This window comes from Phyllobates terribilis, unplaced genomic scaffold (assembly GCF_046119375.1).
Source record: "Phyllobates terribilis strain yellow unplaced genomic scaffold, ASM4611937v1 Scaffold_9__5_contigs__length_417890890, whole genome shotgun sequence".
In the NCBI taxonomy this organism is placed as follows: domain Eukaryota; kingdom Metazoa; phylum Chordata; class Amphibia; order Anura; family Dendrobatidae; genus Phyllobates; species Phyllobates terribilis.
In genome coordinates this window covers 111,045,774-112,199,206 of record NW_027362769.1, presented here as the reverse complement: position 1 = coordinate 112,199,206, position 1,153,433 = coordinate 111,045,774, and the positions used below count along the sequence as shown (strand labels likewise).

The 1,153,433-nt window shown below is 44.6% G+C and overlaps 2 protein-coding genes and 1 long non-coding RNA gene across 8 annotated transcripts; 2 read left to right on the top strand and 1 right to left on the bottom strand.

Moving 5' to 3' along the window:
- Window positions 1–131,634: 131,634 nt before the first annotated feature.
- On the bottom strand, window positions 131,635–262,761 carry LOC141160866 (uncharacterized). Its single transcript, XR_012250549.1, has 4 exons — window positions 262,719–262,761; window positions 222,975–223,092; window positions 175,531–175,648; window positions 131,635–131,748 (listed from the first exon to the last, which is right to left on the bottom strand). It is a non-coding gene; the product is annotated as an uncharacterized lncRNA (long non-coding RNA).
- Window positions 262,762–555,539: 292,778 nt separating this feature from the next.
- On the top strand, window positions 555,540–926,335 carry RAPGEF4 (Rap guanine nucleotide exchange factor 4). 4 transcript variants are annotated; one of them, XM_073646933.1, is made up of 31 exons: window positions 555,540–555,897; window positions 586,598–586,740; window positions 591,821–591,909; window positions 601,984–602,130; window positions 778,414–778,483; window positions 780,190–780,251; window positions 789,719–789,772; window positions 791,802–791,908; window positions 805,086–805,207; window positions 812,452–812,635; window positions 813,551–813,635; window positions 813,763–813,823; window positions 815,841–815,917; window positions 819,047–819,193; window positions 821,486–821,598; window positions 826,622–826,710; window positions 827,542–827,620; window positions 839,802–839,952; window positions 857,812–857,900; window positions 862,863–862,890; window positions 863,721–863,799; window positions 870,273–870,419; window positions 884,822–884,919; window positions 885,298–885,423; window positions 887,538–887,716; window positions 890,136–890,226; window positions 897,675–897,725; window positions 899,149–899,236; window positions 902,271–902,335; window positions 910,049–910,103; window positions 916,480–926,335. In XM_073646933.1, exons 1-31 carry the CDS (start codon window positions 555,833–555,835, stop codon window positions 916,605–916,607), a joined length of 3,069 nt encoding a protein of 1,022 aa, XP_073503034.1. In that variant the 5' UTR covers window positions 555,540–555,832; the 3' UTR covers window positions 916,608–926,335. The 4 variants fall into 4 exon arrangements, with proteins under 4 accessions (XP_073503034.1, XP_073503033.1, XP_073503035.1 ...); XM_073646932.1 differs by having other exon boundaries at window positions 789,719–789,799; XM_073646934.1 differs by lacking the exon at window positions 789,719–789,772 and having other exon boundaries at window positions 555,541–555,897.
- A 2,919-nt stretch (window positions 926,336–929,254) lies between these two features.
- On the top strand, window positions 929,255–1,116,689 carry MAP3K20 (mitogen-activated protein kinase kinase kinase 20). 3 transcript variants are annotated; one of them, XM_073646928.1, is made up of 20 exons: window positions 929,255–929,408; window positions 953,263–953,455; window positions 975,392–975,479; window positions 996,226–996,327; window positions 1,004,585–1,004,650; window positions 1,006,954–1,006,982; window positions 1,007,074–1,007,211; window positions 1,009,699–1,009,785; window positions 1,012,855–1,012,929; window positions 1,017,782–1,017,888; window positions 1,028,319–1,028,454; window positions 1,072,078–1,072,122; window positions 1,074,768–1,074,798; window positions 1,074,885–1,075,024; window positions 1,075,893–1,075,955; window positions 1,080,349–1,080,438; window positions 1,102,102–1,102,218; window positions 1,105,375–1,105,449; window positions 1,107,641–1,107,785; window positions 1,115,820–1,116,689. In XM_073646928.1, the coding sequence occupies exons 1-20, from the start codon at window positions 929,293–929,295 to the stop codon at window positions 1,116,512–1,116,514; spliced, it is 2,538 nt and encodes an 845-aa protein (XP_073503029.1). In that variant the 5' UTR covers window positions 929,255–929,292; the 3' UTR covers window positions 1,116,515–1,116,689. The 3 variants fall into 3 exon arrangements, with proteins under 3 accessions (XP_073503029.1, XP_073503031.1, XP_073503030.1); XM_073646929.1 differs by lacking the exon at window positions 929,255–929,408 and adding an exon at window positions 946,267–946,525; XM_073646930.1 differs by lacking the exons at window positions 1,072,078–1,072,122; window positions 1,074,768–1,074,798; window positions 1,074,885–1,075,024; ... (4 more) ...; window positions 1,107,641–1,107,785; window positions 1,115,820–1,116,689 and adding an exon at window positions 1,052,303–1,053,501.
- Window positions 1,116,690–1,153,433: the final 36,744 nt, after the last annotated feature.

The following is a 1,153,433-nucleotide window of genomic DNA, read 5'->3' as shown; positions in this document are numbered from 1 at the left end:
ACCAAACATTAAACAAACCCAATAAATAACTACAATTAGAGCAGGAAAGTACAAGTCCTGATTAACCAATATGCCACTCAGGAGATGACTGATACGTACAGAAACAAAATACATACAAATACCGAACGTCTCTTAAACCTCATAGGATGTGGACATCAAAGCAATAACTCTCCCTAAAAGGTCTCTAGTCTCTACGCCAGTGTTCCCCAACTCCGGTCCTTAAGAGCCACCAACAGGTCATATTTTCTGGATTTCCTTAGTATTGCCCAGGTGATAATTGCATCACATGGACAGGAAATAACTCCATCACCTGGGCAATACTAAGGAAATCCTGAAAACATGACCTTTTGGTGGACCTGGACGACCGGAGTAGGGGAACACTTCTCTACGCGTTTCGTCATCTCACTAGCAGATGACTCATCAGGAGACATCTATTTACAAAGACCTATTATAACACATAAGACCATCATGTAACTCTTATGGTAATAGAGTTACTGTTGTGCTAGAATATATCATTTATATGCTCAACCTCTTTACTCCTACATACTATACCAGCACTAAAGGCAAGATCACGTTTAATTGCTTATAATTGCTTACAATTAATTGCTTACAATTAACTGCTTTCAATTTAATTGCTGACAATTTATTGTCCCTGTGATCCTCCCTCCATAGTATATCAGACAACTTTGGACTGATCGTGTAACTATCCATATGATATATCAGTCGCTCTATTTTCATGGATTATCCAAATGCATGCTAAGATCATCATCTCGTTTACGATGAGGTCCCCTTTACCCCTCAGTCGGAGTGTTCAATAATTGTCCCTCACAGTGAGAGTGATTGCACATAAGCCCCAGCTCTTATATCATTTGGGATCTGGTATTATCTGCCCTATCAGTCCGATCATTCACCAACGACAGCTCACAGTGAGGATCCAGCTATCATCTGTATTGTAAATGTCCCTCATTGTAAATTTCTATAATTTGCATTCAGAGTCTAGCATATATCGCACTAATCCGCGATCAGGCCTTCTCTATTACAAGCATATTGTTATTAGCTCATTTGCTTACTACCAGTTGTTTTAAGTTGCCACACAACATTCAAGAGTGCAGGATGCCAAAGATGCTCCCTGCATGTGTAAGGAGGTGGATATATTGCCCACGTTCACCCTTAAAGAAACAAGTATATTGTTATAATGTGTAATGTGAATGCGTTGATGAGGTTTATATGTGTAGTGATCATTGTTGTTGCCGACGAGGCTATATTCTCTCCAGCAACAGGTAGTTGATAGGGAAGCAAGAGTTAATGGTTGAGACTAGCCTAGAGTGGGAGGGGCTAAGCTGAAGGTACACTAAACAGATTCCTGTTGAGACATCATATAGGGCCTGGAGTGCATAGAGAAAGGACCTAAGGTTCAATGTGAGCAATGCCACATTCTTTGGTGTCCCTAAGTGAGAGAAGACCAAAAGAAAGAGATAACAAGATCTAGAGCAGAAGTGACTGAGAGACAGAGTGATTTTCCAGAGACGGGTCCTGAGAGAGGATGCCTTGCAGTAAGGCCCAAAGTTTAAATCTCCAAGAGGTAATGGGCCTAGACAGGACTGAGTACACGAGACGAACAGAGTAGCCGTGGAGAGGGTTCCAGAGCGTCAGCATTAGAGAAGATAAGTACCGGTCATACTGGCACCATAGATTCCCAGAAGGGGTAACAAAACGCAGAACTCGTTGAGTAAAGGACTCTTACTAAACAGAACTGTAGTGTCGAGCTGGGTTAATAATAATAATAATAATTTTTATTTTTATAGCGCCAACATATTCCGCAGCACTTTACAAATTTTAGGGGGGACTTATACAACAATACAGAATAAACATAACTCATATCGAAAGGAGTGAGGGCCCTGCTCGCAAGCTTACAGTCTATGAGGAAATGTGGGTATTGGGAATTAATTGAACTGTCCTGGGTAATGCATTCCAAAGAATTGGCGCAGCACGCGAGAAATCTTGGAGACGGGAGAGGGAAGTTCGGATTATGGAGGATTTAAGTTTTAAGTCATTGGCAGAACGGAGGGCACGTGTAGAGTGGTAGACTGAGACAAGGGAGGAGATGTAGGGGGGTACTGAAGCATGGAGCGCTTTGTGAGTAAGCATAATAAGTTTAAATTGAACTCTATATTGGATGGGTAACCAATGCAATGACTGGCACAGGGAAGAGGCATCGGTGTAGCGGTTGGCGAGGAATATGATCCTGGCTGCTGCGTTAAGGACGGATTGGAGAGGGGAGAGTTTAGTAAGAGGGAGCCCGATAAGTAGAGAGTTGCAGTAGTCCAGACGAGAATGAATAATAGCGACAGTAAGAGTTTTTGCCGAGTCAAAGGTGAGAAAAGGGTCAAAGGGTTGTGGTGAAGTAATGAGAAGCAGTGAATGCAGGGGACAAGTTAAGAGGGAGGAATTGAAACTGCATGGAAAAGGACCCAAGTTGTGAAAGGAAATGTTCATAAGATAGTGTACCAGCTGTCTCCTGTATATATCACTTCCCAAGTTAATAATTAGTAAAATTATTATTGAACTGTTCGTATCTCTCCTTGAACTGTAAAACATCTGGTCCTGGCCAACCAACAACATCGGTTAATGTGGCCTGAACAGGCATGGCGCCCTCACAGCACAAATCCTCACACCCAGCCAGGACCCCCACCTTCATGTAACATGCCGGGGCATAAGACACGAGTACCACGCCCACAGCTGCCGCCCCATGCCACGTTACACATGCTAACATCGGTTACACATGTATAATGTATGGCGCCACCAACATGCTGGTCACTTAAAAATAAGGTCAAGCCCATTTGCTAACGTCATACCCATGTCCATGTCTGAACGCGATTGGCTACGCCTGAGCCAAATGCACACTTAACCTTAATGTATTCATTGTCTCATCTAAACAAAGATGAGATTGATGTCGCGCTCGCGATTATTGAGCTATCAAGAAGATGTGAGGAGCACAGAACATCTGAGCAGTGAGTTACAATCAGTGATGGCACCAGCCTCACACTGCACGAATCTCAAGATCTTATTTCTTATCCATTACACATGTAGAAGTACAGGATTTTTTATTCCTTTTTCACGACAGAAAAACCAAAGAAGAACGACTCAAGGAAAAGAGCTGATAAGACCAGCAAGCCGCCCCCCAAGAAAAGAGCAAAAAAGAACTAATAGTGATGAGGTAACACATAGCGCCGATGCCTTCATTTCTGCGTGGGGGAAGGGAGAGGAGGACCACAATGTGCTACATATTGTAACAAAGGCCGACACATCACAGTGGTCAGGAATGGTACAAAGAACCATGATTATATGTCTGCAGTGAATGAAGATTTCACTAAACTTTGTTTTTCTTTTTATGTTTTCTTGTTCTAGGTCAGATCTGGGCAACGTGCGGCCCGCGGGCCACATCTGGCCCTCTGGCTGTTCCAGTCCGGCCCGCGGACCGAGACAGCCGAAGGGCTGATAACAGTGGCCCACGAGCCGCACTGCACCGCACGCCGTCACCGCTCGCCGTCACTGCCCGCCTGCACACCGTCACCGCTGTCTCAATCCGTGGTCTCAATCCGCGGTGAATGCATTGGTGGAGGAGGGGCCGCCACTTCCCTCTTCCACCAATCAGCGTTAGAAACAGCTGACACAATGGCATCAGCCTGCACACTGCGGAGAGTCAGTGCATCAGAGACAGGAGCGCAGGGAAACGGGGAGTGAAGTAAGTATATGCTGGACACAGGGGGGGCTTTAATGCTGGACACAGGGACGGCTTTGCTTTGATGCTGGACACAGGGGGGCTTTAATGCTGGACACAAGAGATGCTTTAATGCTGGACACAGGGGGGGCTCTCATGCTGGACACAGGGGGGCTCTCATGCTGTACATAGTGGGGCTCTCATGCTGGACATAGTGGGGGGCTCTCATGCTGGACACAGGGAGGGCTGTCATGCTGGACACAGGGGGGTCTCATGCTGGACACAGGGGGGGCTCTCATGCTGGACACAGGGGGCTCTCATGCTGGACACAGGGGGGGCTCTCATGCTGGACACAGGGGGGTCTCATGCTGGACACAGGGGGGTCTCATGCTGGACACAGGGGGGACTCTCATGCTGGACACAGGGAGGGCTGTCATGCTGGACACAGGGGGGTCTCATGCTGGACACAGGGGGGCTCTCATGCTGGACACAGGGGGGCTCTCATGCTGGACACAGGGGGGGCTCTCATGCTGGACACTAGGGAGGGCTGTCATGCTGGACACAGGGGGGCTCTCATGCTGGACATAGGGGGCTCTCATGCTGGACACTAGGGAGGGTTGTCATGCTGGACACAGAGGGGCTCTCATGCTGGACACGGGGGGGCTCTCATGCTGGACACTAGGGAGGGCTGTCAGGCTGGACACAGGGGGGCTCTCATGCTGGACATGGGGGGCTTTAATGCTAGACACTGGGGGGCTTTAATGCTGGACACTGGGGGGCTGTCATGCTGGACACTTGGAAGGGCTGTCATGCTGGACATGAGGAGGCTCTCGAGCTCTCATTCTCGACATGGGGGGGTGGGTGGTGCACATGCTGGACATGGGTGGGCTGTGTGGGGCTCATGCTGGACATGGGGGGCTGTGTATGGCTCATGCTGGACACGGGAGGGCTGTGTGGGGCTCATGCTGGACATAGGGGGCTGTGTGGGGCTCATGGTGGACACAGGAGAGCTGTGTGGTGCTCATGCTGGACACGGGAGGACTCTGTGGGGCACATACTGGACATGGGAGGGCTGTGTGGGGCTCATGCTGGACATGGGAGGCTGTGTGGGGCTGATGCTAGACATGGGGGGCTGTGTATGGCTCATGCTGGACACCGGAGGGCTGTGTGGGGCTCATGCTGGACATGGGGGGGGGCTGTGTGGGGCTCATGCTGGACATGGGGGGGCTGTGTGGGGCTCATGCTGGACTTGGGGGCTGTGTGGGGCTCATGCTGGACATGGGGGGCTGTGTGGGGCTCATGCTGGACATGGGGGGGCTGTGTGGGGCTCATGCTGGACATGGGGGGCTTTGTGGGGCTCATGCTGGACATGGGGAGGCTGTGTGGGGCTCATGCTCATGTTAATATTAATATTGAGCAGAATTCATTTCAGCCTATTGGTTCGGCCCTCCCCAACAGTCACGGTCTCTCATGTGGCCCCTCGGGAAAATTAATTGCCCACCCCTGTTCTAGGTGGTGACTGCCCCATAACATCAGCACCACCAGCTATGACCACCAGCCAAGATCGCCTGCCATTAACAACTCTGCCTAAATAAGAAAAGCTGCCACTAAATGTCAAGAACAACCACCAGCCACCACCATAATTTAGCATATATATTATCTGTTTTTTATAGGGTTTGCTATTTATTCTCATACATACATTGTTATTTTTAGATTTAGTTAATTTTTGAGCATTTATTACTGTAGTTACAATTATTTTTATATATTTTTTATCTATTTATCATTTTGTATATATTATAAATAAGAGATTTATATTTTTATACCAAAGTGACTAACATCAATCTGCCAGTAACATCTATGCCTAAACATCCATCTGCCAGTACCATCTATGGCTAACTTCCAACTGCTCGTACCATCCATGCCTATCTTTTACCTGCCAGTTCCATCTAAGGCTAATTTCCACCTGCCAGAACCATCTATGGATAACTTCCACCTGTTAGTAACAACTAAGACTAACTTACACCTGCCAATACCATCTAAGAAAAACTTCTATCTGACAGTCCTATCAACGGCTAACTTACACCTGCCAGTACCATCTACGGATAACTTCCACCGGCCAGTACTATCTAGGGATAACTTCCACCTGCCAGTACCATCTACGGATAACTTCCACCTGCCAGTACCATCTATGAATAGCTTCAACCTGCCATTACCATCTACAGATAACTTCTACCTGCCAGTACCATCTACAGATAACTTCCACTTGCCAGTACCATCAATTAATAACTTCCACCTGCCAGTACCATCTACGGATAACTTCCACCTGCCAGTACCATCTAAGAATAGCTTCAACCTGCCAGTACCTTCTACGGATAACTTCTACCTGCCATTACCATCTACAGATAACTTCCAGCTGCCAGTACCATCTACAGATAACTTCCACCTGCCAGTACCATCAACTAATAACTTCCACCTGCCAGTACCATCTCCAGATAACTTCCACCTGCCAGTTCCATCAGCTAATAACTTCCACCTGCCAGTACCTTCTACGGATAACTTCTACCTGCCAGTACCATCTACGGATAACTTCCACCTGCCAGTACCATCAACTAATAGCTTCCACCTGCCAGTACCATCTACAGATAACTTCTACCTGCCAGTACCATCTACGGATAACTTTTACCTGCCAGTACCATCTACGGATAACTTCCAACTTCCAGTACCATCTACGGATAACTTCCTCCTGCCAATACCATCAACTAATAACTTCCACCTGCCAGTACAATCTACGGATAACTTCCTCCTGCCAGTACCATCTACAGATAACTTCCTCCTGCCAGTACCATGTACGGATAACTTCCACCTGCCTGTACCATCTATACCTAACTTACACTGGTCAGTTCCATCTAGAGCTAATTTGCAGCTGCCAGTAACAACTATAACTAGCTTTTCTGCCAGTACCATTTTCGGCAAACTACCACCTGCCAGTATCATCTACGGCTAACTTCCACCGGCCAGTACTATCAACGAATAGCTTCAACCTGCCAGTACCATCTACAGATAACTTCTACCTGCCAGTACCATCTACAGATAACTTCCACCTGCCAGTACAATCTCTGAATAGCTTCAACCTGCCATTACCATCTACAGATAACTTCTACCTGCCAGTACCATCTACGAATAGCTTCAACCTGCCAGTACCATCTACAGATAACTTCCACCTGTCAGTACCATCAACTAATAGCTTCAAACTGCCAGTACCATCTACAGATAACTTCCACCTGCCAGTACCATCAATTAATAACTTCCACCTGCCAGTACCATCTACGGATAATTTCCACCTGCCAGTACCATCTACGAATAGCTTCAACCTGCCAGTACCATCTACGGATAACTTCTATCTGCCATTACCATCTACAGATAACTTCCAGCTGCCAGTACTATCTACAGATAACATCTACCTGCCAGTACCATCTACGGATAACTTCTACCTGCAAGTACCATCTACCGATAACTTCCAACTGCCAGTACCATCTACGGATAACTTCCTCCTGCTAATACCATCAACTAATAACTTCCACCTGCCAGTACAATCTACGGATAACTTCTACCTGCCAGTACCATCTACGGATAACTTCCTCCTGCCAGTACCATGTACGGATAACTTCCACCTGCCTGTACCATCTATACCTAACTTACACTGGTCAGTTCCATCTAGAGCTAATTTGCAGCTGCCAGTAACAACTATAACTAGCTTTTCTGCCAGTACCATCTACGGCAAACTACTACCTGCCAGTATCATCTACGGCTAACTTGCAACTGCCAGCACCATCTACGGGTAACTTTCACCTGCCAATACCATCTACGGCTAACTTCCACCTGCCAGTACCATCCACTTTTTTTTTTCCATATGCCAGCTCCATCACTGCCTAACTTCTACCTGCAATTACCATTTATGGCAATCTTCCATCTGCCAGTACCATCTACGGCCAACGTTCACTTGCCAGTTCCATCTACGGCTAACTTGCACCTCCATCTACGGCTAACTTTCACCTGCCAGTACCATCTACGGATAACCTACACCTGCCAGTACCTTCCACTTGCCAGTAATATCTATGAGTAACTTCCACCTGCCAGTACCATGTACACCTGATTTACACCTGTCAGTTCCATATATGGCTAACTTACACCTGCCAGTAACAACTATACCTAACTTTTCTGCCATCTACGCCTAAATACAACCTTCTAGTAACAACTATGCCTAGCTTCCACTTGCCAGCACATCTACGGCTAAATTCCATCTGCTGGTTGTGAATTGTGTTTTTTATTCCTCTACAAAAATTCTCTGTCCTAAGAGATGATGATTCTTTACCTGCTTAAAAGTTGTTCCAATTATCAATACGACGACTGACGTGTTAGGCTATTAATGTCGTGTGCCGCAATGCTCTGTGTGACTTGTGCAGCGTGGCCCCATACACTGGTAACAGAGTGGTTTACAGCAGCGGTTTAATTTATGAATAATCCTGCCGATCCCTACTGATGCTGATCTCTATTGTTGCTTACCTGTGCTGCTCTCAACACAACTTTACCAATGCTCTTGCTCTCTGCTCCTGCCAGAGTTAAAGGGAATGTGCCATCCAATAAAATATTTTCAACTATTTAAGAAATGTAAAGTATTATTGTTTTATTTGCTTTATTGCATTTTTTAATGGTATAAGATATGAAAAATATGAAAAAAATGTAAAAAGGTATGACATTTTCCACTTTCAAACACTATTGGGGCAGCTGCTGAAATTTGCCATGAAAACCCAGTGTACTGGTGGGTCACTTTACGACTGCAGTAAAAGTGGGCGGGATCTGGTCAAGTGTGTGATGTCTGCTCCACTCCTCTTCTGGGCGTTAGTAAAAGAATAATGGAGGATTATATTCGTTTACTGTATCACACAGGGTGGGATTAGATACATGGACTGTATCACGTGCTGGAATCATATATGCAGAGTAAATCTCAGGCTAGCATTGAATACTCAGAGTGTATCATGCACTGGGATTGGATACACAGATTGCATCACTCACTGGCATTGGATAAGCAAATGGTGCAGCTCTGCGGGCTGTATCACACATGATGGAATTGGATTCGCAGCTCTGAGGGTTGTATCACACATAATGGGATTAGACATGTGGCTCTAATGGTTGCATTACACATGATGGGATTAGATATGCGTCTCTGAGGGTTTTATCACACATGATGGGAATATTTAAGATGCTCTGCGGGCTGTATCATACATGATGAGATTAGATACGTGGCACTGTGGGCTGCCTTACTCATATTGGGATGAGACTAGTGATGGGCGAACACTAAAATGCTCGGGTGCTCGATGCTCGAGTCAAGCACATTGGAATACTCGGGTGCTCGACCCGAGCAACGAGCCCAATGTAAGTCTATGGGAAACTCGAGTATTTTTTAGACGGCTCCCCCCGGCCGTCTGCAGAGGGCCTAAAAATTGGCCAAATCGATGGGAACAGTGCTCAAATGACATGGGAACAGCATGGAGAAGGCCCCTGGAAGCATTTTTGACTCCCAGGTCACTTCTGTCAACAACGTTGTCAGAGTATTACACCACTTTTACGGACTCACAATAAAACATACAAAAACGAAACCAAAATGGATTTTCATGGGAAATATGTTAAGGAACATCCTTTCCAGGGTAATAACTTTTATATAAAGCAAAATAAATAACCAAAACCAAAAATGCTCCTTCCCACCTTGGGCTATGTTCACACGTAGCGTTTTTGATGCGTTTTTTCACTTTTGCGTTGCTTTCAACCGTGACAAATGCATTCACCAGGAAATGTCATTTTAACATTTTACAACCTTATCTGGCCATGTGGTGTGTGAGACATGATCAGACACATCCTGTTTCATTTATGAAGGAGGGACTCTGAAAGTCACAAAGCCTATTTTTATAGGGCCATCAGGCGGCCTTTACTATTCTTAAAGGGCCAGCAGTCGGCCCTCACTATTCTTAGAGAGCCATCAGCCGGCTATGTTTTATTGTTCCCAGTACTAAAGAGTAGGTCTCCTATACTGTTATTGCATATGCAGTGAGTGGCAGGGCTGCCCAAAATTTGGACGCACCCCAATACCACTTTGAATATTTGGACGCACCCTAATATCCCTTTGAAGAGACTTAGAGGAGGGCCTCCTGAAAACAATGTTCCCATTGTTTTCAGGAGGCTATTCACAAGGAATAGGGCACCCACCCCAGCGTAGGGTTAAGCTGAGTCTCAGTGCAGGGACAGCTTTTCCCTCCTATTCCTTAGTTCTAAGTTGCAGTACATAACAGTATGTCCAGCCTCCCATTCAGGATTTTTGGAGGTTTTTTTCAGAGGTGGAGTCGAAAGCTTTACCACCTCATAGAGATTACGATTGCGCTATTGACTTCGTCCCAGATGTTAAGCTCCTTAAGAGTCGGTTGTTTAATCTGACAATTCCCGAGAGGGAGGCTTTGAAGGAGTACCTTCAGACTAGTTTAGCTGCAGGTCACATAAGACCCTCTAAGTCTCCTGTGGCGGTTGGGTTCTTTTTTGTCAAAAAGAAGGATGGGGGTCTTAGGTCATGTCTGGATTTTCAGGAGATTAATAAGATCACTGTGCGCAATCCTTATCCGTTACCACTTATTCCGGATTTGTTTAACCAATTGACCATAGCTAAAAGGTTTTCTAAGATTGACCTTCGTGGGGCATATAATTTGCTGCGAGTGAACGATGGAGATGAATGGAAGACAGCTTTTAACACCCTGGAAGGTCATTTTGAGTGTTTGGCGATGCCTTTTGGGCTTACCAACGCCCCTGCATTTTTTCAAAATTTCATCAATGACATTCTGAGACCCTTGATCGGTAGGAGTGTTATTGTTTATCTGGATGACATTTTGATTTATTCATCGGATCTTGACTCTCATTGGCAGAGAGTCCGCGAAGTTCTTCAGATACTGAGAGATAAAACACTCTTTGCTAAATTGGAGAAGTGTCAGTTTGCTGTCCCGAAATTTAGTTTTCTTGGGTTACTTTGTCTCTTGTGATGGTTTTGAGATGGACCCGGTGAAAGTTCAGGCTGTGCTGGAGTGGCTGAGGCCTGATAATTTGAAGTCCGTACAGAAGTTTTTGGGGTTTGACAATTATTAAAGGAGATTCATAAAGAATTTCTCTGTCATCGCTAAACCCATTACTGATCTCACCAAGAAGAATGCTAATACAGTCCAATGGTCCACTGAGGCTATTGAAGCTTACAGTATCTTGTGTCCTAGAGAGGTTTCGGCCCCAAGGATAATTCCTGGGTGAAAGGCCGAGGACTTCTTGGCCTCAAGGCTAATCAAGGCTTTTCACAGGAGATTTCCTGGTAAGGCTTGGCCTAGAGGATCCGGAGGATCCTCGTAAAAGGGGAGGTACTGTTAGAATCTATGTTGTTTTACTATCGGCCATCTTGTTGTGGTTTGCTGGCTTCTAGTCTTTTCCTCTGGTGCTGTGTGGCTTGGTCACGTGATCTCTGCACTCTTTATTACTCAGCACCTGTCTCCCATTACCCGCTGGACATCAGTGTTGTTACGCTCGTGCTCTGGCTAAGTTGCCTTGTTAAGTTCTTTGCTTTGGACAATTGATATCGAGGGACCTCTTGTTCCACCAGTTTTGTTCCCTTTAATCTTCGCTTCTGCAACTAACTTTTCTGTTAGAAGGTCTCCTGTTTTTGCTCCCAGTCCTTAGATCTTTTAGGGACCCCTTTCCCCTTCCTACAGATCTTCGTTTGAGTTCAGTGCAGGAGTTTCGGTGGGGCTATTCACAAGGAATAGGGCACCCACCCCAGCGTAGGGTTAAGCTGAGTCTTAGTGCAGGGACAACTTTTCCCTCCTATTCCTTAGTTCTAAATTGCAATACATAACACTCCTCGGTTGTCCAACGAACTGTGACCTCTGCCGCCAGCGTTTTCAGATGGGATTTTTTTTAATAGTTCCGCAACAAGGGCCTTCTGGTACCGCCCCATTTTCGTAGACCTGTCCGCCTCAGGAATAAGAGATAGAAAGTTCTCCTTTTAGCGTGGGTCTAGAAGTGTCACCAACCAGTAATGACTGTCACCCAAAATTTTGAGAACGCGAGGGTCATGGGAAAGGCAGCGTAACATAAACTCAGCCATGCGTGCCAGACGGCTAACAGGCAAGACTTGCGTGTCCTCACCAAGAGGATGATTGACCATGCTCTCCTCCTCCTCTCTGTCCTCTGGCCATCCACGCTGAACAGATGGTATGACAGCTGTGCAGGTAGTACTGTCTATAGCGCTTGAAACTAGCTCCTGTTCTTCCTCCTCCTCCTCTTCCTCATTGTCACTCAATCCACGTTGGGATGAGATGAGGCTGGGCTGTGTGTAATCACCCTGTATAGTTCCTTGCTCCATCTCATCGTGCTCCGCCTGCAATGCATCCTCTTTGATTGTGAGCAGAGAGCATTTCAGAAGACAGAGAAGCGGGATTGTGACGCTAATTATGGCGTCATCGCCGCTCACCATCTTGGTGGAGTCCTCAAAGTTTTGGAGGATGGTACATATGTTTGACATCCATGTCCACTCCTGAGGTCTTATGTGTGGAGTCTGAACTGAATACCGATGGCCTTGTTGATGCTGGTACTCAACAACTGCCCTCTTCTGTTCACAAATCCTTCCCAACATCTGCAGTGTAGAGTTTCAACGCATGGGGACATCACACACCAGTCTTTGAGCCGGAAGCTGCAAACCCTGCTGAAACACGGCAAGGGCAGCGGAAGCTGTAGATGACTTTCTAAAATGGGCACACAGGCGGCGTACTTTAACAAGCATATCTGGCAGCTCTGGGTAGGATTTGAGAAACTGCTGAACCACGAGGTTAAGCACATGGGCCAGGCTTGGTACGTGTGTGAGCTCGCCTCGCCTCAGAGCCGCCACCAGGTTCCGGCCATTGTCACACACGACCATGTCTGGCTGTAGGTTCAGCGGTGTGAGCCACATATCTGCCTGCTCTTTCAAAGCTGTCCACAACTCTTCAGCACTGTGCGGTTTGTCACCTAAGCTTATTAGCTTCAGCACAGCCTGTCGCCGCTTGGCCGAGGCTTTGCTGCAGTGCTTCCAGCTTGTGACTGATGTGGTCATTTCGGAGATGGAGGCTGAAGAGGAGAGGGAGGCTGAGGAGGATGAGGTGCAGGAGCTGTAGACTGTGGGGGCAACCCTGATTGACCTAGGGCCCGCAATCCTTGGCATCGGGAGGATGTGTTCCATCTCAAGGTCCGACTGGGTCCCGACTTCCACTATGTTAACCCAGTGTGCCGTTAGCGAGATGTACCGTCCCTGCCCACAAGCACGTGTCCGTGGTTACTTTCCCGGTAACTGCGTTGTTGAGGGCACGGCTAATGTTTTGGGACACGTGCTTTTGTAATGTGAGGACGGCACACCGGGCGAAATAGTGGCGGCTGTGGACCAAGTACCGAGGGACGGCTGCCGCCATCAGGTTGCGGAATGCTTCCGTCTCCACGAGCCTAAAAGGCAACATTTCGAGCGCAAGCAGTCGTGAAATGTGGAGATTTAGTAGTGTGGCTGCGTATTTATGCTTGCGTTCCAAGGACTGGGGTATGAACCACTGAACGCTGCGCTGGGACAAGAACGTGGACGTGCTTCCTGATGCTGCTAGTTGAGAGTGTGCAACGACAGGTGCAGGGCAGGAGGCATCTTCGCATGCACCATGGACAGAGGATTGGCTTGCATGCACAACAGCAGAAGAAGCAATGGTGCCACCCGCAGACATTGTTCCTGGACCCTGGGGTTCGGCCCGCAAAGTCGGGTGCTTTGCTGCCATGTGCCTGATCATGCTAGTGGTGGTCAGGCTGCTAGTTTTGCCACCCCTGCTGATGCTGGCGTGGCAGGTGGTGCAAATGGCCTTTTTGAGATTATCGGCAGAGTCTTTAAAAAACAACCAGACTCGGGAAGGCCTAACAGTTGTACTGGCAACTTCCTTCATCTTGGTGTTACGGGGAACAGTTGCCTGCCTTCTGTCTGCGGCCACCACACTGCTTCTTCCTGCCTGTTGGGGTGCCCTGCCTCCCTCCCCCTGTGTGCTGCTGTCCTCACTCTGCATGTCCTCCTGCCAGGTTGGGTCAGTTACTATATCATCCACCACCTCATCTTCCACTTCCGCACCCTGGTCCTCCTCCTGACTTTCTGGCAATTGTGTCTCATCATCGTCCACCTCTTGTGACACTTTCCCACCATCACATTTGTGTGACCGTGGCTGCTCAAATATTTGGACATCGCTACATGCGATCTCCTCTTGCCCCGCTTCAAGTGGACCGGGCGAGAGTCCTGAATCTATAAATGGAAAAGTGAATAGCTCTTCAGAGTGTCCAAATGTGGGATCAGTTGTCTCCGGGCACTCGGCATAGTGGGAGGAAGAAGGATCAGGGTGAAGAATATGCGGTCCAGACTCACGGCTACTGAGACTTAACCGTGTGGAAGACAGGGTGGTGGTGGCCAAGTGACTGGAAGCATTATCCGCTATCCAACCAACAGCCTTTCGACACTGCTCTGGGTTCAATAGTGGTGTGCTGCGGTCACCTAGGAATTGGGACAGGAAGGTCGGGCGAGAAGATGTGGGTGTTTGTTGTGGCACAATTTCAGCTTGCCCACGGCCTCGGCTTCTGCATGCACCATCACCATCACGTCCAGTTCCCCGTCCCTTGCCATGCGCCTTGCCCATTTTAAATGAGGGACAATATCTTCCACGCTCACTACAAATGGCTGAATTTGGAGCGAAGTTATATGTAATCCGTGTGATGGAGAAACCACAGTTTTAAATACCTGGCCTGTAGGTAACTATTTTGAACAGCAAACCGGTGCCAAAAACTTTGCTGAAACACTGAAAAAAAATTAGAATGGAGGCCAGAAATGGCAGAATTTTCAGAAAACGTATATGTGATCCGTGTGACGGACAAACCACAGTTTTAAATACCTGGCTTGTAGGTAACTATTTTGAACAGCAAACCTGTGCCAAAAACGTTGCTGACACACTGAAAACATTTTTTAATGGAGGCCAAAAATGGCAGTATTTTCATTCAGCGCAATTATATGTGATCCGTGTGACGGACAAACCACATTTTAAATAGCTGGATTTTTAGCGCTGTAAAAAAAATTTGAATGGAGGCCAAAAGTGGCAGCATTTTCACCACAATTATATGTGAATGTGATCCGTGTGACGGAGAAACCACAGTTTTAAATACCTGGCCTGTAGGTAACTATTTTGAACAGCAAACCGGTGTCAAAAACTTTGCTGACACACTGAAAATTTTTTTTAATGGAGGCCAAAAATGGCAGTATTTTCAGCGCAATTATATGTGATCCGTGTGACGGACAAACCACAGTTTTAAATAGCTGGATTTTTAGCGCTGTAATGTGGAAAGGACCTGGCTGTATTCTGCAGTGCCAACAAGCAAACGGCGCAGAAAATCTGTGTTCTCTGGATTGCTTTTTAAGCAAATAATGAGGATTAAGATCCCAAAAAAATTATTCCTGGCCCCTGAGACCTGGGCCTATTTCTAGAAATATCTAACAGCAGTAGAAGGCAGAACTGGAATGGAGCCTCTTGTGCTATATGCACTGCAGTCTGCTATATACACTGCCTGCCTATATACACTGCCTGCCTGATATCTCTGCGGATGGATTAGTCCTCAGAAGGACAGTTTGTTGAGATGGATATGTGTAATGTACTAGTTTTCTCCCTACACTACCTAATACACAACCAAATCTCTCTCTAGCTCAGCAGCACCTCTCCCTACACTGCCTGATTGCGGGGTAGACTGATGAGCACAGCGGCGCCAGGTCTGATATAGACCTGATGACACTGTACGGCCAGCCAATCACTGTAATGCCACAACCAACATGGCTGCGGCATTACAGTGAGTGGCAGGCAATCCCTGCATGTTGATTGGCACTCTAAAGAGCGCCAAACATGCAGGGAAGGGACCCGAGCATCCGCCCGAGCATCTCGCAAGTACTCGGCAAGCCCCGAGCATCGAGTACTGAGATGCTCGGGCGAGTAACGAGTACTTGCGAGTATGCTCGCTCATCACTAGGTGAGACACGTTGTTCTGAGGTTTGTATCACACATGATGGGATTATATACGTGGCTCTGAGGGCTGTATCACACATGATGGGATTAGATACGCGGCTTTGCAGGCTGTATTGCACATGATGAGATTAGACACGCAGCTCTGAGGTTTGTATCACACATAATGGAATTAGATACACAGTTCTATGGGTTGTATCACACATGATAAGATTAGATACGCGCTTTGGGCGGCATCACACATGATGGGCATTATATGCGCTGCACAGCGGGCTGTATCACACATGATGGAAATTAGATATGTGGCTCTGCGGACTGTATCACACATGATGGGATTAGATACGTGGCTCTGTGGGTTGTATCATTTATGATGAGATTAGATTCTCATCTCTGTTATGTCAGTGTAAAGCCTTCTTCAGATATCTTTAACACAGGGACGTCTGAATGAAGCGTTACACTGACATTGCAGAGCTCAGTCAGTGTTCAGAGCACAACAGGGTGATGACTACACTGCTGTGCTCTGAACACTGTGGTGACAGCAGTGGTAAGTGGTGGTCGCAAGCCTGACATTGCAGTCCTAATCCCCGGCTACCGCGCCATTCTCACTGCTGTAAAAAGTCTGTACGCAGTGCTCTCACCGCTTTGAGCAGCGCTGCAGCGGTGACCTCTCCAGTGGTGAGAACAGCACGGTATCCTGACAGCAGCACAATGTCAGGCTGCTGATCACTGCCCTGATACTCACCGCATCCCGGCACCTTCTGTCACTCCTCGTGCTGAACACGGTGAGCAGTGACCGGAAGAGATTGTAGCTCATACACCGACCGCAGACATCTATGCCCGGGGATGCCATATTTGTGCTGTGTAAGTGTCACACTCAATAAATAAATAAGAATGGCAGCCCTAGTGGCTGCAGAAATAAATAAATAAATAAAAGGATGTTAAAACACCACATTTAATTTTGTATTAAAAATAATTGATATTACAAAAATAAAAAGATCCCAGTTTAAGTGGAGACGTGGACCATACATACACAACTTACACAGCTTGGTGCTAGAGAACCTGACCAGGTCTGCTAGCCTGCACCACCGGCCAGCAGCTAACTCCATGACTCCATCCCAGTGGCCCCTGTGTAGGGTTTGTCCTTCATCCATTAACCCCTGTAAAGGAATGTGGAATTACAGTGAGTACGGAAAGTATTCAGACCCCTTTAATTTTTCACTCTTTGTTTCATTGCAGCCATTCTTAGAGCCACCACGTGACCATTTTACAGACCACTTACAACAGAGGTGCAGAACCTATGGCCCATGATGCCTCAATGTGGAAACCTCAACCAAATGGATTCAAACATGATTTTCGGTGACTGGTGGCTTGCCCATGTATATTTTTCATGTTTGAGAGCAGAGTACTAACACACATTACAGAAGCAAAGATGCACAATCTACATTCCCTATCAGTCTTTGGAGTGTGGGAGGAAACCAGAGAACCCAGAGGAAACCCACGCAAACACGAGGAGAACATAAAAACTCTTTGCAGATGTTGTCCATTGTGTGATTTGAACCCTGGACCCCAGCGCTGTAAGGCTGCAGTGCTAACCACTGAGCCACTGTGCTGCCCACGTAATAAAAAGCCTCTTTTCTTGGTGTCATGTTTCATGTTTTTTTCATTTTTGTATTAAGGTGAATTAGAATAAAAGAGTCCCTCTATGATGAGTCTATAGGGTAGAGGTTACTTCATGGGAGGACTTTAAATAATCGCGTTCCATGTTGCTATGACAGTCAAAGCACCGGCCAATCAGCTGCCAGCATATAGTGGAAGATACCATATTTTATATTTTAGGGGGAGAGTAGTGTCTTATAGATGTTTAATTATGTATTATTTTGATGAAGGAACGCGTGAAAGTCAACAAACTCCTCCTCACATGATACAATATATCATTATTACATGTGATTGCATCTAAAAACAGTATGTATTTAGAAGACAGGGGCACTTTAAATAAGAGATGAATACGACCCTCTAGTAAATAGTTCTGACCAGTGAGCGATGGCATCACAAACTGCCGCATGATGTAACAATCCAAACATTCCATCTCTATGGCAACCGGACATTCCGCCAGTAACCGTTTTACTGACACAGTGAAAACGCAACATTTCGTATTCACTTTCAGTGAAGTGAGAACCAAAATTCGAGATTGTTATCCGCAATAATGACTGAAAGAAGGTCTACCAGAGCAAATAAAGGGGCCAGATACAAGGAATATGTAGCTGATGGCCTGCTCATTTTTTTCTGGGAAAAGGAAAAACCATGTAAGTGTAAAGTGTAGATGTAAAATAGTTGTACAAAAAATTCCATTAAAGGGAACCCGGTCATTATATTAATACTTACCGAGCTCTGGGCAGCATAAGTCAGAGCTTGGTGCACGACTGCAGCCAGCTGTGGTTTTTTCTGAAATGCTCCGTCGGCTCCCCCCCCCGCACCACTTTAGTTGATTGACAGGTTTCTCAAGTGTGAACATAGGGAGCGATCTGTCAATCACCTGGAGCGAGGCAGGGATAAGATGGTCATCGGACAGTGACAGGGAGACAGACGGCTATTTAAACACCAGAGAATTTTTAGAGAAAAACATAACTGGCTGCAATTACCACCAATATTCCTAGTAAAATAGATATAAATTACTGATAAGGGAAAAAACCCTCTGGAAGAAAGTCCAAGTTAGAATGCAAACCCCAAATCAGCTGTTATTGTTTTCTAAGCAGATAATTCTCCTAATATTCCCCATTATTTCCAATAGTAGCTGTTCGTCGTATTGTAACAACATATCCAAGAAAGAGAAGAACCCTAAAATTCTTTCTGGAGCAGGCCGCCGTACTCCCTGAAATCGGAGATCCCAATACAGAGGTAGACTGCAGACTGTACACGACGTAAGTCACCATTTGTATAGTACTCTACCTGCTGTGTCAGAGGGGTCATTTACTTTTATGTCCATGTATCAGGGATAGAAGGGGTCTTGTCTCCTTATATCTACAGTACAGAATCTCACAGTTCTTAATGCATTCATTGTCTACTCTAAATAGAGATGAGATTGACGCATCGCTCGGACTTGTGGAACTATCAAGACAATTTGAGGAGAAAAGAATCCCGAACCAGTGAGTTACTCTCAGTGATGGCACCGGCCTGACTATAACTTCATCTTAGCTTATTTCTTGAGAAAGGGATAAAACGTAACTTATAATCACCAAGCATTAAACAACCCCAATAAATAAGTACAATTACTGCACTGAAGTACAAGTCCTGATTCCACAATGTGTCACTCAGGAGATGACTGATACAAACGTAAACAAAATACATACAAATACCCGACGTCTCTTAAGTCTCATAGGTTGTGTACATCAAAGCAACAACTCTCCCTTAAAGATCTCTAGTCTCTAAGCGTTTCAATATCTCACTAGTAGACAACTCATTAGGAGACATCTATTTACAAAGAACTATTATAATACTTAAGTATTATGTAACTCTAAAAGTATTAAAAACTACCATAAATAAAAATAAAAAAAAATCCACAAGCAAATGTGTGTAGGATCTAGTATTAATGCACCTAAACTTCAATAATCCAGTAGGCGACTATGCTCACTACCGCACACTCAAATAAATCCACAGGGCAGTTACTGTTGTGCTAGAATATATAATTTATATGCTGAGCTTCCTTACTCCAGCATACTATATCAGCACTAAAGGAAAGATCACATTTAATCAATGCCCCTTATGCTGACAATTTATTGTCCCTGTGATCCTGCCGCCATAGTATATCAGACAACTTTCGACTGATCGTGTAACTATCCATATGATATATCAGTCGCTCTATTTTCATGGAGTATCCAAATGCATGCTAAGATCATCATCTCGTTTACGATGAGGTCCCCTTTACCTCCTCAGTCGGGGCATTCAATAATGTCCCTCACAGTGAGAGTCATTGCACATAAGCAATGGTATTATCTGCCCTATCAGTCCGATCATTCACCAACGACAGCACACAGTGAGGGTCCAGCTATCATCTATATTGTAAATGTCCCTTATTGTAAATGCCTATAATTCACATTCAGAGTCTAGCATATATCACACTAAACTGCGATCAGGCCCTCACTATTACAAGCATATTGTTATTAGCTCATTTGCCTTCTACCAGAAGTTGTCACACAACATTCAAGTGTGCATAACGCCAAAGATGCTCCCTGCATGGACTATCGTATATAATGAATAGCACCAACAACATGTCCGTTATTTAAAGATAAGGTCACGCCCATTCGCTGACGTCAGACCTGCACGCCTAACCCTAATGTATTTATTGTCTAACCTAAACAGAGATGAGATTGATGTCGCGCTCGCGATTATTGAGCTATCAAGAAGATGTGAGGAGCACAGAAGATCTGAGCAGTGAGTTACAATCAGTGATGGCACCAGCCTCACACTATAACCTCATCTCAAGATCTTATTTCTTGTCCGTTACACATGTAGAAAGTCTGGATTTTTTATTCCTTCTTCAGGGCTGAAAAACCAAAAATGAAGAACGACTCAAGGAAAAGAGCTGATAAGACCAGCAAGCCGCCCCCCAAGAAAAGAGCAAAAAAGAGCAACTACCAGTCACCACCATAATTTACCATATTTCTATTATCTATTTTATTTAAAGAGCTAGTTTTTTATTCTGATAGTTTTTAGTTTTAGTTAATGATTGAGCGCTTATTTCTATAGTTATAATTATTTCTATATTTTTAAATCTATTTATATTTTTGTATATTTCGCATTTATTATAAATAAGAGATCTATATTTTTATACGAAAGCGGATAACATCCACGAGCCAGTACCATCTATGGCTAACATCCATCGGCCAGTAACAATTATGCCTAAAATCCATCGGCCAGTAACAACTATGCCTAACATTCATCAGCCAGTAACAATTATGCCTACCGTCCATCTGCCAGTAACAACTATGCCTAACATCCATCTGCCAGTAACAACTATGCCTAATATCCATCTGCCAGTAACAACTATGCCTAACATCCATCGGCTAGTAACAGCTATGCCTAACATCCATCTGCCAGTAACAATTATGCCTAACATCCATCTGCCAGTAACAACTATGCCTAATATCCATCTGCCAGTACCATTGATGGCTAAACTCAACCTGCCAGTACCATCTACCGATAACTTCCACCTACCAGTAACAATGATGCCTAATTTTGACCTGCCTGTACCATCTATACCCAACTTCCACCTGCCAATTCCATCTACGGCTAATATCCACCTGCTGTTATCATCTATGCATAACTTCCTCCTGCCAGAACAACCACCGCCAGCCACCACCATAATTTAACATTTTTTTTATTCATTTTTTTATAAAGCTAGTTTTTTATTCTTATACATCTATTGGTATTTTTAGATTTAGTGAATGTCATATTTATTTTTCAATTTTTTACTCAATTTATATTTTTTTATATTTTGTATATAGTGTAAATATTGTAAATAAAAGATATATATTTTTATACAAAAGCGTTGGTTGTGGATTGTGTTCTTTATTTCTCTATAAATTTGCTTTGACCTAAGAGATGATGATTAGTGTTGAGTGAGCACTAAAATGCTCGGGTGCTCGAAGCTCGGGCCGAGCTCACCGTGATACTCGGGTGCTCGACCCGAGCAACGAGCCCAATGTTAGTCTATGGGAGACCCGAGCATTTTTGCGGCGGCACTCCCGGCAGTCTGTAGAAAGCCTAAAAAGTGCCCAAAACGATAGTGTCAGTGCTCAAATGACATGGGGACAGCATGGGGATCGCCCCAGGAAGCATTTCTGACCCCCAGGTCACTGCTGTAAACAATGTGGTCAGAGGTATTAAGCCACTTTTACGGGCTCACAATAAAATGTTCGAAAACAAAACTGAAACTGCTTTCCTGTGAAATATGTTAAGGAACATCCTTTCCAGGGTAAAGACTTGTGTATAAGGTAAAATAAATAACCAAAAACAAAAATACTCCTCCACACCTTGGGCTATGTTCACAAGTAGCTTTTTCTTATGCCTTTTTGCACTTTTGTATTGCTTTCAACCGTGACAAATGCATTCACCGGGAAATGTCATTTTAACATTTTACAACCTTATCTGCCATGTGCTGTGTGACACATGCATACAGTGCTGAAAAGACATGGGAACAGCATGGGGAAGACCCCTAGAAGCATCACTGACACCCAGGTCACTGCCTAAGGCTATGTGCCCACGATGCGTTTTCCAAGCGTTTACGCTGCGGAATTTCTGCAGCGTAAACGCTTGGGAAACGCTTGGTAAACCTTCCCCATGGTCTCCAATGCAATTCCGCACTTTCAATGCCCATGTTGCATATTTTTCCGCAGCGTTTATGCTGCGCTCAAACATACGCAGCATGTCCATTAATTTTGCGGACACGCAGCGTAATCGCCGCCATTGACTTGCATTAGAACGCGCCAATTCCGCAAGACTGCATCTGTACTTGCGTAATTGGCGCGTTCTAATGTGCGGATGGTACCCAAGTCTGGAGGAGAGGAGACTCTCATCCAGACCTGGGTACCATAGAATCTGTAAAAAAAAGAATTTAAAATAAAAAATAAAGTTTATACTCACCTTCCGATGTCCTCCCGGTGTTTTGTCCACGCCGTCCGGTCTCTTGCAATGTTCGCGCTGTTGTGAAGGACCTGCCATGACGTCACTGAGTCATGTGACCCATCACATGACTCAATGACGTCACCGCAGGTCCTTCACACCACCGCAAGCAATGCAAGAGACCGGACGCAGCAGAGATGACACCGGGAAGACACCGGAAGGTGAGTATAATCTTTTTTTTAATTTTTTACCATTCTTATTCTTTTTCTTAACTATTACTTGGTCACACTATATAAATCCATTCCATGCCGGTTGCATGGATTTATATAGTGTGACCAACTTGTCAAGCACTTTTCCAAGTGATGCTAAAATCGCTTGGAAAACTGCTTGAAAAAACGCATGCAAAAACGCATGTAAAAAGCTTCTCTCTTGCCGAAAAAAAGCATGTAAATCTGCATGCGTTTTTTTCTGCCAGAGAGAGGCAAAAACGCTCTGCATCAAATCTGCTACGTGGGCACATAGCCTAAAAGTGTGCCCATCAGAAGTGATTCTTACCGCATCAGAAGATGCAGACTTGCAACTATCCCCGTGCAAGTCCTTGTCCCAGGGCAGTGTTCAATTGTACCTCCCCCATTCCTTGCAGTGCAAGCGCAAGTATGCAGCCTGCCACCCACCCACCCCCAGGCTGCAATACCATACTGCTTGCTTTCTTGCCTAAAAGGCCCAATTTCAAGTGCATGTAGAGGCGGAATCAGGCCACCACGTCATGGCTGCGTCGGCGGCCTGGTATCCATACTCAGTCCCCAGCCGCCCAGCGGCCGGGTGTCCACGCTTGGTCCCCAGCCGCCAGGGGGCGGCCGGGTGTCCATACTCGGTCCCCAGCCGCCCCGCGGCCCCACACACAGTCCCCAGCCGCCTGGGGGCGGCCGGGTGTCCCTAAACAGTCCCCAGCCGCCCCTATTTGTCCCGGTGCGCCTTATACACAAGCGCGCATACCAAAACGTTACCTGTGCCCTCCCCAGTGCATTTAGGGGGAAGGACAGCCTAACCACAAACACGTGGACAAATGAATGTGGCCAGGGATGATCCATCTCACTGATGCCTTCACACTGGGTTAATATTGTGGAAGCCAGGACACAGTTGGACACTGGGATGCAACACGTCCTCCAGACATAGAGGATTGCGGGTCCTGGGTCAATCAGGTTTCAACACAAAGTTTAGAAGGTAGACAGCAGCAGTGGTCGGCCTCCTACACAACGAGTAAATTATTCATGATCATGAGGCCATCCATCTCCTTAGCTTTCTGTTCCTTGGAATGCAAGCGCATGTATGTAGTAGCGGCTAGGCCTGAGGTGGTCAGCGTTTTGGCGCATATCCTACCTCCTCCGAGGATTGCTGGATGTTTTCCTGCTACTATCCCAGTTCTATGACTCCCGTTAAACCAAAGCTTCAGGTGATGAATGAAGGATGAGGTGGTGGCAAAGGAGAAAGAGCAGGAGGAACAGGGACCATTCACATCAATATCAGGCCAGTCAACCACACATGTCTTGTAGGATATGTTTCTGTACCAAAAGGAGCAGTTTGGCTACAAAGTTATAGGGCATACAGTGAGTGCAATGCCTACCAAAAAATTTGAGGCACTCCAATGCCCCTTGGAAGTGACATAGAGGTCAGAGGGACTTAACTAAACCGTTTTTTCCATTTATAGCAACTGGGTCTCCTGTACACTGTTGGCCTAAGCAGTGAATGGAAGGCTTTCCAAAAATTATAAGGAACTGCAATTCCCCTTGAAACAGACGTGGATTACAGCGTATTAAAAACCTTCTACCCATTATTGGGGAGTGGGTCTCCCTTACTGTTCGCCTATGCATTGAAAAGCAAAAGCTGACTAAAATTAGGGGGAAATGCAATGCCCGTTGGAAGAGTCGTGGAGGTTAGAGGTAATTAAAAACAACACTTCAATGCCCCTTGAAAGAGCTGTGGAGTTCAGAGTGGTTTAACCAGACAGTTTTAATGCCCCTTGGAAGAGTGGTGGAGGTCGCAGCTGATTAAAAAGACAATATCAATGCCCCTTGGAAGAGCTGTGGAGTTCAGAGTGGTTTAACCAGACGGTTTTAATGCCCCTTGGAAGAGTGGTGGAGGTCGCAGCTGATTAAAAAGACAATATCAATGCCCCTTGGAAGAGTGGTGGAGGTCGCAGTGGAATAAAAAGACAATATCAAGGCCCCTTGGAAGAGTGGTGGAGGTCTCAGTGGAATATAAAGACAATATCAATGCCCCTTGGAAGAGCTGTGGAGTTCAGCGTGGTTTAACCAGACGGTTTTAATGCCCCTTGGAAGAGCTGTGGAGTTCAGAGTGGTTTAACAAGACGGTTTTAATGCCCCTTGGAAGGGTTGTAGAGGTCACAGTGAAATAAAAAGACATTATCAATGCCCCTTGGAAGAGTGGTAGAGGTCGCAGTGGAATAAAAAGACAATATCAATGCCCCTTGGAAGAGTGGTGGTTGTCGCAGCTGATTTAAAAGACAATATCAATGCCCCTTGGAAGAGTGGTGGAGGTCGCAGTGGAATAAAAAGACAATATCAATGCCCCTTGGAAGAGCTGTGGAGTTCAGAGTATTTAACCAGACGGTTTTAATGCCCCTTGGAAGAGCTGTGGAGTTCAGAGTGGTTTAACAAGACGGTTTTAATGACCCTTGGAAGAGTGGTAGAGGTCGCAGTGAAATAAAAAGACAATATCAATGCCCCTTGGAAGAGTGGTGGAGGTCGCAGTGGAATAAAAAGACAATATCAATGCCCCTTGGAAGAGTGGTGGAGGTCGCAGTGGAATAAAAAGACAATATCAATGCCCCTTGGAAGAGTGGTGGAGGTCGCAGTGGAATAAAAAGACAATATCAATGCCCCTTGGAAGAGTGGTGGAGGTCGCAGTGGAATAAAAAGACAATATCAATGCCCCTTGGAAGAGTGGTGGAGGTCGCAGTGAAATAAAAAGACAATATCAATGCCCCTTGGAAGAGTGGTGGAGGTCGCAGTGGAATAAAAAGACAATATCAATGCCCCTTGGAAGAGCTGTGGAGTTCAGAGTATTTAACCAGACTGTTTTAATGCCCCTTGGAAGAGCTGTGGAGTTCAGAGTGGTTTAAGAAGACGGTTTTAATGACCCTTGGAAGAGTGGTAGAGGTTGCAGTGAAATAAAAAGACAATATCAATGCCCCATGGAAGAGTGGTGGAGGTCGCAGTGGAATAAAAAGACAATATCAATGCCCCTTGGAAGAGTGGTGGAGGTCGCAGTGGAATAAAAAGACAATATCAATGCCCCTTGTAAGAGTGGTGGAGGTCGCAGTGGAATAAAAAGACAATATCAATGCCCCTTGGAAGAGTGGTGGAGGTCGCAGTAGAATAAAAAGACAATATCAATGCCCCTAGGAAGAGTGGTGGAGGTTACAGTGAAACAAAAAGACAATATCAATGCCCCTTGGAAGAGCTGTGGAGTTCAGAGTGGTTTAACCAGACGGTTTTAATGCCCCTTGGAAGAGTGGTGGAGGTCGCAGCTGATTAAAAAGACAATATCAGTGCCCCTTGGAAGAGTGGTGGAGGTCGCAGTGGAATAAAAAGACAATATCAATGCCCCTTGGAAGACTGGTGGAGGTCGCAGTGGAATAAAATGACAATATCAATGCCCCTTGGAAGAGCTGTGGAGTTCAGAGTGATTTAACAAGACGGTTTTAATGCCCCTTGGAAGAGCTGTGGAGTTCAGAGTGGTTTAACAAGATGGTTTTAATGCCCCTTGGAAGAGTGGTGGAGGTCGCAGTGGAATAAAAAGACTATATCAATGCCCCTTGGAAGAGTGGTGGAGGTCGCACTGGAATAAAAAGACAATATCAATGCCTCTTGGTAGAGTGGTGGAGGTTACAGTGGAATAAAAAGACAATATCAATGCCACTTGGAAGAGCTGTGAAGTTCAGAGTGGTTTAACCAGACGGTTCTAATGTCCCTTGGAAGAGTGGTGGAAGTCGCAGTGGAATAAAAAGACAATATCAATGAGCCATGGAAGAGACGTGGAGGTCACAGTAGCTTAACAATCCGGTTTTAATGCCCCTTACAAGAGCCATGCAGTACAGCATCTTAAAAACATTATTACCATTATTGGGGAGTGGGACTTCCATAGTCTTTGCCTATGCCTTCCAAGCAAAAGCTGCCAAAAATTAGGACGGAGGAACTTGCAATGCTAGCAAACAAGAGCCATGCAGTACAGCATATTAAAAACATTATTCCCATTATTGGGGAGTGGGTCTCCCATAGTCTTTGCCTATGCCTTCCAAACAAAAGCTGCCAAAAATTAGGATGGAGGAACTTGCAATGCCCCTTACAAGAGCCACACAGTACAGCATCTTAAAAAAATTATTCCCATTATTGGGGAGTGGGTCTCCCATAGTCTTTGCCTATGCCTTCCAAGCAAAAGCTGCCAAAAATTAGGACGGAGGAACTTGCAATGCTGGCAAACAAGAGCCATGCAGTACAGCAACTTAAAAACATTATTCCCATTATTGGGGAGTGGGTTTCCCATAGTCTTTGCCTATGCCTTCCAAGCAAAAGCTGCCAAAAATTAGGTTGGAGGAACTTGCAATGCTGGCAACATGGACTAAGGTCACCCTGGTGGTATAGTGGTGGTGGAGACTGAGGATAAGGAGAAGAGCAAAATACAGCTGAAATTAGGAAGCGTATACCCATGTGTGGGTGTGAAGCGGTGCATGGGAATACACCTCCCGAAATAACACAGTGGTTTTGACTTTATGTTACTCTGCTGTCATTTGGTGGTGTTGAGAAGTCTCGCCCAATCCAGCCCTTGTTCATTTTGATAAGGGTCAGCTTGTCAGCATTGTCACTTGACAGGCGAGTGCGCTTATCAGTTATAATTCCCCCAGCGGCACTTGAAACATGCTCCGATAACACGCTAACGGCAGGGCAGGCCAGGACCTCCAAGGCGTACAGAGCGAGTTTATTACAAGTGTCCAGCTTGGATACTCAAAAATTAAAAGGCACAGAGGAATCACGGAGGACGCTGGTACGGTCGGCGAGGTACTCCCTCACCATCTTTTGAAACTTTCCACTCCTTGTGAGAATACTCCACGCCTCAGGGCCTGTAAGCTGGGCGGGTCTCAGAAAACTGTCCCAGAACATTGACAGTGTTCCCCTGCCTCTGCTGGATTAGAGTTGCATCTCTCTCGCCTGTACGCCTTGGTTGGGTAACGAACTGTGACCTCTGCCGCTAGCGTGTTCAGATGGGAATTTTTTTAACAGTTCTGCAGCAAGGGCCTTCTGGTACTGCCCCATTTTTGTAGACCTCTCCACCTCAGGAATAAGAGAGTGAAAGTTCTCCTTGTAGCGGGGGTCTAAAAGTGTCACCAACCAGTAATGACTGTCACCCAACATTTTGACAATGCGAGGGTCACGGTTAAGGCAGCGTAACATAAAGTCAGCCATCCGTGCCAGACTGGTAACGGGCAAGACTTCCGTGTCCTCACCAAGGTGACGACTGACCATGCTTTCCTCCTCCTCCTCCTCCCTCCTGTCCTCAGGCCACCCACACTGAACCGACGGTATGACAGTTGTACAGGTACTACCGTCTACAGCGCATGATACCAGCTCCTGTTCTTCCTCCTCCTCCTTCTCTCCCTCATTGTCCCCCAATGCACGTTGTGATGAGATGAGGCTGGACTGTGTGTAATCGCCCGCTACGGCTTCTTGATCCATCTCATCATACTCTAGCTGCAATGCCTCCTCTTTAATTCTCTGCAGAGAGCGTTGCAAAAGACAGACAAGTGGGATGCTGATGCTAATGATGGCGTCATCGCCACTCACCATCTTGGTGGACTCCTCAAAGTTTGTCGAGATGGTACATATGTCAGACATCCGGGTCCACTCCTGAGGTCTTATGTGTGGAGTCTGACCTGAATATAGACGGCCTTGTTGCAGCTGTTACTCTACAACTGCTCTCTTCTGCTCACCTTTGCAACATGTGGAGGGTAGAGTTCCAACGTGTGGGGACATCACACACCAGTCAGTGTGCCGGAAGCTGCAAACGCTGCTGCAACACAGCAAGGGCGGCGGAAGCTGTAGCCGACTTGCGAAAATGAGCTGACAGGCGGCGTACTTTGACGAGCAGATCTGGCAACTCGGGGTACGATTTAAGAAACCGCTGAACCACGAGGTTAAGCACATGAGCCAGGCATGGTACGTGTGTGATCTCGCCTCACCTCAGAGCCGCTATTGTCACACACGACCATGCCTGGATGTAGGTTCAGAGGACTCAGCCACAGATCTGCCTGCTCTTTCACAGCTGTCCACAACTCACAAGCAGTGTGAGGTTTATCACCTAAGCTTATGAGTTTCAGCACAGCCTGTTGCCGCTTGGCTGAGGCAGTACTGCAGTGCTTCCAGCTTGTAACTGATGTGGTGATATCTGAGATGGAGGCTGAACATGAGGAGGAGGAGGATGATGATGCGCAGGAGCTGTACACTGTGGGGGAACTCTGACTGACATAGGGCCCGCAATCCTCGGTGTGGGGAGGATGTGTTCTGTCCCAAGGTCCGACTGGGTACCGGCTTCCACTATGTTTACCCAGTGTGCCGTCAAGGAGATGTACCGTCCCTGGCCACAAGCACTTGTCCACGTGTCCGTTGTCAGGTGGACTCTCCCAGTAACTGCGTCGTTGAGGGCACGGCAGATGTTTTGGGACACGTGCTTGTGTAGTGCGGGGATGGCACATCAGCCAAAATAGTGTCGGCTGGGGACCGAGTACCGAGGGACGGCCACCGCCATAAGGTTGTGGAAGGATTCCGTCTCCACCAGCCTAAAAGGCAGCATTTCCAACGCAAGCAGTCGTGAAATGTGCGAATTTAGGACTGTGGCCTGTGGGGCGTTGGCTGCGAATTTGCGCTTTCATTCAAAGGTCTGGGATATGGACAATTGAACGCTGCAGTGGGACGTGGACGTTGATGCTGTTTCTTGAGAAACTGCCAGAACAAGTGAAGACTGAGAGGAGGGGGCATCTTTGTATGCAGTATGGAAAGGGGATTGCGTTGCATGCACAACAGCGGAAGAAGCAGTGGTGACACCCGCTGACACTGCTCGTGGACCCTGGGGTTCGCCCCACAAAGTCGGGTGCTTTGCTGACATGTGCCTGATCATGCTAGTGGTGGTCAGGCTGGTAGTTTTGTCACCCCTGCTGATGCTGGCCTGGCAGGTGGTACAAATGGCATTTTGGGGTTATCAGCAGAGTCTTTAAAAAAATTCCAGACTCTGGAAGACCTACCGGTTATACTGGCAACGTCCCTCGTGTTGGTGTTACGGGGAACAGTTGCCCGCCTTCTGTCTGCGGCCACTACACTGCTTCTTCCTGCCTCTTGGGGTACTCTGCCTCCCTCCCCCTGTGTGCTGCTGGCCTCGCCCTGCGTGTCCTCCTGCCTCGTTGGGTCAGTTACTAGATCATCCACCACCTCCTCCTCTTCCACTTCCGCACCACGGTCCTCCTCCTCACTTTGTGGCAATTGTTTCTCGTCATCATCCACCTCTTGTGACAAATTGCCAGCGTCGCCTTCCTGTGGCCGTGGCTGTTCAAATATTTGGCCATTGCTACAAGGGATCTCCTCTTCTACCACTTCAAGCCTAGCAGGCGAGGGGCCCAAATATGGAAATGGACCAGTGAACAGCTCTTCAGAGTGTCCAACTGTGGGATCAGTTGCTGTCTGACGACACTTTGCATGGTGGGAGGAAGCAGCATCAGGGTGAGAAGGAGTATGCGGTCAAGACTCATGGCTACTAAGACTTGACCGTGTGGAAGACACACAGGAGGTGGTGGTGCCCAGGTGACTGGAAGTATTATCTGCTATCCAATTAATAACTTCACACTTATCACTTCGCAATAGTGGTGTTGTTGTGTGCTTCCCTAGTAATTCGGTCAAGAACTGGGAGAGAGAAGTTGTGGCTGTTGGTTGTGGCACATTTTCACCTTGGCCACGGCCCCGTCCTCTGCACGCACCATCACCAGAACGTCCAGTTCCACGTCCTTTGCCATGCGCCTTGCCCATTGTAAATTAAGTGAAATAGCTTACACTCGCATTATCAATGGCAAAAGGGTAATAAAAAGGAGATTAGAACCGTGGAAGTGGAAAACCACAGTTCTAGTTCTCTGGCCTACACCAGAATCTTTTAAGCAGATATATTTGTGTCTGAACAGTCAGCGAGACACTTAAAATGTTTATTTTTTTATGGAAAAAAGGCATAAAAGTGGATAATACAGAGATTTGAACTGTGGACGTGCAAAACCACAGTTCTAGTTATCTGGCCAAAACCAGACTCTTTTAAACAGATATATTTGTGTCTGAACACTTACAGACACACTCAATTTTTTTGGGGGGGGGCAAAAAATACCAAAAGGTTAATAAAATGGGTATTTGTACAGTCTGACTGAGGAAAATAAATAAATAAGAGGATTTAGATGAAAAAAAAGGATTTTTCCTGGCCCCTGAGACCTGGGGCTAAGTCTAGCAATTTAAGCAGCAGCAGCACACAGGACTGTAATGCAGTATTTGTTGGTATAACCACTGCGTTTCCGAAACAGCCTGCCTGCCTGCCTGATATCTGGGATGGATATTAGTCCTCAGAAGGACTGTTTGTTTGATTTTGCAGGCTTTAGAGACCATACACTACCTATTTTGCAGTTTAAATCTCTCCCTAGCTCAGCAGCACTCTCCCTACACTGTCTGATCCGGAGTGACTGTGTCCAAGATGGCGGCGCCCGATTTTAAATACTCGAGGTGACGCTGTGCGGCCAGCCAATCACTGTAATGCCCACAATCAACATGGCTGCAGCATTACAGTGACTGGCTGGCAATCCCTGCATGTTCATTGGCTCTGTAAAGAGCGCCAAACATGCAGGGCGGAGACCCGAGCTCCCGCCCGAGTAACCCGAAAATGCTCGGTGCTCGACAAACATCCTAAGTAGTGAGATGTTCGGGCGAGTACTGAGCAGTGTCGAGCATGCTCGCTCAACACTAATCATTATTATATGTGACTACATCCAAAAACAGGATTTTGAAGACAGTTGCACTTTAAATAAGAAGTGAATACGACCCTGCAGTAAGTAGTTTTGCCCAGCGGCAACTGACGCTTCTGCAAGTAACAGTTTTACTGACACAGTGAAAACGCGACATTTCATATTCACTTTCTGTGAAGTGAGAACCAATATTGAAATTGCTGTCTGCAATAATGACTGAAAGAAGGTCTACCAGAGCAAATAAAGGGGCCAGATACAAGGAATATGTAGCTGATGGCCTGCACAACTTTTTCTGGGAAAGGAAAAACCATGTAAGTGTAAAATGAAGACGTAAAATAATTCTATAATAAAATTCCTTTATGGGGACCCAGTCATTAGATTCATACAGTGACTGAAAAAGTTCACGGGAATGAATATGTTTTCAATATTTTTTCACGTGACACCCACAAACTTAAATGTTTTTTATTTGGATTTTATGTGATACCAACACAAATTAGCAAGTATTTGTGAAGTGTTAAGGAAATGATACATATTTTTTAAATATTTAAAAAACATAAATCTGAACATTGTGACGTGCATTTGTATTCTGTCCCCCTGATACAATACTTTGTAGAACCAACTATTGCTGTAATTACCGCTGCAAGTCTTTAGGGGTCTGTCTCCACTAGCTGTCACATCTAGAGACTGACATTTCTGCCCATTCTCCACACTCGCTCTAGATCAGTGAGATTGGATGGAGGCGTCTGTGAACAGCAATTTTCAAATCTTGCCACAAATTCTCAATGGGATTTATGTCTGGACTGTGACTGGGCCATTTCCAGACATGAATATGCTTTGAACGAAACCATCCATTGTAGCTCTAGCAGTATCTATAGGGTTGTTGTCCTGCTGGAAGGTAAACCTTCAACCCAATCTCTTACACGTTTTCCTCCAGGATTGCCCTGTATTTAGTGCCATCCATCTTTCCATCAACTCTGACTAGCTTCCCTATCTTAAGAAAAGCTTCCCTCCACCATGATGCCACCACCATATGTGATGGTGTGGATGGTGTTTTAAGTGCAATTTGCATTTAGCCCAAAATTTCTCCTTTGGCCTGATCTGACCAGAGCACCTTCTTCCACATGTTCGCTGTGACCCACTACATGGCTTTTTGCAAATTGCAAATGGGACTTCTTATGGCTTCTGGAATATAAAACTAATAGTTGTCCTGTGGACAGATTCCCCCACCTGAGCTCTGTGATATGTTCTTAGCCTGGGCTATTTTTTTTATAATCTAACCCTGCTTTACTTTTTGCCACAACTTTATCCCTGACCTGTCTGGTGTGTTCCTTGGTTTTCATGATGCTGTTTGATTCCTAATGTTCTCAAACACATCTCCGAGGCCTTCACAAAACAGCTGTAGTTATACTGTGAATAATTTACACACAAGTGGACTCAATTTATTAATCAAGTGACTTCTAGAGGCAAATGGTCACTCAGGATTTTATCTAGGGGTATCAGCTTACAGGGGGGCTGTATACAAATGCACGTTACAATTTTCAGATATATATTTACCAAATAATTAGAAAATCATGTATCTTTTCCTTTACACATCACAAAGACTTGATACTACAGCATCATATAAAATCCCAATAAAATACATTTAAGCTTGTGGGTGTAAAGTGAAAAAATGTGGAAAAGTTCACAGGGTATGAATAATTTTTCAAGGCACTGTAAATGTTGCCCGAACTACGGGAAACATGAAGGAGACTTTGGCTGCACGATTGCAGCCAGGTGTGTTTTTTTCTGAAATGCTCCGGCGGCTTTTCCTTACACCACTCTAATTGATTGACAGATCTCTCAAGTGTGAACATAGGAAGAAATCTGTCAATCACCTAGAGAGAGGAAGGGAGAAAACGGGATGGTCACCGGACGGTGGAAGGGAGACGAACGGCTATTTAAAATATATTTACTCTGAAACGCCAGAGAATTTTTAGAAAAAACACCTGGCTGCAATGAATTGAGTGACAGGCTCCCTTTAATTCTCCTAATGTTCCCCATTTTCTCCACTATTAGCTGGTCGTCAAGCTAAACCAACATATAGAAAGAGAAGAACACTAAAATTCTTCCTGGAACAGGCCGCCGTACTCCCTGAGATCAGAGATCCCGATAAAGAGGTAGACTGCAGACTGTACACAACGTAATTCACCATTTGTATAGTACTGTACCTGCTGTGTCAGAGGGGTCATTTACTTTTATGTCCATGTGTCAAGGATAGTAGGGATCTTAAGTGCAAAATCTCACAGTTTTTAATGCATTCATTGTCTATTCTAAATAGAGAAGAGATTGACGCATCGCTCGGACTTGTGGAACTCTCAAGACAATTTGAGGAGAAAAGAATCCCGAACCAGTGAGTTACTCTCAGTGATGGCACCGGCCTGACTCTATAACTTTATCTTATCTTATTTCTTGTCTGTTACACAGACTCTCTGAGAAAGGGATAAAATGTACCTTATTATCACCAAACATTAAACAAACCCAATAAATAACTACAATTAGAGCAGGAAAGTACAAGTCCTGATTAACCAATATGCCACTCAGGAGATGACTGATACGTACAGAAACAAAATACATACAAATACCGAACGTCTCTTAAACCTCATAGGATGTGGACATCAAAGCAATAACTCTCCCTAAAAGGTCTCTAGTCTCTACGCCAGTGTTCCCCAACTCCGGTCCTTAAGAGCCACCAACAGGTCATATTTTCTGGATTTCCTTAGTATTGCCCAGGTGATAATTGCATCACATGGACAGGCAATAACTCCATCACCTGGGCAATACTAAGGAAATCCTGAAAACATGACCTTTTGGTGGACCTGGACGACCGGAGTAGGGAAACACTTCTCTACGCGTTTCGTCATCTCACTAGCAGATGACTCATCAGGAGACATCTATTTACAAAGACCTATTATAACACATAAGACCATCATGTAACTCTTATGGTAATAGAGTTACTGTTGTGCTAGAATATATCATTTATATGCTCAACCTCTTTACTCCTACATACTATACCAGCACTAAAGGCAAGATCACGTTTAATTGCTTACAATTGCTTACAATTAATTGCTTACAATTAACTGCTTTCAATTTAATTGCTGACAATTTATTGTCCCTGTGATCCTCCCTCCATAGTATATCAGACAACTTTGGACTGATCGTGTAACTATCCATATGATATATCAATCGCTCTATTTTCATGGATTATCCAAATGCATGCTAAGATCATCATCTCGTTTACGATGAGGTCCCCTTTACCCCTCAGTCGGAGTGTTCAATAATTGTCCCTCACAGTGAGAGTGATTGCACATAAGTCCCAGCTCTTATATCATTTGGGATCTGGTATTATCTGCCCTATCAGTCCGATCATTCACCAACGACAGCTCACAGTGAGGATCCAGCTATCATCTGTATTGTAAATGTCCCTCATTGTAAATTTCTATAATTTGCATTCAGAGTCTAGCATATATCGCACTAATCCGCGATCAGGCCTTCTCTATTACAAGCATATTGTTATTAGCTCATTTGCTTACTACCAGTTGTTTTAAGTTGCCACACAACATTCAAGAGTGCAGGATGCCAAAGATGCTCCCTGCATGTGTAAGGAGGTGGATATATTGCCCACGTTCACCCTTAAAGAAACAAGTATATTGTTATAATGTGTAATGTGAATGCGTTGATGAGGTTTATATGTGTAGTGATCATTGTTGTTACCGACGAGGCTATATTCGATCCAGCAACAGGTAGTTGATAGGGAAGCAAGAGTTAATGGTTGAGACTAGCCTAGAGTGGGAGGGGCTAAGCTGAAGGTACACTAAACAGATTCCTGTTGAGACATCATATAGGGCCTGGAGTGCATAGAGAAAGGACCTAAGGTTCAATGTGAGCAATGCCACATTCTTTGGTGTCCCTAAGTGAGAGAAGACCAAAAGAAAGAGATAACAAGATCTAAAGCAGAAGTGACTGAGAGACAGAGTGATTTTCCAGAGACGGGTCCTGAGAGAGGATGCCTTGCAGTAAGGCCCAAAGTTTAAATCTCCAAGAGGTAATGGGCCTAGACAGGACTGAGTACACGAGACGAACAGAGTAGCCGTGGAGAGGGTTCCAGAGCGTCAGCATTAGAGAAGATAAGTACCGGTCATACTGGCACCATAGATTCCCAGAAGGGGTAAGAAAACGCAGAACTCGTTGAGTAAAGGACTCTTACTAAACAGAACTGTAGTGTCGAGCTGGGTTAATAATAATAATAATAATAATAATAATAATAATAATAATTTTTATTTTTATAGCGCCAACATATTCCGCAGCACTTTACAAATTTTAGGGGGGACTTATACAACAATACAGAATAAACATAACTCATATCGAAAGGAGTGAGGGCCCTGCTCGCAAGCTTACAGTCTATGAGGAAATGTGGGTATTGGGAATTAATTGAACTGTCCTGGGTAATGCATTCCAAAGATTTGGCGCAGCACGCGAGAAATCTTGGAGACGGGAGAGGGAAGTTCGGATTATGGAGGATTTAAGTTTTAAGTCATTGGCAGAACGGAGGGCACGTGTAGAGTGGTAGACTGAGACAAGGGAGGAGATGTAGGGGGGTACTGAAGCATGGAGCGCTTTGTGAGTAAGCATAATAAGTTTAAATTGAACTCTATATTGGATGGGTAACCAATGCAATGACTGGCACAGGGAAGAGGCATCGGTGTAGCGGTTGGCGAGGAATATGATCCTGGCTGCTGCGTTAAGGACGGATTGGAGAGGGGAGAGTTTAGTAAGAGGGAGTCCGATAAGTAGAGAGTTGCAGTAGTCCAGACGAGAATGAATAATAGCGACAGTAAGAGTTTTTGCCGAGTCAAAGGTGAGAAAAGGGTCAAAGGGTTTTGGTGAAGTAATGAGAAGCAGTGAATGCAGGGGACAAGTTAAGAGGGAGGAATTGAAACTGCATGGAAAAGGACCCAAGTTGTGAAAGGAAATGTTCATAAGATAGTGTACCAGCTGTCTCCTGTATATATCACTTCCCAAGTTAATAATTAGTAAAATTATTATTGAACTGTTCGTATCTCTCCTTGAACTGTAAAACATCTGGTCCTGGCCAATCAACAACATCGGTTAATGTGGCCTGAACAGGCATGGCGCCCTCACAGCACAAATCCTCACACCCAGCCAGGACCCCCACCTTCATGTAACATGCCGGGGCATAAGACACGAGTACCACGCCCACAGCTGCCGCCCCATGCCACGTTACACATGCTAACATCGGTTACACATGTATAATGTATGGCGCCACCAACATGCTGGTCACTTAAAAATAAGGTCAAGCCCATTTGCTAACGTCATACCCATGTCCATGTCTGAATGCGATTGGCTACGCCTGAGCCAAATGCACACTTAACCTTAATGTATTCATTGTCTCATCTAAACAAAGATGAGATTGATGTCGCGCTCGCGATTATTGAGCTATCAAGAAGATGTGAGGAGCACAGAACATCTGAGCAGTGAGTTACAATCAGTGATGGTACCAGCCTCACACTGCACGAATCTCAAGATCTTATTTCTTATCCATTACACATGTAGAAGTACAGGATTTTTTATTCCTTTTTCACGACAGAAAAACCAAAGAAGAACGACTCAAGGAAAAGAGCTGATAAGACCAGCAAGCCGCCCCCCAAGAAAAGAGCAAAAAAGAACTAATAGTGATGAGGTAACACATAGCGCCGATGCCTTCATTTCTGCGTGGGGGAAGGGAGAGGAGGACCACAATGTGCTACATATTGTAACAAAGGCCGACACATCACAGTGGTCAGGAATGGTACAAAGAACCATGATTATATGTCTGCAGTGAATGAAGATTTCACTAAACTTTGTTTTTCTTTTTATGTTTTCTTGTTCTAGGTCAGATCTGGGCAACGTGCGGCCCGCGGGCCACATCTGGCCCTCTGGCTGTTCCAGTCCGGCCCGCGGACCGAGACAGCCGAAGGGCTGATAACAGTGGCCCACGAGCCGCACTGCACCGCACGCCGTCACTGCCCGCCGTCACTGCCCGCCTGCACACCGTCACCGCTGTCTCAATCCGTGGTCTCAATCCGCGGTGAATGCATTGGTGGAGGAGGGGCCACCACTTCCCTCTTCCACCAATCAGCGTTAGAAACAGCTGACACAATGGCATCAGCCTGCACACTGCGGAGAGTCAGTGCATCAGAGACAGGAGCGTAGGGAAACGGGGAGTGAAGTAAGTATATGCTGGACACAGGGGGGGCTTTAATGCTGGACACAGGGACGGCTTTGCTTTGATGCTGGACACAGGGGGGCTTTAATGCTGGACACAAGAGATGCTTTAATGCTGGACACAGGGGGGGCTCTCATGCTGGACACAGGGGGGCTCTCATGCTGTACATAGTGGGGCTCTCATGCTGGACATAGTGGGGGGCTCTCATGCTGGACACAGGGAGGGCTGTCATGCTGGACACAGGGGGGTCTCATGCTGGACACAGGGGGGGCTCTCATGCTGGACACAGGGGGCTCTCATGCTGGACACAGGGGGGGCTCTCATGCTGGACACAGGGGGGTCTCATGCTGGACACAGGGGGGTCTCATGCTGGACACAGGGGGGACTCTCATGCTGGACACAGGGAGGGCTGTCATGCTGGACACAGGGGGGGTCTCATGCTGGACATAGTGGGGGGCTCTCATGCTGGACACAGGGAGGGCTGTCATGCTGGACACAGGGGGGTCTCATGCTGGACACAGGGGGGGCTCTCATGCTGGACACAGGGGGCTCTCATGCTGGACACAGGGGGGGCTCTCATGCTGGACACAGGGGGGTCTCATGCTGGACACAGGGGGGTCTCATGCTGGACACAGGGGGGACTCTCATGCTGGACACAGGGAGGGCTGTCATGCTGGACACAGGGGGGGTCTCATGCTGGACATAGGGGGGCTCTCATGCTGGACGCAGGGGGGCTCTCATGCTGGACACAGGGGGGGCTCTCATGCTGGACACTAGGGAGGGCTGTCATGCTGGACACAGGGGGGCTCTCATGCTGGACATAGGGGGCTCTCATGCTGGACACTAGGGAGGGTTGTCATGCTGGACACAGAGGGGCTCTCATGCTGGACACAGGGGGGGCTCTCATGCTGGACACTAGGGAGGGCTGTCAGGCTGGACACAGGGGGGGCTCTCATGCTGGACATGGGGGGCTTTAATGCTAGACACTGGGGGGCTTTAATGCTGGACACTGGGGGGCTGTCATGCTGGACACTTGGAAGGGCTGTCATGCTGGACATGAGGAGGCTCTCGAGCTCTCATACTGGACATGGGGGGGTGGGTGGTGCACATGCTGGACATGGGAGGGCTGTGTGGGGCTCATGCTGGACATGGGGGGCTGTGTATGGCTCATGCTGGACACGGGAGGGCTGTGTGGGGCTCATGCTGGACATAGGGGGCTGTGTGGGGCTCATGGTGGACACAGGAGAGCTGTGTGGTGCTCATGCTGGACACGGGAGGACTCTGTGGGGCACATACTGGACATGGGAGGGCTGTGTGGGGCTCATGCTGGACATGGGAGGCTGTGTGGGGCTGATGCTAGACATGGGGGGCTGTGTATGGCTCATGCTGGACACCGGAGGGCTGTGTGGGGCTCATGCTGGACATGGGGGGGGCTGTGTGGGGCTCATGCTGGACATGGGGGGGCTGTGTGGGGCTCATGCTGGACATGGGGGCTGTGTGGGGCTCATGCTGGACATGGGGGGCTGTGTGGGGCTCATGCTGGACATGGGGGGGCTGTGTGGGGCTCATGCTGGACATGGGGGGCTTTGTGGGGCTCATGCTGGACATGGGGAGGCTGTGTGGGGCTCATGCTCATGTTAATATTAATATTGAGCAGAATTCATTTCAGCCTATTGGTTCGGCCCTCCCCAACAGTCACGGTCTCTCATGTGGCCCCTCGGGAAAATTAATTGCCCACCCCTGTTCTAGGTGGTGACTGCCCCATAACATCAGCACCACCAGCTATGACCACCAGCCAAGATCGCCTGCCATTAACAACTCTGCCTAAATAAGAAAAGCTGCCACTAAATGTCAAGAACAACCACCAGCCACCACCATAATTTAGCATATATATTATCTGTTTTTTATAGGGTTTGCTATTTATTCTCATACATACATTGTTATTTTTAGATTTAGTTAATTTTTGAGCATTTATTACTGTAGTTACAATTATTTTTATATATTTTTTATCTATTTATCTTTTTGTATATTTTGTATATATTATAAATAAGAGATTTATATTTTTATACCAAAGTGACTAACATCAATCTGCCAGTAACATCTATGCCTAAACATCCATCTGCCAGTACCATCTATGGCTAACTTCCAACTGCTCGTACCATCCATGCCTATCTTTTACCTGCCAGTTCCATCTAAGGCTAATTTCCACCTGCCAGAACCATCTATGGATAACTTCCACCTGTTAGTAACAACTAAGACTAACTTACACCTGCCAATACCATCTAAGAAAAACTTCTATCTGACAGTCCTATCAACGGCTAACTTACACCTGCCAGTACCATCTACGGATAACTTCCACCGGCCAGTACTATCTACGGATAACTTCCACCTGCCAGTACCATCTACGGATAACTTCCACCTGCCAGTACCATCTATGAATAGCTTCAACCTGCCATTACCATCTACAGATAACTTCTACCTGCCAGTACCATCTACAGATAACTTCCACTTGCCAGTACCATCAATTAATAACTTCCACCTGCCAGTACCATCTACGAATAGCTTCAACCTGCCAGTACCTTCTACGGATAACTTCTACCTGCCATTACCATCTACAGATAACTTCCAGCTGCCAGTACCATCTACAGATGACTTCCACCTGCCAGTACCATCAACTAATAACTTCCACCTGCCAGTACCATCTCCAGATAACTTCCACCTGCCAGTTCCATCAGCTAATAACTTCCACCTGCCAGTACCTTCTACGGATAACTTCTACCTGCCAGTACCATCTACGGATAACTTCCACCTGCCAGTACCATCAACTAATAGCTTCCACCTGCCAGTACCATCTACAGATAACTTCTACCTGCCAGTACCATCTACGGATAACTTTTACCTGCCAGTACCATCTACGGATAACTTCCAACTGCCAGTACCATCTACGGATAACTTCCTCCTGCCAATACCATCAACTAATAACTTCCACCTGCCAGTACAATCTACGGATAACTTCCTCCTGCCAGTACCATCTACAGATAACTTCCTCCTGCCAGTACCATGTACGGATAACTTCCACCTGCCTGTACCATCTATACCTAACTTACACTGGTCAGTTCCATCTAGAGCTAATTTGCAGCTGCCAGTAACAACTATAACTAGCTTTTCTGCCAGTACCATTTTCGGCAAACTACCACCTGCCAGTATCATCTACGGCTAACTTCCACCGGCCAGTACTATCAACGAATAGCTTCAACCTGCCAGTACCATCTACAGATAACTTCTACCTGCCAGTACCATCAACTAATAACTTCCACCTGCCAGTACCATCAACTAATAACTTCCACCTGCCAGTACCATCTACAGATAACTTCCACCTGCCAGTACCATCTCTGAATAGCTTCAACCTGCCATTACCATCTACAGATAACTTCTACCTGCCAGTACCATCTACGAATAGCTTCAACCTGCCAGTACCATCTACAGATAACTTCCACCTGTCAGTACCATCAACTAATAGCTTCAAACTGCCAGTACCATCTACAGATAACTTCCACCTGCCAGTACCATCAATTAATAACTTCCACCTGCCAGTACCATCTACGGATAATTTCCACCTGCCAGTACCATCTACGAATAGCTTCAACCTGCCAGTACCATCTACGGATAACTTCTATCTGCCATTACCATCTACAGATAACTTCCAGCTGCCAGTACTATCTACAGATAACATCTACCTGCCAGTACCATCTACGGATAACTTCTACCTGCAAGTACCATCTACGGATAACTTCCAACTGCCAGTACCATCTACGGATAACTTCCTCCTGCTAATACCATCAACTAATAACTTCCACCTGCCAGTACAATCTACGGATAACTTCTACCTTTCAGTACCATCTACGGATAACTTCCTCCTGCCAGTACCATGTACGGATAACTTCCACCTGCCTGTACCATCTATACCTAACTTACACTGGTCAGTTCCATCTAGAGCTAATTTGCAGCTGCCAGTAACAACTATAACTAGCTTTTCTGCCAGTACCATCTACGGCAAACTACTACCTGCCAGTATCATCTACGGCTAACTTGCAACTGCCAGCACCATCTACGGGTAACTTTCACCTGCCAATACCATCTACGGCTAACTTCCACCTGCCAGTACCATCCACTTTTTTTTTTCCATATGCCAGCTCCATCACTGCCTAACTTCTACCTGCAATTACCATTTATGGCAATCTTCCATCTGCCAGTACCATCTACGGCCAACGTTCACTTGCCAGTTCCATCTACGGCTAACTTGCACCTCCATCTACGGCTAACTTTCACCTGCCAGTACCATCTACGGATAACCTACACCTGCCAGTACCTTCCACTTGCCAGTAATATCTATGAATAACTTCCACCTGCCAGTACCATGTACACCTGATTTACACCTGTCAGTTCCATATATGGCTAACTTACACCTGCCAGTAACAACTATACCTAACTTTTCTGCCATCTACGCCTAAATACAACCTTCTAGTAACAACTATGCCTAGCTTCCACTTGCCAGCACATCTACGGCTAAATTCCATCTGCTGGTTGTGAATTGTGTTTTTTATTCCTCTACAAAAATTCTCTGTCCTAAGAGATGATGATTCTTTACCTGCTTAAAAGTTGTTCCAATTATCAATACGACGACTGACGTGTTAGGCTATTAATGTCGTGTGCCGCAATGCTCTGTGTGACTTGTGCAGCGTGGCCCCATACACTGGTAACAGAGTGGTTTACAGCAGCGGTTTAATTTATGAATAATCCTGCCGATCCCTACTGATGCTGATCTCTATTGTTGCTTACCTGTGCTGCTCTCAACACAACTTTACCAATGCTCTTGCTCTCTGCTCCTGCCAGAGTTAAAGGGAATGTGCCATCCAATAAAATATTTTCAACTATTTAAGAAATGTAAAGTATTATTGTTTTATTTGCTTTATTGCATTTTTTAATGGTATAAGATATGAAAAATATGAAAAAAATGTAAAAAGGTATGACATTTTCCACTTTCAAACACTATTGGGGCAGCTGCTGAAATTTGCCATGAAAACCCAGTGTACTGGTGGGTCACTTTACGACTGCAGTAAAAGTGGGCGGGATCTGGTCAAGTGTGTGATGTCTGCTCCACTCCTCTTCTGGGCGTTAGTAAAAGAATAATGGAGGATTATATTCGTTTACTGTATCACACAGGGTGGGATTAGATACATGGACTGTATCACGTGCTGGAATCATATATGCAGAGTAAATCTCAGGCTAGCATTGAATACTCAGAGTGTATCATGCACTGGGATTGGATACACAGATTGCATCACTCACTGGCATTGGATAAGCAAATGGTGCAGCTCTGCGGGCTGTATCACACATGATGGAATTGGATTCGCAGCTCTGAGAGTTGTATCACACATAATGGGATTAGACATGTGGCTCTAATGGTTGCATTACACATGATGGGATTAGATATGCGTCTCTGAGGGTTTTATCACACATGATGGGAATATTTAAGATGCTCTGCGGGCTGTATCATACATGATGAGATTAGATACGTGGCACTGTGGGCTGCCTTACTCATATTGGGATGAGACTAGTGATGGGCGAACACTAAAATGCTCGGGTGCTCGATGCTCGAGTCAAGCACATTGGAATACTCGGGTGCTCGACCCGAGCAACGAGCCCAATGTAAGTCTATGGGAAACTCGAGTATTTTTTAGACGGCTCCCCCCGGCCGTCTGCAGAGGGCCTAAAAATTGGCCAAATCGATGGGAACAGTGCTCGAATGACATGGGAACAGCATGGAGAAGGCCCCTGGCAGCATTTTTGACTCCCAGGTCACTTCTGTCAACAACGTTGTCAGAGTATTACACCACTTTTACGGACTCACAATAAAACATACAAAAACGAAACCAAAATGGATTTTCATGGGAAATATGTTAAGGAACATCCTTTCCAGGGTAATAACTTTTATATAAAGCAAAATAAATAACCAAACCCAAAAATGCTCCTTCCCACCTTGGGCTATGTTCACACGTAGCGTTTTTGATGCGTTTTTTCACTTTTGCGTTGCTTTCAACCGTGACAAATGCATTCACCAGGAAATGTCATTTTAACATTTTACAACCTTATCTGGCCATGTGGTGTGTGAGACATGATCAGACACATCCTGTTTCATTTCTGAAGGAGGGACTCTGAAAGTCACAAAGCCTATTTTTATAGGGCCATCAGGCGGCCTTTACTATTCTTAAAGGGCCAGCAGTCGGCCCTCACTATTCTTAGAGAGCCATCAGCCGGCTATGTTTTATTGTTCCCATTACTAAAGAGTAGGTCTCCTATACTGTTATTGCATATGCAGTGAGTGGCAGGGCTGCCCAAAATTTGGACGCACCCCAATACCACTTTGAATATTTGGACGCACCCTAATATCCCTTTGAAGAGACTTAGAGGAGGGCCTCCTGAAAACAATGTTCCCATTGTTTTCAGGAGGCTATTCACAAGGAATAGGGCACCCACCCCAGCGTAGGGTTAAGCTGAGTCTCAGTGCAGGGACAGCTTTTCCCTCCTATTCCTTAGTTCTAAGTTGTAGTACATAACAGTATGTCCAGCCTCCCATTCAGGATTTTTGGAGGTTTTTTTCAGAGGTGGAGTCGAAAGCTTTACCACCTCATAGAGATTACGATTGCGCTATTGACTTCGTCCCAGATGTTAAGCTCCTTAAGAGTCGGTTGTTTAATCTGACAATTCCCGAGAGGGAGGCTTTGAAGGAGTACCTTCAGACTAGTTTAGCTGCAGGTCACATAAGACCCTCTAAGTCTCCTGTGGCGGTTGGGTTCTTTTTTGTCAAAAAGAAGGATGGGGGTCTTAGGTCATGTCTGGATTTTCAGGAGATTAATAAGATCACTGTGCGCAATCCTTATCCGTTACCACTTATTCCGGATTTGTTTAACCAATTGACCATAGCTAAAAGGTTTTCTAAGATTGACCTTCGTGGGGCATATAATTTGCTGCGAGTGAACGATGGAGATGAATGGAAGACAGCTTTTAACACCCTGGAAGGTCATTTTGAGTGTTTGGCGATGCCTTTTTGGCTTACCAACGCCCCTGCATTTTTTCAAAATTTCATCAATGACATTCTGAGACCCTTGATCGGTAGGAGTGTTATTGTTTATCTGGATGACATTTTGATTTATTCATCGGATCTTGATTCTCATTGGCAGAGAGTCCGCGAAGTTCTTCAGATACTGAGAGATAAAACACTCTTTGCTAAATTGGAGAAGTGTCAGTTTGCTGTCCCGAAATTTAGTTTTTTTGGGTTACTTTGTCTCTTGTGATGGTTTTGAGATGGACCCGGTGAAAGTTCAGGCTGTGCTGGAGTGGCTGAGGCCTGATGATTTGAAGTCCGTACAGAAGTTTTTGGGGTTTGCCAATTATTACAGGAGATTCATAAAGAATTTCTCTGTCATCGCTAAACCCATTACTGATCTCACCAAGAAGAATGCTAATACAGTCCAATGGTCCACTGAGGCTATTGAAGCTTACAGTATCTTGTGTCCTAGAGAGGTTTCGGCCCCAAGGATAATTCCTGGGTGAAAGGCCGAGGACTTCTTGGCCTCAAGGCTAATCAAGGCTTTTCACAGGAGATTTCCTGGTAAGGCTTGGCCTAGAGGATCCGGAGGATCCTCGTAAAAGGGGAGGTACTGTTAGAATCTATGTTGTTTTACTATCGGCCATCTTGTTGTGGTTTGCTGGCTTCTAGTCTTTTCCTCTGGTGCTGTGTGGCTTGGTCACGTGATCTCTGCACTCTTTATTACTCAGCACCTGTCTCCCATTACCCGCTGGACATCAGTGTTGTTACGCTCGTGCTCTGGCTAAGTTGCCTTGTTAAGTTCTTTGCTTTGGACAATTGATATCGAGGGACTTCTTGTTCCACCAGTTTTGTTCCCTTTAATCTTCGCTTCTGCAACTAACTTTTCTGTTAGAAGGTCTCCTGTTTTTGCTCCCAGTCCTTAGATCTTTTAGGGACCCCTTTCCCCTTCCTACAGATCTTCGTTTGAGTTCAGTGCAGGAGTTTCGGTGGGGCTATTCACAAGGAATAGGGCACCCACCCCAGCGTAGGGTTAAGCTGAGTCTTAGTGCAGGGACAACTTTTCCCTCCTATTCCTTAGTTCTAAATTGCAATACATAACACTCCTCGGTTGTCCAACGAACTGTGACCTCTGCCGCCAGCGTTTTCAGATGGGATTTTTTTTAATAGTTCCGCAACAAGGGCCTTCTGGTACCGCCCCATTTTCGTAGACCTGTCCGCCTCAGGAATAAGAGATAGAAAGTTCTCCTTTTAGCGTGGGTCTAGAAGTGTCACCAACCAGTAATGACTGTCACCCAAAATTTTGAGAACGCGAGGGTCATGGGAAAGGCAGCGTAACATAAACTCAGCCATGCGTGCCAGACGGCTAACAGGCAAGACTTGCGTGTCCTCACCAAGAGGATGATTGACCATGCTCTCCTCCTCCTCTCTGTCCTCTGGCCATCCACGCTGAACAGATGGTATGACAGCTGTGCAGGTAGTACTGTCTATAGCGCTTGAAACTAGCTCCTGTTCTTCCTCCTCCTCCTCTTCCTCATTGTCACTCAATCCACGTTGGGATGAGATGAGGCTGGGCTGTGTGTAATCATCCTGTATAGTTCCTTGCTCCATCTCATCGTGCTCCGCCTGCAATGCATCCTCTTTGATTGTGAGCAGAGAGCATTTCAGAAGACAGAGAAGCGGGATTGTGACGCTAATTATGGCGTCATCGCCGCTCACCATCTTGGTGGAGTCCTCAAAGTTTTGGAGGATGGTACATATGTTTGACATCCATGTCCACTCCTGAGGTCTTATGTGTGGAGTCTGAACTGAATACCGATGGCCTTGCTGATGCTGGTACTCAACAACTGCCCTCTTCTGTTCACAAATCCTTCCCAACATCTGCAGTGTAGAGTTTCAATGCATGGGGACATCACACACCAGTCTTTGAGCCGGAAGCTGCAAACCCTGCTGAAACACGGCAAGGGCAGCGGAAGCTGTAGATGACTTTCTAAAATGGGCACACAGGCGGCGTACTTTAACAAGCATATCTGGCAGCTCTGGGTAGGATTTGAGAAACTGCTGAACCACGAGGTTAAGCACATGGGCCAGGCTTGGTACGTGTGTGAGCTCGCCTCGCCTCAGAGCCGCCACCAGGTTCCGGCCATTGTCACACACGACCATGTCTGGCTGTAGGTTCAGCGGTGTGAGCCACATATCTGCCTGCTCTTTCAAAGCTGTCCACAACTCTTCAGCACTGTGCGGTTTGTCACCTAAGCTTATTAGCTTCAGCACAGCCTGTCGCCGCTTGGCCGAGGCTTTGCTGCAGTGCTTCCAGCTTGTGACTGATGTGGTCATTTCGGAGATGGAGGCTGAAGAGGAGAGGGAGGCTGAGGAGGATGAGGTGCAGGAGCTGTAGACTGTGGGGGCAACCCTGATTGACCTAGGGCCCGCAATCCTTGGCATCGGGAGGATGTGTTCCATCTCAAGGTCCGACTGGGTCCCGACTTCCACTATGTTAACCCAGTGTGCCGTTAGCGAGATGTACCGTCCCTGCCCACAAGCACGTGTCCGTGGTTACTTTCCCGGTAACTGCGTTGTTGAGGGCACGGCTAATGTTTTGGGACACGTGCTTTTGTAATGTGAGGACGGCACACCGGGAGAAATAGTGGCGGCTGTGGACCAAGTACCGAGGGACGGCTGCCGCCATCAGGTTGCGGAATGCTTCCGTCTCCACGAGCCTAAAAGGCAACATTTCGAGCGCAAGCAGTCGTGAAATGTGGAGATTTAGTAGTGTGGCTGCGTATTTATGCTTGCGTTCCAAGGACTGGGGTATGAACCACTGAACGCTGCGCTGGGACAAGAACGTGGACGTGCTTCCTGATGCTGCTAGTTGAGAGTGTGCAACGACAGGTGCAGGGCAGGAGGCATCTTCGCATGCACCATGGACAGAGGATTGGCTTGCATGCACAACAGCAGAAGAAGCAATGGTGCCACCCGCAGACATTGTTCCTGGACCCTGGGGTTCGGCCCGCAAAGTCGGGTGCTTTGCTGCCATGTGCCTGATCATGCTAGTGGTGGTCAGGCTGCTAGTTTTGCCACCCCTGCTGATGCTGGCGTGGCAGGTGGTGCAAATGGCCTTTTTGAGATTATCGGCAGAGTCTTTAAAAAAACAACCAGACTCGGGAAGGCCTAACAGTTGTACTGGCAACTTCCTTCATCTTGGTGTTACGGGGAACAGTTGCCTGCCTTCTGTCTGCGGCCACCACACTGCTTCTTCCTGCCTGTTGGGGTGCCCTGCCTCCCTCCCCCTGTGTGCTGCTGTCCTCACTCTGCATGTCCTCCTGCCAGGTTGGGTCAGTTACTATATCATCCACCACCTCATCTTCCACTTCCGCACCCTGGTCCTCCTCCTGACTTTCTGGCAATTGTGTCTCATCATCGTCCACCTCTTGTGACACTTTCCCACCATCACATTTGTGTGACCGTGGCTGCTCAAATATTTGGACATCGCTACATGCGATCTCCTCTTGCCCCGCTTCAAGTGGACCGGGCGAGAGTCCTGAATCTATAAATGGAAAAGTGAATAGCTCTTCAGAGTGTCCAAATGTGGGATCAGTTGTCTCCGGGCACTCGGCATAGTGGGAGGAAGAAGGATCAGGGTGAAGAATATGCGGTACAGACTCACGGCTACTGAGACTTAACCGTGTGGAAGACAGGGTGGTGGTGGCCAAGTGACTGGAAGCATTATCCGCTATCCAACCAACAGCCTTTCGACACTGCTCTGGGTTCAATAGTGGTGTGCTGCGGTCACCTAGGAATTGGGACAGGAAGGTCGGGCGAGAAGATGTGGGTGTTTGTTGTGGCACAATTTCAGCTTGCCCACGGCCTCGGCTTCTGCATGCACCATCACCAACACGTCCAGTTCCCCGGCCCTTGCCATGCGCCTTGCCCATTTTAAATGAGGGACAATATCTTCCACGCTCACTACAAATGGCTGAATTTGGAGCGAAGTTATATGTAATCCGTGTGATGGAGAAACCACAGTTTTAAATACCTGGCCTGTAGGTAACTATTTTGAACAGCAAACCGGTGCCAAAAACTTTGCTGAAACACTGAAAAAAAATTAGAATGGAGGCCAGAAATGGCAGAATTTTCAGAAAACGTATATGTGATCCGTGTGACGGACAAACCACAGTTTTAAATACCTGGCTTGTAGGTAACTATTTTGAACAGCAAACCTGTGCCAAAAACGTTGCTGACACACTGAAAACATTTTTTAATGGAGGCCAAAAATGGCAGTATTTTCATTCAGCGCAATTATATGTGATCCGTGTGACGGACAAACCACATTTTAAATAGCTGGATTTTTAGCGCTGTAAAAAAAATTTGAATGGAGGCCAAAAGTGGCAGTATTTTCACCACAATTATATGTGAATGTGATCCGTGTGACGGAGAAACCACAGTTTTAAATACCTGGCCTGTAGGTAACTATTTTGAACAGCAAACCGGTGTCAAAAACTTTGCTGACACACTGAAAATTTTTTTTAATGGAGGCCAAAAATGGCAGTATTTTCAGCGCAATTATATGTGATCCGTGTGACGGACAAACCACAGTTTTAAATAGCTGGATTTTTAGCACTGTAATGTGGAAAGGACCTGGCTGTATTCTGCAGTGCCAACAAGCAAACGGCGCAGAAAATCTGTGTTCTCTGGATTGCTTTTTAAGCAAATAATGAGGATTAAGATCCCAAAAAAATTATTCCTGGCCCCTGAGACCTGGGCCTATTTCTAGAAATATCTAACAGCAGTAGAAGGCAGAACTGGAATGGAGCCTCTTGTGCTATATGCACTGCAGTCTGCTATATACACTGCCTGCCTATATACACTGCCTGCCTGATATCTCTGCGGATGGATTAGTCCTCAGAAGGACAGTTTGTTGAGATGGATATGTGTAATGTACTAGTTTTCTCCCTACACTACCTAATACACAACCAAATCTCTCTCTAGCTCAGCAGCACCTCTCCCTACACTGCCTGATTGCGGGGTAGACTGATGAGCACAGCGGCGCCAGGTCTGATATAGACCTGATGACACTGTACGGCCAGCCAATCACTGTAATGCCACAACCAACATGGCTGCGGCATTACAGTGAGTGGCAGGCAATCCCTGCATGTTGATTGGCACTCTAAAGAGCGCCAAACATGCAGGGAAGGGACCCGAGCATCCGCCCGAGCATCTCGCAAGTACTCGGCAAGCCCCGAGCATCGAGTACTGAGATGCTCGGGCGAGTAATGAGTACTTGTGAGTATGCTCGCTCATCACTAGGTGAGACACGTTGTTCTGAGGTTTGTATCACACATGATGGGATTATATACGTGGCTCTGAGGGCTGTATCACACATGATGGGATTAGATACGCGGCTTTGCAGGCTGTATTGCACATGATGAGATTAGACACGCAGCTCTGAGGTTTGTATCACACATAATGGAATTAGATACACAGTTCTATGGGTTGTATCACACATGATAAGATTAGATACGCGCTTTGGGCGGCATCACACATGATGGGCATTATATGCGCTGCACAGCGGGCTGTATCACACATGATGGAAATTAGATATGTGGCTCTGCGGACTGTATCACACATGATGGGATTAGATACGTGGCTCTGTGGGTTGTATCATTTATGATGAGATTAGATTCTCATCTCTGTTATGTCAGTGTAAAGCCTTCTTCAGATATCTTTAACACAGGGACGTCTGAATGAAGCGTTACACTGACATTGCAGAGCTCAGTCAGTGTTCAGAGCACAACAGGGTGATGACTACACTGCTGTGCTCTGAACACTGTGGTGACAGCAGTGGTAAGTGGTGGTCGTCAGCCTGACATTGTAGTCCTAATCCCCGGCTACCGCGCCATTCTCACTGCTGTAAAAAGTCTGTACGCAGTGCTCTCACCGCTTTGAGCAGCGCTGCAGCGGTGACCTCTCCAGTGGTGAGAACAGCACGGTATCCTGACAGCAGCACAATGTCAGGCTGCTGATCACTGCCCTGATACTCACCGCATCCCGGCACCTTCTGTCACTCCTCGTGCTGAACACGGTGAGCAGTGACCGGAAGAGATTGTAGCTCATACACCGACCGCAGACATCTATGCCCGGGGATGCCATATTTGTGCTGTGTAAGTGTCACACTCAATAAATAAATAAGAATGGCAGCCCTAGTGGCTGCAGAAATAAATAAATAAATAAAAGGATGTTAAAACACCACATTTAATTTTGTATTAAAAATAATTGATATTACAAAAATAAAAAGATCCCAGTTTAAGTGGAGACGTGGACCATACATACACAACTTACACAGCTTGGTGCTAGAGAACCTGACCAGGTCTGCTAGCCTGCACCACCGGCCAGCAGCTAACTCCATGACTCCATCCCAGTGGCCCCTGTGTAGGGTTTGTCCTTCATCCATTAACCCCTGTAAAGGAATGTGGAATTACAGTGAGTACGGAAAGTATTCAGACCCCTTTAATTTTTCACTCTTTGTTTCATTGCAGCCATTCTTAGAGCCACCACGTGACCATTTTACAGACCACTTACAACAGAGGTGCAGAACCTATGGCCCATGATGCCTCAATGTGGAAACCTCAACCAAATGGATTCAAACATGATTTTCGGTGACTGGTGGCTTGCCCATGTATATTTTTCATGTTTGAGAGCAGAGTACTAACACACATTACAGAAGCAAAGATGCACAATCTACATTCCCTATCAGTCTTTGGAGTGTGGGAGGAAACCAGAGAACCCAGAGGAAACCCACGCAAACACGAGGAGAACATAAAAACTCTTTGCAGATGTTGTCCATTGTGTAATTTGAACCCTGGACCCCAGCGCTGTAAGGCTGCAGTGCTAACCACTGAGCCACTGTGCTGCCCACGTAATAAAAAGCCTCTTTTCTTGGTGTCATGTTTCATGTTTTTTTCATTTTTGTATTAAGGTGAATTAGAATAAAAGAGTCCCTCTATGATGAGTCTATAGGGTAGAGGTTACTTCATGGGAGGACTTTAAATAATCGCGTTCCATGTTGCTATGACAGTCAAAGCACCGGCCAATCAGCTGCCAGCATATAGTGGAAGATACCATATTTTATATTTTAGGGGGAGAGTAGTGTCTTATAGATGTTTAATTATGTATTATTTTGATGAAGGAACGCGTGAAAGTCAACAAACTCCTCCTCACATGATACAATATATCATTATTACATGTGATTGCATCTAAAAACAGTATGTATTTAGAAGACAGGGGCACTTTAAATAAGAGATGAATACGACCCTCTAGTAAATAGTTCTGACCAGTGAGCGATGGCATCACAAACTGCCGCATGATGTAACAATCCAAACATTCCATCTCTATGGCAACCGGACATTCCGCCAGTAACCGTTTTACTGACACAGTGAAAACGCAACATTTCGTATTCACTTTCAGTGAAGTGAGAACCAAAATTCGAGATTGTTATCCGCAATAATGACTGAAAGAAGGTCTACCAGAGCAAATAAAGGGGCCAGATACAAGGAATATGTAGCTGATGGCCTGCTCATTTTTTTCTGGGAAAAGGAAAAACCATGTAAGTGTAAAGTGTAGATGTAAAATAGTTGTACAAAAAATTCCATTAAAGGGAACCCGGTCATTATATTAATACTTACCGAGCTATGGGCAGCATAAGTCAGAGCTTGGTGCACGACTGCAGCCAGCTGTGGTTTTTCTGAAATGCTCCGTCGGCTCCCCCCCCCGCACCACTTTAGTTGATTGACAGGTTTCTCAAGTGTGAACATAGGGAGCGATCTGTCAATCACCTGGAGCGAGGCAGGGATAAGATGGTCATCGGACAGTGACAGGGAGACAGACGGCTATTTAAACACCAGAGAATTTTTAGAGAAAAACATAACTGGCTGCAATTACCACCAATATTCCTAGTAAAATAGATATAAATTACTGATAAGGGAAAAAACCCTCTGGAAGAAAGTCCAAGTTAGAATGCAAACCCCAAATCAGCTGTTATTGTTTCCTAAGCAGATAATTCTCCTAATATTCCCCATTATTTCCAATAGTAGCTGTTCGTCGTATTGAAACAACATATCCAAGAAAGAGAAGAACCCTAAAATTCTTTCTGGAGCAGGCCGCCGTACTCCCTGAAATCGGAGATCCCAATACAGAGGTAGACTGCAGACTGTACACGACGTAAGTCACCATTTGTATAGTACTCTACCTGCTGTGTCAGAGGGGTCATTTACTTTTATGTCCATGTATCAGGGATAGAAGGGGTCTTGTCTCCTTATATCTACAGTACAGAATCTCACAGTTCTTAATGCATTCATTGTCTACTCTAAATAGAGATGAGATTGACGCATCGCTCGGACTTGTGGAACTATCAAGACAATTTGAGGAGAAAAGAATCCCGAACCAGTGAGTTACTCTCAGTGATGGCACCGGCCTGACTATAACTTCATCTTAGCTTATTTCTTGAGAAAGGGATAAAACGTAACTTATAATCACCAAGCATTAAACAACCCCAATAAATAAGTACAATTACTGCACTGAAGTACAAGTCCTGATTCCACAATGTGTCACTCAGGAGATGACTGATACAAACGTAAACAAAATACATACAAATACCCGACGTCTCTTAAGCCTCATAGGTTGTGTACATCAAAGCAACAACTCTCCCTTAAAGATCTCTAGTCTCTAAGCGTTTCAATATCTCACTAGTAGACAACTCATTAGGAGACATCTATTTACAAAGAACTATTATAATACTTAAGTATTATGTAACTCTAAAAGTATTAAAAACTACCATAAATAAAAATAAAAAAAAATCCACAAGCAAATGTGTGTAGGATCTAGTATTAATGCACCTAAACTTCAATAATCCAGTAGGCGACTATGTTCACTACCGCACACTCAAATAAATCCACAGGGCAGTTACTGTTGTGCTAGAATATATAATTTATATGCTGAGCTTCCTTACTCCAGCATACTATATCAGCACTAAAGGAAAGATCACATTTAATCAATGCCCCTTATGCTGACAATTTATTGTCCCTGTGATCCTGCCGCCATAGTATATCAGACAACTTTCGACTGATCGTGTAACTATCCATATGATATATCAGTCGCTCTATTTTCATGGAGTATCCAAATGCATGCTAAGATCATCATCTCGTTTACGATGAGGTCCCCTTTACCTCCTCAGTCGGGGCATTCAATAATGTCCCTCACAGTGAGAGTCATTGCACATAAGCAATGGTATTATCTGCCCTATCAGTCCGATCATTCACCAACGACAGCACACAGTGAGGGTCCAGCTATCATCTATATTGTAAATGTCCCTTATTGTAAATGCCTATAATTCACATTCAGAGTCTAGCATATATCACACTAAACTGCGATCAGGCCCTCACTATTACAAGCATATTGTTATTAGCTCATTTGCCTTCTACCAGAAGTTGTCACACAACATTCAAGTGTGCATAACGCCAAAGATGCTCCCTGCATGGACTATCGTATATAATGAATAGCACCAACAACATGTCCGTTATTTAAAGATAAGGTCACGCCCATTCGCTGACGTCAGACCTGCACGCCTAACCCTAATGTATTTATTGTCTAACCTAAACAGAGATGAGATTGATGTCGCGCTCGCGATTATTGAGCTATCAAGAAGATGTGAGGAGCACAGAACATCTGAGCAGTGAGTTACAATCAGTGATGGCACCAGCCTCACACTATAACCTCATCTCAAGATCTTATTTCTTGTCCGTTACACATGTAGAAAGTCTGGATTTTTTATTCCTTCTTCAGGGCTGAAAAACCAAAAATGAAGAACGACTCAAGGAAAAGAGCTGATAAGACCAGCAAGCCGCCCCCCAAGAAAAGAGCAAAAAAGAGCAACTACCAGTCACCACCATAATTTACCATATTTCTATTATCTATTTTATTTATAGAGCTAGTTTTTTATTCTGATAGTTTTTAGTTTTAGTTAATGATTGAGCGCTTATTTCTATAGTTATAATTATTTCTATATTTTTAAATCTATTTATATTTTTGTATATTTCGCATTTATTATAAATAAGAGATCTATAGTTTTATACGAAAGCGGATAACATCCACGAGCCAGTACCATCTATGGCTAACATCCATCGGCCAGTAACAATTATGCCTAAAATCCATCGGCCAGTAACAACTATGCCTAACATTCATCAGCCAGTAACAATTATGCCTACCGTCCATCTGCCAGTAACAACTATGCCTAACATCCATCTGCCAGTAACAACTATGCCTAATATCCATCTGCCAGTAACAACTATGCCTAACATCCATCGGCTAGTAACAGCTATGCCTAACATCCATCTGCCAGTAACAATTATGCCTAACATCCATCTGCCAGTAACAACTATGCCTAATATCCATCTGCCAGTACCATTGATGGCTAAACTCAACCTGCCAGTACCATCTACCGATAACTTCCACCTACCAGTAACAATGATGCCTAATTTTGACCTGCCTGTACCATCTATACCCAACTTCCACCTGCCAATTCCATCTACGGCTAATATCCACCTGCTGTTATCATCTATGCATAACTTCCTCCTGCCAGAACAACCACCGCCAGCCACCACCATAATTTAACATTTTTTTTATTCATTTTTTTTATAAAGCTAGTTTTTTATTCTTATACATCTATTGGTATTTTTAGATTTAGTGAATGTCATATTTATTTTTCAATTTTTTACTCAATTTATATTTTTTTATATTTTGTATATAGTGTAAATATTGTAAATAAAAGATATATATTTTTATACAAAAGCGTTGGTTGTGGATTGTGTTCTTTATTTCTCTATAAATTTGCTTTGACCTAAGAGATGATGATTAGTGTTGAGTGAGCACTAAAATGCTCGGGTGCTCGAAGCTCGGGCCGAGCTCACCGTGATACTCGGGTGCTCGACCCGAGCAACGAGCCCAATGTTAGTCTATGGGAGACCCGAGCATTTTTGCGGCGGCACTCCCGGCAGTCTGTAGAAAGCCTAAAAAGTGCCCAAAACGATAGTGTCAGTGCTCAAATGACATGGGGACAGCATGGGGATCGCCCCAGGAAGCATTTCTGACCCCCAGGTCACTGCTGTAAACAATGTGGTCAGAGGTATTAAGCCACTTTTACGGGCTCACAATAAAATGTTCAAAAACAAAACTGAAACTGCTTTCCTGTGAAATATGTTAAGGAACATCCTTTCCAGGGTAAAGACTTGTGTATAAGGTAAAATAAATAACCAAAAACAAAAATACTCCTCCACACCTTGGGCTATGTTCACAAGTAGCTTTTTCTTATGCCTTTTTGCACTTTTGTATTGCTTTCAACCGTGACAAATGCATTCACCGGGAAATGTCATTTTAACATTTTACAACCTTATCTGCCATGTGCTGTGTGACACATGCATACAGTGCTGAAAAGACATGGGAACAGCATGGGGAAGACCCCTAGAAGCATCACTGACACCCAGGTCACTGCCTAAGGCTATGTGCCCACGATGCGTTTTCCAAGCGTTTACGCTGCGGAATTTCTGCAGCGTAAACGCTTGGGAAACGCTTGGTAAACCTTCCCCATGGTCTCCAATGCAATTCCGCACTTTCAATGCCCATGTTGCATATTTTTCCGCAGCGTTTATGCTGCGCTCAAACATACGCAGCATGTCCATTAATTTTGCGGACACGCAGCGTAATCGCCGCCATTGACTTGCATTAGAACGCGCCAATTCCGCAAGACTGCATCTGTACTTGCGTAATTGGCGCGTTCTAATGTGCGGATGGTACCCAAGTCTGGAGGAGAGGAGACTCTCATCCAGACCTGGGTACCATAGAATCTGTAAAAAAAAGAATTTAAAATAAAAAATAAAGTTTATACTCACCTTCCGATGTCCTCCCGGTGTTTTGTCCACGCCGTCCGGTCTCTTGCAATGTTCGCGCTGTTGTGAAGGACCTGCCATGACGTCACTGAGTCATGTGACCCATCACATGACTTAATGACGTCACCGCAGGTCCTTCACACCACCGCAAGCAATGCAAGAGACCGGACGCAGCAGAGATGACACCGGGAAGACACCGGAAGGTGAGTATAATCTTTTTTTTAATTTTTTACCATTCTTATTCTTTTTCTTAACTATTACTTGGTCACACTATATAAATCCATTCCATGCCGGTTGCATGGATTTATATAGTGTGACCAACTTGTCAAGCACTTTTCCAAGTGATGCTAAAATCGCTTGGAAAACTGCTTGAAAAAACGCATGCAAAAACGCATGTAAAAAGCTTCTCTCTTGCCGAAAAAAAGCATGTAAATCTGCATGCGTTTTTTTCTGCCAGAGAGAGGCAAAAACGCTCTGCATCAAATCTGCTACGTGGGCACATAGCCTAAAAGTGTGCCCATCAGAAGTGATTCTTGCCGCATCAGAAGATGCAGACTTGCAACTATCCCCGTGCAAGTCCTTGTCCCAGGGCAGTGTTCAATTGTACCTCCCCCATTCCTTGCAGTGCAAGCGCAAGTATGCAGCCTGCCACCCACCCACCCCCAGGCTGCAATACCATACTGCTTGCTTTCTTGCCTAAAAGGCCCAATTTCAAGTGCATGTAGAGGCGGAATCAGGCCACCACGTCATGGCTGCGTCGGCGGCCTGGTATCCATACTCAGTCCCCAGCCGCCCAGCGGCCGGGTGTCCACGCTTGGTCCCCAGCCGCCAGGGGGCGGCCGGGTGTCCATACTCGGTCCCCAGCCGCCCCGCGGCCCCACACACAGTCCCCAGCCGCCTGGGGGCGGCCGGGTGTCCCTAAACAGTCCCCAGCCGCCCCTATTTGTCCCGGTGCGCCTTATACACAAGCGCGCATACCAAAACGTTACCTGTGCCCTCCCCAGTGCATTTAGGGGGAAGGACAGCCTAACCACAAACACGTGGACAAATGAATGTGGCCAGGGATGATCCATCTCACTGACGCCTTCACACTGGGTTAATATTGTGGAAGCCAGGACACAGTTGGACACTGGGATGCAACACGTCCTCCAGACATAGAGGATTGCGGGTCCTGGGTCAATCAGGTTTCAACACAAAGTTTAGAAGGTAGACAGCAGCAGTGGTCGGCCTCCTACACAACGAGTAAATTATTCATGATCATGAGGCCATCCATCTCCTTAGCTTTCTGTTCCTTGGAATGCAAGCGCATGTATGTAGTAGCGGCTAGGCCTGAGGTGGTCAGCGTTTTGGCGCATATCCTACCTCCTCCGAGGATTGCTGGATGTTTTCCTGCTACTATCCCAGTTCTATGACTCCCGTTAAACCAAAGCTTCAGGTGATGAATGAAGGATGAGGTGGTGGCAAAGGAGAAAGAGCAGGAGGAACAGGGACCATTCACATCAATATCAGGCCAGTCAACCACACATGTCTTGTAGGATATGTTTCTGTACCAAAAGGAGCAGTTTGGCTACAAAGTTATAGGGCATACAGTGAGTGCAATGCCTACCAAAAAATTTGAGGCACTCCAATGCCCCTTGGAAGTGACATAGAGGTCAGAGGGACTTAACTAAACCGTTTTTTCCATTTATAGCAACTGGGTCTCCTGTACACTGTTGGCCTAAGCAGTGAATGGAAGGCTTTCCAAAAATTATAAGGAACTGCAATTCCCCTTGAAACAGACGTGGATTACAGCGTATTAAAAACCTTCTACCCATTATTGGGGAGTGGGTCTCCCTTACTGTTCGCCTATGCATTGAAAAGCAAAAGCTGACTAAAATTAGGAGGAAATGCAATGCCCGTTGGAAGAGTCGTGGAGGTTAGAGGTAATTAAAAACAACACTTCAATGCCCCTTGAAAGAGCTGTGGAGTTCAGAGTGGTTTAACCAGACGGTTTTAATGCCCCTTGGAAGAGTGGTGGAGGTCGCAGCTGATTAAAAAGACAATATCAATGCCCCTTGGAAGAGCTGTGGAGTTCAGAGTGGTTTAACTAGACGGTTTTAATGCCCCTTGGAAGAGTGGTGGAGGTCGCAGCTGATTAAAAAGACAATATCAATGCCCCTTGGAAGAGTGGTGGAGGTCGCAGTGGAATAAAAAGACAATATCAAGGCCCCTTGGAAGAGTGGTGGAGGTCTCAGTGGAATATAAAGACAATATCAATGCCCCTTGGAAGAGCTGTGGAGTTCAGCGTGGTTTAACCAGACGGTTTTAATGCCCCTTGGAAGAGCTGTGGAGTTCAGAGTGGTTTAACAAGACGGTTTTAATGCCCCTTGGAAGGGTTGTAGAGGTCGCAGTGAAATAAAAAGACATTATCAATGCCCCTTGGAAGAGTGGTAGAGGTCGCAGTGGAATAAAAAGACAATATCAATGCCCCTTGGAAGAGTGGTGGATGTCGCAGCTGATTTAAAAGACAATATCAATGCCCCTTGGAAGAGTGGTGGAGGTCGCAGTGGAATAAAAAGACAATATCAATGCCCCTTGGAAGAGCTGTGGAGTTCAGAGTATTTAACCAGACGGTTTTAATGCCCCTTGGAAGAGCTGTGGAGTTCAGAGTGGTTTAACAACACGGTTTTAATGACCCTTGGAAGAGTGGTAGAGGTCGCAGTGAAATAAAAAGACAATATCAATGCCCCATGGAAGAGTGGTGGAGGTCGCAGTGGAATAAAAAGACAATATCAATGCCCCTTGGAAGAGTGGTGGAGGTCGCAGTGGAATAAAAAGACAATATCAATGCCCCTTGGAAGAGTGGTGGAGGTCGCAGTGGAATAAAAAGACAATATCAATGCCCCTTGGAAGAGTGGTGGAGGTCGCAGTGGAATAAAAAGACAATACCAATGACCCTAGGAAGAGTGGTGGAGGTTACAGTGAAATAAAAAGACAATATCAATGCCCCTTGGAAGAGATGTGGAGTTCAGAGTGGTTTAACCAGACGGTTTTAATGCCCCTTGGAAGAGTGGTGGAGGTCGCAGCTGATTAAAAAGACAATATCAGTGCCCCTTGGAAGAGTGGTGGAGGTCGCAGTGAAATAAAAAGACAATATCAATGCCCCTTGGAAGAGTGGTGGAGGTCGCAGTGGAATAAAAAGACAATATCAATGCCCCTTGGAAGAGCTGTGGAGTTCAGAGTATTTAACCAGACGGTTTTAATGCCCCTTGGAAGAGCTGTGGAGTTCAGAGTGGTTTAACAAGACGGTTTTAATGACCCTTGGAAGAGTGGTAGAGGTTGCAGTGAAATAAAAAGACAATATCAATGCCCCATGGAAGAGTGGTGGAGGTCGCAGTGGAATAAAAAGACAATATCAATGCCCCTTGGAAGAGTGGTGGAGGTCGCAGTGGAATAAAAAGACAATATCAATGCCCCTTGGAAGAGTGGTGGAGGTCGCAGTGGAATAAAAAGACTATATCAATGCCCCTTGGAAGAGTGGTGGAGGTCGCAGTGGAATAAAAAGACAATATCAATGCCCCTAGGAAGAGTGGTGGAGGTTACAGTGAAATAAAAAGACAATATCAATGCCCCTTGGAAGAGCTGTGGAGTTCAGAGTGGTTTAACCAGACGGTTTTAATGCCCCTTGGAAGAGTGGTGGAGGTCGCAGCTGATTAAAAAGACAATATCAGTGCCCCTTGGAAGAGTGGTGGAGGTCGCAGTGGAATAAAAAGACAATATCAATGCCCCTTGGAAGACTGGTGGAGGTCGCAGTGGAATAAAAAGACAATATCAATGCCCCTTGGAAGAGCTGTGGAGTTCAGAGTGGTTTAACCAGACGGTTTTAATGCCCCTTTGAAGAGCTGTGGAGTTCAGAGTGATTTAACAAGACGGTTTTAATGCCCCTTGGAAGAGCTGTGGAGTTCAGAGTGGTTTAACAAGATGGTTTTAATGCCCCTTGGAAGAGTGGTGGAGGTCGCAGTGGAATAAAAAGACTATATCAATGCCCCTTGGAAGAGTGGTGGAGGTCGCACTGGAATAAAAAGACAATATCAATGCCTCTTGGTAGAGTGGTGGAGGTTACAGTGGAATAAAAAGACAATATCAATGCCACTTGGAAGAGCTGTGAAGTTCAGAGTGGTTTAACCAGACGGTTCTAATGTCCCTTGGAAGAGTGGTGGAAGTCGCAGTGGAATAAAAAGACAATATCAATGAGCCATGGAAGAGACGTGGAGGTCACAGTAGCTTAACAATCCGGTTTTAATGCCCCTTACAAGAGCCATGCAGTACAGCATCTTAAAAACATTATTCCCATTATTGGGGAGTGGGACTTCCATAGTCTTTGCCTATGCCTTCCAAGCAAAAGCTGCCAAAAATTAGGACGGAGGAACTTGCAATGCTAGCAAACAAGAGCCATGCAGTACAGCATCTTAAAAACATTATTCCCATTATTGGGGAGTGGGTCTCCCATAGTCTTTGCCTATGCCTTCCAAACAAAAGCTGCCAAAAATTAGGATGGAGGAACTTGCAATGCCCCTTACAAGAGCCACACAGTACAGCATCTTAAAAAAATTATTCCCATTATTGGGGAGTGGGTCTCCCATAGTCTTTGCCTATGCCTTCCAAGCAAAAGCTGCCAAAAATTAGGACGGAGGAACTTGCAATGCTGACAAACAAGAGCCATGCAGTACAGCAACTTAAAAACATTATTCCCATTATTGGGGAGTGGGTTTCCCATAGTCTTTGCCTATGCCTTCCAAGCAAAAGCTGCCAAAAATTAGGATGGAGGAACTTGCAATGCTGGCAACATGGACTAAGGTCACCCTGGTGGTATAGTGGTGGTGGAGACTGAGGATAAGGAGAAGAGCAAAATACAGCTGAAATTAGGAAGCGTATACCCATGTGTGGGTGTGAAGCGGTGCATGGGAATACACCTCCCGAAATAACACAGTGGTTTTGACTTTATGTTACTCTGCTGTCATTTGGTGGTGTTGAGAAGTCTCGCCCAATCCAGCCCTTGTTCATTTTGATAAGGGTCAGCTTGTCAGCATTGTCACTTGACAGGCGAGTGCGCTTATCAGTTATAATTCCCCCAGCGGCACTTGAAACATGCTCCGATAACACGCTAACGGCAGGGCAGGCCAGGACCTCCAAGGCGTACAGAGCAAGTTTATTACAAGTGTCCAGCTTGGATACTCAAAAATTAAAAGGCACAGAGGAATCACGGAGGACACTGGTACGGTCGGCGAGGTACTCCCTCACCATCTTTTGAAACTTTCCACTCCTTGTGAGAATACCCCACGCCTCAGGGCCTGTAAGCTGGGTGGGTCTCAGAAAACTGTCCCAGAACGTTGACAGTGTTCCCCTGCCTCTGCTGGATTAGAGTTGCATCTCTCTCGCCTGTACGCCTTGGTTGGGCAACGAACTGTGACCTCTGCCGCTAGCGTGTTCAGATGGGAATTTTTTTAACAGTTCTGCAGCAAGGGCCTTCTGGTACTGCCCCATTTTTGTAGACCTCTCCACCTCAGGAATAAGAGAGTGAAAGTTCTCCTTGTAGCGGGGGTCTAAAAGTGTCACCAACCAGTAATGACTGTCACCCAACATTTTGACAATGCGAGGGTCACGGTTAAGGCAGCGTAACATAAAGTCAGCCATCCGTGCCAGACTGGTAACGGGCAAGACTTCCGTGTCCTCACCAAGATGACGACTGACCATGCTTTCCTCCTCCTCCTCCTCCCTCCTGTCCTCAGGCCACCCACACTGAACCGACGGTATGACAGTTGTACAGGTACTACCGTCTACAGCGCATGATACCAGCTCCTGTTCTTCCTCCTCCTCCTTCTCTCCCTCATTGTCCCCCAATGCACGTTGTGATGAGATGAGGCTGGACTGTGTGTAATCGCCCGCTACGGCTTCTTGATCCATCTCATCATACTCTAGCTGCAATGCCTCCTCTTTAATTCTCTGCAGAGAGCGTTGCAAAAGACAGACAAGTGGGATGCTGATGCTAATGATGGCGTCATCGCCACTCACCATCTTGGTGGACTCCTCAAAGTTTGTCGAGATGGTACATATGTCAGACATCCGGGTCCACTCCTGAGGTCTTATGTGTGGAGTCTGACCTGAATATAGACGGCCTTGTTGCAGCTGTTACTCTACAACTGCTCTCTTCTGCTCACCTTTGCAACATGTGGAGGGTAGAGTTCCAACGTGTGGGGACATCACACACCAGTCAGTGTGCCGGAAGCTGCAAACGCTGCTGCAACACAGCAAGGGCGGCGGAAGCTGTAGCCGACTTGCGAAAATGAGCTGACAGGCGGCGTACTTTGACGAGCAGATCTGGCAACTCGGGGTACGATTTAAGAAACCGCTGAACCACGAGGTTAAGCACATGAGCCAGGCATGGTACGTGTGTGATCTCACCTCACCTCAGAGCCGCTATTGTCACACACGACCATGCCTGGATGTAGGTTCAGAGGACTCAGCCACAGATCTGCCTGCTCTTTCACAGCTGTCCACAACTCACAAGCAGTGTGAGGTTTATCACCTAAGCTTATGAGTTTCAGCACAGCCTGTTGCCGCTTGGCTGAGGCAGTACTGCAGTGCTTCCAGCTTGTAACTGATGTGGTGATATCTGAGATGGAGGCTGAACATGAGGAGGAGGAGGATGATGATGCGCAGGAGCTGTACACTGTGGGGGAACTCTGACTGACATAGGGCCCGCAATCCTCGGTGTGGGGAGGATGTGTTCTGTCCCAAGGTCCGACTGGGTACCGGCTTCCACTATGTTTACCCAGTGTGCCGTCAGGGAGATGTACCATCCCTGGCCACAAGCACTTGGCCACGTGTCCGTTGTCAGGTGGACTCTCCCAGTAACTGCGTCGTTGAGGGCACGGCAGATGTTTTGGGACACGTGCTTGTGTAGTGCGGGGATGGCACATCAGCCAAAATAGTGTCGGCTGGGGACCGAGTACCGAGGGACGGCCACCGCCATAAGGTTGCGGAAGGATTCCGTCTCCACCAGCCTAAAAGGCAGCATTTCCAACGCAAGCAGTCGTGAAATGTGCGAATTTAGGACTGTGGCCTGTGGGGCGTTGGCTGCGAATTTGCGCTTTCATTCAAAGGTCTGGGATATGGACAATTGAACGCTGCAGTGGGACGTGGACGTGGACGTTGATGCTGTTTCTTGAGAAACTGCCAGAACAAGTGAAGACTGAGAGGAGGGGGCATCTTTGTATGCAGTATGGAAAGGGGATTGCGTTGCATGCACAACAGCGGAAGAAGCAGTGGTGACACCCGCTGACACTGCTCGTGGACCCTGGGGTTCGCCCCACAAAGTCGGGTGCTTTGCTGACATGTGCCTGATCATGCTAGTGGTGGTCAGGCTGGTAGTTTTGTCACCCCTGCTGATGCTGGCCTGGCAGGTGGTACAAATGGCATTTTGGGGTTATCAGCAGAGTCTTTAAAAAAATTCCAGACTCTGGAAGACCTACCGGTTGTACTGGCAACGTCCCTCGTGTTGGTGTTACGGGGAACAGTTGCCCGCCTTCTGTCTGCGGCCACTACACTGCTTCTTCCTGCCTGTTGGGGTACTCTGCCTCCCTCCCCCTGTGTGCTGCTGGCCTCGCTCTGTGTGTCCTCCTGCCTCGTTGGGTCAGTTACTAGATCATCCACCACCTCCTCCTCTTCCACTTCCGCACCACGGTCCTCCTCCTCACTCTGTGGCAATTGTTTCTCATCATCATCCACCTCTTGTGACAAATTGCCAGCGTCGCCTTCCTGTGGCCGTGGCTGTTCAAATATTTGGCCATTGCTACAAGGGATCTCCTCTTCTACCACTTCAAGCCTAGCAGGCGAGGGGCCCAAATATGGAAATGGACCAGTGAACAGCTCTTCAGAGTGTCCAACTGTGGGATCAGTTGCTGTCTGACGACACTTTGCATGGTGGGAGGAAGGAGCATCAGGGTGAGAAGGAGTATGCGGTCAAGACTCATGGCTACTAAGACTTGACCGTGTGGAAGACACACAGGAGGTGGTGGTGCCCAGGTGACTGGAAGTATTATCTGCTATCCAATTAATAACTTCACACTTATCACTTCGCAATAGTGGTGTTGTTGTGTGCTTCCCTAGTAATTCGGTCAAGAACTGGGAGAGAGAAGTTGTGGCTGTTGGTTGTGGCACATTTTCACCTTGGCCACGGCCCCGTCCTCTGCACGCACCATCACCAGAACGTCCAGTTCCACGTCCTTTGCCATGCGCCTTGCCCATTGTAAATTAAGTGAAATAGCTTACACTCGCATTATCAATGGCAAAAGGGTAATAAAAAGGAGATTAGAACCGTGGAAGTGGAAAACCACAGTTCTAGTTCTCTGGCCTACACCAGAATCTTTTAAGCAGATATATTTGTGTCTGAACAGTCAGCGAGACACTTAAAATGTTTATTTTTTTATGGAAAAAAGGCATAAAAGTGGATAATACAGAGATTTGAACTGTGGACGTGCAAAACCACAGTTCTAGTTATCTGGCCAAAACCAGACTCTTTTAAACAGATATATTTGTGTCTGAACACTTACAGACACACTCAATTTTTTTTGGGGGCGGCAAAAAATACCAAAAGGTTAATAAAATGGGTATTTGTACAGTCTGACTGAGGAAAATAAATAAATAAGAGGATTTAGATGAAAAAAAAGGATTTTTCCTGGCCCCTGAGACCTGGGGCTAAGTCTAGCAATTTAAGCAGCAGCAGCACACAGGACTGTAATGCAGTATTTGTTGGTATAACCACTGCGTTTCCGAAACAGCCTGCCTGCCTGCCTGATATCTGGGATGGATATTAGTCCTCAGAAGGACTGTTTGTTTGATTTTGCAGGCTTTAGAGACCATACACTACCTATTTTGCAGTTTAAATCTCTCCCTAGCTCAGCAGCACTCTCCCTACACTGTCTGATCCGGAGTGACTGTGTCCAAGATGGCGGCGCCCGATTTTAAATACTCGAGGTGACGCTGTGCGGCCAGCCAATCACTGTAATGCCCACAATCAACATGGCTGCAGCATTACAGTGACTGGCTGGCAATCCCTGCATGTTCATTGGCTCTGTAAAGAGCGCCAAACATGCAGGGCGGAGACCCGAGCTCCCGCCCGAGTAACCCGAAAATGCTCGGTGCTCGACAAACATCCTAAGTAGTGAGATGTTCGGGCGAGTACTGAGCAGTGTCGAGCATGCTCGCTCAACACTAATCATTATTATATGTGACTACATCCAAAAACAGGATTTTGAAGACAGTTGCACTTTAAATAAGAAGTGAATACGACCCTGCAGTAAGTAGTTTTGCCCAGCGGCAACTGACGCTTCTGCAAGTAACAGTTTTACTGACACAGTGAAAACGCGACATTTCATATTCACTTTCTGTGATGTGAGAACCAATATTGAAATTGCTGTCTGCAATAATGACTGAAAGAAGGTCTACCAGAGCAAATAAAGGGGCCAGATACAAGGAATATGTAGCTGATGGCCTGCACAACTTTTTCTGGGAAAGGAAAAACCATGTAAGTGTAAAATGAAGACGTAAAATAATTCTATAATAAAATTCCTTTATGGGGACCCAGTCATTAGATTCATACAGTGACTGAAAAAGTTCACGGGAATGAATATGTTTTCAATATTTTTTCACGTGACACCCACAAACTTAAATGTTTTTTATTTGGATTTTATGTGATACCAACACAAATTAGCAAGTATTTGTGAAGTGTTAAGGAAATGATACATATTTTTTAAATATTTAAAAAACATAAATCTGAACATTGTGACGTGCATTTGTATTCTGTCCCCCTGATACAATACTTTGTAGAACCAACTATTGCTGTAATTACCGCTGCAAGTCTTTAGGGGTCTGTCTCCACTAGCTGTCACATCTAGAGACTGACATTTCTGCCCATTCTCCACACTCGCTCTAGATCAGTGAGATTGGATGGAGGCGTCTGTGAACAGCAATTTTCAAATCTTGCCACAAATTCTCAATGGGATTTATGTCTGGACTGTGACTGGGCCATTTCCAGACATGAATATGCTTTGAACGAAACCATCCATTGTAGCTCTAGCAGTATCTATAGGGTTGTTGTCCTGCTGGAAGGTAAACCTTCAACCCAATCTCTTACACGTTTTCCTCCAGGATTGCACTGTATTTAGTGCCATCCATCTTTCCATCAACTCTGACTAGCTTCCCTATCTTAAGAAAAGCTTCCCTCCACCATGATGCCACCACCATATGTGATGGTGTGGATGGTGTTTTAAGTGCAATTTGCATTTAGCCCAAAATTTCTCCTTTGGCCTGATCTGACCAGAGCACCTTCTTCCACATGTTCGCTGTGACCCACTACATGGCTTTTTGCAAATTGCAAATGGGACTTCTTATGGCTTCTGGAATATAAAACTAATAGTTATCCTGTGGACAGATTCCCCCACCTGAGCTCTGTGATATGTTCTTAGCCTGTGCTATTTTTTTTATAATCTAACCCTGCTTTACTTTTTGCCACAACTTTATCCCTGACCTGTCTGGTGTGTTCCTTGGTTTTCATGATGCTGTTTGATTCCTAATGTTCTCAAACACATCTCCGAGGCCTTCACAAAACAGCTGTAGTTATACTGTGAATAATTTACACACAAGTGGACTCAATTTATTAATCATGTGACTTCTAGAGGCAAATGGTCACTCAGGATTTTATCTAGGGGTATCAGCTTACAGGGGGGCTGTATACAAATGCACGTTACAATTTTCAGATATATATTTACCAAATAATTAGAAAATCATGTATCTTTTCCTTTACACATCACAAAGACTTGATACTACAGCATCATATAAAATCCCAATAAAATACATTTAAGCTTGTGGGTGTAAAGTGAAAAAATGTGGAAAAGTTCACAGGGTATGAATAATTTTTCAAGGCACTGTAAATGTTGCCCGAACTACGGGAAACATGAAGGAGACTTTGGCTGCACGATTGCAGCCAGGTGTGTTTTTTTCTGAAATGCTCCGGCGGCTTTTCCTTACACCATTCTAATTGATTGACAGATCTCTCAAGTGTGAACATAGGAAGAAATCTGTCAATCACCTAGAGAGAGGAAGGGAGAAAACGGGATGGTCACCGGACGGTGGAAGGGAGACGAACGGCTATTTAAAATATATTTACTCTGAAACGCCAGAGAATTTTTAGAAAAAACACCTGGCTGCAATGAATTGAGTGACAGGCTCCCTTTAATTCTCCTAATGTTCCCCATTTTCTCCACTATTAGCTGGTCGTCAAGCTAAACCAACATATAGAAAGAGAAGAACACTAAAATTCTTCCTGGAACAGGCCGCCGTACTCCCTGAGATCAGAGATCCCGATAAAGAGGTAGACTGCAGACTGTACACAACGTAATTCACCATTTGTATAGTACTGTACCTGCTGTGTCAGAGGGGTCATTTACTTTTATGTCCATGTGTCAAGGATAGTAGGGATCTTAAGTGCAAAATCTCACAGTTTTTAATGCATTCATTGTCTATTCTAAATAGAGAAGAGATTGACGCATCGCTCGGACTTGTGGAACTCTCAAGACAATTTGAGGAGAAAAGAATCCCGAACCAGTGATTTACTCTCAGTGATGGCACCGGCCTGACTCTATAACTTTATCTTATCTTATTTCTTGTCCGTTACACAGACTCTCTGAGAAAGGGATAAAATGTACCTTATTATCACCAAACATTAAACAAACCCAATAAATAACTACAATTAGAGCAGGAAAGTACAAGTCCTGATTAACCAATATGCCACTCAGGAGATGACTGATACGTACAGAAACAAAATACATACAAATACCGAACGTCTCTTAAACCTCATAGGATGTGGACATCAAAGCAATAACTCTCCCTAAAAGGTCTCTAGTCTCTACGCCAGTGTTCCCCAACTCCGGTCCTCAAGAGCCACCAACAGGTCATATTTTCTGGATTTCCTTAGTATTGCCCAGGTGATAATTGCATCACATGGACAGGAAATAACTCCATCACCTGGGCAATACTAAGGAAATCCTGAAAACATGACCTTTTGGTGGACCTGGACGACCGGAGTAGGGGAACACTTCTCTACGCGTTTCGTCATCTCACTAGCAGATGACTCATCAGGAGACATCTATTTACAAAGACCTATTATAACACATAAGACCATCATGTAACTCTTATGGTAATAGAGTTACTGTTGTGCTAGAATATATCATTTATATGTTCAACCTCTTTACTCCTACATACTATACCAGCACTAAAGGCAAGATCACGTTTAATTGCTTACAATTGCTTACAATTAATTGCTTACAATTAACTGCTTTCAATTTAATTGCTGACAATTTATTGTCCCTGTGATCCTCCCTCCATAGTATATCAGACAACTTTGAACTGATCGTGTAACTATCCATATGATATATCAGTCGCTCTATTTTCATGGATTATCCAAATGCATGCTAAGATCATCATCTCGTTTACGATGAGGTCCCCTTTACCCCTCAGTCGGAGTGTTCAATAATTGTCCCTCACAGTGAGAGTGATTGCACATAAGCCCCAGCTCTTATATCATTTGGGATCTGGTATTATCTGCCCTATCAGTCCGATCATTCACCAACGACAGCTCACAGTGAGGATCCAGCTATCATCTGTATTGTAAATGTCCCTCATTGTAAATTTCTATAATTTGCATTCAGAGTCTAGCATATATCACACTAATCCGCGATCAGGCCTTCTCTATTACAAGCATATTGTTATTAGCTCATTTGCTTACTACCAGTTGTTTTAAGTTGCCACACAACATTCAAGAGTGCAGGATGCCAAAGATGCTCCCTGCATGTGTAAGGAGGTGGATATATTGCCCACGTTCACCCTTAAAGAAACAAGTATATTGTTATAATGTGTAATGTGAATGCGTTGATGAGGTTTATATGTGTAGTGATCATTGTTGTTGCCAACGAGGCTATATTCTCTCCAGCAACAGGTAGTTGATAGGGAAGCAAGAGTTAATGGTTGAGACTAGCCTAGAGTGGGAGGGGCTAAGCTGAAGGTACACTAAACAGATTCCTGTTGAGACATCATATAGGGCCTGGAGTGCATAGAGAAAGGACCTAAGGTTCAATGTGAGCAATGCCACATTCTTTGGTGTCCCTAAGTGAGAGAAGACCAAAAGAAAGAGATAACAAGATCTAGAGCAGAAGTGACTGAGAGACAGAGTGATTTTCCAGAGACGGGTCCTGAGAGAGGATGCCTTGCAGTAAGGCCCAAAGTTTAAATCTCCAAGAGGTAATGGGCCTAGACAGGACTGAGTACAAGAGACGAACAGAGTAGCCGTGGAGAGGGTTCCAGAGCGTCAGCATTAGAGAAGATAAGTACCGGTCATACTGGCACCATAGATTCCCAGAAGGGGTAAGAAAAAGCAGAACTCGTTGAGTAAAGGACTCTTACTAAACAGAACTGTAGTGTCGAGCTGGGTTAATAATAATAATAATAATAATTTTTATTTTTATAGCGCCAACATATTCCGCAGCACTTTACAAATTTTAGGGGGGACTTATACAACAATACAGAATAAACATAACTCATATCGAAAGGAGTGAGGGCCCTGCTCGCAAGCTTACAGTCTATGAGGAAATGTGGGTATTGGGAATTAATTGAACTGTCCTGGGTAATGCATTCCAAAGAATTGGCGCAGCACGCGAGAAATCTTGGAGACGGGAGAGGGAAGTTCGGATTATGGAGGATTTAAGTTTTAAGTCATTGGCAGAACGGAGGGCACGTGTAGAGTGGTAGACTGAGACAAGGGAGGAGATGTAGGGGGGTACTGAAGCATGGAGCGCTTTGTGAGTAAGCATAATACGTTTAAATTGAACTCTATATTGGATGGGTAACCAATGCAATGACTGGCACAGGGAAGAGGCATCGGTGTAGCGGTTGGCGAGGAATATGATCCTGGCTGCTGCGTTAAGGACGGATTGGAGAGGGGAGAGTTTAGTAAGAGGGAGCCCGATAAGTAGAGAGTTGCAGTAGTCCAGACGAGAATGAATAATAGCGACAGTAAGAGTTTTTGCCGAGTCAAAGGTGAGAAAAGGGTCAAAGGGTTGTGGTGAAGTAATGAGAAGCAGTGAATGCAGGGGACAAGTTAAGAGGGAGGAATTGAAACTGCATGGAAAAGGACCCAAGTTGTGAAAGGAAATGTTCATAAGATAGTGTACCAGCTGTCTCCTGTATATATCACTTCCCAAGTTAATAATTAGTAAAATTATTATTGAACTGTTCGTATCTCTCCTTGAACTGTAAAACATCTGGTCCTGGCCAACCAACAACATTGGTTAATGTGGCCTGAACAGGCATGGCGCCCTCACAGCACAAATCCTCACACCCAGCCAGGACCCCCACCTTCATGTAACATGCCGGGGCATAAGACACGAGTACCACGCCCACAGCTGCCGCCCCATGCCACGTTACACATGCTAACATCGGTTACACATGTATAATGTATGGCGCCACCAACATGCTGGTCACTTAAAAATAAGGTCAAGCCCATTTGCTAACGTCATACCCATGTCCATGTCTGAATGCGATTGGCTACGCCTGAGCCAAATGCACACTTAACCTTAATGTATTCATTGTCTCATCTAAACAAAGATGAGATTGATGTCGCGCTCGCGATTATTGAGCTATCAAGAAGATGTGAGGAGCACAGAACATCTGAGCAGTGAGTTACAATCAGTGATGGTACCAGCCTCACACTGCACGAATCTCAAGATCTTATTTCTTATCCATTACACATGTAGAAGTACAGGATTTTTTATTCCTTTTTCACGACAGAAAAACCAAAGAAGAACGACTCAAGGAAAAGAGCTGATAAGACCAGCAAGCCGCCCCCCAAGAAAAGAGCAAAAAAGAACTAATAGTGATGAGGTAACACATAGCGCCGATGCCTTCATTTCTGCGTGGGGGAAGGGAGAGGAGGACCACAATGTGCTACATATTGTAACAAAGGCCGACACATCACAGTGGTCAGGAATGGTACAAAGAACCATGATTATATGTCTGCAGTGAATGAAGATTTCACTAAACTTTGTTTTTCTTTTTATGTTTTCTTGTTCTAGGTCAGATCTGGGCAACGTGCGGCCCGCGGGCCACATCTGGCCCTCTGGCTGTTCCAGTCCGGCCCGCGGACCGAGACAGCCGAAGGGCTGATAACAGTGGCCCACGAGCCGCACTGCACCGCACGCCGTCACCGCTCGCCGTCACTGCCCGCCTGCACACCGTCACCGCTGTCTCAATCCGTGGTCTCAATCCGCGGTGAATGCATTGGTGGAGGAGGGGCCGCCACTTCCCTCTTCCACCAATCAGCGTTAGAAACAGCTGACACAATGGCATCAGCCTGCACACTGCGGAGAGTCAGTGCATCAGAGACAGGAGCGTAGGGAAACGGGGAGTGAAGTAAGTATATGCTGGACACAGGGGGGGCTTTAATGCTGGACACAGGGACGGCTTTGCTTTGATGCTGGACACAGGGGGGCTTTAATGCTGGACACAAGAGATGCTTTAATGCTGGACACAGGGGGGGCTCTCATGCTGGACACAGGGGGGCTCTCATGCTGTACATAGTGGGGCTCTCATGCTGGACATAGTGGGGGGCTCTCATGCTGGACACAGGGAGGGCTGTCATGCTGGACACAGGGGGGTCTCATGCTGGACACAGGGGGGGCTCTCATGCTGGACACAGGGGGCTCTCATGCTGGACACAGGGGGGGCTCTCATGCTGGACACAGGGGGGTCTCATGCTGGACACAGGGGGGTCTCATGCTGGACACAGGGGGGACTCTCATGCTGGACACAGGGAGGGCTGTCATGCTGGACACAGGGGGGGTCTCATGCTGGACACAGGGGGGCTCTCATGCTGGACACAGGGGGGGCTCTCATGCTGGACACTAGGGAGGGCTGTCATGCTGGACACAGGGGGGCTCTCATGCTGGACATAGGGGGCTCTCATGCTGGACACTAGGGAGGGTTGTCATGCTGGACACAGAGGGGCTCTCATGCTGGACACAGGGGGGGCTCTCATGCTGGACACTAGGGAGGGCTGTCAGGCTGGACACAGGGGGGGCTCTCATGCTGGACATGGGGGGCTTTAATGCTAGACACTGGGGGGCTTTAATGCTGGACACTGGGGGGCTGTCATGCTGGACACTTGGAAGGGCTGTCATGCTGGACATGAGGAGGCTCTCGAGCTCTCATACTGGACATGGGAGGGTGGGTGGTGCACATGCTGGACATGGGAGGGCTGTGTGGGGCTCATGCTGGACATGGGGGGCTGTGTATGGCTCATGCTGGACACGGGAGGGCTGTGTGGGGCTCATGCTGGACATAGGGGGCTGTGTGGGGCTCATGGTGGACACAGGAGAGCTGTGTGGTGCTCATGCTGGACACGGGAGGACTCTGTGGGGCACATACTGTACATGGGAGGGCTGTGTGGGGCTCATGCTGGACATGGGAGGCTGTGTGGGGCTGATGCTAGACATGGGGGGCTGTGTATGGCTCATGCTGGACACCGGAGGGCTGTGTGGGGCTCATGCTGGACATGGGGGGCGGCTGTGTGGGGCTCATGCTGGACATGGGGGGGCTGTGTGGGGCTCATGCTGGACTTGGGGGCTGTGTGGGGCTCATGCTGGACATGGGGGGCTGTGTGGGGCTCATGCTGGACATGGGGGGGCTGTGTGGGGCTCATGCTGGACATGGGGGGCTTTGTGGGGCTCATGCTGGACATGGGGAGGCTGTGTGGAGCTCATGCTCATGTTAATATTAATATTGAGCAGAATTCATTTCAGCCTATTGGTTCGGCCCTCCCCAACAGTCACGGTCTCTCATGTGGCCCCTCGGGAAAATTAATTGCCCACCCCTGTTCTAGGTGGTGACTGCCCCATAACATCAGCACCACCAGCTATGACCACCAGCCAAGATCGCCTGCCATTAACAACTCTGCCTAAATAAGAAAAGCTGCCACTAAATGTCAAGAACAACCACCAGCCACCACCATAATTTAGCATATATATTATCTGTTTTTTATAGGGTTTGCCATTTATTCTCATACATACATTGTTATTTTTAGATTTAGTTAATTTTTGAGCATTTATTACTGTAGTTACAATTATTTTTATATATTTTTTATCTATTTATCTTTTTGTATATTTTGTATATATTATAAATAAGAGATTTATATTTTTATACCAAAGTGACTAACATCAATCTGCCAGTAACATCTATGCCTAAACATCCATCTGCCAGTACCATCTATGGCTAACTTCCAACTGCTCGTACCATCCATGCCTATCTTTTACCTGCCAGTTCCATCTAAGGCTAATTTCCACCTGCCAGAACCATCTATGGATAACTTCCACCTGTTAGTAACAACTAAGACTAACTTACACCTGCCAATACCATCTAAGAAAAACTTCTATCTGACAGTCCTATCAACGGCTAACTTACACCTGCCAGTACCATCTACGGATAACTTCCACCGGCCAGTACTATCTACGGATAACTTCCACCTGCCAGTACCATCTACGGATAACTTCCACCTGCCAGTACCATCTATGAATAGCTTCAACCTGCCATTACCATCTACAGATAACTTCTACCTGCCAGTACCATCTACAGATAACTTCCACTTGCCAGTACCATCAATTAATAACTTCCACCTGCCAGTACCATCTACGGATAACTTCCACCTGCCAGTACCATCTACGAATAGCTTCAACCTGCCAGTACCTTCTACGGATAACTTCTACCTGCCATTACCATCTACAGATAACTTCCAGCTGCCAGTACCATCTACAGATGACTTCCACCTGCCAGTACCATCAACTAATAACTTCCACCTGCCAGTACCATCTCCAGATAACTTCCACCTGCCAGTTCCATCAGCTAATAACTTCCACCTGCCAGTACCTTCTACGGATAACTTCTACCTGCCAGTACCATCTACGGATAACTTCCACCTGCCAGTACCATCAACTAATAGCTTCCACCTGCCAGTACCATCTACAGATAACTTCTACCTGCCAGTACCATCTACGGATAACTTTTACCTGCCAGTACCATCTACGGATAACTTCCAACTGCCAGTACCATCTACGGATAACTTCCTCCTGCCAATACCATCAACTAATAACTTCCACCTGCCAGTACAATCTACGGATAACTTCCTCCTGCCAGTACCATCTACAGATAACTTCCTCCTGCCAGTACCATGTACGGATAACTTCCACCTGCCTGTACCATCTATACCTAACTTACACTGGTCAGTTTCATCTAGAGCTAATTTGCAGCTGCCAGTAACAACTATAACTAGCTTTTCTGCCAGTACCATTTTCGGCAAACTACCACCTGCCAGTATCATCTACGGCTAACTTCCACCGGCCAGTACTATCAACGAATAGCTTCAACCTGCCAGTACCATCTACAGATAACTTCTACCTGCCAGTACCATCAACTAATAACTTCCACCTGCCAGTACCATCAACTAATAACTTCCACCTGCCAGTACCATCTACAGATAACTTCCACCTGCCAGTACCATCTCTGAATAGCTTCAACCTGCCATTACCATCTACAGATAACTTCTACCTGCCAGTACCATCTACGAATAGCTTCAACCTGCCAGTACCATCTACAGATAACTTCCACCTGTCAGTACCATCAACTAATAGCTTCAAACTGCCAGTACCATCTACAGATAACTTCCACCTGCCAGTACCATCAATTAATAACTTCCACCTGCCAGTACCATCTACGGATAATTTCCACCTGCCAGTACCATCTACGAATAGCTTCAACCTGCCAGTACCATCTACGGATAACTTCTATCTGCCATTACCATCTACAGATAACTTCCAGCTGCCAGTACTATCTACAGATAACATCTACCTGCCAGTACCATCTACGGATAACTTCTACCTGCAAGTACCATCTACGGATAACTTCCAACTGCCAGTACCATCTACGGATAACTTCCTCCTGCTAATACCATCAACTAATAACTTCCACCTGCCAGTACAATCTACGGATAACTTCTACCTGCCAGTACCATCTACGGATAACTTCCTCCTGCCAGTACCATGTACGGATAACTTCCACCTGCCTGTACCATCTATACCTAACTTACACTGGTCAGTTCCATCTAGAGCTAATTTGCAGCTGCCAGTAACAACTATAACTAGCTTTTCTGCCAGTACCATCTACGGCAAACTACTACCTGCCAGTATCATCTACGGCTAACTTGCAACTGCCAGCACCATCTACGGGTAACTTTCACCTGCCAATACCATCTACGGCTAACTTCCACCTGCCAGTACCATCCACTTTTTTTTTTCCATATACCAGCTCCATCACTGCCTAACTTCTACCTGCAATTACCATTTATGGCAATCTTCCATCTGCCAGTACCATCTACGGCCAACGTTCACTTGCCAGTTCCATCTACGGCTAACTTGCACCTCCATCTACGGCTAACTTTCACCTGCCAGTACCATCTACGGATAACCTACACCTGCCAGTACCTTCCACTTGCCAGTAATATCTATGAATAACTTCCACCTGCCAGTACCATGTACACCTGATTTACACCTGTCAGTTCCATATATGGCTAACTTACACCTGCCAGTAACAACTATACCTAACTTTTCTGCCATCTACGCCTAAATACAACCTTCTAGTAACAACTATGCCTAGCTTCCACTTGCCAGCACATCTACGGCTAAATTCCATCTGCTGGTTGTGAATTGTGTTTTTTATTCCTCTACAAAAATTCTCTGTCCTAAGAGATGATGATTCTTTACCTGCTTAAAAGTTGTTCCAATTATCAATACGACGACTGACGTGTTAGGCTATTAATGTCGTGTGCCGCAATGCTCTGTGTGACTTGTGCAGCGTGGCCCCATACACTGGTAACAGAGTGGTTTACAGCAGCGGTTTAATTTATGAATAATCCTGCCGATCCCTACTGATGCTGATCTCTATTGTTGCTTACCTGTGCTGCTCTCAACACAACTTTACCAATGCTCTTGCTCTCTGCTCCTGCCAGAGTTAAAGGGAATGTGCCATCCAATAAAATATTTTCAACTATTTAAGAAATGTAAAGTATTATTGTTTTATTTGCTTTATTGCATTTTTTAATGGTATAAGATATGAAAAATATGAAAAAAATGTAAAAAGGTATGACATTTTCCACTTTCAAACACTATTGGGGCAGCTGCTGAAATTTGCCATGAAAACCCAGTGTACTGGTGGGTCACTTTACGACTGCAGTAAAAGTGGGCGGGATCTGGTCAAGTGTGTGATGTCTGCTCCACTCCTCTTCTGGGCGTTAGTAAAAGAATAATGGAGGATTATATTCGTTTACTGTATCACACAGGGTGGGATTAGATACATGGACTGTATCACGTGCTGGAATCATATATGCAGAGTAAATCTCAGGCTAGCATTGAATACTCAGAGTGTATCATGCACTGGGATTGGATACACAGATTGCATCACTCACTGGCATTGGATAAGCAAATGGTGCAGCTCTGCGGGCTGTATCACACATGATGGAATTGGATTCGCAGCTCTGAGGGTTGTATCACACATAATGGGATTAGACATGTGGCTCTAATGGTTGCATTACACATGATGGGATTAGATATGCGTCTCTGAGGGTTTTATCACACATGATGGGAATATTTAAGATGCTCTGCGGGCTGTATCATACATGATGAGATTAGATACGTGGCACTGTGGGCTGCCTTACTCATATTGGGATGAGACTAGTGATGGGCGAACACTAAAATGCTCGGGTGCTCGATGCTCGAGTCAAGCACATTGGAATACTCGGGTGCTCGACCCGAGCAACGAGCCCAATGTAAGTCTATGGGAAACTCGAGTATTTTTTAGACGGCTCCCCCCGGCCGTCTGCAGAGGGCCTAAAAATTGGCCAAATCGATGGGAACAGTGCTCAAATGACATGGGAACAGCATGGAGAAGGCCCCTGGAAGCATTTCTGACTCCCAGGTCACTTCTGTCAACAACGTTGTCAGAGTATTACACCACTTTTACGGACTCACAATAAAACATACAAAAACGAAACCAAAATGGATTTTCATGGGAAATATGTTAAGGAACATCCTTTCCAGGGTAATAACTTTTATATAAAGCAAAATAAATAACCAAAACCAAAAATGCTCCTTCCCACCTTGGGCTATGTTCACACGTAGCGTTTTTGATGCGTTTTTTCACTTTTGCGTTGCTTTCAACTGTGACAAATGCATTCACCAGGAAATGTCATTTTAACATTTTACAACCTTATCTGGCCATGTGGTGTGTGAGACATGATCAGACACATCCTGTTTCATTTATGAAGGAGGGACTCTGAAACTCACAAAGCCTATTTTTATAGGGCCATCAGGCGGCCTTTACTATTCTTAAAGGGCCAGCAGTCGGCCCTCACTATTCTTAGAGAGCCATCAGCCGGCTATGTTTTATTGTTCCCATTACTAAAGAGTAGGTCTCCTATACTGTTATTGCATATGCAGTGAGTGGCAGGGCTGCCCAAAATTTGGACGCACCCCAATACCACTTTGAATATTTGGACGCACCCTAATATCCCTTTGAAGAGACTTAGAGGAGGGCCTCCTGAAAACAATGTTCCCATTGTTTTCAGGAGGCTATTCACAAGGAATAGGGCACCCACCCCAGCGTAGGGTTAAGCTGAGTCTCAGTGCAGGGACAGCTTTTCCCTCCTATTCCTTAGTTCTAAGTTGCAGTACATAACAGTATGTCCAGCCTCCCATTCAGGATTTTTGGAGGTTTTTTTCAGAGGTGGAGTCGAAAGCTTTACCACCTCATAGAGATTACGATTGCGCTATTGACTTCGTCCCAGATGTTAAGCTCCTTAAGAGTCGGTTGTTTAATCTGACAATTCCCGAGAGGGAGGCTTTGAAGGAGTACCTTCAGACTAGTTTAGCTGCAGGTCACATAAGACCCTCTAAGTCTCCTGTGGCGGTTGGGTTCTTTTTTGTCAAAAAGAAGGATGGGGGTCATAGGTCATGTCTGGATTTTCAGGAGATTAATAAGATCACTGTGCGCAATCCTTATCCGTTACCACTTATTCCGGATTTGTTTAACCAATTGACCATAGCTAAAAGGTTTTCTAAGATTGACCTTCGTGGGGCATATAATTTGCTGCGAGTGAACGATGGAGATGAATGGAAGACAGCTTTTAACACCCTGGAAGGTCATTTTGAGTGTTTGGCGATGCCTTTTTGGCTTACCAACGCCCCTGCATTTTTTCAAAATTTCATCAATGACATTCTGAGACCCTTGATCGGTAGGAGTGTTATTGTTTATCTGGATGACATTTTGATTTATTCATCGGATCTTGACTCTCATTGGCAGAGAGTCCGCGAAGTTCTTCAGATACTGAGAGATAAAACACTCTTTGCTAAATTGGAGAAGTGTCAGTTTGCTGTCCCGAAATTTAGTTTTTTTGGGTTACTTTGTCTCTTGTGATGGTTTTGAGATGGACCCGGTGAAAGTTCAGGCTGTGCTGGAGTGGCTGAGGCCTGATGATTTGAAGTCCGTACAGAAGTTTTTGGGGTTTGCCAATTATTACAGGAGATTCATAAAGAATTTCTCTGTCATCGCTAAACCCATTACTGATCTCACCAAGAAGAATGCTAATACAGTCCAATGGTCCACTGAGGCTATTGAAGCTTACAGTATCTTGTGTCCTAGAGAGGTTTCGGCCCCAAGGATAATTCCTGGGTGAAAGTCCGAGGACTTCTTGGCCTCAAGGCTAATCAAGGCTTTTCACAGGAGATTTCCTGGTAAGGCTTGGCCTAGAGGATCCGGAGGATCCTCGTAAAAGGGGAGGTACTGTTAGAATCTATGTTGTTTTACTATCGGCCATCTTGTTGTGGTTTGCTGGCTTCTAGTCTTTTCCTCTGGTGCTGTGTGGCTTGGTCACGTGATCTCTGCACTCTTTATTACTCAGCACCTGTCTCCCATTACCCGCTGGACATCAGTGTTGTTACGCTCGTGCTCTGGCTAAGTTGCCTTGTTAAGTTCTTTGCTTTGGACAATTAATATCGAGGGACTTCTTGTTCCACCAGTTTTGTTCCCTTTAATCTTCGCTTCTGCAACTAACTTTTCTGTTAGAAGGTCTCCTGTTTATGCTCCCAGTCCTTAGATCTTTTAGGGACCCCTTTCCCCTTCCTACAGATCTTCGTTTGAGTTCAGTGCAGGAGTTTCGGTGGGGCTATTCACAAGGAATAGGGCACCCACCCCAGCGTAGCGTTAAGCTGAGTCTTAGTGCAGGGACAACTTTTCCCTCCTATTCCTTAGTTCTAAATTGCAATACATAACACTCCTCGGTTGTCCAACGAACTGTGATCTCTGCCGCCAGCGTTTTCAGATGGGATTTTTTTTAATAGTTCCGCAACAAGGGCCTTCTGGTACCGCCCCATTTTCGTAGACCTGTCCGCCTCAGGAATAAGAGATAGAAAGTTCTCCTTTTAGCGTGGGTCTAGAAGTGTCACCAACCAGTAATGACTGTCACCCAAAATTTTGAGAACGCGAGGGTCATGGGAAAGGCAGCGTAACATAAACTCAGCCATGCGTGCCAGACGGCTAACAGGCAAGACTTGCGTGTCCTCACCAAGAGGATGATTGACCATGCTCTCCTCCTCCTCTCTGTCCTCTGGCCATCCACGCTGAACAGATGGTATGACAGCTGTGCAGGTAGTACTGTCTATAGCGCTTGAAACTAGCTCCTGTTCTTCCTCCTCCTCCTCTTCCTCATTGTCACTCAATCCACGTTGGGATGAGATGAGGCTGGGCTGTATGTAATCACCCTGTATAGTTCCTTGCTCCATCTCATCGTGCTCCGCCTGCAATGCATCCTCTTTGATTGTGAGCAGAGAGCATTTCAGAAGACAGAGAAGCGGGATTGTGACGCTAATTATGGCGTCATCGCCGCTCACCATCTTGGTGGAGTCCTCAAAGTTTTGGAGGATGGTACATATGTTTGACATCCATGTCCACTCCTGAGGTCTTATGTGTGGAGTCTGAACTGAATACCGATGGCCTTGTTGATGCTGGTACTCAACAACTGCCCTCTTCTGTTCACAAATCCTTCCCAACATCTGCAGTGTAGAGTTTCAACGCATGGGGACATCACACACCAGTCTTTGAGCCGGAAGCTGCAAACCCTGCTGAAACACGGCAAGGGCAGCGGAAGCTGTAGATGACTTTCTAAAATGGGCACACAGGCGGCGTACTTTAACAAGCATATCTGGCAGCTCTGGGTAGGATTTGAGAAACTGCTGAACCACGAGGTTAAGCACATGGGCCAGGCTTGGTACGTGTGTGAGCTCGCCTCGCCTCAGAGCCGCCACCAGGTTCCGGCCATTGTCACACACGACCATGTCTGGCTGTAGGTTCAGCGGTGTGAACCATATATCTGCCTGCTCTTTCAAAGCTGTCCACAACTCTTCAGCACTGTGCGGTTTGTCACCTAAGCTTATTAGCTTCAGCACAGCCTGTCGCCGCTTGGCCGAGGCTTTGCTGCAGTGCTTCCAGCTTGTGACTGATGTGGTCATTTCGGAGATGGAGGCTGAAGAGGAGAGGGAGGCTGAGGAGGATGAGGTGCAGGAGCTGTAGACTGTGGGGGCAACCCTGATTGACCTAGGGCCCGCAATCCTTGGCATCGGGAGGATGTGTTCCATCTCAAGGTCCGACTGGGTCCCGACTTCCACTATGTTAACCCAGTGTGCCGTTAGCGAGATGTACCGTCCCTGCCCACAAGCACGTGTCCGTGGTTACTTTCCCGGTAACTGCGTTGTTGAGGGCACGGCTAATGTTTTGGGACACGTGCTTTTGTAACGTGAGGACGGCACACCGGGAGAAATAGTGGCGGCTGTGGACCAAGTACCGAGGGACGGCTGCCGCCATCAGGTTGCGGAATGCTTCCGTCTCCACGAGCCTAAAAGGCAACATTTCGAGCGCAAGCAGTCGTGAAATGTGGAGATTTAGTAGTGTGGCTGCGTATTTATGCTTGCGTTCCAAGGACTGGGGTATGAACCACTGAACGCTGCGCTGGGACAAGAACGTGGACGTGCTTCCTGATGCTGCTAGTTGAGAGTGTGCAACGACAGGTGCAGGGCAGGAGGCATCTTCGCATGCACCATGGACAGAGGATTGGCTTGCATGCACAACAGCAGAAGAAGCAATGGTGCCACCCGCAGACATTGTTCCTGGACCCTGGGGTTCGGCCCGCAAAGTCGGGTGCTTTGCTGCCATGTGCCTGATCATGCTAGTGGTGGTCAGGCTGCTAGTTTTGCCACCCCTGCTGATGCTGGCGTGGCAGGTGGTGCAAATGGCCTTTTTGAGATTATCGGCAGAGTCTTTAAAAAACAACCAGACTCGGGAAGGCCTAACAGTTGTACTGGCAACTTCCTTCATCTTGGTGTTACGGGGAACAGTTGCCTGCCTTCTGTCTGCGGCCACCACACTGCTTCTTCCTGCCTGTTGGGGTGCCCTGCCTCCCTCCCCCTGTGTGCTGCTGTCCTCACTCTGCATGTCCTCCTGCCAGGTTGGGTCAGTTACTATATCATCCACCACCTCATCTTCCACTTCCGCACCCTGGTCCTCCTCCTGACTTTCTGGCAATTGTGTCTCATCATCGTCCACCTCTTGTGACACTTTCCCACCATCACATTTGTGTGACCGTGGCTGCTCAAATATTTGGACATCGCTACATGCGATCTCCTCTTGCCCCGCTTCAAGTGGACCGGGCGAGAGTCCTGAATCTATAAATGGAAAAGTGAATAGCTCTTCAGAGTGTCCAAATGTGGGATCAGTTGTCTCCGGGCACTCGGCATAGTGGGAGGAAGAAGGATCAGGGTGAAGAATATGTGGTCCAGACTCACGGCTACTGAGACTTAACCGTGTGGAAGACAGGGTGGTGGTGGCCAAGTGACTGGAAGCATTATCCGCTATCCAACCAACAGCCTTTCGACACTGCTCTGGGTTCAATAGTGGTGTGCTGCGGTCACCTAGGAATTGGGACAGGAAGGTCGGGCGAGAAGATGTGGGTGTTTGTTGTGGCACAATTTCAGCTTGCCCACGGCCTCGGCTTCTGCATGCACCATCACCATCACGTCCAGTTCCCCGGCCCTTGCCATGCGCCTTGCCCATTTTAAATGAGGGACAATATCTTCCACGCTCACTACAAATGGCTGAATTTGGAGCGAAGTTATATGTAATCCGTGTGATGGAGAAACCACAGTTTTAAATACCTGGCCTGTAGGTAACTATTTTGAACAGCAAACCGGTGCCAAAAACTTTGCTGAAACACTGAAAAAAAATTAGAATGGAGGCCAGAAATGGCAGAATTTTCAGAAAACGTATATGTGATCCGTGTGACGGACAAACCACAGTTTTAAATACCTGGCTTGTAGGTAACTATTTTGAACAGCAAACCTGTGCCAAAAACGTTGCTGACACACTGAAAACATTTTTTAATGGAGGCCAAAAATGGCAGTATTTTCATTCAGCGCAATTATATGTGATCCGTGTGACGGACAAACCACATTTTAAATAGCTGGATTTTTAGCGCTGTAAAAAAAATTTGAATGGAGGCCAAAAGTGGCAGTATTTTCACCACAATTATATGTGAATGTGATCCGTGTGACGGAGAAACCACAGTTTTAAATACCTGGCCTGTAGGTAACTATTTTGAACAGCAAACCGGTGTCAAAAACTTTGCTGACACACTGAAAATTTTTTTTAATGGAGGCCAAAAATGGCAGTATTTTCAGCGCAATTATATGTGATCCGTGTGACGGACAAACCACAGTTTTAAATAGCTGGATTTTTAGCGCTGTAATGTGGAAAGGACCTGGCTGTATTCTGCAGTGCCAACAAGCAAACGGCGCAGAAAATCTGTGTTCTCTGGATTGCTTTTTAAGCAAATAATGAGGATTAAGATCCCAAAAAAATTATTCCTGGCCCCTGAGACCTGGGCCTATTTCTAGAAATATCTAACAGCAGTAGAAGGCAGAACTGGAATGGAGCCTCTTGTGCTATATGCACTGCAGTCTGCTATATACACTGCCTGCCTATATACACTGCCTGCCTGATATCTCTGCGGATGGATTAGTCCTCAGAAGGACAGTTTGTTGAGATGGATATGTGTAATGTACTAGTTTTCTCCCTACACTACCTAATACACAACCAAATCTCTCTCTAGCTCAGCAGCACCTCTCCCTACACTGCCTGATTGCGGGGTAGACTGATGAGCACAGCGGCGCCAGGTCTGATATAGACCTGATGACACTGTACGGCCAGCCAATCACTGTAATGCCACAACCAACATGGCTGCGGCATTACAGTGAGTGGCAGGCAATCCCTGCATGTTGATTGGCACTCTAAAGAGCGCCAAACATGCAGGGAAGGGACCCGAGCATCCGCCCGAGCATCTCGCAAGTACTCGGCAAGCCCCGAGCATCGAGTACTGAGATGCTCGGGCGAGTAACGAGTACTTGCGAGTATGCTCGCTCATCACTAGGTGAGACACGTTGTTCTGAGGTTTGTATCACACATGATGGGATTATATACGTGGCTCTGAGGGCTGTATCACACATGATGGGATTAGATACGCGGCTTTGCAGGCTGTATTGCACATGATGAGATTAGACACGCAGCTCTGAGGTTTGTATCACACATAATGGAATTAGATACACAGTTCTATGGGTTGTATCACACATGATAAGATTAGATACGCGCTTTGGGTGGCATCACACATGATGGGCATTATATGCGCTGCACAGCGGGCTGTATCACACATGATGGAAATTAGATATGTGGCTCTGCGGACTGTATCACACATGATGGGATTAGATACGTGGCTCTGTGGGTTGTATCATTTATGATGAGATTAGATTCTCATCTCTGTTATGTCAGTGTAAAGCCTTCTTCAGATATCTTTAACACAGGGACGTCTGAATGAAGCGTTACACTGACATTGCAGAGCTCAGTCAGTGTTCAGAGCACAACAGGGTGATGACTACACTGCTGTGCTCTGAACACTGTGGTGACAGCAGTGGTAAGTGGTGGTCGTCAGCCTGACATTGCAGTCCTAATCCCCGGCTACCGCGCCATTCTCACTGCTGTAAAAAGTCTGTACGCAGTGCTCTCACCGCTTTGAGCAGCGCTGCAGCGGTGACCTCTTCAGTGGTGAGAACAGCACGGTATCCTGACAGCAGCACAATGTCAGGCTGCTGATCACTGCCCTGATACTCACCGCATCCCGGCACCTTCTGTCACTCCTCGTGCTGAACACGGTGAGCAGTGACCGGAAGAGATTGTAGCTCATACACCGACCGCAGACATCTATGCCCGGGGATGCCATATTTGTGCTGTGTAAGTGTCACACTCAATAAATAAATAAGAATGGCAGCCCTAGTGGCTGCAGAAATAAATAAATAAATAAAAGGATGTTAAAACACCACATTTAATTTTGTATTAAAAATAATTGATATTACAAAAATAAAAAGATCCCAGTTTAAGTGGAGACGTGGACCATACATACACAACTTACACAGCTTGGTGCTAGAGAACCTGACCAGGTCTGCTAGCCTGCACCACCGGCCAGCAGCTAACTCCATGACTCCATCCCAGTGGCCCCTGTGTAGGGTTTGTCCTTCATCCATTAACCCCTGTAAAGGAATGTGGAATTACAGTGAGTACGGAAAGTATTCAGACCCCTTTAATTTTTCACTCTTTGTTTCATTGCAGCCATTCTTAGAGCCACCACGTGACCATTTTACAGACCACTTACAACAGAGGTGCAGAACCTATGGCCCATGATGCCTCAATGTGGAAACCTCAACCAAATGGATTCAAACATGATTTTCGGTGACTGGTGACTTGCCCATGTATATTTTTCATGTTTGAGAGCAGAGTACTAACACACATTACAGAAGCAAAGATGCACAATCTACATTCCCTATCAGTCTTTGGAGTGTGGGAGGAAACCAGAGAACCCAGAGGAAACCCACGCAAACACGAGGAGAACATAAAAACTCTTTGCAGATGTTGTCCATTGTGTGATTTGAACCCTGGACCCCAGCGCTGTAAGGCTGCAGTGCTAACCACTGAGCCACTGAGCCACTGTGCTGCCCACGTAATAAAAAGCCTCTTTTCTTGGTGTCATGTTTCATGTTTTTTTCATTTTTGTATTAAGGTGAATTAGAATAAAAGAGTCCCTCTATGATGAGTCTATAGGGTAGAGGTTACTTCATGGGAGGACTTTAAATAATCGCGTTCCATGTTGCTATGACAGTCAAAGCACCGGCCAATCAGCTGCCAGCATATAGTGGAAGATACCATATTTTATATTTTAGGGGGAGAGTAGTGTCTTATAGATGTTTAATTATGTATTATTTTGATGAAGGAACGCGTGAAAGTCAACAAACTCCTCCTCACATGATACAATATATCATTATTACATGTGATTGCATCTAAAAACAGTATGTATTTAGAAGACAGGGGCACTTTAAATAAGAGATGAATACGACCCTCTAGTAAATAGTTCTGACCAGTGAGCGATGGCATCACAAACTGCCGCATGATGTAACAATCCAAACATTCCATCTCTATGGCAACCGGACATTCCGCCAGTAACCGTTTTACTGACACAGTGAAAACGCAACATTTCGTATTCACTTTCAGTGAAGTGAGAACCAAAATTCAAGATTGTTATCCGCAATAATGACTGAAAGAAGGTCTACCAGAGCAAATAAAGGGGCCAGATACAAGGAATATGTAGCTGATGGCCTGCTCATTTTTTTCTGGGAAAAGGAAAAACCATGTAAGTGTAAAGTGTAGATGTAAAATAGTTGTACAAAAAATTCCATTAAAGGGAACCCGGTCATTATATTAATACTTACCGAGCTATGGGCAGCATAAGTCAGAGCTTGGTGCACGACTGCAGCCAGCTGTGGATTTTTCTGAAATGCTCCGTCGGCTCCCCCCCCCCGCACCACTTTAGTTGATTGACAGGTTTCTCAAGTGTGAACATAGGGAGCGATCTGTCAATCACCTGGAGCGAGGCAGGGATAAGATGGTCATCGGACAGTGACAGGGAGACAGACGGCTATTTAAACACCAGAGAATTTTTAGAGAAAAACATAACTGGCTGCAATTACCACCAATATTCCTAGTAAAATAGATATAAATTACTGATAAGGGAAAAAACCCTCTGGAAGAAAGTCCAAGTTAGAATGCAAACCCCAAATCAGCTGTTATTGTTTCCTAAGCAGATAATTCTCCTAATATTCCCCATTATTTCCAATAGTAGCTGTTCGTCGTATTGAAACAACATATCCAAGAAAGAGAAGAACCCTAAAATTCTTTCTGGAGCAGGCCGCCGTACTCCCTGAAATCGGAGATCCCAATACAGAGGTAGACTGCAGACTGTACACGACGTAAGTCACCATTTGTATAGTACTCTACCTGCTGTGTCAGAGGGGTCATTTACTTTTATGTCCATGTATCAGGGATAGAAGGGGTCTTGTCTCCTTATATCTACAGTACAGAATCTCACAGTTCTTAATGCATTCATTGTCTACTCTAAATAGAGATGAGATTGACGCATCGCTCGGACTTGTGGAACTATCAAGACAATTTGAGGAGAAAAGAATCCCGAACCAGTGAGTTACTCTCAGTGATGGCACCGGCCTGACTATAACTTCATCTTAGCTTATTTCTTGAGAAAGGGATAAAACGTAACTTATAATCACCAAGCATTAAACAACCCCAATAAATAAGTACAATTACTGCACTGAAGTACAAGTCCTGATTCCACAATGTGTCACTCAGGAGATGACTGATACAAACGTAAACAAAATACATACAAATACCCGACGTCTCTTAAGCCTCATAGGTTGTGTACATCAAAGCAACAACTCTCCCTTAAAGATCTCTAGTCTCTAAGCGTTTCAATATCTCACTAGTAGACAACTCATTAGGAGACATCTATTTACAAAGAACTATTATAATACTTAAGTATTATGTAACTCTAAAAGTATTAAAAACTACCATAAATAAAAATAAAAAAAAATCCACAAGCAAATGTGTGTAGGATCTAGTATTAATGCACCTAAACTTCAATAATCCAGTAGGCGACTATGCTCACTACCGCACACTCAAATAAATCCACAGGGCAGTTACTGTTGTGCTAGAATATATAATTTATATGCTGAGCTTCCTTACTCCAGCATACTATATCAGCACTAAAGGAAAGATCACATTTAATCAATGCCCCTTATGCTGACAATTTATTGTCCCTGTGATCCTCCCTCCATAGTATATCAGACAACTTTCGACTGATCGTGTAACTATCCATATGATATATCAGTCGCTCTATTTTCATGGAGTATCCAAATGCATGCTAAGATCATCATCTCGTTTACGATGAGGTCCCCTTTACCTCCTCAGTCGGGGCATTCAATAATGTCCCTCACAGTGAGAGTCATTGCACATAAGCAATGGTATTATCTGCCCTATCAGTCCGATCATTCACCAACGACAGCACACAGTGAGGGTCCAGCTATCATCTATATTGTAAATGTCCCTTATTGTAAATGCCTATAATTCACATTCAGAGTCTAGCATATATCACACTAAACTGCGATCAGGCCCTCACTATTACAAGCATATTGTTATTAGCTCATTTGCCTTCTACCAGAAGTTGTCACACAACATTCAAGTGTGCATAACGCCAAAGATGCTCCCTGCATGGACTATCGTATATAATGAATAGCACCAACAACATGCCCGTTATTTAAAGATAAGGTCACGCCCATTCGCTGACATCAGACCTGCACGCCTAACCCTAATGTATTTATTGTCTAACCTAAACAGAGATGAGATTGATGTCGCGCTCGCGATTATTGAGCTATCAAGAAGATGTGAGGAGCACAGAAGATCTGAGCAGTGAGTTACAATCAGTGATGGCACCAGCCTCACACTGCACGAATCTCAAGATCTTATTTCTTATCCATTACACATGTAGAAGTACAGGATTTTTTATTCCTTCTTCAGGGCTGAAAAACCAAAAATGAAGAGCGACTCAAGGAAAAGAGCTGATAAGACCAGCAAGCCGCCCCCCAAGAAAAGAGCAAAAAAGAGCAACTACCAGTCACCACCATAATTTACCATATTTCTATTATCAATTTTATTTATAGAGCTAGTTTTTTATTCTGATAGTTTTTAGTTTTAGTTAATGATTGAGCGCTTATTTCTATAGTTATAATTATTTCTATATTTTTAAATCTATTTATATTTTTGTATATTTCGCATTTATTATAAATAAGAGATCTATATTTTTATACGAAAGCGGATAACATCCACGAGCCAGTACCATCTATGGCTAACATCCATCGGCCAGTAACAATTATGCCTAAAATCCATCGGCCAGTAACAACTATGCCTAACATTCATCAGCCAGTAACAATTATGCCTACCGTCCATCTGCCAGTAACAACTATGCCTAACATCCATCTGCTAGTAACAACTATGCCTAATATCCATCTGCCAGTAACAACTATGCCTAACATCCATCGGCTAGTAACAGCTATGCCTAACATCCATCTGCCAGTAACAATTATGCCTAACATCCATCTGCCAGTAACAACTATGCCTAATATCCATCTGCCAGTACCATTGATGGCTAAACTCAACCTGCCAGTACCATCTACCGATAACTTCCACCTACCAGTAACAATGATGCCTAATTTTGACCTGCCTGTACCATCTATACCCAACTTCCACCTGCCAGTTCCATCTACGGCTAATATCCACCTGCTGTTATCATCTATGCATAACTTCCTCCTGCCAGAACAACCACCGCCAGCCACCACCATAATTTAACATTTTTTTTATTCATTTTTTTATAAAGCTAGTTTTTTATTCTTATACATCTATTGGTATTTTTAGATTTAGTGAATGTCATATTTATTTTTCAATTTTTTACTCAATTTATATTTTTTTATATTTTGTATATAGTGTAAATATTGTAAATAAAAGATATATATTTTTATACAAAAGCGTTGGTTGTGGATTGTGTTCTTTATTTCTCTATAAATTTGCTTTGACCTAAGAGATGATGATTAGTGTTGAGTGAGCACTAAAATGCTCGGGTGCTCGAAGCTCGGGCCGAGCTCACCGTGATACTCGGGTGCTCGACCCGAGCAACGAGCCCAATGTTAGTCTATGGGAGACCCGAGCATTTTTGCGGCGGCACTCCCGGCAGTCTGTAGAAAGCCTAAAAAGTGCCCAAAACGATAGTGTCAGTGCTCAAATGACATGGGGACAGCATGGGGATCGCCCCAGGAAGCATTTCTGACCCCCAGGTCACTGCTGTAAACAATGTGGTCAGAGGTATTAAGCCACTTTTACGGGCTCACAATAAAATGTTCAAAAACAAAACTGAAACTGCTTTCCTGTGAAATATGTTAAGGAACATCCTTTCCAGGGTAAAGACTTGTGTATAAGGTAAAATAAATAACCAAAAACAAAAATACTCCTCCACACCTTGGGCTATGTTCACAAGTAGCTTTTTCTTATGCCTTTTTGCACTTTTGTATTGCTTTCAACCGTGACAAATGCATTCACCGGGAAATGTCATTTTAACATTTTACAACCTTATCTGCCATGTGCTGTGTGACACATGCATACAGTGCTGAAAAGACATGGGAACAGCATGGGGAAGACCCCTAGAAGCATCACTGACACCCAGGTCACTGCCTAAGGCTATGTGCCCACGATGCGTTTTCCAAGCGTTTACGCTGCGGAATTTCTGCAGCGTAAACGCTTGGTAAACGCTTGGTAAACCTTCCCCATGGTCTCCAATGCAATTCCGCACTTTCAATGCCCATGTTGCATATTTTTCCGCAGCGTTTATGCTGCGCTCAAACATACGCAGCATGTCCATTAATTTTGCGGACACGCAGCGTAATCGCCGCCATTGACTTGCATTAGAACGCGCCAATTCCGCAAGACTGCATCTGTACTTGCGTAATTGGCGCGTTCTAATGTGCGGATGGTACCCAAGTCTGGAGGAGAGGAGACTCTCATCCAGACCTGGGTACCATAGAATCTGTAAAAAAAAGAATTTAAAATAAAAAATAAAGTTTATACTCACCTTCCGATGTCCTCCCGGTGTTTTGTCCACGCCGTCCGGTCTCTTGCAATGTTCGCGCTGTTGTGAAGGACCTGCCATGACGTCACTGAGTCATGTGACCCATCACATGACTTAATGACGTCACCGCAGGTCCTTCACACCACCGCAAGCAATGCAAGAGACCGGACGCAGCAGAGATGACACCGGGAAGACACCGGAAGGTGAGTATAATCTTTTTTTTAATTTTTTACCATTCTTATTCTTTTTCTTAACTATTACTTGGTCACACTATATAAATCCATTCCATGCCGGTTGCATGGATTTATATAGTGTGACCAACTTGTCAAGCACTTTTCCAAGTGATGCTAAAATCGCTTGGAAAACTGCTTGAAAAAACGCATGCAAAAACGCATGTAAAAAGCTTCTCTCTTGCCGAAAAAAAGCATGTAAATCTGCATGCGTTTTTTTCTGCCAGAGAGAGGCAAAAACGCTCTGCATCAAATCTGCTACGTGGGCACATAGCCTAAAAGTGTGCCCATCAGAAGTGATTCTTGCCGCATCAGAAGATGCAGACTTGCAACTATCCCCGTGCAAGTCCTTGTCCCAGGGCAGTGTTCAATTGTACCTCCCCCATTCCTTGCAGTGCAAGCGCAAGTATGCAGCCTGCCACCCACCCACCCCCAGGCTGCAATACCATACTGCTTGCTTTCTTGCCTAAAAGGCCCAATTTCAAGTGCATGTAGAGGCGGAATCAGGCCACCACGTCATGGCTGCGTCGGCGGCCTGGTATCCATACTCAGTCCCCAGCCGCCCAGCGGCCGGGTGTCCACGCTTGGTCCCCAGCCGCCAGGGGGCGGCCGGGTGTCCATACTCGGTCCCCAGCCGCCCCGCGGCCCCACACACAGTCCCCAGCCGCCTGGGGACGGCCGGGTGTCCCTAAACAGTCCCCAGCCGCCCCTATTTGTCCCGGTGCGCCTTATACACAAGCGCGCATACCAAAACGTTACCTGTGCCCTCCCCAGTGCATTTAGGGGGAAGGACAGCCTAACCACAAACACGTGGACAAATGAATGTGGCCAGGGATGATCCATCTCACTGACGCCTTCACACTGGGTTAATATTGTGGAAGCCAGGACACAGTTGGACACTGGGATGCAACACGTCCTCCAGACATAGAGGATTGCGGGTCCTGGGTCAATCAGGTTTCAACACAAAGTTTAGAAGGTAGACAGCAGCAGTGGTCGGCCTCCTACACAACGAGTAAATTATTCATGATCATGAGGCCATCCATCTCCTTAGCTTTCTGTTCCTTGGAATGCAAGCGCATGTATGTAGTAGCGGCTAGGCCTGAGGTGGTCAGCGTTTTGGTGCATATCCTACCTCCTCCGAGGATTGCTGGATGTTTTCCTGCTACTATCCCAGTTCTATGACTCCCGTTAAACCAAAGCTTCAGGTGATGAATGAAGGATGAGGTGGTGGCAAAGGAGAAAGAGCAGGAGGAACAGGGACCATTCACATCAATATCAGGCCAGTCAACCACACATGTCTTGTAGGATATGTTTCTGTACCAAAAGGAGCAGTTTGGCTACAAAGTTATAGGGCATACAGTGAGTGCAATGCCTACCAAAAAATTTGAGGCACTCCAATGCCCCTTGGAAGTGACATAGAGGTCAGAGGGACTTAACTAAACCGTTTTTTCCATTTATAGCAACTGGGTCTCCTGTACACTGTTGGCCTAAGCAGTGAATGGAAGGCTTTCCAAAAATTATAAGGAACTGCAATTCCCCTTGAAACAGACGTGGATTACAGCGTATTAAAAACCTTCTACCCATTATTGGGGAGTGGGTCTCCCTTACTGTTCGCCTATGCATTGAAAAGCAAAAGCTGACTAAAATTAGGAGGAAATGCAATGCCCGTTGGAAGAGTCGTGGAGGTTAGAGGTAATTAAAAACAACACTTCAATGCCCCTTGAAAGAGCTGTGGAGTTCAGAGTGGTTTAACCAGACGGTTTTAATGCCCCTTGGAAGAGTGGTGGAGGTCGCAGCTGATTAAAAAGACAATATCAATGCCCCTTGGAAGAGCTGTGGAGTTCAGAGTGGTTTAACCAGACGGTTTTAATGCCCCTTGGAAGAGTGGTGGAGGTCGCAGTGGAATAAAAAGACAATATCAAGGCCCCTTGGAAGAGTGGTGGAGGTCTCAGTGGAATATAAAGACAATATCAATGCCCCTTGGAAGAGCTGTGGAGTTCAGCGTGGTTTAACCAGACGGTTTTAATGCCCCTTGGAAGAGCTGTGGAGTTCAGAGTGGTTTAACAAGACGGTTTTAATGCCCCTTGGAAGGGTTGTAGAGGTCGCAGTGAAATAAAAGACATTATCAATGCCCCTTGGAAGAGTGGTAGAGGTCGCAGTGGAATAAAAAGACAATATCAATGCCCCTTGGAAGAGAGGTGGATGTCGCAGCTGATTTAAAAGACAATATCAATGCCCCTTGGAAGAGTGGTGGAGGTCGCAGTGGAATAAAAAGACAATATCAATGCCCCTTGGAAGAGCTGTGGAGTTCAGAGTATTTAACCAGACGGTTTTAATGCCCCTTGTAAGAGCTGTGGAGTTCAGAGTGGTTTAACAACACGGTTTTAATGACCCTTGGAAGAGTGGTAGAGGTCGCAGTGAAATAAAAAGACAATATCAATGCCCCATGGAAGAGTGGTGGAGGTCGCAGTGGAATAAAAAGACAATATCAATGCCCCTTGGAAGAGTGGTGGAGGTCGCAGTGGAATAAAAAGACAATATCAATGCCCCTTGGAAGAGTGGTGGAGGTCGCAGTGGAATAAAAAGACAATATCAATGCCCCTTGGAAGAGTGGCGGAGGTCGCAGTGGAATAAAAAGACAATACCAATGCCCCTAGGAAGAGTGGTGGAGGTTACAGTGAAATAAAAAGACAATATCAATGCCCCTTGGAAGAGATGTGGAGTTCAGAGTGGTTTAACCAGACGGTTTTAATGCCCCTTGGAAGAGTGGTGGAGGTCGCAGCTGATTAAAAAGACAATATCAGTGCCCCTTGGAAGAGTGGTGGAGGTCGCAGTGAAATAAAAAGACAATATCAATGCCCCTTGGAAGAGTGGTGGAGGTCGCAGTGGAATAAAAAGACAATATCAATGCCCCTTGGAAGAGCTGTGGAGTTCAGAGTATTTAACCAGACGGTTTTAATGCCCCTTGGAAGAGCTGTGGAGTTCAGAGTGGTTTAACAAGACGGTTTTAATGACCCTTGGAAGAGTGGTAGAGGTTGCAGTGAAATAAAAAGACAATATCAATGCCCCATGGAAGAGTGGTGGAGGTCGCAGTGCAATAAAAAGACAATATCAATGCCCCTTGGAAGAGTGGTGGAGGTCGCAGTGGAATAAAAAGACAATATCAATGCCCCTTGGAAGAGTGGTGGAGGTCGCAGTGGAATAAAAAGACAATATCAATGCCCTTTGGAAGAGTGGTGGAGGTCGCAGTGGAATAAAAAGACAATATCAATGCCCCTAGGAAGAGTGGTGGAGGTTACAGTGAAATAAAAAGACAATATTAATGCCCCTTGGAAGAGCTGTGGAGTTCAGAGTGGTTTAACCAGACGGTTTTAATGCCCCTTGGAAGAGTGGTGGAGGTCACAGCTGATTAAAAAGACAATATCAGTGCCCCTTGGAAGAGTGGTGGAGGTCGCAGTGGAATAAAATGACAATATCAATGCCCCTTGGAAGACTGGTGGAGGTCGCAGTGGAATAAAAAGACAATATCAATGCCCCTTGGAAGAGCTGTGGAGTTCAGAGTGGTTTAACCAGACGGTTTTAATGCCCCTTTGAAGAGCTGTGGAGTTCAGAGTGATTTAACAAGACGGTTTTAATGCCCCTTGGAAGAGCTGTGGAGTTCAGAGTGGTTTAACAAGATGGTTTTAATGCCCCTTGGAAGAGTGGTGGAGGTCGCAGTGGAATAAAAAGACTATATCAATGCCCCTTGGAAGAGTGGTGGAGGTCGCACTGGAATAAAAAGACAATATCAATGCCTCTTGGTAGAGTGGTGGAGGTTACAGTGGAATAAAAAGACAATATCAATGCCACTTGGAAGAGCTGTGAAGTTCAGAGTGGTTTAACCAGACGGTTCTAATGTCCCTTGGAAGAGTGGTGGAAGTCGCAGTGGAATATAAAGACAATATCAATGAGCCATGGAAGAGACGTGGAGGTCACAGTAGCTTAACAATCCGGTTTTAATGCCCCTTACAAGAGCCATGCAGTACAGCATCTTAAAAACATTATTCCCATTATTGGGGAGTGGGACTTCCATAGTCTTTGCCTATGCCTTCCAAGCAAAAGCTGCCAAAAATTAGGACGGAGGAACTTGCAATGCTAGCAAACAAGAGCCATGCAGTACAGCATCTTAAAAACATTATTCCCATTATTGGGGAGTGGGTCTCCCATAGTCTTTGCCTATGCCTTCCAAACAAAAGCTGCCAAAAATTAGGATGGAGGAACTTGCAATGCCCCTTACAAGAGCCACACAGTACAGCATCTTAAAAAAATTATTCCCATTATTGGGGAGTGGGTCTCCCATAGTCTTTGCCTATGCCTTCCAAACAAAAGCTGCCAAAAATTAGGATGGAGGAACTTGCAATGCTGGCAACATGGACTAAGGTCACCCTGGTGGTATAGTGGTGGTGGAGACTGAGGATAAGGAGAAGAGCAAAATACAGCTGAAATTAGGAAGCGTATACCCATGTGTGGGTGTGAAGCGGTGCATGGGAATACACCTCCCGAAATAACACAGTGGTTTTGATTTTATGTTACTCTGCTGTCATTTGGTGGCGTTGAGAAGTCCCGCCCAATCCAGCCCTTGTTCATTTTGATAAGGGTCAGCTTGTCAGCATTGTCACTTGACAGGCGAGTGCGCTTATCAGTTATAATTCCCCCAGCGGCACTTGAAACATGCTCCGATAACACGCTAACGGCAGGGCAGGCCAGGACCTCCAAGGCGTACAGAGCGAGTTTATTACAAGTGTCCAGCTTGGATACTCAAAAATTAAAAGGCACACAGGAATCACGGAGGACGCTGGTACGGTCGGCGAGGTACTCCCTCACCATCTTTTGAAACTTTCCACTCCTTGTGAGAATACCCCACGCCTCAGGGCCTGTAAGCTGGGCGGGTCTCAGAAAACTGTCCCAGAACGTTGACAGTGTTCCCCTGCCTCTGCTGGATTAGAGTTGCATCTCTCTCGCCTGTACGCCTTGGTTGGGCAACGAACTGTGACCTCTGCCGCTAGCGTGTTCAGATGGGAATTTTTTTAACAGTTCTGCAGCAAGGGCCTTCTGGTACTGCCCCATTTTTGTAGACCTCTCCACCTCAGGAATAAGAGAGTGAAAGTTCTCCTTGTAGCGGGGGTCTAAAAGTGTCACCAACCAGTAATGACTGTCACCCAACATTTTGACAATGCGAGGGTCACGGTTAAGGCAGCGTAACATAAAGTCAGCCATCCGTGCCAGACTGGTAACGGGCAAGACTTCCGTGTCCTCACCAAGATGACGACTGACCATGCTTTCCTCCTCCTCCTCCTCCCTCCTGTCCTCAGGCCACCCACACTGAACCGACGGTATGACAGTTGTACAGGTACTACCGTCTACAGCGCATGATACCAGCTCCTGTTCTTCCTCCTCCTCCTTCTCTCCCTCATTGTCCCCCAATGCACGTTGTGATGAGATGAGGCTGGACTGTGTGTAATCGCCCGCTACGGCTTCTTGATCCATCTCATCATACTCTAGCTGCAATGCCTCCTCTTTAATTCTCTGCAGAGAGCGTTGCAAAAGACAGACAAGTGGGATGCTGATGCTAATGATGGCGTCATCGCCACTCACCATCTTGGTGGACTCCTCAAAGTTTGTCGAGATGGTACATATGTCAGACATCCGGGTCCACTCCTGAGGTCTTATGTGTGGAGTCTGACCTGAATATAGACGGCCTTGTTGCAGCTGTTACTCTACAACTGCTCTCTTCTGCTCACCTTTGCAACATGTGGAGGGTAGAGTTCCAACGTGTGGGGACATCACACACCAGTCAGTGTGCCGGAAGCTGCAAACGCTGCTGCAACACAGCAAGGGCGGCGGAAGCTGTAGCCGACTTGCGAAAATGAGCTGACAGGCGGCGTACTTTGACGAGCAGATCTGGCAACTCGGGGTACGATTTAAGAAACCGCTGAACCACGAGGTTAAGCACATGAGCCAGGCATGGTACGTGTGTGATCTCGCCTCACCTCAGAGCCGCTATTGTCACACACGACCATGCCTGGATGTAGGTTCAGAGGACTCAGCCACAGATCTGTCTGCTCTTTCACAGCTGTCCACAACTCACAAGCAGTGTGAGGTTTATCACCTAAGCTTATGAGTTTCAGCACAGCCTGTTGCCGCTTGGCTGAGGCAGTACTGCAGTGCTTCCAGCTTGTAACTGATGTGGTGATATCTGAGATGGAGGCTGAACATGAGGAGCAGGAGGATGATGATGCGCAGGAGCTGTACACTGTGGGGGAACTCTGACTGACATGGGGCCCGCAATCCTCGGTGTGGGGAGGATGTGTTCTGTCCCAAGGTCCGACTGGGTACCGGCTTCCACTATGTTTACCCAGTGTGCCGTCAGGGAGATGTACCGTCCCTGGCCACAAGCACTTGTCCACGTGTCCGTTGTCAGGTGGACTCTCCCAGTAACTGCGTCGTTGAGGGCACGGCAGATGTTTTGGGACACGTGCTTGTGTAGTGCGGGGATGGCACATCAGCCAAAATAGTGTCGGCTGGGGACCGAGTACCGAGGGACGGCCACCGCCATAAGGTTGCGGAAGGATTCCGTCTCCACCAGCCTAAAAGGCAGCATTTCCAACGCAAGCAGTCGTGAAATGTGCGAATTTAGGACTGTGGCCTGTGGGGCGTTGGCTGCGAATTTGCGCTTTCATTCAAAGGTCTGGGATATGGACAATTGAACGCTGCAGTGGGACGTGGACGTGGACGTTGATGCTGTTTCTTGAGAAACTGCCAGAACAAGTGAAGACTGAGAGGAGGGGGCATCTTTGTATGCAGTATGGAAAGGGGATTGCGTTGCATGCACAACAGCGGAAGAAGCAGTGGTGACACCCGCTGACACTGCTCGTAGACCCTGGGGTTCGCCCCACAAAGTCGGGTGCTTTGCTGACATGTGCCTGATCATGCTAGTGGTGGTCAGGCTGGTAGTTTTGTCACCCCTGCTGATGCTGGCCTGGCAGGTGGTACAAATGGCATTTTGAGGTTATCAGCAGAGTCTTTAAAAAAATTCCAGACTCTGGAAGACCTACCGGTTGTACTGGCAACGTCCCTCGTGTTGGTGTTACGGGGAACAGTTGCCCGCCTTCTGTCTGCGGCCACTACACTGCTTCTTCCTGCCTGTTGGGGTACTCTGCCTCCCTCCCCCTGTGTGCTGCTGGCCTCGCTCTGCGTGTCCTCCTGCCTCGTTGGGTCAGTTACTAGATCATCCACCACCTCCTCCTCTTCCACTTCCGCACCACGGTCCTCCTCCTCACTTTGTGGCAATTGTTTCTCGTCATCATCCACCTCTTGTGACAAATTGCCAGCGTCGCCTTCCTGTGGCCCTGGCTGTTCAAATATTTGGCCATTGCTACAAGGGATCTCCTCTTCTACCACTTCAAGCCTAGCAGGCGAGGGGCCCAAATATGGAAATGGACCAGTGAACAGCTCTTCAGAGTGTCCAACTGTGGGATCAGTTGCTGTCTGACGACACTTTGCATGGTGGGAGGAAGGAGCATCAGGGTGAGAAGGAGTATGCGGTCAAGACTCATGGCTACTAAGACTTGACCGTGTGGAAAATAAATGGATATGAATAGCGGTACCAGAGCGCCAATAACAGGGCAAAAATATTAAAAGGACTGATTTATTAATATACACACAACGCGTTTCGGTGGACACAGCCACCTTCATCAGGTGTGACAAGCAGCAAACAATTGATCCTTATATACATTTGACTAGGTATACAATTACTTAAAAGGGGCGGGGCCAGATACAGAGTAATACCTCTATATTAACCCCTTGAGTTCATATATGCTCAATAGAGTAAAAAGGATTGTTATAAAATAATGCCTAATGAAGCATATAGGGTTCTTATAAAAAGGATTCGCTGTAAAAAAACAACAACTTGTGAATCCTATAATCTTAATACTTCATAGGATATATTGTCATCTACCACCCTATATTTTAGATTATATAAAAAAATAATAATAATTTTTACATACAACATAAAACAATGCATAAATATAAAGTATAAAATTACAATCAGTTTCTATCATTATAATTAGGAAAAGTAGACGAAGAAAGGAAAGAGAAAAAAAAAAGAGAAAAAAAAAAAAAAAAAAAATTCCAAAAAAAATCCCCCCCCCAAAAAAAAAAAAAAAAAAAAAAATTTTCAAAAAAAAAAAAAAAATTTTTCTTTAAATTTTTTCTCCCTTCTCTCTCTCTCCTCCCTCCTCCCCTCCCTCTCTCCTTTCCCCTCTTCCCTCCTTCTCTCTCTCCTCCCCCCTCCTCCTCCATATAAAAGATATATATAATAAATTTGCTAAAATATGAAAACAATTATTTAAAAAGTTGTCTTCTCTATATTAAGGTTCAAACCTTCAGGAGACAAGGTTCCCATTTTGAAAATCCAATAATTTTCACGTGTAATGAGACGATTTAGTCTATCAGGGTGTGTATCAACTATATGATCAATGATAGTTAGTTTTAGGTTATTAGGATTTTTTTGATGTTCTTTTAAGAAATGATTAGAAACACTATGTAGGGGAAAGCCGTTTCTAATATTTTGGCGATGTTTATTTAATCTGGAGTGCATTTCCTGGATAGTGCGGCCAATGTATTGCAGGCCGCAGGTGCACTGGAGCAGATAGATCACATATGAGGACTGACATGTAAGTCTAAAGCGAATGGGATATATCTCTCCAGTGACCGCAGAGACGAATGTTTTGGCTCCGTTATCAATGGATTGACAGCATAAGCATTTAGGGACATTACATTTATAACATCCATTATTGCTAATAGGAACTGAATGGTTCGGTCTTCTACCAATTGTTGTATTGCTAGGGGCTATATAGTTTCCTAGATTTTTACTCCTCCGATATATGACATGAGGAAATTCCGGTAAATGACCAGTTAATATTGGATCATTACTTAAAATGAACCAGTATTTTTTTAATAAACTGGATAACACTTGCGTAGGTTTACCATAGGTAGTAATCAGATTTAAACTGAAATCGCTGTATGGCTCTTGGCTGGTATTCTTGGATTTGTTGATACACAGGTTCTGTGATAGGGATCTAGTTTTGGAGAAAGCATCCTCTAATAATTTCCGGGGGTATCCCTTAGCTCTAAAACGTTTTTGTAAAACCTTAGATTCCAGAAAAAAATCCGAATCATGTGTACAATTTTTTCTGACACGCCAATATTGACCGTATGGAATATTTCTAATCCAGCTGGGTAGATGGCCACTGTCAAATTCAAGATAGCTATTTACATCCACTTCCTTAAAGTGGGTAGATGTGGATATTTTACCCGAATTGTCTATATTTATCTGAAGGTCAAGATATTGAATATTACTCTCAGATATGGTAGAGGTAAAGGAAAGACCCCAGTCGTTAGAGTTTAATTCATCAATAAATTTGGCAGCCTCCACAGTATTTCCCCTCCATATAATAAACAGATCGTCTATAAAGCGGCGGTACATAACGATGGATTTATCGGCGCCGAGGGATTGCGCGATGTGGATAGACTCGAATGCCCCCATATATAGATTTGCATAACTGGGGGCAAACCTCGTCCCCATCGCGCAGCCCCTCAGCTGTCGATACATCACCCCCTCAAAAGAAAATACATTGTTCTCAAGAATGAAAGTTATACCCCTCAATAAAAAGTTTTTTTGAGGATCTTGTAAGTTAGGGTCCTCATCTAGGAATTTTTTAATTGCCTGTAAACCCAATACATGTGTGATATTGGAATAAAGAGAGCTTATATCGAGTGTAATAAGAAGACAGCCTGGAAGAGGGGGTAATTCTCTCAATAGTCTAATTAAATGTGTGGAATCCTTTAAATGAGAATCTAGGGATAAAACATACTTCTGTAAAAAAAGATCAATATAGTGGGATAAGTTGGATGTGATAGAATTAATACCAGAAATAATAGGACGTCCAGGGGGATTAAATTTATCTTTATGAATTTTGGGTAAAAAATAAAAATAAGGGACTTTGAATTTTTTAATGTCTAAAAAGGATTTTTCTTTTTTATTGAGGAAGCCAGCTGTAGAGGCCCCTGCTACAAGTCCTTTGTACTCCAAAAAAATGGTTACAGATGGGTCTGCTTCTAATTTCACGTAGTAGTTTGAGTCGTCTAAGATTCTGAGGCCCTCCTTGATGTACCAGCCTCTGTTCATTATCACAGTCCCCCCTCCCTTATCTGCTCTCTTTATAATTATTTCTTTATTATCCTGAAGGGTTTTTAATGCACATTTCTCCTGGTAGCTCAAGTTATTCACTTTTTTAGAAATTGGGGGGAATGTCCTAAGGTCCCTCAAAATTAATTGTTGGAAAGTTTCAAGGTGTGAACCTTTGTGATGTAATGGATAAAAATTATTTTTCCCCTTCACATTTACATGAGTGAAAGGGTCCAGTAATGGGGGGCCTGGTATATTAGATTCTTGAATGGAGGGGGATACTGTTGAGCATGAACTAATAGGATGTGATTTTCTCTTATCTTCCAATAGAAAATGTCTTTTTAGTGTCAATTTCCTTATAAATTCATTTAAATCACAGAACAAAGTGAAATTATTAAATGGGACAGCTGGACAGAAAGATAATCCTCGACCTAACAAGGATTGTTCAGCTTCAGATAGCACATAGCTAGAAATATTAAAAATGCCCCCACAACCGATAGGGGTTTCTATCTGCAGGGAATTTGTATTCTGGTTCATTGGCAAGATTTCATTTTCTTTATATTTGGATTGTGTCTCAATTTCGGCATTTGGACTATTTTTGTTATTGAGGCCTCGGGTTTTTCCACTCCCTCTACATCCCCTAAATTTCTTTTTCGTTTTGGACAACGTCCGGGGACCACGTGAAAAAAATGTGTAATTTTCGTTTTATTAGTTTGAGATGCAACTGCATTCTGTGTTTGAGGATTTATCAAGATACTATTTTCATTCAAAATCGGAGATAATTCCAAGGATGTCATTCTGTTTATAGGGGGTTTTATGTGGTTTATACCATTTGTTTTATCAGAAGGTCTCCCTTGATTTAAAATATTCAGTGTATCCGCTAACGGGATCTGTCCAGATGACTCCCCAGCAATAGGAGTCTGTATTGCACTAGAAAGCTCTGAGATATTAGATCCACTATGGGATATCTCCTGTGTATTAATATGTAATGTGAAGTTCATCAATATCTGCTACTTGTGTGGAAATAGTAGACGGATTAGCAATAAATTCTACATCTGCTGCTTGTGTGGATAAAATAGGTGGATCAGTAATCAATATGGAGGGAGGAGTAATTTCCATACACATTCCCTCTATTATAAGGTCATTATTTTTTTCCAAATTAGAATTAAATGCAGTATTTTTCTTGTAATTATTGTTAATGGATAACTTCTTTTTATGAGTCTCATATATTGCTTGTTGTTTTTTATTCATAAAAAACTGTTTTTGAAAACTATTCACTTGTTTTGTATGGTTATCAGTATCATTGCTTAGAATAGGGGATGATGGATTATCCCTAGTTGTTCTCTGCATAGAGATGATGGGAACAGGTGAAATTTGAAGTGGTGATTGGATTTTTTCTTTTTTAGAGTCTTTTATATCTCTTTCATATTTTTTGGCTTTTTTATTTATTAAATCATTTTCAAACTTAGCCAGTCTTAGTTTTACCTCATTATCTGTGGCAAAATATTCCGCAGATGAAGAAAAGAACTCCAAATCCCCTTTAATTTTAGCTATTGTTTCTAAAGCATGCATAGCCAGAGTATTCCTTTTATCAATCAACAATCTGATCAGTGTTGTTGAGCAATCAGAAATACACCTGTCCCATCTTTCAGTAAAAACAATATCCTGAGGAAAGGATGAGTTGAGATTCATTCTCAATCCCTTGGGTATTATGTTATACTTAATGTAATGTTCTAAAAACATCGTGTCTACGTGATTAGTTATTTCTATTTTGCTATTATTTTCTAAGTTCAAAAACAGTCCACGTAACCTTTTTTGATCTGTATCATTCAGCATAGTTGGATTAGTATGTATGCATCTGTCGCCATCTTTAGAGTCTTTACTAAGGGCTGTAATGATCAGAGATAATCTAAATTTCTCTCTATTGGTCACATAAAAGTCCATAATGATCCAGCAATTTAGATTTTAAAGTCTTAAACACAGTTCTTATCTGTTGACGATTCTGCAAGATTTTTCCGTCTCTCGATGTGTTGAATAATCTGAGTCGCCCAATTTGCAGCTCCTGGTCTTGAGGCTAAGCCCCCAGCAATAGCAGACTCAATATGTAAAGAGAGGAGAGAACAAGGCGCAATGGGTGACTCAGTATTGCAATTGTTAGAGGGGTGTGAGGATGGCTACTAACCTTATGAAGTTGTGCACCTCTGCACAACCCCAGTATAAAGCTCCACAAGCTCCGCTCTGTTGGTGGCTGTCATCTATTTCCAGCGGCGTTCACAGATCCTGATCTCTCGGTGGTGGATCACGTGGTCAGGTTAGTTGCATGTAACGCCGAGATGGACGCCCAGCTTCACCAACACCCCCGGCAGCGTTCCGGAGGGGTTAGGGCAGCGCAGCTTGGAAAACCAGGGTAGTGATTCTAATTAAATTCCTCCCACAGGTGAAAGAACAATAAGTTAAAGGCGGTATATACCTGATGAAGGTGGCTGTGTCCACCGAAACGCGTTGTGTGTATATTAATAAATCAGTCCTTTTAATATTTTTGCCCTGTTATTGGCGCTCTGGTACCGCTATTCATATCCATTTATTGTCCCTTTCCCCCTGTTGGGGTGCGGTAGAGCTGCCTTTAACTTATTGTTCTTTCACCTGTGGGAGGAATTTAATTAGAATCACTACCCTGGTTTTCCAAGCTGCGCTGCCCTAACCCCTCCGGAACGCTGCCGGGGGTGTTGGTGAAGCTGGGCGTCCATCTCGGCGTTACATGCAACTAACCTGACCACGTGATCCACCACCGAGAGATCAGGATCTGTGAACGCCGCTGGAAATAGATGACAGCCACCAACAGAGCGGAGCTTGTGGAGCTTTATACTGGGGTTGTGCAGAGGTGCACAACTTCATAAGGTTAGTAGCCATCCTCACACCCCTCTAACAATTGCAATACTGAGTCACCCATTGCGCCTTGTTCTCTCCTCTCTTTACATATTGACCGTGTGGAAGACACACAGGAGGTGGTGGTGCCCAGGTGACTGGAAGTATTATCTGCTATCCAATTAATAACTTCACACTTATCACTTTGCAATAGTGGTGTTGTTGTGTGCTTCCCTAGTAATTCGGTCAAGAACTGGGAGAGAGAAGTTGTGGCTGTTGGTTGTGGCACATTTTCACCTTGGCCACGGCCCCGTCCTCTGCACGCACCATCACCAGAACGTCCAGTTCCACGTCCTTTGCCATGCGCCTTGCCCATTGGAAATTAAGTGAAATAGCTTACACTCGCATTATCAATGGCAAAAGGGTAATAAAAAGGAGATTAGAACCGTGGAAGTGGAAAACCACAGTTCTAGTTCTCTGGCCTACACCAGAATCTTTTAAACAGATATATTTGTGTCTGAACAGTCAGCGAGACACTCAAACTGTTTTTTTTTATGTAAAAAAAGGCAAAAAGGTGGATTACACCCAGATTTGAACCGTGGAAGTGGAAAACCACAGTTCTAGTTCTCTGGCCTACACCAGAATCTTTTAAACAGATATATTTGTGTCTGAACAGTCAGCGAGACACTTAAAATGTTTTTTTTTTTATGGAAAAAAGGCATAAAAGTGGATAATACAGAGATTTGAACTGTGGACGTGCAAAACCACAGTTCTAGTTATCTGGCCAAAACCAGACTCTTTTAAACAGATATATTTGTGTCTGAACACTTACATACACACTCAATTTTTTTGGGGGGGGCAAAAAATACCAAAAGGTTAATAAAATGGGTATTTGTACAGTCTGACTGAGGAAAATAAATAAATAAGAGGATTTAGATGAAAAAAAAGGATTTTTCCTGGCCCCTGAGACCTGGGGCTAAGTCTAGCAATTTAAGCAGCAGCAGCACACAGGACTGTAATGCACTATTTGTTGGTATAACCACTGCGTTTCCGAAACAGCCTGCCTGCCTGCCTGATATCTGGGATGGATATTAGTCCTCAGAAGGACTGTTTGTTTGATTTTGCAGGCTTTAGAGACCATACACTACCTATTTTGCAGTTTAAATCTCTCCCTAGCTCAGCAGCACTCTCCCTACACTGTCTGATCCGGAGTGACTGTGTCCAAGATGGCGGCGCCCGATTTTAAATACTCGAGGTGACGCTGTGCGGCCAGCCAATCACTGTAATGCCCACAATCAACATGGCTGCAGCATTACAGTGACTGGCTGGCAATCCCTGCATGTTCATTGGCTCTGTAAAGAGCGCCAAACATGCAGGGCGGAGACCCGAGCTCCCGCCCGAGTAACCCGAAAATGCTCGGTGCTCGACAAACATCCTAAGTAGTGAGATGTTCGGGCGAGTACTGAGCAGTGTCGAGCATGCTCGCTCAACACTAATCATTATTATATGTGACTACATCCAAAAACAGGATTTTGAAGACAGTTGCACTTTAAATAAGAAGTGAATACGACCCTGCAGTAAGTAGTTTTGCCCAGCGGCAACTGACGCTTCTGCAAGTAACAGTTTTACTGACACAGTGAAAACGCGACATTTCATATTCACTTTCTGTGAAGTGAGAACCAATATTGAAATTGCTGTCTGCAATAATGACTGAAAGAAGGTCTACCAGAGCAAATAAAGGGGCCAGATACAAGGAATATGTAGCTGATGGCCTGCACAACTTTTTCTGGGAAAGGAAAAACCATGTAAGTGTAAAATGAAGACGTAAAATAATTCTATAATAAAATTCCTTTATGGGGACCCAGTCATTAGATTCATACAGTGACTGAAAAAGTTCACGGGAATGAATATGTTTTCAATATTTTTTCACGTGACACCCACAAACTTAAATGTTTTTTATTTGGATTTTATGTGATACCAACACAAATTAGCAAGTATTTGTGAAGTGTTAAGGAAATGATACATATTTTTTAAATATTTAAAAAACATAAATCTGAACATTGTGACGTGCATTTGTATTCTGTCCCCCTGATACAATACTTTGTAGAACCAACTATTGCTGTAATTACCGCTGCAAGTCTTTAGGGGTCTGTCTCCACTAGCTGTCACATCTAGAGACTGACATTTCTGCCCATTCTCCACACTCGCTCTAGATCAGTGAGATTGGATGGAGGCGTCTGTGAACAGCAATTTTCAAATCTTGCCACAAATTCTCAATGGGATTTATGTCTGGACTGTGACTGGGCCATTTCCAGACATGAATATGCTTTGAACGAAACCATCCATTGTAGCTCTAGCAGTATCTATAGGGCTGTTGTCCTGCTGGAAGGTAAACCTTCAACCCAATCTCTTACACGTTTTCCTCCAGGATTGCCCTGTATTTAGTGCCATCCATCTTTCCATCAACTCTGACTAGCTTTCCTATCTTAAGAAAAGCTTCCCTCCACCATGATGCCACCACCATATGTGATGGTGTGGATGGTGTTTTAAGTGCAATTTGCATTTAGCCCAAAATTTCTCCTTTGGCCTGATCTGACCAGAGCACCTTCTTCCACATGTTCGCTGTGACCCACTACATGGCTTTTTGCAAATTGCAAATGGGACTTCTTATGGCTTCTGGAATATAAAACTAATAGTTGTCCTGTGGACAGATTCCCCCACCTGAGCTCTGTGATATGTTCTTAGCCTGGGCTATTTTTTTTATAATCTAACCCTGCTTTACTTTTTGCCACAACTTTATCCCTGACCTGTCTGGTGTGTTCCTTGGTTTTCATGATGCTGTTTGATTCCTAATGTTCTCAAACACATCTCCGAGGCCTTCACAAAACAGCTGTAGTTATACTGTGAATAATTTACACACAAGTGGACTCAATTTATTAATCATGTGACTTCTAGAGGCAAATGGTCACTCAGGATTTTATCTAGGGGTATCAGCTTACAGGGGGGCTGTATACAAATGCACGTTACAATTTTCAGATATATATTTACCAAATAATTAGAAAATCATGTATCTTTTCCTTTACACATCACAAAGACTTGATACTACAGCATCATATAAAATCCCAATAAAATACATTTAAGCTTGTGGGTGTAAAGTGAAAAAATGTGGAAAAGTTCACAGGGTATGAATAATTTTTCAAGGCACTGTAAATGTTGCCCGAACTATGGGAAACATGAAGGAGACTGTAACGGGTCCGGGAGGCGGAACCTCTGAGCTACTATACAAGGGGGCGGCCCTAGTAAGGGAGCGGGTGGCAGTCTCTGGGTGAACGGACAGGGAGTTACGGCAAGTGATCAGGGCAGTCTCTGGGTAAGGGGTAGGTACGACCTGTGATGGCAGAGCCTCCGGGTAGGCTAGCAGGCAGATGGTAGATGTGTGCTCCCAGGTGAGCAAGCGAGAGTCTCTGGAATAGCAGGTGGTCACGGCACGTGACGGCGGAACCTCCGGGCTGGCAGGCAGGTAGGTAACGGAGAAGCGCTCCCAGGTGAGCGGGCAAGAGTCTCTGGAATAGCTGGTGGTCACCGCACGTGACAACGGGACCTCCGGGCTGGCAAGCAGGCAGGTAACGGAGATGCGCTCCCAGGTGCGCGGGCAAGAGTCTCTGAGATAGCTGGTGGTCACAGCACGTGACAACGGAGCCTCCGGGCTGGCAAGCAGGCAGATAACGGAGAAGCGCTCCCAGGTGAGCGGGCAAGCTGGTCCATAGACAGACTGACCGGAGTAGTAAGGCAGACCGTCGGACCTCAGGCAAGCAGGCAGGTAGCTGATATGCGCTCCCAGGTGAGCGGGCAGGCTGGTCCTTTAGACAGACTGACAGGAGTAGTAAGGCAGACCGTCGGACCTCAGACTGGCAGACAGGTAACAGGTATTCAGGCAGGAATCAGGCAGGTAACTGGCAGGTAACTGGCAGGAAACTGGCAGGTAACTGGCAACGGGACCTGAGGGCTGAAGCACAGGAGAGACACAGGTGCAAACAACATTGCTCGGGCACCTCCATTTTGGAGGAGGTGCCTTATATATGATGAAGTCCTCCGGCCATTGGCCGGGGACTCTTTAGGGCGGCGCGCGCGGCCCCTTTAAGAGGAGGGGAGCGCGCGCGCGCGCGCCCTAAGCACAGGGGCCGGGAAGGAGCGCGCGCTGAGAGCAGAGCAGGAGGAGGACGCCGGGACGGAGCGCGCGCTGACAGCAGAGCGGGGGGAGGATGCCGGGCACGGAGCAGAGCGGTGAGGGGAGCAGCGTCCCTGCCTAGCAGAGGGCAGGGACGCCGGCACTACAGTACCCCCCCCTTTAGGCCCCCCCTTTTTTAGGCCAGACAGAAATTTAGCTAGGATGAGAGGGGCATGGATGTTCTCCCGGGGCTCCCACGTTCTCTCCTCAGGACCAAACCCCTTCCAATCTACCAGGAAAAAGGTCTTTCCTCTTACCCTTTTGGTGGCAAGAATGTTCTCTACCTCAAACTCGTCCTCAGCAGAAACCGGAGCAGGAGGCGTACCTGTAGACTTGGAAAAAGAGTTAAGCACCACAGGTTTGAGGAGAGACACATGGAAGGAGTTAGGGATCCGTAAGTTGGCCGGGAGTTTCAATTTATAGGCCACCGGGTTGATCTGACTGATGACCTCCAGTGGGCCGATGAACCGAGGCCCTAACTTATAGGAAGGGATCTTGAGCCGGACATATTTGGACGAGAGCCAGACTTTATCCCCAGGGCGGAATTGAGGAGGGTCCAGACGTTTTTTGTCAGCGTGTCTTTTCATACGCTCGGATGACAGAAGGAGTGCGGACCGGGTACTCTCCCATATGGAGGAAAATTTGTTAACAAGAGATTCCGCAGCCGGATTGTCCGCCGAGGTGGAGACGGGAAACGGGATCCGAGGATGCTGACCGTAGACTACAAAAAACGGGGATTTGGAGGAAGACTCGCTCTCGTGATTGTTGTACGAGAATTCGGCCCATGGCAGGAGATCCACCCAGTCAGAATGGTGGGCATTAACGAAGTGCCGAAGGTAACTGGTCAGGTTCTGATTGATCCGCTCCACTTGACCATTAGACTGTGGGTGGTAAGCGGAGGAGAAGTCCAGGGTGACGTCCAGCAATTTACAAGTGGCTCTCCAGAAACGGGAAGTGAACTGTACCCCACGATCCGACACGATGTGACGGGGCAGGCCATGAAGACGGAAGATGTGGCGGATAAAGTCTTTAGCCAGCTCGGTTGCAGACGGAAGACCTGGCAGTGGAATGAAGTGAGCCATCTTGGAGAAGCGGTCAGCGACCACCCAAATGACCGTACAACCGGCAGAGACGGGCAGATCAGTAATGAAGTCCATCGCTATATGCTGCCAGGGGGCAGCAGGTACTGGCAGAGGTAGGAGGCGGCCGGCCGGCAGGTGTCTCGGAACTTTGTTGCGGGCGCAGGACACACAGGCAGAAACAAAGTCTATTACATCCTTGTGCAGGTTAGGCCACCAGTAGTGCCGGGTAATAAGCTGGAGGGTCTTTTTCTGACCGGCGTGGCCAGCTAGTTTAGACGAATGACCCCAGTGTAGGATCTTCTCCCGATCAGGTACTGGTACGAACGTCTTACCAGGAGGAAGACGATTTAGACTCACGGGAGCCACCTGCATTACTCTGGCGGGATCGATGATATGTTTCGGATCCTCCTCGAGATCAGACACCAGAAAGGATCGAGACAAGGCGTCCGCCTTGACGTTTTTGTCAGCCGGGTGAAAATGAAGGACAAAATCAAAACGAGCAAAAAACAAGGACCACCGGGCTTGGCGCGGGTTAAGTCTCTGGGCATGCTGGAGGTAAGCCAAGTTCTTGTGGTCAGTGTAAATTATTACCGGGTGAAGAGCCCCCTCGAGCAGGTAACGCCACTCCTCCAATGCCAGTTTGATGGCCAATAACTCTCGGTCTCCTATGGAATAGTTGCGCTCAGAGGAGGAGAAGAGTTTAGAGAAGAAGCCACAAGTTACCATCCTCCCGGAAGATGATTTTTGAGTAAGTACCGCTCCGGCTCCAGAGGAGGAGGCGTCAACTTCCAGGAAGAACTGCTTGTTGCCATCTGGGCGATGCAGCACCGGGGCGGAAGAGAAGGCCTGTTTAAGGGAAAGAAAGGCCTCCTCTGCTTCGGGTGGCCACTCTTTGGGATTAGTACCTTTACGGGTGAGCGCAGAAATTGGGGCCGTCCGGGAAGAGAAGTGTGGTATGAAGAGGCGGTAGTAGTTGGCGAAGCCCAGGAATCGCTGAATGGCCTTCAACCCCTCCGGTCGGGGCCATTTCTCGATGGCAGACAGTTTCTCAGGATCCATTTGTAGGCCGGTCTGAGAGATAATGTAGCCCAGAAACGGAAGCGAGGTCTGCTCAAAGAGGCACTTCTCAAATTTAGCGTAGAGATGGTTCTGCCTTAGCCTGAGCAGGACCTGACGAACGTCCCTCCGGTGAGTCTGGAGATCCGGAGAGAAGACCAAGATGTCGTCCAGGTACACCACTACGCAGGAGTAGAGAAGGTCCCGGAAGATGTCATTGACCAACTCTTGAAAGACGGCAGGAGCGTTACAGAGACCAAAGGGCATTACCAGGTATTCATAGTGGCCGTCCCGGGTGTTGAATGCCGTCTTCCATTCATCCCCCTGACGAATACGAACCAGGTTGTACGCCCCACGAAGGTCCAGTTTGGTGAAGATCCTAGCCCCCCTCAGACGATTAAATAATTCTGGAATGAGCGGAAGGGGGTACTTATTCTTCACCGTGATCAGGTTTAGGCCTCTATAGTCTATACAGGGACGGAGAGAGCCGTCCTTCTTTTTGACGAAAAAGAAGCCTGCTCCCGCCGGGGAGGTAGATTTCCGGATGAATCCTCTGGCCAGATTCTCCTCAATATATTCGGACATTGACCGGGTCTCAGCAGCGGATAAAGGATAGATACGCCCACGGGGAGGAGTAGTACCGGGTAGCAGATCGATGGGACAGTCGTATGGTCTATGTGGTGGTAATGTCTCTGCCTCCTTTTTATTAAAGACATCTGCATAAGACCAATAAGGAATCGGAAGTCCAGGTAGATTAGCTGGGGTAGGAGAGGGACGGACGGGATGGACGGGAACCAGGCAGGTTTTATGACAGTCTTGTCCCCAGCGAAGGACTTCTCCGGTTTGCCAGTCAAGCACGGGTGCATGTCTCTGGAGCCAAGGCAGACCTAGCAAGAGGGCGTGAGAGAGTCCAGGCAGAACATGAAAGGAGATACTCTCAGAATGCAGCATTCCCACCTGCAGAGTAATGGATTCGGTGATGAGTTGGATGGGGCGTGGTAAGAGCCCCCCATCCACGGCAGCCACAGACAAGGGTACAGCCAGAGGTTTGGTGGGGATGCGGTATTTCTCTACCAGGGACTGTGAAATAAGATTCCCGGCTGCTCCAGAGTCCAGTTGGGCTAGTTCGAAATAACGGTTCTCCCCGTAGACGATTGAAACTGACCACAGCAGGGATGGAGAGGATTTATTCTTGTCTAGGTGGACCTCTCTGAGCGAACCTAGACACAGGCGTTTCCCGACCTTTCCGGGCAGGCACGGATCTGGTGCTCCTTACTGCCACAGTAGAAGCAGGTCCCCTCGGCACGGCGTAAGTCCTGACGGGTCTTGACCATCTTGGTCTGGTCGACCTGCATAGGCTCAGGAGGGTGTACCTGGTTAGAGACAGAAGGAGTGACGGGTTTCTGAAAAGTAGGAGCTAGACGTGGTAACCTCCTCTCACGGGTGACCTCTCTGGCACGCTCCTGGAACCGTAGGTCAATCCGGGTGGCAAGAGTTATTAAGTCATCGAGAGTGGTAGGAGTGTCCCGACCGGCAAGTTCATCTTTAATACGGCCGGACAGACCCTCCCAGAAGACGGAAACCAGAGCGTCGTTATCCCAGGTCAGCTCCGAGGCAAGGGTACGGAACCGTATGGCATATTGGCCCACGGTGAGACTCCCCTGACGGAGGCGTAGCAACGATGATGCAGATGAGGTCTTCCGTCCGGGTTCGTCGAAGACTTTCCGGAAAGCCGTGAGAAAAGCAGGCAAGTTGGACACCAGGGGGTCTCCTCTCTCCCATAGAGGATTTAGCCAGGCCAGGGCCTCCCCGGTGAGATGGGACATGATGAAGGCAATTTTGGCCCGGTCGGAGTTAAACTGGTAGGACAAAAGTTCAAAATGCAGGGTGCACTGATTTAAGAAGCCCCGAGCCTGGACGGAGTCGCCTCCGAAGCGAGGAGGTGCAGAAAGCCGGGGTCCGGGGTAGGATACCATGGTATTAGTGGGCAGCGGAGCTGCCGGATTGCAAGATATGGCACTGGCGGAGGTTGTTGGTGGATCAGACAGAGTGTTCAGGCGAGTATTAACATTCCGCAGGTGACCCAGGATGGCCTCCTGTTGGGACCTCTGACGGGACAGTTCAAGACAGAGGTCCGAGAGCGAGGGAGCTTGGGTGCCACCGGGTTCCATGGCCCGAGCAAACTGTAACGGGTCCGGGAGGCGGAACCTCTGAGCTACTATACAAGGGGGCGGCCCTAGTAAGGGAGCGGGTGGCAGTCTCTGGGTGAACGGACAGGGAGTTACGGCAAGTGATCAGGGCAGTCTCTGGGTAAGGGGTAGGTACGACCTGTGATGGCAGAGCCTCCGGGTAGGCTAGCAGGCAGATGGTAGATGTGTGCTCCCAGGTGAGCAAGCGAGAGTCTCTGGAATAGCAGGTGGTCACGGCACGTGACGGCGGAACCTCCGGGCTGGCAGGCAGGTAGGTAACGGAGAAGCGCTCCCAGGTGAGCGGGCAAGAGTCTCTGGAATAGCTGGTGGTCACCGCACGTGACAACGGGACCTCCGGGCTGGCAAGCAGGCAGGTAACGGAGATGTGCTCCCAGGTGAGCGGGCAAGAGTCTCTGAGATAGCTGGTGGTCACAGCACGTGACAACGGAGCCTCCGGGCTGGCAAGCAGGCAGATAACGGAGAAGCGCTCCCAGGTGAGCGGGCAAGCTGGTCCATAGACAGACTGACCGGAGTAGTAAGGCAGACCGTCGGACCTCAGGCAAGCAGGCAGGTAGCTGATATGCGCTCCCAGGTGAGCGGGCAGGCTGGTCCTTTAGACAGACTGACAGGAGTAGTAAGGCAGACCGTCGGACCTCAGACTGGCAGACAGGTAACAGGTATTCAGGCAGGAATCAGGCAGGTAACTGGCAGGTAACTGGCAGGAAACTGGCAGGTAACTGGCAACGGGACCTGAGGGCTGAAGTACAGGAGAGACACAGGTGCAAACAACATTGCTCGGGCACCTCCATTTTGGAGGAGGTGCCTTATATATGATGAAGTCCTCCGGCCATTGGCCGGGGACTCTTTAGGGCGGCGCGCGCGGCACCTTTAAGAGGAGGGGAGCGCGCGCGCCCTAAGCACAGGGGCCGGGAAGGAGCGCGCGCTGAGAGCAGAGCAGGAGGAGGACGCCGGGACGGAGCGCGCGCTGACAGCAGAGCGGGGGGAGGATGCCGGGCACGGAGCAGAGCGGTGAGGGGAGCAGCGTCCCTGCCTAGCAGAGGGCAGGGACGCCGGCACTACAGAGACTTTGGCTGCACGATTGCAGCCAGGTGTGTTTTTTTCTGAAATGCTCCGGCGGCTTTTCCTTACACCACTCTAATTGATTGACAGATCTCTCAAGTGTGAACATAGGAAGAAATCTGTCAATCACCTAGAGAGAGGAAGGGAGAAAACGGGATGGTCACCGGACGGTGGAAGGGAGACGAACGGCTATTTAAAATATATTTACTCTGAAACGCCAGAGAATTTTTAGAAAAAACACCTGGCTGCAATGAATTGAGTGACAGGCTCCCTTTAATTCTCCTAATGTTCCCCATTTTCTCCACTATTAGCTGGTCGTCAAGCTAAACCAACATATAGAAAGAGAAGAACACTAAAATTCTTCCTGGAACAGGCCGCCGTACTCCCTGAGATCAGAGATCCCGATAAAGAGGTAGACTGCAGACTGTACACAACGTAATTCACCATTTGTATAGTACTGTACCTGCTGTGTCAGAGGGGTCATTTACTTTTATGTCCATGTGTCAAGGATAGTAGGGATCTTAAGTGCAAAATCTCACAGTTTTTAATGCATTCATTGTCTATTCTAAATAGAGAAGAGATTGACGCATCGCTTGGACTTGTGGAACTCTCAAGACAATTTGAGGAGAAAAGAATCCCGAACCAGTGAGTTACTCTCAGTGATGGCACCGGCCTGACTCTATAACTTTATCTGATCTTATTTCTTGTCCGTTACACAGACTCTCTGAGAAAGGGATAAAATGTACCTTATTATCACCAAACATTAAACAAACCCAATAAATAACTACAATTAGAGCAGGAAAGTACAAGTCCTGATTAACCAATATGCCACTCAGGAGATGACTGATACGTACAGAAAACAAAATACATACCAATACCGAACGTCTCTTAAACCTCATAGGATGTGGACATCAAAGCAATAACTCTCCCTAAAAGGTCTCTAGTCTCTACGCCAGTGTTCCCCAACTCCGGTCCTCAAGAGCCACCAACAGGTCATATTTTCTGGATTTCCTTAGTATTGCCCAGGTGATAATTGCATCACATGGACAGGCAATAACTCCATCACCTTTGCAATACTAAGGAAATCCTGAAAACATGACCTTTTGGTGGACCTGGACGACCGGAGTAGGGGAACACTTCTCTACGCGTTTCGTCATCTCACTAGCAGATGACTCATCAGGAGACATCTATTTACAAAGACCTATTATAACACATAAGACCATCATGTAACTCTTATGGTAATAGAGTTACTGTTGTGCTAGAATATATCATTTATATGCTCAACCTCTTTACTCCTACATACTATACCAGCACTAAAGGCAAGATCACGTTTAATTGCTTACAATTGCTTACAATTAATTGCTTACAATTAACTGCTTTCAATTTAATTGCTGACAATTTATTGTCCCTGTGATCCTCCCTCCATAGTATATCAGACAACTTTGGACTGATCGTGTAACTATCCATATGATATATCAATCGCTCTATTTTCATGGATTATCCAAATGCATGCTAAGATCATCATCTCGTTTACGATGAGGTCCCCTTTACCCCTCAGTCGGAGTGTTCAATAATTGTCCCTCACAGTGAGAGTGATTGCACATAAGCCCCAGCTCTTATATCATTTGGGATCTGGTATTATCTGCCCTATCAGTCCGATCATTCACCAACGACAGCTCACAGTGAGGATCCAGCTATCATCTGTATTGTAAATGTCCCTCATTGTAAATTTCTATAATTTGCATTCAGAGTCTAGCATATATCGCACTAATCCGCGATCAGGCCTTCTCTATTACAAGCATATTGTTATTAGCTCATTTGCTTACTACCAGTTGTTTTAAGTTGCCACACAACATTCAAGAGTGCAGGATGCCAAAGATGCTCCCTGCATGTGTAAGGAGGTGGATATATTGCCCACGTTCACCCTTAAAGAAACAAGTATATTGTTATAATGTGTAATGTGAATGCGTTGATGAGGTTTATATGTGTAGTGATCATTGTTGTTGCCGACGAGGCTATATTCTCTCCAGCAACAGGTAGTTGATAGGGAAGCAAGAGTTAATGGTTGAGACTAGCCTAGAGTGGGAGGGGCTAAGCTGAAGGTACACTAAACAGATTCCTGTTGAGACATCATATAGGGCTTGGAGTGCATAGAGAAAGGACCTAAGGTTCAATGTGAGCAATGCCACATTCTTTGGTGTCCCTAAGTGAGAGAAGACCAAAAGAAAGAGATAACAAGATCTAGAGCAGAAGTGACTGAGAGACAGAGTGATTTTCCAGAGACGGGTCCTGAGAGAGGATGCCTTGCAGTAAGGCCCAAAGTTTAAATCTCCAAGAGGTAATGGGCCTAGACAGGACTGAGTACACGAGACGAACAGAGTAGCCGTGGAGAGGGTTCCAGAGCGTCAGCATTAGAGAAGATAAGTACCGGTCATACTGGCACCATAGATTCCCAGAAGGGGTAAGAAAACGCAGAACTCGTTGAGTAAAGGACTCTTACTAAACAGAACTGTAGTGTCGAGCTGGGTTAATAATAATAATAATAATAATAATTTTTATTTTTATAGCGCCAACATATTCCGCAGCACTTTACAAATTTTAGGGGGGACTTATACAACAATACAGAATAAACATAACTCATATCGAAAGGAGTGAGGGCCCTGCTCGCAAGCTTACAGTCTATGAGGAAATGTGGGTATTGGGAATTAATTGAACTGTCCTGGGTAATGCATTCCAAAGAATTGGCGCAGCACGCGAGAAATCTTGGAGACGGGAGAGGGAAGTTCGGATTATGGAGGATTTAAGTTTTAAGTCATTGGCAGAACGGAGGGCACGTGTAGAGTGGTAGACTGAGACAAGGGAGGAGATGTAGGGGGGTACTGAAGCATGGAGCGCTTTGTGAGTAAGCATAATAAGTTTAAATTGAACTCTATATTGGATGGGTAACCAATGCAATGACTGGCACAGGGAAGAGGCATCGGTGTAGCGGTTGGCGAGGAATATGATCCTGGCTGCTGCGTTAAGGACGGATTGGAGAGGGGAGAGTTTAGTAAGAGGGAGCCCGATAAGTAGAGAGTTGCAGTAGTCCAGACGAGAATGAATAATAGCGACAGTAAGAGTTTTTGCCGAGTCAAAGGTGAGAAAAGGGTCAAAGGGTTGTGGTGAAGTAATGAGAAGCAGTGAATGCAGGGGACAAGTTAAGAGGGAGGAATTGAAACTGCATGGAAAAGGACCCAAGTTGTGAAAGGAAATGTTCATAAGATAGTGTACCAGCTGTCTCCTGTATATATCACTTCCCAAGTTAATAATTAGTAAAATTATTATTGAACTGTTCGTATCTCTCCTTGAACTGTAAAACATCTGGTCCTGGCCAACCAACAACATCGGTTAATGTGGCCTGAACAGGCATGGCGCACTCACAGCACAAATCCTCACACCCAGCCAGGACCCCCACCTTCATGTAACATGCCGGGGCATAAGACACGAGTACCACGCCCACAGCTGCCGCCCCATGCCACGTTACACATGCTAACATCGGTTACACATGTATAATGTATGGCGCCACCAACATGCTGGTCACTTAAAAATAAGGTCAAGCCCATTTGCTAACGTCATACCCATGTCCATGTCTGAATGCGATTGGCTACGCCTGAGCCAAATGCACACTTAACCTTAATGTATTCATTGTCTCATCTAAACAAAGATGAGATTGATGTCGCGCTCGCGATTATTGAGCTATCAAGAAGATGTGAGGAGCACAGAACATCTGAGCAGTGAGTTACAATCAGTGATGGTACCAGCCTCACACTGCACGAATCTCAAGATCTTATTTCTTATCCATTACACATGTAGAAGTACAGGATTTTTTATTCCTTTTTCACGACAGAAAAACCAAAGAAGAACGACTCAAGGAAAAGAGCTGATAAGACCAGCAAGCCGCCCCCCAAGAAAAGAGCAAAAAAGAACTAATAGTGATGAGGTAACACATAGCGCCGATGCCTTCATTTCTGCGTGGGGGAAGGGAGAGGAGGACCACAATGTGCTACATATTGTAACAAAGGCCGACACATCACAGTGGTCAGGAATGGTACAAAGAACCATGATTATATGTCTGCAGTGAATGAAGATTTCACTAAACTTTGTTTTTCTTTTTATGTTTTCTTGTTCTAGGTCAGATCTGGGCAACGTGCGGCCCGCGGGCCACATCTGGCCCTCTGGCTGTTCCAGTCCGGCCCGCGGACCGAGACAGCCGAAGGGCTGATAACAGTGGCCCACGAGCCGCACTGCACCGCACGCCGTCACCGCTCGCCGTCACTGCCCGCCTGCACACCGTCACCGCTGTCTCAATCCGTGGTCTCAATCCGCGGTGAATGCATTGGTGGAGGAGGGGCCGCCACTTCCCTCTTCCACCAATCAGCGTTAGAAACAGCTGACACAATGGCATCAGCCTGCACACTGCGGAGAGTCAGTGCATCAGAGACAGGAGCGTAGGGAAACGGGGAGTGAAGTAAGTATATGCTGGACACAGAGGGGGCTTTAATGCTGGACACAGGGACGGCTTTGCTTTGATGCTGGACACAGGGGGGCTTTAATGCTGGACACAAGAGATGCTTTAATGCTGGACACAGGGGGGGCTCTCATGCTGGACACAGGGGGGCTCTCATGCTGTACATAGTGGGGCTCTCATGCTGGACATAGTGGGGGGCTCTCATGCTGGACACAGGGAGGGCTGTCATGCTGGACACAGGGGGGTCTCATGCTGGACACAGGGGGGGCTCTCATGCTGGACACAGGGGGCTCTCATGCTGGACACAGGGGGGGCTCTCATGCTGGACACAGGGGGGTCTCATGCTGGACACAGGGTGGTCTCATGCTGGACACAGGGGGGACTCTCATGCTGGACACAGGGAGGGCTGTCATGCTGGACACAGGGGGGGTCTCATGCTGGACACAGGGGGGCTCTCATGCTGGACGCAGGGGGGCTCTCATGCTGGACACAGGGGGGGCTCTCATGCTGGACACTAAGGAGGGCTGTCATGCTGGACACAGGGGGGCTTTCATGCTGGACATAGGGGGCTCTCATGCTGGACACTAGGGAGGGTTGTCATGCTGGACACAGAGGGGCTCTCATGCTGGACACAGGGGGGGCTCTCATGCTGGACACTAGGGAGGGCTGTCAGGCTGGACACAGGGGGGGCTCTCATGCTGGACATGGGGGGCTTTAATGCTAGACACTGGGGGGCTTTAATGCTGGACACTGGGGGGCTGTCATGCTGGACACTTGGAAGGGCTGTCATGCTGGACATGAGGAGGCTCTCGAGCTCTCATACTGGACATGGGGGGGTGGGTGGTGCACATGCTGGACATGGGAGGGCTGTGTGGGGCTCATGCTGGACATGGGGGGCTGTGTATGGCTCATGCTGGACACGGGAGGGCTGTGTGGGGCTCATGCTGGACATAGGGGGCTGTGTGGGGCTCATGGTGGACACAGGAGAGCTGTGTGGTGCTCATGCTGGACACGGGAGGACTCTGTGGGGCACATACTGGACATGGGAGGGCTGTGTGGGGCTCATGCTGGACATGGGAGGCTGTGTGGGGCTGATGCTAGACATGGGGGGCTGTGTATGGCTCATGCTGGACACCGGAGGGCTGTGTGGGGCTCATGCTGGACATGGGGGGGGGGCTGTGTGGGGCTCATGCTGGACATGGGGGGGCTGTGTGGGGCTCATGCTGGACTTGGGGGCTGTGTGGGGCTCATGCTGGACATGGGGGGCTGTGTGGGGCTCATGCTGGACATGGGGGGGCTGTGTGGGGCTCATGCTGGACATGGGGGGCTTTGTGGGGCTCATGCTGGACATGGGGAGGCTGTGTGGGGCTCATGCTCATGTTAATATTAATATTGAGCAGAATTCATTTCAGCCTATTGGTTCGGCCCTCCCCAACAGTCACGGTCTCTCATGTGGCCCCTCGGGAAAATTAATTGCCCACCCCTGTTCTAGGTGGTGACTGCCCCATAACATCAGCACCACCAGCTATGACCACCAGCCAAGATCGCCTGCCATTAACAACTCTGCCTAAATAAGAAAAGCTGCCACTAAATGTCAAGAACAACCACCAGCCACCACCATAATTTAGCATATATATTATCTGTTTTTTATAGGGTTTGCTATTTATTCTCATACATACATTGTTATTTTTAGATTTAGTTAATTTTTGAGCATTTATTACTGTAGTTACAATTATTTTTATATATTTTTTATCTATTTATCATTTTGTATATATTATAAATAAGAGATTTATATTTTTATACCAAAGTGACTAACATCAATCTGCCAGTAACATCTATGCCTAAACATCCATCTGCCAGTACCATCTATGGCTAACTTCCAACTGCTCGTACCATCCATGCCTATCTTTTACCTGCCAGTTCCATCTAAGGCTAATTTCCACCTGCCAGAACCATCTATGGATAACTTCCACCTGTTAGTAACAACTAAGACTAACTTACACCTGCCAATACCATCTAAGAAAAACTTCTATCTGACAGTCCTATCAACGGCTAACTTACACCTGCCAGTACCATCTACGGATAACTTCCACCGGCCAGTACTATCTACGGATAACTTCCACCTGCCAGTACCATCTACGGATAACTTCCACCTGCCAGTACCATCTACGAATAGCTTCAACCTGCCAGTACCTTCTACGGATAACTTCTACCTGCCATTACCATCTACAGATAACTTCCAGCTGCCAGTACCATCTACAGATAACTTCCACCTGCCAGTACCATCAACTAATAACTTCCACCTGCCAGTACCATCTCCAGATAACTTCCACCTGCCAGTTCCATCAGCTAATAACTTCCACCTGCCAGTACCTTCTACGGATAACTTCTACCTGCCAGTACCATCTACGGATAATTTCCACCTGCCAGTACCATCAACTAATAGCTTCCACCTGCCAGTACCATCTACAGATAACTTCTACCTGCCAGTACCATCTACGGATAACTTTTACCTGCCAGTACCATCTACGGATAACTTCCAACTGCCAGTACCATCTACGGATAACTTCCTCCTGCCAATACCATCAACTAATAACTTCCACCTGCCAGTACAATCTACGGATAACTTCCTCCTGCCAGTACCATCTACAGATAACTTCCTCCTGCCAGTACCATGTACGGATAACTTCCACCTGCCTGTACCATCTATACCTAACTTACACTGGTCAGTTCCATCTAGAGCTAATTTGCAGCTGCCAGTAACAACTATAACTAGCTTTTCTGCCAGTACCATTTTCGGCAAACTACCACCTGCCAGTATCATCTACGGCTAACTTCCACCGGCCAGTACTATCAACGAATAGCTTCAACCTGCCAGTACCATCTACAGATAACTTCTACCTGCCAGTACCATCAACTAATAACTTCCACCTGCCAGTACCATCAACTAATAACTTCCACCTGCCAGTACCATCTCTGAATAGCTTCAACCTGCCATTACCATCTACAGATAACTTCTACCTGCCAGTACCATCTACGAATAGCTTCAACCTGCCAGTACCATCTACAGATAACTTCCACCTGTCAGTACCATCAACTAATAGCTTCAAACTGCCAGTACCATCTACAGATAACTTCCACCTGCCAGTACCATCAATTAATAACTTCCACCTGCCAGTACCATCTACGGATAATTTCCACCTGCCAGTACCATCTACGAATAGTTTCAACCTGCCAGTACCATCTACGGATAACTTCTATCTGCCATTACCATCTACAGATAACTTCCAGCTGCCAGTACTATCTACAGATAACATCTACCTGCCAGTACCATCTACGGATAACTTCTACCTGCAAGTACCATCTACGGATAACTTCCAACTGCCAGTACCATCTACGGATAACTTCCTCCTGCTAATACCATCAACTAATAACTTCCACCTGCCAGTACAATCTACGGATAACTTCTACCTGCCAGTACCATCTACGGATAACTTCCTCCTGCCAGTACCATGTACGGATAACTTCCACCTGCCTGTACCATCTATACCTAACTTACACTGGTCAGTTCCATCTAGAGCTAATTTGCAGCTGCCAGTAACAACTATAACTAGCTTTTCTGCCAGTACCATCTACGGCAAACTACTACCTGCCAGTATCATCTACGGCTAACTTGCAACTGCCAGCACCATCTACGGGTAACTTTCACCTGCCAATACCATCTACGGCTAACTTCCACCTGCCAGTACCATCCACTTTTTTTTTTCCATATGCCAGCTCCATCACTGCCTAACTTCTACCTGCAATTACCATTTATGGCAATCTTCCATCTGCCAGTACCATCTACGGCCAACGTTCACTTGCCAGTTCCATCTACGGCTAACTTGCACCTCCATCTACGGCTAACTTTCACCTGCCAGTACCATCTACGGATAACCTACACCTGCCAGTACCTTCCACTTGCCAGTAATATCTATGAATAACTTCCACCTGCCAGTACCATGTACACCTGATTTACACCTGTCAGTTCCATATATGGCTAACTTACACCTGCCAGTAACAACTATACCTAACTTTTCTGCCATCTACGCCTAAATACAACCTTCTAGTAACAACTATGCCTAGCTTCCACTTGCCAGCACATCTACGGCTAAATTCCATCTGCTGGTTGTGAATTGTGTTTTTTATTCCTCTACAAAAATTCTCTGTCCTAAGAGATGATGATTCTTTACCTGCTTAAAAGTTGTTCCAATTATCAATACGACGACTGACGTGTTAGGCTATTAATGTCGTGTGCCGCAATGCTCTGTGTGACTTGTGCAGCGTGGCCCCATACACTGGTAACAGAGTGGTTTACAGCAGCGGTTTAATTTATGAATAATCCTGCCGATCCCTACTGATGCTGATCTCTATTGTTGCTTACCTGTGCTGCTCTCAACACAACTTTACCAATGCTCTTGCTCTCTGCTCCTGCCAGAGTTAAAGGGAATGTGCCATCCAATAAAATATTTTCAACTATTTAAGAAATGTAAAGTATTATTGTTTTATTTGCTTTATTGCATTTTTTAATGGTATAAGATATGAAAAATATGAAAAAAATGTAAAAAGGTATGACATTTTCCACTTTCAAACACTATTGGGGCAGCTGCTGAAATTTGCCATGAAAACCCAGTGTACTGGTGGGTCACTTTACGACTGCAGTAAAAGTGGGCGGGATCTGGTCAAGTGTGTGATGTCTGCTCCACTCCTCTTCTGGGCGTTAGTAAAAGAATAATGGAGGATTATATTCGTTTACTGTATCACACAGGGTGGGATTAGATACATGGACTGTATCACGTGCTGGAATCATATATGCAGAGTAAATCTCAGGCTAGCATTGAATACTCAGAGTGTATCATGCACTGGGATTGGATACACAGATTGCATCACTCACTGGCATTGGATAAGCAAATGGTGCAGCTCTGCGGGCTGTATCACACATGATGGAATTGGATTCGCAGCTCTGAGGGTTGTATCACACATAATGGGATTAGACATGTGGCTCTAATGGTTGCATTACACATGATGGGATTAGATATGCGTCTCTGAGGGTTTTATCACACATGATGGGAATATTTAAGATGCTCTGCGGGCTGTATCATACATGATGAGATTAGATACGTGGCACTGTGGGCTGCCTTACTCATATTGGGATGAGACTAGTGATGGGCGAACACTAAAATGCTCGGGTGCTCGATGCTCGAGTCAAGCACATTGAAATACTCGGGTGCTCGACCCGAGCAACGAGCCCAATGTAAGTCTATGGGAAACTCGAGTATTTTTTAGACGGCTCCCCCCGGCCGTCTGCAGAGGGCCTAAAAATTGGCCAAATCGATGGGAACAGTGCTCAAATGACATGGGAACAGCATGGAAAAGGCCCCTGGAAGCATTTTTGACTCCCAGGTCACTTCTGTCAACAACGTTGTCAGAGTATTACACCACTTTTACGGACTCACAATAAAACATACAAAAACGAAACCAAAATGGATTTTCATGGGAAATATGTTAAGGAACATCCTTTCCAGGGTAATAACTTTTATATAAAGCAAAATAAATAACCAAAACCAAAAATGCTCCTTCCCACCTTGGGCTATGTTCACACGTAGCGTTTTTGATGCGTTTTTTCACTTTTGCGTTGCTTTCAACCGTGACAAATGCATTCACCAGGAAATGTCATTTTAACATTTTACAACCTTATCTGGCCATGTGGTGTGTGAGACATGATCAGACACATCCTGTTTCATTTATGAAGGAGGGACTCTGAAAGTCACAAAGCCTATTTTTATAGGGCCATCAGGCGGCCTTTACTATTCTTAAAGGGCCAGCAGTCGGCCCTCACTATTCTTAGAGAGCCATCAGCCGGCTATGTTTTATTGTTCCCATTACTAAAGAGTAGGTCTCCTATACTGTTATTGCATATGCAGTGAGTGGCAGGGCTGCCCAAAATTTGGACGCACCCCAATACCACTTTGAATATTTGGACGCACCCTAATATCCCTTTGAAGAGACTTAGAGGAGGGCCTCCTGAAAACAATGTTCCCATTGTTTTCAGGAGGCTATTCACAAGGAATAGGGCACCCACCCCAGCGTAGGGTTAAGCTGAGTCTCAGTGCAGGGACAGCTTTTCCCTCCTATTCCTTAGTTCTAAGTTGCAGTACATAACAGTATGTCCAGCCTCCCATTCAGGATTTTTGGAGGTTTTTTTCAGAGGTGGAGTCGAAAGCTTTACCACCTCATAGAGATTACGATTGCGCTATTGACTTCATCCCAGATGTTAAGCTCCTTAAGAGTCGGTTGTTTAATCTGACAATTCCCGAGAGGGAGGCTTTGAAGGAGTACCTTCAGACTAGTTTAGCTGCAGGTCACATAAGACCCTCTAAGTCTCCTGTGGCGGTTGGGTTCTTTTTTGTCAAAAAGAAGGATGGGGGTCTTAGGTCATGTCTGGATTTTCAGGAGATTAATAAGATCACTGTGCGCAATCCTTATCCGTTACCACTTATTCCGGATTTGTTTAACCAATTGACCATAGCTAAAAGGTTTTCTAAGATTGACCTTCGTGGGGCATATGATTTGCTGCGAGTGAACGATGGAGATGAATGGAAGACAGCTTTTAACACCCTGGAAGGTCATTTTGAGTGTTTGGCGATGCCTTTTGGGCTTACCAACGCCCCTGCATTTTTTCAAAATTTCATCAATGACATTCTGAGACCCTTGATCGGTAGGAGTGTTATTGTTTATCTGGATGACATTTTGATTTATTCATCGGATCTTGACTCTCATTGGCAGAGAGTCCGCGAAGTTCTTCAGATACTGAGAGATAAAACACTCTTTGCTAAATTGGAGAAGTGTCAGTTTGCTGTCCCGAAATTTAGTTTTTTTGGGTTACTTTGTCTCTTGTGATGGTTTTGAGATGGACCCGGTGAAAGTTCAGGCTGTGCTGGAGTGGCTGAGGCCTGATGGTTTGAAGTCCGTACAGAAGTTTTTGGGGTTTGCCAATTATTACAGGAGATTCATAAAGAATTTCTCTGTCATCGCTAAACCCATTACTGATCTCACCAAGAAGAATGCTAATACAGTCCAATGGTCCACTGAGGCTATTGAAGCTTACAGTATCTTGTGTCCTAGAGAGGTTTCGGCCCCAAGGATAATTCCTGGGTGAAAGGCCGAGGACTTCTTGGCCTCAAGGCTAATCAAGGCTTTTCACAGGAGATTTCCTGGTAAGGCTTGGCCTAGAGGATCCGGAGGATCCTCGTAAAAGGGGAGGTACTGTTAGAATCTATGTTGTTTTACTATCGGCCATCTTGTTGTGGTTTGCTGGCTTCTAGTCTTTTCCTCTGGTGCTGTGTGGCTTGGTCACGTGATCTCTGCACTCTTTATTACTCAGCACCTGTCTCCCATTACCCGCTGGACATCAGTGTTGTTACGCTCGTGCTCTGGCTAAGTTGCCTTGTTAAGTTCTTTGCTTTGGACAATTGATATCGAGGGACTTCTTGTTCCACCAGTTTTGTTCCCTTTAATCTTCGCTTCTGCAACTAACTTTTCTGTTAGAAGGTCTCCTGTTTTTGCTCCCAGTCCTTAGATCTTTTAGGGACCCCTTTCCCCTTCCTACAGATCTTCGTTTGAGTTCAGTGCAGGAGTTTCAGTGGGGCTATTCACAAGGAATAGGGCACCCACCCCAGCGTAGGGTTAAGCTGAGTCTTAGTGCAGGGACAGCTTTTCCCTCCTATTCCTTAGTTCTAAATTGCAATACATAACACTCCTCGGTTGTCCAACGAACTGTGACCTCTGCCGCCAGCGTTTTCAGATGGGATTTTTTTTAATAGTTCCGCAACAAGGGCCTTCTGGTACCGCCCCATTTTCGTAGACCTGTCCGCCTCAGGAATAAGAGATAGAAAGTTCTCCTTTTAGCGTGGGTCTAGAAGTGTCACCAACCAGTAATGACTGTCACCCAAAATTTTGAGAACGCGAGGGTCATGGGAAAGGCAGCGTAACATAAACTCAGCCATGCGTGCCAGACGGCTAACAGGCAAGACTTGCGTGTCCTCACCAAGAGGATGATTGACCATGCTCTCCTCCTCCTCTCTGTCCTCTGGCCATCCACGCTGAACAGATGGTATGACAGCTGTGCAGGTAGTACTGTCTATAGCGCTTGAAACTAGCTCCTGTTCTTCCTCCTCCTCCTCTTCCTCATTGTCACTCAATCCACTTTGGGATGAGATGAGGCTGGGCTGTGTGTAATCACCCTGTATAGTTCCTTGCTCCATCTCATCGTGCTCCGCCTGCAATGCATCCTCTTTGATTGTGAGCAGAGAGCATTTCAGAAGACAGAGAAGCGGGATTGTGACGCTAATTATGGCGTCATCGCCGCTCACCATCTTGGTGGAGTCCTCAAAGTTTTGGAGGATGGTACATATGTTTGACATCCATGTCCACTCCTGAGGTCTTATGTGTGGAGTCTGAACTGAATACCGATGGCCTTGTTGATGCTGGTACTCAACAACTGCCCTCTTCTGTTCACAAATCCTTCCCAACATCTGCAGTGTAGAGTTTCAACGCATGGGGACATCACACACCAGTCTTTGAGCCGGAAGCTGCAAACCCTGCTGAAACACGGCAAGGGCAGCGGAAGCTGTAGATGACTTTCTAAAATGGGCACACAGGCGGCGTACTTTAACAAGCATATCTGGCAGCTCTGGGTAGGATTTGAGAAACTGCTGAACCACGAGGTTAAGCACATGGGCCAGGCTTGGTACGTGTGTGAGCTCGCCTCGCCTCAGAGCCGCCACCAGGTTCCGGCCATTGTCACACACGACCATGTCTGGCTGTAGGTTCAGCGGTGTGAGCCACATATCTGCCTGCTCTTTCAAAGCTGTCCACAACTCTTCAGCACTATGCGGTTTGTCACCTAAGCTTATTAGCTTCAGCACAGCCTGTCGCCGCTTGGCCGAGGCTTTGCTGCAGTGCTTCCAGCTTGTGACTGATGTGGTCATTTCGGAGATGGAGGCTGAAGAGGAGAGGGAGGCTGAGGAGGATGAGGTGCAGGAGCTGTAGACTGTGGGGGCAACCCTGATTGACCTAGGGCCCGCAATCCTTGGCATCGGGAGGATGTGTTCCATCTCAAGGTCCGACTGGGTCCCGACTTCCACTATGTTAACCCAGTGTGCCGTTAGCGAGATGTACCGTCCCTGCCCACAAGCACGTGTCCGTGGTTACTTTCCCGGTAACTGCGTTGTTGAGGGCACGGCTAATGTTTTGGGACACGTGCTTTTGTAATGTGAGGACGGCACACCGGGAGAAATAGTGGCGGCTGTGGACCAAGTACCGAGGGACGGCTGCCGCCATCAGGTTGCGGAATGCTTCCGTCTCCACGAGCCTAAAAGGCAACATTTCAAGTGCAAGCAGTCGTGAAATGTGGAGATTTAGTAGTGTGGCTGCGTATTTATGCTTGCGTTCCAAGGACTGGGGTATGAACCACTGAACGCTGCGCTGGGACAAGAACGTGGACGTGCTTCCTGATGCTGCTAGTTGAGAGTGTGCAACGACAGGTGCAGGGCAGGAGGCATCTTCGCATGCACCATGGACAGAGGATTGGCTTGCATGCACAACAGCAGAAGAAGCAATGGTGCCACCCGCAGACATTGTTCCTGGACCCTGGGGTTCGGCCCGCAAAGTCGGGTGCTTTGCTGCCATGTGCCTGATCATGCTAGTGGTGGTCAGGCTGCTAGTTTTGCCACCCCTGCTGATGCTGGCGTGGCAGGTGGTGCAAATGGCCTTTTTGAGATTATCGGCAGAGTCTTTAAAAAACAACCAGACTCGGGAAGGCCTAACAGTTGTACTGGCAACTTCCTTCATCTTGGTGTTACGGGGAACAGTTGCCTGCCTTCTGTCTGCGGCCACCACACTGCTTCTTCCTGCCTGTTGGGGTGCCCTGCCTCCCTCCCCCTGTGTGCTGCTGTCCTCACTCTGCATGTCCTCCTGCCAGGTTGGGTCAGTTACTATATCATCCACCACCTCATCTTCCACTTCCGCACCCTGGTCCTCCTCCTGACTTTCTGGCAATTGTGTCTCATCATCGTCCACCTCTTGTGAAACTTTCCCATCATCACATTTGTGTGACCGTGGCTGCTCAAATATTTGGACATCGCTACATGCGATCTCCTCTTGCCCCGCTTCAAGTGGACCGGGCGAGAGTCCTGAATCTATAAATGGAAAAGTGAATAGCTCTTCAGAGTGTCCAAATGTGGGATCAGTTGTCTCCGGGCACTCGGCATAGTGGGAGGAAGAAGGATCAGGGTGAAGAATATGCGGTCCAGACTCACGGCTACTGAGACTTAACCGTGTGGAAGACAGGGTGGTGGTGGCCAAGTGACTGGAAGCATTATCCGCTATCCAACCAACAGCCTTTCGACACTGCTCTGGGTTCAATAGTGGTGTGCTGCGGTCACCTAGGAATTGGGACAGGAAGGTCGGGCGAGAAGATGTGGGTGTTTGTTGTGGCACAATTTCAGCTTGCCCACGGCCTCGGCTTCTGCATGCACCATCACCATCACGTCCAGTTCCCCGTCCCTTGCCATGCGCCTTGCCCATTTTAAATGAGGGACAATATCTTCCACGCTCACTACAAATGGCTGAATTTGGAGCGAAGTTATATGTAATCCGTGTGATGGAGAAACCACAGTTTTAAATACCTGGCCTTTAGGTAACTATTTTGAACAGCAAACCGGTGCCAAAAACTTTGCTGAAACACTGAAAAAAAATTAGAATGGAGGCCAGAAATGGCAGAATTTTCAGAAAACGTATATGTGATCCGTGTGACGGACAAACCACAGTTTTAAATACCTGGCTTGTAGGTAACTATTTTGAACAGCAAACCTGTGCCAAAAACGTTGCTGACACACTGAAAACATTTTTTAATGGAGGCCAAAAATGGCAGTATTTTCATTCAGCGCAATTATATGTGATCCGTGTGACGGACAAACCACATTTTAAATAGCTGGATTTTTAGCGCTGTAAAAAAAATTTGAATGGAGGCCAAAAGTGGCAGTATTTTCACCACAATTATATGTGAATGTGATCCGTGTGACGGAGAAACCACAGTTTTAAATACCTGGCCTGTAGGTAACTATTTTGAACAGCAAACCGGTGTCAAAAACTTTGCTGACACACTGAAAATTTTTTTTAATGGAGGCCAAAAATGGCAGTATTTTCAGCGCAATTATATGTGATCCGTGTGACGGACAAACCACAGTTTTAAATAGCTGGACTTTTAGCGCTGTAATGTGGAAAGGACCTGGCTGTATTCTGCAGTGCCAACAAGCAAACGGCGCAGAAAATCTGTGTTCTCTGGATTGCTTTTTAAGTAAATAATGAGGATTAAGATCCCAAAAAAATTATTCCTGGCCCCTGAGACCTGGGCCTATTTCTAGAAATATCTAACAGCAGTAGAAGGCAGAACTGGAATGGAGCCTCTTGTGCTATATGCACTGCAGTCTGCTATATACACTGCCTGCCTATATACACTGCCTGCCTGATATCTCTGCGGATGGATTAGTCCTCAGAAGGACAGTTTGTTGAGATGGATATGTGTAATGTACTAGTTTTCTCCCTACACTACCTAATACACAACCAAATCTCTCTCTAGCTCAGCAGCACCTCTCCCTACACTGCCTGATTGCGGGTTAGACTGATGAGCACAGCGGCGCCAGGTCTGATATAGACCTGATGACACTGTACGGCCAGCCAATCACTGTAATGCCACAACCAACATGGCTGCGGCATTACAGTGAGTGGCAGGCAATCCCTGCATGTTGATTGGCACTCTAAAGAGCGCCAAACATGCAGGGAAGGGACCCGAGCATCCGCCCGAGCATCTCGCAAGTACTCGGCAAGCCCCGAGCATCGAGTACTGAGATGCTCGGGCGAGTAACGAGTACTTGCGAGTATGCTCGCTCATCACTAGGTGAGACACGTTGTTCTGAGGTTTGTATCACACATGATGGGATTATATACGTGGCTCTGAGGGCTGTATCACACATGATGGGATTAGATACGCGGCTTTGCAGGCTGTATTGCACATGATGAGATTAGACACGCAGCTCTGAGGTTTGTATCACACATAATGGAATTAGATACACAGTTCTATGGGTTGTATCACACATGATAAGATTAGATACGCGGCTTTGGGCGGCATCACACATGATGGGCATTATATGCGCTGCACAGCGGGCTGTATCACACATGATGGAAATTAGATATGTGGCTCTGCGGACTGTATCACACATGATGGGATTAGATACGTGGCTCTGAGGGTTGTATCATTTATGATGAGATTAGATTCTCATCTCTGTTATGTCAGTGTAAAGCCTTCTTCAGATATCTTTAACACAGGGACGTCTGAATGAAGCGTTACACTGACATTGCAGAGCTCAGTCAGTGTTCAGAGCACAACAGGGTGATGACTACACTGCTGTGCTCTGAACACTGTGGTGACAGCAGTGGTAAGTGGTGGTCGTCAGCCTGACATTGCAGTCCTAATCCCCGGCTACCGCGCCATTCTCACTGCTGTAAAAAGTCTGTACGCAGTGCTCTCACCGCTTTGAGCAGCGCTGCAGCGGTGACCTCTCCAGTGGTGAGAACAGCACGGTATCCTGACAGCAGCACAATGTCAGGCTGCTGATCACTGCCCTGATACTCACCGCATCCCGGCACCTTCTGTCACTCCTCGTGCTGAACACGGTGAGCAGTGACCGGAAGAGATTGTAGCTCATACACCGACCGCAGACATCTATGCCCGGGGATGCCATATTTGTGCTGTGTAAGTGTCACACTCAATAAATAAATAAGAATGGCAGCCCTAGTGGCTGCAGAAATAAATAAATAAATAAAAGGATGTTAAAACACCACATTTAATTTTGTATTAAAAATAATTGATATTACAAAAATAAAAAGATCCCAGCTTAAGTGGAGACGTGGACCATACATACACAACTTACACAGCTTGGTGCTAGAGAACCTGACCAGGTCTGCTAGCCTGCACCACCGGCCAGCAGCTAACTCCATGACTCCATCCCAGTGGCCCCTGTGTAGGGTTTGTCCTTCATCCATTAACCCCTGTAAAGGAATGTGGAATTACAGTGAGTACGGAAAGTATTCAGACCCCTTTAATTTTTCACTCTTTGTTTCATTGCAGCCATTCTTAGAGCCACCACGTGACCATTTTACAGACCACTTACAACAGAGGTGCAGAACCTATGGCCCATGATGCCTCAATGTGGAAACCTCAACCAAATGGATTCAAACATGATTTTCGGTGTCTGGTGGCTTGCCCATGTATATTTTTCATGTTTGAGAGCAGAGTACTAACACACATTACAGAAGCAAAGATGCACAATCTACATTCCCTATCAGTCTTTGGAGTGTGGGAGGAAACCAGAGAACCCAGAGGAAACCCACGCAAACACGAGGAGAACATAAAAACTCTTTGCAGATGTTGTCCATTGTGTGATTTGAACCCTGGACCCCAGCGCTGTAAGGCTGCAGTGCTAACCACTGAGCCACTGTGCTGCCCACGTAATAAAAAGCCTCTTTTCTTGGTGTCATGTTTCATGTTTTTTTCATTTTTGTATTAAGGTGAATTAGAATAAAAGAGTCCCTCTATGATGAGTCTATAGGGTAGAGGTTACTTCATGGGAGGACTTTAAATAATCGCGTTCCATGTTGCTATGACAGTCAAAGCACCGGCCAATCAGCTGCCAGCATATAGTGGAAGATACCATATTTTATATTTTAGGGGGAGAGTAGTGTCTTATAGATGTTTAATTATGTATTATTTTGATGAAGGAACGCGTGAAAGTCAACAAACTCCTCCTCACATGATACAATATATCATTATTACATGTGATTGCATCTAAAAACAGTATGTATTTAGAAGACAGGGGCACTTTAAATAAGAGATGAATACGACCCTCTAGTAAATAGTTCTGACCAGTGAGCGATGGCATCACAAACTGCCGCATGATGTAACAATCCAAACATTCCATCTCTATGGCAACCGGACATTCCGCCAGTAACCGTTTCACTGACACAGTGAAAACGCAACATTTCGTATTCACTTTCAGTGAAGTGAGAACCAAAATTCGAGATTGTTATCCGCAATAATGACTGAAAGAAGGTCTACCAGAGCAAATAAAGGGGCCAGATACAAGGAATATGTAGCTGATGGCCTGCTCATTTTTTTCTGGGAAAAGGAAAAACCATGTAAGTGTAAAGTGTAGATGTAAAATAGTTGTACAAAAAATTCCATTAAAGGGAACCCGGTCATTATATTAATACTTACCGAGCTATGGGCAGCATAAGTCAGAGCTTGGTGCACGACTGCAGCCAGCTGTGGTTTTTTCTGAAATGCTCCGTCGGCTCCCCCCCCCCGCACCACTTTAGTTGATTGACAGGTTTCTCAAGTGTGAACATAGGGAGCGATCTGTCAATCACCTGGAGCGAGGCAGGGATAAGATGGTCATCGGACAGTGACAGGGAGACAGACGGCTATTTAAACACCAGAGAATTTTTAGAGAAAAACATAACTGGCTGCAATTACCACCAATATTCCTAGTAAAATAGATATAAATTACTGATAAGGGAAAAAACCCTCTGGAAGAAAGTCCAAGTTAGAATGCAAACCCCAAATCAGCTGTTATTGTTTCCTAAGCAGATAATTCTCCTAATATTCCCCATTATTTCCAATAGTAGCTGTTCGTCGTATTGAAACAACATATCCAAGAAAGAGAAGAACCCTAAAATTCTTTCTGGAGCAGGCCGCCGTACTCCCTGAAATCGGAGATCCCAATACAGAGGTAGACTGCAGACTGTACACGACGTAAGTCACCATTTGTATAGTACTGTACCTGCTGTGTCAGAGGGGTCATTTACTTTTATGTCCATGTATCAGGGATAGAAGGGGTCTTGTCTCCTTATATCTACAGTACAGAATCTCACAGTTCTTAATGCATTCATTGTCTACTCTAAATAGAGATGAGATTGACGCATCGCTCGGACTTGTGGAACTATCAAGACAATTTGAGGAGAAAAGAATCCCGAACCAGTGAGTTACTCTCAGTGATGGCACCGGCCTGACTATAACTTCATCTTAGCTTATTTCTTGAGAAAGGGATAAAACGTAACTTATAATCACCAAGCATTAAACAACCCCAATAAATAAGTACAATTACTGCACTGAAGTACAAGTCCTGATTCCACAATGTGTCACTCAGGAGATGACTGATACAAACGTAAACAAAATACATACAAATACCCGACGTCTCTTAAGCCTCATAGGTTGTGTACATCAAAGCAACAACTCTCCCTTAGGCTGAGTTCACACGATGCGTTTTTCATGCGTTTCCGCGGCGTTTTTGCAGTTGCGTAAACGCCGCGGAAACGCATGAAAAACGCATGGTAGAAGGGCAGCAATGTTCCCCAATGGAAATCCGCATGTGCTGTGCCCATGATGCGGATTTTTCCGCAGCGTAAACGCTGCGGTCAAAGATCCGCAGCATGTCAATTAATTTTGCGGAAACGCTGCTCTTTTGCCGCCATTGACTTGCATTAGACCGCATGGAATCCGCATCACTGTATATGTTGATGCGCTTTTCATGCGGTCTAATGTGCGGATGGTACCCGGGTGTGGAGGAGAGGACTCTCATCCAGACCCAGGTACCATTAAAAAAAAAAGAATAAAATAAAAAATATATATATTCTCACCTTCTGACGGCCCGCGCTGCGTCCTGCCGGCTTCCCGCGCACTTCGCGGTTGAATGAAGGACCTTCGCTGACGTCAGAGTCATGTGACGGGTCACGTGACGCTGACGTCGGAAGGTCCTACAGTCTCCACTGCCGGCAGCCGGGACCGATGAAGCAGGACACCGGGGGCCATCAGAGGGTAACGTATAGATTTATTTTTTATTTTTTGACATCACACACTATATAAATCCATGCCGGCTGCATGGATTTATATAGTGTGAAGTTGACAAGCACTTTCCAAGTGATGCTAAAATCGCTTGGGAAGCGCTTGTCAACCCGCATGCGGAAATGAAAGTGAAGACCGCTTCATTTCCGCATGTCCCTGGCAGGAAACCGCATGTACAATCCGCATGCGTTTTTTCCTGCCAGAGAGATGCAGAAACGCTCAGGAAAAAATCCTGAGCATTTCTGCATCGTGTGCACATAGCCTTAAAGATCTCTAGTCTCTAAGCGTTTCAATATCTCACTAGTAGACAACTCATTAGGAGACATCTATTTACAAAGAACTATTATAATACTTAAGACCATTATGTAACTCTAAAAGTATTAAAAACTACCATAAATAAAAATAAAAAAAAATCCACAAGCAAATGTGTGTAGGATCTAGTATTAATGCACCTAAACTTCAATAATCCAGTAGGCGACTATGTTCACTACCGCACACTCAAATAAATCCACAGGGCAGTTACTGTTGTGCTAGAATATATAATTTATATGCTGAGCTTCCTTACTCCAGCATACTATATCAGCACTAAAGGAAAGATCACATTTAATCAATGCCCCTTATGCTGACAATTTATTGTCCCTGTGATCCTCCCTCCATAGTATATCAGACAACTTTGGACTGATCGTGTAACTATCCATATGATATATCAGTCGCTCTATTTTCATGGAGTATCCAAATGCATGCTAAGATCATCATCTCGTTTACGATGAGGTCCCCTTTACCTCCTCAGTCGGGGCATTCAATAATGTCCCTCACAGTGAGAGTCATTGCACATAAGCAATGGTATTATCTGCCCTATCAGTCCGATCATTCAGCAACGACAGCACACAGTGAGGGTCCAGCTATCATCTATATTGTAAATGTCCCTTATTGTAAATGCCTATAATTCACATTCAGAGTCTAGCATATATCACACTAAACTGCGATCAGGCCCTCACTATTACAAGCATATTGTTATTAGCTCATTTGCCTTCTACCAGAAGTTGTCACACAACATTCAAGTGTGCATAACGCCAAAGATGCTCCCTGCATTGACTATCGTATATAATGAATAGCACCAACAACATGCCCGTTATTTAAAGATAAGGTCACACCCATTCGCTGACGTCAGACCTGCACGCCTAACCCTAATGTATTTATTGTCTAACCTAAACAGAGATGAGATTGATGTCGCGCTCGCGATTATTGAGCTATCAAGAAGATGTGAGGAGCACAGAACATCTGAGCAGTGAGTTACAATCAGTGATGGCACCAGCCTCACACTATAACCTCATCTCAAGATCTTATTTCTTGTCCGTTACACATGTAGAAAGTCTGGATTTTTTATTCCTTCTTCAGGGCTGAAAAACCAAAAATGAAGAACGACTCAAGGAAAAGAGCTGATAAGACCAGCAAGCCGCCCCCCAAGAAAAGAGCAAAAAAGAGCAACTACCAGTCACCACCATAATTTACCATATTTCTATTATCTATTTTATTTATAGAGCTAGTTTTTTATTCTGATAGTTTTTAGTTTTAGTTAATGATTGAGCGCTTATTTCTATAGTTATAATTATTTCTATATTTTTAAATCTATTTATATTTTTGTATATTTCGCATTTATTATAAATAAGAGATCTATATTTTTATACGAAAGCGGATAACATCCACGAGCCAGTACCATCTATGGCTAACATCCATCGGCCAGTAACAATTATGCCTAAAATCCATCGGCCAGTAACAACTATGCCTAACATTCATCAGCCAGTAACAATTATGCCTACCGTCCATCTGCCAGTAACAACTATGCCTAACATCCATCTGCCAGTAACAACTATGCCTAATATCCATCTGCCAGTAACAACTATGCCTAACATCCATCGGCTAGTAACAGCTATGCCTAACATCCATCTGCCAGTAACAATTATGCCTAACATCCATCTGCCAGTAACAACTATGCCTAATATCCATCTGCCAGTACCATTGATGGCTAAACTCAACCTGCCAGTACCATCTACCGATAACTTCCACCTACCAGTAACAATGATGCCTAATTTTGACCTGCCTGTACCATCTATACCCAACTTCCACCTGCCAGTTCCATCTACGGCTAATATCCACCTGCTGTTATCATCTATGCATAACTTCCTCCTGCCAGAACAACCACCGCCAGCCACCACCATAATTTAACATTTTTTTTATTCATTTTTTTATAAAGCTAGTTTTTTATTCTTATACATCTATTGGTATTTTTAGATTTAGTGAATGTCATATTTATTTTTCAATTTTTTACTCAATTTATATTTTTTTATATTTTGTATATAGTGTAAATATTGTAAATAAAAGATATATATTTTTATACAAAAGCGTTGGTTGTGGATTGTGTTCTTTATTTCTCTATAAATTTGCTTTGACCTAAGAGATGATGATTAGTGTTGAGTGAGCACTAAAATGCTCGGGTGCTCGAAGCTCGGGCCGAGCTCACCGTGATACTCGGGTGCTCGACCCGAGCAATGAGCCCAATGTTAGTCTATGGGAGACCCGAGCATTTTTGCGGCGGCACTCCCGGCAGTCTGTAGAAAGCCTAAAAAGTGCCCAAAACGATAGTGTCAGTGCTCAAATGACATGGGGACAGCATGGGGATCGCCCCAGGAAGCATTTCTGACCCCCAGGTCACTGCTGTAAACAATGTGGTCAGAGGTATTAAGCCACTTTTACGGGCTCACAATAAAATGTTCAAAAACAAAACTGAAACTGCTTTCCTGTGAAATATGTTAAGGAACATCCTTTCCAGGGTAAAGACTTGTGTATAAGGTAAAATAAATAACCAAAAACAAAAATACTCCTCCACACCTTGGGCTATGTTCACAAGTAGCTTTTTCTTATGCCTTTTTGCACTTTTGTATTGCTTTCAACCGTGACAAATGCATTCACCGGGAAATGTCATTTTAACATTTTACAACCTTATCTGCCATGTGCTGTGTGACACATGCATACAGTGCTGAAAAGACATGGGAACAGCATGGGGAAGACCCCTAGAAGCATCACTGACACCCAGGTCACTGCCTAAGGCTATGTGCCCACGATGCGTTTTCCAAGCGTTTACGCTGCGGAATTTCTGCAGCGTAAACGCTTGGGAAACGCTTGGTAAACCTTCCCCATGGTCTCCAATGCAATTCCGCACTTTCAATGCCCATGTTGCATATTTTTCCGCAGCGTTTATGCTGCGCTCAAACATACGCAGCATGTCCATTAATTTTGCGGACACGCAGCGTAATCGCCGCCATTGACTTGCATTAGAACGCGCCAATTCCGCAAGACTGCATCTGTACTTGCGTAATTGGCGCGTTCTAATGTGCGGATGGTACCCAAGTCTGGAGGAGAGGAGACTCTCATCCAGACCTGGGTACCATAGAATCTGTAAAAAAAAGAATTTAAAATAAAAAATAAAGTTTATACTCACCTTCCGATGTCCTCCCGGTGTTTTGTCCACGCCGTCCGGTCTCTTGCAATGTTCGCGCTGTTGTGAAGGACCTGCCATGACGTCACTGAGTCATGTGACCCATCACATGACTTAATGACGTCACCGCAGGTCCTTCACACCACCGCAAGCAATGCAAGAGACCGGACGCAGCAGAGATGACACCGGGAAGACACCGGAAGGTGAGTATAATCTAATTTTTAATTTTTTACCATTCTTATTCTTTTTCTTAACTATTACTTGGTCACACTATATAAATCCATTCCATGCCGGTTGCATGGATTTATATAGTGTGACCAACTTGTCAAGCACTTTTCCAAGTGATGCTAAAATCGCTTGGAAAACTGCTTGAAAAAACGCATGCAAAAACGCATGTAAAAAGCTTCTCTCTTGCCGAAAAAAAGCATGTAAATCTGCATGCGTTTTTTTCTGCCAGAGAGAGGCAAAAACGCTCTGCATCAAATCTGCTACGTGGGCACATAGCCTAAAAGTGTGCCCATCAGAAGTGATTCTTGCCGCATCAGAAGATGCAGACTTGCAACTATCCCCGTGCAAGTCCTTGTCCCAGGGTAGTGTTCAATTGTACCTCCCCCATTCCTTGCAGTGCAAGCGCAAGTATGCAGCCTGCCACCCACCCACCCCCAGGCTGCAATACCATACTGCTTGCTTTCTTGCCTAAAAGGCCCAATTTCAAGTGCATGTAGAGGCGGAATCAGGCCACCACGTCATGGCTGCGTCGGCGGCCTGGTATCCATACTCAGTCCCCAGCCGCCCAGCGGCCGGGTGTCCACGCTTGGTCCCCAGCCGCCAGGGGGCGGCCGGGTGTCCATACTCGGTCCCCAGCCGCCCCGCGGCCCCACACACAGTCCCCAGCCGCCTGGGGGCGGCCGGGTGTCCCTAAACAGTCCCCAGCCGCCCCTATTTGTCCCGGTGCGCCTTATACACAAGCGCGCATACCAAAACGTTACCTGTGCCCTCCCCAGTGCATTTAGGGGGAAGGACAGCCTAACCACAAACACGTGGACAAATGAATGTGGCCAGGGATGATCCATCTCACTGACGCCTTCACACTGGGTTAATATTGTGGAAGCCAGGACACAGTTGGACACTGGGATGCAACACGTCCTCCAGACATAGAGGATTGCGGGTCCTGGGTCAATCAGGTTTCAACACAAAGTTTAGAAGGTAGACAGCAGCAGTGGTCGGCCTCCTACACAACGAGTAAATTATTCATGATCATGAGGCCATCCATCTCCTTAGCTTTCTGTTCCTTGGAATGCAAGCGCATGTATGTAGTAGCGGCTAGGCCTGAGGTGGTCAGCGTTTTGGCGCATATCCTACCTCCTCCGAGGATTGCTGGATGTTTTCCTGCTACTATCCCAGTTCTATGACTCCCGTTAAACCAAAGCTTCAGGTGATGAATGAAGGATGAGGTGGTGGCAAAGGAGAAAGAGCAGGAGGAACAGGGACCATTCACATCAATATCAGGCCAGTCAACCACACATGTCTTGTAGGATATGTTTCTGTACCAAAAGGAGCAGTTTGGCTACAAAGTTATAGGGCATACAGTGAGTGCAATGCCTACCAAAAAATTCGAGGCACTCCAATGCCCCTTGGAAGTGACATAGAGGTCAGAGGGCCTTAACTAAACCGTTTTTTCCATTTATAGCAACTGGGTCTCCTGTACACTGTTGGCCTAAGCAGTGAATGGAAGGCTTTCCAAAAATTATAAGGAACTGCAATTCCCCTTGAAACAGACGTGGATTACAGCGTATTAAAAACCTTCTACCCATTATTGGGGAGTGGGTCTCCCTTACTGTTCGCCTATGCATTGAAAAGCAAAAGCTGACTAAAATTAGGAGGAAATGCAATGCCCGTTGGAAGAGTCGTGGAGGTTAGAGGTAATTAAAAACAACACTTCAATGCCCCTTGAAAGAGCTGTGGAGTTCAGAGTGGTTTAACCAGACGGTTTTAATGCCCCTTGGAAGAGTGGTGGAGGTCGCAGCTGATTAAAAAGACAATATCAATGCCCCTTGGAAGAGCTGTGGAGTTCAGAGTGGTTTAACCAGACGGTTTTAATGCCCCTTGGAAGAGTGGTGGAGGTCGCAGCTGATTAAAAAGACAATATCAATGCCCCTTGGAAGAGTGGTGGAGGTCGCAGTGGAATAAAAAGACAATATCAAGGCCCCTTGGAAGAGTGGTGGAGGTCTCAGTGGAATATAAAGACAATATCAATGCCCCTTGGAAGAGCTGTGGAGTTCAGCGTGGTTTAACCAGACGGTTTTAATGCCCCTTGGAAGAGCTGTGGAGTTCAGAGTGGTTTAACAAGACGGTTTTAATGCCCCTTGGAAGGGTTGTAGAGGTCGCAGTGAAATAAAAAGACATTATCAATGCCCCTTGGAAGAGTGGTAGAGGTCGCAGTGGAATAAAAAGACAATATCAATGCCCCTTGGAAGAGTGGTGGATGTCGCAGCTGATTTAAAAGACAATATCAATGCCCCTTGGAAGAGTGGTGGAGGTCGCAGTGGAGTAAAAAGACAATATCAATGCCCCTTGGAAGAGCTGTGGAGTTCAGAGTATTTAACCAGACGGTTTTAATGCCCCTTGGAAGAGCTGTGGAGTTCAGAGTGGTTTAACAAGACGGTTTTAATGACCCTTGGAAGAGTGGTAGAGGTCGCAGTGAAATAAAAAGACAATATCAATGCCCCATGGAAGAGTGGTGGAGGTCGCAGTGGAATAAAAAGACAATATCAATGCCCCTTGGAAGAGTGGTGGAGGTCGCAGTGGAATAAAAAGACAATATCAATGCCCCTTGGAAGAGTGGTGGAGGTCGCAGTGGAATAAAAAGACAATATCAATGCCCCTTGGAAGAGTGGTGGAGGTCGCAGTGGAATAAAAAGACAATATCAATGCCCCTAGGAAGAGTGGTGGAGGTTACAGTGAAATAAAAAGACAATATCAATGCCCCTTGGAAGAGCTGTGGAGTTCAGAGTGGTTTAACCAGACGGTTTTAATGCCCCTTGGAAGAGTGGTGGAGGTCGCAGCTGATTAAAAAGACAATATCAGTGCCCCTTGGAAGAGTGGTGGAGGTCGCAGTGAAATAAAAAGACAATATCAATGCCCCTTGGAAGAGTGGTGGAGGTCGCAGTGGAATAAAAAGACAATATCAATGCCCCTTGGAAGAGCTGTGGAGTTCAGAGTATTTAACCAGACGGTTTTAATGCCCCTTGGAAGAGCTGTGGAGTTCAGAGTGGTTTAACAAGACGGTTTTAATGACCCTTGGAAGAGTGGTAGAGGTTGCAGTGAAATAAAAAGACAATATCAATGCCCCATGGAAGAGTGGTGGAGGTCACAGTGGAATAAAAAGACAATATCAATGCCCCTTGGAAGAGTGGTGGAGGTCGCAGTGGAATAAAAAGACAATATCAATGCCCCTTGGAAGAGTGGTGGAGGTCGCAGTGGAATAAAAAGACAATATCAATGCCCCTTGGAAGAGTGGTGGAGGTCGCAGTGGAATAAAAAGACAATATCAATGCCCCTAGGAAGAGTGGTGGAGGTTACAGTGAAATAAAAAGACAATATCAATGCCCCTTGGAAGAGCTGTGGAGTTCAGAGTGGTTTAACCAGACGGTTTTAATGCCCCTTGGAAGAGTGGTGGAGGTCGCAGCTGATTAAAAAGACAATATCAGTGCCCCTTGGAAGAGTGGTGGAGGTCGCAGTGGAATAAAAAGACAATATCAATGCCCCTTGGAAGACTGGTGGAGGTCGCAGTGGAATAAAAAGACAATATCAATGCCCCTTGGAAGAGCTGTGGAGTTCAGAGTGGTTTAACCAGACGGTTTTAATGCCCCTTTGAAGAGCTGTGGAGTTCAGAGTGATTTAACAAGACGGTTTTAATGCCCCTTGGAAGAGCTGTGGAGTTCAGAGTGGTTTAACAAGATGGTTTTAATGCCCCTTGGAAGAGTGGTGGAGGTCGCAGTGGAATAAAAAGACTATATCAATGCCCCTTGGAAGAGTGGTGGAGGTTGCACTGGAATAAAAAGACAATATCAATGCCTCTTGGTAGAGTGGTGGAGGTTACAGTGGAATAAAAAGACAATATCAATGCCACTTGGAAGAGCTGTGAAGTTCAGAGTGGTTTAACCAGACGGTTCTAATGTCCCTTGGAAGAGTGGTGGAAGTCGCAGTGGAATAAAAAGACAATATCAATGAGCCATGGAAGAGACGTGGAGGTCACAGTAGCTTAACAATCCGGTTTTAATGCCCCTTACAAGAGCCATGCAGTACAGCATCTTAAAAACATTATTCCCATTATTGGGGAGTGGGACTTCCATAGTCTTTGCCTATGCCTTCCAAACAAAAGCTGCCAAAAATTAGGACGGAGGAACTTGCAATGCTAGCAAACAAGAGCCATGCAGTACAGCATCTTAAAAACATTATTCCCATTATTGGGGAGTGGGTCTCCCATAGTCTTTGCCTATGCCTTCCAAACAAAAGCTGCCAAAAATTAGGATGGAGGAACTTGCAATGCCCCTTACAAGAGCCACACAGTACAGCATCTTAAAAAAATTATTCCCATTATTGGGGAGTGGGTCTCCCATAGTCTTTGCCTATGCCTTCCAAGCAAAAGCTGCTAAAAATTAGGACGGAGGAACTTGCAATGCTGGCAAACAAGAGCCATGCAGTACAGCAACTTAAAAACATTATTCCCATTATTGGGGAGTGGGTTTCCCATAGTCTTTGCCTATGCCTTCCAAGCAAAAGCTGCCAAAAATTAGGATGGAGGAACTTGCAATGCTGGCAACATGGACTAAGGTCACCCTGGTGGTATAGTGGTGGTGGAGACTGAGGATAAGGAGAAGAGCAAAATACAGCTGAAATTAGGAAGCGTATACCCATGTGTGGGTGTGAAGCGGTGCATGGGAATACACCTCCCGAAATAACACAGTGGTTTTGACTTTATGTTACTCTGCTGTCATTTGGTGGTGTTGAGAAGTCTCGCCCAATCCAGCCCTTGTTCATTTTGATAAGGGTCAGCTTGTCAGCATTGTCACTTGACAGGCGAGTGCGCTTATCAGTTATAATTCCCCCAGCGGCACTTGAAACATGCTCCGATAACACGCTAGCGGCAGGGCAGGCCAGGACCTCCAAGGCGTACAGAGCGAGTTTATTACAAGTGTCCAGCTTGGATACTCAAAAATTAAAAGGCACAGAGGAATCACGGAGGACGCTGGTACGGTCGGCGAGGTACTCCCTCACCATCTTTTGAAACTTTCCACTCCTTGTGAGAATACCCCACGCCTCAGGGCCTGTAAGCTGGGCGGGTCTCAGAAAACTGTCCCAGAACGTTGACAGTGTTCCCCTGCCTCTGCTGGATTAGAGTTGCATCTCTCTCGCCTGTACGCCTTGGTTGGGCAACGAACTGTGACCTCTGCCGCTAGCGTGTTCAGATGGGAATTTTTTTAACAGTTCTGCAGCAAGGGCCTTCTGGTACTGCCCCATTTTTGTAGACCTCTCCACCTCAGGAATAAGAGAGTGAAAGTTCTCCTTGTAGCGGGGGTCTAAAAGTGTCACCAACCAGTAATGGCTGTCACCCAACATTTTGACAATGCGAGGGTCACGGTTAAGGCAGCGTAACATAAAGTCAGCCATCCGTGCCAGACTGGTAACGGGCAAGACTTCCATGTCCTCACCAAGATGACGACTGACCATGCTTTCCTCCTCCTCCTCCTCCCTCCTGTCCTCAGGCCACCCACACTGAACCGACGGTATGACAGTTGTACAGGTACTACCGTCTACAGCGCATGATACCAGCTCCTGTTCTTCCTCCTCCTCCTTCTCTCCCTCATTGTCCCCCAATGCACGTTGTGATGAGATGAGGCTGGACTGTGTGTAATCGCCCGCTACGGCTTCTTGATCCATCTCATCATACTCTAGCTGCAATGCCTCCTCTTTAATTCTCTGCAGAGAGCGTTGCAAAAGACAGACAAGTGGGATGCTGATGCTAATGATGGCGTCATCGCCACTCACCATCTTGGTGGACTCCTCAAAGTTTGTCGAGATGGTACATATGTCAGACATCCGGGTCCACTCCTGAGGTCTTATGTGTGGAGTCTGACCTGAATATAGACGGCCTTGTTGCAGCTGTTACTCTACAACTGCTCTCTTCTGCTCACCTTTGCAACATGTGGAGGGTAGAGTTCCAACGTGTGGGGACATCACACACCAGTCAGTGTGCCGGAAGCTGCAAACGCTGCTGCAACACAGCAAGGGTGGCGGAAGCTGTAGCCGACTTGTGAAAATGAGCTGAAAGGCGGCGTACTTTGACGAGCAGATCTGGCAACTCTGGGTACGATTTAAGAAACCGCTGAACCACGAGGTTAAGCACATGAGCCAGGCATGGTACGTGTGTGATCTCGCCTCACCTCAGAGCCGCTATTGTCACACACGACCATGCCTGGATGTAGGTTCAGAGGACTCAGCCACAGATCTGCCTGCTCTTTCACAGCTGTCCACAACTCACAAGCAGTGTGAGGTTTATCACCTAAGCTTATGAGTTTCAGCACAGCCTGTTGCCGCTTGGCTGAGGCAGTACTGCAGTGCTTCCAGCTTGTAACTGATGTGGTGATATCTGAGATGGAGGCTGAACATGAGGAGGAGGAGGATGATGATGCGCAGGAGCTGTACACTGTGGGGGAACTCTGACTGACATAGGGCCCGCAATCCTCGGTGTGAGGAGGATGTGTTCTGTCCCAAGGTCCGACTAGGTACCGGCTTCCACTATGTTTACCCAGTGTGCCGTCAGGGAGATGTACCGTCCCTGGCCACAAGCACTTGTCCACGTGTCCGTTGTCAGGTGGACTCTCCCAGTAACTGCGTCGTTGAGGGCACGGCAGATGTTTTGGGACACGTGCTTGTGTAGTGCGGGGATGGCACATCAGCCAAAATAGTGTCGGCTGGGGACCGAGTACCGAGGGACGGCCACCGCCATAAGGTTGCGGAAGGATTCCGTCTCCACCAGCCTAAAAGGCAGCATTTCCAACGCAAGCAGTCGTGAAATGTGCGAATTTAGGACTGTGGCCTGTGGGGCGTTGGCTGCGAATTTGCGCTTTCATTCAAAGGTCTGGGATATGGACAATTGAACGCTGCAGTGGGACGTGGACGTTGATGCTGTTTCTTGAGAAACTGCCAGAACAAGTGAAGACTGAGAGGAGGGGGCATCTTTGTATGCAGTATGGAAAGGGGATTGCGTTGCATGCACATCAGCGGAAGAAGCAGTGGTGACACCCGCTGACACTGCTCGTGGACCCTGGGGTTCGCCCCACAAAGTCGGGTGCTTTGCTGACATGTGCCTGATCATGCTAGTGGTGGTCAGGCTGGTAGTTTTGTCACCCCTGCTGATGCTGGCCTGGCAGGTGGTACAAATGGCATTTTGGGGTTATCAGCAGAGTCTTTAAAAAAATTCCAGACTCTGGAAGACCTACCGGTTGTACTGGCAACGTCCCTCGTGTTGGTGTTACGGGGAACAGTTGCCCGCCTTCTGTCTGCGGCCACTACACTGCTTCTTCCTGCCTGTTGGGGTACTCTGCCTCCCTCCCCCTGTGTGCTGCTGGCCTCGCTCTGCGTGTCCTCCTGCCTCGTTGGGTCAGTTACTAGATCATCCACCACCTCCTCCTCTTCCACTTCCGCACCACGGTCCTCCTCCTCACTTTGTGGCAATTGTTTCTCGTCATCATCCACCTCTTGTGACAAATTGCCAGCGTCGCCTTCCTGTGGCCGTGGCTGTTCAAATATTTGGCCATTGCTACAAGGGATCTCCTCTTCTACCATTTCAAGCCTAGCAGGCGAGGGGCCCAAATATGGAAATGGACCAGTGAACAGCTCTTCAGAGTGTCCAACTGTGGGATCAGTTGCTGTCTGACGACACTTTGCATGGTGGGAGGAAGGAGCATCAGGGTGAGAAGGAGTATGCGGTCAAGACTCATGGCTACTAAGACTTGACCGTGTGGAAGACACACAGGAGGTGGTGGTGCCCAGGTGACTGGAAGTATTATCTGCTATCCAATTAATAACTTCACACTTATCACTTCGCAATAGTGGTGTTGTTGTGTGCTTCCCTAGTAATTCGGTCAAGAACTGGGAGAGAGAAGTTGTGGCTGTTGGTTGTGGCACATTTTCACCTTGGCCACGGCCCCGTCCTCTGCACGCACCATCACCAGAACGTCCAGTTCCACGTCCTTTGCCATGCGCCTTGCCCATTGTAAATGAAGTGAAATAGCTTACACTCGCATTATCAATGGCAAAAGGGTAATAAAAAGGAGATTAGAACCGTGGAAGTGGAAAACCACAGTTCTAGTTCTCTGGCCTACACCAGAATCTTTTAAACAGATATATTTGTGTCTGAACAGTCAGCGAGACACTCAAACTGTTTTTTTTTATGTAAAAAAAGGCAAAAAGGTGGATTACACCCAGATTTGAACCGTGGAAGTGGAAAACCACAGTTCTAGTTCTCTGGCCTACACCAGAATCTTTTAAACAGATATATTTGTGTCTGAACAGTCAGCGAGACACTTAAAATGTTTTTTTTTTATGGAAAAAAGGCATAAAAGTGGATAATACAGAGATTTGAACTGTGGACCTGCAAAACCACAGTTCTAGTTATCTGGCCAAAACCAGACTCTTTTAAACAGATATATTTGTGTCTGAACACTTACAGACACACTCAATTTTTTTGGGGGGGGGGGCAAAAAATACCAAAAGGTTAATAAAATGGGTATTTGTACAGTCTGACTGAGGAAAATAAATAAATAAGAGGATTTAGATGAAAAAAAAGGATTTTTCCTGGCCCCTGAGACCTGGGGCTAAGTCTAGCAATTTAAGCAGCAGCAGCACACAGGACTGTAATGCAGTATTTGTTGGTATAACCACTGCGTTTCCGAAACAGCCTGCCTGCCTGCCTGATATCTGGGATGGATATTAGTCCTCAGAAGGACTGTTTGTTTGATTTTGCAGGCTTTAGAGACCATACACTACCTATTTTGCAGTTTAAATCTCTCCCTAGCTCAGCAGCACTCTCCCTACACTGTCTGATCCGGAGTGACTGTGTCAAAGATGGCGGCGCCCGATTTTAAATACTCGAGGTGACGCTGTGCGGCCAGCCAATCACTGTAATGCCCACAATCAACATGGCTGCAGCATTACAGTGACTGGTTGGCAATCCCTGCATGTTCATTGGCTCTGTAAAGAGCGCCAAACATGCAGGGCGGAGACCCGAGCTCCCGCCCGAGTAACCCGAAAATGCTCGGTGCTCGACAAACATCCTAAGTAGTGAGATGTTCGGGCGAGTACTGAGCAGTGTCGAGCATGCTCGCTCAACACTAATCATTATTATATGTGACTACATCCAAAAACAGGATTTTGAAGACAGTTGCACTTTAAATAAGAAGTGAATACGACCCTGCAGTAAGTAGTTTTGCCCAGCGGCAACTGACGCTTCTGCAAGTAACAGTTTTACTGACACAGTGAAAACGCGACATTTCATATTCACTTTCTGTGAAGTGAGAACCAATATTGAAATTGCTGTCTGCAATAATGACTGAAAGAAGGTCTACCAGAGCAAATAAAGGGGCCAGATACAAGGAATATGTAGCTGATGGCCTGCACAACTTTTTCTGGGAAAGGAAAAACCATGTAAGTGTAAAATGAAGACGTAAAATAATTCTATAATAAAATTCCTTTATGGGGACCCAGTCATTAGATTCATACAGTGACTGAAAAAGTTCACGGGAATGAATATGTTTTCAATATTTTTTCACGTGACACCCACAAACTTAAATGTTTTTTATTTGGATTTTATGTGATACCAACACAAATTAGCAAGTATTTGTGAAGTGTTAAGGAAATGATACATATTTTTTAAATATTTAAAAAACATAAATCTGAACATTGTGACGTGCATTTGTATTCTGTCCCCCTGATACAATACTTTGTAGAACCAACTATTGCTGTAATTACCGCTGCAAGTCTTTAGGGGTCTGTCTCCACTAGCTGTCACATCTAGAGACTGACATTTCTGCCCATTCTCCACACTCGCTCTAGATCAGTGAGATTGGATGGAGGCGTCTGTGAACAGCAATTTTCAAATCTTGCCACAAATTCTCAATGGGATTTATGTCTGGACTGTGACTGGGCCATTTCCAGACATGAATATGCTTTGAACAAAACCATCCATTGTAGCTCTAGCAGTATCTATAGGGTTGTTGTCCTGCTGGAAGGTAAACCTTCAACCCAATCTCTTACACGTTTTCCTCCAGGATTGCCCTGTATTTAGTGCCATCCATCTTTCCATCAACTCTGACTAGCTTCCCTATCTTAAGAAAAGCTTCCCTCCACCATGATGCCACCACCATATGTGATGGTGTGGATGGTGTTTTAAGTGCAATTTGCATTTAGCCCAAAATTTCTCCTTTGGCCTGATCTGACCAGAGCACCTTCTTCCACATGTTCGCTGTGACCCACTACATGGCTTTTTGCAAATTGCAAATGGGACTTCTTATGGCTTCTGGAATATAAAACTAATAGTTGTCCTGTGGACAGATTCCCCCACCTGAGCTCTGTGATATGTTCTTAGCCTGGGCTATTTTTTTTATAATCTAACCCTGTTTTACTTTTTGCCACAACTTTATCCCTGACCTGTCTGGTGTGTTCCTTGGTTTTCATGATGCTGTTTGATTCCTAATGTTCTCAAACACATCTCCGAGGCCTTCACAAAACAGCTGTAGTTATACTGTGAATAATTTACACACAAGTGGACTCAATTTATTAATCATGTGACTTATAGAGGCAAATGGTCACTCAGGATTTTATCTAGGGGTATCAGCTTACAGGGGGGCTGTATACAAATGCACGTTACAATTTTCAGATATATATTTACCAAATAATTAGAAAATCATGTATCTTTTCCTTTACACATCACAAAGACTTGATACTACAGCATCATATAAAATCCCAATAAAATACATTTAAGCTTGTGGGTGTAAAGTGAAAAAATGTGGAAAAGTTCACAGAGTATGAATAATTTTTCAAGGCACTGTAAATGTTGCCCGAACTACGGGAAACATGAAGGAGACTTTGGCTGTACGATTGCAGCCAGGTGTGTTTTTTTTCTGAAATGCTCCGGCGGCTTTTCCTTACACCACTCTAATTGATTGACAGATCTCTCAAGTGTGAACATAGGAAGAAATCTGTCAATCACCTAGAGAGAGGAAGGGAGAAAACGGGATGGTCACCGGACGGTGGAAGGGAGACGAACGGCTATTTAAAATATATTTACTCTGAAACGCCAGAGAATTTTTAGAAAAAACACCTGGCTGCAATGAATTGAGTGACAGGCTCCCTTTAATTCTCCTAATGTTCCCCATTTTCTCCACTATTAGCTGGTCGTCAAGCCAAACAAACATATAGAAAGAGAAGAACACTAAAATTCTTCCTGGAACAGGCCGCCGTACTCCCTGAGATCAGAGATCCCGATAAAGAGGTAGACTGCAGACTGTACACAACGTAATTCACCATTTGTAAAGTACTGTACCTGCTGTGTCAGAGGGGTCATTTACTTTTATGTCCATGTGTCAAGGATAGTATGGATCTTAAGTGCAAAATCTCACAGTTTTTAATGCATTCATTGTCTATTCTAAATAGAGAAGAGATTGACGCATCGCTCGGACTTGTGGAACTCTCAAGACAATTTGAGGAGAAAAGAATCCCGAACCAGTGAGTTACTCTCAGTGATGGCACCGGCCTGACTCTATAACTTTATCTTATCTTATTTCTTGTCCGTTACACAGACTCTCTGAGAAAGGGATAAAATGTACCTTATTATCACCAAACATTAAACAAACCCAATAAATAACTACAATTAGAGCAGGAAAGTACAAGTCCTGATTAACCAATATGCCACTCAGGAGATGACTGATACGTACAGAAACAAAATACATACAAATACCGAACGTCTCTTAAACCTCATAGGATGTGGACATCAAAGCAATAACTCTCCCTAAAAGGTCTCTAGTCTCTACGCCAGTGTTTCCCAACTCCGGTCCTCAAGAGCCACCAACAGGTCATATTTTCTGGATTTCCTTAGTATTGCCCAGGTGATAATTGCATCACATGGACAGGAAATAACTCCATCACCTGGGCAATACTAAGGAAATCCTGAAAACATGACCTTTTGGTGGACCTGGACGACCGGAGTAGGGGAACACTTCTCTACGCGTTTCGTCATCTCACTAGCAGATGACTCATCAGGAGACATCTATTTACAAAGACCTATTATAACACATAAGACCATCATGTAACTCTTATGGTAATAGAGTTACTGTTGTGCTAGAATATATCATTTATATGCTCAACCTCTTTACTCCTACATACTATACCAGCACTAAAGGCAAGATCACGTTTAATTGCTTACAATTGCTTACAATTAATTGCTTACAATTAACTGCTTTCAATTTAATTGCTGACAATTTATTGTCCCTGTGATCCTCCCTCCATAGTATATCAGACAACTTTGGACTGATCGTGTAACTATCCATATGATATATCAGTCGCTCTATTTTCATGGATTATCCAAATGCATGCTAAGATCATCATCTCGTTTACGATGAGGTCCCCTTTACCCCTCAGTCGGAGTGTTCAATAATTGTCCCTCACAGTGAGAGTGATTGCACATAAGCCCCAGCTCTTATATCATTTGGGATCTGGTATTATCTGCCCTATCAGTCCGATCATTCACCAACGACAGCTCACAGTGAGGATCCAGCTATCATCTGTATTGTAAATGTCCCTCATTGTAAATTTCTATAATTTGCATTCAGAGTCTAGCATATATCGCACTAATCCGCGATCAGGCCTTCTCTATTACAAGCATATTGTTATTAGCTCATTTGCTTACTACCAGTTGTTTTAAGTTGCCACACAACATTCAAGAGTGCAGGATGCCAAAGATGCTCCCTGCATGTGTAAGGAGGTGGATATATTGCCCACGTTCACCCTTAAAGAAACAAGTATATTGTTATAATGTGTAATGTGAATGCGTTGATGAGGTTTATATGTGTAGTGATCATTGTTGTTGCCGACGAGGCTATATTCTCTCCAGCAACAGGTAGTTGATAGGGAAGCAAGAGTTAATGGTTGAGACTAGCCTAGAGTGGGAGGGGCTAAGCTGAAGGTACACTAAACAGATTCCTGTTGAGACATCATATAGGGCCTGGAGTGCATAGAGAAAGGACCTAAGGTTCAATGTGAGCAATGCCACATTCTTTGGTGTCCCTAAGTGAGAGAAGACCAAAAGAAAGAGATAACAAGATCTAGAGCAGAAGTGACTGAGAGACAGAGTGATTTTCCAGAGACGGGTCCTGAGAGAGGATGCCTTGCAGTAAGGCCCAAAGTTTAAATCTCCAAGAGGTAATGGGCCTAGACAGGACTGAGTACACGAGACGAACAGAGTAGCCGTGGAGAGGGTTCCAGAGCGTCAGCATTAGAGAAGATAAGTACCGGTCATACTGGCACCATAGATTCCCAGAAGGGGTAAGAAAACGCAGAACTCGTTGAGTAAAGGACTCTTACTAAACAGAACTGTAGTGTCGAGCTGGGTTAATAATAATAATAATAATTTTTATTTTTATAGCGCCAACATATTCCGCAGCACTTTACAAATTTTAGGGGGGACTTATACAACAATACAGAATAAACATAACTCATATCGAAAGGAGTGAGGGCCCTGCTCGCAAGCTTACAGTCTATGAGGAAATGTGGGTATTGGGAATTAATTGAACTGTCCTGGGTAATGCATTCCAAAGAATTGGCGCAGCACGCGAGAAATCTTGGAGACGGGAGAGGGAAGTTCGGATTATGGAGGATTTAAGTTTTAAGTCATTGGCAGAACGGAGGGCACGTGTAGAGTGGTAGACTGAGACAAGGGAGGAGATGTAGGGGGGTACTGAAGCATGGAGCGCTTTGTGAGTAAGCATAATAAGTTTAAATTGAACTCTATATTGGATGGGTAACCAATGCAATGACTGGCACAGGGAAGAGGCATCGGTGTAGCGGTTGGCGAGGAATATGATCCTGGCTGCTGCGTTAAGGACGGATTGGAGAGGGGAGAGTTTAGTAAGAGGGAGCCCGATAAGTAGAGAGTTGCAGTAGTCCAGACGAGAATGAATAATAGCGACAGTAAGAGTTTTTGCCGAGTCAAAGGTGAGAAAAGGGTCAAAAGGTTGTGGTGAAGTAATGAGAAGCAGTGAATGCAGGGGACAAGTTAAGAGGGAGGAATTGAAACTGCATGGAAAAGGACCCAAGTTGTGAAAGGAAATGTTCATAAGATAGTGTACCAGCTGTCTCCTGTATATATCACTTCCCAAGTTAATAATTAGTAAAATTATTATTGAACTGTTCGTATCTCTCCTTGAACTGTAAAACATCTGGTCCTGGCCAACCAACAACATCGGTTAATGTGGCCTGAACAGGCATGGCGCCCTCACAGCACAAATCCTCACACCCAGCCAGGACCCCCACCTTCATGTAACATGCCGGGGCATAAGACACGAGTACCACGCCCACAGCTGCCGCCCCATGCCACGTTACACATGCTAACATCGGTTACACATGTATAATGTATGGCGCCACCAACATGCTGGTCACTTAAAAATAAGGTCAAGCCCATTTGCTAACGTCATACCCATGTCCATGTCTGAATGCGATTGGCTACGCCTGAGCCAAATGCACACTTAACCTTAATGTATTCATTGTCTCATCTAAACAAAGATGAGATTGATGTCGCGCTCGCGATTATTGAGCTATCAAGAAGATGTGAGGAGCACAGAACATCTGAGCAGTGAGTTACAATCAGTGATGGTACCAGCCTCACACTGCACGAATCTCAAGATCTTATTTCTTATCCATTACACATGTAGAAGTACAGGATTTTTTATTCCTTTGTCACGACAGAAAAACCAAAGAAGAACGACTCAAGGAAAAGAGCTGATAAGACCAGCAAGCCGCCCCCCAAGAAAAGAGCAAAAAAGAACTAATAGTGATGAGGTAACACATAGCGCCGATGCCTTCATTTCTGCGTGGGGGAAGGGAGAGGAGGACCACAATGTGCTACATATTGTAACAAAGGCCGACACATCACAGTGGTCAGGAATGGTACAAAGAACCATGATTATATGTCTGCAGTGAATGAAGATTTCACTAAACTTTGTTTTTCTTTTTATGTTTTCTTGTTCTAGGTCAGATCTGGGCAACGTGCGGCCCGCGGGCCACATCTGGCCCTCTGGCTGTTCCAGTCCGGCCCGCGGACCGAGACAGCCGAAGGGCTGATAACAGTGGCCCACGAGCCGCACTGCACCGCACGCCGTCACCGCTCGCCGTCACTGCCCGCCTGCACACCGTCACCGCTGTCTCAATCCGTGGTCTCAATCCGCGGTGAATGCATTGGTGGAGGAGGGGCCGCCACTTCCCTCTTCCACCAATCAGCGTTAGAAACAGCTGACACAATGGCATCAGCCTGCACACTGCGGAGAGTCAGTGCATCAGAGACAGGAGCGTAGGGAAACGGGGAGTGAAGTAAGTATATGCTGGACACAGGGGGGGCTTTAATGCTGGACACAGGGACGGCTTTGCTTTGATGCTGGACACAGGGGGGCTTTAATGCTGGACACAAGAGATGCTTTAATGCTGGACACAGGGGGGGCTCTCATGCTGGACACAGGGGGGCTCTCATGCTGTACATAGTGGGGCTCTCATGCTGGACATAGTGGGGGGCTCTCATGCTGGACACAGGGAGGGCTGTCATGCTGGACACAGGGGGGTCTCATGCTGGACACAGGGGGGGCTCTCATGCTGGACACAGGGGGCTCTCATGCTGGACACAGGGGGGGCTCTCATGCTGGACACAGGGGGGTCTCATGCTGGACACAGGGGGGTCTCATGCTGGACACAGGGGGGACTCTCATGCTGGACACAGGGAGGGCTGTCATGCTGGACACAGGGGGGGTCTCATGCTGGACACAGGGGGGCTCTCATGCTGGACGCAGGGGGGCTCTCATGCTGGACACAGGGGGGGCTCTCATGCTGGACACTAGGGAGGGCTGTCATTCTGGACACAGGGGGGCTCTCATGCTGGACATAGGGGGCTCTCATGCTGGACACTAGGGAGGGTTGTCATGCTGGACACAGAGGGGCTCTCATGCTGGACACAGGGGGGGCTCTCATGCTGGACACTAGGGAGGGCTGTCAGGCTGGACACAGGGGGGGCTCTCATGCTGGACATGGGGGGCTTTAATGCTAGACACTGGGGGGCTTTAATGCTGGACACTGGGGGGCTGTCATGCTGGACACTTGGAAGGGCTGTCATGCTGGACATGAGGAGGCTCTCGAGCTCTCATACTGGACATGGGGGGGTGGGTGGTGCACATGCTGGACATGGGAGGGCTGTGTGGGGCTCATGCTGGACATGGGGGGCTGTGTATGGCTCATGCTGGACACGGGAGGGCTGTGTGGGGCTCATGCTGGACATAGGGGGCTGTGTGGTGCTCATGGTGGACACAGGAGAGCTGTGTGGTGCTCATGCTGGACACGGGAGGACTCTGTGGGGCACATACTGGACATGGGAGGGCTGTGTGGGGCTGATGCTAGACATGGGGGGCTGTGTATGGCTCATGCTGGACACCGGAGGGCTGTGTGGGGCTCATGCTGGACATGGGGGGGGGCTGTGTGGGGCTCATGCTGGACATGGGGGGGCTGTGTGGGGCTCATGCTGGACTTGGGGGCTGTGTGGGGCTCATGCTGGACATGGGGGGCTGTGTGGGGCTCATGCTGGACATGGGGGGGCTGTGTGGGGCTCATGCTGGACATGGGGGGCTTTGTGGGGCTCATGCTGGACATGGGGAGGCTGTGTGGGGCTCATGCTCATGTTAATATTAATATTGAGCAGAATTCATTTCAGCCTATTGGTTCGGCCCTCCCCAACAGTCACGGTCTCTCATGTGGCCCCTCGGGAAAATTAATTGCCCACCCCTGTTCTAGGTGGTGACTGCCCCATAACATCAGCACCACCAGCTATGACCACCAGCCAAGGTCGCCTGCCATTAACAACTCTGCCTAAATAAGAAAAGCTGCCACTAAATGTCAAGAACAACCACCAGCCACCACCATAATTTAGCATATATATTATCTGTTTTTTATAGGGTTTGCTATTTATTCTCATACATACATTGTTATTTTTAGATTTAGTTAATTTTTGCGCATTTATTACTGTAGTTACAATTATTTTTATATATTTTTTATCTATTTATCTTTTTGTATATTTTGTATATATTATAAATAAGAGATTTATATTTTTATACCAAAGTGACTAACATCAATCTGCCAGTAACATCTATGCCTAAACATCCATCTGCCAGTACCATCTATGGCTAACTTCCAACTGCTCGTACCATCCATGCCTATCTTTTACCTGCCAGTTCCATCTAAGGCTAATTTCCACCTGCCAGAACCATCTATGGATAACTTCCACCTGTTAGTAACAACTAAGACTAACTTACACCTGCCAATACCATCTAAGAAAAACTTCTATCTGACAGTCCTATCAACGGCTAACTTACACCTGCCAGTACCATCTACGGATAACTTTCACCGGCCAGTACTATCTACGGATAACTTCCACCTGCCAGTACCATCTACGGATAACTTCCACCTGCCAGTACCATCTATGAATAGCTTCAACCTGCCATTACCATCTACAGATAACTTCTACCTGCCAGTACCATCTACAGATAACTTCCACTTGCCAGTACCATCAATTAATAACTTCCACCTGCCAGTGCCATCTACGGATAACTTCCACCTGCCAGTACCATCTACGAATAGCTTCAACCTGCCAGTACCTTCTACGGATAACTTCTACCTGCCATTACCATCTACAGATAACTTCCAGCTGCCAGTACCATCTACAGATAACTTCCACCTGCCAGTACCATCAACTAATAACTTCCACCTGCCAGTACCATCTCCAGATAACTTCCACCTGCCAGTTCCATCAGCTAATAACTTCCACCTGACAGTACCTTCTACGGATAACTTCTACCTGCCAGTACCATCTACGGGTAACTTCCACCTGCCAGTACCATCAACTAATAGCTTCCACCTGCCAGTACCATCTACAGATAACTTCTACCTGCCAGTACCATCTACGGATAACTTTTACCTGCCAGTACCATCTACGGATAACTTCCAACTGCCAGTACCATCTACGGATAACTTCCTCCTGCCAATACCATCAACTAATAACTTCCACCTGCCAGTACAATCTACGGATAACTTCCTCCTGCCAGTACCATCTACAGATAACTTCCTCCTGCCAGTACCATGTACGGATAACTTCCACCTGCCTGTACCATCTATACCTAACTTACACTGGTCAGTTCCATCTAGAGCTAATTTGCAGCTGCCAGTAACAACTATAACTAGCTTTTCTGCCAGTACCATTTTCGGCAAACTACCACCTGCCAGTATCATCTACGGCTAACTTCCACCGGCCAGTACTATCAACGAATAGCTTCAACCTGCCAGTACCATCTACAGATAACTTCTACCTGCCAGTACCATCAACTAATAACTTCCACCTGCCAGTACCATCAACTAATAACTTCCACCTGCCAGTACCATCTGCAGATAACTTCCACCTGCCAGTACCATCTCTGAATAGCTTCAACCTGCCATTACCATCTACAGATAACTTCTACCTGCCAGTACCATCTACGAATAGCTTCAACCTGCCAGTACCATCTACAGATAACTTCCACCTGTCAGTACCATCAACTAATAGCTTCAAACTGCCAGTACCATCTACAGATAACTTCCACCTGCCAGTACAATCTGCGGATAACTTCTACCTGCCAGTACCATCTACGGATAACTTCCTCCTGCCAGTACCATGTACGGATAACTTCCACCTGCCTGTACCATCTATACCTAACTTACACTGGTCAGTTCCATCTAGAGCTAATTTGCAGCTGCCAGTAACAACTATAACTAGCTTTTCTGCCAGTACCATCTACGGCAAACTACTACCTGCCAGTATCATCTACAGCTAACTTGCAACTGCCAGCACCATCTACGGGTAACTTTCACCTGCCAATACCATCTACGGCTAACTTCCACCTGCCAGTACCATCCACTTTTTTTTTCCATATGCCAGCTCCATCACTGCCTAACTTCTACCTGCAATTACCATTTATGGCAATCTTCCATCTGCCAGTACCATCTACGGCCAACGTTCACTTGCCAGTTCCATCTACGGCTAACTTGCACCTCCATCTACGGCTAACTTTCACCTGCCAGTACCATCTACGGATAACCTACACCTGCCAGTACCTTCCACTTGCCAGTAATATCTATGAATAACTTCCACCTGCCAGTACCATGTACACCTGATTTACACCTGTCAGTTCCATATATGGCTAACTTACACCTGCCAGTAACAACTATACCTAACTTTTCTGCCATCTACGCCTAAATACAACCTTCTAGTAACAACTATGCCTAGCTTCCACTTGCCAGCACATCTACGGCTAAATTCCATCTGCTGGTTGTGAATTGTGTTTTTTATTCCTCTACAAAAATTCTCTGTCCTAAGAGATGATGATTCTTTACCTGCTTAAAAGTTGTTCCAATTATCAATACGACGACTGACGTGTTAGGCTATTAATGTCGTGTGCCGCAATGCTCTGTGTGACTTGTGCAGCGTGGCCCCATACACTGGTAACAGAGTGGTTTACAGCAGCGGTTTAATTTATGAATAATCCTGCCGATCCCTACTGATGCTGATCTCTATTGTTGCTTACCTGTGCTGCTCTCAACACAACTTTACCAATGCTCTTGCTCTCTGCTCCTGCCAGAGTTAAAGGGAATGTGCCATCCAATAAAATATTTTCAACTATTTAAGAAATGTAAAGTATTATTGTTTTATTTGCTTTATTGCATTTTTTAATGGTATAAGATATGAAAAATATGAAAAAAATGTAAAAAGGTATGACATTTTCCACTTTCAAACACTATTGGGGCAGCTGCTGAAATTTGCCATGAAAACCCAGTGTACTGGTGGGTCACTTTACGACTGCAGTAAAAGTGGGCGGGATCTGGTCAAGTGTGTGATGTCTGCTCCACTCCTCTTCTGGGCGTTAGTAAAAGAATAATGGAGGATTATATTCGTTTACTGTATCACACAGGGTGGGATTAGATACATGGACTGTATCACGTGCTGGAATCATATATGCAGAGTAAATCTCAGGCTAGCATTGAATACTCAGAGTGTATCATGCACTGGGATTGGATACACAGATTGCATCACTCACTGGCATTGGATAAGCAAATGGTGCAGCTCTGCGGGCTGTATCACACATGATGGAATTGGATTCGCAGCTCTGAGGGTTGTATCACACATAATGGGATTAGACATGTGGCTCTAATGGTTGCATTACACATGATGGGATTAGATATGCGTCTCTGAGGGTTTTATCACACATGATGGGAATATTTAAGATGCTCTGCGGGCTGTATCATACATGATGAGATTAGATACGTGGCACTGTGGGCTGCCTTACTCATATTGGGATGAGACTAGTGATGGGCGAACACTAAAATGCTCGGGTGCTCGATGCTCGAGTCAAGCACATTGGAATACTCGGGTGCTCGACCCGAGCAACGAGCCCAATGTAAGTCTATGGGAAACTCGAGTATTTTTTAGACGGCTCCCCCCGGCCGTCTGCAGAGGGCCTAAAAATTGGCCAAATCGATGGGAACAGTGCTCAAATGACATGGGAACAGCATGGAGAAGGCCCCTGGAAGCATTTTTGACTCCCAGGTCACTTCTGTCAACAACGTTGTCAGAGTATTACACCACTTTTACGGACTCACAATAAAACATACAAAAACGAAACCAAAATGGATTTTCATGGGAAATATGTTAAGGAACATCCTTTCCAGGGTAATAACTTTTATATAAAGCAAAATAAATAACCAAAACCAAAAATGCTCCTTCCCACCTTGGGCTATGTTCACACGTAGCGTTTTTGATGCGTTTTTTCACTTTTGCGTTGCTTTCAACCGTGACAAATGCATTCACCAGGAAATGTCATTTTAACATTTTACAACCTTATCTGGCCATGTGGTGTGTGAGACATGATCAGACACATCCTGTTTCATTTATGAAGGAGGGACTCTGAAAGTCACAAAGCCTATTTTTATAGGGCCATCAGGCGGTCTTTACTATTCTTAAAGGGCCAGCAGTCGGCCCTCACTATTCTTAGAGAGCCATCAGCCGGCTATGTTTTATTGTTCCCATTACTAAAGAGTAGGTCTCCTATACTGTTATTGCATATGCAGTGAGTGGCAGGGCTGCCCAAAATTTGGACGCACCCCAATACCACTTTGAATATTTGGACGCACCCTAATATCCCTTTGAAGAGACTTAGAGGAGGGCCTCCTGAAAACAATGTTCCCATTGTTTTCAGGAGGCTATTCACAAGGAATAGGGCACCCACCCCAGCGTAGGGTTAAGCTGAGTCTCAGTGCAGGGACAGCTTTTCCCTCCTATTCCTTAGCTCTAATTTGCAGTACATAACAGTATGTCCAGCCTCCCATTCTGGATTTTTGGAGGTTGTTTTCAGAGGTGGAGTCGAAAGCTTTACCACCTCATAGAGATTACGATTGCGCTATTGACTTCGTCCCAGATGTTAAGCTCCTTAAGAGTCGGTTGTTTAATCTGACAATTCCCGAGAGGGAGGCTTTGAAGGAGTACCTTCAGACTAGTTTAGCTGCAGGTCACATAAGACCCTCTAAGTCTCCTGTGGCGGTTGGGTTCTTTTTTGTCAAAAAGAAGGATGGGGGTCTTAGGTCATGTCTGGATTTTCAGGAGATTAATAAGATCACTGTGCGCAATCCTTATCCGTTACCACTTATTCCGGATTTGTTTAACCAATTGACCATAGCTAAAAGGTTTTCTAAGATTGACCTTCGTGGGGCATATAATTTGCTGCGAGTGAACGATGGAGATGAATGGAAGACAGCTTTTAACACCCTGGAAGGTCATTTTGAGTGTTTGGCGATGCCTTTTGGGCTTACCCACGCCCCTGCATTTTTTCAAAATTTCATCAATGACATTCTGAGACCCTTGATCGGTAGGAGTGTTATTGTTTATCTGGATGACATTTTGATTTATTCATCGGATCTTGACTCTCATTGGCAGAGAGTCCGCGAAGTTCTTCAGATACTGAGAGATAAAACACTCTTTGCTAAATTGGAGAAGTGTTAGTTTGCTGTCCCGAAATTTAGTTTTTTTGGGTTACTTTGTCTCTTGTGATGGTTTTGAGATGGACCCGGTGAAAGTTCAGGCTGTGCTGGAGTGGCTGAGGCCTGATGGTTTGAAGTCCGTACAGAAGTTTTTGGGGTTTGCCAATTATTACAGGAGATTCATAAAGAATTTCTCTGTCATCGCTAAACCCATTACTGATCTCACCAAGAAGAATGCTAATACAGTCCAATGGTCCACTGAGGCTATTGAAGCTTACAGTATCTTGTGTCCTAGAGAGGTTTCGGCCCCAAGGATAATTCCTGGGTGAAAGGCCGAGGACTTCTTGGCCTCAAGGCTAATCAAGGCTTTTCACAGGAGATTTCCTGGTAAGGCTTGGCCTAGAGGATCCGGAGGATCCTCGTAAAAGGGGAGGTACTGTTAGAATCTATGTTGTTTTACTATCGGCCATCTTGTTGTGGTTTGCTGGCTTCTAGTCTTTTCCTCTGGTGCTGTGTGGCTTGGTCACGTGATCTCTGCACTCTTTATTACTCAGCACCTGTCTCCCATTACCCGCTGGACATCAGTGTTGTTACGCTCGTGCTCTGGCTAAGTTGCCTTGTTAAGTTCTTTGCTTTGGACAATTGATATCGAGGGACTTCTTGTTCCACCAGTTTTGTTCCCTTTAATCTTCGCTTCTGCAACTAACTTTTCTGTTAGAAGGTCTCCTGTTTTTGCTCCCAGTCCTTAGATCTTTTAGGGACCCCTTTCCCCTTCCTACAGATCTTCGTTTGAGTTCAGTGCAGGAGTTTCGGTGGGGCTATTCACAAGGAATAGGGCACCCACCCCAGCGTAGGGTTAAGCTGAGTCTTAGTGCAGGGACAACTTTTCCCTCCTATTCCTTAGTTCTAAATTGCAATACATAACACTCCTCGGTTGTCCAACGAACTGTGACCTCTGCCGCCAGCGTTTTCAGATGGGATTTTTTTTAATAGTTCCGCAACAAGGGCCTTCTGGTACCGCCCCATTTTCGTAGACCTGTCCGCCTCAGGAATAAGAGATAGAAAGTTCTCCTTTTAGCGTGGGTCTAGAAGTGTCACCAACCAGTAATGACTGTCACCCAAAATTTTGAGAACGCGAGGGTCATGGGAAAGGCAGCGTAACATAAACTCAGCCATGCGTGCCAGACGGCTAACAGGCAAGACTTGCGTGTCCTCACCAAGAGGATGATTGACCATGCTCTCCTCCTCCTCTCTGTCCTCTGGCCATCCACGCTGAACAGATGGTATGACAGCTGTGCAGGTAGTACTGTCTATAGCGCTTGAAACTAGCTCCTGTTCTTCCTCCTCCTCCTCTTCCTCATTGTCACTCAATCCACGTTGGGATGAGATGAGGCTGGGCTGTGTGTAATCACCCTGTATAGTTCCTTGCTCCATCTCATCGTGCTCCGCCTGCAATGCATCCTCTTTGATTGTGAGCAGAGAGCATTTCAGAAGACAGAGAAGCGGGATTGTGACGCTAATTATGGCGTCATCGCCGCTCACCATCTTGGTGGAGTCCTCAAAGTTTTGGAGGATGGTACATATGTTTGACATCCATGTCCACTCCTGAGGTCTTATGTGTGGAGTCTGAACTGAATACCGATGGCCTTGTTGATGCTGGTACTCAACAACTGCCCTCTTCTGTTCACAAATCCTTCCCAACATCTGCAGTGTAGAGTTTCAACGCATGGGGACATCACACACCAGTCTTTGAGCCGGAAGCTGCAAACCCTGCTGAAACACGGCAAGGGCAGCGGAAGCTGTAGATGACTTTCTAAAATGGGCACACAGGCGGCGTACTTTAACAAGCATATCTGGCAGCTCTGGGTAGGATTTGAGAAACTGCTGAACCACGAGGTTAAGCACATGGGCCAGGCTTGGTACGTGTGTGAGCTCGCCTCGCCTCAGAGCCGCCACCAGGTTCCAGCCATTGTCACACACGACCATGTCTGGCTGTAGGTTCAGCGGTGTGAGCCACATATCTGCCTGCTCTTTCAAAGCTGTCCACAACTCTTCAGCACTGTGCGGTTTGTCACCTAAGCTTATTAGCTTCAGCACAGCCTGTCGCCGCTTGGCCGAGGCTTTGCTGCAGTGCTTCCAGCTTGTGACTGATGTGGTCATTTCGGAGATGGAGGCTGAAGAGGAGAGGGAGGCTGAGGAGGATGAGGTGCAGGAGCTGTAGACTGTGGGGGCAACCCTGATTGACCTAGGGCCCGCAATCCTTGGCATCGGGAGGATGTGTTCCATCTCAAGGTCCGACTGGGTCCCGACTTCCACTATGTTAACCCAGTGTGCCGTTAGCGAGATGTACCGTTCCTGCCCACAAGCACGTGTCCGTGGTTACTTTCCCGGTAACTGCGTTGTTTAGGGCACGGCTAATGTTTTGGGACACGTGCTTTTGTAATGTGAGGACGGCACACCGGGAGAAATAGTGGCGGCTGTGGACCAAGTACCGAGGGACGGCTGCCGCCATCAGGTTGCGGAATGCTTCCGTCTCCACGAGCCTAAAAGGCAACATTTCGAGCGCAAGCAGTCGTGAAATGTGGAGATTTAGTAGTGTGGCTGCGTATTTATGCTTGCGTTCCAAGGACTGGGGTATGAACCACTGAACGCTGCGCTGGGACAAGAACGTGGACGTGCTTCCTGATGCTGCTAGTTGAGAGTGTGCAACGACAGGTGCAGGGCAGGAGGCATCTTCGCATGCACCATGGACAGAGGATTGGCTTGCATGCACAACAGCAGAAGAAGCAATGGTGCCACCCGCAGACATTGTTCCTGGACCCTGGGGTTCGGCCCGCAAAGTCGGGTGCTTTGCTGCCATGTGCCTGATCATGCTAGTGGTGGTCAGGCTGCTAGTTTTGCCACCCCTGCTGATGCTGGCATGGCAGGTGGTGCAAATGGCCTTTTTGAGATTATCGGCAGAGTCTTTAAAAAACAACCAGACTCGGGAAGGCCTAACAGTTGTACTGGCAACTTCCTTCATCTTGGTGTTACGGGGAACAGTTGCCTGCCTTCTGTCTGCGGCCACCACACTGCTTCTTCCTGCCTGTTGGGGTGCCCTGCCTCCCTCCCCCTGTGTGCTGCTGTCCTCACTCTGCATGTCCTCCTGCCAGGTTGGGTCAGTTACTATATCATCCACCACCTCATCTTCCACTTCCGCACCCTGGTCCTCCTCCTGACTTTCTGGCAATTGTGTCTCATCATCGTCCACCTCTTGTGACACTTTCCCACCATCACATTTGTGTGACCGTGGCTGCTCAAATATTTGGACATCGCTACATGCGATCTCCTCTTGCCCCGCTTCAAGTGGACCGGGCGAGAGTCCTGAATCTATAAATGGAAAAGTGAATAGCTCTTCAGAGTGTCCAAATGTGGGATCAGTTGTCTCCGGGCACTCGGCATAGTGGGAGGAAGAAGGATCAGGGTGAAGAATATGCGGTCCAGACTCACGGCTACTGAGACTTAACCGTGTGGAAGACAGGGTGGTGGTGGCCAAGTGACTGGAAGCATTATCCGCTATCCAACCAACAGCCTTTCGACACTGCTCTGGGTTCAATAGTGGTGTGCTGCGGTCACCTAGGAATTGGGACAGGAAGGTCGGGCGAGAAGATGTGGGTGTTTGTTGTGGCACAATTTCAGCTTGCCCACGGCCTCGGCTTCTGCATGCACCATCACCATCACGTCCAGTTCCCCGTCCCTTGCCATGCGCCTTGCCCATTTTAAATGAGGGACAATATCTTCCACGCTCACTACAAATGGCTGAATTTGGAGCGAAGTTATATGTAATCCGTGTGATGGAGAAACCACAGTTTTAAATACCTGGCCTGTAGGTAACTATTTTGAACAGCAAACCGGTGCCAAAAACTTTGCTGAAACACTGAAAAAAAATTAGAATGGAGGCCAGAAATGGCAGAATTTTCAGAAAACGTATATGTGATCCGTGTGACGGACAAACCACAGTTTTAAATACCTGGCTTGTAGGTAACTATTTTGAACAGCAAACCTGTGCCAAAAACGTTGCTGACACACTGAAAACTTTTTTTAATGGAGGCCAAAAATGGCAGTATTTTCATTCAGCGCAATTATATGTGATCCGTGTGACGGACAAACCACATTTTAAATAGCTGGATTTTTAGCGCTGTAAAAAAAATTTGAATGGAGGCCAAAAGTGGCAGTATTTTCACCACAATTATATGTGAATGTGATCCGTGTGACGGAGAAACCACAGTTTTAAATACCTGGCCTGTAGGTAACTATTTTGAACAGCAAACCGGTGTCAAAAACTTTGCTGACACACTGAAAATTTTTTTTAATGGAGGCCAAAAATGGCAGTATTTTCAGCGCAATTATATGTGATCCGTGTGACGGACAAACCACAGTTTTAAATAGCTGGATTTTTAGCGCTGTAATGTGGAAAGGACCTGGCTGTATTCTGCAGTGCCAACAAGCAAACGGCGCAGAAAATCTGTGTTCTCTGGATTGCTTTTTAAGCAAATAATGAGGATTAAGATCCCAAAAAAATTATTCCTGGCCCCTGAGACCTGGGCCTATTTCTAGAAATATCTAACAGCAGTAGAAGGCAGAACTGGAATGGAGCCTCTTGTGCTATATGCACTGCAGTCTGCTATATACACTGCCTGCCTATTAGAGATGAGCGTTGTTCTACTCGAACTGTTCGCCAATCTCAAATTCGAGCTGTTTTGGGCGGTGTTCGAGCCGGTCGGCGAACACGAACAATTTGAGAAAAATTCGGCTGTTCGAGGTTATGTTCGATAACTGTTCGTGCACCAAAATCATAACTGGATTTTTTCTCAGTAATGATGAAAATTAATGTTAATACGCAGTTTGAGTGTACAGCGGGGCGGGGGGAGGGGCAGGGGATGGATCTCTGCAGGAACAATGAAGATCTCCATTTTTTTTTCTCTTTCCCGCATTTGCAGTGGGGAGGTGCAATCTGTCAGCCTATCAGCAGCGCACACACGGAGCGAAGTGCTTTTTTTCACACAAGCAAGGGCATGTGTGATTGGCAGTGTATGTCACATGTCCTTGCCCTATAAGACCAAGCCATTTTCCCCGTCGCCACCATTTTCTCACTGCTGCAGCTGCGTGTTAGACGGCACCGCTGTTGCTGTGTGCGCTATACCTTGTTAATTTCAAGCCAATTTTCGCACAAATATACAGATAGCTTGGGAGTAGGGAATAGTTGTGATTGCAGTCCTTTTAAGGACTAGGTTACAGCATTTCCTACGACTTTTATCAGGCAGGTCTGTGCTCTTAAATAGATAGATTGTGGGAGTAAAGACTAATTGTAATTGGAGTCCTTTTCAGGACTAGGTTACATCAGTTCCTATCAGTTTTTGCCAGGCAGGTCTGTGCCAGTGCTGTGCAAGTTTTTTTCACAGCATTTGGCTGAATCTAGCAAAGCTAATCCTTTTTGGCCTATTGCAGAGTGTGTTAGTCAGTGGAGTAGCCAATCTGTGTTGCAAGATATACCACCTGTGTATAGAATACCAATTTTTTTACTGCACCTAGTGAAGTAAAATCTTTTGGGCATAGCATCATTCTATTAGTCCATCTATACTGACCTCCATCAGGTTGCAAACTGAATATAATTTTTTTCTGCATCTAGCTCTGAAAAAATATTTGGGCTTCTAGCAGTGTGTGGGACTTGGTCTATTAGTCCATCTATACTGACCTCCATCAGGTTGCAAATTAAAAATAATTTTTTTCTTCATTTAGCTCTGAAAAAATATTTGGGCTTCTAGCAGTGTGTGGGACTTGTTCTATTAGTCCTTCTATACTGACCTCCAGCAGGTTGCAAATTGAATATAATTTTTTTCTGCATCTAGCTCTGAAAAAATATTTGGGCTTCTAGCAGTGTGTGGGACTTGGTCTATTAGTCCATCTATACTGACCTCCATCAGGTTGCAAATTAAAAATAATTTTTTTCTTCATTTATCTCTGAAAAAATATTTGGGCTTCTAGCAGCGTGTGGGACTTGTTCTATTAGTCCATCTATACTGACCTCCATCAGGTTGCAAATTAAAAATATTTTTTTTCTGCATCTAGCTCTGAAAAAATATTTGGGCTTCTAGCAGTGTGTGGGACTTGGTCTATTAGTCCATCTATACTGACCTCCATCAGGTTGCAAATTAAAAATAATTTTTTTCTGCATCTAGCTCTGAAAAAATATTTGGGCTTCTAGCAGTGTGTGGGACTTGGTCTATTAGTCCATCTATACTGACCTCCATCAGGTTGCAAATTGAATAAAAATATTTTCTGCATCTAGCTCTGAAAAAATATTTGGGCTTCTAGCGGTGTGTGGGACTTGGTCTATTAGTCCATCTATACTGACCTCCATCAGGTTGCAAATTAAAAATAATTTTTTTCTTCATTTAGCTCTGAAAAAATATTTGGGCTTCTAGCAGTGTGTGGGACTTGTTCTATTAGTCCTTCTATACTGACGTCCAGCAGGTTGCAAATTGAATATAATTTTTTTCTGCATCTAGCTCTGAAAAAATATTTGGGCTTCTAGCGGTGTGTGGGACTTGGTCTATTAGTCCATCTATACTGACCTCCATCAGGTTGCAAATTAAAAATAATTTTTTTCTGCATCTAGCTCTGAAAAAATATTTGGGCTTCTAGCAGCGTGTGGGACTTGTTCTATTAGTCCATCTATACTGACCTCCATCAGGTTGCAAATTAAAAATAATTTTTTTCTGCATCTAGCTCTGAAAAAATATTTGGGCTTCTAGCAGTGTGTGGGACTTGGTCTATTAGTCCATCTATACTGACCTCCATCAGGTTGCAAATTAAAAATAATTTTTTTCTGCATCTAGCTCTGAAAAAATATTTGGGCTTCTAGCAGTGTGTGGGACTTGGTCTATTAGTCCATCTATACTGACCTCCATCAGGTTGCAAATTGAATAAAAAAAATTTCTGCATCTAGCTCTGAAAAAATATTTGGGCTTCTAGCGGTGTGTGGGACTTGGTCTATTAGTCCATCTATACTGACCTCCATCAGGTTGCAAATTAAAAATAATTTTTTTCTGCATCTAGCTCTGAAAAAATATTTGGGCTTCTAGCAGTGTGTGGGACTTGGTCTATTAGTCCATCTATACTGACCTCCATCAGGTTGCAAATTAAAAATAATTTTTTTCTTCATTTAGCTCTGAAAAAATATTTGGGCTTCTAGCAGTGTGTGGGACTTGTTCTATTAGTCCTTCTATACTGACGTCCAGCAGGTTGCAAATTGAATATAATTTTTTTCTGCATCTAGCTCTGAAAAAATATTTGGGCTTCTAGCGGTGTGTGGGACTTGGTCTATTAGTCCATCTATACTGACCTCCATCAGGTTGCAAATTAAAAATAATTTTTTTCTGCATCTAGCTCTGAAAAAATATTTGGGCTTCTAGCGGTGTGTGGGACTTGGTCTATTAGTCCATCTATACTGACCTCCATCAGGTTGCAAATTAAAAATAATTTTTTTCTGCATCTAACCCAGCCAATAGTTTTGGCCTAATACCACAGTTTGGCCACTCAGCTCTGCTCGGTTACCATCCATTGTTTTTTTGTGCAAACAACTCCAGAGTTGTGAATTAGTTAACCACCAAAATGAGTGGAAAAAGGCCTGCTGCTGGTGGAAAGGGGAATAGGCGTGTTGGGAAGGGGAAAAAAGGTTGTGTCCGTGGGGTAGGTGCAGAAGAAAGACCATCTTCCAGCCAAACTAAAATGTCTACTTCTTTTAGCGGACAATGTGATAAGATCCCTTTCTTACGGCCACGCCAATCGCTACAAATTCCAGATGAGGCACAAAAACAGCAGGTGCTTCAACGGATATCAAGTGCTCCTTTAAGTGGGCTCTCCTCCACATCAACTTCAACATCACAAATACTCCAGTCCTCAAAGGTGTCACCCAAATCGCACTTGCTTCCTCACAGCTCCCAAATCTCCAGCTGCCCGTCTGAGTATGAGGTAGAACAGATGGTTGAGTCTGCAGAGCTGTTTACTCATACTATAGCCTGGGAATCAGAGGTCGACTCCAGCGCTTCTGTGAATCCAGACGAGGAAATGATCTGCACTGATGCCCAGAATCTTTATGAGTCGGATCCAGGACCAGACGCAGAAGGTTCTGACCATAATGTAGACCCTCATTCCCAAACTGTAACTCCTGTTGGTGGAGACAATGAGGAAGACGATGATAAGACTCAAATACCTGATTGGAGCGACAACTTTAGTTTTTTGTCAGGGCAGGAACAGGTTGGCTCTGAGGACGACGGGTGTGATAACGCACAGGGTGATGATGATGAGGTCGGAGATCCCACTTACTGTCAACCCACAGTCAGCCAAGAGATGAGGTCAGCAGAGGAGGTGGAGGAAGATGCTAGTGACGACGAGGTCAGGTTGCGCCTTCCTGGACAGAGACGTAGTACTGGAAGCACGTCAACAACTGCATCCTCAAACACAACTCTGCCTCTCACCACAAGTCGTGGTGGCTCTTCAGGTCGCATGGGTGCTAAGCCTTGCATAGCCTGGGCATTTTTTCAGATCGATAAAGATGACCCAACTCGTGTTATCTGTAACATTTGTCAGCAAAAGCTAAGTAGAGGCCAAAAAATACATAGTTTGAGTACTTCATGCATGAACCGGCACATGGACATGAAGCATAAGTTGCAGTGGGAAGCTCAGTGTGCTACAATGCGGTCTAGCCGGCCGGGCCAACCACCGTCTGCCATATCTTGTGCATCCGCGGCCTCTTCATCCTCTGTGACTGGGGGGACAGCAGTCACACCTGTTTTGGGGCGCAGACCTGCCACCTCTTTACCCGCAACAGCCAGCGTGATTGGCAGGTCATCATTTTCTTTGGAGGTGGTAACACCAGCTGGTCTTGAGCGCTGTCCGACATCGATAGCACCACCTTTGGATCAAGGCAACCTAACATGTCCGCCTGCATCTTCCTCACAGACCGGCAGTTTGCCGGGGACACCCTTATCAACCCCGTCTAAGCACAATAGCCAGCCCTCGGTCCCTCAGATGTGGACAAGTAAAAGACCATTTCCTCCTAGCCATGAGAAAGCTAAGAGGTTGAATTTCACCATCTGCAAGCTCTTGGCTACAGAAATGCTGCCTTTCCGCCTGGTGGACACAGAGGATTTTCGAGACCTTATGTCCGTCGCAGTGCCCCAGTACCAGATGCCCAGTCAGCACTACTTCTCAAAGAAAGGTGTGCCTGCGCTCCACCAGCATGTCGCACACAACATCACCGCTTCTTTGAGAAACTCTGTGTGTGACAGGGTGCATTTCACCACAGACACTTGGACGAGTAGGCATGGACAGGGGCGTTACATGTCGCTGACTGGGCACTGGGTAACTATGGTGACAGCAGGACAAGGGGCTGCTGTCCAAGTCTTGCCGTCCCCACGAGTTGTGCGTCAATCCTCTTTATGTCATTTTTCCTCCACTGCTTCTGCCTCCTCAACTTCCTCTCGGTCTTCCACCTTCACCCAAAGCCTGTCTGGTCATGCCACAAGCTTTCTAACTGCGCAGAAGGGATCCTGCACACCTCCTTACTATGCTGGCAGTAGGGCTCAACGTCATCAGGCGGTTTTTACATTGAAATGTCTGGGAAATGTGAGTCACACAGCTGAGGAGTTGTGGTCAGCTCTGGAGAACCAATTTCATGAATGGTTGTCTCCACTGGACCTGAAACCAGGGAAGGCCGTGTGCGACAATGCTGCAAACCTGGGTGCGGCCCTTCGCCGGGGCAATGTCACACACGTGCCTTGTATGGCTCACGTGTTGAACCTCGTTGTCCAGCAATTTTTAGCCCACTATCCCAGACTAGATGGCCTTCTGCAGAGGGCACGGTCGCTGTGTGCTCACTTCCGCCGTTCGCATCCCGCAGCTCAGCGACTTACATCTCTACAGAAGTCGTTGGGCCTGCCACTTCACCGGCTAAAATGCGATGTGCCTACCCGGTGGAATTCAACTCTGCACATGTTGCAGCGACTGTGGCAGCACCGACAAGCCCTGGTGCAATACGTTCTGACGTATAGCCTGGGCCAACGAGATTCAGAGGTGGGGCAAATCACGCTGGAGGAGTGGTCTCAGATCAGGGACCTATGCACCCTTCTGCACAGTTTTGAAATGGCGACGAAGATGTTTAGTGCTGACGATGCCATTATCAGCATGACTATTCCGGTGATTTACATGCTGGAGCACATGTTAAACAGAATTCGGAGTCAGGTGGTGGCACAAGAGGAGGTGGAGGAAGTAGAGGAGGAGGAGTTGTATGCGGAAGGGCTAACATCTGCAAGGTCCAGACGGTCGGCAGCACCAGGGCGGCAGGCATGTGAGGGTGGGGGAGATGATTTTACCAGGGCGCATGGTAGCAGCCAAACTAGTGAGGAAGGTGCAGGAGCCCAGGAAGAAGTGGAGGACGAACTGATGGAAGACTCATCAGATGAGGGAGACCTTGATCACATTTCTGTTGTGCGAGGTTGGGGGGAGAGGACAGAGGAAGGAAGCATGATTGTTACCTCGCCACCAACACAACAGGGACTTGGTGCTCCTGGATGCGCAACACACATGAGTGCCTTCTTGCTGCACTACCTGCAACATGACCCTCGAATTGTGAGAATTAGAAATAATCCTGACTACTGGGTTGCCACACTGTTAGATCCCCGGTACAAAAGTAAATTTGCAGAAATTATTCCTGCCATAGAAAGGGATGCACGCATGCAGGAGTATCAGCAGAGACTGTTGCAGAATCTTACATGTGCTTTTCCACAAAATACCAGTGGTGCACGTAGTGAATCTCACAGTTCCAACTTGCCAACCGTGGTCTGTATGGAATTGTTCAATAAAGGGCCCAAAATTAAGATAACATAGATGGGAGAGGTCTCTATGAATAGGAATTCCTAAGTATTTGATACCCTGTGAGGGCCAGGCAAAGGGAAAGTTGGACTGGATGGAATCCTATATGGATTTAGGGAGGGAGACATCGAGGGCCTCAGACTTCGCTGCATTGATTTTAAAATTTTACCATGTAACAAAGTGATCTATTTCAGCCATAACAGCAGGGATGGATATATGTGATTGAGTGATATATACTAGGACATCATCAGCAAATAGAGAGCACTTGTACTCGGTGCCTCCCACCTCAATCCACCTAATATTGGGGTTATGGCGAATTGATGAGAGCAGGTGCTCCGTCACTAGGATGTATAAGAGAGGGGACAGAGGACATCCCTGCCTTGTCCCATTGGTGATTGTGAAAGGTGATGAAAATGTTCTGACGCACCCCCTGGGCCTTGGGACACCCGGAGCCGGACCCTTTTTGGTGGATGCTGGTGGTTGTAGTCTTCGTGGCGGCGATCCGGTTCCGTGGCTCAGGGCGGTCAAACCAGTGGCGGAACTATTTATGTGGTTTTGATGTTTAAATGTCCGACTACGCCACCCGTGGATTGCGGTCAGAGTGAACCGCCGCTACAGGGCAGACCGCTAAGGCTGGTGTTGTGGGTGCAGCAGAGCGTAGCATAACTCCCCACGGGAGGAGTATAGCCTCAGGGCAGTGTATGCGGAGGATGGGGGTGATGGTGCAGGGCAGCAGCAGTAACGACACGGAGTCAGTGATGCAGTTCAGGGCCTTTACTCACAGTTCTTATTATCCAGACCACGTCTGCAGGTAACGGCTGCCCACGTCGTACTGTGCTCACCAGGTGAGGGGCTCAGACAACTCCCAGATAACTTTGGAGCGCTTCACAGGACCCCCTTTGTGTGTCCTTTGTCTGGCCTTTCTTACCAACACTTCTGTCCGGCTGCCTCGGGCCTCCTCTTGGTAAACTTGGCGCCAGTTTCCCTGACCCTATGTGGTGCCTTCCTAGCGGGTGGAGCAAGGGGCTGCGCCACATAAAATGTCAGAGCCTCCGGTTTCTAGCTGAGGGTCGTTTCCTGCCTCCACTAGTTCGGGGACCGGTCTCCCCCTTTGGCCTGACCCCTCCACGCAGGTGGATTCGGGCGTGCGGTGGCGACTCGCCCGTCCGCACCCCTGGGATCCCTTCATTCCTCGTTCCTGGAGCCTTCTCCGCTCCTCTTCCTTCCTTCTCCCTCTTGCAGGCCTGGGCCTCTGTTACTAGGCCTGCCTCCGGAGCAGAGCTCATGCAGAGCCCCTGCTCCCTGCCACTTCTGCTCAGACTTCTCTGCACTGAACTAAGATGGTGCCCACCTTTTATACTCCCTTCTCAATGCACCCAGGAACTGCTTCCTCCCTGCTCCTGCACTGCAGGGTTCCCCTTCCTCAGTGTTCCCTCCCCCCACTCCAGCCAGGGACAGGGACTGTCGTGCCCATCTCAGGGGCATATTGGTCGCCCTGCCCCACGGCAATGTGGTGTAATGCATGCAGGTGTCGGGTCCTGATCCACACTCCATCCTTATCTGAGAGTGAGATATCACACCTCTGGGTGAGGTGCAATACGTCTGTAGCAACCGAGCCCTTGGTGCTACAGTTCCATTTATCTTCAGCCTAGGTGACGTATTGTGATACAGGGCCGTGATTTTGGCTATAAAAGGGTCCCCTAGACCCCTACCCCAAGCTTTTTAAGAGAATCATATATGGCGTGCCAGGAGACTCTATGGAATGCTTTCTCAGCATCCAACGAGAGTATCTACTTACAAATTTTTAACTGCATCTAGCCCAGGAAATACTTTGTGCCTAGTAGCAGTGTCTGCTAGTCAGCGGATTATCCCGGCTGTTAAGCAAGCTACACCACCTGTAGTTTGGACACTTAATTTTTTCAAAGGAAATGCTTCGGGACCACGGGATACTTAGTGAAGAGCATCAGGAGGCACCCCAAGGCATAGGGGCTGGGACTGGCACTAGGATGCCTTGCGGTGGACAGCCGAGCTCGATCCTTATAAAAGCTTTTTAACTGCAGCAGCTTTAGTGGACGCTACTGGAGCTGGAATTACGCGGCTGCTGGCATGAGACTTGCCCTCCAATAGATCCTTGTAAATGGATTTAAAGTGTATTCATTCAAATTAGAGGGACAATTTAAATTAAAAAGCTTAGAGCTGCCTCCACCACAGGGGGGCTCTCTCGACCCACCAGCGGACAGGCACCAGTATTGGGAGAGGGGGGCTGGCCGTCAGGGTTCACCGCGGCTCTGGCACAAACCCGGCGACACGGAGGTGGCACGGGCAGGAGCGGACTGGCCGTCTCGGCTTCTCACTTTTTGGATTTTAGAAGGGCATGACATGCCTATATCTGTGTCTCCCCCTCCTTTTACTCCTCCACCTCTTTTCTTTTCGCATGATTATATGTACTTGTCACTTTTCCATGTGTTAGTTGTGTCTTCTGAGCAGTTTGTCAGCTTTTGGACACCTTTGAAGGTGTTTTCTATGTGTTTCTATGTGTTTTTGTTTGCCTGCCATTGGTTTTAACGGTGTTCGAAGGTGTTCGACGAACAGTTCGACGAACAGTTCGGCGAACACACGGGTGTTCGACGAACCGAACCGAACTCGAACACTACGGGGGTGGCTCAACACTACTGCCTATATACACTGCCTGCCTGATATCTCTGCGGATGGATTAGTCCTCAGAAGGACAGTTTGTTGAGATGGATATGTGTAATGTACTAGTTTTCTCCCTACACTACCTAATACACAACCAAATCTCTCTCTAGCTCAGCAGCACCTCTCCCTACACTGCCTGATTGCGGGGTAGACTGATGAGCACAGCGGCGCCAGGTCTGATATAGACCTGATGACACTGTACGGCCAGCCAATCACTGTAATGCCACAACCAACATGGCTGCGGCATTACAGTGAGTGGCAGGCAATCCCTGCATGTTGATTGGCACTCTAAAGAGCGCCAAACATGCAGGGAAGGGACCCGAGCATCCGCCCGAGCATCTCGCAAGTACTCGGCAAGCCCCGAGCATCGAGTACTGAGATGCTCGGGTGAGTAACGAGTACTTGCGAGTATGCTCGCTCATCACTAGGTGAGACACGTTGTTCTGAGGTTTGTATCACACATGATGGGATTATATACGTGGCTCTGAGGGCTGTATCACACATGATGGGATTAGATACGCGGCTTTGCAGGCTGTATTGCACATGATGAGATTAGACACGCAGCTCTGAGGTTTGTATCACACATAATGGAATTAGATACACAGTTCTATGGGTTGTATCACACATGATAAGATTAGATACGCGGCTTTGGGCGGCATCACACATGATGGGCATTATATGCGCTGCACAGCGGGCTGTATCACACATGATGGAAATTAGATATGTGGCTCTGCGGACTGTATCACACATGATGGGATTAGATACGTGGCTCTGAGGGTTGTATCATTTATGATGAGATTAGATTCTCATCTCTGTTATGTCAGTGTAAAGCCTTCTTCAGATATCTTTAACACAGGGACGTCTGAATGAAGCGTTACACTGACATTGCAGAGCTCAGTCAGTGTTCAGAGCACAACAGGGTGATGACTACACTGCTGTGCTCTGAACACTGTGGTGACAGCAGTGGTAAGTGGTGGTCGTCAGCCTGACATTGCAGTCCTAATCCCCGGCTACCGCGCCATTCTCACTGCTGTAAAAAGTCTGTACGCAGTGCTCTCACCGCTTTGAGCAGCGCTGCAGCGGTGACCTCTCCAGTGGTGAGAACAGCACGGTATCCTGACAGCAGCACAATGTCAGGCTGCTGATCACTGCCCTGATACTCACCGCATCCCGGCACCTTCTGTCACTCCTCGTGCTGAACACGGTGAGCAGTGACCGGAAGAGATTGTAGCTCATACACCGACCGCAGACATCTATGCCCGGGGATGCCATATTTGTGCTGTGTAAGTGTCACACTCAATAAATAAATAAGAATGGCAGCCCTAGTGGCTGCAGAAATAAATAAAAGAATGTTAAAACACCACATTTAATTTTGTATTAAAAATAATTGATATTACAAAAATAAAAAGATCCCAGTTTAAGTGGAGACGTGGACCATACATACACAACTTACACAGCTTGGTGCTAGAGAACCTGACCAGGTCTGCTAGCCTGCACCACCGGCCAGCAGCTAACTCCATGACTCCATCCCAGTGGCCCCTGTGTAGGGTTTGTCCTTCATCCATTAACCCCTGTAAAGGAATGTGGAATTACAGTGAGTACGGAAAGTATTCAGACCCCTTTAATTTTTCACTCTTTGTTTCATTGCAGCCATTCTTAGAGCCACCACGTGACCATTTTACAGACCACTTACAACAGAGGTGCAGAACCTATGGCCCATGATGCCTCAATGTGGAAACCTCAACCAAATGGATTCAAACATGATTTTCGGTGACTGGTGGCTTGCCCATGTATATTTTTCATGTTTGAGAGCAGAGTACTAACACACATTACAGAAGCAAAGATGCACAATCTACATTCCCTATCAGTCTTTGGAGTGTGGGAGGAAACCAGAGAACCCAGAGGAAACCCACGCAAACACGAGGAGAACATAAAAACTCTTTGCAGATGTTGTCCATTGTGTGATTTGAACCCTGGACCCCAGCGCTGTAAGGCTGCAGTGCTAACCACTGAGCCACTGTGCTGCCCACGTAATAAAAAGCCTCTTTTCTTGGTGTCATGTTTCATGTTTTTTTCATTTTTGTATTAAGGTGAATTAGAATAAAAGAGTCCCTCTATGATGAGTCTATAGGGTAGAGGTTACTTCATGGGAGGACTTTAAATAATCGCGTTCCATGTTGCTATGACAGTCAAAGCACCGGCCAATCAGCTGCCAGCATATAGTGGAAGATACCATATTTTATATTTTAGGGGGAGAGTAGTGTCTTATAGATGTTTAATTATGTATTATTTTGATGAAGGAACGCGTGAAAGTCAACAAACTCCTCCTCACATGATACAATATATCATTATTACATGTGATTGCATCTAAAAACAGTATGTATTTAGAAGACAGGGGCACTTTAAATAAGAGATGAATACGACCCTCTAGTAAATAGTTCTGACCAGTGAGCGATGGCATCACAAACTGCCGCATGATGTAACAATCCAAACATTCCATCTCTATGGCAACCGGACATTCCGCCAGTAACCGTTTTACTGACACAGTGAAAACGCAACATTTCGTATTCACTTTCAGTGAAGTGAGAACCAAAATTCGAGATTGTTATCCGCAATAATGACTGAAAGAAGGTCTACCAGAGCAAATAAAGGGGCCAGATACAAGGAATATGTAGCTGATGGCCTGCTCATTTTTTTCTGGGAAAAGGAAAAACCATGTAAGTGTAAAGTGTAGATGTAAAATAGTTGTACAAAAAATTCCATTAAAGGGAACCCGGTCATTATATTAATACTTACCGAGCTATGGGCAGCATAAGTCAGAGCTTGGTGCACGACTGCAGCCAGCTGTGGTTTTTTCTGAAATGCTCCGTCGGCTCCCCCCCCCCGCACCACTTTAGTTGATTGACAGGTTTCTCAAGTGTGAACATAGGGAGCGATCTGTCAATCACCTGGAGCGAGGCAGGGATAAGATGGTCATCGGACAGTGACAGGGAGACAGACGGCTATTTAAACACCAGAGAATTTTTAGAGAAAAACATAACTGGCTGCAATTACCACCAATATTCCTAGTAAAATAGATATAAATTACTGATAAGGGAAAAAACCCTCTGGAAGAAAGTCCAAGTTAGAATGCAAACCCCAAATCAGCTGTTATTGTTTTCTAAGCAGATAATTCTCCTAATATTCCCCATTATTTCCAATAGTAGCTGTTCGTCGTATTGTAACAACATATCCAAGAAAGAGAAGAACCCTAAAATTCTTTCTGGAGCAGGCCGCCGTACTCCCTGAAATCGGAGATCCCAATACAGAGGTAGACTGCAGACTGTACACGACGTAAGTCACCATTTGTATAGTACTCTACCTGCTGTGTCAGAGGGGTCATTTACTTTTATGTCCATGTATCAGGGATAGAAGGGGTCTTGTCTCCTTATATCTACAGTACAGAATCTCACAGTTCTTAATGCATTCATTGTCTACTCTAAATAGAGATGAGATTGACGCATCGCTCGGACTTGTGGAACTATCAAGACAATTTGAGGAGAAAAGAATCCCGAACCAGTGAGTTACTCTCAGTGATGGCACCGGCCTGACTATAACTTCATCTTAGCTTATTTCTTGAGAAAGGGATAAAACGTAACTTATAATCACCAAGCATTAAACAACCCCAATAAATAAGTACAATTACTGCACTGAAGTACAAGTCCTGATTCCACAATGTGTCACTCAGGAGATGACTGATACAAACGTAAACAAAATGCATACAAATACCCGACGTCTCTTAAGCCTCATAGGTTGTGTACATCAAAGCAACAACTCTCCCTTAAAGATCTCTAGTCTCTAAGCGTTTCAATATCTCACTAGCAGACAACTCATTAGGAGACATCTATTTACAAAGAACTATTATAATACTTAAGTATTATGTAACTCTAAAAGTATTAAAAACTACCATAAATAAAAATAAAAAAAAATCCACAAGCAAATGTGTGTAGGATCTAGTATTAATGCACCTAAACTTCAATAATCCAGTAGGCGACTATGCTCACTACCGCACACTCAAATAAATCCACAGGGCAGTTACTGTTGTGCTAGAATATATAATTTATATGCTGAGCTTCCTTACTCCAGCATACTATATCAGCACTAAAGGAAAGATCACATTTAATCAATGCCCCTTATGCTGACAATTTATTGTCCCTGTGATCCTGCCGCCATAGTATATCAGACAACTTTCGACTGATCGTGTAACTATCCATATGATATATCAGTCGCTCTATTTTCATGGAGTATCCAAATGCATGCTAAGATCATCATCTCGTTTACGATGAGGTCCCCTTTACCTCCTCAGTCGGGGCATTCAATAATGTCCCTCACAGTGAGAGTCATTGCACATAAGCAATGGTATTATCTGCCCTATCAGTCCGATCATTCACCAACGACAGCACACAGTGAGGGTCCAGCTATCATCTATATTGTAAATGTCCCTTATTGTAAATGCCTATAATTCACATTCAGAGTCTAGCATATATCACACTAAACTGCGATCAGGCCCTCACTATTACAAGCATATTGTTATTAGCTCATTTGCCTTCTACCAGAAGTTGTCACACAACATTCAAGTGTGCATAACGCCAAAGATGCTCCCTGCATGGACTATCGTATATAATGAATAGCACCAACAACATGTCCGTTATTTAAAGATAAGGTCACGCCCATTCGCTGACGTCAGACCTGCACGCCTAACCCTAATGTATTTATTGTCTAACCTAAACAGAGATGAGATTGATGTCGCGCTCGCGATTATTGAGCTATCAAGAAGATGTGAGGAGCACAGAACATCTGAGCAGTGAGTTACAATCAGTGATGGCACCAGCCTCACACTATAACCTCATCTCAAGATCTTATTTCTTGTCCGTTACACATGTAGAAAGTCTGGATTTTTTATTCCTTCTTCAGGGCTGAAAAACCAAAAATGAAGAACGACTCAAGGAAAAGAGCTGATAAGACCAGCAAGCCGCCCCCCAAGAAAAGAGCAAAAAAGAGCAACTACCAGTCACCACCATAATTTACCATATTTCTATTATCTATTTTATTTAAAGAGCTAGTTTTTTATTCTGATAGTTTTTAGTTTTAGTTAATGATTGAGCGCTTATTTCTATAGTTATAATTATTTCTATATTTTTAAATCTATTTATATTTTTGTATATTTCGCATTTATTATAAATAAGAGATCTATATTTTTATACGAAAGCGGATAACATCCACGAGCCAGTACCATCTATGGCTAACATCCATCGGCCAGTAACAATTATGCCTAACATCCATCTGCCAGTAACAACTATGCCTAATATCCATCTGCCAGTACCATTGATGGCTAAACTCAACCTGCCAGTACCATCTACCGATAACTTCCACCTACCAGTAACAATGATGCCTAATTTTGACCTGCCTGTACCATCTATACCCAACTTCCACCTGCCAATTCCATCTACAGCTAATATCCACCTGCTGTTATCATCTAAGCATAACTTCCTCCTGCCAGAACAACCACCGCCAGCCACCACCATAATTTAACATTTTTTTTATTCATTTTTTTATAAAGCTAGTTTTTTATTCTTATACATTTATTGGTATTTTTAGATTTAGTGAATGTCATATTTATTTTTAAATTTTTTACTCAATTTATATTTTTTTATAATTTGTATATAGTGTAAATATTGTAAATAAAAGATATATATTTTTATACAAAAGCGTTGGTTGTGGATTGTGTTCTTTATTTCTCTATAAATTTGCTTTGACCTAAGAGATGATGATTAGTGTTGAGTGAGCACTAAAATGCTCGGGTGCTCGAAGCTCGGGCCGAGCTCACCGTGATACTCGGGTGCTCGACCCGAGCAACGAGCCCAATGTTAGTCTATGGGAGACCCGAGCATTTTTGCGGCGGCACTCCCGGCAGTCTGTAGAAAGCCTAAAAAGTGCCCAAAACGATAGTGTCAGTGCTCAAATGACATGGGGACAGCATGGGGATCGCCCCAGGAAGCATTTCTGACCCCCAGGTCACTGCTGTAAACAATGTGGTCAGAGGTATTAAGCCACTTTTACGGGCTCACAATAAAATGTTCAAAAACAAAACTGAAACTGCTTTCCTGTGAAATATGTTAAGGAACATCCTTTCCAGGGTAAAGACTTGTGTATAAGGTAAAATAAATAACCAAAAACAAAAATACTCCTCCACACCTTGGGCTATGTTCACAAGTAGCTTTTTCTTATGCCTTTTTGCACTTTTGTATTGCTTTCAACCGTGACAAATGCATTCACCGGGAAATGTCATTTTAACATTTTACAACCTTATCTGCCATGTGCTGTGTGACACATGCATACAGTGCTGAAAAGACATGGGAACAGCATGGGGAAGACCCCTAGAAGCATCACTGACACCCAGGTCACTGCCTAAGGCTATGTGCCCACGATGCGTTTTCCAAGCGTTTACGCTGCGGAATTTCTGCAGCGTAAACGCTTGGGAAACGCTTGGTAAACCTTCCCCATGGTCTCCAATGCAATTCCGCACTTTCAATGCCCATGTTGCATATTTTTCCGCAGCGTTTATGCTGCGCTCAAACATACGCAGCATGTCCATTAATTTTGCGGACACGCAGCGTAATCGCCGCCATTGACTTGCATTAGAACGCGCCAATTCCGCAAGACTGCATCTGTACTTGCGTAATTGGCGCGTTCTAATGTGCGGATGGTACCCAAGTCTGGAGGAGAGGAGACTCTCATCCAGACCTGGGTACCATAGAATCTGTAAAAAAAAGAATTTAAAATAAAAAATAAAGTTTATACTCACCTTCCGATGTCCTCCCGGTGTTTTGTCCACGCCGTCCGGTCTCTTGCAATGTTTGCGCTGTTGTGAAGGACCTGCCATGACGTCACTGAGTCATGTGACCCATCACATGACTTAATGACGTCACCGCAGGTCCTTCACACCACCGCAAGCAATGCAAGAGACCGGACGCAGCAGAGATGACACCGGGAAGACACCGGAAGGTGAGTATAATCTTTTTTTTTATTTTTTACCATTCTTATTCTTTTTCTTAACTATTACTTGGTCACACTATATAAATCCATTCCATGCCGGTTGCATGGATTTATATAGTGTGACCAACTTGTCAAGCACTTTTCCAAGTGATGCTAAAATCGCTTGGAAAACTGCTTGAAAAAACGCATGCAAAAACGCATGTAAAAAGCTTCTCTCTTGCCGAAAAAAAGCATGTAAATCTGCATGCGTTTTTTTCTGCCAGAGAGAGGCAAAAACGCTCTGCATCAAATCTGCTACGTGGGCACATAGCCTAAAAGTGTGCCCATCAGAAGTGATTCTTGCCGCATCAGAAGATGCAGACTTGCAACTATCCCCGTGCAAGTCCTTGTCCCAGGGCAGTGTTCAATTGTACCTCCCCCATTCCTTGCAGTGCAAGTGCAAGTATGCAGCCTGCCACCCACCCACCCCCAGGCTGCAATACCATACTGCTTGCTTTCTTGCCTAAAAGGCCCAATTTCAAGTGCATGTAGAGGCGGAATCAGGCCACCACGTCATGGCTGCGTCGGCGGCCTGGTATCCATACTCAGTCCCCAGCCGCCCAGCGGCCGGGTGTCCACGCTTGGTCCCCAGCCGCCAGGGGGTGGCCGGGTGTCCATACTCGGTCCCCAGCCGCCCCGCGGCCCCACACACAGTCCCCAGCCGCCTGGGGGCGGCCGGGTGTCCCTAAACAGTCCCCAGCCGCCCCTATTTGTCCCGGTGCGCCTTATACACAAGCGCGCATACCAAAACGTTATCTGTGCCCTCCCCAGTGCATTTAGGGGGAAGGACAGCCTAACCACAAACACGTGGACAAATGAATGTGGCCAGGGATGATCCATCTCACTGACGCCTTCACACTGGGTTAATATTGTGGAAGCCAGGACACAGTTGGACACTGGGATGCAACACGTCCTCCAGACATAGAGGATTGCGGGTCCTGGGTCAATCAGGTTTCAACACAAAGTTTAGAAGGTAGACAGCAGCAGTGGTCGGCCTCCTACACAACGAGTAAATTATTCATGATCATGAGGCCATCCATCTCCTTAGCTTTCTGTTCCTTGGAATGCAAGCGCATGTATGTAGTAGCGGCTAGGCCTGAGGTGGTCAGCGTTTTGGCGCATATCCTACCTCCTCCGAGGATTGCTGGATGTTTTCCTGCTACTATCCCAGTTCTATGACTCCCGTTAAACCAAAGCTTCAGGTGATGAATGAAGGATGAGGTGGTGGCAAAGGAGAAAGAGCAGGAGGAACAGGGACCATTCACATCAATATCAGGCCAGTCAACCACACATGTCTTGTAGGATATGTTTCTGTACCAAAAGGAGCAGTTTGGCTACAAAGTTATATGGCATACAGTGAGTGCAATGCCTACCAAAAAATTTGAGGCACTCCAATGCCCCTTGGAAGTGACATAGAGGTCAGAGGGACTTAACTAAACCGTTTTTTCCATTTATAGCAACTGGGACTCCTGTACACTGTTGGCCTAAGCAGTGAATGGAAGGCTTTCCAAAAATTATAAGGAACTGCAATTCCCCTTGAAACAGACGTGGATTACAGCGTATTAAAAACCTTCTACCCATTATTGGGGAGTGGGTCTCCCTTACTGTTCGCCTATGCATTGAAAAGCAAAAGCTGACTAAAATTAGGAGGAAATGCAATGCCCGTTGGAAGAGTCGTGGAGGTTAGAGGTAATTAAAAACAACACTTCAATGCCCCTTGAAAGAGCTGTGGAGTTCAGAGTGGTTTAACCAGACGGTTTTAATGCCCCTTGGAAGAGTGGTGGAGGTCGCAGCTGATTAAAAAGACAATATCAATGCCCCTTGGAAGAGCTGTGGAGTTCAGAGTGGTTTAACCAGACGGTTTTAATGCCACTTGGAAGAGTGGTGGAGATCGCAGCTGATTAAAAAGACAATATCAATGCCCCTTGGAAGAGTGGTGGAGGTCGCAGTGGAATAAAAAGACAATATCAAGGCCCCTTGGAAGAGTGGTGGAGGTCTCAGTGGAATATAAAGACAATATCAATGCCCCTTGGAAGAGCTGTGGAGTTCAGCGTGGTTTAACCAGACGGTTTTAATGCCCCTTGGAAGAGCTGTGGAGTTCAGAGTGGTTTAACAAGACGGTTTTAATGCCCCTTGGAAGGGTTGTAGAGGTCGCAGTGAAATAAAAAGACATTATCAATGCCCCTTGGAAGAGTGGTAGAGGTCGCAGTGGAATAAAAAGACAATATCAATGCCCCTTGGAAGAGTGGTGGATGTCGCAGCTGATTTAAAAGACAATATCAATGCCCCTTGGAAGAGTGGTGGAGGTCGCAGTGGAATAAAAAGACAATATCAATGCCCCTTGGAAGAGCTGTGGAGTTCAGAGTATTTAACCAGACGGTTTTAATGCCCCTTGGAAGAGCTCTGGAGTTCAGAGTGGTTTAACAAGACGGTTTTAATGACCCTTGGAAGAGTGGTAGAGGTCGCAGTGAAATAAAAAGACAATATCAATGCCCCATGGAAGAGTGGTGGAGGTCGCAGTGGAATAAAAAGACAATATCAATGCCCCTTGGAAGAGTGGTGGAGGTCGCAGTGGAATAAAAAGACAATATCAATGCCCCTTGGAAGAGTGGTGGAGGTCGCAGTGGAATAAAAAGACAATGTCAATGCCCCTTGGAAGAGTGGTGGAGGTCGCAGTGGAATAAAAAGACAATACCAATGCCCCTAGGAAGAGTGGTGGAGGTTACAGTGAAATAAAAAGACAATATCAATGCCCCTTGGAAGAGATGTGGAGTTCAGAGTGGTTTAACCAGACGGTTTTAATGCCCCTTGGAAGAGTGGTGGAGGTCGCAGCTGATTAAAAAGACAATATCAGTGCCCCTTGGAAGAGTGGTGGAGGTCGCAGTGAAATAAAAAGACAATATCAATGCCCCTTGGAAGAGTGGTGGAGGTCGCAGTGGAATAAAAAGACAATATCAATGCCCCTTGGAAGAGCTGTGGAGTTCAGAGTATTTAACCAGACGGTTTTAATGCCCCTTGGAAGAGCTGTGGAGTTCAGAGTGGTTTAACAAGACGGTTTTAATGACCCTTGGAAGAGTGGTAGAGGTTGCAGTGAAATAAAAAGACAATATCAATGCCCCATGGAAGAGTGGTGGAGGTCGCAGTGGAATAAAAAGACAATATCAATGCCCCTTGGAAGAGTGGTGGAGGTCGCAGTGGAATAAAAAGACAATATCAATGCCCCTTGGAAGAGTGGTGGAGGTCGCAGTGGAATAAAAAGACAATATCAATGCCCCTTGGAAGAGTGGTGGAGGTCGCAGTGGAATAAAAAGACAATATCAATGCCCCTAGGAAGAGTGGTGGAGGTTACAGTGAAATAAAAAGACAATATCAATGCCCCTTGGAAGAGCTGTGGAGTTCAGAGTGGTTTAACCAGACGGTTTTAATGCCCCTTGGAAGAGTGGTGGAGGTCGCAGTGGAATAAAAAGACAATATCAATGCCCCTTGGAAGACTGGTGGAGGTCGCAGTGGAATAAAAAGACAATATCAATGCCCCTTGGAAGAGCTGTGGAGTTCAGAGTGGTTTAACCAGACGGTTTTAATGCCCCTTTGAAGAGCTGTGGAGTTCAGAGTGATTTAACAAGACGGTTTTAATGCCCCTTGGAAGAGCTGTGGAGTTCAGAGTGGTTTAACAAGATGGTTTTAATGCCCCTTGGAAGAGTGGTGGAGGTCGCAGTGGAATAAAAAGACTATATCAATGCCCCTTGGAAGAGTGGTGAAGGTCGCACTGGAATAAAAAGACAATATCAATGCCTCTTGGTAGAGTGGTGGAGGTTACAGTGGAATAAAAAGACAATATCAATGCCACTTGGAAGAGCTGTGAAGTTCAGAGTGGTTTAACCAGACGGTTCTAATGTCCCTTGGAAGAGTGGTGGAAGTCGCAGTGGAATAAAAAGACAATATCAATGAGCCATGGAAGAGACGTGGAGGTCACAGTAGCTTAACAATCCGGTTTTAATGCCCCTTACAAGAGCCATGCAGTACAGCATCTTAAAAACATTATTCCCATTATTGGGGAGTGGGACTTCCATAGTCTTTGCCTATGCCTTCCAAGCAAAAGCTGACAAAAATTAGGACGGAGGAACTTGCAATGCTAGCAAACAAGAGCCATGCAGTACAGCATCTTAAAAACATTATTCCCATTATTGGGGAGTGGGTCTCCCATAGTCTTTGCCTATGCCTTCCAAACAAAAGCTGCCAAAAATTAGGATGGAGGAACTTGCAATGCCCCTTACAAGAGCCACACAGTACAGCATCTTAAAAAAATTATTCCCATTATTGGGGAGTGGGTCTCCCATAGTCTTTGCCTATGCCTTCCAAGCAAAAGCTGCCAAAAATTAGGACGGAGGAACTTGCAATGCTGGCAAACAAGAGCCATGCAGTACAGCAACTTAAAAACATTATTCCCATTATTGGGGAGTGGGTTTCCCATAGTCTTTGCCTATGCCTTCCAAGCAAAACCTGCCAAAAATTAGGATGGAGGAACTTGCAATGCTGGCAACATGGACTAAGGTCACCCTGGTGGTATAGTGGTGGTGGAGACTGAGGATAAGGAGAAGAGCAAAATACAGCTGAAATTAGGAAGCGTATACCCATGTGTGGGTGTGAAGCGGTGCATGGGAATACACCTCCCGAAATAACACAGTGGTTTTGACTTTATGTTACTCTGCTGTCATTTGGTGGTGTTGAGAAGTCTCGCCCAATCCAGCCCTTGTTCATTTTGATAAGGGTCAGCTTGTCAGCATTGTCACTTGACAGGCGAGTGCGCTTATCAGTTATAATTCCCCCAGCGGCACTTGAAACATGCTCCGATAACACGCTAACGGCAGGGCAGGCCAGGACCTCCAAGGCGTACAGAGCGAGTTTATTACGTGTCCAGCTTGGATACTCAAAAATTAAAAGGCACAGAGGAATCACGGAGGAAGCTGGTACGGTCGGCGAGGTACTCCCTCACCATCTTTTGAAACTTTCCACTCCTTGTGAGAATACCCCACGCCTCAGGGCCTGTAAGCTGGGCGGGTCTCAGAAAACTGTCCCAGAACGTTGACAGTGTTCCCCTGCCTCTGCTGGATTAGAGTTGCATCTCTCTCGCCTGTACGCCTTGGTTGGGCAACGAACTGTGACCTCTGCCGCTAGCGTGTTCAGATGGGAATTTTTTTAACAGTTCTGCACCAAGGGCCTTCTGGTACTGCCCCATTTTTGTAGACCTCTCCACCTCAGGAATAAGAGAGTGAAAGTTCTCCTTGTAGCGGGGGTCTAAAAGTGTCACCAACCAGTAATGACTGTCACCCAACATTTTGACAATGCGAGGGTCACGGTTAAGGCAGCGTAACATAAAGTCAGCCATCCGTGCCAGACTGGTAACGGGCAAGACTTCCGTGTCCTCACCAAGATGACGACTGACCATGCTTTCCTCCTCCTCCTCCTCCCTCCTGTCCTCAGGCCACCCACACTGAACCGACGGTATGACAGTTGTACAGGTACTACCGTCTACAGCGCATGATACCAGCTCCTGTTCTTCCTCCTCCTCCTTCTCTCCCTCATTGTCCCCCAATGCACGTTGTGATGAGATGAGGCTGGACTGTGTGTAATCGCCCGCTACGGCTTCTTGATCCATCTCATCATACTCTAGCTGCAATGCCTCCTCTTTAATTCTCTGCAGAGAGCGTTGCAAAAGACAGACAAGTGGGATGCTGATGCTAATGATGGCGTCATCGCCACTCACCATCTTGGTGGACTCCTCAAAGTTTGTCGAGATGGTACATATGTCAGACATCCGGGTCCACTCCTGAGGTCTTATGTGTGGAGTCTGACCTGAATATAGACGGCCTTGTTGCAGCTGTTACTCTACAACTGCTCTCTTCTGCTCACCTTTGCAACATGTGGAGGGTAGAGTTCCAACGTGTGGGGACATCACACACCAGTCAGTGTGCCGGAAGCTGCAAACGCTGCTGCAACACAGCAAGGGCGGCGGAAGCTGTAGCCGACTTGCGAAAATGAGCTGACAGGCGGCGTACTTTGACGAGCAGATCTGGCAACTCGGGGTACGATTTAAGAAACCGCTGAACCACGAGGTTAAGCACATGAGCCAGGCATGGTACGTGTGTGATCTCGCCTCACCTCAGAGCCGCTATTGTCACACACGACCATGCCTGGATGTAGGTTCAGAGGACTCAGCCACAGATCTGCCTGCTCTTTCACAGCTGTCCACAACTCACAAGCAGTGTGAGGTTTATCACCTAAGCTTATGAGTTTCAGCACAGCCTGTTGCCGCTTGGCTGAGGCAGTACTGCAGTGCTTCCAACTTGTAACTGATGTGGTGATATCTGAGATGGAGGCTGAACATGAGGAGGAGGAGGATGATGATGCGCAGGAGCTGTACACTGTGGGGGAACTCTGACTGACATAGGGCCCGCAATCCTCGGTGTGGGGAGGATGTGTTCTGTCCCAAGGTCCGACTGGGTACCGGCTTCCACTATGTTTACCCAGTGTGCCGTCAGGGAGATGTACCGTCCCTGGCCACAAGAACTTGTCCACGTGTCCGTTGTCAGGTGGACTCTCCCAGTAACTGCGTCGTTGAGGGCACGGCAGATGTTTTGGGACACGTGCTTGTGTAGTGAGGGGATGGCACATCAGCCAAAATAGTGTTGGCTGGGGACCGAGTACCGAGGGACGGCCACTGCCATAAGGTTGCGGAAGGATTCCGTCTCCACCAGCCTAAAAGGCAGCATTTCCAACGCAAGCAGTCGTGAAATGTGCGAATTTAGGACTGTGGCCTGTGGGGGGTTGGCTGCGAATTTGCACTTTCATTCAAAGGTCTGGGATATGGACAATTGAACGCTGCAGTGGGACGTGGACGTGGACGTTGATGCTGTTTATTGAGAAACTGCCAGAACAAGTGAAGACTGAGAGGAGGGGGCATCTTTGTATGCAGTATGGAAAGGGGATTGTGTTGCATGCACAACAGCGGAAGAAGCAGTGGTGACACCCGCTGACACTGCTCGTGGACCCTGGGGTTCGCCCCACAAAGTCGGGTGCTTTGCTGACATGTGCCTGATCATGCTAGTGGTGGTCAGGCTGGTAGTTTTGTCACCCCTGCTGATGCTGGCCTGGCAGGTGGTACAAATGGCATTTTGGGGTTATCAGCAGAGTCTTTAAAAAAATTCCAGACTCTGGAAGACCTACCGGTTGTACTGGCAACGTCCCTCGTGTTGGTGTTACGGGGAACAGTTGCCCGCCTTCTGTCTGCGGCCACTACACTGCTTCTTCCTGCCTGTTGGGGTACTCTGCCTCCCTCCCCCTGTGTGCTGCTGGCCTCGCTCTGCGTGTCCTCCTGCCTCGTTGGGTCAGTTACTAGATCATCCACCACCTCCTCCTCTTTCACTTCCGCACCACGGTCCTCCTCCTCACTTTGTGGCAATTGTTTCTCGTCATCATCCACCTCTTGTGACAAATTGCCAGCGTCGCCTTCCTGTGGCCGTGGCTGTTCAAATATTTGGCCATTGCTACAAGGGATCTCCTCTTCTACCACTTCAAGCCTAGCAGGCGAGGGGCCCAAATATGGAAATGGACCAGTGAACAGCTCTTCAGAGTGTCCAACTGTGGGATCAGTTGCTGTCTGACGACACTTTGCATGGTGGGAGGAAGGAGCATCAGGGTGAGAAGGAGTATGCGGTCAAGACTCATGGCTACTAAGACTTGACCGTGTGGAAGATACACAGGAGGTGGTGGTGCCCAGGTGACTGGAAGTATTATCTGCTATCCAATTAATAACTTCACACTTATCACTTCGCAATAGTGGTGTTGTTGTGTGCTTCCCTAGTAATTCGGTCAAGAACTGGGAGAGAGAAGTTGTGGCTGTTGGTTGTGGCACATTTTCACCTTGGCCACGGCCCCGTCCTCTGCACGCACCATCACCAGAACGTCCAGTTCCACGTCCTTTGCCATGCGCCTTGCCCATTGTAAATTAAGTGAAATAGCTTACACTCGCATTATCAATGGCAAAAGGGTAATAAAAAGGAGATTAGAACCGTGGAAGTGGAAAACCACAGTTCTAGTTCTCTGGCCTACACCAGAATCTTTTAAACAGATATATTTGTGTCTGAACAGTCAGCGAGACACTCAAACTGTTTTTTTTTATGTAAAAAAAGGCAAAAAGGTGGATTACACCCAGATTTGAACCGTGGAAGTGGAAAACCACAGTTCTAGTTCTCTGGCCTACACCAGAATCTTTTAAACAGATATATTTGTGTCTGAACAGTCAGCGAGACACTTAAAATGTTTTTTTTTTTATGGAAAAAAGGCATAAAAGTGGATAATACAGAGATTTGAACTGTGGACGTGCAAAACCACAGTTCTAGTTATCTGGCCAAAACCAGACTCTTTTAAACAGATATATTTGTGTCTGAACACTTACAGACACACTCAATTTTTTTTGGGGGGGGGCAAAAAATACCAAAAGGTTAATAAAATGGGTATTTGTACAGTCTGACTGAGGAAAATAAATAAATAAGAGGATTTAGATGAAAAAAAAGGATTTTTCCTGGCCCCTGAGACCTGGGGCTAAGTCTAGCAATTTAAGCAGCAGCAGCACACAGGACTGTAATGCAGTATTTGTTGGTATAACCACTGCGTTTCCGAAACAGCCTGCCTGCCTGCCTGATATCTGGGATGGATATTAGTCCTCAGAAGGACTGTTTGTTTGATTTTGCAGGCTTTAGAGACCATACACTACCTATTTTGCAGTTTAAATCTCTCCCTAGCTCAGCAGCACTCTCCCTACACTGTCTGATCCGGAGTGACTGTGTCCAAGATGGCGGCGCCCGATTTTAAATACTCGAGGTGACGCTGTGCGGCCAGCCAATCACTGTAATGCCCACAATCAACATGGCTGCAGCATTACAGTGACTGGCTGGCAATCCCTGCATGTTCATTGGCTCTGTAAAGAGCGCCAAACATGCAGGGCGGAGACCCGAGCTCCCGCCCGAGTAACCCGAAAATGCTCGGTGCTCGACAAACATCCTAAGTAGTGAGATGTTCGGGCGAGTACTGAGCAGTGTCGAGCATGCTCGCTCAACACTAATCATTATTATATGTGACTACATCCAAAAACAGGATTTTGAAGACAGTTGCACTTTAAATAAGAAGTGAATACGACCCTGCAGTAAGTAGTTTTGCCCAGCGGCAACTGACGCTTCTGCAAGTAACAGTTTTACTGACACAGTGAAAACGCGACATTTCATATTCACTTTCTGTGAAGTGAGAACCAATATTGAAATTGCTGTCTGCAATAATGACTGAAAGAAGGTCTACCAGAGCAAATAAAGGGGCCAGATACAAGGAATATGTAGCTGATGGCCTGCACAACTTTTTCTGGGAAAGGAAAAACCATGTAAGTGTAAAATGAAGACGTAAAATAATTCTATAATAAAATTCCTTTATGGGGACCCAGTCATTAGATTCATACAGTGACTGAAAAAGTTCACGGGAATGAATATGTTTTCAATATTTTTTCACGTGACACCCACAAACTTAAATGTTTTTTATTTGGATTTTATGTGATACCAACACAAATTAGCAAGTATTTGTGAAGTGTTAAGGAAATGATACATATTTTTTAAATATTTAAAAAACATAAATCTGAACATTGTGACGTGCATTTGTATTCTGTCCCCCTGATACAATACTTTGTAGAACCAACTATTGCTGTAATTACCGCTACAAGTCTTTAGGGGTCTGTCTCCACTAGCTGTCACATCTAGAGACTGACATTTCTGCCCATTCTCCACACTCGCTCTAGATCAGTGAGATTGGATGGAGGCGTCTGTGAACAGCAATTTTCAAATCTTGCCACAAATTCTCAATGGGATTTATGTCTGGACTGTGACTGGGCCATTTCCAGACATGAATATGCTTTGAACGAAACCATCCATTGTAGCTCTAGCAGTATCTATAGGGTTGTTGTCCTGCTGGAAGGTAAACCTTCAACCCAATCTCTTACACGTTTTCCTCCAGGATTGCCCTGTATTTAGTGCCATCCATCTTTCCATCAACTCTGACTAGCTTCCCTATCTTAAGAAAAGCTTCCCTCCACCATGATGCCACCACCATATGTGATGGTGTGGATGGTGTTTTAAGTGCAATTTGCATTTAGCCCAAAATTTCTCCTTTGGCCTGATCTGACCAGAGCACCTTCTTCCACATGTTCGCTGTGACCCACTACATGACTTTTTGCAAATTGCAAATGGGACTTCTTATGGCTTCTGGAATATAAAACTAATAGTTGTCCTGTGGACAGATTCCCCCACCTGAGCTCTGTGATATGTTCTTAGCCTGGGCTATTTTTTTTATAATCTAACCCTGCTTTACTTTTTGCCACAACTTTATCCCTGACCTGTCTGGTGTGTTCCTTGGTTTTCATGATGCTGTTTGATTCCTAATGTTCTCAAACACATCTCCGAGGCCTTCACAAAACAGCTGTAGTTATACTGTGAATAATTTACACACAAGTGGACTCAATTTATTAATCATATGACTTCTAGAGGCAAATGGTCACTCAGGATTTTATCTAGGGGTATCAGCTTACAGGGGGGCTGTATACAAATGCACGTTACAATTTTCAGATATATATTTACCAAATAATTAGAAAATCATGTATCTTTTCCTTTACACATCACAAAGACTTGATACTACAGCATCATATAAAATCCCAATAAAATACATTTAAGCTTGTGGGTGTAAAGTGAAAAAATGTGGAAAAGTTCACAGGGTATGAATAATTTTTCAAGGCACTGTAAATGTTGCCCGAACTACGGGAAACATGAAGGAGACTTTGGCTGCACGATTGCAGCCAGGTGTGTTTTTTTCTGAAATGCTCCGGCGGCTTTTCCTTACACCACTCTAATTGATTGACAGATCTCTCAAGTGTGAACATAGGAAGAAATCTGTCAATCACCTAGAGAGAGGAAGGGAGAAAACGGGATGGTCACCGGACGGTGGAAGGGAGACGAACGGCTATTTAAAATATATTTACTCTGAAATGCCAGAGAATTTTTAGAAAAAACACCTGGCTGCAATGAATTGAGTGACAGGCTCCCTTTAATTCTCCTAATGTTCCCCATTTTCTCCACTATTAGCTGGTCGTCAAGCTAAACCAACATATAGAAAGAGAAGAACACTAAAATTCTTCCTGGAACAGGCCGCCGTACTCCCTGAGATCAGAGATCCCGATAAAGAGGTAGACTGCAGACTGTACACAACGTAATTCACCATTTGTATAGTACTGTACCTGCTGTGTCAGAGGGGTCATTTACTTTTATGTCCATGTGTCAAGGATAGTAGGGATCTTAAGTGCAAAATCTCACAGTTCTTAATGCATTCATTGTCTATTCTAAATAGAGAAGAGATTGACGCATCGCTCGGACTTGTGGAACTCTCAAGACAATTTGAGGAGAAAAGAATCCCGAACCAGTGAGTTACTCTCAGTGATGGCACCGGCCTGACTCTATAACTTTATCTTATCTTATTTCTTGTCCGTTACACAGACTCTCTGAGAAAGGGATAAAATGTACCTTATTATCATCAAACATTAAACAAACCCAATAAATAACTACAATTAGAGCAGGAAAGTACAAGTCCTGATTAACCAATATGCCACTCAGGAGATGACTGATACGTACAGAAACAAAATACATACAAATACCGAACGTCTCTTAAACCTCATAGGATGTGGACATCAAAGCAATAACTCTCCCTAAAAGGTCTCTAGTCTCTACGCCAGTGTTCCCCAACTCCGGTCCTCAAGAGCCACCAACAGGTCATATTTTCTGGATTTCCTTAGTATTGCCCAGGTGATAATTGCATCACATGGACAGGAAATAACTCCATCACCTGGGCAATACTAAGGAAATCCTGAAAACATGACCTTTTGGTGGACCTGGACGACCGGAGTAGGGGAACACTTCTCTACGCGTTTCGTCATCTCACTAGCAGATGACTCATCAGGAGACATCTATTTACAAAGACCTATTATAACACATAAGACCATCATGTAACTCTTATGGTAATAGAGTTACTGTTGTGCTAGAATATATCATTTATATGCTCAACCTCTTTACTCCTACATACTATACCAGCACTAAAGGCAAGATCACGTTTAATTGCTTACAATTGCTTACAATTAATTGCTTACAATTAACTGCTTTCAATTTAATTGCTGACAATTTATTGTCCCTGTGATCCTCCCTCCATAGTATATCAGACAACTTTGGACTGATCGTGTAACTATCCATATGATATATCAATCGCTCTATTTTCATGGATTATCCAAATGCATGCTAAGATCATCATCTCGTTTACGATGAGGTCCCCTTTACCCCTCAGTCGGAGTGTTCAATAATTGTCCCTCACAGTGAGAGTGATTGCACATAAGCCCCAGCTCTTATATCATTTGGGATCTGGTATTATCTGCCCTATCAGTCCGATCATTCACCAGCGACAGCTCACAGTGAGGATCCAGCTATCATCTGTATTGTAAATGTCCCTCATTGTAAATTTCTATAATTTGCATTCAGAGTCTAGCATATATCGCACTAATCCGCGATCAGGCCTTCTCTATTACAAGCATATTGTTATTAGCTCATTTGCTTACTACCAGTTGTTTTAAGTTGCCACACAACATTCAAGAGTGCAGGATGCCAAAGATGCTCCCTGCATGTGTAAGGAGGTGGATATATTGCCCACGTTCACCCTTAAAGAAACAAGTATATTGTTATAATGTGTAATGTGAATGCGTTGATGAGGTTTATATGTGTAGTGATCATTGTTGTTGCCGACGAGGCTATATTCTCTCCAGCAACAGGTAGTTGATAGGGAAGCAAGAGTTAATGGTTGAGACTAGCCTAGAGTGGGAGGGGCTAAGCTGAAGGTACACTAAACAGATTCCTGTTGAGACATCATATAGGGCCTGGAGTGCATAGAGAAAGGACCTAAGGTTCAATGTGAGCAATGCCACATTCTTTGGTGTCCCTAAGTGAGAGAAGACCAAAAGAAAGAGATAACAAGATCTAGAGCAGAAGTGACTGAGAGACAGAGTGATTTTCCAGAGACGGGTCCTGAGAGAGGATGCCTTGCAGTAAGGCCCAAAGTTTAAATCTCCAAGAGGTAATGGGCCTAGACAGGACTGAGTACACGAGACGAACAGAGTAGCCGTGGAGAGGGTTCCAGAGCGTCAGCATTAGAGAAGATAAGTACCGGTCATACTGGCACCATAGATTCCCAGAAGGGGTAAGAAAACGCAGAACTCGTTGAGTAAAGGACTCTTACTAAACAGAACTGTAGTGTCGAGCTGGGTTAATAATAATAATAATAATAATAATAATAATTTTTATTTTTATAGCGCCAACATATTCCGCAGCACTTTACAAATTTTAGGGGGGACTTATACAACAATACAGAATAAACATAACTCATATCGAAAGGAGTGAGGGCCCTGCTCGCAAGCTTACAGTCTATGAGGAAATGTGGGTATTGGGAATTAATTGAACTGTCCTGGGTAATGCATTCCAAAGAATTGGCGCAGCACGCGAGAAATCTTGGAGACGGGAGAGGGAAGTTCGGATTATGGAGGATTTAAGTTTTAAGTCATTGGCAGAACGGAGGGCACGTGTAGAGTGGTAGACTGAGACAAGGGAGGAGATGTAGGGGGGTACTGAAGCATGGAGCGCTTTGTGAGTAAGCATAATAAGTTTAAATTGAACTCTATATTGGATGGGTAACCAATGCAATGACTGGCACAGGGAAGAGGCATCGGTGTAGCGGTTGGCGAGGAATATGATCCTGGCTGCTGCGTTAAGGACGGATTGGAGAGGGGAGAGTTTAGTAAGAGGGAGCCCGATAAGTAGAGAGTTGCAGTAGTCCAGACGAGAATGAATAATAGCGACAGTAAGAGTTTTTGCCGAGTCAAAGGTGAGAAAAGGGTCAAAGGGTTGTGGTGAAGTAATGAGAAGCAGTGAATGCAGGGGACAAGTTAAGAGGGAGGAATTGAAACTGCATGGAAAAGGACCCAAGTTGTGAAAGGAAATGTTCATAAGATAGTGTACCAGCTGTCTCCTGTATATATCACTTCCCAAGTTAATAATTAGTAAAATTATTATTGAACTGTTCGTATCTCTCCTTGAACTGTAAAACATCTGGTCCTGGCCAACCAACAACATCGGTTAATGTGGCCTGAACAGGCATGGCGCCCTCACAGCACAAATCCTCACACCCAGCCAGGACCCCCACCTTCATGTAACATGCCGGGGCATAAGACACGAGTACCACGCCCACAGCTGCCGCCCCATGCCACGTTACACATGCTAACATCGGTTACACATGTATAATGTATGGCGCCACCAACATGCTGGTCACTTAAAAATAAGGTCAAGCCCATTTGCTAACGTCATACCCATGTCCATGTCTGAATGCGATTGGCTACGCCTGAGCCAAATGCACACTTAACCTTAATGTATTCATTGTCTCATCTAAACAAAGATGAGATTGATGTCGCGCTCGCGATTATTGAGCTATCAAGAAGATGTGAGGAGCACAGAACATCTGAGCAGTGAGTTACAATCAGTGATGGTACCAGCCTCACACTGCACGAATCTCAAGATCTTATTTCTTATCCATTACACATGTAGAACTACAGGATTTTTTATTCCTTTTTCACGACAGAAAAACCAAAGAAGAACGACTCAAGGAAAAGAGCTGATAAGACCAGCAAGCCGCCCCCCAAGAAAAGAGCAAAAAAGAACTAATAGTGATGAGGTAACACATAGTGCCGATGCCTTCATTTCTGCGTGGGGGAAGGGAGAGGAGGACCACAATGTGCTACATATTGTAACAAAGGCCGACACATCACAGTGGTCAGGAATGGTACAAAGAACCATGATTATATGTCTGCAGTGAATGAAGATTTCACTAAACTTTGTTTTTCTTTTTATGTTTTCTTGTTCTAGGTCAGATCTGGGCAACGTGCGGCCCGCGGGCCACATCTGGCCCTCTGGCTGTTCCAGTCCGGCCCGCGGACCGAGACAGCCGAAGGGCTGATAACAGTGGCCCACAAGCCGCACTGCACCGCACGCCGTCACCGCTCGCCGTCACTGTCCACCTGCACACCGTCACCGCTGTCTCAATCCGTGGTCTCAATCCGCGGTGAATGCATTGGTGGAGGAGGGGCCGCCACTTCCCTCTTCCACCAATCAGCGTTAGAAACAGCTGACACAATGGCATCAGCCTGCACACTGCGGAGAGTCAGTGCATCAGAGACAGGAGCGTAGGGAAACGGGGAGTGAAGTAAGTATATGCTGGACACAGGGGGGGCTTTAATGCTGGACACAGGGACGGCTTTGCTTTGATGATGGACACAGGGGGGCTTTAATGCTGGACACAAGAGATGCTTTAATGCTGGTGTAGCACCCTGAGGACTCGGCTGCTACAGGGGTATTACACCTCAAACCAGAGGTGTGGTATTCCACTCCCGGGTAAGGATGGAGTGTGGGACTGAGCTCAGATAGCTGCATACACTACATACATCCCATTTCCGGGGGACAGACCGACGGTACTCCCACCAGTATATGTGCAGGTACGACAGTGTCTGTCCCTGGCTGGAGTGGGAGGGGGGTGGAACATCCCAGTAGTGTAGGGGCAGATAGGGGGAGCAGTCTGGGTAAGGCTAGGAGCTCATTGGGTGCTGGTCACCTGAGCTCACACATAGAGGGAGTATATAAGGTGGGCACCATCTTAGATCAGGGTCAGTCTTCTGTAGAGGGTCAGTCAGTCCTGAGAGAGGTCCAGGAGCGCCTGCAGAGAGAAGAGAGAGAGGAGAAGAGAAGGACCCAGAGGGGGAGAAGAAGGAACCCCAAGAACCCAGTATACAACCAGAAGGGTGAAGGGTTGGCACGCAAGGGAACCGGATCCCAAATTAGTGGAGGAGAGAAACTACCCTCAACTAAGAACCGGAGGCTGCGACATTACACGTGGAGCAGCCCCTCACCAAGTCCACTAAGAAGGCACACCGAGCATAGGGTCAGGGAAGCCAAAGAAGGTTCACCCAACAGGAGACCCGAGGGAGCCGGACATAAGTGGACCCCTGGTGGGAACGGCCAGTAGAGAGGACAGTCAGAAAGGGAGCTCAGGACCACGCTCCAGAATTGCTTGGGGGTTGGCCGAGTCCAGGACCTGGTGGACGCAGCACGGCTCGGGCGGTCACTCAAGGCCAGAGTGACCAACAGAACAGCAGTAAGTAAAAACCCTGAACTGCATAGCCCGACTCTGAGTCTTCTTACCATCCACACTGCACCACCACTACCACCATCCTCTACACCTGACCCCCTGAGGCTATACCCCTCCCGTTGGGGGTTATACTACCACAGCTGCACATATACCACCAGCCTCAGCGGACCCTGCTGCAGCGGCGGCCTTTTGACCGCAAATCAACGGGTGGCGTAGTCGACACTAAGAACAACTAATAACATCTGTAAAGACTGCCACACACTGAGTTTGACACCCTGGGCACGGACCGGGTCGCCGCCACTCGGAGACTACAACCCCCATCAGATCCGGCTCCGGGTAATCCCCAAACAGCACTGGCCCAGGGGGCGCGTCAACTTTGGCGTAGTCGGCAGGATCTCGTGCCCGCAACCACCGGGTACTGCGTGCCTGAAGAAAAGTTCAAATTTACCTCAAGAAGAAGTCTCCCGCCGGTTCCAGAGGGTCCCCGCCATGGGACGCCATCACGGATCGTTTCCCGCCGGTTGCCCGCCATCTGCAGCTTTTTCCCGCCATCCACGGAGTTTCCCGCCACTGGGAGACGATTCCCGCTATTTCCAGAAGATTTCCCGCCTTGGAAGAGCGGACGCCATTATGGGCATGCCAGAGGGTGGCAAGAGGTCACCTCCCATCGTGGGCCAGGTAAAGGAATGGCGCCAAAAGCGGAAACCGCCCCCACCAACGGAGACTGTGATGCTAGAGATGTCCATCAGCGTGAGAGAACTGCCCCTGGAACTGACAATCACAAAGTTGCCCCGGGACCACCTTCAATGTGGGCGGAGACAGAACAAGAGAGCGAAGATGGGTGCAGCCAGGAGGAGTCTGGAGAGAGCGCACCCGGAGACAAGAAGTCTGGAGAGGACTCCGGAGAAGTCGTACCCGGAGATGGAAGGAGAGTCAGGCAGCACCGACCCTGTGGTCAGGAGCCTGCTGCAAGCAACAACCCCACTAGGCTTAGTGGAGATCCTGGCACAGCTCCCCCGAGACCGGGAGTGTGCGCAGACCGCGCTGGAGCGCCTCGCATGGAGGATGGCCCAGGTGCAGCGAGAGACGCTGACGGAGTGGAGCCGAGAGATGTCCCTGCAGGCAAGAACCCGCCAGCGAAGCACGCCACCCGAGACGAGGAGACAGACCGCCTCTGAGGATGGTGCAGGAGGAGTGAAGGCCGGAGACGGCGCCGAAGAGGGAGCTGAACAGATGGAGGCAGGTAAAGGGGACGTCACTACCCCGAGCCGAGAAACCGCGTGCCTGCCCCAGCTCCCCGTCGCAGAGCCCGAAATTCCCCCTGCCGTGCCCGTCGCTGCATCGTCACCGCTCCAGACAAGGCCTCAAGCAGAAGCCGCGGCCGCGACCCCTGTGACGTCACGCGCCTCAACCCTGCGCGCGGCAAAGCAGGAAACACCACCGGCCTGGTCGCAAGGTCTAGTACCCCCGGGCGCCGCAGTACCAACAGCGCCCTCTACCTCCACTGAGCCACCGGCCTGGTCGCTGGGCCAAGTAACCCCGGGCGCCGCCGTCTTCACGGTGCCCTTTACGTTCAGGGTACCCCAGGCCTGGTCGGAAGGCCTGGCGAACCCGGGCGCCGCTAACACCACCGCGCCCTCAACATCCACAGCGCCACACCTGGGTGAAGACCTATTTGCCCAGCATACGTGCCCGGATGGGCAGCCCTTTAGATGGCCACCGGAGTACTACCAACTGGAACTCCAAAAAGCAAGGCCCCTGTGCGAGCCCCTGATTCCGGCTCCGAAGCCCGTTAAGAGGACCCCGCTCCCGCTGGAAGAAGCGCAGTCCGAGTGGGACCCCACCGGAGGAGACCTCATGGGGTTCACTCAGGAAACTCGGGCAGCCGCAGCGGAGCGTGTGGAGTGCTGCCGCCAGCAGTTGGCAGTCTTCGAGCAAGAACGGAGAGAGAGGCGGGTCCGTGAGCAGCGGCTGCAGGAACAGAGCGCAGGGCAGAAGAGCAGGACCAGGAGAGACCCCCGTGCAGCTCATGGTCCCCGTACCACCAGGACTGTGATTAAGTTTCAATTGCAGCACGGGTGGGGCTTCATCAGGGATCACCACACCCCCGGCGACGTCTTTGTGACCAGAAGAGACGTGGAGTCCCATCTGCCGGAGGGACACAGAGGTCGTGACCTATATGTAGGGGACGAGGTCACGTTCACCCGGCACAAGTGTGCCAAAGGACCCTACGCCCTCCATGTACACCGGCTGACGGAGGAGGAGCTACGGGTCTGAAGGAGGAGCAGGAGTACGCCATCATTAAAGTACGGTAAAGAGACTGTACATAGTTACCCGTCAGGGTATAAGAACTGTTACTGCTGCTAGTTAAAATATAGTCCCCGTTGGGACCAGCAAATTGAACTAAAACCCGTGTGTCCCTATTCCCACTGACCGAGGACTGAGAGCGGTCATTCCTTTCCTAATACCTGGCCGAGGACTGAGAGCGGCCATATTTCCCCTTGTATATAGTTGCGCTTTTTAAGGCGCCCCCTACTGGTTTTATAGGAAAGCTGTGTTATTCTACAAGAGACTGTCGCACTTTACCCGGTCACAAGTTGCACCGTGGCCGGAGGAACAAGAAAGTTTACAAGAATGTTTATTATGAAAAAGTTTTATGCTGCAGAAATATATATATAATGTTTTATATGTTTATGTTGTTATGAAAAAAATTGTATGTTTATGGATGTTTTATTCTCTTACAGCCCGAGGATGTGCTGTGATTTACCAGGGGGGAATGTAGCACCCTGAGGACTCGGCTGCTACAGGGGTATTACACCTCAAGCCAGAGGTGTGGTATTCCACTCCCGGGTAAGGATGGAGTGTGGGACTGAGCTCAGATAGCTGCATACACTACATACATCCCATTTCCGGGGGACAGACCGACGGTACTCCCACCAGTATATGTGCAGGTACGACAGTGTCTGTCCCTGGCTGGAGTGGGAGGGGGGTGGAACATCCCAGTAGTGTAGGGGCAGATAGGGGGAGCAGTCTGGGTAAGGCTAGGAGCTCATTGGGTGCTGGTCACCTGAGCTCATACATAGAGGGAGTATATAAGGTGGGCACCATCTTAGATCAGGGTCAGTCTTCTGTAGAGGGTCAGTCAGTCCTGAGAGAGGTCCAGGAGCGCCTGCAGAAAGAAGAGAGAGAGGAGAAGAGAAGGACCCAGAGGGGGAGAAGAAGGAACCCCAAGAACCCAGTATACAACCAGAAGGGTGAAGGGTTGGCACGCAAGGGAACCGGATCCCAAATTAGTGGAGGAGAGAAACTACCCTCAACTAAGAACCAGAGGCTGCGACATTACACGTGGAGCAGCCCCTCACCAAGTCCACTAAGAAGGCACACCAAGCATAGGGTCAGGGAAGCCAAAGAAGGTTCACCCAACAGGAGACCCGAGGGAGCCGGACATAAGTGGACCCCTGGTGGGAATGGCCAGTAGAGAGGACAGTCAGAAAGGGAGCTCAGGACCACGCTCCAGAATTGCTTGGGGGTTGGCCGAGTCCAGGACCTGGTGGACGCAGCACGGCTCGGGCGGTCACTCAAGGCCAGAGTGACCAACAGAACAGCAGTAAGTAAAAACCCTGAACTGCACAGCCCGACTCTGTGTCTTCTTACCATCCACACTGCACCACCACTACCACCATCCTCTACACCTGACCCCCTGAGGCTATACCCCTCCCGTTGGGGGTTATACTACCACAGCTGCACATATACCACCAGCCTCAGCGGACCCTGCTGCAGCGGCGGCCTTTTGACCGCAAATCAACGGGTGGCGTAGTCGACACTAAGAACAACTAATAACATCTGTAAAGACTGCCACACACTGAGTTTGACACCCTGGGCACGGACCGGGTCGCCGCCACTCGGAGACTACAACCCCCATCAGATCCGGCTCCGGGTAATCCCCAAACAGCACTGGCCCAGGGGGCGCGTCACTGGACACAGGGGTGGCTCTCATGCTGGACACAGGGGGGCTCTCATGCTGTACATAGTGGGGCTCTCATGCTGGACATAGTGGGGGGCTCTCATGCTGGACACAGGGAGGGCTGTCATGCTGGACACAGGGGGGTCTCATGCTGGACACAGGGGGGGCTCTCATGCTGGACACAGGGGGCTCTCATGCTGGACACAGGGGGGGCTCTCATGCTGGACACAGGGGGGTCTCATGCTGGACACAGGGGGGTCTCATGCTGGACACAGGGGGGACTCTCATGCTGGACACAGGGAGGGCTGTCATGCTGGACACAGGGGGGGTCTCATGCTGGACACAGGGGGGCTCTCATGCTGGACGCAGGGGGGCTCTCATGCTGGACACAGGGGGGGCTCTCATGCTGGACACTAGGGAGGGCTGTCATGCTGGACACAGGGGGGCTCTCATGCTGGACATAGGGGGCTCTCATGCTGGACACTAGGGAGGGTTGTCATGCTGGACACAGAGGGGCTCTCATGCTGGACACAGGGGGGGCTCTCATGCTGCACACTAGGGAGGGCTGTCAGGCTGGACACAGGGGGGGCTCTCATGCTGGACATGGGGGGCTTTAATGCTAGACACTGGGGGGCTTTAATGCTGGACACTGGGGGGCTGTCATGCTGGACACTTGGAAGGGCTGTCATGCTGGACATGAGGAGGCTCTCGAGCTCTCATACTGGACATGGGGGGGTGGGTGGTGCACATGCTGGACATGGGAGGGCTGTGTGGGGCTCATGCTGGACATCGGGGGCTGTGTATGGCTCATGCTGGACACGGGAGGGCTGTGTGGGGCTCATGCTGGACATAGGGGGCTGTGTGGGGCTCATGGTGGACACAGGAGAGCTGTGTGGTGCTCATACTGGACACGGGAGGACTCTGTGGGGCACATACTGGACATGGGAGGGCTGTGTGGGGCTCATGCTGGACATGGGAGGCTGTGTGGGGCTGATGCTAGACATGGGGGGCTGTGTATGGCTCATGCTGGACACCGGAGGGCTGTGTGGGGCTCATGCTGGACATGGGGGGGGGCTGTGTGGGGCTCATGCTGGACATGGGGGGGCTGTGTGGGGCTCATGCTGGACTTGGGGGCTGTGTGGGGCTCATGCTGGACATGGGGGGCTGTGTGGGGCTCATGCTGGACATGGGGGGGCTGTGTGGGGCTCATGCTGGACATGGGGGGCTTTGTGGGGCTCATGCTGGACATGGGGAGGCTGTGTGGGGCTCATGCTCATGTTAATATTAATATTGAGCAGAATTCATTTCAGCCTATTGGTTCGGCCCTCCCCAACAGTCACGGTCTCTCATGTGGCCCCTCGGGAAAATTAATTGCCCACCCCTGTTCTAGGTGGTGACTGCCCCATAACATCAGCACCACCAGCTATGACCACCAGCCAAGATCGCCTGCCATTAACAACTCTGCCTAAATAAGAAAAGCTGCCACTAAATGTCAAGAACAACCACCAGCCACCACCATAATTTAGCATATATATTATCTGTTTTTTATAGGGTTTGCTATTTATTCTCATACATACATTGTTATTTTTAGATTTAGTTAATTTTTGAGCATTTATTACTGTAGTTACAATTATTTTTATATATTTTTTATCTATTTATCTTTTTGTATATTTTGTATATATTATAAATAAGAGATTTATATTTTTATACCAAAGTGACTAACATCAATCTGCCAGTAACATCTATGCATAAACATCCATCTGCCAGTACCATCTATGGCTAACTTCCAACTGCTCGTACCATCCATGCCTATCTTTTACCTGCCAGTTCCATCTAAGGCTAATTTCCACCTGCCAGAACCATCTATGGATAACTTCCACCTGTTAGTAACAACTAAGACTAACTTACACCTGCCAATACCATCTAAGAAAAACTTCTATCTGACAGTCCTATCAACGGCTAACTTACACCTGCCAGTACCATCTACGGATAACTTCCACCGGCCAGTACTATCTACGGATAACTTCCACCTGCCAGTACCATCTACGGATAACTTCCACCTGCCAGTACCATCTATGAATAGCTTCAACCTGCCATTACCATCTACAGATAACTTCTACCTGCCAGTACCATCTACAGATAACTTCCACTTGCCAGTACCATCAATTAATAACTTCCACCTGCCAGTACCATCTACGGATAACTTCCACCTGCCAGTACCATCTACGAATAGCTTCAACCTGCCAGTACCTTCTACGGATAACTTCTACCTGCCATTACCATCTACAGATAACTTCCAGCTGCCAGTACCATCTACAGATAACTTCCACCTGCCAGTACCATCAACTAATAACTTCCACCTGCCAGTACCATCTCCAGATAACTTCCACCTGCCAGTTCCATCAGCTAATAACTTCCACCTGCCAGTACCTTCTACGGATAACTTCTACCTGCCAGTACCATCTACGGATAACTTCCACCTGCCAGTACCATCAACTAATAGCTTCCACCTGCCAGTACCATCTACAGATAACTTCTACCTGCCAGTACCATCTACAGATAACTTCTACCTGCCAGTACCATCTACGGATAACTTTTACCTGCCAGTACCATCTACGGATAACTTCCAACTGCCAGTACCATCTACGGATAACTTCCTCCTGCCAATACCATCAACTAATAACTTCCACCTGCCAGTACAATCTACGGATAACTTCCTCCTGCCAGTACCATGTACGGATAACTTCCACCTGCCTGTACCATCTATACCTAACTTACACTGGTCAGTTCCATCTAGAGCTAATTTGCAGCTGCCAGTAACAACTATAACTAGCTTTTCTGCCAGTACCATTTTCGGCAAACTACCACCTGCCAGTATCATCTACGGCTAACTTCCACCGGCCAGTACTATCAACGAATAGCTTCAACCTGCCAGTACCATCTACAGATAACTTCTACCTGCCAGTACCATCAACTAATAACTTCCACCTGCCAGTACCATCAACTAATAACTTCCACCTGCCAGTGCCATCTACAGATAACTTCCACCTGCCAGTACCATCTCTGAATAGCTTCAACCTGCCATTACCATCTACAGATAACTTCTACCTGCCAGTACCATCTACGAATAGCTTCAACCTGCCAGTACCATCTACAGATAACTTCCACCTGTCAGTACCATCAACTAATAGCTTCAAACTGCCAGTACCATCTACAGATAACTTCCACCTGCCAGTACCATCAATTAATAACTTCCACCTGCCAGTACCATCTACGGATAATTTCCACCTGCCAGTACCATCTACGAATAGCTTCAACCTGCCAGTACCATCTACGGATAACTTCTATCTGCCATTACCATCTACAGATAACTTCCAGCTGCCAGTACTATCTACAGATAACATCTACCTGCCAGTACCATCTACGGATAACTTCTACCTGCAAGTACCATCTACGGATAACTTCCAACTGCCAGTACCATCTACGGATAACTTCCTCCTGCTAATACCATCAACTAATAACTTCAACCTGCCAGTACAATCTACGGATAACTTCTACCTGCCAGTACCATCTACGGATAACTTCCTCCTGCCAGTACCATGTACGGATAACTTCCACCTGCCTGTACCATCTATACCTAACTTACACTGGTCAGTTCCATCTAGAGCTAATTTGCAGCTGCCAGTAACAACTATAACTAGCTTTTCTGCCAGTACCATCTACGGCAAACTACTACCTGCCAGTATCATCTACAGCTAACTTGCAACTGCCAGCACCATCTACGGGTAACTTTCACCTGCCAATACCATCTACGGCTAACTTCCACCTGCCAGTACCATCCATTTTTTTTTTCCATATGCCAGCTCCATCACTGCCTAACTTCTACCTGCAATTACCATTTATGGCAATCTTCCATCTGCCAGTACCATCTACGGCCAACGTTCACTTGCCAGTTCCATCTACGGCTAACTTGCACCTCCATCTACGGCTAACTTTCACCTGCCAGTACCATCTACGGATAACCTACACCTGCCAGTACCTTCCACTTGCCAGTAATATCTATGAATAACTTCCACCTGCCAGTACCATGTACACCTGATTTACACCTGTCAGTTCCATATATGGCTAACTTACACCTGCCAGTAACAACTATACCTAACTTTTCTGCCATCTACGCCTAAATACAACCTTCTAGTAACAACTATGCCTAGCTTCCACTTGCCAGCACATCTACGGCTAAATTCCATCTGCTGGTTGTGAATTGTGTTTTTTATTCCTCTACAAAAATTCTCTGTCCTAAGAGATGATGATTCTTTACCTGCTTAAAAGTTGTTCCAATTATCAATACGACGACTGACGTGTTAGGCTATTAATGTCGTGTGCCGCAATGCTCTGTGTGACTTGTGCAGCGTGGCCCCATACACTGGTAACAGAGTGGTTTACAGCAGCGGTTTAATTTATGAATAATCCTGCCGATCCCTACTGATGCTGATCTCTATTGTTGCTTACCTGTGCTGCTCTCAACACAACTTTACCAATGCTCTTGCTCTCTGCTCCTGCCAGAGTTAAAGGGAATGTGCCATCCAATAAAATAAGATATGAAAAATATGAAAAAAATGTAAAAAGGTATGACATTTTCCACTTTCAAACACTATTGGGGCAGCTGCTGAAATTTGCCATGAAAACCCAGTGTACTGGTGGGTCACTTTACGACTGCAGTAAAAGTGGGCGGGATCTGGTCAAGTGTGTGATGTCTGCTCCACTCCTCTTCTGGGCGTTAGTAAAAGAATAATGGAGGATTATATTCGTTTACTGTATCACACAGGGTGGGATTAGATACATGGACTGTATCACGTGCTGGAATCATATATGCAGAGTAAATCTCAGGCTAGCATTGAATACTCAGAGTGTATTGTAGCACCCTGAGGATTCGGCTGCTACAGGGGTATTGCACCTCAACCCAGAGGTGTGATATTCCACTCCCGGGTAAGGATGGAGTGTGGAACTGAGCTCAGAAAGCTGCATGCACTACACACATCCCATTTCCGAGGAGCAGACCAACGGTACTCCCACTTAGAAATGTGCAGGTACGACCGAGTCTGTTCCTGGCTGGAGTGGGAGGGGGGTGGTACATCCCAAGTAGTGTAGGGGCAGATAGGGGGAGCAGCCTGGGTAAAGATAGGAGCTCATTGGGTGCTGGTCACCTGAGCTCACACATAGAGGGTGTATATAAGGTGGGCACCATCAAAGAACAGGGTCAGTCTGTGAGGAGCCTGAGAGACGTCAGTCAGTCAGCCTTGGCAGAGCAGCCAGAGGAAGAGGAGCAGAGCAGCCCTAGAGAGAGAGAGAGAGGAGAAAGCAAGAAAGACCCAGAGGGGGGAACAGAAAAGGAACTCTGAGAACCCAAAGTCCATCAGCGGGTGAAGAGTTGGCAACTGGGTACCGGATCCCAAGCTGGCAGAGGCTACAGCACACCTTAGCCAGGAACCGGAGGTCGTGGGCAGGATTGATCTGCCACGATCACCCACCACATCTACCCCGAAGGCATACCAAGTGGAGGGTCAGGGAACCCAAGGCCAAGGGTCTCCCAACAGAAGGCCCGAGGGAGCTGGACCTAGGTAGATCCCTGGTGGGGACGGCCAGAGAAAGGACAGAAGGAGAGCTCAGGGTCACGCTCCGGACTCGCTTGGGGGTTGGCTGGATCCAGGACCTGGTGGACACAGCACGGCTCGGGTGGTCACTTGAAGCTGGAGTGACCGGAACATCAGCAGTGAGTAAATACCCTAAACTGCACAACCCGACTCTGTCTTCATTAACATCTATGCTGCACCACCACAACCCCCATCCTCTGCACCTGACCCCCTGAGGCTATACCCCACCCGTTGGGGGTTATACCATCAAAAGCTGCACCTACACCATCAGCCTCAGCGGACCCTGCTGCAGCGGCGGCCGTAGTGACCGCAACACAACGGGTGGCGTAGTCGACATTAAGAACTTAATAACATCTGTAGGACTGCCACATACTCTGAGCTTGACACCCTGGGCACGGACCGGGTCACAGCCACTCGGAAGACTACAACCCCCATCTGATCCGGCTCCGGGTATTCCCCTAAAGAATATGGCCCAGGGGGCGCGTCAACTTTGGCGTAGTCGGCAGGATTACGTGCCCGCAACACCCGGGTACTGCGTGCCTGAAGAAAAGAACAAGTTTACCTCAAAAAGAAGTCTCCTGCCGGTTCCGGAGGGTCCCCGCCATCGGACTCCGTCACAGATCGATTCCCGCCGGTTGTCCGCCATTAACAGCTTTTTCCCGCCATCTGCAGAGTTTCCCGCCACTGGGAGACGATTCCCGCCATTTCCAAAGGTTTCCCGCCTTGGAAGAGCGGACGCCATTATGGGCGTGCCAGAGGGTGGCAAGAGGCCACCTCCCATCGTGGGCCAGGACCGAAAATGGCGCCAAAAGTGGAAACCGCCCCCACCAACAGAGACTGTGATGCTAGAGGTGTCTGTCAGCGTGAAAGAACTGCCCCTGGAGCTGACAATCACCAAGTGGCCCCGGCACCGCCCTCGAAGTGGGAGGACTGAGGACAGGAGAGCAAAGATGGGTGTCGCCTGGAGCAGTCTGGAGCGAGCGCACCCGGAGGCAAGAAGCCTGGAGAAGAGTATCGGAGGAGCTTACCCGGAGATGGCGAGAAAGCAGAGCAGCACCGGCCCGCTGGCCAGGAGCCTGCTGGAGACAACAGAAGGAGAGCAGAGCAGCACCGACCCGTTGGTCAGGAGCCTGCTGGAAACAACGACCCCACTAGGCCTAGTGGAGGTCCTAGCACAGCTCCCCCGAGATCGGGAGTGTGCGCAGACCGCTCTGGAGGGCCTCGCAAGGAGGATGGCCCGGGTGCAGCGAGAGACGTTGGCGGAGTGGAGCCGTGAGATGGCCCAGCAGACCGAGACCCGTCAGCGGAGCACGCCACCCAAGACGAGGAGACCGACCGCCTCTGAGGATGGCGCGGGAGGACTCAAGGCCGGAGACGGCGCCGAGAAGGGAGCCGAACGAGTGGAGGCAGGTAAAGGGGACGTCTATACCCCGAGCCGGGAAACCGAGTGCCTGCCCCAGCTCCCCGTCGCAGAGCCCGAAGTCTATCCTGCCGTGCCCGTCGCTGCAACGTCACCGCCGCAGACTAGGCCTCAAACGGGAGCCGCGACCCCTGTGACGTCACACGCCTCGACCCCGAGCGTGACCAAGCAGGAAGTAACACCGGCCTGGTCGCAGGGCCAAGTAGCCCAGGGCGCCGCCGTCCTTACGGTGCCCTTCACCTTCCAGATACCCCCGGCCTGGCCGCAAGGCCCGGGCAACCCGGGCGCTAATACCACCGCGCCCATAAGACCAAAAGTGCCGCATCTGGGAGAAGATCTGTTCGCCCAACATACGTGCCCGGATGGGCAGCCCTTCATATGGCCACCGGAGTTTCACCATCCCCGACTCCGGAGAGAGAGACCCCTGGATGAACCCCTGATCCCGGCTCCAAAGCCCGTAAAGAGGATCTCGCCCCCGCTAGCGGAAGCGCAGTTTGAGTGGGACCCCACCGGAGAAGATCTCATGGGGTTCACTCAGGAGACTCGGGCAGCTGCAGCGGAGCGTGCTGAGTGCTGCCGCCAACAGCTCGAGGTCTTCGAGAGGGAGCGGAGAGAGAGGCGGGTCCGGGAACAGCAAGCTCAAGTAAGGAGCGCGGAGCAGAAGAGCCGGGCCAGGAGAGACCCCCGTGCAGCGCATAGTCCCCGCACCACCGGGACTGTGATAAAGTTTAACATGCAGCATGGGTGGGGCTTCATCCGAGACCACCGCACCCTAGGCGACGTCTTCGTGACGAGGAGAGACGTTGAGTCCCACCTACCGGAGGGACACAGAGGTCGTGACCTTTACATCGGGGACGAGGTCACCTTCACCCGGCACAAGTGTGCCAAAGGACCCTACGCCCTCCATGTGCATCGTCTGATGGAGGAAGAGCTGCGGTGTGAGGAGGAAGAGCAAGAGGACCCGGACGGGTCTGAAGCCAAAGGTAACCATAAAGCAAGAGCAGGAGGACGCCGTCGTTAAGTACAGCGAAGCGGAAGCTGTATATAGTTGCCCGTCGGGGCACCGTAAACTGAAACTGTTACTGTTGCTAAAATAGTCCCCGTTGGGACCAGAAAGTGTGAACTGTTTACCCGTTTATCCCTTAAATCCCACTGACCGAGGACTGAGAGCGGTCATCCCTATTCCCATTACCTGGCCGAGGACTGAGAGCGGCCATATCCCTGTATATAGTTGCGCGTCCTAAAGCGCCCCCTACCGGTTTTATAGGAAAACCATTTGTCTAGAGAGACTGTCGCACTTTACCCGGTCACACGTTGCACAGTGACCGGAGGAGGCGCCAGAGGCGACGAGAATGTTAATATGAAAAGTTTTATATGATGTTTTATATGTTTTATATGTTTATGCAAAAATTTGTATGTTTTGTGGTGTTTTGTTCTTACAGCCCGAGGACGTGCTGTGATTTACCAGGGGGGAATGTAGCACCCTGAGGATTCGGCTGCTACAGGGGTATTGCACCTCAACCCAGAGGTGTGATATTCCACTCCCGGGTAAGGATGGAGTGTGGAACTGAGCTCAGAAAGCTGCATGCACTACACACATCCCATTTCCGAGGAGCAGACCAACGGTACTCCCACTTAGAAATGTGCAGGTACGACCGAGTCTGTTCCTGGCTGGAGTGGGAGGGGGGTGGTACATCCCAAGTAGTGTAGGGGCAGATAGGGGGAGCAGCCTGGGTAAAGATAGGAGCTCATTGGGTGCTGGTCACCTGAGCTCACACATAGAGGGTGTATATAAGGTGGGCACCATCAAAGAACAGGGTCAGTCTGTGAGGAGCCTGAGAGACGTCAGTCAGTCAGCCTTGGCAGAGCAGCCAGAGGAAGAGGAGCAGAGCAGCCCTAGAGAGAGAGAGAGAGGAGAAAGCAAGAAAGACCCAGAGGGGGGAACAGAAAAGGAACTCTGAGAACCCAAAGTCCATCAGCGGGTGAAGAGTTGGCAACTGGGTACCGGATCCCAAGCTGGCAGAGGCTACAGCACACCTTAGCCAGGAACCGGAGGTCGTGGGCAGGATTGATCTGCCACGATCACCCACCACATCTACCCCGAAGGCATACCAAGTGGAGGGTCAGGGAACCCAAGGCCAAGGGTCTCCCAACAGAAGGCCCGAGGGAGCTGGACCTAGGTAGATCCCTGGTGGGGACGGCCAGAGAAAGGACAGAAGGAGAGCTCAGGGTCACGCTCCGGACTCGCTTGGGGGTTGGCTGGATCCAGGACCTGGTGGACGCAGCACGGCTCGGGTGGTCACTTGAAGCTGGAGTGACCGGAACATCAGCAGTGAGTAAATACCCTAAACTGCACAACCCGACTCTGTCTTCATTAACATCTATGCTGCACCACCACAACCCCCATCCTCTGCACCTGACCCCCTGAGGCTATACCCCACCCGTTGGGGGTTATACCATCAAAAGCTGCACCTACACCATCAGCCTCAGCGGACCCTGCTGCAGCGGCGGCCGTAGTGACCGCAACACAACGGGTGGCGTAGTCGACATTAAGAACTTAATAACATCTGTAGGACTGCCACATACTCTGAGCTTGACACCCTGGGCACGGACCGGGTCACAGCCACTCGGAAGACTACAACCCCCATCTGATCCGGCTCCGGGTATTCCCCTAAAGAATATGGCCCAGGGGGCGCGTCAACTTTGGCGTAGTCGGCAGGATTACGTGCCCGCAACACCCGGGTACTGCGTGCCTGAAGAAAAGAACAAGTTTACCTCAAAAAGAAGTCTCCTGCCGGTTCCGGAGGGTCCCCGCCATCGGACTCCGTCACAGATCGATTCCCGCCGGTTGTCCGCCATTAACAGCTTTTTCCCGCCATCTGCAGAGTTTCCCGCCACTGGGAGACGATTCCCGCCATTTCCAAAGGTTTCCCGCCTTGGAAGAGCGGACGCCATTATGGGCGTGCCAGAGGGTGGCAAGAGGCCACCTCCCATCGTGGGCCAGGACCGAAAATGGCGCCAAAAGTGGAAACCGCCCCCACCAACAGAGACTGTGATGCTAGAGGTGTCTGTCAGCGTGAAAGAACTGCCCCTGGAGCTGACAATCACCAAGTGGCCCCGGGACCGCCCTCGAAGTGGGAGGACTGAGGACAGGAGAGCAAAGATGGGTGTCGCCTGGAGCAGTCTGGAGCGAGCGCACCCGGAGGCAAGAAGCCTGGAGAAGAGTATCGGAGGAGCTTACCCGGAGATGGCGAGAAAGCAGAGCAGCACCGGCCCGCTGGCCAGGAGCCTGCTGGAGACAACAGAAGGAGAGCAGAGCAGCACCGACCCGTTGGTCAGGAGCCTGCTGGAAACAATGACCCCACTAGGCCTAGTGGAGGTCCTAGCACAGCTCCCCCGAGATCGGGAGTGTGCGCAGACCGCTCTGGAGGGCCTCGCAAGGAGGATGGCCCGGGTGCAGCGAGAGACGTTGGCGGAGTGGAGCCGTGAGATGGCCCAGCAGACCGAGACCCGTCAGCGGAGCACGCCACCCAAGACGAGGAGACCGACCGCCTCTGAGGATGGCGCGGGAGGACTCAAGGCCGGAGACGGCGCCGAGAAGGGAGCCGAACGAGTGGAGGCAGGTAAAGGGGACGTCTATACCCCGAGCCGGGAAACCGAGTGCCTGCCCCAGCTCCCCGTCGCAGAGCCCGAAGTCTATCCTGCCGTGCCCGTCGCTGCAACGTCACCGCCGCAGACTAGGCCTCAAACGGGAGCCGCGACCCCTGTGACGTCACACGCCTCGACCCCGAGCGTGACCAAGCAGGAAGTAACACCGGCCTGGTCGCAGGGCCAAGTAGCCCAGGGCGCCGCCGTCCTTACGGTGCCCTTCACCTTCCAGATACCCCCGGCCTGGCCGCAAGGCCCGGGCAACCCGGGCGCTAATACCACCGCGCCCATAAGACCAAAAGTGCCGCATCTGGGAGAAGATCTGTTCGCCCAACATACGTGCCCGGATGGGCAGCCCTTCATATGGCCACCGGAGTTTCACCATCCCCGACTCCGGAGAGAGAGACCCCTGGATGAACCCCTGATCCCGGCTCCAAAGCCCGTAAAGAGGATCTCGCCCCCGCTAGCGGAAGCGCAGTTTGAGTGGGACCCCACCGGAGAAGATCTCATGGGGTTCACTCAGGAGACTCGGGCAGCTGCAGCAGAGCGTGCTGAGTGCTGCCGCCAACAGCTCGAGGTCTTCGAGAGGGAGCGGAGAGAGAGGCGGGTCCGGGAACAGCAAGCTCAAGTAAGGAGCGCGGAGCAGAAGAGCCGGGCCAGGAGAGACCCCCGTGCAGCGCATAGTCCCCGCACCACCGGGACTGTGATAAAGTTTAACATGCAGCATGGGTGGGGCTTCATCCGAGACCACCGCACCCTAGGCGACGTCTTCGTGACGAGGAGAGACGTTGAGTCCCACCTACCGGAGGGACACAGAGGTCGTGACCTTTACATCGGGGACGAGGTCACCTTCACCCGGCACAAGTGTGCCAAAGGACCCTACGCCCTCCATGTGCATCGTCTGATGGAGGAAGAGCTGCGGTGTGAGGAGGAAGAGCAAGAGGACCCGGACGGGTCTGAAGCCAAAGGTAACCATAAAGCAAGAGCAGGAGGACGCCGTCGTTAAGTACAGCGAAGCGGAAGCTGTATATAGTTGCCCGTCGGGGCACCGTAAACTGAAACTGTTACTGTTGCTAAAATAGTCCCCGTTGGGACCAGAAAGTGTGAACTGTTTACCCGTTTATCCCTTAAATCCCACTGACCGAGGACTGAGAGCGGTCATCCCTATTCCCATTACCTGGCCGAGGACTGAGAGCGGCCATATCCCTGTATATAGTTGCGCGTCCTAAAGCGCCCCCTACCGGTTTTATAGGAAAACCATTTGTCTAGAGAGACTGTCGCACTTTACCCGGTCACACGTTGCACAGTGACCGGAGGAGGAGCCAGAGGCGACGAGAATGTTAATATGAAAAGTTTTATATGATGTTTTATATGTTTTATATGTTTATGCAAAAATTTGTATGTTTTGTGGTGTTTTGTTCTTACAGCCCGAGGACGTGCTGTGATTTACCAGGGGGGAATGTAGCACCCTGAGGATTCGGCTGCTACAGGGGTATTGCACCTCAACCCAGAGGTGTGATATTCCACTCCCGGGTAAGGATGGAGTGTGGAACTGAGCTCAGAAAGCTGCATGCACTACACACATCCCATTTCCGAGGAGCAGACCAACGGTACTCCCACTTAGAAATGTGCAGGTACGACCGAGTCTGTTCCTGGCTGGAGTGGGAGGGGGGTGGTACATCCCAAGTAGTGTAGGGGCAGATAGGGGGAGCAGCCTGGGTAAAGATAGGAGCTCATTGGGTGCTGGTCACCTGAGCTCACACATAGAGGGTGTATATAAGGTGGGCACCATCAAAGAACAGGGTCAGTCTGTGAGGAGCCTGAGAGACGTCAGTCAGTCAGCCTTGGCAGAGCAGCCAGAGGAAGAGGAGCAGAGCAGCCCTAGAGAGAGAGAGAGAGGAGAAAGCAAGAAAGACCCAGAGGGGGGAACAGAAAAGGAACTCTGAGAACCCAAAGTCCATCAGCGGGTGAAGAGTTGGCAACTGGGTACCGGATCCCAAGCTGGCAGAGGCTACAGCACACCTTAGCCAGGAACCGGAGGTCGTGGGCAGGATTGATCTGCCACGATCACCCACCACATCTACCCCGAAGGCATACCAAGTGGAGGGTCAGGGAACCCAAGGCCAAGGGTCTCCCAACAGAAGGCCCGAGGGAGCTGGACCTAGGTAGATCCCTGGTGGGGACGGCCAGAGAAAGGACAGAAGGAGAGCTCAGGGTCACGCTCCGGACTCGCTTGGGGGTTGGCTGGATCCAGGACCTGGTGGACGCAGCACGGCTCGGGTGGTCACTTGAAGCTGGAGTGACCGGAACATCAGCAGTGAGTAAATACCCTAAACTGCACAACCCGACTCTGTCTTCATTAACATCTATGCTGCACCACCACAACCCCCATCCTCTGCACCTGACCCCCTGAGGCTATACCCCACCCGTTGGGGGTTATACCATCAAAAGCTGCACCTACACCATCAGCCTCAGCGGACCCTGCTGCAGCGGCGGCCGTAGTGACCGCAACACAACGGGTGGCGTAGTCGACATTAAGAACTTAATAACATCTGTAGGACTGCCACATACTCTGAGCTTGACACCCTGGGCACGGACCGGGTCACAGCCACTCGGAAGACTACAACCCCCATCTGATCCGGCTCCGGGTATTCCCCTAAAGAATATGGCCCAGGGGGCGCGTCATGTATCATGCACTGGGATTGGATACACAGATTGCATCACTCACTGGCATTGGATAAGCAAATGGTGCAGCTCTGCGGGCTGTATCACACATGATGGAATTGGATTCGCAGCTCTGAGGGTTGTATCACACATAATGGGATTAGACATGTGGCTCTAATGGTTGCATTACACATGATGGGATTAGATATGCGTCTCTGAGGGTTTTATCACACATGATGGGAATATTTAAGATGCTCTGCGGGCTGTATCATACATGATGAGATTAGATACGTGGCACTGTGGGCTGCCTTACTCATATTGGGATGAGACTAGTGATGGGCGAACACTAAAATGCTCGGGTGCTCGATGCTCGAGTCAAGCACATTGGAATACTCGGGTGCTCGACCCGAGCAACGAGCCCAATGTAAGTCTATGGGAAACTCGAGTATTTTTTAGACGGCTCCCCCCGGCCATCTGCAGAGGGCCTAAAAATTGGCCAAATCGATGGGAACAGTGCTCAAATGACATGGGAACAGCATGGAGAAGGCCCCTGGAAGCATTTTTGACTCCCAGGTCACTTCTGTCAACAACGTTGTCAGAGTATTACACCACTTTTACGGACTCACAATAAAACATACAAAAACGAAACCAAAATGGATTTTCATGGGAAATATGTTAAGGAACATCCTTTCCAGGGTAATAACTTTTATATAAAGCAAAATAAATAGCCAAAACCAAAAATGCTCCTTCCCACCTTGGGCTATGTTCACACGTAGCGTTTTTGATGCGTTTTTTCACTTTTGCGTTGCTTTCAACCGTGACAAATGCATTCACCAGGAAATGTCATTTTAACATTTTACAACCTTAGCTGGCCATGTGGTGTGTGAGACATGATCAGACACATCCTGTTTCATTTATGAAGGAGGGACTCTGAAAGTCACAAAGCCTATTTTTATAGGGCCATCAGGCGGCCTTTACTATTCTTAAAGGGCCAGCAGTCGGCCCTCACTATTCTTAGAGAGCCATCAGCCGGCTATGTTTTATTGTTCCCATTACTAAAGAGTAGGTCTCCTATACTGTTATTGCATATGCAGTGAGTGGCAGGGCTGCCCAAAATTTGGACGCACCCCAATACCACTTTGAATATTTGGACGCACCCTAATATCCCTTTGAAGAGACTTAGAGGAGGGCCTCCTGAAAACAATGTTCCCATTGTTTTCAGGAGGCTATTCACAAGGAATAGGGCACCCACCCCAGCGTAGGGTTAAGCTGAGTCTCAGTGCAGGGACAGCTTTTCCCTCCTATTCCTTAGTTCTAAGTTGCAGTACATAACAGTATGTCCAGCCTCCCATTCAGGATTTTTGGAGGTTTTTTTCAGAGGTGGAGTCGAAAGCTTTACCACCTCATAGAGATTACGATTGCGCTATTGACTTCGTCCCAGATGTTAAGCTCCTTAAGAGTCGGTTGTTTAATCTGACAATTCCCGAGAGGGAGGCTTTGAAGGAGTACCTTCAGACTAGTTTAGCTGCAGGTCACATAAGACCCTCTAAGTCTCCTGTGGCGGTTGGGTTCTTTTTTGTCAAAAAGAAGGATGGGGGTCTTAGGTCATGTCTGGATTTTCAGGAGATTAATAAGATCACTGTGCGCAATCCTTATCCGTTACCACTTATTCCGGATTTGTTTAACCAATTGACCATAGCTAAAAGGTTTTCTAAGATTGACCTTCGTGGGGCATATAATTTGCTGCGAGTGAACGATGGAGATGAATTGAAGACAGCTTTTAACACCCTGGAAGGTCATTTTGAGTGTTTGGCGATGCCTTTTGGGCTTACCAACGCCCCTGCATTTTTTCAAAATTTCATCAATGACATTCTGAGACCCTTGATCGGTAGGAGTGTTATTGTTTATCTGGATGACATTTTGATTTATTCATCGGATCTTGACTCTCATTGGCAGAGAGTCCGCGAAGTTCTTCAGATACTGAGAGATAAAACACTCTTTGCTAAATTGGAGAAGTGTCAGTTTGCTGTCCCGAAATTTAGTTTTTTTGGGTTACTTTGTCTCTTGTGATGGTTTTGAGATGGACCCGGTGAAAGTTCAGGCTGTGCTGGAGTGGCTGAGGCCTGATGGTTTGAAGTCCGTACAGAAGTTTTTGGGGTTTGCCAATTATTACAGGAGATTCATAAAGAATTTCTCTGTCATCGCTAAACCCATTACTGATCTCACCAAGAAGAATGCTAATACAGTCCAATGGTCCACTGAGGCTATTGAAGCTTACAGTATCTTGTGTCCTAGAGAGGTTTCGGCCCCAAGGATAATTCCTGGGTGAAAGGCCGAGGACTTCTTGGCCTCAAGGCTAATCAAGGCTTTTCACAGGAGATTTCCTGGTAAGGCTTGGCCTAGAGGATCCGGAGGATCCTCGTAAAAGGGGAGGTACTGTTAGAATCTATGTTGTTTTACTATCGGCCATCTTGTTGTGGTTTGCTGGCTTCTAGTCTTTTCCTCTGGTGCTGTGTGGCTTGGTCACGTGATCTCTGCACTCTTTATTACTCAGCACCTGTCTCCCATTACCCGCTGGACATCAGTGTTGTTACGCTCGTGCTCTGGCTAAGTTGCCTTGTTAAGTTCTTTGCTTTGGACAATTGATATCGAGGGACTTCTTGTTCCACCAGTTTTGTTCCCTTTAATCTTCGCTTCTGCAACTAACTTTTCTGTTAGAAGGTCTCCTGTTTTTGCTCCCAGTCCTTAGATCTTTTAGGGACCCCTTTCCCCTTCCTACAGATCTTCGTTTGAGTTCAGTGCAGGAGTTTCGGTGGGGCTATTCACAAGGAATAGGGCACCCACCCCAGCGTAGGGTTAAGCTGAGTCTTAGTGCAGGGACAGCTTTTCCCTCCTATTCCTTAGTTCTAAATTGCAATACATAACACTCCTCGGTTGTCCAACGAACTGTGACCTCTGCCGCCAGCGTTTTCAGATGGGATTTTTTTTAATAGTTCCGCAACAAGGGCCTTCTGGTACCGCCCCATTTTCGTAGACCTGTCCGCCTCAGGAATAAGAGATAGAAAGTTCTCCTTTTAGCGTGGGTCTAGAAGTGTCACCAACCAGTAATGACTGTCACCCAAAATTTTGAGAACGCGAGGGTCATGGGAAAGGCAGCGTAACATAAACTCAGCCATGCGTGCCAGACGGCTAACAGGCAAGACTTGCGTGTCCTCACCAAGAGGATGATTGACCATGCTCTCCTCCTCCTCTCTGTCCTCTGGCCATCCACGCTGAACAGATGGTATGACAGCTGTGCAGGTAGTACTGTCTATAGCGCTTGAAACTAGCTCCTGTTCTTCCTCCTCCTCCTCTTCCTCATTGTCACTCAATCCACGTTGGGATGAGATGAGGCTGGGCTGTGTGTAATCACCCTGTATAGTTCCTTGCTCCATCTCATCGTGCTCCGCCTGCAATGCATCCTCTTTGATTGTGAGCAGAGAGCATTTCAGAAGACAGAGAAGCGGGATTGTGACGCTAATTATGGCGTCATCGCCGCTCACCATCTTGGTGGAGTCCTCAAAGTTTTGGAGGATGGTACATATGTTTGACATCCATGTCCACTCCTGAGGTCTTATGTGTGGAGTCTGAACTGAATACCGATGGCCTTGTTGATGCTGGTACTCAACAACTGCCCTCTTCTGTTCACAAATCCTTCCCAACATCTGCAGTGTAGAGTTTCAACGCATGGGGACATCACACACCAGTCTTTGAGCCGGAAGCTGCAAACCCTGCTGAAACACGGCAAGGGCAGCGGAAGCTGTAGATGACTTTCTAAAATGGGCACACAGGCGGCGTACTTTAACAAGCATATCTGGCAGCTCTGGGTAGGATTTGAGAAACTGCTGAACCACGAGGTTAAGCACATGGGCCAGGCTTGGTACGTGTGTGAGCTCGCCTCGCCTCAGAGCCGCCACCAGGTTCCGGCCATTGTCACACACGACCATGTCTGGCTGTAGGTTCAGCGGTGTGAGCCACATATCTGCCTGCTCTTTCAAAGCTGTCCACAATTCTTCAGCACTGTGCGGTTTGTCACCTAAGCTTATTAGCTTCAGCACAGCCTGTCGCCGCTTGGCCGAGGCTTTGCTGCAGTGCTTCCAGCTTGTGACTGATGTGGTCATTTCGGAGATGGAGGCTGAAGAGGAGAGGGAGGCTGAGGAGGATGAGGTGCAGGAGCTGTAGACTGTGGGGGCAACCCTGATTGACCTAGGGCCCGCAATCCTTGGCATCGGGAGGATGTGTTCCATCTCAAGGTCCGACTGGGTCCCGACTTCCACTATGTTAACCCAGTGTGCCGTTAGCGAGATGTACCGTCCCTGCCCACAAGCACGTGTCCGTGGTTACTTTCCCGGTAACTGCGTTGTTGAGGGCACGGCTAATGTTTTGGGACACGTGCTTTTGTAATGTGAGGACGGCACACCGGGAGAAATAGTGGCGGCTGTGGACCAAGTACCGAGGGACGGCTGCCGCCATCAGGTTGCGGAATGCTTCCGTCTCCACGAGCCTAAAAGGCAACATTTCGAGCGCAAGCAGTCGTGAAATGTGGAGATTTAGTAGTGTGGCTGCGTATTTATGCTTGCGTTCCAAGGACTGGGGTATGAACCACTGAACGCTGCGCTGGGACAAGAACGTGGACGTGCTTCCTGATGCTGCTAGTTGAGAGTGTGCAACGACAGGTGCAGGGCAGGAGGCATCTTCGCATGCACCATGGACAGAGGATTGGCTTGCATGCACAACAGCAGAAGAAGCAATGGTGCCACCCGCAGACATTGTTCCTGGACCCTGGGGTTCGGCCCGCAAAGTCGGGTGCTTTGCTGCCATGTGCCTGATCATGCTAGTGGTGGTCAGGCTGCTAGTTTTGCCACCCCTGCTGATGCTGGCGTGGCAGGTGGTGCAAATGGCCTTTTTGAGATTATCGGCAGAGTCTTTAAAAAACAACCAGACTCGGGAAGGCCTAACAGTTGTACTGGCAACTTCCTTCATCTTGGTGTTACGGGGAACAGTTGCCTGCCTTCTGTCTGCGGCCACCACACTGCTTCTTCCTGCCTGTTGGGGTGCCCTGCCTCCCTCCCCCTGTGTGCTGCTGTCCTCACTCTGCATGTCCTCCTGCCAGGTTGGGTCAGTTACTATATCATCCACCACCTCATCTTCCACTTCCGCACCCTGGTCCTCCTCCTGACTTTCTGGCAATTGTGTCTCATCATCGTCCACCTCTTGTGAAACTTTCCCACCATCACATTTGTGTGACCGTGGCTGCTCAAATATTTGGACATCGCTACATGAGATCTCCTCTTGCCCCGCTTCAAGTGGACCGGGCGAGAGTCCTGAATCTATAAATGGAAAAGTGAATATCTCTTCAGAGTGTCCAAATGTGGGATCAGTTGTCTCCGGGCACTCGGCATAGTGGGAGGAAGAAGGATCAGGGTGAAGAATATGCGGTCCAGACTCACGGCTACTGAGACTTAACCGTGTGGAAGACAGGGTGGTGGTGGCCAAGTGACTGGAAGCATTATCCGCTATCCAACCAACAGCCTTTCGACACTGCTCTGGGTTCAATAGTGGTGTGCTGCGGTCACCTAGGAATTGGGACAGGAAGGTCGGGCGAGAAGATGTGGGTGTTTGTTGTGGCACAATTTCAGCTTGCCCACGGCCTCGGCTTCTGCATGCACCATCACCATCACGTCCAGTTCCCCGTCCCTTGCCATGCGCCTTGCCCATTTTAAATGAGGGACAATATCTTCCACGCTCACTACAAATGGCTGAATTTGGAGCGAAGTTATATGTAATCCGTGTGATGGAGAAACCACAGTTTTAAATACCTGGCCTGTAGGTAACTATTTTGAACAGCAAACCGGTGCCAAAAACTTTGCTGAAACACTGAAAAAAAATTAGAATGGAGGCCAGAAATGGCAGAATTTTCAGAAAACGTATATGTGATCCGTGTGACGGACAAACCACAGTTTTAAATACCTGGCTTGTAGGTAACTATTTTGAACAGCAAACCTGTGCCAAAAACGTTGCTGACACACTGAAAACATTTTTTAATGGAGGCCAAAAATGGCAGTATTTTCATTCAGCGCAATTATATGTGATCCGTGTGACGGACAAACCACATTTTAAATAGCTGGATTTTTAGCGCTGTAAAAAAAATTTGAATGGAGGCCAAAAGTGGCAGTATTTTCACCACAATTATATGTGAATGTGATCCGTGTGACGGAGAAACCACAGTTTTAAATACCTGGCCTGTAGGTAACTATTTTGAACAGCAAACCGGTGTCAAAAACTTTGCTGACACACTGAAAATTTTTTTTAATGGAGGCCAAAAATGGCAGTATTTTCAGCGCAATTATATGTGATCCGTGTGACGGACAAACCACAGTTTTAAATAGCTGGATTTTTAGCGCTGTAATGTGGAAAGGACCTGGCTGTATTCTGCAGTGCCAACAAGCAAACGGCGCAGAAAATCTGTGTTCTCTGGATTGCTTTTTAAGCAAATAATGAGGATTAAGATCCCAAAAAAATTATTCCTGGCCCCTGAGACCTGGGCCTATTTCTAGAAATATCTAACAGCAATAGAAGGCAGAACTGGAATGGAGCCTCTTGTGCTATATGCACTGCAGTCTGCTATATACACTGCCTGCCTATATACACTGCCTGCCTGATATCTCTGCGGATGGATTAGTCCTCAGAAGGACAGTTTGTTGAGATGGATATGTGTAATGTACTAGTTTTCTCCCTACACTACCTAATACACAACCAAATCTCTCTCTAGCTCAGCAGCACCTCTCCCTACACTGCCTGATTGCGGGGTAGACTGATGAGCACAGCGGCGCCAGGTCTGATATAGACCTGATGACACTGTACGGCCAGCCAATCACTGTAATGCCACAACCAACATGGCTGCGGCATTACAGTGAGTGGCAGGCAATCCCTGCATGTTGATTGGCACTCTAAAGAGCGCCAAACATGCAGGGAAGGGACCCGAGCATCCGCCCGAGCATCTCGCAAGTACTCGGCAAGCCCCGAGCATCGAGTACTGAGATGCTCGGGCGAGTAACGAGTACTTGCGAGTATGCTCGCTCATCACTAGGTGAGACACGTTGTTCTGAGGTTTGTATCACACATGATGGGATTATATACGTGGCTCTGAGGGCTGTATCACACATGATGGGATTTGATACGCGGCTTTGCAGGCTGTATTGCACATGATGAGATTAGACACGCAGCTCTGAGGTTTGTATCACACATAATGGAATTAGATACACAGTTCTATGGGTTGTATCACACATGATAAGATTAGATACGCGGCTTTGGGCGGCATCACACATGATGGGCATTATATGCGCTGCACAGCGGGCTGTATCACACATGATGGAAATTAGATATGTGGCTCTGCGGACTGTATCACACATGATGGGATTAGATACGTGGCTCTGTGGGTTGTATCATTTATGATGAGATTAGATTCTCATCTCTGTTATGTCAGTGTAAAGCCTTCTTCAGATATCTTTAACACAGGGACGTCTGAATGAAGCGTTACACTGACATTGCAGAGCTCAGTCAGTGTTCAGAGCACAACAGGGTGATGACTACACTGCTGTGCTCTGAACACTGTGGTGACAGCAGTGGTAAGTGGTGGTCGTCAGCCTGACATTGCAGTCCTAATCCCCGGCTACCGCGCCATTCTCACTGCTGTAAAAAGTCTGTACGCAGTGCTCTCACCGCTTTGAGCAGCGCTGCAGCGGTGACCTCTCCAGTGGTGAGAACAGCACGGTATCCTGACAGCAGCACAATGTCAGGCTGCTGATCACTGCCCTGATACTCACCGCATCCCGGCACCTTCTGTCACTCCTCGTGCTGAACACGGTGAGCAGTGACCGGAAGAGATTGTAGCTCATACACCGACCGCAGACATCTATGCCCGGGGATGCCATATTTGTGCTGTGTAAGTGTCACACTCAATAAATAAATAAGAATGGCAGCCCTAGTGGCTGCAGAAATAAATAAATAAATAAAAGGATGTTAAAACACCACATTTAATTTTGTATTAAAAATAATTGATATTACAAAAATAAAAAGATCCCAGTTTAAGTGGAGACGTGGACCATACATACACAACTTACACAGCTTGGTGCTAGAGAACCTGACCAGGTCTGCTAGCCTGCACCACCGGCCAGCAGCTAACTCCATGACTCCATCCCAGTGGCCCCTGTGTAGGGTTTGTCCTTCATCCATTAACCCCTGTAAAGGAATGTGGAATTACAGTGAGTACGGAAAGTATTCAGACCCCTTTAATTTTTCACTCTTTGTTTCATTGCAGCCATTCTTAGAGCCACCACGTGACCATTTTACAGACCACTTACAACAGAGGTGCAGAACCTATGGCCCATGATGCCTCAATGTGGAAACCTCAACCAAATGGATTCAAACATGATTTTCGGTGACTGGTGGCTTGCCCATGTATATTTTTCATGTTTGAGAGCAGAGTACTAACACACATTACAGAAGCAAAGATGCACAATCTACATTCCCTATCAGTCTTTGGAGTGTGGGAGGAAACCAGAGAACCCAGAGGAAACCCACGCAAACACGAGGAGAACATAAAAACTCTTTGCAGATGTTGTCCATTGTGTGATTTGAACCCTGGACCCCAGCGCTGTAAGGCTGCAGTGCTAACCACTGAGCCACTGTGCTGCCCACGTAATAAAAAGCCTCTTTTCTTGGTGTCATGTTTCATGTTTTTTTCATTTTTGTATTAAGGTGAATTAGAATAAAAGAGTCCCTCTATGATGAGTCTATAGGGTAGAGGTTACTTCATGGGAGGACTTTAAATAATCGCGTTCCATGTTGCTATGACAGTCAAAGCACCGGCCAATCAGCTGCCAGCATATAGTGGAAGATACCATATTTTATATTTTAGGGGGAGAGTAGTGTCTTATAGATGTTTAATTATGTATTATTTTGATGAAGGAACGCGTGAAAGTCAACAAACTCCTCCTCACATGATACAATATATCATTATTACATGTGATTGCATCTAAAAACAGTATGTATTTAGAAGACAGGGGCACTTTAAATAAGAGATGAATACGACCCTCTAGTAAATAGTTCTGACCAGTGAGCGATGGCATCACAAACTGCCGCATGATGTAACAATCCAAACATTCCATCTCTATGGCAACCGGACATTCCGCCAGTAACCGTTTTACTGACACAGTGAAAACGCAACATTTCGTATTCACTTTCAGTGAAGTGAGAACCAAAATTCGAGATTGTTATCCGCAATAATGACTGAAAGAAGGTCTACCAGAGCAAATAAAGGGGCCAGATACAAGGAATATGTAGCTGATGGCCTGCTCATTTTTTTCTGGGAAAAGGAAAAACCATGTAAGTGTAAAGTGTAGATGTAAAATAGTTGTACAAAAAATTCCATTAAAGGGAACCCGGTCATTATATTAATACTTACCGAGCTATGGGCAGCATAAGTCAGAGCTTGGTGCACGACTGCAGCCAGCTGTGGTTTTTTCTGAAATGCTCCGTCGGCTCCCCCCCCCCCGCACCACTTTAGTTGATTGACAGGTTTCTCAAGTGTGAACATAGGGAGCGATCTGTCAATCACCTGGAGCGAGGCAGGGATAAGATGGTCATCGGACAGTGACAGGGAGACAGACGGCTATTTAAACACCAGAGAATTTTTAGAGAAAAACATAACTGGCTGCAATTACCACCAATATTCCTAGTAAAATAGATATAAATTACTGATAAGGGAAAAAACCCTCTGGAAGAAAGTCCAAGTTAGAATGCAAACCCCAAATCAGCTGTTATTGTTTCCTAAGCAGATAATTCTCCTAATATTCCCCATTATTTCCAATAGTAGCTGTTCGTCGTATTGAAACAACATATCCAAGAAAGAGAAGAACCCTAAAATTCTTTCTGGAGCAGGCCGCCGTACTCCCTGAAATCGGAGATCCCAATACAGAGGTAGACTGCATACTGTACACGACGTAAGTCACCATTTGTATAGTACTGTACCTGCTGTGTCAGAGGGGTCATTTACTTTTATGTCCATGTATCAGGGATAGAAGGGGTCTTGTCTCCTTATATCTACAGTACAGAATCTCACAGTTCTTAATGCATTCATTGTCTACTCTAAATAGAGATGAGATTGACGCATCGCTCGGACTTGTGGAACTATCAAGACAATTTGAGGAGAAAAGAATCCCGAACCAGTGAGTTACTCTCAGTGATGGCACCGGCCTGACTATAACTTCATCTTAGCTTATTTCTTGAGAAAGGGATAAAACGTAACTTATAATCACCAAGCATTAAACAACCCCAATAAATAAGTACAATTACTGCACTGAAGTACAAGTCCTGATTCCACAATGTGTCACTCAGGAGATGACTGATACAAACGTAAACAAAATACATACAAATACCCGACGTCTCTTAAGCCTCATAGGTTGTGTACATCAAAGCAACAACTCTCCCTTAAAGATCTCTAGTCTCTAAGCGTTTCAATATCTCACTAGTAGACAACTCATTAGGAGACATCTATTTACAAAGAACTATTATAATACTTAAGTATTATGTAACTCTAAAAGTATTAAAAACTACCATAAATAAAAATAAAAAAAAATCCACAAGCAAATGTGTGTAGGATCTAGTATTAATGCACCTAAACTTCAATAATCCAGTAGGCGACTATGTTCACTACCGCACACTCAAATAAATCCACAGGGCAGTTACTGTTGTGCTAGAATATATAATTTATATGCTGAGCTTCCTTACTCCAGCATACTATATCAGCACTAAAGGAAAGATCACATTTAATCAATGCCCCTTATGCTGACAATTTATTGTCCCTGTGATCCTGCCGCCATAGTATATTAGACAACTTTCGACTGATCGTGTAACTATCCATATGATATATCAGTCGCTCTATTTTCATGGAGTATCCAAATGCATGCTAAGATCATCATCTCGTTTACGATGAGGTCCCCTTTACCTCCTCAGTCGGGGCATTCAATAATGTCCCTCACAGTGAGAGTCATTGCACATAAGCAATGGTATTATCTGCCCTATCAGTCCGATCATTCACCAACGACAGCACACAGTGAGGGTCCAGCTATCATCTATATTGTAAATGTCCCTTATTGTAAATGCCTATAATTCACATTCAGAGTCTAGCATATATCACACTAAACTGCGATCAGGCCCTCACTATTACAAGCATATTGTTATTAGCTCATTTGCCTTCTACCAGAAGTTGTCACACAACATTCAAGTGTGCATAACGCCAAAGATGCTCCCTGCATGGACTATCGTATATAATGAATAGCACCAACAACATGCCCGTTATTTAAAGATAAGGTCACGCCCATTCGCTGACGTCAGACCTGCACGCCTAACCCTAATGTATTTATTGTCTAACCTAAACAGAGATGAGATTGATGTCGAGCTCGCGATTATTGAGCTATCAAGAAGATGTGAGGAGCACAGAAGATCTGAGCAGTGAGTTACAATCAGTGATGGCACCAGCCTCACACTATAACCTCATCTCAAGATCTTATTTCTTGTCCGTTACACATGTAGAAAGTCTGGATTTTTTATTCCTTCTTCAGGGCTGAAAAACCAAAAATGAAGAACGACTCAAGGAAAAGAGCTGATAAGACCAGCAAGCCGCCCCCCAAGAAAAGAGCAAAAAAGAGCAACTACCAGTCACCACCATAATTTACCATATTTCTATTATCTATTTTATTTATAGAGCTAGTTTTTTATTCTGATAGTTTTTAGTTTTAGTTAATGATTGAGCGCTTATTTCTATAGTTATAATTATTTCTATATTTTTAAATCTATTTATATTTTTGTATATTTCGCATTTATTATAAATAAGAGATCTATATTTTTATACGAAAGCGGATAACATCCACGAGCCAGTACCATCTATGGCTAACATCCATCGGCCAGTAACAATTATACCTAAAATCCATCGGACAGTAACAACTATGCCTAACATTCATCAGCCAGTAACAATTATGCCTACCGTCCATCTGCCAGTAACAACTATGCCTAACATCCATCTGCCAGTAACAACTATGCCTAATATCCATCTGCCAGTAACAACTATGCCTAACATCCATCGGCTAGTAACAGCTATGCCTAACATCCATCTGCCAGTAACAATTATGCCTAACATCCATCTGCCAGTAACAACTATGCCTAATATCCATCTGCCAGTACCATTGATGGCTAAACTCAACCTGCCAGTACCATCTACCGATAACTTCCACCTACCAGTAACAATGATGCCTAATTTTGACCTGCCTGTACCATCTATACCCAACTTCCACCTGCCAATTCCATCTACGGCTAATATCCACCTGCTGTTATCATCTATGCATAACTTCCTCCTGCCAGAACAACCACCGCCAGCCACCACCATAATTTAACATTTTTTTTATTCATTTTTTTATAAAGCTAGTTTTTTATTCTTATACATCTATTGGTATTTTTAGATTTAGTGAATGTCATATTTATTTTTCAATTTTTTGCTCAATTTATATTTTTTTATATTTTGTATATAGTGTAAATATTGTAAATAAAAGATATATATTTTTATACAAAAGCGTTGGTTGTGGATTGTGTTCTTTATTTCTCTATAAATTTGCTTTGACCTAAGAGATGATGATTAGTGTTGAGTGAGCACTAAAATCCTCGGGTGCTCGAAGCTCGGGCCGAGCTCACCGTGATACTCGGGTGCTCGACCCGAGCAACGAGCCCAATGTTAGTCTATGGGAGACCCGAGCATTTTTGCGGCGGCACTCCCGGCAGTCTGTAGAAAGCCTAAAAAGTGCCCAAAACGATAGTGTCAGTGCTCAAATGACATGGGGACAGCATGGGGATCGCCCCAGGAAGCATTTCTGACCCCCAGGTCACTGCTGTAAACAACGTGGTCAGAGGTATTAAGCCACTTTTACGGGCTCACAATAAAATGTTCAAAAACAAAACTGAAACTGCTTTCCTGTGAAATATGTTAAGGAACATCCTTTCCAGGGTAAAGACTTGTGTATAAGGTAAAATAAATAACCAAAAACAAAAATACTCCTCCACACCTTGGGCTATGTTCACAAGTAGCTTTTTCTTATGCCTTTTTGCACTTTTGTATTGCTTTCAACCGTGACAAATGCATTCACCGGGAAATGTCATTTTAACATTTTACAACCTTATCTGCCATGTGCTGTGTGACACATGCATACAGTGCTGAAAAGACATGGGAACAGCATGGGGAAGACCCCTAGAAGCATCACTGACACCCAGGTCACTGCCTAAGGCTATGTGCCCACGATGCGTTTTCCAAGCGTTTACGCTGCGGAATTTCTGCAGCGTAAACGCTTGGGAAACGCTTGGTAAACCTTCCCCATGGTCTCCAATGCAATTCCGCACTTTCAATGCCCATGTTGCATATTTTTCCGCAGCGTTTATGCTGCGCTCAAACATACGCAGCATGTCCATTAATTTTGCGGACACGCAGCGTAATCGCCGCCATTGACTTGCATTAGAACGCGCCAATTCCGCAAGACTGCATCTGTACTTGCGTAATTGGCGCGTTCTAATGTGCGGATGGTACCCAAGTCTGGAGGAGAGGAAACTCTCATCCAGACCTGGGTACCATAGAATCTGTAAAAAAAAGAATTTAAAATAAAAAATAAAGTTTATACTCACCTTCCGATGTCCTCCCGGTGTTTTGTCCACGCCGTCCGGTCTCTTGCAATGTTCGCGCTGTTGTGAAGGACCTGCCATGACGTCACTGAGTCATGTGACCCATCACATGACTTAATGACGTCACCGCAGGTCCTTCACACCACCGCAAGCAATGCAAGAGACCGGACGCAGCAGAGATGACACCGGGAAGACACCGGAAGGTGAGTATAATCTTTTTTTTAATTTTTTACCATTCTTATTCTTTTTCTTAACTATTACTTGGTCACACTATATAAATCCATTCCATGCCGGTTGCATGGATTTATATAGTGTGACCAACTTGTCAAGCACTTTTCCAAGTGATGCTAAAATCGCTTGGAAAACTGCTTGAAAAAACGCATGCAAAAACGCATGTAAAAAGCTTCTCTCTTGCCGAAAAAAAGCATGTAAATCTGCATGCGTTTTTTTCTGCCAGAGAGAGGCAAAAACGCTCTGCATCAAATCTGCTACGTGGGCACATAGCCTAAAAGTGTGCCCATCAGAAGTGATTCTTGCCGCATCAGAAGATGCAGACTTGCAACTATCCCCGTGCAAGTCCTTGTCCCAGGGCAGTGTTCAATTGTACCTCCCCCATTCCTTGCAGTGCAAGCGCAAGTATGCAGCCTGCCACCCACCCACCCCCAGGCTGCAATACCATACTGCTTGCTTTCTTGCCTAAAAGGCCCAATTTCAAGTGCATGTAGAGGCGGAATCAGGCCACCACGTCATGGCTGCGTCGGCGGCCTGGTATCCATACTCAGTCCCCAGCCGCCCAGCGGCCGGGTGTCCACGCTTGGTCCCCAGCCGCCAGGGGGCGGCCGGGTGTCCATACTCGGTCCCCAGCCGCCCCGCGGCCCCACACACAGTCCCCAGCCGCCTGGGGGCGGCCGGGTGTCCCTAAACAGTCCCCAGCCGCCCCTATTTGTCCCGGTGCGCCTTATACACAAGCGCGCATACCAAAACTTTACCTGTGCCCTCCCCAGTGCATTTAGGGGGAAGGACAGCCTAACCACAAACACGTGGACAAATGAATGTGGCCAGGGATGATCCATCTCACTGACGCCTTCACACTGGGTTAATATTGTGGAAGCCAGGACACAGTTGGACACTGGGATGCAACACGTCCTCCAGACATAGAGGATTGCGGGTCCTGGGTCAATCAGGTTTCAACACAAAGTTTAGAAGGTAGACAGCAGCAGTAGTCGGCCTCCTACACAACGAGTAAATTATTCATGATCATGAGGCCATCCATCTCCTTAGCTTTCTGTTCCTTGGAATGCAAGCGCATGTATGTAGTAGCGGCTAGGCCTGAGGTGGTCAGCGTTTTGGCGCATATCCTACCTCCTCCGAGGATTGCTGGATGTTTTCCTGCTACTATCCCAGTTCTATGACTCCCGTTAAACCAAAGCTTCAGGTGATGAATGAAGGATGAGGTGGTGGCAAAGGAGAAAGAGCAGGAGGAACAGGGACCATTCACATCAATATCAGGCCAGTCAACCACACATGTCTTGTAGGATATGTTTCTGTACCAAAAGGAGCAGTTTGGCTACAAAGTTATAGGGCATACAGTGAGTGCAATGCCTACCAAAAAATTCGAGGCACTCCAATGCCCCTTGGAAGTGACATAGAGGTCAGAGGGCCTTAACTAAACCGTTTTTTCCATTTATAGCAACTGGGTCTCCTGTACACTGTTGGCCTAAGCAGTGAATGGAAGGCTTTCCAAAAATTATAAGGAACTGCAATTCCCCTTGAAACAGACGTGGATTACAGCGTATTAAAAACCTTCTACCCATTATTGGGGAGTGGGTCTCCCTTACTGTTCGCCTATGCATTGAAAAGCGAAAGCTGACTAAAATTAGGAGGAAATGCAATGCCCGTTGGAAGAGTCGTGGAGGTTAGAGGTAATTAAAAACAACACTTCAATGCCCCTTGAAAGAGCTGTGGAGTTCAGAGTGGTTTAACCAGACGGTTTTAATGCCCCTTGGAAGAGTGGTGGAGGTCGCAGCTGATTAAAAAGACAATATCAATGCCCCTTGGAAGAGCTGTGGAGTTCACAGTGGTTTAACCAGACGGTTTTAATGCCCCTTGGAAGAGTGGTGGAGGTCGCAGCTGATTAAAAAGACAATATCAATGCCCCTTGGAAGAGTGGTGGAGGTCGCAGTGGAATAAAAAGACAATATCAAGGCCCCTTGGAAGAGTGGTGGAGGTCTCAGTGGAATATAAAGACAATATCAATGCCCCTTGGAAGAGCTGTGGAGTTCAGCGTGGTTTAACCAGACGGTTTTAATGCCCCTTGGAAGAGCTGTGGAGTTCAGAGTGGTTTAACAAGACGGTTTTAATGCCCCTTGGAAGGGTTGTAGAGGTCGCAATGAAATAAAAAGACATTATCAATGCCCCTTGGAAGAGTGGTAGAGGTCGCAGTGGAATAAAAAGACAATATCAATGCCCCTTGGAAGAGTGGTGGATGTCGCAGCTGATTTAAAAGACAATATCAATGCCCCTTGGAAGAGTGGTGGAGGTCGCAGTGGAATAAAAAGACAATATCAATGCCCCTTGGAAGAGCTGTGGAGTTCAGAGTATTTAACCAGACGGTTTTAGTGCCCCTTGGAAGAGCTGTGGAGTTCAGAGTGGTTTAACAAGACGGTTTTAATGACCCTTGGAAGAGTGGTAGAGGTCGCAGTGAAATAAAAAGACAATATCAATGCCCCATGGAAGAGTGGTGGAGGTCGCAGTGGAATAAAAAGACAATATCAATGCCCCTTGGAAGAGTGGTGGAGGTCGCAGTGGAATAAAAAGACAATATCAATGCCCCTTGGAAGAGTGGTGGAGGTCGCAGTGGAATAAAAAGACAATATCAATGCCCCTTGGAAGAGTGGTGGAGGTCGCAGTGGAATAAAAAGACAATATCAATGCCCCTAGGAAGAGTGGTGGAGGTTACAGTGAAATAAAAAGACAATATCAATGCCGCTTGGAAGAGCTGTGGAATTCAGAGTGGTTTAACCAGACGGTTTTAATGCCCCTTGGAAGAGTGGTGGAGGTCGCAGCTGATTAAAAAGACAATATCAGTGCCCCTTGGAAGAGTGGTGGAGGTCGCAGTGAAATAAAAAGACAATATCAATGCCCCTTGGAAGAGTGGTGGAGGTCGCAGTGGAATAAAAAGACAATATCAATGCCCCTTGGAAGAGCTGTGGAGTTCAGAGTATTTAACCAGACGGTTTTAATGCCCCTTGGAAGAGCTGTGGAGTTCAGAGTGGTTTAACAAGACGGTTTTAATGACCCTTGGAAGAGTGGTAGAGGTTGCAGTGAAATAAAAAGACAATATCAATGCCCCATGGAAGAGTGGTGGAGGTCGCAGTGGAATAAAAAGACAATATCAATGCCCCTTGGAAGAGTGGTGGAGGTCGCAGTGGAATAAAAAGACAATATCAATGCCCCTTGGAAGAGTGGTGGAGGTCGCAGTGGAATAAAAAGACAATATCAATGCCCCTTGGAAGAGTGGTGGAGGTCGCAGTGGAATAAAAAGACAATATCAATGCCCCTAGGAAGAGTGGTGGAGGTTACAGTAAAATAAAAAGACAATATCAATGCCCCTTGGAAGAGCTGTGGAGTTCAGAGTGGTTTAACCAGACGGTTTTAATGCCCCTTGGAAGAGTGGTGGAGGTCGCAGCTGATTAAAAAGACAATATCAGTGCCCCTTGGAAGAGTGGTGGAGGTCGCAGTGGAATAAAAAGACAATATCAATGCCCCTTTGAAGACTGGTGGAGGTCGCAGTGGAATAAAAAAACAATATCAATGCCCCTTGGAAGAGCTGTGGAGTTCAGAGTGGTTTAACCAGACAGTTTTAATGCCCCTTTGAAGAGCTGTGGAGTTCAGAGTGATTTAACAAGATGGTTTTAATGCCCCTTGGAAGAGCTGTGGAGTTCAGAGTGGTTTAACAAGATGGTTTTAATGCCCCTTGGAAGAGTGGTGGAGGTCGCAGTGGAATAAAAAGACTATATCAATGCCCCTTGGAAGAGTGGTGGAGGTCGCACTGGAATAAAAAGACAATATCAATGCCTCTTGGTAGAGTGGTGGAGGTTACAGTGGAATAAAAAGACAATATCAATGCCACTTGGAAGAGCTGTGAAGTTCAGAGTGGTTTAACCAGACGGTTCTAATGTCCCTTGGAAGAGTGGTGGAAGTCGCAGTGGAATAAAAAGACAATATCAATGAGCCATGGAAGAGACGTGGAGGTCACAGTAGCTTAACAATCCGGTTTTAATGCCCCTTACAAGAGCCATGCAGTACAGCATCTTAAAAACATTATTCCCATTATTGGGGAGTGGGACTTCCATAGTCTTTGCCTATGCCTTCCAAGCAAAAGCTGCCAAAAATTAGGACGGAGGAACTTGCAATGCTAGCAAACAAGAGCCATGCAGTACAGCATCTTAAAAACATTATTCCCATTATTGGGGAGTGGGTCTCCCATAGTCTTTGCCTATGCCTTCCAAACAAAAGCTGCCAAAAATTAGGATGGAGAAACTTGCAATGCCCCTTACAAGAGCCACACAGTACAGCAACTTAAAAACATTATTCCCATTATTGGGGAGTGGGTTTCCCATAGTCTTTGCCTATGCCTTCCAAGCAAAAGCTGCCAAAAATTAGGATGGAGGAACTTGCAATGCTGGCAACATGGACTAAGGTCACCCTGGTGGTATAGTGGTGGTGGAGACTGAGGATAAGGAGAAGAGCAAAATACAGCTGAAATTAGGAAGCGTATACCCATGTGTGGGTGTGAAGCGGTGCATGGGAATACACCTCCCGAAATAACACAGTGATTTTGACTTTATGTTACTCTGCTGTCATTTGGTGGTGTTGAGAAGTCTCGCCCAATCCAGCCCTTGTTCATTTTGATAAGGGTCAGCTTGTCAGCATTGTCACTTGACAGGCGAGTGCGCTTATCAGTTATAATTCCCCCAGCGGCACTTGAAACATGCTCCGATAACACGCTAGCGGCAGGGCAGGCCAGGACCTCCAAGGCGTACAGAGCGAGTTTATTACAAGTGTCCAGCTTGGATACTCAAAAATTAAAAGGCACAGAGGAATCACGGAGGACGCTGGTACGGTCGGCGAGGTACTCCCTCACCATCTTTTGAAACTTTCCACTCCTTGTGAGAATACCCCACGCCTCAGGGCCTGTAAGCTGGGCGGGTCTCAGAAAACTGTCCCAGAACGTTGACAGTGTTCCCCTGCCTCTGCTGGATTAGAGTTGCATCTCTCTCGCCTGTACGCCTTGGTTGGGCAACGAACTGTGACCTCTGCCGCTAGCGTGTTCAGATGGGAATTTTTTTAACAGTTCTGCAGCAAGGGCCTTCTGGTACTGCCCCATTTTTGTAGACCTCTCCACCTCAGGAATAAGAGAGTGAAAGTTCTCCTTGTAGCGGGGGTCTAAAAGTGTCACCAACCAGTAATGACTGTCACCCAACATTTTGACAATGCGAGGGTCACGGTTAAGGCAGCGTAACATAAAGTCAGCCATCCGTGCCAGACTGGTAACGGGCAAGACTTCCGTGTCCTCACCAAGATGACGACTGACCATGCTTTCCTCCTCCTCCTCCTCCCTCCTGTCCTCAGGCCACCCACACTGAACCGACGGTATGACAGTTGTACAGGTACTACCGTCTACAGCGCATGATACCAGCTCCTGTTCTTCCTCCTCCTCCTTCTCTTCCTCATTGTCCCCCAATGCACGTTGTGATGAGATGAGGCTGGACTGTGTGTAATCGCCCGCTACGGCTTCTTGATCCATCTCATCATACTCTAGCTGCAATGCCTCCTCTTTAATTCTCTGCAGAGAGCGTTGCAAAAGACAGACAAGTGGGATGCTGATGCTAATGATGGCGTCATCGCCACTCACCATCTTGGTGGACTCCTCAAAGTTTGTCGAGATGGTACATATGTCAGACATCCGGGTCCACTCCTGAGGTCTTATGTGTGGAGTCTGACCTGAATATAGACGGCCTTGTTGCAGCTGTTACTCTACAACTGCTCTCTTCTGCTCACCTTTGCAACATGTGGAGGGTAGAGTTCCAACGTGTGGGGACATCACACACCAGTCAGTGTGCCGGAAGCTGCAAACGCTGCTGCAACACAGCAAGGGCGGCGGAAGCTGTAGCCGACTTGCGAAAATGAGCTGACAGGCGGCGTACTTTGACGAGCAGATCTGGCAACTCTGGGTACGATTTAAGAAACCGCTGAACCACGAGGTTAAGCACATGAGCCAGGCATGGTACGTGTGTGATCTCGCCTCACCTCAGAGCCGCTATTGTCACACACGACCATGCCTGGATGTAGGTTCAGAGGACTCAGCCACAGATCTGCCTGCTCTTTCACAGCTGTCCACAACTCACAAGCAGTGTGAGGTTTATCACCTAAGCTTATGAGTTTCAGCACAGCCTGTTGCCGCTTGGCTGAGGCAGTACTGCAGTGCTTCCAGCTTGTAACTGATGTGGTGATATCTGAGATGGAGGCTGAACATGAGGAGGAGGAGGATGATGATGCGCAGGAGCTGTACACTGTGGGGGAACTCTGACTGACATAGGGCCCGCAATCCTCGGTGTGGGGAGGATGTGTTCTGTCCCAAGGTCCGACTGGGTACCGGCTTCCACTATGTTTACCCAGTGTGCCGTCAGGGAGATGTACCGTCCCTGGCCACAAGCACTTGTCCACGTGTCCGTTGTCAGGTGGACTCTCCCAGTAACTGCGTCGTTGAGGGCACGGCAGATGTTTTGGGACACGTGCTTGTGTAGTGCGGGGATGGCACATCAGGCAAAATAGTGTCGGCTGGGGACCGAGTACCGAGGGACGGCCACCGCCATAAGGTTGCGGAAGGATTCCGTCTCCACCAGCCTAAAAGGCAGCATTTCCAACGCAAGCAGTCGTGAAATGTGCGAATTTAGGACTGTGGCCTGTGGGGCGTTGGCTGCGAATTTGCGCTTTCATTCAAAGGTCTGGGATATGGACAATTGAACGCTGCAGTGGGACGTGGACGTTGATGCTGTTTCTTGAGAAACTGCCAGAACAAGTGAAGACTGAGAGGAGGGGGCATCTTTGTATGCAGTATGGAAAGGGGATTGCGTTGCATGCACAACAGCGGAAGAAGCAGTGGTGACACCCGCTGACACTGCTCGTGGACCCTGGGGTTCGCCCCACAAAGTCGGGTGCTTTGCTGACATGTGCCTGATCATGCTAGTGGTGGTCAGGCTGGTAGTTTTGTCACCCCTGCTGATGCTGGCCTGGCAGGTGGTACAAATGGCATTTTGGGGTTATCAGCAGAGTCTTTAAAAAAATTCCAGACTCTGGAAGACCTACCGGTTGTACTGGCAACGTCCCTCGTGTTGGTGTTACGGGGAACAGTTGCCCGCCTTCTGTCTGCGGCCACTACACTGCTTCTTCCTGCCTGTTGGGGTACTCTGCCTCCCTCCCCCTGTGTGCTGCTGGCCTCGCTCTGCGTGTCCTCCTGCCTCGTTGGGTCAGTTACTAGATCATCCACCACCTCCTCCTCTTCCACTTCCGCACCACGGTCCTCCTCCTCACTTTGTGGCAATTGTTTCTCGTCATCATCCACCTCTTGTGACAAATTGCCAGCGTCGCCTTCCTGTGGCCGTGGCTGTTCAAATATTTGGCCATTGCTACAAGGGATCTCCTCTTCTACCACTTCAAGCCTAGCAGGCGAGGGGCCCAAATATGGAAATGGACCAGTGAACAGCTCTTCAGAGTGTCCAACTGTGGGATCAGTTGCTGTCTGACGACACTTTGCATGGTGGGAGGAAGGAGCATCAGGGTGAGAAGGAGTATGCGGTCAAGACTCATGGCTACTAAGACTTGACCGTGTGGAAGACACACAGGAGGTGGTGGTGCCCAGGTGACTGGAAGTATTATCTGCTATCCAATTAATAACTTCACACTTATCACTTCGCAATAGTGGTGTTGTTGTGTGCTTCCCTAGTAATTCGGTCAAGAACTGGGAGAGAGAAGTTGTGGCTGTTGGTTGTGGCACATTTTCACCTTGGCCACGGCCCCGTCCTCTGCACACACCATCACCAGAACGTCCAGTTCCACGTCCTTTGCCATGCGCCTTGCCCATTGTAAATTAAGTGAAATAGCTTACACTCGCATTATCAATGGCAAAAGAGTAATAAAAAGGAGATTAGAACCGTGGAAGTGGAAAACCACAGTTCTAGTTCTCTGGCCTACACCAGAATCTTTTAAACAGATATATTTGTGTCTGAACAGTCAGCGAGACACTCAAACTGTTTTTTTTTATGTAAAAAAAGGCAAAAAGGTGGATTACACCCAGATTTGAACCGTGGAAGTGGAAAACCACAGTTCTAGTTCTCTGGCCTACACCAGAATCTTTTAAACAGATATATTTGTGTCTGAACAGTCAGCGAGACACTTAAAATGTTTTTTTTTTTATGGAAAAAAGGCAGAAAAGTGGATAATACAGAGATTTGAACTGTGGACCTGCAAAACCACAGTTCTAGTTATCTGGCCAAAACCAGACTCTTTTAAACAGATATATTTGTGTCTGAACACTTACAGACACACTCAATTTTTTTTGGGGGGGGCAAAAAATACCAAAAGGTTAATAAAATGGGTATTTGTACAGTCTGACTGAGGAAAATAAATAAATAAGAGGATTTAGATGAAAAAAAAGGATTTTTCCTGGCCCCTGAGACCTGGGGCTAAGTCTAGCAATTTAAGCAGCAGCAGCACACAGGACTGTAATGCAGTATTTGTTGGTATAACCACTGCGTTTCCGAAACAGCCTGCCTGCCTGATATCTGGGATGGATATTAGTCCTCAGAAGGACTGTTTGTTTGATTTTGCAGGCTTTAGAGACCATACACTACCTATTTTGCAGTTTAAATCTCTCCCTAGCTCAGCAGCACTCTCCCTACACTGTCTGATCCGGAGTGACTGTGTCCAAGATGGCGGCGCCCGATTTTAAATACTCGAGGTGACGCTGTGCGGCCAGCCAATCACTGTAATGCCCACAATCAACATGGCTGCAGCATTACAGTGACTGGCTGGCAATCCTTGCATGTTCATTGGCTCTGTAAAGAGCGCCAAACATGCAGGGCGGAGACCCGAGCTCCCGCCCGAGTAACCCGAAAATGCTCGGTGCTCGACAAACATCCTAAGTAGTGAGATGTTCGGGCGAGTACTGAGCAGTGTCGAGCATGCTCGCTCAACACTAATCATTATTATAATGTGACTACATCCAAAAACAGGATTTTGAAGACAGTTGCACTTTAAATAAGAAGTGAATACGACCCTGCAGTAAGTAGTTTTGCCCAGCGGCAACTGACGCTTCTGCAAGTAACAGTTTTACTGACACAGTGAAAACGCGACATTTCATATTCACTTTCTGTGAAGTGAGAACCAATATTGAAATTGCTGTCTGCAATAATGACTGAAAGAAGGTCTACCAGAGCAAATAAAGGGGCCAGATACAAGGAATATGTAGCTGATGGCCTGCACAACTTTTTCTGGGAAAGGAAAAACCATGTAAGTGTAAAATGAAGACGTAAAATAATTCTATAATAAAATTCCTTTATGGGGACCCAGTCATTAGATTCATACAGTGACTGAAAAAGTTCACGGGAATGAATATGTTTTCAATATTTTTTCACGTGACACCCACAAACTTAAATGTTTTTTATTTGGATTTTATGTGATACCAACACAAATTAGCAAGTATTTGTGAAGTGTAAAGGAAATGATACATATTTTTTAAATATTTAAAAAACATAAATCTGAACATTGTGTCGTGCATTTGTATTCTGTCCCCCTGATACAATACTTTGTAGAACCAACTATTGCTGTAATTACCGCTGCAAGTCTTTAGGGGTCTGTCTCCACTAGCTGTCACATCTAGAGATTGACATTTCTGCCCATTCTCCACACTCGCTCTAGATCAGTGAGATTGGATGGAGGCGTCTGTGAACAGCAATTTTCAAATCTTGCCACAAATTCTCAATGGGATTTATGTCTGGACTGTGACTGGGCCATTTCCAGACATGAATATGCTTTGAACGAAACCATCCATTGTAGCTCTAGCAGTATGTATAGGGTTGTTGTCCTGCTGGAAGGTAAACCTTCAACCCAATCTCTTACACGTTTTCCTCCAGGATTGCCCTGTATTTAGTGCCATCCATCCTTCCATCAACTCTGACTAGCTTCCCTATCTTAAGAAAAGCTTCCCTCCACCATGATGCCACCACCATATGTGATGGTGTGGATGGTGTTGTAAGTGCAATTTGCATTTAGCCCAAAATTTCTCCTTTGGCCTGATCTGACCAGAGCACCTTCTTCCACATGTTCGCTGTGACCCACTACATGGCTTTTTGCAAATTGCAAATGGGACTTCTTATGGCTTCTGGAATATAAAACTAATAGTTGTCCTGTGGACAGATTCCCCCACCTGAGCTCTGTGATATGTTCTTAGCCTGGGCTATTTTTTTTATAATCTAACCCTGCTTTACTTTTTGCCACAACTTTATCCCTGACCTGTCTGGTGTGTTCCTTGGTTTTCATGATGCTGTTTGATTCCTAATGTTCTCAAACACATCTCCGAGGCCTTCACAAAACAGCTGTAGTTATACTGTGAATAATTTACACACAAGTGGACTCAATTTATTAATCATGTGACTTCTAGAGGCAAATGGTCACTCAGGATTTTATCTAGGGGTATCAGCTTACAGGGGGGCTGTATACAAATGCACGTTACAATTTTCAGATATATATTTACCAAATAATTAGAAAATCATGTATCTTTTCCTTTACACATCACAAAGACTTGATACTACAGCATCATATAAAATCCCAATAAAATACATTTAAGCTTGTGGGTGTAAAGTGAAAAAATGTGGAAAAGTTCACAGGGTATGAATAATTTTTCAAGGCACTGTAAATGTTGCCCGAACTACGGGAAACATGAAGGAGACTTTGGCTGCACGATTGCAGCCAGGTGTGTTTTTTTCTGAAATGCTCCAGCGGCTTTTCCTTACACCACTCTAATTGATTGACAGATCTCTCAAGTGTGAACATAGGAAGAAATCTGTCAATCACCTAGAGAGAGGAAGGGAGAAAACGGGATGGTCACCGGACGGTGGAAGGGAGACGAACGGCTATTTAAAATATATTTACTCTGAAACGCCAGAGAATTTTTAGAAAAAACACCTGGCTGCAATGAATTGAGTGACAGGCTCCCTTTAATTCTCCTAATGTTCCCCATTTTCTCCACTATTAGCTGGTCGTCAAGCTAAACCAACATATAGAAAGAGAAGAACACTAAAATTCTTCCTGGAACAGGCCGCCGTACTCCCTGAGATCAGAGATCCCGATAAAGAGGTAGACTGCAGACTGTACACAACGTAATTCACCATTTGTATAGTACTGTACCTGCTGTGTCAGAGGGGTCATTTACTTTTATGTCCATGTGTCAAGGATAGTAGGGATCTTAAGTGCAAAATCTCACAGTTTTTAATGCATTCATTGTCTATTCTAAATAGAGAAGAGATTGACGCATCGCTCGGACTTGTGGAACTCTCGAGACAATTTGAGGAGAAAAGAATCCCGAACCAGTGAGTTACTCTCAGTGATGGCACCGGCCTGACTCTATAACTTTATCTTATCTTATTTCTTGAGAAAGGGATAAAACGTAACTTATAATCACCAAGCATTAAACAACCCCAATAAATAAGTACAATTAGAGCAGGAAAGTACAAGTCCTGATTAACCAATATGCCACTCAGGAGATGACTGATACGTACAGAAACAAAATACATACAAATACCCGACGTCTCTTAAACCTCATAGGATGTGGACATCAAAGCAACAACTCTCTCTAAAAGGTCTCTAGTCTCTACGCCAGTGTTCCCCAACTCCGGTCCTCAAGAGCCACCAACAGGTCATATTTTCTGGATTTCCTTAGTATTGCCCAGGTGATAATTGCATCACATGGACAGGAATTAATTCCATCACCTGGGCAATACTAAGGAAATCCTGAAAACATGACCTTTTGGTGGACCTGGACGCCCGGAGTAGGGGAACACTTCTCTATGCGTTTCGTCATCTCACTAGCAGATGACTCATCAGGAGACATCTATTTACAAAGACCTATTATAACACATAAGACCATCATGTAACTCTTATGGTAATAGAGTTACTGTCGTGCTAGAATATATTATTTATATGCTGAACCTCTTTACTCCAGCATACTATACCAGCACTAAAGGCAAGATCACATTTAATCAATGCCCCTTATGCTGACAATTTATAGTCCCTGTGATCCCCCCTCCATAGTATGTCAGACAACTTTGGATTGATCGTGTAACTATCCATATGATATATCAGTCGCTCTATTTTCATGGAGTATCCAAATGCATGCTAAGATCATCATCTCGGTTACGATGAGGTCCCCTTTACCCCTCAGTCGGAGTGTTCAATAATTGTCCCTCACAGTGAGAGTGATTGCACATAAGCCCCAGCTCTTATATCATTTGGGATCTGGTATTATCTGCCCTATCAGTCCGATCATTCACCAACGACAGCTCACAGTGAGGATCCAGCTATCATCTATATTGTAAATGTCCCTCATTGTAAATGGCTATAATTCACATTCAGAGTCTAGCATATATCACACTAAACTGCGATCAGGCCCTCACTATTACAAGCATATTGTTATTAGCTCATTTGCTTACTACCAGTTGTTTTAAGTTGCCACACAACATTCAAGAGTGCAGGATGCCAAAGATGCTCCCTGCATGTGTAAGGAGGTGGATATATTGCCCACATTCACCCTTAACCCTCCGTCAGGGGCAATATGTTTCATAACGAGTTTAGGGGCATTGCGCCTGTCAGGCACAGGCTAGAAAATTGGCTATATTTTCCTTTTTTTTAAATTTCAATGCTCTAAAAGTGATCAGTTACCTTAATAGGAATGTAATAAATGAGAATACACATAATCAGGTGGAAAAAAAATGTTTACTAACCAGATAAACCACTGAAAATAGAGAAATTAAACTAAGTGAGCTGCGCCTGTCAGATCAGTTGCCCCTGACGGAGGGTTAAAGAAACAAGTATATTGTTATAATGTGTAATGTGAATAGTGATATGCGTTGATGATGCTTATATGTGTAGTGATCTTTGTTGTTGTTGAAGAGGCTGTATTCTGCAGAGCAACAGGTAGTTTATAGGGAAGCAAGAGTTAATAGTTGAGACTAGCCCGCCCAGCGTGGGAGGGGCTAAGCAGAATGGACAAGAAACAGATTCCTGTTGAGATGTCAGATAGGGCCTGGAGATAGGACCTAAGGTTCAATGTGAGCAGTGCAGCATTATTGGGTGTCCCTAAGTGTGAGACAAAGAAAGAGATAACAAGATCCAGGGCAGAAGTGACTGAGACACAGAGTGATTTTCCAGAGACGGGTCCTGAGAGAGGATGCCTAGCAGTAAGGCCCAGAGTTTATAACTTCAAGAGGTAACGGGCCTAGACAGGACCGAGTTCACGAAATGAACAGAGTGCCCTTGGAGGGGGTTCCAGATCGTTATCAGTAGAGAAGATACGTACCGGCCATACTGGCACCATAGCTTCCCAGAAGGGGTAAAACGACCCGGAACCATGGGTTGAGTAAAGGACTCTCACTAAGCAGAACTGTAGTGTCGAGCTAAGTAGTGAGAAGCAGTGAATGCAGGGGACAAGTAAAGAGGAAGTAATTGAAACTGCATGGAAAAGGACCCGAGTTGTAAAAGAAAACATTCATAAGATAGTGTACCCACTGTCTCCTGTATAAACCCTCCTCAGGTTAATAATTAGTAAAGTTCATTTTGAACTGTTCGTATCTCTCCTTGAACTGTAAAACATCTGGTCCTGGCCAACCAACAATATTGGTTACATGTGACCTGCACGGGCATGGCGCCCTCACAGCACAAATCCTCACACCCAGCCAGGACCCCCACCTTCATGTAACATGCCGGGGCACAAGAGATGAGTACCACGCTCACAGCTACTGCCCCATGCCACGTTACACATGTACAACACATGTTGCACGTTACACATGTAAAACGTATGGCGCCACCAACATACCGAGCACTTAAAAATAAGGTCAAGCCATTTGCTAATGACGCGCCCCTGGGCCTGCTGTGTCGTGCGGCATCGCGCGCACGGGGGCTTACCCGGAGCCGGATCAGATGGGGGTAGTAGTCTCGTGGCGGTAACCCGGTCCGTGCCCAGGGTGTCAAACTAAGTGTGTGGCAGTCTTGGTAGATGTTGTTTCTGTGTCGACTACGCCACCCGTTGATTTGCGGTCACAAGGCCGCCGCTGCAGAACAGTCCGCTGAGGCCGGTAGTATGGGTGCAGCGATGGTGGTATAACCCCCAACGGGAGGGGTATGGCCTCAGGGCAGCTGGTGCGGATGATGGGGGTAGTGATAGTGCAGAAAGGAGAGTCAGAGACGTGAGATGCAGTTTCAGGGTTTTTACTCACAGGTGTTCCTTCAGTCACTCTGGCCTTGAGTGACCACCCGAGCCGTGCTGCATCCACCAGGTGCTGGACTCGGCCAACCCCCAGGCAGTTCCGGAGCGTGGTCCTGAGCTTCCCTCTCTCTCTCTTTCTCCTGGCCGTCCCCACCAGGGATCCACCTTTGTCCGGTTCCCTTGGGCCTTCTATGGTAAAACCTTCTCTGGCTTTCCTGACCCTACTCTTGGTGTACCTTCCTGGTGGATGTGGTGAGGGTCGTGGCAAAGCTTGCCCACGACCTCCGGTTCCTGGTTAAGGGTTACTTTTGCCTCCGCCAGCTTGGGATCCGGTGCCCTCTTCTGCCAACCCTTCACCCTTTTTGGTTTGCTTCTGGGATCTTAGGGTTCCCTCTTTTCTGCGTCTCTGGGCCTTTCTTCTTCCTCTCTGCTTCAGGCCTGGCCCTGGAGCTGGGCCCAGCCGGAGCCACAGCTCCCTGTCAGCCCTCCTGGCTGAGCTCCTCTGCTCTGCTCCTCCTCAGACTGACTGACTCTGTCCTAAGATGGTGCCCACCATATATACTCCCTCTATGTGTGAGCCCAGGTGCCCAGCACCCAATGGGCTCCTATCTCTATGCCCAGAGCCCCTCCCCTATCTGCCCCTACACTACTGGGATGTTCCACCCCCCCTCCCACTCCAGCCAGGGACAGACGCTGTCGTACCTGCACATCTACTTGGTGGGAGTACCGTAGTTCTGTCCCCCGGAAATGGGATGTATGTAGTGCATGCAGCCTACTGAGCTCAGTCCCACACTCCATCCTTACCCGGGAGTGGAATACCACACCTCTGGTTTGAGGTGCAATACCCCTGTAGCAGCCGAGTCCTCAGGGTGCTACATTCCCCCCTGGTAAATCACAGCACGTCCTCGGGCTGTAAAAGAATAAAACATACCAAAACATACAAACTTTTTTAAAACATACACCAACATATAAAACATTATAAACATTATCAGATTCTAGCAATATAAACTTTTTCATATAAAACTCTTTTATATAAAATGTTCTTGAGCTTCTGGCCACTGTGCACTTGTGACCAGGTAAAGTGCCACAGTCACTGGGAGGAAAACAGTAATCCTCCTATAAAACCGGTAGGGGGCGCCTTAGGAAGCGCAACTATTTACAAGGGTATGGCCGCTCTCAGTCCTCGGCCAGGTAGAGGGAAAGAACGACCGCTCTCAGTCCTCGGTCAGTGGGAATAAGGGATGGCTGCTCACAGTCCTCAGCCTGTTAAGGGATAGGGACACACGGGTAACAGTTTGCTGGTCCCTACGGGGACTATACTTTACTGGTAACAGTTCTTGTACCCTTACGGGTAGCTATTTACAGCTTCACTGTACCGTACTTTAATAACGGCATCCTCCTGCTCCTTCTTGAGGGTAATCTTCAGACCTGTCCGGGTCCTCTTGACCTTCCTCAACCCGCAGCTCTTCCTCAGTCAATCTGTGCACATGGAGAGCATATGGACCTTTGGCACATTGATGCCGGGTGAAGGTGACCTCATCACCCAGGTAAAGATCACGTCCTCTGTGTCCCTCCGGCAGATGGCTCTCGACGTCCCTGCGAGTGACAAAGACGTCGCCGGGGGTTCTGTGGTCCCGGATAAAACCCCAACCGTGCTGCAGTTGAAACTTGATTACAGTCCCGGTGGCGCGGGGACCATGGGCTGCACGGGGGTTTCGTCTGGTCCGGCTTTTCTGTTCCGCACTCTGTACTTGCAGCCGCTCCTCGCGGACCCGCCTTTCTCGCCGTTCCCGGTCGAAGACCTCCAGCTGTTGCCGGCAGCACTCTGCTCGCTGGGCTGCGGCCGCCCGGGTCTCATGGGTGAATCCAATGAGGTTTTCTCCGGTGGGGTCCCATTCGAACTGCGCCTCCTCCATCGGGAGTGGGGTGATCTTGTCGGGCGCCGGAGCCGGAATCAGGGGCTCACACAGAGGCCTTTCCTTCCGGAGTCGGGGATGGAGGTACTCCGGTGGCCACTCAAAGGGCTGCCCATCCGGGCAAGTGTGCTGGGCGAACAGGTCTTCACCCAAGGGTAGCACGGTGGAGGTTGAGGGCGCGATGGTAGTAGCGGCGCCCGGATTCACCAGGCCTTGCGACCAGGCCGGTGGCGCTCTAAAGGTAAAGGGCACTGTGGAGACGGCGGCGCCCGGGGGCACTCGACCTTGCGACCAGGCCAGTGACCCGGTGGAGATAGAGGGCTCTGTTGGAACTGCGGCGCCCGGGGGTACTCGGCCCTGCGACCAGGCCGGTGGCGTCTCCTGCTTGGCCGCGCTCGGGGTTGAGGCGCGTGACGTCACAGGGGGCGTGGCCGCGGCTCCTGCTTGAGGCCTAGTCTGGAGCGGGGGCGGTGCAGCGACGGGCACGGTAGGGGGAATTTCGGGCTCTGCGACGGGGAGCTGGGGCAGGCTCACGGTTTCTAGGCTTGGGGTAGTGTCGTCCCCTTTATCTGCCTCCGTCTCTTCAGCTCCTTCCACGGCGTCGTCTCCGGCCTTCATTCCTCCTGCACCATCCTCAGAGGCAGTCAGACTCCTCGTCTCGGGTGGCGTGCTCCGCTGGCGGGTTCCAGCCTGCTGGGCCATCTCCCTACTCCACTCAGTCAGCGTTTCTCGCTGCACCTGGGCCATCCTCCGTGCGAGGCCCTCCAGCGCGGTCTGTGCACGCTCCCGGTCTCGGGGGAGCTGTGCCAAGATCTCCACCAGGTCTTGTGGGGTGGTGGCTTGCAACAGGCTCCTGACCACAGGGTCGGTGCTGCCTGACTCTCCCTCCATCTCCGGGTGCGACCTTCCCAGACTCCTCCAGGCTGCACCCATCCTCACTCTTTTGTTCTTGATCCGCCCACACTGAGGGCGGTCCTGGAGCAACTTGGTGATTGTCAGTTCCAGGGGCAGTCCCCCCACGCTGATGGACATCTCTATCATTGCAGTCTCTGCTGGTGGGGGCGGTCCTTGCATTTGGCGCTCTTCTGGGACCAGGCCCACGATGGGAGGTCGTCTCTTACCACCCTCTGGCACGCCCATAATGGCGTCCGCTCTGCCAGGGCGGGAAATCTTCTCAGATGGCGGGAACCGTCTCCCAATGGCGGGAAACTCCGTGGACGGCGGGAAAAGACTGCAGATGGCGGGCAAACGGCGGGAAACGATCCGAGATGGCGTCCGATGGCGGGGACCCTCTGGAATTGGCGGGAGACTCCTTTTTACGGTAAATGTGAACTTCTCTTCAGGCACGCAGTACCCGTCGGTTGCGGGCACGTAATCCTGCCGACTACGCCAAAGTTGACGCGCCCCTGGGCCTGCTGTGTCGTGCGTCATCGCGCGCACGGGGGCTTACCCGGAGCCGGATCAGATGGGGGTAGTAGTCTCGTGGCGGTAACCCGGTCCGTGCCCAGGGTGTCAAACTAAGTGTGTGGCAGTCTTGGTAGATGTTGTTTCTGTGTCGACTACGCCACCCGTTGATTTGCGGTCACAAGGCCGCCGCTGCAGAACAGTCCGCTGAGGCCGGTAGTATGGGTGCAGCGATGGTGGTATAACCCCCAACGGGAGGGGTATGGCCTCAGGGCAGCTGGTGCGGATGATGGGGGTAGTGATAGTGCAGAAAGGAGAGTCAGAGACGTGAGATGCAGTTTCAGGGTTTTTACTCACAGGTGTTCCTTCAGTCACTCTGGCCTTGAGTGACCACCCGAGCCGTGCTGCATCCACCAGGTGCTGGACTCGGCCAACCCCCAGGCAGTTCCGGAGCGTGGTCCTGAGCTTCCCTCTCTCTCTCTTTCTCCTGGCCGTCCCCACCAGGGATCCACCTTTGTCCGGTTCCCTTGGGCCTTCTATGGTAAAACCTTCTCTGGCTTTCCTGACCCTACTCTTGGTGTACCTTCCTGGTGGATGTGGTGAGGGTCGTGGCAAAGCTTGCCCACGACCTCCGGTTCCTGGTTAAGGGTTACTTTTGCCTCCGCCAGCTTGGGATCCGGTGCCCTCTTCTGCCAACCCTTCACCCTTTTTGGTTTGCTTCTGGGATCTTAGGGTTCCCTCTTTTCTGCGTCTCTGGGCCTTTCTTCTTCCTCTCTGCTTCAGGCCTGGCCCTGGAGCTGGGCCCAGCCGGAGCCACAGCTCCCTGTCAGCCCTCCTGGCTGAGCTCCTCTGCTCTGCTCCTCCTCAGACTGACTGACTCTGTCCTAAGATGGTGCCCACCATATATACTCCCTCTATGTGTGAGCCCAGGTGCCCAGCACCCAATGGGCTCCTATCTCTAGGCCCAGAGCCCCTCCCCTATCTGCCCCTACACTACTGGGATGTTCCACCCCCCCTCCCACTCCAGCCAGGGACAGACGCTGTCGTACCTGCACATCTACTTGGTGGGAGTACCGTAGTTCTGTCCCCCGGAAATGGGATGTATGTAGTGCATGCAGCCTACTGAGCTCAGTCCCACACTCCATCCTTACCTGGGAGTGGAATACCACACCTCTGGTTTGAAGTGCAATACCCCTGTAGCAGCCGAGTCCTCAGGGTGCTACACTAACGTCATACCCATGTCCATGTCTGAATGCGATTGGCTACGCCTGAGCCAAATGCACACTTAACCTTAATGTATTCATTGTCTCATCTAAACAAAGATGAGATTGATGTCGCGCTCGCGATTATTGAGCTATCAAGAAGATGTGAGGAGCACAGAAGATCTGAGCAGTGAGTTACAATCAGTGATGGCACCAGCCTCACACTGCACGAATCTCAAGATCTTATTTCTTATCCATTACACATGTAGAAGTACAGGATTTCTTATTCCTTTTTCAGGGCAGAAAAACCAAAAAAGAACAACTCAAGGAAAAGAGCTGATAAGACCAGCAAGCCGCCCCCCAAGAAAAGAGCAAAAAAGAACTAATTGTGATGAGGTAACACATAGCGCCGATGCCTTCATTTCTGCGTGGGGGAAGGGAGAGGAGGACCACAATGTGCTACATATTGTAACAAAGGCCGACACATCACAGTGGTCAGGAATGGTACAAAGAACCATGATTATATTTCTGCAGCGAATGAAGATTTCACTAAACATTGTTTTTCTTTTCATGTTTTCTTGTTCTAGGTGGTGACTGCCCCATAACATCAGCACCACCAGCTATGACCACCAGCCAATATCGCCTGCCATTAACAACTCTGCCTAAATAAGAAAAGCTGCCACTAAATGTCAAGAACAACCACCAGCCACCACCATAATTTAGCATATATTATCTATTTTATTGATAGGGTTTACTATTTATTCTCATACATACATTGTTATTTTTAGATTTAGTCAATTTTTGAGCATTTATTACTATAGTTACAATAATTTTTATATTTTTTATCTATTTATATTTTTGTTTATTTTGTATATATTATAAATAAGAGATTTATATTTTTATACCAACGTGACTAACATCAATCTGCCAGTAACAACAATGCCCAACATCCATCTGCCAGTACCATCTATGGCTAACATCCTACTGCTCGTACCATCCATGCCTATCTTTTACCTGCCAGTTCCATCTAAGGCTACTTTCCACCTGCCAGAACCATCTATGGATAACTTCCACCTGCCAGTAACAACTAAGATTAACTTACACCTGCCAGTACCATTTATGGAAAACTTCTATCTGCCAGTACAAACTATGGCTGACTTCCATGTGCCACTACCATCCACTCCGATACTTCCATCTGCCATCTCCATCATCACCTAACTTCTACCTGCCAGTTCCATCTACGGCTAACTTCCACTTGCCAGTACCATCTATGGCTAACATCCACCTGCCAGTACCATCTACAGCTAATTTCTACCTGCCAGTTGCATCTACGGATAACTTCCACCTCCATCTACGGCTAACTTTCACCTGCCAGTACCATCTACGGATAACCTACACCTGCCAGTACCATCTATGGATAACTTCCACTTGCCAGTACTATCTATGAATAACTTCCACCTGCCTGTACCAACTATATCTAACTTACACTGATCAGATCCATCTACAGCTAATTTTCAGCTACCAGTAACAACTATAACTAACTTTTCTGCCAGTACCATCTACAGCAAACTACCACCTGCCAGTATCATCTGCGGCTAACTTCCACTTGCCAGTACCATCTACGGGTAACTTCCACCTGCCAGTACCATCTGCGGCTAACTTCCACCTGCTGGTACCATCTACAGCTAACTTCCAACTGCCAGTGCCATCTACGGCCAGGCTCGGTCTGACCTGGCGGGGCGCCGGGAAATTTCCCGGTGGGCCCCGGGCCCCATGCAGAGGGAACTGAAGAATTTAAAAAAAAAAAAAGTGGTCGTGGGCCCTTTAAGGGCGCGCGCACGCACTTTCGCCGACGCGATGCCCAGGACAGTAGCGGGAGGGGCCTGGGAGCAGGAGAGCAGGGGCTGCACTGCAGCGTCACACTCAGCAGACAGGGAAGCACGTCTGCTAAAAGTGACGTCACAGCGCGCCCTGCACTGCAGTCTCCCACATTAGGAGCGTGTCTGTACACTGTATGGGCTGGAGACAAGCCAAGGTACTGTAATATTTGTGTGTTTGTATGGATTTTTATGTATATGCTGCCTGCATGTGTGTGTGTACAGTGTGTGTATATGCCTGTGTGTACAGTGTGTGTGTATATGCCTGTGTGTGTATATGCCTGTGTGTGTGTGTGTACAGTGTGTGTGTATATGCCTGTGTGTGTACAGTGTGTGTGTATATGCCTGTGTGTGTATATGCCTGTGTGTGTGTGTGTACAGTGTGTGTGTATATGCCTGTGTGTGTACAGTGTGTGTGTATATGCCTGTGTGTGTGTACAGTGTGTGTGTGTATATGCCTGTGTGTGTACAGTGTGTGTATATGCCTGTGTGTGTGTATATGCCTGTGTGTGTACAGTGTGTATGTGTGTGTGTACTGTGTGTGTGTGTGTGTACAGTGTGTGTATATGCCTGTGTGTACAGTGTGTGTATATGTCTGTGTGTGTACAGTGTGTATATGCCTGTGTGTGTAGTGTGTCTATATGCCTGTGTGTGTACAGTGTGTGTATATGCCTGTGTGTACAGTGTGTGTATATGCCTGTGTGTGTACAGTGTGTGTATATGCCTGTGTGTACAGTGTGTGTATATGCCTGTGTGTGTACAGTGTGTATATGCCTGTGTGTGTACAGTGTGTATATGCCTGTGTTTGTGTATGTCTCTGTGTGTGTGTATATACCTGTGTGTGTACAGTGTGTGTGTGTGTGTACAGTGTGTTTATATGCCTGTGTGTGTGTTTATATGCCTGTGTGTGTGTTTATATTCCTGTGTGTGTGTGTGTTTATATGCCTGTGTGTGTATATGCCTGTGTGTGTGTGTGTGTGTGTGTGTGTATATATGCCTGTATGTGTGTGTGTATATGCCTGTGTGTGTATATGCCGGTGTGTGTGTATATGCCTGTGTGTGTCCATTGTGTATGCCTGTGTGTTTATGTGTCTTCACACATACGTGTGTGTGTGCTTCCCTGCGTGTCTGCATTTTTGTGTGTGATTGTCTGAGTGTGTCTGTGCATTTCTGTGTGTGCTTGCCTGTGTGTGTACTTGTCCCCATTTCTGTGAGTATGTGTATCTGCGTGTGTATATTAGGGCTCTTTCACATGTCCTGATATTTACGGGACTGGAAATATCCGTGTCCACCTGTGTGTCATCCGTGTGACACGTACCGGCGCTTGGGAATCAGTGTACAGTTAGCGCTGTTCCCAAGAGCCGGGTGCTGAGCGCTGCCCTCATCATAGATCCCTGCAGGCGATGTGATCAGCAGCAGCGGGGTCAATGATGAGAGTAGTAGTCTACTCCCACCGTGTCCGTGTCCAACTGTAAAAATAAGAATAAAATAAAAAAATCCTTATACTCACCTCTCCTAAGTGTCACCTGCTGTAATCCGTGCGAGCGCTCACGCCGAGGAGAATGACTTCTGCAGCGAGCTTGCTCCAGAGCTGCGCTTACTGAATGACAGGGCACCGCTTGTTGAGCGCAGCTCCGGAGCCCACTCGCTGCAGGAGACATTCTCCTCGGCGTGAGTGCTCGCACGGATTACAGTGGGTGACACTTAGTAGAGGTTAGTATAAGGTTTTTTTTAATTTATTCTTTTTACAGTTGGACACAGCGGGTATAGACTATTACTCTCATCATTGACCATGCTGGTGCTGATCGCAGCGCCTGCAGGGATCTATGGCGAGGGCAGCGCTCAGCGCTCTTCCCAAGCACCGGGTGCTAACTGTCATCAGTGTGCGGGACTTTTTGCGGTCTGGACAGCAGGTAAAAAACAGACATGCCAGCGTGTTTTGCCCACGGACACCACATGGTCTGTAGAAAGTGGAAACACACTGACATGTGCACATACGCATTCATGTGAATGGGTCTACGTGTGTCAGTGTCTCTGGTACGTGTGGAAACGGTCACCGCATGTACTGACGTGTGAAAGAGCCCTTAGTATGTGTGTGTGCGCTTTTGTGTGTGTAAGCGTGCTTCTGCATGTCTGTGTGCTCTTCCGAAGATTTATTATATTTGGAGAGAGATGGGAGAGAAATTTTAGGAGACAGAATGGGGAGATGTGTGAAGAAACAGTATGGTGAACTAGGGGAGGGGTGGGAATGGGTGCGAGAACAGAATGGGGATGTATGAGGAAACAGTATGGAGAGTAGGGGAATAGTGTGAGGAGACAGTATGGCGGGAGAAAAGTGTGAGGTGACACAGCACAGAGACTAGGTAGTGTGGGGGAAGGTATAGAGATGCGGCAGTATAGGGGGAACAGTGTGAGGGCACAGCAAGGAGGGAACAGTATGCTGAGGAGGGGGAGTGTGATGAAGGGGCACAGTATAGAGACTGGGCAGTATAGGGGGGACACAGTGTGAGAGGACAGTGTGAAGAGGGGGCCCAGTATGGTAAGGAGAGGACAGTGTGGAGTGCAGGTAGCATAAGAGGGGTAGAGTGTATGTCATGTTTTGTGCAGGGAGCATTGTAAGAGTTAGGTTTATTCAGGGGCTCAGTGTAGATATTTTTATTCAGGAGCATTATAATGACTCTGCTATCTTTAAGGGCATCGTGTGGGGATGAGCTGCAGAATACCGGAGAAGATGGAAGTCTGCAGAGACGAGCTGTGGATGAGAAAAGTCATCATGGAGACTGGACAAGAGGGAGACGAAAAGAGAGAGAACGACTCTAATCAGAGAAGACGTCTCAGGTAAGATACCTGGATGTAAATGTTCATTTGTGATCCTGCCTGTGTCTCATCAGTACTGTGGTTCCTGTATGGTCCGCAGTCTGGTGATGACTGATAACAACTCCCAGTATCTCTATTGTTAGTTACATACTGGGAGTTGTAGGTTTATGTGATACAAAGATATATGGGGCTGACCTGACATTACAAATGATGGTGGTTCAGATGATGTATTCATGTACTGATGAGTTTGTGCGCGTCTGCGTGTTTGTGCGCGTCTGCGTGTGTGTGCGCTTCTGCGTGTTTGTGCGCGTCTACGTATCTGGAATAATATGTATTTTGTAAGATGCGTGTATGTAAGAGTCCATTGTGGTGTGTAATAACATTCATATGCTTGAGGCACCTTTACTAAATCTATTAGGACTCACTCACATGTGTTAGGGAATTCTATTTGTCTTTCCACATTTAGTGAAATTTGCTAACCTTGTCATAACCATAGGGTTGTACTTGTATGGAGCGGGTTCAGGAGCTGAGCCTGCTCCATACCAGGCAGATGTCGGCTGTGTTACATAGCCGGCGTCTGCCTGTAACAGCAGTGATCAGAGCTCGCCTTGATTGCTGCTGTTTTGAGTATTTAAGTGCCCTTGTCAATCACTGACAGCAGCATTTAGCTAGCCGGTGCATGCAGTCACCTGCTCCCTTCTGCCCCCTGTGACGCAGTTGCAGGTTGCTGATGGGTTGCCAGTAGTGCTGAGTGAGCGTGGTCGGACAAGATGTTTTCCCAGCATGCTCGGGTGTTATCCAGGTATCTTGTAGTGCTCTGCTAATATGCTCGAGTCCCTGCGGTAACATGTTTTGCGGCGGTAGACAGAAGCAACATATGCAGGGATTACCTAACAAACAGGCAATTCCTGCATGTGTTGCGTCTGTCTACCGCCGCAAAACATGCTACCCTGGGGACTCGAGCATATTAGCAGAGCACTACAAGATACCTGGATAACACCTGAGCATGCTGGGATCACACCTTATCTGACCATTCTCGCTCAGCACTAGTTACCAGGTGCTGCTGCCATGTTAGTCGTTCAATGAAGCTCAGCCTGAGGTTGGGCTCCATGGAAGTGTCACAATCCAGGTGCCGGACGTTATTGCAGCACCCTCACTTTGTAGTTCGCAGTGACTGTAATGTCTCCCTCCTTGCACTGATCCTATGACAGGAAGCGAGTGGCGGCAGGGAGAATAAAACGTAATTTTCTCGTGGAGCCAACACTTTTCCATTAAGCCGTCTAACCAGGCTTTAAACCCTATTTACCTGCAGATTACCCCTATATCTGCAGATAAATAGCGTTTTTCAAGGTGACAAGTTACCATTAAAGGGACTCTGGCAGTACGGAATGACTGTTCGAACAAAGTCCTGCCGCTTGGTGCTCCACAGCATGGCCAATCATGTAACTATAGTGCATTATAGACAAGCATAACAAGTAATAAAACCGTTTATGGTGGGCTGTAGTGTGGGCCCCTAGAGTCAGTTCCCCTGGTGGGCCCTAGGCACCCCAGTCCGACCCTGTCTACGGCTAACTTCAACCCGCCAGTACCATCTATAGCTAACATCCACCTGCCAGTACTATCTACGGCTAACATCCACCTGCCAGTGCTATCTACGGATAACTTCCACCGTCCAGTACCATCTACGGCTAACTTCCACCTGACAGTACCATCTACGGCTAACATACACCTGCCAGTACCATCTACAGCTAACTTCCACCTGCCAGTTGCATCTACGGATAACTTCCACCTCTATCTACGGCTAACTTTCGCCTGCCAGTACCATCTATGGATAACCTACACCAGCCAGTACCATCTCTGGATAACTTCCACTTGCCAGTACTATCTATGAATAACTTCCACCTGCCAGCACCATCCACTACTTTATATCCATCTGCCAGCTCCATCACCGCCTAACTTCTGCCTGCAAGTACCATCTATGGCAATCTTCCACCTGCCAGTTCCATCTATGGACAACTTCCACCTGCCAGTACCATCTATGGCCAACGTTCACCTGCCAGTTCCATCTACGGCTAACTTTCACCTAAATCTACGGCTAACTTTCACCTGCCAGTACCATCTACGGATAACCTACACCTGCCAGTACAATCTATGGATAACTTCCCCCTGCCAGTACCATGTATGTCTAACATCCACCTGCCAGTACTACCTACAGCTAACATTCACCTGCCAGTGATATCTACAGATAACTTCCACCTGCCAGTACCATCTACGGCTAACTTCCACCATCCAGTACCATCTACTGCTAACATCCACCTGCCAGTACCATCTACAGCTAACTTCCACCAGCCAGTACCATCTATGGATAACTTCCACTTGCCAGTACTATCTATGAATAACTTCCACCTGCCAGTACCATGTACACTTGATTTATATTTGTCAGTTCCATCTATGGCTAACTTACCCCTGCCAGAAACAAATATATACCTAACTTTTCTGCCAGTACCACCTACAGCTAAATACCACCTTCTAATAACAACTATGCCTAACTTCCACTTGCCAGTGGATTGTGTTCTTTATTGCTCTACAAAAATTCTCTGTCCTAAGAGATGATGATTCTTTACCTGCTTAAAAGTTGTTCCAATTATCAATACGACGGCTGACGTGTTAGGCTATTAATGTCATGTGCCACAATGCTCTGTGTGACTTGTGCAGCGTGGCCCCATACACTGGTAACAGAGTGGTTTACAACAGCGGTTTAATTTATGAATAATCCTGCCGATCCCTACTGATGCTCTGATGCTGATCTCTATTGTTACTTCTGACGCGCCCCCTGGGCCGTGGGGTACTCGGTGCCGGGCCGGTAGATGCTCGGGGTGATGTCACAGTGGCGGTGACCCGGTCCGTGACCCAGCGCTGTCAATAAAAGGGGTAATTTATAGGGGATTTATAGTGTTTGTAATAAGTTTGTAAAACCACCTGTGGAATGCGGCTAAAGGGAGCTGCCGCTGCGGAGCATTCCTCTGAAGCTGATGTTACTGCAGCAGGGATGGTATGACTCTCCACAGGAAGAGCTAGCTCCAGGGCAGTGTGGAAGTTGCAGGTTATGCTGGACGTTGTAGTGCAGGGGTCGATGGCGCAGTAATAAACACAGAGGCAGTGTAGTGCAGTCCTCAGGGTCTTTACTGATGGTGATTAGATAAGCCGGGACTAGAGTACTGGCTAGAAGTGGAAGTCCGGGCAGCCTGGAAGCAAACAAAGAATCCTCCTTGCCAGGTGAAGCTGGAGGACTTCCCACTAAACTATTTGGCCCTGCTGCTTTTAGCTGTGCGGTGGCCCTCGTCCCTGAGTGTAACGTTTCTGTGCTCACCCGTATGGCAGGCAGCTCGGGCCTTGCTGGTGCGTCGCTCCCTCGTGGCGGTACTGGACCCTGCGGTGCTGCTGAGCCTCCGGTTGTCTGATGGGGCCAGGAGACCTGCAGTCTCGTACTCCGGTGTCCGGTTCTTCTGTGCTGGTGCTTCTTCTGGGGTGAGCTGCCGTGCAGCTCCAGTCCCCAGCTCCTCTCTCCTCGACGTCCTCTCTTCAACTTCTCACACTAAGACTAACTAACCCCGCCCCCAGATTCCAGTTGCCAAGGGGAGGGACTCCCCTTGCTGGTCTGGAGCCAGGAAAGTGTTGCATGTTTAGTATACCTGACTAGGGGACCCCTGCTTGCTTCCAGGCATGGCATTACCTCTTTTGAGGGAGGCAATGCCACTGTGGCAACCGGACCCCTGGGGTGCCACATTCCCCCCTAGTTAACTTCAGTACTCCCGGACTGAGGATACTTTTCAAAATTAACAAATAACAGTTCACATTACAAGATTATAAATATAACATTCTGCTACAGGTTACATCACGATCTGTAACCAGGTGTCCATTTTCTTTAGTTAGGTGCTATCCAGTGAACATGAGGGACCCGTCCGAAAACCCTCAACGTAGGCCCTGGGCGTGGCTGCAGGGCATAGATGATCCAGGTGTTGGATCACGTCTTCAAATGGCCTCTTGAGACTGCCGCTGAAGTTTCCCCTCCATCTTTGCTGATGAGGCACACTTTGGTGTTGTCGTAATTCGAGGGTAGGATGGTGTATGGCTCTACCTCCCACTGGTCATCTAATTTGTGGAGTCGTCTCTTTCTCTTAAGTACCTGTTCTCCAGGTGACAAGGGAACGGCAGGTGCGTGCTGATTATAAGTTTTCTCTTGCTTTTGTCTCGCCTGGGACAAACTTCTTTCAACATACTCTTGCACTTTGCGGTATTGTTGCTGCCGCTCGGTATCCCAATCCGCATCTGGTGATGTTGTCTCTGGTGTTAGAACTCCCATATCTAAGTCGATGGGCAGCTTACCAGGTCTTGCGGGTGTACAGTTGGTGGAGTTCACCGGGATGTGGTTATATAGGTCCACCAGATCTGGTAACTTCTCTGGCCACAGGCTTCGTTCTTCAAGGGGCAACGTCTTCAGCAGGTCTATCACCACCTGGTTCATCTTCTCACACAACCCGTTGGTTTGGGGATGATACGGCGTCGTCCTGATTTTCTTGCAGCCGTACAAGTTGCAGAATTCCTGGAACACCTCTGCTTCAAAAGCTGGACCTTGGTCAGTAAGCACTCGGTCAGGGTAACCGTGCGGGCGACAAAAGTGCTGTTGGAACGCTTTGGCTGCCGTCTGACCCGTCTAGTCTTTCATTGGCACTACTTCCAAGAACGGGAGTAGTGGTCTACTATGGTTAGAGCGTAGACATAGCCTGACCTGCTTGGGGCTAGCTTCACGTGGTCCAAGGCTACCAGTTCCAGTGGCTGTTTGGTGATGATGGGCTGCAGGGGAGCCCTCTGGCTGTCACGGTCTTTTCGTCTCATGTTGCATGGTCCACATTCTCGACACCATCTCTCGATTGCTTTCCTCATGCCAGCCTAGTAGAATCGCACACGTAGCAGGACTTTCAACTTCTTCCACCCGAAGTGTCCTGCTCCATCGTGGTACGCTTCTAAGACCATTGACGCATCCCGCCTCGGGACTACCACCTGCCAGACCAGTTTATGTGTCCAGGAGTTTATGCTTCTTCGACACAGCTTTCCCTCTTAGATGAACAATTTGCCCTTCTCCTTGCACAACTGTTGGGCTGCCTGTGGAGCATCTGGATCAGGGTGCGAGTCAGCTTGCGTCAGCAACTCCTTGACTAGGCGGACAGCCGGGTCGCTATCCTGCGTCTCTGCCCATCCATGGTGGGGCAATGGGTTGAACGTGGCCTCTTTGTTGGTGGAGCATTTGTCCCTCACACAGTGGGAGCACTGGGTCACCCTATGACGATGGAGAGCGGGGATCTCTATCTCTTCCAGCTCTTCCGGATCTTCTCCCCCATCTAGCAAGTTGGGCATCCTGGACAGCGCATCAGCATTTGCATTTTTGTGCCCCGCCCGATACTTGACGGTGAACTCGTAGTTAGAGAGTCGGGCCATCCATCGTTGTTCCAGGGCACCAAGCTTCGCAGTCTCCAGGTGCGTCAGCGGGTTATTGTCCGTGAAGACTGTAAATTTGGAGGAGGCGAGATAGTGCTTGAAGCGCTCTGTTATGGCCCAGACTATGGCGAGAAACTCCAACTTGAAGGAACTGTAGTTGTCGGGGTTCCTTTCCCTATGCCGGAGCTTCCTGCTGGCGTAGGCAATCACTTTCTCTCTGCCTTGCTGTGCCTGGGACAGCACCGCTCCCAATCCCACGTTGCTGGCATCTGTATGAAGTATAAAGGGTTGGCCTTAGTCGGGGTAGGCCAGGACTTCGTCTCTGGTCAGAGCCATCTTCAGTCGGGTGAAGGATTCGTCTTCTGGTTTACCCCATTTGAATGGAGGTTTCGGGTTCTTGGCCTTCTTGGACTGGCCTACCAGGAGGTCCTGCATGGGTGCTGCTATCTTGGTGAAACCCTTGATAAATCTTCTGTAGTAGCCTACCAGCCCGAGGAACTGCCGCACTTCCTTGATAGTGGAGGGTCTTGGCCAGTCCTTGATCACGGTGACTTTTTCAGGGTCTGGCGCTACACCTTCGGCGCTTACCACATGACCTAGGTACTGCACCTTGGGCTTCAACAGGTGGCATTTGGACGGCTTTACCTTCAGGCCAAAACCAGATAGGGCTTTAAACACCTCGGCCAGGTGCTCCAGGTGGTCTTCATATGTCTTCGAGTAGACAATTACATCGTCCAGGTACAGCAGGACAGTTTCGAAGTTCTTGTGTCCTAGGCAGCACTCCATTAACCGCTGGAAGGTTCCTGGAGCGTTGCAGAGTCCAAAAGGCATGCAGTTGAACTCGCTGAGGACAATTGGTGTTGTAAACGCGGTCTTTTCTTTGTCCGCCTCTGCCACAGGAACCTGCCAATACCCACTGGTGAGATCCAAAGTGGAGAAATAATTAGCAGATCTTAATGCAGCTAGTGACTCTTCAATCTTGGGTAATGGGTAGGCATCCTTATGTGTAATGCGGTTAATCTGCCTGTAGTCAACACACATCCTCATTGTACCATCCTTCTTTCTCACGAGAACTAATGGAGCTGCCCAGGGGCTACAACTATCTCTGATCACCCCAGCCTCCTTCATCTCCTGTAACATTCCTTTGGCACATTGATAGTGAGCTGGAGGTACAGGCTGGTACCTCTCTTTAATGGGTGGATGATCTCCCATGGGGATATGATGTTGGACCCCTTTTACCTGCCCAAAGTCTAATGGGTGTTTACTGAAGACCCGCTCATACTCTTGGACCACCCGGTATACTCCATGCTTTTGGTGCAAAGGGGTGGAGTCAGTGCCCACTTGTAGCTTCTGACAACAATCCTCCATCTGCCCCTTGGAACCATTATCCTCCGCCGGTTTGGATGGAGGCAGGTGTTCCACTGTCTTTATTGAGTTGTTACTGACAGTAAATAACTTAGCAAGGGTAGCATACCGGGGTAAATGCACCTCTTTCTCCCCACAATTCAGGATGCGGATTGGCACTCTCCCCTTGCGGACATCAACTACCCCCCTGGCTGTCAAGATGGTGGGCCTACTGTCAGAGTATACGGGTTCTACCAGGGCCTGATAATCTTGACCCCTGAGACCATTAGCTGCTCGACACCAAATCAACATTTCACTCCTAGGGAGCATTGCAATGGGGAACGGATCACTCATCCTTACACTGCCAATTTCTCCACCAGACAGTTCCACCTGTTGTCTTTTCATCAGGGCTCTGATTTCTTTCTGCAGAACCCGCTGCTGACTGGAACTGGCAGTCTCTGCGACCTGTTGTAACAAAACAATAATTTCTGCAAGACAATTTTCTATCACATTAGTGCCTAAGGTTATCATGGGATGACTTTCTCGGCGATCAATATCAACAATAATCATTCCTTGGGATGGCAATTCTACTTTGCCAACTTTTATGGTCACTTCTTTATACCCCACCTGAGGTAAGGGCTGACCATTGCTGGCATAGATACTAAGATGTTCATCTGGACGGCGGGTAATGTCTGAGTCAGTCCAGTATCGTTTATAAAGGATATATGGGATCGTGGTCACCTGGGACCCAGTGTCCAGCAACGTGTTCATTGGGATGCCATCAAGCACGACAGGTAGGACCGGTCGTCCTCCCACATACTTGTCTCGCCAACTTTGTGGGCCTTTTCGTCTTACTCCTGGGTGTTGGCCCTCTGCCCCAGGTGTTGCTTGTTTAAATTGCAGAATCTTGCGTAGTGTCCCGCCTTTTTACAGCGGTAGCAGATGGGTTGTCTGTCCTGGTCGTAGCGATCGCTGTTCCTCCCTCTGATCGGTGGAATTCTTCTCTGTCGTCCCCACGGGACGTCATCTGGACTGGAAGCCAGCTGGATCTTCTCTTTTGGAGACACTTGCATGGCCTGCACGGTTTTGGTTAACGCAGCCACACTTTTGGTCAGCTCCTGGACCTGAAGGCGCAGGTCTGCAGACGGGTCATTGTCCAGAGTCTGCACGTCAGCCTCCACAGGTTCTGGTATAAAGGATGCCACCTCCTGGTGGTAGGTAATAGCTGGGCGCCGGTGGGATACAGCGCCTCCTGGTGTTGATTCCCGCAGCACCCGGATGGCTCTGTCTTTAAATTGCGCAAAAAGTCCAGATCAGGGTTTTGCAGAGCCATAATGCGCCGCTGTGTCCTGTGAGCGCTGGACAGCAGCCCCTCAATAAACTGCTCAGTCAGCAATCTGTCCTCATCATGCACACTGTCGGGGTCTACCTGTTTGATGGCCCGCAGCACCTCCTGCAGGGTTAGAGCATAGTCCCGTACACTGTCCTACACCCTTTGTTTGCACCCGTAAAACTTAATTTTAATTTCTGCTGCGGTGCGGGTGTCAAAGATATCCTTCAACCGGGCCAGTATTTATTTTACAGTGCCTTTGTCCCTGCCCGGCCAGGACTTCACTTCTCTCTGGGCTGCACCGATTAGCTGGCCTATGAGGATGCTGACTTTTTGCTCCTCAGACAGGGGGTATACTTTAAAAAACTGCGCAATCTTTCCTCAAAGTCATTCAGGGTGTGCGACTCCCCTGAGTACAGGGGCAACCACGCCGCCCCGGTATATATGGCATTGATAACGGCATTACAGTGGCAGCGGCCGCGCCTGCGGTTGAACCCTCTTCCATGTTGGGCATCTTCCTCCCCCCTAGTGAACCTCAGCCAGGTCCTGGGCGTCTCCTCACGCACCAGTATGCTGCTCTGCAGGCGGAAGGATCTCTTACCCGGCGGTTACGGATCGGGGCTTCTTTCTTCCCCGCGGCGGGCGGCAAACCACGTGATCACACCATTCAATAAAGTCTATGGCACACAGGACCCGGTTATACTGGGCTTCGTGAATCCTGTTCGTGACGCCAAGTTGACGCGCCCCCTGGGCCGTGGGGTACCCGGTGCCGGGCCGGTAGATGCTGGGGGAATGTCACAGTGGCGGTGACCCGATCCGTGACCCAGGGCAGTCAATAAAAGGGGTTATGTATAGGGGATTTATAGTGTTTTTATAGAGTTCGTGACGCCACCTGTGGAATGCGGTTAAAGGGAGCCGCCGCTGCGGAGCAGTCCTCTGAAGCTGATGTTACTGCAGCAGGGATGGTGTGGCTCTCCACAGGAAGAGCTAGCTCCAGGGCAGTGTGGATATTGCAGGTTGTGCTGGGCGTTGTAGTTTGGGGTTGATGGCGCAGCAAGAAACACAGAGACAAAGTGCAGTCCCAGGGTCTTTACTGGTGCTGATTAAACAAGCCGGGACTAGAGTACTGGCTAGAAGTGGAAGTCCGGGCAGCCTGGAAGCAAGTAAAGAATCCTCCTTGCCAGGTGAAGTTGGAGGCCTTCCCTATCCACTAAACTCTGTGGCCCTGCTGCTTGTAGCGGTGCGGTGACCCTCGTCCCTGAGTGCGGCGTTTCTGTGCTCACCCGTATGGCAGGCAGCTCGGGCCTTGCTGGTGCGTCGCTCCCTTGTGGCGGTGCTGGATCCTGCGGTGCTGCTGAGCCTCCGGGCGTCTGATGGGGCCAGGAGACCTGCAATCTCCTGCCCTCCGGTTTCTACTGCTGGGCCTTCGGTGCCCCACAGCCTCGGACTCCAGTGTCCGGTTCTTCTGTGCGGTACTTCTGGGGTGAGCTGCCGCACAGCTACAGTCCCCAGCTCCTCTCCCCTCGACGTCCTCTCTTCAACTCCTCACACTAAGACTAACTAACCCCGCCCCCAGTTTTCAAGGGGAGTGGCTCCCCTTGCTGGTCTGGAGCCAGGAAAGTGTTGCATGTTTAGTATACCTGACTAGGGGATCCCTGCTTGCTTCCAGGCATGGCATTACCTCTTTTGAGGAAGGCAATGCCACTGTGGCAACCGGCCCCCAGGGGTTCCACAGTGACAGCAGCGGTAAGCAGTGGTCATCAGCCTGAAATTGCACTCCTAATTCCCAGCTACCGCGCCGTTCTCACCGTTGTAAGAAGTCTGTACGCAGTGCTCTCACCGTTCCGAGCAGCGCTGCAGCGGTGACCTCTCTAGTGGTGAGAACAGCGCGTATCCTGACAGCAGAACAATGTCAGGCTGCTGATCACTGCCCTGATATACGCCACATCCTGGCACTTTCGCTCCCCACATTCCAGAGCTCAGACACCGACCGCAGACAGCCATGCCGGGGGATGCCATATTTGTGGTGTGTAAGTGTCATACTCAATAAATAAATAAAAATGGCACCCTCAGTGGCTGCAGAAAAAATAAAGGGGTGTTAAAACACCACATTTAATTTTGTATTAAAAATAATTGATTATATAATCAATAATTAATAATACAAAAATAAAAAATGCCAGTGGAAGTGGAGCCCTGGACCAGACTTGCACGACTTACACAGCTTGGTGCTAGAGAACCTGATCAGTTCTGCCTGCCTGCAGCTATCTTCATGACTCCATTCCAGTGGCCCCTGTGTAATTCCACATTCCTTTACAGGGATTAATAGATGAAGGACAAACCCTGGGATCTCGTAAACAGAGTGGTTTACGCTAAGTCTGGTAGCCATTCTTAGAGCCACAAAACAACCGCTTACAGAGTCACTTTACATTATTAAGATAACAATAAGTATACTTACCTCCCATCTGTGTACTACACCGATCTTACATCACTTGAGTGCTGCAGCCAATCAATGGCAATGGACAGGTAGCTGCGCTCACACTTTGACAGACGGAGGTGCTCTATCTGCTAGAAATGTGAACTTTGAATGTTTACAGCACTCGAGTGACATAATAATAATGCCATGACCTCACTGGGGGACATAGAGCTCACAAAGGAATCCGGTAGACTTGTATGCTTTTTTCTTCTTTAAATTAATGAAGCCATCATCCAGCATCATCATCACCGCTGATGACTTCATGATGGAGATTGCAAGAGATAAAGGATATAGACTGGGGGGTCACCTGTGCTCCAGTGGAGGTTATTATATCGAAGGATAGGGCACTACATAGGGTTCATATCAGGGAGGGTTGTTAGGAGCTTGAGCCAGAGGGTTTACCTGTTGGGCACCAATGCATGTGATTGACTCGCCCCCTGGGCAGTGGGGTACCCGGAACCGGGCTTCAGTGCGATGATGGGGGTAGTAGTGGCAACCCGATCCCGTGGCTCAGGGTGGTCAGACCAAATGCTGTGGCGGTCTATTTGTAGAGTTATGAATGTCCGACTACGCCACCCGTGGATTGCGGTCAGGGATGACCGCGGCAGCAAGGCAGACCGCTGAGGCTGATGTTGGCGTGCAGCACAGGGATAGGATAACTCCCCACGGGAAGAGTGTAGCCTCAGGGCAGCGTATGTGAATGCTGGGGGTGATAGTGCAGGCCGCAGTAATAAGAGTTCAGAGTCCGCTTCAAACAGTTCAGGGTCTTTATTGCAGATGTTATTACTGACCCAACAGGAGTACTGGTTAGGAATGGGCCTGGGTATCTGAGAGCATTCGGGCGAGCCCCACTGGTCAGGGTGAGTGTGTAGGCCTACCGTTCTCTCTATGCTCTTTCTGACTATCCCCCTCTTCGTGGTGTAATAGCCCACGTCCCTGAGCTGGCCGTGTACTTCGCCTGTATGGCTTGTGACTCGGGCCTTAGGTACCTTTTGCTTTCTCCTGCTGTACTGGTCCCTCTGTGTGGCGGAGCCTCCAGGCTTCTTAGGCCAAGGGACCTGAAATCCCTCGCGGGTTGGTTCTCTGCTGCTGGGCTTGCAACCCTGACAGTCTCGGACCCCAATGTCCGGTTTTGTGCTTCTCTCAGCCAGGACCGGCTCTCGTCGCCTCTGTCCCTGGCTTGCAGTCTCTCCTCTGCCTCATGGACTCCTCAGCTGCTGCTGACCTATCCCTCTTCTCTGAGAACCCTTCTGGACACTTCAGAAGTGGGTTCTGGTCTCTCTAACCCTGCCCCAGTTCCAGCTTTTATAGGGGCAGCCAGTTCCCCCTACTGGCCTAGGACAGGAGGTGCTGCATGCTAATGGTCCCTGGCCTGGGAACCTCCCTCCTGCTCTCAGACACAGCCTTTAATATTTGTGGCATCCAGGCCTGGGGTGACACATTCCCCCCTAGTAAAATTTAGAACTCCGGGACTAAGCCTTTTTGGCCAACAACAAACAGGGTATAAACAATAACATAACATATATACAAGTACATTTTGTCCTTAAGGTCACGGCGCTTCCGTGACCGGGTGTCCATATCACCCAACAAGGTGAAGTTTTCCACAGTGTGGGGACCTGTCCCTATAAACCCCAAGTCCCTGGCCTTGGGCGTGGCGGCAAGGTAAAAGCTAACTACTTTGGACCACAAGGAGGCCACGCCGGACAGGTTTTTCTTCTGTGGCCATCTTCTCAAGAGGGCACCAGGTGCAACTATCTACATGGTAGTTCCGGTTATTCACCATCCATAACCTGTTAGTCCATCGTATCTAGGAAAACTGGAAAACAGTATTAATAATCGGGGTACAAACATAAAACATTAAATATTTACAGGTAAATGTAGACTTTGTACTCAGATCTTCCAGCGAGCTGGTATTTGACCCCTAGTGATCCGGGTTGACCTGCGTAACCCACTGTCTGGTGGTGGTCTAACCTGGCTTTCCCCACTAGCATTTAGGGTACAGCTACTAGCTGGTTTTACAGGCAGGGCAGGCAGCTGTCTTCAGGTCCTTTGGCTTACCGCAGGCATGGCAGGCTCACTGTCAGCAGAGGGTTGACTCTCCTGGGCTGCTGGCATGGGTTCTTCTGCCTCCGGGGCTGCTTGTTCCTCTTGTTCTTCCTGCTTTCCTGTAGGCTCCTGCTGGGTAGGTTGAAGGAAGTGTAGGACGGGTACCACTATTGCGTCATTTATCCGAGTCCAGGTCCGGGGGAACTCTCCAAGAACGGTGCTGACCATTTCTTCCGTGTCCACTGCGGGCTCAAGGTCATCCTGATCTTCGCTTGGACTCTGCAGTTGCTCAGGGCACCGTTTTAGGTGGTCTTTGGAGACGGTGCTAGTGGTTTCTCCTCCATCCTTGGTAATTACACATACCTTCGGGTTGTTGTGGTCGGACTGCTGTACTGTGTACGGGTCACTTTCCCACTGGTCATCTAGCTTGTGAAGCCTTCTCTTCCGCTTCAGGACCTGCTCTCCAGGTTCCAGAGGACCAGCAGGGGCGTGTTGGTTGAAGAGCCTCTCTTGTTTTTCTCTCGCTTGAGCCAGACTCCTCTCCACACTCTCCTGTACCTTCTTGTACTGTAGCCGCCGTTCCGTATCCCAGTTCGCATCTGTGGAGGTGTCCTCGGGTGTCAGGACTCCCATCTCCAGGTCCATAGGCAGCTTACCTGGTCTTGCTCGCATCAGGTAAGCCGGGGTGCAGTTGGTAGCATTCACCGGGATATGCTTATACAAGTCTATTAGGTCTGGCAGCTTCTCCGGCCATAGGCTGCATTCTTCCAGGGGCAACGTCTTGAGGAGATCAATGACGATATTATTCATTTTCTCACACAGCCCGTTGGTTTGCGGGTGATAAGGCATTGTCCGAATCTTCCTACAGCCGTAGAGGTTGCAGAACTCCTGGAAGACTTCCGCCTCAAACGCTGGACCTTGATCTGTCAAGACCTGTTCCGGATACCCGTGTGGACGGCAGAAGTGTTGTTGGAAGGCTCTGGCCGCCGTTTGGGCTTTCAAGTCTTGAACAGGAACCACAACCAGGAACCGGGAGTAATGGTCCACAATCGTGAGGGCATAGATGTAGACCGACCGGCTTGGAGCCAACTTCACATGGTCCAGAGCTACCAGCTCAAGAGGCTGCCTGGTGACGATGGGCCTCAAGGGTGTCTTCTGGCTGGTACGGTCCTTTCTTCTGAGGTGACATGGGCCGCAGTCCCTGCTCCACTTCTCTATGGCCCCTCTCATACCGACCCAGTAGAACCGCTCTCTCAGTAGGAACTCCAGTTTCTTCCACCCGAAGTGTCCTGCTCTGTCATGGTAGGCCTCCAGGACCATTGCTGCATCTCGTCTTGGGACCACTACCTGCCAGGTCAGCTCGTGCATCTGGTGGTTGACAAGCCTTCTGCACAGCTTACCCTCGTAGAGGAATAGCCTGCTTTTCTCCTTCCATAACTGCTTGGCTTCCTCTGGAGCATCCGGGCCAGGGCTAGCGTCTGCCTGGGTTAACATGTCTTTCACTAGGCGTATTGCAGGGTCACTATCTTGCGTTTCAGCCCAGCCGTGGAGGGGTAAGGGGTTGAACATGACGGTGGTTAGGTCTTTGTCTCTTACCCGGTGAGAATACTGAGTGGCCCCATACCGGTGGAACGCAGGGAGCTCTACTTCCCCCAGCTCTTCCGAGTCCTCTTCTCCTTCGGTTAAGTGAGGCATTCTTGATAGGGCGTCTGCGTTGGCGTTGGTTCTTCCTGCCCGGTATTTGATTGTGAAGTCATAATTTGATAGCCGGGCCATCCACCGCTGTTCTAGGGCACCAAGTCTTGCATTGTCCAGGTGTGTCAACGGGTTGTTGTCCATGTACACAGTGAACTTTGCGGAGGCCAGGTAATGTTTAAACCGTTCTGTGACGGCCCACACCACTGCCAAGAATTCTAGCTTGAAGGAGCTGTAATTCTCCGGGTTTCTTTCAGTGGGCCTCAGCTTCCGGCTGGCGTACGCGATCACCCTTTCTCTGCCCTGTTGGTTTTGGGACAGTACGGCTCCTAACCCCACATTACTGGCATCTGTGTGGAGGATAAAAGGCTGGCCATAATCTGGGTAGGCCAGGATCTCATCCCCCGTGAGGGCCATCTTCAGCTGGCGGAAGGACTCCTCTTCCGGCTTGTCCCACTTGAAGGGTGGCTTTTGGCTTCTGGTCTTAGATTGTCCTATAAGGAGGCCCTGCATAGGGGCTGCCATCTTAGTGAACCCGGGGATGAACCTTCGGTAGTAGCCTACCAACCCGAGGAATTGCCTCACTTCTTTGACAATTGAGGGGCTTGGCCAGCTCTTGATTACTGTGACCTTGTCGGGGTCGGGGTCTACTCCTTCTGCACTCACCATGTGCCCCAGGTACTGTACCTTCGGCTTTAACAGATGGCACTTGGAGGGTTTCACTTTCATGCCATAGCCTGCCAGGGCTTCGAACACCTCTGCCAGATGTTTTAGATGGTCCTCGTAGGTCTTCGAATAGATGATCACGTCGTCCAGGTAAAGTAGGACTGTCTCGAATTTTTGGTGCCCTAGACAGCATTCCATCAGCCTCTGGAAGGTCCCGGGTGCATTGCAGAGCCTGAATGGCATACAGTTGAATGCACGCAATCCCATCGGGGTGCTGAAGGCGGTCTTCTCCTTGTCAGCCTCTGCCACAGGAACCTGCCAGTACCCGCTAGTAAGGTCCAAAGTAGAGAAGAAATTAGCTGATTTTAGTGCGGCTAAAGACTCCTCTATCCTAGGTAACGGGTACGCGTCTTTATGGGTGATACTATTGATTTGTCTATAGTCCACGCACATTCTCATGGTACCGTCTTTCTTTTTTACCAGAACCAAGGGGGCTGCCCAGGGGCTACAGCTGTCTCTAATGACCCCGGCTTCTTTCATTTCTCTCAGCATGCCCTTTGCGTTCTGATAATGTGCGGGGGGTACAGGTCTGTATCTCTCTTTTATTGGTGGGTGGCTTCCTGTGGGGATGTGGTGTTCTACCCCTTTCACCCTGCCAAAGTCTAGTGGGTGCTTACTAAAGATTATCTCGTACTCCTGTACCACCCAGTAGACTCCTTGTTTTTGGTGCAAGGGAGTGGAGTCAGCACCCACGTGGAGTTTCTGGCACCAGTCCTCCTTAGGTTTCTGGGAGCCATTACCCTCCACTGGGGGAGATGGAGGCAAGGGTTCCACGACCCTGAGAGCATTGTGTTCGACGGCAAACAATTTGGCTAGTGTAGCGTACCGGGGCAAGTGTACTTCCCTTTCCCCGATGTTTAAGATCCGGACGGGCACCCTTCCATGGCGGACATCAACCACCCCCCCGGGCAGTCAAAATGGTGGGCCTGCTGTCTGAGTACACGGGTTCTACCATGGCTTGGTAGTCTCTTCCTCTTAACCCGATTGCAGTCCGACACCAGATCATCATTTCACTTTTGGGAGGCATGGCAATGGGGAACGGGTCGCTCATCCTCACGCTACCGATCTCACCACCAGACAGTTCTACCTGTTGCCGTCTCATCAGGGCTCTTATCTCCTTCTGGAGGACCCTCTGTTGGCTGGAGCTCGCATTCATCGCCACCTGCTGCAAAATTACAATCACTTCTGAAAGACAATTTTCAATCACGTTAGTACCCAACGTTATTTTAGGGTGACTTTCTCGAAGGTCAATGTCCACAATGATCACTCCCTGTGTCGGCAGTTCAACTTTACCAATCTTAATGGTCATCTCTCTGAACCCCACCTGCGGCACGGGCTGGCCATTGCTGGCGATGAGGCTCAAGTCACTGTCTGGATAGCGGGTTATGTCAGTGTCACTCCAGTACTGCTTGAAAAGTACATAGGGGATGGTAGTCACTTGGGACCCGGTGTCCAGCAGTGCACTCATGGGGATACCGTCCAGCACTACGGGTAAAACCGGGCGTCCCCCTACGTACTTATCACACCAGTTAGACGGGCCTGGTGACCTTATGCCTTGGGGTTGGCCCTCTGCCCCAGGTCGGACCCATTTAAAGTACAGTACCTGGCTACGTGTCCCGACTAGCTGCAACGGCAGCAAATCGGCTGTCCATCCTCAGTGTAACGATCGGCGGGCCTCCCTCTGAATGACGGAATCCTCCTCCGTCGACTCCACGGGACATCCTCCGGACTGGAAGCCAGCTTGATTGGTCCTGACGGGTCCATCTGTAACAACTGTACGATCCTGGTCAATGCAGCAACACTCTTGGTCAGTTCTTGGACCTGATGGTGCAGGTTTGCAGGCGGGGATGGGTTTAGGGCCTGCGCATTGGCCCCCACAGAGTCTGTAGCGGAGGGCGCCGCCTCCTGATGGTAAGTGAGAGCAGGGCGCCTGGAAGTTACAGCGCCACTGGGTGCGGGTTCACGGAGCACCCGGATGGCCCTATCCTTAAACTGGGCAAAGGTCAGGCCAGGGTTCTGAAAGGCCATGAGGCGCAGCTGGGTTCTGTGGGCGCTAGACAGCAGACCTTCTATGAACTGTTCAGTTAATAGCTTATTTGTATCCTGAGGTACGGGTATCAAAGGTACTCCGCAGCTGGGTCAGAATGTCCTTTACAGTCCTTTTCTCCTCATCTGACCATGATTTCACTTCCCGCTGGGCTGCACCGGTTAGCTGCCCTGTCAGAATGCTCACTTTCTGTTCTTCTGTCAGGGGATAAACTTTAAATAAACTGTGCAGTCTTTCCTAAAAGTCAGTTAATGTATGGGATTCCCCTGAGTATTGGGGCAGCCAGGCCGCTCCGGGGATGTAGGGCATGGAAAACGGCATCACCGCTGCTGCAGCCACGCTGGTGGTAGAGGGGGCTTCCGCTTCCGACATCTTCCTCCCCCCTAGTCAACCGTGGCCTACCTTCCATTGATCCTCTTCCGTAGGCCGCGGCTCCACTGGTGCTGCTCCGGGCGAGGACCTTGCGTCGCGTCCTGGTGACGTCAGCGTCGCTATCTCTCCTTCCAGAACCTTGCGCAGCGTCGGTGCGTAGGGCGGGGCTTCAGGTCTCACGCGGTTTGGATGTCTACGCCCCTCTTCTTCCCGCACGGCGTCCCGAAGATAGCGCCCGATGGCGGGAAAACGGCTGAGGATGGCGGGAAACGGCTGAAGAAGGCGGGAAATGGCTCCGGATGGTGGGAAACCTCTTTTTAAGGTACGTATACAGTCTTTTTCAGGCACGCAATACCCGTTTGTGGCGGCTTGGTCACAATCCTGCCGACTGCGCCAAAAGCTGACTCGCCCCCTGGGCCGTGGGGTACCCGGAACCGGGCTTCAGTGCGATGATGGGGGTAGTAGTGGCAACCCGATCCCGTGGCTCAGGGTGGTCAGACCAAATGCTGTGGCGGTCTATTTGTAGAGTTATGAATGTCCGACTACGCCACCCGTGGATTGCGGTCAGGGATGACCGCCGCTGCAAGGCAGACCGCTGAGGCTGATGTTGGTGTGCAGCACAGGGATAGGATAACTCCCCACGGGAAGAGTGTAGCCTCAGGGCAGCGTATGTGAATGCTGGGGGTGATAGTGCAGGCCGCAGTAATAAGAGTTCAGAGTCCGCTTCAAACAGTTCAGGGTCTTTATTGCAGATGTTATTACTGACCCAACAGGAGTACCAGTTAGGAATGGGCCTGGGTATCTGACAGCATTCGGGCGAGCCCCACTGGTCAGGGTGAGTGTGTAGGCCTACTGTTCTCTCTATGCTCTTTCTGACTATCCCCCTCTTCGTGGTGTAATAGCCCACGTCCCTGAGCTGGCCGTGTACTTCGCCTGTATGGCTTGTGACTCGGGCCTTAGGTACCTTTTGCTTTCTCCTGCTGTACTGGTGCCTCTGTGTGGCGGAGCCTCCAGGCTTCTTAGGCCAAGGGACCTGAAATCCCTCGCGGGTTGGTTCTCTGCTGCTGGGCTTGCAACCCTGACAGCCTCGGACCCCAATGTCCGGTTTTGTGCTTCTCTCAGCCAGGACCGGCTCTCGTCGCCTCTGTCCCTGGCTTGCAGTCTCTCCTCTGCCTCACGGACTCCTCAGCTGCTGCTGACCTGTCCCTCTTCTCTGAGAACCCTTCTGGATACTTCAGAAGTGGGTTCTAGTCTCTCTAACCCTGCCCCAGTTCCAGCTTTTATAGGGGCAGCCAGCTCCCCCTACTGGCCTGGGACAGGAGGTGCTGCATGCTAATGGTCCCTGACCTGGGAACCTCCCTCCTGCTCTCAGACACAGCCTTTAATATTTGTGGCATCCAGGCCTGGGGTGACACATGATGATCGCACAGTGGTAACACCAATGAGGTGATGTGGTCACAGATGTTTTGGTGTCTTATTTGGCATAGTATTAGTCAGTGACATTGCTTGATTTATTCTGATATCCCCAGATCTGTGTTGATTTTATAAAGGCAAATGTGTTGAGAAGTTACCACAAGGGTTGTGACGCGCCCTCTAGGCCTGTGTTGTGCAGGGGATACCTGGAGCCGGATCGCTGGGGGTTGTAGTCTCAGTGTGGCGGTGACCCGGTCCGTGCCCAGGGTGGTCAAACCAGTGGCAGTCTTAGGTAATAACAATGTCCGACTACGCCACCCGTGGATTGCAGTCAGTGGGGACCGCCGCTGCGCTGCAGACCGCTGAGGCTGATGTAGTTTGCGCAGCCGAGTATGGAATAACTCCCCACGGGAGAAGTATTGCCTCAGGGCAGCTAGTGTGGATGATGGGAGTGATGGTGTGAGCGTCCCAGTACTGATGGTGCTGGTGCGGCGATGAAACACAGAGACTTGTGGTGCAGTTTCCAATGCTTTACTCACAGTTTTCATCCAGGTCACTTGTGCACATGAAGGACCGCCTGAGCCGTGCTGCGTTCACCAGGCAAGGGGCTCGACCAACTCCCAGGCAATTCCAGAGCGTGGCACAGGGCTCCCTTCCTTTCCTTTCTCTGGCCGTCCCCACCAGTGACCCACCTTTGTCCAGCTTCCTCGGGCCTTCTGCTGGCGAAACCTCTCTCCGGTTTCCCTGACCCTATGTGGTATGCTTTCCTGGTGGATGTAGTGGGGGGTCGCACCAAGATGTGGTGACGACCTCCGGTCTTTGGCTGAGGAATCTGTTGCCTCCACCAATTTGGGTTCCGGTACCCTGCTCTGCCAACCCTTCACCCTGTATCTCCTGGGCATATGGGGTTCCTTCTTTTCTCGCGTCTCTGGGCCTTTCTCTGTGTTCCTTGCTTCCTTTCTCCTCTGTTCTAGTTCCTTTCTTACTTTCCTTTCCGTTCCTTCTCCTCTCTCTTTCTGCTGTTTCTGGCCTCCACTCCAGGCCTGCCTCTGGAGCAGCACCCAGCCTGAGCTGCAGCTCCCTGTCTGCTCTCCTCACAGACCGCACTGAACTGGACCCTGTCCTAAGATGGTGCCCACCTTATATACCTCCCTTATGTGTGAGCCCAGGTGACTAGCAACCAATGGGCTCCTACCTATGCCCAGAGACCCACCCCTATCTGCTCCTACACCACTGGGTATTCCACCCCCCGCCCCACTCCAGCCAGGGACAGATGCTGTCGTGCCTGCACTTCTGTCTAGTGGGAGCACCGTTGAGCTGTCCCTCGGAAATGGGGTGTGTGTGGTGCATGCAGCTAAACGAGTCCTGGTCCACACTCCATCCTTACCCGGGAGTGGAATATCACACCTCTGGTTTGAGGTGCAATACCCCTGTAGCAGCCGAGCCCTCGGGGTGCTACAGTTGTTGTCCCTATAAACTGGTAGCTACCAGAAAGTCATGGTAGCTGCAACTGGGAGAAGAAGAGGCTCAAGCCAGAGGAATTGTACACACTCTTTAAGGCTCCATAGGGGATGGCGACACAATGAGCACCATGCTATGGGGCTGTACGTCACTGCATTTTTACCTGGGGCAAGAAAAAGTCTTCAAGTTCCCCTCCTATAAAAATATCTTGATTGGATGGGATAAGGGAAATAATGACTTAAAAAGTTGGGAAACATTGTAACAAAATATAGAGCTCCATATTGAGCACAAATGTGCTGCTGCTGTGTGTGCCATTGACATGTCTGTGTTTGCTGTGCTGTGTGTGGAATGTTCTGCACATGGCATTAGTTTGGAGATAATCCAGTCTTTCATGTGTTATGGGAACTGCTTGTTTACTTTGCTCATTTTTTGTATTCGGGAAACTGCTTTAAATTCTTCTTTTTATTTCTGAAGTTGAAATGAAAGTAGCAGAGGCGTTATCTTTGTTCTTATAAATATCTGATCTTTAGACAAAGATTTTACTTCCACATAACACCCACGATTACACTGTAGATGTGATACTGACTGATAATGTCATGGGCTCATCTAACTGTAATCAAAATTTGTTCACTGCATTGGAAAAGTTAAATGTTAGATTTAGAAACGATATATTTATCAGGATTAAAAAATATGAAATAATGTTGAAAGATATTTTTTACATTTATGACCTGGGTTTCCAAAGGTTGCTGTCATTATTATTTGATTTCCTGTTGCATTTAGAAAGTCGCTATATTCAACAACAATTCAAAGAGATCATCATCCTCTATTCTTTCATCAGTCCCTGCTCCCAGTGGGGCTTACAATCGCATTTCCTTAAAGGAATTTTGTGACTTTCAGCAAAATTTCTGCAGTAGCTTAATATAACTGTATATTGGTGAATTCGATAGAGTGCTTCATTTACACAGTCAGGGCTTCTCTCTATTGCCAGATCTAGCAGCGGTCACATGATCGCCAGTAGGCCAACCATGATTTGCATACTGGAGATCATGTACCAAGTACCGTACAAATAATAGAACATTGAGAGAAGGAGAAGAGAATCTAGTCTGGACATTGACAAAAGTGGATGAGAATCTAGTCAGGACTTTGAGAGAGGCAGATGAGAATCTAGTCGTGACATTGAGAGAAGCAAATGAGAATCTAGTTTGGACATTGAGACAAGCAGATGAGGAGGATCTAGTTGTGAAATTGAGAGAAGTGGATAAAAATCTAGTCTGGACATTAAGAGAAGCAGAATTCACACAGGACATTGAGAAAAGCAGATAAGAATTTACTCCGGACATTGAGAGAAGTGGATGAGAATCTAGCTGTGACATTGAGAAGTGCAGATGAGAATCTAGTTGTGACATTGAGACTAGCAGATGAGAATCAAGTGGGGACATTGAGACAAGCAGATGAGGATCTAGTCGTGACATTGAGAGAGGTGGGTGAGAATCTAGTCTGGACATTCAGAGAATCAGATGAGAATCTAGTCTAGGCATTGTTCAAGCAGATGAGAATCTAGTTGGCACATTGAGTGCATCAGATGAGAATCAAGTCTGGACATTGAGTGAAGCGGATGAGAATCTAGTCAATACATTGACAAAAGTGGATGAGATCTAGTGTGGACATTGAGAGAAGTGGGTGAGATTCTAGACGTGATATTGAGAGAAGTGGATGAGAATCTAGATGGGACATTGAGAGAAGCAGATGTGGATATAGTCTGGACATTGAGAGAAGATAAACATAATGTAGTTGTGATATTGGGATAAGAGGATGAGAATCTAGTCGAGACACTGAGAGAAGCGGAGATACTAGTCTGCTCAATGTCCAAATTAAATTCTCATCTGCTTCTCTCAATGTCCAGACTAGATTCTCATCTTCTTTTCTTAATATTCAAAGTGGATGAGAATCTAGTCGGGACTGAGAGAAGAGGATGTAAAATTAGTCGATAAGTGACCTCTTTGCTCAGTAGCCACCTGCTCAGAAAGATTTTTTCTGTGAGTTAGGTTTACATTGCACATTATGTTCATCATCTTCTAGAGAGGATAAAGCAGTTTTGGAATTCTTTAAATCCATGAAAGTGTAAAATGTCAGCTAGTTGGCAGTAACGTATGTCATTTTCTCACAATTAACTATTTAGCCAGAGGTTATCTAAGGATACAAATATAATGGTTTCCTACAGAAGAATCTTATCTCTCAAAGATACATATTCTCTGCAGGGTAAAGATTCTCGTTGTTTTACTATACAAATGATATGCGAATAACAAGTGGTATTTACTGTACATATCTATAAGAGTATTGAGTAAAGACATTTTTGCTGAATTTCCTACAGTTCACCTCTATCAAATTTCAAGTCCACAATTACATTTTCATGTCTCAAGTATAATAGACAAAAGTGCAGATATGGTGGCAAGAATGCTTTTTTGTTTAACCATGAAACTCCTTAAGGACTGGGCAATTTTTCGTTCTTGCTCTTTTGTTTTGTTTTTTTCCTCCCCTTCTTCCAATCTCCATAATTTTTTTTCTACAGAACGAATTGTTTTTTAGAAAGACACTATTTATTTGACCATATAATGTACTGAAAAACAATTTCAAGTGCGGTGAAATAGTGAAAAAAAAAAAACGCAATTCAGCCATTGCTTTTGCCTTTTTATATTCACTGTTTGGTAAAAATTACTTTGCGATCAGATTTTCAGTATGATTACTTCAAAAGTCAAACTTATACTTTTTTTTTTTTTTATATTTTAGTTGTTCAATTTTTTTTTAACTTTGTAATAAAGTAATTCGGTTTGTGTCGCCATTTTCTAGATCAGTAGCTTTTTATTTTTCTATTGATGGATTTGTGTGACAGTTTGTTTTTCTTTGTGACAATTGTGTCCAATTTAACGTTTTTATTGTTACCATTTTGTAATAAATGAAAACTTTTATTTGCTTTTTTTTTTTTACATATTCTTGGGGAATTGTGGTAACCAAAAACAATAACTCTGGCATTTCAATAAATTTTTCCATATCAGCGTTCACAGCATGGGATCAATTTTTTTATATTGTATTAGTTTAGGCAATTATACATGCGGCAATACCAAATATGTAGTGTTGAGCGAGCACTAAAATGCTCAGGTGCTCGAAGCTCGGGCCCAGCTCACCGTGATACTCGGGTCCTCGACCCGAGCAACGAGCCCAATGTTAGTCTATGGGAGACCCGAGCATTTTTGCGGCGGCACCCCCGGCAGTCTGTAGAAAGCCTAAAAAGTGCCCAAAACGATAGTGATAGTGCTCAAATGACATGGGGACAGCATTGGGATCACCCCAGGAAGCATTTCTGACCCCCAGGTCACTGCTGTAAACAACGTGGTCAGAGGTATTAAGCCACTTTTACGGGCTCACAATAAAACGTTCAAAAACGAAACTGAAACTGCTTTCCTGTGAAATATGTTAAGGAACATCCTTTCCAGGGTAAAGACTTGTGTATAAGGTAAAATAAATAACCAAAAACAAAAATACTCCTCCACACCTTGGGCTATTGTGGCGCCCCTGAGGGTTCAGTCGCCACAGAGGTATTGCACCTCACTCAAAGGTGTGGTGCCTCCCTTCACTCAGGTAAGGAGGGAGTGCTGCACGGAACCCCAAACACCTGCATCCAACACTACACTGCTCTAGGCCGGTTGGAGGGGTGACATGCAGAGCGCAGCTGCTGAGCCCTGTCCCTGGCTGGAGTGGGGGGAACCCAAAGGTAGGGGGAACCAGTAGTGGGTGTGGATGGAGGAAGTAGTTTAGGGGAGCACTCATACAGTAAAGATATAAAAAGAAGCCATCTTAGAATAGTGCCGTCCAGTCAGAGGAGGAGAGAGTGAAGACAGTCAGGGAGCAGAGTCTCAGTCAGAGCTCTGCTCCCCAAGCAGGGCCTAGCCTTAGAGGCCCAGGAGGGGAGCAGGGAGGAAGCTCCATACTTAAAGAAGGGATCCTAGGGGATACGGCGAGTGCAGGCGGCACCCGTACAGCCCGAGCCTGCCAGGTGTCAGTAGGATCTAGGCCACAAGAAGGGGACCGGCCCCTGGCCCAGTCGTGCAGCTTCAAGCCTCCGCTGGAAAAAACGGAGGCTTCTGACTTCTATAGCAGGAGCCAAACTCTCACTTCAATCCAAAAGTAAGGTCGAGCAGCTCTGAGCAACTCCGACGGACAGGGGGGACCTCACAGCACCCGAATAGGATTCACAGTGGGAAGCGCAGGGCAGGAGGGAGTAAAGACCCAGCGTGAAGTCGGTCTAGGAAGGTATATAGGAAAGTGGGGTTCTGTCAGGTACACCCGAGCTGCCTGAGGAAGGACAAAACCCCTGCCCGGTGAACGCAGTGCGACGCGAGAGGAGTGCACCTGAGGAACTAGAACGGAACTGTGAGTAAACTCGGATGACTGCACTGAACTGCCTCCGCTCCTTCATTTCGCCAGTACCTTTTCCCTCCCTGCACTGGAATGCCCAGTGCACTTCCTCCATTCTTCTACACTGCCCTGAGGCCTGCTCCACCTGTGGGGAGCCGTCCCATCACAGCTGCCCTACCATCTGCCTCAGAGGACTGTTGTAGCGCTGGTGATCCTCACCAGACACCACAGGTGGCGTCACGATAAATCCCCTATAAATATCCCCCTTTTCACTGACCACCCTGGGTCACGGACCGGGCCAGCCACAGTGATATCCCCCGGCAACCAGAGGCCCGGCTGCCGAGTACCCCACGGCCCTGGGGGCGCGTCATGTTCTGGCGTCACGAACAGGATTCTGTGCCCGTTGCCACCGGGTACTGTGCGTCTTAAAAGACTGTGTTACTCACTGTGGTGAAGTTTTCCCGCCATTCCTGAAGTTTTCCCGCCATATCCGCCATTTTTCCTGTTGCCGTGCGGGAAGAAGAGGGGCGTAACCACTGGAAGCGCGCGAAGCCCAGGACACGCCCCGCCCCTGACGTCGAATCAGGAAGCGTCAGGTCCTGGAAGGAGCCAGAGTACGCTCTGACATCAGACGCGAGCGACGCAAGGTCCTGAAGGAAGACCGTCGCCCATGGAGCTGCGGCCTACCTAAAAGAAAAGTGAAGAAGGTAGGCTCCGGTTCACTAGGGGGGCGCAACCATGGCCGACGACCAGCAAGACGCCGGAGCACCGGATAACGCTCCTGACCGGAATCTCTACCCTGGTGACTCCGTCACCTACACCAGGCATAGAGGTGAAAGGGGCTGGTATGCCCTGAATGTCCACAGTTTGGTGGAGGAGAGCAAACCCTCGCCATCTAGAGCTGATGACCCGGCTGGGCCAGCCTATTGTGGACAGGTGCTTCCCCGGAGGGAGCACCATTATTGAACTGCTGAACATTTTGTGTGCATAATTACCCGTCAGGGTATATAGACTCCAGGCTGGGGACTGTGAACAGCCAGAGACTTATAATGTTTGAAAAATGTGACCTGCAACGTTTAAGTGAAGTGCCTCCCATAAAGGGAAGAAATGTTTTATTGTCTTGTATATAATGCGTTCTAAAAATTTGCATGTCATGTATGCACTGTTTTACTCTGTTCGAGTCCGCGGACGTGCTGTGTTTTACCGGGGGGGAATGTGGCGCCCCTGAGGGTTCAGTTGCCACAGAGGTACTGCACCTCACTCAAAGGTGTGGTGCCTCCCTTCACTCAGGTAAGGAGGGAGTGCTGCACGGAACCCCAAACAGCTGCATCCAACACTACACTGCTCCAGGCCGGCTGGAGGGGCGACATGCAGAGAGCAGCTGCTGAGCACTGTCCCAGGCTGGAGTGGGGGGAACTCAAAGGTAGGGGGAACCAGTAGTGGGTGTGGATGGAGGAAGTAGTTTAGGGGAGCACTCATACAGTAAAGATATAAAAAGGAGCCATCATAGAATAGTGCAGTCCAGTCAGAGGAGGAGAGAGTGAAGACAGTCAGGGAGCAGAGTCTCAGTCAGAGCTCTGCTCCCCAAGCAGGGCCTAGCCTCAGAGGCCCAGGAGGGGAGCAGGGAGGAAGCTCCATACTTAAAGAAGGGATCCTAGGGGGTACGGCGAGTGCAGGCGGCACCCGTACACCCCGAACCTGCCAGGTGTCAGGAGAATCTAGGCCGCAAGAAGGGGACCGGCCCCTGGCCCAGTCGTGCAGCTTCAAGCCTCGGGTGGAAAAATCGGAGGCTTCTGACTTCTATAGCAGGAGCCAAACTCTCACTTCAATCCAAAAGTAAGGTCGAGCAGGTCTGAGCAACTCCGACGGACAGGGGGGACCTTGCATCACCAGAATAGGATTCACAGTGGGAAGCGCAGGGCAGGAGGGAGTAAAGACCCAGCGTGAAGTCGGTCTAGGAAGGTGCATAGGAAAGTGGGGTTCTGTCAGGTACACCCGAGCTGCCTGAGGAAGGACTGAACCCCTGCCTGGTGAACGCAGTAAGACGCGGGAGGAGTGCACCAGTACTGTGCACCTGAGGAACTAGAACGGAACTGTGAGTAAACTCGGATGACTGCACTGAGCTGCCTCCGCTCCTTCATTTCGCCGGTACCTTTTCCCAACCCTGCACTACAATGCCCAGCGCACCTCCTCCATTCTTCTACACTGCCCTGAGGCCTGCTCCACCTGTGGGGAGCCGTCCCATCACAGCTGCCCTACCATCTGCCTCAGAGGACTGTTGCAGCGCTGGTGATCCTCACCAGACACCACAGGTGGCGTCACGATAAATCCCCTATAAATATCCCCCTTTTCACTGACCGCCCTGGGTCATGGACCAGGACAGCCACCGTGATATCCCCCGGCAACCAGAGGCCCGGCTGCCGAGTACCCCACGGCCCTGGGGGCGAGTCACTATGTTCACAAGTAGCATTTTTTACGCATTTTTGCACTTTTGTATTGCTTTCAACCGTGACAAATGCATTCACCGGGAAATGTAATTTTAACATTTTACAACTTTATCTGGCTGTGTGACACATGCATACAGTGCTGAAAAGACATGGGAACAGCATGGGGAAGACCCTTGGAAGCATCTCTGACACCCAGGTCACTGTCTAAAAGTGTGCCCATCAGAAGTGATCCTTGCCGCATCAGAAGATGCAGACTTGCAACTATCCCCGTGCAAGTCCTTGTCCCAGGGCAGTGTTCAATTGTACCTCCCCCATTTCTTGCAATGCAAGCGCAAGTATGCAGCCTGCCACCCACCCACCCCCAGGTTGCAATACCATACTGCTTGCTTGCACTTGAAATTGGGCCTTTTAGGCATGTGGAGGCGGAATCTGGCCACCACGTCATGGCTGCATCGGTGGCCTGGTATCCATACTTAATCCCCAGCCGGCCGACGGCCGGGTGTCCACGCTTGGTCACCAGCCGCCAGGGGGTGGCCGGGTGTCCATACTCGGTCCCCAGCCACCCCGCGGCCGGGTGCCCACACACGGTCCCCAGCCGCCTGGGGGCAGCCGGGTGTCCATAAATGGTCCCCAGCCGCCCCTATTTGTCCCGTTGCGCCTTATACACAAGCGCGCATACCAAAACATTACCTGTGCCCTCCCCAGTGCATTTAGTGGGAAGGACAGCCTAACCACAAACAAGTGGACAAGTGAATGTGGCCAGGGATGGTCCATCTCACTGATGCCTTCACACTGGGTTAATATTGTGGAAGCCGGGACACAGTTGGACACTGGTATGCAACACGTCCTCCAGACATAGAGGATTGCGGGTCCTGGGTCAATCAGACTTCAACACAAAGTTCAGAAGGTAGACAGCAGCAGTGGTCGGCCTCCTACACAATGAGTAAATTATTCATGATCATGAGGCCATCCATCTCCTTAGCTTTCTGTTCCTGGGAATGCAAGCGCATGTATGTAGTAGCGGCTAGGCCTGAGGCGCATATCCTACCTCCTCCGAGGATTGCTGGATGTTTTCCTGCTACTATCCCAGTTCTATGACTCCCGTTAAAACAAAGCTTCAGGTGATGAATGATAGATGAGGTGGTGGCAAAGGAGAAAGAGCAGGAGGAACAGGGACCATTCACATCAATATCAGGCCAGTCAACCACACATGTCTTGTAGGATATGTTTCTGTACCAAAAGGAGCGGTTCGGCTACACAGTTATAGGGCATACAGTGAGTGCAATGCCTACCAAAAATTTCGAGGCACTCCAATGCCCCTTGGAAGTGACATGGAGGTTTTTTCCATTTATAGCAATTGGGTCTCCTGTACACTGCTGGCCTAAGCAGTGAATGGAAGGCTTTCCAAAAATTATGAGGAACTGCAATGCCACTTGAAACAGACGTGGATTACAGAGTACTAAAAACCTTCTACCCATTATTGGGGAGTGGGTCTCCCTTAGTGTTCGCCTATGTATTGAAAAGCAAAAGCTGACTGAAATTTGGAGGAAATGCAATGCCCGTTCGAAGAGTCGTGGATAGTGTTGAGCGATACCTTCCGATATCAGGAAATATCGTATCGGATTGGATCGGACCGATACCCAAAAAGTATCGGATATCGCCGATTCCGATACCGGAAACCAATGCAAGTCAATGGGACACAAATATCGGAATGAAAATAAACCCTTTCTTTCCTTGTAGGTTAATTCTACATGAAGTAAAACAACTAAGAATAATGTAGAATGTATTACGCGAAAAGCCGGCAATTCATCAGCGGCATACACCGGTACCCGACAATTTACAACAGAAAGAATAGAGCATCACACATAGATTAGAAAGATAGAAACATGTCAGTCACATATATATGAAGTACAGTGACAGTGTTGATTACTGTACTTGTCATTTAGTGTAAAGGATTTATAAAAAAAAATAATAGTGTTTTCATGCACCGTCTCTTTAAAAAAGCCGGCCGGCAATTCAGCAGCAGTACCCCACAATTTAGAATAGAATACCGGATATACAATTTAGAATACCGGAAACCAATGCAAGTCAATGGGACACAAATATCGGAATGAAAATAAACCCTTTCTTTCCTTGTAGGTTAATTCTACATGAAGTAAAACAACTAAGAATAATGTAGAATGTATTACGCGAAAAGCCGGCAATTCATCAGCGGCATACACCGGTACCCGACAATTTACAACAGAAAGAATAGAGAATCACACAAAGATTAGATAGATAGAAACATGTCAGTCACATATATATGAAGTACAGTGACAGTGTTGATTACTGTACTTGTCATTTAGTGTTAAAATTAAGGATTTATTTTAAAAAAAATTGGCGTAGGGTTCCCCTTAATTTTAGGCTCTAGCGGAGGTTAAGCAGACAGCTGGGGCAGATGTTTGAAGCCTGGGAAGGGGGTAATACCCACGGAGCTTCCCAGGCTACTAATATCAGCCCCCAGCGGAATACCTAGCCTTTACTAGCTATTAAAATGGGGGACCCCCCCAAAAAAATGACGTGGGGTCCTCCCTAATTTAATAGCTAGCAAAGGCTAGGCAGACAGCTGGGGGCTGATATTAATAGCCCAGGAAGGGTGCCATGAATATTGGCCCCCTCCCAGGCTAGAAACACCAGCCGTCAGCCGCCCCAGAAATGGCGCATCCATAGGAAGCGCCAATTCTGGCACTTAGCCTCGCTCTTCCTACTGCCCTGTAGCGGTGGCAGTGGGGTAATAGTGGTGGGGTTGATGTCAGCGCCAGCTGCCATGAAGCCCAGGTTAGTAATGATGGGCGTCTATAAGACACCCCCATTACTAACCTACAAAGTGTTAAAAATAAAAAACACACACTACACCCAGAAAAAAATAATTTATTTGAAATAAAACACACCATTTTATTTAATTCTTAGTTTACTAAAAAAAAAATAGTTACCTGTCCACGTTCCTGCGCTGATCTCCCATGCACAGCTGTCACATCTGGAGATGGTGACAGCTGTGCACGGCTGCTGTAAGCTCACACTGCCAGGAACACGTCCGCTCCCGGCAGCGGGAGCCACTGACTGAGGTCACCGGAGTGCATTCAGTCAGCGCAGCTCCGGAGACCTCCTTTACGGCACTGCTGTACCGTGGGAATTTCTCTAACCGGAGCAGCGCTGCCTGAACTCCGGCGAACCCGCTTATGCAATGACGGGGCTGCTTTACGGCCCCATCATTCTAGCGGCGGCAGCGGTTCAGAGCGGTCACATTCTATGTGGCTGCTCTAAACTGGAGATCTTCGTGGGACACTCGTGGACTACTACGGAGGGGTAAGGATAAGGTTGTGGTTTATTATTTTATATTTTATTACAGGAGATCGGTGGCTTCGGGGAATTAGGTGTCTAGGTGAGTATAAGTGTAGTTTTTTATTTTTTACTTTATTTTAGGTGGCGATCGGCGGGGACAGGTAATGTATAAACTAATTTATTGTAGGTAACCACTGGCCACCAATGACATGTATTTAACATTTATTGGGGACCATGGGGCAGTTTAAATAGCTGGATCAGGCTGATGGGAACTACCGCTCCCATCGAGCTGATCCTGCTGGCACGAGTGGACGGGGGACAGACATAGGCCGATGGGAGTAGTAGTGTCACATCGGCCTATGTTTGCCTGCACGCAGACATCGGCAGACATCGCACAGACACCGCGCACACCCGCACACACCCGCAGACATCGCACAGACACCGCGCACACCCGCACACATCGCACAGACACCCACACACACACTAATCATGACGGGTCTGGGAGGTGAGGCTGACCTGTGCGGCCGTGGGAAAGTTCATGTGAGTTCATGCAATGCAGTCAAGCATGAACTCACATGAACCCTCTGAGGGCACCGCGGCTACTTCAAATGAACAGCTGATCGCCATCACCTGATACCTCAGCTGTTCATTTGAAATAACCGGTGGGAAAGCGCAGCACAGAACGGGAAAGCCGGCGGTGATGTCTTTTCACTGCCGGCTTCCCCGCCCGGGTCATTCGCTCCCCGCTCCTTGGTGCTGCGCTCCCCGCCCGGTCCTAACTTACGATCGGGATGGGAGGTGGTGAGAGGAGCGGAGGATCGGGGTGGGAGGCTGCGGGGAAGCAGTATGGGGCTGTGTGATTGTTTAAAAGCCAGCGGCTTTTACCGCCCGCCGGCTTTTAAACAATCAGGAGAATTCTCTCACGCTGGGATGGCATTCTGATGACAGGCTGGATCGCAGCTGAGCGCTGCCATCCAGCTTGTCATCCTTCAGAGACACTGCAGAGCGCAGGCATTATGGGAACTTCCGATTCCGGTATTCGATATTGTAAAAGTATCGGAATTAAGTATCGGAATTCCGATACCGCGAATATCGGCCGATACCCGATATTTCAGTATCGGAATGCTCAACACTAGTCGTGGAGGTTAGAGTTAATTAAAAACAACATTTCAGTGGTTTAACAAGACGGTTTTAATGCCCCTTGGAAGAGACGTGGAGGTTACAGTAGCTTAACAAGACGGTTTTAATGCCCCTTGGAAGAGACGTGGAGTTCAGAGTGATTTAACAAGATGGTTTTAATGCCCCTTAAAAGAGATGTGGAGGTCAGAGTGGTTTAACAAAACGGTTTTAATGCCCCTTGGAAGAGACGTGGAGTTCAGAGTGGTTTAACAAGATGGTTTTAATGCCCCTTGGAAGAGACGTGGAGTTCAGAGTGGTTTAACAAGATGGTTTTAATGCCCCTTGGAAGAGACGTGGAGGTCACAGTAGCTTAACAAGACGGTTTTAATGCCCCTTAGAAGAGACGTGGAGCTCAGAGTGGTTTAACAAGACGGTTTTAATGCCCCTTGGAAGAGACGTGGAGATCACAGTAGCTTAACAAGACGGTTTTAATGCCCCTTGGAAGAGACGTGGAGTTCAGAGTGGTTTAACAAGACGGTTTTAATGCCCCATGGAAGAGACGTGGAGGTCAGAGTGGTTTAACAAGACAGTTTTAATGCCCCTTGAAAGAGACGTGGAGGTCACAGTAGCTTAACAAGACGGTTTTAATGCCCCTTGGAAGAGACGTGGAGTTCAGAGTGGTTTGACAAGATGGTTTTAATGCCCCTTGGAAGAGACGTGGAGTTCAGAGTGGTTTATCAAGACGGTTTTAATGCCCCTTGGAAGAGACGTGGAGTTCGCAGTAGCTTAACAAGATGATTTTAATGCCCCTTGGAAGAGACGTGGAGTTCAGAGTGGTTTAACAAGACGGTTTTAATGCCCCTTGGAAGAGACGTGGAGGTCAGAGTGCTTTAACAAGACGGTTTTAATGCCCCTTGGAAGAGATGTGGAGGTCACAGTAGCTTAGCAAGACAGTTTTAATGCCCCTTGGAAGAGACGTGGAGTTCAGAGTGGTTTACCAACATGGTTTTAATGCCCCTTGGAAGAGACGTGGAGGTCACAGTAGCTTAACAAGAAGATTTTAATGCCCCTTACAAGAGCCATGCAGTACAGCATATTAAAAACATTATTCCCATTATTGGGGAGTGGGTCTCCCATAGTCTTTGCCTATGCCTTCCAATCAAAAGCTGCCAAAAATTAGGATGGAGGAACTTGCAATGCTGGCAACACGGACCACTGTCACTCTGGTGGTATAGTGGTGGTGGAGGCTGAGGATAAGGAGAAGAGCAAAAAAAAGCTGAAATGAGGAAGCATATACCCATGTGTGCGTGTGAAGCGGTGCATGGGAATATACCTCCCGAAATAACACAGTGGATTTGACATTATGTTACTCTGCTGTCATTTGGTGGTGATGAGAAGTCTGGCCCAATCCAGCCCTTGTTCAATTTGATAAGGGTCAGCTTGTCAGCATTGTCAGTTGACAGGCGAGTGCACTCATCAGTTATAATTCCCCCAGCGGCACGAAAAACACGCTCTGATAACATGATAGCGGCAGGCCAGGCCAGGACCTCCAAGGTATACAGAGCGACCTCATTACAAGTGTCCAGCTTGGATACCCAAAAATTAAAAGGCACAGAGGAATCACGGAGGACGCTGGTACGGTCGGCAAGGTACTCCCTCACCATCTTTTGAAACTTTCCACTCCTTGTGAGAATACCCCACGCCTCAGGGCCTGTAAGCTGGGCGGGTCTCAGAAAACTGTCCCAGAACGTTGACAGTGTTCCCCTGCCTCTGCTGGATTAGAGTTGCGTCTCTCTCGCCTGTATGCCTTGGCTGGGCAACGAACTGTGACCTCTGCCGCTAGCGTGTTCAGATGGGAATTTTTTTAACAGTTCTGCAGCAAGGGCCTTCTGGTACTGCCCCATTTTTGTAGACCTCTCCACCTCAGGAATAAGAGAGTGAAAGTTCTCCTTGTAGTGGGGGTCTAAAAGTGTCACCAACCAGTAATGACTGTCACCCAACATTTTGACAATGCGAGGGTCACGGTTAAGACAGCGTAACATAAAGTCAGCCATCCGTGCCAGACTGGTAACGGGCAAGACTTCCGTGTCCTCACCAAGATAACGACTGACCATGCTCTCCTCCTCCTCCCCCCTGTCCTCAGGCCACCCACACTGAACCGATGGTATGACAGTTGTACAGGTACTACCGTCTACAGTGCATGATACCAGCTCCTGTACTTCCTCCTCCTCCTCCTCTCCCTCATTGTCCCCCAATGCACGTTGGGATGAGATGAGGCTGCGCTGTGTGTAATCGACCGCTACGGCTTCTTGATCCATCTCATCATACTCTGGCTGCAATGCCTCCTCTTTAATTCTCTGCAGAGAACGCTGCAAACAACAGACAAGTGGGATGCTGATGCTAATGATGGCATCATCGCCACTCACCATCTTGGTGGACTCCTCAAAGTTTGTCAGGATGGTACATATGTCAGACATCCAAGTCCACTCCTGAGGTGTGGAGTCTGACCTGAATATCGACGGACTTGTTGCAGCTCGTACTCCACAACTGCTCTCTTCTGTTCACAAATCCTTTGCAACATGTGGAGGGTAGAGTTCCAATGTGTGGGGACATCACACACCAGTCGGTGTGCCGGAAGCTGCAAACGCTGCTGCAACACAGCAAGGGCAGCGGAAGCTGTAGCCGACTTCCGAAAATGAGCTGACAGGCGGCGTACTTTGATGAGCAGATCTGGACTGGAAACTCGGGGTACGATTTAAGAAAAAACTGAACCACGAGGTTAAGCACATGAGCCAGGCATGTTACGTGTGTGATCTCGCCTCGCCTCAGAGTCACCACCAGGTTACGGCCATTGTCACACACGACCATGCCTGGATGTAGGTTCAGCGGTCTCAGCCACAGGTCTGCCTGCTCTTTTACAGCTGTCCACAACTCACAAGCAGTGTGAGGTTTATCACCTAAGCTTATGAGTTTCAGCACAGCCTGTTGCCGCTTGGCTGAGGCAGTACTGCAGTGCTTCCAGCTTGTAACTGATGTGGTGATATCTGAGATGGAGGCTGAACATGAGGAGGAGGAGGATGATGCGCAGGAGCTGTACACTGTGAGGGTAACTCTGACTGATTTAGGGCCCACAATCCTCGGTGTGGGGAGGATGTGTTCCGTCCCAAGGTCCGACTGGGTCCCGGCTTCCACAATGTTTACCCGGTGTGCCATCAGGGAGATGTACCGTCCCTGGCCACAAGCACTTGTCCACGTGTTCGTCGTCAGGTGGACTCTACCAGTAACTGCGTTGTTGAGGGCACGGCAGATGTTTTGGGACACGTGCTTGTGTAGTGCGGGGAAGGCACGCCGGGCAAAATAGTGTCGGCTGGGGACCGAGTGCCGAGGGACGGCCACCGCCTTAAGGTTGTGGAAGGATTCCGTCTCCACCAGTCTAAAAGGCAGCATTTCCAATGCAAGTAGTCGTGAAATGTGAAAATTTAGGACTGTGGCCTGTGGGTCGTTGGCTGTGAATTTGCGCTTTCGTTCAAAGGTCTTGGATATGGACAATTGAACGCTGCAGTGGGACGTGGACCTTGATGCTGTTTCTTGAGAAACTGCCATAACAAGTGAAGACTGAGAGGAGGGGGCATCTTTGCATGCAGTAAGGACAATGGATTGCCTTGCACGCACAACAGGGGGTTCTCTTACACGCACAACAGCGGAAGAAGCAGTGGTGACACCCGCTGACACTGGTCGTGGACCCTGGGGTTCGCCCCACAAAGTCGGGTTCTATGCTGACATGTGCCTGATCATGCTGGTGGTGGTCAGCCTGGTAGTTTTGTCACCCCTGCAGATGCTGGCCTGGCAGGTGGTACAAATGGCCTTTTTGGGGTTATCAGCAGAGTTTTTAAAAAAATTCCAGACTCTGGAAGACCTACCGGTTGTACTGGCAACGTCCCTTGTGTTGGTGTTACGGGGAATGGTTGCCCGCCTTCTGTCTGCGGCCACTACACTGCTTCTTCCTGCCTGTTGGGGTACTCTGCCTCCCTCCCCCTGTGTGCTGCTGGCCTCGCTCTGCGTGTCCTCCTGCCACGTTGGGTCAGTTACTAGATCATCCACCACCTCCTCCTCTTCCACTTCCGCACCACGGTCCTCCTCCTCACTTTATGGCAATTGTGTCTCGTCATCATCCACCTCTTGTGACAAATTGCCAGCGTCGCCTTCCTGTGGCCGTGGCTGTTCAAATATTTGGCCATTTCTACAAGGGATCTCCTCTTCTACCACTTCAAGCGGAGCAGGCGAGGGGCCCAAATATGGAAATGGACCAGTGAACAGCTCTTCAGAGTGTCCAACTGTGGGATCAGTTGCTGTCTGACGACACTTGGCATGGTGGGAGGAAGGCGCATCAGGGTGAGAAGGAGTATGCGGTCAAGACTCATGGCTACTAAGACTTGACCGTGTGGAAGACACACAGGAGGTGGTGGTGCCCAGGTGACTGGAAGTATAATCTGCTATCCAATTAATAACTTCACACTTATCAGTTCACAATAGTGGTGTTGTTGTGTGCTTCCCTAGTAATTCGGTCAAGAACTGGGAGCGAGAAGATGTGGCTGTTGGTTGTGGCACATTTTCATCTTGGCCATGGCCCCGTCCTCTGCACGCACCATCACCAGAACGTCCAGTTCCACGTCCCTTGCCACGCACCTTGCCCATTGTAAATGAAGTAAAATAGCTTACACTCGCACTATCAATGGCAAAAGGGTGATAAAAAGGAGATTTGAACCGTGGAAGAGGAAAACCACAGTTCTAGTTATCTGGCCTACACCAGAATCTTTTTAACAGATATATTTGTGTCTGAACAGTCAGCGAGACACTCAAAATGTTCTTTTTATGCAAAAAGATGGATTACACCTAGATTTGAACCGTGGAAGAGGAAAACCACAGTTCTAGTTATCTGACCTACACCAGAATCTTTTAAACAGATATATTTGTGTCTGAACAGTCAGCGAGACACTCAAAATGTGTTTTTTTTATGGAAAAAAGGCAAAAAAGTGGATAATACAGAGATTTGAAATGTGGAACTGCAAAACCACAGTTCTAGTTATCTGGCTTACACCAGACTCTTTCAAACAGATATATTTGTGTCTGAACAGTCAGCGAGACACTCAAAATGTGTTTTTTTTTATGGAAAAAAGGCAAAAAAGTGGATAATACAGAGATTTGAATCGTGGAACTGCAAAACCACATTTCTAGTTATCTGGCCTACACCAGACTCTTTTAAACAGATATATTTGTGTCTGAACAGTCAGCGAGACACTCAAAATGTTCTTTTTATGCAAAAAGATGGATTACACCTAGATTTGAACCGTGGAAGAGGAAAACCACAGTTCTAGTTATCTGGCCTACACCAGAATCTTTTAAACAGATATATTTGTGTCTGAACAGTCAGCGAGACACTCAAAATGTGTTTTTTTTTATGGAAAAAAGGCAAAAAAGTGGATAATACAGAGATTTGAAATGTGGAACTGCAAAACCACAGTTCTAGTTATCTGGCTTACACCAGACTCTTTCAAACAGATATATTTGTGTCTGAACAGTCAGCGAGACACTCAAAATGTTTTTTTCTATGCAAAAAAGTGGATTACACCCAGATTTGAACCGTGGAAGAGGAAAACCACAGTTCTAGTTACCTGGCCTACACCAGAATCTTTTAAACAGATATATTTGTGTCTGAACCGTCAGCAAGACACTCAAAATGTTTTTTTTTAAGGAAAAAAGGCAAAAAAGTGGATAATACAGAGATTTGAACCATGGAACTGCGAAACCACAGTTCTAGTTATCTGGCTTACACCAGACTCTTTTAAACAGATATATTTGTGTCTGAACAGTCAGCGAGACACTCAAAATGCTTTTATTTATGCAAAAAGGTGGATTACACCCAGATTTAAACCGTGGAAGAGGAAAACCACAGTTCTAGTTATCTGGCCTACACCAGAATCTTTTAAACAGATATATTTGTGTTTGAACAGTCATCGAGACACTCAAAATGTTTGTTTTTTTTAAGGAAAAAAGGCAAAAAAGTGGATAATACAGAGATTTGAATCGTGGAACTGCAAACCCACAGTTCTAGTTATCTGGCCTACACCAATCTCTTTTAAACAGATATATTTGTGTCTGAACAGTCAGCGAGACACTCAAAATGTTTTTTTTCATGCAAAAAAGTGGATTACACCCAGATTTGAACCGTGGAAGAGGAAAACCACAGTTTTAGTTATCTGGCCTACACCAGAATCTTTTAAACAGATTTATTTGTGTCTGAACAGTCAGCGAGACACTCAAAATGTTTTTTTTTTATGGAAAAAAGGCAAAAAAGTGGATAATACAGAGATTTGAACCGTGGAACTGCGAAACCACAGTTCTAATTATCTGGCCTACACCAGACTCTTTTAAACAGATATATTTGTGTCTGAACAGTCAGCGAGACACTCAAAATGTTTTTTTTATGCAAAAAGGTGGATTACCCCCAGATTTGAACCGTGGAAGAGGAAAACCACAGTTCTAGCTATTTGGCCTACATCAGAATCTTTTAAACAGATATATTTGTGTCTGAAGAGTCAGCGAGACACTCAAAATGTTTTTTTTTATGGAAAAAAGGCAAAAAAGTGGATAATACAGAGATTTGAACTGTGGAACTGCAAAACCACAGTTCTAGTTATCTGGCCTACACCAGACTCTTTTAAACAGATATATTTGTGTCTGAACAGTCAGCAAGACACTCAAAATGTTTTTTTTCATGCAAAAAAGTGGATTACACCCAGATTTGAACCGTGGAAGAGGAAAACCACAGTTTTAGTTATCTGGCCTACACCAGAATCTTTTAAACAGATTTATTTGTGTCTGAACAGTCAGCGAGACACTCAAAATGTTTTTTTTCATGCAAAAAAGTGGATTACACCCAGATTTGAACCGTGGAAGAGGAAAACCACAGTTTTAGTTATCTGGCCTACACCAGAATCTTTTAAACAGATTTATTTGTGTCTGAACAGTCAGCGAGACACTCAAAATGTTTTTTTTTATGGAAAAAAGGCAAAAAAGTGGATAATACAGAGATTTGAACCGTGGAACTGCGAAACCACAGTTCTAATTATCTGGCCTACACCAGACTCTTTTAAACAGAGATATTTGTGTCTGAACAGTCAGCGAGACACTCAAAATGTTTTTTTATGCAAAAAGGTGGATTACCCCCAGATTTGAACCGTGGAAGAGGAAAACCACAGTTCTAGCTATCTGGCCTACACCAGAATCTTTTAAACAGATATATTTGTGTCTGAAGAGTCAGCGAGACACTCAAAATGTTTTTTTTTATGGAAAAAAGGTAAAAAAGTGGATAATACAGAGATTTGAACTGTGGAACTGCAAAACCACAGTTCTAGTTATCTGGCCTACACCAGATTCTTTTAAACCGATATGTTTGTGTCTGAACACTCACAGACACACTCAATTTTTTTTTTTGGAGGGGGGGAATACCAAAAGGTTAATAAGACGGGTATTTGTACAGTCTGACTGAGGGAAAAAAAAAAAAGAGGCTTTAGATGAAAAAAAAAAGGATTTTTCCTGGCCACTGAGACCTGGGGCTAAGTCTAGCAATTTGAAAAGCAGCACACAGTACTGTAATGCAGTGTTTGTTGGTGTAACCACTGCGTCTCCTATACAGCCTGCCTGCTTGCCTGCCTGATATCTGGGATGGATATTAGTCCTGAGAAGGACTGTTTGTTTTATTTTGCTGACTTTAGAGACCCTACACTACCTATTTCGCAGTATAAATCTCTCCCTAGCTCAGCAGCACTCTCCCTACACCGCCTGATCCAGAGCGACTGTGTCCAAGATGGCGGCGCCCGGTTTTAAATACTCGAGGTGACGCTGTGTGGCCAGCCAATCACTGTAATGCCACAAACAACACGGCTGCGGCATTACAGTGACTGACTGCTCGCTCAACACTACAAATATGTTGTTTATTTTTTACATTTTGCTACATTGTTCATTTTTTTCACATTTTAGCAGTGATTTAAACTTTTACTTAATTTTTTTTAATATTTTTACAAAATAGTTTTCAATGTTCTTTGCACTTTCTATTAGTCCCCTAATTGAGGGGGAACCTGTGATCATTCACTACACAATCCACTGCAATACACTACACAATACACTGACTGTATTATTTGCACTGTATTGTAAAATTTCTGATCTACTGTGCTTCATAGGAATACTACCATGACAGGCAAGGAGGCCTTTAAAAGGCACCCAGTTGTCATGTTAACCCATTGACACCATGCAATTATGTCCTTTGAGGAAACGATGGATCACACTTGACAGTTACATTTAAAAATATAAACACAGGGGTGGACTTAGCATTGGCTCACAGGGGCCTGAGAGGTAAGGGGGCCAATACCGCCTCCAAAGCAGTCGGAATTGTGCATTATGATGCTGACGCGCCCGTGGGCCTGTGTCGCGCTGCGTTGCGCACGCGGGAGCTTACCCGGAGCCGGATCTGTTGAGGGTTGTAGTCTCGTAGCGGTGACCCGGTCCGTGCCCAGGGAGTCAAACTGGACGGCAGTAGATGTAGTACGACTACGCCACCCGTTGAATGCAGCTTATGGAGCTGCCGCTGCAGGACAGTCCGCTGAGGCCGGTGGATGGATGGTGCAGCGGGGATGGTATAACCCCCAACGGGAGGGGTATGGCCTCAGGGCAGCCGACGTGGATGATGGGGGTAGCAGGAACCACTCAGAGACGGTGCGGTGTAATTCAGGGTCTTTACTGGTAACAACGATAGACCCTCCCGGAGTACTTGCTAGCGAACGGGGCCTGGTCAGTCCTTGAGCAGATGGGATCTCCCCTGGCCAGGCGGAGTTGTAGGCCTCCCAAACTGACTGTACTCTTCTGGCTACCTTGCTAGAAGCGGATATAAGTAGCCCACGTCCCTGAGTGTACCGTGTGGTGCTCACCCGTATGGCCGGTGACTCGGGGCCTTCTAATGGCTTCCGCTCCACGATGGCGGTGCTGGTCCCACGCGTGTGACCGTGCCTTCGGGCTTCTTGGCCAGAGGACCTGAAATCCCCTGCCTGACGGATTCTGCTGCTGGGTAGGAGTTAGTCCCCACAGCCTCGGACTCCGGGTCCGGAAAGAAATCTTCTCAGTCAGGGCGAGCTCTGCAGCTGCCAGCCCCTGACTCATAGTAGTATTGCTCCACTGAGCTTCTGCTGTTTCTTCCTATGCTGCTTCTTGTCTCTACTCTCCTAGACTGACTAACCCTGCTTCAGCCCCGGGTTTATATAGGGGAAGTTCTTCCCCTCCCAAGACTGGGCAGGAGGTGTGGCATGCACAGGATCCCTGACCAAAGGACCTCCCACCTGCTCTCAGACATAACATTACATTACTGTGGAAACCAGACCCCTGGGGTGCCACATTCCCCCCTAGTAAAATTTAGTACTCCGGGACTAAACATATTTTGGAAAAACAAAACAGGATATAAATAATAATAATACAATAAGAAACACATAAAGGTGGTCACGGCATGTCCGTAACCGGGTGCAGTCTTTGAAGAAAGCAAGGTGTCCATTTCACCAAAACAGGGAGACGTAACCAGGTAGGGGTCTGTCCTACCCCGAGTCCTTAACAGTCTCTAGTCCATCCTGGGTTACGCTCCAACTATGTACAAGGATTCCCGGTAATCCACCAAGGATTCCTAAAAGTAACTGGAAACACAAAATTATACACAAGCAACAATACACAGGTAAACATAAGGAAAACAATTTATACACTTCAAATCCTCCAGCGTGCGGGTAACTGGCCTCTAGTGGCCCTAGTGGACCTACGGAGCTGACTGTCTGGCCCTGAACTACAGGGTGTAGGAGCTGTCAAGGGTAAACTGGGCAGCTGTCTACCGGCTCTTTGTCTCACTAGGGGTACGGCAGGCTCACTATAAGCAGAGGGTTGATCCTCCTGTTCTGCTTGTGTGGAGTCTTCTGCCTCCTGGACCGGCTGTTCTTTCAGCTCTACCTGTTGCTCCGTAGGTGCTTGGGATGCTGGTTGGAGGAAGGTGAGTACGGGTACCACAACTGCACCATTGACTTGAGTCCAAGACCGAGGGAAGTCCCCGAGCACAGTACTAACCATATCTTCCCTTTCCTCTACGGGTCGATGGTCTTCTTGTTCCTCTTCAGGGTTCCTCAGTTGTTCGGGACACTTCTTCAGGTGGTCCCGGGATACAATGGCTGTGGTTTCCCCTCCGTCTTTACTGATGGTACAAACCTTCGGGTTCTCGTGGCTTGAGGGCAGTACGGTGTACGGGTCCTTCTCCCACTGGTCGTCCAACTTGTGGAGCCGTCTCTTCCTCTTCAAGACCTGCTCTCCGGGTACCAGGGGAACAGCGGGAGCATACTGGTTGTAAGTTTTCTCTTGTCTTTCCCTAGCCTGACAGAGACTTCGCTCCACGCTCTCCTGTACTCTCCGGTACTGCTGCTGCCTCTCTGTGTCCCAGTCTGTTTCTGGTGAAGTGTCCTCGGGTGTCAGGACTCCCATTTCCAGGTCAACAGGTAACTTACCAGGTCTTGCCCTCATTAGGTAAGCCGGGGTACAGTTGGTGGAACCTACCGGGATGTGGTTGTATAGGTCCACCAGATCGGGCAACTTCTCAGGCCACAGACTGCGTTCTTCCAGGGGCAACGTTTTTAGAAGATCCATTACCACCTGGTTCATTTTCTCACAAAGTCCATTAGTTTGCGGATGGTAGGGTGTCGTCCTTATCTTCCGGCAGCCATACAGATTGCAGAATTCCTGGAAGACCTCCGCTTCAAAGGCAGGTCCCTGGTCCGTCAGCACTTGGTCCGGGTACCCGTGTGGACGGCAAAAGTGCTGCTGGAAGGCTCTAGCTGCTGTTTGAGCCGTTAAGTCCTTGACGGGGACGACAACCAGAAACCGGGAGTAATGATCCACGATGGTTAACGCGTAGACGTAGCCACTTCTGCTTGGGGTCAGTTTTACATGATCCAAGGCTACCAGTTCCAACGGTTGCCGAGTGACGATGGACTGCAGGGGAGTCTTCTGGCTGGCACAGTCCTTCCTTCTCAGGTTGCACGGGCCACAGTCTCTGCACCACTTCTCGATGGTTCCCCTCATGCCTACCCAGTGGAACCGCTCGCGCAGCAGGAACTCCAGCTTCTTCCACCCGAAGTGTCCAGCTCCGTCGTGGTATGCCTCCATCACCATGGCTGCGTCTCTTCGTGGCACCACTACTTGCCAGAGTAATTCATGCGTCGGGGAGTTAACCATTCTGCGGCACAACTTCCCTTTGTAAAGGAACAGTCGACTCTTCTCTGCCCATAGTTGTTTGGCTTCCTCCGGAGCGTCTGGTTCAAGGCGAGCCTCCGGCCGAGTCAGCATCTCCTTCACCAGTCGGACGGCAGGGTCGCTGTCTTGCGTTTCCGCCCAGTTGTAGTGGGGTAAGGGGTTCAACGTAGCAGCCTGCTTACTCCTTACCCGGTGGGAATACTGGATAGTCCCATGACGGTGGAACGCAGGGAGTTCAACTTCTTCCAGTCCCTCCGGATCTTCTCCTCCGTCCGGCAGGTTGGGCATCCTGGACAGGGCGTCCGCGTTGGTATTGGAGCGTCCTGCCCGGTATTTGATTGTGAACTCGTAGTTGGACAGACGGGCCATCCACCTCTGCTCCAGGGCACCGAGTCTTACCGTGTCCAGGTGTGTCAACGGGTTGTTATCCGTGTACACGGTGAACCGGGAAGAAGCGAGGTAATGCTTAAAGCGCTCGGTGACTGCCCATACTACGGCCAGGAACTCTAGCTTAAATGAGCTGTAATTCTCGGGGTTCCTTTCGGTGGGTCGCAGTTTTCGGCTGGCGTAGGCGATTACTCGTTCCTTCCCCTGCTGGATCTGGGACAGTACGGCTCCTAGCCCGATGTTACTGGCGTCGGTGTAGAGGATAAAGGGCTGGCTATAATCCGGGTACGCCAGGATATCGTCCCCCGTGAGGGCCATCTTCAGCTGGCGGAAGGACTCTTCTTCCAGCTCCTCCCATTTGAAGGGCGGCTTCTGGTTCTTGGCCTTCCGGGACTGGCCTATCAGGAGGTCCTGCATAGGTGCTGCCTTTTTGGTGAAACCGGGAATAAACCTTCGGTAGTAGCCTACCAACCCGAGGAACTGCCGCACTTCTTTTACGCTGGAGGGGCTTGGCCATTCCTTAATTGCGGTGATCTTATCAGGGTCGGGAGCCACTCCGTCAGCGCTCACCACGTGTCCCAGGTACTGCACCTTTGGTTTCAGGAGGTGACACTTGGAGGGTTTCACCTTTAGGCCGTAACTTGCCAGAGCTTCGAACACTTCCGCCAGGTGTTTCAGGTGGTCCTCATACGTCTTGGAATATACGATGACATCGTCCAGGTACAACAGGACCGTCTTGAAGTTTCTGTGGCCCAGACAACACTCCATTAGTCGTTGGAAGGTTCCCGGTGCGTTGCAGAGTCCGAACGGCATGCAGGTGAACTCGCTAAGTCCCATCGGGGTGGTGAATGCGGTCTTCTCCCGGTCCGCCTCTGCTACAGGAACCTGCCAGTACCCACTAGTGAGATCCAAGGTAGAGAAGAAGTTAGCAGATCTTAAAGCAGCCAATGACTCCTCTATCCTTGGTAAGGGGTACGCATCCTTGTGTGTGATACGATTGATTTTCCGGTAATCTACACACATCCTCATGGTGTTGTCTTTCTTTCGGACTAAGACTAGTGGAGCTGCCCAGGGGCTACAGCTATCCCTGATCACCCCAGCCTCCTTCATGCCTCTAAGCATCCCCTTGGCGTGTTGGTAGTGGGCAGGGGGTACGGGTCGATACCTCTCTTTTATAGGAGGATGGTCTCCCGTGGGGATGTGGTGTTCTACCCCCTTGACTCGCCCGAAGTCTAACGGGTGTTTACTGAACACTCTCTCGTACTCCTGAACCACCCGATAGACTCCTTGTTTCTGGTGTGCGGGAGTGGAGTCAGTACCCAGATGTAGTTGCTGACACCAGTCCTCCATGTTTTTCTTAGAGCCGTTACCTTCCTCCGGGTGAGATGGAGGCAAGGGTTCCACAGATTGTATAGAATTTTGGTTAATGGTATATAATTTGGCTAGCGTGGCATACCGGGGCAGGTACACTTCCCTCTCCCCGATATTTATTATGCGAACGGGCACCCTCCCATGGCGTACATCAACCACCCCCCATGCTGTCAAAATGGTGGGCCTACTGTCCGAGTAAACTGGTTCTACCATTGCCTGGTAATCTCTACCTCTCAGACCAATAGCTGCCCGGCACCAAATCATCATTTCACTTTTTGGGGGCATGGCAATAGGAAAAGGGTCACACATTCTTACGCTACCAATCTCACCGCCGGAGAGTTCCACCTGTTGCCGTCGCATCAGTGCCCGGATCTCTTTCTGGAGCACCCGCTGCTCGCCGGAGCTGGCGTTCTTGGCAACCTGCTGTAAAAGGAAAATCACCTCTGCAAGACAATTTTCAATTACATTAGTTCCTAGAGTTATTTTTGGGTGACTCTCATGTTTGTCAATATCTACAATGATCAGTCCCTGTGCTGCCAGTTCGACTCTACCGATTTTGATGGTCACCTCTTTAAATCCGATCTGTGGCACGGGCTGGCCATTGCTGGCGATGATACTCAAGTCGTCGTCAGGGTAGCGGGTAATATCCGAGTCATTCCAGTACTGCTTAAAGAGCACGTACGGGATGGTGGTGACCTGTGACCCGGTGTCCAGTAGGGCACTCATGGGAATGCCATCCAGTACCACAGGCAAGACTGGACGTCCTCCCACATATCTGTCGCGCCAGTTCGATGGGCCTGGTGATCTTTTTCCTGGGGGTTGGCCCTCTACCCCAGGTTGTGCCCGTTTAAAGAACAGTACCTTGCCATATGTCCAGGTTGATTGCAGCGGCGGCAGATGGGTCGTCCGTCCTCGCTGTATCGGTCACTGGGTCTTCCTCTGGCCGGTGGGGTCCTCCTTGGTCGACGCCACGGGATGTCCTCCGGTCCGGATGCCAGCTGGATCTTCCCTGGGGTGGAAGCCTGTAAAGACTGCACAGTTCGGGTTAGCGCAGCAACGCTCTTAGCTAGCTCTTGGACCTGATGGTGTAGGTCTGGAGCCGGGTCATTGTCCAAAGCCTGCGCATCAGCTCCCACAGGCCCTGCCGACAAGGGCGCCGCCTCCTGGTGGTAAGTGATAGCAGGGCGCTTGTGGGTCACAACGCCACCCGGTGCCGGTTCTCGGAGCACCCGGATGGCTCTGTCCTTGAACTGTGCAAAGCCCAGATGGGGATCCTGTAAGGCCATTGCCCGCAACTGGGTTCGGTGGGTATTACAATATAGTCCCTCTATAAACTGTTCGGTCAACAGCCTGTCCTCGTTTCCCACTCCATCAGGGTCGGTCTGCTTAATGGCCCTCAGGGCCTCCTGTAGGTTTAGTGCATAGTCCCTTATACTCTCATGCGCTCGCTGCTTGCACCCGTAGAATCTAAGCTTAATCTCGGCTGAGGTGCGGGTATCAAAGGTGTCCTTCAGCCGGGTTAGTATCCCTGCGACAGTCCTCCTCCCAGGTGGCCAGGATTTTACTTCCCTTTTGGCTGCCGCGGTTAGTTGGGCCACCAGGATGCTCACTTTTTGCTCTTCTGTGAGGGAGTACACCTGGAAGAGGCTATCCAGCTTTTCTCTAAAGTCATGCAGGGTATGTGACTCCCCTGAGTACTGGGGTAGCCAAGCTGCTCCCGGGATATAGGGCATGGTGAAGGGCATAACTGCAGCAGCGGTAGCGCTGGCGGGGGTTGAGGCAGTGAAGCTCTCCTCCGTATCCGACATCTTCCTCCCCCCTAGTGGACCGTGGCCTACCTTGCGATGATCCTCTTCCGTAGGCCGCGGCTCCGCAGTGGATCGTCAGGGTTGAGGACCTTCCGTCGCGCTCCTGTGACGTCGGCGTCTGCTGGGCTCCTTCCAGGACCTTACGCAACGTCCGGACGTGAGGCGGGGCTTCAGTTCTCGCGCGCTTTCGGAGTCCACGCCCCTCTTCTTCCCGCGCGGCGTCCTCAAGATGGCGTCCAATGGCGGGAAAACTCCACGGATGGCGGGAAGAAGGCAGAAGATGGCGCCGGATGGCGGGAAACTTCACCGATGGCGGGAAGAAGGCTGAAGATGGCGCCGGATGGCGGGAATCTTCACCACAGGTAAGTTTGAAAAGTCTCTTTTTCAGGCACGCAGTACCCGGTGGTTGCGGGCACGAAATCCTGCCGACTACGCCAAAGTTGACGCGCCCGTGGGCCTGTGTCGCGCTGCGTTGCGCACGCGGGAGCTTACCCGGAGCCGGATCTGTTGAGGGTTGTAGTCTCGTAGCGGTGACCCGGTCCGTGCCCAGGGAGTCAAACTGGATGGCAGTAGATGTAGTACGACTATGCCACCCGTTGAATGCAGCTTATGGAGCTGCCGCTGCAGGACAGTCCGCTGAGGCCGGTGGATGGATGGTGCAGCGGGGATGGTATAACCCCCAACGGGAGGGGTATGGCCTCAGGGCAGCCGACGTGGATGATGGGGGTAGCAGGAACCACTCAGAGACGGTGCGGTGTAATTCAGGGTCTTTACTGGTAACAACGATAGACCCTCCCGGAGTACTTGCTAGCGAACGGGGCCTGGTCAGTCCTTGAGCAGATGGGATCTCCCCTGGCCAGGCGGAGTTGTAGGCCTCCCAAACTGACTGTACTCTTCTGGCTACCTTGCTAGAAGCGGATATAAGTAGCCCACGTCCCTGAGTGTACCGTGTGGTGCTCACCCGTATGGCCGGTGACTCGGGGCCTTCTAATGGCTTCCGCTCCACGATGGCGGTGCTGGTCCCACGCGTGTGACCGTGCCTTCGGGCTTCTTGGCCAGAGGACCTGAAATCCCCTGCTTGACGGATTCTGCTGCTGGGTAGGAGTTAGTCCCCACAGCCTCGGACTCCGGGTCCGGAAAGAAATCTTCTCAGTCAGGGCGAGCTCTGCAGCTGCCAGCCCCTGACTCGTAGTAGTATTGCTCCACTGAGCTTCTGCTGTTTCTTCCTATGCTGCTTCTTGTCTCTACTCTCCTAGACTGACTAACCCTGCTTCAGCCCCGGGTTTATATAGGGGAAGTTCTTCCCCTCCCAAGACTGGGCAGGAGGTGTGGCATGCACAGGATCCCTGACCAAAGGACCTCCCACCTGCTCTCAGACATAACATTACATTACTGTGGAAACCAGACCCCTGGGGTGCCACAATGCGATATTGGACTGCAAAGGGCCCATATATTGTTCTTGCACAGGGGCCTTCTGTTGTCTGTGTCCGCTCTTGGTTAAACTGATGTTATCGGAGATAGTTGTGAATGATTCAGTTCCTCCAATGGCATCAGTTACAGCTATGCAATGCAGCCGGCACCCGTGCTGTCCAGAGCTGTCACTGCTCTGGAGCTGTTGCAAATAGTGATAGCACACATATGCAGTGGCTGTCATTAAGAGATTACGGACCAAGACTTAAAGGGCCTAAATAACCAGTCAATATTTATTTTAGTATTTGCCTCTCCTCATTACAGCAGCCAAAACGTTCTTATTTTTTCACTGACACCTGGCCAGAAGATGGCGCTAGCGATGCTCCAAAACGTTCTTATTTTTTCACTGACACCCGGCCAGAAGATGGCGCTAGTGATGCCCTTGCTACTTTCTTCTTTTTTTTTCTTTTGAAATTTTGTGCCTCTAAGAATTTTGCGATCAGAGTAACTGCCCATGTGGCACTCCCATACCATGCCAGGACATGGTGATGATGAGATTGCGGGGTCTAATAGAAGCATTGGCATTGCTGAAGAAGGCAGTGCTCCCGAGTGTGAGACACTATCATGGCAGCTTTTCACTTTTATCCCTATTCAGTGATATGAGAGATATGTGAATAAATTGTATGTACTAAAAATAAGCCAGTGCCCAATGTGACATTAGAGTAGGAGGCAAAGAACATTATGTCTTGGCACACCTGTTAATCCACCTGCCTTTCCTACTTGAATCTATCTAGTCTATAATTGTTTTGACTTCTTTCAGTCTACTGGAAAGTTTAGTAAAATAATTTTATTGCGCATACATGGACTGTGTCTTTGGGTTTCCTTCATCTATCAGAGGAAATTCAAATGTTTAGTTACATTGTAACTTTTGCTATGCCAGTATGCACAAGGCATCATTTCATCAATTAAACTTTGTCACCACCCTGCTTTTTAGACATATCATAGGTATAAGGTAGGATTACACCTAATGAACTGTATCACCCGATGTGCCCATAGATCCCGTTAGTTAGGGGGCCAGGTGTCGAGAGGCATCGCCTCCCCAATTCCCCCCACCTTCGCCGCAATCTTAACTGTATCTGCATCCGCACAGCAGGTGTGATGATGTCATTACATCGCACCTCCTGTGCGGACAGAGCCTCAGTCGGTACAGTGCACTGACCAGAGCAGACATCGGGGGAACAGCGGAAGGTGTGTAGTTAGTATTTTTTTTATTGTCAGTACATGTGGGGGCAGGGTCGGACTGGGGTGCCTAGGGCCCACCAAGGGAACTGATTCTAGGGGCCCACACTACAGCCCACCAGCTGTAGAGCACTGAGCGGCAGGACTTTGTTCGAACAGTCATTCCGTACTGCCAGAGTCCCTTTAATGGTAACTTGTCACCTTGAAAAACGTTATTTATCTGCAGATATAGGGGTAATCTGCAGGTAAATAGGGTTTAAAGCCTGGTTAGACGGCTTAATGGAAAAGCGTAGGCTACACGGAGAAAATTACGTTTTATTCTCCCTGCCGACACTCGCTTCCTGTTATTGGGTCGGTGCAAGGAGGGAGACATTACAGTCAACGCGAACTACAAAGTGAGCGTGCTGCAATAACGTCCGGCACCTGGATTGTGACACTTCCATGGAGCCCAACTTCACGCTGAGCTTCATTGAACGACTAACATGGCAGCAGCACCTGGCAACTAGTGCTGAGCGAGCGTGGTCGGATAAGGTGTGATCCCAGCATGCTCGGGTGTTATCCAGGTATCTTGTAGTGCTCTGCTAATATGCTCGAGTCCCCAGGGTAGCATGTTTTGCGGCGGTAGGCAGACGCAACACATTTAGGAATTGCCTGTTTGTTAGGTAATCACTGCATGTGTTGCTTCTGTCTACCGCCGCAAAACATGTTACCGCAGGGACTTGAGCATATTAGCAGAGCACTACAAGATACCTGGATAACACCCGAGCATGCTGGGAGAACACCTTATCCGATCACGCTCACTCAGCACTACTGGCAACCCACCAGCAACCTGCAACTGCGTCACAGGGGGCTGAAGGGAACAGGTGACTGCATGCACCGGCCATTGTGCTATCTAAATGCCGCTGTCAGTGATTGACAAGGGCACTTAAATACTCAAAACAGCAGCAATCAAGGTGAGCTCTGATCACTGCTGTTACAGGCAGACGCCGGCTATCTAACACAGCCGACATCTGCCTGGTATGGAGCAGGCTCAGCTCCTGAACCCGCTCCATACAAGTACAACCCTATGGTTATGACAAGGTTAGCAAATTTCACTTGTCTGTTCCTAAATGTGGAAAGACAAATGGAATTCCCTAACACATGCGAGTGAGTCCTAATAGATTTAGTAAAGGTGCCTCAAGCATATGAATGTTATTACACACCACAATGGACTCTTACATACACGCATCTTACAAAATACATATTATTCCAGATACGTAGACACATACAAACACGCAGACACGCACAAACACATCAGTACATGAATACATCATCTGAACCACCATCATTTGTAATGTCAGGTCAGCCCCATATATCTTTGTATCACATAAACCTACAACTCCCAGTATGTAACTAACAATAGAGATACTGGGAGTTATCAGTCATCATCAGACTGCGGACCATACAGGAACCACAGTACTGATGAGACACAGGCAGGATCACAAATGAACATTTACATCCAGGTATCTTACCTGAGACGTCTTCTCTGATTAGAGTCGTTCTCTCTCTTTTCGTCTCCCTCTTGTCCAGTCTCCATGATGACTTTTCTCATCCACAGCTCGTCTCTGCAGACTTCCATCTTCTCCAGTCTTCTGCAGCACATCCCCACACGATGCCCTTAAAGATAGCAGTGTCATTATAATGCTCCTGAATAAAAATATCTACACTGAGCCCCTGAATAAACCTAACTCTTACAATGCTCCCTGCACAAAACATGACATACACTCTACCCCTCTTATGGTACCTGCTCTCCACACTGTCCTCTCCTTACCATACTGGGCCCCCTGTTCACATTGTCCTCTCACACGGTGTCCCCCCTATACTGCCCAGTCTCTATACTGTGCCCCTTCATCACACTCCCCCTCCTCAGCATACTGTTCCCTCCTTGCTGTGCCCTCACACTGTTCCCCCCATACTGCCGCATCTCCATACCTTCTCCCACACTACCTAGTCTCTGTGCTGTGTCACCTCACACTTTTCTCCCTCCATACTGTCTCCTCACACTATTCCCCCACTCTCCATACTGTCTTATACATCCCTTCCCCATTCTGTTCCCGCACCCATTCCCACCCCTCCCCTAGTTCACCATACTGTTTCTTCACACATCTCCCCATTATGTCTCCTAAAATTTCTCTCCCATCTCTCTCCAAATATAATAAATCTTCGGAAGAGCACACAGACATGCAGAAGCACGCTTACACACACAAAAGCGCACACGGACACATACTAAGGGCTCTTTCACACGTCAGTACATGCGGTGACCGTTTCCACACGTACCAGAGACACTGACACACGTAGACCCATTCACATGAATGCGTATGTGCACATGTCAGTGTGTTTCCACTTTCCACAGATCATGTGGTGTCCGTGGGCAAAACACGCTGGCATGTCTGTTTTTTACCTGCTGTCCAGACCGCAAAAAGTCCCGCACACTGATGACAGTTAGCACCCGGTGCTTGGGAAGAGCGCTGAGCGCTGCCCTCATCATAGATCCCTGCAGGCGCTGCGATCAGTACCAGCAGGGTCAATGATGAGAGTAATAGTCTATACCCGCTGTGTCCAACTGTAAAAAGAATAAAATAAAAAAATCCTTATACTAACCTCTACTAAGTGTCACCCGCTGTAATCCGTGCAAGCTCTCACGCCGAGGAGAATGTCTCCTGCAGCGAGTGGGCTCCGGAGCTGCGCTCAACAAGCGGTGCCCTGTCATTCACTAAGCGCAGCTCTGGAGCAAGCTCGCTGCAGGAGTCATTCTCCTCGGCGTGAGCGCTCGCACGGATTACAGCAGGTGACACTTAGGAGAGGTGAGTATAAGGATTTTTTTATTTTATTATTTTTACAGTTGGACACGGACACGGTGGGAGTAGACTACTACTCTCATCATTGACCCCGCTGCTGCTGATCACAGCGCCTGCAGGGATCTTTGATGAGGGCAGCGCTCAGCACCCGGCTCTTGGGAACAGCGTTAACTGTATACTGATTCCCAAGCGCCAGTATGAGTCACTTGGATGACACACAGGTGGACACGGATATCTCCAGTCCCGTAAATATCAGGACATGTGAAAGAGCCCTAATATACACACGCAGATACACATACAGAAATGGGGACAAGTACACACACAGGCAAGCACACACAGAAATGCACAGACACACTCAGACAATCACACACACAAAAATGCAGACACGCAGGGAAGCACACACATATGTGAAGACACCTAAACACACAGGCATATAGACACACAAACGCATACACACAGGCATATACACACACACACAGGCATATACACACACACACAGGCATATACACACACACACACACACAAACACTGTACACACACAGGCATACACACACACACACACTGTACACACACACAGGCTTACACACACTGTACACACAGGCATATACACACACTGTACACACAGGCATATACACACACTGTACACACAGGCATATACACACTGTACACACACAGGAATATACACACACTGTACACACACACAGTCATATACACACACTGTACACACACACAGGCATATACACACAATGTACACACAGGCATATACACACACTGTACACACAGGCATATACACACACACTGTACACACAGGCATATACACACACACTGTACACACAGGCATATACACACACGCATATACACACACTGTACACACAGGAATATACACACACTGTACACACAGGCATATACACACAGGCATATACACACACAGTACACACAGGCATATACACACACTGTACACGCACAGGCATATACACACACTGTACACGCACAGGCATATACACACAGGCATATACACACACTGTACACGCACAGGCATATACACACACTGTACACGCACACGCATATACACACACTGTACACGCACAGGCATATACACACACTGTACACGCACAGGCATATACTGTACACAGGCATATACACACTGTACACACAGGCATATACACACACTGTACACAAAGGCATATACACACACTGTACATGACGCGCCCCTGGGCCTGTGTCGCGCTGCGTTGCGCACGCGGGAGCTTACCCGGAGCCGGATCTTTTGAGGGTTGTAGTCTCGTGGCGGTGATCCGGTCCGTGCCCAGGGAGTCAGACTAAGTGGCGCTGTATTAGCGGTAGATGTTGTACGACTACGCCACCCGTTGAATGCAGCGAAGGAGCTGCCGATGCAGGGCAGACCGCTGAGGCCGGTGGTAGGATTGTGCAGCGTGATAGTATCACCCCCAACGGGAGGGGTATGGCCTCAGGGCAGCCGACGTGGATGATGGGGGTAGCAGGAACCACTCAGAGACGGTACGGTGTAGTTCAGGGTCTTTACTGGTGACAACGATAGACCCTCCCGGAGTACTGGCTAGCGATTGGGGCCTGGTCAGTCCTTGAGCAGATGGGATCTCCCCTGGCCAGGCGGAGTTGTAGGCCTCCCAAACTAACGTTACTCTTCTGGCTACCTTTCTAGAAGCGGGTATAAGTAGCCCACGTCCCTGAGTGTACCGTGTGGTGCTCACCCGTATGGCCGGTGACTCGGGGCCTTCTAGTAGCTTCCGCTCCACTACGGCGGTGCTGGTCCCATGCGTGTGACCGTGCCTTCGGGTTTCTTGGCCAGAGGACCTGAAATCCCCTGCCTGACGGATTCTGCTGCTGGGTAGGAGTTAGTCCCCACAGCCTCGGACTCCGGGTCCGGTAAGAAATCTTCTCAGTCAGGGCGAGCTCTGCAGCTGCCAGCCCCTGACTCCTTGTAACACTGCTCCCACAGAGCTCCTGATGTTCCTTCCCATAGCTGCTTCTCTTCTCTGTCTCTACTTCTGGCATGGCCCAGGAGCTGGGCCCAGCCGGAGCCACAGCTCCCTGTCAGCCCTCCTGGCTGAACTCTCCCTCTGAACTCTCTAACCCTGCCTCAGCCCCAGGTTTATATAGGGGAAGTTCTTCCCCTCCCAGGACTGGGCAGGAGGTGTGGCATGCATAGGATTCCTGACCAAGAGACCTCCCACCTGCTCTCAGACATAACATTGCCGTTACTGTGGAAACCAGACCCCTGGGGTGCCACATTCCCCCCTAGTGAAATTTAGTACTCCGGGACTAAACATATTTTTAGAAAAACATAACAAGGTATAAACAATAATAATACAATAAGAAAAACACATAAAGATGGTTACGGCGTGTCCGCAACCGGGTGCAGTCTTTGAAGAAAAGCAAGGTGTCCATTTCACCAAAACAGGGAGACGTAACCAGGTAGGGGTCTGTCCTGCCCCGAGTCCTTAACAGTCTTTAGTCCATTCCTGGGTTACGCTCCAACCATGTACAAAGGATTCCCGGTAAATCCACCAAAGACTCCCATAAATTACTAGAAACACATAATTATTTACAGGATATGGCGACTCTCAGTCCTCGGCCAGTGGGGATAAGGAATGGCTGCTCACAGTCCTCAGCCTGGTTTAAGATAGGGGCACATGGGGAACAATTCACTAATCCCAACGGGGACCATATTTTAATTAGCAGCAGTCCTTGTACCCTTACGGGTAACTATTTACAGCTCTTTATTCACGCTACTTCCCTTCAGTAGCTATGTCCTCTTTGTGCTCCCTCCTGAGGGTAGTCCTCAGACCCGTCCGGGTCCTCTTGGCTTTCCTCGTATTGGTAGTACTGCAGCTCCTCCTCGGTTAGCTGGGTTAGTATCTCTGCGACAGTCCTCCTCCCAGGTGGCCAGGACTTTACCTCCCTTTGGGCTGCCCCGGTTAATTGGGCCACCAGGATGCTCACTTTTTGCTCCTCTGTGAGGGGGTACACCTGGAAGAGGCTATCCAGCTTTTCTCTAAAGTCATGCAGGGTATGTGACTCCCCTGAGTACTGGGGTAGCCAGGCTGCCCCCGGGATATAGGGCATGGTGAAAGGCATGACCGCAACAGCGGTGGCGCTGGCGGGGGTTGAAGCGGTGAAGCTCTCCTCCGTATCCGGCATCCTTCTCCCCCCTAGTGGACCGTGGCCTACCTTGCGATGATCCTCTTCCGTAGGCCGCGGCTCCGCAGTGGATCGTCAGGGTTGAGGACCTTCCGTCGCGCTCCTGTGACGTCGGCGTCTGCTGGGCTCCTTCCAGGACCTTACGCAACGTCCGGACGTGAGGCGGGGCTTCAGTTCTCGCGGGCTTTCGGAGTCCACGCCCCTCTTCTTCCCGCGCGTCGCCCTCAAGATGGCGTCCAATGGCGGGAAAACTCCACGGATGGTGGGAAGAAGGCAGAAGATGGCGTCGGATGGCGGGAATCGGCTCCAGATGGCGGGAATCGGCTCCGGACGGCGGGAAACGACTCCGGACGGCAGGAAACTTCACCACAGGTAAGTTCAAAAGTCTTTTTCAGGCACGCAGTACCCGGTGGTTGCGGGCACGAAATCCTGCCGACTACGCCAAAAGTTGACGCGCCCCTGGGCCTGTGTCGCGCTGCATTGCGCACGCGGGAACTTACCCGGAGCCGGATCTTTTGAGGGTTGTAGTCTCGTGGCGGTGATCCGGTCCGTGCCCAGGGAGTCAGACTAAGTGGCGCTGTATTAGCGGTAGATGTTGTACGACTACGCCACCCGTTGAATGCAGCGAAGGAGCTGCCGCTGCAGGGCAGACCGCTGAGGCCGGTGGTAGGATTGTGCAGCGTGATAGTATCACCCCCAACGGGAGGGGTATGGCCTCAGGGCAGCCGACGTGGATGATGGGGGTAGCAGGAACCACTCAGAGACGGTACGGTGTAGTTCAGGGTCTTTACTGGTGACAACGATAGACCCTCCCGGAGTACTGGCTAGCGATTGGGGCCTGGTCAGTCCTTGAGCAGATGGGATCTCCCCTGGCCAGGCGGAGTTGTAGGCCTCCCAAACTAACGTTACTCTTCTGGCTACCTTGCTAGAAGCGGGTATAAGTAGCCCACGTCCCTGAGTGTACCGTGTGGTGCTCACCCGTATGGCCGGTGACTCGGGGCCTTCTAGTAGCTTCCGCTCCACGACGGCGGTGCTGGTCCCATGCGTGTGACCGTGCCTTCGGGTTTCTTGGCCAGAGGACCTGAAATCCCCTGCCTGACGGATTCTGCTGCTGGGTAGGAGTTAGTCCCCACAGCCTCGGACTCCGGGTCCGGTAACAAATCTTCTCAGTCAGGGCGAGCTCTGCAGCTGCCAGCCCCTGACTCCTTGTAACACTGCTCCCACAGAGCTCCTGATGTTCCTTCCCATAGCTGCTTCTCTTCTCTGTCTCTACTTCTGGCATGGCCCAGGAGCTGGGCCCAGCCGGAGCCACAGCTCCCTGTCAGCCCTCCTGGCTGAACTCTCCCTCTGAACTCTCTAACCCTGCCTCAGCCCCAGGTTTATATAGGGGAAGTTCTTCCCCTCCCAGGACTGGGCAGGAGGTGTGGCATGCATAGGATTCCTGACCAAGAGACCTCCCACCTGCTCTCAGACATAACATTGCCGTTACTGTGGAAACCAGACCCCTGGGGTGCCACATACACACACACAGGAATATACACACACTGTACAAGCACAGGCATATACACACACTGTACACACAGGAATATACACACACTGTACACACACACAGGAATATACACACACTGTACACACAGGCATATACACACTGTACACACAGGCATATCCACACACTGTACACACAGGAATATACACACACTGTACACACAGGAATATACACACACTGTACACGCAGGCATATACACACTGTACACACAGGCATATACACACACTGTACACACAGGAATATACACACAGGCATATACACACACACAGGCATATACACACTGTACACACAGGCATATACACACAGGCATATACACACACTGTACACGCACAGGCATATACACACACACTGTACACGCACAGGCATATACACACACTGTACACACAGGCATATACACACACTGTACACACAGGCATATACACACACTGTACACACAGGAATATACACACACTGTACACACACACAGGAATATACACACACTGTACACTCACAGGCATATACACACACTGTACGCACAGGCATATACACACACTGTACACACAGGCATATATACACACTGTACACACAGGCATATATACACACTGTACACACAGGCATATATACACACTGTACACACAGGCATATATACACACTGTACACACAGGAATATACACACTGTACACGCACAGGCATATACACACACTGTACACGCACAGGCATATACACACACTGTACACACAGGCATATACACACACTGTACACACAGGAATATACACACACTGTACACACACACAGGAATATACACACACTGTACACACAGGCATATACACACTGTACACACACAGGCATTTACACACACTGTACACACAGGCATATACACACACTGTACACACAGGCATATACACACACTGTACACACAGGAATATACACACACTGTACACACAGGCATATACACACTGTACACACAGGCATATACACACACTGTACACACAGGAATATACACACACACAGGAATATACACATACTGTACACACAGGCATATACATACTGTACACACAGGCATATACACACACACTGTACACACACACAGGCATATACACACACTGTACACAGGCATATACACACACTGTACACACAGGCATATACACACACTGTACACACAGGCATATACACACACTGTACACACAGGAATATACACACACTGTACACACAGGCATATACACACACTGTACACACAGGCATATACACACAGGCATATACACACACTGTACACGCACAGGCATATACACACTGTACACACAGGCATATACACACACTGTACACACACACAGGAATATACACACACTGTACACACAGGCATATACACACTGTACACACAGGCATATACACACACTGTACACACAGGAATATACACACAGGCATATACACACACTGTACACACACTGTACACACACACACAGGCATATACACACACTGTGCACACACACATGCAGGCAGCATATACATAAAAATCCATACAAACACACAAATATTACAGTACCTTGGCTTGTCTCCAGCCCATACAGTGTACAGACAGGCTCCTAATGTGGGAGACTGCAGTGCAGGGCGCGCTGTGACGTCACTTTTAGCAGACGTGCGGCCCTGTCTGCTGAGTGTGACGCTGCAGTGCAGCCCCTGCTCTCCTGCTCCCAGGCCCCTCCCACTACTGTCCTGGGCATCGCGTCGGTGAAAGTGCGTGCGCGCGCCCTTAAAGGGCCCACGACCACTTTTTTTTTTAAATTCTCCTGTTCTCTCTGCAAGGGGCCCGGGGCCCACCGGGAAATTTCCCGGCGCCCCGCCAGGCCAGACGGAGCCTGTGTGGGGGGCATGATGCCTTGTGGGGTCATCATAGTATGAGTGTGTGGGGTGGAGGACTGGAGGGCTATCAAACTGTGTATGCCGGTCCCCATACTGTGTTGAGGACTGTGAAAGCCCTTATGCTGAGTGGAGGGCGGCGTAGGCCATCATACTGTGTGTGGGGGCTGGCTCTCATACTGTGTGGGGGCTGTGAGAGCCCTTATATTGAGTCGAGGGCTGCAGAGGCCATCATATTGTGTGTGAGGGCCCACATACTGTGGGGGGCCCTCAAACTGCATGTTCAGCCTGTAGGGGACATCATATTGTGTGTGGGACTGTGGAAGCCCTCATACTTTGTGGGGGGCTGTGGGTGACATTATAGAGTGTGGGAGTGGCCCTCACACTGCCTGTGGGATCTGTGGGGACATCATATTTGTGTAGGGGCACTCTTACTATCTACAGGGTTGTGGAGGCCCACACACTGCATGTTGGGGCTGTAGAGAACATCATATTGTATGTGGTGCCCTCATACTTTGTGGGGAGCTGTGAATGACATTGTACTGTGTGTGTGGGCTGTGGAGCTTCCATGCTACAAATGTAGGGGACCTTTGGGGCCATCATACTGTGAGGAAGGCACTTTAGGAGCATCATACTGCGGGAGGTATTACACTGTGTTGGGGTTACTGTGGCGGCATCATACCTTGCTGGAGGCACTGTATTGTCATTATGTGCATAAAAGCGAACAGTAGGAGCAATTCACTGTTCAGATATCACATAGTTTGGGAGCATTTTACTCTATAAAGTCAATCAAAGGGGTATAGTAGTGGGTGAGAACACTAAGGATCTTCAGTATTGGCATAATTACTATGTACCTGCCATGATACATGTCTCTCTCTCTCTCATTTTAAAAGTTGGGAGGTATGACTCCGCCCACTTGGCTGAATATTTTTTTGGCAGGGCATGTTGAGGCGGGGTTCAATTAGAATTTTTGCTATGGGGCTTTGTGATTTCTATGTACACCACTGTTACTATGTATGAAAGTTGTACCTGGCAATTGACAGTATTATTATTATTTATTAATATAGCGCCATTTATTCCATGGTGCTTTACATGTGAAAGGGATATACTGGACATAGCACAAACAATTACAGTAAATTTTGAACAATACAAGTTGGCGACTGGTATAAGAGGAGCGAGGATTTCCGCAGTTTAAAATAATCCTCCTAATATATGGTATGTAGTGCTTCTCAAACTTAAGGTTAAAGGGACTGTCCAGTGAAGAATAGTTATCACTTATCCACATGATAGATGATTACATATAGAGATTATGGGGTATGATCACTGATTGACAGATTGGGGCACTTCTTGTTGGAATGGAGCAGTAGTGTGCATGCCTGACTGATGCTTTATTCACTCTGCATGGGACTGATGATCATAGTACACAGTACTCTGCTTTTTAACACCAGCCCCATAGAGAATGAATAGAGCAGTGGTTGAGCATGTGACTCACCCCCTGGGCCGTGGGGTATCTGGAACCGGGCTTCAGTGTGACGATGGGGGTAGTAGTGGCAACCCGATCCCGTGGCTCAGGGTGGTCAGACCAAATGCTGTGGCAGTCTAATTATAGATTTAGGAATGTCCGACTACGCCACCCGTGGATTGCGGTCAGAGATAACCGCTGCTGCAGGGCAGACCGCTGAGGCTGGTGTTGGTGTGCAGCACAGGAATGGGATAACTCCCCACGGGAAGAGTGTAGCCTCAGGGCAGTGTAATAGGATGCTGGGGGTGATGGTGCAGATGCAGCAGAAATCACACAGAGTCCAATAATGCAGTCCAGGGTCTTTTACTCACAGTTCTTATCCGAGTCAGTTCTGTCAGCAATGACTGCCCAAGCCGTGCTTTCTCTGGCCTCTCGTGCCCCACCAGTGACCACGCTTCTGTCCAGCTGCCTCGGGCCTTCTCTGGTGAAACTTGGCGCCAGTTTCCCTGACCCTATGTGGTGCCTTCCTAGCGGGTGTAGCAGGGGGTCGCACCAATAGATGATCACGACCTCCGGTCTTTGGCTGAGGGATAATTTACCTCCACCAACTTGGGAATCCGGTACCCTTCTGCGGCCTGATCCTTCACCCGATATCACGCGGGCTTGCAACGGTTACTGTCTGTTCTGCTCTCTTAGGGTCCCTTCTGCCTTCTTGTTTCTGGAGCCTTTCTACTCCTCTGTCTCTCCTCTTTCCTTCCTTCTCCTTCTCCTCTTCTCCTTTCTGGCCCCGGCCTTCTCTCTAGGCCTGCCTCATGGAGCTGAGCTCAGGCTGAGCTTCAGCTCCCTGTCAGCCCTCTCTGGCTGAACTTCTTCTCTGAACTGAACACTGACTTAAGATGGCTCCCACCTTTTATCTGCTTCTCTGTGCTGAGCTCAGGTGACCTTCACCCAATGAGCTCCTTCCTATGCTCCCAGAAACCGTCCCCTTCTGCTCCTACATCACTGGGTTCTTTCCCCCCTCCCCACTCCAGCCAGGGACATGGTCAGTTGTGCCTGCATAAATGGAAGCACCGTCGAGCCGTCCAGGGACATGGTCAGTTGTGCCTGCATAAATGGGAGCACCGTCGAGCTGTCCCCCGGAAATGGGGTGAGTGTGTGTATGCTGCTAACTGAGCCCTGGTCCACACTCCATCCTTACCCGGGAGTGGAATATCACACCTCTGGTTGAGGTGCAATACCCCTGTAGCAACCGAACCCTCGGGGCACTACACATGCGCACCGCTACTCCATTTTAACAGAGATGAAAGTGCTCCATTTTGTTGATCAGAAAAGGTACCAGCAGTCGGCCCCCCTCTATCTATAAATTATGACCTATCTTTTGGAAAGATGATAACTTCTTTTCACTGGACAACCTATTCTGACTCCATAACTAGGCTGTAAGTGTAGGGCACTTGAGACACCATTTCTAGGCTTCCTCAGTATGAACCAATACTTTACACGTAGCTATATCATCAGATAGCTTGAACTGGACTGCAGGAGGCACATATGAAGATTCCAGAAGAAGACTTATTTTTCAGCTGAATTTTTGTAGTTGTGCACACATAGGTAAAAAAGACTTTTCTGAACCAGAGATGCAAATACATGAGCTTCTAAGGTGGCTGACATACAGTTAATGAGCAAGAAGAATGAGGAAGAAGGGAGGGCTTACAGACATCATAGCTACATCAGAACTAGAGGGAGAGAAGCCGGACAAACTTCTAAAGAGGATCAAACCTTATTACATAGCAATGGAACAGCACACTATAACAACAATACAATACTGTTTGTATTAGGCTATGTGCCCACGCTGCGGAAATGAAGCAGAAATTTTCTGCTTCATTTCTGCATGTCTTCTCCCTGATAAATGCATGCGGAATTCCGCACGCGTTTATCGTGCGTTTATCGCGCGATTTCCACATGCGGAATTGCCTTGCTTTTTTTATTGCACTGCAAAAGCAATTCCACTTGCGGAAACGCAAAATTACTGAACATGCTGTGGATTTTTCCCCGCAGCAAAAACGCTGCGGAAAAATCCGCAGCATGGGCATTGAACTTGCGTAATCACATTGGGGACCATGGGGGGCGGATAACATAGCGTTTCACAAGCGTTTACGCTGCGGAAATTCCGCAGCATATCCGCTTGAAAAACGCTACGTGGGCACATACCCTTACTCCCAAGTCGTGGGGTATGACACAACCCCTTTAAATCTACTTCATTGCATTTTCTTAATTTCCCTGTTGATATTTCTTTAACATGATTTAGGTGCGTTTCAATATAAAATGCCCCTAGACCCATGTATACTTTGCAGGATGTAATCTATGCCGTCTTTAACATCATAACTGCTGTGCACGTTATTGCTATCTTCACAATTAATGCTGTGTTTGATAATGTGCTGTTAAATATTATTATGTGCCTCTGGGATTATCTTGGTGCAAGCTGAGCACACTCCGTGATTCGGAATGGCTAATTTCCCCCTTTCTCCATCATTAAAGCTGATACAGGTCACCAGTGAGATGTAATGTGTGGGAGTGCAATGTTACAGTAGACAGTGATATTGAAAAGTTCTGAGAGTTCTCTCACCATGGTAACTATCTATTGCTAAGGAGAATACCTTCACTGCACTGTATTCAAGGTAATTTACCCCATACTGAATATCTGAGCTAATTATAAGTTTTAACCACATGAAGGCAGGGGCGGACATTGACAGAAGAGGGCCCCTGTGCAAGAACAGTATACGGGCCTTTTGCAGTCCAATATCTCATCATAATACACAGTTCCAGCTGCTTTGGAGGTAGAAGTGGGCCCCCTTACCTCTTGGGCCCCTATATGGCTCCACTGGTTGCATCAATGGTATGACCACCCCTGCCTGAAGGTATATGAAATGTTATACAAAGATCAGCCATAACATTAAAATGTAAGTTTCCCTTTGTACTGTTGAAACTGTTTTGACTCCACAATGTGTTCTGCCGTGTCTGGCACCAAGACTTTAGCAACTGATACTTTAAAGGGTTACTCCCAATGTAGGAAGTTATCACCTATCCACTGGAGCTGCCGAAGTCTGTGCCTTCTCTCCTTCCCAGTTTATATCTTCATTTTTATGTCCGTTGCTGCATCCACACAGTAAACTCAGTACTATATTTAAAGAGAACCTGTCATGGCCGATATATTATTATTATTTATTTATAGAGCGCCATTGATTCCATGGCGCTGTACATAAGAAGGGGTTACATACCAAATACAGATATCACTTACAGTAAACAAACTAACAATGATAGAGTGGTAAAGAGGGAAGAGGACCCTGCCCTTGCGGGCTTACTTTCTACAGGTATAGGGTTAATGTGCAGGTTAATAGCATTATGAAGGTGCCCGGCCGCAGTACTGAAAGCCACCGGCTTTCAGTCATGCAGGTGTGCCAGGAGCAATTACAGTCACCGCTCACAGCACTGAGAGTGACAGCTGTAAGTACTCCTCTGCACTGATCGATATCCAGCTCTGCAGTCCATCAAATGAATGGATAATGTAAGGCCTTATTCACACGTCTGTGTTGCATGTACGTGTTTGACGCGCCCCCTGGGCCGTGGGGTACTTGGCAGTCGGGCCTCTGGATGCCGGGGGATATCACGGTGGCTGGCCCGGTCCGTGACCCAGGGCGGTCAGTAAAAGGGGGGAATAGATATGGGGAATTTGGACAGTTCGTGACACCACCTGCGGATTGCGGCTAAGGGGTGCCGCCGCTGTGGAGCAGTCCTCTGGAGCTGGTGTTACGGCAGCAGGGATGGTGTGGCTCTCCACAGGTAGAGCTAGCTCCAGGGCAGCGTGGGGTGTAATGGATGGTGGTGCAGGGGAGAGACGGCAGGACTGTCCCGGAGGAAAGACGGACACTCACACGGGGGTAATCTTCAGTACCTTTACTGGTGATGCTGCAGGCACGGTCCAGGGTACTCCAGGTGAAGGGCACACTTTTGAACTCTCTCCCCAGTGAGCAGGTATAGGGCCTCCTGCTCCGTTGCTTTGTTCTCTAAGCTTCTGACCTGCCTAGAGCTAGGCCTAGCTTGGTTACTGTCTCTCTTTGCACCTGCTGACCTGGTGATAGGGCCTTCTCTTTGGAGATCACTCTCCCTGGACAGTGGGACCTCCGTGACTCCTAGCCCTGGTACTGTAGTCAGCGTTTGGTGAACCTGGGACCTGTAGTCCTCCAGGGGTTCCGGTGGTTCCTACTGGGTATAAAGGGTCCCTGTAGGCACGGACCCGGTGTCCGGTATATTTATCGGGGTGAGCCTGGTATGCTCCTCTGCCCCCTCACTACTTCTTCCTTCTCCTCTCTGCCTTCGGCCCACTCAAGGCCCTCACTAGGCTTTCACACGTGCTGTAGGCCTTGGCTCGCCTAAGCACAGCAGCCAGCTCGCTGCCTCTTCACTGCTCTCTGAGCGTCAGCACACTCTCTGCTCAACCCTGAGCTGTGTTCCTCTCTGTCTCTGAACACTAATCTGAGCTGCCTGGCTCCACCCTCCCTATATATATCCCTAACGGGCTCCCTCTGCTGGTCTGATGTGGTAGGGTGGAGGTGTGTGAATGTGTGAGGGCCTCTTGTGGAGAAGTCCATCCATGCACCCTTCTGGGTTCTGTGGCACCAGTGCAAAGCAGGGCGCCACATTCCCCCCTAGTAAAACTCAGTACTCCTGGACTGAAGCATTTTTTCAAAAACAGGTTAACAATAACAACTTTTCTTCCCTTTATGGGAGGCACTTTGCTTGAACGTTACAGGTAACAAAACGTAATAAATACTAAATATATGTACAATAGTTAGAGTTTTTGAGCAATTGTCAGTGAGTCCCCTAACAGGGTGTCCATTTCACTGCAAAGTACAAGGGAGTTTGAGGGACCTGTCCGTAAACCCTCCACGTAGGCCCTGGGCGTGGCTGCAGGGCATAGCCGATCCGGAGTTGGACCACGTCTTCCGCCACGCCAAACAGGTTTTTGATCAGTGGTTACCTAAAAGGGGCACTCCAGGGAGTGCTACTATATACATGACAGTTTTTGGGCTGCTCACAGTCTTCAGCCACCGAGTCCTTGTACCCTTACGGGTAATTAAATGCAACAAGAAAAGTGTCCATGTCACCTAAATTGTCCATTGTAAGGCAAAAATACATCAATACATACATGAAAATTACACAAGAATAACATACCCCAAGGGGCAACTATTTATACACTCAGAGTTTCTCTTCCTACTCTCTGTATCTGACAGGGGTCTGACCTTGCGTGCTACGTGTTGACCTACGTAGGACTGGATGGTACTGGTGTTTGTACTACCTCCTATTCTGTCAGTTCTAAGTGTGGAAGGACTGCAAGACTGACTTGACCTCCCTACGGGATTGGCAAGTGTACCATTGGCTGGGTCTTCTTGCTCTGCTCCAACCGGGGATCCTTCTTCCGGGGATTCTTCCTGAGTAGGCTCTTCTGGGGCACCTACAGGTTCTACTTGCTGTGGAGGGTCTTCTGGCTGTTGGTAGAAGTGTAGCACAGGTATTATCACTGCTCCTCCTAGTTGGGGCCAATCTGCCGGGAAATCTCCTAATTCAGTATGTATTACTGCTTCTTTAGGCTCCTCCGGTACAGTGAGAGGCACTTCCTCCTGGAGCTTCAGCGGGCTTGGGCACAACTTCAGATGGTCTCTTGATACCGCTGCAGTTGTTCTTCCTCCATCTTTGCTGATTAGACAAGTTTTCCTATTGTCGAACCTGGAATTCAACACAGTGTAAGGTTCCCTTTCCCACTGGTCGTCAAGCTTGTGGCTTCTTCTCTTTCGTTTCAGCACATCTTCTCCAGGTGTCAAGGGTTCAGCTGGTTCACTCTTGTTGTACTGTGCTTCCTGCTTATCTCTCACCCTACTCAGACTGTCTTCGACACAGGCTTGTACTCTCCTGTACTGTTCCTGTTGCGTCGTGTCCCAGTCTTCAGTGGACATATCTGCTTCGGGTTCTACTACACCAAGCTCCAGGTCCATGGGCAACTTTCTGGGTCTTGCTTGCATGAGATATGCTGGAGTACAATTGGTGGAACTCACAGGTATGTGGTTGTACAGATCTACCAGGTCAGGTAGCTTGTCTGGCCACTGGTTTCTCTCTTGAACGGTAAGGTCTTCAACAGGTCGATGACGATGTTATTCATCTTTTCACATAACCCATTGGTTTGGAGGTGATACGGTGTAGTCCGGATCTTCTTACACCCGTACAGATGGCAAAACTCCTTGAACAATTCGGCTTCGAAGGCAGTGCCTTGATCTGTCAGCACCTGCTCCGGGTATCTATGGGGCCTGCAGAAGTACGCCTGAAATGTCTTCGCCGCAGTTTCTTCCGTCAGATCCTTGACGGGTGCGACCACCAGGAACCGGGAGTAGTGATCCACCATGGTCAGGGCATAGGAATATCCTGACCTGCTGGGTGACAGCTTGACATGATCCAGGGCCAAAATCTCCAACGGTCGAGTTGTCTTGATGGGTTGCAGGGGTGCCTTCTGGCTGCTGTAGTCTTTTCTTCTGAGGCTACAGGGTCCACAATCCCAGCACCTCCTCTCTATGGAACTGCGCATTCCAACCCAATAAAACCGACCTTTCAGCAGGGTTTCTAGCTTCTTCTAGCCAAAGTGCCCCGCTTGATCATGGTAGGCCTCCAACACCATCTGGATGCCCGTCCTGGGCACTACGATCTGCCATACCATCTCATGAGTCCTGGGGTTAACGTACCTTCGGCACAGCTTCTCCCTATAGATGAACAGCCAGCTTCTCTCATTCCACAGTTGCTTGGCTTGTGGAGAAGCGTCCTTCTCCAGGGAGGAACCTTCCTGGATTATCAGTTCTTTAATACGGCTGACAACCGGGTCGTTGTCCTGGGTCTCCTTCCAACTGTGGTGAGGCATAGGGTTTAGTGTCTTACCACGATACCTCCTTGAGGCTCGTTGCTCGTGGACCATTCCATTGCGGTGGAAGGCAGGTAGCTCAATCTCCTCCAAGTCATCCACTTCTTCAGTGTCCGACTGGTGAGGCATCCTGGACAGGGCATCGGCGTTGGCATTCTTGCGGCCTGCCCAGTACTTAGTGGTGAACTGGTAGTTTGACAGCCGAGCCATCCATCATTGTTCCATGGCTACTAACTTGGCTGTTTCCAGATGAGTTAAGGGGTTATTATCAGTGTAGGCAGTGAACTTACTGGAGGCTAGATAGTGCTTGAATCGCTCGGTGATGGCCCAGACCAGGGCCAGGAACTCAAACTTGAAGCTGCTATAGTTCTCTGGGTTCCTCTCGGTCGGGCGGAGCTTCCTGCTCGCATAGGCGATCACTTTCTCTCGGCCATTCTGCTTCTGACTTAAGTCAGCTCCTAATCCCTCGATGCTGGCATCAGTGTACAGCAGGAACGGTTGGCTGTAGTCAGGGTAGGCTAGGATCTCTTCGCAGGTCAGGGTCTCCTTCATCACCTCAAAGGATTCAGCTTGCTCCTTACCCCACTGGAACGGGGGGTTTCTGCCTCTCCCGGACTGTCCTACCAGGAGATCTTGCAAAGGCGCCGCTTTCTTGGTATAGTCCTTCACAAACCTCCAGTAATACCCGACTAGTCCCAGGAACTGACGTACCTCCTTGAGGCTCTTCGGCTCCGGCAACTTCTGGATGGCAGTGACCTTCTCCGGGTCCGGTGCTACTCCTTCTGGACTGACGATGTGCCCCAGGTACTGTACCTTTCACTTGAGCAGGTGGCATTTGGAGGGCTTCAGCTTCATCCCATACCGGGACAGCGACTGAAATACCTCTGCCAGGTGCTTCAAATGGTCCTCGTACGTTTTGGAGTACACTATCACGTCGTCCAGGTATAGCAGGACAGTCTCGAAGTTGTGGTGTCCCAGGCAGCACTCCATCAATCTCTGGAACATTCCGGGGGCGTTGCAGAGTCCGAACGGCATACTGTTGAACTTGCAGAGTCCCATCTGGGTGGTGAAGGCCGTCTTCTCCCGATCCTCCTCAGCATCAGCTACTTGCCAGTACCCACTAGTGAGGTCAAGGGAGGAGAAGTAATTTGCAGACTTTAATGCAGCCAGGGATTCCTCTATACGGGGCAAAGGGTATGCATCTTTGTGTGTTATGCGATTTACCTGTCTGTAATCTACACACATTCTCATGCTTCCATCCTTTTTCCTGACTAGGACTAGGGGAGCTGCCCAGGGGCTACAGCTATCTCTTATTACCCCTGCCTTCCTCATGTCGTGCAACATCTCCTTCGCCTTCTGGTAGTGTGCTGGTGGGATTGGCCTGTAACGTTCTTTGATGGGTGGATGGTCACCTGTGGGTATATAGTGTTGTACCCCTTTAATCCTCCCAAAATCAAGTGGGTGTTTACTGAATACCTGTTGCTGGTACATAAGGGCTCGGATCTCTTTCTGGAGCACCCTCCTCTGCCCTGGTTTGGCAGTGTCGGCCATCTGTTGGAGCAAAAACAACACTTCTCCCAAACAATTACCGACAATATTTGTGCCAAGTACCATATACAAATCTGTATCATCAGGATTAGTCTCTACTACAATTAGTCCCTGGTCCTTCAGTTCCACTCTTCCCACCTTTACTACCACATCCTTAACCCCGACTTGGTTAAGGAGAAGGCCATTGGAGGCATACACGGAAAGGTTTGGAGCTAGCGGGCAAAGTTCGTCTATGGACCAGAACCTTTTGTAGAGGACATCTGGCATGATGGTTACCTGAGATCCAGTGTCCAGCAGGGCAGGTGTCGCAATGCCGTCCAGCACAATGGACAGGAAAGGTCTTCCTCCCACGAACCGATGGTACCAGTTTGATTGGCCTGCTTTATTTACTCCTGGTTGTTGGCCCTCGGCCCCAGGGTTTGCTCGTTTAAAGGACAGTTCCGCACTGTGTGGCCTGCCTCCTGGCAGCGGTAGCAGATGAATTCTCCTGGAGGGCGATGTTGATCGTTGGTCCTCCCACGGGGTGGTGTTGTCCTCCGGGGTGGCGTTGTCCTCCTTCTTCTTCTCATCCAGGGGACATCCTCAGGGCTGTCGGCGAGTAGTATCCCTCCTTCCGGCTCGGGCTCCTCCTGTAGCTGCAGGGTGCTCAGGACAGTGGCCAGGGTTTTACTTAGCTGACGCACTTCAGAGCGTAGGCTGTCCAGCTCGCTAGGGGGCACTGTTTGCATCTTTATTTCAGCCGTTAGTAAAGGAGCAGTGGGTGCTGCGGGCACTGGGGTGGCCCCACCCTGGTAACGCTGGACAGCAGTATCTGATGCTTCCAGGGATTGCAGACCCTTAATAGCCATGTCCTTAAGGGTGTCAAAGGTGTCATCTGGATGGTCTAAGGCCCACCACCGTACAGTTCTGCTCTCCTCCTGGGACCTCAACCCCCAGATGAACTGTTCCGTCAGCATTTTATTTTCATTTTGTATGCTGGCTGGACTAACCTGTTTCAGGGCTCGCAGGGCTTCCTGTAAGCGCCAGGCGTAGTCCCGGACACTGTCCTCAGGCTTCTGGACGCAGTGATAGAACCTCATCCGGAGATCTGTCTCAGTGCGGTTTTCAAACACAGTTGTCAGTCTCTTAAAGATGATGGATACTGATTCCTGGTCTGCGGCTGGCCAGGTTTCAACTGCGGCCCGAGTCAATTGTCCCAGCACAACAGCGGCTCTCTGTTTACTGGTCATAGAATACATGTCTAGCACACCGCATATTCTTCTCTTGAATCCGGACAGGGTGTCCGGTTTGCCGTTATACTGGGGGAGCCACTTTGCTCCACGGATATACGGCAGGGCCATAGGTATTAACGGGGTCACGACCCCTGCTGGTGGAGCGGCCGCTCCGGCCTGTGCAGCGCCGGGCGCAGGTTGGGCATCTGGAGCATTAACTGGTGCTCCGGCGGCTTGCTGGTCGTCGACCATTGTTGCTCCCCCCCTAGTGAACCGGAGCCTACCTTCTTCACTTCCTTTATCAGGTAGGCCGCAGCTCCGCAGGCGACGGTCTTCTTCCAGGACCTTGCGTCGCTCGCGTCTGACTTCAGAGCATCCTCTGGGATCCTTCCAGGACCTGACGCTTCCTGGTTCGACGTCAGGGGCGGGGCATGTCCTTCGCTTCGCACACTTCCAGCGGTTACGCCTCTCCGATTCCCGCGGTTACGCCCCTCTTCTTCCTGCGCGGCGACAGGAAGATGGCGGACAATGGCGGAAAATCTCGGGAATGGCGGGAAAACTTCACCACAGTGAGTAATTACAGTCTCTTAAGGCGCACAGTACCCGGTGGCAAAGGGCACGGAATCCTGTTTGTGACGCCAAGAAATGACGCGCCCCCTGGGCTGTGGGGTACTCGGCAGCCGGGCCTCTGGATGCCGGGGGATATCACGGTGACTGGCCCGGTCCGTGACCCAGGGCGGTCAGTAAAAGGGGGGGATAGATATGGGGAATTTGGACAATTCGTGACGCCACCTGCGGATTGCGGCTAAGGGGTGCCGCTGCTGCGGAGCAGTCCTCTGGAGCTGGTGTTACGGCAGCAGGGATGGTGTGGCTCTCCACAGGTAGAGCTAGCTCCAGGGCAGCGTGGGGTGTAATGGATGGTGGTGCAGGGGAGAGACGGCAGGACGGTCCCGGAGGAAAGACGGGCACTCACACGGGGGTAAGCTTCAGTACCTTTACTGGTGATGCTGCAGGCACGGTCCAGGGTACTCCAGGTGAAGGGCACACTTTTGGACTCTCTCCCCAGTGAGCGGGTATAGGGCCTCCTGCTCCGTTGCTTTGTTCTCTAAGCTTCTGACCTGCCTGGAGCTAGGCCTAGCTTGGTTACTGTCTCTCTTTGCACCTGCTGACCTGGTGATAGAGCCTTCTCTTTGGAGATCACTCTCCCTGGATGCTGGGACCTCCGTGAGTCCTAGCCCTGGTACTGTAGTCAGCGTTTGGTGAACCTGGGACCTGTAGTCCTCCAGGGGTTCCGGTGGTTCCTACTGGGTATAAAGGGTCCCTGTAGGCACGGACCCGGTGTCCGGTATATATATCGGGGTGAGCCTGGTATGCTCCTCTGCCCCCTCACTACTTCTTCCTTCTCCTCTCAGCCTTCGGCCCACTCAAGGCCCTCACTAGGCTTTCACACGTGCTGTAGGCTTTGGCTCGCCTAAGCACAGCAGCCAGCTCGCTGCCTCTTCACTGCTCTCTGAGCGTCAGCATGCTCTCTACTCAACCCTGAGCTGTGTTCCTCTCTGTCTCTGAACACTAATCTGAGCTGCCTGGCTCCACCCTCCCTATATATATCCCTAACAGGCTCCCTCTGCTGGTCTGAGGTGGTAGGGTGGAGGTGTGTGAATGTGTGAGGGCCTCTTGTGGAGAAGTCCATCCATGCACCCTTCTGGGTTCTGTGGCACCAGTGCGTAGCAGGGCGCCACATGTTCTATCTGTTTTTTTCACAGATACAACACATACTCATATAGTCTATGGGGCTGTTTACATGTCCGCATTTTTGTTCGTGCAAAACTTATGGAGACAAGTCCGTTTTTCTTGTGTTTTACAGATGAAAAGTGCCAATAGAAGTCTATGGGTCCATGAAAAAATGTACAGCACATGGATGACATCTGTGTGCTGTCTGTATTTAACATTGCAAAGAATAGGAGAAACTTTGTAATTTATTTATTTATTTATCCATCCGTGAAAAACACTGATCGCGCACTGATGGTAAAAATGGACACACGGACCCTACACTGATGACACAGTGATCCAAAATACTGATGACACCAATACCTTTTTTTCCAAGTACATGTTTAAACATAAACATTTGAATGAGGGCTAAAGCTCACAATGACTTTTTGACGCTGAGTATTTTCGCTGAGTCAAAAACGCAGTGTTTTACAGTTCCAGCAAAGTGGATGGGATTTATAGAAATCTCCTGCCCGCTGTGCTTTTTAACTCAGTGTAAACTGACCTGCGATGCGTGTTTCAAAACATGGCAATATCTCTTGCAGTTATGTTTAATTTTCTGTGCAGATTTTTGCCATTCTTGCATGAGATGCAGAAAATCCACAGGTAAAAAGCACAAATGTTTTTTTTCTGCATGTAATCTACACATGACTGTTTCAATAAAGTTTTGTTAAAGCCAAATACCAGGAAGTATAAAAAATAAACCATTTTTATTTAAAACATGACATACCAAGAAGAGGCAAAAACCACAGCTTCAAAGATGTGCTAAAAATAGAAGTTAAAAAACTCACTTAAAAACGCAAGTAACCTAATTTATTTAATATGTGCAGAAAATCTGCAACATCAAAAACTCACCAAGAGCTCATTGTGGAACGTACCCTAAAAATAGGTTTTTCACTGACTGCTTGGGGAAACTTTGGAAACCACCTTCAGGTTTTCTTGCATATGAGAAAAGTGGCTGCCGTGTTATATTTACTGTTTTATTTACTGTTATAGTCCCAAAGTGAACTTTATCCTGTCATCGCTGGTACTATAAATTTCAATATTGCAGTACATATTGAAAATCATGGGCTCCTATGAAGTACCCCTGGGGGCTTTGCCACATGAAAGGCACTAAAGGGTGAAAGTTTATTATATGTAGGGGCTTGTAACATTATATATCTACAGGATATCTATATATTCTATCTATCTATCTATCTATCTATCTATCTATCTATCTATCTATCTACAGTATATCTTTATTTAAGATTGTTTTATTAGCTTGTAAACTAGCTTTAAATTACATAGAATTGCATATTGATGCTAGTTGAGAAAAATCGCATTGTACTTGTGTAGCACCCCGATGGCTCGGCTGCTACAGGGGTATTGCACCTCAAACCAGAGGTGTGATATTCCACTCCCGGGTAAGGATGGATTGTGGACCAGGACTCGGTAGGCTGCATGCATCACACACACCCCATTTCCGAGGGACAGCTCAACGGTGCTCCCACTAGACAGAAGTGCAGGCACGACAGCATCTGTCCCTGGCTGGAGTGGGGCGGGGGGTGGAATACCCAGGGGTGTAGGAGCAGATAGGGGTGGGTCTCTGGGCATAGGTAGGAGCCCATTGGCTGCTAGTCACCTGGGCTCACACATAGAGGGAGGTATATAAGGTGGGCACCATCTTAGAACAGGGTTCTGTTCAGTGAGTTCAGTCAGAGAAGAGGAGTGAGAGAAGGAGTTCAGCCAGAGAGGGCTGACAGGGAGTTGTGGCTCAGTCTGGGCACAGCTCCACGAGGCAGGCCTAGGGTGAAGGCCGGAGCCAGAGAGAACGGAAACAGAAAGGAACAGAAAGGAAAGAAGAAAAGGAACTTTAAGAGAGGCCCAGAGACCCGAGAGAAGAAGGAACCCCATAGGCCCAGGAGATTGCGGGTGACGGGTTGGCAGAACAGGGTACTGGATCCCAAATTGGTGGAGGCGACTAATCCTCAGCCAAAGACCGGCGGTCGTGACTATATCTCGGTGCGACCCCTCACTACACCTACCTGGAAGGCACACCACATAGGGTCAGGGACGCAGAGATCAGCGTACCAAGAGAAGGCCCGAGGCAGCTGGACAAACGTAGAGTCACTGGTGGGGCACAGCCAGAGAAGGGAAGAGAAGGGAGCCCTGTGCCACGCTCTGGAATTGCCTGGGAGTTGGTCGAGCCCCTTGCCTGGTGGACGCAGCACGGCTTGGGCAGTCGCCGCCGGTACCGAGGTGACTAGGACCAGTAAAGAACTGCGAGTAAAGCATTGGAAACTGCAACCACACGTCTCTGTGCTTCTTCGCCGCACCAGCACCACCAGTGCTGGGACGCCCGTGCACCATCACTCCCACCATCGCACTAACTGCCCTGAGGCTATACTTCTCCCGTGGGGAGTCATCCCATACTTGGCTGCGCATACAACATCAGCCTCAGTGGTCTGCATCGCAGCGGCGGTCCCCACTGACCGCAATCCACGGGTGGCGTAGTCGGACAATCATAATTCTATTAAGACTGTCACTGAATTGACCGCCCTGGGCACGGACCGGGTCAGCGCCACGGAGACTACAACCCCCAGAGACCCGGCTCCGGGTAACCCACACACGTCCACACTAGGCCCAGGGGGCACGTCAACTTTGGCGTAGTCGGCAGGATTTTTACCAACCCGCCACAAACGGGTATTGCGCGCCTGAAAAGAGACTGTTTTATTGTGTTAAAGATGGCGCCCGCCCCAGAAGAACAAGCGCCATAATGTGTGCGCCAAAAGACAACAGGAAGCCACCTCCCATCGTGGGCCAGGTCCCAGAATGGCGCCAAAGAAGGAGCCCGCCCCCACCAGCCATGAATGCAGCAGTGGAGATGTCCATCAACGTGGGGGGGCTGCCCCTAAAGGTGATTGTCAGCAGATGCCCCCAAGACCACCCCCCATGGGGGCGGATAGGAAAGAAAACTGTGGGGCCGGGTGCAGCCTGGATCAGTCTGGACCTACTGCACCCGGAGATGGAGGGAGCAGCGAACCCCACCAGCACCCTGGCCCGCAGCCTGTTGCAAGCTGAACCACATTGCAGCTTGACGGAGTTGCTGGCGCAGCTGCCCAGAGACCCGGACTGCGCGCGAGCTGCGCTGGAGGATCTGAATCAGAGGATGGTCCGGGCGCAGCGAGATGTGTTTGCCGGGTGGAAGGAGGAGCTGGCCTGGCAGCACGTAACCGGCCAGCAGGAGACACCGCGAGGACCAAGCAGCGCGCCTGCCGCTGAGGGCGGAGAAGATGGACCGGCGGCTGCGGACGACGCCGCGGAGGAAGCCACGGAGGCCGAGGCAGGTAACGGGGACGTCATCGCCCCAAGCCCTGAGATCACCAGCCTGCCCCCACCCTCCGTTGCGGGACCCGAAGCCCCGGAGATCGTACCTGACACCACGCCTCCACCGCCGCCAACTAGGCCTCAGGCTGCAGGCATCGCTGACACGCCCCGCCCCGCGCTGTGCCCTCTGAACCCGGGCGCCGTAAAGCAGGAGACGTCACAGGCCGGGACCCAGGGTCTAGTACACCCGGGCGCCGCTGCTCCACCAGCGCCCCCTGCCTTGGCGGTGCCACCCCCGGACACGTCGAGCAGATGACCACCGGTCTGGTCGCAAGGCCGAGTGCCCCCGGGCGCTGCTCCCCGACGGGGGTCCCGTGCCATACCACCCCTGGGCGCGGATCTCTTCGCCCAGCATACGGGCCCAGATGGAATGCCCCTGGTGTGGCCGGCCGAGCTGGCCAGCGGCCCCCCAAGGAGAGTTCCACCCCCGCGTGAGCCTCTGATACCAGCTCCGGAGCCCGCGGAAGTCGCCCAGCCCGCACTACAGGAAGCCCAGCGCGAATGAGACCCCACCGGCGAAGATCTAATGGGGTTCCCCCAAGGAACACGGGCGGACGCAGCCCGTCGCCTGCATCCCTGCTGTCAGCAGCTGGCCACCTTTGAAAGAGAGCGACGGCAGAGGCGCATCAGGGAGGAGCGTCTCCAAGCCCGGAGCGCGGAACAAAAGAGGAGGGCCCGTCAGGACTCCCAAGCCATCCGCGGTCCCCGAGCCACCGGGACCGTAGTAAAGTTCCAGCTGGAGCACGGCTGGGGCTTCATAAGAGACCCGGAGGCCGCAACCGACGTCTTCGTCACAAGAAGAGACATCGAGAGCCACCTGCCAGAGGGACATCACGGACGTGACCTGTACCCTGGTGACGTGGTCACTTACACCCGGCACAAAGGAGCCAAGGGACTGTACGCCCTCCATGTCCACCGTTTAACAGAGGAGGAATTGCGGTACCGCCCAGACACTGAGTACCCTGAGGGTCCGGACGGACCTGAAGATTACCCGGAAGAGCAAGGAGCATCAGGAGGACACCGTTACCAGTGAACGGTAAATTGAACTGTATATAGTTACCCGTCTGGGTATAAGAACTGTTTTGGGACTGTTGCAAGGATAAAATGTGGTCCCCGTTGGGACTGAAATAGAACTGTTAGTAGCCATCCCTTTCCCAATTTACCAGGCTGAGGACTGTGAGCAGCCATTCCCCCTTCCAAAACTGGCCGAGGACAGGGAACGGCCAATCCCTTGTAAATAGTTGCGCTTCTTAAAGCGCCCCCTACTGGTTTTATAAAAGAACTGCAACGTCTACCTCAGGACGAATTAAATGGACTGTTGCACCTTTAAGAGAAAGTGAACACCTGGTCGCAAGTTGCACAGCGGCCAGAACTCAAGAATGTGTTTGTGGAAGAATGTCTTACTTGACAATGTTTTCTACTGAAGAAGTTTAATATGCTGCTAAAATAGTAATGCAAAAGTTTTATATGGTGTTTGATAAAAGAGTTCCGGTGGCATTAGCAGGATGTTTTATAATGTTTTATACCAGTAACGCTAAAAAGAGAAGAGTACCTCCCATAAAGGGATGAGTTGATAGTTAATGTCTTATATGCGAGTGCACTTTAAAAAAAATTTGTATGTTTTTAAATTGTTTTTATTCTTTTCCAGCCCGAGGACGTGCTGTGGTTTACCAGGGGGGAATGTAGCACCCCGAGGGCTCGGCTGCTACAGGGGTATTGCACCTCAAACCAGAGGTGTGATAGTCCACTCCCGAGTAAGGATGGATTGTGGACCAGGACTCGGTAGGCTGCATGCACCACACACACCCCATTTCCGAGGGACAGCTCAACGGTGCTCCCACTCGACAGAAGTGCAGGCACGACAGCATCTGTCCCTGGCTGGAGTGGGGAGGGGAAGGAAAGCCCAGTGGTGTAGGAGCAGATAGGGGTGGGTCTCTGGGCATAGGTAGGAGCCCATTGGTTGCTAGTCACCTGGGCTCACACATAGAGGGAGGTATATAAGGTGGGCACCATCTTAGAACAGGGTTCTGTTCAGTGAGTTCAGTCAGAGGAGAGGAGTGGGAGAAGGAGTTCAGCCAGAGAGGGCTGACAGGGAGTTGTGGCTCAGTCTGGGCCCAGCTCCACGAGGCAGGCCTAGGGTGAAGGCCGGAGCCAGAGAGAACGGAAACAGAAAGGAACAGAAAGGAAAGAAGAAAAGGAACTTTAAGAGAGGCCCAGAGACACGAGAGAAGAAGGAACCCCATAGGCCCAGGAGATTGCGGGTGACGGGTTGGCAGAACAGGGTACCGGATCCCAAATTGGTGGAGGCGACTAATCCTCAGCCAAAGACCGGCGGTCGTGACTATATCTCGGTGCGACCCCTCACTACACCTATCAGGAAGGCACACCACATAGGGTCAGGGACGCAGAGATCAGCATACCAAGAGAAGGCCCGAGGCAGCTGGACAAACGTAGAGTCACTGGTTGGGCACGGCCAGAGAAGGGAAGAGAAGGGAGCCCTGTGCCACGCTCTGGAATTGCCTGGGAGTTGGTCGAGCCCCTTGCCTGGTGGACGCAGCACGGCTTGGGCAGTCACCGCCGGTACCGAGGTGACTAGGACCAGTAAAGAACTGTGAGTAAAGCATTGGAAACTGCAACCACACGTCTCTGTGCTTCTTCGCCGCACCAGCACCACCAGTGCTGGGACGCCCGTGCACCATCACTCCCACCATCGCACTAACTGCCCTGAGGCTATACTTCTCCCGTGGGGAGTCATCCCATACTTGGCTGCGCATACAACATCAGCCTCAGTGGTCTGCATCGCAGCGGCGGTCCCCACTGACCGCAATCCACGGGTGGCGTAGTCGGACAATCATAATTCTATTAAGACTGCCACTGAATTGACCGCCCTGGGCACGGACCGGGTCAGCGCCACGGAGACTACAACCCCCAGAGACCCGGCTCCGGGTAACCCACACACGTCCACACTAGGCCCAGGGGGCGCGTCACTTGCATGACACTCGCATGACACTCATCCTACTTTTCCTGATTAACATCAGACCGATTTTTTTATACGCTAGTGTGACTCCAACCTAATTGGAAGTATCTACAAAGTTACACAAAGTTTTAATTCGCTTTTAAGTGTGAGTTGCTGCTCAAAAGAGAATTTCCATTTTCAAGGTGTTGTCTAAGGAGTTAAAACTTTGTAAATAGTACAATAATTATAAAGTTTTATAAAATAACTTAGAAATCACACTGCTTTTCCTGTGCACTAGAGTTCTAGTCCTCTTCCTCTCTGAAGAGACAATTTGCCTACAACCTACACAAATTTTAATTTCTTAGTCTGGATATTCATAGCTCTTCAGCTCCACCTTCTGTTTTTTTCTCTTTACTTCAGGATTTTCCTTTCTCCCTGATCTGCAAGTATAAAAGGATGTGTGCACAGAGGTTTTTTAGGAGTTTTTTTTGGAGTGGGTCTGCTTAAAAAAAATTACTGAAGAATCACTTCACAAACGCTTAAAATATTTTTTCCCATTAATTTCTTTTGTAATAATACCACTTTGCAGTTCGCAGGTTCAATGGTTTGAGTGTGGTTTTCTTCCAGGTTTTGAAATCGCCTGGAAGGAAAAAAAAAAAAAAAGCACATGTCACTTTTGTCACATGACAAGTGAGTCCATGGCCTGCTAGGAATAGGTAGTGGAAGAAGAGTACCAGATGGACGGGTATGCGATACTTTAGAACGCGCGCAACTACAACAAGCAGACACATGTTCAACCACATCCCGATACAACTCTGGCCACCAAAAATGATGAGAAAGGAGGTCCGTAGTTGCCTTACCACCTGCATGACCAGCAAGCACAGGGTTTTGATGTTCCCTAATTACTTTGCAGCACAGATTAGTTGGTATAAATAACCTTCCTGAAGGGCAGGAGGCAGGGGCGTCCCCTTGAGCCTCCAACACCTCACCCTCCAGTTCAGGGTACAATGCCATAATGACTACCCCCTTCTGCAAAATCGGGGCAGGGTTCTCATGGTCACCACCACCAAGGAAGTTCCGGGATAAAGTGTCAGCCTTGACGTTTTTGACCCCTGGGCGGAAAGAGACAACAAAATTGAACCTAGTAAAAAACAGGGACCATCAGGCTTGCCTAGGATTGAGACATTTAGCCGATTGAAGATGTGTCAGGTTCTTATGGTCTGTAATAACAGTAATAGGATGGACAGCCCCCTTCAACCAATGTCGCCATTCTTCGAAAGCCAATTTAATCGCCACACGCTCCCTATTACCCACGTCATATTTTCTCTCAGCCGAAGATAATTTCTTGGAAAAGAAAGCGCATGGACGCCATTTACCAGGGGACGGACCCTGAGACAACACAGCCCCTACCCCCACCTCTGACCCATCAACTTCCACAATAAAAGATTGAAAAACATCGGGTTGACTGAGTATAGGTGCAGTGGCAAAACAACTCTTTAGGGAGGAAAAAGCCTGCAGAGCGGCATCAGAAAAATCAGATCCCTTCCTTGTCATGTCAGTGAGGGGTTTCACAATTACCGAATAATTTTGGATAAATTTCTGATAAAAATTTGTAAAGGCCAGAAAATGCTGTAAAGCCTTCAGGTTCTCGGGACGGTCCCAATCAAGGACATCACGGATCTTCTCCGGATCCCTCCGAAAACCCGAAGATGACAACAGGTACCCCAAAAACTGCACCTCCTGGACAGCGAAAACACATTTTTCTAGTTTAGCATATAGTTTGTTATCCCTTAATATCTGAAGCACCTGTTTAACATGCCCCCGATGTGTCTCAAAATCAGGTGAGTAAACCAAAATATCATTCAGATAGACCACCACAAACCTGCCCACCAAATGATGTAAAATATAATTTCTGAAATGCTGGAACACTGCAGGTGCATTGGTCAGACCAAAAGGCATAACCAGACTCTCGAAATGCCCCTCACGGGTATCGAATGCCGTTTTCCATTCATCCCCTTCTCTGATTCTAAAAAGATTGTAAGCTCCCCTTAAATCCAACTTGGAGAAGACCTTAGCTCCCACAACCTGGCTGAACAAATCTGGAATCAGAGGAAGAGGGTATGGATCTCAGATAGCAATTTGATTCAATTCCTGGAAATCTAGACAGGGACATAGACCGCCATCTTTCTTCTTCACGAAGAAGAACCGTGCCACCACGGGCGAAGATGAGGGTCTGGTATGTCCCTTCTCCAGACTTTCCGCAATGAAATCCTTCATGGCTTGTCTCTCAGGGCCAGAAAGATTATACAGGTTAATAGGACAGTCATATGCACGATGAGGAGGCAAATCCTGACACCCCATCTCAGAAAAAGCATCCTCAAAACCAGACAAAAATGCAGGTAAGGTCTCTGTAGGGACTGTAGAAAGGGAAATATTTAACACTAACCAGGGTAGACCCAGTACAATTGGAGTGGGAAGGCCATTCAGGACATAGCAAGGAATAATCTCAAAATGAACAGACCCCATCCTCAGTCTTACATTATGTACAATCTGAGTCAGAGCTTTCTGTGCAAGTGGCGCTGAGTCGATGGCAAAAATAGGAATGGACTTAGCTAAAATACAGCAAGCAAGCCCCTGAGTTCTCACAAACGCAGCATCAACCATGTTGACTACAGCTCCACTGTCTACAAACACAGAAATTTTCTTGCTCTCTAGCACCACCTCTGCTGTCAGGACAAACTGAGAACTGCAGGTTGACGACAAACACACCCCTTGATTATCCAATTCCAGACTACCAAGGGTTAATCAAGTTTTATTTTGCTTAGGAATCGAGGGACAGGCCCCGATAAAATGTCCCTTTTTTCCACAAAAAAAATACGCCATTTTTTTGAGGATTTCAGGGGAAACGTATGATGCAGAGGCACCCCCTAACTTCCACCTCCCCCAGTATTGGTTCACCCACTGACCGCTCCCCCGGCAAAGGGGCATTACCCCGAAAAGAGGGCTCTAGAGAAGGTGGTCTCACCCACCTATCCCAAAGGTGTCTATCAACACAAATAGCCAAAGACATGGCAGCCTCCAAGGACTCTGGGGTTTTATACACTGCCAAGGCATCTTTCAACCTTTCAGTAAGGCCCTGACAAAATTGGCTTCTAAGAGCGGGGTCATTCCATTTGGTATCAGTTGCCCATCTGCGGAATTCGGAGCTATACGTCTCCACTGACCAATTCCCCTGCTGATGGCGACGCAGACTGGACTCAGCCAAGGAGATTCGGTCATGATCATCATAGATGAGGGCTAGAGCCCCGAAAAAACCCTCCACTGACTGGAGACAAACAGAATCCTGTGGCAAAGAGAAAGCTCAGGAATGAGGAGCTCCTTGCAACAGTGAGATCATAATCCCCACTTGCTGCTTCTCATCTCCAGAGGAGTAAGGAAGAAGTTTAAAATACAATTTGCAAGCTTCCTTGAACACAAAAATGGCAGCCTCCAAGGACTATGGGGTTTTATACACTGCCAAGGCATCTTTCAACCTCTCAGTAAGGCCCTGACAAAATTGGCTTCTAAGAGCGGGGTCATTCCATTTGGTATCAGTTGCCCATCTGCGGAATTCGGAGCTATACGTCTCCACTGACCAATTCCCCTGCTGATGGCGACGCAGCCTGGACTCAGCCAAGGAGATTTGGTCATGATCATCATAGATGAGGGCTAGAGCCCCGAAAAAACCCTCCACTGACTGGAGACAAACAGAACCCTGTGGCAAAGAGAAAGCTCAGGAATGAGGAACTCCTTGCAACAGTGAGATCATAATCCCCACTTGCTGCTTCTCATCTCCAGAGGAGTAAGGAAGAAGTTTAAAATACAATTTGCAAGCTTCCTTGAACACAAAAAAACTTGTCCCTACCTCCTGAAAACATGTCCAAGAGGGACACCTTGGGTTCAAGCTGGACCAGCCTACCCACAGAGACACCAACATTAGGGACCTGAAGCCGCTGTTGCTGTTGCTGAACCTCAGAGCGGAGGTCAGTCACCTTCAGAGACAGCTTGTGCAGCTGCTCTGCCAGCATTGCAACGGGAACCATGAACCAAGGGAGAGAGAAAAAAAACACCCCCCCCAAAAAAAAAAAAAACCTCATACAAATAAAACCACATGTCAGTTTTTTCTTTTCTTCTTATTTATGCTAGGCCGGTGGTAATGTCACGCAAGGTGAGGGAAAAGCTAATTGCAACACGAAGGGAAAAGGGGGAGGAAGCTCAAACACTAGGGAAAGGGGGAGTGGAGACCCCTAGGCAGATCTAATATCACCCTGCCTACCCTATCGTTCCTATATAGGTTCCACACCTATTACCGAGTAGGAACCTAAGCTCTGAATGTCCATAGAGCTTTGCCCTAGATAGGGAGGGGACAGGGTGAGCACTAGTCAAGCCCACTACAAACTAAAGACAACAAGGTAGACAAACAAAGGGGATACACTGTCACGGGTGTGTCAGATGGGACAGACAGTCGCCCTGCAGTTGGTTGTAGATAGGTTCAGTAAAATGGTTCACTTCGTCACATTACCTGCACTTCCAAATGCCAAGACTCTTGCTCAGGTGTTCATAAAAGAGATTGTGAAGCTTCACGGGGTTCCGTCCGATGTGGTCTCAAATAGGGGGACCCAGTTTGTTTCCAAGTTCTGGAAGGCATTCTGTTCTAGACTGGGGGTGCAGCTGTCCTTTTCCTCTGCCTTCCACCCTCAGTCTAATGGACAGACCGAGCATGTCAATCAGAATTTGGAGACGTACCTCAGGTGCTTCGTCGCCGAAAATCAGGAGGATTGGACATAGTACTTACCGCTGGCAGAATTTGTCATTAATAATCATCATCAAGAATCCACTGGCAGGTCACAGTTCTTTGGTGCATACGGTTACCACCCACAATTTGGTACCTTTAGTGGGGGAGGAGCTTCGGGAGTTCCTGGGGAGGAAAGTTTTGCTTCGTCGCTCTCCTTGGTGTGGCGGGGGGTCCTGAGTAATTTAAAGATCATGGGAGACAGGTATAAACGTTTGGCTGCAAGAAAACGCTTGCCAGGTCCGGACCTGAATGTGAATGACTTTGTGTGCTTGTCTACCAGGAATGTATGATTGAAAGTTCCTTCTTGGAAGCTGGGATCTAGATTTATTGGTCCCTATAAAATAAGCGCCGTCATTAAACCTGCAGCATTTCGTCTTGAGCTTCCTCAGGCCCCTAAGGTCCAAAATGTTTTCCACAGGTCTTTACTCAAGAAATATGTGGAACCTCTTGAGCCCTCACCCCTACCGCCGCTTTCAGTAATGGTTGATGGTAATCTTGAGTTTCAGATTTCGAGGATTGTAGATTCTCGTCTCCAACGTCGTTCCCTACAATACTTGGTGCACTGGAAGGGTTATGGTCCAGAAGAGAGGATGTCAGTTTCAGCATCAGAGGTGAACGCTCCTAGGTTGGTTCGTTCATTTCACACCTCTTATCCTGAGAAACCTGGTCCTGAGTGTCCGGAGGCCACTCGTAGAGGAGGGGGTACTGTCACATGAGTGTCAGATTTGACAGACAGTCGCCCTGCAGTTGTTTGCAGGAGATCCCTTTGTTTGGCATTACAGACACCTTCTTAGCTGCTCTAATTGACAATCAGGCCTGGGTGTTTAAATACTCCCTGGTTGCTGCACAGAGGTGCCGGTGATATTCACATGACCTCTTGTGAAGGCTTGGAGCAAGTGGAGTTCTTACTTCCTCTCTGGTGCTAAGAGGACGTGCATGCCATCTCTCTGAAGTCGATTCAAGCTAAGCTACTTCCCCCATGTCGGTCTCCCCTTGCTGTCTTTAGTTGTCAGTGGGGATCGACTAGTGCTCACCCCCCCTTCCCTATCCAGGGCCAAGCACAAGGGAAATATAGGGATAGGTTCCTGTGCGGCAATTGGTGAGGAACCAATATACAACGGTAGGGGGAGACAGGATGATTGCAGATCAGCCTAGTAGGACTCCACTTCCCCCTTTCCCTAGTGTCTGGGCTCCCTTCCCCTCATCCTTTCGTGTCACACTTTGTCTTTCCTACACTGTGCGTGACATTCACTTAGCTTTAGCAGACACCAGAGAGATAACGACAACTGTCCACCAAGGGCACCAGAGAAAAAACTAGCCGACTGCTAATGCTCCAAGCCTACACAGAGGTACATAGAACTATTACCGGCGACTCTCTGGAGAAACTGAGACTATTTAACTACCCAGCAAGAGTGTGTCAATCAGCAGCAGAAGGTGAAGGTCGCTGCTGGGTCCTAAAGGAAGAAGGATATCTTCTCTACAGAGATGAGGGAATCAAGAAGGCGTCTGCAATACCAAGCGCAGTGACCTACAGCTGGCTCCAGAGTGACTGTCTGTCACACCTGACACACCCGTGACTGTGGGGGCATCATACTGTGTGTGAGGTGTATCATACTTTGTGTGGTAGGGACTCTGGGGGCATCATACTCTGTGTGTGGGGGGGCATCATATTGTTTGGAGACATCATACTGTGTGAGGTGACTGTAGGGCTATCATACTGTGTGTGGGGGAGCTTTTGATGCAACATACTGTATGTGGGATGCTTTGGGAGCAACACTGTGTCTGAGGAATGTACTGTGGGGCATCATACTATATGTGGAGGAATATACTGTAGGGGCATTATACTGTATGGTGGGTACTGTGGTGACATTATACTATGTGTGAGGTGCTTTGGGAGCATCATACTGTGTCTGGGGGAATGAACTGTGGGGCAACATACTGCATGTGAGTGACTATGCTGGAGGGGCATCATACTGTATGGTGGGCACAGTGGGGGCATAATACTGTGTGTAGTGGACACTGTAGGATCATGATTAGTGTTGAGAATTCCGATACTGAAATATCGGGTATCGGCTGATATTCGCGGTATCGGAATTCCGATACTTAATTCCAATACTTTTGCAATATCGTATACCGGAATCGGAAGTTCCCATAATGCAATGAGCCAGTTTCATTTTATTCAGCCAATGAGGATCCTAAGAAGTGTGGGCACATCCTGTTAGGCATGTAGGCATCTTAACTAATGGCATGGCTGTGATTGGCTGCTGAAATGATGTCATGATGCACTATAAAAGCCGCCGCCGCCATTTTGAGCTCACTCTGCTGTGAATTCAGTTAGGGATAGGATGCTGTTGTTCTGAGGGACAGTTTTAGCTACCTATTTGGTCTATTCTGCTTTACCCAAGCTACTTTATAAATCGCTGTGCCTTGCAGCGCTAGTGCACAGTTCTCTGTGCTGTTCACCGCTGTCTGTAAGGTCTGTGTGTGTGAGTGCAGCTCACGCTGTAGTGTGTACTTCAGCCACGTCTTGTTGTAGTGCACTCAGTGTGTGTCACTGCCTCATACATTGTCCTTTTTTGCCAATTCATAATTTTTCCTGATATGTCCTATTAGTGTGGTGGTTCCATCCGTATTCAGCTAAATTGGTTCCAAACACTCTATATAGGAGTAGATAGAGAAATTTTTTTGGTCTTGCAGCGCTAGTGCACAGTGCTCTGCATCTGTACTGTTCACTGCTTTCTGCAAGGTCTCTGTGTGTGAGTGCAGCTCACCCTGTAGTGTGTGCTTCAGCCACGTCTGGTTATAGTGCACTCAGTGTGTGTCACTGCCTCATACATTGTCCTTTTTTGCCAATTCATAATTTTTCCTGATATCTCCTATTAGTGTGGTGGTTCCATCCGTATTCAGCTAAATTGGTTCCAACCACACTATATAGGAGTAGATAGAGAAATTTTTTTGGTCTTGCAGCGCTAGTGTACAGTGCTCTGCATCTGTACTGTTCACTTCTGTCTGCAAGGTCTGTGTGTGTGAGTGCAGCTCACCCTGTAGTGTGTGCTTCAGCCATGTCTTGTTGTAGTGCACTCAGTGTGTGTCACTGCCTCATACATTGTCCTTTTTTGCCAATTCATAATTTTTCCTGATTTCTCCTATTAGTGTGGTGGTTCCATCCGTATTCAGCTAAATTGGTTCCAAACACACTATATAGGAGTAGTTAGAGGAGCCTTTCTGCAGCATTGGGCCCTGCAGCCCCAGCCAGATTAGTATTAGCCTATTTTTTGTAGCCTCATCTATTGCATTGTAGGTTACCTTCCTACATTGTAATAGCTACAAAAAGTTTGTGATACTATCGGTATTACATCTTTAGGCACATCCAGTGTCTTTTTGTGACAAAAAAACCTAAATAAAGTTCACCAAACACTCCACTTTACAGTTGTGTAGGCCACATTAGCTCATATTAAAGTCTAGTCCACCCTTTATAAAATTAGTGTTTCTTAGACCTGTTAGCAGCTGTTCAGGAATAAGCACACTAAGCCCTTAGTACTTTTCTGCCTATCTTTATCAGTCTACCAAGATGAAGAAGGCAGTGAGTAAGGCATGTGGTCGTGGTCGTGGGCGTGGAGTTTCTGCAGGGAGAGGACGTGAGGATTCTGTGCCTGCAGGGAGAGGACGTGGGGATTCTGTGCCTGCTGCGGGCACCAGTGACTCAGCATCCCCCAGTTTTACCAGGGAACAGTCCTTTATGCGCAGCTTTGTAGGAGCTAGCCGTACCCCACTGCTGCGGGAGGACCAAATTGAAGCCGTTGTTGGATGGATGGCAGCTAACGCATCGACTTCAATTAGTTCCAGATCCTCTCAGGTCCTGAGCACTGAAGAGCACCCATCTGTCTCTTCACCACCTGCCAAATTGCCCAGGCAGTCAGAGAACCCTGGACAGGAGCCATCTCTACTTCTGTTCTCTGAATCTCTTGGCTTGGAAAGAGGGGGCCAGCCAAGCAGAATTCAAGAATTTGAAGAAGAGGTAGTATGCAGTGATGCGCAACCGTTTTGTCTCTCTGAATCTGAAGAGGCGGGTGGGCCAGTGCCTATGGTCAGCAGCACACCTCAGTACGCATCTGATGATGAGACTCAGGTGCCACTTTCTGGTGCGTACTGTGCTGTCGAGACTACCCAGGAGAAGCAGTTGTTTGAAGAGGGTGGTGTAGATGATGAGGTCCTTGACCCATCATGGCGTGAGGGACAGGAAGGTGGTGGGAGCAGCTCTGAGGAAGAGATTCCCCAAACAGCCCAAAAAGGAGGGAGAGGGAGGGGGCAGACTTGGTTGCCTGTAGCCTCCACTTCGGCACCCATTAGGAGCATGGCTCTTCCAAAATCCAAAGCGGGCGCTCCCAAGACTTGCAGTGCCTGGTCCTTTTTTGACACAGTTGCAGATGACATTTGCTTTGTCAAATGCAAGCTGTGTAATCAGAAGGTGAAAACAGGGAAAAGTGTCAGCAACCTCAATACCACAAATATGTGGAAACATGTGCGGACCAAGCACGTGGTGGAGTTACAAAAACACACTGAAGACCTAGGCCAACCTACAGCGCCACCTACCACCTCTTCAGCTCGTGTTGTAGCCTCTTCCTCCAGCTCACACACAGCTGGTTCGGCTTCCTCGCAGGATCACCATGGAAGAAACTCTGGCACTGTTGTACAGAGACACAGTGTAATTCCACCCACAGCACCACTTTCCCAGTCATCCTCACACTCCCAGGCCAGTCTACAGCCATCGTTAGCACAGGCATGGGAGAAAAGGCGCCCATACTCGGCAAACCACCCCCGAGCACAGGCTCTGAATGCTGGCATTGCTAAACTACTGGCCCTTGAAATGCTATCATTCAGGCTGGTGGAGACTGACACCTTCCGTAACTTTGTGGCATTGGCAGTCCCACAATACATTGTGCCCAGCCGCTTTTATTTCAGCAGGCAAGCCGTCCCTGCCCTGCAACATCATGTGGAGGGAAAAATTAAACATGCGCTACAAAATGCCGTCAGTAGCAAGGTCCACCTGACCACCGATGCGTGGACCAGTAAGCATGGACAGGGACGATACCTTTCCCTCACTGCCCATTGGGTAAATGTTGTGGAGCCGGGTACAGATCTTGAGAGTGGCGCTGTACGTGTTCTGCCAACTCCAAGGATTGCAGGAATCCAGTCTGTACACATTGACTCCTCCTCATACTCCAGTTCCCCTGAATCAGCGCTGCAGGAGCCGTCACGGTCTACCTCCACATCGACCCGTGAACGGTTGGTTACCTGTTATGATGACCGATATGAGCACAGCCATGGCCAAACGTCAACAGGCCGTATTAAAATTAATTTATTTGGGGAATCGAAGCCACACAGCGCAGGAGCTCTGGAATGCCATCAAGCAGCAGAGCGACGTGTGGTTTGTGCCAGCGAATCTCCAGCCAGGCATGGTAGTGTGTGACAATGGCCGAAATCTGGTGGCAGCTCTGGGCCTAGGCAACCTCACTCACATCCCATGTCTGGCACATGTGCTCAACTTGGTCGTGCAGAGTTTTTTGAGGGACTATCCGGATCTTGATGCAGTGCTTCACAAGGTCTGCATAGAGTGCGCTCACTTGCGGCGTTCCAGCAACGCAAGATCACGCATTGCAGCTCTGCAGCGCCGATTACGTCTTCCGGAACATCGCATCATATGTGACCTACCCACCAGGTGGAATTCAGCGTTACATATGTTGGAGAGGTTGTGTGAGCAGCAGGCAGCAGTTATGGAGTACCAGCTGCAGCAGGCGCAAACAAGTCGCAGTGCGCGCCGTTCACACTTCACCACCACTGAGTGGGCCTCTATGAAGGACATTTGCCACGTTTTGCGTGCCTTCGATTATTCCACGCGGATGGCGAATGCAGATGATGCACTAGTCAGCATGACTATCCCCCTTATCTGCCTGCTTGAAAAAACACTGCAAGCACTAAGGGACGAGGTTTTGGAAGAGGTGGAGGATGAGGAGTCACAAATGCCATCTGCTTCTCTACAGTCTGCGCAACGTGGTTCCTCACAAAGGCCTAGGCAGGGGACACTTTGTGAGGAGGATGAGGAGGAGTCAATGGATGAGGAAGACATCTGTCCAGAGGAGGGAGGTACGCAATGCTCTAGTAGTCAGTACCTAGAGCGAGGGTGGGGTGATGCAGAGCAGGCAGAGATCACGCCTCAAGCAGGGGACAGCGCTTCTTGGCCAGTTGGCAGTCTGCAGCACATGGTTGATTTCATGCTGCAGTGCCTGAGAAACGACCGCCGCATCGCCCACATTCTCAACACGGCTGATTATTGGGTGTCCACCCTCCTAGATCCTCGCTACCGGGACAACTTACAAAGCCTCATAACACCGTTGAACTGGGAGCGTAAAATGTGGGAGTACCAAGACGCACTGGTGCATTCCATCATGTTCTCCATTCCAACCGAGAGCAGTGCTGCTAGTGCTTTACAAAGCAGCTCAGTGCGTCGAGGCAGTGGAGGAAGCTCTGCACAAAGAGGGAGCAGAAGCAGCGCCTCAGCACAAGGCAAGACCAGTATGGCCGAAATGTGGCAAAGTTTTGTGTCCCCGCCGCCACAAATGTCTACACCATCACAGACGGCTCCAGTCAGCAGGAGGCAACGTTTCCGTCAGATGGTGACAGACTACATGTCTTGCCCTCTTAGTGTACTCCCAGACGGCTCTTCTCCCTTCAAGTTTTGGGTCTGTAAGCTGGATACATGGCCAGAGCTTAGTCAGTATGCATTGGAGGTGCTAGCTTACCCTGCTGCTAGTGTATTATCGGAACGCGTCTTTAGTGCCGCAGGTGGTGTACTAACAGACCGTCGCATGCGACTATCCTCCGATAACGTTGACCGGCTTACTTTTCTCAAAATGAACAAGGCCTGGATCTCTCATGAATTTGCCAGTCCTCTTCCAGAATAAATAATTGGTTGGCAGCAGTATCCAGGTCTCCTGTTGTGTTCATGTTTCTACCACCTGAACTGTAATCCCTGAGCTCCAACACCGCCAGTTGGCGCTCGGAAGTGCCGTCTGCACAGTCAACACTTGCTGCCGTGTTATTGGGGTTCAGTAACGTCAGCTGTTCCCCTGCTGTGCGGACGGCAATTTCTCCTGCTCTGTCCACATTCTCACTACTACAGATTTTAAAGTTGCTCCAATTACACCTCTGGCTCCTCTGTTTTCAGTATTATCCCTGAGCTCCAACACCGCCAGTTGGCGCTCGGAAGTGCCGTCTGCACAGTCAACACTTGCTGCCGTGTTATTGGGGTTCAGTAACTTCAGCTGTTCCCCTGCTGTGCGGACGGCAATTTCTCCTGCTCTGTCCACATTCTCACTACTACAGATTTTAAAGTTGCTCCAATTACACCTCTGGCTCCTCTGTTTTCAGTATTATCCCTGAGCTCCAACACCGCCAGTTGGCGCTCGGAAGTGCCATCTGCACAGTCAACACTTGCTGCAGTGTTATTGGGGTTCAGTAACGTCAGCTGTTCCCCTGCTGTGCAGACGGCAATTTCTCCTGCTCTGTCCACATTCTCACTACTACAGATTTTAAAGTTGCTCCAATTACACCTCTGGCTCCTCTGTTTTCAGTATTATCCCTGAGCTCCAACACCGCCAGTTGACGCTCGAAAGTGCCGTCTGCACAGTCAACACTTGCTGCCGTGTTATTGGGGTTCAGTAACGTCAGCTGATCCCCAGCTGTGTGTCCGGCAAATTCTCCTGCTCTGTCCACATCCACTGTACTACTGATTTAAAACCTCCTCCAAATACACCTCTGGCTCCTCTGTTTTTAGTATTTACCCTGGGCTCCAATACTGCTAGTTGCTGCTCAGAAGTGCCGTCTGCACAGTCAACGCTTGCTCCAGTGTTATTGGGGTTCAGTAACGTCAGCTGATCCCCAGCTGTGTGTCCGGCAAATTCTCCTGCTCTGTCCACATTCACACTACTACAGATTTTAAAGTTGCTCCAATTACGCCTCTGGCTCTACTCTGTTTTTAGTATTTACCCTGGGTTCCAGCACCGCCAGCTGTTTCCCAGCAGTGTCTTTGGCACGGGTACTCCCTCCTGCCCAGCCTGGTTCCAGCACGCCAGCTGTTTCCGGATAGTGTCAACGTCACTTTGCCTCCAATGCATTGTCCTGTCGTGTTGCGGTCGGGTTAGCCGACTCTATGGTGCCTGCAGTTTAGGTGACTCCTATGTGGGTTGCGGGATCTGGCAATGAAGGCTGGTTCCATAGTGCCAATAGGACAAGCACCCCCTGTAGGACTGTGGGTTTTGGTAACTGCGGCCGGCTCGCGGCCTTGAAACTTTTTTTTACATGGGTACCTTCTGCTACCCATCTGGGTTCCAGTACCGTCAGCTGGTTCTCGGCAGTGCCTTTGGATTAGGTTCCTCCTTCTCGGTATCCAAGTTCCACCAACGTCTGCTGGTCCTTGGTAGTGCTTTCTGGCACAGGTACCTCCTGCTTAGTAACCGAGTTCCAGAACCATCATCTGGTCCTCGGTAGTTCCATTGGCTCTTGTACCTTCTGCTACCCATCCGGGTTCCAGTACCGTCAGCTGGTCCTCGGTAGTTCCATTTCCTCTTGTACCTTCTACTACCCATCCGGGTTCCAGTACCGTCAGCTGGTTCTCGGCAGTGTCTTTGGCACGGGTACTCCCTCCTGCCCAGCCTGGTTCCAGCACGCCAGCTGTTTCCGGGTAGTGTCAACGTCACTTTGCCTCCAATGCGTTGTCCTGTCGTGTTGCGGTCGGGTTAGCCGACTCTATGGTGCCTGCAGTTTAGGTGACTCCTATGTGGGCTGCGGGATCTGGCAATGAAGGCTGGTTCCATAGTGCCAATAGGACAAGCACCCCCTGTAGGACTGTGGGTTTTGGTAACTGCGGCCGGCTCGCGGCCTTGAAACTTTTTTTTACATGGGTACCTTCTGCTACCCATCCGGGTTCCAGTACCGTCAGCTGGTTCTCGGCAGTGCCTTTGGATTAGGTGCCTCCTTCTCGGTATCCAAGTTCCACCAACGTCTGCTGGTCCTTGGTAGTGCTTTCTGGCACAGGTACCTCCTGCTTAGTAACCGAGTTCCAGTACCGTCAGCTGGTCCTCGGTAGTTCCATTGGCTCTTGTACCTTCTGCTACCCATCCGGGTTCCAGTACCGTCAGCTGGTTCTCGGCAGTGCCTTTGGATTAGGTGCCTCCTTCTCGGTATCCAAGTTCCACCAACGTCTGCTGGTCCTTGGTAGTGCTTTCTGGCACAGGTACCTCCTGCTTAGTAACCGAGTTCCAGTACCGTCAGCTGGTCCTCGGTAGTTCCATTGGCTCTTGTACCTTCTGCTACCCATCCGGGTTCCAGTACCGTCAGCTGGTTCTCGGCAGTGCCTTTGGATTAGGTGCCTCCTTCTCGGTATCCAAGTTCCACCAACGTCTGCTGGTCCTTGGTAGTGCTTTCTGGCACAGGTACCTCCTGCTTAGTAACCGAGTTCCAGTACCGTCAGCTGGTCCTCGGTAGTTCCATTGGCTCTTGTACCTTCTGCTACCCATCCGGGTTCCAGTACCGTCAGCTGGTCCTCGGTAGTTCCTCAGCCTTCTTGTACCTTCTGCTACATTTCCAAGTTCAAGCTTTTTGAAATGGTTCTTGGTAATCACTCTGGATCTCCCTGACGAGGACCCTGAAGACGAGGACCCTGAAGACCAACCCGAAGAAGACGAGGACCCCGAAGACGACGACCCTGAAGACGAGGACCCTGAAGACCACCCCGAAGAAGACGAGGACCCTGAAGACCACCCCGAAGAAGACGAGGACCCTGAAGACCACCCCGAAGAAGACGAGGACCCCGAAGACGAGGACCCTGAAGACCAACCCGAAGAAGACAAGGACCCCGAAGAAGACGAGGACCCCGAAGACGAGGACCCCCGAAGACGACGACACATGGAGGATAGGTAGAGAGTGACAGACCCCGCACTAGACATGGAGGACAGGTAGAGAGTGACAGACCCTGCACTACACATGGAGGATAGGTAGAGAGTGACAGACCCCGCACTAGACATGGAGGACAGGTAGTGAGTGAGAGACCCCACACTACACATGGAGGACAGGTAAAGAGTGACAGACCCCACACTACACATGGAGGACAGGTAGAGAGTGACAGACCCCGCATTACACATAGAGGGCAGGTAGAGAGTGACAGACCCCGCACTACACATGGAGGACAGGTAGAGAGTGACAGACCCCAAACTACACATGGAGGATAGGTAGAGAGTGACAGACCCCGCACTAGACATGGAGGACAGGTAGAGAGTGACACACCCCGCACTACACATGGAGGACAGGTAGAGAGTGACAGACCCCGCACTACACATGGAGGACAGGTGTGGCGCCCCTGAGGGTTCGACCGCCACAGGGATGCTGCACTTCTTTAATGGGGTGTAGTGTTCCTCCTCTGAGGTAAGAACAGTGCGATGGTCAGGACCCTTCCTCCACATCCAACACCACACTTCTCCCACCAGAGGGGGGCTAACAGGCACCAGGTGCTGCCCCTACTGGAAATTGGGAGACTGGGGAACCAAGAGATAGGGGAACCAACAAGTGGGTGAGGGTGGAGGACTCACATTTTAGTGACACTTTAAATTTCATATTTAATACAAAGCCATTTTGGTTCTAGGTCTTTGGATTGTGATCTCCCACCCTGAACGTGGATCCTGTGTGGACCTGCAGTGGAGGGAGACACGGCCCTCGTACCCTGGCCTTGGGTCGAGGGGCAGGTTGCAGATGATGTATGTCTCAGCCCGGTCAAGGACCATGACCAAGAAGGCCCGGAGCTCCGGAGTGTAGCTCCACCGCAAATGGATCCCAGGGGGATGCAGATGGAGCGGTATACGCCACCTGTCCTCGCTATGCTGATCTATTCAGAGGGATTCCGGCTGCAAGAGGGGTACCGGCCCCCGACACCTGACCTTGCTACTCTACGTCCTGGTCAGGGAAGCCCGGTAGGCCCAGAGGATCCCACCGGGTAACGGAAGGAGCAGAGCTGCCACCCGTACCCTTTTTCTGAACGAATTCCAGAGGGAGACCCGGCCTATTTACACACACACAGACAGGAAAGTACCTGGTCTGAAGTCTATGAACACTCTGGTGCGGGGTCCTGATTGAACACTGGACTTACTCGGAGGTTGTCGGACCCCCCCGTCGCTGGTGACCGCAGAACTCCGCGAGGAGCAGGGAGAAACCTTTCAACTGCACTCTCCACCGTGAGTAAAAACCCTGGAAGTTAAACCCTATGGCCTCCGGACTCTTTATTCTGCATTACACCGCACTACGCAGCACCAGTCCTCCTATACTACAACCCCCTCCTTCCTGTGTCTCTGCCCTGAGGCCCTGCTCCGCCTGTGGGGAGTACTACCAACGACGGCTGCCATAACACCCTGCCTCAGCGGACTGCCGCAGCGCTGGTGGCCTTCACCAGGTGCCACAGGTGGCGTAGTCGAGATCAGCCACTCAACCCGGATAAGCCCGTACCATCCCTTTTTAATGTGACGGCCCTGGGCACGGAGCGGGTCCGGGCCACGGCTGCACCCCATCGACAACATAGGACCCAGCTCCGAGTCCCCCATCTCCCAGGGTAGGGCTTCCAGTGCGTCACACACAGGCAGAGAGTGACAGACACCGCACTACACATGGAGGACAGGTAGAGAGTGACAGATACCGCACTACACATGGAGGACAGGTAGAGAGCAACAGACCCCGCACTACACATGGAGGACAGGCAGAGAGTGACAGACCCCACACTACACATGGAGGACAGGTAGAGAGTGACAGACCCCACACTACACATGGAGGACAGGTAGAGACTGACAGACACCGCACTACACATGGAGGACAGGCAGAGAGTGACAGACACCGCACTACACATGGAGGACAGTTAGAGAGTGACAGACCCCGCACTACACATGGAGGACAGGCAGAGAATGACAGACACCGCACTACACATGGAGGACAGGTAGAGAGTGACAGACCCCACACTACACATGGAGGAGAGGTAGAGACTAACAGACACCGCACTACACATGGAGGACAGGAAGAGAGTGACAGACCCCACACTACACATGGAGGAGAGGTAGAGACTGACAGACACCGCACTACACATGGAGGACAGGGAGAGAGTGATAGACCCCACACTACACATGGAGGACAGGTAGAGAGTGACAGACCCCGCACTACACATAGAGGATAGGTAGAGACTGACAGACACCGCACTACACATGGAGGACAGGTAGAGAGTGACAGACCCCGCACCACACATGGAGGACAGGCAGAGAGTGACAGACACCGCACTACACATGGAGGACAGGTAGAGAGTGACAGACCCCACACTACACATGGAGGACAGGTAGAGAGTGACAGACCCCACACTACACATGGAGGACAGGTAGAGAGTGACAGACCCCGCACTACACATGGAGGACAGGTAGCGAGTGACAGACACCGCACTACACATGGAGGACAGGTAGAGAGTGACAGACCCCACACTACACATGGAGGACAGGTAGAGAGTGACAGACCCCACACTACACATGGAGGACAGGTAGAGAGTGACAGACCCCACACTACACATGGAGGATAGGTAGAGACTGACAGACACCGCACTACACATGGAGGACAGGTAGAGAGTGACAGACACCGCACTACACATGGAGGACAGGTAGAGAGTGACAGACACCGCACTACACATGGAGGAAAGGTAGAGAGTGACAGACCCCGCACTACACATAGAGGACAGGTAGAGAGTGACAGACTCTACACTACACATAGAGGATAAAAACACAAGAGAAAACTGAGTATACAGCATATAAAAAAGACTTTATTAGTAGAAGTATAAATACATAATATTACATATATAGTAAATAAATGCAAATAGGGAGACGATATAGAACCACGGAAGCACGTAGCAGCTATCCACAGCTAACCAGTGTAGCAGGATAGTGTGAAAAGGGGGAGAGGGAAGAGCGACCCAAAATAGCATATGCTAATGAATGACAAGATAGGAGAGGTATCTATAGAAGGATATCAGTACTTCAAGTAATGGTGGATACATATCCCATTTTTCCCCCTAATGGGGCCAGAGTAGATATAATCCATAGTGTAAGATACACTCACCGATGAAGTCACCAAGGGACGCTCAAGGAGGGGGCCAGGGGACAAGGCAGGAGCAAACCAGTGTGGGACCTGCGGGCCTCGACGCGCGTTTCGCAAGTTTGCTTTGTCACATAGAGGACAGGTAGAGAGTGACAGATACCGCACTACATATGGAGGACAGGTAGAGAGTGACAGGCTATGCAAACCTAATACTCCACCATTTCTTTATTCAAATGTGGACACAGGACCCCCATTCACTTAATTGGTGAGGTTCGAGCAGTGTGGCATCAAGCAATCAGACACTTATCACCTCTCTGGGAAAACCCGTTTGATCCATAACACTTTTTGACCGCTGCTACCACTAGGGGCAGTTTGTAATGCACAAATTTAAATATCTCCTATTAAGTTCCATAGGAGCAGCTGTATAAGTGGTTGAAAGACTGTAAAGTAGAAGGGAAATAACAGATAATAAAAGAAAAATAAACAAAATTATTGCTAAAAGGTAAAATCAACATTTTTTTTAAAAAGAAAAAATACCTTTGACTTTCAGCCAATTTTATTGTGATTGTTGAGGCGTTAAGTGCCAAAACAAACTTTCAAAATTGAAATCTGTTTAGTTTGTAAAAATGGGCATTAGTTTATCCCACACCATCACTACCCCCAAGGGGAAAACGCAAATAAACACTTTTCGGGAATTCCTTGGTCTACTTATTAATAGGGCCAAGTCATCCCTCATATTTTTTTTAGAAATGTAGGATGAACAGTAGTGAGTCACTATGAGGTCTCCAGATTATTCAGAGGTTTAAATATTTAGAAATCAATATCTATTATACAAATTCATTAGCTTTGAACATCTACCCTCTCATAGATCATTTTAAAAACAAATCCAAGATATGGATCTTGCTCCCTTTTTCAGTGGTGGGCAGAATAAACTTAATAAAATTGATAGTCCTACCTAAATCCTAAATGTTAGGACTTTAATAGTGTTTTAATTGATATACAAATGATGTGTTAAGTGCTCTTGGTGTGGCAGGGCACCTAATAAGTCTCTGCCTCTCGAGGTTGTTTCCCCGCCCAACATGATTGATAGTTCATTATCTGTGTGATATCAGGCGCCAGGCAAGGAAATCAGACAGTGAGCTATCAATCAAGCTAAAGAGGCTGTTGGTGGGCGAGGAAATAATTTGGGAAGGTATAGTCCTGGGAAGTGCTCTTTCAAGGCCAGAGCACTTAACGCCTTATTTGCATTTGCATTAAAATGCTAATTTATCGGGAGTGCAGCAATCGATAGAGGATACAAAGATGTCAATGAATTTACATTTCAAAGACCTGCATACCCATACAGTGCCTATGTAGCACCCCGAGGGCTCGGCTGCTACAGGGGTATTGCACCTCAGACCAGAGTTGTGATATTCCACTCACGGGTAAGGATGGAGTATGGACCAGGACTCAGTAAGCTGCATGCACCACACACACCCCATTTCCGAGGGACAGCTCAACGGTGCTCCCACTAGACAGAAGTGCAGGCACGACAGCATCTGTTCCTGGCTGGAGTGGGGAGGGGGAGGAAAACCCAGTGGTGTAGGAGCAGATAGGGGTGGGTCTCTGGGCATAGGTAGGAGCCCATTGGTTGCTAGTCACCTGGGCTCTGGTGTCAGAAGGAGGTATAAAAGGTGGGCACCATCTTAGAACAGTGTTCAGTGCAGTGCAGAGAAGAAGCTAAGAGTGAGAGGAGAAGACAGGAAGCAGAGCCCCTGCATGGGCTCTGCTCCGCAGGCAGGCCTTGTCAGGAGGCTGGAGCCTGAGAGAGAGAGAAAGGAGAATGAACAGAAAGGACAGTAAGAAAGGAAGCAAGGAACAGGAACACAGAGAAAGACCCAGAGACACGAGGACAGAAGGAACCCCATATGCCCAGAGGAGATACAGGGGAAGGGTTGGCAGAGCAGGGTACTGGAACCCAAATTGGTGGAGGCGACTAATCCTCAGCCAAAACCGGAGGTTGTGACCACATCTTGGTGCGACCCCTCACTACATCCACCAGGAAAGCATACCACATAGGGTCAGGGAAACCGGAGAGAGGTTTCGCCAACAGAAGGCCCGAGGAAGCTGGACAAAGGTGGGTCACTGGTGGGGACGGCCAGAGAAAGGAAAGGAAGGGAGTCCTGTGCCACGCTCTGGAATTGCCTGGGAGTTGGTCGAGCCCCTTGCCTGGTGGACGCAGCACGGCTTGGGCAGTCACCGCCGGTACCGAGGTGACTAGGACCAGTAAAGAACTGTGAGTAAAGCATTGGAAGCTGCAACCACTCGTCTCTGTGTTTCATCCCCGCACCAGCACCATTAGTACTGGGACGCTCACTCCATTACCACCATCATCCACATTAGCGGCCCTGAGGCAATACTTCTCCCGTGGGGAGTTATCCCATACTCGGCTGCGCAAACTACATCAGCCTCAGCGGTCTGCAGCGCAGCGGCGGTCCCCACTGACCGCAATCCACGGGTGGCGTAGTCGGACACTTATTATAACACCAATAGACTGCCACTGGTTTGACCACCCTGGGCACGGACCGGGTCACCGCCACATGGAGACTACAACCCCCAGCATCCTACAACAGGCCCAGTTCCGGGTTCCCCAGCACAGGCCCAGGGGGCGCGTCACCTACAAGTAGTATTCAACCCCCTGCAGATTTAGCTGGTTGACACCTGCGGAATTAACTTGGCATTGTGACATTTGTACTGTAGATCAGCCTGGAAGTGGGAAATGCACTGCAGCAAATTTTTTATTTTTTTTTTTTAAAACGTAAAAAGTTAATTCAGAGTGTCATTTATTATTCAACCCCTCAAACCACAAGAATTCTATTTGGTCCCCCTAAAGTATTAAGAAGTAGTTCAGGCACCAAGAATAATGAGCTTCACATGTGTGGATTAAAGATCTCTTTTGCCAGCCTTTACTGACTATTTAAGACCCTCCCCAAACTTGTGCACAGCACTCAGACATGGTCAACATGGGAAAGACAAAGGAGCATTCCAAGGCCATCAGAGACAAGATCGTGGAGGGTCACAAGGCTGGCAAGGGGTACAAAACCCTTTCCAAGGAGTTGGGCCTACCTGTCTCCACTGTTGGGAGCATCATCTGTAAGTGGAAGGCTTATGGAACTACTGTTAGCCTTCCACAGCCAGGACAGCCTTTGAAAGTGTCCTCCCGTGCCGAGGCCAGGCTTGTCCGAAGAGTCAAGGCTAACCCAAGGACAACAAGGAAGGAGCTCCGGGAAGATCTCATGGCAGTGGGGACATTGGTTTCAGTCAATACCATAAGTAACGTACTCCACCGCAATGGTCTCCGTTCCAGACGAGCCCGTAAGGTACCTTTACTTTCAAAGCGTCATGTCAAGGCTCGTCTACAGTTTGCTCATGATCACTTGGAGGACTCTGAGACAGACTGGTTCAAGGTTCTATGGTCTAATGAGACCAAGATCGAGATCTTTGGTGCCAACCACACACGTGACGTTTGGAGACTGGATGGCACTGCATACGACCCCAAGAATACCATCCCTACAGTCAAGCATGGTGGTGGCAGCATCATGCTGTGGGGCTGTTTCTCTGCCAAGGGGCCTGGCCATCTGGTCCGCATCCATGGGAAGATGGATAGCACGGCCTACCTGGAGATTTTGCCCAAGAACCTCCGCTCCTCCATCAAGGATCTTAAGATGGGTCGTAATTTCATCTTCCAACAAGACAACGACCCAAAGCACACAGCCAAGAAAACCAAGGCCTGGTTCAATAGGGAAAAAGTCAAGGTGTTGGAGTGGTCTAGTCAGTCTCCTGACCTTAACCCAATTGAAAACTTGTGGAAGGAGCTCAAGAATAAAGTCCACATGAGACACCCAAAGAACCTAGATAACTTGGAGAAGATCTGCATGGAGGAGTGGGCCAAGATAACTCCACAGACCTGTGCCGGCCTGATCAGGTCTTATAAAAGACGATTATTAGCTGTAATTGCAAACAAGGGTTATTCCACAAAATATTAAACATAGGGGTTGTATAATAATTGACCCACACTTTTATGTTTAAAATTTAATAAAATTCAACTGAGCAACATAACTTTTTGGTTTGTAAGATTTATGCTTCTGTTCATAAAACCTACTCTCGTTTGCAGTTTGAAGGCTCTAACTTATTTGCATCTTATCAAACCAGCTAAATCTGCAGGGGGTTGAATACTACTTGTAGGCACTGTATATGCCATTTGGGGTGGTTGATCTTACTGACAGATTCCCTTTAAAAGTTTTAAAAACGAAATAAAAACATTTTAAAAAAAATTGAGAAAGCATAGATAAAAATATCAGTTAAAACAAAAAACATCAAACATACCCAAAGACACTGAGTAATATTGATATATTTAATAATATACTGTAATAGAATTCGTGAGCTTCCAGACTCTGCAGCAGAACAAACCCCAAGAGCAGAAACAGATGAGATTACATGTAGCCGTATATGATGGACAATACCTAATTGCATCTGACAATTTCCACAATGCAAATGTGAATCATGATGGTCAATCAGAATAACTTATAACTGGGATCCAGTTTTCTTGCACCTTCATCTTGTTTCCCTCCTATCCCTGAAAACGTTTATCCTCAGTTCAGACTCAGAACATTAGGATAAAGGCCACGCTGCTTGAGTAGCTATAATCTGCTCCTCTGGACACAGTGATGTGTGAAATGCACCATCTGTACCTGCAAACAATAAGACCATTCACTATTTCCGTCTTGTTCTCACAGAGTTTAAGTCTAAAGTTACATTGAGGATAAAACATGGAGAACATAGACTGGACAAGACGTCACATAATCTCTACTGAGGAATTAAGGCAGAAACAGTGCTGATTATAATATGGGCAAACGGGGCCCCGGGGCCACCACCAGCTGTATTCAAGAGATGTGGCTAAAATTAAGTTCAATTAGAAGAGCAAGAACCATGCTGGATGGAGCGTAAAAGTAATACAGATCAAGCAAGTCCTCACATAAATGTTAGAAAGTGCTGCTAGAAAATATTACACTTTATGTGCAGGATGGAGGCGTCTTCAGGGTGATGTGTGGTATATGCAATCTACAGTAAAAATGACCTCTCTCCTTGGCACAGGTATAGAGGGGTATATGTAGTATGTAGCATTGTGCTGCAGAGAAGTGCTGCCGACAACCAATGACTAGTGTTGAGCCACCCCCGTAGTGTTCGAGTTCGGTTCGGTTCGTCGAACACCCGTGTGTTCGCCGAACTGTTCGTCGAACTGTTCGTCGAACACCTTCGAACACCGTTAAAAACAATGGCAGGCAAACAAAAACACATAGAAACACATAGAAAACACCTTCAAAGGTGTCCAAAAGCTGACAAACTGCTCAGAAGACACAACTAACACATGGAAAAGTGACAAGTACATATAGTCATGCGAAAAGAAAAGAGGTGGAGGAGTAAAAGGAGGGGGAGACACAGATATAGGCATGTCATGCCCTTCTAAAATCCAAAAAGTGAGAAGCCGACACGGCCAGTCTGTTCCTGCCCGTGCCACCTCTGTGTCGCCGGGTTTGTGCCAGAGCCGCGGTGGACCCTGACGGCCAGCCCCCCTATCCCAATACTGGTGCCTGTCCGCCGGTGGGTCGAGGCCCCCCACGGTGGGGGGGGAGTAACATCTGCAGAAGAAAGACCATCTTCCAGCCAAACTAAGATGTCGACTTCTTTTCGTGGACAATGTGATACGATCCCATTCTTACGGACACGCCCATCGCTACAAATTCTAAATGAGGCACAAAAACAGCAGGTGCTTCAACGGATATCAAGTGCTCCTTCAAGTGGGCTCTCCATCACCTCAATTTCAACATCACAAATACTCCAGTCCTCAGAGGTGTCACCCCAATCGCACTTGCTTCCTCACAGCTCCCAAGTCTCCAGCTGCCCGTCTGAGTATGGGGTAGCACAGATGGTTGAGTCTGCACAGCTGTTTACTCATACTATAGCCTGGGAAACGGAGGTCTGCTCCAGAGCTTCTGTTAATCCAGATGAGGAAATGATCTGATCTGATGCCCAGAATCTTTATAAGTCGGATCCAGAACCAGATGAAGAAGGTTCTGAGCATAATGTAGACCCTTGTTCCCAAACTGTAACTCCTGTTGGTGGAGACAATGATGAAGACGATGATGAGACTCAAATACCTGATTGGAGCGACAACTTGACTTTTCGGTCAGGGCAGGAAGAGGTTGACTCTGAGGACGACGGGTGTGATAACACACAGGGTGATGATGACGAGGTTGGAGATCCCACTTACTGTCAACCCACAGTCAGCCAGTCGATGAGGTCAGCAGAGGAGGTGGAGGAGGATGTGACTAGCCCTGGGGATGGGGATGACTCGGTACCCGGGCATTTGCCTGGCCTTGGGGATGTCGCAGTGGTCGGCTCCCTGGCCCGTACCCTGGGGTCTCTCTTTAAAAGGGTGGATAATTGTTAATTTTATAAGAGTTCATGACGCCACCTGTGGTATCTGGTGACAAGCACCAGTGCTGCAGCAGTCCACTGAGGCCGGTGAAAAGGCAGCTCGATGGTATAGCTCCCCACAGGTGGACCTAGGTCTCAGGGCAGCGTATGCAGGGGGAATGCAGGACAGGCGAGACCCAGCTGGGTCAGAGCAAGAACGGGAACGGACACGGTAGTCACTTCAGTACCTTTTACTGGTGGAAATTCAGGCACATCCTGGATCACTGTAGGGTGAAGGGTGCATATCAGGATCCTCCCCAATGAGCGGGTGTAGGGCCTCCTGTTTCTTGCCTCTGCGTAGTAAGTTTCTGACCTGCCTGGAGCTAGGCCTAACTTTGTCTCTGTCCTGCGCTGGCTGACCTTGTGGTAGGGCCTTCTCTTGGAGTTCACGCTCCCAGTATGCGGGGCCTAAGCGTCTCCTGGCTCTGTTACATATCAGCACCTTAGCAATCCTGGGACTTGTAGTTCTCCAGGGATTCTGGTTATGCCTTACTGGGTCATAGAGATACCGGTAAGCTCGGATCCTGTGTCCGGTAAATGCTTCGGGGTGAGCTGGTTAAGCTCCTCTGCCCCTTATGTACTAACTCGCCACTCGCCTTCGGCCTACTCGGGCCCTCACTAGGCTATACACACTAACGGCAGCTTGCCGCGCTTCACTGATCTTAGGGCACCGGCACACCTTAAGCTCTATCTGGGCTCCCTGAATCTAGCAAGCAGGAGCCTTGTGCTCCACTGCTGAACTATTAACTGCGTTCTCTAGACTAGACTGAGCTCCACTGCAGACTGACCTCTCTTAGGCTTCTCTACTGCAGGAACTCTTCAGAGGAACTGAACTGCCTAGCTCCACCTTCCCTAATTATATCCCTAACGGGCTCCATCTGCTGGTCTGAGGTGGAAGGTGGAGATGTGTGAATGTTTATGGGGGCTTCTTGTGAAGGATTCCATCAATGCACTCTTCTAGGATCTGTGATACCAAGCGCAGCGGGGCATCACAGATGCTATTGACGACGAGGTTAGGTTGCGCCTTCCTGAACAGAGACAGAGTACTGGAAGCACGTCAACAACTGCATCCTCAAACACAACTCTGCCTCTGACCACAAGTCGTAGTGGCTCTTCAGGTCACATGGGCTCTAAGCCTTGCATAGCCTGGGCATTTATTCAGATCGATAAGGATGACCCAACTCGTGTTATCTGTAATATTTGTCAGCAAAAGCTAAGTAGAGGCCAAAAAATCCATAGTTTGAGTACTTCATGCATGTACCGTCACATGGATATGAAGCATAAGTTGCAGTGGGAAGCTCACTGTGCTACAATGCGGCCTAGCCGGCTGGGCCAACCACCGTCTGCCCCATCTTGTGCATCCGCAGCCTCTTCATCCTCTGTGACTGGGGGGACAGCAGTCACACATGTTTTTGGACGCAGACCTGCCACCTCTTTACCCGCAACAGCCAGTGTGATTGGCAGGTCGTCAGTTCATTGGGAAGTGGAAACACCTGCTAGTGTTGAGCGCTCTCCGACATCGAGAGCACCACCTTTGGATCAAGGCAACCTAACATGTCCGCCTGCATCTTCCTCACAGACCGGCAGTTTGCCGGGGACACCCTACTCAACACCGTCTAAGCACAACAGCCAGCCCTCGGTCCCTCAGATGTGGAAAAGTAAAAGACCATTTCCTCCTAGCCATGAGAAAGCTAAGAGGTTGAATTTCACCATCTGCAAGCTGTTGGCTACAGAAATGCTGCCTTTCCACCTGGAGGACACAGAGGATTTTCAAGACCTTATGTCCGTCACAGTGCCCCAGTACCAGATGCCCAGTCGGCACTACTTCTCAAAGAAAGGTGTGCCTGCGCTCCACTAGCATGTCGCACACAACATCACCGCTTCTTTGAGAAACTCTGTGTGTGACAGGGTGCACTTCACCACAGACACTTGGACGAGAAGGCATGGACAGGGGCGTTAGATGTCGCTGACTGGGCACTGGGTAACTATGGTGACAGCAGGACAAGGGGCTGCTGTCCAAGTCTTACCGTCCCCACGAGTTGTGCGTCAATCCTCTTTATCTCGAAGTTCCTCCACTGCTTCTGCCTCCTCAACCTCCTCTCGGTCCTCCACCTGCACCCAAAGCCTGTCTGGTAATGCCACCTGCTTTCTAACTGCACAGAAGGAATCCTGCACACCTCCTTACTATGCTGGCAGCAGGGCTCAACGGCATCAGTGTTTACTTTGAAATGTCTGGGAAATGTGAGTCACACAGCTGAGGAGTTGTGGTCAGCTCTGGAGACCCAGTTTCATGAAAGGTTGTCTCCACTGGACCTGCAACCAGGGAAGGCCATGTGCGACAATGCTGCAAACCTGGGTGCGGCACTTCACCGGGGCAATGTCACACACGTGCCTTGTATGGCTCACGTGTTGAACCTGGTTGTCCAGCAATTTTTAGCCCACTATCCCGGACTAGATGGCCTTCTGCAGAGGGCACGGTCGCTGTGTGCTCACTTCCGCCGTTCGCATCCCGCAGTTCAACGACTTACATCTCTACAGAAGTCGTTGGGCCTGCCAGTTCACCGGCTGAAATGCGATGTGCCGACACGGAGGAATTCAACTCTGCACATGTTGCAGCGACTGTGGCAGCACCGACAAGCCCTGGTGCAATACGTTCTGACGTATAGCCTGGGCCAACGAGATCCAGAGGTGGGGCAAATCACGCTGCAGGAGTGGTCTCAGATCAGGGACCTATGAAGTTGACGCGCCCCCTGGGCCATGGGGTACCCTGAGCCGGGCCGGTAGACGCTGGGGGTTGTAGTCACTGTGGCGGTGACCCAGTCCGTGACCCAGGGCGGTCAATCCAAGGGTAATTTGTATATATGGATTTTATAATGTCTGACTACGCCACCTGTGGAGTGCGGCCAAAGGGGCCGTCGCTGCGGAACAGTCCTCTGAAGCTGGTGGTTTTGCAGTAACGGTATTATTACTCACCACAGGAAGAGTGTAGCTTCAGAGCAGTGTAGGTGGATGATGGTGGTTGTAGTGCAGGGAGTCAGTAATGAACACAGAGTCCGTGTGATGCCGTCTCAAGATATTACTCACAGTTGTTGTAGTCCAGATTACAGGTACCAGAGCAATCTCCCCCGTCGTGCTGTGCATACTCAGTGAGGGGCTCAGTCCACCCCCAGATAGCTCCGGAGTACTTAGCAGGACCCCCTTCTGTGTGTCCTTTCTCTGGCCTTCTCCCTGCACCTCACACCCAGTGACACTTCTATCCGGTATCCTCGGGCCTTGGCGGGTGACGTGTGTTCTGTCCCCTGGGTCCTATGTGGCTACCTTCTTAGTGAGACTGGTGTGGACTTTGGCCTGCAGTACATGAAATGCAGCAGCCTCCGGTTTCTAGTTGAGCCTTGCTGTTTCTCCGCTAGTTGAGGGACCGGTTCCCCTTATCTGGCCTGACCCCTCTACCTCCTGGTAGCAGCGGGAGTACGGGTGGCCTTCTGCACGGCCCGTAGCCGTAGGGTCCCTTCAGTTCCTGGAGCCTTCCAGCTCCCACTCCTCTCTTCTCTCCTTCAGTCCTGGGCCTCCCAGGCTAGGCCCGCCTCCGGAGCAGAGCTCATGCCTAGTCTCTGCTCCTGTCACTTTTCCTCCTCTGTCTGGCTTGCTCTTTCTAAGATGGCTTCCTATTTATACTCTCCTTGTCATGTGCTCCCCTAAGCTGCTCCCCTAAGCACCCACTACATAGGACCCTCCAACCAGCTAGGGACCTGGGACAGTGCTCTCCCTTAGGAGCAATCTCGCCCTACCCCCACTGCGGGTATGTGTTGGATGCAGGAGTCAGGGTCCCGAGCCATACGCCTTCCTTACCTGAGGGTGAGATACCACACCTCTGGGTGAGATGCAGTAACTCTGTGGCGACTGAACCCTCAGGGGCGCCACACACCCTTCTGCACAGTTTTGAAATGGCGACGAAGATGTTTAGTGCTGACGACGATGCCATTATCAGCATGACTATTCCGGTGATTTACATGCTGGAGCACACATTAAACAGAATTCAGAGTCAGGTGGTGGGACAAGAGGAGGTGGAGGAAGTAGAGGAGGAGTCGTATGCGGAAGGGATAACATCTCCAAGGTCCAGACGGTTGGCAGCACCAAGGCGGCAGGCATGGGAGGGTGGGGGAGAGGGATTAACCAGGGCACATGGTAGCAGCCAAACTGTTGAGGAAGGTGCAGGAGCCGAGGGAGAAGTGGAGGACGAACTGGCGATGGGCATGGAAGACTCATCAGATGAGGGAGACCTTGATCACATTTCTGTTGTGCGAGGTTGGAGGGAGAGGGCAGAGGAAGGAAGCATGATTCTTACCTCGCTACCAACACAACAAGGACTTGGTACTTCTGGATGCGCAAGACACATGAGTGCCTTCTTGCTGCACTACCTGCAACATGACCCCCGGATTGTCAGAATTCAAAGTATTCCCGACTACTGGGTTGCCACACTCTTAGATCCCCGGTACAAAAGTATATTTGCCGAAATAATTCCTGCCATAAAAAGGTATTGACGAATGCAGGAGTATCTGCAGACGCTGTTGCAGAATCTTACATGTGCTTTTCCACAAAACACCAGTGGTGCACGTAGTGAATCTCACAGTTCTAACTTGCCAACGGTGGGACTGTCGAGTCTTCATCACTCAAACAGTAACAGTAACACAGTATCTGCTGGTAACAGCAATTTTGTGGAATCGTTTCACCACTTTTTTAGACCATCCTTTGCAAGGCCACAGGAGACAAGAAGTCTGACACATAGTCAATGCCTAGAGAGGATGGTACAGGAGAATCTCCAAGTGAACATCGAAGCCATGACTGTGTCACTGGACCCTTGCTCATTTTGGTATTCCAATCTGGAATAATCGCCGGAGCTCGCCACTCACGCCTTGGAGATCTTGTCATGCCATGCAGCCAGTGTTCTCTCTGAACATGTGTTCAGCGCTGCTGGTGGTGTGCTGACAGATAAGCGCACGCGGCTGTCCACTGAGAATGTAGACAGACTCACGTTCATAAAGATGAACAAATCATGGATTCGCAAGGACATTTCTACCCCTGTGTCATCCTTGGGAGACTAAAAGCTTGGGGATTTGGTAAAATCACCTCACCAACCGTTTTAAGCAACAGTGGGGCAATTGATGCCACTTAACCCTAGAACGCATGACCATAAAAATCTACACTTTCACATACCTGGGGCCCTTTAGGCCCGTGTGCAAATAACATGGAATAACTCAAACTCAAATGACAAACAACTATATACATGAAGAATACCTAGAGTTTCAAAATTCTAACTAAAGTAATCTTGCAGAAAATAGAAAACAATTAACTGGGCGGGCCTGCAAGGCCACAGGTATGCGTTCTAGGGTTAAGTGGTGTCTGTGCCACAATTTTGGGAGTCCCCTTGCTGTGTCTTACGTGACGTTGGCATCATCAATTCCAGGTGGGTTGGGTCGCACCCCCCCCCTTTTAACTGTAAGAAACTACATACACTATGGCTTGGGGTAACACAGATGGTTGAGTCTGAAGAGCTGTTTACTCAGAGGTCTGCTCCAAATCTTCAGTGTCTGCTAGTCAGCGTAGAATTTTTAACTGCATCTAGCCTAGGCAATACTTTGGGCGTAGTAGCCCAGCTGCGAAGCAAGCTGCACCGCCTGTGTATCTAATAAGAATTTTTAAATGAATCTAGCCTAGGCAGACTGTGGGGACCCCCAACCAAACCCAGACGCTCAGCCCCCCTACCGCCCCCCTTTCATGGACAATACAATAATGTAACTCTTACAACTGGATGGGTGAGGATCGGTCACAGCTTTATTAACTCTTTATACTCATTCCATTAGAAAGGCATTTTATTTCTAAAATAATTCAGCTTGTTGCAGCATGCCCTGGGTCCCCACTCCGGCAAGTTGGCCAACAAGTGTAACTCTCCAACATGTCCTTTCTATTTCCAGGCCACAGAGGATGCAGCGTACTCGTATGCAGGACTCTGACCCCCACCCATCACTCTTAACGCTTGTTCCACTCCGTCCTGGAGTCCTGACAGGAATATGTCCAGTCCAATATCTATTAAGTGAACACCGTCGGGCCGTATGAGGCCTGCTTTATCTCCTTCCAGTTGTCGGTGTCGTATCACTACACCGCCTCTGTCTCTTCTAAATTTTGCCTTTCGAATATTTATTACCCGCCTTGTCCATTCGATGGCCGTGATGTCTCGCGCACCTTGCCATACCGCTATCGGCACAATCTCTGATCATACTATAGCTAATTTTGTGAAAAATTCTCTGAAGCGCTCAGTGTCTAGTTTCATTATTGCCATTAGTTATGCGCTCTTGTGATGACCTAGGTTGTTTCCCCCGGCCTGTATAACTAAGATGACCGGACCTCTTGCCTCTCTCCCTACCTTGATTACCTCCATTAGTACCTGTGGCCATAGCAGGCCTCTAATACCTCTCCAGTTGAAATATGTGTTATGAAACTCTAATTTCCTCCCGCCTGGGCGGACTTTCGCCCTTTTTTGTGCCCAATATATATACGAGTGGCCTATCACTCACACTGTTGGCTTAGTGTCACCTGTAAAAGAAACAAACCACGTTAGGATAACAAGTCCGGTCTTATGTATCTCGCCAAACACGTGGATCGCCATCTCCCTATCCTCTGAACTTCCGTTTCTGACAGTCCTGCTCTTGCTGCTTCCGTGGCCGCACCTATGCGGAATGAGTGTGTCCCGTAATCTTTGGGGTGGTTCCCTGCCGATGTTATGCATTTATTAAATCTAGCTTGGAACAGGTATCTTGATAATGGCGTTCCATCAATGTGTGATAGGAAGAAATTACTTTGTGATCTGATGGTTAGATATGTTTTTACTATTGTTACCCGACTCAGTGTACCGTTTGTGGGTTGTAGAAGTACCCAAGTACCCCTGCCCGCTGGAACCGTTTTCGATTGGTGTATGCGTAGACGTATTGCATTATTGGCTATGACTACGTCCTGGTGTAATAAGCCTCCACTGGTGGTAATTTTGGATTGAGGGACTAATTCGCTTATACATAGCGCCCCGAAGAAGGCGATCACAAATGCAGTAGACATTAGTGTTGCTTCAAATTGTGAGTGTCATGTTAATGGTGTTAGGGATATGATGTGAGAAATCAGTTTTAGTGACACGGGACGGGACGTCTACATTCCTGACTTGGCTGACCCCTTTTCCACCCTTTTATGGATTGTCTGATGATGAATCTTTGTCACATCTCCCCAATTCAGTAGTTGGAAGTGAAATGCTACTCCGGTCAGACACCGCTGCGCTGACGCTCCTGATATGCCCCTCATCATTAGCTAGTGGAGAAATTCTATGGTGACTTGTGATCTGGCTTGTTCACATTGGTCAACCCGTCTGCCTGCTACTAGTCGTGTCCACTCTTCCCATGCCTTACCGTATGCTTGCCACGTTGACGGGGCAACTGACGCTCTGATTAATGGCATCAACTATTCGCCACTAGATCCCATAGGGAGGGTGGGCAACTGTTGCCCGATGGGTGGGCGTTGTGGAAGAGCTCTGTGAAAATCTGCCAATTGAATTGTTATAAAGCGTTAGCAGCAGCTTTATACCCCTCAGCATAGTGGCTAGCGCGGACCCATACATTGTGTTTTAGGCACAGGAATGCTAGCCTGCGTAGTAGGCCTAGCACTGGGAGAGACGATGATGCCATCTTATTAATGCAGTGCGCTAGGCTGGTGTTTTGTGTTATGAAGCGTATATTTTTGTTAGCCAGGCGCGCGCCCCATATTTCTATTGCTACCACTATTGGGAAAAATTATTTTCAGGGCTAGATGCAGCTAAAAATTATTATTAATTTCAAAGCTGGTGGAGCTTGGTATAGATGGCCTAATACAATGAGACCCACACACTGCTAGAAGGCCAAATATTTTTTCAGAGCTAGATGCAGATAAAAATTATTTTTAATTTGCAACCTGATGGAGGTCAGTATAGATGAACTAATAGACCCAGTCCCACACACTGCTAGAAGCCCAAATATTTTTTCAGAGCTAGATGCAGAAAAAAATTATATTCAATTTGCAGCCTGATGGAGGTCAGTATAGATGGACTAATAGAACAAGTCCCACTCACTGCTAGAAGCCCAAATATTTTTTCAGAGCTAGATGCAGAAAAAAATGATATTCAATTTGCAACCTGATGGGGGTCAGTATAGATGGACTAATAGACCAAGTCCCACACACTGCTAGAAGCCCAAATACTTTTTCAGAGCTAGATGCAGATAAAAATTATTTTTAATTTGCAACCTGATGGAGATCAGTATAGATGGACTAATAGACCAAGTCCCACACACTGCTAGAAGCCCAAATATTTTTTCAGAGCTAGATGCAGATAAAAATTATTTTTAATTTGCAACCTGATGGAGGTCAGTGTAGATGGACTAATAGACCAAGTCCCACACACTGCTAGAAGCCCAAATATTTTTTCAGAAGTAGATGGAGAAAAAAATTATATTCAATTTGCAACCTGATGGAGGTCAGTATAGATGGACTAATAGAACAAGTCCCAAACACTGCTAGAAGCCCAAATTTTTTTTCTGAGGTAGATGCAGAAAAAAATGATATTCAGTTTGCAACCTGATGGAGGTCAGTATAGATGGACTAATAGAACAAGTCCCACACACAGCTAGAAGCCCAAATATTTTTTCAGAGCTAGATGCAGATAAAAATTATTTTTAATTTGCAACCTGATGGAGATCAGTATAGATGGACTAATAGACCAAGTCCCACACACTGCTAGAAGCCCAAACATTTTTTCAGAAGTAGATGCAGAAAAAAATGATATTCAATTTGCAACCTGATGGAGGTCAGTATAGATGGACTAATAGAACAAGTCCCACACACTGCTAGAAGGCCAAATATTTTTTCAGAGGTAGATGCAGATAAAAAATATTTTTAATTTGCAGCCTGATGGAGGTCAGTATAGATGGACTAATAGAGAAAGTCCCACACACTGCTAGAAGGCCAAATATTTTTTCAGAGCTAGATGCAGACAAAAAATTATTTTTAATTTGCAACCTGATGGAGATCAGTATAGATGGACTAATAGAGAAAGTCCCACACACTGCTAGAAGGCCAAATATTTTTTCAGAGCTAGATGCAGATATAAATTATTTTTAATTTGCAACCTGATGGAGGTCAGTATAGATGGACTAATAGAGAAAGTCCCACACACTGCTAGAAGGCCAAATCTTTTTTCAGAGCTAGATGCAGAAAAAAATTATATTCAGTTTGCAACCTGATGGAGGTCAGTATAGATGGACTAATAGAACAAGTCCCACACACAGCTAGAAGGCCAAATATTTTTTCAGAGGTAGATGCAGATAAAAATTATTTTTAATTTGCAGCCTGATGGAGGTCAGTATAGATGGACTAATAGAGAAAGTCCCACACACTGCTAGAAGGCCAAATATTTTTTCAGAGCTAGATGCAGACAAAAAATTATTTTGAATTTGCAACGTGATGGAGGTCAGTATATATGGACTAATAGAACAAGTCCCACACACTGCTAGAAGCCCAAATATTTTTTCAGAGCTAGATGCAGAAAAAAATTATATTCAATTTGCAACCTGATGGAGGTCAGTATAGATGGAGTAATAGAATGATGCTATGCCCAAAAGATTTTACTTCACTAGGTGCAGTAAAAAAATTGGTATTCTATACACAGGTGGTATGTCTTGCAACACAGATAGGCTACTCCACTGACTAACACACTCTGCAATAGGCCAAAAAGGATTAGCTTTGCTAGATTCAGCCAAATGCTGTGAAAAAAACTTGCACAGCACTGGCACAGACCTGCCTGGCAAAACCTGATAGGAACTGATGTAACCTAGTCCTGAAAAGGACTGCAATTACAATTAGTCTTTACTCCCACAATCTATCTATTTAAGAGCACAGACCTGCCTGATAAAAGTCGTAGGAAATGCTATAACCTAGTCCTTAAAAGGACTGCAATCACAACTATTCCCTACTCCCAAGCTATCTGTAGATTTGTGCGAAAATTGGCTTGAAATTAACAAGGTATAGCGCACACAGCAACAGCGGTGCCGTCTAACACGCAGCTGCAGCAGTGAGAAAATGGTGGCGACAGGGAAAATGGCTGGGTCTTATAGGGCAAGGACATGTGACATACACTGCCAATGACACATGCCCTTGCTTGTGTGAAAAAAAGCACTTCGCTCCGTGTGTGCGCTGCTGATAGGCTGACAGATTGCACCTCCCCACTGTAAATGCGGGAAAGAGAAAAAAAAATGGAGTTCTTCATTATTCCTGCAGAGAGCCATCCCCTGCCCCTCCCCCCACCCCGCTGTACACTCAAACTGCGTATTAACATTAATTTTCATCATTACTGAGAAAAAATCCAGTTATGATTTTGGTGCACGAACAGTTATCGAACATAACCTCGAACAGCCGAATTTTTCTCAAATCGTTCGTGTTCGCCGAACGGCTCGAACACCGCCCAAAACAGCTCAAATTTGAGATTGGCGAACAGTTCGAGTAGAACAACGCTCATCTCTACTAGTGTTGAGCCACCCCCGTAGTGTTCGAGTTCGGTTCGGTTCGTCGAACACCCATGTGTTCGCCGAACTGTTCGTCGAACTGTTCGTCGAACACCTTCGAACATCGTTAAAACCAATGGCAGGCAAACAAAAACACATAGAAACACATAGAAAACACCTTCAAAGGTGTCCAAAAGCTGACAAACTGCTCAGAAGACACAACTAACACATGGAAAAGTGACAAGTACATATAGTCATGCAAAAAGAAAAGAGGTGGAGGAGTAAAAGGAGGGGGAGACACAGATATAGGCATGTCATGCCCTTCTAAAATCCAAAAAGTGAGAAGCCGACACGTTCAGTCCGCTCCTGCCCGTGCCACCTCCGTGTCGCCGGGTTTGTGCCAGAGCCGCGATGAACCCTGACGGCCAGCCCCCCTCTCCCAATACTGGTGCCTGTCCGCTGGTGGGTCGAGCGAGCCCCCCTGTGGTGGAGGCAGCTCTAAGCTTTTTAATTTAAATTGTCTCTCTAATTTGAATGAATACACTTTAAATCCATTTACAAGGATCTATTGGAGGGCAAGTCTCATGCCAGCAGCCGCGTAATTCCAGCTCCAGTAGCGTCCACTAAAGCTGCTGCCGTTAAAAAGCTTTTATAAGGATCGATCTCGGCTGTCCACCGCAAGGCATCCTACTGCCAGTCCCAGCCCCTATGCCTTGGGGTGCCTCCTGATGCTCTTCACTGAGTATCCCGTGGTCCCGAAGCATTTCCTTTGAAAAAATTAAGTGTCCAAACTACAGGTGGTGTAGCTTGCTTAACAGCCGGGATAATCCGCTGACTAGCAGACACTGCTACTAGGCACAAAGTATTTCCTGGGCTAGATGCAGTTAAAAATTTGTAATTAGATACTCTCGTTGGATGCTGAGAAAGCATTCCATAGAGTCTCCTGGCACGCCATATATGATTCTCTTAAAAAGCTTGGGGTAGGGGTCTAGGGGACCCTTTTATAGCCAAAATCACGGCCCTGTATCGCAATACGTCACCTAGGCTGAAGATAAATGGAACTGTAGCACCCTGAGGGCTCGGTTGCTACAGAGGTATTGCACCTCACCCAGAGGTGTGATATCTCACTCTCAGGTAAGGATGGAGTGTGGATCAGGACCCGACACCTGCATGCATTACACCACATTGCCGTGGGGCAGGGCGACCAATATGCCTCTGAGATGGGCACGACAGTCCCTGTCCCTGGCTGGAGTGGGGGGAGGGAACACTGAGGAAGGGGAACCCTGTAGTGCAGGAGCAGGGAGGAAGCAGTTCCTGGGTGCATTGAGAAGGGAGTATAAAAGGTGGGCACCATCTTAGTTCAGTGCAGAGAAGTCTGAGCAGAAGTGGCAGGGAGCAGGGGCTCTGCATGAGCTCTGCTCCGGAGGCGGGCCTAGTAACAGAGGCCCAGGCCTGGAAGAGGGAGAAGGAAGGAAGAGGAGCGGAGAAGGCTCCAGGAACGAGGAATGAAGGGATCCCAGGGGTGCGGACGGGCGAGTCGCCACCGCACGCCCGAATCCACCTGCATGGAGGGGTCAGGCCAAAGGGGGAGACCGGTCCCCGAAACTAGTGGAGGCAGGAAACGACCCTCAGCTAGAAACCGGAGGCTGTGACATTTTATGTGGCGCAGCCCCTCGCTACACCCGCTAGGAAGGCACCACATAGGGTCAGGGAAACTGGCGCCAAGTTTACCAAGAGGAGGCCCGAGGCAGCCGGACAGAAGGGTTGGTAAGAAAGGCCAGACAAAGGACACACAAAGGGGGTCCTGTGAAGCGCTCCAAAGTTATCTGGGAGTTGTCTGAGCCCCTCACCTGGTGAGCACAGTACGACGTGGGCAGCTGTTACCTGCAGACGTGGTCTGGATAATAAGAACTGTGAGTAAAGGCCCTGGACTGCATCACTGACTCCGTGTCATTACTGCTGCTGCCCTGCACCATCACCCCCATCCTCCGCATACACTGCCTGAGGCTATACTCCTCCCGTGGGGAGTTATGCTACGCTCTGCTGCACCCACAACACCAGCCTCAGCGGTCTGCCCTGCAGCGGCGGTTCACTCTGACCGCAATCCACGGGTGGCGTAGTCGGACATTTAAACATCAAAACCACATAAATAGTTCCGCCACTGGTTTGACCACCCTGAGCTACGGAACCGGGTCGCCGCCACGAAGACTACAACCACCAGCATCCACCAAAAAGGGTCCGGCTCCGGGTGTCCCAAGGCCCAGGGGGTGCATCAGAACATTTTCATCACCTTTCACAATCACCAATGGGACAAGGCAGGGATGTCCTCTGTCCCCTCTCTTATACATCCTAGTGACGGAGCACCTGCTCTCATCAATTCGCCATAACCCCAATATTAGGTGGATTGAGGTGGGAGGCACCGAGTACAAGTGCTCTCTATTTGCTGATGATGTCCTAGTATATATCACTCAATCACATATATCCATCCATGCTGTTATGGCTGAAATAGATCACTTTGTTACATGGTCAAATTTTAAAATCAATGCAGCGAAGTCTGAGGCCCTCGATGTCTCCCTCCCCAAATCCATATAGGATTCCATCCAGTCCAACTTTCCCTTTGCCTGGCCCTCACAGGGTATCAAATACTTAGGAATTCCTATTCATAGAGACCTCTCCCATCTATGTTATCTTAATTTTGGGCCCTTTATTGAACAACTCCATACAGACCACGGTTGGCAAGTTAGAACTGTAAGATTCACTACGTGAACCACTGGTGTTTTGTGGAAAAGCACATGTACACTGTGTTCCAAATTATTATGCAAAAAGTGTTTAGGAGTGATAAGGGAAGAATTTGTTTGTTTGTCAGTTAAACTCATTGATGGTGATGTGTGTCAGGGCTCTTTATATCACTGTAAGCAATTGCAGACACCTGTGCTAATTAGTTTGGCAGGTGTGTCCAATGAAAGGCAAGACTACTTAAGAAGGCTGTCTCACATTATTAAGCAGCCTACATTTTCTGCCAAAATGGGAAAGAAAAAGGATGTGTCGGCTGCTGAGAAGCAACAAATTGTGGAGTGTTTAGGTCAAGGCATGACTACAATCAACATTGTGCGATGATCAGGATGAAGTGTCTTGGCAATCAAGAAGTATGTAGCTGATTCACAGTACACACGTGTGCGTGCTGATAAGGGCAAATTGAGGACTCTTTCCTACAGGCAATTACGTCAGGTTAAAAGAGCAGCGGCAAAAAAGCCTTGTCATAGCAGCAGACAAGTTTTTGAAGCTGCTGGTGCCTCCAACGTCCCCCGAACAACAAGATGCAGGGTCCTTCAGAGGTTTGCAGCTGTGCATACGCCATCCTGTCGACCTCCTCTATCCACTTCACACAAGCAGAAACGGCTCCAGTGGGCTAAACATTACATGAAGACTGATTTCAAAACTGTTTTGTTCACGGATGAGTGCCGTGCAGCGCTCGATGGTCCAGATGGATGGAGTGGAGGATGGCTGGTTGATGGACACCCCACGCAAACACGGCTACAGCGCCAACAAGGAGGAGGTGGAGTAATGTTTTGGGCTGGAATCATGGGGAGAGAGATTGTCGGCCCCTTTAGGATCCCTGAAGGCGCTAAAGATGAACTCCATAATGTATGTGGATTTTCTAAAACAGCACTTCCTGCCATGGTTCAAGAAGAAGAACCGTGTATTTCACAGCAAGATCATTTTTTTGCATGATAATGCACCATCTCATGCTGCACATAAAACATCTGCATCTCTGGCTGATATGGGCATAAAAGGGGACAAACTTATGGTGTGACCCCCATGCTCCCCTGACCTCTACCCCATTCAGAACCTCTGGAGCATCATCAAAAGGAGTGTCTATGATGGCGGGAGGCAGTTCACATCTAAGCAACAGCTCTGGGAGGGTATTCTGTCCTCATGCAAAACAATTGAAGCAGAAACCATCCAAAACCTGACAAATTCAATGGACGAGAGAGTTCAGAAGCTCCTTTCGAACAAGGGGTCCTATGTGAAAATGTAACATCACCTAGAATAAAGTTTTGAGTTGAAAACTGTTTGATTTCAGTTTCTAATAACCTGCTAATGCTTATAATTTCAAAAATGACAATTTTTTTGGTCTTTATTAAAATGAAAAGGTTGATCGAAAAGTTTGGGGGATCTAAGAGTGTGGCAACCCAGTAGTCATGATTACTTCGAATTCTGACAATATGAGGGTCATGTTGCAGGTAGTGCAGCAAGAAGGCACTTATGTGTCTTGCGCATCTCGGAGCCCCAAAATTATTTTCCGGGCTAGATGCAGCTAAAAATTATTATTAATTTTAAATCTGGTGGAGCTTAGTATAAATGGCCTAATAGGATCAGTGCTGCACACTGCTACAAAGCCCAAATTATTTTCCAGCCAAGATACAGATAAACATGATTAGTAATTTTAAATCTGGTGGAGCTTATTATAGATGGCCTAATAGAATCAGTGCTGCACACTGCTACAAAGCCCAAATTATTTTCCAGCCAAGATACAGATAAACATGATTAGTAATTTGAAAGCTTAAAACGGTTGGTAGGGTGATTTTAACCAATCATCAAGCTTTTACTCTCCCCAGGATGACACAGGGGTAGAAAAGTCGTTTCGGATCCATGATTTGTCTTTATGAACGTGAGTCTGTCTACATTATCAGTGGAGAGCCGCGTGCGCTTATCTGTCAGCACACCACCAGCAGCGCTGAACACACGTTCAGACAGAACGCTGGCTGCGGGGCATGACAAGATCTCCAAGGCGTAAGTGGCTAGCTCCGGCCATTTATCCAGATTGGAAACCCAAAAAGAGCAAGGGTCCAGTGACACAGTCATGGCTTCAATGTTTACTTGGAGATACTCCTGTACCATCGTCTCTAGGCGTTGACTATGTGTCAGACTTCTTGTCTCCTGTGGTCTTGCAAAGGATGGGCTAAAAAAGTGGTGAAATGATTCCGCAAAATTGATGTTACCAGCAGATACTGTGGTTCTGTTACGGTTTGAGTGCTGAACACTTGACGGTCCCACGGTTGGCAAGTTGGAACTGTGAGATTCACTACGTGCACCACTGGTGTTTTGTGGAAAAGCACATGTAAGATTCTGCAACAGTCTCTGCTGATACTCCTGCATGCGTGCATCCCTTTCTATGGCAGGAATAATTTCTGCAAATTTACTTTTGTACCGGGGATCTAACAGTGTGGCAACCCAGTAGTCAGGATTATTCCTAATTCTCACAATTCGAGGGTCATGTTGCAGGTAGTGCAGCAAGAAGGCACTCATGTGTGTTGCGCATCCAGGAGCACCAAGTCCCTGTTGTGTTGGTGGCGAGGTAACAATCATGCTTCCTTCCTCTGTCCTCTCCCCCCAACCTCGCACAACAGAAATGTGATCAAGGTCTCCCTCATCTGATGAGTCTTCCATCAGTTCGTCCTCCACTTCTTCCTGGGCTCCTGCACCTTCCTCACTAGTTTGGCTGCTACCATGCGCCCTGGTAAAACCATCTCCCCCACCCTCACATGCCTGCCGCCTTGGTGCTGCCGACCGTCTGGACCTTGCAGATGTTAGCCCTTCCGCATACAACTCCTCCTCCTCTACTTCCTCCACCTCCTCTTGTGCCACCACCTGACTCCGAATTCTGTTTAACATGTGCTCCAGCATGTAAATCACCGGAATAGTCATGCTGATAATGGCATCGTCAGCACTAAACATCTTCGTCGCCATTTCAAAACTGTGCAGAAGGGTGCATAGGTCCCTGATCTGAGACCACTCCTCCAGCGTGATTTGCCCCACCTCTGGATCTCGTTGGCCCAGGCTATACATCAGAACGTATTGCACCAGGGCTTGTCGGTGCTGCCACAGTCGCTGCAACATGTGCAGAGTTGAATTCCACCGGGTAGGCACATCGCATTTTAGCCGGTGAAGTGGCAGGCCCAACGACTTCTGTAGAGATGTAAGTCGCTGAGCTGCGGGATGCGAACGGCGGAAGTGAGCACACAGCGACCGTGCCCTCTGCAGAAGGCCATCTAGTCTGGGATAGTGGGCTAAAAATTGCTGGACAACCAGGTTCAACACGTGAGCCATACAAGGCACGTGTGTGACATTGCCCCGGCGAAGGGCCGCACCCAGGTTTGCAGCATTGTCGCACACGGCCTTCCCTGGTTTCAGGTCCAGTGGAGACAACCATTCATGAAATTGGTTCTCCAGAGCTGACCACAACTCCTCAGCTGTGTGACTCACATTTCCCAGACATTTCAAAGTAAAAACCGCCTGATGACGTTGAGCCCTACTGCCAGCATAGTAAGGAGGTGCGCAGGATCCCTTCTGCGCAGTTAGAAAGCTTGTGGCATGACCAGACAGGCTTTGGGTGCAGGTGGAAGACCGAGAGGAGGTTGAGGAGGCAGAAGCAGTGGAGGAACTTTGACATAAAGAGGATTGACGCACAACTCGTGGGGACGGCAAGACTTGGACAGCAGCCCCTTGTCCTGCTGTCACCATAGTTACCCAGTGCCCAGTCAGTGACATGTAACGCCCCTGTCCATGCCTACTCGTCCAAGTGTCTGTGGTGAAATGCACCCTGTCACACACAGAGTTTCTCAAAGAAGCGGTGATGTTGTGTGCGACATGCTGGTGGAGCGCAGGCACACCTTTCTTTGAGAAGTAGTGCCGACTGGGCATCTGGTACTGGGGCACTGCGACGGACATAAGGTCTCGAAAATCCTCTGTGTCCACCAGACGGAAAGGCAGCATTTCTGTAGCCAACAGCTTGCAGATGGTGAAATTCAACCTCTTAGCTTTCTCATGGCTAGGAGGAAATGGTCTTTTACTTGTCCACATCTGAGGGACCGAGGGCTGGCTATTGTGCTTAGACGGGGTTGATAAGGGTGTCCCCGGCAAACTGCCGGTCTGTGAGGAAGAGCAGGCGGACATGTTAGGTTGCCTTGATCCAAAGGTGGTGCTATCGATGTCGGACAGCGCTCAACACCAGCTGGTGTTACCACCTCCAAAGAAAATGATGACCTGCCAATCACGCTGGCTGTTGCGGGTAAAGAGGTGGCAGGTCTGCGCCCCAAAACAGGTGTGATTGCTGTCCCCCCAGTCACAGAGGATGAAGAGGCCGCAGATGCACAAGATATGGCAGACGGTGGTTGGCCCGGCCGGCTAGGCCGCATTGTAGCACACTGAGCTTCCCACTGCAACTTATGCTTCATGTCCATGTGCCGGTTCATGCATGAAGTACTCAAACTATGTATTTTTTTGCCTCTACTTAGCTTTTGCTGACAAATGTTACAGATAACACGAGTTGGGTCATCTTTATCGATCTGAAAAAATGCCCAGGCTATGCAAGGCTTAGCACCCATGCGACCTGAAGAGCCACCACGACTTGTGGTGAGAGGCAGAGTTGTGTTTGAGGATGCAGTTGTTGACGTGCTTCCAGTACTACGTCTCTGTCCAGGAAGGCGCAACCTGACCTCGTCGTCACTAGCATCTTCCTCCACCTCCTCTGCTGACCTCATCTCTTGGCTGACTGTGGGTTGACAGTAAGTGGGATCTCCAACCTCATCATCATCACCCTGTGCGTTATCACACCCGTCGTCCTCAGAGCCAACCTGTTCCTGCCCTGACAAAAAACTAAAGTTGTCGCTCCAATCAGGTATTTGAGTCTCATCATCGTATTCCTCATTGTCTCCACCAACAGGAGTTACAGTTTGGGAATGAGGGTCTACATTATGGTCAGAACCTTCTGCGTCTGGTCCTGGATCCGACTCATAAAGATTCTGGGCATCAGTGCAGATCATTTCCTCGTCTGGATTCACAGAAGCGCTGGAGTCGACCTCTGATTCCCAGGCTATAGTATGAGTAAACAGCTCTGCAGACTCAACCATCTGTTCTACCTCATACTCAGACGGGCAGCTGGAGATTTGGGAGCTGTGAGGAAGCAAGTGCGATTGAGGTGACACCTTTGAGGACTGGAGTATTTGTGATGTTGAAGTTGATGTGGAGGAGAGCCCACTTAAAGGAGCACTTGATATCCGTTGAAGCACCTGCTGTTTTTGTGCCTCATCTGGAATTTGTAGCGATTGGCGTGGCCGTAAGAAAGGGATCTTATCACATTGTCCACTAAAAGAAGTAGACATTTTAGTGTGGCTGGAAGATGGTCTTTCTTCTGCAGATGTTACTGTTGCTTTAACACCTACCCCACGGACACAACCTTTTTTCCCCTTCCCAACACGCCTATTCCCCTTTCCACCAGCAGCAGGCCTTTTTCCACTCATTTTGGTGGTCAACTAATTCACAACTCTGGAGTTGTTTGCACAAAAAAACAATGGATGGGAACCGAGCAGAGCTGAGTGGCCAAACTGTGGTATTAGGCCAAAACTATTGGCTGGGTTAGATGCAGAAAAAAATTATATTCGATTTGCAACCTGATGGAGGTCAGTATAGATGGACTAATAGAACAAGTCCCACACACAGCTAGAAGCCCAAATATTTTTTCAGAGGTAGATGCAGAAAAAAAATATATTCAGTTTGCAACCTGATGGAGGTCAGTATAGATGGACTAATAGAGAAAGTCCCACACACTGCTAGAAGGCCAAATATTTTTTCAGAGCTAGATGCAGACAAAAAATTATTTTGAATTTGCAACCTGATGGAGGTCAGTATAGGTGGACTAATAGAACAAGTCCCACACACTGCTAGAAGGCCAAATATTTTTTCAGAGCTAGATGCAGAAAAAAATTATATTCAGTTTGCAACCTGATGGAGGTCAGTATAGATGGACTAATAGAACAAGTCCCACACACAGCTAGAAGCCCAAATATTTTTTCAGAGGTAGATGCAGATAAAAATTATTTTTAATTTGCAACCTGATGGAGGTCAGTATAGATGGACTAATAGAGAAAGTCCCACACACTGCTAGAAGGCCAAATATTTTTTCAGAGCTAGATGCAGAAAAAAATTATATTCAGTTTGCAACCTGATGGAGGTCTGTTTAGATGGATTAATAGAACAAGTCCCACACACAGCTAGAAGCCCAATTTTTTTCAGAGGTAGATGCAGAAAAAAAATATATTCAGTTTGCAACCTGATGGAGGTCTGTATAGATGGATTAATAGAACAAGTCCCACACACAGCTAGAAGCCCAATATTTTTTCAGAGGTAGATGCAGAAAAAAAATATATTCAGTTTGCAACCTGATGGAGGTCAGTATAGATGGACTAATAGAGAAAGTCCCACACTCTGCTAGAAGGCCAAATATTTTTTCAGAGCTAGATGCAGAAAAAAATTATATTCAGTTTGCAACCTGATGGAGGTCAGTATAGATGGACTAATAGAACAAGTCCCACACATAGCTAGAAGCCCAAATATTTTTTCAGAGGTAGATGCAGATAAAAATTATTTTTAATTTGCAACCTGATGGAGGTCAGTATAGATGGACTAATAGAGAAAGTCCCACACACTGCTAGAAGGCCAAATATTTTTTCAGAGCTAGATGCAGATAAAAATTATTTTTAATTTGCAACCTGATGGAGGTCAGTATAGATGGACTAATAGAGAAAGTCCCACACACTGCTAGAAGGCCAAATATTTTTTCAGAGCTAGATGCAGAAAAAAATTATATTCAGTTTGCAACCTGATGGAGGTCTGTATAGATGGATTAATAGAACAAGTCCCACACACAGCTAGAAGCCCAAATATTTTTTCAGAGGTAGATGCAGAAAAAAATTATATTCAGTTTGCAACCTGATGGAGGTCTGTATAGATGGATTAATAGAACAAGTCCCACACACAGCTAGAAGCCCAATATTTTTTCAGAGGTAGATGCAGACAAAAAATTATTTTTAATTTGCAAGCTGATGGAGGTCAGTATAGATGGACTAATAGAGAAAGTCCCACACACTGCTAGAAGGCCAAATATTTTTTCAGAGCTAGATGCAGAAAAAAATTATATTCAGTTTGCAACCTGATGGAGGTCAGTATAGATGGACTAATAGAACAAGTCCCACACACAGCTAGAAGGCCAAATATTTTTTCAGAGCTAGATGCAGATAAAAATTATTTTTAATTTGCAACCTGATGGAGGTCAGTATAGATGGACTAATAGAGAAAGTCCCACACACTGCTAGAAGGCCAAATATTTTTTTCAGAGCTAGATGCAGAAAAAAATTATATTCAGTTTGCAACCTGATGGAGGTCAGTATAGATGGACTAATAGAACAAGTCCCACACACAGCTAGAAGCCCAAATATTTTTTCAGAGGTAGATGCAGATAAAAATTATTTTTAATTTGCAACCTGATGGAGGTCAGTATAGATGGACTAATAGAGAAAGTCCCACACACTGCTAGAAGGCCAAATATTTTTTCAGAGCTAGATGCAGATAAAAATTATTTTTAATTTGCAACCTGATGGAGGTCAGTATAGATGGACTAATAGAGAAAGTCCCACACACTGCTAGAAGGCCAAATATTTTTTCAGAGCTAGATGCAGAAAAAAATTATATTCAGTTTGCAACCTGATGGAGTTCAGTATAGATGGACTAATAGAACAAGTCCCACACACTGCTAGAATGCCAAATATTTTTTCAGAGCTAGATGCAGAAAAAAATTATATTCAATTTGCAACCTGATGGAGGTCTGTATAGATGGACTAATAGAATGATGCTATGCCCAAAAGATTTTACTTCACTAGGTGCAGTAAAAAAATTGGTATTCTATACACAGGTGGTATATCTTGCAACACAGATAGGCTACTCCACTGACTAACACACTCTGCAATAGGCCAAAAAGGATTAGCTTTGCTAGATTCAGCCAAATGCTGTGAAAAAAACTTGCACAGCACTGGCACAGACCTGCCTGGCAAAAACTGATAGGAACTGATGTAGCCTAGTCCTGAAAAGGACTCCAATTACAATTAGTCTTTACTCCCACAATCTATCTATTTAAGAGCACAGACCTGCCTGATAAAAGTCGTAGGAAATGCTGTAACCTAGTCCTTAAAAGGACTGCAATCACAACTATTCCCTACTCCCAAGCTATCTGTAGATTTGTGCGAAAATTGGCTTGAAATTAACAAGGTATAGCGCACACAGCAACAGCGGTGCCGTCTAACACGCAGCTGCAGCAGTGAGAAAATGGTGGCGACGGGGAAAATGGCTTGGTCTTATAGGGCAAGGACATGTGACATACACTGCCAATGACACATGCCCTTGCTTGTGTGAAAAACAGCAGTTCGCTCCGTGTGTGCGCAGCTGATAGGCTGACAGATTGCACCTCCCCACTGTAAATGCGGGAAAGAGAAAAAAAAATGGAGATCTTCATTATTCCTGCATAGATCCATCCCCTGCCCCTCCCCCCGCCCCGCTGTACACTCAAACTGCGTATTAACATTAATTTTCATCATTACTGAGAAAAAATCCAGTTATGATTTTGGTGCACGAACAGTTATCGAACATAACCTCGAACAGCCGAATTTTTCTCACATCGTTCGTGTTCGCCGAATATCTCGAACACCGCCCAAAACAGCTCGAATTTGAGATTGGCGAACAGTTCGAGTAGAACAACGCTCATCTCTAATCTCTACCAATGACTACATGCACTTCAGTAACGCAGCCCCTGCAAATCAGCTCTGCATCCCCTATTTGTCATTGGATTAGCAACACATTAAAGGCGTATTCTCATGACACAAATTCTGGATCATCCATAGAAAATTCCATAAATGTCTGAAGGATGTGGGTAGATTTCAGAACTCCCATTGAAGAGAATGGAGAACGCTGTGACCACCTCCCCATTAACAGCTGCAAAAGCATTCAAAACAGGGGGTCAGGGGAGCCCCATATCTATCAGACATTTATGGTTTATCTTGTGGTCTATGAAAATATACCCCTTTAAGTAAGATAACATTAAGGCCCCACTATCAGTATTTGGTCAGTATTCGGTCAGTATTTTTTCTCAGGAGTGGGAACCAAAACCTGGTGAGGAACAATCAGAGAAAAGGTATAATAGAACTAAGTCACCAATTCTGCATTTATCACCCACTCCTGGTTTTGGCTCCCACTCCTGAGAAAAAATACTGACCAAATACTGACCAAATACTGATAGTGGGCCGTGGCCTTAGATGTCTATTCAGACTAGCTTACTAAATGCATTTAGCTTTTCTAACCGCTAAGGCCACGTTCACACGTTCAGTATTTGGTCAGTATTTCACATCAGTATTTGTAAGCCAAAACCAGGAGTGGAACAATCAGAGGAAAAGTATAATAGAAACACGTCACCACTTCTGTATTTATCACCCACTCCTGGTTTTGGCTTACAAATACTGATGTGAAATACTGAACGTGTGAACGTGGCCTAATATTTTCAAAACATTTTTTAAGTTATTATGTATTCTTGAATGTATATGTTAGAGCAGCATGTGTGTGTTCAAGGTACTTGTGTGCTCTGGGCTGTAGAATTTTTTGTGCCTAGCACCTCTCGATACATCGTTGTAAAAGTTTAAGGGTTTGTTTTTAAAGGCTTCTTATGCTTAATAATACTTAATAATAATACGTTCAGTAGTAAAATGCTGTCTATCTAGACATCACTGCTGAACCCAATCATTGGCAGCAGCGGTTACATGTTGTAGACGTGATGTCACCACTTAAAGGCCACGATCACACGTTCAGTATTTGGTCAGTGTTTTACATCAGTATTTGTAAGCCAAAACCAGGAGTGGGTGATAAATACAGAAGTGGTGACGTGTTTCTATTATACTTTTCCTCTGATTGTTCCACTCCTGGTTTCGGCTTACAAATACTGATGTAAAATACTGACCAAATACTGAATGTGTGAATGTGGCCTAACTCTGCAAACACAGCCCAGTGGGAAGAGGTGGTGTTGAAACTGCAAAGGTTTTAGTAAGTAATGCTTTTGTTATTTTAAAACCTAAGCAGCTTTGACCCCGTTTGTTAATAATACTGGACAACGTCTTTAAAGCTACAGTGGCAGAGAAAATGAAGGTTAACCCTATAATACAGCCACCATTGTGAAATGCTGGTTATATGTTCACTGTAGGCAGGGGCTGATATATTATTGGTGCAACCTGTGCACAGGAGCCCAAGACGTAAAGTGCGTTATGATGAGCCATTGAACTGCAAAGTGTCCATATATTGTTCTTGCACAGGGACCCTTTTCTGTCTGTGTCCGCCATTGGCTGTAGGTATTCACGGACATTCCACAGGAAAATACACATGGCATTTGGCAAGGACCTTTTAACTAATTGCCCATACTACATAGTGCGATATAGTTTACGATTTTGATTGCCCAAGAAAATCCATCATAACTTTGTTGTAATGTTAAAATATTGACATCTTGGAACAATGTAATCTGAACGACCACTATATGTTGACCTTCTGTTTGTAACATAAAGAATTGATCTAAAGTATATACTAGTCACCAGCCATTGTGGTCTTTATGTCATATACAAGTGCATCTCACTAAATTAGAATATCATCAAAAAGTTAATTTATTTCAGTTCTTCAATACAAAAAGTGAAACTCCTATATTATATAGAGTCATTACACACAGAATGATCTATTTCAAGTGTTTATTTCTGTTAATGTTGATGATTATAGCTTACAGCCAATGAAAACACAAAAGTCATTATCTCAGTAAATTAGAATAATTAACAAAAAACACCTGCAAAGGCTTCCTAAGCGTTTAAAAAGGCCCCTTAGTCTGTTTCAGTAGGCTCCACAATCACGGGGAAGACTGCTGACTTGACAGATGTCCAGAAGGCAGTCATTGACACACTCCTCAAGGTCCCAGAGTTCCAATTTTCATTTGGAAATCTAGGTCCCAGAGTCTGGAGGAAGAGTGGAGAGGCCACAATCCAAGCTGCTTGAGGTCTACTGTGAAGTTTCTACAATCAGTGATGGTTTGGGGAGCCATGTCATCTGCTGGTGTAGGTCCACTGTGTTTTATCAAGACCAAAGTCAGCGCAGCCGTCATACAGGAAATTTTAGAACTCTTCATGCTTCCCTCTGCCGACAAGCTTTTTGGAGAAGGAAATGTCATTCTCCAGCAGGACTTGGCACCTGTCCACACTGCCAAAAGTACCAATACCTGGTTTACAAACAACAGTATCACTGTGCTTGATTGGCCAACAAACTCGCCTGACTTTAACCCCATAGAGAATCTATGGGGTATTGTCAAGAGGAAGATGAGAGACACCAGACCCAACAATGCAGACGAGCTGAAGGCTGCTATCAAAGCAACCTGGGCTTCCATAACACCTCAGCAGTGCCACAGGCTGATCGCCTCCATGCCACGTCGCATTGATGCAGTAATTGATGCAAAAGGAGCCCCGACCAAGTATTGAGTGCATTTACTGAACATACATTTCAGTAGGCCAAAATTTCGGATTTTAAAAACATTTTTCAAGCTGTAGTTATAAAGTATTCTAATTTACTGAGATAATGGCTTTTGTGTTTTCATTGGCTGTAAGCCATAATCATCAACATTAACAGAAATAAACACTTGAAATAGATCACTCTGTTTGTAATGACTCTATATAATATATGAGTTTCACGTTTTGTATTGAAGAACTGAAATAAATTAACTTTTTGATGATATTCTAATTTAGTGAGATGCACCTGTATTAGCTGAAGTTATCAGGTCAGTTCCCGAAATTAAATAATGTGCCATGATAACTGTAGATAAAAGTATCTAGAGGGCTAAAGACAGAAATATGAATTCAGTCTACAATTAATCTTTTTCATGAAATCGCATAGAATATAATGCACCATTCTCAACTCATTAAATGAATGAAACTGAATGTCCCAGGAAATAAAACACATTTTTTTAAAGGAACAGAAAGGCCATTGTTCTATTTGTCTTTATTCTATCCGCACTGGTGACATTTTCTCTTGAGAAAGTTTCAATAGGAAAATGAAAGATTAGTATCAAATATTGTAAAATTCAGGTTGTCTCTCAAACGGTCAGCAGCAAAGCGGAGCTCTTGCTCCATATAAATCTTTCACCATCTCATTACAGCCTGAGTAAGTTAGAATATTCCTTTAAAACTGTATAAAATATTACACAGATTTTGGTCAATGTTCCAGAAGATGAAAACATAATAACACAAGGAATAAAAGGTTAAAAGTCTGTTAAACAAACTTCTTTAAAAGACCCAACTCAAAGTAGAAAATGTCAAATATGATCCACCAAAGGATCTAAAAAGTTTTTCTCCTTCTGTTTTCTATATCTGGTCCTTCTTTAATACGTTGTTTCCTAACAGAAGAATAGATATATTTTTATGGGTGGCAGTTTGGGCCCCATTGACAAGAAACCTTTATCTCTTTGTTAATTCTATAGCACATTTCATCTTCAGCCTTGGATGAATAGGTTACAAAGAATTATAAGGATATCCCATCAGATAATATGCATGAACCTTTTATATACTATTATGAGGATGTAATCCATTGTGATAAGACGAAGTGTTAAGGCCAATTTTTCATTTCCTTGGCATGGTCCATTACATTGTGACCATTCTACTTTAGTTTTTCAATGCTTTGTACTCAATACAAAAGAAGATCTAATCATGTTTCTTGAGAAAGACCATCTTCCCCCTCTTTTGTGTCACCTAACCAAAGTCACAGTGGATAAGAAGTATGGTAATGTCTTGTATAAGTACCAGGCCCCCAAAAAAGGTGCCTTAGAACTCTCACTATTATCCTTCTTGCGTTTTCTTCTCATTTCTTTAGAGCTCTTATCTTTCATTTTTTTTTCATGATTTTCCCCCAACACTTTAATGACATCTCTTAAGAATCTACTTTTCAAATAGCGCTTTGGAAGGCCGTCTTTTTTTCATACGCTGCACAGATATGAGGAGCCGAGGATATATCTATCCAAAGCACAATTTCCTTTTCAAATCAATAAGGAACCCAGAAGAAATATGAGAAGCCCGAGTATGACCAGGTGCCCCTCAGTGAGAACTCTCCTTTAGAACATTGACATGTTGACGAATTCAGCACCTGGTGGATATCTCTTTATCCTCCACATATGTCGGAACAAGGCCAAAGGGGTGCCTTAAAAAAAAAAAACAGCAACGCTGTGGAGCAGCTTCTTGGATAATGGCTTTCATTTAAGAAATACACGTATCTTTGTTCTTTTTCTTGTTTCGATATATCTTTTGGGAAATAAAATGGAAAAAAAAGCATGAAAGTTTTGAGATCTTTGGCACTTTTTAAAGTTGACCAAATCCAAAAGTGTTGTCACAATTTCCTAATGATACATTATTATTTTTGATTGGAACTTTTGGTTTATTCATTGTTTTGTATTATATCTAGGAAACTAATGATGGGTTAACCTGATACTGTGAAGTTGTGTCCATATTTCACAATTCTTATTTTAAACTACACTCCTGAAATAAAGTAGGGGTTAGAGGTAGACTTTCTATTATTGCTGCGCAATCGAAAAGTAAAGTCATCCACTCCATTAGTTTTAGAGCACTAAACTTTTTTAACTGTTATCTGCATGTCTGTGAAGGTAATTGTACAACAATTCTGTTTATTTTTAAATCATAATAATTACTCTTAATTTCCCCAAGATGAGAAAATAAAGATTGGTTAGCATAAGAAGCATGAGAAGAACCCGAGTTCTCGTTGTGCAATTCAAATTGTCTTACCAAGCTTAAAAATAATTCTACGCACATTCAAATATTTCATATACTGTATATTTTCCATGAGCGTAAAGCAAAAGTCAATTCTATACTTTTATTAGTAATGTGATTCTGAATTATAAGTTTTATAAATGTAACTGTATCTCAAATGGCTTCAGTCATGAAAAATGTATCATATTTTTATATGTTAATCATAGGATATGACTGTGACTCAACACTTCCATAGACCACGCTCCAATATTCCTCTAAAATTTTTCAGAACCAAGATGGAAGAACAACTAATGTTGATTCAGGAGATTGGGGATTTAAAGGGGCTCTCAATGGTTCGAAAGGGGATGTTCACCAGCACTAAAAGAAGTTAGGTAAAACGTATCCTTTAATCCGATAGGGTAAAAAAATTGGCAGAATGTGCACATATAAAAAAAAAATTAACCCATAGAGGTTAAGGGATTTTCTATTCGAAACACGTAAGCATTGCTTTTTTTTTTAAATATGACCACATTCTGTCAATTTCTTTTAATCTTAGTTGATTAAAGGCTAAGATTTAACTACCTTCTTTTGGTGCGTAATCATCATGTTTGTTTTTAATATGGGCACATTCTGACAAATTTTTTATCTTATATGATCACATTTTTAACTACCTTCTTTTGGTGCTGGAGAACATCCCCTTTTGGATCATTGAGATCTATTTGACCTGGAAGACAAGTACATATTCCATGCACCACACCCAGACCACAGACTGTCTACCTTTGAAGTTTCCTGGGATACTTATCTCTAAGGGAAGAGTAAGACGGCCCAAGCGTGACAGCTGCATAGAAGTACATGCTGTCACGCCCAGGTCGGTAGAGCCGATGGACAGTCTGAGCATTGCGTTGCAATCCTTGCCCGAGTTATAGGACCTTCTGACTCTTCCCTAACACAGGTGTGGTGCGCTGAATTGACACTTTTACTAATTTAAAGAGGTTCTCTCGTTTAAGAATTTTTTTTTAAATACTCTATTAACTCAATTTCAAATAGAAAATACATGAGATTTAGTTCACAAAGTTCAATAGAATCTTTTCACTTAAAGAGTCTTTCTATCCTCACTAGTATCTGCAATGGAAAAACAATGAATTGGACACCAAAAACAACTTATTTTTCAGTTGCCTATCTCTATATAAGTAAACATTATCGTTACAATAATGAAGATCATGTTCTGTACACTTCACTTCAACACAGTTTAAAATTTACAGACATTCATAGTCCGTGCTTGAGATTCACGAGTGGACGCTGCTGGAGGGGCATAAGAGTAAACAAATGCTTTTGCACTGTATTGTGTGACCAGCGTGAGCTAACGGGAGGCCCCCTGAAAAGTTGCAGAAGTGTCTCTCCATGCTTATTCCTCTCCCGTAGCATCTCCATGTAGATATCCAGTGTGGACTAAGTTTATGAATTACTGCAAACTAATTCTGTACTTTTGCACCAAAGTAAATGTCGGTGTATATTTTTATTGACTTTTTGTAATTGTAAAGTTTATTTATAAACAGATGAACGATTGAAATTCTCTAAATGGAATATTGCTTTATCAGTCAGGGCAGAGACATCTAACTCCATAGATTAAATGGACAACCCACTGATTTTAACCCCTTAAAGACAAGTCTTAATTTGGTCTTAATGACCAAACATTTCTTCTTTTTGTTTGTTTTTTTCATCACTCCATTTCAGGAATATTACAAAATTCTTACAAAATAACTGTCTGAAGCTTTGCTTTTTGTAGGATGAGTTTTATTTGTTAGTGGTATTATTTTTGAGTGTAACTATTATTAACTTTTCATGGGGAGAAATATAGAAAAAGCAATTCTGTCGTATATTTTTGAATATTTAAAATGTGCACTGTTCATGTGCTGCACAAATAAAGTGTTAGTTTTTTTTCGTGGGTCAGCGCAATTAAGGTGATACCAAATTTATATATTTATTTATACTTTATTACTTTCGTTCAATAAATACAGTTTGAAAAAAGAAAAAAAAATGTTTTTGTGTTGCCACATTCTGAGAGCAACATGTTTGACATTCTCCCATCAATTAAGTTATATGAGGATTTATTATTTTTAATAACAATATATAATTTTCATTGATATTATTTTGGAGTAAATATGGCTTTTTGCTCAGTTTTTATTACTCCTTTTTACTATAATACACATATATATGATATGTTAACAGTATTCTGTGGGTTGATTTTAAATCGATGCATGAACACTTGATTTTTTTGCAGAACAAGATAGTAGTTTTCACAGGGGCAGCTTTTGGGTACATTGATCACTTTTCATTCCATTCTTGGTTGGAGGGATGAACTAGAAAAACAGCAATTCTGACATTTTTTTTTTTTTTACAACATTCGTCATGTAGGATAAATAATTCTATAATTTATAATACAGGATGGTACAAGTACAGTGATACGCAATTTGGAAAGTTTTTTTTTTACTACTTTTACACAAGAAAATCACTTTTTTTTTTAATTATATTTTTTTGGTCATCATGTACTGAGAGTCATAACTTTCTACCTTTGTGTTTGCAAAGCTGTATGAGGATATGTTTTTTTTTACTTGTCGTGCTGTAGATTTCATCGGTATAATTTTGGGATACAAATGGCTTTTTGATCACTTTTTATTTAATGTATTTTTTTTGCGTTGAATGAACAAAAGTTTCAATTCTAGCACTGGTTTATTTGTGGCGTTTACAGCGTGGGATAAATAATGATGTCGTTTTATAGCAAATTCATTACTTATTTGGCAATACCAAATAATGGCATATTTGTGTGCTTTTTTCAGAATAAAACTACTTTTTATCGGGAAAATAGGAGTTTTTCACATTTTTTTTAAACACTTAAAAATATATATATTTTTTTTGTAGTCACACGAGGGGACATGAACATGCTGTCGTTTGATTGCATAGATAATATTTTGCAATACTTAAATATACTATGGTGTGTCTGTCCTTGCAGCGGAGAGTGAGAGGAGTCAGAGATAGGGCTGGGTCATGATCGCAGGGGGAAAACAGCACTGTATCTAGGGTCCATTAGTATGTCCCATTAGGACACATAAACAGAGTGAAGTGATGTAAAGCAGTTAATGCACATTGAGTAATGCTACTTTTTCTCCTACAGTAGAAAAAGCTGGGGAAGAAAAATCGCAGTAGGGTCATATCTGATGGTAAGAGGTAATAAGGAGGTGCACACATGATGCAGTTGTGTAACACACAACAATGAACAAACTTATAAATGTCAGCTGCTGCGGTCCCACGGGTGAAAAAACTGTAGTGTGTCGGGAAGGAATAAATGGATCCTCTGCGCTGCTGATGGAGATCCAAAGAGAATCTCTCAGGAGACAGGATAGGATAATGCAGTTTACTATCAACGCATTTCGAAGTCATCCAACTCCTTCATCAGTGTGTGTTTTTTTCCTGATGAAGGAGTCTGATGACTTTGAAACGTGTTGTTAATAAATCGCATTAATCCATCCTGTCTCCTGGGGTTTTCTTTTTGGATCTCCATCACCCACTTATTCCTTCCTGACACATTTATCCTATAGTAACGTTGCAGAAGGATCAAACGCTTGCTTACAAGGTTCTCTTACATATAATAGTTGATCACTGAGATCCCAGCAGAAAAACACTGTGTGATCATCCTAATATTGTTGGACCCTACTAGCAAAAAAAGATTTTCCAAAGTACCTCTGCCTTTAATTCCCAATTACGCTGCAGCTACAACTTACTGACTCCTTAGGCAGCATTTTTAATGGTTCAATTATAAATTCAGTTTTACGTTCTGTTTTCCTTTTATGATTTAAAAGTTGTTTCCCAGGTATTAAACCTTATATGTGCTTAGGCACACGATTCTCCTCCTGAGTGCACGGTATTTTACTTGCTAGATCAACAGCTTGTGATCCAAAGCTGCTCAATTTATTGTAAAATGGGGCAGGAAAATCATTCAGAGTTATAAAGTTGAGTATTTTGGTCTCCACCCAAGTTGCGTGGACTCTTTTCTGCTTTTCACTGACTTAGTTCTGTTTGTTATTTATGACTTTGTGTTTTCTGTGTGTGTGAAAGAATAGACACCTCTCTGCAGAGAGGAAAAGGACTAGAACTCTAGTGCCACCGATTGGAAGTGACTAGAGTTCTAGTCCTCTTCCTCTCTGAAGAGGCAATTTGTGCATGGCATATACAAGTCTCCTCACTCTGACATGCCAGGCCTGGCATATCACTCTACACAAGGAGAAATGTTACCCCATAGATTACAGTTTGTTATGTACACAAGTTCCCCACAGGACCTCGGCTATGGCGCTAAATTACAGGAGCGGATTATTGGGAAAGCAGGAATAGATCCCATTAGAGGGATCTACTTATTGGCACCTTCTTTAAAGAGGTTGTCCACTTCTTTTACATTGATGACCTATCCTTTGCATAGGCCATCCATGTCTGATCGGCCGGGGTCCGATACCCGGCATCCCCACCGATCACCTGTTATCGGTCTCAGCTGCCGGCCAGAAGTACTCACTTGCCAAGCTGCTCCGTCTTCTCATAGTGGCCGCCACAGGGTACTACACATCAGCCTCCTATTGATTTGAATAGAAGGCAGATGTCTAGTACCAATCCTCAGCTACTACCAGAAGACGGAGCAGCTCGGCAAGTGAGGACTTCCAGCCAGCAGCCGCCGCTGCCGACACTGATAAAAGCTGATAGGCGAGGGTGTCGGACCCCGGCCGATCAGACATTGATGACCTATGCTAAGGATAGGTCATCAATGTAAAAGTAGTGGAGAACCTCTTTAAGTAAACATATGTGTATGATCCTCAGTATGCTTTCCCTGGGCCCTGCCTGATAATTACATTTGGAAATAGCCCATTAAATAACTCAATCAGATTTCTATCCAGTGGGAGGAAGCAGCCAGAGGTACACATTGGCAGCTTTCTTTTGGGTGTTTGGCAGACACTTTTTACACTAGTATACACAAATCAAGCCATCTGCCTACTGTCAGCTTCAGAGTTGTTTTATGAAAGCAACATATGGACAATTTACAGAGGGATAAAAATGGTTTTTCTAAACTACAGCGAAACAACAGACTAAGTGCAATCAGAAAGTTATTTTTTTAAGTAGCCATGCAACAAATGTTTCTATGTGCACAGAACATTAAGCCCTATATAAGAGTTTAAAGAATAAACTTAATATTGTATAACATTAAAGCATCAGTAAGAGTGTATCACTGAAAAATGCAAGGAAAACTTTTATTTATTTTTTCTTAAATAACTGCTGTTTCACCGGTTCTCATTCCATAGGACTTTGTTATAACCAAACTACTTGGAGCAGATGTAATCTACATCTCATATGGATAGAGAAAAAGAGCGGCACATCGTCTTTCATGGCTATCATGTGAACCTTTTCCATTGCAAATGTGTCACCCAGGGGCAGATATAGGGGACTCGGTACCCGGGCCTGTTACCTCGTTTAGGAGGTCACGGCAGTCGGCTCTCGGGCCCGTACTCTGGGGTCTCTCTTTAAAAAAAAGGGGTTTTAGTGTACAGTTTGTCTCGTGACGCCTCCTGTGGTTTCAGGTAATCGTTACCGGCGCTGCTGCAGACCTCCGGGGGGTGATGGGATGGCAGCTGGGATGTTTCTGCTCCCCACAGGCGGAGCGGGCCCCCGGGGCAGTGTAGGTGCAGATGGTGGTGATGCTGGGGCTTGTAGTGCAGGAGAGATGGCGCAGCAGGAGTAACTGACAGAGACAAGGGATTCACTGCAGTACCTTCACTGGTGCGGATGTCAGGTACGGTCCAGAGTACTCGGTAGGAAGGGTGCACTTCAGGACTTCTCCCCAGTGAGCGGGTATAAGGCCTCCTGGTCCGTGTCTCCCTCTCTCTAAGCTCCTGGCCAGCCTGCAACTGGGCCTAGCTTCTGTGTCGTGCTGTTCCTTCACCTGCCGCTTGGTAGTAGGACCTTTTTCTGGCAACCACTATCCCTGGACGCTGGGGCCTTCGTGGTTCCTAGTCCTGTCAAGGGTTTAGCTTCAGGTCGACCAGGGACTTGTAGTCCTCCTGGTATGCCGGTGATCCCTAATGGGTATAAAGGTCCCTGTAGGCGCGGACCTGGTGTCCGGTTCATGTCTTGGGGTGAGCCTATGATGCTCCTCTGCCCCCCTCAACTCCTTTCTCCTCTCCTTACTGTCTCCGGCCACACTCGGGGCCCTCAATTCAGCAGCAGACGTGCTGCGTCTTCACTGCTCTCAGTGGCAGCACACCCTCTGACCAACTACTGAACTGCCTGGCTCCACCCTCTATATATCCCTAACAGGGCTCCCTCTGGTGGTATGAGGTGGAAGGGTGGAGGTGTCTGCATGTAATGAGGGCCTCTTGTGGAGAAGTCCATCCATGCACCCTTTTGGGTCCTGTGGTACCTGTGAACAGCAGGGTGCCACATCCCCCCCTAGTACAATTCAGTACTCCTGGACTGAAGCATTTTGTAACAGGTTACAACAATAACAATAATTACAATAACAATAATAAAGTTACAGTAAGTCCCGTAACCCGGTGTCCATTTCACCGAAGATGGTATAACATGAGTAAAATGAGGGACCCGCCTGAAAACCCTCAACGTAGGCCCTGGGCGTGGCTACAGGGCATAAGTGATCCAGGTGTTGGACCATGTCTTCGGCCACGCCAAACGGGTTTTTGTTCAGTGGTCAAATAAGGGGGGCACTTTTGATGAGTGCAACTATTTACAAGGACAGTTTTTGGCTGCTCACAGTCCTCAGCCTACAAGTCTTTATACCCTTACGGGTAACTAAAGGAACACGTATTTTCAGTTTACACAATAAACAATAGGCAATACCCAACTGGGTAACTACTTATACTTTAGGCATTTTGTATTTTAATCCCTAAACCTGGCAGGGATTTGGGCTTGTGTGCTGCGTGTGGACCTTCGTAGCACTGGGGTGTTACTGGTGTCTGTGCATGCACTCTGTGTTAACCTATCAGGTGTACGTGCTGGTAGATTATAAAACTGCCTGAATCTATCTATGGGACTGGCAAGTGCACTGATTACTGGGCCTTCAGGTTCTGCTTCAATGGGTGATCCTCCTCTGACTGGGGACTCTTCCTGTTCCTGAGCAGTTTCCTCTAGGGCGCTCACAGGTTCTTCTTGTGGTTGATAGAAGTGTATTACTGGTATAATAACTGCTCCATCAAGTTGAGGCCAGTCTGCAGGGAAATCTCCTAGAACTGTGTGAAGCACGTCTTCCTTGGGTTCTTCCGGTGCTATAGGAGGTACTTCTTCCTCCGTTGTCTTCAGTAGACCTGGGCACACTTTTAAGTGGTCTCTTGAGACTGTTGCGGTCGTCTTACCTCCATCCTTACTGATCAGGCAGGTTTTACTGTTGTCAAATCTGGAGTTTAGCACGGTGTAGGGCTCTCTTTCCCACTGGTCATTGAGCTTGCGACCTCTTCTTTTCCGCTTTAGCACTATCTCTCCTGGTGCCAAGGGTTCTGCTGGTGCATGTTTGTTATACTGCTCTTCCTGTCTTTCCCTCACCTTGTTTAGACTGTCTTCGACACAGGCCTGTACCTTCCTGTACTGCTCTTGCCGACTCGTGTCCCAATCTTCAGTGGACATATCTGCAGTAGATTCTACCACTCCGAGCTCCAGGTCCATGGGCAATTTTCCAGGTCTTGCTCTCATAAGGTACGCTGGGGTACAATTTGTAGAACTCATGGGCATGTGGTTATACAGGTCCACTAGGTCAGGTAGCTTTTCTGGCCACTGGTTCCTCTCTTCCAAAGGCAGAGTTTTTAGCTGGTCTATAATGATGTTATTCATTTTCTCGCACATACCGTTGGTTTGCGGATGATATGGCGTAGTTCGGATCTTCTTGCATCCATACAGGTGGCAGAATTCCTTGAATAGCTCAGCTTCGAAAGCAGGGTCCTGATCTGTGAGCACCTTTTCCGGATATCCATGGGGTCTGCAGAAGTAGGCTTGGAACGTTCTTGCTGCAGTTTCTGCTCTCAGGTCCTTGACAGGGGCTACCACCAGGAACCGGGAAAAGTGATCCACCATGGTCAGGGCATAGGAGTAGCCTGATCTGCTGGGTGACAGTTTGACGTGATCCAGAGCGACAATCTCCAGGGGTTGGGTTGTCTTGATGGACTGCAAGGGTGCTTTCTGGCTGCCGTAGTCTTTTCTTCTAAGGCTACAGGGCCCACAATTCCGGCACCACCTCTCTATGGAACTCCGCATTCCAACCCAATAGAACCGGTCCTTCAGCAGGGTTTCCAGCTTCTTCCAGCCAAAGTGACCCGCTTGATCGTGGTAGGCCTCTAACACCATCTGGATATCTGTCCTGGGTCCTGTAGATGAACAGCTGGCTTCTCTCATTCCACAGGTGTTTAGCTTGTGGGGGAGCATTCTTCTCCAGGTGAGAACCTTCTTGAGTTATCAGTCTTTTGATGAGGCTGACAATCGGGTCACTGTCCTGGGTCTCCTTCCAGCTGTTATGAGGTAGAGGGTTTGGCGTCCTACCATGACATCTTCTGGAGGCGTACTGTTCATGGACCATTCCATTTCTGTGGAAAGCAGACAGTTCAATTTCTATGAGATCATCCACTTCATCCTCGGTGTCCGACTGGTGGGGCATTCTTGACAAGGCATCAGTATTGGTATTCTTGTGACCTGCCCGGTACTTGATTGTGAACTGATAATTCTACAGTCTGGCCACCCAACACTGTTCCATGGCTCCCAACCAGGCTGTCTCCAGGTGTGTCAAGGGTTTTTTGTCGGTAAAGGTTGTGAACTTAGTTGAGGCTAGGTAATGCTTGAATCTTTCAGTGATAGCCCAGACCAAGGCCAGGAACTCCAGCTTGAAGGAACTGTAATTCTCCGGGTTCCTCTCAGTAGGGCGAAGCTTCCTACTGGCATAGGCAATTACCTTTTCTCTGCCGTTTTGCTTCTGGGACAACACGGCTGTTATGATCTGCAACAAGAACTAAGGAAAGATAGGGGAAAGCTTTCCCTACAGTAAGACTAAGCTGAATCCCTACGATGTAGCGGGCAACCTGTTCCTTGTGAACAGACCCGCCTTTGTCCTCGGCTAGTCTGAACAAAGACCTATAGAAATAAGGACTAAGGACTGGGACAAAAATGGGACACCTCCTAAAGAGAAATTGTTGTAGAACACAAAAGACAAACTGACAAAAAGTACTAGAGGTCCCAGAGGGCCAAGCAAACTGACAGAGATAGGCACCGAAGCACCAGGTTAGCAAAACAGTCAAACAACACTGAAGTCCAGCAAAGCCAGAAGGGCGGAGCTGGAATATATAGGCAGATGGTCACGTGACCGCAAAACACAAGATAGAAAAAACTAACCGGAGGGTTCTAACAGTACCCCCTCTTTTATGAGGATCCTCCGGATTCTCCAGGCCCAGGCCTATCCGGAAACCTCCTGTGGAAAGCTTTAACAAGCCTAGGAGCAAAGACATCATCCGTCCTTACCCAGGAGTTGTCTTCGGGACCGAAACCCTTCCAGGAGACAAGATACTGTAATCTCCCTCTATGCCATCTAGAATTCAAGATACGCGAAATTTCATATTCGCCGTCTTCCACCACAGGAGGAACTGTGACAGTGGCGTCCTTATCAGATACAACAGCTTTTTTCAACAAGGAAATATGAAACACAGGATTAATATTCCAGGAAGTAGGGACATCCAACCTAACAGCAGATGGGTTAACAACCTGAAGCACTTTAAATGGACCCACAAAGTAAGGACCCAGTTTTTTAGAGGGAATCCTCAACCGCAGGTTCTTCGAGGACAACTAAACCAAGTCACCCACAGTAAACAAAACCTCTTTACATTTCCTGTCAAAATACTTCTTGGACTTTTTGTTAGCCTCTTGAAGGTTACAACGTACATTAGTCCAAACTCTCTCCAAATCACCGGAAAAATTCTCCTCCTCCAGCACCGCCGACCCCAATTTGGAAAACGAACCAAAAGACGGATGTCTCCCAGTACAACAAAATAAAGGAGAACACCCAGCAGAGGAGGATGTATGATTGTTAAGAGCAAATTCTGCGAGAGGCAGAAACTCCAACCACACCTCTTGATTGTCCGCCACAAAACAACGCAAAAACTGTTCAACATCCTGGTTCTTTCTTTCAGTCTGTCCATTAGACTCAGGATGATAACCAGACAAAAAGGACAAATGGACTCCCAACCTGTCACAAAAAGCACGCCAAAAGCGAGCCACAAACTGAGGTCCTCTATCAGAAACAATATCCGTGGGAACGCCATGGAGCTTGACAATCTCCTTAACAAACGCCTTAGCGAGTGTCTTGGCACAGGGCAACTTAATGAATGGAACCAAATGACACATCTTACTAAAACAGTCCACGACCACCCAGATGACAGTAAAACCCTTGGACACAGGAAGATCAGTAATAAAATCCATAGTGAGATGCGTCCAAGGCGCACTAGGAACCTCCAGAGGGCAAAGCAACCCCGCAGCAGGAGTATGTGAAGCCTTTGACCTAGCGCACACAGTACACTGACGCACTCACTTGATGACTTCCTTCTGCCATCCAGGCCACCAAAAACTGCGACTGATCAGTCTCTTAGTCTCCGAAATTCCTGGATGACCTGCCAACAGAGACTCATGACACTCCACAAACAAATCTCTCCTAAAGGCTCTAGGCACGAACAACCTCCCATAGGGAGTGTTAGATTGAGCATCATCTTGAGCTTTCAGAATCCCATTCTCCAAAACGGAGTCCAATGCCGCCACCACAACTCCTTTCTGTAAAATTCTCTCCTCCTCCTCGGCACCGACCGTAGGAGAGAAGCTGCGAGATAAAGCATCGGCTTTAACATTCTTAGTACCAGGGATATAGGTAACAGAAAAATGAAACCGAGAAAAAAAAAGTGCCCACCTAGCTTGACGGGCATTCAAGCGCTTGGTAGCATCCAGACAGATCAAATTCTTATGATCTGTGAAAACCTGAATAGGAAATCTAGCGCCTTCCAAAAAATGACGCCAATGTTCAAATGCGAGTTTAATAGCCAGCAACCCCCGATTTCCAACATCATAATTCAGTTCGGTTTCCGAAATTTTTTTCGAAAAGAAGGCACAAGGATGTACTCCACCCTTGTTCTCCTGAGACAAAACTGCTCTGACCCCCACCGATGAAGCATCGACCTCGACCAAAGAAGGCTTGGTCTCATCAGGCTGCATAAGGATAGGGGCAGAACTGAACCTCTCTTTGAGATACTCAAACGCTTCAATGGCCTCAGTAGTCCACTGGGCCGTATTCGCACCTTTCCTGGTGAGATCGGTTAGAGGTTTAACAATTACAGAAAAATTCTTAACGAATTTCCTGTAATAATTGGCAAAACCCAAAAATCTCCGTATAGATTTCAAACCAATAGGCCTAGGCCATTCCTGCACAGCCTGAACCTTCACAGGGTCCATCTCAAAGCCCTCGCTGGAGACAATGTAGCCCAAAAAACAAATTTTCTGCACAGCGAACTCACATTTCTCCAGCTTAGCAAAGAGTGAATTATCACTCAATAACCGCAAAACTTCACGTACACTCTGCCAATGGGACTCCAGATCTGGTGAATAAATCAAAATGTCATCCAAATACACAACCACATTCTTACCAATCAGAGGTCTCAGGATGTCATTAATAAGGTTCTAAAAAAATGCAGGTGCATTGGTAAGACCGAAAGGCATCACCAGATTCTCAAAATGACCTACCGGAGTGTTAAAAGCAGTTTTCCATTCATCACCCTCCTTCACACGTAACAAATTGTATGCCCCCCGGAGATCAATTTTGGAGAACCACTTGGCTCCCACTAACTGGTTAAACAAGTCAGGAATTAACAGTAATGGGTAGGAATTGCGTACAGTAATCTTATTAATTTCACGAAAATCCAGACATGGACGTAAACCCCCGTCCTTTTTTTTAACAAAGAAGAATCCAACTGCCACAGGCGACTTAGAAGGTATAATGTGACCAGCAGCCAGACTAGTCTGTATGTATTCCTCCAAAGCCTTTCTTTCAGGGATAGTCAGATTAAACAAGCGACTTTTGGGAAGAGTAGCACCCGGAACAAACTCAATGGCGCAATCATAATCCCTATGAGGAGGTAAAACTTGCGACTCCTCCTCCGAAAAAACCCTCCAAAAATCTTGAATAGGTACAGGTAATTCCCCTTTTTCCACAGCCGCAATGCGACCATTACAACATTTATCATAGCACTTGGGACTCCAAGACTTAATCACATTAGTAGACCAGTCCAATAAAGGATTGTGCAGTTTTAACCAAGGCAATCCTAGAACAACTGGAGAGGGCAAATTATCCAAAACAATCAAGTCCAAAATTTCTTGGTGAACTCCATTGATAGTGAGGAAAATGCAGCAGTCTTGTGAGTAATACATTTCAAAGGAGTGTTATCAATTGCAACCACAGAAATAGGTGATGACAAAGGTTTGGATTTCAATTTAAGGTTTTCCAAAAACCCTTTATCAATCACATTAAGTGTTGAACCACAATCCAAAAATACCTGAAATTCAATCAAATCTCCCTGCAGAGTAGTACTCCCAGAAAGAAACACTCCTGCAGAGCGTAAACAAGCTATACGGGCGTAACTGACATTTTTTTTTTCTTTACTTAAACGACGCTCACAATACTTAATCAAATGATCAGCTTTACCACAATAATGACATAAACCCTCGGCGAATCTCCGGTCTCTTTCCTGAGAGCGGAGTGACATTGCCCCCACCTCCATTGGTTCTCCGCTGTCAGAGCAGATTTTCTGGGAGCTAGGACCTGACGTTACAGGAGTTTTTACATCATTCACCCTGGACCTCAGTCTCCTGTCCACACGAACAGCTAACTGCATAGCTTCCTGCAGAGTCTTAGGTACAGGGAATGCAATTACCAAATCCTTAACCCTTTCACTCAGACCAGCAAGAAATAAACATCTCAGCGCAGAATCATTCCATTTAACTTCTGAGGCCCATCTCCTGAAGTGTGTGCAATAATTTTCAACATCATCAGACCCCTGATTCAAACGTCTAAGTTCTGATTCAGCAGATGAGATTCGATCAGGATCGTCATATAATAGCCCCATAGCAGAAAAAAATTCTTCAACAGAACTTAAACACGGATCATTAGGCTGGAGAGAAAAGGCCCAACCCTGTGGTTCTTTGCGCAAAAGTGACATAATAAAACCAATGCGCTGTGATTCATTTACAGAGGATCTTGGTCTCAAACTAAAATATAACAAACAAGCATTTTTAAAGGAAAAAAAATCTTGCTGTTTACCATAAAAAACATCAGGCAGTCCTACCTTGGGTTCGACAAAATGCGCTCCAGGACAGCTACTCACGTGTTGCTGAAGCTCGGCCACCTCCAGAGACAATCCCTGCAGGCGTTGAGCTAACTCCTGGACGGAAACCATACTGATCCCCGAATTTCTTTCCTTTCAGTTTTTTTGGGCTGGACTTACTGTTATGATCTGCAACAAGAACTAAGGAAAGATAGGCGAAAGCTGTCCCTACAGTAAGACTAAGCTGAATCCCTACGATGTAGCGGGCTGCCTGTTCCTTGTGAACAGACCCGCCTTTGTCCTCGGCTAGTCTGAGCGAAGACCTATAGAAATAAGGGAGGGGTCCCTAAAAGTACTAAGGACTGGGACAAAAATGGGACACCTCCTAAACAGAAATTGTTGTAGAACACAAAAGACAAACTGACAAAAAATACTAGACGTCCCAGAGTACCAAGCAAACTGACAGAGATAGGCACCGAAGCACCAGGCTAGCAAAACAGTCAAACAACACTGAAGTCCAGCAAAGTCAGAAGGGCGGAGCTGGAATATGTAGGCAGATGGTCACGTGACCGCAAAACACATGATAGAAAAAACTAACAGGAGGGTTCTAACAACGGCTCCCAGTCCCTCGTTGCTGGCGTCAGTATATACCAGGAAAGTCTGGCTGTAGTCAGGGTAAGCCAGGATTTCTTCACCAGTTAGGACTTCCTTCATTGCTGCAAAGGATTCAGTCTGCTCTTTGCCCCACTGGAATGGGGGACTTTTACCTCTTCTGGACTGTCGTACTAGGAGATCTTGTAAAGGTGCTGCCTTTTTGGTGTAATCCTTTATGAACCTCCTGTAGTACCCGACCAGTCCCAGAAACTGACGTACTTCCTTGATGTTACTCGGTTCAGGCCACTTCTGGATGGCAGTGACCTTCTCCGGGTCTGGTGCTACTCCCTCTGAGCTGACCACGTGTCCCAGGTACTGAACCTTCTGCTTGATGAGGTGGCACTTGGAAGGTTTTAGTTTCATCCCATACCAGGACAATGCCTCAAATACCTCCGCCAGGTGCTTTAGATGGTCTTCATACGTCTTCGAGTACACAATAACGTCATCCAGGTATAGCAGCACTGTCTCAAAGTTCCGGTGTCCCAAGCAACACTCCATCAACCTCTGGAACGTTCCGGGTGCGTTGCAGAGTCCAAACGGCATGCTGTTAAATTCGCACAATCCCATTGGGGTGGTGAATTCTGTCTTCTCCCTGTCTTCCTCATCAACAGAGACTTGCCAGTACCCGCTAGTGAGATCCAATGTAGAGAAGTAATTGGCAGATTTTAGTGCAGCCAGGGATTCCTCTATATGGGGCAAAGGGTATGCATCTTTATGTGTTATTCGATTAATTTGTCTATAATCTACACACATCCTCATGCTACCATCCTTCTTTCTGACCAGGAGATGGGGAGCTGCCCAGGGGCTACAGCTATCCCTTACTACCCCTGCCTTTTTCATATCATGCAACATTTCTTTGGCTTTTTGGTAATGTGCTGGTGGTACGGGTCTGTAACGCTCCTTAATGGGTGGATGGTTACCGGTGGGTATGTGGTGTTGTACCCCTTTAACCCTTCCAAAATCAAGTGGGTGTTTACTAAAGACCTGTTCATATTCCTGAACCACTCTGTAAACACCGTGTTTCTGATGGACAGGAGTGGCGTCAGTTCCAACATGGAGCTGTTGACACCAATCCTCCAGCTGAGCTTCGGAGTCATTGCCCTCCACCGTATCCGGTGGGGTCAAGGATTCCACTGTGTGTATGGCATCATTATTCACAGTATACAGTCTGGTAACAGTGGCGTATCGTGGCAATTTAACTTCCTCCTCCCCACAGTTTAGGAGACATACGGGTACCCTCCCATTGCGTACATCAACTACCCCTCTAGCAGTTAGGAGTGTAGGTCTGTGTTCTGAACTGATGGGCTCTACTACCGCCTGGTAGTTCTGTCCCTTGAGACCTATTGCTGCCCTACACCAAATCAGCATCTCACTCATTGGGGGAATCACAATGGGTATCGGGTCTGTCACCCGTACATTACCAATCTCACCACCTGTTAGCTTTACCTGTTGCTGGTACAGGAGGGCTCGAATTTCTTTCTAGAGCACCTTCCTCTTCCCTGGTTTGGCAGTGTCAGCAATCTGTTGGAGTAAAAACAACACTTCTCCCAAACAGTTACCAACAATATTTGTACCAAGTATCATATACGGATTGGTATCACCAGGGTTATATTCTATGACAATTAGTCCTTGGTCTTTTAGTTCCACTCTCCCCACCTTCACTGTCACGTCCTTAACCCCTACTAGGTTAAGAGGAAGGCTGTTAGAGGCATACACAGAGAGGTTCGGGGCTGGCGGGTGGAGTTCATCTATGGACCAGTACCTTTTGTAGAGGACATCAGGTATGACGGTTACCTGTGAGCCGGTGTCCAGTAATGCAGGTGTTGCTATGCTGTCCAGCACGATGGACAGGAAAGGCCTTCCTCCTACAAACCGGTCGTACCAGCTTGATGGGCCTGATTAATCTACTCCTGGGTGTCGGCCCTTGGCCCCAGGGTTTGCCTGTTTAAAGGACAGTTCCGCGCGGTGTGGCCTGCCTTGTGACAACGGTAGCAGATGAAGTCTCCTGGAGGGCGACGTTGGTCGTTGGTCCTCCCACGGGGTGGCGTTGTCCTCCTACGGGGTGGTGTTGTCCTCCTTCTTCTCCTCATCCAGGGGACATCTTCAGGACTGTCAGCGAGTAGGATCCTTCCTTCCGGCTCGGGCTCCATCTGTAGCTGCAGGGTGCTCAGGACAGTGGCCAGGGTTTTACTTAGCTGACTCACTTCAGAGCGCAGGCTGTCCAGCTCGCTAGGGGGCACTGTTTGCATTTTTGTTTCAGTCGTTAATGAAGGAGCAGTGGGTGCTGTGGGCACTGGGGTGGCCCCACCCTGGTAACGCTGGATAGCAGTATCTGATGGTTCCAGGGGCTGCAGACCCTTAATAGCCATGTCCTTCAGGGCGTCAAAGGTGGCATTTGGATGATCTAAGGCCCACCACCGTACGGTTCTGCTCTCCTCCTGCTACCTCAACCCCCGGATGAACTGTTCTGCCAGCATTTTGTCCTCACCATGTATGCTGGCTGGACTAACCTGTTTCAGGGCTCGCAGGGCTTCCTGTAAGCGCCAGGCATAGTCCCGGATACTGTCCTCAGGTTTCTGGGTACTGTGGTAGAACCTCATCCGGAGATCTGTCTCAGTGCGGTTTTCAAAGACAGTTTGCAGTCTCTTAAATATAATGGATACTGATTCCTGGTCTGCGGCTGGCCAGGCTTCAACTTCCCGCTCTGCGGCACCAGTCAATTGTCCCAGCACAACAGCGGCTCTCTGTTTACAGTCATTGAGCACACCGCATATTTTCCTTTTGAATCCAGACAGGGTGTCTGGTTTGCCGTCATACTGGGGATGCTCCGAGGATGTACGACAGGGCCATGGGCATGACTGGAATTGCAACCCCTGCTGGTGGGGCGGCCGCTCCGGCCTGATCAGCGCCGGGCGCGAGTTGAGCATCGAGAGCGTTAACCGGTGCTCCGGCGTCTTGCTGGTCGTCGGCCATGGTTGCGCCCCCCTAGTAAACCGTAGCCTACCTTCTTTTTCTTTTTCGGGTAGGCCGCAGCTCCGCAGACGACGGTCTCCTTCCAGGACCTGACGCTTCCTGGAGCTGCGTCAGAGAGCGAGGCGGGGCTTAAGTTTTGCGCGCTACCAACGGTCACGCCTCTCTAGTTCCCGCGGTTACGCACCTCTTCTTCCCTCGCGGCGATGCGGTAATGGAGGCAATGTTCACCACAATACAAACACAGTTCAAATACGGCACACAGTACCCGGTGGCAACGGGCACGAAATCCTGTTCGTGACGCCAGGAAGAGAGATTTGTCACCCAGGGGGAGATATAGGGGACTCGGTACCCGGGCCTATTACCTTGTTTAGGAGGTCACGGCAGTCGGCTCCCGGCCCGTACTCTTGGTCTCTCTTTAAAAAAAGGGGTTTTAGTGTACAGTTTGTCTCGTGACACCACCTGTGGTTTCCGGTAATGGTTACCGGCGCTGCTGCAGACCTCCGGGGGGTGATGGGATGGCAGCTGGAATGTTTCTGCTCCCCACAGGCGGAGCGGGCCCCCGGGGCAGTGTAGGTGCAGATGGTGGTGATGCTGGGGCTTGTAGTGCAGGAGAGATGGCACAGCAGGAGTAACTGACAGAGACAAGGGATTCACTGCAGTACCTTTACTGGTGCGGATGTCAGGTACGGTCCAGGGTACTCGGTAAGAAGGTTGCACTTCAGGACTTCTCCCCAGTGAGCGGGTATAAGGCCTCCTGGTCCGTGTCTCCCTCTCTCAAAGCTCCTGGCCAGCCTGCAACTGGGCCTAGCTTCTGTGTCGTGCTGTTCCTTCACCTGCTGCTTGGTAGTAGGACCTTTTTCTGGCAACCACTATCCCTGGACACCGGGGCCTTCGTGGTTCCTAGTCCTGTCAAGGGTTTAGCTTCAGGTCAACCAGGGACTTGTAGTCCTCCTGGTATGCCGGTGATCCCTACTGGGTATAAAGGTCCCTGTAGGCGCGGACCCGGTGTCCGGTTCATGTCTTGGGGTGAGCCTATGATGCTCCTCTGCCCCCCTCAACTCCTTTCTCCTCTCCTTACTGCCTCCGGCCACACTCGGGGCCCTCAATTCAGCAGCAGACGTGCTGCGTTTTCACTGCTCTCAGTGGCAGCACACTTTCTGACCAACTACTGAACTGCCTGGCTCCACCTTCCATATATATATCCTTAACAGGGCTCCCTCTGGTGGTATGAGGTGGAAGGGTGGAGGTGTCTGCATGTAATGAGGGCCTCTTGTGGAGAAGTCCATCCATGAACCCTTTTGAGTCCTGTGGTACCTGTGAACTGCAGGGTGCCACACAAAGGTTTTTTAATCCATTTTTTTTGTTATGCAATAAAGAAGATTCCATTATTTTATTTCTTAGATGTGTTGTGTCGCTCTTTGTCTCCATATTTATGAAGTGGACGGTCTCCTGGAGCATTGGCACCCATAGCCACTAAGCCAGGAAACACTATATGGACTATGGATGTGGTGAACCTTCATATCAAGTCCTCTGTACATCTCATATGTGTAAATACACAGTTGCAAAAAAAAGTAAGTAAATCCTTTGTAATGACTTATAGTTCTGCCTGGATGTTTATAATATATTCTGGTTGTTATCTTAGTCACAATGATAGACAAATAGTTGTACAGTTTATGTCCTTTATTGACCACGTTGAGTAAACGTCCACAGTGCAAGGAGAAAAAGTAAGTGAAGTACAGGTGCTTCTGACAAAATTAGAATATCATCAAAAAGTTAATTTATTTCAGTTCTTCAATACAAAAAGTGAAACTCCTATATTATATAGAGTCATTACCAACAGAGTGATCTATTTCAAGTGTTTATTTCTGTAAATGTTGATGATTATGGCTTACAGCCAATAAAAACACAAAAGTCATTATCTCAGTAAAGGCTTCCTACGCATTTAAATAGGTCCCTTAGTCTGTTTCAGTAGGCTCCACAATCATGGGGAAGACTGCTGACTTGACAGATGTCCAGAAGGCAGTCATTGACACACTCCACAAGGAGGGTAAGCCAGAAATGGTCATTGCTAAAGAAACTGGCTGTTCACAGAGTGCTGTATCCAAGCATATTAATGGAAAGTTTAGTGGAAGGAAAAAGTGTGGTAGAAAAAGGTGCACAAGCAACCGGGATAACCGCAGAATTGTTAAGAAAAGGCCATTCAAAAATTTGGGGATATTCACAAGGAGTGGACTGCTGCTGGAGTCATTGGTTCAAGAGCCACCACACACAGACGTATCCAGGACATGGCCTACAAGTGTAGCATTCCTTGTGTCAAGCCACTCATGACCTATAGACAACGCCAGAAGCGTCTTACCTGGGCCAAGGAGAAAAAGACCTGGACTGTTGCTAAGTGAGTCAAGGTGTTGTTTTCAGATGAAAGTAAATTTTTCATTTCATTTTGAAATCAAGGTCCCAGAGTCTGGAGGAAGAGTGGAGAGGCCACAATCCAAGCTGCTGGAGGTCTAGTGTGAAGTTTCCACAATCAGTGATGGTTTGGGGAGCCATGTCATCTGCTGGTGTAGGTCCACTGTGTTTTATCAAGACCTAAGTCAGTGCAGCCGTCTACCAGGAAATTTTAGAGCACTTCATGTGTGGCGCCCCGGAGGGTTCAGTCGCCACAGCGGTACTGCACCTCAGTAGAGGTGTGGTATCTCCTCTTCCGGGTAAGGATGGAGCACTTCTCAGGACCCTACTTCATCATTCAACACTACACCACTCCTGTCCTGTAGGGGGCCTAAATGCACCAGGGTGCTGTCCCATCCCGGGATAGAGGAGTTGGGGGGAACCAAAGATATGGGGAACCATGTAGTGGATGAGGGTGGAGAACACACTTTTAGGTTACACTTATTAATTCATATTTAATCTTCAGCCATCTTAAGTTCAAGGTCTTTGATCTTCACCACTGATTTTGGCCTTCTGATAGAACCTGCAGCCTATTGAAGATACACGGTCCTTGTTCTCGGGCCTTGAGGCGAGGAGTGGGTCAGTGTTAACTACTGCCTCTACCTGGTCAAGGTCCTGACCTAAGAAGGCCTGGAGGGGAGCGGAGGAGAAAAGCTCCACAGGCAAAAGGATACCTGGGGGATACGGACGGAGCGGCGTACGCCACCTGTATTTCTTACTCTGGCCTAGCCAGAGGGACTCCTGCTGCAAGAGGGGTGACCGGCCCCCGATATCTGACTTTGTTACTTCACGTCTCTGTCAGAAGTGGCTTAGTGGATCCGAGGAGGGGTACGGACGGAGTGGCATACGCCACCTGTACCTCTCTACCTGCGTTCATCCAGTGGGACCCGGCCTTACACCTAGTTCTAACCACACATACAGTCGAGAGGAGACTTAGTGGGAGAACTTACCTGGGAGAAGTCCTAACTACAATGTGTACCAGATTGCGGCACCGAAGCTCCGGAATAGCCGGCGGCGGCTTCCGCTCTTTATGCTAATGAGTGCCGCCATATTTTTTTGTACCCACGGACTTTCCTCATAGAGGTTAGGTCTATGGGGAAAGTCCACATGCGGACCCGTAAGAGAAATTGACATGCTGCGGATCTGAAAGACGCGCCGCATGTCAGTTTCAGCTGGTCAGCCGCAGGTGCCCACAGACGCAATGTGGACATTGGATTTATACAAATCCCATCCACTATGCTGTAACATCTGGCCGCTGCGGGTTTGACGCTGCATAAACACGCAGCGTCAAACCTGCAGCGGCTCCGGATTGTGTGCACATGCCCTAAAGGGGTTTTAGAAAATCTCTTTTCCCTGTCAACTGTTAGTTTTTTTAAACAAATTGTGTCTTATTAACCCTCCCCAGGTCTGAGTCTCTGCTGCTGCTCCCGGTGACTATTCCTGTCTGCAGCGCTGATTTCATGTTGACAACTTTCAGCCAATCATTGAGTTCAGCGGCTCGTGCCATCAACTTAAGGAGAGCCAGTGAGCTGAGCTTCTGGCTGCAGCGACAATAACATGCATCAGGAGCAGGGGCACAGAACCAGTGCTGGACCAGGGGAAGATCAGCAAAGCTAGCTTGTTTTTTTTTTTTTTTAAACTGCAGTTGGAGGAAAGGGTTTTCTGAAACTTGAAAATCTCTTTAACCCTTGTTAGATGACGTTGTGTGACCTGAAGAGGGCTGTGCATTTATGAACACATTTGCAAGGAGCAATGGATGAGATTTCCTACTAAACAGGTAAATCTTATTTGAAGCTACAGGAAGTGTATATTGCAGGGATTTCTCCTTTTGTCCTAAAGTGGAGAGTTAAGTTATAAAATAACTTTTTTTTCTCCCTGTGGTATGTATCTCTAGCGTACTGAATGCCAACCCCTACAGGTACTGTAATAACTTCCATTATTAGTTGTCACAGCATATGATAGCAAGACAACTCAGAAATCACTAAATAGAACACTGGATGGTTGTGAACAGTGATAATGTTCCTATTTTAGATTGAAATGTACTTTACTGGTGACACTTCCTTAAACTACATTACTCAAGGATTTAAGTGGGCATACTTCCCGAGGACAGTCCCAACTGGTGACTCAAATCCATCTGGATCATAACTGCATATTAGAACCAAACTTCAACAATTCATGATTTGATGCAATTTGGACCTTAAACTATCCATAGTCAGATCATTTTCCTGCTGGTTGAATAAAAAACGTATTGTGTAGGCACACATAAAAAATAAATTTCAGAAAATATACCATGAGGACACGTATATGACTCGCCCCCTGGGCCATGGGGCACCCGGAACCGGGCTTCTATGCGATGCTGGGGGTAGTAGTGGCTACCCGATCCCGTGGCTCAGTGGCTCAGGGTGGTCAGACCAAATTGTGGCAGTCTATTTATCAGTGTTTTGAATGTCCGACTACGCCACCCTTGGATTGCGGTCAGAGATGACCGCCGCTACGAGGCAGACCGCTGAGACTGGTGTTGGTGTGCAGCACAGGGATAGGATAACTCCCCATGAGAAGAGTGTAGCCTCAGGGCAGTGTAGGTGAATGCTGGGGGTGATAGTGCAGGCCGCAATAGTAAGAGTTCAGAGTCCGCTTCAAACAGTCCAGGGTCTTTATTGCAGATGTTATTACTGACCCAACAGGAGTACCGGTTAGGAGTGGGCCTGGGTGTCTGAGAGCATTCGGGCGAGCCCCACTGGTCAGGGTGAGTGTGTATGCCTACCGTTCTCTCTATGCCCTTTCTGACTATCCCCCTCTTCGTGGTGTAATAGCCCACGTCCCTGAGCTGGCCGTGTACTTTGCCTGTATGGCTTGCGACTCGGGCCTTGGGTACCTTTTGCTTTCTCCTGCTGTACTGGTCCCTCTGTGTGGCGGAGCCTCCATGCTTCTTAGGCCAAGGGACCTGAAATCCCTCGCAGGTTGGTTCTCTGCTGCTGGGCTTGCAACCCTGACAGCCTCGGACCCCAATGTCCGGTTGTGATTCTCTCAGCCAGGACCGGCTCTCGTCGCCTCTGTCCCTAGCTCGCAGTCTCTCCTCTGCCTCATGGACTCCTCAGCTGCTGCTGACCTGTCCCTTCCTCTGAGAACCCTTCTGGTCACTTCAGAAGTGGGTTCTGGTCTCTCTAACCCTGCCCCAGTTCCAGCTTTTATAGGGCAGCCAGCTCCCCCTACTGGCCTGGGACAGGAGGTGCTGCATGCTAATGGTCCCTAACCAGGCAACCTCTCTCCTGCTCTCAGACACAGCCTTTAATATTTGTGGCATCCAGGCCTGGGGTGACACATATACACATGAAGGATTTGCATTGCAAGATTCAAGACGTACTGTGCACTCAGATTTCTGTAGCTAATGTGTTGTCGTCTGTGTGCAGATGATCTGCTTAATGATTATCCCCATTGTCAATTGCTTTTCAATGAGAAAAAAATAACAAACCAATTATGTCTGCAGCTTTCTGCCAGCAGCAACAAAAATCCATATTGAAACTTTAGGTAGTTTGAGAAAGGCGTTGCAGAACCCAAATTTATATTCATGGAATGCAGCAAATTTAGGTAGGAAATCTGTGTCAACATCCAAGTCAGATTGGACACATCTGAACATACTTGTATTGTATGTTTACAAATGATTGATAAATGTTTCTGTCCCTGAATGTCTGTTCCATACATCTGGAGTTGTGTCTGCAGAGCGCACACAGGGTTTTACAAACATCATTCACAGTGGCATAACTAGAGTCCGATGGGCCCCAGTGCAAAATTTGGATAGGGCCCAGGATGGGGGACAATAGCCAGAATTGTGTTTTTTCTGTCTCCAACTAGTTTTGCGACTTCTTAGAGGAAAAAGTAACACATGTAGAGAAATGTTATGTAAAATGAGTCATAAAAACTACCGTACATAAAATCACTGCAGGGAGGGGACTGGAGAAGAGATGCACAAAGTTTGGAAAAAATTTTTTTTTTTTTTTTAAAAAAGTCGCATTTCATGAATCAGTTTAAAACATCTGGAAAAAAATGAATTGATGTAAAAGTCAGAAAACTAACTAAACCACAAAAGGCATCTTTAAAAAGGCGCAAATTGTTTTGATGAATTTGTCGCAAATAAAAAAGCAATGAATTGCGAGGTATTCGTGCCAAAAACTGGCGGAAATGCAAAGATGAATCGGGCTCTATATGCCTATGAGAATAATCTTATTTATTATACAGGAAAATAAATCAATACGATACAGATAAAAATATGCACTCTGGGAAATTAATTTCCAAGAAGATCATGCATGGCGTATAAGTCTCCTTACTCTGACATGCCAGTCCAGACTTGTCACTCTCCCCAAGGAGAAACATTACTCCTTAGATCCCAGTCTTAAGCCTATCACTTAGCCAAATCAGATCTCATACTTTGCACTGATGAGGGGCAATACCCCAAAACACTGTGTCTGCAAATAAAGATTCAGGTTTGGCTTTCATCCTAAGTCATGTGGCTAGGCTTGTTAAAGGGTTGATATTGACGTTTAGGATTGCTCCCTCCAATAGTTGGGGCTATAGAGTTCTACTCCTCTTCCTCTCTGAAGAGGCAATTTGAATATTTGATATCTAAACACACAGTCGCACAGGGGTCCAGGAGGTAAGGCGGCCACTACCACCTCCAAAGCAGGAGGAATTGTACAACATTATGAGCTACTGGACTGCAAATGGCCCATATACCGTTCTGGCCGGGGGTAGGCCTCTTCTATATTTGTCCACCACTCCACAGCATTAAGGAATAAGAGAGAATAAAAAGAATAATACTTATGCCATGGACACAAGTGATGTCTGTTCTGTGTGATTACTCTGTTACGGTTATTTCACAGCCTTCCACCATTACTTTCCATTTGCTAATTTAGCCTTGTGTCAGAAAGGAAAATTACTTAATTATGAAAAGTTTGCTTGCTGGGTTCTGGGCTGTAATTCAGAAGCTCACGTGGTGATGAGCAAAACTTGAGAACACCAGAAGAAGTTACACGCTCTGAACTTTGCCAGGCAATGATTAGTACCCTTCAATGCCTCCTAGGAAGCCACTATAATGGGAAGATTGAAGCTATTGTATAAGCTGCACACTGAAGGAACGTGTGAAACTAATTACCAGGACCTGTAGGACTTACTATTTTCTTGGAATACATTTTTATGGTTACGTGCAGCAGCTGACTCGTGGAAAATTAATAGAATTCCACGCAGAGAAATTTGTTAGATGGGGAAATAATATACAACAGAATCAAGACTCAATAAGGCTTGAGTTATAAGCTTTCAACAGAATGGAGATTTATCAAGCTAAGTGCACAAAAAAACTGTCTTTGATGACTTGCACGATATTTATTATTTTTTTTAGGTACTTCTGTATATACGCCCCCCTGACTGCTGCGCCCTAGGCCATGGCCTAGGCTGGCCTTATGTGAAATCCGACCCTGAACAAGCTCGAAATTTGGTGCAATTTACTGCAATGATTTAAAAAGTCCTCACAGCTGTTGGCTTACATTATACTGCCTAAAACATGGTTGCTGGAGATGTGGAAGAAGTGTTCCGAGTTTTCAACCCAACCCCAAAACAGACATATTTCTTTCTCTACTGCAGACATTCCCTGTTTGCCTGGCAAGTGATATAGGTGTGCCACTCCACCAGCTGTTCTGCACCTACAATATACAATTATTGTCTAAATAGAAACATAAATGACTAAATAAAAAGTTTTATGCATACATTTTCATACCTGTTCCGTATTTTTAAACAGATAAATTTCACACGCTTAAAAATTGTCACCATGCCTAGACCATTTTCTCTCGCCAAGTAGACATTTGCTACTTACAACAATATGAGACAGAAGCATAATTGTTTGTTTGCCTTCCTGATTCTAGCTGTAAACAGTTGCTTTTACTTTTTCAGTTAACATGTAATAACTAGCGATGAGCGAGCACTAAAATGCTCTGTACTCGAATCGAGTAGGTCAGACGCTCGAATGGGCTCGACTCAAGTAACGAGTATAATGCAAGTCAAGGGGAAACTCGAGCATTTTTCCGGAAGACCCTAAAAGGAGGGGATGAGGAGGCAGGAAAATAACTGAATTGGGTGAAAACAGCATTCAAATGGAATAGGAACAGCATGGGGAAGACGCCTGGACGCATCTCTGACTCCCAGGTCGTTGTTGGGAACAAAACTGAATATAAAATGGATTTTACAGGAAAAAATGTTAGGAAACATTCTTTCCTGTATAATGACTTGTATATAAGGCAAAATTAAAAAGAGAAAAAAAAAACGCCTCCTGCACCCCTTAATGGCCGGACCATGTCTCACCGTATTTCCTTGTCGTCTATGACTACAGTAGATGACATAGTAGAGAGGAAAATAAAACTACACCCAGTGGTAGCCACTGGTAAATGTAATTTTAACATTTTACTACCTTATCTGGCCATGTGGTGTGTGACTGTCACAAACCATTAAGGGATTCATTGCAGCTCTGGTTTGCTGCAATTTAAATGTTATTTTTTTCCTTTGGCCCAGCAAGAGTTAATGTCAGTTTCTTGCTGGCAAGTTTCCTTTTGTCTAGTTAGCTGATATTGGTTTGTAACCACTCCCTTTAAATAGTCACATGACCCATCAGCTGATAGTTGGTTACAGAGTTATTCTCTGTGCAGACCAGCTAGGTATGGAGTCCTCCTGTGACGGTGACGGAGCCACTGAAGGAGCTCTGTTTGCCTGGAGCCGTTTTTGAATGTTGCCGTAGATTCGTCTTCCTGTGCTGAGTGCTAAAGCTGAGTAGTCTTTCAGCCTATCCTCTGTTTGTCTTTTGCCCTGTGTTTATTACCTGCAGTGGCAAGGCTAGCATCCTTGCATCTTGCCGGCCAGTGCACTAGCCAGGGTAAGTTGAGAGGACAGCTAGTGACTAGGTACGTGATGGCGGTGGGGAGAAGGACCAGCATAGGGCGTAAGTGGAGTTTAGGGGCAGACTTAGGTTTGTGTCAGGAGGTGTCCCATTCCCCACTCCCTATGGTGAGGGCCTTCCTCTCTCTTTTACACCCCATTGTATTTTATGTTGTGCCATCCGCCGGACATCCCCGTGTCCGTACGTGACAGTGACATGGTCAAACACCTCCTGTAAATTTATGAATGAGGAACTCTGAAACTCACAAAGATTATGCAGACAATACAAGAACTGCCAAAAATTAGAAGGAAGAGGGACTCCGATACACCCTATATTAGACATAAAGGAGGGCCTGATACACATTGTGTTAAAATTGTTAGGTAGTGGGACTCCTAGACTAAGAAAGCCTATGCAATAAGTACAGGAACTGCCAAAAATTAGAAGGAAAGACTGCAATACACCCGGGAAGACACATAGAGGAGGGCTTCAGAAAACATTTTTTTCCATTTTTAAGGAGTGGGCCTCCAAGACTGGTAAAGCCTATGTACTAAGTTCAAGGGCTGAAAAACATTTACCCCTGAGGGGTATACATAAACTGTATATATGTAAGAGAATAGTATAGGTAGGCCTCATACACATCCTTAAAAATTATGAAGGAGGGCATCATACAGACCCTGGAAAAATGAAGAGAAAAGGTCACATGACGACTCTCTAAAAATTATGAGCAAAGGCTGTATGTCTACCCTCTAAAAATTTGGAATAAGTGCTGCCTGTTTACCCTCTAAAAATTATGAGTGAGGGCCTCCTGTTTACCCTCTCAAAATTTGGAGCGAGGGCAGAGATTCAAACATGGTACTCGAGCACACTGATGCTCAATCGAGTATCAAGCAGTGGCGAGCAAGCTTGCTCATCACTGGTAATTATGAATTAGAATATCATCAAAAAGTTCATTTATTTCAGTTCTTCAATCCAAAAAGTGAAACTCATGTATTATATAGAGTCATTACAAACAGAGTGATCTATTTCAAGTGTTTATTTCTGTTAATGTTGATGATTATGGCTTACAGCCAATGAAAACACAAAAGTCATTATCTCAGTAAATTAAAATAATTAACAGAAAACACCTGCAAAGGCTTCCTAAGCGTTTAAAAAGGTCCCTTAGTCTGTTTCAGTAGGCTCCACAATCATGGTGAAGACTGCTGACTTGACAGATGTCCAGAAGGCAGTCATTGACACACTCCACAAGGTCCCAGAGTTCCAATTTTCATTTGGAAATCAAGGTCCCAGAGTCTGGAGGAAGAGTGGAGCGGCACGCAATCCAAGCTGCTTGAGGTCTAATGTGAAGTTTCTACAATCAGTGATGGTTTGGAGAGCCATGTCATCTGCTGGTGTAGGTCCACTGTGTTTTATCAAGATCAAAGTCCCTCAGCCGTCTACCAGGAAATTTTAGAGCTCTTCATGCTTCCCTCTGCCAACAAGCTTTTTGGAGATGGAAATTTCATTCTACAGCAGGACTTGGCACCTGTCCACACTGCCAAAAGTACCAATACCTGGTTTACACACAACAGTATCACTGTGCTTGATTGGCCAGCAAACTCGCCTGATCTTAACCCCGTAGAGAATCTATGGGGTATTGTCAAGAGGAAGATGAGAGACACTAGACCCAACAATGCAGACGAGCTGAAGGCTGCTATCAAAGCCACCTGGGCTTCCATAACACCTCAGCAGTGCCACAGGCTGATCGCCTCCATGCTACGCCGCATTGATGCAGTAATTGATGCAAAAGGAGCCCGACCAAGTATTGAGGGCATTTACTGAACATACATTTCAGTAGGCCAACATTTCGGATTTTAAAAACATTTTTCAAGCTGTTGTTATAAAGTATTCTAATTTACTGAGATAATGACTTTTGTGTTTTCATTGGCTGTAAGCCATAATCATCAACATTAACAGAAATAAACACTTGAAATAGATCACTCTGTAATGACTCTATATAATATATGAGTTTCATTTTTTGTATTGAAGAACTGAAATAAATTAACTTTTTGATGATATTCTAATTTAGTGAGATGCACCTGTATGTATGGATTAAATGATCATTGTGGGTTGGTCCTGATGAAGAGGTTTAAAAACCTTGAAACACGTTGACACAAACAGCATTCATGCTTCGCCTCTGGTTGTGAGTGTACCTCGGGCAATGCGGATTTTGAACCACCGTATTCCTCATTTATTGCATCGTACCACAAGATCTAGACTCCACAATTATTATTCAGACCAATATCTGTAATTGTTTCATTAGGTTTGCTGACTGCAAGCTTCTGATATTCACTGTAAATGTCACTGCTCTTTTATTCTTTTTATAGATGAAAAATTCAAGCAAAACAGATGAAAATGTGAGATACTAGGGATAAAGTAGAAAAGGTTGGATCTATGACTAACCCAGTGTGAGGGTGGTTTCTCTGCCTCTGTAAAAACAGCAATGTGCAAATTCGCTGTGTATTTATCTGATTTGCACTGTGCAACCCTTGTTTTCCATTCTTGTTACCTAGTTACAAACTATCCCTCCTACATTGTGTTCAGGCTAAAAACACAGCAAAGAGATTCAGACATATGGTGACACGATCAAATAGTAATATTACAGAAAAGACAGATGTCGCAGAGCTGTATTAATCACTTAGAGGGATTGTCAGGATAAGATAGGTGGTGTTATGGATGTAGTGTTTAGCACCATCCTTCTATGAGTCAAAGCAATGGGCTTCTAGAAAGTGTAGCTCCCGCTCTACTGTATGTTCTGCTTTATTTAAATGGAGTCTGTCAGCCCAAATGGATAGTATAAAAGCCTACTGGATTTGCAAGCCTGTCACTGGTGATTGACAGCACTGGTTTACCCAGAGCGAGTACTGTCTGCGAAGAAATATACAGTAATAATGCTTATGTTCCATTTGAGCCAAAATACAATAGAATTGCCCCCACCATGGAATCTATAAGGTAGTATTGTCTACCTATTATGCCCCCAAACAGCTGTAAAGTCCCTCTTTGTGGCCCCGATATAGTAATAATATTCCCTTTTCTGGTCACCATACATTTACAGGTGCATCTCACTAAATTAGAATATCATCAAAAAGTTAATTTATTTCAGTTCTCTAATGCAAAAAGTGAAACTCATATATTATATAGAGCTATTACAAACAGAGTGATCTATTTCAAGTGCTTTTTTCTGTTAATGTTGATGATTATGGCTTACAGACAATGAAAACACAAAAGTCATTATCTCAGCAAATTAAAATAATTAACAAAAAATGTCTGCAAAGGCTTCCTAAGAGTTTAAAAAGGTCCCTTAGTCTATTTCAGTAAGCTCCACAATCATGGGGAAGACTACTGACTTGACAGATGTCCAGAAGGCAGTCATTGACACACTCCACATGGTCCCAGAGTTCCAATTTTCAATTGGAAATCAAGGTCCCAGAGTCTGGAGGAAGAGTGGAGAGGCCACAATCCAAGCTGCTTGAGGTCTAGTGTGAAGTTTCCACAATCAGTGATGGTTTGGGGAGCCATGTCATCTGCTGGTGTAGGTCCACTGTGTTTTATCAAGACCAAAGTCAGCGCAGCCGTCTACCAGGAAATTTTAGAGCACTTCATGCTTCCCTCTACCGACAAGCTTTTTGGAGATGGAAATTTCATTCTCCAGCAGGACTTGGCACTAGTGATGAGTGAGTATGTTTTGTTAACCCTTTCTCCGAGTATGCTCAGCCGAGCACCGAGTATTTATAGCATGCTCGGTGATATGTTTGAATCACTCCCGTGTGTATGATTTGCGACGGTTTGACAGTTTTAATACATGTAAGGAATGTGTAAGAAGCAGACATTCCAGCATTCCTCACATGTATTAAATCTGTCAAACAGTTGCAAATCATGTTCACGGAGCGACGAAAATTTAAAGCCCGAGCACGCTATAAATACTTGGTGCTCGCCCGAGTATACTCGGCGAAAGGGTTAACAAAACATACTCGCTCATCACTACTTGGCACTAGTGATGAGTGAGCATGCTCGCTACTGCTCGGTGCTCGCCTGAGCATCTCACTGCTCGAGATGCTCGGCGCTCGCCAAGTATTTCCAGGGTTGCTCGGCGGGAACTCGGGTCCCCTCCCTGCATGTTTGGCGTTCTTTAGAGCGCCAATCAACATGCAGAGATTGCCTGCCACTCACTGTAATGCCGTAGCCATGTTGGTTGTGGCATTACAGTGATTGGCTGGCCGCACAGCGTCATCAGGTCTATATCAGACCTGGCGCCGCTGTGCTCGTCACAGTCACTCCGGAATCAGACAGTGTAGGGAGAGGTGCTGGTGCTTCAGGGAGAGATTTGCTTGTGTATTAGGTAGTGTAGGGAGAAAAAACGTACATCACACATATCCATCTTAACAAACAGTCCTTTTGAGGACTAACTAATCCATCTGCAGAGATATCAGGTAGGCAGTGTATATAGGCAGGCAGGGTATATAGCACAAGAGGCTCTATTCCAGTTCTGCCTTCTGCTGCTATTAGATATTTCTGTACAAAGGCCAGATCTCAGGGGCCACGAATACTTTTTTTTGGATCTTAATCCTCATTATTTGCTTAAAAAGCAATCCAGAGAACACCGTTTTTCTGCGCCATTTGCTTGTTGGCACTGCAAAATACAGCCAGGTCCTTTCCATATTACAGCGCTAGAAATCCAGCTATTTAAAACTATGTTTTCTCCTTCAAACGGATCACATATACGTTGTCAGAAAATACTGTCATTTCTGGCCTTAATTAAAAATTTCCTTTAGTGTGTCAGTGAAGCAATTCACAGCAGTTTGCTGTTCAAACTACTTACCTACAGGCCAGGTATTTAAAACTCTGTTTTCTCCGTCACACAGATCACATATAAGTTCACTCCAAATTCAATCTTTGGAGTGAGCGTGGAACTGTCCTCCATTTAAAATGGGCAAGGTACGTGGCAAAGGACGGGGAACTGGACGTGATGGTGATGGTGCATTCAGAGGCAGAGGACAAGGCCGTGGGCAAGCTGAAATTGTGCCACAACAAACACCCACATCTTCTCGACTGACCTTCCTGTCCCAATTTCTAGGGGACCGCAGCACACCAGTATTGAACCCAGAGCAGTGTCAAAAAGTTGATGGTTGGATAGCGGATAATGCTTCCAGGCACTTAGCCACCACCACCACCACCACCACCCTGTCTTCCACACGGTCAAGTCTCAGTAGCCGTGAGTCTGGACCGCATATTCCTCACCCTGATCCTCCTTCCTCCCACCATGCCGAGTGCCCGGAGACAAATGATTCCACACTTGGACACTCTGAAGAGCTGTTCACTTTTCCATTTATAGATTCGGGCCTCTCGCCCGGTCCACTTGAAGCGGGGCAAGAGGAGATCGCGTGTAACGATGCCCAAATATTTGAGCAGCCACGGTCACACGAAGGCGATGGTGGGAAAGTGTCACAAGAGGTGGACGATGATGAGACACAATTGCCAGAAAGTCAGGAGGAGGACCAGGGTGCGGAAGTGGAAGACGAGGTGGTGGATGATATAGTAACTGACCCAACATGGCAGGAGGACATGCAGAGTGAGGACAGCAGCACACAGGGCGAGGGAGGCAGAGCACCCCAACAGGCAGGAAGAAGCAGTGTGGTGGCCGCAGACAGAAGGCAGGCAACCGTTCCCCGTAACGCCAACACGAAGGAAGTTGCCAGTACAACTGTTAGGTCTTCCCGAGTCTGTTTTTTTTTTAAAGACTTCGCCGATAACCCCAAAATGGCCATTTGCACCACCTGCCAGGCCAGCATCAGCAAGGGTGGCAAAACGACCAGCCTGACCACCACCAGCATGATCAGGCACATGGCAGCAAAGCACCCGACTTTGTGGGCCGAACCCCAGGGTCCTGATTTTGGCTATTTGCTCTTGTCCTCCTCCTTCTCCTCATCCTCCACCACCATATCACCAGGGTGACCGTGGTCTGTGATGCAACACCCACATAATTTTTTTAAAGGGTGTTTATGATGCCCGTAAAAAAATTTTTTAGACAGTATGTTCATGTATACCCCCCAGGAGTAAATGTTTCTCAGCCCATACACTTAGTGCATGGGCATTACAAGTATAGGAGGCCCGCTCCTTTCTAATGGGAACATTTTTTTATGAGGACCTCCTCCACGTCTCTTCCAAGGGGCATTGAAGTGCCTCCAAATTATTGGCAGCCCTTGAATTCACTGCATAGGCCAACACTATGGGAGACTCTCTCCTTTCTAATGGGAATTTGTTGTTACTGTGGCCCTGCTCTATGTCTCTTTAAATTGTTAGTGTGGTTTTTCCCAAATTTGGTCAGCCGTTGGACTCACTGCATACTCTATAACTGTATAGCAGACTCTCTCCTTTCTAAAGGGAATTTGTCGTTACTGTGGCCCTGCTCCATGTGTCTTTAATTTCTTACTGGGGTTTTTCCTAAAATTGGTCAGCCATTGGACTCACTGCATACTCTATAACTGTATAGCAGACCCTCTCCTTTCTAATGGGAATTTGTCGTTACTGTGGCCCTGCTCTATGTGTCATTAGTTTCTTAGTGGGGTTTTTCCTAAATTTGGTCAGCCATTAGACTCACTGCATGCCCTATAACTGTATAGCAGACTCTGGCCTTTCTAATGGGAATTTGTCGTTACTGTGGCCCTGCTCTATGTGTCTTTAATTTCTTACTGGGGTTTTTCCTAAAATTGGTCAGCCGTTAGACTCACTGCATACTCTATCACTGTATAGCAGACTCTCTCCTTTCTAATGGGAACATGTCGCACCTCGTTACTGTGGCCCTGCTCTATGTGTCTTTAGTTTCTTAGTGGGGTTTTTCCTAAATTTGGTCAGCCATTGGACTCACTGCATGCCCTATAACTGTATAGCAGACTCTCGCCTTTCTAATGGGAACATGTCGTACCTTGTTACTGTGACCCTGCTCTATGTGTCTTTAAATTCTTAGTGGGGTTTTTCCTAAAATTGACCAAGCGGCAACAGGCTGTGCTGAAGATAACATGCTTAATGCTTAATTAACAAACCGCCCAGTGATGCAGAATTGTTGAAAGCTGTAACACAGCAGCCTGATCTGTGGCTCTCACCGCTGAACATACAGCCAGGCATGGTCGTGTGTGACAATGGGCGGAACCTGGTGACGGAGAAATAACAGCCGGAGTAGATACGGTTTCCCTCTATGCCAGTCCTTTCACGGAGCTAAATACAACTCTCAGCAAAAAAAGCTGTGGACTGGCTCCGTACTGTCCCTGGCCACATTCACCTGTCCACGTGTTTGTGGTTAGGCGGTCTTTCCCAGTAAGTGCACTGGGGAGGGCACGAGTAATGTTGTGGGACCCGTGCTTGTGGAAGGCGGAGACGATGCCGGGAGAAACAGTGGCGGCTGGGGACCGAGTATGGACACCCTGCCGCCACCGGCATGAGGTTATGAAAAGCTTCCGCCTCCACGAGCCTAAAAGGCCACATTTCAAGTGAAAGCAGCTTTAGAGGACTTCCTAGGAGAAATGACAGCTGGGTAGATATGGTTTCCCAAGTCCTTTCACTAAGCTAAAGAATATGGCTGTGGTGAAATACAACTCAGCAAAAAAAGCTGTGGACAGGCTCCGTACCGTCCCTGGCCACATTCACCTGTCCACGTGTTTGTGGTTAGGCGGTCCTTCCCAGTAAGTGCACGGGGAGGGCACGGGTAATGTTGTGGGACCCGTGCTTGTGGAAGGCGGAGACCATACCAGGAAAAATAATGGCGGCTGGGGACTGAGTATGGATACCCGATCGCTGCCGCCATAAGATTGTGGACAGCTTCCGCCTCCACGAGCCTAAAATGCCACATTTCAAGTGCAAGCAGCTGCCCAGAAATCTGGCAGTTTAGTGTTGTGTAGCGTCCCGAGGGTTCGGTTGCTACAAAGGTATTGCATCTCATCCAGATGTGCGATATCTCACTTCCAGGTAAGGATGGAGTGTGGATCAGGACCCTGACACCTGAATGCATTACACCACATTTCCGGGGGGCAGGGCAACCAATATGCTCCAAGTAGAGCACAACAGTCCCTGTCCCTGGCTGGAGAGTGGGGAAGGAACACCAAGGAAGGGGGGACCCTGTAGTGCATAGGAGGGAGAGAGCAGTTCCTGGGTGCACTGAGTAGGAGCATATAAAAGGGAGGAGCCATATTAGAGCTCAGTGAGTTCAGTCTGAGGAGAAGTGACAGGGAGCAGGGGCTCTGCATGAGCTCTGCTCCAGAGGCAGGCCTAGTAAAGAGGCCTGAGCCTGGAGGAAGGAGAAGGAAGGAAGAGGAGCGAAGGAGGCTCCAGGAACAAGGAACGAAGGGACCCCAGGGGTGTGGACCGGCGAGTCGCCACCGCACGCCCGAATCTACCTGCGTAGGGGGGTCAGGCCAAAGGGGGAGACCGGTCCCCGAAACTAGTGGAGGCGGGAAACTACCCTCAGCTAGAAACCGGAGGCTGTGACATTTTATGTGGCGCAGCCCCTTGCCATGCCCATTAGGAAGGCACCCCATAGGGTCAGGGGAAACGGAGGCCAACGTTTACCCGCCAAGGCCCGAGGCAGCCGGACAGAAGCGTGGTCACTGGTGGGGTATGATAGGCTAGAGAAAGGACACACAAAGGGGGTCCTGTGAAACGCTCCAAAGTTATCTGGGAGCCCCTCACCTGGTGAACACAGTGCGACGTGGGACGTTATGACCAGCTGTAGTAACGTGGATAAAGAACTGTGAGTAAAGCCCCTGGACTTCATTACAGGACTCTGTGTCGTTACTGCTGCTTCCACGCACCATCACCCCCATCATCTGCACTCACTGCCATGAGGCTATACTCCTCCCGTGGGGAGTTATACTACCCTCTGCCCAGCACACAACATCAGCCTCAGCGGTCTGCCCCGCAGCGGCAGTTCTCAGTGACCGCAATCCACGGGTGGCGTAGTCGGACATTTAACTGCCACTGGTTTGACCGCCCTGAGCCACAGGACCGGGTCACCGCCACGGTGACTACAACCCCCAGTATCCACAAAAAGGCCCGATTCCGGGTTCCCCACACGGCCCAGGGGGCGCGTCAGTTGCAGTCTGTGGGTGGGTGTCTGGCTGCATACTTGCGCTTGCATTCCAAGTAACAGAAAACTAAGCAGATGGTGGCCTCTATCATCATGGCCTCACCTCGGCACTATGAACTCTCCTGAAGGAGAAGCCAGGGCCCACCGGAGGAGTCTCCGGTTCTCTGGTGGGCCCGTCCAACCCTGCCGAGAAATACCCCTGGCTAAGAAAAGTGTTGGGGAAGGTTCCCGGACACTATGGCTGCTTTCTTAATGTGGATCAGACATGCTTATGCATATTATTTCTTAAACCGCATTGCAGATCAGGCCATTGTCCAACTCTGTATTCATGAAATTAAATGCGCAAAGAAAGATGTTTGTGTGTCAATGCACCACCGACAAGTGCGAGTTGATGTTGGATGGGCTGCCATTGCTTCTGCAACAAGCTGCATTAGAGGACTTCCTGGGAGAAATGACACCTAGGGTAGATACTGTTTCCCACTATGCCAGTCCTTTCACCGAGCTAAATATAACTCTCAGCAAAAAAAAGCTGTGGACTGGCTCCGTATCGTCCCTGGCCACATTCACCTTTCCACGTGTTTGTGGTTAGGCTGTCCTTCCCAGTAAGTGCACTGGGGAGGGCACAGGTAATGTTGTGGGACCCGTGCTTGTGGAAGGCGGAGACGATACCGGGAGAAACAGTGGCGGCTGGGGACCAAGTATGGACACTCGGTTGCCGCCGGCATGAGGTTATGAAAAGCTTCCGCCTCCACGAGCCTAAAAGGCCACATTTCAAGTGAAAGCAGCTTTAGAGGACTTCCTGGGAGAAATGACAGCTGGGTCGATATTGTTTCCCAAGTCCCTTCACCAAGCTAAAGAATATGGCTGTGGTGTAATACAACTCAGCAAAAAAAGCTGTGGACTGGCTCTGTACCTTCCCTGGCCACATTTACCTGTCCACGTGTTTGTGGTTAGGTGGTCCTTCCCAGTAAGTGCACTGGGGAGGGCACAGGTAATGTTGTGGGACCCGTGCTTGTGGAAGGCGGAGACGACACCGGGAGAAACAGTGGCCGCTGGGGACCGAGTATGGACACCCGGCCGCCGCCAGCATGTGGTTATGTAAAGCTTCCACCTCCACGAGCCTAAAAGGCCACATTTCAAGTGCAAGCAGCTGTCAAAAATTTGGCTGTATAGTATTGCAGCCTGTGGGTGAGTGGGTGGCTCGCTGCATACTTGCGCTTGCATTCCAAGGAATGGGGTAGGGACAACTGAACGCTGCACTGGGACCAGGACGTGGACGGTGATTGTTGCAAGTCTGCAACGACAGGTGCATGGCGGGAGGCATCTTCGCATGCGCCAAGGATCACTTATGATGGGCACACTTTTAGGCAGTGACCTGGGAGTCAGAAATGCTTCCAGAGGTCTTTCCCATGCTATTCCCATGTCTTTTCAGCACTGTATGCATGTGTCTGATGATGTGTCACACACCACATGGCCAGATAAGGTTGTAAAATGTTAAAATGACATTTCCTGGTGAATGCATTTGTCTTGGTTGAAAGCAATGCAAAAGTGCAAAAATGCATCAAAAACACTACGTGTGAACACAGCCCAAGGTGTGGAGGAGCATTTTTGTTTTTGGTTATTTATTTTGCCTTATATACAAGTCATTACCCTGAAAAGCGTGTTCCTTAACATATTTCCCAGGAAAATTCATTTTGGTTTCTTTTTTGTATGTTTTATTGTGAGTCCATAAAAGTGACGTAATACTCTGACAACATCGTTGACAGCATTGACCTGGGAGTCAGAAATGCTTCCAGGGGTCTTCCCCATGCTGTTCCCATGTCATTTGAGCACTGTTCCCATTGATTTGGGCAATTTTTAGGCCCTCTGCAGACCGCTGGGGGGAGCCGCCTGAAAAATGCTCGAGTTTCCCATAGACTTACATTGGGCTCGTTGCTCGGGTCGAGCACCCGAGTATTCCAATTTGCTCGACCCGAGCAACGAGTACCCGAGCATTTTAGTGCTCGCTCATCACTACTTGGCACCTGTCCACACTGCCAAAAGTACCAATACCTGGTTTCAAAACAACAGTATCACTGTGCTTGATTGGCCAGCAAACCAGAGAATCTATGGGGTATTGTCAAGAGGAAGATGAGAGACACCAGACCCAACAATGCAGATGAGCTGAAGGCTGCTATCAAAGCAACCTGGTCTTTCATAACACCTCAGCAGTGCCACAGGCTGATCGCTTCCATGCCACACCACATTGATGCAGTAATTGATGCAAAAGGAGCCCCGACCAGGTATTGAGTGCATTTACTGAACATACATTTCAGTAGGCCAACATTTTGGATTTTAAAAACATTTGTTAAGCTATTGTTATAAAGTATTCTAATTTACTGAGATAATGACTTTTGTGTTTTCATTGGCTGTAAGCCATAATCATCAACATTAACAGAACTAAACACTTGAAATAGATCACTCTGTTTGGAATGTCTGTATATAATATATCAGTTTCACGTTCTGTATTGAAGAACTGAAATAAATTAACTTTTTGATGATATTCTAATTTAGTGAGATGCACCTGTATAATGTCTCTGTTATGCACGTAATTCACTCATACATGGTAAAGGTAATAATAAAGCCTGCAACACAGAGAAGCCGCACCCACATCCTACTGGTCCCTGTACAGACTAAACCATACCTAGCTGCACAACTAAAAAACACCACCCCAGACCTAGCTCCCTAAAAGGCCATTGAGGGGTTTCTTGTATCTCCTGAGGAACCAGAGGGGAGGCTACTGTGCACAGCTAACCAGGAGAGGGATACAAGGACCCAGAGGTAGGAAATATAAAGTATGTGCACGAAGTGGAAATAAGGAGAATAAGAAATTAAACAAGAATAATCTCCCATCAACTTGAGTAGAAAGGAAAGGTGCTGGATGTTATGATCTGCAACATGTACTAAGGAAAGATAGGGGAAAGCTGTCCCTTCAGTAAGACTAAGCTGAATCCCTACGATGTAGTGGGCTGCCTGTTCCTAGCGAACAGACCCGCCTTAGTCCTCGGCTAGTCTGAACGAAGACCTATAGCATAAGGGGAGGGGTCCCTAAAAGAACTAAGGACTGGGACAAAAATGGGACACCTCCTAAACAGAGAAGTTGTTGCAGAACACAAAAAGACAAACTGACAAAAAGGTACTAGAGGTCCCAGAAGAACCAAGCAAACTGACAGAGAAAGGCACCGAACCACCTGGCTAGAGAGACAGTCAAAGACTGAAGTCCAGCACAGCAAAAAGGGCGGACCTGGAATATAAAGGCAGATGGTCATGTGACCGCAAAATACAAGATGGAAAAAAACAAACAGGAGGGTTCTAACACTGGGAAGGCAGACAAACAAACAGCAGAAACACAAAAGGTATTTACCTAGCAAGGAAGATCTCTTCACTGAAGAGCAGGAACTTTTTAGCACTAATCCAGTTAGAAGTATAGCCAGTAAGGAAGTGTAGTGAAGGGAGAATATATGTAGCCCAACGTGATAGGGCAATCAAAATGGGACAATGAGAAACATCTGAAGAGAAGCAAACATAGAAAGGAAAAATAATGACAATAGAAACCATCACCATAAGTACAGGAAATAAAATGGCAATAGCTCAGCAAACAGGAGAACCGATCATGAAGCAAGAGGCCACCTGATCAAATCCCCAAACCAAGGCATGACAATCTCCCTATTCTGGCCCAAATATAGTAATAATGTCCCTCTATGTAGCCCCCATACAGTAATAATGTTCCCCCTTTATGGCCCTATACAGCAACAATGTCCCCTTATATGTCTCCCACATAGTAACAATGTCCCCCATCCTAGTCCCCATATAGTAATAATTTCCCCTATTTTTGCACCAATAAAGTAATAATGTTCCTTATTCTGGCCCCCTATAGTAAAAATGTCCCCCAATTTGCCCCCCATATAGTATTAATGCCCTCCTATGTGGCTCCCATATAGTAATAATGTCCACCTATTCTGGCCCCCTATATTAATGATGTCCCTCATTCTGGCTCCAATATACTAATAATGTCCCCATTTTGGCCCCCATATAGTAATAATGTCCTCCTATGTGGACAGAGAAAATAGGTTTGCAGGAAGTACATGGATTAGACTGCAGAGGGCTAGGATAAATTCATTATCTTTGATGAAGCCTCCCTGCAAATTGTCTGGGATATGCGGAAGAATGATGGTTCGGAGAAGAAAAGTTAAGCGCTACCATCTTGTGTCATGCCAACAGTAAAGCATCCTGGGACGAGTCATGTGTGGGTACTTTTTTATTTACAAGGGAGTGGGATCACTCACAATTTTTCCTAAGAACACTGTCATAAATAAAGAATGGGATCTAAACATCCTCCAAGAGCAACGTTTCTTAATTATCCAGGAGCAATTTGCTGATGAACAATGCTTTTTCCAGCATGATGGAGCATCGTATCACAAGTCATAAGTAATGACTAAGTGGCTCAGTAAACAAAACATTGAAATGTTGGATCCATAGCTAAAAACTCCCCAGAACTCAATCCCATTGAGAACCTGTGGTCAATCCTCAAAAAGTGGGAAGACAAAAAAAAACACAGAAATCGTGATAAACTCCAAGCACTGATGAGACAAAATTTGGCTGTCATTAGTGAGGATTTGTCTCAGAAGCTGATATCCAGCTGCCAGGATAAAAATTGCAAAAGTCTTGGAAAATAAGTCTTATTGAGTCTTTCGATAAACTTGATGTATTTGTCAATAAAAGTATAAAAACTTATGAAATGCTGATTGTTGCTGATTGTACTTCAGTAATCATAAAAAAAAAATTGACTAAAGGACCTAACAACACTGCTCTGTCATTCTCAAAATTTTTGGCCATGACTGTCTCAGTGTATACTATGTGATGTATACAGCAGTCTCAGTGTTTCCTAAGTAATGTAAACAGCAGTCTCAGTAAATCCTACATGATGAATATTCAGCAGTCGCAGTGTATCCTATGCGAGATATATAAAGCATAGTCTCAGTGTATCTTATGGTAGTTGATGTATACCGCAGTCAGTGCATAGTATGTGATGCATTCAGAAGTCTCAGTGTATCCTATGTGATGTATATACAACAGTCTCAGGATATCCAATGTGACATATACAGCAGTCTCAGTGTATCATATGTGATCTATATATAGCAGTCTCAGTGTATTCTATGTGACGTATACAGCAGGGACCTGTTCTGCACTTACTCAAGGCCACCAAGGCAACATCTAAAATTCCCCCCTGGCCACAACCCCACCCCAACATCCAATGATGCAGAAATGAAGGGGATTGTGTGAGGCGATAGACAAGTGAGAAGACGCACACAGTTAATGCCTAACAGGGTGGCTGCAAGTAAACACCACCATCTGCTGGTCAAAGACGATAGAGAAAGTGAAAGCAGAAAGAATTGCATTAGTAGGAACTCAATAAAGAAGTGCATTTTCCCTCGGGGAAGAGAATGGAGAAGACACCAGGTCAGGTGATAGCTGTGGTGCAGCTAGTACTTATAAAAGGCCCAGGAGGGTATGAAGACCCGTGGTCTTCCGTGGGCGTAACACTACTCAGACAACACAGGGTGATGGTAAAACAGCGTGGCACTACTTTATTGAACCACAAAGCGGACAATAAACACACAGAACAGTCCTAGCAAATACACAAGATGGTACAACATTACACAGTCTCACCCTTCCTTCTCCACCCGCCTGGGATAGAACAGCTGTGACTTTGGAGACTTCCAGGGCTGACTACCTGAACCAGTGGCCCCCCGCTTCTGGCGGGCCCCCACAGAGAGAAGGTAGCGGCAAGCTTAGGAAGCTAGCAGTCTATCGAGGTACAAGGCCAGGAAACCCGAGGGTCCCAACCTGGCCTCTCCGAGAGTTTCCATGGGGCCAGATGACCGGTGGGTCCCAATCTGGCTTCTCTGAATGTCTCCGTGGGTTGCAGATGACCAGTAAGTCCCTCCCAAGCAACCCCAAACAACATATCCATGGGGCCAGGTGACTCCTTCTTCCCAACCCTGGTCTCCTCAAATGTATCCATGGTCTCTCTGATGGTTAATGGAGCAGATCCGTATCTTTCCAGTCAGGGCCATACCCTTAGGCTAGAATCATATAGACTTCAAATCTGTGTCTCTTTGGGTAATGCCAAGCAATCCGTCTGCTATTCTGAAGGATTTCTCTCATTCTCCTTGTAAAGTCTTTCTCCAATCTCTGTTTCAAGTCTGACTGCTACAAAAAAACATATCCCTTCTGCTTCTCTGGGCTCAGCCCCCTGAATGGCAGAACTGCTCTCACCCTCCCCCCCAAATCTCAGTGTGCATTAGTGGAGGTATATTTCTTAGGTCGACCACATCACTTGGGTCTACATGTGAGACTCCCTGTGGTGAAGGCTCCGCTGGTTCTTCTTTCAACACTTACACAATGGGCCTAGACGATTTTTGAACAATGGTTAGAGACTCCTGAGATACTAATGAGATTAGTGGAATGCTGGACACTTTACAAGTTAAATTATGTTAAGGATCCGGGAAGTGGAACCTCTGTGCTGCGGTACAAGGAGGGACCCAGAGGGGCATAACTAAGTATCAACTCGGACCGACCCAGGTCGTACGGCGGCTAACGACTCCATGACCTGGGAGGGACCGAGCCGAGGGACCAGGTGCTACTCTGGGGACGACCTTGTAAGAGAGCAGGTGATTCCCACGGGTCAGATGGCTGGGACTGACCGGTATAGCGGATGGGCACAGCAGGCTGGCTGACGAGTGGTCCTGGTGGATGAACTGGCAGACACGGCAGGCGACAGGCGGGAGCCTCTAGGTAGGCTGTCAGGTGGTCACGGCAAGTGACGGGCAGGAGCCTCCGGGTAGGCTGACAGGTGGTCACGGCAAGTGACGGCAGGAGCCTCTAGGTAGGCTGTCAGGTGGTCACGGCAAGTGATGGCAGGAACCTCCAGGTAGGCAGGCAGGTGGTCACGGCAAGTGACGGCAGGAGCCTCCAGGTAGGAACGGCAGGTAACAGACAGGTAACAGGCAGGTGCTTCCAGGTAAACGGGCTGGCAGGCACGACAGGAAACGGGCAGGTAACAGGCAGGTAACATGCACGTAACAGGCCAGCAGGACTAGTAGTCAGGCTAGCAGCGGGACCTGAGGGCTGAAGCAGAGGTAAGTAACACTGTGCAACAACTATTGCTCGGGCACCTCCATTTTGGAGGAGGTGCCTTATATATGGGGGGACCCTCGGCTATTGGCCAGGGACTCCTTAGGACGGCGCGCGCGGCCCCTTTAAGAGGGAGGGAGCGCGCGTGTGCCCTAAGCACAGTGCCTGGGGAGCTGCGCGCGCCGCAGAAGGAAGAGGAGCGCTGGAGAGCGGGGAGCGCGGAGAGAGAGGAGGTGAGTGGGACAGCTACAAATTAGTGTGCATAATCTGAAAAACAAGCAGAACATTAATAAAGCACAGCCAGCAATCTCTAATAAAGCACAATAATGTAATTCTCTTGGATTAACAAATCTAATCGTCTGGCTAATTAGGATTTTGAAGTTGTATCGTCACAGAGGGCATTGAAGGGGAGGAGTTGGCGCTCGAACCTATAGCAGGATGGACCTGCACTACAGCGAGCTAGCTTATAGCCGCCATTACAAGAGACCAGATCAGGGTAAAGGAGTCGAGAGACAAGATTCGAGTAAAGGAATCGAGAAAGACCAGACCCGAGTGAAGACCCGAGAGAGACCAGACCCGAATGAAGACCTGAGAGCTGACTTCAGTGAGCAGAGTCAGAGCCAAGAGAGAGAGAGAGAGATGGCTAGGCTGCAGTGGAGTGACGTTCGTGTGAGCCGTTGCTTTAAATGTAGACGTATGGTACAAATTGGGGACCGGGGCAATGCTTCAGGGAATGAAGACAGCCAGTGTGATGAGTGGGCCAAGCAACTCACCAACCTGGGACTTAGGGCCTAGCAGTTAGTCGACTCCTATAGGGCCTGTGTGAGGTTGTGCGTTGCCTAGAGTGACGATTGTGACGGGCCCAGAAGTGACAGTGACGCCCTTTAGGTTGGGGTATTAGGACCGAGACATCACTGACAATAGTAGTTATTTAATGGTATTAATAGAACGATAGTGTGTAAATACCACTGTGTCAATATCCTGTTTATCTGAATTACTGGATTGTAACATAACCCGTTTCATCTCCACTGTTTGAACTATCCCCCGATATTGTGCTGAACGTACCCCTGATATTGTGTTAATCAAATAAATAGTTGTGGGTTTAAGTACCACTGTCACCTCATTGTCTGCGCTGTTGCATCCGCGTACCTGTTAACAATGGTACAAAATAAAAAAAATCTGCTTTACCACATAAACAGCAGCACAAGCATCCATAGGTTATATCTGGTATTGCCTTTCAGCTATATTGACATGAACATACACATGTGGATAGATGTTTTTGGAAGGAAACTGAAATGTTTTTTTTTTGTTTGTTTTTTTAAATCAAATGTTTTTTATTGATTTTTATAAAGATTTACACAAAGGAAAAAAAAAGGAAACAACAACCACCAGACAAACATTGGAGAAACACAGTTCTCTACCCCTCAACCTTTAGAGGCATTAAGCATGAGCTATTTATACATCTTGGCTCTGCAAAACCAGCATAATTAGATGAACAATTATTTGAACATAGTAACAATAGTCAATCCAATTACATATAACTTGTGGAAGTACTAATAACATTTTTATTAATATCCAAAGAAATTTAATTTGAGGCATCATATAAACGTAACTCAAAGCAAGTCGAGGCAAAATCTCCTCAGTTCCCTAGACGTCAAACCAGATCTGACGCGCCCCTGGGCCTGTGTCGCGCTGCGTTGCGCACGCGGGAGCTTACCCGGAGCCGGATCTCTTGAGGGTTGTAGTCTCGTGGCGGTGATCCGGTCCGTGCCCAGGGAGTCAGACTAAGTGGCGCTGTATTAGCGGTAGATGTTGGACGACTACGCCACCCGTTGAGTACAGCTAAGGAGCCGCTGCTGCAGGGCAGACCGCTGAGGCCGGTGGTAGGATTGTGCAGCGTGATAGTATAACCCCCAACGGGAGGGGTATGGCCTCAGGGCAGCCGACGTGGATGATGGGGGTAGCAGGAACCACTCAGAGACGGTACGGTGTAGTTCAGGGTCTTTACTGGTGACAACGATAGACCCTCCCGGAGTACTGGCTAGCGATTGGGGCCTGGTCAGTCCTTGAGCAGATGGGATCTCCTCTGGCCAGGCGGAGTTGTAGGCCTCCCAAACTAACGATACTCTTCTGGCTACCTTGCTAGAGGCGGGTATAAGTAGCCCACGTCCCTGAGTGTACCGTGTGGTGCTCACCCGTATGGCCGGTGACTCGGGGCCTTCTAGTAGCTTCCGCTCCACGACGGCGGTGCTGGTCCCATGCGTGTGACCGTGCCTTCGGGTTTCTTGGCCAGAGGACCTGAAATCCCCTGCCTGACGGATTCTGCTGCTGGGTAGGAGTTAGTCCCCACAGCCTCGGACTCCGGGTCCGGTAAGAAATCTTCTCAGTCAGGGCGAGCTCTGCAGCTGCCAGCCCCTGACTCCTTGTAACACTGCTCCCACAGAGCTCCTGTTGTTTCTTCCCATAGCTGCTTCTCCTCTCTGTCTCTACTTCTGGCATGGCCCAGGAGCTGGGCCCAGCCGGAGCCACAGCTCCCTGTGAGCCCTCCTGGCTGAACTCTCCCTCTCAACTCTCTAACCCTGCCTCAGCCCCAGGTTTATATAGGGGAAGTTCTTCCCCTCCCAGGACTGGGCAGGAGGTGTGGCATGCATAGGATTCCTGACCAAGAGACCTCCCACCTGCTCTCAGACATAACATTGCCGTTACTGTGGAAACCAGACCCCTGGGGTGCCACATTCCCCCCTAGTGAAATTTAGTACTCCGGGACTAAACATATTTTTAGAAAAACATAACAAGGTATAAACAATAATAATACAATAAGAAAAACACATAAAGATGGTTACGGCGTGTCCGCAACCGGGTGCAGTCTTTGAAGAAAAGCAAGGTGTCCATTTCACCAAAATAGGGAGACGTAACCAGGTAGGGGTCTGTCCTGCCCCGAGTCCTTAACAGTCTTTAGTCCATTCCTAGGTTACGCTCCAACCATATACAAGGATTCCCGGTAAATCCACCAAGGACTCCTATAAATTACTAGAAACACATAATTATCTACAGGATATGGCCGCTCTCAGTCCTCGGCCAGTGGGGATAAGGAATGGCTGCTCACAGTCCTCAGCCTGGTTTAAGATAGGGGCACATGGGGAACAATTCACTAATCCCAACGGGGACCATATTTTAATTAGCAGCAGTCCTTGTACCCTTACGGGTAACTATTTACAGCTCTTTATTCACGCTACTTCCCTTCAGTAGCTATGTCCTCTTTGTGCTCCCTCCTGAGGGTAGTCCTCAGACTCGTCCGGGTCCTCTTGGCTTTCCTCGTATTGGTAGTACTGCAGCTCCTCCTCGGTTAGCTGGGTTAGTATCTCTGCGACAGTCCTCCTCCCAGGTGGCCAGGACTTTACCTCCCTTTGGGCTGCCCCGGTTAATTGGGCCACCAGGATGCTCACTTTTTGCTCCTCTGTGAGGGGGTACACCTGGAAGAGGCTATCCAGCTTTTCTCTAAAGTCATGCAGGGTATGTGACTCCCCTGAGTACTGGGGTAGCCAGGCTGCCCCCGGGATATAGGGCATGGTGAAAGGCATGACCGCAACAGCGGTGGCGCTGGCGGGGGTTGAAGCGGTGAAGCTCTCCTCCGTATCCGGCATCCTTCTCCCCCCTAGTGGACCGTGGCCTACCTTGCGATGATCCTCTTCCGTAGGCCGCGGCTCCGCAGTGAATCGTCAGGGTTGAGGACCTTCCGTCGCGCTCCTGTGACGTCGGCGTCTGCTGGGCTCCTTCCAGGATCTTACGCAACGTCCGGACGTGAGGCGGGGCTTCAGTTCTCGCGCGCTTTCGGAGTCCACGCCCCTCTTCTTCCCGCGCGGCGTCCTCAAGATGGCGTCCAATGGCGGGAAAACTCCACGTATGGCGGGAAGAAGGCTGAAGATGGCGCCGGATGGCGGGAAAACTCCACCGATGGCGGGAAGGAAGCGGAAGATGGCGCCGGATGGCGGGAATCTTCACCACAGGTAAGTTTGAACAGTCTTTTTCAGGCACGCAGTACCCGGTGGTTGCGGGCACGAAATCCTGCCGACTACGCCAAAAGTTGACGCGCCCCTGGGCCTGTGTCGCGCTGCGTTGCGCACGCGGGAGCTTACCCGGAGCCGGATCTCTTGAGGGTTGTAGTCTCGTGGCGGTGATCCGGTCCGTGCCCAGGGAGTCAGACTAAGTGGCGCTGTATTAGCGGTAGATGTTGGACGACTACGCCACCCGTTGAGTACAGCTAAGGAGCCGCTGCTGCAGGGCAGACCGCTGAGGCCGGTGGTAGGATTGTGCAGCGTGATAGTATAACCCCCAACGGGAGGGGTATGGCCTCAGGGCAGCCGACGTGGATGATGGGGGTAGCAGGAACCACTCAGAGACGGTACGGTGTAGTTCAGGGTCTTTACTGGTGACAACGATAGACCCTCCCGGAGTACTGGCTAGCGATTGGGGCCTGGTCAGTCCTTGAGCAGATGGGATCTCCCCTGGCCAGGCGGAGTTGTAGGCCTCCCAAACTAACGATACTCTTCTGGCTACCTTGCTAGAGGCGGGTATAAGTAGCCCACGTCCCTGAGTGTACCGTGTGGTGCTCACCCGTATGGCCGGTGACTCGGGGCCTTCTAGTAGCTTCCGCTCCACGACGGCGGTGCTGGTCCCATGCGTGTGACCGTGCCTTCGGGTTTCTTGGCCAGAGGACCTGAAATCCCCTGCCTGACGGATTCTGCTGCTGGGTAGGAGTTAGTCCCCACAGCCTCGGACTCCGGGTCCGGTAAGAAATCTTCTCAGTCAGGGCGAGCTCTGCAGCTGCCAGCCCCTGACTCCTTGTAACACTGCTCCCACAGAGCTCCTGTTGTTTCTTCCCATAGCTGCTTCTCTTCTCTGTCTCTACTTCTGGCATGGCCCAGGAGCTGGGCCCAGCCGGAGCCACAGCTCCCTGTGAGCCCTCCTGGCTGAACTCTCCCTCTCAACTCTCTAACCCTGCCTCAGCCCCAGGTTTATATAGGGGAAGTTCTTCCCCTCCCAGGACTGGGCAGGAGGTGTGGCATGCATAGGATTCCTGACCAAGAGACCTCCCACCTGCTCTCAGACATAACATTGCCGTTACTGTGGAAACCAGACCCCTGGGGTGCCACATTCCCCCCTAGTGAAATTTAGTACTCCGGGACTAAACATATTTTTAGAAAAACATAACAAGGTATAAACAATAATAATACAATAAGAAAAACACATAAAGATGGTTACGGCGTGTCCGCAACCGGGTGCAGTCTTTGAAGAAAAGCAAGGTGTCCATTTCACCAAAATAGGGAGACGTAACCAGGTAGGGGTCTGTCCTGCCCCGAGTCCTTAACAGTCTTTAGTCCATTCCTAGGTTACGCTCCAACCATATACAAGGATTCCCGGTAAATCCAGCAAGGACTCCTATAAATTACTAGAAACACATAATTATCTACAGGATATGGCCGCTCTCAGTCCTCGGCCAGTGGGGATAAGGAATGGCTGCTCACAGTCCTCAGCCTGGTTTAAGATAGGGGCACATGGGGAACAATTCACTAATCCCAACGGGGACCATATTTTAATTAGCAGCAGTCCTTGTACCCTTACGGGTAACTATTTACAGCTCTTTATTCACGCTACTTCCCTTCAGTAGCTATGTCCTCTTTGTGCTCCCTCCTGAGGGTAGTCCTCAGACTCGTCCGGGTCCTCTTGGCTTTCCTCGTATTGGTAGTACTGCAGCTCCTCCTCGGTTAGCTGGGTTAGTATCTCTGCGACAGTCCTCCTCCCAGGTGGCCAGGACTTTACCTCCCTTTGGGCTGCCCCGGTTAATTGGGCCACCAGGATGCTCACTTTTTGCTCCTCTGTGAGGGGGTACACCTGGAAGAGGCTATCCAGCTTTTCTCTAAAGTCATGCAGGGTATGTGACTCCCCTGAGTACTGGGGTAGCCAGGCTGCCCCCGGGATATAGGGCATGGTGAAAGGCATGACCGCAACAGCGGTGGCGCTGGCGGGGGTTGAAGCGGTGAAGCTCTCCTCCGTATCCGGCATCCTTCTCCCCCCTAGTGGACCGTGGCCTACCTTGCGATGATCCTCTTCCGTAGGCCGCGGCTCCGCAGTGAATCGTCAGGGTTGAGGACCTTCCGTCGCGCTCCTGTGACGTCGGCGTCTGCTGGGCTCCTTCCAGGATCTTACGCAACGTCCGGACGTGAGGCGGGGCTTCAGTTCTCGCGCGCTTTCGGAGTCCACGCCCCTCTTCTTCCCGCGCGGCGTCCTCAAGATGGCGTCCAATGGCGGGAAAACTCCACGTATGGCGGGAAGAAGGCTGAAGATGGCGCCGGATGGCGGGAAAACTCCACCGATGGCGGGAAGGAAGCGGAAGATGGCGCCGGATGGCGGGAATCTTCACCACAGGTAAGTTTGAACAGTCTTTTTCAGGCACGCAGTACCCGGTGGTTGCGGGCACGAAATCCTGCCGACTACGCCAAAAGTTGACGCGCCCCTGGGCCTGTGTCGCGCTGCGTTGCGCACGCGGGAGCTTACCCGGAGCCGGATCTCTTGAGGGTTGTAGTCTCGTGGCGGTGATCCGGTCCGTGCCCAGGGAGTCAGACTAAGTGGCGCTGTATTAGCGGTAGATGTTGGACGACTACGCCACCCGTTGAGTACAGCTAAGGAGCCGCTGCTGCAGGGCAGACCGCTGAGGCCGGTGGTAGGATTGTGCAGCGTGATAGTATAACCCCCAACGGGAGGGGTATGGCCTCAGGGCAGCCGACGTGGATGATGGGGGTAGCAGGAACCACTCAGAGACGGTACGGTGTAGTTCAGGGTCTTTACTGGTGACAACGATAGACCCTCCCGGAGTACTGGCTAGCGATTGGGGCCTGGTCAGTCCTTGAGCAGATGGGATCTCCCCTGGCCAGGCGGAGTTGTAGGCCTCCCAAACTAACGATACTCTTCTGGCTACCTTGCTAGAGGCGGGTATAAGTAGCCCACGTCCCTGAGTGTACCGTGTGGTGCTCACCCGTATGGCCGGTGACTCGGGGCCTTCTAGTAGCTTCCGCTCCACGACGGCGGTGCTGGTCCCATGCGTGTGACCGTGCCTTCGGGTTTCTTGGCCAGAGGACCTGAAATCCCCTGCCTGACGGATTCTGCTGCTGGGTAGGAGTTAGTCCCCACAGCCTCGGACTCCGGGTCCGGTAAGAAATCTTCTCAGTCAGGGCGAGCTCTGCAGCTGCCAGCCCCTGACTCCTTGTAACACTGCTCCCACAGAGCTCCTGTTGTTTCTTCCCATAGCTGCTTCTCTTCTCTGTCTCTACTTCTGGCATGGCCCAGGAGCTGGGCCCAGCCGGAGCCACAGCTCCCTGTCAGCCCTCCTGGCTGAACTCTCCCTCTCAACTCTCTAACCCTGCCTCAGCCCCAGGTTTATATAGGGGAAGTTCTTCCCCTCCCAGGACTGGGCAGGAGGTGTGGCATGCATAGGATTCCTGACCAAGAGACCTCCCACCTGCTCTCAGACATAACATTGCCGTTACTGTGGAAACCAGACCCCTGGGGTGCCACAGATCCATCAATCCATAGACCCCATATCTTGTCAAATTTAGAGATAGCATCTCTTTTTAGGTATATGGCATTTTCCAAATGCCAAATTGTTCCAAATTTTCCGGCAGCTTTTATCCTCCGGATCGCTGCCGGGACTTCCAATACAGTCAAAATAACACAACCTCTTTGCCATGGGCGACTGCACCGCCGTGTTACTCAAGGTGCATCAGGTACGTTATCTTCACAGGCCTGTGTTCAGCTTCACACAGGCTGGTATTGCAGAGCCTCTTCTGAGGAGAAACCACCTCACGTGTTGCTCTGTCTTATGCTCCTTGCAAAACAGCTTGATCAAAGCATAGTTGGTAAGCCACTATCTATGTGTTACAATGCAGTGATGTTAGAAGTATGTTGATGTATTAGATAGGTAATACCTCATGTTATACTGTAGTGCAGATTACCTATATCTATATACTGTACAATTACATGTTCTAAAATACCCCTGTTATTTCAGCCTATAATTTCACCCTTTCCTGTCACAATCTACAAGCAATAAAAGAAGGTTAGAACTTCACAGCCTCTTTTTCTTAAAGAAGACAGGGGGTTTAGCTACATGTCTCACTACTATCGTGTGAGAACAGTATAAAGAGCTTCCTTGAGTCCTATCGCGCATCTTTTTGGGTTTGCTTTTAACCCCGCGACTCTGAGTGAATTTAACACCACTTGTACCTGGGACAGGTGGGTATGCTAGTCGGTACTAAAGATGATGATATAATCTAAATATGCTGATGCGCATTTCTAATGAGGCTCTAACCTCTGGAAGGTGGTCGGGGCCACATGTAATACAAAAGGCAAGATTACATAGTGATAGAGACCCTCTGGCGTTATAAAGGCGGTCTTTTCTTTTGCCAATTCTGTCAGTGGCACCTGCCAGTAACCCTTGGTGAGATCGAGCGTGGTGAAGTACTGGGCCTGGCCTCGTCTCTCGATCAGCTCGTCTACCCGAGGCATTGGATAAAGGTCAACTTTTGACACCTCATTCAATTTCCGGAAGTCATTACAGAATCGTAATGATCCGTCTGACTTTGGAATCAGCACAATGGGCCTAGCCCACTCACTCCTGGATTCCTCGATGACTCCTAACTGGAGCATTTGTTTTACTTCAGCCACGATGGCTTGCCTCCGGGCTTCTGGTACACGGTACAGTTTCATCTGTACCCTCACCCGAGGCTCGGTGACAATGTCATGTCGGATCACCGAGGTCAGGCCGGGCAGTTCTGAGAACACATCTGTATTCTGCTGCACCAAATTTCGAGTCTCCCATCGTTGCTGTTTCGTGAGAGCGTCACTTATCTTAACCTCACTCCCGGCCTTGTCCCTGGCCAGTGACAGAGGGTTCCCAATGGTACGACCAGAGTCGCATCCGTAATCAAAATTCCCAGTCTTTCCACGCTTTTAGCAGGTTCACATGATACAGTTGTTCCGGTTTTCTCTTTCCAGGTTGGTTCACTCTGTAATTCACCTCCCTCACTTTTTCCCGTACTTTATATGGCCCTTGCCACTTCGCCATGAGTTTACTCTCTGCTGTGGGCACCAACACTAACATCCGATTCCCTTCTTTAAAGGACCTGACAGTGGCTCTTTTATTATACATGCGACTCTGCGCTGCCTGGGCATCCATTAGATGCTCTTTTACTATAGGCATGACCACCGTGATCCGATCCTGCATGCTTGCCACATGCTCAATTACACTCTTATGCGGAGTTGGCTCCTGTTCCCACGTCTCTTAGGCTACGTCCAGCAACCCTCTAGGATGCCTGCCGTACAATAGCTCAAAGGGTGAGAACCCCATGGAAGTATGTGGTACCTCGCGGACAGCGAACATCAAATAGGGCAGTAACATATATCAATCCCTCCTGTCCTTGGAGACCACCTTTTTTAACATAGATTTAAGTGTCTTGTTAAATCTCTCCACTAACCCATCGGTCTTTGGATAGTACACCGATGTGCGCAACTGTTTTATCCAGAGCAACTTACATAGTTCTCTTGTCACCTTGGACATAAAAGGAGTTCCCTGATCTGTAAGGATCTCTTTAGGTAGCCCAAGGCGGCAGAACATGACAAACAGCTCGGGGGACGATAAGTATTGCCAAAGTGTTGTGAAATGGTATTGCCTCCTATAGGCCCCACCAGATCCATCGCAATCTGCTCAAATGGTACCTCTGTAATGGGTAGAGGTACCAATGGACTCCAGAAATTTGCAGTGGGTGTGGTAAGTTGACACTCGGGACATGACTCACAATACCTCTGCACCTTGGCATAAATCCCAGGCCAAAAGAACCGCTGCAAAATACGTTCTTGTGTTCTCTTCACCACTAGATGTCCACCCAGCATTTGTGTGTGGGCCATCTCTAGCACCACCCAATGGTACGACTGGGGCACTACCAGCTGTTCCACCACATCATACCGGATTTTATCAACCCTATATAATAAATCCTGGTTGACAGCCATGCGTGGTAAAACAGCCTCTGCACCCGGTTGCTGAGGCTCCCCATTTATTTCTACCACCCTTTCTCGTGCCTGGGCTAGAGTGGGATCATGGAGCTGAGCGGTCCCAAATGTACCAGGGGACACTTCCAGCTCTGGGATCGACAGGGTCTCCTCGGTCTCTCCTGCCAATACCTCTAGGGGAAACCTATCGGGGTCACACTCTGTCCCTAGGAGGGCGACCTCTACGGCAGGTATCCATGACTCGGGGTCTTCGGGTTCCGTGCACGGGAAAGACATTTGCCCTGGGGGGGGGGGTTAATTTTATTCTCCCACAGGGACCAGAACAGGGGCCAGTCTCTTCCCAAAACAGTCCTTCACCATTCCCACCACATGTTTCATATCCACACATGGAGTGGAAAAAGTAACCTCCGCGGTCGGGTATTCTCGGAGGTCCCCATATATACAAACAACCTTGACTTTCCGTCCACTGGGGTTGTCCCTGGCAACTAGTGACCCATGGACCAGAGTCACTAGGCTCCCCTGAGTCCCTGTCATCTCCACCAGCTACAGGTACCTTCCCTTGCAACCAGAAAAAATGTAAAACCTGTCCGTTTATAACGACCATAGACAAGATAAAGATTCCCAATTCACATCAGGACTATAAGATCCCAGGTACGTTCAGCTGTATCACATCTAACGTAGTGTACTTAATTATATGTACCAAATGTCCAGCTGGGGGTCTTTATGTCGGGGAGACAGGGCAAAAACTTAGAACAAGGATGAATCATCATCGCCACACAATAAAAGAAAAAAGAATAGATCTGCCTGTAGCCAAGCATTTTTGTTCCCCTGATCACAGCATAAAAGACATTAAATTACTGGTATTAAAAGGTAACTTCAAATCTCAAAGAGAAAGAAGAATCTCAGAATATAAACTGATGATGACCTTTAACACTTTCAGAGCAGGAATGAATGTGTTGCATGGATTTATGTCATTCTACATCAACTAAGGAATGTGTTCCTCAGGCTCTCAGACCTGTGAGGTCATCACAACACTGGACACAGGACAATAAAACCTTCACACTCCTTATCTATTAACTGCTAAAATATTTATAGTCAGAACTGTTTATCTCTTCCATAATAACTCTGCTTTTCATCACCTGTCTTACCTATTGCATTTTTTGTGTGTCTGAGGCTATGTGCCCACGTTGCGGAACTGACGCATATTTTTTACGCTTCTCCCTGGCGGGAAAATCGCATGCGGATTTTACATGCGGTTTTCCCGCCAGGTAGAAGCGTTTGTGAGGCGTCTTTGCAGCGTCTTTGCATGCATTTCCGCATGCGGGTTATCAAGCACTTCTCCAAGTGATTTAAGCATCACTTGGAAAAGTGCTTGACAACTTGTCCACACTATATAAATCCATGCAACCGGCATGGATTTATATAGTGTGACCAAGTAATAGTTTAAAAAAAAGAATCAGAATGGTAAAAAATAAAAAAATAAAGTTTATACTCACCTACCGATGCATTCTCTGCCCCGTCCGGAGTCTTGAGCTGCTCACGCTGTTGTGTGCAGGACCTGCTTTGACGTCATTGAGTCATGTGATGGGTCACATGACTCAATGACGTGGCAGGTCCTTCACACAACTGCTCGACGGAGGGAAAACATCAGAAGATAAGTGTAAACTTTATTTTATTCTTCTTTTTACAGGTTCTTTGGTACCCAGGTCTGGATGAGAGTCTCCTCTCCTCCAGACTTGGATACCATCCGCACATTGATTCCGCATGCGGAAACGCAAAATTAATGAACATGCTGCGGATTTTTGACCGCAGCATATACGCTGCGGAAAAATCTGCAGCATGGGCATTGACATTGCGGAATGCCATTGGGGACCATGGGGTGCGGATATACATGCGTTTTACAAGCGTTTACGCTGCGGAAATTCCGCAGCATATACGCTTGTAATACGCAACGTGGGCACATAGCCTTATTGTGTATAAATATGTGACTCTTCAGATTTTATGGTATACTAGCCTGATGAAGAGACCTGAGTAGTCTCGAAAGCTAGCAATTTGTTACCATCTTTTCAGTTAGCCATTAAAAGGTATCAACCACTGAGGACTCTCAAATCTAAATATTTTTCTATCTACTGGCTAACACGGTACAAGAATATATATTTTCCCTATATCAAAACTTATCATGTCTCTTTGGGCATGTACATAACTGTGGTCAACCACACTGTGCTCTAAAAAGATTCCTAAAAAGAGAGACACTGCCTGAACAGAGAAACAACACACTCCAAAGTGATTTCATCTGCCTCATTATAGTGAATTTTTCTTATGAGGGTTTAGTTTTTATGTGGATTTACATAGAAACCCCATCTTAAGTCCTCCGCGTAGAGCACAAGATAAATATCAACTGAGCCTTAGGCTGTGTGCCCATGATGCGTTTTTTAAGCGTTTCCGCAGCGGCAAAAACGTTGCAGAAACGCTTAAAAAATACATGGTAGAAGGCCTGCCTTGTCCCCCAATGATAATCCGCATGTGCTGTGCACATGCTGCGGAAATTTCCGCTGCGGATTATCATTGCGGAAAAAAACGCAGCACTGCCAATTATTTCGCGGAAGTGCTGCTTTTTCGCCGCCATTGACTTGCATTAGAATGCGCCAATTCCGCAAGACTGCATCTGTACTTGCGTAATTGGCGCGTTCTAATGTGCGGATGGTACCCGGGTGTGGAGGACAGGAGACTCTCCTCCACACCCAGGTACCCTAAAAGCTGTAAAAAAAAGAATCAAATAAAAAATAAAGATTATATTCACCTTCCGACGGCCCCCGGACTCCTTTCCTGTGCTGGCTGCCGGCAATCGCGCAGGACTGAAGGACCTGCGGTGACGTCACAGTCATGTGACGGCAGGTCCTTCAGTACAGCGTACCGCGATCTGCCGGCAGCCAGCACAGGAGCGTAGCAAGTCTCGGGGGCCATCAGAAGGTAAGTATAGGTTTATTTTTTATTTTTTACCATTCTTTACGGTCACACTATATAAATCCATGCTGTTTGCATGGATTTATATAGTGTGACCGAGTTATCAAGCACTTTCCAAGTGATGCTAAAATCGCTTGGAAAGCGCTTGACTACCCGCATGCGGAAATGCAAGTGAAGAACTCTTCATTTCCGCATGTCCCTGGCAGGAAAGCGCATGTACAATCCGCATGTACAATCTGCATGCGTTTTTTTCTGCCAGGGAGATGCAGAAACGCTCAGGAAAAATGCGGCCCGCAGAGGACTTTTATCCGGCCCGCCGGGCTATGGGCGGAGGAGAGGGGAGCGGTGCCAGCGCCCGCCCTTCTCCCCCGCTTGCTCAGGGCCACGGCAGGCGGATACTTACCTCTCCCCGTGCCTCTGCAGATCCGCTGTCTTCCTGCTCTGCGCTTCCTGTGACGTCTCAGGTCAGAGGGTGCGGTGACGTCTTTACACCGCGCCCTCCCGAGTGCCGTCACAGGCAGCGCAGAGCCGGACGACGCCGCCGCGACGCTGGAGTCCAGACCAGAGCAGCGGCAGCAAGTGAGAAGTGAGGTGAGTATTGGATTTTTTTTTTTTTTAATGTATGGAGGCATAGGTCATTATATGGGGGGGGGTGACATCCTGCAAGGGGTATAATACGGGGGGGTGACATCCTGCATGGGGCATGATATAGGGGGTGACATGTTGCATGTGGCATTATATGGGGGGTGACATGCTGCATGTGGCATTATATGGGGGGGTGACATGCTGCATGGGGCATTATATGGGGGGGTGACATGCTGCATGGGGCATTATATGGGGGGGTGACATGCTGCATGGGGCATTATATGGGGGGTGACATGCTGCATGGGGCATTATAAAGACAGGGGAGTGATATCCTGCATGGGGCATTATATGGGGGGGTGACATGCTGCATGGGGCATTATATGGGGGGGTGACATGCTGCATGGGGCATTATATGGGGGGGTGACAGGCTGCATGGGGCATTATAAAGACAGGGGAGTGATATCCTGCATGGGGCATTATATGGGGGGTGATATCCTGCATGGGGCATTATATGGGGGGTGACATCCTGCATGGGGCATTATATGGGGGGTGACATCCTGCATGGGGCATTATATGGGGGGGAAAGGGACATCCTGCATGGGGCATTATATGGGGGGAAAGGGACATACTGCATGGGGCATAATATGGGGGGGTGACATGCTGCATGGGGCATAATATGGGGGGGTGACATGCTGCATGGGGCATAATACGGGGGGGTGACATGCTGCATGGGGCATTATATGGGGGGGTGACATGCTGCATGGGGCATTATATGGGGGGTGACATCCAGCATGGGGCATTATAAGGGGGGAACAGCCTGCATGGGGCATTATAAGGGGTGGAACAGCCAGCATATGGCATTATAAGGGGGAAACAGCCTGCCTATTGGGAACATTTACGTGCCCATTGAGGACCTATGCTGCCTATTGGGGATATTTACCTGCCTATTGGGGATATTTACCTGCCTATTGGGGACATTTACCTGCCTATTGGGGACCTATGCTGCCTATTTTGTACATTTACCTGCCTATTGAGGACCTATGCTGCCTATTGGGGATATTTACCTGCCTATTGGGGATATTTACCTGCCTATTGGGGACATTTACCTGCCTATTGGGGATATTTACCTGCCTATTGAGGACCGATGCTGCCTATTGGGGACATTTACCTGCCTAATGAGGACCTATGCTGCCTTTGGGTACAGTTACCTACCTATTGAAATACCGGTTGATTTAACTTTACTTGTTCTTCATTTTAAATATTGTATTTGTTCCTGTATTGTTTTTTTTACTACAAAATAAGATATGTGCAGTGTGCATAGGAATTTGTTCATAGTTTTTTTTAAAAACTATATTCCGGCCCTCCAATGGTCTGAGGGACCGTGAACTGGCCCCCTGTTTAAAAAGTTTGAGGACCCCTGCCTCATTGAGATTTTTTGGAGGCGGAATGAACAAATACACAAACGTTTAAGAATTGCTTTTTATTTTTTATGCCATTCTCTGTGCAATATAAGTGATATATTATATAGCTTTATTTTGCAGGTCAGTACAATTTCAGTGATACCATTGTTATATTTAAAAATATTTTTTGACAAAAAATATTTTGTTTTTACAACTTTGTATTCTGAGGTCTATAATTTTTTTTTTTTTCTACCAACAGACCTGTATGAGGCTTTCTTTTTACAGGACACGTTGATATTTTTAGTGACACCATACTATTTTACATACAAATTATTGTTTGCTTTTTACTCCAATTCTTGTGTGTCAATAAGATGAAAATTTTATTTTTTTAATCTATGGTGCTGACCATACAAAATCAAAAATGTGTCAGATTCAAGATCTCGGATTTTTCCAGACGTGGCAATACCAATTATATGTACAATTTTTTTGGTTTATAGCTTTCTCTAAATAAACTTTTTTCCACATCTTTAACCGGTTCAGGACAGCCCACTGTACATAAACGTCGACGCTTGCTGGGCTCTGTGCAGTGCCGACGTTTACAAACGGTCGGTGGTCCCGCAGCGCTCGCAGGACCCCCATGGTCCTGCAATCACTGCGGGTGCGGTGCAGAGCGACAGCTCTGACAGGGGACATCATCGGGGCCTGAATAGATCAGGTCCCAATGATGTTAACCCTTTGCTATCTTCTAGATGCAGCGATCTATAGCGATCGCTGCATTTAGAAGATAGTGAGAGGAGAGGGGGTCGTCCACTTATCTCTCCGATGGCTCCCTGATGTCTGAGAGGACCTGGCGGGCGTTGTCATGGCAGCCGGAGGTCACATGACCGCCTCCGGGTCTGCCATGTACGATGTCCTGCTAGGCTTAGCCTGCAGCTTAAGTCTAGCAGGAGACACTGACAGTGTGAAACTGTCAGTTCTCATGCAATGCAATACATGTCTATTGCATTGCATGAGAACAGTGATTAGAAAAATAAAAATTAATGTCCCATACAGGGACTAAGTAAAAATGTAAAAAAAAAGTCTAAAAAATGTTTTCAAACTGTTAAAAAAAATCACAAAATAAATAAAAATAAATAAATAAAATATTAAACCAATAAATCCGTATATTTATGCAAAAACAAAAAAAGTACACATATTTGGTATCGCCGTGTCCGAAACAACCCGATCTATAAAACTGTCACACTAATTAACTCCTTCTGTGCACACCGTAAAAAAAATAAATATAAAATGGTGAAAAAAACTATGCTTTTTCATCATATCGCCAAACAAAAGGTGGAATAAAATGCGATCAAAAAGCCAAATGGAAATAAAAATGGTACTGCTGAAAACGTCATCTTGTTCCGCAAAAAAAAGCCACCATACAGCTCAATCAGCCGAAAAATAAAAAAGTTATAGCTCTCACAATAAAGCGATGTAAAAAAATATTTTTTCCATAAAATTGTTTTATTGTGTAAAAGTGCCAAAACATTGAAAAAAATATACGGTAAGTGTAGTATCGCTGTAAACGTACCGACCCGAAGAATAACGCTGCCTTATCACTTTTACCGCACGCAGAACGGCATAAAAAAACACCTCAAAAACAATTCCAGAATTGTTGGTTTTTCTTCATTTTACTTCCAAAGAAAACGGAATAGAAAGCGATCAAAAAATGTCACGTACCCAAAAATGGTACCAATAAAAATGTCAACTCGTCCCGCAAAAAACAAGCCCTCACATGACTCTGTCGGACGAAATATGGAAAAATTATAGCTCTCAAAATATGGCGATGCAAAAACTAGATTTTGCAAAAAAAAGCGTCTTTTTAGTGTGTGACAGCTGTCAGTCATAAAAACCCAATATAAATCTGATATCGCTGTAATCGCACCGACCCGAAGAATAAAGTAAGCTAATCACTTATACCGCACGAGGAACGGCGTAAAAAATAAATAAATCCAATTCTTCACCTGCTACTGATTTGTTTATTATGTCTCCCAAAGATTGCAGTAAGGCTCTGCTCACATTTATCCTGTGCTCTGCGCTGAGCACTTACACCAGAGTTTCAGTGTAAATCTCTGAAATACGTGATTCAGACGGAACCTATGACAGAAGATTCCCTGTAATGAGGCAGATATAGGCACTGTGGATGCCGTCTGGCCTGTGATCCCACGGTGTCAGTTTTTTTAGGTGTGCATAAAAGTGCAGTTGGCCACAATTTTGTGCACTTCTGAAAAAAAGGACACCGCTAAACAGAGGCCAGACGAAGTCCAGAGTAACTCTGCTGCCTCATTACAGTGAATGGATCCCGCAGGGGTTTCATCTGAATTACATCACTTGGAAATTTAGATGGAAACCCCGATGTAAGTGCTCAGCCTAGAGCGCCGGATAAATGTTATGTAAAATGTTCCCAATAAAAGCTTCAACTCAGTCCTCAAAAAAAGCTAGTCCCCACTCAGGTCCATCATCTGTTAAAAATATAAGGGACTTCCAAGTTACTGGTAGCAGAAAGGCTCTGGAAAAGCGAAATGCCCCTTGCCCCCCAAAAGAAATTCATAAAATTTTGAGCTCCCAAATCCAAATGCCTCCCTCCCTTCTGAGCCCCACAATTTTCCTAAACTTCATTTAGGGTCCACATGTTTGGCATTCCTGTAGTGATGAGAGCTTGCCAAATTTACAGGTGCATGTCTCCAGAAGCACAAGCTGGGCACAACGTACTGGTCACTTCAACGGCAGTTTGAAATTTTCACTCAGCAACATCCACTGCTGCTTGTTTCTGGAAAAGACCCATGGAGTCAAAATCGTCACTACACCTGTAGGTAAATTCCCAAAGGGGTATAATTTCCAAAATGGGGTCACTTGAGGGGGGGATTCTGCTCTTCTAGCACTTAGGGGCTGTGTATATGGAGCCCGCAAACTATTCTATAATAATTTGTTCTCCAAGAGTCAAATAGCGCTCCGTCCCTCCCAGATCTCGCCGTATGGCTGAGCGGTACGGTACAGCCACATATGGGGTACTGTCACGTTTAGAAGAAATTGTGTGACACATTTCGGCACCATTTTTACCCATTGCCCTGTGTGAAAATTTAAAATCTGAGGGTAAAACATTTTTTTGTGGTAAAAATATAATTATGTTTTCTTCACTGCCCAATGGTATAAATTTAACAATTTAAAAATACTCACTACTTCCCTAGATGAATTCCTTGAGAGGTGTAGTTTGCAAAATGGGGTCACTTGTGGGGGTTTCTGCTGTTTCGGCATGTCAGCGACATGGTGTCTGCAACCTATCCCAGCCAACATAGCGCTCCTTTCTTTTCCAAACCCTGCCGTACACCAAAGCAGTGGTTTTCCCCCACTTATGGGGTATCAGCGTACTCAGGAGAAATTGCACAACAAATTTCATGGTGCAGTTTCTCCTGTTACCCTTATGATAATGCAAAATTAAGGGATGAAAAACATTTTTGTGGGAAAAATGTGAAAATTTTATTTTTACGGCTCAATATTATAAACTTCTGTGAAGCACCTGAGGGTGCAAGGTGCTCACCACACATCTAGATACGTTCCCTAAGGGGTCTAGTTTCCAAAATGGTGTCACTTGTGGGGGGTTTCCACTGTTTAGGCAGATCAGGGGCTCCCCAAATGCGACATGGCGTCCGCTAATTATTCAAACAAATTTTACATTTAAAAAGTCAAATGGCGCTCCTTCCCTTCCGAACCCTGCAGTGCGCCCAAACAGTGGTTTTCACTCACATATGGGGTATCAGCGTGCTCAGGAGAAATTGCACTACAAATTGTGTAGTCCATTTTTTCCTGATACCCTTGTGAAAATAAAAAAATTGGGTCTAAAGTAACTTTTTTTGTGAAAAAAAGTTAAATGTTCATTGTTTTCTTCCACATTCCAAAAATTCCCGTGAAGCAACTGAAGGGTTAATAAACTTCTTGAATGTGGTTTTGAGCACCTTGAGGGGTCAAGTTTTTAGAATGGTGTCACTTTTGGGTATTTTCTGTCATAAAGGCCCCTCAAAGTCACTTCAAATAAGATGTGGTCCCTAAAAAAATGTTTTTGTAAATTTTGTTGGAAAAATGAGAAATCGCTGATCAACTTTTAACCCTTAGAACTTCCTAACAAAAAAAAATGTTGGTTCCAAAATTGTGCTGATGTAAAGTAGACATGTGGGAAATGTTATTTATTAACTATTTTGTGTGACATATCGCTCTGATTTAAGGGCATGAAAATTCAAAGTTTGAAAATTGCAAAATTTTCAAAATTTTTGCCAAATTTCCGATTTTTTCACAAATAAATGCAAGTGATATCGAAGAAATTTTACCACTACCATGAAGTACAAGATGTCACAAAAAACAGGGAAATCCGTTGAAGCGTTCCAGAGCTATTACCTCATAAAGTGACAGTGGTTAGAATTGAAAAAATTGGCAAAAACAGGCTCTGGCGCGAAAAGGTTAAAGTGCTGGGGAAGACAATGGCATAATTTAAAAAGAAAACATACATTTTCCACAATTTTTTTCTTGCTTTTTTGTGAAATCAATGGTGCTATATAAACAAGTAAAATAAATAATAATTTTAAAAAAACATACATTTTTCCACATTTTTTTTTTTTTTACATTTTTACAAATTTAATTTACTTCTTTTACTTTTTTTTTCTTTGTCCTACTATGGAACCTGAACTTTTCACACTTTGATCCCTGGTCTATTGTACTGCAATACTACTTCAGTACTTCTGTATTGCAGATCAGTGTTACGCTAGCACTTGGCCTGTTAGACCCTGCTTTTGGCAGGGTCTAACAGGACACCATCTGGTTGTCATGGCAACTATCGGCACCCCACAATCAAGTGCCCCTTGGGTTAAAGATTTAGCTTCCTTCCACTGTTAACCATGTGGAAGTTGCTGATGCTATTAACATATGGATGATACCTGCTGCATTTTCACCTTTCATCGCGTGCAAGACACTTTTTCCTCAACCTTTATTTTGATTTCAGGCCTGATGTGTCGCTTTCACAGTCGGTCCCACTTCACTTCCAAGTTTATTCGGACACAGAAAGAAAGCTTCGCCCCCTGTCGGCATGTGAACAGTGCTGTGTATAAGGGGGATAACGGTGAGGCTCATTTCAGTAGCTAATAGGCCAGCCCCATTCTCTGTTACAGCTAATGCAGATACAGAAGGGGGCTGGATTAGCGCTTTAATTGAGCCTAACAGCTAGTTCCCCTTTTATAAAGGTCCCTGGGTTTAAACTCAACAATATCCGCATGGAGTTTGCATGCTCTACCCGTGTTTGTGAGAATTTCTTTATCATATTCTGGTTTCCTCTTGCACCTCAAAAGCATATGGTCAGGCAAATTGGATTCCTACAAAATTACACTTAGTGCACCATTTCTAAAATGCTAAAATGGATTGAAATGATTAAGGACAATCTCTGTACATCAATCTGTAATATGTTGTTTAGGGAGACTTTAGCCACTTGCACCATTTTTTTTATGTCATACAAAGATTTAAACTGGTGATAAAAGTTGTGAATTTTAGATTTTGTATGCTGTGCACCATCATTTACAAGTATCCACAAAAGTAGGTTGGGTTTGGCTGAAGTGAAAATGGCTCAAATAAGGGTACAAGTCTTTGCCTGCGTATTACAGGAGTAGATCTCATTTCCTAACTTTAACACAGACCAAAATGCACCAAAATTATAAGGAGGTCCTGTGCCACTTGGAGTGTTATTAGGACGGGCATGCCATGAAGAGTGTTATTAGGAGGGACATGCTACGGGGAGGATTATTAGGCGGGACATATGACTAGGAGTGTTATTAGGAGGGACGTACCACTAGGAGTGTTATTAGGAGGGACGTACCACTAGGAGTGTTATTAGGAGGGGCGTGCCACTCGGAGTGTTATTAGGAGGGACGTGTCACTAGGAGTCTTAATAGGAAGTGTGACGATAAAACTTAAAATCTTAATTAGCCAGACGATTAGATTTGTTAATCCAAGAGAAATACCTTATTGTGTTTTATTAGAGATTGCTGGCTGTGTTTTAATGATGTTCTGCTTGCTCATCAGTTTATGTATACTAATTTAACTTGTAAAGTGTCCAGCATTCCACTAATCTCATTAGTATCTCAGGAGCCGCTAACCATTGTTCAAAAATCGTCTAGGCCAATTGTGTAAGTGTTGAAAGAAGATGCGGCGGAGCCTTCACCACAGGGAGTCTCACATGTAGACCCAGGTGATGTGGTTGACCTGAGACAGATACCTCCACTAATGCACACTTAGCTTTGGGAGGGGAGGGTGAGAGCAGTTCTGCCATTCAGGGGGCTGAGCCCAGCGAAACAGAAGGGACATGTGTTTTTGTAGCAGTTTGACTTGAGACAGAGAATCAAGGAGCATCAGAAAGACTTTACAAGGAGAATTAGAGACACCTTCAGGACAGCAGATGGATTGCATGGCATCCAAAGAGACACAGATTTGGATTCTATATGATTCCGGCCTAAGGGTACGGCCCTGACTGGAAAGATACGGATCTGCTCCATTGACCATCAGAGATAATATGGATGTTGTTTGGGGTTGCCAGGAGGGACCCACCGGTCGCCTACAACCCACAGAGACATTCAAAGAAGCCAGATTGGGACCCACCTGTAATCTGGCGCCATGGAAACTCTCAGAGAGGCCAGGTTGGGACCCTCGGGTCTCCTGGCCTTGTACCTCGATGGACTGCTAGCTTCCAAAGCTTGCCACTACCTTCTCTCTGTGGGGGCCCGCCAGAAGCAGAGGGCCATTGGTTGAGGTAGTCGGCCCTGGAAGTCTCCAAAGTTACAGCTGTTCTATCCCAGGTGGGCGGAGAAGGAAGGGTGAGACTATGTAATGTTGTACCATCTTGGGTAGTGGGACTTTTCTGTGTGTTTATTGTCTGCTTTGTGGTTCAATGAAGTGTTGCCACGCTGTGTTGTCTGAGTAGCGTTACGCCCACGGAAGACCCCAGTCTTCATAGGAGGGGCGTGCCACTAGCAGCCTTAATAGGAGAGGTATGCCACTAGGAGTGTTTTTAGGAGAGGTGTGCCACAAGGAGTCTTATTAAGATGTACGTGCCACTAGGAAACTTATTAGGACAGGCATTCCATGAAGAGTGTTATTAGGATGGATGTGCCATGAGGAGTGTTATTAGGATGGACATGCCATGAGGAGTGTTATTAGGAGGGATGTACCACAAGGAGTGTTATTAAGAGGGACATGCCACTAGGAGTGTTATTAGGAGGGACTTACCACTAGGAGTGTTATTAGGAGAGGCGTGTGTAAAGACCCGGGGTCTTCCGTGGGTGTAATACCACTCATAAAACACAGGGTGAGGGTAAAACAGTGTGGCAATACTTTACTGAGCCTCCAAATGGACAATAAACATATAGAACAGTCCCAGAAAATACCCAAGATGGTACAACATTACACAGTCCTCACCCTTCTGCTGGCCTGCCTGGGATAGAATATCGGCGACTTTGGCACTTCCAGGGCTAACTACCACAACCAGTGGCCCCCCGCTTCTGGCGGACCCCCACAGAGAGAAGGCAGCGGCAAGCTTAGGAAGCTAGCAGTCCATCAAGGTACAAGGCCAGGAGACCCAAGGGTCCCACCCTGACCTCTCTGAGAGTTTCCATGGGGCCAGATAACTGACTGGTCCCAATCTAGCTTCTCCGAATGTCTCCATGGCTTCCAGACGACCAGAGGGTCCCACCTGGCAACCCCAAACAACATATCCATGGGGTCAGGTGACTTCATCGTCCCAACCTGGTCTCCCCAAATGTATCCATGGGCTCTGTGATGGTCAACGAAGCAGATCCATATCTTTCCAGTCAGGCCTATATACCATTAGGCTAGAACCACGTAGAATCCAAATCTGTGTCTCTTTGGGTAAAGCCATGCTACCAAGCTGACGGTGTGAAGAGAGTCTGATCTTTGATTCTCCTTGTAAAGTCTATTTCAATTCTCCTTGAAGCTGAATAGACAACCCTTTTTATATTTATATATGTGGCTAAGGTCATTAGTCACAGGTTGGGGGTGGGGGGGGCAGCGCACAGGTCTCATTGTTTGAGCTAATTCCCCTGTTCTTGTAAATAAACTAGCTGGTTTAGTAGAATATGCAATTAGCATAGTAACAAAAACATTGTTCCCAAACACTGAGTCACTGTCTTTCTTGACCAGCCAAAGAAATACACATAAGTTCTAAAGTCAACACAAACACAATAGTGTATTTCTCTTGGTTTAGCAAATCTAATTGTCTGGCTAATCAAGATTATAAGCTGTGTCATCACAGCGTGCCACTAGAATTCTTAATAGGAGGGGGGTGCCACTAGGAGTGTTATTAGGAGGTGAGTGCCACTAGAAGTCTTATTAGGATGGACGTGTCACTAAGAGTCTTATTAGGACGGGCATGCCACAAAGAGTGTTATTAGGATGGACATGCCATGAGGAGTGTTGTTAGGAGGGGTGTGCCCCTAGAAATCTTAATAGGAGGTGTGTGCCACAAGAAGTGTTATTAGGAGATGCATGCCACTAGGAATGTTATTAGAAAGTGTGTGCCACTACGAGTGTTATTAGGAGGGGAGTGCCACTAGGAATGTTATTAGGAGGAGAATGCCACTAGGAATGTTATTAGAAGGCGTGTGCCACTAGGAGTGTTATTAGGAGGAGCATGCCACTAGGAATGTTATTAAAAGGCTTGTGCCACTAGGAGTGTTATTAGGAGGGACTTGCCATTAGAAGTGTTACTATGAGGGGCGTACCACTAGGAGTGTTATTAGGAGAGACTTGTCTTTAGGAGTGTTATTAGGAGGGACATGCCACTAGCAGTGTTATTAGGAGGGGCGTGCCACTAGGAGTCTTATTAGGACGGGCATGCCACGAAGAGTGTTATTAGGATGGACGTGCCATGAGGAGTGTTATTAGGATGGACGTGTCATGAGGAGTGTTATTAGGAGGGACATTCCATGAGCAGTGTTATTAGGAGGGGTGTGCGACTAGGAGTGTTTTTAGGGGAGGCGTGCCTCATGGAGTCTTATTAGGATGGACCTGCCACTAGGAGTGTTATTAGGAGGGGTGTGCGACTAGGAGTGTTTTTAGGGGAGGCGTGCCTCATGGAGTCTTATTAGGATGGACCTGCCACTAGGAGTGTTATTAGGAGGGACGTGCCACTAGGAATCTTATTAGGAGGGGCGCACCACTAAGAGTCTTATTAGAAGGGGCAAGCCACTAGGAGTGTTATTAGGAGGAGCATGCCACTAGGGGTCTTACTAGAAGGGGTGTGCCACTAGGATGTTATTAGGAGGGACTTGCCATTAGAAGTGTTATTATGAGGGGCGTACCACTAGGATAGTTATTAGGAGGGGCATGACACTGAGAGTATTACTAGGAGGGACGTGCCTTTTAAATAATTTTGTGTAATTTAGTCCAACTATCTTTAGATGGAAGTTTAACATAAATATGGCAAATTGACTCTGCAATGATTTTATATGAGGATATTAATTCCCACTGTGAAGGATGGTGGGATGTAATGGCAGCTCACAATCATCGTGTAAGCATGTGTAGTTGTAACAAGACACCTGGCCACCTTCAAACAAAGTAGTTACACCCCCACCAGCCAGCTGGTGAGCTACTACAGGAAGACCCCCTGTGGATCCAAGCCATGTGGTCTCCCTTTGTTTCAGACAGCTATAATTTCATATCAAGTTATGGAAATACTATATATATATATATATATATGTCCTAGCCATACATCAAATATATTTCCAAGATCCCCAGGACATGGTAAATGTCCACCTGGGTCTCGACCCAGTCTAGCACCTAGGGATAGGAAGATACATAAAACAGCGATTCAGAAACTGATAATACAGCTGTGTTTAATCTCCATGAGTAGCAGGGGCCCGGCTGGATCTGATAACACCAGAACCGCCTCCCTAGTACCGTCCATTAAGGAGTTATGACCCATCTGATGTTTTAGCATTATTATCTGCCAGGGTCACAGGTAGGGGGCTCAGGTTCAGCCCAGGAGGCAGGAGGGGAGTGACCAAGAGAGATTAAATGCTCCTGCAGATCTTGGCCTAGTGCTTTTTCTCTGCAAGGTCGCAATGACATATCGTGTGGGAGAAGTCATGCAAAAGAGGGAACCACAAGCCTCCCATGTGGAAGCCTATCCTCGCAAGCCAGGCCTTTCATCTGACTGGTAACTGACTCTTAATATCGGCATACTTTTGTACCACTACTGTTGTATTTGCATTTCTGACCATTATGCATGTATAACCCTTGTGCATACAGTGTATTGTCTACTGTGCCCTTAAGGCGATTAAATATATAACTTAACCTTGGGCTGCTCTTTTATCTTGATCCACGAATCCACATGTCTGTTAGTCGATTAACTCTCATGCTACTGGGGCTAGTTTCTGGCCCGATATATTTCTGGTTAACGGACCGAGCCTTATATCAAATAGGAACTAGTGGCAGCTCTACCGGGCTGATAAGCTTGTGTTTTCACTGCGGCCAGTGAGGGGGGCCTGTCAACCTGTAAGGGGGGGTGAGCAAGTGTGGTGCCACATCCGTGACTGAGCGGGCCACCACTTCTCACTCTCGGTACCCTCCTGAACTCGTGCAGACAGGGAGAGTCTGTATAAAACTGTAATAATCTGACCTTATGTGTCCCCAAGGGTTGCCGAATGTCACATTGGTGAAAAGTGCAGACCCGTGTCACGTGATCTGTCTGATGTAATAGCGATGTAAGGCAGGTGGTGAGGTGGAAACCCTTCACACCCACTGTTGCAGGTATCTTGTGTATGGCTCTATTTTATGCATCATAGATTCAGACATTGCATTAGTAGACACATAATTACCACTCTTGTATTTTTGTTTGCCTTCATATTGTGGCAGCCATGGATCATAAAAATAAGAACTAACATATACAACTAACTGAGTGCTGTATAAAATAAAGACATGAGACAAATCATTAATTTTAGACATATTTTATTAAATACAATGTTTATCCCTATCTAAAGCCAATGATCCAGAAGAAGGCAAAAAAACTGGACACGTTCAGCCCATGTGTTACGGGGAAAAAATTCCTTCTTGACCCCGAGAAAAGGCGATCAGTTTGAGAACCCTGGACCAAGGCCATACTACAATAACTAACTAATATATAGAGCAATGATAGTGTTATTAGGAGGGACGTGCCACTAGGAGTGTTATTAGGAGGGACGGGCCACTAGGAGTGTTATTAGGAGGGGCGTGCCACTAGGAGTGTTATTAGGAGGGACGTGCCACTAGGAGTGTTATTAGGAGGGATGTGCCACTAGTATTGTTATTAGTAGGGAAGTGCCACTAGGACTGTTTTTAGGAGTGGCGCGCCACTAGGAGTGTTATTAAGAGGGATGTGCTACTAGGAGTGCTATTCGGAGGGGCGTGCCAGTAGGAGTGTTATTAGGAGGGACGTGCCACTAGGAGTGTTATTAGGGGGATGTGCCACTAGGAGTGTTATTAGGAGGGACGTGCCACTAGGGGTGTTATTACGAGGGGCGTGCCACTAGGAGTGTTATTAGGAGGGACGTGCCACTAGGAGTGTTATTAGGAGGGATGTGCCACTAGTAATGTTATTAGTAGGGACGTGCCACTAGGAGTGTTTTTAGGAGTGGCGTGCACTAGGAGTGTTATTAGGAGGGATGTGCCACTAGGAGTGTTATTAGGAGGGACGTGCCACTAGGAGTGTTATTAGTAGGGATGTGCCACTAGTAATGTTATTAGTAGGGACGTGCCACTAGGAGTGTTTTTAGGAGTGGCTTGCCACTAGGAGTGTTATTAGGAGGGATGTGCCACTAGGAGTGCTATTTGGAGGGGCGTGCCAGTAGGAGTGTTATTAGGAGGGACGTGCCACTAGGAGTGTTATTAGGAGGGACGTGCCACTAGGAGTGCCATTAGGAGGGGCGTGCCACTAGGTGTATTATTAGGAGGGACATGCCACTAGGAGTCTTATTAGGAGGGACGTGCCACTAGGAGTGTTATTAGGAGGAAGGTGGCACTAGGAGTGCTATTAGGAGGGGCATGCCACTAGGAGTGTTATTAGGAGGGACATGCCACTAGGAGTCTTATTAGGAGGGATGTGCCACTAGCAGTGTTATTAGGAGGGAGGTGGCACTAGGAGTGCTATTAGGAGGGGCATGCCACTAGGAGTGTTATTAGGAGGGACGTGCACTAGGAGTTTTATTAGGAGGGGCATGTCACTAGGAGTGTTATTAGGAGGAGCATGTCACTAGGAGTGTTATTAGGAGGGTCGTGTCACTAGGAGTGTTATTAGGAGGGGCGTTATTTTGACGGGCATGCCTTCTAATAAACTCAGTGCAATTTAGTCAAACTAACTTTAGATCACATATGTGAAATTCTTGCTCGCAATAATAATAACAATAATTTAAAACAAAAAACAATTGGAGGGAGAAATACAAAAACCTAAAGCTTGCTGTGTCACTGTTATTGGCACCCTTTACATTAATTTACTATGGAAACACATTTTAACTCGCCTATGGTAAATCACAAAAGAGATTCACCTGTGATTAATTGTCAGTGCCCATGTGACATGAATTAGTCAATGAATGATGACTTCAGTGTTTTAAAAAGCCACATGGTAGGCCCTGTTCCTTTGTCACAATGCTGAAGACAAAGGAGCTGTCTGAGGACATCAGAATTGCTATTGTAAGCAAACAGAAGACTTCCAAAGGGTATAAGGCTATCTCCAAAGACCTTGGTATCCCAATTTCAACAGTGCTTAATGTTATTAAGAAGTTTGCCACGCACGGAACCGTCAAGAACATCCCTGGACGTGGGGGAAAGAGGAAAATTGACAAGAGATATCTTCGAAGGTTGGTGCAAATGGTGGAAAAAAAAACACGTCAAGCATCCAGGCCTTGACAGTATCACAGGAATCATGAAATCAGAGAATTATCAAGAGATTTTAGAGTGAAATGTCCTACCTACTGTAAGAAAACTTAGTTTGATTCGAAGATCAGCCAGACAATGACCCAAAGCACACATCCAAAAGTACACAGGCATGGTTGAAAAAGAAAAAATGGACTGTTTTAAAATGATCAGCAATGAGTCCTGACCTCAATCCCATTGAAAATCTTTGGGGCGAGCTGAAATCTGCCATTGGGAAAAAGAGCCCTGCAAGCATTCAAGAGCTTGAACAAACTGCAAAGGAAGAGTGGGAGAAAATTCCAGCTGAGAAGTGCAAGAAGCTTATAGATGGCTACAAGAAGCGTCTGGAGGCTGTGAGCAATGCAAAAGGGTGAGCAACAAAGTATTAATTAGGGGGGCCTTTACTGCTGCACATCCTGTTTATTCAGCTTTTTCTTTGAAATTGCAACATGGAAATTGAAAAACAATGTTGTATTGTTGTATTACTTTGGACCACTAATTGAACAATCTTGAGGATATAACTTTGGTACATTTCCATTTATTTCTGAAGGTATTGTACATTCTATGAAAAAAATGAAGGGGTGCCAATAATGGTGAGCAGCACTGCATGTGGGGCCAATTATACTGTATGGAGCATTATGTTGGGTCATTATACTGTATGGAGAACTATGTGGGACCATTATACTATATGGAGCACTATGTGAGGCCATTATACTGTATGGGACATTATGTGGGACCATTATACTGTATGGAGTACTATGTGGGACCATTGTACTGTATGGAGCACTAAGTGGAGCTGTTATACTATATGGAGCACCATGTTGGGCCATTATACTGTATGGAGCACTATGTGGGGCCATAATACTGTTTGGAGAACTATGTGGGGCCATAATACTGTATGGAGCACTACGTGGGGTCATTATACTGTATAGAATGCAATGCAGGGCCCTGTTATACTGTATCGAGAACTGTGGGTCCATCATACTGTATGGAGCACTTTTTGTGGCCATTATGGAGGCCTGTGTAGGGATTTCAATTAAAGAATCATACTGTAATGGGGTCACTATTTTTTGTTGGGGGGATTGAGGGGGGTACAGTAGGGTCATCATACTGTGCATGCAGAGGGTTCTGTGGAGCAATTTACTGTGGGAGTATCATCAGGGCTGTATTTGGTGTTCATGCTGCCCTGGGCACTTTACGTTTTAACGGCCTCTACTGGTAAGTCAGACTAAGCGTATGTGCACATGACATCTTTTTCAGGCAGATCTGCTCCATTACCCACCTGAAGAAGCACTAAATAAACTCTTAAAAGACTGAATATATGCAGTATAAAAAATATTTGCTGATCATAGGTTCAGTCTTTTGAGCTTCTTTTAACAGCTTCAGGTTTCCAAGGATGCAAAGTGGTTGAATGAAGTGACCTGACCATTCCACAGGCAGCTTAAACTTGGAATCTGCTCACTAATTTATTTCATGCAATTAAATTAAAAAATGGTCCCCAAAAGATGTCGGAAAAGATGACTGAAAAGAAGCAAAAAAAAGTAGCTAAAAGACACTGCCGCGTCCTGAAGAGTCTTCTGCCAGAAAAATTCATTAAATTTGCAGAAGTCTAAAAAACATTGTGTGCCCATACCCTTTAGATAGTAGTTAAGCCCTCCCATACACAGACTAAAATTGTCCGAACCCGCCAATATCGACAGGTTCTGCTGAAAGTCTAATGTGTATGGGTGCTCCTGACTGATGTCCGGGGAGATAAGGATCCAGCATGTCTGATTTAGGGCTGAAGTGTTAGAACCCTCCTGTTTGTTTTTTCCATCTTGTGTTTTGCGGTCACGTGACCATCTGCCTTTATATCCAGCTCCACCCTTTTGGCTGTGCTGGACTTCAGTGTTTGACTGTTTCTCTAGCCAGGTGCTTCGGTGCCTTTCTCTGTCAGTTCACTTGGTCCTTCTGGGACCTCTAGTACCTTTGTGTCAGTTTGTCTTTTTGTGTTCTGCAGCAACTTCTCTGTTTAGGAGGTGTCCCATTTTTGTCCCAGTTCTTAGATCTTTTAGGGACCCTTCCCCTTATGCTCTAGATCTTCATTCAGACTAGCCGAGTACTAAGGCGGGTCTGTTCGCTAGGAGCAGTCAGCCCGCTACATCGTAGGGATTCAGCTTAGTCTTACTGTAGGGACAGCTTTCCCCTATCTTTCCTTAGTACTTGTTGCAGATCATAACAGTAAGTCCAGCCAAAAAAAACTAAAAGTAAAAAAATTCGGGGATCAGTATGGTTTCCGTCCAGGATTTGGCTCAACGCTTGCAGGTATTGTCTCGAGGTGGCCGAGCTACAGCAACACGTGAGTAGCTGTTCTGGAGTGCATTTTTTGGAACACAAGGTAGGACTGCCTGATGTTTTTTATGGTAAACAGCAAGATTTTTTTCCTTTAAAAATGCTTGTTTGTTATATTTTCGTTTGAGAACAATGTCCCCTGGGAATGAATCACAGCGCATTGGTTTTATTATGTCACTTTTGCGCAATGAACCATGGGCCTTTTCTCTCCAACCTAATGATCCGTGTTTAAGGTCTGTAGAATTTTTTTTTTCTGCTATGGGGCTATTATATGACGATCCTGATAGAATCTCATCTGCTGAGGCAGAACTCAGGCTTTTGAATCAGGGGTCAGGTGATGTTGAAAATTATTGCACACACTTCAGAAGATGGGCTTCAGAAGTCAAATGGAATGATCCTGCGCTGAAATGTTTATTTCTTGCTGGTCTGAGTGAAAGGGTTAAGGATCTGCTAATTGCATTCCCCGCATCTGAGACTCTGCAGGATGCCATGCAGTTAGCTGTTCGTGTGGACAGGAGACTAATGTCCAGGGTGAATGAGGTAAAGACTCCTGTAATGTCAGGTCCTAGTCCCCAGAAAATCTACTCTGACGGCGGAGAACCATTTCAGGTTGGGGCGATGTCACTCCGCTCTCAGGAAAGAGACTGGAGGGTCGCCGAGGGATTGTGTCTTTATTGTGGTAAAGCTGACCATTTGATTAAGTATTGTGAGCTTCATTTAATAAAAGAAAAAAAAAAGTCAGTTACGCCCGTATAGCTTGTTTACGCTCTGCAGGAGTATTTCTTTCTGGGAGTACTACTTTGCATAAAAATTTGATTGAATTTCAGGTATTTGTGGATTATGGTTCAACACTTAATGTGATTGATAAAGGGTTTTTGGAAAACTTTAAATTGAGATCCAAACCTTTGTCATCACCTATTTCTGTGATTGCAATTGATAACACTCCCTTGAAATGTATTACTCACAAAGTTGCTGCATTTCCCCTCACTATCAATGGAGTTCACCAAGAAATTTTGGACTTGGTTGTATTAGATAATTTATACTCTCCGGTCGTTCTAGGCATACCTTGGTTAAAACTGCACAATCCTTTGCTGGACTGGTCTACTAATGTGATTAAGTCTTGGAGTCCGAAGTGCTATGATAAATGTTGTAATGGTCGCATTGCGGCTGTGGAAAAAAAGGGAATTACCTGTACCTATTCAAGATTTTTGGAGGGTTTTTTCAGAGGAAGAGTCACAAGTTTTACCCCCTCATAGGGATTATGATTGTGCCATTGAGTTTGTTCCTGGAGCTACTCTTCCCAAGAGTCGCTTGTTTAATCTGACTATTCCTGAAAGAAAGGCCTTGGAGGAGTACATACAGACTAGCCTGGCTGCTGGTCACATTAGACCTTCTAAGTCGCCTGTGGCAGTTGGATTTTTCTTTGTTAAAAAAAAGGACGGCGGTTTACGTCCATGTCTGGATTTTCGTGAAATTAATAAGATTACCATATGCAATTCCTACCCATTGCCATTAATTCCTGACTTGTTTAACCAGTTGGTGGGGGCCAAGTGGTTCTCTAAAATTTATCTCCAGGAGGCATACAATTTGTTAGGAGTGAAGGAGGGTGATGAATGGAAAACTGCTTTTAACACTCCGGTAGGTCATTTTGAGAATCTGGTGATGCCTTTTGGTCTTACCAATGCACCAGCATTTTTTTCAGAACCTTATTAATGACATCCTGAGACCTTTGATTGGTAAGAATGTGGTTGTGTATTTGGATGACATTTTGATTTATTCACCAGATTTAGAGTCCCATTGGCAGAGTGTACGTGAAGTTTTGCAGTTATTGAGTGATAATTCACTCTTTGCTAAGCTGGAGAAATGGGAGTTCGCTGTGCAGAAAATTAGTTTTTTGGGCTACACTGTCTCCAGCGAGGGCTTTGAGATGGACCCGGTGAAGGTTCAGGCTGTGCAGGTATGGCCTAGGCCTATTGGTTTGAAATCTATACAGAGATTTTTGGGTTTTGCCATTTATTACAGGAAATTCATTAAGAATTTTTCTATAATTGTTAAGCCTCTGACCAATCTCACCAGGAAAGGTGTGAATACGGTTCAGTGGACTACTGAGGCCATTGAAGCGTTTGAGTATCTCAAAGAGAGGTTCAGTTCTGCCCCTATCCTTATGCAGCCTGATGAGACCAAGCCTTTTTTGGTCGAGGTCGATGCTTCATCGGTGGGGGTCGGAGCAGTTTTGTCTCAGGAGAACAAGGATGGAGTACATCCCTGTGCCTTCTTTTCGAAAAAAATTTCGGAAACAAAACTGAATTATGATGTTGGAAATCGGGAGTTGCTGGCTATTAAACTCGCGTTTTGAACATTGGCGTCATTTTTTTGGAAGGCGCTAGATTTCCTATTCAGGTTTTCACAGATCATAAGAATTTGATCTATCTGGATGCTGCCAAGCACTTGAATGCCGGTCAAGCTAGGTGGGCACTTTTTTTTTCTCGGTTTCATATTTCTGTTACCTATATCCCTGGTACTAAGAATGTTAAAGCCGATGCTTTATCTTGCAGCTTCTCTCCTACGGTCGGTGCCGAGGAGGAGAGCATTTTACAGAAAGGAGTTGTGGTGGCGGCATTGGACTCCGTTTTGGAGAATGGGATTCTGAAAGCTCAAGATGATGCTCCATCCAACACTCCCCATGGGAGGTTGTTCGTGCCTAGAGCCTTTAGGAGAGATTTGTTTGTGGAGTGTCATGAGTCTCTGTTGGCAGGTCATCCAGGAATTTCGGAGACTAAGAGACTTATCAGTCGCAGTTTTGGTGGCCTGGATGGCATAAGGTCAAAGGTTTCACATAGTCCTGCTGCGGGGTGGCTTTGCCCTCTGGAGGTTCCTAGTGCGCCTTGGACGCATCTCACAATGGATTTTATTACTGATCTTCCTGTGTCTGAGGGTTTTACTGTCATCTGAGTGGTCGTGGACCTTTTTAGTAAGATGTGTCATTTGGTTCCATTCACTAAGTTGCCCTGCGCCAAGACACTCGCTAAGGTGTTTGTTATGGAGATTGTCAAGCTCCATGGCGTTCCAACGGATATTGTTTCTGATAGAGGACCTCAGTTTGTGGCCCGGTTTTGGCGTGCTTTTTGTGACAGATTGGGAGTCCATTTGTCATTTTCGTCTGGGTATCATCCTGAGTCTAATGGACAGACTAAAAGAAAGAACCAGGATGTCAAACAGTATTTGCTTTGTTTTGTGGCGGAGAATCAAGAGGTGTGGTCTGAGTTTCTGCCTATCGCAGAATTTGATCTTAACAATCATACAGCCTCCTCTGCTGGGTGTTCTCCTTTTTTGTTGTACTGGGAGACATCCGTCTTTTGGTTCGTTCTCCAAATTGGGGTCGGCGGTGCCGGAGGAGGAGAATTTTTCCAGTGATTTGGAGAGAGTTTGGACTAATGTACAGTACAGACCAAAAGTTTGGACACACCTTCTCATTTAAAGATTTTTCTGTATTTTCATAACTATGAAAATTGTACATTCACACTTAAGGCATCAAAACTATGAATTAACACATGTGGAATTATATACTTAACAAAAAAGTGTGAAGCAACTGAAAATATGTCTTATATTCTAGGTTCTTCAAAGTAGCCACCTTTTGCTTTGATGACTGCTTTGCGCCCTTTTGGCTGTTCTGGACTTCAGTGTTTGACTGTTTCTCTAGCCAGGTGCTTCGGTGCCTTTCTCTGTCAGTTCGCTTGGTTCTTCTGGGACCTCTAGTACCTTTTTGTCAGTTTGTCTTTTTGTGTTCTGCAGCAACTTCTCTGTTTAAGAGGTGTCCCATTTTTGTCCCAGTCCTTAGTTCTTTTAGGGACCTCTCCCTTTATGCTATAGGTCTTCGTTCAGACTAGCCGAGGACTAAGGCGGTTCTGTTCGCTAGGAACAGTCAGCCCGCTACATAGTGGGGAATCAGCTTAGTCTTACTGTAGGGACAGCTTTCCCTTATCTTTCCTTAGTACTTGTTGCAGATCATAACATGAAGATCCTTATGTTCTCTAAATGATAAGCCTCCAGAGATGTCTGGCTGTGGCTCTCTTGTAGAAAACATAGAAACTCTTGGCAAAGTGAGTACTCTTGTATATGAGAGAGTTGGGGCGAGATAGCTGCTGGCCAAGTGATCAGACAGCTGTCTGTAATGAATGGGGCATTAGTTAAACACTTGTTCAACTGACAAATACGGTCTAACTCAGATGGCTGTATTATCACTCTCGCACACTGAACCTATAATGATCAAGTATCATGTCTAATAAATTAAAGATTACAACATCTACACTGATAATTCACCAGCACCACCATCTGTACACAACTACATTATCAGAACCATTATCAGCACATAAATACAATCACCAGAACCACCGTCAGTGCATGACTACATCACCAGAACAATCATCAGTACAGAAATACAGCACCAGAACCACCGTCAGTAGATAAATACATCACCAAGATTAGTACAGCAATCACATGCAATGTCAGGTTAGCACCCAGTTATACATGAAACTGCAACTCCCAGAATGTCCTTAACAATGGCAAGAAGATTATTGGAGTTGTTGTTACCAACCATCATCAATCTACTAACCATACAGAAACCACAGTACTGATTAGATGCAGGACGAAGCACTAGTAAACATTAAGAGTAACTTAAAGGGGTGGTCTGAAGGCAAAGTAACTTTCATTCTAAATCCTTATATATTTACTATCATAAGCTAAACTATTTTCATGTTTACTAGTATTAAAAATCCCATATCCTTCCTTAAATGGGTTGTCCACTACTATTAATAATTGGCCAATCTATTTTTATGTTGAAAAGAAGTATCTTTGTAAATACCTTGAGCTGCTGTTACTGCCTGTGAGCGGAGCTATAGCGAACTCCCGCTGATATCAAGTCAAGTGAGGCATGACATCAGTAACGCGGTCCCCACGGTGGATGCTGGGTGTGACGCACGGGGTAACTCCGCCCACTGCATGCTTTCCCAATGAATGGGGAGAGGGAGAGCGCGTGGTAAATGCTGGGTGTGACGCTCTGGGTAATCCCACCCACAGCCCCGAATCCACCGTGGAACACAGCAGTGAGTCACCCTTGGCTGCATCCGGAACTTGACGTGTCATCAGGGGATGTCAGAGCCGATTGCAGCCAGGGGTCACGTGATGCCTGTGAGCAACCAGTGATAGCGCCACTCACAGGCAGTAACAGCAGCATAAGGTATTTACAAAGAAACTTCTTTTCAACATAAAAATAGATTGGCCAATTATTAATAGTAGTGGAGAACCCCTTTATCTACACTATCTTTTCTTTTCTTTTTTTTTACTTCCTTTTTAATGATGCTTTGTTTGAGAATCCTAGTGCAAGCTGGGATACTCAAACAAAGCATCATCAGGGGGAAGGGGCTGCAGTAATTGCCGCAGCTTCTCTCCCTTCCTGAAATGGAGTGTCATCAGTGATGCTCATTTCAGGGACTAGGCTAGTTCCTGTGCGCTGTGCGATGTGCACAATGACAACACGCCTCTGTTGCCGGCTCAGATCAGTGGCAATGAGCCAGCAACAGAGCAGTGTCAGAATACCCGGTGTGCAAAGATCAGCACCGCCCCCACAAGTGACATCACTTTTCTCTGCACGCCGGTTATTGTGACACCACTCTCTTGGCTGCTCATTACCACCGATCAACAACAAAGGCTCGCTGTCATTGTGCACATCGCACAGTGCGAGGGGGCTAGCCGAGCCGCTAAAATGAGCATCACTGATGATACTTCATTTCAGGGAGGGGGCAGAACCCCACCACAACCCTAACCCCAACCCTAATACAATCCTAACCCTAGCACAACCCTAACCCTAGCACACCCCTAACCCTAACACAACCCTAACCCTAGCACAACCCTAACCCTAGAGTTTATTTTTTACGTCTTTCCTTGTGTGGTATAAGTGATTAGACAATTTTATTCTTTAGGTCTGTGCGATTACAGCGATACCAGATTCATATTGGGTTTTTGTGATTGACAGCTGCCACACACTAAAAAACCCTTTTTTTGCAAAGGCTAGTTTTTTGCATCGCAATGTTTTGAGAGCTATAATTTTTCCATATTTCTGCCAACAGTGTCATGTGATGGCTTGTTTTTTGACGGACAAGTTGATGTTTTTATTGGTACCATTTTCGGGCATGTGACATTTTGTGATCGCTTTCTATTCTAATTTTTGGTAGGCAGAATAAACAAAAACCAACAATTCAGGAATTTTTTTTTTTTAATGCCGTTCCGTGGGTGGTAAAATTGATAAGGTAGCTAAATTCTTCAGGTCAGTACGTTTACAGCGGCACCACATTTATATCGTTTATGTTTTGGCGCTTTTACACAATAAAAACTATTTTATTGAAAAAATAATTTTTTGTATTGCTTTGTTCTGAGAGCTATAACTATTCTATTTTTCGGCTGATGGAGCTGTATGGCAGCTTGTTTTTTGTGGGACAAGATTACGTTTTCAGCAGTACCATTTTTATTTACATTTGTCTTTTTGATCTTGTTTTATTCCATTTTTTGTTTAGCTGTATGATGATAAAGCATCAGTTTTTTTTGGGTTTTTTTCACCGTATTCACTAAAGGGGTTAACTAGTGGGACAGTTTCATAAGTCAGGTCGTGCCGGACGCGGAAATTCCAAATATGTGCACTTTTATTGATTTTGTTTTTTTTCATAATAATATTTATTTATGGGCACAGTATATTTTTATTCCTTTGGATTATTTTTTAAAAAATGTTTCAAAATATTTTTTCAATTTTTTTTCCCCACTTTCTGATACTTTTTTATACTTTTACACTTTGTCCCACTATGGGACTTTCATTTTTGCGGGCTGATCACTTGCATAGCATAGAAATGCAGCAGCATCATGACGACATTGGGTCACCATGACAGCTACCAGGACCTGGCACAGACAGCGCAGGACGCTGGACAGGAGGTAAGTCATGCTTACTTCCCCTTGCTCCCGGAATGCTGCGATCGACTTAGATCGCAGCATTTCAGGGGTTAATGTGCCGGGAGCGGTGCTTGTTGTGAGAATCAGCTGACACCCGGCGGCGATTGCCGGCACCACTTGTGTGCGAGCGCGATCGTAGCGAGCGTAATAGTAAGTACCTGGTCCAATAGGCCCAGGTCGCAGGGATGTAATATTATTGAGCACATCAGAATTGGGTTAATGACCCAAAAACATACAAAATAATCTCTCAAACTTATATCCACCACGCCGTCACCATTTATATACCATTACCACTACACAATCCCCCTTTATATACTATGACCACCATGCCGTCCCCCTTTATATACTATGACCACCACACCGTCGCCCCTCATATACTATGACCACCATTCATGAATTCTACCAATCATACCCTCCTCTCTTATGAACTACAATTTCCACACTGTCCCCCCATGCTGCCCCCTCTTTGAACTGTCTCCCTCACGTTAGCCTTCTCTCTACTGAGCCCATGTCCCCATACTGAACCCCCAACGCTACTTGTACATACTGAGCCCACCCCATGCTGCCCGTTTTTCCATAGACATCCCACCCCACGCTGCCCCTTCTCCATAGTGATGCCACACTGCCCCTTCAACATAGTGATACCACCCACACTTTCCCTTCAACATAGTTATCCCACCCCACACTGCCCCTTTACCAAAGCGATCCGACCCCACGCTATCCCTTCTCCATAGTGATCCCACCCCATGCTGCCCCTTCTCCATAGTGATCCCACCCCATGCTGCTCCTTCTCCATAGTGATCCCACCCCATGCTGCTCCTTCTCTATAGTGATCCCACCCCACACTGGCCCTTCTCCATAGTGATCTCACCCCTGCTGCCCCCTTTTCCAGAGTGATGCTACACCATGCTGCCCCCTTTTCCATAGTGATCCCACCCTACGCTGCCCCTTCTCCATAGTAATCCCACCCCACGCTGCTCCTTCTCCATAGTGATTCCAAACCACGCTGCCCCTTTTCCATAGCGATCTCACCCCAAGATTGCCTCTTTTCCCATAGTGATTCCACTCCATGCTGCCTCTTTTTCCATAGCGATCCCACCCCAGGCTGCCTCTTTTTCCATAGTGATCCCACCCCACGCTGCCCTCTTTTCCATAGTGATCCCACCCCACGATGCCCCTTCTCCATAGTAATAACACGCTGCCGCTCTTTCAGCCATCCCACCTCACGCTGCCCACTTTTTCAGAGACACCCCCTCATGTGGCCCCCTTTTTCAGAGACAGCCAACCATTCCGGTCCCCTTTTTCAAAGCCGCCCCATGTGGCCCCCTTTTTCGTGGACATCCAACTCATGTGGCCCCCTTTTTCAGATTTTTCAGAGACATCCATGCCCTTTATGCGGCCCCCTTTTTCAGAGACACCACCCCCATTCTGGTCCCCTTTTTCAGAGACATTTCACCACCATGTGGCCCCCTTTTTACAGACACCCCCACATGAGGCCCCCTTTTTCAGAGACATCCCCCTACATGCTGCCCCCTTTTCAGAGACATTCCCCCATGTGGCCCCCTTTTTCACAGACATCCCCCATGAGGCCCCCTTTTTTAGAGGCATACCACCATCTGGTCCCCTTTTTCATAGACCTCTCCCACAAAGCGGTCTCCTTTTTCACAGACATCCCCCCTTGCGGCTTCTTTCTTAGAGATATTCCCAGACATCCTCCCCATGAGGCCCCCTTTTTAAGAGACATCCCCCATGTGGTTCCCTTTCTCATAGACATCCCCCACAATGCGGCCTCCTTTTTCACAACCCCCCCCCCCCATGTTGCCCCCTGCATCTCCGGCTTAATGAGTGCTTACCTGCTACCGGGCCTTACAGCGTCGCCTACTTTGCGGCACTCTACAGAAATGTCGGCAGCATGATGAAGTAAACTCATCGCACTTCCCTGACGTCAGGAGCATGCACACGCTCCACTGAAGCTCCGGAAAGTGCCGGCGCGCACGGACTTTCATTTGTATTAGCGTCATAAAGATGCTAATACAAATGATAACTGTTAGGACTCTCCTGTTAGGTTTTTTCTATCTTGCTGATCACATGACCTTGTTTGCCTATTTAATCCTGCTCCGCCCTCCTGGCCTTGCTGGACTTCTTTGTAATTTCTACTCTTAAGTTAGCCTGGTGCTTAGTTACCTTTCTCAGTTAGTTTAGCTAGGTCTTCGGACCTTTATGTTCTATGCTGTGTGTTTGTCTTTTTCTGCTACAATTTCTGCTAGGAGGTGCCCAACTTTATCCCAGTCCCTAGTTCTTGTAGGGATCTCTCCCTTGCATCTATAGGTCTTCGTACAGACTAGCCGAGGACTTTAGCGGGTCTGATCGCAGGATCAGGTTCCCCGTTACATCGTAGGGATCTAGCTTAGTTCTATTGTAGGGACAGATCTCCTTTCTTTCCTTAGTGCTTGTAGCAGATCATAACAGTAAGTCCAGCCCAAAAATATCTCTAAGGAAAGACTTCCAGTTTCCATCATGGTGTCGGTTCAGGATTTGGCTCAACGCCTGCAGGGACTCTCTCTGGAGGTGGCCAAGCTCCAACAACACATGAGTAGCTGTTCTGGAGCACATTTTGTGGAGCCTAAGGTACGTTTGCCTAATTTATTCTTTGGTGATCAACAGGAATTTTTTTCCTTTAAAAATGCTTGTTTATTGTATTTTTGTTTGAGACCCAGATCCTCTGGTGATGAATCACAACGCATAGGGTTCATAATGTCACTTTTGCGCAAAGAACCTCAGGGATGGGCCTTTTCTCTCCAACCTAGTGATCCATGCTTTAGATCAGTGGATAGTTTTTTTTCTGCTTTGGGTTTGTTGTATGATGATCCTGATCGTGTCTCATCAGCTGAGACTGAATTAAGACATTTGAGGCAGGGATCAGGTAATGTGGAAAAATATTGTTCTCACTTCCGTCGGTGGTCTGCCCAGGTGGGGTGGAACGATTCAGCTTTGAAAAGTTTGTTTCTTGCGGGGCTAGGTGAAAGGGTTAAGGATTTGCTGATTGCTTATCCCACACCTGGAAACTTGCAGGAGGCTATGCAATTAGCTATATGGGTGGACAGGAGACTGCGTGCAAGGGTTAATGAAAGTAAATCCTCTGCCATGTCAGCTCCGAGTCTTGAGAGGGTCTGTACTGACATTGGAGAGCCGATGGAGATTGGGGCGATGGCACCCCGCTCTCAGGAAAAAGACCGCAGATCTTCTGAAGGTTTGTGCTTTTATTGCGGGAAATCTGACCATTTTATAAAGAACTGTGTGCTTCGTATGAACAAAGAAAAAAAAAGGTCAGTTACGCCCATATTGCCTGTTTAAATACTAAGGGTGTATTTCTTTCTGCTACTACTGCTGCTCAGGAAGAATTAATTGAATTTCGGATATTTGTGGATTGTGGTTCTACTCTGAATGTGATTGATGGGGGATTCGTGGAAAAACTTAAATTAAAACCCAAACCTTTGTCATCCCCTATTGCTGTGGTTTCTGTCGATGGCTCCCCCTTGAAGAGTGTTACTCACAAGGTCTGTGAATTTCCCCTCACTATTAATGGTATTCACCAAGAAAATTTGGATTTGGTGGTATTAAATAATTTGCCTTCTCCAGTAATTTTGAGGTTACCCTGGTTAAAATTGCACAATCCTGTACTGGATTGGTCTACCAATGAAATTAAGTCCTGGAGTCCTAAGTGTTATGACAAGTGTTGTAACGGACGTATTGATGCGGTGAAAAAAGGGGAATTACCTGTACCTATTCAGGATTTTTGGAGAGTTTTTTCTGAGGAGGAGTCACAAATATTGCCTCCCCATAGAGACTATGATTGTACCATTGAATTTGTCCATGGAGTGACTCTTCCTAAAAGTCGTTTATTTAATCTTACTATTCCTGAGAGAAAGGCTTTGGAGGAATACATACAGACAAGCTTGGCCGCCGGTCACATTAGGCCTTCCAAGTCTCCTGTGGCTGTTGGATTTTTTTTTGTTAAAAAAAAGGACGGCGGTTTACGTCCTTGTCTGGATTTTCGTGAGATTAATAAAATTACTGTACGCAATCCTTACCCACTGCCATTGATTCCTGATTTGTTTAACCAGTTAGTGGGGGCCAAGTGGTTCTCTAAAATTGATCTCCGGGGGGCATACAATTTGTTGCGCATGAAGGAGGGTGATGAATGGAAGACTGCTTTTAACACTCCTGTGGGTCATTTTGAGAATCTGGTTATGCCTTTTGGTCTTACCAATGCTCCAGCATTTTTTCAGAATCTTATTAATGACATCCTTAGACCTTTGATCGGCAAAAATGTGGTTGTGTATTTGGATGACATTTTGATTTATTCGCCTGATCTGGAGTCTCATTGGCGGAGCGTACGTGAAGTATTACAGTTATTAATTGACAATTCGCTTTTTGCTAAGCTGGAGAAATGTGAGTTTGCTGTACAGAGAATTAGTTTTTTGGGCTACATTATCTCCAGCAAGGGCTTTGAGATGGACCCTGTGAAGGTTCAGGCTGTTCAGGAATGGCCTAGGCCTATTGGTTTGAAATCGATACAGAGGTTTTTGGGTTTCGCCAATTATTACAGAAAATTCATTAAAAATTTTTCTATTATTGTCAAACCACTGACCGATCTCACCAGGAAAGGTGCTAATGCGGTTCAGTGGACTACTGAGGCCATTGAAGCTTTTGTGTTTCTAAAGGAGAGGTTCAGCTCTGCTCCCATCCTTATGCAGCCTGATGTGACTAAGCCGTTTTTGGTTGAGGTTGATGCTTCTTCGGTGGGGGTCGGTGCGGTGTTGTCTCAGAAAAACAAGGATGGAGTACATCCCTGTGCTTTTTTTTCAAAAAAATTTTCTGAGACTGAACTTAATTACAATATTGGTAATCGGGAATTGCTGGCTATTAAACTCGCATTTGAACACTGGCGTCATTTCTTGGAAGGTGCTGAATTTCCCATTCAGGTTTTCACTGATCATAAAAATCTGATCTATCTTGATGCTGCCAAGCGCTTGAATGCCCGTCAGGCTAGGTGGGCACTTTTTTTCTCGTGGTTTAATTTTTCCGTTACTTACATCCCGGGTACCAAGAATGTTAAAGCTGATGCTTTGTCTCGCAGCTTTTCTCCCATGGTCGGTGCTGAGGAGGAGGGGAGCATTTTACAAGAAGGTGTTGTGATTGCTGCATTGGACTCCGTTTTGGAAGATGAGATTCTTAAAGCACAGGAGAATGCCCCATCTAACACTCCCCATGGGAGGTTGTTTGTGCCTAGGACCTTTAGGAGAGATTTGTTTGTTGAGTGTCATGAGCCTCGGTTGGCAGGTCATCCAGGAATTTCTGAGACCAAGAGACTTGTGGGTCGCAGTTTTTGGTGGCCTGGATGGCAGAAGGAAGTCATTAAGTGGGTGCGTCAATGTACGGTGTGTGCTAGATCTAAGTCTTCACATACTCCTGCAGCGGGGTTGCTTTGCCCTCTGGAGGTTCCTAGTGCACCTTGGACACATCTGGCTATGGACTTTATTACTGACCTTCCCCCCTCTGAGGGTTTCACAGTCATCTGGGTGGTCGTGGACCGTTTTAGTAAGATGTGTCACTTGGTTCCTTTCATCAAACTGCCCTGCGCTAAGACACTCGCTAAGGCCTTTGTCAAGGAAATTGTCAGACTACATGGCGTTCCTACTGACATTGTTTCGGATAGGGGACCTCAGTTCGTGGCTCTTTTTTGGCGTGCTTTTTGTAACAGGTTGGGAGTTCATTTGTCGTTTTCATCTGGATATCATCCTGAGTCTAATGGCCAGACAGAAAGGAAGAATCAGGATGTTGAGCAGTTCTTGCGTTGTTTTGTGGCAGACAATCAAGAGGGGTGGTCTGAGTTTCTGCCACTTGCTGAGTTTGCTCTTAACAACCATACATCCTCTTCTGCTGGTTGTTCGCCTTTTTTTTGTTGTTCTGGGAGACATCCGTCTTTTGGGTCATTCTCCAAATTGGTATCGGCTGTGCCTGAGGAGGACAGTTTTTCCGGTGACTTGGAGAGAGTTTGGACGGATGTGCGTGGTAATCTTCAGGAGGCTAACAAAAAATCTAAGAGGTACTTTGATAGGAAACGGCAAGAGGTTTTGTTTGCTATTGGTGACATGGTTTGGTTGTCCTCTAAGAATCTGCGGTTGAGGATTCCTTCTAAAAAATTGGGTCCCAAGTTTGTAGGGCCCTTTAAGGTGCTTCAGGTAGTTAACCAATCTGCTGTTAGGTTGGAGGTTCCTACCTCCTGGAAGATTAATCCGGTGTTTCATGTTTCTCTGTTGAAAAGAGCTTATGTGTCGGATGGAGACGTCTCTGCCACTGTTCCTCCGGTGGTGGAGGACGGGGAATACGAAATTTCCCACATCCTAAATTCTAGACGGTATAGAGGGAGTTTGCAGTATCTAGTCGTTTGGAAAGGTTTCGGACTCGAGGATAACTCATGGGTGAGGGCGGATGATGTTTCTGCTTCCAGACTTGTCAGAGCGTTTCACAAGAGGTTTCCTGATAATCCTGGGCCTAGGGGATCCGGAGGATCCTCATAGAAGAGGGGCACTGTTAGAACTCTCCTGTTAGGTTTTTTCTATCTTGCTGATCACATGACCTTGTTTGCCTATTTAATCCTGCTCCGCCCTCCTGGCCTTGCTGGACTTCTTTGTAATTTCTACTCTTAAGTTAGCCTGGTGCTTAGTTACCTTTCTCAGTTAGTTTAGCTAGGTCTTCGGACCTTTATGTTCTATGTTGTGTGTTTGTCTTTTTCTGCTACAATTTCTGCTAGGAGGTGCCCAACTTTATCCCAGTCCCTAGTTCTTGTAGGGATCCCTCCCTTGCATCTATAGGTCTTCGTACAGACTAGCCGAGGACTTTAGCGGGTCTGATCGCAGGATCAGGTTCCCCGTTACATCGTAGGGATCTAGCTTAGTTCTATTGTAGGGACAGATCTCCTTTCTTTCCTTAGTGCTTGTAGCAGATCATAACAATAACAGGGACATCTCCCCCCAACACCACGCCCACAGAGACTCCAGTTTTCTTAAGGAGTCTGGGATAGGAGGGTAGATTTAATATATATATCCTAAGCCTGGCGCAACCCTCTGCGACCCACTGCCCTGGGCACCGGACCTCCGGTGCCTAGCGGTAAATGCAGGCCCGGATATCATACTGTGTTTGGGGACACTTGTTTGCATCATTCTTTACCTGTACTATTCAAGGTTTTTTATTCTTTGTTATCACATATTTAAATTCGGCCATTGGGCCATATACTTGTTTCTGCTCTTACATAATATATTATATTATTCCAACATTTTATTCTAAGATCTATCGTTTAAAATGTACTTTGTTCATGGGACAACCGTTTTAAGTTTATGTCCATATAAAAAGTTCATCGTCATATTTGATAACTTCCTCATTTGCAAACATTTTTTAAAATAAATATCAAGGTTGGCCGCCCGACTTTGTCCAAGCTTTTAATTTTGGCCCTCTGTATTTCAGTTTAACATCCCTGCTTTAGATGGAAGATTAACATAAATATGGTGATATGACTCTGCAATTATTTTCTATGAGGATAATAATTCCCATTTTTACAGACATCTTGTGTATGGCTCTCTAATGACCATTTCATACATTTTATGCATCATATATATAGACATTGCATTAGCAGACACATAATTATTGCCCTTGTATTTCTGTTTGCCTTCATATTATGGCAGCCCCCATGGATCATAAAAATGATAACTAACTTATACAACTACCTGTGTGCTGTATAAAAGAAAGACACAAGGAGACAGATCATTAATTTTAAACACATTTTATTAAATGCAATGTTTACCCCTATCTAAAGCCAATGATCCAGAAGAAGGCAAAAAACCTGGACACGTTCAGCCAATGTGTGTTACAGGGAAAAAATTCCTTCTTGACCCCGAGAAAAGGCGATCAGTTTGAGAACCCTGGACCAAGGCCATACTACAACTAACTAACTAATATATAGAGCAATGATATTCTATATGGTGACTCGTTTCCGGATAGCAGATCTTCTTTGTCCTGGTAACACGCCTCACCTCTCCATATCAGATCGGATTATGGAGCTCATAGCTTGACTACGTTCATCTCCCTTGGAAAAAAACAGAACACTACCCCCCCCCCCACAAACACTACTCCCCACAAACACTAGCCCTTAGGGTACAGACATAGGGCAGTTATATCATATCAAGTCCCTTATACAGTTGGGTTAGACAGCAGACACCTATACAATATGATGTCATGATGCACTGATTCCAGAATTAGATCTAGCTAATCAGTATATAATGACATCATAAGGCAACCAATATAATCTACAGACATATTAAATGATTAACACTAAATAATCGCATGGCTCTTGTTAGATTCTTCAGTCTTCCATCCAGGATCCAGATTTTCTCCCTGGTAAGAAAGAAATAATATGAGAAAGATCAGGCAAAGACCTGTAGAAAAGCATCAGAAATATATTGTACTTTATGCCAGTTATCCGCGCTCCTTTTGACTGCATTTTTAAGTTTTGTTGTAGACACTTAAAAATGGTGTAATACATTTAATTTAATAAAAATTGTGGGAAATGCAGATATATATATAAGTAAAATAAAGAGTAAAATAAATAAATATAAAGTAAATAAATAAATATATGTCCCCTAATGTATGTACACCAACCTCTCTCCCATGTGGGGGAATAAGGGTAGATTTTTTTTTGCCCCAAAAATCTGAAATTAAAGTGACAGAACCACCACCAGCAATCTGTGCCAGCCACAGATACCACTGGAACTGTCACTGACTGAAGTAGCTACTATAGTGTCTCCATCCCAGGTGCCATCTCGTTGCTGACCTCTGTGATAGCCCCAAGAATGTCCCATGTTTGCTGCATAGAACTCTCAGTGTCCAACATTCCGCTGTGTGACCTCACAAAGAACCTTCATCACCCAAGTCTAGAGATTCTGCCAGCAAGGACTGAAGAAATCTAGTACCTTACACGCACAATCTCTAGACTTGGAGGATAGATGTCCATGTTAGTGCAATGTTAACTAATAAAAAGCCCTGTAAGTTTCTCATTTACCTGTATCCTCAATCCAGGAACTTCCACTCTCCTCGTGTTCATCTCCTGAAATGAGAATCTGTGTCCTTGGTCCTGGATCCTCTGCGCTCTTCGTCTTCATCTCTTGAAATGAGCATTTTCCCCCTGAACACCCGTTTATATAGACCCACAGTCATTGTGACATCATGCTGTGAGGTAACAATGGCCTCCTGGATTTGATGATGTCACATATGACCATGAGTGATATCTCCACAGGTATTAATTAATATTGATAACAAGCAGTAATAATATGGCAGATCACATTGATTAGCATCAAGACTGGAGGTGCAGGGCGATTAAGGAAAAGTTTCCAATAGAAAAATGCATTTACTGTGACTGAAAAAAATAAAAAACTTTATAATAATTTACTTCAAACCCAATTAAATTCTAGGCTCTATGACAACACTACACTGTTACCATAGGAACAAAGAAACCATTCCCATTGTCTCACATTTTCACACCTTTTGTAGGTGCAGGAACTATGGACATTCCAGTTTTTGTGAAACTACAACTCCTAGCATTCTCAGCATAGAGCACAGGATAAATATGAACAAAAATTCAAAAATTGCTTTTTATTTTTTTCATGACTTTCACCGTGCGGTATAAGTGATACGATGGCTGTAGGTCAGTACAATTACAGCGATACCAGATTAATATATGATTTTTAATGTTTTCCTACTTTTGCACACTAAAAACTTTTTTTTTGGGTGCATAATATTTTATTGAACCCTTTTTATTCAGATAAACAAAATCAGTATTACAGGATATGTTTTCGTTTATTTTTATTTCTTTTTTTCATGCCACCCACTCTGCCCCTGGGCAGTTTAGAAGGCGGGGGACACACCTCAGGTACCCGATGTATTACGTGACATGATTCCCTTTAATAGATCGTGTGATAGGTCATGTGAGTAACACACAGGTGCTCTGGTGCACATCAGTAGACAGAAAACGACAGGAATAGGCATTTTTTCCCTTATGTACAGCACTATGCATAACATAGCGCTATACAAAATAGAGCAAGAGTGGGAGATTAATTTTCACCAGGGACCACATGAGAGACTGTTGTGGAGGCCAAACCAATAGGCTGAAATCAATACTGCTCAATATTAACATATTCATTATAATTATTTTTTTATGTTAATTGTATGACTTAATATTGAGCAGAATTAAGTATGTTGACATCTCCCTATATACAGCATGAGCCCCCGCATAGCCCCATACAAACAATATGAGGGCACCATGAAGCGAGGTGGGCTCCCCGCAAGCAGAACATTCGTGCCTCTATTTACACAGTCCGTAAAAACGACAGTGTCCCTCATTGAACAACCAGGAGGCCCCGGGTCTACATACGACTACTCAATTTTGGCGTGCTGTTCAAATTTCAAATATTTCATGTTTACATGCTTTAGCACTACAGAGTGCAACTTTACTTGTTTGTTATGTATAGAAATGGCTACTTTTATTTCCCACCTGTACACACCAGTTTTCTGATTTGGAAGTGACAGTCAGTCTTTTTGCTATTTGTATATTAGCTCTCTGACTGAGCACTCCACCCTCCAGCCTGTGGCGCTTTTAATTGCAGCAGGATCCTACCTACCCATAAATGCTTGCTTTAGCCGAGGAGAGGATTTACATTAGATACAAGTGCTTCTCACTAAATTAGAATATCATCAAAAAGTTAATTTATTTCAGTTCTTCAATTCAAAAAGTGAAACTCATCTACTATATAATCGGCTTATCCCGTCTGTCTGTCCGTCCAGGAAATCCCGCTTCGCTGATTGGTCCGGCTCTCAGCAGAAGTACCCCGACCGCCGGCCTAGGTGGCGCCGCTCCCCGGTTCTCCCTTCACACTTGCCGTTGGGAGATCAGCGGCCATAGCCGCTGATCTCCCGACGGTAGCCGCATGGAGGTCAGCGGCGATGCAGCCGGGAGATGACCAGCGCTAGACGGTCATCTCCTGGCTGCTCGCTGCGGAAGTACCCGCACAGGCAGCGCCGCTCCCCGGTCCTCGCTAACACGATTCGCGGATTGGTCGCGGCCGCCTCCGAGCGCAGTCAGGCCGCAAATTGGCACCGGATTTGAAGCACGCTTCGCTGATTGGTCGCCCCCGCCCAGCCGCGACCAATCAGCGATATTGCCGCGAAATTTAAACACCCTCTCCGGCCAATTGGCGCCAGATTAAAAATAAGTACGCCACCGTCGGGAGATACCAGGGCTGACTCCGCCCATGTGGTCATGTGACTCCGCATACATATTCTAGAATACCCGATGCGTTAGAATCGGGCCACCATCTAATCTATTATATAGCGTCAATACAGACAGAGTGATCTATTTCAAGTGTTTATTTTTGTGAATGTTGATGATTATGGCTTACAGCCAATAAAAACACAAAAGTCATTATCTCAGTAAATTAGAATAATTAACAAAAAACACCTGAAAAGGCTTCTGAAGCGTTTAAAAAGGTCCTTTAGTCTGTTTCAGTAGGCTTCACAGTCAAGGAAGACTGCTGACTTGACAGATGTCCAGAAGGAATTCATTAACACACTTCACAAGGAGGGTAAGCCACAAAAGGTCATTGCTATAGAAGCTAGCTGTTCACAGAGTGCTGTATCCAAGCATATTAATGGAAAGTTAAGTGGAAGGAAAAAGTGTGGTAGAAAAAAGGTGCACAAGCAACCGGGATAACCGCAGCCTTGACAGAATTATTAAGAAAAGGCCATTCAAAAATTTGGGGAGATTCACAAGGAGTGGACTGCTGCTGGAGTCATTGCTTCAAAAGCCACCACACACAGACGTATCCAGGACATGGGCTACAAGTGTCGCATTCCTTGTGTCAAGCCACTCATGACCAAGAGACAACGCCAGAAGCGTCTTACCTGGGCCAAGGAGAAAAAGACCTGGACTGTTGCTAAGTGGGTTAAGGTGTTGTTTTCAGATGAAAGTAAATTTTGCATTTCATTTGGATATCAAGGTCCCAGAGTCTGGAGGAAGAGTGGAGAGGCCACAATCCAAGCTGCTTGAGGTCTAGTGTGAAGTTTCCACAATCAGTGATGGTTTGGGGAGCCATGTCATCTGCTGGTGTAGGTCCACTGTGTTTTATCAAGACCAAAGTCAGCGCAGCCGTCTACCAGGAAATTTTAGAGCACTTCATGCTTCCCTCTGGCGACAAGCTTTTTGGAGATGGAAATTTCATTCTCCAGCAGAACTTGGCCCCTGTCCACACTGCCAAAAGTACCAATACCTGGTTTACACACAATAGTATCACTGTGCTTGATTGGACAGCAAAATCGCCTGACCTTAACCCCATAGAGAATCTATGGGGTATTGTCAAGAGGAAGATGAGAGACACCAGACCCAACAATGCAGACGAGCTGAAGGCTGCTATCAAAGCAACCTGGGCTTCCATAACACCTCAGCAGTGCCACAGGCTGATCGCCTCCATGCCACGCCGCATTGATGCAGTAATTGATGAAAAAGGAGTCCCGACCAAGTATTGACTGCATTTACTGAACATACATTTCAGTAGGCCAAAATTTCGGATTTTAAAAACATTTTTCAAGCTGTTGTTATAAAGTATTCTAATTTACTGAGATAATGAAGTTTGTGTTGTCATTGGCTGTAAGCCATAATCATCAACATTAACAGAAATAAACACTTGAAATAGATCACTTTGTTTGTAATGACTCTATATAATATATGAGTTTCCTTTTTGAATTGTAGTGTTATTAGGAGGGACGTGCCACGAGGATTGTTATTAGTAGTAGCGTGACACTAGGAGTGTTGTTAGGAGGGTCGTAACACTAGGAGTATTATTAGGAGGGGCGTGCCACTAGGAGTGTTATTATGAGGGGGGTACCACAAGAAGCGTTATTTGGAGGGGCGAGTCACTAAGAGTGTTATTAGGATGGAAATGCTACGAGGAGTGTTTTTGGGATGGATGTCTCACTAGGAGTATTATTAGGAGGAACGTACCTGTCACGGGTGTGTCAGGTGTAATAGAAAGTTGCTCTGGACCTGGCTGTAGAAGGTCACTGCGTTTGGCATTGCAGACACCTTCTTAATCCTTATTCCTTTAAGACCCAGCGGTGACCTCCCTCCTGTTGCTTATTGACACACCCTAGCATGGGAGTTTAAAACTCTCAGCTTGCTCCAGACATAATTGCCGGTGATACTTCTATGTACCTTTGTGCATGCTTGGAGCACTAGCTGTTGGCTGACTTATTCTCTGGTGCCCTTGGAGGACAGTTGGCGTTACTCCTCTGGTGTCTGCCAAAACTAAGTTTATCCTCTTTATTTGTCTACTTGTTGTTTTTAGTTTGTAGTGGGGCCTGACCAGTGTTCACCCCTCCTCCTCCCTATCTTGGGCCAAGCCCCGGGGACATACAGGGTTTAGGGTCCTGCTCAGCGATAGGTGTGGAACCTATATAGGGACGGTAGGGTAGGCAGGGTGTTATTAGATCTGCCTAGGGGTCTCCACTTCACCTTTCCCTAGTGTTTGGGCTTCCTCCCCCTCTTCCCTTCGTGTTGCACTTGTCTTTCCCACACCTTGCTTTACAGTACCAATAACAGTGTTATTAGGAGCAGCGTGTCACTATGAGCCTTATTAAGAGGGGCGTACCACCAGTAGTGTTATTTTAAGGGCGTAACAGTAGGAGTGTTATTAAAAGGGGCGCGCTACTAGGAGACTTATTAGGAAGACCATGCCACTAGGAGTGTTATTAGCATGGACATGCCACGAGGAGTGTTTTTAGGAGGGACGTATCACTAGGAGTGATATTAGGATTGACGTGCCACTAGGAGTGTTAGGGCTCACTCACATGAGCATATAAATTGGATGAATGCAATGCAAGAAAACAACAAACTCTGACAGAGTTTGAGCCACGGCCCGGGGCCCCCCTTCTCTTTGCTTCTGCTTACCGGGCCCTTAGGGACAGCAGCTCGGCGCATGATGCACCCGGCGGACGGAAATGAGCGCTGTACCTTTAATCCGCGGCCGGGTGCATCATGGTCCTGGTCTTGTGACACGCTGCGCGCTCATTTTCAATTCATAGCAGCGTGCCACATGTGTTGCGAGGACGGCAGCGGGCAGTGTCAGTGTAAGTGTGTGTGTTGCGCTGAGCTGCTGGAGGAGGGGAGGCTGCTGGAGGAGGGGAGGCTGCTGATGGAGGGGAGGCTGCTGAAGGAGGGGAGGCTGCTGAAGGAGCAGAGGCTGCTGAAGGAGGGGAGGCTGCTGAAGGAGGGGAGGCTGCTGGAGGAGGGGAGGCTGCTGGAGGAGCAGAGGCTGCTGGAGGAGGGGAGGCTGCTGGATTAGGGGAGGCTGCTGGAGGAGGGGAGGCTGCTGGAGGAGCAGAGACTGCTGGAGGAGGGGAGGCTGCTGGATTAGGGGAGGCTGCTGATGGAGGGGAGGCTGCTGAAGGAGGGGAGGCTGCTGGAGGACAGAGGCTGCTGGAGGAGGGGAGGCTGCTGAAGTAGGGGAGGCTGCTGAAGGAGGGTAGGCTGCTGGAGGAGGGGAAGCGGCTGGAGGAGCAGAGTCTGCTGAAGAAGGGGAGGCTGCTGTAGTATGGGAGGCTACTGAGGGGATGCTGGTGAGGGAGGGGAGGCTGCTGAGGGGATGCTGGTGAGGGGAGGCTGCGGAGTGGAGGCTGTTGAGTGGCAGTGGAGCAGGGATACCAATTTTGTTTCAAGAGGGTGCCAACCTCCGCAGACAGGTAGGGACGAGTAGTTTCTAAATGGAGCGGCCCCCCTCCCCTCTTTACTCTTGACTACTTGATAATTTTTTTATATTATCGCTGAGTTATTTTTTGAGGTATATTTGTATTTCTATTCTAGAATTTATAGGTCTTTAATAAATACCAATAAAGATATTTTTAGTAGTGTATAATCGGTGAATATATATGCAATAATATACCCTGTTTACATTTATTAATTCGGTGATTGCAGGCTGCGGCGGCGGCGGTGGGCAGGAGGGGGCAGTGGGCAAGCTGAGGCGATCATTAGATTCTTCTTGACTGGGCGCTGGGCGGCGGGCGCGGCAGTGCCACTGGCTGTGTGAGTAGCTAACTTAAGTCCATGTATTAATTTGTCCACCATTTCAATATGTGATTGTATGATGCAATCATTCCCTCCCCTCCCCCCTTCCAACCCCCAACCAAAATGTATAAACTACTGGATTATCCTGAGCGATGCTGCAAAACCAAATGCCGAATTACAATATCAGGCGGCAGCGCTCAGGATTCTCCAGGAGCTTATACGTTTTGGTTGGGGAGGGAATGATTGATGGAATCTGCAATCAGAAATACAGAGTATAAAAAAAAAAATCACAATCTGGTTACGATTAGTTAAAAAAATGTATGCGACACATTCCCTTAAGGAAAATTAAATAAAAATATACCTAAAAGAGTATTGGATATTTTAAGAAATGTTTATTAGGTTACAGTAGAGTAGGACCCGGCAAGAAGAGTCTGCCTTGTTGTGGTAGCGGCTTAAAAAAATTTTTGGCCAAAATAAAAGCTGCTGGCTATGTGTGTGATCTGGTGTTCAATGGGAACTATTAATGTGTGATTGGTGAGGACGTGGTGCTGAAGTGGAGTTTTTCCAAGAGTGGACGGTGGGATTGTGAAATGTTCAAGGGATGGAGGTGTGGCACCCCAGGGGTCTGGTTTCCACAGTAACAGCAATGTTATGTCTGAGAGCAGGTGGGAGGTCTCTTGGTCAGGGATCCTGTGCATGCCACACCTCCTGCCCAGTCCTGGGAGGGGAAGAACTTCCCCTATATAAACCTGGGGCTGAGGCAGGGTTAGGGAGTTCAGAAGGAGAGTTCAGCCAGGAGGGCTGACAGGGAGCTGTGGCTCCGGCTGGGCCCAGCTCCTGGGCCATGCCAGAAGTAGAGACAGAGAAGAGAAGCAGCTATGGGAAGAAACAACAGGAGCTCTGTGGGAGCAGTGTTACAAGGAGTCAGGGGCTGGCAGCTGCAGAGCTCGCCCTGACTGAGAAGATTTCTTACCGGACCCGGAGTCCGAGGCTGTGGGGACTAACTCCTACCCAGCAGCAGAATCTGTCAGGAAGGGGATTTCAGGTCCTCTGGCCAAGAAACCCGAAGGCACGGTCACACGCATGGGACCAGCACCGCCGTCGTGGAGCGGAAGCTACTAGAAGGCCCCGAGTCACCGGCCATACGGGTGAGCACCACACGGTACACTCAGGGACGTGGGCTACTTATACCCGCCTCTAGCAAGGTAGCCAGAAGAGTATCGTTAGTTTGGGAGGCCTACAACTCCGCCTGGCCAGGGGAGATCCCATCTGCTCAAGGACTGACCAGGCCCCAATCGCTAGCCAGTACTCCGGGAGGGTCTATCTTTGTCACCAGTAAAGACCCTGAACTACACCGTACCGTCTCCGAGTGGTTCCTGCTACCCCCATCATCCACGTCGGCTGCCCTGAGGCCATACCCCTCCCGTTGGGGGTTATACTATCACGCTGCACAATCCTACCACCGGCCTCAGCGGTCTGCCCTGCAGCAGCAGCTCCTTAGCTGTACTCAACGGGTGGCGTAGTCGTCCAACATCTACCGCTAATACAGCGCCACTTAGTCTGACTCCCTGGGCACGGACCGGATCACCGCCACGAGACTACAACCCTCAAGAGATCCGGCTCCGGGTAAGCTCCCGCGTGCGCAACGCAGCGCGACACAGGTCCAGGGGCGCGTCAGAGGCGTAGCTGGGGTGGAGGAGGAGCTAGGGTGGAGCCTGCGCGGAGTCTCAAGGGGGCCCGGAAAGTTTGACAGTATGGGGTCCCGAAATTCCTAGTGGCAGCCTTGGACGTGCAACTAGTAATGTCATTACAAGAGGCGTGCCGCTGGGAGTTTTATTAGGATGTATATGCCAATGGGAGTGTTATTAGGGGGGATGTGCCACTAGTAATGTTATTAGTAGGGAAGTGCCACAAGGAGTGTTATTAGGAGGGACGAGCCACTAGGAGTGTTATTAGTAGGGACTTGCCACTAGGAGTGTTATTAGGAGGGATGTGCCACTAGGAGTGTTATTAGGAGGGACGTGCCACTAGGAGTGTTATTAGGAGGGATGTGCCACTAGGAGTGTTATTAGGAGGGAAGAGCCACTAGGAGTGTTATTAGGAGGGATGTGCCACTAGGAGTGTTATTGACTCGCCCCCTGGGTCGTGGGGCACTCGGATCCGGGCAGTAGGGAAACGATGGAGTAGTGGCAACCCGGTTCCGTGGCTCAGGGCGGTCAGACCAATGGTAGCCCGCTATGCGCTGATGATTATGTCCGTCTACGCCACTCATGGATTTGCGGTTATTAGGAACCGCCGCTGCATGCAGACCGCTGGGGCTTATGAGGTGTGTAGCTAGGGTAGTGTGACTCCCCACGGGAAGAGTGCGGCCCCAGGGCAGTATAACGGATGGTGGGAGTTATGGTAGTGAGAGTCCCAGTGCTGATAGTGCTGGAGGAGCAAGGAGCACACAGACAACAGGTTGCAGTCCAGGGTCTTTACTAGAACAGGTAAACTGACCCACAAACAGTCCCGGCTAGGAGGGGACCTTGATGTCTGAGAGCAATTGGGAGATTGGCCCTGGTCAGGCTGAGGGTGTAGACCTACCGTGCTTTCTGCGCTCCTTCTGGCTATCTCCTCCTTATAGGGTAACAGCCCACGGTTCCGAGCTCTCTGTGTATTCTCGCCTGTATGACCTGCGACGTGGGTTCCTCTCTGCTCCCAGCCTTGTACGGCTTTGCTGGTCCCTTCTGTTGTGGCAGGGTCTCCAGGCTTCTTAGGCCAAGGAATATACAGTCCCCTGCAGACTGGTTATCTGCTGGAGAATGTGGAATCCTCCCAGCCTCAGACACCAAAGTCTGGGAAATTAAGTCCTTTATCTGCCAAGACAGGCTCACTTTGCCTCTTGTCTCTGGCTTGTGGCTCTCCTCCTGCCACACTTCCTCTTAGGTGCAATACAACTTTCTGTCCCTGCTCTGCTCCGGGACACGTCTCAGTGCTGAGACAGGCCTGCCCCCAGCACCAGCTTTTATAGGGGCAGCCTGCTCCCCCTACTGGCCTGAGACAGGAGGTACTGCATGCTAATGTTCCCCTGACTAGAGAACCTCCCCCTTGCTCTCAGACACAGCTTTATTACATTTTGTGGCATCCAGGCCAGGGTGACACATTCCCCCCTAGTGAAATTTAGTACTCCGGGACTAAACAATAAACAAAGACTATATCAATACCATAAAACATTAGTATACAAGTGACGCACAGATTGAGTTCTTAAGGTCACAGTGTGGTCTGTGACCGGGTGTCCATATCACCAATACAACGGGGAGCCTTAACCAGGTGGGGGTCTGTCCTACCCCAAGTCCTTCACAGTCTTAGTTCATTCCTTGGTCAGGCTCCGAACGCAGTCCATACAAGGTCCCGGTTATAAAAAGTCCATAACCTGTGAGTCCTTACGGTAACTGCAAGAAACTGAAACACAGAATTACCAAACAAGCATGTAACTAGGCAAACATTTCAACAGTTGGTAACAGGGTTATTTACAATCTTAGCGCGCTCTATATTTTCCAGCGAGCGGGTATCTGTCCCTTTGTGCTCCTGGTTGACCTCCTTAACCCACTGTCTGGTGGTGGACCAACCTGGCTTTCCCCACTAGCGTTAGGGGTACAGCTACCAGCTGGGTGTACAGGTAGGGCAGGCAGCTGTCTGCGGGTCCTTTGGCTTACCGCAGGCATGGCAGGCTGTCAGCAGAGGGTTGACTCTCCAGGGCTGCTGGTACAGGCTCTTCTGCCTCTGGAACTGCTTGCTCCTCTTCACCTTCCGGCTCTGGTGTTGGTTGTTGCTGTGCCGGTTGCAGGAAATGCAGGACGGGTACCACTATGGCATCATTTATGCGAGTCCAGGACTGAGGGAACTCTCCGAGAATGATCATTTCTTCCTTGTCCTCTGCGGGTTCAAGGTCACTCTGATCCTCTTCTGCACTACGGAGTTGCTCGGGGCATCTTTTGAGGTGGTCTCTGGAGACCGTGCTAGTGGTTTCTCCTCCGTCCTTGGTGATCACGCACACCTTCGGGTTGTCGTGATCAGACTGCAGTACGGTGTAGGGTTCCCTTTCCCACTGGTCGTCCAACTTATGTAGCCTTCTCTTCCGCTTCAGGACCTGCTCACCAGGTTCTAGGGGACCAGCAGGGGCGTGTTGGTTGAAGAGTCTTTCTTGCCTCTCTCTCACCTGGGCCAGGCTCTTCTCCACACTCTCCTGTACCTTCTTGTACTGCAGTTGCCTTTCCGTATCCCAGTCTGCATCCGGGGTGGTGTCCTCAGGTGTCAGGACTCCCATCTCCAGGTCTACGGGCAGCTTACCTGGTCTGGCTCGCATTAGATAAGCCGGGGTGCAGTTGGTAGCATTCACCGGGATATGATTGTATAAGTCTATCAGGTCCAGCAGTTTTTCTGGCCACAGGCTGCGTTCCTCCAGGGGCAACGTCTTCAGGAGATCAATAACTATATTGTTCATCTTCTCACACATCCCGTTGGTTTGTGGGTGGTAAGGCGTTGTCCGAATCTTCTTACAGACATAGAGGTTGCAGAACTCCTGGAAGATTTCAGCCTCGAACGCTGGACCCTGGTCTGTCAGGACCTGTTCCGGATACCCGTGTGGACGGCAGAAGTATTGCTGGAAGGCTCTGGCCGCTGTTTGGGCTGTCAAGTCCTTTACCGGGACCACCACTAGAAAACGGGAATAGTGGTCCACGATTGTCAGGGCATAGATGTATCCAGACCGGCTTGGAGCCAATTTGACGTGGTCCAGAGCTATCAGCTCAAGAGGCTGCGTGGTGACGATGGGCCTCAAGGGTGTCTTCTGGCTCGTGCGGTCCTTCCTCCTCAGGTGACAAGGGCCACAGTCTCTGCACCACTTTTCTACAGCTCCTCTCATGCCGACCCAAAAGAACCTTCCTCTTAGCAGGAACTCCAGTTTCTTCCAACCGAAGTGTCCCGCTCTGTCATGGTAAGCCCCCAGGACCATGGCTGCATCCCGTCTTGGGACCACGACTTGTCAGGTCAGCTTGTGCGTCCGGTGGTTGACAATCCTTCTGCACAACTTGCCTTTGTAGAGGAACAGCTTGCTCTTCTCTTTCCATAGCTGCTTGGCTTCCTCTGGAGCATCCGGATCTATGCGGGCATCTTCCTGGGTCAGCAGATTTTTCACCAGGCGGATGGCAGGGTCACTATCTTGGGTCTCGGCCCAGCTGTGGTGAGGTAGGGGATTTATCATCACAGTTGTTAGATCCTCCTCCTTCACGCGGTGGGAGTATTGAGCGGCTCCATAGCGGTGAAACGCGGGGAGTTCTACCTCCTCCAGCTCTTCTGGGTCTTCGTCACCTTCAGGTAAGTGAGGCATTCTTGATAGGGCGTCCGCGTTGGCATTGGTTTTGCCTGCCCGGTACTTGATCACGAAGTCATAGTTGGAGAGACAGGCCATCCACCGCTGTTCCATAGCACCCAGTCTTGCATTGTCCAGGTGTGTCAACGGGTTGTTGTCCGTGTACACGGTGAACTTTGCGGAGGCCAGGTAATGCTTGAAGCGTTCCGTCACGGCCCACACCACTGCCAAGAATTCTAGCTTGAAGGAGCTGTAATTCTCCGGGTTCCTCTCGGTGGGCCTCAGCTTCCGGCTGGCGTACGCTATCACCCTTTCTCTGCCCTGTTGGTTCTGGGACAGTACGGCTCCCAGTCCCACATTACTGGCGTCTGTGTGGAGAATGAAAGGCTGTCCGTAATCAGGGTAGGCCAGGATCTCATCCCCTGTGAGGGCCATCTTTAGCTGGCGGAAGGACTCCTCTTCCTGTTTATCCCACTTGAAGGGCGGCTTTTGGCTCCTGGACTTAGACTGTCCGATCAGGAGGTCCTGCATAGGAGCTGCCATCTTAGTGAACCCGGGGATGAACCTTCGGTAGTAGCCCACCAACCCGAGAAACTGTCTCACCTCTTTGATGTTCGAGGGGCTTGGCCAGCTCTTGATTGCCGTGACCTTGTCAGGGTCGGGGGCCACTCCTTCCGCACTTACCACGTGCCCTAGGTACTGGACCTTTGGTTTCAACAGGTGACACTTCGATGGTTTCACCTTCAGGCCGTAGCCTGCCAGGGCTTCGAACACCTCGGCCAGGTGCTTTAGATGGTCCTCGTAGGTCTTTGAATAGACGATCACGTCGTCCAGGTAAAGGAGGACCGTCTCGAAGTTTCGGTGCCCTAGACAGCATTCCATCAGCCTCTGGAAGGTCCCTGGTGCGTTGCAGAGCCCGAAGGTCATACAGTTGAACCCACTCAGTCCCATCGGGGTGGTGAAGGTGGTCTTCTCCTTGTCAGCCTCTGCCACAGGAACCTGCCAGTACCCGCTAGTAAGGTCCAAAGTAGAAAAGAAGTTAGCTGATTTTAGTGCGGCTAAAGACTCCTCTATTCTAGGCAGTGGGTATGCGTCTTTATGGGTGATACGGTTGATTTGTCTATAGTCTACGCACATTCTCATGGTGCCGTCTTTCTTTTTCACCAGAACCAAGGGGGCTGCCCAGGGGCTACAGCTGTCTCTAATGACCCCAGCTTCTTTCATTTCTCTTAGCATGCCCTTGGCGTTCTGATAATGTGCAAGGGGTACAGGCCTGTGTCTCTCTTTTATTGGTGGGTGGCTCCCTGTGGGGATGTGGTGTTCTATCCCTTTTACTCTGCCGAAGTCTAGCGGGTGCTTACTAAAGACTCTCTCGTACTCCTGTACCACCCGGTAGACTCCTTGTTTTTGGTCCAGGGGAGTGGAGTCAGCACCCACATGGAGTTTCTGGCACCAGTCCTCCTTTTGTTTCTGGGAGCCATTACCCTCCGCCTGAGGAGATGGAGGCAAGGGTTCCACGGCCCTGATAGCTTTGTGTTCGACAACAAAGTTTGGCAAGTGTAGCGTACCTGGGTAAGTGTACCTCTCTCTCCCCAATGTTGAGAATGCGGACGGGCACTCTCCCATGACGGACATCAACCACCCCCTGGGCTGTCAAAATGGTGGGCCTGCTGTCTGAGTACACGGGTTCTACCATGGCTTGGTAGTCTCTACCTCTCAACCCGATTGCAGTCCGACACCAGATCATCATTTCACTTTTGGGAAGCATGGAAATGGGGAATGGGTCACTCAGTCTTACGCTACCGATCTCACCACCAGACAGTTCTACCTGCTGTCGTCTCATCAGGGCTTTTATCTCCTTGTTGAAGACTCTCTGTTGGCTGGAACTAGCATTCACCGCCACCTGTTGTAGAATTACAATTACCTCTGAAAGACAATTTTCAATCACGTTAGTACCCACAGTTATTTTAGGGTGACTTTCACGACGGTCAATGTCCACAATAATCACTCCCTGTGCCGGCAGTTCAACTTTACCAATTTTAATGGTCATCTCCTTGAACCCCATCTGCGGCACGGGCAAGCCATTACTGGCGATGATGCTCAAGTTACTGTCTGGATACCGTGTGATATCAGCATCAGTCCAATACTGCTTAAAAAGTACATAAGGGATAGTGGTTACTTGCGACCCAGTATCCAGCAAGGCGCTCATGGGGATACCGTCCAGCACCACGGGTAAAACCGGGCGCCCCCCAACGTACTTATCACGCCAATTATAAGGGCCTGGTGATCTTATGCCTGGGGGTCGGCCCTCTGCCCCAGGTTGGACCCGTTTAAATTACAGTACCTGGAAATGTGTCCGGGCTGGTTGCATCGACCGCAAATGGGCTGTCCATCCTCAGCGTAGCGGTCTGTGGGCCTCCCTCGGAACAACGGGATCCTCCTCTGTCGACGTCACGGGACATCCTCCGGACTTGAAGCCAGCTCGATGGGTCTTGACGGGTCCACTTGCAACGCCTGGACGGTCCTGGTCAACGCCGCGACGCTCCTGGTCAGCTCCTGGACTTGGTGGTGCAGGTCTTTCGACGGGGCTTGGTTCAGGGCCTGTGCATCAGCCCCCACGGGGTCCATAGAGGAGGGCGCCGCCTCCTGGTGGTAGGTGAGAGTAGGGCGCCGGGGGTTTATAGCGCCACTGGTTGCAGATTCACGGAGCACCCTTATGGCCCTGTCCTTAAATTGGGCAAAGGTCAGGTCGGGGTTCTGAAAGAACATGAGGCGCAGTTGGGCCCTGTGGGCGCTAGACAGCAGACCTTCTATGAATTGTTCTGTTAGCAGCTTATCCGTTTCCTGCACACTGCCAGGGTCAGTTTGTTGAATAGCCCTCAAGGCTTCCTGCAGATTTAGGGCATAGTCTCTGATGCTGTCCTGTGCCCGCTGCTTACATCCATAGAACCTCATTTTAATCTCAGCGGAGGTACGTGTGTCAAAGGTACCCCGCAGCCGGGCCAGAATACCCTTCACAGTCCTTTTCTCCTCAGTGGGCCATGATTTTACCTCCCTTTGGGCTGCGCCAGTTAACTGCCCTGTTAGTATGCTGACCTTCTGTTCCTCTGTCAGAGGGTAGACTTGGAACAAACTGTACAGCCTTTCCTTAAAGTCAGTTAGGGCATGGGGCTCCCCTGAGTACTTGGGCAGCCAGGCCGCTCCAGGGATGTAGGGCAGGGAAAAGGGCATCACCGCTGCTGCAGCTGCGTTGGTGGTAGTGGGCGCCTCTGTGTCCGACATCTTCCTCCCCCCTAGTTAAGCGTGGCCTACCTTCCGACGATCCTCTTCTGCAGGCCGCGGCTCCGCTGCTGCTGCTCCGGACAAGGACCTTGCGTCGCGTCCTGATGACGTCAGGTTCGCTCTCTCTCCCTTCCAGGACCTAGCGCAGCGTCGGTGCGTGGGGCGGAGCTTCGAATCTCGCGTGGTTTGGACGTCCACGCCCCTCTTCTTCCCGCGCGGCATCCTGAAGATGGCTTCCGATGGCGGGAAAGCGGCTGAAGATGGCGGGAACCGATGGAAGATGGCGGGAGACAGCTGGAAATGGCGGGAAACGGCTCCGGATGGCGGGAAACCTCTTTTCAGGTAAGTGCAAAGTCTTTTCTAGGCACGCAATACCCGTTTGTGGCGGGTTGGTTGCAATCCTGCCGACTACACCAAAGCTGACTCGCCCCCTGGGCCGTGGGGCACTCGGATCCGGGCAGTAGGGAAACGATGGGAGTAGTAGTGGCAACGCGGTTCCGTGGCTCAGAGCGGTCAGACCAATGGTAGTCCGCTATGCACTGATGATTATGTCCGACTACGCCACCCGTTGATTTGCGGTTATTAGGAACCGCCGCTGCATGCAGACCGCTGGGGCTGATGAGGTGTGCAGCTAGGGTAGTGTGACTCCCCACGGGAAGAGTGCGGCCCCAGGGCAGTATAATGGATGGTGGGAGTGATGGTAGTGAGAGTCACAGTGCTGATAGTGCTGGAGGAGCAAGGAGCACACAGACAACAGGTTGCAGTCCAGGGTCTTTACTAGAACAGGTAAACTGACCCACAAACAGTCCGGGCTAGGAGGGGACCTGGATGTCTGAGAGCAATTGGGAGATTGGCCCTGGTCAGGGTGAGGGTGTAGGCCTACCGTGCTTTCTGCGCTCCTTCTGGCTATCTCCTCCTTATAGGGTAACAGCCCACGGTTCTGAGCTCTCCGTGTATTCTCGCCTGTATGACCTGCGACGTGGGTTCCTTTCTGCTCCCAGCCTTGTATGGCTTTGCTGGTCCCTTTTGTTGTGGCAGGGCCTCCAGGCTTCTTAGGCCAAGGAATATACAGTCCCCTGCGGACTGGTTATCTGCTGGAGAATGTGGAATCCTCCCAGCCTCAGACACCAAAGTCTGGGAAATTAAGTCCTTTATCTGCCAAGACAGGCTCACTTTGCCTCTTGTCTCTGGCTTGTGGCTCTCCTCCTGCCACACTTCCTCTTAGGTGCAATACAACTTTCTGTCCCTGCTCTGCTCCGGGACACGTCTCAGTGCTGAGACAGGCCATCCAGTTCTCTCTAACCCTGCCCCCAGCACCAGCTTTTATAGGGGCAGCCTGCTCCCCCTACTGGCCTGAGACAGGAGGTACTGCATGCTAATGTTCCCCTGACTAGAGAACCTCCCCCTTGCTCTCAGACACAGCTTTATTACATTTTGTGGCATCCAGGCCAGGGTGACACATTATTAGATGGGATGTGCCACTAGGAGTGTTATTAGGAGGGATGTGCCACTAGTAATGTTATTAGTAGGGACTTGCCACTAGGAGTGTTATTAGGAGGGGCGTGTCACTAGGAGTTTTATTAGGAGGGATGTGCCACTAGAAGTGCTATTAGGAGGGGCGTGCCACTAGGAGTGTTATTAGGAGGGAAGTGACACTAGGAGTGTTATAAGGAGGGGCGTGCCACTAGGAGTGTTATTAGGAGGGACGTGCCACTAGGAGTGTTATTAGGAGGGATGTGCCACTAGTAATGTTATTAGTAGGGAAGTGCCACAAGGAGTGTTATTAGGAGGGACGAGCCACTAGGAGTATTATTAGGAGGGATGTGCCACTAGGAGTGTTATTAGGAGGGATGTGCCACTAGTAATGTTATTAGTAGGGAAGTGCCACAAGGAGTGTTATTAGGAGGGACGAGCCACTAGGAGTGTTATTAGTAGGGACTTGCCACTAGGAGTGTTATTAGGAGGGATGTGCCACTAGGAGTGTTATTAGGAGGGACGTGCCACTAGGAGTGTTATTAGGAGAAATGTGCCACTAGGAGTGTTATTAGGAGGGAAGAGCCACTAGGAGTGTTATTAGGAGGGATGTGCCACTAGGAGTGTTATTAGATGGGATGTGCCACTTGGAGTGTTATTAGGAGGGATGTGCCACTAGTAATGTTATTAGTAGGGACTTGCCACTAGGAGTGTTATTAGGAGGGGCCTGTCACTAGGAGTGTTATTAGGAGGGATGTGCCACTAGAAATGCTATTAGGAGGGACGTGCCACTAGGAGTGTTATTAGGAGGGAAGTGACACTAGGAGTGTTATTAGGAGGGGCGTGCCACTAGGAGTGTTATTAGGAGGGACGTGCCACTAGGAGTGTTATTAGGAGGGATGTGCCACTAGTAATGTTATTAGTAGGGACGTGCCACTAGGAGTGTTATTAGGAGTGGCGTGCCACTAGGAGTGTTAGTAGGAGGGATGTGCCACTAGGAGTGCTATTCGGAGAGGTGTGCCACTAGGAGTGTTATTAGGAGGGACGTGCCACTAGGAGTGTTATTAGGAGGGACGTGCCACTAGGAGTGCTATTAGGAGGAGCGTGCCACTAGGTGTGTTATTAGGAGGGACGTGCCACAAGGAGTCTTATTAGGAGGGACGTGCCACTAGGAGTCTTATTAGGAGGGACGTGCCACTAGGAGTCTTATTAGGAGGGACGTGCCACTAGGAGTGCTATTAGGAGCGGCTTGCCACTAATAGTGTTATTAGGAGGGGCGTGCCACTAGGAGTGTTATTAGGAGGGATGTGCCACTACAAGTGCTATTAGGAGGGGCGTGCCACTAGGAGTGTTATTAGGAGGGATGTGCCACTAGGAGTGTTATTAGGAGGGACGTACCACTAGGAGTGTTATTATGAGGGACGTGCCACTAGGAGTGCTATTAGGAGCGGCTTGCCACTAATAGTGTTATTAGGAGGGGCGTGCCACTAGGAGTGTTATTAGGAGGGATGTGCCACTACAAGTGCTATTAGGAGGGGCGTGCCACTAGGAGTGTTATTAGGAGGGATGTGCCATTAGGAGTGTTATTAGGAGGGACGTGCCACTAGGAGTGTTATTAGGAGGGATGTGCCACTAGGAGTGTTATTAGGAGGGATGTGCCACTAGGAGTGTTATTAGGAGGGGCGTGCCACTAGGAGTGTTATTAGGAGGGATGTGCCACTAGGAGTGTTATTAGGAGGGATGTGCCACTAGGAGTGCTATTAGGAGGGGCGTGCCTCTAGGAGTGTTATTAGGAGGGATGTGCCACTACAAGTGCTATTAGGAGGGGATTGTAACTAGGAGTGTTATAAGGAGGGATGTGCCACTACAAGTGCTATTAGGAGGGGCGTGCCACTAGGAGTGTTATTAGGAGGGATGTGCCACTAGGAGTGTTATTAGGAGGGATGTGCCACTAGGAGTGTTATTAGGAGGGGCGTGCCACTAGGAGTGTTATTAGGAGGGATGTGCCACTAGGAGTGTTATTAGGAGGGGCGTTATTTTGATCGGCATGTCTTCGAATAAATTCAGTGCAATTTAGTCAAACTAAATTTAGATCACATATGTGAAATTCTGGCTCGCAATAATAATAACAGTAATTTAAAACAAAAAACAATTGGAGGGAGAAATAGAAAAACCTAAAGCTTGCTGTGTCACTGTTATTGGCACCCTTTACATTAATTTAGTATGGAAACTCATTTTAACTCGTCTATGGTAACTCATAAAAGAGATTCACTTGTGATTAATTGTCTGTGCCCATGGGACATGAATTAATCAATGAATGATGACTTCAGTGTTTTAAAAATCCGCATGGTAGGCCCTGTTCCTTTGTTACAATGGTGAAGACAAAGGAGCTGTCTGAGGACATCAGAATTGCTATTATAAGCAAACACAAGACTTCCAAAGGGTATAAGGCTATCTCTAAAGACCTTGGTATCCCAATTTCAACAGTGCGTAATGTTATTAAGAAGTTTGCCGCGCACGGAACCGTCAAGAACCTCCCTGGATGTGGGGGAAAGAGGAAAATTGACAAGAGATATCTTCGAAGGTTGGTGCAAATGGTGGAAAAAAAAACACGTCAAACACCGAGGCCTTGACAGTATCACAGGAATCATGCAATCAGAGAATTATCAAGAGATTTTAGAGTGAAATGTCCTACCCAGTGTAAGAAAACTTGGTTTGATTCAAAGATCAGCAAGACAATGACCCAAAGCACACATCCAAAAGTACACAGGCATGGTTGAAAAAGAAAAAATGGACTGTTTTAAAATGATCAGCAATGAGTCCTGACCTCAATCCCATTGAAAATCTTTGGGGCAAGCTGAAATCTGCCATTGGGTAAAAGAACCCTGCAAGCATTCAAGAGCTTGAACAAACTGCAAAGGAAGAGTGGGAGAAAATTCCAGCTGAGAAGTGCAAGAAGCTTATAGATGGCTACAAGAAGCGTTTGGAGGCTGTCAGCAATGCCAAAGGGTGTGCAACAAAGAATTAATTATGGGTGCCTTTACTGCTGCACATGCTGTTTATTCAGCTTTTTCTTTGAAATTGCAACATGGAAATTGAAAAACAATGTTTTATTGTTGTATTACTTTGGACCACTAATTGAACAATCTTGAGGATATAACTTTGGTACATTTCCATTTATTTCTGAAGATATTGTACATTCTATGAAAAAAATGAAGGGGTGCCAATAATGGTGAGCAGCACTGCATGTGGGGCCAATTATACTGTATGGAGCATTATGTGGGGTCATTATACTGTATGGAGAACTATGTGGGACCATTATACTGTATGGAGCACTATGTGAGGCCATTATACTGTATGGGACATTATGTGGGGCCATTATACTGTATGGAGTACTATGTGGGACCATTGTACTGTATGGAGCACTAAGTGGAGCTGTTATACTATATGGAGCACCATGTTGGGCCATTATACTGTATGGAGCACTATGTAGGGCCATAATACTGTATGGAGCACTATGTGGGGCCATAATACTGTATGGAGGACTATGTGGGGACATTATACTGCATGGAGCACTATGTGGGGCCATAATACTCTTTTGGAGCACTATGTGGGGCCATAATGCTGTATGGATCACTATGTGGGGTCATTATACTGTATAGAATGCAATGCAGGGCCTTGTTATACTGTATCGAGCACTGTGGGTCCATCATACTGTATGGAGCACTTTTTGTGGCCATTATGGAGGCCTGTGTAGGGATTTCAATTAAAGAATCATACTGTAATGGGGTCACTATTTTTTGTTGGGGGGATTGAGGGGGATACAGTAGGGTCATCCTACTGTGCATGCAGAGGGTTCTGTGGAGCAATTTACTGTGGGAGTATCATCAGGGCTGTATTTGGTGTTCATGCTGCCCTGGGCACTTTACGTTTTAACGGCCTCTACTGGTAAGTCAGACTAAGCGTATGTGCACATGACATCTTTTTCAGGCAGATCTGCTCCATTACCCACCTGAAGAAGCACTAAATAAACTCTTAAAAGACTGAATATATGCAGTATAAAAAATATTTGCTGATCATAGGTTCAGTCTTTTGAGCTTCTTTTAACAGCTTCAGGTTTCCAAGGATGCAAAGTGGTTGAATGAAGTGACCTGACCATTCCACAGGCAGCTTAAACTTGGAATCTGCTCACTAATTTATTTCATGCAATTAAATTAAAAAACGGTCCCAAAAGATGTCGGAAAAGATGACTGAAAAGAAGCAAAAAAAAATATCTAAAAGACATTGGCGTGTCCTGAAGAGTCTTCTGCCAGAAAAATTCATTAAATTTGCATAAGTCTAAAAAACATTGTGTGCCCATACCCTTTAGATAGTAGTTAAGCCCTCCCATACACAGACTAAAATTGTCCGAACCCGCCAATATCGTCAGGTTCTGCTGAAAGTCTAATGTGTATGGGTGCTCCTGACTGATGTACAGGGACATAAGGATCCAGCATGTCTGATTTAGGGCTAAAGTGTTAGAACCCTCCTGTTTGTTTTTTCCATCTTGTGTTTTGCGGTCACGTGACCATCTGCCTTTATATCCAGCTCCGCCCTTTGGTTGTGCTGAACTTCAGTGTTTGACTGTTTCTCTAGCCAGGTGCTTCGGTGCCTTTCTCTGTCAGTTCGCTTGGTCCTTCTGGGACCTCTAGTACCTTTTTGTCAGTTTGTCTTTTTGTGTTCTACAGCAACTTCTCTGTTTGGGGGGTGTCCCATTTTTGTCCCAGTCCTTAGTTCTTTTAGGGACCCCTCCCCTTATGCTATAGGTCTTCGTTCAGACTAGCCGAGGACTAAGGCGGGTCTGTTCGCTAGGAACAGTCAGCCCGCTACATTGTAGGGATTCAGCTTAGTCTTACTGTAGGGACGGCTTTCCCCTATCTTTCCTTAGTACTTGTTGCAGATCATAACAGTAAGTCCAGCCAAAAAAAACTAAAAGAAAAGAAATTCGGGGATCAGTATGGTTTCCGTCCAGGATTTGGCTCAACGCTTGCAGGTATTGTCTCTGGAGGTGGCCGAGCTACAGCAACACGTGAGTAGCTGTTCTGGAGTGCATTTTGTGGAACCCAAGGTAGGACTGCCTGATGTTTTTTTATGGCAAACAGCAACATTTTTTTTCATTTAAAAATGTTTGTTTGTTATATTTTCATTTGAGACCAAGGTCCTCTGGGATTGAATCACAGCGCATTGGTTTTATTATGTCACTTTTGCGCAATGAACCACAGGGGTGGGCCTTTTCTCTCCAACCTAATGATCCGTGTTTAAGGTCTGTAGAAGAATTTTTTTCTGCTATGGGGCTATTATATGACGATCCTGATAGAATCTCATCTGCTGAGGCAGAACTCAGGCGTTTGAATCAGGGGTCAGGTGATGTTGAAAATTATTGCACACACTTCACGAGATGGGCTTCAGAAGTCAAATGGAATGATCCTGCGCTGAAATGTTTATTTCTTGCTGGTCTGAGTGAAAGGCTTAAGGATCTGCTAATTGCATTCCCCGCACCTGAGACTCTGCAGGATGCCATGCAGTTAGCTGTTCGTGTGGACAGGAGACTGAGGTCCAGGGTGAATGAGGTAAAGACTCCTGTAATGTCAGGTCCTAGTCCCGAGAAAATCTGCTCTGACGGCGGAGAAGTGATGGAGGTTGGGGCGATGTTACTCCGCTCTCAGAAAAGAGACCGGAGGTTCGCAGAGGGATTGTGTCTTTATTGTGGTAAAGCTGACCATTTGATTAAGTATTGTGAGCTTTGCATAATTAAAGAAAAAAAAAAGTCAGTTACGCCCGTATAGCTTGTTTACGCTCTGCAGGAGTATTTCTTTCTGTGAGTACTACTTTGTAGGAAAATTTGATTGACTTCAGGTATTTGTGGATTGTGGTTCAACACTTAATGTGATTGATAAAGGGTTTTTGGAAAACCTTAAATTGAAATCCAAACCTTTGTCATCACCTATTTCTGTGATTGCAATTGATAACACTCCCTTGAAATGTATTACTCACAAGGTTGCTGCATTTCCCCTCACTATCAATGGAGTTCACCAAGAAATTTTGGATTTGGTTGTATTAGATAATTTACCCTCTCCGGTCGTTTTAGGTTTGCCTTGGTTAAAACTGCACAATCCTTTGCTGGACTGGTCTACTAATGTGATTAAGTCTTGGAGTCCGAAGTACTATGATAAATGTTGTAATGGTCGCATTGCAGCTGTGGAAAAAAGGGAATTACCTGTACCTATTCAAGATTTTTGGAGTTTTTTTTCAGAGGAGGAGTCGCAAGTTTTACCCCCTCATAGGTATTATGATTGCGCCATTGAGTTTGTTCCTGGAGCTACTCTTCCCAAGAGTCGCTTGTTCAATCTGACTATTCCTGAAAGAAAGGCCTTGGAGGAGTACATACAGACTAGCCTGGCTGCTGGTCACATTAGACCTTTTAAGTCGCCTGTGGCAGTTGGATTTTTCTTTGTTAAAAAAAAGGACGGGGGTTTACGTCCATGTCTGGATTTTCATGAAATTAATAAGATTACCGTACGCAATTCCTACCCATTGCCGTTAATTCCTGACTTGTTTAACCAGTTGGTGGGGGCCAAGTGGTTCTCAAAAATTGATCTCGGGGGGCATACAATTTGTTACGAGTGAAGAAGGGTGATGAATGGATAACTGCTTTTAACACTCCAGTAGGTCATTTTGAGAATCTGATGATGCCTTTTGGTCTTACCAATGCACCTGCATTTTTTCAGAACCTTATTCATGACATCCTGAAACCTTTGATTGGTAAGAATGTGGTTGTGTATTTGGATGACATTTTGATTTATTCACCAGATTTAGAGTCCCATTGACAGAGTGTACGTGAAGTTTTGCAATTATTGAGTGATAATTCACTCTTTGCTAAGCTGGAGAAATGTGAGTTCGCTGTGCAGAAAATTAGTATTTTGGGCTACATTGTCTCCACCGAGGGCTTTGAGATGGACCCGGTGAAGGTTCAGGCTGTGCAGGAATGGCCTAGGCCTATTGGTTTGAAATCTATACAGAGATTTTTGGGTTTTGCCAATTATTTCAGGAAATTCATTAAGAACTTTTCTGTAATTGTTAAGCCTGTGACCGATCTCACCAGGAAAGGTGCGAATACAGTCCAGTGGACTACTGAGACCATTGAAGCGTTTAAGTATCTCAAAGAGAGGCTCAGTTCTGCCCCTATCCTTATGCAGCCTGATGAGACCAAGCCTTTTTTGGTCGAGGTCAATGCTTCATCGGTGGGGGCCAGAGCAGTTTTGTCTCAGAAGAACAAGGATGGAATACATCCTTGTGCCTTCTTTTTGAAAAAAATTTCGGAAACCGAACTGAATTATGATGTTGGAAATCGGGAGTTGCTGGCTATTAAACTCGCATTTGAACATTGGTGTCATTTTTTGGAAGGCGCTGGATTTCCTATTCAGGTTTTCACAGATCATAAGAATTTGATCTGTCTGGATGCTGCCAAGCGCTTGAATGCAAGTCAAGGTAGGTGGGCACTTTTTTTTTCTCGGTTTCATTTTTCTGTTACCTATATCCCTGGTACTAAGAATGTTAAAGCCGATGCTTTATCTCGCAGCTTCTCTCCTACGGTCGGTGCCGAGGAGGAGGAGAGCATTTTACAGAAAGGAGTTGTGGTGGCGGCATTGGACTCCGTTTTGGAGAATGGGATTCTGAAAGCTCAAGATGATGCTCCATCTAACACTCCCCATGGGAGGTTGTTCGTGCCTAGAGCCTTTAGGAGAGATTTGTTTGTGGAGTGTCATGAGTCTCGGTTGGCAGGTCATCCAGGAATTTCGGAGACTAAGAGACTTATCAGTCGCAGTTTTTGGTGGCCTGGATGGCAGAAGGAAGTCATCAAGTGGGTGCGTCAATGTACTGTGTGTGCTAGGTCAAAGGCTTCACATACTACTGCTGCGGGGTTGCTTTGCCCTCTGGAGGTTCCTAGTGCGCCTTGGACGCATCTCACAATGGATTTTATTACTGATCTTCCTGTGTCTGAGGGTTTTACTGTCATCTGGGTGGTCGTGGACCGTTTTAGTAAGATGTGTCATTTGGTTCCATTCATTAAGTTGCCCTGCGCCAAGACACTCGCTAAGGCGTTTGTTAAGGAGATTGTCAAGCTCCATGGCGTTCCCACGGATATTGTTTCTGATAGAGGACCTCAGTTTGTGGCTCGCTTTTGGAGTGCTTTTTGTGACAGGTTGGGAATCCATTTGTTATTTTTGTTTGGGTATCATCCTGAGTCTAATGGACAGACTGAAAGAAAGAACCAGGATGTTGAACAGTTTTTGCGTGTTTTTGTGGCGGACAATCAAGAGGTGTGGTCTGAGTTTCTGCCTCTCGCAGAATTTGCTCTTAACAATCATAAATCCTTCTCTGCTGGGTGTTCTCCTTTTTTTTTGTTGTAATGGGAGACATCTGTCTTTTGGTTCGTTCTCCAAATTGGGGTCGGCGGTGCTGGAGGAGGAAAATTTTTCCGGTGATTTGGAGAGAGTTTGGACTAATGTACATTGCAACCTTCAAGAGGCTAACAAGAAGTCCAAGAAGTATTTTGACAGCAAACGTAAAGAGGTTTTGCTTACTGTGGGTGACATGGTTTGGTTGTCCTCAAAGAACCTGCGGTTGAGGATTCCCTCTAAAAAACTGGGTCCTAAGTTTGTGGGTCCATTTAAAGTGCTTCAGGTTGTTAACCCGTCTGCTGTTAGGTTGGATGTCCCTACTTCCTGGAAGATTAATCCTGTGTTTCATGTTTCCTTGTTGAAAAAGGCTGATGTATTAAATAGGGATGCCACTGTCACAGTTCCTCCTGTGGTGGAAGACGGCGAATATGAAATTTCTCGTATCTTGAATTCTAGATGGCATAGAGGGAGATTACAGTATCTTGTCTCCTGGAAGGGTGTCGGTCCCGAAGACAACTCCTGAGTAAGGACGGATGATGTCTCTACTCCTAGGCTTGTTAAAGCTTTCCACAAGAGGTGTCCGGATAGGCCTGGGCCTGGAGGATCCGGAGGATCCTCATAAAAGAGGGGGTACTGTTAGAACCCTCCTGTTTGTTTTTTCCATCTTGTGTTTTGCGGTCACGTGACCATCTGCCTTTATATTCCAGCTCCGCCCTTTTGGCTGTGCTGGACTTCAGTGTTTGCCTGTTTCTCTAGCCAGGTGCTTCAGTGCCTTTCTCTGTCAGTTCGTTTGGTCCTTCTGGGACCTCTAGTACCTTTTTGTCTGTTTGTCTTTCTGTGTTCTGCAACAACTTCTCTGTTTAGGAGGTGTCCCATCTTTTGTTCCAGTCCTTTTTTTTTTTTTTTTTTAAACCAATTATTTTTATTTAGGTTTCAAAAATTTACAGCAAACAGTTATCAATATACATATAACAATTCACATAACGTGTAGTAATACAGTCAAAACCCTCTCCCCCCTCCCCCCTCCCGCCAATACTCCTTATGCCGGGCATACCTGGGAACATTGACAATCATATTACCGCCATCCATGCGGACCATATTTTCCCAAAAGTTCTCTCTCCATGCCTCCGCCTGTAAATGCTTTCCTCTAAATGCATTACCGTACGTGTCTGAGCAATAAATTCCCTCCTAGTGGGGGGTTCCGAATCTGTCCATTTTCGTGCTATTAGTTTGCGTGCCACATATAGCAATCGCGCTATCGCCACTTTGTAATGTTCTGAGACAGGTATTCCATCCACCTCCCCCAAAACACACAGCACCGGGTTTCTGTCAATTGTACATGTATAAGCCCTCTCAATTTTGTTAACAACGACCAACCAATAAGCCACTAGCCGCGGGCATGACCATAGCATGTGTAGCAGTCCGGCCTGGTCCATGCCACATCTAGGGCAATTGGAATCTCCCCTCAAGCCCGCCTTGTACAGGCGCAGCGGTGTTTTGTATGTCCTATGTATTATGTATAATTGGGAGATCCGTGCCTGCTCGCTTAGAGAGATCTTCGGGACATATTCTAGAATTGCCTCCCATTGTTCTGTTGTGAGGGTACCCACCTCCCTTTCCCATTTACTCTTTGCAATGAAGTGATTTCCCCCCAGATAGGAGTGCAGTAGGTCATGATATAGGCTCGATATGACTCCCCTCGTCCCTCCCTTCATGCACACAGAGTCTAGTACAATATCACCCTGAACCGTCATGGCTCCCAATCCACACTGTGCCCTCCAAGCATGTCGAAGCCTATAGTATTGAAATCCCCACACCAAAGGCAAATCAAATTCTTCTCTCAATTTCTCAAAGGTCTTCAGGTCCGTTCCACTCTGCAGCTGGCACACATATCTCACTCCTTGCGCCTTCCAATTGCCCATTTGATACAGCTTATTAAGTTCCGGCAGATGTTCATTGCCCAACACCGGTGAGTACTTAGTCAGCCCGTCCACCCCCCTGATCTTTTTAATAGTGTCCCATACCTTCTGAGTCAAGCCTAAGGTAGGATATATTGCTCCCAATTTCTTAAAGGTACCATCCTCTAACGCCTGGACCAGTGGGCGTCTCCCCGACACATGTACCAGCACCCGGCAAGCTGCCCCTCCACAATCGGGTTCTCTCCATCCCCTGACATGCTGGCCCTGTACTGCCAAGAAATAGACCCAGGGATTGGGTGCGGCCAATCCTCCCTCCTCCTTCCCATTTTGCAGCGTTCCCAATTTAATCCTTGCCTGCCTCTTGCCCCATATCAAGGATCTGAAGATAGAATCAATACCCTGAAACCATTTTTTTGGTAGCCATATCGGTGAGTTGTGCAAAACGTACATTAGTTGTGGCATAAGGACCATCTTAATCAGGTTAGTTCTACCCGTCACCGTCAAAGCCAATTGGCACCATGCGCCTATTTTCTTTTTAAATTTCTCTAGCAGAGGAACTAAATTCAGATCCGTGAATCGAGTCAATGGAAGCGCCACCCATATCCCAAGGTATTTAAATTGTGAAACCAGCTGGAGCTGCTTCCCCCTCTCATCTATCTCCTCCGCTTTTATTGGTCTATCTACAGCCATGACATAAGACTTGTGCCAGTTTATCTCCAGTCCCGAAATGCTCCCAAAGTGTTTAATTACATCCATCGTGCACCCCAATGTCTCTCCTGCATTTTCCAGAAATAACAGGATGTCATCGGCATACAGTGATATTTTTTCTTCCAGCCTCCCAAATTTAAATCCGACCACTCCTCTCTCAGCTCTTATTTTGGCCGCCAGGGGCTCCACTGCCACCGCAAACAATAGCGGGGACAGCGGGCACCCCTGCCTTGTGCCCCTATGTAAGTCAAACATCCCGGACCATTCACCATTCACCTTAACTACCGCCCTTGGGGATGAGTACAATAACTTCACCCAGGCCATGAATGCGGGGCCAAATCCCATTATTTCCATGATTTTCCATAAATATTTCCATTCCACGCTATCAAATGCTTTTCTAGCGTCCAATGACATCACTATTCTCCCGCCACCATTATCAGCAGGCAGCTGCATATTAAGAAATAATCTTCTCAAGTTAACAGCCGTGGAGCGGTTGGGCATAAAGCCCGACTGGTCCTCGTGAATAACAGTATGCGCAACCCCGGTGAGCCGGGTGGCCAGGATCTTAGCGAGTACTTTGACATCCGTTGTCAACAACGATATGGGCCTATACGACTCCGCATCCATGGGGTCTTTCCCCTCCTTTGGCAGAACCACTATCACCGCTTCCTCCATTGATCTCAGTAACGCCCCCTTCACCAAAGCCTCATCAAACACAGATTTCAATTTTGGAGCTAGCAGTTCCACCAGCTCCCTGTACACCTCTCCAGGTAGACCATCAGCACCCGGTGATTTGTTATTGGGCATAGACAGAATTGCACATTCCACCTCCTCCACACTCACAGGTTCATCCAACCTCATCCTATCTTCCTCAGACAATTTAGACAGTGAGATGCCTTCCAAAAATTCCTCTACGGCCCCCTCCGTGTCCCGTACTCTTGAATTGTACAGTGCCATGTAATATTCCTTGAAGACCTCCAATATGTCCTTTGTGTCTGTCAGAGTCGTCCCCGTTTGGTCTCTCAACCTGTACACCCTGGAAGACTCCCTCTGTGCCGCAGATATCACCGCCAACAAGTGACCCACTCTCTCTCCTTCCTCAAAGAATTGGGCTTGCTGAAATGCCCTTTTCCTCTCAGCTTGCATCATGTGCAGTTTATTAACTGCCTCCTGTGCCAATTTTAGTCTATTGTGAGCTACACTCGTTGGCGCCAAAATCATGTCTGCCTCTGCCCTTGTCAAGTCATCCTTTATTTGTTGATCTGCCAATTTAGTTTTGGTCTTACACCGTGAGATCTCACTTATAAAGAGTCCCCTCGTAAATGCCTTCATAGCCTCCCACACCACTGTGGCCTCAGCACTCCCTTCATTCACTTGGAAGAAGTGCTCTAGTTCTTTGGTTATGCCACCCATATCCACCACTTTAAGCCACGTCGGGTGAAGACGCCAACCTCCCCTCTGACCCTGAGCAGATCCCACTAGAAGCGTGACAACCATAGGACTATGATCCGATAGAGTCCTCTGTAGGTATTCCACCTCCCCAACCATCCCATCCATAGCAGTATCCCCAAAAGCCAGGTCTATCCTTGACAGTGTTCCGTGTGTAGCCGAGTGACACGAGAAGGTCCTCTTACCCTCATTTCGTACTCTCCACAGATCCACCAGCCCCAGCTCCCCCACGTAGGTGCCAAATGCAGTCATTCCGTCCCGTCCAGCTTCCATACCTGCCGGACGTACTTTATCCCAGTAATCATTCATGGTGTTGTTAACATCTCCCATAATCAACATCGGAGCCTCCCCCCATCTGGCCGTCAAGTCCATTACTGCTTGAAGTTCCTTTTTAGAATAAGGTGGAGGGATATATAAAGCCACTCCTGTAAGCACGCAATCATAGGATCACAAGATCTGATGTGATTCAGAACTGCTGCCCTCTTAATCCTGTCAGATATACCACGTACATTCCAACTTAAAATCCGAACCGTACGGTTACTCATTGTGCATTAGAAAAAACAATCCACCATCATCAAGTAACATCTTTCCATTTTGTTCCCCAGCATACCAGGTCAAACAGCATAAGCAACCCCATTTTCCCGCAAATCCAACCCATCCACCCTCCAGGGTAAGATCTGTCAATTTTCTGGCCTTACGTAAGATAGTGTCCCGGTCTCTGCAGTTCAGGATTCTGGCTAACATCGTACGAGGGCCCTCTCCAGGCACTGGGGGTCTCATGGGCACTCGATGGGCACGCTCCACAGCAAACACCCTCGACAGGATATTAGACCCAAACTTTCCCAGCAGCCAGGTTTCAGCAAAGGTCGTGGGGTCAGCACCCTCAGCTCTTTCAGGGATGCCCACAATATGCAAATTGTTCCTGCGTGACCGGTTTTCCAGGTCATCGTTTTTGTTAGCCACTACCGTGATCCTCTGAGTGTGCTGTTGCTGCGTCTTTTGCACTGAGGTTAAATGATCTTCTGTTACACCAACTCTGCCCTCCACCTCAGTCAATCTGGCTGTAACTTTCTGCATAGAAGCCTCAATGCCTCCCATGTCGGCTTTCAGACCGTTCACCTGCTTTGTCAGAGCAGTTAAAGCAGTCTTGCAGTATAAGACAGCCTGGAATACATCTCGCAGAGTCGGCTCTGCCTCATCTGAACTTTCAGCTGCCAGCACAGTGTCACCATCCCCCTCCTCCTGCTGTTCATTATGTAGCACAGGCACAGGCAGCTCCTCACCATCTTCCTCCTCATCTCCATGCTTCTCACTGCCTTCACTTCCTTCTTCATCTGCCTTCATGCCCCTCGCATACCTGTGCAGCCGTGCTGAAGCCTCCAGCCTCCGTGCATAGACTGTGTTCCTCCTTCCCGCCTCTTCCTCTGTCTCGGTGCCATCTTGGGCTGAGGCACTGCTGCAGGCCCCGGCATCCTTCTGCCTTTTGCGGCCCATGTTGGACTCTCTGAGTCTGGCAGAAGCTCGCCTCTGACTCCCGGGACCCTCAGACAGCAGTTCCTGATAAGGGATTTGGCTGGTTCGGGCTCTGTGCAGGATAATTGAAGCTAATGGTGGTGGAGAGGCACTGCCACCCGACCTCTCACATCAAGAGCTAGGCCACGCCCCCCTTTGTTCCAGTCCTTAGTTCTTTTAGGGACCCCTCCCCTAATACTATAGGTCTTCGTTCAGACTAGCCGAGGACTAAGGCGGGTCTGTTTGCTAGGAACAGGCAGCCCACTACATCGTAGGGATTCAGCTTAGTTTTACTGTAGGGACAGTTTTCCCTTATCTTTCCTTAGTTCATGTTGCAGATCATAACAGTATGCAGTGAGTTCAACGGCTGACCAATTTTAGGAAAAACCCCACTTAGAATTTAAAGACACATAGAGCAGGGCCACAGTAATGACAAATTCCCATTAGAAAGGAGAGAGTCTTCTAGACAGTTATAGGGTATGCAGTGAGTCTAACGGCTGACCAATTTTAGGAAAACCCCACTAAGAATTAAAAGACACATAGAGCAGGGCCATTGTAACAAGTACAACATGTTCCCATTAGAAAGGAGAGGGTCTGCTTTACAGTTATAGGGTATGCAGTGAGTCCAACGGCTGACCAAATTTAGGAAAAACCCCACTAAGAATTTAAAGACGCATAGAGCAGGGCCACAGTAACAAGTACGACATGTTCCCATTAGAAAGTAGAGGGTCTGCTGCACAGTTATAGGGCATGCAGTGAGTCCAACGGCTGTCCAAATTTAGGAAAAACCCCACTAAGAATTTAAAGACACATAGAGCAGGGACACAGTAATGACAAATTCCCATTAGAAAGGAGAGGGTCTGCTATACAGTTATAGGGTATGCAATGAGTCCAACGGCTGACCAATTTTAGGAAAAACCCCACTAAGAATTTAAAGACACATAGAGCAGGGCCAAAGTAACAACAAATTGCCATTAGAAAGGAGAGAGTCTGCTATACAGTTATAGGGTATTGTTAGAACCCTCCAATTTGTTTTTTCCATCTTGTGTTTTGTGGTCACGTGACCATCTGCCTTTATATTCCAGCTCCGCCTTTTTGGCTGTGCTGAACTTCAGTTTTGTTTGACTGTTTTGCTAGCCAGGTGCTTCTGTGCCTATCTCTGTCAGTTCGCTTGGTCCTTTTGGGACCTCTAGTACCTTTTTATCAGTTTATCTTTTTGTGTTCTGCAACAACTTTCTTTGTTCAGGAGGTGTCCCATTTTTGTTCCAGTCCTTAGCTCTTTTAGGGACCCCTTCCCTTTATTCTATAGGTCTTCTTTCAGACTAGCTAGGACTATGGCGGGTGCGTTCAATAGGAACAGACAGCCCGCTACATCGTAGGGATTCAGCTTAGTCTTACTGTAGGGATAGCTTTCCCCTTCTTTCCTTAGTACTTGTTGCAGATCATAACAGGTATGCAGTGAGTCCAATGGCTGACCAAATTTAGGAAAAACCCTACTAAGAATTTAACCCCTTTACGACATAGGGCGTATTAATACGTATCTGTGCCCTGGGCCTTATGGACCAGATACGTATTTATACGCCCTATCTTTAATGCGGCACCGCGACCGAAGTCGCGGTGATAGCATTAACATTTTGGTGCCATCTTACCTTAGAGTAGATGGCGCCGGCATCTCGGGGGGTGTCGCCACCCCTTCACACCCACGATCGCTGTGATTGGCTGAACAGCCAATCACAGCATTTCTCACTGTTTCCAGCAATCAGATTGAGGGAAACAGTGATGTGTAGCCTAGGATCAGTGCTCCTAAGAGCACCGATCCTCGGCTGTTGCCTAGTAATCCCAGCCCTCTCCCCAAACTGCTAGGATCGGTGCGATCACCGATCAAATCGATCGCACCAATCACAGCGGGACCACGCAGTAACAGGACGGTTGACTCGCCCCTGGGCTGTGGGGCACTCGGAACCGGGCAACAGGACAATGCTGGGAGTAGTAGTGGCGACCCGGTCCCGTGGCTCAGGGTGGTCAGACCATATGCTGTGGCAGTATATTTGTAGGTTTTGAAAGTCCGACTACGCCACCCGTGGATTGCAGTCAGGGAGGACTGCCGCTGCAAGGCAGACCGCTGAGGCTGGTGTTGGGGGTGCAGCAGTGAATAGTACAACTCCCCACGGGAGGAGTGTAGCCTCAGGGCAGTGTAACAGGATGTTGGGGGTGATGGTGCAGGCGCAGCAGTAACCACACAGAGTCCAATAATGCAGTCCAGGGTCTTTTACTGCAGAACTTATCACAGACCCACCGGGAGTACAGGGTAGGAATGGGCCTGGGTGTCTGAGGGCATTCGGGCGAGCTCCACTGGCCAGGGTGAGTGGGTAGGCCTACCGTTCTCTCTCTGCCTTGCTGACTAGCTCCCCCTTAAGTGGTATGATAGCCCACATCCCTGAGCTTGCCGTGTACTACGCCTGTATGGCTTGCGACTTGGGCCTTAGATACCTGTAGCTTCTCCGTTCTGTACCGGTCCCTCTGTGTGGCGGAGCCTCCAGGCTTCTTAAGCCAAGGGACCTAAAATCCCTCGCAGGTAGATGATCTGCGGCAGGACTTGCAATCCTGACAGCCTCGGACCCCAGTGTCCGGTGTGTAGTTCTCTTTCAACCAGGACCGGCTCTCGTTGCTTCTGTCCCTGGCTTGGTGTTCCTCCTATGCCTCCTGGACTCCTCAGCTGCGGCTGACCTGTCCCTCTCTTCTGGGAACCCTTCTGGATGCTTCAGAAGTGGGTCCTGGTCTCTCTAACCCTGCCCTCAGTACCAGCTTTTATAGGAGCAGCCTGCTCCCCCTACTGGCCTGGGACGGGAGGTGCTGCATGCAAATGGTCCATGACCAGAGAACCTCCCTCCTGCTCTCAGACACAGCCTTACAAGTTTGTGGCATCCAGGCCTGGGGTGACACACGGTCACGAGGCGGTGACCGGCTTGTGACCTGCCTATCACCTCCCCATGACCCCCTGTGATGTCATAGATTCCCCAGTCAGCTCTGATTGGAGCGATCGATGATGACATTGATCGCTCCAATCAGAGTACCTGAACACAGGTGACAGGGCGGTCTCAGGGCGGTGACCGGCTTGTGACCTGCCTGTCACCTCCCTGTGACCCCCTGTGGTACGTGCCCAGGCCCCAGCCATCTCTGATTGGTGCAATCGATGTCATCATCGATCGCACCAATCAGAGTACCTGACCGGGAGTGACCGGGTGGTGACCGACCTGTGACCTGCCTGTCACCACCCTGTCACCCCCCTGTGACCGCCCTGCAGATCCTCACACTTGGTGAGGATTTCTACAGAGCGGTCACGTCTGATCTGTGCTGTGCTGGGCCTTATAGTGCCACATAATCTTCTGTTACACTACAAGACCTTTCTCCTACCTGCTCCAGTCGCTGCTGCTGCTCCGGCATCCAGCTGCGGTCTCCAGGGTCCTGGATCTCCAGCTTCGGCGTCCTGCTACAGTCTCCAGGGTCCAGGGTCTCCAGCTCCTTATCCTGCTGCTGCGGATGCTGCTCCAGAGCCTCTTCCAGAACCTGCTTCTGATCCTGCTGAAAGAAGAACAGAGAAGACTTTGGTAAGTCCATCTCTGTTCTCCCCTCATCCACCCCCCCTCCTCCTTCCCCCCCCTCCTTTTACCCCCAATCCCCCCCCCCCCAGGTTTTTTTTTTTTGTGCGTCCTGCAGCGGCCAAGCGATGAGCAGTGTCTACGTCACTGATCAACGTCCGTGCTCGCTGCTTTTCAGGACTTTTTCTTGTCCCTGTCAATTCTCCGCCCCCCACCTTTGCACCACATCCACGCACACACCCAGCAGCTGCCGAGAGTTGATTGGTGACATAGTTCCCTGATCCGCACTCGTGCTCGCTGTTTGCACCACCTACGGTAGTTCCTTTTTTTCTCTTTTTTTTTTTCAGAAAAAAAAAGTTCACACCAAGCACACTGACACACACACACTCTAAATAAAGTACTGACACACACGCACCACATACACGAGAAAAAAAAAATGTCCGGCTCATCCCAAACTCGCTATTCAGCGCAGGAGACATACGCTATTGTTGCCTCCGACACTGAGACTGACAGCGAGGGCGAGGATCCCACATTTCTTTACTTTTCCGACGCCTCATCGTCCTCCTCTTCCTCCTCTTCTTCCTCCTCTTCCTCCTCAGGTGCTGCTGGACCGCCCCGCAGTCGTCGCAGGAGGGAAGATGTTCCAAAGCCCCCCACTACTGATCCCGTATGGACCTTGCCCCCCAAAAATTTTGAGCCACTGATTCCTGATTTCGTGGCGGAATCAGGAATCAAGTTTGACACCACCAGCCTCACAGAAATAGACTTTTTCAAAGTCTTTTTCTCTGAGGATTTTATAAACCTCATGGTGGGCCAAACTAATTTGTATGCTCATCAATTTTTGGAACAAAACCCCTCTTCATCATTTTCTAACTGGTCTCCTGTAGACACAGAAGAAATGATGAAGTTTTGGGGCCTGGTCCTTCATATGGGGATCCTGAAAAAAACAGAGGTTCAGCAATACTGGAGTGTTGACGTTTAGTATAACACTCCAGTGTTCCGAATGGTCATGACCAGGACACGTTTTGAGGCCATCCACAAGTTCTTGCATTACCAAGATAATGCAAGGTGTCCTGCACGCAATGACCCGAACTTTGATCGTCTTTTCAAAGTTCGGCCGGTCATCGAGCACTTCAACAACAAGTTTGGTGAAGTGTACGTGCCCCAAAGGGACATCTGCGTGGATGAGTCCTTAATTTCTTTTAAGGGGCAGCTTGGATTCCGGCAGTACCTGCCCAGTAAAATGTCCAGGTACGGGATCAAGCTGTATAAACTTTGTGAGAGTACCTCAGGGTGCACTCACAAGTTTAGAGTTTATGAAGGGAAGGACTTCCAGATTGAACCCCCTGAATGCCCCCCTGTTCTGGGAGTGAGTGGGAAAATTGTGTGGGACTTGGTGCACCCACTGCTGGATAAAGGTTATCACCTGTACTTGGATAACTTTTATAAAAGTATCCCGCTCTTCAAGTCCCTCTCTGCGCGACATACCGCAGCTTGCGGTACTGTCCGCAAAAATCAGAAAGACCTCCCAAAGACGCTAATTGGGCAGCTGCTCAGAAGGGGTGAGAGCAGAGCCCAATGTAGCGACCACCTATTGGTGGTCAAGTACAAGGACAAGAGGGATGTCCTTCTCTTGACCACCATACATGGTGATGGCAGCACCCTCAGCACTGTAAGAGGTTCCACTACACAGGTCGCCAAACCAGACTGTGTAGTGGGGTACAACAAGTGCATGTGTGGTACCCCAGGGTTCTGATTACCACAGTAATAGAAATATTACGTCTGAGAGCAAGTGGGAGGTTTCCTGGTCAGGAGCCCTTAAGCATGCAACACTTCCTGCCCAGACCTGGGAGGGGAGGAATCTGCCCTATATAAACTGGGTCTGGGGCGGGGTTAGAGAGTCAGAGCCTGGAGACAGTTCCACACACAGGGAGAGTTACAGCAGGAGCTCTGTAGGAGCAGGAGCTGAAGACCAGGGGCTGGAGCTGAGCAGAGCTCGCCCTGGCAGAAGAATCCCGGAGGCTCAGTCACAAGGAAGGGACCAGCACCACCAGCGGAGGCTATCAAAAGGCCCCAAGTCACCAGCCATACGGGTGAGCACCACACGGTATACTCAGGGACGTGGGCTACTTCCACTCGCTTACAGCAAGGTAGCCAGGAAGAGTGCAGATAGACGGGGAGGCCTACAACTCCACCTGGCCAGGGGAACTCCTGCTTGCTCGCAGACTGACCAGGCCCCTCATGCTAGCCAGTACTCCCGGGAGGGTCTGCCTTAATATCATCAGTAAAGACCCTGAACTGCACTGCAAAGACTCTGAGTCGTTCCTGCTTTCTCACCGCATACAGCACTACTAGTACTGGGACGCCCGCGCACCATCACTCCCATCATCCACTCCACATTCCCTGCCCTGAGGCCATACTCTTCCCGTGGGGAGTTATCCCATCTTTAGCTGCGCACACCACACTAGCCTCAGCGGACTGCCTCGCAGCGGCGGTACACCCTGACCGCAATCCACGGGTGGCGTAGTCGGACAATTAACCTAAAACCCCTAAAAGACTGCCACTGGTTTGACCACCCTGAGCCACGGGACCGGGTCGCCACCACGGAGACTACAACCCCCAGAGACCCGGCTCCGGGTATCCCATACACGTCCACACTAGGCCCAGGGGGCGCGTCAACTTTGGCGCAGTCGGCAGGATTTCGTGCCCGCAACCACCGGGTACTGCGCGCCTTCAAAAGACTGTCATACCTGCCGTGGTGAAGGTCCCCGCCATCCGGAGCCGTCTCCCCCCATCTTCAGTCGGTTCCCGCCATCCGGAGCCGTTTCCCGCCATCTTCAGTCGGTTCCCGCCATCCGCAGCTGTTTTCCCGCCATCCGCAGTCGTTTTCCCGCAATCGGACGCCATCTTCGGGACGCCGCGCGGGAAGAAGAGGGGCGTGGACGCCGAAAGCGCGCGAGACCCGAAGCTCTGCCCCAAGCACCGACGCTGCGCAAGGTCCTGGAAGGGAGAGAGAGCGACGCTGACGTCACCAGAGCACAACGCAAGGTCCTCCACCCTGACGATCGTCTGCGGAGCCGCGGCCTATGGAGAAGAAGCAACAGAAGGTAGGCCACACTTAACTAGGGGGGAGGAAGATGACGGACACGGAGGGACCCTCTACCACCAGCGCGGCCGCTGCCGCAGTAATGCAGTTCACCATGCCTTACATCCCCGGAGCGGCCTGGCTGCCCCAATACTCAGGGGAGTCGCATACCCTAAGCGACTTTAAAGAGAGACTGTACAGCCTGTTTAAAGTATACCCCCTGATGGAGGGCTAGAAAGTGAGCATATTGGTGGGCCAGCTAACCGGCGCAGCCCAACGTGAAGTAAAATCCTGGTCAGTCAGGGACAGGGAGACCGTGAAGGAGATCTTAGCCCGTCTGAGGGACACCTTTGATACCCGCACCTCAGCAGAGATCAAAATGAAATTCTATGGGTGCAAGCAGCGGGCCCAAGACACTATAAGAGACTATTCTTTGAATTTGCAAGAGGCCCTGGGAGCCATTAAACAGGCAGACCCTGACAGTGTGCGGAATGCAGATGAACTGTTAACTGAGCAATTCATTGAGGGTCTGCTGTCCAATGCCCACCGAACCCAGTTACGTGCAATGGCCTTGCAGAACCCTGGTTTAGACTTTGCAAAGTTCAAAGACAGGGCCATCCGGGTGCCCAGAGAACCGGCACCGGGTAGCGCTGTAACCCACCGGCGCCCTGCTATTACCTATCATCAAGAGGCGGCACCCTTGTCTGCAGAGCCTATAGGAGCTGGTGCGCAGGCTTTGGACAATAACCCGGCTACAGACCTACACCATCAGGTCCAAGAGCTAACTAAAAGCGTAGCCGCGCTAACCCGAACTGTACAGTCTTTACAGGTCTCTCCTCCAGGAAGGATCAAGCTGGCCACCAGTCCGGAGGGCGTCCCGTGGCACCGACAGAGGAGGATTCCATCGTCCAGAGGAAGACCCAGCGACAGATACAACGAGGACGGACAACCCATCTGCCGCCGCTGCAATCAACCCGGACATATGGCAAGGTACTGTCATTTAAACGGGCAAAACCTGGGGCAGAGGGCCAACCCCCAGGCATAAGATCATCAGGCCCATCGAATTGGTGTGATAAATACGTAGGGGGACGTCCGGTCTTGCCTGTGGTACTGGATGGCATTCCTATGAGTGCCCTACTAGACACTGGGTCACAGATGACTACCATCCCGTACGTGCTCTTCAAGCGGTACTGGAATGACTCGGACATAACCCGCTACCCAGATGACGACCTGAGTATCATCGCCAGCAATGGTTAGCACGTGCCGCAGGTGGGCTTCAAAGAGGTGACCATTAAGATCGGTGAAGTCGAACTGGCGGCACAACGACTGATTATTGTGGACATTGACCGTCATGAGAGTCACCCTAGAATAACCTTAGGAACTAACGTGATTGAAAATTGTCTTGCAGAGGTGATTCTCATTTTACAGCAGGTTGCCAAGAACGCCAGTTCCAGCCAGCAGCGTGTCCTCCAAAAAGAAATCCGGGCACTGATGAAACGGCAACAGGTGGAATTATCTGGTGGTGAGATTGGTAGCGTGAGAATATGTGACCCGTTCCCTATTGCCATGCCCCCAAAAAGCGAGATGATGATATGGTGCCGGGCAGCTATTGGTCTAAGAGGTAGAGAGTACCAAGCAATGGTAGAACCCGTCTACTCAGACAGTAGGCCCACCATTTTGACAGCACGGGGAGTGGTCGATGTACGCCATGGGAGGGTACCTGTCCGCATCGTAAATATCGGGGAGAGAGAAGTACACCTGCCCCGATATGCCACGCTAGCCAAATTGTTCACCATAAACCAAAATTCCGCAAGGGCCGTAGAACCCTTGCCTCCACCTCAACCAGAGGAAGGTAACGGCTCTAAGAAACAAATGGAGGACTGGTGTCAGCAACTGCATTTGGGTACTGACTCCACTCCCTCACACCAAAAACAGGGAGTCTACCGGGTGGTTCAGGAGTATGAAAGAGTCTTAGTAAACACCCGCTAGACTTTGGGCGAGTAAAGGGGGTAGAGCATCACATCCCCACAGGAGACCATCCACCCATAAAGGAAAGATACCGACCAGTACCCCCTGCACACTATCAGCATGCAAAGGGGATGTTGCGGGACATGAAAGAGGCTGGGGTAATCAGGGACTGCTGTAGCCCCTGGGCAGCTCCACTAGTTCTAGTGAAAAAGAAGGACAACACAATGAGAATGTGTGTAGACTACAGAAAGGTCAACCGTATCACACACAAAGATGAGTACCCTTTACCTAGAATAGAAGAATCTTTAGCTGCATTAAAATCTGCTAACTTCTTCTCCACTTTGGATCTTACTAGCGGGTACTGGCAGGTTCCTGTAGCAGAGGCAGACAAGGAAAAGACTGCATTCACCACCCCGATGGGTCTCAGCGAATTCAACTGTATGCCGTTTGGGCTCTGCAACGCACCAGGAACCTTCCAGCGGTTGATGGAATGCTGTCTGGGACACCGGAATTTCGAGACGGTCCTGTTATACCTGGACGATGTCATCGTTTATTCCAAAACCTACGAGGACCATTTGAAACACCTGGCAGAAGAGTTTGACGCCCTGGCAAGCTACGGCCTAAAGGTGAAACCCTCCAAGTGACACCTGCTGAAACCAAAGGTGCAGTACCTGGGACACGTGGTGAGTGCTGACGGAGTGGCTCCCGACCCTGATAAGATCACCGTGATTAAAGACTGGCCAAGACCCTCCAGCATAAAGGAAGTGCGGCAGTTTCTCAGGTTGGAAGGCTACTACCGAAGATTCATTCCCGGTTTCACCAAAATGGCAGCTCCTATGCAGGACCTCCTGATAGGTCAATCCAGGAAGGCCAAAAACCAGAAGCCGCCCTTCAAGTGGGAAAAGCTGGAAGAAGAGTCCTTCCGCCAGCTGAAGATGGCCCTAACGGGGGATGAAATCCTGGCGTACCCTGACTACAGCCAGCCCTTTATCCTCCACACGGATGCGAGCAACATCGGGCTAGGGGCCGTACTGTCCCAGATCCAGCAGGGGAAAGAACGGGTAATCGCTTACGCCAGCTGAAAACTACGGCCCACAGAGAGAAACCCTGAGAATTATAGCTCCTTCAAGCTAGAGTTTCTGGCAGTGGTGTGGGCAGTGACCGAACGTTTCAAGCATTACCTTGTCTCTTCCAAGTTCACCGTGTACACGGATAACAACCCGTTGACACACCTGGACACTGCAAGGCTTGGTGCCCTGGAGCAGAGATGGATGGCCCGCCTGTCCAACTATGAATTCACCATCAAATACCGGGCGGGACGCTCAAATGCCAATGCGGATGCCCTGTCCAGAATGCCAAACTTGCCGAACGTAGGGGAAGATCCAGAAGAACTGGAAGAAGTCGAACTCCCTGCGTTCCACCGTCATGGGATTACCCTGTATTCCCACCGTGTAAGGGACAGGCGCTCTGCCATGTTCAATCCCTTACCCCACTACAGCTGGGCGGAGACGCAAGACAGTGATCCCACAGTCCGTCTGGTGAAGAAAATGCTGACACAGGCTGATGCCCGTCTTGACCCAGACGCTCCGGAGGAGACCAAGCAACTGTGGAAGGAGAAAAGCAGACTGTTTCTTTACAAGGAGAAACTGTGCCGGAGAATGGTCAACTGTAGAACACATGAGCTGACCTGGCAGGTAGTGGTCCCAAGACGAGACGCGCCCATGGTTCTGGAGGCATACCATGACGGAGCAGGACACTTCGGATGGAAGAAGCTGGAGTTCCTGTTGCGTGGACGGTTCGACTGGGTAGGCATGAGAGGAGCCATCGAGAGGTGGTGCAGAGACTGTGGCCCGTGCAACCTAAGAAGGAAGGACCGTGCCAGCCAGAAGACTGCTCTGCAGCCCATCATCACTAGGCAGCCACTAGAACTGGTAGCTCTGGACCACGTGAAACTGGCTCCAAGCAAATCTGGGTACGTCTACGCCCTCACCATCGTAGATCACTACTCCCGGTTCCTGGTGGTGGTCCCTGTCAAGGACTTAACGGCTCAAACAGCAGCTAAAGCCTTCCAGCAGCACTTCTGCCGTCCACACGGGTATCCGGAGCAAGTGCTGACGGACCAAGGACCAGCCTTCGAAGCGGAGGTCTTCCAAGAGTTCTGCAATCTGTATGGCTGCAGGAAGATAAAAACAACGCCCTATCACCCTCAGACTAACGGACTATGTGAGAAAATGAACCAGGTGGTGATAGACTTGCTAAAAACGTTGCCCCTGGAAGAACGCAGTCTCTGGCCTGAAAAACTGCCTGATCTGGTGGACTTATATAATCACATCCCTGTAGGTTCCACCAACTGTATCCCGGCTTACCTAATGAGGGCAAGACCTGGTAAGCTGCCTATTGACCTGGATATGGGAGTCCTGACACCTGTGGACACCTCGCCAGAGGCAGACTGGGATACAGAACGGCAGCAGCAGTATCGGAAAGTACAGGAGAGCGTCGAGCGAAGTCTGTCTCAAGCAAGAGAAAGGCAAGAGAAGACTTATAACCAGTATGCTCCCGCTGTTCCCCTGGTACCTGGAGAGCAGGTCTTGAAGAGAAAGAGGCGGCTCCACAAGTTGGACGACCAGTGGGAGAAGGACCCGTACACCGTACTGCCCTCGAGCCATGACAATCCAAAAGTCTGTATAATCAGTAAGGATGGAGGAGAGACCACAGCCTTTGTTTCCAGAGACCACCTGAAAAAGTGTCCCGAGCAGCTGCAAAGCCCTGACGAAGATCAAGAGAACCCTCAACCCGCAGAGGAAAGGGAAGAAATGATCAGTACCGTATTCGGAGACTTTCCCTGGTCCTGGACTCAAATCAACAACGCAGTCGTGGTACCCATCCTCACCTTTCTATAGCCAGCCCCTCAAGGGCCTACAGAAGAACAGGTAGTGTCAGAAGAGCAGCCGGCCCAAGAGGCAGAAGAATCCATACCAGCAGCCAAGGAGAATCAACCCTCTGCTAGTAGTGAGCCTGCCGTGCCCCTAGTAAGCCAAAGAGTACGCAGAAAGCTGCCAGACCTGCCCGTAATACCTCCTACACCCTGTAGTGCAGAACCAGATAGTGGGTTACGTAGGTCCACCAGGAGCACTAGAGGACAGATGCCCGCTCGCTGGAGAATCTAAACTGTAATACCTGTAAACTGCAAATGTTGAAAATGGTTTATGTTTGTTGCCTGTTCATTGATTATGTTTCTCTAGTTACCCTGCAGGTTTATTTGGACTGACAGGTTATGGACGCTGAGTAACCGGCACTACATTGTAGATAGTTGCACCTTGGTGCCTCTTGCGAAGATGGCCGCGGAAGAGAAAACCTGTCTGGCATGGCCTCCTTGTGGCCCAAAGTAGCTAGCCGCAGCCTTGCAGCCACGCCCAGGGCCAACATTTGGGGTTTGCTTTGGACAGGTCCCCTACTCTGTTCCAAGACTTCACCTTGTTGGGTGACACCCGGTTACGGACACGCCGTGACCTCTAAAGACTAAAGCTTCTTGTACATATGTTATTGTATTATTGTTTATACCCTGTATTTGTGTTTTCTTAAAAATGTGTTTAGTCCCGAAGTACTAAAATTCACTAGGGGGGAATGTGGCACCCCAGGGGTCTGGTTACCACAGTAATAGAAATATTACGTCTGAGAGCAAGTGGGAGGTTTCCTGGTCAGGAGCCCTTAAGCATGCAACACTTCCTGCCCAGACCTGGGAGGGGAGGAATCTGCCCTTATAAACTGGATCTGGGGCGGGGTTAGAGAGTCAGAGCCTGGAGACAGTTCCAGACACAGGGAGAGTTACAGCAGGAGCTCTGTAGGAGCAGGAGCTGAAGACCAGGGGCTGGAGCTGAGCAGAGCTCGCCCTGGCAGAAGAATCCAAGTACCGGACACCGGAGTCCGAGGCTGTGGGGACGTATATTCACCCAGCAGCAGAAACCAGCCGGCAGGGGATTCCAGGTCCTCTGGCCATAGAAGCCCGGAGGCTCAGTCACAAGGAAGGGACCAGCACCGCCATCGAGGAGCGGAGGCTATCAGAAGGCCCCAAGTCACCAGCCATACGGGTGAGCACCACACGGTATACTCAGGGACGTGGGCTACTTCCACTCGCTTACAGCAAGGTAGCCAGGAAGAGTGCAGATAGACGGGGAGGCCTACAACTCTAAGTTCCAATGTTTAGGCACACAGGGGCTCTCCAAACGCGACATGGTTCCAATTTGTTAGCGGACACCATGTCGCGTTTGTAGAGCCCCTGCGTGCCTAAACATTGGAGCTCCCCCACAAGTGACCCCATTTTGGAAACTAGACCCCCAAGGTACCTCTCTAGATGCATAGTGAGCACTTGGAACTCCCAGGTGCTTCACAAATTAATCCGTAAAAATAAAAAAGTGTTTTTTTTCCACTTTTTCATTTTTACGAATCAATTTGTGAAGCACCTGGGGGTTCCAAGTGCTCACTATGCATCTAGATAGGTGCCTTGGGGGGTCTAGTTTCCAAAATGGGGTCACTTGTGGGGGAGCTCCAATGTTTAGGCACACAGGGACTCTCCAAACGCGACATGGTGTCCGCTAACAATTTGAGCCGATTTTCCATTCAATTTGTTAGCGGACACCATGTCGCGTTTGGAGAGCCCCTGTGTGCCTAAACATTGGAGCTCCCCCACAAGTTACCCCATTTTGGAAACTAGACCCCCCAAGGCACCTATCTAGATGCATAGTGAGCACTTGGAACCCCCATGTGCTTTACAAATTGATCTGTAAAAATGAAAAAGTGGGAAAAAAAAACCTTTTTTATTTTTACGGATTTATTTGTGAAGCACCTGGGGGTTCCAAGTGCTCACTATGCATCTAGATAGGTGCCTTGGGGGGTCTAGTTTCCATAATGGGGTCACTTGTGGGGGAGCTCCAATGTTTAGGCACACAGGGGCTCTCCAAACGCAACATGGTGTCCGCTAACAATTTGAGCCGATTTTCCATTCAATTTGTTAGCGGACACCATGTCGCGTTTGGAGAGCCCCTGTGTGCCTAAACATTGGAGCTCCCCCACAAATGACCCCATTTTGGAAACTAGACCCCCCAAGGCACCTATCTAGATTCATAGTGAGCACTTGGAACCCCCAGGTGCTTCACAAATTGATTCGTAAAAATAAGAAAGTGGAAAAAAAAACACTTTTTTATTTTTACGGATTAATTTGTGAAGCACCTGGGGGATTGACTTTATGTTACGCTGGATTTGACTTTATGTTACGCTGCTATCATTCGGTGGTGTGAGAAGTCTGGCCCAATCCAGCCCTTGTTCATTTTTATAAGAGTCAGCCTGTCAGCATTTTCAGTTGACAGGCGGATGCGCTTATCAGTTATAATTCCACCAGCGGCACTAAAAACCCGCTCTGATAAAACGCTAGCGGCAGGGCAGCCCAGGACCTCCAAGGCGTAGAGAGCCAGTTCATTCCACGTATCCAGCTTGGATACCCAATAATTAAAAGGCACAGAGGAATTACGGAGGACGTTGGTACGGTCGGCAAGGTACTCTCTCAGCATCTTCCCAAACTTTGCACTCCTTGTGAGAGTACCCCGCACCTCAGGGCTTGTGCGATGGGAGGGTCTGAGAAAACGGTCCCAGAACTTTGACAGTGTTCCCCTACCTCTGCTGGATTGCATTTGTGTCTCTCTCGCCTGTACTCCTAGGTTGTCCAACGAACTGTGACCTCTGCCGCCAGTGTTTCTAGATGGGAATTTTTTTAATAGTTCTGCAACAAGTGCCTTCTGGTACTGCCCCATTTTATTAGGCCTGTCCTGCAAAGGAATAAGAGACATAAAGTTCTCCTTGTAGCGTGGGTCTAGAAGCGTCACAAACCTGTAATGACTGTCACCCAAAATTTTGTAAACGCGAGGGTCATGGGCAGGGGTGAATTAAGGGTAGCCAGGGCCCCGGGCAGTTTAGAAGGTGTGGGCCCCCCCACAGGTACCCAATGTATCACGTGACATGTCACATGATCCCCTTTTGATAGATCATGTGATAGGTCATGTGACTAACACAGATGCTTTAGTGACATCTGTAGGCGAAAAATTATGGAAATTTTTTTCCATTATGTACACAGCCCTATACACAACATAGCGCTATATATAGTAGAGCAGCGGTGGGAGATTAATTTCCTTGAGGGGCCACATGAGAGACCATGACTGTTGTGGAAGGTGAATCAATAGGCTGAAATTAATTCTGCTCAATATTAATAATACTGTATTAACAAAATAATAAAAAAATATATTAATTGTATGACTCAGGCTATGTGCCCACGATGCAGAAATGCTCCGGATTTTTCCTGAGCGTTTCTGCATCTTCCTGGCATAAAAAATTCATGCGGATTGTACATGCGGATTGTACATGCATTTTTCCTGCCAGGGACATGCGGATGTGAAGCGTTCTTCACATGCATTTCTGCATGCGGGTTGACAAGCGATTTTAGCATCATTTGGAAAGTGCTTAACAACTTGGTCACACTATATAAATCCATGCAACCGGCATGGATTTATATAGTGTGACCGAAAGAATGGTAAAAAATAAAAAATAAATCTATACTTACCTTCTGATGGCCCCTGGAGTCTCGCTTCTCTCCATTCTCCCTTGTCGGGAGATCGCGGTACACTGAAGGACCTGCCGACGTCAGCGTTGCGTGACCCGTCACATGACTATGACGTCAGCGCAGGTCCTTCAGTCTATCGCGAACTGCCGGCATGAGAGAAAGAGCGCACCAGGGGCCGCCAGAAGGTAAATATAACATTTATTTTTTATTTTATTCTTTTTTCCACAGTTTCTATGGTACCCGGGTCCGGAGGAGAGTCTCCTCTCCTCCACACCCGGGTACCATCTGCACATTGAAACGCGTGGATTCTGCATCTACATATGCAGTGATGCGTAATCAATGCGTTCCAATGCAAGTAAATGGCGACGAAAACGCAGCACTTCCGCAAAATAATTGGTAGTGCTGCGTTTTTTTTCCGCAGCGGAAATTTCCGCAGCATGTGCGCAGCGTTTCTGCCGCTGTGGAAATGCTTAAAAAATGCATCGTGGGCACACAGCCTTAATATTGAGCAGAATTAAGTATGCTGACATCCCCCTATATACAGTATGAGCTCGTACATAGCTCCCTAGATACAGTATGAGCCCGTACATAGCTCCCTAGATACAGTATGAGCCCGCACATAGCTCCCTAGATACAGTATGAGACCCCACATAGCTCCCTAGATACAGTATGAGATCCCGCATAGCCCCTATACACAGTATGAGCCCGCACAAAGCCTCCTATATATAGTATGAGCCCCCACATAGCTCCCTATATACAGTATGAGCCCGTACATAGCTCCCTATATACAGTATGAGCACCAACATAGCTCCCTACGTACAATATGAGCCCGTACATAGCTCCATTCTCTGATCGATTGTCGGTTCCACAGCCAGCTCAGAGAATGGTCGAATGCAAAATGCAGCTACCTGGGAGACACCTCTGACCAAGGCATGAGGTGGCCCGAAGGCACCCCCCTGATGGCTGTACCCAGGTCACATGCCCCCCCTGATCCCCCTAGGTATGGCCCTGTATAGTTTATATGACAATACATGACTGGTATCTATAGTATAATCAGGGATGTGCCCTTCTGCCAGAAGCCTCTATAGATTGTGCAAGCACAATACCTGCGCAGTCTGGCCACAGACAGAAAGACACATCCACATCCCAGACAGGGATGAGGAGTGTGGCGCCGGAGATCGCGGTATGCATAAGCACTGAGCGCATACCGCGATCTCCGGCACCATAAACACATACGTGTTCGGTCCTGTCATCTCTGGAGAGGCCTGGGGAGGAGTGTGGCGCAGGCGCCGATTTCCGGCGCTATTTTAGTGAAGACAAATATGAACAGTGTCTTCGACAAAATGGACAGCGTGGTATGCGCATGTGCGTACTTTGGCGTCATTTTGTTGAATACACTCTGCACATTTGTATTCATTCAAATGAAACCGGATATTGCGCTATGCGGACATGTGGAGCATGGACCAGAGTGAAGGGGGAGCATATACCAGGATGGGGGGATGCATGGACCTAGATGGGGGAGCATATACCAAGATGGGGAGAAGCATGGACCAGGATGGGGGAGCATATACCATAATGGGGGGGAAGCATGGACCAGGATGAAGGAGCATACACCAGGATGGGGGAGCATACACCAGGATGGGGGAGCATATACCAGGATGGGGGAGCATATACCAGGATGGGGGACCAGGATGGGGAAGCATACACCAGGATGGGGGACCAGGATGGGGGAGCATATACCAGGATGGGGGAGCATATACCAGGATGGGAGACCAGGATGGGGAAGCATACACCAGGATGGCAGACCAGGATGGGGGAGCATATACCAGGATGGGGGAGAATATACCAAGATGGGGGACCAGGATGGGGGAGCATATACCAGGATGGGGGACCAGGATGGGGGAGCATATACTAGGATGGGGGAGCATATACCAGGATGGAGGAGAATATACCAAGATGAGGGACCAGGATGGTGAAGCATATACCAGGATGGGGGAGCATATACCAGGATGGGGGAGCATATACCAGGATGGGGAAGCATATACCAGGATGGGGGAGCATATGCCAAGATGGAGGAGCAGGATGGGGAAGCATATACCAGGATGGGGGAGCATATACCAGGATGGGGGAGCATATATCAGGATTGGGGAGCATATACCAGGATACGCGGCCAGGATGGGAGAGCATATACCAATAAAAAAGCTCGCCACCTGGGCGTAGAACAGGTTCAATAGCTAGTATGATATACTGTGATACAGACGTTAGATGTTATATGCTATACAAATTGTTATATCCCATCTGATGTCTGTACCACAGTATACCATACAGTAATCGATATACTGGATGACATTTTTTGTACATGGGTATACACTGTACTGATCACACTTGGACCTGCCTACAGGACCTCACATATCATATATAGTGTTGAGCGAGCACTAAAATGCTCGGGTGCTCGAAGCTCGGGCCGAGCTCGCCGTGATACTCGGGTGCTCGACCCGAGCAACGAGCCCAATGTTAGTCTATGGGAGACTCGAGCATTTTTGCGGTGGCACCCCCGGCAGTCTTTTAAAAGCCTAACAAGTGGCCAAAACGATAGTGACAGTGCTCAAATGACATGGGGACAGCATGGGGATCGCCCCAGGAAGCATTTCTGACCCCCAGGTCACTGCTGTCAACAACGTGGTCAGAGGTATTAAGCCACTTTTACAGGCTCACAATAAAACGTTCAAAAACGAAAGTGAAACTTTTTTCCTGTGAAATATGTTAAGGAACATCCTTTCCAGGGTAAAGACTTGTGTATAAGTTAAAATAAATGACCAAAAACAAAAATACTCCTCCACACCTTCGGCTTTGTTCACAAGTAGCATTTTTTATGCGTTTTTGCACTTTTGTATTGCTTTCAACTATGACAAATGCATTCACCGTGAAATGTCATTTTAACATTTTACAACCTTATCTGGCCATGTGCTGTGTGACACATGCATAAAGTGCTGAAAGGACAAGGGAACTGCATGGGGAAGACCCCTGGAAGCATCTCTGACTCCCAGGTCACTGTCTAAAAGTGTGCCCATCATAAGTGATCCTTACCGCATCAGAAGATGCAGACTTGCAACTATCCCCATGCAAGTTCTAGTCCCAGGGCAGTGTTCAATTGTACCTCCCCCATTCTTTGCAATACAAGCTCAAGTATGCAGCCTGCCACCTACCCACCCCCAGGCTGCAATACCATACTGCTTGCTTGCTTGAACTTGAAATTGGGTCTTTTAGGCATGTGGAGGCGGAATCTGGCCACCACGTCATGGCTGTGTTGGCGGCCTGGAATCCATACTCAGTCCCAAGCCGCCCGGCGGCCGGGTGTCCATAAACGGTCCCCAGCCGCCCTTATTTCTCCTTGGAACATCCCCCCACACACTTTTCTTAGCCCGGCCTGCTTTAGGCAGCATTGGACGAGCCCACCAGAGAACCTGACTCCTCCGGTGGGCCCTGACTTCTCCATCGGTGGAGTTGAGAGTGCCAAGGTGAGGAGCATGATGATGATGACAGAAGTTAGCATCTGCTATGTTTTCTTTTAATGCAAGTGTAAGTGTGCGGCCTGCCACCCACCCACCCCCAGACTGCAATTCCATACTGCTAGCTTGCACTTGAAATGGGGCCTTTTAGTTTGGAGGAGGCCGAAGCTGGCCACTACCTCATGGCTGCTTCGGCAGCGAGGTATCCATACTCAGTCCCCAGCCGCCCATATTTGTCCTGGTGTGCCTTATACATAAGATTAAGCGCGTATACCAAAACATTACCTGTGCCCTCCCCAGTGCATTTAGTGGGAAGGAGAGCCTATTCCGCTGTAGTGTGTGCATGCCAAACCCCTGTTCATGGTACATGCGAAGATGCCTCCCACCTTGCACCTGTCGTTGGAGACTTGCAACTATTCCCATTCAAGTCCTTGTCCCAGGGCAGTGTTCAATTGTACCTCTCCCATTCCTTGCATTGCAAGCGCAAGTATGCAGCCTGCCACCCACCATGTGGAGGCGGAATCTGGCCACCACGCCATTGCTGTGTCGGCGGCCTGGTATCCATACTCAGTCCCCAGCCGCCTGGTGGCCGGGTGTCCCCGCTTGGTCCCCAGCCTCCAGGGGGTGGCTGGGTGTCCATACTCGGTCCCCAGCCACCCCTATTTGTCCCGGTAACCTTTCCCACACTTTTCTTAGCCTGGCCTGCTTTAGGGCAGCATTGGCCGAGCCCACCGGACTATCAGACTCCTCCGGTGGGCCCTGGCTTCTCCATCAGGGGAGTTGAGAGTGCCAAGGTGAGGAGCATGATGAGGATGATAGAAGTTAGCATCTGCTTTGTTTGGTTGTAATGCAAGCGCATGTATGTAGTAGCGGCTAGGCCTGAGGTGGTCAGTGTTTTGGCGCATATCCTACCTCCTCCGAGGATTGCTGGATGTTTTCCTGCTATTATCCAAGTTCTATGACTCCCGTTAAAACAAAGCTTCAGGTGATAAATGATGGATGAGGTAGTGGCAAAGGAGAAAGAGCAGGAGGAACAGGGACCATTCACATCAATATCAGGCCAGTCAACCAGATATGTCTTGTAGGATATGTTTCTGTAACAAAAGGAGCGGTTCGGCTACACAGTTATAGGGCATACAGTGAGTGCAATGCCTACCAAAAATTTCGAGCCACTCCAATGCCCCTTGGAAATGACATAGAGGTCAGAGGGCATTAACTAAACCTTTTTTTCCATTTATAGCAACTGGGTCTCCCGTGCACTGTTGGCCTAAGCAGTGAATGGAAGGCTTTCCAAAAATTATGAGGAACTGCAATGCCCCTTACAAGAGCCATGTGTGGCACCCCAGGGGTCTGGTCACCACAGTAATAGAGATATTACGTCGGAGAGCAAGTAGGAGGTTTCCTGGTCAGGATCCCTTAAACATGCAACATCCTCCTGCCCCAATCCTGGGAGGGGAGAATTCTGCCCTTATAAACTGGATCTGGGGCGGGGCTGAGTGAGTCAGAGAACAGTCAGAGTTAGAGTGAGAGCAAGGGAAAGTAACAGCAAGGAGCTCTGTAGGAGCTAGGAGCTAAAGACCAGGGGCTGGAAGCTGAGCAGAGCTCGCCCTGGCAGAAGACGATAGGAACCGGACACAGGAGTCCGAAGCTGTGAGGACTTATATATCCAGCAGCAGAAACCAGCCGGCAGGGGATTTCAGGTCCTCTGGCCATAGAAGCCCGGAGGCTCAGTCACAAGCAAGGGACCAGCACCGCCGTCGTGGAGCGGAGGCTAACAGAAGGCCCCAAGTCACCAGCCATACGGGTGAGCACTACACGGTACACTCAGGGACGTGGGCTACTTCTACCCGCTTACAGCAAGGTAGCCAGGAAGACTGCAGACAGACGGGGAGGCCTACAACTCCACCTGGCCAGGGGAACTCCTGCTTGCTCACAGACTGACCAGGCCTCTTATGCTAGCCAGTACTCCCAGGAGGGTCTACCTTATAATCATCAGTAAAAACCCTGAACTGCACTGCAAAGACTGAGTCATTCCTGCTGCGCTCGTGCACCATCACCCCCATCATCCACACTCACTGCCCTGAGGCTATACTCCTCCCGAGGGAAGTTATCCCATTCTATGCTGCGCACACAACACCAGCCTCAGCGGTCTGCCTCGCAGCGGTGGTACTCCCTGACCGCTATCCACGGGAGCGCAGTCGGACAATTAACCTCAAAACCTAAGAAAGACTGCCACTGGTTTGACCAGCCTGAGCCACGGGACCGGGTCACTGCCACGGAGACTACAGACCCCAGAGACCCGGCACCGGGTATCCCACACACGTGTACACACGGCACAGGGGGCGCGTCACATGCAGTACAGCATATTACAAACATAAGTCCCATTATTGGGGAGTGGGTGTCCCATGGTATTTGCTTATGCTTTCCAAGCAAAAGCTGCCAAAAATTAGGACGGAGCAACTTGCAATGCCCCTTACAAGAGCCATGCAGTACAGCATATTACAAACATAAGTCCCATTATTGGGGAGTGGGTGTCCCATAGTATTTGCTTATGCTTTCCCAGCAAAAGCTGCCAAAAATTAGGACGGAGCAACTTGCAATGCCCCTTAAAAGAGCCATGCAGTACAGCATATTACAAACATAAGTCCCATTATTGGGGAGTGGGTGTCCCATAGTATTTGCTTATGCTTTCCCAGCAAAAGCTGCCAAAAATAAGGACGGAGCAACTTGCAATGCCCCTTACAAGAGCCATGCAGTACAGCATATTACAAACATAAGTCCCATTATTGGGAAGTGGGTGTCCCATAGTATTTGCTTATGCTTTCCCAGCAAAAGCTGCCAAAAATTAGGACGGAGCAAATTGCAATGCCCCTTACAAGAGCCATGCAGTACAGCATATTACAAACATAAGTCCCATTATTGGGGAGTGGGTGTCCCATAGTATTTGCTTATGCTTTCCCAGCAAAAGCTGCCAAAAATTAGGACGGAGCAATTTGCAATGCCCCTTACAAGAGCCATGCAGTACAGCATATTACAAACATAAGTCCCATTATTGGGGAGTGGGTGTCCCATAGTATTTGCTTATGCTTTCCCAGCAAAAGCTGCCAAAAATTTGGATGGAGCAACTTGCAATGCCGCTTACAAGAGCCATGCAGTACAGCATATTACAAACATAAGTCCCATTATTGGGGAGTGGGTGTCCCATAGTATTTGCTTATGCCTTGCAAGCAAAAGCTGCCAAAAATAAGGACGGAGGAACTTGCAATGCTGGCACCCTGGTGGTATAGTGGTGGTGGAGGCTGAGGATAAGGAGAAGAAGATTAAACAGCCGAAACGAGGAAGCGTATACCCATGTGTGGGTGTGAAGCGGTGCATGTGAATACACCTCCCGAAATAACACAGTGGATTTGACTTTATGTTACTCTGCTGTCATTTGGTGGTGATGAGAAGTCTGGCCCAATCCAGCCCTTGTTCATTTTGATAAGGGTCAGCTTGTCAGCATTGTCAGTTGACAGGCGGGTGCGCTTATCAGTTATAATTCCCCCAGCGGCACTAAAAACACGCTCCGATAACACGCTAGCGGCAGGGCAGGCCAGGACATCCAAGGCGTACAGAGCGAGTTCATTCCAAGTGTCCAGCTTGGATACCCAATAATTAAAAGGCACAGAGGAATCACGGAGGACGCTGGTACGATCGGCAAGGTACTCCCTCACCATCTTTTGAAACTTTACACTCCTTGTGAGAGTACCCCGCACCTCAGGGCCTGTAAGCTGGGCGGGTGTCAGAAAACTGTCCCAGAACGTTGACAGTGTTCCCCTGCCTCTGCTGGATTGGAGTTGCATCTCTCTCGCCTGTACGCCTTGGTTGGGCAACGAACTGTGACCTCTGCCGCTAGCATGTTCAGATGGGAATTTTTTTAAGAGTTCTGCAGCAAGGGCCTTCTGGTATTGCCCCATTTTTGTAGACCTCTCCACCTCAGGAATAAGAGAGTGAAAGTTCTCCTTGTCGCGTGGGTCTACAAGTGTCACCAACCAGTAATGACTGTCACCCAACATTTTGACAACGCGAGGGTCACGGTTAAGGCAGCGTAACATAAAGTCAGCCATGCGTGCCAGACTGGTAACGGGCAAGATTTCCGTGTCCTCACCAAGATGACGACTGACCATGCTCTCCTCCTCCTCCTCCTCTTCCTCCTCCCCCCTGTCCTCAGGCCACCCACGCTGAACCGACGGTATGACACGTGTACAGGTACTACTGTCTACAACGCATGATAGCAGCTCCTGTTCTTCCTCCTCCTCCTCTCCCTCATTGTCCCCCAATGCACGTTGGGATGAGATGAGGCTGGGCTGTGTGTAATCGCCCGCTACGGCTTCTTGAGCCATCTCATCATACTCTGGCTGCAATGCCTCCTCTTTAATTCTCTGCAGAGAGCGTTGCAAAAGACAGACAAGTGGGATGCTGACACTAATGATGGCGTCATCGCCACTCACCATCTTGGTGGCATCCTCAAAGTTTGTCAGGATGGTACATATGTCAGACATCCAGGTCCACTCCTGAGGTCTTATGTGTGGAGTCTGACCTGAATATCGACGGCCTTGTTGCAGCTGGTACTCCACAACTGCTCTCTTCTGCTCACAAATCCTTTGCAACATGTGGAGGGTAGAGTTCCAACGTGTGGGGACATCACACACCAGTCGGTGTGCCGGAAGCTGCAAACGCTGCTGCAACACAGCAAGGGCGGCGGAAGCTGTAGCCGACTTGCGAAAATGAGCTGACAGGCGGCGTACTTTCACGAGCAGATCTGGCAACTCGGGGTACGATTTAAGAAACCGCTGAACCACGAGGTTAAGCACATGAGCCAGGCATGGTACGTGTGTGATCTCACCTCGCCTCAGAGCCGCCACCAGGTTACGGCCATTGTCACACACGACCATGCCGGGATGTAGGTTCAGCGGTCTCAGCCCCAGATCTGCCTGCTCTTTCACAGCTGTCCACAACTCACAAGCAGTGTGAGGTTTATCACCTAAGCTTATGAGTTTCAGCACAGCCTGTTGCCGCTTGGCGGAGGCAGTACTGCAATGCTTCCAGCTTGTAACTGATGTGGTGATATCTGAGATGGAGGCTGAACATGAGGAGGATGAGGAGGATGCGCAAGAGCTGTACACTGTGGGGGCAACTCTGACTGACATAGGGCCCGCAATCCTCGGTGTGGGGAGGATGTGTTCCGTCCAAAGGTCCGACTGGGTCCCGGCTTCCACTAGGTTTACCCAGTGTGCCGTCAGAGAGATGTACCGTCCCTGGCCACAAGCACTTGTCCACGTGTCCGTTGTCAGGTGGACTCTCCCAGTAACTGCGTTGTTGAGGGCACGGCAGATGCTTTGGGACACGTGCTTGTGTAGTGCGGGGATGGCACACCGGGCAAAATAGTGTCGGCTGGGGACCGAGTACCGAGGGACGGCCACCGCCATAAGATTGCGGAAGGATTCCGTCTCCACCAGCCTAAAAGGCAGCATTTCCAATGCTAGCAGTCGTGAAATGTGCGAATTTAGGACTGTGGCCTGTGGGGCGTTAGCTGCGAATTTCCGCTTTCGTTCAAAGGTCTGGGATATGGACAATTGAACGCTGCGATGGGACGTGGATGTTGATGCTGTTTCTTGAGAAACTGCCATAACAAGTGAAGACTGAGAGGAGGGGGCATCTTTACATGCAGTATGGACAGGGGATTGCCTTGCACACACAACAGGCGGTTCTATTGCACGCACAACAGTGGAAGAAGCAGTGGTGACACCCGCTGACACTGGTCGTGGACCCTGGGTTTCGCCCCACAAAGTCAGGTGCTTTGCTGCCATGTGCCTGATCATGCTGGTGGTGGTCAGGCTGTTAGTTTTGTCACCCCTGCTGATGCTGGCATGGCAGGTGGAACATATGGCCTTTTTGGGGTTATCAGCAGAGTCTTTAAAAAAATTCCAGACTCTGGAAGACCTACCGCTTGTACTGGCAACGTCCCTCGTGTTGGTGTTACGGGGAATGGTTGCCTGCCTTCTGTCTGCGGCCACCACACTGCTTCTTCCTGCCTTTGGGGTACTCTGCCTCCCTCCCCCTGTGTGCTGCTGGCCTCACTCTGCATGTCTTCCTTCCACGTTGGGTCAGTTACTAGATCATCCACCACCTCCTCCTCTTCCACTTGCGCACCACGATCCTCCTCCTCACTTCCTGGCAATTGTGTCTCGTCATCGTCCACCTCTTGTGACAGATTGCGAACGTCGACTTCCTGTGGCCGTGGCTGTTCAAATATTTGGGCATCGCAACATGGGATCTCCTCTTCCACCACTTCAAGCGTATCAGGTGAGGGGCCCAAATATGGAAATGGACCAGTGGACAGCTCTTCAGAGTGTCCAAGTGTGGGATCACTTGCTGTCTGACGACACTCGGCATGGTGGGAGGAAGGAGCATCAGGGTGAGGAGGAGTATGCGGTCGAGACTCACGGCTACTAAGAGTTGACCGTGTGGAAGACAGACCGGAGGTGGTGGTGCCCAGGTAACTGGAAGTATTATCTGCTATCCAATTAATAACCTGTTCACACTGATCAGTTCTCAATACTGGTGTTGTTCTGTGCTTCCCTAGTAATTCGGTCAAGAAGTGGGAGCGAGAAGATGTGGCTGTTGGTTGTGGCACATTTTCACCTTGGCCACGGCCCCGTCCTCTGCACGAACCATCACCAGAACATCCACTTTCACGTCCCTTGCCACGCGCCTTGCCCATTGTAAATGAAGTAAAATAGCTTACACTTGCACTATCAGAGGAAAAAGGGTAATAAAGAGTAGATTAGAACTGTGGAAGAGGAAAACCACAGTTATTGTTTACTGGGGTATACCACACTTTTTTAAATAGAGATATTTGCGGCTGAACAGTGAGCGACACACTCAAACTGCTTTTTTTTTAGATACCAAAGGCCCAAAACTGGATAGTACAGCCATTTGACCCGTGGAACTGCGAAACCACACTGGGATGTTGGGCCTACACAAGACTATTTTCAACAGATATATTTTTGTGTCACAACAGTCAGGAGACACTACTGTTTTTCTTTACGGAAAAAACTACCAAAACCTGAATAATAGAGATTTTTTACCGTGGGATGGCAAAACCACAGTTATTGTTTACTGGGGTATACCACACTTTTTTAAATAGAGATATTTGCGGCTGAACAGTGAGCGACACACTCAAACTGCTTTTTTTTTAGATACCAAAGGCCCAAAACTGGATAGTACAGCGATTTTACCCGTGGAACTGCGAAACCACACTGGGATGTCGGGCCTACACAAGACTATTTTCAACAGATATATTTTTGTGTCACAACAGTCAGGAGACACTACTGTTTTTCTTTACGGAAAAAACAACCAAAAGCTGAATAATAGAGATTTTTTACCGTGGGATGGCAAAACCACAGTTATTGTTTGCTGGGGTATACCACACTTTTTTAAATAGAGATATTTGCGGCTGAACAGTGAGCGACACACTCAAACTGCTTTTTTTTTAGATACCAAAGGCCCAAAACTGGATAGTACAGCGATTTGACCCGTGGAACTGCAAAACCACACTGGGATGTCGGGCCTACACAAGACTATTTTCAACAGATATATTTTTGTGTCACAACAGTCAGGAGACACTACTGTTTTTCTTTACGGAAAAAACTACCAAAAGCTGAATAATAGAGATTTTTTACCGTGGGATGGCAAAACCACAGTTATTGTTTACTGGGGTATACCACACTTTTTTAAATAGAGATATTTGCGGCTGAACAGTGAGCGACACACTCAAACTGCTTTTTTTTTAGATACCAAAGGCCCAAAACTGGAGAGTACAGCGATTTGACCCGTGGAACTGCGAAACCACACTGGGATGTCGGGCCTACACAAGACTATTTTCAACAGATATATTTTTGTGTCACAACAGTCAGGAGACACTACTGTTTTTCTTTACGGAAAAAACTACCAAAAGCTGAATAATAGAGATTTTTTACCGTGGGATGGCAAAACCACAGTTGTTGTTTACTGGGGTATACCACACTTTTTTAAATAGAGATATTTGCGGCTGAACAGTGAGCGACACACTCAAACTGCTTTTTTTTAGATACCAAAGGCCCAAAACTGGATAGTACAGCGATTTTACCCGTGGAACTGCAAAACCACACTGGGATGTCGGGCCTACACAAGACTATTTTCAACAGATATATTTTTGTGTCACAACAGTCAGGAGACACTACTGTTTTTCTTTATGGAAAAAACAACCAAAAGCTGAATAATAGAGATTTTTTACCGTGGGATGGCAAAACCACAGTTATTGTTTGCTGGGGTATACCACACTTTTTTAAATAGAGATATTTGCGGCTGAACAGTGAGCGACACACTCAAACTGCTTTTTTTTTAGATACCAAAGGCCCAAAACTGGATAGTACAGCGATTTGACCCGTGAAACTGCGAAACCACACTGGGATGTCGGGCCTACACAAGACTATTTTCAACAGATATATTTTTGTGTCACAACAGTCAGGAGACACTACTGTTTTTCTTTACGGAAAAAACTACCAAAAGCTGAATAATAGAGATTTTTTACCGTGGGATGGCAAAACCACAGTTATTGTTTACTGGGGTATACCACACTTTTTTAAATAGAGATATTTGCGGCTGAACAGTGAGCGACACACTCAAACTGCTTTTTTTTTAGATACCAAAGGCCCAAAACTGGATAGTACAGCAATTTGACCCGTGGAACTGCGAAACCACACTGGGATGTCGGGCCTACACAAGACTAATTTCAACAGATATATTTTTGTGTCACAACAGTCAGGAGACACTACTGTTTTTCTTTACGGAAAAAACTACCAAAAGCTGAATAATAGAGATTTTTTACCGTGGGATGGCAAAACCACAGTTATTGTTTACTGGGGTATACCACACTTTTTTAAATAGAGATATTTGCGGCTGAACAGTGAGCGACACACTCAAACTGCTTTTTTTTTAGATACCAAAGGCCCAAAACTGGATAGTACAGCGATTTGACCCGTGGAACTGCGAAACCACACTGGGATGTCGGGCCTACACAAGACTATTTTCAACAGATATATTTTTGTGTCACAACAGTCAGGAGACACTACTGTTTTTCTTTACGGAAAAAACTACCAAAAGCTGAATAATAGAGATTTTTTACCGTGGGATGGCAAAACCACAGTTATTGTTTACTGGGGTATACCACACTTTTTTAAATAGAGATATTTGCGGCTGAACAGTGAGCGACACACTCAAACTGCTTTTTTTTTTAGATACCAAAGGCCCAAAACTGGATAGTACAGCGATTTGACCCGTGGAACTGCGAAACCACACTGGGATGTCGGGCCTACACAAGACTATTTTCAACAGATATATTTTTGCGTCACAACAGTCAGGAGACACTACTGTTTTTCTTTACGGAAAAAACAACCAAAAGCTGAATAATAGAGATTTTTTACCGTGGGATGGCAAAACCACAGTTATTGTTTGCTGGGGTATACCACACTTTTTTAAATAGAGATATTTGCGGCTGAACAGTGAGCGACACACTCAAACTGCTTTTTTTTTAGATACCAAAGGCCCAAAACTGGATAGTACAGCGATTTGACCCGTGAAACTGCAAAACCACACTGGGATGTCGGGCCTACACAAGACTATTTTCAACAGATATATTTTTGTGTCACAACAGTCAGGAGACACTACTGTTTTTCTTTACGGAAAAAACTACCAAAAGCTGAATAATAGAGATTTTTTACCGTGGGATGGCAAAACCACAGTTATTGTTTACTGGGGTATACCACACTTTTTTAAATAGAGATATTTGCGGCTGAACAGTGAGCGACACACTCAAACTGCTTTTTTTTTAGATACCAAAGGCCCAAAACTGGAGAGTACAGCGATTTGACCCGTGGAACTGCGAAACCACACTGGGATGTCGGGCCTACACAAGACTATTTTCAACAGATATATTTTTGTGTCACAACAGTCAGGAGACACTACTGTTTTTCTTTACGGAAAAAACTACCAAAAGCTGAATAATAGAGATTTTTTACCGTGGGATGGCAAAACCACAGTTGTTGTTTACTGGGGTATACCACACTTTTTTAAATAGAGATATTTGCGGCTGAACAGTGAGCGACACACTCAAACTGCTTTTTTTTAGATACCAAAGGCCCAAAACTGGATAGTACAGCAATTTTACCCGTGGAACTGCAAAACCACACTGGGATGTCGGGCCTACACAAGACTATTTTCAACAGATATATTTTTGTGTCACAACAGTCAGGAGACACTACTGTTTTTCTTTACGGAAAAAACTACCAAAACCTGAATAATAGAGATTTTTTACCGTGGGATGGCAAAACCACAGTTATTGTTTACTGGGGTATACCACACTTTTTTAAATAGAGATATTTGCGGCTGAACAGTGAGCGACACACTCAAACTGCTTTTTTTTTTAGATACCAAAGGCCCAAAACTGGATAGTACAGCGATTTGACCCGTGGAACTGCGAAACCACACTGGGATGTCGGGCCTACACAAGACTATTTTCAACAGATATATTTTTGCGTCACAACAGTCAGGAGACACTACTGTTTTTCTTTACGGAAAAAACTACCAAAACCTGAATAATAGAGATTTTTTACCGTGGGATGGCAAAACCACAGTTATTGTTTACTGGGGTATACCACACTTTTTTAAATAGAGATATTTGCGGTTGAACAGTGAGCGACACACTCAAACTGCTTTTTTTTTAGCTACCAAAGGCTCAAAACTGGATAGTACAGCGATTTGACCCGTGGAACTGCGAAACCACACTGGGATGTCGGGCCTACACAAGACTATTTTCAACAGATATATTTTTGTGTCACAACAGTCAGGAGACACTACTGTTTTTCTTTACGGAAAAAAATACCAAAAGCTGAATAATAGAGATTTTTTACCGTGGGATGGCAAAACCACAGTTATTGTTTACTGGGGTATACCACACTTTTTTAAATAGAGATATTTGCGGCTGAACAGTGAGCGACACACTCAAACTGCTTTTTTTTTAGATACCAAAGGCCCAAAACTGGATAGTACAGCGATTTGACCCGTGGAACTGCAAAACCACACTGGGATGTCGGGCCTACACAAGACTATTTTCAACAGATATATTTTTGTGTCACAACAGTCAGGAGACACTACTGTTTTTCTTTACGGAAAAAACTACCAAAAGCTGAATAATAGAGATTTTTTACCGTGGGATGGCAAAACCACAGTTATTGTTTACTGGGGTATACCACACTTTTTTAAATAGAGATATTTGCGGCTGAACAGTGAGCGACACACTCAAACTGCTTTTTTTTTAGATACCAAAGGCCCAAAACTGGATAGTACAGCGATTTGACCCGTGGAACTGCAAAACCACACTGGGATGTCGGACCTACACAAGACTATTTTCAACAGATATATTTTTGTGTCACAACAGTCAGGAGACACTACTGTTTTTCTTTACGGAAAAAACTACCAAAAGCTGAATAATAGAGATTTTTTACCGTGGGATGGCAAAACCACAGTTATTGTTTACTGGGGTATACCACACTTTTTTAAATAGAGATATTTGCGGCTGAACAGTGAGCGACACACTCAAACTGTTTGTTTTTTTTAGATACAAATGGCCCAAAATGGATAATACAGAGGTTTGAACCGTGGAAGTGCAAAACAACACTTCTGTTACTCTAGCCTACACCAGACTATTTTCAACAGTTATATTTGTGTCTGAAAAATCAGAGACACGCTTTTTTTGGGGGGGGGGGGGACGACACACCAAAAGGTTAATAAGACGGGTATTTGTACAGTGTGAAGGAGGAAAAAAAAGGAGGATTTAGATGAAAAAAAAAGGATTTTTCCTGGCCCCCGACACCTGGTGCTAAGTCCAGCAATTTCAGCAACAGGAGCACACAGGACTGTAATGCAGCATTTGCTGGTATAACCACTGTGTCTCCTATACAGCCTGCCTGCCTGGTATCTGGGATGGATATTAGTCCTGAAAAGGACTGTTTGTTTGTTCTGGCAGCCTTTACAGACCCTACACTAACTATTTCGCAGTTTATATCTCTCCCTAAATCAGCAGCGCTGTCCCTACACTGTCTAATCCGGAGCGACTGTGTCCAAGATGGCAGCGCCCCGTTTTAAATACTCGAGGTGACGCTGTGCGGCCAGCCAATCACTGTAATGCCCACAACCAAAATGGCTGCAGCATTACAGTGACTGGCTGGCAATCCCTGCATGTTCATTGGCTCTGTAAAGAGCGCCAAACATGCAGGGCGGAGACCCGAGCTCCAGCCCGAGTAACCCGGAAATGCTCGAGTAGCGTGATGCTCAGGCGAGTACCGAGCAGTGTCGAGCATGTTCGCTCAACACTAATCATATATGGAGCAGTATAGTATGTGATGTCCTGTAGGTTCAGGGTTGATCAGTCAGTGCAGGATCTGCTCTGCTGATGTCTATGGTCGCTCTGCAGGGGCTCAGTGTGATTTATTGCAAGACTCTGAATTTTACTGCAGATCTGATGACGCTGGAGCCGATGACCCAGAGTGACCTGATCTGCAGCAAAGGTCAGACTGCGGATATAAGTCATACAGGGCCCCAGCAGCGCGGCCACCGACCTGACACTAAGGGATCCGTGTGAACTCATCAGGAGGGGAGCAGCGTCCTGCAGCCCCCTCCTCACTCCAGACATCCTGCCCAGGGCCCGACCTCGACCTTGTATTTACCGCCATCCACTGATGCACGAGCTCCTCTCCGACAGAATGAAGTGAAGCAGCTCCAGGCGCTGCTATTTGACGTCAGTCCTGGAGACACAGCCACAACGTGCAGGGGACGTGTCTGTCTCCCTGATGTGGCCGGCCGGCGTCTAATGGTAATGTGCGGTGCCCCTGCCTCTCCAGAAAACATTATAATGAGGGCGATCTGGCCGTGGGCCCTGCCTGACCCTCGGGCCCCGGGCGGTAGCCCAGATCGTCCTCATTATAATCCGCCTATGGTCATGGGAAAGGCAGAGTAACATAAACTCAGCCATGAGTGCCAGACTGCTAACAGGCAAGACTTCCGTGTCCTCACCAAGAGGATGACTGACCATGCTCTCTTCCTCCTCTCTGCCCTCTGGCTATCCACGCTGATCAGACGGTATGACAGTTGTGCAGGTAGTACCGTCTATTGCGCATGAAACTAGCTCCTGTTCTTCCTCCTCCTCCTCTTCCTCATTGTCAGCCAATCCACGTTGGGATGAGATGAGGCTGGGCTGTGTGTAATGACTCTCTATGGTTCCTTTCTCCATCTCATCGAGCTCCGCCTGCAATGCATCCTCTTTGATTGTGAGCAGAGAGTGTTTCAGAAGACAGAGAAGCGGGATGGTGACGCTAATTATGGTGTCATCGCCGCTCACCATCTTGGTGGAGTCCTCAAAGTTTTGGAGGATGGTACATATGTCTGACTTCCATGTCCACTCCTGAGGTCTTATGTGTGGAGTCTGAACTGAATACCGACGGCCTTGTTGATGCTGGTAGTCAACAACTGCCCTCTTCTGCTCACAAATCCTTCCCAACATCTGCAGTGTAGAGTTCCAACGTGTGGGGACATCACATACCAGTCTGTGAGCCGGAAGCTGCAAACGCTTCTGAAACACGTCAAGGGCGGCGGAAGCTGTAGGTGACTTTCTAAAATGGGCACACAGGCGGCCTACTTTAACAAGCAGATCCGGCAGCTCCGGTTAGGATTTGAGAAACCGCTGAACCACGAGGTTAAGTACATGAGCTAGGCATGGTACTTGTGTGAGCTCACCTCGCCTCTGAGCCGCCACCAGGTATCGGCCATTGTCACACACGACCATGCCTGGCTGTACGTTCAGCGGTGTGAGCCACAGATCTGCCTCCTCCTTCAGAGCTGTCCACAACTCTTCAGCATTGTGCGGTTTGTCACCTAAGCATATTAGCTGATGTGGTCATTTCAGAGATGGAGGCTGAAGAGGAGGAGGAGAATGAGGTGCAGGAGCTGTAGACTGTAGTGGCAACCCTGATTGACCTGGGCCCGCAATCCTCGGCGTCGGGAGGATGTGTTCCGTCCCAAGGTCCGACTGGGTCCCGGCTTCCACTTTGTTAACCCAGTGTGCCATCAGCGAGATGTACCGTCCCTGCCCACAAGCACTTGTCCGCATGTCCGTGGTTAGGTGGACTTTCCCGGTAACTGCGTTGTTTAGAGCACGGCTGATGTTTTAGGACACGTGCCTGTGTAATGCGGGGACGGCACACCAGGAGAAATAGTGGCGGCTGGGGACCGAGTAACGAGGGACGGCCGCCGCCATCAGGTTGCGGAATGCTTTACTCTCCATGAGCCTAAAAGGAAACATTTCGAGTGCAAGCAGTCATGAAATGTGGGAATTTAGTACTGTGGCCTGTGGGGCGTTGGCTGCGTATTTGCGCTTGCGTTCCAAGGACTGGAGTATGGACAACTGAACGCTGCGCTGGGACAAGGACGTGGACGTGCTTCCTGATGCTGCTACTTGAGAGTGTGCAATGACAGATGCAGGGCAGGAGGCATCTTCGCATGCACCATGGACAGGGGATTGGCTTGCATGCACAACAGCGGAAGAAGCAATGGTGCCACCCGCAGATACTGTTCCTGGACCCTGGGGTTCAGCCCACAAAGTCGGGTGCTATGCTGCCATGTGCCTGATCAATCTGGTGGTGGTCAGGCTGGTCGTTTTGCCACCCCTGCTAATGCTGGCCTGGCAGGTGGTGCAAATGTCCTTTTTGGGGTTATCGGCAGAGTCTTTAAAAAACAACCAGACTCGGGAAGACCTAACAGTTGTACTGGCAACTTCCTTTGTGTTGTTGTTACGAGGAACCGTTGCCTGCCTTCTTTCTGCGCCCACCACACTGCTTTTTCCTGCCTGTTGGGGTGCTCTGCCTCCCTCCCCTTGTGTGCTGCTGTCCTCGCTCTGCATGTCCTCCTGCCAGGTTGGGTCAGTTACTATATCTTCCACCACCTCGTCTTACACTTCTGCACTCTGGTCCTCCTCCTGACTTTCTGGCAATTGTGCCTCATCATCGTCCACCTATTGTGACACTTTCCCACCGTCACCTTCATGTGACCGTGGCTGCTCAAATATTTGGGCATTGCTACATGCGATCTCCTCTTGCCCCGCTTCAAGTGGACCGGGCAAGAGGCCCGAATCTATAAATGGGAAAGTGAACAGCTCTTCGGAGTGTCCAAGAGTGGGATCAGTTGTCTCTGGGCACTCGGCTTGGTAGGAGGAAGGAGGTTCAGGGTGAGGAATATGCGGTCCAGACTCACAGCTACTGAGACTTGACCGTGTGGAAGACAAGGTGGTGGTGGTGGCTAAGTGACTGGAAGCATTATCTGCTATCCAACCGATAACCTTTTCACACTGCTCTGTGTTCAATAGTGGTGTTCTGCGGTCCCCTATTAATTGGGACAGGAAGGTCGAGCAAAAAGATGTGGGTGTTTGTTGTGGGTCAATTTCAGCTTACCCACGGCTTCGGCCTCTGCATGCACCATCATCACCATCATGTCCAGTTCCCCGTCCCTTGCCACGTGCCTTGCCCAATTTAAATGGAGGACAATATTTTCCAAGCTCACAACAAATTACTGAATTTGGAGCGAACTTTTATGTGATCCGTGCGATGGACAAACCACAGTTTTAAATACCTGGCCTGTAGGTAACTATTTTGAATAGCAATATGGTGTCAATTGCTTCACTGACACACTGAAACAAATTTTTAATGGAGGCCAGAAATGGCAGTATTTTCTGAAAACGTATATGTGATCCGTGTGACGGAGAAAGCACAGTTTTAAATAGCTGGATTTTTAGTGCTGTAATATGGAAAGGACCTGTTGCAGTGCCAACAAGCAAATGGCGCAGAAAAACTGTGTTCTCTGGATTGCTTTTTAAGCAAATAATGAGGATTAAGATCCAAAAAAAAATTATTCCTGGCCCCTGAGACCTGGGCCTATTTCTAGAAATATAACAGCAGCAGCAGACAGAACTGGAATGGAGCCTCTTGTGCTATATGCACTGCAGTCTGCTATATACCCTGCCTTCCTGCCTATATAAACTGCCTGCTTGATATCTCTGCAGATGGATTAGTCCTCAGAAGGACTGTTTGTTGAGATGGATATGTGTCTCTAATATAGTTTGGTACACGTACACTAACTAGAAACAAGCAAATCTCTCCCTAGCTCAGCAGCACCTCTCCCTACACTGTCTGATTCCGGAGTGACTGTGACGAGCATGGCGCCGCCAGGTCTGATATAGACCTGATGACGCCGTGCGGCCAGCCAATCACTGTAATGCCACAACCAACATGGCTATGGCATTACAGTGACTGGCAGGCAATGCCTGCATGTTCATTGGCGCTCTAAAGAGTGCCAAACATGCAGGGAGGAGACCTGAGCTCCCGCCAAGCAACCCCGGAAATACTCAGCGAGCGCCGAGCATGTCGAACAGTGAGATGCTCGGGTGAGCACCAAGCAGTAGCGAACACGCTCGCTCATCACTACAGAGGAGCCTCTTAAAGGAGTTGTCCACTACTTTTACATTGACTAGGGGGCGGATGTGCAGTACACCGTGGCGGCCACTACCACTTGACGGCAGAGCCCCGCAGGCGAGCACGTCCGGCCGGCGGCCGCCGCCGGCACCAATAACAGCTGATCGGCGGGGGTGCCACGTGCTGGACCCCGGCCGATCATATATTGATGCCCTAACCTATGGATAGAGCATCAATGTAAAGGTAGTGGACAACTTCTTTAAAGAAGAAGTTACAGGTCTGTGAGAGCCAGAAATCTTACTTGTTTGTAACTAACTAAATACTTATTTCCACCAAAATTTGAGAAAAATTTCTTTACAAATCAGACAATGTGATTTTCAGGATTTGTTTTCTCATTTTGTCTATCATAGTTGAGGTCTACCTATGATGTCAATTACAGGCCTCTCTCATCTTTTTAAATGAGAGAACTTGCACAATTGGTGGCTGACTAAATACTATTTTTTATATACAGTACAGACCAAAAGTTTGGACACACCTTCTCATTTAAAGATTTTTCTGTATTTTCATGACTTTGAAAATTGTACATTCACACTGAAGGCATCAAAACTATGAATTACCACATGTGGAATTATATACTTAACAAAAAAGTGTGAAACAACTGAAAATATGTCTTATATTCTAGGTTCTTCAAAGTAGCCACCTTTTGCTTTGATGACTGCTTTGCACACTCTTGGCATTCTCTTGATCAGCTTCAAGAGGTAGCCACCAGAAGTGGTCTTCCAACAATCTTGAAGGAGTTCCCAGAGATGCTTAGCACTTGTTGGCCCTTTTGCTTTCACTCTGCGGTCCAGCTCACCCCAAACAATCTCGATTGGGTTCAGGTCTGGTGACTGTGGAGGCCAGGTCATCTGGCGTAGCACCCCATCACTCTCCTCCTTGGTCAAATAGCCCTTACACAGCCTGGAGGTGTGTTTGGGGTCATTGTCCTGTTGAAAAATAAATGATGGTCCAACTAAACGCAAACCGGATGGAATAGCATGCCGCTGCAAGATGCTGTGGTAGCCATGCTGGTTCAGGATGCCTTCAATTTTGAATAAATCCCCAACAGTGTCACCAGGAAAGCATCCCCACACCATCACACCTCCTCCTCTATGCTTCACGGTGGGAACCAGGCATGTAGAGTCCATCCGTTCACCTTTTCTGCATCGCACAAAGACACTGTGGTTGGAACCAAAGATCTCAAATTTGGACTCATCAGACCAAAGCACAGATTTCCACTGGTCTAATGTCCATTCCTTGTGTTCTTTAGCCCAAACAAGTCTCTTCTGCTTGTTGCCTGTCCTTATCAGTGGTTTCCTAGCAGCTATTTTACCATGAAGGCCTGCTGCACAAAGTCTCCTCTTAACAGTTGTTGAAGAGATGTGTCTGCTGCTAGAACTCTGTGTGGCATTGACCTGGTCTCTAATCTGAGCTGCTGTTAATCTGCGATTTTTGAGGCTGGTGACTCGGATAAACTTATCCTCAGAAGCAGAGGTGACTCTTGGTCTTCCTTTCCTGGGGCGGTCCTCATATGAGCCAGTTTCTTTGTAGCGCTTGATGGTTTTTGCAAATGCACTTGGGGACACTTTCAAAGTTTTCCCAATTTTTCAGACTGACTGACCTTCATTTCTTAAAGTAATGATGGCCACTCGTTTTTCTTTACTTAGCTGCTTTTTTCTTGCCATAATACAAATTCTAACTGAATAGACTGTTAGAATTTGTATTATGGCAAGAAAAAAGCTCTCACACAGGGATCCAGGCTTCACCTCCACCGGAGTCCGCCAGGCCTCTTGTGTGGCACTCCGAGGCTTACTGGCACCCCCCACACTCTCACACAGGGATCCAGGCTTCACCTCCACCGGAGTCCACCAGGCCTCACACGAGCGGGGTTCCCCCACACACACACAGGGAACAGCCTCGCGCCTGACACACGGTGCCCACAAAGGAGCTCCCAACACACAGGAACTCCCACACACCGGAACACACCCACCCAGAAACACACAGGGTTTATATATACTGCAGCACACACACATACACATCCACAGATAGGACCTTAACTGTGTGCACAAGGACCTGTGTGATGTCACGATCATGTGACCAGTGAGAGTGTGGGGGATGCCAGTAAGCCTCGGAGTGCCACACAAGCGTCCTGGAGGGTGAAGCCTGGGTATGATATATGTAATACGCCAGTAAGCCTTAAAGGGAGTGACGGCTGGAGACCACGTGTGGGAAGCCGTAGAGCCACAGCGGTGTTACAGCTGAAGCAGGCGAAGGTAATACTCTTGTGTTATGGACATTTATATGGACATTGTGTTAGTATTACCTTGCGGAAGGCTGTAATTAGAGCCAAGTGGGCCGGTCTGCCACTTGGGCTCGTGGACTTTATGTGTGTGAACTACGGTTTATGGAGTTAATAAACTGCTGAGTTGAGAAATACCGAGAAATATGGCTGGTGTGCACTGATTGACGCAGCGAAGCGAGTATCCCCCAGGATAATAAGTAGCGCTGCCTTACATGTGGTTTGAGAGTGCGGACAGCTGCAGTCTGGTTGCTAGGGGCAGCTGCAGTCTGGTTGCTAGGGGCAGCTGCAGTCTGGTTGCTAGGGGCACTCTGCAGTCTGGTTGCTGGGAGCAATTGCAGTCTGGTTGCTAGGGGCACTCTGCAGTCTTGTTGCTGGGAGCAACCGTACAGGTCGACGAGTGTGGTGGAGCATCTGGCTGCAACTCGGCGGGGTTGTGAAGGTGGTCGTCGCACTCAAACCTGGTTTGCTGTGGCTCGGCGGGGCTCACGAAAGTCAAAGCATCTTGCTGCAACTCAGCGGGGTTGCGAAGGTTGTCGTCGAACTTAAACCTGGTTTGCTGTGGCTCGGCGGGGCTCACGAAGTTCAAAGCATCTTGCTGCAACTCGGCGGGGTTGCGAAGATTGACATCGCACTCAAATCCTGTTTTGCGGTGGCTCGGCGGGGCCACGAAAAATTTTTCGGGGAGAGCGGTGAAGTTCAAGTGTGAACAGTGTACCGTGATGGCTGTGAGCAAAGCAGCAGAGGTGTCTGGAGCTATTGAGCGTTTGAAGGGCCAGTTGGGACCGGAGCAGGTATTTGAGAAACTCTTACAGGACATGGTGCGGGATCCGCAGGAGCTGTGGGCACCATATAGAGTGGCGGCAGTGGACCATTCTATGAACTCTCCGGGGGCGCCCGTGTTGTCCCAGAGTGCCCGGGGAGGTGGTAAGAGATCTTGTGAACTGAGTCCTAAGACTGTCGCTGATGTTTTTTGTAAAAATTCCCTTACAGGTGTGGTTGTTAAAAAGGGGGCGGAGTCTAAAACGGGGGCGGATTTTCACAAGAGTGTGGAGTGTAAAAAACTGGAAATTGTTGATGATTGTGGGTGGGTACCTCCTAAAAATGACAAGGTGACCATTGATAACGGGGTAGCTCCAGTGGAAGGGGGTGAAGTCAAAGTGGGAGGTGACCTGGTAGTCCACAACATCATGGGGAGTGACACAGACCCCATAGCTGACGGTGACACTACGGAAGTAGAAGGAGAGGTCAGTCAGGAGGGGATAGATGAGGTGAGAAAGTCAACCTCGCGTCGACGGCGCAAGGGCCATAAAAAGGTTGCTCCGGTAGTCTTGGCTGAAAATGAAAATAAAGGAGATGTAATGCTGTGTGCTGTTGTTACAAGGGTGGATCCTCCATCAGAGGCAGAAGAGGAGGTGACGGACCTGGAGAACGTGTCCTCAGACCAGCGGAGCCTGGAGTCTGAACGGCAGAGGGTATACCAGGTTGTGAAGAACTTACAGCAAGATCTAAAGGGAAGCAACGAGGAAGTTGTCCAGTGGAAGGAGATGTTCCACACAATTAAGGAGGACCGCCGCAAAATCAAGGAAGAGGTTTTGCAGTTGAAGCTTGAGAAGGAGGCGCGGCAGGATGGAGGTTCTGGAAGAGATCCAGGCCTAGTACGACTGTGCGAACAGTTCAACCGGGAACTGTCTGACTCCAAGAAGGAGTGTAGTGAACTCATGAGGGAGCTGCAGCAGTTCCAGTACCAAGTAAAGCCTCTAATGCAGGAGAAGGAGCGGCTGGAGGACTCTCTGTACCAGCGAGACCAGAAGCTATCCACCCTGAAAGAGGCAATAAAAGTTGAAGTGTCTGCTCATGACGATGAGGCAGAAAAGAGGTATGAAAAGTTCAGTGAGGAACTGCAACAGAGTAAGAGAGATTATGAGGATCTCCTCAAGGTGAAAGAAAAACTAGAGGAGGATAAGGCGGTTGCAGAGCAAGTGCGCCAAGTGGTTGAGACCACTCTGCAAGATATCCGTGAGGAGAATGATGATCTCCGGGGAAAAACCCTAGATCTGGAAGCTCAGGTGAAGGAGCTACAGATGTCTTGTGATACTCTCCAGAAGGCGGAGACGTACCTTAAGGAAACAGTCAGCAAGATGGAAGCTGAGCGAGAGAAGATGGAGGAGTCCATCGGAAAAGCCACAGACCAGGGCCAGGAGTTGACCGCTGGTGATGGGAGGTATGAAGCAGATACCTCCTCGAGTGATGTGGGCTCGGAGGATTCGGTGGATGTCGGAGCCGAGATCAAGCAGCTCAAGGAGTTGCTACAAGCCCAGTGGATGCAAGAGAAGCGTGAGAGACTGGCTATTGAGAGCCGAGTGGGCGCATTGGAGACGGAGAGGTCTGAGAGAGCTCTGCTGCTGGAAGAGCAGTTGAAGCAGGAAGAGCTTCAGAGATGGACTGCTGAAAGGCGAGTAACTGAGCTGGAAGGAGAAGTTTCAGAGCTCAAAGATCGCCTAGCAAAGTGTCACGCAGTGAACGAGGTCTCCTTGGAGAAGGGAAAATGCAAACAAGTTGCACTTACTCCCTTAGACCATGAGAAGGTGGATCTGAGGAGAGCTAAGAGTATGGTGTTGGAAGATAAAGGTGAAGTGGAGGTGGTCAAGACGAAAAGTTGTGAAGTTGTAGCTGTGAGTCAGCTCAGGGGAAGCATCCAGGGTGAAGAAGCTGGAAGTCAGTTGTCCCTGAAACCTGAGCTGGTTGATCGTCTGGAAACCACTGGTGAGACTGAAACGTCTCGGTACAAGTGCCTCGTAGATATACCCGAGGACTTGAGGGAAGAATGCACCCGTGAGTTCATGCATGAGGAGTTTAAGAAGGCCGTGGGAGCCTGTAAGGTGTACTCGACCTCAGAAGCTAAACAGCTGGTGGTCCTGTCCACAACCGAAGTCACGTTGAAGAGGGTGGTGATCCTGAGTGACATACATTGGCGATGTATTCGCACGAAGCGGTTTCTCCGGTTGAAGACGGAGCAAGCCGCTAGACAACTGGAGCTGATGAGAAAGGCTCACAGTCTGCGAGAAGAGGTCATCCGGGTGCCTCGTGTACTGGTGAGAGAGCTCATTGGGAGAAATGGCCGAGCCATGCAGATGATGGTGAAAAAGTCTGGTGTGGTAAAAGTAAGCAGTCCACGTGATCGTCGGGACTGGATGCCGGATGAAGACGGCATGGTGTCGTTCTACGCTGTAGGAACGGAAGAAAGTCTTGCAGATATGAGCATGCTGGTGGAGTACCAAGTGACCTACCTGCGAGAGGTGGAAAAGTTGAATCTCGCTAGACTACGAGTGGATAGACAGCATCATCTGAGCAGCAGAAGATGGCAGCCGTCAAGAAAGTGTGAGACAAGACAGAGAAACGGCTCTCTAAATATCAGAACAGCTGAGGTTAGGGACCTTTCAAGATGTCCTGGGAGTGGGTTTGGAGGTAGTGAGACCTCCAGTGACTCAGGGTTGAGTGGCCCATACAATCGACCCAATAGAGGATGGAACTATGTAGAGTCACACTGTTGTATTGACCGCTGGGAGCGGGGGAGACCTGACAAGGTTACGACTGACCGCTGGGAGCGGGGGAAGTCTGACAAGTTTTCGACCCGGAAATGTGACTTGACGGAGTCGATGACATTGACAGATGGTAGGTCCCTAAGGAGTGGGCTAATATCAATGACTAATGTTCCAGGGGCTGGACAACGCAAGGGTCAAGTGCATGGTCTCAGCGTGAACTGTGGGATATAGACTGTTTGTGTATATTATGTGTTCAACCCCACAAGTTTGAACAGAGGGGGGGAATATGTGATGTAGCAGACATCCCTTTAATGGTTCAGTGTGTTTTGAATGACCATGTACCTTCCCCTTTAACTGACTGGTCACATGATCGTGACATCACACAGGTCCTTGTGCACACAGTTAAGGTCCTATCTGTGGATGTGTGTGTGCTGCAGTATATATAAACCCTGTGTGTTCCTGGGTGGGTGTGTTCCGGTGTGTGGGAGTTCCTGTGTGTTGGGAGCTCCTTTGTGGGCACCGTGTGTCAGGCACGAGGCTGTTCCCTGTGTGTGTGTGGGGGAACCACGCTCGTGTGAGGCCTGGTGAGGCCTGGTGGACTCCGGTGGAGGTGAAGCCTGGATCCCTGTGTGAGAGTGTGGGGGATGCCAGTAAGCCTCGAAGTGCCACACAAGAGGCCTGGCGGACTCCGGTGGAGGTGAAGCCTGGATCCCTGTGTGAGAGTATGGGGGATGCCAGTAAGCCTCGGAGTGCCACACAAGCGTCCTGGAGGGTGAAGCCTGGGTATGATATATGTAATACGCGAGTAAGCCTTAAAGGGACGGCTGGAGACCACGTGTGGGAAGCCGTAGAGCCACAGCGGTGGCGTAGGAAAGAGGACTGTTACAGCTGAAGCAGGCGAAGGTAATACTCTTGTGTTATGGACATTTATATGGACATTGTGTTAGTATTACCTTGCGGAAGGCTGTAATTAGAGCCAAGTGGGCCGGTCTGCCACTTGGGCTCGTGGACTTTATGTGTGTGAACTACGGTTTATGGAGTTAATAAACTGCTGAGTTGAGAAATACCGAGAAATATGGCTGGTGTGCACTGATTGATGCAGCGAAGCGAGTATCCCCCAGGATAATAAGTAGCGCTGCCTTACAATATATATATATATATATGTATATATATATATATATATATATATATATATATATATACACACAGTGGGGGAAATACGTATTTGATACCTTGCTGTTTTTAATTTTAACATTGAGAGATATCCAAAAAAAATCAAGAAAATCACATTGTAAAAATTAGATACATTTTTTTGCATTTTGCAGTGAAAAATAAGTATTTGATCCCCTACAAACCATTATGAGTTCTGGCTCCTACAGACCAGTTAGACGCTCCTAATCAACTCGTTACCTGCATTAATGACGGCTGTCTTACATAGTCACCTGTATAAAAGACTCCTGTCCACAGACTCAATTAATCAGTCAGACTCTAACCTCTACAACATGGGCAAGACCAAAGAGCTTTCTAAGGATGTCAGGGACAAGATCATAGACCTGCACAAAGCTGGAATGGGCTACAAAACCATAAGTAAGATGTTGGGTGAGAAGGAGACAACTGTTGGTGCAATAGTAAGAAAATGGAAGAAATACAAAATGACTGTCAATGAACATCGATCTGGGGCACCATGGAAAATCTCACCTCGTGGGGTATCTTTTATCATGAGGAAGGTTAATGATCTCAAGGCAGCTGGGACCAAAGTCACCAAGAAAACCATTGGTAACACATTACACCTTAAAGGTTTAAAATCCCGCAGTGCCTGCAAGGTCCCCCTGCTCAAAAAGGAACATGTGCAGGTCCGTCTGAAGTATGGCAATGAACACCTGGATGATTCTGTGAGTTATTGGGAGAAGGTGTTGTGGTCAGATGAGACAAAAATTGAGCTCTTTGGCATTAACTCAACTCGCCGTGTTTGGAGGAAGAAGAAGGATGAGTACAACCCTAAGAACATCATCCCAACCATGAAGCATGGTGGGGGAAACATTATACTTTTGGGGTGCTTTTCTGCAAAGGGGACATGACGACTGCACCGTACTGAAGGGAAGATGGATGTGGTCATGTATCGCGAGATTTTGGCCAACAACCTCCTTCCCTCAGGAAAAACATTGAAGATGGGTCATGGCTGAGTCTTCCAGCAAGACAATGACCCAAAATATACAGCCAAGGCAACAAAGGAGTGGCTCGAAAAGAAGTACAGTAAGGTCATGGAGTGGCCTAGCCAGTCTCCAGACCTTAATCCCATAGAATTATGGAGGGAGTTGAAGCTCCAAGTTGTCAAGCGACAGTCTCAAAATCTTTATGATTTAGAAATGACCTGCAAAGAGGAGTGGACCAAAATTCCTCCTGACATGTGCGCTAACCTCATCATCAACTACAAAAAATGTCTGACTGCTGTGTTTGCCAACAAGGGTTTTGCCACCAAGTATTAAATGTTGTTTGCCAGAGGGATCAAATACTTATTTCTCACTGCAAGATGCAAAAAAAATTATCTAATTTATACAATGTGATTTTCTTGATTTTTTTTTTTGGGGGGGGGGGATATTCTATCTCTCAAAGTTAAAATTAACCTACTCTTAAAATTATAGACTGTTCATGTCTTTGTCAGTGGGCAAACTTACAAAAACAGCAAGGGATCAAATATTCATTTCCCCCACTGTATATATATATATATATATATATATATATATATATATATATATATATATATATATATATAAAGATATGTTATGTCCTTGATTTAGGTTTTGATACTTTCAGAAAGTCATAAAATAGTGAAATAATAATAGCAACATGCAGGTTATTTTCATTATCTAGGAAAGGAAGAGGACTAGAACCCTAAAAGTCAATATATAACTTAGGATAAAAGCCAAACCAGAATCTAAATTTGTAGACACGCTGTTTTGGGGTGTTGCCCCTCGTCAGTGTAAAGTATGAGATCTAATCTGGCTAGGTGAGAGGCAAATTAGGATTCTGGTTTGGTTTTTATCCTAAGTGATATTGCAAGTCTCATTAAAGAGTTGATATTGACTTTTAGGATCACTGCTTCCAATAGGTGGCACTAGAGTTCTAGTCCTCGTCCTCTCTGAAGAGACAATTTGCATATTTAATTTCCCAGAGGAGCAAGCATTACCTATAAGTCTCCTCACTCTGACATGCCAGGCTTGGCTTGTCATTCTCCACAAGGAGAATCATTACCCCTTAAAAACCATTATCTAGGAAATTAAATTTACAATTGAATTTCAAACTTCATATCAACAAGTTGAGCTCAATTCATTAGAAATAATATAGTTTCCCTGATGGAAGTATTGAGTTTGGTCATTTGGTTGCCAAGATGTCATCTTTATCTGACTCATCCACTTTTTGATTATCCACAGCACATACTGATGTCATAATGGTCTATTTAAGGAAAAATGCTGCCCTATGGACTCATTTCTGTACGTGTAATGTGAAGTTCCACTAACAGTGATCTCCAAGGAAACTGATACTGGAGCCGCTACTTATCTCATCGCCGCGCTGCCTGAGAGCGTAAAACAAAGAGAGTTAATGAATCACAGTAAACTTTAGATTCAAACATATGTCACAACAGCCAACTCCCTAATTAAGTAATTACATCGCAATAGGTTGTGAGCACACATACGTACCATAATGGGTACAGTGGAAATAAAGCTTAATAGACCTGTGCTTGTCCAACTATTGTGGAAATACACTTCAACATACTTCTAGACTTCTCATATTCATGACGGATCCAATTAAACTTTTTTGACACTCATTACCAGAAAATATAATGTCAAATTGAGAAAAGCTATAAAAAGCCTCTACATTAATAACACATATTAAAAGAAAACAAAAAATCACAAATCCATTAGAAGCACATGGTAATTTTGGGTAGAAAATAACCCATATCCAGACAAAACATTTTGTATTTCAAGTGAACCTTTTTCTGGAAGATCTAACGAGGGTTGTCAACCCTTCAGAAATTCGTGGACAGTTATTTAATAATTTAAAGAGGTTGTCCACTACTATAGAGAATGCCACCGTCAATTTAAAAGGTGGAAATGAGACTTTTTGCTAATACTTCCCGTGGTCAGCACGGGAAGTACAGTTAGGTTCATATATATTTGGTCAGAGAAAACATTTTTCTAATTTTGGTTCTAGACATTACCACAATGAATTTTAAACAGAACAATTCAGATGCAGTTGAAGTTCAGACTTTCAGCTTTCATTTGAGGGTATCCACATTAAAATTGGATGAAGGGTTTAGGAGTTTCAGCTCCTTAACATGTGCCACCCTGTTTTTAAAGGGACCAAAAGTAATTGGACAATTGACTCCAAGGCTATTTCATGGACAGGTGTGGGCAATCCCTTCGTTATGTCATTCTCAATTAAGCAGATAAAAGGCCTGGAGTTGATTTGAGGTGTGGTGCTTGCATTTGGAAGGTTTTGCTGTGAAGTAAACATGCAGTCAAAGGAGCTCTCCATGCAGGTGAAACAAGCCATCCTTAAGCTGCAAAAACAGAAAAAACCTATCCGAGAAATTGCTACAATATTAGGAGTGGCAAAATCGACAGTTTGGTACATCCTGAGAAAGAAAGAAAGCAATGGTGAACTCATCAATGCAAAAAGACCTGGGCGCCCACGGAAGACAACAGTGGTGGGTGATCGCAGAATCATATCCATGGTGAAGAGAAACCCCTTCACAACAGCCAACCAAGTGAACAACACTCTCCAGGAGGTAGGCGTATCAATATCCAAATCTACCATAAAGAGAAGACTGCATGAAAGTAAATACAGAGGGTTCACTGCACGGTGCAAGCCATTCATAAGCATCAAGAATAAAAAGGCTAGACTGGACTTTGCTAAAAAACATCTAAAAAAGCCAGCACAGATCTGGAAGAACATTCTTTGGACAGATGAAACCAAGATAAACCTCTACCAGAATGATGGAAAGAGAAAAGTATGGCGAAGGCGTGGTACAGCTCATGATCCAAAGCATACTACATCATCTGTAAAACATGGCGGAGGCAGTGTGATGGCTTGGGCATGCATGGCTGCCAGTGGCACTGGGTCACTAGTGTTTATTGATGATGTGACACAGGACAGAAGCAGCCGAATGAATTCTGATGTATTCAGAGCCATACTGTGTGCTCAGATCCAGCCAAATGCAGCCAAACTGATTGGTCGTCGTTTCATACTACAGATGGACAATGACCCAAAACATAAAGCCAAAGCAACCCAGGAGTTTATTAAAGCGAAGAAGTGGAATATTCTTGAATGGCCAAGTCAGTCACCTGATCTCAACCCAATTAAGCATGCATTTCACTTGTTAAAGACTAAAATTCAGACAAAAAGGCCCACAAACAAACAGCAACTGAAAACCACCACAGTGAAGGCCTGGCAGAGCATCAAAAAGGAGGAAACACAGCGTCTGGTGATGTCAATGAGTTCAAGACTTCAGGCAGTCATTGCCAACAAAGGGTTTTCAACCAAGTACTAGAAATGAACATTTTATTTACAATTATTTAATCTGTCCAATTACTTTTGGTCCCTTTAAAAACAGGGTGGCACATGTTAAGGAGCTGAAACTCCTAAACCCTTCATCCAATTTTATCAATGATTTAGATGAAGGAATTGAGGGTAAACTGATTAAATTTGCTGATGACACAAAGCTAGGAGGGATAGCTAATACTAGAGAAGAGAGAGAGAGGATTCAAAAAGACCTAAATAAACTGGAGCAGTGGGCAGCAACCAACAGAATGGTTTTTAACAGGGAAAAATGCAAAGTACTACATCTGGGCAATAAAAATGAAAAAAGCATATACAGAATGGGAGGAATAGAGCTAAGCAACAGTACATGTGAAAAAGACTTAGGTATACTAATAGATCATAGACTGAACATGAGTCAACAGTGTGATGCAGCAGCAAAAAAGGCAAATACAATTCTGGGATGTATTAACAGAAGCATACAGTCTAGATCACGTGAAGTCATTATCGGTCTTTACTCCTCTTTGGTCAGACCTCATCTGGAATACTGTGTACAGTTTTGGGCACCACATTTTAAAAAAGACATAGACAAACTGGAGCAAGTTCAGAGAAGAGCGACCAGAATGGTGACTGGTCTGCAAACCATGTCCTATGAGAAACGGTTGCAGGATTTGGGAATGTTTAGCTTGCAAAAAAGAAGACTGAGAGGAGACTTAATAGCTGTCTACAAATATGTCAAGGGCTGTCACATTGTAGAAGGATCATCTTTATTCTCATTTGCACAAGGAAAGACTAGAAGCAATGGGATGAAACTAAATGGGAGGAGACACAGATTAGATATTAGAAAAAACTTTTTGACAGTTAGGGTGATTAATGAGTGGAACAGGCTGCCACGAGAGGTGGTGAGTTCCCCTTCAATGGACGTCTTCAAACAGAGGCTGGACAGACATCTGTCTGAGATGATCTAGTGAATCCTGCTTTGAGCAGGGGGTTGGACCAGATGACCCAGGAGGTCCCTTCCAACTCTACCATTCTATGATTCTATGATTCTATGATTCTAATTTTAATGTGTATACTCACAAATGAAAGCTGAAAGTCTGAACTTCAAATGCATCTGAATTGTTTTGTTTAAAATTCATTGTGGTAATGTCTAGAACCAAAATTAGAAAAATGTTGTCTCTGTCCAAATATATATGGACTTAACTGTATTTACACGCAAATGCACATCCAACTGAAGAGTATTGCAGTGCACGAGTTTGCTGGGTTTGTGCGCCACAATACACGCTGCCGGCCAATCAGAGGCTAGCAGCTGACGTCGGAGTGCTCCTGTCGCTTGGACGCTGAAGTCAGCTGCCAGCTTCAGGAGACAGTGCTGCGTGGCTTCGGAGCATAGGCAAGGTGAGTAGGAATAATTTTTTTTTCTTCTATGCATTGAACATTGGTGCCGGCAGGATGGAGGCCATACATACCAGGATGGGGGAACATATATGCCAGGATAGGGGAACATACATACCAGGATGGGGGAACATATATACCAGGATGGGGGAACATACATACCAGGATGGGGGAACATATATACCAGGATGGGGGAACATACAGTTGAAACCAGAAGTTTACATACACTGTATAAAAAGACACATATGCATGTTTTTCTCAATATCTGACATGAAATCAGAATAAACCTTTCCCGTTTTAGGTCAATTAGGATTACCATAATTTTTAATATTTGCCAAATGCCAGAATAATGAGAGAGAGAGAATGTTTTAAGGCATTTTTATTACTTACTGCAAAGTCAGAAGTTTACATACATTTCATTAGTATTTGGTACCACTGCCCTTAAACTGAATGACTTGGGTCAAACGTTTTGATTATCCTTCCACAAGCTTCTCACAATAGTTGGTTGGAATTTGGGCCCTTTCCTCCTGACAAAACTAGTGTAACTGATCCAGGTTTGTAGGTCGCCATGCTCGCACCTGCCTTTTCAGCTTTGTCCATAAATTTTCAATAGGATTGAGATCAGGGTTTTGTGATGGCCACTCCAAAACATTGACTTTGTTATCCTTAAGCCACTTTGTTACCATTGTGGCAGTATGCTTTGGGTCATTGTCCATTTGGAAGAACAATTTCCGCCCAAGCTTTAACTTCCAGGCTGATGTCTTGAGATGATGCTCAGTATTGCCACATAATCTTCTTTTCTCATGATACCATCTATTTAGTGAAGTGCAGTCCCTCCTGCAGCAAAAAAAACCCCACAACATGATGCTGCCACCCCCGTGTTTCACAGTTGGGATGGTGTTCTTAGGCTTCCAAGCTTCTCCCTTTTTCTCCAAATGTAACGATGGTCATTATGCCCAAAAAGGCAAAAAGTAAAATTTTAGTTTCATCAGACCACAGGACATGTCTCCAAAAATTAAGGCCTTTGTTCCTGTGTGCATTAATCTGGTTTTATATGTTTGTTTTGGAGTAATGGCTTCTTCCTGGCAGAGTGGCCTTTCAGTCCATGTTGATACAGTACTCATTTCACTGTGGATATTGACACAAAAGGTCTTTTGCTTTTGTCCTTGGGTTGATATGCACATGTCAGACCAGAGCACATTCATCTCTGGGACACAGAACCCGTCTCCTTCCTGAGCAGTATGATGGCTGGACATTCCCATCTTGTTTGTACTTGCGTATAATTGTTTGTACAGATGAACGAGGCACCTTCAGGTATCTTGAAATTGTACCCAAGGATGAGGCAGGCTTGTGAAAGTCCACAATTCTCTTCCTGATATCTTGACTGATTTGTTTAGACTTTCCCATGATGCTACACAAAGAAGCAGTGTGTTTCAGGTATGCATTAAAATACATCCACAGGTGTTTCCCTAATTAACTCAGATGTTGCCAAATGTTGTCATTATTCTGGCAAATATTAAAAATTATGATAATCCTAATTGACCTAAAATGGGAAAGATTTATTCTGATTTCATGTCAGATATTGAGAAAAACATACATATGTGTCTTTTTATATAGTGTATGTAAACTTCTGGTTTCAACTGTATGTTCCCCCATCCTGGATGGGGGGACATATATACGAGGATGGGGGAACATATATAGCAGGATGGGGAACATATATACCAGGATGGGGAACATATATACCTGGATGGGGGAGATATATACCAGGATGGGAGAACATACATACCAGGATGGGAAACATATATACCAGGATGGGGGAACATACATACCAGGATGGGGAACATACATACCAGTTTGGGAGAACATATATACTAGGATGAGGAACATAAACCAGGATGGGGACCATGATGGGGGGCATATATACAGGGAAAGGGCCCAGGATGACATTACTACATAATGGGGGAGGAGAAGCAACTCATATGTCCTTATAGGAATTAGAACACTACAGGGGCCCATACTTCTGACCAACATGTGGGGGGCCCTGTCCAAATTTTGCACCGGGGTCCATCGGACTCTAGTTATGCAACTGGTATTCAGGGTCCTCCATGCCACCATCAGGGTAGTCTTAATGATCTCTGACTATAAGGTTCATAGGAGATCACTAAATGTACAATGTATTGTACAAAATATTGCAGTGCATTGTATGAGTAATAAAACGATCACAGGTTCAAGTCCCTCAGGGGAAAGAATAAAAAATGTAGAGAAAAAAAATATATGACCATTCCTGTAAATTTACAAACTTTCTCAATATAACATTATTTATCCCTCTACCAGAATTGCTGTTTTTCCATCATCACAAAAATGAAATAAAAAGGAATGAAAATGTCACATATGCCCCTAACAAAGTTGTCAATTTATCCATTTCCTGGAGGAATAATTGAGGAACGGCACAATGTAAAGATTCTCCATAATTTAATAATTCTGAAGCATGCGAATATCCACTTAGACAGATGTCGGCATAGCTGAGAGGTCCTCTTTAAAGTGTTTAACCCTCTTTGAACACACTTCTCTTTGTATTTCTCAAAGAACTATCATTGTGCTGAATGATAAAACAACTATGTTTGAAGCAGTTTGGATTCTCCATAGAATCCTGCAAATGCTTAATGTGGGGAATTAGCAGGGAATAAAGTCTGTGAACCCTGTATGTCATCAATGGATTCATTTTCAGATGGATTTACGCATTGATTACTGGCAACTTATGTTCCATGGTTCGCTGTCCATGGTGCTGAACTGAGAGACCACTTACACTCACTGATTACATTCAGCAATGAATAAATTTGTATATAAGATGAAACAATAAATTGTGAAATAGTTGAAAATCATTTCAATACCATGTCCTGTGTAAGTTCATGTGACACCACCAAGTTCATGTGGCACCACGTTTGTGCATTATTCTTTGCTTCCTAGATTGAAGGATACCTTCGAAAGTATGAGTGAGAAGCACTGTACAGAACTACCTCATATGCCTATATATCTGCCATTTACTATAATTATATACTCATAAAATGCACTTTTTTGTGCACAATTCTCTTGTAATAAAAAGTATTATTGGCCAAAAAGGTCTAAGAGCCATAAAGATCATACACAAAAAAATGGGAATAATTCACCAACTGTTATTTGTCAGTTGTTTCTCATAAACATTTTCTCACTAGGTGAAGAATGCAAACCATTTCCACACACCTCTGGCTGCAGCTTAGCTACCCTGGTAACAAAATGATAAAGCATGTTGAAATTCACCTGCCTGTTCCTTTTATCCTCTGGCATCTGCCTTCTTGGTTGCAATGGATAGCAGCAGTAGCACCAGGACCCCAGCGCTTAGAGGGGCATCTTACAGCATATATGAGAAGACTAATACTATTAAAGACCCCAGATAATTGAGGGACCTGTTGGAGATTTTGTATCGGAGCCCACAAGCTTCAAGTTAAAGTACTTTCCCCTGTACACACTAGATAATGGAAGAGCACTGGTTCGGGCAACATCAATCTAATGTGCATGTGTTATGCCTGTGTAGCAACTCACTTGGGAAAATAAGTTATACATTAAAAAACTGCCAGTGACCCTACTGATTCAGGTACAGACTAGATATTGCGACACCACAGTCCCTAGTGGTACCTGCAGGGTGCAGACATAGCCCTAACCACAGACTAGGAGATGGCAACTCGGTCCTAACCTGCCTGAACGGCCGTCAAGTTTCTTCACGTTCTTCCTAAAGAACCGGAAAGCAGAACAGAGTGTGTATTACCTACAAGAGGAGAAGTGTGCTGAACAAAGGAAAGATCCCAGAGTGAGTAAAGTAAATAACGAAATATCAACCAAAGAATAAAGCAAGTTAGGTGCAAAGCATAGCAAAGAAACAGCAAAGTGAAAATCTTTACCTGAAAACTCACTGACTGTCTCCAAACATCAATAGAATGTTTGGACTTCTAAATGAATCTATCACCGGAGAAATGCCAGAAGGAGGACAGAGTATAAATCTGAACCCAAAAGGTGATTGGCACACAAATGAAAACACCTGTGTTAAGCTAGACAGACTGCAGCCAGCATAGCAAAACCCAAACACACAGTGAAAAGGTGTCTCCTGTGGCCCGGCAGAAAGAGAAGCCGACCACAGAACACATACTCAAGGGATTAAGTCCAGAAGCATGACAGTATGGTATTCTTAAGAAACTAGGTGGACTATAACTTTTTTTTTTCTGTACCAAGACACCTATTTATTCTTTACATTTTTTTTTATGTTTTTTTTTCATATCACTTGGATAGAGTAAAATTATTCTAGATTTTTTTTTGTATATAAACACAAACACAAAGAAAATATATATTTATATACACTGTATGCAATGGCTATAAATAGTCTACATAGGCTTTTGTCATGTAAGAAAATAATATCAAGGAGAATCATTTCAGGACTTTCACCACTTTGAATATTACCCATAATCTGCACAATTCACTTGAAAAATGAAATGAAATCTTTTCAGGTGGAAAAATAAAAATAAAGAACTAAAATAATGTGGTTGCATAAATATACGCACTATTAAACTAATAATACTTTGAAGTCCCTTTTGAATTTATAACAGCATTCAGTCTTTTTGGGTAGGAGTCTATCAGCATGGCACATCTAGAATTGGCAATTTTTGACCAATCTTCCTTGCAGTAGCTCCAAATCTGCCATATTGCAAGAACATCTCCTGTGCACAGTGCCCTCTTCAGCTTACCCACAGATTTACTATTGGCTTCAGGTCTGGGCAAGGGCTCGGCCATTCTAAAACACTGAACTTCTTTTGGCGAAGCCATTCCTTTGTTGATGTAGAGGTCGCTTAGGATCTTTATTATGTTGAAAGGTGAAATTCCTCTTCGTATTTAGTTTTTTTTTAGCAGATACCTAAAAGTTCTGTTGCAAAATTGACCAATATTTGGAACAGTTCATAATTCCCTCCATCTTGACTAAACCTCCAGTCCCAGCTGCTGAAAAACAGCCCCAAAGCATAATGCTGCCTCCACTATGCTTCATTGTGGGTATGGTGTTCTATTAGTGATGTGCAGTTTTGGCTTTGCCCCAAACATACCTTTTGGAATTATGGCAAAAGAGTTCATTGTTGGGCTCATCAAACCATAATACATTTTCCTGCATGCTTTTGGCAGACTTGATGTAGGTTTTGGCAAAATATAGACAGGCTTGAATGCTTTTCTTTGGAAGAAAAGGCTGCTGTCTTGCCACACTACCCCATAGGCCAGACATATGAAGAACACAGGAGATTGTTGTCACATGCAGTATACACATACAGTACACAACCAGTACTTGCCAGAAATTCCTGCAGCTCCTTTTATGTTTCTGTAGTCCACTTGGCAGCCTCTTCGACCAATGTTTCTAGATAACATCACTGTTGTGCCAAATTTAAGTAACTGCTTGATGACCGTCTTCACAGTATTCCATGGTATATCTAATGCTTTGGGGGAAAAAATTGCACACTTCTGAACTGATAACTTTCAACAATGAGATCCCTTTGCTGTGTTGTAAGCTGTTTACCAACCATGGTTTTTGCTGTACAATACAACTAAGAAATGATCAGGGAAATCCTACTAGAACAGCTAAACTTTATATGGGGTTAATCAGAATCACTGTAAATGATGGCAGCCGTGTACTGACTACTATTTAACATGAGTTTAAATGTGATTAGCTAATTCAGAAAACGACCCCATCCCCAATTATAAGAGGGTGGTCACACTGATGCAACCACATTATTTTAGATCAAATTATTAGACATATAGGTATATATGTATATTTATATTAGATAGATGTGTATGAACCAATGTGAGCACCAGTTTATTTGTTATCATCTGTGTGTATTATAAATATGTGTATACATTGTAGTTGTATGTTTGTGTTCTGCAGATATACAGTATATGTGTATATTTATGCTTGAGTGTCTACATTATATTCTGTACCTGGGTTTAGTCAGGTGAAGCCAAGTGCCAGACAGCCAAGGAAAAAAGCAAAGCTATTTCTGTGCTGATATTGGGAAAGATTGTACTGTGTGAGGTCCTGTAGCCAGAGCTTGCAGCACCTCACCCATCCCCCGCCTGCTTCTTCCTCTGTGCAGCAGCAGCAGCAGCAGAGTTGAGCAGGGTCTGCAGTGGTGACAGCCTCTCCCCTGCTGCACTCAGCACATGGTGTAGTATGTGAGACACAGGCACCAGGAGGGAGGCTTATCACACCCGGCTCATTTCTTGGTTGCAAAAAAAAAAAAAAAGAGCAAAAAAAAGAAAGCCCTCCCGTCTGTGGTGTCCTCAGTGCAGGACTTAGTGTAGACAGATTCACACGAGCTTGAGCTGGCAGAGCTCCCAACATGGTTGCTGCACACGCTTCCCATTCTTCCTCCTCTGCAGAGTGGATTGCCTGTCTAGATAAAAGGTACCTTCTTCACATGTGTGATGCTGCATGTATGATGTGACTATGGTGCTGCATGTATGATGTGACTATATGGCTGCATGTATGATGTGACTGCTGTGCTGCATGTATGATGTGACTGCTGTGCTGCATATATGATGTGACTGCTGTGCTGCATGTATGATGTGACTGCTGTGCTGCATGTATGATGTGACTGCTGTGCTGCATGTATGATGTGACTGCTGTGCTGCATGTATGATGTGACTGCTGTGCTGCATGTATGATGTGACTGCTGTGCTGCATGTATGATGTGACTGCTGTGCTGCATATATGATGTGACTGCTGTGCTGCATGTATGATGTGACTGCTGTGCTGCATATATGATGTGACTGCTGTGCTGCATGTATGTGACTGCTGTGCTGCATGTATGATGTGACTGCTGTGCTGCATGTATGATGTGACTGCTGTGTTGCATGTATGATGTGACTATGGTGCTGCATGTATGATGTGACTGCTGTGCTGCATGTATGATGTGACTATGGTGCTGCATGTATGATGTGACTACTGTGTTGCATGTATGATGTGACTATATGGCTGCATGTATGATGTGACTGCTGTGCTGCATGTATGATGTGACTGCTGTGCTGCATGTATGATGTGACTGCTGTGCTGCATGTATGACGTGACTATGGTGCTGCATGTATGATGTGACTGCTGTGCTACATATAATCTTACATTAACATGCTGATGCTATATATAAGTTGTGACTTCTGTACTGTATGAATGTGCTGCATGAATGACGTGACTACTGTGTAGTATGTGTGATGTAAGTACTTTGCTCCATGCTTGATAACTCTACTTTGTGTATGATGTAACTATTCTGATGCTGCATGTATGATGACACTAATGTACTACATGTACAATATAACTATTCTGCTGTATTTATAGTATAATGTCAGGATTATTCAGCATGTATGATGACGGCTGTTGTGCTGAATACAGATGTAACAGTGATGGTGTATGGATGCTGCGATTGCTCTTACATGTCTTGCCCCATGCATGCTAATGAAGAGCTGCTTGTTGTGCTGCATAGTGATGTGTGACCATCATACAGGTCCTGCGGTGTAATGCATGTGATACTGAGCTGCGTGTGCTGCTGATCTGTCTGCTGCTCTTCCTGTGTGGAGTTTGCCCTTGTCCATTGTTATTTCCTGGGAATCAAGGTCTCAGCATTGTAGATGCTTGGGGAAAAAAATCAATATACTCAATGTGCATTAGTGAAATGTGGTAACAAATGGAGAGTTAGGAAGAAAGTGTGACTTGTTCTATTAGAGAGAAATGATTTGGCCTAGTAAAAGACTGGATGTAAATTCCACATAGCCCAGCTGCTGCAGAACCTCTTTTGTGTGTAGATATAGACAATTGATCTATTTCTTACATACTCTGTCTGAAGTGCATGATACATTTCTGTTGTAATTTGGGGCGAGCACAATTGAGCAATGACTGAGTCCCCTAAAATTAGAGAAAAAAAACAACCCCTCGATTAAATGCAGTCCAGAGTCATCCTCTTCTGTAATTATGTTGTCAAAAATATTTTATCCATTACTGAACATTTCTACTTCCAAAAAGTTGCCATTCAGCTTTCACATGATCCAGCATGGCAAATCTAGTTTACCTTCTCTTGCTCTTTCCAGCAAAAACACGGTTACTTGTTTTTGAATCACTTAAGGGTGTAATAATAGAACAAGTTGAAAAATTAAACTTGCCTTCATCTAAATAAAATTAGAATTTTTTCCTGTGGCAGAAATCTGATGCTGATCCTCATTTTTTTGCTGTGGATCCCGACGAAGGTTAGTTCAATAGTCATACAGAACTGTATAGATGTAAAGTTGAAGAGCATGTGTAAAACAAAAACCCCCAAGCACAATGGCGAATATAAAAAAAACAAGCAAAAAAACTAAATGGGCAAAAACATACAGGTGCATCTCACTAAATTAGAATATCATCAAAAAGTTAATTTATTTCATTTTAATACAAAAGGTGAAACTCCTTTATTATATAGAGTCATTACAAACAGAGTGATCTATTTCAAGTGTTTATTTCTGTTAATGTTGATGATTATGGCCAACAGCCAATGAAAACACAAAAGTCATTATCTCAGTAAATTAGAATACTTTATAACAACAGCTTGAAAAATAATTGTAAAATCTGAAAATGTATGTTCAGTAAATGCACTCAATACTTGGTCGGGGCTCCTTTTGCATCAATTACTGCATCAATGCGGCGTGGCATGGAGGCGATCAGCCTGTGGCTCTGCTGAGGTGTTATGGAAGCCCAGGTTGCTTTGATAGCAGCCTTCAGCTCGTCTGCATTGTTGGGTCTGGTGTCTCTCATCTTCCTCTTGACAATACCCCATAGATTCTCTATAATAGATTCTCTATGGGGTTAAGGTCAGGCGACTTTGCTGGCCAATCAAGCACAGTGATACTGTTGTGTGTAAACCAGGTATTGGTACTTTTGGCAGTGTGGACAGGTGCCAAGTCCTGCTGGAGAATGACATTTCCATCTCCAAAGAGCTTGTCGGCAGAGGGAAGCATGAAGTGCTCTAAAATTTCCTGGTAGACGGCTGCGCTGACTTTGGTCTTGATAAAACACAGTGGATCTACACCAGCAGATGACATGGCTCCCCAAACCATCACTGATTGTGGAAACTTCACACTAGACCTCAAGCAGCTTGGATTGTGGCCTCTCCACTCTTCCTCCAGACTCTGGGACCTTGTGGAGTGTGTCAATGACTGCCTTCTGGACATCTGTCAAGTCAGCAGTCTTCCCCATGATTGTGGAGCCTACTGAAACAGACTAAGGGACCTTTTTAAATGCTTAGGAAGCCTTTGCAGATATTTTTTGTTAATTATTCTAATTTAGTGAGATAATGACTTTTGTGTTTTCATTGGCTGTAAGCCATAATCATCAACATTAACAGAAATAAACACTTGAAATAGATCACTCTGTTTGTAATTACTCTATATAATATATGAGTTTCACTTTTTGTATTGAAGAACTGAAATAAATTAACTTTCTGATGATATTCTAATTTTGTGAGATGCACCTGTATGTAGTAGGCTTTAAAATAGGTGCAAATTGTAAACAGGCGAAAAACACAAAATCTAGACAGAAAAAAGAGACAAATGCAATAATGTATCAGGCCCTATGTCTGTGTGAGGTTACGGACTGCTATCAACATACTGTATATGAAATATATTTTGTATCTTAATCATGTTGGGGGGGTAATTGCTTCTAATTTAGTTATGCAGAAACTTATTTTGGAAATCCTCTTTACTTTTGGTTTAAGTCATTGCCTAACTCCTGTACATTTGTGGTGCCTTACAAATGAATGCGTTTTTTTATATCCTATATTTAGCATAGAGATCATAATGCTATAATGCCAGCTGTTCAGAGTTAGCCATGCAATGGGAGCATTGGACTGGCAATGCAGTAATATAATAATATAATGCTATGGCTTTCTCCAATGTGTATGCAGCCAGTCGTGACTGAGCATTGATGTCGCTGCTGTAAAACCTCTTGATTTGTTTAGGAAGTGAATGGATGATACTGTATGTACAGTGTGTATTGTTAATATAAGAGTTTGTGCAGACGACCGTAATATCAGCCCAAGTGCGATCTGACAAAACATCGGATCATTGTGGGTCTATGGGGCCATGCACATGTCCGAGACTGTTCGAGGAAACAATTGCAACATGCCCAAGTTTAATCTGATATTTGGCTCGCACTCGGCCATGCAAGTCAATGAGTGCGTGGAAATCATCGGACTGCACTTGGATGACATCTGACTGTGATCCGATTTTCACGGACTGACACGATGGATGGAGAATTTTTTTTCTCTCCTCATCCGAGAGAATCGGATCACACTATGCTGACACTATGATCACAATCTGATCAAATTTTGATTAGAGTTTGACAGAGTTACATTTGTTTAATCGGCTGCATTTTTTTCGGATGAGAGAATCTATGGCTGACTGCACCTGCCCTTATATAAATCCATCATGGGGGAAGGTTTCAGGACAACGAATAGATATTTGGTGGTGTTTTTCATATCTATCGATAATTTCAAGGCGTTTCCCAGAATCAACACTTATCACTAGTGTTGAGCTCAAGTGCTCGCTACTCGAGCTTGTATCGGGTGCTCGGATATGCATAGAGTATCGCACGTCCTCAGGTGACATGCTCGAGCCCCCACTGCCGCATGTTTCACGGCTGTTAGGCACCCAAAAAACATGCAGGGATTGCCCGTGTGTGATAGGCAATCCCCCTTTTTGGCTGTTTAACAGCTGCGAAACACACGGCAGTGGGGGCTCGAGCATGTCACCTAAGGACCCGCGATACTCTGTGCATATCCGATTCAAGCTCGATTAGCGAGCACTTGCACTCAACACTACTTCTCCCCTCTCTATAGAATAGGTAATGTGCCTGATTACTGGGATCACCACCAATCACAAAAAAAGTGGTCCTTTGTCCCCACCTAAATAGAATAGTGATAAATCATTCACCCTGTTGGTCTGATGCAGTGCCACACATTGTATTTGGCTTTCTTTGATAGTCCCATCAACTTTAAATTGCACAGCAAGTGCACGCTCGGTCACCACATCATACAAAGAAGGATGGACACCTGATGATGCCTAAGCTGAAACCTCCAGCGAACAAGCAAGTTTTACCTATTCTGTAGATAGTTTTTAACTAACGATTCTAGAAACCTCGTCAGTTGCAAGGGCTTCAAAGAAACTTCCAAAAATATGTACGCTGTCTGTCAAATCAGTACCATTGAATAGTCATAGTCACAACATGTAGTGATGACCTTCACTCTTGGTCTTCTTCACCACTCCTAATAGGGTGGCTCCAGTTATACCCGCAGGTTGCATATGGCAAATGCCCTGATTTCAATAGGTATGTACTAACGAGAGATTCTGCAAACAAAAAGTGTTGATGAGGCCTCCCAAAATATTGAATGTTTACCCTGGAACGTCTAAAGTTTGGGTTGTCTGTTGAACATCAGAGCAGATCTGTGGTTATCCTTGGTTTGTCTTTCTGAAGTTTTTGCTATACCATGTTTGATTCCTATAAATGAAAGATTACTTTTATAGCATTTCTAGAACTCTGGGACATATCTTGCCTCTATGCTTTATTTAAAAAAACTTCCTAAAGAAATCACTCTGGAAATTCCAAGGAGGAGTAATGCATATTCAGCAAAGCGTGTCCTGGACAGCTCATCCGCTTAGGTACAGAAGAGTCCATTCCACAACGTGGGCACTTCTGTGCATAGGAGAGCAATTCCTGGACAAAATCTCTTGGCGTTTTGTCCTTCATCTTCAGAATCAAGATAAGGTGTTTATTGCAAAGTGATTAAGATTGGAAGATTTTGAATAAAGGTCTTCATATGATGAACTGAAATGTGATACTTTGTTGCCTGCATGTTTATAGCCGATGTAGCATGAAACACCTGCAGTAGAACTTGTAGCAGTTTGTATGTTTGTTGTATCTGGAGAGATATCTAAGGATGAATTTTTTATAAGTCTTGGCTACCCAGTATCTCAGCATGGTAGCAGAATTTCTGTGATCTGTTGCTGCCATTGTGCAGATCTATCGCTGAGGCTCGGCAGGTTATAGTCACACTGAAGAGCAACATGGACGTATGAGATAGAACAAGCAGGAAGAGACAGGTTTAATTACTGCAGCTTATACTATAGGTCCTGCATGTTCCTGATTGACTGTATTGGGGAAAACTGCAGACTACGGATAGTACACGTAATATACACATTTTTTTTATGTGTGATACCATGTAGATTTCCATGGAATTTTTCAATGTGCACCTTATTAAAATATAGTTTTTAGATGCTGATGTTGCAGACCTGTGTGCTGGGAAATGGAAGTAAATAACTATTTCCCCATGTGTTACGTTCTCCTGTTACTGCAGTCGAATTGGACTGGCCCACTGGAGAACATGAGAATCCTCTGGTGGACCACCCTCTCTGATATGACAGCATCTTATTCATTTAACAATCTATCCAGTTCATTGTTATATAAATTTGTGATTGAGAATAATGTCACATTTGCATGTAGCTGAAAAGTGGGACCCTGGAGTTGGTTCCTGGTGGGCCCTAGGCTCCCCAGTCCGACACCAAGCCGAAACCATGGTCACCATGGTGGACAGATTTTCCAAATAGAGTGTTCATTTGCTGCTCAAAACATGTGGGTGCGGATTCGTCCACTACAACACGGGAACGTACACACAGTGCAGATTCATTTTTTCTTTTACACCTTTTTCTGGAGTAAAAATGATTTTAAGGCCACGTTCACACGTTCAGTATTTGATCAGTATCTTACATCAGTATTTGTAAGCCAAAACCAGGAGTGGAACAATCAGAGGAAAAGTATAATAGAAACACGTCACCACTTCTGTATTTATCACCCACTTCTGGTTTTGGCTTCCAAATACTGATGTAAAATACTGACCAAATACTGAACGTGTGAACATGGCCTTTTAGTGACTTTTTTTATTTTACTCTTGTTCACTATTTTGCTCCTTTTTGAACTTAACTCTGCTTTGTTTTTGTTTTCCCCCCCACATTATTGGCATGGTTTTAGTTATCCAAATCCTTTAATCCAGTACCATAATAGAGTAAAAAATCTAAGAATTTTTTTCTGCGCTGTTAAAAAGACTAACGTGTGAATTTTTAAAGCTTATTCAACGGTATCATGTGGCATTTTTTACTCTAAAAAGGCCGAAAAAGCAAAAGAGAAAAAAAGAGAAGCATCTTTTGAATTTGTGGCAAGTCATCAAACAGTGTGAGCCCATTTTATTGAATTTAGTGAAAATATCCACCAGCGTAGAAAAATTACAAAAAAACAGGAAAATTACCTAATTTTTTTTTTTTTAAAAAAGCGAAATGATGAATTGATGCCATAATCTGCAGTATTTATGGTGTGTTCACACAAATCCTCTTCAAATACTCAAAACTCCAAAGTTTTGAGGAGTTTTTCATTTTTTAGGAGAATTTAGAGAGTTTCTGCTCAGTTTCACGTTTGTTTTTTTTCTGATATCACGGATGAAAAGGGCCAATACAAGTCTATGGGTCTGTGAAAAATACCTACAACACACGGATGCCATTACATAGCAAGTATAGGAGAAGTTTTGCTTCTGCTACATCGCTTTGTACCATCACAGTGACCAGCAAGTTGCAAAAAATCCTACTGGTTCTGAATTTTTGCAACTTCTCGTGCTTGTAGTACCCAACAGGATCTGCATGGAGCAACTTGGCCGTGTAACCTGTGTCGCGGCTAATGTTGCCGTGTAGCCCCAGCCTTAGGGATCATTCATACGTTTGATTTTTTTCCACGTACCAGAAAAATGGACCAATTCAGACTGTGATCAGAATGTGATCCGAGTGTCATCCGTTTTTCTCGTATGTGGAGAAATGAAGGAAAAATTTTTTCGACCTTCTCCATTCTGACAGTCCGTGAAAATCGGACCACACTTGGATGTCATCCAATTGCAGTCCGATTTTTTTTTCATGGACCCATTGACTTGCGTTGCCGATTTTGTTTTGACCCTTGAATCAAAATTGGACGTGGAGTCCACGATTTTTGGGAAAAATCTCAGATATTTGAATAGCGCCATAGACTATCACAGGTACTAGTGCTGTTCGTGAAGAACATGGATAACACTTGTACGTGGAAATCGGACGTCTGAATGATCCTTAATTTTGATTTGGAGGATAGGAATTTTGTCAGCTAAGCAAGTTCTACATGTAGGTTAAAAACTGAAAAGATGTTTAGACCAAATGGAAAGTTTGGCTTCATTTTTTGAGAATGAAAGTAATGCAATCAAAGCCGATGCAAGCAGCGTGGATAAAATTCAGACTTGACGATTTAATTATATGCAGACCTCAGACATAATTTAGCACGGATTCTGGGGACATCTAGTGTTGACAACAGCGTAGTTTTCCTTGTCACCATATTTACTGCTTTTAGTCTACAGTATTGGGCAGACAGTGGAAGCAAATAAGAATAAGTTAAGAACAAACAAACAAAAACTCGTGCACAGACAATGTAGTGAGTGAAGCTGTCTACCTGCTTATTTTAGACTATCAACTCGTGGACCATCCACTAAAAGAATGAAGGAGAAATAGGCATCGAATGATCATCAAAGCATAAAATAGCCGCTCAGCAAGAGGTACAATAAAATATAAACTTTGGGTTTTATACTACTTTACTACGCCTTATTAATGAGCCCAGAGAGGTGAGAAAAAAAAAATAATGCTCCCAACCGGTGGTGCTCATCCGTAGTCACTACTACGGTCCCTTCCGATCTGATGGCGAGCACTGCAGCCAATCAGCAGCCACTGATCGTCAACAGCGTTCACATTTTGTCCAAGCTGAGACAAGAGAAACATTGTCCGGGAGATGACTTAATTTTTTTTATTTTCCTCCTTATTGGCTCATTAATTAGGGATTGTGAAGCACTGGACAAACCCTTTAATTGTAATGGTTTTGGACACAATATTCTTTGGGGTTTGCATTGAATTTTATTTCAGAGGTTTGGTCTCCATTTATAACAGAAACCACAATGTATTTTCAGATCTATTACATGATGGCTGCCACAAACCTTATTGGAAAGGTCCCTTGGGCTTCATTATGACGTCTGTCATTTGGCAGGAAAAATAGGGATGCACCAGATTGTTGATAAATGTAAGATCGTTGCGGTTTTAATGTTGGAATACCCATCAATCTCTAAAACGGGGGTCCCAAAGTCCCTTATATGAATGAACCATTAGTTTGCATGCTCGAACAGATCTCCATTCTCTTCTATGGGACTGACAGAGATGGCAGTTTTGTCAGTCCAATAGAAGTGAATCGAACCATGGGCAACATTTATCACCTATTTATAACTGCTTTCAACCTGCCAGGACTGTTGGCAGCCTCTGAACTTCTGATTGCGGTGCAAGCAGAGCCAAATATGTTTATGTGGATTCTTAAAAGTGAATCTGTCACCAGGATTTTGCCACCTAATCTGAGAGCTGCCTAATGTAGGGACAGAGACCCTTATTCCAGCGATCTGTCACTTACTGGGCTGCTTACTGTAGTTTTGATAAAATCACAGTTTTATCAGCAGGAGATTATCACTACAGGACTAGTAAACCTGCTGCCAGGTAGTCATCCATATTCATGAGCTCTGTATAACCCTCCACCACCAATGATTGCCAGCTTTCTGCCTCTGCGCAGTGTGCACAGAAAGCTGCCAATCAGTGGTGTGGGCGGGGTTATACAGGGCTCAGCATTCAGAGAACTGCTACATCTGCAACAGATAAAACAATGATTTTTATCAAAACTGCAGCAAGCAGCCCAGTAAGTGACATATCATTGGAATCGGTCTCTACATCATGCTGCTCTCCGCAAAAGCCTAGTGACAGATTCCATTTAACAGTGATGAATACAACATCACTGAAGAAGCAGAAGGGGGGAAATTTATCATGAGATGAATTTCTAAAGCTGGTTGTGCTGGAGGCTACATTGTCTTTTTGTGCCAATTTTATCAAAATGTCGCATAATGTGGGGTATTTATAATTCCCTTTATGCCAAAAATTGGCATCAAAAAGCCATAAAATGTTCTACAAGATGCATTTTGTGCCAAATGTTGCACCTTTTTGCTCTTTCGCACCAGCCCTGAGCCTTTTTCAAGGCGTCAGTAGGTGGGACTTAGCCAAATAGGGCGTGGCCTACCGCAGCACGACAAATGTACTGAAATGTTTACCAGAAACCTGGCGTACATTGCAGCTAAATTCTACCCCAGCTCGTGGCTGGCAAAAGCTCATCATCTTTTGCATGAACAGCCCATAGATGCGCCAAATTAGTTATATTATAACTTTGGCTTATCTTTTGATATAACACTTTTATCTAGAGATATTTTTAAAAAATCACAAATTATAAAGCTGACTTAGACCTATTTGCAAATCTCGTCACACCCACATTTTGAAAGTGACAAAAGCATCTTTAAATCGCTAAAATTTTAAAATTTAGTTAAAAAATTATGTTTGGCAAATGGCTACGGAATGGCCCTCCAAAATGTATGACTGAGGACCGCCTGATGACCCTCCAAAATGTATGACTGAGGATCGCCTGATGACCCTCCAAAATGTATGACTGAGGGCCGCCTGATGACCCTCCAAAATGTATGACTGAGGATCGCCTGATGACCCTCCAAAATGTATGACTGAGGGCCGCCTGATGGTCCTCCAAAATGTATGACTGAGGGCCGCCTGATGACCCTCCAAAATGTATGACTGAGGGCCGCCTGATGGTCCTCCAAAATGTATGACTGAGGGCCGCCTGATGACCCTCCAAAATGTATGACTGAGGGCCGCCTGATGGCCCTCCAAAATGTATGACTGAGGGCCGCCTGATGGTCCTCCAAAATGTATGACTGAGGGCCGCCTGATGACCCTCCAAAATGTATGACTGAGGGCCGCCTGATGGCCCTCCAAAATGTATGACTGAGGGCCGCCTGATGACCCTCCAAAATGTATGACTGAGGATCGCCTGATGACCCTCCAAAATGTATGACTGAGGGCCGCCTGATGGTCCTCCAAAATGTATGACTGAGGATCGCCTGATGACCCTCCAAAATGTATGACTGAGGGCCGCCTGATGGCCCTCCAAAATGTATGACTGAGGGCCGCCTGATGGTCCTCCAAAATGTATGACTGAGAACCGCCTGATGGCCCTCCAAAATCAAAACATTTTATCCGCTGGGGTTGAGAAGTCTGGGCCAATCCAGGCCTTGTTCATTTTGAGAACAGCTATCCTGTCCTCATTTTCAGTTGACAGGCAGATTAGTTATTATGCCCTCAGCTGCACTAAAAACCCACGGAATCAACTTAAGCATGGAGGGAACAGTGACTGCGGCCTGCGAGCCTCAGATTTTCCTCCACTCCGTGTAAAATATACATTAAGATGCATTCATACAATGGGAGAAAGGTCCAAATGAACCTCTTGTGTGAATAAACGGACAAAGGACATGTGATGTTCTTCCCCCAGGATGGGTTGGGGGAGTTTACCTCACATGGTTCATGAGTTTTTATTGGCAAAGGTCTCCAAGGAGATAAAAAAAATGTTTTGAAACCCCTGCTTCAATCTGTTTGAAGCCTCGGGGCGGCCTTATGCCCTGATCCTTAACTGGAGGAACTGCTGTGCACCTAAGCTGGAGCAAAATCGGAGTCGGATGCCTGAAGGTCCTTGTTGAGCCAGTTGTAACCTGAGTAGTGGCCTCGAATCCGGGACTCTTTGTTGATCACAGAAGTCCTACTCCTTCTAAATGTAAATGTTTTCTGAGGCCCTACTCTATGTATGTTCCAGGTTGCATTGGAGTGCCTCCTTCTAATTTTTGGAAGCCCTTGCACATAGTGCATACACTTTACCAATCTAGTAGTCCCACGCCTTCTAAATGGGGAAAAATAGTTTTCTGAGTCCATCCTCATTGTGTCTTCAAGGATGTATCGCAATCACTCTGCCATGGGGTTTACCGCGACAGAGAGCAGCCAGAAGACCGGGCTGTCTGATTTCTCCTACTCCTGTACTGATTAGGAGCACTTAACCTTCATATTAAACAGTGCAGGTTTCTTCTAGCAGTGCCCCGGGATACCCGACAGCAGAGTCATGACACTAACTCTGGCCCAGACCGTTTTTTTTTTATCCATCGTGGATCCTATAACTGCTTTGGCAGGACAACTGCAGCAACTCAGCCTGGAGGTGGTAGACCTACGCACTGTAGTTTTGCAGCACCCTAACCCATCAGGTTTGGAGACCGTGACTCCCGGCAACCTCTAGTGCAGCCTAAGATCTCTTTTGTCTGACAGGTTCTCTGAGGGGTGTGACAAGTTTGTTGTCTTCAGGGAGGCCTGTAAGCTTTACTTTAAGTTACGTCTTCAATCCTCAGGAACCGAGAAGCAACGGGAAGGGATAGTAATTTTGCTTTTTCAGGGTGACCCCCCCCCAAGCATGGGCATTTTCTCTCCTGCCGGACTCTCAGTCGTTCCAGACAGTGGAGGAATTTTTTCAGGCGCTGGGTCATATATATGACAACCCTGACCACGTCTCCTTGGCTGAGTCCACGCTACGTTAGCTTCAGCAGGGAGACCGGCCAGCGGAGGAGTATTGCTCCGAGTTTAGGAGGTGGTCCACAGACACTAAGTGGAATGACCCCACGCTCCGTAGCCAGTTCTGTCAAGGGCTATCTGTAAGGGTAAAGGATGCCTTTGCTTTGTATGAGACTCTGGTTTCCCTTGAGGCGGCCATGTCTCTGGCTATCTGGGTGGATCACCGTCTTTGCCAGAGACATAAAAAGACACTCCAATTTGAGGGGGATCTGGTGTCAAGGGAACCGTGGTCTGAGTCAACTGAGGAACCCATGCAGTTGGGTGGGAGGACTCATTCTGTTGGTCCAACTGAAGTTTGGCATAAAGGTGGAGTGTGTTTTTACTGTGGTGGAAAGGGTCATTTTGTGGGTGCTTGTCCTTCCCTACCACACCGTAAACAGCCTGGGTTGCGGGGAGGTTAGCAACCCGGGTGTACATATCTTCTCCATGGGAAGGTCACAATTTTTTCTACCAGCTGTGGTGGCTATTTCTGCCTTTCTGGACAGTGGGGTGGGGTTTAATTTGATCGATGCTAGGTTTGTCCAGGTCCATCGAGAAACGCCTTATCGCGGCTGTCAGGTACACATGAATTGGGCAATTTATGCGCTAAGATTTCTCATTTATTTCTATATTCTACAGCAGTAATGCTATTCATATTTCATACTTCATATTTACCCGCGCAAAAAAAATTCAAATATTTTTCATTTATTTTCTACAGCAGTAATGCTATTCATATTTCATACTTCATATTCACATACTTAGCGTTACAGAGTGCTACTTTGTTTTTTCATTGTATACGGCGGTAGCTCCTCTTAGTAAGCACCTGTTCACACCTATTTCTTATAGTGGAAGTGCCGTCATTTTCTTTGTTACTAGATTTAAGCTTTGACTGAGCACTCCACCCCCATGCCGCAGGTGGTTTTAATTGCATCAGGATCTTACTTTCCCACACATAAGCAGACGGATGTCCCTTAGAGAGGTATTCACATTGGTAGGTCCTGACATCGAGAAACGCCTTATTGCGCCTGTCAGGTACACATGAATTGGCCAATTTACGCGCTAAGATTTCTCATTTATTTCTATATTCTACAGCAGTAATGCTATTCATATTTCATACGTCATATTTACACGCGCAAACATTTTTCAAATATTTTTCATTTATTTTCTACAGCAGTAATGCTACTCATATTTCATACTTCGTATTCACATACTCAGCGTTACAGAGTGCTACTTTGTTTTTTCATTGTATACGGAGGTAGCTCCTCTTAGTAAGCACCTGTTCTCACCTATTTCTTATAGTGGAAGTGCCGTTATTTTCTTTGTTACTAGCTAACGTAACAGTGACTACTCTCTGCTCATTCTTCTTGACCTCTCTGCAGCTTTCAACACCTTTGACCACCACCTCCAGATCTCTTTGCGCCACTCAATCGGCATAAAGGACACTGCTCACTCCTCTTTACCTATCTGACTGCTCTTTCAGTGTATCGTTTGCTGGCTCCACTTCTTCCCCTCTTTCTCTCACTATTGGGGTTCCTCAGGGTTCAATCCTTGGCCCTCTTCTCTGTCTACACTGCCCCAATTGGACAGACCATCAGCAAATTTGGCTTTCAGTACCATCTTTATGCTGATGACACACAACTATATACTTCATCCCCTGACCTAACCCCCACTGTAATACAGAACACCAGTGACTGTCTGGCCGCAGTTTTCAACATCATGTCGGCTCTCTACCTGAAACTCAACCATTCCAAAACTGAACTACTTCTGCTCCCGCCGTCTACCCACCTCTCTAAATCTGACATCTCCCTCTCCATGTGTGGCACCACAATAACACCTAGCCTGCAGGCTCTCTGTCTGGGTGTTGTGTTTGACACCAATCTTTCCTTCACCTTCCATATACAATCTCTTTCCCGATCTTGTCGCTTTCACCTGAAGAACATCTCTAGAATCCGCCCCTTTCTCACCTTGGAAGCAACAAAAACCCTCACTGTCGCCCTGATCCACTCCCGCCTTGACTACTGTAACTCTCTATTAATTGGCCTCACCCTCACTCGACTTTCCCCTTTCCAGTCCATCCTTAATGCTGCAGCCAGGGTCATCTATCTGGCTAATAGTTACTCTGACACTTCCGTTCTATGCCAGTCATTGCACTGGCTGCCCATACATAATAGGATCCAATTTAAATTGCTTTTTCTCACCCACAAAGCTATCCACTGTGCGCCACCCCCCTCCCGCATCTCCTCTCTCATCTCTGTCCACAAGCGACTTTCGACTAACATCATCACTAATCCGTACCTCCCACTCTCGGCTCCAAGACTTCTCCCGAGCTGCACCTATTCTTTGGAATGCTTTACCCCAAGAAATTAGGATGAACCACAACTTACACAGTTTTAGGCGCTCCCTAAAAACACATCTGTTTAGGGTGGCCTATCACGTTCCCTAATCAAACTCATTTTAAATATTTATAGCCCATTCATTATTTCTCCAAACATAATTCTCCACCGAACTCCACCGGACCCAAAAGCACTACAAATACTGGCTGGTGATGAGCTCATGCAGCCTTTATCCTTCTTTCCCTCAAGATGGCTGGACCATCATTGTAAATAAGCCCCTGTACTTTGTGTCACCCCCACCTCATTGTAGATTGTAAGCTCTTACGAGCAGGGTCGTCATTATTTTTGCTTTAATTATTGTATTATCTTTAGCTATGTTACTTATGACTGTTGTATATGAACCTCTGAGTTGTAAAGCGCTGCGGAATATGTTGGTGCTATATAAGTAAAGATTATTATTATTATTACAGCCTTTCTTCACTCAGCCATTTATTGTAGAAGTTGACTCGTCTGAAATGGCGTCCGTGTGCATACTTTTCTAAGAAACTGTCGTCCGTTGAGAAAAACTATGATATGACATTGGTAACAGGGAACTCTTGGCAATCAAGTGGACTTTTGAAAAGTGGCATCATTTTCTGGAGAGGGCAGTTTATCTGGTCATGGTAATCATGGATCATAAGAATCTTGTATATCTAGAATCTGCAAAACGTCTAATGCCTAGACAGGCAAGAGGGGCGTTGTTCTTCACCAGATTTAACTTTTTTGTTACATATAGGCCGGGGAACAAGAATATTAAGGCGAATGCCTTACCTCGTTGTTTTTCTAGTGGTGGAGATAATTGTGAACCGGTTTCTATACTACAAAAAGGGGTGGTTATTGCGTCTATATGCTCCGATCTTGAGAAGAAGGTTGTAGAGGCTCAGGGGGACGCATCATGATTCGGTCTTGGCCAGACATCTTGGTAGTCGGTCTTGGCTGGACATCCTGGTAGTAAAGCCACCACAGATCTCCTTAATCAGCGTTTTTGGTGGTCAGGGATGCATCAGGATGTTCGAGAGTATGTTGCCGCTTGCAGTGTTTGTGTGCGTTCTAAGACTTCTCATACTCGTCTGTCTGGGTCTCTCCAACCATTGGCAATTCCCAGTAGACCTTGGACTCATTTATCGGTAGATTTCATCACTGATCTACCCATGTCGACAGGTAATACTGTCATTTTGGTGGTGGTGGACAGATTCAGCCAGATGTCACATTTCATTGCGCTACCTGTTTTACCTAACGTCTAGAGATGAGCGGTGTTCGACTAGAACTGTTCGCCAATCTCAAATTCGAGCTGTTTTGGGCGGTGTTCGAGTTGTTCGACGAACCCGAACGATTTGCAAAAAATTCGGCTGTTCGAGGTTATGTTCGATAACTGTTCGTGCACCAAAAGCGTGTCCTGCATGTCTGGCGCTATTTTGAGCACCAATCATGCAGGGATTGCCTGCCACTCACTGTAATGCCACAGCCATGGTGGTTGTGGCATTACAGTGATTGCCCAAATCGATGGGAACAGTGCCAACAGTGAAACATGAAAAGCGGCAATTCAGCAGCGGCATAGACCGGTACCCGACAATTTAGAACAGAAAGAATAGAGCATCACACATAGATTAGATAGATAGAAACAAGTCAGCCACATATATACGAAGTACAGTGACAGTGTTGCTTACTGTACTTGTCATTTAGTGTAAAGGATTTATCAAAAAAAATAATAGTGTTTTCATGCACTGTCTCTTTAAAAAAGCCGGCCGGCAATTCAGCAGCGGTACCCGACAATTTAGAATAGAAAGAATAGAGAATCACACATAGATTAGATAGATAGGAACATGTCAGTCACATATATGAAGTACAGTGACAGTGTTGCTTACTGTACTTGTCATTTAGTGTAAAGGATTTATTAAAAAAAATAATAGTGTTTTCATGCACTGTCTCTTTAAAAAAGCCAGCCGGCAATTCAGCAGCGGTACCCGACAATTTAGAATAGAAGGAATAGAGAATCACACATAGATTAGATAGATAGAAACATGTCAGTCACATATATATGAAGTACAGTGACAGTGTTGCTTACTGTACTTGTCATTTAGTGTTAAAATAAAGGATTTATTTAAAAAAAAATTGGCGTGGGGGTCCCCATAATTTTAGGCTCTAGCGGAGGTTAAGCAGACGGCTGGGGCAGATGTTTGAAGCCTGGGAGGGGGGTAATACCCATGGAGCTTCCCAGGCTACTAATATCAGCCCCCAGCTGAATACCTAGCCTTTACTAGCTATTAAAATGGGGGACCCCCCCAAAAAAAATGACGTGGGGTCCCCCCTATTTTAATAGCTAGCAAAGGCTAGGCAGACAGCTGGGGGCTGATATTAATAGCCCAGGAAGGGTGCCATGAATATTGGCCCCCTCCCAGGCTAGAAACACCAGCCGTCAGCCGCCCCAGAACTGGCGCATCCATAGGATGCGCTAATTCTGGCACTTAGCCTCGCTCTTCCCACTGCCCTGTAGCGGTTGCAGTGGGGTAATAGGGCTGGGGTTGATGTCAGCTTATAATGCCAGCTGACATCAAGCCCAGGTTAGTAATGGAGAGGCGTCTATAAGACACCCCCATTACTAATCCCATAGTCAAAGTTAAAAGAAAACACAAACACCCAGAATAAACTCCTTTAATTGAAATAAAGACACATTCCTTTATTGTTCTAAATTAAACCATACTTACCACCATGCCCATTCCAGCTGAAGTCAACGATCTCCTGCAATAAAAGTAAAATAATAAAGCAACATCATCCTTACCTTTCCATGGTTCCCACGACAGCTTCAGCTCTGCTACATCGAGATGACAGGCTGGATCGCAGCAGAACGCTGCCATCCAGCTTGCCATGCCGCGGACACTGAGAAGCGCAGGCATGCTTGCGCTCCTAAGTGTCTCGCTGTGACGGCATAAAGATGAGACGAGTTCATGTCCAATGAACTCAGCTCACCTCATGCACTCAGCGCTACAGCGTGAGAATTTTCAGTGACGTGCATGAGGTGAGCTGATTCATGTCCAATGATCTCAGCTCACCTCATGCACGTCACTGACAGCGTGGGAGAATTCTCACGCTGTAGCGCTGAGTGCAGGAGAATTTTCCCACGCTGTCAGTGACGTGCATGAGGTGAGCTGAGATCATTGGACATGAACTCGTCTCATCTTTATGCCGTCACAGCGAGACACTGAGGAGCGCAAGCATGCCTGCCCTTCTCAGTGTCTGCGGGATGACAGGCTGGATGGCAGCGTTCTGCTGCGGTCCAGCCTGTCATCTCGATGTAGCAGAGCTGAAGCTGTCGTGGGAACCATGGAAAGGTAAGGATGAGGTTGCTTTATTATTTTACTTTTATTGCAGAAGACATTGGCTTCAGCTGGAATGGGCGTGACGGTAAGTATGGTTTAATTTAGAACAATAAAGAATTGTGTGTTTATTTCAATTAAAGGACTTTATTCTGGGTGTTATGTTTTTTTTAAATACTTTACTAGAAATTCATGGCGGTCATGTCTAATATTGGCGTGACCCCATGAATTTCGGGCTTAGGGCCAGCTGATAATGCCAATCTGGCCCTAACCCCTTTATTACCCAGTGAGCCACCGCACCAGGGCCCTGGATGAGTTGGGTACAGCGCCAGAAGATGGCGCTTCTATGAACGCGCCATTTTCCGGGGTGGCTGCGGACTGCAATTTGCAGCGGGTGGGGCCCAGAAAGCTTGGGCCTCCCTGCGCTGCGGATTCCAGCCCCCAGCTGCCTAGTTGTACCTGGCTGGACACAAAAATAGGGCGAAGCCCCACGTATTTTTTTTTTTAATTATTTCATGAAATTCATGAAATAATTAAGAAAAAAAGGGCTTCCCTATATTGTTGTGTCCAACCAGGTACAAATAGGCAGCTGGTGGTTGGGGGCAGCCCGTTCCTGCCTGCTGTACCTGGCTGGACACAAATATAGTGCGAAGCCCCACGTCAATTTTTTTTAAAATTATTTCATGAAACTAGATGGTGGCCCGATTCTAACGCATCGGGTATTCTAGAATATGTATGCGGCAGACCCGGCGCAATCAGCAGAGCGGTGTTTAAATTTGGCGCCAAAATCGCTGACTGGTCGCGGCCAGCAACCGCGACCAATCAGCAAAGCGGTGTTGAAATTTGGCGACTATATCGCTGATTGGTCACGGCCGGCGGTTGCGACTAATCAGCAGAGCGGGGTTTAAATTTTGCGCCAATAATGCTGATTGGTCGCGGTCGCGACCAATCAGCAAAGCGGTGTTTAAATTTTGCGCCAATAATGCTGATTGGTTGCGGTTGCGACCAATCAGCAAAGCGGTGTTTAAATTTGCCGCCAATAACGGTGATTGGTCACGACCGCGACCATTCAGCAGGGCGGTGTTTAAATTTGGCGGCAACAATGTTGATTGGTCGCAATCGCCGGCCGCGACCAATCAGCAGAGCGGTGTTTCAATTTGGCGCCAAAATCGCTGATTGGTCGCGGCCGGCAACCGTGACCCATCAGCAGAGCGGGGTTTAAATTTGGCGCCAATACTGCTGATTGGTCGCGGCCAGCAACCGTGACCAATCAGCCGAGCAGGGTTTAAATTTGGCGCCAATACTGCTGATTGGTTGCGGACGGCGACCGCGATCAATCAGCAGAGCGGTGTTTAAATTTGGCGCCAATAATGCTGATTAGTCGCGGCCGGCATCCGCGACCAATTATCAGAGCGTTGTTTAAATTTGGCGCCAATCTCACTGATTGGTCGCGGCCGCTATTTAAATGTGGCGCCCAAATCGGTGATTGGTCGCGGGCAGTTTCCGCGACCAATCAGCAGAGCGGTGTTTAACTTTAGCGCCAAGATCACTGATTGGTCGCGTGCGGAGAGCGCGACCAATCAGCGAATCGTATTGGTGAGGACCGGGGAGCGCCGCTGTCTGGTCGGATACTTCCGCTGCGAGAAGCCTGGAGATGAGCGACTGCTCGCAGCAGATGTATCCCGACCCGCAGCTCCGCTCCCCGGTCCTCCCTTGACACCCTAGCCGCTGATCTCCCCACAGTATCCGCATGGTGTTACAAAGATCCGGACATTTGTGTTAAAAATCGCTGATTGGTCACTGGCGCTGCCCGCGACCAATCACCGATTTGGGCGCCAAATTTAAATATCGGCCGCAACCAATCACCGATCTTGGCTCCACATTTAAACACCGCTGTGCTGATTGGTCGCCGACGCTGGGCGCGACCAATCACCGATTTTGGCGCCACATTTAAATAGCGTCCGCGACTAATCAGTACAGCGGTGTTTAAATGTGGAGCCAAGATGGGTGATTGGTCGCGGCCGATATTTAAATTTGGCGCCCAAATCGGTGATTGGTCGCCGTCTTGACCGCGACCAGTCACTGATCTTGCCGCCAAAGTTAAACACTACTGTGCTGATTGGTCGCGGACGCTGCCCGCGACCAATCACCGATTTGTGCGCCAAATTTAAATATCAGCCTCATGCACGTCACTGACAGCGTGGGAAAATTCTCCTGCACTCAGCGCTTCAGCGTGAGAATTCTCCCACGCTGTCAGTGACGTGCATGAGGTGAGCCGAGCTCATTGGACATGACCTCGGCTCATCTTTATGCCGTCACAGCCAGACACTGAGGAGCGCAAGCATGCCTGCGCTTCTCAGTGTCTGCGGGATGACAGGCTGGATGGCAGCGTTCTGCTGCGGTCCAGCCTGTCATCTCGATGTAGCAGAGCTGAAGCTGTCATGGGAACCATGGAAAGGTAAGGATGATGTTGGTTTATTATTTTACTTTTATTGCAGGAGATCGTTGGCTTCAGCTGGAATGGGCGTGATGGTAAGTATGGTTTAATTTAGAACAATAAAGAATTGTGTGTTTATTTCAATTAAAGGACTTTATTCTGGGTGTTTGTGTTTTCTTTTAACTTTTGACTATGTGGTTAGTAATGGGGGTGTCTTATAGACGCCTCTCCATTACTAACCTGGGCTTGATGTCAGCTGGCATTATAAGCTGACATCAACCCCAGCCCTATTACCCCACTGCCACCGCTACAGGGCAGTGGGAAGAGCGAGGCTAAGTGCCAGATTTGGCGCATCCTACGGATGCGCCATTTCTGGGACAGCTGACGGCTGGTGTTTCTAGCCTGGGAGGGGGCCAATATTCATTGCACCCTTCCTGGGCTATTAATATCAGCCCCCAGCTGTCTGCTTAGCCTTTGCTAGCTATTTAAATAGGGGGGACCCCACGTCATTTTTTGGGGGGGGTCCCCCATTTTAATAGCTAGTAAAGGCTAGGTATTCAGCTGGGGGCTGATATTAGTAGCCTGGGAAGCTCCGTGGGTATTACCCCCTTCCCAGGCTTCAAACATCTGCCCCAGCCGTCTGCTTAACCTCCGCTAGAGACTAAAATTACGGGGAACCCCACGCCAATTTTTTTTTTAATAAATCCTTTATTTTAACACTAAATGACAAGTACAGTGATCAACACTATCACTGTACTTATTATATATGTGACTGACATGTTTCTATCTATCTAATCTATGTGTGATGCTCTATCTTTCTGTTCTAAATTGTCGGGTACCGAGGCTGAATTGCTGGCCGGCTTTTTTAAAGAGACGGTGCATGAAAACACTATTATTTTTTTAAATAAATCCTTTACACTAAATGACAAGTACAGTAAGCAACACTGTCACTGTACTTATTATATATGTGATTGGCATGTTTATATCTATCTATGTGTGATGCTCTATTCTTTCTGTTATAAATTGTCGGGTACCGCTGCTGAATTGCCGGCCGGCTTTTTTAAAGAGACGGTGCACGAAAACACTATTATTTTTTTTAATAAATCCTTTACACTAAATGACAAGTACAGTAAGCAACACTGTCACTGTGCTTCTTATATGTGTGACTGACATGTTTCTATCTATCTAATCTATGTGTGATGCTCTATTCCTTCTTGTCTAAATTGTCGGGTACCGGTGTATGCCGCTGCTGAATTGCCGGCCGGCTTTTTTAAAGAGAGCGTCTTCTGAGCAGTTTGTCAGCTTTTGGACACCTTTGAAGGTGTTTTCTATGTGTTTCTATGTGTTTTTGTTTGCCTGCCATTGGTTTTAACGGTGTTCGACGGTGTTCTAAGGTGTTCGACGAACAGTTCCTCGAACATCCCGGTGTTCGACGAACCGAACCGAACCCGAACACTACGGGGGTGGCTCAACACTACTAACGTCAATACCTTGGTGCAAATTTTCATCAAAGAGATCGTAAAATTACATGGGATTCCTACCGATATTATTTCTGATGAAGGTGGGGGGTGCAATTTATTTCTACATTTTGGAAAGCATTTTGCGCTCATTTGGGGATCCATCTGTCGTTTTCTTCCACCTTTCATCCACAGTGTAATGGGCAAACTGAACGTGTTAAAGAGAACCTTGCGACTTACATTAGATGTTTTGTGTCTAAGAATCAGGAGGATTGGGTTACTTACTTACATCTAGCTGAATTTGCGGTGAATAACCGTTGTCATGAGTCTACTGGCAAGTCCCCGTTCTTCGGGGCATACGGGTTTCATCCTCGGTTCAGCTGTTTTAACCACTTCGCGCCAGAGCCTGTTTTTGCCTTCGTGACCGGGCCAATTTTTTCAATTCTGACCACTGTCACTTTATGAAGTAATTACTCTGGAACGCTTCAACGTATTCCCCTGATTCTGAGACTGTTTTTTCATGACATATTGTACTTCATGATAGTGGTAAAATTTCTTCCATATAACTTGCGTTTATTTGTGAAAAAATCGGAAATTTGGCGAAAATTTAGAAAATTTTGCAATTTTCAAACTTTGAATTTTCATGCCCTTAAATCAGAGAGATATGTCACACAAAATAGTTAATAAATAACATTTCCCACATGTCTACTTTACATCAGCACAATTTTGGAACCAAAATTTTTTTTTGTTAGGGAGCTATAAGGGTTAAAAGTTGACCAGCGATTTCTCATTTTTCCAACAAAATTTACAAAAACATTTTTTTAGGGACCACATCATATTTGAAGTCACTTTGAGGGGTCTTTATGACAGAAAATACCCAAAATTGACACCATTCTAAAAACTGCACCCCTCAAGGTGCTCAAAACCACATTCAAGAACTTTATTAACCCTTCAGGTGCTTCACAGGAATTTTTGGAATGTGGAAAAAAAAAATTAACATTTAACTTTTTTCACAAAAATGTTAATTTAGACCCAATTTTTTTTATTTTCACAGGGGTAACAGGAAAAAATGGACCCCAAATTTTTTTGTGCAATTTCTCTTGAGCGTGCTGATACCCCATATGTGAGGGAAAACCACTGTTTGGGCGCACTGCAGGGTTCGGAAGGGAAGGAGCACCATTAGACTTTTTGAATGTAAAATTTGTCTGAATAATTAGCAGACGCCATGTTGCGTTTGGAGAGCTCCTGATGTGCCTAAACAGTGGAAACCCCCCACAAGTGACACCATTTTGGAAACTAGACCCCTTAGGGAACTTATCTAGATGTGTGGTGAGCACCTTGAACCCCAAGGTGCTTCACAGAAGTTTATAATATTGAGCTGTAAAAATAAAATTTTCACATTTTTCCCACAAAACCGTTTTTCATCCCTTAATTTTGCATTATCATAAGGGTAATAGGATAAATTGCACCATGAAATTTGTTGTGCAATTTCTCCTGAACACGCTGATACCCCATATGTGGAGGCAAATTACTGTTTGGGCGCATGGCAGGGTTTGAAAGGGAAGGAGCGCCATTTGACTTTTTGAATGTAAAATTTGTTTGAATAATTAGCAGACGCCATGTCGCATTTGGGGAGCCCCTAATGTGACTAAACAGTGGAAACCCCCCACAAGTGCCACCATTTTGGAAACTAGACCCCTTAGGGAACTTATCTAGATGTGTGGTGAGCACCTCGCACCCCCAGCTGCTTCACAGAAGTTTATAATATTGAGCCGTAAAAATAAAATTTTCACATTTTTCCCACAAAACCGTTTTTCATCCCTTAATTTTGCATTATCATAAGGGTAATAGGATAAATTGCACCATGAAATTTGTTGTGCAATTTCTCCTGAACACGCTGATACCCCATATGTGGAGGCAAATTACTGTTTGGGCGCATGGCAGGGTTTGAAAGGGAAGGAGTGCCATTTGACTTTTTGAATGTAAAATTTGTTTGAATAATTAGCAGACGCCATGTCGCATTTGGGGAGCCCCTAATGTGACTAAACAGTGGAAACCCCCCACAAGTGCCACCATTTTGGAAACTAGACCCCTTAGGGAACTTATCTAGATGTGTGGTGAGCACCTCGCACCCCCAGCTGCTTCACAGAAGTTTATAATATTGAGCCGTAAAAACAAAATTTTCACATTTTTCCCACAAAACCGTTTTTCATCCCTTAATTTTGCATTATCATAAGGGTAATAGGATAAATTGCACCATGAAATTTGTTGTGCAATTTCTCCTGAACACGCTGATACCCCATATGTGAGGGAAAACCACTGTTTGGGCGCACGGCAGGGTTTGAAAGGGAAGGAGCGCCATTTGACTTTTTGAATGTAAAATTTGTTTGAATAATTAGCGGACGCCATGTCACATTTGTGGAGCCCCTAATGTGTCTAAACAGCGGAAACCCCCCATAAGTGCCACCATTTTGGAAACTAGACCCCTTAGGAAACTTATCTAGATGTGTGGTGAGCACCTTGCACCCCCAGCTGCTTCACAGAAGTTTATAATATTGAGCCGTGAAAATAAAATTTTCACATTTTTCCCATAAAAATGTTTTTCATCCCCTAATTTTGCATTATCATAAGGATAACCGGAGAAATTGCACCATGAAATTTGTTGTACAATTTCTCCTGAGTACGCCGATACCCCATATGTGGGGGAAAACCACTGCTTTGGTGTACGGCAGGGTTCGGAAGAGAAAGGAGCGCTATGTTGGCTGGGATAGGCAGCAGACACCATGTCACATTTGAAGAGTCGCTGACATGCCAAAACAGCAGAAACCTCCACAAATGACCCCATTTTGTAAACTACACCTCTCAAGGAATTCATCTAGGGAAGTAGTGAGTATTTTTTAATTTTTAAATTTATACCATTGGGCAGTGAAAAAATCATAATTATATTTTTACCACAAAAAAATGTTTTACCCTCAGATTTTACATTTTCACACAGGGCAATGGGTAAAAATGGTGCCGAAATGTGTCACACAATTTCTTCTAAAAGTGTCAATACCCCATATGTGGCTGTATCGTACCGCTTAGCCATACGGTGAGATCTGGGGGGGACGGAGTGCTATTTGACAATTGGAGAACAAATTATTGTAGAATAGGCATTTGGATTTGGGAGCACAAAATTTTCTGAATTTCTTTTGGGGGGCAAGGGTCATTTTGCTTTTCCAGAGCCTTTCTGCTACCAGTAACTTGGAAGTCCCTTATATTTTTAACAGATGACGGACCTGAGTGGGGACTAGCTTTTTTTGAGGACTGAGTTGAAGCTTTTATTGGGAACATTTTACGTAACATTTATCCGGCGCTCTAGGCTGAGCACTTACATCGGGGTTTCCATCTAAATTTCCAAGTGATGTAATTCAGATGAAACCCCTGCAGGATCCATTCACTGTAATGAGGCAGCAGAGTTACTCTGGACACCGTCTGGCCTCTGTGTAGCGGTGTCCTTTTTTTCAGAAGTGCACAAAACTGTGGCCAACCGCACTTTTATGCACGCCTAAAACAAATGACACCGTGGGATCCCAGGCTAGACGGCGTCCACAGTGGCCTATATCTGTCTCATTACAGGGAATCTTCCGTCATGGGTTCCGGCTGAATCATGTATTTCAGAGATTTACACGGAAACTCTGGTGTAAGTGCTCAGCGCAGAGCACAGGATAAATGTGGGCAGAGCCTTACTGGGATCTTTGGGGACATAATAAACAAATCAGTAGCAGGTGAAGAATTGGTTTTATTTATTTTTTACGCCGTTCCTAGTGTGATATAACTGATTAGATTACTTTATTCTTCGGGTCGGTGTGATTACAGAGATACCAGATTGATATCGGGTTTTTATGACTGACAGCTGTCACACACTAAAAGACGCTTTTTTTGCAAAATCTAGTTTTTGCATCACCATATTTTGAGAGCTATAATTTTTCCATATTTCGGCCGACAGAGTCATGTGACGGCTTGTTTTTTGCGGGACGAGTTGACATTTTTATTGGTACCATTTTTGGGGACGTGACATTTTTTGATCGCTTTCTATTCCGTTTTTTGGGAGGTAAAATTAACAAAAACAAACAATTCAGGAATTGTTTTTTGAGTTTTTTTTTATGCCGTTCTGCGTGTGGTAAAAGTGATCAGGCAGCGTTATTCTTCGGGTCAGTACGTTTACAGCGATACTACACTTACTGTATTTTTTTTATGTTTTGGCGCTTTTACACAATAAAACTATTTTATAGAAAAAAATATTTTTTTTGCATTGCTTTATTCTGAGCGCTATAACTTTTTTATTTTTCGGCTGATGGAGCTGTATGGCGGCTTTTTTTTTGCGTAACAAGATGACGTTTTCAGTGGTACCATTTTTATTTCTATTTTGTTTTTTGATCGCATTTTTTTCCACTTTTTGTTTGGCAATATGATGAAAAAGCATATTTTTTTGCTCCGTTTTTTATTTATTTTTATTACGGTGTGCACAGAAGGAGTTAATTAGTGTGACAGTTTTATAGCTCGGGTTGTTTCGGACGCGGCGATACCAAATATGTGTACTTTTTTTGGTTTTGTAAAAATATACGGATTTATTGGTTTAATATTTTATTTATTTATTTTTATTTATTTTGTGATTTTTTTATTAATAGTTTAAAAACTTTTTTTTTACTTTTTTTCACATTTTTTCTTAGTCCCTGTATGGGACATTAATTTTTATTTTTCTGATCTCTGATCTCATGTAATGTAATAGACATATATTACATTACATGAGATCTTCCCTGACTGTTTCAGTCAGAGTCTCCTGTCTGGCTACAGCTGCAGCTGAGCCAGACAGGACACCATATATGGCAGAGCTGGAGGCGGTCATGTGACCTCCAGCTGCCATAGCAACCCCAGGTCCTGGAAGGACTCGGAGGTCTTCGGAGAGGTAAGTTGACGACCCCCTCTCCTCCTGCTGTCTCCTATATGCCGCGATCACAATAGATCACAGCATATAGAAGACAGCTAAGGGTTAACATCACTGGGACCTGATCTAATCAGGTCCCGATGATGTCCCCTGTCAGAGCTAACGCTCTGCACCGGAATCGCAGCGCTTGCAGGACCCTGGGGGTCCTGAGCGCTGCGAGACCACCCACCGTTTTTAAACGTCGGCGCTGCACAGAGCCCGGCAAGCGCCGACGTTTATCTACAGTGGGCGGTCGGGAACCGGTTAATAGAGATCGGTCCTTATAAGATTGTGGCCGTTGTCAATCCTGTAGCATTCCTCCTTGCTTTGCCGCCCACCTTTAGGATTCATAATGTGTTTCAACTGTCTCTACACAAAAAATACGTTGCATCCTCTGTACCATCATCACTACTGCCATCTCTGGTCATTGTTGATGGAAATTTGGAATTTCAGATAGCTAAAATCGTTGATTCTCGCTTGGTTCGTCGGTCGCTTCAGTATCTGGTACACTAGAAGGGTTACGGGCTTGAAGAGAGGATATTGGTACATCTGATGTCCATGCGGTCAGGTTGATCTAGTCTTTTTATGCGGCACACCCTGATAAACCCGGCCATATTCCAGAGGTCCCATGTAGAAGGGGGGTACTGTCACGGGTTTACTGCGACAGAGAGGAGCCAGAAGACCACACTTTTTGATTTCTTCTACTCCTGCAGTAATTATAAGCACTTTACCTTTATATTAAACAGTACAAGTTTCTTCTAAAAGTGCAGGGGTTAATCTGTTCAGTTGAGAGTTCCGGCAAGCTTATCTGCCTTGATGCTCTCAGCTGTTCAGTGTTGGCCACTCCCTTATCCTATACATGTTCGCCTCTGGCAAGCAGGCATTGCCAGAGTTAGCTTCATGCTGCATGGTTCAGGAGTTTGAACCAGCAAAAAGCACAAAAAATGGAGTAAACAGGAACCACCAGGCGAAAATGTTAACTAAAAACTCACTCTTTATTAATAAAAGAATAAAAATTCATCACCAATACAAGTATGTACACAGGTCTAAGATGGGGGAGATAAATCGGACAACATCATAATCCAAGGCAAAACATGTGGCTTGGTTTTGGTTGTGTGCAAATCCTCTCCTTCTCTGACTTTGATTTTTCCCTTCCTTCTCTTCCCGGTGTTCCCCTCTGTTGCTTGTGTATGATTGGTATTTTCCTTTATGCCTGTATGTATTACGTTATCAGTCTGGTTGGTGTACTGCCATACACCACTACTCCTCTCTTCTCTGGCTGGTGGGAGGGAACAAACTAATGTCAGATTCAGGAGCTTCCCAGCGTCTTCACCGTTAGAAGTAATCTGGTGAGCAGGGATATCTAGGGCGCCCCTAGCGCTAAGGACAGGGAAGGAGCCCCTGGCTCCAGGCTACCCGACAACAGAGTCGTGACACACTCCTTTCAATTTTTGACAGGCCTTGCACTTAGTGCATAGGCTTCACCTGTCTAGGAGTCCCAATCCTTACAAACGGGGAAAAATTTCAGAAATCTCATGCACACGATTCCTTATTCCTGCGAGTCAGAGATGCATCCAGGCATCTTCCCCATGCTTTTCCCATTCCATTTGAGCACTTTTTCCATCTATTTCAGCAATTTTAATGCCCCCAAGACCTCCTGATTGGTGGGGGTCCCAGAAAGTCAGCCCCCTAATCTGATCGTGATGGCGTATCCTAAAGATCAGCATTGATGAAAATGCTTTATATAGATGTAAGGTTAAAACTACCACTTAAGATATTCATTATATACAGTTATATGAAAAAGTTTGGGCACCCCTATTAATCTTAAGCTTAATGTTTTATAAAAATTGGTGTTTTTGCAACAGCTATTTCAGTTTGTTATATGTAACAACTGTTGGACACAGTAATGTTTCTGCCTTGAAATGAGGTTTATTGTACTAACAGAAAATGTGCAATCTGCATTCAAACAAAATTTGACATGTGCATAAGTATGGGCACCCTTATCATTTTCTTGTTTTAAATAATCCTACCTACTTTTTACTGACGTACTAAAGCACTTTTTTTTGTTTTGTAACCTCATTGAGCTTTGAACTTCATAGCCAGGTGTATGCAATCATGAGAAAAGCTACTTAAAGTGGCCACTTGCAAGTTGTTCTCCTGTTTGAATCTCCTCTGAAGAGTGGCATCATGGGCTCCTCAAAACAACTGTCAAATGATCTGAAAACAAAGATTATACAACATAGTTGTACAGGGGAAGGATACAAAAAGCTGTCTCAGAGATTTAACCTGTCAGTTTCCAGTGTGAGGAACATAGTAAGGAAATGGAAGAACACAGGGACAGTTCTTGTTAAGGCCAGAAGTTGCAGGCCAAGAAAAACATCAGAAAGGCAGAGAAGAAGAATGATGAGATCAGTCAAGGACAATCCTCAGACCACCTCCAGAGAGCTGCAGCATCAACTTGCTGCAGATGGTGTCACTGTGCATCGGTCAACTATACAACGCACTTTGCACAAGGAGAAGCTGTATGGGAGAGTGATGCGAAAGAAGCCGTTTCTGCAAGCACGCCACAAACAGAGTCGGCTGAGGTATGCAAAAGAACATTTGGAGAAGCCAATTTCTTTTTGGAAGAAGGTCCTGTGGACTGATGAAACCAAGATTGAGTTGTTTGGTCATACAAAAAGGCGTTATGCATGGCGGCAAAAAAACACAGCATTCCAAGAAAAACACTTGCTACCCACAGTAAAATTTGGTGGAGGTTCCATCATGCTTTGGGGCTGTGTGGCCAATGCCGGCACTGGGAATCTTGTTAAAGTTGAGGGACGCATGAATTCCACTCAGTATCAGCAGATTCTTGACAATAATGTTCAAGAATCAGTGATAAAGTTGAAGTTACGCAGGGGATGGATCTTTCAGCAAGACAATGATCCAAAACACCGCTCCAAATCTACTCAGGCATTCATGCAGAGGAACAATTACAATGTTCTGGAATGGCCATCCCAGTCCCCAGACCTGAATATCATTGAACACCTGTGGGATCATTTGAAGAGGGCTGTCCATGCTCGGCGACCATCAAACTTAACTGAACTGGAATTGTTTTGTAAAGAGGAATGGTCAAAAATACCTTCATCCAGGATCCAGGAACTCATTAAAAGCTACAGGAAGCGTCTAGAGGCTGTTATTTTTGCAAAAGGAGGATCTACTAAATATTAATGTCACTTTTCTGGTGAGGTGCCCATACTTATGCACCTGTCAAATTTTGTTTGAATGCAGATTGCACATTTTCTGTTAGTACAATAAACCTCATTTCAAGGCGGAAACATTACTGTGTCCAACAGTTATTACATATATCAAACTGAAATAGCTGTTGCAAAAACACCAATTTTTATAAAACATTAAGCTTAAGATTAATAGGGGTGCCCAAACTTTTTCATATAACTGTATATAGCAAATTTGCATGGTCAGTGTATTGGAAATGAAGGGTTAGTCCTATCTGATGGCAGCTCGGGTCCATGTACATCTCGTTCTCTACACTATTTGTTCCGTGGTGTGACAGCTGTCAAATCGTGTCTTACTAATTGCCACTTCACCTCGATGCCCTAGTCTCGGCTTCACACGCACCCAAGCTATGAGTCTCAAGTGTAAAACTTCCCATTCTTCGAATATTTCTCAGTGGTTAGCACTGTAGTCTTGCAGCACTGGGGTCCTGGGTTCAAATCCCACCAAGAACAATATCTGCAAGGAGTTTGTATGTTCTCCCCGTGTTTGCTCCGGGTTCTCAGGTTTCCTCTCACACTCCAAAGACATACTGATAGGGAATGTAGATTGTGAGCCCCAATTGGGATAGTGCCAATGATGTCTGAAAAGTGCTGTGGAATTAATGGCACTATATAAGTGAGTAAAATAAATAAATAAATAATAGTGTCCTGTTGTTTTTATGATTTTGAAATTTTTTATTGTTCAATTGCTTTTTAGGCCATTGGAACGTTCGGGAGAAGATGTAGACATAATATTTGCCCGTCTGAAAGAAGTAAAAGCTTTCGAGAGATTTCATCCAAATTTGCTGCAGCAGATCTGTTTTTGTGGATACTATGAGAGCCTGGAGAAGGGGGTTACATGTAAGTACAGACGGTGTAATATGAGGTCAAGTCATATGTCCATTGTAAACTCCAAATCAGCTTAATGTCTTTTGAAGTCATGTCTTCAAGCAGACATATTTGCGTTAGGAAAAGTCTAAGAAAAGTTCACATGTTACCACCTTCTACGGGATTTCAAAAATTGCCGTTAATGTTCATCCCTACGTGTATAAACAGCTAGCGAGGGGATTGACTGAAAGCCACTGCAATTTTTCAACCCTGCTGAATGGTGGGAGGCAACGGCTGTTTCGTTTCCATGACAGGAGTTGTCCATTTTATAGGGGTTCTCCAAGAATTTCCAAGTTTATAGGGATTGTCCAATTCATAAAGCAAGAAGAACAATAGAATAACAAAATATGTAATAACGTATATGAATAAGCTCTGGTGATCATTGCAGCTGATTACTAGCCTCAGTGGTCACAAATCAACTATACTTCAAATGATTGGCTGTCAAATGTCTGTTTCGGGAAGTCATTACTGGAGTAGAAATTACAGGGACTGGAGTGACTGGGAAGCATCAGAACCAGAGTGGCGGGGGATCTGTGAAGTGAGTAGGACTTTTTTGTTATTTTACAAACTTATTTGCAGTTTAAAGAAAAAAACATTGTCTGGACAACCCCTTTATGGAGCTTTAGGTAATAATAACTTGCAATAGAGAAAGTGTGAGGGCACCACAAAATAATTTAGGGGCTCATCCTGGCACACACTGACAAAGAATTGCCTGGAGATCACCTTGTAAAAATATAAATTTATTGTATACATAAGTAACAAACCAAGGCAGTACAAAGTATTAAAAACAATTAAAAAGGCTATAAGCCTAGACCATATATCATATAGGTGATAGAATGTAATAAAACTAGCACCTACCCTCTTGGGGACCCTTGTGACCTTTGGATACCTTGCATGTTATGTATATTGGCCTATGGGGGTAGGTGCTAGTTTTATTACATTCTATCACCTATATGATATATGGTCTAGGCTTATAGCCTTTTTAATTGTTTTTAATACTTTGTACTGCCTTGGTTTGTTACTTATGTATACAATAAATTGATATTTTCACAAAGTGATCTCCAGGCATTTGAATACTTCTGTGTTCTCTTGAGGTAATAATAACTGATGCATAATTATATTTATATAGATTATTTTTTTTAAAGGGTATCTGTCACCAGGTTTTTGCTACCCCATATGAGAGCAGCATAATGTAGAGACAGAGGCCCTGATTCCAGCAATGTGTCACTTATTGGGCTGCTTGCTGTAGTTTTGATAAAATCACTGTTTTCCCTGCTGCAGATGAAGCAGTTCTCTGAATGCTGAGCTGTGTCTAACCCCGCCCACACCACTGATTAGCAGCTTTCTATGTATACTGTGCATAGGAGGAAAGCTGCCAATCAGTGGTGGGAGTGGGATTATACAGAGCTCATGAATATGGGGGACTACATGCCAGAAGGTTTACTAGTCCTCTAGTGATAATCTCCTGCTGATAAAGCTAATTTTATCAAAACTGCAGCAAGCAACCCAGTAAGTGACACAGCGCTGCAATTAAGGTCTCTGCCTCTACATTAGGCTGCTCTTCAATTAGGTGGCAAAAACTTAGCGATTGACTTTCTATGTCGATATTTGGCTATTGTTATAGCTAGTAACCCTTTTTACAACTTCAAGTCGGTCCAGATTGGTGATTCCTCTATTGGAGAGAAAGCAGACACAAGACAGCTTGGTGCTTACTTTACTTGTATGAGGCACACTTTTTGAACTTCTATATAGTCCTTTTGGGAAGACAATTTGGCAATAAGGGCTTCACTTACTTTCTCTGTCAAAACTCCTTACTTTCTCCGTCCACCTCCGGAAGGCTCTCGCCTTTGTTTGTGTTCTTCACAATGTAACTTAAAGGGGTTGTCCACTACTAGGACAACCCCTTCTTGATCTAAATGTTTGGCCCCAATAAAATAAAAAAGCTTATACTCATCTCCCGTGCTGGCGCCGTTCCAGCAGTGTCGGCACTTGCGGTCCCGGGGCTGCCGTGCGGTTGTTGTGACACGTGACCTCGGCGTCCAATCAGCTCTGGTGTCACTGTCCCCGCCTCCTGTTGAATTGAACATAAAGAGGAAATCTGGGCTGCAGCTGATCTCTGACTTCCTCTTCATGTTCAGTTTGAAAGGCGGTGGAGACAGTGACGCCAACGCTGATTGGGCGCCGGAGTCACGTGTCACAACAGCAGCACGGGAGCCCCGGCGAGAGCGAGTGCCGACAGTGCAGGAACGGAGCTGACACTGGAGGTGAGTATAAGCTTTTTATTTTATCATGGCCATGTGTGGGGTATGACAAGGAGTTGTCCAAGTAGTGGACAACTTCTTTAAAGTTGATGTAAAGGGCTGATTGGGCGCCGGGGTCATGTGTCACAACAACCGTATGAGAGCTCCAGGACAACGAGTGTCAAGACCGCTGGAACGGCGCCGGCATGGGAGGTGAGTATAGGGTTTTTTATTTTATCGGGGCCAAACATTTAGATCAAGAAGGGGTTGTCCTAGTAGTTGACAACCCCTTTAACTCTCTCACAGCAACTCTCTATCTCTCACCCCTCGGTCCTCTCTTCCGACAGTCGCACCTCACTTCAACCACAGAACGGCTCTTCAGCCTTGGATATCCTGGGTGGACATGGTAACTGGATGCCTGTTGGAACTTCACGACACACTCTTGGTGATGCACCTCACGCTCCATCAGGTGTCACAATTTTGCTTGGCCCCTAAAAGCTGCATCTATTTTTCTCTGAGTATCCACAGAAAGACCCTAAACATTTCCCAGTCTTTAGTTCGCTTACAGTGGTGGCTCCTCTCAGAAACCAGTGGTATCCTCCACTCAATATCGGTACTGCCTCCCCCTCAAGGGATAGTTACAGAGATAATCTCCCTTTTCAGAGATAGTCCGAGGCAGCACACTGCATAGGTAGATGTACCCTTACTTCTCCTTCAAGTTGCAGGCCATAACGGGCATAAAGATCCACCTTCTGCTCATGCTCTCTGTGACTGATTTCAAGTGGCAGAAAGCTGGCCTTTAAAGGGATTGTCCCACGAACAAAGTACATTTGAAACACTAGATCTTGGAATATCCTTCTTTCTTCCAACATAAGCCATTGGGGTTTCATTGAAAATGTTGCATCAATTTGCTTTTATAGGCTCTTTGATTATTTGCACATTCAACTTTGATGTGGTCATAAATCAGCTTAGAGGAGCTCAGAGAAAGACAGATAAAAGAGTTACAAACGCCCTGTCAGACACTCATAGTGTGATGACTGATTCTCAGTTAACACATTCTGCAGCCAGTGATACACATCATAACACAGAGGATACGGACTGCAAATGGCTCAAAATTTTTAATGAAAACCAATTTAAAAAATTATGCATGCATTTGAGAAAAAAAATGTCCCCTAAAGTGGACAACCCCTTTAATTACTTTAGTATCAACTATAGACTATAAACATCTTGGCAGTCCCCATTCTGTTCTGCTTTGACATTCTAAAACGTCGCTGCATTGTGGAGCAGCTGCACTAACATTGAGGGATCCAGCAGTCAGACACAGCTAGATTTACTGCAGAGAAGGCAAAAAATAATTAATGATCATGTCTACTTTCTCGATTGCTGTATATACAGTGCTGAACAAGCACTGTGTTTACAGATGTGGAAGCACTTCCTTCTCCGGATCAACATGAGCTTCTGAGTCTGAGAAAACAATCAGTTCTGCTGTACAGAAAAGAGACAGATTTTTCTCCTGGAACTGGGGCTACTTTACCATCCCTAGTTACAGGGAAAATCAGCAATAAAACAAAGTATTAATATGGTAAAATGCCCCCTAAAGATCTTATAAGATCTTATGGGGGGAACAGTGTGCAAAATAAATGAAAAAATAAATAAGCATAACAATTGAAAAAAAAAAAATCACACACAGCCCGAACTGTTGTTTCTAGCCCCACCCCCATTGAAAAAAAAATTTGTACAACTGTTCAATATGTAATAATAATTTATATGGAAATGGGAACACAATTTGAAATGTTTTTAGCAATCTGTTGTGGACATCGAAAAATTATAAAAAATGTGAAAAATAGACACAATTTAGTTATTTTCATTATATTTTCCCGCATTTTCAGCAAGAAAAGAAAAGGAATGTAAAAATGATGAACAAAAAATAAGTACCATGTAAAGAGACAAAAATGTTTTCATATTTTAGAATATTAAAATACATGGAAATTTTTAGAGCAGTTAAATGTACAGTAAAAAAACAAAAATTAGCCTGGTCAGGAATGGGGGAAAATGACCTGGTCATGAACTGGTCAAGGGTATGTTTACAAGAATTCATCCATGTTGAATTGTGCTCCAAACTTCATATGAAAAAAAACACTTCAAATACCCTTTGAATAAGAACTCTTCAAATTTGATCACTGAATCAGTTGAAGCAAAAAAATATTCCCAATCAGAAAAACCATGTAACAAAGAAAAAAAACACATTAAAAAAAATCCACTTAAAAACTTAGTGTGAATTTACCCTCAAAATTTCTACACATCTGCTGACAATGATCCAAAAAAGCTTCACGTTTGCAAAGTTTTCCATGTATCATTAAAGAGGTTGTCCACCTTTGAGGACATCTTCTCGTTTTATTTTAAATAAATGCTTGCAGTTTGCACTTAATATTTTTTCCAATTGGGTTTCATTTCAAGTTTTGCACCGTTTGCCTTCTATATCCTGTTGCAATGTATATTGCTCTCTGCAAAAGGAGTTAACTGAGAATCTTTCAGTGAGCTCATTCTGATCAGAGCTGTTTTTTTCTGAGCTCTTTCCAGCTAATTTATAACCACAGACCACATCAAAGATGAATGTGCAGGGAAACAAAGAGCCTGTAGAAGCCAAAGGGTGCAAAAGCTGTAATTAAACCCAATTACAAAAATGATTTTTAGCCCCAAATACATGCTTTTATGTAAAAAGAAATGTCCCCAAAGGTGGCCAATCCCTTTAACTGCTATGACAAAGATACATGCTGTAAGGTTGTAAAATAGCATTTTTTCTTTGGTTACAGTATATCGCCAGGGTGACATTGGTACAAGCTGGTATGCGGTGCTCACCGGATCCTTAGATGTCAAAGTGACTGAGACAAACAGCCATCAGGTAAAGTGTTGAGAGATTAAAGGATTGTAACCACAAGTTGTTAGTACAAGTTACATGTGTTCTGGATTGTCTTCTTTATTTCAATTAATGTGTTGAGGACATTATTTTGTGTCACTTACTAACATATAAGTATTACAGGTTCTCTTCCTTCTTCACAGACTGCACAGTTCTCCTGCTCTCAGAATGTCTGCTGATGGAGGAACATGTGACCAGACCCGCCCATCTGCCTCCTCCAATAGAAAAGCACTGCACACAGGAGAACTGTTTTTCTATTGGAGGAGGCAGATGGGGGGTCTGGTCACATGCTCCTCCATCAGCAGCCATTCTGAGAACAGGAGAGCTGTGCAGGCTATGGAGAAGTCTGTAGTAACAAGCATTTGGCTCTTCACACAGGAAGGAGAACCTAGCCTGTAATTAGACATCAGCTAATCTCCCAATATTTGTTTTGGGCAGATTCGCTCAATTTGGCCGGCAGATTCGATTTTGTCCAAATTGAAAGTGTTCTCCAGATTCAACGTATAATAAATTAAGGGGTTGAGTGGATATAAAATAATAAAGGGCATTATACTCACCTGTGCTGATGGTCCCATTAAGCGCAAACTAGATGAGGTGTCATGTCGCTGCCGAATGCTGTGGCATGCTCAGTAATTTGGTATAAATCACCAACAGTGTCACTAGCAAAGCACCATCCCACCTCTCCCTCCATGAACCACACATATGAAAACCATCCGCTCATCCTTTCTACATCTCACAAAATCTTGGTGGTTCATACCAATAGTTTGAAAAGTTGACTCATTAGACCCCAGTCCAGATTTCCACTGATCTAATGTCAAGTCTTTGTGTTGCTTGGCCCAATTAGGTTTCTTCGTGTTTGCTGTCCTCAGTAGTAGCATTTTTTCACCAATTTGACCATTAACACCTACTGGTCGCAACTTCTTCTGGACAGTTATTGTTGAGATGTGCCTGCTACTTGATGTCTCTGCATCATTTATAAGGTCCGTTATTTGAGTTGATATCAATTTGCAGTTTCTGAGGCTGGTAACTCTGATGCACTTATCCTCTGCAGCAGAGATAATTTTTGAACTTCCTTTCCTGGGGAAGTCCTCATGACTGCCAGTTTCATCATAGCAAATGATGGTTTTCATGTCTGCACTTGAGGATACCTTCGAAGCTCTAACAATTTTCCGGATTGACTGGCATTTATTTCTTACAGTAATGATGGACTGTCGTTTTTCTTAGTTGAGTGGTTCTTACCATATTCTAGCTCAGGACAGCTATGAAATAGGGCTCAGTACTGTATGGAGCTGTGTACCAACACTGCCTCTGCAAAACACAACTGATGGTCGCAAACACTTTCTGGAGGCCGATGATTCCACAAATAAACTCTTGATGAGTTGTAGCTGTTCATCGGCACCAATTCTAGGTGACGACCTGATGAAGCTTGTGAGAATGACAAGGGGCTGTAAAGCTGTCTTCAGACTAAGGCCACGGCCCCACTATCAGTATTTGGTCAGTATTCGGTCAGTATTTTTTTTCAGGAGTGGGAGCCAAAACCAGGTGAGGAACAATCAGAGAAAGGCTGTGTGCCCACGTAGCATTTTTCAAGCGTATATGCTGCGGAATTTCCGCAGCGTAAACGCTTGAAAAACGCATGTATATCCGCACCCCATGGTCCCCAATGGGATTCCGCAAGTTCTCCGCAGCGTTTATGCCGCGTTCAAAAATCCGCAGCATGTCATTTAATTTTGCGTTTCCGCAAGCGGAATTGCCTTTGTCCAATGCATAAAAAACGCAAGGCAATTCCGCATGTGGAAAACGCGTGATAAACGCGCGAAAAATGCGCGATAAACGCGTGCGGAATTCCGCATGCGTTTTTCCGGGAGAGGACTTGCATTTATGCAGCAGAAATTTTCTGCTTCATAAATGCAACGTGGGCACATAGCCAAAAGGTATAATAGAAACAAGTCACCAATTCTGCATTTATCACCCTCTCCTGAGAAAAAATACTGACCGAATACTGACCAAATACTGATAGTGGGGCCGTGGCCTAAAAGTGGAGTACATTCAGGAATCTAAGGTGTAAAACATATTCTGGTTTGTATCACACATGTTTCTTTACTCCTTGTTTTCATATACAGGTGCTTCTCACAAAATTAGAATATCACCAAAAAATTTATTTATTTCAGTTCTTCAATACAGAAACTGAAACTCCTATATTATATAGAGTCATTACAAACAGAGTGATCTATTTCAAGTGTTTATTTCTGTTAATGTTGATGGTTATAGCTTACAGCCAATGAAAACACAAAAGTCATTATCTCAGTAAATTAGAATACTTTATAACAACAGCTTGAAAAATGTTTTTTAAAATCTGAAATGTATGTTCAGTAAATGCCCTCAATACTTGGTCGGGGCTCCTTTTGCATCAATTACTGCATCAATGCGGCAATGTGGCATGGAGGCGATCAGCCTGTGGCACTGCTGAGGTGTTATGGAAGCCCAGGTTGCTTTGATAGCAGCCTTCAGCTCGTCTGCATTGCTGGGTCTGGTGTCTCTCATCTTCCTCTTGACAATAACCTATAGATTCTCTATGGAGTTAAGGTCAGGCGAGTTTGCTGCCAATCAAGCACAGTGATACTGTTGTTTGTAAACCAGGTATTGGTACTTTTGGCAGTGTGGACAGATGCCAAGTCCTGCTGGAGAATGAAATTTCCATCTCCAAAAAGCTTGTCGGCAGAGGGAAGCATGAAGTGCTCTAAAATTTCCTGGTAGACGGCTGCGCTGACTTTGGTCTTGATAAAACACAGTGGACCTCCACCAGCAGATGACATGGCTCCCCAAACCATCACTGATTGTGGAAACTTCACACTAGACCTCAAGCAGCTTGGATTGTGGCCTCTCCGCTCTTCCTCCAGACTCTGGGACCTTGATTTCCAAATGAAATGCAAAATTTACTTTCATCTGAAAACAACACCTTGGAGCACTTAGCAACAGTCCAGGTCTTTTTCTCCTTGGCCCAGGTAAGACGCTTCTGGCGTTGTCTATTGGTCATGAGTGGCTTGACACCAGGAATGCGACACTTGTAGCCCATGTCCTGGATACGTCTGTGTGTGGTGGCTCTTGAAGCAATGACTCCAGCAGCAGTCCACACCTTGTGAATCTCCCCCAAATTTTTGAATGGCCTTTTCTTCACAATCCTTTCAAGGCTGCTGTTATCCCGGTTGCTTGTGCACCTTTTTCTAACACACTTTTTCCTTCCTCTCAACATTCCATTAATATGCTTGGATACAGCACTCTGTGAACAGCCAGCTTCTTTAGCAATGATCTTTTGTGGCTTACCCTCCTTGTGGAGTGTGTCAATGACTGCCTTCTGGACATCTGTCAAGTCAGCAGTCTTCCCCATGATTGTGGAGCCTGCTAAAACAGACTAAGGGACATTTTTAAAAGCCTAGGAAGCCTTTGCAGGTGTTTTTTGTTAATTATTCTAATTTACTGAGATAATGACTTTTGTGTTTTCATGATCTGTAAGCCATAATCATCAACATTAACAGAAATAAACACTTGAAATAGATCACTCTGTAATGATTCTATATAATATATGAGTTTCACTTTTTGAATTGAAGAACTGAAATAAATTAACTTTTTGATAATATTCTAATTTTGTGAGAAGAACCTGCATGTTCCTTCATGGTTTTGCTGCCTTCAGTCTGAATTTATAATGTGCACTTTCCAGTAACAAGAAAAACCATTACATTAACACGTGTGTACAAACTTTTAAATGGTACTGTGTATCCATAATTCCTCTATATATTAAGGCGAGATGTTATTTACTGTCAGTCTATAAAAATCCATTAGCAAAAAAAACTTATGCCTACCGTTTACTGCATGTCTGCCATAGTACAGAGGAATTCTGGAGGAAAATCAAATTCTAAAGCTTTCACCTGAATAGGAACTGACACAATACAGTGTACGGAGCTGTGCTGTTCCTGTTCTGTACAATATTTACATTCAACGCCCAGTTGAGATTCTAACTGTTGATCGCGGAGGTGCCAGTTGTCAGACCCCTGCCAGATATTGATGTCCTCTTCTAAGGATAAGTCAGCTACTGTATGTCACAGTACTGGACAAATCCTTTAAGGTTTTTTCTTTTTTTTTTTTTTTTAAAAAAGACAAAACTTTTATAATAGAAATAACTTTATGGGTGAACCCATAAAATAATAATTGCAGAGGCCTCTTTATTGGGCAAGTTTACAAATTACTAATTTGTTTGTTCTTCAGTCAGGCCATGTTCACATGTATCATAAATGCTGCATCTTTTTTTGCAGCTTTTTAGCTCCATATTTTCTGCACCAAAATACGCACTGTGTTTTGTTTCTGTAGTTTCTCGTTTATTTAATGCGTTTTAGGTGCAGATTTAAAGTAGAGTTTTTCATGCGTTTTTCTTTTTAAAGTACAGAAAAGTCTTTATTCTGCATTTAAAAACTTCATTTTTCCCAGCCTCCCCATAGATGCCTAAAGTGAAAAAATATGCATTAAGAAAACAGAAAGTCCAATAGCATTTTTAAATACATATCAGTTTTCATGAAATCTCATCCATTTTGCTTGGACAATTAAATGCAGTAGATTTTTTTCACAAAGAAACTCAGCAGAAAAAACAAGCATTATTATGCTACATGAGAACATAGTCCAACTGTTTTGTAATTTTGACTGATGAAGTGGCCCCTGTGCTCCACTAGGTGGCGGTCAGTTTCCTTTGCTGCTTTATTTCTCTTGTCTTTTTTTCCGGATCACGGTTATTACATGGCATAAAATGAACTTTACGTAAACGTTGTTTTCCTTTTGCCGTTTATGTTCAGTTTTCTCATTATGGTAATTAGAGATTGCTTCATACTTTATAGATCTTTTACTCTCATGTAGCTTTTCTGAGTAAATTACAATATACAACTGTAAATTGGCTTTATAGAAAGAGCGATCTTACAAGGAAAGTGATACGAGTTAGTTAGAAGATACATTTGATGTATATGTACATTAAATTAAATCCAAAACCTCCACGGCTAAACCCAATTCTCATATTAGTATCCCAGTCAGTATAAGTGAGTATCCATTTGAAAAAATTTCTGCCGACAGTAATTTTGCATTTTTTTGCTATAAAGAGTATTCCACCCATTGATTTATTTGGAAAAATATATATATTTTTTTCCAGGTAATAAGCAGATGACTATTGGTTCGGAACATTTGCTGTCAGGTTCCACCACAGTTTGCTTCTCATTGCTGAAGTTCTCAGAAGCCGAACACCATTTCCATTTGTTTGCCCTTCTAACAAAATATAATTGGCCAAAGTGGACAACCTATTTAATTTTCCTTCTCATATAATGTTCATTCATCTCTAAAAGTTCCATGTCCATGGTTGCAATTGCTTTGGTTCCATATTGGATTTTTTTAGGACTTATTCTTCTATTAGCAGTTTTCAACAAATAGCAAAAGTATTACCAGAATTGTCACCTCACAGGTCTTCACTGTTAAATTATATAAAACCAACCATAGTTGAAAAGAATAAGGCCCCAGTCACTGGTCCGTTTTGGGATTTCATTGCAGGAACAGACAAATGGAATTCATGCCCAAAATGGACTCATTTGCCAACTGATACAAACAGAAGTAGGTTCATTGATTTATGTCTTGGTTCTGTTTTGTGTCTGTCCTTAGAGCTTAAGAAAAAGTGCGTTACACAGAACTTTTTTCCCCCATTTTAAAAAACTGACACCAAACGGAGACAAGATGGATAATCAGTGGAGCCTCTCTGCTTACTTTTGCATCAGTTAGCAAACGGGTCCATTAGGGGCATGAATTTTTGTTGTCTGTTCCCATAATGGAACGAACAAATGGAACTTTGAAATAGACATGTTGTCACGATTCCTCCTCTCAGTGTGATGAGAGGCAGCTCAACTGTCCAATCTGGGGCAGGGGCGTGCTGAGCTGTCAGTATCGTGATAGACTGTTCAGCTGTCCAATTTGAGGCTTGGGCTTGCTGAGCTCAGTGTGGTGAGTGACAGTCCTGTTGTCTACTCAGGGTCGGGCGTGCTGGATTTCCTATATATATCTCCTTTTCGGAATGATTCCCTGCTATTTAGCTGGCTGCCTGCCTCTTATCTCTGCCAGTTGTAGCTCTGCTTAGTTTGATGTGTGTTTGCTCTGTGCTTTGAGTTCTAGTATTTTGATCTTTGTTGAGCGACCTTGGATTTGCCGTTGACCATCCGTTTACCTAGCCCTTTTGTCTTGATGCGTTTCCTTCTTGGAATTCTGACCTCAGACTGTGACCTGATTACGCCTTTTGTCTCACCCTTCTATTTATGATGTACTTTTCTGGCTTTTGTCCTCGGATTTCCTGACTTACCCACCTCACGGTGTGTCCGTAAGTAGTGACTAGCCTGACACACGTGACCTGAGCTTTTAAACAGACACCATCTATTAATTGTTAACCTATGGCCTCAATAAGACTGAGAGAAAAAAAAGAAAAAGAGTATATTACTCATATCCATCGGCCCTGCGGATAAGCATTGTACCTGGATTTTGCCAAGTTTTGAAAACTTATTCAGTGTAACTTGTTTTGTGGACTCTTGAGTGAAGCATGGAGATTCCTCATCTCTTGCATTTTATTTAACCCCAATCAATGAAAGGTTAGTTTTCCTCCATATAACCAGGATAATCGTCACTCAACCAGTCAGTGTGCAAACTTCAAGGGTGAAATTGAAGACAATGCAAGCAGATTGTGGTCAAATCGGAGGAAAGCTGTGTTTGAGAGGTTAGATGGGGAGCAGAAGTGAGTGAAGATAAGGTCTCCTGTGTGTCCCTCTTTGTGAGTGGCTGTAGAGTACCAATGTGGGAGGCTGAAGCTGTCAGTGATAGGAGTTTGAAGGCAGCAAAATTGCATGTGTCAATGGGGAGGTTGAAGACACCTACGATGATGATAGGGATAATGGTGGAAAAGGATCAAAGGCAAAGTGGTTGAGGAAGGTGGAGACAGGACCTGGTAATTGCTAAACGATGGCCACTTGGAAGTTGAACTGGCAATTGTGTAGAAAATACGGGCTGGAGGTTATCTGCCAGGAAGGAGGTATCCGCAGAGGTAAGTAGAAAAGGTTTTATTTAAACGACGCATTCCTAGGCCGATCAGATCCCTTCATCAGGTGTGATAAAATAGGAAATTGCCCAATCTTTATACTGGTTACCATGTAACATAAGAAGCTAAATATGCACAATAAAAAACATAAAAGAAAATTATGGCTGCGCCCACTGAATGGCCGAACCCACTAGACAACCAGGCCCTTGCTCCATACACTTGTATAGAGCAAGGCCTCGCCCACTAGGCTTCTGCCCTTGAGTATGCACATCGCATATATCACCGCAGCACAACACCACAGGATTCGCAGCACACAGTGCGGGCCCTGGGGGTGATTCATAAGAGTGACTGCAGACTTATAATTTTAGACTGGACAACCCCTTTAAGGTGATAGTTATTAAAATTGTATTGCTTCAAGACTTTCAATGAACCATATAAATCCGCAGTCAGACCAAAAAACGTGGTGGAAAGTAAAACTATAATAACTTTTCTTAAACGTGACCAGGGCTGTGGAGTCGGAGTCGTGGAGTCTGAGTCGCTGTCCATTTTGGTGGAGTCGGAGTCGGAATCGGAGGCGGTATAAAATGGACCGACTCCAACTCCTAAAATATATAATAAATTGGGTATCAATTCATTTCAATGCAGTTTGTGGGGAATATTTTTTTCATAAGAATTTGGGAAAGTTATGAAATGTCCTATAAATGTCTCTCCTATTCCTGATCTAAGGGTCTAGACGTTTAGCTGAGATGAATCTGTGCTACAGTAAATTTATCACTTAACTATGAGCCATGTATGAGGGAGTCGGAGTTGGAGGTGGTGTCATGGAAATTGAGGAGTCGGAGTCGGAGGTTTGGCTTACCGACTCCACAGCCCTGAACGTAACTTAATCTACTAACTCGCTCCCTTTTTCCTCTGTCCTTCATTTTAGCATTTTATATTGGTTTCACGCTCAAGTATGTACTGTATATCAGGTTTTGTGACGTCCTCTTAGCAAGAATATTGGGAAAACTCCTGACTTATACACAAAGTGTATTCCTAGGTCGCTATTGGCCTAACAGAGGCCAAAAGAGTGTCCTTATTCCACAGAACAATAGTGTATTCAATATAAAACGTAACCTGATCAAGTTGACATTGGGACAGTAATACCTGTGATTGACAGCTGGGCATCTCATTTATCATATAGGAAACCTTTGATTGTGGTCAATAGTCACTGTGGTCCCTAAAGAGCTTGACGGACCATGGACCAAGGCACCATGGCATACAGGAGTCCATCATGGAATCAAAGACCCCAATGTCTGCCTTAGTTGTCCATATATATTGTGTGTGTGTATATGTATATATATGTATATATACTGTGTATAAGTCATGGTAGAAAGTGCAAATAAGTTTGATAAAGCTTTAACAAATCCCCTTTTTATTAAAGTTTAAAAAAAATACATTAGTAGAAATATGTAGTCATAAAATGCATGTATGGTATTGCTGCATATTTTTTATGCCACATGGCACGAAACCATAAAAAGAATGATGCTAAAAATGTAAGTTTTCTTTTAAGACTGAGTTGATTGAAAAGTTTAAAAAAATATGGCTTATGAATATTGTGTTAGATCAGCTCACTCGGCTACACATAGAGGTAGACACTTGAACACTGTCTCTTTAAATCTTCCACTGGTTTATTAAGAGTACTGCATAAACCATGGCAATGTTAGCGAAACAACGTATGGCACAGTTCTTGTTGCCAGGGCTGTGGAGTCAGAGTCGTGGAGTCGGTATAAAATGGACCGACTCCTAAAATATATAATAAATTGGGTACAGTAGTTCAATGCAGTTTGTGGGGAATATTTTTTCATAAGAATTTGGGAAAGTTATGAAATGTCCTATAAATGTCTGTCCTATTCCTGATCTAAGGGTCTAGACTTTTAGCTGAGAAGAATCTGTGCTACAGTAAATTTATCACTTAAACATGAGCCGTGTATGAAGGAGTCGGCATGGAAATTGAGGAGTCGGAGTTGGACGTTCAGCTTACCGACTCCACCGCCATGCTTGTTGCTGCGGAAATCCGCCCGCTTCAGGAACAAACAACACAAGGTTCAGCTTTCCTTAACATGAAAACACAGCTCCAGAGCTTTCACTGCCATGCCCCCCTAACACTGAATGTTCCAGAAGGCTGGATATTCATCATCTGGACTCCTCCCACTCTAAGGCTGTTCAATCAACCTAGCACTAAACATGGCCGATCAACCCCTCTCAGCACTTAGCGTGCTGGAGCATTTTCCTAGGTTTATATTACTGAAACTAACAACCTCAGTGCTACATATCTCCCCTCCAGTACTTTACCAGTGACTTTGTCACAATATGGAAACCTGAAATTGGACAGACTTTTGGTTCCTGTAGAACTGGCATCCAGCTAAAAAGGACATTTTGGAAAATCATTAGGATCTGTCAGTTTGATGCTGTATGTAATAATAAGTAGCTTAGATGAAGGACAGGACTCTTCTTGCAATACTTCTAGGTGTCGTGTTCAACTGGATGCCAGGTACAGTATACAGCAGCCCACACAATGACTGAGTTGATTAGAAAGTTAAAAAAAATATGGCTTTTGAATATGTAAACCTAAAATGGGACAGACCTTGTGGGGTAAACCCCCACTTTACAGCTCCCAGTAGGACTGGCATCCATCTGAAAAGGACTTTTTGGAAGATCATTATGATCTGTTCTCTGTCAGTTAGATACTGTATGTAATAATAACTAGCTAAGATGAAGGACAGGGCTCTTCTCACAATTTTCCTTCTAGGTGTCGTGTTCAGCTGGATGCCAGGTATAGTACACAGCAACCTCACAATGTGCTTCCAAGTCGTCTAGTTTTAACACTATTGGCATAATTTCGATGCCAAGTGTCTTTGGGCTCTTGGCACTTCATCACAGAGTGTTTGGATAATTACTTTCCACTTTTCTTCTAGGATGCAGTTATTATATGTACGCTGGGAGTTGGCACTGCTTTTGGAGAGTCAATACTGGATAACACCCCCCGACATGCCACCATTGTTACAAGGGAAAACAGTGAACTCTTACGGATCGAACAGAAGGACTTTAAAGCTCTGTGGGAGGTAGGCATTTTGAATGGTTACAACTCAGCTGTGCAACTCTTTCTATATATTTGCTGCCATATTTACTTGTCATCATTGATGAGGTTTACTGACATTCACCGAAGGGAAAACACTTCACAGAATTATGGAAATGCCTTTGACAGTTTCCATATTGCGATGGTTCTTACAAGTGTGTATATATATTTACAGTGTGGCATATGAGAGCTGTAAATAACAAATGGAGATGCAGAAAGTAACAGTTGCTGGAAGATGCCAGATCGCAGTGCACAAAGCGTTTTTTTTTTTTCTGTTTCAGCTGTGGAGACATATGTAATGCTTGGAAATGGATTCTATCTGGGTAAAGTGTCTGTCGTTTCATATCAGAGGCAGACTGGCAGACGTGTGATTTAATAAGGATCTGATGTCCAGAATCTCCAAATGTAAAGGAGAAAAACAAAAATGTTATCATCCTGCAACATTCCAGCACGTGGTGCGCACTAATTTTACTGACAGGGTTTTGGCCAAGTTTTAAAGTTCTCCCTACTGATAGAAGCATAGAATCATAGAATGTTAGCGTTGGAGGGGACCTCCTGGGTCATCTGGTCCAACCCCCTGCTCAGTGCAGGATTCACTAAACCATCTCAGACAGATGTCTGCCCAGCCTTTGTTTGAAGACTTCCATTGAAGGAAAACTCACCCCCTCTCGTGGCTGCCTGTTCCACTCATTCATCACCCTCACTGTCGAAAAGTTTTTTCTAATATCTAATCTGTATCTTCTCCCATTCAGTTTCATCCCATTGATTCTTGTTTTTCTTTGTGCAAATGAGAATAAAGCTGATCCTTCTACAGTGTGACAGCCCTTGAGATATTTGTAGACAGCTATTAAGTCTTTTCTCAGTCTTCTCTTTTGCATGCTAAACATTCCCAAATCCTCTAACCGCTTCTCATAGGACATTGTTTGCTGACTGGTCACCATTCTGGTCACTCTCCTCTGAACTCGCTCCAGTTTCTTCAAGTCTTTTTTACAATGTGGTGCCCAGAACTGGACACAGTAATCCAGATGAAGTCTGACCAAAGTGTAGTAGAGGGGGATATTTACTTCACGTGATTTGTACTGTATGCTTCTGTTAATACATCCCAGAATTGTTTGCCTTTTTGCTGCTGCATCACACTGTTGACTCATGTTCAGTCTATGATCTATTAGTATACCTAAGTCTTTTTCACATGTACTGTTGCTTAGCTCTATTCCTCCCATTCTGTATATGATTTTTTCATTTTTCTTGCCCAGATGTAGGACTTTGCATCTCTCCTTGTTAAATACCATGCTGTTAGTTGCTGCCCACTGCTCCAGTTTATTTAGGTCTTTTTGAATCCTCTCTCACTCTTCTCTAGTATTAGCTATCCCTCCTAGCTTTGTGTTATCAGCAAATTTAATCAGTTTACCCTCAATTCCTTCATCTAAATCATTGATAAAGATATTGAACAACACAGGGCCCAGAACAGAGTCTTGTGGTACCCCACTTGAGACATTCTTCCAACTTGTTATGCAGCTATTTATGACCACTCTTTGGGTCCAATCACTAAGCCAGTTATGAATCCACCTAACAGTTGCCTTGTCCATTCCATAGTTGGTCATTTTTTCAATAAGGATGGTATGAGATACTTTGCCAAATGTTTTGCTGAAATCAAGATATACTATATCTACTGCGTTTCCCTGATCCACCCAGTCAGTGATTCTGTCATAGAAGGAATTTAAGTTAGTCCGACATGACTTTTTACTTACAAACCCATGCTAGCTCTGGTTAATCACTTCATTCTCATAAAAGTACTTGCAAACAAGCTGTTTATTAATTTGTTCAAAGATCTTTTCTAGTAAAGAAGTAAGGCTCACAGGCCTATAGTTTCCTGGGTCCACCTTCTTCCCCTTTTTGAAGATAGGGACAACATTTGCCCTTCTTCAATCTTCTGGGACTTCTCCTGTTTTCCAAGAATTTTCAATGATTATGGAGAGTGGTTCAATAATTTTCTCTGCCATCTCCTTCAGTACCCTAAGATGTAATTCATCTGGACCTGGAGACTTGAATTCATTTATGTTAGCTAAGTGTTCCCTCACTATCTCTCTGTTTATAGAACATGTGGATTGTTGTATTCCTTCAATAGTACAATGAATGTCAGTTGATGTTACATTTACTTTCTGAGAGAAAACATGCAAAATAGGAATTTAAAAGTTCGGTCTTCTCAGCATCATTTTTTACCACTTTACCATTTTCATCCTGTAAAAATCCTATAGCATCTTTGACTTTTCCTTTACTTTTGACATTACCCCCAAAATCCTTCCTTATTTCTTAAGACATCTCTTGCAAGCCATTTCATGTGTTATTTCCAGGACGTCCCTCCTGACAGCACCATCAGGAGGTCGTCCTTCATATCCTTGATAGGGACAGGAAACACACAAGCGGTTAAAAGGCCCCTCCCTCCACCCTCACTCCAGTGTTTTTCCTGTCCCTATCAGGAATGGACACAGAAGAGGTTACGTCCCAGGAGCAGGAGTTTCTGAAGCCGGGCGCAGGAGGATCGGGTCGGGGTCCTCGCACTCCTCCCCTCCCTCCTGCCAGGGTCCGGAGGCCGACACCCCGCTGAATCCAGGGGTCCCTCAGCCTTTTTTTCCAGGGGGAGTGGAACCATCTTCCCCTCAAAGGGGGCCCTTGGTTCCAGCTGCTGCAGCCCTGCATACTCCAGCGTGCGCAAGATGGCGGAGACGGCACTTCCGGTTACAGAGTGAGCGATACGTGAACCTCTAGTAACCGGCGTGCGCACTTCCGGAAAATTTGAAAAAAATGGCGCCAAACTAAAAATTAAAGGAGAAACGCCCTTTTTTCTGACGATTCAGATGGAAGACAGGTGAGATCTATTTAAGGGGGGATGGGACTAAGGTCATCAGTCAACCAGCACACCAGCAATGGCAGATCAAACCACTGGTCGTTCTGACACTCTGACTGAACCTCCAGCCCAAGTAAGTTTACTGGGTACTTCCCCTCTTCTCACCTCATTCCCATTGATATACGGTAGTAAAAGTCTTGTGCTCCTTGTCTTTTTAGGACAAGGAGACACCTAAAAAACACTCGATGACATCAGCTCCTAAGAAAAGGAGATGCGCCATCTGTAACAAGAAACTACCGGATACATATGGAAAACAGTTATGCTCTACCTGTATTGCAAAAATTGTCAAAGCAGAACATTCCTCCTTCATGTCAGACTTAAGAGCCATAGTAAGAGAGGAAGTGCAGAGTACTGTCACAGACTTAGTCATTCCACAAGCTCCTTAGGGTGCTCCCCGTCTCAAGAGGCCACGTCAGGAGCTGGAGTCCAGTTCTGGGGAAGAAGAGTTGTCGGATTTTTCTGCCCCCGATCAGGACAGGGAAGACTCTATCATTAACCCTCCAGAAGAGAAGAAAAAATATCTCTTCTCCTGGGAAGATACCAATACACTGTTAACTGCAGTAAGAAACACTATGCAGATAGAAGACACTTACCAACCATCATCAGTGCATGATGAGATGTTTAGGGGGTTGAGAACCCACAGGAATAAGGTTTTTCCCGTGAATAATCACATTAAGGCAATGATCCTGGAAGAGTGGGAGGACACAGAGAAGAAGCTAATAATTCCCAGAAGCTTCAGAACTCGCCTACCATTCGAACGAGAAGATATAAAATTATGGGAGGAAACCCCAAAAATTGATATCCCAATTGCCAGGGTAGCGAAAAAAACATCCTTCCCGTTTGAGAATTCATCATCTCTAAAGGATGCAATGGATAGGAAAGCAGACAGTCTCCTTAAAAAGACCTATCTGCAGCAATAATAAAAGCCAATATCGCATCCACTTCAGTTGCAAGATCCATGAGTATATGGCTTGAAGACCACCTGAGGAGGAAGTCATCCAGAGAGGAGATCCTTGACTCTATTCTACTACTTAAGATGGCAACAGGGTTTGTCGCCGATGCCTCGGCATAATCAATAAGATTTGCTGCTCGGAATGGGGCCCTTTCTACTGCATCCAGAAGAGCAGTATGGCTAAAAACCTGGTCAGGTGACAGTCATTCTAAAAGTAAATTATGTGCCATTCCCTTTTCAGGCCTCCGGCTGTTTGGTCCAGTATTGGATGAAATACTGGAGAAGGCCTCAGATGAAAAAAAGGGTTTTCCGGAGCAGAAACCTAAGAAGGTGTCCTCCTTTCGGAAACCTCGTTACCAGCAAAAGCCCGAATATTCCGGAAAAGGGAAGTCAGGTAGATGGAGCTACCAGAAGGGAGGTATCTTGAGGAATCCCCTTCCCTCTACAAGTGCTAACACATGTAGAAGATGACGCCAGGAAAGTGGGAGGAAGACTCCAACTTTTCCACGGAGCTTGGATGAAGATTACCAACAGCCCATGGATTCTCCAGTCTATCGCAGAGGACTACAAGATAGAATTCGGACAGACTCCGCAGGGAAGGTTTCACCTGACAACAAACCATTCCGGTCAGGTCTCCAAAAGGCTGCTAACAGACGTGAGGAAGCTAATAAAATCAGGAGCAGTAATACCAGTACCAAAAGCAGAACAGTTCTTGGGCTTTTACTCGGGTCTATTTTCAATAAAGAAACCCGGGGGCGATTATCGCACCATAATAAATCTGAAATCTCTAAAGAAATCAGTCGTTTACAAAAAAATCAAAATGGAATCAATCAGGTTGACAATTCCCTTAATCAGACACAACATGGTGATATGTACAATAGATCTCAAAGAGGCCTATTATCATGTCCCAATTCACCGTCACAGTAAACAATTTCTACGGTTTGCTTTAAAAGAAGGAGACACCGTTCTGCATTACCAGTTTACTTGTCTTCCCTTTGGCCTTTCTTCAGCTCCATGTATCTTTACCAAACTGATGGCCGAAGTTATGGCGTTCCTCAGGGAACAAGGAATATTTAATTATTCAGTATCTAGACCACTTCCTGGTATTGGCAGACTCTCCACAGCAGCTAAAGACCAACCTAACATCAACCATGCTGACCATGAAAAATTTAGGATGGATTATAAACTGGGAAAAATCACATCTTGTACCAGAAAGAAGAAAGATTTTTTTGGGAATCCTTCTAGACTCAGAACAACAAATATCTTTTCTGCCGGAAAAGAAACACAGAGCTCAGAGTCAGGATCAAGAAATTCATGAGGAACACGAAAGTTACCATTCGGGAATGTATGAAAATCCTGGGTCTCATGACAGCTTCCATACCGGGAGTCAGGTGGAGCCAATTCCATTCAAGACAGTTGCAGCAACAAATTCTATCAACCTGGAGTCAGAAAATGGTCGATCTGGACAAAAAAGTTTCCTTATCAAAGGTAACCAAAAGATCATTGACTTGGTGGACCTCCAAAGCCAACCTAAGGAAGGAGTCATGTGGAGGTTGACCCCATTCGTGACTCTCAATACCGATACGAGCAGCAGAGGCTGGGGGGCTCACGTAAACGGTCAATATCTACAAGGTACCTGGCGAATGCAGGATCGTCCCAGATCATCAAATCTAAGAGAGCTTCAGGCCGTCTGGGAGGCATTGGAAAGGGGTCAAAAACATCTAAAAGGTCAACATATCAGAGTATTAACAGACAACATGACATCAGTAGCCTTCCTCAAACATCAGGGAGGTCCTCGTCACCACCTTCTACAATCCTTGGCGGGCGAAATCTTCCAGTGGGCAGAAAGTTCGGTCCTTTCAATATCTGCAGTACATCTAAAAGGCTCTCAAAATACAGTAGCAGACTTCCTCAGTCGAGAAACTGTTCTACAGTCAGAATGGTAATTGAACTGGGAGGTGTTTCGTCAGGTAACACATCGATGGGGCATTCCCCAATGGGATCTTTTCGCTACTCGGAAAAACGCAAAGGCAGGAAAATTCTTCTCCCTCAATCCAGAAGACAGACCAGAAGGGATAGATGCGTTATCTCAGAAATGGAACATGAGTCTAGCATATGCATTCCCTCCTATACCCTTGATACCGTGGGTGCTAAAGAAGATTCAGGAAGACTGAGCCAGGGTGATAATAATCCTACCTTTCTGGCCCAAGAGAAGTTGGTTCCCCTTACTGAAGAAAATGTCCCTGGGGGATCCAATAATCCTTCCGGAGAGGCAGGACTTGCTGTTTCAGGGCCCAATATTCCATCCCGATGTGAAATTTCTCCAGCTTTTGGCATGGACCCTGAAAGGCTGATCCTGAGATTTAGAGGCCTATCAGACGCAGTAATCTCAATCCTGGAAAATAGTAGGAAACCAGTAACATCGGCCATCTATACAAAAATCTGGAAGAGATTCTGTTTGCAGTACCAAACAGCATCTGAGAGTTCCGTTCCAGACTTCCCCAAAATATTAGAATTCTTGCAGACAGGGTTTGAAAAAGGTCTAAGGCCCAGCAGATTAAAAGTACAAATCGCTGCATTGAGTGCTTTCATGGATTACCTACTAGCTCACCATCCATGGGTAGATAGATTTGTTAAGGCTACAACAAGGATAAGACCAACAATTAAAACCCATATCCCACCATGGGACTTGAATATGGTCCTAAAGAGCCTATGCAACAAACCCTTCGAGCCTCTCATAGAATCAAACATAAAATTCCTCTCACTTAAGACAGTGTTCCTAGTCGCAATAACCACAGCGAGGAGGATAGGGGAAATTCAAGCATTCTCAATCAGAGACCCATACTTGAAATGCCTAGACGATTGTATTATCCTCAGGTTAGACCCAGCTTTTTTGCCAAAAGTAGTTACCCCTTTCCATATGAATCAGGGGGTAGTTCTACCCTCTTTTAGTCAGGACTATAAGAACGATCAGGAACTAACTTTCCACTCACTTGATGTCAGGAGAGTAGTTCTACAATACCTAGAGGTCACGAAGGACTGGCGTATAGATTCCAACCTATTTATACAGTTTGGGGGAAAAAATAGGGGGGAAAAAGCAACAAAATCTACATTAGCAAGATGGGTCAGATCAGTAATTAGTCTAGCCTATTTAGCCGAGGAGAAGTCCCCTCCAGAAAATATTAGAGCCCATTCTACCAGAGCTATGTCCGCATCATGGGCAGAAAGAGCAGGGACATCTGTGGACCAGATCTGCAGAGCGGCAACTTGGACAAATCTGAATACCATTTGTAAACTTTATAAATTGGATATTCTATCAGGCCAAAAGATGGCCTTCGGAAGGAAGGTCCTCCAGGTAGTGGTCCCCCCCTAAATGTATACTCTGGTATTCTTCTGTCAGGAGGGACGTCCTGGAAAGTAGGCATTAGACCTACCGGTAATAGGGTTTCCAGGAGTCCCTCATGACAGCACCCATTATATTCCCTCCCTAAATATTCCTAAACGGCTATGTGAAATTAACATAGATTGTTGAAAGGCAAATAAAATAGATTTGCATCCATCCTGGTGTGGTACTTGGAAAATCACTGGAGTGAGGGTGGAGGGAGGGGCCTTTTAACCTCTTGTGTGTTTCCTGTTCCTATCAAAGATATGAAGGACAACCTCCTGATGGTGCTGTCCTGGAAACCCTATTACTGGTAGGTCAAATGGCTACTTTCATGTGTGGGCACCCTTACTGAGCAAGTTTCTGGATGGGTAGAGTGTGTTCTTAAACCACTGGTAAAGAGTACACCCAGCTACATTCACGACACGACAGACCTACTGAATAAACTAGCAGCAATAGGTCCTCTACCAGAAGGAACCATCCTGGCCACCATGGATGTGGAATCTTTGTATTCTAATATCTCACACCAGGATGGATTAAATGCCTGCAAAATCTTCATAGAAAATACAGGAATTGTTGCTGATTCTGTGGTCAAACTTACAGAATTCATCCTCACCCACAATTACTTTGAATTTGATAACAACATATATCTACAGGAAACTGGTACAGCGATGGGAAGTAAAATGGCTCCACAGTACGCAAATCTTTTCATGGCCAAGCTTGAAAGTGACTTTTTGTCCTCATGTCCCATCAGGCCTCTGGCCTACTAGCGTTTCATTGACGATATTTTAATCATCTGGACAGGGTCTGAGCAACAGCTGAAGACGTTCCATGAACACTTTAATCGATTTCATCCCACCATCAACCTAACACTCAACTACTCCTGTACTGAAAATAACTTTTTGGACACCATAATCAAGCTACAGAACAATGAAATAGAGACATCCTTGTACCAGAAACCAATCGACCGTCCTACATACCTTAAATGGGACAGTTTCCACCCAAAACACATAAAAAACTCTATTGTTTACAGCCAAGCCATCAGATATAATCAGATATGTTCCAACCAGATGGATAGAGACAAACACCTTGATGGCCTCAGAAAGACCTTTTTGAAACAGGGCTACCATCCAAGAACAAGTGAGAACCAGATTAAAAGAGCCACCAGCTACATGTACCTTTCCTGGCAACCAGAAAAAATGTAAAACCTGTCCGTTTATAACGACCACAGACAAGATAAAGATCCCCAATTCACATCAGGACTATAAAATCCCAGGTACGTTCAGCTGTATCACATCTAATGTAGTGCACTTTATTATATGTACCAAATGTCCAGCTGGGGGTCTTTATGTAGGGGAGACAGGGCGAAAACTTAGAACAAGAATGAATCATCATCGCCACACAATAAAAGAAAAAAGAATAGATCTGCCTGTAGCCAGGCATTTTTGTTCCCCTGATCACAGCATAAAAGACATTAAATTACTGGTATTAAAAGGTAACTTCAAATCTCAAAGAGAAAGAAGAATCTCAGAATATAAACTAATGGTGACCTTTAACACTTTCAGAGCAGGAATGAATGTGTCGCATGGATTTATGTCATTCTACATCAACTAAGGAATGTGCCCCTCAGACTTGTGAGGCCATCATAACACTGGACCTAGTCACAGGACAATAAAACCTTCACACTCCTTATCTATTAACTGCTAAAATATTTATAGCCAGAACTGTTTATCTCTTCCATAATAACTCTGTTTCCCATCACCTTTCTTACCTATTGCATTTTTTGTGTCTTATTGTGTATAAATATGTGACTCTTCAGATTTTGTGGTATACTAGCCTGATGAAGAGACCTGCGTAGCCTCGAAAGCTTGCAATTTGTTACCATCTTTTCAGTTAGCCATTAAAAGGTATCAACCACTGAGGACTCTCAAATCTAAATATTTTTCTATCTACTGGCTAACACGGTACAAGAATATATATTTTCCCTCTTGCAAGCCTAAATTCATTATCAGCTTTAGCTAATCTGATGCTTGCCCTGCAGGTACTGCAGACAGCATTATATTCTTCTTTAGATATGCCGAAAGGAAATAACTTATTGATCACTGAGGACCACCAGGATAGAGCCCTGCAGAACCCCATCTGAATGGATTGGAGGTCGAGCATGCGCATGTCCACTTTATTCATTCTCTATGGGACTGCCGGAAATGGCTGAGTGCTGTATTCAGATGGTGCACATGCTCTTGCTTCCCTCCATTCACACAGGACTCTGCAGAGCCCCGTTTTTATGATCGCTGGGGCAGGGCTGTGGAGTCGGTAATCCAAACCTCGACTCCGACATTTCCATGACACCGACTCCCTCATACATGGCTCATGTTTAAGTGATAAATTTACTGTAGCACAGATTCATCTCAGCTAAAAGTATAGACCCTTAGATCAGGAATAGGACAGACATTTATAGGACATTTCATAACTTTCCAAAATTCTTATGAAAAAATATTCCCCACAAACTGCATTGAACTACTATACCCAATTTATTATATATTTTAGGAGTCTGAGTCGGTCCATTTTATACCAACTCCGACTCCACCAAAATGGGCTCCGACTCCACGACTCCGACTCCACAGCCCTGCGCTGGGGTCTGATCTCCCATGGCTTAGTTTGATATGCAAAAAGCAGACGAGAATAGGACATGCACCCAGTTTAAAAAAAGCATAGAATCCTAGAATGTTAGAGTTGGAAGGGACCTCCAGGGTCATCTGGTCCAACCCCCTGCTCAATGCAGGATTCACTAAACCATCTTAGACAGATTTCTGTCCAGCCTCTCTTTGACGACTTCCATTGAAGGAGAACTCACCACCTCTCGTGGCCGCCTGTTCCACTCATTGATCACCCTCACTGTCAAAAAGTTTTTTCTAATATCTAATCTGCATCTTCTCCCATTTAGTTTCATTCCATTACGTCTCGTGTTTCCATATGCAAACTAGAATAAGGATGATCCCTCTACACTGTGACATCCCTTGAGATATTTGTAGACAGCTATTAAGTCTCCTCTCAGTCTTCTTTTTTGCAAGCTAAACATTCCCAGATCCTTTAACCGCTCCTCGTAGGACATAGTTTGCAGTCCGCTCACCATCCTGGTAGCTCTTCTCTGAACTTGCTCCAGTTTTTTTTATGTCATTTTTAAAATGCGGTGCCCAGAACTGGACACAGTATTCCAGATGAGGACTGATCAAGGAGGAGTAGATACGGATTCTCACTAAATTAGAATATCATCAAAAAGTTAATTTATTTCAGTTCTTCAGAATAAAAAATGAAACTCATATATTATATAGAGTCATTACACAGTGATCTATTTCAAGTGTTTATTTCTGTTAATGTTGATGATTATGGCTTACAAGCAATGAAAACACAAAAGTCATTATCTCAGTAAATTAGAATACTTTATAACAACAGCTTGAAAAATGTTTTTAAAATCCGAAATTTTGGCCTACTGAAATGTATGTTCAGTAAATGCACTCAATACTTGGTGGGGCTCCTTTTGCATCAATTACTGCATCAATGTGGCGTGGCATGGAGGCGATCAGCCTGTGGCACTGCTGAAGTGTTATGGAAGCCCAGGTTGCTTTGATAGCAGCCTTCAGCTCGTCTGCATTGTTGGATCTGGTGTCTCTCATCTTCCTCTTGACAATACCCCATAGATTCTCTATGGGGTTAAGGTCAGGCGAGTTTGCTGGCCAATGAAGTACAGTGATACTATTGTTTGTAACCCAGGTATTGGTACTTTTGGCAGTGTGGACAGATGCCAAGTCCTACTGTAGAATGAAATTTCCATCTCCAAAAAGCTTGTTGGCAGAGGGAAGCATGAAGTGCTCTAAAATTTCCTGGTAGACGGCTTCGCTGACTTTCGTCTTGATAAAACACAGTGGACCTACACCAGCAGATGACATGGCCCCCCCAAACCATCACTGATTGTGGAAACTTCACACTAGACCTCAAGCAGCTTGGATTGTGGCCTCTCCACTCTTCCTCTAGACTCTGGGACCTTGATTTCCAAATTAAAGTTAGAGCTCTGGGACCTTGTGGAGTGTCAATGACTGCCTTCTGGACATCTGTCAAGTCAGCAGTCTTCCCCATGATTGTGGAGTCTACTGAAACAGACTAAGAGACCTTTTTAAACGCTTAGGAAGCCTTTGCAGGTGCTTTTTGTTAATCATTCTAATTTACTGAGATAATGACTTTTGTGTTGTCATTGGCTGTAAGCCATAATCATCAACATTAACAGAAATAAACACTTGAAATAGATCACTCTGTTTGTAATGACTCTATATAATATATGAGTTTCACTTTTTGTATTAAAGAACTGAAATAAATTAACTTTTTGATGATATTCTAATTTAGTGAGATGCACCTGTATATGCGAATGGAGCGAATAAACTCTATGATTCAGCATGGTGTCTGTCTTAAAATCAGACAACACATGGCTTTTGAGTTCCCAATTTTTTGCATTACTGTCAGGCATATATCATAGCTCAATTTTCTACACTATATGGGTAACTCACTAGTTAATTGCTTCTGGGGTGCTCCTCCAAAGGGGACATGCTGTGCTTATGGTGGACCTGTCCGCGGGTATCTGGTCTCCTGTGTATAACTTGGCCTGTACTATCATCTATTCTTCCATTATTAGGGATCTCTGGGGAGTTTCCTTGCATCACAAATCATCCACGGTCACTGGTTCTCAATACAGACTACTCACATTACTTATTATGGCGGCAAAGCATAGCCCAAGTTTACCGGATCGTTGTTTCCCCATATTTGCTTTATTCCCAGCGTACAGACATAATTGTAAGGTGGGATTATAATTCTGCCATCACCTAGACTCCATTATTAAAGTCATACTGCAGCTGAGTATTTACAAGCCTTATAGAGAAACCTATGGGAAAAAAGCATAAAAACTCTTCTTATAACAAGAGCATGCCGATCCTAAAAAATGCACCAATATTAAAAGCTACACAAATAGCTGTGCTGTTTGCGCTGAATTTTATATTTCCCTTATTGGTTCACGTTTGCATGATCTGTGTACAACTTTTTTTTTTAAATACTCAGCAAAAAAATGCTACATAAATGCTAAAATTGAAAAAAAAAAAAAAACACCTTTAATGTTTTGTTGGAATTTAGATTTAGATTTGGCAGTGTGGTGGAATTTGGTCTGTAAATTAGATTTGCATTAGGATAGGTGCTGTGGTAAGATGACTCAGCTCTGCAGATTCAGTAAAATAAACATGGCCTTCCTGGCATAATGGCAAAACAAAATGAAACGATAGCACAGTCCATGGGAGTGTAGGGTTCCCCCACACAGGTTGTAGCACATCCTTTAGCTCCTCCTGAGCTATGGCTTTCCAGTCTGGAGACCTTGCCTCTCCAAACACACAACAACTGAAAAAAAAACAGTGACTGAGCATTTTGCCTAGCTCAGTCACACCCTGAGGGGAGGTAAGGTGAATGACTTCCCACCCTATCTCTGTGCCATTCACACAAAACCACTCCCTTTACATAACATGCTGGGGAAAAGTTGGAGGTTCAGTTCACACAGGCTAGTACCAGTGACGCTGTCACAGTGCAGATGAGCGTATTTTGTGATTCAACAAAACATTGGATCGTACTTGGACCAATGTTAGTCTATGGGGCCGTGCACATGTCTGATTTTTTTTTCCTCGGACTGGGACTGTACGAGGAAACAAAATTGCTGCATGCTCGAATTTGAGCTGATATTCTGATCACACTCGGACATACAAGTCAGTGAGTCCATGGAAAGCATCGGCCTGCACGTGGATGACATGTGAGTACAGTCCAATTTCCACACACTGACAAAATGAAGACGATGGAGAAACGTTTTCCTCCATCTTCTCCTCAACTGAGAGAATCTGAGCACAGTGTGATCACACTCTGGTGTCAAATGCATAATTGGCCCGATTCTCTCGCATGATAAAATCTACAGCCGTCTGCACCTGCCCTTAAAGTCATTCAATATGAATCTCATGTTCCTTATCGTGATGTGGGGTCTCTCAACAAACCAGAGGATTTTCAATGTTTATGGAAAAAAAATAACCACCTTGCCGCTCACCTGCCTGGTCCCCTTTGCCTTCAACCTCTTCTTTACTTATCCACTGTGCGCGACATCCTCTTCCTCCATCTTCATCCTGTGCTGAAGCTTCTGGCACCGAGTAGTCCTCTGACATAGCAATGCACATCGTGACATTATGGCGTTCCGATGTGTGTCGCCCAAAGACTAGTCCGCGCCTTGGCTGCCGGACGCTGGGAGCCTTGGCAAAAAGTGAAGATGGAGGAGTGGCGAGGTGAGGTATTAGTTTTTTCATTATTTTTCTGGCCTTCTGAATTGCTCAAAGCAAATCACAAAAGAAACTCGAAGCCAATTACTTTTTTAATATTCGGAACGAAATCAATGTGGCTCAAACCAATTTGCTCATTTCTAACCCTTAATGATTCTGCTATAATACAACTCCCATTGTGGCCAAGAGTCCAAGCCCAGTCTTATTTTATTGTAAGCTGGGTTTATTGGAAAAAAATGAGCATGTAAGCAGATTTGGATATAGAGGGCAAAAATGTCCCGTAAGCAGGATTGGGTGAAAATCCTTACTAAAGAGATCGGCAGTGAGAAGCTTTCACATCACTCATACGCTATAATTCGGGATGTGCAGCTAGTGGGCTTGTACGAAGTAAATAATTTATACATGATTGGACAGCTCATCGGCCTGTAACAAGTTTCTGTAACCACACTCCACTTTCAAGACCTAAACCAAAGCTCGAAAGCAGCTGAAAGGCATAATGGAGTTGTCCTGGCATCTCAGGTCAGAGACTGCTAAAAGATTCATAGGATGAGTGGACAGTTTACCATTGGACGTGTTTCAGAATTACAATTCATTTTGACGTATAACTACTGGGAGCTGGGCGAAATCCTTTCTCTTTTTACATGACATGTCTTGTGGGGTCACCTATGGGAAAACAACAAAGGTTCTGGGGGAAGCAGACGAAATGTGAGCGTGAACTCCTTTTCGTCACGCTGCTCTGTAAAATGTAGGGCAAGAAACACAGCCTGGCGTAGTATGTTATTTCTGGAGTGGCCTTGGCAGCAACTGTCTAGAAATATCTTGTCAAAAGGATGCTGACAGACAGAAAAAGATGCATTAAGTTGGAGTAGACTGGTTTACTCTAAAGAATTACGTGCTAAAGAGACTGAACACGGAGTATTACCAGCAACATCGGATTTTAAAGAAATATGGAAACATTGTGGCTCCAACCTAATTTTAATTTTTTACAGTTATTACAGTTACTATGTAAGACGTGAAATTTGTCCTTTCTTTGGAGCTGGGCGTAATAGCAGGTAAAATAAGCAGTTGCTTTAGTTGGAACTTGGGTTTAAGACACTTTTTCCTAAATGGTTATCATCATGGATTCCAGACATCTTTATCTCATAATGTGCAAAAATAGATGTCACTGATAACACCAGGGGAACACGCGTATCACACCGCTGCCACCAGTTTGTCAAGCAGACTTACCGGGCAGATTACGCAGATACCACCTCTGCCACAAGTTTGTTAGGGTACGCAACTCCGCAGCCTCCAATCGTCGGGACAATTACGCAATTGACTGACGAGTGATGGACGAGGTCACGGCTGCTTTCACTACTAGGCCGGTTATTGGGAAACTCACAGTGAGCGTACAGTATATACACCTCCGATTTCAGTGCATGAAATATACAGTGTGGATATACATACATATATATATATACATATATATATATATATATATATATATATATATATATATATCGCTGCCAATTCCGCAATAACAGAAGGAACTGCTAGATGCCACCACCAATCATTTATACAGGCAAATTGGAGACCCTTTACAGCTAGCGTATGGCTTCAGGGGTGTAGTTTACACAGCAAGAGGAACAGAGCTATATATTTAATCCGGAAAGGTAGGCACTGTTTATAAAAAAATATATACAAAGATACTTAATAGGAATTAAATAATATGAGATATACCATTACATACACTGTGTTCCAAATTATTATGCAAATAATATTTTCTCAGATTTTCCCAAATTACCTATATGAATTGCTGTCATTGTAATTTTCCAGTCAAATAACTATTAGAGTACAATTGAAAGGTTTTTGTACAAACTGCCTATGGTAACAGTATATTTTAAAAAAAATAAAACACTCAAACTGCACTCAAAATGCATGTTCCAAATTATTATGCACAGCAGAGTTTTCAACCTTTTCATTTTAATAAAGAACAAAAAAATGGTCATTTTTGAAATTATAAGCATTAGCAGGTTATTACAAACTGAAATCAAACAGTTTTCAACTCAAAACTTTATTCTAGGTGATGTTACATTTGCACATAGGACCCCTTGTTCGAAAGGAGCTTCTGAACTCTCTCATTCATTGAATTTGTCAGGTTTTGGATGGTTTCTGCTTCCAATTGTTTTGCATGAGGACAGAATACCCTCCCAGAGCTGTCGCTTAGATGTCAACTGCCTCCCGCCATCATAGACACTCCTTTTGATGATGCTCCAGAGGTTCTCAATGGGGTTGAGGTCAGGGGAGCATGGGGGCCACACCATAAGTTTGTCCCCTTTTATGCCCATAGCAGCCAGAGATGCAGATGTGTTATGTGCAGCATGAGACGGGGCATATCATGCATGAAAATGATCTTGTTGCGGAATACACGGTTCTTCTTCTTGAACCATGGCAGGAAGTGCTGTTTGAGAAACTCAACATACATTATGGAGTTCATCTTTACCCCTTCAGGGATCCTAAAAGGGCCGACAATCTCTCTCATGATTCCAGCCCAAAACATTACTCCACCTCCTCCTTGTTGGCGCCGTAGCCGTGTTTGCATGGGGTGTCCATCAACCAGCCATCCTCCACTCCATCCATCTGGACCATCGAGATCATTTCATGCATGATAATGCCCCGTTTCATGCTGCACATAACACATCTGCATCTCTGGCTGCTATGGGCATAAAAGGGGACAAACTTATGGTGTGGCACCCATGCTCCCCTGACCTCAACCCCATTGAGAACCTCTGGAGCATCATCAAAAGGAGTGTCTATGATGGCGGGTGGCAGTTCACATCTAAGCAACAGCTCTAGGAGGGCATTCTGTCCTCATGCAAAACAATTGGAAGCAGAAACCATCCAAAACCTGAGAAATTCAATGAATGAGAGAGTTCAGAAGCTCCTTTCGGACAAGGGGTCCTGTGTGCAAATGTTACATAACCTAGAACAAAGTTTTGAGTTGAAAACTGTTTGATTTCAGTTTGTAATAACCTGCTAATGCTTATAATTTCAAAAATAACCATTTTTTTGTTCTTTATTAAAATGAAAAGGTTGAAAACTCTGCTGTGCATAATAATTTGGAACATGCATTTTGAGTGCAGTTTGAGTGTTTTATTTTTTTAAAAATATACTGTTATAGGCTGTTTGTACAAAAACCTTTCAATTGTACTCTAATAGTTATTTGACTGGAAAATTACTATGACTGCAATTCATATAGGTAATTTGGGAAAATCTGAGAAAATATTATTTGCATAATAATTTGGAACACAGTGTATAATAAAGGAATAACACAAGAGAGGTACTAAACCTGATGTTGCAGGAATGTCTCTTATCTTTATGGAGGGAAACGCTCCGATTAGGAAAATGGAACACACTCTCAGAGAACCGTCTATTCCAGGATGAACAATGACAGAACCCCAAACTCTGATTTTTATTAGATCAAAGTTAGGTCCACATGCCTCCCCTTGGTGAGCTCATATGGGGGTTGGTGTGGGATGTGCTAGGTTTTTTGAAGTTTATGAGATCCCCAACTTTCTGGATATCTTCACCCATGGAGGTCCCAGGCGGTAGATATTGTTGTCATGTTTCCTACTGCAATTATACCTTTCTATAGAGGTGAAACCTGCCATTGATAGCATCATCCATCTGTCTATATTAAGTTAGAGGGTTTAGAATGACCTTACGTTGATGTGACTGAATGCATTATGTTCATCCCTTCGCTACCATGGCAAAGATATATCTCCCATATCGAATCGATGCCAACCCCAATATTCATCACTGCCCACTAGCTCCAAAAAGTCTGGGGACTTTTGCTTTGAAAAGAGGAAGCTCTTGCCTTGGAAGTGTACTTTTCCGCCTCTGAGCAAATGTATCCTAGTCTTGGTGGCTTGTTCTCAGAATAGATCTCTGCTGTAATTACCTGGTCACTATAGGAGGTCCCTACTTCAATGGAAGCTGAAATGTCAGCTCTTTCACACTTCCCCAGTTATAATTAATCCCATATGTTCAATGTGAGGGTAATATGTCCCCTCTCCGGAGATGTCTTTATGGATTTTAATTTTTCTCTATGACAATAGGAAATTAGCAAATTACTATATTTAAAAATTGTTATCTTACTCCCAAAAAAATCACTCCACAATGACAGCCATTAGGTGCCTCCCATCTAATTTGCTGTTCATTGACAGATGTCAAGTTTAATAAAGCTATAAAAAGTAGAGACAGAGACACCAAGACAGATTCTTTGTCTGACATAACCGAGAGGCGAGCCATTGAACAAAAGCAGACACATTGCATTCTTGTGAGTCACTGAAAGTTCCAGCACCAATAGTACTGTTAGAGTGCTAAAAAGAAATGAGCATGCTCCCATAAGGGAACAGGTTATTGTGAAGAGAGGTGATGGAGGTGAGCTGGGACATTACCTATCTTGAATACCCAAATAAGGTGGCCAGAAGCCAAATAGGTACCAATACTTTCAAGCCAGTGATAGTATTCAAACACTATCACTCGCTAGGTAGTTTTGTGCCAGGTTTATGGTACCCATTTTTCTATTAGTCACCCGATTTTATCAGTCATTTTAAACTACCCACGGTGAGGTTAGCATCACCAACCATGAGGATTTGGGAGTACCTAGCAGCATTCTTCCTTGAGCACCACATGCTACTTGATAGACTTGTGCCCATTTAACACAACCTAATAAAGTGAACTATCAATTGCAATTCCTTTTCCTAATCCCTCCCAGGGTGCAAACATATTAACCTGATGTAAGGCCCACAATTTCTTTTTGTCTTTTTCTGTGCCAGTTAGCCACAACACCTGTTGAGAATGGTGGATCCTGTTTTATCTACTTTACATGGAGCTGTTACCTTTCATTGCAATCCTGTCTGTGATGATAATGAGAATGCTGAAAATATGAAATTGTAAAATGTGAGTTTCTAGTATGAGGCTGCATGCCCACTATGCGTTTTTGAAGCATTTTTGATGTGGAATTTTCGCAGCGTAAATGCTTTAAAAACGCTTGGTAGTCCGTGCCCCATGGTCTCCAATGAAAATCCACATGTTCTGTGCACATGCTGCAGAATTTTCCGCAGCGGATTTTCCTTGCGGAAAAATCAGCAGCATGTCCGTTTTTGTGCGTTTCCGCACGCGGATTTGAGGTCACAATGCATTTGAAAAATGCAAGTCTAATCCGCATCTACAGTTATATGAAAAAGTTTGGGCACCCCTATTAATCTTAAGCTTAATGTTTTATAAAAATTGGTGTTTTTGCAACAGCTATTTCAGTTTGATATATGTAATAACTGTTGGACACAGTAATGTTTCCGCCTTGAAATGAGGTTTATTGTACTAACAGAAAATGTGCAATCTGCATTCAAACAAAATTTGACAGGTGCATAAGTATGGGCACCTCACCAGAAAAGTGACATTAATATTTAGTAGATCCTCCTTTTGCAAAAATAACAGCCTCTAGTCGCTTCCTGTAGCTTTTAATGAGTTCCTGGATCCTGGATGAAGGTAGTTTTGACCATTCCTCTTTACAAAACAATTCCAGTTCAGTTAAGTTTGATGGTCGCCGAGCATGGACAGCCCTCTTCAAATGATCCCACAGATGTTCAATGATATTCAGGTCTGGGGACTGGGATGGCCATTCCAGAACATTGTAATTGTTCCTCTGCATGAATGCCTGAGTAGATTTGGAGCGGTGTTTTGGATCATTGTCTTGCTGAAAGATCCATCCCCTGCGTAACTTCAACTTTATCACTGATTCTTGAACATTATTGTCAAGAATCTGATGATACTGAGTGGAATCCATGCGTCCCTCAACTTTAACAAGATTCCCGGTGCCGGCATTGGCCACACAGCCCCAAAGCATGATGGAACCTCCACCAAATTTTACTGTGGGTAGCAAGTGTTTTTCTTGGAATGCTGTGTTTTTTTGCCGCCATGCATAACGCCTTTTTGTATGACCAAACAACTCAATCTTGGTTTCATCAGTCCACAGGACCTTCTTCCAAAAAGAAATTGGCTTCTCCAAATGTGCTTTTGCATACCTCAGCCGACTCTGTTTGTGGCGTGCTTGCAGAAACGGCTTCTTTCGCATCACTCTCCCATACAGCTTCTCCTTGTGCAAAGTGCGTTGTATAGTTGACCGATGCACAGTGACACCATCTGCAGCAAGTTGATGCTGCAGCTCTCTGGAGGTGGTCTGAGGATTGTCCTTGACTGATCTCACCATTCTTCTTCTCTGCCTTTCTGATATTTTTCTTGGCCTGCCACTTCTGGCCTTAACAAGAACTGTCCCTGTGTTCTTCCATTTCCTTACTATGTTCCTCACAGTGGAAACTGACAGGTTAAATCTCTGAGACAGCTTTTTGCATCCTTCCCCTGAACAACTATGTTGAATAATCTTTGTTTTCAGAACATTTGACAGTTGTTTTGAGGAGCCCATGGTGCCACTCTTCAGAGGAGATTCAAACATGAGAACAACTTGCAAGTGGCCACTTTAAGTAGCTTTTCTCATGATTGCATACACCTGGCTATGAAGTTCAAAGCTCAATGAGGTTACAAAACCAAAAAAAGTGCTTTAGTAAGTCAGTAAAAAGTAGGTAGGAGTATTTAAAACAAGAAAATGATAAGGGTGCCCATAGTTATGCACCTGTCAAATTTTGTTTGAATGCAGATTGCACATTTTCTGTTAGTACAATAAACCTCATTTCAAGGCAGAAACATTACTGTGTCCAACAGTTATTACATATATCAAACTGAAATAGCTGTTGCAAAAACACCAATTTTTAGAAAACATGAAGCTTAAGATTAATAGGGGTGCCCAAACTTTTTCATATAACTGTAAAAACTCTGCAAAAACGCTTAAAAAATGCTTGTAAAATCCGCAAGCATTTTTACTGCCAAGGACATGCAGAAACGCGTAAATTTTCTGCTTCAATTCTGCAATGTGGGCACATAGCCTAAGATGTAGAAGCCGATGTGAAAATTGCAAGATTTTTTTTTAATATAGATAATGATATGGAAAATTGGAAAAAAAAACGAACGTGAAAATGATGAGAAAAATATTTTTAGCACAAAACTTGATATAAGCTTAAAGTAATCTTTTGATTTTACGTTCCTTTTAAGAATACAAACCTGAACTTTTTATCAATTTGCATGATGTGGTGGCAGTAACTTGCGAGTCTCCACACTCTCTTTGTGGCATCATAGCGTGTCAGGATTTCTGTTGCCTTCTATTGTTCACTTGAATAATTGTGCTGCAGTTTCAGTCCTTACCACTGGAGGCTGCTGTTGTGTTGTGCAATTGCCCTTTACCAAGATGGCGGATTCTGAATATATGGAATCCATCTTGTTTCCTGTTTGGGCCTACTTAAAGCCGCATGGATCTCTCACTCATTGCTTGAGTATTGTGTCTAGCTGTTAGACTAGTTTCAGTCTCCAGCTTCTGAACATTCTTACCCAGACTGTTCTAATTTATCTACGGATTGTTTCCTACAACTCCTTGCTATCTCCAAGAACTTCTACTACCACTTGCTGTTCCTGCTTGTGCTCCTTCGGCCACTGGTTTTCAGCAGTGCTACGCCAGTATCGTAACATAGTTGTCACTCTTTGAGCGCATAGGAATACACTTGTCAATATCTGGACGGAAGAGCTGCTGGCCAGTCCATGCTTTGTGTTCTGAACTCGGTCCAATTTATACGACCGTCTGATTGCACCATAAGGGGATATTCTAATTTTTTGGATTTTTTGCAGTAATTTCTGTGACTGTACCATTCATCTGAATATGGCTTACAGAACGCCACATGTTTCTCAAAGAGACAACCCAATTTAGAGTAATGGATTTGATCACTTCTTGTAATAAATCTGCCATGTGTGAATAAAACGTGGAATATCCCTTTGGCATTGTTGTGTGTTTTTTTATATGACACTGAAATATTTTACTATAATCTAAAAAAAAAAGCATTAAAAGTCAAGCAGAAACCGAACTGTAATTGAAAAGAGAAGAAAAAAAAACAATTTGGTCCCAAAATGCATCATAATAAGTTTGGTTGTCCTTCATGAATATCATGTTATTTGATTTTTTTCTGCTTCCCAAAAGACTGAATATTGTATCCAAGCCTGCTCCCTTTCAGAAATCAAAGTAGAAACCACTTTTTATACTACAGAGACCAAGTGTCTGAGCAGTCTGTTTCCTTCCTTACTGTACACAGAAGTCTGAGCACTCTTGTCACGAAGAACGTTAAATTTAGAATTCTTTAGCAGTAATTGCTGAACTTCCTTTCAAGGATGACTTGACTTTTAAAATATTCTATGTATGTGAGAAATAAAGATTTTTGAGGCCAAATGGTCACTTGTTCTTCCAGATTAATGATTTTTCTATCATCTATAAATAGTTGGGAAGATTTATCAAGCTAAATACTTCAAAATTCTGGTATAATTTATGCCAAAAAGTGGTGTAGTTTGAGAATTACATTTTTTATTAAAGGGAACCTGTCACTAGAAGGCTGTCACTTGCTCAAAGAAATCCCTGCGCTCCCCTGATTCTGCAGCTTTTTTCCATTTTGTGCTGCATTACTCCAGTGCAGAGATATTCATATTTGTTGCTTTTGTAGTGCAGTATGTGAAATCTCTGCTTGCAGACCAACTGGACGTTTCTTCAGAGTTTTCTCTGGGATGTGCTCTTTCACCTCTCCCTCCCAGACACTGCCAATCACAGCTTCTGAGACTACTAGATCAGCTGCTGAGCTCTGATTGGCAGATTCTGGGAGGGGTATAAATGTACACACCAGAGAAGACTCTGAAGAAACGTCCAGGTGAACTAGAATCAGAGATTTCACATACTGCGCTCCCAAAAGAAACACATGTCAATATCTCTGCAATGGACAAATGCAGAGTAAAATGTAAAAGAGACAGAATCATAAGGTATTAACTTTTTTTCGAGTAAGTGACAAGTCCTCTTCAAATAATCTTTTATCTAGTAACTTACTAATTCAACTCAGAGGGAGATACGGAGGCTTTTGCTATATCTTTCTGTATTGGAACTTCATTTTTTTTGGTCCCTTTGAAATTGGATCAATCCTTCACAATGTAGGCACAATAGATAAATTAATCCTGAAGCTTTGATACTCTATTCACAGCCAATCAAGAAGTTATTTTTCCTTTTTGAATGTAATTTTACTTAAAATGTAATTATTTTTTTTTGCCTGCAAAGAATTACCTTTGCCATCCATATTCAGCTCCAAAATGCGTTGGCTCTGATGTAGTTATCAATTTATCACTGGTGAATTACACTAGACGGCGTGCAGACACTTGCTAATATAGCCCATGAATATATCTAATTATTTTAAAAAGATTGAGATTAGGAACGGTGAGTTTACCAGCTGATTCAATGCCTTGGGGGAACTTCTAGATTGCTTAAGTTTTATCTTGACTTTCCCAATAAAACTAGGAATAATTACCGCCATCTATTTAATGTGGAAAGTGAAGAGCCCTTCTCTGTTAATGAGGAGCTCGGAGAGTGTTGATGGGATTATACGTCCCACACTAGAACTGTTATATTGTTATAAGTTTCATTATACCCGGCATCTTGGCAGTTTTAACCACAATTTTTCAAAATTTTTTATATATTGAAGCATATGAATTATTACAGTCATTGAAGCTCTAGTTATTCCTATTTCGGCGTGCTCGTATATTAAGTTTGAGTCCCTGTGTCTACATCATTTATGGCTGTTAGTCAGCCTCAACACATGCAGAGATTGCCTGTTTGTTAGGGAATCCTCGCATGTGTTGAGGCTGACTAAAAGCCATAAATGATGTAGACACAGGGACTCAAACTTAATATACGAGCACGCCGAAGATACTCGGAAAGCACTCGAGCAGGCTCGGCGAAAGGGTTAAACGAGCACACTCGCTCATCACTAGTTATTACATGTGACAAAAATGCCATCTCTGCATGTGTCACATGTGTATGACAGATGTGAGACACTTTCATCGATGCCGAGCACGCCACAAATACTCAGCAAGCAACCTCGCGTGCATGCCGAAGGGGTCAACAATTCATACTCACTCAACACTAGAGTTAACCCCTCTCCTGGAATGTAACTACTGTGCACTCGGCCACGGTTTTATAGGCCAAGATGCATGGAGACAAGCTGTACACTATGTGAGATAAAAGCTCTCATTGCAAGAGAATGACTGCAGATAGAAAAAGCAAGTCAGTTGCAAAATTGCTTATTTTCATGCTGTCTTTCTAATTATAGGGTTGTTCTGATTTAACACAACTCTTTGTGACTGCAGACTTGTGAATCCTCACAGTTCACACAGTGCGCACTGCCAGGATTCAACTATATTGAGCGAGGCTATGTATATTTAGTCGAAATGTAGCCGGGGGTATAAAGATTGCATACTTGTGGTCAGGCCCCGTTCGATCTCGGCACAGTGAGGATTCACAAGTCTGCAGTTACATAGAGTGACTGCAGACTTGAACATTAAGCCTGCATAACCACTTTAAAGCAATTTAAAAACTTGAGAACACCCCTTTAATTTTAAGGCTCTATGCTAGAGATGAACAATGAGGTTCGCGCTGTCCTGGCCCGGTGTCCATTCCTGTCCTCAGTGGCAGCCTGTCTTCACTTCTGCGCATTGTTAACGTGCTCTAGTATGCATACTGTACTTGGCCCCACAATGTCATGACTTTGCAGCACAACGCACATCACTAAGCACCATAGTTGCCCAGGATGCCGAACACAGAAGTGAAGACATGGAGAATCAAAGTGCATGCCGGGCCAGGGCAGAGCGAATCCAATTGCTTGTCTCTGTCCTATACACATGAGAGAGGGGCAAACATGGTACATAACATAGGTACATAATAGCAATACATGACATGCCAAACTCCTTTTGAGTAACATTCTGGTCAACTGGTATAAATGTAATAGAAATGGTTGCCAACACTCTAAGCTTACCCATGCTTTAACACGGATGTCTAAATGCAGAGCAATAAAATAATCTTCGATTAACTTCTACTTCAACTTCATAATCTGGTTATGAGCCTGAAGACCAAAGCGTCAACTGTAGGCAATGGGCATGTGTGCCTGGTGGGGAACTTAACCCCCCCCACTGTGGTACAATGCAAAGGAAAAGGACAAAACAATACAATTAGTAGATCACCATTATCTGGTTAGCCTGTTGATACCATCACAGTGTAGAATGGAAGAAAGTAAAATTTGATGAGATTATTGGAATAACCTTACATGGAAGAGACCTGTCAATCATCTGGAGTAGGGCGGGGTGAAGATGTCAGGGCCGCACTGGACTAGTCAGATCTTTCCTTATAGTCCCTGGCTGGCTTTTTTAACGATGTTTTCTCTGAAATGCTGGAGTGTTTGAAAGAAAGGCGTTCCTGGCTACAATTGCGCAGCCAGGCTCTGATTCATGCTGCCTGTGTTTCAGGCAGCATTAATCTAATGACAGGTTCCCTTATAACTTTCCTATAGGATTAGACTCTCATATGACTCAAAATCTGCCCTTAGCTAACTAAGTATAATTTTGGATAATTAATCGTGTTCCAATATTTCTGTATTATTTCTATACTACATTTTGCTTAAAGAGAACCTAAAATGTAAACCCCCCCCACGCTATTAACCAGCAGATATGGGGTTAATCTGCAGGTTAATAGCGTTCTGACAGCGTGCAGTTGCCGAACAGAGAGCCCCTCTGCCAGTAGGAAATTAACTTTATTCCTCCTGGAAGGCTTGGTCTTTCAGTCATAGTGGTGGGCCGGCACAGCTTCAGTCACCACTCTGTGCATTGAGAGCGATGTCTGTGACCGCGCGCTGGCACTGACTGACAGCCGGCCCTAATGCTGAGCTGCTGTCAGTCAGTGCCGGGGGTGTGGTCTCAGCCTCCGCTCACTATGTATTGAATGGTTACTCTATAACTGAATGTCTGAGGCTGCCGGGAGGAATAAAATTAATTTCCTCCCTGCAGCGGGGCTCTCAGTGCAGCGGCCACATGGTGTCAGAACGCTATTAACCTGCAAATTAACCCCTTATCGGCAGGTTAATAGCGTTTTTTACACGACAGGTTCTCTTTAACATGTTTATGATTCATGGAGCAGGAAAAACTCATTTTCATTTTTTTGGTCCAGGTGGTGTTTTCTATATTCTTTCCACTGGTGATATATTTTGTGTAAGTCTTTTTATTATTTTGAAAGAAGTGCATTATATACTGCTGAGCGGTGCAGGGATCGGCTTCTGGGAGCTGTAAAGTCAATCTCTGACAGCCAGGTTTCCTCTCCTAGCTTGAGGGAAAGTGTGCTGTGACACGAGAGCAAAGCGGCAGGAAAGAAGGAACTGTAGGTGAGTCAAAAGAGCTCAAGGAAATGTCATTCAGCTCGGAAACACACGAACCCCACACAACAACACTCAGCTACTGGTGTCTAATTAAGCGTAATGCTATCAAGGTGTAAATACTGTGGAGACCGCTCTCACTGATGGAATGAGAAAGCTCCCCTGATATGCCCCTGATGAGCGGGAGAGCCTTATTGAGACCTGTTCAGATTAAAGAGTAAACGTCATTTTAATTTTTATTTCATACATTAATAGTACGCGTGAAAATAAGCAACTTTGTGATATATTTTATTAGAGCAATCCGCTTCTTTAATCTTTCACTCTCAATACATGGATAAAATCTGTCTTTATTGAATACAGATTTTCCCATTATTGAGATAGGAGATGACAGTTAGTGCTCTTAAAGTTCTATGGAGGAGGGAGGAGCTAGACACAGACATTCTTCTGAATGACAGTTACAGTTCTCCATAGAAATTCATGAGCACCAACTGTCATCTTCTATCTCAGTAATAGGAAAATCTATCATTACTGAACACAGATTTTATAGATTTTACTCATGAATAGAGAGTGAAAGATCAATCGAGAGGAGAAAAGAAGATTTCTCTGATAAGATATATTACAAAGTTTATCATTTTTTTGTGTACTATTGATGTATGAATTAAAAATTAAAATGATGGCTACTCTTTATCATATTAAAGGCTCATTATTAGAAATTGCACACAGTTGTATTATAACTGGGAGTCCTATAAGGTTGTACAAGCCATATGGAAAGTCTACACAGCCATTCTGTTCCTACGTAAAGACACACATGAGGATATATGCATTAATATTGAATGATAGTTCATGACACACATATATACAGTGGTGGCCAAAAGTATTGGCACCCCTGCAATTCTGTCAGATAATACTCAGTTTCTTCCTGAAAATGATTGCAATCACAAATTCTTTGGTATTATTCTCTTCATTTAATTTGCTTGCAAGGAAAAAACACAAAAGAGAATGAAGCAAAAATCAAATCATTGATCATTTCACACAAAACTCCAAAAATGGGCCAGACAAAAGTATTGGCACCCTCAGCCTAATACTTGGTTGCACAGCCTTTAGCCAAAATAACTGCAAACAACCGCTTCCGGTAACCATCAATGAGTTTCTTACAATGCTCTGCTGGAATTGTAGACCATTCTTCTTTGGCAAACTGCTCCAGGTCCCTGATATTTGAAGGGTGCCTTCTCCAAACTGCCATTTTGAGATCTCTTCACAGGTGTTCTATGGGATTCAGGTCTGGACTCATTGCTGGCCACCTTAGAAGTCTCCAGTGCTTTCTCACAAACCATTTTATAGTGCTTTTGGAAGTGTGTTTTGGGTCATTGTCCTGCTGGAAGACCCATGACCTCTGAGGGAGACCCAGCTTTCTCACACTGGGCCCTACATTATGCTACAAAATTTGTTGGTAGTCTTCAGACTTCCTAATGCCATGCACACGGTCAAGCAGTCCAGTGCCAGAGGCAGCAAAGCAACCCCAAAACCTCTAGGGAACCTCCACCATGTTTGACTGTAGGGACCGTGTTCTTTTCTTTGAATGCCTCTTTTTTTTCCTGTACACTCTATGTTGATGTTTTTTCCCAAAAAGCTCTACTTTTGTCTCATCTGACCAGAGAACATTCTTCCAAAATGTATTAGGCTTTCTCAGGTAAGTTTTGGCAAACTCCAGCCTGGCTTTTTTATGTCTCGGGGTAAGAAGTGGGGTCTTCCTGGGTATCCTACCAGACAGTCCCTTTTCATTCAGACGCCGACGGATAGTACGGGTTGACACTGTTGTACCCTCGGACTGCAGGGCAGCTTGAACTTGTTTGGATGTTAGTCGAGGTTCTTTATCCACCATCCGCACAATCTTGCGTTGAAATCTCTCATCAATTTTTCTTTTCCGTCCACATCTAGGGAGGTTAGCCACAGTGCCATGGGCTTTAAACTTCTTGATGACACTGCGCACGGAAGACACAGGAACATTCAGGTCTTTGGAGATGGACTTGTAGCCTTGAGATTGCTCATGCTTCCTCACAATTTGGTTTCTCAAGTCCTCAGACAGTTCTTTGGTCTTCTTTCTTTTCTCCATGCTCAATGTGTTACACACAAGGACACAGGACAGAGGTTGAGTCAACTTTAATCCATGTTAACTGGCTGCAAGTGTGATTTAGTTATTGCCAACACCTGTTAGGTGCCACAGGTAAGTTACAGGTGCTGTTAATTACACGAATTAGAGAAGCATCACATGATTTTTCAAAGGGTGCCAATACTTTTGTCCACCCCCTTTTTTAGGTTTGGTGTGTAATTATATCCAATTTGGCTTTAGGACAATTCTTTTTGTGTTTTTTCATTGAAGACAAATTAAATGAAGATAATAATACCAAAGAATTTGTGATTGCAATCATTTTCAGGAAGAAACTGAGTATTATCTGACAGAATTGCAGGGGTGCCAATACTTTTGGCCACCACTGTAGCAAAGAACCAGGGACGTAGTGAGAAATCTTAGGGCCCTGTAGCATAATGAAATGGACCCAATACCCCCTACAGAGCCCCTACAGAGAGGAAAGTGAACCAGCAGAATAGAAGCAATAATTAGCGCTATGGATAATAGCGCCAAATATCAGAAAACTTGCATAGTAGCTAGATAGCAGAAACTCATTCCGTACAGGAATAACGCTCCTGTACCTAAGTGACCCTCAACCCATGGGCCATGTTCCATACTCATTGTACCACTTTTCTGGTTCTGTACACGCGGCTCTGCCATGTGCGTGAAGACTTTTCTCATTAGTGTGTGCACGTTTGTCAATTTACATTATTTTTCACTACTTTTTTGGCCTCACATACACACACAAAACGGAGTCCTTGCGGCCTAACGCAAAAGGTGGAAAACCTCTGCGTGAAATTGGGAAACTTACTCATAGAGGTTGGTCTGTGCACTCTGTTTCCCATAGGATGATACCTTTTATAAAAATATATTAGTTCCAAGCGACTTGTGTAAGCACAACTCCTGAGAAAGCTCAATAACGGTTCCTGGGATGAACTTGAAGGAAAAAACAATTCGAGGTTTTGGGCTGCGCGTAAACGAAATGAAGATCCTTGATCCAATAATATAAAGAAGCGTTTGGTTTTGGTTAGAGCTGTCCAAAAGCCATGAATTGTCTTTTCCTTCATGGTTTTAACCATCTTCAGATATGGTTAAAATTGCAAAGTGCATATGAAAATAATCCACTTTGCAATTTACCTCCTATTAAAAATACTCCCCATTCTCAAGACTGGATTTTATTTCACCTCTGTGGTGTTTCGGAGGTGGCCGGTTTCCTTGGTAAGGTTCACTCAATTTCAAGCTTTTTGCAATAGAGCTGGCAAGTGCTCCTCAGAAGCTGGCCTGGTTGCTGGATCCATCTTTATTACTCCTGTAGTTCTCCATTGCAGCATTGGAGATCGCATGGTTTGGGCCAGAGGCTCAGCCAAACCACTGGTCCGAATTGTCAGTCACGTGCACACTGCCCCCCGGCCATCAAGAAGACAAGAAGCTGAGAAGCCGTCTTTTTTTGGTGAGGGTATGATTAAGAAGAAAGCACACAAGAATGCAATAGAAGTAAAAATAGTTCAAAACAACGCAGTCTGGTGTTTTTTCCAGCTCCTCCTTGTGGGTGTGGATGCCTTGTAGTATATTTTACTTATGTTGGCCCCATTATAACAGATTTTTGTATTACTCTTTCTCCAGGGACATTATTACCAAGTCTGCTCATAATTTCCGGACTCCTAATATAACCTTCTCAGTCTTCCTGACACTACTAATGAAAAAAAAAAAATTCCGCCTAGTGATTCATTGAGTCTTTCCTTACAACCTAAGTCTTCACATTTTTGTGGACAATGTTACAATAGGATTATATGGGAAAGGGTAAAAGTTTTGCAATGATATCAAATGAAGTTGGAAAGACTTTGTCGTGTTTTGGAAACACAAAAAATTATTTTCCATGAGAGAAAGCGTCTACATGATGCAGTTTTTAAAGCCAAAATGAAGAGTAGAACAAAAAAGAAAGAAAACATATGAGGCTAAAGGGAGTTTGTCAGCGTTGATTTCAGCACAAATTATTTATATGTGCATGTAGCTCTTTCAAAGACAAGTCCAGCAATTTCTTTACATGGACAGTCTGCGCTTCCGATACTGAGAAATCAATGTTTGAAGGGATATGCAAATGAGGCTGAAGAGCTACTTGTAGATCCGAAGCCTCTGTCACTCCAGCTCTATTCCCTGCCCAGAGTCGCCTCCCCTTGCTTTACTGATGGCTCCATTGCAGAAGTAAAGGTTGCCAGTTAAGCATTAGGAGGCGGCACTAGGTGGGAAATAGAGCTGGAGTGACAGAGGAAAGTGACAGATTCCCTTTAACTCTCCAGTGGTTTTACTTCTCAGTCTTCCTGTAGCTTTCCTTGTTGGTGTTAAAGTAAAATGTGCCTTAAGCGACTGCATCTTGTATAAGACTGTTCTCTTCAATTTTATAAATGCTGAGAACATATAGAATTTTATGATATTTATTCTGTTTCCTATTAATTAATTTTCTTCATTTTTCTAATCTCTTCTTGGTCTTTTAACGAGACAAGTTTTTTTAAAATATGATTTATACACTATTCAAATTAACCAGCTGTCCTCTTTATTTCTGTCTTATCTGTAGTTTTAGAAATTCATGTATTTACTGTTTGTATTAACAAGGTGTTCGTGCCTCCAGTAGATTTCACATCTTGTTATATTCTAACCTTTTCTATAGACACTGAACTTTTCCAAGAATTAATTATTCATGTAAATTTTCATATACCATATTGGCATAGAGGTAAGCAAGAGCACTTGATGAAAAGATGATGACTCACGCATAGTAGAGTAAGACTGATGAAAAGAAATCCTTTAAAGATGAGATATTGAAATAAATAATTCAGAGATTTCTACACTTCACCTGACTCTGGATGAGGTATTCTGCTCTCCGGACGGTCATAAATAATATTTTCTAGGGAGGACACCCACTACTTTTGGAACCAGTAATTTTGTTTGAATGCAGATTGCACATTTTCTGTTAGTACAATAAACCTCATTCCAAGGCAGAAACATTACTGTGTCCAACAGTTATTACATATATCAAACTGAAATAGCTTTTGCAAAAACACCAATTTTTATAAAACATTAAGCTTAAGATTAATAGGGGTGCCCAAACTTTTTCATATAACTGTATGTGCCACAGAACTTAATTCTGGGGTGATCTAACCACTGACCATGTGGCCACTCTCATTTCTCAATAGAACATCAGCAGTAAGTCTGTACATAACATTAACATCTTTGTAGTCGCGTTGTCCAACTACAACTTGGCAAAAGGCAATATGGAGATGATCGGTTTTGATAGTATAGCAACTCACTCAGGGAAATAGGTCACACACTAAATCTGCAACTAATCTTGCCAGCTCCTGTACAAACTAGAGATCCTGACCTCGCCATCTCTAGTGGTTCCTGCATGAGCTGAGATAGCCCTAACCACAAACTAGACAATAGCAACTCGGACCTATGCTGCTTAAAAGGCCGTTGAGTGCTTCACGTTCCTCCTAAAGAACCGGAGGGCAGAGCAGAGGGCAAATTACCTACAGAAAGGAAAGTGTGCTGAAACAGAAAAGATCTCAGAGTGAGTAAAACAAACCAGTAAATACAAAATAAAAGATTAAGTACGTACTGATAGAGAATATGCCGCCTAGTTCCTAAAAAGAAACAGAAGATAGGTGCAGGGTAGCAACATAAACAGCAGAGAGAGAAACACTAGCTGGTCTTTCACTGACTGTCTTAAACTACTGCAGTATGGCTGGACATCGAAATGAGACAATCACCAGCACGAAATATCTGCAGGGGGAAAGTATATAAAGCTGCCCCGAAAGATGACAGGGCAGACAAATGAGTAAATGAAAACACCTGTTACGCTAAACAAACTGAAGCAAGGGTAACCAAAACTAAACACTTGGAAAAAATGTGTATCTGCTGTTGCTTGGCGGAGAGAGAAACTGACCACAAAGCACAGGCTCAAGGGTTCAAACCCAGAACCATAATACTATCAATCCCATTATCCTCCACTTGCCTTGCAGGTCTCAGAGACAAGATGTCAGACTGGCAAGAGGTTATTAGCTGCTCAGCGTACTACACTTTGGAATTGGTCATTGGTGCACCAATGTACTGTATGTAGTTTCAGCAAGAGCATATAACAGAGTCCATAAAACACATAATATGTTTATCCCAGGGGTAGATGACATTTTTCCTTGCATCTGCCTCATAGTAAAGTGGTATGGTATTTACATTTTTTTTTTGACCAGGTGTTGTTGTAATCTTAGCCCACTGAAAAAAAAACCTTGCTGTTTATTCGACATAGCATATGCCTGTTTTTTAAAAAAAAATTAACAAAAAAGAATGGCAGAACTGGTATTTTTTTGTTCTATTCCCAGGCCAAAAATATATAAAAGTTATTTAGTATTTTATGCAACCAAAAATATTGTAAAAACAAACTCATCTTACAGAAAAAAAGACAATCATTCATATATGGTTGCAAATACGGTTTCTGAGATGTGACAATAAAAAAAAAAATAAGCAAAAAAAGAACCGATCCTTGCTGGAAATGATTAGTGAAACTAAAAAGGAACCTTAGCTCAGACTTCCCTGCTCCGTTCCCATTCCTTAAACCCTTTTCTCCTTTCTTATTTTCGCTTTCTTATTACTTCTTCTCCTGCTCCCCCCCCCCCTTTTTTTCTCTCTTTCTTCTCTCTTCTGTTTTTGTACTGTCGATATTTGATATATGTTCTTGGTTCCATTGTTGGAATAGATAAAAGTAAGTTTATATTGCTGGATAAAGGTGCTTCAGTCTTATTAGAAAAATAGTAAATATGTGAATATACACAGTTCTGACCGTCGAGACTGAGCACTGGCTTCTACTGATGTCCGTTTTGTATGTTTATGTTTTTTCTCATTTCAATAAAAAGAGATTATACTAAAAAAGAACCGATCCACTCTGAAAGAGGACCTTTCACCAAATTTTTCGTGTTAAACTGGACTCACAATGTAATAGTGGTTCCAGAGGGGAATAAGGGAATAAAGCTTTTATTTTTTTATTTTGCCTCTCTGTCACGCAAGGTGTGGGAAAGACTAAGTGCAACAAGAAGGGAAGAGGGGAAAAGCCCAGACTCTAGGGGAAGGGGGAGTGGAGGCCCCTAGGCAGATCTAATAACACCCTACCTACCCTACCATCCCTATATAAGTTCCATACCTATCGCCGAGCAGGACCCTAAACCCTGTATGTCCCTAGAACTTGGCCCTAGATAGGGAGGGGTGAGCACTGGTCATGCCCCACTACAAACTGAAGACAACAAGGTAGACAAACAAAGGAGATTAACTTAGCTTCAGCAGACACCAGAGGAGTAACTCCAACTGTCCTCCAAGGGCACCAGAGAAGAAGTCAGCCAACAGCTAGTGCTCCAAGCATGTGTGAGGGATATAGGGTGGTAGTAGCGGCGAGGGACTTCAGTGCATTTACATTCTTACCCTGTCCGCCCACAAATAAAAGACAATGTCCGTGTTGTATTGTGATTTGCATGTGGTGCACAACACTCACAATCCCTTGTTGTTCCTCCATCTTCTTTAGGAGTCCAGTAGTTGAGGGCAAGCAATCACTGTCACACACAGTCTCTTTTATATAAAAAACAACTTTACTTAACTTTTTCTTCAATTCAGTTATGGTCATTAATACATTCTATTGGGACATCACCGTTACAGTTTCAGCTTCCTCTCTTCTGTCCCTTCCTGTCCTACCCTCAGAGTTAGTTTCTCCGGTATCACAGCTTTCCAGAACACGGTCCTACTCTCCTCAGGTATGTCCCCGTCCGTTCTCCCCTCTTTGGGAGTAGTGAAGGCTGCTCCATCAGTCCTTCTACAGGCTTCGGTCGTTTAGGGAATTTTCCTCGTTGTTGTTTGCTTTATCGCTTCTCAAGCTGCCTAACTCTTTTTCCATCATCCGTCTGTATCTCTATTGACCTTCAGCCCCCAGGGCCCTGAAATTCTCCTCAGACCTCCTTCAGCACAGACTTAAACGTCACCAACAGCAACTACAGCTCTGACTGAACTCATTCCTGACAGGAATAACCGTTGCTCCCCTCTGGCCAAAACTCCTCCCCCTTTTTTTTAACTGGACCAATCAGCAATTGTCTCTGCGCCACAAGGTTTCTATCACTAACTAAATCCTAGGCAGTGTCCTATGCTTTCCCTATATACTATATATAAATAACATTATACAATAATCACAATACATTACCTTAACTGTGTAAACATAAAACAAGGCAGATTTATATATTAATATAGTCACCAAAATATAATAAAACCATACACTTGGTACAAACACTGTTTAGAGAGGGAGAGGCATTTGACAGCCCTTGTCACACCCTTACACATGCACAAAGGTAGATAGAAGTATTACCGGCGATTCCCTGGAGCAAACTGAGGGTTTTTAACTTCCATGCAAGGGTGTGTCAATCAGCAGCAGGAGGGAGGTCGCCGCTGGGTCTTAAAAGAAGAAGGATTAAGAAGGTGTCTGCAATGCCAAGCGCAGTGACCTTCTACAGCCAGATCCAGAGCGACTGTCTATTACACCTGACACACCCATGACACTCCCTTGGCGAGATAGTAGCAATCAAAGTATTTGGCACCTAATGAGTTAACTTTTAAGCGGGTGTGATCAGATAGCAAATCATACTGGGGGAAGAAGTACACGCCCCCAGTGAAAGCACCCACTTGGACTTAACTTAAGTTAACTCATAAGGTGGCAATTACTTTGCCTGCTAATATCTTCGCAACGGAGAGGTGAAATGAAAATAAATATATAAACGTTTTATTCCGCTTTGCAGTCACAATTACATCGTGTGCCCAGCTCAATATGAAAAATTTGGTGAAAGGTCCTCTTTAACAAGTAAAGTAGGCCATGTCCCTAAGGTGTTATAGGGGGGGGGGGATATTTACAATCTTATTTTCTTTTCTGGGTTTTTCAGTTTCTGTCCGTTAAACCACTGTGTGTTTGGAAGGAATTTCATAGATAACAACATAGATAACCTACTCGGGAGTGGTTGGAAGGGGTGGATGGGTCGCACTTCCTCAGCCATTTTAAGCTTTTCCTGTCTAAAAACTCTTTTGTGCGGCAGATGATGAGTTTTCAGGAAGCAGTGAATGCTACATCAGTTCCTTTGTGAGGGTCAACAAATAACAGAAAGCTAATCTGAATCTGTGATTCAGAGACACATGGCACATGCATCTGCTGTAATTCTCAAGGTGTCCGTCATAGAATATTGTAGGTTTTATTTGTGCATTTAAAAATACTACTTTTAATTGTTAATTGTGGAAATTTCTATAAATTAGAATTTTATTTTATCTCAGAAGCCTATGGTATAAAACTGTGATCAGACAGCGTAATGTGACAGCATGTATACCTAGATGAAATGGTTGAGCAAAGTACATCTAAGCATTCTTCAGTGCCAGGGTTGCCAGCCGTCCAGAAAATCAAGGACAGTCCTTAAAAATATGGCACTTTTTTGCGCTGTCCGTAAAATAAATTTAAGGTGTCCCAGATTTTTTTGAAGCTAAATAAATCTAAATCCCCTATCAGTATGTGTTTGGAGTAAGGTAGCATACAGCCTATAATATAGCATAGACTCCGTCAATAAAGGGACAGACCAGGCTAGAATGGTCTCGCAATATGGGTTTAAAACCCGCAAATTGGGCGCAATAGAGTAATATTTACCCCAAGTGTCCAAAGCATTCGGAGTGTAACAGAAGGACAGATCACCATAAGGTGACCAACCACTCCAGTTTACACATCCCAATAAAAACCCATGACCATATGGCACCACGTTTTTCTTAATATGTAAATGAGCTGTTAAGATCTATGGGCCGGAACATAGATCTCCCTGAGAATCTGCCTCCAGAGCTCATTTTAAATGAAAGGAGGCGTTACCAGTGTGAGACATATAATGACCGACAGTTTGCTCTCCTAATCTACATATTTCACACTGGTAACACCCCCCTTTTATTTAAAATAAGCTCTGGAGGCAGGTTCTCCTGGAAATCTATGTCCGGCCCATAGATCTTAGCAGCTCATTTACATATTAGGAAAATTGTGGATTTCTCTGGCATAACACATTGGATCACTGATATCAAGGTGTCGTTTTATTCAGCTTCCTATGACCTATATGCCCATATAGACAGCTTAGGAGAGCTCATCGTACTGACAGGCTCCCTTTAAATGTGTTGCGCCATTTGGATTTGACAGGCTCTTTGTTCTCATATACATTGCTAGCTGCAGAATGAGCCACCTGAAAATCCATCAATGAGCTCATGACTCTTTATCTTTTTTTTCTGAACTTTTCTGTGCTGGTTTTTGACCACATACCACATCAATGTAGAGTTTAATTTTGATGTGGTCATATATAAACTGAGAGGAGCTCAGAAAAAGACACATAAGCGTTTCAAACTCATTATGAGAATGAGCTGACTGATGGATTTTCAGTTTACTCATTCTGCTGCTAGCAATGTACAGGGAAAACAAAAAGCATGTTTAAGCCAAATAGTAAAAATTTTTAAAAGAGAACCTGTCACCATGAAAATGCAGTCCAGTCTGCAGGCATCATGTTATAGAGCAGTGGGAGCAGAGCAGATTGATATATAGTTATCAATATTTAGTTTTGGATCAGGGTGCCATCAGTGTTTTCCCGGTATGGCAAAAGAAAAAGAAAATACAAAGCTTCTCCTATACTTTGCAATATTAAACGTGTGCAGCACACAGATGGCACGTGAAAGTCATCTGTGTGCTTTACATGTTTTACACAGACCTATATACTTGTATTCACCCTTGCCATCTGTGCTGCCAGTAAAAAATGGACATGTCCCCGTGGGGTTTACACGGACACACGACCCTTGTAAAAACATGGGCATGTGCACAGCAGCATAGGTTTTAATGGGTATGTGGCACCCCAGGAGTCCGGTTGCCACAGTGGCATTGCCTCCCTCACAGGGGGGTGATGCCATGCCTGGAAGCAAGGAGGGGTCCCCTAGTCAGGTACACTAGCATGCAACACTTTCCTGGCTCCAGACCAGCAAGGGGAGCTCCTCCCCTTAGCAACTGGGATCTGGAGGCGGGGTTAGTTAGTGTGAAGAGAGCAGACAAGGGTTGAAGTCAGGACGTCGACGAGGAAGGACCTGGGGAGTGGAGCTGCAAGGCAGCTCACCCCAGAAAGGAGCGTAGAAGAACCGGACCCCGGAGTCCGAGGTTGTGAGGCACTGAAGGCCCAGCAGCAGAAACCGGAGGGCAGGAGCACGATAGGGCCCAGCACCACCACGTGGGAGCGACACTCCAGGAAGGCCCGAGCTGCCTGCCATACGGGTGAGGAACAGACGTTTTACTCAGGGATGAGGGCCGCAGCATAGCTACAAGCAGCAGGGCCAAAGGGATTAGCGCAAAGTGAAGGCCTACAACTTCACCTGGTTAGGTGGATTCCCAACTTGCTTCCAGGCCGCCCGGACCTCTACTACCAGCTAGTACCCGTGCCCCGGTCTGCCTAACCACCGCAAGTAAAGATAGGAGGAAACCGCCATTACGTTGTGGACTGATTATTAACTGCGCCATCCTCTGCACTACACCATAACAGCAACGTCTACACTGCCCTGGAGCTAAGCTCTACCTGTGCAGAGCTAAACCAACTCTGCTGCATTAACAACAGCTCCAGAGGACCTGTTCTGCAGTGGCGGCTTCTTATAGCCGCATACTACAGGTGGCGTCACGAACTGTATATGAAAACTATAAATCCTCTTTAAATATTCCTTTTTACTGACCGCCCTGCGTCACGGACCGTGTCACTGCCACTGTGACATCACCCCTAGCAACGACCGGCCCGGCACAGAGTACCCCACGGCCCAGGGGGCACGTCAGGTACGTGTGGCATCCATGAAAAAAACGGATGTCACTTGTACTATAAGCATAGACATATGGAGGAGGCCTAACTCCGTGAATATTCTGCTGAACAACACTCAGCAGAGGAGATAGGAGCTGACCCATCACTGCCATGATCTGTACTCCAAATATCTGCTATCAGTGCGGCTAAAGGCAGCAAATATACTGAGGAAAGTGGGGGGGGGGGTTTGAAAACCACTTATATGCATTTTCTTGCAGGAATGAAGACAAATCCTCTAAGGGTGCAGTCAGACAGCCGTATTACTTGCGTGAGTATCGCATCGCAATCCTCCAACTGGTAGTCAACTCTGACTTGAGCTTGATAGCATGCACTTCCATGCAGCTGTCACGCTTAGGTCAGGAGAGCCAAGGGCCAGTCAAAGGATTGCGTTGCGATCTTCGCGCAAGTAATACGGCCGTCTGACATGCAAAGTTTCATAACTTTCCAGGCTGGGCAAAGTTATTTTAAAAAAATAAAGTTTAGTTCTTCTTTTAATGAAACCCAAGAGCAAAAATTATTTTAGCCCAGAATACATGCACTTAAGTAAAAAACAATGGACATAAAAGTGTCAAAATCCTTTAATACAGGGGACATATGACAATATTTTTATGTCCTGAGAGACCCACTGCCAGCTAATTATCATGAGGATACCACGACAGAGTGTGGTCAGACGATCACAGCGTCTGGTGAGACACATACCTGCGGTTGTTCACCATCCTATTAGCAGTTCTGGCTTTCTTGACTCTGTTTCTGCAAGGGTTAAACTGCTTAGTGGGACTCCTGGAGTTCTTGGTCTTAAAGTGGTTGTCCACTGCTTTTACACTGATGCCCTATCCATAGGATAGGGCATCATTGTATGATCAGCCGGGGTCCCGCCGTGGCACCTACACCGATCAGCTGTCATTGGTGGTGGCGGCGGCCCCAGGCCGGAAGTCCTTACCTGCGGTGTACTGCACATTCGCCTCTCATTCAATTCAATGAGGTAAGGACTTACGGTCCGGAAGCACCGATAACAGCTAATCTGCAGGGGTGCCACGTGCGGGACCCCGGACGATCATACCTTGATGCCCTATCGTATGGAAAAGTAAAAGTAGTGGACAACTTCTTTAATGTATCAGCTGTTCTGAGTTTGTTACTCCCTGCAGGTTTAAGAACCCTCCTCCTGGCTTCTTCCCTTGCCGGTGATAGCTTACCACTTCCTGGTTTGGAGTTGAAGGAAAGTTCAGGGTTAGGAGCAGTTGGTTGGAGTTGTTTTCAGGAGATTTCTGCTTGGATTTGGTCTGTGTGTATTCCTCCTTATCCTCTTCCCATTTGGCTTGTCCCACCTTATCCTCCCTTGATTCCCACTCGGTCGTTCTGTGTGTGTATTTGTATTTCTTTTATCCCCTTCTGTTTTCCCCTGTTTGTCAGGTTTGGTTTATTCAATACATTTCTGTCCCATAACTCCCTGGGTAGGGGAGGAAACAGATAAGCGTGCATATATGAGCATAGCCAGGTACGATACCTCGGCATTCCCACCATCAGGGGTAATGTGGAGGACAGGGATAGTCTAGGGTCGCCCTAGCTTGAGGGAAAGGGTAGGAGCCATTTGTCCCTGGAAATCCTACTGCAATGTCATGACACTAATGAGTTTAATCAGTGTTACATAACGATCATATAACTCTCATAGGAAGATGGCGTTGTTGTTGGAAAACATCAAGATCTTGCTAACTTTTTTAGTAAATATAAGAATCTTTATACCTTTCCTGGGTAACATAGGGTCATACACCTTCATTAATGAACGTAAGGCTCATACCACCGTCAGCGGTAAGCGTAGCGATCTTACCACTTGTGGACACCTGTTTGGTTCCAGAAAGCGCTACAGATATTTTACTGTATATGGCAAATTCACTGAACTGTTTGATGTCTATTTATAATGCATCAATAATGGCTTTGTTTCTCATCTGGTTACATAGAAAGGAAAAAGTAATTTTCTTCATCAAGAGAATATAATAAGGTTTCAGTTCATGCAAACCTATTGTTTGTGAGCTGGATATAGCCTCGGGCTTTACTGAGAGCTGTGAATAGTAACGGTGAAGTGTGGCTGCAAATGTTCTCTCTGCTATTTTAGCCCCATTGAGCTTCCTCTGTGTATAATTAACTGACTTCCATGGAAAATGAGAGTTGTCACTGAGATACAGTACGTTATAAATATTTTTGCTGCCCAGGCAGACAGTTGGCGGTGCCAGGGAAGTCATCACATTCTACAGTAAGCGGCAAGAGAACTGACATGAACATGCAGCGCCAAGTATTCATTTTCCTCCGGGTAAAACTAATTACATAAAATGCATTTTATTTTGTCTGAAAAACTTGTCTCTTTGATGACAAAATTCAGTAATGGCAGTATAAAATAGGCGACTATTTAAAGGGGTTTTCTGGAACTTAAAGGGGGTTTCCAAGATTAGAGAAAAAAGGTCACTGTGCCCCTCGTGTCCATGGTCTATGCTGCCCTGGTACTTCTCTTTAGCCCAATTCCCTTCAGTAGTGATGAGGTGCAATACTAGACACAGCCTATGGGTGAGAGTGGCGCTGTTTTTTGGAAGAAAAGCAGACCCTTTCTTCTAATCCCAGTCAACATAATTAAACATTGATGACTTATACTTCGGATAGACCATCAATGTTTGATCAGCAGGGGTCCAATAGACGGGACCTCTGCTGTTCCACACAATGGAGACAGTCAATAGGACTAAGTTGTACGACCAAGGATAGACACTTGTAATGGACTACCCTATGAAACGTTTATTCTCTGTTCTAAAGTTAGTCCATCAATAGCCCTAATATCAGACATAAAACTGACCCATACACATTAGGGCACCAATTCATCAAAGTTTTTACTCCAGAATTCGGGCATGAAAAGCTTTGAAAAGCAAGGTCATTTTCACACAGCTCCAATAAAGTTGGGCGTGATGGGGGGAGATGACACTTGCTTATAAAATACATGACGAGTGGTGGCTTTTTTCTTTATATCACAAATCTTACTCCAGTCACTGACTGGAGTAAGATTTGTGGTGAGGCGCACGCCTCTTTGCGCCTGATTCATTAAGAGTCATGCATCTCCTTATAAATCAAGTGACTCGCACTCCATCCCACTCCTCGTCCAGACCACCATGAAAATGATGAATCAGGGATAGATGTTTGCCAGCGGACACCACTTAGACTGGATCCATTGTTGACTTCATTTCATAGACACTAAGAATTTGAACAAAATTTTATCTTCATTTATCAAAACTAATACATGTTGCCCAAGGCCATGAATCACAACTTTGATTTTTTTTTTTCATAGAAAAATATAGGCGTTGTCTTAAAATAGACAATCCCTTTCATATTAGAACCATACCCCAAGCGTACCCAGCCATTATCCAACAAAGACATGATAAATGTCCGATTTATGGATTAAAGAAGAAGCAAAGCATTCCGGCTTATAGAGACAGTCTCATTTAAGAGATCCAAGTGAGAAATAAGAGTTTTGATTGGTCGATGTCGGCAACTAAACCAGTTAAGTTTATGTAACCCCAGACGGCCAGTAGTCATCACTTGGAAAATCCGTCTCTGACCGCTCTCTCACCCTTCAGTTACAAGTGCAGGGAAAACTTTCAGGTCCTGAAGATTCATTCAAGGACAACCAGGTCCACCACAAAGGGAAACACTGTGGAAGACCAGTGTTGTAGTTTGGCTCATAGATAGAGATATGGAGCAGCAGGGGACTCCTTTAAGATGTTCATATTCCTCATTTTATGGCACTTGTACAGGACTGCCTAGACGGAAGATCTTGTTTTGACAAATGTATTTCATTTTTACCATGAAAATATTACAATCCTTTATATATGCAGTCCAGATTTAGGCAGTACAAGCATCAATTAGCTATGACAATGTCATAAATGTTCTTAGACAAAAGGGCAAATTCCCTGCCTTGAGATTAAAACTATATGTTATCCTAAAAGTTAAAATAGAAGGGTAAAGGCTTATTAAAGAGGACCTGACTTTCTAAACAAAAATTGAGTTAAATATCCTGTACAAACCCCTGAGCTCTCCTGATTCTGTCTCTCTTTTCCGTTTTGCGCTGTGTCTCTTCATTGCAGAGATATTTACATTTGTTGCCTTTTGGAGCGCAATATGTGAAATTTCTGCTTGACACCAACTGGACCAGTCTTGTCTGTTGATATACACTTTTACTCCTGGTTACTAGATTATGCCATTCACAGCTAGGCAGCGTCAGAGACTGCTAAACTGCTAAATCATCTGTGATTGGTAGCATCTGGGAGGTTGGACCTGAATTGATATATCACTGACTGTGCCTTATGTTGACCATACACATTAGATTTATGTTGGCCAAACTCGCCAAGATCGACTGGTTTGGCTGATGGTCTAAGGTGTATGGGGGCGCTGGCCAAATGTTGGACGGGAGTGATGTCGATCAGGCATGCCTGGTTTCGGACTGCCAATGGCATTGTTCTCATTGAGATAAGCCACCGGTCGATGTGTCAGTCGGCAACTTTCTCATAGAGAACACAGTCGGCCGAACAAGCACTCCTAGGTATGGGATAGTTTGCTGAGATGGCTGACAGCCGAACAATCTTTCGTCTGACATCCATCTAATATATATGGCTGGCCTTATGGGCGCCTGTGCAGATTCTACATCTATACAGTATAGAGATTGAATCCGTTTATAAGAAGTTGTTTTGTCTTGAGTGATAAAAACAACGCAAAAAAATCCAATTTCCAGAGTGTGATATGATTAATATAGCAGCCTGTAAATCTTCCGTATTCCAGTTTGCAAACAATTTAATTGCCTGTGGTTCTAGAAACAGTTTTATTTTGTTTAATTAAGGAATACAAGTCAGAACCTCTTTAACATTCTGAAAAACGACAGAAGCAGTTAGCAATAAAGCAACGTAAGTCACGTCTCCATCTGCAATTCATGTGTTTGTAAACCACTGAAGATCCGTGCTTCTAGTCCCTTTATTTAGGCTAATGAACTATGGTCAGTGCTAGAATATGTCCAAAACGATAAGCAAAACTCAGATTAACGTCCCTGAAAGAATTACTTATGCAGAATTTGTTTTACTTTGTAAGTCATTGAGGTGTCTGACCCAATTACAGTCAGGGAGCCGGGCGTATTTGCAGATGCGTCTTATGGAACTTAGAATGGAAATTGTAATTCTCGAATTTACACTTCACCAAATGGTATTCATTATGTAACAGATTCTTTCTTACTAAATAAGCAAGAACAGTGGCCTACATATGGACTTCATTAATCATAGAAACAAACCTCTGGTTCTTTTTTCTTTCAGGACCTTCGACAAAACGAGTGCATGAATTTTTTCTAAATTTCCATCCTATCATTACTGATAAACTGTAGCCTATTCATTAAATCGTTACAACCATAAGGTAGACGTTTGTACCAATATGTATTGTCATATGTAATTTGCGTAGTTAATTATATTAATAATATAGTGCATCAGAACAAGTCTGAGGTTGTCAATTTATTGGTTACAATTACATAGACGGTAATTTTTAGGATATATGATCCATTTCAAGCTACAATAAATTATGCTTTAAATTATTATTATTTTTTTGTTAATGTTTTTTCTTTGGTAAACTTATATTACATTTCCACAAATACTTAGAATTATTTGATTTGGGAATGTAATTATGATGTGTGATCTGATTTTTCACTAAAGTTCCATGGTAACTTTAACCTAAAGAGAAGAAAGTTGCAAATAGCCGTGTAAAAGTTACAAAAAAAATGATCTTTTCACAAGGTTACATGTAATGTAAATAGTCATTGTACTTTTAGATAACTTTATTACATCTAATAATATGCTAAATAGGCAATATCCAAGGGAGTAGCTGCAATAGTTGCAGGATTTGCAATTTCACTTGGCCCCTAGAGCTTAAGGGGCCCAAAAAGTACCTTAGAACTATGTGAAAAGACCAATACCATTAAAGACTTGCAATAATTGGGGGGGCCATTGACGCTTTTGCATTGGGGCCCATGAGCGTAAAGTTACTGGCAATGCCATAATAGCTTTATTTCAAAATTATGTTGTCAGTCCAAAATGTCGATCAGAAAGAGTCTTCCAATGCACTACGCGCTGTGAGGATTCCCCAATACCGGGAGCATGAAGTCACTTGACCTCAAGTTTTTGATTTTCATATTTCCAGCCACATTCCAACTAGATGTACCCGTCCTCGCTCACTACACTTATATTGAGCTAGGCCACACACGTCTAGTTGGCACGTGACCGCATGTATGCAAATCACATACTTGCTCTCAGAATCAGATAATCCTCGCAGTACGTGCGCTGTGAGGATTCGCAAGTCTGCAGGCACACATAGTGACCTCAGACTTGAGCCCCAAGGCCAGACAACCCCTTTAATGGCAAATTAAAAAGCATGAGAATCAGGGTAGTTCCTGAACATAATATACCGGAATCTGTACCAAAAGCAGTTGTAACGTCTGAGGGATAAGTGAAGCAAGACCATGTTTTTTACAGGTTTTATGTGAAAGGAAAGGTTTACTTCAATGGAAGTTGTAAAAATCTGAATGTAGTGCGTTCTGATGCAATCAGTATTGAGTAGCTTGCAATGTACTATAATACATGCAAGCTGCAGAAGCAAAAGGATCCATTTTTATAATGAAAACTAATTATAGACATTTTTTCACCACATAACATTTGTAAAAAAAATTTTTAAAAAGATGAAACGGTGTTCATGGCATTTTACTATAGTTTATATTGTGCATATCCAATAACCATACTTCCAGTTTGTGAGCTGATCGGTCACGCTTTGCATGCTGCTTACAGTTTGTCCACATGGCCACTTTCTAGCGACACCTTTTTTCCATTATTTCTGAACATATCAGTGAGAATAATCAGAGAAAATGTACATGTGCTATTTTAACATCTAATGAATGGGTGAGGTGTTTGTGCTTTTACGTTTTGTCTTGTGCTAATCTTTCTCCTTCCATATTGCTTGTCTGTACATTATTATGGTCTGCAAATGGGGAAATAAAAGTAACAGCCATTTAAATAAAATGTTTTCAAGCCTCATTTCCTTTCGACTTTGATGATCCCAGCCGATGGTTTATATGTGTAATAAACACAAATTATACCATGCAAATCCAGTGCCGACAACCCGCACACAACTACAAAGCAGAAGGTGATCCAGATGCCCGGCAAATACTTGTCCTCATTCTTATACTTTTACAATTAAGCAAACGTGTTTTAAATGACTCAAATCAGTTCTTTGTGAAATGTTTGTAAACTTGAACTTAATTTAATGAAAGCCTCAAAGGCAGGAGGAGAAGGAAAGATTGGAATCTTACAGTTTGTTCTAAACCTACATTATATTTTCCTTCTTTCTTTATGGAATTATCAGGAATGAAATTATGTTTAATCCATTTCTTTTGAGTATAATGTGTTATGGAATTATGGGGCAATAAAGACAAATGTTTGCATATGGTGCAACCCAAACATGAGTCACCAAATAAATAGTGATGAGACCACATACTTAAAGGGCTTTCCCCATGAACAAAGTTAATTTTAGGCTATGTGCACACAAAGCGTTTTTGATGCATTTTTGCGGCGGATTTCCCACTGCGGAAACGCTGCGAAGACGCTTGTTAATAGGTCTGCCAGCTATAGCTATGGTAATCCTGATATGCTGTGCACCTGATGCGAAAATTTCCGGTCAGGATTACCATTGCGGTAAAAACCGCAGCATGACCATTGTGCGGGTGTTTTCGCCGTGAATTCGCGCCCATTGATTTGAAATGAACCGCAGCAAAACCACAGGTATAATACTTATACCTGCGGATTTGCTGCGTTTGAATTAAAGCCAATGGCTGTGAATTTGCGGGGGAAACGCGGTGCGGGTGGTATCCGGGTCGGGAGAGGAGGACTACTACTCCTCTCATCCGACCGCCGCTCCCACTGATAACAGCGAGAGCGGGTCGGCTGGGGGGAGCAGTAGTCTTCCAGCAAAGCCGCCGTGCCCGCTGTTAAAAAAGAGTAAAAAAAAAAAAAAACGTTACTCACCTGTCCGGCATCCTCCTGGTTCCCGACGATGCTCTCTCCCCGGCGGTATACTGCGGGGGGCGCGCTCGCTCCCCGCAGTATACTGTGCTTCCAGGACCTGCAGTCACATGAGCAATCAGCTGATCGCTCACGTGACCTCACCGTGGGAGCATTCTGAAGAATGTTTCCAGGGTGATGGTGGTGAGAGCTCACTGGGGCTGATCAGCTGATCTTCAGCTGATGAACCCCAGTGACCTCCTGCACAGCAATGTATACTGATACTAATGATTTTACACTCCTGTCAGTATACAATGCTGTCTTCTACTGCAGTGACATCAGTGATTGCTGATTTCACTGCTATAGAAGTGACCCGGATCGCCGTGGGACAATCGTTGGCGGTAATCGTGGACTGTGTCGTGACGGCCGACAGGTTAGGAATATAGTTGTTTGTTTTTTTTACTTTTTTTTTCAGAAGATTGATGGCTTCGCGGACCCAGTACAATAAATTTTTTTTAAAAAACCGTGTGTTTTTTATTTAATTAAAATACTTTATTCTGGCCGTGTATTTATTGAAAAAGTGGCGACCATTTTACTACACAGTTAGTAATGGGGGCATCTTACTAACCCCAACCCCATTACCCCACTCGCCACCGCTACAGGGCGGTGGGAAGAGCGGAGGCTAAGCGCCAGATTTGGCGCATCTTATGGATGCGCCATTTCTGGGACTACTGAGGGGTGATATTAATAGCCGCGGAGGGGGCTAGTATTCATGGCCTCTTCCCTGGCTATTAATATCAACCCGCAGCAGTCTAGTTTAGCCTTTTCTGGGTATATTTTATAAGGGGACCCGACGTCAATTTTTTTCTGAGGTCCCCCTGTAATCTAGCCAGTAAATGCTAAACAAACAACTGTGGGCTGATGTTAATAGCCAGGGAACATTTTTGGCTAATGGCCTCTTCCCCGGCTACTAATATCAGCCCCCCGCGGTCGGCTTTCCCTCTGCTGGTTATAAAAATGACGCGGGAGCCCACGCCATTTTTTATTTACATTTTTGGCTCTGTGCCCACGATCCGGACGTAACAGCGCTTTGAACGTATATTTTTGCTGCGTCCAAAACGTTGCATTCTATTGACCCCAGGTAAATCCACATGTGTTCACTGAACCATGCGTATTTACCGCATTCAATACATTCTAGTAGTCAAATTTCTGTTGCGGAGACTATCGACTCCGCAAGAGAATTTGACATGCTGAGGTCCTGAAAGATGCGCATCATGTCAGTGTTCACAGGTGATTCGCAGCCTCTGATGCACGCATAGTGGACATGGGATTTCTAGAGATCCCATCCACTATGCTGTAACATCTGTAACATCAGTACGCAGCCAAGTGGGGCCGGAGGGAAACAAAGCGCGCTCCATGGGAGCGGCGCTTTGCACAAACGCTCGAGAGGAGGCAGAGCAGGGCCTGTCACAGGGCCATGTAATGTGCAGGGGAGGGGGGAATATGGTAATTTAGCGCAGAGGCGGCGATTTAGGGGAATAGTAAGCAGAGGGGTTTTCTTGGCGTCTCCCGGATGCCAAGCCTCTGGAAAATAGACTTTATAAAACCAGATTTCTATACAATCAGACCTCTGCTATGGGCCATACAAGTAAGTATAGATTTACTTTTCTATAACCTGTATGCCTATAGTAGAGGTCCCTTTAAGCAATGTCCCACTAAATAACTTTATTTAGCTCCAAAAAGCATTCGTTGATGTACAAAAACGCATCAAAAACGCGCTGAATTTCTGCAGCGTTTTTTCTGCCAAGGAGATGCAGAAATGCTCTGCTTCAAATCCTGATCGTGCGCACATAGCCTTAAAGTTGATTTTAATCAATACATCTTGGAATAATAATAATTTCCACAATTGGATGTGTTTAAATAAAATGTTCCTGTGCTGAGATAATCTTATAAATGTGCCCCTGCTGTGTACTGTGTAATGGCTGTGTCTGACCGTACAGGAACATGGTCTGATCATACCACAGCTCCTGGTGAAAATTATTATTATTCCAAGATCTATTGATGAAAATAAATTTTGTTCGTGCGAAAACGCCTTTAACTTTTTCTATTTTAATCTATTAAACCCATTGTTAATCCTGTTTTTCTATTAATTTTAAAGTGATTATTTCTCAGTTCCATTTAATAACCTCTACTTCATAATAAGGTGTTTCTTCATCTGAAAATCTAAATTGCCCAGGTAATTTTATTGTTTGAGGTACAGTACATTATGAAAGTAAAAACTGCACAGTACATAAATGGGAGGAAAAAGTTTTTGTCCATGAACTTAGATGTTACTGGAGAAATTTGAGACCACCCATGGACAGAAAAGGTATTAAATGAACTTGACTATATGGATTCAAGCACAGGAGATTTGAGCAGAAATTTTTAGGGGTATTCAGTTTAAAAAAGAAAACTCTGATTCACCTGCATTCACAGAGCAAGTGGGCAGTAACATGCATTCTTGCGGTCACGTAGCAGCTAGAATCTCCTGCACCATGCTCAATAGAACATTGAGAGAAGCGGATGAGAACCTAGTTGTCACATCACCGCCCACTCGCGTTATGAATGCAAGGGAATCGTGACAGTGTGTGAATTGCATTTCAGCCTGGAAAACCCCTTTAAAGCTATACATTAAATCTGTGCTGAAAATTTGGTGATGTCACTGCTCTGCAGCTCTTCTAATCTTAAGCATCCTCCCATATACTTACCATAGGCTGACAATACACATAAGGTAAAATTGGGATGACCCCACCATTTTTATCAGGTGTATAGGAGCCTTCCAGATCTCTCTTGATTTCAGATACCAGTAAATGAATGGATTGGACATATACAATGTTAATATGCCTGATCTTTTGTTTCCATGGGGAGATAGAGGTATTTAGCAGTGGATTATTCCCTTCTCCACATTGAAATACACATTACACCTTTGCCAAACCTAGTATTCCAATTATAGTTAAAGGGGTTTGGAAGTTATCCTTTATCCCCACCGATCCCAAGAACGGAGATGTAGAGTCCCATCTGAATGTAGGGTTGGTCAGGCATGCGCACCTCTGCTCCATTCATTTTTAAAGAAGTTGTCCACTACTTGGATGACAACTTGTCATACCCCACGCTTGGCCCCAATAAAATAAAAAAGCTTATACTCACCTCCCGTGCTAGTGCTGTTCCCGCGGTGTCTTCACTCGCGGTCCCGGGGCTCTCGTACTGTTATTGTGACACGTGACCCTGGTGCCCAATCAGCGCTGGCGTCACTGTCGCCGCCTCCTGTCGAATTGAGCATGAAGAGGAAGTCAGAGATCAGCTGCAGCCCGGGCTTCCTCTTCATGTTTGATTTGTCAGAAGGTGGAGACTGTTGGGCACTGGGTCACGTGTCACAACAACCCAGGGGGAGCGAGTGCTGACAACGTTGGGACAGCGGCGGCATGACAGGGGAGTATAAGCTTTTTTATTTTATCGGTGTTAGAACCTTGCTCTTAGGTTTTTTCCTTTGCTGGTCACATGACCTTGTTGGCCTATTTAATCCTGCTCCGCCCTTCTGGCTTTGCTGGACTTCATTGTTTAACTACTTTCTAGCTAGCCTGTGCTCTGTATCTAACTCTGTTAGTTTGCTTGGTCTACGGACCTCTATGTTCTATATATTTTGTTTGTTCGTCTGTCTGCTACTATTTCTGTTAGGAGGTGTCCCATTTTTCCTCCCAGTCCTTAGTACTTGTAGGGATTCCTTCCCCACATCTATAGGTCTCCGTACAGACTAGCTTAGGACTTTAGCAGGTCTGATCGCAGGATCAGGTCCCCTGTTACATCGTAGGGATTAAGCTGAGTTCTATCGTAGGGACAGATCTCCTCTCTTTCCTTAGCTCTGGTAGCAGAACATAACAGTAAGTCCAGCCCAGCAAATGCTCTAAGGAAAGATTTTTTCTGTTCCATCATGGTGTCGGTTCTGGATTTGGCTAAACACCTGCAGGGACTCTCTTTGGAGGTGACTGAGCTCCGTCAACACGTGAGTAACTGTCCTGGAGCACATTTCTTGGAGCCTAAGGTACGTTTGCCGGATTTATTTTTTGGTGAACACCGAGAATTTTTTTCATTTAAAAATGCTTGCTTATTGTATTTTCATTTGAGACCCAAGTCCTCTGGGGATGATTCCCAGCGCATAGGGTTTATAATGTCACTTTTGCGCAAAGAGCCTCAGGAGTGGGCCTTTTCTTTGCAACCTAGTGATACATGCTTCAGTTCAGTGGATAGTTTTTTTTCTGCCTTGGGACTATTATATGATGATCCTGACCGTGTCGCATCAGCTGAGACTGAGTTGAGACGTTTGAAACAGGGATCAGGTAATGTGGAAAAATATTGTACTCATTTCCGTCGATGGTCTACTCAAACAGGGTGGAACGATTCTGCTCTGAAAAGTCTATTTCTTGCTGGGCTCAGTGAAAGGGTTAAAGACCTGCTAATTGCTTATCCTACACCTGAAGATTTGCAACAGGCTATGCAATTAGCTATACGGGTGGATAGGAGACTGCGTGCAAGGGTTAATGAGAGCAAATCCTCTGCTATGTCAGTTTCTGGTTATGAGAATGTGTGTACTAACAGTGGTGAATCGATGGAGATTGGAGCGATGGCACCTCGCTCTCAAGAAAAAGATCGCAGATTTTCTGAAGGCTTGTGTTTCTATTGCGGAAAATCTGGTCATTTAATTAAAGACTGTGAGCTTCGTATCAAGAAAGAAAAAAAAAAAGGTCAGTCATGCCCGTATTGCCTGTTTAAATTCCAAGGGTGTATTTTTAGCTGCTTCCACGATTGCTCAGGAAAAATTAATGGAATTTCGGGTGTTTGTTGATTGTGGGTCTACTCTGAATGTTATTGATGGGGGATTCTTGGAAAGACTCAATTTAAAACCCGAACCTTTATCATCCCCCATTGCTGTGGTTTCTGTGGATGGTTCCCCTTTGAAGAATATTACTCTCAAGGTCTGTGAATTTCCTCTCACTATTAATGGTGTTCACCATGAGAAATTGGATTTGGTAGTGTTGAATAACTTGCCTTCTCCAGTAATATTGGGATTGCCCTGGTTAAAATTTCACAATACTGTACTGGATTGGTCTACCAGTGAAATTAAATCCTGGAGCCATAAATGTTATGACAAGTGTTGTAACGGGCGTATTGCAGCTTTGGATAGGGGAGAATTGCCTGTTCCTATTCAGGATTTTTGGAGAGTTTTTTCTGAGAAGGAATCGCAGGTTTTGCCTCCCCATAGAGACTATGATTGTTCTATTGAATTTGTCCCTGGAGCGACTCTTCCTAAAAGTCGTTTATTTAACCTTACTATTCCTGAGAGAAAGGCTTTGGAGGAATACATACAGACAAGCTTGGCCGCCGGTCACATTAGGCCCTCTAAGTCTCCTGTGGCGGTTGGATTTTTTTTTGTAAAAAAAAAGGACGGCGGTTTACGTCCTTGTCTGGATTTTCGTGAGATTAACAAAATTACTGTACGCAATCCTTACCCACTGCCATTGATTCCTGATCTGTTTAACCAGTTAATGGGGGCCAAGTGGTTCTCTAAAATCGACCTTAAGGGGGCATACAATCTGTTGCGCATGAAGGAGGGTGACGAATGGAAGACTGCTTTTAACACTCCTGTGGGTCATTTTGAGAATCTGGTTATGCCTTTTGGTCTTACTAATGCTCCTGCATTTTTTCAGAATCTTATTAATGACATCCTTAGACCTTTGATCGGCAAAAATGTGGTTGTGTATTTGGATGACATTTTGATTTATTCACCGGATCTGGAGTCTCATTGGCGGAGCGTACGTGAGGTATTACAGTTATTGATGGACAATTCGCTTTTTGCTAAACTGGAGAAATGTGAGTTCGCTGTAGAGAGAATTAGTTTTTTGGGCTACATTATCTCCAGCGAAGGTTTTGAGATGGACCCGGTTAAAGTTCAAGCTGTACAGGAATGGCCTAGGCCTGTTGGTTTGAAATCGATACAGAGGTTTTTGGGTTTCGCCAATTATTACAGAAAATCATAAAAAAAATTTCTAGTATTGTCAAACCTCTGACCGATCTCACCAGGAAAGGTGCTGATGCGGTTCAGTGGTCTTCTGAGGCCATTGAAGCTTTTGTGTATCTCAAGGAGAGGTTCACCTCTGCTCCCATCCTTATGCAGCCTGATGTGACTAAGCCGTTTTTGGTTGAGGTTGATGCTTCCTCTGTGGGGGTTGGCGCAGTATTGTCTCAGGATAACGGGGATGGATTACATCCCTGTGCCTTTTTTTCAAAAAAATTTTCGGAGACTGAACTGAATTACGATATTGGTAATCGGGAATTATTGGCTATTAAACTCGCATTTGAACACTGGCGCCACTTCTTGGAAGGTGCGGAATTTCCCGTTCAGGTTTTACGGATCATAAAAATCTGATATATCTTGATGCTGCCAAGCGCCTGAATGCCCGTCAGGCTAGGTGGGCACTGTTTTTCTCGCGGTTTAATTTCTCCGTTACTTACATCCCTGGTACTAAGAATGTTAAGGCGGATGCCTTGTCTCGCAGTTTTTCTCCCATAGTCGGTGCTGAGAAAGAGGAGAACATTTTACAAGAAGGTGTTGTGATAGCTGCTTTGGACTCCGTTTTGGAAGATGAGATTCTTAAAGCAGAGGAGAATGCCCCATCTAACACTCCTCATGGGAGGTTGTTTGTGCCTGGGACCTTTAGGAGAGATTTGTTTGTTGAGTGTCACGAATCTCGGTTGGCAGGTCATCCCGGAATCTCTGAGACCAAGAGACTGGTGGGTCGCAGTTTTTGGTGGCCTGGATGGCAGAAAGAAGTCATTAAGTGGGTGCGCCAATGTACTATATGTGCTAGATCTAAGTCCTCACATACTCCTGCTGCGGGGTTGCTTTGTCCTTTGGAGGTTCCCAGTGCTCCTTGGACACATTTGGCTATGGACTTTATAACTGACCTTCCCCCCTCTGAGGGTTTTACTGTCATCTGGGTGGTCGTGGACCGTTTTAGCAAGATGTGTCACTTGGTTCCCTTCGTCAAACTGCCCTGCGCTAAAACTCTCGCTAAGGCCTTTGTCAAGGAAATTGTCAGACTTCATGGCGTTCCTACTGACATTGTTTCTGATAGAGGTCCTCAGTTCGTGGCTCGTTTTTGGCGTGCCTTTTGTGACAGGTTGGGAGTTCATTTGTCGTTCTCGTCAGGATATCATCCTGAATCTAATGGCCAGACAGAAAGGAAAAACCAGGATGTTGAGCAGTTCTTGCGTTGTTTTGTGGCAGACAATCAAGAGGGGTGGTCTGAGTTTCTGCCACTTGCTGAATTTGCTCTGAACAATCATACATCTTCTTCTGCTGGTTGTTCGCCTTTTTTTTGTTGTTCTAGGAGACATCCGTCGTTTGGGTTGTTCTCCAAGTTGGGATCTGCCGTGCCTGAGGAGGAGAATTTTTCCGGTGATTTGGAGAGAGTTTGGACGGATGTGCGTGGTAATCTTCAGGAGGCCAACAGAAAATCTAAAGACTACTTTGATAGGAAACGACAGGAGGTTATGTTCGCTGTTGGTGACATGGTTTGGTTGTCCTCTAGGAATCTGCGGTTGAGGATTCCTTCTAAGAAACTGGGTCCCAAGTTTGTAGGGCCCTTTAAGGTGCTTCAGGTTGTCAACCAATCTGCTGTTAGGTTGGAGGTTCCTACCTCCTGGAGAATTAATCCGGTATTTCATGTCTCTCTGTTGAAAAAAGCTGTTGTATCGGATTGTGACGCCTCTGCCTCTGTTCCCCCGGTGGTGGAGGACGGGGAATATGAAATTTCTCGCATCCTTAACTCTAGACGGTATAGAGGTAATTTGCAGTATCTTGTGGCCTGGAAAGGTTTCGGACCCAAGGATAACTCTTGGGTGAGGTCGGATGATGTTTCCGCGTCCAGACTTATCAGAGCGTTTCACAGGAGATTTCCTGATAAGCCTGGTCCTAGGGGATCCGGAGGATCCTCTTAGAAGGGGGGGTACTGTTAGAACCTTGCTCTTAGGTTTTTTCCTTTGCTGGTCACATGACCTTGTTGGCCTATTTAACCCTGCTCCGCCCTTCTGGCTTTGCTGCACTTCATTGTTTAACTACTTTCTAGCTAGCCTGTGCTCTGTATCTAACTCTGTTAGTTTGCTTGGTCTACGGACCTCTATGTTCTATATATTTTGTTTGTTCGTCTGTCTGCTACTATTTCTGTTAGGAGGTGTCCAATTTTTCCTCCCAGTCCTTAGTACTTGTAGGGATTCCTTCCCCACATCTATAGGTCTCCGTACAGACTAGCTTAGGACTTTAGCAGGTCTGATCGCAGGATCAGGTCCCCTGTTACATCGTAGGGATTAAGCTGAGTTCTATCGTAGGGACAGATCTCCTCTCTTTCCTTAGCTCTGGTAGCAGAACATAACAATCGGGGCCAAACATTTAGATCAAGAAGGGGTTGTCCTAGTAGTGGACAACACCTTTAATGAGATCTCCGGAGATAGTAGCCGAGTGCTGCGCTCAGCTGGTCTGCAGCACTCCCATTAAGAATGAATGGAGCGGAGGTGCACATGCTTAACCACCACTCTATTCAGACAGGGATTTTAAGAGCTCTGTTCTCAGAATCGATGTCTCAGCTGTCAGTCCCTCCACTCTTGGGGACCACCAATTAGCAACTTCCAAATTTGGTACAACCCCTTTAGTTTGTAAGAAATCGCGTTTGCTAACAGTTATACCTCATGCAGTGGTATCAGACTTAATAAAACACTGTGGACTTTTTAGTTTTTGACCAGATTTACACTATTACTGTAATAAATAATAATGAATTTGCAAAATAAACTTTACCTTCATATTATTATTCTATCATTGGTGTCTATGTTTTACATTGCTGGCTCCTTTATAATATTAAAGTAATTGTCCAGTAAACATTTATCATCTGTCCAAATGTGCAATATGATTTCTGGGGATCCAAGTACTTGAATCCTGATCCTCTTGACATTTGAGCGATGGTTCGCATTCATGATCGCTACTCTTTTCACTGTCATTGGTGGCCAGGTAGTGCATCCGCACTAACCCCTTCCATAGACTCATAGCAGTGAATGCTCTTGCTGGTCATGCTTGTGCACTAATTCTGTATACACACAGTGGATAGCAGTGAATGCAGCGCTGGTCATGCTTGTGCACTAATTCTGTATACACACAGTGGATAGCAGTGAATGCAGCGCTGGTCATGCTTGTGCACTAATTCTGTATTCACACAGTGGAACAGGTCTCGGATCCTCCGCTGTCATACATGCATCATCTATCATGATACCAGCAATGTTGTTTATGGGACAAACCCGTTAACTTTTTGGAGGCTTAGAAATATAAACTCTGTATTGTAACAGTCTTACTATGAAATAATTATTATTGAAGTTATTTCCCATATTTTTTATATTTTTGCTGTGTTTTTTATATTTATATTATTTTTTTTATATTTAATAACTCTTATACTTTACCAATCATAAGACAGACTTTTTTTATCACAGTACATTTATCATGTTTGTGTCCTACAGAGTTTCCATGACCTTGTTCAGTCTTTTGCTTATGCCCAGCCAGGCAGCTGTATTACATATCCAATGTCATCTGAATAGAATTGGGTTCATGTACAGTATCTCACAAAAGTGAGTACACCCCTCACATTTTTGTAAATATTTTATTCTATCTTTTCACGGGACAACACTGAAGATGTGACACTTTGATACATTGTACAGTAGTCAGTGTAGAGCTTTTTTAACAGTGTAAATTTGGTGTGCCCTCTAAATAACTCAACACACAGCCATTAATGTCTAAACCGCTGAGAACAGAAAGTGAGTACACCCCTAAGTGAGAATGGCCAAATTGTGCCCAAAGTGTGAATACTTTGTGTGTCCACTATTATTTTCAAGTATTGCCTGAACTCTCTTGGGCATGGAGTTCACTAGAACTTCACAGGTTGTCACTGGAATCCTCTTCCACTCCTCCATGAGGACATCACGGAGCTGGTGGATGTTAGAGACCTTTTGCTCCTCCACATTCCATTTGAGGCCCCACAGATGCTCAATAGGGTTTAGGTCTGGGTACATGCTTGGCCTGTCCAGCACCTTTACCCTCAGTTTCTTAAGCAAGACAGTGGTCGTTTAGGGTCGTTATCATGTTGGAATGCCGTCCTGCGGCCCAGTTTCCGAAGGGAAGGGATCTTGCTCTGCTTCAGTATGTCACAGTACATGTTGGCATCCATGGTTCCCTCAGTGAACTGTAGCTCCCCACAGCCGGCAGCACTCATTCAGCTCCAAACCATGACACTCCTACCACCATGCTTGACTGTAGTTAAGACACACTTGTCTTTGTACTCCTCACCTGGTTGCTGCCACACACATGCTTGACACTATCTGAGCCAAATAATTTTATCTTGGTCTCATCAGACCACAGGATATGGTTCCAGTAATCCATGTCCTTAGTCTGTTTGTCTTCAGTAAAGTGTTTGCGGGCTTTCTTGTGCAACCTCTTTAGAAGAGGCTTCCGTCTTCAGACCAATTTGATGCAGCGTGCGGTGTATGGTCTGAGCACTGACAGGCTGACCCCCACCCCTTTAACCTCTGCAGCAATTCTGGTAGCACTCATACATCTATTTTGAAAAGACGACCTTTGAATATGACGTTGAGCACGTGCACTCAACTTTTTTGGTCGACCATGGCAAGGCCAGTTCTGAGTGGAACCTGTCTTTGTTATGTATGTTATGCTGTATGGTCTCTGCCACCGGTCTTCAGCTCAGTTTCAGGGTGTTGGAGTATCACTCATTCCTATATACTTTTCTTTCTTTTGGATACACTCCACAAAAACTGCATGTGTAATTTCAGACTTAGGGCTCATTCATACATCAGTATATTCCACGTACGAGAAAATCGGACCTTGGATGTCAATCGACTGCGGTCTGATTTTTTTCACGGATCCATTGACTTGCATTGACGATTTTGATTAAACAATCTGATCAAAATTGGAGATGCCTCCATGATTTTCCGCAAAAAATCTTGGTTATGTATACCGTAGGCTATCACAGGTACAAGTGCGATCCGTGAAAACCACACGTAGTACTGGTACGAGAAGATCGGACATATGAATGAGGTCTTCGACATTCATTAGTTAGTTGGTATATCCAATTTATCCCTTCTGTTTTGTTATTTTTAAATCACTTTTCTTTTTTTTTTTGTCTTGTGGTATTTGTTGACTTTTTTTTGCACCAAATTCATCAAAATGGTGCAAGTGGTCCATGAATTTTGCCCAAATTCAAATAGGGTCTTTTTTTCTTTCTTAAACTGTTTTTTTATTGTTTGTTTTGCAATATGTATCAAAAATTGTGCAAAACCAAAAAAGTTAGATGAACTTAAAATAATTTGTGACAAATTTTGCAACTTTTTAAAAAGTAGCAAATGATGAATCGGACAAAAACATCTGATAACCGTAAACTCCCTTCACAATGGCGAACAAAAAACAAGCAAGAAAAATAAACAGGCTAACACGTGTAAAATAGAGTAAAAAAAGGAGTAAATGGAAAGATGAATTTGGTGCAAAGGAGAAAAAAAGGCTCAAAACGCTAAAAATGCGACAAATAAGCAGGTGCAAATGGAATAATGAATAGGGAACCACATTTTTGGTGTATTATAGTGAATTGTCGATTATGAGACATGAAAAAAGTGATTTTTTAAGTACATTTTGACATCTTGGCGTATTGTAAATCATTTCCTTTATCAGTTTTCCAACTAAAGTGATTTTTATCATTCCGGGTCTCATCTGTAAAACGTACGGGGTAGAGGTACGGCTGAGTTGTCTAATATGGTGTTCTGCTAGGTTTGTGATTTTGCTTGTCGTGCTAATAAGTATTTTAGAAACTTGTTTTCTCAGCAGAAAAAGAGAAAATAAGTTGAAAGTTGCAGCTGGGGTCTGTCCTATAACAGATAGAGAAGATAACGGAGATCATCACAGTAAATAGAAGGTTAATTGTACAAAATTACAGAAAGCTGCAATAGGCAATCAGCTGTTACACATCTGCCATGGTTGCGTCTACAAGCAGCAACCTATAAGCAAACGGGGCCCCAACGCAAAAAATATAAAATAGATTGCCCTGCTGGTGCTGGTTTATGCCACCACATCCTACCATCCTGGGACTGCAGGTAGACCTTGTCCCCCCCCCAAAGCTCATTTCAATTTCCTAGTAGGTGCATACATAGAAATCCAGGGACAAAAACTGAAGTTTTCAGTCAAGACAACGCATTGAGCTCCTGCAATCGCGCCGCGGGTGCCAGTAGCAATGACAGAGGATCCCTTACCCGCCTAACAGCTTAGATGCTGGTCATCTGAAGAGTTAAACTGCTGTAGTCAGTAATAGGACTGACAGCTTAAGTTAGAAAAGATTGTCTGCTGTGAAAAACAGCTGGCACCAGCTAAGCATAGCGTGGGCTCAATAGTTGAGCCTGGTCCATACAAAGACATTGTCCTGAGTATGCTGATACTGGTGCAATTATGGAGTTAAGCCCCAATACACATTAGATGGCTGTTGGCCGAGCGATGCTTCGACCGATTGTTCGGCCCACAGCCATCTCGGTGGTCTCCTGGCCAGTTGAGCGCTGCTGTGTTCTCTGTGAGAAAACCTCCAACAGATATTTCTGCTGCCGGCATATCTCCAGGAGAACAATGCGATCGGCAGTCCGAAATTGGACATGTCCGATTGACATCACCCCAGACGATCAGTTTGCCGGCACCTCCATACACATTAGAACATCGGCCTTACTCGTAGATAACAGCAGGTGTGGCTTTAGAGACCCTTCCGCATGTTTACACAACTTCAGGTTGTGTTTGTCATTGTGGTCTGTACCAGGAAGCATGAAATATGCCCAACTACAGCCGGCCTTAATATTTCTCTTATCTTACCTGAAAGTAATCGATCCATTGAATACACACTGGCTCACACTGATCCAGGAGGGCAATCTCTTTTTGTTAGCGTTGTTGCCCAATAGTTTGCTGATCACAGGCTTTGGAATACCCAGAAATCAGCTGTGTTCTGCCGAGAAACCTGGCAGCAAGTGTTTACATTTTTCTGCAGCACTTCAACAGGAGAAATGAAGCATTACACATTGTCTGTATAATGTAGGAACCTACTGCGTCCTCAACAGCTGTTGATGCCAATTTTAGCTGTTCCCTGCTCTCTCCAATAATCGCTCTATCAGTTTAGAGAATCCTAATAAGGTATTTGACCTTGTGTTTTTCCAAACCAGTTCTTCACACATAGTCCACATAAAAGTGTGCAAACTGATAATCACCAAGATGGTTCGCTGCCAAGTGGACATACTACTGAAAGGTCCACTTCCCATTGTCTTCTATAGCCTAAATATTATTATTCTAGAACATCAGCAGATGTATAAAGCTGAACTTTGTGTTATTATGCTATCCTGGCATTTTCAATATTAAGCTTATTAAGAATAAAGTCTCTTAAAACTTTAAAAGGGAAGCATTAAAAGGAAAAATCAAAGTGTAGCATTACCTTTGTAGCATTACGGCAGATTATGTCAGGAATCTCCATATCCTAATATTATTATGGGAAACAGTCCCCTGGCAAATACTAGTGACCTGTTAACATATTTGCACATCTGGGAAGAAGTTCCAACCCCTGTATCAGTAGAATACAGTGGACACTTACACTTAGGTCCATATATATTTGGACAGAGACAACATTTTTCTAATTTTGGTTCTAGACATTACCACAATGAATTTTAAACAAAACAATTTAGATGCAGTTGAAGTTCAGACATTCAGTTTTCATTTGAGGGTATCCACATTAAAATTGGATGAAGGGTTTAGGAGTTTCAACTCCTTAACATGTGCCACCCTGTTTATAAAGGGACCAAAAGTAATTGGACAATTGACTCCAAGGCTATTTCATGGACAGGTGTGGGCAATCCCTTCGTTTATGTCATTCTCAATTAAGCTGATAAAAGGCCTGGAGTTGATTTGAGGTGTGGTGCTTGCATTTGGAAAGTTTTGCTGTGAAGTAAACATGCGGTCAAAGGAGCTCTTCATGCAGGTGAAACAAGCCATCCTTAAGCTGCAAAAACAGAAAAAACCCATCCGAGAAATTGCTACAATATTAGGAGTGGCAAAATCTACATTTTGGTACATCCTGAGAAAGAAAGAAAGCACTGGTGAACTCATCAATGCAAAAAGACCTTGGCACCCACGGAAGACAACAGTGGTGGATGATCGCAGAATAATCTCCATGGTGAAGAGAAACCCCTTCACAACAGCCAACCAAGTGAACAACACTCTCCAGGAGGTAGGCGTATCAATATCCAAATCTACCATAAAGAGAAGACTGCATGAAAGTAAATACAGAGGGTTCACTGCACGGTGCAAGCCACTCATAAGCATCAAGAATAAAAAGGCTAGACTGGACTTTGCTAAAAAGCATCTAAAAAAGCCAGCACAGTTCTGGAAGAACATTCTTTGGACAGATGAAACCAAGATCAACCTCTACCAGAATGATGGAAAGAGAAAAGCATGGCGAAGGTGTGGTACAGCTCATGATCCAAGGCGTACCACATCATGTGTAAAACACGGCGGAGGCAGTGTGATGGCTTGGGCATGCATGGCTGCCAGTGGCACTGGGTCACTAGTGTTTATTGAGGATGTGACACAGGACAGAAGCAGCCGAATGAATTCTGATGTATTCAGAGCCATACTGTGTGCTCAGATCCAGCCAAATGCAGCCAAACTTATTGGTCATCGTTTCATACTACAGATGGACAATGACCCAAAACATAACGCCAAAGCAACCCAGGAGTTTATTAAAGCAAAGAAGTGGAATATTCTTGAATGGCCAAGTCAGTCACCTGATCTCAACCCAATTGAGCATGCATTTCACTTGTTAAAGACTAAACTTTAGACAGAAAGTCCCACAAACAAACAGCAACTGAAAACCACCACAGTGAAGGCCCGGCAGAGCATCAAAAAGGAGGAAACACAGCGTCTGGTGATGTCCATGAGTTCAAGACTTCAGGCAGTCATTGCCAACAAAGGGTTTTCAACCAAGTACTAGAAATTAACATTTTATTTACAATTATTTAATCTCTCCAATTACTTTTGGTCCCTATAAAAACAGGGTGGCACATGTTAAGGAGCTGAAACTCCTAAACCCTTCATCCAATTTTAATGTGGATACCCTCAAATGAAAGCTGAAAGTCTGAACTTCAACTGCGTCTGAATTGTTTCGTTTAAAATTCATTGTGGTAAAGTCTAGAACCAAAATTAGAAAAATGTTGTCTCTGTCCAAATATATATGGACCTAACTGTATGTATTTTGTCCATGTGATTCGCCAACATACCACCCTTGGATAGCATTGTCTACAGAAAATATAGACCAGACTTGGTTCTTTACAGACCTTGGGTAGTGCAAAGAAGCAAAATATAGTCACACCTCTCACTATTTATATCCTTAAATGTGTGAAATTTTAAAAAGGTTTTTGAGAAATAAATAGAGGATAAGGACACCTTTTTGGAACTTTTTTTTCTAATTTAAATACATGTATATTAGACTAAAAAATAATTTCTGCAGTACATGAAAAATTTTGCAAAGTTTGGCTTTTGCAGGGTCTTTATTTCTCTACACATTGCTGGCAGCAAAACAAGTTAACTAAGAATCTTTCAGCGATCTCCTTCTGTCGCAGTTTGTAATTCTTGTTTTTTTTAAACTCCTCTGTACTGATTTATGGTCACATAAAAGTTCAGCTCAATTTTGATGGGGTCTTTTGTCATAAATCAGCAAGGAGGAGTTTAAAAATGCTTACAAGAACCATCTCGTTGATGGAGTTGTTCCTGACTACTGAGGATGGGCTTTCAGGATTGATTGACAGTTCAGACCAGCAGTATTGTCGCACTGCTGTCCTGAATTGTGCACTCCCAATGCTGCTCTATGAGGCAGCTTTTCCTCTGCGGCATTGGAAGCATAGTAAGAGTTCGTTCATACAACCGAATTTTCGGCCTGAAAGCTGTCTGTGAAAAAAACGGACAGCACTCAGACCAATGTTATTCCATGAGTGATCTTTTTCACTGATCGCATCTGTGTGTGAAAAAAATCTCAGCATGCGCTAGTTCCTTCTGTAAAATGAATGAGACTCAGCCGAGGCTATTCAAGTCTATGGGTGCGCAAAAAAAATTGGATGCCAGTATAGCATCTGTTTTTTATTGAAATATTGCAGTTCTGTAACATAGGAAACTGTAATTGGTTTTGTAAATGATTAATAGCTGCTGCTGTAATAAAATTGATTGCACACGGATGAGAAGTGAGCAAAATTCGTACAAGTTTTCTCAATAAAATACGAACCTATCCTAATTCTGAATCTGGAGCTAACCTTGCACTCCAGCGATCCCAGACAGCCTCAATGTAGCGCTTACAAGCTCATTATGACAGAGCTTGTAAGCACTTCTTGTGTTTGCCCACCAATGCTAGACTGCAGTGGTAACTGAGCAGTAAACGATAAAATAAAAAAAAAATAATGATTTGGGCATAATAATAAGTACATCGCACAGTTGCTTGTTTTTACAAGCACCTTGCAAATTTACCCATCTTAGAAGATGATAAATGAGCCTTTAACCAAATTATTCTAATGTGCTTTGATGATCCCATTGCAACAAGATTAATAAATGTGTGTAAAATATGCTGCAAGGTTTTATCATGCAGATACGTCTGACTCATTCCCTCGACCATGAAACTGTTTGAAATGTTGTTTCATGACTTCAGCTTTGAAGTCCTTATTGTACTTTGAAGGTAACATAGTGGAGGTGTCAGTGACAACGACTCCTTTCTGGCTCAGACACTTTATTAATGCTTTTGTGCTGTCGGATAAAAGTCCCGTATGGCCAAATCAGAGAAAAGCTTTGTGTTGTGTCAAAGGAAAACAAAAATACAATTTACCTGCTGTTACATAGACATGGCTGAAATACAGGCTCAAAGAGCCAAGCTACAGTGCGTATTGAGGGAAAGCTGCAGGATTGCAGATATATACTACACAATATGCTCATTTTGTTGTAAGTTGGAAACCAGTAGCGAAAAAAGTCAATATCCGTTATCTTGGGCTCTGACCACACGTCCGGCTGAGAGTTCCATTCTAGGAACAGACAAGCTGAATTTTTGTTCAAAAACGGAGCTTCTTGCTAACAGAAGCAGAGGAGTCCAATTGATCATCGTGGGGTCTGTCTGATTTCCATTCCGTGTCAATTTTTTAGAACGAAAGAAAATGTTCTGCATCCTGCACTTTTTACCAAATGGCGCAACTCCACTTCCCTTTGCATCAGTTAGAAAACGGATCCGTTCCGGGCATGAATTCAGTTTGTATGTTCCAAAAATGGAAATCCCAAACAGATATGAAAATCTAGATGGAACCCGTATGAATCAGTGGCACCCTTCCGCTTCCCATTGCATCAGTTAGAAAACGGATCCGTTCTGGGCATGAATTCCATTTGTTTCAACCATGGAACTTCCAAACAGATATGAGAACCTAGATGGAACCCATATGAATTAGTGGTGCCACTCCACTTCCCTTTGCATAAGTAAGCAAACGGATCCGTTCTGGGCATGAATTCCATTTGTATGTTCCAAAAATTTAACTCCCAGACAGATATGAGAACTTAGCATAGGAATGTTTCTATTTTTTTAAGTTAACTTAGCATTTTACAAAATTTATTATATAGCTTTTACACTGGATAAGTCCCTGTACCATCTTCCAATGGGATGATATGTAGGAAAGTCAACTCGCCTACTAGGAGACCCGATGCATGGAGACTTGCAATACCATAAGGTAAGATAGCTCAGTAATTATGAAATCTAGCATGAGGGTCTTTTTATAAAAACATGTCTTTGTTAGAAATAGTAAAAAAATCACATCTTCCATCACCAGAAATGACAGGTAAACGCGTTTCAGACAAAGTCTTTAGTCATTGCATGTGAAGACTGTCTGAAACGCGTTTGCCTGTCATTTCTGGTGATGGAAGCTCTGATTTTTTTTTTAATGTTACTAACAAACACATGTTTTTATAAGAAGACCCTGACATTGGATTTCCTTATTACTACTCTACCAATGAGAGTACAGCATAGCAATATTGTGGTCGAGGGGATAGGGGCCAATATATCTGTCCTAGGAGATGTTTAGGGTGTAACCGTTTCATTAGTAAAACGACTTTTTCCTTTGCTCCACATACGTTTCATTCAGACAAATGTTGCAAAATGGCAAGAGTGCATCAGTATGCGCCCGTCCAAATCACAGAGCGGTGTACAAGCCATACGTCATTGAAACTTGCACTTTCATCTGCAAAATGGCAATCTCGAGTATCTATACAAGTTTTATCCAAAAGTGGAGACAATTGCTGGGAAATCATATATTACCGGGATGATAGGAACTGCGTTTGCTGGGTATGGACATGGAAAATACCTTTAGTAGGGAGCCTCGAGTATTGCCCTATGGCTTAAGTGTGGTGCATATAAACTCTACAAGTGTCCTGGTAGCTGTCCAAAGTGCTGATTTTCCTCAAATAAGCTTGTTTGGCCATTCCTTTATATTGACATACAGTAGAAGAATCGATGTGCATAGCTTAGGTGGTGATTTATAGCTTACTATTTACTGGGGGACATATGTGTCTACACCGGCAGAATATGTTAGGCCACGAGAGATAAGCTTATAATGGACTGCTTGTGTCTAATGTGTTGTGACACTTCTATAGAGATCACCTCTTGCTTAAGTGACAAATTGGCTACCAGTTTTGTCTAATCGACTATCCATTTTATTTAGCTTGGCTACCTTTTTTGCAAATGCAAATTCAATAAGGAGAGAGCGCAGTGGCTTAAACTTCTTACTCTTCCAGCAAAGTTTGTCTTGGATTGCTGTGTCAGTTTTCTCTGCGAGCCTCTGGGCTCCGATAATATAGATTTCCCCAAGGGCAGCACCATAAGGGAAAGGCATAAGTGAACTTGATTCTATTTTAATAATGCGAGCGCACAGCTGAATGTCGTACTTCTGGGATGCCGCAGACTTCATTTCTCACCCCTAATAGAAAAATTAGACATTAGTGTTTATATGCAAGTAGAATGTCTACACGGAAAAGCTTTTTTCCAAGCCTTTAAATGGCTCTTCTCAACATTAAAAGTTATGAGTTAAGGGGGTTGTCCTGGACTTTAACATTGATGGCCTCTCTTTAGGATAGGTCATCAACGTCTGATTGGTAGGGGTGTGACACCCGGCATCCCCACTCCGTTGAATATTCAAATCATGTGCAGTACCCCGCCACTTCTACCATTCTGTCGACGGAACTGAGCAGGTCCGGCCACCCCCGACACCGGGAACAGCTGATCGGTTGGGGTGCAGGGTGTCACACCCCCCCTCCACTGATCAGACATTGATGACCTATCCTAAGGATATGCCGTCAATGTTAAAGTACCGGACAACCCCTTTAACCACAGGACCCCCAAGTATGGGGTGCTGAATGTCCTGTCGGGATAGAGCAGTGGTCATGCATATGCTCCATTCGTTGTCAATGGGACTGCCGAAAAACCTTAGCACCGTACTCTTCTTTATCCGGTAGCTCCCTAGACAATGAATGGAGTGGTGCCTGTACATGTGTCAGCCCATTTTAGATCCATGTTCTCGGGATCGGTGGGGGTCTTGTGAATAGGTAACTTTTATTTGTGTATCACCTCTAATGTCCAGAATCGAGCTAGGGCTACATGGCGACTTGTTTGTGGCTGAGCAACATTAAAGGGGTTGTTGCCTTTCAGAAAAGCTTTACTCACTGACCCAGGGTTCTGCACTGAGTCTCTGTCACGGCTTCCCTTGTCCAGTATTGGCTGTGGTGCTGACATCACGTTGAGAGCACAGCAGCCAATCAGTGAGCTCAGCTCCTCAGAGGGGGACATTATGTATTCAGGGGCATAGCCGCTGAGCTTACTCATTGGCTGCCACGCTTTGGACTTGACATCAGCGCCACAGTCAAATCGGTCATCGGGAGCAGCGGCAGAGACTCAGCACTGGACCATGGGAAGGTGAGTAATGTGCAGTTTGTTTGTTTTTTATAGCTGTAATTGTGGACGAAGATTTTCTGAAAGGGGACAACCCTTTTAATATTGCAAATGTTGCGCTGCCCGTAGCAACTAATGGCAGTTAATGTGGTTGTGTTAAAATCCAGCAATATTTGATTTTTACCAACTTTTGGATCGTGGCTACTTGTGGATCACAACATTACCACATTAATCATGAGTTGCAATGTTGTAGTGTGATACGGCAATCGGTGTAGCTCTAGCCTTAAAGGGGTTTTTAAATTTATTAATCATGGGCGTAACGAGAGAAGGGGACAAGATATTTCACCCAAGTGACACTAGTAATCCACGTTGTCATGGCCATCCGATGTGTTCTTCTCACATGTACCTAGGTCCCCGCCACTAGTGTTTGTTGTGACATTAGAAATAAAAATTAGTCAATATACAGTAAATTATACCGGAATTATCTGGGAAGTTTGGCATCTAGCGCTTGCGCAGTGAAGCTTGGTGCACTTGTCTCAGCCTCATTTCTTGCACTGCGCATGCGCAGGATTCTCCTGCAACTCCTACTCATCCATATTTTTTAAACTATTTTTTGGGTTGGTGTATAATGTGCTGGATACAATACTGTTGAGAACTGAATACACCAGTAATATACTATCAAGAAAAAAAAAAGGCGCTGGTGGTTTAGTGGCTGAAATTCCAGCGGTGATAACCTTTATTATCCATTTTAACCATTTGTGTCTTAAACAAGTTTCCATGTAGACAGCTAAAGGAAAATGCAAAAAAAAAAAAATCATCATTACCAGTTATTCTTTTTTATGACGAGTCCTCCATTTACATTTTCACAAGCCTCACACTTGTCATCTGAAGGTCATGCAGCGTCAGATATTAGGCTCTAATTCTTGACCTCTGGTCTTTTCTCCCACCATTTATTATGACAATGGGAATGGTTATAGAATATGCACAATAGCTCCAAACCGCAGGAGATTTTTCTATCCCCATTCTTCTTGGGATTTTTTTTTTCGCAGTGAAACGTAAGAGATTGAGCATCGCTCCTCACTGACGAGAAGGAAAATGTGATTTCATTATTATCTCTTCTACGTAAAGAAAATTCATTCTCATGGCGTTTAGCGGAAGAATAAGACATGATCCCTGAATAAAACATCTACTTGAAACAAGAATTGTTAAGGTCATGACTAACATTCACTGTCGAATTGGGCTTCTGTGTGCTATTTTCGGTAGTAATGTTCCTTCACTCAGTAGGATTTCTGTAAAGTGTAGCAGCAATATGGTTTGCCTTTTGCTAGTTAAAAGTTGGTGGATGCGTCTTAGAAAAACATAATATTATAGCTTCTAGCAAAAGTTTTGGATGACAAATGGACATGAGCACCTGGCAGACTTGAATGTCATGTTACACTTTATCCCCTATCCACTGAGACCCACAGGCATCCTGAGAATTCCGTGCTGGAACCCTCAAAACGGGGTTCTGGAGCCCCTTCTTTAGTGGAGCAGAAGTGTGCATGTTCAATCTTCGATCTATTCATTGTCTATGGGATTTCCAGAAATAACCAGGTGCTGTACAGTGAATGAATCCAGGACTGAGCGGACCCCCAGTGATCAGTAAATTATCTCTTATCCATAGGGGTATAAGGGATAATTTTCTTTTAACATGATAATTTGCTTTAACATAATGAAGATTTTCCTTACAAGTGCTGGCAAGCAAGCCATTGACATGCAAATGTAAAAACTGATTGCAACCAAATCTGTTAACCGAAGCTGACGGGCATTTCTGTTCCATTAATTCCAATAAGACTGCGTTGTCCATTAGGTTTTACTTGTGAAACTAAATCCCATTGTACTGTACATTATCATTACTCTAAAATAAATGGGACTGTCCTCCTGCCTGTCAGCAGTACTTGCAGAAATAGATGAATTAAAGCCAAGCAGACAAAATGAAAGGAAGCTGTTGACCCTCAGAGATTTATGGCTTTGTATTTCTATGCAACTATTAAAACATTTTGTGACAAATTTTAATTGAAACCTTTCAGGGTAATTTTACTTCTGAAACCAGTGTAATGGCCGTATAGGTCCTAATACAACAATAAAAATGATACCCATTTTGTAGTAATTGGATGTGTCAGTGCTGAGAAATTAAGCTGTAACGTCACATGAAAATTAACCAGGAAGTGCTAAGGGGCGTGTCCATGTGCTCAGAGTGTATGGACACGCCCTCATTTGCATGTAGGTTCAAAGCTTAATTTTTCAGCACTGTCACATCCGATTGCTACAAGACAGGTATCATTTTTATTGTCATATTGGGACCTATATAACCGTACCACTAGTTTCAGTAATAACATTATTCCCTTTATACATTTTTCTATATTTGAACTCCTGGTAGAAAATTCCTTGGAAAATCATAACATTTATGATATAGCAGTTTTAGATTCAATTAGTGTAGACTTAATGTTACTACCAAAACCTACTGACCAACTATAAAGAATACCGGCAGAAGCAATTCTATATGTTACATGTACGCCGCTAAGTTTAGATAAGGACGAGAGAAGTTTCATGAATCCTTGGAATCCTGGGGGAATTGTTACTCAGGGTGACCAAAAGTTGCAGTTTTCTCAGTCATAAGGGAGTATTGACACCCAGGCACAGACACGCTTGAGAGTCTTTATGAACAGTTCACAGTAGTCTTTAATGTGGATGCACGGCCAGTACACAACATCAGTCCTTTAAAGCAACAGGCTTTTCCTTCACAAAGAGACAATAGTACACAGCATTCTTTATCCTGCAGTGAGATGGAGGGGGGGAGGGTTTGGTGAGGGAGATGATCCCTGTGACACAATTCCTTCCAGTGCTTATCTTCCTGCCCAATGATAGACTTCCTCAACTAGCAGTACAGGGTCCCTGACCTTAGCCCAGCTTCACTCTTTATTTGAATCCCGTCCACTATGGTTCACTTGCCTGAATTTCTGTGAGATACAGATCACACAGGATTCATCCCTTGGGCTGCTGCCAGAACAGTAAACAACTTCCCCACATTCCCCCTCTGGCTCTCCTAACCACTCCCTGTCTCCTGTGACTGTGTTAACCCCTCTAGTTGCTGGATGCTTCTGAAGCAAACCACTTCCTGTCTCCTGTAATTGTGTTAACTCTTCTAGTTGCTGGATGATTTTTGAAGCAACAGCATTACTTCTGCCTGTCACATATAGGATCCTGACATAGTGCAGTTTTCCTATTTTAAGCATAAAGGGTGCAATATAGCAGAGATTTATGATAAGAGTACCCTTTAATCCAATCATCAACTAAAAGGGTCTCATCAAGAGATATTTTCAAGTCCAAATCCACCTAAAGCAGAGAACTGGAATTGTCTTCTAATCCCTTAAGGATCAAACTCATTTTGATCTAAGAAGCACAAAATAAATTAGTTTTTGCCCCTTATCATTTCAGAGATTGTATATTGTTGAATTTTTTTCTGTACTTCGTCATATGGATTTATATTATGTGTTCATGCAATGTGATAGAATATGATTAATTCCTTCTCAATATCTGCTGCACATGTGCGGCACAAATCGGGAGTGGGTGTATGGAGTGGGCTCACAGGCTACTACTTTTATTTATTTTTTCTAAATCTGCCATATAGTTCCAGAGATATGTGCCTTTTAATTTAGTGCTAATTTCTAAAGTCTTTACTAAGAAAGCATAGCTCACAGGATCCTCTGGGGTGTGCCTTTGGGCTCCTCTGCACAATTTCCCTATAAGGATCGCCTCCTTGGTAAAGACCATTAAAATTAGCATTATCATATTTTTCCAGAGAATGAAGTATTTCTCCAAGAAAATTATTGCAATTACACATGCTTTGTTATACACGTGTTGATTTCCTTTGTGTGTATTGCAACAGCACAAAAAAAAATAAGAAAAAAAGGTAAATTGGACATAAATTCACACAAAACCTCAAAAGTGGGCCGGACAAAATTGTTGGCACTGTCAACTTAATATTTGGTTGCACACCCTTTGGAATAAATAACTGCAATCAATCGCTTACTATAACCATCAACAAGCTTCTTACAACTCTCAATTGGAATTTTGGACCACTCTTCTTTTGCAAACTGCTCCAGGTCTCTCATATTTGAAGGCGCCTTCTCCCAACAGCAATTCTAAGATCTCTCCACAGGTGTTCAATGGGATTTAGATCCAGACTCGTTGCTGGCCACTTCAGAACTCTCCAACGCTTTGTTTCCATCCACTTCTGGGTGCTTCTTGAGCTGTGTTTGGCTTCATTGTCCTGCTGGAAGACACTGTTAACTACATTGTGATCCAAAATCTATTGGTAATCTTCACATAGTCAAGGCACCAAGTGCCAGAGGCAGCAAAACTACCCCAAAACACCTTTGAACCTCCACCATATTTGATTGTAGGTACTGTGTTCTTCTCTTTGTAGGCCTCATTCAGTTTTCAGTAAACAGTCGAATGTTGTGCTTTACCATATAGCTCTATCTTGGTCTCACATACATTTTGGCAAACTGATTTCTAGCTTTTTTATGTCTCTGTGTCAGTGGTGGGGTCCTCTTGGCTCTCCTGCCATAGCGTTTCATTTAATTCAAATGTCGACGGATAGTTCGCGCTGACACTGATGCACCCTGAGCCTGCCGGGCAGTTTAAATTTCTATAGAACTTGATTGGGGCTGCTTATCAGTGGCGTACCACCAATAGCGACTGCTATGGGGCCCGTGAGCTGGGGGGGCCCCATAACAGTCGCCCCCCTTCTGCACCCCCCGCTCCGCTGTTTGATTGCCTCCGCCTGCCGACACTGTATTCAGTCATGGCCACGCGCTGTGTGGCTGTGTCTTGTAGAAATGACGGCAGCGGCGACACTGCACCTTTAATTGTGTTTGTGTCGCCCCTGCCGTGTCATTACTACAGGGCACAGCATGCAGCCATGCCTGAACACAGTGCAGTTGGGTGACGGCGGCAATCAAACAGCGGAGCCAGGGTTGCAGGGGGGGAGCCCTGTTGAAGGGAGGCCCCGAGGGGGTCCCTGTTGAAGGGAGGCCCCGTGGGGTAGCTGTTGAAGGGAATCCCCGAGGGGGGCCCTGTTGAAGAGAGGCCCTGTGGGGTCCCTGTTGAAGGGAAGCCCCGTGGGGGGCCCTGTTGAAGGGAGGCCTCGTGGGAGACCTTGATGAAGGAAGGCCCCGAGGGGGGACCTGTTGAAGTGCCGGCAATTAACCAGCGCCTGTGGAGCGGGGGGTGCAGGAGGGGGGCCCCGATGAAGTGCTGGCAATCAAACACCGCCGGAGGTCCTCCCTGCGGAGATGCTGAGGGAGCGGTCTGGGCCCCGACGGCGAGTGGGCCCCTCTGATGGTCCAAAGCCTGTGATGGCCATCAGACATTCCGGCAGCCCTGCACAGCTGGGCCGGACACAGGCCAAGGGACAGGTAAGTGAGGCGTGTCGCCAGATTCCCCAATCCCCATATTAAATATATTTCTAATGTGTCTTGTGTGTATGTCAGTGTGTATAACTGTGTATATATATATTTATGTCTTATGTGTTTTTAAGAATGTGTTCAAATATGTACGTATGTCTGTATGTGTACGTATCTGTTTGTGTATGTCCATGTCTGCGTACAGTGTGCGTGCATGTCTGCGTACTGTGTGCATGCATGTGTGCTTACTGTGTGTGTGTGTGCATGTGTGCTTACTGTGTGCCTGCATGTGGGCGTACTGTGTGTGTGTGCATGTCTGCGTACTGTGTGTGTGTGCATGTCTGCGTACTGTGTGATTGTGCATGTCTGCGTACTGTGTGTGTGCATGTCTGCGTACTGTGTGTGTGCATGTCTGCGTACTGTGTGCATGCATGTGTGCTTACTGTGTGTGTGCGTGCATGTGTGCTTACTGTGTGCCTGCATGTGGGCGTACTGTGTGTGTGTGCATGTCTGCGTACTGTGTGTGTGTGCATGTCTGCGTACTGTGTGTTTGTGCATGTCTGCGTACTGTGTGTGTGCATGTCTGCGTACTGTGTGTGTGCATGTCTGCGTACTGTGTGTGTGCTCATGTCTGCGTACTGTGTGTGCGTGCATATCTGCGTACTGTGTGTGTGTGCATGTCTGCGCACTGTGTGTGCGTTCATGTCTGCGTACTGTGTGTGTGCGTACTGTGTGCGCGCATGTCTGCATACTGTGTGCGCGCATGTCTGCGTACTGTGTGTGTGTGCATGTCTGCGTACTGTGTGTGTCTGCATGTCTGCATACCGTGTGCGTGCATATCTGCGTACTGTGTGTGCGTGCATGTCTGCGTACTGTGTGTGTGCGTGCATGTGTATATACTGTGTGTGCGTACTGTGTGTGTGCATGTGTGCGTACTGTGTGTGCATGTGTGCGTATTGTGTGTGCGTACTGTGTGTGAGTATGTCTGCGTACTGTGTGTGCGTATGTCTGCGTACATGTGCGCATGTCTGCGTACTGTGTGTGTGCATGTGTGCGTACTGTGTGTGCGCATGTATGCGTACTGTGTGTGTGTGCACATGTATGCGTACTGTGTGTGTGTGTGCATGTCTGCGTACTGTGTGTGTGTGTGTGTGTGTGTGTGCATGCGTGCGTACTGTGTGTGTGTGAGTCTGCGTACTGTGTGTGCATGCATGTTTGCATATATGAAGGATGAGGGGGCAGTCTGGGCCCTGTGTTGTATACCTATATTTCTCTGCCGTATCTGTGCATCATGAATGGTGTATGTATTAAAGGGGCCACTGAGACTCTTTCGCCCAGGGCCCACGAAAACCTGGAGCCGGCCCTGGTTGAAAGCAATGATGGAGGAGGAAGCGTTATGTGACACTCCCTCTCCCATCATTCCTCCTCTGCATCTGAAACAGCGGCATGATAGCCCGCCACGCTGTGTCAGACAGTGGAGCTGGCAGCTGCTGAGGTGATGACAGAGACGCGCTGCAGAGACTGAAGCAGCAGGGAACGAGGAGCGGTAAGTATGTATTTACTTAGTTTTAAATCAGTGAGTACTGATAATAGTAGAGGACTGGGGCTGCATTTTACCCTATGGTGGAGGCTGCATTTTACCCTATGGTGGGGGCTGCATTTTACCCTATGGGGGGCTGCATTATACTGCGTACAGGACCATGGGGTGCATTATACTGCGTGGAGGACCATAAGGAGTGCATTATACTGTGTGCAGGACCATGGGGAGTGCATTATACTGTGTGGAGGACCATAGGGGGAGTGCATTATACTATGTGCAGGACCATGGCGAGTGCATTATACTGTGTGGAGGACCATGGCGAGTGCATTATACTGCGTGGAGGACCATGTGGAGTTCATTATACTGCGTGGAGGACCTTGTGCAGTGCATTATACTGCGTGGAGGACCGTGTGGAGTGCATTATACTGCGTGGAGGACCATGTGGAGTGCATTATAGTGCATGGAGGACCATGTGGAGTGCATTATACTGCGTGGAGGACCTTGTGGAGTGCATTATACTGTGTGCAGGACCATGGGAAGTGCATTATACTGTGTGGAGGACCATGTGGAGTGCATTATACTGTGTGCAGGACCATGGGGAGTGCATTATACTGTGTGCAGGACCATGGGGAGTGCATTATACTGTTCAGGACCATGCGGAGTGCATTATACTGTATGGAGGACCATGGCGAGTGCATTATACTGTGTGGAGGACCATGGCGAGTTCATTATACTGCATGGAGGACCATGTGGAATGCATTATACTGCGTGGAGGACCATGTGGAGTGAATTATACCTCATGGAGGACCATGGGGAGTGCATCATACTGTGTGTAGGACCATGGGGAGTGCATTATACTGTGTGGAGGACCATGGGGAGTGCATTATACTGTGTGCAGGAACATGGGGAGGGCATTATACTGTGTGGAGGACCATAGGGAGTACATTATACTATGTGCAGGACCATGGCAGTGCATTATACTGTATGGAGGACCATGGCGAGTGCATTATACTGTGTGGAGGACCATGGGGAGTTCATTATACTGCGTGGAGGACCATGTGGAGTGCATTATACTGTGTGCAGGACCATGGGGAGTGCATTATACTGTGTGCAGGACCATGGGGAGGGCATTATACTGTGTGGAGGACCATAGGGAGTGCATTATACTATGTGCAGGACCATGGCGAGTGCATTATACTGTGTGGAGGACCATGGCGAGTGCATTATACTGTGTGCAGGACCATGGGGAGTGCATTATACTGTGTGGAGGACCATGGGGAGTTTATTATACTGCGTGGAGTACCATGTGGAGTGCATTATACTGTGTGGAGGACCATGTGGAGTGCATTATACTGTGTGCAGGACCATGGGGTGTGCATTATACTGTGTGCAGGACCATGGGGTGTGCATTATACTGTGTGGAGGACCATGGGGAGTGCATTATACTGTGTGGAGGACCATGCCGAGTGCATTATATGCGTGGAGGACCATGTGGAGTGAATTATACTGCCTGGAGGACCATGGGGAGTGCATTATACTGTGTGCAGGACCATGGGGAGTGCATTATACTGTGTGGAGGACTATGGGGTACATTATACTGTGTGCAGGACCATGGGGAGTTCATTATACTGTGTGCAGGACCATGTGGAGTGCATTATACTGTATGGAGGACTATGGGGTGCATTCTACTGTGTGCAGGACCATGGGGAGTGCATTATACTGTGTGCAGGACCATGGGGAGTGCATTACACTGTGTGCAGGACCATGGGGAGTGCATTATACTGTGTGGAAAACCATGGGGAGTGCATTATACTGTGTGCAGGACCATGGGGAATGCATTATACTGTATGGAGGACTATGGGGTGCATTATACTGCGTGGAGGACCATGGGGAGTGCATTATACAGTGTGCAGGACCATGGGAAGTGCATTATACTGTGTGCAGGACCATGGGGAGTGCATTATACTGTGCAGGACCATGGGGAGTGCATTATACTGTGTGCAGGATCATGGGGAATGCATTATACTGTGTGGAGAACCATGGTGAGTGCATTATACTGTATGGAGGACTATGGGGAGTGCATTATACTCTGTGGAGTGTGGAGAGGTGTGGGGGTCATTATACTGTATGTAGGCCCATTATACTGCATGGAGGACTGTGTGGGGGGTCACAGTTGGGGGATCATACTGTGTTGGTGTCACCATACTTTGCCCTGGGAGTTGAGGTGGGGTACAGTAGGCAGGGCTGTGGAGTCAGTAAGCCAAACCTCCGACTCAATTTGCATGACACCAACTCTGACTCCCTCATACACGGCTCATGTTTAAGTGATGCATTTACTGTAGCACATATTCATCTCAGCTAAAAGTCTAGACCCTTAGATCAGGAATAGGACAGACATTTATAGGACATTTCATAACTTTCCCAAATTCTTATGAAAAAAATATTCCCCACAAATTGCATTGAACTATTGTACATAATTTATTATATATATTAGGAGTCGGAGTCGGTCCATTTTATACCGACTCCCACTCCGACTCCACCAAAATGGACACCGACTCCACAGCCCTGACAGTAGGGTCATTATACTGTGCATGTCATTATACTGTGCATGTAGAAGCTAATGAGGAGGAATGCACCATTGGGGTATCATACTGTGTTTGGCGGGCACTTTTATTGGCATCACATTTTATGGGGCAATGAAAGAGGGATCTAGGACTTGAGCAGGAAGAAAATTGCTATGTAAAGGCAGGAAAGTTGTGAGATCTGCTCCTCTGTGACCCCGACAATTATTTACTTTTTACTTTTTTTTGGGGGGGGGGGGGGGCCCAATTAGAACCTCTGCTATGGGGCCCCATGATTCCTATGTCCACCCCTGCTGCTTATCCACCATCCAGACTATTCTGCATTGCAAATTTTCATCAATTTTTCTCTGTCGTCCACGTCCAGGGAGGTTAGCTACAGTGCCACGGGTTGTAAACTTCTTGATTATGTTGCGCACCGTGGATTAAGGAACATCAAAATCTCTGGAGATGGACTTGTAACCTTCAGATTATTGATATTTTTCAACAATTTTGGTTCTCAATTCCTCGGACAGTTCTCTTCTCCTCTTTCTGTTCTCCATGCTTAGTGCGGCACACACAGGCACATAATTCAAAGATTGAGTCATTTTCTCCCCTTTTTATCTGGTTTCAGGGGTGATTTTCATATTGCCCACACTGTTACTTGCCACAGGTAAGTTTGAACGAGCATTACATGCTTGAAACAATTTTGTCCGGCCCATTTTTGGGGTTTTGTGTGAAATTATGTACAATTTGCCTATTTTTGTCTGTTTTTTTTGTGTTGTTCCAATACACACAAAGGAAATAAACGTGTGTATAACAAAACATGTGTAATTGCGATCATTTTCTGTGAGAAATACTAAATTTTCTGGAATAATTTCAAGGGTGTCAACATTTCCAGCCATGATTGTACCTCTGGAATCGTATGCTGGATTAAAAAAAAAAATGGAATACTCAGAAGAACAGCAGGAAATAAATAGGAGCAAAAACTGGTCACGTTTGAGCTGGTGACAGGAACTCTTTAAAGGGTATTGAGACAAGACGCTGGAGCTACGTGTAGGCATTCCGCATTTTAAGTGAGATGCCACATGTGCCAAGTACAATGTCAATAATCTGGTTTGCATAAGGCTATTTTATGACATTGCGAACTTCTTGATCCTGAAAATACATTGCCTGGATCAAGCCTAAATTACAGGGATTAGTTAAAACTGTTTCAAGGGTTCAGTAGCACAATAGTAGTTTTTTCTTATAATATACAAAGTGGTTCAGAAAGTGTAGACTAGACCAGACTTTTTCCATTGCATTAACTGAAATGACAATTGCATGCATGCAATTACTTAAAAGACAATTGCCAGTCTAGAAATTCTTATAATAAATATCACTGTAATTAATTATATACCCAAAATAATGAAGTAACATATTGGACAGCCCTTTAGCTATATTCATGTATTATATAAGAGTGTGCAAAGCAGTCATCAAAGCAAAAGGTGGCTACTTTGAAGAACCTAGAATATAAGACATATTTTCAGTTGTTTCACACTTTTTTGGTAAGTATATAATTCCACATGTGTTAATTCATAGTTTTGATGCCTTCAGTGTGAATGTACAATTTTCATAGTCATGAAAATACAGAAAAATCTTTAAATGAGAAGGTGTGTCCAAACTTTTGGTCTGTACTATATATATATATATATATATATTTATTTATTTATTTTACTCACTTATATAGTGCCATTAATTCCACAGCGCTTTACAGACATCATATATCTGATTAGACTTAGATTGGTAACTTTAAAGGGGTTGTCCAGGCTTGGGGCTCAAGAGTGCAGTCAATTACTGCAGATTTGTGAATCCTCGAGGTGCGCACTGTCAGGATTCTCCGGTACCGGGAGCAGGTGGCTGCATAACCTCAAGAATGTAATTTGCATACATGCAGTCACCTGCCGACTAGACATTCGTGGCCTCGCTCAATGCAAGTGTAGTGAGCAAGGCCGGACATGTCTAGACGGAATGTGACCAGAAGTATGCAAATCACATACATGACCGCCCGCTTCTGGCACCGGAGAATCCTGGCAGCGCACACTGTGAGGACTTACAAACCTGCAGTCACATAGAGTAACTGCAGGCTTGAACCCCAAGCCTGGACAACCTCTTTAAATAATTTAATGAGTGTTCACTTTTAGAATTATGTAACAATGGTCGAGCCACGATTCCACCCCTCACTGTGTCTGGGATGCAGTTACTCTCAGCTCAGCCATCCAATCTGGTGCAGGGGCGTGCTGAAGCTGTCAGTACTTTGATTGACAGCTCAGTCGTTCAGTCTGGTGTAGGGGCATGCTGAGCTGTCGGTGTTTGATTGGACGGCTGAGCTGTCAATCTCAGACTGGGAGGTTCTGGGCTGCCTTCAAGTGTTCCTGTCCCAGGTGATTGCCCAGCTACTTAGCTAGGCTGTCAGTCCCCGATCTCTGCCAGACGTAGATTCAGCTCAGTGTGGTTTATTTCTCTGTGCCTAGTGCTTTGTTTGTGTATCTTTTTGCTGCCTGACCTTGGACCTCGTTCTGACCATCCGTTTTGCCTAGCCCCTTTGCTCTTATCCGTTATCCTCCTGGTATTCTGACCTCGGACCGTTACCTGACTACGCCTTTGTCTCTTCCCTCTGTTTTTGACTTACCCTCTGGCTCTTTATCTCGGAGTCCTTGACTACCCTGAATCATGGCTTATTCACGAGAAGTAGCTCAGTGTCACAGGTAGACTAGCAATTGCCTATGATGTAATTTGCCTTTATGTTATTGAGCAATTGACCTGTGATGTCCGGTCCATACTTTGTGTTAAACTATTTTGTGTATAAATAAGTGGTCATAGACAATACCTCTATTATGGTGGTGAAGGAGAGGAACAAGAAGCGCTTTCAACTTGGTTAGCTAATTGCTATTTGGGTTTGATACCTGCAAAGCAAAAAATCAAAAGCCATATAGAGTGGATTACTGTTGTACTTCTTGGCTCTTGTAGTATCTCACGTGGTTTAGTTACCTGTGAGAGCCCTATGTGCGGCTTCTACATACACGTCCGCAAACCGGTCCGTCATTGTCTGCTTGTGCTTCATTTATATTACATCAAATGGTTAATAAATGTCTCAAATTAATTACTTTTGTATATCCTAATATCTTCTTTCCATTAGAGTAATATGTTAATTGTTAAAAAAGTGTTTTTCTGTGACTTTAATGGCTCACTCACACTGGCGTATAACACGGCCGAGTGCGATCCAGTGTTTTATCTCATAGCACTCGGCCCAATGTTATATTATGGGGCAGTGCAGATCTGCGATTATTTTCTCATACCTGTTGAGAAAACAATCGCAGCATGCTGCGAGTGGCTCCAATATTCGAATCACGCATGCCCATACAAGTCTATGGGTGCGTGAGAAACATTGGACTGCACTCGGATGTCATCAGATTGCAGTCCGATATACGCTGACACAGACCATGAAGAAGATGGAGAAATTAAGTTCTCTGTTTTCTCCGCACCTGTGATACGATTTTCTCATGCGAGAGAATCAGATCACACTCAGATGACACTGGGATTAATCTCTGACAGAGTTTCAGCCGAGTGTCATTAGCATAATCGGCCCGATTCTCTTGCATCAGAGAATATACTCCAGTGTGAACGAACCTTAGTAGTGATGACCAGTCATTGTTATCAGATAGGTGGGGGTCCATAAGTGGCACAGTTACGTACATGGTGTCATGGCAGTGAATGTTACTACAGGTTCTCTCCCATTCACTTCCATGGGAAAGAGCTTTCCATACAACTCAATGGGACTGCACAATGAAGCTGTGCCACTTTTCGACTTATATTGTTCTGATATTGATGACAGGTGCCACTTTTGCTGCACCGCAGCCCCTTTATCAGCTGACTGATGGCGTGCCAGGAGTTGGATCTCCACCAAACTCACATTGATGACTTTTTCTAAAGATAGGTAATCAATATTGAAGTCCCGGAAAAACCCCTTTAATGACATTGAGTCATAGACTATATTAGGATATACTAAAAGTGATTATTTTGAGGACTCATGTTTTTTAACCGTGTGATGTAATATAGTAATGTCAGGTTTAGGAAGAGCTGTCCAATCTTTGCATCTGTTTTTTATTTGTACACCGTCTTTTATATGTATTGTTAAACTATTGTATTATATATCTGCTATTAGAGGCCATGTACAAGGTTTGTATAGGTTTGCTACATGTACAATTTATATGGTTTTTAGAGCTTTGCACAGCTTCTTTGATATCTTGAGTCACTTGCATTCATTCATGCAGTACTGTGTGTAAAGATTACTGTTTTATTTGCCTTTGGGTTTTTTTTTTTACTTTTTGTACATTTTAATTATTTTATTTTGTTTAACACTTTGTGTCATAAAAGTACCTTAAAAATCATCAAAGTTAATTCTGTTATTAGGACATTGGAACAGAAATGTACCTTCATCAGGGTTATGACATTTCCTCAATCCCTGACACCAGCATTAGTATACACTAGTGGCCAAAATTGAGGCAACACCCTCAAGATTTATGAATTTTTAGCATTTTGCCAATACAAATCCAAATTTCATGAATGTTTTTGATTTTACAGTAAAGTTTTTAAGTAGCAATAACAAAATGTCATATAGAAACACAATATTAGCAGGAAATTTGTTCATTTATCAACAAATTGGATACTATTGTCACTCAGATGACTGTGGGAGAAAACCATTTATTTGTCTATTTTCATATCTAACACTACAATGTTAATACTTAGTTGGATAACCCTTGGCCTTGATACCTGCCTGGCATCTACTTGGCATGCTATCTACCAGTTTGTGTAAATCAAATGGTGTGATGATATGAAACCATGATTTGATGATGGCTACAATGGGTTCCCGCTTGTTTGAAGCCCGCTGTTTTGACACCGCTCTTTTGAGCCGATCCCAGAGATTCTCAATAGGATTGAGATCGGGGCTGTTTCCTGCCCAATTCAATAGCTGGACATTTTTGTCCTTGAACCAAGAGAGACATTTTTTAGCTCTATGGCATGGGGTGCCATCTTGCTGAAAAATACACGGTGTCCCTTCACCAAATACCGTATTTTTCGGACTATAAGACGCACCGGACCATAAGACGCACCTAGGTTTTAGGGGAGGAAAAAAAAAATGTAAGCAAAAAATGTGTTCAGGATGCAATTTTAAGGGGGAGGGGGTCTTCTGCTGACACTGGTATAGGGGTAATGTCCCCCAATTCTGACAATATCCCCCATCCTGGTATATATGCCCCCCCCCTTCCTTTTATACGTGGTCCCCATCCCCATCCTGGTATGCCTGGCATCCCTCCATCCTGGTATGCATGGAACCCCTCAATCCTGGTATGCATGGCACCCCTCATCCTTATCCTGGTATGCATGGCACCCCTCATCCTTATTCTGATATGCATGGCACCCCTCATCCCTATCCTGGTATGCATGGCACCCCTCATCCCTATCCTGGTATGCATGGCACCCCTCATCCCTGTCCTGGTATGCATGGCACCCCTCATCCTTATCCTGGTATGCATGGCACCCCTCATCCCTATCCTGGTATGCATGGCACCCCTCATCCCTGTCCTGGTATGCATGGCACCCCTCATCCCTATCCTGGTATGCATGGCACCCCTCATCCTTATCCTGGTATGCATGGCACCCCTCATCCTTATCCTGGTATGCATGGCACCCCTCATCCCTATCCTGGTATGCATGGCACCCCTCATCCCTATCCTGGTATGCATGGCACAGCAATCCCCATCCTGGTATGCATGGCACAGCAATCCCCATCCTGGTATGTATGGCACCCCTCATCCCTGTCCTGGTGTGCATGGCACCCCTCATCCCTATCCTGGTATGCATGGCACCCCTCATCCCTATCCTGGTATGCATGGCACCCCTCATCCCTATCCATGTATGCATGGCACAGCAATCCCCATCCTGGTATGCATGGCACCCCTCATCCCTGTCCAAGTATGCATGGCACCCCTCCCTCATCCCTATCCTGGTATGCATGGCACCCCTAATTCCTATCCTGGTATGCATGGCACCCCTCATCCTTATCCTGGTATGTATGGCCCCTCATCCTTATCCTGGTATGTATGGCCCCCTCGTCTTTATCCTGTTATGTATACCCCCCACAGTTTTATCCTGGTATGTATCGCCCCCTCATCTTTATCCTGTTATGTATGTCCCCCTCATCCGTACCCTGGTATGCATGGCCCCCTCATCCGTACCCTGGTATGTAGGGCTCCCTCATCCTTACCCTGGTATGTATGGCCCCCTCATCCTTACCCTGGTATGTATGGCCCCCTCATCCTTATCCTAGTATGCATGGTCCCCCTAATCCCCACATAAAAAAAAATAAACACTCTTACTCACCTTTCTTCTCTCCTCCAGCGCTGCATTCTGTCTGCCCACACTGATCTCTCCAAGTGAGTCGCGCATGGCATCACTGCCATGTGCTGCTCACAAGGAGAGATCAGCTGCCGGAAGTCACTGCTCCCCACGTCGGGACTGTGTGCGCGGGGATCAGTGACTTCATGCTCCTTCATAGCCGGCACATAGCGTAGCCGCGCCGCGCTGCGGCCATGGTCGTGGGTAGCAGTGAAAATTCATTTTCTTTAGCAGCGGGGACAGTGTAGGCTGCAGCAGGCGGCTGCTGCCTCCTGAGCCCCGCTCCTCCGCCGCAACCGCTCCCCCACACCCCACATATATACTTCCTTGATGAACTTTTCAGCATTAACTGTTCCTTCAATTACCTGCAGCCTACCAACTCCATCTCTGGACATGCAGCCCCATACCATAACACTCCTAGGATGCTTCATGGTGGGTACTGTACACCCTGGCAAGCAATCCTCTCCAGGTCGTCGTCGAATGTAGCGGACACCGTCGCTGTCAAAGATGGATATGCGCGTGTCATCGCTCCATGAAACATTTCTCCATTGTTCAATGGTCCATTTAGAATGTTCTTTGGCCACTGCAGATGTTTCTGACGCTCTAAGGCATTCAAAAATGGCTTTTTACATGGTGTTCTGGCTCTTAACCCCGCATTTACCAATCGTCGTCGAACCGTCCGATCGGACACTGTCACTCCAGTGTTGACAAGCTCCTTGTTGATGTCAACATTGTTGATTTCCTGTTATTTAGGGCGATTCTAACAATTCTTCTATCAGTCTGAGGAGTTGTAACCTTCTTCCTTCCTCTACCTGGTTTATTCTTTATTGAACCAGTCTCTTGAAACCGCTTACACACTTTGAGAACGAAAACATGTAATTGCTTACCTTTTCATGACAAACTGGCATTAAAATCTAAAAACCGCCTTTTAATCGCACAATATCGGTCTTAAATCACACCCAGGTCATTATAATCAAACATAGAATACATATCGCAGAAAAGGGCGTGTGTTCAAGTAAGTATGTCTGTGAAAACTTTCATTAAATATTGGTGATGGTGAAAAACTGCAGGTGTTGCCTCAATTTTGGCCACTAGTGTACTTGGCAATGTTTTGATATTTTCATGGACGACCAAATTTCCTGTATCAGATACATGGATAAAAGGGCATCCTAGAAAATGACAGCATGTACAGATTTATCTATAGCTAAAGAATATACATTTTGTGTCTACTGCTCAAAGACGTCTCCATGGTAACAGACTACAAACATCCCTGTGTAGTCTGAGTGTACTCTTTTATGCCTGTCTCCTACTTTTTGCTAATCCACAGTTAAAGTGGTTGTCCACTACTTGGACAATCCCTTCTCAATTCCTATATTTCCCCTTGTAAAATAACACTTACTGTATATTCACCTCCGGAGCTGGAAAAGTTCCAGTGGTGACGCAGCTGACTCTCCTGGGGCTTGCATGACATTGCTATGTCATGTGATCCCTGCTGCCAATCAGCGCTGGCTTCACTTTCCCCTCCTTTGGACAAATCAGACATCCAGAGGAAGTGAGAGCTGCGGTTGCTCTCTATTCTCCTCCGGATGTCAATTACGTTTATCTGAGTTTCATCATACTTTGGTCCGTGTGTCATCAGTTTTTCTCGTACGTGAAAAAAAAAGTTTCCCCACCTTTTCCTATTTAACAGTCCATTATTTTTTTCTCTGACCTGTAGACTTGCAGTGACAATTTTAATTCAACAGTAGGATAAAAACACGGATAGGACACTTTTGCAAAATATAGATGTCTAAATGAACCTTAAGTCTTTTTGCTTTTGTGCTGTCACAGCTCAGAGTTATTTGGTGATGAACAATGCTTTTTTTCCAGCATGATGGAGACCATGTCACAAGGTAAAAGTGATGATTAAGTGGCTCGGTGAGCAAAATATTAAAATTTTGAGTCCATTGCCTGGAAACATCCTTAGATCTCAATCACATTGAGAACCTGTAGTCAACCCTCAAAAAGTAGGAGGACAAACAAAAACTAAACTCCAAGCAATTATGCAAAAATGGGCGGTCATCAGTCAGGATTTGGCCTCGAAGTTGACATCCAGCTGCCAGGGCAAAGAGTCGTCAGTTTAAATATTGAACTTTAATATAAACCTGATGTATTTGTCAAAAAAAAGTTCAAAAACCTAATAAAGGCTGGTAATTGTACTTCAGTAACCATAGAAACATCCGACTAAAAGATCTAAAAACACTGAAGCAGCAAACTGTGAAAACCAAAGTTTATGTAATCTCAAAACTTTTGGACACAACTGTATAAGTAATCAGCAATCTTTATTAAGCCATGATGTATATTAAAAAAAAAACAATAAAAGACATAAAAAGGGGAAATACATGATGCAGAAATAGGTATATTATTCTAAAAGTGCCAGTGCACTGCCAGACCAGATAATCATCAGTAATAAAAAAATATATATAATAATGAAAAAAAACAATAATATATAGATATAGATAGATAGATAGATAGATAGATAGATAGATAGATAGATAGATAGATAGATAGATACTGGTGCTTCTCACAAAATTAGAATATCATCAAAAAGTTAATTTATTTCAGTTCTTCAATACAAAAAGTGAAACTCCTATATTATATAGAGTCATTACAAACTGAGTGATCTATTTCAAGTGTTTATTTCTGTTAATGTTGATGATTATGGCTTACAGCCAATGACAACACAAACGTCATTATCTCAGTAAATTAGAATACTTTATAACAACAGCTTGAAAAATGTTTTTAAAATCCGAAATGTTGGCCTACTGAAATGTATGTTCAGTAAATGCCCTCAATACTTAGTCCGGGCTCCTTTTGCATCAATTACTGCATCAATGCGGCAATGTGGCATGGAGGCGATCAGCCTGTGGCACTGCTGAGGTGTTATGGAAGCCCAGGTTGCTTTGATAGCAGCCTTCAGCTCATCTGCATTGTTGGGTCTGGTGTATCTCATCTTCCTCTTGACAATACCCCATAGATTCTCTATGGGGTTAAGGTCAGGCGAGTTTGCTGCCAATCAAGCACAGTGATACTGTTGTTTGTAAACCAGGTATTGATACTTTTGGCAGTGTGGACAGGTGCCAAGTCCTGCTGGAGAATGACATTTCCATCTCCAAAAAGTTTGTCGGCAGAGGGAAGCATGAAGAGCTCTAAAATTTCCTGGTAGACGGCTGCGCTGACTTTGGTCTTGATAAAACACAGTGGACCTACACCAGCAGATGACATGGCTCCCCAAACCATCACTGATTGTGGAAACTTCACACTAGACCTCAAGCAGCTTGGATTGTGGCCTCTCCGCTCTTCCTCCAGACTCTGGGACCTTGATTTCCAAATGAAATGCAAAATTTACTTTCATCTGAAAACACCACCTTGGACCATTGAGCAACAGTCCAGGTCTTTTTCTCCTTGGCCCAGGTAAGACGCTCCTGGCGTTGTCTATTGGTCATGAGTGGCTTGACACCAGGAATGCGACACTTGTAGCCCATGTCCTGGATACGTCTGTGTGTGGTGGCTCTTGAAGCAATGACTCCTGCAGCAGTCCACACCTTGTGAATCTCCCCCAAAATTTTGAATGGCCTTTTCTTAACAATCCTTTCAAGGCTTTGGTTATCCCGGTTGCTTGTGCACCTTTTTCTACCATATTTTTCCTTCCACTCAACATTCCATTAATATGCTTGGACACAGCACTCTGTGAACAGCCAGCTTCTTTAGCAATTACATTTTGTGGCTTACCCTCCTTGTCAATGACTGCCTTCTGGACATCTGTCAAGTCAGCAGTCTTCCCCATGATTGTGGAGCCTACTGAAACAGACTAAGGGACCTTTTTAAAAGGTTTGGAAGCCTTTGCAGGTGTTTTTTGTTAATTATTCTAATTTACTGAGATAATGACTTTTGTGTTTTTATTGGCTGTAAGCCATAATCATCAACATTAACAGAAATAAACACTTGAAATAGATCACTCTGTTTTTAATGACTCTATATAATATATGAGTTTCACTTTTTGGATTGAATAACTGAAATAAATTAACTTTTTGATGATATTCTAATTTTGTGAGAAGCACCTATATATCATGGCTGTGGAATCAGTAAGCCAAACCTCTGACTCCTCAATTTCCTTGACTCCGGACTCCGACTCCTCAGCCCGGCCTCACTACTGAGCTTGTACATAAAGTGTAGCACAGATTCATCTCAACTAAAAGCCGAGATCCTTAAATCAGGAATAGAACAGACATTTATAGGACGTTTAATAACTTTCACAAATTCTTATGAAAACATTTGCAGCACATCCTTCATTGAACTACTGTACCCAATTTATTATATATTTTAGGAGTCGGAGTCGGTCCATTTTATACCAACTCCGACTCCACCAAAATGGACACCGACTCCACAGCCCTGATTAACAATGGTTTAAAAAATTATTTTTATGATATAGAGTCAAATGAAATAACAAAGTATCCTTTAGAAGAAGCTAACGTGAAATGTGCATTAGGAGTAGCTCTGATAGATGCTCTGTTAACTCTGACATTATGGGATGTGTCATATTATTTATGGAACTTCTCCTTCTTTCTCATTTTTCCTAGTTCGGGTTCCTTTAAGGAATTATTTTGTTTTTTGATTTGACTTTTATTTCATCAAAAGCTTTTTTTTTTCAAACCAATGCATTATGCATTATATACAGTATATATATTTGATTTACTTCCTGATGAATTATTGCCAGGTCTGGCAATGCACTAGCACTTTCATAGTATTGGATTCTTAGATCTTTGCAGCATGCCATCATACCTTTTTGTGCATCATTTATTCTCCCATTTGAGGCTATGTGCCCACGATGCAGAAATGCTCCGGATTTTTCCTGAGCGTTTCTGCATCTCCCTGGCAGAAAAAATGCATGCGGATTGTACATGTGGATTGTACATGGGGATTGTACATGCGGATTGCACATGCGTTTTTCCTGCCAGGGACATGTGGATGTGAAGTGTTCTTCACATGCATTTCCGCATGCGGGTTATCAAGCGCTTTCCAAGCAATTTTAGCATCACTTGGAAAGTGCTTGACAACTTGATCACACTATATAAATATATGCAACCGGCATGAATTTATGTAGTGTGACCAAGTTAGTTAAAAAAAAGAATAAAAATGGTAAAAAATTTAAAAAAAACCATTATACTTACCTTCCGTTGGCCCCCGGTCTTCTTATCCGATGCGTCCGGTCTCCCCGATATCTCGCGGTTGTGTAAAAGGACCTTCCATGACGTCATTTAGTCATGTGACAGGTCACGCGACCGCCGACGTCAGCTTTCGCATGACCCGTCACATGACTAAATGACGTCATGGAAGGTCCTTTTAGACCATCGCGAGCCGCCGGGGAGCCAGGACGCATCTCTGAGGAGACCGGGGGCCATCAGAAGGTGAGTATAATGTATATTTTTATTTTAAATTCTTTTTTTTTTTTACAGGTTCTATGGCACCCGGGTCTGGAGGAGAGTCTCCTCTTCTTCAGACTGGGTATCATCCGCACATTAGATCGCTTAATATCCGCATGTGCACATGTAGTCATGCGGATATTAAGCGATTTAATGCAAGTCAATGGCGGCGAGAACGCAAAATAATTGGTAGTGCTGCGTATTTTTCCGCAATGATAATCCGCAGCGTAAATTTCATGCGGATTATCATTGGGGAACATGGCAGGCCTTCTACCAGGCGTTTTTTAAGCGTTTCTGCGGCGGAATTGCACCTGCGGAAACGCTTAAAAAACGCTTAGTGGGCACACAGCCTTATACACTTTTTTTAAATATATATTATGGCTAAATAAGGATTATAGATTATTTATACATTATAGTTGAGTCTCCTTGATTTTGCAGGGTCTTATTAAATAAGATGATTGATTGTACGTTTTTGCATGATAGGGCTTAAACAATACGCTAGCATGCTGCGTTGCACTTTTGCAAACCCACCCAGTATAGCTGAGAAAGGTAGGCGAAAATTCTATGAGCAAATTTTTTCCACCATATTGATCTTTTTTTTTTTTTCCATCATCAATAACATGCATCCACTTACTGATACAACTGCTGCAGGCTTATGCTGTTGAGGGAATGTGCTGAGCTAACAGCCGATGGTACTCGGTGTTCATGGTTATAGTTTGTTAATACTTTACTAAGTCTCTCCCAAACACTGGACCACCAAGATCTGCCCAAAGTAGAGCCTGTATGCGTCTCTAGACCACCATTAACCACTTAACTGCCCTTGACCATCAGTGGCATTGCCTTGATCTTCATTATGCAAGCATTGTATGGCGGTATTATTCAGAGACAGATTTATTTTGGCATGGGTTTGCAATGCTGTGTGAAAAATATAGTAGTTTTATATGTTATTACGGTCTGTGATGGCATTATTCATATTCACTATGAAATCATTATTTTGGCATTGTATGGTGGTATTGGCGCCGAATGCTGGTAATCTTTAAGCCTTATATGGCAGTATTATTTGTCCCTACTTTATATTGAGCTTGCTTAATATATTGCATTATTATTGTTATTTTATTAGCATGGAACAAAAGTTGAATAATTTATGACCCACAACTTCATTTTGAAAACTGTCTTTTAATTCCAGCGTACGGTTGTTTTAGCACCATAAGGCAGCAGTATAGTTGACAGCGACCATTTGTAAAGCAGAATAGGGGTAGCGGGCATGACTTTCAGTAGAGTGCGTTTGTCTATGTGGTGACATTTTTCTCGCAGCCAGATGGCAAGAGATTATTTTATGGATCATATAGATTAACCGTCTTTTGCGTGCACATCTGGCGGAGATACACCCACATGTATGTGAGCCCTTAAAAAATGCCTTTCGACTTTTGACTCGTGTTTGATCTCCCTTCACCGTGCATTGCAGGAAAAGGAAAAAAAAACAACAAAACAATGCGATGATAGCAGCGGTTTGTGGTTTTCTGTACAGGTTGCACAGGAACAGACGGTTTAACCCATATTTGCATTTGATAAGATCTACAGAAGAGTATAGATCTGACATACAAGGAAAAAGCAGTCCTGGGGGACCGTGCCGCTGTGTGCTGCTGCTGCTGCTCACAGTCAGATAGGAAGGGGAGGATCAGCAGAATACAGGGCAGCATCCTGACCAGGAGTGTCTGCTCACTGATTGCTCCATAGAGGAAGCCCTGGGAAGAATGTGCTGCCTGCTTTTCGGAGGCACTGAGGAAGCGCACAGCTGGATACATAGGCAGAGGTTGCATTGTTAATCGACTCTTGAAAGACAAGAGAGTAAAATCAGTAATATTCTCATGCAAAGCAAAGGGAAAACCTGCTTCATCCTGACCATGTGCTGGGGTCACAGCTGGGGGAACAGCGGAGCGCGGAGCTGGACCCCTGGGGCTTCTCATTGAACTCTACCTATGAAGAGACACCACTGTAAGTCATCCTTTATTTCTACCTCTTATCATTCCTCATTATATAGATGTATATAGTTTCATCTCGTCTCAATCACAACCTCTCAAGTTGAGATAACTTAAAGGTTTTCCTGCAGTCCTATGTAAGACCACAAATATCAAAGGCATAAGACCAGGGTCAATTCTTCTCTGTATGTATATATGCATTTTCATATTTATTTGACATTTCCACGTTCTCATTTGTCTAATGTCACCATTGATGGCAAGGATCGAGCATCATGGCTGGATATTACGTAGTCTTAATGGGTTTTCTCACTTTTATGTTACTTTCTTGGTGATCGGTGCATATCGACGGAAGTTTACACGTTCCTGGTGGTGGTTAAGTGATGGGGATGGGATTTTCGCAGAGCTTTTTAGTGTGTAGAAAAGAGGTTGATAGACAAGATCGGAAGCTTTAAATAATATATAAGTTGTGCTGAAGATGACTGGCGTCTTTGCCGAGGATGCAGGATTCTTGTTTGTGTTGCAGTAAGTGGGTGAAGTGGGTACAGTGTGGATCAGGGGTGGGTGCTGTTTCCTATTATGTTCCCCCTTTTAGGGTGACAGCGGCAGGATCCATCATTGTAGGTGCTGCTCTATTAAACAATAGCTGCTATTGGCCTATAGGTCCATCGGTTAATCCTCTATTGCTTTTCAGTAATACACGGGGTTAATCATGTAAGGAAATTCTAACACTTGTAAGAGAAGTGTGCGAGAAGTGTCCGCTCCTCTAGGACTAATCTCAGCTGTGATCAAAATTCCAACCAGAGCCAAAAAATTCTATTTCGCCTTATGAGTCCAATGTCCACTACTAAAAAAAAATGGTCCTTTTATATTTTTTCCAATTTTGGTAAATTCTTTTCTGCTTTTTATTATTTTTTTTTTATAAACTTCGAAAACTTGTATCAGTCCTCCCCTTCCAGACTTGTATCCTATCGAAGTCTTTTGCCTATGTGTTTTCTAATAGGCAAAATGCACACATTCAGTTTTTGGTGCAGTATTTCCTTTTGGTATGATTTACTCCTGGCTTTGGCTTAAAAAGAAATACTAGACTAGAAGATGGAAAAAAAATCATTTTACTGTATGTTCTGTTTGTTTTTCATTATTTGTCTAATTCTGCAATGTTTCTTTGCTAATAATGAAAAAACTCAATAAAACAAAAAAAATTACATTAGTGAGGAACGATTGCTCTATAGTACTGAGCTTTGGGCTCTCCATTGTGATATTAATATTAATTATATTATTAATAATAATTAAAAAAAAACAGAATTAAATGCCTAGTACACCTTTAGGCCATGACCCCACTACCAGTATTTGGTCAGTATTTTTTTTCAGGAGTGGGAGCCAAAACCAGGAGTGGGTGATAAATGCAGAATTGGTGACTTGTTTCTATTATACCTTTTCTCTGATTGTTCCTCACCTGGTTTTGGCTCCCACTCCTGAGAAAAAATACTGACCAAATACTGATAGTGGGACTGTGGCCTTGAAGAAACTTTCTGAGCTAAGTTATTGCAGTCACTTTATGCAATTGCAGATTAAGAAAAAATAATGACAGTGTGCAATTTGCCCACTATCAAGATTCCCATGTATTTCCATCTCAATGGGTCTGTCATGTGACCTCAACAAACGATTTGCATACATGTGGTCTGGCGATGACTAGCTTCTCTCAATAAAGCATTGAGAGAAGCGGATGAGAAGCGAGTCAGCACATGATCACACAAGCTGGAAATAGAGGGGAATCCTGATAGTGTGCACATTGCAAACTGTTGGGATTGGGCTGTCTGCAGTCACACAGAGTGAAAGGAAAACCCCTTTAATAAAATGCTTTTATCTTACTACTTCACAGAAATATTCCATTAATATATCAAAAAAGTCACCACATATGTACGACGCAGAAGAAAGTTTTGACTAAAACTTCACTTTTAATTAAAAGGTTAAAGCCAAGCTGTACATAGAAGCAAACACTAGATAACAAGCTACTTCTAGAATGGATTCATAATCCCAAACATACCGTGATAGAAAATCTACTGAAAAACTTTATGTTGTGAAGAGATGGAAATATATAATAATATAAAACTGTGTCCCACGTTTCTCCCTATATCGCTGGGTCATCAGGGAGCCTTGAAGAATATTCTTTGTTGTGTTCCTAAGCAGATTGACCTTCTTTCTTCAAGAAGTACCTTACGTAGTATTCGCATCCGCTGCAAAAGGTACAACCTTAACTTATGTTACAGTCCCAATGGTGTAAAGTGTAGGAAATGATACCTGACTGAGACAGATGATGGCGTTAATGTGGAACACACTGCACACCATCTGTGGCGCAAGTAGGAAGAGAGCTGTCAGTCATGCTGAGCCGGTCATGGAGAAACAGTGGGAGCGGCTCAGTGGTCTCCACTTAATTGGCTCACTTTTAAAACTTAAAGGGGTTGTCCACCTTTGTGAACATTTTTTTTTCTTACTTAAATGCATGTGTAGCACCCTGAGGATTCGGCTGCTACAGGGGTATTGCACCTCAACCCAGAGGTGTGATATTCCACTCCCGGATAAGGATGGAGAGTGGAACTGAGCTCGGTAGGCTGCATGCACTACACACATCCCATTTCCGGGGAACAGACCAACGGTACTCCCACTTAGAAATGTGCAGGTACGACCGAGTCTGTTCCTGGCTGGAGTGGGAGGGGGGTGGAACATCCCAAGTAGTGTAGGGGCAGATAGGGGGAGCAGCCTGGGTAAAGTTAGGAGCTCATTGGGTGCTGGTCACCTGAGCTCACACATAGAGGGAGTATTTAAGGTGGGCACCATCAAAGATCAGGGTCAGTCTGTCAGAGTCAGTCAGTCAGTCAGCCTCTGCAGAGGAGTGAAAGAGAGCAGAGGAGCAGAGCGGCCTGAGCCAGAGTGAGAGAGGAGAAGAAAGAGAGACCCAGAGGGGGTAAAAAGAAAGGACTCTAAGAACCCAAATTCAATCCCCGGGTGAAGAGTCGGCAATAGGGTACCGGAGCCCAAACTGGTGGGGGCAAAAGCACACCCTAGCCAGAGACCGGAGGCCGTGGGCAGCGTCTGCCACGGCCACCCACCACATCCACCCCGAAGGCAGACCACGTGGAGGGTCAGGGAACCCAAGGCCAAGGGTCTCCCAACAGAAGGCCCGAGGGAGCTGGACCTAGGTGGATCACTAGTGGGGACGGCCAGAGGAAAGGACAGAAGGAGAGCTCAGGGCCACGCTCCGGACTTGTTTGGGGGTTTGCTGGATCCAGGACCTGGTGGACGCAGCACGGCTCGGGTGGTCACTTGAAGCTGGAGTGACCGGAACATCAGCAGTGAGTAAATACCCTAAACTGCACAACCCGACTCTGTCTTCATTACCATCTATGCTGCACCACCACAACCCCCATCCTCTGCATCTGACCCCCTGAGGCTATACCCCACCCGTTGGGGGTTATACCACCAAAAGCTGCACCAACACCATCGGCCTCAGCGGACCCTGCTGCAGCGGCGGCCATAGTGACCGCAATACAACGGGTGGCGTAGTCGACATTAAGAACTTAATAACATCTGTAGGACTGCCACATACAACTGAGTTTGACACCCTGGGCACGGACCGGGTCACAGCCACTCGGCGACTACAACTCCCATCTGATCCGGCTCCGGGTATTCCCCCTAAAGAATATGGCCCAGGGGGCGCGTCAACTTTGGCGTAGTCGGCAGGATAGCGTGCCCGCAACACCCGGGTACTGCGTGCCTGAAGAAAAGAACGAGTTTACCTCAAAAAGAAGTCTCCCGCCGGTTCCGGAGGGTCCCCGCCATCGGACCCCATCACCAGTCGATTTCCGCCGGTTGTCCGCCATTAACAGCTTTTTCCCGCCATCTGCAGAGTTTCCCGCCACTGGGAGACGATTCCCGCCATTTCCGAAGATTTCCCGCCTTGGGGGAGCGGACGCCATTATGGGCGTGCCAGAGGGTGGCGGGAGGCCACCTCCCATCGTGGGCCAGGACCGAAAATGGCGCCAAAAGTGGAAACCGCCCCCACCAACAGAGACTGTGATGCTAGAGGTGTCTGTCAGCGTGAAAGAACCGCCCCTGGAGCTGACAGTCACCAAGTGGCCCCGGGACCGCCCTCGAGAGGGGAGGAGACGAAAGGAGAGAGCAAAGATGGGTGTCTCTTGGAGCAGTCTGGAGAGAGCGCACCCGGAGGCAAGAAGCCTGGAGAAGAATATCGGAGGAGCTTACCCGGAGATGGCGAGAAAGCAGAGCAGCACCGGCCCGTTGGCCAGGAGCCTGCTAGAAACGAAGGAGGGAGAGCAGAGCAGCACCGGCCTGCTGGCCAGGAGCCTGCTGGAGATAACGGAGGGAGAGCAGAGCAGCACCGACCCGTTGGTCAGGAGCCTGCTGGAAACAACGACCCCACTAGGCCTAGTGGAGGTCCTAGCACAGCTCCCCCGAGACCGGGAGTGTGCACAGACCGCTCTGGAGGGCCTCGCAAGGAGGATGGCCCGGGTGCAGCGAGAGACGTTGGCGGAGTGGAGCCGTGAGATGGCCCAGCAGACCGAGACCTGTCAGCGGAGCACGCCACCCGAGACGAGGAGACAGACCGCCTCTGAGGATGGCGCGGGAGGACTGAAGGCCGGAGACGGCGCCGAGAAGGGAGCCGAACGAGTGGAGGCAGGTAAAGGGGACGTCTATACCCCAAACCGGGAAACCGCGTACCTGCCCCAGCTCCCCGTCGCAGAGCCCGAAGTCTATCCTGCCGTGCCCGTCGCTGCAACGTCACCGCCGCAGACTAGGCCTCAAACGGGAGCCGCGACCCCTGTGACGTCACACGCCTCGACCCCGAGCGTGACCAAGCAGGAAGTACCACCAGCCTGGTCGCAAGGCCTAGTACCCCCGGGCGCCGCGATACCAACAGCGCCCCCTACCTCCGCGGAGCCCCCGGCCTGGTCGCAGGGCCAAGTAGCCCAGGGTGCCGCCGTCCTTACGGTGCCCTTCACTTTCCAGGTGCCCCAGGCCTGGCCGCAAGGCCTGGGCAACCCGGGCGCCACCACCACCGCGCCCATAAAACCAAGAGTGCCACATCTGGGAGAAGATCTATTTGCCCAGCATACGTGCCCGAACGGGTCTGAAGCTAAAGGTAACCACAAAGAAAGAGCAGGAGGACGTCGTCGTTAAGTACAGCGGAGCAGAAGCTGTATATAGTTGCCCGTCGGGGCACAGTGAACTGTTGCTGCTATTATAGTCCCCGTTGGGACCAGCGAATTGAACTGTTTACCCGTTTAACCCTTAAATCCCACTGACCGAGGACTGAGAGCGGTCATTCCTCCCTAATACCTGGCCGAGGACTGAGAGCGGCCACCTTCCCTTGTATATAGTTGCGCGTCCTAAAGCGCCCCCTACCGGTTTTATAGGAAAACCATTTTTCAAGAAAAGACTGTCGCACTTTACCCGGTCACGCGTTGCACAGTGACCGGAGGAGGAACAGAAGCGAGGAAAAGTCTACAAGAATGTTTGATATGAAAAAGTTTTATTGATATATATATATATAATGTTTTGTATGATGTTTTATATGTTTATGAAAAAAAAAAAAAAAAAAAAAATGTATGTTTGTGGATGTTTATATCTTACAGCCCGAGGACGTGCTGTGATTTACCAGGGGGGAATGTAGCACCCTGAGGATTCGGCTGCTACAGGGGTATTGCACCTCAACCCAGAGGTGTGATATTCCACTCCCGGATAAGGATGGAGAGTGGAACTGAGCTCGGTAGGCTGCATGCACTACACACATCCCATTTCCGGGGAACAGACCAACGGTACTCCCACTTAGAAATGTGCAGGTACGACCGAGTCTGTTCCTGGCTGGAGTGGGAGGGGGGTGGAACATCCCAAGTAGTGTAGGGGCAGATAGGGGGAGCAGCCTGGGTAAAGTTAGGAGCTCATTGGGTGCTGGTCACCTGAGCTCACACATAGAGGGAGTATTTAAGGTGGGCACCATCAAAGATCAGGGTCAGTCTGTCAGAGTCAGTCAGTCAGTCAGCCTCTGCAGAGGAGTGAAAGAGAGCAGAGGAGCAGAGCGGCCTGAGCCAGAGTGAGAGAGGAGAAGAAAGAGAGACCCAGAGGGGGTAAAAAGAAAGGACTCTAAGAACCCAAATTCAATCCCCGGGTGAAGAGTCGGCAATAGGGTACCGGAGCCCAAACTGGTGGGGGCAAAAGCACACCCTAGCCAGAGACCGGAGGCCGTGGGCAGCGTCTGCCACGGCCACCCACCACATCCACCCCGAAGGCAGACCACGTGGAGGGTCAGGGAACCCAAGGCCAAGGGTCTCCCAACAGAAGGCCCGAGGGAGCTGGACCTAGGTGGATCACTAGTGGGGACGGCCAGAGGAAAGGACAGAAGGAGAGCTCAGGGCCACGCTCCGGACTTGTTTGGGGGTTTGCTGGATCCAGGACCTGGTGGACGCAGCACGGCTCGGGTGGTCACTTGAAGCTGGAGTGACCGGAACATCAGCAGTGAGTAAATACCCTAAACTGCACAACCCGACTCTGTCTTCATTACCATCTATGCTGCACCACCACAACCCCCATCCTCTGCATCTGACCCCCTGAGGCTATACCCCACCCGTTGGGGGTTATACCACCAAAAGCTGCACCAACACCATCGGCCTCAGCGGACCCTGCTGCAGCGGCGGCCATAGTGACCGCAATACAACGGGTGGCGTAGTCGACATTAAGAACTTAATAACATCTGTAGGACTGCCACATACAACTGAGTTTGACACCCTGGGCACGGACCGGGTCACAGCCACTCGGAGACTACAACCCCCATCTGATCCGGCTCCGGGTATTCCCCTAAAGAATATGGCCCAGGGGGCGCGTCACATGTAATTGGGGCTAAACATCATTTTTGCAATTGGGTTTCATTAAAACAATTTCCACTGTTTGCCTCCTATAGCTGCTGTATTATACTGTCTATTGCTGGCCGCACAATGAGTTAAAGATAATATGGCTGACATCACATGAATGCAGAAGCTATAGAAGGCAAACGGTGCAAAATATTTAATGGAACACAATTGCAAAAATGATTTTTAGCCCCATCTGCATGCATTTAAGTAAGAAAAAAAAACAAATGCCCACAAAAGTAGACAACCCCTTTAAGTTTTTTTTTGAAGTGCCACACTGAAACAAGCAAGGGTTTGGTAGTGTAAATTAACAATTGAACGGGGCGCCATTTTAATTTTTACTATGAGCCCCTGACACCTTTTTTTGTAAACTTTCTCCTAATGCATTGAGTTTGTTTCTTATATGGCATTAGGTATAACCAGCACAGCATAATTGGAAAGGGGGCAGGAAATGAGTTTTTAGAGTAGAAATCTAGTCCCCACCGCTACAGCAATATATTATTTTTCTCTTGTATTTTATATTCTATATGGAATCTACTGTAACATGATCTCGATCATATCTTCTCATTCGGTGAGTGCAGTCACAGTGCCTGCTAATATGAATAAACCTAAAATAGGCTATGGCAGATGGATATGCCGGGGCAGGGTAGATAAGCTCAGGAATAAGACAGCATTACATAAAATAATTATAGCTTAAAGGGAAAGTCCTGTTATATTATTATAGCAATATATCTGCAGATTTTTGCTTTAGTTTATAATAGTGGATCTCAGCAATTTAAAGAGGATCTGGTAAAAGTGACCAGTTTGTGCTTTTATTTTATTCCTGCTCCTCTTCTGAGTATTCCGTTATTTATTTTTTTGTAAATCCGCCATACGGTTCCAGATATATGGGCCTTTTTATTTACTGCAAATTTTTGAAGCCTTTGCCTAAGGGGCGGTGCTTACAGTGTAATTATGCAAAACAGCCTAAAGACACACCCCCAGGGACCCAGTGAGCCACGCTCTCTTGTAAAGACCATACAAGGTAGCACTAAATAAAAAGGCCCATATTTCTGGAACTGTGTGGTGGATTAAAAAAAATGTATTACTAAGGGGGAGCAGAGGGAATAAAATAAGAGCAAAAATTGCCCCTTTTGACCTGGTGGCAGGTCCCCTTTAAATAAAACCTGACTGCTGATACATGCTGAATGATCTATGGGCAGCATGTATCAGACACTGGCTGCATTTCAGGCATATATGTTTGACTCTGAAACTGTGGCGTTAAAAGAAAACCATACTTTAAAAGTCGCCAGGTGACTAGTTGGACAGGGGTTGCCCGGTGGCATCTCCCTGCCCACTGCAAGTGACTGACAGGTCTCTGTACGTTTATAAGGAGAGACCTGTCAATCATTGGCAGAGGGCGGGAAGAAGAGATCAGGGACCTACCTGTCCGAATAGTCTCCCATGCAGCTTGGTCCCTGGCAGCTTTTTTGTGTTTTTCTTTGAAAAGTATGTGTGTAACCACATAGCCAGTGTCTGATACTTGCTGCTTGTGGATCAGGCATTATGTAACCCTGGTCGGGTTCACTTTAAAGTTTGATTCTGGTATTTTTTTGCTTTGTGACTTTTATTTGCACTTGATATTGTATTGCTCTTATTCTGTGGCAGGAAATTGGAAGAGCGCAGGGAGCAATGTAATTTACACAGACGAAAATATTTTTTTTTATTAGCAGACGGTTTATCTTTGTATATTGAATGTTCTTTTTTTTTCTTAGCATTATTTTAATAAATATGTTGAGGACGTTATTTTGTGTCACTTACTAACATATAAGTCCTACAGGTTCTCTTCCTTCTTCACAGACTGCACAGTTCTCCTGCTCTCAGAATGTCTGCTGATGGAGGAACATGTGACCAGACCCGCCCATCTGCCTCCTCCAATAGGAAAACACTGCACACAAGAAACTTGCTTTTCTATTGGAGGAGGCAGATGGGCGGGTCTGGTCACATGTTCCTCCATCAGCTGACAGTCTGAGAACAGAAGAGCTGTGCAAACTGAACAACAGCAAAAGGAGAACTTAAACTACTTTTATATTTGCAAGTTCCAAAAAAAGACATGTCCATAACACATTTATTAAAGTAAAGATAAAGTGAACAACCCCTTTAAGGCTAACTTTACACAGCTGTATTTTAGGCAGCACGATGGCTCAGTGGTTAGTACTGGGTTATGTATGCTTTTATGTTCTCCCCGTGTTTGTGTGGGTTTCCTCCAGGTTCTCCAGTTTGTTCCCGCACTCTAAAGACATAATGATAGGCACTTCGGATTATGAGCCCCAATGGGGACAGCGATGATAATGTCCGTAATTTTGGTGCTAGATATACAAGAATAATAAATAAGTCACAATTTTTTGTGTTCTGACCACGATGCCCAGAATCTTCAATTCTCCTGACCCAGCCTTATATTACCATAGGCCCTTATGAAGAAGATCCAGGGCCAGAATACGAGCTAACTTCAGTTATAAATCAGCTGGGAGCAGCTTAGAATAACACAGAAGAGTTTCAAACTCACCGCCAGAACGTTATAGCGAGCTCACTGACAGATTCTCAGATAACTCATTTTACAGCCAGCAATATACAGTGTAACACAGAGACTATAGAAGGTAAACAGTGCAACATTGTGTATGGAAACCAACTGCAAAAATATTTTTTATCTCCAAATACATCTATTTAAGTAAAAACAAAATGTCCCCAAAGGTAAACAATCCCTTTAATTCTATTTGACAAAGATAGGAAGAACAGAATTGTATAGTGTGACCATATTAACCAGACATAACATATTCCTTATTTTATTCCACGGTGCACCATAATTAGCATTGTATCTCTCTGGTTCCTGCAAATCGTCTGCAACATATAAATAATAAAAGGCTTTGGAATAAATGCCCATAGGCAGTTGTACATCTGTCTCAGCTACAAGTAACATACATTGTGTCCTCAGGAAGGTGAGCATCGGGTTAACTCTTTCAGGATACTCAGCTACTATTTGAAGCATATAGCTAGAATGAGACACATTAGTTTATACATATTGACCATGTGCACAGATTGTTACTTTGCTATACTTAAGATTAAAGAAGCCCTCCTCCTCCTCCCATCAAAAACTGTTATCTTCTTAATATATTGCAGTCGTTATATTATACAGCACTGTGTACTTACAATTGCTCATTTTGCCTTTCTACCCAGTTAATATTTCCATTAGGTCTATGACATCCCGTGATTAAAAACTGACTAGCTGAATCCTTCTAAGCTGTATGTAGTGTAGGGTTTTTACTCACTTGGGTGCGACAGGAGGCAAACAGGAAGCGTGTTTCCTTTAAAAGTCCATGTTGGTTTATTGCTTCATAAACCAAAAGGCAAAGAGGAAAGCAAACAGCCTTTAGTTCAGGCAAACAAAGCAAAGTGTCCCTTAAGAAAGTCTCTGCTTAACCAGTCCTGTGGGCACACAGGCTGGGTTGCATCCAGTATCCTGGCTCGGTATGGAGACCACAACACACAGGAGGCCTTTTCCCTCCAAACAAACGGCCTCCATTTTATAGGTTGTTTACCACACCTAGTAGTGAGGTATGTGAATAGCTGGACCCACCCAACTCTCCAAACTACCCGTAACCTGGTCCCAGGTGCACCAATCAGTCCTCTTAGTGCTTATGTGCACTAGAGCAACACTCCGGGTTACATCACAGAGGACAGCCATGTCTGTCATACATACCTCCCATCGACTATGCGGCCATTAGCCCACCTTAGAGTAGAAGCAGGAGGTCAATTTTTCCTGTACGAGTCATGAGTCACTGCAAAAATCCCTGGCAGGGGGAGGAGAGAGCAGCTGGGTCAGGAGTTGAAGAGGGGATGATAAATGCGGGGACAAGAGACTTCCTGTTTCTACATAGAGCCGAGAAAAGAGAAGAATTAGCTGGGTAGAAAGGCAAAATGAGCAATTGTTAAGTACACAGTGCTATGTAATATGGTGACTGCAATATAGTAACAAGATAAAAACTTTGATGGGAGGAGGAGTGCTTCTTTAATACACGATACAGGAGCTGACAAAGTCCTCGCCTCCTGTTTAATTCATTGCTAGTAACATTCAAGAGCTGGATGTAAACCCACCCGGCCACCCGCTTCTAGCCCAGTAAGCAGCTCCATTGTGATCACTTCCTCTCATTCATCAGTTTGTTGGTTTACGTAATGTTATGTCACTGTAAGCCAAGGACTGACTCCGTCCACCAGATGCGAACTAGTGCAACGTTGTCTGCCCAAATTCACTAATTACTGTATTACATAAGACATTTGTGGTCATATCTCAGGATTTTACCAATGGAATATTTTGGTGCGTGCTCCTTCTTTTATTTATTTTTATAAAGGAGATGATTACATTTCTATCTGCCCTAGAGCCATTGAGGAGTGTCTGGCACACTCATCATGTCAGTGGATTAAGCATTTTGCACCAGAAATAAATTGTAAGCTGATATTTTTGCTGGAAATAATAGGTGACTTGCTATTAAATAGGGGGGCACCGGCCGCCTACCCTGCAATAGAGCGGCTTTCCAAAAACAGACAACCCTTTTATTAATATAATTACATTAAGTAGCTAGAAAATCTCTTTCCTTGCTGGGATTTCTAGGAAATATTAAAAAGTAGTAGGTAAAAGTAGCTTTTTTTCCCCATACACTAATATGGAAATCTCATGAAAATCACTCATTCAAGGGGTTGTCCAGAATTTAGATATTCAGGTCCTGTCTGCAGGATCCAAGATCATTGGAGGGTGACACCCGGCACCCCGTTTTCAGCTGTTTGCAGGCTCCTTGGTGGCTATAAGGAAACACCACAGCTCTTTACACCGTGTAGTGGCCATTCTCTACTGCTACACCTCAGCTTTTAGTCACTTTAATCGGAGCTGAGCTGCAGTACCCAAGTGAGGCCACTACAAGGTGTAAAGAGCTGTGGTGAAAACAGCTGATTTGTTAGTGTGCCGGGTGTTGGACACACTGTTCTGATATTGATGAGCAATCCTAATTCTAAGTCATGAGTATCTCAGTTCTGGACAACCCCTTTAAGGTTTTGATTTTAAAAATAAGCCCCACTTGTACGAGGTTTGTCCAAAGGTATGAACCACGGACAAACGGCAGTAGTGAGAGTGCATCAATCTGATGATTGGCTACAGGGCTCACGTAGCATAAAAGTGTCATGGGAGACCCGGGGCCAACAATGCTGGAGCAGTGCCAGTGCAGGAGGAGAGTACAAGGCGGACTACTCATTTTATAAAGGAGGTTGTCCAGGGAGTGGAGAACCCCTTTAATAATGGACAGCACTCAGATAGCACTTGGATGCCATCTGTGTGCTGTCCATCATTTTTACCGACCCATAGACTTGTACGGATGGTTTTGATCCAGGACTCACGTCTCCACTCGATCAACTAAAAAACACTGACATGTGAACAGCCCAGGGGTGAAAAAATACGGATAGAACAAGGACGTGATGTTGAGACTCGGTATCATAAAAAATACTTTGAAAAAAAATAGCTTGGTCACGTCTGGCAGACATTATGTCCCCTGATAACCAATGGGCAAAGTTTTATTTACAGAAACATATTGAACGCATGATAACTCGTCATTATGGGTGGTTATATCTCAGCTCGTGATGTGGATATTGCTCCACTGTGTTCACAGCTCAATATGCACAATGGTAATGAAGATAAGCGTGGCCCTTAGCAGCCGATCTAGTTCCCGGCTGCAGTCCTTCATGTTTTCTTCTATTTCGGTTTATCCAGCAGGATCCATCGTGCAGTTTCGTGTTTTATACATTATCACTTCTGTGTAAATTCTAGTGATTGAAGAATGTGTATGATACAGCAGTGCAGGGGTTTGCCAAGTTTGTCAATTGAAGATCTCTGTTTTATTTATTTTTAATAAAGTGTGATACTTTTTTGTTCTTTTATTCTTTGTGATGGGTGAAAAAAACATTTAAAGTTTTTCCCAATAGAATACATTTATACAGAGACCCAATCGGCATGTCATCAGGGTCTGGTGCTCCCCACATAGACGCACTGCACTTTTTTACCATTGTTGTTGCATCTGAACGCTGAACAAGAGCGTAATACCCCAGAATATGCCGCGGATTGAGGAGAAGGAAATTGCCGACTGTTAAACAATTCTTTGACAAGATGAAAATTAAACTTCTGCAGCATAAATTAGGAATTTGTTGTTGTTGTTACGTGTCACATACAGTGGTGCACATGAGTATTAAAAGGTTTCTTCAATTACTTATCTTCTGTGCCGCATCGCTCCACCACCTCCCTGTGCTCCTCCATGATGGAGAGTTCAGACCATTGTCATTGCTGTGTCGCTGGCTCAGACTGTGCGCTCTCCGATGCTGCTACATGAGGCAATTTTCGGAGGAGTGCCATAGCACTGACTGGCTGGGATCAGGAGATAACTTCACGCTCCAGAGATTCTTCTCCTGCGACGTCTCCTTCTGTTGCCAGGCTCCACCGTATTCATTCTGTGGCGGCGCTGGTGATAGAAGAGATGTTGGAACCAGAAGTTCTGGATGGCACAAGCTCTTTCCAGCCACTTAGATTTGGGTAGCTCGGACCTGCCGCTCCGCCCAGGCTGGCAGTATGGGTGTGTGTGCTGTCCAGCTGGAATTATCCACTCCCTGCTCCAACCAGAGCACCACACCCTACTTAAGCTTCCAGCTTACTGCTGGAAGCTGCCAGATATAGCTTTGTGCTTCCCTGGTTTAGGTCTCCTGTGTTGTATTTATGCTTTCCTGTTTTGACCTCAGCTTTTTTATTGATGCTTCATCTGCCTGACGATTTTGTACCTTTGCTGCCCTCTTGGTTTTGACCCGGCAACCTGACTATCCTTCTTGCCAGCTTGCGCCACCGAACAGTAGCTGACTCTGTGGTCCCAGCCCAGAAACTCCCTGTGTAAGTCCAGATCCCATAGAGGTTAAAGGGTGAAGGCCAGGGCAACCCCAGTAGCCACTTTAGAGCTGGCAGGTGACCACTGACAGAGCCACCTTAAAGCAGCGCTTATATGTTCAACAGAAAAGAGCTTGTAAGCACTGTGCACGTTCGGATGTTGCTGGTATCCTGGATATGTATGATAAAAAATACAATTGTGATTATAAGAGAACAGAGCAAAATTTTCATAAGCAAATTTGAACGTTGCTTTTTTTGCAAGCATTTTTAAACCATAAGGGTGCTTTCACATTGCGTTCTGTGTCCTCGTCGGGCATACTTCCGAAATCACCCACAAAACGGGGTCCGGATATATGCGCTGACGGGGCCATAGACTGTAGTGGTGACGGCAGAGCGAATGTGCATTCTGACATTACGACGTGCACCATTTTCGGCCGTGTACGCCTACTGGAGGCGGATACTCAGACGCAGTCTACGGAGACGGGGACACAGAACGTTATGTGAAATCACCCTTAGATGGGAAGATGGAATACCCCTTTAAAAGATCATTCAAAAGTAACAGTTCACAGAAAATACAGTATAAATATATGTCATTTTACAGTTATCTGAGCATGATTTGTATGACGGTCCTTTTCTGGGAATTTATCATTATTCAGGAGATCATCTCCGTTCCACCTACAATAATGATACACAGATGTAGCAAACATTAAACTTAACAGCGCAATTGTTTTTAGCATGCTGAGTGGCAATTTCCAATATATGCGGTGCTTCTGTAGCACCCTGAGGACTCGGCTGCTACAGGGGTATTACACCTCAAGCCAGAGGTGTGGTATTCCACTCCCGGGTAAGGATGGAGTGTGGGACTGAGCTCAGATAGCTGCATACACTACATACATCCCATTTCCGGGGGACAGACCGACGGTACTCCCACCAGTATATGTGCAGTTACGACAGTGTCTGTCCCTGGCTGGAGTGGGAGGGGGGTGGAACATCCCAGTAGTGTAGGGGCAGATAGGGGGAGCAGTCTGGGTAAGGCTAGGAGCTCATTGGGTGCTGGTCACCTGAGCTCACACATAGAGGGAGTATATAAGGTGGGCACCATCTTAAATCAGGGTCAGTCTTCTGTAGAGGGTCAGTCAGTCCTGAGAGAGGTCCAGGAGCGCCTGCAGAGAGAAGAGAGAGAGGAGAAGAGAAGGACCCAGAGGGGGAGAAGAAGGAACCCCAAGAACCCAGTATACAACCAGAAGGGTGAAGGGTTGGCACGCAAGGGAACCGGATCCCAAATTAGTGGAGGAGAGAAACTACCCTCAACTAAGAACCGGAGGCTGCGACATTACATGTGGAGCAGCCCCTCACCAAGTCCACTAAGAAGGCACACCGAGCATAGGGTCAGGGAAGCCAAAGAAGGTTCACCCAACAGGAGACCCGAGGGAGCCGGACATAAGTGGACCCCTGGTCGGAACGGCCAGTAGAGAGGACAGTCAGAAAGGGAGCTCAGGACCACGCTCCAGAATTGCTTGGGGGTTGGCCGAGTCCAGGACCTGGTAGACGCAGCACGGCTCGGGCGGTCACTCAAGGCCAGAGTGACCAACAGAACAGCAGTAAGTAAAAACCCTGAACTGCACAGCCCGACTCTGAGTCTCCTTACCATCCACACTGCACCACCACTACCACCATCCTCTACACCTGACCCCCTGAGGCTATACCCCTCCCGTTGGGGGTTATACTACCACAGCTGCACATATACCACCAGCCTCAGCGGACCCTGCTGCAGCGGCGGCCTTTTGACCGCAAATCAACGGGTGGCGTAGTCGACACTAAGAACAACTAATAACATCTGTAAAGACTGCCACACACTGAGTTTGACACCCTGGGCACGGACCGGGTCGCCGCCACTCGGAGACTACAACCCCCATCAGATCCGGCTCCGGGTAATCCCCAAACAGCACTGGCCCAGGGGGCGCGTCACCTTTGGCGTAGTCGGCAGGATTTCGTGCCCGCAACCACCGGGTACTGCGTGCCTGAAGAAAAGTTCAAATTTACCTCAAGAAGAAGTCTCCCGCCGGTTCCAGAGGGTCCCCACCATGGGACGCCATCACGGATCGTTTCCCGCCGGTTGCCCGCCATCTGCAGCTTTTTCCCGCCATCCACGGAGTTTCCCGCCACTGGGAGACGATTCCCGCCATTTCCAGAAGATTTCCCGCCTTGGAAGAGCGGACGCCATTATGGGCGTGCCAGAGGGTGGCAAGAGGTCACCTCCCATCGTGGGCCAGGTAAAGGAATGGCGCCAAAAGCGGAAACCGCCCCCACCAACGGAGACTGTGATGCTAGAGATGTCCATCAGCGTGAGAGAACTGCCCCTGGAACTGACAATCACAAAGTTGCCCCGGGACCACCTTCAATGTGGGCGGAGACAGAACAAGAGAGGGAAGATGGGTGCAGCCTGGAGGAGTCTGGAGAGAGCGCACCCGGAGACAAGAAGTCTGGAGAGGACTCCGGAGAAGTCGTACCCGGAGATGGAAGGAGAGTCAGGCAGCACCGACCCTGTGGTCAGGAGCCTGCTGCAAGCAACAACCCCACTAGGCTTAGTGGAGATCCTGGCACAGCTCCCCCGAGACCGGGAGTGTGCGCAGACCGCGATGGAGCGCCTCGCATGGAGGATGGCCCAGGTGCAGCGAGAGACGCTGACGGAGTGGAGCCGAGAGATGGCCCTGCAGGCAAGAACCCGCCAGCGAAGCACGCCACCCGAGACGAGGAGACAGACCGCCTCTGAGGATGGTGCAGGAGGAGTGAAGGCCGGAGACGGCGCCGAAGAGGGAGCTGAACAGATGGAGGCAGGTAAAGGGGACGTTATTACCCCGAGCCGAGAAACCGCGTGCCTGCCCCAGCTCCCCGTCGCAGAGCCCGAAATTCCCCCTGCCGTGCCCGTCGCTGCATCGTCACCGCTCCAGACAAGGCCTCAAGCAGAAGCCGCGGCCGCGACCCCTGTGACGTCACGCGCCTCAACCCTGAGCGCGGCAAAGCAGGAAACACCACCGGCCTGGTCGCAAGGTCTAGTACCCCCGGGCGCCGCAGTAACAACAGCGCCCTCTACCTCCACTGAGCCACCGGCCTGGTCGCTGGGCCAAGTAACCCCGGGCGCCGCCGTCTTCACGGTGCCCTTTACGTTCAGGGTACCCCAGGCCTGGTCGCAAGGCCTGGCGAACCCGGGCGCCGCTACCACCACCGCGCCCTCAACATCCACAGCGCCACACCTGGGTGAAGACCTATTTGCCCAGCATACGTGCCCGGATGGGCAGCCCTTTAGATGGCCACCGGAGTACTACCAACTGGAACTCCAAAAAGCAAGGCCCCTGTGCGAGCCCCTGATTCCGGCTCCGAAGCCCGTTAAGAGGACCCCGCTCCCGCTGGAAGAAGCGCAGTTCGAGTGGGACCCCACCGGAGGAGACCTCATGGGGTTCACTCAGGAAACTCGGGCAGCCGCCGCGGAGCGTGTGGAGTGCTGCCGCCAGCAGTTGGCAGTCTTCGAGCAAGAACGGAGAGAGAGGCGGGTCCGTGAGCAGCGGCTGCAGGAACAGAGCGCAGGGCAGAAGAGCAGGACCAGGAGAGACCCCCGTGCAGCTCATGGTCCCCGTACCACCGGGACTGTGATTAAGTTTCAATTGCAGCACGGGTGGGGCTTCATCAGGGATCACCACACCCCCGGCGACGTCTTTGTGACCAGAAGAGACGTGGAGTCCCATCTGCCGGAGGGACACAGAGGTCGTGACCTATATGTAGGGGACGAGGTCACGTTCACCCGGCACAAGTGTGCCAAAGGACCCTACGCCCTCCATGTACACCGGCTGACGGAGGAGGAGCTACGGTGTGAAGAGGAGCAAGAGGACCCGGACGGGTCTGAAGGAGGAGCAGGAGTACGCCGTCATTAAAGTACGGTAAAGAGACTGTACATAGTTACCCGTCAGGGTATAAGAACTGTTACTGCTGCTAGTTAAAATATAGTCCCCGTTGGGACCAGCAAATTGAACTGAAACCCGTGTGTCCCTATTCCCACTGACCGAGGACTGAGAGCGGTCATTCCTTTCCTAATACCTGGCCGAGGACTGAGAGCGGCCATATTTCCCCTTGTATATAGTTGCGCTTTTTAAGGCGCCCCCTACTGGTTTTATAGGAAAGCTGTGTTATTCTACAAGAGACTGTCGCACTTTACCCGGTCACAAGTTGCACCGTGGCCGGAGGAACAAGAAAGTTTACAAGAATGTTTATTATGAAAAAGTTTTATGCTGCAGAAATATATATATAATGTTTTATATGTTTATGTTGTTATGAAAAAAAATTGTATGTTTATGGATGTTTTATTCTCTTACAGCCCGAGGACGTGCTGTGATTTACCAGGGGGGAATGTAGCACCCTGAGGACTCGGCTGCTACAGGGGTATTACACCTCAAGCCAGAGGTGTGGTATTCCACTCCCGGGTAAGGATGGAGTGTGGGACTGAGCTCAGATAGCTGCATACACTACATACATCCCATTTCCGGGGGACAGACCGACGGTACTCCCACCAGTATATGTGCAGGTACGACAGTGTCTGTCCCTGGCTGGAGTGGGAGGGGGGTGGAACATCCCAGTAGTGTAGGGGCAGATAGGGGGAGCAGTCTGGGTAAGGCTAGGAGCTCATTGGGTGCTGGTCACCTGAGCTCACACATAGAGGGAGTATATAAGGTGGGCACCATCTTAAATCAGGGTCAGTCTTCTGTAGAGGGTCAGTCAGTCCTGAGAGAGGTCCAGGAGCGACTGCAGAGAGAAGAGAGAGAGGAGAAGAGAAGGACCCAGAGGGGGAGAAGAAGGAACCCCAAGAACCCAGTATACAACCAGAAGGGTGAAGGGTTGGCACGCAAGGGAACCGGATCCCAAATTAGTGGAGGAGAGAAACTACCCTCAACTAAGAACTGGAGGCTGCGACATTACATGTGGAGCAGCCCCTCACCAAGTCCACTAAGAAGGCACACCGAGCATAGGGTCAGGGAAGCCAAAGAAGGTTCACCCAACAGGAGACCCGAGGGAGCCGGACATAAGTGGACCCCTGGTGGGAACAGCCAGTAGAGAGGACAGTCAGAAAGGGAGCTCAGGACCACGCTCCAGAATTGCTTGGGGGTTGGCCGAGTCCAGGACCTGGTGGACGCAGCACGGCTCGGGCGGTCACTCAAGGCCAGAGTGACCAACAGAACAGCAGTAAGTAAAAACCCTGAACTGCACAGCCCGACTCTGAGTCTCCTTACCATCCACACTGCACCACCACTACCACCATCCTCTACACCTGAGCCCCTGAGGCTATACCCCTCCCGTTTGGGGTTATACTACCACAGCTGCACATATACCACCAGCCTCAGCGGACCCTGCTGCAGCGGCGGCCTTTTGACCGCAAATCAACGGGTGGCGTAGTCGACACTAAGAACAACTAATAACATCTGTAAAGACTGCCACACACTGAGTTTGACACCCTGGGCACGGACCGGGTCGCCGCCACTCGGAGACTACAACCCCCATCAGATCCGGCTCCGGGTAATCCCCAAACAGCACTGGCCCAGGGGGCGCGTCACTTCCACCACAATGCTAAGTAGATGGGTAGCCGGGCTACGCACACTGTCGCTGTGTTACACTATCGCTATAGCGCGCTGCGCATGTTACGCTAAGCTTTGCCACATCTGTATCTTTTCAAGCAAATCTTATCCTGGTTTGGCGCATGTCTTTTTATTATAGCATGTTAGGGAATTTTGAGGTAATAGACTTAGACCCGTCCTTACAGTCCCCATGTATTAATGAGAAGAGCAGCTACAAAATGTCTCTTGCTTTTCTGGACCCAGCACATTGGTGCATTACATGGACAGGCCATTGATTTGAAGAGCACTATTTAATACTGCCAGCTCCACTTCCAAGATTAAAGCTTTGCAACAGAGGTCTTCGTGGTGATCTGTTCTTCAATGGGTGACTCTTCTAACAAAAATGCTTTATCCGAAGCAGGCAGCCCCTTTAAGAGCAGATGTAGAGGCGTGCCAGCATAAAGAGCCCCTCCCATACACATTAGATTAATGTTGGCCAAACTTGCTGAAATTTGCGGGTTTGGCCGGGGGGCGTCGGCTGACTGGCGGTCGGGGGATATGTCGATCAACAACACGCCCGATTTCGGACTACCGGTTGCATTGCTCTCCTTGAGATAAGCCATTAATAGACATGCCAGTGGACGGTTCTCTCATGAAGGACACAGGAGCGCTTGGTGTGTGTGTGTGTGGGGGGGTGACACAGGAGCGCTTGGGGAGAGCAACGGATGAGATGACGGTTGGCCGAATAACCGGCCGAAGCATCTTTCAACTGACAGTCACACACTACTTTATGTGACATGTGTATAATTCTATTCCTCACACATGGGATTTAGTAGAAAAAAAATTTTGACAGCCATAAACTATTGCAACAGTGGGAAAAAAAATATTGAACCTGTTGATGATAAATTACAGGGCTGATGATCAATGTTATTGTATTATAGCATGTGGCATTTCAGCAAGCGAGCACGTACAGTCCATGTCTGATGATGGTGATGAAAGAATGGAAAAATGACTGTCTGGACGGCTTTGTATGGCCTTCTCATTCCTTTTGGTTTCATTATTCCATGACATGGATCATGCCCTATATATTATAAAAACAGTACAAGTCACATAAACACAGAATGGATATGGTTAGCAACAGTAGAAGAAAAATAATAACATTAGTGATGACATCTTCACATTCAGCCACACATACCCAGAGATACAATAAAGTACACTATATAATTCCATGTCAGTCCATTAAATCCTTATGTCTATTGATATATTTGAATCTAATAGTACATACAGTAAATTGAGATAAAGTGGGACCTTTCACCGCATTTTCTAATTTAAACTATGTTCCAAGTACCGCCGCTCCACTGATTCCAGAGCAGTTTTCCTTTTTCTTCTACACCCCTCCGTTCCAAAGTTATGTCCCCTGAAAATAAAAATACAAAAGGGTTATTTCAGTAAACTGGACGTATACCACAGAACTTCTCTGTGGGCGTTTGCTTTTTCTCTTCTGTGGCTGGCCAATCAAAACACAGCCGCACCCACAGAGATGTTCTATGGTACACGCCCAGTTGCTTGAAGGTAAAATTTGAATCCTCTTTTCTGGGGGGCATAACTTTGGAACGGAGGGACACAGAAGAAAATGAACAACTGTCCCAGAATCGGTGGAGCAGCAGCAATTGGAGGAGGTACTCAGTTTAAATTGAAAAATACACTGAAATATGGCCTTTAAAGCAACTGTCACGATACAAATGCATGAATAAATGTGATAGTTCCATCCATTTACTTATAAGAACATATGCCTGGCATGTGAAAAATATTATTGTCAAACAAAAAAATACTTGTATGAGTTCTATGAGATTAAAAAACCTATTTTTCTCCCTACTTCTATCCATTGACTGTCTGGATTTGCAGCTCAGTAAATTTGGCTAAAGTGCAGTATTCTATACAGCCTGTAGACAAGAGTGTCTCTGTTTAAAAGAAATAAAAATATCCTCCACCCTCTCTCCAAATTACTGCTGTTCCATTTTGTACACCGCTTACATTCGGTCGTGTCGCGTCACCAGAGGTGGTGATAACTGATCTGTGGTGGTGCCTGATGTTTTACTCCTACAGATCTGACATTGATGACCTATGCGAAGGAAAAGTGGTGTACAAAACCTCTAAGGCAGGTATGTCAAACTCAAACACATAAAGGGCCAAAATGAAAAACTTGGACAAAATAGTCCTCCATACAGAATAATGGGCCCCACATTGTCCTCCATACAGTATAATGGGCCCCACATAGTCCTCCTTACAGTATAATGGGCCTCACATAGTCCTCCATGCAGAATAATGGCCCCACATAGTCCTCCATAAAGTAAAATGGGCCCCACATAGTCCTCCATACAGAATAATGGCCCCACATAGTCCTCCATACAGTATAATGGGCCCCACATAGTCCTCCTTACAGAATAAGGGGCCCCACATAGTCCTTCATACAGTATAATGGGCCCCACATAGTCCTTCATACAGTATAATGGGCCCCACATAGTCCTCCATACAGAATAATGGGCCCCACATAGTCCTCCATACAGTATAATGGGCCCCACATAGTCCTCCATACATAATAGTGGGCCCCACATAGTCCTCCATACAGTATAATGGGCCCCACATAGTCCTCCATACAGTATAATGGGCCCCACATAATCCTCCATACAGTATAATGGGCCCCACATAATCCTCCATACAGTATAATGCACCCCACATAGTCCTCCATACAGAATAATGGGCCCCACATAGTCCTCCATACAGAATAATGGCCCCACATACTTCTCCATACAGAATAATGGGCACCACATAGTCCTCCATACAGAATAATGGGCCCCACATAGTCCTCCATACAGTATAATGGGCCCCACATAGTCCTCCATACAGTATAATGGGCCCCACATAGTCCTCCATACAGTATAATGGCCCCACATAGTCCTCCATACAGAATAATGGGCCCCACATAGTCCTCCATACAGAATAATGGGCCCCACATAGTCCTCCATACAGTATAATGGGCCCCACATAGTCCACCATACAGTATAATGCACCCCACATAGTCCTCCATACAGAATAATGGGCCCCACATAGTCCTTCATACAGTATAATGACACCACATAGTCCTCCATACAGAATAATGGCCCCACATAGTCCTCCATACAGAATAATGGGCCCCACATAGTCCTCCATACAGTATAATGACACCACATAGTCCTCCATACAGAATAATGGCCCCACATAGGGGTGGTAATTCTGGTGTCATGTGCCAAATATAATAATATGTAATATTGGCCCACGGACCAGAGTTTGACATGTGTGCTCTAAGGTGTTATAGTCAGAGCACTAGGCCTGCATTGGTCATAGTTTGAAGAGCCTGGATGAATGTGTAATTGATAGTAGGATCGTACCCTGAGCAGTATTTATGGTGGATCTTTCCAGACAAAAAAATGAATAACTATTCTTAGTATTTTCTTATATATGTACTAAAAGTCTCTTATAAAATTTGTACTGTGCCATTACCCACGAGTACGGCTGACACTGTTTCTGTGCAAAAAAAAAGAGACCTATTTCCAAATCCTCAACAACAACTCCTTTTAGATATTGTGACTTTAATAAGTACAATGGGATCTCTAGGCTTCCATCGTTGTCAGGTATGTAGTATATGGCAACTATTTGCCTTGTGGTGAATGTAAAGATTCTTTCCAAACCAACCTTCTTTCATACCAAGCCAAGATCATTATTAGACAGAATGTTATTAAAAGAATTGATTTGTTGTAATAACAAAGCAATTTTATACACACCTCATTGGTTACTTGGTTTGGATTCTCAGGTTGGGTTAGTAACAATATCATCCCATCTTCTCTTTCTTTGGACTCCCCTCTTTAGAGCTTGTAATAAAACACACTGAAATCATGAAAAAAATGACACAACATTGCAAATAGTCTTCATTTAAAATCTTATCTTTTGGAAAGTCAACTCCTATGCAGATCCATCTAATCTGATCCTGCAACCATTTGCAACTTCATACCGTCACTTTTATTTCTAACCATCTAACAATAGGAGAGTAGTATTGAGCATTCCGATACTGAAATATCGGGTATCGGCCGATATTCGCGGTATCGGAATTCCGATACTTAATTCCGATACTTTTACAATATCGAATACCGGAATCGGAAGTTCCCATAATGCCTGCGCTCTGCCGTTTCTCTGAAGGATGACAAGCTGGATGGCAGCGCTCAGCTGCGATCCAGCCTGTCATCAGAATGCCATCCCAGCGTGGGAGAATTCTCCTGATTGTTTAAAAGCCGGCGGGCGGTAAAAAGCCGCCGGCTTTTAAACAAGCACACAACCCCATACTACTTCCCCGCAGCCTCCCACCCCGATCCTCCGCTCCCCTCGCCACCTCCCATCCCGATCGTAAGTTAGGACCGGGCGGGGAGCGCAGCACCAAGGAGCGGGGAGCGAAGGACCCGGGCGGGGAAGCCGGCAGTGAAAAGACTTCACCGCCGGCTTTCCAGTTCTGTGCTGCGCTTTCCCGCCGGTTATTTCAAATGAACAGCTGCGGTATCAGGTGATGCCGATCAGCTGTTCATTTGAAGTCGCCGCGGTGCCCTCAGAGGGTTCATGTGAGTTCATGCTTGACTGCATTGCATGAACTCACATGAACTTTCCCACGGTCGCACAGGTCAGCCTCACATCCCAGACCCGTCATGATTGGTGTGCGCGGTGTCTGTGCGATGTCTGCGGGTGTGTGCGGTGTCTGTGCGATGTGTGCGGGTGTGTGCGGGTGTGCACGGTGTCTGTGCGATGTCTGCGGGTGTGTGCGGTGTCTGTGCGATGTCTGCGGGTGTGCGCGGTGCCTGTGCGATGTGCGCGGGTGTGCACGGTGTCTGTGTGATGTCTGCGGGTGTGTGCGTGCAGGCAGACATAGGCCGATGTGACACTACTACTCACATCGGCCTATGTCTGTCCCCCGTCCACTCGTGCCAGCAGGATCAGCTCGATGGGAGCAGTAGTTCCCATCAGCCTGATCCTGCTATTTAAATTGCCCTACTGTGTCCCCAATAAATTTTAAATACATGTCATTGGTGGCCAGTGGTTACCTACAATAAATTAGTTCATACATTACCTGTCCCCGCCGATCGCCACCTAAAATAAAGTAAAAAATAAAAAACTACACCTATACTCACCTAGACACCTAATTCCCCGAAGCCATCGATCTCCTGTAATAAAATATAAAATAATAAACCACAACCTTATCCTTACCCCTCCGTAGTAGTCCACGAGTGTCCCACGAAGATCTCCAGTTCAGAGCAGCCACATAGAATGTGACCGCTCTGAACCGCTGCCGCCGCTAGAATGACGGGGCCGTAAAGCAGCCCCGTCATTGCATAAGCGGGTTCACCGGAGTTCAGGCAGCGCTGCTCCGGTCAACTCCTTTACGGCCCTGCTGTATCGTGAGAAATTCCCACGGTACAGCAGTGCCGTAAAGGAGGTCTCCGGAGCTGCGCTGCCTGAATGCACTCCGGTGACCTCAGTCAGTGGCTCCCGCTGCCGGGAGCGGACGTGTTCCCGGCAGCGTGAGCTTACAGCAGCCATGCACAGCTGTCACCATCTCCAGATGTGACAGCTGTGCATGGGAGATCAGCGCAGGAACGTGGACAGGTAACTATTTTTTTTTAGTAAACTAAGAATTTAATAAAATTGTGTGTTTTATTTCAAATAAATTATTTTTTTCTGGGTGTAGTGTGTTTTTTCTTTTTAACACTTTGTAGGTTAGTAATGGGGGTGTCTTATAGACGCCCATCATTACTAACCTGGGCTTCATGGCAGCTGGCGCTGACATGAACCCCAGCCCTATTACCCCCTGCCACCGCACCAGGGCAGCGTGGAAGAGCGAGGCTAAGTGCCAGAGTTGGCGCATCCTATGGATGCGCCATTTCTGGGGCGGCTGACGGCTGGTGTTTCTAGCCTGGGAGGGGGCCAATATTCATGGCACCCTTCCTGGGCTATTAATATCAGCCCCCAGCTGTCTGCCTAGCCTTTGCTAGCTATTAAAATAGGGGGGACCCCACGTCATTTTTTTTGGGGGGTTCCCCATTTTAATAGCTAGTAAAGGCTAGGTATTCAGCTGGGGGCTGATATTAGTAGTCTGGGAAGCTCCGTGGGTATTACCCACTTCCCAGGCTTCAAACATCTTCCCCAGCCGTCTGCTTAACCTCCGCTAGAGACTAAAATTATGGGGGATCCCACGCCAATTTTTTTTTTAAATAAATCCTTTATTTTAACACTAAATGACATTTGAGGAGTTAATAAAGATGCAGTCCCTAAATTATTATTTATTTTTTAATTAATTTTTCCCAAAAACTTTGATGTGGGCTTTGCTATATTTTTGTATGCCAGCCAGGTACAGCATCCAGCTTCTATGAACGCGCCATTTTCCGGGGCGGCTGCGGACTGCAATTTGCAGCGGGGGGGGGGGGGGCCCAGAAAGCTTGGGTCTCCCTGCGCTGCAGATTCCAGCCCCCAGCTGCCTAGTTGTACCTGGCTGGGCACAAAAATAGGGCGAAGCTTCACGTATTTTTTTTTTTTAATTATTTCATGAAATTCATGAAATAATAAAGAAAAAAAGGGCTTCCCTATATTGTTGTACAATATATAAAGTCCAGGCTCAACCAATGGAGTGAAGGTGACAGGAACTCAACAAGACTGAATAATATCTACTAAGGTTCTGTCACTCGAATAATGATGGAGAGTCAATTGATGTGTTTCAAACAGGTGGATGCTTTATTAGATTCTCCAAGTTAGAGGTAGCTCAAACAGGTGCCCAACGTTTCAACCCCACCGGGGTTTTCATCAGGGGCTTCAAAGGAGCTATGTGGTAGAATCCACAGCGTTCCGTGGGATCCTGGAAAATAACGTGGTGTAAACCGGCCTCTTAGGTGCAATTTGCTTACAGCAATACGATATGGGAGAATTCCCGAGATTCGGAGAGATGGGGTTTATGTCCTAACTTTATGTGATCCGTGTACCTGCGGACAAAAAAGGTATCCCTTCAAATAGGGGTACACAGTAAGGTGGTGTATACCAAATATGGTGCTTGGTCCTGGGGATGGCTGTATACCAGGGGACCAGTGGATAATAGTCAGGGTAAAGGTAAGCGTACCTGGATAAGGTCTACTGGTCTTCTGGGTCCTGTAGCGGTGGTGGTGAATTCTCCCATATCGTATTGCTGTAAGCAAATTGCAAATTGAGCTACCTCTAACTTGGAGAATCTAATAAAGCATCCACCTGTTTGAAACACATCAATTGACTCTCCATCATTATTCGAGTGACAGAACCTTAGTAGATATTATTTCCCTATATTGTTGTGTCCGGCCAGGTACAAATAGGCAGCTGGTGGTTGGGGGCAGCCCGTTCCTGCCTGCTGTACCTGGCTGGACACAAATATAGTGCAAAGCCCCACGTCAATTTTTTTTTAATTATTTCAGGAAATTCATGAAATAATTAAAAAAAAATTGATGTGGGGCTGAGTCCTATATTTGTGTCCAGCCAGGTACAGCAGGCAGGAACGGGCTGCCCCAAACCACCAGCTGCCTATTTGTACCTGGCCGGACACAACAATATAGGGAAGCCCTTTTTTAAAAAAATTATTTCATGAAATAATTAAAAAAAAATTGACGTGGCGCTTCGCACTATATTTGGGTCCAGCCACGTACAGCAGGCAGGAACGGGCTGCCCCCAACCACGAGCTGCCTATTTGTACCTGGCCGGACACAACAATATAGGAAAGCCCTTTTTTTCTTAATTATTTCATGAATTTCGTGAAATAAGTAAAAAAAAAAAATACGTGGGGCTTCGCCCTATTTTTGTGTCCAGCCAGGTACAGCAGGCAGGAACGGGCTGCCCCCAACCACGAGCTGCCTATTTGTACCTGGCCGGACACAACAATATAGGGAAGCCCTTTTTTTATTAATTATTTCATGAATTTCATGAAATAATTAAAAAAAAAAATACGTGGGGCTTCGCCCTATTTTTGTGTCCAGCCAGGTACAACTAGGTAGCTGGGGGCTGGAATCTGCAGCGCAGGGAGGTCCAAGCTTTCTGGGCCCCACCCGCTGCAAATTGCAGTCCGCAGCCGCCCCGGAAAATGGCGCGTTCATAGAAGCGCCATCTTCTGGCGCTGTACCCAACTCATCCAGGTCCCTGGTGCGGTGGCTCACTGGGTAATAAAGGGGTTAAGGCCAGCTTGGCATTATCAGCTGGCCCTAAGCCCGAAATTCATGGGGTCACGCCAATATTAGACATGACCGCCATGAATTTCTAGTAAAGTATTTAAAAAAAACACAACACCCAGAATAAAGTCCTTTAATTGAAATAAAGACACAATTGGACATGAACTCGGCTCATCTGGATGCCGTCACAGAGAGACACTGAGGAGCGCAAGCATGCCTGCGCTTCTCAGTGTCTGCGGGATGACAGGCCGGATGGCAGCGTTCTGCTGCGGTCCAGCCTGTCATCTCGATGTAGCAGAGCTGAAGCTGTCGTGGGAACCATGGAAAGGTAAGGATGAGGTTGCTTTATTATTTTTCTTTTATTGCAGGAGATCGTTGGCTTCAGCTGGAATGGGCGTGACGGTAAGTATGGTTTAATTTAGAACAATAAAGAATTGTGTGTTTATTTCAATTAAAGGACTTTATTCTGGGTGTTTGTGTTTTTTTTTTAACTTTCACTATGGGGTTAGTTATGGGGGTGTCTTATAGACGCCTCTCCATTACTAACCTGGGCTTGATGTCAGCTGGCATTATAAGCTGACATCAACCCCAGCCCTATTACCCCACTGCCACCGCTACAGGACAGTGGGAAGAGCGAGGCTAAGTGCCAGAATTGGCGCATCCTATGGATGCGCCATTTCTGGGGCGGCTGACGGCTGGTGTTTCTAGCCTGGGAGGGGGCCAATATTCATGGCTCCCTTCCTGGGCTATTAATATCAGCCCCCAGCTGTCTGCCTAGCCTTTGCTAGCTATTAAAATAGGGGGGACCCCACGTCATTTTTTTGGGGGGGTCCCCCATTTTAATAGCTAGTAAAGGCTAGGTATTCAGCTGGGGGCTGATATTAGTAGCCTGGGAAGCTCCGTGGGTATTACCCCCTTCCCAGGCTTCAAACATCTGCCCCAGCTGTCTGCTTAACCTCCGCTAGAGACTAAAATTAAGGGGAACCCCACGCCAATTTTTTTTTAAATAAATCCTTTATTTTAACACTAAATGACAAGTACAGTAATCAACACTATCACTGTACTTCATATATATGTGACTGACATGTTTCTATCTATCTAATCTATGTATGATTCTCTATTCCTTCTTTTCTAAATTGTCGGGTACAGATGCTGAATTGCCGGCCGGCTTTTTTAAAGAGACGGTGCATGAAAACACTATTATTTTTTCATATAAATCCTTTACACTAAATGACAAGTACAGTAATCAACACTATCACTGTACTTCTTATATATGTGACTGACATGTTTCTATCTATCTAATCTGTGTGTGATGCTCTATTCTTTCTATTCTAAATTGTCGGGTACCGCTGCTGAATTGCCGGCCGGCTTTCTTAAAGAGACGGTGCATGAAAACACTATTATTTTTTTATATAAATCCTTTACACTAAATGACAAGTACAGTAACCAACACTGTCACTGTACTTCATATATATGTGACTGACATGTTTCTATTTATCTAATCTATGTGTGAAGCTCTATTCTTTCTGTTGTAAATTGTCGGGTACCGGTGTATGCACTGATGAATTGCCGGCTTTTCGCATACATTCTACATTATTCTTAGTTGTTTTACTTCATGTAGAATTAACCTCCAAGGAAAGAAAGGGTTTATTTTCATTCCGATATTAGTGTCCCATTGACTTGCATTGGTTTCCGGTATCGGAATCGGCGATATCCGATACTTTTTGAGTATCGGTCCGATCCAATCCGATACGATATTTCCTGATATCGGAAGGTATCGCTCAACACTATAGGAGAGAGATTGCCAGAAAAGAATAACATGACTGGGGGATCAGACTACATTTAGGGTTTGTTTGTGGTCTGCAACCATGGACAGAAATGTCTGAATATGTGCTGTATAGTACTTGAAGAGGGAACCGAGATCAAGGGCCTGATTCATCATTTGCAAAAATGGTTTTAGCGCATTTCTTCAAAATGGCGCACATGGGTCATTCATTTTGGGCAAAATAAAAAAGAAATCCTACTTTTTGTCTTTAACCTGTTAGACAATTTTTTTGCTCGATTGCACTTTCCGCAAAATTCTAGCAAAATTTGCGCAAAAATTCCAGGCTTATATAAAATCATCACAGAGTGGGACTGGAGTACATGTGCACATAAATTGTGAGAATTTTTAGACCACCGCTCACAAGGACAAACATAAAAAACACATATAAAGTAGACCTAAAAAAAAATTGGTGCAAATTAAAAACAAGCAAAAAGCAACTAAAACAAGATACAAAAATGGTAAAAATGCAATAGTTTAATTGAGCCCCAAGAGTCCTTCCGAAATTACTCAAGTCTGATGGGTTTATAAAGTAATTCAACTGGTCTCCAGTTTGGAGCGATAATTCTATTACTTTGCACCTGGATAATAAAAATTGGATTCCTGAGAAATGTCAGACTTGGGTTCCATGAGTCAATCAGGAGAAACAATTCTGAGACCCAGGGCTGCCACTATGAAATTCGGGGCCCCATACTGGCAAAATTTCCGGGCCCCTTTGAGACTCCACCCAGGCTCCACCCCAGCTCAGTCTCCAGCCCTCAAACGTTCTACAGTCCCACCGCCTACTCTTGGAAAAACTCTACTTTCTGCACCACGTCTTCATCAATCACACATTAACAGTTCCTATTGAACACCATATCACATATATAGCCAGCAGCTTTTGTTTTGGCCAAAAGATTTTTTAAGCCACCACCACGACAAGGAGACTCTTCTGGCTAGACCCTACTCTACTCTAACCTATTAAACATTTCTTATAATACCCAATACTCTTTTAGGTATATTTTATTTATGGGAATGTGTCACATACATTTTTTAAAATGACCAATAATACCACATACAAAGGATAAATACCACCACACTATGACCATATCACATATTACCACCACATAGTGACCGAATAATACCAAATACAAAGGAGAACTACCACCACACTATGACCGGACCACATATTACCACCACATAGTGACCGAATAATACCACGTACAAGGGACAAATACCGCCACACCGTGACCAGATCACATATTGCCACCACATAGTGACCGAATACTACAATACTGATCATTAATAAAAAATAGAATACTAATATTACCATAAGCACCAGTATACACAGGATCTCTGTACATAGTATACAGTGCCAGTGTACAGATAACACACTGATTCACCGGTGACATCTCTAGTTGAAGTGTTTCATCTTCGCTTTTCCTCTTAGTCCAGTGCAGACCGCCATCACTTCTTCCAGCCAGGACTCGTCTCTGCATAAAATAACACAGCTATCTAGAGCAGTTTACAGAGCACATTCCCCAATTTTTCCCAACTTCTACACTACACCAGATGAAGAAAAAAAGTGACATAGTGCCGCCCTGAACAGTAACTGTAATAGATTTAAAGTGAACCTGCCTCCGAGGATGCAGGTTCACTGAACCGGCAGAATGCCGCTGCTCGGGCCCGGTGAGCAGAAGAACGGGGCCCTGACCGGGCCCTCTCTGCTCACCAGGCCCCATGCGCCAGTAAGGGCAGTAATGCCCTGATGGCGGCCCTGCTGAGACCCCCTTAAGGACCCATAAGAAATAGATGGCAGGTGATTTCCTGCAAATTCATATCCAAATGGTTTTCTATTTTGCTTGACTTTAGCTGGAGTGGGGTTTGTTATTTGGTCAGTTATTGAGTCTCCTGGATGATACTTTAGAGTTTGTGTCATCTTAAAATTACCTATTGTTTAAATCGGGCTTTGTATGCATTTTTTTTTACAGTTGTTGATGTTTTTTTTTCTTCAATTTTTCATATCACTGTCTATATTGTAAAAATATTTAAAAATTCTGAATTTTTCACAATGGCCCCAAGGCCAAATATTCGACTACTTCCTGTTCTTTTCAGCAACCACATAGACAGCTGTAACTGCAACTGAGCATTTCCGGCTGCCACCAACACTGGAAACAGCTGATTGGTGTAGTTGTCAGACCCACACCAGTTACACAATGATGACCTATCCAGAGGATAAGCCATCAGTGTTAAAGTCCTGGACAAACTGTAATCCTAACTGGAATGATAATGACGCTGCTGAAAATTCTTCTATAAAGAACAGGAAGTATGCGTCTAGTATTTGACCTAGTGACCTGTGTAACAATTACAAGTCTCCGGAATTTTTGTATTTTTTTTTAGAATATAAACACTGATATGGAAAATGTTAAAAAAAAAATTCAAAAATGATAATATATCACATTTACAGTAACTTAAAAACTTGATCACACATTCTCTTTAAGTTATTATCCAACTACTTCCTTTTCTCTAAAAAATTTTTATACTCCGCTATATGGACCATAAGTATACAAAGCAATGTAGATAAAAAGTTAAATTGGGAAAAGTAAAAAAAATAAACACAAGAGTTCTTTAAGGATTAAGATGGTTTCTTGTTGTTGGCATCACAGCCACATATTTATTTTTTCCTTTCATTGTCAGGTCTCTTTGAGGATTGATTCCGCAATAAAAGACCTGAATATTTATTTGCGGCTGAGCTAATGATCAACTTTTGCCCATGGTTAACGCAGGAAATGCAAACACTGACTACCAGCATTTATAATCTTTTGCAGAGTGTGATGTTAATTGATGGGTCGTTAAATGCTTCCCTGTTGCACTTTGCACTGATTCATGCAGCTTTTTGTTATTGTGCAGATTTAGAATTGTAGTTTATAAAAAGTACTGCATTTTATGCATCATTTTACAATTAAGCTGAGTGGATGAACAAAGCTGTGATATGTACAGCACTTACTCGATGACTTCTTCCTGTATGTAGAAAAGAACAGATAATGGATGGTTCTGTGTGCCTATGAAATCTGCTTTTGAATCATGCCCTGTGTCAAAGATTGCTGCCAGGGGGGAATCGTCACTTAACCCACCCGCTGTTATCTTTGGAGCGAACAGCTCTCTGCAGACCCCTAATTGTCCGGACAATTACGTGATTGACCGACGAATAATGGAAGATGCCGCAGGCTGTTTCCACTAATAGGTCGGTTATCGAGAAACTAACAGTGAGCGTATGGTATGCACACCTCCGATTCCAATGGATGGAAGCTCCACGATAACCCAAGTACTACTCGCTGCCACCACCAGTCGTGTTTTATACAGGCTGACTGGAGGCCTGGTTCTGGTAGCATATGGTTGCTTTGTACGGGTTACAGAACAAAAGGAACAGAGCTATTAAATGTTATCTAGAATTAGATGGAGCAGCTCGGCAAGTGAATACTCCCGGCTGGCGGCCGCCACTGCCGATACCGAAAACAGCTGATCGGTGGGGGTTGCCAGGTGTCGGACCCCGGCTGATCAGACATTGATGCCCTATCCTAAGGATAGGTCATCTATGTAAAAGTAGTGGACAACCTTTTTAAATATTTAGGTATATTAATTTCTAAGGTAAATTTTTGCTTCCCAGAAAGATGATAAAGTAGCACTCTGCCATTGCGGTCCTTTTCTGCACCATCTGACCACAGATCTGACTTGCCGGCTTCCACAGCTTCTTCTGTGTGAGCCAGAAGTTGCTTTTTCAGTGTCAGTGTGCGAGACCCTCTATGTACGTTTCATAGGCTTCCATTAGAAAAAGTGACTTCCTGGTGATACAGAAGATGCTGTAAGTGCGAGCGCTGGCCAGTCAGATCTGCGGTCACGTGGCACAGAAGAGGATGGGAACGGTGCTGGGAATTGAAGAAGGCAGCATTGCGTATGTTTTTTAATACATGTACTGTGCACATAATGATTATGGCTAAGGGGATAAATAATTAAATTAATAAAAATCGCCGGAGTGCTACTTTAAATAACTCGGCTTTTTTACTGCACTAGTGTTTGACTTAATCCACTTATGGTTTTATCTACACGTTGATGTCTACTATTATTATATTTAATATTTCTATAATAACATTTCCCTACAAGTTAATGTTGTAAACCACAGTTGTGAGTGAAAACAGATCTGCAGATAGAAAATAGCAGGAGCCCAATGGAAGTATAATCTGCTAATATTCTAGTGATGTACCCTTGAAGGGATTTTCCAGGAAATGATAATTATCATCAATCCATGATCACTAGTATGGAGGTCCCCTCTTCTTCCTCACATGACCGCCGTGACAAAGAGCCTGAATGGAGCATCATGGAGCATGCGTCCTACCTCTACATTCAAAGTCTATGGGAGCTGAGTGCTGTCCTGGGTTCTCGGAGTCCATCTGTTAAATTGTAAATGGAGCAACATCGCATCGGCTTTACACTCGGTCAATCTAAACTTTTCCTCACTGTAGTCAAGAAGTGAGGAGGGACTTGGATTAAGGGAACTTCACATGCAACATAGACCCTAGTAGTAAGTGATAGGTTTCAAAATCACATTCAAATGGTATTTTCTTCTGGTGGCCCTTAGGACTCATTATTGTTTCAGAGCTTTGATCCAATGGAGAATATTCTGGAACTTTGCAACCCTGCTTCCATAAATGGTTATTTTCGATGCTCCAACTCCAAAAAATGAAGCTTTGTCACCCCCCAAAAACCCCAAAATGTATGACTACAATTACCTCCAGTCTTCCTCTCCCCTCCAAAGCACATTCAAGAGAGTCTAGGAAGCTTAGATCTATGATTGCCATGTTAGGAAAGAAATTCACCTTGGTCCCTCCATGTCAGTTTTGGTGGAACAGGTGCAGCCGAAGATCCTCTCCATAGTGACCATTATACCAAACAGCTCAATAGGTGTTAGCTTCCATGACCCTTGGGAGTTCGACTTGGAGTCATATCTGAATTTGATGGTTTTTTTGTGCAGTCAACCAGATATTTTCAAAGAGATAAAATATACAAAGGGCTTGCCGGAGTAGAATACCTTATCTTATTGACAGAGGTGTCCTTTGCTTGTAACCCCCTTCCAATAGCCAGAAGGAGTAGAAAAGAATGGCTCCTACTCTAGTGGACTACACTCAACGATGTACAGTTATATGAAAAAGTTTGGGCACCCCTATTTTATCTTAAGCTTAATGTTTTATAAAAATTGGTGTTTTTGCAACAGCTATTTCAGTTTGATATATGTAATAACTGTTGGACACAGTAATGTTTCTGCCTTGAAATGAGGTTTATTGTACTAACAGAAAATGTGCAATCTGCATTCAAACAAAATTTGACAGGTGCATAAGTATGGGCACCTCACCAGAAAAGTGACATTAATATTTAGTAGATCCTCCTTTTGCAAAAATAACAGCCTCTAGTCACTTCCTGTAGCTTTTAATGAGTTCCTGGATCCTGGATGAAGCTATTTTTGACCATTCCTCTTTACAAAACAATTCCAGTTCAGTAAAGTTTGATGGTCGCCGAGCATGGACAGCCCTCTTCAAATGATCCCACAGATGTTCAATGATATTCAGGTCTGGGGACTGGGATGGCCATTCCAGAACATTGTAATTGTTCCTCTACATGAATGCCTGAGTAGATTTGGAGCGGTGTTTTGGATCATTGTCTTGCTGAAAGATCCATCCCCTGCGTAACTTCAGCTTTGTCACTGATTCTTGAACATTATTGTCAAGAATCTGCTGATACTGAGTGGAATTCATGCGTCCCTCAACTTTAACAAGATTCCCGGTGCTGGCATTGGCCACACAGCCCCAAAGCATGATGGAACCTCCACCAAATTTTACTGTGGGTAGCAAGTGTTTTTCTTGGAATGCTGTGTTTTTTTGCCGCCATGCATAACGCCTTTTTGTATGACCAAACAACTCAATCTTGGTTTCATCAGTCCACAGGACCTTCTTCCAAAAAGAAATTGGCTTCTCCAAATGTGCTTTTGCATACCTCAGCCGACTCTGTTTGTGGCGTGCTTGCAGAAACGGCTTCTTTCGCATCACTCTCCCATACAGCTTCTCCTTGTGCAAAGTGCGTTGTATAGTTGACCGATGCACAGTGACACCATCTGCAGCAAGTTGATGCTGTAGCTCTCCGGAGGTGGTCTGAGGATTGTCCTTGACTGATCTCACCATTCTTCTTCTCTGCCTTTCTGATATTTTTCTTGGCCTGCCACTTCTGGCCTTAACAAGAACTGTCCCTGTGTTCTTCCATTTCCTTACTATGTTCCTCACAGTGGAAACTGACAGGTTAAATCTCTGAGACAGCTTTTTGTATCCTTCCCATGAACAACTATGTTGAATAATCTTTGTTTTCAGAACATTTGACTGTTGTTTTGAGGAGCCCATGATGCCACTCTTCAGAGGAGATTCAAACAGGAGAACAACTTGCAAGTGGCCACTTTAAGTGGCTTTTCTCATGATTGCATACACCTGGCTATGAAGTTCAAAGCTCAATGAGGTTACAAAACCAAAAAATGTGCTTTAGTAAGTCAGTAAAAAGTAGGTAGGAGTATTTAAATCAAGAAAATGATAAGGGTGCCCATACTTATGCACCTGTCAAATTTTGTTTGAATGCAAATTGCATTTTCTGTTAGTACAATAAACCTCATTTCAAGGCAGAAACATTACTGTGTCCAACAGTTATTACATATATCAAACTGAAATAGCTGTTGCAAAAACACCAATTTTAAGAAAACATTAAGCTTAAGATTAATAGGGGTGCCCAAACTTTTTCATATAACTGTATTATGTGGTCATCCATTCACTCACATATCACCCAGTGGGCATCTGCCTGATGATCTCTGGAGCTTTGGGCTGTCGGACCTAATGTGACCTGCAAAGGAGGTTTAATGTAGAAAACAGGTTCTCCAGACGTACAAGTATGTAAAGACTTACAAAATGAAAAGAACTAATACCAGTTTTCACGTAGAAAGCATATAATTTTATAAAAATAATTTTTATGAGATTAAGTTCATTGATAAATATAACAATTTATTCACCTGCTCTGACCACATGTAATGTACAATAATTCTTGAAAACCTTTACACTTATATAAAATGCATTTTTTTTTGTAAACCCCTTTCTGTAATGGTCTTTGTAATAAAAATAATATACGCAGGCTTAATTATCTAAACATTTACCATGGTACAAGCTCTCAGATCAATAGTAATATATATTACGGTAGTGTAGTATAGATTTCTGCTGTGTACGGTCTTTGTTAAATCACAATTTAAAATCCTAGATTGGATATCTAACGAGTAAACATTGATCTTGTGGTTGAATTGTCTTCTACCTCAGAAGATCCATCAAATAGACATCACTTACTGAAATTCTCCTTCTCATATGTCCTACTGGGAAATATTGACATCGCAAAGGAGGGTCCGTCATTAAGGACCCCTCTTTATGAGCCCAGGTGGAGTGACGCTAATATTTGAGTGGCCGGACTAAACCCTCTCTGGGTATGTGAAGTGTCATCCACTGATCGACGCTAAGCTTCATTTCAAAGAACAACCACTTTAAGAATGGCCAATTTTTTTTTCTTTTTTAAAAAGTGCCATAAGTTATAAAAGAAATGCACTCTAGTCCCCGACTGTAATACATTTCTTACGCTTGCACCTGCCTCAGACTTTATTTTTCGTATCTTACTCTAACAGGCCCTTCATCAAAACTTGCTTGCAAAACGAAAGTCTTTGTGCATTAACTCTGTAGTCTTTGCATAAAATATTTAAGGGGTTGTCCATAGAATAGGTCACCAATATGAGATCGATTGGGGTCGACAACTGGTACCTGAACCAATCAGCTGAAATCTACTCCCACACCTCCATACATTGTTTAGTAGCCGCTACCAAGAACTGGCGTTTATCTCTTAGTCAATGAAAAAGTTTGATATAACTTTCAATTACTTTAATTGTGAACTTGTAAAAAAAATGATGATATATAATGTATACATATTAGAGATGAGTCCTACAAAACTCCTCCTACCTGCATGGATCAGCGGAGCCTCTTCTGAAATTAGTAGTCTTCTAATCTGAAGAGGCGCCAGTGATCCAAGCCGGTAGGAGGTTCACCCTTATCCCGTACTGGTAGCTGCTGGACCAGAGTCCTGCAAATCAGTTTGCTGTACTCTAATACACACATACATGAATATATATATATATCTCCAATATCTTCTTTATTTTATGAAATGCAATAAACAGATACAGCCCATGCAGGAGAATGACTCTGTTGTTTAAAGGGAACCAGTTTTTGAGTCTCTGAACAAATGCCACCACCTTTATCTGCTCCTTGCTGCATTCCGCAAACATGTCTATCATCTCCTGACTCCCCCGTATACCTCTAAAAATACCATTTTAATTGCTCTTTCGCTGTATGCAAATGAGGATGGTCCAGTCCAATGGGCGTCCTCCATGTGGCGTCTGTGCCTCCTCTCTGCTCCTAATCGCCGTCCTCCAGCTTTGATTGATGTGGATGATGCGTCCTGCGTCACCCACATAGCGAAACAAAATTGCACGCCTGTGCAGTAGCATTGTCGGCTTGCACAAGCGCAGATTACTCTGTCCTACTGCAGGTCCTACTTTTTTTTGCTTTTTCATCACGGTGCAAGCGCCGTGCCATGTCATTCCAGTCATTTCCGGTGGCAGGGAAAAAAACAATAAGGGCAAACGCTTCCGGTACGTTGGAGCCGGAATTATGTCTCTCGCAGTGATGTTTTATGCTCTGCCAGCAGTAGAGCAGAGCAAAGCATGCCTGTGAGGCTACTGCGCAAGCGCAAGTTTTCATTTCACTATGTGGATGACACAGGACGCGTCATCCAAATTATTCAAAGCTGGAAGACCGCGATTAGGAGCAGAGAGGAGGGACAGACGCCGCAGGGAGGACGCCCATCGGACCGGACCATCAGATTTATGGTATATACAGCACGGGGGCAATTAAAATGGTATTTTTGGGAGTTCACAGAGGGAATCTGGGGATGATAGACAGGTTTGTTGAATGCAGTACAGGAGCACATAAATACACCTATTATAGATATTTTGTGGAAATGGTATAAGCAAGCACTAACAGCTGAGAATAGTATACTGTAAAAAAGAAAAAAAATTACCAGTGCCACCAAATAGAATAAAGCAAGTGTGAACAGGTGCAAGCTGCTATGACTGCATAATATACAAACAAAAGAATCTTGTAAGTCTCTGTAGGCGCTAAGATGTGCACACACTGAAAAAATGGAATTTGGACTGCAAAACTGCTATATAGAATATGCTTAACAATTGAAGGAGCACAAATTGGCCAATTCATGTGAGCCCACCAGCCGCGACAAGGCGACCTTTTTTTGATGGGACCGTAAACCTAATATGAGGATAGTCTGACCACTACGAATCTCTGCAGTCACTGTGCTGTAGATGCCACAAATCGGCTGTTGCCTTTGCTTTCTCTGTGGTTTTGACCTTCCGTTCTCCTGTCTGTGTCCTCAGGAGGATGCCTTTGGATCACAGTAATCAGGCTTGAGCTAGATGATACTGCTCTGTAGAGGAAAGGAGATGAAAAGCCAGTTGGCATTTTTGCAACTTCATCTCCTTTATGCACCCAGGTCAATGTTAAACTCAAAGACAAATGCCTCAATCCGATGATCTGATGACAGCACATGGCCAAATATTTCCAGCCCTGACACATTTTATGCACATTTATTTTCACAATCAGATTTGTATATCAGATGTTATTTCATTACATAAAAGGGTTTGTGCGAAACAATTTATTCTACATAAATATGCTAGAAATACAAGTTGTGGTCCAAGTCCAACTTAGGACAATAGTTCCTTTCAGTTCCTTGCTGATTTTTTTTTTTTCTTCAAAAAATATGTTCATAGGAATAGGAGCTCGATTTTTTTCTGTATAGTCTGAGTTCCATGGGTTATCAAGTTTAAAGAAAATAATAAAAACAGCAACAAATGCTCTGAAACAGAAAAAAGGAAACACTCTTCGCTTTGTCTCCCATTGATCCAGTGCAGACTATGCAGCAGTCCTCCTGGTCATTTGACACAAGCGACTATTATGTGATCACCAGTCAGCGCATGCAGGAGTCACATATTATTGGTTTTATGGCTAAGCGCGGAGTGGTGGTGCCAGTGATAGGCAGGTGCTGGGTATTTGAAATCTAAAGTCTCTGCTATGGATACCATATGTTGGAGATCGAAGAGGAAGTACTCTTTCTTTCTATCTTTCTTTTTTTCCCTCTTTCTCATCTCTCGCTTTTTTTTCCAATCTATTTCTTTCTTTCTATTTGTTTTTCTTTTTATTATTTTCTTGCAACTAGATAAACTTCTGCAAACTATAAAATTCAGACTGTCTGCAGCCACCACTAGTGGGAGTTCAGGAGTATATTGCGTAACTTATACAATTTGTAAGTGCCTCCTAGTGTAAGTTGCGGCCTAAATAAATTTCAGCCTGAACTGTCATCCATCCAAAAAAATCAGTTTGTCCAATTTCCTCTGCAGTTGTCCTCAGCAGAGCTAGAGCAGCCATAGTAAGGCTGTGTGCCCACGATGCGTTTTTTAAGCGTTTCCTCAGCGGCAAAAACGCTGCAGAAACGCTTAAAAAAACGCTTGGTAGAAGGTCTGCCATGTCCCCCAATGATAATCCGCATGTGCTGTGCACATGCTGCAGAAATTTCCGCTGCGGATTATCGCATGGATTATTTCATTGGAAAGCATGGATTCCGCATGTGTACATGTATGCTGTTCAATGTGCGGATGGTACCCGGGTCTGGAGGAAAGGAGTCTCTCCGAAGGACCCGGGTACCATAGAACCTGTAAAAAAAAGAATAAAATAAAAAATAAATATTATATTTACCTTCTGATGGCCCGCGCTGCGCTTGTCTTCACTTGCCGGCAGATCGCGGTGGACTGAAGGACCTGCGCTGACGTCATAGTGATGTGACGGCAGGTCCTTCAGTGTACTGCGAGCTGCCGGCTGCCAGGACGGAGCGAAGAAAGACTCCGGGGGCCATCAGAAGGTAAGTATAGATTTATTTTTTTATTTTTTACCATTCTTTAAGGTCACAATATATAAATCCATGCCGTTTGCATGGATTTATATAGTGTGACCAAGTTGTCAAGCACTTTCCAAGTGATGCTAAAATCTCTTGGAAAGCGCTTGACAACCCGCATGCGGAAATGCAAGTGAAGAACGCTTCACATCCACATGTCCCTGGCAGGAGAACGCATGTACAATCCGCATGTACAATCCGCATGTACAATCCGCATGCGTTTTTTCTGCCAGGGAGATGCAGAAACGCTCAAGAAAAAATCCTGAGCATTTCTGCATCGTGGGCACATAGCCTTACACAGTACGCCATAGACGCTTACAAAGACTTGCACGTATAATCTGCGTGGCATCTGTGTATTGTGGACGCATGTTTTTAAGATTGAGCCTTAGTACTCAAAACGCCTAGGCCTAGTGTGTTTATTTTTTCCACTTTGATATTTTAAAAGTTACTAATAAATAATGTTTTTATAGTCCTTTCCATTGTGGTTGCTGGATGTCTTCTTGCCTTTTACCTGATCATGTTTATATCTGCACATATATTGGATCATCTATGTGTTGTGCATGTATGTATGTGTCATGCATATGTGTGTATGTACGTCAGTGCAAAGTGTGAGATCTAGTTTGGCTGGGTGAGAGGTGTCTGACCGGGATCCAAGGGGTAACTTTTCTCCTTGTGGAAATTTGCACTGCTGAGGGGTAGTACCCTGAAACACAGTCTCTGCAAATTGAGATTCCTGGTTTGGCTTTTATGCTAAGTCATGTGACAAGGCTCATTATAGGATCGATATTGACTTTCAGGATTGCCACATCCAATAGGTGGCACTAAAGTTGTAGTCCTCTTCCTCTCTGAAGTGACAATTTGCATATTTAATTTTCCAGTGGAGCATTGCAAGGCTTAAAATTCTCCTCATCTATGTATGTCAGGCTTGACATGTCACTCTCCGCAAGGAGAAACGTTACCCCTTGGATCACACTCTTTTGTGTGAAATCTTGTGGGGAACACCTGGTCATGGCCGGTTTTTAGTGAAATTATGTTTTTCTACTTCCACATTATGGCCCCAATAGTGTTCACTAGAACCTTCAGTAGTTTAGTTTAGCAATTCTTCTATAGTCTATACCAGTGTTCCCCAACTCCAGTCCTCAAGACCCACCAACAGGTCATGTTTTCAGGATTTCCTTAGTTACACAGGTGATGTAATTATTGCCTGTGCAGGTGATGGAATTATCACCTGTGCAATACTAAGGAAATCCTGAAAACATGACCTGTTGGTGGGCCTTGAGGACTGGAGTTGGGGAACCCTGGTCTATACCATCAGTATGCTTTGCAACTATAAGGTTGCAAAGGTCTTGAGACAGCTCACTGGTTTTACCCATCATGAGATGTTTTTTTGTGTGGCACCTTGGTAATGAGACACCTTTAAATAGGCCATCAGTTAAACCAGCTGACATTGCTTTTCACTAAGTGGCAGGATTGCTTTCTAAATACTGATAGATTTCACCTGGTGTCATGACTTCTCTTTCTTCATGTGTTCAATATTTTTTCCATGTGTCATTTCTCATTATTACATATTGCTTATTTTATGGATATGTATGGCTTGATTTCTTTGCCTGTGTGGATTGGACGGGTTGTTACCGACATCTGGAGATAATTTCATGTCAATAGCATCTTTAGAAATATATTTACTTAGAAAATTGGTGACGTTTTCAATCCTTATTTCACCTGCTGTATGTGAGCATGTACAGTGCCTACAAGTAGTATTCAACCCCCTGCAGATTTAGCTGGTTGACACATGCGGAATTAACTTGGCATTGTGACATTTGTACTGTAGATCAGCCTGGAAGTGGGAAATGCACTGCAGCAAATTTTATTTTTTTATTTTTTTTTTAAAAACGTTAAAAGTTAATTCAGAGTGTCATTTATTATTCAACCCCTCAAACCACAAGAATTCTGTTTGGTCCCCCTAAAGTATTAAGAAGTAGTTCAGGCACCAAGAATAATGAGCTTCACATGTGTGGATTAAAGATCTCTTTTGCCAGCCTTTTCTGTCTATTTAAGACCCTCCCCAAACTTGTGAACAGCACTCAGACATGGTCAACATGGGAAAGACAAAGGAGCATTCCAAGGCCATCAGAGACAAGATCGTGGAGGGTCACAAGGCTGGCAAGGGGTACAAAACCCTTTCCAAGGAGTTGGGCCTACCTGTCTCCACTGTTGGGAGCATCATCCGTAAGTGGAAGGCTTATGGAACTACTGTTAGCCTTCCACGTCCTTGACAGCCTTTGAAAGTGTCCTCCCGTGCCGAGGCCAGGCTTGTCCGAAGAGTCAAGGCTAACCCAAGGACAACAAGGAAGGAGCTCCGGGAAGATCTCATGGCAGTGGGGACATTGGTTTCAGTCAATACCATAAGTAACGTACTCCACCGCAATGGTCTCCGTTCCAGACGAGCCTGTATGGTACCTTTACTTTCAAAGCGTCATGTCAAGGCTCGTCTACAGTTTGCTCATGATCACTTGGAGGACTCTGAGACAGACTGGTTCAAGTTTCTATGGTCTGGTGAGACCAAGATCGAGATCTTTGGTGCCAACCACACACGTGACGTTTGGAGACTGGATGGCACTGCATACGACCCCAAGAATACCATCCCTACAGTCAAGCATGGTGGTGGCAGCATCATGCTGTGGGGCTGTTTCTCAGCCAAGGGGCCTGGCCATCTGGTCCGCATCCATGGGAAGATGGATAGCACGGCCTACCTGGAGATTTTGGCCAAGAACCTCCGCTCCTCCATCAAGGATCTTAAGATGGGTCGTAATTTCATCTTCCAACAAGACAACGACCCAAAGCACACAGCCAAGAAAACCAAGGCCTGGTTCAAGAGGGAAAAAGTCAAGGTGTTGGAGTGGCCTAGTCAGTCTCCTGACCTTAACCCAATTGAAAACTTGTGGAAGGAGCTCAAGAATAAAGTCCACATGAGACACCCAAAGAACCTAGATAACTTGGAGAAGATCTGCATGGAGGAGTGGGCCAAGATAACTCCACAGACCTGTGCCGGCCTGATCAGGTCTTATAAAAGACGATTATTAGCTGTAATTGCAAACAAGGGTTATTCCACAAAATATTAAACATAGGGGTTGTATAATAATTGATCCACACTTTTATGTTTAAAATTTAATAAAATTCAACTGAGCAACATAACTTTTTGGTTTGTAAGATTTATGCTTCTGTTCATAAAACCTACTCTCGTTTGCAGCTTGAAGGCTCTAACTTATTTGCATCTTATCAAACCAGCTAAATCTGCAGGGGGTTGAATACTACTTGTAGGCACTGTATATGGGCAAAAAATTAACATAAAGCTCTTGGGCCCCAATGATAAATCTATAACCAACTTCCCACCCCATCACCTGCCATATGCCATTTATAATATTGGTATCTTCTAATGTGGTCCGGGGGCATTTGGGGTACGATTACTTCTTCCGATTCCCCTTAAAGGTCTGTGTTTTAGTCATTGTTATATCTCTCCTGACATTTCACACCTACGACAGCCCTGCCAGTATCCGTCTGTGACTTCCATCTTTCTCTGTTGGAGGGTGAAGTGGCACTTTTCTATTTCCAATCATTACCTGAACATTCATTTTCTGTTTATCTGCTCTGAATCATTGCAGTCAGACGACTGTGCTCCGTGATACTGAGAATTTCTAGCTATCTATATTTCCGTTGTGAGTGGATTATTCGATCCCATAGTATTGACTGCTCCTAGTCAATCTGTCAGTCTTTTCACCATCCCGGCACTGAGTGAAGGGCACGTTGGGGGCAGTCCATAACATGCTTCTTCTTGCAATTATATATTTAATGATTACAGCGCTTAGTTCCTTCTGAAAGCAGGAAATGTACACTGGGGAGTCCTAGCAAAGATTTACATCAAGCATTAGGATGTGGAATATGACGGAAGGGTAAATAGTGAGCCGAAGAAAAGACTGCCCTGGGATGTAATGTGCAGAACCATCAAAACTCCCGGCTTGGATATCTGCCACGGTGACACTTTAACACAGATCTTCACTGCCGTTTTATTATCTAATGGTGATTCAGATGTGCGGGCTGAGAGGCATTGTGCTGCTGAGTTGCATTTAAAGGACCAATAACTTTAGCATTATAAACCTTCTTCTGTTTACTGTACTGTCAAAGGCAACCCGGTGCTCTATAAATTCTTTATGTGCTGCTTTTATTCTGTGGCTACAGGAAAACAGTTTTCATTGGGTGAGATGCACAATAGCACCTTAGTTAATAAAAATAAAACTGTTATCCTATGTTCACACTGATTTTTGGTGGAGTTTTATGGGGTTGATCCTATCCGAAATCCTCCTAAAGCAAAAAAAAAAAATGCTTGAAAAATTCTTTCTGTTCATTTGATGAGAAATCCACCTTACTGTTCATATGCTCTTTCTTCGGAAGAGGTTTTGAAAAACACCTGGTGGAGAAAAAAAAATGCATGCCACTTCTTTGTAGAGGATCCTGATGGAATCCGCTCCAAAATAGCAACTGTCCGATCAAAAGGCTGCAAAACAAGGCTTCATGAAATCCACTCTTCAGGAAAAGAAAAACTCCTTCACAAATTTCCCATAAAAGGAACTATTCTTAAAGTAATTTTTGCATAAAAAAAATTGGCGTTTTTGACCGTCTCAAAAAACTCCATGAGAGCATAGCCTCAGAGGACAGAACAAGCGATAACACGGAGCAGCCAGTGAGATATCAGCTCTTAAGACTCATTTACACAGGTCAATAACAAACACTCGAGTGTTGAAAAGAACTGGTATCGACCCTTGTAAACATGCTGCCATTCAGCCAATGAAAGAGCAAATCGTTCATGTGAGCCACTAAAACATTGATGTCAGCAGTAAATCACCCCATTTAAATAGGGGATTTGCTGCTAAGAGTAAGCATGATGTATGGGGAAAGAACAATTGTTTTAACAGCCCCCAAAAAGTTGTGCTGACCCATGTGAATAGACCATTTAACAAATCACTCTCCTCGCTTCTGACATTTTGTCATTGCTATCACTTAAGTGTGGGAGAGCATGCACAAATCACTCTCTTTGCTGCTGTCATCACTACTCAGCTATACCCGAGCGATGCCATCAGCAAGGAGAGAGTGATTTGTGTGCTCATTCCTGCATTGAAGATTGAAGCCATAGCAGAAGAGAACAGCAATGTCAGCAGCAAGGAGAGAGTGATTTTTGTCCTCTCTCCTGCATTGAAGTGATAGCAGAAGAGACGAGCAATCTCAGAAGCGAGGAGAGAGTGGTTTGATTTGTGTGCTCTTTCTTGCACTGAAGTGATAGCAGAAGGAACGAGCAATGTCAGCAGCAAAGAGAAAAAGTATTTGTGTGCTGTCTCATTTACTGAAGTGATTGCAGAGAAGACGAGCCATGTCAGAAGCGAGGAGAGAGTGATTTGTGTGTTTTCTCCTTCACAGGGCCAGTGGTCACATAATGGAGGTTTATCTACTGATAAAGCTGGCTCTGTGCAAGCCAGTGCTGTCAATCACCATAGAAGGAGTGGCTGTAATCAAAATAAGTGGGTGGAACTGTGCACCGATACATTTAGCCACACCGTGAGGGCACTCCGCTCCCTCATTTACATACTACAATAAAGTTGTTGTTTTTTTTGTTTTTTTGGAGCAACAGAGTAACAGATTTAAAAAAAAAAAAAAAACAATTTTTATTGTTGCTCTAACTCCTACAAGGCTATGTGGTTTGTTTGAGGTGTCAATTTGGGCTGACAGACTCCCTTTAAGGCAGAAATACATTAGATAAAGAGGTATATTTTTCTGTAGTAGATTTTGTGTTTTCACTTTATTGACATCTGTTAAGAGTGCTGCCAGTCTATCCCTTATCTAGATTTATGATATCTGTTATCTGTCCTACATTCTGCCTGGTAATTTCACCACAGGAGATTACATGTAGGGCTCTCCAGGTAGAATAGAAGGGTTCCGGATATTGATACATTCTGTCTCTCGGAGACTTTGCTTCCTTTGCCTTGTTTGAGGTTTTTCTGTTTAATTTCTCTTCCAGTTTAGAAACCACAAATCTAGATACGGGTTATATGTGTAAACTTATTAAATTCTCAACGTAGACTTTTTACCAATTGTGTCAAGTCGTAAAAATGCTTTAAATCATTCATGTGCTGTTTTTTATCTAGTTGTTATCTGTGAGTGCTCGGAGCTTTGAGAAGCTGAAAATCATTTTTATCCTTTTTTTTCTATGGCTTCACTTTTAGCTGTTGTATAAAATCCATGATCGAAATTCCTGTTGATGGAATATGTTGTTTTTTTGTGCTTTAGGATGATAAAATGATGACTAGAAAAAAGGAAAAATTTGTCCTCAGTGTTCATGTGTCAAGATTATCTGTAGCCCTAGAAACAAACTCTGTTGAAGAAATCCTGCAGGTTTTTTTTTTTTTTGCTAATTCTGGACCATTTCTGGTTGGTAGATGTCCTAGAGGGCATTGCTTAAAAAGTAGGTGCGCTTAGACTTATCTCTCAGGTACTGGAAAAAATCTGGAAAAGAATTTTATCTCCTCAAGCTTCTATCAGGTAGTTTCCTCCCATTTATGGCAACGTAAAATGTCAATTATGGAAATTTCAAGTTGCCACAGATATTTTTCTTGGCTCAATCACTGAACTAGCCATGTGGTCATCAATGCCAACATTATGGAATTTAAGAGAAACGCTAACCATAGATAGTCTTTCACGCAAATACTCTCTTGTACCTTGTTCTGGCCCATGGGAATAAATGCAGTACTGATCTTTTGTTGCATGGTTTTGGGCTCAGAACTAATCACTACTTTCCTTCTATTTGGAGGGTTGGTGGAGTGTCAGAAAAACTGAATGGTTCTCTGTAGGAGCATTTTTTGCATCGACTATTAATAATGTTTTTTCTTTTTAAATGATGGATATTTCAAGATACATCAAGTATTGCCTAAAACTTTCCTATAAGGCCTCCTTCACATGTTTGATGTTCTCATACAAGTGCGATCTGGGGTTTTTATGAATAGCACTTGTAGCTGTGATAATCTGTGGGTCCATTCACATATCTGTGATTTTTCATGGACTGAGCTGTCCACGGAAAATTGCAGAGACATGTCCACATTAGATCCGAGCATCAGATCAAAATCGGCAGTGCAAGTCTATGAGTCTATGAAAAATCGGACCACACTCGGATGACATTCAAGGTCGGTCTGATTTTCATGGACTGTCGCATAGGAAAAGGTGGAGAAACTTTTCTTTTAAGACCCATCATGGTTGCCAACCTACTCTTAATTTTTTTTTTTGGACAAATGAACTAAAAATCACAGATGGCCCTGGATATTTATGGACCCAAACCATTCCCCTTTTAAAAAGCTATGCCTCCATTCCACTCCCTTAACATAATGCCCATGAATCACAAAAATATTTAATAAAATGGATAAATAGTTTATATACTGTTATTGCCCATACAGACAAGCACACAAATGAAAAGCTGATGGAAATTAGATAAAAATTGTTTACTGGATTAAACTTGGACGATTTCTCATACACTCGTCTGCAGCCGGCCTTAGGGGTGGAGTTGGAGCGAGTCGATTATAGCAGGACTGGCCGCTGGACGAAAGCCTTGAGAATCATCTCCTACCTGTCGGCATCCGCAGCTCCTCTTTTGCTTAGTCGACCTAGCGTGATGTCATGGTTGTGGTGTGATGCACTTGTGATGTCACGCTAGGTCAGGCCAGCTAATGAAAAGAAAAAGATGCTGGCAGGTAGGAGTTGGTGTTCAGGGCTCACGTCCAGCGGCCATAAATCAACGAATTAGCCGCTGGACCGGGTCCGGCAAATTGATTCACGCCAACTCTATTTAGGAGATACATTTCTGTGTGACTTTGTACTACACACATTCATCATGAATAAAGTATATAAACTATAGAACTAACTAAGGAGTTAAATGACAGAATGACAACTACCTAGACGCGCTGGGGCTTGTAGTGACATGTTATCTAGAAAGCAACCAGCTGCGATCTAGTACCAGCCTGTGTCTCCACACCGCAGCAACCATGACATTTGCCGAGCACTGACACACGGCAGGACACGGAGGTTGCACACGAGCGCTCATCACTGATGGCCTTGTACATCCCCCCTCACCTTACCTCTGCCGCCCCCGCACCTGTCTGCTATGACGGCTCCCACAGACTATCTTGCGGTTGGACCTGACATGTCCCATCATTTCCACTTGTGTTCAACCCAGGAGAGAGTACATACTGGCAATGGCTGTGAAGCAGCACTCAGATGATTTTTGTTTTTGTTATTATTTACCCCATTAGCCATAGATGTTTGTTCTCGTGTTTTTTTTTCCTCCCTTTCTTCCAAGAGCCATAACTTTTCTTCCTGTTGACATAGCCGTACGAAGGCTTATTTGTTTTTTTTTTTGCAACACCAGATGTAGTTTTGAATGGCGGCATTCACTTCGCCATATAAAGTGCTCAAAAAATTCCAAGTGGGGTGTAATAAAAAAAAATGCAATTCCGCCATTATTTTTTGGGTTTCATTTTTAGTGATCAATACAATTACAGCCATATCAAAACTATGTTGCAGTGCTTCTCAGGAGCCCCGATTGGTGGCAGCAGCAGTGACTTTCAACGGCCCTCCAACCACCATAATTACTAATCGGCACCCAACAATCGATTGCTGCTGTGTAACCTAACGTACTTAAATGCCACTGTAAATCTCTGACAGCAGCATTTAAATGGTTAACCAGCAGCGATACACCTCCTGAGCTCGCTCCATACACCTGCATCCTCTTCTTGATGTAATAGTACATCATTGAGCATGAAAGGTGTAACGTGGGGCCGGGAGGTGGAACCTCTGAGCTGCAATACAAAGGGGAAGTCCTTGTAAGGAAGCGAGTGACTCCCAGGGAAGGCAAGCAGGTAGCCCAGCAAGTGACGGGGACAGTCTCTGGGTAAGCAGGCAGGTGGTCACGGCAAGTGACGGGGACAGTCTCTGGGTAGACAGGCAGGTGGTCACGGCAAGTGAGGGGGACAGTCTCTGGGTAGACAGGCAGGTGGTCACGGCAAGTGACGGGGACAGTCTCTGGGCAGACAGGCAGGAGGTCACGGAAAGTGACGGCAGGATCTCCAGGCAGGCTGGCAGAAAGCAAGCAGGTGCTCCCAGGAGAGCGGGCAGACGGACGAGGCGGATACCTGACAGGTAACTGGCGGGCGCTCCCAGGTGAGCGGGCTGACGGAGACAGCAGGTAACAGGCAGGTAACTGGTGGATGCTCCCAGGTGAGCGGTCTGACAGACAAGGCAGGTAACAGGCAGGTAACTGGCGGATAACAGGCTGGCAGGCAGATCAAGAAGTCAGGCTAGCAGCGGGACCTGAGGGCTGAAGCACAGGAAGACACAGTGCAAACAACTTTGCTCGGGCACCTCCATTTTGGAGGAGGTGCCTTATATATGGGAGATCCTCCGGCAATTGGCCGGGGACTCCTTAGGACGGCGCGCGCGGCCCCTTTAAGAGAGAGGGAGCACGCGCGCGCCCTAAGCACAGTGCCAGGGAAGCAGCGCGCGCTGCCAGCAGCGCGGGAGGAGGACGCCCAGCACGGAGCAGAGAGGTGAGGGGAACGGCGTCTCTGCCTAGCAGGGGGCAGAGACGCCGATGCTACAGTAGCCCCCCCCCCCTTTAGGCCCCCCCTTTCTTAGGCCAGAGAGAAATTTATCAAGGATGAGCGGGGCATGGATGTTCTCCCGGGGCTCCCATGTTCTCTCCTCAGGACCAAACCCCTTCCAATCCACTAAAAAAAAGGTCTTTCCTCCTACCCTCTTGATGGCCAGAATGCTCTCTACCTCAAACTCGTCTTCAGCGGAGACCGGAGCAGGAGGCGTACCTGTTGACTTGGAAAAAGAGTTAAGTACCACGGGTTTGAGGAGAGATACATGGAAGGAGCTGGGGATCCTCAAGTTGGCCGGGAGTTTCAATTTATAGGCCACCGGGTTGATTTGCTTGATAACTTCCAGTGGGCCGATGAACCGGGGCCCTAACTTGTAGGAAGGAATCTTGAGCCGGACATATTTGGACGAGAGCCAGACTTTATCTCCAGGACGGAATTGGGGCGGATCCAGACGTCTTTTGTCAGCCTGTTTCTTCATCCGCTCGGAGGACTGAAGAAGTGCGGATCTGGTACTCTCCCAAATGGAGGAGAATTTGCTAACAAGAGACTCCGCGGGCGGGTTGTCCACGGAGGTGGAGACGGGAAACGGGATCCGGGGATTTTGACCGTAGACTGTAAAAAACGGGAATTTGGAAGAGGATTCACTCTCGTGATTATTATAGGAGAATTCGGCCCACGGTAAAAGATCCACCCAATCGGAATGGTGGGCATTAACAAAGTGCCGGAGGTAACTGGTTAAAATTTGGTTGATCCGCTCTACTTGACCATTGGACTGTGGGTGATAAGCAGAAGAGAAGTCCAAGGTGACCCCCAGCAGTTTACACGTGGCTCTCCAGAAGCGAGAGGTGAACTGGACCCCTCGATCGGACACAATGTGGAGAGGAAAACCATGGAGACGGAAAATATGATGAATAAAGTCCTTAGCCAACTCAGATACAGACGGAAGACCCGGCAGGGGAATGAAGTGAGCCATCTTAGAGAAGCGGTCAGCGACCACCCAAATGACCGTACAACCAGCAGAGACAGGGAGATCCGTTATAAAGTCCATGGCTATATGCTGCCACGGGGCAGCAGGTACGGGAAGAGGCAGAAGGCGGCCGGCTGGCAGATGTCTAGGAACCTTGTTGCTAGCGCAGGACGCACAGGCCGAGACAAAGTCTATTACCTCCTTGCGCAGGGTAGGCCACCAGTAATGCCGGGTGATAAGCTGGAGGGTCTTCTTTTGGCCAGCATGGCCGGCTAGCTTAGACAAATGTCCCCAGTGCAGAACCTTCTCACGATCAGGTACTGACACGAACGTCTTACCGGGTGGAAGACGATTCAGATCCACGGGGGCCACCTGCATTACCTTGGCGGGGTCGATGATGTGCTTTGGCTCCTCCTCAAGATCGGAGGACAGAAAGGATCGGGACAAGGCATCGGCTTTGATATTTTTGTCTGCCGGGCGGAAATGAAGAATGAAATCAAAGTGAGCGAAGAACAGGGACCACCGGGCCTGGCGCGGGTTAAGTCTTTGGGCACTCTGGAGGTAAGCCAAGTTTTTGTGGTCCGTATAAATTATTACCGGATGAAGAGCCCCCTCGAGCAAGTAACGCCACTCCTCCAGTGCCAACTTAACGGCTAACAATTCTCGGTCTCCTATAGAATAATTGCGCTCAGACGAGGAGAAGAATTTGGAGAAGAAGCCGCAGGTTACCATTCTCCCGGATGGCGACTTTTGGGTGAGTACCACTCCGGCTCCGGAGGAGGAAGCATCTACTTCTAAGAAGAATTGTTTGTTGCAGTCCGGACGGTGCAGCACAGAAGCGGAGGAGAAAGCTTGTTTCAAAGAAAGGAAGGCCTCCTCTGCCTTAGGCGGCCATTCTTTGGGACTAGCGCCCTTAAGGGTGAGCGCGGAGATAGGGGCAGTCCGGGAAGAGAAGTGCAAAATGAAGAGGCGGTAGTAGTTGGCGAAGCCCAGGAACCGCTGAATAGCCTTCAACCCCTCCGGTCGGGGCCACTTCAGGATGGCAGAAAGTTTCTCAGGATCCATTCGTAGGCCGGTCAGGGAGATGACGTAGCCCAGAAATGGAAGCGAGGTCTGCTCAAAGAGGCACTTCTCGAATTTTGCATAGAGGTGGTTTTGCCTGAGCCTGAGCAGGACTTGACGAACTTCCCTCCGGTGTGTGGGAAGATCCGGAGAGAAGATCAAGATGTCGTCCAGGTACACCACCACGCAGGAGTAGAGAAGGTCACGGAAGATGTCAGTGACCAACTCTTGAAAGATGGCGGGAGCATTACAGAGGCCGAAGGGCATTACGAGGTATTCATAGTGGCCGTCCCGGGTGTTGAATGCCGTCTTCCATTCATCCCCCCGACGGATACGGACCAGGTTATACGCCCCACGGAGATCCAGCTTGGTGAAGATTCTGGCACCCCTCAGACGGTCAAATAATTCAGGAATGAGCGGAAGGGGGTATTTATTCTTCACCGTGATCCGGTTAAGACCTCTATAGTCAATACAGGGACGGAGTGAAACATCCTTTTTTTTAACGAAGAAGAAGCCTGCTCCCGCCGGGGAGGTAGATTTCCGGATAAATCCCCGAGCCAGATTTTCCTCGATATATTCAGACATGGCCCGGGTCTCGGCAGCGGACAACGGGTAAATACTCCCACGGAGTGGAGTAGCGCCGGGTACCAGGTCGATTGGGCAATCGTATGGTCTATGAGGGGGTAATGTCTCTGCTTCTTTCTTGTTAAAAACATCAGCATAAGACCAATAAGGGACCGGTAGGCCGGGTAGATTGGCTGGAGAAGGAGAGGGACGAGCAGGACGAACAGGAACTAAACAAGTCTTATGGCAGTCCTGCCCCCAGTGTAGGACTTCTCCGGTCTGCCAATTCAGCACGGGTGCATGTCTCTGGAGCCAAGGTAGGCCTAACAAAAGGGCGTGAGAGAGTCCGGGTAGAACATGGAAGAAGATGCTCTCAGAGTGCAGCATTCCCACCTGCAGAGTTATGGGTTTGGTGATGAGTTGGATGGTTTGCGGTAAGAGACCCCCATCCACGGAGGCGACAGATAAGGGTTCAGCCAGAGGTTTAGTGGGAATGCGTTATTTCTCTACCAGGGACTGAGAAATGAGATTTCCGGCAGCTCCAGAATCAAGTTGAGCTAGTTCAAAGTAACGGTTCTCCCCGCAGATGATAGAGACCGACAGCATCAGAGATGGAGAGGGTTTACTCTTGTCTAGGACGACCTCTGTGAGCGATCCTAGACACAGGCGTTTCCCGGCCTCTCTGGGCAGGCACGGATCTGGTGCTCCTTACTGCCACAGTAGAAACAGCTCCCCTCGGCACGGCGTGACTCTTGACGGGTTTTGACCATCTTGGTCTGGTCGACCTGCATGGGCTCTGGCGAGTGCGCCCGGGGAGTTACAGATGAAGAGACGGGTCTCTGGAAAGTAGGAGCAAGGCGGGGAAATTTCCTCTCACGGGTGACCTCTTTGGTACGCTCCTGGAACCGGATGTCAATCCGAGTGGCAAGTGTCACCAAGTCATCCAGGGTGGTTGGAATGTCCCGACTGGCAAGTTCATCTTTAATCCGGCCGGATAGGCCCTCCCAGAAGACGGACACCAGGGCCTCGTTATCCCAGGCAAGCTCGGAAGCAAGGGTACGGAACCGTATGGCATATTGGCCCACGGTGAGACTCCCTTGGCGGAGGCTTAGCAGAGAGGAGGCAGAAGAGGTCTTTCGTCCTGGTTCGTCGAAGACTTTCCGGAAAGCCGTGAGAAAGGCTGGCAAGTTGGACACCAGGGGGTCTCCTCTCTCCCATAGAGGATTTAGCCAGGCCAGTGCCTCCCCAGTGAGATGGGACATGATGAAGGCCACCTTGGCCCGGTCGGTGGTAAACTGGTGTGCCAAAAGTTCGAAGTGCAGGGTGCACTGGTTAATGGAGCCCCGTGCCAGGCCGGGGTCTCCACCAAAATGAGGCGGGGCGGAAAGGCGGGGACCGGGAAGGGATGCCATGGTATTGATGTTGTAGTTGTGCGAGTGGAAGCAGCTCCCGATGAGGCAGTCAGTGTGTCCAGGCGGGAGTTAACACTACGCAGATGACTCAGGATGGACTCCTGTTGGGACCTCTGACGGGATAGTTCATGGCATAGGTCCGAGAGTGAGGGAGCTTGGGTGCCACCGGGTTCCATGGCCCGAGCAAACTGTAACGGGTCTGGGAGGTGGAACCTCTGAGCTGCAATACAAAGGGGAAGTCCTTGTAAGGAAGCGGGTGACTCCCAGGGAAGGCAAGCAGGTAGCCTCAGCAAGTGACGGGGATAGTCTCTGGGTAGACAGGCAGGTGGTCACGGCAAGTGACGGGGACAGTCTCTGGGTAGACAGGCAGGAGGTCACGGCAAGTGACGGCAGGATCTCCAGGCAGTCTGGCAGAAAGCAAGCAGGTGCTCCCAGGAGAGCGGGCAGACGGACGAGGCGGATACCTGACAGGTAACTGGCGGGCGCTCCCAGGTGAGCGGGCTGACGGAGACAGCAGGTAACAGGCAGGTAACTGGTGGACGCTCCCAGGTGAGCAGTCTGACAGACGAGGCAGGTGACAGGCAGGTAACTGGTGGACGCTCCCAGGTGAGCGGTCTGACAGACAAGGCAGGTAACAGGCAGGTAACTGGCGGATAACAGGCTGGCAGGCAGGACAAGAAGTCAGGCTAGCAGCGGGACCTGAGGGCTGAAGCACAGTAAGACACAGTGCAAACAACTTTGCTCGGGCACCTCCATTTTGGAGGAGGTGCCTTATATATGGGAGATCCTCCGGCAATTGGCCGGGGACTCCTTAGGACGGCGCGCGCGGCCCCTTTAAGAGAGAGGGAGGTACAAAAGGGTTAAAATGCATGCCGATCGCTGCCTTCTTCCATTCCCAGCACCGTTCCGATTCTCTTCTTGTCACTTTCTCAGTGTAAGGTCTTGTTCCCCAACCCAATACAGTCATGGTCGAAAGTGTTGGCACCCTTGAAGTTGTTCCAGAAAGTGAAGTATTTCTCCCAGAAAATTATTCCAATTACACATGTTTTGCTATACACTCATTTATTTCCTTTGTGTGTATTGGAACAACACAAAAAATCTGAGAGAAAAATGCAAATTGGACATAATTTCACACAAAACTCCAAAAATGGGCCAGACAAAATTGTTCCAAAATTGTAGGTAAACAACTTTGTTTTAAGCATGTGATGCTTGTTCAAACTCACATGTGGCAAGTAACAGGTTTTGGCATTATGAAAATCACACCTGAAGCCAGATAAAAAGGGGAGACGTTGACTCAATCTTTGCATTGTGTGTCTGTGTGTGCTACACTAAGCATGGAGAACAGAAAGAGGAGAAGAGAACTGTCTGAGGACTTGAGAACCAAAATTGTTGAATAGTATCAACAATCTGAAGGTTACAAGTTCATCTCCAGAGATCTCGATGTTCCTTTGTACGCGGTGCACAACATAATCAAAACGTTTACAACTCATGGCACTGCTGCTATTCTTCCTGGACGGCAGAGAAAAATTGATGAAAGGTTGCAATGCAGGATAGCCCGGATGGTGGATGAGCAGCCCCAATCAAGTTCTAAAGAAATTCAAGCTGTCCTGCAGGCTCAGGGTGCATCAGTGTCAGCATGAACTAGCCTTCAATATATGAATGAAAAGAAACGCTATGGCAGGAGACCCATGAGGACCCCACTAATGGCACAGAAACATAAAAAAGCTAGACTGCAGTTTGCCAAAATGTACGTGAGTAAGCCAAAATCCTTCCGGGAAAGATTCTTGTGAACAGATGAGACCAAGATGGAGCTTTCTGGTAAAGCACATCATTCTACTGCTTACCAGAAACTGAATGAGGCCTACAAAGAAAAGAACCCAGTACCTACAGTCAAATATGGTGGCGGTTCAAAGATGTCTTGGGGTTATTTTACTGCCTCTGGCACTGGGTGCCTTGACTATGTGCAAGGCATCATGAAATCTGAAAACTACCTAAAGATTTTGGGTCGCAATGTAGTGCTCAATGTCAGAAAGCTGGGTTTGTGTCCTAGGTCATGGGTCTTCCAGCAGGACAATGACCCCAAACATACTTCAAGAATCACCCAGAAATGGATGGAAACAAAGCGCTGGAAAGTTCTGAAGTGGCCAGAAATGAGTCCAGATCTAAATCCCTTTGATCACCTGTGTAGAGATCTTAAAATTGCTGTTGGGAGAAGGAGCCTTCAAATACGAGAGAGCTGGAGCAGTTTGCAAAAGAAGAGTGGTCCAAAATTCCAGTTGAGCGGTGTAAGAAGCTTGTTGATGGTTATAGGAAGCGATTGATTGCAGTTATTTATTCCAAAGGGTGTGCAACCAAATATTAAGTTGAAAGTGCCAACAATTTTGTCCGGCCCATTTTTGGGGTTTTGTGTGAAATTATATCCAATTTGCCTTTTTTTTTCTCTCTTGTTTTGTGTGGTTCCAATACACACACAGGAAATAAACGTGTGTATAACAAAACATGTGTAATGGTGATAATTTTCTGGAGCAATTTCAAGGGTGCCAACACTTTCGGCCATGACTGTATATTGCTGGAAGTACAAAACGAGGCCATTATATTGCTGAAATAAATCTTGCTGCAGCCGCTCCTCACCGACTACTAGTGGGCACCTCGCAGTTTGCATACAGAATAATGTTTCCATCCAGTTACAATAGTGATTCCATAGACATGAGACACTGAATCCATGATTTCTTGGAAACAATTTTCCATGTTACGTCACTAACCTGTAAATGCAGACAAAGCAGTGATAGATTTCCTCGGTGTTGTGGCTGCTGTGTGTTATATTAATTTTGCCCTTCATTCTGCATTCAGTCTTCCTGGGCCGCCATTCTTTCCAGAGCTTCTCTCCAGCACAGCTTGATGCCACAGACATTTTCAATAAGCATTTTGTTCTGTGTGGAATTATTTATAAGGCATTTTTATTATTAGCCCAGTGTATCAGCGATGACACTATAGGTGAACTAATAGGGAAGGGGTTTCTTTTTAGTTTTAAAGGTGATTTGTCACCAGATTTTACCATATAAATTGCGTTGTTAATAAACACTTCACTTTGACCTGATGAGGCTGATGTTCTTACTTTGAAATCCCACTTCTTAATGACAATATAATCCTTTGTGAAAGTTTCCTTGTTTTATATTAAAATCTATTGGACTCATAAAAAAATGCTCATCTTACAGTCATTATTATACAGCCATACATTTTCAAAGAATGTACACCAGCTTCATCGGGTCAAAGAGATCTATTTAATAATGTATGCAGCTGGTATTGTGATCTCTGTAGACCGATCCTTTTAGTAGAATGGGCATCATCCTATGCTTTGTGTTGTCTCTTTAGTAACTCATAGTGACGTTTGCTTCTAGGACGAACCTAGACCCTGACGGTATCTTCTAATCACATGATGCAAAGCCTTGAAGAAATACAGGATTCTGTGTAATAAGCTGGCTATCAATTACCTAAAAATTATCCCCACATTAACTCTTTAGATGGGATGTGATGCCAGGCAGCTGCTTCTAAGGGATAGAAAATTGTGGGAGGCATCAAAAGACATACAGAAAAGAAAGAGATAATGTTACCTCCATACAAATCCCCGGTTGGCCTGCATATGGTACATCAGGGCAGATTTATTAAAGTGTCTTAAGATTAGACAGCTCAGAATTAGGCTATAGGTACCCAATTTACTCTAGTGGTCTATGCTGGATGATATATTTGGTGCATCTTTAGACCCTGTATACCACCTTATAGTCAGGTATATCCGACCGCCACATTGACAGTGAATTGAGAAGTGGTGTGCATCGCTCCATTCTAAGATGGTACATCAGAGCACCATTCTTGGGACACCCTCAGCATGGCAGACCCAGTGATCATCAAGTGATCACCTATCCACAAGATAAATGATAACTTGCTAAGTTGGGACAACTATATTTACCCCTTACCGCAAAAGGAAGTTGCATTCATGTCATGTGTTTTGGAGGCTCAGTACAAACACCTGAGGAAGCCACACTTTTGGTGGCGATACGCATGGGGTCTTTTCCCTCCCATCTTATCATTGCCTAATACACAGGTTTTGGTTTCTCCATCATGTTATGTTTTCTTAATTCATTTGGTTACTTGAATTGTTGGCTAGGTTGTACTGGCAGTATATCATGCACTAATAGCTGATTGCTTTACCAACATCTTTCTTGTCTTAATTTATGTTTCCAAACCCTGCCTTTGTGATATTATTGCTTTGTTAACCTTCGTAACCATCATCTCATTTGATCAATATACATTCACGGCTTGGTTTTTTACGTCCTGTGTATGGTTACCATATGGGTAGATAAGGGTAGACATTTGCTCTATTGCGGGCTTGTCTAATTTTGCATATACAGCTTATTGGTTATTTTTAATTGTTTTTAGATCTTTTGGTTTGTTTGTCTCTTTATTAATAAATATGGATTATTTTTAGGTGATCATTTTTGTATTGGCATGTTTCATTCTCTCACTTTTCCTTTAACGTTTTCAGTATGCTTTAGGTTGATCTCGGGTGGTGTCCTCTTAGCTCCCCCAAAGGTGGACAACCCCTTTAATATGCAATATTTCTCAAAACTTTGCAGTTTCCTTTGGATTTCTAGTTACTCTACGATCATTTGACGGTGTTAAAAAATAGCAGTGTAATCCCCAGTCCTCCCTGCGACATTCCTGAAATCTCCGCTGAGTATCTCGATCAAGTGGCGTTCTGATTTTTGGTGAGCATTTTCCCTGCCATGAGTTGTGTGACGGCCAAGCTATGAACTGACAGCTGTCAATTTCAAGGCATGTAAATGAAGCCCCTCTCGAAATGGAGGTGACATGTTGTATCTTCAGGAAGAAGGCTGCTGACCTACCTTTGCTTTGACAGTTGCTGCCAGGAGAATAGCGAGAGGCAGTGACAGCTGTACACGCATTCATTTGCCTGCCGGTCAACTGGAAGAAAGACAATTGAGAGTGGTTGACTAACTGCATACATTCGTTAGGGAAGTTGGAAAAATGAGGTTTTGTATGGACAAATTGGAACAGACAAGAGGTTAATTATAAAATGATATAGTCTTTCCAGCTATCACATGTTTTCTATCATTTGGTGCGCTGCTATTTTGCAGATTCAAGTTTTAGTAGAGAAAATACCATACTGAACGCCTTAGGATAGATCATCAGTATCTGATTAGTGGGGGTGTAACACCCGGTACCTCTACCAATCATCTGTTCCCGATGCCGACGGAGGCCGGAAATGCTCAATTGCACTATGTGACAGCCAGCACAGCTCCATCAATTGTATAGTGGCCGCGGCTGGGTACTGCACATCCGCCCCCTATTCAAATCAATAGGTGGCAGATTTGCAGTACCCAACTGTGGCCATTATACAGTTGACGGAGCTATGCTGATCAGCTTCGCTACTGAGCACTTCCAGCTGGCATCGGGAACAACTGATCGGCGAAGGATCCAGGTGCCGCACCCCCCACCGATCAGACATTGATGACCTATCCTAAGGGCAAAGTACAGACAACCATATTTCCATTTCGAGTGCGATCCGACTAAACATTGGATTGAACTCAGACCAGTGTTAATCTATGGGGTCGTGCACATGTGCGATTTTTTCATCAAATAAAGTCTGTCCGAGGAAAAAAAATCGCTGCATGCCCAAGTTTGATCTGATATTCAGATCACACTCAGCCATGCAAGTCAATGAGTGTGTGGAAATCATCAGACTACACTTGGATGACATCTGAGTGCAGTCTGATTTCCACGGACTAACACAATGGAGAAGATGGAGAATTTTTTTTTCTCCATCTTCTCATCTGAGAGAATCGGATCACGCTCTGATGAAACTCTGATCAGAGTGTGATCAGCATAATCGACCCGATTTGCTCAGATGAAAGAAAATACGATAGTCTGTACCAGCCCCAAGGATATGCCATCAATGTAAAAGTCCCGGACAACCCCTTTAATATATTATGCAGTTTGTTGACTTAGGTTTTTTTTTTAAAAACATACAAATGATGCTTCATTATTAAACCCTTCCCACTGTGGCTAATTTTCCTTCTTTTTTTTCTCGACATTGCCATGCGAGTCCTATTTTTTGCAGAATAAGTAATAGTTTTGATTAACTCCATTTACGGTACTTTACCATATACCGTACTGAAAATTACTGAAAAAATTTGTCATGTGAAATAGTAAGAAAAAAAAAGTAAGTTCTGCCATTGTTGCTCGGTTTCATTTTCAATTGGACATTCTACCTATGGTCTAACACGGTACAAAGTTATATTTTTACATTGTTCACTGTGCAGTAAAATTGCCCTGGTAACTTTATTCTTCAGGTCAGTAAAATTACAGCAACATCAAACTTACAGTGTCTTTTTTTCCCCATATTTTACTGCTTTTAAAAATGGAAAACTTTTTTTTTATTATTAATTTGACTTGTGTGTTTACTGTGGGGCAAGCAGGGGTATTTATTGGTACCATTTAAGACCACATATAGCTTTTTAATTGTGTCTTATTCATTTTTTTTTGTGAGCAAAAACTGCATTTTTTTATTGCACTAACTATACTGAATGTATAACTGTACAGTACATTCAGAAACATCTGACTTTTATGGACAATCGCACGCCCCTGGGATCTGACAGTCTTTGACATTGCATGATGAATGTGGTCTTGCAATTTGCAAGAATACCATTATTCATTGACCATTTTGCCACCTGAGGCCATTGTAACGGGAGGGAGGAATGTGTAGCGGGTTGATATAGGTAATAATATGTTTTAAAGGGTTTTAGTAGAAAAATGTTTCAAGGATACACCATGGGTGTGGGATCTGAAGAGACCAAACCCAGACCAAGAATAATGGACTTGTAGCTCTCCAGCAAATAAATAGTACTGAGCTACAGTATGTGGCACATCCGTATGTGAATGCGCACCTATAGGTCTGACACAACAGTGTCCATTAAGCGCAATGACCAAATTATTATTCCGATCATTGGAAGTAGTGGTGGTTGAACGCCCCCAATTATGCATTGATTCTCTCTCCTATCCTCCCCAACCTTTTAAAGGTAATCCAATCATAGATATTCCTGGAAAAGCTCTTAAAGGGAACCTGTGTCACCAACCGCTTCCATAGTGGTACACATGCGGATTCCAGTAATCAGATAAGGTTTGATTAGAACTTACTACTAACTCTATGATCTTTGAAGAATGTACTGTTATCCCGCAGCTTTGTAAATGCTAACGAGGCAGGACAAGTCTTTCACCTTAACTAGTCCTGCCTCATATCTTCTAATCACGCCTGGATTGTTTTCAATTCCTATTTATGGAAGTTTCCATTGCTTGGTTTGTTGTGACTCCATAACTAGGCTGCAAGTGTGGGGCTCTTTAGACAGAATTTCTATGGAGGTCTCTATGAACTAGTACTCACACCAAGGACTTCATCAGATAGCTTGACTCGACTGCAGAGGCACCTATGAAGACTCCAGGAGAAGTTTATTCTCAGGCTGTGTTTTTGTATTATGCACAACAGTAACAGCAGCAGCTGCAATAGGTGATAAAAAAGCAATTCTGATCCAATGATGTACAGAGATGAACCTTGAATGATGGCTGAACACTAACTGGTCAAGAAGAGAGGAGTTACATACATCAGAGCTGGGCTACAGGGAGAGAGACAGGACAAACTTCTAAAAATTGTAAGCATGCTGGACAACATAACATTTTTTAACTTGCTGGACAATGCCTTTAATTGATCTTTAATCATCCTGACAGTTTACTGGCACCATACCTAGAGGATTAACATAACCCTCCTGCATATTGTAAAACTCACAATTATACACTGGAGCACTTCGAGGGCAGATTGCCTTTACACTTTAATTTTACATTTTTCATTATTCTTCCATTATACCTTGACATAATCCTGATTTTTAGACCCGGCTGATATATTACGTGTAGGAGAGTGTTCTTACTCTTTAACTAAAGTTTCTTTAACAAAATGTTTCACGTTCATTATAAGAATTCTCCATCTTATTAGAGCCATCCTTTATATTATATTTCACCTTTTTTGAAAGTAAAAAAAAAAAAAGAAGTTTTTTTTCTTTCCTTCTTTAAATAAGGAGACGAAAGTGTAAAAAACCACCAAAAATAGAATCTGTTTTGTACGTGCTTGTAAAACGCTTGAGAGGACAGAGACGGAAAGTCTCGCTGGGCTGTCACAGTACAGGTAGCACATGGTAATTGGAATTCTGTCTGACACTGTACTGTTAACATCAAGCTCTGCCCGGTAAGAAAAAGAAGGAGTTGCTAAAATGTGGCTCTCCAAAAGCCTGCATCCCCCGCTGTGTGTTCATTACTGACAGGGAGGCAACATTAGGCTGAACTGCTCTCCTGTAATTACATTGAACTTTTATTAAATCCCATCATTGACAGGGCAACTTGTGGGATGTCAGAGTATTGCAGAGAATACATGACAATATGGGGCGGTATATCATGGACGAAGCTGCTTGTTTCAATGAAGCTTTTTATTTTTTCCTCCAAAGTGGAGTATTAAACAGGTTTCGTATAATGAAATTATAAGAACTTTCCTATTAGACAATCCCAAAAAAGAGAGAACCAGATCCCCCGAATGTTTAAATCTGAGGTGTGACATTATGTACCACTATGAGTGAGTTCTTTTAAACTCTTGTATTTTTGACATTCTTGTTATTGAAATCCTTTTTGTCATGGTGTTTAATTTTATTGTTGTTTGTTCATGTGATTTTAATTGGCATTTCTATTTCCACATTAATCAATCAATGATGTGTGAGTCCTTTATTCATTGGTTGTTGGTGACCACGTGCCTCCCCAGGATATGATGTAAAAGTTGGAGGGCTTGGGACGCTCACTAACAATGATTAAGGAAGGTTTTCCCGAAACGCGTCTGTTTCTAAATCATTCTCTTGTGTATTACAATTCTAGTCTCTGGACACACGTCTTTTTAAAAAATAAAAAAAAATTTCATTAAAAATTTATTTTAGAAGTTTTTCACGCTGGATTTTTTTGTTCTTTGGATCTTTCCTATTAGATGTTATGGCCTGTTGTACTGTCAGGGGGAAAAAAATCCTTTCCCTATTTTAGAATATCACAATATATCAGTAGATAAGGAGTTGCAGGAGTTTAACCTGTCAGCAAATTACAGGATGTAGCCACCTTTCCTTTTTCTTGAATTTTTGCTAAAGACTTAAAGAGGTTGTCCACTACTTTTACATTGATGGCCTATCTATAGGATAGCTCATCAATGTCTGATCGGCCGGGTCCGCCACCCCCGCCCATCAGCTGTTACCTGTTTCGGCGGCCAGAGGTACTTACTTGCGGAGCTGGTGGTCTACTTGTAGTGGTCGCTGTGGGGTACTGCACATCTGCCTCCTATTGATTTGAATAGGAGGCGGATGTGCAGTACCAAGCCCCGGCCATTACAAGTAGATGGCCAGCTCCGCAAGTAAGTACTTCCGGCCGCCGACACCAATAACACCTGGTCGGCGGAAGTGTCGGGTGTCGGACCCCGGCCGATCAGACATTGATGACCTATCCTAAGGATAGGCCATCAATGTAAAAGTAGTGGACAACCTTTTTAAAATAAGAAATTTTTGCAACATGCTAGCAAAACCCTCAGCTGGCTGCAATTCACATTGCAAACGCTGGTGGCCAAACATAGATACATAAAGCATAGACTTCTTGTGACAGAATATCGCAAAATCTTGTTTTGTTTAAAAGCTGGTAATCTTGCACTACGCAGCTTGGGATATATTGAGCCAAAAGTAAGAATGGACACATCTGTATTTCATTTTTGTAAATGGAGTTTGTAATTTTTGGGGGTAAAGCAGGGTATGTATGGGGTTGACCTGAAGCCTTTAATGCCTCCACCATAGAACCCTCAAACACCAACTATAAATACTGGTAAGGTTATGGGCAGCCAACTCAAAGTGGACTTCCACGGTCAGGCTTGACGCTAGCCACTACACTCAGCTGAGTCTAAGGGCTCCCTGGTTTATAGTTTTTAACCTGATTTACCGTATATTCTTTTATCTCTGTATGGCCCTCTCTTCAGGGAGCCCCAGGTTTAGTCAGAACTAGAAAGTCAGGGACAAGGATCAAAAATGATCCATATATGTAGTTAGGGATAGCCAAGATTGAGTTAAGAAGGTTCACCAGAAGGTTAGAGAAGAGTCATGTAATCCAAGGGTGAAATCAGTGAGGGCTTCAAGTGGTTAATCAGGAGAATGTTTAAGAATTCAGCTGGGTCAGAACACAAAATAAAGATCCCATGTTGCACAAGGTTAGTATCGACAAGTGTACAATACCTGGCACAGATAACAGGACTAGGGGGGCTTACAGTAGATAGAGTGTGGGGGGAATCAATTGGCCACAGAACTCATTCATTGATTGATTGGTTTATTAATAGATTTCTCACTCAACCTGACCTCCCCATTGGCCATTGGACTTTCACTTATCCTAGCTGAGTGGTTCAGATAAACCGCAAGAATGAAGTGGCACCAGTTGGTGCTGTAACAGGAGGCAGTGAGATGATGGTGGCCTCCTATGATGACTCCTCATCTAGTATGACTACTGCAACCTGAAATTGGCTTTACTGGTTACATAGGAAGACATGTCATTGCAACATTTCCAAAAGGATTGGGACAGTAGAAGTGGACCAGGAACCACATTGACGTGGCGGCTTTTCAAAGTATTTTTCTTCTGAAACGCCACAATGTTTCAGTGTAAAACAAATGTTCCTGCAATTGTGCCACCAGTGTATCTGATTCATGCTGCCTATTGTTTGGGCAGCATAATCTAATGACCGGTTCCCTTTAATTTGGTATATCCTCCTTAGCCAGTTTTCCATTTTTATCCTCGTACACCCCATGATGATAATTGTTTACACAGCTATTGTTATACAGCTATTTCCATGAATGGATTGCTTTCTGATGTGCCGTGTAAAATTGTAATCTACGCTAATACAAGCACAAAATGTGTATGACCTTTTAGGTCACATGAAATTATGGATGCATATTATTATGGGATATCAGAAGGAATTGATATGAATATATTCATTAGCAGTAGTGTATGTATTTAGCAATATTCTTCCGTGAATACATTGTATTAGTGTTCATTTTTGAAGATTTATTTCTTTTATTTTCTATGTTGTTTTTGTATTGAGTTGATAGTGAATGCATTATTTTTTTTAGACTTTTAGAACTCAGTGATTGAAAAACTTACAATAGTTTAATTGGAGAATAAAACTTTTCAAATTTCTACCACTCCCCCTCTAAAATACTCTTTGCTGTAGGGCTCCAGTTCCTAAATTTAAAATGAAGGAGTCTCCAACCCAAAATGCATAAATTTTGTTATTGAAAAAAATGAACATGACTCAATACACACTGGCCTATTATGGGCTCTTTACTTTATTTGTTGGATAGTATATAATACCAGTAGAAAGACTTATAAAATACCTGTAGAAATATTATACATTGAACTACTGCGGATAAGTAAAATTTACAAAACTAAACACCATTTTCTTAGTTAACGTTTTGATCACAATGTATAAGCCCACTGCCACATCATGGAGAACCTCTCAGTGGGTCCCTAACATGGTTGGTGTAGGGCTGTGTGGTGACCACATCAGTCACGACAGTAACGACTTGCTGGCCCCACAGTACCCAAGCTGCAAGGCAAATTCCCCACAGCTTGGGATCACACAACCCAACAGGCACAGCACCCCAGCAAGTGAGCAGATCTAAAAAAAAAATCTTACGGAACATAATAGGCTGGGCCCTTTTTGCAGTCTCCTCCTAACACCTCTCATTATGTGTTACCAAAATTTTCCAGAATTTTACAATTCCATATGAGGATATTCAGTGACCTAAAATTTCAACAGACTCGTGCATTTACACCTTCTCTCACTCAGATTGAATGTTATAATATCAGTTCTTTTGCAAGTAGCTTTTTTTTAAAATATTATTTGAAAAGCTCTGCTGACAAATGAAGTTATGAATTCAAAAGTTTACAAGAATTGTTTGCCGAATTTCAATAAAAAAAAATTTATGCCTGTAACAATATACATAAGTATTATTTGATTTTTCCACATACGAGAAAAACAGACCGATCAGAGTTTAATCAGAGTGTGGTCCGAGGGTCATCCGTTTTGCTCGTACGTGGAGAAATTTTTAAAAATTTCTCCATTCTGGCAGTCCTTGAAAATCAGACAAATTTTTCATGCACCCATTGACTTGCATTGCCAATTTTGATCCGACCCTCGGATCAAAAATCGGACACGTCTCTGATATTTTCCACAGACTACTCGGTCCGAGGAAAAAAATCTCACTTGTGCATGGCCACATAGAATATCATAGGTATGAGTGCGATCCAATAAAAACACAGCACTCGTACGTGAAAATCCGATGTCTGAATGAGCTCTTAAGGTAAGTACTTTATTTACAACTATTTCCTATTAACTTATTATTTTATTCCTAAAGAAAAATTCTACATTATTCTGACTATTAAATTATTTCATTAATGTAGAATATTAATTAAAATATGCCCAGTGCTATAGATATGCCCAGTGATATATATAAATAGATAATCTGCCTTTTGTGCATGGTTTAATCCAGCTATTTATTGAGTGTACGTCAGATGGATTAAGGTGCACTGTTGTTCTGTTAGCTTTATCTGAAAATGGAACGCGGGTCTGGCAGAACAAAGGGATGTCACCTGTCATTTATTGTGCAGAGGATAAACAAGATTTGCTATTTGCTGGTTGATGGAAGAATTTATCACTGTGGAATAAATTCTAGTCTGTCTAGTCACATGAAGTTTTGCTATTGGATTGTGCACATATACATCCCCAACCATTCTTTTCACAAGAAGAAAGGTGATTTCCTGGTGGACTGCTACTCCTTGGAGTACAGAACTTTACATGGATCTTCTGAATTATAAGAATCCCTATTGATAGATATTTTATTCTGATTGTTTTGTTAACATGAGCAAACAAAATGTTCTGAAAATTCAATGCCTTGTGAGGCGGAAATTCTTAGCAGCATTTTCCCTAACTAATCACCTTTGGATATTTTCTCATCCGAGAGCATAAGTCTGATTATACTAATCACACTCTGATTATAGTGCGATCTGATTCTCTCAGATGAGGAGAAGATGTAGAAAAAAATGTCTCCATCTTCTCCATTCTGACAGTCCGTGGAAATCGGACTACACTCAAATGTCATCCGAGTGGGATCCGATGTTTTCCACGGACTCATTGACTTGCATGACCGAGTGTGATCTGATATCGGATCCAATTCAGGCATGCTGCGGTTTTTTTCTTGGACTGCCTCAGTCCAAGGAAGAAAATCAGACGTGTGCACGGTCTCATAGAATAACATTGGTCCAAGTGCGATCTGATGCTTTGTCGGACCACACTCAGACCAAATATACGGCATGTGCTCGAGCTCTTAAATGTAGCTGCATTGGAAAGCTAACTTAAAAAAATTGCCATATTAACAGCAGCAATAGAAGCAAGGACCATTATTCATTGCAGTTTGGACCTTTCTCTAGTTTCTAAACATTGGGGGTCCAAATGTTAGGTCTGAATAAGGCTTCTGCCTAGCCAGCAGTGGAATGGTGAAAGTGCTTGAGATCATCTTCAGTAATATTAAATAGGTGATGCAGTGGAGCATGCTCAGTCGGTTGTTTTGGTATATCTCATTCATTGCGAGTGACTGCACATGCCACTGGAGAACCATGCGCTTTCCAAAATGACCTTTTGGCGTCCAGCTGTTCCTTGTGATCCCCGATAACACATGCACACTTGGTCTGAGGGATCATGCATGTTTTCTCAATAAGGAAAATCATTGCTAGACTCCTCACGTGGAAGCTTATCTTAATCGAGAAAGGATATGTGTCACATCTCCATCATGACCTTCTCCTGCAACGTCTGCTTTTGTCGCCAGGCCCCGCCGTATTCATCATTCTGCGGGAAGCGCTGGTGATAGAAGAGACGTTGGAGCCAGAAGCTCTGGACGCAGCAGCCTCTGTCCAGCCACTAAAGTTAGGGTGGCTGGAACCTGTAGTGCCATCCAATCTGGCAGTATGGGTGTGTATGCTGTCCGGCTGGGGTTATCCACTCCCTGCTCCAGCCAATTGTAAATCACCACGCCTTACTTAAGCTTCCAGCTTACTGCTGGAAGCTGCCAGATATAGCTTTGTGCTCACTCTGGTTCAGTCCTTTAGTTCAGCTCCAGTATAGTGTGTTTGTTTCTTGTTTTTAACCTCTGCTTATTTTATTCACTATTCTTGCATCTTCCCATTTTGTACTTTTCCCGCCCTCTTGGTTCTGTCCCGGCTACATGACCACTTCTGCCAGCCTGCACCACCGAACCGCAGCTTATTCTGTGGCCCCAGCCCATGGGCATCTGTTTAAGTCCTTACCCCTGTACAGGGGTGACAGGTGAAGGCCCTGGGATCTGGTAAGCAGATTTCCTTGCGCTAAGCCTACCCCTGGTAGCCATTTTAGAGCTGCCAGGCGACCAGTGACTTAACCACATTATAATATGTTAAAATTCAAGATGCCCGATTCCTTCTTTTCTATGACATCTGCCAACAGTTGAGCATACTGACCTCCCCATACACACATTAGATGTTGAGCCTGTCCTGCCGAAATTGGCAGGTTCAGTCAACATTCATCCAATGTGCATAGATACCTTTTGGATTAATGGAAGTCTAAGCAGATGAATCCCCACGTGTGTGGTTTTGCCGTGATCTTAGATATGGTTATAAAAACTCCCAACTGCATGAAAAAAGCATTGTAAAATGCGTGAGTTTTATTGGATATGCTTTTTGATGCGGTTCTCACCACACTTGAGCCGCACCATCTGAATACTCCTTGATAATAATCAAAGTGGGTATAACCCATGGTTCAATGTCACGCAACATGCTGTATCACCGGACAGAACGGGCATAGTGTATACTGCTTATGGATTTTTATTAAAGAAGCAAAAAGTTCTGTAAAACATTAACATGCAACATTTGTGCATTTCAGATTTTAGTGACTATGCTGTGTAGAGCACCATTTTTATTCGGGCATACGCCACTTTTGTTCCTTTGGAGTTAACTCAATAAATGTTACTTTTTTATCTATATATTTTTTGCATTCCTTATAGAACTTATTGTAGTACTTAAAGCCAGTAGGTCTAGCTTTTGTAATATACGCTATTGCATATTCTAATGAGTTGTACGTGTTCCCCCTTAACGGGACTCAGCGTGCCTTTCCTAAATCCTTGTTTAGATCGAAATGAAACGTCCGCTTTGCATCATCTCCGAAACTTTATTTTCTAAAGGCCACGTACATCTGATCACGAAAAACACTGCAGCAGGGGGAAAAAAAACAACTAAAATTACACAATAGTTTAGGACTACTGACGCATGGGCCAATAACCTTAAACATGCATCAATACTCAATTATTCTCGTTATTCCAAAATAGCTCATTATGGAAATACAATATCTAAAGAGACGAGCTGTATCAAAAACAGCAGATTTTCATGATCAGGGGCTCCGACCTTCACTATGTAAATGTGTGCAAACTCATTATACATCCAAATGACAGAAATTATTATGAGGAGGCTGTTAAATGATTCGTTCTTGAGAAGCCGGAGCCTGTGATTGAATAGGGGAAATCTTCATGGTTTTCATATAACAGATTCAGCTCTTACCTAAATGGAAATATTCTCTTATTTACGTACACAATCAAATCATCTGGGGACTTCATGTGAGCTCAGTCGTTCATATTGAGAATTGCGCAGGGGTCCTGAGAGGTCTTTTATGTATTTTACTCAAAGAATTGGTGTGAATTGTTGCATGCCAAAAATATATTTCAATTAAACATAAGAAATGCCCCGAGAATTACAACCAACCTTTGCTCAGACATGGCTTTCACTGAATAGAGGGGTGCCCTAATAGGGGGGGTGCAACACCTCTATTGACTCCAAATTCTACAGTAGTGCCCATATGGAGGAGTTGCCCCACCCTCGCTGTGGTTTGCACATGACCACATATGAAACGAGACTCTGGTAGGGTGAGGGTTACAACAAAATCACTATGGAAATATATCATATTTGTGGATGAAACATGGTTTTAAAGGGGTTAGGTCATAATCATTATTTATCAGCTATACACGGGATAGGTGATAACTTTTTAATTGATGAGGGTCCCACTGTTGGCACCCCCCTTTATGACTGCTGAGGGTTCCACTATTGACACCCCCATTTAGCAGAAGAACCGGGATCATATTTCCCCTATTGGATTGGAGCTGTGGTCACGTATGTGCACAGAACTGACAGAGCTAGAAAGAATGGTGTCATGGTCGTTGTGCATTCCTGACCACTGCTCTATTCAAACTAGGGACATGGGACCCCCATTCTCGTGATCGGTGGAGGTTCCAACAGTGTGGCTTCCAGTGATCATACAATTATCACCTATCCTGTGAATAGTTGTGGTCTTACACCTTTAAAATGTTTTTTTTTTTCCCCGGGACAGGCAGCAACTTCAGCAGTGACTATATGATCTCAAATCCTAAACGTGTGTAACATCGACACTGTTAGGATTCTGCTCTACTTGCCGGTTTGAGCAGTGGTCTTGGGACAATTCATAAACAATTTCCGTACTTCCAGCTTCTCTAAATGTTACAATGCTCTATTGAGAGAAGTCGGAAGAGAAGCTAGTCAACACATGACCGCAAGTATGTAAATCGCTTATAAATAGTCACGTGATGACCACAAGAACCGTCAACCAGAGCCAAAGTTGCTGCTTGGCCCAGAAAACCCCTTTGAGTTAAATTCACTCCAATTTTTTGGCAATGTTCAGTTGCCCATCTACCGTAACCAGACCAGGCTGACCAGTTACCAGTAGTAGTAAAGCTTATTTTTTTAAGCCCTACTAAGTGCTTTTTGGCCATGGCTTCATTGTTTTTCCACGTAGTCTGCGTGACCCTCATGGGCCATTTAGATATAGAATTATCTATTCTTTAGCAGAAGACATATTGGTATAGAAAAGATTTAGGGGATTTATCATGAAATTTATCACTAATCGTAGGAAATACTTCAGTGAAACACTGATTGATCTGGATGTAACTGCTGGGGAGCAAGCAATGCATGTATGGTTGCTTTCCCGTGCAATCAGTGGGAGGTAGGCATCATCTATCAGCCTTATTACACCTTCACACTGTCTCAGAGTTGTATTGAACTGCATTATTCCATGTCCCATCAGATGACATATTGCAAAGCTTTATCCTCTTGCTTAAAGAACATAATGACTTATGCGCTGTAGGAAGAACCATATGGCTACACACGGAGTGCCGGCAGATCCATGGGACAGAGCCACTGGGCTTCCAATATGCTTTGGTGCATATGCCCAGGGACGGACTGAGACTGAAATTCAACCCTGGCATTTCACACAAATCAAATCACACAGGCCCATGCTGTCCCTGCCCCCGAGAACCAGATGGGGATATACTGTATTACTAATATTACTGTGCCTGGTGGAAATCAAGCTTTACAACAAGACCAATATTTCTAATAATACCAATACTATTGTTATATAAGGATAAATAATTATAATATCAAAGTAATAATATTGCAATATTACAAACAAATACGAACAAACCATAACCAAACATTATCATGCGGTATTGATAATACCACAATACTGATCGTTAAAGGAGTTGAGGTTAAAGTCTATGTAACTTCCGACTTCTAAATCCTCATAGCGCACACTTTGAGGATTCTCCGTTGCCAGCATTGGGAGCGGCCATCATGTAACCACAAGTATGCGATTGTCACACCTCCGGCCACATTCCGACTAATTGTACTCGGCTTTGCTAATTTCACTTGTAGCGAGGCCGTGCATGTCTAGTTAGCGCGTGATCGCATGTTTGCAAATCACATACTTGCGGTCACATGATCAGGGGCGTAATAACTACAGTAGGTGCGAGGATTATAATCGCACCTGGGCCCAAGAGTTTAGGGACCCCAAAAGTCCCTTTGGCCTATATGAAAAGACCAATGCTATTAAAGACTTGCAATAAAACTCCCAGGACCCGCACCGGAGAATCCTCACAGCGCGCAAGCTCTGTAAGGATTCAGAAGTCCGCAATCATATAGAGTCACTGAAGCCTTTAACTTCAAGCTTAGACAACGACTTTAACCAAAAATACTGTACTAAGACTGATCTTACTACCATACAGTGACCATATAATGGTAATATCAGTTTTACACCAGTGCTCCGCAGACCATATATGTATGTACATTGGGGAAATTAGTATTTGATCCCTTGCTGTTTTTGTAAGTTTGCCCACTGACAAAGACATGAACAGTCTATAATTTTAAGGGTAGGTTCATTTTAACATTTGAGAGATAGAATATCCCCAAAAAAATGAAGAAAATCACATTGTATAAATTAGATACATTTCTTTGAATTTTGCAGTGAGAAATAAGTATTTGATCCCTCTGGCAAACAACACTTAATACTTGGTGGCAAAACCCTTGTTGGGAAGACGTTTTTTGTAGTTGATGATGAGGCTTGCGCACATGTCAGGAGGAATTTTGGCCCACTCTTCTTTGCAGATCATCTCTAAGTCATTAAGATTTTGAGTCTGTCTCTTGGCAACTCGGAGCTTCAACTCCCTCCATAAATTTTCTGTGGGATTAAGGTCTGGAGACTGGCTAGGCCACTCCATGACCTTACTATGCTTCTTTTTGAGCCTCTCCTTTGTTGCCTTGGCTGTATGTTTTGGGTCATTGTCTTGCTGGAAGACCCAGCCATGACCCATCTTCAATGCTCTTACTGAGGGAAGGAGGTTGTTGGCCAAAATCTTGCGATACATGACCCCATCCATCTTCCCTTGAGTACGGTGAAGTCGTCATGTCCCCTTTGCAGAAAAGCACCCCCAAAGTATAATGTTTCCCCCACCATGCTTCATGGTTGGGACGATGTTCTTAGGGTTGTACTCATCCTTCTTCTTCCTCCAAACATGACGAGTTAAGTTAATGCCAAAGAGCTCAATTTTTGTCTCATCTCACCACAGCACCTTCTCCCAATAACTCACAGAATCATCCAGGTGTTCATTGGCAAACTTCAGACGGACCTGCACATGTGCCTTCTTGAGCAGGGGGACCTTGCAGACACTGCAGGATTTAAATTCTTTAAGGCGTAATGTGTTAGCAATGGTTTTCTTGGTGACTGTGGTCCCAGCTGCCTGGAGATCATTAACAAGTTACCCCCGTGTAGTTTTAGGCTGATCTCTCACCTTCCTCATGATCAAGAATACCCTACGAGGTGAGATTTTGCATGGTGCCTCAGATCGATGTCGATTGACAGTCATTTTGTATTTCTTCCATTTTCTTACTATTGCACCAACAATTGTCTCCTTCTCACCCTGCGTCTTACTTGTGGTTTTGTAGCCCATTCCAGCTTTGTGCAGGTCTATGATCTTGTCCCTGACATCCTTAGAAAGCTCTTTGGTCTTGCCCATGTTGTAGAGGTTAGAGTCTGACTGATTAATTGAGTCTGTGGACAGGAGTCTTTTATGCAGGTGATTATGTAAGACAGCTGTCTTTAATACAGGTAACAAGTTGATTAGGAGCGTCTAACTGGTCTGTAGGAGCCAGAACTCATAATGGTTTGTAGGGGATCAAATACTTATTTCTCACTGCAAAATGCAAAAAAAATTATTTCATTTACACAATGTGATTTTCTTGATTTTTTTTTTGATATTCTATCTCTCAGTGTTAAAATTAACCTACCGTTAAAATTATAGACTATTCATGTCTTTGTCAGTAGGCAAACTTACCAAAACAGCAAGGGATCAAATACTTATTTCTCCCACTGTGTTGTGCAGGTTCTCACCAGTGACTTTCTCGCTGATTGTTGTCATTCATTTTCCCTTTTCCTTTGCATTCAGTCCAGGCACCCCATAGAAAAAGTCATATCACGTCACAGTCAAAGAAAAGCATATCTCCCAACATTTTAAGAAATGGAGAAGGATATGTATTGCATCACTTAGGCACTTATTATGCCCCTACTGAAGCCCCTAAGTAGTCTCATTCACTATGATACCCCTGTAGAGTATTATGCTCCCACACTGCACGATTGCCCCACAAACCTTACACAAAGCATGATGTCCCACAGCGCCCAGGACAGTAAGATTGTCACCACAGCCTCCCATACAATATGGCATCCACCTCAGCCCCCAATATACAGTATGAGAGGCACTACAGACTCCCACACAGTATGATGTCCACCAAAGCTCCCCATACAGTATGAGGACCCCACAGCCCCCACACCGTTTGATGTCCCCCATAGCCATGCCATACAGTATGATGGTCACCATAGCCACCAACATAGTATGATGTACCTTATAGACCTCCACACAGTATAATGTCCACCACAGCCACCCCACACAGTAAGATGATCCCCCCCACAGCCACACCACATAGTATGATAGATTCCCCATATACTATGAAGATCACCATAGCCCCAATACTGTATGACCGTCATCCCACAGACCCTATATAGTATGGTGGTCCACATCACAGCCCCCCATATAGTATGATAGTCCCCTCAACACCACCTATATACTATGATGGCACACCTCACAGCCCCCTCTACAGTATGATGGTCCACCTCACAGGCTCCCATATAGTATGATGGTACCCCTCACAGCCCCTATATAGTATGATGGTACCCCCAACAGCTCCCTATGTAATATGATGATCCCCTGAACAGTACACTATATAGTATGGTTGTCCACCTCACAGCCCCTTATATACCATGATGGTCAAAATCACAGCACCAAATATAGTGTGATGGTCCCCCACAGTCCCCCAAAAATAAAAAAATTCCCTATACTCACCTAATCAGACACCTCATCCTCCGCAGCATCTGTCTCCTCTTCTATCCATTCTCGCAGTAGACGTTGGTTGGCGCGATACAGTGACGTCATTGCACCGCCGACGCAATCAGAAGGGACTCCCGTGGCCTGCTGGGGTAAATCACGGAGCCAGCAACTTTGTGCTCCATCACAACTGTTAACAGTATGGGTGTTTTGATGATGCAGATTCTGATAACAATGTAGCAGACAAGGCGGCCCACGACCTGACAGGCCCTTCTGGCATTTGCCAGAATTGCCAGATGGCCAGTCCGGCCCTGCATACGCCCCATGGGAGGAGAAACCAATGAACTGCCAAGGAGTTTCCAAAAACCAAGGAATCTCCTATAAAGGGGTTACTGTATATGAGATAGAAACAAATTCAGTTGATAGGCTGATTGAACGAAGCACAGACTCTCTGTGCACCCTTGGCTTGACCAAACAGTTCAGTGAACCTTCCCACTTCCTTTTTATGCATCTCTCTCCGCTCCCTTCTTCCTTGATTGACAGCTCTGGCTATATAGGAGACAGATGAGGACAAAGATAGTTAAAAAACAAATAGGTATGAAGGTGCATTGAGCTGTTTGGCAACGCCAAGGGTGCACCAAGTGCCAGTGCTTGATTTGAACAGTCATTTTTTTGCTGACAGACTCGAAATACCGTACACATAATGTGGACAAGAGTGGCTCTTTTTCTGGAAAGTAAAAAAAACAACAGACTTTGTGTACTAATTTTGGGCAACCCCTTTTATTAATTAGGTTGTTTGATATTTTGTTATTCTACTGTCCACTTTTGGGGAAATGCTGTCCTGTGTCACTTCTGTTGTCCTGATATAATTTATACATTAATATATATATATTATTTATTTTACTCACTTATATAGCGCCATTAATTCCACAGCGCTTCACAGACCTCATCATCACTGTCCCCGTTGGGGGTCACAATCTACATTCCCTATCAGTATGTCTTTGGAGTGTGGGAGGAAACCAGAGAACCCAGAGGAAACCCACACAAACACAGTAAGAACATACAAACTCCTTGCAGATGTTGTCCTTGGTGGGATATAAATCTATATCCTGTATACAATATGAATTGTAGGGGGTGATCGTCAGGATATTGGCAGCTCCATGAATTGAGCAGACAGGTTAACATCAGTTGAGTTTATTCTGAGTATGATTCCTTCCATTTATCTCCTCGTTTTAAACTCCCAAGTCCTCTTCCAATGCATGTGAAGGCTTGTCTAAGAAATTAATGCATAGATTAGAGGGGTTTACTGCGCACCGTTATAACATAACGGCCATTTATAGAGCAAAAGGACAGATCAGGTCAGACGCTTATAGTTGTCATTTATCACCGCCGGCAGAAATCACTGACAAGTTAACTTAGCAGTTAAGGTGCAAATTGGATTAGACTTAAAGAGGCCCTGTCACATCTCCTGACATGTCTATCTTAGAAAATAGTTGTATCTCCCATAATATTACAACTAGAGCATCTTTTCTTAGAACTCTGTTATTCCGTTTCTCTGTTATTTATGCTAGAAATATATGAATATATTGACAACTGGGTGTTACTAGTTGGGGGCGTGTGTCTTCATTAGGGGATGTTTCCCTATAAAGTCTCAAACTGTCTCATCAGTGTTCTCCGTATCAGCAGGTGTAGGGATATGCCCCTTTGACATGGGTAATGACAACACCCAATTGTCAATTTATTCATAACTATTCAGAAGTTATATCAAAGGAACAAGACAGTGTAGGTTTCTATGAAAAGATACTTCGGAATTACGGTATAAGGAATGGAATATTTACTAAAACAGTCATTACAGATTTTCTTTTAATTTCCCCTAGTGCTCATGGTTACAGGTAGACTGAATTTTTGGTTTCTTACTCCACCTTTATGCTCGTGTTTGAACTCTACAAAAAGAAAAATAACACATGGACCGCCAGTGATGATGCTTTAATTAAATGAGTCAGTTTAGAAGTTTGGATCTGAAATTAAATCTCATTCCTACCTTTACAAAAAGGATTGCACAAAAAAATGCAAAAACTCAGTAAAGTCATTTTTTCCTGTAAAAACTATTGTACTTCCTTGCTGCTGCTTCATAGTGCATTTTGAATGAAAAGAAAAAACAATATCTAATTGTAATTCAAATGATATTGGATTTACTAAAAATGTATCCATCATAGCTGTCATGGCATAGTGGTGAAAACAGAGCCGTAGAATAGCCAAAATGCTGCCGATTGGTTGACAAATTAACTTTTTTGACCATACTTTTTTTTTTCATGGTTAAATACAAGTGTGTGAAGAACAGGGTGTCCCGCAGGATAACTTTAAATCAAGGACTATATTTGGTGCTGTCCCAAATAGGATATGACAGTTCAGTGATGTAAGCAACAGAGGACGGGTTGTGACAACTTTCTGCTCAGTATAAGGCCACATTCACATGTTTAGTATTTGTTCAGCATTTTACATCAGTATTTGTAAGCCAAAAATCAGGAGTGGAAGTATAATAGAAACACGTCTCCTCTTCTACATTTTTCAACCACTCCTGATTTTGCCTTACAAATACTGACCAAATACTCAAGGTGTGAACGTGACCTAATGAGGAGGTGAGTGGTTGTCGCAATAAAAAAAGGTAAAATAAAAATAACAACAATAACTATCTTATAAATGTATGAAAATGTTGCAGAACATTATAATAGATGTGTATAGAGCGCTGAGGAGTTAATGGCGCTATATGAGTGAGTAAAAGTAAATAAATAAAATAAGCCAAAAAAATCGCCTAAAATACAAAATCTAATACCAGGATCAAGGTAATACGTTTTCCTTTTAATGTCACTGGATACGAGGCAGGAATATGAGATGTTCTTCAGGGCTGGCGGTAGCACAATTATGGTAAAAGTCAAGAGATGTTTCTGTAGAAAATCTGATGGATTTATGAAATAACCTAACAGTGGATAGAAAAGAGGTTAATACAGTAATGGAATGTAATAGACATCAGGTTATCATGAATATAAAAAGGCCATCCATCAAGTGGGACCCCGGCTATTATAGTCTGCACAAAAGGGCAGGATACGTGGGCCGAGCGCTCCTTATCAACGTCTCATGTTCTGTATTTATACCGGAGCAGGGATTGCTAACCGAGCTCATATGAGATTGTACATTCGGTTAGAACACTGACTTGTTCTGCAGATTTCCTTTTGAATCCTGAGAGGCAGCCTTATATAACACTTGCTATTTTTACCACCATATCTACCTTGCCGGGGCTCAGATGAAATAACATGAATTGTGTAGCCTAAAATCCAGTAGAAAATTTCACATCTATATACAATGTCTGCTACTTTCATATACAGTAATACCCTAATTTGTACTATTCTATTCAATGCGAAAGCTGCAAAGACTGCGACACACGTTAATACATCATGCACACATAAACACATTGCACACATATACATAGTACAAACATGCACAAAAGCGTATAGAAAATACACTCTAACAAATAATATGTGTATAAGAGTAACCATCATTTTAAATTTATATGAGGAAGAAGGAATCACAGGTCTGCTAAAAAAATAAAATTTCAAGAGTTGTTTTGGTTATTCCACATAATCTTTATGTTTTTTGGTTCGCTGAATCCGAAAATGACCTCCGTTTTGTCATAGGACATCACGTTTCCTGACAATATAGGTAACTATGTTAAATAAGGCAATACCCCGAAATACTTGAAAATAGACTTATAAAATTAATTTTTTATTACAAATTTTTCATGAAAATCATTTTTGAACTGAAATGAGCTCACTAACATTCACTAAAATTGATTTTGTTTTCCTTGAGAGGCTCCTCTTAGTACATTTACGCTTGTGAGTAGCATCTGGAATGTCTCTCTGAAGCATCCAACAGTAGTCTGCCATCATTGTAATGCTCCATTTTCCCTGGTATCTTCTTTCCATCTCTTTAATGTCCTGGTGGAATCGTTCACCTTGCTCTTCACTCACAGCTCCCAAATTATCAGGAAAGTAGTCAAGGTGGGAATGGAGGAAATGCACTTTCAAACTCATCAGGCAACCTAAAGCTTGAAATGCTTTCAGCATTCGTCCAACGATCTTTTTGTAGTCAGGATCTTTTTTATTGCCTAAAATCTTCTCTACGATCTCTTTAAATGCAATCCACCCTTCTTTTTGAGGATCCGTCATGGTATTGACAAACTCTTTATCAGCTGTAAGCCTTCTAATGTCTGGTCTGACGAACACACCTTCCTTCAATTTTGCCTCCGAGAGGCTTGGAAACTTGGTGACCAAGTATTTGAATATTTGAAGCATTCCCCATCTCTTGGAAGTGATTTTACGAATTGCTTCATCAAGCCCAATTTTATGTGGAGAGGTGGTAGAAGAACTTTATAGGGAGGTACAAAAGTTTCACGGAGGACATTTTTTTCACCGACTTTGAGCACCCTCGGCTGCCAACTCTTCTTTTTCCAGTGATTTTGTTGGTCTTGACTGTCCCACAGACACAGAAAACTAGGGTATTTGGTATACCCAGCTTGTTGCCCCAGCAGCATGCACAAGGCCTTTAAATCCCCACACACTTGCCAGCCGTGGTCTTCATATTTCAGTTTACGAAGAACCAATTCCGAGTTCTCATAGGTTTCCTTCAAGTGTATTTAATGACCTACAGGGATACAAGTGTAAAAAACGCCATTGTGGAGTAAAACTTTGAACTCAAAAAGCTCTGAGACTTCTTTTTGAAGAATCTATAAAAAGTCGCCATTGCGGTGAATCATATTGAATTTTGAATTGACCCATCAAACCTTCGACATCGATGCAATAAACCAACTTGTCTTCCTGGGCAAAGTAAGGACTGAACTCCTTTTCACGATGTCTGAACCATGAAAAAGACGCTCCGGGTAACAATAAATTCCTGCTTTTGACCTTGATCCGAGTAACTCAACGGCATCTTTGGGAAGATTCAAGTCTCTTACTAAATCCTTTATCTCCTCCTGGGAAAAAAATGTTGGTCTTGTATCATCTTCAAAGTCAGAACTTGATTCGTCATCTGGTTCAGGTATGATTCCACCTTCATCGGAGCTAGGTATCTCTTCCAAGGTAGCAGGGTCCCTGGGTACTGGTATATCTGTGCCATGGGGGATGGGACGAATTGCTGAGTGAAGATTGGGGTATGGAATGGAATGCTTCCATCTGGAATTATACCCTTTCACATTGCATGAACAAAAGTAACAGTCGTCACTATGGTTCTTTTGCTCTCGCCATACCATAGAAATCCCATAACGGAAAGCCCTTTTCTTATCTTTGAACCAATTTCGGAGGTCCTCAACACACCATTTGCACACTTTATGAGGCGCCCAAACTTTATCTTGATCTCCAAGGTTTAGTCCGAAGTATGCGAAGTATAAGTTTTTCACAAAGTCTGTAATATTCAGCTGTTAATTCAACACCCTATATTCACCACGAATGAAACAGAAACGGTCAGGCGAATCAATACACTTCAACAAAGCCATAACGCTAATTTGGGGAAACACGGTTGATGAATGAAATTCCAATGCAAGTTTCTTGAAAGCATAAGGCTGCGTGCACACGATGCGTTTTTCATGCGTTTATGCTGCGGAATTTCCGCAGCGGAAACGCATCAAAAACGCATGGTAATCCACACCATGCCATGGTCCCCAATGGCATTCCGCAATGTCAATGCACATGCTGCGCAGCGTTTCTGCAGTGCTCATAAATCCGCAGCATGTTCATTAATTTTGCGGAAGCGCCGCCATTGACTTGCATTGAGACGCATAGAATCCGCACCTGTACATTTGTACAAGCGGATTCTATGCGTCTCTATGTGCGGATGGTACCCAGTTCTGGAGGAGAGGAGACTCACATCCAGACCTGGGTACCATTCTACCTGTAAAAAAAAGAATAAAATAATAAATAAAGTTTATATTCACCTGTCCGGCGGCCCGTGCAGTGCTTCTCCTTCCAGGACCTGAGATGACGTCGCGGTCATGTGACCGCAGGCTGTCTCGCGAGATGCCGGCAACCCGGAAGTAGCGCGACAATACACGCGACAGCTCACGCGGCGGGGGATCGGGGGTAAGTATAGCTTTATTTTTTTATTTTTACGGTCACACTGTATAAATCCATGCCGTTTGCATGGATTTATACAGTGTGACCTAGTTGTCAAGCACTTTCCAAGTGATGCTATCGCCTGGAAAGTGCTTGTCAGTCCGCATGCGGAAACGCATGTGGATACGCATGTGAATCCGCATGTATTCTGCAGGAAAAACGCATGCACAATCTGCATGCGTTTTTTCTGCCAGGGAGATGCAGAAATGCTGCAGAAATTTTCTGCTTCATTTCTGCATCGTGGGCACATAGCCTAAGAACCTTTCATTATGTCACTAACCACCTGACTGCCACCAGCCAATCACGCAGATCCTTTTGATGTTAATGGGGAAAGAAAATAAGCTGCCTGCCGATGATTCACACCAGAGTTTGCAGAAGAACCCATAGGTTTGTGACAAGTCCTGACGTTTAGGATTTTTTTCAATATTTTTTTCGTTATCAAAACACCAAAATACATGGAAATTATATGAGAATAATCGAACAGCTTTTTAGTCGCAGACTTGATCCAGCGTATCAGGCTTGTTTCTTTAGATAAAACATAGCTTTTATTATGCCCATTAAAACAATGCTCCACACCGAATGTCCATAAAGTGCAGATGTAGATCAAAGGATCGGGACCTACGCGTTTCGAAGTTTAGTCTTAGTCATAGTCTCGAGATCTCGGTGTGGAGCATTGTTTTAATAGGCATAATAAAAGCTATGTTTTATCTAAAGAAACAAGCCTGATACCCTGGATCATCTATTCCTTCTTCCTCATATGAGTTTCTACAGCTTCTCTGACCGGATCTGGACGAGGCGATTTGGCTCCACACCCTTAATGGTGAGCGCACTCAGTTGTGCTTTCATCATTTTAAATTGTTTCCCATAAATCAATAGTTACATAGGCTTAAAAAAAAGAAATAAGTCCATCAAGTTCAACCTTTCTCCATCAGTTATACATTTTATAGCACGAAAATAAGAAATGTTCTAATATATATTATTAGAGAATCTGCTTCTTTCTCGTCCTAGACTGATCATTCATTCTCTAAATTCTCTAACTGGTAAAGATTTATGGAGAACTGTATCTAACATTTCAGGAGAATTTGCAGGTGAATTTCTGTGTCTGCCTCTAGCTCCTCCCCCCTCTCTACCTCCCCTTTTCCCCTTCCATAGAATTTTAAAAGCACCAACTGTCATCTCCTATCTCAGTAATAGGAAAATCGGTCTTCATTGAATATAGATTTTACAGCTTTTATATTATGAATTGATAGTGAAAAATCGATCTAAGAGGAGAAAGAAGCAGGTTTCTCTGATAAGATATCTTACAAAGTTGCTTATCTTTATGTGTACTATTGATTTATGTAGTAAAAATTAAAACATGCAATAAAATGCAATTTAATTATGTAAAAATAATACAATGTGATTTTCTGGATTCTTTTTAGATTTTGTCTCTCACAGGTGAAGTGTACCTACGATAAAAATTACAGACCTCTCCATTCTTTGTAGGTGGGAAAACTTGCAAAATCATCAGTGTATCAAATACTTATTTTCTCCACTGTATGTATGGAAATAAGATCACTTCTGAGGCACCTTTTTTTTTCTTTTTTTTTTTTAAAGCTAGACGAGCCCAATTTTCTTGTACATCTGACTATTGTACAGTAGTGATATAAATGTATATTTTAGAGTAATAATCATTTTCAAGGGATCGTAGTTTAGAAAAATGGTGACGTGTAAATAGACTTAAGTCTTATTAATATGAGACTGGACCATTTCCTTCTAACACCATACTGAAGCATTTCTATTATTGTTTTATCCTTACCTGGACCTACTCCAATGTTCTGCCTCTGTAACCAGACACCACCACATTCACTCTGCGGGTGACACTGGCGATGAAGGAGGCAGAATTACCGATATCACTAGGCTGCTCAGGGGCTTTCTGGCTAAGAATACTGAAATGGCTGTGACCTGTGCCACCCAACTAGGGAGTGCGTGTGCTATCCAGCTGCTCAGCGGGTGTAATTGGCTCTCCACTGTGGTCTCTGGAGCAGGACCACACTCTATTTAAACTCCCAGCAATCTGCTGGGAGTTGCCAGTTATTGATTGGTTTACCTTATACATCTTTGTATGTTCTCCCCGTGTTTGTGTCGGTTTCTTCCTGGTTCTCCAGTTTCCTCAGACACGCCAAAGACATACTGATAGGGAATTTAGATTGTGAGCCCCAATGGGGACAGTGATGATAATATCTGTAAAGCACTGTGGAATATAGGGGTGCTATGTAAGCAATGCATAATAAATAAATAATAAATCTTTGGTGCAATTTGTCTGCTAGTCTTTTGTAACTGACTACATCTTTCTCCATAATCCCTCTTGGGTTGCCTGACTTTGCTCTTGACTGACTTCCTGGTATCTGACCCCAACTATTCCTTTGACCAGTTTTGTCTCCTTATTCTGTCCCTCCATTTACTGATACAGCTAGTTTGACCACTCTTGCTTAAGTTTCCCTCCTCTGGCCAGCAGGTACTCCAATAACGCAACACAGGGGGCCCTTTGTAAGTCCAGATCCCTTTAGATTGCTCTATGACAGGGATGTCAAACTCAAACACACAGAGGGCCAAAATTAAAAACTTGCACAAAGTCACGGGCCAACCAGAATACAGAATAATGGGCCCCACATCGTCCTCCATACAGAATAATGAGCCCCACATAGTCCTCCATACAGAATAATGGGCCCCACATAGTCCTCCATACAGTATAATGAGCCCCACATAGTCCTCCATACAGTATAATGGACCCCACAAAGTCCTCCATACAGTATAATGGGCCCCACATAGTTCTCCATACTGTATAATGGGCCCCACATAGTCCTCCATACAGTATAGTGGACCCCACATAGTCCTCCATACAGTATAGTGGACCCCACATAGTCCTCCATACAGTATAATGGGCCCCACAAAGTGCTCCATACAGTAAAATGGGCCCCACATAGTCCTCCATACAGTATAGTGGACCCCACATAGTCCTCCATACAGTATAATGGGCCCCACATAGTCCTCCATACAGTATAATAGACCCCACATAGTCCTCCATACAGTATAATGGGCCCCACAAAGTCCTCCATACAGTATAATGGGCCCACATAGTCCTCCATACAGAATAATGGGCCCCACATAGTCCTCCATACAGTATAGTGGACCCCACATAGTCCTCGATACAGTATAATGGGCCCCACAAAGTGCTCCATACAGTAAAATGGGCCCCACATAGTCCTCCATACAGTATAGTGGACACCACATAGTCCTCCATACAGTATAATGGGCCCCACATAGTCCTCCATACAGTATAATGGACCCCACATAGTCCTCCATACAGTATAATGGGCCCCACAAAGTCCTCCATACAGTATAATGGGCCCACATAGTCCTCCATACAGAATAATGGGCCCCACATAGTCCTCCATACAGTATAATGGGCCCCACATAGTCCTCCATACCGTATAATGGGCCCCACATAGTTCTCCATACAGTATGGACCCCACATAGTCCTCCATACAGTATAGTGGACCCCACATAGTCCTCCATACAGTATAGTGGCCCCACATAGTCTTCCATACAGTATAATGGGCCCCACATAGTCCTCCATACAGTATAATGGGCCCCACATAATCCTCCATACAGCATAATGGGCCCCAAATAGTCCTCTGTACAGTATAATGGGCCCCACATAGTCCTCCATACAGTATATTGGGCCCCACATAATCCTCCATACAGAACAATGGGCCACACAAAATGCTCCATACAGTATAATGGGCGCCACATAGTGCTCCATACAGAATAATGGGCCCCACATAGTCCTCCATACAGAATAATGGGCCCAACATAGTCCTCCATACAGAATAATGGGCCCTACATAGCGGTGGTGTTACGGGCCAAATATAATCCTCCATTATTATGTTTTGCCATATGATGGCACCATCACATTCTGCAGCGCTTTACAGAAATCATCATCCACTGTCCTCATTGGGGTTCACAATATAAATTCCCTAACAGTATGTACCCAGAGAAAACCCACGCAAACAACATACAAGCTCCTGTATGCTGTTCTTGGTGGGATTTGAACCCAGGACCTCAGAGCTGCAAAACAGTGCTAACCACTGGCCCACCATGCTGCTCAAAAAATCAAAACTATATTGCTCATGTTTGTCCATGGGGTGTATATAGTAAGCAACCAGTCTAAAAATAATAATAACGAAGGCAGATGTCAAATACTTTGTCGGCTTAAAATTGCAATTCAGTCGTTTTTTATCATGGATTTTTGACGCAATCATGTGTCTATGTACTTAATGTGGCTGTTCATCCTTTTTACTAGACGGGTAACCATACGGTGGCTGGCTGTCCCATTGCTAAAATCATCAGTAATCAGCTGCCATTTTGGGAGGAGGAGACTTCAGAATGTGTTTGATTCTTCTGCAGTGCTCCCACAGGGGAAATATTGCATTACACAATATCCATTGAAATCAATGGACCGTTCTTGTATGCTGAGTCCTCCAAAGGGAAAGATAGTAGTTGTAGCTGCACTTTGTTCTGGCTAATTGATACAAGTCCTAAATAGTGGCGTCTTATGTTACCTTCCTATTCTGTATTAAGATAATCACAAATGAGTTTTCTAAACCCTATTAATTGAGTATCTTACTGTATGTAGGGAAATTAGGGTTAAAGGTGTAATTTCGGATGTATTCACCATCTCAGTGGGATTCATGGTAATCCGGCCTCTGTTTATTGATTTCTTACTAAATTCATCGGCTAATGTTAATTATTGAAAGTGACAGTGCGTCTCGGAGACTGCGGAGCGATCCTGCTTCTCTGCAGCTAATGCCTGTACTAGTCATGAAACGAGCTGTCACATTATCCCATTATAAAGGATTAGACAGTCCATAAATATCGCTGCTGTTCATCTCACACCTCCCTTTACTGGAATTCATATTCCTCACAGTAGGTCTGCTGCTACCTCGGGTGCCGAATTTTGGAATCAAATGACTATAATGTTGCTACAAATAATGTCACAGAAGGTATTACCTTTGTATTTCTGCTAAAAGAGAGAAGAAGGAACTGATGGAAATGAAACATTAGGAAATAGCATTTTACAAAGTTAAAAAGGAAACAACTTGCCATTTGTTAGTGCCTGAACTAGCCCCATACAAGTAGTTGTCATTTTAATTCATTAATGTCTTTAATATCTTTTTTTTTTAATAGAAATATCGGCAGTACATGGCTGGCTTCTTGGCTCCTCCATACGGCGTTCTTGAGACCGGCTCTAATGACAGTAAGTCAATGTTATTTTTCATCACGTGTCCTTTCTATTCTTTGTCATTCTAAGTCCTTTATTCTGTTACATTAATAAACAATGCAGGACTCAGCAGCAGCGTTCTTCTTTACCATATAATGTGCTGAAGAACAGGAAAAAATTTCCAAGTGGGTTAAAAAAAAAATAAAAAATCAATTCCGTCATTGTTTTTAATTTTAAGTTTTAAGTGATTTTTTTCAGGTCAGTATGATTACGGCAAAGCCAAAATTATGTATTTTTTTATATACTTTAATGGTTACATTTTTTTAGAATTTTGTCATAAAAACAATTGGGTTGTGACACCATTTTCTGAGACTCGTATCCTTTTATTTTTCTGTCAATTGGAACTTTGTGAGAGCTTGATTTTTTTGTGTGCTGAGCTGTAATTTTCATTGATAGATTGACTTTTTACGACCACGATAATAACAGTTACTGTATGTATTTTTCTTTTATTTCTTTATTTTTTAACTAGAAAAAGAGGACTATTTTTAGATTTTTTTCATTTTAAACAATTTTTTAAAATTCTTACTTTACTTTTTAGACTTTGTAGGGTACTTCAACCTGTTTGATCGCTTGTTTTATATACTGCAATATAAAAATATTGAAGAAATAAGTGAAATTGACATTCTCCTGAGAAGGAGAGGGTCCGGGTTGATGGGAACTGGTGCATGCGTGCATCAGAAACCAATACCTTTAAATGCTGCTGTTAGTGATTGACAAGTTAAATGTGAACCCAGTTGACAAATTATTCATATATTCCCTAGAGAATAACAGGAACAGCTCAACATATAATCTCAGAAAATATACAGAATTTGCCCCCATAAAAATTGGACTGCCGGAAGATTCCGCTCATATCGGCTCCTTTAACTGACGATATTCTAATGTGTATAGGAGCCTTAAAGTGCTTGTCCACTACTCGGATAACTCCTCCTCAATCCCTGTGTTTCCCCCCACTAAAATTATAATACCTATACTCACCTCCTTTGTCGACACCGTTCCATCAGTGTCGGCATTGGCCCTCCCCGAGATCATCAAGAGAAAGTCAGAGAGCAGCCACAGCTCTCACTTCCTCCAGATGTCAATTACGTCCAAAATGTGGGACCAGGAAGCCAGAGCTGATTGGCCGCAGGGATCACGTGGCATAACAATGTCATGCCATCCCCGGGAGAGGCAGTGCCAGCAAAGCTGGAATGGCCCCGGCACAGAGTGTGAGTATAGGTGTTGTTATTTTACTGGCGGGAAACATAGGGATTTTGAAGGGGTTGTATGAAAAGTGGACAATCTCTTTAAGGGGCCATTAAACCCCACCCACTACATTACTAAAGTTAAACCAAGTCCCAGGCTATCCTGTCAGTAAAGTGGAGGAAGGAAAAATTGAGTCTGGAAAGTCTGAATATATTTTTGATTTGTCAAGGCCATCTCTCTTACCCACAGTGGAGCCGTAACCTGATCTGGACTTTCTTGAGTAGTACAAACATTGAGTAGAAGAATTCCAGTGAAAATTGCAGAACAGAAGCATTTATTACAACACTAACTAGGACTGATCACCACAGGAGAACTTCCACTTTTACAGCAAATTTCCCCACCGTTTTTCAATCTTCAGATATTCCTAAAGCTTCACGTTGAATTATATTCACTTTTTTTTTCTTGCCAGATCTCAATAACTAGTGATTTATTTATTTCAGGGATATCTGACAAAGAAAACATGAATAGCGGCATGTGCTCGGGATCAAAAAACTGTAACAAGGTAAGAAAGATGTGGATATGATAATATTGCTATAGTTAGAAAACTCTTGCACATAATGACAAAATTTAAAAGGGTTAACCAAACAAAAGAAAATATACATAACTGAGCTCTAAAAAGTAAGACATATAATTTAATGTAATTCAATTTATCCAATCGGTAAGAGATTTTCTATGGTCTCTGGATACAGGAGAGAGTTTACCGTGTTGACACATGACCTGAGCTGTGTGTGAAATGTATACACTGTGATGTGCCTAGTGCATAGCAGGCTGGGCAGCACATGACACAGGAAATTTCTCACCACTCCTCAGGCTTTGCACTAGGTGTATAACAGTGTTTACATTTTACTTGGAGGTTTGCTCTTAGCTAATAAAATGAAACAGATCCCCCACTCCAATGTATTATGATCTAAATAGGGCATATTATAATAGGGTTAATTCAACTGATTTTTTTTTGTAAGTGTAAATATAAAATTGGGGATAAGTAGTAATGATATGCATCTCTAGCTGTCATAGGTGTGTCAGAGGTGGCAGACAGTCGCCCTGCAGTGGTTTGCAGGAGAGCTCCACGTTTGGCAATGCAGACAGCTGCCTAGTAGGAGGTTGTGTTTATGATCCAGCGACTACCTCCCTTTAGTCTGGGTGTATATATACCTGGTGTATCTAGGTGGGCGTCGCCAGTTATACTCATTTCTACTTTGACCTTGGCTGAAGCAGCATCACGTCCTCTCTGGAGTCTTGAGGCCGTGTGCCCTGTTGGAGTTCTTCTAAAGCTAAGTTGTTATTCCCCTGTGTTGTCTTCCCATTTTGTCTTTAGAGTGCTAGCGGAGGTTGACTAGTGCTCATCTCCTGCCACCCGCAGCTATAGCCTTACGCCAGGGATAGTAGGGCGAGACACGTGATCGGCGACAGCTGCGGAGGCTGTATAGGGATGTTAGGGGGAGACAGGGTGATGCTAATCCAGATTAGGAGGTCACCTCTTCCCCCTTTCCCTAGTGTCTGGGCTTCCTTTCCCTTTCCCCTCTGTGTTGCACTTACACCTGGCGTGACACTAGCTTTATAAAGACATGCCTGGGTAAATATTTTACTTCTCTATGTATGTCCGGGTAAGACCCAATATATAACAATAACATTCTACAATTGCGCTGGATACAGAGCGAAGATTCACAGACAGTGAGCCGAGCCTCTACAGTGACCCAAAGCCAACACAAGAAATATACTCCAGTCTGAGACTGTCACGTTGGTGGGCGTGGACCCACTGCACCACGGGTCGAGCTTACCCTGGACGGGCATAACTAAGCGACTACCTGGTCTTCAGTAGAGCCTCTGATGGTGAGGTTAGGCTTGAGCTACAGTTAGCACCACTCCAGTGCAGTCCCTGGTACTGCAGCAGTTGACCCCAAGGGTCAAGGTCGCAGGTACAGACTAGGAGTGTCAGGCAGGACAGGGCCTGGATTACTGGTAGTATGGACACTGGTCTCCTTCAGACAGACCGGGTTCTGGTACAGGTGCAGGTTCTGGCAGGACGGATTCAAAATCATGTTTGGTTACAGACTGTACAGGTTCGGGTTCTGGTTAGCAGGACAAGTTCAGGAGCATGGGATAGACTCGGGTATAGGATCGCAGGACGGGTACGGGAACATAGGACAGATTCTGGTACAGGGTCGCAGGACAGATACAGGAACACAGGGACCTAACAACGGACTAGTGGGCTAAGGACACACTATGTAATGAAGTAGCTCAGGCTCCTCCCTACAGGGGAGGGTGCCTTAAATACCTAATGCCTCTCAGCTATAGGGTGGGGACATTTCCAGAGTGCACAGCTGTCCCTTTAAGAAGCAGGGAGTGCACGACCCCCCCAAGCACGTTGCCAGGAGACCTGTGAGGCTGGCGTTGGAAGCTGGGAGCCGCGATGGGAGACAGAGCAGGGGATAGCGCCGAGCGGCTGTGGCCATAGGCAGATTATAATGAGGGCAATCTGGGCTGCCGCCTGGGGCCTGAGACTCCGGGGGTGCCCATGGCCAGATTGCCCTCACTATAATGTTTGGTGCACCGCTATTGGTGGCGCAAGTGGAGTCGTTGTATATCTGGGGACTTTTTTGCCTGAGCCCCGGACGTCCTGTGACTACTGCACTTAACTGTGCAGAGCAGAGGAGGGTTTCGCCGGTCCCCAATCAACTGAGTGCCCTGCAGTCTTAGCTGCCGGCAGGCACTGTACTTCGGCGTTCTGCTGTGCCCGGCGGCATCATGGTATAGCAGACGCAGCCGCGTGACGCACCCCGCTGTGCGTGGTTGTGTCGGCCAGCCTCCGTGTCACGGAGCTCGGGAGACTTGAAGAACAGGATCCAGGAGTGTGGGCCGGACCGGACTGGAGGCAAGCCGTCCAGCAGGTGAGCGCTATGTGTCTGGATGCTCCAATCAAAGGCTGTGAAGCATGCAAAAATGTATTTGTATGTAGCTGAGGTTGTATATATCTGCAAATGTTGTGTGTATATATGTGAATATATCTATGTATGTTGAATTGTGTGTCTTTGTAGATGTGTGCGTGCGTATGTGCGTGTATGTATGTGTGTATATATAGGGAGCTGCGTGCGGCCTCATAGTGTATCTAATAAGCTGCGTGCAACCTCATAGTGTATATAGGGAGCTGAGTGTGGCCTCATAGTGTATATAGGGAGCTGCGTGCGGCCTCACACTGTATATAGGAAGCTGCGTGCGGCCTCATAGTGTATATAGGGAGCTGCATGAAGCCACACAGTGTATATAGGGAGCTGCGTATGGCCTCACAGTGTATATAGGGAGCTGCGTGTGGCCTCACACTGTATATATAGGGAGCTGCGTGTGGCCTCATATTGTATTTATGGAGCTGCGTGCGGCCTCACAGTGTATATAGGGAGCTGCGTGCGCCCTCATAGTGTATATAGGGTGCTGCGTGCGGCCTCACACTGTATATAGGGAGCTGCATGCTGCCTCACACTGTATATAGGAAGCTGCGTGCGGCCTCATGGTGTATATGGGGAGCTGCGTGAAGCCACACAGTGTATATAGGAAGCTGCGTGCGGCCTCATGGTGTATATAGGGAGCTGCGTGAAGCCACACAGTGTATATAGGGAGCTGCGTACGGCCTCACAGTGTATATAGGGAGCTGCTTGTGGCCTCAGATTGTATCTAGGGAGCTGTGTGCGGCCTCACAGTGTATATAGGGAGCTGCGTGCGGCCTCATACTGCATATAGGGAGCTGCGTGCTGCCTCACACTACATATAGGGAGCAGCGTGCGGCCTCACACTGCATATAGGGAGCTGCGTGCGGCCTCACACTGCATATAGGGAGCTGTGTGCGGCCTCACACTGCATATAGGGAGCTGCGTGCGGCCTCACACTGCATATAGGGAGCTGCGTGCGGCCTCACACTGCATATAGGGAGCAGCGTGCGGCCTCACACTGTATATAGGGAGCAGCGTGCGGCCTCACACTGTATATAGGGAGCAGCGTGCAGCCTCACACTGTATATAGGGAGCTGCGTGCGGCCTCACACTGTAAATAGGGAGCTTCGTTTGGCCTCACATTGTATATAGCGAGCTGCGTGCGGCCTCACACTGTATCTAGGGAGCTGCGTGCCGCCTCACACTGTATATAGGGAGCTACATGGAGGCTCATACTGGATATAGGGAGCTATGTGGGGACTCATACTGGATATAGGGAGCTATGTGGGGACTCATACTGTATATAGGGGGATGTCCACATACTTAATTGTGTTCAATATTAAGTCATGCAATTAAATTAAAATTATTATAATTAATAAGTTAATATTAATATTGAGCACAATTAATTTCAGCCTATGGCTTCGGCCTCCACAACAGTCACGGTCTCTCATGTGGCCCCTCGGGAAAATTAATCTCCCACCCCTGCTCTATTTTATATAGTGCTGTGTTATGTTTAGTGCTGTATACAAGTGAAACATTTTATTTTATGGACGCCACTATCTGTCTTTTTTTATCTACAGATCTGCACCAGAGCACCTGTGTGTTACTCACATGACCTATCACATGATTTATCAAAAAGGGATCAAGTGACAGGTCACTTGATCCATTGGGTACTTGGGGGAAGCCACGCCTTCTAAACTGCCCGGGGTCTTGTCTGCTCTTAATCCACCCCTGGCTGTGGCGATGAGCATGTCAGTGTCCCTGATGGGAGGCAAGAGAGGAACCATGCAGGGATGCCGGCATTACAGAGACTAAAAGACATTTCTGCCGTAACGCACACCACTTTCTATGGTTTAGATTATGATAAATTGCGAGTTTCACAAAAAAATTGTCGAAATGAAAACTTTTACCCCAGAATTCTGGCAGAAATTGATGAAATGGGGTCTTAGTGTGTAATGACACAGTGAATATTAACATGTCTCATTTATAGTGAATATAAAAAGTTCATACACCAAAGTAAAAATGCCAGAGTTTTGTAGTTGAAGAAATTCATACCAAGAAAAATAATTTCAGAACTTTTTCCACCTTTAATGTCACCCATAATCTGTGCAAATCCATTGAAAAATAAATTGAAATATTTCTGGTTGGAAATAGAAAAATAGAAAACTAAAATAATGTGGGTGCATAAATATGAACACCCTTAAACTAATACTTTGTTGAAGTACCCTTAAAATTTATGGCAGCATTTAGTCTTTTTGGGTAGGAGTTTATTAGCACTGCACATCTAGAATTGGCAATCTTTTCCCACTCTTCCTTTCAGTAGATCCAAATCTGTCAGATTGAGAGGGCATCTCCTGTGTATAGCACCCTCTTCAGGTCACCCACAGATCTTCTATTGGATTCAGATCTGGGCTCTGACTGGGCCACTTCAAAACTTTGATCTTCTTCTGGTGGAGCATTTTTTTTTGCTCATTTAGAGGTATGCTTAGAGTCATTGTCATGCTGAAAGATGAAATTCCTCTTCATCTTCAACTTTTTAACAGAGGTCTGAAGGTTTTGTTGCAAAATTCACTGATATTTGGAGTTGCTTATAATTTCCTCCACCTTGACAAATGCCCCAGTTAAAGCTAACTAAAAGCAATCCCAAAGTTTCATTCTGCCTCCTCCATGCTTCACTGTGGGTATGGTGATCTTTTGATAATGCACAGAGTTGGCATTGCATCAAACATACCTTTTGGAATTATGGGCAAAAAATTTAACGTTGGTCACATCAGACCATAACACGTTTTCCCACATGCTTTTGACAAACTTAATGTAGGTTTTTGTAAAATGCGTCCTACGTCATCCACACAGTGTCCTCCATTTCGCTCCTGCGTAGGTGTACTTCTCTCTTCTCCTCTGAGGGCAGAGAAAAGTACTGTAGTGTGCAAGCGCAAGGAAAGGTCAAAGAACGCCAGTGCATTTGAGAGAGAGAAAAGTACATCTGCACAGGAGCTTGATAGAGGAAACTGTGTGGATGACTGTGTAGGATGCGTCAACCACATAAAGCAAAAAGGAGCACTGCGATCGCAAGAAAAGAGGAGGCGCCGCATCAAGACCAGAGACGCCCATCGGACCGGACTGCATGGTAGGTGAGTATAATGAAACTTATTTTTTGTGTTATGCAGAACGCATCGGGGACATACATACACAAAACTAGTATGCTCTCACAGAGGACCAGCATCCTACTTTATATAGAAAAAAAACTGATGACAGGTTACCTTTAATCTGCACAAAGCGTTAATTTAGTTTAGTGTTAATTGTTGCACAAATTTTTGGAAAAACAGCAATTTAGCTGAAAGATGCATTTTTTTAAATGAAGTAAAACATTGAGGCTATGTGCCCACGATGCAGAAATGCTGCATATTTTTTACGCTTCTCCCTGGCAGGAAAAACGCATGCGGATTTTACATGCGTTTTTCCCGCCAGGTAGAAGCGTTTGTAAAGCGTTTTTGCATGCATTTCTGCATTCGGGTTATCAAGCGCTTTTCCAAGCGATTTTAGCATCACTTGGAAAAGTGCTTGACAACTTGTTCACACTATATAAATCCATGCAACCGGCATGGATTTATAGTAGTGTGACCCAGTTAGTTAAAAAAAAGGAATAAAATGGTAAAAAATAAAAAAATGAAGTTTATACTCACCTTCCGTGTCCTCCCGGTGTTCTCTCTGCCGCGTCCGGTGTGTTGGGCGGCTCGCGGTGGTGTGAAGGACCTGCGGTGACGTCATTGAGCCATGTGATGGGTCACATGACTCAGTGACGTCATGGCAGGTCGTTCAAAACAGCGGGAGCATTGCAAGAGAGCGGACGCAGCAGAGATAACACCGGGAGGACATCGGAAGGTAAGTATAAACTTTATTTTTTATTTTAAATTCTTTTTTATACAGTTTCTATGGTACCCGGGTCTGGATGAGAGTCTTCTCTCCTCCAGACTTGGGTACCATCCGCACATTGAAACGCATATAATCCGTGTGTACAAATGTACTGACACAGATTATATGTGTCTCAATGCAAGTCAATGGCGGCGATTACGCTGCGTATCCGCAAAATTAATGGACATGCTGCGGATTTTTGAGCGCAGCATAAACGCTGCGGAAAAATCCGCAGCATGGGCATTGACAGTGCGGCTTGTCATTGGGGACCATGGGGTGCGGATTACCAAGCGTTTTTGAAGCGTTTACGCTGCGGAAATTCCGCAGCATATAGGCTTGTAAAACGCTACATGGGCACACAGCCTGAATCCAATATCTTACAAGAATAATATATCTGTTATCTGTGTAAACTGAAAAAATAAATCTGTAAGTTTTATTGATTTCTTTTGAAACAAGTTGGTAGTCTGTTAAAAAAAAAAAAAAGATATGCACTATAACTGGGGATCTCTCAAGGAAATAAATCAATAATTATGTATTTATTAACACATGATATGTAAAGACAACAAAACACATTTAAAAACAATTAAAACTGCCCTAAGGCACATGATTTCAACTTATAGACTTCAAATAAAGAGCCACGGTAATACCCCTACTAGCTACAGGAACTATTGCAGAAAAGAATACCGTATATAAACCAATTGATTATAAAAAGCTCATAAATATATTAAAAACAAGCTAGCCTAAAAGTTGTTCAGAAAGATTATCATATGGTACAGATAAAGTGTATAATACACAAAAAATAAAGTGCAAATGCATATATGGATTGTTCACATAATTATCATTTATTTGTCATGGCACTTTAATATGTTTATTATGGGAACAATCCATATATGCATTTACACTTTATTTTTTGTGCATTTTGCACTTTATTATTTTGTGTAGTATACACTTTATCTGTACCATATGATAATCTTTCTGAACAACTTTTAGGCTAGCTTGTTTTTGTTATATTACTTGTCATAGCCTCTCTAATATATTTATGAGCTTTTAATAATCAATTGGTTTATATATTCTTTTCTGTAATAGTTGCTATAGTTAGTAAGGGTATTATCATGACTCTTTATTTGAAGTCTATAAGTTGAAATCATGTGCCTTTTGGGCAGTTTTAATTGCTTTTAAATGTGTTTTGTTGTCTTCACATATCATGTGTTAATAAAAACATAATTATAGATTTATTTACTTGAGAGATCCCCAGTTATAGCGCATATCTTTTTTTGTTTTTTTATCATGTCTGTTTTATATGCTTTGGGTTGATTTCTATTAATTATGTGGGTGATGCCCGCCCTCTTTGTTGTTAATGCCTTATATATAAGGTTGGTAGTCTGAGACGCAGATTAGCTGGGTTCGCATTTATACAGTGCATTCCGCACCTGAATTGCAAAAAAAACCCCCTGAGGTTTATAAATTTTCTCCATTCAAAAGTCTATGAAAATCTGACAGCTCATAAATGAAAGACAGATGTCATCCGTGTGCTGTCCAATGGTTTTTGAGGATTCATTTGTATTGGCTAGTCTGTAGGACATGTACTAATTTTTATTTTTAGGGGTAGAAGATCAATCCTCAAAAAAGAAAAGGAAACATGAAAAGACCCATAGGCTGTAATGTGCTTACATGCTGTCTAGACACGCCGAAAAAAATCGGAGATATGTCCAATTTTGATTCGAGTGTCAGATCAAAATCGGCAATGCAAGTCTATGGGTCCATGAAAAAATTCTAATCACAATTGGATGACATTGCCACGGAACAGCAGAACGGAGAAGACAAACAATTTTTTATTTTTTTTTCCTTCAAAATGTCCACATCCGAAAAAAAACTGATGCCACTCTCATCAAACTCTGATCAGAATAATTGGACCGTTTTTTCCGGATGTAGAGAAATCGGTTGTGTGACTCTACCCTAATTATACAATCCTGAAAATGAATACTGCCTGCTCCTGCATTGAGGGCTGTTAACCATTTTTCCTTCTAAATGGAGGCAGCAGAAAGTCCAATACTATGTGTTACTAGTAATTATTTTACTGATCCAATTTGGTCACCTATGGCAGAGAGATGTTTTGTTAGCCAACGATTCCAACTCATTATTTATGACATATCCGTAGTATACACCATAAATGTCGGATAAACCTGATGGGACCAACACCTACTGTATCTCTAGACCCGGGTCATCCGATCTCCCATTCCTGCTCGTATCCAACCACCAGTGACTGGAAAGCTGGTGGCACATACTGCGGATCTCTCCTTTCAATGCTATGGAAGTTTCGAATATAGCCGGCAAATAGCCAGCCACCCTCTCCAATACATTTAAATTGTTTTTTTTTTTTTTTTTTTTACGAGATACAACCATGGCGTATGATGTTCCGATAGATGTTAGTCCTTTCTCAGGGACCACTTCTATCTCCAGATCAGAGAGTCCCTGTTCTGGCTGATAACTGACCACCAGTGAATGGAGAGGTGGCGGTGCATCCACTCACTGGTGCACGGATGCCTGCCGGGAGGTGGTATCGGGGAACCCTGTTCTGCATTTATCAGATACTTATGGCACATCCTATTAGGTGACGTATTGCACTAATCTGACTGATTGCAAAATTACATCCTTCATTATAATATTTTACAGCTCAAATAGATGGATTTCTATCCCTTTTTTAATCCCGTAAAATTCATTAAAATGCCATTGGCCTCAATGTGTAATATTAAGCCGCTCATGTTGTTACTAAGTGCTCTGCTCCATATCTTAACGTTTATCAGCTTCCCCTGTAGTTTTATAACTCAGTGGTCTTGAGATATGTTAACCATAAAATATATTGACATAGTAAGCTCCTTTCATTCCCCATAAGTACTAGTTATAATTTATAAACTTAATCATTTTAGATCTTTTTCTTTTCACTGATGTATAATTTATACAGTTCTATCATTTTATTTCATTTTATGTTTCTGCATTTCTTCATTTTTTCCCCACAGATCTTTTTCTTTTATGTTTTCATGAACCTGATTATTTTCTCCTTGTGATTACTAATATTTATTTTTCTTTGTATTTATGTTTGTATTTTGTTTATTTTTGGTTACGTCTTATTTTTCAGACCCCCCTCATTGAAAATCAAAACACGCCTCGTCCAGCTAAAACCATTACAGAGGTAATGGGATGTCGGAAAATGGATAAGGTGCATACTGATACCAAGGCATCCTTATCAGGATTTTAGACAGGATTCATGCTAATGTCACAAAATGCAAGCGTGTGAAATGGACCTGGTAGCTCTCTTGGCAGGTTTCCCCCATAATAACATTTAAAGAACCATCCATAGGATAGATGATAAGATTGCTTTGGGTCCGTCTGATTGGGCCAACACCAAGCTCAAGATGCTCTGTGTAAATGGAGCATCAGTGAGCATGTGCGACCACCACTAAAAGACTGGGAATCTAGACATAGTCGCACATACTCAGTACCATTCCACTCACCCTAGGAAATTTTGAGACCTTTATTCTGGTGATTGGTGAGTTTCCCAGCACCTGGACCTCTAGTGACCATCCATTTATCATCTACACGGTGGATGGGTGAAATATATTGTCTATGGGACAACCACTTTAAGGTTTTCATTAAAGAGTAACTAAACTTGGAACTTTTCTTTAATAATTTTGTCCAGCATGGAAAGTTCTGGAACTTTGCATATCATGTTATTAGGAGATTTGTCTTTATTCCTGTAATACAAATTGCCTGTAAGTGGCTTAAAAATCTCGGCTTTTCCCCAGTCTATTTTAAGAACATGATTATTTGGAGTACAGATGATGGCAGTGAAATGGTCAGCACTTGTCTCCTCCACTGAATGATCAGCTTATCCCTACAGTTAGTGATACACAGGTGCTGAGCCGACCCATCACTGCCATCATCTGTACTCTGTAGGAATTCACGCTCTCAGGTAGGCATTAGGCCGCGTTCACACAGACATAGGATTCTTGTGTCAAAATAATGTGATGTTTATTTCTAAAGGTTGAACAGCACCGAAAAATAAAAACCATAAACACAAAATCCCAACTAAACAAAATAGACCCTGGCTACTCCTACATGGCTGGGCTAGTCCCAGTTTGGTCAGACAAAACGGCTATTGTCCGTAGAAGCCAGTGACACTTGCAGTTTGGTGCACACGGCCTGTGCAGTCTTTTCTCAGAGAAAGGTTCTGTCTTGACTGACTCTCCTGCTCCAATACGATCCACTCTGGTCAGCTTCTCCCGGCAGACTCCACTCATTGATCTGTTCCCCAGCTCACAGAAAAACACAGTGAACCCATTTCCTGGTTATAGTAAAAACTAGGCAGGTGCATCTAATCAAACCCTGCAGAGCTAGGATTTACCCTGTCCTAGCTGGCTCTGCTTCAACTCCAAATAAATGCGTTCTGAATTAAACGCAGCTCTAGGTCGGGCAAATAGACCGGGGACAGCAGGGGTTTGGAAGCCACTTATAGGGATTTTTTTTTACAGAAGTGAAGACAAATCCCCTAATAAAGTGATTTGCAAAGTTTCATAACTTTCCATACTGGACAAGATTATTTTAATAAATAGTAGTTATACTTTAAATGTAGTTTCATCTTTTAACACTTTAGGTAGATTATACATAGCTATAAACTTAAATTAAAAAGTGAAGTGACTATGCGAACACTTTGATTTGCAAAATATATAGTCACACCTAGAGCTGTATTATTAATATGGGTGGTTACTGAGCTTAAATCTGCCGGCAATTCTTGATATGTATACTGGGTTTTGTAGAAGCTCATAAGTATTAAAAGATGAGCAAAGTTACAAAAAGTTTTTTTATGCAAATTATGTGTAAATGCACCATGAAAAATGATATTCAAAGATAAAACTACACTTGACAAGCAAAGCATCGAACAGCCAAACACCATAAAGGTGAATATGATGCATGATTAATAAGTGAACACTTTCTACAACCAACACGCTATCATTGCACCTTAGATTGCCTTTTTTTCGCAAAAACCTGATTTCTATACTTTTCTCCCTATCATATGTGCCTTGTTTAATATCAATGGGCCAATTGTCATTTTATGCAGATGTTTATGAGATAATGTGAAAATACCTGTTTATATTTGAATCTGTGAGTAATTATTTTCTTTTTTTTTATTATTTAATTTATTTTTATGTACAAACATTTAGGTCCCATCTGAGCGTATCCTCAGGGCTGGGAAGACTTTACGCAATGCTATCCTTTCCCGTGCACCTCACATGATCAGAGATCGCAAATACCATCTGAAAACGTACAGGTGAGCAAGACGTGTGTACTTACGGTGCAGACAAGGTGTGCACTTACGGTGCAGACAAGGTGTGCAGGGTTACAGTTTTACCTTACTTGATGTTGTCTGGCAGGATAGTCTGTGTATAATCGCCCAACATCAGTTATCATTGGTGTCTTCTAAAAAAAAAATCTGTATATGTCCAAATTGGTATTCACCACTTTCTAGAAAAAATAAGTTACTAAATTAGAATCATAGAATGTTAGAGTTGGCAGGGACCTCCGGGGTCATTGTGTCCAACCTCCTGCTCAATGCAGGATTCACTAAACCATCTCAGACAGATGTCTGTCTCTGTCCAGCCTCTGTTTGAAGACTTCCATTGAAGGAGAACTTCCTACCTCTCGTGGCCGCCTGTTCCACTCATTGATCACCCTCACTGTCATCTAATCTGTATCTTCTCCCTTTCAGTTTCATCCCATTGCTTCTCGTATTTCCATGTGCAAATGAGAATAAGGATGATCCTTCTACAGTGTGACATCCCTTCAGATATTTTGTAGACAGCTATTAAGTCTCCTCTTAGCCTTCTTTTTTCTAGCCAAACATACCCAGATCCTTTAACTGTGCCTTGTAGGACATAGTTTACAGTCCGCACACCATTCTGGTAGCTTTTCTCTGTACTTTTCCAGTTTTTCTATGTCTTTTTTTTTTTAAAAATGTGGTGCCCAGAACTGGATACAGTATTCCAGATGAGGTCTGACCAAGGAGGAGTAGAGGGGCGGTGTTTTGACCGTAAATTGTTATCTGTTCCAATCAGAGTTGTATTTAGGGTTTTCTTTACCTGGGGAAAAGTATTCTGCTCACTGCCAAAATACAATCTATGCTATATGGACAAAACGATTGGGACAGACGTCATAATCGTTACTAACTTTTGGGATAGAATGGCTGGTGGTAAAGAGCTCCTTGATACCAGCGCGGTCCTGTAATTAGAGCCACCAGAGTTATAAGTCCGTTCATGACGTTTCTTCCTTTCTACATTTTCCCTCATCACTTGTGAGTGATGTTATTGAGAAGTGGAAGGAGCCGCAGCATCTCAGCTATGAAGTGCAGACCACGTAAAGTTACAGGGCAGCGGCCGAGTGCTGAGGAGCAGAGGGCTTAAAGTGTATCTGTCATTTTCTAAAAGTTTTTATGTATTACATTATATTGCATAGTGTTGCTGATCAGAAGAGTCCGTGTCCTGAAACCTCCACTGATCGGTCAAACGGTCGTGAACAGCGCAGTGTACGGGTTCAATAATACATCTATAGGTCTGTACACTCACTCTCACAGACCCATAGACTTATTATTGAGCCTGTACACTGGTTTCTGCATGCAGCTCATGCAGGAGCTGCGCACTTTAGAGCAGATTTTTTGACCAATCAGTGGGAGGTCTCAGGTCCCGGACCCCACTGATCAGCAACGCTTTACAGCCCCTGTAATATATAAAGACTTTTAGAAAAAGGATGTTACACTTTAAAAATCACCAACACTCTGCCTACTCAAAACCTTCTCTGGCATTAACATCAGCACAAAAATTCAGCCTTACACCACCAAGCACAATGCCGAGCGTCTGATGGAGTGGTGTAAAGTCACCACCACTGGACTCGGGAGCAGATGAAACATGATCTGTGCAGTGACAGATCACACTTCTCTATCTGGTGTCTGATGGACGAGTCTGGGTTTGGCGAATGCCAGAAGAACGTTACCTTCATGACTGCATTGTGCCCTCTGTAAAGTTTGGTGGGAAATGGTTAAAGTTATACGGTTGTTTTTCAAGAGTTGGCCTTGGCTCCTTATTTCCAGTGAAGGAAAATCTTAATACTTCAGCAAACAAGATATTTTGGACAATTGAAGCTTCCAACTTTGAACACAGTTTGAGGAAGTCCCCTTTTTGTTCTCCATCACTGTGCCCCAGTGCACAACGTCATTAAAGGCATGGCTGGGGGAGTTTGATAGAATTTGACCAGTTGCACAGAGCCCGGACCTCAACCCCATTGAACACCTTTGGGATGACTTAAAACAGAGGTTTCAATCCAGGCCCTCTCCCCCATCATCAGTGTCTGACCTCACAAATGCTCTTGTGGATGAATGGGCAAAAAAATCCCACATATGCCTCCAAAATATTGTAGAAATCCTTCCCAGAAGAGTGCAAGCTGCATTGGTGGGAAAGGGGGGACCAATTCCATATTAATGCCTGTGGATTTATAATGGGAGGTCATAAAAGCTCCTGTAGGTGTTACGTGTAGGTGTTCCAATACTTTGGTCCATAAAGTGCATGTGAAATGTTGTGAAAAAGCTAATAAAGAAAAAAGCGAACAACAACAAGCCCCATGATACAACGAACAAAACATACATGATAACTAGTGATGAGCGAGCATGCTCGTTACTCGAGATTTACGAGCATGCTTGGGTGTTTTCTGAGTATCTTCAGCATGCTCGGTTGTTATGTTTTCGTCACGCCGTGCACATGATTTGCGACTGTTTGACAGCTTTAATACATGTGAGGAATGCCTGTTTCTTAGGCATTTCCTCACATGTATTAAAGCTGTCAAACAGTCGCAAATCATGTGCACGGCGTGATGAAAACATAACACCCGGGCATGCTTGCCGAAAGGGTTAACAGAACATGCTCGCTCCTCAGTAGTGATAACAAATCAATCCTAATTCATTGCCAGGATTATAACCCGATGAAGAAAGATGGCAGCTCTCCAACCATCTTACAATACTCTGCGAAACCTTCCGATATTTCCAACGTTAAGTAACTTTCTGTCTGAGTTGTTCTAGGGATAAGTTCTACCTCACTGGGCCTGTTTGCAGCTAAAGTAATCATTTGTACATTGGCCATCTCTGAAGTAGCGTTAGCATAAAAATTGAAATATTCTTTCCCCTTGCCAGTTCTCATTTGTTTTCATGGTTGCTTAAACAACACATCCTGCCAGCTGGGTTCTTATACTCAATATTCAATTATCAAAAATTTGCCCTGGCTTCAATCCCAACTTAATGCTCAATTGCAAGCGCATAAATGCATGTTGTCAGCCATTGTTGTTACTAGAATTTGGAAATATATTAACAAGTCCATGCACATTAAGATATGTGAATTTAGGTTCATTTTCTTATATTTAAAGGAAAAATAGTTAAATAGGAGTATTTTTAATTGCATTTATCTTAAATATATTATTTTTGTTTTCCTTTTTAACTCTAAAGTCTATCTCCAACCTAAAAACTAAGGTTGACTGGAGTCCAACACTACAATTTCGGGTTCCTATAATTTTGACAACACCCTATTTTTTATTGAAAGTCTTTGGATCAAGATTGGCAGAACTATCACCACTTTTATGGCCAGTTTAAAAGGGCTTTTAGGGGCAAGGGAATAATAAAGACAATTAATAGATGAACAAATACATTGAAATCAGTGTCTGAATTGATATTTAAATGGAACTGAAGTATTATTTGTAGATCTGAAGCCTGTGTCACTCCAGCTCTATTCTCCGCCTAGTGCCGCCTCCTCCTGCTTGACTGACAGCTCCTTTGCCTGAACTCACACAGCACAGAGGCTGATTTCTCAGTAGTTGAGGAACGGACTGGCCATGTAAAGGTATTGCTGGATTTGTTTTTAAAAATGCAACATGCACATATAAATAGTTTGGAGGGTAAAATCCTGCTGTCAGACACCTTTCCGACGTGATACGTAATAGTACGCACTACATCGGCAACCCCTGTTCAGCATGGGCTCCGGCGCTGAGCCCGCACTGAACCGGGCACATGTCAGCTGATTTACACCGCTGACATTTGCCCGCAACAGCCGCGGGCGGAATTTTGATCCACCCGCTGCTGTTAACCAGTTAAATGCCACTGTCGATCTCTGACAGCGGCATTTAACTTGCTCTTCCGGGGAGCGCGTCCTATGCCCCGCCCATCGGTGACCCGTCAGGTGATCGCGTGTCACCCATGGATTGGCATGACAACCCGGGGTCTGCAGCAGACCCCTGTGGTTGTCATGTCTCGATTGCTATGAGCGCCACCCAGTGGTTAGCGCTCATAGCAAGTGAGCATTTCTACTACATAGAGGCGATGAGCAGATCACCTCTATGTAGCAGAGGCGATCGGACAGTTGCTGCTTCTAGTCTCCTATGGAGACTATAGAAGCAAGCAAAAAGTGTAAAAAAAAATGTTTTTAAAAATATTAAAAAAATATCTAAAAGTTTAAATCTTCCCCCTTTTGTCCCATTCAAAATAAAATAATAAAAAATAAACCCCACCTACACATATTTGGTATCGCTGCGTTCAGAATCGCCCGATCTATCAATATAAAAAAATAATTAATCCGATCGGTAAACGGCGTAGCAAGAAAAAAATTCCAAACGCCAGAATTACGTTTTTTTGGTCGCCGCAACATTGAAATAAAATGCAATAACGGATCTACCCCAAAATGGTATCAATAAAAACTTCATCCCAGTGCGCAAAAAATAAGCCCTCACTCGGCCCCAGATCCCGAAAAATGGAGACGCTACGGCTCTTGGAAAATGGAGCCATTTTATTTTTTTTTGGGCAAACTTTGGAATTTTTTTTCACCACTTAAATAAAAAAGAGTCTATACATGTTTGGTGTCTACAAACTCGTAATGACCTGGAGAATAATAATAGTAGGTCAGTTTTAGCATTCAGTGAATATGTTAAAAAAAAAAAAAAAAACAACAACTGTAGAATTGCTTTTTTTTTGCAATTTCACCACACTTGGAATTTTTTCCCGTTTTCCAGTACACAATATGGTAAAACCAGTGATGGCGTTTAAAAGTACAACTCATCCCGCAAAATATAAGCCCTCAGATGGCCATATTGAACAAAAAATAAAAAAGTTCTGGTTGTGGAAAGAAGGGGAACAAAAAATGAAAACGCAAAAACGGAAAATGCTCTGGTCATTAAGGGGTTAAATGGTCACCCATTCATTTGAATGTGTCTGATGTGATACCAAATTTCTAGGCAAAGTATTTGTACTTTTGGACCTGGCACAACTTAGCTGATTTTTAATGGGTCCTTAAACATTAAAACAAGTCAATATAAATATGACAACATTAGACAATTGCAAAAGGCAAATAGCAGAAATTATAACTTCAGATTTTGGTCGTATTCAGTTGCATTAAATATTGCTTTTTTGTGAGATGTCCATTTAATATTTTTTTTTATAGTCTTACCCTCTTGATATTATTGGGTGTCTCACAAGAACTGGTAATACAGTTTACAAAATTTATACTGAAACTACATTGAGTTACCCTTAAGAGTTTCTATTAATTCTTCAGTATTCTCAACTCTGGCAGATCGAGAATGCTGTTCTCCGTGTTGCTCTCAGAAGGTATTGATTTTATTTATGGAGATACAACCAGAAGGAAATCTACTTTTCCCAATTGGAAAAAGTAAACAATTTAGCTCTTCCCTACCGGCTAAAACATTATATTGTGACACTTACAGGGAGCTTCCATCAGGCACCTCAACCAGACGGTCAGAACCCTACTTTGTACTGTCGGAAGTATCAACTCCAAAACATTGCTGTCTACAGGTAGACATCTCGGATTTTTGACTGATAACCCAAGTTATGTTTCAAAGCCCTGAATGGATCTGACATTGTCTTACAGTTACCGCTCTGGTCACACCATAAATGCCATTCTTTATTTTTTTGGAGGAGAGCTATTTTGCATTTTTATATCATGCTTATAGATAAAACTGGATGTATGCCAACTTAAGAATAATCACACAATAAATGTCATAAAACACAATTGTAGCGCCGGCGTCCCTGCCCTCTGCTAGGCAGGGACGCTGTTCCCCTCACCTCCCTGCTCCGTGCCCGGCGTCCTCCTCCCGCTCTGCTGGCAGCGCGCGCTCCTTCCCGGCCACTGTGCTTAGGGCGCGCGCGCTCTCCCTTCCTCTTAAAGGGGCCGCGCGCGCCGTCCTAAGGAGTCCCCGGCCAATGGCCGGAGGACTTCACCATATATAAGGCACCTCCTCCAAAATGGAGGTGTCCGAGCAATGTTGTTGCACTGTTCTACTCTGCTTCAGCCCTCAGGTCCCGTTGCCAGTTACCTGCCAGTTACCTGCCTGATTCCTGCCAGAGTCCTGCCAGTTTGCTGTCTGTTTCCTGCCTGTTATTCCTGCTACCTGCTCGCTAGCCTGAGGTCCGACGGTCTGCCTTACAACTCCTGTCAGTCTGTCTAAGGACCAGCTTGCCCGCTCACCTGGGAGCGCTCCTCCGCTACCTGCCTGCTTGTCTGCCCGGAGGCTCCGCCGTCACGTGCTGTGACCACCAGCTATTCCAGAGACTCTTGCCCGCTCACCTGGGAGCGCTTCTCCGCTACCTGCCTGCTTGCCTGCCCGGAGGCTCCGCCGTCACGTGCTGTGACCACCAGCTATTCCAGAGACTCTTGCCCGCTCACCTGGGAGCGCTTCTCCGCTACTTGCCTGCTTGCCTACCTGGAGGCTACGCCGTCACGTGCTGTGACCACCTGCTATTCCAGAGACTCTCGCTTGCTCACCTGGGAGCACACATCCTCCATCTGCCTTGCTAGCCTACCTGGAGGTTCAGCCATCACAGGTCGTACCTACCCTTTACCTAGAGACTGCCCCGGTCACTTGCCGTGACCTCCAGCCCGTTCACCCAGAGACTGCCCCGGTCACTTGCCGTGACCTCCAGCCCGTTCACCCAGAGACTGCCCCGGTCACTTGCCGTGACCTCCAGCCCGTTCACCCAGAGACTGCCCCGGTCACTTGCCGTGACCTCCAGCCCGTTCATCCAGAGACTGTCCCGGTCACTTGCCGTGACCTCCTGCCCGTACACCCAGAGACTGTCCCGGTCACCTGCTGTGTCTGCCTGCCTGGTCGCCACCCGCTCCCTTACAAGGACCGCCCCCTTGTATAGTAGCTCAGAGGTTCCGCCTCCCAGACCCGTTACAGTTTGCTCGGGCCATGGAACCCGGGGGCACCCAAGCTCCCTCGCTCTCGGACCTCTGTCATGAACTGTCCCGTCAGAGGTCCCAACAGGAGTCCATCCTGGGTCACCTGCGGAATGTCAATTCTCGCCTGGATACTCTGACTGCTCCACCAGCAACCACCGCCAGTGCCATGACTCGCAACCCGGCAGCTCCGCTGCCCACCAATACCATGGTATCCTACCCCGGACCCCGGCTTTCTGCACCTCCTCGCTTCGGAGGCGACTCCGCCCAGGCTCGGGGCTTCATAAATCAGTGCACCCTGCACTTTGAACTATTGTCCCACCAGTTTAACTCCGACCGGGCCAAAATTGCCTTCATCATGTCCCATCTCACCGGGGAGGTCCTGGCCTGGCTAAATCCTCTATGGGAGAGAAGAGACCCCCTGGTGTCCGACTTGCCTGCCTTCCTCACGGCTTTCCGGAAAGTCTTCGACGAACCCGGACGGAAGACCTCATCCGCATCATCTCTGCTACGCCTCCGTCAGGGAAGTCTCACCGTGGGCCAATATGCCATACGGTTCCGTACCCTTGCCTCGGAGCTGGCCTGGGATAACGACGCTCTGGTATCCGTCTTCTGGGAGGGTCTGTCCGGCCGTATTAAAGATGAACTTGCCGGTCGGGACATTCCTACCACTCTCGATGACCTAATAACTCTTGCCACCTGGATTGACCTACGGTTCCAGGAGCGTGCCAAAGAGGTCACCCGTGAGAGGAGGTTTCCACGTCTAGCTCCTACCTTTCAGAAACCCGTCACTCCCTCCGTCTCTCCCCAGGTACACTCTCCTGAGTCTATGCAGGTCGACCAGACCAAGATGGTCAAAACCCGTCAGGACTTACGCCGTGCCGAGGGGAGCTGCTTCTACTGTGGCAGTAAGGAGCACCGGATCCGTGCCTGCCCAGAGAGGTCGGGAAACGCCTGTGTCTAGGTTCGCTCAGAGAGGTCGACCTAGACAAGAATAAATCCTCTCCATCTCTGCTGCTGTCAGTTTCAATCGTCTGCGGGGAGAACCGTTATTTCGAACTAGCCCAACTGGACTCTGGAGCAGCCGGGAATCTTATTTCACAGTCCCTGGTAGAGAAATACCGCATCCCCACCAAACCTCTGGCTGTACCCTTGTCTGTTGCTGCCGTGGATGGGGGCCTCTTACCACGTCCCATCCAACTCATCACCGAATCCATTACTCTACAGGTGGGAATGCTGCATTCTGAGAGTATCTCCTTTCATGTTCTGCCTGGACTCTCTCACGCCCTCTTGCTAGGTCTACCTTGGCTCCAGAGACATGCACCCGTGCTTGACTGGCAGACCGGAGAAGTCCTTCGCTGGGGACAGGACTGCCATAAGACCTGTCTGGTTCCCGTCCATCCCGTCCGTCCTTCTCCTACCCCAGCTAATCTACCTGGACTTCCGATTCCTTATTGGTCTTATGCTGATGTCTTTAATAAAAAGGAAGCAGAGACACTACCCCCTCATAGACCATACGACTGCCCTATCGACCTGTTACCCGGTACTACTCCTCCCCGTGGGCGTATTTATCCATTATCCGCTGCTGAGACCCGGTCGATGTCCGAATATATTGAGGAGAATCTGGCCAGGGGATTCATCCGGAAATCTACCTCCCCGGCGGGAGCAGGCTTCTTCTTCGTAAAAAAGAAGGACAGCTCTCTCCGTCCCTGTATAGACTATAGAGGCCTTAACCAAATCACGGTGAAGAATAAGTACCCCCTTCCGCTCATTCCGGAGTTATTTGATCGTCTGAGGGGGGCTAGAATCTTCACCAAACTGGACCTCCGTGGGGCGTACAACCTGGTTCGTATCCGTCAGGGGGATGAATGGAAGACGGCATTCAACACCCGGGACGGCCACTATGAATATCTGGTAATGCCCTTTGGTCTCTGTAACGCTCCTGCCGTCTTTCAAGAGTTGGTCAATGACATCTTCCGGGACCTTCTCTACTCCTGCGTAGTGGTGTACCTGGACGACATCTTGGTCTTCTCTCCGGATCTCCAGACTCACCGGAGGGACGTTCGTCAGGTCCTGCTCAGGCTCAGGCAGAATCACCTCTTCGCTAAATACGAGAAGTGCCTCTTTGAGCAGACCTCGCTTCCGTTTTTGGGCTACATTATTTCTCAGACCGGCCTACGAATGGATCCAGAGAAACTGTCTGCCATCGAGAAATGGCCTCGACCGGAGGGGTTGAAGGCCATTCAGCGGTTCCTGGGCTTCGCCAACTACTACCGCCTCTTCATACCACACTTCTCTTCCCGGACTGCCCCAATTTCCGCGCTCACCCGTAAGGGTACTAATCCCAAAGAGTGGCCGCCCGAAGCAGAGGAGGCCTTTCTTTCCTTAAAACAGGCCTTCTCTTCCGCCCCGGTGCTGCATCGCCCGGACGGCAACAAGCAGTTCTTCCTGGAAGTTGACGCCTCCTCCTCTGGAGCCGGAGCGGTACTTACTCAAAAATCATCTTCCGGGAGGATGGTAACTTGCGGCTTCTTCTCTAAACTCTTCTCCTCCTCAGAGCGCAATTATTCCATAGGAGACCGAGAGTTATTGGCCATCAAACTGGCATTGGAGGAGTGGCGTTACCTGCTCGAGGGGGCTCTTCACCCGGTAATAATTTACACTGACCACAAGAACTTGGCTTATCTCCAGCATGCCCAGAGACTTAACCCGCGCCAAGCCCGGTGGTCCTTGTTTTTTGCTCGCTTTGATTTTGTTCTTCATTTTCGCCCGGCTGACAAAAACGTCAAGGCGGACGCCTTGTCTCGATCCTTTCTGGTGTCTGATCTCGAGGAAGATCCGAAACACATCATCGATCCCGCCAGAGTAATGCAGGTGGCTCCCGTGAGTCTAAATCGTCTCCCTCCCGGAAAGACGTTCGTATCAGTACCTGATTGGGAGAAGATCCTTCACTGGGGTCACTCGTCTAAACTGGCTGGCCATGCCGGTCAGAAAAAGACCCTCCAGCTTATTACCCGGCACTACTGGTGGCCTACCCTGCACAAGGACGTAATAGACTTTGTTTCTGCCTGTGTGTCCTGCGCCCGCAACAAGGTTCCGAGACATCTGCCAGCCGGTCGCCTCCTTCCGCTCCCAGTACCTGCTGCCCCCTGGCAGCATATAGCAATGGACTTTATAACAGACCTCCCAGTCTCTGCCAGTTGTACGGTCATTTGGGTGGTCGCTGACCGCTTCTCCAAGATGGCTCATTTCGTTCCCCTGCCAGGCCTCCCGTCTGCACCCGAGCTAGCTAAAGACTTTATCCGCCACATCTTCCGTCTTCATGGCCTGCCCCTCCACATCGTGTCGGATCGTGGGGTACAGTTCACCTCACGCTTCTGGAGAGCCACTTGTAAACTGCTAGACGTCACCCTGGACTTCTCTTCCGCTTACCACCCACAGTCCAATGGTCAAGTGGAGCGGATCAATCAGAACCTGACCAGTTACCTCCGGCACTTCGTTAATGCCCATCATTCAGACTGGGTGGATCTCCTACCATGGGCCGAGTTCTCTTATAACAATCACGAGAGCGAATCCTCCTCCAAATCCCCGTTTTTTGTAGTCTTCGGTCAGCATCCTCGGATTCCTTTTCCTGTCTCCACCTCTGTGGACAACCCGGCTGCGGAATCTCTCGTTGGCAAATTTTCCTCCATTTGGGAGAGTACCCGATCCGCACTCCTTCAGTCGTCCGAACGGATGAAAAGACACGCTGACAAAAAACGCCTGGATCTTCCACAATTTCGTCCCGGAGATAAAGTCTGGCTCTCATCTAAATATGTCCGACTCAAGATACCTTCTTACAAGTTAGGGCCTCGGTTCATCGGCCCCCTGGAGGTCATCAGTCAGATCAACTCGGTGGCCTATAAATTGAAACTCCCGGCCAACTTACGGATCCCTAACTCCTTCCATGTATCTCTCCTCAAACCTGTGGTACTTAACTCTTTTTCCAAGTCTACAGGTACGCCTCCTGCTCCGGTTTCTGCTGAGGACGAGTTTGAGGTAGAGAACATTCTTGCCACCAAAAGGGTAAGAGGAAAGACCTTTTTTCTAGTAGATTGGAAGGGGTTTGGTCCTGAGGAGAGAACGTGGGAGCCCCGGGAGAACATCCATGCCCCTCTTATCCTTGCTAAATTTCTGTCTGGCCTAAAAAAGGGGGGGCCTAAAGGGGGGGGTACTGTAGCGCCGGCGTCCCTGCCCTCTGCTAGGCAGGGACGCTGTTCCCCTCACCTCCCTGCTCCGTGCCCGGCGTCCTCCTCCCGCTCTGCTGGCAGCGCGCGCTCCTTCCCGGCCACTGTGCTTAGGGCGCGCGCGCTCTCCCTTCCTCTTAAAGGGGCCGCGCGCGCCGTCCTAAGGAGTCCCCGGCCAATGGCCGGAGGACTTCACCATATATAAGGCACCTCCTCCAAAATGGAGGTGCCCGAGCAATGTTGTTGCACTGTTCTACTCTGCTTCAGCCCTCAGGTCCCGTTGCCAGTTACCTGCCAGTTACCTGCCTGATTCCTGCCAGAGTCCTGCCAGTTTGCTGTCTGTTTCCTGCCTGTTATTCCTGCTACCTGCTCGCTAGCCTGAGGTCCGACGGTCTGCCTTACAACTCCTGTCATTCTGTCTAAGGACCAGCTTGCCCGCTCACCTGGGAGCGCTCCTCCGCTACCTGCCTGCTTGCCTGCCCGGAGGCTCCGCCGTCACGTGCTGTGACCACCAGCTATTCCAGAGACTCTTGCCCGCTCACCTGGGAGCGCTTCTCCGCTACCTGCCTGCTTGCCTGCCCGGAGGCTCCGCCGTCACGTGCTGTGACCACCAGCTATTCCAGAGACTCTTGCCCGCTCACCTGGGAGCGCTTCTCCGCTACTTGCCTGCTTGCCTACCTGGAGGCTACGCCGTCACGTGCTGTGACCACCTGCTATTCCAGAGACTCTCGCTTGCTCACCTGGGAGCACACATCCTCCATCTGCCTTGCTAGCCTACCTGGAGGTTCAGCCATCACAGGTCGTACCTACCCTTTACCTAGAGACTGCCCCGGTCACTTGCCGTGACCTCCAGCCCGTTCACCCAGAGACTGCCCCGGTCACTTGCCGTGACCTCCAGCCCGTTCACCCAGAGACTGCCCCGGTCACTTGCCGTGACCTCCAGCCCGTTCACCCAGAGACTGCCCCGGTCACTTGCCGTGACCTCCAGCCCGTTCATCCAGAGACTGTCCCGGTCACTTGCCGTGACCTCCTGCCCGTACACCCAGAGACTGTCCCGGTCACCTGCTGTGTCTGCCTGCCTGGTCGCCACCCGCTCCCTTACAAGGACCGCCCCCTTGTATAGTAGCTCAGAGGTTCCGCCTCCCAGACCCGTTACAACAATAAATAATAAATATTACACTGTGTGCAGAATTATTAGGCAAGTTGTATTTTAGAGGATTATTTTTATAATTGATCAACAACTATGTTCTCAATCAACCTAAAAGACTCATAAATATCCAAGCTTAATATTTTTGGAAGTTGGAGTGTTTTTTTTTTTAGATTTGGCTATCTTAGGAGGATATCTGTTTGTGCTGGTAACTATTTCTGTGCATATAATTAAGCACACCTTATATAGGGTGTTAATGTCATTAGTCAACACCCCTCCTCATTACAGAGATGCACATCACCAGATTTACTTAATTGGTAGTTGGCTCTCAAGCCTATGCAGCTTGGAGTAGGACAACATGTATAAAAAGTATCATGTGATCAAAATACTCATTTGCCTAATAATTCTGCACGCGGTGTATAAAACAAATTATATAAATATTACATTTTTAGGTAAGACATATTGTTATATTTATATTTTGTATGATCGGTAGAAAAAATAGAAAAATCAGCACTCACCATTTAATTAAAAATAGTGTCCTTTATTTAATGTGGACGAAGCGCTTGGATAGGCGCGAAACGCTTGTTGTCCTGATTCATCTCCCCGCTTCCCCTTCTTTTCTAAAAAGATTGTCTCGCCACGTGAAATAAAGGACACTATTTTTAATTAAATGGTGAGTGCTGATTTTTCAATTTTTTTCTACCGATCATATGAATTTGTGAATTTTTTTCTTGCACCACCGTTTGAATAATTTCGAAGGTATGCTCTTAAATAACATGTATTCTTTTTAGCTGATGATGTGTTGGTGCCATTTTCTTTCATAAGTTATATTTATATTTTGAATGTCTTGAACAGACAATGCTGTGTAGGAACGGAATTGGTGGATTGGTTGATGCAGCAAAGCTCATGTGTTCATTCCCGGACGCAAGCTGTGGGCATGTGGCAGGTGCTACTGGAGGAGGGAGTCCTGAACCACGGTAAAGATATAGTTAGTTATTACATTTGTGATTTTCTTAACAGGGCATGTGTATTGTGCTTTTTGCCATGTTTTTTGTCTAGATATTTTATGTAGCTCGGAAACTGAGAAGGTTTCCTCCAAATGAAAATTACTGTGCTATTTCTTCAGAAAGCTTTGTAACCTGCTCCACAGCTTATTTCTTTAGCTGCTATATATATATATATATATATATATATATATATATATATATATATATGTATATATATATATACAGTAGTGTTCAAAATAATAGCAGTCCAATATGACTAACCAGATTAATCACTGTGTTTGGTATAAATTATGTTACCACATGTCAAACAATTTACCAGTTGGTGCAGTAGATTGTAAGAAAACCAACAGACTCCGCATTCATGATCTGCAGGTTTTTGATTCTGTGTATCTGAATAATTAATTGTAATGAGGTGTGTTCAAAATAATAGCAGTGTGGAGCTCAAGTAGTGAGGTCAATCATTCTGTGACAAAACAGGTGTGAATCAGGGGGCCCTTATTTAAGGGTGAAGCCAGCACATGTTGTACATGCATTTATCCTTGAAAGCCTGAGAAATATGAGTCATTCGAGACATTGATCAGAAGAACAGAGTACTTTGATTAAAAAGTTGATTGGAGAGGGTAAAACTTATAAAGAAGTGCAGACAATGATAGGCTGTTCAGCTAAAATGATCTCCAATGCTTTAAAATGGAAAGCAAAACCAGAGAGACGTGGAAGAAAATGGAAGACTACCATTCAAATGGATCGAAGAATAGCCAGAATAGCAAAGGCTCAGCCAATGATCAGCTCCAGGATGAAGAAAAACAGTCTCAAGTTACCTGTGAGTACTGTGACAGTTAGAAGACGCCTGTGTGAAGCTAATGTCTTAGCAAGAAATCTCTTCAAAGTCCCACTGTTAAAAAAAGACATATGCTTAAGCGGATACAATTTGCCAAAGCACACATCAACTGGCCTAAAGAGAAATGTAGAAACATTTTGTGGACTGATGAAAGTAAAATTGTTCTTTTGTGGTCCAAGGGCCGCAGACAGTTAGTCAGATGACCCCCAAACTCTGCATTCAAGCCACAGTACAGTCTGAAGACAGTGAAGCATGGGGGAAGCATCATGATATGGGCATGTTTCTCTTACTATGGTGCCAGACCTATTTACCACATACCAGGGATCATGGACCAGTTTGCATATATTAAAATACTTGAAGAGGTCATGTTGCCTTATGCTGAAGAGGATATGCCCTTGAAATGGGGGTTTCAACAAGACAACGATCTTAAACACACCAGTAAATGAGCAAAATCTTGGTTACAGTCCAACAAAATTTAGGTTATGGCGTGGCCTGCCCAATCCTCGGACCTTAATCCGATAGAACACTTGTGGGGTGACATCAAAAATGCAGTTTCTGAGGCAAAGCCAACAAATGCCAAAAAATTGGCTGGAATAATAGTTGACAGGTGCCAGAAGTTGGTTGACGCTATGCAGCATAGATGTGAAGCAGTTCTAAAAAACTGTGGGTATACAACTAAATATTAGGTTAGTGATTCACAGAAATGCTAAATCCTCAAAAAAAAAAGAGAGTACATATTGTGAATTTGTAAAGACAAATGCAGACACTGCTATTTTTTGAACAGCCCAATGTTCTTTTTCTTTTGTTATTTTTTGTAAAGTAGTTAAAAATTATATTACATTTTTCTTCATGTTTTGAATTAGAAAACAGTATGCAATGTTCCCAATGCATGGAAATAAAAACTAGTATAGAGATTTTGTGTGTAACTCATGCTTTTGAACACACTGCTATTATTTTGGACACTACAGAGTATAAATAAATATATATATTTATATAATTACAACTTTATGGACATGAACCGATCTGCCCTTATGATGCAAAGCTACATTCTGAATTCTAGAAACCTCGGGATTTTCAGAGCCTTTAAAATATATTCCAACCCCGTGAACTTTTCCATATTTTTTCACGTTACACCTACAAACTTAATTGTATTTTATTGGGATTCTATGTGATATATCATCACAATGTAGCAAGTATTTATGAAGTGTAAAGGAAATGATACATGGTTTTATAAATGTTTTAAAAATATTAATCTGAAAATTGTGATGTGCATTTGTATTTATCCCCCTGAGCTAGTATTTTATCAGACTACCTTTTCGCTGCAATTACTGCTGCAAGTCTTTTGGGGTCTGTCTCTACCATAAAAAGCTATGGTCAACAAGGTTTTTGTGGTCACCTCCTTCATGTGGTCTGGATTGGTAGTTGTACCCATCAAAAAAAAATAACTTGATCCAGAAAGCAACAGCCAATGTTTATCCAGCGATGAGATTAAAATAAATTTGCCATCTAATTTTATGACATGTCATCTAGATGGACCTTTGTGCAGCTTCTAATACTGGTGTTCCGCACCCTAGAATGTTAGCATTAGGCTCTGTTCACATCTTGCTCTCTGTTCCACAACAGAAGCCAGTCATGCTGTCATATCCTGTTCACTTATCATGGGATCTACTGAGTTCTGTGGGATGTGCGACATAAGCTCTAAAAGACAACCCATCACTTGCCATAAATATGTAATTTTTACCTGGTCTGAATCCTGCTATTCGGCCAAATTTGAAACTGATTTTATTTATTTTTTGTTCTTGTGCCTTTCCATTCTCCGGCTATAGCCCCTCTTTGTCACGCAAGGTGAGGGAAGGACCAAGTGTACAACGACGGTAAGAGGGGGAAGGGAGCCCAATAACTAGGGAAAGGGGGAGTGAAGACCCCTATGCAGATCTAATGTCACCCTGACTACCCCAACGTCCCTATATACACGGGGTGAACACTAGTCAGGACCCACTGTAACTAAAGACAACAATGTAAACAAACAAAGGGGATACACCAGAGAGATAACGCCAACTGTCCTCCAAGGGAAGTCCAAGAAGAATCTAGCCAACTATTAGTACTCCAGGCATGGACAAAGGAACATAGAACTATCACCGGCTACCCTCTGGAGACACTGAGTTTTTAACTACCAAGCAAGGGTGTGTCAATTAGCAGTAGAAGGTGGAGGTCGCTGCTGGGTCCTAAAGGAAGAAAGATATCACTATACTACAGAGATGAGAGGATCAAAAAGGCATCTGCAATGCCAAGCGCAGTGACCTTCTACAGCCAGATCCAGAGCAACTGTTTGTCACACTTGATGCACCCGTAACACTCTTCCTTACATGTACAGTTCATTGTGAAACTATTTGGCCCCCTTGAACTTTTCTACCTTTTGCCACATTTCTGACTTCAAACATAAAGATATAAAATTCTAATTTTTTGGGGAAGAATCAATAACAAGTGGGACACAATCATGAAGTGGAATGAAATTTATTGGATATTTTAAACTTTTTTAACAAATTAAAAACTGAAAAGTGGGGCTTGCACTATTATTCGGCCCCCTTGAGATAATACTTTGTAGCGCCACCTTTTGTTGCGATTACAGCTGCAAGTCGCTTGGGGTATGTCTCTATCAGTTTTGCACATCAAGAGGCTGAAATTCTTGCCCATTCTTCCTTGCAAAACAGCTCGAGCTCATTGAGGTTGGATGGAGGGCGTTTGTGAACAGCAGTTTTCAGCTCCTTCCACAGATTCTCGATTGGATTCAGGTCTGGACTTTGACATTCTAACACCTGGATACGTTTATTTTTTAACCATTCCATTATAGATTTTGCTTTATGTTTGGGATCATTGTCTTGTTGGAAGATAAATCTCCGTCCCAGTCTCAAGTCTTTTGCAGACTCCAACAGGTTTTCTTCCAGAATGGTCCTGTATTTGGCTATGTCCATCTTCCCATCAATTTTAACCATCTTCCCTGTCCCTGCTGAAGAAAAGCAGGCCCAAACCATGATGCTGCCACCACCATGTTTGACAGTGGGGATGGTGTTTTGAGGATGATGAGCTGTGTTGCTTTTACGCCAAACATATCCTTTTGCATTATGGCCAAAAACTTTGATTTTGGTTTCATCTGACCAGAGCACCTTATTCCACATGTTTGGTGTGTCTCCCAGGTGGCTTGTGGCAAACTTCAAACGAGACTTTTTATGGATATCTTTGAGAAATGGCTTTCTTCTTGCCACTCTTCCATAAAGGCCAGATTTGTACAGTGTACGACTGATTGTTGTCCTATGGACAGACTCTCCCACCTCAGCTGTAGATCTCTGCAGTTCATCCAGAGTGATCATGGGCCTTTTGGCTGCATCTCTGATGAGTCTTCTCCTTGTTCGAGATGAAAGTTTAGAGGGACGGCCGGGTCTTGGTAGATTTGCAGTGGTCTGATACTCCTTCCATTTCAATATGATCGCTTGCACAGTGCTCCTTGAGATGTTTAAAACTTGGGAAATCTTTTTGTATCCAAATCCAGCTTTAAACTTCGCCACAACAGTATCTCGGACCTGCCTGGTGCGTTCCTTGGTCTTCATGATGCTCTCAGCCCTTGAAACAGAACCCTGAGACTATCACAGAGCAGGTGCATTTATACGGAGACTTGATTACACACAGGTGGATTCTATTTATCATTACCAGTCATTTAGGACAACATTGGATCATTCAGAGATCCTCACTGAACTTCTGGAGTGAGTTTGCTGCACTGAAAGTAAAGGGGCCGAATAATATTGCATTTTCAGCTTTTAATTTGTTAAAAAAGTTTAAAATATCCAATAAATTTCGCTCCACTTCACGATTGTGTCCCACTTGTTGTTGATTCTTCCCCAAAAATTTGAATTTTATATCTTTATGTTTGAAGCCAGAAATGTGGCAAAAGGTAGAAAAGTTCAAGGGGGCCAAATACTTTCACAATGCACTGTAAATCTTGTCTTGTTAGCCAAAGGGGTGTGGTTTCCAAGTCGTCTTTGTGGGGGATTTAGGATTATGAGGATCATGCATCCTTGGACAAGAAAACTAGATTTACTTAAAGGAAAAAAAAAAGGTCCCATATCTCAGGAGTGGAGAAGTGCAGGAACTAAAAAAAAAAAATAATGCCACATTTAAGAGAACAGTGGTAGTCACAACACTTGCATGTAAATCTTGTCTTGTTAGCGAAGGGGGCGTAGTCCTCAACTCTTCTTTGTGGGAGTTTTTGAAGATCACGCCTCATTGGCTAACAAGACTAGATTTAAATGCCTGGAAGTAGGGGCCATATCTCAGAAATGGAGAGGAGCAGGAACAAAAAAACAACCGCCATATTCAGGAGAACAGCTGCAATTACACCAGGTAAATATGGCATATTTCTGCTTCTCTTGGACTGGATGATGCAGATAGAAGCATAGCGTAACATGTGTGAATGATATGGGGCATATTTCCCTTTAAATTACAAATCAGAGCGTCATCATTTAGCATGGGCCAGTATGATTTATCATTATACGCAATAAGCCTCTTAAGCGTCTAAGCTCAGCCTCATACATGATGCAGCATACAATGTGCTTCTGTCTCAGGGCTCATTTTCCTAAATGTGGCAGAACTGGGCTTCATTACTGCAATGAGCCCTATGGCCGCACTCACTGCATCTCTGCGCTAATCACTTAGACTCGTGTCACCTCCTGGCTGAGTTTTTAATGCATCCTTGTGGCCATACTTTTTTCGCTCATTTGATGTGTCTGTTGCACTTTTCGGGGTCTACAGACCACCGCAGGGGAGTGGGTGCATAAATGCAATTTATAATAAATTCATTCCTTTTGAAATCTGGAATCAAAGGGTTAAAAAGTGAAACCCGGATAAAAAACCTGTAGGCTGGCAGTGATCGGCAGATTGTTAGTAAAGCCCTTCAGCGTGGAGGTTTTATTAGATTATGCTTTTAACTGTTTTATTTACAGATGATTCAGTGTAGAGGATCATTTCTCACTGCGCTCCACGTTTACGCGACTTTACTTTGCCCTCTGGTGGCGGCATTGGTTATACAATCAGATACCATGCCATCTCCTGGAAATGCACAGCACATTTTAGTGTAAAACTTTCACTGTTTCGAGTATTTTCTTATGTTTAGATTTAGTGTAGATTTATTTTTATGCAGATCTGAGTGAAGCCATAAAACGTCTTCACATTTTTCTGTGTAACACATGCAGAACAGTTAGTGAACGTGAATGAATATACAGTCAAGCGTTAGGTTGTAGAATTGTATAGATGACTGGCTGATTCATTATTGCATTTGCACCTGTTTTTTGTCGGGTTTTTAGTTTTTTTTGCGCTTTTTTTTTCATGCCAAATACATTTTTCCCTTTTGCACCTTTTTTTTTTAATCTATTCTATATGTGGTCGATTGTTTGTATTTTTTAGGTTGTCACTATGGGTGGGGTTTAAGGTTTACAGTTATTTTTGCCTGATTCATCCATCATTTGTAACTTTTAAAAAAGTTGCAAAATTGGATCTTGGAGCGATTTCATGTACTCCAGAACTTTTTGCGCAACTTTGGCAACCTTTTGCGAAACGTACAACTTTTTTGTTGCTAAAAAAGAAAAAAAAACATCTTTTTTTACTCTACACAAAATTAAGGGACCGCATGCATTTTTTTGATGAATTTTGCGCAAATAAATAGTATTAGTGAATACACAAAAAAGAGAAAAGTGACGTAAAAAAATCGCAATTTATGAATCAGGCCTGAAGGGTCTGATCAGAACATTTACATTGCTCATACACTTTCGACAAAACTCAGCTGAACCCATTGAGTTGGAAGACATAGCTGTTGTGATGCGTATGGTCACGGGTAGGTTGTAGGCCCGTAAATTATGTCGGGATGCAGCTCCTAAGCCGTCCATTTGGCCATGCAGGTCATAAGAAGCTGAGTAAAATGATACCTTGATATCTGAGATCTGATGTCTTATTCCTGAGAAATCCACTTTTTTCATAATATGTAAATGAGCTGTTAAGATCTATGGGCCGGACATAGATCTCCCTGAGAATCTGCCTCCAGAGATTTTTTTAAATAAAAGGGGGTGTTACCAGTGTGAAAAAAGGAGATCCGGAGAACAGACTGTCAGTCAATACATGTCTCACACTGGTAATGCCTCCTTTGTGCCTGTAGAGGCATTTAAGGATTCTGACAGTTTTGTTACAGACCTTTAAATTAATATTCCAGCCTAAAATCTGAAAACAAATAGTTATATACGGTATGTTCTGCTTCATGGTCTCCTGTTCTTGTTTACAAGTTTTACTGCTTTGCCAGAACTTGGCATTAATATTTTCTGTTATCTGCCCTCAGTTGACCAGGAATACTACTTCCAAGATAAATACTTGTTTTATCGGTTTCTTGACGATGAACATGAAGATTTGCCTCTGCCGACAGATGAAGAGAAAAGGGAAAGTGAGGAAGACCTCCAGGATACCCTTCTTCTCTTGTCCCAAATAGGACCTGATGCGCACATGAGAATGATTCTAAGAAAACCGTAATTTTATTTCTTGCTTCATAGTTGTTGTTTTTATTGCTTTGTTGTTTTACTTGTTTGATATAATATACAGCTAAGTAAACATGGTGGATAATATCTAGAACTATGTTTAATGTAGTATCTTTCATCAAAAATGAATCTCATATTTTAGTCTTAACCTCATCTTCTAGTCTCCACCACGGCTCCAGGTGTCTGTTATTGTCTGCAGTAGTGACCCACATTGACAACACTGCAGCCAATCAGTGACCTCAGCGGCTCTGCCCGAACTTACTGACTGCAGCATCGACATAACCTCAGCGCTACAGGCAATAACAGACACCAGGAGCTGCGGCCTAGTCTCAGCTCTGGACCTGGGACACAACTTTCCTGAGAACTTTTTTTCAGGAAGGATGCATCATTAGGTACTGATCCTCCTATGATTTGCCAATTTTGGCACGTTTCGGTCTCAACATTATTTATTGTTTTTTTTTTTTAATGCTTAAAAAAAAAAGGAAAGCAGACATAGTCGAACATAAGAAGAAATAAGTAAAAAAATTAGGAAATTAGCATTAATAAGAACTATCAAGAAGGAGGAAGCCAGTATAAGTGCCGGTGGGTTCAGAGAACAACACAATTGTGGACTCAACCGAGGTCCTATAGTGACACAGACAAAAAAGGCCAAAAGTAACGAGACAGGAAAGCTTCGAGATTGTCCTATAGCAGTATCAGACTTGTCAGAAGAAAGCATGGACTATGAAAAGTAAGAAGAGAAGAAAGTTCACGGCAAAAAGGGTGGACGGCGTCCATCTTGGAACCTGGGATAGCAATGTTTTTAATGGAGAATAGCATAGTAAACTATTTTTGGCAGGTCTTTCATGGGGCAGACCCATTTCAGGTTCAATAATTACTTGCACATTTTATGTCTCCACTTCTCAGGCCTGGCCAACGGACGGCAGACGACCTAGAAATTATTTTTGAAGAACTTATTCACATCAAAGCCTTATCTCATCTCTCCACCACGGTTGGTCACCTTCAGTTTTTCCTTGAGCATTTTCTTCCTTTAGTTATGTGTGGTCTGTTTTATGGCAATGCTGGTAAGAAACAACTCCCCGGACATAGATTTATTACTGTTGTGTTCTTCCTTGAAGGTCAAACGGGAACTGGCTGGATTTTTAATCTTTGAATCTCACCCAAAGGCGGGAACAGTATGTAAGTAATTCTACTTAGGAATACTTTTAAGAAGGGACTAAGTGATACTTATTGGAAGAAACAAAAGAAAATAAGAATTTAAAGTGTCTCACACACCGATGTTAGATTTAGATACTAAATAAACTTGACCCCAAATTACTCAAATTTCTTCTGTTTTTATCATTATTAGATATTTTTAAAGAAGTTATCCACTACTTATACATTGATGACCTTAGGATAGGTCATCAATGTCTGATACGCCGGGGTTCGACATAGGGTAGCCCCGCCGATCAATTAATATCGGTGTCGGCGGTGGAGGCCGCCAGCCGGAAGTGCTCACTTGCCGAGCTGCTACACATCCGCCTCCTATTGATTTCCATAGGAGGTGGATGTGCGGTACCAAGCCCCGGCCACTGTTGACGGAGCAGCTCGGCAAGTGAGTATTTCCGTCCGCCAACACAGATAACAGCTGATCGGCGAGGGTGCCGGACCTTGGCCGATCAGACATTGATGACCTGTCCTAAGGTCATGAATGTAAAAGTAGTGGACAACCTCTTTAACATCATGTACAATGCAAAATTTGGTAAAAAAAGATCTCGCCTATTTACCCTAGTCTGGGCTGTATAGTGCAAGCAAAAGCAATTACTATATCATTCACCATACCTGGCATCTTTCTTTATCTTGCCGCTGCCTCCATTTACCTGTTTTGTGGCCCCTTCTCTTTTTGTCCAAAATATCCTCCATATTGGCATGAGGAGCAGCGCTGTGATAGACTGAACCGTGCTCTCTCTGGATGGATACGGGCTACCATCAGGGCAACATAAAGAAGGACACCAGCTATGGTGACTAAACATCAGAAACGTCAAGTCATATTTAATGTTGGGTGGACAGTCACTTTAAAGTGGTTATGCAGTTGTTAAAAGTTGATACCCTATCCTTATAGTCCATTCAAGGGTTATTCCCAAAATAGCAATTTATCTCCTATCCATAGGACAGAAGTTAGCTTGTTGATTGAAGAGGTTTGACCACTGGGACTCACTCCTATCGCGAGAATGGGGCTCTTCAGCCCCATCTTGAATGGAGTGGAGGTGCCGATGCCCAATCTTTGCTTCATTGTTTGGCTGCACTTGGCTTTCTCCGGTAGTCCGAAAAACAATTAATGAAGCAAAGTTTGAGCATGGGCACCTCTTTTTAATTTTAGACAGAGCTCTGCAGAGCCACATTCTTGGGATTCTGCCAGAGAAGGACATGTACTGCTCTCTTCTATTCATGACTGACCTGTCGATAATGAATTGAGTGGAGTTTGGGCATTTGCACCTTCACTCCATTCAAGATGAGGCTCTAGATCGCTGAGGGTCCAAGTGGTCAACCCCCTCAGTGATCAGCAAGTTAACACCTATCCTATGGGTAGGAGATAATTTGCTATTTTGGGAATTTCCCTTAAATGTTCTACTTTAGGAATAGTCTATTGATTTATAACAATTGGATAACCACCAGCGACTATCAAGTTACTTGCAATTTTGGGAATAACCCTTTAATATTAGATCAGTGGGATTTCTCCCTCTTCACACCCTTCAAATCAGTTGCAATATCCAGACTAGCCCTTAGTATATTTCCCTTCGAGCAGCTGATTGGTAGAGGTGTCGAGAGCTGGACACCACCAATCTAATATTGGTGACCTATCCTTTGGAAAGGCTGACATTTTTAAACTGTTGGATAAATCGGAAGGTGCACTCACTGAGAAAGAGTCTGTAAAGCTGTTTTTAGTAAGAAGTGGGCAGTAAAGAAACACATGGTGATCGGCTGTCATTACCAAGGCCAGAGCAGGGTATGTAGAGTATTCCATAGTGGCCATTCAATAATAGTAGTAGCCGTTCTGTGCAGCAATTTGACGCTCTGACTAACAGAGGAGAGGGGTTATGATTAAGGGGATCCCAGTTATTACATCTGCACTACTAGGTCATATGGAGGAGGGTTGTCCTGGCAAAACTTTTTGCAAAGTTTCCAATTAATTGATATGGTTTGTTTTTTCCACCAGTGTTTAATCAAGGAGAAGAAGGGACTTCCTGGTACATCATCTTAAAAGGATCAGTCAATGTGGTCATCTATGGGAAGGTACTGCGCCTTCTGACATATTACACAATCTCACAGCAGATAGCATCAAATGTGATGTCACGTAAAATAAAACAAAATAAAACTATATCTGTTAGGGAAGGTACTGGCAATGTCAGGGTCAAGTATGTGCAGCTGGGAAATGTAAGTCTTAATGTTCAGTGATATTGTGATATATTATAGTATCTCCTGAATGAAAGAAGTTTATATGAACCCTTATCCAGGCTACATTAATGGAGGTCTAATGAAGGTCATGCCATATTTAAAGGAGTTGTCCAATCTTTGGGTACAAGATTGCAGTCACTCTATGTGATTCCTCACAGTGTGTGCATTGCACGCTGTCAGGATTCTCCGGTGATGGGAGAGAGCAGTCAAATGATCGCAAGTATGCGATTTGCATACGTACGGCCACATTTCGACAAGACATGTCCGGCCTGGTTCAATACACTTGCATTGCACATCTAGTTGGCATGTGACCACATGTATGCAAATCACAGACTTGCGGTCATGTACCCGCCACTCCGGCACCCGAGAAACCTCACAGTGTGCAGTGCGCTCGATATGAGGATTGACAAGACTGCAGTCACGTAGAGTATCTGCAGACTTGTAGCCTAAGGCCAAACGACCCATTTAAGAGGAAAAAATATGTATTCTTAGTAAATCACAGACTTCACATGAAAAATAATAATAATTAAATTCTAATGGTAATTTACAGGCCAGCTGCATACCTTCCATTGAGATATGCCATTGTGCTTTTTTTTCTACTTTTTACTCCAAGATGTTGTCTAATCTGCTCTGTGACACATGCACATCACTTTATAAAACTTCACCAGGATTTGGACACATTTATAGATGTGACTTCTTTAAAATTGCTAAATTTTTCCACAATGTCACTTAGTAGGTGAGTGGCATAAAATTCGAGGAAACATCTTTATGTATATTTTAAGATGCAACAAAGTGATTAATCCCCATGTGCAATTTTTTAAAAATTGTCTGATAAAACGGCAATGTTGCCTCCGGCAAAACTGACTTCAGAGATATCGCATATGATGAATTCCCCCTGTAGCGTTTTCCTGCAGCCAACATTGTGGGGATCTCACTGTATAGATATTTTTACAGTTCTGCCTAGTGGTGGCTGCCAGCGTTTTATCATTATATTGTATGACTGGGGGATTTAAAACCCTATAAATGAAAAATAACCCCTGTAAAGAAAAGAATAAAGAGTTATGGTGGGCATTAAAGGGATTGTCCAGGCTTGGGGCACGGTCACTGTCTACAGTCACTCTATGTGACTGCAGACTTGTAAATCCTCACAGCTCGCAGTGTGCGCAGTCAGGATTCGCCAGCACAGGGAGTAGGCGGACCCTGGATCACAAGTATGCAATTTGCATACATGCTGTCACATACCAACTAGACGTGGCCGGAAAATGCAAATCATATGATAGCCTGTTCCCTGCACCAATACCGGAGAATCCTGACAGCGCGCACTGTCCACATAGAATAACTGCAGACTTGAACGCCAAGCCAGGACAACCCCTTTAAAGTGTAACTGTCAAACGTAGATAAGAAACTTTGAATTATATCTTACTAGAGAAAAACACCTCTTTCCCCACCTATCTGTCCCCCATCTCCTGCGCTGTTTATTTGCTTTTAATTCAGTGCTTCAGATCTGTCCTCACTGAGGGATCAGATTACAGCTGCTACCTGTAGAAGTCTATGGGGAGAAGAGATAGAAGGAGAAGAGGCAAAAGCAAGAAACACACAGGGTAACTGCTGTAGATTCTAGTGACTAAAGTATACATATGGGAAAACTGTTAATAGAAGTCATACAATGGCCAGAAGATAGAGATATTCCTCATGGAAACAGGAGAACCGCTCTGTGCACATGTCCATTTATCTTTTCCGTTTGTCTGTTCCATTTAGAGCAGATAACCGGAGTTCGCAGCATACGAAAGCAGAGGGGCCCCGATAATTTATTTGGGGTTCGTGTGGTTTCTGTTTGTGGTTTACACTTAGAACTGGAGAAAAAAGTCTTGCATGTAGAAATGTGTTCTTCCATTCTAAAAAATAAATAACAAATGGAAATCAGATGGAACCCATAGGGGTAAGTATTCATCTATAAAGATTACACAATAAACATCTTATCCAAAAAGCAAGTGTAGTTGTAATCATGAAAAGTTTATTGTACTGGTGGGTTTATTAATATTAAACCATATTGGTATCATTGAAACACCCACCATACACTCACTTCAGGATAATAAAAGTGACATTGTCAATATCTATATAGAACGCTTACCCATGGTAGTTATTTGCTGCATAGACCAGGAAGAAGACCAATTACGTGGTGTAAGGTGGCTACTGGTCGTGTAGTCGATGGGAGGTGTGTGTCACAGGGATGGCTGGTCTTTGTGATGTAACCCGGAGTGTTTCTCTAGTGCATGTCGCACTAAGAGGACTAATTGGTGCACCTGGGAGCCGGGTTACGGGTAGTTTAGAGAGATGGGCGGGTTTAGCTACCCACATACCTCTCCTCTGGGTGTGGTTAACAGCCTATATAATGGAGGCTGTGTTTGGAGGGAGAAGGCCTACTGTGTGTTGTCTCCAGACTGAGCTGTGTGCTGGATGCTTACCAGCCTGTGTGACCACAGGTCCGGTTTACCAGAGACTTTGCTTAAAGGACTGTTCTCATTTTCTTTTGCCTGGACTAAAGGCTGTTTGTTTGCATTTTGCTTTGGACGGTTTATGAAGTTAATAAACCGCTATGGACATTTAAAGCAACATGCCTCCTGTTTGCTTCTCATCGCACCTGAGTGAGTACAATCCCTACAGCGAGTTTCGCAGTATCTTTTCCAAAAGCTTTTTCAAAAGCACAGCCTTATTCTGAAAAGTCACCTGAAGATGCAGTTACGTTTTGATTTTAATAAAGAAGTAGTAAATCTGTTGGCTTTCTCAGACACATTACATCCCATTGTTTATTTTCACCCCTCATTAGGTAATAATAATGTTCACTAATGCAACTATGTGTAAGTCATCACGAAGCGGACTTCCAACATGTCTTATGTGATAATCAATGCTGCCATTACCTTAGTAAGTGCTTTGATATTCATGATTTCTCTGTATTCTTTATTCCAGGGTGTGGTTTGTACCCTACATGAAGGAGATGACTTTGGCAAGTTGGCTTTAGTGAACGATGCCCCACGAGCAGCATCAATTGTTCTGCGAGAAGACAACTGCCATTTCCTAAGGGTGGACAAAGAGGATTTCAACAGAATCCTGCGTGTACGGTTTAACTTTATCAATTCTAACAGTAATATGATAGTAGTAATATAGAAGGAGATTAAGAATAGATTATTGTAAGTAAATCAACATTAGCCCTAAGTTTTTCTTTCTTTTCAAGGCAGCAAATCCACCTAAGGCCAAGTTCACACGTTCAGTATTTGGTCAGAATTTTACATCAATATTGTAATATATTACATGTAATATTTTGTAAGTCAAAACCAAGAGTGATTTTGATTGTTCCACTCCTGGTTTTGGCTTACAAATGCTGATGTAAAATACTGTCCAAATACTGAACGTGTGAACGTGGCCTTGCTGAGTAGTTAGTCCTTCTAAAATCATGACTTTATACCATGAATTTTTAAGCTGGCCATAAATTTGGCTGATGTCTCCCGACTCTCCCATACACATTGACGCTCAGCTCGGCCGAGCATTTTAGGCTATATTCCCACAATGAGCTTTTGGTGAGTTTTTGATGTTACAGATTTTCTGCACCTATTAGGTTACTTGCATCTTTCATTCAATTTTTTTTTTCGTGTGTTTTTATCGCATTTTTTATGCTGCAATTTTTGTCTCTTTTTGGTGTATCCTGTTTTAAATAAAGCTGCTTTATTTTTGATACTTCCTGGTATTTGGCTTTGAAAAAACGTTATTGATATTGTCATATACAGATTACATGCATTTTCGATGTGTTTCCATCGCGTAGGCACACTAAAAACGCAAAAATACGCAACGTCAAAAATTCATCGTGGGCACACAGCCTTAAAGGGGTTGTCTGGTGCAAATTGATAAGTCTGAAGTCACTCTGTGTGACTGCAGACTTCTGAATCCCCCCAGCGCAGGCACTGTGCACTGCAGGGATTCGCCGGTTTCTAAATCGGGATCGGAAGGTATGTATGACTTATACATACCCCCGGCCAGCAGGTGCAGCCTCGCTTCCATATACACTCCGGTTCCGGGTTAGATACCAGAGAATCCCCACAGCGGACAGTGCGTGCACTAGGGGGATTCATAAGTCTGCAGTCCCACAGAGTGACTACAGACTTATCAATTTGGACCGGACAACCCCTTAAATGTGTTCTCTGTGATAGCCGCATCTGGCAACAGGTTATCTCCTTACCGACCAAAAGGATTCACCATTGAAATTCCCATTGAAATTCCTATTGCCGGATCCTTCTCTTCCCCAACATCATCTGTAGGGGAAGAGTTTGGCGTGGTATCTGCTGACATTACACATGGTCAGCCGATACCACCAAAATCAATGGGTTCCGATGACTTTTATCTAATGTGTATGGGGTCCTTTAGACTTTGCTCACATTTGCGTCCTTCAGACACGTTTTTCTGCTCTGTCATAGTCCCATTGCAAACACCGTAGACTATAATGCCATTCATCAGGTTTCCAGTATGGTGTCCGTCATTTTACTGGAAAAATTAGTGGACGGAATCTGCGACACAGGATTTGAACGTAACCTTAGAAATCTAAAATTTTAAATGATAACATTTTAAAGTCAAACTATGTGTGACCGTCTAGTTTTTGCTGTTTTTCACATGGTCTTAATTTGCTCTTTCTTCTCCTTTTAATTTGAAACTTTTTTAAAGTCTATTTCATAAAGAAAAAAGAAGACAAAAACATACGTTTGTCAATGCGGGCGTGGTTCGTTCGAGGTTTCCAAATGTTGTCGGATGATTCATCAATTCCGACTTTTTTACATATTGTTTGTAATTTAGTCTCTTTTCCTGGAGTAATTTTATGTACACAGTTTTGTATCAATTTTACACCATTTTGCCAAACACGTGACTTTTTGCGATAAAGATTCGCAAACCAGGTTAAAGATAAAAATAAAGCGAATTTTCATGTTCCCTATGGTGATTGCACAAGTAAATAAATATATACACTTGGACACTGGGAAAATGGGTCAAAATGTACTAAAATAATTTGGTTAAAGTATTTCTAAATATTGGGTACAGCTCCGGTGCAGGCGAATTACCTATTTAGGGGATCATAAAAAAATAGAGGAAATAGTCTATATAACTAGAAGTACATCACAAAGTATGTGCAAACTCCTGAAAGCTGCACGGCTCCAGTGTACAGGAGTGTAGCTGGGGAAGAAGAGGTAGTGAGGGTTTGTGCACCACGTGCCAGGCCAGGGCCAAAAATCCACTCTGCCTTAGTCAGGGTATTTATACCGGGCTTAGGACATTAGACAGAATATTTTCTTTGTGGTACAGAAAAGCCTCTACTAATTCTTTTGTCTAAAATGTGGTTTTGAAATATAAATTTTGTATAATTTTTAGGATGTTGAGGCGAATACAGTAAGGTTGAAGGAACATGACCAGGATGTCTTGGTGTTGGAGAAGATCCCATCTGGTCAACAAGCATCTGCTCAAGTCACCCAGTCACCTTATAAGTAAGTATTGTGCTTCCATATGGATCCTGTATCCTCCACAAGGTTTTTTTTTTTAAGGGAATTTGTCTCCTAGACCGATCTTTTAAAGTTCGGGCAACTGCAGAAAAGACATTAGGAACTTTTTTCATCCGGAGATCCAAATGGTGAGGAGATCCATTCTGGCTTCTGTGAACATTTCGCTAAGATATCACATAGCCCCAAGGATTTTTTACACCCTGTTATACCTGCTCTTCCGTAGAAGAATACAGGCTGCCATATATCATGGCCTGTATTCTGCTGATAGACACTTGCAGTACAGGATCAGGATTTTAATTCCCAACCACTGCTCCTACCGGCGATTCAGCTGCTCCACGTCAGCACTCCACTCTGCTCTGTTCATGGGGCGTGACTTCCGACGTCATGCTGATTGACAGCCGGCTTCCCGCAGTTAGGCAGCAGGGAGCAAGCAGTCAATCAGCATGATGTCAGCAGTCACACCACATCAACAGAGCAGAGCAGAAGAGAAGCAGCTGCTCTGTCGACGTGACTTCAGCGGAAGTCCCTGAATCGCCGGCAGGAGCTGTATGTGACCGCCCTGTGTCAGCAGAGATCTCCGCTGAGCACAACAGGCAGGTAGTTAGCAATTTCCTCCCTGTTAGTTCTTAGGCCTGTAGTAAAAAGAACATAAATTGCAAAAATAAGTAAATTTTCCAAATTTTCATTTAATTTAACCCCTTGGCAAAGTATTCCATCAATCCATTCAGCGCTGATGTGTTACATAGCCGGCACCCAAAAATAACTGCTGCGATCTGGCCCAGCTCCGATCGTAGCAGTATAACCCCTTTAAACTGACATTGACATTTAAAAGGCCTCCAAATGGCAGCTGTCACTCCGGAGTTAATCCCTCCCATTTGGTGTGATTGCATGGTGCCAATGGGTTACAGTGGCAGTTGGGTGCCTTCCATGTCTGCCATGGCATTACACCTGTGAAGCCTGCTTGTGGTTGGGCCCCTGCCTGTGGCTGTATAGATGATCAAGAGATTGCAGGTTCAAGTCCCTTAAGGAAACTAATAAAAAAACATTAAAAATATTTTAAAAATATTTACCCCATACAGTGAATGGAGAAATAGAGAAAAAACTTTGAAAGGCGGAATGGCTGTTTTTTGTTAATTGCCATCCAGGGCCGGCCTTAGGGTATATGGCGCCCTGTGCGAAATCCCTCTTGGCGCCCCCCCCCAAAGAAAAAAAATTAAACTCATGTAGGTGAAAACAACAAGTGCATTTTTTATTAATCAAATGATCAAGTAATAACAAGCAACAAAAGTTGAAAAGTTTTAAAGCCGCCACCACGATAAGGTAGACTCTTCTGGCAGGGCCCTACTCTAACCTATTAAAATTTTCTTAAAATATCCAATACTCTTTTTAGATATATTTTTATTTAGTTTTCTTTAAGGGAATGTGTCATATACATTTTTTTTTAAAAATGACCAATAATACCACATACAGGGAATACTGCCACACCATGACCAGACCACATATTACCACAACATAGTGACCGAATAATACCACACAGAAGGGGGAAAAACTGCCACACCATGACCAGACCACATATTACCACCACATTACTAATATTACCACCACATTACTAATATTACCATAAGTGTCATTATGCACGGGAGCTCTATACATGGTATGTATAATGTAAGTGTCCAGGTAATCTAGTGATCACCAGTGACATTATACACAGGAGCTCTGTATATAGTGTCAGTGTACAGGTAATACAGTGATCATCAGTGACATTATACACAGGAGCTCTGTATATAGTGTCAGTGTACAGGTAATACAGTGATCACCAGTGACATTATACACAGGAGCCCGGTACATAGTATATAGTGTAAGTGTACATGTAATACACTGACTCACTGGTGACGTCTCTAGGTGAAGTCCTTCAGCTACGCTTTTCTCCTTCATCCAGCACAGACCGCCATTACGTCTTCCAGCCAGGACTCGTCTCTGCATAAAATAACACAGTTATCTAGAGCACATTCCCCAACTTCTACATTACGCAGCTGAATACAGACGTGTATCCACCATCAATATATGGTTAGTTATTATACAACCTACCATTCCAAATATAAATTGTAATCCACCACGGTGCCCCCATTAACTGTAAATAGGCACTTAATATATAATTTAATTAGAACCTCTACTCTTTCCGCCAATTTGTTACCAGTTACACTCCTGCATCCGCAACGCCCCCTACTCTATACTTCCTGCTCCCCGCATTCATTATTTACATGCACCCCCTGCCCCAATTCATTATATCATGTCCTGCTCTCCCCACCCCATCATCATTTACTGTCCCCCACCCCACATTCATTATGTGCAGCTCATTATCCCCCTACTCCCAATTCCCCCATGTGCAGCTCATTTTCTCCCAATTCCCCCATGTGCAGCTCTCACCCCCCCATGTGCACATCTCTCATCCCCCTCCCCCACATGTGCCCCTCTCTCATCCCCCTCCCCCACATGTGCACCTCTCTCATCCCACTCCCCCACATGTGCACCTCTCTCATCCCCCTCCCCCACATGTGCACCTCTCTCATCCCCCTCCCCCACATGTGCACCTCTCTCATCCCCCCCATGTGCACATCTCTCATCCCCCTCCCCCACATGTGCACCTCTCTCATCCCCCTCCCCCACATGTGCACCTCTCTCATCCCCCTCCCCCACATGTGCACACCTCTCATCCCCCTCCCCCACATGTGCACCTCTCTCATCCCCCTCCCCCACATGTGCACCTCTCTCATTCCCCTCCCCCACATGTGCACCTCCCATTCCCCCCACTCCTAGTAAATTGTATTTAAAAAAAAAAAAAAACTTGTTATACTTACCCCCATGCGATCCCTGCAGAATCCTCGTCCAAATCGATGACACCAGGTTCTCCTGACTTCCGGTCATGTGACGGTGCCGTCACATGACCGGAAGTCAGAGAAATCATGACAGAGATGTTCCGGCCCCGGCGCTTAGCATGGGGCCGGGGGCCCCATGAGGAGAGAGACACACAAGAGGGGGGCCCCCAAGGGGGCCCCTACCGGCCGGGCCCCATACTGGAGTCAGGGCAGTCATGCCCTGATGGCGGCCCTGCTGGAGGCTGAAGGGGCCCCCTCTCCCTCGGGGCCCCCGTTCAATGAACCGGCTGCACGGGCGGTAGTTCCGCCCCTGTGTGTGAGGAGGAGAGAGTGCAGCGCGCCCGGGTCCCGGCCGGACATTTCAGAGCAGAGAGGGGGCGCCGGCGCCTGAGCACAGAAGAAACGCTGGGCGCTCCCTCTCTGCTCTTCCATAAGAAAAATACCGACGGGGAGGGAGCCAGCGCAGCGCCCCCCTTCACTCTCAAGTTTGAGGCGCCCTGTGCAGTTGCACAGCTGGCACGCCCCAAAGGCCGGCCCTGTTGCCATCCCTCAAAGAATGTAATAAGAGATCAGAATATTATATTGCCCCAATAGGGATTAATATAGATCAATAAAATGTAATTTTTGGCCAAACCGATCCGTAGAATAAAGTTACCAGGTCATTTGTACTACAAAGTGAACATCGTGAAAAAAAAAAGGACACTTCAGTTTTTTGTCAATTCCACCTTGCTTTGATTTTTTTCTCCATATTTCAGTACATTATATATTAAAGTGAATGGTGTCATTCAAATCTACAACTTTTCCCCCAAAAAAACAAATCCTAACACGCCTACGTTGATTAAAAAATAAATGTACAGCTTTAGGAAGAATGGTAAAAAAAAGCGAAAACGAAAAAAATGAAAATCACCTGGTTCTTTAGAGGTTAATAGGAACCTTTATTGTTTACCTTCAGTGGATAAAGGTCTGCCCATTGTCATGTGATGATCGTTTAGGTGCGCTTCTTGTTACAGATATCACACGTGGGTCTTATAGTGAGCAGTGTAGCTGCGTCTCCATCACATCAACATAGACAGATTTTAACCAATGGCAGATAGGAGTCATTCACACGTCCGATTTTTCTACGTACGAGAAAAGTGGACCGATTATTTTGATCAGAGTTTGGTCCAAGTGTCATCCGTTTTTCTTGTATATTGAGAAATTAAAAAAAAACAAAAAAACATTTTCTCCACCTTCTCCATTGTGACAGTCCGTGAAAATCGGACTGCACTCGGATGTCATCTAAGTGCGGTACGATCTCTTTCATGGACCCACTGACCTTGGATCAAAATTGGAAACGTCTCAATGATTTTCCACTAACCTCTTGGACATGTGAATGACCCCATAGAATATCAAAGATACGAGTTATAGCCGTAAAAATCATGGATGGCACTGGTATCTCAATCTCTGCTCACTTAGCCTCATTGACAGCTCCTCATTGTCCCTCCTTCCTGCTGAGATCTCACCCTGCTTAGCATAAGCTGCCAGTCAGGCTGGGTATGTGAGACTTGGACTCATGAGCTTATGTCACTTTTTAGGCGGACTCATAAAATGCTCATTTTAGTATTAGGATCATGCAGCCATTCTGATATGAATTTTGAAGATAAGTACTCCAGTTTTATCAGGTCTAAGAGATCTATTTAGTAATCTAAGCAGTTTGCACTGTGAAATATAGTAACAGATTCAATTAAAAGAGCCAAATTAAAAATGTTATGTTACATTTCTTTTATCAGTTCACTCTTTTCTCATTTTGCAACTGACAAAGTGTACAAGAAAAGTATTGGTGACATTATGCTTATGGACACTGCAGTTTACTGTGGTGTAATTCTGACCATGTAGTCAGTGACAAGATTACACTGATGGTGCCATGCTTTCATCATGGTATATAATACATGATATCATTGGTTTTCAATATAATCAGATGTTGCCAACAGCTCGGACCTGAGCGCCATGTTCAGCCCCCAAGGCTCTGGTTGGGAGACTGCAATACAGAATTGGCTCTAGGATCATCTGACATTGGGCCTGGATCGGCTCTGCGTTCCTTATTCCTGTGTTCCCTTTTTTGCAATTTTAATAATATTTTCTATATTTTCTAGGTACACTGTGATGTCTGGGAATCCAGAGAAAATTTTGGAACATTTCTTAGAAACGATGCGGCTGGAACCCAGCATGAATGAATCGATAGGTAAAAGTATGGACCGTTACATAAAAAGATGGGTCCTGAGTGTGGAGCCTCGGGTCATGACATTCTTTTATGTGCCCTTTGGGATAGTTCCATGTTCTGCGTGGCATATTCTGGGTGGATTCCCATTTCTTAAAACTATTCATAAGATCTAAGTTTCTTTTAAAGCCCTTAAAGGGGTTTTCCGGTTTCAGAAAACGACTGACTCCTGGCTGCCATAAAAAAAAAACTGTGCTTTACTCTCCCTCCCTGGGTCCGGCGCTGAGTCTCCTCCGCTGCTCCCAGTGTCTGTTAGGGCTCGTGCAGACGACTGTTTTAATCGGATGAGTTCTGTGTGTGGTTTTGACGGACTTTGCCCACAAGGAAACGAGGCGCCATCATTCATTTTTTTGTTCATCCGCTGATGATGTCCCTAGTATTATACTTACCAGCTGTCGTCTTCAGCTCTTCCCAGTGCCGCTCCTGTCCAGTGCCGCCATCTTGTAACTGTTGCTTCTCACTGACTGGAAGTCAGAGGTAATGGTCACAAGCTCTCAATGCAAGTCTATGAGATCCTCTTTCTGGCTCTTACATTGAGTTGTGACTTCCATATCAGCCAGCAAACACTGGGGCGATCCGGCAGGTCACAACTTGCAGAAGACAACCGGAGCGGTGCTGCTAAAAGATGAAGACTGCGGACAGTAAGTATAAGACTAGGGACAGGGAACTTGGTTGTACCACTCCAGCGCTGCAATAAAAAAAACGCTGCAGTGGTGCTTTAAAATAACAAAAAAAAAGATCGTCAATGTATCACCAATTATAATTTTTTTATGTCTTGTTCACAATTCGTTTTAGATTCCGCTATAGATGACTTCATAATGATGCATTGCGTGTTCATGCCCAATTGTCAGCTCTGCCCGGCCTTGATGTCTCAGTATCCTTTTTGCATAACATTAGAAGTATTAATTGAACATGAAAATTACCTATATTTTTTATATTTTAGTTAATACTTAGTATTTCAGTGTTTTTTTTTTATGAAATGTTTCATATAAAGCATTACAGAGTAGGAAATAGTCCATAGCTGTCCTGTACCGGATTACATAGGTAAGAGTGACAATGGTGGTGGTGGAGCAAGGTTTTATTCTAGAGATGATTGAACATCCAGCTGTCGTCTTTGATGATAAAATGTTTGTACATGAGTTTAGAAAAGAGATTTACATTTTTCCAGAAGTAGCGCCCCCTGTTGTGTGTGGGTGGTATCTGCTTAGCTGCAGTACCATGGGCAACACTGATTCTTTTTCCATTCTCATGTAACCCTGTTACATTTCTACTATTACAGTTCCTGGTGCAGTATATTTTTGTATTCTGCCTACATTCATATAAATAGTTGACTAAATTTGTATTTTGATAATTTTAATGTTTTTTCATCCATTTATTGATGGCCGCTGAATTTGTGAATAATTTCTTAATTTCCACATCCCTGTTTCTCCATATACAAACCATGGAGTTTTGTGGTCATTGTACTTTCAGACAACTTGATCTCTTTTTATAGGTAATGTACTAAATAGAAAAACTACATATTAGAACATTTACAGACTATGTTGTCTTATACCCCAAAAATTAAGTGCTGTCATTAGTTTTCTCCGCCTTGTCTAACTTGCTATCCACTGCCTGTTGTCAAGTCTAATCCACCTCTATCAGCAGAGACACCACAATGGATTACAGGAATTCAGTGCTAGACTTTTCTCTCTACTCCTGCTGTCTTTCAGGCAGACAAACTATGGATGATATCAAGAGTCACGCAACCTGAGAAGTAAGGGGAAGGAAATTACAGCACCTATAGTGCTGGCAGAATGTTGATTAAGTAGTACTGCCCTCTCAAAAAGAATGGATGTCAAGTTACAGAACAAGAAACTGTTCCTAGACATATTAGACTTGCATTTGCACAAAAACAGTTTTATCTTCATGCTGGGAATGAGGGTAATCTATTGTAAGCAAGCGTTCCCTAGTGATGGCTGTAATTGCAGCTACAATTCTGAAATTTCATTCTATGGCTGCAAGGTAAGCAGGGACCTATTTAGAATAAAAACAATTAAAATAAAATGTGCACAGAAAAGTAAACCTTGAGAAATAAGGGAAAGGAAATTAAAGCACATACAGTGCTGGGAGAATGTTGATTAAGTGGAAATTCCTATTCAAAAAGAATGATTGTCAAGTTACAGAGCAAGAGACTGTTCCTGGACATATTAGACTTGCATTTGCATAAAAAGCTGTTTTATCTACATGTTGGGCATGAGAGCAATCTGTTGTAAGCAAGCTTTCCTTAGTTATGGCTATAAGCAGCTACAATACTGTAATTTAATTATGTGGTTGTAAGGGAAGCAGGGAATTTTACACCTATTTAGATTAAAAACAATAACAATATGTACACATAAAAATGAACCATGAGAAGTAAGGGGAAGGAAATTACAGCACCTATAGTGCTGGCAGAATGTTGATTAAGTGAAAATGCCCATTCATAAAGAATGGATGGTAAGTTACAGAGCAAGAGACTGTTCCTGGACATATTAGAATTGCATGTGCCCAAAAAGCAGTTTTACCTTCATGTTGGGTATGAGGGCAATCTATGGTAAGGAAGATAATCCTAGTGATAACAGAAAGCTGCTACAATTCTGCAATTTATTGTATGGCTATAAGGGAAACATGGATTTTGTAGACCTATCTAGATAGAAAAACAATATATATACCGTACATAAAAATAAACCTTGAGAAGGGAAAGGACATTACAGCATCTATAGTGCTGGCAGAATGTGTAATATATACACATAAAAATGTGCAGGTTGTCAGTGGGAAGTCAAAATAAATTATTTGTAGTGAGGAACCTGTTGGCTACAAATTGTAAGATGAGACCTTCTCAAGGACCAAATCTTAGATTCCTCAAACCAAGTAAAATCGCTAAGACGTTTTGTCTTTTCTAAAAAAGACAACATCAGATTATATGTGGACACTTAGAAAGATTAGCCCTTCACATATTTATTATTTTCCTTCCTTGTTCTGGGCGTTTCTGATGAAGTGTCCGGCAATATATCATTGTCAGATCTTGTCTGGTTACATGTATTTCATTTATCAAATACAAACCGCGTATTCCGGGCCGTCTCCAGAGCTGACAATATAATTGCGGTGTGTGGAAATTACTATTTTTGCATCTGGTATTTTGTAGGAAATTATTTCTGGATATAATCATTACTTTTCAGCTGTAGGTTATGACTGCGTTACAGATTGCCTTATACATCTCCATAGAGGTCAATAGAAATAGAACTTCAGCGGGAAATCGAAAAGTGAAGTGAGAAGTATAAACTTAGGAGAATAATCATGTTGGACAAAAAATGCAATTGTTTCCATCAGATTTTATGTTAAATATAATCAGTGATTGTACAGGAGAAGGAGGAGGTGAGCTGTGACATCTTCTGTACAGAACAGTAATTGTGAATCTGGTATAAGCCCTTGTGGCCATTGTGAATTGCAAGATTTCAGATTTTTTTTTAATACATATATAGTATATGGAACATTGGAAAATGTACCTTATATATACTATTTTCTGTCCACCTACTTTTGGACCACTATATATATATATATATATATATATATATATATATATATATATATACTATATACAGTACAGACCAAAAGTTTGGACACATATTTTCATGACTTTGAAAATTGTACATTCACACTGAAGGCATCAAAACTATGAATTAACACATGTGGAATTATATACTTATTATATAATTATATACTTTGTGCAGCAGGCCTTCATGGTAAAATAGCTGCTAGGAAACCACTGCTAAGGACAGGCAACAAGCAGAAGAGACTTGTTTGGGCTAAAGAACACAAGGAATGGACATTAGAGCAGTGGAAATCTGTGCTTTGGTCTGATGAGTCCAAATTTGAGATCTTTGGTTCCAACCACCGTGTTTTTGTGCGACGCAGAAAAGGTGAACGGATGGACTCTACATGCCTGGTTCCCACCGTGAAGCATGGAGGAGGAGGTGTGATGGTGTGGGGGTGCTTTGCTGGTGACACTGTTGGGGATTTATTCAAAATTGAAGGCATACTGAACCAGCATGGCTACCACAGCATCTTGCAGCGGCATGCTATTCCATCCGGTTTGCGTTTAGTTGGACCATCATTTATTTTTCAACAGGACAATGACCCCAAACACTCCTCCAGGCTGTGTAAGGGCTATTTCACCAAGAAGGAGACTGATGGGGTGCTACGCCAGATGACCTGGCCTCCACAGTCACCAGACCTGAACCCAATCGAGATGGTTTGGGGTGAGCTGGACCGCAGAGTGAAGGCAAAAGGGCCAACATGTGCTAAGCATCTCTGGGAACTCCTTCAAGATTGTTAGAAGACCATTTCCGGTGACTACCTCTTGAAGCTCTTCAAGAGAATGCCAAGAGTGAGCAAAGCAGTCATCAAAGCAAAAGGTGGCTACTTTGAAGAACCTAGAATATAAGACATATTTTCAGTTGTTTCACACTTGTTTGCTAAGTACTGTATTTTTCGGACTATAAGACGCACCAGACCATAAGACGCACCTAGGTTTTAGAGGAGGAAAATAAAAATATAAAAATTTAAGCAAAAAATGTGGTCATGATGCACTTTTAAGGGGGAGGGGGATCTTCTGCTGACACTGGTATAGGGGTAATGTCCCCCAATTCTGATAATATCCCCCATCCTGGTATATATGCTGCCCCCCTTCCTTTTATATGTGGTCCCCATCCCCATCCTGGTATGCCTGGCATCCCTCTATCCTGGTATGCATGGCACCCCTCATCCTTATCCTGGTATGCATGGCACCCCTCATACCTATCCTGATATGCATGGCACCCCTCATCCCTGTCCTGGTATGCATGGCACCCCTCATCCCTGTCCTGGTATGCATGGCACCCCTCATCCCTATCCTGGTATGCATGGCACCCCTCATCCCTGTCCTGGTATGCATGGCACCCCTAATCTCTATCCTGGTATGCATGGCACCCCTAATCCCTGTCCTGGTATGCATGGCACCCCTCATCCCTGTCCTGGTATGCATGGCACCCCTCATCCCTGTCCTGGTATGCATGGCACCCCTCATCCCTATCCTGGTATGCATGGCACCCCTCATCCCTATCCTGGTATGCATGGCACCCCTCATCCCTGTCCTGGTATGCATGGCACCCCTCATCCCTGTCCTGGTATGCTTGGCACCCCTAATCCCTGTCCTGGTATGCATGGCACCCCTAATCCCTGTCCTGGTATGCATGGCACCCCTAATCCTTGTCCTAGTATGCATGGTCCCCCTAATCCCCATCAGGCTGCACATTAAAAAAAATAAACACTCCTACTCACCTCTCTTCTCTCTCCTCCAGCGCTGCGTCCTGTCTGCCTGCACTGATCTCTCCACGTGAGCCGCGCATGACGTCACTGCCATGCGCGGCTCAAAAGGAGAGATCAGCTGCCGGAAGTCACTGCTCCCCACATCGGGTCTGTGTGCGTGGGGAGCAGTGACTTCACGCTCCTTCATAGCCGGCACACAGCGGAGCCGCGCTGCGTCTGCTGCCGGCTATCTCCTGTGCCCGCTCATTAAAGGGCATGAATATTTACCCCCTCCCCATGCCCATGGGGCGTGGAGAGAGGTTGAATATTTATGCCCTTTAACAGCGGGCACAGGAGATAGCCGGCAGCAGCAGGAGCCGCAGCACGGGTACACTGTATACCGCTATTAAGGAGCATGAATATTCAGTGCTCCCCACGCCCCATGGGCGTGGGGAGCAGTGAATATTCATTTTCTTTAGCCGCAGGGACAGTGTAGGCTGCAGTAGGCGGCTGCTGCCTCCTGTGCCCAGCTCCTCCACTGATACATCTCCCCCCACACCACTCATAAATATACACCCCCCCCAACATTCGGACTATAAGACGCACCCCCCATTTTCCTCCAAAATTTTGGAGGAAAAAAGTGCGTCTTATGGTCCGAAAAATACGGTATATAATTCCACATGTGTTAAGTCATAGTCATGAAAATACAGAAAAATCTTTAAATGAGAAGGTGTGTCCAAACTTTTGGTCTGTACTGTATATTTTAAATACATTGAACATAAAAACCTGATTTAAGCAATGTCATTTTCTGATGTCACAGTCCCTTTTATCTTCCATGATCGGTTGTTTAGGTAGAGCTGAAAGACCATCCCTGTTTTAGAATGTATAAATCTTCATAGAGCGTCCCCTTTGTCTCCTGGGATTCTGAATAATATGTGAATATGGACAGGAGATAAAATGGGCACAGGTTGGGGGGGAGGTTCATTTCCAACCCTAATTCTTGTTTATTTTGGGAATCTCAATACAGAGCGTTTGAGGTTATGCCTCAACTCCATTTTTAATTGCAGCTGCCCTAATGATGCTTTTGAACAGTGAAGATCCTACTGTTGCATCCCATAGCCATAAGTGGATCTACATTTTGGCACCTAATTGGGGGTCACAAGTTGGGGGCTCAATTCTATAATATGCTCTGATAGGGGTAGTTGTGAGACATCCTCTTAAATCTATTATTACAAAGCACCCATTGAAATAAATGAGCATTGTACAATTTACAATCACTCATTGTCCTATTAGGGTGTATTAGGGTTCTCCTTACCTGACATACCCTTTAATCCCTTTTTTCTGTCCATTTATTTTGGAGTTCAGTTATCACCTGTGTCATGAACCAGTTGATCATCTGATATTTATGTATTACAGGATGCAGCACCATGAGCACGTTATACAGAGGATGGGTTGGTTTGTCAAAGCTCTTAAAAATGGAATGAGGAGTTTAAAAGTTACAATTTTTTACTCTTATTTTATTCCTGTTACTCCCCCTTTTTTTTTTTAATCCGCCATACAGTTCCAGAGATGTGGGCCTTTTTAGTTGATGTTAGTATTTATAATTTTTACCAAGGGGGTGGTGCTCGCTGGATCCTCTGGGGCGTGTCTTCACACTGCTGTGCATAATTAGCCTGGGAGCCCCACCCCCTTGGTAAAGACCATAAAAAGTAGCACTAAATATAAAGTCCCATATCTATGGAATAAGAAACAGGAAAATGTAATACTCAGGGGAGCAGCAGGAAGAAAATAAGATCCAAAACTGTTTACTTTTGACAAGTCCTCTTTAAAGGGATCATCTAGAATGGCAATGTCGGTGGCTTATATTTTGAGGCCATCATATATTTTGCAGGTCCACTGCGCAGTAATGTTCTCTTCATTGTTCACCAGGCACAGATCTGTCTGTTTTGTAGCACCTGAGCCTGATATTGAAGCCAATTGCAGCTCAGTCCCATTCATTTGAATATGGATTGAGTTGTAATATCAGAAGCATCCACTACCAAAAGTAGAAATATTATAATATTCAAAATTACTGTTGAAGATGAAATGATCTCTAAAAGGCCTAAAGTTAAAGATGACACATTTCCGTTGTATATTAGGCAAAACAAATACATATATTTTCATCTTTTACATTTTAAAAATTACCAAAAGGAAAATGGGCCAGTGCAAAAGTTTGGCGCCTTGGACATTTGTATGCTCAGATAACTTTGACCAAGGTTTCAGACCTTGATTACCCTGTTAGGGTTATGGCTTGTTCACTATCATCGTTAGGAAAGGCCAGGGGATGCAAATTTCCCAGCTTTATAAAAACCCAGCCTCCTCTAACCTTGTTCCAAAAAACATCAGCCATGGGTTCTTCTAAGCAGCTGCCTAGCACTCTGAAAATGAAAATGGTGGAGGTCCACAAAGCAGGAAAAGGCTATAAGAAAATAGCAAAGCGTTGTCAAGTTGCCCTTTACTCAGTTCGAAATGTAATTAAGAAATGGCAGTTAACAGGAACAGTGGAGGTCAAGATAAGGTCTGGAAGACCAAGCAAAATTTCAGTGAGAGCTGCTTGTAGAATTGCTAGAGAAGCAAATGAGGACCCCTAATTGACTACAAAATACCTTCCGAAAGATTTAGCAGACTCTGGAGATGTGGCACTGTTCAGAGACATCTGCACAAATATGGCCTTCAGGGAAGAGTTATCAGAAGAAAACCTCTCTTGCATCCTCACCATAAAATTCAGCATCAGCAGTATGCAAAAGAACGTCTAAACAAGCCTGATGCATTTGGGATCAAGTCCTGTGGACAGATGAGGTTAAAATAGAACTCTTTGTCCACAATGATCAAAGGTATGTGTGGAGAAAAAAGGGCAGAGAATTTCAGGAAAATAACATCTCGCCAACCATTAAGCATGGGGGAGGATCAGTCATGCTTTGGGGTTGTGTTGTAGCCAATGGCACATGGGACATTTCACAGGTAGAGGGAAGAATGAATTCAATTAAATTTCCAAGCTGTGATACTTTCATTTTTTTTGCCTAAAATACAAAGGAAATGTGGCATCTTTAACTTTAGCCTTTTTAGAGATCATTTCATCTTCAACTTGCTTAACTGTTCACAATAACAGTAATTTTGACCAGGGGTGGCCAAACTTTTACATGCCACTGTAATAATGAGGTGAAATCTGGATGTGATGCATTGTAAACATATATGGCCCCTCGATATAAGGAACGCTGAACAAGAAATAGCTTCATAATCCATTGTGTTAAATGTTGCACTGAAAAGAGAGTCGTCAGCGTATCTCACAATGCAATCATGTCTAATGAGCACAAATTACAATCTGTGTATATTTTGCTTCTTTCCTTATTTTTGTAAACCTTAATCTCTGTTCTGAGAAGCTATCATTAGCTGGATTTAAAGTAAGTAAATGTAAAATAAGAAAATGCCAAAAATTACTGGTACCTGCGGTGAGTTTGATAATAGCTAGGTAAAAATATATGAAATAATTATATGGCTGGAAAGACTGAACGAGAACATGACTAAGAGAAACATTAAACTTGTAATTCACTTCTTTTTTTTTTTGACTGTATTGACAGCATTACGGCATGGTATTGTGCGGATTGTTTGCGAGTGCCGAGGCTTTCATGTAATACGGCAATAACTAGCTCTAATAAATGCCGTCTATACTTGTTAAAGAGACGTCATCGTGTAATATCACAGTTTTATTTATTTGCCGGGAAAACTTGATTTTAATGTACTGGTGTTACTTTTTCATTGCAGTAATGAAAAGATGTTGCAGACATAATCAAAGGTTTTAATTGTCCCTAGTGAATTCCTAACATTCTGGGATCACATATGGTTGGGAATCCTCTTGACTTGTAGCTGGTGCAGAAATATAGGAGGAAGATTTGTGTTAACATTTATTAATTAATTCATATATTGCACAGAATACCAGAACATAACTGTCATATTGCCAGCATGACCTGCTCCTGCGACATCATCTTCAGTCGCTGGGCGCCACCGTATTCATTCTGCTGGTGATAGAAGAGGCATTGGAACCAGAAGCTCTGGATGGTCCAGCCATTTAGATTAGGGTGACAGTATGGGTGTGTGCGCTGTCCAGCTGGAGTTATCAGCTCCCTGCTCCAGCCAATTGGAGAGCACCACACCCTATTGAACCTTCCAGCTTACTGCTGGAAGCTGCCAGATATAGGCTTGTGCTCCTTTGGCTTAATCCTGTCTGTTTTTCTTTTTGTATTATTGTTCCTTGTTTTGACCTCGGCTTGTTTCTGACCATTTTTACGGATTCTGATTTTGTACCTTTCGTGCGCTTTTGGTTCTGACCACTCCTGCCATCCTGCTTCACCGAACAGCAACTAATTGCAGCCAAGGGGCTCCTTTTTTAAGTGCAGATCCCTGAACAGGGATTAAAGGGTGAAAGCCAGGGTAACCGCTTGGATCTGGTAAGCGGAGTGGATTGCACTAAGCCTGCCATAGTAGCCATTTTAAAGCTGCCAAGCGACCACTGACAGAACGCCATTATAATGTCATATTGTAATATATAGCCATAGCATTCTTCTTACCAGTCAATGGCCATCCTCTTTAAACATCTGTTGGCTGAATGATCAAGTTTTTATCCCAGTTCCCCCAAACCCATGCATGGTTATCCACCCGAGAGTGCATTTCTTTTCTTAATGAAGAGTGTCGAATGGCAATTTATCTCCTTTGAAGAAAAGATCTCTATCACTCCAACATCTTCGGATAACTACGCTACACATTTAATAGTCGCCAGTCCTGCCTATATTTGTGGGTTCAGCTGGCATTCATCTAATGAGCACTTACAAAACTAAAAACATTTTTGGTGTTTCCCCATAAAAATTGATTGATGGTTTATTGGTTGGATGTGCAATCGTTGTTTTATCGGTGGAGGTTTTGTGTGGTCCCCACTTATGTTTAGAATTGGCACCATTATCCCGATCTCCACTGCATGATATTAATATCTTTTCTCTATTGTTATGGTGCATACTTTTATATTTATTTTGCTGAAATAAACTTTTGTGACTATATCAATCTTTGTTGACTGCGTTCAAAATTGATCAACACATTTGGAAAAAAAAAAAAGAATTAGCCCCATATCTGCGTTTCAGACATTGATGGGGAGTAAGGTGAGGTGTCCTTTTAGGTCATCAATAGGCAATGGAAGAGAATGAAAGTTGAGTCTAAAGTGTGCCAGGGAAGGAGCTATCAGTCTCGGGGCTAAGGACTCATTTTTTTCCTCTGTCTAAATCCCCCGCGTCACAGTAAAGCCGTATAACTCAATGTAACTTTTGTCCACTTTGGCCAAGAGATGGGAATCTATATTGCTTTTTGTCAGGTTTGTTTTTCTTCCTTGCAGTTTTAGCAGTCTCTGTTTAGCCTGTTTTGAAGTTATGGCAGACTGTACAATTTAAAAATTGAAATTACCTTATTGGTACTGCTGTATGATTTAGGCCTCATTCAGACGTCCTTGATTCTTCACGTACACACAAAAGGTTCTTAGTTTCATCAGTGTTTTCGATCTGATTTCCATCGCTGCCTCCCTTTTGCAGTAACTGAAGATTAAAGGTGTATTCCCATCTCCAAGATCGTATCCCAATATGTAATAATAATATTCGCAAATACGGCCAATGTAGTATAGTTCTTCTGATTCTCTATGTTGCCTAACCCATGTGTAGGACATTGCAATAGTTTGGGTATCCATGGTTATGACCACTCATATGGTGACAGTTAGTTGTTAGTGGTCATAACCATGGATACCTAAGCTACTGTAATGCCCTGCACATAGGGTAAGCAACATAGCGAATCAGAAGAACTATACTACATTTCTAATTGGAGGTATTTGCAGATGTTATTAATACTACACATACTACATATTGGGATAGGATCTTGGAGATGGTAATATATCTTTAATCCAATATGCTAATTAGGTGCTTGGTGCACCCTTGGTGTGGCCAAGAGGCTCAGTGCACGGTTCTGCCCACTGGTTTTGTATGTCCACGCCTCCCTCACTGGTGATTGACAGCAGTGGCTTGCCTGAGATTTATTTGCTGTCAATCACCAGTTAGGGAGGTGGGACATAATACTAAACTAGAGGGCTGAACAGTGCACTGAACCTCTTGGCCACACCAAGGGGTCACTGAGCCCCTAATTAGGTTTTGTAATTAAACTTCAGTTGATTGTCAGGGTGGAGGTTTTTAGTAAAGATGTCAGATTTATTGCAACAGCCATAAGAGCCATCAAGCAGTCGGGCTAATTAATGAGTAAGTGTTTCTAACAATTTTTGAACATGAGAAGACCATAGGATGCGGACACACTTTACAGCTAACCACTTGGCAAAAACTCCTTTCATCAGTTTGGTCTCACCCTTAAGGCAGGTGCTGACTGTTTTCTCTCCACCCGAGAAAATCGGTCCGATTATGCTAATCACACTCTGATTAGAGTTTGATCAGAGTAGGGTCCTATTTTTTTTAGAGGTGAAGAATAAAAAAAAAAAAGTTTTTCCATCTTCTCCATTTAATCTGTTCTTGATTTTTTTCCATGGATCCATTGACTTGCATGGTGTGCAGATCGTGCAGGCTGTGATTTTTCCCTTGGCCAGACTTGGTCCAAGGAAAAAAATCAGACATGTGCACGACCCCATAGAATAACCTAGGTCCGAGTGCGAAAATTCGGTTGTTTGCATGAGCCCTAAGGCTAGGTAATAGGTTGATGGCATGCTTGAAGGTTCAGAGGAGTGAGGAGCGACCGATGACACAAGGAAGAGTTACCCAGAAATGAGAGGGCAAATTTGGGGATGTAAGAGGAGATGATCAGTGTATTATTGATGGGAATGTTAAGGGATAGATATATCTTCTGAATCTAAAAACAAAATGGAGAGCAAAATCCCAAATATTGCTAAATAAAAACCCAGGCTCCGCTGCCTGTTAACTCTTACAGTTATTTTTTCTTTTGCTTTTCTGTCCATTTTATCTTATTTTGTCCATTCCTATTGTTTGACATTTACATAAAAAATACCCAAAGCAGCTGAAAAATCTTCAATTTTTTTTTTTTATCTATGGAATAAAGTCAACTAAATATTATATCCCAGTGCCACAAGATGGCGATCATGTACTTTTTATCCTTAGTAAAAATGAAAACTATATTGACCTAGCCTTAGAAAACAATGTCTGTCTGCGAAATTTGTCGTTTGTCTAATCCCTTTTAACAATTGTCTAAAATGCTTCTCTGTTTAGATATTTTCTTGGGGATTAAGATGTCATTTGCAGCAAAGGAAAAAAAACCTTAATATACTATAATTCCTTTAATCCAAGAAATATAGGATCTGATAGGCGCCGGGTTATGAAATATTCCGGATTAGAAGATGGTGATAGAAAAGGATTTTTTTGTGTAGGATTTTCTTCTTAGTGCAGTAGTACATTTAATTTTTGGTGTTTTTTTTTTAGTATTAATATTATATGACATAGACCTCATGTGGGTCTACTAAATGAGATCTAGTGATCTGAACTTGGTAAATTGATAATTTAGTGTAATATGCAGCCAAAAATGCTGAAAGCTATTGTTGGGTTCAAGAAAAACACTCTTCAGATCAGGTGCTCAACATGGAAAAAAAGCAAATTTCCAATGATTGTTAGAGTTATAGAAATAAGACGTATAATCAAAAGATTTAACATTTTGACTCCTTAACCCCTCTGCACTTACCATGCCCAACCGTCCCAAGGGACCGAGCAGGAGAAAATGGATTATGCCGTCAATAACAAGCGCAGAGTGATCCGATTGGTACAACTTTGGGCCACCTTGTACGGAGACTTATTGCGGGAGGATGAGGTCGCAATGGCTTTCTTAGAGGTAAGTTTTGCCTTGTTTTAAACATAACATAGTATAGACTTTTAGAACCAGTCTATACAGTCATGGCCGAAAGTGTTGACACCCTTGAAGCTGTTCCAGAAAATGAAGTATTTCTCCTGGAAAATTATTGCAATTACACATGTTTTGTTATATACATTTATTTCCTTTGTGTGTATTAGAACAACACAAAAAAACTGAGAAAAAGAGGCAAATTAGACATACTATCACACAAAACCCCAAAAACGGGCCGGACAATATTGTTGGCAACCTACACTTAAAGGGGTTGTCCAGCACTATTGATTATTGGCCAATGTATTTTTATGTTGAGAAGAAGTCTCTTTGTAAATACCTTGCGCTGCTGTTCTTTCCTGTGAGCGGCGCTATCGCTGGCCGCTCACAGGCATCACGTGACCCCCGGCTGCATTATGTATTCTTTATTGATTTTTTGGTATGGGTACGTTGACATGTTCAGATAGAGGTGAAAAATAGGCCTTCTGACTGAGCGCTCCGCCTCTAAGCCACAGGCGGTTTTAATTACAGCAGGATCTTACCTTCCCATACACATGCAGATGTTCGTCTCTAAGAGAGGATACACATTGGTAGGTTCCTGGTATCCAGAAACGCCTTATCGCGGCTACCAGGTACACATGAATTGGCCACATGAGTTCTCAATTATTTCTATTTTCCTGACTAGTATTGCTATTCAATTTTCATATACACTGCTCAAAAAAATAAAGGGAACACTGAAATAACACATCCTAGATCTGAATGAATGAAATATTCTCATTGAATACTTTGTTCTGTACAAAGTTGAATGTGCTGACAACAAAATCACACAAAAATCATCAATGGAAATCAAATTTATTAACCAATGGAGGCCTGGATTTGGAGTCACCCCCAAAATTAAAGTGGAAAAACACACTACAGGCTGATCTAACTTTGATGTAATGTCCTTAAAACAAGTCAAGATGAGGCTCAGTATTGTGTGTGGCCTCCACGTGCCTGTATGACCTCCCTACAACGCCTGGGCATGCTCCTGATGAGGTTGCGGATGGTCTCCTGTGGGATCTCCTCCCAGACCTGGACTAAAGCATCCGCCAACTCCTGGACAGTCTGTGGTGCAACGTGACGTTGGTGGATGGAGCGAGACATGATGTCCCAGATGTGCTCAATCGGATTCAGGTCTGGGGAACGGGCGGGCCAGTCCATAGCTTCAATGCCTTCATCTTGCAGGAACTGCTGACACACTCCAGCCACATGAGGTCTGGCATTGTCCTGCTTTAGGAGGAACCCAGGGCCAACCGCACCAGCATATGATCTCACAAGGGGTCTGAGGATCTCATCTCGGTACCTAATGGCAGTCAGGCTACCTCTGGTGAGCACATGGAGGGCTATGCGGCCCTCCAAAGAAATGCCACTCCACACCATTACTGACCCACTGCCAAACCGGTCATGCTGAAGGATGTTGCAGGAAGCAGATCGCTCTCCACTGCGTCTCCAGACTCTGTCACGTCTGTCACATGTGCTCAGTGTGAACCTGCTTTCATCTGTGAAGAGCACAGGGCGCCAGTGGCGACTTTGCCAATCCTGGTGTTCTGTGGCAAATGCCAAGCGTCCTGCACGGTGTTGGGCTGTGAGCACAATCCCCATCTGTGGATGTCGGGCCCTCATACCACCCTCATGGAGTCGGTTTCTAACCATTTGTGCTGACACATGCACATTTGTGGCCTGCTGGAGGTCATTTTGCAGGGCTCTGGCAGTGCTCCTCCTGTTCCTCCTTCCACAAAGGCGAAGGTAGTGGTCCTGCTGCTGGGTTGTTGCCCTCCTACGGCCCCCTCCACGTCTCTTGGTGTACTGGCCTGTCTGCTGGTAGCGCCTCCAGCCTCTGGACACTACGCTAACAGACACAGCAAACCTTCTTGCCACAGTTCGCATTGATGTGCCATCCTGGATGAGCTGCACTACCTGAGCAACTTCTGTGGGTCCGTCTCATGCTACCACAAGTGTGAAAGCACAACCAACATTCAAAAGTGACCAAAACATCAGCCAGAAAGCATTGGTACTGAGATGTGGTCTGTGGTCCCCACCTGCAGAACCACTCCTTTATTGAGGGTGTCTTGATAATTGCCAATAATTTCCATCTATTGTCTATTCCATTTGCACAACAGCATGTGAAATTGATTGTCAATCAGTGTTGCTTCCTAAGTGGACAGTTTGATTTCACAGAAGTTTGATGTACTTGGAGTTATATTCTGTTGTTTAAGTGTTCCCTTTACTTTTTTGAGCAGTGTATTTCATGTTGGCATACTAGTTAGTTTTACATAGAGCTGGCTACTCTTAGTAAGCACCTGTACACACCAGTTTTCTGTTTTGGATGTGCCGGTCAGTTTTTTTCGTTTTAAGTCAGCTCACTATGACGGCCGGACGGGGAGTTTGTTACTCTTTTATCTGACATTTTCTGAGCTCCTCTCAGCTGATTTATGATCACAGACCACATCAAAGCGGAATGTGGTGGGAAACAACAAGTCTGTAAAAGCTAAATGGTGCAACAGTTTTAATGAAATCCATTAAAAATTATTTTTAGTACACAAAACATGCATTTCAATAACTAAAAAATAAAATGTGGCCAAAGGTGTACAACCTATTTAAGTAGTCATTCGGCACAGTTTATTTTTGCTGATATATATTGTTTTACACTGTTGGTCACAATGAGTGGCTGTTTATATGATGATCATGTGTTTTGTAAGGACAGGATAAATGCAACGTAGCCATAAAGAGCTTTAGATATCTGTCTTAAAGAGAGACCATGTAGCTGGTATGAGACAATAGTTTGTCCCAACAAGTTGCAACCCTGGGACTGCATTGCTGGCAAACGAGTGGATATCCCTGTCGCTTTAAACAAAATGATATTTAAATGTGCATAAAATGGTAAGTATATAACTAGCTAAAATGCTTGTCTTATAAAAGCTACCCGATCTTCAGGTAATCCCTCGATTCCTAGGTTTGACACCTCCATTTCTGGCCTTGTGCTCAAATCAATAAAGCTTTTATTGTGATAGTGTTTCACATGAAGGGGGCTGGCTGACCACTCATTTTAATAGCTAAGCCAGCTTCTTTTTTTTGTTGTGCCTGATGCATCAAAAGTGAGGTTAGGCTGGCTCAGTTATTGAAATGAGGAGTCAGCCACCCCCGAGTGCTGCGTGTGAAGGGGTTGGCTGACATCTACTGTCAATGACTAAGCCAGCCCCATTCACACACAGCACTGGTCACATGCTGACATAGGAAGCATTAGCCTGTGTCAAGCACAGGGCAGGACCTGGAGGTGTGAGGACCTGGGATCCGAGGGGTAGCTATAGATTGGGGTACCTGTAATAACAGAAGCAGATTAGTTAATTATTTATAGAATTTAATTTATAAATATCATTTAAATGCATGATTTAGTTTAACCCCTTAAGGACCCTGGGATTTTTCGTTTTTGCATTTTCATTTTTTGCTCCCCTTGTTCCCAGAGCCATAGCGTTTTTTATTTTTTGGTAAATATGGCCTTGTGGGGGCTTATTTTTTGCGGGACGAGTTGTACTTTTGAATGACATTACTGGTTTTACCATATCGTGTACGGGAAAACAGGAAAAAAATTCCAAGTGCGGTGAAATTGCAAAAAAAGTGCAATATCACACATGTTTTTCTTTTATTTTTTTACCACGTTCACTGAATGCTAAGACTGACCTGCCATTCTTATTCTCCAGGTCATTACGAGTTCGTAGATACTAAACATGTATAGGTTCTTTTTTATTTAAGCGGTGAAAAATAATTCCAAAATTTGCTAAAAATAAAAATGGCGCCATTTTCCAAGGCTTGTAGTGTCTACATTTTTCAGGATCTGGGGCCGAGTGAGGGCTCTTATTTTGAGCTGAAGTTTTTATTGACACCATTTTTGGGTAGATCCGATGTTTTTATCGCCCATTATTGCATTTTATTGCAATGTTGCGGCGACGAAAAAATGTAATTCTGGCATTTAGAATTTTTTTTCTCGTAACGCCGTTTACCGATCAGATGAATTCTTTTTTTACATTGATAGATCGGGCGATTCTGAACGCGGCGATACCAAATATGTGTGTGTGGGTTTTTTTTTTTAAATTATTTTATTTTGAATGGGGCGAAAGGGGGGTGATTTAAACTTTTATATTTTTTTAATTTTTTCAATATTTTTAAAAACATTTTTTTTTACACTTTTTGCTTGCTTCTATAGTCTCCATAGGAGAATAGAAGCAGCAACTGTCCAATTGCCTCTGCTACATAGAGATGATGAGCAGATCACCTCTATGTAGCAGAAATGTTCCTGTGCTATGAGCGCCGACCACTAGGTGGCGCTCCATGCGATCTTTACATGACAACCACTGGGGTCTGCTGCAGACCCAGGGTTGTCATTCCCACCAATCAGTGACCCGTGATCACGTGACGGCGTCACCGATGGGCCTGGTAAGTGACGCGCTTGGTAACAGCCGCAGGTGGATCGCGATTCCACCCGCGGCGGTTGCGAGCACATGTCAGCTGCATAAATAAGCTTACATGTGCCCGGTTCAGTGTGGGCTCAGCGCCGGAGCCCGCGCTGAACAGGGGGTGACAGCTTGGTGCGTACAATTACGCCCCAGGCTGTAAAGGGGTTAATGAGTTTCTACCAAGATTTTTGGTTAACCTCTATCTATAGGAGATTGAGATAGTTAAAAGGGTTATTCTCGACTATTTAGTTTTAGGACCTTAATAAAAAATTAACAGGCAGGTAGTCGCTAACTACATGTGCCCGGCGCCGATCTCTGCCGGCACAGGGCGGTCACAGACGGCTCCTGCCGGCGATTCAGCGTCTTCTTCTGATGTTACGTTAATAGAGCAGCTCTGCTCTTCGCCTCTCCTCTTCCGCTCTGCTCTTCCGCTCTCCTCTGTTGACGGTACATGACTGCCGATGTCAAGCTGATTGACAGCTGGCTCTCCGCTTCCTAACTGCGGGGAGCTGGCAATTAATCAGCATGATGTTGGCAGTCACGCCAATTCAACAGAGCAAAGAGGAAGAGCTGCTCTGTTGACGTGGAGCAGCTGAATCACTGTCAGTAGCGGTCTGAGGTAGCTCCGGGTAGAATAGGCAGGGAGTTGCCTCTGTTAGCAACTGCCTGCTTGTTTTTAGGCTCATAGAAAAAAAAATAAATTAATCTTGGACAAACCCTTTAATGATTGCTGGGGTCAGAGTGCTGGGACCCCACTAATCCCTATAACAGGACTCTGGAGAGTCCTCTCTGTGTGGAGCTGAGGTTGAGCAGCCGCACCTGTTCTCTATTCATTGTTTATGGGACTGATGGAGATAGCCAAGTACAATGGTGGGGGTCCCAATGGTTAAGGTAAGTTATTCCCTATCCTATGGATATGGGACAACTTAAAAACTTGGCATGAAACCTTTAACAGGAGAACCCCTGCAGGAGACTATAAGGCGAAACACATAGTTCCCGTGCCTCTTGTGCTGCAGTATCATACTCGATTGGGTGACTTACAAGGGAGATAGCCTTCTAATGAAGCAGTGGTCCAAGGGCGGAAATGGCAGGCAGAGATATATCAAGGACTTGTACTCTTCTATATCAGTTCTCTAAAAACTTGGCACAAAACTGAGCCAGAACAGAATATATTAGAGATTTGTATGTAGGGCAATTTCCTAATATTAAAACTGGAAAATAAATGAAATTGTGACTTGCATATCACAAAATAAAGTTGTGTATTTTTCAATCCACTCCATAAAATAACCCATGTAAAATATCTGCGATGCTGCGGCATCAATACTGTGCCATTGTGCTAATGCGGATCAAGTGGGAGAATTTTTATTTCTTCTCCCACACTTCATTATAAGCTTTTATACATGTCAATATGTTGCAATTTTCTTAAGAGACTTTACTATACAATAGCTTCTACCTAAAAATATACATAATGATTGGGATAAGTGGGCAAGTAATTTAGAAGCATGATTTTTACACAGAACATGGATTTTACAGGCCTGTCTCCATGAGATGCACGGGTAACCTACAATTACTCTGCACATGGCTGTTATTAGTGGGAGAGTGCAATCATTTTATATAGCACTTGCATCCAACTGCAGCATTGTATCCTATTAACCAATTACAATTTTACTCTACACCCCTATGGAATGACAGGCATCAGATTGACGTAAAGGAGACTATGGGATATAGACGGTTCCTGTGATATTTCCCTTTTGATTGTTTCATAAAGACATTTATCGCATTGATTCCATCTGATTTGTGTAATCAGTGTGATTGTGACTTGTTTTCATCACACATCTATAGGATAAACACGCAATCCACATACAGGTTTGGGCTAATACGCTGGTTGCAAACAAATTAAATGTGTACATCTTGTGATAATGCAAAGGAAATGGGTGACGCATAATGTTAGAAAAGCAGAAAAGTCAGGTAAAGAAGCAGCAAATAAATTGCAAAAGATACTGTAAGTCTTTGGAACCTTGGGGTGTGTTCCAACTACATTTTGTTTCCACCAGTTTTTACACGGAAAAGCCACAAAAAGTGCTGCTAAAACACTTATAGAATGAATCTATTTTTTCCTATGTAAAAACAACTTGCTGTTCATATGGGCTTTTTTAAGCTTCTTTTAAAGCACCACTCTGGCGGTTTTTTTTTGTGTTTTTTATTTTACCGCTGGAGTGACGTCAATAATCTTAAGTTCCCTGCTCCTAGCAAAATACTTACCAGCTGCCGTCTTCATCTGTTCTCTGTGACTCTCCAGTCGTCTTCTGCTGGTTGTGACCTGCCAGATTATTCCAGAGAAATCAACATTTTTCTGATATGTAAATGAGCTGTTAAGATCTATGAGAGGAACATAGATCTCCCTGAGAATCTGTCTCCAAAGCTTATTGTAAAGTTACCAATGTGAGACATGTAATGACTGACAGTCTGCTCTCCTAATCTACATGTCTCACACTGGTAACTCCTCCTTTCATTTAATATAAGTTCTGGAGGCAGATTCTCAGGGAGATCTATGTCCGGCCCATAGATCTTAACAGCTCATTTACATATAAGAAAAATATGGATTTTTCTAGAATAGTGGAATAAGACATCGGATCGCAGATATCAAGGTATCATTTTATTCAGCTTCCTATGACCTGCTTGTCCATATAAACTGCTCAGGAGGGTTGATCCGACTGACGGATTCCTTTTAAACCCTGCACCCTTGGGCCATTTTCCTTTTTTTTTTCTTCCTCCCCTTCTTCCAAGAACCATAACTTTTTTTTATTTTTCCGTCAGTGTAGCCGTATGAGGGCTTATTTTTTTCAGGACGAGTTGTACTTTTGAATGACACCATTGATTTTTGATTTTACCATATAGTGTACTGGAAAATGTGAAAAAAAAATCTAAGTTCTGTGAAATTGCAATCGAAAGTGCAACTGCACAAATGTTTTTTTGGGGTTTATTTACCATGTTCACTATATGGTAAAACTAACTTGGCAATATGATTCCCCAGATATGTACGAGTACGCAGATAAAAAAACATGTTTTGTTTATTTTTTATTTAAGTAGTTAAAAAAAATTCTGAAATTTGTTTGAAAAAAAGTTTTTTTGTTTGTTGCCATTTTCCGAGACCCGTAGTGGTTTCATTTGACAAGATCTGGGGTTGGGTGATAGCTTATTTTTTTGCTCCCTGAGCTGACGTTTGTATTGATATCATCTTGGGGTAGATACAATGTTTTGATCGCCTCTTATTACATTTTATTGCAGTGTTGAGGCGGCCAAAAAAAAGCAATTCTGGAGTTTTGATTTTTTTTTCTCGTTAAGCCGTTCACCAATCTGATTAATTTACTCTATATTTTGATAGATCGGTCATTTCTGAGCACAGCGATACTAAATGTATATTTTATTATTGTTTTATTTTCAAAGAAGGGAAAAATGAGGGTGTTTTTTTTTTTTACTTTATTTATTTAAATCTGCCACCAGGTTTTTCCCATATGAGGTAAGACCAGTACCTTTCAGCCCTGATATACAGTATTCTAATATGCTGTATATATGCCCCCCATCCGGCCTGCAACAAAAGTAAAACATCTTTTTATAATACTCACCTATGGGGCGGTCGGGTCCCATGGGCGTCGCTGTCTCGGTCCAGTGCCTCCTCTCTTCTTGCGATGCCGTCCTCCTTCTGTGCTTCGTGTGGATGACGTGCCCTAAGTCATCCACACAGTCTCCCCGGCATTGCGCTCCTGGGCAGGCGCACTTCTCTGCTCTGACCAGGGCAGATTAAAGTACTGTAATGCGCATGCGCCGGGGCTCTTTGGCTTTTTCCTGCGCATGCACACTGCAGTACTTTGCTCTGTCCTCGACAGGGCAGGGAGAAGTACTCCTGCGCAGGAGCACAATGCCGGGGATATTGTGTGAATGACGTAGGACACGTCATCCACGCAAAGCACAGAAGGAGGACGGCATCACAAGGAAAGAGGAAGCATCGGACCGAAACAGCGACGTCCATCGGACCACGCCCCATAGGTGAGTATCATAAAAGGTGCTTACATCATGTGTAAATTTACTTCATATGTTGTGAAGGGGATAAGAGTAACTGTCATTTTAATTTTTATTTTATTAACCAATAGTACACATGAAAGTAAGCTACTTTGTAATATATCTTATCGGAGAAATCTGCTTCTTTCACCTACTGGTCTGAGCAATCATTCTCAATTCATGGGTAAAATCTTTATTCAGTGAAGAGAGATTTTCACAATACTGAGATGGGAGATGGAAGTTGGTGGTTGGAGGGGGGAGGGGAGGAACTAGAGTTTGGCACAGACATCCTGCTGAAAGTTTCATAGAACTTTATAAGCACCAACTGTCATCTTTTATCTCAGTAATGGGAGAGTCCGTATTCACTAAAGACAGAATTTACATGTGAATTGAGAATTTTGAGAACGTAAGATCAATCCAGGAGGAGAAAGAAGCAGGTTTCTCTGCTAAGATATATTAGGGTTTCTTATTTTCATGTGTACTATTGATTTCTGGAGAAAAAAAATAGATTAAAATGATGGTTACTCTTTAAGATACTGTTACGGTGCATTTTACACTGCACAAGTACGGTGAACGAGAATTTAAAAGAACATATATTTGACGGTAATCATAAACAGGCTGCCGATCACCCAATGAAAGAGCAAAACTCTGGGTCAAATGACCTTTTGGTTTAACTAAAAGATCATAATCCTCGGCTATGCATCATCCTGTGTAAACAGGACATGTGCTGCTGAGAACAATTGGCAACCTAAGCACAAGAAACAATCTATTACTAATCGTTCAGTGCACATCTGAAACATGGTCTGCCTGACCAATCAAGCTTTTAAAGGGAATCTGTCAGCAGGTTTTTGCTACCTCGTCTGAGAGCAGCCTGATCTAGACAAAGAGAAGCTGAATCCAACGATGTATTACTTAGATTACTGGGTGCAGCCGTTCTCACACAATCATAGCTTTTAGATTTAGCATGATGCAAAGCTGAGAAAGCTAACCCCACCCACACCAGGCTCTGTATATACAATGTCCATAGACAGTGAGCTGCTTATCACACGAAGGGGCGTGTCAGACCAGGGTTCATGTGACCAGCTACTCACAGCAATGATAACCTACTGGTGCTAAAACAATCATTGTAAGCAAACAAAACCTCTGAGCTTGATGAAATCTGTGTGTTAACCCCTACAGCATGCAGCCTTCAGGTTACATAACAAAAACCTGCTGATAGATTCCCTTTATATGATCACCCATCAACAAACAAGTACAGTGGGTACGGAAAGTATTCAGACCCTTTAAATTTTTCACTCTTTGTTTCATTGCAGCCATTTGGTGAATTCTAAAAAGTTCATTTTTTTTTTTCTCATTAAAGTACACTCTGCACCCCATCTTGACTGAAAAAAAACAGAAATGTAGAAATCTTTGCAAATTTATTAAAAAATAAAAACTGAAATATCACATGGTCATAAGTATTCAGACCCTTTGCTCAGACACTCATATTTAAGTCACATGCTGTCCATTTCCTTGTGATCCTCCTTGAGATGGTTCTACTCCTTCATTGGAGTCCAGCTGTGTTTAATAAAACTGATAGGAATTGATTTGGAAAGGCACACACCTGTCTGTATAAGACCTCACAGTGCATGTCAGACCAAATGAGAATCATGAGCTCAAAGGAACTGCCCAAGGAGCTCAGAGACAGAATTGTGGCAAGGCACAGATATGGCCAAGGTTACAAAAGAATTTCTGCATTACTCAAGGTTCCTAAGAGCCTCCATAAACCTTAAATGGAAGACGTTTGGGACCACCAGAAGTCTTCCTAGACCTGGCCGTCCAGCCAAACTGAGCAATCATGGGAGAAGAGCCTTGGTGATAGAGGTAAAGAAGAACCCCAAGATCATTGTGGCTGAGCTCCAGAGATGCAGTAGGGAGATGGGAAAAAGTTCCACAAAGTCAATTATCACTGCAGCTCTCCACCAGTCAGGCCATTATGGCAGAGTGACCCGACGGAAGCCTCTCCTCAGTGCAAGACATATGAAAGCCCGCATAGAGTTTGCTCAAAAACACATGAAGGACTCCCACACTATGAGAAATAATATTCTCTGGTCTGATGAGATGAAGATAGAACTTTTTGGTGATAATTCTAAGTGGTATGTGTGGAGAAAACCAGGCACTGCTCATCACCTGCCCAATAAAATCCCAACAGTGAAACATGATGGTGGCAGCATCATACTATGGGGGTGTTTTTCAGCTGCAGGGACAGGACGACTGGTTGCAATTGAAGGAAACATGAATGCGGCCAAGTACAGAGATATCCTGGATGAAAACCTCTTCCAGAATGCTCTGGACCTCAGACTTGGCCAGAAGTTCACCTTCCAACAAGACAGTGACCCTAAGCACACAGCTAAAATAACAAAGGAGTGGCTTCAGAACAACTCTATGACCATTCTTGACTGGCCCAGCCAGAGTCCTGACCTAAACCCAATTGAGCATCTCTGGAAAGACCTGAAAATGTCTGTCCACCAACGTTCACCATCCAACCTGACGGAACTGGAGAGGATCTGCAAGGAAGAATGGCAGAGGATCCCCAAATCCAGGTGTGAAAAACTTGTTGCATCATTCCCAAGAAGGCTCATGGCTGTACTAACTCAAAAGGGGGCTTCTACTCAATACTGAGCAAAGGGTCTGAATACTTATCACCATGTGATATTTCAGTTTTTATTTTTTAATAAATTTGCAAAAATTTTTACATTTCTGTTTTTTTTCAGTCAAGATGGGGTGCAGAGTGAACTTTAATGAGAAAAAAATTAACTTTTTAGAATTTACCAAATGGCGGCAATGAAACAAAGAGTGAAAAATTTAAAGGGGTCTGAATACTTTCCGTACCCACTGAAGCTGATCAGTTCTCGTTTAGTGCCCCAGGTTAGGCTGATGTACAGTAAACAGACTTTTACATAACACAGTCTACAGCATTAGCCAACATATTCTGCATCACTTTACAATTAAGTTCTGCTCTTCATACAATGTAAAATTCTACTTATTGGCTTAACAGGATGAATTTCTGGCATTCAGAGAAAGAAGGTATTTTAGATTTCCAGATCAAGCACAGTTTTAAAAAGTGTGAAGAGGAGCAGCAATGAAGTATGTTACTTAAACATGACCTGTCACAAATTAAAAGAGGCCAATTTTGCTCTCATTTTATTACAGCTGCTCCCCTGAATATTCTGTCAACATTGTTTTAGAGATATGGGCCTTTTTATTTAAAGGGAATCGGTCACCAGGTTTTTACCATATGAGGTAAGACCACCACCTTTCAGCGCTGATATACAGCATTGTATAATGCTATATATATATGCCACCAACCCAGCCTGCAAGACAAGAAAAAGATGTCTTATTATACTCATAGCGGGGCAGTCCGGTCCAATGGGCGTCGCTCGTCTTGGTCCGGCGCCCCCCTTCTTGCGATGCCTTCCTCCTTCTTGTGGATGACGCGTCCATACGTCATCCACACAGTCTCCCGGCATCGTGCTCCTGTGCAGACATACTTCTCTGCCCTGACGAGGACAAAGGAAAGCACTGCAGTGCGCATGCGACTAGGCTCTTTGACCTTTCCCGGCACATTCGCACTGCAGTACTTTGCTCTGCCCTCAACAGGGGGCCTGCGCAGGAGCGTGATGCTGGGGGGACTGTGTGGATGATGTACGGGACTCTTCATCCACACAAAGCAAGAAGGAGGACGGCATCAAAAGAAGAAGGGAAGCGCCAGACTAAGACGAGCGACGCCCCTCGGACTCGACTGCCCCCCCGGTGAGTATAATAGAAGCTCTTTTTCTTGTCTTGCTGGCCGGGTTGGGGCATATATATAGAATTATACAATGCTGTATATCAGGGCTGAAAGGTGGTGGTCTTACCTCATATGGTAAAAACCTGGTGACAGATTCCCTTTAAAGCTAATTTGTATGGTTTTTACCAAAGGGTGCTCTGCATATCTACTCTGTAAGTCACACCCCTTGATAAAGACCATGAAAAGTAGCACTGAATAAAAAGGACCATATTTCTAGAGCTGTATTGTGGATGTAAAAAAAGGACTTATCAGGGGAGGAGCAGAAATAAAATGAGAGTAAAAACTGGCCACTTTTAACTTCTTGATAGGAGCACTCCTCCCATCAAAGTTTTTATCCTCTTGATATATTGCAGTCATCATATTATACAGCACTGTGTACTTACAATTGCTCCTTTTGCCTTTCTACCCAGCTAATTTTTCTGTGCTCTATGTAGAAACAGGAAGTCTCTTGTCCCTGCATTATCATCCCCCTCTTCAACTTCTGTCCCAGCTGCTCCTTCCTCCCCCTGCCAGGGACTTTTGCAGTGACTCATAATTTGTGCAGAAAAAAATGTACCTCCTGTTTCTACATAGAACTTAGAAGGATTCAGCTAGTCAGTTTTTAATCACATGATGTTAGAAACCTAATGGAAAAGAGAAGAATTAGCTGGGTAGAAAGGAAAAATGAGCAATTGTGAGTACACAGTGCTATATAATACGATGACTGCAATATATTAATAAGATAAAAACTTTGATTGGAGGAGTGCTTCTTTAAAGTGACTTTTAGTTACTTAAAGTTATATATAGCACCATTTTTGTTTCTAGGTCCAGACTTTGGTCCTAAATAATTTCAATGTAAATTTTTATGGGAGCTCCAACTCTACTTTTTGTTACATAGCACTAAATCCACTGCTTTCCTAAACATTCACATAGAGTTAATGGAAGCCTGGCAGTTTGGATGCGCTGTGTAATCTGTGGCCCACATATTATAGAACAGGAGAAGATGAACAGATTGATATATAATTTTATAGTGAAGATTTCAGTATATCTTGTATTTTATTAATTGAAATCCATTTTTCGTTCTTCGCAGTCGGGGGGGGGGGGGCAGTCCTAATCAGTGATTAACAGCCTCCACTGTATAAGTGTGCATACAGACATAGGTGTCAATCACAGATTAGGACCGCCCCTCTGACTGCTAAGAATGGAGCAGGGATTTCAGTGAATAAAATACAAGAAATACTAAGTTTTTCATACCAGAACTATATATCAATCTTCTCAGCTTCTCATTCCCTTTATTTCTGATATTACATTGAAACCCTTTCTTTTGTTATTCTTTTTTATATTGTAAGGCTGCGTTATGCTTTTTGGGGTTTTTTTGCAGCAAAAATGGTTGCGGATTTAATACTTGTGTAGAAAAAAAGAAGCGCCATAGCCACAATGCACAGCCTAAATGTTAAGAAGTTAATTATTAAGGAGTAATAATAGTCTTGTTATTAGACAGGTAGCACTCAAGCTGATAAAGGGGAGTAAAATTGTTTCCTTTCCTTGGAAACTCCTTACAAATGATCAGGGCATTCAGATTAAACCCACAATATTTCAATTAGTATTTTAGATCCGTGCATGTCTACAGATGAGCCGGTTGGGCTTAATAACCCCCAAACTCTGCAAATCTCCCAGGGTGAAAATCGCTTTGAAACTATTGTAGGTTTCGTATAGATTTCCAATTATCTAAAAGTATCTAGAGATGTTGCTATTTCAGGATTAAGCCATCATTATCCAATAATATACAGTGTAGTCTGTTAGGAAATTGCCAGCTTTATATAAAAAAAATAAGACTATAGCAATGGAGCTAAAATAAAAAAAAAATAATATGCGACTTTAAGAATGTTTTCTACTTTATGTATTTTGATATCTAGAAAAGCAGGAAAAATATCCAAAAATACGATTTCTGAAGCCTGAAATGTTGTTACATTTTGAACAAATTGCAAAGGTTTAGCTCAGGTCAACAGGGCTCACGATGGGGAAATCATGCTGAATCCAGTTCTAAAAGATCACTATTGACAATCAAGGAAAATAAATATTTTCATGGTCCCTGTACTGTTCCTAAATTTTTTTTCTTTTAAACCTTTAAATTCTGTTACCTCTGTATATTGGAAAAGCCAGTTCTGTAGGGCTCAGAAGGTGGGTGGGAAATAAGGAAATTGGTGGAATATTTTGCTGCCTACCTTTAAGTTTCTTAATACATTTACCAGGAGTTATTGTCCTTAGGGGGCTGTAATACTGCAGCACTTCGAGTCCAGGGGGTAGCGGTGGAGGTAAAGAATAAGGCCTTGTTCACATGTAGCTGAAACAAGATTTTCTTGCATGTTTTGCACAGGTGTTGAATCAAAATGTACAATAGTAATTTGCATGGTTTATTGCATTTTTGTTGCGTTTCCACTTCATCTTTTAATGCACAGTCAGCATCAGTTATCCGTGTCACCCAAGGTGAGGGAAAGACTAAGTGCACAACGACGGGAAGAGGGTAAGGGAGCCCAACAACTAGGGAAAGGGGGAGTGGAGACCCCTATGCAGATCTAATATCACCCTGCCTACCCTATCGTCCCTATATTGATTCTGCACCAATCGCCGAGCAGGACCCTAAGCCCTGGATGTCCCTAGAGCTAGGCCCTGGATAGAGAAGGGACAGGGTGAGCACTAGACAGGCCCCACTACAAACTAAATATAACAAGGTAGATGTAACGGGTCTGGGAGGTGGAACCTCTGAGCAACGATACAAAGGGGCAGTCCTTGTAAGGAAGCGGGTGGCTCCCAGGGTAGGCGGGCAGGTAGTCACGGCAAGTGACGGGGGCAGTCTCTGGGTAGAAGGGCAGGAGGTCACGGCAAGTGACGGGGACAGTCTCTGGGTAGAAGGGCTGGAGGTCACGGTAAGTGACGGGAACAGTCTCTTGACAGGCGGGTGGTCACGGCAAGTGACGGCTAAGTCTCCAGATAGGCTAGCAGGCGGGTAGCAGGTGGACGCTCCCAGGTGAGCGGGCTAGAGTCTCTGGACAGGCAGGTGGTCACAGCAAGTGATGGCTAAGCCTCCAGGTAGACTAGCAGGCAGGTAGCAGGTGGACGCTCCCAGGTGAGCGGGCAAGAGTCTCTGGACAGGCGGGTGGTCACGGCAAGTGACGGCAGAGCCTCCAGGTAGGCTAGCAGGCAGGTAGCAGGCGGACGCTCCCAGGAGAGCGGGTAAGAGTCTCTGGACAGGCAGGTGGTCACAGCACGTGACGGCAGAGCCTCCAGGTAGGCTAGCAGGCAGGTAGCAGATGAGCGCTCCCAGGTGAGCGGGTAAGAGTCTCTGGACAGGCAGGAGGTCACAGCACGTGACGGCAGAGCCTCCAGGTAGGCTAGCAGGCAGGTAGCAGATGAGCGCTCCCAGGTGAGCAGGCAATCAGATCCATAGACAGACTGGCAGGGCTGGTAGGCAGACTGTCGGACCGCAGGAATGCAAGTAGATAGACAAGTATCAGGCAGGTATCAAGCAGGAATCTGGCAGGTAACTGGCAGGTATCTGGTAACGGGACCTGAGGGCTGAAGCAGAGTGATAGGCTATGCAACAACATTGCTCGGGCACCTCCATTTTGGAGGAGGTGCCTTATATATGGTGAGGTCCTCTGGCCATTGGCCGGGGACTCCTTAGGACGGCGCGCGCGGCCCCTTTAAGAGAGGGGGAGCGCGCGCGCGCCCTAAGCACAGTGGCCGGGAAGCAGCGCGTGCTGCCAGCAGAGCGGGAGGAGGACGCCGGGCACGGAGCGGAGAGGTGAGGGGAACAGCGTCCCTGCCTAGCAGGAGGCAGGGACGCCGACGCTACAGTAGACAAACAAAGGGGATACACTTAGCTTGAGCAGACAGCAGAGAGATAACACCAACTGTCCTCCAAGAGCACCAGAGAAGAAACTAGCCAACTGCTAGTGCTCCAAGCCTACACAGAGGTATATAGGCGACTCTCTGGAGAAACTGGGAGTTTTCAACTTCCAAGCAAGGCTGTGTCAATCAACAGCAGAAGGTGGAGGTAGCTGCTGGGTCCTAAAAGAAGGAGGATATAACTATACTACAGAGATGAGAGGATTAAGAAGGTGTCTGCAGTGGCAAGCACAGTGACCTTCTACAGCCAATTCCAGAGCGACTGTCTGTCACACCTGAGACACCAGTGACAATCAGGATATCACATTCACTGTAAAACGCAGCAGATTTTCTGTATAAGAAAAATACAGCGGAAACTAGTAGGGAACATGATGAGCACCTGAAGATGGCTTCATTTGCTTTGGTCATGTTGGTTTCTCTATGTAGTTTGGCATAAGGCCACGTTCACACGTTCAGTATTTGGTCAGTATTTTAAATCAGTTTTTGTAAGCCAAAATCAGGAGAGGAAAAATCTGAAGAAAAATATAGTAGAAACTCGTCACCACTTCTGTATTTTTCACCTACTCCTGATTTTGGCTTACAAATACTGATAAATAATAATGAAAGTGGCCTAAAAGTCAGAAGTTACTCACCCTCTCCTTCTCCATTGACGCCTCTCTGCCGCTGCTCCAGTGTTTATTAACAGCCGTGACGTCACAATTACAGTGCATGTGAGCGCTGCAGCCAGTCATTGGGCTCAGTGGTGATGCCAGTGTAAGCAGCTTGTGCTGAGTCCAGTGGTTGGCTGCAGCGCTCATGTCACCATTGTAGCCTCTCTGCACGTTTCTAGAGCAGGGAAAAGTGAATTTCCTCTGAGGATTTTTTTTTTTATTTTCGATAAATGGAACTCCAGCCACATTAAAAAAAAACATATTCATTGAAAAAAATTGGATAATACAAAAGTAAAAAAATTGCTCATGTGCCAATCCTTGATGACAACTGTCTGATATTTACAACGTCGTGTTCTGTAGTATATAGAAGGCATTTTAAGGTCAGTTAAATGGGACGTTTTTGTTTTATTGAAAAGGGTTGTCTATGTGAATTTAAAAATATCGGGTAGATGCAGGTAGAAGCCAGCACTCGTAGTATCACATAAAAAATAAGTTTATTGTTCAGATTAAAAACATGAGTGGCAAAGAGCAGCAACAAAAATTATTAAAAATCGTGCTTCCATTCTCTACCATTGTTATATGTTTTTAATCATTTTTGTTGCCGCTTTTGTTTTTAATCTGAACATTAAACTTAATATTTTTTATGGAACACTATGAGTGCTGGCTTCTACGTAAATCTATCTACGTATAGTACTACAGAGGGCTTTTTTCCGAGCACCAGACAGGAGAGCTGATTGCCCCCTTTTTGGTTACAATTGAATTCTAAAATATACATATTTAACCTTCTAGTATAATTTTTATAATATCTGCTTGTTGTTGAAACTCATCATATGTAAAAGGAATATGGAAAAGTAACAAATGTGGAGCAAGAAATCTCCAAGTACCATGAATTTATATTATGTTATGTAGTTATTTTTTTTATCTGTTCCTGTAGGAATTTTACGTCTCGGTATCAGATGACACACGAACCATCGCTTCTCTGAAGGAACAACTTCCCGAGCTGGAGAGAATAGTGAAGCAGCTGTAAGTAATTCACATTTTTTTTAGATGTTTTTATCAGTACCGATTTTAGAGTTGGTGTGAATCAATTTGCAGGACCATTTTCCAACGGCCAAATCAGTAGTTTGTCACTGTCAGATAGGAGCCCTGCGATTTCCGGCTCTCTTGATCAGCCGACCTGGCTCAACGTCGTCGTTGCGGTTTGATGCACATGTGATGTCACAGGGGCAGGTATGAGATGGCTCGCTGGGCTTCCATCCACCGGATTACTGCCCTGGTCATTGGACAAGGTTCTACAAATCAATATGCACCATCTTTAGTGCCAAAAGATTAAAGTTGTGTGTGCCGGAGCTTACAGCTTTGTACCATTGTACATCTATACTTAACTTTCCACAATTCCTCAAGGACCATTTACACTTGCCGACCGGGACCATTAAACAACAACCAATCAGCTACATGCAAGCCAATCGGCGATTGTTTAATGGCTTGTTCAGACAGCACATCTATGTGCGCAGAACGATCGTTCACACAATTGCTCGGTGTGTAAAGAAGATCTTGTTATTGACAGTACATTACCTGTTTACACAGGATGGAGTGCTGCCAAGAACAATGATTCATGAGTAAGTTTACAAATCATTTCACCCAATGAACGAGCACTTCTAAGTAAGTTTGTCTGTTGATTACCGGCCTGACTAGACAGGTGGATAATTGGGGAAGGAGCATTCTCGATTATTGGCCTCGCTAAATGGGCTCTTAGGCTTTGATCTTACCTTCTCAGACATTTTTTTTTTTATCAAATAACAATTTAGGAACTGCGCACATTCAATTTCATAGCAGCACCGGTCGTTAACTTGTCGTAATTTTGCATTAACAACATGTGTATTATCCAATTACTCTATGAAAATAATTTCCAATTTATACTGAAATCTTACATCAAAGGATTTCTTTATACTAAATACACAGAAATATTTAGTATACAACACATTTACGGGTTTTTCCCAAACTCACAAGTTATCCCTGTATCGGTCTTGTTTGGATGGAGCACATGCTTAGCCTCCTATAACATCTGTGCCAGTTTCTTCTTCGGCCACTAGGCAGAGTCACGTCTTTGTTGTGGGTGATGCTTGACAGCATGAATCCTATATTATTCCTGGGACTTGTGGCTCAGGCCAGTCCAGAAGCTACGGGATTAATCTTGTTTAGTTTGGGTTTCTGTCTGCTGTCAACACTGGGTGGGGCTGTTCACAATATAAACCCCTGAGAACCAGTTCCCATTGACAGTCAGTGTTTGTGCTACCTGGTTTTACCTGTGTGTCTGGTGTTTCATTCTGATTTATCCTGTTCTCTGGCCTCGGCTAATTTTGTTTCTCCTGCCTGACGATTTTATGCGTCCCATACCTCCTGGATCTAACCCTGCTATCTGGCTATCCCTTTTGCCAGCTTGCGCCAGCAGCTGACTGTGGCCATAGGCCAGGGACCCCTGTGTAAGTCCAGATCCCTGTACAGTGGTTAAAGGGTGAAGGCTAGGACAAACCACAGGGGTCGGGGAAACAGAGTAGCTTGCAACAAGCCTGTTCGTGGTAGTGATTTTGGATCTGCCAGGTGACTACGAACCATGCTCATGTGACACCTCCGCTCTGTTTATTGTCCATGTGACTGCTAGAGAGAGTTGAGCATTGTACTTGACTTAATTCCAACAGCCCCATAGACAATAAATGTAGCGGAGGCCGAACATGTGCTGCATCTATTCAAGGCAGAGCCCCGTACTAGCGGTTCCAGGGTCCTGATCTCGGGAGCGCAGAGGTTGGATCCCTAGAGATCAACATGTTATCCCCTGTCCTACACATAGGAGGATAACTTGTGATTTTTGGAATAACCCTTTACATTACATGTCTATATTTTCTCATGCACATACTTGTATACAATGGATATAGTCGTCAACGTATCATGGAACGCCACCATTACAACTCTACTGGAAAGTTGTCAGGTTTTTTTTTAAGCCTTTCTTGCAGCTGATTGGTATCCTAGAGCTTTCTTGAGAATACTCTGCATAATAGGAAACTCGGAAGAGAGACATCACAGAGAGACTTACGTGGTTTATTCATAAAAGTTAGCATTTTGTACGGTTATCATATCTTTGATACAGAAAGCAACTGCAAATCCACATAATTAAATGGAATCGAATTGCCTGCTAAGATCATAAGAAACACTTTGCTAAATGTGCTTTCTGGTCTCCCGTGGCAAACAAATGTAGCTTTCCAAGAGCAGACACTTCAAGTGCACATTCCTATTTGGTTATGCTAATAATGTCATTTGGACTCAAATGAGCAATCAAAATTACTTACCTAAAGTCTTCTGTGGCCCTCTGGTTATTCTCCACTAATGTTGGCCGAACGAGAGGCTGCCGCAGACTTCCCCAGCGTGAAACTTCATAAGATCTCAGATGAATATTGTTCTTACTGATTTCTACAATTACTTTATTGAAGTAATAGCGACAAAATAATTCAAGTGCTTTTCAGTAGTTCACATTTGCTGAAAATAAAGGACTCATTATGTAATGAATTCAATACCATTCCTTAACATTTCAAAGTCTGGTATTAATTTATAGTTTTATTTCATGCCACACAACCCATTGAGGCTTCTAAGTTAAAATACCGGTCTTCCAGTAAAGAGGGAGAGTGTATAGTTTTAGCTAATAATATCAACTATGTGAAAACTCCGACCAGCGGTCGTCTTAAAATTCTTGAAGAAGGCAAGTAAGCTTTTTGATAACACATGGACTTAAAACTGAAAATGGAGCAATTTAGTATTTTGCATTAACAGACGTCAACCATTCATCCCCCTAACATCTATAATAAAAAGCAAACCAAGCATCTATGACATCGAAAGCATTGTGCCATGTGGGAATGGAAGGATTTGCCTCTGTGTACAGTAGGCCTATGGTAAAAGGGAAAATGTACATGTTAACAGTTTGCATTTCTGTCTCGCATGTAAATTATGTGCTTGAAGATGTAAAATATGCTCTAACAATACCGTGAGGTTGAGAGGAGGACACTTAGATGTGAGAAGCGAACCACAATGTCCTGTTTTACTGCCATACTGTACAAATCGTTTCTCTCCATACTTATGGGCCTTAAAACTAACAGACTGGTAAGTGCTAACTACCTGCCCATTGTGCCTGGCTCCGATCTTTGTCGGCACGGAGTGGTCACCAACGATTGGCTGCACTGCCAGTGATTGACTGCACTGGTCATTTAGATATACAACACATCATTTCTTAAAGGGAACCTGATGGCTAGATCGACACTTATAAACTAATTTTATAGCTTTGTGTGGGGCAAGTTCACAGTATACCGCAATTCTCATCTTTTCAAAAATCGTTTTACGCATATTCTTGGAAATAGGACTAGTCCCAAGAGGCGTGTCAATATGTGGACTAGTCCTGTACCACAGCACACCAACTGAAGCATGGCTGAGATCTCTGTACCGCCCTTACATTCTCCTCCTGCAGCGTTGAATCTCATGGCTGCTCATGAACACCCTGACATTAGGGCATGCACAGTAGATCTCTGTCTACATGCCAAAGACTTACGGTCATAGTACGATGATGCGTCAGATGCGTGCTTCTAGCCCAGTTTCAGGCACTACAGGATTAAAGCACTGCTGTACTGTGCTCTCACCAGGGTAAACATGCATCTGACACTTCTGGGGCGTGAGCAGTATGACTACAAGCTTCTGGAATGTAGGCATGGATGTACTGCCCATGCCCTAAGCTTAAGTGTTCACAAGTAGCCGTGGGATTCAAAGTTGAAAGGAGGAGAAAGTAAGAGCGGATCAGACATTTAAAGGTGTTTTCCCACAAACAAAGTTAATTTGAATCAATAGATCTTGGAATAATAATAGTTTCCACAATTGGATGTGATTAAATAAAATGTTCCTGTGCTGAGATAATCTTATAAATGTGCCCCTGCTGTGTACTGTGTAATGGCTGTGTGTGACCGTGCAGGAACATGGTCTGATCATACCACAGCTCCTGGGCCGGGGAGGAAACCAAAGAGTATACAGACATTACAGCACGGGATCACAGCTGATTCTTTCTTTGAGGTAAAATATTGTTTAAAAACAGACAGGAAAATGTTTTACCCCACAAAAAGAATCATTTGTGATCCAGTGCTGTCCTGTCAGTATACTCTTTTGTTTTTCCCCCTGCCCAGGAGATGTGGTATGATCAGACCATGTTCCTGCACGGTCAGACACAGCCATTACACAGTACACAGTGGGGCACATTTATAAGATTATCTCAGCACAGGAACATTTTATCTAAACAAATCCAATTGTGGAAATGATTATCATTCCATGATCTATTGATTAAAATTAACTTTTCTTTGTAGGAAAACCCCTTTAAGTCACGTGATATACTATGAACTTGTCACACACAATGGGGATGTCTGTATCCACCATTAAAAGAGAAATGCAGCCATGTAATAAGTTTATAGGTGTCGATCCCGCTGTCAGCTTCCCATTAAAGAAATATGCAAAGAACAGCAGGGACTTCTGAATCATACGCTGTATAACAGGGGGAAATTTCACAGGTGAATAAAATGTATTATTTATTTTATGCAGCCACCTTAATTTGTTACTCTCTGACAACCCCTTTAAGGCCATGGCCCCACTATCAGTATTTGGTCAGTATTTTTTCTCAGGAGTGGGAGACAAAACCAGGAGTGGGTGATAAATGCAGAATTGGTGACTTGTTTCCATTATACCTTTTCTCTCATTGTTCCTCACCTAGTTTTGGCTCCCACTCCTGAGAAAAAATACTGACCAAATACTGATAGTGGGGCCGTGGTCTTCCAGGTTCATATTTGTGGCATATTCACCTTCACTAAAGAGACCAAATTTTCATGATTCTGTTTTTTTGTCTGTTAAAAGGGAAAGTTATTTGTGTTTATTACTTAATAATTCTGTATCTTTTATGTTTTATAGATCAGATGATGGAAAAGGACAAAAGAAAGTAAGTTAATTGGTTCTTTGCCCTCCATCTTTTTTTCCTTTATAGTTTAGAAAAATCTGATTGACACTACCAACTGGAGAAGTGAAAGGCATGTCTGCTGCCAGGCGGGTCTCACGACCCTGGTCTCTATGTCCCAGCCGGGTGCCAATCCAAGGCTTTAAATGCCTCTGCCCATTGCCCACCATGCCAACTTATCACCTATCCACAGAATAGTGGATAATTGGCTGATCACTTGGGACCCAATTGCTAGGAGCCAGTGGGCCTACATGTGCACCACCTCTTAAAGTCTAGCGCTTGTCCATCTCCATCAGTCCCGTAGACTATTGCTCCATTCAAAAGGCGGACTGCAGAGCCTTATTCTTAGGTTCAGTGGGGGGCCCCATCGGTAAATAATTTACTCATTATTGTTATGTTGTAAACAGTTCAAAGTGACGTTACAAATTGATGACATTACTAGAGATGAGCGGATTGATTTGTTGAATTTCGGACCATCATTCTGGCTTAGTTTTTCACAGAAGCGTAGAAAAAAAATAATTTGGAAAACCAAATGTAAAAAGTACGATATGATGTTCCATAGATTTAGAGTTAGGCATACTGAAATATGTTTTTTTTAATAACTTGCATCTAATGATTATAGTATAATTTTCTGTTTGCACTACTATACTACAGATACATAACAACCGCTCCATAAATGAGGTAGATCCCAACACAAAATATTGTTGTGTTAAAATAATTTACCTGCTAATCTTAGGAGTGACTAGTTCACGTTGTATGACCAAAACGTCACTAGTGATAGATCAACTGAACATTTATTGTCTTTCTCTTATCAGCACAAAGTGCTCATACGACAGTTCAGCACTGGGGATGAGAGATTGCAGAAACGGCAGCCAATAAGAAGCACAGATGAACGTAAGTACAAATTTAAAATATTATGGTTCCTTGCTTATTAAATTGTCCTAAAGGTTTTCTCCTCCAGCCATCACATGCTTCTCTTTTCATCAGATCCTCTCTTATTCTTTAGAATAGGAGCTGTTCTGCAGCACTTGGCAACGGCTGCTACACATTGAATGGAGCTGTGTAGTGTGATGCCATTCAATGTTTACATTTAGTTACTTCATAGAATCATAGAATGGTAGAGTTGGAAGGGACCTCCTGGGTCATCTGGTCCAACCCCCTGCTCAAAGCAGGATTCACTAGATCATCTCAGACAGATGTCTGTCCAGCCTCTGTTTGAAGACGTCCATTGAAGGGGAACTCACCACCTCTCGTGGCAGCCTGTTCCACTCATTAATCACCCTAACTGTCAAAAAGTTTTTTCTAATATCTAATCTGTGTCTCCTCCCATTCAGTTTCATCCTATTGCTTCTAGTCTTTCCTTGTGCAAATGAGAATAAAGATGATCCTTCTTCAATGTGACAGCCCTTGACATATTTGTAGACAGCTATTAAGTCTCCTCTCAGTCTTCTTTTTTGCAAGCTAAACATTCCCAAATCCTGTAACCGTTCCTCATAGGACATGGTTTGCAGACCGGTCACCATTCTGGTTGCTCTTCTCTGAACTTGCTCCAGTTTGTTGATGTCTTTTTTAAAATGTGGTGGCCAAAACTGGACGCAGTATTCCAGATGAGGTCTGACCAAAGAGGAGTAAAGTCCGATAATGACTTCACGTGATCTAGACTGTATGCTTCTGTTAATACATCCCAGAATTGTATTTGCCTTTTTTGCTGCTGCATCACACTGTTGACTCATGTTCAGCCTATGATCTATTAGTATACCTAAGTCTTTTTCACTTCCAAAGATGACATCTGATTGGTAGGGGTACCAGGTGTCGGACCCCCACCCAACTGGTATTTGTGACTTATCCTACTTCTAGATGATCAGTATCATATGTCCAGAAAACCCATTTTAGCTCACAGAGCATTGTCTACAATTGTATTTACTTCTTAGATGAGAACAGGACTAGCTATGTCCACATTTGCTGTCTGTAAATGTAAACATTCACTGACAGCCAACGCAAATATTTAAAGGGGTTGTCCAATACCTAAAATGTACTTTCTAAATATCTATTTTTAAAACATAATCATTTTTGTAATTTACTTTATTTGAGACGTCATCAACTTGGGATGCAACTAGGGAGTGGCAGTGAAGGAAGTTGCGGCTAGTGACCATAGCACCACATCCGGATGATAACTCGTTTCAATGTGTGAAAGAAGATGTGGGGAGTGATTGCAATGCCACCTCCTGATGACAACCCCTTTCGGGGCTTTAAAAATCCGTGGGGAGTGACCACAGTACCACATCTTGATAACAACCCATTTCAGTGCATGAAAGAAGCTGTGGGGAGTGATCACAGTGCCACCTCCTGGTGACAACCCTTTTCTGGGCTTTAAAAATCTGTGGGGAGTTGCGGCATCACCATATTCTCATGACAACCTATAGTGGGATTGAAAGAAGCTGTAGGGAATGATCGCAGTACCACCGCCTGATGAAAGCCTTTTTCTGGGCTTAAAAAATCTGTAGGGAGTGGCCGCAGCACCACATCCTGGTGACAACATTTTAGTAGGCTTGAAAGAAGCTGTGGGGAGTGACCACCGCACTACCTCCTGTTGACAACCCATTTGAGAATCCCCATTGCATGCTGGGAGACTGAAACAGAACATCACTAAAAGTATAAAAAAATAGAATTAGTTGTACTGAGGGAATGGTAGACATGGCAATCCTCAAGTAAAGTTTTAGGTGTCGGACAACCCCTTTAAGATAGTGAGGAATTGAAACACAAATAAAGGAATTTATCTTGTCCTGTGCAGCAGTTTTGTGGTGTAAAAAGGCGCACGTTTTGCAATTTTGTACTTCCTTTGCCTTTTTTCAGAAGTTGGCAGAGTTTAGTGGAAAGGTCAAGAGCCCCCTTTAAGGGGTGTAATACATTGCTGGATGATTAAAGCCGGCATGGCAGTTGTTTAGATGGGGGATACCTGATGACAGGTTCTCTGTACATTATGTGGATGAGCGGAGTTTCTGAAGTATTGTCGGCTATATGCGGCTGGTGACTATTTTACCTTCCGCTATTGGCTTTGTGGTGTATTTGTTCTAGGCTGTCGGAATTGTTGTGTTCCTTGTAATTCTTCATCAATTGTCAGGACTCTAACAGAGTTGGAGATGGAGTGTGAAGCCGCAGCTTCTGCTATGCTGGATTTCATATTCCATCGGCTCGCTGTAGCAGGGGGGACAAGTGTTATAGCCAATTACAGATACAAAGGTCAGGGTATGAAAGAAACAAGGGAAAGGAAATTGGTTGGTTAAACGGCTGTATCAAGTGGCCATAAACAATCTTTGGAGCGGAGTTTTGGGGTTGTTCTGGGTCAGTTTACTAGTAAATGGTTTTTCTTTCCATATAGGTAGTTCACGAGTCATAGAGCAAATAGTGTTCCTGGTGTAAAGGGTCAGATCATTTCCTCCTGGCGTGGTAGAGGAATCAAATTAAAATGTTCAGAAAAAATATTCATGTGCCCACTGTGCCAAGACAAGATTGTAAACCTTCTGAAATGTCGGACACATAGAAAGATGTATTATATGAGATTTCCAGTAATGGACGGAGATGGTGGACATGGCTTACATTTCTCATCAGTATGGTAAAATGTATTGCCAAGGCTTAGTAAATAGCACCCCGATAACAAAGTAAATGTAGAGTTTTCTGTTGCATTCAGGATGAAATATATGGGTTATACTCAAAATATTGGGATCCCTCCACATTAGTTGATCCGCCCTTTGTTGCTGTAACAACTTAAGTGGCGACATGCTTTTAACCACTCCATCCAATGCTTGGCATTGTGCTTGGTGATGTAAGGCTCGCTTGCAGCTGCTCAGCACTGGACACTCATGCCATTAAGCTCCCAGGACAGTTTTTATATATTTTTTTTTTATGATCGTATTTTTTATGTAATGAAATGAAAAACATTTTGAATCATCCCTTTTTCTTCCATAAAAATGAAGACAATAAAAATTAAATATAAATATTCAGCATCACCGCATCCATAAAAGTCAGATCTATTAAAATCTAAAGTGATTTAACCCATACAGTAAATACCATAATGCAGAAAAAAATAGAGAATAAATTGTATGTAACCCAAAATGGTATCAATGAAAATAGATAGATATATATAACTTTTTTATTTTATTTTTTACAAATTTCAGATTTTTTTTTACCACTAAAATAAAAAAAGATACATATTTAGCATCACTGTAATCATACTGAGCTGCAGAATCATGTTGCAAGGTCATTTTTATTACGAAAACTTAAACAGACACAAAATAAGCATATACCCTGCAGCAAGTAAAAGTCCATATATAAACAGTGGGTACAGTGGGTACAGAAAGTATCCAGACCCCCTTAAATTTTTCACTGTTTATTTCATTGCAGACATTTGGTAAATTCTATAAAGTTCATTTTTTTTCTCATTAAAGTACACTCTGCAACCCATCTTGACTGAAATAAAAACAGAAATGTAGAATTTTTTGCAAATGTATTAAAAAAGAAAAACTGAAATATCACATGGTCATAAGTATTCAGACCCTTTGCTCAGACAATCATATTTAAGTCACATGCTGTCCATTTCCTTGTGATCCTCCTTGAGATGGTTCTACTCCTTCATTGGAGTCCAGCTGTGTTTAATTAAACTGATAGGACTTGATTTGGAATGACACACACCTGTCTATATAAGACCTCACAGCTCACAGTGCATGTCAGACCAAATGAGAATCATGAGCTCAAAGGAACTGCCCAAGGAGCTCAGAGACAGAATTGTGACAAGGCACAGATCTGGCCAAGGTTGCAGAATAATTTCTGCATTACTCAAGGTTCTTAAGAGCACAGTGGCCTCCATAATCCTTAAATGGAAGAAGTTTGGGACCACGAGAAGTCTTCCTAGACCTGGCCGTCCAGCCAAACTGATCAATCATGGGACAAGAGCCTTGGTGATAGAGGTAAAGAAGAACCCCAAGATCATTGTGGCTGAACTCCAGAGATGCAGTAGGGAGATGGGAAAAAGTTCCACAAAGTCAATTATCACTGCAGCTCTCCACCAGTCAGGCCATTATGGCAGAGTGACCCGACGGAAGCCTTTCCTCAGTTCAAGACATATGAAAGCCAGCACAGAGTTTGCTCAAAAACACATGAAGGACTCCCAGACTATGAGAAATAAGATTCTCTGGTCTGATGAGACGAAGATAAAATATTTTGGTGATAATTCTAAGCGGTATGTGTGGAGAAAACCAGGCACTGCTCATCACCTGCCCAATACAATCCCAACAGTGAAACATGGTGGTGGCAGCATCATGCTATGGGGGTATTTTTCAGCTGCAGGGACAGTACAGGACGACTGGTTGCAATTGAAGGAAACATGAGTGCGGCCAAGTACAGAGTTATCCTGGATGAAAACCTCTTCCAGAGTGCTCTGGACCTCAGACTTGGCCGAAGGTTAACCTTCCAACAAGACAATAACCCTAAGCACACAGCTAAAATAACAAAGGAGTGGCTTCAGAACAACTTTGTGACCATTCTTGACTGGCCCAGCCAGAGTCCTGACCTAAACCCAATTGAGCATCTCTGGAGAGACCTGAAAATGGCTGTCCACCAACGTTCACCATCCAACCTGACAGAACTGGAGAGGATCTGCAAGGAAGAATGGCAGAGGATCCCCAAATCCAGGTGTGAAAAACTTGTTGCATCTATCCCAAGAAGATTCATGGCTGTACTAGCTCAAAAGGGGGCTTCTACTCAATACTGAGCAAAGGGTCTGAATACTTATGACCATGTGATATTTCAGTTTTTCTTTTTTAATAAATTTGCAAAAATTTCTACATTTGTTTTTTTTTTCAGTCAAGATGGGGTGCAGAGTGTACTTTAATGAGAAAAAAAATTAACGTTTTAGAAATTACCAAATGGCTGCAATGAAACAAAGAGTGAAAAATTTAAGGGGGTCTGAATACTTTCCGTACCCATTGGATTAAAAAAAAAAATGAATAAAAGCCATCCCACCATGACAAGGTGTACCCAATCTGGATGTGCTCTAATATTAAAACTTTACCTTGTGTCAGACAACTGTGTCATTTCTTTGTTTTTTTTGTCATTTTTACTACAGTAAATGTCAGAAAAAGAGCTCTGATTGTTTTTTCTTCTAAAGGCTTTTAAGAACGGAAACTAAAAATACACTGCCCTTAACATTATCCCTGCCCTTAACATTATCCCCTAAAATAGAAAATATAATATGCAAAAACGGAGTAATTTTTTTAGAAACCAATCCTAGCGTGCTATAGTGGTTTATGATGCTGAGTCAGCATTGTGACCTAGTGGTTAGCATGGTTGGCTTGCAGTACTAGGGTCCTGAGTTTGAATCTGCCCATGCCTGGGTAGCTTCATACAAATCTTACATCACCAAGCACAATTCAAAGCGTCAGATGGAGTAGAATAAAGCAGCCGCCATGGTCTCTGGAGAATTGGAAACATGTTCTGTGGAGTGACGGATCACACATCTCTCTCTGGCATCTGATGGATGAGTCTAGGTTTGGGTTTTACCTGACTGCATTTTGCCAGCTGTAAAGTTTGGTGGAGGAGGGTTATTACTATGGGGCTGATTTTCAGGAATCACCTGAGGCTCCTTAGTTCCAGTGAGGCTAAATCTTAATGCTTCAGCATAAAAGATATTTTGGACGATTGTAGCTTCCAATTTTGTGGGAATAGCTTGGTCCATAAAGGCATGGTTGGGGAAGTTTGGTGTGGAAGAACAAAGTGAGGTCCGTAAAAGCATGGTAGGTGAGTTTGGTGCTGAAGAACATGACCGGCCGCACAGAGCCTGGACCTTAACCCTATCCAATACCTTGGGGATGAACTAGAACAGAAACTGTGATCCCGCCTCTCATCCAACATCCTCAAAAATGCTCTTCTAGATGAACGGGCAAAAAATCCCACACATACCTCCAAAATCATGTAGAAAATCTTCCCAGAAGAGTGGAAGCTGTTATAGCTCTAAAGTGGGGACATACTCCATAATAATTTCTGTGGATGCAGGATGGGAGGTCATAAATGCTCCTGTTGGTATCCCAATTTTTGGTCTATACAGTGTAGGAATATTTTCATTTTTGGGAGTATTTTGTCTTACACTGCAAAAACATAATAATAGGTTAATTGTTTTCTTATTAAATTGACCATTGTGCGATAGATCTGTATGTGAGGTCCACTGGGGACTGGGAGTAATGTCCGCCTGAAGAATATGCTGCTGCTTTATAAGCAGCAAGACATAAATAGAATTCGGTGCCATACTGTGTTCCTCCAGGTGATACATGTCCTACGTTCTCATTACAGCTGATGATTGTATTTTGTCTTTGCAGTTCTCTTCAAGGTGTACTGCATTGATCACACATACACCACCATACGTGTACAGGTGTCCGCCTCGGTGAAGGAAGTGCTGTCTGCTGTAGCAGATAAGCTGGGCTCCGGAGAATCCTTGATACTCGTGAAGATCAGTTCTGCAGGAGGTACTGTTTGACTATCATTCCCTCCACTCATAGAAAATAATTTAAAAACTCCAAGGTTAAACACACAAATAGCAATGGTTTTATAAAAGCGTTTTGAGATAATTTCAGTTGATTACAAACAACAGTACGGTCCCCTACTGAGTAAATAGGCCAAGCTGGGTGCTGGAAGCATGTCTTTGCTGAAGACGGCTACAGTGCCGCCTTATAGGGTAACAGAGTTGCCATTTCCCAAAATATTACTAAAATGATCAGCTAGCAGTGTGCAGGGAAACGACTCACTTTACAGAAATGGCCCTTCACAGCGCACAGTGTCCTTGTCTTGTTACTGAGAAAGCGGCTCCAGAAACTTGCTAACAAATAAGTATAAACAGGCGAGGGGTTATTCATCTGTATGGTGGTGAGCAGGGCAAGAACGCGGCTCAGAGTGCACCCCCCACGGAAAACTTTACATGACAAATAGAAGTATGATGCTTTTCCAAATTTTGGTTCTATGAGCCATATCCATATTCTTAAAAATATTGGCTAGCCATAAGGCAACTCAGAGAAGATAGATTGCTGAATAGAGGGATGGATGGAAAAAAACTAGAAAAACTGTAGCAGCACCAGAATACTAATAAGGGTGCCAAGCCTCCCTGGCACTAACCACACCATCCAAATATGAAAGGTAACTGGAGGCAGCACCCCAAAAATAGTGAAAAATAAGTGGTTTTAATGGCCCATTGTAGTAACAATGGGCCATTAAAACCATTTATTTTTCACAATTTTTTACTATTTTTGATGCGCTGCCTCCAGTTGTCTTTCATAGATAGATAGATAGAGGAAAGTGGATGGAAGGATGGAGAAATAAAACTTTAGTTCTATGAACCTCATCTATATTCTTAAAAAATAGTGTCTAGTCATAAGGCAACTCATGGTTAATAGATTGCTGAATAGAGAGATAGATAGATAGATAGATGGATAGATATGAGCAGGGTCGGACTGGGGTGCTAAGGTTCCACCAGTAACATTGACTCTGGGGTTCACTGTTCATGTACATGTAAATATTACATTACCCTCATTCACAAATTTACCTATGCTTCCATATATTAATACATGGGTATTTTGTTCATTGAATAATGATATCCTGCTTTTATCTGCAAATAGTGAAACAAGTGAATTGTGCAAGCTACTACTCATATACGTGGAGTGGGGGACCCATTTCGTGTACAGGGGCTCACTCCGAGGAATTCACCTATTCCCTCGTGGGCCAGTCGGAGCCTGGATCTGAGATAGACACAGGGGCAGACACTGACAGTGACGGCCCCTGTGCAATACTTATGTCCGACCCTCCCTTTGTGAAGTCCCACATGCCTATACACTCAAATGCAATATAAATGCTTAGGTCTTTAGGCCGAGAAAATGCTTTTATACTTAACAATGCTGCCTGTAGCCGGATATTCTAGAGGTCCTGAGTTTATTGAGCACAGACAGAGGTCTGGGGGTCCCTTCCTAGTGCCCTGAGTCGGAGAAGGAGAAATCTACATGGGAGGAAACGGAAGGAACGCAGTAGTTTCCTGAGTGAGAAACATGCAGTGTGACCAATGTAAGTATTGTCAAAGATCTTCCTTACTGCCCCACAGGCCCCCGAGGAGCTGAATTGGCTGCATGTAAGTCATATCCATCCCTGGATTGATAGATATTAAACATACAGTATTTTAGATCTTGATTATTAGTTATTCCATCTTAAAAAGGGTCTGGCATATCTCTCTAAGGAGTTTGACCTTTAGGACCCTCATCAATTTTAAGTAGCACCGCAGTCCATTTGTTGTTTTTCACTATTTTTCATTCAAGTGATTGGGGCCGGCCAGCACTTCCCTGCGCAGCCAGGTAGCAGTCATTCAGAGCAGAGGTGGTGGCCCCGTCATTCTCAGGATTGGTGGGGGTCCTAGAGGTCAGGCCCTTACCATCCATAAAGTGGTGGCATATCCCATCTATAGCAGCACTATTTTAATACCACTGCAGTTCTGATATACAATACGTAATATTACATTTTACACCCTAACTTTTGAATATTGTAATTCCTCCGGATATGCTTTCTTGCACATTTTCCATGCTTTAATAGCTCAATCGTTTATGTTGGCAGCGGCAGTGATATCACAGGTTCAGTTTATGTCTTATAATCATTTCCTTCACACCGGTTCTTCAAACAAACTGTGTAAATGTGAGATGAGAAGCTCTTACCCTCACTATCAACACCGTGCACTATGTTTAGATTGTGCCACATTCTGAAGGATTTAGAATCTAAACATGAAGTGGGACAGCGGGCCATTATTACCAGCCATAACCATGGAAACTTCCTTCATTTAGTACAGCTGCCAGCGTTAATATACAATAACCTCTACAACATTGTAAATTGCTTCCACTCCCAAAAAAGGCTGCAGTTATTCTTTTATCCATTGTTTAAGATGTTTTACAGAATGTAATACTGTATGTTGAATAGGAATAAGAGATCTATCAGTCAGATAGATAGATACATAGCTAGATAGGAGATAGATATTTAGATGAGATACATACATACATACATACATACATATGAGATAGATATATAGATAGATATGAGATAGATGGATACATAGATACATTTGAGATGGATGGATAGATAGATAGATAGATAGTGTAACGGGGCCGGGTGGTGGAACCTCTGTGCCCAGGAACAAGGCGGAACCTTGAGGGGCAGATGTTATACTGGGGACGACCTTGTAATAGAGCAGGTGGCTCCCACGGGTCAGGTAGCTGGGACTGACCGGAGTAGCGGGTGGACACAGCTGGTAGGTAGCAGTCTCTGGGTGAGTAGGCGGGTGATCACGGGAAGTGACGGAAGAGCAGGTAAGAGTCTCTTGGCTGGCAGGCAGGCGGTCACGGCAAGTGACGGCTGAGCGGGTAATAGTCTCTTGGCTGGCAGGCAGGCGGTCACGGCAAGTGACGGCTGAGCGGGTAATAGTCTCTTGGCTGGCAGGCAGGCGGTCACGGCAAGTGACGGCTGAGCGGGTAATAGTCTCTTGGCTGGCAGGCAGGCGGTCACGGCAAGTGACGGCTGAGCGGGTAAGAGTCTCTTGGCTGGCAGGCAGGTGGTCACGGCAAGTGACGGCGGAGCCTCCAGGTAGGCTAGCAGGCGGGTAGCAGGTGAGCGCTCCCAGGTGAGCGGTTAAGAGTCTCTTGGCTGGCAGGCAGGTGGTCACGGCAAATGACGGCGGAGCCTCCAGGTAGGCTAGCAGGTGGGTAGCAGGTGAGCGCTCCCAGGTGAGCGGGTTAGCAGGTACGGCAGGTAGCAGGCAGGTAACTGGCAGGTGCTTCCTGTACCGCAGGTGGGCTTGCCCATAGACAGACTGGCGGATGCAGGAGACAGACTGTCGGGCTGAAGGGAAGACAAGCAGGCAGACAGGACTGGACGTCAGGCTGGCAAAGGGACCTGAGGGCTGAAGCAGAGGTGAGTATGCTTTGCAACAACTTTGCTCGGGCACCTCCATTTTGGATAGAGGTGCCTTATATATGGGAAGTCCTCCGGCTATTGGCCGGGGACTCCTTAGGACGGCGCGCGCTGTCCCTTTAAGAGAGGGGGAGCGCGCGCGCGCCCTAAGCACAGTGCCCGGGGAGGAGCGCGCGCCGGCAGCAGCGAGGTAAAGAGCGCTGGAGGACGCCGCTCGCTGAACAGGAAGGTGAGAGGGACGGCGTCTCTGCCTAGCAGGAGGCAGAGACGCCGATGCTACAGTACCCTCCCCTTTAGGCCCCCCCTTTTTTAGGCCAGAGAGAAATTGCTCAAGGAGAAGCGGAGCGTTGATGTTCTCCCTGGGTTCCCAAGTTCTTTCCTCAGGACCAAACCCCTTCCAATCCACCAGAAAAAAGGTTCTCCCTCTTACCCTCTTGGTGGCCAGGATACTCTCCACTTCAAAGGCGTCCTCAGCAGAAACCGGAGTAGGAGGAGTACCTGGATTGTCGGAAAAAGTGTTAAGGACAACGGGTTTGAGGAGGGATACGTGGAAGGAGTTGGGAATGCGTAGGGTGGCCAGGAGTTTTAATTTGTAAGCCACTGGGTTAATTTGCCTGAGGACTTCGAAGAGTCCGATGAATCGAGGGCCCAACTTGTAGGAGGGTACTTTGAGCCGCACATGTTTGGAAGAGAGCCAAACCTTGTCTCCCGGACGAAATTGAGGCGGATCCAGACGTCTCTTATCAGCATATCTCTTCATCCGCTCGGAGGACAGAAGAAGAGCGGACATGGTACTCTCCCAAATAGTAGAAAATTCGCTAACAAGAGACTCCGCGGCAGGGTTGTCCACAGAAACGGAGACCGGAACTGGAATCCGGGGATGTTGGCCACTGACTATAAAGAATGGGGATTTGGAAGAGGATTCACTCTCATGGTTATTATAAGAGAATTCAGCCCATGGTAGAAGATCCACCCAATCCGAATGGTGGGCATTAATGAAGTGCCGGAGGTAGCTGGTCAGGATCTGATTGATCCGCTCCACTTGACCATTGGACTGTGGGTGGTAAGCGGAGGAGAAATCCAGGGTGACGTCTAGCAGCTTACATGTGGCTCTCCAGAAGCGAGAGGTGAACTGAACCCCACGATCCGACACAATATGGAGGGGTAGGCCATGGAGACGGAAGATGTGGCGAATAAAGTCTTTAGCCAGCTCGGGTGCAGATGGGAGACCAGGCAGGGGAATGAAGTGGGCCATTTTAGAAAAGCGGTCAGCAACCACCCAAATAACTGTACAACTGGCAGAAACAGGAAGATCGGTGATAAAGTCCATAGCAATGTGCTGCCATGGAGCAGCAGGTACGGGAAGGGGCTGGAGATGGGCAGCTGGTAAATGTCTGGGAATTTTGTGACGGGCACAGGATGAACAGGCCGCAACGAAGTCCACAACGTCCTTTCGCAGGGTAGGCCACCAGTAATGCCGGGAAATGAGCTGGAAGGTCTTCTTTTGGCCAGCATGGCCAGCTAGTTTAGAGGAATGTCCCCAGCGAAGAACCCTCTCCCGATCTGGTACTGCTACAAAAGTCTTATCGGGTGGAAGACGAGTCAGATCCAAGGGGGCCACATTCATCACCTTGGAGGAGTCAATGATGTGCGTAGGCTCCTCCTCTTGATCGGAGGACAGGAAGGACCGGGACAAGGCATCAGCTTTGACGTTCTTGTCCGCCGGGCGGAAATGAAGAATGAAGTCGAAGCGGGCAAAAAACAACGACCACCGGGCCTGGCGAGGATTGAGTCTCTGGGCATTTTGGAGATATGCCAGGTTTTTGTGATCCGTGTAGATGATTACCGGGTAAAGAGCCCCTTCAAGCAGATAGTGCCACTCCCCCAGTGCCAATTTGATGGCTAGTAATTTGCGGTCTCCTATGGAGTAGTTGCTCTCAGATGAGGAGAAGATTTTGGAGAAGAAGCCGCAGGTTACCATTCTCCCGGTAGAGGATTTTTGTGTGAGTACCGCTCCGGCTCCGGAGGAGGAGGCATCAACCTCCAGGTAGAATTGTTTATTACAGTCCGGACGGTGCAGAACGGGGGCAGAGGTGAAGGCTCTCTTTAAGGAAAGGAAGGCCTCCTCGGCTTCAGGCGACCATACCTTGGGATTTGCCCCCTTACGGGTAAGCGCAGATATGGGAGCAGTCTGGGACGAGAAATGTGGGATGAAAAGACGATAATAATTGGCGAAGCCCAGGAATTGCTGTATCGCCTTCAGACCTTCTGGACGGGGCCATTTTAGAACGGAAGACAGCTTCTCGGGATCCATTTGCAGGCCTGTCTGGGAGATAACATAGCCCAAGAATGGAAGGGAGGTCTGGTCGAAGAGGCACTTCTCGTATTTGGCATAGAGGTGGTTCTCCCGAAGCCTAAGCAGGACCTGGCGAACATCCCTCCGGTGTGTGTGGAGATCCGGAGAGAAGACCAAGATATCGTCCAGGTATACCACTACGCAGGAGTACAGGAGGTCACGGAAGATGTCGTTGACCAGCTCTTGAAAGACAGCGGGGGCGTTACAGAGACCACAGGGCATCACAAGGTACTCATAGTGACCGTCCCGGGTATTGAATGCTGTCTTCCACTCGTCTCCTTGATGGATACGGACCAGGTTGTAGGCTCCTCGTAGATCCAGCTTGGAGAAGATCCTGGCGCCCTTGAGACGGTCAAACAATTCGGAGATGAGCGGCAGGGGGTATTTGTTTTTTACAGTGATTAGATTGAGTCTTCTGTAGTCTATACAGGGACGTAGCGAGCCGTCTTTCTTTTTGACAAAGAAGAATCCGGCTCCAGCCGGGGAGGTAGATTTTCGGATAAATCCCCTAGCCAGATTTTCCTCAATGTATTCAGACATGGCCCGGGTTTCGGCCGCAGACAACGGGTAGATACGCCCACGGGGAGGAGTGGCGCCAGGTACCAGGTCGATCGGGCAGTCATATGGCCTATGGGCTGGCAACGTCTCTGCTTCCTTTTTACCGAAGACGTCCGCATAGGGCCAGTATGGAGCCGGGAGACCGGGCAGATTAGCTGGAGTAGGTGGAGGGCGAGCTGGGCGGACCGGAACCAGGCAAGTCTTATGGCAGTCTGCACCCCACTGGAGTACTTCAGCGGATCGCCAGTTCAATACGGGTTCATGTGTCTGGAGCCAAGGTAGCCCTAGCAACAGGGGGTGAGAGAGTCCGGATAGCACGTGGAAGGAGATCTTCTCTGAGTGCAGCATTCCCACCTGCAGAGTTAAGGGTTCAATGACGAGCAGGATGGGCACTGGAAGGAGTCTACCATCCACAAAGGTTCAGTGAGAGGCTTGGTGGGAATACGGTATCTCTCTACCAAGGACTGGGAGATGAGATTCTCAGCAGCTCCAGAGTCTAGGTGGGCGATTTCAAAGTGCCGATCCTCTCCCCAGGAGAGAGAGACAGACAAAGTCAGAGAGGGAGAGGACTTACTTTTGTCTAGGACGACCTCTCCGAGTGATCCTAGACACCGGCGTTTCCCGGCCTCTCCGGGCAGGAACGGATCAGGTGCTCCTTGCTGCCACAATAGAAACAGCTCCCCTCGGCCTGGCGTGACTCCTGGCGGGATTTGACCAACTTGGTCTGGTTGACCTGCATGGGCTCGGGTGAGTGCGCCTGGGGAGTGACTGGAGAAGAGACAGGTCTCTGGAAGATAGGAGCAAGGCGGGGAAACCTTCTCTCACGTGTGGTTTCCTTGGTACGTTCCTGGAACCGGATGTCAATCCGGGTAGCTAGTGACACCAGGTCGTCCAAGGTGGTAGGGATGTCCCGACTGGCAAGTTCATCTTTAATCCGTCCGGAAAGTCCCTCCCAGAAGACGGACAGCAGGGCTTCGTTATCCCAGGCAAGCTCAGAAGCGAGGGTACAGAAACCGTATGGCATATTGGCCTACGGTGAGACTCCCTTGGCGGAGACCTAGCAGAGAGGAGTCTTTCGTCCCGGTTCATCGAAGACTTTCCGGAAAGCCGTGAGGAAAGCTGACAAGTTGGATACCAGGCGATCCCCTCTCTCCCACAAGGGATTTAGCCAAGCCAGTGCCTCCCCAGTGAGATGGGACATGATGAAAGCCACTTTGGCCCGGTCGGTGGTAAAGTGATGTGCCAAGAGTTCAAAGTGCAGGGTGCACTGGTTAATGAAGCCTCGAGCCAAGGCGGGATCTCCACCAAAACGAGGCGGTGCAGAGAGTCGAGGACCTGGACCGGGTACCATGGCATTGATGGGTAGCGGCGTTGCCGGGGCGTGAGTCGTACGACTGGAGGCAGGTCCAGGTGGAGCAGTCAGTGTGTCCAGGCGGGAGTTGACATTACGCAGGTGGTTCAGGATGGATTCCTGTTGGGATCTCTGACGGGAGACTTAGTGGAACAGGTCAGAGAGCAAGGGAGCTTGGGCGCCACCGGATTCCATGGCCCGAGCAAAACTGTAACGGGGCCGAGTGGTGGAACCTCTGTGCCCAGGAACAAGGCGGAACCTCGAGGGGCAGATGTTATACTGGGGACGACCTTGTAATAGAGCAGGTGGCTCCCACGGGTCAGGTAGCTGGGACTGACCGGAGTAGCGGGTGGACACAGCTGGTAGGTAGCAGTCTCTGGGTGAGTAGGCGGGTGATCACGGGAAGTGACGGAAGAGCAGGTAAGAGTCTCTTGGCTGGCAGGCAGGCGGTCACGGCAAGTGACGGCTGAGCGGGTAATAGTCTCTTGGCTGGCAGGCAGGCGGTCACGGCAAGTGACGGCTGAGCGGGTAATAGTCTCTTGGCTGGCAGGCAGGCGGTCACGGCAAGTGACGGCTGAGCGGGTAATAGTCTCTTGGCTGGCAGGCAGGCGGTCACGGCAAGTGACGGCTGAGCGGGTAAGAGTCTCTTGGCTGGCAGGCAGGTGGTCACGGCAAGTGACGGCGAAGCCTCCAGGTAGGCTAGCAGGCGGGTAGCAGGTGAGCGCTCCCAGGTGAGCGGGTTAGCAGGTACGGCAGGTAGCAGGCAGGTAACTGGCAGGTGCTTCCTGTACCGCAGGTGGACTTGCCCATAGACAGACTGGCGGATGCAGGAGACAGACTGTCGGGCTGAAGGGAAGACAAGCAGGCAGACAGTACTGGACGTCAGGCTGGCAAAGGGACCTGAGGGCTGAAGCAGAGGTGAGTATGCTTTGCAACAACTTTGCTCGGGCACCTCCATTTTGGAGGAGGTGCCTTATATATGGGAAGTCCTCCGGCTATTGGCCGGGGACTCCTTAGGACGGCGCGCGGTCCCTTTAAGAGAGGGGGAGCGCGCGCACGCCCTAAGCACAGTGCCCGGGGAGGAGCACGCGCCGGCAGCAGCGAGGGAAGGAGCGCTGGAGGACGCCGCGCGCTGAACAGGAAGGTGAGAGGGACGGCGTCTCTGCCTAGCAGGAGGCAGAGACGCCGATGCTACAGATAGATATGAGATACATGGATAAATAGATAGATATATAGTGGATAAATAGATAATAATAGTTGGATATACTGGCGAAAGAATGAAAGTTTGCCAGATAGATAGAAAGGTAGATTAATAGGTCCATCCATCCATAGTTACATTGCTTTTATCTCTGTTTACAATAAAGAATAAAAGGAACAATGTACAATAGAGTTTTCATAGGACTCGTGCAGACAAACGTATTTTCGGTCCGAGTTCAATTCGACAAAACATCGCAGAGGAGCCGGGAAGAATGACTCCTGCAGCACCACGGAGCTGCGCTGCGCTCAGTGAGTGACAGGATACCGCTCACTGAGCTCAGCTCCAGAGCCGCTCGCTGCAGGAGTCATTCTCCCTGGCTCCTCTACTGAGCGGTCACATGCTTTACAGCGGCGGACACTTAGGACAGGTGAGTGCATGGATTTTTTTATTTTATTCTTATTTTTACAGGTGGAGACACCGGAAACAGACTGCAACTCTCATCATTGTCCCTGCTGGTGCTCGCAGCACCGGCAGGAGACTATGATGAGGGCAGGGTTCAGCACCCGGCGCTTGGGAACAGCGCTAACTGCACACTGATTCCCAAATGACGGTACGTGTCACACGGATGGCATCCGTGTGTGGTACGTGTTTACACGGACCTATTGACTTGAATGGGTTCATATGATCCGTGCTGCCGGCTAAAAACAGATATGTCTACGTGTCGAGCACACGGACACACGGTCCGTGAAAACACACTGAGATGTGCACAGACCCATTCATTTGAATGAGTCTACATGTGTCAGTGTCTCCGGTACGTGTGGAAACTCTCACCACACATACCGGACACACGGACGTGTGAAAGAGCCCTAGCAACAACAATACAATGATAATACAATATTGTATGATTCCCATGTCGTGGGACATAATGAGTTCCTCCTCACTAAGGTTTCATTGTCTCAGTATTTCAGAAGTTACCTGACAATATTGTTTTTCTCACTGATTGTTTAGTATTCTGTACCTTATTGTGATACTATTTTTACTTTAATGGAAATCAGCTCTCTCCACTGACTATTTGATGAGTCTATGATAACTTGTGTTTATACACAGCCAATCAGATAAGGCAGAGAAAAGGGGGTTGAGCGAGAAAGCAGCAGCCTGAACCAATTGTGAGACAGGAGTGTGTATCAGACTACTTCAGACTCCATGTACACACTGTAGCTAAAATGTAGTAATGGGACTGAGCCAAAAAAGCACCAAGTAATGAATAATAAAAATAGCAGGTGACAATTTATTTATTTAAATTACTCACTTACAGTGGCATGCAAATGTTTGGGCATCCCTGGTAAAAATTACTGTTATTCTGAACAGTTAACCATGTTGAAGATGAAATGATCTTTAAAAGGCCTAAAGTTAAAGATGACACATTTCCTTTGTATTTTAGGCAAAAAAATAAATATACTGCCATATTTTCATTTTAAAACTTACAAAAAGGAAAGTGGGCCGATGCAAAATTTTGGTCACCCTTGGAGATTTGTGTGCTCAGATAACTTTGACCAAAGTTTCAGACCTTAATTAGCCTGTTAGGGTTATGGCTTGTTCACTATCATCGTTCAGAAATCCAAGGTGATGAAAATTTCCCAGCTTTATAAAAACCCAGCCTCCTCTAACCTTGTGCCAAAAAGTAGCAGCCATGGGTTCATCTAAGCTGCTGCCTAGCACTCTGAAAATGGCGGAGGGCCACAAAGCAGGAGAAGGCTATAAGGAGATAGCAAAGCATTTTCAAGTTGCCCTTTCCTCAGTTCGAAATGTAATTAAGAAATGGCAGTTAACAGAAACAGTGGAGGTCAGGATAAAATCTGGATGACCAAGCAAAATGTTAGTGAGAGCTGCTAGTAGGATTGCTAGACAGGCAAATCAGAACCTCCGCTTGACTGCAAAAGACCTTCAGAAAGATTTAGCAGACTCTGGAGTTGTGGTACATTGTAATACTGTTCAGTGACATCTGCACAAATATGGCCTTCAGGGAAGAGTCATCAGAAGAAAATCTCTCCTGCATCCTCACCATAAAATTCAGTATCAGAAGTATGCAAAAGAACGTCTAAACAAGCCTAATGCATTTTGGAAACAAGTCCTGTGGACCGGTAGGTTAAAATAGAAGTCTTTAGCCACAATGATCAAAGGTATGTGTGGAGAAAAAAGGGCACAGAATTTCAGGAAAATAACATCTCGCCAACCATTAAGCATGGGGGTGGATCAATCACGCTTTGGCTTGTATTGCAGCCAATTGCACGGGTAACATTTCACGGGTAAAGGGAAGAATGGATTCAATGAAATTTCAACAAATTCTTGATGCAAATAACACCATCTGTAAAAAAAACTGAAGTTGAAAAGGCGCAAGCTGAAGGTTTTACAATGGCCCTCACAGTCCCCTAATCTGAACATCATTGAAAATATGTGGCTAGACCTCAAAACAGAAGTGCATGCAAGACGACCAAGGAATCTCACAGAACTGGAAGAATTTTCCAAGTAAGAATGGATGAAAATCCCTCAAACAAGAATTGAAAGACTCTTGTCTGGCTACACAAAGCGGTTACAAGCTGTGATACTTGCAAAAGGGGGCGCTTCTAGGTACTAACCATGCAGGGTGCCCAAACTTTTGCACCGGCCCATTTTCCTTTTTGTCTTTTTTAAAATGTACAAGATGAAAAAAAAATATATATATATTTTGCCTAAAATACAAAGGAAATGTGTTAACACAATAACAGTAATTTTAACCAGTGGAGCCCAAACTTTTACATGCCACTGTATATAGCGCCATTAATTCCACATCGCTTTACAGACATTATCGGCACTGTCCCCATTGGGGCTCACAATCTACATTCCCTATCAGTATGTCTTTGGAGCGTGGGAGAAAACCGGAGAACCCGGAGGAAACCCACGCAAACACGGGGAGAACATACAAACTCCTTGCAGATGTTGTCCTTATTGAGAATCGAATCCTGGACCCCAGGGCTGCAAGGATGCAGTGCTAACCATTGAGCCACCATGCTGCCAAAAGGTACTGACCTGCATAAAGCTTTTGTCCTCCTACCTGAAAAATAAAATAATATGCATTATTTAGTGAAGCTGAAGATGCAGACAAATGATTGTTCAGCCAAGAACTATAGGGCGTGTGTGATGATCATTAAGGTGTCCATATACCATAGATGCAGGCCCGTCGTCAGCACCTCGGCGCACCTGGGCAAGTGCCGGGGCCCTGAGCAGGCGGGGGGCCCACTCGCCGTCGGGCACCCCGGTGCGCTCTGGGACCCATGAGCGGAGGAGAGTGGTGCCCACACCCCCACCCCCGCTTGCTCAGGGCTCAATACTTACCTCGCGCTGTGCCTCTGCGGCAGGTCCTGTATCTTCCGCGGCTGCTGCATTGTGACGTCTCAGGTCAGAGGACGCGATGACATCTTTCCACCACGCCCTCTGCTGAGCAGTAACAGCACAGAGCGGGAAGACGGCGACACGGGTGAGGAGTCCAGAGCAGTGGCAGCAGGTGAGGAGAGGTAAGGTGAGTATTTTATTTTTTATTTTTTTATGTATGGAGGCATGGGGCATTATATGGGGGCCCAGGAGGCATGGGGCATTATACGGGGGCCCAGGAGGCATGGGGCACCTGCATGGGGCATTATATGGGGGCCCAGGAGGCATGGGGTATTATATGGGGCACCTGCATGGGGCATTATATGGGGGCCCAGGAGGCATGGGGCATTATATGGGGCACAGCCTGCATGGCGCATTATATGGGGGCACAGCCTGCATGGAGCATTCTGTGGGGGTCAGTATTCTGTATGGAGCATTAGATGGGGGCCAGTATCCTGTATGGAGCATTATAAGGGGGCCAGTATTCTGTATGGTTCATTATATGGGGGCCAGCATTCTGTATGGATCATTATGTGGGGGCCAGTATTCTGTATGGAGCATTATATGGGGGCCAGTATTCTGTATAGAGCATTATATGGGGGCCAGTATTCTGTATAGAGCGTTATATGGGGGCCAGTATTCTGTATAGAGCATTATAAGGGGGCCAGTATTCTGTATAGAGCATTATATGGGGGCCAGTATTCTGTATGGAGCATTATATGGGGGCCAGTATCCTGTATGGATCATTATATGGGGGCCAGTATTCTGTATGGATCATTATATGGGGGCCAGTATTCTGTATGGATCATTATGTGGGGGCCAATATTCTGTATGGAGCATTATATGGGGGCCAGTATTCTGTATACAGCATTATATGGGGGCCAGTATTCTGTATAGAGCGTTATATGGGGGCCAGTATTCTGTATAGAGCGTTATATGGGGGCCAGTATTCTGTATAGAGTGTTATATGGGGGCCAGAGTTCTGTATGGAGAGTTATATGGGGGCCAGTATTCTGTATGGATCATTATATGGGGGCCAGTATTCTGTATGGAGCATTATATGGGGGCCAGTATTCTGTATGGAGCATTATATGGGGGCCAGTATTCTGTATGGAGCATTATAAGGGGGCCAGTATTCTGTATAGAGCATTATATGGGGGCCAGTATACTGTATGGAGCATTATATGGGGGCCAGTATTCTGTATGGAGCAATATATGGTGCCCATAATACTGTACGGAGGACTATGTGGTGCACATAATTCTGTATGGAGGACTATGTGGTGCCCATAATACTGTATGGAGGACTATACTGTCCGGTCTGCACTGTGCGCTGTGAGGATTCGCCGGTTTCTGAGCTATTGTAGAATTTACAATAGATATCACTCATGTAATGTAAGAAGTGAAATCTTTGGCATTGTACTATATACTGTATATATACCTTATCTGTGCATCATGAATCGTGGTATGTGTTAAAGGGGCCCACTGAGACTCTTTCGCCCAGGGCCCACAAAAACCTGGAGCCAGCCTTGCATAGATGTGTATGTGTTCTCAATAGTGTGAGTGGAATGATCTGCTGCCAGACACATTTGACAGCAGATTATCTTCTGTGAAACCAAGAATGAGGAATATTGAAATCCAACATTCAAGAAACTTCTTTTTTCTCACAATCTGCTGTTGGGGGCGAGTTCGGACACGCTATGGTCAATATTTTCAGTCATAATTGGTGGGTTAGGCAGACATTCAATAATCATTGTCTATGGCCACCTTTAGTTTTTGTACATTAGATAATAGTATTGTACCACACACTCTACAACCCATACTACTAGTAGACTACTGTGAGGGCAGCAGAATTGTGATGGTAGCTCTGAAGTATAGCAAAGGTTCTAACTGTGGATCGCTGCAACTAAAGAAATATATTTGCTGATTAACTCAACTTTTGTAGATAAACGTGGATTTATTTTATATGGAAAACACAAAAATGTCTGCAGTGCAGGTTTCCATACTTGAAATCCTAGTAATATTTTGTATGAGTGTGCACTCATAGTCTTCTTTCTTTTATTTACAGAAAAAGGTGTTCTGAAGCCAAATGACATATCTGTGTTTACAACTCTCACGGTGAATGGACGGCTCTTCGCTTGTCCTCGAGATCAGTTTGATTCGTTGGTATGCTCTTTTATAATGATATTGGGATATTCCCATTGTGTGGTAATCATTTGGTATGTGTAGTGTATTTATTGACATATAGACATCAGATTTTGGTCAGTGAATCTTGCCAATGATGTAATGTCTGTGGGGGCTGTCAGGCCTACCACAATGGCTTAAAAATACACCTACGGCATCTAATAACATGTCGAGTGAACATGGTAATGGGGGGATTCGTCATTTTCTCCTACATGGAAAATTCTTCTAAGCTTCTTAATATGTTCCTATCATCTTCAGCATTTTCTAGACTCAACTAGTACTTTGTACGACAATAGCAATAAAGAACTTTAATTTGGCTATTTTGTTGCTCATCAATAATGTCCATTCTTTGTCATGTAGACACCACTTCCAGAACAGGAAGGTCCATCCACCGGAACAATGTCAACATTTGAGCTTATGAGTTCGAAGGACTTGGCTTACCAGATGACAATCCATGACTGGGACCTCTTCAACTGTGTTCATGAGGTGTGCACATTGTGTTCATGGATTCAGTATTTTAGTATAATAACCCCTACTCCATAAAAATATACCAAACATCTTTGAGAGCTAATAAAATGGTGGATATTTCTAATATTATTCATTCAGCTTATCCCAATTAAGATGGTATTCCTCTCTTTTGAGTAGTTGATCATTTTTAGATCGATGTGGGCAGTGGTGTAACTTGAAGCTTGTGGGCCTCAATGCAAAATCTCCAACAGGCCCCCACAAGTTTCAAGGGTCTTTATTAGTTCGGTCTCCCCATATGGACCAGAGGGGCGTTTTGGGCTCCAGTGTCTGGATGCAACTGCAAGTAGATAGACTTAGAAAGGAGCAGGTGGATGTAAGTGCAACAAGCCATCCCAGTCGGTCTTGAATCCTGATGATTAGTTGGAGGCCCAGAGGTGGGACCCACATTATTTCATCAGTTACGTCCTATCAAGTTGATAGGTGATAAGATATGTAGCCCAGAATGTCCCTTTAACTTACAAGTATATTGCAAATCAAATTTATATATGAGATAGCCAAGATGATTGTCTATAAAATTATGGTAGTCTCACGTTTGAAGCCGTTGTGGATGGTGAGATATGGAGCCTGAAAGTCAAAAGTTCAAAACATTGTTACCCTTTAGCTCATCAGTGTAAAATAAAAAAAGCACATGTAGTAATCAGACAGCAAAAGGATTATATAAGAAGATTTTTTAAGGCACAGTTAGGCCTACACCTATAGATACTAAAAATTAAGAGGAATTCTTCCCCAAACAACTTGTTAGCTTTTCTTCTCTAGAGGCGAAACTAGATATTACAGGGTGAAGATTTTATGAATGCCTGATCAAATTTGTAAAGAGTAGCAGCGGTAAGGTGTGAAGTAGAGATTTGTGAATTAATTTGCACTACCCTGTTCCAATGGCCACATCAATAGTCTGTGGCCGCCAGACTGGAGCCACGTGAGTCGCCTCATACCCGCTGGAATCCCCTACCTGGTGCGACACCATGAGTGTGTCACGTCTCAACAGTGACGTCACGCCAGGCCAGCTTATCAAAAGAGGCAACTGGGTTTCTGGCAGGTAGGAAGGAGGTTAGCAGGGCTCCCGTCCGGCGGCCACAAACTACTGACGTGGCCGCTGTGGCTGCAAATCGATTTGCTCATCTCTAGTATAAAGCAATTTCTAAAAATTTCAGTTGAGTAACATTTTATGTTCAATCTGTTTTATTAAGCACATTTTATATAACATGATCGAATCAAAAGTAGTTAAAACTTGGCGTATTGATATAGGCAAAACATATCAGCCACGCAGGGTCTTTTTTAGAATTCGGAAGACACATGAAGTTATGAAGTCTTATGTAGAGTAAACTAGATAACAGTAACATTACATTTTGACGGAATCACACCAACCAGAGTCCTTCACTTGACAGTTTTCAAAAAATAAATAGGGGGAAGGAAAAAAAGACAAGGGGAGGGAAGTGAGAGGGAGGTGAAAGGTGAGGGAGCATGGGTGAAGGGAAGAATACCAGGTCATAAGTAGGATCACATAGCACCAACCCAGGTCTATCTAAGAGCCTAGCCAACACCCTACTGAAATATTTTGTGAAAGTCTGATGAATCCTGAAATAAAATCCAAGTATTCCAGATCTTCCTGAATTTATCTGAATTACCAGAACTTTCAGCCGTCAGTTCCTCCATTCGACAAACATCAACCATTTCGGTATACCATTCATTTATGAAAGGAATCTGAGATGAACACCAATGTCTTGGGATCACTGAGCGAGCCGCTGTTAAGTAGAGTAACATTTTAAAGGTGAAACAAATAGAATTAAGTTTGGTCAAGTATGAGCCATGAAGATAAGCCATCGTACCTCAATGCTGCCCTATTATGCTTCTCTCCGCTTACATATTACTGCTACCTATAGACCCTGTGATCACATCCCTTGTTCTCCTACTTGCTATATTACAGTATTCTAGCTACTGTGATTTAGGTTTTCTGCTACTTTATAACATTGAGATTTTTTTTGTGAAACTTTTCCATGTAAGCGGGATCTTTATACAATTATAGAGTTAACATCCTTTGAGGATAACTGTATTTAACCATTTCCTCCCTGCAGCTGGAGCTCATCTTTCACACCTTAGGAAGGCACAATTTTAAAAAGACCACAGCCAATTTGGACCTCTTTCTGAGACGTTTCAATGAAATCCAATTTTGGGTTGTGACTGAAATTTGCCTGTGCCCTCAGCTCAGCAAGCGTGTGCAACTCCTGAAGAAATTTATTAAAATTGCAGCCCAGTAAGTACTTTTTCATGGCAATTTCCAAAAGGGTATGGAGACAAAAAAAAAATATCTTGGTGGTATTTCTACATTTTAAATGGATTTTGCTTTTTTGTGCATTACAGACATTTATGACTTATTATTTTTTCTTCTCTAGAAATACTTTTTAATAAAGGTATAATGCAAAGTGATTTTTTTTCCAAATGCCTCTAGAAAATTGTTTCAGTTTAGATGGAGGACTGACTGCATATCCACAGTAGGGCAGCAGCATGACCTCTGACAGCCTGGTACTGCTCTCCTATGGCTTGTCTATTTAAGCCCGCTGGTTAGCAGGCTGCTTTTTTCCTCTCAAAATCCTTTTTCCCTTTCAGCAATTGCATTTAAAAAAAAATGCCAAAGGTGTTTTTCTTCTACCGTTTATAGTCTCAAAAATCAGCGGGGCACTGAAACGAAACAAAAATCCTTTAAAGGCATAAATTTTAAAATGTGTTCGCGTTCCGCAGCGGGATCCAGGAAAATACTTAATTACGACCAATTAAAAATATAACAATCTCCAAAAGACAATGGAATTCAGAAAAAAAAATCCTTAAACAGAAATTTGAAAGTGCGCAGCAAACAAAAAGACAGAGCGCTAAGTGCAGCAGCAGCCCAGTAAGTCTGGCTAAAGTCGTGTTTTTATCCTTCTAATGTGGTTAATTTAGTCTTAAAAAGAAGGCAACTGTTTACTTTTATTTTACTAGACCTTACTCGGGGCTAAAAATAAAGAAGGCTAAATGTACCTTTTAGTGCTGGGGACTCCCACCGAGAGTGCCAAAGCACAAATTTAAGGAGACAAAAAGCCGAGTTGGCATAAATCAACCCCTATTTCAACATTGATTCTCTTAATACGACCTCACATGGGATTTCTTTTACAAGCTAGGTCATAATTCACAGGAGCATGCTCAGCTTTGGTTTAAAGAAGCAGACATAAGTGTATTTTTTGATACATATGTCCATTTTGCCAGACATTTTCATTAAAATATGCCACATACCATTGAACAAACATCCTTAGCTGTTTATTTGTGTGTGTGTGTGTATATATATATATATATATATATATATTAGTGCCTTTAAAAAGTAATCATTACCGTGAACATTTTTTCACAGTACAACCACAATTTATGTTTCTAAATATTTGAAAAATATTTAAGGCCTGGACTGTGACGGGGCCATTCACACACATGAATATGCTTTGATCTAAACGATACATTGTAGCTCTGGCAGTATGTTTAGGGTCGTTGTCCTGCTTGAAGGTGAACCTACACCCCAGTCTCAATTTTTTTGCAGCCTCTAACAGGTTTTCCTCCAGGATTGCCCTGCATTTAGCTCCATCCATCTTCCCATCAACTCTGACCTGCTTCCCTGTCCCTGCTGAAGAAAATCATCCCACAGCGTGATGCTACCACCTGCCACCACCATGTGTGACAGTGGGGATGGTGTTTTCAGGGTGATGTGCAGTGTTTTCCACCACCCATAGCGTTTTGCATTTAGCCTAAAAAGTTCTACTTTGATCTCATCTGACCAGAGCACCTTCTTATACATGCTAGCTGTGTCCCCTAGGTGGCTTTTTGCAAACTGCAAGTGGGATTTCTTATGACTTGCTGTCAAAACTGACCTTCTTCTTGTCACTCTTCCATAAAGGCCAGATTTGTGGAGTATACTACTAATATTTGTCCTGTGGACTGATTCTTCCACCTGAGCTGAGAGTCTCTGCAGTTCCTCCAGAGGGATCATGGGACTCTTGGCTACTTTTCTAATTAGTGCTCTCCTTGCTTGGGATGTCAGTTGAGGCGGACATCCATGTAGGTTTTCAGTTGTTCCATACTCTTTCCATTTTTGGATGATGGTTTGAACAGTGCTCCATGAGATGTTGAGAGCTTGGGCTATTATTTTATAACTTAACCCTGCTTTACTCTTCACCACAACTTTATCCCTGATCTGTCTGGTCTGTTCCTTGGTTTGCTGTTTGATCCCTAATGTTCTCAAACAAACCTCTGAGGCCTTCACATAACAGCTGTAGTTATACTGAGAATAAATTACACACAGGTGGACTCAATTTACTAATTATGTGACATTTGGAGCCAATTGGTCACTCAGCATTTCCACCCCCCAATGTGGCTTTTTCTTTTTTTTAATGAATTTTGCTTTTAACTCTCTTTTTATACTGTTCTCTGTCAATGTTTGACCTAAACAAACTTTGTCCTGTGCTATTTACCTCCTCAATGTTTTTTTTTTATAAAATGGCTCTGTTTGTATTATTATTTTTTTATTTTATTAGTCATTTATCGTAATTCCAGTGCAGAATTAGAAGGACCTCCCCAATGTTGGATTCTTCAAGCTACACATCTTATTTTTGAAAAACTTCCAATGTTAAAATTCAGTAACTTTTTTGTTTCAGTTGCAAGGAGTACAAAAATCTAAACTCTTTCTTCGCCATCGTCATGGGACTAAGTAATGTAGCGGTGAGCCGACTTTCATTAACGTGGGAGGTAAGTACATGTGAAGTGTGGCATATTTCATTGTTGTTTTTTTGTGGAGGATGACATGGAGAAAAAAAATATTAATTCAAATCTTGTATTATGTGCAAATATATTTTTTAAATCAGTATGTGAAACGAACTTAAACTTGTGGATAATGTAGCTAAAATCGTGGGAATCAATGGCTGACAGAAAGTTTACGTTGTAATAAATCTCAAAGTTCTAGGCTACGCAGTCTTGCTGTTGCTACAAATAGGTTAAATTTCTTTTTGTACTGTACTTTAGGAATTGTTAGAGCAGATTGATATATTGTTTATTCTAGACAACTAAAAGGAGTCCAGTTGGTGGTCCTAATCAGTGATGGACAAACCACCTACCAGACTTCTTTGCTTTGAAATAGAAGGAATTTAAATGAACAAAAGTTAAAGTTGTGTTCTCCAAGAATGTGATAAAATGGCCCCTGTCACATAATTCAAACTGCAGCCTGTCCTAGTCACGTGTCAGAACGGGCCGCAGTCTGAAAAATACTGATTGAAACGTGTCTAAACTAACAGAAGAGTGGTATATTGAAGACTGAGGCTGGAGAAAAAAAATCCCTTGTGTTCAGTCAGCCGAGAAGAAGATGATTTATTTCTTCCCATGTCACAGCCCTGCTTTGGCAGGTCATTGTATGTGTCTACGATGCCGCTCTTCTGTCAGTTGAGATACACATCTCGAACTGTGTTTTTTAAGACTGCTACTGATTCTGACACGTGACTAGGACAAGCTGCAGTTTGAATTATGTGACGGGGCCATTTTATTACATTATTGAAAAACCCCTTTAAACTGAATCTTCTCTCACAAAACATATATACATATGTACAGTACAGACCAAAAGTTTGGACACACCTTCTCATTTAAAGATTTTTCTGTATTTTCATGACTTTGAAAATTGTACATTCACACTGAAGGCATCAAAACTATGAATTAACACATGTGGAATTATATACTTAACAAAAAAGTGTGAAACAACTGAAAATATGTCTTATATTCTAGATTCTTCAAAGTAGCCACCTTTTGCTTTGATGACTGCTTTGCACACTCTTGGCATTCTCTTGATGAGCTTCAAGAGGTAGTCACCGGAAATGGTTTTCCCTTCACAGGTGTCCCCTGGCAGGTTTAATAAGTGGGACTTCTTGCCTTATAAATGGGGTTGGGACCATCAGTTGCGTTGTGCAGAAGTCAGGTGGATACACAGCTGATAGTCCTACTGAATAGACTGTTAGAATTTGTATTATGGCAAGAAAAAAACAGCTAAGTAAAGAAAAACGAGTGTCCATCATTACATTAAGAAATGAAGGTCAGTCAGTGTGAAAAATTGGGCAAACTTTGAAAGTGTCCCCAACTGCAGTTGCAAAAACCATCAAGCGCTACAAAGAAACTGGCTCACATGAGGACCGCCCCAGGAAAGGAAGACCAACAGTCACTTCTGCTTCTGAGGATTAGTTTATCCGAGTCACCAGCCTCAGAAATCGCAGGTTAACAGCAGCTCAGATTAGAGACCAGGTCAATGCCACACAGAGTTCAAGCAGCAGACACATCTCTTCAACAACTGTTAAGAGGAGACTTTGTGCAGCAGGCCTTCATGGTAAAATAGCTGCTAGGAAACCACTGCCCTGGACAGGCAACAAGCAGAAGAGACTTGTTTGGGCTAAAGAAGGAATGGACATTAGACCAGTGGAAATCTGTGCTTTGGTCTGATGAGTCCAAATTTGAGATCTTTGGTTCCAACCACCGTGTCTTTGTTCTACGCAGAAAAGGTAAACGGATGGACTCTACATGCCTGGTTCCCACCGTGAAGCATGGAGGAGGAGGTGTGATGGTGTGGGGGTGTTTTGCTGGTGACACTGTTGGGGATTTATTCAAAATTGAAGGCATACTGAACCAGCATGGCTACCACAGCATCTTGCAGCGGCATGCTATTTCATCCGGTTTGTGTTTAGTTGGACCATCATTTATTTTTCAACAGGACAATGACCCCAAACACACCTCCAGGCTGTGTAAGGGCTATTTGACCAAGAAGGAGAGTGATGGGGTGCTACGCCAGATGACCTGGCCTCCGCAGTCACCAGCCTGAACCCAATCGAGATGGTTTGGGGTGAGCTGGACCGCAGAGTGAAGGCAAAAGGGCCAACAAGTGCTAAGCATCTCTGGGAACTCCTTCAAGATTGTTGGAAGACCATTTCCGGTGACTACCTCTTGAAGCTCATCAAGAGAATGCCAAGAGTGTGCAAAGCAGTCATCAAAGCAAAAGGTGGCTACTTTGAAGAACCTAGAATATAAGACCTATTTTCAGTTGTTTCACACTTTTTTGTTAAGTCTCTAATTCCACATGTGTTAATTCATAGTTTTGATGCCTTCAGTGTGAATGTACAATTTTCATAGTCAAGAAAATACAGAAAAATCTTTAAATGAGAAGGTGTGTCCAAACTTTTGGTCTGTACTGAATGTATAATATATCAATATGTTCTTAAATCTGCGGCTAACAGGACTGCATTAATAGTGTGACAGGTTTCCTTTAAGGTAATGGTTTTTGGAAGACGATTATATATTAAAATGGTCTAGATCAGTGTGGTGAGGGACCTTTATTTTGGCAGTGTCAAAATCTCATGTTTGTGGCTGAAGTTTCATGGAAGGGTTGGTAGTGGTCTGTAGGTGGTAAATTTTTATGGACAATGGCCCCTTTTGATTGTGGTTTAATTTATCCCTCGATGGAATTTTATTAGTTCACATCCCAGCCCACATATGTTTGATAGTATCAATGAATTTTATTAGAAAAGTGTTTTCATTTAGAAAACCCATTTACATATAGAATTGCACATTATTAGAGAAGTGACCTAGATTCAGGAATTTTTACCTCTTGGCTCTAATAAAAACGTAAAAATAGTCTTTCTAACTTTAAAGGACCTGTCGTGATTGATTTCAATGGGAATTGTGTAATACTTGATATTTCCCATGGTGGCGCTGGAGGGAAACTGAACCCTTATAGACAGGTATCCTCACACATTATACCTGATGACTAGGGGTCCCAGTAGGGGGGCACTTTTTGATTAGCTAGCTCATTGTCAAAGAGACTATTCTAATAAGAAGGGATTGTCTAAAGTGATGAACCTCGGAATATTTTAGGAAAAGTCATAGTTTTACCTGTCACATTGTAGATTATGTCAGCATAAATTTTATTCAAAGGTATTAATTTAGTACTAAACTGATAAAGTCAGCACATGCAGTCACCTGCTTATTACCTATGAAGGAAGGTCAGAGTACAGCAAAAGTGTTCTATCTGGACGACACAGATCCTACTTATTAAATTGTGCGCCTGCTACTTATCAAAGATCATTATATCTAAAGTCACATTTTCTGTGGATATCCCCTTTAATAGATCTAGTTAAACTTTTGCAATAGGCTAAAGTATGTGGAAAATAAGAGAATGAATATCTCCAGTTTTATCTCTTTAGAACTGTGCTTCTTACCGGCAAGAACATCCGGTAGGCTGAACTTAGACACCCCAGCTCTTGATATTCTTCTCATCTGCATGAAAACAGCTTTTATAATTGATTCCTTGCAGAATAATATGAACAGAATCCGATTTGCTTGCCTGTCATTTTTATCTTCCCCCTAGTTCTGAGATGCCATATTTTCCTGGATCTGCTCTCTAATCATTTGCACTAGTTTTCATTCCCCAATTATTGCTGACAATTTAGATGGGAAAATGTTTACGGATCGCACTGATTGTTGCTCATAAGTCATAATGCCAATGTGATTAGTATTTCAATGTTTTCACAGTTGGCTTGTGAATATTACAATGCAATTACCATTGACAGATGCATGCGCATAAAGAATGCTATTTTTTTTTTCCTGCACTTGGCAAATCGGAAAATAATAATTGTGTTTTGTTTATGGCACAAGTTAGTTACAGCAACAAGGTTACAAATATCAATATTAACCATACCCTAACTGCGCCAATTTATCTCTGCTGGGTGGAAGAGTGTTTAAGTCGCGTGCAAAGTTTATTATCATGAACGTATTAACATCTTATGAAACCTGCAGGCTATGCATTTTGGTAGTTACCACTTATGCAGGATGAACAAGAGTGTCTTTGGTAGCAAATCTATTGTGTATGTTTGCGAAAAAGAGAATAAATATTTCTATACTGTATATCTGCTTTAGGCAGAGCTGGATTTATCATGGATCAAGGTAGGCATCTGCCCATAAACGACACTGGCACCCACTGTAACCAATCCGTGCCTCTTTAAATGTACAGTTAGTCCCTTATTACAGGCCTTTCTCATCATATTGATGACCGATCCTAGGGATAGGTTATCAATATCCTTAAGATAGGTCATCAATATCGTATCAGTGAGGGTCCAACGCCCCCACCGATCAGCTGTTATTAGCTTTGGAAGCTGATTACTGCACACCAACGCCCATTCAAGAGAGTATCGGATCTAACTACCTTAGGATGGTCATTAGTGATGAACGAGCATGCTCGTTACTCGAGATTTACGAGCATGCTCAGGTGCTTTCCAAGTATCTTCAGCGTCCTCGGGTGTTATGTTTTAGTCACTCCGTGCTCATGATTTGCGACTGTTTGACTGCTTTAATACATGTGGGAATGCCTGTTTCTTAGGCATTCCTCACATGTCTTAAAGCTGTATGGAAGACTATGTGGTGCCCATAATACTGTATGAAGGACTATGTGGAGCCATTATACTGTATGGAGGACTATGTGGAGCCCATTATTCTGTATGGAGGACTATGTGGAGCCCATTATTCTGTATGGAGGACTATGTGGAGCCCATTATTCTGTATGGAGGACTATGTGGGGCCCATTATTCTGTATGGAGGACTATGTGGAGCCCATTATTCTGTATGGAGGACTATGTGGGGCCATTATTCTGTATGGAGGACTGTGTGGGGCCCATTATACTCTATGGAGGACTATGTGGGGCCATTATACTGTATGGAGGACTATGTGGGGCCCATTATTCTGTATGGAGGACTATGTGGGGCCCATTATACTGTATGGAGGACTATGTGGGGTCATTATTCTGTATGGAGGACTATGTGGGGCCCATTATTCTGTGTGGAGGACTATGTGGGGCCATTATACTGTATGGAGGACTATGTGGGGCCCATTATTCTGTATGGAGGACTATGTGGGGCCATTATACTGTATGGAGGACTATGTGGGGCCCATTATACTGTATGGAGGGCTATGTGGGGTGCATTATACTGTATGGAGGACTATGTGGGGCCCATTATACTGTATGGAGGACTATGTGGGGCCCATTATACTGTATGGAGGACTATGTGGGGTCATTATTCTGTATGGAGGACTGGGTGGGGCCCATTATACTGTATGGAGGACTATGTAGGGCCATTATTCTGTATGGAGGACTATGTGGGACCATTATTCTGTATGGAGGACTATGTGGGGCCCATTATTCTGTATGGAGGACTATGTGGGACCATTATTCCGTATGGAGGACTATGTGGGGCCATTATTCTGTATGGAGGACTATGTGGGGCCATTATTTTATATGGAGAACTATGTGGGCCCATTATTCTGTATGGAGAACTATGTGGTGCACATTATACTGTATGGAGGACTATGTGGGGCCCATTATTCTGTTGGAGGACTATGTGGTGCCCATAATACTGTATGGAGGACTATGTGGGGCCCATTATTCTGTATGGAGGACTATGTGGTGCACATAATACTGTATGGAGGACTATGAGGAGCCCATTATTCTGTATGGAGGACTATGTGGTGCCCATAATACTGTATGGAGGACTATGTGAGGCCTATTATTCTGTATAGAGGACTATGTGGGGCCATTATTCTGTATGGAGGACTATGTGGGGCCCATTATTATTATTCTGTATGGAGGACTATGTGGGGCCCATTATACTATATGGAGGACTATGTGGGTCCCATTATTCTGCATGGAGGACTATGTGGAACCATTATTCTTTATGGAGGACTATGTGGGGCCCATTATTCTGTATGAAGGACTATGTGGGACCATTATTCCGTATGGAGGACTATGTGGGGCCATTATTCTGTATGGAGGACTATGTGGGGCCATTATTTTATATGGAGAACTATGTGGGCCCATTATTCTGTATGGAGGACTATGTGGTGCACATTATACTGTATGGAGGACTATGTGGGGCCCATTATTCTGTTGGAGGACTATGTGGTGCCCATAATACTGTATGGAGGACTATGTGGGGCCCATTATTCTGTATGGAGGACTATGTGGTGCACATAATACTGTATGGAGGACTATGTGGAGCCCATTATTCTGTATGGAGGACTATGTGGTGGCAATAATACTGTATGGAGAACTATGTGAGGCCTATTATTCTGTATAGAAGACTATGTGTGGCCATTATTCTGTATGGAGGACTATGTGGGGCCATTATTCTGTATGGAGGACTATGTGGGGCCATTATACTGTATGGAGGACTATATGGTGCCCATAATACTGTATGGAGGACTATGTGGTGCCCATTATTCTGTATGGAGGACTGTGTGGGGCCCATTATACTGTATGGAGGACTATGTGGGGCCCATTATTCTGTATGGAGGACTATGTGGGGCCCATTATTCTGTATGGAGGACTATGTGGAGCCCATTATTCTGTATGGAGGACTATGTGGGGCCATTATTCTGTATGGAGGACTATGTGGAATCCATTATATTGTATGGAGGACTATGTGGGGCCCATTATACTATATGGAGGACTATGTGGGGCCCATTATTCTGTATGGAGGACTATGTGGGGCCCATTATTCTGTATAGAGGACTATGTGGGGACCATTATAGTGTATGGAGGACTATGTGGGGACCATTATAGTGTATGGAGGACTATGTGGGGCCCATTATACTGTATGGAGAACTATGTGGGGCCCATTATTCTGTATGGAGGACTATGTGGGCTTATTATTCTGTATGGAGGACTATGTGGGGCACATTATTATGAATGGAGTACTTTGTGGGGCCCATTAAACTGTATGGAGGACTATGTGTGGCCCATTATTCTGTATACTGGTTAGCCCATGACTTTGTCAAAGTTTTTCATTTTGGCCCTCTGTGTGTTTGAGTTTGACATCCCTGCTCTAGATATTTTCTTTTGGCTTTAGATATTCTAAGATTAGTGGTAAGGGATGACCATCTTTGAAAAAAAAAAGTTTGAAAGTTTGCCCTACTTACAACGTTTGACTGAGTAAAACAAACATTTTTCATTACTGAAGTCAATTCAGCATTTCATGGATAGTGGCTGGTATTACAGCTTAGCCACACTCGGTTAAATGAGGGTGACCTACAATACTTTACAGAGACAGGGGCACTGGGTTTTGTTTGGAAAAAAAAATTGTGCACACTGTAAATTCTGTTTCAATTTTGCTTTTTTCAGAAACTTCCAAGCAAATTCAAGAAGATCTATGCAGAATTTGAAAATTTAATGGTGAGTAATGCATGTTCCAGTTAAGGAACACCTAGGGCTCGATTCATCAAAACTTTCATGCTAGAATTCCGATGTAAAAGCTTTGAAAAGTTGCAAAATTTAGCCACAACTTAGAGTTGTGGTCAAATGCTCAACTTTTGGTGTTTTCACGCCATTTTCTTCAAAATCCTCCAAAATGGGCAGAGCTGGGGCGGGACTGGAGTGTGGTGGGGGCATTACGCCAAAGCTTGTCTACCTCATGACAAGCTGTAGCATTGCGTAAGCCAGAAGTCTTCCTCCAGTTTGTTACTGGAGTAAGATGTCTGGCATAGTACACGGAGGTGCACACCACTCGTCAGATGCTCCAGATTCATGGAGAGGCGTGCACCTCTTTATGAATCAGAAGTGTCTAACTCCACCACGATCCCAAATCAAGACCAGTGTGAAAATAGCCAGTCTTAATGAATCTGGCTCCTAGTCTTTAACTATTTTTAAGACAAATTCAATTATTCTTGGTCTTAAAGAGGTTGTTCAGTACTTTTTCATTGATGACCTATCCTTAGGATAGGTCATCAATGTCTGATTGGCCGGAGTCCGACACCCGTCACCCCCACTGATCATCTGTTATTGGTGTTGATGGCCGCCGGCCGGAAGTACTCACTTGCGGGGCTGGCAGTCTTCTGATAGTGAGTGCCGCAGGGTGCTACACATCTGCCTCCTATTGATTTGAATATAAGATAGATGTTTACTACCCTGCAGCCGCCACTATCAGAAGACTGCCAGCTCCGCTATTGAGTACTTCCGGCCGGCGGCCATCAAAACCGATAACAGCTGATCAGAAGGGGTGCTGGGTGTCGGACTCTGGCCGATCAGACATTGATGACCATCAATGAATAAGTAGTGGACAACCTTTTTTTATGTTGGCAATACATATTGGACTAATGTCAGCCGAACTCACAGTTTTTAGTGCGACTGGTGACCACCTGATTTGTATTTAGATGTTCGGCTGACATTTGCTTGGTCAATGTCGGACAAAAAAATGATTGGGGCTGTTTCAATTTCAACATGACCAATCCTATTTTTCTCATGGGAGATAAGCTGCTGTCAGAGTTCCTCATTGACAACACCTGCGCTCTTAGCTGTGTACATACATTCATGTTTTCTAAATCCAAAACCAGGAATGTAAGCCGTAAACGGAGGACACATAGAAACAGAAGGCTTAGACGTCCCATCTTTTTTATATTGTCTATTGGCTTTGGATTTCAAAACTGTATGTAAAAATCTGAACTTGTCAACACACCCGTACTCTTGACCCACTGAAGATGATAATTAGTGATGATTATTAGGACACTTGAACTATAGCCACAGCCAAAATGCATAAATCCAAATACGGATCTGATGTAAATGTCAAGTAGATCTTTAACAATGCTTCTTTATTTTCAAGGATCCATCTCGAAATCACCGAGCTTACAGGCTGACCATAGCTAAGCTGGAACCACCCATCATTCCTTTCACACCGCTACTCATTAAAGGTAACTTTCTATCCTAATATAAGAGGTATAGCAGCAATATGGCGGATAGGTGTCACTGTATGTCATATCTCAAGCAACCAGTTTGGGTTTTTTTAAGAGAAAAAGTCATCGTTTCTCCCTTTTTTAGTTTGTCTAAAAACCCCAATATGGTCTGGTTGCTGGAGTGGAAAAAGTAAAAAAAAAAAAAAAGACGCCCCTCCATTCAGGACGGTGCGGAGTGTGGACTGTGTTGTGTTTCGTGGATATACTCGTTAGGTCTGGGGCCTGATCACGAGGGACCCTGTATATGTTTATTAAGTGACCAGATAGTTTAGGATTTTACTTTTTACAGTCAATTTGCCATGACACCATGAAGTAACGTTGGTTTAGGACAGTTTGCAATGAAAATATACTGTGTTGGAATGAAAAATTTTTTATATGCTAACCATATAACCTGAAAAGTGGTGATCCCACAAGTTAGTTTGCCCCAAGTCATTACGTTATATAAATTATGTATTTGTTTCTTCTCCGGTAAATTATACTTTGTAACAAACATGTTTATCAGTTTTGTCTTCTATATGCCCTTACAATGTACATAGGGTGAAAGGGGATGTCCAAGGATAAGTATTAGAGCAGTACAAGTACTCTGGTATATTAAAGGGTTGGTTACATTTCTATTGCTGCATATCCTTGTGGATGTTACAAATAACAAACCAGTCTATGCTTACCCTTCCCAGGTCCAGGGATGAATCTCCGCCACCACTCTTTTTTGACAGGATCCTGAGGTGACATCACAACTACAGCACATGTGACTTCTGCAGCCAATCACTGGTTTAGATGACACAAGCCATGGCCAGTGATTGGCTGCCTTAGCCACGTTCACTGTGATACTGAAGTCACCCCTGCAGCCAATCAAAAGAGAATGGAGCAGAGGCAGAGGTGAATTTAGGAAGGATGAGTATAGCTGTGTTTGTTATTTTCAATATCTGCAGCAATAAAAATGAATCCAGGACAACTCCTTTAATATATCAGAGTACTTATAATAGTGCTCTAAATTCACTTTATATGGCTAAATTATATCTAACCCTCTAGATATCTGTCAATCAGTATAGATCTATCTATCTTATCTCATATCTATCGATCTAATATCTATCTCATATCTATCGATCTAATATCTATCTCATATTTATCTTATTTTATATATATATTATATATCTATATAATATATGCCTTATTTTATATCTATCTATCTTTTTAGTTCTATTTTTTTAAACTGAACATAGTTTAGTAGAAACTTTCATTCTTTAAAGTGAAACCTTTACCCTAATTCCATCTCTCTCCATCCATCTATCTCTCCATCCATCTATCTCTCCATCCATCTCTCTCTCCATCCATCTCTCTCTCCATCCATCTCTCTCTCCATCCATCTCTCTCTTCATCCATCTCTCTCCCCATCCATCTCTCTCTCCATCCATCTCTCTCTCCATCCATCTCTCTCTCCATCCATCTCTCTCTCCATCCATCTCTCTCTCCATCCATCTATTTCTCCATCCATCTATTTCTCCATCCATCTATTTCTCCATCCATCTCTCTCTCCATCCATCTCTCTCTCCATCCATCTCTCTCTCCATCCATCTCTCTCTCCATCCATCTCTCTCTCCATCCATCTATTTCTCCATCCATCTCTCTCTCCATCCATCTCTCTCTCCATCCATCTATTTCTCCATCCATCTATTTCTCCATCCATCTATCTCTCTCTCCATCCATCTCTCTCTCCATCCATCTCTCTCTCCATCCATCTCTCTCTCCATCCATCTCTCTCTCCATCCATCTCTCTCTCCATCCATCTCTCTCTCCATCCATCTCTCTCCATCCATCTCTCTCTCCATCCATCTCTCTCTCCATCCATCTCTCTCTCCATCCATCTATTTCTCCATCCATCTCTCTCTCCATCCATCTCTCTCTCCATCCATCTATTTCTCCATCCATCTCTCTCCATCCATCTCTCTCTCCATCCATCTCTCTCTCCATCCATCTATTTCTCCATTCATCTATCTCTCTCTCCATCCATCTCTCTCTCCATCCATCTCTCTCTCCATCCATCTCTCTCTCCATCCATCTCTCTCTCCATCCATCTCTCTCTCCATCCATCTATTTCTCCATCCATCTATTTCTCCATCCATCTATCTCTCTCTCCATCTATCTCTCTCTCCATCCATCTCTCTCTCCATCCATCTATCTCTCTCTCCATCCATCTCTCTCTCCATCCATCTCTCTCTCCATCCATCTCTCTCTCCATCCATCTCTCTCTCCATCCATCTCTCTCTCCATCCATCTCTCTCTCCATCCATCTATTTCTCCATCCATCTATTTCTCCATCCATCTATCTCTCTCTCCATCTATCTCTCTCTCCATCTATCTCTCTCTCCATCCATCTCTCTCTCCATCCATCTCTCTCTCCATCCATCTCTCTCTCCATCCATCTCTCTCTCCATCCATCTCTCTCTCCATCCATCTCTCTCTCCATCCATCTCTCTCTCCATCCATCTATTTCTCCATCCATCTATTTCTCCATCCATCTATTTCTCCATCCATCTATTTCTCCATCCATCTATTTCTCCATCCATCTATTTCTCCATCCATCTATTTCTCCATCCATCTCTCTCCATCCATCTATCTCTCTCTCCATCCATCTCTCTCTCCATCCATCTATTTCTCCATCCATCTCTCTCTCCATCCATCTCTCTCTCCATCCATCTCTCTCTCCATCCATCTCTCTCTCCATCCATCTCTCTCTCCATCCATCTCTCTCTCCATCCATCTCTCTCTCCATCCATATCTCTCTCCATCCATCTCTCTCTCCATCCATCTCTCTCTCCATCCATTTGTCTATTTCTCCATCTTTCTATCTATCGCTATCTCTTTCTATTATCTGTCTATGTCCTTTTTTTTCCTTGAACAGAGATTAGTAGAAATTTACATTTTTGAGAGTGAAAACTTTTGTACTCTTTCTTCCTTCCTCTTGACCATCTCTCATTGTTACATTTTTTTACAGACATGACTTTTACCCATGAGGGAAATAAAACTTTTATCGACCATCTGATAAACTTTGAGAAAATGGTAAGTTATTTCTTGTTGTCTTTGCATGGGTAATCTGAAATATATTCAGTGTCCACAGGAAGGTGGATTGTGTTATTCTTGATAAAATGAATCAATTGTAACATATGCCACCCGGGAGATTAACAATAAACAGCTTACTCTAAGTACAGCAATATCAAGTATTTATTCCAAGATATTTGTCCTCTCCCATCTGTGAGCCGTTCTCATTTGTAATGCTAAATCACAGTTTAAGTAAAGTCATTATGTAAATTAATTCTAATTGAAATATTTAACTTTAAACATGTCTTTAACCTCTTTGGCTCATTAAGCTAAGTAACGTTAGTGTCTTACATAGCTTTGTGTGGCAAGTCGTTCTGGAATTACTTGTTGAGTTTTAGGACATAAGTTTTCTTTTCTTTTGTGTTCTGGGTTTTTGCTTTACCCCCTACAACCAACTGAAAATTGTAATTACCTTACTGCCAGGACTAATCCAGTCTGGAAATCTGCTAAACAGTATTTACTCATAAAGAGTATATTCATACTAGAACAAAATCAACATTTAGAGGCGATTTTAAAAAAGATTGTTATTTTTAATCTAAATGGGTTCAAAATTCTGTGCTGATTTATTTCTTAAAGTATCTTTGTACAAAGCTCCAAATCATCTGTATAAACTTAGATTTAAAATATCACATCCTGGCTGTGTGGAGCTGCTACTAGGGGGTGCTTAAGAGGTTACTGTATACTGCTTTCACATTAAACCTATAGGGGTTGTCCAAGCTTGGGGTGCAAGTCCGCTGTCACTCTATGTGACTGCGGACTTGTGAATTTTCAAAATGCACAGTGTGCGAGCTGTCAGGATTCTCTGGGACCTGGTGGGCGCTTGACTGCAAATGTGCGATTTGTATACATGCAGTCACGTACCTACTTACCTACTAGACATGCACGGCCTCACTCAATACAAGTGTATTGAGCGAGAACCGATATGTCTAGTTGGAATGTGGCCGGAAGTATGCAGTTTGCATACTTGCAGTCACATGACTGCCTGCTCCCGGCGCTGACACCAGAGAATCCTGACAGTGCGTGCTGTGAGGATTCACAAGTCTCCGGTCACATAGAGTTAATAATAATACAGTGTGCATAGGCTCCCTCTAGTGGTGACTAAAGATAGCCAGGATATTATATTTTACAGCAATGTCCGCACTGGGGATTTGGAGCTGTATTAAGATACATTAAGAGATTAATCAGTACATACTGTTGGTTGTAAAAGAGTATGGGGTTAAAAGTTAGATGTAATTATTTCTGGAAAGGTTAAAGATATCTGCTACTCTTCAAAAAAGAAATTGCTATTGTGTCTTTAGGTCTTATGTCTTATGTCTACAGCTGTATTTAGAAGGATCCATTTGTATGGAATCTGTTACATGGCACCCATAGAAATATGCATGCCTTCAATTTAATACATACGGAGTTTCTTTTTTCTAAACGATTCCATGAGAAAAAATTATGACATTTCCAAGCAGATTCCTTATTACACTGTTATTAAAGGATTATTCCCATCACATTAAAAAGTAAATAAACTTTTTTTTTTCATTTAATAATTTTGTCCAGCACTTAAAGTTATGAAACTTTGCAAATCAATTTTTTAGGGAATTTGTTTTAATTCCTTAATTCCTATAAAAAAATACATGTAAATTCCTTCCAAACTCCTGCTTTTTTTCCCAGAATATTTGCCTACCTTTAGTTGCGCAGATATCAGAACCTATTCATTTGGAGTACAGATGATGGCAGTGAAAGATTCAACAACTGTGTCTCACTAAGAGCGGATTCACATCAGCATATTCAGACTGCAGTGCCCAGACTGACCGCGGATCTCAAGACTCAAACTTACATAGACGTGTGAGGCTGTAGGTTGGGAGACCCACTCACAGACCGTAAAATAAGTTTGTGTGGAACTGGCCTAACTCTGGGAATAAGCTTCTGCAGGAGATTGTTCTGATTAGCACAAAACTGACAGGAGGACACAGATGCTGACCCACCACTGCCAGCATCTGTACTCCAAATGAGTATGTTCTGATATTAATACAGCTGAAGGCAGGAGAATAGCCTTGGGATAATCATGGGTTTGGAAGCCATTTACAAGCATTTTTTTAACACAAATCTCCAAATAAAGTGATTTGCAAAGTTTCATAACTTTTCATGCTGGACAAGATTAATGAAAAAAAAATTGAAAGCTTAGTTACTTTCTGGCTAAATTCACAGAAGCGTATAAAAATAGTCCAATTTTCATCCAGAAAACGATCAGATTCAGTCCATGAAAAAAAAAACGCTCTTCTTAACCAGGGCTGTGGAGTCGGTAAGCCAAATCTCCGACTCCAGCTCCAACTCCTCAGTTTCCATGACACCGACTCCAACTCCGACTCCACGACTCCGACTCCCTCATACATGGCTCATGTTTAAGTGATAAATTTACTGTAGCACAGATTCATCTCAGCTAAAAGTCTAGACCCTTAGATCAGGAATAGGACAGACATTTATAGGACATTTCATAACTTTCCCAAAGTCTTCTGAAAAAATATTCCCCCACAAACTGCATTGTACTACTGTACCCAATTTATTATATATTTTAGGAGTTGGAGTCGGTCCATTTTATACTGACTCCGATTCCGACTCCACCAAAATGGGCTCCGACTCCACAGCCCTGATCTTAACAATCTCAGTGCTTTCCGTGTGATGTCTGTTTTTTCAAGGACAGTAGTCGCACCGTAAATACGGTCGTGTGAACTTAGCCTTTAAGTGATGGAATATTGCTTGCATATTTCAGCACGCTTCCAATTCGGCCTCGCCACAAATTTTACTCCGGTTACGAGTCTGACGAGCGGGAGTCCGTCACGCCCCCATGCTGCCTCAACTCAGCCCTTTTTATCAAAACTGGGCAAAAATAGAAGAAAAATGCCAAAAGTTGCAACATTTTTGCGCTGCCAAAAAATTGCAACTTTTCAAAGCTTATTAAAACTGGCGTAAAAGCTTTGATGAATCTGGGCCTAACTTTTTTCATTCTCTTTTTACCATTGCTATGCTCCTGTAACCCTAAAATACTGGACAAGCAGGTTCTTTAGTGCTCCATATGGCAAAAAATATCTCTGATTGTCATTCTCTAGTCTTCAAGTCGCTGCAAGTATTCATCACTTCTCAGTTTCCATCTTAAGGGCATTTACAGGACTGTAAACTTTGTAGTCACGTTACAACCACGACACCAATGAATCTGATCTATCCTTAGTGAGTTAGTGAATATTTATAACAATTATGAGGTCATGGCATAGGCTTTAAGCATTGATGCCTCTGCTGGATCCCCGCACAAGACTCCATGTAACCGGTGGGAAGTTATAAATATCTGTCTGATACCAACAGCTGCTGGATATTGTAACAAGGAGTTATATAATATGTTATTATAATTAGCTGTGCGTGGAAAATAGAGCAGAATGAAATTGAAAACGTGTAAGTGAGTAACACTTATGTATAATTGTATGTTTCGTTACCTCTTCACATAAAACATTATTTTATCGGTCCTGATTCTGAGCAAAAAGAGGCCAAATTACTTTAGTTAAAAATAAAAGGTACAATGTAGGAAAATATATTTGATCTAATGACCAAAAGAACAACTCGGGGTTAATTAAGGAGTGGAAAATCTTTTGCAAAATGACTCCCTACTACGGCTCTGTGTAGGCTTAGGCTTGGACTGGCCCACCGGAGAACTGGAGAATCCTCCGGTGGGCCACCACCCTCTTATATGAGCAGTACTTGGCACAATATACTTGAATCACTATGTACAGACAAAGGCAGCATCTTATTCATCTAACAATCTACCCAGTTCATTGTTATATGAATGTGTGATTGAGGATAATGTCACATTTGCATGTAGCTGAAAAGTGGGGCCCTGGAGTTGGTTACTGGTGGGCCATTGGCACCCCAGTCCAATGCTGGATCTGTGTTGTACAGCGCTCATAGAAATCTGTAGGGTCATACTGTACTTCACAAAAGAGAGTTTTTTTTCCCATAGATTACAATGGAAAAGTCTGGGTTCACACCATGTTATAACAAAAAACCTTTGAAAAGCTTTTGAAGTATACATTAAATGCAGCCTGTGATGGATGCCGACCAGTGATATCTGGCTCTCATCCATTTAATAGATTCTATTGGTCTTATGTATCAAGACTCTCTGAAATAAAATTTGTCTTTCTTGCTTAAAGGGAACCTGTCAGCAGGTTTTTGCTATCTAAAAACCTGGTTAATTTGCATACTGCAGGCCAGATTTATAACTTGATTTTACAAATATAGATATAAGTTTATGGCACATCAAGGACCTTCTTATAATCCAGGGATTGGTTTATATAAAGTTATGGTGGTGGTTTAGGAGGGGCTGTGGAGCTGACAGGTTCCCTTTAAATAGCTTCGCTAAAATATAAGGTGAGCTCTTGTTTGATATGGGCAACAAAGATAATTTTTCTTTTATAGATATCTTTTATAAATCTGCCTTATAGAGTGCCAATTTATGATATGCCCATTAAACTGATGCCATATTATCTATAGGTCACAGATGCCACTGTTAGGCCTAGTTCATTTCACGTTTCAGCCACACATTCCTGACTCCGTTATGGGTTCCATCTTGAATGGACGTGTATCCGAGAGAGTTTTAGGCCACGTTCACACGTTCAGTGTTTTACATCAGTATTTGTAAGCCAAAACCAGGAGTGGGTGATAAATACAGAAGTGGTGACGTGTTTCTATTATACTTTTCCTCTGATTGTTCCACTCCCCATCTTGGCTTTCAAATACTGATGTAAAATACTGACCAAATACTAAACGTCTGAACATGGCCTTAGACATCAAGTTTCAAACATCCATAACATGTAACCTTAGACTCTGTTTGAGCTTTTTTTTATCCATTTTTGAAGTTGGAAAGAATGAACTCAGCTTGAAAATTTAAGCCAATTGCTATGTTTGGTGGGCAAATCTGAATCCCATTTTTTTGGGACCTCAGACAAACATATGGCGGCAACATGATACGACCATAGGCACCTGCTTAGTGCATTTAACACCTGTAGGCTTTAAAGTCATTCATTTAATGGACACGTCATGAAAGCTGTTGAGAAGGTCATGACATATCTGTTAAATGGATGCCTGTGTTGAATGTCAAAAAGTATACATGTAACGTATTCATGTAGTCTAAGCCATACTTTTCTGTATACTGGCAAGATTGAGGTCAGTAAGATACTCTTTTGGCCTCTATCTGGTAATACAGCCCTTAGGACATTCAACATGTATGTCAAGAGTTGTCCAATTTCAATTCATTATTAATATTACATAGCGCTTACATAGTGCCATCATATTCTGTAGCACATTACAGACATTATCATCAGTGACTCCATTGGGGCTCACAATCTAGATTCCCTATCAGTATGTCTTTGGAGTGTGGGAGGAAACCGGAGAACCTTAAGGAAACCCACACAACACGGGGAGAACATACAAACTCCTTGCAGATGTTGTCCTTGGTGAGATTTGAACACATGAAGACTGCAGTGCTAATCACTGAGGAGAGAGAGAGAGAGAGAGAGATTGAGAGAGAGAGAGAGAGAGACCACTGCAAAATTTTCATCTTCTCTGAATTTTCTCTTTATAGGTATATTTTTCAGTAAAATGTACATTGTTGTTTTATTCTATAAACTACTGACAACTTGTCTCCGAAATTCAAAGCTAAAAATTTCGTATTTATTTGCAGCAAATGAGAAAGCATCAAAATATTAAGAAACAGTGCTTTCAGACCTCAAATAATGCAAAGAAAACAAATTTGTATTCATTTAGAAACAACAATACTCATGTTTTAACTCAGGAAGAGTTCAGAAATCAATATTTGGTGGAATAACCATGATTTTTAATCACAGCTTTCATGCGTCTTGGCTGCTTTCCACCAGTCTTTCACACTGCTTTTGGGTGACCTTACGCCACTCCTGGCACAATAATGTAAGCAGTTCTTCTTTGTTTGATGGCTTGTGACTATCCATCTTCCTCTTGATTACATTCCAGAGGTTTTCAATGGGGTTCAGGTCTGGAGATTGGGCTGGCCATGATGGGGTCTTGATGTGGTGCTCCTTCATCCACACATTGATTGACCTAGCTGTGTGGCATGGGGCATTGTTCTGCTGGAGAAACCAGTCTTCAGAGTTGGGGAACATTGCCTGAGCAGATGGAAGCAAGTGTTTTTCAAGGATAACCTTGTATGCGGCTTGATTCATACGTTCTTCGCAAAGATTAACCTGCCCAATTCCAGCCTTGCTGAAGCATCCCCAGATCATCACCGATCCTCCACCAAATTTCACAGTGGGTGCAAGACACTCTGGCTTGTATGCCTCTCCAGGTCTCCGTTTAGCCATTAGGTGACCAGGTGTTGGGCAAAGCTGAAAATTAAACTCATCAGAGAAGATTACCTTACTCCAGTCCTCTATGGTCCAATCCTTATGGTCTTCAGCCTGGCTCTCCTTTGCTTCTCATTGATGAAAGGCTTTTTTCTAGCTTTACATGACTTGAGGCCTCTAGGAGCCTGTTACCAACTGTTCTTGCTGTGCACTTCACCCCAGCTGCCATTTGCCATTCCTTTTGTAGGTCACTTGATGTCATCCTGCAGTTGCTGAGTGACATTCGAATAAGATGACGGCCATCCCGGTCAGTGGAGAGTCGCTTTCGCCCTCTGCCAGTCTGTAGCTTTGTTGTCCCCGATGTCTGCTGCTTGACCTTGTTGTAATGGACTGCAGTCTTCAAAATTTTAAGGATGGAGGCAACATGACGCTCACTGTATCCCTCTGCTAGTAAAGCCAGAATTGAGCCCTTCTTTTCTTCACTCAAGACTTTTCTTTCCAGCTTCTTTGACATGGTTAAAAGTTATTTTTTCATTCTAATTACTTTTTGGCTATTCCTAGCACTTGTTTTGCCATCCAGCTTGTCCTATTGCAAGAGGATTGTGAAGACCACAGCAGTGTTTCTTATACTTTCCCTCGTTACATAAGATTTGGTTCAGGTGATCACCTAATCAGAAGCACATTAAGTAGAATGAGGTGGACGGTGGTTGGAATTCAACTGACACTGGAATGGAATGGCTGTCAGACATGTAGACATGGGGATTTTTAGAAAACTCTGCAGTGGTCTCTTAATTTTTGCCAGAGCTGTATATAATTATGTGAGAGAAGATTCAGTTTAAAGGGCTTTTACAATAATGTAATAAATTGGCCCCCGTCACATAATTCAGACTGCAGCCTGTCCTAGTCACGCGTCAGAATCACTTGATATCTGAAGTCAAATCAACAGTGCTAACTACTGAGTCACCATGGTATCCATGTTCATTTAAAAGGAAGAATAAAGCTAAGGGAGATTTGTAAGCCGGTCTTAGAAATCCATCTGTCCTAGCATTGAAAGCCAGGCAGTCCAGGTGAGGGCCATGCTCTCGCTGCCTTTATCCCTTCTGTAGAACTAATTGGGCTCTTTATAATCCTTTGAAACTGGTCTTGCCATAACATCGCAGATATTGGTAATGGTACTTTTCTTGTATACCTTATTTTGGAGCAGCTTATACCTTGGGTTATCTTCAGCGCCACATGCCCAAATATTACGATGTCATACATAGCCTAATTATGCCTCCAGTGTTTCTATAGACTTATCTATATGTAACCTATCTTTTTTTTTTTTCAGCGCATGATTGCAAATACAGTAAGAACAATGAGATACTGTCGGAGCATGCCCTTCAGTAAGTTGCATTTTCCATCAAAGTAATTTTGTGTGATTGTAGTGCAGGAGACACAATATTATATGACACAATTTCCATATTTATCATAATGACTTCGGAATCTGTTCTGCAGCCACTTTTTCTGTTATATTCGTAATTACCTGCCATCTTAACGTGATTCGGTGATTGTCTAATGACTGGCTGGTCAGACGCAGCACTGAATGTAAATTATACAAGCACAGACAAGCAAATTACATTTCCAGTTACTGCTTGCAAAGTCAAACCTGTGAATAAATTGAGATGTTGCACATAATCCTATTTTTTATGATTTAACTTTACTAGTTTATTATTACACCATTAAGTTCTTTTACATACAGCCAAAAAAAACCCTCAAAATCTCATAAATGCCCCATCTCAAACAACAAATGTTACTGGAAGGGTTTGGTAAGGTCCATACAGGTGTGATACATGTAATGGGCATGGATGGGGTATGACTAGATTTCTAGGTCACTTTATGGTCTGCCCTATAGGTTTCCCCAATTGGTCCTGTTGGCGCTCAGCGCTAAAGCATTGACAGTTTTCTTTGATTTCATTGGCTGGAGGAAAACAACTTTTACACCCACTTACTAATAGTTCCTCTAGTAATCACAGATCCTAAGGATTCCCAACCCTTACAAATAGTTTTCCTCCGGAGTTTAGGTCAAGAGTGGGGAACCTTTTGGATGGCCAGGCTGAAGTTTGTGACCATTTTTTCCCCTAAGATATTTTCTCAAGAATCAAGGTATCTAAATTGTAACAGGAACAATCAATATGTCCCTATAAGAGGCACGGCTATTAATCCCTTGTAAAAGTGAGTGGAGGTCTGCCCAATAGTAACAAAAAATATATAAAAAAATAATAATAAAAATAATAATAAAAGTGGCATTCATGAGACACACTCCTACAGTTGCACGAGACACACTACCAGAGACCAAATAACAGCCATACAACAGGCAATATTAGTGATAGTCATATACCCCCGGATCCACTACAACTACAAGCCCCTATGAACGGAAGATACACAGGACCCCAGAGCCCTTGCAACCGCAGAACGGCAGAAACAACGCAGGCGCAAACCTCACAAAGCCACAATAGTCATAGACCCCCAGTAACAGTGCAGACACAGATCTTAGAACCACTACAGCCATAGTAACCCTAGTATCAGTGCTGGAACCTACCCCCGGAGCCACTGTAACCATACACCCCCAATAACCGTGCAGGCACAGACACCCAGAGCCATAGCAGCCACAGAACTTCTGTAACAATGGAGGTAGATAACCTCAGAGCCACAGCAGTAAAAAAAACAGTAACAGGCACAAATAGAAACACTGAGATGAGGCCCAGAATCACTACAGCCACAGACCCCCCAGATCCACCAGAGCCACAGACCTCCAATAACTGTACATGCAGAAACACCATAGGGCCACTGCAAACACAAACCTCCAGTGACAGCGCAGGAAATTAAACCATAAGCCACTACAGTCGCAGACCCCGAGTAACAGTGCAAGCGTATACACCTATAACCACAGCAGACACAGATCCTCAGTAACAGTTCAGGCACCTACCCCACAGCCACTGGAGCTACAGAGTCAAAGTAACAGTGCAGGAATCTACCCCAAGAGCCACTGTGGCCACAGATCTACAGTAACAGTGCAGGAATCTACCCCAAGAGCCACTGAGGCCACAGATCTACAGTAACAGTGCAGGAATCTACCCCAAGAGCCACTGAGGCCACAGATCTACAGTAACAGTGCAGGAATCTACCCCAAGAGCCACTGAGGTCACAGATCTACAGTAACAGTGCAGGAATCTACCCCAAGAGCCACTGAGGCCACAGATCTACAGTAACAGTGCAGGGAACTACACCAAGAGCCACTGAGGCCACAGATCTACAGTAACAGTGCAGGAATCTACCCCAAGAGCCACTGAGGACACATATCTACCGTAACAGTGCAGGAATCTACCCCAAGAGCCACTGAGGCCACAGATCTACAGTAACAGTGCAGGAATCTACCCCAAGAGCCACTGAGGCCACGGATCTACAGTAACAGTGCAGGAATCTACCCCAATATCCACTAAGGCCACAGATCTACAGTAACAGTGCAGGAATCTACTCCAAGAGCCACTAAGGCCACAGATCTACCGTAACAGTGCAGGAATATACCCCAAGAGCCACTGAGGCCACAGATCTACCGTAACAGTGCAGGAATCTACCCCAAGAGCCACTGAGGCCACAGATCTACAGTAACAGTGCAGGAATCTACCCCAAGAGCCACTGAGGCCACAGATCTACAGTAACAGGGCAGGAATCCACCCCAAGAGCCACTGAGGCCACAGGTCTACAGTAACAGTGCAGGAATCTACCCCAAGAGCCACTGAGGCCACAGATCTACAGTAACAGTGCAGGAATCTGCCCCAAGAGCCACTGAGGACACATATCTACCGTAACAGTGCTGGAATCTACCCCAAGAGCCACTGAGGCCACAGATCTACAGTAACAGTGCAGGAATCTACCCCAAGAGCCACTGAGGCCACAGATCTACAGTAACAGTGCAGGAATCTACCCCAAGAGCCACTGAGGCCACAGATCTACAGTAACAGTGCAGGAATCTACCCCAAGAGCCACTGAGGCCACAGATCTACAATAACAGTGCAGGAATCTACCCCAAGAGCCACTGAGGCCACAGATCTACAGTAACAGTGCAGGGATCTACCCCAAGAGCCACTGAGGCCACAGATCTACAGTAACAGTGCAGGAATCTACCCCAAGAGCCAATGAGGCCACAGATCTACAGTAACAGTGCAGGAATCTACCCCAAGAGCCACTGAGGCCACAGATCTACAGTAACAGTGCAGGGATCTACCCCAAGAGCCACTGAGGCCACAGATCTACAGTAACAGTGCAGGAATCTACCCCAAGAGCCACAGATCTACAGTAACAGTGCAGGAATCTACCCCAAGAGCCACTGAGGCAACAGATCTACAGTAACAGTGCAGGAATCTACCCCAAGAGCCACTGAGGCCACAGATCTACAGTAACAGTGCAGGAATCTACCCCAAGAGCCACTGAGGCCACAGATCTACCGTAACAGTGCAGGAATCTACCCCAAGAGCCACAGATCTACAGTAACAGTGCAGGAATCTACCCCAAGAGCCACTGAGGCAACAGATCTACAGTAACAGTGCAGGAATCTACCCCAAGAGCCACTGAGGACACATATCTACCGTAACAGTGCAGGAATCTACCCCAAGAGCCACTGAGGCCACAGATCTACAGTAACAGTGCAGGAATCTACCCCAAGAGCCACTGAGGCCACGGATCTACAGTAACAGTGCAGGAATCTACCCCAATAGCCACTAAGGCCACAGATCTACAGTAACAGTGCAGGAATCTACTCCAAGAGCCACTGAGGCCACAGATCTACCGTAACAGTGCAGGAATCTACCCCAAGAGCCACTGAGGCCACAGATCTACCGTAACAGTGCAGGAATCTACCCCAAGAGCCACTGAGGCCACAGATCTACAGTAACAGTGCAGGAATCTACCCCAAGAGCCACTGAGGCCACAGATCTACAGTAACAGGGCAGGAATCTACCCCAAGAGCCACTGAGGCCACAGATCTACAGTAACAGTGCAGGAATCTACCCCAAGAGCCACTGAGGCCACAGATCTACAGTAACAGTGCAAGAATCTGCCCCAAGAGCCACTGAGGACACATATCTACCGTAACAGTGCTGGAATCTACCCCAAGAGCCACTGAGGCCACAGATCTACAGTAACAGTGCAGGAATCTACCCCAAGAGCCACTGAGGCCACAGATTTACAGTAACAGTGCAGGAATCTACCCCAAGAGCCACTGAGGCCACAGATCTACAGTAACAGTGCAGGAATCTACCCCAAGAGCCACTGAGGCCACAGATCTACAATAACAGTGCAGGAATCTACCCCAAGAGCCACTGAGGCCACAGATTTACAGTAACAGTGCAGGGATCTACCCCAAGAGCCACTGAGGCCACAGATCTACAGTAACAGTGCAGGAATCTACCCCAAGAGCCACTGAGGCCACAGATCTACAGTAACAGTGCAGGAATCTACCCCAAGAGCCACTGAGGACACATATCTACCGTAATAGTGCAGGAATCTACCCCAAGAGCCACTGAGGCCACAGATCTACAGTAACAGTGCAGGAATCTACCCCAAGAGCCACTGAGGCCACAGATCTACAGTAACAGTGCAGGAATCTACCCCAAGAGCCACAGATCTACAGTAACAGTGCAGGAATCTACCCCAAGAGCCACTGAGGCAACAGATCTACAGTAACAGTGCAGGAATCTACCCCAAGAGCCACTGAGGCCACAGATCTACCGTAACAGTGCAGGAATCTACCCCAAGAGCCACTGAGGCCACAGATCTACCGTAACAGTGCAGGAATCTACCCCAAGAGCCACTGAGGCCACAGATCTACAGTAACAGTGCAGGAATCTACCCCAAGAGCCACTGAGGCCACAGATCTACCGTAACAGTGCAGGAATCTACCCCAAGAGCCACTGAGGACACATATCTACAGTAACAGTGCAGGAATCTACCCCAAGAGCCACTGAGGACACAGATCTACAGTAACAGTGCAGAAATCTACCCCAAGAGCCACTGAGGACACAGATTTACAGTAACAGTGCAGGAATCTACCCCAAGAGCCACTGAGGACACATATCTACAGTAATAGTGCAGGAATCTACCCCAAGAGCCACTGAGGACACAGATCTACAGTAACAGTGCAGGAATCTACCCCAAGAGCCACTGGGGAGACAGATCTACAGTAGCAGTGCAGGAATCTACCCCAAGAGCCACTGAGGCCACAGAGCTACAGTAACAGTGCGGGAATCTACCCCACAAGAGCCACTGAGGCCACAGATCTACAGTAGCAGTTCAGGAATCTACCCCCCAAGAGCCACAGGTCTACAGTAACAGTGCAGGAATCTACCCCATGAGTCACTGAGGACACAGATCTACAGTAACAGTGCAGGAATCTACCTGCAGAGCCACAGATCACAGTAACAGTGCAGAAATCTACCCCAAGAGTCACTGAGGCCACAGATCTACAGTAACTGTGCAGGAATCTACCCCAAGAGCCACTGAGGCCACAGATCACAGTAACAGTGCAGGAATCTACCCCAAGAGCCACTGAGGACACAGATCTACAGTAGCAGTGCAGGAATCTACCCCAAGAGCCACTGAGGCCACAGAGCTACAGTAACAGTGCAGGAATCTACCCCCCAAGAGCCACTGAGGCCACAGATCTACAGTAGCAGTTCAGGAATCTACCCCCCCAAGAGCCACAGGTCTACAGTAACAGTGCAGGAATCTACCCCATGAGTCACTGAGGCCACAGATCTACAGTAACTGTGCAGGAATCTACCCCAAGAGCCACTGAGGCCACAGATCTACAGTAACAGTGCAGGAATCTACCTTCAGAGCCACTGAGGCCACAGATCACAGTAACAGTGCAGGAATCTACCTTCAGAGCCACTGAGGCCACAGATCACAGTAACAGTGCAGGAATGTACCCCCCAAGAGCCACTGAGGCCAGAGATCTACAGTAGCAGTGCAGGATCAACCCCAAGAGCCACTGAGGCCTCAGATCTACAGTAACAGTGCAGGAATCTACCGCAAGAGCCATTGGGGAGACAGATCTACAGTAGCAGTGCAGGAATCTGCCCCAAGAGCCACTGAGGCCACAGATCTACAGTAACAGTGCAGAAATCTACCCCAATAGCCACTGAGGACACAGATCTACAGTAACAGTGCAGGAATCTACCCCAAGAGCCACTGAGGACACAGATCTACAGTAACAGTGCAGGAATCTACCCCAAGAGCCACTGAGGACACAGATCTACAGTAACAGTGCAGAAATCTACCCCAAGAGCCACTGAGGCCACAGATCTACAGTAACAGTGCAGGAATCTACGCCCAGAACCACTGCAGCCACAGATCAACAGTAACAGTGCATTGACCTACCCACAAGACCACTGTAGCCACAGACCTACGCAAACATTTATTGCCTAACATAGGTCCCCCTCCCTTAGGTAACAGAATACCTTCGAGCAGTCAGTGAAACTAATTCAATTGTACTTTTTCTTCTCTACAATGTATCAGCAGTGTGGCAGATCCTTACACGTGCCACATCTGCCCATGTATTCCACTGGTTTAACGCCATCGCCTAGGTTCCTCATCAGTATTACAAAGTGTACATGATCTATCCTTGTGTTTCGTGGCACAGCGTGCTGTTGTAGCCATAAGGGGCGAACTTATCAATTTTATACCTGACTTCATGAATAACACAAATGTCTTCACCTCCAGGTCCAGAGGCTTCACTTGTTAGTAAAAATCACCAGGACGTACGGAATTACGTGCGGCAGTTCAACGTGATCGACAATCAGAGGACGCTGTCTCAAATGTCTCACCGGCTAGAACCACGCCGCACCTGAAGAGATGGAGGGAAATGATCAGCAATCTTAATAATGGAAATTACTGTGGCAAATAGAGATTTTCTATTCTTATTTCTTATGGTTTTATTTATTTTTTTTATTTTTTGCTTTTATACCTTTATTTCATGTGTCAATGGTTATCCGTATGAGATATGTAAATATTGTAAATTCTTAATGTAGTGATAAAAGACCGGCACCGATAAAATATTTTGGATGTTATACAATTGCTGTTCTTAGGATTGTGATGTAAAATGATACTTTTATGGCAGCTATAGGGTTGTGAATCTATACCTCAGTTATCAGACTAAGGGGTATCCAGTGGCATTCATTACATATTGAAGAACCATTATTTACAAGTGAATAATGTCATAATATGTTGGTATTTTCATGTGCCTCATGTTAAGCTACATTTCAGCTATATCTATAGGTTTGCTGTCCTATTAAAGGGTTATTTCCAAAATAGTAAGATATTCCCTAGCAATCCTAAGAATGGGGCTCTGGAAACAGGCTCTGCTGAGCCCATCTTGAATAAATTGGAAATGTGCATGCATGCACTCCATCTATTGTCTATGGGACTGCTGGACATAGCCGAGCAGTTTTCTCTGCTGTTTCTGGCAGTCCTATAGACAATGAATGACGCGAACGTCAATCATGCACACTTTGCTGTAAATAGTATGGCCTCTATGGAGCCCGTTCCCGCGTTCTACAGCCCCTTTCTCAAGATCGCGGTGGGTCCCATCAGTTAGACCCCCAGTGATCAATAAGTTATCCCTTGGGAATAACCCTTTAAAACAAATTGAGAATTAAGAAAACTGTTTGGCAAACAATGCTGGTTGTATACTCTGGATATAATTGTCAAGAATATAACTTTTTGTTTGTTGTCATCTACTTTTATATATTTTCGGTTTATTTTGGGAAGTTTTGTGAAACTTATTTAATATATACATGCAGAACAAGAAACAAGACATAACACTGCACACATACCGGAGATTGCTGAGCTATTCTGAGGCTATAAAACTACATGGCAGCAAATCAATAAGGAAATGTTTTATGACTTTATTAACTGTAGGAGGAATTGATAAACTGCAGGACTGTAAACTTTTTTTATCTGCAAAACAGATTCGCCTTTGGTTTCTGTATGCTATCCTCGTGGGTCAGACTCAGCCCCTTAGGCTATGTTCACATGGAGTCTTTAGACACATTTAAAGCGAAAAACTGTTTCCGGAAACTTTCCTATTTTAGATGAGTTTTTGGATAAGTTCTTTTTTTTATTAAAAGGTTTCCTGAAGCTGTTTTAAAGAGTTTGCAAAGAGATTTTTTCTTGAAGCGTTTTTTGCAGCCTGTTGCTTTGATGTTGCCTATTTTCGAGCAAATTTTTTTTACCCTCCCAGACGTTTTTTAAAACCTTTTTAGAAAAAAATGGTCAAAAATCTCCTCTTATTAATTTCCATGTGGATTTCCATAGAAATTAGTAGTAAAAGTTTCCAAGCGTTTTTAAAGCAATTTTTGAGGAGGATTCTTGAGTGGATTCGCTCTAAAAACTCCACCACCAAAAGCTTTTTGTGAATATAGACTAATAGTGAGTCCAGTTTCTGGATTTAATAATGTGTGCACAATGATCAAATTACATTTTAGAGTTAAAGGGGTTGTCCACTTTCAGAAAATCTTCGTATCCGGTTGCAGTTTGTTATACACAAACAAACTGCTTTTTACTCTCCGGCCCTGGGTCCAGCTCTGAGTCTCCGCCAGTGTCCGGTATTCGCTGGGGCGCCGATGACACCGTGGAAGCCAATCAGTGAGCTCAGCTTCTCTGAAGGAGCAGGCCATCTACGTAGACAGAGTCGCTGAGCTCACTGATTGGCTGCTGCGCTGTCAACATGTCATGGGCGCTCCAGCCAATACTGGACACTAGGAGCAGCGGCAGAGACTCAACTCTGGACCAGGGGACGGTGAGTAAAGCACTGCTTGTTTGTTTTTATAACAAACTGCAGCCAAGGGCAAAGACTTTCTAAAAGTGGACAACACATTTAATTAAAATTGTACATGTCCCAGATGGCAGACCTTCTAAATCATTGTTTGTGCACCTAAGGCACCCCAGTCCGAGTGTCTCCCCATATTTGTGTGGATTCCTTTTGGGCTCCCCCATTTTCTCCATCACCCCTAAAACATGCTGATAAATTAACTGTCTTCCTGTCAAATTTGCCTGCCTTATTGGGTGTTTTTCCAACATAAAGAAAAAAAATATTGTTAGCTCCATTGGGGGCCAGGCTTGGCACACACTATCAAGACTATCTCACAGTAAATATGTCTTTACCCATAGCAACCAATCAGAGGTCAACTTTCATTTCTCCAGAGCAGTTTAAGAAATGAAAGCTGAGCTGTAATTGGTTGCTATGAGCAACACCTACAGTCTTACTATTATACAGTGTTAATATGTGAGGCTTAATGAATATTGGGCTTCATGAGCAATAGAAAGCCCTATAATTAGTCAGTTAGGGGGTCTACATGACCTGTATATGCTAATGTGCCAATAGGCTGCCATGCTGAAAGAGTGTCCTTTTGGTATATATTTTATCAGTTTGTGATCTGTACTAAAAAATTTGGTTAACTAAGCTTTTCAACATTATTATCCTGCGGAAAAATAAGAAAAAAATAACTTTATACTGCAAGGAGATGGTGGCATAAGTATTCAGATGTATAAGGATACATCTACAGTGCCGGCAAAAAAAATCTTTACACTTGCGCAGCAAAAAAAAACTTTACATATAAAATCCACATCATAATTTCACTTTTTAAAAGTGTACACAATGGAGGAGATAATAAAAAACTGTCTAATATTAAAGCTGGCTTTGTTGCAAATATCAACCAATCAATGCTCAGTTTTCACTTCTCTGGTCAAGCGAAAGCTGCACTCTCATTTGTTGTTATGTGCAGCTCAGCCAGTTTTGCTATTAGGCAGTCTTTTATTATCTCCCTCAGTTTTATATTATCTCCCACAATGGGTCGAAAGAAGCTTAAAATGGAAGAGAAATCCCGTGCCTTGACTCTGCTCGAGAAGGGGGATTCAGTGATTGCTGTAGCTAGAGATCTGGGAGTGTCAAGAGAAGCAATTTTCAACTGAAGCGGTTGGCGGCATTATTGCCTCCTGGGATGGTACCGCAGAGGAAGTCAGGCTCTGGCGCACCTAAGAAGACTTCACCAAGGACTGATAAGCTTCTGGAGCGTGAAGTGATGTCAAATCCTTCTATAACTGCCGTTGAAATAAAAAATAAGTACCCTATGCTCCTCGAGAACATCGCAACTAGGACAATTCATCACCGCCTGCAGAAGGACCTGGGTCTACCAAGTTGCTGTGCCGCAAAGAAGCCCCTGCTCACAGCAGCAATGAAGAAGAAACGGCTTGCCTTTTGTAAGAAATATCAAGATTGGACATCTGAAGTGTGGAAGAAAGTGATGTTTAGTGATGAGAGCACTTTCAGGCTGGTCAGGGGAGGCTCAAAGGTTGTGCGTCGTCCGAGTACAGTGTCACGTTTTGACCCAAAATATACAGTTAAGACTGTTAAACACCCTGACAGTGTGATGGTGTGGGGTGCATTCAGTGGAAGCATGGGCAGGGCAGGTTTGTACTTCCTTCCCAAGATTATAACTATGAAAGCAAGCAATTATATTACTGTTTTGGAAGAACACATGCTTACTTTTTGGGTCATACATCAGTGTGATTACTTTATGCATGATGGAGCCCCTGTCCACAAAGCCAAGGCCGTGAGAAAGTTTCTCAGTGACCATAACATTAACATTTTAGAGTGGCCAGGTAATTCCCCTGACCTTAACCCCATAGAAAATGCCTGGAATTTAATGAAAAACAAGGTTCAAGAGACACGACCCAGCAACATCAACAATCTAAAGGAGGTGCTGAAGACACTGTGGGTAAACATGGACTCCACATACTTAGCCAGCCTTGCTGAGTCCATGCCTAAACGACTGCAGATGGTGATAAAATGTAAGGGTGACATGACAAAATACTAATTGTAATAAAATATCCACAATAAAACACTTGAATCCACTTGAATATTAAGATTTTGTGGTTTCATTGAACTTGTAAAGATTTTTTTTGCCGGCACTGTAGCTTAAACAATTGGCAGCATACGACTAGCACATCAACTGTAGAGCATGAACTAAGCCTTAAAGGGTTGGAAGGCCCCAGCGTGCTGGAGACTTACCTCCCGGGCTCTGCCGCTGCTGCTATGTGTCCCCCTTCAGTCTCGTGACATAAACAATGTCACATGAACGCTGCAACCAGTCTGTGTCTGCTGATTGGCTGCAGCATTCATATTTTTGTATCACTGCTGCAGTGGCATAACCAAAGTCCAATGGGCCCTTTTACGAAATTTGTACCAGGCCCCTACCTACATGTTGGTCAGATGTATTAGCCCTTGTAGCGTTCTAAATCCTATAAAGACATACGTGTCTCTCCCCCATAATGTAATAATGTCCTCCTTCCTGGGCCCCTTCTTGTAATAATGCCCTTTATTCTGGGCCCCTTCTTGTAATAATGTCCTCCTTCCTGGGCACCTTCCAGTAATAATATTCCCCGTCCTGGTCCCCTTCCAGTATTAATGTCCAGCATCCTGGGCTCCTTCCTGCAATAATGTCCCTATCATGGCCCCTTCCTGGTGTAATGTCCCCTATCCTGGGCCCCTTCCAGTAATAATGACCCCCATCCTGGGCCCCTTCCTGGTATAATGTCCCAGCTCCTAGGTCATCAGGCTTACATCCAGCTGAAATAGGTGGTGACATCGGTGGGCCCCTTCCTGTACGGGCCCAGTCGCACCCTCTGTGATTGCTATCGTTACGCCCCTGCTCAACTGAGAATGCATGTATTAGAGAGAGAACCACTGCCAGACACATTAGGCAATGGCTTATCTCCCCAGAGATAATAGGAACAGAAGTCCTTTGTTTTTCCATCATCTTCCTTTGAGGGCGAGCGGAGACGCCCATAAACCATAGATGTTGGGTTGATCCCACTGAATTCCTGATGTTTTGAAGACATTAAAGGAATTCGAAAAATGTGTCTGCTCTTTTCAGATATAGCGCCACCTCTGACCATTGGTTGTGTGTGGCATTGCAGCTCAGCTCCAATCATTTCAATGGAATAAAATCCATGGTAAGGTGTGATGCTGGTTCTGAAAGAAAGCAGCCATGTTTTTGTAGTCCTGGACTACATGATCACTTCAGGGCAATCAAACAAAACCACCAGTGACCATTGTGTTCCCTTGCTGTCATTTTAGTTGATTTTTCTATTCCGATCGTTTCAAGAGTCTACATTATTTTCCCACCCCTAGATGTCACTACGAAGAAATTCTTAATAAAATGTGACAACACCTTTAACTTTCTCGTCCACTTTTTACATTTAGCCCCTAACTAGAGATGTAGGAGAACACTGCTGCCATTCGGGATATAGGCATTGGGGTCTGTGTGATTTCACTCTGGTCTACATATATAGGTCAGCAAAGCAGCACAATATTACAGGTGTGATCACTGCAGTACTACAAAGCAATGTAATATTTCTGGTTTATTGGCTTAACTCAGCAGGACAAAGCTGGAATGATCGACTAGTATGTGCATGAGTAATCCAGCAAGTCATTTCCTGTATTCTTTCACAATAATTCCACCGCTCTGTTAGGAAGCTGCATAAATAAATATGACCCATTAATTTTTCCCACTAACACAAGACATGCAGTGAACTTCAGTGTAGTGTGATATAACCTAGCAGGAAGAGACAGAATGCATTTCCAATTGTGTCGAAACTTTGGAAACTTTGGATATCTGACAAACAACTTTTCATAGAACTAAAAGAGCTGTGCAAGGCTAGCAAAACATAGCTCAATATGCAATACTAGACCTAGCCCATGAACAGGTGGGGAACTGTTTCTGGAAGAGTGCAGCCATGTTTCTCTAGTCCTCTACAACCCTTTAATTAGAACACAGTGGTTTATATATATATATACAAAAAGGTATGGAGGCAGCACACAAAATAGAATGAAGTGATGTAGTTTATTAGCCCATACAGCAACGTTTCGGTCCAATATTGTGGACCTTTCCCAAGCCACAATATTGTGGCTTCACAATATTGGACCGAAATTTTGCTATATGGGCTAATAAACTACATCACTTCATTCTATTTTGTGTGCTGCCTCCATACTTTTTTGGATATTTCAAGGACTGGTATGTACCTGGGAGGCTTTTTCACCTGATTATCTTTTTTGTGCAGTTTCCTGTCTTTTTGTATGTATGTATATATATATATATATATATATATATATATATATATATTAATATACATTTCAATGGCAAATGTTTAATAAACGAGAATTTCGAAAGTCTGAAATTGACAATATCTCCATTTGCTGTTTAGTTAAATGGGACTTAATTTAATTGACTGTATGTCCTTGTATATTAATTAGTCACTTGACTGCAAAGTTTAATAAGATTACTGACAGAAAGAAAAACTTTGGTCATACTGTATATAATATAGCCAGCACAATTTTTTCCCCCAATACTTGTTAATCCATGCAGGACCTGTGGCTAATATGGACTCAAATTTGCTTGTTTTACTATAGTTATCAAAAAATTACCTCTCCTATCCAGTCCTGGATTTTTTTTAGAACTTTTAACCTTTAAAAATTTACAGCAATATTTTTATAACCTAAGTATTGAGTATATATACTCACCAAGAGAACTATTATGGACAATGCGACAGTTTTTCAGGCTTAGGGTATGTGCACACGACGTCTTTTTCAGTCTCCGTAAAACGCCTGAAAAAGCGCTAAATAAATACTAAAAAGAAAAAACATACGCACTGCAATGTATAAACGACTTGCTGTTCATATGTTCCGTCGTTTGAGGGTCTTTTAATTGCTTCATGTTTCCAAAGACGCCAATAGAAGTGAGCTGACCATTCTTCAAGCGGAACGAGTTTATTCACTGGTTTATTCAATACAAGATTTAAAAAAGAAAAAAAGCCAACGGAAAGACGTTGCAGAAAATGACAGAATATATGCAAAAAAAAAGCTGAATCGTCTTCCTCATGAAAAACTCGCCGGGTTCGTACATGTCTAAAAGAAGTTTTGTGCATATACCCTAACATTTACTTTTTTATTAATATATTAGTGTAAGCACTGGAAACGCTCCCATCACATTATCTATATGAAATGCACCCATAGGCCTTCTTTTATTTAATGGAGGCCAAAAGAGTATCCCTTTGTGCTCTCTGGGACTGGTATATGTTGTCTTTTTTATTGGGACCAGAAAAGTGCCCACAGCCATGAATGCCCACATAGAAAATTTCCCACATGGGCAAAATAACAACAGTTATCACCTCCCCCCGACCTGTAATATGTTATATCTCTCCGGAGCCTGTGTATAGTGAGACCCCGGCTGTACTGATGTAACGTTATCGCCTCCAGCCCCCCGACCTGTAATATATTATATTGCTCCGGAACCTGTGTACAGTGAGACCCCGGCCATCACCCACGGTTCAGTGAGGGCTCCGGCGCTGAGCCCGCTCTGAACCGGGCACATGTCAGCTGATTCTTACAGCTGACATGTGCCCGCAACAGCCGCGGGTGGAATCGCGATCCACCCGCGGCTGTTAACATGTTAAATGCCGCTGTCAATCTCTGACAGCGGCATTTATCATCGCCGCGCCGGAAGCGCGGCATTAGCCCCGCCCATCGGTGACCCCGTCACGTGATCGTGGGTCACCGATGGGTGGTCATGACAACCCTGGGTCTTCAGCAGACACAAGTGGTTGTCAAGTAAAGATTACTATGAGTGCCACCTAGTGGTCAGCGCTCATAGTACAGGAGCATTTCTGCTACATAGAGGTGATCTGCTGATCACCTCTATGTAGCAGAGGAGATCGGACAGTTGCTACTTCTAGTCTCCTATGGAGACTATAGAAGCAAGCAAAAAGTTTAAAAAAAATGTTTGGTATCTATAAAAATGTCAGCTCGGCGCTCAAAAAATAAGCCCTCACCCGGCCCCAGATCCCGAAAAATGGAAAGTCTCGCCATTTTTTTTTTTTGCAAACTTTGGATTTTTTTTTTACCACTTAAATAAAAAACCTATAAATGTTTGGTGTCTACGAACTCGTAATGACCTGGAGAATAATAATGGCAGGTCACTTTTAGCATTCAGTGAACGTGGTAAAAAAATTAAAAAAAAAACATCTGTGGTATTGCACTTTTTTTGCAATTTCACCGCACTTGGAATTTTTTTCCCCTTTTCCAGTACATGATATGGTAAAACTAGTAATGGCGTTTAAAAGTACAACTCATCCCGCAAAAAATAAGCCCTCACACGGCCATATTGACCAAAAAATAAAAACGCTATGGCTCTGGGAACAAGGGGAGCAAAAATGCAAAAACAGAAAATCCCAAGGTCGCGAAGGGGTTAATAAATTGTTATTTTGTCCATGTGGGCAATTTTCCATTTGGCCCATTTGCCTTTTGTGCAATTTTCCTGTGGGCATTTATGGCTGTGGGTTTTTTTCTGTGGGCATTTTTCATGCAACCATTTTTTGCTGTATAGGGAAATGCAGTTTGTTGCACTTTCCTGTAGAATTAGACATTGCAAAAAAAAAACATATTACATGTGATGTAATGTTTTAGCATTGGGACATATTGGTGATGTATGCAACTGTATGGCTCTATGGTATCATAGGTCTACGTAGTAGAATACATATATATGTGTCATGGAAGGCTCAGAAAAACTATACACAGAGCTTAGGTTCCAAACAAAGGAGCGGAGCCGGAAGTATAAAAGCAGATCAATTTGTTATTTCAGAGGCAGAAAAAATAGCTGAGGAAAAGAATCTGCACATATAGTATCTAACGGAGGTGTAATGCAGGCGGTTCTCAGTGGGCTAGTGCTGAATGCGAAGATGGATCAGGACAAAGTCGCGAGTTGCAGTTGAACATCACAGCAGCATGTGAATTAATCTCTTCATCCTCATGGTCGGAGTCACATAGATAACTTGCCCAGTATGGCTGTATGAGACGGGCAGTTTGTAGCAACAACCAAAGGTTATCTAATATGGTCCTAAGAGTATATATTATTGACCATAGGATATTAAAGTCTAATTTCTTAAAAAAAAAAAAAGTCCAAAAAACGCAAAGCACAAAATGCTCAAATATGTTTTGCCATTATATGCTATATATTCTGGGCATTAAAACTGGACTCCTTATTCCCTGGCTGCACTGAATCGTAGCAATTTTTCTTCTTTTTTTACACTGATATTGTATATAGAGTCTTGTGTCTGCACTTTCCAATTTCTGTAAACCAGGCATTGGCGTCCTTGTGTAACCCAGCCTGGCAGAGCTTCATAGGAAATATAGTTTATGGGCAGCCGCGCTATACGAGACCTACAATTCTGATTTATGAGACCCTATATACTCATTTTCATTTATTGTATTTATTCACTTCTGTAACAAAGTTTGTGCCAAACTGTTTTTGTTCTATTTATTAAACTGGCATGTAACTACTGAACGTCATTAAAGTTTCTTTCTGTGTATATAGAATGGCGTTAGATTTGTGAGTGTATACAGTATGTGCAGATAATACTAATAAGACACATTATAGACTTTTATTTTCTTCTCCTAAAGTAAATAAAAAGTATTATTTTTTTGTAAATATAAACACTTAGATTAAATTGTGTTTTAAACCTTGTATGTATTATGTCTTCTTTTATTTGTTAGTAATAATAAAAATAATAATAATCTTTATATTTACATAGCGCGAACATATTCCGCAGCGCTTTACAATTCAGAGAATCTACAGACATTATGGGCACTGTCCCCATTGGGGCTCACAATCTAAGTTATTAGATATTTTTGTAACACATCATAATCATTTCAGCCTCTCAATCCAAAATACCTAAGAAAATTCACTCGTTAGTACTCTCCAACAATATGCAAATCTGCACTGAGTAGCCCAAATGGCACCCTCAGTGCTTGCTATACGCTTCAGTATCCAGCCCCATAAACAAGTATGACGTCCCCTATGTCATCCACACTGATGTTTCTTGCACTATTAGGGATCAATCAGATGGCCGTATAAATCGGACCAAGATCGGACTGCAATGCTTGGGCTGGCCGGCGGCTCTCCCTACCCGAGCATGACAGCTGCATACAAATGCATGAAGCTGTCATCCCCGGGTCGGGAGAGCCGCCGGCCAGTTCGTGCACTTGGTCCGATTTATACGGCCGTCTTGACTGTGCCCTAAAGCTGAAACTCGGCACATACATATTTCGCATTGCCCTAGACTGCGGGCACTATAGATGGTCAGGACACGCCTATTTGACCTCTCAGTACTGATTTGCATGCAAAGCGGGAGAAATGAAAAATGTATTTTACCAGGTATTTAGGGGTATTTAGAAACGTCTTTATAGGGCAAACAACCTGGTGGTTGCCATTTAGAAGAAGAATATCCGATGACTGGTTCCATCTAAAGGAATTTTCTGATAAAGACTGAGCCTTTTAGGGCAACTGGACGTCATAGAAGGGCAGATTTTACATCTCCGCTTAGGAGGTAGACTTGAGCCATCCGTACATGGATAGTAAGTCGCTCACAGCGAGATTAGCTGTTTCCCAGGGGTGTCGGGAACCCCTGTGGCAACTGGGTGGTCATACTTAGTGACTCACTGTTTTCATGAATGAATATGCATACACAGAGTTGTCAGTCATTGTTTAGCTCCGCCCACTGGACTCCTTAAGCCAGAATGATATTGTAGTGGGACAGAGGAAAAATGATAATAAATTGATCCCATAGTTTGTGACGAATGATGCTCCCCATAGCAATATTTTGTAGGTTGGTTATATGCAGAGCATTTTTCCTGGTGTTTAAACTATACAACCAGATATTTGCTGAAAGCTGAAAATACCCTTATATAATGCAAATATTAAAACATGCATAGATTATTTTTTTTAAAGGGAACCTGTTATGTTGCCCATGTAGTCCGATCTGTGGACAGCACGGTATAGAGGAGGACAAGCTGAGCAGATTGATATGTAGGTTTGTTGGGAAAGATTCAGGATAACTTGTATTTTATTCATTGAAATCCCTGGTGTTTGTATGTATATTAGTCCAGTGGGCAGTTCTACGAGTGATTGACAGCTAGCTCTGCATGCACAGTCATACAGGGAAGACTGTCAATCAATGAATAGCACCGCCCACTAGACTCAATCACTGAGTAGGACCGCCCACTGAACTCATACATACTAACACCAGGGATTTCAATTAATAAATTGCAAGTTTTTCTGAAGCTTTTACAACAAAAAAATGTATATGTATATGATCAGCTCCTCCTGTTCTATAAATCCTGCTTGCAGATCTTATATCATTTTTCCCATCATAGGTTCCCTTTATATTGCTATTTTTTTCAATTTTTTTCCCATAGCCTTCAAGTTCTCTTACAAAAAAAGAATGTTAAAAATACTGTAATTAAAAAAAAGCCATGCGAAAAATGAAAAGCATGGTATAGCCCAACTATGGACACCTGACAGGTGCACAGTGTTTAGCAATGAAATCCAAAGCCATTGGGAATGAGGGGTCCCGATAAAATGCATATTATCATATTATGAATGTTACTAGAATGCTTATAGGTTTGCATAGATCTGTGTGTTTATATATATTCAGTACAGACCAAAAGTTTGGACACACCTCATTTAAAGATTTTTCTGTATTTTCTTGACTATGAAAATAGTACATTCACACTGAAGGCATCAAAACTATGAATTAACAAATGTGGAATTATATACTTAACAATAAAGTGTGAAACAACTGAAAATAGGTCTTATATTCTAGGTTCTTCAAAGTAGCCACCTTTTGCTTTGATGACTGCTTTGTACACTCTTGGCATTCTCTTGATGAGCTTCATGCTTCCCTCTGCCGACAAGCTTTTTGGAGATGGAAATGTCATTCTCCAGGACTTGGCACCTGTCCACACTGACAAAAGTACCAATACCTGGTTTACAAACAACAGTATCACTGTGCTTGATTGGCAGCAAACTCGCCTGACCTTAACCCCATAGAGAATCTATTATAGAGAATCTATGGGGTATTGTCAAGAGGAAGATGACAGACACCAGACCCAACAATGCAGACGAGCTGAAGGCTGCTATCAAAGCAACCTGGGCTTCCATAACACCTCAGCAGTGCCACAGGCTGATGGCCTCCATGCCACGCCGCATTGATGCAGTAATTGATGCAAAAGGAGCCCCGACCAAGTATTGAGTGCATTTACTGAACATACATTTCAGTAGGCTAACATTTCGGATTTTAAAATAATTTTTCAAGCTGTTATAAAGTATTCTAATTTACTGAGATAATGACTTTTGTGTTTTCATTGGCTGTAAGCCATAATCATCAACATTAACAGAAATAAACACTTGAAATAGATCACTCTGTTTGTAATGACTCTATATAATATATGAGTTTCACTTTTTGCATTGAAGAACTGAAATAAATTAACTTTTTGATGATATTCTAATTTAGTGAGATGCACCTGTATGTATACTGTAGTGGAATCTGTGCAGTAGGTTTCATACACAGAGCTGCAGCTAGGTGGCGCCAGAGCAGAGCCCAGGACAATACAAGTGACATGAGACCGGAAGAAGCTGTTGCATGCTCTCTGCCTCTGCTCATTGCTGCTGCTGGAACTTTCTGGCTGTCACCTGGAGAGACCGGGAATATTTGGGGAAAGTTTACAGTCTTCAGGTCTTGCTGCGTATTCAGGCGAGGTAAGTGACAGAGGGGATGGCAATGCAGGGTCCTGTGCAGTGTGCAGCTATGCATAAGGGGTGTAAGAGGGAAATCAGCAGAGTTTAGGAGTGAGGGGACTGTGACTCAGCAGCCTGAGAAACTCTGTGCTGTCTGATCCCACAGTGCAGAAGAGCCAGGAAAGTTTGGAGGAATCCTGGAGAAAGTAAAGCCTGCCATTCAGTGACGGACTGGGGATCCAAGGGCCCACCAGTAACCAATTCCAGGCCCCACCTTTCAGCTACATGCAAATATGACTTTATTATCATTCACAAATTTATATAACAATGAACTGGGTAGGTTGTTAAATGAATAAGATGCTGCCTTTGTCCGTACATAGTGATTCAAGTATATTGTTCCAAGAACTGCTCATATAAGAGGGTGGTGGCCCACCGGAGGATTCTCCTGTTCTCCTGTGGGCCAGTCCAAGCCTGCTGCCATTAGTACTATTGTCTGAACAAGCTGTGCGACAAATGCATGACACTTGCTGCACGGGAATAAGTTGCATAAAGGATCACAATGCAGATTCTCGCTCTTAAATACGTATGTGTCGCATAGTGACCGTAAGATAATATCTCAAACTGCTTACTACTAATGTCGCACAGTGTTGAAAAATATCCAGAAGAACGTTAAGAAAAATGTCTTTTTAGGCCATATTCACACAACACTTGACGTGGTTTTCCTAGGTGAAACTGCTTTTTCTATCATTTAGATTCTTAACTAGAAGAATAAACATGTCACTTCTTTTAATCATTTCATGGATTCCGAACCCATATGAGATTAAAAGAAGTCGGAGAAGACAGAACCTGTGCACAGTGATGTTGTTTTTACATTGCTGTGCATTATGTTCACTTTTTGCAGGACACTTTTTTAGGCGACTTGCATGCAGAATCTGCCTTAACTTTACACACATACCTTAACAGCTGAAAAAAAATTGTAATACTTCACCACGTGTGACTGTAGTGAATATATAGAACTTCATACCGGCCATAAGTACAAGGCAAGGGAGTGGCTTTGTATAAATGTGGATTTGCCCTGCGCGGCTGGGAGCTGTTGCTATGGGCAGGACGGGATTGCCCAGGGCGTTCTTGGCATCAGAGTGTGTTATTTGGCAATAAGAGACATTTCATGTTCACAGCAATGCCACCTACACAGATAGGGACCAGTCAGGAGGAAAAAAAATGGTATTGTCATCAGGATCAAAATTCTGGTTCATTTCTTAATACTCTGTTATTCCTCCTGAAAATATATGAATAATCTAGGTGCTACAATTGGTGGAGGGGTGTTGCTACACTCTCAGACAATGTCCAATCTGCGGTGACCATGTCTGATGTCATAGACCATGTCACGTTCCTCTATCTATTGTCAATGCATTCATTAATATTTAGGATGGAATAACAAAGGGACGATACAACACCAACATAAGAAAAGATGCTCCACAATTCGTATTTCATGGAGAATGCATGTAATTCCTAAAACAGACATGTCAGGAGAGCTGTACGGTCCTAGTTCAGGTCACCTTCTGTAACAGTTGTAAGCAAAACAGTTACTTTGTAGACATGGAGATGACATCACTCAGAAAACTGAAACATTGTTACGGTGACATTCATTGTCAGTCTGTGCTTAGGTTTCCCCAAAGTGAATTTACTACTGGACAACTGTCATTTCCATGAACTGATTCTTCAGCCTAAAAATGTATTAGAACTAGCGCACAGGAAGAGTGCAGTTTCCCATTGCAATCCAATTCCAGCATTAGATGCCAGTTGCAAAATGACAGGAGCAACTTTAGTGGTGGATGTGGGTTTCGCTCTATTTCCATTTGAACTGACATTGATCAGGTTTGCTTCAGTTCATTTTGCTCCAGTGTTTCACTGCTAAAATATGTCATATGTCATTGTTTAATTGAACTCCTTTTTAATGTTAAAATAATACAGCTGCTAAAAAGTTAGTGTAATTTGCAAATAAATGTATTATCCTATGTACTCGTGACATATATGTTTTAACACGTTAGCAAAATTAAAAGGGTGTTCCAAGATTAGAAAAGCATCTAAGGGGTAAGGTTTCTCTTTGTGGAGAGTGACAAGCCAGACCTGGCATGACAAAGTGAGGAGACTTATACGCCATGCATGCTTCTCTGGCGTATAAGTCTTCTCACTCTGACATGCCAGGCCTGGCTTGTCACTCTCCACAAAGAGAAACCTTACCCCTTAGATCCCAGTCTTAAGCTTCTCACCCAGGCAAATCAGATTTCATACTTTGCACTGATGAGGGGCAATACCCTGAAACACGGTGTCTGCAATTTGAGATTCTGGTTTGGCTTTTAGCCTAAGTCATACGGCAAGGCTTGTTAAAGGGTCGATATTGACTTTTAGGATTGCTACTTCCAATAGGTGGCATTAGAGTTCAAGTCCTCTTCCTCTCTGAAGTAGCAATTTTGCAAAATTAGTAAAAACATGGCTGCTTTTTTCCAAAAAACAGCACCATACCTGCAGGGCCAGTTTTATATAAGATGTGGCCCTGGGCAAAATTAAAAGTGGGGCCCCCTTGTGTTATGACATTGCGCCATCACACATTTAGGGTGCATTTACACAAGTAGATTTCAGACCTTTAAACAAGCACCAATCATCTTTATACAAGTCATCAGGCGCTCGTTTATTGGCCTGTTTACACAGGGACCAAGTATAATGGGGTGGAATGTTCATTAATATGATCGTTCTTTCTCCATACCTGTTAATGGCAGTCCACATCCTGTTTCCAGTCGATGATATGTTGATGATAACAATGATTTTTGTTCTGGCATAAACAATCCCAATCAAATTTCTTACTTTCTGGTTTCCTCTGCGTGGCTTTTGATTAGCCCCCACTAGTGATGAGCGCTCATTACTCGAGTTTGCCTAGGGTGCTCGGGTATGCACCGAGTATCACAAGTGCTTGAGTGACATGTTGAAGTCCCCGTGGCCGCATGTTTTGCGGCTGATAAGTAGTCACAAAACATGCGAGGAGTGCCTGATAAACTCAGGCAATCCCCCCATGTTTTATGACTGTCTAACAGCCGCAAAACATTCCGCCGCGGGAACGCGAACATGTCGCTCGAGCACTCGTGATACTCGGTGCATACCCGAGCACCCTAGGCAAACTCGAGTAACGAGCGCTCATCACTAGCCCCGACAAACCAAATGCCATGGTGGGGACGACGAAAGGTAAGAGATTCGGAGGCCTCTCGTCTAGAGGCCAGGTACTCGCAAATCAATTGGCTCATCTCTAGTTATCAGGTCAATTTACTAGGAGCTGACCTGCAGTTTTCAGCAGTAGCCACTGCACATTGTACAGATCTGTGCTGTTTTGCTAGATACCCTGTTTTTCCTCCAACTGCTGGCATTGCTGGTAACAGCTAATCGTGGAGGTGCCGGGTGTAGGACTCCCACCGAACTGATATTTATTACCTATCCAATAGATGGGTCATTAAGGGGTTATCCTATTCAGATCAATAGGGGAAGATGTGCGGTGCCCGGCCATGGCCACTATTCCATCGATGTAGCTCTGCAGCTCCCTAACTGAGCAGTTCCGGACAACACCCGAAACACCTGATCAGCGGGGGTGCTGGGTGGCACACCCCCATTGATCAGACATTGATGACCTATCCTAAGGATGGGCCCTCAATGTTAAAGTCCTGGACAACCCCTTTAATATCAGAGTAGTGGACAACCTTTAAAACAAAGCCATAATATGGCTAAAATGTAATATTTTCAATACAGTGAACTATAGGGGAAGTCAGGAAACATACCACTAAAAATTATCACAAGTAATAAAAAGCATTATAATATTGTAAAAGCTGACCCTGGTCATGAGAGTCCTTGTTTTGGGTGTTTAGTATTTTCTTTTTTGCTTTGCACAATTAATAAAATAGTATAATGAGATGGTAATATTTGTAGCAACCAATGACTCACATGTGCAGTATCCTGGAATGAATAGTCATTTGAAATAAAGAATAATCTCAATGCTCTTCTACATACTATGATGATCATTTTCTGTCTATGATCTGCATAAAGCCTCAGTCTTGCTTTTACAAAGGGGTAAGGTCTACTTCTTTACCCTGAACGTGTGTATTTGCGGTATCTGAGAAATTGGCACTTTAGTGTAGACATTTCCCTACTCCAGCCAAACATTTACTTATTTGCAAGGGGGAGAGATGCTTCCTTGTGATACTGGAATAACAAAAGCCAAACAACTGGCTTAGTAGGACCTTTCCTTCAACTCTCAGTGTGGATTGTGGCAAGAGAAGAATGTGAAGGTTCCTACGCCTTGTCCTTCCCCATGGATGGGTGGAGGTGGAAGTTTCCCCAAACGACTCGGTGCCACCTATTTGATGCTGATAATCTTTGTTGTTGGCAGCAGGGCCATGTCTTATCTCCTGCGGGTAGCTTTACACTTGTCTGTGGTTGTCACTGTGTGATTGATGGACACATGCAAGGTCACTGCACATGGTTTGAGGATTAGCAGACACTGATCGGTGTCACATTCTGGAGTCAACATTGGGTCAAGTTTGATTTACGGGACTAAAAGTAGTTCCAGTTCAAAAGAACAGGACTCTGTTTAAATGTTAATTTTCAGCTTTGCCTAGGATTTTGGACACTTTACTTTTTGCAGAATTCCAACTCTTCTGGGGTTAAATTTAGAACAAAACAACATCAGAGGGAAGTGAGTAAAACTGAATGCATGAATACATTTCTATAATTTATACTTATGGTATGTATGCCTCCAGATACAGGCATTAAATATTTCCCAGCAGTGTCATCTATACGTACAGGGAAATGCGGGAAAATGATGTAATCGTTCAACTTGTGAACTGAACATATGTTGATGCTGCGTCATTAGACTGCTGCTCCCTTTTTATGGGGTTTTCTGAAATGATATAGCTAAGGAAGCAAAGAATATGAATTACAGCTCCAGCTTCCACGCTTTGCAGGGCATGGAGAGGTATTAAATGCCACCAGTGATTGCCACCGCTCTACCTGGTGCCAGTGGCACATGATGATATCCACCATATTCTGCTTCTAGGCTTTGGCCCCGTAGTATGAATTGATATAATTAGGATAATACACAATATTTATTGCTCTTGAGCAAAACCTAAAGATTGCAAATACTTGGAGGTCTATTACCATCTGTAACAACTGTGGGATATCAAAAAGTGTTGGGTCCACTTATAGGAATCCCACCTATCCTAAAAAAACAGGGCTCTCTTTTTTTTTCACAGTTAGATTGCCGGAAAGGTGGAGACCATGCATGCATGGTCTCCTTTCCACTTTCCATTGCAGTTTATGTGTCATAGGCCACATTTACACGTTCAGTATTCGGTCAGTATTTTACATCAGTATTTGAAAGCCAAAATCAGGAGTGGAACAATCAGAGGAAAAGTATAATAGAAACACGTCACCACTAATGTATTTATCACCCACTCCTGGCCTGGCCCATAAACCTACAATGGAGATGACTCCAGACGTGCATGGCTACCACTGCTCCTTACTGGAGTGCCGTACAGAAGTCAAGAGACCCCCATTCTGCCACTATATAGGGACCCCAGCAGAGCCATACCATGCAGTATTAATACTTACCCGTCCAGTACTGCGTAGTACTTTTCTTTTCTCTGACATGAAAAATACATGTGAGCAGCCCAGATAGACAATCATGTCTACCATCAGACGGTAAAGCGCCGCACAGTGTATCATCGAATGCCACATGTGGCTTCCAGGCTGCGCATGGCTCACACATAGCTTTTTCGGCTTGCAAAAGATTGATTGATGGGGCTGCAGATGATAAATGATCCAGTATTGCTCCTGTGGAGAACAGGTTGTTGACAGCGTCAGGTGTGGTTACAGGCTTTCTTTTTGTAGGAATGCCTTAATTGTTAAAAATGTAAATTTTTAAGAATGTGACAGTCAGGAATCAGGTGAGACACGAATAAATGATTCCAGAACACAAAGGATGAATGATAACTCTGCATGCATGGAGGAGGGTGTTGCTTCATATGGGATTAGTGTTGAGACAATGGAATTGTTGTGTTCTATGACCTCCTTCTAATTCTGCAGTATTGTACTAGTTCAGCCTTAGGATATGTGCACACGTTAAGTATTTGGTGCAGAAATTTCTGCACCATTTCTGCATCTCTTACCAGGAAAAACGCAGCGTAAAATAAGCATGTTTTTGATGCATTTTTTATATGCGTTTCTGTTGCAGATTTTTCCCACTCATCAGTATGGGTGAAATCTGCAGCAAAAAGTTAAAAGAATTGATACGCTGCAAATTTAAATCTGCGCCAAATTTGCAAGTCACAAATAAGCAACGTGTTCATGAGACTTCATGGTTCATTCACTTTTCTGGCATCAGGAAACCTTTCAGGTTTTGTGACAAATCTGCACAGAAAAATCGTGACAAAATCTTCAATGTGTGCACAGGGCCTTGAACAAGTTCATTGTATGTGATAGTATAGCGATTTCTATTTAAAAGGGGTGTCCAGCTAAAAATTATTTTGTTAAAAGTGTATAAATTAGTAAGTTATGCAACTCTATAATATAGTTCCCATCTTTAAGTTGCCCTGATCTTCCAATAGAAGCTCTAGCCCCATTTCCAAGCAAGTCAAGTGATCGACACAAAAGAGGGTTTCCTGTGTCAGCAAGTGATGAGCATTGTGTATGAAGAGGACTGACTTAGCTATTGATGGTGGATCAGTGGTTAGCACTGTTGCTTCTCATCCCTGGGGTCCTGGGTTCAAATCCCACCAAGGACAACATCTGCAAAGAGTTTGTATGTTCTCCCTGTGTTTTTGTAGGTCTCCCCCCACACTCCAAAGACATACTGATAGGGAATCTAGATTGTGAGCCCCAATGAGGACAGTGATGATAATGTCTGTAAAGCGCTGTGGAATTAATGGCGTTATATAAGTGAATAAAAACACGCACACAAGAAATGCTCTCTGATGGACACAAACCAGAAGATGACCTGTTAGGACCCCCGACTGGAGCTTGTAGCTGGAGATTGAGGCAAATTCCAGGCAGAAATTGTATTAATAACATAACCTAATCATTTTACTTTTTTTTTTTTTTATAAATTTCTTTAACACATGCCCTCTTTGAAAGTGTAAGTTCTACAAAAAGTCAAACAAAAAGAAACATAAGACACCCATTAAGGCTTTCACTATATCGTCTCCAGAACCTGACACTCACTTGAAAGTTGTGAGCTTCTGCTATACAGCAGTTTTCAGCCAATCAGGATTATCAGGGCTGTTCTGAGCAATGCTCATTGGTGGAGAGCAGCTAACAGGGGAGGGGCTACACACAATGCTCCTCCCAAAATGTCCTTTTCAGCTTGATGCCAGGTACAGCAACCAATGTTACCTCCTTGCCCACGCTATTTTAACTTTTTTGGGGAATGTTATATATGGTCTTGCCTGTGTCTGCTCATTGTGGCACCTTAAAAAAAAACTGTGGGATTAAGAAACAAGTCTACCGTTGTTCATGAGAAACTCATGATAAAGTTAGGACTGGACTTCCTGGATGACTTCATAAACTTGTGCCACTAGCGTTTCCATCCTATGTGAGTGAAAATGTAGTAGAATATGCAGACGGGGGCTGTTTCCTTAGTTGTTAGCAAGCTAATGAGTGGCCTTTTTCTGCATTCGCATTTTGCACCTGTTAGTACTCCTGTACAGCTGTGCTATGCCTCCATATAGCACCATATTATAGAGATACTATATCGACTAATCAAGATTGTGCCAATTCATGTCTACAAGAAGGCGTTGGTACCATGTGGCTTCATGGACTTCTATGGGTGCCATATTATATCCCCATATCTCTTGAACATTGTAAAGACCTATAAAATAGCTGCGTGTTTGCCAGAATTCTTTCGAATTCTTTAGAATTTGACCTGTCGAGTCTCTCGGAAATTACTAGTGAATTGTCATGTTGTGAGTTTCTTATGGGCTATCTAATGGAGGTGTACTTGTATCGATAGTGCCATTATCTGATGAGTGTAACCTTGCTACTGCTTCCTGATTTAATAGGTGATTTATGGAGACTGTATTTATCATTATTACCCTTATTGACCACGGACTGGTACATTTATCATTCAATGAACATTGAACTCTTGCAGATAATAATTACAATAGCATTAAAATGTCATTTCTAAGATTCTAGAAAGTTTCTTTCTACATATAGATTGTGAACTGTAAAACATTTCAATGATCTATGACACTATGGATTAATCTGTTTTTTTTCCCCCAAGTTTCTCACTTGTATTGTCTTGCATGTAAATACTTGATTAGTGCCATAGGCATGACCATGGACATTGCAGATCATCGTTATCTGCAGATTAATACATTTGTGGCCATTTATGTGATGGGGCCAATTATTTTGAAAAAGAGGGTTATTTTGCACATGTAGAAGCCAAAGCTGAGGCATTCTGTATGCCGCTTTATTGTATGATTCTGTGAAGAACCATAGTTTGTCCCAAAAGTAATGATTCTAAAGAATACCTGTGTTATACGGAATACATTGGAGAGAGCAGGCCGGTTCATTATTTGTTTGTTTTTTTAAATACTTTTCTTTTGTTGTCTTGTGGTCTATGTTGCTGTGGTCTATGTTGCTGTGGTCTATGTTGCTGTGGGCTATGTTGCTGTGGGCTATGTTGCTGTGGTCTATGTTGCTGTGGTCTATGTTGCTGTGGGCTATGTTGCTGTGGTCTATGTTGCTGTGGTCTATGTTGCTGTGGTCTATGTTGCTGTGGGCTATGTTGCTGTGGGCTATGTTGCTGTGGGCTATGTTGCTGTGGGCTATGTTGCTGTGGTCTATGTTGCTGTGGTCTATGTTGCTGTGGTCTATGTTGCTGTGGTCTATGTTGCTGTGGGCTATGTTGCTGTGGTCTATGTTGCTGTGGGCTATGTTGCTGCAACAGATTCTTCAAAATGGTAACATGGCTATTGATGAATTTAAGGCAAAAGTAAAAATGCTCTTAATATTTTTGTCTTTTTCACCACTTTGGAGTAAAAAGTTCACACGACCCTTTAAAATGTCGCACAATAGTCTTCAAATTGTGCAAAAACTAAATTAGGCAGATTTTGTACCCCACTAGGATATTGGAGTAGAATTGCGCAAAATGGTGAAACCCCCCCCCCCCAAAAAAAAACAATGAAACAAAGAAAATTGGCTTAAAAAAAAGTTAATTAAATAATGAATAAAACGGAAACATAAATTCACTATTGGCGCATACATAGGAATTCCATTTTGCGGGGGATTCATGCGAAAGCCACGACGGGGCCACAGAACGGGTGCTGGAACACAATGTGAATGCACCCTAATAAATTTTAATCATATTGGACTATTTGAGAACCGTGGTTTTCCATTATACTAAAATTGAGAGATAGAAAACAATTATAGTAACTATCCTATGTTCTTGGGACGATGCACAGAGCTGTTTTTGGCTAAATAAAGTGGATTTGCCAATTTCCATTTTCCAGATAGTGAGATGTGTATTCAGAGTTTTATCGTAAAAAAGTGACATTTGCAAGTTGCGGTATTTTCCTATCCAGGAACAAGAGTCGAAAGTCCTGCACATATATTGTGGTTGACGGATTGCTGCGGGATTACGTTAACTGTTATCACGGCAGTGTGTGTACTTTGGGAAGAGCGTAGATGTGTGCTGCACGAAGAGGCTGAGAGCCTCCTGGCATGTTCTTGTAAATATAACTAAAAAAGGCAGCCTGGGACAAAAGAGATCTAAGAGGTCCCCCTCCTCCTCCTCCCGAGGATTGTACATGTCTTGTTCATTGTGGAAGGTGGATTCCCAGCTGTAATGTAAGAAAAAACATCTGTACAGAAGAAGGAATTGTTTTGCTTACATATTATGTTTAGACTGAAAATCAGCAGTAATATAAATGGTATCACAAAGAGCTGGAATTCAGATAGCAATAGTTATTTGGGGAAAAATAGCAAAAGTCATCCATAAGCTCTTTAAAAGGGTAATCTGGCTCAGCTCTCTGCCATATCGGGAGGTGAGGGAGGCTGGTGACGTCATATCTATAGATATCTGCTGGCCTTTGTGCACAGGCGGCTGGTACTACACAACTTCCTATTTATTAGAATTTATTAGATATCTGCTGGCCTGTGTGCAAAGGCGGCAGGCACCACGCAACATCCTATTTATTAGAATTGATTAGATATTTGCTGGCCTGTGTGCAAAGGCGGTAGGCATCAAGCAACATCCTATTTATTTAAATTGATTTGATATCTGCTGGCCTGTGTGCACAGGCGGCTGGTACCACGCAATATCCTATTTTTTCGAATTTATTAGACATCTGTAGATGTGACTTCACGAGGTTAGCTCAACTTCATGCAGAAATGAGTGGTTACCTCTTTAAAGAGGATCTGTCAGCAGATCAAATGTGACATGCAGAAGTAGTGCTGTTGCTTCAAAAGCATTAAGCAACTATTAGAAGTAACACAAGCACAGGAGACAGGAAGTGTTGTGCTCCAGAATCATCCAGCAACTAGAGGGGTTAACACAGTCACAGGAGACAGGGAGTGTTTTAGCAGAGCCCCAGGGGAATTTTGGTGAACTTTTTATTGTAGTCTGACTGAAGCCAAAGAGAAAGGTGGTGTGTTATCTGTATCTGACAGAAGGCAACTGAACAGGATTCAGATCAGGAGAGAAACTAAATACAGGTCAGATAAACTCCCTGAAGTAACAGTGCAGAGTATTATTGGGCAGGAAGATAAGAACTGGAAGGAATTGTGTCACAGGGATCATCTTCCTCATCAAACCCCCCCTCCATCTCCATGTAGTATAAAGAATGCGGTGTACTATTGTGTCATTGTGAAGGAAAAGCCTGTGGTTGTGTATGCATAGAAGTGTGCTGCTAAGAGATCTAATCTATGCTGAATTATGCTACTGAAGAGACTGTAATACTGTGCCTTGTGAAGAAACTACTGTATTGTTACTGAAGCCGGTTGCTTAATAAACTCAGACTGTACTGTAATGAAGATTGTTCCTGAATTGCACTGGCTGTGCTTCAGATTTAATTTCACTGTTAAACTGTTGAAAAAGACTTTTGTCAGATGTGTCTGGTCAGCAATTAAATCTATCGTGTGCCTGAGAGAAGCTGCAGCCTATGGTCGCCCTTAGTAATGGTTCCCCACAGGATTCCAAAGAATTCATGAAACCCGTCTCGCCCTATCTGAACCTAGCGGCGTGCATGTAACACAAAGATGGCCAGTTTTTGATCTTATTTCATTTCTACTGGACCCATAAATATTCATTTTTTGGGGGGGTTTGTTTTTTTCTTAAGCCACCATATGGTTCGAGAGTTATGGGCCTTTTTATTTAGTGCTAATTTCTGTGGCTTATACAAGATGGCGCAGCTCACAGGATTCTCAGGGGCATGTCTTTAGTCTCCACTGCTTAATTACCATGTAAGTCACGCCCCTTTGTGGAAATAGTTAAAGGGGTTTTCCAGGACATAGATACTGGTGGCCCATCCTTAGAAAAAGTCAATATTATAAGAGAGCCACTGTGATGATCAGATAATCACTGCAGGTCTGGCTCTTGAGATCCCCAATTTAGCCAAGGAAGCTGCCATCAGCTGTACTCCTCTGCATTGGAAATGTAGCATTACTTGGAAAACCCTGAGGTTTCCGATGCTCTTTGGCTCATTGGAGTGGCGGTCATCTAAGTGGGGATCCTTCTTTATGACACTCTAATACCTACAGTACATTTAAGCCTTTTTTAAAAAAAAGTTTTCTGGAACTGATATGAAGTTAATGACCTATATTTAAGATTGGACATCTGTATCAGATTGGTAGGGATTTAGCTTGGTAGTTCTTTCATTTCATACTTGTGTTTGATTGTCCCGTAGAGAAGGAATAGCGTGTTGGTTGAGCATGCGATCTGCTGCTCCGTTCTGAAGGAGGACAGTAGTGTCCTGTACTGGCGTTCGGTGAGATCTCTGTGAATAAGGGTAACCAGAATATATTTAATTTGGTGGAAGCTGATACATAATTACCTTTATAAATACATTGTAAAATAAGTTATTCCTCACTGATTTAGAGCAGCCAACCCCAGAGGCATGGTAAAACTTGACTTATTTTTTATAGTAATTAATTGAAAGGCAGGTCAAGTAAGGTCACTGGGAATAATCCTGAATCCAAACTATATTTATGATACGTTTTGTAGATCTAACAAGGCCACCATATTCAGTAAAGAAATCAGTCCTCTATAGAACGATGTGATAAGTATCCAGAATAGAAATATGTCATTCTGGGCCAAGAAGTACATTCTCACTAGTTATTTCTACAACTGTTTATAAAACCTTTGTCTCAAGAAGACGACACGTGATAGGCTGTAACATCAATATCGCAAACGGTTACATTTACTACGTGCTTTTCTACCGGATTTTCTTTGGCAACCGAAATGTAAATAGAATTTGTGACCAGACTATCTGCTCATTACACATCACTGGCCAGAAATCATTGCATTAAAAACACATCTAATTCCAGGTCAAATAGAAGCTGATATTAGGAGATACGCCGCGGTAATGAAGATAGTGTAAGGGATGTGCTTTATGGGATTGGAAAGTGCTGCAGAATATCTTCTACATATGCTATACAATCAAGGGTTCTAAATACTTTCTACTGGTTCTATTAGGCTGCGTTCAGATGTTGTGTTTTTCTCCAGCACATTTTAAAAAGAATTAAATAAATCTACTCACCTTCCCTTCTTCCACATCGCGCAGTGTCATCTTCTGTAGCCGGCAGCTGACTTCGGTGTACCAGTACGGGCAGCGCATTATGTCACTGCCATGCGCCGCGCGTCACTGGCAAGCCGACATCTGATGCAGGCTTCTGATTAGCTGGCGACGTGTATTGCAGCTCAGGGACTCAGCGGGTCTCTGTGCCGCAATATATTTCTCCTGAATGTACTTCCAAGGATGCACATCCAGGTGAAATTCGTGTCGGTGGCCTCCCCTCCTGCACGGGCCCGGTCACGGTCGCAGAGGGTGTGACCGCAATTGTTTCACCCCTGTGCATAAGGTACATATATAGAAAAAGGATAAATGGTAAGAAGTCTTTTGGAGTCACTAATTATCTCATGGAAGTACCCAAAAATCTTTAATTTAAATGAGAAAAAGCCATTTTTGGGATCGTTGGGGTCACAGTGATCAGAGAGATCCATATTATAAAATATTTCCTATTGATAAAAAACAAAACTTAATAAAATGGTATACCCAACTCAGTCATAGATAGCACCAGGGCTGTGGAGTCGGTAAGCCAAACCTCCGACTCCTCAATTTCCATGACACCGACTCCAACTCCGACTCCACAACTCCGACTCCCTCATACATGGCTCATGTTTAAGTGATAAATTTACTGTAGCACAGATTAATCTCAGCTAAAAGTCCAGACCTTTAGATCAGGAATAGGACAGACGTTTATAGGACATTTCATAACTTTCCCAAATTCTTATGAAAAAAATATTCCCCACAAACTGCATTGAACTACTGTACCCAATTTATTATATATTTTAGGAGTTGGAGTCGGTCCATTTTATACCGATTCCGACTCCACAGTCCCAGATAGCACACCCACAGATTTCTTGTATAGACAGAATGTAGAGGTTCTATGTTTGCTCTGCTCCTTCTGTAAGTCCCACAGATATTAATACAATGGAGAAAATAAGTACGGTATTTGATACACTGCCAATTTTGACAATTTTCCCACCTACAAAGAATGGAGAGGTCTGTAATTATTAGCGTAGGTACACATCAATTGTGAGAGACAGAATCTTAAAAAAAATCTAGAAAATCACATTGTATGATTTTTACATAACTAATTAGCATTTTATTGCATGAAATAAGTATTTGATACAATAGAAAAACAGAACTTAATATTGGGTACAGAAACCTTTGTTTGCAATTACAGAGGTCAGACGTTTCCTGTAGTTCTTTACCAGGTTTGCACACACTGCAACAGGGATTTTGGCCCCCTCCTCCATACAGATCTTCCCAGATCTTTCAGGTTTTCGGGGCTGTCGCTGGGCAACATTGAGTTTCATCTCCCTCCAAAGATTTTCTATTGGATTCAGGTCTGGAGAATGGCTAGACCACTCCAGGACCTTGAAATGCTTCTTACGGAGCCACTCTTTAGTTGCCCTGGCTGTGTGTTTCGGGTCATTTTTATGCTGGAAGACCCAGCCACGACCCATTTCAATGCTCTTACGGAGGGAAGGAGGTTGTTGGCCAAAATCTCGCGATACATTACCCCATCTATCCACTCAATGCATGTGACTAGTTTCTCCATACAGGAGGTATCTTGCAGCTGTCATCCCCAACAAAGGCTTTTGTGCGAAGCATTAATTAAGTTTCAGTAAGTTTGCTTAATATTTTTCCCTGTGTCATTTCTCATTATTACACAACTTAATTTATGGACATCTATGGTTTGATTTCTTTTCACTCCTCTGTCTAAAATCTTGCGGAGAACACCTGGTCGTGGCTGATTTGCGATGAAATTGTGTTCTTTCAACTTCCAGATTATGACCTCAACAGTGTTCACTGGAACCTTTAGTAGTTTAGAAATTCTTCTGTAACCAATGCCATCAGTATATTTTGCAACAATAAGGTTGCAAAGATTTTGAGGCAGCTCACTATTTTACACATCATGAGATGTTTCTTTTGTGTCACCTTGGTTATGAGACATCTTTTTATAGGCCATCAGTTAAACGAACTGATGTTATTTTTCACTAAGCACAGGATTGCTTTCTAATTACTGATAGATTTCATCTGGTGTCATGACTTTCCATGGCTTTTTGCACCTCTCTTCCTTCATGTGTTCAATACTTTTTCCCTGTGTCATTTCTCAATATTACACATCTTAATTTATGGACATCTATGGTTTGATTTCTTTGCCTGTGTGGATTGGACGGGTTGTCACTGACATCTGGTGAGAATTTCATGTCAAAAACACCTTTAGAAATATAGTTACTTAGAAAATTGGTGACATATTGAATACTTATTTCACCTGCTGTACAAATAGTTCTTCAGCCTTACTTGCACATCAATTCAAAAGATGATTTCTCAGTAACAGAGGAGGAGGCCATGTAAAGGTATTGCTGGACTTGTCTTTGAAAGAGCTACAGGCACATAAAAAGAGTTTGGGGTATGAAATCCTGCTGACAGATTCCTTTTAAGTACCAAACTAGGTCCTTATAGGGTTAAATAAAGCTTCACTTTCCATTAAGGCTGAGTTCACACGATGCGTATTTAATGCGTTTCCGCGGCGTTTTTGCAGTTGCGTAAACGCCGCGGAAACGCATTAAAAACGCATGGTAGAAGGGCAGCAATGTTCCCCAATTGAAATCCGCATGTGCTGTGCCCATGATGCGGATTTTTCTGCAGCGTAAACGCTGCGCTCAAAGATCCGCAGCATGTCAATTAATTTTGCGTAAACGCGGCGTTTTCGCCGCCATTGACTTGCATTAGAACGCGCCAATTCCGCAATACTGCATCTGTGCTTGCGTAATTGGTGCGTTCTAATGTGCGGATGGTACCCGGGTGTGGAGGAGAGGAGAGTCTCATCAACACCCAAGTACCATTAAAAAAGCTGTAAAACAAGAATAAAATAAAAAAAATATATATACTTACCATCTGTCGGCCCGCGCAGCGCTCCTGCTTGGTTCCCGGCACTTGCAGTGAGTTGAAGGACCTGCGCTGACGTCAGAGTCATGTGACCGGTCACGTGACGCTGACGTCGGCAGGTCTTTCAATTCTAAGTTGCCGGCAGCCGGGAGAACGGAGTGAGCAGGACAGCGCGGGCCATCAGAAGGTAAAGTATACATGTATTTTTTATTTTTACCATTCTCTCGGGTCACACTATATAAATCCATGCCGGTTGCATGGATTTATATAGTGTGACCTAGTTGTCAAGCACTTTCCAGGTGATGCTAAAATCTCCTGGAAAGCGCTTGTCAATCCACATGCGGAAACGCATGTGGAAACGCATGTGAATCCGCATGTATTCCGCAGGAAAAACGCATGCACAATCTGCATGCGTTTTTTCTGCCAGGGAGATGCAGAAATGATGCAGAAATTTTCTGCTTCATTTCTGCATCGTGTGCACATACCCTAACATAGGCCATATTTTCTGTATCATACATACATTTTCATTACCTTTGTGCAGTTTCCTTTTAATTTATGCACTAAAATATAATAGAAAATGAATTTTTCCAACAAGTTGTATATATACGGTAATTGCCCAGAGCAAGCAATCAGATTCCAGCTCACATTTTCTCTTTTGCATGCTGACATTTTGGTGTGATGTAAGAGCCACACCCTGTGCTCTGACCTATCAGAGGTTACCATCCTCCTGCTCCCCTTCCCTGAAATATTGAATGACAAACTGCAGCTGCATCTCCCTCCTCCACATTCTTAACTATTACTTTTGCACACTAGATAGATAGATTTTTTTAGGAACTGAGGAGGTTAATTGATAGCCTACATGGTAGAGACGTCTGGGTTTACGACATGTCAGTAAATGATAAATAGCTTTGACAAACATTATTTCGGTGAGCTATAAAAAGAAAGAGATCATGACACAGTCATCTGGTATAAACGTAAGTTCCATTCCTGGAAGCATACCTCATGCTCAGGAAAACATGGCTCCGGTCCTGAGCTTCTTTACGTAAGCCAAGAAAAGTCACTTTCTAATTGAAACCACAGCATCTAAGTGTTTCTGGTACAAGACTACTTAACCCCTCCTTCCCGTACATGCGCTGTGTGTCACCACTAATGGTGTAAATGAGCCCGAAGTTTCATGTGTGCGACTATATTGTGCAATGAGCACTGCACCGGGCTATGGCGTGCCTGACATTCCAGATCAGCTATGTGAGCTGACAGTGGAAAGTGTGCTTTCCAGTCTTCAGCAAGATCTCCTGGCACACCAGCGCCTTGTACAATTGTGCCCTACGTGCGCGGAGACATTACATTAATTACTCTGTGATGTGTCCCCTGGGATAGGACTCTCCGGATCTTCCCCGGTAAACTCTAGGACAAGATTTAACTGTAAGTCTATTGCTTTGGGCTTATTTTAGTTTATATTATTTTTTTTTATTTGGTTATTTTTGTGCTAGGAAAGCAAAGTTGTTACCAATTATCTTGACTGCTTTGTATAGCACATAGGGGAACATTTATGAAGAGTTGTGTATCGCAGTGTTTTAAGTTAGCCTAAAGTATTAGTGTAATCTGTAAGGTAAAAAGAAGCGGGACTCCCATAGAATAATTTGTAGCTGAAAGCATGGGCCGTCACCTCCTATAGGTGCCCGGCTCACCTTGTAGAGTTGTGCAAAAGTACAGGTATAACTCTATCCAGCATAATATTAAAATCCTTGGCCGAGGCGGCTCTTCATCGGTCCGGGAAATTCCCAGAATCACTGTATAGCAATAATGGACGTCATGATAATAACAATGAATAGGTAGTGCCACCGGATAAAACCTTAAGAGAATTTATTGACAACGCGTTTTAACAGTGGACTGTACTCTTCACCAGGTCCGCTCTTGAGATGCGATGTCAATACATTCCCCTGTGGTTTGATCTGATGGCGCTATCTACTCATCATCGTTATCCTGACTTCCACTAAAGTATTAGCGTATTGTATAGCAGGTTCATACCTGTTGGACAATGCAATGTAGCTACTGTTCCATGCCATGTTGCATTTTCTGATTTTTGGTTTTAGTAATGCTTAAAAGGGTTATTCCCAAGATTGAAAGTTGTCAACTGTCCATAATATTGGTTATATATTTGTGATCGGGGTGGGGATCCAATGCTGGGCCACCCGCCGTCTTAGTTTACGGCCCCACTATCAGTATTCGGTCAGTATTTTTTCTCAGGACTGGGAGCCAAAACCAGGAGTGGGTGATAAATGTAGAATTGGTGACTTGTTTCTATTATACCTTTTCTCTGATTATTCCTTACCTGGTTTTGGCTCCCACTTCTGAGAAAAAATACTTACCAAATACTGAACAAATACTGATAGTGGGGCCGTGGCCTTATAAAGAGGCTCTGAAGTGCCATGTTAGTTACAATGAAGCTCTATTAATGCTCCATTAATTCTATAAAGCAGGGGTGGGGAATCCTTTTTCTGCCTAGGGCTTTTTGGATATTTATACCATCCTTCGGGGGCCGTACAAATTGTGCTCTAACTCAGCCCACAAAGTAGGTCCTGACTCTGGCACTGGTGTCAGGACATGATCTTTCATTGCATGCGCCTCAACGTTCAGTATTGAACACTCCGTGCACATGCTCACAGAGCAAGAAGAAATCAATGGGCCCGCGGCCATCAAAATACAGCTGCCGGCCCAAGCACTGGGATCTTCGGGAATCTTCCCGAGGGGAACGGATAAATGGCCCGCGGGCCTGAGGTTCCCCAATCGACTTTAAAGGACTGCAGTTCTACAGTCCCATAGTAAAAATTCACATCCAGCCACTGCTTCATTCTGTTGGGACATTTCAGAGCCCTTTTCACAGGAATTTGTGGAGATCTTAGTGGTCAGACCCCCACCTATCATAAAGTAAACAGGTGATAACTTTCAGGGTTGTGATAACTTTATAGCAAATGTTGTTTAAAAGATCAAAGTTTAGTTTTTCTTTTGTATGAAGAATGTATCTTACTTAAAGACCGTGAATCAAATTGTCTAAAGCAAGCATGTCAAACTCAAACTCATGGAAGGCCAAAATGAAAAACTTGGATAAAGTCTCGGGCCAACTAGTATACAGTATAATGCACCCCACATAGTCCTCCATACAGCATAATGCACCCCACATAGTCCTTCATACAGTATAATGGACCCCACATAGTCCTCCATACAGAATAATGGGCCCCACATAGTCCTCCATACAGTATAATAGACCCCACATACTCCTCCATACAGTATAATGGCCCCACATAGCTTTCCATACAGTATAATGTGCCCCACATAGTCCTCTATACAGTATAATGGGCCCACATAGTCCTCTGTACAGAATAATGGGCTTACATAGTCCTCCGTACAGAATAATGGGCCCACATAGTCCTCCATACAGTTTAATGGACCCCACATAGTCCTCCATACAGTATAATGGACCCCACATAGTCCTCTGTACAGAATAATTGGCCCCACATAGCTTTCCATACAGTATAATGGCCCTACATAGTCCTCCATACAGTATAATGGGCCCCACAAAGCCCTCCTTGCAGAATAATGGGCCCCACATAGGGGAGGAGGTTCTGGTGTCGCGGGCCAAATATAATCACCCTGTGGGCCAGATTTGGCCCACGGGCCTGAGTTTGACACATATGGTCTAAAGGGAGTCTGTCAGAGCAAACTGATAGTATAAAATTAAGCAAACAGTCTTGTAGGGGATATATAAAAATTGCACCATTAGGCTATCTTTGCACAATATGTTTTTTTGCCGCAATTTTCCAAAAAAGCTGCAAAGATGTAGTAATTTACTGCAGAGAAAACTCAAGCAAGGGAGGTGGGAATGCAAAACCTTTAATAGTAATGTTGTTTTCATATGGGCCAAAAGGATCTTTTGGGCCTTCCTAAGCTCCAGGGCCCAGATGCAGTTGCAACCCCTGCGTCTATTAGGGTACGTGCCTACGATCAGGAAATGTTGCGGGTTTGACGCTGCGTGTTTATACAGCGTCAAACCCGCAGCGTCCAGATGTTACAGCATAGTGGATGGGATTTCTAGAAATCTTATGTCCACTATGTGTGAATCTGAGGTTGCGGATCACTCACGGAAACTGACATGCGGCGCATCTTTCAGGACCGCAACATGTCAATTTCTCTTGTGGAGTCGTTAATCTCCACAACAGAAATTTGACCTCTAGAATGTATTAAATGCAGTGAATCCGCATGGTTCAGTGAACACATGCGGATTTACCTGCATTCAATAGAACGCATCGTTTTGGACGCAGCAAAAATATGCTGTGTCCAAAGCGCTTCTATGTCCGGATCGTGGGCCTTATAATTACGCACTGGCACTGAGCCATCTGTAATAGAGCATCATGAGTTCTGTTTACACAGCATGATATACTGTCAAAAATTATGATCTTTTGTGCAACATAAAAGGTCATTTAACCCGCTGATCGAGCTTTTTACTTGTTCATCAGGTGATCGACCGCTTGTTTAGACTTCCCGATTATCGTGAAACGAGCATTCTTAGAAACACTCATTCACAATCTTTCAGTGTGAATGGCCTTTACCTTGGGTATTTACCTTATAAAGACATAATTTTGTATGTAGATGATCTTTTGCCACAGGAAGCCCCATCTGGCTAGACATTTTTCCAGCAGTGGCTATCTATGGATATCCCAAATCTACTACATCAGGTCTCCCTTTTTGGCTCATAGAGGGGAAAGCCCCAGTTTTGACCTCCGTATGTGGATGTTTTCATGAGATTTCACAGACTTCCCCTTTAATGTACAACATTATAATAAACTCAGTATGCGAAATTAGGACGTAAAACAAGTAAAACAGTGCGATTAATGGCAGCTTGTTAATTGTTTCCATGTATCAACAGTACTTTGTTTCATACAATGTTTAAAGAATTATTTCAACAAAGGAAAAAAAAATACAAAGATGCAATAATTTATTTTTGTAGACTAATATAGCAAAAGAAATAGCTGTTTGCCAAAAAAAAGCCTTTAGCTGACAGTTACTTAAAGGGTTATTCCCAGCTTAGGAAGTAATCACTGATCCATAGGTAGGGGAAAACTTGCTGATCAATCGGGATCCAACCTGTGGGAATGCCACCGATCTCGAGTCCCGTCTGAATTGAGCTATGGCCGGACACGTGAACCTCCTCTCTGTTCATTCTCTATGGGACTTCTGGATATAGCTGAATAGATTGCTTTGCTTTTTCCAGTTTTCCCATGAAGAATAAATGGAACAGTCAGCAGAGCCCTTTACTCAGGATCAGTGGGGGTCCCAGTGACTGGACCCCCACTGATCAGCAAGCTATCAACTATCCCACAGACAGATAAACTCTTAAGATGGCAATAACCTTTTAAACTGCAAGTTCATCTATACAGTGAACATCAGTGCACCTCAATATTAGGTCACTAGATGGTTCTTCTCGCTTCAGCACAATGGGTGTACCCGATATCATCTTTTTTATTGTAAAAGGCTAATTGGAGAATCATATAGGAACATATGTCATATGTGTCTAAGTCACTAACTGAGCAAGTGAGAAGAGAAAAGCATCACGGTCATGTATAAAAAGGGCACGTCAGTAAAGCTTGTGTAATGGATATTATTAAAGTGGGGACATCATGGCATCTAGAACAGGAGAATGCAAAAAAAAAAAAGTGTCTTATGTGCCTTTTTTTGGTTTCCCAGTAGATTTCCTAATACAGGATCCACAAAAAGGGGGAAAAGTGCAAAAGAAATATTTAAGAGAAAAAAAACAATTATGAGAAGACTATTCATATAAGTAACCGGATTCAAATGTTATAGGGCAACTTTATTTAAAGACATAAATAATATATAAAGTGCCTGGACAATTTTTAATTACCTGTTGTTGCTTAGCTGCTTGTTAGTGTTGCTTCATTAGTAAATGATCAGTGATTACAGCATAACAGGAACTCCAGAGCAGTCTGTAATTAAGCTCTTGTCTCTTCGGAGGCTCTGGACGCTACTTTATCCTTCTCCTATGCTTTACACTGTAGCTCATCCTGTTTGGAGACTCTGGACGCTGCTTTATCCTTCTCCTACGCATTACACTGTAGCTCGTCCTGTTCGGAGGCTCTGGACGCTGCTTTATCCTTCTCCTACGCTTTTCACTGTAGTTCGTCCTATTTGGAGGCTCTGGATGCTGCTTTATCCTTCTCCTACGCTTTACACTGTAGTTCATCCTGTTTGGTGGCTCTGGATGCTGCTTTATCCCTCTCCTATGCTTTACACTGTATCTCGTCCTGTTTGGAGGCTCTGGATACTGCTTTATCCTTCTCCTATGCTTTACACTGTAGCTCATCCTGTTCAGAGGCTCTGGACGCTTCTTTATCCTTCTCCTACGCTTTACACTGTAGCTCGTCCTGTTCAGAGGCCCCAGACGCTGCTTTATCCTTCTACGCTTTGCACTGTAGCTCGTCCTGTTCGGGGGCTCTGGACGCTGCTTAATCCTTCTCCTACGCTTTACACTGTAGCCTGTCCTGTTCGGAGGCTCTGGACGCTTCTTAATCCTTCTCCTACGCTTTACACTGTAGCTCGTCCTGTTTGGAGGCTCTGGATGCTTCTTAATCCTTTTCCTACGCTTTACACTGTAGCTCGTCCTGTTTGGAGGCTCTGGATGCTGCTTTATCCTTCTCCTATGCTTTACACTGTAGATTGACCTATTTGGAGGTTCTGGATGCTGCTTTATCCTTCTCCTATGCTTTACACTGTAGCTCATCCTATTCGTAGGCTCTGTATGCTGCTTTATCCTTCTCCTATGCTTTACATTGTAGTTCGTCCTGTTTGGAGGCTCTGGATGCTGCTTTATCCTTCTCCTACGCTTTACACTGTAGTTCATCCTATTCGGAGGCTCTGGATGCTGCTTTATCCTTCTCCTAAGCTTTTCACTGTATCTCGTCCTGTTTGGAGGCTCTGGATACTGCTTTATCCTTCTCCTATGCTTTACACTGTAGTTCGTCCTGTTTGGAGGCTCTGGATGCTGCTTTATCCTTCTCCTATGCTTTACACTGTTGCTCGTCTTGTTTGGAGACTCTGGATGCTGCTTTATCCTTCTCCTACGCATTACACTGTAGCTCATCCTGTTCGGAGGCTCTGGATGCTGCTTTATCCTTCTCCTATGCTTTACACTGTTGCTCATCCTATTCGGAGGCTCTGGATGCTGCTTTATCCTTCTCCTATGCTTTACACTGTAGCTCGTCCTATTCGGAGGCTCTGGATGCTGCTTTATCCTTCTCCTACGCTTTTCACTGTGGTTCATCCTATTTGGAGGCTCTGGATGCTGCTTTATCCTTCTCCTACGCTTTACACTGTAGTTCATCCTGTTTGGTGGCTCTGGACGCTGCTTTATCCCTCTCCTATGCTGTACACTGTATCTCGTCCTGTTTGGAGGCTTTGGATACTGCTTTATCCTTCTCGTATACTGTACACTGTAGCTCATCCTGTTCAGAGGCTCTGGACTCTGCTTTATCCTTCTCCTACGCTTTACACTGTAGCTCATCCTGTTCAGAGGCTCCAGACGCTGCTTTATCCTTCTACGCTTTATACTGTAGCTCGTTCTGTTGAGAGGCTCTGGAAGCTGCTTTATCCTTCTCCTACGCTTTACACTGTAGCTCGTCCTGTTCAAAGGCTCTGGACTCTGCTTTATCCTTCTACGCTTTACACTGTAGTTCATCCTATTCAGAGGCTCTGGACGCTGCTTTATCCTTCTCCTAAGCTTTTCACTGCGGTTCCTCCTATTTGGAGGCTTTGGATACTGCTTTATCCTTCTCCTATGCTTTACACTGTAGCTCGTCTTGCTCTGATCAGTTGCTCAGATGTGCACAAGCCCATCCCTGGCTTACAGAAAGTTATGCATGGTTATGTACTGACATAAGTGACTTGCAGAGTAGCTTGGAGAATACATTTGAGTAAGTATAGTAATGTCCACCTGGACCTCCGTGTAGGTTTCCAGCTATTTTAGAGTTAAAAACTGCAGAGAGAAGTAGAAGTCGTCTATACTTTATACTCCATTTATCTCCAACTTACTTGTATTTGTCCTTTGCTTTTTTTTTCGGCATCATAATTCTTTGTGTTTTGTCTTGCAGGTCATATCTCAGAGCCGCTCTTCGGCATTATGAGATGTCGTCCTTAACTGCTTCGTTTGTACAAATTAAATTTAATGACTTGCAGTTTTATGAGAGCTGTGGAGGTGGAAGCTTCGGGAGTGTTTACAGAGCAAAATGGCTGTCACAGGACAAAGAGGTGGCGGTGAAGAAGCTTCTGAAGATAGAGAAAGAGGTAAGAGTCTGTTCTTCCATATAGTTATTCTATTTAGTAGTTACTATGTTTTTGTTCAGGTGAAAATAATTTGGGGTAACATGAAATGGCCTTCAAAAATGTTGACTTTATCCTAAAATCTTGGGTGCAGAGCTTTGTAGACCTATATTTATGAAGCTTGTCTTCTTGGTTTCTCGGTGCAATAACTGTGTGTACATGTATGTGTATTATCTAACAGGTCCATATAAAGACAGAGTCCGAATCGGAGTACTGTGTGCACAAACTTCAAGAACAAGTAGAATTTTCCATTGGTGATCATCCCAGATAACCCCAATGTACGGAGTTAATCTACCTATCATTTAGAATAGTTTCTGCATGCCATAGACACATCACAAGCTGTTATTAATGGGGGTCTGAATACAGAAACCATCACCAGTTGTTAGAATAAAGAGACCGTGCTTTACTTAGCCGTTCACTCCTTTTTGTGCAGACATTTGGTCCAAGCGCTGCACTGTCAGGATGTACTGCTCAGAAGCGCTGCAATAATACTTTGATTAAGAATAAGGACTAGGTTTTAGCCTGAAACGCGTAGGAAATCTTACGTATTTGACAGTACCGGGAATGTTTAGTTTTATTTGAATTGGAATAAAGTTTTTGAATTTTTGTCCAAAAATCAGCTGGATCACCTCTACAACACCTATATTTTGATTTATCAACTTCTATCTGAAACAGTGCAGTCTTACCCAGACACGATGGGATACCGTTGTCATGCTGTAGTGCCCCATGATATAGCTGAAGGTACCAGTGAATACGACAGCCACCAGGCTGCCCATATCTCTATCAGCATTGCATGGTACATATGTCGCAGCAGCAAAGCGTGCGTGTCACAGATGCTACTGTCCATAGCTCTTTGATTTCCAACCAGGGTTCTAGTGATACTTTGAGTCCAGTTTTACATTAGGATTATCAATATGACCAAGCTTGTGTTAAGGGCACACTTGGCCAAGATATAAAACTGGTTGAGAATTGAGAATTGTGGATTGCTTTGCTTCTCCTATTTTCCATTAAAAAAAAAGTTAGGAATCAACAACCTTGATGAATACCACTGGTACTACATCATCAAGATCCTGTGTCTGTCACTCTGCTAGATCTATACCCAGACTTTCAAGACAATGCGTCACTTAAAGAGTAACTGTATTTTTAATTTTTATTTCATAAATCAATAGTACACATGAAAATAAGAAACTTTGTAATATATCTTATCAGAGAAATATGCTTCTTTCTCCTCCTGAATGAATCATTCACTCTCTAGTCATGGGTAAAATCAGTGAAGACCAATTTTGCCATTACTGAGATAGGAGATGACAGTCGGTGCTTGTAAAATTCTATGTAGAGAGGAGGCGGGAGGAACTAGTCATCTCGTTTCTCAGTAATGAGAAAATCTGTATAAATGAGGATTTGGAGAATGAAAGATCAGTGCAGGAGGAGAAAGAAGCAGGTTTCTCTGATAAGATATATTACAAAGTTTCCAATTTTTATGTATACTATTGATTAATGAAATAAAAATTTAAATGATATTGACTCTCTCTAAAGGGGTTGTCCAGGCCTGGGGTTCAAATCTGCAGCCACTCTGAATCCTCACAACGTGCACACTGCACGCTATCAGAATTTTCCAGTGCCGGAGGGCGCATAGCACCGCAAGTCTGCCATTTGTATACATGCAGTCACATGCTGACTAGATGTGCGCGGCCTTGCTCAATACAAGTGAATTGAGTGAGGCCTGACACTTCTAGTTGGAATGTGGCCGGGAGTATGCAAATCACATGACTGCCCGGAGAATCCTGACAGCGAAGTGTGCGCACTGTGAGGATTCACAAGTCTGTAATCACATAGAGTAACTACAGACTTGTACCCCAAGCCTGGAACACCCATTTATGGCCTCTATGCACATTAGCTTAAAGTCATCTGAAGCTGGCGATTTTGGCAGGATTAGTTAACTATTAAATGTGCACGGGGGGGACCCAGCTTCTTTCCCAGTGGATTATGTTAGTGGAGATAAGGATTGGGTTTTGGGATACCTCCATCCTCATTAGATGGTTGGCATTTTTTGCTAATATTCATCTATTCTAATGTTTTTGGCCACCTTAAACCCTTAGGTGCCACATGTGGCCTCTGTGATGTACTTATATTGGAAGAGTAATAGAAAATACAATGTATTACTGTGCATTATATCATATGTAGACTTTTCCTTCATTATACCCATATTATATAATGTAGCTCCAAAGAATGAACAGATGTTTCGTTGGATTGTATATATAAGAAATATTTTACTGATGTTCTGAAGCCGAAACTACGTTATTTACTTCTCGTCGGAGTATGGACATATTGTATGTGCCTTGGAGCAATGCAGAGTTTAGTCTTTTTCATAAAGTTGCAGTTATACAGTCATCTAAGGTGAATTATCTTACACGTAAGGCGAGGGGCTTATACAGTTAAACACATGCCGGCATGAAAGTGCTCCATGAAAATCCAATGATAAGCAGAGTTAGGCTGAGCAGTCAGATACACCTGTGCTAATGATAGCTGAGCCTGAGACTAAGCCAGGAAGTCAGCTGTCGGGTGTCTCATGAGGATAGTCTTCCTCCACTGCAGCTCTCTGGCCTCCATATGAGCTCAAACTGCTATATCCCAACTTGGAGCTTAAGAACACAGGTTTTAACTCTGTGCCATGTCCCTGAGACATTTATTATACATTGAAAATCCAGACCAACCTAAGGGATTCCCAAAGGTTAAGTATTAGTTACTAGAAGACAAGTCATGACAAATGGAAAGAAGTATATCTGTGTAAAAGGTTCTTCCTTTCAGTATCTCGAGGGAGCAGCTGCCCAGTCTACAACAATCATCTACGCTTAGGCAGAGACTCATGCTGCAGGAATCCTGGCACTCGGGTGGCCTATGACTTGGGTAATAGGATATACTTATAGGGGGTTTCTGGTTTCTTAAAGACCGGAAAACAAACTTGGCTTTACTCATCCTTCCCAGGTCCAGTGCTGAGTTTCCGCCGCTGTGCTCTGTGTCTGTTACTGTCTGCAGCGCTGACATCATGTTGACAGCGCTAAAACCAATAACTGATCTCAGCGTCCCTTGACATCAACTCGGTCAGAGCCGCTGAGCTCAGTTATTGGCTGCAGCACCGTCAACATGACTCCAGTGCTGCAGACAATAAAAAACACTGGAAGCAGCAGCGGAGACTCAGGGCTGGACCTGAGGAGGGTGAGTAAAGAACAGTTTGTTCTTTACTCATCCTCCTGAGGGACATGGGCTTTGCAAAACCAGACAAAAATCCTTTAACTATTTGAGTTGCTTTCCTTTTATCCATAGGTTAAAATTTTACTTGATTTTTGTTGTTGTACATGAGATGTGAATGCAGCTTTTTGCAACTCTGTGAGCAAGAGGAGTCCCTCTAAGGGCTTGTGCACATGGCCGTGTGTTTGGTCTGAGTGTGATCCAACAAGACATTGGATCGCACTCGGACCAATATTATTCTATGGGATGTAGAGCTGGTCCAAGGAAAAAATTGCAGCCTGACTGAGTTAGATCCGATTCAGATCGCACTCGGCCGTGCAAGTCAATGAGTTTGTGGAAAACATTGGACCGGACTCGATGACATCTGAGTGCAGTCCAGTTTCCACGGATTGACACAATGGAGAAGATGGAGACATTTTTTTTCCATCTTCTCCTTATTCAGGATAATCAGATCTCACTATGATCACACTCTGGTCAGAGTTTGATCAGAGTGTTATTAGCATAATCGGCCCGATCCTCTTGGATGAGAGAAAATACGCTGGTGTAACTGTAGCCTAACAAGAAAAATTCCCTCTAATGTCACCTATATTATAGCTGCCCACTTGTTTCATCCTGAAAAGAGCCTAGAATTTTGACTCTGGCATTAAACATAGCTGGGCTGTCCATCTATAGACTGTGCGAAAATGACAAGACATTAATTAGGGCATGTTGACACTGCCTATTTTTGTTCCACCCTGAGTCCACCCAGAAACTTGAGGAGATCTCATCAGAGGAGACCAAGGAAATGTCTACTTTTAGAAAGGTGTAATCGGGCCAGATTCTCTTTACACTTCTTACTGCTGACTGATCTCGTACTTCATTGTTCTCCTTGTCCATTATTCTCACATGTACTCTATGACAGGTCGTCACTATGATTTGCAGGCATTGCATAGATAAGTGTAGTTCTATAACCACTGGGAAAAGTGCATTGTGCCTCGTGCCTTCTATTTCTAGTTCATGGACATCAGAGGTTACAAAGTCATTTGTCACATTTTGAAATATTGGTTTGTGTTTTCACTTTCAGGAGAAGCTCACATGTTTGTACCTGTCAGGTTAGCAAACGTCTAAGTGTATTACTGTTAAGATACTGGCATAGCACTGCTGGAAACCAGTGGCCGAAGGAGCACGAGCAGGAACTGCAAGTGGTAGTAGAATTTCTTGGAGTTAGCAAAAAGAGTTGTAGGAAACAATCTGTAGATAGGTGAGAACAGTCTGGGTAAGAATGTTCAGGAGCTGAAGACTGGAACTAGACTAATAGCTAGACACAATACTCAAGCAATGAGTGAGAGATCCATGCAGCTTTAAGTAGGCCCAAACAGGAAGCAAGAAGGATCCCATGGGTTCAGAATCTGCCATCTTAGTAAAGGGCAATTGCAGAACACAACAGCAGCCTTCAGTGATAAGGAGTGGGATTGCAGCACAATTATTAAGATGAACAATATCAGCCATGAGTGGTCAAACTGTAGAAGGAAAACAGGAATTCTGACAATTACATCCCGCTAGGACAAACCTCAGCTCTGTCTCTCATCCTGCCAAACCTCATCAGATCTTCCACAACCCGTCTATGCTTTTGGAGCACCATTCCACTTTTTGGAAGTTTCTGAAAATAATCAAATTACATCTGGATGGTTATTGTACTTTTAGTATAACGTTGTACTATGTTGAGCTGGAGATAGACATGCAGTTAAATTCGTTGACAACCATTCCTGCCAATAAAAAATGTCTCTTAGCAAAATGTGCAAAAACTTAGAGGGGTTGTCCAGGCTTGGGATGAAAGTCTGCAATCACACTATGTGACTGCAGACTTCTCAATCCTGACAGTCTACGGTGCGCACGCTTGCAGGATTCTCCAATATTGCCGGTGAAAGTGGGCGGTCACCTGACCGCAAGTATGCGCCGACTAGACGTGCTCATCCCCTCTCAATAGAAGTGCACTGAGAGGATGAGAATGTCTAGTCAGAATGTGAGCTGAAGTATGCAAATCGCATAAATGTGATCATGTGACCGCCCACTCTCTAGGAGTAACTGCAAAATGTCATGCCAAGCCTGGAGAACCCCTTTAAGTAAAAAGCCTCCAAATTTGTCTGTATCCTTTGTGGCCCACATATACTGTATGAGAAGGAAGGTTGCAAGACTGGATTCTTGGTTTAGTGGGGGGCAATGTAGGTAAGTCTTCAGGGGTTGAGTGAGTGCCTTATTTACAGGTAAAAGATGGATTTCCATCTTTTGCCTTACTGTCACTTGTTCACAACAGTATCCATGGTTTTATAGCCCAATCCACATTTCTTGTTTTACATATGATTATTTGTGCAAATATTTATTCTTCAATAGTTTTAGTGCTACAGGAAATTAACAGCAGAGGTACGGTACAGATGGTGGAATGACAAGTGTGTATTAAAGTGGATCTGTCACCGGATTTCACAATGCCATGCACTGATACCCGCTTCATTTGCACCTAATGACCCTGCCTAATTGCTTAACAACAGATGCACCTATGACACTGTCTAATAAAACATCCCCCAGACACTCTCACGGCTTCCTCAGTGCCCTGACAGACGTGCTGTAGCACAGCTCAGTTATAGAAATCGCTTTATATGCAAAGTTATATTTTTGACCGATATGTTTCTCTCTTCTCCTTTTCCATTTATTCATCACTACTTACATTTCTAAACATCCCCCTCTTTTTTTTTCACCAATTCTGTGATTCTTTTCCCTCTCCTATAGTCCCACACACTTTATTCTGAGTTCTAATCCTCTTCTAGCTTCTTCTCTTTCAAAAACCACTCTGTCCACTTTTATTTATTTTTTTTTTTTTATTGTTTTGACCTCATTCTTCTTCATACTTTGTTTCTTCTCACCTACAGCCCTTCTTATTTCTCATTGTTCTCTTTCTCCACATATAATTTTGTATCACCTGCTCCTTCCTTTTGTTTTTGTTTTTTTTCTGCACCACCTTACTATTGCACACAGATTTAACTCGCACACCGACATATTTGCTCTTGGTTCTCACGGATCTTTACCTTTGAACCCCTTTAACTATAGAATTCTCAAATATCACTTTTTTATGGCTTTACCCTTTTCTTCCATTCTCCTACATCACATTTCCCTTCTCTCTATACCCTCACACACTAATTCCTTCATCCCCAATCTCACGTCTGCTCTTAGTTAGGTTCTAATTCCCTCTTCAAACTTTAATTTTTTTTTTTTTTTTCAAATTACACGGGTTCTTCCTGCATCACTTTTTTCTTCTTGCTTTTCTCCCCTTCCCCTTCCGTGCATTTTTCTTGGCTTCTTTAATTCCTTAACAACCAATAAAACTAGAGTAATTGCACTCAGTTTTTATAAGGAAGGCAACAATTTTTTTTTTTTTTAATTTAATATTTTTATTGAAGGTAGTTTTTTTTTAAATTCTTTAAAATATAAAATGCAGGGACTTTCACAGCTTACTAGCATTTACAGACATTTTTTGGCTTAGTACAGGAAAGGGGAAATAAATAAGTGTTGATGGGTATTATTTAGGATCCCAATTTGTAAGTGCAGATTCTAGATGGCAAGAAATTTTGGAGCAGCAATTGCGAAATATCTATTCCCTCAATATCTTATATTGCAATAGTCCCATGTATATATAAAGTTCCGGTGCTAAATAAGGAATTTTTATGTGAGTTTGCCAAACGCAGTAATTGGTATATTAAAAACTAGGAAATAATTCAGTTCCAAAAGGACCTCTATACCCTCTAGTATGATTCACATTTACAATGTGGTATGTCCCTAAAATAGGCAATCATTTGGTGGTGTACTTACGTATGTTGTTATTTATGTCCGTGCATGCTAAGGCTGCCATCCTACCCCAACGACGCCGTTTCGCCTATGCGTCTTCCAACATCACAATTCTTCCTCTTCTTCTTGCGGGTACGCTGAGTTTTCTGTGTAGCATTTCCTCATAGACTCGCATTTGGTGTGGAAACGTATCAAAAACGCGTGTAATCCACACTTAAGTATGTCAATAAAATTTTGTCAAAGCCAAATACCACGAAGTATAAAAAACAAAGCAGCTTTATTTAAAGCACAACCGACCAAATGGATACAAAAACCACCGCGTCAAAAACGCGGTAAAAGATTGATTTTTCTCAGCGGGAGAATCCAAATAATAATCTTGTAGTTATGATACCTTTTAATGGGAAAATAAAATAAATGATGCTACAAAGCAAGCTTTCAAGACTTCTTAGGTCTCTTCATCAGGCATGGTGTAATAAAATCTCAGCGCTCTGCTAACAAAGATCTATGACATTTTGTATGCATACCAACTTATACTCCAGATCATTTTTTGGGGTTAAGTAACAAAGATCAATATAAAGAAGTTGTTAGGCTACGTTCCCACCATGAGCTGTTAACTAAAGCGCAATAAAAACACATGTTAAAAAATGACACAAAAAGGCAATAAAAAACCCCGCAAGTATCCTAATTTAAATAATAGGTGCAGAAATTCTGCTACATCAAAGACTCACCAGAAGCTCATCGTGGGAACATAGCTTAAGGCTATGTTCACACATCATGTTTTTTTCAGCGTTTTTTGATGCAGTTTTTTATGCAAATTTTCAGCTGCATTTTGCAGTTCCATTAAAGTCTATGAGAAACCAGGATTCTCTGTTCACACATCATGGTTTTTCTTTGTTCAGGATTTTGTGCTTTGCATGTTTTTTTGCACAACAGAGCATGTCACTTCTTTCAGCGTTTTTTCAGCTTTTTTTCACTCATAGGAAGTAATGGGTGGTGAAAACGCACCAAAATTTGTATCAGTGTTTTTTCTGCGTTTTTGATGGCAAAATAGAATAAGGTTCTTTTTTTCACAGAACTTCATGTACATGCATAAAAAGAGGCAGAAGGACAGTGTAAAAAAAGACTGAAAAAACGCACCAAAACTGCAAGAAAAATCCTGAACAAAATGCCCTTGAAGGTCAGGTTTTGCTGCAGAAAATTGCCGCCAAAAAAAACATGATGTGTGAACACAGCCTTACAACTTCTTTATATAAATCTTTGTTAGCAGAGCTCTGAGAATTTACCAAATCACTAATTTGCTAGTGAGCCACTCTAAGTGAATGGGCTCGGTGCAGCCGCCCCCTTCAAGATACACCTCTGCTAGGGGGGTTGTTTTGGCATTTGTGATGTGCAAAAAATATGCCCAAGTATTTAATTAAAGTTATTTAAAATGGTAAAAAAACAAGGTTCTAAACCCCGTATATTAAAACCGTCATATGCCTCTGCAACCCAGCCTGCAGTACAAATGTAAGGGTCAAACGATCATTTACTAAATGAATAGCATGACTACCTGTAGAAAACAACCAGAGTAAAACACAAAGTGAAATAGATCCGGTGGTCTGCTGCCGCTAAATATAGCAATACAGTACTAGGTTTAATAGCAACTGCTTGAAGTGGGCAGAGTTAAGAGACCTCTGCTTTAGATTCGGAAGGTGTTGTCTGATATCACATATATGCTGTCACAATGTCGCTATGTCTTTCTGTTGGACACTGATGATAAGAGTTTTATTCTGGAGGGCTTTAATGTGGAGCCACAAGCACGGAGTGAAAGATATTCTAAGATTAAAAAGCTTTGAGAGCTCGTACATATGTCTAGCTGAATGCTTCGTATTGCATGGAGTCATATCAGGCCCCCCTAGATGTGGTTGGCCTTTTACTATACCAAGCACATCTAGGGGATACCTAATATGACTCCATGCCATAAATATGACTCAGTGCAATAAATATGACTCAATGCAATATGAAGCATTCCAAACACACTGTATATCTGAGAAGAAATAAAAAATTTAACATGAATTTTTACACCTACGTTTTGTAATTCTATTTGTCTTTTTAGGAACAGATAAACAGACATCAAGCCCAAAACAGACATGCGTTACCGATGCAAATAAAAACAGAGGCGGATGAATAAGAGGCACCAGATTCTGCGGAAAATTTAGAAAGAGGGAACAGGGAAGAGTTAGTTTAGCGTACTGAGAGGATAGGCCTGTCTAAAGAGATGTGTTTTTAAAGCATGTTTAGAAATGTGGGGTGCTAGGGATTAATCAGATTGTCTGGGGTAGTGCATTCCGGAAAACTGGTGCAGCACGAAAGAATTCTTGGAGATGAAAGTGGGAGGTTCAGATCACAGAGGATGTTAGTCTTAGATCAACTGCACAACAGAGAGAACGGGTACGGTGATAGACAGATGTGAGGGAGGAGATGTAGGGTGGTGCAGAACTGCGGAGAGATATGTGGGTGTGAGAGATAATTTTATATTGTGTTCTGTAGTGGATGGGTAACCAGTGCAATGACTGGCACAGGGTAGAGGCGTCGATGAAGCAGCTGTACAGAAATGTGATCCTGGCTACCGCATTCAAGACAGGTTGGAGAGGAGAAAGTTTGGTAAGAGGGAGACCGATCAGTAGAAAGTTGCAGTAGTCCAGATGAGAATGAATAAGAGCGACAGAAAGAGTTTCAAAAAGCTTATTATTTACATTATTATTAATATAATTTTTCTAAAGATTATTATAGGGTCCGTCTTGATTCTATTATGTCTCCATTTTCCCTTATCAAAACTTGACAGACTTGGCATAGCGCATTGGACATTGGCAATCTCATATGCATATTTGATAAAGTATAATTTCTTATCAACTAGACGTCTCTCAAAGGCCACACAAATATGTTAACACTTCAGTTCCAACACCTTACCTGATGATGTCAGATTCTGTTATACACAAGAGTGAAACGATAATGATTTGGTGTATATGAAGCTGCTGTTTTACAGTTGGCAGATTTCAGATGAAGGAGGATTGGACCTGTTGGATTTTATGCCCAATCTTTATTCCCATGGTAGTTGAACCATTTAATCCTGAGTAAAGGCCCATTTAGACGAGACAATAAGTCTGGAGCAGCGTATTCTCCTTCCCCCACTGGAATATACAAACATGCTTGGACTAGTGTGCATGATTCTGGTACTGTCAGAAAAAATGGCATTTAGCTGGACGCTTTCGCAAGTGTATAACCCGGGGGCAGAGTGAGGGCAAGGACAACACTTTGTCTTTCTCTATACTATCTCTCGGCGCTAATCTTGCATCCAGATTTAAGGGGAAAAAAACTATCAGTTTAGAAAGCTTGATGTTATTGTAAAGTCGGTGGGAAGTGTGAGTAATACAAAGGGAAAAAATTGGGACAAATAACAGAAGAATGGCATAATGCAGAGTAATAAGAAAAGTGACAGCAGAATTTCATGACAAATACCAGTATTTTTTTTAAACAGATGTCAGGGAAGCTGATAACAAGTATAACAAGTATTCGGGCTAGTTTAAAGATAAAACATTTGAGGCATTTACCCAACAAGTGTTAGGGGACTCCTGAGAAGTCTGTATTTTACTTAATATGTATGTTACTGTTTAAATAAATGCCTTGAATTGTGAAAAATGGATGGTGTTGAGCGTTGTATTCCCTTAGTTTGGAGAATCTTCAGTGTTTTTCCTTATAGAATTATATCATTTTCAAGGCTTTTGCTTTTATTTCATAACTATACCACTGAAAGAGGTATTTTACTTTGCCGGCCTTGGCAAAGCTCCAGAGACTATGTTAAAGTGTCTATAATGTTGTGTCACAGAAATACTTACTATGGAAAAGAAGGTGATGATTACAAGTTAGGTTAAGTTTATAATTCCCGTAAAAATATTGAGTTTTTCATCTTATTACTATTTAACATTTTTTTATTTTAATTTGTGTAAGATCTCTTTTTATTCCTGATTGGTTACATGACAACGAATCTTAGCGCTTTAGGCTAAGACATGTCTCTTATATTAGAGAATGAGATAGGCAAGAGAATCTGTGGGAGAAATTTGAAGCAGCCCCTTTCTAAGTATAACGGCCAGGTGCCTAATAAAGGCTTTTAGGTTTGCCATCTTAGGACCCCTATTAGGCCGTAGTTTTTCAGAAGTACGGCAGTGCATTTTATTAGCTACCAAGCGATTGCAAGGTCAAGTCCTTTAGTGGAACTGAAAAAGGTAAAAGTAAATAAAAATGATATGTTTAAAAATGTAAAAGAAAAACTAAACAAGAATTGCAAAAGCAAATGCTTCAAAGGAAGCAATAATTTTAAAATTACCGAAAGTTTAAAGGGGTTGTCCACCTTTGGGAGCAATTGTTTTTTTCATACTTAAATGCTTGCAATTGGGGCTAAAAATGATTTTTGCTATTTAGTTTGATTAAAAATGTTGCAACGTTTGCCTCCTATAGCTTCTGTATTACACAGTCTATTGCTGGCTGCAGAATGACTTACCGGGGTCGCAGGGGCGGACACAGACTGTAGTGGGCCCCTGTGCAAGAATTTTTTTTGCCCCCCCCCCCCGCCCTTCATAGGGCAACAAAGTTATGTAAACATAACCCCCCCATGTGCATCTCTCACCCCCCCATGTGCAGCTCTCACCCCCCCATGCATCTCATCCCCCCCCCATGTGCAGCTCTCATCCCCCCCATGTGCAGCTCTCATCCCCCCCATGTGCAGCTCTCATCCCCCCCATGTGCAGCTCTCATCCCCCCCATGTGCAGCTCTCATCCCCCCCATGTGCAGCTCTCATCCCCCCCATGTGCAGCTCTCATCCCCCCCATGTGCAGCTCTCATCCCCCCTGTGCATCTCACCCCCCCATGTGCATCTCTCATCCCCCCCGTGCATCTCACCCCCCCATGTGCATCTCATCCCCCCCGTGCATCTCTCATCCCCCCCGTGCATCTCTGATTCCCCCCACTCCTAGTTAATTAATTGTATTTAATAAAAATAAAACTTGTTATACTTACCCCCATGCGATCCCTGCAGAATCCTGGCGCTCGTCCACGTCGCTGCCACCAGGTTCTCCTGACTTCTGGCCATGTGACGGCGCCGTCACATGACCAGAAGTCAGGGGAATCATGAAGGCGCTGCTGCAGAAGCGCTGCACTGCTACACAGAGGAAAGCAGCGCTGAGATGTCCCGGCGCTTAGCGCTCAGCATGAGGCCGGGGGCCCAGGGCCGGCTCCAGGTTTTTGTGGGCCCCGGGCGAAAGAGTCTCACTGGGCCCCTTTAACACATACCATGATTCATGATGCACAGATACCGAAGAGAAATATATATACAGTACAATGCAAAGATTTCACTTCTTACATTACATGAGCGATATCTATTGTAAATTTCACAATAGCTCAGAAACCAGCGAATCGCTCCACATAGTATACTGGCCCCCATAAAATGCTCCATACAGGAGACTGGCCCCCATAAAATGCTCCATACAGAATATTGGCCCCCATGAAATGCTCCATACAGCATATTGGCCCCCATATAACGCTCCATTCGGAATACTGGCCCCCATATAACACTCCATACAGGATACTTGCCCCCATATAACACTCCATACGGAATACTGGCCCCCATATAACGCGCCATACAGGATACTGGCCCCCATATAACGCTCCATACAGAATACTGGCCCCCATCTAACGCTCCATACAGGATACTGGCCCCCATATAACGCTCCATACAGAATACTGGCCCCCATATAACGCTCCATGCAGGATACTGGCCCCCATATAACACTCCATGCAGGCTGTTCCCTACACATAATGCCCCACGCAGGCTGTTCCCCGCACATAATGCCCCACGCAGGCTGTTCCCCCCACATAATGCCCCATGCAGGCTGTTCCCCCCCATATAGGATGTCACCCCCCCCTTATAATGCCCCATGCAGGATGTCACACCCCATCCTCCCTTATAATGCCTCATGCAGGATGTCACACCCCCTCCCTCCCTTATAATGCCCCATGCAGGATGTCACACACACCCCCCTCCCTTATAATGCCCCATGCAGGATGTCACACACACCCCCCTCCCTTATAATGCCCCATGCAGAATGTCACACCCCCCCCTCTCTTATAATGCCCCATGCAGGATGTCGCACACACACCCTTCCCTTATAATGCCCCATGCAGGATGTCACACACACCCCCTCCCTTATAATGCCCCATGCAGGATGTCACACACCCCCCTCCCTTATAATGCCCCATGCAGGATGTCACCCCCCCTCCCTTATAATGCCCCATGCAGGATGTCAAACACACACCCCTCCCTTATAATGCCCCATGCAGGATGCCACACCCCCCCCTCTCATAATGCCCCATGCAGGATGTCACCCCCCTTATAATGCCCCATGCAGGATGTCACACACACCCCCTTCCTTATAATGCCCCATGCAGGATGTCACCCCCCCTCCCTTATAATGCCCCATGCAGGATGTCACACCCCCCCTTATAATGCCCCATGCAGGATGTCACACACCCCCACCTCACCCCCCTCCCTTATACTGCCACAGGCCTCCATACAGTAAAAAAAATAAAATCAAATACTCACCTCACGTCTCACCTGCTGCCGCTGCTCCGGACTCCAGCGTCGCCGGCCTCATCCCGCTCTGCGCTGTGACTGCTCAGGAGAGAGCGCGGTGTAAAGACGTCACCGCGCCCTCTTACCTGAGACGTCACAGTGCAGCAGCCGCGGCGGATGCAGGAGCTGCTGCGGAGGCACGGGGAGGGGTAAGTATTGTGCCGGGGCCCTGAGCAAGCGGGGGGGAGTGGGCGCTGACACCGCTCTCCTCCACTCACGGGTCCCATAGCGCGCGGGGTGCCCCACGGTGAGGGCCCCCCGCCTGCTCAGGGACCCGGCATTTGCCTGGGTGCTGACGTCGGCCCTGCGGGGGCCCCATGAGGCGACGCACAAGAGGGGGGCCCCAAAGGGGCTCCGAGGAGGCCCCGACCGACTGGGCCCCATACTGGAGTCAGGACAGTCATGCCCTGATGGCGGCCCTGCTGGAGGCTGGAGGGGCCCCCTCTCCCTCGGGGCCCCCGTTCAATGAACGGCTGCATGGGTGGTAGGTCCGCCCCTGCGGGGTCGGCCACATTATCTTTATTTTATCAGATGTGTCGGGGACATGATTCTGTGACACTTACTATTATATGGGTAGGACAGGTTCTCCTCCTGCAGCTCTCCAGTCCGTACAATGGGGGCAGGTTGTGGAGGATCATGTGACCAGACTCGCCCATCAGTCTCCTCCAATAGAAACTCAGCTTTCTCATGTGAGGTTTTCCATTGGAGGAGACTGTCGGACAGGTCTGATCACATGCTCTGCCATAGCAGTCATTATATGGACTGGAGAGCTGCGGGAACAAGAGCAGGAGGAGAACCTGTCCTACCGATATAATAGTAAGTGCCACAGAATCATGTCCCCGACGCATCTGATAAAATAAAGACAATGTGGCCGACCACGGTAACTCATTCTGCAGCCAGCTATAGACAGTGTAATACAGCAGCTATAGGAGCCAAGCGGTGTAATATTTTTAATGAAACCCAATAGCGAAAACAATTTTGCATGCATTTTAATACGAAAAATAAAATTGTCCACAAAAGCTGATTTAAACAGTAAGACATTTTCTGATTACAGCTTCCCCTCAATTAGTAAGAAATATAAAATAAACATAAGTTTGTGTTATTAATCCTGCATAATGAAAACCATTTAAAAAAAAGGGCCAGAATTTCCAAAAACTATATAAATTTGGTATTCCTCAATTGATTTGATCTTCAGAATAAAGTTACCCTGGTATTTACACTGCATGGTGAACAGAATTAAAAAATAAGAATTGCAGAATTGCTGTTTTTTTCCCCTATCTCCCATAAATGTAACTAATAATCACTCTATTAAAAAATAATAGGTTAACAAAACTAAAATGAAATCCATAAGACATTTATTATAAAGTCTATAATTTAGCTGGTCTTCCCTATATATTTAATGTGTATTTATGAATTAAATGTTTTCCGCACTTTCCTGTAGGTGCTTACACTGCAGCTGAGCACTTCTCCGAAGTTGAGCACTTCTGCACATTCTTTTGAGCTATTTGTAGGGGTCTCAGGAACCAGATCCTTATTTATCTACAGAACGTATAAGAGGCTATAACATATAAAACAAAATCAAAGAGAAAAAAAAACATTTTTGGAGGCATGCAATTTTTTCACGGCCCAAGGAAAAAATCACACGTGTGCACAGCCCCATAGAATAACATTGGTCCGATGTTTTGTTGGATCGAAAATACGGTCTTCTGCGCTAGCCCTGAGGCACACATATATTTAATCCGTATATAAAGAAAATTGACATAAACTTGTTGAGTATTTTTGTATTCTGTTCATCACTACTTGCATTATCACTTTTCTGCCTGTAAATTTTTCCCATGGTACAAATGATATCAAAGGGAAGGAGCGCTCTACCGGATGCTTTACGGCAGCGCTATCATTGATTTTTCATAGTGCTGCATGATCAATGTAAAATAAAAATCAATGAACAGCTCTTAAAAGCAGTTGCTAGATCCCTCCTGCTCTCCGGTGTCATCTCTACCTATTTATTTTACAGTCAGGCTCTTAGTGCACCAAGGAGGGGGCACATAATTATGCTCAGAGCCTTAATAGGATATTTACCAGTATTCTCATCTCATTTGCATTATTTTGTGGCACTTTATCCAGATTATAGTAAGTATTATTTAATGATCAAATGGCTCCGGTGTTTCAGCTTCTGCCCTGATAGACATTCATGCCCATTTCAGAAACATACGCAGAACTGAAGTTTAATAAACCTACGTTTCCACTGATATTGTTTCATGTTTGCTCCTTTAAACCCCCATGACTGTTTTGTGCCTTTTGTATTCTACTTTTTTTTTTTTTTTGGCCAATAAGGAAAATAATTATCATCTGCTTTCTTTTGTAACTTTCACGTAAAGTAAAAAAAAAAATCATAAAATCATAAAAAAGAGAGACAATATCTACCTTTGAAGAACATAAGTGACATCCTGAAAACAAATGTTAAAGTAGTTGCGTGAAGCGAAGGCTTTCCAGAGCTCATTTTTTCCCTCTTCAGTGACATCAAAGACAAAGTAAAAGATCTGACATAAATCAGAAAAGTTACTTTGCTGTTTTGAACGATTGCAATCAAAGGAAATGGTTTTTCTAACTACATAAACTATAGTAAGAGAGGTCACAGAACAGCACTACCACCCCAGGATCCGCTGCACTTTAGAAGTATGTCTAAAAGCTCGCATGAAGCATCTGACACCTGGGGTTTGATTCATATCCTTATGGAAAATGCACACACAAAGTTGCTAATGCACATGTAACATAGCACTCGCTTGTTAGATTATTCCCTGGGCTCCAATTTTTTGATCGCTTCTCCGTAAAAGCTTCGGAACCCATGAAACAACAGGAAGATTCTCCGGGTAATTCACAAGTTTATTTGGGAACTTTTTCGAGACTTGAACCATGGTCTGTATATCACCTCCAAAGAATAAGCCAGGTTTTTTCTTTTAGGTTTTATTGTTTTCTGTAGTTTCTTGTACTTCTTGATGATATTGTTTTCGGTTGTCCATTAAGTGTGTGGGACAAACCTATGTTGGATCTACCATGTGAGGGGTTTACCTGGTTGCACCACATTATCAGGTGCCCAAGACTTGAGGAGCATGGTGAGGAGATAAGGTTATTACACGACTTCGGCCTCGGATTCATGTCCAGAGTCAAGCTTCATTGATGGCTTTTTTCATTTGGATTAATATTGGCATACTCGCCCTGTATTTTTAGGCGTCCTCTAGTTACTATTATGAGGGTCATATGACAGGTGCTATATTGGTTCTTTTTGCAGTCTTTGTTTTGGAGATCCTGTTACTTTGCTGTTACTATTACAATACTCCTCTTAATAAGTTACTTTTGATGCTAGTCACTACTCACTGACAGACCATGAGGCAGAGAAGTCAAAGGTTCCAGGATCAGTGCCAAGAGAGCACGTAGAAAATCAAGAGGAAAGACAAAGGCATAAGTCAGGTCACGGTCCGGGGTCAAAATACCAGGAGATAGTGTATCAAAGCAAAAGGACTAGACCAAGGGATAGTCAGAACATGGTCCAAAGGGTCAGACAGTGGAAGATCAGAACTCAGCACAACAGAATCAAGCAAACACTCACCAGGAAGCACAAACTACATCTGGCAGGAATCAGAGGCAGACAGCTCAGCTAAGTAACTTGGCAATCTCCAGAGCAGAGAACACCTAGAGAAAGCCCAGCACCTCCCAGTCACAGATTGGACGGCCGAGCTGTCAATCAAAGTACCAACAGCTTAGCACGCCCATTACTAGATTGGATGGCCGAGCTGTCAATCAAAACACCAGCAGCTCAGCATGACCCAGATTCTATAGGGCAGCAAAACAGTCACTTACTGAGCGGAGGAATCGTGATATTACTTATATTTACTGTTACCCTATAGGCCATTATATAGGACAGTGTTAGATCCCCACCTTGTCTCTAAGTATGTGAGAGTGAATTTGTCAATATTGGATTTTCACAATCCAGTCTTGAACAAAAATCCAAAATAGAGTAAATGTATTGAAAGCCTCACACTCCTTAATGAACTTTGAAAATGAAGATAAAGCCAGCTATAAGTTGGCTTAGATTTACGAAATAATTTGGATAGTAAATTTGTTGCACAGTGGTTGTTAATGCCCCTTTTTTCTAAGCCTAACCCACCTTTCTAAAAAAAATCAGGGGGATTGTTACAGAAGGCGAAAAATTACAGCAATTTTTGCTTAGATATGTTTTGAACCAAGATTTGCAAGAGGGAATAATAAGTTATCACAATCAGGTCCAAGGTTGGGGATTTGGTGTGGATTTTATGCATGTAAAATTTACAGCAATTTATAATACCAGTAAAGTGGATGAGTTTTAACTTAATTTCATACAAATGCTACATTTTTTTTGTGTCTGGAAATTGTGCAGAAATTGGCATTTGTTGTGTTTTTAAATCCACTGCATGTTTCTGTTGTGGAAACGCCCCATTTTTATATAAATTTTGCCCATTAATTTTAAGGAGGACCCTAAATCCTAAGGTTCAACTGCAGATAGGGCATTGTTTTGTTGTGTTTTTGGTTGGTTTCTGCAACAAAAAAATAAAAATGCAAGAATAAGTGCAGAAAATATGTGTGGATTTTGGATGCGAAAAGTTGTGTATTTCAGTTTAGAAATCTGCATGTAGAATGCGCTGTCTACTGATTTTAGCGTGGTCAGATGACCTTCTAATGCGTATGTTGGTGTCTAGACTTTTTTCCAGTGACATGTTGGTTTTCAACATGAACGATTTTTGTTCTTAAGGACATCTGGCAACAGCGTACTCCCCTCTCCCCATTCAGAAGGCATGTATTCTGCTTGGATTTCCTTTTGTACCAGCAACATCTGATCTTTTTCTTATGTATAAGTAAAAGGAAGTGAGATAATTATAGAAATATTATCACAATACATAGTTTGATTTGTGGCTTAATAATCATTTTTAGATCAAATCCTAACCCCATTAAGATCGGCTGTACACTGTATGTGTATACAGAGGTTTTTATTTTTTGAGGTGTTCGTAAACCATGAGATTTCAAGTGTAAAGCGCTTGGAAATAAAGCATTTGAAGCATTTTTTTGCAGCCTTTTGATTGGACAGTGCTTAGTTTGGAGTGGATTTCATCAGGATTTGCTTCAAAGAAGTGACATGAACTTTTCTTATTTTCCACCAAAAACCTGATGTGGAAAAAGATGTTCAAAATACCGAACCCATGAACAGCAACAGAAATGAATAGGAAGAATGTTTTAAGAATTTCTTAAGCAATTTTTCATACGTTATTCTGTTTGGACCTGGTTCAAACAACTCATAAAACTGTGTGCACATAGCCTTACTGTGGAGTTGGATAATGAAGAGCAGTGACATGATTTCCTTGCAGTGTGTTTTCTCCTTGTTCTCATCGTAGGAACATCAAGCACTGCTTTGTACATGGTGGACTTGAAACCGTAAAGCATATATGTGACTGTTTACGAGACATTTACTAAACATGCGAGTGAGCGGTTTATGTAAGAAAATACTTAACAAAGACATTGTTTAGTCTATGGTGTAAACTTTAATATTGTGTCCACTTAAACGTGTGAGCTGTCACATCTATATTGTCGTAAATGAGGAAGAAAAATCACTCGAAATGTAAATATTTTTTTTTTCAACTCTAATACAAATTTGTTCATAAAATGTGGATATTGCTGACATGTGCGATTTATATTCTGCATAAAAGTTTTGAAACTTTGTAACTGCGTTGCTTAATTTAAAGCACTCCGGCAGTTTTTTTTTTTATTGCAGCGCTGGAGAGGTGCTACTAATCTAAGTTCCCTGCCCCCAGTCTTATACTTAACAGCCATTGTCTTCATCATTTTTTGGCACCGCTTCGATCGGTCTCCAGCAGCATGTGACCTGCCGGATCGCTCCTGACAAGCCGGTGGTCACTACTAAGTCTATGAGAGCATGAACAAGGCCAGAAGACTTGCATTGAGAGCTTGTGATCGTTACCTCTGGCTTCCAGTCAATCAGAAATTGCTGTCACAAGATGGCACTGGACCGGAGCGGCGCAGGGAAGAGCTGAAGACTGCAGCTGCTGAGTATAAGACTAGGATCAGGGAACTTAGATTAGAGACACCACTCCAGGGCTGAAATAAAAAACAACATCGCTGGAGTGGTGCTTTATCCTGTATTTAGTCGTTGCAATATTGAGCCTAAAGCTACATTAACACATCCATGTGAAATTGTACAGCCATGAAAAACAGACCATTTTTCATGTGAGTGGCATCAATTTTGCCTCTGATTAGTGTATGTGTTGCACCTGGTTTTTTTTGGCATCCATTTTTTTTAAATTGAGGCAGGTAGACTGATTGACTTTTTTTATCCATTGATTTTTAGCAACGGTTCAGTGAAAAACGGATGAAACACAGAAGGAACACTGAAGTGCAAAGTATATCTTCCGTGTTTCATCCGCTTTACTTGGATCCCTAGACTTTAATGCCTGAGACTGATCCACAGTAGTGATGAGAATAGGACATGCTCTGAGTCTCAAGGACCGGAGACACGGATCAGTGTTTGTGTCACACGGATGTGTGAATGTAGCCTAAGGATGGGGTCACACGATCGTATAAAAAATCGGTCCCCTTCTCATCCAGGAGAGTGAGATGATTTTTTTTCTCACTTGTCATCCATGTTCTCTCTGTGCGTAATCCGTTTTTTACTCATCAGCTATTAATCTTTTACAGGACCATTTACAGTTTCCCATATTACAGAATTGTAATGTCTCAAAAATCGGATGCCGTACTGATGATCCGTATGGCGTCCAATTTTTTTCTCGCACCCATCCAATTTTGGAGTCAAATCGCAGCATGCTGCAGTTTTTTACTGACGTCAAATACAGCTGAGAAAAAATAAGTAGATTTGCTCCACCTCATTGAATTACATTGGTCCTAGTGTGATGCCTTTTTTTTTATTGGATTGCACTCATCTGATTTATACGGTCGTGTGAGCGAGCCCTAAGGCCGAGTATGGACCGCAATGCACAGACCGGACTGGCTTTGGGTCTCCTGATCTGAACTTGACATCCTCATATACAGTACAGACCAAAAGTTTGGACACACCTCCGGGCTGTGTAAGGGCTATTTGACCAAGAAGGAGAGTGATGGGGTGCTACGCCAGATGACTTGGCCTCCACAGTCACCAGACCTGAACCCAATCGAGATGGTTTGGGGTGAGCTGGACCGCAGAGTGAAGGCAAAAGGGCCAACAAGTGCTAAGAATCTCTGGGAACTCCTTCAAGATTGTTGGAAGACCATTTCCGGTGACTACCTCTTGAAGCTCATCAAGAGAATGCCAAGAGTGTGCAAAGCAGTCATCAAAGCAAAAGGTGGCTACTTTGAAGAGCCTAGAATATAAGACATATTTCAGTTGTTTCACACTTTTTTGTTAAGTATATAATTCCACATGTGGTAATTCATAGTTTTGATGCCTTCAGTGTGAATGTACAATTTTCATAGTCATGAAAATACAGAAAAATCTTTAAATGAGAAGGTGTGTCCAAACTTTTGGTCTGTACTGTATGACTTGAGTTTGGTTCAGGAAAGCTGGAGCTAATTCGTGAATAACGGACTGTGATACATGGATGAGTGAACGCAGCACAAAAAACCATGAGCTTCGCTGCATGTTCTGTTGGTAATTGAACCCAGCCAAGAGCCCTGTCAGCATTAAAATAACTGTGCTGCACAGAGCTGAGCAAGACAATAAAAATAAAATATTTATGAGAAAGCATCCATACAGATTTAGATACTTTTCTGCATTTTTAAGCTGGGGAAAAAAACTCTTACCTATCTCCTTATAGTAATATAACTTCTTTAGCTTGTTGAAAACTAACTTACAAGTTCTCAGTTAAATAATATCTATTGAGTGAATGGTAGGAAGAAAGAGGGAGTGATCCATTTATGTGGCTTTTATGGTTTAATATACTTTACTTATTCAGATGTACAGCTGAAAACCTCTTTGCAAAGCTGCAGTAGTTTGCAGTGTGACCATGTGCGGTTTTGATGCTATGTGTAGCCGGAGCCTGATATGTGATAAGTCAGGACTGTTTTGTTTCAAATTGTAACTCTGTCATGTTACGAACATTGTCGTCATCTCTGGTTTTCTTTCTGTTTACAGGCAGAGATACTTAGCATGCTCAGCCACAGAAATATCATCCAATTTTATGGAGCCGTACTTGAACCTCCAAATTATTGTATTGTTACAGGTAAGAATAAAACTTTTGTTTCTGCAAATATATCAATTAATTGTATCACAGCCAAAAATGTGTAAAACATTTGTCATTCTTAAATAAAAACGAAAAAATCTTTCTTTAAAAAATGGCTGGGAATTTACAGTTTTGAAAAAAAATTGTTAATTTGTAAAAATACATTTTTGGGTTGTGTCGCCATTTTTTGAGACTGAGGGCTTATTTATTACAAGGTGAGACAAAGTTCTTATTTATACCATTTGGGATCAATATATAATTTTGATTGTTTCTTACCACAATTTTTGGCGACCAAAACACTGCAAATTTGGTGTTTTGAATTTTGGGATTTTTTTTATGGTGTTTATAGTTGGGGTTAATTAGTTTTATATTTTGATAGATCGGAATTTTATGGACACGGCGATAAAAAATATACGTATTTTTCTTATTTGTTTATTATCTTAATTTTTAATGGGGGGAAAAGAGGGTTGATTATAATTTTTATGTTTTTTTTATTTGTTTTTTTCATATTATTAAAAGGTTTTTTTTTTACTTGTTACTGTATTTATTAGTCCCTTCAGGGGACTTGAACCTGTAATCATCAGATCTCTTGTGCTATATACAGCAATACCACGGAATTGCTGTATATAGCAAAGATCATGGTCTCGTTTGAAGCCCAGGTTCCATGGAGGTCTTCAACAGACCCACAGCTGTCATAGCATCCCATTGGTGACCCGCGATCATATCACGGAGGAGCTGATGGGCGAACAGAATGAAGCTGCTAATGGCATTGTCAGAGTTTGTCGCGGCATTTAACAGGTCAACAGTCATGTGCAGAGCTCCACTCGCGGCTGTTAGAGGCAGGTCCTGGCTGTGTGTTACAGCTATTATTTTTTGGGTATGGGACGGACTCATCCTGTGAATATCTTTGCTACCGACTTGCTCCGTACATGTACAGCAGATGTCAGGAAGGGGTTAAAGAAGGTTTTCGGGAGTTATGTAATGACAATAGGTCATCAATTACAGAACAGTTTGGGGCAGGCACCCCCACTGATCAGCATAAAAATAATAACTGCAGATGCCAGGTGTTAGACCCCTCCTGAACTTATATTGATGACCTCTTCCTGGGATAGGTCATCATATATATATGTCCTGGAAAGTGCCTTTAATAACGAGACTAAAAGCTAACTAAATAAGTCAAAATAGATAAAAATAATAGTTGCAAGATTTTGATGACTCAAATTGCCCAATTCCTGGCAGCTGCATGCTCTATACATTTCAACATAATGTACCTGCCTTGGCTCTTTCCATAGCTACTGTAGACCTGAATGGAGAAAGACGCATTGTGCTGTCTGGAAATTGGTGAACAGGGGATCCTTGTTCTTCCACTAGCTTAGGTCGCAGAGGAATCAGTACCTCTTACTCATTTATAGAATATCCTGAGAATATTTTATAAATGTATAGATGGCAGTTGGTGCTTATATAGTTCTATGGAGAACTGTGACTGTTGTTTCAGGAGAACTTGCAGCAGAATGTCTGTGTCTGCCTCTAGCTCCTCCCCTTGACATAGAATGTTATGGGCACCAACTGCCATCTCCTATCTCAATAATGTGAACATCTGTCTTACTGAATACTGATTTTACCCATGAATTGAGAGAGAATGATCAGTCCAGGAGGAGAAAGAAGCAGATTTCTCTGATAAGATATATTACAGTGTTTCTTATTTTCATATATTCTATTCATTTGTGAAATAAAAAACAACTAAAGCGACTGATGCTCTTTAGGTGTCGAGAATATAACAAGATCTTTTCATTTAACAGTAAGATTCATAATTTCTCCATTAATAATCCTTGCATGCATGATGAAGCATAAAAGACTAACACATCAGATAACTGCAACTTGCTTGATTTGTCTGGTAGACATTACAAAAAAGTGGAGGTCGTTTACGCAATGTAACTCCCCTAATCCCTTTGCTTATTAATGTACCATGTATTCCCCTAACCCTGTAGATAAATATCATTTTCTGGCATTTTCTGAAAAATAACAGAGGTATTACTACTTCTCAGTTTGCTTTTTCTTCCCAGCGAGTGGATAGAAATGTTTCAGCTGGTTATTACATGGTATTACAGTGAATTACCCATAAGACAATTAAGTACTTACAGGAAGACTGTATTCTGTGTGCATATCCATGTTAGTTTATATATGTATATAAGGCTGGGTAGGATACATTTATGTATTGGTGTTACCTGTAGAAATCAGTATTGTCACTCAATTTATTTTCTAATAGTGTAATAAAAAGAAAAAGAATTGCTGCAAAATGTCGTTGTAGCACCTAAGATAAAAACAAAATTAGCAAATAATGTGTAATAAGTAAATAAATAGTAATAGTGCATGTAAATAACATAGGGCACTCAGTTAACACTGTTTTGATCAAAAAAACGTAACATCCCACCGCGACAAGGTGACCCAATCGGGACAGTACCTAACTCTTGTAGCTCACCTCGCAATGTATTAACAGACATAAAAATAGATAAGGGCAGGGCAGGACCTGGGTCCCGACTGTTCATATGTATATAAAGGGTGGTCCAAAAGTAGGTGGACAGAAAGTGTAATAAGGTTATGAAGGGGGAGATTTATCAAACATGGTGTAAAGTGAAACTGGCTCAGTTGCCCTTAGCAACCAATCAGATTCCACTTTTCATTCCTCGCAGACTCTTTGGAAAATGAAAGGTGGAATCTGATTGGTTGCTAAGGGCAACTGAGCCAGTTTCACAGATCTAGTTTTCACAGATAGATCTCCCCCAAATCTGTTTTCTTTTCAGATAATTCAGATATCACATAATGGCAAATAATTTAAATACAGAACAAAGAAAATAGATTTTAACAGAGTATTGGAAATCTCAAAATGCTGAAACCGTTAGAGCAAATTGGGTTGAAACATTTGGTACGCAAGCCCCAAAGAGACAAACCATTTACCGCATTCGTGACAAATGCCACTGGCTCAATCCTTAATGCTCCAAAAACTGGTCGACCCAAAACGGTCTGTGCAGAAGATAATAAACAACTTGTTTCTGAAACATTTGTTCAGAGTCCAAAAAAGTCCCCAGAAGAGCCTCTCTGGAATTGGGAATTTCACGAGCTTCTATCATGCGAATCCTGAAATCTATTGGGTGGAAAGCTTATCATCCACGTCTAATTCATGGTTTATTGGAGGATGGTCCAGACAGACGGCTACAATTTAGTGAGATTATGCTTAACGAAATTGAAGAAAATCCAGTAATTTTAGATAACATTATGTGGAGTGATGAAGCTTCTTTGAAATTATCCGGCCATATTAATAGACATAATTGTATTTACTGGTATAATCAGAACATGCATTTAACATTAGAGCAAGAACTAAATGAGCCTGGTGTCAATGTTTGGGGTGGTATTTCAAGGTTTGGTGTTTTAGGACCAATATTTTTTGATGGAACAGTCACAGGAGAAAAGTATCTCGAAATTCTAATGAATCAAGTTGTTCCCCAGTTACAGCAACAGCCTAATTCAAATGACCTTTATTTCCAACAAGATGGGGCCCCTCCACATTATTCAAGAGTGGTGCGCGAGTATCTTGATGAAACATTTCCTAATAAATGGATTGGCTGAAGAGGCCCGCTTAATTGGCCGGCACGTTCACCAGACTTGACCCCAATGGATTTTTTCTTTTGGGGAGTATTCAAGGACAAAGTTTATAGTCGAAAACCAAAAAGTGTTAGTGATGTGAAAAATGACATAAGAGATGCATTTCAAGAAATTAATACCCAAAGAGACTTGTGCAAAAAAACTTGTTGAAGCGTAAGAGGCCGACTTCAAAGCTGTGCAAATTGTAATGGAAAACAGTTTGAGCACCTGCGTTGATAAAATTTAAGGGCTTTTGTATTATTGTTCAGAATAAAAGTTAATTGTCAATGTTATGCTTGTGTTAGTAAATATAATTTTATATATAAATCAAAATAAATGTTATTATTTTCTGGCCACCTACTTTTGGACCACCCTGTATAAAAGGATATATTTATGTATTGGTGTTACCTGTAGAAATCAGTATGGTCACTCTGTTTATTTTCAAATAGTATAATAAACAGAAATTGCCTCTTCACAGAAGAGGAGGACTAGAACTCTCGTACCACCTATTGGAAGTAGCAATCCTAAAAGTCAATATCGACCCTTTAACGAGCCTTGACATATGACTTAGAATAAAAGCCAAACCAGAATCTCAATTTGCAGACACTGTGTTTCCGGGGTATTGCCTCTCATCAGTGCAAAGTATGAGATCTGATTTGGCTAGGTGAGAGGGTTAAGACTGGGATCTAAGGGGTAATGTTTCTCCTTGTGCAGAATGACAAGCAATGCCTGGCATGTCAGAGTGAGGAGACTTGTACGCCATGCTTGCTCCTTTAGGAAATTCAATAAAGGTAGCACTAGAGTTCGACTTCTCTTCCTCTCTGAAGAGGCAATTTGCATATTTAATTTCCCAGAGGAGCATGCATGGCTTATAAGTCTTCTCACTCTGACATGCCAGGTCTGGCTTGTCACTCTCCACAAGGAGAAACGTTACCTATTAGATCCCAATAAAAGAAAAAAACAGTGCTGCTAAGTGTTGTTATAGGCAAATCCTACATTTGGGACAAGATGATTTTAAAGTGGCTGAAATTACAAGTCTGTAGAAATTCTGTGTGACTGCAGACTGATGAATCGTGGCAGCGCGCGTTGTGGAGAGCTGATATTTCCCTTTGTTATTATATGTCTATTTATTTAACATCTCCTCTTCTGTCTCCTGTTGTCCAGATTGGGCGTCATAACTCTTTGGCAGTTTTTGTTTCTCCTTTTCTTCTCTAAATATCCACTGACGTCCTTGTAGGTTCACAGGTTTTACGTTCCTCCATACTTGTACATATTTTACCGTATATATTATTTTTAGACTGGTTGACGTGGCGCTAGCAGAATCGTCAGTCACACTCAACAGTCAGGGCTGTGTTTCCTCGCTCTTGTCTTGTACTCTGTTTTACTAGGTGAAGTTGTAATAAACAAGACAACCAAAAATCTGTCCTGCATGGTTCAAACTGTAATTTTCTGATAAAATAAACATAATAATATAAAAAATAATACCAACGTAATATAATAATGCAAAAATAATGAGCAATAATTATACAATATAGTAACAAACTCAATCGAAGTATTTGTAATACATTGTGCAATACAAGTGCAAATTACATTGCGTTCTAAATCTGTGGGCATTAATATGGAGTTGCCCCCTTCCCTTTTTTGCAGCACTCTTCTAGGAATCCTTTCTACAGGATTTTGGAGGCGTCTTTGCAAATTTTTGACCATTCACATAGCATTTGTGACGTCAGACATTGGTGTTGGACGAGAGGACCTGCCTTGCAATCTCTGTTCTAGTTAATCACAAATGGGGTTGAGGTCCGGGCTCTGTGTGGCCAGTCAGGTTTTTGCACACCAAGCTCCACCATCCATGTCTTTATGGACCTTGCTTTGAGCACTGGGGCACAGTCATGCTGGAACAGAAAAGGGCCTTCTCCAAACTGTTCCCGCAAAGTTGGAAACATACAATTGTCCAAAATGTCTTATAGTTTGAAGCATTAAGATTTCCTTTCACAAGAACTAAGAGGCCCAGACCAACCCCTAAAAAACAAGTCCATAACATTATCTCTCCTCTTTCAAACTTTACAGTTGGCACAATGCAGTGAGGCAGGTAACATTCTCCTGACATTCACCAATTCAAGATGTATCCATTAGCCTGCCGAATTAAGAGGAATTTGTCGCTGCACAGAGCACATTTCTATTTCGGCAGACTCCAGTGGTGGCGGCTTTACACCACTCCATCAAACTCATTGCATTGTGCTTGGTGATGTAAGGCTGCATGCTGCTGCTCAGCCATGAAGCTCCCGGAGGGGGGCGCAGTGTTTGTGCTGATGTTAACACCAGAGGAGGTTTAGAATCTGCAGTTATGGAGTCCGCAGTATTGGTGACTTTTCTGCTCTCTGCTCCTCAGCACTCGTTGACCCCTCTCTGTAACCTTACGTGGTCTCCACTTCGTGGCTGAGTTTCTTGCGATTCCTTCCACTTCTCAATAATATCACTCACAGGTGATGGAAGATTCAGGAGCGAAGAAATTCCATAAACTGACAGCGGTGAAGTCCTAGTACAGGACTGCGCTTGTATCAGTGAGCTCTTTCTGTCACACATGTTAGTAGAGGCAGACAGTATGGCGGGGTGCTGGATTTTATCTGTGGCAATGGGACTGAATGAAAAACCTGAAAGTCAATGATAAAAAGGTGTGTCACAATTATTTTGCCCATCACGTATATACATTATATTACTCAAAACACAACTATTGTGTACTGAGGGAAATCTGCCAACCAATTTGTTTTTTATTAATGGGGTTGAGCTCCCAGTGTTCGAACAGTTATAATTCACTTCTGTCACAAACTTGTTACAAGTTGTCATCACTGGATGGCCTTGCGCCATTAGAAGAAAAGGGTTGCAGCACTTAGCAGAGGTCCTTGCACCTTTGGTTCCATTTAGCTTCTCTTGGCTGCCGATAAGATGAAAACAATTCATAAATCAATGCAATCTAATCACTTCTATGGTTCTGTTTGACAAAAAAATAAGAGAGACAAACAGAAACTAAAGTAGTGCAAGATTCTTAATTCTAAACCATTGGTAGTGGTTTTTTATTTTAAATAATTTTGACACCTTCACAGTCATTTTTTTTTACTTTAATAAATACATCTTTAACTAAAAATCCATTATACAGTAAGTTTTATTACAAAATGTTCTACTATTTAGTTTCTACAACCTCTATGTGCCACTGTACATAATAGATTGCAGAATGAGTGAATCCAGGGTGCGGCAGTGTTTGTAATTAGTGATGAGCGAGTATGTTCTATTAACCCTTTCGCTGAGTATGCTCGGGCCAAGCTCCGAGTAGTTATAGCTGCTCGGTGATATGGTTGAATCGCTCCCGTGTTCATGATTTGCAACTGTTTGACAGTTTTATTACATGTGAAGAATGTCTATTTCTTACACATTCCTCCCATGTAATAAAACTATCAAACAGTTGCAAATCATGCACACGGGAGCGATTTAAACACATCACCGAGCAGCTGTATCTACTCTGTGCTCGCCCGAGCATACTCGGACAGAACATACTCGCTCAACCCTATTTGTAACACTTTTCTTTCTTCTTCTATCTTGTAAGCTGTTTTGACCCCCAATCCTGAGGATTGGTTACCAATATTAGGCTATGTTCACACATCATGTTTTTTTTTTGGCGTCAATTTTCTGCAGCAAAGCCTGATCTTCAGGGGCAGTTTGTTCAGGATTTTTCTTGCAGTTTTGGTGCTTTTTTGATGCGTTTTTTGGTGCATTTTTCAGCGTTTTTTTCACTGTCCTTCTGTCTCTATTTATGCATGTACATAAAGTTCTGTGAAAAAAAGATCCCCATTCTATTTTGGCATTAAAAACGCTGAAATAACGCTGATACAAATTTTGATGCGTTTTTTTCACCAACCATTACTTCCTATGTGTGAAAAAACGCTAAAAGAAGTGACATGCTCTATTTTCCAAAAAAACACATGCAAAGCACAAAATCCTGAACAAAAAAAACCATGATGTGTGAACAGAGAATTCTGGTTTCTCATAGACTTTGCTGGTACTGCAAAACGCAGCTGAAAATTTGCATAAAAACAGCATCAAAAAACGCTGAAAAAAAACATGATGTGTGAATATATCCTTAAACTACTGTAAAAAGCTCTATATTTTAGTCGCCTTATTAGTGTCCTACATCTCTGGTGGCAAATGTAATTAAATTGTAACCTCTTTTCCTGTGTTCTCCATATTCCGTACCATCCAAAATGTCAATTTAATTCTAAGAAAACTGGTGATTTATCTATTTTTTTCTTTATATAATTCATCATTGGTACTCGGAGGTCTTTTTTTATCTGTTATTGCTTCCTCAGGAGAACTTCCAGGTTAATATTAGTTTACTGATAGAGCAGATAACCAGCAATATGTTCCAGCTGAGCTGATTAGCAGTAAGTAAACAATGCTGATATAAGCATAGGCCTCGCAGAGTCCCTGGACTATAAAGACGCTTATCTTTATTTCATGGTTATGATTTTTTTAAGCCACTGAATCAAAGATACACAATAGTAAAAAGTTAAAGAAGTCTTAAGCTGCATAGAGTGACTGCAGATTTGGGAATCCTCGCATTGCATGTACTGCGTGCTGTAAGGATTCTCCGGTGCCATCACTAGGGGCAGCAGCCATGTGACCACAAGTATGTGATTTGCATACATGCAGTCACTTGACGACTAGATGTGCGCTGCCTCGCTCAATACAAATGTATTAACAGTCTAGTCGGAATGTGGTCGGAAATAGGCAAATCACATACGTGCAGTCACATGACCACCCGCTCCTGGCACCGGAGAATCCTCACTGCGCGCAGTTCTCATGATGGGAGGATTCACAAGTCTGCAGTCACATAGAGTGATTGCAGACTTGTAACCTAAGGCCGGACTTCTCCTTAATACTGGTGATATTAGTAGTAGTGCTTAGGATCTGGCATAAGGGAAAAGCATTTTAGAAGATATAGAGTTTAATACTTGCTGATCCTCCATGTCTTAAAACATTGCTCACGGAGCCTATACACCTCTCCATGTAGGAGCGGATCCCCCATGACTGATGAACTGCGCATATTAGAACAGTGTTTTTTTTACCTCGAACCTCTATAACATATGAGAATCTATGCCAAATTATAGGTATTGTTTCACCCTAATAAAAATCATACCTTTAAGGTCTCAAATCTCTTGGTTTGTTTTCCAGAAATTTTTATTTATTCCTATGTGCTAGTGAGGTCCTTAGTGCACCCTGGCTGTGGCCGAGTAGTTTGCTACATCTTCCCTCCTCCATGTATTCTTGCTATCTCCGACCTCCTCTTCCTTGATTAGCATTGCTGGCTTTACCGAAGCAAGCGCCATCTCCATCAAAATCTCCTGCATGCGCCAATGGTTAGAGTGCTGGCACATGCGGAGTACGGGAAGCAGACCGACTTCAGGTGAAAGGTTTCTCTTTGCAACATTTCAATGGATATATTTATTATTTATTTTACTCACTTCTATAGCGTCATTAATTCCATAGCACTTTAGAGACATTATCATCTCTGTCCCCATTGGGGCTCACAATGTATATTCCCTATCAGTAGGTCTTTGGGTAGCGTTGACTTGTGTAATGCCAGCACTGTTAATCAATATAGAGGGGGTGGAGATAGCGGAAATACATGTAGATGGAAAAATGCCCCTAAATGTTCTAAGTCCAGGGTACACAGAGAACCTCATTAACATATTTGAATAAGAACTATTTCTGGGAAATTAAACAACAGATTAGGTCTCTACAGGAATGATTTTTGCTAGGTCAAAGTTCCTACGAGGTACTGTGCTGGGTTTCACAACTCATCATGTGCTGACAAACTCCTATTAATCATTACTTGAATAGCTGTCGATTCCTCCCAACTTCCACATTTACACATGTACACTCAGCCCAGCCAAGAGTGCATGCCTTCTGAATGGGAGGAAGGTAATAATAACCATCTGGTGGCTGTTAATATCCCATGATAGCAAAGGATCGGGCATGTTGAAATTCTGTGTTATGCACACACCCGGGCTGACTGGCGTGTGCGTGATTTGTGATTCCACTGTGCCATGAACCAGAGAGTGCCTGGAGGGGCGTAACTAAGTATCTACCCGATCCGACCAAGGTCGCACTACGGCTAACGACGCCGTGCACCAGGGAGGAGCCGAGCAGAGGGACCAGGTGCTACTCCAGGCCAGACCCCGGACACGGCTGTTGACCCATACTGGGGAATACAGGAACAGGCAGGTTAGGCTGGCACACAGACAGGTGGGTATTGGCAGGCACGGCTGGCATGCAGACAGGTGGGCACTGGCAGGCACGGCTGGAGTGCAGACAGGAGGATACTGGCAGGCACGGCTGGTATGCAGACAGGAGGGTACTGACAAGTATGGCTGGCGTGCAGACGGGGAGGTACTAGCAGGTTGGATCACAGGCTTGATAGGGTCCAGTACAGATTGGGATTCAGGAACAGAACCGCAGATGCGGTAGACAAGCAGAGCAGAGAGGTACCGCCGGAGCGGTGAGCAAGCAGAGCAGGGAGAAACCGCCGGAGCGGTGAGCAAGGCAGAGAAGGAAGGAACCGCCGGAGTGGTGAGCAAGGCAGAGCAGGCGGGAACCGCCGGAGCGGTGAGCAAGGCAGAGCAGGCAGGAACCACCGGAGCGGTGAGCAAGGCAGAGCAGGCAGGAACCGCCGGAGCGGTGAGCCAGGCAGAGCAGGCAGGAAAACATAGAGGAAAACAGGTAACAGGCTAGGAGAGTGTTCAGACAGGAACTGAGTGTTCAGACAGGAACTGACACTGCAGCGAGATACAGGAGCGAGTCTGGGTATGCGGCCCCCAGAATGGCGGACAAACAGGCTAGAAGACACAGATAACAGGTCTGGGTATGCGGCCCCCAGAAGGCGGGACGAACAGGCTAGGAGCGTGTTCAGACAGGCCTGGGAATACAGCCTCCAGGAAGGCGGACAGGCAGGAAAAACAGAACGGGACCTGGCACATCAGAGGCAAGAAGCCCTCTGAGGATAAGAGTTGCTCAGGCCCCTCCTACTGGGTGGAGGGGGTTTAAATATCCAGTGACTCACAGCAATAGGCTGGAGACGCATTAGGGGTGCGCCCACAGCAGCTATAAGAATCAGGAAGTAACCGGGCCGCCGCCCTAAGCAGTCAGTCAAGAGACATGCAAACAGCATGCACAGGAGCAGGAATAGCAGACTGGACAGACAGGTAAGATTGCGGTCTTGCATAGTGGGAGGTGGTGCACTATGCAAGTACGCCGCCAGGGATGTTACATTCTGCATGTCCAATCCCTAATCCAAAATCTGTCATTGGGAGCGAGACATGACACCTATGCACGTTAGATAACTGACTGGTACTATTGAAATGTGCTTGTTCAGCCAACGTTCTTCTAATGTGTGTGGGCACCAATACTCATCTCAATGAGGGATGTATCAAAAATGCTCAATAGAGAAGATCTGGATGGGACAAATGTGCACAGTTAGGGCAGTACCTTAAGGAACAATATGGAGGTGAGGGTGATGGGTAGCGCTCACCTGTAAGGGTTGTGTGAGGACCTGTAGAAGCCTGATGTGCCTTGTGGTTGGAGGAGAGCATAGTCCAGATAGCAGTTTGGCAAAGCGGAGGTTAGCATGATGTGCGGTGTGCTCTCATGGAAAGGATGAGATCCGAAAGGTTTTTATTCACACCAACGCGTTTCGGCACGAATGTTCAGTAGTTAGAATTTTGGGCATTCCTCATAAGTGCCCATCAAATGATTTGTTTTTCAACTATTTGCTTAAATATACTTTTTTTTGTAAAGCTATGGTCAACGTCTCCAGTTAAGGTCCCTTTGAGACATCCGTAAAACATGGATGACGCTGCCTGAGCTCCGGGTCTCACAAGCTTTGCTAACAGCTTCTTAGGCATACATAAGGAAGTTAGTTGAGGTCAGGAGACCTAGCGGTCAGGCTGTGTCTCCCGATGCAAGTGCTCTCCATGTTTCACGGATGTGTGAAATCGCATTTAAAAAAAAAATAGTTTCTATATACACTGCTGCTTTCAAATCCTCATGCTTTACACTGCAGTGCTGCTTTAGCTGATTTTCCTTGCAGCAATACTAGAAAGAGAATAAGCTAACAAGTTATAAATATTTCAAGCAGTGTCATGTGTCTCAACCATAGAAAGTGATGCAAACGCAAACAGATTGCTCAATAATGCAGAGGCGTAAAATACAAAAAGTGTATAATATGTGGATTAATCTGTCAAGGAAAAATCATCCAAAGATGTTTGGGGTTTGCGGCTACTGTTTTAATATTAAATGTATAAAAATATGTGTTTTTTCCTGACGAAGAAGAACGAATGACTTCAAAACGCGTTGATAATAAATCGCATCGCTATCAATCCTGGAATCTTCCTTTGGATTTTTATCGGCAGCGCAGAGGATCCACTTATTCTTTCATGGCAAAAATTTAATTTAGAAAAAGTTAAAAACTGTATGAACTCCCCTTTATTATTTCACATAACTCCACATGATGCCGATGACAGTAACATGACTGCAGCGATGTGACTATAAGTGGGAGATCAGCCGATCACAGCCGAGTCATCCTTAGTGCAGATGACATGATCATATAAAAATGACAATCCCTTTAAGTGCTCTCTCCTGCTGTGACCAAATGATCCCTGTCAGGCAGGGCACTGATGAAAGCTGTGACAGCTGGAGAGTCAATACAAGATGAAGACGCCAAGAATACACAAAGGAATTTCCAGGAGTTCATTTTTAAGTTCTAACAAGCTCCACCTTGAGGAAATTGGACAATTTTTACAGGACTTTTTTGGTGTCTTTTTTTTTTTTTTTAATTAGTGACATTTTTTTTTTGAGTGGAGAAAAACTGCAAGAAAATGCCATACTTATAACATGTTGCTTGAAAAAAAAAATGCCAATGACCCCAAAAATGGTATAAAAAATGCCAGAGATCAAATCTCTGTAGCCTCCTTAGTACTTCACTATAGACATCGTAGCTGCAGCATTAGGCATTAGTTCACACAATGCATTAGCAGTACATTTTTTTTTGTTTTCTAAAAACACAATATAAAATTATCAATTTTACTGCCTTTTTGGAAAATTGCGGCAAATTGGGAATGCATCAGGAACGCATCATGTGGGCATGGCATTATCATAGAAGAAAAAAACGCTGTAAAAAAAAAACACCAACTGGCCTTAGAGTATGGTAATAAGTTAATTGTAGAGATTACTTTCCCATACAGGTATACATAATGGATTTTTAGAAATTTCTGCAATAAATTTGCTAAGTGAATCCACTATAAAAAGGCCATGTTAAAGGGAATCTGTCACCCCCTGGGACTTATTAGACCGCTAATATGGGCATACAGGTGATATAAATGTAAATCTATACATACCTGTACGTCCCATATTAGAGGTCTGCTTGCTTTGAAATTGTTTTTTATTAGCTCAGTTTTCACATGGTTCCCATCCGGAGGACGCTAAGAAATCCCCACCTGTCTACTCAGTTTCCATATTCCTCCCCTTCCCTGCAGGGCACAGGGCCCATATATACCATAGTGTATATATGTATACACGTGTATATGTATATGCATACATAGGTATATATCTACATACACATATATATGTATGTATATACATATACACATATATTCACTATGGTTCCTATCAGGATGCCGGGAGGAAGTGGGGAGCAAACCTTGTTGTTATGCACACCGGAGGTCACTGGAGCGGAAGTCACACTGCAGGGAGAAATGGGGCCGGGAGCAAAAAGAAGCGCGTCTCGTATTAGAGGGATGCATGCGCGGGATGTGAACGAGAAGAGTGCACATCACAGGGACCTGTGACGTGCAGAGGAGGGGAGGAATATGGAAATTGAGTAGACAGGGGGGGATTTCTTAGTGTACCCTGGACAGGAACCATTTGAAAACTGAATTAATAAAAACCAATTTCAAAGAAAGCAAACCTCTAATATGGGATGTACAGGTAGGTATAGATTTACATTTCTATCACCTGTATGCCCATATTAGAGGTCTGATAAGCTCCAGGGGGTGACAGATTCCCTTTAAGGCTCACCTGATGGACTTTCTTAGCCACAGGTCTTGCTGTGTAGCACCTAATGGAGGTGTTGGTGCAGCAAGGTACAGCTGAGCTGGATATGCTGAACAGCACCTGGGGCAGCGTGGAACAGTAGAGCTTGTAAGGTGGCTGCAGTTTGTTTGAACCCACGGACTGCATCACTGTGTGAACCTGTGCCTACCTCCAACATGGCTCAGTGAGTTAAAATCCCTACAATTGGTGCTAGAAGCACAGGCACAGATCCCGAGCGGCAGTGTGACTGCTACAAGAAGACGTATATGTCCTGGGTGAAGTCGGCCATAAGCCAGCAAGTGTCGCCGGACAAAATGGAGGACCTGCTTAAACATCTGTTGCAGGCACAGCAGTCGCAACAAGCGCAGCACCAGCAACAACTTCAGCAGCAGCAGGCTCAGCAGGCGCAGTTCCAGCAGCAGTACCTGCAGAGCATGCAGCAGAGCATGCAGCAGCAGCATCGGGAGCAGCTGCAGCAGCAACGGGAGCAGCAGCAGGAAACAAATAAACTTCTGATGTAGCATATCCAACAGCAGCAAAGACAAATGGAAATCTTGGCAGAGCAGATCCGTGGCAGGACGACCGCCACATCCTCAGATCCAGGTGATGACTCACACGTCAGGAAGACGGTAAGAAGAGCATTACAAAAGATGACCCCAGGTGATGACGTTAAGGCGTTCCTGACGGTCTTTGAGAGGGTGGCAGAGCGGGAGAAATTGCCTTCAGGGCAGTGGGCAGAGGTACTGGCGCCATATTTGACAGGCGAGCCGTAGAAGGCCTATTATGACTTGGCCTTGCAGGACACGAAAAAGTACGCTAAGTTGAAAACTGAGATTTTGGAATGCTTGGGAGTGACTCTGACTGTCAGGGCACAACCGGTGCACCACTGGGCCTATTGCAGTGACAAACCTCCCCGGTCCCAGATGTTCGACCTCCTACACCTGGCCCCAAAGTGGTTGCAACCTGAGTCTTCCTCTCCAGCACAGATGGTGGAGAAGGTCGTTATAGACAGGTTTATACACTCTCTCCCGAAGTCGGTGAAATCCTGGGTTGCCCAGGGAGATCCCCATAATGCCGATGACTTGGTGGGATTGGTGGAAAGATACCAGGCGGTTGAGAGTCCGTTGGGAAAACAAGGGGTAGTAGCCTCTCAATACTGGGGTTCCCAAAAGGGGGCGGACACCCAAAAGAAGGAAGCTAGAGCCACACCTGGGGGGCGTCCTAGAGTTCACGAGGGGTCTGAGTTGCTGCCCAAGGTCCCACCCCATAATATAGTGTGTTGGAGATGTCATACCCCTTGCCATATTGCCGCCCGGTGTCCCATAAACTCTGAGCCAATGGACTGCAACATGGGCCGGCTTTGCTCCTATTTTGCCCACCCCGCCTGCAGCGCAGTTCCTCAACATGGCGAGGGCCCTCAGGCATGCTCAGTGTCATTAAACGGGTACAAGTCTCTGGACTATTGGACTCAGGAAGTTTGGTGACCCTGACAAGGGCCACACTCCCTCATCGACTGGCTCGTGGGAAGGTGGTGGGTGTCTGGTGTATCCATGGGGATGCTAAGAACTATCCTGTGGCCCAGGTGAATATAAATACGGACTGTGGCACCACATCTCATGAAGTGGCGGTCGTTAAGGACCTATTGCATCCCATAATAATTGGACGTGACTTTGCATTATTCTGGGAAAGGTGGGGGAAAGCTGGGACACCTGGTTGCTCGGACGACAGTCAGATCGCCGCTAAGGAAACTTACCCGCAGAACATGGTGGGATGAGTTTCCCATGTGTGTGTTTGTGGGCGATGAGGATGAGGCAACATCCCCTGAGGCCAATATCCCTGAGCTGGAGGTGTCCGAGGGAAACTTTGGAACTGCCCAACCCAGGGATTTAACTCTGAAAGGGGCCTTTGAAAATGTTACTGTGTTAAATGGGGTGCCTCAGGAACCGGGGGCTGACACTCGGTTCCCTCATTTTGCTGTGAATGGGGATTTGCTGTACAGAGTAACCAAGCCAAGGGGTGAGGTAATAGAACAGTTGCTGGTGCCAGGGCCCTATAGACGCAGGGTGTTAGACATGGCTCCACATGTCAGATAACCTCCCCAGTGGCCCACTTCCACAGTCCCCTAGTGCCCCTACCCGTCTTCAAGGTTCCATTCGAACGCATAGCAATGGATCTAGTGGGGCCTCTGGTCAAGTCCGCCCGAGGGCATCAGTATATCCTGGTGGTATTAGATTATGCTACACGGTATCCGGAGGCCGTACCACTACGAAACTCCTCCGCCAGGTGTATAGACCGGGAGTTAGTCCACATGTTTTCAAGGCCTAAGGAGATCCTAACAGACCAAGGGACTCCATTCATGTCGAAGGTCATGAGGGAATTGTGCAAGACATTGCAGATTGCACAACTGACAATCTCCGTGTACCATCCCCAGACGGACGGACTGGTCGAGAGGTTTAACAAAACCTTGAAAGCAATGTTGAAGAAAGCAGTGGAAAAAGATGGCCGAGACTGGGACTGTCTGCTTCCCTATCTGTTGTTCGCGGTCAGGGAAGTTCCCCAAGCTTCCACACTCCTACTCTATGGACAACACCCTCGAGGACTCCTGGATGTGGCGAAAGAGTCCTGGGAAGCTGAGACCACTCTCTATAGGAGCGTGGTGCCCAGATGCAAGAGAAGATTGCCCATGTGATGCCCATTGTGAGGGAGCACAATTATGACATTATAATGTCATCTATGTTCAAACTGGCTCTATATGGCATCTATATGTGTGTACATATATAATCTCTGCTTGGAAAATTCAAATAATTCTAAGTTATATAATAAATATATTGCTATATATTAGACGCAAAAAAAAAAGTTGTAAGAGTTGCATAACATAAAAAGAAATTGCACAAAGCAGGAGTTTAAGGCAAAATGTGCAGTTTTTTTTTCTGCCAGAAATTTGGCACAAATAACTTAATGATTCTCCCTCCTCATGGAAATGCAAAAAATTGCTTTTCTGCAGTCACCACTTGGAGGAGTTCAGCAATTATATTAGTACAAACCAGTAAATATTTGCAAAAATTAGTACAAACTGCATTATTCTATACACCTGTATAGAACACATGATTGGTCTGGACGAGGTCCGTCTCGTCCTGGGGGCGTCCGACCTGGGCGGCCCTTTGTGTGGACTAATTCTCGAGCTGCTGCACTTCATACTTAAACACAACTACTTTCTATTCAAGGACATGATTTATTTGCAGAAGCGAGGCACGGCCATGGGGGTGGCCTGCCGCCCTCGTATGCCAACCTCTTCCCGGGCGCATGGGAGAGGCAGATTTCGCGGACCATGTGCTGTGCTGGCTCCGTTACATCGACGATATTCTGTTTTTCTGGCGGGGCACAGTGCGGCAGCTCGAGAGTTTTATGGCACAATTGAACTCAAACATGTGAGGCATTAGACTGACATATAAATTTGATACACGTAAGATTCAGTTCCTGGATGTCGGTCTTGAGGTGGATGGCGCCGGGCGCCTCCAGACTGACATCCAGAGGAAGCCAATGCCAGTCAATTCCCTAATTCATGCAAAGACAGCACACCATCCTGCAACCATCAGAGCCGTCCCGGTCGGACAATTCCTGAGGGCAAGACGGATCTGCTCTTCAGACCTTAAATTTGAACATCAGGCCACTGATCTAAAAAAAGATTTGAATTACGTGGTTATAGTAAAAAGTGTGTCAAGCTGGGCTATGATCGAGCAAGATGGACCCCAAGAAATCACTTGTTATATTCTGACAGACAAAGCGAAATTGGTGATGGGCAGAAGAAGATTCGTTACATATCTACTTACAACCACGAATGGGAGAATATGAGGAAAATTATGATGAGACACTGGGACGTTTTGACGACCGTTACCTCCCTGGGACCAATCCTTGGTGATTATCCCCTTATGACTCCTAGACGATCGAATAACTTAAAAGACATTTTGGTTTCCAGCCATTATGTTCCGGCGAGACAAAATCCCTTTGGCTCCCATGGACTTACTTTGGGGACTTTTCCCTGCAGCCGCTGTCGTGCCTGCACCAATGTCCTGCGCAGCAGTACGTTCATGTCCTTGGATGGTAAAAGAGAATTTAATATTAGACATCACATTTCTTGTGGCACAAGTAATGTGATCTTCTATGCCACATGTGATTGCTGATTAATTTATATTGGAGTGACATCGAGAGAACTCCGAGTACTTGTGCGTGAACATGTGCGGGACATTGGTGCGGCCTGGACAGCGGCCGACATCACTGAACTCAAGACAATCCCCAGACACTTTGGGGCCGCTCACAATTGCGACCCCGGGTATCTTAAGATTCATGGAATAGATGTGATCCATATGGGTGCTCGGGGGAAGGGGGGGGGGGGTAACTTAAGGAAAGTTTTGGCACAAGTTGAGGCAAAATGGATCGTAATGTTGGGAACTTTATCACCAGACGGCCTAAATGAATCTCTATCATTCTCCTCTTTCCTTTAAGTCCACTTCCTGCCAACAATGTGTGTTGTGTATACCTACCCTCCTCTACCTTCTCAAGTGCAATGGCGCTTTTGGTTTTATTTGTTACGTTTTTTATTTGTTTTTAATATATGCTGTTTTTTTCAGTTTTCACTATATATTTGGAGGATCTGGCCCTTGTCATTTGTCCGCATGTACTTCCATTTGGACTTGACTGTAAAATAACCTTCTTAATGGTGGAGGACTGATCGCTTGGAAGGTGGATCAAAAACAGACCATCAGAGAGGAATTAATTGCTTTATATACACTGTGTTCCAAATTATTATGCAAATAATATTTTCTCAGATTTTCCCAAATTACCTATATGAATTGCAGTCATTGTAATTTTCCATTCAAATAACTATTAGAGTACAATTGAAAGGTTTTTGTACAAACTGCCTATGATAACAGTATATTTAAAAAAAAATAAAAAACTCAAACTGCACTCAAAATGCATGTTCCAAATTATTATGCACAGCAGAGTTTTCAACCTTTTCATTTTAATAAAGAACAAAAAAATGGTCATTTTTGAAATTATAAGCATTAGCAGGTTATTACAAACTGAAATCAAACAGTTTTCAACTCAAAACTTTATTCTAGGTGATGTTACATTTGCACATAGGACCCCTTGTTTTAAAGGAGCTTCTGAACTCTCTCGTCCATTGAATTTGTCAGGTTTTGGATGGTTTCTGCTGCAATTGTTTTGCATGAGGACAGAATACCCTCCCAGAGCTGTTGCTTAGATGTGAACTGCCTCCCGCCATCATAGACACTCCTTTTGATGATGCCCCAGAGGTTCTCAATGGGGTTGAGGTCAGGGAAGCATGGGTGCCACACCATAAGTTTGTCCCCTTTTATGCCCACAGCAGCCAGATATGCAGATGTGTTATGTGCAGCATGAGGCGGGGCATTATCATGCATGAATATTACTATTCTTTCGACTACATTCTGTGTACCCCTCTTTGTAATCTAGAGCATGTACCAATTAATAATATATTTAAAGATTTTTGAATATTATTTCTGCTTTTCAAAAGTGAAGTGAAATTACCTTTGGTGAATCGTCTGCAACCATGTGTACTATATATATAATAAATAGTAGCTTTTTGGTTTGTTTTTTGTAGGGTTTTGAGACTGTATTTCTGATCCCATGATGGTTCTGATAAGGCTGGACAATTCTGGGACTGATCCAGAATATATAGCGTATAAGATTTACTGATTGCTGGGATTATTACATTACTTTTATTGAAAACTTGGCAACTGGTCACGGAAGACGAGTTCTCAAATATGAGTTGTCAAAAATAGGAACAAAATGGGAATTCCTTCATAGCCAAAAGTCATCTCTAATTTCTTTGTAAAGATTAAGTTTCTCCTTATTCTATGCTTCTCTGTCAGCTTTCCAGGCAGTATAAGACTATGTTCATATCTGCACTGGAATGCCTTTGTCGCAAATTCTACCAAAATACTGGACAAAATAGTGCAGCCAGACCCCGTGACGGAGACCCTATTGGCTTCAGTACAGTCAGTAAGGCACATTGGGTAGCACTTGTTTCTGTCGTTTGAAGGAGCCCCGATGACTGCAGAGCTCCATTACCACCTAGAACTTGTCCTAGGGTGTAGGCTTGTCCACACCTTATCCTGCCTCTCCTGTCTTGTTCCAGGCATGTAGGACCATTACTGGTAGGTGGAGTGGTCAAGTGAAGATATCAGCACAGGTGCTCATGAAACAATGAGGTTGTTTTAGACTAAACATCAAATTGGACAGAAAAAGATAATCATTTAACTCGACAAGAGTTTGCAGGCTCTCTGAAATAGTGGATCTTCTCAAGATCCATCCAAAATCATCAAATGTCTATTCTAATGTCTATGGGCAGCTAAAGATTTTATCTTGTTCCCTTAATACTTTGTGAGTGAAATTATTATTATATTCTGACATTTGTCTTCTTTAAATGATCTTCATTTAAAGGAGTTTGTCTAAAAAAACGATATGGAAAGGTGATAAATGTATGATCACTAGGAGTTTAGATACTGAGACCCCCAGGAGCATTGGGGACCCTAAGTCCTTTGCATAAATAAATTAGTAGTGAGCATGTGCGACCATGGCTCAGTTCACTGCCTACAGGAATGGTGGTCGCACATGCTCATTACTGTTCTATTCTCATAAAGGGCTTCGGGACCCTGATTCTTGGCATTGGTGGGTTCTGAGCATCCGGACCTCCAGTGATCATACATTTATCATGCATCCTGTGAATAGGTGATACATGTTGTTTATGGTACAATCCCTTTTTAGAAATTTTGACATGTTCTTTTTAAAGACATAAGCCAACTTAAATTCAGCAGTAAAGTGAAGGCTGAGAAGGAAGCATTAGGCGATAATTTGATTTGTCAAAAGTAAATATATAAGATTATCTGTATCCTGTGTTTTCTCTAAAACCGCTCTCCTCTTGTTTCAGAATACGCTGGAGGTGGATCTTTATACGACTACATCAATAGCAACAGAAGTGAAGACATGGACATGGAACACATTATGGCTTGGGCAACTGACGTAGCTAAAGGTAAGAGGTGAAACAATTCATACCTTTGCTCATGTGTTAACTTTTAACATGGTGGATTTATGCATTGATTAAGTCAACATTCGACCCTGTATGGGGGAATCCAGCCATCACCACACATCACTGGTAGGTGAGCAAAAATAACCATGGTCCACATTTTTATTCTGTAGCAGTTCAGCTAAGTTTTTGCAAACTTCCTCACCCAAAACTTGAATATAAGCATCCTAGCTAACAGAGATGACTATCCCTCTAATTATGCATCGCATTACAGTTTCCTTGGTTTCCAGTCCTTTCATCTTATGTTAGAATGGCGCTATTGTGACTATCCGATTTCTAGAATGGCATAATCTGAGAAACTTCTACTATGATACTACCGGTTAGTTTCCAGCATAGCAAATTGAGAATATTTTCTCCGTGTGTAATTTTTTTACTCAAGGTTGAGTTTATACATTATATTACACCGTGTATTGTTTTAGCTTAGTACTATTTTTGGGAGACTTTTGACAGTAGAGAAACGGTTTCTCTGTATTGTATGTTCGTGCCAATAGTTGAGCTTATTTGATAGTGTTGCCCTTTGTCTGACTTTTCTAAAACAAACAAATGAAAGGCTTGTTCTTCCTCAATTTCCTGAAAAGAAAATGTCTGTATATAGAAAGTGTGTGTGTTTGAAGTTTTATGTTCCCTTTCCATGGAAATACTACACTCTGTACCTGAATACCAGACCATTCATTTATCTGGAACCATTATGTTCTTGTAAGGAGATTGACATACTGCCCACATTCCCACTTGAAGACACGTGTAGTTTGATGTGTAATGTATATATTGTGACATGTGTTATAGTGATAGTGTTGTGTTCTGCCCAACAGTAGGGAGAGTTTGAGTTAAAGTTTGGGACTAGCCCATAGTGGGAGGGGACAGAGACAGTTTCCTGTCAAGATGTCAGCTAGGGCCCAGTGTGCTGTAAAAGCAGTCCTAAGTTGTGTGGGTGCCCTTGAAGTGAGAGGAAACAGAGACAGTGGATAGCGTGATCCTGAGTAAAGGAGAACTGACAGAAGGACAGAGTGATCAATCGGAGACGGGTCCTAAGACAAGACGCCTAGCAGTAGGATGCCAAGTTCATAACTCAGAGGTAACGGGCCAGGACAGAACAGAGAACTTGAGATGAAGAGATAGAGTGCCCCATGTGGGAGTTCCAAGGTGTCAGAAGCAGAGAAGCTAAGTACCGGCCATATTGGCAAACTAGTTCCTCTAAGAGGTGAAAGGTCGTGGAACCGCGGGTTGAGAATAGGACTCTCACTAATTGGACTGTTGTATCGTGCTGGTGTGTGGTGAAGGAAACAGGACTGGTTGAAGCAGAAACAAGTAAATGTGGAAGAAGTAGAGAGACTGTGTATGAAAATGCTCCATATTGTAAAGGAAATGTTCGTGAAGTTATCCACCCACTATGTATTGTACATAGTTTCCCCCAAGATAATGCTAAGTAAAAGACTGTTTGTTTTTGAGTGGTGGTCTCCCTCATTGAACTCTACAACAACTGGTCCTGGCCAGCCGAAGTCACTGGCAACATGCGGCCTGCAAGGGTGTGTAGCCCCTTTAGATGAAGTCTACACACCAAGACCCCCACCTTCATGTAGCGTGCCGGGGCGTAAGAGATGAGTATCTCGCCGACGGCTACTGCTCCGCGCCATGTTACAGACCCTTTTTATTGATTAGACCCTTTTTATTGTTTGGTCAATTCTAGGTCTCGTATAGATTATATATTATTGATTTATTATGGATCTCTGTGCCCGAATATATGAGAATTTGAGTAGAGACACTGAAAATGTGGGATAGAATCTCTGCAAAGTGAGGCTGATGGGAGTTGCCTCTTCCTGGTTAAAATGGGTGATAAGAAAGAAGTTTTCATACCTTGGACTTTTATGGCATATCAACAAGTGTGATAGGAGGAACTCCTACCTCCGGGACCTGGATCTTTCTTGAGAACATGGCCCTGTCTCTTGCTGATGGGAATGGATAGGTGGCCGCATATACTCAGATCTCTCATTCGCTTCGCTGGAAAATATTAGCCGATGAAGGTGACAAACCAGCAGATAATGCCCTTTTCTGAATCAATAGGAGTGAATGGGGTAGTTTAATGCTTTAGTTTACATTTGTGTTGGGGGGCACCAAGGTGAGATTATAACTACTTGACCAATTAATCTCTGCATTTCAGTATGGTATATCATGAGTTACCAATATGTGCAAGATATTATTAGTTCAGTGCACTGATGTAATAATATCTCTTGTAATGAAAGGCAACACATGTAAACAATTCTACAGATAAAAATAACTGACTGTAAACTTTCCATATTGTCAGTGGGTTGCTTTGGCTATCTATTGCACCCTCTCTGCGCTCCTATATCATAACCTGAGCACTTTTAAGCCATCTTTTCAGAGATCTGTGGGGTCTCATAACCCAGATACCCACTAATCTTAAATGGAATCTGTCACTAGGTTTTTGTTACCCCATCTGAGAACAGCATAATGTAGGGTTAGAGAACTTGATTCCAGTGATGTATCACTTACTGAGCTGCTTGCTGTCATTTTGAGAAAATCACTAGTTCTCTGAATCAGGACCTGTGTATAACCCCGCCCCCACCACTGATTGGCAGCTTTCTGCCTATGCACAGTGTTCCACAGAAATCTGCCAATCAGTGGTGTGGGCGGGATTATACAGAGACCATTAATATGCTTGACTACGTTGCAGCAAGTTTACTAGTCCTCTAGTCATAATATCCTGCTGATTTTATCAAAACTATAGCAAGCAGCCCAGTGAGCGACACTTCACTGGAATCAGGGTCTCTGTCTCTACATTATGCTGCTCTCAGATTAGATGGCAAAAAAACCTGGTGACAGATTCCCTTTAAAGCAATTAAAATTGTAGAAAAGTATAAAAAAAAAATTAAATGTTTACAAACTCTTTAAAGAGGACCTTTCACTTGTTTTGGCATGTTAAAATTACGACATCATGGTACAGAGACTGTAGAGCTGAAATAAACATAGTTTTTATTTTTTAATTTCGTATCTTAATTGCAGAAATATTAGCTTGTAAACTGCAGGCTGTAATTTATAATAAGCCAACTGGGCATTAGCAGAGATTTTTGACAAGGTGAAAAAAAGAACATGCCCCAAAAAGGTCAGAGGAACATGCTATCTCCTGTGAGATGTAATAATAGACAACCCTGATCTCTGCAGCTACAATGTAGAGTACAGCAGAGCGCAGAGCTGACTGTCATTACAAACACCTCCCATTTTCATCTCACAGCAGTGAGCGTGGGGTGGTTGAGGGTACAGATGAGCTGAGTGTCATTACAAACACTTCCAGCTTTCATCTCATGGCAATCAGTCTGGGGGAAGGGGAGCACAGCAGAGCTGACAGCACTCCGGACTCCACCAAAATGGACACCGACTCCATGACTCCGACTCCACAACCCTGCTGTATTCCCCCTTCCCCCCACACTGACTGCAAGAAGATGAAAGTTGGACATGTTTATAATGATACTCAGCTCTGCTATACTCTACACAGTAGCTGCACAGATTAGAGCTGAGAACAGTGTTATCCATTCTAACATCTCACAGGAGAAGGCATGTTCTTCTGACCTTCTGGGAGTGTGTTCTTTTTCTCCTGCATGATGTCTCCTGCTTATGATTTGTCAGTGTCATGCAAGGGAAAAAGTAACTGCCAATTTGGATGTATCATAAATTATAACCTTATGTTGTCAAGCCTATATCTCTGCAATGATGAGGATAAATGAAAAAATAAATGTTTTATTCAGCTCTGCAGCTACTATTCCATGATGTGGCCAGTTTTAACATGCTAAAACTTGTGAAATGTCTTTTTTTTTAAATCAGATAAATTTTTATTAAACATAACAAAACTTGGAACAGATATTACATGACAATACTCGTTTTACAATATTACAGTAAGTTCCCCGCTTCCCTTACCCCCCCCATGGAGACCTTTCTTTCTCTTTTTTTATTTTTTTTATTTTATTCCCCCTCCTTCTTTCCTTTCCTTTTCTTCCCTACTTTACTCCTTTTCATTCCTTCCATTACTCCCTTTCCTTCTCTTCCCCTTTTCTTCTTTCCTTCTTCCCTCTCCACTCAGTCAGTGAAAGGTCCTTTTTAATTGGTATATGACCCATGTGGTGCAGTCTTAGTGTTTGACTGTTCTTACGTAATGCAATAATTAGAACTATTCCATAAAGTAACTCAAGTAGTCATTGAAAAATTTGGGTGTGAGGAGCATAATGAACAGTGAATAGGTGTATGATTAAAAACAAATAACAAAATGGACCCACTAGGGTCATTTAACATATCAAGGACATTATCTTACTTCAGTCCCTTAAATGACAAAATGACTACTGGGCTGTACAAGATAAGTTACCAAAATGGCAGCTCCTTCATTGACATAACCTAATGGGAACCTGTCAGAAATATTTCCCGTAGGCAACCAGAGTTAGTACAGGGTAGGGCAGAATGCAATATTTTCAAGAATACTTATTTTGTCACAATACGTTGCTTTATTGTAGTGAAATTTATAATTTTATCCACAAGCAAATTGGACTACAAGTGCATTAGGGGGTATCGATGCACTTGCAGTCCATAGCTCCTCTTCACTTCTTCCCGTCTGGTGCTGCCTTTCACTGGAAGACAGATGCTCTGCTGTTTGACACCACCTTTGCTTCGAGGAGATACCTCGTGAATGTGCTACTCATCCTTTGACCAATGCATCTGTAGTACGCTAATATGTGTTGTTCAAATCCTTAGCAGCAAACAGTAGCAAGACGTGAAGAGGAGACATGAACTGCAAGTGCATTAATACCTCACCGCAATGCACTTGCAGTTTAATTTGCATATAGATAAAATGACGCATTTTGCTTCAATAGAGCAATGAATAATGACAAAATAGGTATTGATGCAATCGTTCCACAATGGCTTATTAAATCTGGCTACATAATTAAAATGTTGCTGAAACTGTTGGCTGGAAATGCAACACATAAAGTATATATTTTTTTCACTTCTATCTTTCGTGTTTATTACATGTTCAAAAGAGCGGCCAAGAGGTATATATATATCTTTATGTAACTAACACATATAGTGTTTACAATTTTTCCTATTGGACTGTGAAGCACGACCTGATTGCTATCCAAGTCTGTTCCAAGATCAGCCCAGCTGCTTCTGTCCTAAAATTAGCCACTGACTGGGTCCTGTCTATTGCCCTTCCCTCCATTTCCATCCATCTCCCATTGTAACGCACTGCAGTATCTCCAGTTCCCTAGTGTGGAAACACCGATTGGATCATACTGTAATACTTTTAACTACAGTTGTACACCAGGAATTTAGCACAGACATAGTATATTACAATCTGCTCCTCCATCAGTGGCTGTTTGCAGGACGGGAACTAAAAAACTGTTCAGGATGACAAGTTTGTGGCACTTCACAGTGCTAAAGAACAGAAAAGAAATTGTAATTACCTATATCCTTCTTTTCTGCTTTTTTGTACATGTTTTATACCAGGGATGTCAAACTTAAACACACAGAGGGCCAAAGTGAAAAACTTGAACAAAGTCATGGGCCAACCAGTATACAGAATAATGGGCCCCACAAAGTCCTCCATACAGAATAATGGGCCCCACATAATCCTCCATACAGAATAATGGGCCCCACATAGTCCTCCATACAGAATAATGGGCCCCACATAATCCTCCATACAGTATAATGGGCCCCACATAGTCCTCCATACAGTATTAATGGCCCCACATAGTGCTCCATACAGCATTATGGGCCCCACATAGTCCCCCATACAGAATAATTGGCCCCACATCGTCCTCCATACAGAATAATGGGCCCCACATAATCCTCCATACAGAATAATGGGCCCCACATAGTCCTCCATACGGTATTATGGGCCCCACATAGTCCTCCATACAGTATAATGGGCCCCAGAGAGTCCTCCATACAGTATTATGGGCCCCACATAGTCCTCCATACAGTATAATGGCCCCCACATAGTCCTCCATACAGCATTATGGGCCCCACATAGTCCCCCATACAGAATAATTGGCCCCACATCGTCCTCCGTACAGAATAATGGGCCCCACAAAGTCCTCCATACAGTATAATGGGCCCCACATAGTCCTCCATATAGAATAATGGGCCCCACAGAGTCCTCCATACAGAATAATGGCCCCACATAGTCCTCCATACAGAATAATGGGCCCACATAGTCCTCCATATAGAATAATGGCCTCACATAGGGCTGGTGGTTTTGGTGTCGCGGGCCAAATATAATACCCCTGCGGGCCAGATTTGGCCCAAGGGCCAGAGTTTGACATGTATGTTTTATATTTATAGTGGCCAACACCATCAATTCCTTGAGTAGTGCACCATCCTCTCAGATCCTGTACTAAACTTAAAGAAGTTGGCCACTACTTTTTATGATTGCCCCAATCGATTGACCATGTGTCCATAAGTGTTTTTCTAATTTCCTTCTGCTGTCCTTATTGCCTGTGAGCGGCGCTATTGCTGGCTGCTCACAGGCATCACGTGACCCCCGGGGCAACAGACTTTTTCACCGCTGATGTCACGTCAAGTGAGGCGTGACATCAGTGACGGGGTCCCCGTGGTGGATGCTGGGCTGTGGGCGAAGTTACCCCGTGCGTCACACCCGGCATCCACCACCATGAATGAGGAGAGGCAAAGCGCGTGGCGGAATCTGGGTGTAACCCCGTCCACAGCCCATTACTCACTGTGAAACGCAGCATTGAATCATGCCCGGCTGCAGCCGGAACTTGATGTGACATCAGTGGATGTCAGCGCCGGCTGCAGCCGGGGGTCACGTGATGCCTGTGAGTGGCCAGTGATAGGGCCGCTCACAGGCAATAAGGACAGCAGAAGGTAATTAGAGAAACACTTATGGGCACAGGGTCAATCGATTGGGGCAATCATAAAAAGTAGTGGCCAACTTCTTTAACATAGCACGGATATCCCTGAGCCATCTGAGATTCTGTATTAGGCAGAAAATTTTATCAGTATATCAGGGCCCTGATTCATGCAATTACCCAATTACACCCTGCACTAGACGTCCAATTATGTTTGTATATCAGGACTAGTCATGTATCAGGACTAGTCATGTACCACCCCTCAGATCCTGTACTAAGCAGGACATTTTATCAGAGTATCAGATCCCTGAGCGATGTATCCCCCTCATATTCTGCATTAGGCATAGCACAGTATATTAGCTCTTTGAGACATATGGAACATGGTGGCTCAGTGGTTAACACTGTTGTTTTGCAGCACTGGGGTCATGGGATCAAATCCCACCAAGGACAACATCAACAAGGAGTCTGTATGTTCTCCCCGTGTTTGCTCCGGGTTCTCCGGTTTCCTCCCACACTCCAAAGACATACTGATAGGAAATATAGATTGTGAGCCCCAATGGGGAGAGTGACGATAATGTCTGTAGAGCGCTATGAAATATGATAGCACTATATAAGCAAAGCATAATAAATGAATAAATACCACCTCCACAGTTCCTGCACTGCATATAACACAGTACATCAGGTCCTTGAGTCATGTACCACCTCCACCGTTCCTGCAGTAGGCGTAACACAGTGTATTAGGTCCCTGAGTAATGACCTATATCAGGTCTGCTCTAATAATGGATCTTTGTGATAGGGATGTGGTATATTAACACACTAATGCGAAAAACACAAAAAACTGTTTACTACTAGTGTACAATAGAATACAATACAATGTTTCCCTACAAGGCTATGTTCACACGTAGCGTTTTTTTCTCTACAAACAAAATCTGCTTTCTTGGCAGTAAAGAAGCTGCTTACAAAAAGCAAATTTTGCTACTTTTTTGGTGCTTTTTTGCTGCATTTTTTAGCTGCGTTTAATAAAATTAGTTTTATTCACCAAGAATGCTGCAAAAATGCTTAGTTGCATTTTTGCACTCTCGTTTAAACATGCAACGTGTGAAGATAGTCTAATTCTGCCAAATGGCAGTTAGCAGGTAATTACATTTTTAATCTTGCAGATAATCTTTCCCATACATGACTTTTGTATTTTAGATGGACTAAACCTAATCCTATCACAATAGTCCTTCCAAGAAAAGTCACCAAATGACCTCTAGTTATTGTTGCATGAAAAACATATTCTGATTTAATTCTGATTTTATTTTGGTTTACAATGTTTTTTTTCCATACATGAACAGGAATGCACTACTTACACATGGAAGCTCCAATCCGGGTGATACACAGAGATCTCAAGTCTAGAAACGGTAAGATATCATTTATTCAAGGGGTTTGTGTTGTGACAGTGTAGGAGTTGTATCACTATATATAAATCCCTTCACTATTTTTTAATTGTAGTATTTTAATATGTAAAACTATAAATGAAGCTTTTTTTCCCCCATAGATTTATAATTTCTCTCATTTTTAAAAAACATAATATATTCTGTATATATAAGATAATTTTTAAGAGGGTTTCTGTGACTTTTACTCTATAGTGAGATGAATCCTGTCGGCACTAAAAAAAAAACCTTGTGGTGCACGCGCCTAGGGCTGGCATCCCTCTTCGTAATAGACAATAACGACCGGCACTCACTTTTTCAAAGATTATACGTGATTTATTCAAACAAAGGCATCATACATGTGACGCGTTTCGGCTCACACTGAGTCTTTGAAAATTGTTTTGTTTAAATAAGTCACAAAGTCTTTATTGTCTTTATTACTTTTAGTCTAAAGTGTGCTGACCTGCTTCTAATTATGACATTAAGACTAGGGCTGCATTTGTTGCTCGGCACTGAAATTGCAGTGTCGCTTTGTATTGTATCGCATTGTGGCCTGCGACCTCCTGCAAATAATTCCAAATATGTTGGATTTTCTGTCTTTGGTCACAAGTTGCTGCCATAGATTTCAATGCAAGTCACAATCCATTATGACCAGGGCTGTGGAGTCAGTAAGCCAAACCTCCGACTCCTCAATTTCCATGTCACCGACTCCGACTCCCTCATACATGGCTCATGTTTAAGTGATAAATTTACTGTAGCACAGATTCATCTCAGCTAAAAGTCTAGACCCTTAGATCAGGAATAGGACAGACATTTATAGGACATTTCATAACTTTCCCAAAGCCTTCTGAAAAAATATTCCCCACAAACTGCATTGAACTACTGTACCCAATTTATTATATATTTTTGGAGTCGGTCCATTTTATACAGACTCCAACTCCACCAAAATGGGCTCCGACTCCATGACTCCGACTCTACAGCCCTGATTATGACTACTGATGAGCAGACCCGTGGATGTTTGGGTTCCTTCGGTTCGACCAAACTTTAGTCCAAAGTTCAGTTCGGGTACCAGAACTTGAACCCAAACCTCATAGAAGTCAATAAAGACCCGAACTTTGGTGTTGCAAAAGTGCTGTAAAATGGTCATAGTAATGGCTAGGGGGCCGCCAAAGGAGGCAGAGTCTCTCTTTCACAGTTCTCCTGGAACTCCAAACACTAAAATGGACTTCCAGGAGGGAGAAGTGTTCGGAGTTCAGCACCGTACGAACCCCGAACTTTATAGTTCTCTAATTGTGACTTGTGTGCCGCTTATCTGCGATTTTGCTATTTTACAGCAAAATCAAAGCTCTAAAATAGTTGCAGACAATTTGCACAGATGTTTTTGGCCGCGTGACTTGTCCGAGACTTGCTGTAGTGTGACACATGTTGCAGTGTAAGGAAACATCTGAACATTGTGTCCATCAGATCTATTGATTTTAAGTGGTGCTGCAATGAGCATGATTGACCACCACCACTACATTCAAACACTTCCTCACCGTGGTCTTGCCGAGAGGAGTTATAGTGGTATCTTGTGACCCCATAGCAGTCCCAGCAGTAAAGCCCCCATCACTTATCCATCCTGTGCATAACTGGTCCAATAGTCTAAGCCATGAATCCATGACTTTGATGTTGATGGCTCCTTCTGTTGGTATTCCATGTACAGAGTGTGTCTAGATAGACATTCCTCCCTTCATGATGATGGGCTCCTGGGATTGATACTTGCGGATTAAACTTTAATACAGGGGATAACAGAAAGTTAGAGCACTCAAAGTGGTCTGTTAATCTAGCCTTACCAGATTTAGAACCTCATAACACCTTCCAAAGTTTGCGTCTTGTCTACAGTACTAAAACAACTAAAAATAGTTTGTTAGTCTATTCCTTCGATGAGATATGCGATCCTTATAGAATACAAAACCGCTAATGTTCACAGCATTTTATAACAACTCATTCCAGGTTTTACCTTTTGCAAATCATGGTGTAAAATACACCGCAAATCCGCACCAAAATTTGCTACAAATCGGCTTGTAACTCTGATTATTTTTCGGATAAATTGGACGTACCCTTCAAGTAGTTGCTTTTTAGTGTAAGGAACAAACCTATGAAGAGAATTAGCAGCTTTACATGTAGATAATAGATTAATGTGATCTTGTTATTTTATATTTCCAATGGAGTAATAATATAGTTAACTACTGTAAGAATAATATTGTACCTCATTGTATTTCTACTACATTTATTTTTGCTTTTTTTTCTAGTTGTGATAACCATGGATGGAGTACTAAAGGTAAGATATCAAGCACGATTCATTAATGGCGATGTTTGACTAAGTTAGAATAAAGATTGTCCCCTAACTAACACTTTTTTGTGTTACTTAGATCTGTGACTTTGGGGCCTCAAGGTTCCATTCCCACACGACTCATATGTCCCTTGTAGGGACGTTTCCTTGGATGGCACCAGAAGTAATCCAGAGTCTTCCAGTATCTGAGACATGTGATACTTACTCTTATGGTGTGGTAAGTGCCATTCATGCTTTGTGACTGACTGAGAAAGAAACAAAAGGTCAAAGTGATGTTATTCCTCCTGAATGGACCCTTTACATCTAATTGTTGCGGCTTCACATCGTGATGCTGTAGATCAAATATTGTAGAACTGCTGTACTAGTTTCTTAGTCTCGATAGGGTAACTGAGGTATATTTTAGTTCTTTGTTCAACCCAAAAAGGAAACCTATTAGATTGAACATAGTATCTGATTTTGGCAGCAGAATGTTATGAAGGAGGATGAAGAGAACACAAGGATCTATAGGTTTGTGGGGAAAAATTCAGCATAACTTGTATGTTATTAGTTTCTGCACATCTTGGGCTTAGCAGTCAAAGATGTGGTCCTAATAACTGATCGACATCACTGTATATCGGCAGGTTGTTAATGATTGATTAGGACCTTCCAGTATATTCCTAAGCCCAGACTGAGCAAGGATTTTAATCAGTAAAGTCTATTCTGAAAAAACTATATATTAGAGTTGAGCAAAAAGATTCTCCAAGATGGTTCAATGGCCATTTTGGTAGTTCGTGGCCACCAGACCATAACCTTGTGAATCTCCTCCTACCTGCTGGCATCTTTGATGTCTTTTCTAAATAATAAGCCTGCTGGAACGTTATGCATGCATTGCCCACAACAATGACATTATGCTGGAGTTTGGGATGTCGTCAAGTAGGATGAGGTCCGCAGGGCTCTACTCTGGTGGCCACGGTCTACAAACACAGCCAATGGACATTTTGCAAATCTGTTGGCTTAACTTTACTATAAATCATTCTGCTCAGATTCTCCTGCTCTAGAAGTCAATGCTCATAGACTTAATGAAATTTCCAGCCTGACAGGTCCCTCTTAAATTGTATAAAACTGAACTGGAAAAGGAAGTAATGACCACACAGATTGGGAACATCATATTTTTTAATCACTGTCACCCCATAGTAATCAACCAAACCACTGATAGCAGCTCCAACATAACGTTAACACACTACAAAAAAAAAACTAATCCATACTAGATAGACCACCTGAGGAAGTGTCATGCAAAATTCATGTTGTGGTACAAAACATGGTTCGGCAGATAAACTCTAGGAAATGAGTAAGGAATCTTACAGTCAATCCTGTTTTTCTTAGCACTTGCACTCTATTGGTCAGGCTTGGAGCCTTTACATTTATAGGTTGTCCACAAGTGATTACGAATGTACATGTCCCTATCGTGCAGACATGTAATTGTACTGCACTAAATCTGCCTTCTATGTGTTTTCTCTATTAGAATATTAGTGAATAACTCACTATTTTCATGTTTTTGAAAGTGCTAAATTACATTTTTTCTAAATATCATGGCCGTGCATATTTTTTAGTACATTACTTAGTTTTAAAGGGGTTTAATTTGTAGTAAAAAGCCTACAAAACCTATCTTGTCATCTTCTGAAAACCTCACACTTCCACTAACCCAAAACCTCACACTTCCACAAACCCAAAACTTCACACTTCCACAAACAATTTATAATAAGAAATCTAAGTGGGTTTTGCATGTGTCCACCATCACAGGCACTATCTTCCAGGTCATGGCTTGACATGACTACCAATAATGTACTAAAGAATTGTTGTGCTGGGGTCCTAGACTGATGTTTCCTGATTCATGTATTTTCAAGTAACATGTGTTTCCCGTAAAAATAGTTTTTCAAAGTTGCATTACAGTATTGTCAAAATCTGACCCTTGTTGGCTCAAATGCAAAGTCTGTAACAAGGCCCCCGTCTACCATGTGCCCTTTATAATACTGGTGTCTTCTTATGTGGCCACGAGGACTTTGGGCCCCTTAGGCTCTAGGGACGGGACTGGAGTGCCGCTGCTATTCCCTTTCCAACTATTGTTGCAACTACATTTTTCATCTTAGCTGCATCAAAAAAAATGTATTATTAAATTATAAGATTGTAGAGTTTCTTAAATATCTATGGGACTATAAAATCTAAAAACCTTGATAATATAAGCTTTTTAATTTTTTTTTTTTGTAAATTTTGGCTTATAGTACATAGGTGAAGATATTTTAATATCTGATGTTAATAAAAACCCTTTTAGAAATGTTTTCTTTTATAATTGTACTATAACATATCACCTCTTGAGTGCACTCATTAAAAACCAAATTGAAAGTTTTGTTTTAAATAGTTGGTTTGTATATTTTTTCATTTGGTATTGATATCATTTGTTATAGTTTGTTTTTTGGGCTAGGCAGATAAAATTGTTATTATTTATTTTTTTGTTTTCCTGTAATTAAACGATATTTTGTCAGTACAATTTTTTGTTGTTTATTCTATTCTAAATTGCCACTAAATCTGCCGTTCAGTAATTTATGATCTTGAGTTTTATTGAATATGTCTTGAATCTGTTAGCCTGTGGATGTTATACGGTTATTTATGTGTACTACACAGTTTAAGTTGTAAATGTGGTGAATTGTGTTTATGTTCTTTTTTTAAGGTTTTATGGGAAATGTTAACAAGAGAGGTTCCTTTTAAAGGCTTGGAAGGACTGCAAGTGGCTTGGCTCGTGGTAGAAAAAAATGAGGTAAGGCTACTTTTTTTTGCTCAGATCCAGTTGATAGATATGAAAACAGTATTGGGGGTTTGCAAAAGACTTTTTCATCTTCTTCAAATTGAAAGTAAGTTCAACGCTTATGGAAAGATTACCAGTAGGAGCTAACACAAAGGGTCAAAGTGATGTTATTCCTCATGAATGGACCCTTTACATCTAATTGTTGCGGCTTCACATCGTGATGCTGTAGATCAAATATTGTAGAACTACTGTACTAGTTTCTCAGTCTCAATAGGGTAACCTGGGGGTTTGCTCTTCGTGATGAAAGGAGCCATTGCGTCCAAGGTAGGGGACCAGTTTAACTCCGTCTCCCGCGATTTTGGGCATCTTTTTACTGGCCAGGAGTTGATATTTCAGTGAGAGACCTTCAGCTACTTCAACTTAACTCTCCCAGCAGGAGACGTTTTACTACAAGAAGCTGTCACTTTAGATGAGAGTTTCAAAAATAAAAGAAGAAAAAAAAAAAAATAAAGAAAATTACAGTTTAGCCTCCCGCAGGATGTTCAACTCCACATTAAAGGTATGTTCATAACATGTATTGGCAAGGCTGCGGCTGAACGGCAAGGTTCCTCCTCAAAGCTTTTTCCCATTGAATGAAGTCTTTAGTGCTGTAAACACTTCCTATGCTGGAGAAATCATACGGGAAATTTCTCTGCTGTTTAAAACTTTCTTAAAACGTCTCCGCTCTGAGATTTATTCGCAGCACAATGATTGTTGCACCATCGAATATTAATAACAACATATTTTTATTACAATAAAATACAATAGGTTATTCCCATATCATCATTTAATGTGGAGTTTGAGTTGCCATCTTGAGCCTAGACCATTTCTGGATACAAAATTTGGAGGCGCAAAAAATACTGCAAATGAGGACCAATCAGATTTTAAAAAGAATTCTGAGCCAAGATTATTGGTTGCCATCAGTTATTTTTTTTGTCCTCCCTTTGCACTAGTCGTCATCAATGACCTTCACTGTGTGAAGGTCGCTCAGTCACAAAGCGAACACTTTGTTAATTCTAATGCTCCACATGCAATGGAATTTACTTTGTAAGTCTATATAATACATGGTATAAAATATTAGACATTTTGTAATATTTTTTTCTTTAAGATTTTAATATTTACTATTATTAGTGATGATTTTTTTTTATTATTTCATGACTTTGAAGCATGCTATTGCCACTCTTTGCATTGTAACATCCCAGGCTTTTGAGTCGTCGCTTTGATAATAATATATATATAAATCTTTTTTGTCTGTAATAGGAAGTAGTATTATTCTTAGAGACATATTAAGCGGCTGATCAGAAAAATAAAAATGTATGATATTGGATATAATTTTTTTCTGCAATAGCATTATAGTCCTTATTGTATATATGCACTGGTCTCCTAAAATTTAATACCGGTACTAGATCATAGAGACAAAATCTACAGCCACTTCTAATGCCTATTTGACATAAATTTATACATTTTATATTTGACCTTTTTTTATACATATTCTTAATTCTATACATATTCTTAATTTTATATTATAAACTGTGGCAAATAAAGTGATACATTTGGTAAAGCATACTCGAAAAGTGCTATAGTCAGAAAAAGCCTGTGATTTGGTGTTACAGGGGGGGGTTATTATAAAAGGAAGAAATGGTGTCATCTTCTGATAAAATATAAAACTTTATTGGGACAAAAGTAAAAAAGTAGATTCTATGTTGCTCCCGGAAAAAGAACACCTACACGTTTCGAACACGATCCGACGTTCTTTGTCTGAGTTCAAACAGAGCTCAGACAAAGAACGTTGGAGTATGTGCAAACCACGTAGCTGTTTTTTTCTGGGCGCAACATGAAATCTATTTTTTTTATATTTTTTTTCAATAAAGTTTTCTATTTTATCAGGAGCTGGAACCATTTTTTTCATTTTACGTTTGGTCAGAATGGAGTCCTGTGCCCCTGCACTCCTTGAGCCTTTGTTGGAGAGCTGTCTGTAGTCACTTTTTTTTCATTATTCACTCAATAGAGTAATTATATCCAGTATCAGAATAAAGAATAATGTTTTCATATCATAAATGTAAATTTTATCAAATGTATAATTATAATATAAACAATAATATGGAAGTGAATACAAGCTACATAGTATGACTGAGAAAATACATATGCCCATCAAGCTCAACCAGAATAAAAGGAAACAAGAGAAAAGTTCAAATTTACTCTTTGTTTTACCATATTGGTTCAGAGGATGGCAGAAATCAAATAAGGGAAGAGGCAATCTACCCTAAAAGTCCTAAAAGGAAACATTTCCAAGCTGACCCTAAGTAGCAATTAGACTAGATCAACATTTTTTGATAATAGTCTCCTTCTAAATAAATAATTACGGTAGATGTCTCAACATAAACCACTAATCGGTGAAAGTACAATGTACACAGTGAAACCATGTAAAACAAAAGCGTCATGAAGAATAAAACTTCCAAAAATCGAAAGCTTCTTTTTCACTATGTGCAGTTCTTCATTAATTTACATCACATTAAACTTCTATTATTTGGGGAAAAAAACTATAGCCATTAATAAAAGAAATTGTATCAGAGATATTTGCCAATTAAACCTTAAAACCGTCTGGGCAATAAAAACAAAAAGCAGAAAGTTTTAATCTACATTTTTTTGTTAAAAAAACTGATTAGTTTAGATTAATTTATTTGTAATCCTGTAGTAAATGAAAAGGGCAAAAAGAGGTCCAAAACATAATGAGGGCATGATGAACACTGTTGTGCCCATAGTTTATTTCGGCGCTCACCACACTTCCCACTAATTACCAGAATAAACCTTTTGCATCACTTCAAGAGTAAACCTTCATGGACTTATCATGGTGACACTGTCCATGGACTATTAATTTGAAATGTCTCCAGGAAAACATTAAACCTTTTAAAGGGTACTAAACCTGGTTCTTCGTTTAGTGCAATCCTTTAAAAGTTCAGATTGTGAATTTCCCCTAGTGAATTCCAGAATGTTTTATTTACAAAATAAATACAAAAATGTTTCTGCTTCTCTTGTTTTCAGAGGTTGACTATTCCCAGCTCCTGTCCGAGAAGTTTTGCAGAATTGATGCGCCTGTGCTGGGACGCCGAGGCAAAGGTATTTGTTTTTTATAGAATTTTGTCTAGTATAATTCTCCATTAAACTGAAATTTTACCTTCTGATCTATTGCTTTATGTTTTACTGTAAAGATGTTGATCCAATATTTATATGTTCTGACAATACCATAACATTTCTGCCTTATTTTATGATTTGTTGTATGGCAGCTGTGGTCTCTTCACCATGGATAATATAGCAGCAGCCTGGAGCTTTGACATATGTGAAAAAAATATAAAGTAGACAATGTCATTGGAAACAAAATGCTTTACCAAATCATGAGATATAAGCTGTATTGTACTGTTACCTATTGTCGGACTGTGGGGCCCACCAGTAACACTGACTCTGGGGGTCCACTGTTTATCCCCATGCAAATATTCCATTACTTTCATTCACATATTTATCTTTCTTTTATATAATCGTATACTATATAGTTTGTTAAATGAATGATTAGATGATGCATTTGTTTGTATACAGTGAATCATTAGAGTGAATCAAGTCAATTCTGTCAACTACTGGTCATATATATATCGAGCGTTGACCCAATCTGCACAGGGGCCCATTGGGGGGGATTCACCTGTTTCCCTATGGACCAGTCTGAGCTTGTTACCTGTATTGTTTAAAGTGGGAAGACCAACAATCTACTGTACACGGTGCTGGCAGATACAGTACATACCTGATACATGATGACATTGAGGAAAAAAAAGCTTCAAATCAGATTAAAAGGGTATTCTCAAGTTATTAAATTTGCTTGAATTAGTTAGACAGCATGAAAATAAGCAAGTTTGCAATTGACTTGCTTTTTCTATCTGCTTTCATTCTCCTGCAGTGAGAGCTTTTATCTTTTATGGTGTACAGCTGGTTTCCATGAAGCTCAACCAACAGAGCCTGGCCAAAGGTGCGCTGTAGTTATATTCCAGGAGAGGATTGAACTGCTACGGACCTGTCAGCTCTGTCCAGCCCATTGATTTCTATACAGCAGTTTGCTACTCACCATCCTCCTTCCTCTACTTCTCGGCTCCTGAAGAGTTGGTCTTTTCTGTCCTGTAAAATCACAGTCCCTGGCACCCAGTATCATGGCTTTCACTGTCTCAAGCCTTGTGCTTGTTCAAATGCACTGTTACCGCCATATGCAAATACAGTGATAACAGTATAGCAACAGAACAAACCACTGATAGCTGAATGTTTTATAGCAGAACTTGTGCTGAGCTTTATAGTTCTACTAATATTATAGCTCTGCTGCTCACCAGACCTGTCATTCAAGGAGAAGAACCTGCCCTGCCAGAAACCAGGAAGTAAGGAGACTGCTGAGTTCTTAACTACTCAATAGACAACTTGAGAATAACCCTTTAACTTTTTATTTTATTATTCACAAAAATAAGCTGTACCAAAATATCTGGCAGGTACTGCTCCCCCCCACCTCTCCATAGATTTAACATGTGCTTCTATATGTGGATGTGAATGGACAAATCCAACTTCTTAATTTTCTCTAAGGCTAAGTGCCCACAATGCAGAAATGCTGCAGATATATTCTGCATCTCCCTGGCAGGAAAAACGCATTCGGATTTTACAAGCGTTTTTCCTGCCAGGTAGAAGCGTTTGTCAAGCGTTTTTGCATGCATTTCTGCATGCGGGTTATCAAGCGCTTTCCAAGCGATTTTAGCATCACTTGGAAAAGTGCTTGACAACTTGGTCACACTATATAAATCCATGCAACCGGCATGGATTTATATAGTGTGACCAAGTTAATAGTTAAAAAAAAGAATAAAAATGGTAAAAAATAAAGATTATACTCACCTTCCGATGGCCCCCGGTCTTTTCTCCGCTGCGTCCGGTCTCTTGTACGGCTCGCGGTGGTGTGAAAGGACCTTTCATGACGTCATTGAGTCATGTGACAGGTCACGCGATCGCCGACGTCAACGGTCGCGTGACCTGTCACATGACTAAAAGACGTCATGGAAGGTTCTTTTAGACCATCGCGAGCCGTACAAGAGACCGGACGCATCGCTGAGGAGACTGGGGGCCATCGGAAGGTAAGTATAATGTTTATTTTTTATTTTAGGTTGAGGTTCTATTGTACCCGAGTCTGGAGGAGAGTCTCCTTTTCTCCAGACCCGGGTACCATCCGCACATTGAATCGCTTAATGTGCACATGTGCTCATGCGGATATTATGCGATTCAATGCAAGTCAATGGCGGCAATTACGCTGCGTGTCCGCAAAATTAATGGAGATGCATATTTTTCCGCAATGATAATCCGCAGCAGAAATTTCCGCAGCATGTGCACAGCGGATTATCATTGGGGACCATGGGGCACGTATTACCAAGCATTTTTTAAGCGTTTTCGCTGCGACAATTCCACGGCAAAAACGCTTGAAAAACGCATAGTGGGCATGCAGCCTAAAAGGTTTTCTTTGACTCTCTTTAGAAGTCATTATTCCATTTTCCAGTTTTTTTTTACTCTTCATGTTAAATGTTGCTCTGTATGTTTTAACTATAGTATTGAGAAAATGTGTCTAAGAGCAGACACTGTAGCGTTTTGTTATATCATAATCACAGGTATTCTATACATAAATCTGTAAAATTATAAAACAGGTTTTTTTAAAAGGTTATTTTACACATACTGTATATTGATTTAAAACCAGGCAATGTGAACTGAGGTCTAAGATGGTAGACATGCAAGAAATAGGAGCATGTTCACACTAGCAAAAAAGAAACAAAACCTACAAAAGACAAAAGACAAAAATATATCTCATACTCTACCATCATTATATATAAATGTAAAGCAAAGTTGCATAATAAATATAGGGTACTTAGTGAACTATTTTTGATCAAAAAAAGTATACAAGCCGTCCCACCAGCGGCAAGGTGACCCTAAATTGGGACGGTACCTATACTGCCTATATTAAAAACCTTACTGTATATCAAAGTTGAAGTAATGCATATAAAAGGGTAGACAAATAGGACCGGGTCCCAACTCCAGACCACCCAGGCCCGTGGTAAGCTACATATATACCAGTCAGCTCAACAAAGGGGATGCCACACCCTTAAATTGCGCAGAATGCAAACAAGACAAAAAACCAGGCAATGTGAACTGAGGTCTAAGATGGTAGACATGCAAGAAATAGGAGCATGTTCACACTAGCAAAAAAGAAACAAAACCTACAAAAGACAAAAATATATCTCATACCCTACCATCATTATATATAAATGTAAAGCAAAGTTGCATAATAAATATAGGGTACTTAGTGAACTATTTTTGATCAAAAAAAGTATACAAGCCGTCCCACCAGCGGCAAGGTGACCCTAAATTGGGACGGTACCTATACTGCCTATATTAAAAACCTTACTGTATATCAAAGTTGAAGTAATGCATATAAAAGGGTAGACAAATAGGACCGGGTCCCAACTCCAGACCACCCAGGCCCGTGGTAAGCTACATATATACCAGTCAGCTCAACACCCTATATTTATTATGCAACTTTGCTTTACATTTATATATAATGATGGTAGGGTATGAGATATATTTTTGTCTTTTGTAGGTTTTGTATATTGATTTAGCAGTACTATTACAGATTTCAATGTGTTAAGTATAGTACTTCTGTGATTTTTTTGTTTTGTTTTGCATAGCTCATTGTGTTATTACTACGTGTTGCTTATGTTACTGTAAAACCCTTGAAATTGCAGGTTATGATCTGTCTTAATTGTAATATGGTTATTTTCACAGTATGTAGAATATCTTTGTATGAAATGTTTATGAGCCTATACTACATGCTTTATAGTGATACATTTTTTTAATATAAATTAATAGTAAATGTAAACACATTAAACTTTGTAATATATCTTATTAGGGCAAAGTGGAATTTTCCTGTTGTTTCGGCTTTGCTTAAATGTTCACAAACCTTTTAAAGAGAACCTGTCATCAGAATTTTTTACCCAAAACTAATGGCATGTATATAAAGATGCTTTCATGTTGAATACATCCTTAACTTTCTTGTAGAAATCTGATTTGCTGTTTTAGGGAAATCCATAATTAAAATTGTGTGCTAATGAGTTGCAAGTTCAGTGAGCTGGCGCTGCACTTACAGCTCTTCTGCCTCTCTCCATATTCCCCACCCACTGCCAGCTTCCTGTCTCTGACTGACAGGTTACTTATGTTTCAGTGACCTGTCAATCAGAGACAGGAGGCAGGCAGTGAGTGAGGAATATGGAGACTGGCTGAAAAGCTGTAAGTGCAGCGCCAGCCCACTGCACTTGCAACTCATTAGCATACAATTTCTACTATGAATTAATCTAAAACAGTAAAACGGATTTAGACCAAAAAAGGTAAGGATTTACTCAACATTAAAGCAGCTTTATATACAGTACATGCTATTAGTTTGGAGTATAAAATCCTGATGACAGGTTCTCTTTAAATCTGAACTAGAATCTGTTTACTGTAAAACAGGAAATAGAAGATGGAGGTGGGGAGAGGAGGGGGATGCTGCTGCAGTTTTTTGTTCATTATTATTAGTAAAGGTGAGAAGAAGAGTGGAGACATCTGATTTGCTCCTCAAAAGATGTAGCAGAATGCTAACATTACACCACGACTAGCCTTCCCATTCACCAATCACATAAAAAATGCACATACCAGCAAAAAAGGAAAATAAAAAAAGACTGGAAAACTCAAGAGAGAAACAACATTTTCACTGCACTATATCTAATATATACACCTGTAAATCTTTTGTTGTTCTTGCTTTGACCAGCATGTACTTTTGAAAATTGAAGTAATATTTCCAGGGTTGAACAAATTGTTACAGTACCAAATTTTAAATTTTTATTTATACCTGTTTTCCCCCAATGCTTATATTTCCTAGAAAAGGCCATCATTTAAACAGATTATCTCAAACTTGGAGTCTATGTCAAATGACAGCAAGCTGCCAGACCAATGCAATTCATTTTTGCATAATAAAGCTGAGTGGAGGTAAGAATAATGAATTTTTGGTGCCAAGCACAATATCTTGAAAGGAATCTGTCATCAGGATTTCACCCCTAAACCATTTATATGTGCATGTACTGTGGCCATTATATTTGAATTAATATGCAAATGAGGCTGAAGAACTATTTGTAGTTCTGAAGCCTCTGTCACTCCAGCTCTATTCCTCACCCAGCGCCGCCTCCTCCTGCTTGACTGACAGCTTCTATGTTATGTGACATCAGGCAAATAAGTCCTCAGTCAAGCAGGAGGAGGCAGTGCTGGGTGAGGAATAGAGCTGGAGTGACAAAGGCTTCAGATCTACAAATAGCTCTTCAGACTCATTTGCATATGAATTCAAATGCTGATTTCTCACTAATGGAGGAAGGGACTGGTCATGTAAAGGTATTGCTGGATTAGTCTTTAAAAGAGCTACATGTACATATAGTTTGGGATGTGAAATCCTGCTGACATATTACATTTAAAGAATGTGTCATCAGAAACTAAGATTTTGTTTAAGTCAGTTTAAGAGTTTATTTATTTATTTTTGTGCTATTTAAAACACTTAACAAAAATGTTCGTGTTTTTTTTTTTTTTTTTAATTTCCTGTATTAAAAATATATAAAATCATTGAAAAGTCACACTGACCACTAAGCTTAACATTCAGTTGACACTCGTTCTTTTCAATAATCATTATCATCACAGGCAGGATTACAACAACAGGTAACACCTACAGTATGTGACACAGGATCCACCAATCACTATAGGTGATGATCCCAGCTGCCCCCACCCTACACAATGACCTCAGGATAGGACACAGAGCATGCCTAAAAAGCTCCACTATGGTTCACATGACTTCTGTAAAGCATCTCAGTCTCACTATATACTGCAATACTGTGGATTGCAGATTGAAGTCCCCTAAGGGGACTAAAAAGAGTGATATAAAAAAATAAAATATGAAAAAAAATATATATAAAAATGTAAATTACCATCTTTTCTCCTGTTAAGAATAAAGAAAGGAAAAAAAAAGCATTTTTGGTATTGCCACATTCTTAAAAGTCTGACCTAGTAAAATATAAAAGTAATCCGATTGGTAAACGCAGTAAAGAAAAAAGTTAAGCCTTCAATTAGCCCAGCCGACAGAAAAATAAAAATTTTAGTGTCTCAGAAAATGGTGACATAAAGCAAAAAAAATGTTGTTTTTTTTTACAATATTCTGATTTTTTTTATCACCATTTAAATAGAAAAATATTAGTGCATGTTTATTATTGCCAGTATCACATTGACCTTGATAGTTATGTTTCTAGGTCATTTTTACTGCACATTGAATGCCATAAAATCAAAATAAAAAAAACAATGGTGGAACTGCATGTATTTCACGATTTCATCCCACTTGTAATTTTTTTTTTTCGTCATCAGTTGCAGGATCAGGATCAGTTGTAAATCAAAACTATAACTGATCCTGAAAAAATAAACCGCCTCCATACATCTATTTAATCAGAAAAATAAAAAAAAGATTATTGCTCTTGGAAGAAGGTGAGGAAATATCGAAAGAGCAAAAACGAAAAATTCCCTTGTCCTGAAAGGGTTAACTATTTGATTTTAATATTATAAATGTATTAATAAAACTAATATACATATATGTATATATATATATGTGTATATATACAGTACAGACCAAAAGTTTGGACACACCTTCTCATTTAAAGATTTTTCTGTATTTTCATGACTATGAAAATTGTACATTCACACTGAAGGCATCAAAACTATGAATTAGCACATGTGGAATTATATACTTAACAAAAAAGTGTGAAACAACTGAAAATATGTCTTATATTCTAGGTTCTTCAAAGTAGCCACCTTTTGCTTTGATGACTGCTTTGCACACTCTTGGCATTCTCTTGCGTGGGGAGCGGTGTGACAATCAATGCCGGCTTTATTTTATTTTTGATTTATGGTTTAGGTTTTTAACTTTTTAGCCTTTGTATTTGTGACGAAGAGTTGACCTACGGTGTCGTTACTCTCCATGGGTCCACATGGGCAAGTATTCATTTAAATAGCTGCCATGTCATAACGCATTTTGCGGCTGCTAGAGGTGGCAGTGATCCAGTCACTGCAATTTCCTCCAAACAAAATCGTCTGTATCCTCGGGATCCTGGGGCCAGACCTTTAGTGGTCAGCCTAAATCTGTAACAGCTCTTATATTAAAGGGGTTGAGCCAACACATTTGAGAAATATGGCTGCCATACAGTTAAAGGGGAATTGTGGTTAGAACAAGGAAATGTAACTTCTAGATCAGTCTAGATCAGTGGCAGTTCCACAGCTGAGACCCCACAACAGTCGTGAGGACTTGTAGAACTAGACATGCATGCTCGCTGCTGCTTCATTCAAAGTCTAAGGAACTGGACCATGTACTATGGGAAAAACATTCTTTATGCCTTCCTGAAGAAGCTAAATCCTGAGTACTGGTTGACCTAAAATTAAGTTGACCTCAATGTTGGTAGGAGATCAGCACTAATAAGTTATATTTCCAAAACACCTATTGCTAAAGTTTGCAAAAAAATTGATACAGTAAAAGTTTCCATAAATAGAAAGAGGAAAAAAAAAGAAGAAATATGTTCAAGTATATATTTTAAAGTTTTTCTGTCCCATAATAACTGTGCTTGAACCGTGTCGTCCCTCCGCCTCTTCCACCCATAATCGTGCATTCTGCTCCTTTAAGTATTTGGGAAGAAACATTACAAACCGCACGGTATCATCAGGGGGATTGGTACCACAAGTTTCCCACATCAGGCTATATTAAGAAACCATGGAACACATCCAGGGAAAACTGTTACAGAGATACCGAAATATTCAAAGTTTGTGAAGGAATGCGAGCAGAACAATGAGAAACTCAGAAAACACAGACAATGTGGATGATACTTGGGAACCCAGAGTAAACAAACAAACTAACAACAATCGATCACAATGACGTTTCGGAGGCTGAAGCTGCAGGAGTACAAATGGAAAAAGTGACTCCAGGTCTATGGCCGGGTCACGTGATGAGAGTATAAATAGCAAGATTCCCGTTTTGAAACTGCTGTAAAGATTTAGCAGCCTCGTGAACTTTACACAGTCGTAGTAATTTCTTGCTCCATCTACTGTTGAGGAATAGAAACTTCAACTTTTTTCTCATAGCATTTAGTACATTTTTCTTCCCCGTGCAGCATTAAAAGAATTTTCCAACCCCCATGACATAGTTTAAAACAGTTTCCAATGATCTAAACAAACAAAAAGAGTAATTATAATTATTAGCAAAAACTTGAAGTTTAAACACATATTCAAAGTAAACCAAAGTTAGTTAGATTTTACGGTACCAACAAATAATACATAATCTTATAACTACCACCAAATCATATATCATAAAGTACAAAAGAATCCTTTTACAAATATTATAACAAATTTGACAAACTACAGAAGACAAAAAACAAAACATAGAAACTCGAATAAAAGGAAAATGGGCAGTGTGGTCATATATATAAAACAATAAAGATAGACACCAAGTCGAACAGTATAGCGAATTGATGAGGACGTAGAACTAAAGTTTCTCACTATTTACAGGAACATTAATTCTATATGACAATCATATTAAATATTTGTACAACCAGTCCTTGAGTATATGTGACACCAATGATAGATATATGAACATGTCAATAAGATATATTAGCTAGATCAGTCAGAAAATACCCCCCAGCTGAACAAACAGCTATACAACCATGTGCAATTATGCATAATGAACCACACTGTCCAGTACCCCAACGCGCGTTTCGCATGCAGCTTCATCAGGTAGAAGAGTAAATTCACCTTCAGAAATTCTCCGATTGTCCCATGCCAAATATTCTCTGGTTCTCCGGTGATTCCAGTAATGTTGTTTTGATGCAACTTGTGATTGTTTGGGCCAATCACCATCTGCAGCAGTGATCTCACATGTGTTGCTACAACAATTCCCTGAGAACATGAGTGTACCTTGAATTAAAAAAAATTGGTTGATACCTTTTACTGAAAACTCTCAATTTTTATTTTTTATTTATCTACTAGTGGCTAATATTGTGCAATAATTTTTTTTCCTGTAATAGAATAGATTTAAACATAATTTTAGGCATAATTTATTTAAAAAAACACACGCCTAAGCTAGAACCTATACATTGAAGGGACTAACCTCATTTTACAAACCAATTTCACTTAATCAAGACAAATATGCAATTTATGATCATACGTGTCAATAATTCAATCTTATAAATGTATGTGGAATGTTTCTATTTGCTCACAGACAGAACAGACTATATGTTGTTTTCAAAGAAAGTAATCTTTAGACTACCATCGAAGCATCTGTTCCTAACAAAGCCATAGAAAGTATAAGGCATCCCATTAACTTATAATGGGATCTTACGTGTTAGGGATAGCAGTGCAGACTATGCTTTTTTTTTATCCTCAAAGACATGAATTGAACAGTGCAAATGTGAACAGAGTCTTATGTGCAGAGAGTGAATGTGATACAGAAGCAGTATATATTTTTGTGAACTATCAACTCTTGTAAATTAAAGGTCCATAGAGATTATAGGAAATTCTGTCAAAACTACCTATTTTTGTAAGAATGGCCAGTACCTCCTGAGTTTTAAATCAACTGTCAGGGGCAATAAGGATCTGGAAAGTTGAATTTTAACACCCGAACCTTTTATTCTCCTGGGAGATAATCTGCTGTCAGAGGTGTGTGCCAGCTGGTTACTCACATTTTCCTATTCATTATATAATTGCCCCATATAATCTAAGATTGCATGTGTATGGAGCTAGGGGGTGAGGACAGATAGTTGTTGGCTGAAGGAGTGTTATGCTAAAAGCTTTTTATGGTATATCATCAGAAAATGACCTATTGTTTAAATCAGTTTTTTTTTTTATTAAATGTATTTTAAAAAAGATGTTTATTTCATATCATAAACTTTATTAAAAAGCAAAAATAGAAACTTTGCAATTTTACACTGCCTACAGTGGCCTTATTAGACTTTAACTTCCTGTAGTGTCAGGAAACAACACATGTACATAGCCACAATGATCATACCTTACCCATCTTATCTTTTTGTATTGAAGAATTGAAAGAGGATATGCAAAGGTCATTGTGAAAGGGGGGAGAGCTGTGACATTGCCTATTGTGATCGGTGAATCCTCTGTTATCAGCTGTATATGATGGCATTGTAATCCTGCCTCTGATGATAAGGAGCCTTGCTGAAAACTCTTCCTGAAAGAGCAGGAAGTTTGAGCCTAAAAAAATAACCTCCAGTGGCCACTGTCAAAATTGCAAGATTACTAATTTTGTTTTTCAATAAAGATCGTGACATGAAAACAAAAAAAAATGGCAACATTTTTTAAAACATACCTGCAACACAAAAACCTGATTTAAACAATAGGTCATTTTCAGATTATATTTTCCCTTTAAGAAAGATCCTTAAAAAAAAAAAAAAAATTAACACAATTCTATTTTTGGATTTCATTTATGGTTGAACTTACCCAGTGCAATTGATTGAATAAACATATTAATAAGAAGAAGTAAAACTTTAGATTTATTTTATAATCTGATTGGGTCCTTTGTTACTTTTATGTTTTCATCACTTGTTTTTCTTTTTACTATATTATTCCAGTTTACATTTATCATTTCTGCTTTGGTCTTCAATCTCGTTTCAGTCTGTTCTTCATAAGTAAACAATGTAATGGCCGTAATTAAATAACAAATATTTTCCATGTACTTTCGGAAGTGAATTGGTTATTTTTTGCACCGTAAAAAAAGGTGGAGGGGGGGCCTCTTTCTTTATATTTTTACCTTTCATTGTGTAAGTACTATTTAATGAGGATTCACCAACCGTCTCAGCCTTTACTTTGGTAAGATCAAACCTTTCTGCTGTTCTCTGCTTCTGTAGCGAATCTGTCTTAAGTGATAGGTGGCCATCTATCTGGTTTTGTAATGTTGACAGCGGAGAGGCATTTGCCAAAAAAAGTAGGTTTGCTCTGAGCGTATAAAAAGGTCAAAAGAACAGTATGTAGAATTGAAACCTGAGATATCAAAATCTTTGTATAAAAAAAAATTCATCTTCGCATTTGATCAGGTTGCTTAGATCCTTATTTCTGGAACAATTCCCATAGCTGGCCGCCTACCGATTGCCAGTGGGGTATATTTTAATTCCTAGCGGTAACCCAATCTATATTTCTACATTGCCTGATAAAAAATATTGGCCTTTGTGAAGGACATTTTTTTCTTTGTTGTAAGCTATGAATAAGTTACCATGTGGTCTGTGTGCGCTCTTGTCCCACTTTTAATACAAAAATAAAAAGTATAATAAAAAGTCTTTTTTTTTTGTTAGGGTTTTGACCATATACAGTATATGAAATCTCCATGAGCGTCTGAGAAAAGTGGTGTTTATTTGAGTCCTATAGTTTCGTGTTTGATGCCCTACAATGTAAAATATCATCCCACTTGCATTAGCCTGAATATGAGCGCAGAGTTTGAGAATAGCCGTCTACTCTGAAATCCATTGTAACAATATTAGGATAAAATAATGAATTCACATTTCGGAATTTTAAAGTTCTGTCCTCGTGCAAGGACTTGGGATATCTACTAATACTACTAATTAGTTACATCAGGAACATTTTCCAAAGATCTCAGATTTGTGAAATCCCAAGTATATATCACTGTTCTACAGCCAAATCGGTTCAGAGACGAAAACAGTTGAACTCAACTAATTTTGTGGTGCAGAAAATGAATATGATGCTTACGTTTGCAGATTGGGTCTAATTTTCAAGATCCAGAGGAGGTCATAATTACTTATGACACCTTTCATGCAGGCTTGTAGAAAAATTGCATCTTTATTATTTCATCATCGTTATTGCATTGTTAGTAGTTAGTCTATCACATCATCTATTTAGTCTATTGAGCCTTCAGTATTCTATCATCTTAAAGAGACCAATCAAAAAACGCCAACTCAGCACCGGTGACGTAATCCTAATTACAGTTGCGTGACCTACTTTTATAAATGCTCTCTGTGTAAGGTGTACAGTTTTAGGATTTCTTAGCATATTGACATGTTTCTATATGTTTTTTCAGATATGCCTCGTTCTTGCATTAACAAAGCGGATAGTTTTTGCTACATGTGCAGAGAAGTCACTTTTGAGTCACAAAGACGGAACTTAACTACCATGAATGATAAGGAAAGCCTACAACCTGTATTTTGACTGCAGAATAGGAGCTCAGGACAAGAGTTGGGCTCCACATATATTCTGCAATAGATGTGCATCACATCTTACCCAGTGGTTGCATGAGAAGCGGCAATCTATGCCTTTTGTGATTCCCCTCATAATGACACTCGGTGCACGAGTCCTCAGTAGCTAAAGGGAAAATAAGCCACTGCCGAAAAACTCTGAGAACAAGGGATTGGACATGTTGAAATTCAGCATGCCCAATCCTTTTTTTATCCAAATGTTATTTGAACACTTAAAGCTTGATTCACATGTCCAATTTTGTACCACATGGGCACATTTTAGTTTATGGCAGCCTTTTTGTGCAGACTGATGGTCCACATAAAAATAACAAAGAAATGTACTATTTTGGTCTGATTTGGCTTAAGAAAGTGCGCATGCAACACTCAAAATGGCCGCAGGCCAGCAGATTTTTTTTTTCTGTGCATGGTGTTTGTGTTAACATTAAAGGGGTATTTCCATCTCCAAGATCCTGTCCCAATATATAGTAGGTGTATTAATAATAATATTAGCAAATATCTCCAATTAGAAATGTAGTATAGTATTTTTGATTCGCTGTCTCTCTTTCCTCATGTGCAGGCATCGCAGGACCTTAGGTATCCATGGTTACAACCACTAGTAAGTAGCTAACTAACAGTGACTTGATCAGTGGACGTAACCATGGATACCTAAGGTCCTGCGATGCCTGCACATGAGGAAAGAGACATAACGAATCAGAAAAACTATACTACATTTCTAATTGGAGATATTTGCTGATATTATTATTATTACACCTACTACATATTGGGATAGGATCTTGGAGATGGGAATACCCCTTTAGTAATGAGTAAAAAACATAATGTTGAGTATCGCCACTTGTAGGAGACCCCCAGGTTGGACACCAATATTTAGCATTTTTAGGGCTTTTGCACTAGGCTGTATTTTAAGTCCGAGCGTGATCCGACAAAACATTGGATCGCATTCAGACCAATGTTAGCCCATGGGACCGTGCAAATGTCCAATTTTTTCCTTTGACAGAGCAAGTCTGGGGAAAAAAATCGCAGCATACCTGAGTTTGGTCTGATATTCGGATCGTATTCGGTCATGCCAGTCATTGAGTCTTTGAAAAACATCGGGCTGCACTCAGATGACATCTGAGTGCAGTCCGATTTCCATGGACTGACAGAATGGAGAAGATGGAAAAAATATTTTCTCCTTCTATTCCTATTCCAGAGAGAATCGGATCACACTGTGATCATACTCTGATCAAACTCTTGCGTAATCAGTCCGATTCTCTCGGATGAGAGAATATATACGCCCGTCTGCACCTGCCCTAAATCAGATCTTTTGAGATGTTGTTACGTCTTTACATACAGTACAGACCAAAAGTTTGGACTCACCTTCTCATTTAAAGATTTTTCTGTATTTTCATGACTATGAAAATTGTACATTCACACTGAAGGCATCAAAACTATGAATTAACACATGTGGAATTATATACTTAACAAAAAAGTGTGAAACAACTGAAAATATGTCTTATATTCTAGGCTCTTCAAAGTAGCCAGGTTTTGCTTTGATGACTGCTTTGCACACTCTTGGCATTCTCTTGATGATCTTCAAGAGGTAGTCACCGGAAATGGTCTTCCAACAATCTTGAAGGAGTTCCCAGAGATGCTTAGCACTTGTTGGCCCTGTTGCCTTCACTCTGCGGTCCAGCTCACCCCTAACCATCTCGATTGGGTTCAGGTCTGGTGACTGTGGAGGCCAGGTTACCTGGCGTAGCACCCCATCACTCTCCTTCTTGGTCAAATAGCCCTTACACAGCCTGGAGGTGTGTTTGTGGTCACTGTCCTGTTGAAAAATAAATGATGGTCCAACTAAACGGAAACCGGATGGAATAGCATGCCGCTGCAAGATGCTGTGGAAGCCATGCTGGTTCAGTATGCCTTCAATTTTGAATAAATCCCCAACAGTGTCACCAGCAAAGCACCCCCACAACATCACACCTCCTCCTGCATGCTTCACGGTGGGAACCAGGCATGTAGAGTCCATCCGTTCACCTTTTCTGCGTCGCACAAAGGCACGGTGGTTGGAACCAAAGATCTCAAATTTGGACTCATCAGACCAAAGCACAGATTTCCACTGGTCTAATGTCCATTCCTTGTGTTCTTTAGCCCAAACAAGTCTCTTCTGCTTGTTGCCTGTCCTTAGCAGTGGTTTCCTAGCATCTATTTTACCATGAAGGCCTGCTGCACAAAGTCTCCTCTTAACAGTTGTTGAAGAGATGTGTCTGCTGCTAGAACTCTGTGTGGCATTGACCTGATCTCTCATCTGAGCTGCTGTTAACTTGCGATTTCTGGGACTAGTGACTCGGATAAACTTATCCTCAGAAGCAGAGGTGACTCTTGGTCTTCCTTTCCTGGGGCGGTCCTCATGTGAGCCAGTTTCTTTGTAGCGCTTGATGGTTTTTGCAACTGCACTTGGGGACACTTTCAAAGTTTTCCCAACTTTTCGCACTGATTGACCTTCATTTCTTAAAGTAATGATGGCCACTCATTTTTCTTTACTTAGCTGCTTTTTTCTTGCCATAATGCAAATTCTAACAGTCTATTCAGTAGGACTATCAGCTGTGTATCCACCAGACTTCTGCACAACACAACTGATGGTCCCAACCCCATTTATAAGGCAAGAAATCCCACTTATTAAACCTGACAGGGCACACCTGTGAAGTGAAAACCATTTCCGGTGACTACCTCTTGAAGCTCATCAAGAGAATGCCAAGAGTGTGCAAAGCAGTCATCAAAGCCAAAGGTGGCTACTTTGAATAACCTAGAATATAAGACATATTTTCAGTTGTTTCACACTTTTTTGTTAAGTATATAATTCCACCTGTGTTAATTCATAGTTTTGATGCCTTCAGTGTGAATGTACAATTTTCATAGTCATGAAAATACAGAAAAATCTTTAAATGAGTAGGTGTGTCCAAACTTTTGGTCTGTACTGTATATTGTTTGGATCTTGTTGGTAAGTTTTAGCTGCATCTTGACACATAGATCCTAAAAGCCTTTAGACCTGAACACAGTGATATCCAGCATGATGGGAAGTATGACGTTCTTCTATGTTATGCAGGTTGTATAAATGTAGGAAATAACATCCATGTTACCTTGTTTATCGCGCAGATGTGAAATCGAAGAAACACTGGAGAGGCTTAAGAAACTAGAGCGAGACTTGAGCTTTAAGGAACAAGAGCTGAAAGAACGAGAACAGCGTTTAAAACTGTGGGAGAAAAAGCTGACAGAACAATCCCACACTCCGGTAGGTGATATATTATATATACGGTATATTCATTGTACCACCAAAAATGGTTTATTTGGAACATTTAGATAAACTTTCGGAACCTGTGATACTAACAGCACCCCAGCATGCCTCACCACCCCCAAACCCTGGATTAAATGCATGAGCCAATGGTTAGCACTGATGTTTTTAGTCTTTCTCTCTCTTCTGTCAGAGCACCTTAACTTTGTCATATATATTTCATGATGGAACGTAGGACAAGGGTGGCGAGAATTTTCTGTAATGTATCCCTCCACCCTAACAAAGACTGCCCGGGTGTTCCTATAACTGAGACAGTCGCCGGACTCCCAACAATAGCGTCCACCAATAATAGGGAGAGGTGCACAGCGACCCCTATAACAGTCATAGACCACCTTATAACAGCTATAGGACCTCCCCAATGACTGTGATATCCATGAAACAACAGACCCTTAGTAACTTGGCGGTCACAGACCTAAATAACAAGTGTCCCCAGGTGCACAGCCTATAAAGGATCCTGATTCCTCTTCGTCTTTGGTTCATTGCATAAATATTTTTCAATAAGCTAGAAAAATGATGGATGACATGAATATTATATTTATTATATTCTGCCATTGTTATTGAATCGAGAGGTCAAGATCAGCTGGAAACATGTAGCACATGAAAACATAAAAAAAGCATAACGGACATCTTCATGGTTTTGTGCATACAGATTATTTTTCCTAATATTAAAAAAATATATACTGTATAGAATTATAGGTTTCTTTAAGATATTTTTCCATAATGGCTAATGTCCTGACTGATTTTTGGAAACTACTATTCACTGATTCTTTGTGGTACAGTGAGGTACATGTAAACCATCCTCTCTGCAGCCCGTATAGACTAAGAGGTGCCTCGGGCAGCCTTCTTATGTACTTCATTTAACACCAACTACTGAACGCATGCTTTTATCACAGCGTGAATGGATTGAATTCACCACTAGTGATGAGCGAGTATGTTCTGTTAACCCTTTCGTCGAGCATGCTCAGGTGCTCGCCGAGTATCTTCAGCGTGCTCGAGTGTTATGTTTTAGTCTCTCGTGCGCATGATTTGCCACTGTTTGGCAGCTTTAATACATGTGAGGAATGCCTAAGAAACAGGTATTCCTCTCATGTATTAAAGCTGTCAAACAGTTGCAAATCATGAGCACGGAGTGACTAAAACATAACACTCGAGCACGCTGAAGATACTCGGCGAGCACCCAAGCATGCTCGTAAATCTTGAGTAACAAGCATGCTCGCTCATCACTACTCACCACAGATTCTGCATGGCTTTATTAAAAATATACATTTTTTAAATGACCTCAGATATCCTGATAATGCCTGAATATCACAATAGATCCATCAGCGGTCATACAATGGAGATATTGTTATACTATTTCCACTCCTCCACCCCCCCAAAAAAATTGCATCCATTCTTATAAATGGGCAATATCCACAGTTAAGAGATTTCAATAAACATATTAAGAGTATTTTGGGGGTTGTAGTGATCATTTAACCTGTTACTTCCAGATAAATAATTGTTTCCTAAGCAACAGGTGTAAGGGTAAAATACTAGTTAGGCTAAAAATGTTTTAGTTATAATGGCTGCTACTTTTGTTAAGGGGTTTTTAGCTTGGTTTTTCTAATACTGAGCTCCTGCTTTGACATTGATTTAAAAGATAACATCCTGCAGCTACCACTAGAGGGAGCATGAGAGTTTACTGCATACTGTGTATACATTATAGTCAATAACAAAGCATGCCATAAGTGCCATCTAGTGGTGGCTGCAGGAAGTCAGAATGTTAGCAGCTTATGGGAATTTGGGGCTCTGTGTAGCTATATACATATATATATATATATATATATATATATATATGTATATATATATATATATTTATATATATATATATACAGTATATATATATATATATATATATATATATATATACTGAACATGCTATGAAGTGATGTGACTCAGGTAACTAGACACTTTAGCTCATAACTGTTATACTTACTGTAATGAGCTATACTGCAGAGGGGGGACCAACTCCATATTAATACCAATGGATTTAGAATGGGAGGTCAGAAAACTTCCTGTAGGTGTTCTATTCCCATACTTTCATCCATATTGTGAATATAGAGTACACACTCCGCAGAATTAATGACGAAAATTAAAAATATCTCATAAATGCATCACAATATTATCTAACATAATTTTCCCATGTAGTGAAAAAATATTAAAAAAAATTCAGATCAATCCTAATGTTGATTGAGGCAGACAATGAAATGATTATTCCTGATAGCACTCGCTGCACCTGTTGTGTTTTGTGCAATTTTTCCCAAATTTTTTTTTTTTTTTAGAAATGTTTTTCCTTTTCTTATTTATCACATGAATGAATAAGCAATATACAGACAAGACTGGACCTTTTCGCAGGTTTTGTTGAGGCGCAAGCTGAGCTGATCAAGGGTGACATTTATTGGGATATTATCACTCTGTAATGTTCTGCCAAGAGAAGGATCTCAGGAAGTTTTTACAAGAGAACTATAAATTAATTGGCTGACCTGCCAGGCTGCTGGTACTGATGTGTGACCCCTGTTTCAGCTTCTAGATCATTGAAAGAAGACGAGTCACATTGTGTTCCTTGCTTGAGGGAATAAATAGGGTTGTACTTACAAGAAGCATGAACGCATCACAGGATGAAACTGTCGAGTGTTCAAAAAAAAAAAAATGGACTAGATTCCAATTAAGCCGTGTAAACCCTTTTTGGGCATATAATGACCCTGTAGGGGATATGGACTACAACATAACTGCTTTATAACTTAAAAACCCCGAGCGTCTTATGATGTTACACAGCAGACGTAAGACTATGGCTCGATAAATGTAATGCCGAACCGCTCAAAACAAGATAGTACAAATGGCGATATCCACTCACGACCAGCGTCAGGTGTTCTTCTCATCCATCCAGGACTCTCTCATAAGATAGATGTCAGATGTTTATTGTGGCTGCCACAACCTTCGATTTCTTTTTTCTTTTGTAATCACAATTATAAGGAGTGAATTTGAGGCCAATAGGTTCACTTTTTGGTTTATTACTTTCTGGTAATTCATTGTATTTTATTGTTACCTTGTTGTACGGTGAGGTGGGTTTTCTAAACACACTTGATTAAGTTACTACCTAGTTAGTCACTGGATACTAAGTTACGTATATTTATTAGGGCAGAGTCAGATGGCCGTATAGATCGGAAAGCAGTGCACGGCCCAACTTTGTTCCGATCTCGCTCCCATTTATACGTCTGTCTGACTTTGACCTTACTGTGATATATTTGATTGAAAAACCCCTTTAAGGGGTTAATTATAAGTCGCAATCAAATATATCACAGTAAGGGCAGAGTCAGACGGCTGTATAAATCGGAGAGTGATCGGAATGAAGTGCACCGACTGGCCGGCGGCTCTCCCAACCGGAGTGTGACGACTTAATGTATTCCTATGCAGCTGTCGCGCTCGGGTCAGCAGAGCCACTGGCCAGTCCGTGCACTTCATTCCGATCTCGCTTTGATTCACATGGTCATCTGACTCTGCCCATTGTAATGCAGCGACGTGCTTGCATTACGGTAATGGTCTAGGATGTGTTTTACCTGACCATATACCTTTCCCTCAGCTGACTGGTCACATGACTGTGACATCATACAGGTCCTGTATGCACAGTAAAGGTCTGTACACATGACTGGGACAGCACACAGGACCTATACACACAGCTGACTGATCACATGACTGTAACATCAGCAAGGTCCTGTCAGTATGTGTGTGTGTGTGCACAGGATATATAAACCCTGGTAATTTGAGACAGGTGTGTTCAGTGAGAGAGGCGTGAGGCCTGTGCTCCGTGTGTGTGGGACACCGTTTGTGAGAGGCCTAGTGAAGCCGAGAGTGAAGCCTGGCAGCCTGAAAAGCCGAGCCTGGATCCTGTGCGTGGATGTCAGTGGCCTTTGAGGCAGAGCCGGCTTAGTGAAGAACCCTGAAAGGTTCAGGCTGGATGTCAAGTGTGGAAGACATACCAGTAGCCTACGAGGGGACGACGGTTAGAGACCCTCACCTGGGAAAGCCGCAAAGCCACAGTGGTGGCGGAAATAATAAACTGCATTGTGAATTATCGGAAGGACATTGCTTATGTGCCTTAATTGACACGGTGCAGCGAGTATCCCCCATTATGATGACTAGCGCTGCCTTACATATGGTGGAGAATGCGGGCAACGACAGCCCGGTTGCTAGCGTCAACGGCACAGGACGACGAGTGTGGATAAAGCATCTTGCGGCAACTCGGCGGGGTTGCGAAGATTGGCTTCGCACTCAAACCTGGTTTGCTGTGGCTCGGCGGGGCTCACGAACTTTAAAGCATCTTGCGGAAACTCGGCGGGGTTGCGAAGATTATCGTCGCACTCAAATCTGGTTTGCGGTGGCTCGGCGGAGCCACGAATATTTTTTCCGGGAGAGCGGTGAAGTTCTAGTGTGAACAGCGTACTGCGATGGCTGTGAGCAAAGCAGCAGATCTGTCTGGAGCTATTGAGCGGTTGAAGGGCCGGTTGGGACCGGAGCAGGTATTTGGGAAACTTTTACTGGACATGGTGCAGGAACCGCAGGAGCTGTGGGCACCATATGGAATGGCGGCAGTGGACCATTCTATGGACTCTCCGGGGGCGCCAGTGTTGTCCCAGAGTGCCCGGGGAGGTGGTAAGAGATGTTGTGAACTGAGTCCTAAGACTACTGCTGATTTTTTGTGTAAAAATTACCCTGCCGGTGTGATTGTTAAAAAGGGGGCGGAGACAAAAAAAGGGGCGGATTTTCACAAGAGTGTGGACTGCAGAAAACTGGAAATTGTTACTGGTTGTGGGTTGGTACCTCCTAAAAATGACAATGTGAACGTTGATAACGGGGTAACTCCAGTAGAAGGGGGTGACGTCAAAGTGGGAGGTGACCTGTTAGTCCACAACACCATGAGGAGTGACACAGACCCCATAGCTGACTGTGACGCTATGAAAGTAAAAAGTGAGTTCGGTCAGGAGGGGCTAGACGAGGGGAGAGAGTCCCCCTCTCGTCGTCAACAGCGCAAGGGCCACAAAAAGGTTGCTCCGGTAGTACTCCCTGAAAATGAAAATAAAGAGAATATAGTACTGTGTGCCTATGCTTCAAGTGTGGATCCTCCTTTAGAGGTAGAAGAGGAGATGACGTTGCCAGTAGCAACCTCCGGTACGGTACTGAGACTGACGAGTCAGGATCCGACAGCCCTGAAAGGGGAGGCGGCCAGTCATGACCAAGAGCTGGAGCCTCAGTGTCAGATTGACGTGCAGCAGTTATGTGAAAACCCAGGGAACGTGTCCTCAGACCAGCTGAACCTGGAGTCTGAGCAGCAGAAAATATACCAGCTTATGAGGAACTGGCAGCGAGACATGGAGGGGAGCAACGCGGAAATTAACCATTGGAAGGAAATGTTCTACGGAATTAAGGAGGACCGCCGCAAAATCAAGGAGGAGGTTTTTCAATTACAGATTGACAAAGCGGTGTGTGAAGATGAGTTATGCGAGGTGAAAGATCGCTTCTCCCTGGTACAGTTAGAGCTGTCTGCCCTCAAAGAGGTGCTGCAGCATGAAGTTGCTGGGCGTGAACAAAACCTAGAACGATTGCGTGAACAGTTCAACCAGGAGCTGTGGGACTCCAAGAAGGAGTGTGATGAAAAGTTCGGTATGGAACTGCAACAACTTAAGAGAGATTATGAGGATCTCCTCAAGGTAAAAGAAAAACTAGAGGAGGATAAAGCGGGTGCAGAGCAAGTGCGCCAAGTGGTTGAGACCACTCTGCAAGACACCCGTGAGGAGAATGATGGTCTCCGGGGAAAGACCCTAGATCTGGAAGCTCAGGTGAAGGAGCTACAGATGTCCTGTGATACTCTCCAGAAGGCGGAGACGTACCTTAAGGAAACAGTCAGCAAGATGGAAGCTGAGCGAGAGAGGATGGAGGAGTCCATCGGAAAAGCCACAGACCAGGGCCAGGAGTTGACCACTGGTGATGGGAGGTATGAAGCAGATACCTCCTCGAGTGATGCGAGCTTGGATGATACGGTGGAAGTAAGAGCCGAGATCAGGGAGCTCAAGGAATTGCTTCAGGCCCATTTGAAGCAAGAGAGGTCTGAGAGAACTCTACTGTTAAAAGAGCAGTTGAAGCAGGAAGAGCTTCAGAGACGGGCCGCTGAGAGGCGAGTGACGGAACTAGAGGAAGAGGTTTCCGGGCTCAAAAGTCGCATGACAAAGTATCACTCAGTGAACGAGGCCTCCTTGGAGAAGGAAAAGGGCAAACACGTTGCACTCACTCCCTTATACCATGAGAAGGTGGACCTGAGGAGAGCTAAGAGCATGATAACAGAAGATAAATATGAAGTGGAAGTGGTCAAGACGAAAATTCGTGAATTTGTAGCTGTGAGTCAGCTCAGGGTAAGCATACAGGGGGAAGAAGCTGAAAGTCAGTTGTCCCTGAACCCTGAGCTGGTTGATCATCTGGAAACCACTGGTGAGACCGAAACCTCTTGGTACAAATGCCTCGTAGATGTACCCGAGGATTTGAGGGAAGAATGCACCCGTGAGTCCGTGCATGAAGAGTTTAAGAAGGCTGTGGAAGCCTGTAAGGTGTACTTGACCTCCGAAGTTAAACAGGTGGTGGTTCTGTCCATGACCGAAGTCACAGTGAAGAGGGTGGCGATCCTAAGTGATATGCATTGGCGATGTATTCGCACGAAGCGGTTTCTCCGGTTGAAGACGGAACAAGCCGTTAGACAACTGGAGCTGATGAGGAAAGCTCACAGTATGCGTGAAGAGGTCATCCGGGTGCCTCATGTTCTGGTGAGAAAGCTCATTGGGAGAAGCGGTCGAGCCATGCAGATGATGGTCAAGAAGTCTGGTGTGGTGAAAGTAAGCAGTCCACGTGATCGTCAGGACTGGATACCAGACGAAGACGGCATGGTATCATTCTCTGCTGTAGGAACAGAAGAAAGCCTAGAATATATACGCATGCTGTTGGAGTACCGAGTGACCTACCTGCAGGAGGTAGAACAATTGAATCTCGCTAGACTGCGAGTAGATAGACAGCATCATCTGAGCAGCAGAAGATGGAAGCCGTCTAGAAATAGTGAGACCAGACAGAGAAAGGGCCCCCTAAATACCAGAACAGCTACAGCTGGAGTTAGGGACCTTTCAAGATGTCCTGAGAGTAGTGGGCGTGGGTTTAGAGGTAGTGAGACCTCCAGTAACTCAGGTTTGAGCAGCCCATACAAACGACCCCATAGAGGACGGGACAGTACGGAGTCGAACCGGACCTTAGATACCAGGGCATGTGAGTCACACCGCTGTATGACTGACCGCTGGGAGCGGGGGAGGTCTGACAAGATTATGACTGACCGCTGGGAGCCGGGGAGACCTGACAAGGTTACAACTGACCGCTGGGAGCGGGGGGAGCTCTGACAAGGTTACAACCCGGAAAGGTGACCCGACGAAGTCAGTGACAGTGACAAATGGTAGGTCCCTAAGGAATGGGCTAATGTCATTGACTAATATTCCAGGGGCTGAACAGCGCAATTGACAAGTTCATGGTCTCGGTATGAGCTGTGGGATATGAGGTGATTGTGTATATTATGTGTTCAACTCCACAAGTTTGAACAGAGGGGGGGGGATATGTAATGTAGCGACATGCTTGCATTACGGTAATGGTCTAGGATGTGTTTTACCTGACCATATACCTTTCCCTCAGCTGACTGGTCACATGACTGTGACATCATACAGGTCCTGTATGCACAGTAAAGGTCTGTACACATGACTGGGACAGCACACAGGACCTATACACACAGCTGACTGATCACATGACTGTGACATCAGCAAGGTCCTGTCAGTATGTGTGTGTGTGTGCACAGGATATATAAACCCTGGTAATTTGAGACAGGTGTGTTCAGTGAGAGAGGCGTGAGGCCTGTGCTCCGTGTGTGTGGGACACCGTTTGTGAGAGGCCTAGTGAGGCCGAGAGTGAAGCCTGGCAGCCTGAAAGGCCGAGCCTGGATCCTGTGCGTGGATGTCAGTGGCCTTTGAGGGAGAGCCGGCTTAGTAAAGAACCCTGAAAGGTGCAGGCTGGATGTCAAGTGTGGAAGACATACCAGTAGCCTATGAGGGGACGACGGCTAGAGACCCTCACCTGGGAAAGCCGCAAAGCCACAGTGGTGGCGGAAATAATAAACTGCATTGTGAATTATCGGAAGGACATTGCTTATGTGCCTTAATTGACCCGGTGCAGCGAGTATCCCCCATTATGATGACTAGCGCTGCCTTACACCATATTGTGATATATTTGATTGCAACTTATAATTAACCCCTTAAAGGGGATTTCCAGTTTCAGAAAACCCCTCTTCCCTGCCTACAGTTTGTTTTAAATAAAAAATTCAGCAAACCACACATTACTTACCCTCTCGCGTTCCAGCACTGAATCTCTGTTGCTGTTCCCAGTATCTGTTATTGTCTCACCACCGTAAACATAAACCTCAAAAAAACAATAGCAAAATTGTGGAGGTTTTTTTTCACCATTTCACCCCATTTGGATTTTTTTTTTTACCATTTGTTAGTACATATGGGGAGCTTGGTAAACTAGACAAAGTCAAGAACAAAGTACACATGAGGCACATTATTAGTCTGTCACCCTGGAGCCAGTTGTACAGTTTCTATCACTATAGTATTTTGGGATTCTATTTTTTTTAATTTTTGCACATTTACTTTACTCTACAAGGTCAGATGCACAAAGGTTGTTTTGCAATGTTTTTCACACGTGCTGCAAAAATAGACTGTGCCCAGACGTGATATGTTGGAAGAAATGGAAGAGAGTGACCTGACTGCACTATTGTTATATTTCAGATATACATATATATATATATATATATATATATATATATATGTATGAGTACAGACCAAAAGTTTGGACACACCTTCTCATTTAAAGATTTTTCTGTATTTTCATGACTATGAAAATTGTACATTCACACTGAAGGCATCAAAACTATGAATTAACACATGTGGAATTATATACTTAACAAAAAAATGTGAAATAACTGAAAATATGTCTTATATTCTAGGTTCTTCAAAGTAGACACCTTTTGCTTTGATGACTGCTTGCACACTCTTAGCATTCTCTTGATGAGCTTCAAGAGGTAGTCACCGGAAATGGTTTTCACTTCACAGATGTGCCCTGTCAGGTTTAATAAGTGGGATTTCTTACCTTATAAATGGGGTTGGAACCATCAGTTGTGTTGTGCAGAAGTCTGGTGGATACACAGCTGATAGTCCTACTGAATAGACTGTTAGAATTTGTATTATGGCAAGAAAAAAGCAGCTGAGTAAAGAAAAACGAGTGGCTATCATTACTTTAAGAAATGAAGGTCAGTCAGTGCGAAAAATTGGGAAAACTTTGAAAGTGTCCCAAAGTGCAGTTGCAAAATCCATCAAGCGCTATAAAGAAACTGGCTCACATGAGGACAGCCCCAGGAAAGGAAGACCAAGAGTCACCTCTGCTTCTGAGGATAAGTTTATCCGAGTCACCAGCCTCAGAAATCGCAGGTTAACAGCAGCTCAGATTACAGACCAGGTCAATGCCACACAGAGTTCTAGCAGCAGACTCATCTCTTCAACAACTGTTAAGAGGAGACTTTGTGCAGCAGGCCTTCATGGTAAAATAGCTGCTAGGAAACCACTGCTAAGGACAGGCAACAAGCAGAAGAGACTTGTTTGGGCTAAAGAACACAAGGAATGGACATTAGACCAGTGGAAATCTGTGCTTTGGTCTGATGAGTCCAAATTTGAGATCTTTGGTTCCAACCACCGTGTCTTTGTGCGACGCACAAAAGTTGAACGGATGGACTCTACATGCCTGGTTCCCACCGTGAAGCATGGATGAGGAGGTGTGATGGTGTGGGGGTGCTTTGCTGGTGACACTGTTGGGGATTTATTCAAAATTGAAGGCATACTGAACCAGCATGGCTACCACAGCATCTTGCAGCGGCATGCTATTCCATCCGGTTTGCGTTTAGTTGGACCATCATTTATTTTTCAACAGGACAATGACCCCAAACACACCTCCAGGCTGCGTAAGGGCTATTTGAGCAAGAAGGAGAGTGATGGGGTGCTACGCCAGATGACCTGGCCTCCACAGTCCCCAGACCTGAACCCAATCGAGATGGTTTGGGGTGAGCTGGACCGCAGAGTGAAGGCAAAAGGGCCAACAAGTGCTAAGCATCTCTGGGAACTCCTTCAAGATTGTTGGAAGACCATTTCTGGTGACTACCTCTTGAAGCTCATGAAGAGAATGCCAAGAGTGTGCAAAGCAGTCATCACAGCAAAAGGTGGCTACTTTGAAGAACCTAGAATATAAGACATATTTTCAGTTGTTTCACACTTTTTTGTTAAGTATATAATTCCACATGTGTTAATTCATAGTTTTGATGCCTTCAGTGTGAATGTACAATTTTCATAGTCATGAAAATACAGAAAAATCTTTAAATGAGAAGGTGTGTCCAAACTTTTGGTCTGTACTGTATATATGATTATAAATATACTGTATATTATACCTATGAATTACATCATAAATATATGTACATATATATATAAATATATGTATATAAATAGATATATATAATATACAGTATATTTATAGATATATTTAACTTTTATTGTTTTAGATTATTTACATTAATGGAAAGAAAACCCATTAAACTCTGGATTAGATTTCTTTTCATGTTGTTAGAATAATTAATACATCAGTGTTTAATACATCAGTGTTTAAAAAATCCTAGCAGACGGCCCTTTGCATAAAAGTATACAGGGTGATGGAACAATAACGTCACAATGTTCCATGTAGGATTTTATGGAAGATTTACAATAAGAACTAATGAAGGCACAATGGTGTGAATATATTGTAAAGTTTGTGCCAAGCCTTGGAGCTTCTTGGAATAAGCTCAGTCAACAGAATAAAATCTAAAAGCAAAATTCAACATTTACCTTTTAGAGTTTGATATTGCTGAATACTGTGTTAGCCGCAATGATGGAGATCATATCCATAAAAAACAGTGGCATACGTACTGTAGAAGTAACCATTGTTGCTGCTAAGGGGTCTGTGTGGAAGATCATGTCCAAGGTCAGATTAATCTTATCCTGACGCTCCCATGGGCAGTGCAGATCTTACTCATAGATGGCAAAAGGTACCATCACCCAGTCCATAAACTGGGAGATGTTGTGAATCAGCACTTGGAGGAGGAGGCCATGACTTAAAGGAGATGTCCGAATTGATAACCTTGAAAAAGGTCCACACACAGATTCCCCACCTATCAGCTGCCGCCAGAGCAGATTTCAGCTGATCAATTGAGGTGCAGGGTGTTGGATCCCCAATGATCTCATATTGAGGATCTACCCTAAGGATAGGTCTTCAATGTGATTAGTCCAGGCAACTCCTTTAAAAATAGAGTAAATGGGGAGGATGTGGTATCACAGCACAAAGTAAAAACCGGTTACAATTTTTGGTCTTCAGCAAGTAGTTTATGTGAATGTTATCTGTAAGGATTAGTGATGAGCATGCTCATTACTCGAGAATTACGAGCATGCTCGGGTGTTTTCGGAGTATCTTCAGCGTGCTCGGGTGTTATGTTTTAGTCACTCCGTGCTCATGATTTGCGATTGTTTGACAGCTTTAATACATGTGAGGAATACCTGTTTATTAGGCATTCCTCACATGTATTAAAGCTGTCAAACAGTTGCAAATTATGCGCACGGAGTGACTAAAAAAAAAACACCCGAGCATGCTGAAGATACTCGGCGAGCACCCAAGCATTCTCGCCAAAAGGGTTAACAGAACATACTCGCTCATCACTAGTAAGGATATATTAACAAGTGTAGGAGTTGTTGCAGGAGTTTCTGTGATTAAGCCTTTCATCCAGACGAGGCTTGCAGAAAGCCGTGCCCATGCTGTAGAAACAACGGCATTCAGATACATAGAATTGATTTTCATGGAATAGAGTTTCTGACACAAATCCGTTGTGTGTGAAAATAGCTTTAGCTTTTGGTGTCAGAAAAACGGTATTCTTCCAATATCTGCAATTATATCAGTCAATTATTATGTAAAATATGTCAGTGAAATCAAGTGAAGTAAGAGAAAAACTATTATTCTCAAGCCACAATAGTAATATCTTTAATTTACAAAACCTAAGATAGAAACAAAATGAGCATATACCCTGCTATAAGAAAGTAAAAAGCAACAGTGCATATGAATACCATAGGGTACTTAGTGAACACTGTTTTTTTTTATATAGAATATATGTTCCTTTTTTTTTTCTATCTTACGTTTTGTCTGTTTAATGGCCAGTGTGAACATGCTCCTGCAGATTGCATATATACCAACTTATCCTGCAGTTCATTTCTTTCGGTTTTGCTTCAGGTTGTTGCACTTAGTGCAGGTAAGGGTGAGGCCTCCCTTTCTATGAGCTGGTCATTATATTAATATAGCTTTCCATTTCTGGGTGTCCATAGTTGGGCCCTGGTCCTGCTCGGCCCTTATTCATATTGAGGTCATTTTTGACACATAGTAAGGTTTTAATACTAGAGGTTAGGAACTTCCCGATTGGGTCACCTTGACGCTGGTGCAATGACTTTTGCTCTTTTTTTTATCAGAAACACTGTTCCCTATGTTATTTAGGCTAAGTGCCCACGATGCAGAAATGCTGCATATTTTTTCTGCTTCTCCCTGGCAGGAAAAACGCATGCGGATTGTACATGCGGATTGTACATGCGGATTGTACATGCGTTTTTCCTGCCAGGTAGAAGCGTTTGTCAAGCGTTTTTGCATTTATTTCTGCATGCGGGTTATCAAGCGCTTTTCCAAGCGATTTCATCATCACTTTGAAAAGTGCTTGACAACTTGGTCACACTATATAAATCCTTGCAACCGGCATTGATTTATATAGTGTGACCAAGTAATAGTTGAAAAAAAAGAATAAGAATGGTAAAAAATAAAAAATAAAGATTATACTTACCTTCCGATGTCCCCCGGTGTTTTCTCCGCTCCGTCTGGTCTCTTGGGCTGCTCGCGGTAGTGTGAAGGACCTGCGGTGACGTCATTGAGTCATGTGACAGGTCTGGTGACCGCCGACGTCAGCGGCCGCGTGACCTATCACATGACTAAATGACGTCATGGCAGGTCCTTCACACCACCGCGACCGATACATCAGACCGGACGGAGCGGAGAAAACACCGGGGGCCATCGGAAGGTGAGTATAATCTTTATTTTTTATTTTAAATTCTTTTTTTTACAGTTTCTATGGTACCCGGGTCTGGATGAGAGTCTCCTCTTCTCCAGACCTGGGTACCATCCGCACATTGAACCGTGTGATATCCGCTTGTGCAGATGCAGTGATACGGATGTCACACGGTCCAATGCAAGTCAATGGCGGCGATTACGCTGCGTGTCCGCAAAATTAATGGACATGCTGCGTATTTTTCTGCAATGATAATCCGCAGCGGAAATTTCGGTAGCATGTGCACAGCACATGTGGATTATCATTGGGGACCATGGGGCACGTATTACCAAGCGTTTTTTAAGCGTTTTCGCTGCGGAAATTCCGCTGCAAAAACGCTTGAAAAACGCATAGTGGGCACGCAGCCTTATAGGCACTATTGCTTTTTACCTACTTACAGCAGGGTATATGTTCATTTTGTTTCTATCTTAGGTTTTGTCTATTTAATGGCCAGTGAGAACATGCGTCTACATGCTGCATGTATTCCGACTTATACTCCAGTTCATTTCTTTCGGTTTTGCCATATTTTTAACTTATTAAAGTTGACCTGTCACAAGATTTCACAATACAAACTACATACATTATTTATTAGATCTCGCAGATCTGATGACGCTGGTATACTTACTTTAAAAATCCACAGCTGATTGGCTGTATTTTGCATTTTGAAAGATTTTTCAAAATACAGCTGGACTCATAAAATGCTAATTATATTATTAGGCAGTAAAACTTTGCCAGGGATAATTACACAGCCATTCTGACATGGATTTTCGAAGTAGACACACCAGCCTCATCAGGTCGAAGAGATCTGTTTAATAATGCTTGCACTTTGTAATATGAAATCTGATGACAAATCGTCTTTAAAATCAGATTAGGGTAGTGTACGTAGTGTTGGTAGTGTACTTTTATGGGAAAAACTCTTGACCCATATGTTAAATGGATCTATAGGACCCCATTTCTATACATAGAACCTAGTAAAAAATTGTATATACCGTGCAGTAAATGCTTTTTTTTTACTCACTGTGCTTTCCTATGTGAGTGTTACATTAATTATATATTGATTTTTAGCATTTAAGCAGCTTTCACAATCCTGCTGCTACAGAGCTGAAATCTCTCAGCATACCTTGTTAAACCTGTATGCCTGCGTAGTGCTTGCTTTGGTATGATGCCATGTGTCTTGTACTTATACCAGACATTGTAAAGTAACCTGACGTATGAAAAAGTAGTTTAGCAACTGCATCTGTGCTATTAAGTGTATTTGTTGACAGATGAAAACTGTAGAATTGTGAATTCAGCTCTGGAGAGTAATACAGTCTGTAACTCAAGATCAGTGGTGCAGTGTGCATGAAAAGTTGCTCAACTTTGTATGTTGGTTATCTATATGGGTTTTGTTCAAAGTGCTTAGATGTAGACCTTTACTTAGGTACCTGTCTGTGTGATTCTGGTGTAGCGGTAAAAAGTTAAATGACAATTTCATCTCTACCACATTAACACACACACGTATTTGCATTGAAGATTACTTTTCAGAATCATTAGTCTTTGAATTAAACAATCTACTAGATGTGTCCAGATACAAGTGGGTAATTATGGCAGTATGAAGCGGAAGAAAAGTACATGTAAAGTTTCCAGCACTGCGATCGCTGTGTATCACGGGTAGAGGCACATTGATTAGAATGAACGGCTTGATTACTCGTCTCTCATGTAATGAATTAATTGGAGAAATTGATGCCCTGGAAAATTGTGCTCGAAGTGTGATAAAAGTGTAGGAAATTTGTATTACACACTGTAAAATGGTGTTACTTTAGAGAATTCTGTTTAGAATTATTTTGGTTTACCCTCTTTTTGTGTTTTTATTTTTTGTTGATGTTATTTTGATTTTTACACAGTTCTAATTACAAAATATTCCCAAAGGTCTTATCAAAGACCACAAAAATCTACCCCAGAAACAGCGCCATTTATGTCCTTCAAGTGAATGTTCTTTAGCTAGAAAAAAAGTTGTCTCTTTATTTCTTATCCTGTACAACGCCTTTTCCTATATATGGGTGAATTGATGCTGGGTGTAGAAAAAGTAAAAATATTTTAAACAAACTTAAAGGGATTTTCCGGGATTTTAACATTGATGACTTATCCTTAGGATTAGGTCATCAATGTCTGATCGGTGGGAGTGCGACACCTGGCATCCCCGCCGATAAGCTGTTCCCTGTGTTGGCGATAGAGCTGTGTAGTGGCTGTGGCCAGGTACTGCCCATCAGCCCATTATTCAAGTCAATAGGGGGTGGATGCGCAGTACCCGGCTGCGACCACTATTCCATCAGCAGAGCTGTTCTGTGCACCTCCGTAACTGATTCAGCCGCCACAGCCACCGGGAACAGCTGATCGGTGGAGGTGCCCGGTGTCGCATAACCCCCAATCAGACATTGATGACTTATACTAAGGATAGGCCATCAATGTTGAAGTCCTGGACAACCTATCTAAGATCCGATTCTTCATTTTTTGCACTTTTTTTTTTTTGGAGTAAAAGTTTGGATTTTAGGCATTTTTATTTTTGTGTCAAGTTCATTAGATATTTTCTATCATGTTTACACTAGATTTTTCAGTCTCTGTCATTTTTAAGGGATTGTTCGACAATATGGGGGAGGTTTTTATTATCCAGATGCTTTCAGCTAATTCATTATTTGCGACTTTCTGAAATGTCACAGAATTTTTGTGCTGTGGTAGAGAAGTACAAAATCTGTCTTGTTTTTTTTTTTTTTTGCACAGTTGAATATGAACGTCCATCATTGTAAAGCCTAATTAATGGATCTTTTGACATTTTACTGTAAAAATGAACGAAAAGCAAATAAATATTTGCGCCAATTGATCAAAGAGAGTGCTACTTTTTGATGACTTTGGTGCAAAGTCCACCAGCACAAAAAGAGAGACGAGGTAGAAAAATGACTTGGAAAAAAAAAGTTGGGCAGTAGAATCGTAGGTACAGCTGTTTACACCAACATGGGAGACACCACATTTCATTGGCAGTCCTTCATGTATCAAGGTCTTAACCCGATAAGATGCCACTCGACCATAGCTGCCAATCATTCCACTGGTATCTCTTTTTATTAAACCACTCTGCAGATTTACTTTTTCTAGAAATACCTATCATGCCATGATTTTTCTGAACACTGAAATTGCGCTTGTATTTTGGCATCACAAAATCTATCAACTGTCGCTTAACTGAACAGATTGCGGAATGTTTAACAGATATCTTTGATATGATTCTGGGACGAATGAATCCTAATGAACTTACAGCACTTATACCAAAATTGAAGGGGAAAGCCAGTTGAAATGATTTGACACACTAGTAACGTGTTGCTACTGATTTTTTAGAACAAAGAATCTTTGAGTTTGTCTCATCATAGACCTTGGTGGCAGATCACTAGGATATGAATCTAGGAAACGCCACTGATATTTGTTTGGCAGGGATATCAGCCATTGAGACATAACCTTATAATCAATGGCGGTACAGGTAGCCTCATGAATTAAGCCAAGCAGAGCCAATTAGAAACTAGTTCCTCTGTCATTTTTTTATGTCAGAATAGTGGGTCCAACACCAAGTGAACTTTGTTAGTGATTTTGTTACCAGTGTTTATTGAGACCAATCTTTCAAACCTTTGTCGACACCGATGCTAAACTCTCCATGTAGTTCAGTTGATTTGAATCACTCTTTGCTTACAATCACCAATGCAATGTGATATCACTAGATATATCTATGACATATTAGAAGATAACTTATACACAATTTATCAAAATTGTTGTTAACCTTCTGGTAAAGTAAGAAAAACCCACAATGGTCACTGAAATAACTTGAAACTGGCAAAAGTAAGTTTCCATTGAAATGTACTGAATATCAACTTAAGAGAAAATTAGACATTGCTGGTTCAACAGAAAAAAAAAACTAATGAAAATGGCCTGGACAAAAATATCGGTACCCCTTCATAATTTGACCAAAGGCCATGAAACTATGGTGTGTCCTGTAGTTAGTATCACAATGGCCTACAAACTTGTAATCAGTCAGTCTGCCTATTTAAGGGTTGAAAAGTAGTCACTGTGCTGTTTGGTATCAGGGTGTGTAATACACTGAACATTGACTAAAAGCTAAAGAGAAAGTTGTTTTAGGAGACTAGAAAGGAAATTACAGACAGACATGTTAAAGGTGAAGGCTAACAGTATCTCCAAACCGCTTAATGTTCCTGTTACCATAGTTGCACATATTATTCGGGAGTTTAAGGTCTATGGGACTGTAGCCAAACTCCCTGGACGTGGCCAGAAGAGGACAATTGATGACAAATTGAAGAGATGGATAATATGAATGGTAACCAAAGAGACCAGAACAACTAAAGAGATTAGAGGTGAACTCCAAGCTGCACATACATAAGTGTCCGATCGCACCATCCATCGCCGTCTTGGCCAACGTGGACTTCATGGAAGAGGAGTAAACTACTGTTGAAAGCAAATCTTAAAAAAGCGAGACTAGAATTTCCCAAAATGCATATTGACAAGCTACAAAGCTTCTTAGAGAATGTTCTTTGGAGAGATTGGACAAAACTGGAGCTTTTTGGTGTCACATCAGCTCTATGTTCACAGATGCAAAAATGAAGCATACAAAGAAAAGTAGATTGTACCTACTGTGAAACATGAAGGAGACTCGGTTATGTCTTGTGGCTGCTTTGCTGCATCTGGCACAGGATGTCTTGAATCTGTGCAAGGTACAATGAAATATCAAGACTACCAAGGCATTCGGGAGCGAAATGTGCTGCCCGATATCAGAAAGCTTGGTCTGAGTCGCAGGACATGGGTCCTCCAACAGTATAATGGCCCAAAACAAAACTAAAAACAGCCAAGAAATGCCTAAGAGCACAGCATTGGACTATTCAGAGGTGGCTTCTGAGCCCTGATGTAAATCTTATTGAACATCTGTGGAAGGAGCTGAAACCTGCAGCCTGGAGAAGGCACCTTCACACTTGGAGCAGTCTGTTCACAAGGAGCAGGCCAAAATACCTGTGAACAGGGGTAGAAGTCTCATTTACAATTACAGAAATCATTTGTTTGCAGTGATTGCCTCAAAAGGTTGTGCAACAAAACATTAAGTTAAGGAAACCGTCATTTTTGTTCAGGCCATTTTTGCTGGTTTGTTTTTCAGGAATTTTCTGTTGAACCACAATTTAAAAGCAAAAAGTCTGATTTTGGTTAGATGATATTAAGTAAACTTAAATTTAAAATTAATTTTGTCAGTTTCAAGTTATTTCAATGACCATTGTGGGTTTTTCTTTCTTTAACAAAAGGGCACCAACAGTTTTGTCCATGTGTATAATTTGGACTTTCCTTTTAAGTGCCACTTCTTATTTTTGTAATCATTGCAAATTATTGGTTCTTCTGTAATAATAACCAGTATAATATAGTGGGTTACATATTCACTTGATCAAGAAAATAATGGAGCAATTAATCTATCAAATCAATAATTGCTTCGTCCCAGCTTCTCAAAGGTCTTCATAAATATTCGCTATTGTGCCTGTGCTGCATGAACTGCATGTTGTGCGTTTATTATATTCACACCAAAATGTAACGTATTAATATTTGTTCTAACATTTGTCACCTTTGTATTCGATAAGGTAATATTGTGTATAATTTCTTTGTATTTTTCTTTAGTTATTCAAAAAAATTTGTCCAAATAAATTTTTTCTTAATTGATTCTGACTTCTAAATTTATTTTGAACGAACACATTTACTTTGTATGAAATAAAATGTTACTGAGATTGTAGAACTTCAGAAAGGTAAAAACTAACAATATAATATACATATCATTAAAGGGGTTGTGTAGATAGGTGGTAATTTTCCAAGTTAGGAAAATTTCTTTCATCTTAATTATTAAATAAAAAAAATAAATTAAACCAGTAATAATCTCTAATAAAAGCAACATAATTTATCATCCATTCATTATTGACAGTTATAATATATCATATTTCAATTAAATTAGTATTTCACAACATGCCCATGGATTTTGCCTGTGTTTTGGAGACCTAATCTCTGTGTAAACAAACATATTTGTAGAAAGTTTATTCTAGAGACAAAAAAGAGGAAAGATAAACTCTCAGATACCAGTTTTTGTTTTTTATTTTACTGCTTTAAATTATTTCAGTCATATATGTCCCAAAAGGAATCGTGTGATGCCAGACACTTTGTAATCAATATACAACCAATATCCCTATCAGTCAGTAAATATGCTGAATGATATAAAGAGATTCTAGTTTAATATAAAATATAATGTTTTTTGAATCAATAAAGTTAAAAACGGGAAAAAATAAAAAGACAGGGAAAAACCTCCAAGAAAAGGGGAGACTCAGGCATAGTTTAAATATTAATTAATATGGTGACATATCCAAGTTTATACAATATATTAAATAGTAGTATGAGGTTGTCATTTAATAGGGGTTTATTAAATCATGTAGACTATGAATGCTACAATGATATATACAGAACAGACCAAAAGTTTGGACACACCTTCTCATTTAAAGATTTTTCTGTATTTTCCTGACTATGAAAATTGTACATTCACACTGAAGACATCAAAACTATGAATTAACACATGTGGAATTATATACTTAACAAAAAAGTGTGAAACAACTGAAAATATGTCTTATATTCTAGGTTCTTCAAAGTAGCCACCTTTTGCTTTGATGACTGCTTTGCACACTCTTGGCATTCTCTTGATGAGCTTCAAGAGGTAGTCACCGGAAATGGTTTTCACTTCACAGGTGTGCCCTGTCAGGTTTAATAAGTGGGATTTCTTGCCTTATAAATGGGGTTGGGACCATCAGTTGTGTTGTGCAGAAGTCTGGTGGATACACAGCTGATAGTCCTACTGAAAAGACTGTTAGAATTTGTATTATGGCAAGAAAAAAGCAGCTAAGTAAAGAAAAATGAGTGGCCATCATTACTTTAAGAAATGAAGGTCAGTCAGTGCGAAAAATTGGGAAAACTGTTAAAGTGTCCCCAAGTGGTACAAAGAAACTGGCTCACATGAGGACCGCCCCAGGAAAGGAAGACCAAGAGTCACCTCTGCTTCTGAGGATAAGTTTATCCGAGTCACCAGCCTCAGAAATCGCAGGTTAACAGCAGCTCAGATTAGAGACCAGGTCAATGCCACACAGAGTTCTAGCAGCAGACACATCTCAACAACAACTATTAAGAGGAGACTTTGTGCAGCAGGCCTTCATGGTAAAATAGCTGCTAGGAAACCACTGCTAAGGACAGGCAACAAGCAGAAGAGACTTGTTTGGGCTAAAGAACACAAGGAATGGACATTAGACCAGTGGAAATCTGCGCTTTGGTCTGATGAGTCCAAATTTGAGATCTTTGGTTCCAACCACCGTGTCTTTGTGCGACGCAGAAAAGGTGAACAGATGAACTCTACATGCCTGGTTCCCACCGTGAAGCATGGAGGAGGAGGTGTGATGGTGTGGGGGTGCTTTGATGCTGACACTGTTGGGGATTTATTCAAAATTGAAGACATACTGAACTAGCATGGCTACCACAGCATCTTGCAGTGGCATGCTATTCCATCCGGTTTGCATTTAGTTGGACCATCATTTATTTTTCAACAGGACAATGACCCCCAAACACACCTCCAGGTTGCGTAAGGGCTATTTGACCAAGAAGGAGAGTGATGGGGTGCTACGCCAGATGACTTGGCCTCCACAGTCACCAGACCTGAACCCAATCGAGATGGTTTGGGGTGAGCTGGACCGCAGAGTGAAGGCAAAAGGGCCAACAAGTGCTAAGCATGTCTGGGAACTCCTTCAAGATTGTTGGAAGAACATTTCCGGTGACTACCTCTTGAAGCTCATCAAGAGAATGCCAAGAGTGTGCAAAGCCGTCATCAAAGCAAAAGGTGGCCACTTTGTAGAACCTAGAATATAAGACATATTTTCAGTTGTTTCACACTTTTTTGTTAAGTATATAATTCCACATGTGTTAATTCATGGTTTTGATGCCTTCAGTGTGAATGTACAATTTTCATAGTCAAGAAAATACAGAAAAATCTTTAAATGAGAAGGTGTGTCCAAACTTTTGGTCTGTACTGTATATGTTCAAAGTGCAAGTGCAATACTCTTATATCTTTGATATAATCAAAGAGTAACAGAAGTCTAATCAAACAAATAGAAAACTCCATATTTAAACCATATTGATACTTGGACACAAGCTAGTGATAAAAAATAGAGATACAAGCATATCCTCAAATGATGAATTAGTATAAGGTGTGTTGCCAGGAATTCAAGGCACTAATATCTATAAAGGCATTGGTAAAGTGCAAGTGCAATCAAAATCAAGTCAGGGAAAAGTCCCACTACTTAAATGATATTAGTGCATAAGATTCACCAACTGAACAATAAAACATCATAGATAGCAGCATATCCACAGTGGTAAATAATAAAAGGTATATTACCTAAGATAGATAACCACCAGAGGAGAAGAAAGTGCAGGTGCACATATTGATTCAAGAAACATATTTTATATTAAGCTGCAATCTCTTTATATCCTTCAGCATATTGATTGACTGATAGAGATATTGGTTGAATATTTAAATTATTTCATTAATTTATTATTTTTTAATATCCATTTTATTTTTCCATGTATGGAGCTGTGTACGGGCTTCTCTTTTTTTGTGGGGCGTGCTGTCATGTCACTTATGTTGGTACCATTTTGTTGTACATGTGACTTTTTTTAAACATTTGATATTTATTTTTAAGGCAAGGTGACTGAAATATAATTCTTCATGGCGTTTACCATATAGGAAACCATTTATACTATGAAAGATTGCACTGTTATGGATTCAACAATACCCAATATGCCTGTTTTTTTATATTTTTTAATTTTTGGATTGAGAAAATTGTTTAAACTATTCGGTTTTTTACATTTTTTTAACATGTTTTTTCTCTCAATCTTTTAGCCCCCTTGAACCTGCAGCTGATAATTTTACAATATAATGCAAAACTTTACTATTGTGTTGATAATTTACCGCTCTTTAAAGCTCTTTAAAGCTTAGCTGCAGTCATGACTTCATAGGAGTACAAAGAAGGGGGAGATCGAACCACTTAGCAGCTGCTGTCATAGACTGACAGCGGCATGTAAGTGGTTAAAAAGCGTGGCTGGGATCTAGCTCTGGTCATTATTATTAGCAGCTTAATAAGATTTGTAATATAGTGTAATTATGAAATCTGCACCTTTCTTACGTTGTTGGTGCTAGTCCCTGGGTCACAGAACCTCCACTTTCACACTGGATTCAGCTCAGGAGAAGGCTTTCTCTCCTTTCTAATGTCAGCATGAGATCACTGATGTGATAAAGGGTCTGGCTTAATGGCTCAGTACATAAGCTAAGCCAGCCTCCTTCTCCAGCTGCTAAGTCATAGCTCCATCTATCATGTCAATAGTAATGTGCCGGCACAGGAATAGAGTAGGAAAATCTGTTCTTTTGACAGCACCAATACTTATTGTCCTTTGATCCTAGACAACTCTTTTAAATGTCCCAAATCATAAATCTAGAGCAGACCATAGACATACTAATAATTGCTAGGAAAAACAATGAACATTGCATGTATCTACATTCATATGAAGGTCAGGCCGCATAATTCACAACCAATGAAGGAGGGGTGTAAAGTCTGCCAGGAAAAATCCAATTTACTTATAGGGAATCTGTTAGCAGGTTTTTGCCATGTAATCTGAAGGCAGCTGGAGATAGAGGCTGAAACACAGAATTCAGGGATGTGTCACTTGTCAAAGTTCGTGATGTTGTTTAATAACTGTGAAAGATTTATCACTAGGAGATTAACAATGCTGAACTACATTAGTCCAGCAAAGCCCCCTCCTGTGATAAGCAGCTCACGGTCTATTTACTTTTTAACATAGAGAGCCTGGTGTGGGCGAGGTTAGCTTCCTCAGCTCTGCTTCATTCTAAATCTAAAAGCTCTGATTGTGTCAGAACGGCTGCACCCAGTAAACTAAGTGATACATCATTAGATTCAGCTTCCCTTTACTTACATTATGCTGCTCTCAGATGAGGTAGCAAAAACCTGCTGACAGATTCCCTTTAAACATTTGTATGGAACTGAAAATCCTTTTTGTTCTGGCTGATCAGAACTCTTGATGACCGAAGCTTTTACTCTATGATTATTACACTTTTTTTGCATTCTTATTATCAAAACTTTCCTTATTTTCTCTTCTTGGATATCTTCCCTAATAGTAAAAAAAAAGAATAATATAGAAACACAATCAAAGACCCAATGGGATATCTGCTGGTATCTTATATGTTTTGATTGACTAATCATTTAATTTTTCATCTACTGCCAATTAATCCAGATTATTTATGGCACCTCTGATTTATATTGATTTTAACTTTTCCTTTTTTCCTTCTGTCCTTTCCTTCTTCTTTTTTTTTAATAGCTTTTTTTTCCTCTTGCTCCGAGAATTTCTCAGAAGTGTTTCTTTGAATCTAAAACAGAGGAGTCAAACAGCGCAGAGATGTCATGTCAGATCACAGCCACCAGTAACGGGGAGGTAGATAACGTGAACAAAAGCCTACAGGCCATGATGAAGGGCTTCGGGAATATGTTCGACATGGGAGTTGTAGGACCTGTCCTGCATTCTGGAATGCAAATTAACATGCAAGCCAAGCAGAACTCCAGCAAAACCACCTCTGTCAGGAAAGGAAAGAAGATTAACACGGCCATCGGCTTCAATGATTTTGATTGGTCAGATGACAGTAGCGAATGAAAACACTGTTTCGAAAAATGAAGTCATATGTTGTTTTTGGAACTTTTCATAATGCGTGAATCACAAAGTCAACCAGTTTTGGCTTTTGTAATAAAAAAAAAAAAAAATTGCCTTTGTATACACACTTTTTTTTTTTAGGTCAGTTTTATGTGAGATGAATTTGTTCATACGTTGTTGTATTTGCTTTTATGTGGTGTAACTTGAAACATTGTCTTTTCTTAAGAAACAAGATATCATAAAAGTTGCGTAATTGTTTGTGATGCCAAAATCTTTAAAAAAAAATTGCGTATCTGTCGCCATTGCAGAGCTGGCAAGCACCTCAATGCTGGCGGCAGTTTAAATGAAGTTTGTGTACTTTAGTTTTGTTTGTTTTTTGCCAATATATTAACTTTTTGAGCCTGAATATTCTCCTGAAAACATATTATTTATTATAATGTGAGATCATGGCTCTACTAAACACTTCCTTTGAGGAATTTCATATTTATTGCTCTGTATGATCACAAATGGGTTTACTGTGACACGAGACGCATAGGGTTGTGTGGTGCCAAAATACAAATACATTCACACATGGCAGGTGATATTAGTAGCCTGAGAACTGTAAATATATTTCGCTGTTTTTATAGTAAGCCATAATGGTAAAGCCTTTTTTTTCAAAAGAGAAAGGACACAGAATTTGCTTGGATTTTTATTATTTCTCGTTTTCCTAAATTAAATTGACGTAGGAATAGGTCTACGGTTATGTCACTGTATTCTAATTACCATTAACAATTAAAAAAAACTTCTATCAGATTTGTGGTTGTGTTCTTTTTGAACTCAAAGATCTCAGGTCAAACTTTATTACCTAAAGGGGTTGGGAACTATTAATTTTATAATTAGAATTAGGCCCAGAAATTCACCTACCGGACCCCTACCCCTTCTGCACACTGTTGTCAATGTCAGAGGCAAGGAATATTACGTGGCCTCTAAAGCCGATCAGCTGACACTGATTGGCTGCAGCCTTGATGTGCCGTAAGAGAGACTAGTTCTTCTAGCTTGCACAGAATGTCAAAGCTGCAGCCGATCAGTGTCCATTGATTGGTTACAGCCACCAGCGGGGCACACAGTCAGCAGTGTGTAGGCGTGATGGGGTGCTATCTCTTTATACCAAACTGGGCTAAGTTTTAGTATAAAAATAGTACTGGACAACCCGTTAATAATACCAAAAATATGGTCAAGTTATTTAAACATTGTATAATTAAAAATTCTGTGACTTTCCAAATTGATTTTTAATTTAATTCTATAAAATTTCCAAGATCTCACTTTGAAATATTTGTGAGAGAGAGAATTTTCCAGTTTTAAAGTCCGGGTCCCCATTGTTTTCAATGGGGTTCAGGTTCTGGTTAAGGTTCGGGTACAGTTCTGGTACCGAATCGAACTTTGGAATAAAGCTCATGTCGGGTACCAGAACCCAAACTTCACCGGTTCACTCTCATCCCTAGTGTTTACTTTCGAAAGCTAAAAACTGTTTCAGAACTGATACCGTACTTCCCAGGTCCTAGAAGATTTCAGACTGAATACATTGTAGTAAACTCCCCAAAAATAGCAAAAAAAAAAAGTTAATTTGCTCCTGGAATGTGACAATGAAAAAAATCTGTTAACATTGAGGTCAAACCAGGTCTGATCTTTAAAGGGAATCTGTCACCAGGTTTTTGCTACCCTAATTGAGAGCACCATGATATAGGGGCAGAGACCCTGATTCTAGTGATGTATCACTTATTGAGCTGCTTGCTATCATTTTGATAAAATCACTGTTATCAGCTGCAGATCGACCAGTTCTCTGAGTGCTGAGCTGTGCAGAACCCTGCCCACAGCACTGAGTGGTGGCATTCTGCCTATGTACAGTGTACACAGAAAGCAGCCAATCGGTGGGGGTGGGGTTATACAGAGTTCATGAATATGGAGGACTACAAGGAAGCAGGTTTCTAGTCCTCTAGTGATAATCTAACAGTGATTTTATCAAAACTTCAGCAAGCTGCCCAGTAATTGACACATAGCTGGAATCAGGGTCTCTGTCTCTACATTATACTGCTGTCAGATTAGGTGGAAAAAAAATTGTGAAAAATTCTCTTTAAGGGGTGAATCACTAGCTGGAAATAGAGATATTAAAACATTTAGAAACATTGAAATTTAAAATGTTTAGAAGTTGCAGAATGTTTCATTAATCAGTGTTTAGTGATTAAGCTTCAATGTGATAAAATAAGAAACTAATAAGTGATAGCCGTACATGAGACTGAAACCAATTACTAGTGGATGATTGTAATTACACGGTGTAAGATGATGGGTTGAATCATTATTTCTTTTAAGTTTTGTCACACACACAGTCCCATTATCCAAATGAGAACCCGCTAGTGATCTGCTCAGCACCTAAGGGCTACAAGCACCTATACAGCCATACCACTACTTTCTTAAAGGGGCTGTCCAGTGGAAAAAAATGATCACGTATCCACAAGATAGGTGATAACTTGTTGATCAGTTGAGGTCCGACTGCTCAGATCCGCACTGATTGGCAGATTTGGGTAATCTTTATACTCATAAGAATGGAGCGGCAGTGTCACCTGTGCTTCATTCATTCCCTATGGGGCTGCCAAGCGCTGCACTCTGCTTATTCCAGCAGCTCCATAGAGAATAAATGGAGCAAAGATCAAGCATCTAACCTGCCGCAACACTTTGTAACAGGGATAAAAGTTCCCTGTTGGGTATAAAAAGTTTCCAATCTGCCGATTGATACAGGTCCAGCAGCCGGACCCCCACTAATCAGCAGATTATCACTGGACAACCCCTTTAATTAAAAACATGCTGATAGGTTGACTTTAAGTATATCTTCTAAATGGCCATCAAATAGGTTATTTGAAAACTCTGAATCTGTATGTTCTCATCAGGCCTATTGGTTCTTTAACCCCTTCCCAATAATTTAGATAACCAATGGCGCACCTTCATCATCTGGAAAAAAAAGTTCACTGTGTTTAAAACCTTTGTCCAATATAATCGCTATTCCGTGGAAGATTTGTCCTGAAGGAGTGTTTTCAGAAAAATCATTTGTACTTGACACGAGGGAGAAAATAAGAAATACACTAATGATGCGCACAGCTAAATAAAAACAACTTTTATTGGTGTACAAGCATAAAATTATATAAAAAACAACAGTTAGGTGCGAACATGGGCCAAGGTGAGATATACCTGCTATAGGCTTTTCCTGTGTCTATTTATTGTTGGATAACTGGATATATCGGGCTACAGCTATTTGAGATTACCATTAATTATTAGATTATTTGAGATTTATTACATTGGTTTACATAGTGCACCTTATAGTATCTTTCTGTAGCTCATCTCCAGTATGCCTTGGTGTCACTGGTGTGGGATATGGCATACCATTTCTTTATCCCTTAGGATTATTGGGGTATTATATGGTGTCCTCTATATGCATCATTCATTGCTTATATTAATTCTATGTATCATTGCTAGCAATATTTATAAAAAATGGTGTATTATTATGCTGTTATGTCTACCTTTTGGTATGTCACCTTGGCCCATGTTCGCACCTGACTAAGTGCGGCTCAAGTTGTTTTTCTTATATAATTTTATGCTTGTTCACCAATAAAAATTGTTTTTGTTTTGCATCATTAGCATATTTCTTTTTTTTTCTCCCTCGAGTCATATACTTTTTGATGCTCTTCGATGCACAATGCAGCACCCTGTCGTGGTTATTTAGCCTGTGCAGCCATTTTGGTATGTTTAATAATCATTTGTGCTTGGCACAGGGCCATTAAACATGTGATGGATAATAAGGACTGAAATGTGTTTGGTTCTTGCTGCACAATGATGGTTCACCACCAGACAATTTTTCAGTCATCCTAATGTATGTGGTCACCTTTAGGGCAGGTGCAGACAACAGTATTTTCGGTCTGAGTGCGATCCCCCCCCAAAAAAAAACCAACAGATCACAGTCGGACCAGTGTTTTTCTATGTAGCCATGCACATGTCCAATTTTTTCCTCGGACCGAATCTCCGACTGACATGATCGAGAGGATGGATCCATTTTTTTTTCTTGCATCATCTCCTGATCCGAGAGAATTGGATCATACTCTGATCAGAGTGTGATTAACATAATCGGCCTGATTCTCTCGGATGAGAGGAAATATGGTTGTGTGACCCTAGCCTTAGGCTCAGGTTATTTGCCAGCACGCACACATTTTGCCTGGCCTAAATGTGGCTGCGCATCAGCAGGGAATGCTACTGATGAACATTGCCCTGGCTGTGATAATGGTGGACAGTTAGTTTTGATCAGCTGTTGTATTTTACCTAATTTTATATTTCACAACTGAATACAGTTTATTTACAAATGCATTAAAGTTTTCTTCGGATTTGATTCTCTGTTGCCCATAAAAATAACCCTCCAACTATGGAACTCCATAGTCAGGTGGCCTGTATGATTGTAGTGCTTGAGTTGAGTTTCAGAACATTTATACTATGATCTGAGGGGTAACGTTTCTCCTTCTGGAGAGTGACAAGCCTGGCATGTCAGAGTGAAGAGACTTATAAGCCATGCATGCTCCTCTGGGAAATTAAATATGCAAATTGTCTCTTCAGAGAAGAAGAGGACTAGAACTCTAGAGCCACCTTTTGGAAGCAGCCATCCTAAAAGTCAATATCGACTCTTTAACAAGCCTTGCAATATGGCTTAGGATAAAAGCCAAATCAGAATCTCAATTTGCGGACACAGTGTTTTGGGGTTCTAGTCCTCTTCCTCTCTGGAGAGACAATTTGCAGATTTTATTTCCCAGAGGAGCATACATGGCTTATAAGTTTCCTCACTGTGACATAGCAGGCTTGGCTTGTCACTCACCACAAAGAGAAATGTTACCCCTTAGACCCCAGTCCAGAGCCTCTCACCTAGCCAAATCAGATCTCATACTTTGCACTGATGAGGGGCAACATCCCGAAACACTGTGTCTACAAATTGAGATTCTGATTTGGCTTTTATTCTAAGCCATATTGCACGACTCGTTAAAGAGTCGATATTGACTTTTAGGATTGCTGCTTCCAACAGGTGGCGCTATAGGGTTCTACTCTTCCTCTCTGAAGAGACAATTTGCATACCACATTTAAACATAATTCTACACATCCCTTTTCACATACTATAAAATAGTGTGACATTATGACCCCAAAGTTGAATAAAGCTGTTTCTAAAACAGCATTCAAGAACAGTAAATGTAGTAGTTTTTCCATTTAAAATGAGTAATAATATATTGGTAGATCCCCCCCCCTTTCAGAAGACCACCCCTTATCCAGTACTGATTTTCAGTATTACCATATATTCTGCATAATGGCCATCTTCTCGGGGGAAGACCACCCGTCCAGAAAACCACTTCTCTCTGCAATTTTTGGTGGTGGTCTCAACACTAATGTGTCACATCCACTGGGATTAGTGGCCATTACTGACTTAATAATTACTTATATGTTATAAATAATATTAACAATTTAACATTTTGCCTTGTACTTTGTTCGTTCTTCAAAAAAAAAGGGCATAACTTTCTTGTATAAAAAAAAAAAAAAATCCCAGAAAACAAAGAATCTTTTATAGCAAAGTTCTAAGCCCAGCAGCACCGGATCCTGTTTATTTTAAGCCCTTTCACATTTCTACACTAATAACATTCAACATTTTAGTCTAGTCTGCTTCACGGTAATTAAACGCCGCAGGTCCTGGCAATACAGATTACCCTTCTTTAATACATTCTTCAAGCAATTGTCTTGTATTGAGCCATCCGTGTTAGAATAGGATTCATCACCACTTTTCAATCCCCCGATCTGTCATGCTGTATTAAGAAGAATTACAGCATATTTAAGTATTGTATTTCTCTAATCAGGCAGTTTCAATGCTCTTAATGAATTTCTACTTTGCTTAAAATTGAAGAGAACATATTTATTCTGGTTGTATTAGGAATGGCAGATTATCCAATGGTTTCAGTATTAAAGAACAAAGCAATTTACTGTTATTAGACGGATTACTTTCTGCAGCGAGCAGCTAATCGCTCCTCATTAGAATCTATGTCAAACATACAGAACTTTGTAGCGAGTGGCAGTATAGAAGTAATTGCCTATTGCTCAGTGATCTTTGCTTTTTTTCTTCACAGTCTTAGTACACTAAAAAAAAATTCAACTAAAACTGCAGTTTAAGTGTACGGACACCTTGGACATGAAAAAGAAAATTGTCTTGACTTATAAAAGTTCCAGCTTTACTCATTCTCAGACCCTCTTATATAGAGTTTGCTCTTATTTTAGGCTTTCCTTGTGTGGTTGTGTCCTTCTCAGTAATACACACTGGATGTGAGTTATCTGTTCCAAAATGCTGCTGTCTTCACTAGCTCTCGTGTATCAAGACAGCTTCATTCCTGGACTGATTTCTCCTTGTACAACCCATGCGGATCTCCTCTCCCTTGTACTGATACACACTGATGCTGTGTGTGTGATTTTTAGGGAATTGCTTAATTTTACAAACTTTGTGCTTAAGTACATTTGGTTGGTTATCCAAAAGGTCAAAGACAGATTGAAGGGAAATAAATGCAGAATCAGACTACACAGACTCTGTTGACTGTTACCAAGAAGACACATAACCTGCATGGGAGTTGTAAAAACAAAATGGTAGGACATTTTTAATGAATACCAACTGCAAAGTGGCTTGATTTTTCATTTTTAAAGCAATGAGAGAATTTGATATACTGTTTGGAAAATTAGCCATAAAACCGCTCCTGGGGGGCCTTTAAATGGAATCTGCCAGCACATAATGACTGTTCAAACTAAGTCCTGCCGCTCAGTGCATCATGGTGGAGCCAATCATTTAAGTACACCTTCCCACCTGCTTGTTTTCCCTCTATCTCCATTCCCTCCCACCCTCTTCTTTGATTGACAGCTCTGACTTCATAGAACCAGAAAAAAAGTGGAAATAGATGGAAACCAAGCAGGTGGGAAGGTGTATTTAAGAGGGTTGTCCAGTACTTTATATTACCCCCCCCCCAATGTATCCCCCGGGGCCCCTAAGGGTTTTTGTAATTACCTTACATTGCAGATACTGCCTGTGAGTGGCGCTATCACTGGCCGCTCACAGGCATCACGTGACCCCCGGCTGCAGCCGGCTCTGACATACGCTGATGTCACAACAAATGCTGGTAGCAGCCGGGGGTCTTTGTCTTCCGCGTTCCAGGTGGATGCCAGGCTGTGGGCGGGGTTACCCCCCCCCGCGTCACACCCGGCATCCACCGCGCGCTCTGCCTCTCCCCATTCATTGAGAAAGCACGCGGTGGATGCTAGGTGTGATGCGGGGGGATAACCCCGCCCACAACCCAGCAGCCACCGCGGGGACCCCAGTGCTGAGTCACGCCTCACTTGTCGTGACGTCAGCACGGGGTCACGCGATGCCTGTGAGCGGCCACCGATAGCGCCTTTCACAGGCATTATCAGCAGCGTAAGCTAATTACAAAAAGTCTTAGGGGCCCCAGGGGGATACATGGGGGGGGGGGGGGTAATATAAAGTACTGTAGAACTTCCTTAAATGTTTGGCAACACCATGATGCACTGAACGCCTGTACTTGGTTTCAACAGTCATTCTGTGCTGACAGAGTTCTTTTAAGAAGACGTTTTATAAATATCAGCAAAGAGCTACCAAAAAGGTTGGTAGAATACTTCTGGTTACATTGGCTACCTGTCAATCTCCACATTGCTACCAATCCAAGATGGCTGAAATAAAGGCCATTGAGTATGTGGAATCTTCTCTTTCCTTGGTAACTCCTCTTAGCCAAGGATGGCCATGATGGATTACATGACATAATCTAGGGCTCCAGAGGAGTAAATTGATTGTACTAGAGCATCGACTCTTTCAGAGATATTGTCATGAATGTGCCGCATTCTGCTGGGACCTGTGGTGCATCTGAGATTAAAAGATTGCGACGGTTAGCTGAGCACAGGTCCTCTTTAAATCCACATGGCCATTCATGAGTTAACAGGTTTTTTTGTGGAATGGAAGGAGCTTAGAGTTCCTGGTGGTGTATTGGCTGTGCTGCTTATTGGAGCCACACCCTTCCATTATATAAACCTGTGTTTGGCTTCTCCCCATGTGAACAATAGACTCTTCATTTTGTTTCTGCCTTCATTGGAGAAAGTGTTCTGGAAAGTCGCTCTTATCATCTTGAGATTGTTGTATACGGTTTGTTTTGAATACCTCTACCTTCCCCTTTTGGCGTTCTTTCGTGTTGCTTTTCTGCCTCTTTACTGTATACCCATTTTCCCTTTGTATTTTATCCTGTGTGTCTGTTGTTTGATTGTGCCTTGGTTTACCCCATCTGTCCAGCCAGTGTTACTCTTTTATTCCTGCCCCTTTCCTCCATGGGAAGGGGATGGGAGTTGCGTTGCGTTGAATTTCGTAGGAGCACAGAGAGGCACGTGACCCAGGCATCTCCGCCTTCAGGGTTAACCCCCGGGGTTAGGGATAGATTAGGGCCTCATTAGATTAAAGTACAGTATAGAGCCCCTACTCCCTGACTTTCCTATGGTTACAGCATGACAGATATTAAGCATACTTGCCATTTCTCCTGAAACATCTGGAAGGCTTCATAAAAAAGGGATGCCTACCAGACCTCAAAAGAACTAGTAAATCTCTCAGGCACTTGCCGAAACTTCCAAAAAACTTAGAAAAAGCAGTGCTTTCTTGTGCATTAAACCGGGATGCCTCATTATCAGATGGAGCCATTGCACCCAAATGTACAAATCAGGAGATGGAAAATGGTGGTGTGCAATATCCTCCCAGACATCACCAAAGGTTGCCAAGTATGTTCTTAAGGCTGTTTCCAGCTGCCCTGCAAAATGTTTGTGGTGTCAGTTTCCCCTTAATAATTAGATATTAAAGTTATTACACTTATTAGAGGAAGATTAAATCCATTCTGTAGCCCACACAAAGCTCGGACCTCAACATAGTAAACGTCTAACATGGCAGTGGTGCCAGGCAGAGACAATGGCAAAGAAGCCTTGACTCCTTGGTCGATTGGTAAGTCATGGTGTATTTCTACTAAAGTAGCTGCATGACATCATGCTATTGTTTATTTTGCAGATTTACACACTAGAAATTAATTTCACTGCATCTTTATTTTTTCTTTAATTTGACAATTTTCAAACAACTCTGAATTCCCTGGAACTAAATAGAACATTTCTATAAAGCTTTGGTTTTCATTAATTCAAGCCTCACTGGCCATAGTCAAATAATATTAGCTTAATGATAACCATTAGAAGCCATAAAGGTGACCTCTGTGTTACATTTATGCTATTAGATGTCTACATGCAATTATAAGAGTGGGAATTCGGACGTGATACTGACTTTGAGCACAGGGCTTTTAGCATATCCTTCTACTTAAGCCATGCATATATGTATTTTTAACCACCGTTTAATGGAAATATAGAACTGCTGATAGGACTGACAGCGATCACAATTCTGCTTGCATTTTATTTTTTTTGAATGCATAATTGGATAATCATAGTAAAAAGCAATTCAGGAAGAATAACCGAGGACCTTAGTGCACCACGCACATGGGTAAATGTTGACCCCCAGCTGAGGACGTCAGGACAGCAGAGGATAATATATTTCACCAGTGAACTTTGGCCTTATCTGTCTCTTACCAATGAATTCACTTTTTTTTTTTCAGTTTTTCACTGACGTTTGCTTTGCGATCACATATTAAAGAAAATAAGCTAGAAAAAAAAAGTCCCAAGGACATTTTGATTTATACATATGTCAGCAAATGTATTACTTCAGAGCAGATCATTTAAATACAGATTGCGTTAATGGAAAATGTTGCCAAAATAAATTGTTCTTTAGCTGTATGTATCAACTAGATGGGCTCAGAAGGAATGGTGGTCACCGGGCATAGTGGGGGCTAAAAGGGTTCACATGCTGTTTCCTTGACCAAAGTGATTGAACCTCAATTTATTAGTGTCTGATGCCATTGTGAGGACATAATGTATTCAAGCCGTTTATGCAAATGGTCAATCTGATTCCACACATGTGATATTACTATCAGGCATTATGGAAAATGGAATGTATGGAAGAAGAGTATCAGCCTCGATAAATGAAGTCATCATTCGCTCGATATGGAAATAATCTGGCTACTATGTGATCGCTTCCAAAGTGGTTAACCACATCTACCTTCTAGATTAAAGAAAAATATCACTTTTGGTTAAGTGGCATGATTCAATTTTATCCAAATGCAGGTTTGGGGCTCTCTACGAAATATACATTGCTCAGATCCCTATAAAGATGTATTTTTACAGTGAGCATTCAATTTAAAGGAGTTTTTTTTCTAGGAAATACATCTATCACCTGTCCACAGGATAGGTATTAAACGTATAAACCAGGGCTGTGGAGTTGGTAAGCCAAACCAGCGACTCCGACTCCTCAATTTCCCTGACTTCTGACTCCAACTACGACTCCAAATCCAACTACTACTCCAACTCCACAGCATGGCAGAACAGATTCATCTCAACTAAAAGCCGAGATCCTTAGATCAGGAACAGAACAGACATTTATAGGACATTTCATAACTTTCCCAAATTCTTATGGAAAAATTTACAGCACATCCTGCATTGAACTACTGTACTAATTTATTATATATTTTAGGAGTCGGAGTCGGTCCATTTTATGCTGACTCCGACCCCACCAAAATGTACACCGACTCCACGATTCCGACTCCATAGACCTCTTATAAACGATAGGGGACCCCATGTTGGGATGTTCACCAGTCTTCCCCATAGACTTTGGACTGCAACACACAAGCCGTTCTATAAAAAGCGCACCTACGTTTATTCTGTTTTTTAATATGTAGATAGGGCAGATCAGTGGGGGTTCAGGTCCATAGAAAGGCTATTCGCTCATACACCACTCTAAAGCAGATGAGAAGCTAGTCGGCACATGATTTCCAATATACCAATTGCATACATGCGGACACATGACAACCACTGAAACTGGTTAGTAGAAAAATTCGTAACAGTTATTAGTATCTTGCTGAAAGTTTGCCCTGTGGTGGAAAACTCTTGTTCACATTTCTACTGGTATGACGAATGCATTTTAGACAGTTGTGTGGTAGCTGAATCTCATCCTATTGTAATAGGCCATGACCACACTCCTTGGAGAAATTACAATTAGGGATGAGCGGACCTGTGGAAGTTTGAGTTCTGGCAGTCGACCCAATCTTTATTCAGGTACCCGAACTTGAACCAGAACCCAAACCCCATTGAAAACAGTGGAGACCTGAACTTTGGATCTGGAAAAAAAAATCTCTCTCTCTCTCTCTCCTCCCAGACTTTACCCCGGAACGCCGAACATTGCAACGGACTTCCAGGGAAAGTTCATGTTTAGCGTTTAGTACAGGACACTAACTATCCGGTATGAAAGTCAAACTTTTACGTTCAGGTTTGCTCATCTCTAGTTACGATAAATAAATGGTATATAAAATTTAATTTTGTGCATAATTCTCATCTGCGCTTTAGTCAAAAGTTCCCCCATACACATCAGACTAATGGTCACATAAAAAGCCGATATTGGCGGGTCTGGCCGGCACTCTAATAAGTATGGGAGCTCCGGATAACTTGTTTTTGAAGGAGATGTCTATTGGGCATGTCTGATTTCGGACTGCCGATTCATTTGATCTCTTGGAGATAAGCCGCCATCATCAGTGATATCTAGCAACGGCTCTCTCATAGAAAACACAGGAGCGCCGAGTTTTCTGTGTATGGGAGAGATGCAAAGATGACTGCCGGCTGAACGATAAGCTAAACCATCATTCAGCCGACATCCTTCTGTTGTGTATGGCCGGCTTTACACCATGGATTATTAGATTAACAACATCATCTTGTTGAGAAACAAAAGAGACAATGAAAGAAGTAAATTGTGTATCGTAAATGGCCATTTTTACAAAGCAGATCATTTCCCGCTAGAATTTTATTTTGATGACATATTCTGAGTAATGTCTTCAGTAGTTTATTAATTTTTTTAAATTTCTTTAGCACAAAGCAAAGTAAATTGAGATACATGTAAATGCAGTAAAATAAGTTGTAAGTAGAAGAAAGAGCAAGAATGAAAGGCGGCCATCTGAGTGTAGACCGATGGATGGCATAAGTAAGTGGCAATAAAATGCACACTCACTTTTAAGGGTTGTTGATATAATGGACACAACATCAATGTAGGCTTCATGCATCCCTAAGGGCTAATAACTGTAGCCCTCCATCAGCGATGTCCCTCCAACAAGGGCATCTCTGCTTTACCTATGAATAGAGAACAAGGGTGGAGTGACTGATGTGTTTGATTTTTATTTTTTATTTAGTTATTATTATTATACTTGCTAATATAGTACCATCATATTCCACAGCGCTTTACAGACATTATCATCCCCGTCCCCATTGGGGCTCACAATCTAAATTTCCTATGAGTATGTGTTTTTGGAGTATGGGAGGAAATTGGAGAAACCCACACAAACACTACATATAAAAAGCATCCTTACAATGCATTTCAGCTTCATACAAACTCCTTGCAGATGTTGTCCTTGGTGGGATTTGAACCCAGGACCCCAGCGCTGCAAAGCAACAGTGCTAACCACTGAGCCAGCATGCTGCCTATATAATTTGTGATATACTACATATAAAAAGCATCCATACAATGCATTTCAGCTTCATACGAACCATGCTCATGTACCATGTAAAATACAGTGATGTTTTATCAAAAATAAAAAAACAGAAAAAAATGTAGCTACCGCATGTATGAAATAAATCAAGAGGGGAGAAAAGAAATTGGGAAAATAAAAGGTGATGCTCATGTATCCAAAGATCAAGGGGCAAGGGGATAGGGAAAAAATTATAAAGAAGGACTAGGTTAATATCTTATGTTATGTAGCATCGGCGTCTCTGCCCCCTGCCAGGCAGAAACGCCGCTCCCCTTACCGCCGCGGTCCTGCTCCGGCGTCTTCAGGCCTCCCTTCCGCTACTGCTGGTGCACGCAGCTTCCCTGGCACTGTGCTTAGGGCGCGCGCTCCCTCCCTCTTAAAGGGGCCGTGTGCGCCGTCCTAAAAAGTCCCCGGCCAATGGCCAGAGGACTTTCTCTATAAAAGGCACCTCCTCCAATATGGAGGTGCCTGTGCAAGGTTGTTGCTCTGTGTTTCTTACTTTGCTTCAGCCCTCGGGTCCCTCTGCAAGTCAGTCCTGTCCGCCAGTCTGTTCTTAAGTCCAGTCCGCCAGTCTGACTACTATCTTGCCGACAGTCTGCCTACAGTCCAGTCCGCCAGTCTGTCTATGGGCTCTGCCCTCCCGCTTACCTGGAAGCACCTGCCTGTTACCTGCCATGCCCGCCAGCCTGCTTACTTGGAAGCACCTTCCTGTTACCTGCCGTGCCCGCTTGCCTGCTTATCTGGAAGCATCTGCTTGTTACCTGCGTGCCTGCTTACCTGGAAGCACCTGCCAGTTTCCCGTTGTGCCCGCCAGCTTGCCTACCCGGAGCACCCGTCTGGCTATCAGCCGAATCAGCCTGCTTGTCTACCCGGACCACCCGTCAGCCTGCCTGCCGTGCTCATCCGCTGTACCGGTCAGTTCCTGCCTTCTGACCCATGGGAGTCACCTGCTTTCATACAAGGTCAGTCCCAGAGTGGCACCTGGTCCCTCTGCTCGGTCCCTCCCTGGTTCACGGAGTCGACTGAGCCGCCGTGCGACCTTGGTCAGGCCGAGTAAATACTTAGTTACGCTCCTCTGGTCCCTCCTTGCACCACAGCACCGAGGTTCCACCACCCGGAACCGTAACAGTTTGCAGGGGCCATGGAACCCGGTGGCCCCCAGGCTCCTTCACTTTCTGACCTGTACCAGGAGGTTTCTCGTCAGAGATCCCAACAGGAAACTATCCTGACCTACCTGCGGTCTGTCAACTCCCACCTGGACACGCTGTCCATCCCACCTGTGTCCGTCTCGAGCCGAGCGGCACCTGCTCCGGTGGCACCTCAGCCTACTAGTTCCATGGCATCCGGCCCTGGCCCCTGGCTCTCTGCGCTTCCACGTTTTGGTGGTGACCCCGTCTTATGTCGGGGTTTTCTAAACCAGCGCACGCTGCACTTTGAACTCCTGGCACATCAGTTTCCCTCCGACCGGGCCAAGGTGGCGTTCATCATGTCTCACCTCACCGGGGAATCATTGGCATGGCTAAACCCTCTATGGGAGAGAGGGGATCCCCTGGTGTCCGATCTTCCGGCTTTCCTCACTGCCTTCTGGAGGGTCTTCGATGAGCCCGGACGAAAGACTTTTACTGCCTCCTCTCTTCTCCGTCTCCGCCAAGGGAGTCTCACCGTGGGCCAGTATGCCATACATTTCCCCACTCTCGCATCTGAGCTTGCTTGGAACAACTAGGCCCTTTTGTCCACCTTCTGGGAGGGTCTTTCCGGATGGATCAAGGACGAGATAGCCGGTCAGGACATTCCTTCCACCCTGGACGACCTGGTGTCACTAGCTACCCGGATTGACATCCGTTTCTTGGAACGAGTTAAGGAGACTACCCGGGAGAGAAGATTTCCTCGTCTCGCTCCTGTATTCCAAAAACCTATCTCGCAACCAGCAATTCCCCGGGCACGCTCGCCCGAACCCATGCAAATTGACCAGACCAAGATGGTCAAGTCTCACCAAGAGACGCACCAAGCCGAGGGGAGCTGCTTCTACTGTGGCAGTAAGGAGCATCTTATCCGTTCCTGCCCGGTGAAGCCGCGAAACTCCAGTGTCTAGGATCGCTCGGAGAGGTCGTCCTAGGCAAGAGTAAATCCTCTCCATCCTTGACTCTATCTGTTTCTATTTCCAGTGGTGAGACTCGCTTCTTTGAGACCGCCCACCTGGATTCCGGAGCCGCTGGGAATCTCATTTCTCAGGCCCTTGTGGGCGGTATCAGATTCCTACCAAACGACTGGCCGAACCATTGGCAGTCGCTTCCGTGGATGGGAGACTCCTTCCGGAGGCCATCTTGCTCGTCACAGAGCCTGTAGCCCTTCAGGTGGGAATACTGCACTCGGAGAGGATCTCCTTTCATGTGCTATCCGGACTCTCTCACTCCCTTTTGTTAGCTCTACCCTGGCTACAGAAACATGAACCCGTCCTGAATTGGCGATCTGCTGAGGTGCACCGTTGGGGGCAGGATTGCCATGAGACCTGCCTGGTTCAGGTTCGTCCGGCTTGACCTCCGTCTACTTCAGCTAATCTACCTGGTCTGCCGGCACCCTACTGGTCCTATGCCGACGTCTTCGACAAGAAGGAAGCTGAGACACTACCACCTCATAGGCCGTATGATTGCCCAATCGACCTGGTACCCGATGCTTCTCCTCCCCGTGGGCGTATCTACCCCTTGTCGCTGGCTGAGACCCGGGCCATGTCTGAGTACATTGAGGAGAATCTTGCCAGGGGATTCATTCAGAAATCTACTTCCCCGGCTGGAGCAGGATTCCTCTTCATTAAAAAGAAAGACGGCTCGCTACGGCCGTGTATCGACTACAGGGGTCTTAAGCAGATTATCATCAAGAATAAGTACCCCCTGCCTCTCATCTCTGAGCTGTTCGACCGCCTTAAAGGCGCGAGGATCTTCACCAAGCTCGATCTTCGTGGGGCGTACAATTTGGTCCGGATCCGTCAGGGAGACGAGTGGAAGACGGTATTCAACAACCGGGAGGGTCACTATGAATACCACATGATGCCCTTTGGTCTCTGTAATGCCCCAGCCGTCTGGTTAACGACATCTTCCGTGATCTCTTGTATTCTTGCGTAGTGGTGTACCTGGACGATATCTTGGTCTTCTCTCCGGATCTACCCACACACTGGAGGAATGTTCGTCAGGTTCTGCTATGGCTCCGGCGGAATCGTCTCTACGCAAAATTCGAGAAATGTCTCTTCGAGCAGACTTCCCTTCCTTTCCTGGGATATATTATCTCCGAGACCGGTCTTCGGATGGACCCCGAGAAGGTTTCTGCCGTCTTAAAATGGCCCTGACCGGAGGGGTTGAAGGCGATTCAGCGATTCCTGGGCTTCGCAAATTATTACCGCCTCTTCATCCCTCATTTCTCCTCCCAGACCGCTCCCATCTCCGCGCTCACCCGTAAGGGAGCAAATCCCAAAGAATGGACTTCCGAAGCGGAGGAGGCCTTTGTCTCCCTAAAACAAGCTTTCTCCTCCGCCCTGTGCTGCACTGTCCGGATTGCTACAACCAGTTCTTCCTGGAGGTTGATGCTTCCTCCTCCGGAGCGGTGCTCACCCAGATCTCCCCGTCCGGGAGAATGGTAACCTGCAGCTTCTTCTCCAAGTTCTTCTCCTCATCCGAGCGCAACTACTCCATAGGAGATCGTGAGCTGCTTGCCATCAAATTGGCACTGGAGGAGTGGCGTTACCTGCTGGACGGGGCTCTGCACCCAGTGATCATCTACACAGACCACAAAAGCCTGGCCTATTTACAAAACGCTCAAAGACTCAATCCGCATCAGGCCCGGTGGTCTCTGTTCTTTGCTCGATTCTGCTTTACTCTACATTACCGCCCTGCGGACAAGAACATTAAAGCCGACGCTCTATCCCGCTCATTCCTGTCCTCCGACCAAGAGGAGGAGCCTCTGCATATCATCGACCCCTCCAGAGTAATGACTGTGGCCCCGTTTGGCCTGTCTTGTCTTCCACCCGGTAAGACTTTTGTAGCTGTTCAGGATCGTAAGAAGGTTCTTCTCTGGGGTCATTCATCCAAACTAGCCGGCCATGCAGGCCAGAGGAAGACCTTCCGACTCATCGCCCGGCATTACTGGTGGCCTTCTCTACGCAAGCATGTTGCGGATTTCGTCACGGCTTGTTCCTCCTGTGCCCGTAACAAAGCTCCCAGGCATCTTCCCGCCGGCCGTCTCCTGCCTCTACCCGTACCTTCCGCTCCGTGGCAACACATTGCTATGGACTTTATTACGGATCTCCCTGTTTCTGCCGGTTGTACTGTCATTTGAGTGGTTGGTGACCGCTTTTCTAAAATGGCCCACTTCATCCCTCTGCCTGGTCTCCCGTCCGCATCTGTGCTGGCTAAGGACTTCATCCATCACATCTTTCGTCTCCACGGCCTACCCCTCCACATTGTGTCTGATCGCGGGGTCCAGTTCACTTTGCGCTTCTGGAGAGCTACGTGTAAGCTGCTGGATGTCACCCTGGATTTCTCCTCTGCTTATCATCCTCAGTCCAATGGTCAAGTGGAACGTATCAACCAGGTCCTTACCAGCTTTCTCCGGCATTTCGTCAATGCTCACCATAACGATTGGGTTGAGCTCCTACCATGGGCCAAGTTCTCCTATAGCAACCATGAGAGTGAGTCTTCTTCCAAATCCCCATTCTTTGTGGTCTACGGTCAACACCCCCGGATTCCGTTTCCCATCTCCGCTTCTGTGGACAATCCTGCCGTGGAGTCTCTGGTCAGCAAATTTTCTACTATTTGGGAAGACACTAGATCTGCTCTTCTTCAGTCCTCTGAGCTTATGAAGAAACATGCCGATAAGAGACGTCTGGATCCGCCTCATTTCTGTCCGGGAGACAGGGTCTGGCTCTCCTCCAAACATGCTCTGCTCAAAATACCATCGTATAAGTTGGGTCCGCGGTTCATCGGCCCGTTTGAGGTTCTCAAGCAAATCAATCCCGTGGCTTACAAGCTAAAACTCCCGGCCACCTTACGGATTCCCAACTCCTTCCACGTATCTCTCCTCAAAGCAGTTGTTCTTAATTCTTTTTCTGATGATCCAGGTACCACTCCAGCTCCAGTCTCCGCTGAGGATGTCTATGAGGTAGAGAACATTTTGGCCACCAAAAGGGTAAGAGGAAAAAACTTTTCTTTGGTGGATTGGAAGGGGTTTGGCCCGGAGGAGAGGACTTGGGAACCCAGGGAGAACATCCATGCCCCTCTTCTTCTTAAAGAATTTCTTGCTGGCCTAAAATAGAGGGGGCGTAAAGGGGGGGGTACTGTAGCATCGGCGTCTCTGCCCCCTGCCAGGCAGAGAAGCCGTCCCCCTTACCGCCGTGGTCCTGCTCTGGCGTCTTCAGGCCTCCCTGCTCCAGCTGCTGGTGCACACAGCTTCCCTGGTTCTGTGCTTAGGGCGCGCTCCCTCCCTCTTAAAGGGGCCACGCGCGCCGTCCTAAAAAGTCCCCGGCCAATGGCCAGAGGACTTTCTCTATAAAAGGCACCTCCTCCAATATGGATGTGCCCGTGCAAGGTTGTTGCTCTGTGTTTCCTACTTTGCTTCAACCATCAGGTCCCTCTGCAAGTCAGTCCTGTCCGCCAGTCTGTTCTTCAGTCCAGTCCGCCAGTCTGACTACTATCTTGCCCGACAGTCTGCCTACAGTCCAGTCCGCCCGTCTGTCTATGGGCTCTGCCCTCCCGCTTACCTGGAAGCACCTGCCTGTTACCTGCCGTGCCCTCCAGCCTGCTTACCTGGAAGCACCTTCCTGATACCTGCCGTGCCCGCTTGCCTGCTTACCTGGAAGCACCTGCCTGTTACCGGCCGTGCCCGATTGCCTGTTTACCTGGAAGCACCTGCCAGTTTCCCGTTGTGCCCGCCAGCTTGCCTACCCGGAGCACCCGTCTGGCTATCAGCCGAATCAGCCTGCTTGTCTACCCGGACCACCCGTCAGCCTGCCTGCCGTGCTCATCCGCTGTACCGGTCAGTTCCTGCCTTCTGACCCGTGGGAGTCACATGCTCTCATACAAGGTCGGTCCCAGAGTGGCACCTTCTCCCTCTGCTCGGTCCCTCCCTGGTTCACGGAGTCGACTGAGCCGCCGTGCGACCTTGGTCAGGCCGAGTAGATACTTAGTTACGCCCCTCTGGTCCCTCCTTGCACCGCAGCACAGAGGTTCCACCACCCAGAACCGTAACATGTTATTGGAAAAAGGAAAACTGTATGTAAAGTGGTTTTGTTTAATAAAAATTATCTGATTCAAGAAAGAAAAGAAAGATACTCCAAGCTAGGGAAACTTTCTGAGACTTTCTGGTTTATCTAGTGCAGTGTTCCCATACTCCGATCCTCGAGGCTCACCAACAGGTCTTGTTTTCAGGATTTCCTTAGTATTGCCCAGGTGATGGAATTATTGCCTGTGCAGGTGTTGAAGTTATCACCTGAGCAATACTGAGGAAATCATGAAAACATGGCCTGTTGGACTGGAGGACTGGAGTTGGGGAACACTGGTCTAGTGGAGAAGAATGGAGCTCAACCATGCAATTTACTATTGTGAACCAAAGTCTAAGGACATGTAATTCAATAACACCATTTTGTAATGAAGGCTGTGATATCGATAGGGAATATTAATCCAGAAATATTAAACTTATTGTTCTTTTTTTCTCCTTTTCCTGCAGCTGCTGCCCTCCTTTGATATTTATTCATGGACTGAGGAAGATGTGGTAAGCTAAGTTAAAAGATATGGAGACGTTTATTAAAACAGATGCTTCATATGACAATCTTATGACAAATTTATTAAAAATATTTACTCCATATTAGTAAAATGAACAAAAGTGCACACTCCCTTATACATTTGGTGCATGCTGGGCTGTCTTTGGGTCCAAAATTGAAATCTGAAGCCTCATTCAGACATCAGTGATTTTTCACGTAATCTTTAAAAATTCTGTATTGAACACATATACGTGAAAAACGGACGTCTAGAAGTGGCCTTTTTTCCCATGAACAAAGTTAATTTTAATCAACATTTTTAATCAATAGATCTTTGAATAATGATACGATTCACAGTTTGATATTTTTAAAAATAATGTTCCTGTGCTGAGATAATCTTATAAATGTGCCCCGCTGTGTACTGTGTAATGACTGTGTCTGACCGTGCTGGAACATGGTCTGATTATACCACAGCTCCTGGGCAGGGGAGGAAGCAAAGGAGTATACAGACAGGACAGTATAGGATCACAGCTGATTCTTTCAGGTAAAATATTGCTTAAAAACAGGCAGTGAAATGTTTTACTCACAAAAAGAATCAGCTGTGATCCCCTGCTGTAATGTCTGTATACTCTTTTGCTTCCCCCCCTGCCCAGGAGCTGTGGTATGATCAGACCATGTTCCTGCACGGTCAGACACGGCCATTACACAGTACACAGCAGGGGCACATTTATAAGATTATCTCGATTATCTCAGCACAGGAACATTATTTTTAATCTCCAATTGTGGAGCTTATTTTTATTCCAAGATGCATTAATTAAAAGGTACATTGTTCGTTGGAAAACCCCTTTAAGTAACTGCATCAATAATTGAAAAATAGTGTTTTAAATATGAAATAATAGGGTGAAATGGAGGAAATATTTATATACAGCCTTGTATGGTGATAAAACAGTTACCATATTTGATAAATCTGTTAAAATATTTTTGGACATTTCGTTAGGTTGTAGCAAAAAAATAAATAAATAAACCTTCCTATATTCAAATAATTTAGATCAATACCGAGAAAAAAAAAAGAAATAACTGATCTGAAATCAGTGGAAAGTCACTTGTTAGCAATTTTTAATCAGGGGGTTGTTGCAGTGGAGTTTCTAGTAGCAAGCTATTTTGACTGCCTCGGAGGCACACCATCTGCGGAAATTGGTTTTACAGTGTGACAGTAATTATAGGTTAGTTGCCAGTGCGACTCGCCTTTGCAATGGCATTTTCCACAGGCTCAAGGCAGGATACGGTTAGAAAGCTGTACGGGTTCATGGAAGTAGTCCTTGGCTTCAGGTGTGAAGGGTACAAGGGGCCTGTGCTTTGGTTGGAATAAAAAAACTATAAAATTGAGCTATCATACCTAATATGACTGCCAATATTGGTGTCAGCATCCTAGGTAGCAGGATAATAAAGGTCCTGGTTGTAGTATTTTCTAATTACAATCATAGTCTCCGGTCTCAGCTCTTCTGCCGTCTTCCCATTGTCCAATATCATTCTGTATATACTGTATGTAACCTGATATATTTGTTTATTTTAACTTTTCGATGTGTCTTTTTGTTGAGAAAAGCTTGTTTCTGAAGAGATTTACAACTCTGATGTTACAGATGAGTCAAGTGATTTGTGAAATTTTGCCAAATTTTTAGCCATTTTTAGCGTTATGTCATTATAAGTAGGAATTAATATTCACTAATGAATAAAGATCGATGATTCAAATTTTGCAAATATTGAATATGGGTAATTTTGTAATTATCTTTGCTTCCTAGCTTTAGACAGAGTTGTTCTTAAGGCTCCCATACACATTAGATGAAAGTTGTCTGAATCCACCAATATCAGTGGGACCGTCCGACCATCTAATGTTTATGGAGGCCTCCCAACTCTCCCCTGACTTCTTCTGTTTCAATTCAAGTGCACTTTTATCTGGTAGTGACATTCTCCTATCTCCCTTATGAAAACACATGTGGGTCATATGTATCTGGGGGTTTGGCAAGAGAGCTGTCAACTGAGCAAGCATTCTGCTGAGAGCTTTCTACGGTGTACAGTCAGCTTTAGCCTGTAGGGACCAACCCAACTATGGGGGACGTCCCGACTTTCCTCTCAACCCCAGTCCCATTGATGTAAAGGTCAAAGCCATAGCTTTATTTTATTACATAGCCCATTAAACAGAATCTTTGCCTTGAGATCCTAAATAGTCTGTAAATGTTGAATCAGAAAATGTTGAGTAGCGAAACACAGGCACCAAATACAATACAAATGGTTCATGAGTACATCAGAAAACCTGAGCTTGTAAAAGATGGAGAATGGACGCATACTCTTCTGCAGGAAGCAGGTGACCCCTACATCCTTTTGCTCCACATTTTAGCACTTTCAAGAAGCCAAATCCCTAATACCCTTTCCTACAAGTTTGTGTTCTGCCCTCTCTTGCCCCAAGTGCAATTTCCAGCCATGACTTGTATCTGCCTGAGGTCACTTGCACCTCTTATAGTTATAAGCAAAAACTAACCTGTTTATGGAGTAGAAGTCTACCATGTGGAGGACCAAAAGAGCCAATCAAATGACCAGAAATGTTTACACAACAAATGATAATTCTATTATCCGATACTGTATTTTTCCTGTCTTTTCACAGTCTTTCTGGGTACAGCAGTTGGTGAAAACCGGTGAGTCTATGAAGTCATTTACCAATTTTATTGTTTCTTCTCTGTGTGTCGCTCGGCTTCCTTTCATATTTCTCTTTCATTTGTAGATGACAACTCCATTTCGCAGAACATTTATCCTTTTCTATTTAAAGAGCACCACATTACCGGAAAGAGATTGCTCTTACTGGAGGAAAACGATCTGAAAGATATGGGCATAGTGTCCAAAGGTCATATCATCCATATGAAGGTGTGTGCAAAATGCCGTTATAGAAACACATTAGTAGTGGTCATAATGGAGGTTCATCATAGTCTGTATCCTTGGGAAATAGTATGCTGTAAGAGCCATGGCCAAACTGGAATAGAGAATAACTCCAGTAGAGCAAAAGATTATCATTAAAGAAACTCTCCTCACATCAAAAGTTTTTATCCTCTTAATATATCGCAATCTTCATATTATATAGCACTCTGTACTTACAATTGCTCATTTTACCTTTCTACCTAGCTAATTCTTCTCTTTTCCATTAGATTCATTACATCATGTGATTTAAAACTGACTAGCTGAATCCTTCTAACCTCTATGTAGAAACAGGAGGTCAATTTTCCCTGCATGAGTCATCACTGCAAAAGTCCCTGACGGGGAGGAGGGAGCGGCTGGATCAGGAGTTGAAGAGGGGAATGATAAATGCAGAGAAAACAGACTTCCTATTTCTACATAGAGAAGAGAGAAGAATTAACTGGGTAGAAAGGCAAAATGAGCAATTGTCAGTACACTGGGCTATGTAATATGATGATTGCAATATATTAAGAGGATAAAAACTTTGATGGGAGGAGTGCTTCTTTAACTTGGTTTCATGTGAATTGGTTAGCAGGAGTATTATTATAGTCTATGTTCTCATTCTTTATTGGTTTGTACCCACACATCTATTTGTTAATTCCTCCTCCAAAAGATCTGATCCATAAGTGGTCTTAAATATGTCCTGAGGTTAATTGCAACCATACTCAACTGCATATAAATGAGATCCACCCTAATATTTCTTGCTAGCAAGTCTTTCTTGAAAACATAGAAAATGTATTTTCCTAGACATAAGTAATTATATTATTATTTTGTTTTGCAGGCTGCAATTGAAAAATTGGCATATGATTACCTGGCTCTCTTTCATTTCCCTCCATTAATGAAGGTAATACTTTAATACAAGTTTATTCTCATATGCGTGTGGGAAAACAAGAACAGGATGTGTTTTTAGACTTCTATGGGTGCTGTAGGATAGGGCATGTTGACATTAAACTAACTTTTTGCAGTATTTCCACTTAGGAGGTCCTCATGCACCTTAGATTTGTGCTAGATGTTCCTAAACTTTAACTGGATCTGTTGATATTTATGCGATCTCATTGTGGATCAGCTATTTGTTAGCGGACACCTTTATATCCAGTATCCTATTGTTATTTTTTTCAGGAGTCTTCTACTAGAGACATGTCAGGAAATGACAACACATTTGTGTGCTACCATCCCCTGTCATTACCAAAATAGAGGGGTTTGTGACCCAAGTTAAGCCATTGAATGCTGCTAAAGATTATTAAAGGGTATCTTAAGTTGACCATGTCTTCAAAAATTTCATTAGGGAGAAAGTTATCTCTCCCGACTCCCCATACACATGGGCCCTCTGCTCGTGATAGAGGAGAAAGACGCCGCCTAACTCCTCTGCCAGTGTATTATCTACTCTGAAAACAAAAAGATCAGAATTTCTGTCCCCCAGGGAAGAGTTAAAAGACATATCATATGGTTGTCCGATCTGACCTCGGGTTTAGCCAACTTTTATCAACTGTGTATGGGAAATATTAAGATTCCCATACATCATAGGTAGCTGTTGGCTGAACACACGTATATCACCCAGTCCTCTAATATACTTGCATGTAAGGCGAGATTGCAAGTAACTGTAATACAGAAAGGGGAGTAAGTAGCTTGTAGATATCTCTGGTGGCGGTTTGGACACATGTCCAATACTGTGGTCTCAACATCATCTGTTACAAAAGTTGGCAGGCCCCCATATACTGTAAATTCATGGTCACCAGGATCATCCAAAATGAGTGGGTTTTCGGCAATATTTCTCTAATGTGTATTTACTGATTCTCCTAATTCCTCATCACCAATGGTGGGATCATCTAAATTAAGTGGGATTTTCCTGTAAGAAAATATACAAATGAATGAGAAAATATATTAAGATACAGTGGTACATGATAGGCACAACATGAAACACACATACGTAGAACTCAGGTATCCATTACATTGAATTAGAGGTCCGCTAAATTCCGAAATAAACACAAAAAAATTCAGCAAAGCGAACAGTCACTAAAACCCTTCTTCAAATATGTCTCAGTTTATATACATAACAGGACTTGCTGTGCGTTCTGAAATGAAATTCTTAACCGGTGACTTAGAGGACCAGAAATCCTTTGTTGAAACTAAATTAACTCTATGATACAGGCAGAAAAAGCTGCGTGCTATCCATTCTCTATTCACATCCGCTAGCAGTGACGATTAAGATCAGCTGCTGCAGACTCTGCCAACTACAGACTATCTATGGATGAAAATCTTGGAAAACTGTGCCAAGAAACTATTTGACTGTTGTGCGCCTGTGTGGGGCCATTTGTCAATGAAATCTTATTCATAGTTTGTCTGCTGGCTTCAGAGCATTTATTCTCAGGCGAATCTATAACAAATGATCTAGGAAAAAGTTGCATGTACATGTAGCGGAGCTGAATTTGTCATTTATTCCTTACTAGTACATTGGGATAAGATTTACATTTATTATTAGAGATAATATATCCATGGGCCCGATCCACAAGAAGCATGTATCAAATCGTACCTGCATGATTTTAGCCATATATGTTTAACTCCGAAACGCTGACGTGTTTCATAGAAAAACATAGCTGAATGCCGGGGACCGGTCAGCATGGGAGACTAGTCGGACATGTGGTTCCCTGGAGACTTCTCCCTGCCCGCTGCCCTTGGGTGATAGGTCTCTCCCTATTCATGCACGCAGGGAGAGACCTGTCAACCCAGGGCAGTGAGAGGGGAGAAGCCGCCGGGGATCGAGCCACTTGGGAGACTAGTTGGACAAGCGGTTCCCGAGCGGCTTCTCCCTGCCCGTTGCCCTTGGGTGATAGGTCTCTCCCTATTCATGCACGCAGGGAGAGACCTGTCAATCCAGGGCAATGGGATGGGAGAAGTCGCCGGGGACCGAGCCGCATGGGAGACTTAGAATCATAGAATGGTAGAGTTGGAAGGGACCTCCTGGGTCATCTGGTCCAACCCCCTGCTCAAAGCAGGATTCACTAAATCATCTCAGACAGATGTCTGTCCAGCCTCTGTTTGAAGACGTCCATTGAAGGGGAACTCACCACCTCTCGTGGCAGCCTGTTCCACTCATTAATCACCCTAACTGTCAAAAAGTTTTTTCTAATATCTAATCTGTGTCTCCTCCCATTTAGTTTCATCCCGTTGCTTCTAGTCTTTCCCTGTGCAAATGAGAATAAAGATGATCCTTCTACAATGTGACAGCCCTTGACATATTTGTAGACAGCTATTAAGTCTCCTCTCAGTCTTCTTTTTTGCAAGCTAAACATTCCCAAATCCTGCAACCGTTCCTCATAGGACATGGTTTGCAGACCAGTCACCATTCTGGTCGCTCTTCTCTGAACTTGTTCCAGTTTGTCTATGTCTTTTTTAAAATGTGGTGCCCAAAACTGTACACAGTATTCCAGATGAGGTCTGACCAAAGAGGAGTAAAGACCGATAATGACTTCACGTGATCTAGACTGTATGCTTCTGTTAATACACCCCAGAATTATATTTGCCTTTATTGCTGCTGCATCACACTGTTGACTCATGTTCAGTCTATGATCTATTAGTATACCTAAGTCTTTTTCACATGTACTGTTGCTTAGCTCTATTCCTCCCATTCTGTATATGCTTTTTTCATTTTTATTGCCCAGATGTAGTACTTTGCATTTTTCCTTGTCAGACAGTCGGGGACTAGAGTTAGAGTTATGCTGAGTATGATCCTCCATCACCTCTCAGGTCCTGCATCAGGCCTATGACCATGTTCACACATGGTGTAAACACTGTTTTTTCCACTGTATTTTTTTACTTGCAGGAAATCCACTGCTTTTAACAGAATAAGCAAAGTAAATGTGATTTCATAAAAACTCATATCGACTGTGTACTTAAAGATGCTGTTGAGCTGTGTATTTTTGGTGCATTTTCCTCTATAGTCTTCTTTGGGGAGCCTGAAAAAAGGCATGTAAAAAAAAATTTGTTGCGCTTTTACATGCGGAATCCCAACTTTTAAAAACACACTGCTTCAAATCTGCACCAAAAAGTCATCTAAAAGGGGGGAAAAGCAACAAAAAGAACTAGCAAAAATGCAATTATCAGAGCAGAAAAAAAAGCTTCATTATTGCTTTTCGGAACATGGACTAAGTCCATTAGTTTTGACCTGAGTGTACCATTAAAGGGGTTTCCCATAAACTAAACTTATCAGCTATCTACAGGTCTGATTGGTGCATGACTGACGTCTGGGCCACCAAAGATTTGGAGAACCAGGTTATTTTTTCCCGCCCTGTTTAAATGGAGTGGTATAGAGCATGCACATTCCTGCTCGGTTCCCCCGCTATAGCCGGAAGTCTCATAGTCTTTTAATGGAACTACCCAATTTTTGGAACACATACAAATAAATGGAAAGAGCTGAGTATACGGGAGTGGTGCACAACATGGCTCTGTTTTCTAGATAGATATAGATCCCATCAGTCAGACCCATATTTGTCATACCCCTAAATGTATGATTTGAAACAACCACTTGTATTAGATAAAAAGGGTCCATTGATTGTACATTGCATTGCATTTAGCCCTAATCAAGTAAATCACATACAAGCCCTTTTATTTCACATCTATCATAGTTTTGTTTATGCTTTTATCCATTATTGTGTTTTTTTTCTTCAGTACACAGACCTACAAAGTTTTTCATTTCCATAAAAGACCTGAATCAATATGAGCTCAGGTTTGGGTCTGGTAGTCAGGCCTCTGTGCCCGTAGATTTTCCATATGCCTACTGTGACAGGTTCTCATTAATACAGGTAAATGACATTTATTCAGGGACCAGAGACATAAAAACTGCCTGTTGATCAAACAATTCACTTTTTAGAATGCTGCAAGTAAATCATTTATTTCACTAGTAAATTAGTCATGTCAGTCCATTTACATGGAGCGGGAGCCAGCTGGGCTTTTGTGATGGATACTTTTGAGTAATTCCTTAAGTTCCTGAATGCAAAATGCAGCTTGAATGACTGGAACTTGCAGAGCATCATACAAACACCAGGAGTTTGAAGCCATTGTTGCCAGTATTCGTGTGTGTGGGAGGCATCTATCCCCGGCGGCGATGTCAGCGAAGGAACAGAAACACTTCTGAGCCGGTCCCCCTGCAGCCGCTCGAAAACTCACGGAGGGTGGATGCTGGAGATCTTTAGAAAGAAGTTCTACTTGGACTGATTTCATTTATCTCATTTATGTTTCAGGATCTTGCATTTGAGAATGAAGATGAAGAGAGGATGGTGAACTTAGAACTTGTGTTTGGATATCATTTGAAGTCTGGAACTAGACCGGAGGTAAAGTAAATGTAAAGAAACATAAATCGGTCTACCTTACAAGGAGAGGACAGTTATTACAAAGCGTATCAATGAAAAAGTGTTCATAATAAATATCACCTCCTAAATATCGCCAAACCGATGAAAAGTGTAGATCTTTTTAGGGAGGCCACATTTTTTCTTGGAATATTTTATATAAACATCTTGAATAAATTGCCCTTTATTTATCCAGTAAGGCAGTGTTGTCCAAAGGGTAACCACCTGACATGCGACCCTAGGCCCTATCGGTCTTCAGTTGCATGTTTCAGCTGTTTTCCCCCAACATAATGATGAGATATGGGTGCTCTGGTATTTGTTCATGGGCGTTTAGTATTTGCCTTAATCTGTGGTCAATTTTCACTCCATATGTATATTGCTAACAACAGATTAAGATTTGTGTCCCCACAATATGGCGGGTTGACCATTACTGCTCCAAGCCCGAATCTGACAACCTGCGATATGCATTCTCCAGTTTATACTTTGTGTCTCTTGGGCACCGGTCCTAATTTTTGACCTTTCAGCTGTTGCAAAACAAAACTACAGCCAACAGAGGTACAGGTTGGAGACTGCGCTCTAGAGGGTTCTCACTCTCCTCGTGCTGTGCTGGTAATGTGCGTCTCAGCCTTAGGACTCACTCACACAAGCTTATAACATGGTTGAGTCCTATGCAATGTTTTATTGGATAGCACTCGGCCAGTGTTATACTATGGAGCAGTGCAGATCTGCGATTTTTCTCTCTTACCGATTTTAGGATGAGAAAACAATCATAGCATGCTTAGCATGCATCCGATAATCTGATCATGCACACCCATACAAAGTCGAGTGCAGTCCGATTACCGCTGATACAAACAATGGAGAAGATGGAGAAATTATGTTTTCCATCTTCTCCACACTTGTGCTGCTGTTTTATCATGCAAGAGAATTGGATCACGCTAAGGTGATACTCGAATCACACTCTGATAATCGGCCCGACTGTCCCACATGAGAATCGACGGCCATGTGATCAAGCCCTTAGGGGCACTTAGATGCAACATATAAGGACTGGGTACTTGGCTTTGTAAAATTCAGAAATACTGTTTTAAGCCAAAGGTGTAAAACCTGTGCCTGTCCTAGTGGATTCATGGAACCCCTTATTGGATTTCTTAGGCTCTGTTCACATGTCCGGATGTTGGCACATTCTGTTTGTTCCTTCTATTGTAGGAACATAAAAGCAGAATTCATGTTTAAAAGTGATCCGTGTCATCAGTTATGTAAACGCTGACTATCATGCAGTCCATCTGGATTCTGGATTTTAGAATGGAAGAAAAAGATTTGCATGCATGACTTTTTTTGTCCTATCTAATAATCATATTACCATATGGGCCCCTCTGCTTGCGTTTGCATAACTGATGCCGTGGTTGACTTTGGCATATGAATTCCATTTGTCTGTTTCATGTGTGCCTAAGTAGACGTGAAAAGAGCCTTACTTGGTTGATATTTATAGCTGATATTGTATGATATGTTTACAATTATGTATTAAGAGATAAATTCACACCCAACATTTTTGGAACCTCTTCAATCCGTACCCCCAGAACGCTCGTAGATAAGCTACAGGATGTTATATTTTCACTTGCCACCATTGGGAAAGTGCTAGCAGATAGTAGGTTGTAGTTCAGATGTGCACTAGGTAATAACCAGTAATGTAAGAGTACAGATAGGTTAGTAATGTGGGTTATCCAATTAATTTTTTTTCATACCAAATGTCCTGAAATATTTAGCATAGACTTTTCATTATTTTTTTTTAAAGAAAATCAGTCTTCTTCCCCCTCCGGCAGCTGACTATATAGTCCCTTCTTAAATCCCAAATGGGACAAATAACCATTTTTATTGGCTGCTGTGCAGTGCTCAGTAGATCTATGCAGAGACCTTGCTTTGAGGAAAGTTACTGAGCATGCATGTCCACTCGGCTCTCTAAAGCGGTTGTCCAGGAGATAAAAAATATTTTTAAAAGAGTTCAGATAGGTTAGAAAAAATGAAAGTCATTCTCACCCTCACTCATCTCCTGCAGCTCCTGTTCTGATTTTTTTCCGATCCTCACATGTGTCCACTTTCTGGTGCTGTCTTGACACTGTCTTGGTATTTATGGCTATTTTTGGAGGGTTGAGTCACAACCAGTATGTGGACAACCCCCTTAAAGAGTGGATTTGAGACAGATTGCTTCACATCACGTGGTGACCTATTACATAAGTACAGTGCCTTGTGAAAGTATTTGGCCCCCTTGAACTTTTCTACCTTTTGCCACATTTCTGGCTTCAAACATAAAGATATAAAATTATAATTTTTTGGGGAAGAATCAACAACAAGTGGGACACAGTTGTGAAGTGGAACAAAATTTATTGGATATTTTAAACTTTTTAAAAAAATTAAAAACTGAAAAGTGGGACGTGCAATATTATTCGGCCCCCTTGAGTTAATACTTTGTAGCGCCACCTTTTGCTGCGATTACAGCTGCAAGTTGCTTGGGGTATGTCTCTATACGTTTTGCACATCGAGAGGCTGAAATTCTTGCCCATTCTTCCTTGCAAAACAGCTCGAACTCAGTGAGGTTGGATGGAGGGCGTTTGTGAACAGCAGTTTTCAGCTCTTTCCACAGATTCTCGATTGGATTCAGATCTGGACTTTGACTTGGCCATTCTAACACCTAGATATGTTTATTATTGAACCATTCCATTGTAGATTTTGCTTTATGTTTGGGATCATAGTCTTGTTGGAAGATAAATCTGCGTCCCAGTCTCAGGTCTTTTGCAGACTCCAACAGGTTTTCTTCTAGAATGGTCCTGTATTTGGCTCCGTCCATCTTCCCATCAATTTTAACCATCTTTCCTGTCCCTGCTGAAGAAAAGCAGGCCCAAACCATGATGCTGCCACCACCATGTTTGACAGTGGGGATGGTATTTTGAGGGTGATGAGCTGTGTTGCTTTTACGCCAAACATATCCTTTTGCATTGTGGCCAAAAAGTTTGATGTTTGGTGTGTCTCCCAGGTGGCTTGTGGCAAGCTTCAAACATGACTTTTTATGGATATCTTTGAGAAATGGCTTTCTTCTTGCCACTCTTCCTTAAAGGCCAGATTTGTGCAGTGTACGACTGATTGTTGTCCTATGGACAGACTCTCCCACCTAAGCTGTAGATCTCTGAAGTTCATCCAGAGTGATCATGGGCCTTTTGGCTGCATCTCTGATCAGTCTTCTCCTTGTTCGAGATGAAAGTTTACAGGGACGGCCGGGTCTTGGTAGATTTTCAGTGGTCTGATACTCTTTCCATTTCAATATGATCGCATGCACAGTGCTCCTTGAGATTTTTAAAATTGGGAAATTTTTTTGTATCCAAATCCGGCTTAAAACTTTGCCACAACAGTATCTCGGACCTGCCTGGTGTGTTCCATGGTCTTCATGATGCTCTCTGCACTTGAAACAGAACCCTGAGACTATCACAGAGCAGATGCATTTATACGGAGACCTGATTACACACAGGTGGATTCTATTTATCATTACCAGTCATTTAGGACAACATTGGATCATTCAGAGATCCTCACTGAACCTCTTGAGTGAGTTTGCTGCACTGAAAGTAAAGGGGCCGAATAATATTGCACGCCCCACTTTTCAGTTGTTAATTTTTAAAAAAAGTTTAAAATATCCAATAAATTTCGTTCCACTTCACGATTGTGTCCCACTTGTTGTTGATTCTTCCCAAAAAATTTGAATTTTATATCTTTATGTTTGAAGCCAGAAATGTGGCAAAAGGTAGAAAAGTTCAAGGGGGCCAAATACTTTCACAAGGCACTGTAAATGTCTTGAATCTTCATTAGATAATTTTTAAAGCATGTAAATTGAGAATATTCTTTATTCTTAAGATCTATGCAATAAATATAATATTTAATAGTGAGACCAAGTTAATGGGGCGGTACAGGGAGTTGAAGCATGTTTTGTTCATTACCACTATTTTTCATGTTGAATTAATACACATTAAGTTCAGTAACTTTGTAAATAGATTGCATTACCTATACTTTTACAGTTCCTAAGTTACACCCTGTAAGATAGTGTAGAGCTGCATTCACAATTTTGCAGGCTTCAGAGCTAAAATCTTATAGCATTCCTTGTATGTACAGTGTTTGCTCGGGGCTATTCCATTCGGGTAAGTTATTATTACTCTAGATATCTAATCTGACTACGTGTTTAACTACATTATAGGAGCCTAACAAAGTAGAGTATCTCTTCATATTTCAACTTTTCAATTTGTCGGAGGTATACACAGAAATATTCTCCAACATATAAGTCAGATGTAAGCGGTACAGGCATACAGTGCCATATGTCGTCCATTGATTCCCATTGTAAAAAAACCCCATAAACGACGGAGAATATTTTCCGTTTATTCCTCCAACACAATAAAAGATTGAAATGTGAACAGATTATCTACTTTACTAGCTTCCTATAATATAATTAATGGGTGATCAATAAGTGGAAAAGACTGCCGCGAGAGGTGGTGAGTTCTCCTTCAATGGAAGTCTTCATACAGAGGCTGGACGACATCTGTCTGAGATGGTTTAGTGACTCCTGCATTGAGCAGGGGGTTGGACCAGATGACCCTGGAGGTCCCCTCCAACTCTAACATTCTATGATTCTAGTTGTTTTGTGCCGTCAGCTCTGGTTGAGCCACTGAGCTCAGTGATTGGCTGCTGTGCCATTGACATGATGTTATTGCTGCAGACAATAACAGACACTGGGAGCAACGGCAGAGACTCAACGCTGGACACGGGGAGTTAATAGCCCCTCACTCCTGTACTGTGATATCTTCAGGGCTTATTGAGGCTGCACACTCTGGCTGGCAGGACCTGTGAACTTGGGTCATGTGACCCTGATGACATCATCACAGATCTTTCTGCACTTCTATGTTGCTGCTTGTTTATGATTGGTCACTATCATGAAGGAGGCAGAAGTACACTCCCCCAGTGAAAATATCTAATAACACCCACTTGGACTTAATTTTAGTCAACTCATTAGGTTACATATATTTAATTGCAAATATCAAGGTGGGCGGACACTGCACTTCCAGCTTTTATGCCTGTCTCCATTTCCCAGCTTTCAGTCTCCTGCCCAAGATTCTACACAGGCGCCAGATCATTGACTGGTATTGTCTCATCAGATGGGGCTGCGCACGCTCAGTAAGGTTGTGATGCCTTTGTGGGAGCCAGCCTAATGATCTGCGCATGCGTCACCCCCTCTAATGATACGACCCCAGGCAGTGATTCTGCACAAATCATTCCCTCCTTTTTGTCTCAAAAAGGGAGTGGCGTATGCGCAGATCTATTGGCTGGCTCTGGCTACTGATCTGCGCATGCGCCACCATCTCTGTTTAATTCTACAAAAGGATAAAATAGGGGTGCAATAGTGCTGTTACCAAAGTAACCGATAATGTATAAAAGCATAAGTGTGCTTACATTGCAGGGTTGTGACATGCACTACTCATGTATCAGACGTTTAAGAGGGCTGCAGGAGACACCAAACCTTGGAGGTTCGAGATGCAATAAGTAGATTTAAATGTGTCGGTAATTCCGCACTCTTCCGTTTGTACAGATGATTCAGAATCCAGAATCCAGTTCTTGTATTGTGGATTTACTATTAACAAAGCTAAAATCAATTGATTTTAGCTTTGTTTTTAGCTTTGTTAATAATAAATCCACAATACAAGAACTGGTTCTGAATCATCTGTACAAACGGAGGAGCGTGGAATTACCGACACCTTTAAATCTACTTATACCATCTCTGTTTAGACGAGTCCAGGTTTTATTTGGCGCCTGCATAGAATCTTGGGCCAGGGAAAGAGGGAAGAGTGCCCTGTCAGTCAAAGACTCAAGAATGGAAAAGGGCGGGAAAATAAGAAGACAGGCGTGTGAGCTGCAACTGCAATGTCTGCTCACTCCACTTGCAATTAAAATTTCAGAAATGGATTTCTCAACAATTTCTCAACTAAATACTACAAGAAAGATGTGGATTTAATAAGCATAAAATGGCTTTTATAAACAAGCCTTTAGATAGGGATCTAATTTTCAGATTCCCCTTAAAGAGAACCTTTCATCTGATTCACCATGAGTGCATAAATCAGAGTTCAGCTGTGTTATTTCAACCCTGTATGATTTTCTTGGAGATAATGCGGCTCTTCAGAGAAAACATATTTAGAAAATTGGTCCAAGGACCATGCCTCTTTCGTGACTAGTCTGAAGAAGGTCCCCGGCAGCCTCTCCCTGCCCTGATTTCCTTGACTAACAGGTTCCTCCCTATCTGTATACATCAAGAGAAACCTGTCAGTCCAGGGGAGTGAGGTAGGGAATAGCCACTGGGGACCTTCCTCGGGCTAGTCATCCATATAGTCATCCATATATATTCTTTCATAGTTTTAGCTTTTAGATTAAGCAGAGCTCTGTTTTCTGGCAGTTACTTTACATTCCGCTGTTTCAGCTCCTGTTATTATAAATCTGTCCCAATTTTTAGACTGCTGTCAGGTTACCTTTAGTCACCAATCTGCGTTCTGCATGCAGATTAGCACCCCATGTGGAACAGCTCAGCCCTCACCAATCCTGCTCCATTTTTTCTTCTCCACCTTTCTAGTAAGGACAGTTGATTCTATTACAGAGGTATTTGGAGCTGTGTGACTGGAGAGCTCCATCTGTCAAACCCCCACCCTGGTGTTCTAATTCAAATACTGTAGAGTAAATGAGTTTCCTGACCATTTTCCCATATGAATGATGAAAAAAAATCAATTAATTCTGCCATCTGATGAAAAGGGAAGAATAATAACACGCTAAAAACATCAAATCAATTTTACGTTATAATTTCTACTAACACGGGATGTGATAATAAGAGCGAATCCCCTGCAAATAATGGGGCAGATTTTTCAATAATATCACAGGGACAAGCACTGGTGCTATAGAAAGACTGTCAGTAATTTGGGTGATATCTATTAGGGTCATTTCACATCACGGTGTGGCTTTGCTTTCATGAAGAGTGCCGCCAAACACGTACCACGTGCCCCATGCATATACATTTGTACACCTATACAGTTGCATATATCACCATTGATTCTACTAGTAAAAAAAAAGGTTTGCAGAATATTGTACATTTTTTGGGGTGTTGACTCCCATGTATTATTCATCCTTGATAACGTATTGTGAAAAGTGTACCGACATATACTTTCCAAATGAACTATATTTTACTAATTCTTACGGAAAGTGGACCTACAAAATGATGGGCCTGAAAAGACCCCATGGTCTACACGTGTGTCAATGCTTTGAGCATGGTCCATTATTCTGTGTCTATTCTAATAATGATGATCATGTAATCAAGTAATAGAGCCCCGCCTATCACATTTAAACCCCTCCCACTACATTTAAACCACCCTCTTTAAAAAAAAAAATACTTAAAAGTATCCCTGTATGCTGCTATAAAATATCTTAAAAGAAATGTGTCATCCCCAAAAACATTTTTCAACAACTGAAAAAAATGTTAAGTATTAATGTCTTAATTAAAAAAAAAAAATATATATATATATATGTATATTTTAAGTTTAACCGTATGTAATATGAAAAATGATTTTAAAAGTTTGGGGATTTTCAACTTTTAAACACTGTGGAAGCGTTTGCCATGAAGTTTGCCATGAAAATCTAGTGTACTGCTAGCTCGCATTATGACTGCAGTAAATGTGGGTGGGATCTGCTTGCATGTGTCCGATATCACTCCTTTTCTTCTAGGAGAATTAAACTTGGCTCACAGTGCGGAGACATTACTGGTGACTGCAATGTGATACTGAGATGTGGAAAGTGTCACTAAGGACGACTGTCAGCGTCGATTTTGTTAGTTGGCGCTGTGCTGCTCACCAGTCTTTACAGAGATCTGAGCAGAGCAGTCATGTCAGCAGCGCTCACATCGCAGTAATTACATATTGTGGTTCAGTATCACACATGATAGAATTAGATACTTGTTCTTCGAGAGATAAGTGCCACCAGAGATGTCTGGTATCTATCTATCTACAGTTCATCTCACTAAATTAGAATATCATCAAAAAGTTAATTTATTTCAGTTCTTCAATACAAGAAGTGAAACCCCTATATTATATAGAGTCATTACAAACAGAGCGATCTATATTGGCTGAACAGGTTGCACCAATGCTATGTCCCCCTTGCCTGGACAAAGATAGATAGATATGAAATAGACAGATAGATAGATAATAGATAGATAGATTTGATAGGATTAGATAGATATGAGATGAACCAATAAATAATACATGGATATATAAATAATAGATAGATACAGGTGCATCTCACTAAATTAGAATATCATCAAAAAGTTAATTTATTTCAGTTCTTCAATACAAAAAGTGAAACTCCTATATTATATAGAATCATTACAAACAGAGTGATCTATTTCAAGTGTTTATTTCTGTTAATGTTGATGATTATGGCTTACAGCCAATGAAAACACAAAAGTCATTATCTCAGCAAATTAAAATAATTAACAAAAAACACCTGCTAAGGTTTCCTAAGCATTTAAAAAGGTCCCTTAGTCTGTTTCAGTAGGCTCCACAATCATGAGGAAGACTGCTGACTTGACAGATGTCCAGAAGGCAGTCATTGACACACTCCACAAGGTCCTAGAGTTCCAATTTTCATATTGAAAATCAAGATCCCAGAGTCTGGAGGAAGAGTGGAGAGGCCACAATCCAAGCTGCTGGAGGTCTAGTGTGAAGTTTCCACAATCAGTGATGGTTTGGAGAGCCATGTCATCTGCTGGTGTAGGTCCACTGTGTTTTATCAAGACCAAAGTCAGCGCAGCCGTCTACCAGGAAATTTTAGAGCACTTCATGCTTCCCTCTGCCGACAAGCTTTTTGGAGATGGAAATGTCATTCTCCAGCAGGACTTGGCACCTGTCCACACGGCCAAAAGTACCAATACCTGGTTTACAAACAACAGTATCACTGTGCTTGATTGGCCAGCAAACGCGCCTGACCTTAACCCCATAGAGAATCTATGGGGTAGTGTCAAGAGGAAGATGAGAGACACCAGACCCAGCAATGCAGACGAGCTGAAGGCTGCTATCAAAGCAACCTGGGCTTCCATAACACCTCAGCAGTGCCACAGGCTGATCGCCTCCATGCCACGCCGCATTGATGCAGTAATTGATGCAAAAGGAGCCCGACCAAGTATTGAGGGCATTTACTGAACATACATTTCAGTAGGAGAACATTTCGGATTTTAAAATCATTTTTCAAGCTGTTGTTATAAAGTATTCTAATTTACTGAGATAATGACTTTTGTGTTTTCATTAGCTGTAAGCCATAATCATCAACATTAACAGAAATAAACACTTGAAATAGATCACTCTGTGTGTAATGACTCTATATAATATATGAGTTTCACTTTTTGTATTGAAGAACTGAAATAAATTAACTTTTTGATGATATTCTAATTTAGTGAGATGTACCTGTATCTATCTATCTATTATTTATATATCCATGTATTATTTATTGGTTCATCTCATATCTATCTATCTATCTATCTATCTATCTATCTATCTATCTATCTATCTATCTATCTATCTATCTATCTATCTCATATCTATCTATCTTTGTCCAGGCAAGGGGGAAATAGCATTGGTGCAACCTGTTCAGCCATACAGGAGCCCAAGAGGTAAGAGGGCCACTACCACCTCGAAAGCAACAAGTGGCTTCTGTCACAGACAGGGGAGCATTATAATGAGCTTTTGGACTGCACAAGGCCCATATACTGTTGTTGCTTAGGGGTCCTTGTCTGTCTCCGTCCGCCCCTGTATACATATTTAACATGACATGTGTGTGTAGTATTGGAGAAAGTGGTTATAAAATATATGATTATTAAAAAAAAAGTTGAAATGCGTCTATGACTTTTTAATAGTGCCTCCTCTTCCGGGCCAATTGTAATGAAATTATAAATCCATGTAATACTAGTAAAGTCTTATAATTGGACATTCAACCCTCTCCCTTTTGGGCCTACAGTTTGCAAATGTAAAGAAAAAAAAAAAACTTCATTCCATTCTGTTGTAATAGCTGCATCAATTGTTGGAATAAAAATGGAAAAAAATTCTAACTTTAAAACAAATATTAAGTATAAATAACTCAGGAGGTGCAGTCCAAAAATAATAATATTTATAATATAATATGATCATATATGTATTATTGACGCAGCAATACAATATAACCTGCAGTTTAGGAAGTCAATTACGCAGGGTTCTCATGTTAGCTACCTTTTCAATTATGTGAACCCTGACTGTTTTATCATGCAGAATTGTGTCAGACAAAACGCTGGACAAGTTTACAAGGAAAAAAAAAAGATCTGACACTGAAAAATAAAAAATCAGGGAAGGATACAATCGTCGGTTAGACTTTCTACAGCAACACACCCGCCCTAATTAAAAGTACCCTGTAGAAAAGTGCATTATTCTGCCTTTCTTCATTTCGTCTACATGTCATCCAGTCATGAAAACATGTCAGGACCTTTATAAACATGTCAGGAATGATGATGTTTTTCAAAGCTATTTCATATCCTGAACTGTGTATTGCGCCATTAAAAGTATGCTTCATTTGGCTTGTTTCAATGTAATCTTTAAGAATACCCCAAAGGCCTTGTTTCAAACGCATAGAAAGAAAAAAAAAAAAAGCAATCTTATAGTAACCTTGTCTGCGCAGTGTCTAGTTAGTAGCAATCCCGGCTGACCTTAGACACGCGCCATTGTTAAGGGTATAATACATTTACATATTTTGCAATAAAACATCAGTCATTTGCATTACAGTGTCAAGATTTTATTTGATTCTTCCACCTAAAAATGACTCATTTTCTTTTCTTGTATTTTTTTTTTTATTTTTTTTTAAAACCAACTACTCTAAGCTTGTTTGAGAATAATCAAAAATTGGCCATTTAGCTTGAAGTCATTTTCTTTTCAAAAGGCAAATGTTATTTAATCTTTCAGCTGTTCATTGTGCCATCATAAATACTTTCTTTTCAGCACAGTTGTGGGGACTGAAATGAGCCCACTAATTGCCTCCCATTTCGACTGACATGTGGTGGTTTAGTGGAAAGGAATCACAGCGGGGAGAAGGAAATGGGAGGCTGAGAAAATGGGAGCTAATTATTTTCTCTGCCTCATGTCAGGCTCTGTGTCAGCCTTGTTTTTACAAACTGGAAGGTTTAGCACTAAATAAAACAAACTGGCGTCATGTTTTCATATACTGGCAGTGTCACGAAACCAGCTGCACATCTCAAAGACAATATAATGCCTGCATTTGTACGGACACCATCTGACAGTAACTGTGAGCCACTACTAATGAGGATATCACAGTGATGCCAAGTGAAAGGTGCTGAATAATTTATGATTCTACATCAGTACGGCAATAGTCCTTTACATCATTATGAGACATTGTTTTCCTGAAGAGATTAAAACATCCTTTAGTCTCAGACCCTGGAACCTACATTTTGCTAAGAGAGGACTATTAATGGAATTTTGGGAGAGATCCCTACCCGGTGCTTTTTTTTTTTTTTCTTTAAGAATATCTCCTGGGACAAAGCTTTGGAGGGTCACGACACACGGGATATAAAAGGAGAAGAGCAAATTATTCTCACTTGTATTATCTAGGTTTTTTTTTTTTTAAATCCGAAAAGAATAAAGTGAGTCGTTTTTTGTTTTTTTTTAACATAATGAAAAATAACCCAGGTGCCATAGATGAATGTTTCAACTGTTATGACTTGGGAAAACAGCAGGTCTCAGCAGCTGAGCTAGATAATAGCAAAGAATTTACAGGAGCTGACGGGAGCTCACGTCGTCAACATGTTACTACTTTTAATAACAGCGGGGACAATTGTTTTTTCGGCTTTTGCCTTTTTATTTTCCATCTTAGAGAACGTCTATCTGATCACAGGGACTGTAGTGTTGAGGGGGAGATGGGGAGAAACGTAAAGTTTGCAGCCACGTGCGAGCCGGGATGGTGTTCTGTATGGTGTAAGAGGGGCTGCGGAGTACCGCCTGCAAATGTCTAGAGGGCATGGACTTGCGCTTAGATATGTCATAGGGTATGCTGCTGGGGGGGTGTTATCAGCTGCCCTCCTTGACTTTGCAAAAAAGTGATATCATGTGTAGACAACTCTGCTTGCATAGATCAGATGGCCATTTATCCAGCTGCAGTCAGAATTTTAGGGGTTTATCCATTTATGTGCATTTTACTTCTTTGTGCTGCAGCTTAGTGTTTTTTGTTTCGATCCCTTTGATACTTAGTATCTTTCGCCTCGTTACTAAAGTTGGGCTTCTGAGATTTTGTAATGTTTTCTGTATTACACACATATATTGTTTTCTGTATTATATATATATATATATATATATATATATATATATATATATATATAATAACAAAAACATTACAAAATCTCAGAAGCCCAACTTTAGTAACAAGGCGAAAGATACTAAGTGTCAAAGGGATCGATATATATATGCAATCTCATATATATGACAATGTCATTAGTTTTAGCAAGTACCATAGGTAAGCCACTTGGTTATTGATCAATTAAATAAAATGTGGCCTTTGGAGAATTGCATGATTGACAATTGTCAATAATATGCAATTTTAAAGAGAGTGTGTTAGGATAAAATGACGCTATGAAGTTTGCACATCTCCATGTAGACCAGCTTTCTCTTAGAAGAGACAAAATCCGAAGACTACTTTTCAAGAAAACGATCATTGCAGTAATGTATTAATTAGGACCCGGAGCTGCATCCCTCAGGCAATCTGTCCGCCCCGCTCCTCCCTCCTGTTTCATGGATAATGATGGCTTCAGTTGGGCCAGCACTGTCAATCAATGAAGCTGGAGGGGGCGCTGCTTCAGGCTGCCCATGGTGCACCAAGGTCCTCACTTGCAAATTACTTCAAAGATCGTTTTCTTGAAAAGTAGGCTATGGATTTTGGAAGAACATGTATTCTTCTTCTGATGGAAAGCTACCCTATGTGGAGATGAGCATATTTCTTACTGTAATTTTGCCCTGACAGATTTCCTTTAAGGGATTATTTCCAAATTAGCAACTGATCTCCTATCTAAATGATAGGGAAAAACTTGCTGACTGCTGGGACTTTCAAAGATCCCAACATCGGGGTTCTGAAATCCATGAACCGGACTCCGCAGCTCTGTTTTGAATGGACTGTAGGTGTTAGTGCTTGGCCTCAGCTCCATTCATTATCAATGGGACTACCAGTTAATGCAGAGTATAGCGTTTGGCTATTTCCATCACTCCCGTAGATGATAGATAAAGTGGAAGTCGAGCATGCGCACTTTGCTCCATTCATGAGGAGTCCCTTTCTGGGAATCACTGCGGATCACAGTGGTCAGACTTCAAGCAATCAACAACTTGTAATTTTGTGAATAACCATTTAAGAATAGCTCCTTACAGCCTTGATAGAAATTTGATACTACATACTACATCAGTGGATTTAGAGAATAATGATTCCTAAGCTCTGTATATTTTTTTATCAGAGTGATACAGCAGCAAAAAAAAGAGTAATTCCAAGAATAACATTTGTGGTAAAGCGACTTACTTGGCTGCATGCGGAGGTAAACAAGTGACACTGTTTCTTTAAATTTTCAGTTGGTTTATTTAGCGGCATAAACCAATGCAAAGTTCATGAAACATAAACGTAGCCCAACTGGCGTAATGGCAAAACAAACTTAAGAAAGTGTCCAGCAAAGTCCTTGTACCCGGCCAAGGTCAGGCCACTCAGGATCAGCAACAGAGATCCACAGGGTTTAGTTTAACACACACAACCATGAGCTCCTGAACATACTTGAGTGTCAAGGCTGGCTATTTAAAGCCCAGATGCTCCCCTGATTGGAGAGTTATGGTGAATGACCTCCCACCCTTCACGATGGTCATTCACAAAAGAGCACTCCCTTTCACTGATTTAACCCCCAGCATATAACATGCTGGAGAATAGTTGTAGGTTCAGTTCGCTGAGGCTAACAGCCATAGCGAAACATACCTCCCCTCACATACAACACCAGTGACTCTGTCACACATTATATAATGTCATTGTTATATAAGCAATTCCTTACTATAAAAGTAATTTTTTAAGACCATTAGTGAACCATTCAAAGTCCGTGGGACTGATTCTGACAGAGTCAAGTGCAGCGCTTGTTTCCTTCAGGCCTTATAGACATCAAATGGAGCGGTAATATGCATGTTCAACCTCCGCTCCAGCCAAACATCTAATCACTGCAGTTGTCTAGTGTGTAGGAATGGGGGCCACCAGTAATCGAACAGTTATCACTCATCCCGTGAATAGACAATAAATGTCCACTGTGTGATGACTTCTTTAAAGAGGGTATCTAGGATTTTTTTGCATTTTCCAATGTGCCTAAGCACTAACATGTAGGTTGTTGCTAACTACCTACCTGTTGTGGCCAGCGCCGATCTCTGCTGGAACAGAGAGGTCATAGTATGCTCCTGCCGAAGACTCAGCAACTTTCGCTGACATGACATCGACAGAGCAGCGGTTTCTTTTCCACTCTGCTATGTTGATGGGTCGTGAATACCAACGTCATTCTGATTGACAGCCGGCTCCCCGCTGCCTTACTGCGGGGAGCCAGCGGTCAATCAGCATGACATCAGCAGTCACGTCCCATCGACAGAGCAGCCTGGAAGAAGAGCCGCTCTGTTCACATTGAGCAGCTCAATTTTCTGTTCAAAGCCTCTTTGTGCTCCGTTACATTTAATTGGCAGGAACTTTGCAAAATTTAATGCTGTTCGGGCTTGAACACTAACAGAGACTATTACAAATCAATAGGATCCATTGGGTTCCTTTGTAAGACAAATCGATGTGGCTTCCATAATGGGCAAAAGCCATGACGCAGATGTGTTGCCCAGCCTTAGTGCTCATTCAGACATTACTATCTCATGTACACGATCTACCTGTGTTTTTCATGGCTATAACTCACACCCATTAAAGTCTATGGGGCTGTCCATGTATTTTTGTGGACTGTAACAAAAGATGGAGACATGTCCGATTTTGAATTGAGTCACGGATCAAACTTTTCCAATGTAAGTCTGTGGGAAAGTGAAAAATATTGGACAGCATGCAGATGCTGTTAGCTGTGCGATTTTTACTGATAGGAGAAGTTTGAAAAACCTCCATCAGTTTTTTTTTTACTTACGGAAAAACTGATGAAAATCTGCCTAAAAATTCTGATGCAAATCGGTCAATTTTTTGCATACGAGAAAAATCTTAGTGACGTCTCAATAAGGGCTTATTTAGTGCTTTCAGTCACTTTTTCAAAGCATGTACGGGTGCATCTCAGTAAATTAGAATATCATCAAAAAGTTCATTTATTTCAGTTCTTCAATACAAAAAGTGAAGCTCATATATTATATAGAGTCATTACAAACAGAGTGATCTATTTCAAGTGTTTATTTCTGTTAATAATGATGATTATGGCTTACAGCCAATGAAAACACAAAAGTCATTAACTCAGTAAATTTGAATAATTAACAAAAAACGCCAGCAAAGGCTTCCTAAGCGTTTAAAAAGGTTCCTTAGTCTGTTTCAGTAGGCTCCACAATCATTGAATATCTTTAAGTTTTTGCTAATAAGAAGACGCTAACTGGTCTAATATTATTATTATAATTGACATTTGTACTTTATCGTTTTTATCAAAAACTCCTTCATAAGTAAACAAAACCTTATTTTGACAATTTATTCTTTTCCATTTTTAAGTGTAATTTTCTTTTTTTTTAACTTTTGGATGCATTTTTATTCCGTGAAGGAGTGAGTCTGCATTGCATGAAACATCATTATTCATAGCACATTGCACATTTTATGCTAAATTAATCCATCAAATGTTTAGGCTTCTGTAGTCCATGTGCTTGAAATTAATTGTTGATCAATGCATTCGCAAGCTTCACAGGCAAATAAGGAAATTTCCTGACCCATGACATGTAGTGGATTTGGTTTGTGTTGGTTAAGTGTTCTGTTATTTTCCGTCAGTTTTATTTTCATGCCAGGTTTGTATGTGTAGATAAATTGATTTTTCTTTTTTTTATCTAATGAAATCATTAGAGTTAGTGATCCTGTGACATGTTCATGGTCATTACAAGCTTCACTAACTGTATATCTCCTGTTAGTTGTGGGCTAATGACTGCTCATCACCTATTAGAGCTAGTTGGCTACATACAGAGAAACCCTTTTCATATACTGGCACTGGAGGAATGAGCGCTGAGACGCCATCGTGGCAGCACAGGTACTATACTCAGGGGTCCAAGCCTAAATGTTAAAAAAATTGGTCTACACTTCCCTCTCACCTATTAGTGTCCTTTGCCAATGAACAGCACTCATGATAAGGCCTCATTCAGAAGTCCGTTTTTTACGTACGTGTTTTATCCAGGATTTTCACGGATAGTACACACTCTCATTTTAACCTATGGGGCTGTTTACACATCCTTGTGTTTTTGCAGACAGTGTGTCCTTGCAAAAATCACAGAGACATGTCCATTTTATTACTGTCATCACGGATGAAAACTACCAATGCAAGACTATGGATTAGTGATAGCATCCATGTGCTGTCGGTGATTAACACTGCAATGGCTAGGCGAAGATTTGTAATTTATTTATCCATACGAGAAAATCACTGATGGTAAAAATGAACACACTGACCAAACACTGATGGAAATCGGATACAAAACACTGATGAACCTCGGGACATTTTTGTGCATAAGTGAAAAATCACATAGGTCTGAATGAGGCCTAACACATGCATGCCCCATGCAATAATTTGACAGGCCCCAATAAATTAGTTAAGGGTAATGCAACACTTTACTGCAATTTTCACGAACTCCAGTCTTCAAGAACCACCAACAGCTTCCATTGTCATCTTGCTGTGCACCATGATGGACTTTGGGATTGGTGGCATGAGGTTAATGGATTAACTGAAGCTGGACATCTGGCTCATAGCCCAAATTTTTGCAAACGTTTTCTGATGGTATGTGTAGACCAAGGGTGCACAACCCCAGTCCTCAAGGGCCACCAACAGATCATGTTTTCAGGATTTCCTTAGTATTGCACAGGGTATAATTCCATCATCTGGGCAAGACTAAGGGAATCTCGAAAATATGACCTGTTGGTGGATCTTGAGGACTGGAGTTGGGGAACACTGCTTTACTATATAGAGCATTGCCCAACATGGGTAAACCAAACTAATGTAGAAGTGAGGTGGCACCATGCCTAAACTGCAAGGTGGTAATGCTTTGGCAATCAGACAATAATAGATTATTTTTTTTAGACCACTGATGGCCGAAAATGGTACTTAAGGAAGAAGTTTTTAATAATCACTGCCAATAGGTCCTAGGCAATGCCCCTCTTCAAAAACTTCCCAAAAAAGAATGTTTCCTGAATCAGTTTCTCCTAGAAAACTTGTTGCTTTTGACTGCCTCAAAAAACTGCATGTGCACATAGCCTTGATGAGGTGTTCACACTGACTTTTCAGAGCAGAAACTCTCCAAGGGTATGTTCACATTGTGTCACGGGTGTGTCAGAGGTGACAGACACTCTCCCTGCTGTGGGTTGCAGGAGATCTCCATGTTTGGCATTGCAGACAGCTGCTTAGATAGGAGGCTGTCTTTAGGACCGAGCGACTACCTCTCTCTTGCTAATTTGCTCTCTGGCCTGGGTGTATATATACCTGGTGTGTCGGAGAGGGCATCGCTGGCTATTTTCATTTCTACTTGTGAAGGTTAGCAGGAGCTGTACCTCGTCCGCTCTGGAGCTTGAGGCCGTGTGCACATTTGGAGTTCATCTAAAGCTAAGCCATTTTCCCCTGTTTTGTCTACCCTCTTTGTCTTTAGAGTTTTAGTGGAAGTTGACTAGTGCTCATCTCCTTCCATCCCTAGCCGTAGCCTTACGCCAGGGGAAGTAGGGCGAGGCACGCAATCGGCGATAGCTGAGGAGGCTATATAGGGACGTTAGTTGAGACAGGGTGACGCTAGACCAGACTAGGAGGTCTCCACTTCCCCCTTTCCTTAGTGTCTGGGCTCCCTCTCCCTTTTCCCTCTGTGTTGCACTTACACCTGGCGTGACACACTGAAGTTCTTTTTAACACCATCTGAGCGGAAACTCCAAATCATCCTCAAAAACTCAAATGCCTCATAAACTTTGCAAAAAGACTCAGTGTGAACACACTCCCAACAAAAACTTGTGGCTTTTGAACTCTCCATGGTTTTTGGAGTTTCCGCTTCAAAAACTTAGCAAAAAAACTCAGTGTGAACTCACTCTTTGTGTATGTCATGGTCATTCTTCGGGCGGCTTCATTTGGAAGCAGCCTGCTCTTTTCAGCTGAAATTATAGTGAAAAAACTCCGGCAGTGGAGCCACTGCAAAAAAACAATGACAAATCTGCCAGCGAAGCCACTTCAGGAAAAAAAACGATGACTTTTTCCTGGAATGTCTTTGCCTTCAGCGGTTTCACCTTCTAAATTAAAACATTGTGTGCATGTACCCTTAAGAGGTCTTGAAAAACTTCTGGAGGAAAAAAGAAAGCGCATGTCATTTTCTTTGAAGCAGATCCAGAGGAAACCTCTCCAAACTAGGTACTGTCCAGTAAAAGACTGCTCAAGGGTATGTGTACACAACTTGTTATAGATGCCGGCGTACCTGCATCGTTGTTGAAGCTGAAGACATTTTAGGAAAATGCAGGTGATGTTTTTCCTGAAGTGTCTTTTTTTTACGTTGTTTTTGTGGAAGCTGCCTGAAAAATGGACCGGTCTCTTCTTAGAACCGCATTACGGATTTCGATATCTGAAGCAGTAAAAGAAGTGAAAAAAGACATAACATATGCATAGCAAGTTGTTTTCACATTGCTGTGCATATGTTCATTCTCTTTGCAGGTTCTTTACAGATGTTGTGTGCACATAACCTAAAACTGTTCAGGACAAAAAAAACTCTTCCAAACCTCTTCAAGGGTATGAGCACATAGCATCTTTATTAGGCGGATTCAGTCTAGAACCCTCTGAAAAAGTGCGCACTAGTTGTTTTTAAAAGAATGACCGTATGCACAGCAATATTAAAACTTCAGTTTCTTTTAGCTGCTTCAGGCTTTGAAAGCTAAGAAGCTGTGAAAAGTAATGACCGATCAATTCTTCTGGTGGCCACCGTTTGTTTACATATACAGGTGCTTCTCACTAAATTAGAATATCATCAAAAAGTTAATTTATTTCAGTTCTTCAATACAAAAAGTGAAACTCATATTTATATATAGAGTCATTACAAACAGAGTGATATATTTCAAGTGTTTATTTCTGTTAATGTTGATGATTATGGCTTACAGCCAATGAAAGCACAAAACTCATTATCTCAATAAATTAAAATAATTAACAAAAAACACCTGCAAAGGCTTCCTAAGCATTTAAAAAGATCGCTTAGTCTGTTTCAGTAGGCTCCACAATCATGGGGAAGACTGCTGACTTGACACATGTCCAGAAGGCAGTTATTGACACACTTCACAAGGTCCCAGAGTTCCAGTTTTCATTTGGAAATCAAGGTCCCAGAGTCTGGAGGAAGAGTGGAGAGGCCACAATCCAAGCGGCTTGAGGTCTAGTGTGAAGTTTCCACAATCAGTGATGGTTTGGGGAGCCATGTCATCTGCTGGTGTAGGTCCACTGTGTTTTATCAAGACCAAAGTCAGCACAGCCGTCTAACAGGAAATTTTAGAGCACTTCATGCTTCCCTCAGCGGACAAGCTTTTTGGAGATGGAAATGTCATTCTCCAGCAGGACTTGGCACCTGTCCACACTGCCAAAAGTACCAATACCTGGTTTATAAACAACAATATCACTGTGCTTGATTGGCCAGCAAAGTCGCCTGACCTTAACCCCATAGATTTCTATGGGGTATTGTCAAGAGGAAGAAGAGAGACACCAGACCCCAACAATGCAGTTGAGCTGAAGGCTGCTATCAAAGCAACCTGGGCTTCTATAACACCTCAGCAGTGCCACAGGCTGATCGCCTCCATGCCACATTGCCGCATTGATGCAGTAATTGATGCAAAAGGAGCCCTGACCAAGTATTGAGGGCATTTACTGAACATACATTTCAGTAGGCCAACAATTCAGATTTTAAAATCACTTTTCAAGCTTTTGTTATAAAGTATTCTAATTTACTGAGATAATGACTTTTGTGTTTTCATTGGCTGGAAGCCATAATCATCAACATTAACAGAAATAAACACTTGAAATAGATCACTCTGTTTGTTATGACTCTATATAATATATGAGTTTCACTTTTTGTATTGAAGAACTGAAATAAATTAACTTTTTGATGATATTCTAATTTAATGACATGCCCCTGTAATTTTAAAAAAAGTTGCCTGTGGCAAAGCTGTGGCAAAGACAACAAAAGAGGCACCAAAGAAGACGGTTCTGCAAAACCACCGTCAGCATTTTTTTCTGAAGCATGTTCCTATTGCAAATACTCAATGGGTACTCCGGCACCTATTAGACACCATGTGCACTTTCAAAACTTGAAAACAGCGTCAAGATAAGAAAAACTCTCCCAAAACCTCCCCAAAAAATGAGAATTTCCTGAAGAGGCTTCTGCATGAAAAACTCATGGTGGGAGATTCATCAAGACTGGTGATTCTCTCAACAGACTTGATTAGGGGGCGTTATGGAGCGGATGCACCTGATTCAGTAAGAGACTCACACCAATTAATAAATCAGGAGAAGCACGTAGTAAAATTTGTGGCTGGAGTAAAGTTTGTGGAGTAGCAAACTTGACTGCTCATCATGAATTTGACGGAACTGGGGTGAGAATGTATGAAAACGCCGGAAGTTGCATTTTTTTGCACAACCTGGAACAAGAAATGTGGTGAAAAAGTTTTGATGATTCCCCACCATGGCTTTTTAACTCCTGATATAAAACTCTGTGTGACTCTTAGGTTGTGTTCATTTGGGCAAATGGAAACTCTCAAAAATCTTTCTCAAAAACTTGGATTTTAGTCTTAGTTTCCATGTCAAAAATATAGCAAAAAAACTATAAAAAAAAGTATCAGAAATAACTCCCTGTTTATGTAAATCCCGTATTTCTTTTGTATATGGATCATTATAATTTTTTGTTGGAATATGCCTTTAGGCATCTTAAAGGGTGTACTATACATTAAAGGGTTATTCTCGTGTCAGCCTCTCATGGCTATAAACACTGGTGGAAGAGCTATGCTGTTTCCGTAAACCCCACTCAACATCATAGCTCCGCTGCTCTTAGCTGTTTCCATAGTCCGACTTCCAGTGGTTGGACCCAGGAGATGTGAATAATCGTTTAGGTGTGTAAAGTTCCGCCTTTACATATTTTATTATGAAATAGCTTTACTAACTATCCCGTTACAAATGAGGTTGAAAATTCAAGGAATACAGCAAAAATAGTGACAAGTCTGTCTGTAGAATATTCCAGTCCATCATAGTCAATCTGATGGTAGAATGTGTCATCTCCATGAACCCACTGCACTTGGTGTAGAATAGAAATCACCTTCTTGTTCCCAAATTAAAATAATTTATCTTTATTTTAGGATTGTAAATGGAAAATGTACATGGAACTTGATGGAGATGAAATTGCTATAACCTATATAAAGGATGTGACATTCACTAGAAGTGACCCAGAGGCTGAGGTTCTACGGATGTCTAAAGTAAGTGATGTTAGAAGCCCGTTATCACAATGACTGGTTGGTGCATTATACGTACCTATAGATACATCTGTGTCCATGAACAACTTTTACTAACAGGCATATCAATTCTGGATAATTATTCAAGAAGATGCCGAGTTCTTTGTTGAAATCATGATACTTGACTACTTTTTAAAATGTATTTGCGGGAGTTGGTGGAGTGAGTCGTGCATAGCGTACCATTACATTTTTATATTAATACTCCTTTTACAGGTCACAACCCTCCACCACCTCATCGCCCCTCCTTGAATATGGATTTGGGCGTTATTGCTTAGTTTAATGTGCCCAGTAAATTTTCCAACTCCTCTGGGAGTTTAGGAGATCTTCCTGTTTTTGGAAGCCCACCCACACATTCCAGGAGAAATGGAAAGTGTGCTATTGCATGGGTATTATAAAGAAAGACATTTATGGAATATCCATAGGATGTGACCATTGGGGATCCAGCAGCGGAAGATTTTTAGGGTCACAAGAATCCTATGCATTACAATTACTCATTTGAATCCAGGCAAAAATTACAGTAAGGACTCGTGCAGACCACCGTATAACTCGGACGAATGCTATCCATCGTTTTGACAGATAGCACCCATCACTTATGTTATTCTATGGGGCTGTGCACATGTCCGACGAAAAAAATCTCAGCATGCACGATTTGCCTCCGAAAATCAAATGACACTCGTTCATTAAACTCTATGGCTCCGTGGGAAAAATTGGACCGCACTCGATTGACATCCGATTGTGGTTGAATTTTCACGGACTGATGTTATAGAGAGGGTGGAGAAATGTTTTTTTCTCCACCTCTGAGAAAATCGGATCACACTCTGATCAAACTCTGATCAGAGTCTGCTCAGATTGTTATTAGGATAATCGGAAAGACTTTCTCGGATAAGACAAAAACGGTTGTGTAAGCCTAGCCTTAGAAAGTCGCCATTCCTGTGCATGGCAGTCTCCATAGAAGTCTAGACAGATGCAGTCAAGCAAGATCTTCTAGTTTTTGAATAACACATATATCCAATATCAAAAGAGAAGACAAGCAGCACCAGAGTCAGTCTAGCAGTTGGTGCTTGCCCAACAGTTGCAACCCCAACAACTAATAAAATAGAAAAAAAATGTAGGCGGCACTCCAGACAGCTCAGATCCAAAAAAATATAGATTCCATTGTGCATAGTGGCAACATTTTGGCTCATAATCAGCTGAGCCTTTATTAAGCCACTATGAAAAAGGGCAAATAAATCTATATTTTTTTTATCTGAGCCGTCTGGTGCGCTGTCTACATTTTTGTTTTTTCATGTTTGCAATAGATATATCATAAATGGCTTTAACTGGAATCCCATTTTAAGTAAGGTGATTACCTTCAGTTATGTGAAAAATCAAATAAATCACTTACTACTATTGAGATTTTTTCTTGTTTATAAGGACACCTACCTGATTCACCATAGACCAAGATGGCTACTGGTGCTAAATACAAAAATTCAACACCTCATACCTTAGAAACTGAGAACCCACAATACAGAGAACAGAATTAATCTGCTTTGTAGAAATAAGAAACTTTTATAGAATGTCCAGAGATTCCACCCAATGAAGCCCAATGGAAAGTGCCAAGAGGAAAAAAGTGAAACTTAAAAATTAAATACAACAACACTAGAAAGTATCCAGCTCTACCCTTATACTTTATAGATTAAAGGGGCAGTTCAGACATCTTCAGCCTAATGGCTGCTCCTACTTGACTGACTGTTTGGACCAGCAACATTGTGCACCGCTGGCCTGAACTGTGCGCTTTCTAATGCTTCTTTACCTTTGCATCATTGGTAGAGCAGCACTTACAAGCTCTGTTGGAAAGAGATTGTAAACACTGTGCATGTTAAGCCACCACTTCTAGATCCAAGCGGTGGCCGGTAACCAAGCAGTAAACAATAAATAAAAATGTAATTATCAGTGATTGCAGGATTAAGTTTTATAAATAATAAATTAGAAAGTTGCTTGCTTTCATAAGGACTTTCTAATTATGCCCATTAATAAAAATGGGAAAAACTGTATAGGTTAAGTTCACATGATGAGTTTTTGGTGACTTTTTGACTGTGCATACTTTCGCTGCACCAAAAACGCAGCGTCTTACAGTTCCATCAAAGTGGATGGGATTAATAGAAATCTCGCGACCACTGTGCTTCTTTTTTTTAACATAAACTGACCTGTGGTGCGAGTTTCAAATCCGCAACATGTCAATTTCTCCTGCTGGTAAGCTGAGTTTTACATCCAGATTTTCCCCATGGAATTGCATTAGTAAAAACTCATAACTCCCCAGCGGAAACCCACTAAAAACTTACATAATCCACAAATGACTATATTAAGTACGTTTTTGCAAAGTCAAATAGAAATATCAAAAACAAAGCAGATTTATCTAAAGCATGAAATACCAAAAAGAGACAAAAACTGCAGCGTCAAAAACGTTATAAAATGCATTTAAGAAAAAGCAATCAAAAATGCAATAAAAAAAGTGCAAGTAACTAATTTACATAATAGGTGCAAAAATGCTGCAGAAAATTCATCAAAGATTCCTAGTGGGAACATAGCCCTAATGGACTTGTATTGGTGCCTAGGCCATAATTCTGATCCATATCAGATCCTAAGGCTGTGTGCCCACGTAGCATTTTTCAAGCGTATATGCTGCGGAATTTCCGCAGCGTAAACGCTTGAAAAACGCATGTATATCCGCACCCCATGGTCCCCAATGGGATTCCGCAAGTTCTCCGCAGCGTTTATGCCGCGTTCAAAAATCCGCAGCATGTCATTTAATTTTGCGTTTCCGCAAGCGGAATTGCCTTTGTCCAATGCATAAAAAACGCAAGGCAATTCCGCATGTGGAAAACGCGTGATAAACGCGCGAAAAATGCGCGATAAACGCGTGCGGAATTCCGCATGCGTTTTTCCGGGAGAGGACTTGCATTTATGCAGCAGAAATTTTCTGCTTCATAAATGCAACGTGGGCACATAGCCTAAAAATATATAAGAGAAGGTAGGGAGTCGATTATCGCATATAATGCATACAACATAATGGAAGGCGTATAGGTAAATGCTATAATGTAATTAATAATTATGTTGGGTATTTTTTCTACTCTTCCTCAGCCGCCATTTGTAATGGAGAAATGGATTGTGGGAATCTCAGAAAATGAGTCTGTGGAGTGTACTGTGACCTATGAGGTGAGTTAAACGGTCACACGTACATGGTTATGTACAGTGTCGGACTGGGATGCCAAGGGCCCACCGGTAGCATCAACTCTGGGGGACCCACTCATTCACAAATGTATATAAAAGTAAAATACGTAGTTTGTTAAATAAATGATGAGATGCCGCCTTCGTCTGTACATACACTGTGTGCAGAATTATTAGGCAAATAAGTATTTTGATCACATGATACTTTTTATACATGTTGTCCTACTCCAAGCTGCATAGGCTTGAGAGCCAACTACCAATTAAGTAAATCTGGTGAAGTGCATCTCTGTAATGAGGAGGGGTGTTGACTAATGACATCAACACCCTATATAAGGTGTGCTTAATTATTAGGCAACTTCCTTTCCTTTGGCAAAATGGGTTAGAAGAGAGATTTGACGGGCTCTGAAAAGTCCAAAATTGTGAGATGTCTTGCAGAGGGATGCAGCAGTCTTGAAATTTCCAAACTTTTGAAGCGTGATCACCGAACAATCAAGCGTTTCATGGCAAATAGCCAACAGGGTCGCCAGAAGCGTGTTGGCCAAAAAAAGGCGCAAAATAACTGCCCATGAATTGAGGAAAATCACGCGTGAAGCTGCCAAGATGACATTCGCCACCAGTTTTGCCATATTTCAGAGCTGCAACGTTACTGGAGTATCAAAAAGCACAAGGTGTGCGATACTCAGGGACATGGCCAAGGTAAGAAAGGCTGAAAAACGACCACCTTTGAACAAGAAACATAAGATGAAACGTCAAGAATGGGCCAAGAAATATCTTAAGACTGATTTTTCAAAGGTTTTATGGACTGATGAAATGAAAATGACTCTTGATGGGCCAGATGGATGGGCCAGAGGCTGGATCAGTAAAGGGCAGAGAGCTCCACTCCGACTCAGACGCCAGCAAGGTGGAGGTGGGGTACTGGTATGGGCTGGTATCATCAAAGATGAACTTGTGGGACCTTTTCGGGTTGAGGATGGAGTGAAGCTCAATTCCCAGACCGACTGCCAGTTTCTGGAAGACAACTTCTTCTACAGGACAGGAAGAAGTCAGTATCGTTCAAGAAAAACATGATTTTAATGCAGGACAATGCTCCATCACATGCATCCAACTACTCCACAGCGTGGCTGGCCAGTAAAGGTCTAAAAGAAGAAAAAATAATGACATGGCCCCCTTGTTCACCTGATCTGAACCCCATAGAGAACCTGTGGTCCATCATAAAATGTGAGATCTACAGGGAGGGAAAACAGTACACCTCTCGGCACAGTGTATGGGAGGCTGTGGTGGCTGCGGCACACAATGTTGATCGAAAACAGATCAAGCAACTGACAGAATCTATGGATGGAAGGCTGTTGAGTGTCATCATAAAGAAAGGTGGCTATATTGATCACTAATTTTTTGGGTTTTTGTTTTTGCATGTCAGAAAAGTTTATTTCTAAATTTTGTGCACTGATATTGGTTTACCTGGTGAAAATAAACAAGTGAGATGGGATTATATTTGGTTTTTATTAAATTGACTAATAATTCTGCACAGTAATAGTTACCTGCACAAACAGATATCCTCCTAAGATAGCTAAATCTAAAAAATAACCCACTCCAACTTCCAAAAATATTAAGCTTGGATATTTATGAGTCTTTTGGGTTGATTGAGAACATAGTTGTTGATCAATAATAAAAATAATCCTCTAAAATACAACTTGCCTAATAATTCTGCACACAGTGTAGTGAATCAAGTGTATTTAGCCAAGTACTGTTCATATAGGAGGACATGTATGCAATGGGGCCCACTGGGGGATTCACCTGCTCACCCATGGGCCAGTCCAAGCCTGGTTATGTATAGGAACCGAAAACACGAATACACTTTCGTGGTAGAAAAGACAGAATTCTGGAGGACTGGTCTGTTTGGAGTCGTCCTTTAAGCTTGTGTGCATATTTATATAATATAGGACAATAGGAGCGCTCTGCCAGGCTGCTAATAGACAATCTGGAAACCTGAAATGATAGCCAGAGCGGCTGGGGGTGAATGGAGGCCTTCAGCCAGTTGGCTCAGTACTCCCTAATAAAATCCCATTTATTGTATGTATGTATCTGTTTTGTTCTTCTGTTGTTTTGGGTAATTTCAATGCAGTATATTTATAAAGCTGCTTTTTTGTTCTTATTTTTTTTTCTTTTTGTCTTCCAAAAGAGTGATGTCAGGACTCCTAAATTAACCAAACACATTCATAAAATTCACTGGAACAAGATGAAAAACCAAGATGCAGTGAAGCCGATCCAACTCGCCATTAAGTCGTCGTTGCTAAACTCTGAGACCAAACCTAACAACAGTTCCAGTAAGAGCTTCAAATTACAAAATCACAACATGAAACTCTTTTATTAGATTAAAGGGAATGCATCACTAATGTTTATATTACTAATCTAAACCAGATATTGATAAATATTCTTATTTTTTATTTTATTTTCTGATTGTTTTTTTCTTTTTATTTTATTTTCTGTATATGGCTAGGGTGGCTATTTTACTGTTAAAGGGTTTATCCAGGCCTTTTTTTTTACTATGGGCTTAAAAACTAAAAGGCAGGTAGTTGCTTAATATCTGCCTGTTTGTTCTGTGCCAGCACGCAGTAGGTCACGGACTGCTCCTTTCAGCCATTAAGCTACTTAACGTCAACAGAGCCGCTATTCTGGGCTGCACAGTCGATGGGGCATGACTACTGGCATCATGCTGATTGACAGCTGGCTCCCCGCAGTTAAGCAGCGGGGAGCTGGCTGTCAATCAGCATGACGTCGGCAGTCATGACCTGTCAACAGAGCAGAGCAGCTCTGTCGACGTGACATCAGCGGCCCCGGCAGGAGTGGTCTGTGACAGAGACCGCTCTGTGCTGGCAGATTGATGCTGGGCACAACAGGTAGGTAGTACCTACCTGCGTGTTAGTTTTTAGGTCCTTATTAAAAAAAAATAGTCATGGATAAACCCTTTAATAGCATAATATGCTTATCAGCAGCTATATGTACCATAGGCAGCAATAGGCAGGATCAGACTCATTGACTTCTGGAGGGGTTTCTAGTCATGCTCTGTACCCTGCGTGGAAGCCATTGTACAGAGAGTAGGAGGAGGTGAGCTGTGACCATCATTTCAGGATTATCTTTTATACATGTATAAATACATAACCGTGTGTTTTTGGGAAGGAATTTGTCTATCTTATAATCCAATAGTGTTGTATAGTGGTATATAGTAGTCTCATAGGAACATAGCTTTGTAATATGGTGTCCTGTAAAGGATTGGTAATATGGTGTCCTATAAGGGGTTAAAAAAAGTTTATCCAATGGAAGACTTTTTCAGGATGCAAAAGTGCTGGCTGCTTAGAGACCCAATGTCACTGAAAATTATTGATTTATCCCTGTACAATGTGTTCCTGCAATAGAATATATCGTATTTCACCATTTTGGACCCCTGGAGTAAAGACCTGTCAACTACAGAACTTGTAAAAAAAACAAAAAAAACGTTTTCCTATAGTTAGCCAATTTTGACTTCATATAATGAGAAAGATTTAGGAAACCTGAATGATAACCATTTATAGCAGCAACTTTGGTTGACCTTTTTGAAAAAAAACAAAAACGTTTCATTTGCATTTTTTTACATTTTGTATGTGCATTTTTCTTTAAAAAAAAAAAAATTGTATATCCATTTTTTGTGTCTTTTTATTTTTTAAGTCCTAAAAAGAAGCTTATGGGGAAAACACCAATAGAATATATTATAATTTTATTCTTAAAGCGTGCTGTACTTTCATAAAAATGCTACTGATCTACAGAAGTGCAAAAAATAAAAATACCACAAACTGAACAATGTGTATGTTGACTGTTAAATATTTTGAATAGGTCAAAAATGCAGCTGACACATAAGGTGTATAGGAAAATTGAGTAATTATTAAAGTGAATATGGGATTATGTGTATATTGAAATATAATCTCGAAAAAGTGGTGAAAAAAATAATAATACATCGAAAATAAGCATATGATTAAAGGGGTTGTCCACTACTTTATCACTGATGACCTAATCTTTAGGATAGGTCATCAATGTCTGATGGGTCGGTGTCCAACATCTGGCACCCCCGCCGATCAGCCGTTCTCGGTGGCGGCAGTGGTGGCCGGAACTGCTCAATTGCGGAGCTGCTCCTTCTTCTGGTAGTGGTCGCGGCAGGGTACTGAACATGTCTCCTATTGATCTGAATAGGAGGCGGATTTGTAGTACCAAGCCGCGGTAACTATCAGAAGACGGAGCAGCTCCACAATTGAGCTTTTATGGCCTGCGCCCAACATCGCCGATAGCAGCTGATCGGCAAGCGTGCCGGGTGTCAGACCCCGACCGATCAGACATTGATGACCTAGGTCATCAATGATAAAGTAGTGGACAACCTCTTCAAGTGGCCATGGGAATCTTAGAACTTTAGAACACCTACAATAAATAGTACTTAGCCCAATGTAGAGTATAAATAGTTTTTTATTGTTAATAAATACAAGTGGAAGTTTAAAAGTGGGAGAAACACATGTGGGGCGACAAGCCAGCAGGAAAGAGTACTAATCAACGTTATATAAATTCAGTGATTAGTAGTAGTCATGGGAAAAAGCAAAATAAGAAAAATAAATATGACAACAGACTATTTATAAAGGAGGTGGTATTGACAACATAAAAACAAGCATTTAAAGTAAGGTAACTGTATATTGGAGAGAACTGCACACCAATAATAATAAAATAGATGCATAAGTAGAAATGGCAATAGAGCTTACCCATATATATTCCTCCTGCTGGAATGGCACCAGCCCCAGCGCGCGTTTGATACAAGCCTTCATCAGAGGATCGTCAATTTGTTGAATATTTTGCTATAGACTCCAAAATAATGATGGACCCTTAAAATAATTTCTTATGGGATAAATAGTGTTTATTCCTTTAGCTGTATGTACACACCATATCGACCCCAATTCATCATTGCCGTTTCTCCATATTTCTGGAATCATTTATTCTTTATTATTGGTTTTATTATGTGCACTTTATTCTCTATTCGTTTTGAGTCATTTTTTAAGTTGTCTTTCTTTTTTAAAGATAACCTGTCAGGTTGGATAACGCTATTAACCTGCAGTTATAGGGTTAATCTGCAGCTTAACAGCCATAGGAAGGTGCCAGGTTTCCATACTGAAAATGAACTTCATCCCTCCTTCCTGGCTTTCAGTCGAACCGGCGTGCCTGTGCGGGTACAGTTGGCTGCCGCGGCTATAGCCACAGCTGTGAGCACGCCCCGGGACGTTGACTGACAGTTGGCTCTGCTTTTCATTTTCTCCTGGGTGCTGCACTTGCAGTATGGCAACCGGGCACCTTCCTAAGGTTGGAGTCACACTAGCGTATAAAAAAATGGTCCGATTTTGATCCAGTGTCATGTGAGTGTCATGCGATTATTCTCAACTAGCATCCGTATGACAGTCTTATGCAATCCATATGCAGTGCGTTTTTAACATCATCTTTTACATACTGTAATTCTCTATTTAATTTAAAGCTAGTTTTCTAACTAAAAGGATTATTATATACAGATATAGATAGGTAGATAGAATAGATAAATACAATAGATATTGTGACAGTCACTTGTGTGATATTCGAGGGGAGGTATGTGTTACTCAGGTTGCTCTCCTGTATGTTCTGAAACCTACTAAATTTCTGCCAGCATGTTATATGCTGGGGGGTTAACTCTCTTAAAGGGTGTGGTTTTATGGTAATGGCAAAAATTTGACGTGGGGTCCTCCCTATTTTTATTATCTAGCAAAGGCTAAGCAGACAGCTGTGGGCTGATATTAATAGGTTGCGAAGGTCCATAGATATTGGCCCCTGCCCAGCCTAAAAATACAAGGCCTCAGACGCCCCAGAAATGGCGCATCCATTAGATACGCCAATTCTGGCTCTTCCCGATTGCCCTGGTGCAGTGGCAATCGAGGTAATGGTTTTGGGGTTGATGTCAACTGTGTAATGTTGGCCTACATCAAGCCCAGGGGTTAGTAATGGAGAGGTGTCTACTAGACACCTCCATTACTAACCCAATAGTGAAAAGAAAGAAACACACACATACAAAAGTCCTTTATTTCTAAAAAGCACTTCTTGACAATGTCTCTCTTTCCCCCATTGATTACCTAAAAACAGTAATCCATTGTTCTATTCTAACGGCTCGGGCTGTTAATTTACTGTACTTGGCTGATGAAATGTCGGGTTTCCTTTGAGATGGGTGCGTAAAAATCGGACGGCTCCCTCATGGTCCGTGTGCAGTGCGATTTTCTTCTGGTCTATATCTGCAGGTTAATAACATTATCCAACCTTACAGAATTCCTTTAAGCCATTGATTTTTCCTCAACAACTTTGCTTGTCCAAATGTTTTAGACAGATTCATAAAATGCAACTTTTTAAAATGTAGCAATTTTTTTTTTGGGTGCAACTCACTTCAGTCTCTGGCTGGAGGAAAGTTTTGGACTAATTTTTATTTTGGCGCAGTAGAACACTAACATGCAACATTTTAAAGGAATTCTAAGAATTTTGCACTAAGAAAAAAATAAACTGCATTTTTTTTTCCGCCAAATTCATGAACCGAAGATGAATTTGGCACAAAAATGTCAGTGAACACCAAAAAACAAAAAAAGAAGAACCTAAAAAAAAAAAAACGCATATGATGTATATTCTTGATTATTTATAGGTAGGGAAATAGTTGTCTGAAATTACATTAAAATAATATGAGTTGTAATTTCACAGAATACAGAGATTGACCAAGATTGTAGAATTCATTCTATTGCTAGCAATGTATTTTAGGGAGAATAAAAGTTGTGTATAGATCATAAATATCTAGATAATGAGATCGATGTGTGGATGTTCTGTAAAGTGAATCATCATATATGAAAACTGCAGCAGCCATCGTGCTGAAGAGAATAGGTAATAAAAGTTAAAGAAAAAAAAATAGTATATAAATAGTCTTGGTAAAAAATAAGTTATTTCCAGAATCCTAAAGTTATTTTACAATTATTTTTCGCAGTCCAGAGAGAATATAATGAACAGATTTGAAAGATCTCTTTGAGTTACCACCGAGGGGCAGTGTTACTCCCTGGGAGTAAGAACAACCTGAAGGCTAAATATTGAGATCATCTCGTGATTTGTATTTTTTTTTTTATTTGGTAATTCCATTTTAATAAAGTTAATTACAAGTGGCACTTTTTTCCTCTACATTTTGTTCCAATTTCAGATGGGAAAAAAAATCAAGATCTCTACATTTCAGTATCATTAATTTGCAAGTCAAATACTTGTAAGAGAACTACATGTGCAGAGATTTTGGAAGAGTAGTTGAAAAAATGCAAGTGTGTGTGCACAAAAAGGGAATGCTGGATGTGTGAAAAACGGGTCACAGAAAAAGGACAAAAATTTACAAAACATTACAGAAAAAGAAACAGCATTACAAACACCAAGTCAGATTACAAATGCACTAGCAACGTGAAGGAGACCTCCATGATAAAGGCGGGGGCAGCACAGGTGCAAAATACTGACGCAAATAGCCACTCACAAACCTACCAATTCATGGAAGGAGGGGCTGCCTAGTCTTAAAAATGAACACAGATGAGGCTTACATAAGAAGCCAGTTGGAAAGCCCTAAAGCTAGGACATGTGATAACTAATAAATTGTTGGCTAGCCAACCAATGGGACCCCCAGTAATGGCCAGAATGGGACACTTTTGTCCCTGTTAGAATGGAGAAGCAGTGCGCATGTTCCACCATCGCTCCATGAATTTTCTATCGGACTGCAGGAGAAAGCCAAGCAGCAGTTGAGCATGCGCACTGGCGCTCCATTCTAACTGGGATAAAAGTGACTTGTTCTTGTGATCGTTACAGGTCCCAGCAGTCAGAATCACAACGGTCTTGTTTTTCACTGGACATCCCCTTTAAAAATATCTATGGGCACAAGGCCTTTGACTGTTCAACTGACCTAGACTTCAGATCAGGGTTAGAGGGATTTTGCCATTTCGCAAGGGTAAGACACATCTTTATAACTTATGGGTGGGGGGGCGATCTCTTGGAACCCCACCAGTTCTAACAATTACACAGCACTGATGCAGCGTTGCTTCCCTTGTACGGTTTTCCTCCAGCCCAGCGGTCCTAGGTCATATGGCTGTGCAGGTGATTGAAAGGAAAAATTGGAAGGGGATGTAGCACTATAGCCAAATGTATAGTATACAAGAAGAAGAAAGAAATGCATTGCAATGAGCACACCTTAAATCTATAAAAAATACAATTCAATTTTTATTGGGAGAAAGAGACAGAAAGTTTAAAAACGGTTAAAAGTGTATTATATGCCAAAAAAACAATACTCATGGTTTAAATAAATAACAATTTCCAATGATCATAACAGTCAGGGTCAAAAAGGTCCCATGATTGCACAGTATAGTCCTGATATCACAACATAGCAGGTTAAGGTCCCGGTTCGGGAATAATCCCAAAGCACAATATGATAATATTAAGTACTCTAATCTTTGCATAGATTCTTATGCCATATACCTCTATACTGTGCCTTTATAACAGCACATGATCCTTTCAATCTGATCTTTTTGTTTTTTGCTCCCATAGTTGGACACCTTTACAGAGGCGACCCCCTCTGCATACATTATATCAGATATACATAGGTTTGTATCACTATGTGATCAGGCACTATTTTGCGACTATTTGGGTTCCTATACGCTTCCTGTGGTGCACACCTTTAACCATTATATCATCATGTTGTGCTTTGCACTTCTTTCATGAGACGTGATATATGCAAATTCCTTGTTATATTCTTGGTATTTCTGACATATCTATTGCATTTATCTCTATATACGTGCTCCTCCTAATTTTTGGGATTATACCCGAACCGGGACCTCAACCTGCTGTGTTGTGATATCAGGACTATACTGTGCAACCATGGGACTTTTTTGTTTTGACCCTGACAGTTGTGATCATTGGAGATTGTTATTTATTTAAACCATATGAGTATTGTTTTTTGGCATATAATACACTTTGAACTGTTTTTAAATGTTTTGTCTATTTCTTGCAATAAAGATTGAATTGTATTTTTATAGATACTCAGATGTTCTCATTGTTATGTAGTTCTTTCTTCTTCTTGTGTACTATATTGCTGGTTAACTTCATTATGTAGCACCGGTATAATTATATGTGTACATATATTGTGTAGGGCATTCTGGCTAGATTTCTAATTACTCTATAGCCAAATGTAGTCAAAGCAGTGGATCATTGTTTTCCAACTGTGCAATGTTTCAGCTCTATGTGTATTACTGTATCATCTATTTTTATGCTACACTTCAATTATGTAATTTTTTTTTAAATGTATTGGACGTCTTGAAGGTGATTCATCTTGGTAATTTTGCGTTCCTTTTCGAATATTGCTTGTCTGTATTTTCTGCTGTTCTCTCTCTTTAGTACTTTCATAGTTTTAACACTTACATATTAGATCTTAAAGGCTTTCAAATGCTCTGTTGAGAAATTCTGAATTAAAGGGATTTTCTACTTTAAGTGGTGGAGCCCAAACGCTTTTATATCTGTAATATAACAAACAGAGCAGGAAGTCACCCTCTCTGTTTCTAGCGTTGGCTGTTTGCCATGGCTCCAGTATCCGTGTTTTGGCTGTAGCGGTAACCTCAGGAAGACAGTGTGCATCACTGCTTGGCGGCTTATGCTGTCTACATTGGCAGAGCTGCTGAGCTCAATGATTAGCGGCAGGGGTAACGTGAGCTGTCAACGTGATGTCACCACTATAGCCAAGACACTGGAACCAGGGCTGTGTCGGAGAGACCCGGGGAGGGTGAGTACCTTCACTGTTTGTTATGTAATATATATAAAACTGTTTGGGGTACACTTAAAGTGGAAACCCCTTTAATAGTGGAGGGACCCCGGCTCAAGGACCTTTAGACAGAACAGTTAGCTGCTTCAAAGAGGGTCTCTCATGTTGAATAAATTACTCATACAACCCATTCCATTGATTTCAGAGGTGACTGTAGTGCTGTGATGAAACCCTTTATCTAATGAAAATTATGTTATTAAAACAATGGCAAACAATAAGAGAATATGGCAGAGCTGATGGAAAAACAGGTTTTCATAAATAAGCTCCATTGCGATCCTACTATCTATATTTGGTTGTGGATATCTTCACCATCTTTGAGAATTTGTAGTAAGATTTTGGATTCAAAATAATTTACACTCAGTGATTGTAATGACTTCTGATGTACTACGTAGTTTTTTTTTCTATTTTTTGCTTTCTTTTTCTTCTGGATTGCATTCACTGATGGTATTTTGTATTCCCGCAGATGTTGACCTTCAATGGATCTACACTTTGAGGATGCGTCAGATGGCCATGCATGTCTCTTCTCCGCATTCTTCTGGCTTACCTGGTTCTCAGTCTTCCAGCCTAACAAATCTATCCCAGGTGTTTCCATATTTTCAGAACCAAGAATCCTATGCTGCTGCCGTCAGACGGGCCAGAGTCACATCTACATTACAAGTCACCCCTATCAGTAATTCTCGTAGCTCCTCGCCAACACAACTAGGAATAACTAAAACTCTGTCTTCCCTATCTATCCAAAGCTCTAAAGGCAGCAGTGCGTCAAGTACGGCTTCTGATAGCCCATCAGAGAGAGAAAGGGCCCGAAAAAGGGCAAACAGCACATATTACCACCAAAACTTTCATAATTCATCCACCCAAAGAAGATCGGATAAGAAGAGCCCTCAGACAAGCAATGGAAAATATAAGTCATACGCAACAGCACAAAGTAATTCAAGGTCTCATGATTATAAACCACATAGAACTGCCCAAAACCAAAGTAGACATATACCAGGAATGCCAGTGCCACCCTCCGATGTTGCTGATGGAGAAGAAAGTAAGGTTCACAATGATGGAGGGTGGATAAAGGTAGACTATTCCAAGAAAAGTCACAAACCACAGACAACAAGCAAGTCGAAAAAAGAGAGACCCAGACTGTCTAGCCGTAGTAGCCGTCAATAGTATCAACTTAGACCTACTATTTATTTTTAAAGAATTTCATCTAATTTAATTGGGTGCTTAAATATCAATTATATATATTGGATATATATATTTTACCTATTTATATTTTTACATACACTTGGCACGGTTTCTCTATTTCTATGTAAATCTGGAAATAAATGTATGGGGTTCTTAATCTTTCTACATTTGTTTATTTTAAATAAATCTTTAATACAAAATGGGCATTCAAGTCTCTCCAACCAGGAGCATCCATGTAGCACCTTCCCCTTGCCTAACGTATGAATTCTATGTAGCTAGTCCTGATCAATTACGTATATAAAGTTATATAAAGCTGACAAAGTGTATCATACAGTATCAAAAAAATGGATATCGGCCATTGTCTGAGGAGGTTTGGACTGATGGCAAGCGTAATAAAAAATGGTAAACTACGGCTTCCATTTTTATGTAGTTATGGCATTATTGGGATTTTACATAGCTATAGCATTGTTGTCATGTAGATCAATGGCTTGTGCACTGAGCTTGACAACAAAGCACTTGTGATCATGGCACCAAAGGCATCAAAACATTGATTTTTCAGTCATGCAGTTTGTATTACCAAGAACCTAGGAACATTCAATGACCAATAGTATTGAGCAAAAGTGTTCGCTAATCAAGTTTACATTGGGTGCTTGGGTACGCACCGAGTATCACAGGTGCTCGAGCCCCAGCCCCGCATGTTTTGCGGCTGTTAGCATGTTGCTCGAGCACCCGCTATACTCAGTGCGCACCCGAGTACTCGATGCAAACTTATGAGCGAAAGTGCTCACTACTCCACCAATGACCAATAATGGACCCAAAGACCCATACTCAAATAACCAAAATAATTGTAATTGACCTTTGTCAGAGTCCCAAAAAAACAATATAAACCTATAAATAACTCAACAAGGAAATACTATACTACAAATGAAGCAACACAAAAAAAGCTACCGGTATAGACAGAAATCATTTTTATTAATTACAATTGATTATAAACAAAAAAATTGTCTACGGGACTGCTGAAGAAAGTTGAATACAGTGGTCGGCTATTTCTGGCAGTGCCATAGATAACAAACGGAGCGGAGTTGGAGCTGGCTCACTTCCTTTGCATTCCAGGTGGAGCTCTGTAGGGGCCGGTTCCTGGATTTCAGATACCTGTTCTTATGATCAATGGGGGTCCCCGTGGTCAGACCCCAAGTGATCTGCATGTTATAACTTTTCCTGTGGATAGAGGATAACTTGTACGTAGCTGAACCGGTGAATCTTACTGCATTAAAGAGTTGTATTCTGCTGGTGGCAGAACGATGGAGTGAGGTCTTAAAAGTCATAATAAAGTTGTGATAGAAATAAGTGAAAAATATGATTAGGGTCAATTTTTGGTGTAATTTAAAAATATGAACATTTCCTGGAATACCCTTTTTTATACACTACTGATGTCACTACGTCTTCCCTTTGCTAACTCTGCAGCTTAGTATAACGGCATATAAAAACGGTTTAAAAGAGGTGGTTTCATCTTCTTAAGAAGTAAAATTGGAATGTGTTTGTACACCCCTTTCCAAATTATTATGCAAATGCTATTTTTTTTTTATTTTCTTAAATGGTCGATGCACATGAGTCAGTACAATGTTCAAATGTTCAACCGTTAGATGATAAATCATATTTTATTGTACAAAGCTCCCAATGATAACAGTATTTTATTCAAAACTAAAAAACGCTGTTCTAAATTATTATACAAAACAGAGTTTTCAAACATGTTATAGATTGTAAAGAACTGTAATGGTTATTTGTTGAATTTTCAGCATTAAGAGTAGTGTTGAGCCACCCCCGTAGTGTTCGAGTTCGGTTCGGTTCGTCGAACACCCGTGTGTTCGCCGAACTGTTCGTCGAACACCTTCGAACACCGTTAAAACCAATGGCAGGCAAACAAAAACACATAGAAACACATAGAAAACACCTTCAAAGGTGTCCAAAAGCTGACAAACTGCTCAGAAGACACAACTAACACATGGAAAAGTGACAAGTACATATAGTCATGCGAAAAGAAAAGAGGTGGAGGAGTAAAAGGAGGGGGAGACACAGATATAGGCATGTCATGCCCTTCTAAAATCCAAAAAGTGAGAAGCCGACACGTTCAGTCCGCTCCTGCCCGTGCCACCTCGGTGTCGCCGGGTTTGTGCCAGAGCTGCGGTGAACCCTGACGGCCAGCCCCCCTCTCCCAATACTGGTGCCTGTCCGCTGGTGGGTCGAGCGAGCCCCCCTGTGGTGGAGGCAGCTCCAAGCTTTTTAATTTAAATTGTCTCTCTAATTTGAATGAATACACTTTAAATCCATTTACAAGGATCTATTGGAGGGCAAGTCTCATGCCAGCAGCCGCGTAATTCCAGCTCCAGTAGCGTCCACTAAAGCTGCTGCAGTTAAAAAGCTTTTATAAGGATCGAGCTCGGCTGTCCACCGCAAGGCATCCTACTGCCAGTCCCAGCCCCTATGCCTTGGGGTGCCTCCTGATGCTACTCACTGAGTATCCCGTGGTCCCGAAGCATTTCCTTTGAAAAAATGAAGTGTCCAAACTACAGGTGGTGTAGCTTGCTTAACAGCCGGGATAATCCGCTGACTAGCAGACACTGCTACTAGGCACAAAGTATTTCCTGGGCTAGATGCAGTTAAAAATTTGTAATTAGATACTCTCGTTGGATGCTGAGAAAGCATTCCATAGAGTCTCCTGGCACGCCATATATGATTCTCTTAAAAAGCTTGGGATAGGGGTCTAGGGGACCCTTTTATAGCCAAAATCACGGCCCTGTATCGCAATACATCACCTAGGCTGAAGATAAATGGAACTGTAGCACCCTGAGGGCTCGGTTGCTACAGAGGTATTGCACCTCACCCAGAGGTGTGATATCTCACTCTCAGGTAAGGATGTAGTGTGGATCAGGACCCGACACCTGCATGCATTACACCACATTGCCGTGGGGCAGGGCGACCAATATGCCCCTGAGATGGGCACGACAGTCCCTGTCCCTGGCTGGAGTGGGGGGAGGGAACACTGAGGAAGGGGAACCCTGTAGTGCAGGAGCAGGGAGGAAGCAGTTCCTGGGTGCATTGAGAAGGGAGTATAAAAGGTGGGCACCATCTTAGTTCAGTGCAGAGAAGTCTGAGCAGAAGTGGCAGGGAGCAGGGGCTCTGCATGAGCTCTGCTCCGGAGGCGGGCCTAGTAACAGAGGCCCAGGCCTGGAAGAGGGAGAAGGAAGGAAGAGGAGCGGAGAAGGCTCCAGGAACGAGGAACGAAGGGATCTCAAAGGTGCGGACGGGCGAGTCGCCACCGCACGCCCGAATCCACCTGCGTGGAGGGGTCAGGCCAAAGGGGGAGACCGGTCCGCGAAACTAGTGGAGGCAGGAAACGACCCTCAGCTAGAAACAGCAGGCTGTGACATTTTATGTGGCGCAGCCCCTCGCTACACCCGCTAGGAAGGCACCACATAGGGTCAGGGAAACTGGCGCCAAGTTTACCAAGAGGAGGCCCGAGGCAGCCGGACAGAAGGGTTGGTAAGAAAGGCCAGACAAAGGACACACAAAGGGGGTCCTGTGAAGCACTCCAAAGTTATCTGGGAGTTGTCTGAGCCCCTCACCTGGTGAGCACAGTACGACGTGGGCAGCCGTTACCTGCAGACGTGGTCTGGATAATAAGAACTGTGAGTAAAGGCCCTGGACTGCATCACTGACTCCGTGTCATTACTGCTGTTGCCCTGCACCATCACCCCCATCCTCCGCATACACTGCCCTGAGGCTATACTCCTCCCGTGGGGAGTTATGCTACGCTCTGCTACACCCACAACACCAGCCTCAGCGGTCTGCCCTGCAGCGGCGGTTCACTCTGACCGCAATCCACGGGTGGCGTAGTCGGACATTTAAACATCAAAACCACATAAATAGTTCCGCCACTGGTTTGACCGCCCTGAGCCACGGAACAGGGTTGCCGCCACGGAGACTACAACCACCAGCATCCACCAAAAAGGGTCCGGCTCCGGGTGTCCCAAGGCCCAGGGGGCGCGTCAGAACATTTTCATCACCTTTCACAATCACCAATGGGACAAGGCAGGGATGTTCTCTGTCCCCTCTCTTATACATCCTAGTGACGGAGCACCTGCTCTCATCAATTCGCCATAACCCCAATATTAGGTGGATTGAGGTGGGAGGCACCGAGTACAAGTGCTCTCTATTTGCTGATGATGTCCTAGTATATATCACTCAATCACATATATCCATCCATGCTGTTATGGCTGAAATAGATCACTTTGTTACATGGTCAAATTTTAAAATCAATGCAGCGAAGTCTGAGGCCCTCGATGTCTCCCTCCCCAAATCCATATAGGATTCCATCCAGTCCAACTTTCCCTTTGCCTGGCCCTCACAGGGTATCAAATACTTAGGAATTCCTATTCATAGAGACCTCTCCCATCTATGTTATCTTAATTTTGGGCCCTTTATTGAACAACTCCATACAGACCACGGTTGGCAAGTTAGAACTGTAAGATTCACTACGTGAACCACTGGTGTTTTGTGGAAAAGCACATGTACACTGTGTTCCAAATTATTATGCAAAAAGTGTTTAGGAGTGATAAGGGAAGAATTTGTTTGTTTGTCAGTTAAACTCATTGATGGTGATGTGTGTCAGGGCTCTTTATATCACTGTAAGCAATTGCAGACACCTGTGCTAATTAGTTTGGCAGGTGTGTCCAATGAAAGGCAAGACTACTTAAGAAGGCTGTCTCACATTATTAAGCAGCCTACATTTTCTGCCAAAATGGGAAAGAAAAAGGATGTGTCGGCTGCTGAGAAGCAACAAATTGTGGAGTGTTTAGGTCAAGGCATGACTACAATCAACATTGTGCGATGATCAGGATGAAGTGTCTTGGCAATCAAGAAGTATGTAGCTGATTCACAGTACACACGTGTGCGTGCTGATAAGGGCAAATTGAGGACTCTTTCCTACAGGCAATTACGTCAGGTTGAAAGAGCAGCGGCAAAAAAGCCTTGTCATAGCAGCAGACAAGTTTTTGAAGCTGCTTGTGCCTCCAACGTCCCCCGAACAACAAGATGCAGGGTCCTTCAGAGGTTTGCAGCTGTGCATACGCCATCCTGTCGACCTCCTCTATCCACTTCACACAAGCATAAACGGCTCCAGTGGGCCAAACATTACATGAAGACTGATTTCAAAACTGTTTTGTTCACGGATGAGTGCCGTGCAGCGCTCGATGGTCCAGATGGATGGAGTGGAGGATGGCTGGTTGATGGACACCCCACGCAAACGCGGCTACAGCGCCAACAAGGAGGAGGTGGAGTAATGTTTTGGGCTGGAATCATGGGGAGAGAGATTGTCGGCCCCTTTAGGATCCCTGAAGGCGCTAAAGATGAACTCCATAATGTATGTGGATTTTCTCAAACAGCACTTCCTGCCATGGTTCAAGAAGAAGAACCGTGTATTTCACAGCAAGATCATTTTTCTGCATGATAATGCACCATCTCATGCTGCACATAAAACATCTGCATCTCTGGCTGATATGGGCATAAAAGGGGACAAACTTATGGTGTGACCCCCATGCGCCCCTGACCTCTACCCCATTCAGAACCTTTGGAGCATCATTAAAAGGAGTGTCTATGATGGCGGGAGGCAGTTCACATCTAAGCAACAGCTCTGGGAGGGTATTCTGTCCTCATGCAAAACAATTGAAGCAGAAACCATCCAAAACCTGACAAATTCAATGGACGAGAGAGTTCAGAAGCTCCTTTCGAACAAGGGGTCCTATGTGAAAATGTAACATCACCTAGAATAAAGTTTTGAGTTGAAAACTGTTTGATTTCAGTTTCTAACAACCTGCTAATGCTTATAATTTCAAAAATGACCATTTTTTTGGTCTTTATTAAAATGAAAAGGTTGATCGAAAAGTTTGGGGGATCTAAGAGTGTGGCAACCTAGTAATCATGATTACTTCGAATTCTGACAATATGAGGGTCATGCTGCAGGTAGTGCAGCAAGAAGGCACTTATGTGTCTTGCGCATCTCGGAGCCCCAAAATTATTTTCCGGGCTAGATGCAGCTAAAAATTATTATTAATTTTAAATCTGGTGAAGCTTTAGTATAGATGGCCTAATAGGATCAGTGCTGCACACTGCTACAAAGCCCAAATTATTTTCCAGTCAAGATACAGATAAACATGATTAGTAATTTTAAATCTGGTGGAGCTTATTATAGATGGCCTAATAGAATCAGTGCTGCACACTGCTACAAAGCCCAAATTATTTTCCAGCCAAGATACAGATAAACATGATTAGTAATTTGAAAGCTTAAAACGGTTGGTAGGGTGATTTTAACCAATCATCAAGCTTTTACTCTCCCCAGGATGACACAGGGGTAGAAAAGTCGTTTCGGATCCATGATTTGTTCATCTTTATGAACGTGAGTCTGTCTACATTATCAGTGGAGAGCCGCGTGCGCTTATCTGTCAGCACACCACCAGCAGCGCTGAACACACGGTCAGACAGAACGCTGGCTGCGGGGCATGACAAGATCTCCAAGGCGTAAGTGGCTAGCTCCGGCCATTTATCCAGATTGGAAGCCCAAAAAGAGCAAGGGTCCAGTGACACAGTCGTGGCTTCAATGTTTACTTGGAGATACTCCTGTACCATCGTCTCTAGGCGTTGACTATGTGTCAGACTTCTTGTCTCCTGTGGCCTTGCAAAGGATGGGCTAAAAAAGTGGTGAAATGATTCCGCAAAATTGATGTTACCAGCAGATACTGTGGTTCTGTTACGGTTTGAGTGCTGAACACTTGACGGTCCCACGGTTGGCAAGTTGGAACTGTGAGATTCACTACGTGCACCACTGGTATTTTGTGGAAAAGCACATGTAAGATTCTGCAACAGTCTCTGCTGATACTCCTGCATGCGTGCATCCCTTTCTATGGCAGGAATAATTTCTGCAAATTTACTTTTGTACCGGGGATCTAACAGTGTGGCAACCCAGTAGTCAGGATTATTTCTAATTCTCACAATTCGAGGGTCATGTTGCAGGTAGTGCAGCAAGAAGGCACTCATGTGTGTTGCGCATCCAGGAGCACCAAGTCCCTGTTGTGTTGGTGGCGAGGTAACAATCATGCTTCCTTCCTCTGTCCTCTCCCCCCAACCTCGCACAACAGAAATGTGATCAAGGTCTCCCTCATCTGATGAGTCTTCCATCAGTTCGTCCTCCACTTCTTCCTGGGCTCCTGCACCTTCCTCACTAGTTTGGCTGCTACCATGCGCCCTGGTAAAACCATCTCCCCCACCCTCACATGCCTGCCGCCTTGGTGCTGCCGACCGTCTGGACCTTGCAGATGTTAGCCCTTCCGCATACAACTCCTCCTCCTCTACTTCCTCCACCTCCTCTTGTGCCACCACCTGACTCCGAATTCTGTTTAACATGTGCTCCAGCATGTAAATCACCGGAATAGTCATGCTGATAATGGCATCGTCAGCACTAAACATCTTCGTCGCCATTTCAAAACTGTGCAGAAGGGTGCATAGGTCCCTGATCTGAGACCACTCCTCCAGCGTGATTTGCCCCACCTCTGGATCTCGTTGGCCCAGGCTATACGTCAGAACGTATTGCACCAGGGCTTGTCGGTGCTGCCACAGTCGCTGCAACATGTGCAGAGTTGAATTCCACCGGGTAGGCACATCGCATTTTAGCCGGTGAAGTGGCAGGCCCAACGACTTCTGTAGAGATGTAAGTTGCTGAGCTGCGGGATGCGAACGACGAAAGTGAGCACACAGCGACCGTGCCCTCTGCAGAAGGCCATCTAGTCTGGGATAGTGGGCTAAAAATTGCTGGACAACCAGGTTCAACACGTGAGCCATACAAGGCACGTGTGTGACATTGCCCCGGCGAAGGGCCGCACCCAGGTTTGCAGCATTGTCGCACACGGCCTTCCCTGGTTTCAGGTCCAGTGGAGACAACCATTCATGAAATTGGTTCTCCAGAGCTGACCACAACTCCTCAGCTGTGTGACTCATATTTCCCAGACATTTCAATGTAAAAACCGCCTGATGACGTTGAGCCCTACTGCCAGCATAGTAAGGAGGTGTGCAGGATCCCTTCTGCGCAGTTAGAAAGCTTGTGGCATGACCAGACAGGCTTTGGGTGCAGGTGGAAGAACGAGAGGAGGTTGAGGAGGCAGAAGCAGTGGAGGAACTTTGACATAAAGAGGATTGACGCACAACTCGTGGGGACGGCAAGACTTGGACCGCAGCCCCTTGTCCTGCTGTCACCATAGTTACCCAGTGCCCAGTCAGTGACATGTAACGCCCCTGTCCATGCCTACTCGTCCAAGTGTCTGTGGTGAAATGCACCCTGTCACACACAGAGTTTCTCAAAGAAGCGGTGATGTTGTGTGCGACATGCTGGTGGAGCGCAGGCACACCTTTCTTTGAGAAGTAGTGCCGACTGGGCATCTGGTACTGGGGCACTGCGACGGACATAAGGTCTCGAAAATCCTCTGTGTCCACCAGGCGGAAAGGCAGCATTTCTGTAGCCAAGAACTTGCAGATGGTGAAATTCAACCTCTTAGCTTTCTCATGGCTAGGAGGAAATGGTCTTTTACTTGTCCACATCTGAGGGACCGAGGGCTGGCTATTGTGCTTAGACGGGGTTGATAAGGGTGTCCCCGGCAAACTGCCGGTCTGTGAGGAAGATGCAGGCGGACATGTTAGGTTGCCTTGATCCAAAGGTGGTGCTATCGATGTCGGACAGCGCTCAACACCAGCTGGTGTTACCACCTCCAAAGAAAATGATGACCTGCCAATCACGCTGGCTGTTGCGGGTAAAGAGGTGGCAGGTCTGCGCCCCAAAACAGGTGTGACTGCTGTCCCCCCAGTCACAGAGGATGAAGAGGCCGCGGATGCACAAGATATGGCAGACAGTGGTTGGCCCGGCCGGCTAGGCCGCATTGTAGCACACTGAGCTTCCCACTGCAACTTATGCTTCATGTCCATGTGCCGGTTCATGCATGAAGTACTCAAACTATGTATTTTTTGGCCTCTACTTAGCTTTTGCTGACAAATGTTACAGATAACACGAGTTGGGTCATCTTTATCGATCTGAAAAAATGCCCAGGCTATGCAAGGCTTAGCACCCATGCGACCTGAAGAGCCACCACGACTTGTGGTGAGAGGCAGAGTTGTGTTTGAGGATGCAGTTGTTGACGTGCTTCCAGTACTACGTCTCTGTCCAGGAAGGCGCAACCTGACCTCGTCGTCACTAGCATCTTCCTCCACCTCCTCTGCTGACCTCATCTCTTGGCTGACTGTGGGTTGACAGTAAGTGGGATCTCCAACCTCATCATCATCACCCTGTGCGTTATCACACCCGTCGTCCTCAGAGCCAACCTGTTCCTGCCCTGACAAAAAACTAAAGTTGTCGCTCCAATCAGGTATTTGAGTCTTATCATCGTCTTCCTCATTGTCTCGACCAACAGGAGTTACAGATTGGGAATGAGGGTCTACATTATGGTCAGAACCTTCTGTGTCTGGTCCTGGATCCGACTCATAAAGATTCTGGGCATCAGTGCAGATCATTTCCTCGGCTGGAGTCGACCTCTGATTCCCAGGCTATAGTATGAGTAAACAGCTCTGCAGACTCAACCATCTGTTCTACCTCATACTCAGACGGGCAGCTGGAGATTTGGGAGCTGTGAGGAAGCAAGTGCGATTGGGGTGACACCTTTGAGGACTGGAGTATTTGTGATGTTGAAGTTGATGTGGAGGAGAGCCCACTTAAAGGAGCACTTGATATCCGTTGAAGCACCTGCTGTTTTTGTGCCTCATCTGGAATTTGTAGCGATTGGCGTGGCCGTAAGAAAGGGATCTTATCACATTGTCCGCTAAAAGAAGTAGACATTTTAGTTTGGCTGGAAGATGGTCTTTCTTCTGCAGATGTTACTGTTGCTTTAACACCTACCCCACGGACACAACCTTTTTTCCCCTTCCCAACATGCCTATTCCCCTTTCCACCAGCAGCAGGCCTTTTTTCACTCATTTTGGTGGTTAACTAATTAACAACTCTGGAGTTGTTTGCACAAAAAAACAATGGATGGGAACCGAGCAGAGCTGAGTGGCCAAACTGTGGTATTAGGCCAAAACTATTGGCTGGGTTAGATGCAGAAAAAAATTATATTCAATTTGCAACCTGATGGAGGTCAGTATAGATGGACTAATAGAGAAAGTCCCACACACTGCTAGAAGGCCAAATATTTTTTCAGAGCTAGATGCAGAAAAAAATATATTCAGTTTGCAACCTGATGGAGGTCTGTATAGATGGATTAATAGAACAAGTCCCACACACAGCTAGAAGCCCAATATTTTTTCAGAGGTAGATGCAGAAAAAAATATATTCAGTTTGCAACCTGATGGAGGTCAGTATAGATGGACTAATACAACAAGTCCCACACACAGCTAGAAGCCCAATATTTTTTCAGAGGTAGATGCAGAAAAAAATATATTCAGTTTGCAACCTGATGGAGGTCTGTATAGATGGATTAATAGAACAAGTCCCACACACAGCTAGAAGCCCAATATTTTTTCAGAGGTAGATGCAGAAAAAAATATATTCAGTTTGCAACCTGATGGAGGTCAGTATAGATGGACTAATACAACAAGTCCCACACACAGCTAGAAGCCCAATATTTTTTCAGAGGTAGATGCAGAAAAAAATATATTCAGTTTGCAACCTGATGGAGGTCTGTATAGATGGATTAATAGAACAAGTCCCACACACAGCTAGAAGCCCAATATTTTTTCAGAGGTAGATGCAGAAAAAAATATATTCAGTTTGCAACCTGATGGAGGTCTGTATAGATGGATTAATAGAACAAGTCCCACACACAGCTAGAAGCCCAATATTTTTTCAGAGGTAGATGCAGAAAAAAATATATTCAGTTTGCAACCTGATGGAGGTCAGTATAGATGGACTAATACAACAAGTCCCACACACAGCTAGAAGCCCAATATTTTTTCAGAGGTAGATGCAGAAAAAAATATATTCAGTTTGCAACCTGATGGAGGTCTGTATAGATGGATTAATAGAACAAGTCCCACACACAGCTAGAAGCCCAATATTTTTTCAGAGGTAGATGTAGAAAAAAATATATTCAGTTTGCAACCTGATGGAGGTCAGTATAGATGGACTAATACAACAAGTCCCACACACAGCTAGAAGCCCAATATTTTTTCAGAGGTAGATGCAGAAAAAAATATATTCAGTTTGCAACCTGATGGAGGTCTGTATAGATGGACTAATACAACAAGTCCCACACACAGCTAGAAGCCCAATATTTTTTCAGAGGTAGATGCAGAAAAAAATATATTCAGATTGCAACCTGATGGAGGTCAGTATAGATGGACTAATACAACAAGTCCCACACACAGCTAGAAGCCCAATATTTTTTCAGAGGTAGATGCAGAAAAAAATATATTCAGTTTGCAACCTGATGGAGGTCTGTATAGATGGATTAATAGAACAAGTCCCACACACAGCTAGAAGCCCAATATTTTTTCAGAGGTAGATGAAGAAAAAAATATATGCAGTTTGCAACCTGATGGAGGTCAGTATAGATGGACTAATACAACAAGTCCCACACACAGCTAGAATCCCAATATTTTTTCAGAGCTAGATGCAGAAAAAAATTATATTCAATTTGCAACCTGATGGAGGTCAGTATAGATGGACTAATAGAATGATGCTATGCCCAAAAGATTTTACTTCACTAGGTGCAGTAAAAAAATTGGTATTCTATACACAGGTGGTATATCTTGCAACACAGATAGGCTACTCCACTGACTAACACACTCTGCAATAGGCCAAAAAGGATTAGCTTTGCTAGATTCAGCCAAATGCTGTGAAAAAAACTTGCAGAGCACTGGCACAGACCTGCCTGGCAAAAACTGATAGGAACTGATGTAACCTAGTCCTGAAAAGGACTCCAATTACAATTAGTCTTTACTCCCACAATCTATCTATTTAAGAGCACAGACCTGCCTGATAAAAGTCGTAGGAAATGCTGTAACCTAGTCCTTAAAAGGACTGCAATCACAACTATTCCCTACTCCCAAGCTATCTGTAGATTTGTGCGAAAATTGGCTTGAAATTAACAAGGTATAGCGCACACAGCAACAGCGGTGCCGTCTAACACGCAGCTGCAGCAGTGAGAAAATGGTGGCGACGGGGAAAATGGCTTGGTCTTATAGGGCAAGGACATGTGACATACACTGCCAATGACACATGCCCTTGCTTGTGTGAAAAAAAGCACTTCGCTCCGTGTGTGCGCTGCTGATAGGCTGACAGATTGCACCTCCCCACTGTAAATGCGGGAAAGAGAAAAAAAAAATGGAGATCTTCATTGTTCCTGCAGAGATCCATCCCCTGCCCCTCCCCCCACCCCGCTGTACACTCAAACTGCGTATTAACATTAATTTTCATCATTACTGAGAAAAAATCCAGTTATGATTTTGGTGCACGAACAGTTATCGAACATAACCTGGAACAGCCGAATTTTTCTCAAATTGTTCGTGTTCGCTGAACGGCTCGAACACCGCCCAAAACAGCTCGAATTTGAGATTGGCGAACAGTTCGAGTAGAACAACGCTCATCTCTAATTAAGAGGTCTCATTTAGTGAAATCAAAAGTTTTTTCAATCAAAAACATCTTTCAGACCAAGTTACATGTTAACATAGGACCTCTTGTTTGAGATCACCTTCACAATTCTTGCATCCATTGAACATATGAGTTTTAGGACAATGTCTGCATGAATTTCTTTGCAGGATGTGAGGCTAGCCTCCCAGAGCTGCTGTTCTGATGTGAACTGCCTCCCACCTTCATAGATCTTTTGCTTGATGATACTCCTAAGGTTCTCAATAGGGTTGAGGTCAGGGGAGGATGGAGGCCACACCATGAGTTTCTCTCATTATATGCATATAACAGCCAATGACTCAGAGGTTTCTTTGCAGCGTTTGGATGGTTCATTGTCATACATGAAGATGATTTTGCTATGAATAGCAAAGTTCCTTTTTTTGTACCATTGAAGAAAGTGGTCAGTCAGAAACTCTATATACTTTGCCGAGGTCATTTTCACACCTTTAGGTAACCCTAAAGGGGCCTACCAGCTCTCTCACCATGATTCCGTCCCAAAACATGACTCCGCCACCTCCTTGCTGACATCGCAGCCTTGTTGGGACATGGCGGCCATCTATCGACCAACCATTACTCAATCTATCTGGACCATCCAGAGTTGCACGGCACTCGTCAGTAAACAAGACTGTTTTAATATTAGTCTTCATGTACCTCTGGACCACCTGCAGCCATTTCTGCTTGTGAACACTGTTTAGGAGTGGCCGAATAGTAGGTTCATGAACAAATGGAAGCTTCTGGAGGATCCTACAACTTGAAGTTCCAGAGGCACTAGCAGCTTCAAATACCTGTTTGCTGCTTTGTAATTATATTTTAGTACCTGCTCTCTTAATCCGATTAATTTGTCTGGCTGAAACCTTCCTCATTATGCCTTTATCTGCACAAATCCGTCTGTGCTCTGTATCAGCCACAAATATCTTCACAGTACGATGATCATGCTTAAGTTTTAGTGAAATATCTGTTTTCATACCTTGTCCAAGGCATTGCACTATTTGACGCTTTTCGGCAGCAGAGAGATCCCTTTTCTTTCCAATATCGCTTGAAACCTGTGGCCTGCTTAATAATGTGGAACACCCTTCTTTAGTTTTCCTTTAATTGGGCCTCACTTGACAAACAAATTATCACAGGTGTTTGAGATTGATTTCAGTGATCCAAAGAGCCCTGAGACACGATACCATCAATGAGTTTATTTGAAAAACAAAAAATTACATCTTTACGACGCTTAAATCCAATTTGCATAATAATTTGGAACGTGGTGTAAAAACAAGCAACATTGCATTGCAAAATCAAGAACATGGGGATATCTAATTCTATTGTGTACTTTTAGTTCTATTGCGTAGGTTACTAGCCACCTCTGTAGTCTATGAGCGTTGGCCAAACTCCTAGGTAAGGAGCACAGTGCTTACAAGTGCTGCTCTGAAGCTGGCCAAATCGCTGAATCCCACCACCCTCTAATGCCGCAGAGACAAAGTTGCCTCTGATTGCTGCCTAGGAGAGTGCACGGTTCAGACCAGGTGCTCAGCCATTCCTCTGGTCCGAACTGTCAGTCTTCAAGAGAACACACCTCCTGGCCAACAGGAGGCTAGGGAACAGTGTGCTCCTGAAGACAGAAGACAAGACAAACCCTTTAAAGAGCTTGTTTTTTTTTACTTTAATATACCGCTTGGATAGTTCATCAATACCTTATCTCCGATTTCTGATCAGCAAACCCACTCCAGCAAGAACTGCGTCCGTCAACTTCTTTGTTGTTTACATGGTTGGAAATAATCCTGTGAAATCATTTGGTTCCCAGGACCACATTGCTGCCATCCCCACCTGACTTTCATCTCCTTAGTGTTTGTACGAGCTTGATGCAGATATACAATAGGCAGTTGATATCTTGAACAATGCCAGTGCCATGCAATGCTCTTCACACAAATAATGCTGGAGAACAATCATCATTTTAATCTATTAACCATTCTGCCTAGATTAATTCTCTGCTCCCTGAGTGTGAGGAATTGAAAATCTGGGTTTTTTTTTTATACACTAAATCACAGCCCTGCTGCAGCAATGCAGTCAGCAGCTGGAGATTGGGGGAGATAATAAGCAGGAACTTCTGCGATCCGGACCCTTTACAATACACTTTAATGGAGCTGGAATACACTGGCATTTTACCAACTAGAACCAGACAGGTGGCAACCTTACTCATTATATTTCAAATATAGATAGGCCGTTTCACAGTCACTTTTAAACAATGCAGCTCTTGCTGAGTATTCATCCATGGGAACATCCATATCTGTGATTTTCGGCTTTTATGCTCATTCTAATTGTAATAATACAAGCAGAGATGGTTGTAAGTAATCAAATCAGTTGCTGGTCTACGGCAGGAAACACTATGATTTATTTTGATGTTGATTGGTAGCAATCAATGCGATAGCTGTTACAGTAACAAGAGGCAGGAGAGCGACGCGGCTCTTTTCAGAGCGGATAAGGAAAGGCCTTTTAAGAGTGACAAACTCAAAAGATTCACAAAAGGAATTGTTTGTACCTGCCTTGATTAGTACCTGAGTTCGCTGAATGGTATAATGACAGTACAGTAATTGCCACTATCAACTTGGGAATCAAAACATGAATAAGTGGACAATTATTTACTGCCTAAATGTTTTCTAAAATAATCTTAAGATTTTTCCCGCACACGATTACGGGGTGAACTGGCAGCGAGCTGTCGTATTCCACTATGTTCTTCAACAATATTGCTACTAAGCAACTGAAGGTGTCAAGTTATACATTTATGGTGATACATGTAGCTACTATATACAACCAATGTTTCAAAATATTATCCAGAAACTACTAGATATAATTTCAGATGTGTTCACTAAGCAGCAATTTATAGGGAATCTCCAGCAGCAGGATGGAATTTAAAGGGGTTGTCTAGCGGAAAAAAAAAAAATGGTATGAACAAATAAAATAAACTATACTCACCAACCGATCCCCCAAAACTCCTGTTCTGTCCCTGCTGGTTACTACTTCCATAGAACACAGCATTCTTCCATAGCCTTGGGGTTCTAATATGCAAATTTGTTTACCTTTTCTAAGAATATTGAAATAAGACTATTCTATAACACTCTTTCATGAGTTTGGAGACAGATGTTTTCATTCCATTTTTCCATCATTTGTGTGATATACCCATTTATAGTTGTAAATTAATTTGATATAAAGGCCCATTTATACTTGCCGAGCGCAGCAGTAAAATGATTGGCAATCGGCTATATACAAACCGATCAACGGTCATTTGATGTCCTGTTTTGACAGACTGACCAGAATTGTATGTGGACAGAACGATTAATGTTACGGTTATTCTTTGCGTATAGAATATCATTATCAACTGTTTATGTCCTGTTTACACAGGGTCGAGGTAATTTGCTGCTGATAACGATGAATTTAATGGCAGCATAACCCATCTAATCTCCCGACAAACTAGTGTTTTGAGTCTTGTCAGCTGATTGCTGGCATGTTTAGTTAATGATTAATGAACTATTGCTGCAGATTACAGGTCTGCGACTAAAAAGCTGTTTGATTATTTTCATATAATTTCCATATATTTTGAAAAAAAAAATATTGAAAAAAATCCTAAACGTCAGGACTTGCCACAAACCTATAGGTTCTTTTGCAAACTCTGGTGTGAATCATCGGCAGGCAGCTTATTTTCTTTCCCCATTAACATCAATAGGAACTGCGTGATTGGCTGGTGGCAGTCAGGTGGTTAGTGACATAATGAAAGGTTCTTATGCTTTCAAGAAATTTGCATTGGAATTTCATTCATCAACCGTGTTTCTCCAAATCAGCGTTATGGCTTTGTGGAAGTGTATTAATTAGCCTGACCGTTTCTGTTTTATTTGTGGTGAATATAGGGTGTTGAATCAACAGCTGAATATTACAGACTTTGTGAAAAAAGTATACTTCGCATACTTCAGACTAAAACTTGAAGATCAAGATAAAGTTTGGGCGCTTCATAAAGTGTGCAAACGGTGTGTTGAGGACCTCCGAAATTGGTTCAAGGGTAAGAAAAAAGCTTTCCGTTATGGGATTCCTATGGTATGGCGAGAGCAAAAGAACCATAGTGACAACTGTTACTTTTCTTCATGCAATGTGAAAGGGTATAATTCCAGATGGAAGTATTCCATTCCATACCCCAATCTTTACTCAGCAATTCGTCCCATCCCCCATGGCACAGATATACCAGTACCCAAGGCCCCTGCCACCTTGGAAGAGATACCTAGCTCCGATGAAGGTGGAATCATACCTGAATCAGATGACGAATCAAGTTTTGACTTTGAAGGTGATACAAGACCAAAATTATTTTCCCAGGAGGAGATAAAGGATTTAGTAAGAGACTTGAATCTTCCCAAAGATGCCGTTGAGTTACTCGGATCAAGGCTCAAAAGCAGGAATTTATGGTTACCAGGAGTGTCTTTTTCATGGTTCAGACATCGGGAAAAGGAGTTTGTTCCTTACTTTGCCCAGGAAGACAAGTTGGTTTATTGCATCGATGTCAAAGGTTTGATGGGTCAATTTATAATCCAATATGATTTAGCGCAATGGCGTCTTTTTATAGATTCTTCAAAAAGAAGTCTCAAAGCTGTTTTACTCCACAACTGCGTTTTTTTACGCTTCCATCCGTGTAGGTCATTCCGCACACTTGTAGGAAACCTATGAGAACTTGAAATTGGTTCTTTGTAAACTTAAATATAAAGACCACGGTTGGCAAGTGTGTGGGGGTTTGAAGGTCTTGTGCATTCTGCTCGTGCAGCAAGCTGGGTATACCAAATACCCTTGTTTTCTGTGTCTGTGGGACAGTCGATACCGTCAAAACCACTGGACCAAGACGAGTTGGCAGCTGAGGGTGCTCACAGTCGGTGAAAAAAGTGTCCTCCGAGAAACTTTGTTACCTCCCTAAAGAGTTCTTCTACCACCTCTCCACGTAAAATTGGGCTTGATTAAGCAATTCGTAAAATCACTTCCAAGAGATGGGGAATGCTTCAAATAACGTAAACTAGACTGGATAAATAAGGGTCCCAAAACTGACATCAATCATAAAGTAAAAAAGACCCACCTACTGTATACAACATTTTATTTAAACTTTAGTAAAAAGGAGGGGTTTTTAGGGTCACAGAGAAGGGGAAATACTGGGCCTTGCCCTACCATGGTCTCCAATATTATCCCTGCCTTCCAGCGGAGGTTGGCACCCTAATATTGCGATGTGGCGCCCCAGCTCGTCAGCTTTCCCTCCCTGTTCCTATTATGCCCTAAATATACACAACATAAACAAAAAGTGTGTGAGATGAAGTGACAGGACAATAATAGTGCAGACAATACAAATATAAAATCAAGTTGCAAAAAAGAAGAAGACCACCCAAAAGATGATTTTGGAGCATCATAGAAACAGAAAAAACTGGCCAGCACTTCCAAAACAAGAAATAGGTGTGAACAGGTGCTTACTAGGAGCAGCTACCTCCATATACAACTAACAAACAAAGCAGCACACTGTAACGAAGTATGTAAGTATGCGAAAATGAAATATATGAAATATGAATAGCATTGCTGCTGTAGACAAATAGAAATAAATGAGAAATCTTAGCGCATAAATTGGCCAATTCATGTGTACCTGATAGCCACGTTAAGACATTTCTAAAAAAATACCAGTACCCTATTAATGTGAACGCACCTCTAAGTGACTATGTCTGCTTGTGTGTGGGACATAATCATAATTCACACCCATAATTCCCAAGGGAACTTTTTAAACATGTGATCGGCCATTTCCGGTCACATGTGCATCAGCATTAGGCGCAATGTGAGAGTCCTTACAGGACTTCTGAGATATCCAGACGTACCTACTATCCAGTGGGGCCTTGGCAATATGATATCTTTTGGTATAATTCTTTGAAACCTTTCCCCTGATGAACCCCTCAAAACGGAGGGGTGAAACGCGTTGGCAATTATGGTTGTGAATTATGGTCTATATGAGGCTTTGAAGACATAAAAACGATAAGTAGCAAAAAAATGTATTGGGACCAATTCATATTGTTTTCTCTGGGTAAAAACATATCTGAAAATCTGAATAGGGCAGGATTTATCCCTAGATGAATATACATACTTACCTAAGTAGTCCCTGAATGGGAGTTTCTGTTTAAACTTGATGATCCAGGAATGTCTATTTGTCACTATCTATATATTGTTGGTTGATTATATAAGAACTCATTTAGTGATTTCATTTTTGGCTTATTGATCAGACACTAGATACCATACCACATTGAATGGAGTGTTATAAGATAATTAATTCATAATCCACCAACTAGAGCTTGAACAGATGTTCTGAACGTGGACCAATCTTTTTTAAGAGTGACCAAACAGAAACGAATATTTCTGGCTGATGCTCAAAATCATCCTTTGGGTGGTCTTCTTCTTTTTTTGCGACGTGATTTTATATTTGTATTGTCTGCACTATTATTGTCCTGTCACTTCATCTCAAGCACTTTTTGTTTATGTTGTATATATTTAGGGCATAATAGGGCCAGAGAGGGAAAGCCGACAAGCGGGGGCGCCACATCGCAATATTAGGGTGCCAACCTCCGTTTGGAGGCAAGGATAGACCACGGTAGGGCAAGGCCCAGAATTTCCCCTACTCTGTGACCCTAATTTTCCTGTGAAGCCCCTCCTTTTTATTAAAGTTTAAATAAAATGTTGTATATAGTAGGTGAATGCTTAAAATACTTGGTCACCAAGTTTCCAAGTTTTCCAAGCCTCTCGGAGGCAAAATTGAAGGAAGGTGTGTTCGTCAGACCAGACATTAGAAGGCTTACAGCTGAAAAAGAGTTTGTCAATACCATGATGGATCCTCAAAAAGAAGGGTGGATTGCATTTAAAGAGATCGTAGAGAAAATTTTAGGCAATAAAAAAGATCCTGACTACAAAAAGATCGTTGGACGAATGCTGAAAGCATTTCAAGCTTTAGGTTGCCTGATGAGTTTGAAAGTGCATTTCCTCCATTCCCACCTTGACTACTTTCCTGAAAATTTGGGAGCTGTGAGTGAAGAGCAAGGTGAACGATTCCTCCAGGACATTAAAGAGATGGAAAGTAGATACCAGGGAAAATGGAGCATTACAATGATGGCAGACTACTGTTAGATGCTTCAGAGAGACAATCCAGATGCTACTCACAAGCGTAAATGTACCAAGAGGAACTTCACAGGGAAAAAACAAAATTGATTTTAGTGAGTGTTAGTGAGCTTATTTCAGTTCAAAAATTATTTTCATGAAAAATTTGTAATAAAAAATTTATTTTATAAGTCTATTTTCATTTATTTCGCGGTATTGCCTTATTTAACATAGTTACCTAAATTGTCAGGAAACGTGATGTTCTATGACAAAAAGGAGGTCATTTTCGGATTTGGTGCACCAAAAAACATAGAGATTACGTGGAATAACCAAAACAGCTCTTGAAATTTTATTTTTTTGCAGACCTGTGTATCAGGTCGTTTAAATGGGCTTTATTTTTTCAACAACTTATGAGTGTCTGTCCCTATTTGTGATCAATTAATCTGTGCTATTGTCTTCATTTTCAGAACCAAAATTATGGCTATTATAATTGAACAGTTATTCTATCTCCATAGTAAGAGGTTAAAGGGTTATTCTCAAAATCACAATGTGAATGTATACACATATTTTTTTACTTTATGTCAATATAACTCAGTTTAAAATCTACACTATTTTTCACATATCATCCCCAAATGGTCCCTTTCCAGGCTCTATTTACCTTCCAGTTGCCATTCAAACAGTCCTGCTGTAGTTCCAGTGCTCCTGGTCAACCACGGAGGTGCAGTCTTTCTCCTGCCAGCATTGAACTGCTCTGGGTCATGTTTAGGACATAGCTGGTCCTGGGAGGAATTATGTCGTGAAAATGGGTGGAGTGTCCTTCATTACAATGCAGTGCTCATACTGGCAGCGGTGCCTATTTGCTGGTAACTAAAAGGAGTGATGTACTGCAGGATGGGGCTTCCTATAAAGGGGCTGAGAGGAGTGATATACTGCAGGTTGGGGCAGTATATAGAGGGGCTGAGAGGAGTGATATACTTGAGGATGAGGAATTAAATAGAGGGACAGAAAGTAGTGAAATACCGCAGGATGAGGCAGTATATAGAGGGGCTGAGAGGAGTTACACACGTGGTCAGAATTGTTGGTACCCCTCGTTAAATGAAAGAAAAACCCACAATGGTTACAGAAATAACTTGAATCTGACAAAAGTAATAATAAATTAAAAATCTCTGTAAATGAACAAATGAAAGTCAGACATTGCTTTTCAACCCTGCTTCCACAGAATTTAAAAAAAATTAAACTCATGAAATAGGCCTGGACAGAAATGATGGTACCCCTGAAAATAATGTGACAAAAGGGACATGTTAAATCAAGTTGTGTCCACTAATTAGCATCACAGGTGTCTACAATCTTGTAATCAGTCAGTGGGCCTGTATATAGGGCTACAGATACTCACTGTGCTGTTTGGTGACATGGTGTGTATCACACCCAAGATGGACCAGAGGAAGCAAAGGAAAGAATTGTCTCAGGAGATTAGAAAGAAAATTATAGACAAGCATGTTAAAGGTAAAGGTTATAAGACCATCTCCAAGCAGCTTGATGTTCCTGTGACTACAGTTGCACATATTATTCAGAAATTTAAGATCCATGGGACTGTAGCCAACCTCCCTGGACGTGGCCGCAGGAGGAAAATTGATGACAAATCAAAGAGACGGATAATACAAATGATAACAAAAGAGCCCAGGATAACTTCTAAAGAGATTAAAGGTGAACTTCAAGCTCAAGGAACATCAGTGTCAGATCGCACCATCCGTCGTTGTTTGATCCAAAGTGGACTTCATGGGAGACGACCAAAGAGAACACCATTGTTGAAAAAAAATCATAAAAAAGCCAGACTGGAATTTGCCAAACTACATGTTGACACGCCACAAAACTTCTGGGAGAATGTCCTATGGACAGATGAGACAAAACTAGAAGTTTTTGACAAGGCACATCAGCTCTATGTTCACAGACGGAAAAATGAAGCATATCAAGAAAAGAACACTGTCCCTACTGTGAAACATGGAGGAGGCTCTGTTATGTTCTGGGGCTGCTTTGCTTCATCTGGCACAGGGTGTCTTGAATCTGTGCAGGGTACAATGAAATCTCAAGACTATCAAGGTATTCTAGAGAGAAATATGCTGCCCAGTGTCAGAAAGCTTGGACTCAGTCGCAGGTCATGGGTCTTGCAACAGGATAATGACCCAAAACACACAGCTAAAAACACGAAAGAATGGCTAAGAGAAAAACACTGGACTATTCTGAAGTGGCCTTCTATGAGCCCTGACCTAAATCCTATTGAGCATCTTTGGAAAGAGCTGAAACATGCCGTCTGGAAAAGGCACCCTTCAAACACGAGACAACTGGAGCAGTTTGCTCATGAGGAGTGGGCCAAAATACCTGTCGAGAGGTGCAGAAGTCTCACTGACAGTTACAGGAATCGTTTGATTGCAGTGATTGCCTCAAAAGGTTGTTCAACAAAATATTAAATTAACAGTACCATCATTTCTGTCCAGGCCTATTTCATGAGTTTAATTTTTTTTTAAATTCTGTGGAAGCAGGGTTGAAATGCAATGTCTGACTTTCATTTGTTCATTTTCAAAGATTTTTAATTTATTATCGCTTTTGTCAGATTCAAGTTATTTCTGTGACCATTGTGGGTTTTTCTTTCATTAAACGAGGGGCACCAACAATTTTGACCACGTGTGTGTATATACTTGAGGATCGGGTAGTATATGGAGGGGCTGAGAGGAGTGATATACTGCAGGATGTAGCTGTATATATCAGGTTGAGATTAGTGATATACAGCAGTGTGGAGCTGTATATAGTGGAGCTGATAGAAGATGAGTTGAGCTTGCTGACTGCTGCCAACTAGTGATGAGTGAGCATGCTCCTTTAACCCTTTAAACGAGCACGCTCAGGTGCTCGCCGAGTATTTGTGGCATGCTCAGCATCTAGATTTGATCTGCCGCGGCTGCATGCGTCGCAGCTACATGTGTGCGGCTGTTAGACAGCTGTGACACATGCAGGGATTGCCTAACAAACAGGCAATCCCTGCATGTGTCGCAGCTGTCTAACAGTCGTGACACATGCAGCTGTGGTGGATCAAACCTAGATGTCGAGCACGCCACAAATTCTCGGCGAGCACCCGAGCATGCTCATTTAAAAGGTTAAACGAGCACGCTCGCTAACACTAATGCTGACAGATTAGTGATGTGAAACTACAAATACTGCTCTGTTAATGCATATGACAGAAGATACTTCTCTGCCATAAGCATTACCAGAGCCACTTTTGCTGTTTCACATCACTGATATGTCAGCAGAAGGCAATAAATACAGCTCTGAACTGTGTAGTAATTACAAGTTTCTTTGTGGAGAACTGCAGAAGGATTAAACTCTGAGAGAAACCAGCTAACCTAGATGGAAACCCACAGAGGCAACTATGCTGATGTAGATGGCTGAAGAATAGGTCATCAATATCAGATTAGTGGGGTGTGACACCCGGCACCTGTTCCTGATGCCAGTGGTGGCTGGATGTGATCAGTTGCGGAGAAGAACAGCATAGCTCCGTCAACTGTATATTGGCCGGGTATATCCGCCTCTAATTGAATGCATGGGAAATGATGTGCAGTACCCTGCTGCAACCACTATACAGTTGATGACGCTGTGCTGTTCTGCTCCACAACTGATCACATCCGGAACTGCTGATCCCCCACCGATCTGAAATTAATGACCTATCCTAAGGGTAGGCTATCAATATAAAAGTACTGGGCAACCTCTTTAACAACAAGTATGCCTTTATTGCGCTTTGTGAAAAATAATACAATTGTAGGAATAACCCTTTGAATGATAATGTGATATAAACGTCAGAACCAACACAGTATTAAACTGGGTCTACAAATGTTGACTGTACATGTGTACATAAGCCTTTGTAACATATAGGTAAGCAAAAACATGGCAACTGAATTGTACCAATGCATACACCTGGGAATAGCTGAAAACACTTAAGTGTGCAAGGAAATCGTTACTAGGTTTCCGAGTCACGGATGGCTTGACCTTCAAAGTCTAGCAGTTTGCAGAAGCACAGCTTTTCTTCCAAACAGAGGAGGATGCTTGTAATCTCTGAAAACTGTGACACTTTCCAAACAGATTAACTGAGACCATTATAAGAAGCTGCCAAGAACATGTAGCCTTGACAACCGTTTTACTGATATACTTGCAGTGGTTTTCTTAAGTTGCACAATCTTATGAGCAGCCACTTCATCTTACCATGGGAAGAGTGCAGGTTAAGTCACAAAATGCAGCATATGATCAAAATATTTTTGGCGCAGTAAATGAAGAACTTGGAAATTGTACTTTCCATGCAAGAAAAGCCTTTCGGAAGGTGTAAAGTTTGGTATAAAGAAAATTTCCAGGCAGAAATTATGCATGCATGAATTTTTAGTTTTTGTTTCTTACAGAGCACCAAGATATTCCATAGCATTTAACAGCCATTGTCATCACTTAGTGCCCCTAATGGGGCACACAATCAGCATGTCTTGCAGAGGATATAAAAACTCCATGTTATCCTTTTACCATCCATGTTTCATCAGTTTTTCACATATAAAAAAAAGAAAAAATAATTTCAAGCTTCTTCAACCCACTATCCATTAAAAAATAGCCAGAATGTGAATAAAACATGGTTGGCATCTGAATGCTATTCATTTTTTTCATTGACCAGTTGACTTGTATTTTTTGAGTTTGATCTGTGATTTGTATCAGAATTGGACATTTCTTCATTTTCTACTTCTGAGCAAAAAAATCACGAACATGTAAACAGCCCCACAGATTATCATAGGTAAGTATTCTATTTGTGAAGAACTAGGATAGAACACGTAAACAATGAACATATGAATGAGGACCAACCTTTCAGATTATCACCATATCTTCGGGTCGGTCCATGGTCTGACAAAGTAATAGATGCAAAGTAGAAATAAGAGAATACATTTACAGAACCCTGGTCCAGTGATCAGGTCAGTATTTCGTGGCCACTGAACGGGAGCCCTGCAAATCGCCTCTTACCTGCCGGAATCCTTGGCTCCTTCTTTAATAATCTGGCCTGCATCGATGTCATCGTTGCCGTGTAACACACACGTCATCACGCTAGGCCGGCTAATGAAGAGAGGAGCCTTGGATGCTAGCAAGTAAGAGGAGGTTCACAGAGCCACCGTCCTGTGGTCACAGAATACTGACCAAACCACTGGACCAGGGTCTTGCTAATTTATTCGCTCATCTTTAGTGCTTGGGTTGACAACATCCTCTTAACTTTTTCTGAACCAAACATCACATAGAACCCAAACTTTAGACAGACACAATCCCTCATCTTTTTAGAAAAAGTTCCTTCACATCACACCCTCAAAATAATGCACCCAAAATCAGAGAGAATGTCAAGTACTTACAAAAAAAAGTTGGCCCCAGCAAAATAACCACAAATAACATAACACTTGTTTAAGAATAGTGCTAATTCTGGAAAATAAAAAGACAACCATATCCCTTTTTAAAGGAAACCTTAATTGTGCTTTTTTAACCAAATTCATGATGGCAAAAAAAAAAGGAAAAATATAGTTTTAAAGATTTTATTGTGTAAATCAGAAGTTTGAGAAGCAGGGAGAAAAAAAAATGTCCCTGGTGTAGTCATGCCCACTCGGTTTGTAAATATGCTGAGCGAGATGTCAGAGGTTGACTTTGGAGGTGTGCATAGGGTGATGGTTAGTTAATTACTGAGAAAGTTGCCAGTTATCTTAAGCTAGCTATATACTGAGGATTCATTGCTGCTATTTTCTACACCCATTGATCTGTGGCTTGAGGAAGGCATCGGTAAGATGAAGAAACATGTAGCCCTTTAACCTGATTTTGTTGATCCAATAAAAATGGTGAACTGTATACCATGGACTGATTCTCTTACTACGCTTTTTTGTCCATTTATTACTTTTTCCTTTTTTTTAACTACCTTCTGCATTTGGCATTGATGTCTACCATTTTGCTTATTGATGCTTCTATCCTCATACTTCTGTGTTTATATATGTGGTTACTTATTTAGTGTGTTGTGTGGTTTTGACTCTTAGGTCTCTTTCACACGTCAGTTTCTCTCCTATCTGTGACTTTGTCACTTGATTTAAAGTCCTATTCACTGGCCCCTATATCTATATTTTTGCCTGCCATCTTTGTTTCTTTGGTTTTGTAAGGTTAGACCTCTCCAAATTTTATGTCATCAATAATAAAATTTGCACTGATGAGTTGAGCTTGCACTCATAAAAGACCATTGTTATCTTTCCGGTGGACAATAAACTTTTAACTGTGGCCATAGGTAACATTTTAAGGAATACTCACAAATTTATCATTTAATTCCAATATGGTTTTCAAAATAAATCCACATGAGAGATCAATGCAGTTTTTCAAAAACATTTTCGGTTTGAATGTGTTTAAAAAAATATGTTTAGGTATTTTTTGCACCTAAGTTCCGCAAAATTCTTTGTTGGTTTTCTCCAAGAGGTTTTCCCCTCACAACTTTTTTTATATTTGTAAACTGAAGAAAGAGTGAAGTTTTTGTGTTCAAAATTTTGCTAAATATATGAGCAAGGCTATAATATATTCTAGAGAAAGATATGAAACACATTAAATGTAACAAGTACATTCATTACAAGACTTCAAATGGAAATAGCCTTATGCATTCCTTGCATACAATAAATAATTCCTGCTGCATGATATTTTATGCTCTTCAGTTAAGAGACACAACATAAACAATAGTAAGTGATTTGATAATTATTTTTTCCCCCAGAGATTGTATAATGTGGTAATTAAATTGAATATTTAAGCTAAAGGTACACTGCGCACTGGTTGGAAATGTGTTACGCAAAATAGGCATTCAAAATGGAGCTAAAAAAAAATACAGAATAGATATCTGAAATGAGAGAATAACTTGCTTATCATTCAGAAGTTGCTCATGGTTGCTGTCATACTTCTATGGAAATATTCACCCACTTCTTAGTTAGTGATGAAATTTATAACTCTCATTATGCAGTTTGTTTTACATATTTTTAAAGGGCCTATGTACCATAGAGACAAACCATGCGGTTGCTGTATGGACCCAGTATAGAGAGGACCCAGACCAGGTTGGCAGCATCTCCTCCATAGAGGTTCAATTTATTACTTTTTTTGGCCTTAAAAGTGCAGCCTTAAGCTGAAATTGGTTTGGCATTGATTAAACTGAGATGCAGAATCTAAGAGGTATGAACTTTTTAGTTGAGATACCCAAGCTGCAGTCATACTGATGTTAGAAAGGATAAGGGTCGCCACCAGGGTAGCGGTCAGGAGGCAATAAGCCAGAGGAGGAAGTCAAAGTGAATACGGAAAATAGGCTACAAGATCAGACATGAGAACTGATTGACAAATGTAAAGAACAAGACAAGAGCATAATCCAAGTCAATGACAGGTCTGTAAGAGAGTTAAACACTAGCTCCAGTAAGCACTTTGATTCACAGACAGGGATGTAAAGCTGGCCATACACTCTAGGTGGCCATTAGATGGCTCCTGACTCCCTCGAACACTGGAGCACTTGTTCGGCCAACTGACATGTTGGTCAACGGCTTATCTCAAGGAGAACAATGCGATCGACAGTCCGCAATCATACATACCTGATCGACACCTCTTCCAACCATCAATTGGCTGGTGCACCCATGCACATTAGCCCATTGGCTGAACCCGTCGATATTTGCGGGATTCGGCAAAGTCTCATGCGTATGGCCAGCTTAAGGCTGGATTCCTCTATAAAATGAGCAGTGAGACTGACGTGAAAAAATAGCGCTGGGTGCCATGGCAGATTGATGAGGGAGAAGACTAAGAGGTGGTTGAAGAGTAGCTAAGTGTCACAAAGGCACAAATATTTACAAACAAGGATTTGAGGAATTGACTCATTGTAAAAAAGGAATTGGAGATTAACAAGCACCAACTTCTCCTGTGCCAAGTGATGGTTATGGGTGTAGATAACCAGAGTGGAGCCCTATTTTAATATTTGCTGATGGGCCTCTGCTTATGTCCTATGTATCAAATCTGTGTACAGTGATGCTTGACAGTTTAGTAACCCTGCAGAACCTTCCATATTTCTGCATAACTTTGATTTAAAAGTACATCAGATAGATAAAGAAAACCAAATCAGACCGAGCAGTCAACAATATTAGACTTTGTCATTTTTTAAATGGGGAAAATGATCCAATATCGCATTTCTGTAAGTGGCAAATATACAGTCCTGCTCATCATTATTGGCATCCATGAAGTTTAAGTACATAATGTGGAATATCTCCTGAAAAAACTGAATCAAGTGAAACAGTTTTTTTGTGTAGAGCACTCATGTTAAATACAAAAAAGCAAATGATAAACAATAATTTAAAACAAAAAACAATGGGAGGGAAAAATAGAAAAACCTAAAGCTGCTGTGTCACTGGTATTGGCACCCTTTACATTAATTTAGTATGGAAACACATTTTAACTCGCCTGTGGTAAAACACAAAAGAGATTCACCTGTGATTAATTGTCGGTGCCCATGAGACATGAATTAGCCAATGAATGATGACTTCACTGTTTGAAAAATCCACATGGTAGGCCCTGTTCCTTTGTCACAATAGTGAAGACAAAGGAGCTGTCTGAGGACATCAGAATTGCTATTATTAGCAAACACAAGACTTCCAAAGGGTATAATGCCATCTCCAAAGACCTTGGTATCCCAGTTTCAACAGTGTGCAATGTTATTAAGAAGTTTGCCAAGCATGGAACTGTCAAAAACCTCTCTGGATGTGGGGGAAAGAGGATAATTGACAAGAGAGGTCTTCGAAGGTTAATGCGAATGGTGGCAAAAACACCACTTCAAACATACAAAGACCTGAATGCCAACCTGGAACAGTCTGGGGTCATGGTTTCAATAAATACCAAACGCCGCACACTAAACCAAGAAAAACTTGGGCGAAGGCCAAGGAAGAAACCAATGCTGAAGAAAAGACATAAAAAGGAACAACTGATCTTTGCCAAAGAGTACCTTGACAAACCACAAACCTTTTGGGAAAATGTTCTGTGGACAGATGAAACAAAAATAGAGCTTTTTGCAATGAAAAGCAACAGTTTGTTTATAGACGGCGCAATGAAGCTTTTAAAGAAAATAACACCTTTCCAACAGTTAGGCATGGTGGAGGATCCATAATGCTGTGAGGTTGCTTAGCTGCATCCGCTACTGTAGGCCTTGACCGTATCACAGGAATCATGAAATCAGAGAATTCTCTAGAGATTTTAGAGTGAAATGTCCTACCCAGTGTAAGAAAACTTTGTTTGAGTCAAAGATCATGGGTTCTCCAGTAAGACAATGACATAAAGTACACATCCAAAAGTACGAAAAAGAAAAATGGACTATTTTAAAATGGCCAGCAATGAGTCCTGACCTCAATCCCATTGAAAATATCTGTGGTGAGCTGAAATCTGCCATTGGGAAAAAGAACCCTGCAAAGATTCAAGAGCTTGAACAAACTGGAAAGGAAGAGTGGGAGAAAATTCCAGGTGACAAGAAGCTCATCGATGGCTACAAGAAACGTTTGGAGGCTGTCAGCAATGTCAAAGGGTGTGCAACCAAGTATTAATTAGGGATGCCTTTATTGTTGCACATGCTGTTTATTCTATTTTTTTCTTTGAAATTGCAGCATGGAAGTTGAAAAACAATCGTTTATTGTTTTATTACTTTGGACCACTAATCAAAAAAATCCTGAGGATATAACTTTGGTACATTTCCATTTATTTCTGAAGATATTGTATAGTCTATAAAAAAATGAAGGGGGTGCCAATATTGGCGAACAGCACTGTATGTGAACCTTTGCTTTCAGTATCTGGTGTGACCTCCTTGTGGAAGAATAACTGCATCTAAACATTTCTGATAATTGCTCATTAATCCTCTACATCAGCTTGGAGGAATTTTACCCCATTCCTCCTTACAAAACAGCTTTAATTCTGTTATTTCGGTGGGTCTTCTCTCATGAACTGCTCTCTTCAGGTCCTTCCACACATTTCTATAGGATTAAGGTCAAGACAATGACTTGGCTATTCCAAAACTTTAACTTTATCCTTATTTAACCATTCTTTTGCAGAACGACTTGTGTGCTTTGGGTTGTTGCCTTGCTGCATAACTCACATTCTCTTGAAATTCATCTCATTGGCAGATGTCCTGACATTTTAATTTAGAATTCAGAATTCATTATTCCATCAATTATGTCAAGCCACCTCAACTCAGAAGCAGAAAACATGGCCAAAACCATGACACTACCACTACCGTGTTGCACATATCGTATCAGGTTTTATGCTGTAATGCAAAGTTTTTCCTTCCCCAAACATAAAATGTCTCAATTAAATCAAAAAGCTCTATTTTGGTTTCATCTATCCACAAAACATTGTTCTAATAGCCTTCTGTTTTGTCCAGGTGATCTCTTTAGCAAACTACAGCCTGGCAGCAATATTCTTTTTGGAGAGCCATGGCTTTCTCCTAAGAATCCTGCCATGCACAACATTGTTGTTCAGTGTCCTCTTGATGGGGGACTCAAGAACATTAAAATTAGCTAATGTGATAGAGGCCTTTAGTTGCTTAGAGACTACCATGGGTTCCTTAGTGACATAACAAACTATTCTATGCATTGCTCTTGGAGTGATAGTTGTTGGTCAACCACTCTTGGGAAAGTTAATAATAGTCTTGAATTTCCTTCATTTGCACACAATTTGTGTGACTGGATGGCAATGAGCATATGACCTAAAATGTGATCTAATAACTGTTAGAATCTATGTTGTTTTACTTTTCGGCCATCTTTTTGTGGTTTGCTGGCTTCTAGTCTTTTCCTCTGGTGCTGGGTGTCTTGGTCACGTGATCTACTCACTCTTTATTACTCAGCACCCGTCTCCCATTCCTCGCTGGACATCAGTGTTGTTACGCTTGTGCTCTGGCTAAGTTGCCTTGTTAGCTCTTTGTGCTTAGGACAATTGATATCCTGGGACTTCTTGTTCCACCAGTTTTGTTTCCTTTAATCTTCGTTTCTGCAACTAACTTTTCCTTTAGGAGGTCACCTGTTTTTGCTCCCAGTCTTTAGATCTGTTAGGGACACCCTTTCCCCTTCCTTCAGGTCTTCGTTTGAGTTCAGAGCAGGATCGTCGGTGGGGCTATTCACAAGGAATAGGGCACCCACCCCAGCGTAGGGTTTAAGCAGAGTCTCAGTGCAGGGACAGCTTTTCCCTCCTATTCCTTAGTTCTTAGTTGCAGAACATAACAATAGCTCAGTGCTTCTCAAACTTTTTCAACTGGAGCCTTAGACAGACCAAAGTGATTCCTTGGTCTCACTAGAAAGCCCCTGGCGATGCATGAGCCTCCATACTTGTAGTGGAAGTCCATGCCAAAATGAAAAATACAGCACAATGCACCCTTAATTATTTCTCAAAATTAAAAATGAATAAATATAGACCCCGATTCATCAAGACTAGCAACACCGGTCTTACTCCAGTCAGGGAATGCAACAGCTCGTTATGTATTAGATGAGCTGTGGAGTCACGCCCCAGCTCCACCGATCTTGGTGAAGGCGGGAGAAAATGTTGTGAAAACTCCAAAAGTCACAACATTTTTGGGTAATTCAGTTTTGAGCCAAAATTTTGTAACTTTTCAAAGCAATTTACTCCAGAATTCTGAAGATATTACTTTGATGAATCAGGGCCATAATGTTAGTGGAGTTTTCACTTGTCTTTAGAGAATCTTGAGAACGCATCTGCGATGCCACAAATAAGTTCTCTCGTTCTTACTGCACTTTAAGAAATAGTTTACTAAATGTTTAAGCCATCATGAATGCCTCATATTTTTCATAAACTTTTCTGTTGAGCATTTTGTAAAGAGGATAATGAAATACAATTTAGTGCCAGTGTGTGCAACTTAATAACACTTTCTTGTGCGCTGTTGTATAGATCCACAATTACATCAAATTTTGCACAAATAAACAGCTGGCGGCTTGCATTTAGAAGAAACATCTTGCGTATTATCCCTGCTGCATGAGGTTGTCTAATAAGGAGAGCCTAGCTATTTCTTCATTAAAGCAGAATACAATTTGATCACAATTTTATTGTCTCTAAATAGAAACCTAAAAAGGTTCTTTGGGATTACTTATACATGCAGTGGAAATTAAGTCTTCTTCAATTGTGTGACAGTAACCACTAAATGATAAAATGGTGCCCTGTCTGCAGATATTCATTTCTTATTATATCCGTGCTGCGTTCTTTTAAAACAAAAATAGCTGCACAGTTGTTCATGGTACAATATGTCACCTGTTACAAACCCTCAAAAACATATCATCTAAAATATGCACAATTTTTATTTGCCCATTTTCTAATCTTTATGGTTTGTCTTCAGAATATGCCCTATCAAGATGGTTGTGACCCCTGCAGATCCTGAAAAAAACAAGGCATAGGCATCCCTTTAGCATTTCCAATGCACAGTGTAACTCTGGGCCACTCACTGTGCAGGGAACTGTAGTATAACTTCTTTCAGGTGAATGGGACAATGTTGTGGTCCTTGACCAGCAGGGAGCAGGGGAGTCGCTGTGCAGGGAAATGCTATGAAGGAGCCACAACACTAAACTAGTGCTTTGGGTCTTATAGTCTAAGAAAGGTGACAACCAAATTTCCCTCTTCCCTCACGAGAAAGTGGAGATTTTTGGTGTTCTAAACCATTTAAATAAAAATTTAAAATGACTCAAGACTAGAGATGAGCAAATTAATTGAAGGTGAACCAAAAAGACTTTTTGCTTTGTGTGCATCCTGCAAAATGGCAAGTGGCCCTATAGCTACCATTCAGCTGGATTCTAAAGGGTCTGTAAAAAGATAAAAAATATATATATTTACCTTTCCCGCCATGCAGCCCATTTTCAGTCTTCAGCCTAACCCTGTCTTCAGGCATCTCGGGCATTGACTATGTGCTGGAGGTATCGCATATGCTGGATGACATAGTCAGACCAGCAAGGGGCTACCAGGATGGGCATAATTTTTCTTACCCTACATTCCATTCACAATGATCAGAAAGGGTATATTGACCTTCTCAAAGCTGTTAATAAATGAAAAATGTATGGGAACATATTTGAATATTCTACATCTGTAATATATGCTCATAATCTCCCTTGCAACCCTTTAAAGCCTGATAAGATAATAAAATTCCTTCAATGTGGGGAACAATCAGTTGATCTATATAAAGGCTTGTGGCTATGACCATCATTTAGGAATTTGTGGGACGGGCAGTGAGTTATACTTCCTTCAAAGAAACATTGCAAAATATAATTGTGATTTTCCATTCAATGGAAGTGGAGGGAGGCGACCCTAGAGATTCGGCTGAAGCCCTGCTATGTGTAGCACGAGCGATCAGATGATTGCAGTTTCAAGCCTCCTAAGGAGACTATAGTAAAAGTTAAAAAAAAAGTTTTTAAAAATATACAAAAAATAAAAAAATATAAAACTTCAAATCACCAACCTTTTGTACAATTCAAAATAAAACAATAATAAAAAAATACACATATTTTTCTGTTATACCAATTAAATATGTGAATAGAGGTGTTATAGGCCCAGTCTGTGTACGGGCACCCTTTCCTATGAAACAGATTTGATGGATGTTGTGTATTTGTGTCATGAAAACTGAAATAAAAATGATGTTGGAAAAAAAAAATGCACATATTTGGTATCACTGCATTCAAAAACGCCCGATCTATCAAAATATAAAAATAATGAATCCGATTGATAAACGGTGTAATGGGGAAAAAAATCATAACGCCAGAATTACGTTTTTTGGTCGCCGCAACATTGCAATAACAGGCGATCAAAACATTGTATCTACCCCAATAAAAATGTCAGCTCGGGGCACAAAACAATAAATAAGCCCTCACCCAGCCCCAGATCCCTAAAAAGGAGATGCTACGGGTCTCAGAAAATGGTGCCATTTTTTTTTACAGACTTTGGATTTTTTTTCACCACTTAAATAAAAAAGAACCTATACATGTTTGGTATCAGCGAACTTGTAATGATCTGGAGAATCATAATGGCAGGTCAGTTTTAGCATTTTTAGTATTTAGTGAACATGGTAAAAGAAAAAACAATTGCGGAATTGCATCTTTTTTACAATTTCACAGCACTTGGAATTTTTTTCCCGTTTTGCCACTACATTATATGGTAAAATCAATGATGTTATTCAAAAGTACAACTCGTCCTGCAAAAAACAAGCCCCCACACGGCCATAGTGATGGAAAAATAAAAAAGTTATGGCTCTGGGAAAAGGGAGCAAAAAATTAAAACGTAAAAACGGATAATCCCAAGGTCGCGGAGGGGTTAAGAGGCGAGACATTTTTCTCTCCATCTTCTCATCCGAGAGAATCAGAGCACACTGTGATCACACTGTGATCACAGTCTGATCACAGTGTGATTTTCATAATCTACCTGATTCTCTGGGATTGTAGGATATACTTGTCACGGGTGAGTCAGGTGGACAGACAGTCATTCTGGATCCAGCTGTAGAAGGTCATTGCGCTTGGCTCTGCAGGCACCTTTTTGATCTTTTCATCTCTGTAGTGTAGTGATATCCTTCTCCTTCTAGGACCTAGCAGTGACCTCCACCTTCTGCTGCTTATTGACACACCCTTGCTGGATGTTAAAATACCTTCAGTCTCTCCAGAGAGTCGCCAGTGATACTGTAGCTCTATTTTCTTCTGTCCAGGCTTGAAGTACTAGTAGTAGGCTAGTGTCTTCTTGGAGTTCCCTTGGAGGATAGCTGGCGTGATCTCTCTGGTGTCTTCTCAAGATAAGTGTTTTCCCTTGTCTGTTTACCTGTTTGTGTTTAGTTGCAGTGGGGGCTGACTAGTGCTCACCCTGTCCCCTCCCTATCTAGGGCCTATTGCTAGGGGCAGTCAGGGATTAGGTTTCTTGCTTGGCGATAGGTGCGTAACTTATTTAGGGACGTTAGGGGAGTCAGGGTGTTGTCAGATCTGCCTAGGGGTCTCCACTCCCCCTTTCCCTAGTGTTTGGGCTTCCTCCCCCTCTTTCTGTTGTTGTGCAGTTAGTCTTTCCCTCACGTTGCATGACAATATGGCTGTCTGCACCTAGTCTTACTATCAAAAACAATTATACACGTATGCTAACGTTGACAAATTAGATACCAGTGTATTTTCAATTTTGTATCATTATTTACATTGCAAATAACAAGTTTTTATTTTAAATAAAAATAATAAAAACAATTTTTTTCAGATTTTTACTACAAATAAAGAAAAATTATATCAATAGATTGTACTTTATCACCACTAGTTTCTGAAACAAACTCCCCATTGAAAAATAATCACACCAAGTGTCCCATACATACAAATTGGGTATTGTTGCTGCCTGATAATGCTACCTGTGGGGTTCCTACTAATCTCTATGTGAGGAAGCAATCTGCATACCAATTCCCCTGTTAAATTGTCAGGTTGGGCTGGAATAGGATTAGGATTTTACCATACGTTGCTATGAAAATAAACACATCTAAATAAGAAAGAAAATACAAAAATAGAACATTTATTTACCAAACTACTGGACACAGCAGAACAAAACAATGGGGGATGGATGGTCTATTGGTATATGCACAAAGTAGGAAAACATTCATTACCATATTTTTAACAATTCAGCAAAAAAAAAAAAACGAAACAAACAAACAAGTGCAAATAATCCTTAAATGCTACAGTCTAGATTGGTATTTGGACTAAGTTTTCTTCTTTCATTACTTTGTATTCAAAAAAGCCTCAACTTTTTTACATTTTTTTAGTTGATGTATAGAGTTGCTTTGGGCACTAAAAGTTATAGTAGTTCGCAGTACCATTTTTGGATATATATATATAATGTGTTGAGAAAGTATTTTTTTAGTTTCCTGGGCGAAATGGAAAAAAAATTGTAAGAAAAAATTATAAATTTTTGTTTTCTTTTGCTTGGAAATTTTGTTACTATTACAATATCTTCTTTGAAATTTAAGGTCGGTTTCACACATCCAACATTCATGGTCCTAGTAAGGAATGCAATGTCTAGACTGGAAATGAGTCTTCTCATCCAAACTCAACAGAATATGTACTGGGGCCATGAATATCGGACATTATTCTTTGATTAATACGGATATTAAAATTTATGCCAAAATTCTTGCCAATAGACTCAGTAATATTCTTCCATACATCATAAACAATGATCAAATTGGCTTTATCAAGAACAGACAGACTATAGACGGAACCAGAAGAGTAGTTAATTCTATCAAACTCATCAACTCCTCTAAACTACAATCTATTTTGGTTGCTCTAGATGTGGAGAAGGCATTTGATAGGCTGAATTGGGAGTTTTTGAGGAGTACAATGTTAAAATTTGGATTTAACAGTCAAATTATATCTAATATTATGGCTCTATATACCAATCCTAGTGCCAAAATATATATTAATAATCATTTATCAGATTCATTTTTAATTACTAATGGTACAACACAAGGATGTCCTCTCTCTCCCCTTCTTTTCGCACTTGCCATTGAACCATTAGCTCAGAAAATTAGAGAGAACCATAACATTTCCGGTATCTCTACTCCTACCCGAATTTTTAAAGTAAGTTTATTTGCTGATGATATGCTCCTGACCCTTTCGCACCCACTTAATTCTATTAAAGAACTAATTAACACGCTAAATCTCTACTCTGACATATCATACTTCAAGATTAACAATGACAAATCTAAAATTTTATTTTTTAACGTTAAAAAAGAAGTGATTAACGAAATAATTAATGTCTCCTCATTCTGTGAAGTTGATAAAAACTTTAATTATTTAGGTATTATACTAACTAAAGACTTAGGATCCCTTATTTCAACTAACCTGACACATTTGACGAATGTCATAACAAGAGATCTAGCCTCTTTTCGTACTCAAGAACTCTCCTGGATGGGCAAAAATGTTACTGTTAAGTCTTTCATACTACCAAAGATTCTTTATATCTTTAGGTCACTCTCCC

Bases quoted from the DNA above. Each gene is read 5' to 3' on its own strand.
- RAPGEF4 (XM_073646932.1), top strand. From the start codon at position 555,833: ATGGTTGCTGCACACGCTTCCCATTCTTCCTCCTCTGCAGAGTGGATT. The intron at 805,208-812,451 runs GTAAAGATATAG...ATCTGCCCTCAG, and splicing joins GGAGGGAGTCCTGAACCACG to TTGACCAGGAATACTACTTC. The intron at 910,104-916,479 runs GTAAGTTGCATT...CTTCACCTCCAG, and splicing joins CTGTCGGAGCATGCCCTTCA to GTCCAGAGGCTTCACTTGTT.
- MAP3K20 (XM_073646928.1), top strand. From the start codon at position 929,293: ATGCTCTCTGCCTCTGCTCATTGCTGCTGCTGGAACTTTCTGGCTGTC. The intron at 929,409-953,262 runs GTAAGTGACAGA...TTTGTCTTGCAG, and splicing joins TTGCTGCGTATTCAGGCGAG to GTCATATCTCAGAGCCGCTC. The intron at 953,456-975,391 runs GTAAGAGTCTGT...TTCTGTTTACAG, and splicing joins TTCTGAAGATAGAGAAAGAG to GCAGAGATACTTAGCATGCT.